Source organism: Mucor velutinosus (assembly GCF_035048745.1).
Source record: "Mucor velutinosus strain NIH1002 chromosome Unknown tig00001563, whole genome shotgun sequence".
Taxonomy (NCBI): domain Eukaryota; kingdom Fungi; phylum Mucoromycota; class Mucoromycetes; order Mucorales; family Mucoraceae; genus Mucor; species Mucor velutinosus.
This window is the reverse complement of record NW_027041904.1, coordinates 911,224-1,879,541: the sequence shown is the minus strand read 5'-3', so window position 1 is coordinate 1,879,541 and position 968,318 is coordinate 911,224. Positions and strand designations below refer to the sequence as shown.

At 40.5% G+C, this 968,318-nt stretch overlaps 327 protein-coding genes and 6 non-coding genes across 333 annotated transcripts; 162 read left to right on the top strand and 171 right to left on the bottom strand.

Annotated features, from left to right (window-relative positions):
• Positions 1 to 2,424: 2,424 nt before the first annotated feature.
• Positions 2,425 to 5,973, top strand: ATC70_009228 (uncharacterized protein; the record flags this gene model as incomplete). The annotated part of the gene is made up of 17 exons (XM_064828465.1): positions 2,425 to 2,464; positions 2,533 to 2,591; positions 2,658 to 2,762; positions 2,830 to 2,907; positions 2,964 to 3,017; positions 3,081 to 3,224; positions 3,283 to 3,359; positions 3,412 to 3,487; positions 3,567 to 3,716; positions 3,779 to 3,889; positions 3,945 to 4,271; positions 4,333 to 4,524; positions 4,580 to 4,762; positions 4,820 to 5,537; positions 5,591 to 5,699; positions 5,756 to 5,891; positions 5,950 to 5,973. The coding sequence occupies 17 exons, from the start codon at positions 2,425 to 2,427 to the stop codon at positions 5,971 to 5,973; spliced, it is 2,583 nt and encodes an 860-aa protein (XP_064685667.1).
• A 676-nt stretch (positions 5,974 to 6,649) lies between these two features.
• On the top strand, positions 6,650 to 7,972 carry ATC70_009227 (uncharacterized protein; the record flags this gene model as incomplete). The annotated part of the gene is made up of 5 exons (XM_064828464.1): positions 6,650 to 6,768; positions 6,818 to 6,974; positions 7,031 to 7,096; positions 7,161 to 7,459; positions 7,519 to 7,972. 5 exons carry the CDS (start codon positions 6,650 to 6,652, stop codon positions 7,970 to 7,972), a joined length of 1,095 nt encoding a protein of 364 aa, XP_064685666.1.
• A 2,075-nt stretch (positions 7,973 to 10,047) lies between these two features.
• Positions 10,048 to 12,046, top strand: ATC70_009226 (uncharacterized protein; the record flags this gene model as incomplete). Its single annotated transcript, XM_064828463.1, has 2 exons — positions 10,048 to 10,218; positions 10,271 to 12,046. The coding sequence occupies 2 exons, from the start codon at positions 10,048 to 10,050 to the stop codon at positions 12,044 to 12,046; spliced, it is 1,947 nt and encodes a 648-aa protein (XP_064685665.1).
• Positions 12,047 to 12,839: 793 nt separating this feature from the next.
• ATC70_009225 (uncharacterized protein) lies at positions 12,840 to 14,124 on the top strand (the record flags this gene model as incomplete). Its single annotated transcript, XM_064828462.1, has 3 exons — positions 12,840 to 12,855; positions 12,912 to 13,211; positions 13,274 to 14,124. The coding sequence occupies 3 exons, from the start codon at positions 12,840 to 12,842 to the stop codon at positions 14,122 to 14,124; spliced, it is 1,167 nt and encodes a 388-aa protein (XP_064685664.1).
• A 3,766-nt stretch (positions 14,125 to 17,890) lies between these two features.
• Positions 17,891 to 19,853, top strand: ATC70_009224 (uncharacterized protein; the record flags this gene model as incomplete). Its single annotated transcript, XM_064828461.1, has 3 exons — positions 17,891 to 18,428; positions 18,491 to 19,581; positions 19,635 to 19,853. The coding sequence occupies 3 exons, from the start codon at positions 17,891 to 17,893 to the stop codon at positions 19,851 to 19,853; spliced, it is 1,848 nt and encodes a 615-aa protein (XP_064685663.1).
• A 1,204-nt stretch (positions 19,854 to 21,057) lies between these two features.
• On the top strand, positions 21,058 to 21,573 carry ATC70_009223 (uncharacterized protein; the record flags this gene model as incomplete). The annotated part of the gene is made up of 1 exon (XM_064828460.1): positions 21,058 to 21,573. The coding sequence occupies one exon, from the start codon at positions 21,058 to 21,060 to the stop codon at positions 21,571 to 21,573; it is 516 nt and encodes a 171-aa protein (XP_064685662.1).
• Positions 21,574 to 22,516: 943 nt separating this feature from the next.
• ATC70_009222 (uncharacterized protein) lies at positions 22,517 to 23,218 on the top strand (the record flags this gene model as incomplete). The annotated part of the gene is made up of 1 exon (XM_064828459.1): positions 22,517 to 23,218. One exon carries the CDS (start codon positions 22,517 to 22,519, stop codon positions 23,216 to 23,218), a length of 702 nt encoding a protein of 233 aa, XP_064685661.1.
• A 3,471-nt stretch (positions 23,219 to 26,689) lies between these two features.
• ATC70_009221 (uncharacterized protein) lies at positions 26,690 to 28,105 on the top strand (the record flags this gene model as incomplete). The annotated part of the gene is made up of 3 exons (XM_064828458.1): positions 26,690 to 27,486; positions 27,553 to 27,934; positions 27,992 to 28,105. 3 exons carry the CDS (start codon positions 26,690 to 26,692, stop codon positions 28,103 to 28,105), a joined length of 1,293 nt encoding a protein of 430 aa, XP_064685660.1.
• Positions 28,106 to 31,101: 2,996 nt separating this feature from the next.
• FBA1_2 (Fructose-bisphosphate aldolase 1) lies at positions 31,102 to 32,619 on the top strand (the record flags this gene model as incomplete). Its single annotated transcript, XM_064828457.1, has 4 exons — positions 31,102 to 31,246; positions 31,310 to 31,524; positions 31,585 to 32,137; positions 32,201 to 32,619. 4 exons carry the CDS (start codon positions 31,102 to 31,104, stop codon positions 32,617 to 32,619), a joined length of 1,332 nt encoding a protein of 443 aa, XP_064685659.1.
• A 2,361-nt stretch (positions 32,620 to 34,980) lies between these two features.
• On the top strand, positions 34,981 to 39,545 carry LSM6 (U4/U6-U5 snRNP complex subunit lsm6; the record flags this gene model as incomplete). The annotated part of the gene is made up of 5 exons (XM_064828456.1): positions 34,981 to 35,145; positions 35,213 to 35,362; positions 35,424 to 35,765; positions 35,832 to 39,328; positions 39,389 to 39,545. 5 exons carry the CDS (start codon positions 34,981 to 34,983, stop codon positions 39,543 to 39,545), a joined length of 4,311 nt encoding a protein of 1,436 aa, XP_064685658.1.
• A 948-nt stretch (positions 39,546 to 40,493) lies between these two features.
• Positions 40,494 to 40,989, bottom strand: ATC70_009218 (uncharacterized protein; the record flags this gene model as incomplete). The annotated part of the gene is made up of 4 exons (XM_064828455.1): positions 40,494 to 40,519; positions 40,579 to 40,666; positions 40,722 to 40,915; positions 40,971 to 40,989. The coding sequence occupies 4 exons, from the start codon at positions 40,987 to 40,989 to the stop codon at positions 40,494 to 40,496; spliced, it is 327 nt and encodes a 108-aa protein (XP_064685657.1).
• Positions 40,990 to 41,030: 41 nt separating this feature from the next.
• On the bottom strand, positions 41,031 to 41,470 carry NAS2 (putative 26S proteasome regulatory subunit; the record flags this gene model as incomplete). The annotated part of the gene is made up of 2 exons (XM_064828454.1): positions 41,031 to 41,208; positions 41,259 to 41,470. The coding sequence occupies 2 exons, from the start codon at positions 41,468 to 41,470 to the stop codon at positions 41,031 to 41,033; spliced, it is 390 nt and encodes a 129-aa protein (XP_064685656.1).
• Positions 41,471 to 42,102: 632 nt separating this feature from the next.
• Positions 42,103 to 43,648, bottom strand: ATC70_009216 (uncharacterized protein; the record flags this gene model as incomplete). Its single annotated transcript, XM_064828453.1, has 3 exons — positions 42,103 to 42,284; positions 42,342 to 42,980; positions 43,042 to 43,648. 3 exons carry the CDS (start codon positions 43,646 to 43,648, stop codon positions 42,103 to 42,105), a joined length of 1,428 nt encoding a protein of 475 aa, XP_064685655.1.
• A 267-nt stretch (positions 43,649 to 43,915) lies between these two features.
• Positions 43,916 to 46,729, bottom strand: ATC70_009215 (uncharacterized protein; the record flags this gene model as incomplete). Its single annotated transcript, XM_064828452.1, has 9 exons — positions 43,916 to 44,363; positions 44,426 to 44,604; positions 44,672 to 45,206; positions 45,270 to 45,483; positions 45,538 to 45,616; positions 45,671 to 45,806; positions 45,859 to 46,226; positions 46,282 to 46,523; positions 46,687 to 46,729. 9 exons carry the CDS (start codon positions 46,727 to 46,729, stop codon positions 43,916 to 43,918), a joined length of 2,244 nt encoding a protein of 747 aa, XP_064685654.1.
• A 3,174-nt stretch (positions 46,730 to 49,903) lies between these two features.
• Positions 49,904 to 51,085, bottom strand: ATC70_009214 (uncharacterized protein; the record flags this gene model as incomplete). The annotated part of the gene is made up of 1 exon (XM_064828451.1): positions 49,904 to 51,085. The coding sequence occupies one exon, from the start codon at positions 51,083 to 51,085 to the stop codon at positions 49,904 to 49,906; it is 1,182 nt and encodes a 393-aa protein (XP_064685653.1).
• Positions 51,086 to 51,099: 14 nt separating this feature from the next.
• URE1_2 (Urease) lies at positions 51,100 to 54,999 on the bottom strand (the record flags this gene model as incomplete). The annotated part of the gene is made up of 1 exon (XM_064828450.1): positions 51,100 to 54,999. The coding sequence occupies one exon, from the start codon at positions 54,997 to 54,999 to the stop codon at positions 51,100 to 51,102; it is 3,900 nt and encodes a 1,299-aa protein (XP_064685652.1).
• A 3,118-nt stretch (positions 55,000 to 58,117) lies between these two features.
• On the top strand, positions 58,118 to 58,396 carry ATC70_009212 (uncharacterized protein; the record flags this gene model as incomplete). Its single annotated transcript, XM_064828449.1, has 1 exon — positions 58,118 to 58,396. The coding sequence occupies one exon, from the start codon at positions 58,118 to 58,120 to the stop codon at positions 58,394 to 58,396; it is 279 nt and encodes a 92-aa protein (XP_064685651.1).
• Positions 58,397 to 61,693: 3,297 nt separating this feature from the next.
• ATC70_009211 (uncharacterized protein) lies at positions 61,694 to 62,926 on the top strand (the record flags this gene model as incomplete). The annotated part of the gene is made up of 8 exons (XM_064828448.1): positions 61,694 to 61,774; positions 61,844 to 61,913; positions 61,990 to 62,064; positions 62,128 to 62,270; positions 62,325 to 62,426; positions 62,496 to 62,641; positions 62,705 to 62,747; positions 62,807 to 62,926. The coding sequence occupies 8 exons, from the start codon at positions 61,694 to 61,696 to the stop codon at positions 62,924 to 62,926; spliced, it is 780 nt and encodes a 259-aa protein (XP_064685650.1).
• Positions 62,927 to 63,150: 224 nt separating this feature from the next.
• ATC70_009210 (uncharacterized protein) lies at positions 63,151 to 63,867 on the bottom strand (the record flags this gene model as incomplete). Its single annotated transcript, XM_064828447.1, has 1 exon — positions 63,151 to 63,867. The coding sequence occupies one exon, from the start codon at positions 63,865 to 63,867 to the stop codon at positions 63,151 to 63,153; it is 717 nt and encodes a 238-aa protein (XP_064685649.1).
• Positions 63,868 to 64,474: 607 nt separating this feature from the next.
• On the bottom strand, positions 64,475 to 65,881 carry ATC70_009209 (uncharacterized protein; the record flags this gene model as incomplete). The annotated part of the gene is made up of 4 exons (XM_064828446.1): positions 64,475 to 65,305; positions 65,369 to 65,427; positions 65,488 to 65,544; positions 65,602 to 65,881. The coding sequence occupies 4 exons, from the start codon at positions 65,879 to 65,881 to the stop codon at positions 64,475 to 64,477; spliced, it is 1,227 nt and encodes a 408-aa protein (XP_064685648.1).
• A 5,349-nt stretch (positions 65,882 to 71,230) lies between these two features.
• Positions 71,231 to 73,125, bottom strand: LEA1 (U2 snRNP complex subunit; the record flags this gene model as incomplete). The annotated part of the gene is made up of 6 exons (XM_064828445.1): positions 71,231 to 71,443; positions 71,514 to 72,272; positions 72,330 to 72,683; positions 72,738 to 72,815; positions 72,873 to 72,968; positions 73,024 to 73,125. 6 exons carry the CDS (start codon positions 73,123 to 73,125, stop codon positions 71,231 to 71,233), a joined length of 1,602 nt encoding a protein of 533 aa, XP_064685647.1.
• A 131-nt stretch (positions 73,126 to 73,256) lies between these two features.
• On the bottom strand, positions 73,257 to 73,821 carry ATC70_009207 (uncharacterized protein; the record flags this gene model as incomplete). The annotated part of the gene is made up of 3 exons (XM_064828444.1): positions 73,257 to 73,403; positions 73,463 to 73,615; positions 73,675 to 73,821. The coding sequence occupies 3 exons, from the start codon at positions 73,819 to 73,821 to the stop codon at positions 73,257 to 73,259; spliced, it is 447 nt and encodes a 148-aa protein (XP_064685646.1).
• An 813-nt stretch (positions 73,822 to 74,634) lies between these two features.
• On the top strand, positions 74,635 to 76,260 carry DGK1 (Diacylglycerol kinase; the record flags this gene model as incomplete). The annotated part of the gene is made up of 9 exons (XM_064828443.1): positions 74,635 to 74,734; positions 74,799 to 74,982; positions 75,046 to 75,072; positions 75,142 to 75,272; positions 75,327 to 75,396; positions 75,446 to 75,513; positions 75,602 to 75,659; positions 75,723 to 75,853; positions 75,929 to 76,260. 9 exons carry the CDS (start codon positions 74,635 to 74,637, stop codon positions 76,258 to 76,260), a joined length of 1,101 nt encoding a protein of 366 aa, XP_064685645.1.
• An 818-nt stretch (positions 76,261 to 77,078) lies between these two features.
• On the bottom strand, positions 77,079 to 77,798 carry ATC70_009205 (uncharacterized protein; the record flags this gene model as incomplete). The annotated part of the gene is made up of 1 exon (XM_064828442.1): positions 77,079 to 77,798. One exon carries the CDS (start codon positions 77,796 to 77,798, stop codon positions 77,079 to 77,081), a length of 720 nt encoding a protein of 239 aa, XP_064685644.1.
• A 220-nt stretch (positions 77,799 to 78,018) lies between these two features.
• On the bottom strand, positions 78,019 to 80,154 carry ATC70_009204 (uncharacterized protein; the record flags this gene model as incomplete). Its single annotated transcript, XM_064828441.1, has 5 exons — positions 78,019 to 78,412; positions 78,471 to 79,281; positions 79,347 to 79,578; positions 79,637 to 79,761; positions 79,821 to 80,154. 5 exons carry the CDS (start codon positions 80,152 to 80,154, stop codon positions 78,019 to 78,021), a joined length of 1,896 nt encoding a protein of 631 aa, XP_064685643.1.
• Positions 80,155 to 80,392: 238 nt separating this feature from the next.
• On the top strand, positions 80,393 to 82,313 carry PRE9 (Proteasome subunit alpha type-3; the record flags this gene model as incomplete). The annotated part of the gene is made up of 8 exons (XM_064828440.1): positions 80,393 to 80,434; positions 80,488 to 80,602; positions 80,656 to 81,489; positions 81,546 to 81,598; positions 81,662 to 81,759; positions 81,824 to 81,962; positions 82,015 to 82,046; positions 82,106 to 82,313. 8 exons carry the CDS (start codon positions 80,393 to 80,395, stop codon positions 82,311 to 82,313), a joined length of 1,521 nt encoding a protein of 506 aa, XP_064685642.1.
• Positions 82,314 to 82,361: 48 nt separating this feature from the next.
• ATC70_009202 (uncharacterized protein) lies at positions 82,362 to 84,875 on the bottom strand (the record flags this gene model as incomplete). Its single annotated transcript, XM_064828439.1, has 5 exons — positions 82,362 to 83,432; positions 83,481 to 83,613; positions 83,667 to 84,161; positions 84,215 to 84,526; positions 84,592 to 84,875. The coding sequence occupies 5 exons, from the start codon at positions 84,873 to 84,875 to the stop codon at positions 82,362 to 82,364; spliced, it is 2,295 nt and encodes a 764-aa protein (XP_064685641.1).
• Positions 84,876 to 85,148: 273 nt separating this feature from the next.
• On the bottom strand, positions 85,149 to 86,189 carry ATC70_009201 (uncharacterized protein; the record flags this gene model as incomplete). Its single annotated transcript, XM_064828438.1, has 2 exons — positions 85,149 to 85,682; positions 85,737 to 86,189. The coding sequence occupies 2 exons, from the start codon at positions 86,187 to 86,189 to the stop codon at positions 85,149 to 85,151; spliced, it is 987 nt and encodes a 328-aa protein (XP_064685640.1).
• Positions 86,190 to 89,437: 3,248 nt separating this feature from the next.
• On the bottom strand, positions 89,438 to 89,648 carry ATC70_009200 (uncharacterized protein; the record flags this gene model as incomplete). Its single annotated transcript, XM_064828437.1, has 2 exons — positions 89,438 to 89,552; positions 89,605 to 89,648. 2 exons carry the CDS (start codon positions 89,646 to 89,648, stop codon positions 89,438 to 89,440), a joined length of 159 nt encoding a protein of 52 aa, XP_064685639.1.
• Positions 89,649 to 89,918: 270 nt separating this feature from the next.
• On the bottom strand, positions 89,919 to 93,334 carry RAX1_1 (Bud site selection protein, Revert to axial protein 1; the record flags this gene model as incomplete). The annotated part of the gene is made up of 10 exons (XM_064828436.1): positions 89,919 to 90,023; positions 90,080 to 90,568; positions 90,626 to 90,839; positions 90,896 to 91,033; positions 91,087 to 91,167; positions 91,222 to 92,273; positions 92,323 to 92,758; positions 92,818 to 92,917; positions 92,974 to 93,149; positions 93,216 to 93,334. 10 exons carry the CDS (start codon positions 93,332 to 93,334, stop codon positions 89,919 to 89,921), a joined length of 2,910 nt encoding a protein of 969 aa, XP_064685638.1.
• A 2,807-nt stretch (positions 93,335 to 96,141) lies between these two features.
• Positions 96,142 to 96,748, top strand: ATC70_009198 (uncharacterized protein; the record flags this gene model as incomplete). Its single annotated transcript, XM_064828435.1, has 4 exons — positions 96,142 to 96,206; positions 96,267 to 96,374; positions 96,425 to 96,564; positions 96,621 to 96,748. The coding sequence occupies 4 exons, from the start codon at positions 96,142 to 96,144 to the stop codon at positions 96,746 to 96,748; spliced, it is 441 nt and encodes a 146-aa protein (XP_064685637.1).
• A 16-nt stretch (positions 96,749 to 96,764) lies between these two features.
• Positions 96,765 to 97,103, bottom strand: ATC70_009197 (uncharacterized protein; the record flags this gene model as incomplete). Its single annotated transcript, XM_064828434.1, has 2 exons — positions 96,765 to 96,928; positions 96,986 to 97,103. 2 exons carry the CDS (start codon positions 97,101 to 97,103, stop codon positions 96,765 to 96,767), a joined length of 282 nt encoding a protein of 93 aa, XP_064685636.1.
• An 839-nt stretch (positions 97,104 to 97,942) lies between these two features.
• Positions 97,943 to 99,233, top strand: ATC70_009196 (uncharacterized protein; the record flags this gene model as incomplete). Its single annotated transcript, XM_064828433.1, has 5 exons — positions 97,943 to 98,060; positions 98,111 to 98,200; positions 98,262 to 98,340; positions 98,393 to 99,148; positions 99,209 to 99,233. 5 exons carry the CDS (start codon positions 97,943 to 97,945, stop codon positions 99,231 to 99,233), a joined length of 1,068 nt encoding a protein of 355 aa, XP_064685635.1.
• A 121-nt stretch (positions 99,234 to 99,354) lies between these two features.
• ATC70_009195 (uncharacterized protein) lies at positions 99,355 to 100,601 on the bottom strand (the record flags this gene model as incomplete). Its single annotated transcript, XM_064828432.1, has 2 exons — positions 99,355 to 100,340; positions 100,397 to 100,601. The coding sequence occupies 2 exons, from the start codon at positions 100,599 to 100,601 to the stop codon at positions 99,355 to 99,357; spliced, it is 1,191 nt and encodes a 396-aa protein (XP_064685634.1).
• A 2,548-nt stretch (positions 100,602 to 103,149) lies between these two features.
• On the top strand, positions 103,150 to 103,688 carry ATC70_009194 (uncharacterized protein; the record flags this gene model as incomplete). Its single annotated transcript, XM_064828431.1, has 5 exons — positions 103,150 to 103,191; positions 103,250 to 103,307; positions 103,371 to 103,426; positions 103,486 to 103,539; positions 103,614 to 103,688. The coding sequence occupies 5 exons, from the start codon at positions 103,150 to 103,152 to the stop codon at positions 103,686 to 103,688; spliced, it is 285 nt and encodes a 94-aa protein (XP_064685633.1).
• Positions 103,689 to 103,891: 203 nt separating this feature from the next.
• ATC70_009193 (uncharacterized protein) lies at positions 103,892 to 105,375 on the top strand (the record flags this gene model as incomplete). The annotated part of the gene is made up of 4 exons (XM_064828430.1): positions 103,892 to 104,064; positions 104,120 to 104,228; positions 104,292 to 104,328; positions 104,381 to 105,375. 4 exons carry the CDS (start codon positions 103,892 to 103,894, stop codon positions 105,373 to 105,375), a joined length of 1,314 nt encoding a protein of 437 aa, XP_064685632.1.
• A 618-nt stretch (positions 105,376 to 105,993) lies between these two features.
• Positions 105,994 to 108,022, top strand: ATC70_009192 (uncharacterized protein; the record flags this gene model as incomplete). Its single annotated transcript, XM_064828429.1, has 4 exons — positions 105,994 to 106,287; positions 106,344 to 106,503; positions 106,563 to 106,742; positions 106,800 to 108,022. The coding sequence occupies 4 exons, from the start codon at positions 105,994 to 105,996 to the stop codon at positions 108,020 to 108,022; spliced, it is 1,857 nt and encodes a 618-aa protein (XP_064685631.1).
• A 183-nt stretch (positions 108,023 to 108,205) lies between these two features.
• Positions 108,206 to 109,684, bottom strand: ATC70_009191 (uncharacterized protein; the record flags this gene model as incomplete). Its single annotated transcript, XM_064828428.1, has 4 exons — positions 108,206 to 108,821; positions 108,885 to 109,126; positions 109,213 to 109,495; positions 109,554 to 109,684. The coding sequence occupies 4 exons, from the start codon at positions 109,682 to 109,684 to the stop codon at positions 108,206 to 108,208; spliced, it is 1,272 nt and encodes a 423-aa protein (XP_064685630.1).
• A 980-nt stretch (positions 109,685 to 110,664) lies between these two features.
• On the bottom strand, positions 110,665 to 111,270 carry ATC70_009190 (uncharacterized protein; the record flags this gene model as incomplete). Its single annotated transcript, XM_064828427.1, has 1 exon — positions 110,665 to 111,270. One exon carries the CDS (start codon positions 111,268 to 111,270, stop codon positions 110,665 to 110,667), a length of 606 nt encoding a protein of 201 aa, XP_064685629.1.
• A 384-nt stretch (positions 111,271 to 111,654) lies between these two features.
• On the bottom strand, positions 111,655 to 112,082 carry ATM1 (Iron-sulfur clusters transporter atm1, mitochondrial; the record flags this gene model as incomplete). The annotated part of the gene is made up of 3 exons (XM_064828426.1): positions 111,655 to 111,750; positions 111,805 to 111,936; positions 111,999 to 112,082. 3 exons carry the CDS (start codon positions 112,080 to 112,082, stop codon positions 111,655 to 111,657), a joined length of 312 nt encoding a protein of 103 aa, XP_064685628.1.
• Positions 112,083 to 116,329: 4,247 nt separating this feature from the next.
• ATC70_009188 (uncharacterized protein) lies at positions 116,330 to 116,699 on the bottom strand (the record flags this gene model as incomplete). The annotated part of the gene is made up of 2 exons (XM_064828425.1): positions 116,330 to 116,519; positions 116,581 to 116,699. 2 exons carry the CDS (start codon positions 116,697 to 116,699, stop codon positions 116,330 to 116,332), a joined length of 309 nt encoding a protein of 102 aa, XP_064685627.1.
• A 1,280-nt stretch (positions 116,700 to 117,979) lies between these two features.
• Positions 117,980 to 120,268, top strand: msh1 (MutS protein 1; the record flags this gene model as incomplete). Its single annotated transcript, XM_064828424.1, has 4 exons — positions 117,980 to 119,474; positions 119,538 to 119,671; positions 119,733 to 119,861; positions 119,921 to 120,268. 4 exons carry the CDS (start codon positions 117,980 to 117,982, stop codon positions 120,266 to 120,268), a joined length of 2,106 nt encoding a protein of 701 aa, XP_064685626.1.
• Positions 120,269 to 120,741: 473 nt separating this feature from the next.
• On the bottom strand, positions 120,742 to 121,430 carry ATC70_009186 (uncharacterized protein; the record flags this gene model as incomplete). The annotated part of the gene is made up of 5 exons (XM_064828423.1): positions 120,742 to 120,761; positions 120,824 to 120,931; positions 120,998 to 121,072; positions 121,129 to 121,311; positions 121,379 to 121,430. 5 exons carry the CDS (start codon positions 121,428 to 121,430, stop codon positions 120,742 to 120,744), a joined length of 438 nt encoding a protein of 145 aa, XP_064685625.1.
• Positions 121,431 to 122,193: 763 nt separating this feature from the next.
• Positions 122,194 to 124,038, bottom strand: ATC70_009185 (uncharacterized protein; the record flags this gene model as incomplete). The annotated part of the gene is made up of 3 exons (XM_064828422.1): positions 122,194 to 123,716; positions 123,778 to 123,900; positions 123,960 to 124,038. 3 exons carry the CDS (start codon positions 124,036 to 124,038, stop codon positions 122,194 to 122,196), a joined length of 1,725 nt encoding a protein of 574 aa, XP_064685624.1.
• Positions 124,039 to 126,331: 2,293 nt separating this feature from the next.
• ATC70_009184 (uncharacterized protein) lies at positions 126,332 to 128,314 on the top strand (the record flags this gene model as incomplete). The annotated part of the gene is made up of 7 exons (XM_064828421.1): positions 126,332 to 126,571; positions 126,626 to 126,665; positions 126,719 to 127,018; positions 127,092 to 127,116; positions 127,170 to 127,618; positions 127,675 to 127,734; positions 127,788 to 128,314. 7 exons carry the CDS (start codon positions 126,332 to 126,334, stop codon positions 128,312 to 128,314), a joined length of 1,641 nt encoding a protein of 546 aa, XP_064685623.1.
• Positions 128,315 to 128,524: 210 nt separating this feature from the next.
• Positions 128,525 to 130,906, top strand: ATC70_009183 (uncharacterized protein; the record flags this gene model as incomplete). Its single annotated transcript, XM_064828420.1, has 9 exons — positions 128,525 to 128,775; positions 128,840 to 128,943; positions 128,999 to 129,102; positions 129,158 to 129,223; positions 129,313 to 129,368; positions 129,437 to 129,488; positions 129,553 to 129,599; positions 129,660 to 130,367; positions 130,426 to 130,906. The coding sequence occupies 9 exons, from the start codon at positions 128,525 to 128,527 to the stop codon at positions 130,904 to 130,906; spliced, it is 1,869 nt and encodes a 622-aa protein (XP_064685622.1).
• Positions 130,907 to 131,655: 749 nt separating this feature from the next.
• On the top strand, positions 131,656 to 133,632 carry ATC70_009182 (uncharacterized protein; the record flags this gene model as incomplete). The annotated part of the gene is made up of 4 exons (XM_064828419.1): positions 131,656 to 131,880; positions 131,934 to 132,168; positions 132,227 to 132,448; positions 132,512 to 133,632. The coding sequence occupies 4 exons, from the start codon at positions 131,656 to 131,658 to the stop codon at positions 133,630 to 133,632; spliced, it is 1,803 nt and encodes a 600-aa protein (XP_064685621.1).
• Positions 133,633 to 139,025: 5,393 nt separating this feature from the next.
• ATC70_009181 (uncharacterized protein) lies at positions 139,026 to 140,087 on the bottom strand (the record flags this gene model as incomplete). Its single annotated transcript, XM_064828418.1, has 2 exons — positions 139,026 to 139,225; positions 139,313 to 140,087. The coding sequence occupies 2 exons, from the start codon at positions 140,085 to 140,087 to the stop codon at positions 139,026 to 139,028; spliced, it is 975 nt and encodes a 324-aa protein (XP_064685620.1).
• A 386-nt stretch (positions 140,088 to 140,473) lies between these two features.
• ATC70_009180 (uncharacterized protein) lies at positions 140,474 to 141,260 on the bottom strand (the record flags this gene model as incomplete). The annotated part of the gene is made up of 4 exons (XM_064828417.1): positions 140,474 to 140,517; positions 140,581 to 140,797; positions 140,871 to 141,181; positions 141,233 to 141,260. 4 exons carry the CDS (start codon positions 141,258 to 141,260, stop codon positions 140,474 to 140,476), a joined length of 600 nt encoding a protein of 199 aa, XP_064685619.1.
• A 6,132-nt stretch (positions 141,261 to 147,392) lies between these two features.
• Positions 147,393 to 149,789, bottom strand: PAN2 (poly(A)-specific ribonuclease; the record flags this gene model as incomplete). Its single annotated transcript, XM_064828416.1, has 3 exons — positions 147,393 to 147,993; positions 148,043 to 148,544; positions 148,601 to 149,789. The coding sequence occupies 3 exons, from the start codon at positions 149,787 to 149,789 to the stop codon at positions 147,393 to 147,395; spliced, it is 2,292 nt and encodes a 763-aa protein (XP_064685618.1).
• A 1,246-nt stretch (positions 149,790 to 151,035) lies between these two features.
• vps66 (Lysophosphatidic acid:oleoyl-CoA acyltransferase 1) lies at positions 151,036 to 154,298 on the bottom strand (the record flags this gene model as incomplete). Its single annotated transcript, XM_064828415.1, has 6 exons — positions 151,036 to 151,866; positions 151,917 to 152,685; positions 152,743 to 152,839; positions 152,910 to 152,918; positions 152,990 to 153,649; positions 153,707 to 154,298. The coding sequence occupies 6 exons, from the start codon at positions 154,296 to 154,298 to the stop codon at positions 151,036 to 151,038; spliced, it is 2,958 nt and encodes a 985-aa protein (XP_064685617.1).
• A 911-nt stretch (positions 154,299 to 155,209) lies between these two features.
• Positions 155,210 to 157,589, top strand: OCA6 (protein-tyrosine-phosphatase; the record flags this gene model as incomplete). The annotated part of the gene is made up of 4 exons (XM_064828414.1): positions 155,210 to 155,261; positions 155,334 to 155,454; positions 155,525 to 155,930; positions 155,982 to 157,589. The coding sequence occupies 4 exons, from the start codon at positions 155,210 to 155,212 to the stop codon at positions 157,587 to 157,589; spliced, it is 2,187 nt and encodes a 728-aa protein (XP_064685616.1).
• A 979-nt stretch (positions 157,590 to 158,568) lies between these two features.
• Positions 158,569 to 160,005, bottom strand: CDC73 (accessory factor associated with RNA polymerase II; the record flags this gene model as incomplete). Its single annotated transcript, XM_064828413.1, has 7 exons — positions 158,569 to 159,054; positions 159,117 to 159,198; positions 159,264 to 159,284; positions 159,336 to 159,418; positions 159,470 to 159,697; positions 159,762 to 159,792; positions 159,857 to 160,005. The coding sequence occupies 7 exons, from the start codon at positions 160,003 to 160,005 to the stop codon at positions 158,569 to 158,571; spliced, it is 1,080 nt and encodes a 359-aa protein (XP_064685615.1).
• Positions 160,006 to 160,419: 414 nt separating this feature from the next.
• On the top strand, positions 160,420 to 162,094 carry ATC70_009175 (uncharacterized protein; the record flags this gene model as incomplete). The annotated part of the gene is made up of 3 exons (XM_064828412.1): positions 160,420 to 160,594; positions 160,654 to 160,731; positions 160,794 to 162,094. 3 exons carry the CDS (start codon positions 160,420 to 160,422, stop codon positions 162,092 to 162,094), a joined length of 1,554 nt encoding a protein of 517 aa, XP_064685614.1.
• Positions 162,095 to 162,127: 33 nt separating this feature from the next.
• ATC70_009174 (uncharacterized protein) lies at positions 162,128 to 163,249 on the bottom strand (the record flags this gene model as incomplete). Its single annotated transcript, XM_064828411.1, has 2 exons — positions 162,128 to 162,719; positions 162,780 to 163,249. The coding sequence occupies 2 exons, from the start codon at positions 163,247 to 163,249 to the stop codon at positions 162,128 to 162,130; spliced, it is 1,062 nt and encodes a 353-aa protein (XP_064685613.1).
• Positions 163,250 to 165,799: 2,550 nt separating this feature from the next.
• Positions 165,800 to 167,484, bottom strand: ATC70_009173 (uncharacterized protein; the record flags this gene model as incomplete). The annotated part of the gene is made up of 7 exons (XM_064828410.1): positions 165,800 to 165,993; positions 166,052 to 166,073; positions 166,133 to 166,312; positions 166,374 to 166,911; positions 166,975 to 167,161; positions 167,220 to 167,323; positions 167,381 to 167,484. 7 exons carry the CDS (start codon positions 167,482 to 167,484, stop codon positions 165,800 to 165,802), a joined length of 1,329 nt encoding a protein of 442 aa, XP_064685612.1.
• A 1,525-nt stretch (positions 167,485 to 169,009) lies between these two features.
• Positions 169,010 to 170,974, top strand: ATC70_009172 (uncharacterized protein; the record flags this gene model as incomplete). The annotated part of the gene is made up of 8 exons (XM_064828409.1): positions 169,010 to 169,120; positions 169,186 to 169,319; positions 169,379 to 169,760; positions 169,824 to 169,970; positions 170,042 to 170,135; positions 170,192 to 170,613; positions 170,669 to 170,750; positions 170,808 to 170,974. The coding sequence occupies 8 exons, from the start codon at positions 169,010 to 169,012 to the stop codon at positions 170,972 to 170,974; spliced, it is 1,539 nt and encodes a 512-aa protein (XP_064685611.1).
• A 21-nt stretch (positions 170,975 to 170,995) lies between these two features.
• Positions 170,996 to 171,856, bottom strand: ATC70_009171 (uncharacterized protein; the record flags this gene model as incomplete). Its single annotated transcript, XM_064828408.1, has 5 exons — positions 170,996 to 171,157; positions 171,222 to 171,356; positions 171,408 to 171,517; positions 171,585 to 171,672; positions 171,752 to 171,856. The coding sequence occupies 5 exons, from the start codon at positions 171,854 to 171,856 to the stop codon at positions 170,996 to 170,998; spliced, it is 600 nt and encodes a 199-aa protein (XP_064685610.1).
• A 993-nt stretch (positions 171,857 to 172,849) lies between these two features.
• On the top strand, positions 172,850 to 173,488 carry ATC70_009170 (uncharacterized protein; the record flags this gene model as incomplete). The annotated part of the gene is made up of 1 exon (XM_064828407.1): positions 172,850 to 173,488. One exon carries the CDS (start codon positions 172,850 to 172,852, stop codon positions 173,486 to 173,488), a length of 639 nt encoding a protein of 212 aa, XP_064685609.1.
• A 5,081-nt stretch (positions 173,489 to 178,569) lies between these two features.
• On the top strand, positions 178,570 to 179,400 carry ATC70_009169 (uncharacterized protein; the record flags this gene model as incomplete). The annotated part of the gene is made up of 1 exon (XM_064828406.1): positions 178,570 to 179,400. The coding sequence occupies one exon, from the start codon at positions 178,570 to 178,572 to the stop codon at positions 179,398 to 179,400; it is 831 nt and encodes a 276-aa protein (XP_064685608.1).
• A 243-nt stretch (positions 179,401 to 179,643) lies between these two features.
• On the top strand, positions 179,644 to 181,034 carry ATC70_009168 (uncharacterized protein; the record flags this gene model as incomplete). The annotated part of the gene is made up of 2 exons (XM_064828405.1): positions 179,644 to 180,055; positions 180,136 to 181,034. 2 exons carry the CDS (start codon positions 179,644 to 179,646, stop codon positions 181,032 to 181,034), a joined length of 1,311 nt encoding a protein of 436 aa, XP_064685607.1.
• A 666-nt stretch (positions 181,035 to 181,700) lies between these two features.
• On the top strand, positions 181,701 to 182,144 carry ATC70_009167 (uncharacterized protein; the record flags this gene model as incomplete). The annotated part of the gene is made up of 1 exon (XM_064828404.1): positions 181,701 to 182,144. The coding sequence occupies one exon, from the start codon at positions 181,701 to 181,703 to the stop codon at positions 182,142 to 182,144; it is 444 nt and encodes a 147-aa protein (XP_064685606.1).
• A 2,693-nt stretch (positions 182,145 to 184,837) lies between these two features.
• Positions 184,838 to 186,811, top strand: ATC70_009166 (uncharacterized protein; the record flags this gene model as incomplete). The annotated part of the gene is made up of 2 exons (XM_064828403.1): positions 184,838 to 185,065; positions 185,456 to 186,811. 2 exons carry the CDS (start codon positions 184,838 to 184,840, stop codon positions 186,809 to 186,811), a joined length of 1,584 nt encoding a protein of 527 aa, XP_064685605.1.
• Positions 186,812 to 188,113: 1,302 nt separating this feature from the next.
• Positions 188,114 to 189,565, top strand: ATC70_009165 (uncharacterized protein; the record flags this gene model as incomplete). Its single annotated transcript, XM_064828402.1, has 1 exon — positions 188,114 to 189,565. The coding sequence occupies one exon, from the start codon at positions 188,114 to 188,116 to the stop codon at positions 189,563 to 189,565; it is 1,452 nt and encodes a 483-aa protein (XP_064685604.1).
• A 129-nt stretch (positions 189,566 to 189,694) lies between these two features.
• ATC70_009164 (uncharacterized protein) lies at positions 189,695 to 190,975 on the bottom strand (the record flags this gene model as incomplete). The annotated part of the gene is made up of 3 exons (XM_064828401.1): positions 189,695 to 189,936; positions 189,989 to 190,723; positions 190,774 to 190,975. The coding sequence occupies 3 exons, from the start codon at positions 190,973 to 190,975 to the stop codon at positions 189,695 to 189,697; spliced, it is 1,179 nt and encodes a 392-aa protein (XP_064685603.1).
• A 438-nt stretch (positions 190,976 to 191,413) lies between these two features.
• TUS1_1 (Rho guanine nucleotide exchange factor) lies at positions 191,414 to 193,196 on the top strand (the record flags this gene model as incomplete). Its single annotated transcript, XM_064828400.1, has 6 exons — positions 191,414 to 191,528; positions 191,593 to 191,742; positions 191,800 to 191,840; positions 191,900 to 192,022; positions 192,079 to 192,215; positions 192,269 to 193,196. The coding sequence occupies 6 exons, from the start codon at positions 191,414 to 191,416 to the stop codon at positions 193,194 to 193,196; spliced, it is 1,494 nt and encodes a 497-aa protein (XP_064685602.1).
• Positions 193,197 to 193,249: 53 nt separating this feature from the next.
• Positions 193,250 to 194,666, bottom strand: ATC70_009162 (uncharacterized protein; the record flags this gene model as incomplete). The annotated part of the gene is made up of 4 exons (XM_064828399.1): positions 193,250 to 193,730; positions 193,795 to 194,170; positions 194,246 to 194,457; positions 194,527 to 194,666. 4 exons carry the CDS (start codon positions 194,664 to 194,666, stop codon positions 193,250 to 193,252), a joined length of 1,209 nt encoding a protein of 402 aa, XP_064685601.1.
• Positions 194,667 to 197,442: 2,776 nt separating this feature from the next.
• UAP1_2 (UDP-N-acetylglucosamine pyrophosphorylase) lies at positions 197,443 to 197,821 on the top strand (the record flags this gene model as incomplete). The annotated part of the gene is made up of 2 exons (XM_064828398.1): positions 197,443 to 197,466; positions 197,525 to 197,821. The coding sequence occupies 2 exons, from the start codon at positions 197,443 to 197,445 to the stop codon at positions 197,819 to 197,821; spliced, it is 321 nt and encodes a 106-aa protein (XP_064685600.1).
• Positions 197,822 to 198,100: 279 nt separating this feature from the next.
• ATC70_009160 (uncharacterized protein) lies at positions 198,101 to 198,904 on the top strand (the record flags this gene model as incomplete). The annotated part of the gene is made up of 1 exon (XM_064828397.1): positions 198,101 to 198,904. The coding sequence occupies one exon, from the start codon at positions 198,101 to 198,103 to the stop codon at positions 198,902 to 198,904; it is 804 nt and encodes a 267-aa protein (XP_064685599.1).
• Positions 198,905 to 199,403: 499 nt separating this feature from the next.
• Positions 199,404 to 201,091, bottom strand: ATC70_009159 (uncharacterized protein; the record flags this gene model as incomplete). The annotated part of the gene is made up of 7 exons (XM_064828396.1): positions 199,404 to 199,610; positions 199,670 to 199,909; positions 199,965 to 200,075; positions 200,131 to 200,178; positions 200,234 to 200,532; positions 200,592 to 200,731; positions 200,805 to 201,091. The coding sequence occupies 7 exons, from the start codon at positions 201,089 to 201,091 to the stop codon at positions 199,404 to 199,406; spliced, it is 1,332 nt and encodes a 443-aa protein (XP_064685598.1).
• A 5,163-nt stretch (positions 201,092 to 206,254) lies between these two features.
• On the top strand, positions 206,255 to 207,785 carry ATC70_009158 (uncharacterized protein; the record flags this gene model as incomplete). The annotated part of the gene is made up of 5 exons (XM_064828395.1): positions 206,255 to 206,273; positions 206,343 to 206,736; positions 206,802 to 207,093; positions 207,155 to 207,334; positions 207,390 to 207,785. 5 exons carry the CDS (start codon positions 206,255 to 206,257, stop codon positions 207,783 to 207,785), a joined length of 1,281 nt encoding a protein of 426 aa, XP_064685597.1.
• Positions 207,786 to 208,176: 391 nt separating this feature from the next.
• Positions 208,177 to 209,958, top strand: ATC70_009157 (uncharacterized protein; the record flags this gene model as incomplete). The annotated part of the gene is made up of 5 exons (XM_064828394.1): positions 208,177 to 208,404; positions 208,593 to 208,714; positions 208,885 to 209,674; positions 209,729 to 209,809; positions 209,869 to 209,958. The coding sequence occupies 5 exons, from the start codon at positions 208,177 to 208,179 to the stop codon at positions 209,956 to 209,958; spliced, it is 1,311 nt and encodes a 436-aa protein (XP_064685596.1).
• A 628-nt stretch (positions 209,959 to 210,586) lies between these two features.
• On the bottom strand, positions 210,587 to 213,830 carry ATC70_009156 (uncharacterized protein; the record flags this gene model as incomplete). The annotated part of the gene is made up of 9 exons (XM_064828393.1): positions 210,587 to 210,683; positions 210,740 to 210,873; positions 210,926 to 211,121; positions 211,179 to 211,523; positions 211,577 to 211,946; positions 212,633 to 212,903; positions 212,969 to 213,394; positions 213,454 to 213,742; positions 213,817 to 213,830. 9 exons carry the CDS (start codon positions 213,828 to 213,830, stop codon positions 210,587 to 210,589), a joined length of 2,142 nt encoding a protein of 713 aa, XP_064685595.1.
• A 2,094-nt stretch (positions 213,831 to 215,924) lies between these two features.
• On the bottom strand, positions 215,925 to 216,677 carry prh1 (Salivary acidic proline-rich phosphoprotein 1/2; the record flags this gene model as incomplete). The annotated part of the gene is made up of 1 exon (XM_064828392.1): positions 215,925 to 216,677. The coding sequence occupies one exon, from the start codon at positions 216,675 to 216,677 to the stop codon at positions 215,925 to 215,927; it is 753 nt and encodes a 250-aa protein (XP_064685594.1).
• Positions 216,678 to 216,955: 278 nt separating this feature from the next.
• On the bottom strand, positions 216,956 to 217,477 carry SFH1_2 (Chromatin structure remodeling complex protein sfh1; the record flags this gene model as incomplete). Its single annotated transcript, XM_064828391.1, has 3 exons — positions 216,956 to 217,301; positions 217,356 to 217,394; positions 217,452 to 217,477. 3 exons carry the CDS (start codon positions 217,475 to 217,477, stop codon positions 216,956 to 216,958), a joined length of 411 nt encoding a protein of 136 aa, XP_064685593.1.
• A 288-nt stretch (positions 217,478 to 217,765) lies between these two features.
• RPL32_3 (60S ribosomal protein L32) lies at positions 217,766 to 218,556 on the bottom strand (the record flags this gene model as incomplete). Its single annotated transcript, XM_064828390.1, has 5 exons — positions 217,766 to 218,070; positions 218,145 to 218,154; positions 218,216 to 218,242; positions 218,310 to 218,392; positions 218,451 to 218,556. 5 exons carry the CDS (start codon positions 218,554 to 218,556, stop codon positions 217,766 to 217,768), a joined length of 531 nt encoding a protein of 176 aa, XP_064685592.1.
• A 3,337-nt stretch (positions 218,557 to 221,893) lies between these two features.
• On the top strand, positions 221,894 to 223,177 carry ATC70_009152 (uncharacterized protein; the record flags this gene model as incomplete). Its single annotated transcript, XM_064828389.1, has 1 exon — positions 221,894 to 223,177. One exon carries the CDS (start codon positions 221,894 to 221,896, stop codon positions 223,175 to 223,177), a length of 1,284 nt encoding a protein of 427 aa, XP_064685591.1.
• Positions 223,178 to 223,419: 242 nt separating this feature from the next.
• ATC70_009151 (uncharacterized protein) lies at positions 223,420 to 223,939 on the top strand (the record flags this gene model as incomplete). Its single annotated transcript, XM_064828388.1, has 3 exons — positions 223,420 to 223,565; positions 223,625 to 223,727; positions 223,781 to 223,939. 3 exons carry the CDS (start codon positions 223,420 to 223,422, stop codon positions 223,937 to 223,939), a joined length of 408 nt encoding a protein of 135 aa, XP_064685590.1.
• Positions 223,940 to 224,529: 590 nt separating this feature from the next.
• On the top strand, positions 224,530 to 231,800 carry HTZ1 (histone H2A.Z; the record flags this gene model as incomplete). Its single annotated transcript, XM_064828387.1, has 10 exons — positions 224,530 to 224,921; positions 224,982 to 228,911; positions 228,966 to 229,178; positions 229,235 to 229,971; positions 230,027 to 230,141; positions 230,198 to 230,637; positions 230,693 to 230,853; positions 230,908 to 231,489; positions 231,542 to 231,604; positions 231,660 to 231,800. 10 exons carry the CDS (start codon positions 224,530 to 224,532, stop codon positions 231,798 to 231,800), a joined length of 6,774 nt encoding a protein of 2,257 aa, XP_064685589.1.
• Positions 231,801 to 231,863: 63 nt separating this feature from the next.
• MYO1_4 (class II myosin) lies at positions 231,864 to 233,495 on the bottom strand (the record flags this gene model as incomplete). The annotated part of the gene is made up of 2 exons (XM_064828386.1): positions 231,864 to 233,365; positions 233,432 to 233,495. 2 exons carry the CDS (start codon positions 233,493 to 233,495, stop codon positions 231,864 to 231,866), a joined length of 1,566 nt encoding a protein of 521 aa, XP_064685588.1.
• A 2,381-nt stretch (positions 233,496 to 235,876) lies between these two features.
• ATC70_009148 (uncharacterized protein) lies at positions 235,877 to 236,529 on the top strand (the record flags this gene model as incomplete). Its single annotated transcript, XM_064828385.1, has 2 exons — positions 235,877 to 236,198; positions 236,351 to 236,529. The coding sequence occupies 2 exons, from the start codon at positions 235,877 to 235,879 to the stop codon at positions 236,527 to 236,529; spliced, it is 501 nt and encodes a 166-aa protein (XP_064685587.1).
• Positions 236,530 to 236,767: 238 nt separating this feature from the next.
• ATC70_009147 (uncharacterized protein) lies at positions 236,768 to 238,313 on the bottom strand (the record flags this gene model as incomplete). The annotated part of the gene is made up of 7 exons (XM_064828384.1): positions 236,768 to 237,044; positions 237,111 to 237,604; positions 237,658 to 237,766; positions 237,821 to 237,924; positions 237,981 to 238,133; positions 238,196 to 238,258; positions 238,311 to 238,313. 7 exons carry the CDS (start codon positions 238,311 to 238,313, stop codon positions 236,768 to 236,770), a joined length of 1,203 nt encoding a protein of 400 aa, XP_064685586.1.
• A 193-nt stretch (positions 238,314 to 238,506) lies between these two features.
• Positions 238,507 to 240,480, bottom strand: ATC70_009146 (uncharacterized protein; the record flags this gene model as incomplete). The annotated part of the gene is made up of 5 exons (XM_064828383.1): positions 238,507 to 239,436; positions 239,489 to 239,591; positions 239,652 to 239,733; positions 239,783 to 240,068; positions 240,124 to 240,480. The coding sequence occupies 5 exons, from the start codon at positions 240,478 to 240,480 to the stop codon at positions 238,507 to 238,509; spliced, it is 1,758 nt and encodes a 585-aa protein (XP_064685585.1).
• Positions 240,481 to 241,019: 539 nt separating this feature from the next.
• Positions 241,020 to 241,370, top strand: ATC70_009145 (uncharacterized protein; the record flags this gene model as incomplete). Its single annotated transcript, XM_064828382.1, has 2 exons — positions 241,020 to 241,192; positions 241,247 to 241,370. 2 exons carry the CDS (start codon positions 241,020 to 241,022, stop codon positions 241,368 to 241,370), a joined length of 297 nt encoding a protein of 98 aa, XP_064685584.1.
• A 71-nt stretch (positions 241,371 to 241,441) lies between these two features.
• CYM1 (Mitochondrial presequence protease) lies at positions 241,442 to 243,823 on the bottom strand (the record flags this gene model as incomplete). The annotated part of the gene is made up of 1 exon (XM_064828381.1): positions 241,442 to 243,823. The coding sequence occupies one exon, from the start codon at positions 243,821 to 243,823 to the stop codon at positions 241,442 to 241,444; it is 2,382 nt and encodes a 793-aa protein (XP_064685583.1).
• Positions 243,824 to 249,057: 5,234 nt separating this feature from the next.
• Positions 249,058 to 249,129, top strand: ATC70_009143. Its single transcript has one exon. It is a non-coding gene; the product is annotated as a tRNA-Ala (tRNA).
• An 801-nt stretch (positions 249,130 to 249,930) lies between these two features.
• On the bottom strand, positions 249,931 to 250,994 carry ATC70_009142 (uncharacterized protein; the record flags this gene model as incomplete). Its single annotated transcript, XM_064828380.1, has 4 exons — positions 249,931 to 250,028; positions 250,082 to 250,380; positions 250,452 to 250,530; positions 250,586 to 250,994. The coding sequence occupies 4 exons, from the start codon at positions 250,992 to 250,994 to the stop codon at positions 249,931 to 249,933; spliced, it is 885 nt and encodes a 294-aa protein (XP_064685582.1).
• Positions 250,995 to 252,470: 1,476 nt separating this feature from the next.
• ATC70_009141 (uncharacterized protein) lies at positions 252,471 to 253,829 on the bottom strand (the record flags this gene model as incomplete). The annotated part of the gene is made up of 4 exons (XM_064828379.1): positions 252,471 to 253,438; positions 253,498 to 253,682; positions 253,758 to 253,765; positions 253,827 to 253,829. 4 exons carry the CDS (start codon positions 253,827 to 253,829, stop codon positions 252,471 to 252,473), a joined length of 1,164 nt encoding a protein of 387 aa, XP_064685581.1.
• A 1,018-nt stretch (positions 253,830 to 254,847) lies between these two features.
• Positions 254,848 to 258,546, bottom strand: ATC70_009140 (uncharacterized protein; the record flags this gene model as incomplete). The annotated part of the gene is made up of 1 exon (XM_064828378.1): positions 254,848 to 258,546. The coding sequence occupies one exon, from the start codon at positions 258,544 to 258,546 to the stop codon at positions 254,848 to 254,850; it is 3,699 nt and encodes a 1,232-aa protein (XP_064685580.1).
• A 184-nt stretch (positions 258,547 to 258,730) lies between these two features.
• Positions 258,731 to 260,293, bottom strand: ATC70_009139 (uncharacterized protein; the record flags this gene model as incomplete). Its single annotated transcript, XM_064828377.1, has 1 exon — positions 258,731 to 260,293. One exon carries the CDS (start codon positions 260,291 to 260,293, stop codon positions 258,731 to 258,733), a length of 1,563 nt encoding a protein of 520 aa, XP_064685579.1.
• A 1,433-nt stretch (positions 260,294 to 261,726) lies between these two features.
• Positions 261,727 to 262,262, top strand: rpc2 (DNA-directed RNA polymerase III complex subunit Rpc2; the record flags this gene model as incomplete). The annotated part of the gene is made up of 2 exons (XM_064828376.1): positions 261,727 to 261,932; positions 262,025 to 262,262. 2 exons carry the CDS (start codon positions 261,727 to 261,729, stop codon positions 262,260 to 262,262), a joined length of 444 nt encoding a protein of 147 aa, XP_064685578.1.
• A 1,899-nt stretch (positions 262,263 to 264,161) lies between these two features.
• Positions 264,162 to 264,437, bottom strand: GPA1_4 (guanine nucleotide-binding protein subunit alpha; the record flags this gene model as incomplete). The annotated part of the gene is made up of 1 exon (XM_064828375.1): positions 264,162 to 264,437. The coding sequence occupies one exon, from the start codon at positions 264,435 to 264,437 to the stop codon at positions 264,162 to 264,164; it is 276 nt and encodes a 91-aa protein (XP_064685577.1).
• A 2,791-nt stretch (positions 264,438 to 267,228) lies between these two features.
• ATC70_009136 (uncharacterized protein) lies at positions 267,229 to 268,960 on the bottom strand (the record flags this gene model as incomplete). Its single annotated transcript, XM_064828374.1, has 5 exons — positions 267,229 to 267,408; positions 267,471 to 268,053; positions 268,194 to 268,629; positions 268,703 to 268,882; positions 268,936 to 268,960. 5 exons carry the CDS (start codon positions 268,958 to 268,960, stop codon positions 267,229 to 267,231), a joined length of 1,404 nt encoding a protein of 467 aa, XP_064685576.1.
• A 552-nt stretch (positions 268,961 to 269,512) lies between these two features.
• Positions 269,513 to 270,561, bottom strand: ATC70_009135 (uncharacterized protein; the record flags this gene model as incomplete). Its single annotated transcript, XM_064828373.1, has 7 exons — positions 269,513 to 269,646; positions 269,728 to 269,808; positions 269,870 to 270,063; positions 270,140 to 270,173; positions 270,232 to 270,372; positions 270,430 to 270,450; positions 270,525 to 270,561. The coding sequence occupies 7 exons, from the start codon at positions 270,559 to 270,561 to the stop codon at positions 269,513 to 269,515; spliced, it is 642 nt and encodes a 213-aa protein (XP_064685575.1).
• A 3,325-nt stretch (positions 270,562 to 273,886) lies between these two features.
• ATG4 (Cysteine protease atg4) lies at positions 273,887 to 274,771 on the top strand (the record flags this gene model as incomplete). The annotated part of the gene is made up of 4 exons (XM_064828372.1): positions 273,887 to 274,081; positions 274,130 to 274,186; positions 274,237 to 274,270; positions 274,332 to 274,771. 4 exons carry the CDS (start codon positions 273,887 to 273,889, stop codon positions 274,769 to 274,771), a joined length of 726 nt encoding a protein of 241 aa, XP_064685574.1.
• Positions 274,772 to 274,848: 77 nt separating this feature from the next.
• On the bottom strand, positions 274,849 to 276,263 carry ACP2_2 (mitochondrial acyl carrier protein; the record flags this gene model as incomplete). Its single annotated transcript, XM_064828371.1, has 9 exons — positions 274,849 to 275,127; positions 275,183 to 275,277; positions 275,334 to 275,380; positions 275,432 to 275,502; positions 275,561 to 275,640; positions 275,734 to 275,777; positions 275,836 to 275,903; positions 275,965 to 276,111; positions 276,183 to 276,263. The coding sequence occupies 9 exons, from the start codon at positions 276,261 to 276,263 to the stop codon at positions 274,849 to 274,851; spliced, it is 912 nt and encodes a 303-aa protein (XP_064685573.1).
• Positions 276,264 to 277,260: 997 nt separating this feature from the next.
• On the bottom strand, positions 277,261 to 277,804 carry ATC70_009132 (uncharacterized protein; the record flags this gene model as incomplete). The annotated part of the gene is made up of 4 exons (XM_064828370.1): positions 277,261 to 277,315; positions 277,407 to 277,542; positions 277,606 to 277,702; positions 277,763 to 277,804. 4 exons carry the CDS (start codon positions 277,802 to 277,804, stop codon positions 277,261 to 277,263), a joined length of 330 nt encoding a protein of 109 aa, XP_064685572.1.
• Positions 277,805 to 278,569: 765 nt separating this feature from the next.
• On the bottom strand, positions 278,570 to 280,090 carry ATC70_009131 (Alginate_lyase domain-containing protein; the record flags this gene model as incomplete). The annotated part of the gene is made up of 4 exons (XM_064828369.1): positions 278,570 to 278,782; positions 278,836 to 278,940; positions 278,994 to 279,249; positions 279,306 to 280,090. The coding sequence occupies 4 exons, from the start codon at positions 280,088 to 280,090 to the stop codon at positions 278,570 to 278,572; spliced, it is 1,359 nt and encodes a 452-aa protein (XP_064685571.1).
• A 1,111-nt stretch (positions 280,091 to 281,201) lies between these two features.
• Positions 281,202 to 282,881, top strand: ATC70_009130 (uncharacterized protein; the record flags this gene model as incomplete). The annotated part of the gene is made up of 4 exons (XM_064828368.1): positions 281,202 to 281,280; positions 281,346 to 281,506; positions 281,555 to 281,683; positions 281,736 to 282,881. 4 exons carry the CDS (start codon positions 281,202 to 281,204, stop codon positions 282,879 to 282,881), a joined length of 1,515 nt encoding a protein of 504 aa, XP_064685570.1.
• Positions 282,882 to 283,299: 418 nt separating this feature from the next.
• HGT20_16 (Bifunctional purine biosynthesis protein PurH) lies at positions 283,300 to 283,618 on the top strand (the record flags this gene model as incomplete). Its single annotated transcript, XM_064828367.1, has 2 exons — positions 283,300 to 283,450; positions 283,503 to 283,618. 2 exons carry the CDS (start codon positions 283,300 to 283,302, stop codon positions 283,616 to 283,618), a joined length of 267 nt encoding a protein of 88 aa, XP_064685569.1.
• A 3,251-nt stretch (positions 283,619 to 286,869) lies between these two features.
• ATC70_009128 lies at positions 286,870 to 286,940 on the bottom strand. The gene has a single exon. It is a non-coding gene; the product is annotated as a tRNA-His (tRNA).
• Positions 286,941 to 290,523: 3,583 nt separating this feature from the next.
• On the top strand, positions 290,524 to 291,289 carry ATC70_009127 (uncharacterized protein; the record flags this gene model as incomplete). The annotated part of the gene is made up of 2 exons (XM_064828366.1): positions 290,524 to 290,951; positions 291,028 to 291,289. 2 exons carry the CDS (start codon positions 290,524 to 290,526, stop codon positions 291,287 to 291,289), a joined length of 690 nt encoding a protein of 229 aa, XP_064685568.1.
• A 7,592-nt stretch (positions 291,290 to 298,881) lies between these two features.
• Positions 298,882 to 300,294, bottom strand: ATC70_009126 (uncharacterized protein; the record flags this gene model as incomplete). Its single annotated transcript, XM_064828365.1, has 6 exons — positions 298,882 to 298,995; positions 299,060 to 299,257; positions 299,318 to 299,859; positions 299,917 to 300,001; positions 300,061 to 300,191; positions 300,243 to 300,294. The coding sequence occupies 6 exons, from the start codon at positions 300,292 to 300,294 to the stop codon at positions 298,882 to 298,884; spliced, it is 1,122 nt and encodes a 373-aa protein (XP_064685567.1).
• A 1,115-nt stretch (positions 300,295 to 301,409) lies between these two features.
• PUT2 (1-pyrroline-5-carboxylate dehydrogenase) lies at positions 301,410 to 302,823 on the top strand (the record flags this gene model as incomplete). Its single annotated transcript, XM_064828364.1, has 2 exons — positions 301,410 to 301,968; positions 302,108 to 302,823. 2 exons carry the CDS (start codon positions 301,410 to 301,412, stop codon positions 302,821 to 302,823), a joined length of 1,275 nt encoding a protein of 424 aa, XP_064685566.1.
• A 306-nt stretch (positions 302,824 to 303,129) lies between these two features.
• Positions 303,130 to 303,852, top strand: ATG9 (autophagy protein atg9; the record flags this gene model as incomplete). Its single annotated transcript, XM_064828363.1, has 1 exon — positions 303,130 to 303,852. One exon carries the CDS (start codon positions 303,130 to 303,132, stop codon positions 303,850 to 303,852), a length of 723 nt encoding a protein of 240 aa, XP_064685565.1.
• Positions 303,853 to 303,977: 125 nt separating this feature from the next.
• On the top strand, positions 303,978 to 305,593 carry ATC70_009123 (uncharacterized protein; the record flags this gene model as incomplete). The annotated part of the gene is made up of 2 exons (XM_064828362.1): positions 303,978 to 304,220; positions 304,310 to 305,593. 2 exons carry the CDS (start codon positions 303,978 to 303,980, stop codon positions 305,591 to 305,593), a joined length of 1,527 nt encoding a protein of 508 aa, XP_064685564.1.
• A 2,097-nt stretch (positions 305,594 to 307,690) lies between these two features.
• Positions 307,691 to 308,857, top strand: BUD6_1 (Bud site selection protein 6; the record flags this gene model as incomplete). The annotated part of the gene is made up of 7 exons (XM_064828361.1): positions 307,691 to 307,742; positions 307,802 to 307,873; positions 307,927 to 308,093; positions 308,158 to 308,347; positions 308,408 to 308,540; positions 308,595 to 308,688; positions 308,747 to 308,857. 7 exons carry the CDS (start codon positions 307,691 to 307,693, stop codon positions 308,855 to 308,857), a joined length of 819 nt encoding a protein of 272 aa, XP_064685563.1.
• Positions 308,858 to 308,870: 13 nt separating this feature from the next.
• ATC70_009121 (uncharacterized protein) lies at positions 308,871 to 310,516 on the bottom strand (the record flags this gene model as incomplete). Its single annotated transcript, XM_064828360.1, has 7 exons — positions 308,871 to 308,912; positions 308,965 to 309,421; positions 309,487 to 309,753; positions 309,807 to 309,915; positions 309,986 to 310,225; positions 310,286 to 310,327; positions 310,381 to 310,516. The coding sequence occupies 7 exons, from the start codon at positions 310,514 to 310,516 to the stop codon at positions 308,871 to 308,873; spliced, it is 1,293 nt and encodes a 430-aa protein (XP_064685562.1).
• Positions 310,517 to 310,754: 238 nt separating this feature from the next.
• On the bottom strand, positions 310,755 to 311,296 carry ATC70_009120 (uncharacterized protein; the record flags this gene model as incomplete). Its single annotated transcript, XM_064828359.1, has 2 exons — positions 310,755 to 311,176; positions 311,242 to 311,296. 2 exons carry the CDS (start codon positions 311,294 to 311,296, stop codon positions 310,755 to 310,757), a joined length of 477 nt encoding a protein of 158 aa, XP_064685561.1.
• A 4,715-nt stretch (positions 311,297 to 316,011) lies between these two features.
• Positions 316,012 to 317,046, top strand: ATC70_009119 (uncharacterized protein; the record flags this gene model as incomplete). Its single annotated transcript, XM_064828358.1, has 1 exon — positions 316,012 to 317,046. The coding sequence occupies one exon, from the start codon at positions 316,012 to 316,014 to the stop codon at positions 317,044 to 317,046; it is 1,035 nt and encodes a 344-aa protein (XP_064685560.1).
• Positions 317,047 to 317,114: 68 nt separating this feature from the next.
• RPB7 (DNA-directed RNA polymerase II subunit) lies at positions 317,115 to 317,696 on the bottom strand (the record flags this gene model as incomplete). The annotated part of the gene is made up of 2 exons (XM_064828357.1): positions 317,115 to 317,593; positions 317,657 to 317,696. The coding sequence occupies 2 exons, from the start codon at positions 317,694 to 317,696 to the stop codon at positions 317,115 to 317,117; spliced, it is 519 nt and encodes a 172-aa protein (XP_064685559.1).
• Positions 317,697 to 317,987: 291 nt separating this feature from the next.
• SAM2 (methionine adenosyltransferase sam2) lies at positions 317,988 to 319,519 on the bottom strand (the record flags this gene model as incomplete). Its single annotated transcript, XM_064828356.1, has 6 exons — positions 317,988 to 318,686; positions 318,750 to 318,846; positions 318,910 to 319,150; positions 319,208 to 319,325; positions 319,383 to 319,427; positions 319,478 to 319,519. 6 exons carry the CDS (start codon positions 319,517 to 319,519, stop codon positions 317,988 to 317,990), a joined length of 1,242 nt encoding a protein of 413 aa, XP_064685558.1.
• Positions 319,520 to 319,901: 382 nt separating this feature from the next.
• On the bottom strand, positions 319,902 to 322,101 carry INO80 (putative DNA helicase ino80; the record flags this gene model as incomplete). The annotated part of the gene is made up of 7 exons (XM_064828355.1): positions 319,902 to 320,225; positions 320,285 to 320,665; positions 320,747 to 321,162; positions 321,215 to 321,305; positions 321,367 to 321,591; positions 321,664 to 321,759; positions 321,811 to 322,101. The coding sequence occupies 7 exons, from the start codon at positions 322,099 to 322,101 to the stop codon at positions 319,902 to 319,904; spliced, it is 1,824 nt and encodes a 607-aa protein (XP_064685557.1).
• A 3,263-nt stretch (positions 322,102 to 325,364) lies between these two features.
• On the top strand, positions 325,365 to 326,156 carry RAC1_2 (Rho GTPase protein rac1; the record flags this gene model as incomplete). Its single annotated transcript, XM_064828354.1, has 1 exon — positions 325,365 to 326,156. The coding sequence occupies one exon, from the start codon at positions 325,365 to 325,367 to the stop codon at positions 326,154 to 326,156; it is 792 nt and encodes a 263-aa protein (XP_064685556.1).
• A 98-nt stretch (positions 326,157 to 326,254) lies between these two features.
• On the bottom strand, positions 326,255 to 326,911 carry ICL1_1 (isocitrate lyase 1; the record flags this gene model as incomplete). The annotated part of the gene is made up of 1 exon (XM_064828353.1): positions 326,255 to 326,911. One exon carries the CDS (start codon positions 326,909 to 326,911, stop codon positions 326,255 to 326,257), a length of 657 nt encoding a protein of 218 aa, XP_064685555.1.
• A 123-nt stretch (positions 326,912 to 327,034) lies between these two features.
• ATC70_009113 (uncharacterized protein) lies at positions 327,035 to 327,925 on the bottom strand (the record flags this gene model as incomplete). The annotated part of the gene is made up of 1 exon (XM_064828352.1): positions 327,035 to 327,925. The coding sequence occupies one exon, from the start codon at positions 327,923 to 327,925 to the stop codon at positions 327,035 to 327,037; it is 891 nt and encodes a 296-aa protein (XP_064685554.1).
• Positions 327,926 to 328,048: 123 nt separating this feature from the next.
• On the bottom strand, positions 328,049 to 329,343 carry ATC70_009112 (uncharacterized protein; the record flags this gene model as incomplete). Its single annotated transcript, XM_064828351.1, has 4 exons — positions 328,049 to 328,630; positions 328,685 to 328,783; positions 328,839 to 329,226; positions 329,285 to 329,343. The coding sequence occupies 4 exons, from the start codon at positions 329,341 to 329,343 to the stop codon at positions 328,049 to 328,051; spliced, it is 1,128 nt and encodes a 375-aa protein (XP_064685553.1).
• Positions 329,344 to 329,613: 270 nt separating this feature from the next.
• On the bottom strand, positions 329,614 to 332,988 carry apm1 (AP-1 adaptor complex mu subunit Apm1; the record flags this gene model as incomplete). Its single annotated transcript, XM_064828350.1, has 1 exon — positions 329,614 to 332,988. The coding sequence occupies one exon, from the start codon at positions 332,986 to 332,988 to the stop codon at positions 329,614 to 329,616; it is 3,375 nt and encodes a 1,124-aa protein (XP_064685552.1).
• Positions 332,989 to 333,604: 616 nt separating this feature from the next.
• Positions 333,605 to 336,135, top strand: ATC70_009110 (uncharacterized protein; the record flags this gene model as incomplete). Its single annotated transcript, XM_064828349.1, has 11 exons — positions 333,605 to 333,645; positions 333,701 to 334,117; positions 334,178 to 334,302; positions 334,355 to 334,556; positions 334,612 to 334,752; positions 334,811 to 334,849; positions 334,914 to 335,070; positions 335,135 to 335,209; positions 335,266 to 335,469; positions 335,531 to 335,868; positions 335,931 to 336,135. The coding sequence occupies 11 exons, from the start codon at positions 333,605 to 333,607 to the stop codon at positions 336,133 to 336,135; spliced, it is 1,944 nt and encodes a 647-aa protein (XP_064685551.1).
• Positions 336,136 to 337,033: 898 nt separating this feature from the next.
• On the top strand, positions 337,034 to 338,474 carry ATC70_009109 (uncharacterized protein; the record flags this gene model as incomplete). The annotated part of the gene is made up of 3 exons (XM_064828348.1): positions 337,034 to 337,063; positions 337,131 to 338,004; positions 338,062 to 338,474. 3 exons carry the CDS (start codon positions 337,034 to 337,036, stop codon positions 338,472 to 338,474), a joined length of 1,317 nt encoding a protein of 438 aa, XP_064685550.1.
• A 155-nt stretch (positions 338,475 to 338,629) lies between these two features.
• Positions 338,630 to 339,098, bottom strand: ATC70_009108 (uncharacterized protein; the record flags this gene model as incomplete). Its single annotated transcript, XM_064828347.1, has 4 exons — positions 338,630 to 338,682; positions 338,738 to 338,800; positions 338,858 to 338,889; positions 338,947 to 339,098. The coding sequence occupies 4 exons, from the start codon at positions 339,096 to 339,098 to the stop codon at positions 338,630 to 338,632; spliced, it is 300 nt and encodes a 99-aa protein (XP_064685549.1).
• Positions 339,099 to 339,249: 151 nt separating this feature from the next.
• On the bottom strand, positions 339,250 to 340,811 carry ATC70_009107 (uncharacterized protein; the record flags this gene model as incomplete). Its single annotated transcript, XM_064828346.1, has 5 exons — positions 339,250 to 339,566; positions 339,619 to 339,689; positions 339,753 to 340,388; positions 340,444 to 340,543; positions 340,607 to 340,811. The coding sequence occupies 5 exons, from the start codon at positions 340,809 to 340,811 to the stop codon at positions 339,250 to 339,252; spliced, it is 1,329 nt and encodes a 442-aa protein (XP_064685548.1).
• Positions 340,812 to 343,639: 2,828 nt separating this feature from the next.
• On the top strand, positions 343,640 to 345,090 carry ATC70_009106 (uncharacterized protein; the record flags this gene model as incomplete). The annotated part of the gene is made up of 3 exons (XM_064828345.1): positions 343,640 to 344,011; positions 344,085 to 344,456; positions 344,524 to 345,090. 3 exons carry the CDS (start codon positions 343,640 to 343,642, stop codon positions 345,088 to 345,090), a joined length of 1,311 nt encoding a protein of 436 aa, XP_064685547.1.
• A 214-nt stretch (positions 345,091 to 345,304) lies between these two features.
• On the bottom strand, positions 345,305 to 346,691 carry ATC70_009105 (uncharacterized protein; the record flags this gene model as incomplete). Its single annotated transcript, XM_064828344.1, has 2 exons — positions 345,305 to 345,814; positions 345,867 to 346,691. 2 exons carry the CDS (start codon positions 346,689 to 346,691, stop codon positions 345,305 to 345,307), a joined length of 1,335 nt encoding a protein of 444 aa, XP_064685546.1.
• A 297-nt stretch (positions 346,692 to 346,988) lies between these two features.
• On the top strand, positions 346,989 to 347,403 carry ATC70_009104 (uncharacterized protein; the record flags this gene model as incomplete). The annotated part of the gene is made up of 2 exons (XM_064828343.1): positions 346,989 to 347,100; positions 347,171 to 347,403. 2 exons carry the CDS (start codon positions 346,989 to 346,991, stop codon positions 347,401 to 347,403), a joined length of 345 nt encoding a protein of 114 aa, XP_064685545.1.
• Positions 347,404 to 347,685: 282 nt separating this feature from the next.
• BRE1 (E3 ubiquitin-protein ligase bre1) lies at positions 347,686 to 349,621 on the top strand (the record flags this gene model as incomplete). The annotated part of the gene is made up of 5 exons (XM_064828342.1): positions 347,686 to 347,767; positions 347,827 to 347,973; positions 348,038 to 348,521; positions 348,583 to 349,315; positions 349,373 to 349,621. 5 exons carry the CDS (start codon positions 347,686 to 347,688, stop codon positions 349,619 to 349,621), a joined length of 1,695 nt encoding a protein of 564 aa, XP_064685544.1.
• A 250-nt stretch (positions 349,622 to 349,871) lies between these two features.
• On the bottom strand, positions 349,872 to 351,731 carry MET1_3 (uroporphyrin-III C-methyltransferase; the record flags this gene model as incomplete). Its single annotated transcript, XM_064828341.1, has 7 exons — positions 349,872 to 350,003; positions 350,094 to 350,548; positions 350,612 to 350,778; positions 350,835 to 351,015; positions 351,077 to 351,137; positions 351,215 to 351,414; positions 351,470 to 351,731. 7 exons carry the CDS (start codon positions 351,729 to 351,731, stop codon positions 349,872 to 349,874), a joined length of 1,458 nt encoding a protein of 485 aa, XP_064685543.1.
• A 628-nt stretch (positions 351,732 to 352,359) lies between these two features.
• On the top strand, positions 352,360 to 353,252 carry ATC70_009101 (uncharacterized protein; the record flags this gene model as incomplete). Its single annotated transcript, XM_064828340.1, has 4 exons — positions 352,360 to 352,487; positions 352,548 to 352,767; positions 352,849 to 352,984; positions 353,044 to 353,252. The coding sequence occupies 4 exons, from the start codon at positions 352,360 to 352,362 to the stop codon at positions 353,250 to 353,252; spliced, it is 693 nt and encodes a 230-aa protein (XP_064685542.1).
• A 1,244-nt stretch (positions 353,253 to 354,496) lies between these two features.
• Positions 354,497 to 355,369, bottom strand: ATC70_009100 (uncharacterized protein; the record flags this gene model as incomplete). Its single annotated transcript, XM_064828339.1, has 1 exon — positions 354,497 to 355,369. The coding sequence occupies one exon, from the start codon at positions 355,367 to 355,369 to the stop codon at positions 354,497 to 354,499; it is 873 nt and encodes a 290-aa protein (XP_064685541.1).
• Positions 355,370 to 360,797: 5,428 nt separating this feature from the next.
• Positions 360,798 to 362,298, bottom strand: ATC70_009099 (uncharacterized protein; the record flags this gene model as incomplete). Its single annotated transcript, XM_064828338.1, has 2 exons — positions 360,798 to 361,324; positions 361,380 to 362,298. The coding sequence occupies 2 exons, from the start codon at positions 362,296 to 362,298 to the stop codon at positions 360,798 to 360,800; spliced, it is 1,446 nt and encodes a 481-aa protein (XP_064685540.1).
• Positions 362,299 to 362,736: 438 nt separating this feature from the next.
• Positions 362,737 to 363,749, bottom strand: TMA16 (translation machinery-associated protein 16; the record flags this gene model as incomplete). The annotated part of the gene is made up of 3 exons (XM_064828337.1): positions 362,737 to 363,281; positions 363,335 to 363,588; positions 363,643 to 363,749. 3 exons carry the CDS (start codon positions 363,747 to 363,749, stop codon positions 362,737 to 362,739), a joined length of 906 nt encoding a protein of 301 aa, XP_064685539.1.
• Positions 363,750 to 364,487: 738 nt separating this feature from the next.
• Positions 364,488 to 368,563, bottom strand: ATC70_009097 (uncharacterized protein; the record flags this gene model as incomplete). Its single annotated transcript, XM_064828336.1, has 5 exons — positions 364,488 to 366,212; positions 366,273 to 366,834; positions 366,886 to 367,805; positions 367,874 to 367,997; positions 368,055 to 368,563. The coding sequence occupies 5 exons, from the start codon at positions 368,561 to 368,563 to the stop codon at positions 364,488 to 364,490; spliced, it is 3,840 nt and encodes a 1,279-aa protein (XP_064685538.1).
• A 4,184-nt stretch (positions 368,564 to 372,747) lies between these two features.
• Positions 372,748 to 376,693, top strand: ATC70_009096 (uncharacterized protein; the record flags this gene model as incomplete). The annotated part of the gene is made up of 4 exons (XM_064828335.1): positions 372,748 to 373,749; positions 373,809 to 374,314; positions 374,375 to 374,991; positions 375,051 to 376,693. The coding sequence occupies 4 exons, from the start codon at positions 372,748 to 372,750 to the stop codon at positions 376,691 to 376,693; spliced, it is 3,768 nt and encodes a 1,255-aa protein (XP_064685537.1).
• Positions 376,694 to 377,795: 1,102 nt separating this feature from the next.
• On the bottom strand, positions 377,796 to 380,466 carry MET15_1 (Homocysteine/cysteine synthase; the record flags this gene model as incomplete). The annotated part of the gene is made up of 10 exons (XM_064828334.1): positions 377,796 to 378,118; positions 378,176 to 378,739; positions 378,799 to 378,940; positions 379,005 to 379,273; positions 379,338 to 379,486; positions 379,562 to 379,642; positions 379,703 to 379,857; positions 379,916 to 380,025; positions 380,092 to 380,289; positions 380,343 to 380,466. The coding sequence occupies 10 exons, from the start codon at positions 380,464 to 380,466 to the stop codon at positions 377,796 to 377,798; spliced, it is 2,115 nt and encodes a 704-aa protein (XP_064685536.1).
• A 747-nt stretch (positions 380,467 to 381,213) lies between these two features.
• On the bottom strand, positions 381,214 to 383,312 carry ATC70_009094 (uncharacterized protein; the record flags this gene model as incomplete). Its single annotated transcript, XM_064828333.1, has 7 exons — positions 381,214 to 381,567; positions 381,618 to 381,945; positions 382,005 to 382,330; positions 382,431 to 382,499; positions 382,560 to 382,773; positions 382,824 to 383,220; positions 383,282 to 383,312. 7 exons carry the CDS (start codon positions 383,310 to 383,312, stop codon positions 381,214 to 381,216), a joined length of 1,719 nt encoding a protein of 572 aa, XP_064685535.1.
• A 368-nt stretch (positions 383,313 to 383,680) lies between these two features.
• On the bottom strand, positions 383,681 to 384,165 carry ATC70_009093 (uncharacterized protein; the record flags this gene model as incomplete). Its single annotated transcript, XM_064828332.1, has 3 exons — positions 383,681 to 383,775; positions 383,841 to 384,045; positions 384,106 to 384,165. The coding sequence occupies 3 exons, from the start codon at positions 384,163 to 384,165 to the stop codon at positions 383,681 to 383,683; spliced, it is 360 nt and encodes a 119-aa protein (XP_064685534.1).
• Positions 384,166 to 384,289: 124 nt separating this feature from the next.
• RFA1 (Replication factor A protein 1) lies at positions 384,290 to 385,205 on the top strand (the record flags this gene model as incomplete). Its single annotated transcript, XM_064828331.1, has 5 exons — positions 384,290 to 384,378; positions 384,429 to 384,539; positions 384,596 to 384,691; positions 384,758 to 385,077; positions 385,141 to 385,205. The coding sequence occupies 5 exons, from the start codon at positions 384,290 to 384,292 to the stop codon at positions 385,203 to 385,205; spliced, it is 681 nt and encodes a 226-aa protein (XP_064685533.1).
• Positions 385,206 to 385,360: 155 nt separating this feature from the next.
• ATC70_009091 (Autophagy-related protein) lies at positions 385,361 to 386,486 on the top strand (the record flags this gene model as incomplete). The annotated part of the gene is made up of 4 exons (XM_064828330.1): positions 385,361 to 385,414; positions 385,476 to 385,569; positions 385,625 to 386,404; positions 386,464 to 386,486. The coding sequence occupies 4 exons, from the start codon at positions 385,361 to 385,363 to the stop codon at positions 386,484 to 386,486; spliced, it is 951 nt and encodes a 316-aa protein (XP_064685532.1).
• Positions 386,487 to 387,616: 1,130 nt separating this feature from the next.
• On the bottom strand, positions 387,617 to 388,467 carry ERV1_2 (Flavin-linked sulfhydryl oxidase of the mitochondrial IMS; the record flags this gene model as incomplete). The annotated part of the gene is made up of 4 exons (XM_064828329.1): positions 387,617 to 387,950; positions 388,007 to 388,187; positions 388,253 to 388,263; positions 388,319 to 388,467. The coding sequence occupies 4 exons, from the start codon at positions 388,465 to 388,467 to the stop codon at positions 387,617 to 387,619; spliced, it is 675 nt and encodes a 224-aa protein (XP_064685531.1).
• Positions 388,468 to 390,000: 1,533 nt separating this feature from the next.
• On the top strand, positions 390,001 to 391,710 carry ATC70_009089 (uncharacterized protein; the record flags this gene model as incomplete). Its single annotated transcript, XM_064828328.1, has 2 exons — positions 390,001 to 390,921; positions 390,976 to 391,710. 2 exons carry the CDS (start codon positions 390,001 to 390,003, stop codon positions 391,708 to 391,710), a joined length of 1,656 nt encoding a protein of 551 aa, XP_064685530.1.
• A 6,047-nt stretch (positions 391,711 to 397,757) lies between these two features.
• TOP3 (DNA topoisomerase) lies at positions 397,758 to 402,914 on the top strand (the record flags this gene model as incomplete). Its single annotated transcript, XM_064828327.1, has 1 exon — positions 397,758 to 402,914. The coding sequence occupies one exon, from the start codon at positions 397,758 to 397,760 to the stop codon at positions 402,912 to 402,914; it is 5,157 nt and encodes a 1,718-aa protein (XP_064685529.1).
• Positions 402,915 to 410,455: 7,541 nt separating this feature from the next.
• On the bottom strand, positions 410,456 to 410,529 carry ATC70_009087. Its single transcript has one exon. It is a non-coding gene; the product is annotated as a tRNA-Asn (tRNA).
• Positions 410,530 to 410,878: 349 nt separating this feature from the next.
• On the top strand, positions 410,879 to 413,816 carry ATC70_009086 (uncharacterized protein; the record flags this gene model as incomplete). Its single annotated transcript, XM_064828326.1, has 3 exons — positions 410,879 to 411,392; positions 411,466 to 412,331; positions 412,383 to 413,816. 3 exons carry the CDS (start codon positions 410,879 to 410,881, stop codon positions 413,814 to 413,816), a joined length of 2,814 nt encoding a protein of 937 aa, XP_064685528.1.
• A 329-nt stretch (positions 413,817 to 414,145) lies between these two features.
• Positions 414,146 to 415,989, top strand: PHO91_3 (low-affinity phosphate transporter; the record flags this gene model as incomplete). Its single annotated transcript, XM_064828325.1, has 5 exons — positions 414,146 to 414,626; positions 414,685 to 414,790; positions 414,853 to 415,250; positions 415,312 to 415,540; positions 415,602 to 415,989. 5 exons carry the CDS (start codon positions 414,146 to 414,148, stop codon positions 415,987 to 415,989), a joined length of 1,602 nt encoding a protein of 533 aa, XP_064685527.1.
• Positions 415,990 to 416,360: 371 nt separating this feature from the next.
• Positions 416,361 to 417,114, bottom strand: ATC70_009084 (uncharacterized protein; the record flags this gene model as incomplete). Its single annotated transcript, XM_064828324.1, has 3 exons — positions 416,361 to 416,469; positions 416,530 to 416,777; positions 416,827 to 417,114. The coding sequence occupies 3 exons, from the start codon at positions 417,112 to 417,114 to the stop codon at positions 416,361 to 416,363; spliced, it is 645 nt and encodes a 214-aa protein (XP_064685526.1).
• Positions 417,115 to 417,502: 388 nt separating this feature from the next.
• ATC70_009083 (uncharacterized protein) lies at positions 417,503 to 419,530 on the top strand (the record flags this gene model as incomplete). The annotated part of the gene is made up of 8 exons (XM_064828323.1): positions 417,503 to 417,568; positions 417,624 to 417,726; positions 417,790 to 418,026; positions 418,096 to 418,487; positions 418,543 to 418,700; positions 418,750 to 419,173; positions 419,228 to 419,385; positions 419,443 to 419,530. 8 exons carry the CDS (start codon positions 417,503 to 417,505, stop codon positions 419,528 to 419,530), a joined length of 1,626 nt encoding a protein of 541 aa, XP_064685525.1.
• A 1,814-nt stretch (positions 419,531 to 421,344) lies between these two features.
• ATC70_009082 (uncharacterized protein) lies at positions 421,345 to 421,620 on the top strand (the record flags this gene model as incomplete). The annotated part of the gene is made up of 1 exon (XM_064828322.1): positions 421,345 to 421,620. One exon carries the CDS (start codon positions 421,345 to 421,347, stop codon positions 421,618 to 421,620), a length of 276 nt encoding a protein of 91 aa, XP_064685524.1.
• A 627-nt stretch (positions 421,621 to 422,247) lies between these two features.
• ATC70_009081 (uncharacterized protein) lies at positions 422,248 to 423,757 on the bottom strand (the record flags this gene model as incomplete). Its single annotated transcript, XM_064828321.1, has 2 exons — positions 422,248 to 422,865; positions 422,921 to 423,757. 2 exons carry the CDS (start codon positions 423,755 to 423,757, stop codon positions 422,248 to 422,250), a joined length of 1,455 nt encoding a protein of 484 aa, XP_064685523.1.
• A 1,193-nt stretch (positions 423,758 to 424,950) lies between these two features.
• On the top strand, positions 424,951 to 427,805 carry ATC70_009080 (uncharacterized protein; the record flags this gene model as incomplete). The annotated part of the gene is made up of 4 exons (XM_064828320.1): positions 424,951 to 425,103; positions 425,172 to 425,456; positions 425,516 to 425,594; positions 425,659 to 427,805. 4 exons carry the CDS (start codon positions 424,951 to 424,953, stop codon positions 427,803 to 427,805), a joined length of 2,664 nt encoding a protein of 887 aa, XP_064685522.1.
• A 1,562-nt stretch (positions 427,806 to 429,367) lies between these two features.
• CUP2_2 (copper-binding transcription factor) lies at positions 429,368 to 432,248 on the top strand (the record flags this gene model as incomplete). The annotated part of the gene is made up of 5 exons (XM_064828319.1): positions 429,368 to 429,965; positions 430,027 to 430,167; positions 430,226 to 430,351; positions 430,418 to 430,470; positions 430,560 to 432,248. 5 exons carry the CDS (start codon positions 429,368 to 429,370, stop codon positions 432,246 to 432,248), a joined length of 2,607 nt encoding a protein of 868 aa, XP_064685521.1.
• A 1,843-nt stretch (positions 432,249 to 434,091) lies between these two features.
• On the top strand, positions 434,092 to 434,975 carry UBP1_3 (ubiquitin-specific protease ubp1; the record flags this gene model as incomplete). Its single annotated transcript, XM_064828318.1, has 4 exons — positions 434,092 to 434,094; positions 434,237 to 434,295; positions 434,359 to 434,521; positions 434,661 to 434,975. The coding sequence occupies 4 exons, from the start codon at positions 434,092 to 434,094 to the stop codon at positions 434,973 to 434,975; spliced, it is 540 nt and encodes a 179-aa protein (XP_064685520.1).
• Positions 434,976 to 435,524: 549 nt separating this feature from the next.
• RPL38_3 (60S ribosomal protein L38) lies at positions 435,525 to 436,533 on the top strand (the record flags this gene model as incomplete). The annotated part of the gene is made up of 7 exons (XM_064828317.1): positions 435,525 to 435,543; positions 435,620 to 435,665; positions 435,717 to 435,751; positions 435,808 to 435,911; positions 435,975 to 436,048; positions 436,109 to 436,260; positions 436,325 to 436,533. 7 exons carry the CDS (start codon positions 435,525 to 435,527, stop codon positions 436,531 to 436,533), a joined length of 639 nt encoding a protein of 212 aa, XP_064685519.1.
• Positions 436,534 to 443,373: 6,840 nt separating this feature from the next.
• ATC70_009076 (uncharacterized protein) lies at positions 443,374 to 444,025 on the top strand (the record flags this gene model as incomplete). The annotated part of the gene is made up of 2 exons (XM_064828316.1): positions 443,374 to 443,538; positions 443,600 to 444,025. The coding sequence occupies 2 exons, from the start codon at positions 443,374 to 443,376 to the stop codon at positions 444,023 to 444,025; spliced, it is 591 nt and encodes a 196-aa protein (XP_064685518.1).
• A 3,345-nt stretch (positions 444,026 to 447,370) lies between these two features.
• ATC70_009075 (MFS domain-containing protein) lies at positions 447,371 to 448,708 on the bottom strand (the record flags this gene model as incomplete). Its single annotated transcript, XM_064828315.1, has 6 exons — positions 447,371 to 447,757; positions 447,850 to 448,011; positions 448,075 to 448,200; positions 448,259 to 448,357; positions 448,412 to 448,571; positions 448,629 to 448,708. The coding sequence occupies 6 exons, from the start codon at positions 448,706 to 448,708 to the stop codon at positions 447,371 to 447,373; spliced, it is 1,014 nt and encodes a 337-aa protein (XP_064685517.1).
• A 493-nt stretch (positions 448,709 to 449,201) lies between these two features.
• Positions 449,202 to 449,722, top strand: ATC70_009074 (uncharacterized protein; the record flags this gene model as incomplete). The annotated part of the gene is made up of 2 exons (XM_064828314.1): positions 449,202 to 449,229; positions 449,283 to 449,722. 2 exons carry the CDS (start codon positions 449,202 to 449,204, stop codon positions 449,720 to 449,722), a joined length of 468 nt encoding a protein of 155 aa, XP_064685516.1.
• Positions 449,723 to 450,573: 851 nt separating this feature from the next.
• Positions 450,574 to 451,398, bottom strand: ATC70_009073 (uncharacterized protein; the record flags this gene model as incomplete). Its single annotated transcript, XM_064828313.1, has 1 exon — positions 450,574 to 451,398. The coding sequence occupies one exon, from the start codon at positions 451,396 to 451,398 to the stop codon at positions 450,574 to 450,576; it is 825 nt and encodes a 274-aa protein (XP_064685515.1).
• A 3,904-nt stretch (positions 451,399 to 455,302) lies between these two features.
• ATC70_009072 (uncharacterized protein) lies at positions 455,303 to 456,877 on the bottom strand (the record flags this gene model as incomplete). Its single annotated transcript, XM_064828312.1, has 6 exons — positions 455,303 to 455,442; positions 455,495 to 455,625; positions 455,682 to 455,849; positions 455,904 to 456,248; positions 456,301 to 456,689; positions 456,749 to 456,877. 6 exons carry the CDS (start codon positions 456,875 to 456,877, stop codon positions 455,303 to 455,305), a joined length of 1,302 nt encoding a protein of 433 aa, XP_064685514.1.
• A 150-nt stretch (positions 456,878 to 457,027) lies between these two features.
• Positions 457,028 to 457,771, top strand: SWD1 (chromatin binding protein; the record flags this gene model as incomplete). The annotated part of the gene is made up of 1 exon (XM_064828311.1): positions 457,028 to 457,771. The coding sequence occupies one exon, from the start codon at positions 457,028 to 457,030 to the stop codon at positions 457,769 to 457,771; it is 744 nt and encodes a 247-aa protein (XP_064685513.1).
• A 74-nt stretch (positions 457,772 to 457,845) lies between these two features.
• On the bottom strand, positions 457,846 to 458,481 carry ATC70_009070 (uncharacterized protein; the record flags this gene model as incomplete). Its single annotated transcript, XM_064828310.1, has 1 exon — positions 457,846 to 458,481. One exon carries the CDS (start codon positions 458,479 to 458,481, stop codon positions 457,846 to 457,848), a length of 636 nt encoding a protein of 211 aa, XP_064685512.1.
• A 471-nt stretch (positions 458,482 to 458,952) lies between these two features.
• On the bottom strand, positions 458,953 to 459,753 carry ATC70_009069 (uncharacterized protein; the record flags this gene model as incomplete). Its single annotated transcript, XM_064828309.1, has 3 exons — positions 458,953 to 459,341; positions 459,404 to 459,575; positions 459,637 to 459,753. 3 exons carry the CDS (start codon positions 459,751 to 459,753, stop codon positions 458,953 to 458,955), a joined length of 678 nt encoding a protein of 225 aa, XP_064685511.1.
• Positions 459,754 to 460,402: 649 nt separating this feature from the next.
• Positions 460,403 to 461,993, top strand: ATC70_009068 (uncharacterized protein; the record flags this gene model as incomplete). Its single annotated transcript, XM_064828308.1, has 5 exons — positions 460,403 to 460,774; positions 460,829 to 461,051; positions 461,105 to 461,255; positions 461,308 to 461,393; positions 461,449 to 461,993. The coding sequence occupies 5 exons, from the start codon at positions 460,403 to 460,405 to the stop codon at positions 461,991 to 461,993; spliced, it is 1,377 nt and encodes a 458-aa protein (XP_064685510.1).
• A 3,052-nt stretch (positions 461,994 to 465,045) lies between these two features.
• On the top strand, positions 465,046 to 465,704 carry ATC70_009067 (uncharacterized protein; the record flags this gene model as incomplete). Its single annotated transcript, XM_064828307.1, has 3 exons — positions 465,046 to 465,111; positions 465,175 to 465,432; positions 465,486 to 465,704. 3 exons carry the CDS (start codon positions 465,046 to 465,048, stop codon positions 465,702 to 465,704), a joined length of 543 nt encoding a protein of 180 aa, XP_064685509.1.
• Positions 465,705 to 466,897: 1,193 nt separating this feature from the next.
• Positions 466,898 to 468,702, bottom strand: GCD7_2 (GCD complex subunit gcd7; the record flags this gene model as incomplete). The annotated part of the gene is made up of 3 exons (XM_064828306.1): positions 466,898 to 467,910; positions 467,974 to 468,402; positions 468,456 to 468,702. 3 exons carry the CDS (start codon positions 468,700 to 468,702, stop codon positions 466,898 to 466,900), a joined length of 1,689 nt encoding a protein of 562 aa, XP_064685508.1.
• Positions 468,703 to 474,139: 5,437 nt separating this feature from the next.
• ATC70_009065 (CYTOSOL_AP domain-containing protein) lies at positions 474,140 to 479,597 on the bottom strand (the record flags this gene model as incomplete). The annotated part of the gene is made up of 3 exons (XM_064828305.1): positions 474,140 to 474,646; positions 474,706 to 478,135; positions 478,192 to 479,597. The coding sequence occupies 3 exons, from the start codon at positions 479,595 to 479,597 to the stop codon at positions 474,140 to 474,142; spliced, it is 5,343 nt and encodes a 1,780-aa protein (XP_064685507.1).
• Positions 479,598 to 488,094: 8,497 nt separating this feature from the next.
• On the top strand, positions 488,095 to 488,853 carry ATC70_009064 (Tr-type G domain-containing protein; the record flags this gene model as incomplete). The annotated part of the gene is made up of 2 exons (XM_064828304.1): positions 488,095 to 488,174; positions 488,244 to 488,853. 2 exons carry the CDS (start codon positions 488,095 to 488,097, stop codon positions 488,851 to 488,853), a joined length of 690 nt encoding a protein of 229 aa, XP_064685506.1.
• A 700-nt stretch (positions 488,854 to 489,553) lies between these two features.
• On the top strand, positions 489,554 to 490,049 carry ATC70_009063 (uncharacterized protein; the record flags this gene model as incomplete). Its single annotated transcript, XM_064828303.1, has 3 exons — positions 489,554 to 489,601; positions 489,669 to 489,760; positions 489,821 to 490,049. 3 exons carry the CDS (start codon positions 489,554 to 489,556, stop codon positions 490,047 to 490,049), a joined length of 369 nt encoding a protein of 122 aa, XP_064685505.1.
• Positions 490,050 to 490,721: 672 nt separating this feature from the next.
• Positions 490,722 to 491,462, top strand: ATC70_009062 (uncharacterized protein; the record flags this gene model as incomplete). The annotated part of the gene is made up of 1 exon (XM_064828302.1): positions 490,722 to 491,462. The coding sequence occupies one exon, from the start codon at positions 490,722 to 490,724 to the stop codon at positions 491,460 to 491,462; it is 741 nt and encodes a 246-aa protein (XP_064685504.1).
• Positions 491,463 to 491,534: 72 nt separating this feature from the next.
• AMS1_2 (Glycoside hydrolase, 38 vacuolar alpha mannosidase) lies at positions 491,535 to 493,551 on the bottom strand (the record flags this gene model as incomplete). Its single annotated transcript, XM_064828301.1, has 3 exons — positions 491,535 to 493,348; positions 493,402 to 493,467; positions 493,521 to 493,551. 3 exons carry the CDS (start codon positions 493,549 to 493,551, stop codon positions 491,535 to 491,537), a joined length of 1,911 nt encoding a protein of 636 aa, XP_064685503.1.
• A 236-nt stretch (positions 493,552 to 493,787) lies between these two features.
• RPS26A_3 (40S ribosomal protein S26) lies at positions 493,788 to 498,109 on the top strand (the record flags this gene model as incomplete). The annotated part of the gene is made up of 8 exons (XM_064828300.1): positions 493,788 to 493,838; positions 493,887 to 494,056; positions 494,117 to 494,232; positions 494,291 to 494,382; positions 494,440 to 494,741; positions 494,804 to 495,097; positions 495,168 to 496,340; positions 496,405 to 498,109. 8 exons carry the CDS (start codon positions 493,788 to 493,790, stop codon positions 498,107 to 498,109), a joined length of 3,903 nt encoding a protein of 1,300 aa, XP_064685502.1.
• A 2,891-nt stretch (positions 498,110 to 501,000) lies between these two features.
• ATC70_009059 (uncharacterized protein) lies at positions 501,001 to 503,021 on the top strand (the record flags this gene model as incomplete). The annotated part of the gene is made up of 7 exons (XM_064828299.1): positions 501,001 to 501,277; positions 501,335 to 501,476; positions 501,532 to 501,699; positions 501,757 to 502,009; positions 502,065 to 502,112; positions 502,171 to 502,374; positions 502,431 to 503,021. 7 exons carry the CDS (start codon positions 501,001 to 501,003, stop codon positions 503,019 to 503,021), a joined length of 1,683 nt encoding a protein of 560 aa, XP_064685501.1.
• A 4,721-nt stretch (positions 503,022 to 507,742) lies between these two features.
• ATC70_009058 (uncharacterized protein) lies at positions 507,743 to 509,715 on the top strand (the record flags this gene model as incomplete). Its single annotated transcript, XM_064828298.1, has 3 exons — positions 507,743 to 508,060; positions 508,122 to 508,813; positions 508,872 to 509,715. 3 exons carry the CDS (start codon positions 507,743 to 507,745, stop codon positions 509,713 to 509,715), a joined length of 1,854 nt encoding a protein of 617 aa, XP_064685500.1.
• Positions 509,716 to 512,588: 2,873 nt separating this feature from the next.
• Positions 512,589 to 513,860, top strand: ATC70_009057 (uncharacterized protein; the record flags this gene model as incomplete). The annotated part of the gene is made up of 6 exons (XM_064828297.1): positions 512,589 to 512,821; positions 512,889 to 513,003; positions 513,063 to 513,154; positions 513,214 to 513,516; positions 513,570 to 513,616; positions 513,682 to 513,860. 6 exons carry the CDS (start codon positions 512,589 to 512,591, stop codon positions 513,858 to 513,860), a joined length of 969 nt encoding a protein of 322 aa, XP_064685499.1.
• A 110-nt stretch (positions 513,861 to 513,970) lies between these two features.
• AHA1_2 (Co-chaperone) lies at positions 513,971 to 514,668 on the bottom strand (the record flags this gene model as incomplete). Its single annotated transcript, XM_064828296.1, has 3 exons — positions 513,971 to 514,211; positions 514,275 to 514,388; positions 514,448 to 514,668. 3 exons carry the CDS (start codon positions 514,666 to 514,668, stop codon positions 513,971 to 513,973), a joined length of 576 nt encoding a protein of 191 aa, XP_064685498.1.
• Positions 514,669 to 514,777: 109 nt separating this feature from the next.
• Positions 514,778 to 515,443, bottom strand: ATC70_009055 (uncharacterized protein; the record flags this gene model as incomplete). Its single annotated transcript, XM_064828295.1, has 3 exons — positions 514,778 to 514,891; positions 514,944 to 515,285; positions 515,342 to 515,443. The coding sequence occupies 3 exons, from the start codon at positions 515,441 to 515,443 to the stop codon at positions 514,778 to 514,780; spliced, it is 558 nt and encodes a 185-aa protein (XP_064685497.1).
• Positions 515,444 to 516,771: 1,328 nt separating this feature from the next.
• Positions 516,772 to 518,290, bottom strand: ATC70_009054 (uncharacterized protein; the record flags this gene model as incomplete). Its single annotated transcript, XM_064828294.1, has 3 exons — positions 516,772 to 517,521; positions 517,577 to 518,202; positions 518,263 to 518,290. The coding sequence occupies 3 exons, from the start codon at positions 518,288 to 518,290 to the stop codon at positions 516,772 to 516,774; spliced, it is 1,404 nt and encodes a 467-aa protein (XP_064685496.1).
• Positions 518,291 to 520,051: 1,761 nt separating this feature from the next.
• Positions 520,052 to 521,618, top strand: ATC70_009053 (uncharacterized protein; the record flags this gene model as incomplete). Its single annotated transcript, XM_064828293.1, has 6 exons — positions 520,052 to 520,247; positions 520,307 to 520,578; positions 520,638 to 520,805; positions 520,857 to 520,995; positions 521,080 to 521,211; positions 521,266 to 521,618. The coding sequence occupies 6 exons, from the start codon at positions 520,052 to 520,054 to the stop codon at positions 521,616 to 521,618; spliced, it is 1,260 nt and encodes a 419-aa protein (XP_064685495.1).
• Positions 521,619 to 522,139: 521 nt separating this feature from the next.
• Positions 522,140 to 523,042, top strand: JIP5_1 (WD repeat-containing protein jip5; the record flags this gene model as incomplete). Its single annotated transcript, XM_064828292.1, has 5 exons — positions 522,140 to 522,143; positions 522,216 to 522,288; positions 522,368 to 522,677; positions 522,740 to 522,946; positions 523,028 to 523,042. 5 exons carry the CDS (start codon positions 522,140 to 522,142, stop codon positions 523,040 to 523,042), a joined length of 609 nt encoding a protein of 202 aa, XP_064685494.1.
• Positions 523,043 to 523,483: 441 nt separating this feature from the next.
• ATC70_009051 (uncharacterized protein) lies at positions 523,484 to 524,361 on the top strand (the record flags this gene model as incomplete). The annotated part of the gene is made up of 2 exons (XM_064828291.1): positions 523,484 to 523,486; positions 523,825 to 524,361. 2 exons carry the CDS (start codon positions 523,484 to 523,486, stop codon positions 524,359 to 524,361), a joined length of 540 nt encoding a protein of 179 aa, XP_064685493.1.
• An 822-nt stretch (positions 524,362 to 525,183) lies between these two features.
• Positions 525,184 to 527,340, bottom strand: ATC70_009050 (uncharacterized protein; the record flags this gene model as incomplete). The annotated part of the gene is made up of 4 exons (XM_064828290.1): positions 525,184 to 526,036; positions 526,114 to 526,731; positions 526,784 to 527,267; positions 527,322 to 527,340. 4 exons carry the CDS (start codon positions 527,338 to 527,340, stop codon positions 525,184 to 525,186), a joined length of 1,974 nt encoding a protein of 657 aa, XP_064685492.1.
• A 1,535-nt stretch (positions 527,341 to 528,875) lies between these two features.
• On the top strand, positions 528,876 to 530,699 carry GCN3 (translation initiation factor eIF-2B subunit alpha; the record flags this gene model as incomplete). The annotated part of the gene is made up of 3 exons (XM_064828289.1): positions 528,876 to 529,384; positions 529,446 to 529,679; positions 529,733 to 530,699. 3 exons carry the CDS (start codon positions 528,876 to 528,878, stop codon positions 530,697 to 530,699), a joined length of 1,710 nt encoding a protein of 569 aa, XP_064685491.1.
• A 636-nt stretch (positions 530,700 to 531,335) lies between these two features.
• On the top strand, positions 531,336 to 531,809 carry PYC1_2 (pyruvate carboxylase; the record flags this gene model as incomplete). The annotated part of the gene is made up of 1 exon (XM_064828288.1): positions 531,336 to 531,809. The coding sequence occupies one exon, from the start codon at positions 531,336 to 531,338 to the stop codon at positions 531,807 to 531,809; it is 474 nt and encodes a 157-aa protein (XP_064685490.1).
• A 5,593-nt stretch (positions 531,810 to 537,402) lies between these two features.
• Positions 537,403 to 540,805, top strand: ATC70_009047 (uncharacterized protein; the record flags this gene model as incomplete). Its single annotated transcript, XM_064828287.1, has 11 exons — positions 537,403 to 537,709; positions 537,781 to 538,032; positions 538,088 to 538,188; positions 538,246 to 538,566; positions 538,617 to 538,901; positions 538,960 to 539,067; positions 539,128 to 539,348; positions 539,411 to 539,721; positions 539,777 to 539,829; positions 540,009 to 540,575; positions 540,635 to 540,805. 11 exons carry the CDS (start codon positions 537,403 to 537,405, stop codon positions 540,803 to 540,805), a joined length of 2,697 nt encoding a protein of 898 aa, XP_064685489.1.
• A 1,305-nt stretch (positions 540,806 to 542,110) lies between these two features.
• Positions 542,111 to 543,545, bottom strand: kap95_2 (karyopherin Kap95; the record flags this gene model as incomplete). The annotated part of the gene is made up of 5 exons (XM_064828286.1): positions 542,111 to 542,674; positions 542,733 to 542,859; positions 542,918 to 543,001; positions 543,056 to 543,258; positions 543,327 to 543,545. The coding sequence occupies 5 exons, from the start codon at positions 543,543 to 543,545 to the stop codon at positions 542,111 to 542,113; spliced, it is 1,197 nt and encodes a 398-aa protein (XP_064685488.1).
• A 412-nt stretch (positions 543,546 to 543,957) lies between these two features.
• Positions 543,958 to 546,546, top strand: ENV7_3 (Serine/threonine-protein kinase env7; the record flags this gene model as incomplete). The annotated part of the gene is made up of 5 exons (XM_064828285.1): positions 543,958 to 544,148; positions 544,209 to 544,302; positions 544,371 to 544,500; positions 544,556 to 545,895; positions 545,968 to 546,546. The coding sequence occupies 5 exons, from the start codon at positions 543,958 to 543,960 to the stop codon at positions 546,544 to 546,546; spliced, it is 2,334 nt and encodes a 777-aa protein (XP_064685487.1).
• Positions 546,547 to 546,916: 370 nt separating this feature from the next.
• On the bottom strand, positions 546,917 to 548,202 carry ATC70_009044 (uncharacterized protein; the record flags this gene model as incomplete). Its single annotated transcript, XM_064828284.1, has 4 exons — positions 546,917 to 547,730; positions 547,808 to 547,895; positions 548,033 to 548,047; positions 548,169 to 548,202. 4 exons carry the CDS (start codon positions 548,200 to 548,202, stop codon positions 546,917 to 546,919), a joined length of 951 nt encoding a protein of 316 aa, XP_064685486.1.
• A 2,939-nt stretch (positions 548,203 to 551,141) lies between these two features.
• On the top strand, positions 551,142 to 551,438 carry ATC70_009043 (uncharacterized protein; the record flags this gene model as incomplete). The annotated part of the gene is made up of 1 exon (XM_064828283.1): positions 551,142 to 551,438. The coding sequence occupies one exon, from the start codon at positions 551,142 to 551,144 to the stop codon at positions 551,436 to 551,438; it is 297 nt and encodes a 98-aa protein (XP_064685485.1).
• A 1,674-nt stretch (positions 551,439 to 553,112) lies between these two features.
• Positions 553,113 to 553,184, bottom strand: ATC70_009042. The gene has a single exon. It is a non-coding gene; the product is annotated as a tRNA-Glu (tRNA).
• A 3,422-nt stretch (positions 553,185 to 556,606) lies between these two features.
• On the top strand, positions 556,607 to 561,724 carry ATC70_009041 (uncharacterized protein; the record flags this gene model as incomplete). Its single annotated transcript, XM_064828282.1, has 1 exon — positions 556,607 to 561,724. One exon carries the CDS (start codon positions 556,607 to 556,609, stop codon positions 561,722 to 561,724), a length of 5,118 nt encoding a protein of 1,705 aa, XP_064685484.1.
• A 1,186-nt stretch (positions 561,725 to 562,910) lies between these two features.
• Positions 562,911 to 564,333, top strand: ATC70_009040 (uncharacterized protein; the record flags this gene model as incomplete). Its single annotated transcript, XM_064828281.1, has 6 exons — positions 562,911 to 563,037; positions 563,094 to 563,215; positions 563,269 to 563,525; positions 563,577 to 563,740; positions 563,790 to 563,952; positions 564,006 to 564,333. The coding sequence occupies 6 exons, from the start codon at positions 562,911 to 562,913 to the stop codon at positions 564,331 to 564,333; spliced, it is 1,161 nt and encodes a 386-aa protein (XP_064685483.1).
• Positions 564,334 to 564,361: 28 nt separating this feature from the next.
• On the bottom strand, positions 564,362 to 566,302 carry ATC70_009039 (uncharacterized protein; the record flags this gene model as incomplete). The annotated part of the gene is made up of 9 exons (XM_064828280.1): positions 564,362 to 565,074; positions 565,131 to 565,213; positions 565,268 to 565,443; positions 565,505 to 565,678; positions 565,728 to 565,775; positions 565,828 to 565,932; positions 565,989 to 566,024; positions 566,091 to 566,191; positions 566,242 to 566,302. 9 exons carry the CDS (start codon positions 566,300 to 566,302, stop codon positions 564,362 to 564,364), a joined length of 1,497 nt encoding a protein of 498 aa, XP_064685482.1.
• A 2,306-nt stretch (positions 566,303 to 568,608) lies between these two features.
• ATC70_009038 (uncharacterized protein) lies at positions 568,609 to 569,010 on the top strand (the record flags this gene model as incomplete). Its single annotated transcript, XM_064828279.1, has 1 exon — positions 568,609 to 569,010. One exon carries the CDS (start codon positions 568,609 to 568,611, stop codon positions 569,008 to 569,010), a length of 402 nt encoding a protein of 133 aa, XP_064685481.1.
• Positions 569,011 to 569,766: 756 nt separating this feature from the next.
• RRP5 (ribosomal RNA biogenesis protein rrp5) lies at positions 569,767 to 581,286 on the top strand (the record flags this gene model as incomplete). Its single annotated transcript, XM_064828278.1, has 10 exons — positions 569,767 to 569,808; positions 569,868 to 570,164; positions 570,223 to 570,691; positions 570,751 to 570,857; positions 570,919 to 571,317; positions 571,385 to 576,570; positions 576,623 to 577,164; positions 577,228 to 578,481; positions 578,546 to 581,120; positions 581,184 to 581,286. The coding sequence occupies 10 exons, from the start codon at positions 569,767 to 569,769 to the stop codon at positions 581,284 to 581,286; spliced, it is 10,974 nt and encodes a 3,657-aa protein (XP_064685480.1).
• Positions 581,287 to 581,479: 193 nt separating this feature from the next.
• Positions 581,480 to 582,115, bottom strand: ATC70_009036 (uncharacterized protein; the record flags this gene model as incomplete). Its single annotated transcript, XM_064828277.1, has 3 exons — positions 581,480 to 581,584; positions 581,645 to 581,679; positions 581,740 to 582,115. The coding sequence occupies 3 exons, from the start codon at positions 582,113 to 582,115 to the stop codon at positions 581,480 to 581,482; spliced, it is 516 nt and encodes a 171-aa protein (XP_064685479.1).
• A 9,313-nt stretch (positions 582,116 to 591,428) lies between these two features.
• ATC70_009035 (uncharacterized protein) lies at positions 591,429 to 592,734 on the top strand (the record flags this gene model as incomplete). Its single annotated transcript, XM_064828276.1, has 3 exons — positions 591,429 to 591,884; positions 591,950 to 592,364; positions 592,421 to 592,734. The coding sequence occupies 3 exons, from the start codon at positions 591,429 to 591,431 to the stop codon at positions 592,732 to 592,734; spliced, it is 1,185 nt and encodes a 394-aa protein (XP_064685478.1).
• A 337-nt stretch (positions 592,735 to 593,071) lies between these two features.
• On the top strand, positions 593,072 to 594,887 carry ATC70_009034 (uncharacterized protein; the record flags this gene model as incomplete). The annotated part of the gene is made up of 8 exons (XM_064828275.1): positions 593,072 to 593,347; positions 593,411 to 593,513; positions 593,578 to 593,653; positions 593,711 to 593,776; positions 593,827 to 594,205; positions 594,266 to 594,429; positions 594,486 to 594,716; positions 594,773 to 594,887. 8 exons carry the CDS (start codon positions 593,072 to 593,074, stop codon positions 594,885 to 594,887), a joined length of 1,410 nt encoding a protein of 469 aa, XP_064685477.1.
• A 14-nt stretch (positions 594,888 to 594,901) lies between these two features.
• APL2_2 (beta-adaptin) lies at positions 594,902 to 596,447 on the bottom strand (the record flags this gene model as incomplete). The annotated part of the gene is made up of 6 exons (XM_064828274.1): positions 594,902 to 595,229; positions 595,284 to 595,358; positions 595,418 to 595,708; positions 595,763 to 596,145; positions 596,196 to 596,225; positions 596,277 to 596,447. The coding sequence occupies 6 exons, from the start codon at positions 596,445 to 596,447 to the stop codon at positions 594,902 to 594,904; spliced, it is 1,278 nt and encodes a 425-aa protein (XP_064685476.1).
• Positions 596,448 to 597,278: 831 nt separating this feature from the next.
• Positions 597,279 to 597,488, top strand: ATC70_009032 (uncharacterized protein; the record flags this gene model as incomplete). Its single annotated transcript, XM_064828273.1, has 1 exon — positions 597,279 to 597,488. One exon carries the CDS (start codon positions 597,279 to 597,281, stop codon positions 597,486 to 597,488), a length of 210 nt encoding a protein of 69 aa, XP_064685475.1.
• Positions 597,489 to 598,683: 1,195 nt separating this feature from the next.
• ATC70_009031 (uncharacterized protein) lies at positions 598,684 to 599,894 on the top strand (the record flags this gene model as incomplete). Its single annotated transcript, XM_064828272.1, has 3 exons — positions 598,684 to 598,798; positions 598,855 to 599,097; positions 599,164 to 599,894. The coding sequence occupies 3 exons, from the start codon at positions 598,684 to 598,686 to the stop codon at positions 599,892 to 599,894; spliced, it is 1,089 nt and encodes a 362-aa protein (XP_064685474.1).
• Positions 599,895 to 601,275: 1,381 nt separating this feature from the next.
• Positions 601,276 to 603,110, bottom strand: ATC70_009030 (uncharacterized protein; the record flags this gene model as incomplete). Its single annotated transcript, XM_064828271.1, has 5 exons — positions 601,276 to 601,948; positions 602,026 to 602,276; positions 602,336 to 602,598; positions 602,659 to 602,942; positions 603,007 to 603,110. The coding sequence occupies 5 exons, from the start codon at positions 603,108 to 603,110 to the stop codon at positions 601,276 to 601,278; spliced, it is 1,575 nt and encodes a 524-aa protein (XP_064685473.1).
• Positions 603,111 to 604,287: 1,177 nt separating this feature from the next.
• ATC70_009029 (uncharacterized protein) lies at positions 604,288 to 606,296 on the bottom strand (the record flags this gene model as incomplete). Its single annotated transcript, XM_064828270.1, has 7 exons — positions 604,288 to 604,542; positions 604,596 to 604,968; positions 605,024 to 605,639; positions 605,694 to 605,720; positions 605,779 to 605,871; positions 605,928 to 606,030; positions 606,084 to 606,296. 7 exons carry the CDS (start codon positions 606,294 to 606,296, stop codon positions 604,288 to 604,290), a joined length of 1,680 nt encoding a protein of 559 aa, XP_064685472.1.
• Positions 606,297 to 606,698: 402 nt separating this feature from the next.
• ATC70_009028 (uncharacterized protein) lies at positions 606,699 to 608,203 on the bottom strand (the record flags this gene model as incomplete). The annotated part of the gene is made up of 8 exons (XM_064828269.1): positions 606,699 to 607,039; positions 607,096 to 607,244; positions 607,302 to 607,474; positions 607,540 to 607,547; positions 607,610 to 607,759; positions 607,816 to 607,975; positions 608,038 to 608,048; positions 608,113 to 608,203. 8 exons carry the CDS (start codon positions 608,201 to 608,203, stop codon positions 606,699 to 606,701), a joined length of 1,083 nt encoding a protein of 360 aa, XP_064685471.1.
• A 1,806-nt stretch (positions 608,204 to 610,009) lies between these two features.
• Positions 610,010 to 614,591, top strand: ATC70_009027 (uncharacterized protein; the record flags this gene model as incomplete). Its single annotated transcript, XM_064828268.1, has 16 exons — positions 610,010 to 610,688; positions 610,745 to 610,950; positions 611,002 to 611,028; positions 611,088 to 611,895; positions 611,950 to 612,020; positions 612,075 to 612,086; positions 612,135 to 612,362; positions 612,418 to 612,663; positions 612,718 to 612,927; positions 612,976 to 613,051; positions 613,104 to 613,281; positions 613,339 to 613,781; positions 613,842 to 613,857; positions 613,925 to 614,009; positions 614,073 to 614,313; positions 614,374 to 614,591. The coding sequence occupies 16 exons, from the start codon at positions 610,010 to 610,012 to the stop codon at positions 614,589 to 614,591; spliced, it is 3,744 nt and encodes a 1,247-aa protein (XP_064685470.1).
• Positions 614,592 to 614,740: 149 nt separating this feature from the next.
• ATC70_009026 (uncharacterized protein) lies at positions 614,741 to 618,306 on the top strand (the record flags this gene model as incomplete). Its single annotated transcript, XM_064828267.1, has 6 exons — positions 614,741 to 615,400; positions 615,458 to 615,666; positions 615,723 to 615,996; positions 616,076 to 616,177; positions 616,299 to 617,145; positions 617,195 to 618,306. The coding sequence occupies 6 exons, from the start codon at positions 614,741 to 614,743 to the stop codon at positions 618,304 to 618,306; spliced, it is 3,204 nt and encodes a 1,067-aa protein (XP_064685469.1).
• A 557-nt stretch (positions 618,307 to 618,863) lies between these two features.
• On the bottom strand, positions 618,864 to 619,715 carry ATC70_009025 (DNA-directed RNA polymerase III subunit RPC9; the record flags this gene model as incomplete). Its single annotated transcript, XM_064828266.1, has 2 exons — positions 618,864 to 619,295; positions 619,359 to 619,715. The coding sequence occupies 2 exons, from the start codon at positions 619,713 to 619,715 to the stop codon at positions 618,864 to 618,866; spliced, it is 789 nt and encodes a 262-aa protein (XP_064685468.1).
• A 190-nt stretch (positions 619,716 to 619,905) lies between these two features.
• Positions 619,906 to 620,612, bottom strand: CMK2_2 (Calmodulin-dependent protein kinase cmk2; the record flags this gene model as incomplete). Its single annotated transcript, XM_064828265.1, has 4 exons — positions 619,906 to 619,983; positions 620,049 to 620,191; positions 620,252 to 620,437; positions 620,495 to 620,612. 4 exons carry the CDS (start codon positions 620,610 to 620,612, stop codon positions 619,906 to 619,908), a joined length of 525 nt encoding a protein of 174 aa, XP_064685467.1.
• Positions 620,613 to 621,297: 685 nt separating this feature from the next.
• ATC70_009023 (uncharacterized protein) lies at positions 621,298 to 621,676 on the bottom strand (the record flags this gene model as incomplete). Its single annotated transcript, XM_064828264.1, has 2 exons — positions 621,298 to 621,390; positions 621,449 to 621,676. 2 exons carry the CDS (start codon positions 621,674 to 621,676, stop codon positions 621,298 to 621,300), a joined length of 321 nt encoding a protein of 106 aa, XP_064685466.1.
• A 3,100-nt stretch (positions 621,677 to 624,776) lies between these two features.
• On the top strand, positions 624,777 to 626,471 carry ATC70_009022 (uncharacterized protein; the record flags this gene model as incomplete). The annotated part of the gene is made up of 4 exons (XM_064828263.1): positions 624,777 to 624,900; positions 624,998 to 625,183; positions 625,254 to 625,396; positions 625,509 to 626,471. The coding sequence occupies 4 exons, from the start codon at positions 624,777 to 624,779 to the stop codon at positions 626,469 to 626,471; spliced, it is 1,416 nt and encodes a 471-aa protein (XP_064685465.1).
• Positions 626,472 to 626,764: 293 nt separating this feature from the next.
• Positions 626,765 to 627,718, top strand: ATC70_009021 (uncharacterized protein; the record flags this gene model as incomplete). The annotated part of the gene is made up of 4 exons (XM_064828262.1): positions 626,765 to 626,820; positions 626,874 to 626,946; positions 626,999 to 627,133; positions 627,200 to 627,718. The coding sequence occupies 4 exons, from the start codon at positions 626,765 to 626,767 to the stop codon at positions 627,716 to 627,718; spliced, it is 783 nt and encodes a 260-aa protein (XP_064685464.1).
• Positions 627,719 to 628,176: 458 nt separating this feature from the next.
• On the top strand, positions 628,177 to 628,617 carry ATC70_009020 (uncharacterized protein; the record flags this gene model as incomplete). Its single annotated transcript, XM_064828261.1, has 1 exon — positions 628,177 to 628,617. One exon carries the CDS (start codon positions 628,177 to 628,179, stop codon positions 628,615 to 628,617), a length of 441 nt encoding a protein of 146 aa, XP_064685463.1.
• Positions 628,618 to 629,244: 627 nt separating this feature from the next.
• On the top strand, positions 629,245 to 630,510 carry ATC70_009019 (uncharacterized protein; the record flags this gene model as incomplete). Its single annotated transcript, XM_064828260.1, has 4 exons — positions 629,245 to 629,432; positions 629,487 to 630,102; positions 630,162 to 630,228; positions 630,281 to 630,510. The coding sequence occupies 4 exons, from the start codon at positions 629,245 to 629,247 to the stop codon at positions 630,508 to 630,510; spliced, it is 1,101 nt and encodes a 366-aa protein (XP_064685462.1).
• A 505-nt stretch (positions 630,511 to 631,015) lies between these two features.
• Positions 631,016 to 631,780, top strand: ATC70_009018 (Tubulin-specific chaperone A; the record flags this gene model as incomplete). Its single annotated transcript, XM_064828259.1, has 1 exon — positions 631,016 to 631,780. One exon carries the CDS (start codon positions 631,016 to 631,018, stop codon positions 631,778 to 631,780), a length of 765 nt encoding a protein of 254 aa, XP_064685461.1.
• A 192-nt stretch (positions 631,781 to 631,972) lies between these two features.
• ATC70_009017 (uncharacterized protein) lies at positions 631,973 to 632,620 on the bottom strand (the record flags this gene model as incomplete). Its single annotated transcript, XM_064828258.1, has 2 exons — positions 631,973 to 632,272; positions 632,324 to 632,620. 2 exons carry the CDS (start codon positions 632,618 to 632,620, stop codon positions 631,973 to 631,975), a joined length of 597 nt encoding a protein of 198 aa, XP_064685460.1.
• Positions 632,621 to 632,785: 165 nt separating this feature from the next.
• Positions 632,786 to 634,190, bottom strand: ATC70_009016 (uncharacterized protein; the record flags this gene model as incomplete). The annotated part of the gene is made up of 8 exons (XM_064828257.1): positions 632,786 to 633,138; positions 633,197 to 633,295; positions 633,347 to 633,463; positions 633,513 to 633,589; positions 633,661 to 633,695; positions 633,752 to 633,822; positions 633,879 to 633,979; positions 634,039 to 634,190. 8 exons carry the CDS (start codon positions 634,188 to 634,190, stop codon positions 632,786 to 632,788), a joined length of 1,005 nt encoding a protein of 334 aa, XP_064685459.1.
• Positions 634,191 to 634,520: 330 nt separating this feature from the next.
• On the top strand, positions 634,521 to 635,885 carry ATC70_009015 (uncharacterized protein; the record flags this gene model as incomplete). The annotated part of the gene is made up of 3 exons (XM_064828256.1): positions 634,521 to 634,553; positions 634,619 to 635,654; positions 635,716 to 635,885. The coding sequence occupies 3 exons, from the start codon at positions 634,521 to 634,523 to the stop codon at positions 635,883 to 635,885; spliced, it is 1,239 nt and encodes a 412-aa protein (XP_064685458.1).
• A 1,610-nt stretch (positions 635,886 to 637,495) lies between these two features.
• Positions 637,496 to 638,752, bottom strand: AGE2_1 (ARF GAP with effector function(s); the record flags this gene model as incomplete). The annotated part of the gene is made up of 4 exons (XM_064828255.1): positions 637,496 to 638,237; positions 638,533 to 638,571; positions 638,633 to 638,648; positions 638,749 to 638,752. The coding sequence occupies 4 exons, from the start codon at positions 638,750 to 638,752 to the stop codon at positions 637,496 to 637,498; spliced, it is 801 nt and encodes a 266-aa protein (XP_064685457.1).
• Positions 638,753 to 641,137: 2,385 nt separating this feature from the next.
• ATC70_009013 (uncharacterized protein) lies at positions 641,138 to 642,541 on the top strand (the record flags this gene model as incomplete). Its single annotated transcript, XM_064828254.1, has 2 exons — positions 641,138 to 641,211; positions 641,272 to 642,541. The coding sequence occupies 2 exons, from the start codon at positions 641,138 to 641,140 to the stop codon at positions 642,539 to 642,541; spliced, it is 1,344 nt and encodes a 447-aa protein (XP_064685456.1).
• Positions 642,542 to 643,906: 1,365 nt separating this feature from the next.
• On the top strand, positions 643,907 to 645,852 carry ATC70_009012 (uncharacterized protein; the record flags this gene model as incomplete). The annotated part of the gene is made up of 3 exons (XM_064828253.1): positions 643,907 to 643,987; positions 644,062 to 644,527; positions 644,585 to 645,852. 3 exons carry the CDS (start codon positions 643,907 to 643,909, stop codon positions 645,850 to 645,852), a joined length of 1,815 nt encoding a protein of 604 aa, XP_064685455.1.
• A 1,307-nt stretch (positions 645,853 to 647,159) lies between these two features.
• CHT4_2 (Chitinase 4) lies at positions 647,160 to 648,852 on the top strand (the record flags this gene model as incomplete). Its single annotated transcript, XM_064828252.1, has 6 exons — positions 647,160 to 647,662; positions 647,724 to 647,736; positions 647,787 to 647,841; positions 647,898 to 648,377; positions 648,443 to 648,541; positions 648,599 to 648,852. The coding sequence occupies 6 exons, from the start codon at positions 647,160 to 647,162 to the stop codon at positions 648,850 to 648,852; spliced, it is 1,404 nt and encodes a 467-aa protein (XP_064685454.1).
• Positions 648,853 to 648,995: 143 nt separating this feature from the next.
• On the bottom strand, positions 648,996 to 649,649 carry ATC70_009010 (uncharacterized protein; the record flags this gene model as incomplete). The annotated part of the gene is made up of 3 exons (XM_064828251.1): positions 648,996 to 649,377; positions 649,440 to 649,516; positions 649,572 to 649,649. The coding sequence occupies 3 exons, from the start codon at positions 649,647 to 649,649 to the stop codon at positions 648,996 to 648,998; spliced, it is 537 nt and encodes a 178-aa protein (XP_064685453.1).
• Positions 649,650 to 658,568: 8,919 nt separating this feature from the next.
• On the top strand, positions 658,569 to 659,853 carry ATC70_009009 (uncharacterized protein; the record flags this gene model as incomplete). Its single annotated transcript, XM_064828250.1, has 6 exons — positions 658,569 to 658,644; positions 658,698 to 658,925; positions 658,988 to 659,118; positions 659,171 to 659,472; positions 659,529 to 659,640; positions 659,698 to 659,853. The coding sequence occupies 6 exons, from the start codon at positions 658,569 to 658,571 to the stop codon at positions 659,851 to 659,853; spliced, it is 1,005 nt and encodes a 334-aa protein (XP_064685452.1).
• Positions 659,854 to 661,376: 1,523 nt separating this feature from the next.
• Positions 661,377 to 662,120, bottom strand: ATC70_009008 (uncharacterized protein; the record flags this gene model as incomplete). The annotated part of the gene is made up of 4 exons (XM_064828249.1): positions 661,377 to 661,616; positions 661,685 to 661,918; positions 661,987 to 662,021; positions 662,081 to 662,120. 4 exons carry the CDS (start codon positions 662,118 to 662,120, stop codon positions 661,377 to 661,379), a joined length of 549 nt encoding a protein of 182 aa, XP_064685451.1.
• Positions 662,121 to 663,429: 1,309 nt separating this feature from the next.
• Positions 663,430 to 664,115, top strand: ATC70_009007 (Peptidase A1 domain-containing protein; the record flags this gene model as incomplete). The annotated part of the gene is made up of 2 exons (XM_064828248.1): positions 663,430 to 663,436; positions 663,508 to 664,115. The coding sequence occupies 2 exons, from the start codon at positions 663,430 to 663,432 to the stop codon at positions 664,113 to 664,115; spliced, it is 615 nt and encodes a 204-aa protein (XP_064685450.1).
• Positions 664,116 to 665,495: 1,380 nt separating this feature from the next.
• ATC70_009006 (uncharacterized protein) lies at positions 665,496 to 669,188 on the bottom strand (the record flags this gene model as incomplete). Its single annotated transcript, XM_064828247.1, has 1 exon — positions 665,496 to 669,188. The coding sequence occupies one exon, from the start codon at positions 669,186 to 669,188 to the stop codon at positions 665,496 to 665,498; it is 3,693 nt and encodes a 1,230-aa protein (XP_064685449.1).
• Positions 669,189 to 671,163: 1,975 nt separating this feature from the next.
• On the top strand, positions 671,164 to 672,705 carry ATC70_009005 (uncharacterized protein; the record flags this gene model as incomplete). Its single annotated transcript, XM_064828246.1, has 1 exon — positions 671,164 to 672,705. The coding sequence occupies one exon, from the start codon at positions 671,164 to 671,166 to the stop codon at positions 672,703 to 672,705; it is 1,542 nt and encodes a 513-aa protein (XP_064685448.1).
• A 2,205-nt stretch (positions 672,706 to 674,910) lies between these two features.
• ATC70_009004 (S10_plectin domain-containing protein) lies at positions 674,911 to 678,831 on the bottom strand (the record flags this gene model as incomplete). Its single annotated transcript, XM_064828245.1, has 1 exon — positions 674,911 to 678,831. The coding sequence occupies one exon, from the start codon at positions 678,829 to 678,831 to the stop codon at positions 674,911 to 674,913; it is 3,921 nt and encodes a 1,306-aa protein (XP_064685447.1).
• Positions 678,832 to 678,976: 145 nt separating this feature from the next.
• ATC70_009003 (uncharacterized protein) lies at positions 678,977 to 680,359 on the bottom strand (the record flags this gene model as incomplete). Its single annotated transcript, XM_064828244.1, has 1 exon — positions 678,977 to 680,359. The coding sequence occupies one exon, from the start codon at positions 680,357 to 680,359 to the stop codon at positions 678,977 to 678,979; it is 1,383 nt and encodes a 460-aa protein (XP_064685446.1).
• Positions 680,360 to 680,766: 407 nt separating this feature from the next.
• On the bottom strand, positions 680,767 to 683,060 carry ATC70_009002 (uncharacterized protein; the record flags this gene model as incomplete). Its single annotated transcript, XM_064828243.1, has 4 exons — positions 680,767 to 681,374; positions 681,435 to 681,521; positions 681,577 to 682,546; positions 682,614 to 683,060. The coding sequence occupies 4 exons, from the start codon at positions 683,058 to 683,060 to the stop codon at positions 680,767 to 680,769; spliced, it is 2,112 nt and encodes a 703-aa protein (XP_064685445.1).
• Positions 683,061 to 683,622: 562 nt separating this feature from the next.
• ATC70_009001 (uncharacterized protein) lies at positions 683,623 to 686,249 on the bottom strand (the record flags this gene model as incomplete). The annotated part of the gene is made up of 6 exons (XM_064828242.1): positions 683,623 to 683,710; positions 683,769 to 683,938; positions 684,001 to 684,097; positions 684,150 to 684,654; positions 684,709 to 685,929; positions 685,988 to 686,249. The coding sequence occupies 6 exons, from the start codon at positions 686,247 to 686,249 to the stop codon at positions 683,623 to 683,625; spliced, it is 2,343 nt and encodes a 780-aa protein (XP_064685444.1).
• An 883-nt stretch (positions 686,250 to 687,132) lies between these two features.
• On the top strand, positions 687,133 to 688,990 carry ATC70_009000 (uncharacterized protein; the record flags this gene model as incomplete). Its single annotated transcript, XM_064828241.1, has 7 exons — positions 687,133 to 687,362; positions 687,413 to 687,575; positions 687,637 to 687,762; positions 687,812 to 687,878; positions 687,933 to 688,099; positions 688,150 to 688,294; positions 688,359 to 688,990. 7 exons carry the CDS (start codon positions 687,133 to 687,135, stop codon positions 688,988 to 688,990), a joined length of 1,530 nt encoding a protein of 509 aa, XP_064685443.1.
• Positions 688,991 to 689,438: 448 nt separating this feature from the next.
• Positions 689,439 to 690,297, bottom strand: ATC70_008999 (uncharacterized protein; the record flags this gene model as incomplete). Its single annotated transcript, XM_064828240.1, has 4 exons — positions 689,439 to 689,737; positions 689,795 to 690,113; positions 690,168 to 690,192; positions 690,254 to 690,297. 4 exons carry the CDS (start codon positions 690,295 to 690,297, stop codon positions 689,439 to 689,441), a joined length of 687 nt encoding a protein of 228 aa, XP_064685442.1.
• Positions 690,298 to 692,168: 1,871 nt separating this feature from the next.
• HUB1 (ubiquitin-like modifier hub1) lies at positions 692,169 to 692,909 on the top strand (the record flags this gene model as incomplete). The annotated part of the gene is made up of 2 exons (XM_064828239.1): positions 692,169 to 692,549; positions 692,604 to 692,909. The coding sequence occupies 2 exons, from the start codon at positions 692,169 to 692,171 to the stop codon at positions 692,907 to 692,909; spliced, it is 687 nt and encodes a 228-aa protein (XP_064685441.1).
• A 445-nt stretch (positions 692,910 to 693,354) lies between these two features.
• Positions 693,355 to 694,852, top strand: ATC70_008997 (uncharacterized protein; the record flags this gene model as incomplete). Its single annotated transcript, XM_064828238.1, has 5 exons — positions 693,355 to 693,409; positions 693,469 to 693,506; positions 693,568 to 693,699; positions 693,753 to 693,866; positions 693,923 to 694,852. 5 exons carry the CDS (start codon positions 693,355 to 693,357, stop codon positions 694,850 to 694,852), a joined length of 1,269 nt encoding a protein of 422 aa, XP_064685440.1.
• Positions 694,853 to 695,090: 238 nt separating this feature from the next.
• ATC70_008996 (uncharacterized protein) lies at positions 695,091 to 696,941 on the top strand (the record flags this gene model as incomplete). The annotated part of the gene is made up of 1 exon (XM_064828237.1): positions 695,091 to 696,941. One exon carries the CDS (start codon positions 695,091 to 695,093, stop codon positions 696,939 to 696,941), a length of 1,851 nt encoding a protein of 616 aa, XP_064685439.1.
• Positions 696,942 to 697,478: 537 nt separating this feature from the next.
• ATC70_008995 lies at positions 697,479 to 697,559 on the bottom strand. Its single transcript has one exon. It is a non-coding gene; the product is annotated as a tRNA-Leu (tRNA).
• Positions 697,560 to 698,884: 1,325 nt separating this feature from the next.
• Positions 698,885 to 699,694, bottom strand: ATC70_008994 (uncharacterized protein; the record flags this gene model as incomplete). Its single annotated transcript, XM_064828236.1, has 1 exon — positions 698,885 to 699,694. The coding sequence occupies one exon, from the start codon at positions 699,692 to 699,694 to the stop codon at positions 698,885 to 698,887; it is 810 nt and encodes a 269-aa protein (XP_064685438.1).
• A 43-nt stretch (positions 699,695 to 699,737) lies between these two features.
• On the bottom strand, positions 699,738 to 704,042 carry ATC70_008993 (uncharacterized protein; the record flags this gene model as incomplete). The annotated part of the gene is made up of 1 exon (XM_064828235.1): positions 699,738 to 704,042. The coding sequence occupies one exon, from the start codon at positions 704,040 to 704,042 to the stop codon at positions 699,738 to 699,740; it is 4,305 nt and encodes a 1,434-aa protein (XP_064685437.1).
• A 3,389-nt stretch (positions 704,043 to 707,431) lies between these two features.
• On the bottom strand, positions 707,432 to 707,897 carry ATC70_008992 (uncharacterized protein; the record flags this gene model as incomplete). Its single annotated transcript, XM_064828234.1, has 4 exons — positions 707,432 to 707,455; positions 707,507 to 707,560; positions 707,614 to 707,709; positions 707,766 to 707,897. The coding sequence occupies 4 exons, from the start codon at positions 707,895 to 707,897 to the stop codon at positions 707,432 to 707,434; spliced, it is 306 nt and encodes a 101-aa protein (XP_064685436.1).
• A 208-nt stretch (positions 707,898 to 708,105) lies between these two features.
• On the top strand, positions 708,106 to 709,662 carry ATC70_008991 (MFS domain-containing protein; the record flags this gene model as incomplete). Its single annotated transcript, XM_064828233.1, has 4 exons — positions 708,106 to 708,162; positions 708,226 to 708,511; positions 708,568 to 708,790; positions 708,858 to 709,662. 4 exons carry the CDS (start codon positions 708,106 to 708,108, stop codon positions 709,660 to 709,662), a joined length of 1,371 nt encoding a protein of 456 aa, XP_064685435.1.
• Positions 709,663 to 709,749: 87 nt separating this feature from the next.
• On the bottom strand, positions 709,750 to 710,781 carry ATC70_008990 (uncharacterized protein; the record flags this gene model as incomplete). Its single annotated transcript, XM_064828232.1, has 1 exon — positions 709,750 to 710,781. The coding sequence occupies one exon, from the start codon at positions 710,779 to 710,781 to the stop codon at positions 709,750 to 709,752; it is 1,032 nt and encodes a 343-aa protein (XP_064685434.1).
• Positions 710,782 to 710,976: 195 nt separating this feature from the next.
• On the bottom strand, positions 710,977 to 712,138 carry ATC70_008989 (uncharacterized protein; the record flags this gene model as incomplete). The annotated part of the gene is made up of 2 exons (XM_064828231.1): positions 710,977 to 711,986; positions 712,042 to 712,138. The coding sequence occupies 2 exons, from the start codon at positions 712,136 to 712,138 to the stop codon at positions 710,977 to 710,979; spliced, it is 1,107 nt and encodes a 368-aa protein (XP_064685433.1).
• A 463-nt stretch (positions 712,139 to 712,601) lies between these two features.
• ATC70_008988 (uncharacterized protein) lies at positions 712,602 to 713,449 on the top strand (the record flags this gene model as incomplete). Its single annotated transcript, XM_064828230.1, has 3 exons — positions 712,602 to 712,641; positions 712,696 to 713,181; positions 713,238 to 713,449. 3 exons carry the CDS (start codon positions 712,602 to 712,604, stop codon positions 713,447 to 713,449), a joined length of 738 nt encoding a protein of 245 aa, XP_064685432.1.
• A 2,350-nt stretch (positions 713,450 to 715,799) lies between these two features.
• Positions 715,800 to 716,735, bottom strand: ATC70_008987 (uncharacterized protein; the record flags this gene model as incomplete). Its single annotated transcript, XM_064828229.1, has 1 exon — positions 715,800 to 716,735. One exon carries the CDS (start codon positions 716,733 to 716,735, stop codon positions 715,800 to 715,802), a length of 936 nt encoding a protein of 311 aa, XP_064685431.1.
• A 621-nt stretch (positions 716,736 to 717,356) lies between these two features.
• ATC70_008986 (uncharacterized protein) lies at positions 717,357 to 719,217 on the bottom strand (the record flags this gene model as incomplete). Its single annotated transcript, XM_064828228.1, has 7 exons — positions 717,357 to 717,643; positions 717,708 to 717,767; positions 717,823 to 718,319; positions 718,379 to 718,608; positions 718,661 to 718,717; positions 718,776 to 718,907; positions 718,966 to 719,217. The coding sequence occupies 7 exons, from the start codon at positions 719,215 to 719,217 to the stop codon at positions 717,357 to 717,359; spliced, it is 1,515 nt and encodes a 504-aa protein (XP_064685430.1).
• Positions 719,218 to 719,466: 249 nt separating this feature from the next.
• Positions 719,467 to 720,034, bottom strand: ATC70_008985 (uncharacterized protein; the record flags this gene model as incomplete). The annotated part of the gene is made up of 2 exons (XM_064828227.1): positions 719,467 to 719,881; positions 719,937 to 720,034. The coding sequence occupies 2 exons, from the start codon at positions 720,032 to 720,034 to the stop codon at positions 719,467 to 719,469; spliced, it is 513 nt and encodes a 170-aa protein (XP_064685429.1).
• Positions 720,035 to 721,503: 1,469 nt separating this feature from the next.
• ATC70_008984 (uncharacterized protein) lies at positions 721,504 to 723,321 on the bottom strand (the record flags this gene model as incomplete). Its single annotated transcript, XM_064828226.1, has 6 exons — positions 721,504 to 721,569; positions 721,636 to 722,190; positions 722,252 to 722,953; positions 723,010 to 723,092; positions 723,149 to 723,230; positions 723,283 to 723,321. 6 exons carry the CDS (start codon positions 723,319 to 723,321, stop codon positions 721,504 to 721,506), a joined length of 1,527 nt encoding a protein of 508 aa, XP_064685428.1.
• A 506-nt stretch (positions 723,322 to 723,827) lies between these two features.
• Positions 723,828 to 724,987, top strand: ATC70_008983 (uncharacterized protein; the record flags this gene model as incomplete). Its single annotated transcript, XM_064828225.1, has 9 exons — positions 723,828 to 723,875; positions 723,935 to 723,972; positions 724,025 to 724,071; positions 724,132 to 724,221; positions 724,275 to 724,393; positions 724,448 to 724,496; positions 724,557 to 724,604; positions 724,658 to 724,758; positions 724,814 to 724,987. The coding sequence occupies 9 exons, from the start codon at positions 723,828 to 723,830 to the stop codon at positions 724,985 to 724,987; spliced, it is 714 nt and encodes a 237-aa protein (XP_064685427.1).
• An 826-nt stretch (positions 724,988 to 725,813) lies between these two features.
• Positions 725,814 to 727,370, top strand: ATC70_008982 (C2H2-type zinc finger transcription factor; the record flags this gene model as incomplete). The annotated part of the gene is made up of 2 exons (XM_064828224.1): positions 725,814 to 725,951; positions 726,012 to 727,370. The coding sequence occupies 2 exons, from the start codon at positions 725,814 to 725,816 to the stop codon at positions 727,368 to 727,370; spliced, it is 1,497 nt and encodes a 498-aa protein (XP_064685426.1).
• A 3,115-nt stretch (positions 727,371 to 730,485) lies between these two features.
• Positions 730,486 to 732,126, bottom strand: RPN3 (26S proteasome non-ATPase regulatory subunit; the record flags this gene model as incomplete). The annotated part of the gene is made up of 1 exon (XM_064828223.1): positions 730,486 to 732,126. One exon carries the CDS (start codon positions 732,124 to 732,126, stop codon positions 730,486 to 730,488), a length of 1,641 nt encoding a protein of 546 aa, XP_064685425.1.
• Positions 732,127 to 732,670: 544 nt separating this feature from the next.
• On the bottom strand, positions 732,671 to 733,615 carry ATC70_008980 (uncharacterized protein; the record flags this gene model as incomplete). Its single annotated transcript, XM_064828222.1, has 6 exons — positions 732,671 to 732,787; positions 732,843 to 732,953; positions 733,014 to 733,118; positions 733,186 to 733,286; positions 733,343 to 733,432; positions 733,492 to 733,615. 6 exons carry the CDS (start codon positions 733,613 to 733,615, stop codon positions 732,671 to 732,673), a joined length of 648 nt encoding a protein of 215 aa, XP_064685424.1.
• Positions 733,616 to 733,954: 339 nt separating this feature from the next.
• On the bottom strand, positions 733,955 to 735,385 carry ATC70_008979 (uncharacterized protein; the record flags this gene model as incomplete). Its single annotated transcript, XM_064828221.1, has 7 exons — positions 733,955 to 734,116; positions 734,174 to 734,276; positions 734,330 to 734,710; positions 734,764 to 734,854; positions 734,913 to 735,015; positions 735,071 to 735,250; positions 735,320 to 735,385. The coding sequence occupies 7 exons, from the start codon at positions 735,383 to 735,385 to the stop codon at positions 733,955 to 733,957; spliced, it is 1,086 nt and encodes a 361-aa protein (XP_064685423.1).
• Positions 735,386 to 735,692: 307 nt separating this feature from the next.
• Positions 735,693 to 736,010, bottom strand: ATC70_008978 (uncharacterized protein; the record flags this gene model as incomplete). The annotated part of the gene is made up of 1 exon (XM_064828220.1): positions 735,693 to 736,010. One exon carries the CDS (start codon positions 736,008 to 736,010, stop codon positions 735,693 to 735,695), a length of 318 nt encoding a protein of 105 aa, XP_064685422.1.
• A 250-nt stretch (positions 736,011 to 736,260) lies between these two features.
• Positions 736,261 to 738,182, top strand: CDS1_2 (phosphatidate cytidylyltransferase; the record flags this gene model as incomplete). The annotated part of the gene is made up of 7 exons (XM_064828219.1): positions 736,261 to 736,421; positions 736,474 to 736,622; positions 736,674 to 736,841; positions 736,897 to 737,207; positions 737,262 to 737,405; positions 737,470 to 737,967; positions 738,024 to 738,182. 7 exons carry the CDS (start codon positions 736,261 to 736,263, stop codon positions 738,180 to 738,182), a joined length of 1,590 nt encoding a protein of 529 aa, XP_064685421.1.
• Positions 738,183 to 741,728: 3,546 nt separating this feature from the next.
• ARP4_2 (NuA4 histone acetyltransferase subunit) lies at positions 741,729 to 743,121 on the bottom strand (the record flags this gene model as incomplete). The annotated part of the gene is made up of 2 exons (XM_064828218.1): positions 741,729 to 742,853; positions 742,921 to 743,121. The coding sequence occupies 2 exons, from the start codon at positions 743,119 to 743,121 to the stop codon at positions 741,729 to 741,731; spliced, it is 1,326 nt and encodes a 441-aa protein (XP_064685420.1).
• A 3,755-nt stretch (positions 743,122 to 746,876) lies between these two features.
• QCR2 (ubiquinol-cytochrome c reductase core subunit 1) lies at positions 746,877 to 748,223 on the top strand (the record flags this gene model as incomplete). Its single annotated transcript, XM_064828217.1, has 1 exon — positions 746,877 to 748,223. The coding sequence occupies one exon, from the start codon at positions 746,877 to 746,879 to the stop codon at positions 748,221 to 748,223; it is 1,347 nt and encodes a 448-aa protein (XP_064685419.1).
• Positions 748,224 to 748,420: 197 nt separating this feature from the next.
• Positions 748,421 to 752,176, top strand: ATC70_008974 (uncharacterized protein; the record flags this gene model as incomplete). The annotated part of the gene is made up of 1 exon (XM_064828216.1): positions 748,421 to 752,176. One exon carries the CDS (start codon positions 748,421 to 748,423, stop codon positions 752,174 to 752,176), a length of 3,756 nt encoding a protein of 1,251 aa, XP_064685418.1.
• A 4,280-nt stretch (positions 752,177 to 756,456) lies between these two features.
• Positions 756,457 to 757,982, bottom strand: SOL1 (suppressor of los1-1; the record flags this gene model as incomplete). Its single annotated transcript, XM_064828215.1, has 4 exons — positions 756,457 to 756,610; positions 756,665 to 756,786; positions 756,844 to 757,331; positions 757,391 to 757,982. The coding sequence occupies 4 exons, from the start codon at positions 757,980 to 757,982 to the stop codon at positions 756,457 to 756,459; spliced, it is 1,356 nt and encodes a 451-aa protein (XP_064685417.1).
• A 593-nt stretch (positions 757,983 to 758,575) lies between these two features.
• Positions 758,576 to 761,051, top strand: ATC70_008972 (uncharacterized protein; the record flags this gene model as incomplete). The annotated part of the gene is made up of 3 exons (XM_064828214.1): positions 758,576 to 760,428; positions 760,484 to 760,770; positions 760,828 to 761,051. 3 exons carry the CDS (start codon positions 758,576 to 758,578, stop codon positions 761,049 to 761,051), a joined length of 2,364 nt encoding a protein of 787 aa, XP_064685416.1.
• Positions 761,052 to 761,123: 72 nt separating this feature from the next.
• Positions 761,124 to 763,185, bottom strand: ATC70_008971 (uncharacterized protein; the record flags this gene model as incomplete). The annotated part of the gene is made up of 2 exons (XM_064828213.1): positions 761,124 to 763,047; positions 763,115 to 763,185. 2 exons carry the CDS (start codon positions 763,183 to 763,185, stop codon positions 761,124 to 761,126), a joined length of 1,995 nt encoding a protein of 664 aa, XP_064685415.1.
• A 412-nt stretch (positions 763,186 to 763,597) lies between these two features.
• On the bottom strand, positions 763,598 to 765,048 carry ATC70_008970 (Trimethyllysine dioxygenase; the record flags this gene model as incomplete). Its single annotated transcript, XM_064828212.1, has 3 exons — positions 763,598 to 763,756; positions 763,812 to 764,872; positions 764,931 to 765,048. The coding sequence occupies 3 exons, from the start codon at positions 765,046 to 765,048 to the stop codon at positions 763,598 to 763,600; spliced, it is 1,338 nt and encodes a 445-aa protein (XP_064685414.1).
• A 608-nt stretch (positions 765,049 to 765,656) lies between these two features.
• Positions 765,657 to 766,732, top strand: ATC70_008969 (uncharacterized protein; the record flags this gene model as incomplete). Its single annotated transcript, XM_064828211.1, has 2 exons — positions 765,657 to 765,662; positions 765,722 to 766,732. The coding sequence occupies 2 exons, from the start codon at positions 765,657 to 765,659 to the stop codon at positions 766,730 to 766,732; spliced, it is 1,017 nt and encodes a 338-aa protein (XP_064685413.1).
• Positions 766,733 to 769,054: 2,322 nt separating this feature from the next.
• Positions 769,055 to 770,136, top strand: SEN1 (DEAD-box type RNA helicase; the record flags this gene model as incomplete). Its single annotated transcript, XM_064828210.1, has 4 exons — positions 769,055 to 769,103; positions 769,164 to 769,738; positions 769,802 to 769,927; positions 769,987 to 770,136. The coding sequence occupies 4 exons, from the start codon at positions 769,055 to 769,057 to the stop codon at positions 770,134 to 770,136; spliced, it is 900 nt and encodes a 299-aa protein (XP_064685412.1).
• A 394-nt stretch (positions 770,137 to 770,530) lies between these two features.
• On the top strand, positions 770,531 to 772,443 carry SUN3 (SUN domain-containing protein 3; the record flags this gene model as incomplete). Its single annotated transcript, XM_064828209.1, has 5 exons — positions 770,531 to 770,964; positions 771,043 to 771,154; positions 771,208 to 771,665; positions 771,790 to 772,188; positions 772,245 to 772,443. 5 exons carry the CDS (start codon positions 770,531 to 770,533, stop codon positions 772,441 to 772,443), a joined length of 1,602 nt encoding a protein of 533 aa, XP_064685411.1.
• A 144-nt stretch (positions 772,444 to 772,587) lies between these two features.
• Positions 772,588 to 775,981, bottom strand: ATC70_008966 (uncharacterized protein; the record flags this gene model as incomplete). The annotated part of the gene is made up of 7 exons (XM_064828208.1): positions 772,588 to 772,938; positions 772,997 to 773,900; positions 773,958 to 774,031; positions 774,084 to 774,383; positions 774,440 to 774,569; positions 774,684 to 775,648; positions 775,703 to 775,981. 7 exons carry the CDS (start codon positions 775,979 to 775,981, stop codon positions 772,588 to 772,590), a joined length of 3,003 nt encoding a protein of 1,000 aa, XP_064685410.1.
• A 5,649-nt stretch (positions 775,982 to 781,630) lies between these two features.
• ATC70_008965 (uncharacterized protein) lies at positions 781,631 to 786,564 on the top strand (the record flags this gene model as incomplete). Its single annotated transcript, XM_064828207.1, has 3 exons — positions 781,631 to 782,639; positions 782,707 to 783,307; positions 783,366 to 786,564. The coding sequence occupies 3 exons, from the start codon at positions 781,631 to 781,633 to the stop codon at positions 786,562 to 786,564; spliced, it is 4,809 nt and encodes a 1,602-aa protein (XP_064685409.1).
• An 836-nt stretch (positions 786,565 to 787,400) lies between these two features.
• ATC70_008964 (uncharacterized protein) lies at positions 787,401 to 787,732 on the top strand (the record flags this gene model as incomplete). The annotated part of the gene is made up of 2 exons (XM_064828206.1): positions 787,401 to 787,576; positions 787,648 to 787,732. 2 exons carry the CDS (start codon positions 787,401 to 787,403, stop codon positions 787,730 to 787,732), a joined length of 261 nt encoding a protein of 86 aa, XP_064685408.1.
• Positions 787,733 to 788,142: 410 nt separating this feature from the next.
• Positions 788,143 to 788,692, bottom strand: ATC70_008963 (uncharacterized protein; the record flags this gene model as incomplete). The annotated part of the gene is made up of 3 exons (XM_064828205.1): positions 788,143 to 788,159; positions 788,218 to 788,465; positions 788,526 to 788,692. The coding sequence occupies 3 exons, from the start codon at positions 788,690 to 788,692 to the stop codon at positions 788,143 to 788,145; spliced, it is 432 nt and encodes a 143-aa protein (XP_064685407.1).
• Positions 788,693 to 789,573: 881 nt separating this feature from the next.
• Positions 789,574 to 790,216, bottom strand: ATC70_008962 (uncharacterized protein; the record flags this gene model as incomplete). Its single annotated transcript, XM_064828204.1, has 2 exons — positions 789,574 to 790,005; positions 790,070 to 790,216. The coding sequence occupies 2 exons, from the start codon at positions 790,214 to 790,216 to the stop codon at positions 789,574 to 789,576; spliced, it is 579 nt and encodes a 192-aa protein (XP_064685406.1).
• Positions 790,217 to 791,013: 797 nt separating this feature from the next.
• Positions 791,014 to 793,119, bottom strand: ATC70_008961 (uncharacterized protein; the record flags this gene model as incomplete). Its single annotated transcript, XM_064828203.1, has 2 exons — positions 791,014 to 791,165; positions 791,232 to 793,119. 2 exons carry the CDS (start codon positions 793,117 to 793,119, stop codon positions 791,014 to 791,016), a joined length of 2,040 nt encoding a protein of 679 aa, XP_064685405.1.
• Positions 793,120 to 795,470: 2,351 nt separating this feature from the next.
• Positions 795,471 to 796,973, top strand: RPL3_2 (60S ribosomal protein L3; the record flags this gene model as incomplete). The annotated part of the gene is made up of 1 exon (XM_064828202.1): positions 795,471 to 796,973. The coding sequence occupies one exon, from the start codon at positions 795,471 to 795,473 to the stop codon at positions 796,971 to 796,973; it is 1,503 nt and encodes a 500-aa protein (XP_064685404.1).
• Positions 796,974 to 797,448: 475 nt separating this feature from the next.
• On the top strand, positions 797,449 to 800,853 carry ATC70_008959 (uncharacterized protein; the record flags this gene model as incomplete). Its single annotated transcript, XM_064828201.1, has 1 exon — positions 797,449 to 800,853. One exon carries the CDS (start codon positions 797,449 to 797,451, stop codon positions 800,851 to 800,853), a length of 3,405 nt encoding a protein of 1,134 aa, XP_064685403.1.
• Positions 800,854 to 802,512: 1,659 nt separating this feature from the next.
• On the bottom strand, positions 802,513 to 804,100 carry ATC70_008958 (uncharacterized protein; the record flags this gene model as incomplete). The annotated part of the gene is made up of 3 exons (XM_064828200.1): positions 802,513 to 803,060; positions 803,128 to 803,599; positions 803,681 to 804,100. The coding sequence occupies 3 exons, from the start codon at positions 804,098 to 804,100 to the stop codon at positions 802,513 to 802,515; spliced, it is 1,440 nt and encodes a 479-aa protein (XP_064685402.1).
• A 522-nt stretch (positions 804,101 to 804,622) lies between these two features.
• Positions 804,623 to 805,931, top strand: NTE1_2 (phosphatidylcholine and lysophosphatidylcholine phospholipase; the record flags this gene model as incomplete). The annotated part of the gene is made up of 7 exons (XM_064828199.1): positions 804,623 to 804,674; positions 804,745 to 804,827; positions 804,879 to 804,988; positions 805,042 to 805,100; positions 805,153 to 805,229; positions 805,290 to 805,388; positions 805,446 to 805,931. 7 exons carry the CDS (start codon positions 804,623 to 804,625, stop codon positions 805,929 to 805,931), a joined length of 966 nt encoding a protein of 321 aa, XP_064685401.1.
• A 501-nt stretch (positions 805,932 to 806,432) lies between these two features.
• Positions 806,433 to 807,057, top strand: ATC70_008956 (uncharacterized protein; the record flags this gene model as incomplete). Its single annotated transcript, XM_064828198.1, has 3 exons — positions 806,433 to 806,517; positions 806,583 to 806,986; positions 807,049 to 807,057. The coding sequence occupies 3 exons, from the start codon at positions 806,433 to 806,435 to the stop codon at positions 807,055 to 807,057; spliced, it is 498 nt and encodes a 165-aa protein (XP_064685400.1).
• Positions 807,058 to 807,185: 128 nt separating this feature from the next.
• Positions 807,186 to 808,675, bottom strand: ATC70_008955 (uncharacterized protein; the record flags this gene model as incomplete). The annotated part of the gene is made up of 9 exons (XM_064828197.1): positions 807,186 to 807,410; positions 807,469 to 807,521; positions 807,586 to 807,712; positions 807,769 to 807,874; positions 807,934 to 808,139; positions 808,206 to 808,267; positions 808,327 to 808,453; positions 808,510 to 808,580; positions 808,636 to 808,675. The coding sequence occupies 9 exons, from the start codon at positions 808,673 to 808,675 to the stop codon at positions 807,186 to 807,188; spliced, it is 1,017 nt and encodes a 338-aa protein (XP_064685399.1).
• A 4,086-nt stretch (positions 808,676 to 812,761) lies between these two features.
• YPT31_3 (Rab GTPase ypt31) lies at positions 812,762 to 814,381 on the top strand (the record flags this gene model as incomplete). Its single annotated transcript, XM_064828196.1, has 5 exons — positions 812,762 to 812,933; positions 813,002 to 813,378; positions 813,443 to 813,748; positions 813,808 to 813,967; positions 814,035 to 814,381. The coding sequence occupies 5 exons, from the start codon at positions 812,762 to 812,764 to the stop codon at positions 814,379 to 814,381; spliced, it is 1,362 nt and encodes a 453-aa protein (XP_064685398.1).
• Positions 814,382 to 814,786: 405 nt separating this feature from the next.
• Positions 814,787 to 815,041, top strand: cdc42 (GTPase Cdc42; the record flags this gene model as incomplete). Its single annotated transcript, XM_064828195.1, has 1 exon — positions 814,787 to 815,041. One exon carries the CDS (start codon positions 814,787 to 814,789, stop codon positions 815,039 to 815,041), a length of 255 nt encoding a protein of 84 aa, XP_064685397.1.
• Positions 815,042 to 816,517: 1,476 nt separating this feature from the next.
• On the bottom strand, positions 816,518 to 819,652 carry SIT4_3 (sporulation-induced protein; the record flags this gene model as incomplete). The annotated part of the gene is made up of 5 exons (XM_064828194.1): positions 816,518 to 818,755; positions 818,828 to 818,920; positions 818,982 to 819,161; positions 819,215 to 819,501; positions 819,571 to 819,652. The coding sequence occupies 5 exons, from the start codon at positions 819,650 to 819,652 to the stop codon at positions 816,518 to 816,520; spliced, it is 2,880 nt and encodes a 959-aa protein (XP_064685396.1).
• A 2,133-nt stretch (positions 819,653 to 821,785) lies between these two features.
• On the bottom strand, positions 821,786 to 823,146 carry MPC1 (pyruvate transporter mpc1; the record flags this gene model as incomplete). The annotated part of the gene is made up of 2 exons (XM_064828193.1): positions 821,786 to 822,859; positions 822,913 to 823,146. The coding sequence occupies 2 exons, from the start codon at positions 823,144 to 823,146 to the stop codon at positions 821,786 to 821,788; spliced, it is 1,308 nt and encodes a 435-aa protein (XP_064685395.1).
• A 660-nt stretch (positions 823,147 to 823,806) lies between these two features.
• Positions 823,807 to 824,373, top strand: GPI14 (GPI mannosyltransferase 1; the record flags this gene model as incomplete). The annotated part of the gene is made up of 1 exon (XM_064828192.1): positions 823,807 to 824,373. One exon carries the CDS (start codon positions 823,807 to 823,809, stop codon positions 824,371 to 824,373), a length of 567 nt encoding a protein of 188 aa, XP_064685394.1.
• A 2,103-nt stretch (positions 824,374 to 826,476) lies between these two features.
• Positions 826,477 to 828,869, bottom strand: YMR1 (phosphatidylinositol-3-phosphatase ymr1; the record flags this gene model as incomplete). The annotated part of the gene is made up of 5 exons (XM_064828191.1): positions 826,477 to 827,045; positions 827,140 to 827,719; positions 827,888 to 828,608; positions 828,661 to 828,739; positions 828,812 to 828,869. The coding sequence occupies 5 exons, from the start codon at positions 828,867 to 828,869 to the stop codon at positions 826,477 to 826,479; spliced, it is 2,007 nt and encodes a 668-aa protein (XP_064685393.1).
• An 856-nt stretch (positions 828,870 to 829,725) lies between these two features.
• Positions 829,726 to 830,924, top strand: ATC70_008948 (uncharacterized protein; the record flags this gene model as incomplete). The annotated part of the gene is made up of 6 exons (XM_064828190.1): positions 829,726 to 830,000; positions 830,065 to 830,135; positions 830,224 to 830,521; positions 830,583 to 830,719; positions 830,780 to 830,814; positions 830,871 to 830,924. The coding sequence occupies 6 exons, from the start codon at positions 829,726 to 829,728 to the stop codon at positions 830,922 to 830,924; spliced, it is 870 nt and encodes a 289-aa protein (XP_064685392.1).
• Positions 830,925 to 833,758: 2,834 nt separating this feature from the next.
• ATC70_008947 (uncharacterized protein) lies at positions 833,759 to 834,597 on the bottom strand (the record flags this gene model as incomplete). The annotated part of the gene is made up of 2 exons (XM_064828189.1): positions 833,759 to 834,204; positions 834,312 to 834,597. The coding sequence occupies 2 exons, from the start codon at positions 834,595 to 834,597 to the stop codon at positions 833,759 to 833,761; spliced, it is 732 nt and encodes a 243-aa protein (XP_064685391.1).
• A 7,159-nt stretch (positions 834,598 to 841,756) lies between these two features.
• MSP1 (mitochondrial dynamin GTPase Msp1) lies at positions 841,757 to 842,940 on the bottom strand (the record flags this gene model as incomplete). The annotated part of the gene is made up of 4 exons (XM_064828188.1): positions 841,757 to 842,331; positions 842,390 to 842,440; positions 842,501 to 842,555; positions 842,605 to 842,940. The coding sequence occupies 4 exons, from the start codon at positions 842,938 to 842,940 to the stop codon at positions 841,757 to 841,759; spliced, it is 1,017 nt and encodes a 338-aa protein (XP_064685390.1).
• A 429-nt stretch (positions 842,941 to 843,369) lies between these two features.
• Positions 843,370 to 844,324, bottom strand: ATC70_008945 (uncharacterized protein; the record flags this gene model as incomplete). Its single annotated transcript, XM_064828187.1, has 3 exons — positions 843,370 to 843,673; positions 843,732 to 844,180; positions 844,265 to 844,324. 3 exons carry the CDS (start codon positions 844,322 to 844,324, stop codon positions 843,370 to 843,372), a joined length of 813 nt encoding a protein of 270 aa, XP_064685389.1.
• A 214-nt stretch (positions 844,325 to 844,538) lies between these two features.
• Positions 844,539 to 845,307, top strand: ATC70_008944 (uncharacterized protein; the record flags this gene model as incomplete). The annotated part of the gene is made up of 3 exons (XM_064828186.1): positions 844,539 to 844,788; positions 844,839 to 845,010; positions 845,070 to 845,307. 3 exons carry the CDS (start codon positions 844,539 to 844,541, stop codon positions 845,305 to 845,307), a joined length of 660 nt encoding a protein of 219 aa, XP_064685388.1.
• A 2,654-nt stretch (positions 845,308 to 847,961) lies between these two features.
• ERC1_5 (ethionine resistance protein) lies at positions 847,962 to 849,359 on the top strand (the record flags this gene model as incomplete). Its single annotated transcript, XM_064828185.1, has 2 exons — positions 847,962 to 848,136; positions 848,188 to 849,359. 2 exons carry the CDS (start codon positions 847,962 to 847,964, stop codon positions 849,357 to 849,359), a joined length of 1,347 nt encoding a protein of 448 aa, XP_064685387.1.
• Positions 849,360 to 849,804: 445 nt separating this feature from the next.
• Positions 849,805 to 850,160, top strand: ATC70_008942 (uncharacterized protein; the record flags this gene model as incomplete). The annotated part of the gene is made up of 2 exons (XM_064828184.1): positions 849,805 to 850,018; positions 850,072 to 850,160. The coding sequence occupies 2 exons, from the start codon at positions 849,805 to 849,807 to the stop codon at positions 850,158 to 850,160; spliced, it is 303 nt and encodes a 100-aa protein (XP_064685386.1).
• An 833-nt stretch (positions 850,161 to 850,993) lies between these two features.
• On the bottom strand, positions 850,994 to 852,332 carry RDS2_1 (Transcription factor; the record flags this gene model as incomplete). Its single annotated transcript, XM_064828183.1, has 2 exons — positions 850,994 to 852,229; positions 852,282 to 852,332. 2 exons carry the CDS (start codon positions 852,330 to 852,332, stop codon positions 850,994 to 850,996), a joined length of 1,287 nt encoding a protein of 428 aa, XP_064685385.1.
• A 438-nt stretch (positions 852,333 to 852,770) lies between these two features.
• Positions 852,771 to 854,404, bottom strand: ATC70_008940 (uncharacterized protein; the record flags this gene model as incomplete). The annotated part of the gene is made up of 3 exons (XM_064828182.1): positions 852,771 to 853,630; positions 853,744 to 854,092; positions 854,207 to 854,404. 3 exons carry the CDS (start codon positions 854,402 to 854,404, stop codon positions 852,771 to 852,773), a joined length of 1,407 nt encoding a protein of 468 aa, XP_064685384.1.
• Positions 854,405 to 855,855: 1,451 nt separating this feature from the next.
• Positions 855,856 to 858,353, top strand: ATC70_008939 (uncharacterized protein; the record flags this gene model as incomplete). Its single annotated transcript, XM_064828181.1, has 8 exons — positions 855,856 to 856,085; positions 856,140 to 856,231; positions 856,285 to 856,415; positions 856,476 to 857,202; positions 857,279 to 857,664; positions 857,717 to 857,902; positions 857,961 to 858,110; positions 858,162 to 858,353. 8 exons carry the CDS (start codon positions 855,856 to 855,858, stop codon positions 858,351 to 858,353), a joined length of 2,094 nt encoding a protein of 697 aa, XP_064685383.1.
• Positions 858,354 to 858,712: 359 nt separating this feature from the next.
• ATC70_008938 (uncharacterized protein) lies at positions 858,713 to 859,293 on the bottom strand (the record flags this gene model as incomplete). The annotated part of the gene is made up of 4 exons (XM_064828180.1): positions 858,713 to 858,840; positions 858,901 to 858,972; positions 859,033 to 859,225; positions 859,282 to 859,293. 4 exons carry the CDS (start codon positions 859,291 to 859,293, stop codon positions 858,713 to 858,715), a joined length of 405 nt encoding a protein of 134 aa, XP_064685382.1.
• A 729-nt stretch (positions 859,294 to 860,022) lies between these two features.
• On the top strand, positions 860,023 to 860,338 carry PAT1_2 (DNA topoisomerase 2-associated protein pat1; the record flags this gene model as incomplete). The annotated part of the gene is made up of 2 exons (XM_064828179.1): positions 860,023 to 860,086; positions 860,157 to 860,338. 2 exons carry the CDS (start codon positions 860,023 to 860,025, stop codon positions 860,336 to 860,338), a joined length of 246 nt encoding a protein of 81 aa, XP_064685381.1.
• Positions 860,339 to 860,403: 65 nt separating this feature from the next.
• Positions 860,404 to 860,954, top strand: ATC70_008936 (uncharacterized protein; the record flags this gene model as incomplete). The annotated part of the gene is made up of 4 exons (XM_064828178.1): positions 860,404 to 860,452; positions 860,507 to 860,601; positions 860,667 to 860,779; positions 860,837 to 860,954. 4 exons carry the CDS (start codon positions 860,404 to 860,406, stop codon positions 860,952 to 860,954), a joined length of 375 nt encoding a protein of 124 aa, XP_064685380.1.
• A 567-nt stretch (positions 860,955 to 861,521) lies between these two features.
• On the top strand, positions 861,522 to 862,598 carry ATC70_008935 (uncharacterized protein; the record flags this gene model as incomplete). The annotated part of the gene is made up of 1 exon (XM_064828177.1): positions 861,522 to 862,598. The coding sequence occupies one exon, from the start codon at positions 861,522 to 861,524 to the stop codon at positions 862,596 to 862,598; it is 1,077 nt and encodes a 358-aa protein (XP_064685379.1).
• A 52-nt stretch (positions 862,599 to 862,650) lies between these two features.
• On the bottom strand, positions 862,651 to 863,453 carry ATC70_008934 (uncharacterized protein; the record flags this gene model as incomplete). The annotated part of the gene is made up of 3 exons (XM_064828176.1): positions 862,651 to 862,705; positions 862,759 to 863,254; positions 863,324 to 863,453. 3 exons carry the CDS (start codon positions 863,451 to 863,453, stop codon positions 862,651 to 862,653), a joined length of 681 nt encoding a protein of 226 aa, XP_064685378.1.
• A 425-nt stretch (positions 863,454 to 863,878) lies between these two features.
• ATC70_008933 (uncharacterized protein) lies at positions 863,879 to 864,160 on the top strand (the record flags this gene model as incomplete). The annotated part of the gene is made up of 2 exons (XM_064828175.1): positions 863,879 to 863,962; positions 864,020 to 864,160. 2 exons carry the CDS (start codon positions 863,879 to 863,881, stop codon positions 864,158 to 864,160), a joined length of 225 nt encoding a protein of 74 aa, XP_064685377.1.
• Positions 864,161 to 864,427: 267 nt separating this feature from the next.
• On the bottom strand, positions 864,428 to 865,483 carry ATC70_008932 (uncharacterized protein; the record flags this gene model as incomplete). The annotated part of the gene is made up of 3 exons (XM_064828174.1): positions 864,428 to 864,965; positions 865,023 to 865,380; positions 865,441 to 865,483. The coding sequence occupies 3 exons, from the start codon at positions 865,481 to 865,483 to the stop codon at positions 864,428 to 864,430; spliced, it is 939 nt and encodes a 312-aa protein (XP_064685376.1).
• Positions 865,484 to 865,584: 101 nt separating this feature from the next.
• ATC70_008931 (uncharacterized protein) lies at positions 865,585 to 866,110 on the bottom strand (the record flags this gene model as incomplete). The annotated part of the gene is made up of 3 exons (XM_064828173.1): positions 865,585 to 865,642; positions 865,706 to 865,784; positions 865,846 to 866,110. 3 exons carry the CDS (start codon positions 866,108 to 866,110, stop codon positions 865,585 to 865,587), a joined length of 402 nt encoding a protein of 133 aa, XP_064685375.1.
• Positions 866,111 to 866,517: 407 nt separating this feature from the next.
• On the bottom strand, positions 866,518 to 868,137 carry ATC70_008930 (uncharacterized protein; the record flags this gene model as incomplete). The annotated part of the gene is made up of 4 exons (XM_064828172.1): positions 866,518 to 867,673; positions 867,752 to 867,897; positions 867,954 to 868,051; positions 868,119 to 868,137. 4 exons carry the CDS (start codon positions 868,135 to 868,137, stop codon positions 866,518 to 866,520), a joined length of 1,419 nt encoding a protein of 472 aa, XP_064685374.1.
• A 171-nt stretch (positions 868,138 to 868,308) lies between these two features.
• Positions 868,309 to 869,042, bottom strand: ATC70_008929 (uncharacterized protein; the record flags this gene model as incomplete). The annotated part of the gene is made up of 5 exons (XM_064828171.1): positions 868,309 to 868,365; positions 868,424 to 868,575; positions 868,638 to 868,842; positions 868,904 to 868,932; positions 868,985 to 869,042. The coding sequence occupies 5 exons, from the start codon at positions 869,040 to 869,042 to the stop codon at positions 868,309 to 868,311; spliced, it is 501 nt and encodes a 166-aa protein (XP_064685373.1).
• A 562-nt stretch (positions 869,043 to 869,604) lies between these two features.
• On the top strand, positions 869,605 to 872,508 carry ATC70_008928 (uncharacterized protein; the record flags this gene model as incomplete). The annotated part of the gene is made up of 5 exons (XM_064828170.1): positions 869,605 to 869,782; positions 869,840 to 871,491; positions 871,553 to 871,641; positions 871,692 to 871,941; positions 871,996 to 872,508. 5 exons carry the CDS (start codon positions 869,605 to 869,607, stop codon positions 872,506 to 872,508), a joined length of 2,682 nt encoding a protein of 893 aa, XP_064685372.1.
• Positions 872,509 to 877,336: 4,828 nt separating this feature from the next.
• Positions 877,337 to 881,339, bottom strand: ALG3 (dolichyl-P-Man:Man(5)GlcNAc(2)-PP-dolichol alpha-1,3-mannosyltransferase; the record flags this gene model as incomplete). Its single annotated transcript, XM_064828169.1, has 12 exons — positions 877,337 to 877,461; positions 877,514 to 877,632; positions 877,698 to 877,772; positions 878,619 to 879,062; positions 879,109 to 879,223; positions 879,278 to 879,455; positions 879,512 to 880,005; positions 880,065 to 880,310; positions 880,375 to 880,439; positions 880,520 to 880,704; positions 880,762 to 881,180; positions 881,240 to 881,339. The coding sequence occupies 12 exons, from the start codon at positions 881,337 to 881,339 to the stop codon at positions 877,337 to 877,339; spliced, it is 2,565 nt and encodes an 854-aa protein (XP_064685371.1).
• A 442-nt stretch (positions 881,340 to 881,781) lies between these two features.
• On the top strand, positions 881,782 to 883,239 carry NAG2_1 (N-acetyl-glucosamine-6-phosphate deacetylase; the record flags this gene model as incomplete). Its single annotated transcript, XM_064828168.1, has 4 exons — positions 881,782 to 881,848; positions 881,904 to 882,328; positions 882,396 to 883,034; positions 883,102 to 883,239. 4 exons carry the CDS (start codon positions 881,782 to 881,784, stop codon positions 883,237 to 883,239), a joined length of 1,269 nt encoding a protein of 422 aa, XP_064685370.1.
• A 266-nt stretch (positions 883,240 to 883,505) lies between these two features.
• Positions 883,506 to 885,114, top strand: ATC70_008925 (uncharacterized protein; the record flags this gene model as incomplete). The annotated part of the gene is made up of 7 exons (XM_064828167.1): positions 883,506 to 883,532; positions 883,585 to 883,669; positions 883,728 to 883,768; positions 883,820 to 884,134; positions 884,197 to 884,574; positions 884,642 to 884,861; positions 884,918 to 885,114. 7 exons carry the CDS (start codon positions 883,506 to 883,508, stop codon positions 885,112 to 885,114), a joined length of 1,263 nt encoding a protein of 420 aa, XP_064685369.1.
• A 2,814-nt stretch (positions 885,115 to 887,928) lies between these two features.
• ATC70_008924 (uncharacterized protein) lies at positions 887,929 to 889,440 on the top strand (the record flags this gene model as incomplete). Its single annotated transcript, XM_064828166.1, has 3 exons — positions 887,929 to 888,234; positions 888,292 to 888,735; positions 888,790 to 889,440. 3 exons carry the CDS (start codon positions 887,929 to 887,931, stop codon positions 889,438 to 889,440), a joined length of 1,401 nt encoding a protein of 466 aa, XP_064685368.1.
• Positions 889,441 to 890,832: 1,392 nt separating this feature from the next.
• On the top strand, positions 890,833 to 892,760 carry CDC6 (AAA ATPase; the record flags this gene model as incomplete). Its single annotated transcript, XM_064828165.1, has 6 exons — positions 890,833 to 890,915; positions 890,978 to 891,020; positions 891,080 to 891,106; positions 891,159 to 892,241; positions 892,297 to 892,464; positions 892,527 to 892,760. 6 exons carry the CDS (start codon positions 890,833 to 890,835, stop codon positions 892,758 to 892,760), a joined length of 1,638 nt encoding a protein of 545 aa, XP_064685367.1.
• A 1,857-nt stretch (positions 892,761 to 894,617) lies between these two features.
• On the bottom strand, positions 894,618 to 895,376 carry LKH1_2 (serine threonine protein kinase CMGC group; the record flags this gene model as incomplete). Its single annotated transcript, XM_064828164.1, has 1 exon — positions 894,618 to 895,376. One exon carries the CDS (start codon positions 895,374 to 895,376, stop codon positions 894,618 to 894,620), a length of 759 nt encoding a protein of 252 aa, XP_064685366.1.
• Positions 895,377 to 895,603: 227 nt separating this feature from the next.
• On the bottom strand, positions 895,604 to 898,990 carry ATC70_008921 (uncharacterized protein; the record flags this gene model as incomplete). Its single annotated transcript, XM_064828163.1, has 3 exons — positions 895,604 to 898,569; positions 898,668 to 898,827; positions 898,886 to 898,990. 3 exons carry the CDS (start codon positions 898,988 to 898,990, stop codon positions 895,604 to 895,606), a joined length of 3,231 nt encoding a protein of 1,076 aa, XP_064685365.1.
• Positions 898,991 to 899,376: 386 nt separating this feature from the next.
• On the bottom strand, positions 899,377 to 900,243 carry ATC70_008920 (uncharacterized protein; the record flags this gene model as incomplete). The annotated part of the gene is made up of 1 exon (XM_064828162.1): positions 899,377 to 900,243. One exon carries the CDS (start codon positions 900,241 to 900,243, stop codon positions 899,377 to 899,379), a length of 867 nt encoding a protein of 288 aa, XP_064685364.1.
• Positions 900,244 to 900,378: 135 nt separating this feature from the next.
• pzh1_3 (serine/threonine protein phosphatase Pzh1) lies at positions 900,379 to 901,557 on the bottom strand (the record flags this gene model as incomplete). Its single annotated transcript, XM_064828161.1, has 6 exons — positions 900,379 to 900,524; positions 900,575 to 900,760; positions 900,843 to 901,026; positions 901,086 to 901,233; positions 901,302 to 901,400; positions 901,457 to 901,557. 6 exons carry the CDS (start codon positions 901,555 to 901,557, stop codon positions 900,379 to 900,381), a joined length of 864 nt encoding a protein of 287 aa, XP_064685363.1.
• A 248-nt stretch (positions 901,558 to 901,805) lies between these two features.
• Positions 901,806 to 902,999, bottom strand: ATC70_008918 (uncharacterized protein; the record flags this gene model as incomplete). Its single annotated transcript, XM_064828160.1, has 5 exons — positions 901,806 to 902,337; positions 902,401 to 902,462; positions 902,527 to 902,643; positions 902,700 to 902,905; positions 902,978 to 902,999. 5 exons carry the CDS (start codon positions 902,997 to 902,999, stop codon positions 901,806 to 901,808), a joined length of 939 nt encoding a protein of 312 aa, XP_064685362.1.
• A 2,186-nt stretch (positions 903,000 to 905,185) lies between these two features.
• On the bottom strand, positions 905,186 to 906,080 carry RPO41 (DNA-directed RNA polymerase; the record flags this gene model as incomplete). Its single annotated transcript, XM_064828159.1, has 5 exons — positions 905,186 to 905,200; positions 905,255 to 905,491; positions 905,553 to 905,674; positions 905,731 to 905,971; positions 906,030 to 906,080. 5 exons carry the CDS (start codon positions 906,078 to 906,080, stop codon positions 905,186 to 905,188), a joined length of 666 nt encoding a protein of 221 aa, XP_064685361.1.
• Positions 906,081 to 906,340: 260 nt separating this feature from the next.
• On the top strand, positions 906,341 to 908,726 carry ATC70_008916 (uncharacterized protein; the record flags this gene model as incomplete). The annotated part of the gene is made up of 4 exons (XM_064828158.1): positions 906,341 to 907,727; positions 907,831 to 908,154; positions 908,205 to 908,577; positions 908,636 to 908,726. 4 exons carry the CDS (start codon positions 906,341 to 906,343, stop codon positions 908,724 to 908,726), a joined length of 2,175 nt encoding a protein of 724 aa, XP_064685360.1.
• A 153-nt stretch (positions 908,727 to 908,879) lies between these two features.
• On the bottom strand, positions 908,880 to 910,971 carry PDE2_2 (3',5'-cyclic-nucleotide phosphodiesterase; the record flags this gene model as incomplete). The annotated part of the gene is made up of 3 exons (XM_064828157.1): positions 908,880 to 910,454; positions 910,515 to 910,774; positions 910,833 to 910,971. The coding sequence occupies 3 exons, from the start codon at positions 910,969 to 910,971 to the stop codon at positions 908,880 to 908,882; spliced, it is 1,974 nt and encodes a 657-aa protein (XP_064685359.1).
• A 1,061-nt stretch (positions 910,972 to 912,032) lies between these two features.
• On the top strand, positions 912,033 to 913,089 carry YPK2_2 (Serine/threonine-protein kinase; the record flags this gene model as incomplete). Its single annotated transcript, XM_064828156.1, has 3 exons — positions 912,033 to 912,135; positions 912,209 to 912,459; positions 912,532 to 913,089. 3 exons carry the CDS (start codon positions 912,033 to 912,035, stop codon positions 913,087 to 913,089), a joined length of 912 nt encoding a protein of 303 aa, XP_064685358.1.
• A 4,229-nt stretch (positions 913,090 to 917,318) lies between these two features.
• Positions 917,319 to 917,840, bottom strand: ATC70_008913 (uncharacterized protein; the record flags this gene model as incomplete). The annotated part of the gene is made up of 2 exons (XM_064828155.1): positions 917,319 to 917,716; positions 917,816 to 917,840. The coding sequence occupies 2 exons, from the start codon at positions 917,838 to 917,840 to the stop codon at positions 917,319 to 917,321; spliced, it is 423 nt and encodes a 140-aa protein (XP_064685357.1).
• Positions 917,841 to 920,448: 2,608 nt separating this feature from the next.
• On the bottom strand, positions 920,449 to 922,257 carry ATC70_008912 (uncharacterized protein; the record flags this gene model as incomplete). Its single annotated transcript, XM_064828154.1, has 2 exons — positions 920,449 to 921,589; positions 921,647 to 922,257. 2 exons carry the CDS (start codon positions 922,255 to 922,257, stop codon positions 920,449 to 920,451), a joined length of 1,752 nt encoding a protein of 583 aa, XP_064685356.1.
• A 1,652-nt stretch (positions 922,258 to 923,909) lies between these two features.
• On the bottom strand, positions 923,910 to 924,107 carry NBP35 (cytosolic Fe-S cluster assembly factor nbp35; the record flags this gene model as incomplete). The annotated part of the gene is made up of 1 exon (XM_064828153.1): positions 923,910 to 924,107. One exon carries the CDS (start codon positions 924,105 to 924,107, stop codon positions 923,910 to 923,912), a length of 198 nt encoding a protein of 65 aa, XP_064685355.1.
• A 1,426-nt stretch (positions 924,108 to 925,533) lies between these two features.
• Positions 925,534 to 926,628, bottom strand: ATC70_008910 (uncharacterized protein; the record flags this gene model as incomplete). Its single annotated transcript, XM_064828152.1, has 2 exons — positions 925,534 to 926,437; positions 926,531 to 926,628. The coding sequence occupies 2 exons, from the start codon at positions 926,626 to 926,628 to the stop codon at positions 925,534 to 925,536; spliced, it is 1,002 nt and encodes a 333-aa protein (XP_064685354.1).
• A 1,510-nt stretch (positions 926,629 to 928,138) lies between these two features.
• Positions 928,139 to 930,679, top strand: ATC70_008909 (AA_permease domain-containing protein; the record flags this gene model as incomplete). The annotated part of the gene is made up of 4 exons (XM_064828151.1): positions 928,139 to 928,157; positions 928,214 to 929,215; positions 929,277 to 929,480; positions 929,535 to 930,679. 4 exons carry the CDS (start codon positions 928,139 to 928,141, stop codon positions 930,677 to 930,679), a joined length of 2,370 nt encoding a protein of 789 aa, XP_064685353.1.
• Positions 930,680 to 931,040: 361 nt separating this feature from the next.
• ATC70_008908 (uncharacterized protein) lies at positions 931,041 to 932,189 on the bottom strand (the record flags this gene model as incomplete). The annotated part of the gene is made up of 1 exon (XM_064828150.1): positions 931,041 to 932,189. One exon carries the CDS (start codon positions 932,187 to 932,189, stop codon positions 931,041 to 931,043), a length of 1,149 nt encoding a protein of 382 aa, XP_064685352.1.
• Positions 932,190 to 933,265: 1,076 nt separating this feature from the next.
• On the bottom strand, positions 933,266 to 934,529 carry ssr2_3 (SWI/SNF and RSC complex subunit Ssr2; the record flags this gene model as incomplete). Its single annotated transcript, XM_064828149.1, has 2 exons — positions 933,266 to 934,471; positions 934,527 to 934,529. The coding sequence occupies 2 exons, from the start codon at positions 934,527 to 934,529 to the stop codon at positions 933,266 to 933,268; spliced, it is 1,209 nt and encodes a 402-aa protein (XP_064685351.1).
• Positions 934,530 to 938,467: 3,938 nt separating this feature from the next.
• DOT1 (Nucleosomal histone H3-Lys79 methylase) lies at positions 938,468 to 940,674 on the top strand (the record flags this gene model as incomplete). Its single annotated transcript, XM_064828148.1, has 3 exons — positions 938,468 to 939,344; positions 939,402 to 940,515; positions 940,581 to 940,674. The coding sequence occupies 3 exons, from the start codon at positions 938,468 to 938,470 to the stop codon at positions 940,672 to 940,674; spliced, it is 2,085 nt and encodes a 694-aa protein (XP_064685350.1).
• A 524-nt stretch (positions 940,675 to 941,198) lies between these two features.
• ATC70_008905 (uncharacterized protein) lies at positions 941,199 to 946,279 on the bottom strand (the record flags this gene model as incomplete). The annotated part of the gene is made up of 10 exons (XM_064828147.1): positions 941,199 to 941,849; positions 941,917 to 942,108; positions 942,173 to 942,466; positions 942,523 to 943,119; positions 943,179 to 944,018; positions 944,071 to 944,601; positions 944,657 to 945,752; positions 945,804 to 945,920; positions 945,975 to 946,146; positions 946,216 to 946,279. 10 exons carry the CDS (start codon positions 946,277 to 946,279, stop codon positions 941,199 to 941,201), a joined length of 4,554 nt encoding a protein of 1,517 aa, XP_064685349.1.
• Positions 946,280 to 946,482: 203 nt separating this feature from the next.
• Positions 946,483 to 948,134, top strand: PHO8_3 (vacuolar alkaline phosphatase; the record flags this gene model as incomplete). The annotated part of the gene is made up of 4 exons (XM_064828146.1): positions 946,483 to 946,589; positions 946,643 to 946,696; positions 946,751 to 947,011; positions 947,069 to 948,134. 4 exons carry the CDS (start codon positions 946,483 to 946,485, stop codon positions 948,132 to 948,134), a joined length of 1,488 nt encoding a protein of 495 aa, XP_064685348.1.
• A 2,617-nt stretch (positions 948,135 to 950,751) lies between these two features.
• ATC70_008903 (uncharacterized protein) lies at positions 950,752 to 952,293 on the top strand (the record flags this gene model as incomplete). The annotated part of the gene is made up of 1 exon (XM_064828145.1): positions 950,752 to 952,293. One exon carries the CDS (start codon positions 950,752 to 950,754, stop codon positions 952,291 to 952,293), a length of 1,542 nt encoding a protein of 513 aa, XP_064685347.1.
• A 3,259-nt stretch (positions 952,294 to 955,552) lies between these two features.
• ATC70_008902 (uncharacterized protein) lies at positions 955,553 to 956,419 on the top strand (the record flags this gene model as incomplete). Its single annotated transcript, XM_064828144.1, has 1 exon — positions 955,553 to 956,419. The coding sequence occupies one exon, from the start codon at positions 955,553 to 955,555 to the stop codon at positions 956,417 to 956,419; it is 867 nt and encodes a 288-aa protein (XP_064685346.1).
• A 795-nt stretch (positions 956,420 to 957,214) lies between these two features.
• Positions 957,215 to 958,508, top strand: ATC70_008901 (uncharacterized protein; the record flags this gene model as incomplete). The annotated part of the gene is made up of 2 exons (XM_064828143.1): positions 957,215 to 957,535; positions 957,597 to 958,508. 2 exons carry the CDS (start codon positions 957,215 to 957,217, stop codon positions 958,506 to 958,508), a joined length of 1,233 nt encoding a protein of 410 aa, XP_064685345.1.
• An 18-nt stretch (positions 958,509 to 958,526) lies between these two features.
• Positions 958,527 to 959,263, bottom strand: ATC70_008900 (Glyco_transf_20 domain-containing protein; the record flags this gene model as incomplete). Its single annotated transcript, XM_064828142.1, has 4 exons — positions 958,527 to 958,735; positions 958,800 to 958,989; positions 959,048 to 959,131; positions 959,195 to 959,263. The coding sequence occupies 4 exons, from the start codon at positions 959,261 to 959,263 to the stop codon at positions 958,527 to 958,529; spliced, it is 552 nt and encodes a 183-aa protein (XP_064685344.1).
• A 243-nt stretch (positions 959,264 to 959,506) lies between these two features.
• MNP1 (54S ribosomal protein L12, mitochondrial) lies at positions 959,507 to 963,407 on the top strand (the record flags this gene model as incomplete). The annotated part of the gene is made up of 7 exons (XM_064828141.1): positions 959,507 to 959,844; positions 959,906 to 960,501; positions 960,575 to 960,752; positions 960,819 to 962,139; positions 962,204 to 963,220; positions 963,296 to 963,331; positions 963,375 to 963,407. The coding sequence occupies 7 exons, from the start codon at positions 959,507 to 959,509 to the stop codon at positions 963,405 to 963,407; spliced, it is 3,519 nt and encodes a 1,172-aa protein (XP_064685343.1).
• Positions 963,408 to 963,420: 13 nt separating this feature from the next.
• On the bottom strand, positions 963,421 to 964,294 carry RAB4B (Ras- protein Rab-4B; the record flags this gene model as incomplete). The annotated part of the gene is made up of 2 exons (XM_064828140.1): positions 963,421 to 964,127; positions 964,189 to 964,294. The coding sequence occupies 2 exons, from the start codon at positions 964,292 to 964,294 to the stop codon at positions 963,421 to 963,423; spliced, it is 813 nt and encodes a 270-aa protein (XP_064685342.1).
• Positions 964,295 to 965,041: 747 nt separating this feature from the next.
• ATC70_008897 (uncharacterized protein) lies at positions 965,042 to 966,529 on the bottom strand (the record flags this gene model as incomplete). The annotated part of the gene is made up of 2 exons (XM_064828139.1): positions 965,042 to 966,186; positions 966,247 to 966,529. 2 exons carry the CDS (start codon positions 966,527 to 966,529, stop codon positions 965,042 to 965,044), a joined length of 1,428 nt encoding a protein of 475 aa, XP_064685341.1.
• Positions 966,530 to 967,518: 989 nt separating this feature from the next.
• Positions 967,519 to 967,591, bottom strand: ATC70_008896. The gene has a single exon. It is a non-coding gene; the product is annotated as a tRNA-Lys (tRNA).
• Between the last annotated feature and the right edge of the window lie 727 nt (positions 967,592 to 968,318).

The window sequence follows — 968,318 nt, the reverse complement described above, 5'->3', positions numbered from 1 at the left end:
TGCCATGTTCGAGCGATCGCTCTCAGGATCAACGCGAAATACTGTAAGGGTATGATAGGATCACTTATATCTGAGCTAACTCTCTAGTATAGTTTTTACTAGATGTAGACTATTTATTGCGTCTTAAATACCCAGCGTGCCTTACAGCCGCCATCGTCTCACTAAAAAGCTGTATCATTATGCTATGATACAGCGATACGACATAACTCAATATTTCCTGCTGGATATTTGGATGTAACAGCATGCTCTGAATCTAGATTAATGCATAAAATGCCTTTACGCCGTTGCATTATAACAAAAACGCGCGTATTGACAAGTAAAGGCATGAAAACTGTCAGATTTGGTTATGTTTTTGCTGTATAGCGTTTATTACACGGTATGAATCACATCTCTGATAGCTGAAATCTTCTGGAAGGGTAGTTCTGCAGTCTGTGCAACTTCTAATTTGGGCAGGAGGCATATTGATTTTGGTAAAGCTAATTCATGTAAATTTTGATGCGATATGTTGTTGGTAAGCTTATTAATAATGAAACCGAGAAATCAAATTTAATGCTTGGTCACTATGGTTTTGCACGTTTGCTCCGTTATGGTAAAACCCTCTTAAGGTCAATGTTACCAAATGTTGGATTAAATGCGTTATTTTCTTGTACTTGAGAATCTTTATTAGAGATAAACGAACGGCTTTAATAGATAGCTGCCTAATATTGACAATTCAGCACCTTTATATATACATATAAACAAAGTGAAGCAATGATAAGCTAGACCTCAGCATGTGCGTCGTCATAAAAAGAGACAAGTGTAAATGTATAACATTTTATCTTATATGAATCAATATACCTAATGTTGCGATCAAATGCCATCAATGTGGAGTCAGTAGATGGTCCAAGACGGTCCGTATCAAGTCTGAATACTGCATACTAATGAAAGTGCGTTGTATCTCTATTTTCTTTAGACGATACTTGGGCGTTTAAATCAATCTTACTTTAGGTATGAACGCTGGTCGCACTAGTAGCATTGAAGCAGAAATATACTTTCTAATCCTTAAAAACAAAACAAGAGGCAGTTGGCTATAGAACCGAAAGCATACATATAAATAATCTATCAGGATAGCTAGACATGTTGTATTATACATCTAAAAAGCCCTTCATCTCATATATTATATCGTATTTTTTTTGATGTTGGAAATTAAGCCAATGGGTTTCATGAGGGCTGATCCATGTATTTTAAATCGCGCTTTCAGAGGTACGTATGAGGGGTTTACTATACGAAGTGAGAACTATGGTTTAGTATCATTTTGAACGACTAAAACGCGGTATAGTGCAAGAAGGAAGTATCCAAATAGCCAAACTGGCGCGTTTTACAAAGAGCGTCCATATTGAAAGACGTAATACATGTCTTATATAATAGATTAACATCTACAAACATTGCAAAGCCTAACCAGTGGTTGTTTTTTTTTTGTCATATGTACATCAAATGCAATGTGTTGACATTTAACGTTTTTGTTGTAAATCTACAGAACTGACATACGGTTGTAAGCCAAAAACTATATACTTCGATAGCAAATAAAGAAATATTTGGTCATCGCATGACTTGATAACTATACAGATCAAGTAGACCACCTTTGCTATTAGTTTTGCGTTGTCTTCGTCACATGCTTTGGCAATCAAAGCTACACTCGTTTTGCTCAAAAAGATTTCAACCAAGGATACATGATAGATCATAAGATTTCGGATCGTTGATCATGTGCAAGACGAAATCTAATAACGTTTGGTTTGAGATCTAGGTACTAAAAGCACTGGCATCCGATCAATTGTAGTCAAGAAGCGTCCTCTGTTGATGAAAAATTCATTATTTAGACCAGACTGTCTACTCTCCTAGGCAGGTTGCCTGTACATGGTTTATCAAATACATATAGCATCTGCCATAACCAAACTACAAATACGCTGGCAACACAAAGATCATGCTCAGATCTCTACTAACGAGACATTCAATCATTCCATCAGACAGCCATGCTACCAATTGCGAGGAGCCCAGTGAATTGCCCTCAAATGTTGCAGAAGATGATATACTACAGCACCCTTGCTTCATAGCTACTATGCATATAGCCACATCGATGACGACTTGTATTCATGTGTGTTCCCAATTGCGAAAGTCGCGTCTCTGGTAAAATATTTTCTTATTGGTGATTGACCTCCAAGTGGAGGTCAATTTTTAGACTTGAAGATATCAGCGATTTGTTTTTCTTTTTTCTTCTTTTTTTTTTTCTCTTCCTGTTCTTTGTAAAAAAAAACAAAAAGTCTAGTTGCTTTCGCCTCATTTTCTTGGTAAGTGTGTCTGATATACCATTGCTATCTGCAATCTCACATGGAAACCTTGTAGACTTGCTCTTTTTCTCGAGAAATTTACATAAAAAACACATACAAAATGGACGCAACTACACTTCTTGCCAACACTTTATCAAATGGTAAATTTCCAGAGATTGAGACGCCAGAAAGAACAAAGAGCGTCTTGCTGACGTTATCTTTCATTTAGATCGTGCCTTGCGTGAAGATGCCACTCAGAAATTAGAATTGTTTGCTCAGGAAAACTACGTAAGAAAGCTGTAAATGATAACACATAATGAAAATTTTTTTTATTCAGACAAACTTGTATTATAGTCTAGCTACGTGGTTTCTTTGTGTCAAATTCTTGCCAACGAGCAAAATAACGAACAAATCAGAATGTCTGCTGGTCTTGCCATGAAGAATACCTTGACAGCAAAGGTGAGAGTTTGGCGTAGAGAGGGAGAGGAATTTAGAGGGATGGCATATTCAATTATTTTTATTACAGGAATTCGCTCGCAAAGAGGAGCTTTCTCAAAGATGGCTCTTGACTGCTGAGGATCTCCGTGCTCAGATTAAACAAGGCGTAAGTTATTTGTAGAAATGTGTCGTGTCAATCATGTTTGCTAAACAAAAATTCAGGTCCTTCAAGGTTTGAGCTCTCCTAAAAAGACGGTCGGCAATATCTCTGGACAAGTAAGTTGGCAGATGGTTCATGTGAAGAAGGTGTCTGAATCTCATGTCAATATGTATGTTTAGGTAGTGGCTGCCATCGCTGAAATCGAATTGCCCTTGGGTCAATGGCCTGATTTGATCCGTATCATGCTTGAAAACATCTCAACTGACAATGCTACATTAAAGCAATCTACCTTGCAAGCTATTGGCTATGTTTGCGAAGCTACTGTAACGTATATTTTTTTTTGTCAATGTGGTAATCGTGCCTACTCACTCGTTGTAATAGGATCCTGTGGTGCTTGCTAGTCAATCCAATGATATTTTGACCGCAGTTGTCCAGGGTGCTCGTAAAGAAGAACCAAAGTAAGTTGATTTAGTAAAACTACCCAATGGCCGACTCTAACGCTCTAATCAGTCAAGATGTTCGTCTTGCAGCTATCAAGGCTTTGATCAACTCTCTTGATTTCATCAAGGAAAACTTTGAGCGTGAGGTACGTGTATATTCAGAGATGGAAAGAGGAAAAGATGAATCAGAGAGAAAACGATCACCAAATTGATTATTTCTTGTAGGGCGAACGCAACTTCATTATGCAAGTTGTTTGTGAAGCTACTCAAAGCGAATCCAGCGATGTCCAAGTGTCTGCTTTCGAATGTCTTGTTCGCATTATGCAAACCTACTACGACAAGATGCGTCTTTATATGGAAAAAGCCTTATTTGGCGTACGTATCATTTACGGCATGTGTTGTACTATCCAAAAAACTAACATCTTATGACGTATTAGCTTACCGTTGCTGGTATGAACAATGAAGATGAACGTGTTGCACTGCAGGCTATCGAATTTTGGTCTACAGTTTGTGATGAGGAAATTGAGTTAAAGGACGAGTTGCTCGATGTAAGTTATGTTTATACGATAAAGAGAAATATACGCTCACGCGCATTCACAAAAGGCTCATGAAGCTGGAGAACAACCTGACCGTGAAAGCTACCACTTTGCTGAATTAGCTCTTGCCGATATCCTTCCTGTACTTTTATGGACTCTCACAAAGCAAGAAGACGATTACGATGAGGATGAATGGACGGTTGCAATGGCTGCTGCCACCTGTATCTCTTTGCTTGCGCAATGTGTTGGTAACAATGTCATCCAACCTGTTGTACCCTTCATCGAATCAAACATTCAAAGCGAGGATTGGAGAAACCGTGAAGCTGCTGTCATGGCATTTGGCTCTATTTTAGATGGTCCAGATCCAGCTGTCTTGACTCCTTTGGTTGATCAAGTAAGTTGGAGGTTGTTATCGATGTTACTGTTGAGATATTTACACTATCCTTTCTTGCTAGGCCTTACCTACTTTGATCCAAATGATGAAGGATTCTGTCGTTCATGTCAAAGATACCGTCGCTTGGACTCTTGGTCGTATTTGCGAATTGCTTATCCACTGCATTAAGCCTGAGGTTCACTTGAATGAATTGGTATCTGCCCTTGTATACGGCCTTCAAGATAATCCTCGTATTGTTGGCAACTGTTGTTGGGTAAGTTGAAAGAGCAGTGGCATAGGTCAGCGTCTAATATATGAGTTTTGTTTAGTCATTGATGAATTTAGCCGAGCAATTGGGTCCCGGTGAAGGTGCTGTTACATCTCCTCTATCGGTCTTCTTCGAAGGCATCATCACTGCTCTTTTACAATTCACTGAAAGAGCCAACAATGAAGCCAACTGTAGAACGTCTGCCTACGAAGCCATTTCCACGCTCGCCATGTGCTCAGCTGATGTAAGTAGATCTCTTCTAGTCCAATGTACCTGAATCCTGATGCTGTGTGAAAACTAGGATTGTATCAACACTGTGCAAAGAATCGTGTTGACTGTATTGGACCGTTTAGAAACCACCATGGCTATGGAGAGCCAAATCCTTGACGCAGACGATAGAGCCAGCCACTCAGAGTTACAGTCTAGTTTGTTGGGCGTGTTGACCAACTGTATCCGTCGTCTTTCTAGAGATATCAGCCAAGTCGCTGATCGCATCATGACAGTCGTCCTTCAACTTTTGAACAATCAATCCAAACAAGCAACTACCACTGAAGACGCTTTCTTGGCTATTGGTGCCATGACCAGCGCCTTGGAAGCTGATTTCAACAGATATGCTCAATTATTCGTACCTATTCTCTGCACCGCCTTACAAAACCCTGCCGAATACCAATTATGTTTCATTGCTGTTGGTCTGATTGGTGATATCTGTCGTGCTCTTGGAAAGGATGCTGCTCCCTACTGTAACGAGTTGATGCAATTGTTGGTGACTAACCTCCAATCGCCTATTCTCCATCGTACTGTCAAGCCTGCTATTCTCTCCTGCTTTGGTGATATTGCCTTAGCTATTGGCGATCAATTCAGCGCATATTTGGAAGTTGTCATGATGGTCTTACAACAAGCTGGCGGTATGCGTGCTGATAGAGACAATTACGAAATGATTGATTATGTCAACACTTTATACGAGGGCTGTGTTGAGGCATATGTTGGTATCGTTCAAGGCTTAAATGGAACACTTCAAGGTAAGTTTGGTAGATTTGGATTGTTTGGATAACGGCTAATAACACTATGATAGCTGCCACATTATTACCCTTCTTGCCTCACGTCTTTGACTTTATGCACCTCATTGCTGCTGATCCCAACAGAACCGATTCCCTCACAAGATCTGTCATTGGTTTATTAGGGTAATTCATGCAAATTTTATCGAACTGGCACCGAGTTTAACCCTTTTCTTTCATAGTGATCTTGCAGAGACATTTGAGAGTCAATTAAAGGCATTTTTCCAACAAGAATGGGTCGCTGCCTTGTTGCGTGAAGCTAGAACAAGTCGTCATTACACTCAAACCACCAAAGAAACCGCACGTTGGGCCAAGGAGGTAAGTGGCATGGTAGAGATGTTTTTGAGCGTGTGCTAATGTTGCTTTTTTTACTTAGATGATTAAGCGTGCTTGTCAATAAGTATGTTGCTTTATGCTCCTTTCTATCATTAATACACTCACATTTTTTTCTTTAATTTACTGTTTGCCCTGTTTATTACCTGTCTTTCTTCTTCTTTTTGACAAGAACAAGATTAACTTTTTCTTTGTATTCATAACACGACCCTTTTTTATCTCTTTATTTACCATACAAACAAAATCTTTCTTTCAGACATAGCTTTGATTAGCTATCTCTCTCTTTTTTTTTTATCTTACCCACACACACACACACATTTTCTCTCTCTCTCTTTCTCTTGCCCTCCCCTCAAACACACACTGACACTCACACCTGCCCCTTCTTCCCCTTAAATATATACGCCTGAATTTTTTTCTTTCATCTCTTCTTGAAAGATAGAAAAAGAAACAAAAAAAAGAATAAATATCCCCCTCTTACCCAATACACAACTGCATCCAACACTTTCATCACAATACAATTTTGATTTTTTATAGAATTAAAAAAAGAGTGCTGTAAATAGAGTTAGATTTGTGGCTGGTTCAATATCAGTGATGTTTATTGAGCGGAGGATCATACGAGATTGGGTTAATTTAAGCCAAATTATCATCAGCCTTGTTGCCATATACTTCTCTCTTTCTCGGCTCATTCAAACACTTCATCTCCTTTTCTCTCTATCTTGATCTCTTCATAGCTTGATTCCATCATGTCAATCCTAAACTCGATTCTCGACGTGTTCTCGTCTTTTATGGGCTGTTGTATACCTAGCTCTAACCTCAGTATCAATGGAAGAGCGTATCGCATAATTAAACTACTAGGAGAGGGGTAAGGCACAGCGGAAGGGTGTCATGAATCAGGGCTAACAGTCATTTAGTGGGTTCTCATTTGTCTATCTGGCTCAAGACGGGTCTGGTAATCAGTATGCCATGAAAAAAATTCGATGCACGTTGGGCACAGAAGAAGCAGACTTGGCACAAAGAGAAGTGGATATTTACCAGCTTTTCAATCATAAAAACATCATCAAAATGGTGGTAAGTGCTTGTCGATGCAGCTGATAGCACATGTCTTAACTCACAGTTATCTTCAGGACTCCAGCACAATCACTGAGTCTGATGGCAGCAAGACTATCTACATCTTCTTGCCCTACTACAAAGTAAATCCGGCCCTCAATCTCTTGGCATGAATGGATGATGGACTAATACAGTATTTCTAATTAGAGAGGAAATCTGCAAGACGCCATCAACAAAAACAATATGAACAAGACTCATTTCCCAGAAACTGACATGCTTCGTATGTTTAGAGAGGTTTGTGTGGCAGTGGAGGCTTTACACACATATAAAGCACAAGGCGGGGCCAGAGTATTGTATGCACCGAGCCAAGTGATATCACCCGAGGATGAAAACAGACAAGACGAAGCTTTACTGAGTCATACACAAGATCAACCCTCAGGCGGGCAACTAGAAACTGGTAAAAGAGGCGAGAAGGTACCATGGGCGCATAGAGATATCAAACCTGGGTAGGTTTTGCTTTCTCCAGTAAAAAAAAAAAAAAATCAATGTTTAACCCCTTTCAAAGCAACGTTTTGATTTCGGACGACGGCGAAACACCTATACTCATGGATTTCGGATCTGCGTGTGCTGCTAGAATTCAAGTGAACACAAGACAAGAGGCATTACAGCAGCAAGATCTCGCTGCTGAACAATGCACCATGCCATACAGAGCACCAGAATTATTTGATGTCAAAACAGGCACCACACTAGACGAGAAAGTGGATATTTGGTCATTGGGATGTACATTATACGCTATGGCATATGGACAATCACCATTCGAAGTGAATATGGATCAAGGTGGTTCTGTCGCATTAGCAGTGTTGAATAATCAGTACAAGATCCCCGAGGATTCAAATTACTCAAAAGACTTGAATGACACAATCCAATGGATGTTGACAGCGAATCCAGCTACAAGACCTTCTATTCAACAAGTCATTGCCAAATTAGACGATTTGCTGAAAAAGAGTTCAAATGAATAAATAAATAAAAAAAAGGTGTATTTATTATCATCAGGCGATTTGATTTTGTTTCAAATATATATGCTGACCAAAATACCGCATCCATTGATCCGGTGTTGACTTGAAACATAGTGTAAATGATAGCTGCTAATACACAGCCCAAAACAGTGGCCATGACTGGCAGCACAGCACCCAAGTTGGTACCGCCTACAGTAGGCGTCATACGGTACATACACAACTGGCGGTTACGGCAGTTGATAGGATTGAAGGGGCCTAACTTTCCCATAAACTCCAGTATGTTGTGGCCGCAAATCAGACTTCCAATGGGATCCTTATTTTGCATTGCTCCGTGTTAACGGTTACTTTATTAATCTCATGGCTCCTGATTGAATGTTCCCTCAATTTGATCCCTTGCTCTAGATCATGAACCAAGTTTTTATCTGTGAAGCTGCCACTGGCTCTCCTGCTGAAATTGAGGACATGCTTGAATTTGTCGCTATACACAATGTCAAGCCTTGATTGAAGTTCGACCTATGAAGGACGTTAACAAAATCCTTGGCAATTTCAGAGCTGGAAAGCCTAGATTCAGCTACATTTTAGAACACTAGATTATCATTTCCAAAGCATATTTAATAAACCTTCATCATTTGTATACAATGTCAGTACTGATTTGTTGTCTAATAAAAGACACTCTACTAGTATTACTCACACTTGAGAGTTGTTGATAGAGCTTGTAACTGTGGATCTGATTCCTCTACATTGCTCCATGTTTGTATCAATGGAATTAGTCTATTTAAGGGTATACAGTATACCTGCATTCCCTCTTATTACTCAAAAGTATCCAAAATACAGCGAAAACTTGGTGTATTTGAGTTGTGATTTCTCGCGTTAGAAGCCGTTCTAGACCCTCAGAATAGCGCCAAAAAGCTACTCTCACCTCGCAGTTACTTACTGATACCTCTGCTCAGCTTTTTAGAGATCCAAAAAACATCGTCAAAAATAGACCTCAAACCATGAGGTACCCCTCATGGTTTTCATCAAAAAATCAAGCGATCGCGATTTTTACCTCGAAAATGAAGACTTTTGTTATGGTATATATTGAATCAAAATGATTGTATTGATGCAAAGCAGCCCCTGAAACTTTGATTGTGTAACTTTCTTATGCAAAATGTCTACACTTTGGCCAAAGACCTCATTTTATATTTACCAAGATTGCTCAACATGTTCTCTAATAACACCTCTTATAACAGGTACTATTGGATGCGCCTTGAAAAGTACTACAGGAAAGCTTAAAGAAGCATGGGCGGATCATTACGTTTTACATAGTCGAATCTTGTAAAATAGGTCGAAGCGAGTCCAAAAAGTCCCAAAAATAACGAATCGAGGTAAAACGTTGAGCGGAGCGTAAACCAGTTTTGGTGGGCTGGATGACCAGAATACCTTTCTTATAAAGACAATCAATGTTTAGAGCATTGAGAACGAGATTGAGAGCCGAAAAGCACAATAGCTTAACTTGCCTACTTTTTGCTGTTTCCATTGCAAACTTATACATCTAATGGCTTTTAATCGTAGCAAATGAGCAACCCTAATGGAATCCTAATTCAAAATGCAATGTTGCCATCGTATTTGAGATTGCAGACGATGCTTCAAGTGTGGGTTTCATTAGATAGGTAGCTAATCATGCACAGCGTGCCTTTTGGCGAACATTTAAGATTGGTACAAAGAGTGTTATGAGCCTAAAGCTCGAATACATTTGAGCAAATGTCACTGACGAGCCAGGATTTGCAGTAGGCATTGTACAGATTTCTCAAAGACTAAAGCCGATTATTCCTGCTTATTTAAATGACCAGACTATTCAGCCTTTATCTAATTACTAGATTAACTCTCATGCCTAAATAAGACTACTGCAGAGCTGATCCAGATGCAAAACTGTGAATCAGCGACAATGCTTACCTTGAAATGTCGCTTATCCAATGCGCACATCACGTGGATGCAGATATGGAATTGCCACCTTAAAATAAAGATTTTTTTTTGGGAGATTAATAATGTTGTCTTTTATCTCTAATATCATATATATACAAATCATATCAATTTAAATGGACAAGGACAAAGCAGACGACAAGAGAAGCACGCTGCCAGTGAAGGATTTCTTATCTCGACATGTTCCTGACCAAGTGACAAATTCAAGACGACTATGTTACAGGCATCGACCTGATCTTATAAAGCAGAGACAGCCAGATGGATTAGATATCGAAAATGCACAAAGAGTAAGACGGCATCTTTATATAATACTGATAAGCTGACCTGTATAACAATTAGCAATTGGAAGAACTACCAACAGAAGACAAAGCAGCCATCACACACATCTGGTCTTTATTTTCAGCAGCACCAGCAGACCAGCGTATCTTGATATTGCGAGGTCTTTTATCTACCTGCTGTATGCCCCAGCTTTCATTTATACACGATGCTATCAAGCCCTTATTGCGAATTGACTTTTTATCTATTTTACCCCGTGAGATTTCATTGCAAATCTTCTTTTACCTGGATGCCAAGTCGTTATGTCATGCAGCACAAGTATCTCATAATTGGAAGACATTAGCAGATGATGATGCACTCTGGCATAGAATGTGCGAGCAACATATCGACAAAAAATGCACCAAATGTGGATGGGGTCTTCCCTTGTTGAATAAGCGTCGAACAGCGACAGCGATAAAACGCCCATTGATTGAGCCTAGTGATGCTCCACTACGAACAGCATGCGGACCTTCTTCCGTATCTCGCAACGATGTCCAAAGAGAAGAGGAAGAGCAAGAGCACGCAGCAGCAGCAGCAGCAGCAGCAGCAGCAGCAATAGAACGTCCTAACAAGAAGAGCAAAATTGATACAGAGGCAGATACATCATTCAAGAATATCTTTGATGGCACAAATACGGCCACAGGAGAGAATGGTTGTCCACCACCACCGCCACCATCTCGTCGTCCATGGAAAGACGTCTATTCTGAACGACTGATGGTTGAAAGAAACTGGAGAAACAACAAATACAAGTTGCGCGTATTGAGCGGCCACACGGATGGAGTGATGTGCGTTCAATTCTGCGATGGAAGCAATATTTTGATGACGGGTTCATATGACAAGACGGTTCGTATCTGGTGCCTGGAAACGGGCCAATTGATTCGCACATTAACAGGGCATACTCGCTGTGTTCGTGCACTGCAGTTTGATGAAGCCAAGCTGGTGACTGGATCCATGGATCAGACATTGAAGATTTGGAACTGGCAAACTGGTAAATGCATTCGTACTTTGGAGGGTCACACAGGAGGCGTCTTGAGTCTGCATTTCAACTCAAGATTGATGGCAAGTGGTTCGACTGACCACACCATACGAGTCTGGAACTTTTCTGCTGGCGAGTGCTGTACGTTAACAGGACACACAGAGTGGGTGAACTCGGTGCGCTTATGTCGAGAAGGCACTATCCTTGTGTCTGCTAGCGATGATTCCACCATCAGGCTCTGGGACGTTCAAAAACGGTCTTGTATGCAAGTGCTGAATGGACATGTGGGTCAAGTGCAAATTGCCGTACCAAGCCCTCTTGGATTCACACATCGCTTTGATACAGAGGAAGATGACGCCTATCTTAGTACACTGAACAGAGCTGGTAGTCTACCCGAATTGCAGCCTGGATGTGCTACAGACAGCAGCAGCAGCAGCTCAAATCAAGCAAGCTCGTCCGCAAGAAGAAATACAATCAAGAAAGAAACAGCGTCCACGGCTGCATCATCTAATAACCCTATTATTATATCTGGATCCTTAGATAATACAATCAAACTGTGGGACATGATCACAGGTAAATGTATTCGCACGTTATTTGGCCATGTGGAAGGCGTCTGGAGCTTGGCGTACGACACACTGCGTATTGTTTCTGGATCTCACGACAAGACAGTGCGCGTATGGGATCTCGGCAGTGGTAAATGTATGTACGCCTTGGAAGGCCATAATGGCCCTGTAACAAGCGTCGCCCTGAGTGATACGAAGATCATCTCGACATCTGATGATGGCGATATAAGAATATGGGATTATGGTGTGCTACATTCTTGATTTAAAGTATAAATCAGTAATAATAAAAATTTGATTCTTTCCTGTATTGGTAGTATCATACCAAAAGGGCTTGTAGTTAAAGTTCCGTAAGATGGTGCTTGAACAAGCCTTCCTTGAGGGGGGGGGCCGTAAAATCCAAAGGATTGCGTGATTTCAAGCGTCTTTCTACTGTGTATTGCGACATTTCATGACCAAAATTGTATTGTGTGATTAACCAATTGCCATCCAGTTGTAACCATTATTTTTGCTAATTTTAAAGAACAGCTTGGAACAGCAGTAATCGGTTCTCTGATGAAGACAAAGGAAACGCATGTGAGAAGATCTCTGCCATGCCTGCTTTCTAGGAAACAGCGACCTGTCTCATTTGTAGCTTTCATGTCATCAGATACGTGTCTATAAGCTTGTTTTCCAGTGCAACACGGCGGTAAATGCAAACTGGAGGCACTCACGCAAGAGAAAACCTTAATTTGTAGTTACATTATTGGATTAGATTTGTCAAATGGAATCATTTAATTGACTTATTTTTTTGATGTAACAGTTGTAAGCACAAAAGCAATTTCATGTACAAAGCGAAAACTGACATTTCTTTATTTGAAACTCGGATAAAATACAGCTTCCATTTCCTTGTACCACATTTGCTTATCATTATAGATTCTTGCGTGCTCTTGCGTCTTGATTTCTCCTCTTTCTTTCGTCTGTTTGCTTTTTTTTTTCTTTTCTTGCTATATATCCATATATCTGAAAATAACAAAGAAAATCAATAGAAGATCAAGAACAACTATCAATTAATTATATGATTAATAGCGGTTGTAAGTTGTGTGTAATCTGATTTACCCAATCAAAACAAGTATTAAATGTGCAATAGCCTCTTCTGCAAATACATGGTTGTCAGCCCATAATAACATTGTCGACTCACTTAACCAAGTTATGGATTCTGTATCTGTTCTTTCCGATGTAGAGCTCCAAAAGGAGCTGTCATTGTTTGCAAATGCTCAGTTTACCTATGACATTGCTCCCGGTGTAGCAGCCAATGACGATCCCATCTCCCCCTCTTCCAACATCAATGCTCATCCTCACAAGGCAGAGAAGCCTGACATGCACTCGCTTTTGAATGTAAAGTTGGCCTCGTTGGCTGAGAATAACTATCATACTTCCATGTCGCCTGGTGAGTTGCTGAAATGCCACATTACCCGGTTGCATTTATAGACTTACACACATACGCAACAGATGCTATCGCTCGCTTTTATGATGATTCTCCTGACTGTACTCCTCCCAACGGTTATCATTCTCCCAACCCTTCTCCTCCTAATGGGTTTCACTCTCCCAACCCGACGCCTCCCAACGGCATCCATCTTACCGCTTCATCTCATCCAGGATTCCAAGGTATCATCAATCCTCCCATCATATTCTATGGTGAAGATGCTATCATGGGTTACGACGATGACCAATTTATGAAGACAATGAGATTGTTAACAAACAGCTATGACGAACCTCAGCCTGAAGCACTCCAGCCAACAGTAGCAGCACCCGCCATCAGCACCACTGCCACTGCCACTGCCACCAAGAAACGCAACAGCATTTCTACAGTTACCGTCAAAAAGTCTTCTCCTCTTGTCAGCAATGAACTCTCGACTGTTGATAGTGAAGACGATGACGAAGATGCTGATGAGCCTGCCAATAGTGCTGCCTCCAGAAGGACTTCTCAGAACCAAGCACCTTTGACAAAAGAAGATAAGCGACGTCGTAACACTGCTGCTAGTGCTCGTTTCCGTGTCAAGAAGAAAATGCGCGAGCAAGCACTTCAACAAACAGCAAACGAAATGACCGAGAAAGCTAAAGCATTTGAGAACCGCGTTCATGAGCTGGAACGTGAAGTCAAATGGCTGAAAGCGCTTATTGTCGAAAAGAAAGATGGACATCTTGAACAAATGCTGATGCAGCAGTACGGTGCTCCCATGGCTGCTACTTCGAACGATAGCTCCTATCATCCACACCATCAGCAGATGAATCATGTCGCCTATAACAATATGAGCCACCACCACCACGCCAACAACAACAACAGCAACAACAACAGATAAATACACACGTTATTAATATTTATGCCTTATTGCTTATATCTTATCCCACTTTTCTGTTTATTATTCTCTTTTTATATATATATCATTTTATCTGATTTGAAAGAAACATGTACATATATTCACCTTTTTATGCTAATCTATGAAGTGTCTTTGATTTTGTATGTTACATGCTGACTTGAATGAATGAAAATGTCTTTTTTTTTTTTTCTTATATAAAAGAGAATAATAGCTTTTGGAAAATACGTTTGAGATACTACATGTTACGAATAAATATGTTAGTGTTAAATATCCTGAAAGTCCATGTTTCAATTGTGTTTGTATACTTAGACAATGTTGTTTACAAAGCGGGTTTCTATAAAGAGAATTGCATCATATTGTTGTTATTCGTTTGGTATATCGTTGTATACTGTTGTCATCTATTTTTTTTTTTTTAGATGAAGTACATCTTGAAACTTTTCCGCATACCATTGTGTAAACAAGACTCATACAATAATGATTTCAGGCTTCAGTGTTTGCGCAGGCATACCCAAACAGACGTCCTATATGATGCCAAAAATTTGCATCATGTAAATGATCTACATATACAATAGATGCGTTTAGATTTCATGCATCAAAAACTAGTAAATCTAGACACACTGGATATAGGGCCATTAGATAGTTGCGCAAGCTTTGTAAATGGCAAATTGGAGGTGATGCAATAGCCCCGGATCTCTGTCTACAATTTCGCATGTGCGCTATAATGCGCTGATCTCTTCCATCCTTCCCGCTTGAATGTCAAACCTGTGTCTCTCCAAACCTAAGAAGTTTGCCTTGTTTAGTTGAAAGACAGGAGGGGTTTGCCAGGCCTAACAACGAATTTCTGCCCCCCCCCTCCCCCACTTGGTTGCATATTTGACAGCTACAAAGTCTGATTTACCAAGCGTTGGGATCATTGGCTTCGACATTCAATGTTCAATGTATACAGGGCGACTCTACCGAGATTGAGGCTGGCTCATGAGGAGGGAACACAGTGAAGACACGTGTTGACATGAAGAACAGGACACAAAGCAAACATTTGCCATGGGTTACGCAATTGCTGATGCATTCTATTGGACACTAGCTTCAGATATGATTCTGATGACACTCACTCAGCCATGAGATCTAATGATTGCACAGTTTACATTTCAGATCTAAACACAAAATCACCTCACCGCCTACTTACGGTCATGATGGTTTGGCTCTGTCAATTCCACTGTGTCTTGATGATGCCATATTACTCTCAGGTAGTAAGAACAGCACAAACTATCTGTGGTATGTAAAAGTTGGTACGAGCACCAATGATGGCTTCAAGGGACATTGCAAGTAGATCGCCTGATTGATTTGATTCTGCTTTCAAGTCTTACCACTTCAGAGGCCTACCTTTTGCAGAGAATGTAAACGACTGTAAGCATTAAATCATCGAACACTCCCAACTATACAAGCGCTGAGCTCTAGGCAATCAATTTGTACTCAATCAGTCAATATCAAGACACATTATGCAATCAACAGTTAGTCAACAGTATACCTTAATGACCAAAAGCATCTTCTTTATAATGAGTTGCCAATCATCCGGAGCCGACCATGATGTTGGGCAACCCACCGAACAAATAATAATCAATGAGTAGTGTTAATATTACCTTGGCAGCTTTATATACAGCGACTCTTATATGTAATTGACATCATATAGCATCCTTAAAGGAGTAGCTATAATGAGGTGCTACATGCTCCAAAATTTAAGCCATCACTTAGTTAGAATAACAGAATATTCAAGACAATTGTACGTTAGACATTATTTCACATAGATGGTAAGGAGGGAATGGCGAATATCACCAATGGTTACCGTGGGCTAGAGGAACTCATAGATGATACCCTGCCAAACCGCTGCCTTGAGTAGGCATTCAAAAAGGAAGTCGTCAGTGGAATCGGCAATTAAGGAATAGGCAACGCACAAGGGAGACAAGTGAACAGTGAAGAACCAATCGTCATCATACTTTAATCCTTTGATTATTGCTAGTGTTTATGCTTCGGATGGCTCTCTAACTTCGCTTCAATGAGAACCAACCTGCGCAGCAGCAGCTTGCGTTACAGGTTGCCTTTACTTATCTTATCGAAATAGCGCTACTTTCATTTTGACCCTCCACTTACACATAAAAAACCTTCATACTATCTGTGGATCTGATTTTTATGTGATGCTCTACATCCATATACATGTAGCTACTTCATATACGGGCAAGCAGCATACTGGCATTTCCTCTTCTTAGTCCTTAGTGTCTCTGATACAGCAAAATTTGAGTGCATTTGAGCCGCGATTTCTTGCGTTCAAGGCCTTTTTAGATCGCCAGAATAACGTTCAACAATTGTACTCGAGTAACAGCAACTTCCTGACATCTTTGCTCAATTTTTTGGGATCAAAAACAACATGGCCAAAAATCGACCAAAAACCATGAGGCCTCATAGTTTTCATCGAAAATCAGACGATCGCATTTTTGACCTTGAAAATGAAGACTTTTACTATGATATATCTTGAATCAAAATGTTTCTATCGATCCAAAGCAATCTCTGAAATCATCTTTGTGGGACTTTGATATGTAAAATTTCGACATTTTGGCCAAAAACCTCTTTTCATATTTTCATAAGATAAGTTTATTCAAAACACCTATTTTACTTAGTACTATTGGATGCGCCTTGAAAAGTACTCCAGGAAAGCTTAAGGAAGCATTTTTTTTTTTTTGTAGGGGAGTCGAGCTCCAGGTTTTATTTAAAGTCCTTTAAGAAAAAAAAATCTGAGTTTTAATTAGTTTTAGCGGTTGGCGCTGCTGTTGGCTGACCCAAATGCCATTCTGATGGTGACAATGCTGATTGCGATGCTGATTTGCTCACAGAATACGGGATTGCACTTTACCATAGCAACACTACAGACCTGCCCACACTTTTGAAAGCATCATCCAATCATTTAGCCATCATACGGAGCAATTTAATCTGCTGCTGTCTTTCTATGTCCATCCATTATATAGTGAATGCTTGGAAGCCGAAAAGAATGTTCTACAAAGTGTTGCAATGCTGGTTTGGCCTACTTACATCCTTCCTGTACTTGACTGATTACTTTGTGCGAATGCGATTATCTATCAATAAATACTTCTACGAATCAAAACTAATACATAAAACCATTTACAGGCCCTACCTTCATTTTTTAGCCTTGCGAGGGTATGAATTTTTACCGTCAAAGGCCATTTACAAGTCTGGTTTTCTCAGATAGATGGATTTTTGAGAATGTAACAATCCTGTTGTACTGCTAATTTTCTCATTAGAGGAGTAGAAAAAGCTGCATACAAAATCCATGCTATTCGTGTAAGCTTCGTCTAAATCGAGAATTTTGGATGCAAACTTCCATTGCATGATGGACTCTTGACATACCAACCTGATTTAGCCTTCGAACCTTCAACATTTGACCTGAACTTCCAATGAAAGTAGCACCATGCTTTGTCTATACAACACATCTTCTGGATTAGGCAATTTAGACCTTGAACAAGTTTAACGTCATGTTACAGAAACACTCCAGGAGCTATTTGGACTAGATCAGCCCCAATGTGAGAGCATTTTGTTGTGAACAATTGATCTCAAGGTAGCAAACAGAGTCACCGTTGTGCAACCGTGCATTCATGAGGTTCTACTGGGCGTTGGACAAATCATGGGCTGTTGTTGTATCTATCTCTCTTCCTCTTTTTTTATTTTTCAGATAAACACAATCATGTCGAATGGACACGATGCATCAGCATCATCTGTGCAGAGAGATCGGAATAGGAGTAATGACAATAGAGTAGAGCCAAGGTTCTTTGGACATCCGTCTATTTACCAGAATGCTGCGGCCAGTTCTCAAAAGAAAGATATCAATGAACCAACAGAAAACCCTTACTGGGCAAATCCGCCTCCTCCATATTCGCCTCCACCAAATGAACCTGAATCATCCAATTCTTCTGTTGCTATGGATCCAAGTGCACCGCCATTAGAATTGCCATTTTCATCTCCTATACAGCATGCGACGCCTCAAACCCAGGCACCGTCTTCTCACATCACATCGCCATCTACTCCTACGTCTAGCCATTATCCGTCATTGAGCTATCAGAATCCTCAGCATTCACCCGCTCTTCAAGGCTATGGTCAATACGGTACTGTCAATCAGCCCCAGCGCCCCTATACAAATGCAAACAGTTCCACATCAGACGCAAATCTTCCCATTGTAAACAGCTGGCCTTGGATCGCTCCGCCAAGCAGTGGCCGTGGAACAGGTAAGCTAAACTCAGTCTTGGCGTGACACCCAGAGATTGTTAACATTTAATGTGTGTCATAGGATCACCACAACCGCCTTTGGTAGGATATCCCTTACCTCCATCACCACAATCGCCATTGCAACAACAACAGCAACACCAGCCGTACTACTACAATCCATCCAAAAAGCAAAAGTCTTGCTTTGAGATGTGTCTGAAATACGTATTCTACTTTTTCTGCATTTGCCTTGTTATCCGATTGATCAGCTTACTGTCTGGCAGTGTCAATTATGCTGATTCATGCTCACATGGATTCCTCTGGAGATCGCTTCCAGACAGATTCACATTCAACAACCATGGTCTAAAGATTCGTGTAGTAGGCGGTAGTCTCTCTAGTGGACACATCCTTATAAAACGAGTCGAAAATGACAGCGGCGTGGACAAAGCTACAACTGGCGTTGTCACGACGACAGCTCTTGTCTCTCCCGCAAGCCTCGCTGACAACCCGGATCTAACCTACAGCTTGACTCATTTGGACAATGGAAGCACTTCACTGGAAATCTATATCCCTCATGATCTATCCCCGCGTGCCTGTGTTAGCCTCAATGCTGTCATTTACGTCCCAGATACCCTCGAATTCATTGCGTTGGAGGTGCAAAACACGCACATTGAAACTTCCAATGAAGTCATGTATATTGAAGCTGCATCTCTGGTCACTACCAACGCAGCCTTTGAATTTGATCCAAAATGGGTGGGTAAAGTGATAGAACTGAAAACTTCAAACGCGCACGTCGAGGTTAATCAACCGATCGGTAATGCGGAGGCCATCGTCATATACACTACAAATGGAGGCGTCCGATTTAGACAACCTGTTACCAACATAACGGATCTTGTTACTGTAAAGACCAGTAATGCTGGTATTGACTTTGATGCGCCAATGGAGGCTCTGCAAGTCCAGCTGATAACCACGAATGGCCATATCAATTTGGATAGTCTTGATGCCAGTCGTGCAGAGCTCAAATCCACCAATAACCGTATTGAGTTGAATCGTGCTAATATATCCGTTGCAATGAATGCACAGACAAGCAATGGTGCTGTGAACATACGTTTGACGGGAAATAATCATGCTGAATTAGTTGCTCGAACTACCAACAGCCAAATTGATGTGATCTTGGTAAGGATTGATGGCCTTAAAAGTTGACGAAGTAGCTGACATCTTTTGTATAGCCTGCCGAACATGAGGGTCGCTTTGAAGTTGAAACTAGTAGAAACAACAAGATTGAATTTATTGATCCTCTGGGCTGGTCTCAGCTGATGCACGACAGAGGCTATGTTGTAGGTACTCGATACAATCCCAAAAATGGTAGAAAGCCAGACGGAGGTCATTTCCAAGCTAAAACCTCTAATGCCGATATCCATGTACACTATGCAAATCCTGATGTTTGAGTTGATTTTCGTAATAAATTTTTCATTTGAGCGTATTGAATGCATCTATATTGATTGCAAGAAGTATTGCACCAGTGCTTGATACATGCCCGCAATGTATTTTCACGTTCAAATCTACTGGAAGCATACGCAGTGAAAATGTAAGTGTTAATGGTCCTATCTATATAGCACTCATCTAAAGGGCCAAACCCTGATTCTGTGGAATGTATTAGACAGTGAAACTTTGAGTGGTTTGCAATCTGCTGGAATCGTTTGTATTTGTGATTCGACATTGCTTATTTCATTTCTTCATCCTAAGAGTGCAGCCTGGAAATCAATCATCTTCAGTCAAACGCACGCAATGCTTTGAACCGAAATTGCTGGTGTCCTTGAAAAGAGACCTGACAGAGATGATTAGAAGCAGGTCAGTTTAGGGCTGTGATCGTCAACGCTAATCAGTCGGTACAGTAAATTTGTCACATAGAAATCTGAATGTATAAATCAGGATTATGAGAATCAAACTTGATTGGTGAATCACTCATAGCACATTCAAGGATGTAGTGGAAAACAAACAATTCCTAGAAGATCCCAAACAGTCGACCTATCTTGTGACGAAACCTTGGAAGAAATAACCTTAATTGATAGCTTGCATCACATTAAATCATTTACAAAAAGAACTAAAAGAACTCGCCAAATCAACTCCGGGGCCTAGCTTTGTTCAGGACACATCTAGTGCACTTTGCGATTAATAGTATGTTTATCGATGGCATCTAGACTTTTCAGCAACAGTTGCGAATTGGATGTACACATCCGAATCGCCCAACCGGCAAGTTATTTACACGCAGAACCCAGGCTGCATAATAAGTGAATGATGATAAACAATAATAGTATACAATACTATCATTACCTTTGAGTAGCAGGGGGGGGGGGGAAAGAGGGTTGGGGAATCGCCTCGATCTTTATAGGCGTGCTACAAGATAGTATAAAAGAACCCTTTCAAATTACTCTTCATCTAAATGGAAATGACCTCTGTACATCATTAAACACAAAAACGCAGATTGTAGTAACATAAAGGAGGAGATTTCATTATTATTCATGCCACAAATTAGTATTTGCCTTAATAGGTTTTCTAAATTTGAAACCTCAAGTCTAAATCAAAAAATATAAAAGAGAGGGAAAGGATCTGTTTGCTTCGGCTTTCTCTCTCATACTCATTTTTTAAATCATGTCTGCCACTATGCTGAGCCCAAGATCCACCCTTTTAGAAGAAACTGAAGGTGATAGTTACTTCAATTCCAAGTCATCCTATTACAAGAGGGGCAACTTGTTGGCTACTTCATCATTTCGACAAAAGTACAAGAACGGCTTCCGGAGATCTAGATCATCTTCTTATACATCTCTCGATGATGAGAAAGAGCAGCAAAATAACAGCCTTCTGGAACAAACGCCCTCGGTTTCACCTCCAGTAACAACAACCTCATTCTTTTCAAGAAAGAGGCTGGCTCAAAGATCCAACACTGCTCCCATAGCCGCAATCAATGCTGGTCCCGATACACAAGACGGTGATTACTTTAATCACGAAGATAATTACGTTGATGCTCCCTATGCTGATGATGACGAAGACAGTGATGAAAATACCTTCTTTGCTAAACAAAACTACTACTCTAGACAAAACTTGTCAAAGCCGACAACATCTTGGAAATCAAGTGTATTAAAAGCTGTCGGCGTCAAAAGCAGATAAACTATTTTTAGCCCTATTTTCGCGCCTTTTGAAAAGGTTGAGGAGATCCATCTGTTCATAGTATCATCATTCATAAGTTTATAAACACATTGTACATGTATACACCTCCAAATTAAACACATTCCCAAAATAAACTAAAGATTTCTCAAGTAAACAAGCCATTTGAAATACCATCTTAGAGATTCTTGCAAGCTAATCCATGCAGACAGTGCTCGCGATAACAGATGATATGTCTACTCAACAATTCTCCTTTGGAACTGAAGCTCAACGTCATTTTCTTATTTGCATGACATACTTTCATGTTTTTTCCATGGAATCCATCTTTATTATACAAAATAAGACATGCACATGCATTTTTCCCAAGATCTTTTTATAGATACATAGACGATCTTTGATCTTTGCTGATGCTTGACATGAAATGCATGCTTAATGGATGAAGATCGTTTCCCCAAGCTGTAAAACATTTTTAACAATAAGCATTACATAATAAACACAAATATCAAGGAAGGATATGTATTAGTCTAGCCGCATCTTTAAGTGGTATTATGTTTCGCAATTCCCTTCATATAATAGCTCTAGGGGTATTTATTGTCTTCAGGATAGCCTGCCTGCTGCCAAAATTTGATTGCAGCTTCACCGATTTTTTGCTTCAATTTGTTAGGTTTCGGTCAAATGACGACTTACTTGGCTTATTTTGCAGGATCCGACTATATAAACTGTGATGATCACCCCATACCTCCTTAAGCTCTCTTGAAATTTCTTTCAAGACGCATCTAATGGTGACTTTAAAATGAAATGTTTTGAACAAACTCATGGAGCAATGTTAGATAAAATGAAAGGAGGCTCTCGATGAAAATGTCGAGATTATACATCTGAAGTACTCACAGAAGTAGTTTCAGGGTCTGCTTTAAATCAATAGAGACATTGTGCTCTAATATCGGTTATGGCTTTCCCTGATCAAGAACGCACTGCCTTGTTGGAGAGCGCCACTACCCCCTCTCCACCCACTGCTAGCTTTTCGCATTGGCATATCACCACCAGCCCTCGTTCAACAGCTGCAGTGGCCCAAATCAAGCTCGGGGCCTTGCGCCGTTTCTGGCATACATCTTTTGCTTTGCTACGTGGCCCAGCCCACCCTCCAATGTCTCGTCCTCCACATCTCTTGCTTCCTCCTCGCCTCTGGCGTGATTTCTGGTCTCTCTGTCTTCCCGCCAAGACATTTACACCTTGGTGGCGGCTGCTACATGGGCATCTCTCGGTGCAGACTCGCCTACACAATATCAACCGTGTCAGGCATCCTTCTCCTTTATGTAAACTGTGTATTGAGGCACCTGAAGATGAATACCATATGATCATAGGCTGCGGTATGAAGTCCCTCTTCTGGTATGAGGTTATCTCACACCTTGGTCTCACAGATCTGTTCCCTACGGACGATGCCATTTGGATTGAGCTGACTACCCTACATGATCAAGAGCACAATCTGTTAGGTATTTCCATCTTGGAACTTCTTGGAGCTGCTTTCTCGTCTCTTTGGCAACATCATTGGGGCTGTACCCTTGAGGATAAAGCATGGCGTACGCGCATAGTTTTCTCCTCTTTTCTTGAAGATCACTCTAAGTTGATTTCTTCTTTCTTAGACATGTAGGTATCCTCTCGGATATCCCAATATCTATAATATCAATAAAACCCACTTTTAAATACAAAAAAAAAATATTTTTTGCTCTAATATCATACCATAACATAATAAATGTTTAGTCCCTAGACGCTTTTACAACCCTAATGTGGAAACTGAGTTGCAAGGCATTTGTCATACATGGCTCATATATGATTAGAGATTTTATATTAAATCACTATCAATCAACAATCAAGTTTCTTCTAACATTTTGTTATTTTTAGTTTTGCAGTATTAGCCAAAAGGCCCGCGGCAGCGTGAGCCACCTGGACATAGGTTGGTTTCCTGACCTACGCTTTGCTTTAGTGAGAACCAACCGAAGAATTGAAGTGCTCATCGTAATGTAATAATCTATGGTCCCTAGACACTTCAAAGCCTCAAAAAGGAAAGAAGTTGATCTAACAAATATGGTGATAGACTGGCGTTATTAAATATAGAGTGCAGGAAAAATAACATGGCTAACGAGAGTACTATATAATTTGCCATTTATTTTTCATAGGCTTCAAAAGCATATATTACTGTATTGCCTTCATGATAAAAAAGGCATTGAGTTTGCCAGACGGCCCCACCAGCCGCCAAAAATAATTCTAACTCAGACTCTTGGTCTACTCCAGATTGGACATATTTTGCATTTTTTCGACTTGAAAAATCTATTTTGAGATATTCGACTATATGAATTGTGATGATCATCCGATGCTTCCTAATACACCCTTGGAGTATTTTTCAAGACGCATCCAATGGTACCAAGTAAAGTAAATGTTTTGAATAAACTTATAGAGCAATTTGTAAGAATATAAAAAGAGGTTTCTGGCCAAAAAGTCGAAATTTTGCATATCAAATTCCCAAAAAGATGATTTCAGTAGTTACATTAGATCGATAGAAACATTTTGATTTAATATATATTACAGTAAAAGTCTTTGTTATCAAGGTCAAAAACGCGATCGTTTGTTTTTTTGATGAAAACCATGAGGGGTACCTCATGCTTTTTGATCGAATTTTGACCATGTTTTTTTTGATCCCCAAAAAGTTGAGCAAAGGTATCAGAAAGTAACTGCCAGATGAGAGCAACTATTTGGTGCTATTTTGGCAGTCTAAAACGGCTTCTAACACGAGAAATCACGGCACAAATGCACCCAATTTTTGCTGTGTTTTGAATACTTTCGAGTAACAAGAAGCAAAGCAAGTATAGTGTACGCTCGCAATTGAATTGTTCACATGGATACAGATGTGGGGCATCGTAGCAGAGTCGGATATTCGGTTACAGGTCGTTTGTGGAGGGTTCTCAGATGACAGTGGGAAGTTTAAAAGTGGAATATTGCTATTCATGGGTACGATGTAGAATCCAAGTAAAGTATGCTTATATAGTGAAAGAAGCTCGTTGCATTACTCAACCATTTAGATAGATGCAAAAGATGCTCCTTTCGATGAGTAAATCAGCTAACACTTGGTAGAATAAGGCCAAAGTGATATCATGCAAGTAAACATCTAAAGGATGAAAATACAAAGTAATTGAAATTAGGCACTGGTATATTCGAACGTATATGTACATTAATAGACAGAAGAACAAATCATTTGGTCTACTAGGGTTGCTAATGGATGATGAATCAAATGTTGATTGTCATTATCTACTATGATCTGATAAATTTTCCAAGGAAGAAGGTGATCAAAAGCTGTTTTGAAACAGAAAGGCAAAAATCTCCATATTATGTAATATGCCTATTTCAGAGCAATGCAAGACATTTTACTAATTTGTATCTGTTTGTTGATATCAGGTGGGCAAATCTTACTGTTCTTCGAATAGCAAAATTTTCCGTGTGCTGTGCGTGTACAACTGTAGATAAGCTCAACGGGTATTGATGAAACAAGCATTCAACGAAAATGTATGCTAGGCATGTTTCCAAACATAACACCGCATTTTACCGTTTCAAGCGACCCTATTCTTATCTCTGTTTCCCGTGTATTTCATCTTGTGCGCAAGTGAAAAGCAAAGCATTTGCTTGGGAAGGCAAGCTTCGTCTGGTATGATGTTGTAAACACGCATTATAATAAATTGCGTAGTGCAAGGGCAAGGGAATTGTCACCCTGTTTTTCAATCATTCCCGCAAATTTCCTTTGTGTGCCTTCAAACGCAAAACACAAGCATGACCGCATAGGACATGGCGAAAAGCCCCCTCCCCCCACTTCACACACATCGCGTTCCTCGGGATAATCGTACATGCCTTTTCAAGCAGCATGTCCATGGCCACGTTTTAGCTATTAACCTACATGATTGTTTATATGATAGCATTGCAGATATAAGAAATAGTAAATATAGTAGGCCTGAATTGCAGGAGCTCGAAGGAAGGAAATTTGTCCAACATTTCAAAGCAAGCTATAAGAGATCACCTTATAAAAGAATCGGTTTCTTTTTTGTTCTAGTTGCCGTAGCACCAATTTCATCAGTTCATTAATTTTAAAATGCTATGAATCACACAGATAAATCAGATCAAGACGGGTATGGGTCTTAAACATCGTAGCTACGTTCTCTGTTGCTATTTGTATAACCGCAATGTTATGTATATAAAACTAAATGTGGGGCGGGAATGGGGTAAGGAATAATCCAAGCCAGTCGTTTTACAGCGCATCTTTAACACTAGAAGAATGATGATTTGAATCCCTAGTATTTGTTACACAATACCACGTTATTTTTCTGTTTGTTCAAGGCCATTTGATCAAAAATACAATTATAAACACGCACTGTTGCAAGACTTGTGTCAAAATAGCCATTAGACTCGGCCAATTAATTTAGCTGATCAACACTATATCAGGCATATCTCTCAACAGAGGCGCACATGCATTTTGGCACTGGAAAAATGCTTCGAGTGCCTGTTGATGAAATACATAGGTCATCTCTTTGTAGGACATGAGAATGAAAAAATAAACTTCCCCACATTAACAGGTATTTATCATCCCGCCGTCTCCTAAGCTATTCAAGTGTATCAATGAACTATGGCATTTGCAATGGCGGGAAGAGGAAATCAAGCTATCAAAACCCTGCAAGATTTTTAGATTACAAAGAGAGATAGTTTGCTTGCAGTAAAATTACCAGAATCAAAAAAGGGTTCAAGATTTACACACACACCAAGGAATACAAGGTTATTCCAATCATTATGAAATTCAACTATTTTATTTCTCGTATTGACGAAAAACCCTTTTTTCGTAGCATTTGGCGATATCATTGGGTGATTTGATAGAATACCGCACGCTCCCACACTCATGACTATACATTTCACTAATCTACCGAATCGAGAGGGGTTTAGTGACCCTGAGAAAATCGTTTGAATACCAATATAAGGACGGGAAGTCGTTGGAAGAAGCGAAAACCCTGTTTAAAAACTGTGCTTGTTCTTGTTCTTCTTTTTCCCTTCTCTTTCTTCCTGTTCTTTCAATCTTTCAAAATTTCAAATGGCTGATTTCAATTACACTTTAACAAAAGATACTGCCAAAGCAGTGCCGTTATACCATCATGAGCAGGTTCCTTTCCATTCATTTTCTCGTTCTACTTCTGTCAGCAATAATACATCAAATGTCAATTTAATGAATGCAAATACCTCACCTTTGATGACGAATAATTTGAAGCAGGAACAACAGCAGAATCCTGTTTCCGGTGACCTTCAGGACATCATCTACAGCTATCAATCTCAACCAGAACTATTGAGGTTGATCCTACTAAGCAAATTGGAAGAGGACAAACGAAGAGCCGAGGAGGCAAAATTGAGAGCCAAGGAGCTTGATCTGTTACTAGTTCAACAACAACAACAACAGCAGCAGCAGCAGCAACAGCCTCCCAGCCATGAACACGACAACACAATGGCATTCAACAACAGCAACAACGGCAATATATCCTATCAAAATCAAAGCTTCAACAGTAATTCATTCACAATGCATCCTACACCTCCAATGAGTACCAATTCATCTACAGACGGTAGAATGTATCATCACATGCGACGCACAAGCTTAGATGCAATATTAGCGTCACCAACACACTGTGCACCAACGCCTCTTTTGCAACAACAACAACAACAACAGCAGCAGCATCAACAGCAATCAAATCATAGACGAGACTCAACATTGGGTTCCTCGTTCACTGGTAGTGCTGATTCTGATGAATTTGATGACCGAACATTCTCCCCTATCCCCACATCCACAACTGCTTCTACTACTACCCCGGTCTCCGCATCTTCATTACTTCAAATGGAGAGGTAAATTTGTCTATCCCGAGTCAAAAATTTATATCATTACTAATGTATTATAAACCTTAATTCCAGTTATAGTTCTGCTGCTGCTGCTGTGGTCATGTCGTCACTTCAAAACAGCAACAACAACAACAACAAGCAGCATCCACTTTCTCCAGACTATCATCTTGATGATGATTCGTTTACAAATTCATTACAGCAACATCATCATCACCATAGCCAGCGCCAATTAGATAACCGATCCTTGTTGAGCACTGCTGCTGCTGCCGCCTCTGCGAGGTATGATTTCCCGCCTAGACCAAGAAGAAGAAGAGAAATGCAGGCCATTACAAAGATTGTCGAGACAAGGGAATATCCATATGTTGATGGCTACTTTTGGAAGAATAACGGTAATACAGTGCAAAAGAAGACTGGCAACAAGAGTGTTTATTACAAGTGTTCCAACAGCAACAAGGTAAGTTTCTTTTCAGATCTACTTTTGAGTAGCAAAATGATTGACCTTCGTTTATAGGGTTGTCCTGTGAATAAGACAGTAACTTGGAAGGATCAAGGTGAATATCTCATCAAATACCGCGGTGAACATCTTTTGGACTGCAATAAGGTCCAGCGCATTGTTGATGTCTAATGTCATTGTCTACTACCACTACTTTTTATGTAACATATATGTATGATCATACTCCTCTCTCTCTCTCTCTTAATATTCTTCCTTCTATGTTATTCTTAATATTTTACCCGTTACCACTGTATTTTATGTTCTCTCTTCCCTTCTCAACACAATATTCCAAACTGGATTTGGTTTCAATGTTTTCTCTTTTATGATGTATATATTTACGTGAAAGCCCTAGAAAATCAGTAATTATTTATTAAAAAAATATTACAAACAACTGAGCCTTCATCTCTTTTATGATGACCTCAAATGAGAAATGCACCCAACTAAACAAATCGTTTAATATCCAATGTCTTCAAGTCCAAATCTGTCGATTTAGAACTGGCCAGATTGGCTGTCCTATTGGAAAACACCATAATAGGTAAAGCATCCCTCCTAATTGCAAGATAGCCCACAAATCTTGATCTTGGGTGGCTGAATATTTGCACTGGACAGCAGGCATGTTGGCAGCGGTAGCATCAGGAATGTCGGCAGTAGTGGCAGCAGAGAGGTTGGCGCCGCAAACGCACCATCCAAGTTGATCTTCGTCAAGCTGTGTGTGCCACAACGAAATGTCCTTTGTTTTTGAACTATATTGGTGCTTGGTTGACAAGGCTTAATCATTTGTTACTTATTTTTACATATAAATATGCATCTTGGGCTACGTTTACTTTCTCCTGGAGCCACTTTCACGATGTAGCAACATAGATGACGCTGGCTGTATCACATCACATCAATGTTTACAAGTCCAGTCAGCTGTGTGTGCACGAATGCCACAGAAACTACGATAGGTTCGATCTCCCCAATGTCAAGATATCAAGATCCACCTACAGTATATGGCTCAACTAGCTATACCAACAATCAACATAGTCCTAATGGCCTGCTGTTCATGCAGCATCTCGACGTAGTGGTCATTAATTAGGGATCTACCGTATGTAAGCTAGCTAGATGCCATGTAACAAAGAAGCTCTTTACTTTCGTTTTTAGATACAGTCGACGACTGATTATTTCAATGGCATTGCTATCACGAATTCATAACGCACATAGGACGCCCCAACACATCTTCTATGCTTGGCTTGATAACTACATTTGGTAGATTTCTGCACATTATATGATGGTTTTCGCGATAAAAATGAAAATAAAAAGAGGCGTCGCTCTCATTGTCGAAATGTAAATGAGCGTATCTGCAAGAAGAATGAATATAACATGTCAAAAACTGCTTTGGTTTATGCTAAAGAAACTATATAGTACCTACGTCTGGGATCGCGATAACTCGAGGACTTGAATCGGTTTTACGATCAAGCATGAATTCGGCGCAGCTAGTAAATCCACATCTTCCGAGCACTTTAACTTCACTTTGGGAACTTGCATGAACGACGAATAAAGCTTCGGCTTGAAAGCCTTACTTGGGAGCTAGGTTTGGTAGCGAAAATACTGATATCATAAGAAGCGAAGAGACCAAAGCATTGATCCATTAAGGCATCACCCTTTGATATATCAAGGAACCAATCATTGAATCATCAAGTCACCAAGCACTGAGCTATCAAGAAACCATGTCAAGGGCCATGAAGACCACCGGTTTTAAGCCCAAATGAGCAAGAGAGTAATTTCAGAAAACAAACCGTATAGACAATGTAGCAGAGGACCAAGAGACACCATATATTGATCGGTTTGAAGCTCCAAGGGAATAGCAGCAATTACCACACAACAAGTACCAGAGCAAAGAATGGCCCTAATAATGAAGCGAGAGAATTAGATGTGAAATGATTTTTAATGTTGTTAGTAATTAGTTTTAAATAATTTTGCTAAATCGAATCATTATATCAACTTTCTTTTTAAGGTGTGATGCTATCTGGGATCATTTTTAGTATCGTTAGAAAGAAAATATCTTTACATTTCTTGATTCCAATAAATCAGCTTGATTTTTTTTTTTTTTTTTTAGTTAAGCAATCCCAAGGAAATGTCTCTTTTAAAGCTTAGGTGCGAATTAGGCAGATGGCCCCGCACTGTATATACTATATCACATTTAGCCTAGAATAAAAATTACGCGATATGATATAACATATTAAGATATTCTGCATCACATGTTGTCCCAAGGAGGCATATTTGCAGAAAATCAAATCAAAAACAATCAAATCAAGTAGAATTCGAGAAATAGCAGCTCTTTCTTTTGTATGTGTTATATCCAATGTACATGTGCGATGTAAATGTAGTGTATTCCAGCATCAACGACACCGCATCATCTAAAATTCAGCTCACTGTTAATTGCTAGGGCACATTTGATGGCGCGTTATCCACAGCTGATTAAGTTTGCATGTCAAACTACATACAAACATTGTCATTATCACGCATCCGGAAGAATGGCAACCGTTTGTTTTTGTTTGTGTTCTTGATGTTCTGACCATTTCTTGTATCTATAATATCAAAAAAGGTAAAATTATACACCTTAACACAAAGCAGCGCTCATTTGCGTAAAGAAGCATGATTTGATGTAAGCATATAAACTCCTCTTCTATAGTGTTGATTTGTTTGTGCCATGAACCTGCCTAGTGAATTACTCGAGAACATGTCCAATCATGGAGATAGAGTTTATAGTATAGATGAAGTGTATAAGCCATCTTAATTGGCAAACTGCCTTATATCTCACGTTTGTCCAACATAATTAAAACGCATTAAAAAAAGGGAGAATTCGTGATTTGATATACAACATAAATTAATGTCATTTTGTGTAATAGCCAGCGGAATAAAGGCAGCGTCGATGGTCGCAAAAACTACTATATTTGTGTAATTGATTACTTGATTTAGCAATTCCCTTTAATAAGGTACCAATTCCTGAGAATTGGACATGGTTTTCTGTGCCTCTCTTCTCAGGAGGAGATCTAATAAGTGTCAGAAATCATATATATATATATATATATAAGCTTGCTTTGAGTTCATTTTCTTTTTCTACCATCTTGTAACAACCACTTTATAATATGGTCTTGCTCAAATCTCTCACCTACATCGCTGCCAGCGTATTTCTCTTGAATGCTGCTTCTGTAAATGCCGCTCCCATGAACGAAGCACAACCTCTCACCAAGAGAGGATCCAAGTTGAATGGCAAATTCCTTCACATTACAGGTAAAATGCTCACATAGACGTGCCTGTAGTTAGCAATTCTATACTCATCTTGATAACCATCAGATATCCACATTGATCCCAACTATCTGGAAGGTGCTGACCCAGATTCGTTCTGTCACAAGCATGGCAAGAAGAGATCCTCGGAGTCTGGTAAATACGGTGCATTAGGCACAGACTGCGACTCTCCTGAAGCTCTCGTGGACGCTACATTTAATTTTCTGAAAGAGTCCATCACCGACATTGATTTCATTATTTACACTGGTGATACTGCCCGACATGTAAGTTCATTTATATTGTGCAACAACTGTATCTTTTGGATCTAACTGTTTAATTAACAGGACCGTGATGATGGTATGCCCAGAACTCAAAGCGAAGTCGTCAATGCTCATTCTACCGTTATGAAGTACTTCCAAACAGCATACGATACCGATAATGTGCCCTATGTTCCCACCATTGGCAACAACGATGCTTACGATCACAACGATGTTAAAAAGAACGACAAGATTTTCAAGAAGCTCGAATCCATTTGGAAGCCCCTTGGTCTCAATCTAACTTCCGCGTTCTCTACTGGTGGCTACTATGTTCAAGATGTCATCAAGGGCAAACTCACTATTGTCAACTTGAATACCATGTACTTTTATGACAAGAACAATGATGTTGATGACTGCAGTTCCTCCAGTAGTCCTGCTGCCATCGAGATGAAATGGCTATCTTATATCTTACAGCGCTACTCCAAGAAGAAGGGCCACCAACTCTATTTGATGGGCCATGTTCCCCCTATCGATGATGATGGCTCCAAGCTCTATAAATCCAACTGCTACACTCAATACATGAATCTGCTCGGTAAATACGGTAGCACCATCTCGGGTCACTTTACAGGACACACCAATAGTAAGTACAAACCAATACGATGCCCAACAGGGAAATCAAGCGCCTAACATCTTGTCACCATAGACGATAATCTGAACGCTGTTCTTCCCTCTTCCTCCAAGGGCAAATCTTACTCTTTTCTCGCTGCCGATGACTCTAATGCCAAGCATATGAAAAAGCAACTAGGCAAAACCTCTGTTGGTCTTTTCAATGCTCCCTCCGTCATTCCCAAGAACAACCCAGCTCTCCGTGTCTATACTTACAACACTCAAAAGAGCGATGGCTATCCTGTAGGCACTATCCGTGATTGGGATCAATACTATGTCGATCTTGACAAAGCCAATGGCGATGGAAAGGTTGAATTTGAGCTAGAATATAGTGCATCTGATCTCTACGGTGTGGATCACTTTGACGGTGCTGGTGTCGGCCAAGCCATCTTGAACATTGTTAATGACAAGAAGGCTCGTAAATTGTACAAAAAGTACGCCAAGGTCTCCAGCTAAATGCTAGCTAATGTTCTTTACACATACCATCACTCTCTTTTTTCTTGTTAATTTCTGCCTTCTTCTTTTTCGTTGGCTATCTCTCCTCTTGCTGCATTGTTGCATTGCTGGACAATGATCAGTGTAACAACCTTATAGAATTGTACATTTCGTTTATATTCTCCCTTCCTTTTGTCTATTTACAAGCGCCTCCTTTCCTTAATTTATTATTCTTTTGTCCAATGTTGGAAACAATAAAAAAACACAGTTTCAAGTTCATTATGGATTGTCTATATATGGGTTACCTTTAATGTTGTTATGGAATGGGTCATAGATAGGGCCAAGAAGCGCCATGTCATTTTTTTTTCCAGATGCCATGCTTGAAATGATCATGGATTTGCATTGAATTTCCGTTTATTGACAAACCATCACAACGAATGTTCAGCATGTTTGGTTTCAAATCTTTAAATAAGTCCATTTTAGATTTCTATTGCAATTTAGATGTAAAATTAAATGCATATCGCTCCATCATCATAGTACCATCTGGTCAGCGTTTGCAGTATCGGATTAGACCCGTTTTCAATGTAGATTTATTGCCAAATGACAGATTTAATAGAATCTGCCAAAATGCCAATTATTAGATGAAACACAATTGCACACTGATCATTGTTAGATTCGCCCCCTAATTCAGACGAAATGCTCATAAATTTATCCCTTTAGTTTCTTACATACAATCATTAAATAACAGGCTTGATATTGATTATCTTTGAAATTCTTATAGACCACCTACTGACTCCATACCTATGGCACTCGAGTTCTAGGTTTATTGATTTTATACGACAGGATGTTATATATCTATAGTTTTCTCTTTATATAGCGGCGCGCATACTTGAGATCTAGCTTGTCATTGCTTCGCATTGTTTATCTAATATATATACTGTAAAACATTAAAAAAAACAGTAGACAAACAATTCATATCATTTCAAAAATTCAGAGAATCGAGCACCGTATAAAGTGAATAAACCACCGGCAAAGCCGGCATTGGGGAAGGGGTTGGAGGAGGTGCTACGCCCATCCATTACGAACATAACGCATCTAATTCAACATTTGGTAACATTGACCTATTATGAGGCGGTTTACTGCAGTGAAATGAAGGTGAAAAACTATGGCAACTAAGCATCTAGCCCACTATTTGATAATATTAATCTTAATGAGGGGTTTACCGTAGCGAAGCAAAGGTGCAAGACCATAGTATTCAAGCAGCAAATTCCGGTTTTCATTTCCATTGTTAATAAGCTTACCAACAACATAGCGCATCAAAATTTGCATGAATTAGCTTTACCAAAATCAATATGCCTTCTCTTCAAATTAGAAATTGCACAGGCTGCAGAACTACTCTTCCAGAAGACGTCAGCTACCAAAGATGTGATTCATGCCGTGTAAATAAAGCTATAAAGCAAAACATTACCAAATTTGAGAACTTTCAAGCCTTCATATCTTGATATGTAGGTCTTTCTGAGCCATCGGAATGACGCCAAACGATTGTACTCGAGTAGTAGCAACTTCCTGACACCTTTGCTCAACTTTTTGGGCCAAAAAAAACATGGCCAAAAATCGACCAAAAACCATGAGGGATACCTCACGGTTTCCATTGAAAATCAAACGATTGCATTTTTCACCTTGAAAATGAAGACTTTTACTATGGCGTATATCAAATCAAAATGTTTCTCTTGATCCAAAGCAACCTCTGAAACTACTTTTATGAGGTTTTCATATGCAGAATTTTGACATTTCGGCCAAAAACCTTATTTCATATTTTCTAAAATTGCTCAATAAGTTGAGCGGCACTGCTGTATCATAACACAATGACATAGCTCTTTAGCCCGATGATGGTGACTGTAAGGTAAGCTAGACATTTTAGACGCAATAGATAGTCTGCATCTAGTAAAACTATACTACAAAATCAAGTGAAATATAGGTGGTTCCTATTATATGCGTCGAATAACTGCATAATCTATCATGGATAGTGTCATTTCAACCGTAACAGGGCTCCTCAAATGCTACCACGGCAGCCAGGCCAAATTCATGTTGATAGATATTTGGCAATACTATGACACAATAGATTCATGATCTGACATCCTGCCAACATCAGCTGAGCCAAATCAGGGTTTGATGCTTCATTTTAATACCTAAATAGGAAGATGAGATCAAAAGTTGTGCCTTAATGAGGAAGCATTGTAGTTCAGTGCATTAATCCAGATGCCATTAAAGGGCTGGCACGCCACTGTGACCTTTTATCCTAGAAACTCATGGTTTTCCAAAGAAAAAATATCACTGAAAAAAAAAAGTGGATGATTGCAAACCTTCTTTTAAGATTTAATCATGGCTGGCAAAAGAAAGATCAGCGCTAAAAGCGAAAATGATGCCTCCGCAGTAACTATTGCTGCTCCCACCGAGGAAAGCTTTCCTCGTGGTGGTGCTAGCGCTTTGACTCCTCTTGAGCACAGAGAAATCTCCAACAAAGTTGCCAAAGATCTGTTTGCCTCGGTAAAGAAGCATTGTCATTACCATGTTAAGGAAAATGTCATTTTCTAACCATCTCTCCATCACATAGACCAAAACTTCAGATGCTAGTGTAGTTGCTGATAGCGAAGAGCCTGCTAAAAAGAAGAGAAAGCCTTCCAAAAAGTCCAAGAAGGCTGTTGCTGTCAAAGAGGAAAAGCCTAAATCTGACAAAACTTACATTGAGCAATTAAACTTTAAGGTAAATCAATACAACAGCCGAGAAAAACATGACAAATGGCTGACAGATAGAATGACGATAGAAACTGACAGTTGGAACATCATTCTTGGGCTGCATTTCCCACATCAATGAATTGGATTTGTTTGTTTCATTGCCACATCAGCTTGTCGGTGTTGTGCCCATCACTGAAATTTCTGACGCTATCACAGCCATTGTCGAGAAAGTTGCCAACGAGGACGAAGATGAGGATATGGAAGGCGAATCTACTGCATTGCCCAACTTGGCTGATTTGTTCTACGTCGGTCAATGGGTTCGCTGCAAGATTACCTCTATTCAAACCGATGGAAAGAAAATCATTGAATTGAGTTTGAAGCCTAGCCTTGTAAATGAAGATATTGTCAAGGTCGATATTACTCCTGGTGTGGTAAGTGGCATACAGAGCGGCAGCAGCGTCCAGCAGATGTGAGCTAACCTTTTTGCTGTGTGATAGACTCTAGGTGCAACTGTCAAGAGTGTGGAAGATCATGGTTATGTTTTAGATTTAGGTGTGAAGGATTTAGCTGGCTTTTTGCCCCTCAAAGAGTCAAAGAGCTATATCAAAAAGTACAACCGTGATGAGGAACTTGCTGTTGGACAATATGTTGAATGCGCTATTGAAAAGGCAGATGCTCGCACAGCCAATGTCACTATTGACCGCACCAAGATTGGTCATGCCGTTGTCGAGGATCCCTTCTCTCGCATCACCTCAGTACTTCCCGGTCAGTTAGTCACTGGTGTCATTGATGCTGTTCAAAGCAACGGTTTGGGGGTCAAGATGCAAGGTCTTTATGCTACAACTATTGATCAGTCTCATATTCCTGCCTCTCAAGATATTGAAAAGGAGTACAAATTGGGACAAAACATCACTTTCCGTACCTTGTTCACTATCCTTAACACAGAAGACAAGAAGATTGGTGGCTCCGTTCTTCAACATATTTTGGAGTTAGATGTCCCCACTGTTGCTGGTGACAAGAAGTCTGACAAATTCATTGCACATATGTTCCCTGCTGGTTCTTTCTTGGAGAAGGTGCAAGTGGCCCGTGTTAATAACACTGGTGTTTGGGTCACTTTGGACGGCGTCTCTGGTGTTACTGGCTATGTCCATGTCTCTCGTCTTGCAGATGAACACATTGCTACTGTCTCTGGAACCACCGGCAAGTTCAAGATTGGCAGTACTCACCGTGCTCGTGTTTTGACCTACAATCCTGTCGATGCTGTGCTTGTCTTGACTCTGCAACCCAGTGTATTGGCTGAAAAGTTCTTGCGTGTTGCTGATATCGAGATTGGCTCCATGGTAGAGTGTGAGGTTGAAAAGCTCATCGATGCTGGGATCATTGTCAAGGTCTCTAAGTCTATCAGTGGTCTGGTGCCTACTATGCACATGGCTGATGTCAAGCTCACTCGCCCTGAATTCAAGTTCAAGGTTGGCAAGAAGATTCAATGCCGTGTTTTCAAGGTGGATTTAATGAAGCAGAAGGTCTTTTTGACCCTCAAGAAGTCTTTGATCAACAGTGAATACCCCATTTTTAAGGATATTAACGAGATTAACGTGGACGATCAAAGTCATGGTGTGATTGTGGCCATCAAGAACAATGGCTGTGTCGTTTCTTACTACAACAATTTGACCGCTTTCGCTCCTGGCAGTGAAATGACTGAAACCCACGTAGCCAACTTGGGTGAGGTTTTCAATGTTGGCCAAACTGTCAAGACAACTGTATTGAAGGTGGATCCCGAAGAGAACAAAATGCTCGTTTCTTTCATCAACAGCAAGAAGAAGAAGGAGAAGCAGGCTGAAAAGAAGGCCAAACTCGATGCCAAGCACGAAGCCAAGAACGACGCTTTTGCTCCTGGTAAGATCATCACTGTCACTATCAAGAACATCAAAAAGACCCATATGACACTCTCTCTTCCCAACGAGCTTGAAGGCCGTATCCATGTTTCTGAAGTCTACAACTCATTTGATGATATCAAGAACCCTAAGGCTCCTCTGAGTCAGTTCAGGTCCAAGCAAGAGATCCAAGTCAAGATCTTGGGTGTTCGCAACACAAAGCTCAACACCTACTTGCCCATTACTCACGCTGCCAAGGTCAAGCAACATGTGGATTGTTCTCTTCGTTTGGACAGTGAGGATGATGAGAGTGCTCGTGAAATCCGCAACATCAAGACAGGCGATGAGTTTATTGGTTTTATCTCTGACATTCATCCTGCTTATGCTCGTGTCAGTATTGGATCTCACACTACTGGTACCATGCAAAAGCAGCTTGCCTCTTCAGATCCCAATGTCTGCAACAACCTCGCCAAACACTTTGTCAGTGGCCAAGCTATTCGCGCTGTTGCACTCTCTGTCGATGCCAACAAGAATACGATTGAATTCATGAACGCTGAAGATCCCAAGGCACCTCGTATCACTGACATTTCGGATTTAGAAGAAGGTCAAATAATGAACGCTGTGGTCAAATATACCAACAAGGTCAATGGCGTCTCTGTCAACATCACTAGCAAGATTGCTGGTAAAGCTTATTTGACTGACATTGCTGATACTTACACTGAAGACCCTACTGCTTCTTGCACTGAAGGTCAAGTAGTGCGTGTGGCCATCATCAGTGTCAATAAGGAAAGAGGTCAAGTCGATGTCTCCATGAGACCCTCTCGCATCTATCCCGACATTGAATCCAACGAAGTCAAGTCATTTGAGGACATCAAACGTGGTCAAGTGTATGAAGGTTATGTCAGCAATATTGCTGCTGTTGGTGTCTTTGTCAAGCTGAACCACTCCATTGCTGCTCGTGTCAAAATTGCCAACTTGTCTGATTCTTTTGTCAAGGAATGGAAGGACATCTACAAGCTCGGTCAGCTCGTCAAAGCCAAGATCATCTACATTGACCACGACATGAAGCGTCTTGAAGCTTCTCTTAAGAAGAGTGTCGTTGAAGGTTCATCATCTAGCACCAGGAGTGGTAAGAAGGAACAACAGGCCGATGATTCTGATAGCGACGAAGAGATGCCTGAAGTCGATGATTCAGATGAAGAAATGGAAGAAGCCGATTCTGATGCTGTGCAAAATGTCGACTCTGATCAAGAAGCTGAACAAAGCGATGAAGAAGAGGAAGAAGAGGAAGTATCAGCACCCGCACCTGCCTTGAACATTGATAGCTTTGACTGGACTGGTATCAACAACAGAGTCGATTCGAGCGACGAAGAAGAAGAAGAGGAGGAGGATTCCGATGACGAAGAAGACAAGTCGAAGGATAAGAAAAAGAAGAAGGAAGTTGAAGATTTGACAGCAGAGCTCAATACCAACGCTCCTCAAACAGCTGGCGACTTTGAACGTCTCTTGGTTGGTTCTCCCAACTCTTCCTACTTGTGGATCAACTTTATGGCTTATCAGCTTCAATTGTCTGAAATCGCCAAGGCCCGTGATATTGGTGAACGTGCACTCAAGACTATCAGTTTCCGTGAGGAGCAAGAAAAGATGAATGTGTGGGTTGCTCTTCTCAACCTAGAGAACAATTTTGGCACAGATGAGACTCTTCAAGAGGTATTTAAGCGTGCATTAGTCTACTGCGAACCCCTCAAGGTATACCTCCAACTTGTCAAGATTTACGAGCGTAGTGACAAGCAAGACAAGGCTGAAGCACTCTGGGAAGAAATGACCAAGAAGTTTGGTTCTCAATCACCTGAAGTCTGGACAGGCTTTGGACTCTACTATCTTCAACATAGTAAGCCCGACGAAGCTCGTGAATTACTCCAAAAGAGCCTCAAGGTCTTGCCAAAGCACGAACATGTACAAACCATTGTCAAGTTTGCTCAATTAGAGTTCAAGCATGGTGAAGCTGAACGTGGTCGTACCATCCTGGAAGGTGTGATGAGCAACTATCCTAAGCGTTTGGATTTATGGAATATTTATATTGACATGGAGATCAAGACGGGTGACACTGAAATGACTAGGTTGGTTACCCCTTGAAAGCTATGTTGGAGCATCAAACTAACCATATTCTTTTTATTTAGACGTTTGTTTGAGCGTGTTGCCTCTATGAAGTTTTCATCCAAGAAGATGAAGTTCTTGTTTAAGAAATGGATTCAATTCGAAAAGGCTCATGGTACTGAGGATGATGTACAAAGAGTCAAGGAAAAGACACTTGCTTATGTTGAAAGCATGTCATAAACATGCTTGTGTCTTGTTGTCGTCGTCGTGCCGTAGAGTTTTTGTATATATATAACGCAAAAGAACCTTGTTTTTCATACTCATAGAAATATCAATTATCACAAATAAACAAGGACTGAAAAAGAAAAAGGTTAAAACAATGAATTCAACCTCTTGACGATAGTTTGCAGGTACTACTCACGTCTTTGAATTTAATACAAGTGCTCCTTGGCGCTGGATGGTAGAATTAAATCATCATAAATGCATGATATGCTATTCAGTTTCAGTCAAAATCCATACATCATTGAGCACATGTATTGCCATTGATCACTTCTGCTGGTTGAAAAGTAAAAAGTGCAATGCACATGTATGAAATTATGTCAATAAACTTGGCGCCAGCATTTATATATGTAATGTAGCAACAGGTGCTTCCACATCACACCCAATAACGCACATATTGATATCATTCGAGAGAGAAGAGCCATCATGTTACCAGGCAAAAGCCAGCCTATTATAACTTGTCATTTCTCTAACAACCATGCTAGTTCTGTTTGCGAAATAAAATTTTGAATGCATTACGAAATTAATGGTATTTGTTTGTTTTTACTGAAATACAAGTTTGGATAGTGACATTAGATGATCACTATGCAGAAAATCGCTTTCAGGAAGCATGTATGACTATTTTTAACTACTAGTTGTTATTGTTGTTGCCTTGTATTCCATTCTAGCCGAGAAAAACAGCACTCCCTTTGAGTAACACTCTATGTGCGTATTTACGATGATCAACCAAGTAGAGCGAAAATATCACATTGCAATAGTGAGATTATGTTTATTAAAACGGTTTGGAAACTCAATGTATATATACATAGGGTTTAAAATGAATAAATTAAAGAAAATGCTCTTTCTATTAAATTAACAGAACGACTACACTGCTTGTCTTGGATCAAGCTAGTAATTTTACAATATGGCTTATTGGTAAGGATTCTTGCCAATACCTATGCAGTAGCGAAAGGTTAGTAAATAATTCAGTATTCCCATGCAACAGACAACTTACAGTCGGCAACAGTAGCAAACTGGAAACCCTGGCTCTTGGTATAATCAATCAATGCCTCAGTCAATTCAGTCGTGGTTTGCTCATAGACCTATGACAGGAGTTGTTACTAAAATGAACAGCTGCGCAACACATCAATCACTTACATCATGAGATAAGGTAATGTATCCTTCATCAGAACCGGTTGAGTTGAAGGAATTTTTCACATTAGCCATCTCTTGCTGAAGGTTATGGGTATCGTAATCTTTGGTATCAGTGGACCATTTGATGACGGAGTAGCCTCTGGATTCAAGCTTTGAGACAGTGTCTTCATTGGCATTACCATATGGAGGACGGATAACTACATGAAAAGGATGAGTGTATGGACCTTGATTTCAGGTACATTCACAACTTACAAGCAGGTCTATCATACATACAATTAGTCTTTGGTGTGCTCCATCTTAATGCTCAGCTACTCACTTGACACCAATAAGGTCATGGACAATTCTCTCCAATTCAGTGATTTCAGAATCAAACTCTTCACCAGAGATGGTATCTAGGTCTTTATGCGACAGAGTATGGCTGGCAATTTGATGTCCTGACTCATAAGCCTTTTTTAAAGCTCTTTGGCTCTCTTGATTTGATTCTAAATCACTGCATAGGAAGAGTGAGCGGATGCTTATTATGACTAAAATGCTACTTACATAAAGTTCTTTCCATTAACAAAAAAGGTTGCCTTGACACCCTTGGAGTTCAGTAAATCGACAAGATTTGATGTAAAATCATAAGGTCCATCGTCATAAGTGATAGCAACATGGTTTGGCTTGCAGTTCTCAATCATGGAGGCAGAGACCAACGAAGCCAGCAAGCCTAAGACGATGGAGAAATTCAAAATGTTGCGGATGGAAAACGTCATGTTGAGAGATAAAGATGATTTAGCAGAGGAAGATGCAAAAGTGGATACGTAGCGTTGGTTTATATACAAGTTTTTCTCCAATATGTATATATAGAATGGATAACGAGATGCTGATCTGACAATCTCTGTAAAGAATTAAAAAAAAGCGGTTAGAATCGTACATGGTAGATGCATTTTATATGTAATTGATACATGCGAGATTAACAAATCAAGTCAAGGTTTTAAAACGCAAGAGAAAACGTTTACATTATAAATAACAAGGCTAAGGAGGATTTTGACGACAATCTTATACTTGATGCAGGAGTTTAAGGTATAAAAACGCAACAAGGAGAACACTAAGGGGAGTAGAAGCAAGACAAGAAAGCGCAACAAATACAGAACAAGCAGAAAGAAAACTACAAATTGACCACAAACACACACACACACACACACACACACACACACACCTAATGATTACATAAATCAGTGGGATCATTCATTCATATCATTTTTATTATTATTGTTATTACATATTTTACATATTGATTTCATAAGCAAATTAAAATAAAGAGAGAGGAAGAGAAAGAAAGCATTAGGAGACTAATAATCTAATGAAAAAAATGGGTATATGTAGGTTGTATCATGCGAAATAGCTAGTATTGCGGATTGATTTTTTCAGCCATCATGGCTACAATAGCAGCACCCACAATTCTCGAGTGCTTTACAATTCCCACCGATAACTTGGCTGCTACTTCGTCTGGAATCAGCGTCTTGAGAGTTTCACAAACACGAGGATGGAAGGAAGAATAATCCTTGTATACCTCACCGCTAATGGCTATCATCCAATGTGTCAGTCCATATGCCCTGTTTTCATATAAAAGGATTTACTCACATATCGCAAATCCTTCAGACGAGTCTAGACCAATGCCATGAGAAACCATGTAGTCTACAGCGCCTGCTATGCTTGCACCAAGCAACACTGCAGCTCGATGGCCTACAAGCTGGCACACCTTTTTTACAATTTCTCGGTCACTCATGCGTGTTTCGCCTGTTCTACACATTTCTTCTAGAATCACGCGAGTGCCCTCCAAGACGCCATCGTCATCCGCTTCACAGACATACATGTAGCTGGTATCAAATTGGTAGGGAATACGAAGCAGACATTCCTCGTCATCAATGTCGAATGAGAGTATTTGATGATCTGCAAATTCAACGAGAATCAGCCTTACAAGTTCGCCGAGGTACATGCCTGTAGTCATCTTCTCAAATGCATGAACACCCTTATTGTTGGATTCCAGGTCAACCAATTCATCAAACTTGTTGACGGGCAGGTATTTAGAGCTAATGTTGCACCATTCGGTATTGATAATCATGTCTGATGTGGTCGCTAGCAACTTGGGGTGGTCTGCCAAGAAGTTTTCCATATTGGTCACTTTATCGTAGTAGGCGCAATTGGTGCCTGCACTGTGTACAATGCCAATTCGGGTAGAGGGATGTTGATATGCGTGAGCCAAAAGAGTACATACAGCATCTGTACATGTATAAATGTTCAGGTTCTATGTGTGTTGTATGCATCCCAGACAGTTTCTTACCATTTGCCATTGCAACTACTTTAACAGCTAATCCCTTGGCCTCGAATCGCTGATGGAATAAATCAACTATGTCGCTGCCTACTGCATTCGGATATTCAAAGCCGTGTTCCAGTGCAACGATAAAACCTTTGTCTAAACCCGTTTGTCGCACTGCAAAACCCAAACTTATTCCCATACTGATCCCCATCTCTTGCGATGCGCCCACTCGATGCTGGAAATCAGCTACACAGTCAGCAATATAATCGATCAGTGTGCTCATATTATCGCCTGCAGTGAGATGATCAGGGATCTTGTATTGGTACTGATTGATGGCCAATTTTCCACCTTCACCCTTCAAGCGCACTTGACAGACATAGACATCCACCCCGCTGATTTCAAGGGCAAGGTAAGTGCCCTTCTCCATGCCAGTAGGATACCCAGATACAAACGAGGGAATCATCTTGAGGTCGTTGCTGGGTTCATTGGATTTCAATCCATGCTTCATCTCGAAACCAACGCCTTGCATCAAGGTACTTACTTTCTCGTCAGGTACATGGAATTTCTTGAGCATTTCTTCCATAGCGGTTTGCTGCATGGAGTCACCGTGCTTCAAATTGGATACAGTCATGATGATCTTGTAACAGTGTTGAAAGAAGTAGGTGAAAAAGAGAAGAAAAACAGAGACATCAAATTATAAATGCAGTTTTTTTTTGTGCGACTTTTGTAATGATATGTGAGAATATAGTGTTTGTGCGCTACAGTACATTGAATAGCTGGTGAGTGTGTGCTACTCACATGTTTTTGTTCCTTGGAATACAAAAAAAAAAAAAAAAAGCTTAAATAAATCATAGAAAGATCCAATAATTTTGTGCTTGGTAGTATTTCCTGCGTTTATTTAGAATAAATCAGCAAAAGGGTCCTTGGCGGCCTGTGTGGTGCTGTTGTTGCTAGCGGTGGTGGTGGGAGGTTGGGCGGGCTGAGGGGTGGAGTCACCAAAAAGATCACTGGTAAAATCATTCATCATAGGTGATTGGTATTGCTGCTGTTGATGTTGTTGAGGCGGAGGGGAAGTGGGCGAGTTGAATAGATTCATGATGTCGTCCATGTTATTACTAGCAGGAGCAGGTGCTGCCTGGCTACTACTGCTACCGCCACCGCCACCGCCAAGGGATAGCAGATCATTGAATGAACTGCCGGGTGCATTATTTTGTAAAATGGGCGATACGGGTGTCTCGGCGGAAGGCTCATCCCAATCCAAATCAAGCAAATTGCCAATATCGTTGTTCTTGATAGCGGCTTGTATTTGAGGAGGAGGAGCATTTATGTCGTCTTCTTCCGCATGTCTAGATAGAGAGAGAGAGCTATAAATTCAGCTGAACAGATAACACACGATAGTACCACTTACTCTGTCATGGCCTTGCTGACATTATCAGCACCAAACTTCTTACCAGCAATAAATGTCTCTGCAGGCTTGTGATAAACAGAGGCCAATGTACCAATGTCGTATAATAATGTCTCGAGCAAAGCAGGTGAAATGCCTTCATTCTCGCCAGCAATAGGTGGTTTTTCAGATAAAACAACAGCCTACAGCCATCTCGTTATCAATATAACCGTAACACAAACCACATACAAACATTGCAAAACGGCTTACCTTGGCTGCTTGAGGATCAGTAGATAGTAGTCTCCAATACACATAGGCTCTATCACGGATATCAGCGTTATCACACTCTGTTGTAGCTGTTTGAAGGATACGTTGTACGAGGTCTTGGTTCTCATTTGGTTTCTTCAAGAAGAGCTTGACTGTAGCAGTTAATAATTGTAGTTGAACTTGAGGGTTCTCTTCCTTGAAGTTTTCCAAAAAGATGTTGATCAAGTCATCTGCATTATCGATTCTTTCAGCATATTCACCAATAATCCAAATCAAAGAACCCTTCGCCTCAGGCTCGTCCAATGCCTCCAAGTTCTCACAAAGCGTAGGAATGATGCCTTCGTACTTGTGAGGGTATTTGCGGAAGATATCTTTGATGACAACGATGGCCTCTTGAACAACATAGCTGACTCCAGTGTTGATTAAATCCAACAAGACATTGATACAGCGTTCAGCAGCTTCATCAATCTTGATGGCACAACGACCAATAGCATGCACTGATTTACGAACAAATTCCACATCGACTTCATTTGCGTACCTGTGAAAAGGGAAAGAAATGGTTGGTATACAATGCACAATGATTATATAATAATCATCTCACTCTTTCAATTCGCTTAGCAATTGATCCACGTTACGGTCGTTACATAATTTGACCATGATTTCGAGCTTCTCCATTTTAACGTAGGGTGGATCATTGTACTTGCAGAAGAACACACGTATTTCATTGCTCAGTACTTCAGGCCTCTTTTGAAGAATAAGACTGATATTACGCAATGCAATGTACTGAACTTCGGGAGGACTGGAGAGAAGCGTAACTATAGTAAAATGTTAATTTATATGATCTCTACCCCTGTTTTATTAGTTTTTACCTAAAGGAGGTGCCATTTTTCTACACATTGATTTAATAAAAGCTTCTTCCTTGATGTGTCTCATATTGATCATCAACACCTAAAATGCAATGATTTCAGTCATCCTTCTTCCTGTCGTTGTTATTTACTGTACCTTGATGGCAGACAACACAACCGCGCCGTTTGCATGCTGTAATCTAGGCATCACTCGATCACAGATACTTTCAGCCTCTTTTCCATTGGACACCTTGTAATCAGCAATGGCTGTCAAAATAGCAATTTGTCCCCATCTGTGAAATGAGTTAGTAAATTGATAATTGAATTAATTTCTCCAAAACTTACTCTGTACATTCATTAAGGGCATGTAATAGTTTGTTGGAAATGTTGCTATTGATTTCGAAAATGTTGTGTTGAGGAGATGCTTCATTAATATCAGTTAATGCAATCACGGCATTAGCAACCACCATAGGATTCACATCAGAGACCATCTCCTTGACAGAGTTGACGAAATCTTGCTCCATGGCTAATTCAGGGTTGAGATCATACAGTTTGGCAACACAAACAGCTGCTGTCTTTCTAACATATGGATTCTCATCCTTGAGGCATTTACGCAGTGGCTCTGTAAGATAGTCAATAATCTTATCTACTCGTAAACAACCCATGGTTCTAATAGCAAGTGCACGAATCAAAGGGTTTGGATCATCAGAATCCTGGTGTATCAAAGGTAAGCATCCTTTCCAGTGTAGTTACTGTGCTGACTCTTACCTTGACAAATGTATTTACGGCCAAGATGACCAGCTCAGGCTGTGTCTTTGCATAATTCATCAAGTACAAGTACACCAGTTTTTTCAACTCGAGATCTTCTGTTTGCATATTCTTGAGAACATCTGGAAACAGACCACTCACATCTTTGCCGACCGTCATGTTGGCAATCACTTTCTTTACTGCATCTTTGCGGTGATGACGGTATTCGCTGTTGAGCTCTGACTTGAGTTCATAATTTTCACCTAGTGACATTGTTGGTTGATTTGGTTTTACATTCATATTGCTCTCTCCCCTTGTTTCTGTATGATAGTTTCACCCTGCACAGCCGAGAACTCCTTTCTTTTCCTTCTCATCCTCCTTCTAGATGATGTTCTCCCGCCTCGAAAGAAAGTTGTGTATACATACCTCTCTTATTGGTAGTGAAGAATTTGGGTCTGCTAAGCGACATGATCTTTTTGTAATGAAGTGAACAAGAAAAGAAGTGTGAAAGAAAAGAGATTTAACCAAACAGACGCGCGCACACACATTTGTTCATTCGCACAATTAAAGTGGTCAAGCCAAGTCCGATTATTGGAGTTTTGTACGGCCAATTGATTTATCCATGAGATGGTCAATCTGTCAGATGTATAAGAGACGAGAACGTTGACCTCTAGTATGGAGCTGGACATTTTTTTGAACGGGTGCACGCCATCTGAATGTCAGAGTTCCTCTAGAGTCCATTTTATTTTCTGAGGATGGACGCAACACATAATTTGATCTCAAGTGTAGTTTAATTTTGCTTTGCAAATGCTGGATCGGTGGTGAAAATTGAGGATACTGACAAGAATTTCATAAAATCTGATGCATTGATAATGCTCTCTATTGGTTTTGTATAGATCTCCATAGTATAGATATGCGTATTTCTGATGGAATTCGATTCATAAAACTAGTCTTGCAACCATTTGCGTCCAAGTTATGTTTAACTGTATACAAACCAACATTCTACCAACATTTACTAAAGTTTCACATTATTACCTCCCATTATGAAGTAAGAACCGTCTGTAAATAATCAGCTATAGTGGATCTGACTTTTTACAATGCCCCGCGTCTGTTTCAATAAAAACAGTGCAAATGTGGACACACGGCCTAGTTGTATTGTATTAATGCCTCTTTCTGCTCAAAAATATGCAAAATATGCATGCGTTTAAGTAATGATTTCTCTATATGACGATATGGTTTTTATAGATTTATTCTTTGATTTTTGAAAATCTTCTGCTTGTTGTAGCTGATAAAATAGAAGGTTCTAAGCAAAGTTATTATGAAGGGAACGTACACCAGGCACTTGAAACTCTTATAACATAATGGATATAACATAGAGCTATCGAATGGATTTTGCTTTGAGCGAATCCAGTGAGTATTTGTCGAGATATGGTCAAAAGAGAGTATCATGCAAAATCATGAATTTTTCTTCAAAATCTGCCTGTGATAGCAAGCGAAAAAATTGGATGACCTTTTTTTGGTCAGGACAATATTGTCAATATTTCATGATAGAGTTATGCCAAAGCTTCAAGCAATATCTCATTTGATAGAAAATGTTTTGGTCTACAATGTTTAGTAATGCTTAACAAAATGTTTTGATGACAGATACTGATTAATCTTTAGAAAACAGTCAAAAAATCGCAAAAACAATCGTACCAAATATCAGGTGAACAATGTACACCAAAGACTCGATATAAATACCATTGTATTTTCCTTTGAATTCTCTACAAGTTTCATATAAGTTTGAGGAGGTGGTTACTATTAAGAAACGCGTAAGTTTAAGGTCGATAGATTTTGGAATCCCATGGATCATCATTCATGTTATATCAAATGTCATAGCAAGGTCTCACACTAAAGGTTTTAGGTTATTCTTAGGTCCTTTGGGTAAATCATGCTAATCATGATTTACAAATCAATTGTTGGGTAGATAGTAAACCTATTTGTATTATAGTTCATCATCATGCTGTAAACCCTAGCATAATGAAAAGTATATAAATGCATCCTTGGGATGCATTCTCAATAAAAGTGTAATTCTTTGGCAGATTCAATTTTACATTGTATTTTGACATAACAATTCAGAACAATAGAAATTGAAGCTCCGTTGACCTTCCGCATGTGTACACCACATAAGTATGAATTTGACTGAACATTTTGGGTGGCCAGGAGAAGAGGAAATGCTCGTTGGTTTCTATTCGAGCGGTAGAGGAGGAACAGATGGAGCAGTAGTATGGTTGAAATTGGTGCTCTTTTCAAGCGTGCAGAATATGTTTGGCAGTTATTTTTGGTGAAGTATTCGGTACCAAGTATTTCGCGCATTTAGAGCTATTTCGAGTCTCCAAAATTGTTCGCATTTAGTTGCCAAGTGAATAGAGCTAGATAATGGGAGAGTGGGAGGTTAATAGATGATGTTTGAAGTGTTGCATGGAGGTAGGGCGGATCTTTCATCATCGTGTGCATGTGCTTCTTAAAGGCATAGTAAATCAAATGTCTCTGATAATAGAAATCTACAGAAGGCTTGTGAGATTGTTTTAGGAGGCTTAAATAGACTACTGCAATTGAGGTTCCCTATTTGGATGTTAGTTACTTTATATTTAATGTTTAAATGCATATTTAAAGCATAAGGGGTACCGTTGGCCGGTACGATGTAGGTTGGGTCGATATTTTGTTGGCGGGGAGCTGGTTTACCGAAATCAGCGAAGGAGTGGGTAGCAGTGGATGCTTCCTACTCTGGATCAGGAGAGTCACCGTTGGTCATTGGTACTGCAGTGAAATCAGGTTTAAATAGATTTCACAAAAAAAATAAAGCAAAGGTTGTTTAGAATAACGAAATATAGACAGAGTAAATACAATTAGAACTGAATATATTTATTATGTTATTCCAAGATTGAATAGGGATCAAAACTAGTGTAGATATCAAAGGTATTTATAGTTATTTGACAGTGCCGCAGCAATAGGACCTTGATCTTGAATGCGGGATAATTGTATAAGCCTTGAACCAGTAACGAGGATGTGCTGCATCAGAACTCATGAACCACCAGTCAAGGATAAACAACAAAGATGATCCAGGATAGAATGTTCTTCCTAATAGCTTTGACGGAAGAACATTTGTCGGAATTGAAACCCACTTCCAGGGACGAAAGGCCATAGGCTACCACTCTCTAGGAACCAGGATATAGATTAGCCATTTGATGGCACCACTCATGTTCCTTCGTGCTGCTTGAATAAAGACCTCTCACTTCTACTATGCATCTCAGCTCATTCTCAGATCCTCTTATGTAATAAACGACGCCTAATACATTTGCCTCTCAGAGATGATCTATATCCTCAACATTCGTCCCCACCAGAATCGATAATACTGCAAGAATTGTCGATTCGATAAACACTACACCACAGGAGATAGATCACACAAGCTTGGCTCGTTGAAATACTTCCTATGTGTTATCATGAATTCGGAACAATGGCCATTAAAACATCCCAATCAATGTAAAACCCAATGGGAAAAAAAACAATGATCAGGTAAAAAGGTACACTGCTACCACAACACATGACAACACCCTCTCGCTCACCACTCTTACCTCGTCCCCACTGTCGCTCACCTTCCCACTTATCCTGTCTTCTTCCTAACATAAGTGGCCCGACGCCGCTTCGCTGGGGATTGAGGAGCCCCCGCCTGATCTGCTTCCCCAGTGGCAGCACGTTTCCTCTGTTGCTTACTCGGCATTTGAGCCACTCGCTCTCGGATGCGCCCTTCTTCTTGCTTCTGCAGCTGCACATGCTTTTGCCAATATCTTTGCAAAATATGGGGATCCGATACATCTTCTGCAGTTATCCACGAACACATGCGTTCACCATAGCCCTTCCATTTGATGAGATACTCACGATTCGCTGCTTTGCCCCTATGATCTCGAATCGCCTCAATTTCGAAATACTCATCATCAATGGCCTTTTCATCTATGTTCACCACCTTTAGCTCGGATGGTACATAGTTGCGATGAAGAATCTCATTCATTTCATCCTTCAACTCGTATGACCCGCCTTGATTTCTACGAATGACCGTATATGGACCATCATAAATGGGACTCAACTTGCTTGGTCGTTGACGTATCTTTACCATCACATGAGCACCAACTGGAATGTCCACGAGCATATGCTTGTTATTAAACCTCTTCTGCATAATCGCATTCATCTTGGCCTCTCGTTCATTGATCGCTGGAAATACCACCTTGTGCATGTAGTCAATACGCTCTTCAAGCTCTTTTACTGACATGATATCCTTAGGGATCGGGTATTTGTCTTTGTTGGCATAATCCTCTGGCAGTGTAACTCGCCTGGCAAACATCAGCGAGAACGGCGAAGTCATCGACTTACTCTTGATGTAACGATTACAACAAAGCTGCACAATTGGAAGGTAATCGCTCCATTCTCGCGCATTAGAGTTACACATTTTTCTCAGCGTATTCATCACAATTTTCACACTCGCCTCCGCACTCCCATTACCTCTGGCTGCGTATGGGGTAGAATAGTTGCGCTGCAAACCTAGGTTCTCACTGATTGCCTGAAGCAAGTGATTCTCGAATTCCCCACCATGATCGCTCTGCATAATAATAGGAAATGAGTAATCCCCAAACACCTTAATCAATTCTCTAGCAATGCTCGTTGCTTCCTTCGACTTTAATGGGCGCACAATCACATACTTGGTACACAGATCTGTGACAACCATTATATACACATATCCATCAAAGGTCATCGTCATTGGGCCACCCAAATCCACTGACACATGCGACATCGGCTGAAGCGAAACTACATTCTTGAGCGGATGCCACCCTCTCTTTGCAATATTGTGCTTCTGACATTCTGGACAGCTACTGACCAACCTCTTAGCATCTTCATACACTTAGCCCAATGCAACCCTTGCGAGTGCAATTCTCTCACAATCGCCTGTGCGCCATAATGCCCAAACATGTGAATCTCTTGTAAAATCTCATCTCGCTCTTCCTCAGGAGGTGTCATGTAATCAAGATCTTCCTTCGCATTTTCAATCACTTGTGTGGCAAAGATATTTACTGCTTGATCTTTGCTATACCGCTTCTTCTTAATCATATTTTTTGCACCACGATTCTTGCGATTTTGCTCATGTCTCTCCCGACTACGCTCTTCACTTTCCTCCACTATTAACTGCGTACTCTCATTCTCCACAGGTGGATATAGTCTGCTCAATAAATCCGGAAAAATGTTCATTGCTCCTGGTAAATGCACGACTTCGAATGTAAAATCTAGGATAGTCTCAATCCATCCAGCCATCATAGGGTTTACCACTTTCTGAGAATGCAAATACACTAATGCTCGATGATCTGTCAGTACCCGGAACGCACGCCCATAAATGTACGTTTGAAACTTCCGCAACGCCAACACAATCGCATACAATTCTCGCTTCGTTGTGGACCAACGACGCTGCGCTGGACTCAGTGTGCTTGAAATAAAACCCACATACTTATGACGCCCCTTGTCATCTTCTTGGTAAATCACAGCCGCTACTCCATACAAACTGGCATCACACGCAATAATAAATTCCTTGTCAAAATCTGGGTAATTGATCAACAAATCCGCTTGCAATATCTTCTTAATTGCCTCAAAACACTCTGTATGTTGATTCGTCCAGTGCTTCATCACATTCTTGTTGTCTTTAATGAGGTCCGTGATCGGAGCCGCCCCTCTATAGATCATTGGAATATGTGAACGCAAATAATTCACTAATCCCATGAACTGCTGCACTTGTTTCTTGGTTGAGGGTACAGGCCAATTCGCCACATTTGTACATTTGGATTTGTCTACTCGGATGCCCTTTTCATCGACCACAAAGCCTAACAACCGCACCTTTCTCTGCATAAAATGGCACTTGCTCGGCTGTAAAATCAATTTTGCCTCTGTAAGCCGATCAATCACGGTTTTTACGGCTACCTTGTAATGCTCAAAATCCACGCCAGCGATAATGATATCGTCTAGAAAATTCTGCGTAGTAGATACCACTCGTCCTGACTCGTCACGCACTTGTTGCAATCCTGCTAGCAACGTAGATAGTGTAAATTGATACTGGCTTGGCAGCTGGCATAATCCAAAACAAGCCTTCAAGAAATAATATCCTTGGCCGTTAAAACTAAAGCTACATTTAAATTGGCTCTCTTTTTCAATGGGAAATCTGTGGTAAGCATCCTTCAAATCCGTGGTCCCAAAATACTTCATACCACTCAAGTTCTCAAAGATGTCTTTTACTAAAGGAATTGGGAAATTGTAGGGAGGTGGCAAAATACTATTCAACAAACGCACATCCAGACACACACGATGATCCACTACATTTCCCAACTTGTCACGCTTTGGTACCACCAGCAAAGGGCTATTAAAGGACGAATTGATTCTCGAACGTCCGATCGTCTTGGTATCCAACCACTTTTGAATTTGTCTCTCTACTACAGGCTTCAACGACTCAGCAATCGGATAGGGACGACGATGCGCCGTCGCTCCTTCTTTTGTAGGTAATTTCACTATAGCTTCTGGCAATGGACAACACGACTCGATAGGTATCTCTTCATTTCTCTTTAAGGATTCGCTCATATATGTCTTAAACTCCTGACGCTCTTCCTCAGTACCCGCAGGTGAGTTATCCGCCTCTAAATGTTTGCCCTCAAAGTCCAAATTGATATTCTCAAACATTCTTTCATTATGTTCTGTAGCATCTGAATGCTGATGTTCACTGTCGATGCGAAACGCCACACCAGTAAGCCCAATATTCATCTTTGGCAACACATCCACTCCCAACAGGACATCAAAGTCCAACCCTTGCTCAAACGAAACCACTTCTAATGCATGTTCAAATACAATGCCATTAGCATATTTAAATTTCAATGGAAATGTCATTGCCACTCGCTTCACAGACTTGGATAAAAATTTCAGGTACCCATCAACTTTTCTCACTTTTTTGATCTTAAGCACATTTATTAGAAACTTCAAACTAATACAACTAATTTGGGACCCGGTGTCCACCTTGCCAATGACCTTGATATTCTTAGATTCTACACATATCAACAACGGGGTCAACAACGCAAAGTAATTAGTTTCTGCTTTGTTCACATTCACACTAGGCAACTTACATTGGAAAGCCAACTCACTCATCAGCTGATCTTGATCAGCGACACTATTGGCATCGTCTGCATTGGCATCCCTCGAAGATGATGCCCCTAACGAGGACGAAGACTCATTGTCCTTGGTGACCACACTTGCCGCGAAGACCTCATGATTCAGAGCCGTGTTGGACGGACCAACCCCAGGAGGACGACGAGTGCTGCAATCATGTCCCCTTTCAAATGGCTTCCAACACTTCACGCATTTGCCTTCACTCCTGGCCTTCTCGAACTTCAAAAACTGACACTCCTTGGACCCATGGGAATCATTTGGACCATGCTGCTTACAATGATACTTCTTGGTTCCACCACTGCTCTCCACTCGCTTGAACCCTCCATGGTTACGTCTTCCACTTGACGACATCCCTCTTGACGATCCTTGGTACCCACGACGCTCTTGACGATCCTCAAACGCAGCACCTGGCAGCAAAGCTGTTGCATGCGCATAGAAACGGTTGTCATCTCCCAACACATCGCGCGCCACTTGGGTAATTCGATCCACTGTCCACGACTCAGTGCCTTGTTCTCTCACCAAGGTAATGCGCACAGCCGTTTGCACCGGCAAGATTAACGACGCCATGAAGCGATCAGCCACTCTTGGATCATCCAACTGGAGGCCCGCATTGTACACTGCTTGCTGGAATCGACACGAGTAATCCATAATGGATTCAGACGCACTCATCACCATCGTAAATACTAAATCCGTATTGCGACGAGTAATCACTGCAGACCCAAAGCGTCTAGAGAACACTTGCTTCGCTTCCCACCACGAGCTGCACTTCAACAAAGTCTTGTCGACCCACGCACGATCCCCATTGGGCATACACAACGGAAGTAACTTGGCCCACTGCGCTTCCAAGTCCAACGATGATGAATTCAAGATGCTCTCAAAAGTACGCAAGTAATGATCTACGCTCTCAAACACTTCTTCGTTGGGAAAAGCCTTCACCGCTGCAGAAGCCAACTGGAATTTGGGTAAATCGCGACGATTCAGAGCCAAATTTTCACTACGCATCATTCCACGACTCATCGCACTTGTCTTGGGCTTGACCACATCCCGATAGCTACGCAATTCCACAATCGCATCCTTATTGCTGCTAATCACTCGCAGAGCCTCATGACGCTCTCTCGCAGTAGGTGCCGTTGCTACCACCTTCAACAATTTCGCATTTTCTTCACGTAATGCCTTCAACGCATGCTCTAATGAAGCTTCTTCACTTGCTTCCATCGCCTCACTCAATGGCTCAGCTGCGGACTTCCCCCCAGATCCAACCTCTCCACTCACGCTCTCCAGAGGCTCAAACGCAGACAAAGCCGAAGAACCACCACCAAGTTCAGCCATCAATTCGTCTTCATCAAGCACTTGACCGTCTTGAGACAGAACCTCGGTAAGACCATCCATAGAAGGATTGAGATCGAAATCTTCCAGCGTAACAGGAAGACCAGCCGCAGTAGCCCCAGGGACTTGAATCGAACCATTTGCTGAACCAGCAGTAGAATTAGAGGACACAGAACCAGCAGACATTCTTGATTTAGGATTGGGATAATATAATGCAATATATAGAGGTACAGTAATTAATTGTAAAAAATGTTTAGAATAACGAAATATAGACAGAGTAAATACAATTAGAACTGAATATATTTATTATGTTATTCCAAGATTGAATAGGGATCAAAACTAGTGTAGATATCAAAGGTATTTATAGTTATTTGACAGTGCCGCAGCAATAGGACCTTGATCTTGAATGCGGGATAATTGTATAAGCCTTGAACCAGTAACGAGGATGTGCTGCATCAGAACTCATGAACCACCAGTCAAGGATAAACAACAAAGATGATCCAGGATAGAATGTTCTTCCTAATAGCTTTGACGGAAGAACATTTGTCGGAATTGAAACCCACTTCCAGGGACGAAAGGCCATAGGCTACCACTCTCTAGGAACCAGGATATAGATTAGCCATTTGATGGCACCACTCATGTTCCTTCGTGCTGCTTGAATAAAGACCTCTCACTTCTACTATGCATCTCAGCTCATTCTCAGATCCTCTTATGTAATAAACGACGCCTAATACATTTGCCTCTCAGAGATGATCTATATCCTCAACAAAGGTAAAATACAATAGAAATCAACTGTATTTTATTTTGTGTATAAAATGAACTGAAGATCCTGGAATTGAGTAAAAAAAAGAAGAGTATTTATACATTTGCATCTGGCTTGTAGGATTAGTGATGATAGAGAGCAATAGGTGCTGCTATTGCGATATCTGGCAAATGTTGTTGATGTTTGATTTAAAGTGGTAATCAATGCAGGAGCACTGGCCATAAGGGTCGATTTGAGTAACCTTGATGGGCTTGGGTGAGCTATCGTCATAGCATGATTTAATGTAACCTTGATGGTTTAAAGTGTGATGTTTGTTATTGAAGCATGGAATCCTTTATCTGGGATATTGTGCAACTATGGCAGCAGGGCATAGTTGTCATATTTGAATATGCTTGTTATTGATTTAATTCTATTTGGATAAAGATACCATCACCTATTACGACCATCATGGGTGTGATTGAATACACTGTGATCAGGAGTGATTCATTCACACGATGTGCGATATAAGCGTGTATCTTTACTTTAGTATTTTTAAATGGGTTTTTGATGTACATTTGAGCGCTTTCATTAATAGATCCAAATAGCATGAATTTGAATGAGTGCTATTTGATGAACTTTGGTTTTCAATTAAGTTGCGTTTGGGTGGCTATTTCATTACAGGTACATCATCTTTTGCGAACATTGTGTTTAGAATAACGAAATATAGAGTAAATACAATTAGAACTGAATATATTTATTATGTTATTCCAAGATTGAATAGGAATCAAAACTAGTGTAGATATCAAAGGTATTTATAGTTATTTGACAGTGCCACAGCAATAGGACCTTGATCTTGAATGCGGGATAATTGTATAAGCCTTGAACCAGTTAACGAAAATGTGATGCATAAGAACTCATGAACCACCAGTCAAGGATAAACAACAAAGATGATACAGGATAGAATGTTCTTCCTAATAGCTTTGACGGAAGAAAATTTGTCGGAGATGAAACCCACTTCCAGGGACGAAAGGCCATAGGCTACCACTCTCTAGGAACCAGGATATAGATTAGCCATTTGATGGCACCACTCATGTTCCTTCGTGCTGCTTGAATAAAGACCTCTCACTTCTACTATGCATCTCTGCTCATTCTCAGATCCTCATGTAATATACAACGCCTAATACATTTGCCTCCCAGAGATGATCTATATCCTAAACATTGTGGACGCTTGGAATAGCACCAATCATCTTTCCTTGTCCACGCTTTACTTACTGATGCTTTATCTCAAAATTTTCCGGGTCATTGCAAATCCATGGAAATTCTCATTTTTTTCACGTGTATTAGTAAGAGAAAATTGTTAAAAATCAAACGATCGCATTTTTCACCCCAGAAATGACGACTTTTTCTATGATACATATAGAATCAAATTAATTGTAAAGATGTAATGCAACACTGGAAACTGTTCTTATGAGACTTCTTGTATATGCTAGATTTTGACATATTCGCAGAAAATCGGTTTTGAAATGTTCGCAAATTGCTCATTATTTTCGGTCTGAAAACTGAATGTGATTATCATCATTCGATGCGCTTTCATTGACTCTTTATAGATGCATTAGGAAGTAAAGTATAATAGCAACAATTTTGATGAATTCGTAATAATAAGTCGATGATAATAATCAGTTGTCAACTGTATCTAAAACGAAAGCAAAGAGCTTCTTTATTACAGGGCATCTAGCTTGCTTAAATATGGTAGATCCCTGGTCAATGACTACTACGTTGAGAGGGTATATAAATAGCAGGCCACTGGGGCCTTATGGATTGTTGGTATAGCTTGTTGAGAGGCCACCTAAGTCGATATGTTTCATGTAGTGTAGGTGGATCTCGATATCTTGACATTGGGGAGATTGAATGTATTGTAGTTCCTGAGGCACCTGTGCACACACAATTGACTGGACTTGTAAACATAGATGTGATGTGATACGATAAACATCATCTATGCTGCTACACTGTAAAAGGTGGCTTGAGGAGAAAGTGAATGTAGCCTAAGATGCATGCTTGTATGCAACAAATTTTTATAGTCAAACTTAGCAAAAACGTTTAAAGGATGTCAGATCAAGTCAAATTTGAACACAAAAATATCCACTGTATAATTTCAAATTAAAGTGCGGCTATTACTACGTCTGTCACGGCAGAAGACTGAGACTAAATCTACTGGTCGTGACGTCGGGTAAGACGCCCTCTCATTTTTCCATGCCTCCGTTTTTTTTTATATTTTTTTTTTGCAAAACGCATTTAGTATCAAACTATATTGGTTTTAGAACCCTTTTGATTGAAAATAACACTCTAGCTTCTGATAACATGGTTCTGCACTGTTACAAGTACTTGATACTGCTTCTTTGAAGCGGAATATAGTAGGTATTATTCGATAACGAGCACTGGAAGACGTAAAATCAGCACTAATCGAATTTGTTTTTTAGGTTTTGATAATTTTTTGCCTGTTTGATGTTGATGCTGCTGCCATTACTTCTCTGCTATTTCTACTGCTTGCTTCTTTGGTTTATCATGCCTGATGGTTGCTTCTTTGGTTTATCATGTCTGGTGGTTGCTTCTTTGGTCTCTATCTCTGGCAGTTGCTTCTTTAATCTTTGTCTGGTCTCTAGTGTCGCTCGTTCTTCATTTTTCAGTGCTATTGTTGTTGCTGCTGGTGTTGCTGATGATGCTACTGATGATGTTGCTGCTGGTGTTGCTTATGGCGCTGCTGCTGGTATTGCTGCTGCTAGCCCGGTTTTTCTTGGCCTGCTGTCTCTGTTTTATGCCTGTTTTCTGGTCTATCTCTGGTGATTGCCTATTCTCTGGTCTATCTATGGTGGTGGTAAGTGGTAAGTATCTTCTTTCTTCTGGTCGCGATGATACAAAACTTCTTTAAACGTTTGTATTATTGCTTCCTTCCTCATGATAATGCATTCATGATGTTTGCTTTGTTGCGTTTTTCTTCTTTTGTTGGTTGTGTTGCTTTACATCCGACTATTACCATGCATGCTGCTCATGTATGGATTTTTGTTAAAACAACGAGCTGTTCTGAACGTCTCTGATGTTGTATTCGTTATACTTTTCCTTGACTCATTTTGTGTGAGTGTCCATTTTTTGTCTACGTTCTACTATACTCCTTTAGTAGTATGTTTCTTTATTTTATTATTATTATGTTTCTTTGAAGCATACCTTTTTTACGTTGTGTGGATGTGCCTATCCCTGAAGCTCAACAAGACTCTATCCGAGGCTAGGAGGTAGATAGGCCGCCTCCACTTGGTTATCGCTACTTACTTTAGTGATGATTAAGGGTCTCAATGCTTGAATTTAAAGCTAGGTGGTGTAAGTAAGACATGCTCTAGCACCTGGGGGAAGTTTGATGATAGCAGCGGCTATATTGCTATTATAGCGGCGCTTAAAATTTTGCCTCATATCAAAACAGGGGGAAACCCTCGCAAAATTTTTTTTAGGTCAGCGGAGGTTTCAAGCAATTTGATTGGCTGAGAGGTTGAAAGAGAAAAGGTCTACAACTATTTGATTTTCTGTTGATCTACCTTTTATCATTATTTTGTCTTTTTTTGTAATAATAAAAGCTTGATCAAATGGAAGCAATTTTAATCCTCTGTTGAAAAGTAATGCAAGGTGCAATCATCTGATCTAACATTGAGTAAAAATGATTTATCAAGGACAAGATCTGATTTAAATCAGCATAAAAAGTGCCTTCTTTTATTATGGTCTGATGGATATGATGTGGGTATTTATAATAATGGGGTCAGGGTAACAGGGATTAATAGCTAGGGGCCAAGTAGATGTAACAGTGGATGAATAAGAGATGGTTGTATGCTATTATATGATATGTTTCCATGGTATATTTGCTATAAGGTATGTTTCATTGTTGCCAACTTTGGTATTTGAGGTACGATTATCTGTCAATCTACTTCCAAATGCAGATATTGTATTTCTGATAGATCAAAACAATTGCGTGTGAGGGATGTCCTTTAAATTTGATATTAGGTGGGGATAGGAAAGTCATATAGGCACAGTAGTAGACTCGGTACCAGGAGAAACTAATACGAGATGCCCCGGAAAACATGTGCTCTGTATCATTAATTTCCAACATGATCCAATTGAATGGGCTGCTATCTTTTACCTCTCATATCAAATTCTGAATTTATATAAGTGTTTCCAATTTCGAAGGTTGGACCATCCAAAATCAAGTTATGAGATACTGATGCTAGAGCTTTCAAAGTAACATGTTAATATATATAGCTAAATGTTGCGAGGAAAACAATATTATTGTGATTGAATTCTAATTTGAATGATAAGTTGTTGTTCAGAAACGGATGGTTTTCGAAATACGTCAGCTTTGAGTTAAGAGCTAGGCATCTATAAAACCTATTGAAAACTGTTAACTACAAGTGCTTACGATTCATAGATCGATAGATTAGACGTTGGGAAACATTGTAGTGAAAACCACTTGATGATGGTTTGTTTCGCTGTTATTTGGCAAACGTTTAAAGCTGCGGTGCGCGTTTATGAAAAAGAGAGAACCGTTATCCCAAGCCCTACGTTGATGCTAAAGACATCTTACTAGGAAGATTGTTTGCACACTTTGAGAGGTTGCTAAAAGTATGAACGGCTTTTCAGTCGCCACACTGGCTGTCAAATAATTAAACGAGTAAAATGCAAAGTAGCCAATATTATAATGTAAAAACAACAAGTGTTTCAACACTATCTGCAATACAACTTTTAATCCAGCCAGGCTTATTCTCTATTAACTAAATTTTGCTTCCTTGTGTTTGCTCTACAAAATGAGAGCTCGTTTGGATACCTACCGCGGTACATCCTTTCAAAATCGGTTCTTCAAGCCTCAAATGGAAGTTTACAGTGGCAAAAACTCGCCTTTCTTTAATAACACTGCAGAAACGTCCTTGCGATGCTCAAGCCTATAAAACAAACTTAGGGCGTGCATTGACTAATGTTGGAGCACACGAGAATATTTATATGAGCGACTGTAGCAAAAATTAGCCTTGAGCGATCCGTCTTTCAATAACTTGGGTGACCTATTGGGTGCTGTAGATCCACAAAAACTAATGATACAGATTTGAGTAAGATTTCAAACGATAGATAATTCTTAAGCCTACGCAACAAATATTTTTACAAGCTGGTACAGATTTGGTACATGCTCTCCCTTTAAAAACTCCAAAAATATATGAAAACCCTCAAAATGTCCGGAAATTCAGCTTGTCTAAATAGAAGCTGTAAGATAACTATCAACAGTGGTACCATGCCATGTGTATTTTAATTTACGCAAACGTTATATAAGCAGAAAATAGTGGTTACTATTGAACAGAATACCAAAAGGTTCGAAGCTCGCGGATCTCAATTTGAGGTGAAAACAGCTCGGAAATGTTAGCCAGCCAAATATATGATTGATGTTAATCTATGAAAACCACAGAAGAGCCCTAATTCTTTTCATCTAAATATACTTGAAGATCTAGTGTTTACTTTGACGCAGTGTGTACTCATACGAAAAAGAACTGTACAATCATGATCACTTATTTGGACATGAAGCCGAAAAATGAGGCTTTTTTCATCGATGAGGCGTTGGTATTGCCCATTATACCGATGAGCATTGATATTCTAAATGGTATACCAAGCAAGCTATATGACATGGATCCTGCCACAAAACTAGAAGAGGGCTACAGTCAATTTATTTTTCTACAACTGTAACTGACAGCAACAATGTAGATTTGGGACTTTCCGTATTCGGATGCTCAATCGATCATTTGCTGAATGCTGTGCTGTAGTCTTTTCTGCGCATTTTATTTCTTTGTTGTTCCTTTGCCCTTAGATTTATAATTTCTTTCACCGAGTTTACAATATACAGACGAAATGACTAAAATTGTCGACAAGGCGATTTGGAGTATTGGGCCCGTATTCATAGGTATTGCAGTTCTATTACTGGACATGTGCGTATTGGCGTACTATCTAGTTGTATTTCCGTATTTCCATTCGTGGACAGACGCTTCTACTTTATACAAGCTCTACAACATCTGCACCTTGCTATTCACATTATACGTGGTTTACTGTATACACTTTCATTACTATATGGCCATCAGTACACCACCTGGAGATATGGAGGAATACAGACGACCTGAAGCTTCCAGCTCTGCAAGTCATAATGATTCGGTAAGAATGTGAAAAAACGCCAAGCCAAGCCCTAAGCGACAGAATACCAATGATAGTCTTTGGTCGTAGGAGTCCTTCATGCGCACCATGTTGTTAGAAATGGAGGAGCATTCAGCGTTTCCACAATCTTGTAAAAAGTGTAAGGAAAAGGATATTTCTTGTGTCTGTGTTGGGAAATCAAGTAATATCTAATGTAATCATTGCAATCCATTCAGGCCAATTACCGAAACCAGAAAGAGCACATCATTGCAGTGTTTGTAATACATGCATTTTAAGATTCGATCACCATTGTAAGAAGAAACGGGGGAATGAGCCAACAATCAGCATTGTGGAATCTCATCACCATTGAATAGGTCCATGGATTCATAACTGTGTTGGGCATTTCAACCATCGCTATTTTGTATTGTTCATGACATATCTGATCTTTGCAGCCGGCTATTTTGCAGTGTTTGGATGGAGGCCCTTTATGTTGTGTTTGGATTTCACTCAAATGGATGTAAGCGCTACGATGGAAAGGTTGATCTGATCTATTATTAACTTGATCCACTAGTGGCCATACTACTTTCCTAGACCACTGATGGCCTTTTCCATGATTCTAGCTATCTGTATGGGGTTGGCTATAGGAGCCTTGTGCATTTGGCACTACTATCTGGTAAAGATCTAGTTTTGTATTTCGAGTCAAGTAATTCCATTGTTAACCATATCATCATGGTAACCATAGATATTTACAGCTCAGACAACTGTCGAATTCTACAACAACTATTATGATAAGGGCGTATGCAAATCCCAAGGAGAGATCTTTGTCAATATGTATAATTTTGGGCCGTTAGAGAATTTCAAACGCTTTTTCAATATTTGCGATCAATAGTAGGTGGTTGTTTGCTTAAAATGTCATGTTTAAAAATAACCAGCTTTCGTTTGTTTGTACAGCCCTTGGTACACCATCTTTTTCCCAATCCCTATACCACCAAAGGTAGGATGAGCTGAATGTGGGCGCAGGGATGGAAGGCCAATTTTGACGCTATTTTGTAGGGAACTGGCCGTGTGTTTGAAAAATGTCAAGAGTTTTACATGTTACCTGAATCAAGACAAAGAGCACATGTCATTGCTCAACAGGAAAGCCAAGATATTGAAGACATCAAAGATATTTAATAGCAGAAGGAACAAATCTTCTATTTACGGATTGTACATACATTTATTATATTAAAAAAAAAGAAGAAAAAGATTATCCTTTTACATATGGATTGCAGCATTAGAAGCAGCAGCAGTTCTTTTTTGTTGCACCTACTAAGCCTTTGAAAATAACCAAATATGTATCAAACCCGGTGGTAATGAGTGGGCAATGATTGCTTTTTTACATGCAAGGGGATAAATGATTACTTTTTGGGAGATGTGGAAAATACTTTACGTAAAGATGAAAGCCATTTCTTCTTGAAGGACATTTTTGTCGTTTGTTTGGTTAAATGGGGATCTTGTTGTTCGATGGTGGGAGTGGCTACCACTGTGGATGATTGCGATGTGCTGCTATCAGTGTTGGTTTTCAGCTGATAGGGCACTGGCTTCTTCTTTCTTTTGTGTACTGGTTGCGCTGGTGATGACGATGGTGATAATGATGGTGGCGGTGACGATGAAGATACCCGATGATGCTTCTTTTTCCTTACAAGAGATGCATCGGATGGTTGATTATAATTGCTCTGGATCATGCTGCTAGAAAGCGGTCTATCGCTGGTAGATGTGCTGCTCAATTGAGGTGACATGCTGGTATATCCTTTCTTGTATGCTAATAGTGCCAATGGAATGTCATCCTCCATCAGGTTCATTGCGCTAATGCGATTACTACTGCTAGATGAGTGCCTCTTTTTGTTTCTCTTATTCTGTTGCGGTGGAGGGGTAAGAGTACGAGACAAATGCTGCTTTTCCATGATGGTTGACATTGTCGATGCACGTGATATTCTGCTCATTGGTGGCAGCATCATGCTGCCTTGCTGTGCCGTATTATCTACCAATGATTTGCGATGATATTGACCATTGTTGCCATGGTAACTATTTGATTTAACCAGATTGTTTCTGGAAAGATGGTAATTAGAGATCATTGATGCACAGAATAGAAAGTAGCGAGAGAGAAAAAAAGGAAAGAGAGAGGAAAAAAGGACGAAGAGCCGTATTTATATTCAAAAATTACTGTAAATGTTTACTAGTGCATGACATATTCTTTTGCAGTGAATCATAGGCGCAAATGTAGGCTTCAGTTTATCAGCATCAGTCAAGCCAAAGCTACAGCATTTGTTTATCGCTTTTGGGAGGCAGCAAAAGTTGTTTATATCGAGTCAGTTGATCATCATGGAAAAGCAAGCCTATTTTCAACATGTGTAAAAATAAATACATGCGAAAATTGCATTTAAAATGCATGTCTGCATATCCGTCTAAACATACCAATCTTACGGTTGCCACCACCTGTTCAACTCCCTTCCTCTCTCTCATTCGGATAGCCATGATTTACAAATATAAAGTAGAAGAGTTTGTTTTTCAACAAGTTTTTATTATATATAAAGAGAGTGAAATGGTAGTATGTAACTGCAAAAGGTATGGTGTGGATATTTTCTGTCTTTGCAACAGAATTCTAGCTTTGGAAAATATATATAAGAGAAAAAGAAATTTACATGTGGAAGAGGTGGGGGTGTATATGAGTGTATAATAAGCTTAGATCTGTCGAGAATCCATCCTGCGCAATACTTCTTGCAACTCGAATTCTGGAATGACAGGACCAGTACCAGAGCATTTGGCCTTCTTTTTTAGCTCTTCGCAAAGTTGGTCCATATCGAATTCGTCAAAATTCGGGTGTTGTGATAATCTTTCCCAGATTTGAGAGCAGGGAATCATTTTGACACCAGAGTTCATCATTGGGTCCACCTGATGGTCAAACCGGCTTACTTCTCGTTCGGCAAAGCTTGTAGAGTGTGCTGGCTCTTCATCTTCAATTGTTAAATCATCATCTGTGGTAGCGTCGTTGGCATGATGATTGTAGGAATGATTGTAGACCACTGGTGAGCTATTGTATCGATTAACATTGTCAAGCAGAGGATCATGGATAGAGGAGTGTCTGTCAGTGGTAGAATAGCCGTCTCTATCGCGAAGAGTGGCAACAGCGGAGGATCGAGGAATGGTTCTGTCATAAGGACGAGCAGCAGCAGCTGGAGGAGACGGATGCCGATCGACAGATTGAGGTGGAGAAGGTGTATCGCGAATGACAGAGGTAGTTTGTACGTCAAGACCTGCTTCACGCATTTTGCTGATGGACACATTGAACGCCATGGCAGCACCTTTGAGAGTGTAAATTTCAGCTTCCATTCTTTTGACAAGAGCTTTTAAAGAGTCGTTTTCTTGAGTGACGCGAAGAAGCTCATCATTGTGCTTGTTTTCCATTTCTTTGATTTTGATTTGAAGCTCTTTCACGTATCGTTCTTTACGCTCTCTGAAGGCTCTTTGTGCGGCTCTGTTTTGTTCCTTTCGTCTTTGCTTTTGATCGGCTCCCTATGTTGCGATAATGTTAGTCATTGTTGCGGTTTGGACAGCATGTTGGGCATGATAGTTTACATGAAACAAACCAGAATCTGATAATAAATCATGTCTTCTATGAGATCCACTACCACTATCTATACAATGATTTAGTAAATGCAACTGGAGCATAATTCAGTAATTAAAAAAAAAATTACCTGGACTATCGCCTTCACTAGGGTCGTTGTTATTGCTGTTGCTGTAATCATCCATATCTATGAGCAATTTCATTAGCTTTGAGCCTTTTAATCATGGGTTGTAAATGTACATACGAAACATTTTGTTCGCATGAGAATTGATGTCAAATTCGCCAAACTCCTGACTCCACTTTCTTTTATCAGCATCGTCCGACCACGGCTGTTGCTGTTGTTGCTGCTGTTGTTGTTGCGGATTGGGATGCTGCTGTTGCTGTTGCTGTTGTTGTTGTTGTTGTTGTTGTGGGTGATGATGAGAGTGAGGCAAGTGCGAAGGTGGTGTTTGCTGAGGAATCAATAAGCCAGGTGCATCCACCATGTTGGTAGGAAATGCTTGCCAGTAGGTATTGTTTGTCATAATGCGAGAAAAATAAAAGAGATGTGAAATAAAATGAAACGTGAGGCTCTCGTTCTTATTTTAGGGAAACACATAGCCTCTTCCCATTCATATTTATATGAATTCGAACGATAAATATGATCTCCGGTAGCAAATTATTAAGTTGAGGCTTGGTAACGGATTACAAACGAAAGTAAGCCTCGTTGATCCCATTTTTTTTTTGTGGTTTCTGATTTGTGTCTTATTACTAATTTCAACATAAGCTACATTTCTAGTGCTGTTACTACTCGAGAGGCTATAGTGCTATGGCTTTTTTATTTTTTCATTGATGCCATTACTTCCTTTTAGTTTGACATTGCTCAATATTTGCTATTAAACACAACATCTCATTTTTATGGCTGTGCTCTTAGGGTGTGATTTGAGGCGTAAATTAGTGTTGATCCAATCATCTCAGAGATCCGGGTGGACCAAATGGACAAACGATGATATTATGCAACTTGCGTAAGGTTTAATTGGGTTCGAACAAAATGGTTCGATTTGAGCGAATGTGAACTTTTTTCCTTATTGCAATATTTACTTCCGTTGTAGTAGTGAAACAATAAACTGATTCAGTCTGTTTGAAACCTATTTTTTTCCTTCTTAGTCTGTATATCTAGATTGACAGACATTTAAAAAATACATAGATAGTACTTCCAAACAATTTGCATAAAAAAAAAAGACATGCCAATTGCTTGCTTCTCCAAGTAAAGTATTAGACTCAGATTTGGCTTCATGATTACGCTAGGAAAAACATAGAATCGTCGCTACCGGGTTTCTGTTTTCGCTGCAACGGGTGAACTTGCCGTATTATGTAAAGCAACTAGCAATTACGGCTCTCATATCCTGAAGGACCCTACTTTTATTGAAAAAGGAATATTTGTTTCAAATACTGTATTTCCTCTCGATAGTATCTATATTCAATATAAGAGTTGTACATTTAAGAAATTTACGTCTGCACACAATAAAGCATGCTATGCTAAAAAATTCACCTAATAGATAGTAGACTACAAGAACAGGCAGTTACTCAAATCGATTCTATAAGGTAGCTCACAGGTAGATCATTGTGTATAGTCGGTATCGAAAATTTTAAAAAAAGTTGCTTGCTTTAGATACTGACTTGATGGATCTCGATTTGACAAACATTCTCTTTTGGAGACTGCAGATTTCCTTTCATCCTACAAAAGCAGTATAAAGAAACAACTGCTGGCGAGTGGCATCGATGATTGCAAAGCAACTGAGACAAACAATAAGCCAATCATTCACTAACAAGAAAAAAGTACACCCTGCTTGGGTAATAATGTTAGCTCGTAAGCAATGACAAATACTTACTTTGGAGAAGGAGACAGTGCGCGGAAATTGGTGAGCTTAAGAAGAGCGATGATTGAAGAACAAAGGAAACCGAGACAGATGACATTTGAAGTGGAGACAATAAGCTGGAAAAGAGAACCAGACCTACGATTATGACGACGATTAAACTCGGTACCTTGTTACTAAATTTCTTGTATTGCCATTCAATCTGGCATTATTAGTTTATCCACTTTTTACTGTCTGCGTTGAGATAACTCAAATATCTTGTGCACCGTTCTAAAAATACCACATCAAATCTGTTTCAAGCTTGAAATGAATTGATTGATAATGTATACAGAGCTAATTACAGCAATAAAATGCCATGGTGCTGCTGCTATCTGCAACTGTCTATGCGAGCATATGTGTTTATTGGCATTTCATTTGTTGAAGAGCTACACAGATGTTGTGAACTTCCAAGCTGCCGTTGATCCCTTAAATCAATGGCCTGATAATTTTCGATTCCAAATCTTCTCGAACATTGAAGAAAAAAGAGCTGGCCAGTAACCCGGATTCTTCTCTTCCATGCCAAACATGTTGAGTATCTAATTCAATTGTAAGATTTACGTTGCTATGATAACAAAACTACCCCCTCCCCGCCTTTGGTGCACCAATACATTTAATGATGACAAGGAATGAAGCCTTCTGTGCATCACCTATACAGATAAGTTTATTCAATCAAAACCGGAAAGCATGGGCCATGAATAAACATTATTAACAAGAGTTGAGCTCGAGCATCTTAGCCTTTGCGTGTGTACATATAATCGGCAAATCCCCGGCAGTTGAGAAATTATATTGGATTTGATCGCGCATACACAGCATATACAGCAACCCCAAATATGAAGATCTGGGATGTTTGACTTCTAATAGAAGGGCCCGTCAATTGCGAAATATGAGGAATTTAAACACTTAAAGTGGTATTTAAAGAAAGTACCCCTATCGAACAGTGAAATGTTTATACACCTATCCAATGTTTAATACATGACACACGGTACAGTTTTACATCGTATATGTATATGATATGCCAAAATGTGTCACATGGCTCAATGTTACTTTATATGATGTTTTGAGACTCTTATAGTAAGATTTTATACATCTACACTTTCCATGTTTGATTCACACTTAGCTTCAAACCAGTTAAAAAATTGTTCCGTATTATGAGTAATATTTTATAGCTGTAGCATTTGAATCAGGCACCACTGGGCAATGGGTGTATAATGTTTAAAAAGGATATTCTCGGCACTTCAACAAGATCATTTGATCAAACCTCATTGCTTAGGCTCTCTAGTGCATTTGAGCTGCGTTTTCTTGCGTTCAAGGCCGTTTTAGATGGCCAGAATAGCACCAAACAATTGATCTCATCTAGAAGTTACTTTCTGACACCTTTGCTCAACTTTTTGGGGACCAAAAAAAACATAGCCAAAATTCGATCAAAAAGCATGAGGTACCCCTCATGGTTTTCACCGAAAATCAAACGATCGCGTTTTTGACCTTGATAATGAAGACTTTTACTGTAGTATATCTTGAATCAAAATGTTTCTATCGATCTAACGCAGCCTCTGAAAATATCTTTGTGAGATCTTGATATGTAAAATTTCAACTTTTTGGTCAGAAACCTCTTTTCATATTTTCGTAAATTGCTCAATAAGTTCAGTCAAAACATTTATCTTACTTGGTACCATTGGATGCGGCTTGAAAAGCACTCCAAGAAAGCTTAAAGGAGCATAGGATGATCATCACTTCTTTATAGTCGGATCTGGCAAAATAGTTCAATCAAGTCGAAAAGCTATCAAAATTTGGCCAATCTGGAGTAGACCATGAGTCTGAGTTGGAATTGATTTTGGCGGTTGGTGGGGCTGGCAGGCAAACTCAATGCCCTTTCCATCATGAAAGCAATACAGTAATAGATGCCGTTGAAGCGTATGGAAAGTAGGTGGCAAGTCTTGGCACTATCGTTAATTATGTTGTTTCTTGCATTCTATATCGTTTATAATGATATTTTCTTGCATTCTATATTTAATAATGTTAGTCTGGACATTGACGATTCATGGACTACATAAAATGTCTGCAGTAAATAATGACATATCTTAGGCTCTGAGCCGTCGTTTAAAGAGAGCGTTGACAATATTGAGCAGAGGAAAGGGGGTAAAAATAAAAGTAGTTTTTTTGATTGATTGTAAGACCATTAATCATATAAGCCTGGCCGGACAGATGCTTTGAATTTCAGTTTCCATATTAGGTTTGTAAAAGTGTCTAGGGACTGAACATTTATTATAAACGATATAGAATGCAAGAAACAACATAATTAACGATAGTGCCAAGACTTGCCACCTACTTTCCATACGCTTCAACGGCATCTATTACTGTATTGCTTTCATGATGGAAAGGGCATTGAGTTTGCCTGCCAGCCCCACCAACCGCCAAAATCAATTCCAACTCAGACTCATGGTCTACTCCAGATTGGCCAAATTTTGATAGCTTTTCGACTTGATTGAACTATTTTGCCAGATCCGACTATAAAGAAGTGATGATCATCCTATGCTCCTTTAAGCTTTCTTGGAGTGCTTTTCAAGCCGCATCCAATGGTACCAAGTAAGATAAATGTTTTGACTGAACTTATTGAGCAATTTACGAAAATATGAAAAGAGGTTTCTGACCAAAAAGTTGAAATTTTACATATCAAGATCTCACAAAGATATTTTCAGAGGCTGCGTTAGATCGATAGAAACATTTTGATTCAAGATATACTACAGTAAAAGTCTTCATTATCAAGGTCAAAAACGCGATCGTTTGATTTTCGGTGAAAACCATGAGGGGTACCTCATGCTTTTTGATCGAATTTTGGCTATGTTTTTTTTGGTCCCCAAAAAGTTGAGCAAAGGTGTCAGAAAGTAACTTCTAGATGAGAGCAATTGTTTGGTGCTATTCTGGCCATCTAAAACGGCCTTGAACGCAAGAAAACGCAGCTCAAATGCACTCAGATTTTGCTGTATCAGGAACACTAAGGAATAAAAAGGGGAAATACCAGTATGCTGCTTGCCCGTATATGAAGTAGCTACGTGTATATAGATGTAGAATATCACATAAGAATCAGATCTACAGATAGTATGAAGGGGTTTCATGTGTAAGTAGACGGTTAACATGAAAGTAGTAGTACTTTGATAAGATACGCAAGGGCAATCGGTAGCGCGAGCTGTCGCTGTGCAAGTTGGTTCTCGCCGAAGCGAAGCGAAGGTAAAGAACCATCCGAAGCATAAGCTTTCATATGATCAGTGATTTTATATTCGGCAGCACGAGCCGCCTGAACGTAGGTTGGTTTCCACCGAAGCGAAGTGTAGGTCAGGAAACCACCCGAAGTGTCGAAAGGCTCGTATGCCATAGTAAAAGTCTTCATTTTTTGGGTCAAAACGGCGATCGTTTAATTTTTGATAAAAACCATGAGGTACCCCCCCATGGTTTGGAGTCGATTTTTGACAATCTTAAAAAAGCCGAGCAAAAGTATCAGCAAGTTAACGCTCAACAAAAGCAACTGTTTGGTGCTATTCTGGCGGTCTAAAACAGCTTTTAACACAAGAAATTACGGCCCGAATGTATCCAACTTTCACTATATATATTTTGCATACTGTAGAGCAGTAAAAGGCAATGCAAATATGTTTTAGGCCTGCATATCAATTGTTTCCATTGATACAGCCGTGAGACAACAGAGCAGAATCAGATCCATGGCCAGAGGTCGTGTGCTAAGGATTGTCGCCGATGATGGGAGTTGAAAATGCAGATAGAGTAGGTTTTTGCATCCTTACAATACTGTGGCCTGCATGGAACAAAATAATGCAAATTCTATATGTCTGCTTTGCAAAACAAGGGCCAGATAGTGGTGGGTATTCAATTTATTCTTGAGCCATCAAGGTAATGACAGTTGGAAGGGTATTTTATGTCGGTTATTACACAATATATATGCTAAACGATTGATTACGGCGGTTGCTGTTCTCAAAATCCATATGTGGGAATGCCATTGACAGCGAATGCTGAGCCTTGAGTATCAGCCTCTGTCTCAGCATGAAATCTCATCAAGGTGGCATCTCTGACAGCAGTTTGTAATATGTCTGGCAATCTAGCTCGAGAATCAATGGTCTTATTCGGTGAGGTGATAGTCAAGAGATCCAGAGCTAATTTATAAGAGGTGCGATGTTGACACTTCAACTAACAGCAAGCATGATGATTAGTTTAATATTCGCAACATTCTCAACTTGCCCACATTGTAATAACTTACTATTTGGATCTCTTTCTCCGTTGTAGTACGCCGATTCAAAAGATCATGACATTTAGATTGATATTTCCTCAAGGACTCATCCAAAAGCTTATTCTTATTTATGGCCTCTTCCAACAATGCTTGGTTTTGCTTTCGTCTGGTGATTTCACGTCCCAAGCGATCCTTGACCACCGCGATCTCTCCCTGCAATCGAGACACCTTCAACAGCGAGCCTGACTTTGCTTCTTGCAATTTGGATTCCCAATGAGCTTGAATCTCCATGGCATCCTTGGACATGGATGCATGTAAATCTTCGCTCTTCTCCTTCCATTCTCTGCCCAATTCTCGCAGTGCTTCCTCCTTTTCAAAGTTCAACTCTCTGCGCATCTCATCGATTAGGGTAGTTTGTTCTATTTGCCACACTTCCTTTTCAGTTTCATGCTGTTCTCTAAGCTCACGCATTAATTCAGTGTGCTCGGATTGTAAATTTTGAAATTGTGCCTGGTTTGTCATTTCGGTTTGTCGCACTTCCGACATGAACTTTTCAGTCAACTCCTTGATATGGTCATTTTGACTGGATACGACTTGATCGATGCGTTTTCTTTGTTGTTGAGCAGCTGATAGACTAGTTTTCAATTCGTCAATCTTGCGTAGATGGTCCTCGTTTTCTTGTTTACAATCTTTCAATACCAACTCGGTCGCCTCAAACTTTTCTTGTAGTGATTTGTACAATGATTCAAGCTGTTGATATTCCTTAGACGAAGAAGTGGAAGTTTCAGCCTACATTATTGAGATTTAGAACAAAAATATACCTAAAGTGCAAAAGGAACTACCTACCTGCTTTTCGGGTGTACCATCATCATCATCATCATCGTTCTCGATCTCACTTTCAGGGTTAGATTCCCGAAGCTTAGCCATTTCCTCTTGATTCTTGGCAATTTGAATATTTAAAGATTCAATGATTTTTTCCTTTTCAACATCTGATTCCGCTGTAGAGCTGTGCTGTTCCTTTTCAAATATCTCAGCATACTCCTTATCCTTTGCATTCAGTCTCTCTTGAAGGCTTGTTAATCTTCTTTGATATTTCTTCTCTTCAGCCTCGAACGCTGCTTCATGTTGGCTTTTCAAGCTTCGTAATTGTTCCTGAAATGAGGATCGCTCTTCATCCAATGTGCGTTGCACTAGCACCAGCTACTATACTGCTTAGCATAGACAATACAGATGTTCCTGGACCTACGGAATTACCTCTTCCATCAACTGCTCCTGAACATCCTTGATTCTTTTTTCGAGAAAAGTCTCTTTTAGCTTATTTTCTCGGAGCAGCTAAGGAATGAAATTGAGCTTTTTTTTTATCGGTGGATACTGATTTCAATGACTTACACTAGCCGTGTTCTTTTCGTATGTTTGACGGTCGAGTTCCAGCTTCTTTTCCAGTCGCTCTGCCTTTTCACAGCTCTCTTTACGATCAGCGAGGATCTGATGCCAGTGAAATTTCAGTTACGGCTCTCCTGTGTCCTCAGTGGTTGCTTACCGTTGCTCGCTCGACTTCCCAATCCTGGATAGGGGATGTTGGGCCTAGGGTCACTTGTCTCTTTGGTGGTTTAGGAGCAGCAGTATTTGTAGGTAATTCCATGATTTGCGTTTACAGAAAAGAAAAAGAAAAAAGAAGGAAAAAGTATGATGCTGCTTTATTTATTTTACGGATGATAACTACACAAAAGATGCAATGTGCTACGTCGTACATTGCATAGGGTGCTGTTTGGTTTAATCTTCATCCATGGCCTCCTCCTCCTCCTCCTCCTCTTCTTCTTCCTCTTCATAATCATCATCTCGTGGTAATGTGTGAAGGATGCTGGAGAGCATTTCTTCCAAGTCCTCTTCTGTGAATCTCTCTTCGCACTCTTCAATGAGCTACTCGTTCAAGCAAGTTTAGCAACCAACGTTTTGATGATGTAGCGGTTTCATCTTACCAAATAGATTTCCACTGTACTTTTGGGTCTAAGGTTCAAAATTTGTAGCTTTTCTGCTTTGGTTAGCTCAAATTTCGAGATGGCTTCCATGAAATTGGATATCTGTTCTGGTGTTTGTGTGCTGCATGGTGTTTCTTTTAGATATTCCGTAAGCTAGCAGTAAGAACGTGTCAGCATAACGACCCCTCATTGCTGACAGGCCACAAGATTACCTCAAATTGTACTGTACGCAAATGTTCAGGGTATTCTACAGATGTATCACGCTTTTGAACTTGCTTTTGTGCTTCTTGAGACTCTTCTAAAAGCCTTAAAACTTCGTAATTTGTGATTAATGCTGATCTAACGGATTTAATTTGCATATTGTAGTAGTGTGTAGAGTATGAAGAGACGTTGAAGCGAAAAAAATTACATTCCAATCAATATGAAAAGCAGTCAGTGTAATATCAGTGGAAAGACAAACTTAGTACCACCATTTTCGCATAAATTATGACATTTAACAGCTTATTAGCCCTGAGGAAGCTATGGACGATATGAATTGGAGTCTGCTTCGCATGGCACTCGATGAAATAATGTTTCAAAGCATAATGCCACATCACAATTGAGATCACTCGAACGCCCAGATCAATGCCTGGAACCAATGCGACTTTGATTAGATGTCGCCTGTAAAAGGCAATATGCTTTGTGTGAAGATAATCCTCAATTTTTGACCCTCACGTTCTTTTCTCAGTCCCATGCATTGCAAACAGCTAAATTAGTATTACGATCTTATTGTTGATGGCGCATGGCGATATAGAGTCTTTGCCAACAGACAAGAATGGCCTGATTCTACCAAGACGTCGGGGGATGTCTCTAATTTGCTCATGTCGATAAAAAAAAACGCTAGCATGTGATCAATGCAATGAAACTCATCCATATCATTGTGTATGCCATCAACATGTAAATCCGTCACTGCACAAATGAGAGCCAATGCATTGATACCATTTGGGCATAGAATACTTCTTTGTATACATAAACAAGAGGAATAGGTTGATTTATTGCCTCTCTGATCATGGCTATGAGTCGTAGTTCCAATCCAAAACCTGCTCATCTCTTTTATCTTCTGGCTATTCTATTTTTCGTTTTCTTTCTCGTTTCTTTCCCTCGATCATAAATCGAAATAAAATATACACAGTATGGGATTCCGGGATTCTGTTGATGTTTGGGTGCATGGAGGTATCCCAAAACCTGAATCATACGAACGAAAGAAATTATACAGCTTTGGCGAGGAATTAGGTATACTTAAAGACAGAGAACAATCGCATTAATTTGAATTGAACCGATTTTGTTGCTGATACAGGAAGTGGATCGTATGGATATGTCAAAAAAGCAACTCGTATCGAGGACAGCAAGGTGGTTGCCATCAAAATCATTCCCAAATCCAAGGTAAAGGGTCATTTTGATATGGTGTATTCTGAAATGAGAGTGTTGGAGGGATTATCTCACCCCAACATTATTGGATTTTACGACTGGTTCGAGTCTCGGTAAGGGCAACGGCTATAGCATATCGAGTCCAACAGCTCATTCCAGTGATCCTACCATTACAGAGAAAAGTTCTACTTGGTGTTTGAATTGTAAGATCGTAAATCTTGGTTATTTCTATGATTGCAAATGGAATGGTAACACAGTACATTTCCAAACAGAGCTACTGGAGGCGAATTGTTTGAACGATTGTTTGAAAGAGGCAAGTTTACAGAGAAGGACGCCATAGCAGTGATGCGGTCCGTCTTGAGAGGGTTGGAATACTTGCACAAGAATAAGATTGTCCACAGAGGTAAGATTTGGTGCATTGCCTGTATTGTACAAAATATAACTCTTATTGAAACAGACTTGAAGCCAGAGAATTTGCTGTTCAAGACACCCGAATCAGCAGCAGATCTAGTCATTTGTGATTTTGGGTAATGCGAATGTGCGTCTCAAAGTACAATGAACTGACGAGAAATACAGCATCGCAAAGGCAATGCAAGACGACGGAATTGGATTAAAGACCATTTGTGGCTCACCAGGTTATGTCGGTAAGAACACATTGTATATATATATATATATAATGGGTGCATACTGAGCCAAAGCTAATATTCTGTTTTTTTTTTTTCCTACTTGAAGCTCCTGAAGTGCTCTTGAAAAAGCCATACAGTTATCCAGTTGACATTTGGGGCGTTGGGTAAACGGAAATAAGAGCGTAGAGCACCAGCATCTCTTTACTGAAACGAATCATCTTTCGTAGCGTGATCGCATATACCGTGCTTTGTGGTTATCAGCCATTCCAAGGCGAAGACAATGTTGAGATGATGGACGACATTACACATGCAAGATACGAATTCCACGAAAGATATTGGAAGAACGTTTCTCCTGATGGTATGTGTATATATGCTCTAGTGTGTATCTGGCCAATGTTTACACATTCGAAACTCACATGTTATGCAAATATAGCTCGTTCGTTCATCAGAAAATGCCTTTCACTGAACCCAGACTCAAGACCCACTGCAACAGAAGCTCTGAACGATGTTTGGATGACAGGGCAACAGGCTAAAGACATTGATCTTTTGGATACAGTGCGTGAAAATTTCAATGCGCGTCGTACGTTCAAGAGCGCTATCAGTGCCGTGAAAGCAATGAATCGCATCAAGGCACATTCCATCTCAAGAGCAGCGGCAAACAACGAAAAGAAGAGAGCTGCAACAAGCTTAGTAGCTCCAACAGTCCAAGCGATGAACAGCATGAATATCGGTACAGATGTCGCAAGAGTAAGGTCTGCACAGTAATGAATTGCACGTTATCCCTAGCACTTATACATACACATACATATATACATATTACCTTGGTTCTCTGCAAATGTAGTTCTCAATGGGACCCATCTCAATGTAATTAAAGTTTTATTTGCTCTATTATGCTTGGCATTCACTCATTCTGAAACAAACGTCTATAATTAACGGTTTACGAATGTTGCACTAATAACATACGTCTTCATTCTAGGAATGTTCTAAAAACAAGAGGTATTTCTTTCTACAGCAGTTATATCTCTCATATCACTCGGCTGCAAGACCAACATCTAATAGCATCAAAGTGCGTGGGTCGTTTTAATTAGGAAAGGGTACCATTTTCTCATGGATTTCATGAGCAACTCAGACATGCTCAAAGATTTTTCATTATCACTTTCATTTCCATTTTAATTAAATGATGATAATCCCTTAGAATCCAAGATTCCAAGGAAATGGGTTATCAAAAAATTTGGGTAATCTTCCTTTGTGTCCCGCATCCACGGAAATCTTTAGTAAAAGGCGAAAGATTTATCCGATATGAGCACAAGACAGAAGTACAAAGAGAGACGGAAATGCAAGATTTGAGTGCCTTTTTATACTTTTTTTTAAGAATCCATTTTATGGTCACAATAGTATGGTCACAGTGCTAATGGAAGATGATGGAATCTTGCCACACCAATAGAGGTGCGATCCAGATGCGACATGTTATTTTGATTGTCACAGTGTGATTTCAGGTACACACACTACCAGGAGCTCAAGACATCATAATTGAATGACCATGACAATGGCAACTTTATTCAGAATTACATTCCCAAGCTATTTCAAGGGCAAAATACAACTCGATAGGCAGCAGCTTTACATCCGTACACACTTGTAGCATCATCGAAAGCATAGCTATACGCTTCAGGACATTGAGCCTTAATCTTTTGAGCATAATGATTTGAAGTGCATGTGTTTGCTGTATTGAAAGCGCCCGTGCAACAGTACTTGTCATCACCATACTTTGAACAAGCACTCTCGCAGGCTACAAATTTACCTACACCATTCAATGATTGCAAATCAAGTGGACATGTGGGAAGGCTTGTACATTCAGAGGGCCTGCAATGTCTTTTATCCAATTTTACAAGTTGATCCAGGCCTTGGATCATTAGTGGTTCAATGCGAATAGGGTAGTTGTAGCCATCTACAAATGAGACATCATAGTAATCAATGTCTGCCAACACAGAGGATAGTTTGAACTCTGCTAAAGATGCTGGATTATCTGATCCTGCAATATCGCAATTGTGAACATCACAGCCTTCTCTTGCCCAGATGCGTCCTGCCCAGTTTGTTTGAATAGTGATCTTGTGTGATTTGCCTGATTCTAAAGGTACGATGTGGCCTCGCGGGTCATCATTTGCTTGATATCCAATTTGCAGCTTATGTCCACATTGATTCAAGATGTTGATTTGCTTGGTATCAGCACTGGCAGATGGTGCTGCGTGGATCGCTGGAGTAGTGACAAGAGCCAGAGTGGCTGCTACCAAAAAGAAGGCTTTCATGATGTTGTTATGTAGTAATGAAATGCAGAATTTGGTTTCCATGGCAACATCAGGCATTTATATACGCTACTTTCTTTTACAAATTTCTGTCTCTCGCCTACCCCTTTGATATTGACAATATAAATTCTCAGCTACATTAAATGATAGAGAGACTAAGAAAGACCTCCCTATCATTCTTCCCAATTGTCATTAAACCATATGATGCAAAAAAGAACATACTTTATTCCTTCATTTCTTCGTCTTTGCTGGTTATTTCTTCTGTTAGTATTTCTCGTGCCTTGTTTAATGTTGAGATTTCCGCTTGTACATGGTCTTCTGTAATCTTTTCGCCCACAATAAAGTCTGGCATAGATGGTTTGTTTGTTGATTCGTCCTCTTCTTCTCCGGCTTCCTTGGTTTCGTTGAGTCGTTCATGCATTTCCTTGTAGCTGTCCTTTTTGGCAGCATAAAATAATCGAATCAGTGATGGGTGGTTTTCGTACACAATTCTTGAGGCTTGCAATAGAACGCCATTTGCGAAATTGAATCTGTCTTGAGGAGGATCAAGCGAGTCGTCTAATTCCATGAGTGAGCTATCAATGATCTCGATACCAGAGGGGATTTTGGGTCGATTTCTATCAGATCATCACATTAGCAAGCGGTATCATCAGGCCATTTTAGAAGTAGACTTACAGCATGAAGCTAGAGAGCGAGGTATTTGTACTATTGCCAAACAGTTTCGACACTTCAAAGTTTCCATGAGAGAAACGGTATTTTCTAGGTGGTGCTTCCAATCGCGGTTTCTTGGTCAAGCGTGATTGTTCAAGCAGCTTGTTATCTCGAGGCTGTTTCTCAAAAGCAGGACATCCAGATGCCTTCCAAATGATCCAGTGACGCTCGTGTTCCAAGATGGTCAATATGATGTCGGTATATAGTTTTCCATGAGGTTTGATAGCTCTTAGAAGCTTCAATAAGACCTGTTTTGTGTCTTCGATCCATTTGATTTGGTCGTCAGAGAGTGTATACGAAGGCTGAATTAGTGATTGCTTGGTGGCTCCACGCGCTGTTAATGCTTCTTTGGTCTTCTCCTTTTCTTCAGCTGAAAATCCAGACAGGTACTGGAACAAAATCAAGTACTGCACAATGACATTTCTTCTAAATCGAGCGTCTTCCATCTCCAAGTCCAACAATCGTCTGCTGCTCAGTAATCTGGGGAATCTGTAATCACGATTGATTAATGCCAGCATTTCCTCTGCAATGGCAGGGTCTTCCTCCATGCCTAATGCGCCTCCATTTTCGTAATCCTCTCTTGACCGCTTCAGACCTTCATTCTTGCGTGCGCCTAATATCTCTGCTTCCTTTTCGCCAATGACCTCGAATTTCTCAACAATCTTGTCTGTGCCTTGTTGCAGCTTTTTAAAATTATCATCAGCAAAAATGGTGGGTGGATTGGAGAAAAAGACACGAGTGGACCAGAACAGCTTGTAAAATGACTTTTGCTCATCTATATATATGCGTGTGTGTCTCGCATTAATACCTTATCATAACGCCAGTGCCAAAGCAGTGTACCTGTCATGTTGGGATCTGCGTCTACTTGTTCATCTGAATCAAAGTGGATCATATCTGTGTTGAAATCACCTCGTAAGTTGACACCTGATCTTTCGCCAAGAGGGAATGAATTGGCAAGAAACATGAGGATGCGACCACAGAATACAGTGTTGGTTTCTTTTGATAATCGTCGCAGCAAATCATTGCACATTCTCAAGAGAATGAGACCCTTTCCTTTGCCGGGAACCATATCCTAAGCAGTTGCATGTGAGAAGTTTTGTCGTCTGGCGGGATTCGGCCGACATATTTACCACTGTGATTCTTGATTTGCGCTTTTCGATGTAATTGAATATCTTCTCACAACCACTGGTGGTATGAGCCTCTGATAGCTCTTCCAGAAAGGTCAATGGCACCACCACGTCTAGCAAATCGACGTCTAAGAGGTCCAATTAGCCTCTGTTGAGCATACTGTGCCAAGGAACAACATGTACTTACTGGTTTCTGTGCAATATAATACAATGTCAAGGCAGTCGAATATCTTGTTGAACCTCTCCTCACTCTGCTCCAAATCAATCATCTGCAACAGCGTTCGACGAAACATGACTTCGGTTGCATTCTTTCTCCAGTCGGTTTTGCTTTCCTCTGGCATTTTGATGTTGAGCTTGTTTTCGCTGCCACCTAAAGGCTGGATGTGATTTTGAACTAAATCTTGGATAACAGGGAACGGCACTTCGGATACTTGATGTTGGTTTCTGTACTCTGTGGTGGCTGCCAAACAGCTTTGGATTGCCTTGTCGATCTCGTCTCGGTAGATTAAGAACTTTGACATGCTTGAATGGTTTGTAATGCTGGTTGTGTATACAAAGAAAAAGAGGAAAAAAATATACAAGAGCAAATGTCGTGGTTTATTCTCAATGTCGACTACTTACACTACCAATGGTGAATATGGCAGTGATGAGGGGCTGAGCCAAGACACGTCAAGCAGAGATAGCAATGACCAAAAGTAGAACTCACGCGACACTCTACAATTCTCGCTTTTTTCACATCAATCAATTATAAAAATAGACATGCTGGACGACCTCTCAACCATTTATCAACACACGCTGAAGGTAATGGAATGCTCATGATGGGCATAAGCCTGATTCTGATGAATGATGTACAGAAATACTCTTGGAAATGCTTGCAAGATTATGCCCGTGTCAAAGAGCACAAGAAGGAGCAAGTGGAATGCACCTTATTTCTGGCAATAGATGTGAAATCTACGAGGACTGGAAGCGGTACGAAGGCACCGAGTTACTTGAGTTGGCATTACTGATCCATGTTAGTGCAGATCCGATGTACAAATTGTTAGTCATTGACCCAACGCTTAATCCAGACGACTCATATACTTGCAACTTTTTCGTCCATGATGAAAATATGCCAGAAATTAAAAAGGGCAGTATTGTGCTCTTGAAGAACGCCTTTGTCCAGGAGTATCGGAGGAAGCCTCAGCTTACCAAAAACCGCTATACAGAATTTGCACTCTTCGACGACGAGTCTGGAAACTGCTTCACCAGTAAAGGCTTTTGCTGGAAAGCGGGAGATCAAGAAATCTATGCAGCATTCCGTAATTGGAGTCAGGCACTCAAACTCCAGAACGGATTTTCAGCCAACTCTCACTCGACGGTTCCAAGAGGAAGACAGATCGTTACAACTGCTCAGATCCAAGAGGACGATGCAAAGTATTTCAACTATGTGGGCATGATTGTGGGATTCTTTGAAGCGAAAGAGCATCCTCCGCAGCGACGTGTAATCAAACTGACCGACTATACCAGAAATCCGCACCCCCTGACTCGATTAGAGGACATGGCTGATGATGGCACTCTGGGCAACATTACAAACGACATGACTGTGTCATGCACGCTATACGATAAACACGCAGAGTGCGGTCCTTTCTCTTTTGGCGACTATGTCTTTCTAGATAACTGTACAAGAAATACGAGAAATGAAATGCAGCTTGAAATCCGTGTCAGTTTCACACCAGGAGATGGCGAACATGTGAAGAAGTTGGACATGGATGATCCTCGCTTGCAACCATTACTGCAGAGAAAAAGAGAACATGAAGCTTCCTTGTACCAAAGCCCGTCTCAAATATCGGAAACGGCTGTGAATCTTATGCGATCAAGTAGAGTGATAAATTTGCATTTGATACAGTGTATATTGACCTGACTACTACTGCAGGGATTCCTAGTCAGCAAACACTTGTTCCTATCAAGCAGTTGCTGGAAAAAGAGGTTTGCAACCTTTAGTTCTGTATTTGCACTATGTTGACTCATCAGGTATTCTTTTCGTTTTAGGAGCCAGGAGTGGAATACATCAGAGTGACCATTGAGAAGCAGAAACCGAGCGAACTTACGACATGGCTCAAGAGCTATTGTTCGCATTGCAAAATAACGTAAGCGTGAATGCCTGAATCGTATTTGAGACGTCTCTCAGTCGCTTACTATTGTTACTATTAGATCTGTGCCTACTAGATTCGAGGAACCGGATGCGTGCTCCAGATGTGGAAACATGATGAAACCAGTATACAGAGCTATGTTCAAAGTCAGGGATGACAGCGGATCAGAATTGGCAGTGCTTGTAATGGATGAGCAGGCTGTAAGTGTATATCTAAACTATGCATTGGAATAGCTATTGAAATAGTGTTTAGGACAAGCTGTTTAAGGATTTACCTGCCCCCAGGTTTGAAGAGATACATGGCGCAACACCATGGAACAGGCCGGTAACAATTCTTTCTTTAGGTTGAAGAAGAATCCTGCATTATGGGGAGAGTTCAAAAAGTACGGTGACTATACCCAAGAAGACAGCAAGGGCCAGAAACCATACTTTAGCTTGGGTGTCAAGAAGTATTACAATAACAATAGCTACTATCAGGATGGCTGGATGTATAGCATCGTCAACACAGAGTTTATACTGGAAGATAGCAGCCAGGAGATGATGTATCAATAATAAAGCTATTAGCTAATTGAAGAGTACTCAATCACAACATGATTTATTTTATGCCAATACTACATCCAGGTTTGATTGAGCAGTTATATGGCCTTCTCTATTCGCAGCTTCTACCACAATTCTATGAGTTCGTGATTTGTTGGTACAGTCTAAACCGGAAATGCGGTATTGGTTACAAAAAGCTGTTCCTAGAAACGTGCGACTATTGATATTGCCATCCATCTCGTGAGATACGATGTAATACTCAATCTCTTTCCAGCCAGATGGTATGCTAGAAGCGCTATCCCATGATAATGTGCCAAAATAACGCAGCGTCTCTTCCTGTATAGAAATATCGCTGAGATCTTCCTTCTCCTGCTGTTGATGTTGCCCTTGCCTGGCTTCTATTGCTGAAACCTTCTCGATGCGTGTGTCCGACCAACGCAAGTTTTGTATCTGTAACTCTTCTGTACTTGATGTCGTGGGTATGATGCTCAGGTAGCCCAAACAAGCAATGACATTCGGTGCCAATCCTACCAGACTTGCAGTGTTTGCGATAACACTGACTTCAATACGCTTGATGAATAGCTGGTTTCCTGGGGAGACAGAGGGAATGCCAATGGTTTTAGTGATCCAATCATTTTCGCCTGTTGTTTCTTCCGTTGCAGGCAGCAGGAAGCATCTACTATCACAAGCATCTTTGGTAGAAGTAATAGTAGCACGGAACCCATCCTCATCAGCGTCTGATAGATTTTTCGGTGAAGACCATGATTTAAAAAAGTCATCTGAATCGCTGCTGGTGGAAGCATGCAACGAAAAATGGCAGGACAAGATCACCTTAACATCTTCCATCAAAGGAGTGCGGTAGATGTATTTCAGCTGGCATCCCTGGCTGGCATTAACATTGAGTTGATACAGAGGAATTGTGATCTCTGACTCCATATCGCGCGATTCTCGATGGTTTACCCGTTGGCCGACAACGACAAGAGAGGTGCCTCCTAGATAAGCGCCGTGCTCCGTTTGCAGAGAACAATGTACAGAAATATTCTTGTCATTTGGATAGACCATGGGCTCTCGATATCTGAGATTGGGTAGTATGGACTGGTGCGAAAGATGCGACCAAGGTTGGCAGAGCAGTTTCTGTATCCACGTTAATGGTGATGCTCATAATGCTGTGCCGCGACTTACTTTGCCTCGATGATAGAAGCGTTTGCCAAAGCCTCTGTCAAAGGTTGTTACAAACCAGTTTTTTCCAGGTGCAGGGATAATGGCCACTATGTCTGCTATTCCCTTCTTGTGGCCATACATCAATTCGTCCTCACTGCGGGCAACTGTGTGTCAGAGCCCAGTATGCCAAATTGGTAAATTACATACCTGTCATCGCTGTCTACATGCTCATCTTTACCTTTCGATTGTTTTGGTGGTGGTGGAGGCGGGTATTCAGAGTACTCTCCACCACACCAAAACAGACGATCCATCTTCTCAAACTCAGTCTTGTCAAAATGTTCGTATGTCCAAGCCATACCAAACAAAGCCGAAGATGTCTGAGCAGAGCTAGCAGCCTTGACGCCCTTGTAAGACTTGAACTCTCCTCCTCCATAGGTATGTCTTCCCCAAACATCGGTTCCAAAATATACATCTACGCCCGTCTTACCATGTCTCTCTGCTAGTTTTCTTGCTAGCTCTGGATATTCTTTTTCCCACCAGTAGTTGAGAAATATACCGTCTGAATTCTCGAAAAATAGCTCATTCTTGGTTGTGAGTTGATTTTGCCAGTCAATCTCGCCAGTGGTGGTCATACTATCATACCAAATCACTTTTGAGCCAGGAATCTCGGTGTGCATTGCCTGTGTCAGGTAGCAGAGAAACCTGCGTATCGTAGTTGGATGATCCACGTAAAATCAAAACGAGGGAACACTTACTTTACTAGTTCATGCGCTTTGAAAAACGGACTTGTAGGAAACGGAAAGAACTCGCATTCAATGTTGATCAGCCAGCCATCGAACCCGTAGTGCTTTGCTATGGCGACCAGTTTGTCTGCATAAAAGGGGCTCCATAGTCGCATTGGATCATCACTGCTATTGTTTAGTGTGGGTGGGCCATAAAGCAGTGCCTCCATCTCATGCATTTGATTGTTGCCGTCCACCAGAAACGTACCTAGGCACTGAACACCGTTTCGATGGCAAGCGTTGGTCCAATTGACTGGAGGAATCGATACACGCTCATGAGAAAAACTATGACAATTCATCTTTTTTAGATTCAAAAATCAAACCATGCCACTCTGTATGATGATATGTACTAGACGAATGTATCTGCCAGATGCCAATACTGAATGTAATAAATATCTTGATAGTCATTGCCTTGGATATACTTATCCTCTTTATAGCCGCCAGCCATATCATGACATAATAGTAGTTTAGGTTTCAGGGCAGTTGTAGATGCAGACTCGCGTGGCTGTAATGCAATGTTAGATACATTGAATGTGTCTAGCAAGGAAGGCTGCCAGTCAAACAGCTGCTTCATATCTTTGAGGGCAAATGAAGTAGGTGCCAAACTGTCCTTTTGAAGAGTATGAGAAGGCATTTCAGATATGAGAGAATGAGAGAAAACGAGGCTAAACCACAATGCATAAACCCTAATTAAGGACCAATCGTTTCAGACCCATTTGAGCGTTCTGTTTGTGTCGCTAGAATTTCCTAAGCCTATGTACTACACGGCTCTATGAATATCCCATCGTCATGGTAATTATATTTACACCTGTCATCCAAAAGTATCGTATTATTAAAGAGAGGGGTGTCTCTCGTATGCTTATATTAGCTCTTTATTGAGGGATTTACAATTAGATATATACTTCAATTATTTGACAGGATGTTGTGATGAAGATCCACAACCTTCATCCATTTCTTGCTCCTCCTTTTTGGTTAATCTCGATAATGCTGCAGTTGCTAGCCTTTGCCTTCTCTGCTCAGGAGTCAATAATTGACTTGACTCTGATTTGGCTCCTGCTCCCAGACGATACGTGCCAGATTCGTATAACACATCGTTTCCATATGCATCTTCATCCTCATCTTCAGGATTGTAGTAATCTACTCCTCCAAGGCTTTTTGCACCGTGAGCTGTCCAATCCAGATTTACCACGTCCTTGTTCAGTTGTCTATTCAGCGCATGAAAGTTGTCGTCATGATCTCTCCATACATTGTGCGTCAATTCGTGAAGCAGCACTTTTCTGACAGAATCGTAATGTCTAAATCCAGATAAATCGTCTGTTCTCAATCGCAGCGCAATCAATTGTCCCGCATTTCTATTGTAACCAAGAATGGTGGCTTCAAATGGTGTTAGCTCTATCAATTCGCCCACGGACCACTTTCTAGCTGCCATGATGGCTCGAATCTACAGCTTTAATTAGAACATGCATCATCTCATATCATCTACAAAAGCGCTTACACCACGATCATCTCGTAATCTTTCTAGCAGCTGCCTTGCTCTCTCCGAATGTTGGAATTCAGGAATTACTGAGATTTTATGAAAGGTGTAATTGGCGTTTGGATCTGGTCCTCTTCTTTGTGCTTGTTTCTTCTTTTGCTGTCGAATAAGCGGAGCAATTCTTCTTTGCTCTTGTATCTTTTGATCTAACTGATTCACTTGTTGTACTTGAGTCGGTAAGCTGCCCATTAGCATGAGCTTGCTATTGTCCTGGATGCCGAGTTGATTTATTGAAGCGGCATCATCTTTCAAAATATGGCCCTTCCAAAGCAACTTTTGGCTGTCTTGTGGTAGCGATGTTGTATCATGGAGATGTTGCTTGACTTGTCCAACTGTCGAGGAAGCGTCCCATTGCTCAAAGGGTATTGTTTCTGACTTAAAGGTAACTTTGAAATTGATTCTATCATTGCTCATTGTGTAAGTGTTCGAGTGGAAGAGTAAAGCAGAAAGAGCATAAGTAAAAAAAAAAAGTACCTGTTAATTTATAATTTTGCGGATTGCATTATTACTAATGCCAGGCTGCGTAATCCATCATTGGTTGGGAACGTTCTTCCTCTTTCCATTCCATATATAGAAATTAATGGTCGCATATCAATGCTGATTGCTGTCAAAGCCTTGGATGCTGCGCAGTCGTTCTACGATGATGAAACCCCTCGATATTTTGCTGGCAAGAGACTCACTTTACAGCCAAATAGCCAACAAGTAATTGCTAGGCTCCAGTGCATAAGCCAGCCAAGGCATTGCTCGAGAAACTATAGGTTATGGGAGCAACAAGCATCTTGAACAGATCATTGAAAGATAAGCATATCAGGTATTCTATCACAGCATATTAATATTTCACATTTTAATCGCTTACGGCCTATAGACCGCTTATAAATGATTTCTAACTGTGGATTGGGCCCTTCTGTAAGGCTTCACATCCCTATACATAAAAATAACTTAGATACGAGCAGACAGCATACTCATGCCACCTCTCATTACTCCAACACATGCAAAACTCCAAGAGATTTGGATGCATTTGAGCAGCGATTTCTCGCGATAGAAGCCGTTTCATACCACCAGACTAACACCAAACAATTGCTTTCATCCAACAGCAACTATCTGACACCTTTGCTCAATTTTTCTGAGATCGTCAAAAATCGGCTCCAAACCATGAGGGATACCTCATAATTTTCACCGAAAATCAAACGATCGCGTTTTTGACCTCAAAAATGAACATTTTTACTATGGCAATTATTAAATAATCATCACGTTTTACATAGTCAAATCTTGCAAATAGGTTTTTTTTTTTAAAAAAAAAATTTGTTTACTGATTGATTCGCGTACACTGAGAGTAATAGGTCAGAGTGAAGAGGCGAGTGCAATTTAGATACAGATTTGGATAACTATAAGCTAAAATATGAAGAATAAGATACTAAACTAAACTATATAAAAAAAACTATCTAATAAATGGCTTTGGATTACAGGAGGGAATGGCACTGATCTTCCGCAATGGTCTGACGAACATTGGTCCGAATACTGGCCAATATTGCTGTATGGTCTATAGGAACATTGTCATAGATGAACCTCATGTGGGCAATGCAAATAGGTTGAACAAGTCGCAAATTGATCAAAAATTAACAAATTTGATAAAAACAAATTCGTCGAAAATTGAATATATTTTGGCTGCCAAAACGTCTTTTTGATGAAGACAATCCATTTGTCAAGCTATTGAGATGGGAATGGCATATTGAAAGGCACTGTGGCCTATACTAATTAATGTTTAATGCTTTTAGAGCACATTTTTGTATTTGACAAGCTAGCCGATGTATCTTGCTACGCTCGATGTCGACGTCGCCCTGTGGGCTCTCTCCAAAGACATTTTAAATCAGATAGAGTAAAATTTTGGTACATCAAGTAGATTTTAAACAATTAATTATTAGTTAGTAAAAGAAAGATTATATCAGAGCTAGGAGGAGGAGAGGAGGTATCTCGCTCAGCACCCTTTTTGCTTACATTGTTATCAAACAAAGCTTATTGTTGAGACGATATGAAAGAAAATTCAAGTTTTATGCAGCATTTGTACATCACAATTGCCATTTTCTGATAACAGAACTGTCATATCATTCACTGCTGCTGATACTCTTAATAAGATGGTGACATAAAGCTGGCCATAAGTAAATACAGAACTTGTGTAAAATATACAGCGATTTTTTGAGATATTGTCATTGCAAAAAACACCTTCATGAGATAAAACTCCCAAAAAAAGATTTAGGCTAAGCAATTGTCCTTTTAATAATATGATCCTTGTTTAATCAGCATTGCAATCATCATTGTCATTATCAGAAAGGTATTCAGGCTAGCCAGCAGCAGCGCAGTCTGCCAAAACGTATTCAAACTCAGTTTATTTTTTTTTTCTGTTTAAGATTGGACAGATATTGTCGTTTTTCGACTTTTTAAATCTATTTTATGGAATTCGACTATATAAAATGTAATAATCACCCTACGCTTCCTAATACATTCTTGAAGTACTTTTCAAGGCGCTTCCAATGGTGTTAACTGTAATAAGTGTTTTGAATAAAATTATTGAGCAATTTGGTAAAAGATGAAATGAGGTTTTCAGCGAAAATAGCCATATTTTGCATATGAAGACCTCATAAAAGTAGTTTCAGAGGTTGCTTTGGATTGAGAGAAACATTTTGATTTGATATATGCCATAGTAAAAGTCTCTATTTTCAAGGTGAAAAACGCGATCGTTTAAATTTCGATGGAAACCATGAGGGGTACCTCATGCTTTTTGGTCGATTTTTGGTAATATTTTTTTTTGGTCCCAAAAGTTGAGCAAAGGTGTCAGGAAGTTACTACTACTCGAGTACAGTTGTTTGGCGTCATTCCGGCGGCTCAAAAAGATCTACATGTCAAGATATGATGGCGTGAAAGCTGTCAAATGGGGTTATGTTTTCTTGTATAGCTTTTATTTACACAGCATGAATCATATTTTGGTAGCTGGAATCTTCTAGAAGGGCAGTTCTGCAGCCTGTGCAATTTCTAATTCGAACAGGAGGCAAATTGCTTTTGGTAAAGCTAATTCATGCATATTTTGATACGCTATGTTGCTAGTAAGCTTATTAATAATGAATATGAGAAGCCAAATTTACTGCTTGATTACTATAGTTTTGCACGTTTGTTTCGTTACGGTAAAGCCCTCTCTCAAGGCCAATGCTACCAAATGTTGCCTTGAAACCAAAAATCACTCAATCCGCAGCCAAGTAGCAGGCAAGAAATCGCTTGAATTAGAAGTGTTATGCTTCTGGGAGAAGAACTTCTACTCACTGATTGGCTACGACGACGCTTTTGTGCTCAAGTTTTCCAGTATACAGTAGAACATGAAAACTGTATTCTTTATTGGATTGCAGAGATTTCAGATAAAACAGTTTGCGCTTCTTGCAGCTCATCAATATCAGCATTCTCAGCGTTTTCCTGATAATGACAGTTAGCTTCAGTCGAAAGTATACTTGTAGCGTTGGTATTTACCACTTGATTCTGCAAATCTTGGTAAGCATTAGCAAGTCTCTTCTTGACATCAGGGATCATTTGATTTGTCTCTCCAAGAACCTCCTTCTGTTGTATGAGATGGCCCTTTCATGTCAGTAATATTTTTCTCGGCAGAAAAATGGATATAATCAACTTGCCTGCTTTCTGACATCGGCTTCGTCAGCACCTTCAGCGATAAGTTTATCGATGCGCTTTTGCTGCGTTTCAGCTTCCTTCAAGTAACCAGCATGTTCCTTGCTGATTCTGTTTCAAGACAGTTAATGGGACTCTTCTTTCTGGCAGAAGAATGTATTACCTCTTGACGACGTTGGTTTTAATTTTCAAAGGTGAAAGAGGCATCTTTACTGTGGTATAAGTGAATGATTGGGAAAGAAAGAGGATATTCGTGTTTTGATTACTCGAGAATATACAGCCACGACATTTGCAGTCCGAAATCAATGTAACTGGAGCAATATAGAGTGTATCCACCTCAGACTTCAGGATGGATTGGCTGTAAAGACACATCATACTCTTTTAGAACTGGCGCAAATTCTTACGACATTTTTATTTGGTTGCAAAGGTATATTGAATAGGCATTTATTCTTTAGTGAACCACCAAAAGAGCTGTCTCTATTTTGCAGCTGAGGATTTCGATCGAGTAGAGCGTTTTGGTGGGGGTGGCGGTGTCTCGTCCGCAGCTTCTTCGGGAGAAGGACTCGCTTCTTTGGCAAGAGCCTATGCATAGAAAAGTTAATATCCATCCAGCCTTGATTTAAAAAGGGCATACTCACATTTGTTCGCTTCCTGAATGAGTCTATGATATTTGGCTGCTGTTTTAACAATTCAGCCTTTAATTTCTGTTCTCTTACGCCCTTCGGATTCAACCACGACAGTAATTGTTCAATTTCTTCGGGCTCAGAGTAGTATTTCCACCACCCACGGTATTCACTTGGATGAGATGTATTCAACTCATGCATACGCTTATCAAGCCATTCGCTTTCCTCTGCAAAACCCTGCTCTTGCATTAACTTGATAATGAACCAGTGTCCACCGCCATAGCCCCAAGCACGATCTGGAAGATCGGATGCAACGAAATCTCGGTCTATCATCATTTGGATATCAATGTCGGTAGGGCTGCTGACATAGAGCCTGCCAGTACCGTATGTGTTTGAGACACCAACGTTATCCAAGTAAATGTAGCGATTGTTGAAGCGATCTTTACCTAGAGGGCGGATTCGCAGAGTCATGTAGCGTCTCATATTCTTTTCTATGTGATCCTCCTGTACATGAAATGCAATGTAAGTATATAGCTCAAAGAGACACATACTCTAGTGTACCTTTCTCTTGATGGCCCTTTCATCTTCCTCCAGTTTGCGTCTTTCATTCATTCTGTTGCGCTGCTCCTGGCTTTTGACCTTTGCTATTTGACGCTGCTCCGCATATTGCTTCTTGCGTTGTATTTCCATTTCTTCTCGTGCCTTTTGCTTTTGTTTGAGCTTTTCCTGTCGAGATACTTGTCTACGCTTGCGATTTCCAAGTCTGGTTTCAGATCTATTTAATTGAAGTGGTTAGCATTCATACATTGAGATAGCACAACAAGCACTTACGAGTCGCTTTCCATATCAGAATCTTCATTAGAATTGTCACTGTTGTCGGAGGCAGATTCTTCTGCTTCGTCCTCCTCGTTGATATCTTCAGATTTCTCCAATTTGTCGCGTTTATCCATTTCGATGCGCTTGGCAGCTCTGTAGAGACCATCAGTAAAAAACGCTTATATAATGCTCACAGCGTTACTTACAATGCTTTTGATTCCTTATTTAACTCAACCTTGTGCTTTCTGAAGTCAGTCAACTGATCTTGACAGTACTCCATGTAATTCCTACAAATTAGACATATGAGCAATTGTACTACTGCTACTAAAGTGCAATCTTACTTGATGATTGTCGATTCATTCACAACATTGACCAAGAATTCCAGAATGTCCAGTTTTTGCCTAATGCTCAAAGTGGGATACTGCTTCTCTCTGTCTGCTGCTGATGAGTTTACTTTGGGGTTCAAGTGGCGTAACAGATCATTAATACTAGGCAACAATTCAGGCGTGGCAATGTCGTTGAGGCATCCGATCAAGGTAGTCTCCCAACCCCGACGCTCATAATTGGCTCGTAATTCCTTGCTGTCCCATTTCTGAGCAAAACGCAAATGGTCTTTGTCTCGCCATCCTCGCTCAACCTTTGGTAGTTGTGATGACTCTGGTTTCAATTTGGAGCCTGTCTGCTTACTATTCTCATCGTTCTCATCGTCGCTTTCGTCATCGCTCTTTTCCAATGATTCCAGATAGCTTTCTGACGCATCACCATTGATGATTTCGTTGGATGTGTTGTCTTTGCGTTCTTTAATGATTACATTGAGCAAGCAGGCATTGTATTCAACCAAGACAGTTGCTTTGGGTTGGTGTGTTTCGTGGAAGAGCGCCTTTTCGAATTCGTCTACACTGTAAGCTGTTAGCTTCAAAGGCTCTGCAAAGACGGTAAGAAAAGCCCAAGTAGAAAGGAAAGTATCAAATAGTTCAGCTGGTATATTTGAATCATGGTGTGGTATAGGGCGTTCTGATCTGCCACCGCTGGGATAAGGTATGATGCCGTCTTTTGAAACGTATTTTCGAGGGGACATATCGATCAGAGCCCAATTGTTGTTGGGATCTTTGCGATAAATTGGCAAATCTAAGTCTTCGACTGGGTATTTCACTGCTGCTTGTTTCTTTCTCTCTATGCGTAGTCTATCTCGCTCTTCTTTCAGTTTGGCTTTGTTTAGTAATGTTTCCTCTCGGCGAGCTTGCTTTTCCGCTTCCTTCTCATCAGGTGTTTTGTGATGATTGCTGGTAATGATCTTGCGTCTCTTGGAAGGTATATCAAACACTTGATTCTGGAATTTCTCTAGGTAGGGTGGTAATGGCGTTTCAATGCCGTACATGCTCGCAGTAGTAGGCTATAAGAATATGAATATGCATGTCATAGTTAGGAGAATGTCATTTTACCTTGATCAACCACGGTGAGTACACATAATTTTCTCTATAGCAACAGTCGCGGATAAAGCACTGTATATTGTATCGGTTGAACAGCTGCCTGTCTCGTATGAATGTTGATCCTTCCACTATACGTGTCAGCTTTTCCAAAGGTCTTCCATCTTCGTCCATCAGCTGCACCTTGTAGCGATATTCAGTAACAAATTCCTCCCTGTCTTGACTGATGCTTGCATGCTCCAAAGACATACTGGTGGTGTCAGGATGAGAGGCAGGTTGCTCTTGCGGTGTGGGGTGCAAAAAGGCATCAGGAAACCTTAATCTACCATTTGGTTGTCTGGGAACATTTGCTCCATCAGGCTGATTTTCTGAATTTGAATTGGCAGCATGATTGTTGGTGGTAATGGACAGCACTTGAATTGGAACGATATCGAGAACTCTTGCAATGTAGCTGAAGGTAGAACAGAGTAAGTGCCGTGTGATGCTTTCAAGGTACGTCTGTATACATACTCGTAGTTACTCAAATGACATCGCAACACTTCTCCTATCACGAAGTTGTTGCTGAAATGTGAGTAGATTTGATCAACCAGATCATCGATGTGGAGTGTCTCTATAATCCAGATGGTCAGACGCTGATCAATGAGTAAGGCTCTCCATGCCACTTACGGAATTGGACCCGATTGAGGATGCTTTTGCGAAGAACTTCAGAAAAGTGGTATTCAGCCCTTTCATGCTCGCTTCGTTCACTCTCCAGCGCTTGTTCGTAGGTCAAATTCGTCTTGCCAGTTCTCTCGCATTCCCAAATAGCTTGATGATATAATGTTAGTTTGTTAATGTACGATCTACATGTAGGCTAGTTAGATGTGCTTTTGCTTTACATGAATGATACAGGAATAGTTGAAACTCACTCATAATCTTTAAACACTTCATTCGTAGAACGAAGATACCAAACTTCCTTACTTTGACGTTTTGGATTCGAAGAAATGTTTATTGTAGCAGGCACTCGTTTTTTGTTTAGCAATGGCATGACGGGGAAGCTTAATCACAAGATAGAAAAGAAAGAGGAAAAAAAAAGAGAAAAAAATAGGCAATCGCGTATCGTAGCGTTTACTACTTTGTTGAAAGATTTTTTCCCGGCATCATCCAATTATTGTTGTATTTAGTTTCAAAAAGCTTGTTCGGGGTAAATTAAAAAAAAAAAAAAAAAAAAAAAAAAAAAAAAAAAAAAAAAAAGATTTGATATACATTCTGCACATGCACCAGAGGATAGTGTTACTGATCGCAGATATAATCGAGTCGAACTAAGGTTGCCATGCCAGAAAGTTTCTCTCAAAGAAAAAACCTTGCTCGGGCCAAGATGGCATCCATGGTCATGATACATCAATCGAACACAGCGATCAACCTTCAGGATCATGATCCATACACATGCATTTGGCGATATTAGTTCGTTGCAACGTAGTATAAAGTTCATTGTACCTGAATTTATTGCCGTAAATACCAATGGTATCTCAGGTAACTAGCGCTTATGCACATGGAATAACATGTTGTTATCACAATATTGCGGTACGCCTATTCATGCGTCATTGCTATCCATACATTGACAATGCAAGCTTAAAGCAGATGTGAAAGAAGCTGGTATGGTCAGTCAACCAAAGAAAAAAACTTGCATTTCACCCTAAATGATTGCTTACACCTCAAATCATTCAAATCAGACATTAGTCATTCCAAAAAAAAAAAAAAAAAAAAAAAAAAAAAAAAAAAAAGAGAGAATATGAAGTATCACCAGCTTATATACACAAAAAGCAACATAGATCCAGCCATAAAATACATCAAATCAATTGAATGCCCTTAACCATAGTCATAGTAATCAAATGGAACAATCCAGTGTTATTACCCAATCAAAAGGCCTCAACAAAAGCATCTAGCGAGTCAACAACCCACCACAGAAGCGATTCAGCCTATCAAACAACCTCTACAAACTACAAAAGTTGTTGGATGTATGCTATTTCGTTTTTTGCCAACGTAAAAGATAAGACAGTTTCGTATAAGCGATACATGCTGTTGTAATCCACACTATGCAGTAGCCTGTACGCTTGATAGATGGTGCGATGCAGTGACATTTGAGTCTCAATGCTTTGGATCTGCATGAATACACTTGATCCCAGTCTGATGTGAGCAGATTAGAATGGCAAATATTTACTTTTTCATTCAATGTTTAACTGCACTATATAAAGAAGATAAGCCAGTTTTGTTTAGGCGTCGTCAGACTATTTATTCACTTGCTCGTAGATGAAAAAAAAGTACCATATACATTCATTTCAATCAATTAGGTGTTTTTTCAAGCAAGGTGCAATGGAAATAAATTGCAATGCCATCTTACGAGCAACTTGTTCATATTGAAGCTCATTCAAGACGTCTTGAGCAACTTCAGCTGCGTGTCCAAAGAGCCTAGCTTTCAACTCTATATATCATTGTAGTCATCTGCTTACCATAAACTGTCTCTCGCAATATTCTAGGCCGTTCATCACTGTAAAACTGTTTATCACTTCTCATGCACCATCTGTAAAACCCATAGAGTGATATCTCTTGAAGAGCAATTGAGTATGGTTTGACCTTGCCAAAGAAATGCTGCAATTTGTTTTCTTCTCCATAATAGTCGTACAGCTCAAAGATCTCGTCGCATGAAAGGACATTCTCATACCACGGATTGGCAGCCACTGCATAGATAAATCGTTTGGTTTGAGCATATGTTGCTGCATGCATGGATTGTGTAAAGGACTTTGGTTTTGTTAGCTTGGAAATATATTAATTCGATGCACGTTTGTGCCTACTCAAGACTACATGTCGCCTCTCTTGTTTGGCCTTGTCCATTACATGAAGTTCTTCGTCGTCAACATCGTCCTCATCTCCAGTGTAGAGGTGTCCTGCGAGCCGTAATATTTCTTCGGCTTTGTTTTCTAAATTGATCTGTAGCTTGCTCACTCGACTGGGATATCAATCAAAAGGAAAAAAGCGTACACTCTTCGAAGAGGAAACAAAAACTCGGAGCAAGCCGGATTTATCTATCAAGCTTGTGACATACGTTACTGGATCAAAAGCCATTCTTTGCTGTCAATCCTAATCTTTATCATTTCTCGAATGCTGATCTTGATAGCTTCACAAATATCAGTCTAAAGATACAGCAATAAGAAGGTTACCATAGATCTCACCCAAGAAATCACTTCGAAGCGAACAATTCTACTTGCATTTGGCCGTTGAAAGTTGCCATAGAGCTCAGCAGCAACAGTTAGAAATGCTCTTCTCTAGGTGAGAGCCACTGAAAGTCGATCATGTAGTCTATTTGTATATGCACTTGCAAATGCTTTGAGTTTGAGCTTGATAGTTTAAGCCTGCATTTGCGTTATGATTCATGCAGCCACAACATCAACATAAAACGTAATCAGGTACGGAAACCCCTTATTTTTTTTTTTGCCAATTTTCATTAGAATCTTCTCCACATGACGCCGAGAGATATTCCTTTTGCTTCTATAGACAGATAATATATACAAGGCTTATTTCACGTCATGCTTATAGTCGTCTTTTGCTAGTTATTGATGTGGGTGTGGTTCTACGGAGGCACAAACCTGATCACATGGAGCAAGGCTGTACCACAAAGCTGGGCTAAAATGTCCTACTTCACACTAACATTATAGGTCCATTTCTTTCATAAATACAATGGTGCAAAAACCTCTTCGATTGATCGTATTTCTTTTCACTACTCTTTTATTCGCTTTCTTATCTAGAAACCTTTTCTTTAGCAAACACTCTATACATTCGATAAATCAACACACAAACATGGCTCAATTTCAAGTAGTTCTTCGTGAGGGTTTCGTAGGTGGATTTGTTGGTCCAACCGTCAAGTAAGTTGCGTGAATGAGTGAAGGTGTCTTTTGCAGGTCTACTAAAACCATGGTAAAAAGGCAAGTCGTTGACATCAAGGGCGATAACAGTGGGGCTACAGTGATGCACGCTACTTTGAAACCTGAATCTAAAAACGACTATCATACTCAATCCGGTGGTGCTTCCTTGTACGTCATTCGCATGTAGATAATGCCAATAGTGATTAACATAAGCACAGCGAGGAGTTGTCCAGCTTTTTAGATACCCTCAAGCAACAGCTTCAAGACTTGCCTACTGAGCAACCTGTTGGTAGTCAAGACATTTATGGACAAGATATCTCCTTGTCTTTCTTCTCGGATGATTTCCAATGGTCCAATGGTAAGTTGTATGAGGGCGAGTCAGTGTGCAATGTAGCTAATGCGCGGTAAATGTAGGCGGTCCTGAAGGCTGCTCTCAAGGGGAATCACAAGTCCAAGCAACTCCCGAGCAAAAGGAAAAGTTCAAGGAATTGGTCAATTTGGTCAAAGGTCTCGGTCAACAATATGCTGTAACTGCTGCTTAAACACAGATGATTTTATTTACACTTCTTTGGCTTCTGCTTCTGCTTTATCTGCAGCTTCTTTAAGTTTTGCTAAGCGTTCTCTGTTTCTTTTCAATAAAATTCTATTGACATTGGCTCTTTCAATGTCGTTCATTTCAAACCAGTTGTTGATTCTGCTCATAGTGCCATTCTCATTAATCACTATGCTTATATCTTAGCCTTTTGTCAAATTAAAAGCATGTTGCCATGGAAACTTACCGATGGGACCAAGTTCTTTTAATTTGTAGGTATCATTGATATCGACATTGACAGTTTCATCAGCAGTGGAGGGGAGAGCAAGAATAGGCTTTTTGAGACTGTCAGCGGCAGAGGACATGTTTAGTTTTGAGATACGATTCGATGCTTGTTGGAATAAACAACGTTGCTTTGAGAGTTGAGCACGAAGAAACATGAAAGAAGGTAAAAGAAAGAAATTTCAATGTATGGGATCTTTAAAATATCTTGCTTTATCGGCTTCAAACACTACAATGAAATATCGAGAATCTTCTGGTAGGTCACTCACAAACTTGAATGTTGATCATGCCTTTCGAGAGAGAGAGAGAGAGAGAGTTGAATGGCTATACAACTCCCCAATGCTACGATATAAGAAACCATAGCAAATGCTTTCATCTGGAGCATTGGCAGATTTGATCACTACTACCTTAACCATGCTCAGCTATACATTATTGTATTGCGTGCCTCTTTACTCGCTCTCATGGCATACATACTCTCTTTTTTGTATCCATTACTTGCAATTTCATTAGAATTGACTAGATAATAGAATGCTCCTCTGGAATACAAGATTTCATTAAAGCAAATACATTGAGGACTTATCATCTAATGAAACTGTGCTTGCATTTCAGGTCTGGGAATGCCAATGTAGCTTGATATTTCCCTTTGATGTCTTTTTAATCCTAATATCTTTCATCTTGCTCAAGGCGATCTTCCTGTAGACCACTAATAGCACCTCTTCATATTGCAATAAGCAACATGTGCATGTTAAGAACCTATATTAAGCGAATCTTCGGGTATTCAATAAGATGGTGGTTCTCCCAATTGAATAGCCATATTAAATTTGGGATATCTCTCATCCTTTGGAAGCACCAACTGCAGTTTCTCTTTTTTTTTTCTCTTTCCCTTTCCCTTTCCCTTTCCCTTTCGTTTTATCTCACAATCATGTCTACTCGCCACGCTAGAACTGCTGATAGAGCTTCCAATGAAAAGAATACCAAGATATTGAAGGCTCTCTTGCAAAAGAATGCCAACAAATACTGTGCTGACTGCAAGAAGAAGGGTGAGTGAATGATACTTGTTATTACGTATTTGGTCTAACATGAAATAAAGATGCTCGTTGGGCTTCTTGGAATCTTGGTATATTTATCTGTATTCGTTGCTCTGGCATTCATCGCTCTCTTGGTGTTCATATCAGTAAAGGTAAGCAGGAGCCGTTCGAGAGATACACACCTGCCATGCTCACTGGTCGTTTATCGAATAGTTAAATCAGTCGACTTGGATACTTGGGTCCAAGACCAGGTAGAAAACATGGTTCGTTGGGGAAATGAGCGTGCAAACAAGTAAGTTGATGCTGTGTCATGGTAGGTCTGATTACTTAAAGTTGCTATTAAGGTATTGGGAAGCTACTCTCAAGGACAAGAAGCCTTCAGAGAGCAACATGGAAATGTGGATTCGTGCCAAATACGAGCAAAAGAGATGGGCAATGAAGGGTCCTATTCCAGATCCTAGTACTTTGGGTGGAGACGATGATGCCGATGATGTTCTTAGCACGCCTAAATCTGCTTCTTCCGCCTCTTCATCTGTTCGTCAGTCTCCTGCCCCTCAACAGCAGCAGGTAAAGCCTAAGCAATCAGAGTTTGCTAATTTGGACGCATTCTTGGGCTCTCCTTCATCTTCTCCTGCAGTCAGCCATCAAACCGCTAAACCTGCTGCCTCTGCTGCCACTCAACTTCAAGGAGCTGACTTCTTTTTTGACAGTGCACCCTCGAGCACATCGCCTGCTGCTGCTGCTGCGTCTTCCACCTCAGCATCGCCTCAAGCTCAACAGGCTCAAGCACCCAAACAAAACGATTTCAAGTCGATTTTATCTTTATACAGTAGTATTCCTGCTGCAACTCCTCCACCTCAACACCAACAACAACAACAATATGGAGGAAGCTTCCAAAGCCAAATGGCAGGTTTGAACCTGGGAGGAGGAAATCAATCTTACGGACAACAATTCAACACAACTCAAACTAATAATTACAATAGCACGTGGGGATCATTTGCTACTGCTACAACATCCCAGCAACCACAGCAACAGCCTCAAGGAAGTCAATTCTTTACATCTAATATTAATACACCTGCCAAAAAGCCCGAGAAGAAGGAGTAAGTCTTTTGTGTGGTTTGTGAAGAAAATGTCGTTACTGAACAAGTGTCTTTTTGTAGTGTCTTCGCAGATCTCTTGGGTTAAAGGTAATATCAATAGAATTTATGACTAGAATCAAGATATCAATAATAAAAAGTGGATTTTATTTTAAAATGTAATGATCATGGTATTTACAATGTCTATATGGTAAAATCTATATGTGCATCTAGAATCTTTCACGGTTAGCACGGCCATATTGGTTTGTCCATTGAACATTGATAGCGAGTTCATGGGCAGCACGCTGAGTCCAAGCAGGATTGCGCAAATGTTCACGACCGACTAGAATGTAATCAGCCTCGTCCTTTTCCAAAATACTTTCAGCGTCCTTGGGCTCAGTGATGGTACCAACAGCACCAGTAGCAATGTTAGCACCATGCTTAACAGCGTTGGCAAGAGGAACTTGATACAGAGGTTTGGCAGGGTAGTTGATGTTGGGCAAGTTACCACCTGAAGAGACATCAATGACATCCACGCCGATTTCTTTCAAAGCCTTGGCATATTCAATAGCTTGATCAATATCCCAGCCATCGACATCAGATCCCAAAGTCTCAATGTTCTTGAAATCAGTAGCAGAGAAGCGGACCCAAAGAGGCTTTTCGGAAGGCCAGACATTGCGAACAGCTTGCACCACCTCTAATGGGAAACGAAGTCTGTTTTCAAGAGAACCGCCATATTGATCAGTACGCTTGTTGGAGTTACCAGACAAAAAGTTGTGGAGCAAATAGCCATGAGCACTGTGGATTTCGAGGACTTCAATACCAGCCTTGTCAGCACGAATGGCAGCATCCGCCCACTTTTGAGCAATGGCTTGTAATTCAGGGACGGTTAATGCACGGACGTCAGCATGATGTTCATCAAAGGCATTATCAGAAGGGCCAACCACATTATTGGGCCAACCACCGTCTTGTTCCGATACGTTATGGTACCCGCCATTGCACCACCCGGATCCCATGTTTGCCTTTCTGCCAGCATGAGCCAACTGAATGGAAGAAACGACGCCCTGAGATTTTATCACATCAACAACTCGCTTCAATTGGGGAATTTGCTCGTCTTTCCAAAGGCCGAGATCGTTGGGCGAGATTCTACCTCTGTCTTCAACAGCAGTGGCTTCAATGATAATCATGCCAGGGCCTCTAAGTGCAAATGATCCATCTGATGATGAAACTGTTAGATCATGAAATTGTATAACTTTCAATTTGTTTACTTACAGTGAGAGACATGGAAATCATTCATGAAACCATCAATAGCACTGTACATGCACATGGGAGGAACAACAATACGGTTCTGAAGAGTGACAGATTTGGATGTAATGGGAGTAAACAATTTAGGTGTGACACTAGTGATAGGACCAGAGAGGCCACCGAGAGCGGGATTAGTGTTGGCAGCAACAGAGGGGACAGCAGAGGAGGCCATTTGTGTTTGTATGATTAAAATGTTTGTTTGTAAATGACGAAATGAAAGAAGATGCTCTCTACATTGGATCCCTTTTATACTTGTGTGTTGAAACCATTTCATTTTGATTAATAATTCCACACTGTCACATTTCTTTACGACGTGTCACATACATTGCTTCGTTGTATTTCTAAGCAAAGGAGGACAGTTGAAAGAAAAAATAGATCAGATCGATAATATCCAAAGAAGTATAAATCTGCTACATTAGTGTAAAAACGCATCATCTTGCGATGCCATGTCTCGATGAAAACATATGGATAACCTCGTTACTGAATCAATTTGACGGGAGAAAGTTTAACAGGCATCTCTGAACTCTATCTTGAGCAGAATTATCCGGACAGTTGGCTTTCGTCTAGAAATTTCCATATTCTTCAGATAACTTCCAGTCCAATGAGCTAATCTATACAAGAAGAACATAACAGTAGTATACAATGCTACAAGCAAATGCTTGAAGCACAGCCAAATTTGACAGCTTTCAAACCTTAGTATCTTGACATGTAGACCTTTCTGAGCTACCGGAATGACGCCAAACAATTGTACTCGAGTAGCAGTAACATCCTGACACCTTTGCTCAACTTTTTGAAGGCCCAAAAAAACATGGCCGAAAATCGACCAAAAACCATGAGGTACCCCTCATGGTTTCCATCGAAAATCAAACGGTCGCATTTTTCACCTTGAAAATGAAGACTTTTACTATGGTATATATTAATTCAAAATGTTTCTCTCCATCCAAAGCAACCTATGAAACCACTTTTATAAGATCTTTATATGCAAAATCTCGACATTTTGGCCAAAAAACTTATTTCATATTTTTTGGAATTGCCCATTAAGTTCAGTTAAATTATCTGTTTTACTTGGCATCATTGGAAGCGCCTTGAAAAGTACTCCAAGAAAACTTAAAAAAGCATCTGATGATCAAGGCAATTTATATAGTCGAATGTGGTAGAATAATTGAATCAAGTCGAAAAACAACAAGATCTGGCCAATCGTGAACAAAAATAAATGTTCTGAGTCTGAATTGATTTTGTTGTTGCTGGCTCATCCAAATGCCTTTCTGATGATAACAATGATAATTGCGATGCTGATTTCATGACGATCATGAATTTGAAAAGATTGTCGCTTGGCTTTAATGCTCTCTTTTGCTTTTTGTGGGAATATTCATGTCTGATAATGCTAGTCAGCTTGGCTCACTACCAAAATATATGTAATCACAACTTCCTAATCGTAATTTGCAGCAGTTTAATATGGCATATAGGCAGCTTGCGTTTCATAGATGCGTTTAAAAGAGACTAATGTCACTGACTGAAAAAAAATAGGATATATTTAAATCTTGTTTCAGAATATTCATTGGGAATGATAGCTGCAATCTCATTGACAGTTGGTAGATTCTGAATGCGCCTATCTTTACCAACAGTTAGTTCTAACCTCGTTTGAGGATTGAGTCAAGTGTGAGTATTCTCATTGACATGATTTTAGACTTATCCTTCTTTTTTTTTCACTCAGGAACTCATGTGCATGCCTGTAAATGCTAACAAAGGCTTTTAGAGTCTTGTCCAGTTAACTGTCAATTATACCTCCACCATAGCGTACAAGAACGCAATGAGGAAATGAATTTTCCAACCGTAGCTCACCATAGGATTTGACTGGAAATAACCAGAATTTGCTTTAATAGGGCGGTATATGAGGAGCAAAACCTGATTTGGCGTGATTTGTCGAGTTCAATGCGTTTCATCCTGTAATCAGGACCTATTGGCTTATCGAAATGTGTGCTCAATACACCTTGGCAGTACCTTTTTTGTAAATACCTTGCCTAAGATGCTTGCCGTATGTCAGATACAAGTTTGATACTGCATCCAGCCATTTTCTTGTCTATCAATAAAAGCTATGTTGAGCACTGTTGGCCCTTGATCTACAATCCTGATGGTGCCACTGATTTAAATCTCCGCAAATCAAGGCTATTTGGAATGTTCAACTTTGGACAGCAATAAGCGATAGTCTAGAGGTAACTAAGATAAAAACGGTGGCATTTAAGGCCAAAATAAATGTCTATTCAAATAACTTGGCAAATTTCAGCTCATTTGAGCGCCTCGCTCATCTTTTTTTTTTCGCTCTAGATGACAAATGAGCTGAATGAATCATGTCCAATGGACGACATTTTGCTGTCTCTTGAACTTCCGATGTTTATTGCTATAGATTATCGACACAGAAACGTTCATGTCATTGACATCCTGATGATTATTTGATGTATTTATCTTGCAAATACAATAGTAGGAGTAACTTAGTAGTGGTCAATGCCAATTTCAGGCAGATTTCTTCGCGTATCTGAAGTGAATGCAGGCCTAAATGGACCAAGGCAGCCCACCCACCCTACAGTTCCTGGTGACTGTACAAAAGTATACCTAGGGTTGCGTCACATTAATCTTTATAGAACAAACATAGGGCCTCCCCCTTCTGTTTTTTTTACTTCTTAACCCCACACTACTTTTTAACGTTTGCCAAAACTACAAAAATGTCTATTGCCCGTGTTGCCCTTAGCTCCATCTCCTTCAAGGTATAAACAATTGCCAGCATTTCATTGAAAATTCAAACCAACATTTTGCTTTTATTAGGCTGCTGTTCCCTCCATCGCTGCTCGTAGCTTCTCTGCCGCTGCCGTTATGCAAAAGGGTAAAGGATAAATGTATTGATGATGCGATGCAAATGAGATATTCATGGATTGATGTATTATAGATGTTGTTCAAGATTTGTTCATCAAGGAGTTGAAGGGATACAAGCCTGCACCTGTTGTAAGTTTGATATTGATTGATGAAAAAATGCGTTTTGAATGTTAATCAATTTTCTACAGGCTGCTGCTGACGAGAGTGCTGTCAAGGAATTGAAGCTCCCTGCTGCCCCTGCTGTAAGTGCTTATCTGATCAAGCGATGGATGTAGAGTGTCGAAAATCAAGATACTGATGAAATTTTGCAATGTAGGTCCCCGAAGTTGATGCTGATTTATCTCAACAATTGGCCGCTTACGATGCTGAGCCCGAGGAAGCTGCTCAATAAACAACAATTACGAAAATGTTAACTTATATATGAATTAAAAAAGAGTACAATGTATAAGGCAAATATCCCTTTCGCTCAAAAAAAAAAAAAAGACATCAACTAAGCACGATCAAATATAATAAAAGTGTGTGTGTATACAAATAAATTCCTCTTTTTTAAAATGATGAACGGAATAGGCACCTCTTTTTCTTCTTGCTTTCATCATGTTTACATTAAGGAATATCATCAGATTTGCCATACTGACTCCAGTCGTGGTCATCTTGCTGACCATCGGCTGGTATCAACAGGCCATAGACCATGCTAATTTGCCTGACAATACAATCGTGCCTTCTCCAATGGACGATACATTTATAATTGCAGGCTACTACATAAATTGGTATTACACAATAGCATTATTCACTATCATTGTAAAGACTAACATTTCTCAAAAGGGGCATATATGACCGAGAATTCAACGTTGTTGATTTGAAAGCAAACAAACTATCACATATCCTGTATGCTTTTGCCAATGCCAATAGGGATGGCAGTATTGTTCTTGGCGTAGGTACATGTCCTTTTGCTCAAGCTGCTCAAATACTAAACTATTTTCTCGGCGCACAACAGGATCCCTGGGCAGACACAGACATCAAGTTCCCCAAAGGTATATTAATGTGGCAAGCCCTGAAATGCATATATTAACTAACAGACATCAGAGAAAACTGTTGATGGCGTTGTGGATCTTTGGAAAGAAAATGACAACGACCTGCATGGCAATTTCAAACAGCTTGCACTACTCAAACAGCAAAACAGACATCTCAAAGTGTCTCTCAGTGTTGGCGGCTACTCTTGGAGTCATAACTTTTCAGCGCTTGCATCTACGCCAGAGTCTCGAGCTGTATTTACTAAAACAGCGATACAGCATTTGCAAGATTTAGGCCTAGACGGCATCGATATTGATTGGGAGTTTCCAAAGGATGCTACAGATGCCGGGAACTATGTATTACTGCTAAAAGAAATGCGCGCTGCATTAGATGACTACCAACTCGCTCATGACCCCACCGATCAAAAGTTTCTTTTATCAGTGGCCATGCCGTGTGGACCTGAAAATTACCGTCTGTTGGAATTGGGAAGCATGGCACATTATGTGGATATATTTTACTTGATGGCATACGATTTTGCAGGCAATTGGGATCAGCAAGTTGGACATCAATCAAATTTATATGGCGGACCACTAAATGTAGATCAAGCAGTGACCTATTTCGAAAAGGAGGGCGGTGTGCCGTCAAAGAAGATTGTCATTGGGATGCCATTGTATGGAAGAGGGTTCTCAAACACAAATGGGAAGGTGGGGTCGAGTTACAGAGGCGTTCCTGAGGGTTCATGGGAAAAGGGGTCTTTTGACTACAAAGATCTTCCTCAGCAGGGAGCTAAGGAGTATCTGGATCGAGAAAGAGGAGCATCGTGGTCCTACGATGAGTCAAAACGGGAGTTTGTTACGTATGATTCACCGGCAGTAACAGAGATCAAATGCGAATACATCAAAGATAGACAGCTTGGCGGTGCCATGTTTTGGGAGTTGACAGCTGATAATACAAAGGAGGAATCAAGAAGTCTGTTAGAAACAGTTTTTGCTAGTCTGGGTGACAAGCTGAATAGCATTGAGAATCATATCAAGTATCCCCTCAGCAAATACACCATTCTTAATTGATTTTCAAGACAAATACCAATAAATTGACGTGGTGTGTAAGCGTGGCTTGATCTTGAATCGTACATAGCTAATACATGGACGTTAAATACTTGATGCATCTTCATTGATGTCTGCAATAAAGCTTGCTGTCGGACGCTGAATGCTTTGACAGATCAAAAACTACAATTGCGATGCTAATGCTGATCCATTGTGCACTGACAGGATCATTTTTAATCACAGGAAACTTCTCTCGTGCTATCAAAATGAGTCTGCTTCTATAATCTCTACAGATCATCTCCCACTTTACCAAGAAAGATCATACGATAACTTAAAATGGAAAATGTGGCACATCAAATTTTCTGCTATAAACAAAAAGAAGCTTCCCAAGCAGATTTTGGCTTTCGGGTCAACTGAAATCAAGACATCCGAGAGGATGGTGAGGCAAAAAGAGATGGCCATCCCAGTCACTTTTTTTTCTCTACTTGCCATTTCTGGAGAAAGAGGTTGTAATGAGTCAAATCAATAAAAAAAAAAAAAAAAAAAAAAAAGTTTTTCTTTTTGCTTTTGTTTCTACAATTGACAGATCTCTCAAGGATTAAAAATCTTGTTTTTTCTTGAATTAAGAAAGAAAACCACACAATGGATAGTAAATCAGCACCTGGATCACCTACCATACATGATGCAGAGACAATTCCATCAAGCTCTCAGACACAATTTGAGGCATATGCTCCTGTAGAGCAGCCCAATCTCTGGAAGGTGTTCAAATCTCAAGTCGCCACTAAAGAGGGATGGTGGGGCGATTTTGACTGGAAGGTCATGTGTCTTCCTTCCTTCTTGATCAAGGAAAAGAGGGCAACTCCATTCTGGGGTTTGAATAGTAGATTGCCTTTGGGTTTGGCATTGGTGATGGGCTTCCAACACTCACTAGCTATGGTAAGTCGTAAGATAAGCCTCTTTTGTTTGCACATTTATTTATTCGTTTTTGACAGGTCAGTGGTGTCGTTACACCGATTTTGATTATGACTGGTACAGGTGCAACATCTTTGAACCTGGAGATGGCAGACCAACAGTATCTCTTGTCTGCTGCTTTAATCTGCTCTGCTATTTTATCACTGATTCAAATTACACGCTTCAAGATCTGGGGAACAGGTAAGCATCCTTGATTATCTCGAGTAGGTCCATACACTGATGCATCTATCCACCATCAGGCTATTACCTTGGTACAGGTTTATTGAGTGTAGTGGGTCCCAACTTTGCCAGTATTCCTGCTGCAAGTGCAGTCATCAAAAACATGTACTCTAGCGGCTATTGCCCTACAAACATTCTTGAAGATGGAACAATTCAGAATCTTCCTTGTCCTAATGCTTGGGGCGCAATTCTGGGAACATGTAAGTAGTGTTATGAAGCTCTTATTAGGCTGCAATGGATATTAAGAGATGTGATAGCCATGGTGTGTTCATTCTTTGAAATTGGTATGAGTTTCTTGCCTCCCAAAACCATTCGTCGTCTCTTCCCACCAATTGTTTCTGGTACAACTATTCTTTTGATCGGTTGCTCCGTCATCAGCACTGCTTTGAAGGATTGGGCTGGCGGATCTGGTGGCTGTGCCTCCATGCCAGCCTCTGGTTTGTATTCTTTATGTCCATCCACTGAGGCTCCTCACGCTCTCCCTTGGGGAAGCCCTCAATTCTTGGGTCTTGGTTTCCTTGTCTTTGCTACTATTGTTCTTATTGAAAACCTCGGCTCTCCTTTTATGAAGAGTTCTCAAATTGTCATTGGTCTGATTGTTGGTTTGATTGTTGCAGCTGCTTGTGGCTATGTTGACCATAGCACCATTGATACTGCTCCACCCATTACCTTCTTGTGGGTCAAGACATTCAAAATCACAGTGTACGGCCCTGCAGTGATACCGTTTTTAATCGTGTATTTAGATAACATGTTGGAGAGTATTGGCGACATTACCGCATCTTGTGATGTATCTGGCGTCGAGGTCGAAGGTGAGCCCTTCCAGCGTCGCATTCAAGGTGGCTTGCTTGCTGATGGTGTCAACTCCTTCTTGGCTGCCTGTATGACAATCAGTCCTCTTGTTACTTTTGCTCAAAACAATGGTGTCGTTGCCATGACTCGCTGTGCTAATCGTATTGCTGGTTACTGCTGCTGTTTCTTCATCTTTATCTATGGCGTCTTTGGTAAGATTTCATCTGTGTTCTTGGCCATTCCTTCCCCTGTTTTGGGCGGTATGAATGCATTTTTGTTTGCCTCTGTCACTGTATCTGGCATCCGTATTCTTGCCTACCTTGATTGGACTAGACGTGATCGTTTCATTGTTACCTGCTCCTTGGCTCTTGGTTTGGGTGTTACATTGGTCCCTTCATGGTTTACACACGTATTTAGTTATTCTGGTGATAATGAAGCCTTGCAAGGTTTTCTGAGTGCCATTGAAACCATTGTGGATACCGGTTATTGTATTGGTTCTTTGATGGCCATCTTTTTGAACTTGGTTGTTCCTGCTGAATGGGGACCTGAAACCATGAAGGAATTGGAGGAGAAGGAGAAGCTCGAGAGAGATCAGATCCGTGATGGATTCATCCACAACTCTGTCAATGAAGAGCATCCTCTTGAAGAGTTGGCCACCACTACCAACACCAGTAGAACCATTGAGCCATAAATTGGTTTTATCAATTTCTTTGTATTATATTTTAGAAGTTTTAGTATCATTTATTCAAAATCGTTTTCCTTCTTAAAAATAAAATATATATATATATATATATACATATATATGCTTGCTTAGATTTATTCACTTGAAGTATTATATTACATTGAGAGAGAAAGAGAGAGATGATGGAGATGTTCAATAGCCTGAGTTTTCCTTGCCAAGTCTGGCATTGCGCAATTGCTTGGTTCTTGATTTCTTATTCTCGTCGTTGATAAATTTTCTGTCCACATTGCTCAAGGTGGATTTGTCAAAAGCATCATCGTCGCCAGAGTCATCAGCGTCTTCTTGTTGGCGACCGATAGAATAACGGAAAATGCCCTTCATCATGTCATTTGTCTTGAGGTGATGTTGGAATCCTTGACCAAGAACTTGTCGAAATGCACTCAAAGGTAGAATCTTTGCCCAGCCACGGAAAGTAAGAACTTTTCCACCAATCTTGAGTTCTTCGCTAGGTCTCACATTCTCCTCAACGCTTCTAACAACATCACGGAACACTGATTTCTGCTCTGTTCTGTCACTCTTTGCTCTGCGACGACTGCTATCAATAGACAGCTCCTTTAATGTGTGAACCAAGCCGTCCATGTTGTCGTATTCAGGTTTTACTGTCTCTTCTTCGCCATCACCTTCTTCGTCAGAATCTGATTTCAAAAAGATGTTGGCAGTTTCAAACATCAACCCAACATTTTCGCCAGCAGAGATTCGAATATCCTTGTCTGGGCTTTCCAGCAGCATTTCATGCATAGGCATCACCCTGAATAGCAAGAAACTTATCAATCAGTATGCTCTTCCCAAGATAAACCATACACCAACTTACTTTTCCAGTTCCTCCCATAAGATATCAAAGTCTACAACACCAGTAGTGAAAGAAGCAGCAAATAAAATACCATATGCTTGAAGAGCCTCGCTGAATAAGTTGTCCAATTCATTGGGTGATAAACTCTCGACATTGAAATCAGCACCGTCTGTCTCAATGAGATCAAACAAGTAATCTCTCACTAATTGCTTATCAATGTCTGATGCTGCGGTATAAGTGATCAAAGCCAACGTTTGGAGACACTAGAAAAGTACACGTTTTAACAACTCATCCTTGCAAAAAAAAAAAAAAAAAAAAAAAAAAAAAAAATGATCCTATAAAAACTTACACTTATTTTGATGTCCACTTGTTCACTATCCTTGATTCTATTTCTCAAAGAAGGTAAGATTCTGCGGTATAAATCATCGCCTTCGCTTTCTGAGATATCCTCCATGTTGATAAATGTCAATGCAATGCCCTTGGCTGCGAGACATGCCTCGTGAGTGCTGGAATTCTTCAACAAGGATCTCTTCAATGCACCCAACACATCTTCCAAACGGTCTTCAATTTGAGACGATGCGTGATGGCTTGCCAGGATATCTACTAGTCTTTCGAGCGATTCTTCTCGGTTGCTATAGCGAAAACTTGTTAAAGCGTGCCATTTCACCCCCCTGCTTCCATACAACTTACTTTGATTTACCCTCTGAGAGCTCATCAATAATCTGACTCAACTGGTCAACCCAATTCACAATCTCGGGAGCTTCTCTTTCGATTTTGGAGCTAACTTTAGCGACCTTTTTAGGCTGAAAATTAGAGTACATTTTGATATGATTACAAGTAGTTTTATAAAGTAGTAAAGAAGAAAAAGAACAAAATGCTTGAACCATCCGCTATTTATATGATTAAAATTTTTCTTCTTTTTAATAAACCTCAATGACGTCGCGGTGTAATACACTTTTGTTTTTGCATTGAAACCGTAAAATGCTTTGGGTTTCAAACAAGGCTTTCCGTATATTCACCTGCTCCAATCATAGAATATCGTCCTACAATAATGCGAATCTCTAGGTAGGCATGTCGTTTGTATCCATTTAAGAGCACCATCAATGTCTTCATTGTGATTCCAGGGATCATCTGTAGAAACTCGAGTACTGCGGTCTACGCAACTACATATACCGCAGTACAAGTGGCATTGTGCGCCGCTAGGGTCTTCCACTCAATGGCATTGTGCGCCGTTAACGTATACCATTTAATGGCGTTGTGCGCCGCGAGTAAATACCATTAATGCGAGCTGCGGTATGCGTGCTCCAGCTAAATTTTTATAATCATGGCCCCTAAATCACTCGTACGGTTTCGCGATATGCATTTTTATCCGAATCTACAGCATTTTATCGATTAGTGGTTATCTTCATACGTATACTTGACGATACCCAGCTACTAAATTAGGAGCTTATGTTTTAATGCGTGCACCAAAGCACTCTCAAACCTCTACTTCGCTTGCAAACCTCGTTAAGTCTTTCACAAGCAAGGCATGATTCGGTGTTGAAACATGGCGAGTTCCTCAAACTCGGTTGCTTTCAGGTAGATCATTTCGATTATACATATAGTGGTCCAAGCGTCTACGTGCGTCAAAATAGTAACGATCATTTTACAGCATGTCAATAAATCAAGATAGATGCAATTAGCAGTAATTATAGAGTGAATTTACTAAATTTATTATGATGCGGGTACTTCTTTTATTTGTGTGTGTGTGGGATGAATGATACATGGGGAGGATATACAACAATTAAGGTCTTTTAATGATCTATTTAGAGAGTTTGGTGATCTTGGCATCACAGCCACCTTTGGGGATAGCAAGACCGATTTGGTTGTTGCTGGCATCATAGATATGATAGAAGTTGTTGAGGAAAGCACCACCCAAAATCCAGTCTTTATCTGTGCCCTTGTTGCGGCCGATGAGAGTATGACACTTCTTTTCACCATCCTTCTTGATGTAGAGCTTGGGAGGCAAAGAGACACGATAACCATTGAAATCAATCTTGAAAGTGGGCAAGTCGTCGAGGTCTTCGCAGCATTCCAATCTGTATACACCTTCATCCTCATCATATTTAGCATCAATGGCAGCGTGCAAGAGATCTGCTTGTTTGGTAGGAGCCAAGATAGAATTAGAGCCGGTGCTCAAAGATGCCAATGATTTAGGAGCCAATTTGATATCAATCTTATCGCCAAATTTGACGCACTTGATTTCAGTCTTCCAGAAGGGGGAGTCGCCGTAATCACAAGTAGGTAATTTGAAATAAGCAATGTCGCCTTTGTAGACATTGTGGTCAACGCCACCAAAGATGAATTCAGCGTCTGATTTTTGATCATTACTTCTTTTTTGATAGAAACCGTTCGAGGCAGCAACCATGCCGAATTGTTGAGATGATTGGCCATATGCGCTTTGGAAGCCATTTTGAGCGAAACCACCAGAGCTTACAGCTACATAACATTAAAGAATTTAATATAAGCATAGGACATTCAAATCAAACAGGGTCTAGAATTGGCTTTGTATGTATTACCTTGTCTTTCTAGAAGCACATGTATAATAAAAAGGGTTCGAATGGGCTTAGCAAACTTTCTTTCCCAATGTTGATATCCTGCTACTTACTTTGCTTTGATGATGAGGCTGAGTTGGATGTCAAATAATTAGTAGAGCCATCAGCATTGAAACCACCTAAACCAAGGGAACCGACTATATTTGAAATGATATCATGGTTTAGTCATTTACGGGTATTTGCATCAAACAGTGCGGTTACATACGATAAGAAGGGCCACCTAGACCTTTGACGCTATAAGCACTACCAAACAATTGATTAGGTACAGCAAGACCTGCAACTGAAATTGTATCCTAAAAATAAACATGTTAATTGAATGATTTGGTTGAACATGAATTATACTGTACTCTATAGAGCCTGGCGTCAATGCAGACACCTTCATCGTACTTGATGGATTGCTTTTTGTGGAGATTGACAGCAGTTGATGAAGAATTTGAATTGTAGAGATGGGATTGTTGTCGACATTCTGGAGTATGGCACTAGATGACAAATATAGAAATAAATACAAATACGTCAAAATAGAATCGGTTTCCATGGTTACCTCAGCGGCTGGTACCCAAGTGAGTGAATTACCAGTGTCAAAGACGACCGAGAAAGTTTGTGGAGGTGTGCCTGTATTAATCATAATGTATTTTTAGCATTTTTCTCGGAAGGTTATCCGTGGATGCTGTCGTCTTTTGTTGTTGCCTTACCGACTTTGATCTTTGCAACGAGCTGATGTAGTAATTGTAGTGGTAAGGTTGATGATGGTGGTAGAGAAATGTGTTTTTTTTTTTTAGTTAAGGGGGTGAAATGTATGATTTATACAAGACAACATACCAAGCCATCTTCAATTGTCATAGGTTCTCTTTTCAAAGCACATCTCTTCTCTAATTTGGCAGCTGAAGTGGATGAAATGAATACAATAGCAGTCGATAATATTACAGTAGATAAGAAACGCATGTTGAAGAAAATAAAGAAAAGAAAGCTAAAGAGAAAAGAAAACAACAAAACTATTTTTTTCTTCCATTTGAAAGGAATTGGATTTATATAAGATTTAAGGGGATTTCTTTGGTGTTGACTGTGTAACTCTTTTGATAAGTTTATAAATATAAATTTTGTTTACCTTGTGATATACATCATAGACGGCCCCGCCCAGCTCTCTTTTACTCTCGATGATTATACGGAATGAACGAATACTTCTTGATTTAGTCTTTTCGCAAGAAAGAAGCCAAAAATAGATCGACATCTACCCGTCTAGATGGCCCCAAAAATAAGGTCTCTCATGCCTAAATGTTGTCAGCCATTCTTTGAAATGCAACATATGGCTGAATTAGGTTATTGTACATTTCGCTTATTCTTCGTCTTCAGCCCAATTTTTCTTATTGATAATTCATACTTGTAGATCTTGTACCCATTTTCAATGACGACAAATACATTGTGTTACAATATAAATGCTTCAGAATTGGAGTAGAGCCAAGCCTTGTTGATGGAACATTTGTTAAATGTATTTCACATAGAACAAGATCATAATATTTGCGTGGTATTTCATTAATTATTTAATGATTTGACAGAAAACAAAACAACATTGAAGATATACTCGAAATGTAGAAAAATGGAGTGTAACTTAGACATCATGTCAAAATTGAAAATCTAAATAATGGCAGATGGTCTAGTCCTTTCAAATGTATGCGAAATTTAAATTACATACACAGCAAGTTCCAAGACTTTAATAGATGGCAACATCTACCTTGGCTTGCTTCTCAATCTAAATTTAGTCTCATTGTAAAAGGCAAAAGAAAACAATAGCTGTCCATGCCTTGTTTGATATGAATAAAGAAGTTTTGCTCCGTCGTTGTGGAGTCGATAATTGTTGCATGGTGACAGAAGGCGTATACTCTTCCTCATCTTTAGCTGGATTGCAATACCATCTAATCTACACAAATTGTATCCTGGGTATGTTATGTTGCCTTGGTCATCTTTGCTATGACGACAATTGTCGTGTATGCCATCTTCAGATGTTCGGAGTGTACACAGTTGGTCTCTACGCTTTTCGTGGGATGAATTCGAGATCCGAGAATGTGTTTCTTCGGTAAAATCAGAACCGAAAACAACAGCTATCTGACAAATACTCTAAGTTTTTAGGTAGATAGTGTAATAGTATGACTAAAGTGTATGCTTAGTGCATATTGATGGCGTTTGGTACTGTATAGTATCAAATGTTGTCAACTGTAATGTACAAAACGCTTATCTAAATGATATAGCAAGGGGCATTTACCGATCCGTTTGGTATATAGCACAGCCTTAGACATTCCTCAATCAATTTTGAATGTGGACTGCAGAGATGTAATATGAGAAAAATCCAAGGATTTTGCATCAAGAGGAAAGGCTCCATGTAATTCAGCAAAGTCGTAGCAACAGTAGGTAGATTACGGTAGTAGATGACATTTATGCATGATCTCCAACCCTCTAAGTTTAGAAATCTTACCTATTTTTACGAAAATTGATAAATGCGCTACTATAGTGTCCATTATTCAAAAAATACAGCGAACATAGGTCACACACAAACCGACAATATCATTCTTTGGGTTCCATTTTAATCAGGCTTTGTACCTGGATGTTCTAATGTTCATACGCGGTTACCATGACGATAGGTTTCTTTTCTTATCTGATTAAATCTCATCCTTTGCAATTGTCCAAAATGTACTTTGGGAAATAAGAGACTGGGATACACTCACTTTCCGGAGGTGATGTGCTCGTGGAAAGTCAAGAAATTATCATCATCAATGACAAAAAGTCATTTTTGCTTGGCAACGTTGCATCGTCCGTTGATGTCCGTTTCGAAAATATAAGCAGAGTTTGTTTTATTCAACCTTTACCCATAGATCTGTCTATATTTAATTTCTAGCAGACATCAGCCACTTTGTATGATGCTTGTAAGACCGTGTGCCTATTTTTACTAATATTACTATAGTTGTTATGAAGAAGCTTGCTATATCATACAGCTTATCGCTCAAAGCACACTTGATTATTAATGTAGAAAATACAAAACAAACGATGAAACAAATTTGAACCTAATAATAAACAAGATTTAGTAATGGTCATACAAAGCCTTGCACACAAGCGTTTTTATTATTAGTAGCATGGTTGGTATTAATGATGCTATGGCTCGGTAGTGGGTTATTATGCCAGCTATATCTGTCTTTTAGTTTGTATAATAATAGAAATTGGGTATTGATTGCATTTGAATGGTTGACATCTCACTTTTGCGATTTACAATCAAACGAGATAAATGAATAACGAAAAAAAAAATGAAGAGAAGGCTCTGTAATGAGTTGCAGGATAGATCAAGTATTTTCTATGGGCAAAACACTTTTGGAAAGGTGGCGGTTTATGGTTGATTTCTTTAGCTCTTGCTGAAGAACTGAAACCGCATATTGTAGGCTGGATCGCTATGACCTCAATACTCTTTAACTATAAACGCATGTATTTGCACTGTACTAGTTATCATGCAATCGCAAGTAAAATCATACCAATACCAAGACATGCGATATAGCTGGTTTCCCTTGACCAACTGCTCCGTCGATAGCAATCCTACCAAGATTTATCGAATTTGCACTTTTTGACTTCCCAAATATCAAGTGAAACTCTTCCATGAGCAACCTGCAACTGGGGCCTACAATGACCCATGTCTGTGTCAATCGAAACAATTCAGATAAGGTCAAACAGTATGCCTTTATTTCCTCTTATCATCTAATAGATTGCAAAAAGAAGCGAAATTTGGATGCATTTGGGCCGTGTTTTCTCGTGTTGGAAACTGTTTTAGACCGCCAGAACAACACCAAACAATTGCTTTCATCCAGCAGCAACTATCTGACGCCTTTGCTCAATTCTTTTGAGATCGTCAAAAATCGGCTCCAAACCTTGAGGGATACCTCATGGTTTTCATCAAAAATCAAACGATCGCGTCTTTGACCTCAAAAATGAAGACTTCTACTATAATATATACTAAATCAAAATGTTTCTATTGATCCAACGCAACCTCTGGAATCACCTTGGCGAGATCTTGATATGCAAAATCTCGACATTTTGACAAAAAACGCCATTTCATTTTTTTCAACATAGCTCAATAGGCTTATAAAAAGTGTCTCGTTTTACTAGCATCATTATATGCGCCTTGAAGAGCACTCCAGAAAAGCATAAGGGAGTGTGGGTTGATCATTACAGCTCACATAGTCGAATCTTGCAAAATAGATCGACGAAGTCGCAAATGAATCAAAAATTAACAAATTTGATGAAAAAAACTGACCGGAGATTGAAAAATTTGGCTGCCAAAATGCCATTCTGATAAACATTGTATATTTTTGAGGCTCATATGAAGGAAATTACGAATTGAACAGTACCACAGCTTATTACAGCTACTATGTTTTGTGAATATAGAAGCTGTAGATGCTACTGGCTATGCTTTTTGATACGCGTTGTCGACAGCTTTGGCTTTAATTGCCAAGGGTGAATCATGTAGCCTGATTTACATTCTTTGGCGGTAAATGCTTCCTTGAATTCCTCAAGATAGGCGTCCGTTTCACAATCAAGACTGCTAATACATATAATTGCTCGCCCTAATTTGAAAAACATTATGTATAATATAAGAGACGATATTGCAGTCTACATAGTAGTTATAGCAAAACAAATGGCAACATTTGGAGTTTTAGGATGAAGTGTTATTATGTACGCAAGTTTATGCAAGGGGAAGACACACACACACACACACACACTGGATATAAACTATTGAGAGTTTATTGCCAATTAATAAAGTAAACAAACACATATAATATAAACAAGAGTAGTTAAAGTGTAATTAGATGATATTAGAATGCCACATGCATTAGTAAATTAGATCAGGAAATAAGCGGTTACACCTGCAGCAAACATCAAGCCCTGGCCAATGTAACGATGATTGGATGTAGAGGATGAAGATGCAGTGGTAGAGGAAGACGAGGAAGGAAATGCTACAGTGGCAGAGCTGCCGGAAATAGTGGTTGCAGGAGCAATTGAAAGAGCAACCACACTGCTGCTAGCAGTTCTAATTTTTTATAAGGACTGGTGAGCGCTTTCATATCTCAATCAACTACCTTTTTACTTACGTATTGTATGTTTGTGCAATTGAGCAAAAGGTATCTTTTGATCCCTTAACTAACGCCATTCCCAAATCGTTGGGGCAGTTATCGTAGCAAGATAGCTTGGCCCTATGCCACTGTTGCATTGAGATAAACTGTGAGTTATATGTATATCTTACCAGCTCTTACAGATTATCATACCTTACAAAGACAAGCATAATCTGAAGGCAATCATCAAGTTAGATATTCCAATTCAGTAATGTAGAGAAGTTCTACAAACTCACCTTGACCTTGACAAGTTTTTAGGTAGTTATCCTCATTAGACAAACAAGTATTTAAACTGAATACAAAGCAATTAACACAGCGATCATTAACGCAATCAATACACAAATACTTACACTTCTTGAGCGGCACAAGGCGCTGTTTGAGCTAAAATCAATTGAGAAAAAGTAATAGTAGAAACTAAAGCGACAAATGTAAGCTTCATTGTATAACAAAAAAATTGTAATAGTAAGAAAAAGGGACGAAACTGAAAGAAAAAGATGGATTGCATCTGTTTATAAGCCTCTGATGTGCATGAAAGGAGGTGTCGAGGAGGAAGGGAGGCACACTTGCAAGGGATGATGGGGTAAACACAAGATTACCTTGAGAAGGTGTATGTAAATCAATAACTAGGGACATGCCATTATGTAAAACAAGGAGCCCAATGTCAGGTAGAGATAGTGGTACTTGAATTTTAGTCTTTGCTAGTAGTGGCTGCAACTCTAATTTCGCATGATCAGTCAAACGAATGTGCAATTGATGTATCAATAATACGCTATAACCATCAAAGCAGCATTATTTACTCGAATCAATAAAAAAATGAAATACAGCGTAATTACTGATATATCCAAACTAACTCTGCAGATAAATGAATATAGAACACATCCAGTAATCCAGTTACAAATGATTTGATGGTGGATCATGTATTATACACGCTCTAAATCAAAGATTGCCATCATATCAAATTAAAAGGGCAACTATATACTAGTGATTCCACTGAGAAATTACACCCTGATCGATTCATGCATTTTTTGAAGGTTTGATATGGTTGGGATCCGTCAAATCGCAGTAAATGGCTTTCAGATACGCAATGTGCATTCGTCGACCTGTTTCAATGGGCTTATTAACTACCAAGACGCTCAAAGTAGCCGATGTCTCTATTTAATAGATTTTAAGTGCTTTGTTGGCATGAACACTGCTATAACGATGGATACACTGCATCAACAGCCCGCTGTTGCGTTAAATCATTTGGCCATAGGCTTTCATCACATTTGTGACTCTTTGAAAGCTTTACATAGTTTTTTTCTGTTTCCAGTTTCATCTAATTTTGCGTTTTTATTATACTAAATCTCTGTTCAATCCTTCAAACGTAGATATAGTCAATATGTCGTTTGATAAGCCAAGATCCGTTCGACAGTTCCTTATGAATGTTCCACCTCCATCAAAAAGTGTTCAAGATGACCGTATACTCGATGAAATGAACAAACTCTATCAACAAAAGCTGGTTCAAAAGGCAGCAATACAAGCACAGCCAAAGCCAACAATTGCTCAAATCATTCGTCGCAACTCTTTGAAAGAAGCCGAAAAGCGCAAATTATTCAGTGAAAATGGCCCTCTTTCTGAAATTGACCCTGCATCAGATCGTCTTGCTGTTCCTGTCAAGAAGTTCAAAAAGCCATCTTGCAGAATCAGCACAGCATCTCCACCACCTTTGTCTTCAGCTTCGTCGACTCTAGTACCTAAATCAGCATCTCCATCATCAGAACCAGCTGGTCCCAGTGAATCATCAAAAGCAATTCAAATCCTCACACAGGATTTGACGAGACGTGGCTCTGAACCCAAGAAGTCGCCTGAGAAGTCTAAAATTACTCCCATCGATGACATTCTTGACAGCATCTTTCAATCCGCTGAGAAAACCAAAGTAACCTCACAATCAGTGTCACCGCCTTTATTAGAGGGCAGCTCTTCCAAACCTGTGTCTCCCCTTTCAAATGTTGATCGCTCACCAAAGTCAAGTTTACTATCTCAAAGTGTTAGCATCCCACCAAAGGCCGCTCCATCACATCAACCTGCAGTTAGCACTGTTGATGCATCTGCTGTTCAGCCGCCATCAGCCTCAGCATTGAATTCTGTTCCTCCAACGATCAATAGTTCAACAGCCTTGCCGCAGTCTGTGTCTCCAAACCACCTCGGTCTTTCCAATGCTATCAATGCAGCGCGCTCAGTTGCTCCCTGGACTACTGTCAAGGAATCACCAATTCACTTACAAGCGCCAGTTGCTGCAACTAATCAAGCCTTGCCTCCTATTGATGTCTCTTCGCTGTCAAGTCCTCCTTCTTCAGCTCAACAAAGCAGTAATTTGCCAGTATTGTCAACATCGTTAGCTGCTCAATCAACTCGACCTCGAGACAAACCTAAGAAAATATCGAAAAATCAGCAAAAGAAACTTCGACAAGCCGCAAAGAGGGCAGCCAACGCAGCCAAAGAACATGCAGATAACCGTTCCTATAATCCCAACAACCTTGAGGACGCTGATTTTGACACATTACTTCAGTTACATGAAAAGTCTGCCAGCACCAAACCATCAGATCAACAAAGCGGTGAAAATGCCAAGCCGAACAAGAATAAAAAGAACAAAAAGCAGAACAAGGCTTCCAATCCTCAGATTAATATAAATGCGAATCAACACATCCAGAGCCAAGCAACAAAGGCCGCCAATACAGTAGATAATCAAGCAGGCACTATGCATCAGCTTGGTAATAAGCAATTATTAAACCACGCATTAGGCCAACAACAAAACGCTGGATCTCTGTCTGCTTCACCATCATCGACCCTCAACAACAGTGACAAGCCTACTCTGGAGGATGTTGCTAGACAAAGTAAGTAATTTAGCGTTTTAAGGCTATACCAACATGTGGATTAATGAGTCTTCCATGTACTAGTAATTGGCGCACCTAAACCATTGAAGAGACCAAACGACAATAAAGCAAATCAGCAAAAGAAACGTCAAAAGACTAAGAAGGAATTTGTGCCTCTCATCACATGTCGTTTCTTTGCAAATGGACATTGCAGTAATGTAAGTATAAAATTGAATATGCCTCGAAAGCACGATTAACTCAAGTTTGAATGTTATTTAGGGCGACGCTTGCACCTTTAAACACGACAAAGATGCTGTTATTGTTCAAGACAATCCCAAAAAGAAGATTGTTTGCGAGTTCTTCAAAACTGGCTCATGCTGCAAGTTTGATGCTTGTCCCTTTTCACATGTAAGTATCACTATGAGATGATTGTATAGCTAGGTTGTTCTAATCTGTTCTACTGTTAGGATTTGAAATTGGAGCCCTGTCGCTTCTTCCACTTGAACAACAATTGTAAAGAAGCCAACTGCCCCTACTCTCATGATCCTCTCACTGATGACATGCTGACAAAGCTTCGCAAACTTACTGGCCCTTGTCGATACTACCATTTCAAAGGGGTGTGCAACCAAGGTGATCGCTGTCCATTCTCTCATGATGATGTGGATAAAGCCGAACTTGAAAAGGTAGAGGCGAGTATCCACCTTTGCACATTTTATCATCTGGAGGGCGCCTGTGCAAAAGGAGATGATTGCTTTTACCTACATCAAGAAGCAACCGCTGAGCAAATTGCTGAATTAAAAGCAAAACATAAGTAGAGCAACTACAGTCTTTAAATATAACTTTATCAGGATCAAATCAACCAAAGTCTCTAAAGCAGTATGAAATAAACCGAAAAATCTGTTCTAAATCAACTTCTTCACTAGTGCCTTTGTCGAGAAAGCCAAATGTTATTGAGAGGACACAAAACACCCTTTATTATTATGGAGAATTATAATGAAAACACGAGCGTTTGGGCTAGCTTCATGTGTATTAATATCGTTGTGTCTAAACATACGGATCTACACGCCTGATGTTGCTTAATTTACATTTTTATAAGACGAGGCAACCGACGCATTGGATATATTCATGTTACTAATACCCTCTCCCCTCTTCCCGTCTCCATCAAAAACGATACTCAATACAAAGAGACAAGCATGTTTTTATAAAACCAACATTTAATGTGTTTGTTGCAATGTAAATTTTTTTAACAAAAGAGAAAGCGATAGTGAGTCAAATGCTAAAATAAAATTTACTCGCGGTTACCACGACCTAAACACAAATGCTTCGAGTTAGCCATCCTGTACGCTTGGTTCATGTAAATCATAACTTACCGAGACCACCACGGAACTCGGGCTTGAAGTCACCGTTAGCACCTTCCTTGCGACGGTAATCACCACGGTCACCACGGGGACCACGGTTTTCACGACCCTCACCACCGACTATAGAAAGACAAAGAGTTATCAGTATTCAATGTTGTGTCCAATTCAACCCTATAACAAACTTACAAGCACGACGGGGAGCAGCAGGACGAGCAGACTTCTTCAAGGTAGCGGGAACAATTTCTTGAGGCAAGTGGAGGACTATCATAAAGAGAATTAGCATTTGACTCGATCCATTGCACTAATCCTATACATACATTCACGGAGGTAGTCAATACCCTCATCAGTGAGAGTATAGTAATACCATTGCCAGGAGAATTGGGTCTTGACGAAACCCTTGGAAGTCAAAGATTGCATGAGCTTGATGACTTCGAGGTTAGGGACGTCAATGTCGGCGTGCTTGGGAAGGTTGTAATCCTTAGGGGCGACAAGGGCACCATCTATTGATCGCAAAAAGAGCACACATGAGCTATACTGTTCTTCCACATGTATTCCTATATTACTTACCCTTGAAAAGAGCTGAGTAGACAGCCTTTCTGTTCTCCTTGGAAATAAGCATGTTGGGTTCTATTACAACAAACCTCAGGATTAGTATCAGACGAACTACGCTCTATTTGCATCCAGTCCAAATATCCAGCAAGAGCACACACACCAATCCAACACTTTGTTATCTGCGATTTCGCTCTTCTATGTTGCTAGGCTGATTTGATATGATAGATCCATCATAGCAAAAACAAGTTGGTGTGTCTTGTTGATCGATGGAGGGTATTCTATACATGTCGACATTCATTCTGGTGAAGGGATAGCTGGATGGATGGATGGATGGATGGATGGATGAGTTTAATAGTTTGGATGCATTTGCTGTAGCGTAAAGATCTACGAATCTCCAATGCTGGCAATGTCTCCAATGTCGCACTGATTACATTCAAAATGTTGGTCTCTTTTTAGCCATAACGATATTCTGTTGATGCAGGATGGATTGTGTTCTCTTGTGGATGGATGGATGCAATTAGGTACCATTCTAACTTACCGATGCGGGGAAAGAAGGAATTATAGACTTTGGCGCTCGTTTTGACTTGAAATGGTCCTTTGGTCCATGAGCAATGTTATTCCCGCTTGATTGATGTTTCACAGTCCGCGTTCTTGCAGTGTCTCTTTTTGCATGTAAATCATCACAATGATGAATTCAAAGCCTTCACTCAGTCAATTAGGGCCCAAAGCATACTAAACTAGATAGTTTTTATAAAAAGGTATGAACATTGTATTTTAAATTTATAATTTAATGCTTGATGCAGGAACAATTCTATGCCATTCAAGTGGATCTACAGTCTTGGATACATGGGCTGCTTCCCTTTGTTCTTGCTGCTTTTTGGTATTTGTTCTTGTGCTGAAGGTAAAAGAGTTGCAAAGTTGGATTCAGCAGGAGTAGGAGGAATATCAGGATTCAGTGGTGGGGGCTCATACGTGCCAGGAGGGAAACAATAATTGTTGTATTCTCCAAGTAGAGACGCGATGCCACAAGGCACTTTCACTTGATCAAAATCTACGTCTTCGAATGTCGTATCATGTCTAGGCATGTATTTCAGGTACTCGTTGGCCTCTTTCTCAGTTTCGAACTGTTTCTTGACAGGAGCAGCATCTTGAGAGTGACTTGGGTAAGGTTTGGGTGCATCACGTCTTATTTGAGGTTGTTGACCAGGATATGCAGAATCGGAGGTCGCATCTGGCGCAGGAGGGTATGATGTAGAAGAGATATTGGCTGATCTTTCAGTAACAGGAGGCACCTGAGATACGGTTTCTTTGGTCAGCAGTACAAAGGGATCACGTTTAGCAAAGTCATATCGTTGAAGTTGCTCCTCTAATTTATCAGTTTCTATCTTGGCAAATCGAAGGTGGTTCGTTACGGCATCAAGCATGTATGTGCTTTTTGCTTTCAATAAACTGACATATCGAAGCTTGCTGACCAATTCTTTTTGGGTGGTTAGATATTGATTGAGAGAGGCAGAAGCCGCATCAGGAAGTGGAATGTCTGGTTTTTGTTTGTATTCTCTTTTCAAGCCATTTACCAAGCCTTGGTACTTGGAGAAGGTTTTTTCAAGATTTGCTTTTTGAAGGTTTATTTCGACAAAAGATGCCTGAAAGTTGTCTGTTGCTACTTTGTCCGCCTTCTCGGCTTGACAGATTGCAGCTTTGTCAACATCGATAATGGGGGCATTGGAAGATGATGGAGCCTTGGACGAAGAGTGATTTTTGGAAGATGAAGCAATATTAGAAGGACTCTTGGAGGATGAAGCAGCATAAGAACGCGCTTTGGAGGTTGAGGCTTTTTGTCTAATTACAGGTTTCTTGCCAATAGGGAGATGCTTGCGACGCGTTGATTGCTCCGTCTTGTACTTTCTTTTGGCTGAACCGCTAGCATTGTTGTTGCTACCAGAATTACCACCTGGATTGCTGCCAGGACCACCTGGGCCACCACGACCACCACTATTGTCACCAGAATTGTCGCTATTATCATTTGCAGTAGCCATGTTGCCACCATCAAAGTACCAATTTCTGACATAATTGTACGCATTGTTGTAAGCATCAACAGCAGCCGATTGAATAGCGTCCTTGAAGAAAAGAGAAATGAAAAAGATATAGAAACAGAAAAAGTTCCTTGAGACCCCACTGTTGAGTATCTTTTCTTGAAAGGCGACATTCAGGTTTGTTGCATGCTTGCTTCCCAGATCTTTGATGAAAGCACTGTCCAAGTCTGAGCATCCCTTGATGAGCGTAGAAACAACTGATTTCAAAAACTCGTATGGCTTTCTATAGTCCCAGGTATGAAGCTGGCAATGGTTGATCACTGACGAAAAGAAAAAGATAAGCAATCTGAGCAGATGTCTCTATAGGCAATAGAAACTTACATTTATAAGTGTTTAATTGGAAAAATATGGTCTTGTAAAAGTTGTCTGCTAAGCTTTCAATGTGCAGTGTTTCTGGAGCTGCAACAGTGTGACGAAGCTTCATTTCATGACAGAATTGAAAGACTGAAATGCAACAATGTTAGTCAACAAAGGGCTTGCATCGCCTGGGTCGCTTTACTTACAAAGCTGTCTAGATCCAAAGAGTAGATACAGCATACCAATGATAACGAAGGCAATATGAATGTAGAAAGATTTTATCATGTTGATGGGTTTTATTGCAAAAAGGAAGAGGTGTGATAATGAAGATGGCACTTTGCTAGTCTTCTTATATAACTCTATTCTTCGTTCAGTGTCGCCATTGTTATAGGTGCATATTGTTTCTAGAGCAACATACTTATCTGATCTTACTGTGGATTCATTCATTGTTCAGGGACGACGCCTCGAAGTAGATTCTTTAGGCAAGATAAAAATGATGTCTCGACTGACAGCAATGAAATTATGTTGATGGCGACAAAATGTGCCATGTAATGTGTGGCACCAAATGTCACACGGCATGCAATTCGCTGTATTCTTGTTATTAGTCGATCAATCTCGCTACGCTCGATCACGGCGTCGCCCTGCGGCTCTCGCTGAAGACATTTTAAATCAGAGACAATGTAAATCTGGTATATCAAGTAGGTTTTAAACACTCAATTAATAGTACAAAAAAAGAGGCTATATCATCAGAGCCAGGGGGGATATATCCTTTCACTGATGTTGTTCTTGAGGTGGCGGCCAAAAGATGGCCATCTGTAAATATAGGACTTGCGTAAGATTTACAGCGACGTTTTTAAGATACTGTCTTTGCAAAAGACATCTTTATGAGATAAAACTCCTCAGAAGAAATATTTGAGCGAAGCAATTGTTCTTTCAATTCTATGATCGTCATGCAACCAGCATTGCAATCATTATTGGCATCATCAGAAAGGTATTTGGGCCAGCCAGCAGCAGCGCCGTCTGCTAAAATAGATTGAAACTCAGTTTATTTCTTCTGATCAAGATTGGACAAATTTCGTATTTTGTCAACTTCTTTAATCTATTTTGTAAAATTCGACTATATAAATTGTGATTATCGTCTGATGCTTCCTAATACACTCTTGGAGTACTTTTTAAGGCGCTTCCAATGATGCCAAGTAAAATAGATGTTTTGAATGAATTTATTGAGAAATTCCAAAAATATGAAATAAAGTTTTTGGCTAAAATGCTGAAATTTTGCATATGAAAACCTCATAAAATTAGTTTTAGGAGTTGCTTTTGGGTCTGGAGAAACATTTTGATTTAATATATATCATAGTAAAAGTTTTTATTTTCAAGGTGAAAAACGCGATCGCTTGATTTTTGATGAAAACCACGAGGTATCCCTCATGGTTTTTGTTCGATTTTCGGCCATGTTTTTTGGGTCTTCAAAAAGTTGAGCAAAGGTGTCACGAAGTTACTACTACTCAAGTACAATTGTTTGGCGTTATCCAGGTGGCTCAGAAAGGTTTACATGTCAAGATATGAAGGGTTGAAAGCTGTCAAATCTGGCTATGTATTGCTTTATAGAGTTTATTTACACGGCATAAAATGCATTTCTGGTAGCTGCAAATTACTGGAAAGACAGTTCTGTAGCTTGAGCAATTTTTAATTCGAATAGGAGGCATATTGATTTTGGTAAAGCTGCTTCATGCAAATTTTCATGCGCTATGTTGCTTGTAAGCTTATTAACAATGAAATGAAAACCCGAATTTGCTGCTTAGATACTATAGTTTGCATATTCGCTTCGCTACAATCAAGCCCTCATATAGATCATTGTTGCCAAGTGCTGGGTTAGATGCCTTATTACCATGACTTTGCATCTTTGCTTCGCTACGGTAAACCCCCCCCCCCCCTATAAACTAATGCTATCAAATGTTGAATTAGACGCGTTATGTTCTTCCCCCCAACCCCCTCCCCATTGCCAGCTTTGCCGGTGGTTTTATTCACCTTGTACGGCACACAGTTCTTTAAAATTCTGAAGGGATATGATGCAGCATCTCAAATTCATGGGTAAAAGAACAATTGCCATTTGTCATAGGATAAACGTTCTAAGCTCTCTTTGGGTGCATCATGCTTTATCTAATCGAATGGCATATTCAAATTCCTTTAGATTTGTGATACGTTAAAAGACTGTCAAATGTCAGACTGTTAACAAGATTTGTAATGTTCAGTATGCACCGAGATTGAGTTGTGGCATGCATCCTTCAAACGACAATATGAACGAGAAGCACTAATAAAATAATAGCAAACTTTGTATATATGGTATGCATGAATGAGTAGTCAAAAATCCTGAGGATGAACAGTTTCCCTGCGGTTCTTGGACCTTCCACTTGATCCCTTTCAACATACTCCACCCGTGTAACATGCTGAATGTGGGGAATTAAATACAACCTTGTCCAATGATATAAAGTGAGTAATTCATGATTATGAATATAAATCCTAGATTCTCACCCTCTTTCCACTCTTTTCTTCTCATCTCATTGCACAATCTTCAATCATGGTGATTCATTCAACTCTTCCCGACATCAAAGTCCCTGAAACAGGTGTCATCCAGTTTTTGTTCAAAACTAATCCTCATCAAATCCCAGAAAATCGTACACTGCTTATTGATGCTTTCACTGGTGAAAGTTTAACCTATGGCAAGCTCAAGGATAACATCCTGCGCTTTGCTGCTACTCTGCAAGACAAGTTTGACTTTAAGCGTGGTGATGTTGTTGCCATCTATTCTCCCAATCAGGTTTGTCTGAATACAAGCTATTTTACACCATTGACATGCTGACATTGGAAATAGTATGATTATTCTGTACCTTTATTAGGTGCTGTTGCTGCTGGTAAGTGATATATAGGCACATCCAAGAGACGGTACCTGACATGTGTAGAACAGGCGGCTCTACCACCCCCGCTAATCCTGCCTATACACCCAAGGAACTTGCCTACCAGCTTGAAATGACCAAAGCCAAGGTATTGATTGCTCATCCCTCTAACGTTGAGCTTGCTTTGGCAGCAGCTAATTTAGTGGGTCTTGCCAAAGACCACGTCTTTGTCTTTGGTGGTGAATCTGTAAATGGGGTGTTGCCCTACTCGCAAGTATTCTTCAACGAACGTCGTGCTACTCCAGTTGAATTTACGGCACAACAAGCCAAAGACTCTGTTGCCTACCTCTGCTTCTCTTCCGGCACGACTGGTACGAAACGAGCAGTGATCTTCAGGACGTTTCAATCAACAAACATACTAATATGTCCATTCTATCTTTGTAGGTAGAAGCAAGGGTGTCATGACAACGTAAATATAATGCTTACAGTGCCGATAGATACATAAACTAATAGCTTATACAGACACTCTAACATTACATCCAACGTATTGCAATATCACGCTTTGGATCACGCCTTTGTCAATGCCAACAAGGATGTGGCTCTTGGTGTGTTGCCTTTTTTCCATATCTTTGGTCTCACACTGTTGCTTCACGTAGTCTTGTATTTGGGTATTCCTCTTCATGTGATGCCTCGTTTTGATCTTGTTCAGTTTTGTGAAACAGTGCAAAAGGAAAAGATCACCTTTACTGCTCTTGTACCACCCATCATTTTGCTATTGGCAAAGAACCCCTTAATAGATCAATACAACTTTAGTTCTCTTAAGCTAGTCATTTGTGGTGCTGCTCCTTTAGGTGTGGATCTATCTCAGCAAGTAAAGAAGAGAATTCCCACCATGATTGTCAAACAAGGCTATGGTCTTACAGAGACATCTCCTTGTGCTATTGTAGAGCCTACAGATCGTGTTATTGATGGTATGTATCATACTATGCACATGTATCTCCGTTAGATGCTTACATGTTTCTTATAGGGTCCACTGGTCTTTTACTGTCCAACATGACGGCCAAGATTGTCGATGAAGAAGGCAAAGGTAGATTGATCATATTACTGCCAGAGGACATCATACTCACTGATACTGTTTAGAGGTCGCTCGTGGCGAGCGTGGTGAATTGTGGCTCAAGGGCCCCAACATTATGAAAGGCTACATCAACAATCCCAAAGCAACTGCAGACTGCATCGATCAAGAAGGCTATTTCCATTCTGGTGATGTTGCTCTTCAAGATGAGAATGGCCACTTTTATATTGTGGATCGTATCAAGGAGCTGATCAAATACAAAGGCTTCCAGGTGCCTCCCGCTGAATTAGAGGCTATTCTTCTCAGCTCACCCATTGTCGCTGATTGTGCAGTGATTGGCGTCTACGATTCAGATCAAGCAACTGAACTCCCTCGAGGCTACATCACATTGAAGCCAGATGTGCCAGAAACGGAGGAAACAGCCAATGCCATTAAAAAGTTTGTTTCAGATCAAGTCGTTCATTACAAACAATTGCGCTCCATCAAGTTCATCAAAGAGGTGCCCAAGAGCCCTTCTGGCAAAATCCTGCGCAGAATCCTTAGAGATTTGGCTGCTGAAGAAGACAAACTATTGAAATCAAAGAGCAAACTTTAATAAATAGGAGCTGTCATCATTGTAATGCAATTTGCTGGGAGCAATTTCATCTCAGTTGTGTGCCTCACCGAGAGAACGGGAGTACAGCACATTTGTGAACCTGTCAAATTTTAAAAATTTTCACTGAAACCAAGAGCGTATAAAATTGCGTCAAAATGCTAGATTTCTTGTTCTTTCTTCTTAACCAAAACTTGATTACTGTACAGAAGAATGCCACCCTCTACAAGTTTGGAAGCTCATGACGTCCATCTCGACAAAGGTATTTCCAGAAGAACATCTGTTGCTGCCACGCTGAACAGCACATACAGCGAAAGAACGGCAAATCCATCATCAGATGCAAAATCAGAAAATATGGCCATGGATAATACCAATGGTGTGGAAACCAAACCAACCAAAAAGAACAACATCTTACTTACATTCGGTGGTTTGCAGATTGCCTTGTTCTTGGCTGCACTGGACAGGTAAGATTCGACAACCTAGCTACACTTGGCATTCATTGATCTCACTCTACATGCCCCTTGGCAGCACCATTGTTTCCACTGCTTTACCTCGTATTGGGTCTGATTTCAACCAAATGTCCATTGTATCTTGGGTTGCTACAGCCTACATTCTGACATTTGATGCTTTCCGTAAGTGGAAATCACTATTTTGCAATTACAGCATGCTTACGATTGTGCCTCGTAGAACCTCTCTTTTCAAAATTCTCTGACATTTTCGGGAGAAAATGGGTCCTGATTTTTGGTATTGTCATCTTTCTGTTGGGTTCAGTGCTTTGTGGTGCTGCCAAGGTAGTTTGCTCTTTGACAGTGTTGATAGTTCTTGATCTAACTGGCCTTGATATAGAGCATGATCATGCTTATTGTGTGCAGAGCCATTGCTGGTATCGGTGGCGCTTCTATCTTTAGCATGGTAAAATTCTAGGTTTTTTTTTTTTTTTTTTTTTTTTTTTTTCCCTTTGTCCTCTGTACTCCAAACTAATCAAAATTTTCCTGACATAGGTTTTTATTATCATCGCCGATTTAGTTCCACTTGAGAAAAGAGGCAGCTATCAAGGGTAATGTATAATCATCATGGGTCTGTTGTAATCCGTTGAAACGCTAACGCTTTTGAATTGCCTTGCAGTATCGTCAATGCAGTGTTTGCATTGTCCAGTGTATTTGGACCCTTGATTGGTGTAAGTTTGCAGTTTGTTGCTACATCGGACGATCAATGTGAATAACATTCACCGTTGTTTATAGGGTAGTTTCACGGATTATGTAACATGGCGTTGGAATTTCTACATCAAGTAAGTTGGCAGTGGTATGAAATCAATTATCGTGTCATTGAACATGGTTTGCTTCTGTAGCTTACCCATTGGTGCTGTTGCCTTGTTCGTATTGGTCTTCTTTTTGCATTTACCGGTGCCTCAGGGCAATCTCAAGGACAAGTTGAAGCGTATTGATTATGTGGGTACATGCATTGTGCTTGCATTTGCTACGCTGTTCTTGCTGGCCATGAATTTCGGTGGTCAAACGTTCCCCTGGAAATCTGCAGCTGTCATTGTTCCGCTTGTCTTGACGGGTCTGTTGGTTGCCTTGTTGATTTTCATTGAAGGCAAGGTCGCTGAACCCCTATTGCCTCCTCGTCTGTTCAAGAGCCGCACCATCTCTGCTGTATTGGCTACCAACTGGTTCTTTGGTATGACCTTCTTCAGTATGGTGTATTATCTTCCCATCTACTTTCAAGTTGTTCGTGAAGATTCTGCCATGTGGTCTGGTATTCGTTTGATTCCCATGGAATTGCTGATTGCCGTGTTTGCTACATTCTCTGGCCTCTTCATCTCAAAGACGGGTATTTTCAAGCCACTTTTACCTATTGGAATGGGTTTGCTTACTTTGTGTGTTGGTTTGATCTCCACGTTTGGTGAGGATACATCTTGGTCAAACGTCTATGGCTTTACTGTCATTGGTGGCATGGGCCTTGGATGCATGTTCTCCTCGGCAATTATTGCTTTACAAGCTTCAGCTGAGCCTAGAGACATTGCTGTTGTCACAGGTCTAGGTAACTTTAGTCGGTAAGGATTGTGTGCATATGTGTTATAGTTAATCGCATTGTTGACCAATATGAATTAGTATCCTTGGCGGTGCATTAGGTGTGGCCATCTCATCTGCCATTTTGAATTCTAGTTTGACGCAAGATCTCTCCACCCTTGTCCCTTCTAATGTTGTCCAGAGTGTATTGGGTTCCTCTGAATATGTTCGCCATGGCTGTCCTCCTCAGTACGTAGAGACCGTCTTGGCTTGTTATCTGGATGCACTTCGTATGATTTGGTATGTCATGACCGCCATGTGTGGTGTTGGATTCTTTCTCTCTCTTCTTGTCAAGCCTGCTCCTGTCCTCAAGACAGATCAAAAGAAGGAACAAGGTAATGCTGATGAGAATCAGCAAACCAGCAGCAAGGTAGAGGCACCATCTGCTGTGCTCTTTGGCCACGAAACACACCCAGATCATGTCGAAGAAGGTATCATTGCTATTAACATGCTACCCGCCAAGAATCAAATTGCTTCTCACCACCACCATGACGACGGTGACAACTTGAACAAGAGAAACTAACAAGCTTGTATATTTCTGCCATACCTTGAAGTAGAATCCTTAATTCAACATTCCACTTATACATAGTCATTTCTTAATCATCTCATTACTGTACCATAATTTGAGTTTTCAAAGCGTTTTAATAAAAGAAAAACAGATATTCAACCATCTATTCTTGTTGATCAAAAGAGCCACTTTTGTTTAGCCAAATGCGGCCATTTTGCCGTTATAGAAACGTTTAAAGGATTTCCTTGTTTATCAACAAATTGGATACATGAATGTTAAGCACTGGGGATGCGTGATGTTCTCTTGTATGTAACATGCCTTTCTAGCACTGATTGTTACATGGATTTCCTCGAATATCCAAACTTCGATCCATACACACACGGAGGGGCCCAATGAATCTCATAGGCCTCAAATGATGGAGGGAGAAAAAAGAGCGGGGAGAAGGCGTGGTGATGAAATGTTCAACTTCAGCGATAATCATGCAAATGATACAACACCACCGTATACTCACTTAGGCAGCAAAAATGGCCCAGAACACAAATAGCTGCTTAGCTCAACGAATGCAAGGATAAGTTTAGATAGCCTCTGTTTATGCTAGGAAGGCTCATGTTTATCTTTTGGGAAAAAGGGGTGAAATGGCTGTGCACAACAATTTCAAATACAGTGGCTTGGCGGTGGTGATGGGATATAAATATGCTCACTTTCCATGTTTCTCTTTTTCTCTCTTCTTCTCTTTTTTTTCCATCACTCTATATACATAAAATATGGATTATTCAAGATACAACTGTCGTTGGGAAAACTGTAACAAAATTTATACCGACCCTGAACATCTCTACAGTCATTTAACAAATGACCATGTGGGTAGAAAGTCAACCGGTAACCTGTGCTTGACTTGTCATTGGGAAGATTGCGAAGTTTCTGTTGTAAAGAGAGATCATATTACTAGCCATCTTCGTGTGCATGTCCCCTTGAAGCCTCATCACTGCAATGTAAGTTGTTGCTCATCCCAGTCTTGAACCGAATAGCTCACCCCTTGTCATAGTTTTGTGACAAATCGTTCAAGCGTCCTCAAGATTTGAAGAAACATGAAAGAATTCACAACGAAGAAAATGCAGCACCTGTAAAGATTCGACCTAATCGTTCATCGGCCAATATGACGCCCTTAACACCTCCTAGGCAGCCAGACATGTCGTTATCTCCTAATCCTACCGTCATTAGTCATACCTCTTTGAAGGTGCCCATTTCCCCTCCTCATAGCAGCAGCAACTATTCTGATGGTAAGACAAGAAAATGGTATCAATATGATTCATCAAACAACTCACTCCTGGTCCCAAGTAGATGGCTGGATGCAGCCACCTCTCCACACCAACCATAGTGGTGCTGTGTCATCGCCCTCTTCTGATTGCTACCAGAGCTTTAATAGCAGCAGCTCTTTGTCCGTTAAACAAGAACCATCTACCCCTTATTCTCCACCCAAATTTATACCTGATGATATCATGAACAACCTGATGTTTGTCGATGAAAGCTCTAATCAACTGAAAACTGAGTATAATTCAGGTATGTTGAATCTATTTATAGTTGCTAATATATGTATCCTAAAATTTGCTGTTGTATATTTAGATATGATGAATAACCTCGATATGTTCCAGAATCTAGTGGACAACGGCTCTATCAGTCCAAACTCGCTCAACATGAACAACGAAGAGCAGCTGAATAACTTTAACCTTTGGTTGGCTCAGCTTACTGAAAGCATTGAAGGCGGTGGTGCTGTTGGAAGAGGTGCTAGTGCAGTTCCTGCTAGCAATGCATCATATGACTACGCTGCTGTACAACAGCAACAGCAACAGCAACAGCAACAACAGCAGCAGCAACAACCCGCACTGCAACAAACAAACTATGCTGACATGTTACTACAATTCAATGCTAATTTACCAATGAGTGACACTAGTTTATATCCCACTGCCAATACACACAATCCAGAGCAAGACATGTACGTCAGATCCCAACCATTGATGCAAACATCTGCGTTGGACTACAACCCATCCACTCCTTCCAAGCTCTATGGCGATTACTCGATGCCCATGATGGACACAACCACCTACAACTATGCAGCTGAATTACCACCGCCCCAGATGAATGGCATGCGACACCATTATGCCAATGTGCCTGGCATTGTCAACAGCAATAACTACTTTACGCCTGATCTTCGAACCACACAAAACTTGGGCAGTTCAAAGGATGATGTCAAGTACAAGTCGAAATCACCTGTTGATGCGGAATTCAAAGAAGAAAAAGCAGCCGAGGCATTCAAGCCAGTCAAGCCAGACACTCTGATTGAATCCAAAAAGAATGTTACCACCATGATGAATGTCTTTGCTAGCGTCGATGATATCAGCTCCAATAGCACTAAGAAGCCGTCTTCATCATCATCGGTTGCATCTTCCGAAACCAATAAGCAACCCCAGCAGCCCCGTGCCAAGAAATCACCCGTAAGTAAGGATATCTTGGATCTTTTAGTGAGTGATATGTCAGACTTGGCTATCGAGAAGGAAGCACAAACGACACAACAAGAATTGTATCCAACTGCAGACAAATCCAAATTAGAGAAGCATCAGCAACTATTAAAAAATTTGAGCCAATGGGTCAATAAGAATTTCAAAAATCAGCAACAACAGCAACAACAGCATAAATCAGTTGATACCATCTCTTCATCCTCTCCTTCGTCTGTTCAAGTGCAATAAGTCTAATCATCTCACTTATTTTTTTCCCTACTATTTTTTTTTTCTGTAACATAATAAAAAATATAACCCTTTTTTTTTTTTATAAGAAAATATCCTTATTGTGTGCATGTGTGGCGGGTACCTTGGTGTCATCATTGGCCAAGTTGTGTTGTGGCTCGAGATGGGATCCAAATTAGGGAACATACAACGCTTTGTTGGTCTTATACAAAAGATCCAGAACATGGATGATTCCTGGTAATCTGTCATTCTTCAGTGGCGCTGTGATACTGCTGAGCAACATGAATGCACAACTGATTTTACTTGGCTTGGGAAAAGAGACATCCGTAATATGGCTAGACAAAATAAAGTTTGTTTCCAAATATAAGTTTTTATCTTGGCATTTTTGCCAGTATTTGAAAAGGAGATGGTATAACGATGCGTAGATGTTCCTGATCTTGAAGTGTGCGTTCATTCACGCATGGTAGTCCGAGCAAGGCATTTGGTCGAATGAGTGTTATGACTATGATCTGAATTGGGATGTTCTTGAATCCATTACATGCTTTTCAAACGTGAGAAATGCCAATGCTTGTGCACATGTCACAGTGTGGCGAGATTTCAAGGGACGCCCCTCATATCACTAAAATAGATTTGCCAGAATACTAGAAAATTAATTTAGTTAATTCATTGAACATCTTTTTGGAAACTAGAGATGTGTTCCATCTGCTGGACGTGTGGGCGGCTGATTTAAAATCCAGTATAGACAAACGAAGCCGGGTAATAGTAAGGCACTTCCAGCAGATTGCATTTGAATGTCAAAATGATGGCAATTGTGGTTATATCATTATTTAATACAAGTGTTTATGCTTTGGACGGCTCTCTACCTTTGCTTCACTTTGGTGAGAACCAAACTGCGCAGTGGCAGCTCGCGCTACCGATTGCCTTAGCTCATCGCATCAAAGTACTACTACTCTCATTTTGACCCTCCACTTACACATGAAAACCTTTCATATTATCTGTGGATATGATTCTTATGTGATGCTCTACATCCATGTACACGTAGCTACTTCATATATGGGCAAGCAGCATACTAATATTCCCCCTTTTTAGTCCTTAGTGTCCTTGATACAGCAAAATCTAGAAGCGTTTGAGCTGCGTTTTTTTTGCGATCAAGGCCGTTTTAGATTGTCAGAATAGTACCAAACAATTACTCTCATCTAGCAGTTACTTTCTGACGCATTTGCTCAACTTTTTGGGAATCCAAAAAAAATGGCCAAAAATCGACCAAAAAGCATGAGGTACCCCTCATGGTTTTCATCGAAAATCAAACGATCGCATTTTTTACCTTGAAAATGGAGACTTTTACTATGGTATATCTTGAATCAAAATGCTTCTATCAATCCAAAGCAACCTCTGAAATCATCTTTGTGGGACTTTGATATGTAAAATTTCAACATTTTGGCCAGAAACCTCTTTTCATATTTTTACAAATCATTCAATAAGTGTATTCAAAACATCTATATAACTTGGTATCATAGGAAGCGCCTTGAAAAGTACTTCAAGAACGTATTAGGAAGCATGGGCTAATCATCAGATTTATATAGTCGAATATTATAAAATAGATTAAAGAAGCCGAAAAAAAAACAGATCCTGGCCAATCTTGAACAGAAAGATTAATTTGCGTTTGGATAAATTTTGGTCCTGCTGCTGGCTCACCAAAATGTCTTTCTGTTGATGACAAAGATGCTTGGGATGTTTTATCATAACATAATCAATTTATAGTCCCTAGATACTTTTACAGCCCTAATATAAAGACTGAGTTGCCAGGCATCTGTCAGGCATGGTTCATATATGATTAGAGATTTTATTTTAAATCACTATCAATCAACAAACAAGTTTATTCTAGCATTTTAGCTATTATTAATTTTGCAATATTAATCAAAGGCTAGCGGCAGCGCGAACTACCTGAGCGTAGGTTGGTCTCCACCAAAGCAAAACGTAGGTCAAGAAACCATCCAAAGAGTCAAAATGCTCATCTTAACGTAGTAAATTTATGGTCTCTAGACACTTTCAAAGCCTCAAAAAGGAAAGAGGTTGATCTAACAAATATTTTGATAGACTGGCGTTATTAAATATAGAATGCAAGGAGATAGCATGGCTAACAATAGAGCTATGTAATTTGACACCTACTTTCCATACGCCTCTAAAGCATCTATTACTATGATTTTTAAAAGTTTTTATTGCTTGTTCCGCGTAGACAATAGTAGCAGTATTATAATCGAGCGGCGGGCGCAATTTTCTGTGATAATATAGTATATGTTTAGACAAAATATGAGAGCGATTAAAAGAGGGACTATTATAGGCTGACATGAATGAGATCCTCGTCGATCATCTTTTGGATGTCGAGTCGGATACTATTCAGCACAACGGCGGAAGCGAAGGAAGTTTGATCGAAGATAAGACGATAGTGAGCTTTCCAAATGTTAGACATCGCAATGATGACTATATGATGGGAGGAAGCACGAGGCCGCTGACTATATCGAATATTGTAAAAGTCGAAAGTGAGGGGGGAATGGCGGATATTATCAGTGGTTACCGTGGGCCAGAGAAACTCAGAGATAATACCCTTTTATTACTATGATGGAAAGGGCATTGAGCTTGCCAGCCTGCCCAACCAGCCAAAAATAACTCCAACTCAGACTTACAATCTGCTTCAGATTGGCCAGATTTTGATAGCTTTTCGACTTGATTGAACTACTTTGCCAGATTCGACTATATAAATCTGATGATTAGCCCATGCTTCCTAATACGTTCTTGAAGTACTTTTCAAGGCGCATACAACGGTACTAAGTAAGATGGATGTTTTGACTGAACTTATCGAGCAATTTATGAAAATATGAGAAGAGGTTTCTGACCAAAAAGTCGAAATTTTACATACCAAGATCTCACAAAGATGATTTCAGGGATTACTTTAGAGCGATAGAAACATTTTGATTCAATATATACCATAGTAAAAGTCCTCATTATCAAGGTAAAAAATGCGATTGTTTGATTTTCGGTGAAAACCATGAGGGGTACCTCATGCTTTTTGGTCGATTTTTGGCCATTTTTTTGGATTCCCAAAAAGTTGAGCAAAGGCGTCAGAAAGTAACTGCTGGATGAGTACAATTGTTTGGCGTTATTTTGGTGGCTCAGAAAGGTCTACATGTCAAGATACTAAGGTTTGAAAGCTATCAAATTTGGCTGTGCTTTATACATTTGCTTGTCATACAACATACATAACGGACCAGCAGTTGGCTTTGATGAGTGTCTAGTGAGCTCTCCAAATTGAACATCATCAGACCCTCAATGCAAATATTCTTCATAAAGAAAAGCTTGCTTCCATGCAAATTTTTTATTCTTGTAATAATTATAATGTCATCATGGGCAGCTTCCCAACGAAGTTTGAAAAGAAGTGTTTTCATAAATTGATGGTACTGACCTTTTGGATCTGCAGCACATCTGCCATTCATGAACATCTGTAGCTCAAGAGCTTGTGTACAGTGACATACATATTCTTATAAATAGAAGAAGCTGTGATCATATTTTAGTGAGACCTCTGAGCAACCTCCATAGCAAAGCTAAGCATTATGTGAAATTGTGCCCTCGCAACATCAAATCAGTAGAACTGTTGCTAGAACATTTACAATTAGAACAGCAACACTGACGTCTCTCAATTACCAATCAATTCAACGTAATGCCTTCAAAGATCCTGTCCTCCATCAGAGTTGGTGACAAGAGGCGATGCATTGATCACTACTCAGGATTTCAGATATATCATGGACAAGCTCCCTGCTTTGCGACGATTTGACATTGTACTCGAGGCAAGTGGCAATTTTTAGATTACAAAGAGTATTATTATACACGAAGCGTTCAGTATATAGATGCAGTCATCAGATTTATCAAGTACTTGCGGCCTATTCCTTGCTTCGATTTTAGTGGACTCAGAACTATTCTAAAAATCATACTGGAAATCATCTTGCAAATATCAAAATTCATGTAGCCATACAAGAATAATTTACAGTCAACTTACGAAAATGAGCCGGAAGCTACCAATCTCGGTGCATTCAGATAGAGATCTAGCAAACAAGCGATGACGAGGCGTATTCATCTTTGCATATCGTCTCACATGGAGGCATTATATCAGCACGCATTGAAAGCGTTCTCTTCACAAGTAACAGACCTGGATTTGAATGGATCACCCAAGTGCGGTGAACGAGATATAAATATGGCACGAAGAGATGGCAGAAAGTAAGGCAATGATAAGCTCCTTGGAATACGCCATCAGATATTACATTAGTCTAAAAAAGCTGGGGCTGTCTCTTGCAACGCTTTCCTCGACATTTTTCAATGATAATTACGCGAACAGATTGCGATTGGATAACCTGGCAATCGAAATGTGTTGAATGGGTATTGGCACTTTGTATATATTGTCAGAGCAATTAGAATACGTTGAAGAGATATACATACCTCAAAGGGCATTTGTCACAATCGTTGTGCTTCACGATTATGAATCCCACTACATGGTCAAAGTCTCTACAAATACAGCAACAGTATACATTGACTTCAAACATGGAGAATATGGGGAGGAACCAAAGCGCTTGACAGAGGAACAATACAATAAGCTTAGGTTTCATCAATACAGACAATTCAACCATTTACTGAAATTGTCTGTTCCGAATGGTCCATTATTGGATTTAATTAATCGAACTTAATATGTGAATTGAAAAGCAATAGATCGACAGAATCTTAAATAGTAACTGCCTCACATAGGGCTTTTGTTTAGGGGGGGGGGGGGTTTGTAAAAATGGACTACTTACATCCGAGTTCTTGGAGACATTCGCACTTTGTCATTTTGATACTGGAAAATCTGTATGCTAGATAACGGCCTAGTTTGAAGTGTTGATTCCGGAACTTGAGACTTTTTCTATCGAATGTATACGTGGCATATGTCAAGACCAAACGATGCAGAAAACCCCTGGTAAGCAGTTTCATGGAAAACCCCAAGTATCTATTTTAATCTGTATGATCGTTCAATACGAAACGGATTTCTGCATACTGTCCACATTTCGTAAGAGAATGGGCGTGTTAATAGTTGGTTCCTGAATCAATTCATGTACACATATTGGAATTATTCAAATGAACAAGGTTACACATCAAGAGACTTCATTATGCCACATCTGTTACATGTGATTTTATGCTAAAAGAATGTGTCACCATGAGGTCTTTTTATTTCATAAAGCGGGCATAACCAAGTTTGGCATTTTATCACTCCGTTAGTTGCATAGTATAGTAAATAGAGAAAGATAGAGCTAGCAAATGTACAGATATATATTTATTATCGAAAGAGAAAATAACAAGAGATGGAAGCGTTGAGTTTATGCCTTAGTCTTTGGTCTTTTGGAAGCTCTGCAGTCAGGTGAGGGTGAAGAGGCGTCGTCTTGATCATCGTGAGTAGTATTAGTGATGTTATTGTTGTTGTCATTGTTGTCATGAATATCGGTATCTGGAGAAGGTTCCGTAACATCTGTTGCCCTTGGTTGATCATCCTCTGGCCTATCTTCTCTCGTCTCGGGACCTATCATGAATCAATAAATAATCATGTCCGTGCAAAAGCAAAAAAAAAAAAAAAAAAAAAAAAAAAAAAATCCAAAAAAAAAAGTACCTGTATTAACGTGCTTCTTGGATGTTCTCAAGGCATTTGCCCAAGATTTACTGATCAATCTTCTTGCACCCCAGTAACCAATACACAAATTCAAAGGCACACCCAGATTGCTTGCTTCTTTTTCCACCATCTCAAATGCCACTCTTTGTGTGCTGATGTCGATAGACTTCCACGATTTGGTTACATCTTCGTGTCGACTCATCATGTACTTTTTCAAATCAGACACGACATGGATCATTGTTTTCTGCAGCTTGTATAGTCTGAGCCCTGCTTCCTCGTCACTAACATTCATGTATTCTCTTGTGATACGTCTTAATTCTACTAATCTATTGTCTTTCTTCTTATTCTCGTCTAGCAATACTTTAGAAGGTGCAGGAATACTACGTTGGGAGGATGCAATCGTGTCTCTGGCTTCATTTGGCAAGAGCGCGGTCTGTGATGGTTGTGGGTTTGAGATGTCTTGATACATTCTATTGGAGTCCATTATTGATTCTTTCAATCCGTTCAGTTCACTCAAAATGGTGGCGTGACGCTCGTCATAAGCAGCCAAATCACTTTTTGCAGTTGCGAGAGTCTTTTGCAGTTCATCTACAGTGTGTCGAAGCTCGTCGATGGTTGCTGTTATCTGTAAGTTGTCCTCCTTCAAGGCTGTGTTTTCTTTCTGGATGGTGTTCAGCGTCTGCTTTAATGCGGAATAGTCCTCCTTGATGAGATCGTCCGATTTTGGAAATTCATCAGTTGCGTCCTTTTCTGCGATGGAATCCTTGCTGGACATATTGTTGTGTAGTGTGTAGGTTCGTAAAAAAAGTGTAGAGACAGGAAAAAAAAAGAAACAAAGAGACAGTGAGTGAGGTAAGGGGGGTTTTATAGCAAGGGGAAGAAAAAGAAAAGTCCATTTAAAATCAATGCGGAATAACAAAATACACTTTGGTCAACAAAACGCAACCACCACATTGCCATCACTGTACATCGAGGTTGGAGCAGTGCTGAACAATCAAAAAGGAACATTCCTCACCCAGGGTTTGCGTTTCCACAGCGCGTCGTATTTTTATTGCGTCTTTACATGTCCATTTATCTACATTTCATCGTCAAAAATAGATGGTTGATTTGACCGAGAAGCACAAATTTGAGGAACACCAATGAACATTGTGCAACACCTTCTCATCGATAATACAGCTCCAAATTCATTCCGTCATGCAGTTCATCTATCAAGCATTCTGTGAATAACGCATGCCCACAGACCACGCAATCCCAACAAGCCAACTTACAGTCTGCCAATGTGATGTGATCCTTGAATTCCTTATACCATTTCTTGAGAACGATTTTACTTGGTTCTGTGCCAATCTGTGCTGCAACCAGCTTTTTAAAGTCCCCTACAAGGTCGTTGGGTGCACATTTAACTCTAACTTTTTTACCCAATCGATCATTTACTTCTAATTCAATTAGACTATATGTGGGTTGCTTCTTTAAAACTCTCTTGACGCCCTAATTAAATGGAAAAAGGAAACTCTTGTAATTAGGCGAGTGATTTCCTTAGAACTAGAGGTGTCACAATTACCTTTTGTTCACTGGATTTAGCTGCTGCTGTTGCTGATGCTGCTGAAGATCGAGTTGGACTGCGAGAGCGAGAACGATATCGAGATGATCTGTGTCTGTCGTAATCTGGAGAGCGATCTCTTCGATGACGAGGCGGTGAGCGAGATCTTCTGCTGCTACTGTTTCGCGATGATGGAGGTGAGCGACTGTATCGGCGTTCATGTCTACGAGGAGGTGAACGGTCTCTTCTACTACGTGGGGAACGTGAGCGTGAACGAGAACGCTCCTTTTTAGATTCTTCTTTACGAGATTCTTTTTTGATTTCGGTTTTTTCTATTAAACTGAATGAATTTCTTGAATTGCTCGTTCAATTATGCCTCTAACCTGTATCGTGCTTCTTGAATTTTAACATGATTTGTTTTAAATGCTGTAGTAGAGTAAGTTGTGTAAAAGAAAAAAAATTGTCGACCTTGCTCATCAACATTGATGTCTTTATTCAAGTGACGTCTTTTCCATGTACCATGATGTTGTCAACTGTGTCTTGCATTTCCTTGTACACAACTGTGATACCAGCAGCCATGCAAAAGCTTATAGCTACTCCAACTTTCAAAGCTATTGCTTATGTTTCTATAAATTTTCACTGCAGCCTGAATCTCGGTCATTATGAAAGAGCGTATAATTGAGTCAATGATCGAATGAGAGCAGCAAAAGAGAAACTTTATGATATACACTGTATGTAGGGTCGCATTGTGGTTGTTGGAATTAGATCGTGCTGATCGCATCTGAATACTGTATTTTGCTACAAGCTCACAACGCATCCTCCTTGTTTAAGGTTCCAAAAATGTAATTGGAAGATATTTAATGAGAAACGCAAATAATGATCCACCTGCCATTTACATGCAAGAATCAGCGGTAGTAATATCTATTAAAAGGCGCTTGCCAGACCTTGTTGGCCTTAAACCCTCGAGCGGATACAGTCCTGAAATGCTTATTAATATTACTACATTGATTGCTGACAATATAGAGTCAATTTGGCAAAGCAAAGCAATGTATTATTCAAACAATCTAACAAACAGTTCTACCGAAGCGAGGATCACCGAGTGTGCTGTATCCGAGAAGTAGAATACAATGTAAAGAGAAATTTAAAAGGGCAAAAAGAAATAAAGACCTTTTAAATTAACCAGATGCTATTACTAATACGAGCCTTTATTAATTGAATTATGGATGACACTTATATAAAAAGTTATCGTCGCTTGAACAATCAACATTCGATTGTTCTACAAAATGAGATCTCTGGGCACCTACTGCGATGCTTTCTTTGAAAAATCGGGTTTAACTCCCAAATTTGAAGTTTACCATGGCAAAAACACGTCTTTTCTCAATAACAGCACAAAAGCGTCCATACGATGCTCAAGTCTATAAAATGAATCTAGAGCATGTATTGACTAATGTCAGCGCACAACAAAAAACTTATATGCGACACTACTCTAGCAAAAAAAAAAGCGTTTGAGCGATTGATTTTGGGCAATAATTTGGCTGAAGCTGACCTTTTCGACTGTATAGCTCCATGAATGCATCTAAACCCGATCTCACTACAGTTTGCTGATATCGACTCTTATATCACAAGTGTTATAGGTATTATGAGTCTCTGTTTAGTCGATTTTGACACATAACTTTACTGTTTGTTCCCCACATCGTGCTGACACCGACTCAGCGTGCCCGATAGCAATCATTTCTCCTTTAATTATGAATGTCCAACATTGTGGATAGACTTTCAGTCTAGTTTTACGGCTAGATATGACATCTCAGCTGTGGACAATCATCAAAAGTGTCTTGCTAATAACCTGACGAGCATCTCGTTCAATAAAAGCAAGTTGTTAAATTCAAATTTGCAAAACATCGTTGACGGTCAGGCCTTAAAATTACTGTAATCGCGCATTTCAAAAAGAAAAAAGATCTGCGCTCTAGAATAAGAATAATAAAACCTTCTATCACTTAGGGATTGAGTTTCGTACAATGCAGAACATCAGGGACATTAGAAAGAAATGTAATTTACTTAATTCTTTGGCAGCACAACATACTACGACTTATTTTTGGTCAAATTCTGTCCAAATTTAGCCATTTTGAAGTACAAATAACTCATGCTACAAAGCGTTGTGGACGCTTGGAATAGGGCCAAACGTCTCTCCTTGTCCACACTTTACTTACTGATGCTTTATCTCAAAACTTTTTAAGTCATCGCAAATCCATAAAAATCCTCATTTTTTTATGTGTACTAGTAAGGGAAAATTGTTAAAAATCAAACGATCGCGTTTTTCACCCCAAAAATGACGACTTTTTCTATGATACATATCGGATCAAATTGATCGTAAAGATGTAATGCAACACTGGAAGCTGTTTTAATGAGACTTGTATATGCTAGATTTTGATATATTCGCAGAAAACCGGTTTTGAAATGTTCGCAAATTGCTCATTATTTCGGTCTGAAAGCTGAATGTAATCAGCATCATTCGATGCGCCTTCATTGACTCTTTATAGATGTATTAGAAAGTAAAGTATAACAACAACAATTTTTATAGTCAAACTTAGCAAAAACGTTTAAAGGATGTCAGATCAAGTCAAATTTGAACACAAAAATATCCACCGCATAATTTCAAATTAAAGTGCAGCTATTACTACGTCTGTCACGGCAAAAAACTGAGACTAAATCTACTGGTCGTGACGTCGGTTAAGGCGTCATCTCATTTTTCCATTCCTCTGTTTTTTTTACCCTTTTTGCAAAACGCATTTAGTATCATACTATATTGGTTTTGGAACCCTTTTGATTGAAAATAACACTCTAGCTTATGATAACATGGTTCTGCACTGTTACAAGTACTTGATACTGCTTCTTTGAAGCGGAATATAGTAGGTATTATTCGATAACGAGCACTGGAAGACGTAAAATCAGCACTAATCGAATTTGTTTATTAGGTTTTGATAATTTTTTGCCTGTTTGATGTTGTTGATGCTGCTGCCATTACTTCTCTGCTATTTCTACTGCTTGCTTCTTTGGTTTATCATGTCTGGTGGTTGCTTCTTTGGTCTCTATCTCTGGCGGTTGCTTCTTTAATCTTTGTCTGGTCTCTGGTGTCGCTCGTTCTTCATTTTTCAGTGCTATTGTTGTTGCTGCTGGTGTTGCTGATGATGCTACTGATGATGTTGCTGCTGGTGTTGCTTATGGCGCTGCTGCTGGTGTTGCTTATGGCGCTGCTGCTGGTGTTGCTGATGAAGCTGCTGCTGGTATTGCTGCTGCTAGCCCGGTTTTTCTTAGCCTGCTGTCTCTGTTTTATGTCTGTTTTCTGGTCTATCTTTGGTGATTGCGTATTCTCTGGTCTATCTGTGGTCTATCTCTGGTGATTTCCTATTCTCTGGCCTATCTATGGTGGTGGTAAGTGGTAAGTATCTTCTTTCTTCTGGTTGCGATGATACAAAACTGCTTTGAACGTTTGTATTATTGCTTCCTTCCTCATGATAATGCATTCATGATGTTTGCTTTGTTGCGTTTTTCTTCTTCTTTTGTTGGTTGTGTTGCTTTACATCCGACTATTACCATGCATGCTGCTCATGTATGGATTTTTGTTACAACAACGAGCTGTTCTGAACGTCTCTGATGTTGTGTTTGTTATGCTTTTCTTTGACTCGCTTCGTGTGAGTGTCTCTTTTTTGTCTACGTACTACTATACTCCTTTAGTAGTATGTTTTCTTCTTTATTTTATTATTATTATGTTTCTTTGAAGCATACCTTTTTTACGTTGTGTGGATGTGCCTATCCCTGAAACTCAACAAGACTCTATCCGAGGCTAGGAGGTAGATAGGCCGCCTCCACTTGGTTATCGCTACTTACTTTAGTGATGATTAAGGGTCTCAATGCTTGAATTTAAAGCTAGGTGGTGTAAGTAAGACATGCTCTAGCACCTGGGGGAAGTTTGATGATAGCAGCGGCTATATTGCTATTATAGCGGCGCTTAAAATTTTGCCTCATATCAAAACAGGGGGAAACCCTCGCAAATTTTTTTTAGGTCAGCGGAGTTTTCAAGCAATTTGATTGGCTGAGAGGTTGAAAGAGAAAAGGTCTACAGCTAGTTGATTTTATGCTGGTTTGCCATTTTAAATCATTTTGTATTTTTAATTAATTAATTAAAATAAAAGGATAATTCAGTAGACAAGTACAATTTAGACCATTTTTTATTCTATAACAAGATAAGGTGCATTTGCTAGAATTAACATCTACTACACAGTTTGAAGTAAGGAATATCCTTTAAATATTAGACGTGGTGAAAGTGATAATAGTATAGGCACAGCAGTACAGTAGGCACCAGACCCTCTCAGTACCAAACACCCTCTCAACAAACATGCATCGGTCATCATTGGTTTCCAGCTAGTCTCAATTCTATGGGTTGCTATCCTTTATCTCCTATCCAACCTTGGATTTACAAAATATTTCCAGCTTTGAGGTTGGAGCCATCATTAATAACATCAAGCTTTGAAATACTGACGCTAGAGCTTTGAAGGTAGCATGTTTCTTCTATACCAACTTTAAGGGACAAAAACGATAGTGTATTTGTGTTTTAAAATGGATGATGAGTTGCTGATCAGGAATGGAAGATTTTGGAAATAAGACAATTTCGAGCAAAGACCTACGTATAAAAGGTATTGAAAGCTGTTAGTTGCAAGGAATTGCGAATGGTAGATTTATGGAATAGGCGTTGAGAAACGTTGTAGTGAAAGCTTTTTGGTTAAACTTTGTCTGTTATGATTTGGCGAAGGGTCAAATATGTGCAGCGCATTTCATTCAAAGAGGAAAATAGCTTTTTCACTCCGTGTGTTGATTAATTTTAGAGATTTTGTATCACAGCAATCGTATACTCATTTTTAGGGGTTGTTAATAAGCATATAAAGGAATTTTCAGTCGCTAAATTGATCGTCAAATAACTAAGCGAGTAAAGTGTAAAATAATGAATATCATAACATAATAAATCTATAGTCCCTAAATACTTTTAAAGCCTCAAAACGGAAAGGTGTTGATCTAGCTGTTGTATAAACAGATGCAATATTAACAAATTAAGATAGATATCAAAAGGAAGACTTTAAAAGTAACCAGATGCGAAAAGTAATGATTTATTAATTGATTCAAGCACATCATATTTATACTAAATTATCATCGCTAATAAATCAACCAATCTAATTGTTTAAACTGAGGAGTCAATACATCGAGTTCCGTATATCCAATACCGATCATTATGAAGGATCCAATCGTCAGTTCAGCTACAATGATACGATACACAACATACCCTAGTCATTCATAAGCATAGACTTTCATAGCCAAACATATAGTTCACTTCTTGTTGAACGTTGCGTCCCAACATAGACAGTGAGTAACAACGTAAATCGTGATCCGACTGCCACTAAGTTACTGAACTCCCGCAGCTTCTACAGACTCAACACTAACAAGTATTTTAATAGACTTGCATGGCTAATGATAGTACTATGTAATTCGCCATCTACCTTTCATACACCTCAAAAGTATTTATTATTACTGTTTTATTGCCTTCATAATGAAAAGGGCATTGAGTTTACCAGCCGGCTCCACTAGAAGTCAAAATTAGTTTCAATTCAGACTTGTAGTCTATTTCAGATTGGCCAAATTCTGATAGTTTTTCGACTTGATTGAACTATTTTGCCAGATCCGACTATATAAATCTGATGATCAACCCATGCTTCCTAATACGGTCCCTGGTGGTAGGGCGAAGTGGTAGAAACTCCCGTATGCCAACGGGAGGATCCCGGTTCAAATCCTGGTGAACGCAAGTTGTCTGAATTTTTGACGTAGTACTGATGTCCTCGTTTGGTGTTTTGTATTCTTATCCATGATCTATATTTTGACGATTTCCGCAAGACTGTACTGGCTCTAGGAGTCGCACCTTATTAGTAGTAGATTTCTTTCCCAACTTAATTCAAAAATATCTTATTCCCCTTCATTGCAGACATTGGGTCCACCAACATTCTTTTCTATCCCTCAGTATGACATTTAAAGGACTTTAAATAAAACTTGGAGCTCGTCTCCCCTACAAAAAAAAAATGCTTCCTAATATATTCTTAAAGTACTTTTCAAGGCGCATTCAACCGTACCAAGTAAGATAGATGTTTTGAGTAAATTTATTGAGCAATTTATGAAAATATGAAAAGAGATTCCTGGCCAGAAAGTCGAAATTTTACGTAGTAAGGTCTCACAAAGTTGATTTCAGAGGCTACTTTAGATCGATAGAAACATTTTGATTTAATATATACCATAGCAAAAGTCTTCATTATCAAAGTCAAAAACGCGATTGTTTGATTTTCGATGAAAACTTTTTTTTTGGATGATATTGTTTTATTAGGATAATAATTAGAAATAAGACAAATGCATCAAAGAGATGGACAAGTGTATGCTATCAAAGTGACTTGCCATATATAAAGCTATTATGATAAATCTAGTAAGAAAGTTGCTTAAGATTTGACAATCTTAACACTTCGGTTCTGATTTGGCGGCTGGTTTGGATTGAATCAAAAGGCATGTGGTTGTAAAGCTGTTGATAATGGTTTCTCCAGATAATACGCATAATGGTGGCAAAGAGTCAAAGATCGTGATGTGGATATCCAAGTTGTATATGAAATATCGGTTCAGTTTGAAGAGCGTGATTGATTTGTAGATAAGATGTGGATCTGCAGATTTGGGGTAACCAAGGAACTCGTTGAATGAGGAGTCCCATACATCAAGTTTGTGGACACAACTGATCAGGAGATGTTTGGCGCCTTCCACTTCATAACAGAGTTTATATCTATCAGATTCAGCATGTTTCAGATAGAGTTGCGACATGGCAAGTTTGTTGGAGCTTTGTTTATGTATCATTCGATACCATAGGTTGCGAGCTGAGTAATGCATGTTATTCTTGTAGAAAGTCTGCCATTGTTGTTTGTTGAGGTGGTTGCTGAAGTTACGACTAACGTCGAGGTTTGCCATGTCCAGCATGATGAAACGGAGACCTCTGTTCGCTAGCTTCGGTATCTGCTGCTGTTGGTATATCAATGAGTCGACAAAGGGCTGGAAATCAGGGTCACCAGTGCTATTGTTGTGTACAAATGGTTGGAGTGTGAGCTGGTGGGCGACTGGACCAGGAGCTGTGAGTATTGCAGGTATCCATGGCATTGAACATAGACAAGAATGGGTGGAGACCATTCAGCGTATTCTTATACCGAGCTGACATGAACAATAGACGCAGAACATGGTGAGCAGCGTCGTTTGTAAGACGTAGAGCATTGGTTAACAATTGATACGTGAAATCAGGTAGTAGACCATGATTGCCAACTAGCAGGACTCGTAGGTAACGAAACTGTGGGGCTTTCTGTTGAGCACCGATATCGATCAAGCCTAATCCGCCTTGATCACGAGGAAAGAAGAAAGAAGTGCCTTTGAGAGGTGGAAACAGGCCAGACATCACAAATTGGTATATAATTGATCTGAGCTTCTTTAGGACCTCCTGAGGGAGAGACACCACACGAATAACATGCCACAGTTTGGATAGGATGAGAGTATTTGCAATGTTAGCTTTGCCATATAATGAGACGAGTCTAGAGCCAAAGATGTCGGTCATAACATTGATATTGCCAATGAGTTCTGAGACGAAGACATCGCGTTGGTGATTAGCAAACCAGAGTGGGTATCCAAGATACTTGATATAGCCCGTGGAGTGGTGACATATTGCTTGATCTGTTGGCCGTCAGTGGACTTCATGGCACTGCCGTGGAGAGGGAAGGCGACGGATTTGCTGTAATTGATCTTGGCGTTGGAAGCTCGATTGTATACTAGTAGAAGTTCTTGTAGCTCTACCAATTCAGCTTGCGATTTCACAAACGATAGGACATCGTCGGCGTACGCGAGGACCTTGATGGGAGCAGGAGATATCCATGGGTTCTGTATTTGGTGCGGGAGCTTGACGTGTTGCAGGCTGTATCCTGTGAGGTTCATATTGTTGACTATGGAGAGTAGGAACGGCTCAATGGACAGGTTGAACAAGACTGGCGAGATACTATCACCTTGACGAATCCCTCGTCGCTGTGAGATTGCACCGGTTAAGAAACCATTCACATTGACATAGATGGAGTTATCAAAGAACAAATTGATAATGCATGTGACAAACGCTTCAGGGAAGCCAAGCTTTAACAGTACTTGGGAGAGATACTTTGGGTGAACCTGGTCATAGGCCTTGGCATTATCAAGCATGATGCCAGCATAGGCAGTAAAGTTGTAGGGGTTCCGCCAGCTAGCAGACTGAGCATTATCCATAATCACCTGGAGAGACCTTCCATAATCCCCAATATAACGGCCGGGCAAGAAACCGCATTGATAAGGGGTGATAATCCTGTTAGCCACTTGGACAACTCTAGGGTTCATGATGCGCGTAAAAACTTTGCAATCCGCTGAAATCAGTGTGATGGGACGGTAGTTAGCTAGATCACTCTTGTCACCTTTCTTGTGTAAGATAATGATACACGAGGCCTGCCAAGATTTGGGGAACTTTTCCAAGCGAACAACGTCATTGAATACCTGATGGATAATATCACGACAGCTTGGGTGAGAGACAAGGAGGTAAAGTATCTCATAGCCGATGCCATCCAGTCCTGGGCTACTCTGTTTGGGGGTTTGACGGGCACCGTCCAAGATATCGTCATAGTCAATTGGCTCCATAATCATTGTAGCATTCTCTGATGATACCGTACGATCAATATGACCGAGCATGGTATTCAAGCAATCCATGTCAATTGGTTCCTCCGTGTACGGATCCTGATAGAAAGATTCAGCAGCATTGAGTTTGGGTTCCGTGTCCAGGCTAGCTTCTCCAGTGCTAGGATGTTTCAACATTGCAATTGTCCGTTGGTCGACACGCTGATCAATGGTGTGTTTAATATATTCTGGGGACTTCTCACTCTGCTCCAACCATCGGCGGCCTGCTTTCAACATCTGAATCTCCACAATTTCCTGCTGTAGCTTGGATAGCTCTCCCTCCACGTCCGGCAGCAGCAGTTTCAAGCACTCGATGTCATTCCGGTAGCGTCGCAGCAAGTTATTCCTCTCGCTTTGCAGCGCCTTGATTCTGGCCTTTCTCCAAGTATCATGGTGTCTAGTAAAGTTGATAGTAACCTGTTTGGTCTTCCGCTTGATCAGATCCCATTCGTCTTGAGCTGAAAGATATTTTCGATGAAAACCATGAGGGGGTACCTCATGCTTTTCATTAAAAACTAAACGATCGCATTTTTGACCTCAAAAATGAACACTTTTACTATGGCATATACTAATTCAAAATGAGAGTATTGATCCAAAGCAACCTCTGAAATATTAATTGTGCAACCTTCTTATGTAATATTTTGACATTTTAGCCAAAAACCTCATTTCATATTTTTCAGAATTGCTCAATAAGTTTTCTATTAATACCCCCTTATAATGGGTACCATTGGATACGTCTTAAAAAATGCTTTAAGAAAGCTTAAAGAAGTATGGGATGGTCATTACATTTACATAGTCGAATCTTGCAAAATAGGTCGAATAGAGTCCCGAAAGTTCAAGAATCATCGAATCAGAAGAAAAAATATGAGCGGCAATTTAATTTGTTTTGACGGCGGGCGAAACCATTGCTATGCTAATTGAGATGGTAATTGATGCTGTTGAAGGCTCGTAAGAAAGGGATTACGAGTTGGAAGAGTACTGCCGTCTGGATGAGTCAGATCGCTTTTGCTACAGCTGCTTGCATATATGGAATTCCAATGTTAAAAATGACTCATCTGAATGCTAAGCCTAAGGTAACATGGACAATTGCTGCCCAATGTTTTCAAAATTGCCCCTGATATCCTGAAATCAATATTCTACTAGTTGGTAGCGCTTATTATCGTGTATATAACTTGCGTAATAGCTGCTTTATTCATTACATTAAAGAGACCTTATGGCTTTTAATGTATTGATAAAAGACCCCAAGTGTGCATTAAACTTCAAATGAAATTGGAGTAATGAGATCAAGTGTTGGGATGATTTATTTGTATGAAAACAATTTAGAGGATATATGAAATGGTAAAATGTACAAAAACAGAGACGGAGAGAGGGGAAAATAAATAAGTTAACGGTTCAAACGGGCATGTTGAGGAGCTTCCAGCTTCACTTTAGGCATTGGATTTGCAATTTCTTGAGGCACAACCAATCTGCCTAAGGTACCCTTGATTTCTTTGACTGTAACACCTGCATCCTTGAGTTCCTTTTCTTCCTCTGTCGCAGGTTTCTTTTTCGAGCCAAACAAGGAGCCCGTACCGAATAGTAGGGATGATCTGGAAGTGGTTCTAGGTTTTTCAGGTGTTATGATACTCTTTGTGCTGCTGCTCATGGTGGTCTCAGACTTTGATCTGCTGGCTGAAGCACCGAAAAAGTTGTTTAATCCTGATTTTCTTGGTGCTGCTATCGTTGCTGTGGTTGTAGTGGCAGAATTGGTGGTTGTAGTTGAGGACGAAGTCGTCATCATTGGATCGGACGGCATGAGAGAGGGAGTTGCGGTAATAGAAGCTTTTCCTGAAGATAAAGAACTATATGTACCTGATTTTGATGAAGCGGCGGCGGTTGCATTGGCAATAATATCTGCAATAATATCATAGTCTGACATTGTATTGGGTCCATTGAGCTTATTGTCATTCGATGTACGAGGCGATTGGTTTCCTGGTGTCATTGGCGCTGTAGAGGATGAAGCTGTTCTTGTGGGCATCGCATCGCTTTCGTGGTCATGGCCATCTGCTCCTGCTATTGGTGTAGATGTCTTGGACGACAGCTGTATCGATGCTTTTCCTGATGAAAGTGACGATAACGAACTTCTCTTTTTCAAAGATGACGATGCAGAATCCAAGTGCTTATTTTTTATGTCGGAGGAAGCACCAGCAGCAGTGGCAACGGTGGATGATGTATCCTGCAGTATTATTTAGGGTGCTGGCTATGCAACAGAGTCTGCAAACTTACCTCTTCTAACGAAGTCTTGTCCTTTTCTTTCACTGGCAGTTCTTCTGATGTTACTACAAAGCCTGCACGCTTCAGTAATTTCGGCATGGAGGATCTGTAGCTCAAATGGCCAGTGACCAAGTCTGTACAATCCAAGTTCTGCACTCTATTTCCTTCTATATGAGACAGGGGCCTGAGACCAGCAATATTGCCTAAACCAGCAGTGGATGTTCTGAATAAAAAGCCTAACAGCCAATCGTTTGTTGCATAACCGTTAACAAAACGACCTGATACAATGGTGGTGCATTCCTTCCACTCGGCTTTGGTGCCACTGACAGGTGTACCAAATAAAGCGACATTTTCAACTAGACCAAATGCCTTTACACGAGCCAACTCTAATAAACAAAAGAAGATGACTCTGGCGCCAAGAGAGTAACCAACTAAAGTAATTGGTCTCGCACCTAGATTTCGGTTCATCAAAGTGTCTGCCAAGATAAGGCCAGCCAATCTAGATCTATCTAGTGCGTTTGCCCATGGGTTATCTACTATGTATCCTAATTTAGTGAGGGCAAGTGGAAATGCAAGGCCAGCGAGCAGTGCACCCATGATGGTGTGTGCCAGTGCTTGTTGGATAGAAAACGTCACTGCCTCTGTTGCAAAGATACGGAACGCACTGCCCAGCTCGAAAAGCATCTCTGGTTCATAATAGAGGTTGTAATGATCGCCCATGAGAGGGTCCAATGTGCTAAAGGGGAGCGATGCTTCATCCGCGTCCTTGGACGGAAGCCAGCTAATAACGCATGGTTATTTTTCAATGCAGCCTCAAGTGCAAGCCCGTCTCTCTTACCCAGTAATACTAATGATACAGTTTACATTTTCGTCTACATGGACCGGGAGGAATTCAAACGTATTTATAGTCTTCATACGCTTGTTCATGCTCTTTCCTAAGAGTATCAATGTCAATCGACCCAAACCAACCAGCGCTTCAGACCACAAAAGATATGATGTACAAACCTCCAATTCCTACAAGTAACACAAAGCAGAGGAATGATCAGCATGATATAAGGTACAAGATGTAGAATAGAGTAACTTACTTCCACCTGCAAGTGTTGCACCACCTGTAATTAAAGCAATACCCGCTGTGCTACCCAGAAATCCTGTTCCACCAACACCAACAGTTGTTAATAATGCACCAAGACCACCTGCGATTACAGGAGCCATAAGGCCAGCACTGAGACCCAAGATGAGTCCACCGCCAATTGTAGCCAAACCAATCATGACATAACGTCTCTTTTTGCGCTGCTTGTTTCTGCTCTTCTTTTCCACGTCGTTCTGTACCAATCCATTGTGATCAACGTTGGTCATGGTCATTGTCGTCATGGTGGTGGCTACACTGGTAACTGTCTCTGTTTCCCAGTTGGCATCCTCCAGCAAATGCTCTGCAATCCGCTTCTCAAAGCCAATGACCTGAAACCAATCCAGAGACAAGTAGGATGCAATTCTGGCAACAAATACTCTGGAACGAGCGTCATAGTTCTCAGTACTCAGGCAGATTAAAAACAGGTCGCACATCACTGTCCAACAGAGGTCAATGATGATCTTGTTGTTATCAAACTCGGCTGCTTGTTTCTGGCTTGGTTTGGTATTCAAGTCGTCTAACTGCACTTCTGCCGTCTGGCCCTGAGATGTGAATTGATGTACGAGATCGGTTGGCCGGATATCGTGCTTGGACAGAGATTCAATCATCTTGATTTCTAATAGCATCGCGTGAATAACCGTGTGCTGTCACTCTACATTGACTTGATACTCACCGTCTGCAGAGATGTCCATATGGCAATATAGCATTCGCATTAATTTCCGCTGCCAGTTATCTGCACTCATGCGAGCATATGTAAAGTCTTTGCCTTGGAAATCATAAACAACCTCTAAACTGGTTAGATAGCAGAGGCTGACATAGGCCACTTTCTGTGTCTCGCTGAATACATCTTTTGTCTCTTGTATCTTGGGCTGGTGGTCTTGTCGCACTGTCTCATCTTCAGCTTCTTCCTCTTCCTCATCGTCTAATGTGAGGGACTCCATCTCGAATATATGTGTGGTTGTGAGGATAGGCTGGACGCTATCAGGCACTTCAGGAAGATCGGCAGCCCAAGCACGAATTGCATTGGGTTTTGGCTCCAGCTTGTTTGAATACAGTTCGTTCTGCTCTGCCAATAATTCAGCTGTAAGTGGCTGATTCGTTTCAACATTGGGTTGCTCTGGAAAGTCTGCGGCTGAAAAGTGCTCATTACTACTGTTACTATTCAACGACATGGCTTCATGTGGCAGCGAATTGATGTCTTGTTGCTTATCTTTCTGGCTTGGAGAAGAAGAAGACGAAAGAGAAGAAGGTTTGGTATCATCCATTTTTGTTGGGTAAAAAATATATATATATATATATATATATATATTTATAAAATCAAATGTTTGATAAATGAGAAAAAAAGGAGAGAAAAAGGAAAGGAAAGGGGGGGGGGGTCGATATCTAATATCAAGCAAGGAAAAGAAAAGAGAGAAGTGGAGCGAGCAATGAAAATGTTCCCTTTTGCACTTTATTTGTATCTATGCCAAGTGTTGTTCAAACTTCACTAGTCGGGATGAAAAGGTAAATTTAGCTTTCTCTTTTTGTCGAAACTAGCCAATTTACAATTCATTAATTGGAAACGTACCACAAGAAATTAACAAAAGCGACGCCTCTATTCTACTCGCAGTGACATGCAACAGCAAGCCAAAGGTCAGAGCAGGCTCTGCTTGACGACAATCTGGTAGAGCCACCTCAAATCGCACATCAAATGGGTGCAGTATATCCACAGGACATCCAGGTGTAAAGCCCACCAAAGGGATCGTCGTGCTAGCCTATTCAAAAAGGCATTTCGTGTGGTGTAAACTCTACCAATTGTTGACATTCAATCTCAAGTCAGCTCCCTTTACCGAGCTGTAGTATCAGGGCAACACATCACATTTGCTGTGATCGACGGCAAAATGATTATCTGGATCCGAGCATGTTATATCCTTCAAACATTTAGCCATCTGGACATGGTGAATCGACAAAAATCACACGATGCTTCATCTTCTGCGCCTCAAGACATATACAAAATGATTCATCTGGGATACATCGTGTGATGTCAAAGTTGTTGCTCCACCGTAAAATGCTCAAAGGGTTCCGGGAACTTGCTCTAACGGTGAGTCAAGTAAAGTCACTTTTTTTTCAACATTTTGATAAAAAGCTTCTTCAGGAAAAAACACCAGTATCCTGTTTTCATTCCATTCACATTATCATGAGTGCCATTAAACTTGTTGTTGCTTCTAAAGCATCGCCCTTCAGCTACGGTAAGTGTCCATTGCGAGGCAATCAAACGTGGGAACCATGACATCTGATCCATGCGGCAAATGTGTACCTAGGTGTGCTCGCCGTTGCTGCTCAAATCAACGCTGTTAAGAAGGATGCTGTTCAAGTTGAATTCCGTGATGCAAAGAACCTTGACGGTGCCTCCAAGCCTGCCGCTTCTGTTTCTTACAACGGGTATGTTTGTATCAGTCAATCAGTCCATAACAACATGTTCACTTGTATTCTGACATGTCAATCTCCGTAGTGAAACCTATGAAACCACCAACGCCATCGCTAGACTTTTAGCCAGACTCAACCCTGAGGCTGGTCTCTACAACCCTCAAGATCCCATCAGCTCTACCTTGATTGATCAATGGTTGGATTTTGCTGAAACCAAATTGGCTACCTCTGACTTCAAGTCCCTTGATGCCACTTACAAGGAACTCAACAAGTACTTGACCCTCCGTTCTTACATTGTCGGTTATCAAGTTACCATTGCTGATTTGGTCATCTGGGGTACTTTGAGATCCTCCCCTGTCTTTGCTCGTATTGTCAAGACGAAGCCTGAGAACCTCGGCGCTTATCTTGTTCGTTGGTACGAGTATGTTGCCTCTCTTGAAGCTGCCGAGTATGCTTTGACAGCTGTTCAGAAGCAAGACAAGGCTTCCAAAGTAAGTGTAGTGTGTTTGGATGAGAGTGCAGTGATTTAACATTATATACAGGGTCCCAAGGCTGCTGATCAAGGTAAATTCGAAATTGGTTTAACTGAGGCCGAGATGGGCAAGGTTTGCACTCGTTTCCCTCCTGAGCCCTCGGGTTATCTTCACATTGGACACGCCAAGGCTGCTCTTATGAACCAATACTTTGCCGATACCTACAAGGGCAAGCTGATCATTCGTTTCGACGATACCAACCCCAGCAAGGAGAAGACTGAATTCGAGGAATCCATCAAGGAGGATCTTGCTTTGATCGGTGTTCCCTCTAACATTGTCTCTCACACCTCTGATTTCTTTGATCAAATGTACGAACTCGCTCTCAAGATGATCAAGGAAGGTAAGGCTTACTGTGATGATACCGACCAAGCTACCATGCGTGAGCAACGTACCGCCCGTGTTCCCTCCAAGTGTCGCGACAACTCTATTGAGGAGAACTTGCGTCGTTTCGCTGAGATGGCCAAGGGTTCTGAGGAAGGTTTGAAGAACTGTTTGCGTGCCAAGATTGACTATGCCAGTCCTAACGGTACCATGCGTGATCCCGTCATCTATCGTTGTAACTTGACTCCTCATCACTACACTGGTGACAAGTGGAAGGTCTACCCTACCTATGATTTCGCCTGCCCCATTGTCGATTCCATTGAAGGTGTCTCTCATGCTTTGAGAACCAACGAATACCGTGACCGTAATGTCCAATACGACTGGATGATTGAAGCTCTTGGTCTTCGCAAGGTCACTATTTGGGATTTCAGTAGAATGAACTTTGTATATACTCTTCTCTCCAAGAGAAAGCTTCAATGGTTTGTTGATCAAGGCCATGTCAGTGGCTGGGACGATCCTCGTTTCCCTACTGTCCGTGGTATCCGTCGTCGTGGTTTGACCATTGAAGCCTTGAAGCAATACATCTTGATGCAAGGTGCCTCTCAAAACACTCTGCTCTTGGAATGGGACAAACTCTGGGCTTTGAACAGAAAGATCATTGATCCTATTGCTCCCAGATACGTCGCTGTGCTCAAGGAGGGTGTTGTTGTCTGCAATGTCTCTGGTGCCACCGCTGAGGTCAAGGAACTTCCTCTTCACAAGAAGAACGCCGAGCTCGGTAACAAGAAGACTCACTACGGTCCTCAAATCTACTTGGATCAAGAGGATGCCAAGACTCTCGAAGAAGGTGAGGAGGTTACCTTGATGGACTGGGGAAATGTCTTTGTCCGCAAGATTGTCAAGGATGCTCAAGGCGAGGTTACTAGCATTGATTTGGAGCTTCATCTTGCTGGTGATTTCAAGAAGACCAAGAAGAAGTTGACTTGGTTGACCAAGGATGAAGATGCCACTAATATCCTCTTGTTTGACTACGATTACTTGATCACCAAGAAGAAGGTCGAGGAGGGTGATGAGGTCAAGGATCTGGTTACTCCTGTCAGTGAGTTCAAGTTCCCTGCTATTGCTGATGGCAACACCAAGAACTTGAAGAAGGGTGATATCATTCAATTTGAGCGCAAGGGTTACTTTATTCTCGATGCTCCTGCTACCGATTCTCAGCCTGCTCACTTTATCCGTATTCCTGACGGTAAGGCTGCCAACATGGCCTCCAAGGCTGATGCCGCACCCAAGAAGTAAATACTATTAGATACATACAATTTTTGAAAGAAACATATCAAGTTTTCTTTGTCATAAATTAATAAATCAAAATGCATTTTCATCACTGCATTTTGAGGGTTTCCTGCCACTATAAATCAGAGTGTTTGGTTACTATCCGCCTAATAAAAGTAAGCGAAAAACATCATTTTGTTACGAGTTTCAGACATCCATTTTATCACTTGCTTTCATCTGAAGCGTTGGATTGAATGAAGCACACTCTCTTTTCGCAAATACGGCTTTTAACAAGGTAATCATGGCCAGTTGTGCATACAAATACAATGAGTTCTTTGGAATGGCTGGATATTCAACTGATCTGGATGGTTTCAAGAGCTGCAGTGATGGAGCAATTGATATGCGTTGCCGGTTTGTCGAGCATATGGTGAATTTTTCGCTTACTCTGAGGAAAGTCCATGTCTTGCCTTAGGATCCTGAAGACGACGATTTTTTGCTTGGCTCTTTGAAATACCACCTTCGCCCCTGCCTTTGTGCTGAATAGTAACCGGCTCGACATTCAAAAGATGATCGACGAGGATCCCATTCATACCAAGTCTATAACTTGTCCGTTATTTTAAATCGTTTTCATACATTTATCTTGATATAAAATATCACAGTAACCTGCGTCCGCCGCTCGGTTATAGTCATGCTGCTATAGCTTACGCAGAGCAAGTAAGAACAACCTTTATACTGAAGCATGGCCCAACAATGCGATCTGCAATGAGCCATACATCGCCCATTTTCTCGAAAAGAACCAGCTCTCATTTACCAAATACTCAGAGTCAGCACTGCATCACAAAAAAAACATAACATAGAATCATATCCGTTGAGAGAAAACACGAGACAACACAAGGCAATGAGCAACAGAATGGACTCTTATGATTCCCAAAGGAATAATGGCCCTGTAGATCTTCAATTGAACCCTCTGTAAAATGATGCGATTTAATTCAAAAAAAGGGGGGATTTATCGACCTTCTCCGTTGATAACGATGCGGTAATGAGCTTTGCCATTGATCAAGTCTTTGATACCACCATTCACGCCTTCCAAAGTATTTTCGACTGTTTGAATCCATGGACGCACGCCTGTTTGGCTAGCGAATTCAAGCATCTCTTTCAAATCATCATTACTACCGACAAATGTACCAATCAAACTGATATGCTGATAGACAAGAGCAGCAGCAGGTAAGAGGATAGGCTCATCAGGAACGTCAATAAGTATCATTTTACCGCGGGTCTTGATAAGCTCGCTCAATTTGCCCCAGTTGGTTGATTTACCTGATCCACAGACCAAAAGCACATCGACACTTCTGGCATACTGTTCCTCAAAATTGCCATCCTTGTCCAAAACTAAAAAATCAGTAGCACCGAGTTTAGTAGCATCTTCCCGTTTGCTAGTTGATGTAGAGATGGCGAGAATCTTGGGGCATTTCTTGGCTTTTGCCCACTGAATCTGGTCATATTTACTCAAATCAGGCACATGGTCTTGCTTGTATACCGCGCTCATGTACTCACTGCCAAGTGTCCTAATCCTCCAATACCAATGACACCCACTGAGGTCTCAGGGCCAATGCTTTGATGCTTGAATGGAAGGTAGCTAACATGTTACAATAGTATAAGATGCCATTACTTGCTGGATGTCATTATTTTTTTTTCACTCACGTAGTAATACCAGCACACAGCCTGTATATTTGTGTTAAAAATGTCTGCTAAACGAAGATAAAACACACTTACAATGGAGCACCTTCTGCATCGCTGATGTTATCAGGAATTGGGATGGCCCAAGCAGCTTGCACTCTGACCTTATCAGCATAACCCTAAGTTTTAGGCATAAGCAGAGCGTTCTAGCATCGTTAAATGTCACTTACACCAAATGTAGAGATTCCCTTGTATTTTCCATTATATGTTGTCACTTTGTTTGGACACAATTGCGAATGAGAGCTATTACATTGGATGCAGTCTCCACAGGATCGACATACAGGACTGACGCCGACTCTCTGTCCCAATTGAATGTTGCTTACTTGGTCTCCAACAGCAGTTACCTTGCCAATGAATTCATGACCCGCAATCAAGGGATAGTTTGCGCGTTTCCAGCCCTATACACACGATTGATAAGCGTCAATCACCACATGCCAAGGTAGTCCATGCTACTAGACTCACATTTGTTAATTGGTGCACATCTGATCCACAGCTATACAGCCATAGAAATGTTGAGTGTTCAAGCACGGGATGACTAGAGTCAATCAAAGACTTACATGCCACATGCAGCAACCTGAATCTCTACTTCATCGGCGTCTAAAGGCCTTGGTTCAAACTTGTAGACTTGCAAGTGCGTCTTTTCATCCTTTAAAACAAAGGGTTCTAATCCTGCATATCCTGTGAAAACTTCTTGATTGCCTGTCATTCCAAATGTATCAGTTTAATATGATTGTGTCGGGTGATTCTGCAGTAAATGTATGTGTGTGTGAGAGAGAGAGAAAGAAGAGGAGAAGGAAAAACTTTTAGCGTTCAGATGAACCTATACACACTCTTGTTCGTGTAGCTTCAGGCACTGATCTAGCAACTTTCTGTCAGCAACCTAGTGTTGATCTGATCATTTCCACATCCAAATTCAGTTTAGACAAGTGTATTGCAAACGAGTGAGTACGTGTGTCTTTGTAGGATCATCTTACTATATGAACCACTAGCTTGAACTCATACATGTAGGTTTCAAATTATAAGCGCAGATAGCAACTCCATTTTCGTATGGCTTTGGTATATAAAAAGATTGCAAGACTCCAGTTCATGATGCAGCGTCCTTTTTACTTTCTTCCCTCCAATGTTCTCTCATATCAAAGCGTTTCGATGGCCAATCTTGGCTGTGAGTTTGATGACTGTAATCATGTTGTTTACATGGCAGTTTGATAGAGCGCCTGCCAAATCAGTAAATACATTTGATGCAGCTTCTTTTATCTCGAATGGCGAGCTTTACAAACTGCAAGTACAGGAATCCGGTAGGATACAAAAGACATCCAACAAATTAGGCCCTTCATATACTAAAGTTTGATATCAGTGCTAAACCTGTCAAGAGTGGAGGAGCTATCTAGTAAATACGACATTGCTGTTACCCACCCGCCATTGCAATGGACAGGTACACAGATCTTACTCAACCCCAAATATGCTATTTGTATTCATGATTTGCATGTCATTTAGAACAAGATCTGGCATTCTTCAAATCCGCTGCAGGAGAAACGGTATTCTCTCAGTTAGCCTTGATTCCCGAGGCTCATCTTCCTCCCAACTTTGCCACCATCACAGCAGCTGAAAGACTATTTAAAGCACTGTTTCTGCATTTTGACAAGATACTAGCCAAAGACCCCTTTCAAGATGTGCAACATGATCCGTCCTGGACTTTCTTTAAAAGACTGGAAAATGCGCTTTATCCTTGGATCTATCCCTATTGGGACAATGTATTTCACATCAACAACCACACCAGCGGCAAAGGCATTGTGCTGTGTGTAGGCAACAATCAATTCAAGTTTGCAGCATCGACTATCCGAGCGATTCGAGAAGTGTATCACAATGACCTCCCGATTGAAGTGTTTTTCATCCGAGAAAACGATTTGGATATCGCCAAACGACACTATCTGACCAGTGAATTTGACAATCTGACACTGATGAAGCTGGACGACTATGTGGACGATTATTATACCAAGTTTGGCGGCTGGGCCATGAAACCATTTGCCATGTTGGCGAGCAGGTTCTCTGAAATAATCATGATGGATGCAGATGTCTTCTTCTTCCAAGATCCTGGCATGCTGTTTGAGGATGAAGGCTACATGATGACTGGCAGTTTGTTTTACTATGATCGTACCTTGTTTCCCAACTGGACAAAGGGCCCTGATTGGATGCGATCCTTTCTGCCTTCCATGAGCTCGTTTGTGCCCAAGTCTCGCTGGTTTAGAGGCCTTTCTTCTCATGAGCAAGAGTCTGGCGTCGTGGTGATGGATAAAAGAAAAGCATTGTTGGGCCTGTTATCTGTTTGCAAAATGAATGGTGTGACCGAACGTGATGAAGTGGTTTACAAGCACGTTCACGGTGACAAAGAGACGTATTGGGTAGGCTTTGAAGTGACTCAAACACCCTACGCGTTTGTCAAGTCGTACGCTGGTGTTATTGGCAGCTATGGCCGTGGTGCTGCTGATGGTTCGCCCGAGTACATCTGTGGTAATCAGATCCACCTTGATGCGGAAGGAAAGCCTCTTTGGTTGAATGGAGGTCTGTACAGAAACAAGCATGCCAAAGATGGTCTCGAATACCTCAATTTCACCCATTTCTCCACTGGCGACGACTGGGATTTTGGCACCAACTGCATAAAAAACAAAGACACTGTGCACGATTTGGATCCCGTGCAAAGAGTATACGCTTTAGTGTCCGTTGAGATTGACAAGAAACGTATGCTGGATCAAGAACTACTTGACAAGAATGCATGGAAGTTCAAAGACGCCATGTAATTTGTTATACATATGTAAATACACCCATCTATTTTATTGGAAAAGGGATAAACAACTAAGACCGTCTTGATCAAAGCTCTGTTCTGGTCTACATGAGCATTTTTCCCATATGGCTCTATCACTTGGGCAGTGATTATACAGGTATCTATAGCGATACCCAACATCCTCCCAAAAGTGCACTTGATTTCGATTGAGAAACAAAGCAGCTGCTAATGATTGTATCACTGGATCCCCCCATCTTTCATAAAATATGCCCTCTTCTTTATCTATGAAATCAAAGAATGTTTGATACGCTTCGCTCTTGAAAAACCGTGTTGTTGCGATTTGAAAGTTGTTCCAGAAATAACATCGATTGTACTGTCCATCATCGTTTGTCATGAGAGACATCAAACTCTCGTCTTCAACGTCAATTGATGGATGCCACTTTGTGTGTTGCTTCTTGAACTTGGTTACCGCGTTAAAAAGTGAAGGTATTGTCTCCTGCTTTTCGTAGGTTGCCATTGAGTACGATATTTCCTTGTGGTTGTCCAGCATGTACTGAAAAGGATCAAAGTCTATTGGGCACATGTACTCGGTGCCTGGCTCGAACCTCCAAAAGTAATCCAGTTGGTCAAATACAGCGTGGCTATAGGAGTGCTGTCAGAAATTGGCCACCTCGTTGCATAAACGATCACTCGCTACTTACTTGAAAATGGTGCCAGCCATTAATCTCGACTTGAACCGGAACTCTTCGGTGTTGCCCTCTGTATCTTTCAGGTAGTTTCTTGCGAGCAGTGCTCTGAATTGATCTGTGGTATTACTATAGCCGTATTCATACTGAGTTACTTTTTCAAATTGGACATCTCCCTGAGTGATGGAAGCTACCAGTTCCTTGTATTCAGTGGATAAATTGTCATCCGTAAAGATAACATATGGGTAGTTGTGATGCTTGTTAAACACGTCTTCTATGGTGCGCATTGTCTGTCGCAGATCACTGAGTGACTCTTTGTCGCCATGTGCAAATGCAATGTAAGCTGCCTTCAGATGAGGGTTTCGTTGAGACAGCTGGGATGGGGGTGTGTACTGCCATTTGTTTCGATAATATGGAATGTTGGTAAAGTACGGGATGTTGGCAGGTATCGTCTTGTACAATGAAGTGAGAAACAGCAGCACCATGAGTGTGATGAACAAGACGAAAGCTATCAGCATACATAACCGCAACATTAGCTTTCTTTGATGTTTCCTGTACGACATGGTCAGTTTCGAAACAAAAGTAAAAAAGAACAAGACACTATTACTGGGATAAGAAACAAACAAGATGTAAAACCATTTTTTTTTGTTTTGTTTGTGTGGTTTGTGTGGTTTGTGTGCATTTTGGTGTGTATGTGTGTGTCTGATAACTCCAATTTGAGAACTTGTTTTCACTGGCCTTTTGCTAATCCATGTTTTCAATATACCGCGGTAAAAACCATTGAATCATAATACATACTATTCCTGCCAAGAGAATCCTTTTATTTGGCACTTTCAAAGCAATAGCTGGATCATGGTGGTGTAACAGAGTACAAAGGCTGTTGAGATGTCGTTCATACTCAGTCGAACTTTGACATGGAAAGCTTGCTTACAGCCTGATTTCGTCAATCACGAATCAGTTATACTACAGTTGCAAGTACTTGAAGATTGTCTAATAAATCGGATTTGATGCACCATCGAGGCGAGTATTCTGTAATAGATTAACTGATCGCTTGTATCTCTTATGATGTAGATTACAATATTGGAGCATCTCGAGCTTAGTGAAGTTTTATGAGGCTTGCAAAAAGTATATGGCAAAATTAATCAGAAATACCTGCATTTTCGTACTTGAGCGGCTAGCATGGACATCGCTTGCCTGTTAATGCGTCATGTACAGGTGCCAAAAGACGCATGAAGCTACTGCTGCTATTTTCTTTAAATGTTCACAGTGCACCTGTTGGATATTTACTATGTTCTACGTGCTGACATGGTATGTTGAACAGCAACTGTGTATCACTGATATATATATACTGGAAAACTATGAAAAAAAAAGTAGACAAGCAAACCATATCCTTTCCAAATTTTGTAGCATTGAGAGCCGGGCAAAGGTGAATAACCCCACCGGCGAAGCCGGCAATGGGGAGAGGAGTTTGGAGGAAGAGCATTACGCGCGTAATTCAACACTTTATAACATTGATTTATGGGGGGGTTAACCATAGCGAAGCAAAGGTGCAAACGTATGACAACTAAGTATTCAATCCAGCATTTAATAGCATTGATCTATACGAGGGCTTGATTATGGCAAACCAAATATGCAAAACCACAGTATCTAAGCAGTAAATTCGGCTTCTCACTTTCATTTTTAATAAGCTTACCAACAACATAATGTATCAAAATATGCATGAATTAGCTTTACCAAAAGCAGTTTGCCTCCTGTTCAAAACAGAAGTTACACAGGCTGCAGAACTGCTCTTCCAGAGGATCTCAGCTACCAAAACATGGTTCATGCCGTGTAAATAAAAGCTATATAACAAAACATAACCACATTTGACAGCTTTCAAGCCTTCATACCTTGACATGTAGACCTTTCTGAGCCACCGGGATAACGCCAAACAATTGTACTTGAGTAGTAGTAACTTCGTGACACCTTTGCTCAACTTTTTTGAAAACCCAAAAAACATGGTCAAAAATCGACCAAAAAGCATGAGGGATACCTCATGGTTTTCATCGAAAATCAGACGATCGCATTTTTCACCTTGAAAATGAAGACTTTTACTATGGTATATATCAAATCAAAATGTTTCTCTCGATCCAAAGCAACCTCTGAAACCACTTTTATGAGGTCTTCATATGCAAAATATGGCTATTTTCGCTAAAATCCTCTTTTCAAATTTTATTAAATTGCTCAATAATTTCAGTTAAAACACTTATTACAGTTAGCACCATTGGAAGCGCTTTGAAAAGTACTTCAAGAATGTATTAGGAAGCGTAGGGTGATCATCACAGTTTATATAGTCGGATATAGCAAAACAGATTAAAAAAGTCGAAAAAAGACGGTATCTGTCCAATCTTGAACAGAAAAAATAAACTGAGTTTCAATTAATTTTAGCGGGTGGCACTGCTGCTGGCTGACCTAAATACCTTTCTGTTGATGATAATGATGATTGCGATGCTGATTAAATGGGGATCGTGAATTTCAAAGAACAATCGATTAGCTTGAATCCTTTTATATTTGGTTTTATTGGGAGTTTTTCATTATGCAGGTATTTTTTTGCAATGATAACCCCTCAAAAAAGTCGCTGTAGATCTCATAAAAGTTCTGTGTTTACGCATGGCCAGCTCTGTGTTGCCATCTCAAGAGCAGCATCCGCGAATGGTATCACAGTTTTGCCGCCAGAAAATGCGACTCGGACGGAGGATGTAGGGAACCAGAAGTCTTATAATAATACAGTATAACGTAAATGCTGCATAAAAATATTGATTTGTACTTCTTTTAAAGCAAGTTTCATCCCTAATATAGTCATTGTTTAAAATGTACTTTTATACCAGATTTTTATTATGTCTGATTTAATATGTCTTTAGCGAGAGCTCATAGGGCGACGCCGACATCGAGCGTAGTGAGATAGATCGGCTAGTGTTATATTTACAAACATATGCTTGTTTGATTAATTTATTAACGGTGAACTGAACGACAAGCAAGAAACTAATAAAAATGGCTTAATTGCGATGAAAGAATGCTGCTGTTTTTCTATATACAGCACCCCAATTCATCATGATGGGACTACAAATAATGAGCGATGCTCCAAATACAATCATCAATGTCTCGAAACCAGCAGCAGACATGATCAAACCAGCAACTACAGGACCAATAAACATACCAATGGAATAAGCCATATTGTATAATGCGTAAACTATTTAATTTATATTAGCACACGCATTTTGTTTGTTTGTTTGTTAATCAAAAGCTACCTTGAGCATATGCTGCACCGCCCTATAACAATAAAAATTAGATCAGCATATTGCGTATGCCTTAAAGTATTCAAGTCTTACCATCTCGTTCACAGTTTCACCCATCTCAGGTAAAACAGGAGTCAATGTAACGGGACTAGAGAGACCAAACACCATAAGAGGAGGTATGATCCAATAGATGGAGGTATAATGGAGTGCCACTAATGGTGAAGCAACGGCCATCATAATCATACCAGTGGCTGAGATCACTTGTCTACCCATCTACACAAACAGAAATGTTGAGTATACGCGCATGTCGTTCAAGTGCTTCTCACATCGTTACCTTGTCCGAGAGATGGCCGATCAAAGGAGCGAGAAAAGCAGGGACAACCATGGCGACAAAGATCAAACCAATAGTAGATGCAGACGCACTGAATGTTTGCTGCAAATGAATAGGTAACGCAGGCTCAATACCAGCGAAAACAGATGCACTGACTGTAACACACAAAACGCATGACAAGATTCGCCAGTTCTTCAAGAGATCAATCATGGTCAATGGCTTCTTGTCTGTTGCTCTATTGCAGCTGTTCACCAAGGGCGTTGTCTCATCAATCTCTTCTTGTGCTCGCGAAACATGATCCTGTGTCTCTTCAATGTGGTTGTGCTTGGGTTCCGCTAACCAGAGGATAGCTAAAAAGTTGAGTACAGCAAATCCAGCGCAAAAGAAGAAGGGTGCTTCCATGCCTCCGTATTCATACAAAGCTCCTCCAATACCAGGGCCCAATGCAAATCCAACTGTGTGTGCTGTTAAGACTGTGCCCATGACAGCGCCCAATTTCTTTGTTGGAAATACATCTGCCAGCAAACCAAGGCCAATGGTCCTAAAATGCCATCTTTAGAATGGATCCTTTGATTCACCCGGGGGGGGGCAACCAACGACTTACCATGAAGCACCACCCGCTACCCCTTGAGCCACACGAGCCAATACCAACAATGCATATGTATCTGCCATGGCGAATGCTAATGTAGAAATCACCAAACCCAACATGCCGCCCATCATGGGATATCTTCTATTTTGATAGCGGTCTGACAAAATGGCAAATACAGGAGTTGCCAATAATAGACCAAATGCTAAAACAAATAACATTAACACCGACTTAGTCATTTGATGAATCAAACAATTGCATACCATAACAGCCAAACAAGAACCCAACCATTGTAGAATCGCCTTCCAATCTATCAATGACAAGGATAGGCAGACAAGGAATGACCACGCCATAGACCAACATGTCACTAGCAGCATGCAAAATAGTCAGAGTTGCAACATGAATGAAGAGGAGTCTCTCTTACGTGAATAGAGTGAGTGCTACCACACATGCAACACCCAAACGGGAATAACGAGCTCTTATCCAACCACTCCTATCTCTCAAGTCAACTGAGTCTGTGCCAGCCATTGCCTTGTAATAGAGGGGTAAAAAAAAAATGAACAAGTAGAAAACAAAAAGAAGAGAAAGAAGAGAGATTGATTATCTATATATTTGGAAAAGAATTTTCAGGGGAAAATGGAGCAGAGGCAGGAAGAGAGGGGGGTTCGAGTCACATCACTTCAAATGAAAGAAAGATTTCTGTACTTTCACACCAATTGAAACAGTGCTTTGATACAAATATAGTAGTTTTAAGAGCATTTTGTGCTCGAGTTACATCCGTCATTTGAGTACAATGGTCAGAAAGGTAGATCGATTTTGAATGGGCGCGCACTTGAGCACATTTATAGCTGAAAACAATCATGCGCATCTATTCTCATGATCTTGTATAATCGATCCATTCGTCAATTTGTATGGTTTTAAAGGGTAGCTGTGGCATTGATCCCCAATTTCGTTGCCATGGACAATGTCGCTCAAGATGGCGGTTTCCCAAATCCGAGTATCATGATAGGGTATTTTGAAATTGATCCAAGGATGGGAGGCATTGATCTTCTTAAAGATAACAGCTATATTCGTATATTCGGCTATGCAAGTTTTCATGCTACACACTACATCCTTTGCCGACAACATTTGACCAGTATAGCAATTAGAGGTTTTTTCAAGGCTTGGCTACATACAGCTTGCAGATGCCGATTTGCCCACCATTTCAGTGCTACTTGCTTCTTGCCACGCTGTTTCGACTTGTTGGTCATGAACAGAATGACCTTGACTTCTAGAACAATTGCCACCATGAAATCGCCTGACTCTCATTATAAACATCCGCCAGAACTGAAAGAATTAAAGCGTTTACTTGGAAACTAGTTGCCATCAGCAGTAGTACGATTGAATTTCGTAGCCATGATGGCTGTTGTCAAATAGGTTTTCTGCCATCTAATTGCAGAGAATAGCTGTTTGAATTGTCAAGAGATCAAATAGTCCAAGCTATACTCACCACATATAATGGTCGATCCCTAATAGCATTGAAGATTTCACTTGCAAAGTGGTCTTGAGGCAGTTCATCTTTCAGCTCTACCTATACCCAAGTTTGCTTGGATACAAAAAGCAGTGACTCGACCACAGAGAAAACAAATCCAAATTTCACGGCTCTGATAGTTGTGAGCCATTCTTTTGTGCTACAATTGAATCTATGTGATCTGATGAACGTCGCTTATTCATTTTGCCACGCTAAAAGCTCTGTTTTCTCACATGGAATCCGGTTATTTATGCAAATGGCATTTTATATCCTAGGAAAGCAATGTGCTTTGTATTCATTCTAGCGGTTTGTGTACATCAAGTGAACTTATCAAAGATAAGTGAGCAAAAGATAGATCAGCATACTGATTCAGGGCATCGCTAATTGTATTTCACTGCCCAATGATCCATCGTGTAAATGCATTTAGTCACAGTGGCGAAATGATACACATCGAACTTTAACCCTAAATGCTATAAAATATTATCCTATTTCCCTTTTTAGTGTGCTTCTCACCATTTCTCTCTCTCTCTCTTCTCTTTATTCATGTTCCAAAAGAGATTGCTTCATTCATCGAGATCTGTATTCAACAGAGCATTGACGCCTTTGACGCACGTAAAGCATCCAGAATTCCAGCGAAATCCAGCATTTTCCAAGGTGAAGCACAAGTAAATGGTCAAAGCAATCGAATGTTCAACTGATCTCATATACTTTATCTCAAGATCACAAACAAAGATGTAGAGTTCTTCAAGACTGTGCTAGCGCCTACTAATATTGTGCATGAAACTGACCCTGAGAGCACCAACATGATTCAGTACAATACAGATTGGTTTAACCTTTACAGAGGCTCGTCTTTGTAAAGTTTCGGTGAATGTGAGCGTGTGTGCACAAGCTAGACTAACACTGAATGCATAGGCTTTGTCTTTTCCCAACGACTACAGAGCAGGTATCTCAAATTCTCAAGTACTGTAATAAGCAGAAATTAGCTGTTGTTCCTCAGGGCGGTAATACAGGTGTCAGCGGTGGCGCTATTCCCGTTTTCGACGAGATTATTGTCAATACTTCCAAAATGAACAAAATCAGACACTTTGATGCTGTATCTGGCGCTGCAATTGTGGATTGCGGTGTTGTGTTGGAAGCTTTGGACCAGTATTTGGAGCCTCGAGGATACACTGTTCCGTTGGATTTGGGAGCTAAAGGATCTTGCCAATTGGGTGGCAACGTCAGTACAAATGCAGGTGGTTTGCGCTTAATGCGCTTTGGTAATTTGCATGGCAATGTACTAGGCCTTGAAGTGGTAAGTTGTATTGTTTTCTTGAGCACATGCTGTAGCAAATGTTGCTTATACACGTCATGACAGGTTCTGCCCGATGGTACCATACTTGATAACTTGTCTACTTTACGCAAGGACAATACAGGTTATGATTTGAAGCAGTTGTTCATAGGAGCAGAGGGAACATTGGGTTTAATCACTGGTGTTTCGCTCTTGACACCCAGACGTCCCAAGGTAAGGCTTTATATTAGTAATAAACAAGTGTGAGAAAACCGAATATAGATGTAACACATATGCGCTGACAGTCCGTGAATGTTGCTATGGTGGGGCTTGGATCCTTTGAAGATGTTCAAAAAGCATTCGTGATGGCCAAGGAGGATCTGTCCGAAATTTTATCAGGTACGATAGCTGAAAGCGGCTTGAAAGTGCAACGCGCTCTACTAATCAAAACGTAGCATTTGAATTTTGGGATTCTGATTCAGTGGGTGTTGTTAAATCTCAAATGATGCAAGATGTCAATTATCCCATTGAGGGAGAGCATGCATTTTATGCCTTGTTAGAGACTCAAGGTAGCAAACAAGAGCATGATCAAGAGAAACTAGACGAGTACTTGGGACGCTTATTGGAAACTGGCGTCGCTAAAGATGGTGTTATGGCACAAGATGCCAAGCAAGTGAATTCACTTTGGGGCTGGAGGGAGAAGATCCCAGAGTCCATCTCCAAGAGTGGTACAGCCATGACATATGATGTAGCTATGGAAGTACCTCTCCTTTACAAGATGGTGGAGGACGCCAAGAAGCATTTTGGAGATAAAAATCAATTGGGCCCTGGCAAGCTTTACTCAAACTTACTGGGCTTTGGCCATGTTGGTGATGGTGTAAGTGTGCTGCCTACAAAGTGGAACTACAGTACTCATTCATAGCACACAATAGAACTTGCATATTATGGCTAATTTGGAGGGATTTGATGATCATGGCCAAGAAGCAATGGATGAATTTGTCTTTTCATGGGCCAGTAAGTTTAAAACATGTTATGAAGAGCGTAACAATATTCAACCAATTTAATGCACAGTGAAAAATAATGGGTCCATTACAGCAGAGCATGGTGTAGGCGTATCCAAGGTTAACTACATGAACCGTGCCAAATCCTCAGTGCAATTGGCGTTAATGAGAACAATCAAGGGTGCTATTGATCCCAATGGCATTATGAATCCATACAAGGTTATACCGGAACAATGATAGAGGGGAGTTGAAAGCATTTTACAGGCATATACAGGTTTTTCTCTTTTTCTCTTGAAGCTTTGTTCTATGCTTGCTTCCAAGTTTTGCAGCTAAAATAAATATTTCCTGCACACCTTGATCTAGTTTTGCAGAACACTCCATGTATTTTTCAGCTTTTATAGCTTCAGCGGCGGCTTGGCCCTAGTATAGAGAGACATGGCGCATGAATGTCTGTCTTGAATCCGTCTAGTGATATTTCACAAACCTCTTTATAAGAAACTGGCTTTTGCCCAATTTGATGTAATTCTTCGACAGTCTTTTCATCGTCTCTCAGATCCTTTTTGCAGCCAACCAGGATGATGGGCACATTTGGAATGTAGGTGTATAGTTCGGTGATCCACTACAGCCCGTGATTAGCAACCATTCGCTATTGGATCTGCAGTCGACTTACTTTTTCCTGGACATTATCAAGAGAGTCAGGTGAATCAATAGCAAAGCAAAGAAGTATCACATGAGTCCCAACGTAGGACAGAGGGCGTAGGCGATCATAATCCTCTTGACCTGTGTTTAATAAAGCACACATATATAAATTATTCATGTTGAAATGGCTGCGACTCCTCCACTCTACCTGCAGTATCCCATAATGCCAATTGCACGATTGTTCCATCCAAGTTGACTTCAGCAACAAAGGACTGAAATACGGTTGGGATATAACGCTATAAAACACACAAAATCTCACTAAGTATGCTGCGCTTTTTGCTCGGATCCTGACACTGCCCCTGTATGTATTTTTACCTCTGGAAATCCCTGCTCTGTGTAAACAAACAGTAAGCATGTTTTGCCGCATGCACCATCACCTACAACCACTAACTTTGCTCGTACGGGGAGCTTTTCCAACATAATGATAAGGGATTATGGAGTGAAGAGAAAACGAAAGAAAGAAAAAGATGAAAACTTGAAAAAGAGAAAGACAAACGAATGCTATTAAAAGCATCAATTTAGAGTAATACAACATGGAAAAATTAGATGGGGCGAAGGACACTGCTAGGACACAATTTGTGTCCTCAGGTTATTAAGGCACAACCTAACTCAACTTGTCGCTTTTTGGTGGCAATAAAATGTTGTGGGACACAATTGCATTCTATTGTAAACTTGTATGTGACCAATTTAAGAATAGAACAAGCTTTCATCCAAACATTAACATAAAAGGTGATTATTCTTCAAGCAGTGGTTTCATAGAGCTATAAAAGGTGATTTTTGTCAAGACCTACCCTACTATGTTCAATAATGTTGATTTGGTGCCTGAAAAAAGCTGAGAGATCTCTTGAAGTTAAAAAAAAAAAAAAAAAAAAAAAAAAAAAAAGAGGCATGCACTATTCAATAATCATGAAATGTGCCTGGTGTAAATGTTCAGGCAAGCAAAATACATGGGCCTTGTCAATATCTAACAGTCATCATCAAGTACTGTGCGTATGGAATCAAGTACCATCCTCTTTAACAAGGTATCATACGAAATCTGAGCTGTGGTAGACTGATATACACAATACATTGCCTATACGGTATTCCGCTATATGTCCAATCTCAGAGATGGTAATGTTATCCTCATCAATGCCAGCTTGATCTTTCGTACTTTGCATACACATCTCAATATTGATTTGGAGATCAAAGTGCATTGCACAACAAAACACAGCATAATGGGGCATAGCATTGATCAACGAGCTCCCTAGTATACTGGTAGCATAATAAACATCGAAGCTGTTGATTTATTTGATTGTGGTTTGAGCAAGAGTGTCAAGCCCATTGCAATTATTGACGACATCAGTGCCAGTGTTCAGGAATTATTCGTTTATAGTGGCTTCCCTCACTCTTTTTGAGTCGATCAATCGGTTTCAAATGCTGCAAGATTATTCTGACACTGCAACCTCTCTTGGAAACGGAGAAACATTCGTCAAGTATGAAATGACAGCCAACAAAGTCGATAATGCTGTCCTCTCCAATAGGCGAAAGAAGAGGAAGAAGTCATCAGGCAAGAGGCTACAGAAAGGAAGGGCAACTGGACGAATCCGCTTGAAGAAACTTCACCAATATTTGGTAGCCAGTGAAGCCAGATCTGCTGCAACCATGTCCACCTTCAACAAGCCAAAGATGGTTTCCTTCATAGGAAACTGGCATCGCAATACTCAGTACCTCCGTGGCCACAGCACTCGAAGTATGAAGCCGTACATGTCAACGCTGTCCACAAGAAGCACAGTCAGATTGGTGGACGAATACAATTCTACAAAAATTTGCTGCTCCTGTTTCAAGGAGACACAGAAACAACTGGTGCGTGATGAGGATAATAGAATGAAGAGGAACCTCGGTGCCGTTACATGCTTTAACCCTGAGTGTCCAAAAAGGCTGGCTAAACAAACTACCATGAATCGTGATGAGCAAGGAGCGAGTAACATTGCCCTCATTGGTTTTTCGGCACTGGTCTCACTTGACAACAAGGTGTTGCCTCCTTTCAGTCGAGTTCAAAATCCTGACAAGTAAGTTGGCCTTTTCACTGGGATCTATCAGCAGATTTTTTGATCTCTTACTTTTTTATAGGTACGTCTTATCCCCCACTTATTCACATGTCTTTGCGCGCCAGACTGGCAATGTGAGGACACCCGCTTAGTCGGTGAATTATTGCAATAAAACCAATTAGTAACAGTCGCAAAGAGGGCACATCTGCTGATGTTTGTAACATTCATTACAACAGATGTAGAATTCGAACTTGGCATTGATGTTGTGTGTGGAATGCGTAGGCATGGCTGCACTTTGCATGGTGGCAATTTCTTATCCCATAAGTCTGATGGCTGGCATTGTGTTTGAATGTTAATGCAAATTGACATTCAACTAAATGTACATTTGAATTTTATAATAGATCAATCTTCAATTTCCTGTGCTACCATGAATAAAAATACTTTATGACATTTTATATATATAACGTTTACAGATAGATATGACTCATGCTATGAATGTTTACTCAATATGTATGGCTCATATAATATAGAATGCATTTTTTGTAATTATGTATGTATTATGATACAATTTCACAGTCTCAGTAACGATGGAACCGTATTTCATATGGAAGCTAATGACGGATTCTACGTCTTCATCTAGGCAATAAAGTACCTACCCTTTTGACAGATGCGAACCAACTCGAGAGATTTTGTATTATGCGTGAAATAGATACAAAATCAGTTACCATCTAATAATAACTGTCTGTTTATTGGCACATTCAAATCTGAAATCAAAATTGACGCTTATCTACGCGGCAAGTCATCGTTCTAGAAACAACATTATCTACGCACCTAGCCTCAAACAAGCACATTTTTGCTATTCAGGTGCTTTAAAAATCCTCTTTTTTATATACGGTATATATAGGTGCGCTTGAGTGCTGATACACTGTAATAGTATGCTGCTCAAGATGAAAGCATTGCTGAACAATCGCGTTATAATATATAAATCTACTAGAATTGAAACAATGTCGACTTTACATTTGAGCTTGCTGATCCATCATTTATTTAGAAAAAAAAAGAGTACGAAAATCAATCAGGTAAAGAATATCGTTTATTACATTGTAAAATAAAGGGATTCATATACTATTGTTCAAGCTGATGGACGTGATGCAATTGTAAAGTGTCAGAAGAGGTGGCGGATCCAGATGATGGAGAAAAATAGATCTAATGTATTATCCAAAACATGCCATTATTACTACTGGATTCGTAATTAAATCCAGTTTTATGTCAAAGCTTATGATCTGAAGTGATTTCTACTTCCAGTATTGTCTTACCACGTTTTGAGATCCATTTTAGAGATGGTACATAATGATGATGCTTACTTACAACTTTCCAATGCTCAAACGTATTATTTTCAATAGTAACATTTGTCACCAGTCTATAGTAAGTCTGTAAAAAATTAAACTACTCACCGAATGGTACCAGTTACCCTATTATAACACAAACTCTATTCAATGCGGTGTATACGAATATAAATATCACATGAAAATAATGTAGCGTTAAGGGCTTTCCCCTTGTTGTCGCATCACATTTGGTAAAAAAAAAATAGTAGGAAGATAACTGGGCTCACTGAATCCAGCAGCAGCATTGGAGCAGCAGCTCTTGCAGCCATCTTAAATAAATGCTATTGCAATGACAGCAACGTAAACAACTCTGTGCTCAAGTGGTATCTGTATAACATCTTGACATACGAAGATAAACGGCATATCCCTCACATTTCATATGAGTTTTTGTGACGAATGACCACCATATCAAGTAATTGCACCCTATCTTACATTACTCTTGAATAAAGAAGGATTTAAATTGTTCCCATATGATTACGCTTTTATTGTTACAAATATAAACTCATTATAGATGACAGTTCAATAGGAGATCAACTAGCTGGAATTCTTCGGCTCCTGAACCTCTGAGCCAATCAAATTGCTTGAAAACTCCGCTGACCTAAAAAAAATTTGCGAGGGTTTCCCCCTGTTTTGATATGAGGCAAAATTTTAAGCGCCGCTATAATAGCAATATAGCCGCTGCTATCATCAAACTTCCCTCAGGTGCTAGAGCATGTCTTACTTACATCACCTAGCTTTAAATTCAAGCATTGAGACCCTTAATCATCACTAAAGTAAGTAGCGATAACCAAGTGGAGGCGGCCTATCTACCTCCTAGCCTCGGATAGAGTCTTGTTGAGTTTCAGGGATAGGCACATCCACACAACGTAAAAAAAGGTATGCTTCAAAGAAACATAATAAAAAAAATAAAGAAAAGAACATACTACTAGAGGAGTATAGTAGTACGTAGACAAAAAGGAGACACTCACACGAAGCGAGTCAAAGAAAAGCATAACAAACACAACATCAGAGACGTTCAGAACAGCTCGTTGTTGTAACAAAAATCCATACATGAGCAGCATGCATGGTAATAGTCGGATGTAAAGCAACACAACCAACAAAAGAAGAAGAAAAACGCAACAAAGCATACATCATGAATGCATTATCATGAGGAAGGAAGCAATAATACAAACGTTCAAGGCAGTTTTGTATCATCGCAACCAGAAGAAAGAAGATACTTACCACTTACCACCACCATAGATAGGCCAGAGAATAGGCAATCACCAGAGATAGACCACAGATAGACCAGAGAATACGCAATCACCAAAGATAGACCAGAAAACAGGCATAAAACAGAGACAGCAGGCCAAGAAAAACCGGGCTAGCAGCAGCAATACCAGCAGCAGCTTCATCAGCAACACCAGCAGCAGCGCCATAAGCAACACCAGCAGCAGCGCCATAAGCAACACCAGCAGCAGCTTCATCAGCAACACCAGCAGCAGCGCCATAAGCAACACCAGCAGCAGCGCCATAAGCAACACCAGCAGCAGCGCCATAAGCAACACCAGCAGCAGCATCATCAGTAGCATCATCAGCAACACCAGCAGCAACAACAATAGCACTGAAGAATGAAGAACGAGCGACACCAGAGACCAGACAAAGATTATAGAAGCAACCGCCAGAGATAGAGACCAAAGAAGCAACCACCAGACATGATAAACCAAAGAAGCAAGCAGTAGAAATAGCAGAGAAGTAATGGCAGCAGCATCAACATCAAACAGGCAAAAAATTATCAAAACCTAATAAACAAATTCGATTAGTGCTGATTTTACGTCTTCCAGTGCTCGTTATCGAATAATACCTACTATATTCCGCTTCAAAGAAGCAGTATCAAGTACTTGTAACAGTGCAGAACCATGTTATCAGAAGCTAGAGTGTTATTTTCAATCAAAAGGGTTCCAAAACCAATATAGTTTGATACTAAATGCGTTTTGCAAAAAAAAATATAAAAAAAAACGGAGGCATGGAAAAATGAGAGGGTGCCTTAACCGACATCACGACCAGTAGATTTAGTCTCAGTCTTCTGCCTTGACAGACGTAGTAATAGCTGTACTTTAATTTGAAATTATGCGGTGGATATTTTTGTGTTCAAATTTGACTTGATCTGACATCCTTTAAACGTTTTTGCTAAATTTGACTATAAAAATTGTTGTTGTTATACTTTACTTTCTAATACATCTATAAAGAGTCAATGAAGGCGCATCGAATGATGCTGATTACATTCAGCTTTCAGACTGAGAATAATGAGCAATTTGCGAAAAGTTCAAAACCGGCTTTCTGCGAATATATCAAAATCTAGCATATACAAGTCTCATAAAAACAGCTTCCAGTGTTGCATTACATCTTTACGATCAATTTGATCCGATATGTATCATAGAAAAAGTCGTCATTTTTGGGGTGAAAAACGCGATCGTTTGATTTTTAACAATTTTCCCTTACTAGTACACATGAAAAAATGAGGATTTTTATGGATTTGCGATGACTTAAAAAGTTTTGAGATAAAGCATCAGTAAGTAAAGTGTGGACAAGGAGAGACGTTTGGCCCTATTCCAAGCGTCCACAACGCTTTGTAGCATGAGTTATTTGTACTTCAAAATGGCTAAATTTGGACAGAATTTGACCAAAAATAAGTCGTAGTAGTATGTTTTGCTGCCAAAGAAGTAAGTAAATTACATTTCTTTCTAATGTCCCTGATGTTCTGCATTGTACCGAACTCAATTTCTTAGTAATCGACATTATTATACCTTTAAATCTTGAAATGTGATAAAAGAGTTGATGTCAACAAATTGTATTGAGATCGGGTTTAAATGGATTTACGGAGCTATACAGCCGAAAAGGTCAGTTTCAGCCTAAATACCCAAAATCAATCACTCAAACGCTCTTTTTTTGCTGGAGCAAAGGCGCATATAAGTTTTCTGTTGTGCGCCTACATTAGTTAATACATGCTCTAGATTCATTTTATAAACTTGAGCACCGTATGGACGCTTCTGTGTTGTTATTGAGAAAATACGTGTTTTTGTTATGGTAAACTTCATATTTGGGAGTTAAAATCCGATTTTTAAAGTATCGCAGTATGTGCTCAGACGAAATTTCAACTTTTAGGACAAACACAAGGAGCAAAATTTAGTTAGTAATAGAAAAGTGGCCTAGATGAATTAGCAGATTTACCGTTAATAGTGTGAAAACACTGATTTTTATTATTATTTTATTACAAGTGTTTATGCTTCCGATGGCTTTCTACCTTCGCTTCGCTTCGGTGAGTACCTACCTGCGCAGCGGCAGCTTGCGCTACCGATTGCCCTTGCATATCTTATCAAAATAATACTGACACTTTCATTTTGGCCCACCACTTACACATGAAGACCCTTCACATTATTTGTGGATTTAGTACTTATGTAATGCTCTACATTTATATACACGTAGTTACTTCATATACGGGTAAGCAGCATACTAATAGTTCCCCTTTTTGGTCTTTAGTGTTCCTGATACCGCAAAACGTAAGTGTATTTAAACTGCGTTTTCTTGCGTCCAAGGCCGTTTTGGATGGTCAGAATAGCACCAAACAATTGCTCTCATCTGGTAGTTACTTATTGCCACTATTGCTCAACTTTTTGGGGATCAAAAAAATATGGTCAAAAATCCACCAAAAAGCATAATGTACCCCTCATGGTTTTCATCAAAAATCATGGCTTTTTCCGCTAAAGATCACAAAATAGCAGAAAAAGGTGGAATTTCCAGTAATGGAGACTCCACGCTGGATTCTAGCCATAATCCAGGCAACAACGTTTTTACCTATGCATCACTTTTTCAAAATATCAAGAATCAGAAGCGAACAACCTTCAACATTGTTCCAGCTATCGACAACAACGCCTCCACAACTGGAAGACCTTTGGACTACAACTCAACATTCGACATGAACTGCTGCTTCGATTCCACAAGTCAACGCTATAATCGCCAAACTGGAAAGCCCAAAAGTTTCATTGAATTTTTGAACATTCACTTTTCAGATTGCTTGAACCAACCAAATCTACCGCATGATTACACTTTTAGACGTGGATCGTCTCTTTCCACTCTCGACTATACGTTTGCAGGACGTAATGCTTTCTTCAAAATGAGTGATGATAATATCACATTTTTTTCTCAAGAATGGACAGACCATGCCTTGTTAACCAAGACATACACTACCGGCATGACTAACTGTGGTAAAGGTGTTTGGCGGGCCAACCCCTTTCTTGCGAAGAACCCTATCTACGTCAACAAATTAAACACTGCTATCTCGAACTACGTTGAAACCAAATTAGATCCTAACCTATCTGCTCAAGAAAAATGGGACCTGATTAAGAAGAAAACTAAGCAAGTTACTCAAAGCTTCAGCCGCACTCACTGTTCATGGAGGAAAGCTAAAATCAAGAAGCTACAGAGTGAGAGGAACAATTTGCTACGTAGGTACCGGGATGATTCCGTCTGTCTTAATCTCTTGCTTTCTCCTGTCGAAAAGGAGCTATCCAAAATCTAACAAGAGATAGTTGATATCCAACGACTGAGATCAGGACAGAGATGGCATGAGAAGGGTGAAAAGTCTCCAGTTTACACCAAGCAAACATTAGCGGAAAAGGCATCCAAGCGAACAATCTCTAGCCTAAAGCATCCTACTTCCGGGGAATAATGCCTGGAAGCTAGTACTAAACTTGATGCTGCCAAAGTCTTTTACCAAGACCTATACACCAAGGAAGAAATTGATCTCAATTGTGTGGAAAGAATGCTACAATATATCGACAAAACAATTCCAGCTGAGGACTCACAGGACATCATTGAAGACATACCTTACGTAGATATCATTCAAGGATCTCGAAGAACGCCAAATGGTAGTAGTCCGGGCCTGGATGTTATATGTTACGAAATTTTGCACTTTCTAGTTATCAACCCGAGCTGTGAAGCAGTTATCCTGCAAGTGTTCAACTATGCTTTATCGCTAGGCAAATTCCCAAAATCTTGGCAGGAATCATGTATTGTGCTGCTACCAAAGAAAGGGGATTTGACTGACCTTGGCAACTACCGTCCAATAACCCTAATAGCCTCTGATTGCAAAGTGTTTACCAGACAACTTAACTCACGAGTCTTAGACGTAGCCAGTGACCTTATAGGCTCCCACCAAAGTGGTTTCCTGAGAGGTAGATACATTGGAGACCATTGAAAGTGATTGTAGACAATGCACGTGAAGCAAGATGGAACAATTCTGAAAAATTTGTAGAATATGCTGGGATTATGCTGGACAACGCCAAAGCGTACGATAGGGTACATCCCCAGTATATATCCAAGGTCCTAGTGAATTTTGGTTTTCCAAAACAGTTTGTCCAATGCATCTGCAAGTTATTCTTCGACAACTCAATTTGCGTGAATGTCAATGGCTTTTTAACAGATCCTATCGAGCAAAGACACGGCATCAGACAAGGAGACAGTATATCACCAATGCTGTTCAACTTGGCTATTGAACCATTTCTGCTATCTGTGACCAAAAGTACAACTACCTCGGGGTATAGTCTCCAACACGTCAAGCCTATAAGCAAGAGAACAAATAGTTGGGTGGCTCCTCCTCCATTGAAAGTACTCGCATATGCGGATGATGTCCTGACATTCGTCAAATCTCGGACTGAACTTCTTGATTTGGAAGAAAGATTGAGAACTTACAACAAGGCCTCGAACTCCAAGATCAACTACGACAAGTCCGTGGCCTTCCCTCTTCATGGTGGAAGAATGACAAGCCCAACTGATGGCCTAATTCAAGATCATGCAACAAACAATCTCAAAATCAAATGGTATGATTCTACGTCTACAGGATTTATAAAATACCTAGGTTATCCAATTTGGTTCTGCAATCAACAAAGAGACGTATACATTGCTAAACTGCTGGGTGATATTGCTACTGCTGTTGAAAGGTTTGCAGCACGGCAAGTCTCACTGTACGGCAGAGCGAATATTGCCAACACTATGATATTGTCCAAACTATGGCATGTCATTCGGATCGTTTCTCTGCCCAAAGACACAGTCAAGAAGATAACCTCAATCATTTATCAGTTTGTAATGTCTGGTCTGTATCTACCTCTAAAGGGCAATTCTCTCTCTTCCTACCAAGGTATCAAGGCGGCTTAGGACTGACTGATATAATGGCTCAACAAAAGGTTCTGCAATTCAGATATCTGAACGCTTTACTAACAGAAAACAGCAACGACATACCTGGTCTCACTTATAGGCTACCAGTGGATTATTTGAAGATGTCGCACGACTCACCATCGCACATAATCCCTATACTGTTCAAAACGGCTAGATACAAAAACCAGTTAAGAGGCTTTCACTCTTATTACACTATGTTCGGGGCAATAGATACTTGTATGAAGTACTCTCCACTCTCACTCGCTTGGTCTGTCAAACCAAATGTCATGACACTCTTGTAATTGCCAGTGCTGGAAATTCTTGATTTTGACAATGAGGAAGTAGCTATGGGATATGCAAGCAGAGACTATATCAAGGAAAGCAAAGTTCACGACTTCTTCCACATCGATCAGGAAACAAGTACTCTGCAGCTAAAGTCAAGAAATGAATGCAAGCGACCAAACATCAGGAACCAGATAGAAAGAGGTCTTCTTTGTGGGAACATCAAATTGAAATCCTTTGCGGATACAAGAAACATGGAGGCTTATCTAGATCTACAGCCTTTCGTTGCTATGCTTAATTACCAAAACCGCCCAATGCTTCGAATGACGAAAGTTCAATCATACCATCAGCAAAGTCCAGTGGAAACACTTCTATCATCAAAACATGCACCACTCTGTGAGAAATGTCTGGTATAGAATGATCCATAAGCAATGCCCAAGTAAATCTGCTCTTTTCCTTCGACGCCTGAGGAACGTCGAAGATGACAAATGTACCCTCTGCAATGATACTGAAGATGCCAAACATCTCATGGTTAGCTACCCCCACAAAAACGACATTTGGTCCGACATCTTTGAACAATTCCTGGGATACCCCGAAGCTGCTAATCCACAGCAAGTATACCAATCCATAGTCAATTTGAACCTGGAGCAATACTTCATCTACAACTTAGGCATCAAGATTACAACCTTCGACCTGTTTGCTGCCACCATTCGTATGATATGGAGATTCCACCTCCTACTAACATTCGAAGGAGTGCCTTTTGATACCAACAATGTCACCAACAAGATCTGTGCTGAAGTGATGAGATTGTCAGATCTCAAACATTAATATTAGTATTAGTTTCAATAGATTTATATATGGCAAGTCACTTTGTTACATGCACTTGTCCATCATTTGATGTTATTATATTCGTATATTTACTAATAAATAAGCAACATCCATACAAAAAAGAAAAAAAATTCATCAAAAATCAAACGATCGCATTTTTAACCTTGATAATGGAGACTTTTACTATGGTATATCTTGAATCAAAATGTTTCTATCGATCTAAGATAGCCTTTGAAGTCATTTTTGTGGGACCTTACTATGTAAAATTTCGACTTTCTGGTCAGAAACCTCTTTTTATATTTTCATAAATTACTCAATAAGTTTATTCAAAACATCTAAGTTACTTGATACCATTGGGTGCGCCTTGAAAAGCACTCCAAGAAAGCTTAAAGAATCATGGGGTGAATCATTAATTTTTCTATAGTCGAACCTCTCAAAGTACTTCAATCAAGTCGAATAACCATCAAAGTTTGGCCGATCTGGAGCAGAGTGTAAGTCTGAGTTAGAAATGATTTTGGCTGGTGGGGCAGGCTGGCAAACTCAATGCAATAATAGATACGTTTGAAGCCAACGGAAAGTAGGTGACGAACTGCATGGTACTATAGGTAGCCATGCTATTTTTTTGAAGTCTTGCATCTAATGCGTCAGCCCATCAAGATACTTGTAAGATTGATTTCTTTCCTTTTTGAAGGCTGTGAAAGTATGTATGGGCAATAAATTATTGTGATGATTATTGCTTGACGTGGTTATTCAACAACACATTTTTGTATATAAGCTCTAAACAAGGCCTCACTTACAGACTATTGTACAGCTGATTGTCATTCCCGGAATGCTTTTTTTCTTTTCACGAATTTATCAATCGTGCTCTGTAGTAATATAGTAGACAGCTATGCGCACTCTCAGAATATAGATCCAGGCACATTTTGAGTTTGATTAGCTGCGTACAGACGCTGATTGATTTGTAATCTTGCCCCTGAAAAGATCATTTTTGGGAAACTATTGACGAGAGTCTACAAGAAGCAAGAAAACAGCTATTCATAGCTTGTCTGACATATTTCTACTTCAATGTAGCGCCTCTTATTATGGAAAAGTCTCTATAATTAACCCTGTGTAGGTTTAGAGAGGACTAGAATACTGAGCAGCGCCCTCTCTTTTGTCAATTAGATTGAAACAATCAAGCTAAAATTTAGATATAGATTCAGGGACCTGACATCACTATGCAACTCTGTTATATCCATGCAACCTGTATGAAGGATGGAGGATTTAGTTCAGATTAATATTTTAGTTTGAAAAAACTTGAATCCATACACTTGTGTCCCTTATCATGTATAAGATTTCTGTTGAAACAGGTAAAAAAAAAACGATCAGGAGAAAATGGGGAGCAGGCATCTTAAAATGGTATACCCGGGTCTAGCGCACGATCAAGAATACACACAGCACAAAAAAGGGGGTTTAACGTCTGACGAGCATTAAGTAACTTTAGTTGATAAAATTATAAACGACAACATGAGGAATACAAACAACAACAAATTAACGGACGACGGCAACTTATTACCACGTATTAAAACAAATAAAGAATCGTGCATAATGCTGTATGCCATTTGATTGAATGCAATGTATAAACACTCCATTTCACCTTACTAGCACTGCAAAGATATGTAATGTAATATGAATATCAATCGTGGTATTTATAGTATAGGGTATGATGTAGTAACAGTTACCACGAAATTACTTAATTAAAAAAGTGTAACTGTGCTTGTAAATGATTGATGGTATACAAAAAACCAGCAACACTTCACTGATGATAATAATAGCTGTGCGTAGAACAGCATAATAAATGTACATCTGTTGTTTTTTTCGCTATGCAGATAACACATACATGGTATACCATCATGATTCATTCTTGCGATGATCCCTACTAAATCATACAGCTACAAACGTCTGCCATGTGAGTATGATACAAAACATAAAAGGACAAGCAGAGAACCTTAGTCTCCATCTCTGTAGCTTTTATATTTATGATAAACATCGAGTAAATATAAACAGCAAATAGGAAATGACACGATTGGAGTGTCAAGGCACTTTTTCTTGTACAAAAATGCTTCGCCTTCAAGATTTGAGAATCTACATCTTATAAGACAAGTTGTGCCTGAGAATTCTCATAAACAGAACATGATGAGCATTGCTAGCAATGAGAAACGTTTGTTATTTTGGTTTATTCAACCAAATAATACAGTTTGACTTTTCCAAATGTTCCTTAATTGTATATCGCCTGCAGATTTTTGTATTTTTATTTGTACAAAAAAGCCTTTTGTCAATGATACTAGCACCTCTACGAAAGTACACTGGTTACTCACGTGCTATTTTTAAAAAACGTGAATTAAGGTCTAAGCATTTCTCTTTTTCTTTTGTGTTTTTTTTCCTCTTTCACTTTTTTCTTGCCTTTTGGGCATTTAACGAAAACAAACCCTTTATATTCTCTCTCTTTTCTCTACATGTTTTTATAAACTGTTTTCTTTTTTGTTTCAACATCGCTTTGCTGTCCAACAAACAGAGCTCTCCCCCCTTTTTTTCTTCCTCCTTCTTACTCTATACATACATCTATAAATCAGTGTAAATATCACAACAGCAATAAAGAGAGAGAAAAGCAATTCCAACACGATTTTTTCCCTCTTCACCCCCAGGTTTATTAAATGCATGAACTGGTTCAAAATGAAAAAAACAAGGAGAAGAGTAGCAGAGCACGGCCACCACTACAGACACGCACGGGCCCCAACGCATCATCCAACAAAAAGTCTTCTTTATCCATAGAAGAGAAGCAACAAAAAAGAATAGCAGCTCGAGCAGCAACAGCAATGGCACAAGTGCTACATCGTAGACGTGAACCCCGGTCTCTCATGATGTGGGGCGACCGGAAGAAGGTGCGCCGTAATTTTTATTTTGTAACATTTGCATTATTTTCTTTGTATTGATTTAGAGGAACCATCATTTCGTTGTCATCTTATTTCTGTCAACTTTGCTCTTTTTGTTGTATATTTGAGCATTTTGTCAATTGTATAAGAGCAGAAATTGGGGATACAAATATAATTTCGTGTTACATTTTCGCAAGGCTCAGTTCAATCAAACGGAAAGAGTGAGGATAGAGATATCATGGCAAAAAAACAAATAAGATGATAACGAAATGTGTTTCATAAATCAATATTCTCGTTCTTTTGTTTCTTACGACTTCTTTTTCTCAATCACTCTCTCTCTCTCTCTCTCTCTCTCTTTTGGTTTCTAACATTTTATACAAATTTTACTATTTCATATAGGCTGTTATCAAGAGATACCCTGATGGAGGACAAGAAATTATTGTGCCGCAAACATTAACACCAGAACAAGAGCATTACGAATTTCCACCTCGCTCAAGATTTCTCAAAAAACTAGCAACATCTACAGCAGAACGACGACGATTATCAGTTCTTCAAGACCACGTGGTGCCGTCCGCCCCTACATCTGTGTCTGCCGCTGCTGCTGATCATCTTACTCCTACTCATTCTTACAATACATTGCCACAACCCCATATCCAGCCACTGCCCACCACTACAGCCGCAACTCAATTTTCAGACATGCGCCAGCCAGATCAATTAGCCTTGAACGAATGGTTTTCCAAAAAGATCAAAACCAATAAATCCAATTCCAAGCCCAATAAAGATCGAGCTGTCATAGATTGGATGAACGATGTTGAACGATCATCCACAAAAACGCTTTTACCTACTAAACGGCTCATCATGTCACCTACGCCATCTTCTTGTCATAGTCATAAAATTCAATTCAAAAGCGACGCTGGTAAACGATGGGCCAACAGCATTACATCCAATACATCATTACATCCTCCTGATGATACATGTCGTAAGCATTATGTACCTCGACGGTTATTGATCCTCTCCACCAGAAAAGAAGATGCCATGCAGCCTGGTTCATTCACATCATCAGCAGAGACTGCCGCCACTAAAATCCAGGATATTTGGAGAGAATATCAAAACAAATCTACACCTATCGTACTAGAAAACAAGGTGGGCATGGTTGCCATGACAACGACAGGACAACGTACACCCATTGCTGGTATGGTTCATCTACTACAGCGATTGAATCAGTCATTTGAACAACGTCAATTGCATCAAAAAAATCGAATCGCTGAAATCGAGTCTGTCTTGAAGGATGAAATCAATAAGCGCCAACAAGCAGAAGAAAGAATGAAGAAATTGGAATCAGCTTACCAACAACAAATACCACATGAAAATAACCCAGGTCACGAAAAGTATCAGACACTCTTGTCTAAAGTAACTGAATTAGAGCTCTGTGTGAAACGTGAAAGCCAATCAAGAAAAATATTGCAAGATAAATTACTAAAGGCTACTGCATCTGCTCCTTCTCCACCTGTTGCTGCTACAGTTTTGAAAACAAAAAGAAAAACACTTGTACCCAACGCTGCTGCCACTGCATCTGCAGCGTCTCCACTCGTGAATCGATCGCATGTAAAGCCATCATCCAGGGACCGAACTTCTTCTTTGGCACATGTGGGGCTCAAATCGACTAATAAGGCAACGCCCAGCACCGCTGCTACAACACCATCTTCCTCCAGAAGATCAACTTTGGTGAGATCCTCCACTCTCAAGAAGAAATAACCATTTTGTATATCATACCCCTATTTATAAATATATATATATATTATAGCAAGTGATCATAGCAGTAGGAGCAAGCAGTAGAAGTAGCATTTCTGTACATATAATTTAGTCCACATCCATCAAACGATGATATCACAGCTTGAATAAACATCGCGCTCTCATTCTTTTTAATGAAAAAAGGCGGGTACAAATATTGTGTGGGTTACACTTTTCAATGGACATAAAGAGGAAATTCTGGTGCAACAAGTGAGTGAAAGGACAAGAAATCTTACGATTTTTCGACCATTTGGTGCTTTGACAAAATGAAATTCTATTGATATCCGATCTTTCAGCTTTTTTAAGGGTGTAGTACAATAAAATTATCAGACCATTCTGTCAAAAGCCAATAAATAATCACCTTCTGGTCAATGCAAATTCCAAAGTTTTGACTTTTTGAACCATGCATTTCATATAAAAGGTAATTTTTATGTTGGAGTAAAATATCAGACCACTTCTTGCTCTCTATCACTCACGCTCTCTATCGCAATGATGGAGGATGCCACAAGAATATATATTTATTTATTTTTTTTTGCTCGACCATGTGTAAGAAATAAAACGAAGAGTGAAAGCAAGGAGAGCGAGAATGAAACTGTTTGTAATTAAACTTGCATATCCTGTATATGAGTGACAAGAAAACGTGCCTCCATTTGGACATAAACATATCCAAAATTCCAAAAAGTTCTTGAGCTGCCCCTTTTTCATTCGAAATCTGAAAGGAGGACGGGGGGAGGGGCAAGATTCTTGTGAAATAGCTTTCATTGTCATCCACTGTTGGTATGGAAAAATGTAGAAATGATACAATCATACACACGAAAATAAGGGGTACACGGTTCAAGCGGCCTAGTCGAGCAACTGTAAACGATCATGATGGCTAAAAAAGGTAATAAAAAGGTTAAATAAAAATGAAAAAACTTGTATTTTGCAGTAAATGTAATGTTTACAAAGTAGATTTTTGCTTCAAGATGCGCAGAGCAATTTAATTAAACTAAATAATGACGATGATGATGTTGTTGTTGGCATCGAAATAGTCGACCTTGTGGTTTGATTAGTGAATAACCGTGTATCACAATAATAAGAAGATACATTGTCGTTTTTTCGTATCACACACTAAAAAGGGGCGAAGAGGGGGGAGACAGAGAGACAGAGAGAGAGAGAAAGAAAGCTGCTATTTTTGTATAAAATGTGCTCTGTGTTCAGACCTCTCTTTTTCTCTTTCCTCTTTATTTTTTTAATGCAATTATAGACAGACAAAATCAGAAAATTATGGCTACTACTGCATTATCTCCATCTATCGATTTATCACCATTGAATACCAATACCAATGATCTCACAAGCATCCAGAATTCCCTGATTGAATCGTTTGGCCAGATTTGTTCGGTCGAACAAATGGAGTTGTGTCAGAAATTAGGCATGTTATCAAAATCTGAGCAGCAACAAACATACAAGATGGCCAAAGCACTGATTGAACATCGGCAAATACCCGTGAGCATGGAAGACTGGAACAATTTGACTGAATGGGTCCTCATGCTGAGAGACAGATATGCCATGCACTTGGAATCTCAGTGCATCAGACAGCACACCAGCGACTTGGAGCGCATCGGATATTTAGATCAAGTTCAACGATTATCTAACCTACTAGAAGAATACGGCCAGGCACATGATGATCTCACTGACCTGCTACAAGCTCTCAAAAAGTTAAGAAATGACTGGAAGCATCGCAAACGGGATGTTGAAAATATTGTCCTCTCTATCTTGTCCTCATCGTCAAATCCACATCCAGACTACCGTGTTGTCAAAATCACAAGATTGCATTTAGCTACATTGGGGTTAGGGTTCAGCTCGATTGGCAAATACTACATAGTGTACGAATCAAGTATGTCGGATGAATCCAAAAAAGACATATTGAACAATGTGGCAAAGGATTTTGGCTTGGTGTTTCAAGAAAATGCCGCTCAAAACTTGGCAAGAATGGCTGGTAGCTATCATCGCATATTTCAGCAAGAAGAAGACATTGATGTATTGGACGAAATTCAGAAACTGACGCAACAAGTATACATTTCCAGACCGAAATCGGTGATTTTACCGTATCCCACAAGCTTGCCTACCTCAAACCATGCTGTTAATGCTGCAGGTACCACCACAACAAACACAACAGCGACAAACAGCTCAAACAAAAGAACTTCAACATTTTTGGAGAGACGAAAATCAGTCATTATCTTACCAGACGACGATAACAATGATGAAAACAATAACAGCACTAATGAACAACAGGATAGTGGTATTAAATCACCCATGGTATTTAATATGGCAAAACCTGTATTTGAACCCGCTGGTTGGGATTGGCCACATGTGCTGAAATACAAGAGACCACGTACAAGAAGCGGTAATCACAGTGGCTCTTACTATTGGTGTCGCCAGATCTTGGCTCCCAACACAACAAGCGAAAAGGAATCCATCTCTTGTACGCAAGGTGTATGGTCTACTTCCATTTCTCGGTTATCAGATCACTTCGCCAAAGTGGGACAAGACTACTATTCAAACATGCTGAATAATGCCAGGTTAATGCATTCCCATAGAGCTCAAATGTTTGAATTTGCTACTCATTCCTTGATGAAAACCTATCGTGCGCTGCAATTAGAGCAAGGCTGCGCCAATCTAAGTAGAACGCTGGTCTTCCTCTATAGACTTCAACAAGAAACTGCCCAAAGAATTTAACTCCTTCATATCACACACATACACACACATATTTTGTATATATACACCATAATAAATTATTCTCTTTTTCCTCCTTAAAATGACATGAATTTGTGGCAACTTTAGGGGCAGGGGGATATTTTATCTTCACTAGATGCAATTTCGAATTCTGTCTATTATATCCAGCTGTTCTTTATGGGTCTGATTTCGTATCGCAAGTGGATCTTGCGTTTGTTCCAGTAACAAAATGACGAAATCCAGCTGCTGTTGTAAAGTGTCGTGGCCAATGCTCAATGAAGACCTCTGTTTGTATAAACTGCATAGGAGTTGCACATCTGGGTATACTAGTTGCTTTAGGCTGGCTTCAATTGTCTGTGCACGAACAAGATCGTCTAGGAGAAAAAATGTAAGATACTGCCTACAAGACTGTAAATTACAACTCACCTATTTCGATGGCTATTAACAAGGCATTAAACATGTGCCAAACATGCGCAGAGTCCAATGCGTATATATCCACAATTTTATAGTCTAAATCTTCCAATGATGTATACACTTGTATCATTAAATAGTAAATATCGTCTTTTGTGATTCCAAAAGTTGGTTCGTAAGGACATACGAGTGAGCACGTTGCATACAGAACGATAGCAACGTGCTCAGACAATACGCTTTGGCATTGCTGGCCTTCTTGCGCAAATAAATGCGCTGCCTCGCATAGAATGGAGGCAATTGAGTTGTTGGCATCTGTCAATGCTGGTGCTGGTTTTGTTCTATTTCTTTCTCGAGTCAAGTATTTGATCGCTAATTGATCGCATGCGTCCAACAAGTCTTGTATCGATAATATACGAATACGGCGAGCAATGTCAAGTAACTCGGGTGTCTCCAGTTTCCATTTGCTTGCAAGAGCATCCAAGTAGACGCTTCTAGCACCATCCAATTGTTGATAGATACACAGTAATCGAGCGAGTGCTAATCGAGCATTGTACAAGAACGAGGTGATTTGTGCAGGTAAGAATGTCGTAGTAGGCGAGGTGCTTATCAGGTCAATCAACATGCGCAATGCTTTCTCGGTATACTGTGGTCGTTTCAATGCGTACAATGTTTGTGCCTGAGTCCAATAGGTTGTCAACGCAACGGTGGCATTACCTGATTTCTCAGCCTGATCCAGCATACTGAGTGCCTCTGCAACCACTGGTGAATAAAAGCAGCTTTTGACATATGAACGTAATTACCTTGGACTTTGGGATGAACTGCTAGCTTTTGACTGTTGGCAGGACCTTTGGATGTCGGCTTGAGCTTCTTTTCATTGGCAATGTGCTTTGCACTCTTTAAATGGTTGGTGAATGTAGGCTCATTGCTGAATTTTTTTTTGCAAGCTTTACAATATGTGTCTAGTGCTGGTTCTGCTATCTTTTTAGCGAATGGAGATGCCATTGCTGCTGTAGGCTTTGCAGACTCTACGACTCTATTGACATCTCGTTTTGGCAGATCATAAGGTAGGATTGATTCCAATGGCTGGTATACTACAAGAAGGGTCAGATCATAGATGCAATTTAAATCAAAGACCCGGATTTCCTACTGTTATACGCTTGAACATCTAATTCTGCATCATACAATGGCAAAATCAAGCTTGACATGATGCTGTATGCAGACAATCTAACAGGAAAAAATCTTTTTCTAGGCAAAATGTAGTGTCAATAGATGATAGAGTTGTCCGACACACTTTGCACACAAAGCAAATGAGAGAGGAGCCTACGTGATGTCATTAGAATTGCAGAGTTCCAAAGGACGCGCAATACGTACACCTTTTTTAAAAGAGCTTCCCATTGCGAGTTCCTTTCTTCCTGCTTTACATTGATACAAAAAGATAAAATGACAAATACCACCAAAGAACAGAAGCAACCTGAAAAGACCGAGCCTGAGGCTATGGAGATCGTTGAGGATGAAGACGCCAAGCAACAACGCCTCGCCAAAGAGACAGTTACAGGTACGTAATTTGCATTTAAGCACCAAGAGATTACGTGTCTTATAAAACCTGTTTAACCATGTAGAAATCAAGCGCAATTTCGTCTTGTTGGAGCGTGCTGTCGACACAATTGAGTCAAGATTCACTACCCGTGTGTTGAGAACATTGCCTTCTATTAGACGCCGCTTGACTTCAGATATCCTCGCTCAAGTCATTTCAGATTACTATGGTTCCAGTAAGTGGCGCTTGTATAGTACTTATTTATACAGATGACTGACGATACGCTAAATAGATGACGCTCAAAAGGCTGAACTCCTGTCCTATCTGGGAGAGGTAAGCAAAAGCATATATCAAACCAAGCCATGCAAATGATAACTAACCTGACATTGTAGAACGAAAAGTCATCATCCACCGAAGAGGACGCAGAAAAGAAGCATGCAGTTTTGCCTGAAGTTGACATTTACCTTCACCTGAATGTATTAATTTATCTTTTGGACAAGAACGAGATTGAAAAGGTAAGAGCCAGCATGTAGCATTGTGGGAGTGGCACATTGCTGACATACAGACACAGGGTCTCCAACTATCAAACAAAACTGTAGAAAAGATGACCATCATGAACCGCAGAACATTGGATCAAATTGCTGCCCGTGTATACTTTTACCATGGTCGATTCCATGAACTGTCAAATAAGCTCGCTGAAATTAGACCGTAAGCTCATCGCCAAGTAATGTCCACAATGATTTTGACTAAAACCTCAATAGTATTCAATTGGCAGCACATAGAACAGCTACTCTAAGACACGACGATGAATCTCAAGCAACACTGTTAAATTTATTGTTGCGCAACTACTTTTTCCACAACTTGTATGATCAAGCCGACAAACTTGTATCCAAGAGCACATTCCCCGAAAAGGCTGGCAACAATCAAGCCGCTCGTTACGCCTATTATCTCGGACGCATCAAGGCACTTCAACTTGACTACACTGCCGCTCACACCTACTTGACACAAGCCATCCGCAAAGCACCTCAGAACAATGTCACGGCTGGTTTCCAACAAACCGCCTATAAATTCTTCATTGTCGTTCAGTTGTTGATGGGGGAAATTCCTGAAAGATCGCTCTTTAGGCAGCCCATCTTGAAGAAGGCTCTCGCACCCTACCTCGTCATTACTCAAGCAGTGCGTGTTGGTGATCTCAACAAGTTCCAAGAGGGATTAGCTCAATTTGACGCAGTGTTCAAAAAGGACAAGACTTACACCTTGATTCTTCGTCTCCGTCACAATGTCATCAAGACAGGTATCCGTATGATCAGTCTCTCTTACTCCAAGATTTCTTTGAGAGATATCTGTATCAAGCTTCACTTGGACAGCGAGGAGGATGCAGAGTTTATTGTTGCAAAAGCTATTCGTGATGGTGTTATTGATGCAACTTTGGACCATTCAGGGGGATTTATGAAGAGCAAAGAAATTGCTGACATTTACAGCACCAATGAACCTCAAAACGCCTACCACCAACGTATCAATTTTTGTTTGAACCTTCATAACGAGGCTATCAAGGCCATGCGTTTCCCCATGGATGCTCATAGAAAGGAATTAGCAAGTGCTGAAGAGGCAAGGGAAAGAGAGAGAGAACTTGCCCAAGAGATTGCAGAGGGTGATTTGGATGAGGATGATGAAATGGGAGATTTTTAAACACATACACGTTCTGGATGAATAAAAAAAAAACTTTATTATTATACTATTAGTTAAGATGTCTTTTCAGCTGGCTTCTTCTTGATACGCAAGCATCCAATGTCGAGATATGTACAGATTTGTTGGATGACGCTGCTTGCCAAGTCGTAGTATTGGTAAGCGGCAATGACGGAATAGATTTTGAGAATAAGTCTTTGATTGATGGGGATAAATTCCTCGATAAATGACTGGAAATAGGCAATAGAAACACCAGATAATAGGATGGCATTGACAGGCACATTGAAATAAGGGAAACTCAATTTTGACACGTGGGCTGTAATCATAAGCCCAACCTGATGACCAAAGAGGAACCCAAAGAAGACGATAAAAATAGCAAGGTGTTCAGACACAATGTCAGGCCAAAGACGCATCCATTTGTAAGCCCAGAAGCACATGTTGACAAAGGGGAAAAGGCCCAATGTAGCCTTTAAAATAGAGCTGTCCTTCTTGGAGTTTGCAGTGGGTGAGATCTTGACCTTGATGACATTATATAATCTGTTGACACGATGGTTAATATCACAATTCCGAGATGCATGATGAGCACAGCACAGCACATTACCCGACAATGATGTTGAAAAAGGTAACGAGACCACCGATCACGATGAGAACATGGTTCAACTGGAGTGCGCCCAGAAGTTTGGTGTTTGCATTGTGAGAGAAATTAATAAATGGCAGGACCTCTTCTATACGGAGCATCCAGAAAGCTGGACCAAAGTAGCCAGAGATCAAATGAATGCCACACAACATCAACACACCTTCAACGGGTCCACTAAAATGGCCCAAAAACAAAACACCAGTGTGGTATTCCTCCCAAGTAGACAAGTAAAAGTTTCCAAGACTGGCACATAAGGAAGCTACGGTCCACCAGCTTTGACCGAGATAAGTGGAGGAAGCCCACGTCAAAACACCCAAAGTGGTGTTCAAAGCATCACAGCCTAGAAATCAAAACTTAATTTAGCGCCCCAAAACACACACACACTCTCTCTCTGAAGCAAGAATTTGCTATTTACCATGATCGAATAATTCACCCAAGGGACCTGATGTTTGTGTTCTTCTAGCTTGCTTGCCATCGATGGCATCCAATGATTGATACATGAACAAACCAATACCAAAAGTTGTATACACCCAGTTGGGGCATTCACCCAATTCTGAGGAATAGTAAAACAAAGTAATGACATTGGCAACGACGATCAGTAAGCCCAACAAGGTAATAGCATTAGGCCTGTTGACAAAGGATATCTATAAGTAGCCATCCTATATGATCCACACCCAAGCATACACATCAACTTACGCTACCCAGAGCGGAAAAATCTTGACGAGATTATTCCAATAAGGACCCAAAACGTACTTGGAGACAAGGGATTTGTCCACACCTCCATATTTGTATAAATGCAATCCTTTGAGACTCTCTTCTGGAATATACTTTGTCATTTTCTAGTCGAGTGGTGAAAAAAACAAAGAAGAACAAGAGAAAAAAAAGAGCTTTTTTTTCATTTCATCATGGATTAAATATCACACACACTAAACCGCGTTGTTGGTTACACCACTGTTACTTTTGAGATGCGGAAAGCTAAATCCAGGTGTTTTTGTTTGGGGTGGATCTCATTTCATATGTTAATCACTATGCTGAAAGATATATACAAGCCCAGTTTGATTGCTATATTAGTTACAAATTAATCTGTAGCATCATGTTGTGATCATAATGATTACCTGCAGTTGATACTCGAGTAACTTTCTTGATGTACTCTTCTCGAGAAACTATCCTCATCACACAAACCAGCTATGTAACCATGACGTCGTTCGGATTTGGCATTGGTGAAATGTAATTTGATTGCTTTGGATCAGCATCTAACAATGCCGGATCGTCTTACGATTATCGTTGATCACTGGCGTCTTGTGTGGCATATGAGTGCAATAAACAGTCGCCTCTCGATGGAAAATGTCGAAAACACCTGCAGGGCCTTAAGCAGCATAATGCCGTTGCTGACTTCATGGCTCCTCTAGCAAAATCTTGATTTTAATAACAACCAATTTAATCAATGCGTACATCAGATATCATCATTCTACTGTATATACTAGTCATTATATATAATAGTAAACTTGAACACAAAAACGTCGTCGTAGCCCATCAGAGATTAAAAGCTCCTTTCCCAAGAACATAACATGTCTAATTCAAGCGACTTCTTGCCTGTTATTTGGCTGTAGATTGAGTAGTTTGTGGTTTCAGAGCAACATTTGGTAGTATTGACCTTAAAAGGGTTTTACCATAACGAAGCAAACGTGCAAAACTATAGCCATCAAGCAGTAAATTTGGTTTCTCATTTTCGTTTCTGATAGGCTTACCAGCAACATAATGCATCAAAATTTGCATGAATTAGCTTTACCAAAATCAATATGCCTCCTATTCGAATTAAAAATTGCGCAGGCTGGAGATCTTCCCTTCCAGTAAAATACAGCTACCAAAAATGTGATTCAAAGATGTGATTCATGCCGTGTAAATAAAAGCTATACAGCAAAAACATAACCAAATTGGACAGTTTTCAAGCCTTCATATCTCCACATGTAAACTATTCTGAGCTATCGGAATAATGCCAAACAATTGTATTCGAGTAACAGTAACTTCCTGTCATCTTTGCTCAACTTTTTGGGACCAAAAAAAAAACATGGCCAAAAATCGACCAAAAGTCATGAGGTACCCCTCATGGTTTTCACTGAAAATCAAACGATCGCATCTTTGACCTTGATAACGAAGACTTTTACTATGGTATATATTATATGAAAATGTTTCTATCGATCCAAAGCACCCTCTGAAACTACTGTTATGAGGTTTTCTTATGCAAAATATGGCTATTTTCGCGAGAAACCTCATTTTAAACTTTATCAAATTGCTCAATAATTTGAGTCAAAACATCTATTACAATTAGCATCATTGGAAGCGCCTTGAAAAGCACTTCAAGGATGTATTAGGAAGCATAGGGTGATCATCACAATTTATATAGTCGAATCTCACAAAATAGATTAAAGAAGTCGACAAAACACAAAATTTGTCCAATCTTGATCAGAAAAAAATAAGCTGAGTTTGAATGGATTTAGCAGGAGGCGCTGCTGCTGGCTGGTCCACATGCATTTCTGATGATGGCAATGATGATTGCGATGCTGATTAAATGGGGATCATGGAATTGAAGGGACAATTGCTTAGAGCAAATACTTTTTTAGGGAGTTGCCTCATGAAGGTGTCTTTTGCAATGACAATATCTCAAAAAAGGTTGTAGATCTTACACAAGTCCTGTATTTACACATGGCTAGCTTTAAGTCACCATCCCAAGAGCATACCTCCCCCCTTCTGACTCTTGTATAGCCTTTTTTTTTACTATTAACTGATTGTTTAAAAAATACTTTATATGCCAGATTTTTATTATCTCTTATTTGGAATGTGTTCGGCGAGAGCCGTCATCGAGCGTAGCGAGATTGATCGGCTATTATAAACCGTAATCTATTCTACAATGAACCTAGTCTCCACCACCTTTGATTCAATATGAAAGGGCCAGCCGATGAGGAATTGATTTCAAAATTGGCTGCTCCGGTCGATAATGCAGTAAACTGCTGCTGATGCATTCGAAAAGATTCCCTGTCAGCAACCATATCTCGTGATTGCCAATGGTAGGGGGCGTAACGAATACCGTCGTTGCAAGTTGCAAATCGAGGAATCACCCTAACCTGCGTGTCCGGTAAAAGCCTTTACAACTGCATTTCCATCTACAGGAAATAAACGAATTATGATAGATTCGAACGGACAACCAGCTGCTGCTGCTGAGAAGATCAGCAGGTATTTGCTAGAATCCTGGCAATCCAAAATCATAGCAACCACCCAGCGAACATTATACTTTAAATAAGTGAATGGGAAGACGTGTTGATAGGGGGATGCCCAATTTTGGGGAGATTAGATAGTCTATCAGAGTGACGCGAAATTCTTCCAAACCGTTCAACTGGAATGAGCATTTTCAACTTGAGCTTAACAATGGGTCGTCTCTTCCAGTATTTCGCTGAACACGCATCACACGATTCATTTGACATGATCGAGTTTCTAGATCTACAATGCTGTATCACAAAATACGCTGCCACCAATGAATTCAAAAAGATAGTCGACGGCATATAAAAAAGCAAGAGCATTAGCAAAGAATACAAGATTGCCAGGAAATTTGCTAATATGATAGTGAATGATAACTATCAGGTATGTGGTATATCTGTAATCATACTCAAGGCTCAGTTTTGATAGGTGTTTCTTATAGATCCTCGAGCAGGCATCCTTTATCAACTACTGGACACATAAGGAAGAGATTATGACAAGACGAAAGTTGAAGGCTGTGCAAAGAGGTCGAGCCGCAAGTCAAGCTCAAGCGTACACTCATATGATAGATGAAATGAACAATAGTGCATCAAATGAAGGCAGTGATATTGAAACATCTGAATATTCTGCCAGAAAGTCTATACCATCAACTTCCAATTCACCAAGTGAAGACGATATCGGTGACACCTACCAGTATCTAACACAATGGCGATTCCTACCAGTACAAGTTGAAGTCTGATAGCTCAAGATGGATTGTATCTGGTCATGATGTCTCCTCCTCCTTTATTGATTATCGCAACGCTGTTATCAAGAAAGCTGAAGACTTGGAGACATTAAACTACTGTGAACAACTCGCGCTCGATGGCATTATGCTTATTAAAAATGACTTTACAATACTGATGTTGTCTCTTATGATGTTGCTCAAGCTAACATGAAATAAGTTGACAAAATTGACTATTACCAACCAGTGAAACTTGAAAATAGTCACCAAGATTTCCTTGCCAAGTTCGCTCAAGATATGGCTGTTCGATGCATCAACACAACAGACATTCATGATGATATCGCAAAGCTTCGCCAAGACCAACATAGTTATCAAGACGCAGCCGTTCTATGTGATGTTTTGACTAGCTTATTGAGCACCTACTCTGCAGACTACTCCAGCAATGATGTCAATGAAGCTACTTTGGTGAGGGATACTGTCGAAAACTTTCTCAAGGCTTATTTCCCCAACACTGCATTAACAAAATCTCTTGGTGCTGACAAAATGATCAATGACTCTGCAAAGCGCTTCAATGATTTGGATCCTTCATTGGCTACCAGTGGCAAACATGCTGACTTCTCCGTCGTATCAACCAAATCCCAGCATGTAATCCTATCACTCGAAGCAAAGTCAAACAGAGCAAAGGACGTGAATGACTTGGTCAAGCTTTGTAGAGAACTAAAGGATACTACGGTGGCTATTGAAGCTGAAGGACGCTCTGGTGCTGTGCTGTGTGGTATCCTCATGCGAGGAAATTGCTGTCATGTCTATTCTTTTGATCATCAGTTTGATGGATTATATCGTAGTATTTTGCTCAAGGTTATTTACATGCCTACAAATTGCTATGGCATGCATCAAGTTCAATCAATCATCCCCTTGTTCCAAAAGTTGGCTGTGATCGTTAAATTATCTGCATTGATAATTCGAAATCCTCCATCTTCAGCTCGTATCTTGGATAGCATCCCATCTATGCATACGCCCTCCATTATTCATATATCAAAAAGAAAGCTTGAAAAAAACTTCCTGGGTGTTCGTCATGCACGCCGCAGACTTCTCAAGTAGGATCTCTTGTATTTTTATGATCATCAACGTTCATGTCGCCATCAACTATTACTATACCAACACTTATATCATCACCCATTGCTGTCAATGCTTATATTCTCATTTAGTATTACCAATGCCTACATACCATAGTCTTCTGTACATCATTTACACAATTACTTACATGTATTCATTTTCACGTTGCTTTCCAGTCATTGATTTTCTCTTTATCAAGTAAAAAGAAACTGATTAATATACATTGCATTTGCTTCGCATGTGGAAAGAGTTGTCAATAATGGCATAATGCGGTAGTGTACAAAGTGCTGTAAATAATAATTTCGACTTCAAAATGCACTAAAGAGCTGCTATAAAAAGCATTGTATTATTATACACACCTGGCATGGTTGTATAACTGGAAGCATTGCCTTCAATATTAATATATAAGATACTGTTTATTACAAGACATTACAAAGACTAATAGATATATATTTGAATAAAAATAGTATGAAGGTTGATAATATTACAATGAAGAACTAATGCTACTCTCCAAGATTTGACGAGCACTCTCAGTCAATGCGCTGGCTCCACATTTCTGCAACACGGTGGGATCAAGGATGCCTTGATTTACGAAATATGTCAAGATGCGTTCCAATAATTCCAATTGATCTGGCAATGACAAGTTGTTGATGACAGATGCAAGGATAGTGCCAATGTTCAAATTGTATGTCTATAATATCACAGATGTTAGTTGTGCGGTACACAATGCCCCAATCATTTAGACCGTACCTTGATGAAACTCTGGTAATAGATGGAGGAAAATACACCCATCAAGAATTGGCAATCAAATCTATCAGTCAAACCACCGTGTCCAGGAATACTTTGACCGAAGTCTTTAACGTTGAATGCACGCTTAACACCACTAGCAAAGAAGCCACCAAATGGCGCAATTAATGAGGCAAAACATGCCATCACGAGAGAATGAAGCTGAACAGGTGCAATCCACACCTTCGTCACCTCCTTGTGGATCTACTCATACCTTCAGAATTGAATGAATTGACATTTTGCAGCATAATGCACTTACCAAAGTCTTGATGATGGTAGTCCACAGAGCAGGTAAAGCCCAAGGAACAGCAGTGAATACAGGGTTAACAGGGCTACAATCAATTTCAGACCAGGCAGACATGGACAAATCCTATCGATTTGTGAGAACGCACGATAACGGGATTTTCTCGCGTGCATCATTTTACCTTTACGGGGCAAATCATGTAGTTGAATCTCATCAACAAAGTAGACCACTGTACTAGTCATTAGTACATCACACGCCAATCTCCTGATTCCTTGTAATCTTACCAACATGCCGAAAATCATTGTGCAGATCCAGCCGCCGACAAAGCCCTCCACTGTCTTCTTTGGTGATACTGTGATAAGAGGAGTTCTACCCCAGAAGAATCCGCAAATGTAGGCAAAGATATCATTGCAAATCACGAGTGAAGTAGGAATAAAGAACCAAATCAAACCCTCCAAAATGTTGTTGACAATGAAATGGCTCTGGAAGACGACAAGCAACAAGGCCATATGCATCCAGCCAAATTGACGGAACTGCTGTTTGTACTGACCCTTCTTCAAATTAGTGACAAAAAACACAAATCCTATACATACCCGAGTAATGAGATACAGCAATCTTTTTCATTGAGACCAAAGAACTTACCAATCATGTAGAGAACAAAGCTGATAAATCGATGGTGAGTAGCGAATGGTAAGAGTACTCTATCAACCAGAATAATTTGCTGAAAGTAATAGATGATGGATTCGCCGTAAAGAAAGTAGGTTGTAGTTACTAAAAAGTACCTAAATATCGAGAAAGAGAAATGTATGGTTGGCATTATCATTCGCATAAACGTGTTTGACTGAGACGGCTTACCAGCTCATAGTTTTGAACCATCTGAAATTGCTATCCTTTGCTGGAGCCTGGGCTATTTGCAGCACTTCATTATATACAACTGTTGATATAGCAATGACCATCATAATAACCCAAATATGGCCCGAAGCGAGAATAAGGAAAAAGGTGCCAATCATCATGAATGTGGTGATTGTTCTGACCCACCAGTTTCGCCATTTCTTTTGGCTGGATTCAGCAGCTAACAATGTCACCTTTTCTTCTGACTTCTCGGTCGTCAATGGCTTGGGAGATTTCTTTTTGCCTCCCATCTTGTTGATTGTAGAATGATCAAGGAAAAGGGAACCTGAATTACAATGGACTAAACGCTTATTAAAAACTTTTTCTTTTACAGAAAATGTTTGGGGATGTATCTGAAAAGTCAATGGCCCATGGTATTACAAGCACGTGAAAAACGCAGTATGAGAGATTCTCTTGTCAACAAGTGTTCTTGGGACTCAAAGAGTTACATGACAGGGGAAGCTCGGCATTCTTATGTTTGAACCACATTGCGTAAGACGAGTGCATTATCATTACAAATCATCATTATGAATACGAGCCTTTCGACACTTCGGGTGGTTTCCTGACCTATGCTTCGCTTCGGTGGAAACCAACCTACGTTCAAACGGCTCGCGCTGCCGCGGACCTTTGGCTAATAACGCAAAATTTATATAGTTAAAATGTTAGAAGAACCTTGATTGTTGATTGATATATAATCACTAATCATATGAGTGTCTATGCTTTGGATGGTTCTCTATCTTCCCTTCGCTTCGGTGAAAACCAACCTGCGCAGCAGCAGCTCGTGCTACTGATTGCTCTTGCATATTTTAACAAAATACTGCTGCTTTCATGTTGACCCTCTGCTTACACATGAAAACCCTTTATATTATCTGTGGACCTAATTCTTATGTGATGCTTTACATCCATGTACACGTAGCTATTTCATATACGGGCAAGTATCATCCAGGTATTATCCCTTTTTTAGTCAAGAGTGTGCCTAATACAGCAAAATCTGGGCGCATTTGAGCTGTGTTTTTTCGCGTTCAAGGATGTTTTAGATCGTCAGAATAGCACCAAACAATTGCTCTCATCTGCCAGTTACTTTCTGACACCTTTGCCCGATTTTTTGGGGATAAAAAAACATGGACAAAATTCCACCAAAAATTAAACGATCGCGTTTTTGACCTCCAAAATGAAGACTTTTACTATGGTATATCTTGAATCGAAATGTTTCTATCGATCCAACGTAACCCTTGAAATCATCTTTGTGGGACCTTGATTTGTAAAATTTCGACATTTTGGCCAGAATCCTCTTTTCATATTTTCACAAATTGCTCAATAAGTTTATTTAAAACATCTATCGTACTTTGTACCATTGGATGCGGCTTGAAAAGCATTCCAAGAAAGCTTAAAGAAGCATAGGATGATCATCATATTTTGCTTAGTCGAATCTGAAAAAAAAAATTCAATCGAGTCGAAATTCATTCAGATTTGGCCAATCTGAAGCAGATTATGATTTTGGGTTTGAATTAATTTTGGCTTGTGGAGCTGGCTGGCAAACTCAATGTCCTTTTCATTATGAAGGCAATACAACAATAGATGCTTTTGAAGCGTATAAAAAGTAGGTGGCAGGTCATAGCACTATAGTTTATTGTGCTAATTTCTTACATTCTATATTTAATAACGTTAGTCTGGACATTGACGATTCAGGGGCTGCACAACATGTCTGCAGTAAATAGGGAAATTTCTGAGGCTTTAGGTCATCGTTCAAAGAAAACAATGACAGCATTGAGCAGAGGAAAGAGGGTAGAAACAGCAGTGGTTTTTGCTTATTAATTGTAAAATCATTAATCATACGAGCCTTTCAGCACTTCGGGTGGTTTCCTGACCTACGCTTCGCTTCGGTGGAAACCAACCTACGTTCAAACGGCTCGTCGTTAATCATATATGAGCTTGGCCTGACAGGTGCCTTGAAACTCAGTTTCCATATTAGGATTATAAAAATGTCTACGGACTGAACATTTATTATGTTATGATACACATTTGGACAAAATGATCTCTTTCGGAAGATTCTAATTCATGCGAAAGGCTATAGCTGTCAAACTTCTGGCGTAGAATTTACTTTTTTATTGATTTCTAGCCATGGCTTTAGATTATCAGTTTTAAGGCGCATTTGAGCCAGGTTTCCAGTGGATCCATACCTTGGACCAACAAGAATTTCTTGGAAAAAATTGAACTTGATAGTGCCGAGTTTAACTGGCGATTTAAGGCTCCTGAGCTATTCTTGCCTTTCAAATTCAGGGCAGCAGCTAGTATGACTATACAAGTGTTGCGAACGACAACACTCCAATATTGAGAGGAACAGCTTTGATTAGAATTGTTTTTGGATTTGTGAATGAAAATATGAACAAGAGCCTGTTTAATTACAGTCATAGCTGGTGAGTCGTGATGCGGTATGTTCGTCAATTTCTAAGGTCCATCTTGAAGCTAGTTTCTGTAATGGAAGGACACGAGTAAGAGGCTTTCAAGGGATAGAAATGCGGAATCATCAAATTGCTACTGCCATACATTCCCTACTTTAAACAGCACTTAAATGAGCCATTTGTAATAATTAAATCTCCTAGATACAAGCAAGTTTAGCAGAAGCAAGATGCATTAGTAAGACTAAGCGATAATAATCTTTTTGGATTCGCAATCCCCTTCTTACGGGCCTACAACAACATCAATTACCATCACAATTAGCATGGCAATGGTTTCGCCCGCCAAAACGCATTTAATCTCCGCATATCAGTTTCTGTTTGGATTTGATGATTCTTGAAATTTTGGGCAACATCTGACCTATTTTGTAAGATTCGACTATGTAAATGTGATGGCCATCCCATACTTCCTTAAGCATCCGCAAGACTGTACTGGCTCTAGGAGTCGCACCTTATTAGTAGTAGATTTCTTTCCCAACTTAATTCAAAAAAATATCTTATTCCCCTTCTTTGCAGACATTGGGTCCACCAACAGTCTTTTCTATCCCTCAGTATGACATTTAAAGGACTTTAAATAAAACCTGGAGCTCGACTCCCCTACAAAAAAAATACTTCCTTAAGCTTTCTTGAAGTACTTTTTAAGGCGTATCCAATGGTACCCATTATAATAGGTATTAATAGAAAGCTTATTGAGCAATTCTGAAAAATATTACATAAGAAGGCCGCACAATTAATGTTTCAGAGGTTGCTTTGGATCAATACTTTCATTTTGAATTAGTATCATAACATAATAAATGTTCAGTCCTTAGACACTTTACAACCCTAATATGGAACCTGAGTTTCGAGGCATTTGTCAGGCCTGGCTCATATGAGAATAATGATTTTACAATCAATCAACAAAAATCACTGTTAGTTTTACCCTCTTTCCTCTGCTCAATGCTGTCAATGTTTTATTTGAACGACGTCTCAGAGCCTCAGAGATTTCACTACTTACTGCAGACGTCTTATGCAGCCTTGAGTCGTCAATGTTTAGACTAACGTTATTAAATATAGAATGCAAGACGATGTTATTATGAACGATATAGAATGCAATAAAATATCATTATAAACGATAGCTTTATGGCCTGCCACCTACTTTTTCATACGCTTCAAGAGCATTTACTACTGTATTGCAGTATGAAAAGGGCGTTGAGTTTGCCAGCTGGCCCCACAAGCCAAAATTAATTCAAACCCAGAATCATAGTCTGTTCCAGATTGGACAAATCTTGATGATTCTGGACTCGATCGAGCTATTTTTGCAGATTCGACTAAGTGAAGTATGATAATCACCCCATGCTTCCTTAAGCTTTCCTGGAGTACTTTTCAAGGCGCTTCCAATGGTACCAAGTTATATATATGATTTGAATACACTTATTGAATTATTTGCAAAAATATGAAAAGAGGTTTCTGGCCAAAATGTCGAAATTTTACATATCAAAGTCCCATAAAGATGATTTCAGAGGTTGCTTTGGATCGATAGAAACATTTTGATTCAAGATATACCATAGTAAAAGTCTCCATTTTCAAGGTGAAAAACGCGATCGTTTGATTTTCGATGAAAACCATGAGGGGTACCTCATGCTTTTTGGTCGAATTTTGTTCATGTTTTTTTTGATCCCCAAAAAGTTGAGCAAAGGTGTCAGAAAGTAACTGTCAGATGAGAGCAAGTGTTTGGTACTATTCTGACAATCTAAAACGGCCTTGGACGCGAGAAAACGCAGCTCAAATGCATTCAAATTTTGCTGTATTATGGACACTAAGGACTAAAAAGTGGAAATACCAGTATGCTACTTGCCCGTATATGAAGTAGCTACGTGTATATGGATGTAGAGCATCAGATAAGAGTCAAATTCACAGATAATGTAAAGGATTTTCATGTGTAAGTAGAGGGTCAGCTTGAACGTAGTAGTATTATGATAAGATACACAAAGGTAACCGGTAGCTCGAGCTATCGCTGTGCAGGTTGGTTCTTACCGAAGCGTAGCGAAGGTAGAGAACCATCCAAAGCATAAACACTCATATGATTAGTGATTATATATCAATCAACAATCAGGGCTCTTCTTCTAGCATTTTAGCTATATTAATTTTGGGATATTAGCCAAAGGCCCGCGGCAACGCGAGCCGTTTGGTGCAATTCTGGAGGTCTAGAAGAGCATCTAACTCGAGAAATTACTGCCTGATCAATCCGAAATTTCGCTATGTTTTGCAGGTTATAGAGCAGTAAGAGGCAATGTGAGCATACTGAAGGCCCGTATATGAAGCGTTCCATTATTAATACAGACCTGGAGCGTTGTACAAGAGTTAGATCCACAGTTATGGAGGGCTTTTACTTGGTACGACAAATTTAAAAACTCCAAGTCAGTAGAATATTCGATGAAGCTGACAGGATGCTAACGCGATGGACAAAGGCAAACCACCGCTGCTTACTTTGATTATCATCAAAGTGAGACAAAGGTAGATAACCAAGCGAAAGGTATAGGCATTCGCCAACTTGAATTAAAATGCGCATGTCTGATCAATATAGGATTTTGTGTTTAAGACGGCAGTTTAAGCGCAATAGACTATTCTCCCAAAAGTTCTGAAGTAGAGTGATCTGGATCAAAAGTATATCTCAGTACCTGTTGTCAGCAGTTGCGAGTGAATTGGATCAATGATGCTGTTTAGTTGCCAGATTCTTGAAAAGAGCCTCAATCATTAAGCCGAACGTGCTTACTACAGAATGCTGGTCTAATCTGTACCATTTACACAGCGTCAACTAGGAAAGAGCTGAGCTGACGATGATCTTTTGTTTAGCATTTGAATAGAATAGCCTTTGCCAGAAATCGTGGCGTTCATTTTGAGACTGCTTCAACCATACAAAGCAAAACACAGTACATTTTTAACCTCTTTCTCCTTTGCACACAATTATAAACTACAAAAATGGTTACTTATGGTGGAGGTAAATGCAAAGCAAGTTCTATTTTTTTGCTGCCATGTTCTCTCAACTGACCAATTCATTAACTCCTAGATGAAGTAAACGCGCTTGTATTTGATATGGGCTCCACGTCTACACGTGTTGGTTTTGCAGGAGAAGATGTGCCCAAATCCATTTTCCCAACTTCTTACGGCGTCGATAAAGAAGGCAACTACTATATTGGAGACAGCAAACTAAATACATGGAGGGCCAACATGGAAATCAAAAATCCCATGAAGAATGGTCTTGTCAAGGATTGGGATGCAGTTGAACACCTCTGGCAAGCAGCTTACAACGATATGCTTCACGTCAATTCATCAGAGCACCCTTTATTATGTACAGAACCAGCTTGGAATACACCCGAAAACCGCGAAAAGATGATGGAATTGGCATTTGAAAAGTTTGAAGCACCTGCTTTCTATGTGGCCAAGGATGCCGTCATGACAGCGTACAGTGATATTTACATAAGTGATTGATTGAGGTTCAGTTGTTGATTTTGTTTTGTCTACCTAGTTTTTCAGTTGGTAGAGCTACTGGTTTAGTTTTGGATTCTGGAGGAAGCACAACAAGCGCTGTCCCAGTGTATGATGGCTATGTGTTGAAGAAGGGTGTGCTTCATCAGTCCGTGGGTGGCGATATCTTGAGTCAGCAAATTAGAGATTATATTAAAAACGGATTGCATTTGGATGTGACACCTCTGTACAAGATTGCTAGCAAAAAGCCAGTTCCTGCTGGCCAGCCACCTCAACTTCAATTGCGCAAGAGGCCAGATACAACAGAGAGTTTTGATGATTATCAGATTTCGGTAAGGCAGACACCAGACCAACGAGTATAGGAGTGGATACTAACACCGAGCCGTCTGACAGAGAATCATTCATGAATACAAGGAATCAGTATCACAAGTGTCAGAAATTCCATACGATGAGCATTTGATGAATCAAAGACCTCAAAAGCCATTCGAGTTTCCTGACGGCTACAACAATTCATTTGGTGCTGAGCGCTATAGGGTGCCTGAAATCATGTTTAATCCTCGCTACATTCATTTGGTAAGCGATGTCTAGTGAATCCAGAAGGTCAAACACTCATCTCTCTCGTGTATAGCCACCTCTTGAACCAGGAAAAGAAACACAACCCATCCCTTCATTGGGGCTCACTAGAAAGCAATTACAACACACTGTAGGCGTATCGAAACTTGTATTCAACAGTATCAGTGCTTGCGATATCGATTTACGTCCTTTGCTTTTTAACAATGTCATTGTCACTGGTGGAAATACACTGTTCCCTGGATTTACAGAGAGATTGAGCAACGAACTGCCCATGATGGTGCCAGGAAACAAGGTCAAGGTGCATGCATTTGGAAGTCCAATTGAGCGTAAAAGCAGTAGTTGGTTGGGTGGCTCCATCTTGGCATCACTAGGCTCATTTAACCAGTTATGGATCTCCAAGAAGGAATACGAGGAAGTTGGCCCCTCGATCATTGAGACCAAATGCCAGTAATGTCTATCATTTCTAATAAAATATAATTATATCAAGTGTGGGTCCTGATGAAATGTATGGTGGCGCTGCAATACCATCCAAGCTGGCCAATGCTACATGCTACAATGGCTCAGGGAGTTTCAATCGCTTCTGATCCACCAGACATTAGACGCAACGGACCTTCTAATGCAGGTTGATGACGTGCTAAAATGGTGCAGTTTTTACCAGGTCAAAAGGGCAGTGGTTGACAAAAAGAGAATCCATTCAAACAACCGGATGAGAGCCCTACAAAATGTACAAAAATAAGCCCTAGTTTTAACATTTTATTATTTTTTTTTCTTCCCCGCAACGTTTCTTGTTCTTTACACCCCACTCTTCCCTTCTCTTCCTTATTATTTATTGAATTAATATCATGTTGGCCGCCTCTCGTAAAGCCATTATCAGCACTGCCTCAAAGGCTACTTACGCTACAGCTGCTACTGCTAGTCAAATCACCACAGCCGCTAACGGTGTCAAGGTAGCTTCATCTCAAGAGCCCGGTCAAACCGCTTCTTTGGCTGTTGTTGTTAACGGTGGTGCCAGAGCTGAATCTGGTAGCAATGCTGGTGTTGCTCACTTTTTGAAGAACTACGGCTTCAAGGTAATATATACATACTTGGTTGCTCTTGTCTCTACTGTACGGCGCCCTTGTTTTGCTGTGAAATTTGCATAGATATCATTGAAATGTGGACCTGCAGATACAGAGATGAAATGCGCAACAATTGCTACATAGAGACAGAGAGACATGGGGCATTGAGCAGCTTACTAAACAGATTGTATCCATCATAGAACAACGCTGATCGCACTGCTTTCCGTATTGCTCGTGAAGCTGAGATTGCTGGGGGTGTTTTGTCTTCTAACCTCTCTCACGAATCTCTTGTCTTTTCCGCTGAACTCTTGAAGGATGATGTGTAAGTATAGATGAACACTGTGTGTGACGGACCATGTGGAACAGGGGCGAGAGGGCATTGGCATGATGCACCTATAAAATCAGACGATAAAGATTATATGACGGTGTCTAGGGGCGAACGGGAAAGTGGACTTGAAAATTGACAGCTCATCTAACATCATTTGTGTATAGTGAATTGTTTGCTGAAATTTTGAGCGATGTTGTTACCAAACAAAAGTTCCAGGAACACGAATTCATCGATGTTGCACACCAAACCGCTGCTGAATCCATCAATGCTCTCGGTAATGCTGAGATCTCTGCTATTGAAGCTGCTCACCACGTTGCTTTCCGCACTGGTCTTGGTAACTCCATCTTTGCCAAGCGCACTGCCCGTGTCAACAACGCCACCGTCAAGTCCTTTGCTCAAAGCCTCTTCACCTCTGGTAACGTTGCCCTCGTTGGTACTGGTGTCGATCACGAAATCCTCCAAAACTTGGCCGAAACTTACTTGAACCTTCCTTCCGGTAAGCTCTCCTTGGAAGCTACTAAATACTTTGGTGGTGAGACTCGTATCGAGTCTGTCTCCAACAAGGGTAACTACGTTCTCGCTTTCGAGGGTGCTGCTCTCAACTCTTCCGAGTATGCTGCTCTCCAAGTTCTCCGTCAAGCTCTTGGTGGTGAAGTCAACATCAAACACACTGCCGGTTCTGGTATCCTTGCTCAAGCTGCTGCCAAGTTTGCTGAAGGCACTGAAATCAAGGCTTTCAACTTGGGTTACTCTGATGCTGGTCTCTTTGGTGTCCAAGTTTCTGCTTCTACCGCTGAAACTGGTGCTGCCATTGCTGCTGCTGTTGAACAATTAAAGGCTGTTTCCAAGGGTCTCTCTTCTGATGACTTTAGCAGAGCTGTTGCTCAAGCCAAGTATGCTGCTACCGCTGGTTTCGAGACTCGCCTCGATACTCTTGAAACTCTCGGTGCTCAAGTAAGTTACACTAGATCCGTTTACATGGGCGCTTTATTGATTTGAATTGTATAGGCTCTTAACTCTGGAAAGTATACCTCTGCTGCTGATGCCGTTTCAGCATTCGAAAAGGTTACTACCTCTGATGTTGCTCAAGTAAGTTTTGCATCATATGCTGTAGATTAGAAGGCGTATAATTAACATGTTTGTATCAGATTGCCGAAAAGCTGTTCAAGAGCAAGCCTACCTCTGTTGCTCTTGGTGATCTTACCGCCTTGCCTTATGCTGATTCCGTCTCTTTGTAATTTAACACAAACCACAAATATTTATATACGACACATTGAATACACAAAAAGACAACTAAAAAAAAAAGAATTAATATATAAAATAGAGCAGCCCTTTTGCTCATGATTTCACCTTAGAATTTATTCAATGATGGGTATGAGATTGATAGCATAGTGCATTGCTATTGATTTGAGGCATTAATCCACATTTATAACACATTTACACTTGAACCATATGTTGCAACAGCATATCGGTGGGTGGATGTGGTTCTTTCAGGATATAACACGATAGTAGTACTGTATAGTCTCTTTCAGTTCTCGACTTCACTTGAGAAAAAGGCAGTGGGCCTAATAATAAGTCTTAGTTTTACCACAAGCATTTCAAATGTTTTCATGCGTACAGGCATCAATTTTGAATATCGGTACTATCATAGTGTAATCTCAAATTTCGCATCTGCGATTTAGCATACATCTGTAGCAAACATTAGACAAGTGATAGAGAGATAAAGAGCTGATTTATTTAGGACATATCATTACTAAGAATGTGCTTCAAGCAACCAACAAGCACAAAGTTGATTCAGCGCAATTTTCCTTCAAATGTGCTTGTGATGTTCACTTTGCAAGCTATTTATTGCAATTCTTTGGATTATTAGCTGTATCTGTAAGCATTCTTTTGCAAATCCCACATCTTGGAATCATAGGTGCTCGCCACATTGAGTAGCAATGGTATATCGTTTTGATTCAGTCTATCAGATAGAATAAAATTAGAAGGTATTCATGCCTCATCAGCAATTACGATTACCCTAATTTTGACGCAAGACTCGCTGGATCATCTAATGGTGTATCAGACTGTGCTAAAGCTTCCTGCACCTCGTCTTGTAGCATGGTACTGTACAAGTAAACCAGCTGCAAGCTGTCTTCCATGTAACCAATGACCTATGATAATTATGTTAATAAGCACTCGGCTAAACTACTCATATCCATTCACCTCTTCAGAGCAGGATAGATCACCATTGTTTTCATCGTATTTTTGCTTCATAGTAGTCAGCATATGATGCACCAGATTAGACATGGCAATCACCTGCCAGTTGCCAGATGGATTTGGTTTTTTGCTCGATGTTGGTATATGGGGAGGTGTATCAGGCAAAGAATCAGGAATCCTATGGTTTAGTACTCGGCATTTGCTATTGATACACAGGGTTAAACGTGTGCCTTGCTGTTCGCTTCAATTCACTACTTACAAGTTGTTTGTATCTATGATCAAGCAAGAGGCTTCAAGTACAGAATCAGAAAGTGTGAATTGTTCCAATGTACTACGTAAATCAGCATCCAGCACCGAAGTGGGTGGTAATGTGGGTATTCCCATCAAGGTAAAATCAGATTTAAAGGTATCACAATAGGAGGCCATGAGGGAGCGACCATATGATTTGGCATAGAGACGATCGATTCTCGTGGAAAAGTTGGTGGTGGTGGCAGAAGATGAGGTGTTGGAGGTACTGGTTGATTTGGAATAGGGTATATCGTCATTTGCCTGCTGCTGTTGCTGCTGTTGAGTGATATCTGGCTCCATATGAGTGATGGTGGATCTAGAAATCAGAATGTAAGTTGATTGACATTTTGTATTTGTTTCTTGTTTTACTTTGGCATAGCAACATGATAACATTCATTAGGTGACACAAAGGGCGGTGGTAATTCAAGTGATAGAGAGGATGGCGATGATGATGCGACAACAAACGGATCTGGAGACCAAGATCTTTCTTCTGTATCACTCAACCACCTTGACGAACTTTTCATCGAGTTGGAAATCGAGTCTATAGAGGATGATGCGGCGTATGTGTCTCGGCTAATACTTAAGGCGTTCATTGCAGTGGCAGTTGATACGGGCGATCGTGTGGAGGTGTTTCGAGGAATAGCTATGGATTCAACGTCTCCTGTTAGGTGTCTCACAATCTTATCTTCAAACTTAGGTTCACTGTTGGCATCGTCTAATTCTCGGCTGAAAATGGAGTCTGTAGACACTGAGGTTGATAACGTGTCCTTTTTCACAATAGTTCGACTTTCTGTGTTTTCATAGACTTCGTTACACCGGATGAAATAAGTTAATATGTACAATATCCTGCGCACCACACTTGGCCGTAAACCCACTACGATTGTCCTGGTGATTCGCGATGGTGTGCCCACAAATCCATATAAATCACTGTTGCAAAAATATGAGCCTTACATTTCCATCATGGGATAATTTGCAGAATACCTCAATTGAGCCCATAGTGGATCGTAGTTGCCATGGTGACACCCGATATGCTAAAAAAAAAAAAAAAAAAAAAAAAAAAAAAAAATGAACGAGTAAATGATACCACCAAATGACCCATTACGAAATACAACAGCTTACCTGATCTACTTCAGGGGGAGAGACGGTATGCACCCAGGAGAGATGATGCATCAGGACCCCAGTCAGCAACGTGGATATAAAGTAATTGTGTGCCTTATTATCAAATTGGTGTATTAATCGCATTAATTCCTTTATTAGACTAGCATCGTATTCGGATTTCTTTTGCGGGAACGTTGACATGTTTAACCAAAGGGGTTCCTAAGTGTTTCAATGTAAGTGTCAAGTATGTATGTTTGTAGCAATCATAGAGACTTGCCTGTATTCGCGGTGTGGTATATAAATCAAAAAATGACTTTTTGAACTGACTTGATGCGTCTATCAAAAACGCATCGTTCTGGAATGCATTTGGACTGAGGAATATAGTGCTGGATCTCTTTCTAGGCTGTAACTGAGGCGATGGGTGATGTTTAAAGTATTGATAGAGCTGCTTGAGTGCAACTGCTTGTAATTGATGTAGTCTATTTTCGATCAATGCAAAGTGCGAGAATATAAAGTCGTATAGTGTTTCATTCTTGTCTTCTAGAGTGATGATAATGGCGACTGCAAATTTGACTGATCTGGATGTTTGTCGTACAGGCTAAAAAGAATAAGAAAAAACGGGTTTAGCCATGGATACCAATACAGAGCAAGATGTGAATTTACATTCTCTATAGCAGATATTCTAGTGGTCGGTAAGGGTGTGGGATTAAAGAGGCCGTTCTCCATATTGGTTTGAGCAAATTTACGTGAGCGTTTGGTCGATATAAAGACAGGTTGATAGTACGGATGAGAGTAATGGTCATCGTCACTTGATTGCTCGGATGTGTTGTCCTCCCCTAAAGACGAATTTGCTAGAAATGATGCAGTTGATCTATCGCTGTTGATGGATGAAAACGATGCCCTTCGTATGCTGTCTGAGGTGTGATGGGATGAATGCGATTGATAGTTGTTCAATGTAAACAGCTTGGATATCACGATTTGAGGACTTTTGTCTCGCTTGTAGTAATGTACTTTTGTATTCATGCCTTTGTAAGCTAAGGGTGCAGTGCCAAATATCATTTCTCCAGTGAGATCTAGCTTGCGATGATTCTATGGTAGAATGAGCATTAGTCTATGCAGCAAGTGCGTGTGTCATTGTCATTCATTACGGGCCGCATGTGTTTCTGTTGATCTGATAAGGAGAGGGATGGCATGGTTCTCATGTAAGATGGTCTCCAATCATGCCTCTGATCTTTGAATGAGCCCAATTCCATGCCGCCATTTCTGCTCGAGGAAGAGTGGTATTGTGAGCCATTCCAGGAACGAGCCAACGTACTCGCCGCTTCACTATTGTTCACATAATAATCCGAATCATACAGAATCGTCTTATTAGAGTCACCAACATCCTGGCAAAATAAGACTCGAAGATGCTCTTGCTTCAATTCAGTGGGGTGCCATCTATTTTAATTAATTTTATACAAAATCAACATCAAACATCTCAATCGACCCTTTCCCCCCCCCCCTCTCTCTACCCAATGTCATTCATTTTATAATTATCAGTTTTTATTTACGGTTGAGTTTCTAGTAGTATTTGGCTATGACTGTCGTCCGCATCTCTTGAAACAGTTTTGTTTCGAAAGAGTCGTTGCAGCATGTTCCTTGAGTAATCTTGCTTTGTACAGTGTTGTTATTGGAATGAAAGAAAAAAAAAGAGTGAGAGAAAAAGATATAATAATCAAAAAAGGAAAAAAAACAAGAAATATTCAAATCTCAGGCTTCTTGTCAATCACCATTCACCAGTAGTCTTGTTGCATGCAGTTCAGCTGGCTGCCTTGAACCAAGATGCCGGATCACATGATGCATTTGTAGCAGCAGCAGCAGCAGCAGCAGCAGCAAAAGACTGGACTCAGATGAGACATGATCATTTTTCTTGACCACAAGCGCCACGGTAAAACTAAACCGACATTTGTCGCCAATGTACTACTCGAGATTGTCTACTAGGCTCATTCGATAGTGTGTGTCTAATGAATGATCAACGGTGCAACGGGTTTAAAATGCGGGGGAGCTTGGCATATGTATCATTTGAAACGGGGATGCCTAGACCCTTTTGGATGTATACTGTCGCATTCCAGTTATTCAAGGAGAGCCTTTTTTTTTTTCATTAGTGCTGCAAGATCGCATGCTGAAGAATTTAATGTCGATCATGGACAAGGCACACAGACAGGCACAAAGGGGTTAGATTGTAACAATATGTTTATTATATTTGATGTATTAAATGATGAATAATGATCATGCAATGCGTTTTATATATGAAGAATATGGTTTAGGCCAATTGGCAAATGTATGATGGATGAAAAAACTGCACAGGCAATTTAGTTGATAGCATTGATATCGTAGACGAGATCGTTGATCCTGAGGTTGTCGAGGTTAACAACATCTTGAAGGGCATTGTCAAAGTTAAGATCACCAGTACCAATGTAGCCAGCATCGACATCGACAAGAGATCCATCATTGTCACCGTTGCCGCCATTACCACCATTGTTACCACCATTGTTACCACCATTGTTACCACCGTTGTTACCACCATTGTTACCACCGTTGTTACCACCATTGTTACCACCGTTGTTACCACCACCAGTACCACTGCAGCCAAAAGTAGGGTGACAGCCATCATTGTCCTCACCGTTATCCAAGTCTTCGTTGTCATAACCATTACCATCATCGTTCCAGTCCTCATCATCGTTACCGCCTTCATAGTCATCCTCATCATCGAATTCACCATCATGTTCATCCTCGTAGTCTTCAAATTCCTCAAAGTCATCATGATGACCGAGTTCATGATCACCGCCATCATGATCACCAAGACCATTGTCACCATGACAAGGAGCAGCAGAGGTAACAATAACCAAAAGAGCAAGAGTAGCAATGCAAAGTTGAGCAAGACGAGCCATTTTAAGAAAGTGAGTTTGTTCTAATGTATTATTGAGAAGTAGTGAATAATGAAAAAAATTGGAGTCGAATTGATCTGGTTTATATATGTTTTTCAAATTGAATAAAATGAGAGCCATTTGATACCATCAAGCCTCTACCTCCTTTCATTAGACATACATTTGCTATATCCGCAATTAACCCTTTGAAAATGTGGAATTCCAGGCCTTGAGCGTTTTGTGCTGTCTGAAATGATGGATCGCCCATATTTACTTTTTTTTTTTTTTTTTTTTTTTTTAAAAGGGATGATTTGTGCATGAATCTCGTCTCAAAAAGGAGATTCAAAAATCCAGATGAGTGTGTTCAACTCATATCAGCTCCAATGTGTGGCATGAGGCAGAGCAAATGGCATGATCTGGATAGACGTGTATCAATCAGGTAGCAAGGCACACACGTCTGTTCAACTTTACCATACGTTATTCGTTGATTAAAATGTACATAAATTAAAAGAATTCATTAAAAATGTATTGTATCCACTCATTTAGTGTACGGGATCCACGATACACATTCACAAGCGTGCCTCCGTTGATACATCTATCCATTAATATACAAATTGTATTGAACAAAAACTGCGCCCCCTTCCTCACTCTGTAGACCTCAATCTCCCCTCCCCCTTCATTTACAATCGAGAAACAAGGACCCTTTATTACAATTACAATTTATACTCTGAGCAAGACTCTTTTCTCAACTTTGCAGCAGCTGCGTGATCAATGAACCAATACACCTTACCAACAGGCTTGACGCGTTGACAGGGCAAGTTCTTGTCGGGCTGCTCAATGATTTGTTGGACCATGTCCTTCTTTCCGTCACCAGCAGTAACAAAGACTACCAATCGGGAGTTATTGACGACGGGATATGTCAGTGTGATACGCTCTGGAGGAGGCTTGGGTGAGTCAGTAATAGGTGCGACCCAACGCGTATGCTCATCCAACAAGGGATGACCAGGGAACAAGGAGCAACAATGGCCATCTGGGCCCATTCCCAGCAAGAGCAAATCAAAGCGAGGCAATTCGTTCTTGAAAAATTTCTTGAGCTGTTGCTCATATTCACTAGCCGCGTTTTCAGCATCTTTAGCAACAGCATATGCTTGATTGATGGGATAAATGTTTTCTTGAGGAATTTGAGGGATGTGATCCAGGAGAGATTTCTTTACCTCCAAATAATTGGAATCGGAATCGTCGTGAGAGACGCAGCGTTCATCAGCCCAAAAGATGTGCCACTTGTCAAATTCAACATTCTTGTTGTAGGCTAAGTCCTTGGACAAAATCTTGGGCAGAGATCCTCCAGAAATGGCAATGGACAGATGGCCGTGTTGAGCAATAGCGTCGCGTGAAACTTTCTCGACAAAGCTGTTGAGGCCGCTTGACAGAGCGTCACCATTCTCAAATGAATAGACAATGGGCATTTTTATATGTAGTAGATACGGGAAAAAGAAGCGAGATGAGATGTTATCATTTTTATTTGATAAAAAATTATAGAACTCGACGTCATTTTCCGGTGTGGATGGCTTGACTGGCGGTTGTGCTTTGGTTTGAGCATATTGCATCGAGTTGTATAAGTGTGGTTTTGCTGTGTGTGTGTGTGTGTGTGTGTGTGTGTGTGTGTGTGTGTGTGTGTGTGTGTGTGTGTGTGTGTGTGTGTGTGTTGTTCTTGTACATGGATTGATTGGATGTGAAATATATTTTATACAGAATCCATTTTAACATCTCCTGCAGAATCTTGGCTTCTTGAACGACGTCTATCAGCAGGACTGACAGAGCGGCGATGCTGTGTGGGGCTGGCGGATCTATCACGGCTGTCTGATCGACGACGATGACGGCTGGCAGAACGAGAGCGGCTAGGCGAGCGACGGCGAGGGCTGGGAGAGCGACGACGAGGGCTAGGGGATCTTCTGGGACTACGAGAGCGTCTATCGCTGCGACCACGTCGGGGAGGACTACGAGAGCGTCTAGGAGAGCGAGAGCGAGAGCGAGGGGAACGAGATCTACGTCTTCTTGAAGAGGATGTATTGGCATTTTCGGCCTTCTCACTGAATTATACCATATTAGACTCGTCAAACATCTCTATTCACTCATGTACTTACGGACAATCCCGAGCTCTGTGGCCAGTCTGACCACATTCACTACAGAAACACACATCAATTCATGCAAACTACAAGCACTGGCATATCTCCACTTACAAACAACAGCCTTTTTGAAATCTCATGGCACGTTCACCACTATAGAAAAATTAAAACTTGTAAACCTCGATGCTCATGTTAAAGATTATGCAAAAAAAAAAAACCCCCCCTCCTCGTACCTTCCCTTGGGCAAAGAACTAGATAATATTTGATTAGTTATAAATAGTCAATTACTGGCATTTTGACTACACACTCACCATTCATTGGCACTGTATAAGGCATTTGGTATGGGATAGTCGCTTGGATTAGTATCTTCGTGCACGCTCTTATGATTTAGCGACTTACATGTGACCTAGTCAGTTTGGATATTGACATTAGCCACGTTGAATCACACTCTGTTCCATAAATGACAACTTACCAAATTCACCACAGTTGTAACATCTGTCACCACCGTCGTTGTTGTTGTCGTATCTTCTGCCTCTATCTCTATCGTAATCACGGTCGCGGTTGTCGCGGTTGTCACGGCTATAACGATCACGACGACTATCACGATCACGATCACCTCTGTCGCTTCTGTCATTTCTATCACCTCTGTCACGGGCACGATTGGCAACTTGAACGATCAATCTTTCGCCTTCCAACTCGTAACCATTGAGCTCTTTGGAGGCGTCTTCAGCATCTAATAAAACAATGTCCTAACGTAATTAGTCTCCACCGAAATGACCCACTTGCACACCATCTGCTTTCAGGTACCTCTGATATTCTATACATTGACAAACATTCAGTGAGTATGTCTTCCATCCACGCTATTAGCAAAAACTTACATCAAATTCAACAAAAGCATAAAAATCCTAACATGGAAAGATTGATCAACACTTGACATGTCATAGATACGAAACGCTCTGCAAAAATACGTACTCTAAGGACCAAGTCTCTAATTCTGCCGTATCTGCTAAAGAGATCTCTCAATTCTTGTTCGCGCGCATAGCGACTGACTTTGCCTACAAAATGCCACGCCATGATCAGAGACAGTTGAAGACAAGTTTGTATAGTACTTACCCACGTAGAGTCTGCAGGGGTTGGGTCTAGATCTGTCGTCACTTCTATCACCACCTCTGTCGCCTCTATCGCCTCTATCGCGATCTCTGTCTCCAAAATACGACATTATAGGAAACAACAAAAAGGAAAGGGGGTCTTGTTCTTTCTTGATTATTGAGAAAGAGGAAGAAAAAAAACTTTACAAATGTGAGTCGCCATAATTTCTAATGGGCATTGAGAGCCAGCAAACTTTTCATAATTTCGCCCAGTTGAATCCTTTCATTGCTTATAACGAAATGACGTTGAAATAGGATCTCAGTGACTGTCTGAACTAATCAAATATGATGTGCCTTGAATCATGTCAATGCTTTGGATGGCAAGAGAATGCATGAATGGCGTACAAATTAGTATGGTTCCACTTTTCATTACGTATCCGTTGACTGTTTCAAGGGGTATGATGTGAGACTGGCTCATTACAGAGCACTGCTTCAAGGAAATCTCTATCTCCATGATCTCTACCATTTCATGTACATTTCACTTGATTTGGCTTACTAGCTGATCAATCTCGCTACGCTCGATGACGGTGTCGCCCTGGGGCTCTCACTGAAGACATTTCAAATCAGAGACAATAAAAATATGGTGTATCAAGTAGGCTTTAAACAATCAATTAATGGTTAAAAAAAAAGTTATATCAGAGCCAAGAGGGGGAGGTATCCAATCGCTGATGTTGCTCTTGAGATGGCGGCATAAAGCTGGCCATGCGTAAATACAGGACTTGTGTAAGATCTACAGCGACTCTTTTTAGATATTGTCATTGCAAAAGACACGCTTATGAGGTAAAACTCCCCAAAAAAAAGTATTGGTGCTAAAGCAATTGTCCTTTCAATTCTATGACCCACATTTAATCAGCATCGCAATCATCATTGTCATCATCAAAAAGGCATTTGGGTCAGCCAGCAGCAATACCACCGCCGCTAAAATCAATTGAAACTCAGTCTATTTTTTTTCTGTTCAAGATTGGACAGATTTTGTCTTTTTTCGACTTTTTTAATTTATTTTGTGATATTCGACTATATAAATTGTGATGATCATCCTACACTTCTTAACACAAGTCCCTGGTGGTAGGGCGAAGTGGTAGAACTCCCGTATGCCAACGGGAGGATCCCGGTTCAAATCCTGGTGAACGCAAGTTGTTTGATTTTTTTGACGTAGTACTGATGTCCTCGTTTGGTGTTTTTGTACTCTTATCCATGATCTATATTTTGACGATTTCCGCAAGACTGTACTGGCTCTAGGAGTCGCACCTTATTAGTAGTAGATTTCTTTCCCAACTTAGTTCAAAAAATATCTTATTCCCCTTCTTTGCAGACATTGGGTCCACCAACAGTCTTTTCTATCCCTCAGCATGACATTTAAAGGACTTTAAATAAAACCTGGAGCTCGACTCCCCTACAAAAAAAAAACACTTCTTAACACATTCACTCCAGCTTGGACTGGACAAACTTTGACTTCTTTGGTACTCTGGGCATCACCGATAAGTGGAAGCTGTATCACCCCAGCACATATCGCCAACAGCAACAACAGCTGGTCCCATCAGAACATCGGTTTACCAATGTCATGGTCAAAGCACTGTGGTCCTCCCCTGCCCACCCTGCTGCCAGAACGGTTCTTTATCGGGCACTGTCGCGATGCATCCCACATAAGACCTATCTGCGCACCATTGGCTCTGTGGAAACCCCTATCTGTCCCTTTTGTGCCCAAGGCATTGATACATTGAGGCATTTTATTGTCGACTGTCCTGTCAAATGGCAACTATGGCAAACCGTCCTGTCTCAGTACTACTCCAACTTTCCTCTGACATCTGAAATCATCTATGGCACAGTGCGTTATTTGCATCTCCCTCACTTTATCAAAGATCGATCCAAGTATATTGCCGTCATTTCTACCATTTTCTGGCAGATGTGGAATCTATACTGGCTCCACGGTAGCCAAAATCCTTCACCCCTCTCCGCTGCCTCAATTGAGCGCTTTCCTTCCAGGACAGTTTGTCTTATTGACAAACTGCTTCCGACCAACACATAATCGTTTATTAGATAGTCAGTTCGTTGTTCGAGGTCCACCACTCCGCGATGTGTCCCTCAAAAATAATATTTGAATAAAATAAAATATTAACTACAAAAAAAAAAAAACTTCTTAATACATTCTTGAAGTACTTTTCAAGGCAGTTCCAATAGTGCCAAGTAAAATAAATATTTCGACCAAACTTACTGAGCAATTTTAGAAAATATAAAATGAGGTTTTTAGCGAAAATAGCCATATTTTGCATATGAAGACCTCATGAAAGCGGTTTCAGAGGTTGCTTTGGATCGAGAGAAACATTTTGATTTAATATATATCATAGTAAAAGTCTTGATTTTCGAGGTGAAAAATGCGATCGTTTGATTTTCGATGAAAACCATGAGGTACCCCTCATAGTTTTTGATCGATTTTTGGCCATATTTTTTTTTTTTGGTTCAAAAAGTTGAGCAAAGGTGTCAGGAAGTTACTGTTACTCAAGTACAATTGTTTGGCGTTATCCCGGTGGCTCAGAAAGGTCTACATGTCAAGATATGAAGGCTTGAAAACTGTCCAATTTGATAATGTTTTGCTTTATGGCTTTTATTTATACAGCATGAATCACATTTTTGGTAGCTGGAATTTACTGGAAAGACAGTTCTGTAGCTTGAGCAATTTTTAATTCAAATAGGAGGCATTTTGATTTTGGTAAAGCTGATTCATGCAAATTTTGATGCGATATGTTGCTGGTAAGCTTATTAACAATGGAAACGAAAACCCGAATTTGCTGCTTGAATACTATGGTTTTGCATATTCGCTTCGCTACAGTCAAGCCCTCGTATAGATCAATGCTATCAAATGCTGGCTTGGATGCTTAGTTGTCATAGGTATGCACCTTTGCTTCGCTACGGTAAAACCCCCCTATAAACTAATGCTATCAAGCGTTGAATTAGACGCGTTATGTTCTTCCTCCCAAATCCCCTCCTCATCGCCGGCTTTGCCGGTGGTTTTATTTACCTTGCACGGCACACAGTTCTTTAAAATTTAGAAAGGATATGATTTGTTTGTCTGTTGTTTTTGAATGTTTTACAGTATATTATAAGCTAAATCAAATTACTTTCATGATGGCAAAATTGCCAAATAAGTAAGCAGCAGTATATTCCAATATTGCTGCTAAGACATCGGTGGCCATGAAGCACTTCATCTAAATCATATGCCATCACATTTTTTCGCCAATCACATAGAAAATCGTATGATTATCTAACCAAATGACCACAATGGCACTTTGGTTTTGACAATGTCCATGTTGCACGACCATGATTTCAATTTCCCCGCACCCGATCTTTGGTTTTAAAGCAGGCCCTCTTCATTTTTTTCTTTGCTTGTAAACATCTTTTCGATACTTTACGATGCAACGGTATTTCAAGCTGACCAAACTCACCAGCCCTGCTCCTGCCAACCTCCCTACGAGAGCGCTTTTTTCGACATCCATACCACGATTGCATAAACCAAATGCTAAAAAACGTCTGGAAGGCACTGGTGCTGTCCCTCAACGAGCAGGTCTCGCCAACGACAAGCAAGTGTTTCTGGACTGGAACAACCGCAAAACCAGTGTTTACAATCACTTTTGGTTGAGAGATCACTGTCGCTGCGAACAATGCTATCATCCCATCACTCGTCAACGTCTGGTCGATACCTTTTCTATTCCTCGTGATATTCAACCCACTGCTGTTGACAGCACGGAAGATGGACTGTCTGTGATCTGGCCGGATGGTCATCAATCCAAGTATGCTTGGGATTGGCTGCATACACACTCTTACAGCCCTATTCTTCGCACCTCAGAGCCCTTGGCAACCAAGAAGCCCAAGTTGTGGGACGCTGAACTCAAGCTCACACCCATAGATTATGAAGCTGTCATGAATACAGAGGAGGGATTGAAGCAATGGCTGGATCAGCTCGAAACGTATGGTATTTCTTTTGTGGAAGGTGTGCCTACCACGGTTGAAGCTACTGAAAAGCTGGCCCGTCGTTTGTGCTTCTTGCGCGAGACGCATTACTCACAGGGCATTTGGTCGTTCACTGCTGATTTAGCTCATGCTGATACTGCCTACACGCAATTGGCATTGGGTGCCCATACCGACAACACTTATTTCACGGAACCCGCAGGCCTTCAAATGTTCCACAAGTTGGAATTCGAAGGCAAAGGCGGCGACTCATTGTTCGTAGATGGCTTTGCTGTTGCCAAGCAGTTGAAGGCTCAATCTCCCAACGCTTACCGTACATTGTCCAATACACTGATTCCCACGCACTCGGCAGGCGATGAGAATGTCTTGATCGTTCCCACACCTCGAGCTAACCCCATTCTGAATCATGGCCCTGACGGCGAGCTGTACCAAATTCGCTATAACAATGATGATCGCTCCACTCTGGATCACCTTAGTTCTACACAATTAGAAGAGTTTTATGATGCCTTGTTCTTGTGGAGTGATTTGCTGAAATCTAAAAAGAATGAATTGTGGGATCCTTTGGCTCCTGGCCGTGTGGTTACTTTTGACAATTGGCGTGTTTTGCACGGTCGCAGTGCTTTCACCGGTCATAGACGTATCTGTGGTGCCTACTTTCCTTGGGATGACTACAAGAGCAGGGCACGAACTGTTAGAATGACGCCTCAAGACAAGGATCGTCTTTTGTAATCTAATTTTAATAAATTACTAATGCATTGCATTGGATACAATAGCAAAAAGTTTATGCATTTAAGGGGCTCTACTCGTTGAAGTTGCTATAAATACGTTGTCTATTGTCAATAGAAATTTCATTATAAAAGTCATCAGTTGAACATATTAAAGGGCTATTCATTATAAGAGACCTAAGAATATAAATATGGCTGCAATGTGGTAGCATTTTCTAACAAGCATTTACCTATTTATTCATCACAATGAAGGCAATCGTCATTCTACTCATCCTCATGCAAATAGTACTCTTCATGCAGCAACTAGACGCTTATTGTATCTACAACAAAACAAACAAACGGTTCCTAGATCTGCATCAGACTTCCTACCACACAAAAGCACCTCTTTTAAGGTTAGTATGGAGTATCTGTTGATGTAGATTTGATGTTTGCTCATACTGTAAAACGGTAGTTTGTTTCAAAAGCATGTAGCTCCAGAATCTCGTGAATGCTGTCCCTATACTTCACCTGATTGCTCCATGTCAGGGGCAAAAGACGAAATAGTTGTAGTAACTGTAAGTTGTACGCCGTTCATCTCGAATAGACCCTAATGCAGATACGCACATAGATTCAGACCGCCAAATACTTTTGTTATTCCATCTCCCTTCCAGCAGGCGGATGGGTGAACGTCATGGACCCGAGAAACAACTTGGGGGCTGATATATTAGATTTTGAAGTATTTAGCTCTGATGGAACGCCATTCGAGTATGAACGCTTAGCTCCGTAGATAGTATGCACCATAAAATAGATTCATGGAATCAATGCAATGCAATCTTTCCATATTATACAGCAGTTTTATCATAGAGTTGTGCTTTATAGAGCCAGTCAATGTGCTAATAAAATAGATGGTGTGGTTTACAATTATCGAATGCTTTTTCTGTTGTGATTTGCAAAGATGTTCGCTTCAAAGAGGCATCAAAGCAAGCGGTGGTTGAACTGCATGTGCCAATTGTCAAATTCAGGGGCACTGTTATGATGTGTCAATAACCAACGCTCTACTCTATCACATCAATATGGTAATGCTAATTCAGCCTTGGCGTCTTTAAGCATCCTCGAGTGTGCCAAACTACGATCCAATAGTCTCATGGAGGGACAGTAACATGAACACATGTCATGTCAAATCAACACTTTAGCAGCCTACATCTGACATACCATCCTTATATTCAAATCGACATCTTGGCACTAGACGCTTTTCGTCAAACCTAGATCGCATGAGCAAGCATGGTTTAAGTTTGACAATGCAAAAATACACATCAGAAACAAACGCGCAAACGCGAAGATCAAATGAATCGAACGTCACTGGGAACACACACAAAAATGCCCAAAATCCTATTTCAGGAAAGACAAGCAGAGAAATTTTTTAAATCCACCTTTTTCTTGTTCTTTTTGACAATCATGAGTAGCAACAACAATGCTTCCCAGCTGAAAGAAGTATTAAACTTGCTGGAAGAGAAGCAGCAGAACCCGGGCAATGCAGATATAGAGACCAATTTCTTCAACAAGGCGCTAGAATATCTGTTGGCGAGCGCTGTCAATCACTGGTGGTGCACCAACGCTACACTGCCTATCGCTCGTGAGTCCTTGTGGTTGTTCTCTCTGCCCGATCATGATCCCATTGTCAAGTACAAAAAGAAGCTCAACACACAGCTGAGCTCTTGTACGTACTGTGTTCAAGCATACCAGAATTCAAAGCAATCCGTAAAAGCAAGGTAAACGGAATTGACTACGGAGAGAAATTACCCCCAATATTAACACAAGTGCAAATCCAGATACGACAAGGTCTTTCCTGCAGAAACAGTGCATGATTTCTTTCAGGGTATAGAAGCCTTTGATGTCAATCGAGTCAAATCAACATTCAGATCAGCACAGGAGGGCACTTTCAGCATGACCACCCAAGTAATATGCTCCATCCTAGAGATCATCTACGCCCCTTACCTCTTGAAGGATGCCAAATGTGACGAACTGCTGGGAAAAGTGTTTGACCTGATCCAGCAGACCAAATCATTCCCCACATTCGGCACAGACACAGCAATTTACATCTTTCGCATGTCGTTTTATCACCATCGAATTGTGCGGTTTTGGGCTCGAAAACTGCTGGAAAAGCTGGTTACAATGGATCATTACATGCTGTCAGAGAGCGATTTCGTTCAAGTCAAGTCGTTGATTGTGGCTATGCTCACCGTATTCATGCAGGAGGAAGAGGATAGCAAAGTGGATGTAGAGATTGCCAAATTGTGCCCGTTTGAGATCACCAAGGATTTGGGAGAGTACTGGAAATCGTTCAGATTAGCCATCGGTATGGCATCGTCTGACATGATGTTGGCCTGTTTACGAGAATCCAATGTGTCAATGTCCAGCTTGATCCAAGTGCAACTCTCCAGCAGTGCAGAATGGCTTGCCGAGATTCTCAAGACAATGACAGCCATGCTACTCAAGATGCAGACCAAATTCTGGGGCAAGATCACCAAGGACAGCACCATCTACTACGACATTGTAAAGCAGATTTGTGAACATCCAGTTTTTCAAGGCGCCATGCAGATCGCGAGGGAGGGAAATACGGGCAAAATTCTGCAGCGTGATGGCAGTCGATATCCCGATGACAAACTGATGGCCAAGATCAAGAGCATGTTGGAGTGGTTATACCCCTATTGGTCGTCACTGCGACATACCAGGGTGGAAAAGGACATTACGCAAAAGATTCTGGATACAACATTCGGCTACTTTCAGATGGATACGTGGGGTGTGATGAGTCGGGCTTACTGCGCCGAACTGGGTCTGCAGATCATTGATCAGTGCTTGGCAGATGACTCGGTGCCTGTGGATAAAATCGTCGAATACGTGGAAAAGATCATGGGGTTTGCAAAGACAGATGCGACATCCCTGCCAGTGCTGGTGCAGCGCATGCCAGTGGTTGCCAGAAACATCTTGTCGGATTTTGTGGACAGGGACTCTAACTGCTTGAACAAGGCGTTTCAGGCCATCTTTCAGATAGACGATCTCCCCAGCGAATTGGACGACGAAGACATTGTGGACAATACTCCCAAGAAATCGCCCTATGGATCCATATGGACAGCCGTCAAGTCGTGCTACAATGAAGATGTGTGCAGGCATTCCTGGCTAGTGACACTGCTGCTCAAGGCCTACGCCAACATTGCTTCGTCAGATGTTCCCTCCATTGCCAAAGACGCTGAAGCGAGAAACGAGTTGCTCTCTGCGGAATGCAAGGCTGTGCTGACTCGGTTTGCTGATTACCGTGCTGTGGTGGCCAAGACGCTCAAAGTGATTTGTAAAGCAGATTGGACCACGCGAAAAGAGCTGTTGACAGACAAAGATATGATCCAGCCCCTGCTTCACTTGATATGTTCACCGTACCTGGAGATCAAGCAAGACGCTGCTCGTTTCATACAGCAATACCCCCGCGACATCAGTGATCAAGACTTGTTTCACGATTTTTTCTACATGTGTCAACCGCTCAAGGTGCTAGAAGCTTTTAATGCTATTTTGCGTGAATTCACAGCGTTGACCAGTAGTCCTACGTTGAACGTGTTTAAATCAGTGCCCTCGCTTGCCACTTTCTTTTCAATTCAAGTCCATTTGATGACAAGCGAGCCCAGCGGCTATTTGATGACACTGATTGAAATGGGACCCGAAAAAGCCAAGGATGAAGATGGCCTTATTGGCGAGTTCTGGGATGTGTGTTGGCGTACCATTAGCATCATTTTGGACAAGGGCCTACAGTGGGCCTCTCAGTACAAGCCCTCTGCTGTGGTTAATTTGATTGTGCCTATTCTCGACACAGCTTCACAAATGATGCATTCCAAGAAACTCTTTGAACGGGCTATTGCCGTCACATCGCAACAGGAGCAAGCAGCTGTTACCTATGATCACATCAACACCATGACAGACTCCCTCTCGCACTGGATCTATGTGACACGCCAAGATATGATTTCTCGTCTTATACCACTCACAAATACCATTCTCAACACCTTGAAAAAGGCAGAGGTCAAGATCTCTGTGGAGGCTTACGACCGCTTCATGACGGCTGCAACAGGTGTCAACTCCAGCAAACTCACTGACAATGAAAGAGAGTGTCTCTTCATGGCTTTGAGTGCGCACGAACCCACCAATTTCATTTTTCTGAACGATGATAGCGATGATGAAGATGTGGAATGGCAAGCAGTGAATCCCTCTAGCAGTCAAACAGCACGCAAGGAAACTTCCAATGCTATGACAAGCAGTATCTCTGCGCCCAGCGTCATTTCTTCTCAGCAGCAACCAGCAAGTACTAGAAAGCGTCAGATCACTCTGGATCAAAGCTTCTCCAATGTAGCCATAACAAGCCCAACGCGGCCCACTACCATCAAAGCGACTACACCTAAAATCACAAGCTTCTTTACAACTACAGCTACAGCTACGGATCCTCACGAAATCTCTGACGACGAGATTGAAGAAGAATTTGCAGATATTGATTACTCCCAAATGCCAGATGAGTGGTTTGATGCCAATGCTACTACGTCCAGTGATGTGCAGCAGAAACAAGGCAAGCCAACTCATTTTGGTCAAGACGCCATGCAGGTAGATGATCCTCCTTTGCAACAACAGCAGCAACAAAACCAAAGATCCAGCAGCAGTGCTCCCATAGTCCACAAGCTTGGCTCCGACATCAAGCCCAAGCACACTCGATTTTACCCTGCAGAGAGCAAGCAACCTACCTTTGCTGTTACCTCCAAGGGTCGCAAACTGCGTCCACCCACCATGGGATTCACATCCAAGCTCAAGAATCTGCGAGAGGAGTTCCGTGCTGAACGTCGCTTGATTGCCACTGCCAAGTCGCCTTCTGCTGCTGGTATTGTTCGTCAACGTTATGGTGGGTCTCAGGACAATTCATCAGATTCGTCTGATTCCTCCTCGGATGATGGAGACGATGATGATGCTGGTTTGCTGGGACTGATCAGTGACATGGATGGTACGACACCTGAATTCAAGGCAGCGAATGTGCAGGCAGAGAGTGCCAGTGTCAAGGCACTGTTTGATGCCAAACCTAAGCGAACCATCAAATTGATTGAAACACCCATCACCAATGAATTCCTCAACAGAAAGCGCAACGCACGTATGCTGGAACAGAAACGACGCCAAAAGATCGCACCCAACATTGATCGCCTGTTCAAGACGCTGCTTTCTTGGGACATCATAGAGACCAGAGAGATTCCCCCTTATGCCAATGTATCCATGTACGATGCTGTTCCGTCTACTTTCCAGACATTTGATGAATACCGCGCTGTGTTTGAGCCTTTGTTGATGCTGGAGACCTGGAGCCAACTGTTGCGTGCTAAGGAACAATTGACGCAAAACGACGTGCTGGATCGCTGTATCGTAGAAGGTCGTTGCCATACCAATGATTTCGTGGATGTTACTTTTGGGCTACCCATGAGTGTAATTACCAACAGCCTGTCTGCAGACGACCTTATTTGTGTCGCAAATCACTTTGGCAATCAATTCTTTGACCAGATTACGTCGTTTAGTACGCCTTCGAATGATCACGCGTGGAAAGGGAAAGCCTTTTTGGGCAAAGTCATGAACATCAACCAAAAGAAGAACATGGGTGAAGTGGTGGTTCGCTGCTATTTTGCTGGTGATCGTATCAGTATTCTGAATTCCATCTCGCCAAAGACCAACTGGAACATTCTCAAGATTATGAGGTTTGTTGCGGTTTTATCATGACGAGTTGCATGCAAATCTAATCAAATGCTTAGTTTGACGACCACTGTGCGTGAATACGCTGCCTTGGAGGGATTGGAATACTACGATTTGGCACAGGACATTATCAAGCCCAAGGCGATTCCCAAGCCAAAGCTCAGCAGCTCATTAATTCAAAATTGCTGTACTCGCTACGACGTGAATGAACCTCAGGCCGTGGCTATTGTATCTGCCATGCAAAAGAAGAAGGGGTTTTCATTAATTCAGGGGTAAGTTACATGAGGGAAAGGGAGTAATCTCCATACCGAAACTAACACGCGTTCAGTCCTCCTGGTACTGGTAAAACCAAGACAATTTTAGCATTGATTGTATCTCTGTTGGATCAACGCAAACGAGCCACTTCAGAAGACATGCCTACCTCTGGCAAACTCCTTGTGTGTGCTCCCAGTAACGCTGCCGTGGATGAGATCGCCAAACGTCTCAAGGAAGGTGTCATGACTTCAAACGGCCTCACCAGTCCCAACATTGTTCGTATCGGTGTAGCAGACTCTGTCAACGCCAGTGTCAAGGATCGCATTTTGGACAAACTGATTGAAGCAGAGATGGACGCCTCCAGTGGTAAAGATGGTGCACCAGGTGGTAAATGGGGAGCCAAGTTAGACACGTTGCACCAAGACATTCGAAACATTCAAATCAGCTTGGACGATGTGGACAGAGAAATCACTCAAGCGGGCAGTGACATGGTTCAGATGTCCATCTTGCGTGACAAAAGAAAGACGCTTGCTCAGAAATTGACCAAGAGCAGAATCTTGCTCAAGGATACTTACCAGGACCAAAAGAACTATGGTAAAGAAATGGAGATTTCTCGCGTCCGTGCACGTCAAAAAGTGTTTGCCAATGCAGATGTTGTATGCGCTACGCTCAGTGGCAGTGGACACGATATGCTCACTCAGATGGGTGTCTCTTTTGAAACTGTGATTGTGGATGAAGCTGCTCAGTCGATTGAAATCAGTTCGTTGATTCCTCTCAAGTTTGATACACAGCGTTGTATCCTTGTGGGTGGTGAGTATTTGCTAGCTTTAAAGTGTATGCGGTGTCTAACCTTGTACATGCTTAGATCCCAATCAATTGCCTCCTACTGTCATGTCAACGTTGGCTACCAAGCATAATTACCAGCAGAGTTTGTTTATGCGACTGGAGAGAAGCATGGCTTCCGAAGTCAATTTATTGAGGTAAGCAAAACATAGTCGCATCATCTATTGCACATCAACTGACAACACTGCTATAGCATCCAATATCGTATGCACCCTCATATCAGTAGCTTCCCTAGCAAAATGTTTTATCAATCGCAACTCAAGGATGGCCCCAACATGGACAAAATCTCCTCTGCCGTTTGGCATGCACTCCCTCAGTTCCCTCCGTATCGATTCTTCAACATCATGGATGGCCAGGAAAAGCTGGGCAGAGGCAAATCCATCTTCAATGTAGCAGAAGCAGATGCTGCTGTTGCCTTGGTCGATATGCTTTGCACCAAACTGCCTACAATCAAATTTGCAAGCAAGATTGGTGTCATTACACCCTACAAACAGCAAGTGGGTCAACTCAAGTCTCGATTCCAAAGGAGATTTGGCAACAGTATTTTGGATGTCATAGATTTCAACACAGTGGATGGTTTCCAGGGCCAAGAAAAGGAGATTATCATATTTTCCTGCGTCAGAGCTGGTTATGGTATGAGGGTTCTTTTTTTAGCTTGTTTATAGATACACTGACATGATTTGTATAGGTCGTGGCATTGGTTTCTTGGCTGATATGCGTCGTATGAATGTAGGCCTGACGCGTGCCAGATGCTCTCTGTTTGTGCTGGGTAATGCTCACTCGTTGAACAGCAGTGAGTACTGGGGAGATTTGGTGTACGATGCTCAGAAACGTGATCTCATTACAGATGTAAGTGTGTGTTTGCTGCAAAAGCTGTGTGCGTTTACTTACAGTATTTCCTAGTGTGAATACCCTTATTTCAACCACACTATCAATGAAATCTCTATACCACACAATATATTCGAGAAAACAATATCCATCACCAAATCCAAAACCACCCAGTACAAGAAGGGCCCTGTCAGGATTTCCGCTCCCAGCAGCCGCAACAACTCAAGATCGTCTTCTTCTGCTTCGTCCTCTGAGGATGAAAGGACGACCAGTGCAAGAATTGGTGATAAGCGTAAAAGCAGCAGTAGCAAGCATGGCGGCAGTAGAAAGAGAAGAGTGGATGAAGATGTTGAAATGCGTGATATCAAGCAAGAGGAAGAGGATGTTAAAATGACCCCTTCCACGTTTCTCGAAAAAGTGCGTCAGGACAAGGAGCAGAAACTCAATGCCAACAGGAGCCGGTCTGCTACTGCTGTCTCCTTTTCAGCACCAACGAACTCAACCTCATCAGACCGTACAAAGCTGAGCATATCGGGTTATCGTGCTTCAAGAGGCCTGCCGCCTGCTGGCTCGAACAGAGGAGCTCCACCACAAAGACAACCTAGCACAGGTGCCAATAGCAGCTTGTTTATCAACCGACGAAAACCAACGCCTACAGTAAGTAATGGATGGCTTTGAGCGAATTTTACATTGACCTGTGTTGTTGTAGCGTCCAAAACACACACATACATTTCCTGAAGGAATCAGTGCCAAAGAACACGCTATCATGGAGGTAAAATAAAAAGCTTCTCTCAGCAAGGATAGATAACTAACGCCTCGACATGTAGCATACTGCAGCCAAGGATCGCATGCGAAACTTTAGAGAAGAAGAGAGACGTCGTGATGGCAGAGATCATGCATCAAAAACCCACGTTCGTTACATAGATGATATAGTAGAGGATGCTCAAAACAAGTATAGAAGACATTGATAAACCACATGTGCATATTCACGCGTCTACCATGTATATAGAATATAGTAATAAAAGATTTATTCATCGGAAATCACCTTCTTCTTTTGCAACAGTGTATTGAGATACAGGCTTGCCACTGACCTTGATTCTGTAAATGTCTGTAAAGTCAGGATTGCCCCAGTTGGATAAAAAGTGAATGATCACAATCTGGAAGGATCTGTCAGTTTCCAATAGAAACTTTTGGACTCTCTGTTCAGAGTGGATATCGTATCTGAACTGCCCAAGAAGGAGGGGCTCGTCTGGCAAATCGGGCGAGTCTGTTGGCAAACCGAACACTTTGAAATCTTGAGGCGCATTTTTGATATCATCCAGTAGCACACTTGCTGATGGATGCTCTAGTATTACACTGGTCATGTAGATCTCTTCACTCAGATAGATGCCCACTGTGCCATTGGAGCTATTCATGGACCAGCATTCGCCTACTTCCGTTCTCGGTTGAAGAACTGCCAGGGGTTTTGTGATTTTGGTATAGTAACCAAGTGCTCTGCGTAAAAGTAGTTTGGACGTGAGTGGAGGTCGATAGGTTTTGCTGGTTCTCGATGGAATAATTTTACCGCCTCGGCTGCCCAGCGCAAAATCAGGTTCGTTGTCGCTTTGAGGAGGCTGATACTTCTTCATGGCTGACTCAACTAGCTGCTCCAAGGAAGATGGTAGTTGCTCTATTCTTTTCATAATGGAGTGGGTCTCATCTTGATGTGCCAAGAAGAATTGTTGCAATTCCTGCTGAATGAAAGATCTGATGGTATGTTTATTATGCTGAATAAACGCTTGGATAAAATTGGTTGTTTGCATGTATTCGAAAAACTGTGGCGACACCTTGAGCTGCTCTTCTTTTGTGTCAAATACTGCAATGGCGTTGTCCTGAAGTGCTTCAATAACGTCTTGCTTTATATCGTCAGAGACAGATGCCATGTATTGATGCTGGTTATACAGTTGATTCCAAATCCTTCGGTAATCCTCACGCTGATAATTCAGTTGAGCCTGTTGCTCTCGAATCTGTGATGAGACAAGAGAGATGTGTTCCAGCAGTTGCTTGTTGCTATAATGTGTCTTTTGAAAGAGCTGCTCCATGCGTGAAGCTTGTTCCGTTACTTTGGTGTCAATATCAACGAGATGCTTGGCAAAGGATGAATACTGCTTAATTCTAGCCAGGCCAGGAGATAAGCCATCGACGCCTTGGGATGATCGATAGATGGGATAGGCTAAGCTTGATATAATAGTTAATGGCATGAACACCCAAAGAAGCAACCGATGTTTATTATGAGAATTGATCGAACATAGGCCATTGATGATATAGGTCCATGCAGAGATGAAGACAATCACAACTTGGTAATCTTTGACAAAATTTAGACCGCTAGATAGCCGCTGTTGGATATAATCTGCCAGTAACTCAAAATGCTCCCATTTAAGCCCTATCATTGTAACAAACGTAGGAACCACCATTATTCGTGCTAAGATGCCTTTCCAAACTGATTCAATACGTTCACCTTCCTGTTGTTGTTCTTGCTCCTCGTTTACCTCGTCTTTATAGATGCATGCAAATTGGTAAATAAATTGTTATTGGCATTGCTCTATGTCTTCTAATGTACCTCCATCATCCAAAGGTACATTGGGTATTGATCTGTTTCTAGGGCTGGTAGAGAAATCATCCATATTATTAAAAGTCTTTTCAAAACGAACAGGTGGAAAAGAAAATATACAAACCTAAGCAATGATTGCGTCCCCTTTTAATCCGATTTCAAATCATGGCTTCATTATTTGTAGTCAAAGCAACAAGAAAACTTGTTCATAACAAGGCTATGATCATTTATGCTTATAGTGTTTTCACTAAGCGCAGGTCAATCATATTGAAATGATTCCCACTCTATTCTGATTTTCATGGCCTATTTGAGTACAACTTAGCCATAAAGAGCTATGTATGCATTACCATAACCTTTCTAATAGCTTTACGTCTATGCAAATATAGGCACAAGTTACAAGTTACAAATTTTGACCGCCTTGTCAAAGCAAATCAACGAAACCCCACTCTCAACATATTGCATCTATGCAGTATTTCTTATCAGAGCAAAAGAATTAATGCTTTTTGCAATTTGATTCAAGAAGTTTTCGGAAGAGCCATATTAAAACCGAAAACGATAACCTACCCTTGAGCTATCCAGTATTACCTGCATCGCATCGATCGGCAATATAGAAGAACCTCTCTTGTTGTCAACAATTATCTCTGCGATATACATACTTTCTTACAGACATTGGACCTTTGAGTAATAATAATAAGTAGCAGCAACGTAGTGTCGCTTTGACTCTGTAAATTTCTTGTCTTCACCTCTCTTGGAATGTTGGTCATACTTCAAATAATGGGATCCTTCCTTGTGCTTCGCTGTTAACCGATCGTTTAACAATGATACCAACTGCTTCACAAAATCGAGAATGGGATCGAGAGAATAAAGGCCATCATCACAGGGGCAAATACGCTTGATTTTACAGTTATTTGGGCATATTTGCAGCATATGGATAAAGCCTTTCTTCGGGTTTATTGTGGAGCGTTTAATGTAATGTTATCCAGGCTATCTTGGCTTTCTGTCTAAAGCTTGATGAGGCAGTTTCGAGTCAGTTTCGAGTCAGTGTTGTCCCTCTTGGCGTTTCTCATGGTTTTGTTATTAGCTTCTTTTGCAATTTGATGTGCATACGCTCAATATTTGATTGATCACTTTACTTGACTTTCTAAACTGTCTCTTATTTCTTCCTTTTACTTTGTTTAATAATATGACAAGCGACGCTTTGAACATCACATTAAAAGGCAAGCCACATTAAAGGCTTTCATTTAAAACTTTATACGGCATCTATCGTCAACTGGTCTCTCCTCTTCCACATGGAAATGAAGCATCTATAAAGGCTTTGTAGTAGTATGAACGCCAATTGGCCTGCCGAGAGTGGAAATTAGTCGCTCAAGAGGCATTTCACACAAAAGTTTGTCTGGGCAAACGCGCATCAGAGTCTACGAGTGTGATCAAGCAAGCTATAGAACTCGGTATAGTGATGGAAATTGTCGCTTTCAGTACTGGTTTCGGCTAGACACGACAAAAATTCTAGAGACAATTACCAGTTGCTGCCCCAAAATTTTCTGTTATATTGCTTTTCAGTCAAAAACAATCACTGGTGTGGTCTTTAAGCAAGGTCAGATTTGAAAAGCTCCAGTTAATTGCTGGCGATGGTATTGTTTATACTGATAATACAAAAATGTTTAATGTGTTATTGTTCCTGAACACGAGAACATTAACAAGCTTATCAATTTCATCGCAGGACCCTGCAAATCAAACTTCGTTGCAGCATTTGAAGGAGTTCCCATCTCTGGCCAAGCTACGCCTATTTAAAATATCGTTCAACAGTTTGCAGGAGTTCAACACAATGGCTGATGGTATTTCCTCTGTATCTAAACTTTTAGAGTTTGGATTTGTTTGATTGCGCTGAAATGATCAACGATTCTATTCCAAACAAAATAATTAGGGATATCAGCATTTACGAAAATGCCAAATTTCTACACAAGCGCTGCGATATTCCGCAGAGAATTTCCAAGCATTAAGTAAAATAAGCGCAGAGCAACTTAATGACCTTCATGGCAGGGAAACTGAAGAAAACGCATGGTGGAATAAAATTAGCTCTATTATTTGCTCATTTTCCAAGATGAATCTTGAATCGGTGCTGTCAAACTTTACAAGAATAAGTCAAGTTCAAATATGCATGGATCTAGTGGTGGCTACCTTGAGCAATGTCAGCATAAGAAGATTCACTCTAACTATGAATCCTGGTTTGTACAAAGGTTACAAGATCAATACCATCTTGTTGAGAAAGATTTGCACCTACACCATCATCTTTGATAGTTTCTTATTTACAAACGTAAATTTGAATGGTATTCTGGATTGCGGGTACGAGTATTTACCCACCGAAATTGATATTAAAGATGTTGAACATGTCTCTATCCTATACGAGTTTGTCATTAGACGATCTGTGTTAATCTTTCATATACAGAGGCTTTAATGGGTCACATCCAAGGATTCGTCACTAGAGACAACTGGACTATCTTGGACAAGGTTGATACAACATCTGGCCAACTGGATGAATCAATGATGATTCTTGGTAAATCCGTGCTCTGTGAAGAAACCTCTGTTAGTCAAGCATCGAATCCAAACCTCAAAATTACAGAACTGTTGGCAAAAGACTCGATCTTCCATGAGGACACACTTCCCCTGCTTCCTCTTCGTTTACCTAAGATTAACCAATGGATACTGTACTGGACACTTGCCGCTTCCTCAAGACAAATCCATACAGCTTCAAGATCTTTTTTTACCTACAACTCAAGTATATAGGTTTGGCCGAAAGATAACCTGCAGCATTTTGGGATGATTATAATTTATATAATTATGAAGATTGCTACTGAGAAGACTTTAATTTGCTTCAAGCTGTATCGTCTAATAGCAAATGCACACTCAAGTTCGAAACGGATGACATAGCTCATATGAGCATCCGACAAGGCGGCATAGTCATTGAACAAGACTGCAGCAATATTATTGAAGGTATCAAGGACAACTTTCTCGCCTGGAACGAGTGCAAAGACATGAAGGAGTCTGCTATCACTGGTGATAAGGGTTCTTCCTACTTTTGGAACCCTACATTTGAGCCACTGCTCTAATTTGTACAAGCACACTATGCAACAAGCACCCTATAGTCTAAATGAATATCGATGGCATAGCATCAATTGAAATCACATATAGTTTAAGCCAATACCAATGTAGCATGAATACATATCAAATAAGAGTGGGTTCAAGCGGCATTGCTCCTCGTATCAGATCAACATGCAAAGACTGTTTTAATACACTCGAGCAATGTATTTTACATGAGATTTTCTTTATTTTAATCTACAAAAGTCTCTAATCACTATCATCAAACACGATCTTGTTATTTGACTTGGCCTTCCCACTCAATGCCTTGGACATGATCTCTTCTTGTATACGCTTAGCTTCCCAAGATGGATGAACAGGTTCAGCAGGAGCTGATGGCTTTTGATGATGAACAGCAGCAGGCTTGGGCTTGGGTGCAGGCTTCTTTTTGGGTCTGTAATCAGGATTTGCAAGTCTCTTTTCTTCACGTTTTTGATATTCACTAGCAATGTGCTTTGCCTCACGACCATACATCTCCTCCCATTGCCTGTTGAAATCATGTAAGCACTCAAAAAAAACACTACAAAAATGACACTTTATATTGAACACTTACTTTCTTCTCTGTCTTTGACCTGCTCTGTTGGGTTTCTTTTCACCCTCGTAGATCTTTTTAAAGTTTTCGTCCTCATTCTCGTCATCCGCCACCTCACCCAAGGTCTCAAAGAACTCTGATGTACCTATTTTTTTGGCTTTTGTGACACGGGGCTTCTTTGCTGCTTGGGGCTTTTTCTCTTCTTCCTCTGCTTGTCTCTTCTTTTTCTCTGCTGCTTGCTTCTTTTTCTCTTCGATGGTCTTCATCTTTTCAATCTTTTCATTGTTGCCCTTGACAATGTTTTGGAAGGAGGATAAAATACCATTCATCTCGGAAATCACTGCCTTGCTGGCTATTAAACGAGATTCGATGTTTTGCAAAATCTTGTCTTCAGTCTTTTTGGTTTTGATGGATGACTCAATCAAGTCTTTAATGAGATCCTCGTTTTTCAATTCTACGTTCTTTTGAAGTTTGGATTTTAATGTCTTTTCGACAAGTGCGTCGAGATCAATACTCTATCATGGACCATTAAAACGTGCGTTTATGCAAATGGCATATCTGATGTTACCTTAATCGCTTCCAACTCCTTTTCATACAATTCGATATTTTCAACTGTGATCTTCTTTTTGGGCTTTTTCTCGGCCTCCTTATCGTCTCCCTCCTTTTCACCAACAGCGCTACAAGGGCAAGTTCAATACAAATCCATGAGAGTAATACATTGGATATCCTACTTTTCTAACAATTTACGAGCTGATTTGATCTTCTTGTTCTGCTTTTGAGTTTCCTCGTTCTTTGCCTTTTTTAATGCAGTTTTCAAATCTTTGCGAGCTTGATACTATAATACAAAGTTAGCTTCACTGATCGTATATTGTGGATGGTTTAGTTACTAACCAATTTCGACTCCAATTTCAGTTTTCTGGCGTTATGTAGCTCTTGAATCAAAGTTTCTTTGTTCATTTCACCGGCATTCCTGTTGTGAATTTGTTGGTATTTTGCCCTGGATGCAGCGAGGATGGCAGTCTTCATGTGTGTCTTTTCACCCACCTACATCCAAATCGAAATGGTCAGTATACTGATGCCATTCAAGTTAGACGGCTGCCTAATACCTGAGCAGCAAGATAGTTGATCTTCCACGTCAAATTTTCCTTTGTTGGAGCCTTTTTATCAGACTAAATCGTGGTGTTAATGAGGAGTCGAATTGCAATTTGTATGAAAACTGACCATTATATATATAGTTGTTTGATTTATTTGAATGGTTTATATACACAGGCTTCTCTACTGGTATGACAGCTGGCCAGTAAAATAGATGTAAAGAGGTAAAAAATAGCAATACTTTTTTTTTTTTTTCAATGTCGAAGCTCACATTATGAAATGAAACAAGCCACTGCAGACGGGGAAGAAAAATCAATGTCCCTTTTTAATCCTCCTCTGTTGTATCCTCCTCTGCATTATCTTCAATTTGGTATGTAGATCTTCTTGCTCTCGTTGATCTTCTTAAGGGTATATCGTTTTCGTTTGTCTTTGTGCGCTTGCTATGTACAGTGGGCGTTTTGCTGATGGGTTTTGCTCTGGGTCGCTTTTTAGGAGCTTGTTTGCATGCTGGCTTCTTTTGCTTTTTGGATTTAGTAGCTGTCTTTTTCTTGCTTGATTCAGCACCTTTGACGATGTTCTTGTAGTGCCTCATAAGTGCATTGTCAGTTCGCCCTGGCATCAGTGTTTGCAGAAAAGACCATTTGGGGCCATGTGTGTCCACCAGCTCCAACAAACGATCCGTTTCTTCTTGCGTGAATTGTCCTCTGTTAATGGAAGGCTGCAGGATATTGACCCATCTTTCACGGCATTGCATGTCTGTTCTGCCTGGAATAAGACGCTGTATTTTTGTCCAGTTACCAGCACCGTACAAATGAACTGCTCTCTGCAATAATGCATCCTCCTCAGCATTCCATCTCTGACGCTTGATGACTGGATTCAATGATTTCTGCCATCGATGCAGACATTGCTGACCTGTGCGATCGCCCAGGATGCTAGCTACTTGCTGCCAGTTGCAATTGCCAAACAGTTTCACGGCATCTGTCAGTTTCTTGTCCTCTTCCTTTGTCCATTTTAGACTTCTAGCATGCGCATTGTTCTTTTCGTACATGTAGTGGGAAAAGCACTGCGAAATAGTTCGATTTGAGCCGAGCTCATTTGCAATGCGCTCCCATTGACCACTGAATAAGCCTATTTTCTCGACGATCTCAGCCAATTTCTGTGATTCTTGCTTTGACCACGGCTTTTTGTTGATGGTAGGATGCTCCTGTGTTGTCCATTGTATCAAGCACTCGATGGGAGACCTCGAAAATACCTGCTGTCGGTCTTAGACTCTGAGTTGGCCTGAACACACACTTGCCTGAACTTACATGCAAAGAGCTGATGCGATCCCATTCAAATCGACTGACTGGAAACAGCAACAAATCCTTCTTTTCCATCTTGTCAACTTCCCAGATGCGCCATTCCTCTTTTCTACATCATGAATATTATGCATCAGTAGGTGCTCTATGGCTTTGCAGCAGTAAAGCATACCTTTTGACAAAATCAAATGACACCATACGTTTAGCCTCTGAGATGATGCCTTCTTCCAGTCTTTCTCTTTCCAAGCGAGACCCTAACAAAGCGGTCAGCGTGGAAGCATTTGCTACATTCCACATACTTACAAGCCTTATGACTTCTATTATGTTCATTATCTGCAGAATTTATAGCATGCTCGTCCTCCTCGTCCTCCTCTTCGTCATCGTCATTGCTATAGTCAGCATCATCATCCAGCTGAAGCAAGGGATCTTCACCCATGGTGCCTTCTGTTGTTGCATTGGATTTGTGCTGCACTACTGGCTTCAGCAATTCATCATTGTCGAAATAGTTGATTGGATTACGGTACAGCGTGTGGATGGGAAATCTGCTACCACATCTATTCTCTGCCAATGTAAATAGACTTGCTTCTTTCTGTCAAACAGTGAGTATCATTGTCTACTGCCAACACTTGCACTACGTTACTCACCAATAGTTTTGAATTTGTGTCCAATTGCTCTTCTACCAGTCGAATCTGATCTTGGACTTTATTCTGCAATTCCTCGTTCAAATTAATGGCTCTCAAGATAGTGACATAATCCTTCTCAAATTGCACTGGGTCCATGTTTTGTAAGCTGTGAAGGTCGAGTAATGCATCAAGCACTTCTTGCATGTCCTCTGACTCTTGATTGCTGGTGGTATCTGCTGTGAATGCACTATTGGACGCACTGAACGAGGGATAACCTAGGCTATAATCGACGCCTAGATCGAGTGGTATCAATGGTGAGCCCAAGCCAGTGTTACCATTTGCTGCATCATCAGGTGAATATTGCGTTGGGTCAGCCATTTGCCGAAAGACTACTGCGAGAAAGAGAGAGAGAGAAAAGAAACTTTTTTTTTTTTTCCTTGTCAGCGCCACGCTTATAAGTGTTACAAAACTCAGTAACCAAGCTGTCTGTTTAGCAGGCAGGACGAATTTTCCTGTTGATATATGCTGTGGAATTCGTCTGATTGTGCAAGTAACTTTCCCTAAATGTGGAATTCCCACATTTTTCATCCCAGTTGATTGCATGAACAATTGTGGAATCTTTGTATTGAGAGCGAGTATACAGAGTCATTCTCTCAAGTTTGCAAGATAGAGATGAGCTCGCTAGACATCAAAGCTGAATTTGTGTCGAGCATCTGATGGCAGCCTTCCTACAAGAGGCCTTTCTTTCACTCGTCGACTCAATCATGTACACAAGGTCCATGACGTCTTTTTGCTGCTGCTGCTGCTGCTGCTGCTGCTATTGATCTTTGTATCAAAAAGTGACCAAAATTAAGGCAGCGTTTTCTTTATTTCATCTCTACTTTTTTTTTTTATAAAAAAAAACACCCGTTGACAAGATGATACCCGAGGAAGAATACGGTTTACTATCACAACAGCCAGATGAGGCATCAGACGATGAACAGGAGGAAGCTATCGAGTTCATATCCTACGCAGAGAGCGATGATGATGATGAAGATCCTTATTTCATGCCAGAACACAACAAACGAACGAGCACATGGACGTTTCTACGGTAATTTATGGCCTTTGAGTGAGAGAATGCACTTGTTGATACAAATGTCTACAGGCTCACTTGCGCTCCTATTCAAGTTGTTCGATTCCTTATACCCGCTGTTTGCATCCTCACCATCATCACCTATACCATCGTTATCGCTATTGTTACAGAAAAGAAAAAGATTCATAACACATGATGGACAATAAATTTACTGATACATAACTAGACTTTTTATTTGATATACACACACACACACACACACACACATTAATCACCAAGATGGTTGACGATTAATTTTACTTTTGTCTCGCTCAAACTAATATACAATTCACGATGGTAGTAGTAGAGCATGCTGGAGAGCCCGTCAATGTTCAACTGAGGGTATGAGATGTTGGAGAAACACGCAAAGGCATGTTCGTAGCTAGTGGATGCAGGGAGAGGTGTGTTTGATGCGATACATTCTTGTATGACATTGAGATGATGGAGGTATTCAGTCACTGTCTTTCTTTGCACCAAAGCCTGATGTGTATAGCTGAGCAGCTTGCTTGTCAGATCCACCACTTGTTGTAAACTGTCGAACAGTTTGTACTCCTCCTTCTTGCTATTATGGGCACCAGGAGTATCGCCCAGCTTTTGATAATTCAATCCTGCGTCATAATCTTCGGCAAAGTAGGAGCATATCTTGTTGTAAGTAGTCAGAGTGAATTCAGTGAATCTCTCTTGGAAATCGCTGTATCTGTCTTGCAAGGCTTCTTGATCTGCATCAACGGAACCAAACGAAAAGAGTGCCTCTAAAGTGATGAATAATCCCAAGGAATAGTTCATTGCCTGGAGCCAGCTCTTTGCTTGATTGATGTTGTTTTTGACGTCGTGTTTATCGCTCAAATGAACCAATTCTTGAGAAGCACTCTTGATTTTTGTCTTAATGCTAGCAATGTCCTCAAACACGCGATTGACCATATTGAAGGCAATCTTTTCTTCGCTTTGATATCCACCAGTGCTGCTGGAATTGATCTGCTGCTCGAGCGTGCCATACAAAGCCTGTAATTTCTGTGTGCTGCAGCTGTAGATGTCAGCAAAAAGGGATTGAATGGCTGTGATGTTCATAGCGATGTCTTTTAATGGCATTGCTTGGTCGTATTGGAGTGTGCTGAGCTTGTCGTGGCCTTTCTGAACTGTTGTTCTGATTTCGATGACACCTTGATACACAGAATCAATGCTTTTGTACGCTGAGCCCAGCCGGGTGCATCTGTCCATGAGTGCTTCCATCGACGCAAAGTATCTTGCATAGTAACTGCTGGGAACTGCACTGAGATTGGAGAACGCCTTCAAAGCAGAGGAGGTGACATCAAAGGCTTTGTTGACGCTGGCAGTCAGCTCCTTGAAATCGCTCGCTTGATAGTCTCCAATGCTTGTCTGCTGGTGCAATTTTGAATAAGCGCCATCGATGAGATGAGAAGCCATGTGCGTTGTCAATTGTTCGAATGCAAATCCATATTGCAGGTTGTTTAGAACCGATTCAGTGTCGCAACAGATAGAAATCAGGGTGGCAAATGCGTGTTGTACCTGCTTAATACGGTGAATGGGTTTTGCCGTGGATACAATGCTAGTCAGCGGGTTGATGACCTGATCTAGAAGATGTTTTGCCTCCAATTTGATGTGTAAGAGATCAGTCTTGAATTTGATAATGTCATAATAAGTTGCCTCGTTGGGCTGCAACATATCCTTTCTGTCAATGAATTCGGTGCGTTCTTTTCTTGACAAGTCATAGCCTGTGAGTGATGTATTCGAAGTGCCTACTGATGAGGTGCTGGGAGACCTACAAACTGAACTGCTGATTTCAGAATTGTTGGTCAGTGTTGATGAATTTGAAATGCGGCGTCCAGATTTTTCAGAAGCGATATCATGCATTGATGTGGGAACGATGAATCCAGCAGCCGCTTGAAGTCTGTTGATCTTTTCCAGAGCACTGACAGCAATACGTTCGATTGACTCGCTACCTAGAGTGCGTCTATCGTGTTGATGTTGGTCACGAAAGGCGTTTTCAGTGTCACGATATCTATTCGCTGCTATCAATAAGGTTTCAAACTCCATGCTTTGCTGAATGTGGGGTAATTTTTCAATTGATGTATTTTGATTTACGCTAAAATGAATAAAATTCAAGGCAGAGCAATCATTGCAGATAAGGAGAACCTCGGTTACTACTGCCAGCAAAGCAGAAGACTCGCCCAAGTCCATAGCCACTAGAGCCAATCTTGCAACGCCATTTGCCAATGCAACATTGGTTTCGCCGTTCATGTCCTGGAATAAGGCCGACAATCTTTGAGAAGTAAGCAGTTGATCAATGACATTCCTAGCTAATGCACGATGACAGTCGAAATCTTGCTCAATGTCAAATTGGAGAGGTGCCAGCTTGTTTGCCTGAATCCACTCCACGATCATTTGTATTGTGCTTCCAATGACGGTGTTCTCGTGTATCTTTTGCTTGACATGTTTAATGTGGTCGCTCTGTGCTGCTGTAGTTGCGATTTGTAACGCCTCAGGTTCCACTGTGTTTGAAATGTGTCTTGAAGCAAGCAACGCTCCATAGGCATTCATTACAGTAGCAATGAAGATGGCATAAAGAAGCAGAATGGTTGCAAAGGACATAGTAAATAATTGAATGTGTAAAAACGCGTTGTGAATTGGAAAGAAATGGATGTTGCAAGTGGCTGGCACAAACTGAAAACAAAAGAGGGGAAACAATGGATATGATTTACCCCCTATTTTCCCTTGCCAAACTCTTTATTTATGGGTGCTAAATTTCGCATTGCGCCGTTATAAATAAACACTAATTAAGCATACTATCAACAGGAATATCGAGTTTATGCGCGTTTTCTCAAGTAAATGTGTTTGCTTATTCAAACGCAAAGAAATCAAATTTGATGCTTTTTGTATGAATGTAATGGAATATTAAGGGATTCAAGCAGTTTTCTAATCAATGTACATGATGGCCTATTAGTACGCGATCTGCAAGAAAACACAAAAAGGCAATTTATGGTTTTTCTCCTTAAAATTTGAAACACTCTGTGGGTGAATTGCCCGTTTATCGTGGAAAGGTGGCTACAATAGAGTTGTATAATGACAAAATTACTGTCTATCAATGACACAAGGGATTTTGTCTTGAAGAAAGAATAGCTTTGCACTTGTATCGTTTGGTCATGCAAAAGGCAGGAAAAGGCAATTGTAATACATAATTGACATTAATAGGTCATTTTATGCAGGTAAAAGCCCTGTCTTGTTGAATACATGAAATATGTATGAATGACTTGTTGACTTGCATTGATGACAGGAGAAAGTCTTTGATACATTTTATATATATATTTAGGCATACCAGTCTAATGTTGCTTATACTCCCTTCTTTCAGGTACCAACCCCCCCCCCCTCCTCTTCTTTAAATAAGCTGTCTGTGCAAACAAGTCAAAGATGTATATCTGTCTACATGAAAAGGCATTAAGTATGACCTCAAAAAGTTTTGCCTTGTCCCTCATTGTGTACATGTTAAAATTGTTTGACTTTAAAGTTGAACAACCTCTTTTGTTTCGATATGTATGAGTGATGAAACATAAATCAGGGATATCTTCATTGATATCATACTATGCGCTGCTACTGCGTATTTGTGTATCCATATCCTTGTCTGTTGCGAACATTAACTGGTCAATGGAGATTATCATCATGTCGTAGTAGCAAAATTTGTGATTTACAACAATCGACTAGTTTGAAATGAAATTACGGATGAAGTGAGGAAGATGAAAGATGCGCTGTTCTCTGATACTATACGTAAGTATTGAGGAACATTTCAGGCAAATGGCTGCTCTAGATATGATGTGAGGATGTACCGTAAACTCAAAATGACAATACAGGGTGCTGCTGAATATGCGGTCTATTGCAAAAAAATATTTAAGTTTGTGTTTTCATTCCTTCTTTATTACCAATGAGTCTCTAGCTTAACGATAAGAAAGCATAACATAATCAAGCAGTATTGACTGCAATACCATAACTAGTATGTATAGATTTGAGAGGCCCGTCGAACGGTACCACTCTTGATGATTATCCCTCAGTTTCTATTCAGAGAACCCTGCTTTTCGGATATTTTTAGGGCTTTCAAAGGGCAGATGTACAAAATCCGCTGCACCAACTTACCTGTAGCAATACTCAATACGTAAACTTAAGAATTACGTATCGTTTGAGGTTCTACTAGAAGCCTTATTAGCATCAGGTCTCATAGACTTACAACATCCAGCAGGCCAGCCCCTGCCAAATTGTCGAAAAACGATCGTTCAAGGTTACCTTTTGCTACAGTGGCGCATATAAAATACTTTTTCTGCATTGCTATTAATCATACCAAGCGCTATATTTATTTCATAGAACTGGGCACCACATAGGTGCTTTCATGTTGTTATCCAAGAAAACGTGTTTATGTCACTGTAAACTTCAATTTGAGAGTTGAACCCTTAATCTTTACAAGGAAGCATCATTGTAGATGTCCATACGAGGTCTCATTTTGTAGAACAAAGGGGTACAAACTTCAATTAGTGAAGAAGCCGGTAGAGCTGACCGTTGTTCAAGGAAGAGCGTCCCAAATACGATCTTTTTATGAATTGTTTTGTTTCAAATATCATCCGTTTCTGAACAACAACCTACCATTCAATGTAAAATGTAACTACATTGTCTCTTTTTTTTTCGCAAGATTTTGCTATAGTAGCAGCTTGCTATTTTCAGAGCTCTAGTATTAGTATTTCAAAGCTTGGTTTTGCATTGCCCAAACCTTAATATTGGAAAGGCTTTTGTACAGTAATATATCCAACATTTGATATCAGGCAACAGATAGTAACCCATGAAATTGAAATATGTTGCAAATAAATGATGAAGGACGCATATTTGACAGGCATTTGGTACTGGGATGAACTGGTACCTAGCGTATAGTGCAGTACCTATATAACTTTTCATACATTGCAGTGGGATCAGACTTAATCGATTTCACAAAAAAAAATATAGCAATAGTAAAATACAGTAGAAATCCACTGTGTATAAAATGAATTGAAGATGCTGGAATTGAGTAAAAAAAAGAAGAGTATTTATACATTTGCCACTAGCTCGTAGGATTAGTGGTAACAGAAAGCAATAGGTGCTGCTATTGCGATATCTGACAAATGTTGTTGATGTGTGATTTAAAGTGGTAATCAATGCAAGAGCACTGGTCATAAAGATCAATTTGAGTAATCTTGATGGGATTGGATAAGCTATCGTCTTAGCATGATTTAATGTAATCTCGACAGTTTAAGGCGTGATGTTTGTTATTAAAGTTTAGAACCGTTCATCTGGAGTATTGCGCAATTATGGCATCAGGGCATAGTTGTCATATGTGTATATGCTTGTTATTGATTTGATTTTATTTGGATAAAGATAACATCTCTTATTACGACCATCATGGGTGTGATCGAATACACTGTGATCAGGAGTGGTTCATTCACACCATGTGCGAGATAAGCGTGCATCTTTACTTTAGTATGTTTAAATGGTATTTTGATGCATATTTGAGCGTTTCATTGGTAGAGTATTCAAATAGATAGCATGAATTTGAATGTGCAGTAAAAAAAAGGGGTTAGAAAAAGCAGGTAGAATACTGTTAAAATCCTTCTTTATTCGAAATTAGGATAATGTGCAATAAAATGTATATTCTACGTCTCTATTTATATTATTTGGTTTATATCTCTTATCTGGCAGCAGTTTAGTAGTTGCCAGTGATTCCATTACTTTATATATTTTTGTTGGGCCATTTAGTTGTTGATCTGATGGATCAAGAACGGTATTTCAATATATGGTTTTTGAATCATGCGTAAAGAATAGCTCTTTATTGTTGAGCCTGTATCCTTTTTAGGTATATTTATGTTACAACACATTACAATACCCTTGACATTTACTTTAGTATCTGTCATCTCTCATTTAACCCTGGCTATCATCATGCTAATACTATTATTATGCATGCTTATCTGCTGATGGTAGCATGGTTTGATTGAGATGGCATTTATTTTGGGCCTTGTTTATGATGGGAATCTAGTGTAGTTCACTTCAGAATGAATGATATTTGATGGGTTCCGGTTTTCAATCAAGCTACGTTTAAGTGACTATTTCATTACATCCTGTATTATACAACGTATAATACATTTGCCTCTCAGAGATGACCTGTACCAAAAACAAAAATGGTCCTTTTCGTACGCTCCAATTCTTAAAATGCTTGGTCAAATGCGTACATGTGTGGTGTACACATGCGAAAGCTCAACGGATATTCAATTTATATCGTTCTGAATGATGATCCATAGGATTCTGAAATCTATCGACCTTAAAATTACGCGCTCCTTGATAGTAATCACCCCTTCAAACATATATGAAGCTTGTAGAGAATACAAAGGTAAATACAATGGTATCCATATCAAGTGTCTGGTGGATGTTGTTCAACTGATATTTGATACGATTGTTTTTGCGATTTTTTGACTGTTTTCTAAAGATCAATCTGTTGCATACAAGCATGCATCTTAGGCTACATTCACTTTCTCCTCAAGCCACCTTTTACAGTGTAGCAGCATAGATGATGTTTATCGTATCACATCACATCTATGTGTACAAGTCCAGTCAATTGTGTGTGCACAGGTGCCTCAGAAGCTACAATACATTCAATCTCCCCAATGTCAAGACATCGAGATCCACCTACACTACATGAAACATATCGACTTAGGTGGCCTCTCAACAAGCTATACCAATAATCCATAAGGCCCCAGTGGCCTGCTACTATTCATATACCATCTCAACGTAGTAGTCATTGACCAGGGATCTACCATATTTAAGCAAGCTAGATGCCCTGTAATAAAGAAGCTTTTTGCTTTCGTTTTAGATACAGTTGACAACTGATTGTTATCATCGACTTATTATTACGAATTCATCACAATCACTATCTGTCATCAAAACATTTTGTTAAACATTACTAAAAATTGTGGACCAAAAAATTTCCTATCGAATGAGCTATTGCTTGAAGCTCTGGCATGACTCTATCATGAAATATTAAAAATATTGTCCTGACCAAAAAATCATCACCAGATTTTTTGCTTGCTATCACAGGCAGATTTTGAAGAAAAATCCATGATTTTGCATGATACCCTTTTTTGGCCGTATTTCGACATATACTCATCAGATCCGCACAATGCAAAAACAATTCAATAGGTCTACGTTATACCCATTATAATGTAAAGGTTTGAAGTACCAGATGCGCCTTCCCGGCAGTATGGCTCAACTGATGTTCTCACAGAACATTGGTGTGCTCTTTTGGGAACTTCGTTATTCTTGTTATGTCAAAATACAATGTAAAATTGAATCTGCCAAAGAATTACACTTTTATTGAGAATGCATCCCAAGAATGCATTTATATACTTTTTCATTATGCTAGGGTTTACAGCATGATGATGAACTATAATACAAATAGGTTTACTATCTACCCAACAATTGATTTGTAAATCATGATTAGCATGATTTAACCAAAGGACCTAAGAATAGCCTAAAACCTTTAGTGTGAGACCTTGCTATAACATTTGATATAACAATTTCCATGAGCACATCGATGTTTTCATTTGAGAGAGTGCAATTTCCTAAGTGAATTAAAATGCTTTAGCAATCAAAGTATATTGCCGGCAACAGAGAAGCTTTTATTATCCGTAAGATCTAAAATTATCAAACAAACTATAAACTGGACAAGAAAGTAGCAAAAATAAAATAAAAAATAAAAAATAAAAAATAAAAAATAAAAAAATTGTTTGACTATATTTGAGTAGTAAACTTTTGGTGTTTAGTCTGGGGAAATGGTGTAGTGGTATCACATTTCTTTCGCATAGAAAAGGTCGCGAGTTCAAACCTTGCTTTCTCCATTTTATCTTTTGCTTAGCGGAGTTTAAAAATCTATTTGCTCCTACCTGTTAGTTTGGTGATGATCTTATATTTGATTTTGAAAGCCTTCGCTTTCAGAATCAATAGTAATTATGCAAATGTTTTTTTTCAAAAATTTTAAATACCAAATTAATTGAAGCCTCACAATACATAGGTGAAAAGTTTTATTCGGTCGTTATATTCTATACTCCAAGTGAAATGCTTTCTCTATTAATTGCATCACACCTGCAAGATACATATATCAAGCGTCTAATAGGTACGACGAGCTGGATACTTGGGGACTTTCTTTCAACTATTGTATATAAATGAAGTAGCTACACATCACATTATCAGCTAAATGAAGGAAATAATTTATTAAAGATTCTTGTTCTCAAAGTTCTTTTCTTCTCGGCAATAATTTTTTTTTTTTTTTTTTGGTAGCAATAAATTAATATGTATGATTTCTGGATTCTACTCATCATTTGAAAGATACAAAGATAAAACAAGGTTTATCAAGCTGATGGAATGTTCAGATAGTACAAGGATTAGAGTAGATCTAAACCAGATCAAGAAATTTATATCGTAATGGAACTTTAAACGACATGTCAATTCTTCTAGTAGATCAATTCAGATATGCTGATTCAAATTAAGTTTATGACCGTATCTATCATCAACGAGAAAAAAAAAATGGAGAAGGAAGGAGGAAGGGTAATGAACGAGGGTATACAGCCACATGTTTTTTCAATGAAGAAAATTGATGCGAGTATAGTTTAAAGACGTAGGAAAGGAATTTTAAATATTGTTTAAGAAATGGTCTTGAGGCTAAAGTTCTTAAAGTAAGAGTACTGTGTCTTGGGAGTCTTCCAGGTCTTATCAGAACCACCAAAGAAAGTATGGAACACTAGTAAAGGTAGTTAGAAACTTGTAGTCGACTGATTTGTATTATGAACCTACTGATGCCTGCGACACGCCCAGTGCTGTTTGTACGAAAGACAAGCTTGGTTTGAGTCATAGCACGCTTTCCGTCAACGTAAAGAGAAAGCTGGCCATCTTGCTTTCCAACAGTATTGATAGTAAGTACTTGACGCACAGTGACCCACTTGCCAGTCTTGAACTTGAATGTACCACGGCCTAAGCTGTAACCATAGTCAGGATTACAGATATTGACCTTATTGTCACAGAGATTGGATCTTTGTTTGGAAGATGGCAAATAGGCATAGATTTCACCTTCACCTTCGTCACGCCACATGACTCTATATGGTTACAAAGAAAAAAGTGTAAAATGATTAATATTCGTACAACATTTCACATTTCATGTACGCACCTTGTAGTGAAGCACTTGTTGGAATCAATACCGCCAGTACAATCACCATGACCACCATAGAGACCAGGGAGTTTACCGCCTATTTACTGGATGTTAAATCAACGTGATTTTAATTGCAAATGTCAATTACATACCTCTAACAAAGTTGAATCCCTTAGGGAAGTAGACACTGTATTGGAACTCGACTGTCTTTACTGTGTTATCAATGGCGAGAGGTTCAGCCTTGAACCCAAGACCGCCGATGGGGTTAGCTTCAGGATTTCTAGAGCCTTTAGGGTAGGTGACACGGAGAACATAATCCTTCTTGCCACTCTTGTAGGAAATGTTCTTCAACTTGTCAGCATTCTTCCAGAACCAGAGCCATCCGCCGTGCTCAGGAATTCCCCAGGCGCTATCCCAGTTGCTGCCTTTACCAACGGTTGCTTTACCATTGTATCGGTTCCAGTTGTAAAATTTCCAAGTCTTTGTTTTGCCAGCCTCGATGTTTGAGAACATGCACATCAGAGCGACGATAAGTAAGATTAGATAGTTAGATTTGAGCATATTGGGCTGATATTGTATATTTTTCTGCTTCTGTGTGTTGATGTTTCACTGAATTAATGAATGGAAAGGGACCACTGCTTTTTTTTCTCGTATGTTGCAAGATTAAAAAGAAGTAAAGCGATAGTAGAAGAAGAAATATATAATTGAAAAAGGAAATAAAAAGGGAAAGACAATAGTTGGTCTCTTAGCTTTTATATTTTTTAATGATTTGTTGTCCAATGTCGAAATGTAGCACATTTACGCATCTTTAATGAGCATTTAATTCAATTATGGAATAAACTGTAATCTACCAAATATGCGCAACTCCGAACTAATTGTTGTACAATACAGTTTAATGAAGCAATCTCACTTCAAACAAGATGTTGGAGCTAATGTCAACACTTCATAAGTGTACATCCACCATTTCTGGATAGCGTAAAACGTAACTATATGAATAGAAGCCATGTACCATTGTAATTAACCTCCTATTCCTATCAAACGGATAGCTTCTGGAGCTAAGTCTTGAATGTACCAAGCTAGTGCTGTTATAAGGCCAACTTATTGGATCAAAAACAGAATACGACCTGCTGGAATTAGCTTAAAAAAGTGATGCAGCAGTAACGAGAGTGGTACATACACAGAATGTATGTGATTTTTGATCTCAGAAAGACACAAAAACAGGTACAGGAACACGCTTTTGTATATTAAATAATGAAATACTACTACTTGTACACTCTATGCAACATAATTAGTCTTCAGTGGCCATGTAGGATAAATGGAAAGCCATGATGTTATATCGAAATTCATTCAAAAAGAGCGTGATACCAACAATCACTAAAATAACCATTTTTCTGTACTAGGATTGCAATGTAATTGACGGCTTCATCTTATAGAGTATCAGCTATTTCACATGTGCACAGTTTATTGCCGTCAGTTTTAACCACTTGAACTCATGTTTGCATCTGGGTAAATTATAAGATGCAAGTGTATTGAAGATGTTGTCTATAAGTTGACGGATATTTTTAAATGCTACAAAAGGAAGAATCATACTGTAATAAGGTATGTACTCTGTTATGGAAGAATCATATCAAAAAATAGTTTGTGTAAATCAGTACACGACACAGCTGCCATCCTTTCAGAAACTGACAAACAATATCTCCACCATTATCGGTTTCAATGTAATTGAGAAGCTGTGGCAAGAGACTATTTCACAAGAGCCAACATCCGCTTTTGACGCCAACAGCATCAGAGAGTCTCAATCCAATCAATGACAAGCTATGCTGAAACACCTGATTCCTAGATCTATCACACTTCATTAGCCACTCTTCTTATATTCAATCAAGCAGCAACATTTCTTCCTCTATTCCTACATTCTCCAACCAAAAAAAAAGTGTGTTACTTAACAGTGGGCAAATCAAAATGGGGACTGTTTTATTTATAATGATCTAATCTGAGCAAAGTTAAAAAGAAAAAGGGAAACTATGGCAAGCAAGATAGTTAGAGATCCTTCTTGAGAGTACCCATGAATTGGTGCTTCTCGGCAGGAGTTTGGAAGCGACCATGACCAAACTTGGAAGAGGTATCGATGAATTTGACATTGACCTTTTCCAAAGCAGAACGCTTGGTGTGGACAGTGAGGGACTTACGAAGAGTGATGACACGCTTCTTGGAACCAGCACAACAACCCTTGATCATAACGAAGTCGTCGTTGACAACACCATAGTGGGGGAAACCACCCATAGGAGTGATGGGCTTCTCAGTCAAATCGTAGTCAGTTGTACCAGACTTGGCATCAGAGCCAGTGGCAATACGGTAAATCTTCTTGTTGATTTCAGTACGACGATGGTAACCACGTTGACCAGCACGAGCAACAGAGTACATGACTCTGCTAGGATGCCAGGCACCAATACAAGCAACCTTACGGAGACCACGATGAGTCTTACGAGGCAACTTCTTGGTACCCCAACGAGCAGTAACACCTTCGAAACCATGACCCTTTGTAGTAGCAATGATATCAATCATCTCATCTTGCTCAAAGACAGAACCAACAGTAACTTCCTTCTCGAAATGGCTGCGAGCCCATTCAACCTTATCAGCAATGGAGCCACCGTTCAATTGAATTTCCATAAGGTGAGCCTTGCGTTGATGGAGCTTGGCCTTTGAGATTTGAGTGTGGGCAATGACGCGGACAACGGAACAGTACTTCTTGATACGCTCAGCCTCACGAGCAACATCCTTACCATTGTCAGCATACTTTTGGGCATACTTGGTGAAGGCCTTCTTCTTGGAACGGTACCAGTTCTTGTAGAAACGACGCTTGGCCTCTTCAGAGAGATGTTCGGCCCAAACGGTGGTCAAGGAACGGAGACCACGGGGAGTCTCAACGTAACCAACAACACCAACAACAACCATGGGAGGAGATTCGATGATAGTAACAGCTTCAACGATTTCCTTCTTGTGCATCTCTGTTCAATCGCAAATGTATTAGACACAATGTTTAGCTCACACGGCTAATCCAACTTACTGGAACCAGGACGTTCAAGATCACGGACAATGTGGGTCATACCAGCCTTATAACCCATGAAGGCGGTCAAGTGAACAGGAAGCTTGGAGTCATCCTTGGGGTAGGCCTTGACGCGACCACGGTGAGATCTGGTTCTCTTACGAGGACCGAAACCTAAATGACCATGACGAGGGGCTTCAAACTTTCTATATGATTTTCATCATCCATGTTAGTTGATCAATGTTTCGATATTTTGATGAATCTATCCAAAAAAAACGCACCTGTGAGACTATATATAAATGATTTCATTAGTATTCTGCTATACCCACTGATGGATGCATGCTATTTACCATTTTATCTTATGTTGGATGGATGTAAAAGGAAGATTTGACGGATGGGCGGCCATTGTTTGCATTTAGGAAGCGAATGTAAGAGGCTAATTTGTGTGTATTTAGGGTTTCAGGCAGGACAGGCCAACATTTGAATTACGCACTGACTAAATGCCATTCCCGTCGTAGCAGATTTGCACTTTGGCAGCTGAGGAACTCCAAAACTCGCACCAAAAGCTAGCTGTCTGCGATGGCCAGTTTAGCTTGATTATTTTGAATAGGGTACTCATTTATAACTCGTAATAGACTTCGAATTTGGAATGCAATATTTATATTTTGTATATAAAAAGTAGAAGAAAAACAGCAAAAAGAAGGTATTTTAGACATGCTAAAGCATCCTTTGACTCGAAATCCCTTCCTTCTATCAGATTCAAAAACTTCAGTTGAAGGCACTCATTTTGCCACAAAATAATCAAGTTTGCCAGCCAAAATCGGTTTAATCAGCGCGTAACATTTTGTCCCGATTCGTTGATTCTTGACAAATTGCGACTTGATTGATCTATTTTGCATGATTCGACTATATAAGCTTTGATGATCATCCCATACGCCACTATACTTTATTAGAGTACTGTTCAAGGCGCATCCAATGGTACCAAGTAAAACCAATGTTATGAATTAATTCATCGAGCAAATTGCAAGAATACTACATGATGTTTTTGACGAAATTGTTGAAATTCTGCATATAAAAGTCTCTCAAACAAAGTTTCAAGGGTTGCTTCGAAACGATAGAAACATTTTGAATCAATATATGCCATAGTAAGAATGTTCATTTTCTGGGTCAAAAATGCGATCGCTTAATTTTTGGTAGAAACCATGAGGTACTTTTTTTTTTTTTTTAAATTGTTTTTATTGATTGCTCCGTGTAAGTAGGTCCCTAGGGCACTACCAAGAGGCGGGCGCAATTGATATGATATTCAATTGTATTTAGGATAAAGCGATAGATGACAGGAACAGATGATAGATGACAATTGTGATTAGAGAATTACAATTGCTTGTGAATTTCAGTTTGGGCATGTAGTTGAAGGAGCTCGTTCTTGATCTGCTGGACCACATCGATCCATATAAATGGAGTCGAGTGAAAGATCATACGAACTTGAGCTCGCCAAATGTTGCCAAGTGTTACCAGTACGACCATGTGAGCAGTGGTGTATGATTTGGAGACATACTTGATGTTTTCAAAGTCAAGAGAGGAACAGGCTTGGATAATATCACCAATCGAAACGGTTGGCCACAAGAATTCAAAGATGATAGCTTTCCAGATGGATGCCTTACTGGAACAGAGGAAAAGCAAGTGTACAGCATTTTCTTCGTTACCACAGATCGGGCAGAGAGGTGACTCAGCTATCTCAAAGTAGTGTAGCAGGCGTTTGGTCGGGATGGTGTGGGTGAGGAAGCGATAGATGACATTACGGTGGACAAGGTTCAGGGACAGAGACCAGAAGAAATTCCAGTTGGACCTGGCAATGCTGGAGGTGTGAGCCTCGATGCATGCTGTGCGGAATGTTCTGGTTGAAATCTGTCGAGTGAGGCCTTGCTGGCTGTTGAAATCATAGGAGTCAATAAACGGTTTGAAGGAGATGTCGGTTGTGCGGTTGGTGCCACCCTGAGGGGGTTGTAGCATGAGGCTAAAGTACGGCTGGATATGTACTTTGTTCTCGTTGATTTGCTTCAGGATTTTCTTGCAAGCGCGTCGAATGTCAGCTGGGATGGTTGGTGCTTTTCGTGCTTCGAGTTGCAGAGGTTGGTCAGGATTGGGTTGATAAAGATCCTTTACTTGCAACTGAGTGGCCCTAATCGGCATTTTGGAGACAGTGGCAGACGGCTGCAGAATGGCTTTGACAGGTAGGATTGAGGCGGTAGCAATATTGAGGTGAACTGGTTCATTGATGCGTTTGAGGCGGTCAACTGATTTGTAGATCATTGTTACCGTGTTGGTGCGTTGTTTGGTGAGACCAGTGGTTCGTGTGAGGGGAAAGAGCAACGGAACCTGCACATGCGCACTCTGATTTTGCTTATTCACTAGCATGACCAGCATGAGATCTAGGATGTGGGGCGAGTCAGAGGGATGGAGGAGCGGTTGAACCCAACGAAAGTATAGGGCTGATTGTTGCAGAGCAACATCCAGAACACCTAATCCACCTAATGGCTTCGGCTTGGTCCATGTGGCCCAGGGGATAACAGGAAAGATGCCTTTTCGTAGAAACTTGGTGCAAATGGACTGGATAGCTTGGACATTACTTTGAGCAAACGGAGTTACTCGTAGTACATACCAGCATTTGGACAAAATCAAACTGTTGAGCACTGTAGCTTTGCCAACGACGGAGAGACTTCTTACACTGTGGATTTTGGTAGCTGTCCGGAGATTGTCGACAAGACCACCGATAAATACTTCACGTTGTTGAACCGATTGCAGCAGAGGAAACCCGAGATAGATCACTGGATTGGAATCCTTGTTGGATGTGAATTTTGTGATATTCATTTCCGAGAGTCGTGCTTGCCAATATGACCATGTGTTTTGACCAGAGAGCGAGATAGCTTCGACCTTGTTGTAGTTAATCTTGGCATTGGTTGCATTGCAATAGACATCTAAGTGGTACTCGAGTCTTGCCAGATCAGGAAGGTCTTGAACAAATACAAAAGCATCGTCAGCGTAACATAGGATTTTTGACACATGAACTAAAGGGTCATTAGCATTATAGTTGGGATGGTCAGTTGCATACTGCATTTGATAGCCGTGGTATAATGGATCATTGAGAATAGACCGCAGAAAGGGTTCAATAGCCAAATTGTACAAAATAGAGGAAATGGGGTCACCTTGCTTTAAGCCTCGCAGCTTGGGAATATCATCAGTAAAGTAACCATTCACATTGATGCGCAAGAGATTTTGGCCCATCATGTTGATGATGCAGCGGACAAGATTAGCAGGGAAGCCATAAGTAATGAGTGCTGTTTGAAGGTACGAGAGGTTAACTCGATCGTACGCTTTTTCCTGATCAAGACTAAGGCCAATTGCTTTGGGCATTTGGTGTATCACATTGTTCTTCTTGGCCAAGTTCATGGTTCGTTCAGCATCTTCCATTATGACCTGACACCGCAGAGCGTTTTGGGCAATGAACCGCCCAGGTACGAATCCCGCTTGGTTCTCGTTGATCAGTTGCTTAGCGACTTCCATCATTCGATGATTAAGCAAACGTGTCAAGAGTTTGTAGTCAGTGTTGCAGAGGGAGATAGGTCTATAATTTGCCATGTCATTGGGGTCATTTTTCTTGTAGAGGATTGTCATGAGGGAGACGTTCCAAGACGCAGGAAATATGCCTTTGGTGAGGGCATCATTGTAGACCGTGGTGATGAGAGAGTGGAGGGGTGGGAACTTGAGAATCAGCCGGAGGAGTTGGTAAGGGATGCCATCGCTGCCGGGAGACGCAAATTTAGGCGATCTTTTACATTCAAACAACAAATCATCTAGCTCTACTGGTAGTTCGAGGAGTGATTGCTGTTCACCGTCAAGTTGCATGTCAGGTGTGATTTGATCCAACAATAGCCGCATTGATCTGGCATCGGGTGGAGTTGGTGTGTACAAATTCGTGTAAAAGCTGCCAGCGATCTCGCTCATAGTACCTTGATCAGAATGCAATTCTTGAGTAACTGGATGCCTCAGTTGTTTCAATTGACGTTGATTCTGTCTAGATACGGTGAGTTTCTTCAAGAACCCAGCATTTTTCTCTCCATTTTCTCTCCAATACTTCCCTAATTTGAGGACTTCAATTTCGGCGATAGAGTCTTGTAACGCACCAATTTGTTGGTTGATGGTGTCTAGCCCTTGAAATATCAGTCCCCGGTTCTTCTTTGCTCGCATACACCGATTCCGTTTTGCTTGTAACGTCTTCAGTGCCTTTCTACGCCAGTTGACTTCTTCCAGTTGGAATTGTCGGACATGCTCCTTAAACTCGTCTTTGATCCAGTCCCAGATCTCTTGAGGGGATTGGGTGGCTGTCTTGAGCTCAACTTGCGGCTGTAGACCTTGCAAGAAGATCACCAATTCACGACGAAACTTGTGGTTGTTGGCCAAAAAGGGATTGCATTTGTAGGCGCCAGGCCCCTGTGTTGCATCCTTTTGCAGTTGTAAAGTAATGACCAGCATTTCATGATCTGTCCATGTCGGGTTCATAAACTCCTGGGTACATTCTGTAACTGTTCCATAGGAAGTGTTGTTGCAGAAGATGTAGTCCAAGATGTAATGGAGATTGTTGGATCCATGAAAAGTGGCGCTCTTGTTTTCCCAAAAGCAATCGATGAAATATTCCTCCAATAAGGCTGTCCATTCGACTGTAGTTGCTTCGACTGTTCCATTAGATCGGCGAGACTCATATTTGTAGTTGAAATCTCCCAAAATAATCATGTTGTTCTGAATAGTTGTAATCTTGTGTATCAAAAATCTGTGTTGCATCAATTCCGTGTAGAATTCCACGTTGTCTTTTCTTGATGCTGCTTTTCCGTATATGTTGAGTATTGTGGCTATGGAGTTGGAGGAGTTTGGTTCCTCTTCCGTCGCATAATGTACGTGTGCTAGTATAAATCTACCATCGATGCCAGTGTCAATGGGTGTAATAATGTATCTGTTGTTAAGTGATATGATTCCGCAATGTTTGGTGTAGGTGCTGGACTTGCTGGAAAACTGCATATCTAAAGTGTCTTGAGTATCTTTTTTGTCAGCATGAGATTCCTGGATGGCAAGAATATCAATGTCTGATGTTTTGAGGTATTTTATGAATTTTTTTTCTGCGTTTTTTATGTTTTTGTGTGTCAGACCACGACAGTTGAGAGTCGCAATCCGCAATCGATGATTAGGTGCTCTAATCATCATATTATTCTAAGTGTTGAGGGTTGGACTGAGCAGTTTCTGATGTTTCCTGCCCTTGGGAGTCGTCTGAAGCTCCTTTGCCGCCCTTGTCGGTGACAGTGTTGAATTTGCTGGCTGCACTGCCTCTGGTGAAGCGCCTGGTGAGATTGGCGCGCTGTTCCTGCTCCGTTCTGAGCTTTTTGCCATCTCTGCCATCTTCCAGATCTGGTCGTTCCTGAATGAGAGGCTCCTTCATACTGTCATCAGGCATAAATTGCTTGATCAGCTCTTGTCCATTCAGAGTTGATTCAGCTGCATTGAATGATGTCAATGTTTGCGTGTTGTTGGCAGATGTCTGTGCGCTCGCAGCATCTGCATTTGGTGTAACGTCATCATTGTTACTTTTGGGTTGAGGAGTGGGAGAATCAATATTCATGTTGTCCTCATCAGTACCCTCTTCCTCCTCCTTGGTGGGTTCAGGCTTGTTCTGTTGCTGTTGCTTCTTGGCCGACTCAGTGTCTGTGGTTTCCTGGGTCTTGGCTACTACCACTCTAGGGCCAATGGGAGGGTTGGGCTCTCGGGGAATGATCGGAGTAGGTACCTTGCGATCTTTCCTGGGGATCGTAGTGGGCTTCTTGTTGGGGGTGTCAGTGTTATCCTGTCTAGGGCAGTTGCGACTGACATGTCCATGTTGATTGCAGTTGTAGCATTGCGTGTACCTCTTGGCATCAGGACAATCGGCTTTGCAATGATCCGGTTTTTGACAGAGACGACAAAAATCTGGCATATCTTGCCATTTGAGAAGGACCTGACGGTTGGTGCCATTATCCAATCTGAAGTAGATAATTCGATCCAAGATTTCATACGCTGGTTCGTCTGGCTTGGGGGTGATGTTCAGAGTGGCATAGCCTTGTCCGACGTAGTCGCCCTGAGTGAAGGAGATGCCATAGTCCAAGACTTCTCCAAAATGTGACAGTCTATCCTTTATCAAAGATTTCAGGACAGGAACTGGCTCCATGGGTAGTCTGTCTAAACGAACATTAACTATAGTATCATTAGCTGGAAGAGAGGGGAAACCCTTGACAAAGGTCCCATCCGTCAGATTGAAGCCCTGCAGGATTGCGATGTGGCCAGGACTGTCGTGGATCCAACATGTTTCCATGATCTCTCGATTCATATACTTGCGAGTGCGAGATACTTTGCCGATATAATCGTTGTAGCCTTTTCTGAGATGAGCATCTTTGTTGAATGCTTGCAGAGCCTCTCGTAAGAGCTGTTGATTAAGCAAACCAGTAATGTCGATGAGCACCGAGTTGTCTTCAATGCCCTTGAGGAAGGGTCGAACCATTTCCACACTTTTGCTGACGGTGGCGTCCTCGGTCATCAGAGACTGATTCGATTCACTGGTGGCGGTGGAAGGTGTGATGGGTGTCTTTACGATCGTTGGATTGAAGGTCATCGTTGTATGCTTGATGCCCTTCGTTACCTTTGCCCATGATGCGTCAACAACGGTATTTGTAGCCTTGGAGGTGCTACTTTCGGTCGTTGAACCTGTTTTCTGTTTTTTAGCGGGAAGAGCCATGACCATGAGGTACCCCTCATGGTTTTTGGAGGGTTTTCGACGATCCCAAAAAAGTTGAGCAAAGGTGTCAGGAGGTAGCTGCTAGACGAGAGAAATTACTAGGTGCTATTTTGGCGGTCTAAAACAGCTTCTAGCACTAGAAATTACTACATGAATGTGCGCAAATTTGGCTGTAGTTTGTATACTTTTGAGTAGCAAAAGGTAATGCAAGTATGTTACCTGCTCGTATGTGAACTGTTTCGATTGAGACAGAGGTGGAGCATTGTGGAAGACTCAAATAGGTACTTACAGGTCTTTTATGAACGGGTCTCAATGATAACAAAAGATTGAAGGTTGAATTTCCTGATCAGCAGTGCCATTACAGTTGCGGCTATTGCTCTCCTTGTTGCGAATAGTGGCGAGAGATATCTCTGGACAAAGACATGCATGCGACAGACAGTTTGCGTCTTTTTGGTGGGCGAGGCAAATGAAGACTCTTCAGTAAGTGGGTTTGAGACGTTATTGATAGATGTTAAAACGACTGCTAGTCTTACTCCATTCAGAAAGGCCCTTTGCATCTGGTGTAACAAAATCATGCTCAAAAGTACATTAAACCTAATCGTCGAGAAAAAAATTTAGAATTTTTCTAACAATGGCTCACAGGACCGATTAAGGGTTCCAGCGCATCATCATGCCACGACCTCTCCTAGTAGTAGAATCTCAACGTGAAAGAGCAACGAATGACCGAAATTGATACATTCAGTATTGTCAAGCTTTTTCAACGGCAACAAGACAACAAACAAGCCAATTAATCTGTGCAACCAAATCAAGGATCGTATACCTCTACTGTGGAACTTGTTAATTTTAATGATAAACCGTCAAATAAAGCCTATGCCCAGTAGTCAGTCCACCAACGCTGACTCACCATGTTACAGCAACACAGTCAGTCTAGCAAGAACTGAATTTACCCGGGGTTTTTATTCAGCTGTGAATGTTAAGTCGATATAACAGACCTGGCAGAAGATTGCGAGGAGCTTTGGCGGCATTGACTATCAGTGTTTATTAATGTACTAAAGAAGTAGGCGAACCTATTGACATTGCTGGTGGCACTAGCATTGGAAATTTGGTTGGTGAATGCTATGTCTAAAGCGTGAGTTTACCTGAAGCGGTTGTCAAAACGAAAACCTACGCAAATCGTGCAAGTAGTTGGCCAGATAGATGCTTGATCTAACATACCTGGTCTTGACTAGATATACCGATATGCGGCTTCGTTGCCAGCATGAATAAAGTCTGATGTTACTCTACTAGGCCACTTTATCAACAGAGCTATCTGTAAATGCACGAGTGTTAGCCACAATGAAGATCCTTGGCTCCCCTTATTTGCAATGATGATGAATGACACCTACTCTCGCGCGGAGGTTCATAGATCTGGTGATGCTTGGAAATACATAAAAGTATACATGTATTTGTTCGGCCAAGTATCATCTCTCGTTGGTCATGGTAACATGCTCATGGATGGCAGCTGCGTAGATATTCTATGTGTCAGTGTAGCCAAAGCCATGGGTGCTGAAATCAGCATTGTCGTTGGTATTTCTTTATCACAACCAGACACAACAGATCAAGATCAGCAACTTGCCCTTTACTCTACTGATTCACTCAGTGGAAAGTAAGCACTCTGTCACAGCCATTTGAACTCATCTGAATTGTTCAAGATCCCCAACATGGATCAGGTACAGCAACGGGTGGCACCCGTTTTAGGTGTAACAAGATTTCAGGAGGTAAAACAATAAATGGGGCCTTGTACGTAAAGCTTCCTACACCTGCTACGGTAGTACCATACTCTGATTCGAACAAGTTCGATCAATCAAGCTATAGGGTTGCCCATGAATCCGTTACTCAATGCCGTAAAGAAGAATTAGCTTCAGGCTGGGTGTCACTAACAGGTCATCAACTAATCGCTGACTTGATGGCACGCAGAGCCAAGTCAAATACGTAAGGGGAGGTGGACTTTCATAGCTCTGATTAATCACGGACAACTTAATTGGAATACAAAATAGATGCATACGAGCGAGTATGATATTAGCACAAGTGAAAAGTGTTGCTTCATTAATTACTTTCAAAAGCAATGTATAATTAAAGGTTGGTTGTCAGGCACTCTATCTGGACAAAGACCTTTTTACACTTCAGAAAAGACTGGATCAACAGGTTCATACTTGCACCTTTCTTTATAACATCAGCAGCTATGTATCATACGAAATTGAGCTATTCAGAAATCCTCAAGCTTAGTGACAGGCCTAAAAACAGGCTCAGTCTTGTCGGATGGTTTTTATATTTGACTTTTTCCACGGTACTACTATATTCTGCAGTATGAACATCATGCTTTTATCGTGATACCTCATTCTATCCAGTTCCATGGATATGCTATTTGCACATCAGGTGCAATTCAATTGACATCAGTACCATATACTGATCCAGCAGCCATCACAATTTAGCTAGAGCAAACTAGGCTCGTTTAGCGCAAGCCATTTAATTTAGTTTTTAGAGCGTCTCAATAGCCAACATGATCGTTCCACAAACAAGTACAATTTGATGTATTATAGTCATACATGACCAATCGCGAACGAAATGGGAGCGTCTATAAGGAGCCATATTGGCGAAGTTCTAGGCATTTTGATTCTCAATTCGCATTTGTACCTTATCGCCGCTTTATAATGAGATCAAAATAAGTTTTATCACAGAAGTAAAAACGGCAACTATTCACACAATTGAGTCAGATAAGCAGACAGAGAAACATGCTTAATTAATCAAATTCATCGGGATCTATATAAGCATACATAATCATGTGTGGCTTTCGCAATGATGATTAGTGTGTACATGATGCAATGATGTTTACGATGTAGTACTGCGCAGTGGGCCCACTAATAGTGAGCGAGGCATTTTTGATTGAGTATATTCAGTTGAAATATTGATCTACACTATTTCACCACTGACAACAATGCATATCAGATGTATCTTGATCGTTTGGGTACAATTGCCCAAACAAGAATTCCGATATGCATCCAGAAACGCTCTCTTTAGACAGATCAATGGCTACAATGCGTTGTCATTTCAAGTATCTTGGTTTTGAATGTGGTTTCTGCCACCCTGTAGTTTGTGGCTAATTCGGATATGGACAATTGTCAAGCGGATGGATCTCAAGACCTGAATACAAATAAACAAATCGTGATCAGCTCCCTCCTCCTCCTCCCCCCCCCCCCCGTCTTCCCTTCTTGGCTTGTCGGTGGCATTTGTCTTTGTTGAACAAATATATACGTTTAATTCGGAGACATCAGAGAAATGCTCATTCCATATTCATCGGGAAATGGTTTTAAACCTGAAAAAAATAGCGAATAAGCTGTACATTGCACCAAAAGCAAGTTATATAATTTTTTGTCACATTTTGGAAATGCACCTTCTCTGTTGCTCTCCTTTTCTGAGGGGAAGAAAGAAAACCTGTTGGGAAAAATAGAATTCAGGACGGACAAGCATTCCGTACGGTCACTACGTAAGAATTGCATCGATGTTGCCGTAAGAAAAAAAAAAAAAAAAAAAAAAAAAAGAAAAAGAAAAAAGAACCAACAAAATGTTGTAGTTGGCCTTACGTTATGATCGAGTAACATTTTTATGAAACAGGCGCTAATATCAAACTATTTCCGGACAAACATGCACAATTTTTGTCCTTTTGTTTGTGTCTGAATGATTGGCCTGAGCGGGGGAAAAGCTTTTTTAAAAAGGCTTAAAAATGTTACAAAGGGGATTTATTGAGAAAAAAACAAATTGGTATATGAGTGTAGAGACAAGGAAAATATGTAGTAAATTAAATTATATACAGAGCTTTCAGCAGAAGTAGCAGGAATCAGCATGTCAATGTGCTGCTGTGTTGGAGCCATGCTTGATGGCGGTGAGTATTGTCAGTCGCAGCTGAATTAGCATTTGAAGTAGTAGTTGATGTTGCTCCAATGTCTACGAATTCGGGAAATGATACATAGGTCTTTTCGAATTGAGATAGTTTTGCATTGGCCATGTCTGCCGTTTTCTGATCGCAGGCAACTTTGGAGGAATCAAAGGAGTGTTTAAATGTATTTACAAGTTGAATCAAAAGATCGCGAAATGTTGGTTGTTGATGTTGCATTATTTTGAATGGAGGAAAAGAGAGAGAGAGAGAGAGAGAGAGAAACGAAAAGAGGGGCAAGCAACGAGGTATTTATATTAAATCTCTATAGAATATCCGAACCGAGAGTGAGACGACAGACAGATGTAATCTTGGGAAAGAGTACCCGCACAGCACATTGGGCTCCGTCCTTTGACATCTGCAAGGCCCAGAGCTATAGGCACTCAAAAGCCAAGCATTTATGTACTCGATGCCGTAATCAAGTGTGCCCGCAATCAGTTAATAAACAAAATATATCCAATCCAATTCCATACAAACAAGGATTTCACATGTACTTCAGAATTCACTGGTAGAAAGAAAGAAATCAGGAAGGTTCAATTACTATCAACCTCTAAAACCCACACAGCTGATGTCTACCATGTCTCTAACTGCAGACCAAATAGAATTGCAAGGTCAATTTGTTCTCGATCCTGACTGAATGAAGAAATATATCTGTATTATACAATGCTCTTGGTGAGCATCGTTGCATTATCATTATATGGAGTCAAAAATAGCTCCGGAGAACATCTACTGATCCAAATGCGAAACATGCGATAGTAAAAAAAAACTGTATGGAGGCATTAATGGTGTATACCGTTGCCCTTTTGATTCGATATAGTTAGCAAATAAGAGATACCTCCAGCAATTTATAATTTTCTAGGCATGTATAGACTCGACAGATTTGGATACAAAACACCAGTGCCGACGATCTGTTCAGCAACTTTATAGTTTGATCTAGATTGCATATGTAGTGCCATTGCTTGATTAGCTTTATTTGTTGTATATATAAATAAATTGTGTCAATTAACCAAAGTATAGGCAAGTTGTTTTTATTGCAGTATTATCAAATTGAATTACTAAATATATGCTGGCTTGGAGGAGGGGATGTTAATAGCCCTCGCTCTGTGCAATGTGTCTAGATTTTTTTCGTTCTACCCGGAGTTGCCATACAAGCAATTGATAGCCGACAGAAAATCTTTACCCACCCTTGCAGCGGGTACCTTGTCCGGATTAACCATTTAAAGGTACAACGAGTACAAATGTTGCCGAATACATAAAGGCAACAGACCAGAGGATATATTTCCACTGAACACTTAAAAGATCTTTTAAGCGAAATTTAAGGCTTGAGAGGGTTCGATGGTACCACCACCAAGTGTGGTGTCATGGAAGGGATATTGAGCTCTTCGGCAATAGACTTGGCCATGGATCTCAGGAAAAATACAACAGTTTACATGTTGGTCCATGTTTAATTTGTATCAAGCCAAGTCATCGTTTCCTAAATCCAGTTCACCAGCAATCTTTTGCCATGGCCAGACTGGCGGCTTTCTTACGATGACCCTGTTTAAGCGTGATTTCTCCAGCCTCTTTTGTGTCAGAGTGATGATGACCCCAAAATATAGTTCGGAGACACATTGGCAAGGCGTATTCTTGCTATCAGTAGAAAATTTAGCCCTGAAAAGTTGATTCTACCGAGATGCAATTTTAGTATGGCGGAAATAACGTATGAATTGCAGCCTCTGGGTGTTTATGTCTCAGAAGCCATACAAGCTAAATTAATTGCTGTCTAAATGCTTTGCAAATGTGCTCAAAGACAAACAGCGAGAGCTTGGCACGCTTACTACTCGTTGCTACACAAATATGCAGCATGGTCAGATTCTTACACGTAAAAAGGGCTGAAACTTTATCAAAAGGAATGGTATCGTACTGATATACAATGAAATTTTACTTTGCGCCCCCAACATCACTGAGATTTTGTAAACAAACGATCTGTTACTGTGGATCCAGCTTTTCTACAATGCTCCACGTCTATATCAATATGAATAAATCGTATACGGACACACAGCATCATAGCAACACCTTTTACTACTCAAAAGTACGCAAACAACAGCAAAACTTAGATCTACTTCGGCCATGATTTCTCGCGCTAGAAGCTGTTCTAGACCGCCAGGATAACATGAAACAATTGCTCTCATCTAACAGCTACTTTCTGACACCTTTGCTCAACTTTTTGGGCCAAAAAAAACATGGCCAAAAATCGACCAAAAAGCATGAGGTACCCCCTCATGGTTTTCATCGAAAATCAAATGATCACATTTTTCATCCCAAAAATGAAGACTTCTACTATGGCATATATCAGGCAAAAATGTTTCTCTTAATCCAAGGCAGCCACTGAAGGTCTATTTACGAGACTTTCATATACAAAACCTCGATATTTTCGTCAAAATAGCTATCTTATATTTTCTAAAGTTGCTCATTAACTTTATTCAAAACCTCTCTCATAATCAGCACTATTAGGTGCGTCTTGAAAAGCACTCCAAGAAAGCTTAGGGGTAAATTACTGGATCATCACAATTTATAGAGTCGAATTACATAAAATAAATCAATTAAGTCGATTTTGATCAGAATTTGTCCAATCTTGACGAGAAGAAGACATCGAAATTTTAAATCTGTTTTGGCAGCGGCTGGCAGATAGTCATCAATGCCATTGTGAATACTCATGATTAAGAAGGGCTTTCTTCTGAACTGAAAGTACTGAAGCGTAGTATGGCTACTTCTGTTTGCTTTAGTTTACGCATTTCTTTATTAAAAAGTTTAACCGTTGTAGACCGCGATTTGAAGTACGAAATGTAAATTGTTACCTTCTTGTCCTTAATCTGTCGTGGATCTGCTGTTTGACATCTGGTTTGGGGATGCAAGCTATGAGAGCTTGAAGAAAATGGCAGTTTATTAATTTAATGAAGAGAAAATGCAGAGGGTGTAAAATGTATACAAATTAGAGCATCTTTTTGCTAAATTTTTGCGAAATCTTTTGAACAAAATCCAAGGTTTGCAAGACCTCAATGGTACCACCAATAACTGTTGTGTCATGGTAAGGGATATTATACTTTTGCGCAATAGGCTTGACCATGGACTTTACTTTGGATAAGTGATGTCGAGGCATCTCAGGGAAAAGCTATTAGGTGATATATCAGTTGATGCAAGGAAAACGTCAAATCTTCAACGCTATATACGTACGTGGTGTTCAATTTGATAGTTTAATCCACCCATAATCCAATCCCCAAATACAGTGCAATTGACATCGCGACCAGTGATGCATTGTAACTCATAAAACTCGGTATGGTTTGCTTCTTCAGGGCTGTAGACAGGCATACCGTTATGGTTCATGGCAAATACGATAGCAAGCAAGTAACCGGTAGTAATCTGACTAACAACAAAGAACATGGCGATGTTTCTGAGAGAGCCAATCCAAGCAACAGTGCAATAGGTGAAGAAGATCCAATGGACAATCAAAAAGACACGCTCACACCAGGACAAGAGCTTTGATTTGTTCAATGTCTCGTTCTTAAAAGAGTAGATAATAGACTGAATAGCCCAGGATGTACGAGCAAAGCCAAGGATGAAAAAGTAGTAACGAGTTTGAAAAGGCAAAATGTGTTCTGCAATGAACCTGTCAAATCCACTGGCATTATCCTTTAAAGATCCATAGAAGTTAGCAGCAGCAAATTCATCCCATAACAAAATGGGAGCCGTGTCGATATCAGGATCTTCACCAGAAACATTGGTGCTAGCATGATGAGTATTGTGCTTATTCTTCCACCTATCAGTGGAGCAGTTAGTAAGCTATTAGTTGAAATTAAATAGATTGCTCTTGCTGGGGTTGTTTTCAGGCAACCCAAAAACCCACAAAGTTTCAGATTGTAAAACAATGAGAACAATAAGATCTTTAAACGCACTCACCATGAAAGAGAGAAGCCTTGGACCAGGTTACCAAAAGTAACCAAAAAGAGATTATTGACATTGGGATCCTTGATGACTTGATAATGAGCATAATCATGAGCTAGCCAGCCGCATTGCTGCCAAAAGAGACCCACTAAAAAGGCAGCGATAAAGACAGCTACAGTGGAATCTCTACCCCAAACCTTGAGGATAGCTAAACCCGCAATGCAAACAAGCAGGATGGTTGAAACTTTGTAGACGTAGAAGCCAGTGCTAGCGTCAAAATAACCTTGTTTCTCTAGTTTATCCCGGAGGTCACGAATTTCTTGAGCGAACGCAGCAGAATTTAATGCCTTCTTATCGCTGGAATCAATAGGCAACTTGGGCTCACAATCACCAACGTAGCAATTAGCTAGCAGCTCGTAAGCAGAGGGAGGATGCATCTCATGAAAGACATCTGTATAAGAGAGGGTGTTACACACACAACATGCAAAGCAAGCAATCAATTTAATCAGGGCTATACTATTTACCTGTAGCATCTCTGCCCTCTTGAGTCAAAAGTACTCGCTCACCACCGGGGTGATCAAATACAAAATCTGTAATATCATACACCTTGTTCTCGACAACGATTAGCTTTCTAGCATCCGATTTGTTATCTAGGACATCCTGATGAATATCAGCCAGTTCAGCTCGAGTGTAGAAATGGGGTACTGCTTAAATGTGAGCCACACGCTAACATCATAGTTGACATGTCATGTATTACCTGTTGCTCCTACGTCGCTGCTCATTTAAAATAAATAGTGTTTAGAATAAATAAGAAATAAATACGACGCTAAAGAAAAAAAAAAGAGAAAGAAAGGGCGAGGGGATCACCCATCTTTCACCCTCTTTTATAAGACCATAAAATTTAAATGTAAAAATATAATTGGCCTTTGGATCAAGTTTAAATACGAGATCTCGGGTTGATTCTTGCTGTAACCTTGGTTTACATGTCAAAATCAGAAAAAGAAATTCCTATTTGCCATCATGGGTTTATCCAAAAAGCTAATTGCGAGCATGCAATGGCTAATCATTCATGAGCGCCCGTATGGAAAATGTCCGCAATCATCAGCTATCAAATAGCACGTTTCGTATAGATGGGCAGCATATGATGCCTGACCTCTTTGGAGAAGCACTTTAACAGATTTGACGGACTTGTCCTATCTAGAATTTCACGCTTCTTTCAAGATTAAATTTCTTTTTTATATTTTACTTGATTCAAGGAATGGATAAAAAAAAAAGAAGGCAAGAATAGAGGAAAGGGAATAAGAATTAAGAAAAAAGAAATGCAGACTATATATTTAACAACATCCTCCACCGCCTTGTTTAGCTTGTTCGTCAGGTGTTTGAGAAACAAGGATAGTTTGGCCACTTGTAGGCTTAATTGTGTTATTAGAAGATTCCAAGGCCTTGTTGGATACGATACGATAGATTTCTATTTCAACAAATATTAGAAATGAAAAAAAAGGGGGGGGGAGAAGAGGGATAAAAAAGCCCTGAATTTTTGTGTTCTTACCTGTCAAAATTTGTTGGAAGGATTGATCAACATTTGTTGCATCCAAAGCGGAAGTTTCGATGAATGAAAGTCCATTATCAGCTATTTTGTTGATTATTTTAGTAAATACCGAAACACACACATACACGCACAACAAACATACATGCAAATTGCTTAGCTTCCTCTGTAGGTACAGCTCTCAAATGTCTTAAATCACTCTTGTTACCAACAAGCATGATGACAATGTTGGAGTCGGCATGATCACGTAATTCCTTCAACCAACGATCAACACTTTCATAGGTAGAATGCTTGGAGATGTCATACACTAACAATGCACCAACTGCACCACGATAGTAGCTATAGTAAAAAAAAAAAAAAAAAAACATGTTCGTGAGCTCCTTGTTTACCAACCACCTACATCAACACTACTTACGCACTAGTGATGGCACGGTATCTCTCTTGACCAGCTGAGAGTCTCCTCGTTAATAGACAAGAAATCGCACACACTATATACAAACAACGCACCTGTATCCCAGATTTGAGCCTTGATGACCTTATTATCAACCTGAATACTTCTTGTAGCAAACTCTACACCAATAGTACTCTTTGACTCCAAGTTGAACTCGTTGCGAGTGAAACGACTCAAAAGATTGGTTTTACCAACACCTAACAGCAAACATCTATCAACATCTCGTCCTCTTTGTGTTGAATCCAACTACCAACCTGAATCTCCAATAAGGACAACTAATCCAAGATGCGCAAAATGTTAGATTTTCATCAAACAAAGAGATGATAAAATGTAGACAGTCGCCATTTACCCTTGAAAAGATAATCATATTCTTCGTCTCTGCTCATTTTTTTGATATTCTATTGCAACTAAAAACAAGATGAAGAAAAGGAAAAAAACGCAATATAATTTAGAGCGGGTTTTTGTGTGAGTAAAAAAAACTGCCTTTGCTCACACTCACTGTCTTCCCCTATATACACTTCTTGATACGATAGGATGACCCAACCGAAAATGAAAAAAAATCTTCGGAGAGCTTGTTGTGCAAACCTTAAATCACTACAATACGTGTCTGCTCCAACAATGTGATACTACAACAATATTGGTTTATCATAAAAAAACCTCTTGGCAAATGCATGTAAGTTTTCCTGCTGCTCTCCATCACCCTGATGCAAGACATCTTCTAAATTAAATGTTCCCATTCTTAGACACTCTCAAGACGATTTTAATAAAAAATTGAAACTGATGTTGTATCACTCTGAACTCTCTTTTGTGATCCATCTCCTCCATTTTCGTGCGTGCTGAACGGAGAAAGCCACATGACAGTTTTCAGCTTGATGTTGGTTGGTTTATCTGAATTGCAAGTAACCATCTTGTATCAAGTAAAAAAAAAAAAAAAAAAAAAAAAAAAAAAAAAAAAAAAAAAAAAAAAAGCACTGGAGATAAACAATCACTGTTGTGGAATACTCGAGCAGGCAGCAAAAATCTTCTATATACCATTTTAACACTCAAGTTTGAGCTTGTGTTTATTATCCTTGTTTTCTCAAGATAGGGCATGACGTCTTGAATATCTATTAGACTCGTGAAAGCTGTAATGCGCATTTGTTGGTGTAGAAACGGGTTGTAAATAACAACAAGCATGATTGCATAATCTAGATCCAAGCGCAAGACAATAAAATAGACAGCGTACAATTGGCTTGATTCAAATCAACATTTGAAAGAGCTTGTACTGTTATGCGTGAGCAGTGGCGTAACTCAAGCCTCTAGTTTGCCTGAGTAGTAGCTGCTTGCTATGCAAGTGGGTACATCACTGAAGCGTGAGGAGCAAAGCATTAGAGTTACCAAAATATCTGCGACTAAGTTTACAATTGTAGAGGCATAGTAAACGTAATGAGAATTTGATTCAAGTAGCTGCTAGTGAAGCTTTATGGTTCATACAAGTATGTCTATTCCAGATTTGAAAACCTGTCTTGTGTCTGCACAGAAGCTCGTACTTCAATGCATATTGACGATGATGTGATTAAAAATCAGAGAGGTTTGCTCTATTAGACGGTATCTACAGCTGTAAGCTTGCCTCGTTTTTGCCTCTTTACATGACATAGCCTTACTTCCTAGTGATATTGTCCTTGGTGCATAATATGAGATACACATTGATCTATCACATTGACAAGTGCCTCATTATCTAGAACAGCTATTACTAGCCGATCTATCTCCCTACACTCGATGTCGGCGTCGCCCTGCGGGCTCAGATATAATAAAATTTTGGTACATCTAGTAGATTTTAAAAAATCAATCAATAGTAAAAGAAAAGTCATATCAAAAGCCAGGAGGAGAAGAGGATGGCGACATAAGCTAGCTATGTGTAAATACAGGACTTGTGTAAGATCTACAGCGTTTTTTTTTGAGATATTGTCATTGCAAAAGACACCTTCATGAGGCATAACTCCCAAAAAAAAAGCATTCAGGCTATTCAGTTGTCCTTTTAGGTCCATTGTGCCCATTTAATCAGCATCGCAATCATCATTGTCATCACCAGAAAGGCATTCGGGCCAGCCAGCAGCAATGCCGCCGCCTAAATTGATTCAAACTCAGATTATTTTTTTTCTGTTCAAGATTGGACAGATTTTGTCTTTTTTCGACTTCTTTAATTTATTTTATGATATTCGACTATATAAATTGTGATAATCACCCTACGCTTCCTAATACGGTCCCTGGTGGTAGGGCGAAGTGGTAAAACTCCCGTATGCCAACGGGAGGATCCCGGTTCAAATCCTGGTGAACGCAAGTTGTCTGAATTTTTGACGTAGTACTGATGTCCTCGTTTGGTGTTTTTTGTACTCTATCCATTATCTATATTTTGACGATTTCCGCAAGACTGTATTGGCTCTAGGTGTCGCACCTTATTAGTAGTAGATTTCTTTCCCAACTTAGTTCAAAAATTTCTTATTCCCCTTCTTTGCAGACATTGGGTCCACCAACAGTCTTTTCTATCCCTCAGTATGACATTTAAAGGACTTTAAATAAAACCTGGAGCTCGACTCCCCTACAAAAAAAAAAAAACGCTTCCTAATACGTTCTTGGAGTAGTTTTCAAGGCGCTTCCAAGGGTGCTGACTGTAATAGGTGTTTTGACTGAAATTATCGAGCAATTTAATAAAATTTGAAATGAGGTTTTTAGCGAAAATGGTCATGTTTTGCATATGAAAACCTCATAAACGTGGTTTCAAAGGTTGCTTTGAATCGAGAGACACATTTTGATGTGATATATACCATAGTAAAAGTCTTCATTTTCAAGGTGAAAAACGCGATCGTTTGATTTTTGATGAAAACCATGAGGAGTACCTCATGCTTTTTGGTCGATTTTTGTCCATTTTTTTTATCCCAAAAAGTTGAGCAAAGGTATCAGGAAGTTACTACTACTCAAGTACAATTGTTTGGCGTCATTCCGGTGGCTCAGAAAGGTCTACATGTCAAGCTATGAAGGCTTGAAAACTGCCCAATTTGGTTAGGTATTGCTTTATAGCTATTATTTACACGGCATGAATCACATCTTTGGTAGCTGCAATTTATTGGAAAGGCAGTTCTGTAGCTTGAACAATCTATAATTCGAATAGGTGGCATATTGATTTTGGTAAAGCTGATTCATGCAAACTTTTGATGCGCTATGTTGCTGGTAAGCTTATTAATAATGGAAATGAAAACCCGAATTTGCTGCTTGGATACTATGGCTTTGCACCTTTGCCGGTGATTTTATTCACCTTGTACGGCACACAATTCTTTAAATTTTTGAATGTTCTACAGTATATATATTAGACTGTAAGACAAACAACAAATACAGAGCATCAGTCAAGCAACATTCACATTTGCAATTACCCATAACTAAAAGTCTAGTATATCGTTTACATCCTGGAAATGGCCTGAGCAGAATCAACGTATATTCAATATGAGCCACGATACTCAGGTGAGGTCATTTGATCTGATCTGCTAGTCGTGGTTCCTTGACCCGTTTTTTTTTATTTGGGTAGAAAAGGCTGGCTTTGGTAAGCAAGCACACCTACCTTTTTTGTCAAAGAGATACACGACTATTCTTGTCCCTCTTTCTCTCTGTCTTTTATTATTTCTTGGTATTCTTTCCCCCCCCCCCTCCTTATCCGCAATAATTTCTCGATAATTCACTATGGTGGTAGCTACAATTAAATGTGTTGTTGTTGGAGACGGCGCTGTTGGTAAAGTATGTATCTTTTATTTTCAGCAAGTGTTGCTTGAAAAGAGAGAATGGGCTGGGTATGATACATGTATCAAAATTGAAAGGAGGAGATACTGGATCAAGCAGAAGCATCTACGTTGGCTGTTAACTGACATGGGTGCAGGAGTAGGTTCTTCATACTAAATACCCTTTTCGTTTTCTACATGTATTTAGACTTGCCTCTTAATTTCTTATACTACCAACAAATTTCCATCTGAATACGTACCCACAGTAAGTCAAGTGATAAACTGGTATAGAGTTGATTCACTGACCTCAACTAGGTCTTTGACAACTATGCAGTGACAGTGATGATTGGTAAATAGCCGCACGCTATCTACTCATTGATACCATTGTACTCATGCTAATTTCAAATTAGGAGACGAGCCCTATACACTGGGATTGTTCGATACTGCAGGACAAGAAGATTACGACCGCCTTCGCCCACTTTCGTACCCACAAACCGATGTCTTTCTTGTTTGTTTCTCGGTTACTTCACCTGCATCGTTCGAGAATGTAAAGGAAAAGTGGTTTCCCGAAGTTCATCATCACTGCCCTGGAGTACCTTGTTTGATAGTGGGAACACAAGTCGACTTGAGAAGTGATTCAGCTGTGATTGAGAAATTAGCCAAACAAAGACAAAGGCCCATTGATTTTGATTCGGGAGAGAGATTAGCTAAAGAGCTTGGTGCTGTCAAGTATGTAGAGTGCTCTGCAATGACTCAAAAAGGTTTGAAGAACGTATTCGATGAAGCTATTGTGGCTGCATTAGAGCCACCTCAGACTAAAAAAGAAAAGAAGCCATGCCGTATTTTATGATAGCTTGATATGCTTTATATAATAATAGGTTGATTTCATGTTGTTACAAAAATATATAAATGTTGCCTTGGGAGTGCTTATAAAAAGTATTGGCTACCAGGACCTTGTCCAGCGCCGCCATTGCCGTTGGTGTCTCCCTGAACATCGTTCTCTAAAAATATCGTATAATCTGTGGATACAATCGGCCTGTCTTCTTCTGGTATCTTTAGAATAGCAGCTTTGTTACCACATCGATAACAGTAATTTGGTGCTGACCATAATGTCACCAGGTTTCCTTCATCAAACGGATAGTTGTATCCTTCATCTACTAACTGATGGCTTCGAACAATTAAATCTATACCATTGTTGTGGCAAAACTGCTCAAACGGCGATTAGTAACCGAGCTTATTCCATAGCCTGTCGTCTCCTTACTGCTGTGGTAGGTAACGGTCCAAATAAATAGCCTCCACCTCGAGGACTGATTGCCCATGCGTCTACTTGAGTCTCAGGATCAGACCATAGTAGGTCTATGATCACCACGTCAGTTCGACTCCTCATCTTCATCATTGGTGTTGACACCTACCACAATGCCCTCCACTCTGCGGTAGCTCCTGCATACGAAATAATGTACTATGAAATCATGTCAGTAACTCATTTTACTCGGCTATCAATCATATTTACCGAATTGAATCAATAGAAGGCAATTCGGGTGATAAACCGCCATGCACACAGAATACAGATCCATCAATTACCTAATACCATGAGCTTAATCCTCGCACTCGTGCCATGGTCGTTTTCCACACAACTTACAGCTGCCAAGGGCAAATAGTCAAAGACGGTGCAACACCATTCCCAAACTCTCGAATTCTGGTATTTTGCCAAACACTCATCTGCACCATATCAACATGTGAGCCATTTGTTTCATAAGCATAAAATCAACGCTATATACTTGCCATAGAATCCATACACTCGAGTAACATTACGACTTTCATGATTTCCTCTTGTAAGTGTAATACGATCGGGATATCTAATTTTTACTCAGTTAGGATGAACAATCATGCAAATGGATCACTGGTATACTCTACTTGAGCTTGTACAGCAATAGTAGTGTCAATGTTTCTAGTGAGTATCTTCCTCGGTCCACAAAGTCGCCCTGCGTAGGAAGGTCGTCGTCAGTGGTCCACTACATGGATGTAAGTTTGAATGTTTGTTACCATGAATATGTACGATGTGTTTGGAAGATCGCCTCCCACTTCAAAAATCTTGACAAGATCATAAAACTGTCCATGAATATCGCCACACAGCGTCACTGGTGCGTTGACAGGCACAACAGTAGACTCTTCAGCTAGTACTTCCTTCAACTAGTCGGTTATACAAAGCAGAAGCATGTTAAAATAGGGATTTTTTTTTTTAGGGAATTGGATGGTTATACCTTGTAACATAGCTGTCGCATATCGTTTTCAGGTAGATACTTGCACTCTTTTATTGATTCAATACAAGCGTCGACGTTCATATTCAAAGAAAAGTTTCAAATTTAGTGCGAAAATGAAAGTGAAAAATTAAAAAAAAAAAAAAAAAAAAGATGCTGGTTAGTGTAAGTTTATGGTGGTTTGTGTTTTTGGTGGTGTGTTGTAGTTTGAACCTCCCAATAGAAAAGCAAGGGAACAAATGTAGGCTGACTTTAGCTTATTCGGGATTGCCTCGTCTTCTAATTATCATATCATCTTTATCTTTACACATACCAAACCACCCTGAATACATCTCATGAGCAGCGAAATCAACTGTATTGCATTGATTGGGAAGCAAGTACGTATATTGCAACTTGACATACGCGCTATTGGGGCTGCTTTAACAGCTATCCGTAAAAAAATAGAACAATCCATTATTCATAAAGAATTTCAGTACCTCCCACCCTGATTTAAAATATCATTACATTGCACATACATCGATAGATGTCATTGAAGAACGAGGTATATCTGCTTTATAGATATTCCCTTTACACAACTTACTCACAGAGAGCACGCTAGTATCAAATGGACCCAAGAATCTTGACCTGTACCTTGGGCTATTATACGCCATGGAAGATTTAGCAGTGTAAGCATCCACTCCATCACGATGATCGACATTATTAGTAAACACTGTAATTTAGATATGGATATATCACCAATACCCGGGTTAAATTAGTGATAGTGGTATCAGTTACTGATGGCATCATTCGAGATGCTGATATGAAAGCGGTAAATTTTAATTGCAATTTGGTAACATTTCGACATTAAGACTTTTTTTATCCAATAGCTCTTCCGCAAGATACATGCTGCCTATGTCTCCAATGTCTGCAATCCATTCTACAATGTAGATTCACAAAAATCCATCAGCAGCAAAGCATTTTCTCAGGCGATTGAAACGATTGGCATCAATGCAAGAACAACACTGGAAATCTAGTAGCTTTGAATAGTGTACAAAATAAAATACAATGTTTCTTTTTTTCTCTTTTATTGGCATGTTTTAATTTATTCTTGTTGCTTGACCACCTTCTCGGCCTCTACCTTCTCCTTACCACCAAATCTAGAGATTACTGATGAGTATATAAAACCCCGGCATCTTTGGCCCCACACTAGACGAAAGGGCAACCCAACAGAAATTTCACACTACTTACTTGTTGTACTGAAGGAAACGATAACCTTGTGTTATTTGAGCAGCTTCATTTGTAGCATGACAAGCAAACAATAGGTAGTTGACAGGCTTAACGGCCAAAGCAAAACGCATAAAGAGACCGGAATAGATACATAAAGCTACAATGCCAAATGTTTCTCAATACACATGTGGATATGCAGAATATCAACATGACAACTTACCCAAAGTCATGTTTCCTGAAATCAAACTGGGATCCTTCTGGGTATCTGCAATGGCAGCAATAGGAATACCCCAATTAACAACGGGGCCCCAGAAATGCTGTATAGAGATGCCATGTTAAGACTCTAATAAACACGTAAACAATTCTAAAATACATACGGTACTAGCAGATAAAAGAAAAAAGGGTGAGTTTCCCAGCATGATCTGGTGTGTAGTTCTGCCAATGTTTACCTCATCAAATAGTTTCTGAATTCTTTAGAAGCGAGCTTTTGGACGAATTTGTTGGCAACAGGACCAGATGCTTGTGACATTTTAGATGATTTAATGGGAAAAAGTGGATAAAGAAGGGGAGGAAATCAAAACTGCAATTTAAGAGTTTGTAAAATTTTCTATTCTCTACCTGTATTTTATTCGCTTAAACTCTGATGACTCGTTTTGGATACACACCACTACTAAATCAAAGCTGGATAAACAGTTTTGGCCTAATAGATTTCCTCCAGACTTCGTTTTAGCACTCCGGGTAAGCTGATGCTCTGCTAGGGCACCAATGATGGCCGCCTGTCAGTGGATTGAGACATAATGAGATGCTGGAAACTGAAACTCATCAACAACACGTTATTGGCTTATCATTGCATGAATCTGCATCTTGATTTCATTGTTATAGATGTGGTAAATGTCATGTCATTTGTCCTGCCCTGAGAAAGGGTCTTGAGCGAGAGCTCTCAGCCAATGCCATGTAGTACATCTTGTAGGCATCGCATATTTGTTTCGTTATTAAAACACCATTCAACCATCAAACCAGAGATTCTGTCCACGTAGACACATCAAACGTCAAGTATTTCGGTGATATATCAAGTAGACAGCTAGACTCTTTATTACTACTATCATCTCGAGTTGCCATGGTAACAATCTTGGTTGAAATAATCATGCTTGCACAAAAGAGCAGCCAGTTTTTTTTTTTTATTTTTATAATGAACGCTTCGATCCTGGATCACCGTTTCCCCACACCCAGCGAATACGGCCACTGCTGCCATAGATGGGTTCGTATTGGTGATTCAATATCAATTCAACTACTATCCAACAATTCATAACGAAAAATGTAACGCCTGCAATCCAAAGTTGCAAAAAGGTATTTTGGCCGAGAAACTCCAACTGATATGCAAAATTCAACCAAAGACCCTATACATTTTCTTGTGTTAAATGGTACCTCTTTTTCTCACATCACTACATACCTGTCCTGCCACCCAAGCAAGCAAGAGCTGCAAACCCCTCCATCTGAACTTGATTTTTGAAGAAGGTAAGATCAATGGGAACAAGCAAATGTACCACATGAAATACTAGCAATCATAATGTCAACCCTCTGGCATGAAGAAACTCTATCAAAATTTACCTGGGATGTAATGACCTTGTTGAATGTGACAAAAATGAACGTTTGCATAAAAGCTGCAAAGAACAGATCCTTTCCAAATGCAATGCCAATGACGGCTACAAGCGTTAATTGAGGCACAAATGCAACTAAACCCATCCATGAACTTGTGTTGTCGATGCCGAGATACATTTGATAGAACCAAATGCTGAAATTATGGCGATGATCCTCTCTTGTTACATGGTACAAATAAGTGTGTTGCATAAATTCGTCTCCATATCTACACATAATGCTGTCAGTAACGAACTTCCTCACCATGTACCTTTTCCAACTTACTGCTGATACATGGAAGCTGTCAGTGCGAAAAACACAAAAGCGCTGATAATCCCAAACAGAATACGCACAGGCGACAAAAACACAACAACGCCTCTCATGATTTTGGTTGCAATGCTGTCCTTTTCTGCCAATTGCTGATCCAATTCATGTATCATTCGAAATCTGACATGTTGCACCTTGACCAAAAAACTGGATTGCTGAAAGGGGTTTCCGTAATGGTCATCCAGAAGCATTAATAAGGGTATAGCGTAAATAACAGGATAAATCTTAAAGTGCACCGAGAGTCCAAACACAAGACAAGCTGAATAAAAGTATCTTCTCGTCAGTACCAGGTAGAACGTGCCCAACACCATGACACCCAACAGTGATTCTGCGTTTCCACGTGTAGAGATATTTGCCACCATGGGATTCAATAGCCAGAGTGCATCAAACCTCAATGCGCTCTTGGATGGCATACCGCGCAATACCAAGATACGATGAATCAAGTATCCACATAACAAATCTGCGCTTGCAAAGAGACATTTGCCGAATGATCGAAACCAAAAGATATTGGGAGTCAACAATATGGCTAATAAGGGTGTATATCGATACGTTTCTCGTAAATATGGTGATTTTCCTTCTGTAATGTAGCGTGCGGCATCTGTGAATACCACATAGTCAATATCAGTGTATTTGACTGTAAAATAAGCGTCCTGATACTCTCCATATAGCAACAACACAACTCGAAGTACGAATGCTGCTATACAAAGCTTGTTAAATGTCAAACGTGAAAACAGTGCGTTCATTCTATAATTGCATCTCTTGCTTTTCTTGTGTATCGACTTTCAGGTCTGAATGATTGTAAGCAAAAGAAGAAGAAAAAGCGGCCCGTCGATTTCATCTGGTTTTATGAAAATCAATCGCACTTGGAATAACTTGATGTTACATAATGAAGAGTTTGTAGCCAATATTGAAGAGCCTGTACTCGAAAAAAAAACGTTACAATGGACATTACTTTATGCTAAGGACACTTGCAAGTTGTCAAGTATTAATGATCAAAGTGGACATGAACTTTGTCATGAAAGAAACAGTGCTTTATAGGTTGGTAAAATCAGCTTTCATGAGTTCCTCATCAATATGACGAGATGACAAGCAAACGTTAATGTCGCTGCGTCAATTTGCAACGTCCCTCAGTATAATGCTCTAGCTTCCACCAGGAAATCCACCCTCAATGATGCACACAAATGACATGTTGAATACAATGATGATCAGCCCACGTGCTAGGATAGCAAACAACATCTTTAAACTTGGAAGGGGTTGTTTGCTCCAGCAAGCATTTCTGAGTACTAATTGAGAGTTTCCTTTCTTTCTCTTTTTCCTCTCTTTTCCTCTTTTCACACTCTTTCTCTCGCTTCTTTTGCTAAATCATCATTTATACCAGTAATTTATAGCGTAAATTACTTGTATTCTTCCAAACACTGCTTCCCACATTCAACCCATCTAGTTTTTCACAATTTTTAACCTTGCCCGTGTCTCGCTGCCTACGCTGTTTCAACCACAAGCGAATATACAGCCTAGTCGTATTGATCTATTAAAGATCACACAGGTTAGATTGAGAACACTGATTAAAGATATTGGAATGAGTTGTTAAAAGTCAATGAAACGTACAAAAAGGTAAAGGATGTTCAGCTTGATAGAGGTCAAGAAACTGTTGTAGGTACTCTACATCTGACTGTGCATCACCTGATATTCAGTTATAATGAAGAAGAGCTCTGGGTAAGACTCAAAATCCAAATTCTGCAGCAGTTTGCTCATACAGTTTGATAGATACCCTACCCCATCATACACACTGTGGAGAGACAGCCGCCCTCACTTCAATCGGGACGCCACCCTTTGTATATTAAATGTCGAGATTTCATGATTATCACACTCTCTCTTTTGAAGGATGGGGAAGCTCAAGATGTATTTGACAGTATTCAGAAACTGGCATGTGTTAGTAAGTGGGATAAACAAGCAGGAGCTGTTTGATGTGATGTAGCTAAGAGCAAAATGGAAGTATAGCCTCTATAGAGCAGCTTTATGCGTATGCATATCAACCACGGACGCCATTTACTGCCAACAACGGTTGGAATATATACGACCCCCTCAAGGAATACGAGCGCATGGGCGTGGATGTCAGCACGGACACATGGCGATTTACACTCGTGAATAGAGACTACAAGGTAAGTGTAGTATGGTATGGGGAGACTCACTATTCATGCTCCGTGTAGTATTCGCCTACATACCCTCGTACCTTGGTAGTACCATCCAAAATTAGTGACAATACGCTGAATTATGCCGCAAAATACCGTAGTAAAGCCAGAATTCCTGCATTGTCTTATATGCACTGGCATAACTCCGTAAGATGAGATACTCTGGAGTCAACTATCAAAAAAACTGATTTGTTGTTAGGCAACCATAACAAGAAGTAGCCAGCCTCTGGTTGGTTTCAAGCAAGCAAGATCGATTCAAGACGAGAAATTGATAGAGGCAGTATTCTCATCCAATGTGCCTACAGGACCTAATGGAGAAACAGTGTATGGATCCACAGCAGCTAATCTGATAGTGGATGCTCGACCCATGGCCAACGCAGTAGGCAATGTTGCAAGAGGCGCTGGAACTGAAAACATGGATCACTATCGCAACTGCAAAAAGATTTATGTGGCTATCGACAATATACATGTTATGAGAGACAGTCTAGCCAAACTCAGTGAGGCAATGCAAGGAATGGAATCAGCTGGCGGACAAGTGAATAGAGGTGCTCTGCAGAGATCTGGGTGGCTGAAGCACATTGCCATGGTTGTGGAGGGCACAATGACCATTGTCAAAAGCGTGCATGTATACAATTCGCATGTACTTGTTCACTGCTCTGATGGCTGGGACCGCACATCGCAGTTGGTATCATTGAGCGAACTTTGCTTGGATCCATATTACCGCACATTTGAGGGCATTCAGGTTCTCATCGAGAAGGATTGGGTATCGTTTGGGCACAAATTTGAGGATCGATGTGGACATTTGAGCAACGAAAAGTACTTTGTCAACCTTGCCAACACGGGTGGAAATGCAGCAACCAATACGATCAAAGACATGCAGAACAAATTCTACAAGTCAAACTATTATCAAAGAGAAACCAGTCCAGTATTCCACCAGTTTCTGGATTGTGTGTATCAACTGATCTGCCTACACCCCACTCGATTTGAGTTTAATGAGCAGATGCTGATTGATCTACACTATCATGTCTACTCGTGTCAATTTGGTACATTTTTATTCAACAGCGAAGCGGAAAGAACGCACCACCAACCTCAGGAAAGGACTTACAGTATCTGGGATTACTTTAATTCTGACAAGGCCAAGTTTACCAATCCACTGTATGATCCAATGAAAGATAAAGACTTGGTGGATGACGGTGGTGTGTTGATGCCGGATGCTACCAAAGTCAAGTACTGGGCTACATTGTTTAAACGAGATGACGACGAAGTAAATGGTGCAATCACATATGGCACCTCACCCTCCACACCTGAAAGCAGCAGTATTATCGCAGAATCACCAGCAAATTGAGCAAAAGCCCTTTCCATTCAAGCATAACCACCAGCTATATATATATATATATATATATATATATATACTTTTGTCTACACATATTTCTGCACACTCACAGCACATCATCTGCCTTTGCCTTGACGCACATTCCTCTTTTAATCATCACATTAAAGAACTTCAAGTACCACAAAATTACTTTTTTAATCCTCCCAATGTCGTCAGTTTTTTCTATGAGGTCATGCTGGACGCTAATAAGCTTGAAGCATTTTATTTGATAATAACGCCAAGAATAGTCAATTTATAGCTTGTTTGTAAGTATTTTCAAACACCTCATCTGTGTTCGTGTACGGCCATGTCGATTATATAAATAGGCGCTGATATTTCTTCTTTAGAACCATAATCTAACCTCTTCATTGTACTGAATCCCACCTTTAAAATGAGTCAACCTATTACTGAAATCCCTATGGCCACTGTTGCTAACCATCCCTCTACTGCTGCTACTTACCCTACTTTGAATCAAATGTCTACCGACGGTGCTATTCAAGTCCCAGATCAGACTGTTGGTCAATGTGAGCATCATCGTCAAGGTTTGTTGTCCAAATTGTGAGGCGAATCTCGAAATACTCATATCTTGTATAGAAGATGTTGGTTCTTCTTCCTCTTTCTTGTTAAGACTGAGAGGTGGCGGTGGATGTCTGACGGATTGTCTAGCTGCGATTGGCTGCTGTTGCGTTTGTGAAGAGTGCTGTTGTTAAGTATCTGCAGCCTAGCATTGTTCAAATAAGCTTTCCGCAGCTTGATTGCATCAAATTGGTGTCTGTCCTCTTGTAGTTAAAGCTGTGTTATATATATATTCTCTCCGCCTACTTTTACATACTTATTTTCTACACTTAATACTTGAGTGATCAAATAAACGTTTCATTCTTTTATCATTATCCATATGATCCACCTGTAAGTCGTTGTTACACCAAGGATTGCTTGGTCCTAGAATAGATAAATTATCTCTTTTAGTTTACAAATAGCTTGGCCTCCGCTTATTCGGCAATCAAGGTATCAGAGTTTGCTTATGCCTCACCTTGAAATTAGGTAAACTAAATGAACACATAATTGCATAGCAAATCCAGCTAAACAATTAGATATCAATAACCTTGCTTGCTGCGTTGCTAGTATCATTCTTCTCCAAAAAACTTTGCAAATTAGAAATGTTCAAAATGAGAAAAGCATCTGATCACCTCCGTTTATGTAATAATAAGAAATATATTACGTCTGCAGTTTGAAAAAGATTAGTACAATTTGTGCCGTCATTTCGCACAACTGTTAGTGGGTATACCAATGAGACCTTTGGCATGATTGAACAAAAGGTTTAGAAGGCATTTTAAATTGCAACGGGCTGTTTTTGCTCAAACATTGATGAACGTACGTCAAATGAAGCTTTACAAATGTTCAATGAAGTGTTTACGCCATCTGTATTTTCTAGAACTTTATTATTTTATCTTATCTCGCAAGAGACTTGCCATAAAAATCCCGTTTTTAGTCCCAAGTAATCAACGTAAGTATCAATGCATTGTGATCATCAACAATTATAATTGGACAATCACCTAAATTTTCCCAAGGACCGATGCATGTTTTCTCAAGAAATCAATTTTTGAGACCTTCCCTAAGCGAATATCACAAATAAAACACTGTTTAATAGAATAAGCACTAACAGATTGTATGCATTGTCTGACTGATGTATTATATCATGTTTCTTTATAGTATACAGATAGGTAAAGTCTTTGTGACAATCCTTCAAAGCGCATTTGCATTTCTATATATACTATTTTGTGAACACCGGATTACAATACGACAAACTATTCTTACTATCACTTTATGGGATGAATTTGTAAGTCTGTTGAACGCGCCTGCATACCAAAATCATCATGACACAATAAATTTATGATCCCTAGATACTTTCAAAGCCTCAAAAAGGAAAGAAATTGCGCTTACAAGTATTTCGGTGGTCTGGCGTGATTAGATGCAAGACTCCAAAATAAAATAGCATGGCTAGCAATCGAACTAATTAATATTTCACCTACTTTATACACGCTTTAAAAAACATCTATTACTCTATAAACTTCATAATTAAAAGGGCATTGAGGGTGCCAGCCTACCCTCACTAGCCAAAAATAATTTAAACTCAGAGATTTTAATCTGCTTTAGATTGGACAAATCTTGACAATTTTCGACCCGATTGAACTATTTTAGCATATTCGACTAAGTAAAATATGATAATCATCCTATGATCCTTTAAGCGCCCCTGGTGGTAGGGCGAAGTGGTAAAACTCCCGTATGCCAACGGGAGGATCCCGGTTCAAATCCTGGTGAACGCAAGTTGTTTGATTTTTTGACGTAGTACTGATGTCCTCGTTTGGTGTTTTTGTACTCTTATCCATGATCTATATTTTGACGATTTTCCGCAAGACTGTACTGGCTCTAGGAGTCGCACCTTATTAGTAGTAGATTTCTTTCCCAACTTAGTTCAAAATATCTTATTCCCCTTCTTTGCAGACATTGGGTCCACCAACAGTCTTTTCTTTCCCTCAGCATGACATTTTAAGGACTTTAAATAAAACCTGGAGCTCGACTCCCCTACAAAAAAAAAAATGATCCTTTAAGCTTCCTTGGAGTGCTTTTCAAGGCGCATCCAATGGTACCAAGTAAGATAAATGTTTTGAATAACCTTATTGAATAATTTACCAAAATATGAAAAGAGGTTTCTGGTCAAAAGTCGAGATTTTACATATCAATGTTTCGCAAAGATGATTTTAGAGGTTACGTTAGATCGATATAAACATTTTGAATCAATACATACCATAGTGAAAGTCTTCATTATCAAGGCGAAAAACGTGATTGTTTGATTTTCAATGAAAACCATGAGGGTACCTCATGCTTTTTGCTCGATTTTTGGCCATGTTTTTTTGATCCCCAAAAAGTTGAGCAAAGGTGTCAGAAAGTAACTGCCAGATGAGAGCAATTGTTTGGTGCTATTCTGACCATCTAAAATGGCCTTGAATTCAAGAAAACGCAACTCAAATGCACTCAAATTTTGCTGTATCAAAGATAGCAAGGACCAAAGAGAGGAAATACCAGTATGCTGGTTACTCGTATATGAAGTAGCTACGTGTAGATGGATGTAGAGCATTATATAAGAATCAGGCCCACAGGTAATATGAAGGGCTTTTATGTGTAAGTAGAGGGTCGAAATAAAAGTAACAGTATTTTGACAAGATACGCAAGGGAAATTGGTAGCGTGAGCTACCGCTGCACAGGTTGGTTCTTACCGAAGCGAAGCGAAGGTAGAGAGTCATCCGAAGTAAAAACATTCATATATAAAAAGAATTCAGGGGATCTTACAAATGACAGATGTAAAATATAAGAAAGGAAGTAAATAAAACAGCTAATAACCTCTATAAAAGATATGTATCGAAATGTTGGTAAATTATAAGACAATTTTATTAACTGAATTTTGAAATTTATGCCTTTATACTAACTTGCTATTTGATATGTCTTTGATAATGTCCTGGTTAACAAGGATTGATTTGCGATTTGATAATATTTCTGTATCTGGATGAACGAGGGATAGCTTACTTAATTTACAACGGTCAATGTGTATAGTATCATAAACCTTGGTTATGCAATTGTACCTAATGGATTTAAGACATAGAGTTTGATATATGGTTGTCCTTTTTAGATATGGAAGGCATTGAAGCGCTGATCTGGGCCTTTAAGTTATGCCCGCTTGACGTGCAGCATTTTGAGTTGAGATTGAGTTGTGGACAGAGCGAAATTTAAACGATACCAAATGTGATGTATTTTATTTATATAATGGAGAAGAGCAGTTTGGGTGATTCTATATAGTGACAGAAAAAGAACGCGGATATTACGATTCGTAACAATACTTCAGATGATAAACTCCCAGGAATTAAAAAAGACTACACACACCATTTTTTAAGTAAAAAGTAAAAAATGCTGGTAGCAGGAATCGAACCTGCGTCGACACGGCCACAACGTGATGTACTGCCACTATACTATACCAGCTATTGATGAATTGTTACGATAGTAAAAGTATTTTGTGGTGGTGCTAATTTCAAGAAGCGGTATCTGAACTATGAGCCTATTAGAGTGCTGTTCCTGAACTGGTGTTCAAATCATTTATTCGTACATTTTTTTATTTTGACATATATACTTGAATCTATACAACACATTTGAATAAATCGAACTTTCTTACGTTTAAATCTTTTGGGTACATAACTTTATATATACATTTAATCGCTGAGATACTGTCTACATCAAGGTTATTGCAACTTAAACAGCTTTAATTACTTGGTTTTGTCTCGGGATCAACTATTACTGCAAGATCTTCCACACATTTCGCTACACATTTCACAAAACCAGCACCGCAGAGTATTAGAATTGACACGTGTGTGTTTTTCTCTTGGTTACTTGGCTCTATCTCGATTTCCTAAAAAGGCAATATACCGTATATGGGAAAGGCGCAAGGTGGTGGATTCAAGGTATAATTCTCTACCTTATCTACTATGTCTTACTTGAAGGGTTACTCCTCGTTAGTGTGGTGTTCTGCTGCATTGACACACTCATATAACTGTTGTAAAACTGTATGTTATCTATTGATGGCGCGTTGATACTGTTATTCTAGTCGATGCGGTCTCTATTTGGTGTATTGCTAATCAATGTTGGTGCTTACTCAATTGGTGTCGTTTCTATTTTGTAGTTGTTACATATCCGTTTACTCGTTGTACTTCTTGTCAGGTTTAGCCGAAGATCTGATCAATATCTAAAGCTGACATTGTTGAATCGATAAACCAGCCAGGGATCCAAATGAGATTGCGCGCTAATAGTCGTGGATTACCATTTTGAACTGTGGATTTGACTCTGGACTTTGACTCAGGACAGATGCAAACCAATTGATGTGGAATTGATGCAATATTCATGGAATTACAACAATAGAGTTGAGACGCTACTATTTTAAACAATGGGATGGACTCAAGAACGCGGGTACATGAAATTGACATTAAATCAAAGGCAATCCAATTTGGGGTTACCTTTTTGTTGTGCCAGAAGGGCTACAAGTGTCTATAAAGATTAAGGTATTCTTGATGGGTAGATATGTCTGTGTTGTGCAACAACATGGACAAGCTATGATAATTGAAGTGCATCTCAGCTATCTAAATACTGAGGTTCACCAGATGTGATAAGCGTTGTACAAGATAAATTGCTACTTTGGCATTCAAAACTTAGTATAAATAGGTTAACTTTTGTCTTCGTCAATAAATCTTTAGTTTTTGTGTCTGATCTTATTATTCTAATAAGTCTTTTCTTGTTTTTGTTATATCAAACATTTTTTATAAGCTACAAATTTTAATCCTGTTATTCTTTGTGCTTAACAATGATCGTTGTATCTTTCACCTTCTTTTCGGACTACCCTAGAGCCACCATCATTGCCGAGAACCATGAAGAATTTGGACTTATCGGACAAAACAACCTTTCTCCACTGCCTTAACTCCAGTCCAACTTTGTCCAAGCACCAGGAGAGTAGTCTTTTCAGCTTGCGTTCAGATGTCAATGTTGGTTTGTGTGCAGCCTTATATAATTGAAAGATAACGAGCTTCATACACTTCCTGAAAGTATCAATTGAAATTGATGGCTTGGTGTCACACCATATCTTCAAACGGCTCTTCACTGGCAACTGTGGTGCAGAACGAAGCTGACTTGCGAACCGTCTCTGATCTTTATTATACATCGTAAATGGAGCTCCAGAACGCTTTGGAAGTAACCCGATGCCATTATAGCCTGCCCACTTGTTCACAGTGCTCAACGTGGATGGGAACAGGTTCATTATCTTCTTGCAGATCACACTTTCTTTGGCATCTGTTCTGTGATAGCTTACTATGCCACCAATTAGTCATTCTGAAAGACCAGGTTTGGCTTGTCAATTGTTTTGATTTTGAAGTGCAATCTTGTGAAATTTTAACGTATAATAATTAGTGATGCAGTGAAATCAGGTTTAATGGATTTCACAAAAAAAATAGAGAAAAGTAAAATACAATAGGAATCAACTGTATTATATTTGTGTATCAAATGAATTGAAGATGCTGGAATGGAGTAAACAAGGAAGAGTATTTATACATTTGCAACTAGCTCGTAGGATTAGTGGTTACAGAGAGCAATAAGTGCTGCTATTGCGATATCTGGCAAATATTGTAGATGTGTGATTTAAAGTGGTAATCATCAATGCAAGAGCACTGGTCATAAGGGTCGATTTGTGTAACCTTGATGGGCTTGGGTGAACTATCGTCATAGCATGATTTAATGTAACCTTGATGGTTTAAAGTGTGATGTTTGTTATTGAAATATGGAACCCTTTATCTGGGATATTGTGCAACTTGTTTAGAATAACGAAATATAGACAGAGTAAATACAATTAGAACTGAATATATTAATTATGTTATTCCAAGATTGAATAGGGATCAAAACTAGTGTAGATATTGTAATGAAATAGCCACCCAAACGCAACTTAATTGAAAACCAAAGTTCATCAAATAGCACTCATTCAAATTCATGCTATTTGGATCTATTAATGAAAGCGCTCAAATGTACATCAAAAACCCATTTAAAAATACTAAAGTAAAGATACACGCTTATATCGCACATCGTGTGAATGAATCACTCCTGATCACAGTGTATTCAATCACACCCATGATGGTCGTAATAGGTGATGGTATCTTTATCCAAATAGAATTAAATCAATAACAAGCATATTCAAATATGACAACTATGCCCTGCTGCCATAGTTGCACAATATCCCAGATAAAGGATTCCATGCTTCAATAACAAACATCACACTTTAAACCATCAAGGTTACATTAAATCATGCTATGACGATAGCTCACCCAAGCCCATCAAGGTTACTCAAATCGACCCTTATGGCCAGTGCTCCTGCATTGATTACCACTTTAAATCAAACATCAACAACATTTGCCAGATATCGCAATAGCAGCACCTATTGCTCTCTATCATCACTAATCCTACAAGCCAGATGCAAATGTATAAATACTCTTCTTTTTTTTACTCAATTCGAGGATCTTCAGTTCATTTTATACACAAAATAAAATACAGTTGATTTCTATTGTATTTTACTATTGCTTTATTTTTTTTGTGAAATCCATTAAACCTGATTTCACTGCAGATATCACAGGTATTTACAGTGCGCGAAAAAAACGTTCCAGTGTTTTGCCAATCCGTAGTTTTACACTTACAGCTCTGTCAGTTTTTCTCCTGTTTTAAAACTAAAGTAAGACTACGAAAGCTTGGGTTTTTAGCCACAAAATGAGCTACTAAAATAATTGATACAGTAGATATTAAGCAAGTGCAACTGACGTAAATTAAAAAATTTCGATTTTGTAAAATTGGAAATATCGCTTGATGACCTTATTGTTTGTATACATTCCACGAAAATAATCTGAGAGCCGTAATTTTTTATATCAGTTATGTTTAAAATGTTAGTTATCCGAGGAATGCTTAGAAAAGTATAAAGAAGCCTGAGATTTTGGTCTTTTCCCTCATTATATTTTACCATCTTTACTTCATCATTTTTTTTAACATGACACGTCCCATTCCTCAGGAGGTTCAAGGATCTGCCAAGGCTCTTTTCAACCAAGGTTGTTCCCTCCGTGCCATTCAAAAAATCTTCCCAGATTTGTCCGTCAGTGTACTTTCTCGCCACAGGAAGAAGTTTTTTGGTCATTCAAAACATGCCAAACCCGGAAGACGCAGCAAAATCACTACGCAGAATATGAACTACATTGAGAGGAATCTCCGCAATGGTAATTTAGACGGCCCCAAGGGTGTGCAGTGCTACCTTGCTCATATGGGAGTTCAGATGACTTTGAGGAATATACAGTATATACTCAAGCGCAAAGGGTTCAAGGCTAAAAGAAAGATAAAGACCAATTTCGTGTCTGCGGAGAACCGGAAAAAAGCGTCTTGTGTGGGCCAAGAGACATCGACATTTGACTGCGGACGATTGGCGTAAATGGGGATTTTCCGATGAAACCAGGGTCAACATGTGGGGATCTGACGGCGAATCTTTCTACTGAACTGACAGGCCCACTGAGTTGATGCCTCATCAAACTGAGGCTCAAGTTCAGGGAGATGGTGGTGGCGTTGTTTTCTGGGGCATGATAACAGCGGAGGAACACAGCTATGGCTCCACCATTACCGAAGGAACTGTTAACTCAGAAGTTTATGCTGAAATTCTGGACTCATCTTTGCTAGACACTATCGAGTACTATGGGCTGGACAAGAAAACGTTTAGATTCCAGCAAGATAACGCAAGACCACATACTTCTGGTCCCATTAAAAAATAGTTCACGCATCACGGATTCTCTGTTCAAAATGTTCTTGATTGGCCTCCCCCCAAAGCCCTGACCTAAACCCCATTGAACATGTCTGGCATCAACTAAAACGTCGTTTGAACAAGTACCCTACTAGGGCCGCCAGCATTTCTGAGTTAGAAGACAGAATTGAACAGAAATGTTATAAATTCACAAAAGAAGACTGTCTTAAATACATAGGCAGCATGCCACGCCGAATCAAAGCGGTTATCAAGAGTAAAGGTGGCCCAACTAAATATTGAGCTTTTTTATAAGATTTAATAAATTCGACTTTTCACTTTTCATGAGGCTACCATTCTTTTTCTAATTACGTGAATAAAGTGCATAATATATCATCTAATAGCCAACTACTTAGGCTATTTACGAAACTAAGCAAACCCCAGTAGCTTTGATATTTGCAGAGAAAACTGGCTATAAGTGCAATTTGGCAAAACACTGGAACGTTTTTTTCGCGCACTGTATAATTATTTGACAGTGCCGCAGCAATAGGACCTTGATCTTGAATGCGGGATAATTGTATAAGCCTTGAACCAGTTAACGAGGATGTGCTGCATAAGAACTCATGAACCACCAGTCAAGGATAAACAACAAAGATGATCCAGGATAGAATGTTCTTCCTAATAGCTTTGACGGAAGAACATTTGACGGAATTAAAACCCACTCCCAGGGACGAAAGGCAATAGGCTACCACTCTCCAGGAACCAGGGTATAGATTAGCCATTTGATGGCACCACTCATGTTCCTTCGTGCTGCTTGAATAAAGACCTCTCACTTCTACTATGCATCTCAGCTCATTCTCAGATCCTCTTATGTAATATACAACGCCTAATACATTTGCCTCCCAGAGATGATCTATATCCTAAACACAACTATGGCATCAGGGCATAGTTGTCATATTTGAATATGCTTGTTATTGATTTGATTTTATTTGGATAAAGATAACATCACTTATTACGATCATCATGGGTGTGAGTGAATACATTATGATCAGGAGTGATTCATTCACACGATGTGCGATATATAAGCATGCATCTTTACTTTAGTACTTTTAAATGATGATTTTTTGCTGTACATCTGAGCGCTTTTATTAATAGATCTAAATAGCATAAATTTGAATGAGTGTGTGGAATTTGAGGCTTGATAGACTAAAATTCACGAAAAAAAAAGAATAAAAAAAACAGTAATGTCAACTTGATAAAGGTATATTTTATTATCAAACTGACAGGTGTAAAGTAAACTGAAGTCTCTCTACTGGCCAGGTAGATGATCCTTCTTATATACTATAACAATGGATAAAAGTTCTATTAATTAGATTGACAAATAAGTCAACTCAGATCAACTGATGTCTAATCATGCTAAAAGACAACTCCAGCAAGCTAATCATGATTTAGCTCTGTCTGGATGAATAATTAGACTCTCATCCGAAGTACCCTGATCTATCCTTTCCATAAGGATAATTAATATCGATCTAGTAGCATGTATCCGATAGGTACAGTCTTCTTAGTCTATATTAATAGTACATATCTGAGTGTATATCGCTGAGCATACATCTTTAGCATGTATCTGGATATATGGCATGTCTATAGCATATCATATGCATGTCTATAGCATGTCTCATATATAGTAAGTACAAGTCTGTAGTACATAAAGTATCTGTAGCTAGTATCATGGATATAAGCATGTGTCTTATAGCGTGGATCATAAAGTGCACATCTGAAGCAACAAGCTCATATTGCATTAATCTTGGTGCCTATCCAGATATGGTAAACATCCGTAGTCAATGTCGGAATACAAGTATAAGTCTATAGTGCCATCCATGTCCGTGGTGCCATCTATAGCCTATATCTTATATAGTATGAATCTTATAGTACTAGCGTATCTGAAGTCCATATCTTCTCATAGTATAAATCGATATCGTACATCTAATCCAGTGTACATACAGTTTATATCTAAATCTGGTAACTGGATGAACTGTCGGAATGCAGATCATAGTGGACGTATTCCACAGAGTGCTCTTTGATGAATTTTGGTTTTCAATCAAGTTGCGTTTGGGTGGCTATTTCATTACAAATGATATATGATTTTCAAGCATTTAAACATTTATTAGATTTTTTTGGATTACTTTAAAATAAGTACAAACAGTGACCATTTTGGTGAGTAATTCGTATCGAGTGTATTACTACTGTTGAACAAAGCAGCAGGATTTAGATTGTATATGTTTGGTAAACCTTTTATTAATGCGAAAACAAAATAACGTTAAATGGCAGAGCAACAGAAAATCAACTAGTTGTAGACCTTTTCCCTTTCAATCTCTGAGCCAATCAAATCGCTTGAAAACTCCGCTGACCTAAAAAAAATTTTGCGAGGGTTTCCCCCTGTTTTGATGTGAGGTAAAATTTTAAACACCGCTATATATAGCAATTCAGCGGCAGCTATCATCAAATTTCCCTCAGGTGCTAGGGCATGCCTTACTTACACCACCTAGCTTTAGATTTTGGCGTTGAGACTCTCAATCATCACTAAAGTAAGTAGCAATAACCAAGTGGAGACAGCCTATCTCCCTCCTAGCCTCGGATAGTGTCTTGTTGAGCTTCAGCGATAGGCACATCCACCACAACGTAATAAAGAGGTATGCTTCAAAGAAACATAATAAAAGAAAAAAGGAAAAGAAGAAAAGAACATGCTACAGTACTATAGGAGTATAGTAGTATGTAGGCAAAAAAAAAAGGAACACTCACACAAAAAAGTGAGTCAAAAGAAAAGCATAAAACAAGTACAACATCAAAGATGTTCAGAACAGCTCGCTGTTGTTGCAACAACAAAAATGCATACATGAACAATGTGCATGGTAATAGTCGGATGTTAAGCAACACAAACACAAACAATTGCAGGAGCAACAGCAGTATTATAAGTGTTCAATACAACGTTATGACTAATGTTGTTTCATGTGAAGCGACAGAGGCAACACAAACAACAATCCACGGCCATATAACAAAGTAGTACTACAATGGCAATACAGATATATAGCAGCACATCATGCTTGATGATCGTACATACGAAGCATCAACATCGCAAGCATGCGTTGAGCTGATCATATCACAGCCAACGAAAGAAAAAGAAATCGTAACAAAGCAAACATCATGAATGCATTATCACGAGAAAAAAAGCAATAATACAAACGTCCAGAGAAGTTTTATATCATTGCGACCAAAAGAAAAAAAGCTACTTACCGCTTACCAAAGCCACGAAGGATAGACCAGCAGAGAATAGACAATTACCAGACATAGACCAGAGAACGAACATACAACTGAGACAGCAGACCAAGAAAAACCAGATTAGCAGCGGTAATACCAGCAGCAACACTCGCAGCAACACCAGTATCATAGAAAAACCAAAGAACGAACGACACCAGCGACCAGGCAAAGATTAAAGAAGCAACCACCAGAGATAGAGACCAACGAAGCAAACACTAAATATAATAAACCAAAGGAGCAAATAGCAAATATAGCAGATATAGCAGATATAGCAGATATAGCAGGGAAGCAATGGCAGCAGCATCCACATCAAACAGGCAAGAAAATTATCGAAACCTAATAAACAAATTCAGTTATTAATATTTATTCTACGCCTTCCAGTACTCGGTATCGAATGTTACCTACTATATTCCACTTTAAAAGAGCAGCATCAACTACGTTTAACAATACAAGGCCATGTTATCAGAAGCTAGAGTGTTATTTTCAATCAAAGGGGCTCCAAAACCAATATGACTTGATATTAAACGCGTTTTGCAAAAAGGATAAAAAAAAAACGGTGGTGTGAAAAAAATGAGAGGGCGACCTATCCGACGTCACGGCCAGTAGTTTTGGTCTCAGCCTTCTGCCGTGGCAGTCGTAGTAGCTGCTGCACTTTAATTTGAAATTGTACAGTGAGTATTTTTGTGTTCAAATTTGACTTGATCTCACATCCTTTAAACGTTTTTGCCAAATTTGACTATGAAAACTGTCGCTGTTACACCCAACGTTCTAATACATCAGTCGAGGACTAAAGAAGCCGCCTCGAATGATGCTAATTATATACAGCTTCTAGACTGAAAATAACGAGCAATTCGCAAAAATATGAAAATAGGTTTTCTGTGAATATGTCAAGATTTAGCATATACAAGTTTCATAGAAAGAACTTCGAATGTTTCATGACATCTCTACGTTCAATTTGATCTAATATGTATCATAGTAAAAGTCTTCATTTCAGGGGTGAAAAGCGCAATCGTTTGTTTTTCAAGAATTCTCCTTTGCTAGTACTCATGAAAAAGTGAGGATTTTCATGGATTTGCAATTACCCAAAAAAATTTGAGATAAAGTATCAGTAAGTAAAGCACAATCAAGAGGAGTCGTTTGGTGCTATTCTAAGCGCTCAGAACGCTTTGCGGCATGAGTTATTCGTGCTTGAAATTGGCTAGATATGAACGGATTTTGACCTAAAAATAAGGTGTAGTAGGTTGTGCTGCCAAAAAGCATACGTAAACTACAGTTTTATCCGACGATCCTGGTATTTTGCAGTGTACGAAACTCAATTCCTAAGTGATAGAAGCGTTTATTCTAATTCTAGAGCGCAAATCTTTTGTTTTGAAATGCACGGTTACAGTCATTTGAAGCCTTGGGCGTCAATGATATTATGCAAATTTGAATCTAACAACTTGCTCGGATTGAAGGAGATCCTCGTCAGGTTAGCAGGAAACTTTCGATGACCGTCTACAACAGAGATGCCATATCTAGCTGCAGCACTAGACTGAAAGTCTATCCACAATGTTGGACATTTTTCATTATCAAGAAGAATAATTGGCTGTTATTGGACATGCTGAGTCGGTGTCAGCACGATGTGGGGGGAGGGAGAAACAACAAAGTCACGTATCGAAATCGACTAAACAGAGATTCATAATACCTATAAACCCTGTAATACAAGAGTCGACATCAACAAACTGTAGTGAAATCAAGTTTAAATGGATCCACGGAGCTACACGGCCGAAAAGGTCTGCTTCAGCCAAATTATCCAAAATTAATTGCTAAAACGCTAATTTTTGCTACAGTAGTGGCGCATATAAGTTCTCTGTAGTGCGCCAACATTAGTCAATACACGCCTTGGGCTTATTTTATAGACTTCAGAACCGTATAGACGCTTCTATACTACTGCTGTTATTGAAGAAAGACGTATTTTTGTCATGGCAAACTCCATTTTTGAAAGAAAGCATCGCAGTAGGTATCCAAACGAGGAGGTTTTATTTTGTAGAGCAAACAGAAGATAAGAGAAAAGTTTAATTAGTAGAAAAGAAGCCTGGTTGAATTTGCAGTTGTAAAAATACTACTAGTGCCGAAACGTCGAAGCACTGGTTTTTTTGTATTGGTATTACTGTGGAATCTGAGGCTTTATAGACTAAAATTCACGGAAAAAAAAGAATAAAAAAAACAGTAATGTCAACTTGATAAAGGTATGTTTTATTATCAAACTGACAGGTGTCAAGTAAACTGAAGTATCTCTACTGGCCAGGTAGATGATCCTTCTTATATACTATAACAATGGATAAAAGTTCTATTAATTAGATTGACAAATAAGTCAACTCAGATCAACTGATGTCTAATCATGCTAAAAGACAACTCCAGCAAGCTAATCATGATTTAGCTCTGTCTGGATGAATAATTAGACTCTCATCCAAAGTACCCTGATCTATCCTTTCTATAAGGATAATTAATATCGATCTAGTAGCATGTATCCGATAGGTACAGTCTCCTTAGTCTATATCAATATTACATATCTGAGTGTATATCGCTGAGCATACATCTTTAGCATGTATCTGGATATATGGCATGTCTATAGCATATCATATGCATGTCTATAGCATGTCTCATATATAGTAAGTACAAGTCTGTAGTACATAAAGTATCTGTAGCTAGTATCATGGATATAAGCATGTGTCTTATAGCGTGGATCATAAAGTGCACATCTGAAGCAACAAGCTCATATTGCATTAATCTTGGTGCTTATCCAGATATGGTAAACATCCGTAGTCAATGTCGAAATACAAATATAAGTCTATAGCGCCAGCCATGTCCGTGGTGCCATCTATAACCTATATCTTATATAGTATGAATTTTATAGTACTAGCGTATCTGAAGTCCATATCTTCTTATAGTATAAATTGATATCGTACATCTAATCCAGTGTACATACAGTTTATATCTACATCTGGTAACTGGATGAACTGTCGGAATGCAGATCATAGTGGATGTATTCCACAATTACTTTACACTTTACTCGCTTAATCATTTGACGACCAATGCAGCGACTAAAAATTCGTTTATATCCTTAGTAACCCCTCAAAATGGGCATATAATCGTTCTGTTTGGAAGTCTCTAGCATCAACATGGGGCCTGAAAAAGCAACCTCCTCGTTTTGCTGAAATGCACAGCTCAGCTTCAAATCTTTGCCGCACCACGACGAAGCAAGATACCACAAAGCGGTTTTATCTCATTGTTATACTACAAGCAGCAAGCAAAATACTAATCTTTTACTAGATTGAAAAGGCCATAGCAACATCTAACCTCATAAAACTTCGTTAAGCTTCGTAAAGCTAAGTAAAACCAAGAAAAATCTAATAGGAAAAAGCACTAGATGTTCAGGTTATACCCCTCGGTGACCTTCCTTTCAGTGAAGCAGTTCGGCTTGTATATTGTTACAAAGTGGTTTATTGTAGTGTGAATGGTAAGAGTGGGATAGAGTAAATATATAGATAAATAGCCAAAGCAGATTCGTCTATAGAAATGAACACCAGGTTTATAGTTGTCCAACTAGTAAAGAATATAGAAATAAAGAAAGGGATGTGTAAATAAAGTGATAAAAGTAGATAAAGTACAATGAATTGAGGTGTTAATGTATGCAAAGGATTCAAGGGATCTTATGATTGATAACTTCAATGAAATAACAAGACGATGAGCTATAGAGCTATATAGATATGGATTTAGGTAGGAATAAGATAATATTTTATTGTTTGATATCATTTGAATATTATATTAAATTGATTCTATGGATTATGTGTCCTGAATTCTATTTCTATATGATATAATTTGTAATGAAGGGCTGATCCTTCTATAATTGATTTTGATACACTTAGTAATCCTAAAAGCTTGAACGATTTTTATAGCTGGAAAGATATATTTGTTGTTGAAGGATGGTGAATGTTGATATTGATAATGTTACTGGAGGATGAAAGGTTGGATAATGTGGAGTTGCTTCCCATTTGTGTGCTTCCATTAGAAAGGAGAGATGTTTAAGAGTTTAATGTCAAATTGTAGTAACAGAAGTAGGATCCAATATAGTAAGCAGTGAAGCGTAGTTTATTCGATAGTGTAGGCAATTTACAGCAAAAAGAGAGATTCAGTTACAAAACCAAAGTCGATTTGTAACAATATGTTAAAGTGGGCGAAAATCATCGAATATGGTTGTATTATTGAATAAGTCTAAGATTTTCGCATGTTTTTATTTTATAACGGTGGTTAGAAGGTGAATAAGAGAGTTCAATCAAGGTTTTCTTGTTGAGGAGTCTCATCAGAAATGTAGCTGTAAGATTTTTCGTTTGTTGCCTCGAAAGAGTAAAAGTCGGCAACGGTCAAGGGACGAGTGTTGATTTTCTAATGTCAATATAAGAACTCTTGTGCATACAAAAGTAACATCAAAACCATTTATGTAACTTACAGAGGTATCCAAATCAATCAAATCTTGAGAGGCATCTTCGCCAGTAGAAGCAGGTCTGACAGATCGGACAAATTCACGAATAGGTATCATAGCAGCATTACGGCAGAGCTCTTTCAAATCGCTTCCAGATAAACCTGCTGTTCTTTGCACTAACTCTGTCATGTTGAAGTCTGATGCTAATTCAATGTTTCGTAAAAGCTACGGCGTATTAGCTTTCTCCTTTTGATAGCCACTTGTTCACATATTGATATCACTTACAAGCTCAAGGATGCTCTTTCTTTGTGATTCGCTAGGCAATCTAACAGAAAACCTCTTTGGCATTCTTCTGAGAATAGCCGAGTCGATGTCGTTGGGACGATTGGTAGCGCCCAAGATAACAATCCGACTATCTTCGCCCGTAGTCAAGCCATCCCACAAACTCATGAATTCAGCCTTCATCATACCTGTCGTTTCATGGTCTGTACTTCTACGTTCACGCAAAAATGAGTCGATTTCGTCAATGAATACAATTGAAGGTTGCAATTTTCTGGCGAGTGTGAAGACGGCAGACACAAGTTTGTTTGATTCACCATAGTATTTGTCAGTCAATGTTGATACATGAATGTTGATAAAGGTGGCACCGCTCTCTTTAGCCAAGGCTTTGGCCAACATTGTCTTACCGCAACCAGGAGGACCATACAACAAGACACCTCTTGGTGCACCTAATAATCCTGATGCAGAGGTGAACAATTCAGGATAGCAGAGTGGATAAATAACGCTTTCACGAAGATCTTGGATGATGTGATCCAATCCACCAATTTCTATCAACAACATACTTAGTATCCATCAACAATTGACCAATATGAATAAGAACGTACGTTTGAAGTTGACAGTAATTTCGTCAGAGTGGATTACTTCTGCTGCAATGATTTGCTCGTATTCTGTTAATTTCAAGTCCTTGGCCTACAGAAATTGTATGTATGAGCAATCATAGGACATGCAAGCATCGCTGGACTACTTACGCCTAGCTTTCCAAGCACACGATTACTCTTTGCCTTTGCTTCTTGACGTTTAGCTTTAGTAGGATCAAGGGAACCCACTACGAATTTGAAAGCAAAGTAAAAAGCAACTTGCGAAAGCGCAAACACGGCAACTGTGTTGGATAATCAGTATCTTGTTGGTCAAATTAAATATACAAATGTACCATCGGCTGCGTATTTTTTGGTCTCTGGACGCTGTAACCAGGATTTGAACATATGGAGTATGGGTAAAAAAGATGAATAAAAGAGAAAAGCTGGGGAAGAAAGGCAACCAATCCGTTTTGCGGCAGGGAAACTGAAATATGGCTGTGGGTAGGGCTTTCACATGTGTGAAGTATCTGTGCCTAGCTCCAAGCTCAGTGACTCTTTTAGTAGATGCTTTGCTACAGTTGACAGACAGATATTACTATGGAAAAAGTGCTTTACAATCATTTTACATAATCCTTTTTCTAGTTTATATAGAAAGGTATTGATTCTAGTTTGTTTGTAGGCTATTGCCAATCTCATAAGTTAAACAAGTAAGCAATGCCATTGAAGATGGTTATTATTGGCATCATCATTGTAAAGAAATTGAAAATTGGTAGCATTGAGTACCGTATAGATAAACCACATCAATAGATCCTTCTTCTCACATGCATGTGGATTTCTTGAATTAAAGATACTGCCGCTTTTGAGAAGCAAGTTGAGAGACTTTAGTGAAATACGAGATCAAAGATGTTTAATTTAGCTAATTTCGCTCCATTCAACAGAAGCGATCATAAAGAGTAATGCAAGTTGAATCGATTTGCTTGTTGTTTGCTGCTTTACTATCTCGTGATTACAGTTAGTCTGCAACATCCAAAATTGCAACACCAAAAAATGGAAACCTTCATTCTCTTTCTATTTCCAAATAAGCAATAGATACTCCATCAAAGGTACTCGCTGGATACCACTCATCTATATACACCAACTATATCCTGTCCTGAACAGATGTCTCGCCCCTCCGACAATGGTAATATCTGATGGCCGACTATCTCGCTATCGTTAAACAATGCTGTTCGTTTTATGTAGGCAGTAATATCAACCACGATTCAAGCACAGATCTAGCTTCATTGATCACTCAAGTAGACACCACTTGGGGAGTGAAATGACTTACAAGCGAGCCTTCTTTCCGAGTATTCACAGACCTCAATAATGCCATTACAAGTTGTGATTGTCCCGGCTTTTTATTAACACGAATTCCTTGTATCCACATGTGTATGCTAAAATGGCATAACAAGGGAATTATACTAGCTCAGCCAAATCAATCAGCTCACACAGCACCACATTTTCTGCCCTCTCATCAACAACCAATGCAGCAGCCACGACCATTATCACAGCCTCCACAAGATCAAGTACCAGTGCTACCCAAACTACTTAATACTTTGTCAATGGCAGCGCCCACTTCACAACAACCACAAACAGAACCATTGTCACGATTAGCAAAAAGAGGTAGGCCTAGAAAGGAACCTATCACTCCAATTCAGCGTCCAGGTGGTCAAAATACACATGCAAGTAGTTTGCCAAAGACGCCAACACAGCCAGCGACATCATCAACGAATCAAGCGGCAGGTCCACCACCATCTCCATCACAAAGAGCATCCCCGTTACAGCAAGCATCCTCATTGCAATCACCCATATCTAGCGCCATTCAGCAGGAATTGCAACTTCAACTCGCTAGACATTTACAGCAACAACACCCCTCTATACAGGCCAAAAAGACACAAAAGCAGCCTGAACAGGCAAGAGACAACGACAAGCTGGTAGCTCTCTTGGCTGAACTCAACAGAAAGTACAAGACCATCAAGCCATCTTGCTCCACTTCACCACCACCCTTATCACCCAATATGAATTCTGAAATTGTTCTGCAAGGTAAGAAAGATAGCATTGGAAGCACAATCCGCCATGCGATCTGGCCTTGGTGGTAAGGAATTAAAAGAATTTGTTATGAACCTGAAGGAAAGAGAAAGAAGAGATATAGTCGCAAAGCCATCTTCATCGTCGTCCATAGTCAGTAAATCTTCTCCCTCGATATCTAATATACCCTCCAAAGCAATTGCACCAGCGAAAGCCGTTGCGACTACAGCAGCAGCAGCAGCAACAATTGCCTCCTCCCCAATCTCTATCAGCAGTGGGTTCTCTACTCCTAATACCAACTCATCATTTGCCAGAAGTGCAGCATCAAGCCCCGCTCGTAGAGAACTCATGCCAGTAGATAATGCTAAGAGCGCTTTCAAGCCTGCATCTCCTGTTGCCAAACCACCATCAACTTCGATAGCATCTGCGACTCCCCAATCGACCTTCTCACTAGTTGCCTCCTCACCTAAAGCAGCCGCTGCTAGCACCGCCCCTTCCAATGCCCCTACCACTAACACCACCAATGCCAGCACATCCACCGTAGCGGCCCCTTCAATTTCTGCGTCCAGTTGGTCCGAAACCCCCTCCTCCTCTTCTGCTGCTGCTGGTAAAAAGCGTCGAGCGTTACCCTGGTTTGCAATGTCGCCATTCTTACGCACAAAGCAAGAGCTTGAAGTGCCTGAAAAAAAGTATGCTAAAAGAGAAGGTTACAGCTCGCAACGCAAGTCGTATCCAGTTGTGGAGCCCATAGAAGGATACGATGCTGCTATCGCATGCATGGTCAATAAGAAGAAGAACAAAAAGAACAGCCCGTCTGATGTATGGAGTGTATCATTGTCTTCAGAGGATGAGGATGAGAACTCTGATTAGATGTGTGAATAAAAGAGTAATGGTTAATATTTATCCAAGCAGGATGCCAATCTTTTTTTTTTTTTTTTTTTTTTTTTTTTTTTTTCATGCTGAAGATCAAGACATTGTGTGCTTTGTTTCTCGGAAATCTCGGAAACATGAATTGTAATTATCACATGGATCATCTACTAAACATAAAGCCGCTTTGAGCCTCCCTGCTTTTTTTTTTTTTTTTTACTCCTTATCTAATCTCTTGCCTTCTACTTTTGTAACAAAACAATCTTTTTGCTCTTTCCTCGTCTCTTTCTCTTTTCAAACAACCGCAACATGCAACCTTGGATGGATAAAACCACTGCAACTACAAGCAAGAACTCTTTGCATTTTGATCACTCTCTATCACATTTGCAGTCGGCATCATCGTCCCAGCAACAGCCATTGTACAAGAGCGACATCAATGGGTTTCGTACATTGAAGAAGGATAAGGGAAAGGAGTCCTTTGAATTTGATCAAGTCCAGGCATATACACCATCCCAGAAGGCATTCAATGAATATCAGTTTACGCCGCCCATCGCCAACCACTTTGATGCATATGATGATCCATTGGATGGATCAGAAGTGCTCAATTTTTTAAACGCTGGTACAGCCTACAGCGACCACATCCATGGCGACGATTTAAGACCAGATTCCATCACATACATCAGTCACCGGCATCAAATGGATACACAACATGCACTTTCAGAAAGAGAAAAGTTGCAACATCATTGGACAACGGGGTTGCTGTCTGCTGAAGACATTGTTGATTATTTGCAGAATACAAATTACACAGACGACATTTATGGCATTCCAGTCATTGGCCAGTGGATCAAAGAGGCTAAAGAGGAGGCAATGCAACAAGAACAACCAAACACAGCAGAGTCCAAACAGGTAGCCATTGAAAGACTCAACATGATTCGCCATCATCTGATCCAAAAAGCTCATGGTGATCCCAATCTTGCAGCCAAAAACGCTATCGAAATGACAGAAGATGATTGGTCCTCTTCATTTTCTTGACTCATATACCATCGTCTCTAACAATTTAGTGTCACCTCCCCCCCTCTGTATAAATGTGTCGAATAAAAATTTTCTGAAATTTTCTTTTCTTTTCTTCTCCATATATCCCAATTGCGAAAACCAAAATGAGCCATTCCAGTGTTCATCGCCATGACGAGGAGCAAGATGTTGTGTCAATTAGCTCGTCCTTGTCCTCTACTCCTACAGAGACCACCCCTTTAATCAACAGACTGCCAAAGAATGGCAGAGATGATTCCAGCTGGATGACAGAATTTCGTTGGCTGATCAAAAATGCCTTGCCCATTGTATTCACTTTTCTGATGCAAAATTCACTTCAAATGGCATCTATTTTCACACTGGGTCATCTGGTAAATATTTGTGCAAGAAAACTTAAGAATAATCTTACCATGGCGGTAGTGTGAGAAATGATGACTAACCAAACAAATCATAAATATAGGGTCCAACTGAATTAGCTGCGGCTGCACTTGCCAGTATGTTTGCCAGTGTGACAGCATGGAGCATTGCATTTGGCACCGCAACTGCATTAGATACGCTTTGTAGTCAGGCATGGACCGGTGCCAAAGATAAGACTCTCGTCGGTATTCATCTCCAACGTGCTCTTTGTATCCTCGGTTTGATGTTCATCCCAATTGCTATCGTCTGGTGGAATTGTACAAAGTTGTTATTGAGCTTGAATCAAGATCCTGAGCTCGCTTTACACGCTGGTCTCTTTTTGCGTTGCTTGATGCTGGGTGCTCCTGCTTTCATTGCGTTCGAAGCTACCAAGAAGTATTTGCAAGCTCAAGGTATCATGCAAGCATCTACCTATGTCCTCATGGTTGTATCTCCCATCAATCTCTGTCTCAACTATTCCTTTGTCTACCTTGCTCCCTTCAAATTGGGTTTCATTGGTGCTCCTCTGGCCACAAGTTTCAGTTACTGGTTAATGTTGACCTTGCTGGTGCTTTATATCAAATTTGTAAACGGCAAGGAAGCCTGGGGCGGTTGGTCAAGAGAATGCTTGACTGGATGGTGGCCTTTCTTGAAGCTCTCCATTCCATCTCTCTTGATGATCACTGCTGAATGGTGGGCATTCGAGCTATCCTCCTTGGCTGCAAGTTATCTCAGTACTCGTGATCTCGCTGCTCAATCTATTGTGTTGACTACGGCTTCTGCTACTTACACAATCCCTTTCGGTGTGTCTGTCGCTGCTTCTAACCGTATTGGTAACTCCCTCGGTGAAAGTAACGCTATCAAGGCTCGCCGTGCGTCTGTTGTGGCCATTATGTTTGCCATCTTCTTTGGTTTCACCAATTCCACTTTCTTTATGGCCGTTCGCTCCAAGTTTGGTTACCTTTTCACCGCAGATGAGGATGTTGTTGCACTTGTTTCCAAGATTATGCCTCTCTGCGCCATGTTTCAAATTGCTGATGGATTATCTGGTGTGTGTGGTGGTGTCATCCGTGGTTTAGGTCGTCAATCCTTTGCCGCCTGGGTCAACTTGTTTTCCTATTATGTTGTTGCATTGCCTCTTGGTTACTACTTGACATTTGTGCTTGATTGGGATTTGAATGGCTTATGGGTCGCGTTGACCTTGGCCTTGTTCTTGGTTGCCTCTAGTTCTCTGATCTTCTTGGGATACATCAATTGGGAGACCGAGGTCAATAAGGCTCAGGAAAGAGTCAAGGCAGATGAAGACAAGATTCATGAGGATACACAAGGTGGCGGTGCCATCATCTAGATCAAGACATAATGATACACAAACATACCTCCATTTAGTAACATTGACATTCTCACGCCTCTCCACTATTAATTCCTATCTATTTGCTTTTTCGTTATATTTTGTTTCAACCTAGACCTAACTTATTCTCATTTACTATATTATCATTCATCTGCTGTTTCCTCTTTTTTATTACCCTGTGTTGCTGCTGTAAAAAATCAATAAAAGCACATGTATCATTTCTCATCATCTACAATTTTGCCATTATCTTGAGAATGCGTTCTAGACCCATTTCATCATAGTCTTTCTCAATTATGAATCCAGATCCAGATCACCTTGACCCTGAGATACTTCCATTTGCGGCATGGCTTTATGGATACTTGTTTTCTCTGTCATTTTTCAGTCATTTTTCAAGGTCCCAATGTTGATACTAACTAGACAAAAGAACGAGTATGCATAGCTTCGGATAGAAGAGAGTTTACATCTGATAGCAGAATTAACAGACCAAACATTGTAAGCGGAGATTGAACAAGACATTACCCCTGAATTTAGTAGATCAGAAAAACCATACATTTGTAATTTCAATCAGCTGTCCACTGATCACGCCTGTGTCTGTGAATTTTGTACATCCTTATACATTTCAATATTATATTGTCTACCTCAGCCAAATCTATGACAACTCACCATGTGTAGGTAAAATAATCAATGTGATTTACCCTTTAGTCATTGCGAAATCGACAAACAATACCAAACTCCAGCTGAAAAGATTGCTGCCAACAGTAAAATAAAGGTTCCAAATAGTTTTATAAGGATTCAGTCGTAAAAGCAAAAATATATTGTATGCATTGGTGAAAAAGGTTTGCCATTGTTACGTATTCTTTGACGATAACAATAAATAAAGGGCTATTATAGCTGATATCAATGACTCAACGCGTCTCCGCATCAACACAATCTGCGTCGCATGCAATCAGATTGATAAAACTACAATCCGGTTCACTAAAAACATCGCCGAGCTACTCATCTGCACCATCATCAGTTAGTTTATGTGTGGCTTTTTGTTGAGAAATGTACAAAAAAGCTGCTTCTGTTTCAGATATAATCCTATATCGATATCGAGAAGCCAGGGTGATTTATAAACATCCAACATCTATAGTTTGAGTAAGATAATTATATACTTCTTTGAAATCATTGATATATATATATATATATTGCCTAAAACATTTGTGTCGTTTATACTGCCAAACAGATTACGTCCAACTGAGGCGAGAGCGACATCTGAAATAAGCTTAGGATTTGCGCTTTGGCCGCAGCAAATTTTGTCATTATAAGAATTAGCATATGTGTGGTTTAGCCTTGATTAGCTGTACGAGAGCCAACCACTATTGATGCGATTAGTATTCTCCAGGATACAGCTAACATTTGATTAAGGGGTCATGCGTATTCATAATGTCTTGCATTTCAGAAAATGGGACTGAGAAGCCAGATATAACATAAATTTCAACTAGTTTGAAAATTTATAATTCTTCATCATTCATTTAGTCTTTTGAATCAATGTCAAGCAGCCCTATTGAGATGGACTTGATTCTTGCTAATTTAATTAGCATTGGAAATCACAGTTCGTATAGGATTGTACATACATATCCTGCATTTTCTGCTACAATATTCCTAAGAGCAATGCCTTGATATCAAAGCTAGCCATAAAAGCCTCACCTCACTGTCTCTCCACTTTTCTGTAAGAGTGTTGCAAAGAGGCTTTTAATTCTCTCCATCCTTGATTGTCAAAACATGCAAATAAACATATAATATCAATTTGGCCAATTATGTTCATTAAATAGCATATCAATGCTCGGTAAGCTTTCATACAAATACCATTAAAATGCCTGCCCTATTGATTCTAAATCGTATCGTATGCTAAGAACTCGCCTTCTATCGGATTCTACTACTTATCAGAATGTCCTGTACTTGTTCATCAACAGCATTTAATTGTTTTACCGAGAATGTTTAAATCCACTCAGGCACGCAAACATTGTAACAATAATAAACCCGTTAATTAAACCTCCTTCCCACTCTCTTCTTTCTATCTTTCCATTCTTTTTTCATTATTGTAATACCACTACCATGACAAGAACCGCCATAGATAACCTTATTTACATTGATGACTACATTGACAGTAAGTTGAGCTTGCCAACTCAATCAGCAACACATACTGACTCCTTGCAACCCTCGTAGCTGTCGAAGCGTTGCAAATTGATCTTCAAAAAAATTTTACGCTTCTCAAAGAAATGGATGGATACGCTCAAGGTAGAAACAACTTACAAACGGCCACAACATTCTCCTATTGACACGCTGACTAGATTCAAATGCTATCACAGCAAAAGCAGCTATTGATTTGATTGATAATATCGATGAGATTGATGCTAATGAAAGATTCATTCAGCTAAAAGCATTGGTGTCTCTGCTCGAAGAAACAGCACAAAGAAGCAGCGAGAAAGCAGCTCTAGCTAAATTGACATCGGACGCAGTAAGGACAGCCTCTATTCAAATCTAGATGTGTAGTGTTGATATATCTATTTTTTTTTCTTAAGGTGGACCGTCATTGCAACCGTTTAGATGCAGATTTAGTAAAGTTCGAAGAGACACAGCCTATAGGCACATTACGTATTGCTTCCTTACCAGGGTTGACACCTTCCTCCCGAAGCTTACGTGAATACTCGAAACTATCGTCGAAAGAGAAGATATCCAAAAAGATTAGCGAGAAATCTCAATCAGCAAAGAGTAGGCAAATCAGGCTACAACTCTAATTACATTGGCTGACTCACATACACATTTGCATAGAGAGAAGAGTGGTGAAGGATGATCTAAATATACCACGAGTACTCAAAGAACAAGCGAGAAGCCGAACTTCGCAGGACAAAGGAAAACCCATCAAAGCACTACCCTCTAGAAAAAATAACGGCAAACCCAAATCGTACGTTAAACATGACATGTTTGCATAAACATGCACTAAATGCCTGTGCAATAGATCTGACTCGGAGCCAATTGATCCAAATGAGCAACTGTATTGCTATTGCCAGCAGGTTTCCTTTGGAGAAATGGTTGCTTGCGACAACAAAGAGGTAAGCATTTATTCACACATGTATTGTATGCATCATTTCGACTAAATTTCTAAAATAGTGTGATGTAGAATGGTTTCATATCGCCTGTGTGGATTTAAAAACTGTACCAAAGGGAAAATGGTATTGCGATAATTGTAGTAAATACAAAGGAAAGCAAAGAAGAGCCTAAAGAATAAATAAAATCACTGCAACTGCACAGGTAAAAAGTTGCCAACAATCACCGTCTATCCTTGTCATTAGTGCATGCCATCTTTATCTCAGCCAGCCACAACTTACAGGTATATTATATTTATCTCGCCTGATGGTAAATGAAAAGCAGCATGATATCACGCTCGATTGTGGTGGAGTTGTGCTCTTTAGCAAGCAAGATGTCAAAACTGCTTTTTGCCCGGGATCAAACGCAATGTTCCCATATTTCTCCCAGTAATTCACTGCTGATTCTTCCGCCATGAGTTCATATATGCATAATCGGCCTTCCCGAAGATTTTCAATGGGCACATTGACGAGTGAAGCAAACTCTTTGTTTCCCTTGTAGATCTCGCCTGTACGTCTCCACAGACAAGCAGGAATGCCCATCGAACTAAACACTCTATCATAATCTAAAAGCAAACGCTCAAATGCTTCTTCCACCAAAATCAAATCAATATCCGTCAATGATTGAGCAACAGATCGAAATGCAGGACGAAAGGTTCCCATCACATTGAGGATGCGCTGTCTGGTTGAGGCCGACATACTATAGAAGAAAGAGTTGATATATATATATATATATAGGGCAACCAACACACTGCCACATCTTACTTGCTGTCCATGTATTTCTGAAGCCTTGCATAACCATTCACGTAGTTGTAGGGCTTCAAGAACCCAGCTTCGTATTTTGCATTGATGACTTCTGTTAAGCGATCTTCTAATCTTCCGTCAGATGGATCTGCAGCTGTCAAAAAGAACTTTTCCGTAGAGTTGACCTCCTGTGCCTGCTGTTGTGCTTGTTGCAGTTGCTGCTGTTGCTGTAATGCTGTTGCGGGCCGAAAGATTTGAGCTTCTGATCCAAGTGAATCAAGGAAATTACTAGGACGCACAACATGTTAATACAACTGGCAGCAAAGCGTTAGTTTACTCACCTAATCACGGATATCTCATTGCCCATATGCTCACTAGCAAATGTCAATTGACCAGAACCCATTTGGCCAAAGAACTGAAGTGGTAATCCACCCAAATTACTAGGCGTTGCTATGTTTAGAAATATTAGTGTAACTAAGCTTAAAAACCTCAAATCATATGAGTCTTTTATAATAATTACCAACGAGATGTTGTGGTACAACAGGTATGGAAGGTGTGGTTGAAGCAGCTGAAGTGTTGGTGGCAGTGGTGGCGTTGGATGGGGAAGAGTTTGCTGTAGCTCTGTTGACAGAACCATTGGCATGATTGGCAGCTTTTGACTTTTTGGCACTGCCGTTGTTGTTACTCGTGCCTGTATTCTTGATTTCATCATGGCAAAGATGGCCTATACTACGTTTGATACAGCGTTGACAGGGTCGTCCTATTTGATTTATTATATTCAATGATTTGATACGAGAAGGTGAATCAAAAAGCACTTTACCATCATCACAAGTCATATGCGATCTTCTACAATAAACACAGGCTGGTCTCACATCAAATTAGACAATGTCTAAAGGTGCAATTTACCACACTTACCATGGGTAACTTTTCTCCTCTTGGGCCCAGTTCTCTTCTTTTTTTGATTGCTGTTGCTGTTGGCAGCAGTATCATTGCTCGATTCACTCGTTTCATTAGTAGTGTTATCTACTGCTTTTAAAGTGGGATTTGTCATTTTGCATCAACAACAAATTTACCACAGCAAAAAAGGCAGGGAAAAGGACTACAAAAAATTGGAAAAAGGGGAAAGATAGCTAGCAGGTGAAAACCTACATGTATGTACAAAAAAAAAAAAAAGGCTGTAATAATAATAATCGCAATCTTGTGTAGCACAAGAGTAGCCAAACTGTCCCCTCCTCCTCCACCTCCTCCTCCACCTCCTCCTCTCCTAGGCCACTTCTCCGCTTAACACATCATAATGATTCATATGAGTAATCATCACAACTTTGATATAGTGATCCAGAAAATTCACCTTCGCTACAGGTGTAGTATTCAGTACTTGGTGTCAAGCTTCTTTCAAAGGACTCTTCCTTCGAGATCAGTGTAGAAGAGATGACTTCATAAATCCTTTCTGCACAGCTGGTTCTGGCGGATTTCATGATTTGGCTATTCCAGATGGCCGCATTAGAGCTGTTGTCGATTAGTAAGCCATTTAGCATTTTTTGAGTGTACTTGATAGTTTTTGGATCATTGTGGAAGAGACTTTGCATCAAGATCAGGTCCAGAAACACAGAGCTTAGCTTTCCAAGAGCTGTTAATGTGGGATCAATGTCAATAAGCATAATGTAGTAGGCAAAGACCGTCCAATTCTCGGGGTTATTGATAATCCAGAAATCTATTATCATAGTGAAGCGTCAATTAAGCTTCTTTAGAGTTCAATGAGAGTCTAGACAACTTTACCAGGAAAGATGAATAAATGACGGAATATACCAAGGGTAGTTTTATTGTAACGCATTGTAGTATAGTAAGATATGAATGAAATGAAAAGTATCTGCCTACTCACAGATCTCGTCTATTGAGTTGCGTATGATGTGGCGGATTCATGCATCAGTAGATGTACATCTACTAGAAAAGAACAAAATTGTGAATCTTGCATTTTGTGTATCTTTGCAATTAACAAAGTGTGTCAGAAGCACATGATAAAGGCATCAAAGCATGTAAATAGACTCTAATTAGTAGATAGCTGTGAGAATAAGGCTAATGTCCTGCTGCTTGTGTTTGCTCGACTCAATCCTCAGGAGAGAGATGTACGTCAACACATTTTAGGTGGTAATCATTGCGATGATTGACAGTGCAAAGCGATCTTAATATCATATTAATGCTTTTGAAGGAGACATTTATAATCCGAGGACCTTTAGCAAGAACTTTCTCTGCGTGATCCGTGCACAATGCCAGTTTCCATCTCTCAATTAGTAGTTCAAAAAGGTCAATATGCCACGTATCAATGTCAGCATTTTTGTAGATCAATACATGCTTCCCAAAACCATCCCACACATAAATACACATCGCATGCAACATATCCAGAGCGAAGAGTGTTGATTTTGCAGGTAATACTGTTGATATACCTTTCCCATATCCACTGTCTACCATCAAACAAACAATCATTAAACAATGTAGTCCAGTTTCCAGATAGTTTTTGGTTTTACAATTGCTTGACGAAGACGCTAGGAATTGTGATTTTATTTTCTTCAGTGTAGGACAGCAATCCTATAAAAACTTTTCTTTTTCTATTGATAAATGTTGTTGATATGAGAGAGCCATCATGAGAGAAAACAAGTTGTGAAGCTGAACAACTTAGATGTTCAACTTGGTGTGACGCCAGTTACGTCTCTTAGCGTTCCAACTATTGATGGAAAAGTAAGTATACAGACAAAGCATTCTTCTCTATTGCCCATAACATACCGGATCTTGGTGTCAGTCTTAAGACGGAACCAGTGAGGCAAAGGACGGTTTTGCTTCTTGGCCTTGCCAAGCTTGACCTTGGTAATGAAAGACTTTTGAGAAGGCTATCAGATTTAAAATGTTAGTACATCATCCATCACCGGCATCTGCATCATCATCCATGCATCCATCTATCTGTTTGCGATTTCTATGACTGCAGTGGATCGTGTGTGTTGTTTGAAAATTACCATTTCGACAAGCAATGTATGCGAGAATAGGAAGGACTCTATCCAGGCCAGCTTTGCATCGCTTCCATATACTCTGTGAAAAAGTTGCTACTCAGACTTTGGGTCTCATACATTTGCTCCCACCGGAAATCATGTAAGTATGTCCGGTATAGCCCCGGATCTTTGATGTAGCACCTGATGATCTTCCTCAGGTACAGGAACCTGTCAAATGTGTCCAACGCTTGCTACATGTTCACTGCTCAAGATTTTATTGCTTTGTTAGATGGATAGCAATGTAAGTCTTAGCTTGTTCTCAAAGCTCAGAGCTATGTCTGCTTCAGTTTGTTGCTTGGTTTGTTTAAATGCCATCTGTATTCATCAATTTCATCTTGATAGCTGATCATCAATGTTCATCTTCTTCGTTACAAAGCTGTATGTGGCATTGTTTAAACACTATACGCATGAGAATGTAAATCGCAAATTAAAGTACTCTACTCACAATAAACTTTGTGAAATCATTCTGGGCTTCTTATTGTAGTGATTGTTTTAGAATCCATGTTTAAACGGAGCCCTCTAGGTTCACCATCATCAATCGCATTGAAAGCGTCATGATTGTGATTTTGATTGTAATTCTGATTCTGAGTTCAGGGCACTTGTTTGAGGCAACATTTGGCTAAGATAAACACTTGTGCTCTCCCGCATACTATTTCGAAGGCTTGTGATATGTGCTTTGGCACACGTTCTTGGGATAGAGTTGTAGTCATCCTGCAGATCAACGTTCCCCTTCGAATTCTGTTCAAGTATGAAGTAAGAAAGACCATAGCTACATGTTTCTGATCCTTCCGCTTGATTGGTGCTCGTATCCACTAAGACGTATCTCATTTATTTGAGATTTACATAGTAGCATTTGCTGTTTTCCGAAAATCATGGTTTCAAATCATATAAATGTTGGGATTTGTAAAAAAAAATTTGCACGTATAAATAAGAGGCGTTTTGCATACAGGCAATACACAAAACAGGCCTCATATTGTTAACTACATATAGTCACTCTTTAGAACAATGGCTTTCTGGGCTTCTTTCTTTAAATATACGGCTGCAATTTTCGCATTTTGTGCGCTTGTGCTCCAGTTCTTTATCTTGTTGGGAAATACATACAATGTCAAGTTCCTGAAACTGTTGTACATTGCCAGACTCACAAAAAATGAACAAGATTTCATTGATTTTGGTCTATGGTAAGTCGCATCTTTTGTCAGTTAATCAGATGCAGTATACTAAATACCGAGTCTACATTAGGAACGCTTGCACTGGAACACATGGAACTGTTCTCCATTGTAACACACCAAAACCAGCATATGTTTGGAGTAGGTTCACTCAGCATGAATACTTTTGATAGGATGCTAATATGCTGATGTTTTATTTGTAATAGCGGCTGAATCCAGCTTAACTGAATTCATCGGCCCACCTGTAGGTGGATATAATAAAGTTTTTTTTTTAGCGAATTTCATTCTATATTGGTGTGGTTTCGGCCTGACATTGCTTGCGTTTATCTTTTCTGTGTGCACTCATTACAACCGCATTACAGACTCGATGACAGCAATGGCCACAAGTTTTGCATTTTTGGTTTTGTTTGCTGTGTTTGTCATCTTGATCGTTGTTGCCTATAGAGTGATTGGGCTTACTCATTCACATAACGCCACAGTGAAAGGGAGTATAGGATCCGCAACTTGGATGACACTCGGTGCCATGGCTGCGCTGCTATTAGCTACTATCTATTACGGTCTGGGATGCTTCTTCCGAGCCAAGAGACCTCGTACTTATGAGAAGGTGTAGCTTCTCTTCTAGCCGTTTCAGCATTCATATATATATATATACGATCAATAAAGGCACTTATTTGTCACTTTATTCATGGCTGTCGTTATCTCACTATTGTATTTCGCTATTTCAAAGGCGCTTCTTGATGTTTTCCAATTTCTCATTTTGTTTCACACGTTATCTGAGGATTTCTTTCAATTTGGTTTCGCTATATGCAGATTGCGTTAAGCACCGAAGCAATATTAATAGCAGTTTTTATACCTTTACATAGTGCCAATATTTACTGAGATGTTGAAAAAATTGATGTTAACATCAGCACCGTTATACCCTTCTCTGCTATTGCATCCTTTTTTTGTGAAAGGTTTCAAGGAAGCCAACTCTAAAGCTGTACATTTAGAATTGTTTCGATACTTTTGTGATTTCGCATCTGTTTCATAAAAGGAAACCCATATTATCGCGAAAAAAGCAAGACTGAAGCATCTTGAACCAATGCACAAAGCTACTAGCAAGGCATTAGGCCACCAGCCGCCAAAATCAATTAAAACTTCGGTTTTTTTCTACTCAAGATTGGTCAAATTATGATTAAAATCGACTTGATTCATCTATTTTACAAGAATTGACTAAAGGAGTTGTGGTGATCCTCTCTTGACCTCTTATGCTTTTTTTAAAGCACTTTCCAAGGCGTATCCAATGGTGCTAATTTTAAAAGATATCTTTAACAAGCTTATTGAGCAAAGTCGGAAAGTATGAGCTGAGGTTTTTGGCGAAAATGTCGAGATTTTTACGTCTGAAGGTCTCACAGAAGCAGTTTCAGGGTCACTGGATCGAGAGGAACATTTTGAATTAATATATGCCTTAGTAAAAGTGTTCATTTTTGGGGTCAAAAATGCGATCGTTTAATTTTCGACAAAAACCATTAGGTACCCCTCATGGTTTGGAGGCTTTTTTCAACAATACCAAAAAAGTTGAGCGAAGGCGTCAGCAAGTTACTGCTAGATGAGAGAAATTGCTTGATGCTATTCTGGTGAGTTTAAAAGGCTTTCAACACAAGAAATCACGGCTCAAATGCACCCAAATTTCGCTGCCTTTTGAATATGTGAGAGCAGTGAGAGGTAATGTACGTATACTATCAATCTGTATACAATTTTTCTTATTGATACAGTCGTGAAGCATCATAAAAGGCTTGTGCCAATCGTATTAGGTTAATTATCGCTTGATGGCATGCAGCTAAAAGACGATTTTTGGTATTTATGTTATCAGGGCTAGGTGGAGTTTCTATGAATGGTAAAGCAGCAAACGTAACTCCAAACCAAAGGAACAGTACAGCTACAACTGTACTCAGTCTCCATTGATCCGACTGTTTGTAGCTGGATCTTGCAAGTGTGCGTGCAACTCACACCTCATACAATGCAAGATTGAATCTGTGCAAACACACTCAAGCGCATCAACATTGATCCAAGCAACCACAATTCCAAGAATTTGACATTAAGGTTTTGCAATTAAAGATGAATGGATATGCTCACGAATGTAATACACAATCATTCTTTTCACACTCATTCAATAGAATAGAAAACTTGTTAATCCATAGACCAAGAATACAAAGGTTGCACATTTAGATGTTGTAATGCTATATACAGTAGGAAATGCCTATTAAGGCAATTTCAAGTCGCTATAAATTTGACATTCTTTTCATTACTCCAATAGGTTGTTTCTTTTTCCTTACTTCACTTTTTGTAATATATAACAAATTATGGCCAAAATCAAAAGCAACAAAAAAGCAAATACCACCACTGCTGCTACAACAACGCCAACAGCTGAAGCTCCTGCAGCCCCCAAAGTGATCTTGCGAACATATAGAGACACTGACTTGGAGCAAGTAGAATATTTATATCGCAGTACGCAAGTTCCCCTGGTATACGAAAGTATTCGAAGCAAATTGTGGGCTTTTCCTACCTGGATCATCTGGTTTGCTGTATACTCTGCTCTATTGATCTGTGTTCCTAAAGTGGTTGATGCCTTTATCACGATTCCTGGCTGGGCCATGACCTTGGTAAAACTCTTTACTACTTTTGCTTGGAGTATGGTGGGTTTCGCCATTCTGTTCATCTCTTCAGACCGTATTGAACTGCAGAATCGCATTGACGAGGCCATGGCTAATGACTTAAAGGACCCTGACTTGTATTATTTGAATTACAAGATTGACGAAGACGGTAAAAAGGTACGTAAACCAGAGAGCGAGCAGGTGCCCTCTCACTTTTGGGTCTTGACCTTGGACGACGAGGTGTGTGGTATGATTGGATTGTCTTGCAATGCTCAAGACGTGGAGGATGCTAGAAGCACGTTGCCTGTCGCTTGGAAGCAATTTGCAGTCGCTGTATTGGAGCTTTTCGGTTTGCCTGTGCCTGGATTTCTTTTGACGCAAAAGCCAAATCTCATGAAGGATGGTAAAAAGCACACATTTGCTCATCAACAAATTCCCAAGACAGCCACCATTACTCGTTGGGCTGTTCGTTCTGAACTCCAAACGTGCGGATTCTCTACATTGCTCTTGAACAGAGCCATGACCTGGGCCCAAGAACATGATATCAACCGTGTGTACGCCATGACCAATGAATGCTGTATGGCAGCCGAACAAATTTTAGTCAAGAGACATGGATTTGTTATTATGAAGAGATTCAACCACAATTTCTTTGGTGAATACAGCAAGTTGTTTGGTTGTCGTGTGAATGAATGGATGGAGAAGAATGGAGAAAAGACTAGACAGGTGTTCAAGAAATCACAATAATACATACAAAATATTAATAGCCGCCATAACAGTGTATCATATAACCAAGCAGTAAAAAGTTTTATTTTTCAAAAAATCAGGTATGGTACAGCAATAGCTGCGTAAATTATAAGGGCATTGATGATATGCTCATTGAAACAAAAGGGCTCGCTATTCGACATATATTCTGCGATAGCATAAATATTGACATTCATCAGACTTTTGAACAAGTCTTCATAATCCACCTCTTCCGCATGGACAATTCTTTCTGTGCTCTGCTCTTCATTGCCAATCCGTATCTCTTCAGCAACCTTATACGAGCATGGCGCAGGTATCGAGAAACTGCCATTCCACCAATTCTCTATCATATTGTCTATCATATCCTCCTGAGGGTCTATACTCGAGTATTCTTCTCTCTCTAGCGTAGACACAGTCTTGTTGCTCCATGGCTCCAGGAAATCATCTATGATTTCTGTCCCTGATCTGTAGAGGAATCGAAGGTCTGGATTATATTTATCTGAGCATTCGAGCTCTTTGTATTTGCAGCACAATTGACATTGAATGCCCACTAGAGCACAATGAGTTAGGATTGGTATCTGCTATATTATAGTAGTAGACATGGCATACCTACCTGAGTGAGCGTCATCGCGGTCTACTATGTCGTGAAGCATGACTGAGTAGAGAAAAAGATGTAGAGCAATAAACATGTCAGCAATACATATTTATATGTGAAATTGACAACAAAGAAATCAAACGTAATTAAAATCAAGCACTTAGGAGGTGTGTATGTGTGCACATACCACTCAATGAACTCGATACATGCATGATTTATAAATAGTAGAATACATCGTTCAAGAGTCTACAAGGCGCCTCTTAATTAACTCTCTTTGATTGAAAGTTACTGTCAGGCTACCTAATTCGTGATTTATTTTTACAGAAATACGGGAATAATAAACATCAGCTTATTCTCTTTGAATGACAATGGAGGAAGCAGCACCACCGCCGTTACAAACAGCAGCAGCACCGAATTCACCAGACTTCAAGAGATGGGTCAATGTCACAATGATACGAGAACCAGATGAACCAATGGGATGACCAAGGGCAACAGCACCACCATTGACATTGACCTTGCTAGGGTCAAGTTTCATGAGTTGCTCATTGACACGAGCAACCACACTGAAAGCCTCGTTCAATTCAAACTTGCTGATATCGTCAACAGTCAAACCAGCCTTCTCAAGAGCAACAGGGAGGGCCTTGGCAGGTGCAATGGTGAAATCAATAGGGGCAGTAGCGGCATCAGCGTAAGACACAATGCGGGCCAAAGGCTTGACACCGAGTTCCTCAGCCTTGGCACGAGACATCAAGACCAAAGCAGAGGCACCGTCATTCAAGGTACTGGCATTAGCAGCAGTAACGGTACCGTCCTTCTTAAAGACAGCACGCAAGCTGGTGATCTTGTCAAACTTGACATTCTTGTATTCCTCATCAACCTTGATGACAGTCTCTCCCTTCTTGCTCTTGATGGTAACAGGAGCAATTTCAGCATCAAATGCACCATTTTCCCAGGCCTTGGCAGCACGCTTGTATGATTCAATGGCATGATTGTCTTGATCTTCTCTAGTAATGTTGTAGTTGGCAGCAGTATTCTCGGCGCAGCTACCCTATAATCATACCATTTTGCTTTAATTATCCACAGACTCCTCCTCTAACAAATCAAAACTTACCATGTGAATGTTGTTGTAGGCATCCCAAAGACCATCCTTGATGATGGCATCACTGAGTTGTTGGTGACCGTAAGCAGCACCACGAGGGGCATAATAACTACAAAAGCGGCGACTCTATTAGCAAAAGATTATCCATGCATGAAATTCAGGTAACACTTACGGAGCATTCGACATGCTTTCCATACCACCAGCAACCATGACATTGCGGTCGCCAGCCTTGATAGTTTGAGCAGCCAACATGACAGCCTTCATACCGGAAGCGCAGACCTTGTTGATAGTGGTGGCCTCGGTAGTTTCAGGGCAACCAGCATTCAAGATAGCTTGACGAGCAGGAGATTGACCCAAGTTGGCTTGAAGAACGTTACCAAAGTAGGCTTCTTCAACATCTTCAGGCTTGATACCTGTGTAAAAACGATTAGATGTGTGTCTGACAGACTGTAGATCAACGTTCTACTTACCAGCTCTCTCGATGGCAGACTTGGCAGCAATACCACCGAGCTCAATAGCACGCAAAGATTTTAATGAGCCGTTGAAGCAACCGACAGGGGTTCTGACAGCACTGGCAATAACTACGTCCTACAATTCGACAGATGTTAAAAGCTGTGTTGACATGGCAAGAGGCGGGATCCTTACAGTAGGGCTTTTGGCAGCTGAAGCAAAGGTGCGACGAGTGACAACCTACGCAGCTAAATTAGACATGCACCAGCTTCTGGCTTGATTCTACTTACAGTGCGAAGAGAAGGGATGAATTGGCGAGAAGAAGCAATCATGTTGGATTGAAAGAAAAAAAAAATAATTTTGCAAAAGAAAAAGAAGAGATGTAAAATCAAATGCGAACTGAATTCTTCTTAATAAGAATATTTGTCATAGGTGAACGATTTCCCACGACTCCATTAAATGATGGATTTGTTGTGGACCCCCACATTTAAAACGGTGACATTTTACTTTTAGGATCCGTTTGGCTATAGTAGAGAATTGATCGCAGCAAGCTTTCTGGCTCTACGCATCTCTCAGTCTTTTATTGGCCTTCGTCCGCTGCGGTGTAACTCATAAAATGCTGCCCTGCTCTATTTGATAATTTCCTCAGGGCATTGCAGTGCCTGAAGAGTGTTGTGTAAAATGGATGACATGCATATTTCTTTATTCGATGTTTTATGATACAGGCAATCCTTGAGGCTCAAACAACAACTTTTCTATCCAATAGAGTATAATTTCCAAAACTTTGCTTTTCGGTACCTGACCTGAAGCAGCAGCTACTAGAGCTTGTTCCCAGCCATTTTGTCCCGTTGCCCCATCCAGCAAAAATGTAGAGGTGACGATACCGAAAAAGTAAATAAGCACAGTGTATAGTGCAAATGTTACGGTATTTGTCACAATCTTATCGTCCCTTCTTGTCATTACCTTGCGATCCCTGTTATTGGCGTGGCTGTGTTGAGATGAAGTTGTAATGACAAAGGAATTCATACTCGAAGTAGACTATACAGAGTACCATCAGTCATCATACATACAGCCATGGTGCCATTATCGCTACCTACCTCATGCAAGTCCTGTACTGTTCTCTTCTTTTTATTCACTTTGCGTATACGAGAATGAGACCAAACATCCATGATAGGTGGCTCCGGTATCGTCAATGAGATGGAATCCAAGATGGGTTTTGTTGCTAATCCTGTTGTGGTTGTTGAAGATGACGATGGAGATAATGGAGGCACAATCACAGTGTTGGTCTTTAATCTTAGCTCTGCCAGCTCATTCACCAAGGAGCGATTCTCTGAATCTAATGCCCTTCGAAGGTAATCCAATTCACTTTTCACTCTGTCCAAGTCTTCCTTGGCTTCGTTTGCTCGATTTTTGTAATAGTCTTTCTCGTCTCTGACAGATTTCAACTGATCCAAATCAGTAAATTCACTTTCCAACGTCTGTTAAGATAGGCAATGTTATACGAAATGCGAAAGTGATACAAGACTTTCATGTGTCTTTATATATATCCAACAACGTACCTTCAAAGATGCATGTGATTCCTCATTTATAGAAGATGAAACAGATATAATCGAAGGCTGCCTTATATTGGAGGGATGGTGAGGCATCACTATGGTATCGTCAACTAGTTCACAGGAGAGCACCTCACCAGCACTGCTACTACTACTTTGCTGATGAAGTGCTTCGTCTAGATCAGTTTTGAGTGTATCAATAATCTCTTTCAATTTCTCATTTTCAGATTTCTGCTCTTCCAGCTGTTTATGCGCTTGGGCTGATGTTTGTAGCTCCATTTCCAGGTTGTTTTGAAGGCCTATCAGTCTGCTTCTCTCTTGGCTCAACAGTTGAACTTCGTATTGAAAGCTGTTGAGTAAATCTTCAGTTTTTTCGAGGTCGCATTCCTTTTGTCGCAACAATTCTTGCAACTCTTGCGCTTCACCTATGACATGTGGTCAATATTTGTTTATCCACGGGCAAAAATGAGATCTTACGACATTTCTCATCAAACAACGACTTGATGGATAGATACACCTGCTTTTGGTCTGTTTCTGAGCGCTGGATATTGGAGATGTGAGCCTCCAACTATAGTAGAAGAATAAGTTAATGATGTTGATCTCGTTACTACGATAAAATCAATCATTACAGCACTGATTTGGTCCAAACTGCTCTTTTCTTTGCCTTTGTATTCTTGAATTTCTCGTCTTTGCTTGGCAACCTCCATATTCATGTCATCCACCTTGTTTTGCAATTGAACAATTCGATCTTCGTTATCACGAGCCATGGAGGCTAGGCTTTTCTCGGATGATTTCAATCTCTGGGTCAGTTTGAGAGATCTACGGTAGTAACGAGCCAAATCCTGGTTTGAATACTGCAAGAAGTTAATGATCAATGCAAAGATTTTGACTTCAACTCCCTTTTTTCCCTCTAGTTTTCCCCTTACTTCATCCTCTTCTTCTTCGGTTGTAATTAATTTGGAATGTTCTTCTTTCTCTCCGGGACTATCGTCAGGTACTTCAATTGATGTGTTTCCTGACATCTAGCAACAAGTGTTAGTCGTCGAGTCAAGTATGCAAGTGCTTGTACTTACTATCAAATCAGGTTGGAATTTGTCTTGCTCATCCTCGTCTTCTTCCTGTTGATGATCCTCGGTAGTAGACGAAATCATATCCAAGACATCGTCTCTGTCCTGAATAGAAGCAGCTACAGCTGAAGGTCTTCTCTTCCAAGGAGTTGATTTGTGTGTTTTCAAAGGGGGAGAAGTTCTTGGCCTAACAGTAATCAAATCCTCTACAATGTGCCTTGTTGGTGCTGATAGAGATACAACTGGCGAAGGTGGACAGACGAGCTTTAATAGATTCAAAATATCATCTGGTGTCATTTCTAAGTCGGGGTTACTTTTTGTATATGGAAGAATGGCCTTCTTTTGTACTTGTGTCAGTAATACAACATGCTCACATAATTCGTATTGATCAATGAGAGAGAGCAAATCCTTTGTATATATGACCCCTCTTTCACTCTGTTGCTCAACGAGCCGCTTTAGTTGTATCTTTAAGACTGCATATGGTATAGGCTTGTTCTGATGATCCTACAGGTAATTGGGTGAGAAACAAAGAGAAAGAGAGAGAGAGAGGGGCAGGGAATTGAAGTTTATACTTTTTTAAAGACTTGCATGGTCAAATGTGGAAATGTTCAAATGGTATAAAATTATAAAAAGTGTATTATTTAGTAGTAAAAGGTATATCGAGATGAGAAAGAAAGAGATATCCAATCTGTTTCAATGTTGTGTAATTGTATCAAAGAGGGAAGAGAGAGAGAGAGAAACACATAGTATGATGTTCATGGTATGGCAACCATAAAAGGAGTCACCTTGCTGTGTAACTGAAATGCTGCAACACTACTTGCTATTCATCCAATCATACCATAAACGAGATCTATCCTAAAGGTGATAGTCTATACGCTATATTGAGAAAATCAACAACGGGTTTATTTCCTCTCTGCTGATATCCAAGTGCGGCTATGGATCGAGTCATTGTTTTTCGAGTTCGAAGATGTTTCATCTTACAGATGTGCAATTTAATGACGATCACCGAGTGAACAATACTTTAGCCTTGATGAATTCGTGTAACATTTGAAACTGTATTTGCATGCAGTAAGACCAAGCATTAGATCTTAAAAGACATTTGAATTGCTGCATTTACAGCTTGCGCCAACCATCATCATCTCCACTCTATATACAAGAACATAATAATGCATCCAATTCAACACTTGATAACATTGATTTATAGGGGAGGTTTACCGTAGCGAAGCAAAGGTGCAAAGCTTATGACAACTAATCATCTAATCCAACATTTGGTAGCATTGATTTATAAGGAGGTTTTACCGTAGCAAATCAAAAGTGCAAAGCCATGGTAATAAGGCGCCTAATCCAACACTTGGAAATATTGATATATATGAGGGTTTGATTGTAGCAAAGCGAATATGCAAAACCATAGTATTCAGCAGCAAGTTCAGGTTTTCATTTTCATTATTAATAAGCTTACCAACAACATAGCGCATCAAAATTTGCATGAATTAGCTTTACCAAAAGCAACATGCCTCCTATTCAAATTAAAAATTGAACAGGCTACGGAACTGCCTTTCCAGTAAATTGCAGCTACCAAAGATGTGATTCATGCTGTGTAAATAATAGCTATAAAGCAAAAACATAACCAAGTTTGACAGCTTTCAAACCTTCATATCTTGACATTTAGACCTTTCTGAACCACCGGAATGATGCTAAGCAATTGTACTTGAGTAGTAGTAACTCTCTGACATCTTTGCTCAACTTTTTGAGGACCCAAAAAACATGGCCAAAAATCGACCAAAAAGCATGAGGGGTACCTCATGGTTTTTTACGAAAATCAAACGATCGCATTTTTCACCTTGAAAATGAAGATTTTTACTATGGTGTATATCAGATCAAAATGTTTCTCTCGATCCAAAGCAACCTCTGAAACTGCTTTTATGAGATCTTCATATGCAAAATTTCGACATTTTGACCAAAAACTTTATTTCATATTTTTTGGAACTGCTCAATAAGTTCATTCAAAACATCTATTTTACTTGGCATCATTGGAAGCGCCTTGAAAATTACTCTTAGGATGTATTAGGAAGTGCCAGATAAAAATAATTTATATAGTCGAATATCACAAAATAGATTAAAGAAATCGGCAAAAGACAAAATATGACCAATCTTGAACAAAAAGAAATAAGCGGAGCGTCAATCTATTTCAGCAGACGGCGCTGCTGCTGGCTGGCCCAAATGCCTTTCTGATGATGGCAATGATAATTGCGATACTGATTAAATGGGATCATGGAATTGAAAAGGGCAATCACTTAATCCAAATACTTTTTCTTTCTTTGGAGCTTTTTCTTATAAAGGTGCTTTTTGCAATGGCAATAGTTATGCTCATAAAACCATAATCAACGCTAATAATAGTAAACTGGAATACTTGTTTATTACAGAAGGGATACACTGCTTCTTTTCAATTACTTCCACACGGCATTAGTTATGAATGCAACATACAAAACGAATCGATTCAGATTGCCATTAATTCAAGTGTGTCGCATTACAAACTAGCCTTTCATTTTTTTGTAGTTGCTTCTTGCATATCAGTGTCTTTCGGTTCTTCCTCAACTATCTTTTTTATTTTTGATATATTTATGCAGGTTTATCAAGCTTGTCAGTCTGAAAGACGGGTTTACAACAAAAGCAGCTGCTTCATTGCCAGAATCGCCCTCTATTTTAACATCTACCCTCTTCGCTAAAGAAATTTATTACAAAAATTCGGTAAATTAGAAGTGGAAGCACAGCGAAAGTAGTGTTTCGCTACTTTTAGATAATAAAGGAACTTCTAACGGTTATTCTAACTCAAGATATACCTTAGTCGAGTTTACCCAGTTTCGACTTAAAAATGCAGAAATTCATGAGGGATTCCTCATTATGAGGTTTGGTGGAATTTGGACGATCCAAAATTTTTCTATTTTATGAGTTTGGTCATATCTACAAGTTGAGAGTTATTAATTGGTATACAACACAATGTCTAAAAAAGCCAACATCATGAGAATAACGCCCCTAAAAGTGCCAATTCTAGTACAATGGCTACAATGTATGGCTGTACTCCATTGTACAGGCTGTGGGGTTATACGAATCTGGCTGTAGACTCATCTCTAGAATGAAATTATGTAAGTTCGCTTCAAACAAAGCTTTAGTAATTGTGGATCCTAGAGCTCGCATTCAAATATGTCATAGACGATACACTTACCTCAATACCGTCTATAGATGCTTTGCTTTATGGAAGCTACGTTGCACTAATTGGATGAGATCCAGGCACATTGGTCGTCACTTCAGGAACAAAATATGTGTCTACAAGCACTGAGCTGTCATTAAGAAATGCATGTACATAAACAGAAGAGAACAGTGCGACAACAGTAGAATTTCCCAGAGAAGAAATATACTGCGCAGTGTATATTTTCAGTTTGATTATACTCTACACGTATAAAAAGAGATCGAGAAGAGACAGATCAAGAAAGATCAAGAGGCAAAAGAATCCTATTTTTTTCTTTTTTTTTTTCCCTTCTTGTATCCAACAAATCGAAAAAATGACAAGCCATCATCGTCGTTCATACAATGCTCAAACCAAACTAGCAACACCTAGTTTTGAAATCAAACCAACAATGGATTTGTGTAATCTTTATATAAAGGGAATTCAACCTGGCACGACCAGTACTGATTTATTTAATTTATTCAAGCCATTTGGACGCATCATTAGTGCCAAAGTCATGCCACAAGATAAGGGGAAACAAGGGTTTGGGTTTGTCAGTTACAGTAAATCTGTGGAAGCAGCGCATGCTATTCTGTCCATGAACCACACTGATGATATGGTGGTGAGGTTTCATGAGCCCAAAGTACCAAGAAAGGAGCATAATTTCGATCAACAGTTGGCGTATCTCAGTGATTCTGAATTGGCAATGCATTTCTACACTCGTCCTCTTCATAATAACGACAAGGTGATGCCTCTGGCGACAACCAACAAGTCAGCCTACACGTCTACAGGCGTAGCAGCAGCAGCAGCAGCAGCAGCAGCGACAACAGCCATTCCTTATTACTACTATCCTCATCCATCACTCTATTACCATCACCCGCCCATGTATGCTCAACATGCTTCACCACAATTACCATTCACACAAGATCAATACATTCAAATGAAACTATTGGACATGCTGAACTATATCAAAATAGACATGTCGAATCAAGAACGAGGCATTGTGCAACAACAACTGACTCAACTTGACTTGAACGAACAATACGCTTGTATAAACAATGTGCAGTATTTTCAACAAAAGATATCCAACATGTTGGCTGTATATAGTGATTCCCACGGCGCAAAATAATAAAACTTTTATTTGTATTACTCACACCATAAGGGTGAATCCGCCAGCTCAGATCAAAGTGCTTCAGGGCCGGAAACAGTGGTTGCATGCGTGGTGCTTTAACTGCTGTAGGCGAAAAATGAGCTTGCATCATCTTGATCTTCTTGCATTGTCAGATAATACAAATCAAAGTGGTAGGTGGAGAAGAAGTTAATTAGATGTTTGTGCGCGTAATGTGGGCTGCTGAGTGTGGAGACTATATGTTGATATTCCTGTTGATGCAAAATACAGGTAGGTGTAGTAAGAGCTGTGTCACCATTCATGACATGAAAAGTATCACTGTCCATGTCAGTATTGGTATTGGAGAGTTCTGTAGTGGTATCATCATAGTCGTAGTGCTCGTCATCCTCCTCCTCCTCCTCTTCTTCTTCTTGCTGTTCCTGTTCTGTCTCATAATCTACCGAGGATACTGTTCGAGGCGAATTGGCTTGCAATTTCTTGGTTTTGGCTCTTTTATTTTGAAACCAGGTAGTGATGATCTTTTTATCAGTAGAGAATAGCTTTGCAATTTCTTCCACCTTGTCTGCGCACGGACTGCAGTTGATGCTGAATTCTTTTTGTAATAATCTGATTTCCTTGCTAGAGAAGCGCCGTCGTCTTTTGATGGTGGGCAGCCAAAAGTCGTTCTTTAGTTCATCTGTTCTTGTTGGTGTGTCACTGTGATTGCAGCGAGATGGCTGTTTTGCCTTTTTCTTCTTCTTTTGTCCAAGAACCATTTCATGAAAGATGTAAAAAGGAAATGCTGAAGAGAGAGAGAGAGAGAGAGAGAGAGAGAGAGAGGATCAGAAAAAGGGTTTATATATATATATATACATAGATGATAAAATAGACACTCATCATTATGCTCTACAGTAGGGATCAAGGTGATGCATCTGAACATACATCATCCGTTTCCGTATATGGTGCAATACACTTGCCCAGATCCACGAAAAGAAGAGCAGGTAGGTACCTAATACCAGACCAAATACAAACAGACAAATCCACAGACAGATTACATTAATCCAAGTCTGTCTCTTGAGGGGATCCAAGCGTATATACAGTATATTGGATATCATGATCAGTGTGCGGTCCTGCCCAATCACCAGGCACACACCCACCATATACACTAGTCCTAGCAATGCCTCTCCTGCGACACCCGTTGCAAAATGAACTATGTTGAGCCATTCCACAATATCCAACATCTCATGGTCTTGCCATGTTTCGTCTCCATCCAACTTTGGCCCCATTTCACTGCCTAGCCCTAGTTCATCCAATGCTCTACCTAGATGCGACAGTCCAAACACAAGCCCCACCGTCGATGCCAAACTGAGTATGTGGCATGCCAGACACAACAACTGGGCATATCGAATGTACCTCAGCTGGTAGACTGAATTGCAGATGTTGCAAATGAAGTCTGTTTGTAGCTGCCTCAGACAAGTGGGATGTGCCTTGTGTTGACAGGGACATATCAGTACCAAATCTGGTTGTGTACGATGAATTAAATAGGGTCCAATCTCTCGCACGTTAGGTGGTATGTTTCTATTTTTGCATAAATAACAAGCACGATGCTTCAAGTGGTGATGGTGATGGTTGTGGTGGTTCCTGGGATTCTTTATGGATGGCGAAGGATCTTGGTCCAGTATGATGGCTGTGGAGGTGGCTGTCACTGCTGTGATCTCTGTGTCATTTGTTGGATAAGGCGGTGGGTTGTACACTGAACAGGGAGAAGATGGAGATGGTAAAAAGCTCATTTATATGTCTATGAAATAAAGAACGACAAAAAAGGAGAGACAAACAGGATAACATTATATAATGCTAATCAAGGGGGGGGGGGAGAGGGGAGAGAAAAGTTGCTCCTTGTTGAGCATTTTTGTTTAAAAAATAGCACTAAACACAGCCGAAGCCGAGTTACTATGGACCATTGATTTCTTTTTACTTAGCAAACAAGTCGTACACCATGGATTCAGCGTGTGCGTGTCCTCGTGCTCGTGCACAGTGGCCCCGGAATCCAGTGTCTTGTTGCAACCTGTGCAGACCAGGCACTTTTTGTGCCATTTGGATGCTTTGGGACCAGGTATCTCTTCATGCACAGAGTAGATGCGTTGATTACAGCCAGCACAATCTCGCACCACACCAAATTGAGGAAGTGGCCGACGGCCTCGTGAGCTCATCAAAGAGGAGGGTTTTACCGTTTCAACGACCTTTTCAATGGGTGATATCGCTTTTTCTTGTACTTCTTCCTGCTGATGTTGTTGTTCAATAATGTTGGTGGCGATGCTCGTTGTAGTAGTAGCAACAGCTACTTTTTGTAACTGAGGTACAATTTTCATGTGCTTTGATAGCAGTTCCTTGTTGTCCATCTTTTCGTTGGAGCATGTTTGGCAATGAGCCCCATTGATATCAAAGTAAATGGATGCTGGATGTAATATTTTTTGGCAGCCAGTACATCGAAGGCACTGTGATTGTAGGCAGTCAATATTTATAATGGTAGTGTTTATGCCATGGCTTACCCTTGGATGCAACACATTTGTATTGAGCGCAATGTAGCTATCAGTAATAGCTTGAGAACAGCGAGAGCAACTTTGAGCTACAGCATTCGATGGTGCACACTATCAGCCACGGGTTAGGAAGCCATGGTACATGTTTATGCGGGTGTTTACTCACTTGGGGATGATACACATTTTTGAGGACATCAATGAAGAAGGACGTGCCTTGAAACGGCAATTGGCATCCTTTGCATTGAAGACAGTTCCAATGATACTTGACCTGACTATCGGGTAAGCGTACTGTCTTTCCCGACAGCTTCTTATGACACTCTCCACAATGGTTGATTGCTAGATTGCTCATTGAATATCGCTTGTTGAGAGCAGGACTTGTCAAACTCTTGGAGGGAGTAACTCTTCTGCTATCCAATAGACTGTTGAATGGCTTTGTGATGCGTTGGATGATGGGTAAGCTAGTATGTTGCGATAAGGGTGAGGAGCAAGCGGATCTGTCTTCTTTATCGACGGGAGAGGATAGATTGTCCAGCCCCATGACGCTGCCCAAATACCTATATGCCCACAGTGAGTTTCATCACTAAAAGTCAGTAGATTGTTATATACGCTTACCTTGATTGCCATCGATCCACCTTGTCATTCTCTCTATCTGCGACGGCTGCTGCTCCCATTAAATACGGAATATTTTAGCTTGCTATTGTATCTATGAATGAATCGATCTCTATGTGTACCTTTGAAATCGAATCCACACTTGCTACACTTGTCATCTAGACACAATTCACCACATTTACAAAAGGGCATTTTTTAATCGATAGTTGAAATATACAAATAACAAAGAAGCGAGAAAGCCAGTAAGCGAGCAAGCAGGGTATTTATACAGAGCATATACGCAGAATGTAGCATCAAAAAGCAATATTTTCCGATTTTACATTATATACAGTTTATTTAAATTGGACCAACGTTCCAGGTCTGTGGTTTCTGCTACTCAAGGTAGTAGTCCATTCAGGTACCTGGAACACATCAAGTAGATCAGCGTCGGGTGACGGCAGGCAACTTCCAGGCCGCTGTTCAAACAACCACACCGTATCAGCTTGCTGTGTTGCTAGTCCCTTAAACAGGCCCTGGCACGCTTCATCCAGCTGCTGATTGACCTGGTCATTCCTGTAATAATACCGTGTTGTCTGCAGTATATCCTTGACAAGGTCTTGCTTCACAGGCACATAGTAAGCCACTTTTGCCAGCGTATGTAACAAGCACAGCTGCGTTCGATGGTAGAGTGAGTAGACAGAGTAGCCGGTCGATGCAGGATCTGATTGAGCAGCAGAGACACCCTTTTGAAGCAAGGATTTGAATCTGGGCCATAAATCGACAGTGAAATTTCTAGATAAAAAGTCTGTGGATACTTGCGATATCTTTTCCACAAGACGAGCAGCATGCAGCACCACGTAGTTTTCAGGGTCGTTGAATCGGTTAGCGATGGATGGCCACATGGAGTAGACGAGTTTGTTGAGTTCTCCTGGATGGTCTGATAGTATGCTGACGCCAGACGCAAGGAGTGAGAGAATCTGAGATCGCAGCTTGGGTGAAGACACGGTGAGAAAGTGGCTGGCCTTGTCCATAATGTCCTTGGCCATCTGTTGCTCATGTGTCAGTGGGATAGGTTGGTCGTCTGTGGGGGCTTCAACGTCTTCATCTTCCTTTGCGGGCAAATCCATAGGTAAGTTGCCTTGCTCCATGATTTGATCCAACGTCAAGTCATCATGAAGACCCTTCTTTTGTCTGTCCAAAAAGTACTTGCCAATATCCTCCATGGACCTGAATTCCTCGTCCACCACATAGTCATCTTGTTGCTGGATAAAAGACATCACTTGGGGCGATACAAGCGCTTCAGTGCCCTTTGTAGGCGATTTTGTCACGTTAGATTCATCAGATGCTGTCGTGGGCGGAATGTTCTTTTCCAAAGTCTGAATCACCTCAAATAACACACTGCAGAGTTGAGCGCACAGCCATTCATCCAGTGAATACCGCTCCAAAGCATCGTATATCTCCTCCACTGTGTCATCCAAATAGTTGATACAGGCATACCCACCTACATGGATCAACGCCTTCAATACCAGTGGCACGCGTGCATTGTGGGTGAGGACAGAAATGTGCTGAGATATGGAGTTGATGATGTAGTCGATATTGTCAATCACAAGTGCTTTGGCTCCGTCTAATCCACACTGGAGCGCCATAGTGTCCAAGGTAATTAAAGCGTAGGTGTGAATGTACACGTTAGAGGACCCTAGGTGAGCCAATAGAGGGTACAGGATGGTGATCAGTTGTTCCTGCAGATAGTCCTGATCCAAGATATAGGCTGCAAGACCGACTATCTGTAATCCAAAGCACACAGTCAGCACATGTCCACTCTCGTCATCCAAACTGGCTGTTGTTGCTGATAATGCCGTGGATGTGGTGTTGGTACTGGTGGCAGCAGAAAGGATTTCCATGGTGTCATTTAGCACCTGGGCAGCAATTTTTTGCAGTTGCACCTTCTTGTCGCAACTTGTATCCTCCTCGTCCTCAACGTACTCGAGCCAAGCATCCGCCTCGTCGTACTCAGTCATTGTCATGTCAGACGAGTAGAAGCCAGACATCAGTGCGTGGACCACATAGGCTGCCTGTGGGTCACTCAGTTCCTGATTCTCTGTCGACACATAGCGCATGAAATGGTGTACCCAACTCGATAGACCACAGTATTTTCCAATGATGTTCAGCAGTCGATTCAACTTTGCTGTAGACATGTCGGTAACAATGTGCTTGAAGCGAATTCTGGGATACAGAGGTGTAGGCGAAGGTGCTGCTGTGTCTGTGCCAAGTTCAATGAACCGCTCACTGTTCTTTTCCTCCAAGATATCCAAACTGCTCTTGTCTATTTCCAACGCTGTCATCCAACCATCAGAAGCACGGCTCAGCACCATGGAAAGCACGCTCTCTGCCTGATCCTCCAGCAACACAATCATGCCAATGATCAAGGACATGGCAACCGTCTTTTCCTGCTCGTCTTTGGATATCACATACTGTGGAAACTTCATGATCCAATGATACAAATTGTCCTTGAGGACGGGCATAATAGCATTGCCAAATGATGCTGATGCGAGTAAACGTCTCATATGAAAGCGACATACCCTAGAGACTTGAGGATAGGCGTCATCCGCATGCAACACCAGTACATCCAAGAGCAGCTGTACGCAATTATCCAGTGTCCTCGAGCATGTGGACAGCAATCGATAGGAGAAATTGACAAATGTCAGTCTGGTTCGCCAATCCGGGTATAGCTTGAGTCGCAGTATTTGTCCAAACATCAATCGCAGTTCTCGCTTCACTTTGGCATACCACTCTTTATCGCGGAATATCTCTTTGGTGCCTGAGGGCTGTTCTTGTTGTTGTTGTTGTTGTTGTGGCTCAACTGATGGCTGCTTATGCTGGTTCACAATATCCTCAAAGCTGCGAATGCTCTCCAACGTATTGTTCACATCATCGCACATCACGGTGCTGATCAACTCGCCTATTGCATCCAGTAAACCACATATCAGCTGATGGTTCTCATTCTCTGATCTCTGTGTCATGGTAAGGCATAATTTCGAAATGACACCTGGAAGTAGTTTTGCAATCTTGTCAATGTCTTGAATGTTATCCACCAGCAGTTGAATCAGTGCGCTTATTGCATCCAGACGAAGTTGCAGATTTCGCTCCAGTCGGATAGTGTTTAATAAGGCCATGGTAACCTGCGAAGCTTTGAGAAAAAAAGACTCTTGCTGCAATGCTGATGTTAATGCTGTAGCATTGTACAGCGTTTCCTTGCGCTTGATCGGTAATGCTTCCGACAGGCATTTCACTGATAGATGCTTGATTTCCTCGGAGGGTGGTATCGCTGGCTTGGGTATATTGGCAGGGGAACTGCTCTGATCCAGCAGTGTTGCGAGCATGGCAATTAGTTCAGTCGTAAATTGGGGTGGCATGGCTATCTTCGTGTTGGTTCTAGACAGCAGAAAATACATGATCTTGAGCCATGGCTCCACTATGATCTGAAAGCCGCTTTTCTCTTCCATGATCATTGATTTGTATACGGCTAGCAGTGGCAGCACAATCGACAATATGTGCACTTTGGTGATGGTTGAATCTGGGTCATCGACAGCTTCTAATGTGTGCAGGATGTCGTTTAATAGATTGGCTACTTGGCGACTGTTTGATCTGGAGATCTTTTGGGTGTAGTCTTTTAAAGCACTGCCAATCTTTTGTAGTTTGTCATGCAATTCTAGTTTGGCTTCTGACATGAGCAAACAATAACGAAAGAAAAATGGATGCTCAACCCAATACGCGCGCAGGCAGGTTTTCAACAAGGAGTTTTCAACTTCCACCAGTTGTTCATCATTGATGCAACCATGTCCATATAGAAACAGGAGGCAGAGGATACATGTAATTTATATGCTGCCAATAATGTTGAATTGCAATATTGTAACAGTATTCAGCCTACAAGCAACAGCAGATGCGACCCAAAGCTTGACATATCAGCTCCAAATCTATATTCAAGCAATAGAAACGACTTGTCAAACATGCCTCGATTGACATTTCAAACACTCGAGCAATACTGTATACGTTAAAGAGCAGATCCAGTCTCTAACTTAACATTACATAGCACTACGAACAAGCGTATTAAACAGTAGATTGGCATGGCACATCCATCAAATGGCATGTTGGTTATCATCACCATCAGCATCATCCAGTTGCTGGTGACTTTATATTCCAACCCAACCAAATTGATGTGCAATCGCAAAAACTCGTACAGACATAAAACCCCTTCTCTTTCTCTTGTTTTTAGCAAAAAAAAAAAAAAAAAAAGAAAAAGAAAGAAACTGCTACATACTGTCAAAGCGAGATTTGTATCAAGAGATGGCTTATCCACAGAATAAACAAGCAGTAAATCCCCCATGGTAAGTAAATGTGCTGTCTTGATAATGAACTCTTCTCCAACACAGCTGGACCTAGGTCTACTGCTGCTGCTCCTCCTCCTCCTCAACAACAACAACAACCTTCGCAACAAGCCCAACAACAGCAGCAATGGCAGCAGTATTCTCCCTACCCTGCCGCGCCTGGTTCTAATGCTCCAGCTGATCAGCAATACGCTGCGTACTATCAATACCAAACACCAGAACAACAAGCTTATTATCAGCAGTATTATCAACATTATAATACTGCAGCTGCTCCTGGAACAGAGGGTGCAGCTCAAGCAAATGCAGCTTATGCTAACTATGACTATTCTCAGTATCCAGGTTACTATGGCCAGCAAGCCTATCACCAAGCTACAGCGACATCGCCAGCACACGCTGCTCCTCCAGGATCCGCCGCTGCTCAACATCAATATCAACAGCACCCATATTATGCGCAACAGCATCAACAACAAAGGTAAACTCATTGTCAAGTTGATAAATGCAAAATAAGCTGCTAATAACTGTCATTTCACAGACCTCCTCCACCTCCCCCACCGTCGCAACAACAGCATCAACGCCCTCCTCCTCCACCTCCTTCTTCTGCTGCTACCCAAGCCGAGCCAAGTAAGTTTACATATCAAGCAGCTCCTGTTCCCAATAGTAAGTCAAATCACAAGTAAACTGTCCTAATGACTAAACATATCCCCATTAGGGCCCGCATCAAAAATTCCACCATGGTCCAAGCAGCCACCACAACAGCCTCCTCCACGTCCTCCTGTCCACCATCAACAACAACAGCAACAAGCACCTCCACCTCCACCTCCAGCTGCCGTCGCAACAGATACGAGAACCACCGAGGAAAAGGCCAACGAAAAGAACGCCATGGCTGTTGAAACCTGGCCAGCATCTCTCAAGTAAGTATTTTGCAAGGAGCAGAGGTTTGTTGGCTTGCTAAGCAGGATGAACTAGACAATATGTTCAAGATGTTTTTGCAAACTGTTTATCCAACAAAAGAGATCAAGCGGAACTGCAGCTTCGTAATCTTATCTTGGAGGCGCATAAAGCAGGCACTCTGCTAACAACAGATTGGAGTGAGATGGATCTTCCTAGGTATGTTTGCATTGCATAGTATCAAGAGAAAGAGAGTCACTGATATAGAGTATTTTAGTGCTTGCACTCAGAATCCACAAAAAAAGAAAAAGAAAGGGTAAACATCACAGGTGAAGTAATATGCCAACATTTCAGATCTATTAATCCTCTTTTGCAAATAGTAAAAAGATTGTTTCTCAACCCAAGCCTAACAAAGAGCAGCAAAAATTCTCAGCAGAAGAGGAAGCAAAGAGGCTGCGACGTTTGCGACGATTTGAAGAAGATGCAGCACAATTCAGATCAGAAAATGTCTCGACACCCATGCAAAATATGCACATTGTAAGGACAAAAAATATGGATGAACTTCAAAGGAGGTATCTCTAACACACTGCTGCTTATCTAGGACGGCGACGTGTTTAATCATACGGTGGTGGGCACATCTCAAAAACTGGAGAAGCAGTATCTTCGACTCACCTCGGTAAGCATAGTTTGAAAGCGTTTTACGGATGGGGGTGCTAATTGGAATGCAAACAGGCCCCAGATCCAGCTACCGTGAGACCTTTAGAAGTGCTGAAAAAAACGCTCGAGTTATTAAAGGATAAGTGGAAAAATGAACAAAATTATACTTACATTTGTGATCAATTCAAATCCATGCGACAAGATTTAACGGTTCAAAGAATTCAAAATGAATTTACTGTACAAGTATACGAAATCCATGCCAGAATTGCATTAGAAAAGGTGGGTACTTGTTGATCGAGTGCGAGCCATGTTCCTCACCCGTCATTTTGACAACTGCCAGAGTGATTTAGGGGAGTATAATCAATGTCAGACGCAGCTAAAAGGACTTTACACTAAAGGCATAAAGGGCAATGTCATGGAGTTCACGGCATATCGCATCCTCTACTTTCTACACACACAAAATTGGGCAGATGTCAATTCCACCATGGCTGATTTGACATCTGAGCAAAAACACAATCCATTCGTCCAGCATGCCCTGAATGTACGTTCTTCGCTTGCCACTGCTAACTACCATCGATTCTTTAATTTATATAAAAATGCACCAAACATGGGAGGATATCTGATGGATCATTTCTGCGAAAGAGAACGTGTGCATTCCTTGATTATATTGTGTAAATCGTAAGTATACATCTGGAGAATTTGAATGCTTGATGGATTACTGACATACACACATGAAATAGCTGTCGACCCGATATCCCATTAGCGTTTATTCAAAAAGAGCTGGCGTTTGATTCCCGAGAGCAACTGCTAAAGTTTCTGAATGAGCAAAAGGCTAATATCCTAAAGGCAAATAACAGCGAGGCACTGGACGCAAGAGCCGCGCATGCTGGTTTGATGGAAAGCTCGAAAAAGTATAAAAAGATTGACATTAAGGGGCAGCTCTAAAGTGGAGAACAGTTGCATATCGAGTTGATTACATTATGTAAATTTACTTGTGATAATTGATATATATATAGAGAGTTAATAAACCATACTTTACAACCTTATTGAGAGTTTATCTCGGGTATCTCGGCGTAAATTGTATGCAGACGGGTCAACAGCCCTAAAACTGAACAGGTGTTTTGATGGCTTGGGTATAGAGGGAATTGGCAGTAAAATCATGCAATCTGGCTTAAATATCTTGATGCTGCATTACAAAGCTTAATTTTGACTGATTTTTCAGTTCAGAAGAAGTAACACTTCAAAAACTGCTATCCTTTCTTTGCGAGCATGCAGGGCTACATCGCGAGCAATATAAGCGCTGAAGCTGTGCAAATGTACCTTTTACATAAGCATCCAATGATAGCAAAATACCTGTCCTTAACGTGGCACATACTCTCCATTCTACTCAAATAAATATAAATTCCATTTTCTTTTTTTTCCTTGTATTATGTCAACTCATATGCTTTTCTTTTCATCGTGCATTGTTCTTTTGCTTTTTACACTATCCGTAGAAGCTATTAGCAGCAAAAGCAGCACAATCATTGCTCTCGGCATTGATTTAAGTCATAGATTGGAGACAAATCGATCCACTGTTAGAGTTGCCGCATCCTTAATCAATGAATCTAGCTCACTGACTGAGGAAATAGTGGCTGTATCAGATTTTAGTGCGCTTTCATTGCCTGGTATTGATGACTCTGATTGTAGTCAGAGTGGCAATAAAAATCAATGGCATTTGTTCCAAGAAGCCTATCAGTATGAGAACGCACAATGTGCAAACCAAACTACTGGATTTTCATTCACCAACAATGATTCATATACTATGGAGGGAAAGCTGGCATCTCTGTTCAAACGTATAAAATATATGGTATCTATCAACTACGGATTCCCAAAGGTTGACATTAGTTCTTTTTTTTTTTTTTGATCTACAGTGGTAATCATACTCACACTTATTCTCATAGGGGAAATATTTTGCGGTTATAGCAGAAAGCAAATACAATCAAGGTTTGATCATTACTGCTCAAGATTCCCAGTTCTATGGCTTACTTTCTTATACAACATCTCTAGATTTTCGATCTTTGGCCAAAGCAGCTGCTAAGCGAGCAGGGTTTGCGGGAATTATAGTTATGGGAAGAAATGTAGCATCGACCATGATTTGCCCTGATAACAACATCGAGAGCGACCATGTCTATTTGGAGCTTCATTTAAAGAAGAATAGCTTGGACATTGCCATTATGTTGAAAGATGAAGATGGCATTTTTGAAACATTGGCAAATCAACGACTCAACTATACGGCAAGCGGATTGGGCATCCTCTCAATGTTGTCATCTACATTAGATGAACTAGCACGAAATGCAGAAATCCCTGATAACACTATCGTCCATCAAGTGATTATAACATCAGCCAATCCTTTGACTGTATCACACCATCAGGCTGTTCAACACCTACAAGCGTTCCTGAAAAGCCACCTCAAGAGCAGCAATTTGGTTTTCTGTGAAGGTCATGCTACTGACGATGACAACACGATACCATATGAATACAGAATTGCTTTTGGCGCAGCAAAATACAGCAGCTTGATAGCACGAGAACAACTGGAGGGTGGCCATTTTATTTGCTGCGTTGAGCTATCTCCTGTACATTATGGCATCGCGGTAGCGGGAGGGATGATGCATCCCATTATAAGACGACACAGCATTGAAGATGGGCCAAAATCAGCCGTTTTTACCACCATCTTACCGCAGAAGCAACAAAAATCAATTGAAATAGCAGTGTATAGGGGAATGCGGTTACAAACGGCTTTTAATGCACATGTAGGTTCGCTGCATGTTCAAAATGGTAATTTTACTTTACTCTACTTTAAGGGCATTCTAGGCTAACTAAAGTGGTGCCTAGATGGATCTCTGTCCCTACTCAACATCACTATTCAAGTCAACCATCATAGTGATGAATTAATTCTAACTGTTCAAGACCTGACAACAGAGTCAATCGCATCTTTAACATTTGTCAATGATAAGCAAACAATAGCAGCAGAAGTGGAACAATTTGAGAAAACTTGGGGCCCTGAGCAATTTGATTTGAGCAGAACTTTAGATCAACAATTGAAGGACAATGTGGATTTGGTGGTATCCATGTACGCAGTGACAGCAAACGACACCCTACAAGAAACCCTATTCAAGAAGCTGAGATACATGTTCTTGGCAAGATGGAAGAGAGAGCAGATAACTGATCTCTTGAGCCGATCCGACAGCAGACTTATCCCCAACAACCGAGAAAAAGGCACATTCCTTGCCATTGATTTAAATTGACAATAAAACCAAATATACTCGGCCCCTTCTTTCTCTTTCTGCCATGGAAGCGCATGCTATGATGTCTAAATTAAAGATTTATATTATGATTGATGGCTTAATGCTATTAAATGATTGCTAATTTAGTCTTTTCTACAATGAAATGTTATACGCAATTAATTTGCCATGACTACAGTCCGAAGTATTAATTTTGTTGATTCCACGCGCTCTGGTATTATATTTAGTGAGTAATTTGATATCATGTGGATGTACATGCTGCATACCTGACGTCCAGTAAAAGGCCCTATTTGTAGCCTCTGCCGGGGCAGTTGTTTTATCAGTGGCAACTACAAGAAAGACTGATGAGCTGATAGCAATACAGTGAGTGAATAATTTGCAATTACCATCGATCTGAGTGCTTTGTGCTTTGGTGGATCTATGTACATGCTCTAACATTAGGATATGATCAAATATAGATCGAAACATAACTCACTTAGCCTTTCTCTTTTTGCTGTGGGTCTTCTTTCTCGACTTTGATTTGGGAGAAGGTGATGATTTCTGCACCTTGACAGTGTCGTTCATTTGAATCGTGTTCAACTTCAATCTGATCTTAAGGCTAGGTGTAGTGGTGCTGCTTTTTGTCATGGTGATAAGTAATGGGTATATGAGATGAAAATGAAGAAGAAAGAACAAATTTATATTTGAAAACCTGCTTGCCTCTTTGTTATTTAATAAGTGTGATCATATTACTCCTTTTTTTGTGATTTCTTTATTAATGATTGTAATAAGACCCAACTCATTGCTTGTCTATGGAAGGTATTCTGTAGTCAGGGCCAGGTGAGTTGCCAAATACGCCCAACAGCAGCATAATATGACATGCTGCCAGTGTCCATGAACTCTTGATGGTCGAGGGGAATGTCAACCAGCATCCTTCAATTGTAACAAAGATCAAGATGCGAGAAGTAGACTTGAGTCCCTTTTCTGTAGAAAGCCATGCGCATTGCCATAACAAGTAAGGAAGCGTTTGAAAGTACCAAGAATAGAATTGATAGTGCAAGGATCTGGCAAACAGGACACCAATAAAGTTGCTGGTAAACATCATGGATATGATTTCTGAGAGCACAATTGAATATATGATGTATCAAGTGTAGGTCCAGCAACTTACCATCGTTCGATACCGTCATTCTACTATGACGAGAAAATCCCTTTTTCAGTACATGCATGACACCTCCTTTACTACAAAAAGTGAAACTATACATTAGGATCCATTTCAGTCATACGCACAGCATTATACGTTACGGCCCACACCAGATAAACACAATAAACATCAAGAGTGTGAATGCATGTCCTATCAAAAGCTCCTTTGCAAACCAATTCGACACAAATGTCTCTTCCGTCATCATTCTCCAGTTCACTGTCCATTGATAATCGAATACTCGGCTAAATTCAAATGCTTTTGAAAAGTAAGAGGCTGGATAATGGCTCAGGAACGGATAAGCAACAGCTAATTGGGTCAGTACAATCAACCCCAGCTGAGCAAATGTCTTGTAAGCACCCAGAACCTGCCACAGAATGATACCAAATGCAGGGAAAAACAGCAGCACATTCATCTTGATCGACAATGCTAAACTGAACAATAATGAACCCAATGTCCATCTTCGGTAAGTCATGGCCAAAATACATCCAAACATAAACAACATCGCAACAGGGTCATTGAAGCATCGCAGCAGAAAAATGGAGTGAAATCGTTTTGAGCATCCGAGCAGTAAAATTACATAGGGTGGCACTTTCTTTGATTGTCGGTAAATGGCGCATACGATGAATTGACTGATCAAGTAGAGAGCTTCAAAGATATATTGCGCTAGTCGAACGTTTTTCCCATGATCTGTCAGGTAGTAAAACAGAGAGTAAATGTAGACGAATCCTGCAGGATATCTAGTGAATACATGATGAGCAAGTGGACATGTAGGCTGACAATCACCATACTCACACCAAAGGTCCTGTGTCTCCTTTCAGCTTGGTATAGTCACGTTCACCAAGAATGAAGCCTTCTACTTCTTGCATATAGGCAATCCAATCGATTTCGGTATCTATTTGTTTGCGTATTAGCAACTGGCTTCAATTTCATTACGCGTTGCTATAGCACACGTTACAAGGCACTTTAAGGATAATAAGCGTGCTCAAAACGAATTCACCAAACAAGAACAAAGCAGCCAAATGCCAAAAGTATGCTGGATCGCATAACAATTTGAAGGGCACTCTGAATATGTCTTGTACTGTGTATGTCTTTCGAGAGGGATTGATATTTCTGTGTGCAAAAGGCTTCTTTTTCTTCTTTGTTTGCTGGACTTTCAACATGTTTATGTGAGCATCTATGGAAAGAAAGTTGAAAATTTAATTGTGTGCGACAAGCAAAGGTTATTGGTGGCCCGATGTTGCTTGTTTGTCAGTTGGGTCGAGCTCTTCCTTTAGAACGTTGATCTAATTGACGGTCTTTAGACTGATTGAGCTCGATAGAAGTAGATCCATGATGAGATAGCTTGGCGGCGGCCAGCAATAGATCATTCGGCTCGTTACTTCAGATGATATCCGTTATTTTAGTGTTGTATAGCATCATATAATGTAAAACATTCAAAAAAAAAAAAATAGACAGACAAATCATATCCTTTCAAAAATTTAAAGAATTGTGTGCCGTACAAGGTGAATGAAGCCGGCATTGGGGAGAGGGTTTGGAGGAGGTGCTAAGCCCATCCTCCAAAAACATGACGCATCTAATTCAACATTTGGTAACATTGACCTATGAGGCAGTTTTACCGTACCGAAGTGAAGGCGAAAAACTATGGCAAGTAAGCATCTGACCCACCATTTGGTAATATTAATCTTAATGAAGGTTCTACCGTAGCGAAGCGAAGGTGCAAGACCGTAGAATTCAAGCAGCAAATTCGGTTTTTCATTTTCATTATTAATAAGCGTACCAGCAACATAGCGCATCAAAATTTGCATGAATTAGCTTTACCAAAATCAATATGCCTCCTATTCAAATGAAAAATTGAACAGGCTACGGAACTGCCTTTCCAGTAAATTGCAGCTACCAAAGATGTGATTCATGTCATGTAAACAAAAGCTATAAAGCAATACATAAACAAATTTGACAGTTTTCAAGCCTTCATATCTTGATATGTAGACCTTTCTGAGCCACCGGAATGACGCCAAACAATTGTACTTGAGTAGTAGTAACTTCCTGACACCTTTGCTCAACTTTTTGGGACCAAAAAAAAAAATGGCCAAAAATTGACCAAAAAGCATGAGGGGCACCTCATGGTTTTCTTCAAAAATCAAACGATCGTGTTTTTGACCTCAAAAATGAAGACTTTTACTAAGGCATATATAGGATCAAGAAGTTTCTCTTGATCCAAAGCAACCCCTGAAACTTTTTTTGTGCGACCTTCGTAGGCAAAATTTCGACATTTTGGCCAAAAACCTCAATTCATACTTTCTAACTTTATTCAATGAGCTTGTTTAAAACACTTATTATAAATAGCACCATCGGATGCGCCTTAAAATGTACTACATCAATGCATTAGGAAGTATAGGATGATCATCACAATTTTTATAGTCGAATCTAGTAAAACAGATGAATCAAGTCGATTTCAATTGAGATTTGGCCAATCTGGAGTAGAAAAAAAAATTGAATTTCAATCAATTTTACGTCGGTGGCAGCTGGCCAGCATGCCTTTCATATGCAAACAATCAGTGTTTGTGAAATTTAAGGAAAGAGCAATGCTATTTGAAACGTAGTATAGCTTAGATCGGCTAAGAGGTTATATATGTCGTAAGCTAATTGTCGAGGATATCTCATTTGAATGAGAATTTTTATGGTAACTACAAAATTGTACTCTGCTTAAGTAAAAAAAAAAAACCTGATATGTTGAATGAGAACCCTAGTGATTGTGTAAATTAGTCATTGTGAATACTGATTTTTTTAGGTACGCATTTGATTTGGAGTCCTCTAAACGTGAACGATTCAAAAAATGCAAGCTTTCAACAGCAATGTTATGTATGATGAAAAAGCACCACAACAACATGGACATAAACTTTTAAAACGTGACAGATAATCATCATTAAAGGTGTTTTTGGGCACATTGAAGATCTCGCTCTTGTTGATAAAATCGGGCTTTTCTGCTTATCAGATCAATTCTAATCTTGCATGAAATGTAGAGAAAAGAGACAACAAGAGCAAGCGAAATCTGATTTGTAATCTCAAAAATGCCGTGTGCACCCATTATGTAATTTTTCAATATGACAGTGTATAACATTATCCGAACGAATTATCCAACAAGATCTCATCGACTCAAAAGCGCAAATTCAAATACGAGAGAAATTACGGAAGTGTCACTTTGCAATTGTAGATATTTTGCAATTTGTTTGCGACATGTAGATATCAAATTGACTTTATATGTTGGTATATGGAGGCACACGGAAATAACATTCGGATACCAAACACAGGGCACACTATCATTACACTATTGCAGTTTTCCCACCTAGTGGCCACTATTTTTCTTTAAAATTTATGTAAACAATCAAGACATTTGATATATACACACTGTGCCTTTCTTCCTTTTGCCATCTCTTTGTTTCTTTCTTCTAAAAAGATGATGATTGACACATGTCTCAATAGGCCGTTTCGACACTCATCTTTGTTATCAAACATCAGGCCATCAATAGATGGATTAAGGGTCTCTTCTTTTCCGACTTTTGCTCAGGGTAGGACCCTTTTTTTCTCAAATAGAAACTGAGTATATTATAAACAAATAGGAATCCGTTGTTTCAAAAAGAGATTCTATCAGAGCATCCTGAACAGGGTTTCCCGCAACAACCCTTAAACCTTAGAAGGACCCTTGACCTTGAAAACCGACCATTTCGAATAACGTAATAGGGCAATGTAGATGGAGGGAATGTTCAATTTAAATGTCAGATGACACGATTACATAAGACATATCACCAATGATATCATGTTATAGACATTGGACCCTTGAGCTTACTTAATTACAGTGTCCCGTCCCGGTCACAAAAGCGAATGCTCCACTATCCTCAACTGGATGTTCCATATAAAAAGGTCTTGCCTTTGGACCCCATTTTTTCCCTTTTTTCCTTTCCCTTCTTTACACATTTTCCAAATTTTCACAATGCCTTCCTCCGATATTAGCCCTTCCGATAAGATTTACAAAATTATCAACGCAAGACTCCTGTTGAACCATGAAATCGTCAAAGATTCCTATCTATGGTTCCAAAATGGCAAGATTATCCATCCTCAAAACCTCTTTTTTTCTGCTCGCCGTGATGCTGATGAAATCATTGATGCAAAGGGTCTCTTGGTGGTGCCCGGTTTCATCGACACACAAATCAACGGTGCTTACGGTATCGATTTTGCTGATTACGAAGAGCCTGTTGATGTGTTGAAGAAGAACATTGATACTGTCGCAAAGGGTCTCTTGCAGTATGGCTGTACCGCTTTCTGTCCAACCGTGGTGAGCTCATCTCCTGCTGTATATGAAAAGGTAAGAGTTTCTATTTTTCGGTCAAAAGAGGAGGGATTTGAATAAGGGTTTTAACATTTCTTGTGTAATCTAGGTCCTTCCCTTGTTGAACCCTCGTAAGGGTAGCGCTACTGGTGGCGCTGAAATTTTGGGTGCACATGTTGAGGGTCCTTTCATTTCCGTCTTGAAAAAGGGTGCTCATAAGCAAGATGTGTTCAGAACCGCAAAGAATGGCATTCAAGATTTCGATGATGCCTATGGATCTGAGCTCAAGAAGGGTAACAAGGCTGTGAGTATCATGACTGTGGCTCCAGAGATCGAAGGTGTCTGTGATGCTATTCCTGACTTGGTGGCACGTGGTATTACTGTAGCAATGGGTCATTCTGCTTGTCGTATTGCTGATGCTGAGAAGGCTGTGACTAATGGTGCCAACAGCATCACCCATTTATTCAATGCCATGCAAGCTGTAAGTGTGTCTGTTCATGTTTAGGGTGTGTTTCAGAATCAATGCTCATCGTTGTTTTTTTGTCTAGTTCCATCACCGTGATCCCGGATTAATTGGTGTTCTTGGTGCTGCTGATTTACCTATTCCCGAAAAAGCCAATTGTCATCCTGCTGCCTCAAACACCTCTCCTGATCGCAACAAGCCTGATCCTCGTCCCTTCTATGGTCTTATCTGTGATGGTGTCCACGTTCACCCTAACTCTATCCGTATTGCCTATTACTCTCATCCCACTGGCGCTGTCTTGGTCACTGATACTCTATCTGCCATGGGTCTCCCCAAGGGCGATTATGTCCTCGGTGGTTGTGAAATTGAAGTAGATGAGAAGGGTGGTGCCTATCTCAAGGGCACCAAGACTTTGGCTGGTAGCACAATCACTATTGACGAATGCATCCGTAACTTTCAAAAGTTCACCAACTGTCCCTTGGTGGAAGCCATTGAAGCCGCTACTCTCCATCCCGCTCGTTTGCTAGGTATTGATAAGCAAAAGGGTACATTGAATGTTGGTGGCGATGCTGATTTCGTATTCTTGGATGACTCTACTGGTGAGATTCGTGTGAAACGAGTTTTTGTTGCTGGTGAGGAAGTTGCACGCTAGATTGTATTTGTAATTTTTTTTTGTCTCCCTACCCCTATCCTTCTTCATCCCACCATCTTCATACCTTGTGTACTGTTTAAATGCCATCTCCATCTCTCTTGACCCTCTCTTTTTATTTACCAACATCTATAATATACTATATATATATATATATATATATATATATATATATACACTTACATCAAATGCAACACGAATAAAAAATAATTACATATTAGAACGTGTACATGTCTTTTTGCTGCTTTGTGCGTTTGACGTAATTATCAATTTCAGTCATTTGCTTGTTTAGTCTATGATACGATTCTGTGGCGGATTTCAGTCTATCTCTGAACTGAGCTTCCATTGCAGTACCTTTGTTGCGTCGCAATGCCTCTGTTGCATGTGTATACTCATGTTTGGCATTTTCTAGTTGTGATTGGAGCTTTGCCCGGGTTTGGTTGGCTTGGCGGGTATCTGTGGACTTGTTGAGTCGTTGTTGAGCTGTCATTACGGGCGTCTTTTCTTCTGTTTGCTGTTTCTCAAGTAAAGAGTTCATCAGTCCAAACATGTCCATTTCTTCTTCTTGTTCGACTTTCTCAGATTCCTTTGATTTCTTCTTTTTGAATGGTTGTTTCTTCTTCTTTACGAGTCCCAATCCAGGCCGTTGATCCAGAGAACTACCACTGTACGGTTGTGCCTGGATAGGTTCCAATCGCCCCATCCCATCCGCTCCTAAACCTTGACCCTGAGAGCCCAGCATGAGTCACATTTACTAGTACAAATAGCGCGCGCCTAACCTGAATGTATCCCATCTTCTTCATCATTCTTGATGCAAATCCGGTGGTATGCGATTCCCAGCTCCCAAATGTATCATCCGGTCGACTCGCAATCACAGGATCATCCTCTACCGCAGATTCAGTGTCTGTTGTATCTCCATGATCCGATTCACTCCACTCGCCCATGTCTTGTTGATGGTTGTTCTCATCTTCATCATCCAGTAAGCTTTTGAATGGCATAATGTGCTCCATGTCCACACGAATTCGCTTTTTCGAGTCCTTTAACCGCACTCGCCATCGAGGCCCATGCAACTGATCTATAATGTTGCCCAATTGCCATATATCCTGCGAATCCTTTTCTTTGCACCAAACCCTCTTTCCATATTGCAGTTGAGCTAAAAGTGTATCTGCATCATGTGTTCCTAGCGCTTCAAAGGGTGCAACAAACTCGGAAGGCAGTGTATAACCATGGCTGTGGGGACAAGACACTTTTTTGCATGTGGATGGGCTGAAATGTTGGCTGCATGGTATTGTGCTTCTGGTTATGGGAGTCAATATGAGAACTTGCGTGGTTGACTCGGTAATATCTACTATGATGGCTGGCAAAAGAACCATATCGTCTTCGTAAGAGAACGTAATAGCACACTTGTCACCTAGGTTGAATTCAGAGTGGCCTGCTTCTTTGGCAGCTGTTGTGGTGCTATCGTTTGAGCCGCTTGTTGATCGCGCTTGTTGGTATTGCTCAATCCATTCCAATACTTCAGGCGTCAAATCTTTGCTTTCTAGCAGCAGTAAAATGTCTTGTTCTGTCAACGATTCAATGTCTGCCAGCTCATTAGTATTCATAATTTATTAAAATAGTATTAGCGAAAGTGTGTGATAAAAGAAAAAGATAACGGCTTATTATATTTCAGATACAGTGGTATGCAAGTGGGTGACATGCTCGACCGTCAAAGCTCTTTCATCTTCAACAGGAAGTGGCCGTCGCCCATCACTTTCTTATGACCAGTGTATCCATTCTCATCAAAGTAATTTAGTGTTATTAAAGACGTGGCAGAATGACGCATCATCAAGTGCGTTGACTTTGTTGGTACCTTCGCGATCGCTGCAAGCACATGGTCCATGTTATTCTTAAATATAATCATGTTGGCAGTGTTAAGACGACACAGGGGCCACATCAATGACGATACCTTCCACGCTTGGGTACTTGTAGACGAGGTACTCAAGAGATCTGCCAACGCGCTCATTGATAATGGTCCACTTGTGTAGGCGACTCACTTGCTCCATGTTGGATCCCATACATGGCTCAAGCTGTTTGCCTTTAGTGATTAAAGTGTCGAGCAACACGTCCAAAGTCACTATTTGCACATGCTTACATTCCTTCAGCACGGTGTCTACTTCAGCAGTCTGTCCAAGTCTTGAGCCAAAGCAGAATTCCTCGGAGATGTTCAAACTCGCTCAATCGACTGACAAAGGTCCCCAGAAGGTCGCCTCTGCCTCGTCGCCCCAGTCGAAAACTAACCTGCATTGGGCTAAATCAACCAAGGATTCGACATGACTGAATAGGATGAGCAATACTTCCTTAGGTATCTCGGCTATATAAAATTGTCTGCAATGGATGAGGAAAGGACTCAAACAAGCCATTTACAAAGCAGGACCCTTTAGCCGGCTACCTGAACCACCCATTCATGTCAATGAATGACGCGCTGTTTTCCTAATATAAACGCGTTTTTTTTTTTACCACATTTGAAAAGAGGGAGCCTTAAATTGCAATAAAAAATCTTTTTTTTTTTTTTTTTTTTTTTTTTTTCCCTTGTTTGTTCACTATTTACGATAGACAATGTTACAACGCACTCGCTCCAGTACTAGGCTAACAACTAGCAACGATGATAAGCAACTACTAAGATCGCCTACAAGATCGGGTATGTTGACTCTAATTCAGCCACTTGATACAGGGGATTCATTGTTATCTTTATTGCAGGTACAAAAAGAAGAAGCACAGAGGATTTGGAGAATTTGCCTTCTCCACCATCTACACCTACCAGAAGACAAAAGACAAGCAATGTGACAAAGGCAGAAACACCACAGAATGTTAGAAATATCACAAAGGAACTTCAGATGGCTCAATGTAAACTATTCAAATATAAAATGTGTATGTGTGTGCGCGCAATCTCATTGATGATATATTCTAGTACAATCACCCAACGGCAGAAATGTATACCTTAAATCAAAAGGATTGAGCAGCACTGACAACAACAGCAACAACAAGAGCAACAAAAGCAAGCAAGAGGAAACATTGTATCAAAAAGCCAAAGCTGTATTTAGACGCACTGCCATTCCATCCAGACTTATCGGTCGTGGGGACGAGAGAGAGCAGATGCTTTCATTCTGGAAGGAGCATGTTTTGGCCAACAAGCCTGGCTGTCTCTACATCTCTGGAATGCCAGGCACTGGAAAGACTGCCATGCTCACCGAAGTCATCCGTCGCATGGAAGACGACATCATGGCTCTTCGCTCTCATCGCGTTTCCACTGTGGTCGTCAATTGTATGAGTGTCAAGGAACCCAAGCAAATTTATCAAAAGTTAATTGAGGAACTGAGTCCTGCTGCAAGTATCCAGCAAGACGTCGTTAAGCAAGCTGAAGAGTTGATCAATGCCAACAAGAGCAAGCTCAAGTAAGTGTACAAACAAGCAGCAAACAGCATGAATGAATTGATTGACGATAATGATGATCAGTGTTGTTATTTTGGATGAAATCGATTCCTTGATTACCAGAGACCAAGACGTTTTATACAAGATTTTCGAATGGGCCTCTCTTCCAACATCTCGATTAGTCCTTATTGGCATTGCCAATGCCCTGGATTTAACAGATCGTATTTTGCCCCGTCTTCGAGCCAAGAACTGCGAACCTCAGCTGATGAATTTCAACCCGTATCAAGTATCAGAAATCACCAGTATCATTAGAGATCGTCTGTTTTCCCTGATTGAGGATCCCGATGACCCATTTGCACCTCCTCCCAAGGCTGTGGATGGTACACCAGCGCCGTTGATTCAAGCCAATGCCATCGAATTATGTGCTCGTAAGGTAGCTGCCTCCATGGGCGATTTGAGAACAGCGTTGGATGTATGTCGTCAAGCGATTGAACTTGCAGAGATGGAACAAAAGAAGAAGAGTGCAGCAGCAGCTACTACTACTACTACTGCTGCTGCTGCTGCTGCTGCTACTACTACTACTACTACTACTACTGTGTTGGGTGAGCAAAGAAATGGTGCAACATTATCCGCAATACAAGAACCCAAAGTTACTGTAGTTCATGTGATGAAGGTCTTGAATGTAGTATTTGGAAGCTCCACTACACAGAAATTGAAGCAGCTGAATTTGCAGCAAAAGATTGTGTTGGGTGTGATCCTGGTGATGCTTCGTACATGCAAAAAGGGAAACAAGAAGGACCAGCTCGTCATGGGCAAGGTAAATACGCAGCCCTTTGTAGATTGCCCGCATGCTTATTGATACATGTTACTCTAGTTCCGTGAGCAATACAGTGCATTATGCTCAGACACTGCTTCGGCCATTTCAGCAGTATCAAGAACAGAATTGAATGATTTAATGACGCTCTTGGAGACTTCAAGTATTATTACGCTTGGCAAGAGCAAGGAAGACCGCACTAGAAAGATTCAACTGAATGTGCAAGAGAACGAGATTGCTCAGATGATTAATGATATGCCCATCTTGAAATCCTGGATGGACGAAAGCTTGCAGAAGCTGGGTCATTAAGTCCCTCTTGTTTCCATTCAATTCGCATACAACCATTTTATACCACCAAGCCCCTTTAGCACCAATTCATATCTCGCAATGCCATATACAAGTAAATCTTTACGACTGTTATCCAAATACAAAATAATGATGGTGATAATAAGGGGAATTAGTACTTTATTCTGGGAAACAAGTGGATGAATATAAAAAAAGGATGATTATGTTTTTTGGGATTTGAAAATGGTATACAGGGGAGAATTACATGATAGATTTAGCAGCATGAAAGAAATGGGTGGCGAAGCGCCTCACGAGCAGAAATACGTTGACTAGGTTCATAGACGAGCAATTTCTTCAGCAAGTCTAGCAAAAACTTGTTGTGTTGATTGTTTGCCGGTATCATTTCCTAATTTCAAAAGAGTTTAGTCTTTTTTTTTTTTTTTTTTTTTTTTTTTTTTTTTTTTTTTGCAGCAATCAACAAAGGTGTTGCACTTACTTGCAATGGCTTCAATGCGCTCACAAACTTCCTGCTTTGCTTGGTTGTCTTTGTTGTAGGATATCGCAGCTTTTTGCTCTCTTTGAAAAAGAACTTTTGGCCTTCTTTGTTTGCAGACATGACCATGTGTAGAGGCAATGGACCAAGGACAGAATTCATCATTGCCAAGTGCTCCAAGTTGTCATGAGTTTGAAAAAGAGCATCGCCAGTAAAGAATTCCACTAAAATGCAGCCAATCGACCATAAATCACATGGATAGGACCAGCCTATACCCAGGATAATCTCAGGTGCTCTATAATGGCGAGTGGAGACCACAGCTGAATGATAATCCTTTTCAAAAGTAGCAGATCCAAAGTCGATTAAGCGTATATCTGTGCATGTCGTTGTAGGCTCGCCCACTAGTAGAATGTTCTCGGGTTTTAAATCGGTATGAACTAATTTAAGATCATGCAAAACTGGTGGTGGTGGTTGTATTAGATTTTTCCATAGTGACAATGCAGTCGAGACAAGAGACTTACATGCTACACTGGTGATCAATTGCTTTGCCAAGTGCTGGATTTGAGTGGGCGGAAATGGCTTGAACTGGACTGATTTGAGGTAGTCAAACACGGATTGACCCAAGAGCTCGAATACCATGCAAATGTGATTACGAAAGTCGAACCATTCCACCAAATGTATGCATTTGCTACAGTGGTTCATCAGTGGAAGAGCACAGCACAGCAATAGATAGTTAGCACTTACTTGAGATTAAGCGGATCGTGATGTTTCAAAGTGTTCAAGACTCGAATTTCTATTTTGCTTGCATCTCTGTATTTTGGGATAGCACGGATGATTTTGATGGCACAGTATTTTCGGCGTACTCTGTCATAGCATTCAACGACCTTGCCAAACGTCCCTTGTCCCAATAATCTCATAATTTTGTCTATATGATGTAGAGTGTGATTAGTGCATTTCGTATGATCAATCAACCATCTTCTATTTACATTGTTGTGTTAATGATTCATTTGGTCTAACAATGTAATGTCCATCTTTATCGTCGTAAAACTATCAATTTAGAATTCATTGTGAGTATTAAATCAGCTTAAATTAGCTCATATATATATAGAGAGAGATATATCTACCTCTGCTGGCTGCTTGGTTGTTGCCGTGGAAGATGCGGTTGGCAAAACAGGTCTTTTCTGTAGTGTACTTGCTGGAGGTAAATGATAGGAAGTTGCTGGCAATTGCGGCGCTAGTGTAGATGAAGTTGGCGCTGCAGCTGCAGTTGTTGTTGAGGGATAGATGTGATTTGCAGTTGGGAAATAATGGAAAGCTGATAAGCCTAGACAAAGACTTAGGGTTGATGTAGGAGATGTTGATAAAAGGATGCTACTTACTCTGATTCAATGAGAGATCGCTGGTATTTTTGTAGATTCGCTTGTGATCGGGCTCAAGCAGATAGCGTCTCTTGTTTGCTGGATACAAGGAATCATGGCTGCTGGACGAAGACGAGGACGATGAGTTTGTTGCTTGTGGCAGAGAGGGTGGAGGTGTTGGAGTTGGGGAATCTGATATGACAATGACTTCTGAAGGAAATCCGTTCTTGTAAAATTCCTTTTCCCAACTTCTCTTTCTTTTGTGTTGTAGCTTAGCTGCCATATTATGATGAGTGTGTGAGTGTGTGTGTGTGTGTGAGAGAGAAGAAGAAGAAGAAGAAAAATGGAAAAAAAATTAATAGTTTATGGTTTGTTTGAATGGAAAAAAAAAACTTATTTTTAAAAGTCTCACACACAACAAGGATATCAAGAGAAAGAGATACACACAGAACAACAACAACAACAACAACAACAGCAAGTACAGCAACAACAGCAGCAGCAACTCCTAAACAATAAATTGACCCAACCAAACGATTTGATTAAAATTAATAACCGTTCATCATTTGGCTGCTCCTATCATAAATCTTGTTGGATATATATATATATATATATCTATATCTATATATTCCTATTCACTTGCACATTGCGCACCGAATGGAGCTTCTTTAACTGGTGTGTGTAACTGGATAATCTGATATGTCCTCCATTACATTTGATACGTCACAGGCAAAGAGAGAGAGAGAGAGAGAGAAACGGATGGAGTGAAATGAGAGTGAACAGGAGCGCATCGAAGCGAAATGATGGGGCGGGGGATTTGAATACATTTGAGGGCTCTGTTTCATAATCTAATTTGCTCTTTTTACTACTCTTTTATCGTTTTTTTTTTTTTTTTTTTTTTTTGTCTCGATACAATGGCTACCATGTTTGAAGCAAAAGGCATATCCATGAAGCTGAATGACGATAGATGGTTGTTCAAGGACGTCCATATTGTGCTGGAAAAGGGCGATATCTTGGTCCTCAGAGGGCCTAGTGGTGCCGGGTAAACATGAGGCATTTGAAATGAAAGAGATAAACAACATCTAATCTGATCAAATCACAGAAAAACCACGCTCCTCAAGTGTTTGGCAGAGCTTACACCATACACATCAGGCCAGTCTAGTTTATACGGTAAATCACCCTCGCATTTCGGCATCCCTACTTGGAGATCGAGAGTCATGTATGTGCCACAGCGACCAGCAATCCATCCTGGCACTCCCATGGATTTGTTCAACATGGCCAAAAAGTATGCATCTCAAAAAGGCAAATACTTTGATGATCCTGTAAGTAGCGTTTTATGAAGACCATGATAGACTGCATCATACACATATTAATTATCCATCTCTCACCATCATCATCACAAGATCAAAATTGGTATGGATTGGAATCTATCTGCGGCTCATTTCAATGAAAATTGGAACTATTTATCGGGTGGCGAAATGCAGCGAGTATCATTAGCAATTGCATTGGCACTAAACCCAGAGGTGTTGCTCTTGGACGGTAATATAGACAAGCATGAGATGGATGTAGCCTAGACTGATCTATTTGTTTGCAATTAGAGCCTACATCAGCCTTGGATCCAGAGTCTACGCTCTTGGTTGAAAACACGTTGAAGGGACGTACATGTATCTGGATCACACACAGCCCTCAACAGGAGGAAAGAGTAGCTACCCGTTCTCTTGTATTGCCCAGACTCGCTTACAACTCCAAAGATGAAGAGAATGAATTGGATACAAACAGTGCCGCTGAGATATCCATCAACTTTTAGATTTGTATAAACACATTCCCAATCTGTTTCCCCCCCCCCCCCAACTCTATATACTCTATTTATGAATCAATGAACAATAAACGTACGCTTGCATTTCCATCATTTCGTAGTCATACAACACACGGCCCATATAAAGGTGCTTCCGAATGAGCATCAGGATCAGCATAGAGGACATGCAATAGAGATGGCACTCCTGACCTGAGCTTTCAGCCCAAAGACATGTAACCCTATATAGATACAAATCGATCAACCAAAATACTGCTCTTTTTCATCTATATCTCATTAGAAACAAAGAACAAATGTAGAATGATAGTTGTATAAAACCCCTTTTATTTGTGCTTGTACACAATGCGCCAAAACTGCAAATAAGGTTAAGTTTACCCAACTTGCTGGGTCAATGGCTCTCTAAACTCTGTATTTTTGTTGAATCTGATTGTGTATACCCATCTAGACAGACCATTACAGGCACATGTAGACGCTAGCAGATGCTTCCCTTGAATGTGCTACCTACATGTCTTGTATACTAGTATATTTATCACAGCCATTCCAAAAGAAAACATGCGGTTTACCTAGATGATTATACAAGACAAGGAACTCTCTAAATAGTGAAAAAAAAAAATAGTTGTTTGATATGATAACTTAATTAAGTCTGATCTCGTTATTGAAAAGTTTAATTTCCTGCCATGATGAAATTATACAACACTCACATTATACAGTCTAAATGGCATGATTTTTCATTTATTTCTTATTGAATCGCTACCAAATGATATTTACAAAAGTGTGGTTTATGGTACACTACCAACTGCTAGCTTCTAAAGAGGTTGCTCCCATTTCATAAAAAATAAAATAAAAAATAAAAATAAAAAAGTAAAATAAACCGCATAATACATAGGATTTGATACGAAGCTCAAAAGCATAATAATAAGGGGAACGTAAGCAAACAAGCCAATTGAGGGATGGATGATGATGAAGAGGAGGAGTGACGATTTCCTTTTTTCAGTTTTTAGTTGAATCATAGTAATAATCATTAAGGGCGAACAGAAACAGACAGTATATATACGTGAAATGGGGGAGGGGGGGGTAAAGACAACTGTCAACAGTTTTCTTGCTTTTAGGTTTTGAAAGTAAAAAAGGATTGTGAAAGAATGTGTGTATGTATGGTAATGAAAAAGAAAGTGGAGTAAAGAGAGAGAGAGAGAGAGAGAGAGAGAGAATGTGCACATATGTATAGAAAGAAAAACAATTTACAAGTTTCTATATCGTCTTCTGCCAGTGTCCTTCATTGCTTGCACTTGATTGCTTTTGCGGCATTTCTCTTCCATACGCAAGTGTCTCTTTAAAGCATCAGTACGAGCAAATGTCTTTTTACAGCAAGGGCACATGTAAGGCTTATCACCAGTATGAACACGGATGTGTCGCTGCAGGTCATGTTTGCGGGCAAATGCACGAGGACAAGATGGGCATGGATAAGGTCTTCCTTCGATTTGAGATTTTTGTGTTGTCGTTGTTGTTGTCGTTGTGATTTGAGCTGTCAGTAACGCTGATTGCGTGGACGGTGATGAAGATGTGGAGGATGCAGATGCAGATGAAGATGAAGACGATGGAAAGGTATTGGCTGATGGCATTGTCAAGACATTGGAGGGTTGTTCAAAGTATAATGCTTCAAAATGTTGGCTGACAGGTGCTGGTGAAGAGTTGTTTGACCAGTATTCATAAAGAGATGGGTCGCTGTATGCTGGTGATGGAAAGAAATCAAAGCCTGTTATTGATTCCGTTGGCGAGTAAAAGCTGTCATAAGAGTAATGAGAGGAAGGAGGAGAGGAGCAAGCGTTGCCAGCAGTAGCAGGTGCAGGTGCAGCAGGGACAGCAGCAGCAGTGGTAGTGACAGTGGGAGCGGCGAGATACATCAAGTCGCTCAAATTACTACATGGATGACTGTAGCCATCTGATGGATAGTCCAGTGCCGGAGCCTCTTGATGCATGTGTGGGTAGTAGCCAGAAGTTAATAAAAGGTCATCGGTAGCCATATGATCTTGCTTGATCATCATGTTAGCAGGTATAATGGAGGAGAGTAAATTGTCATCGTAAACGATTGGATTTTGAGGATAGTCAAGCATTGGACAGTATTGAAACGACATTTTTTTTGGTATTAAAAAAAGAAGGAAAAGAGAAAAGAAAAGCTGAGAATAACATTGCAAATCATGGTGTTTATATAGACAAAAAAAATTATAATGCGTGTCTATGGGATACACCTGTTTTGCATTGATATTATTTATATTGGAGTAGCTTTGGGGGGCGGGGTATTTTGCTTTGAGCAAAAAGACACTGCCCTCCCCCCTTGATTTCTTGTGTCCCACCCCCCCCCCTATAGAACTGACAAGAATCTTGTATAGTAGCAGTAGTAACAATGTATATATATATACATATATATATCCATCTTAAGGGGGAGGAATAGACGTCAAAGTAGGGCCATTGGTGCAAATTTGATACGAATTGATTTTCTATGCTGGATGTGTGTGTCATATACATCTCCCCTTGTTTGAATATGTATAAATATGAGATTACATTGGGTGCTCTATTGCCCTTTACATTTTGAAAATCATCTTTATTCCTTAAAGAGATTAAGGAGTATGGAGAGATGAGTTTACGCAGTAGACCCATCCTACCTTGTAATAATACACCCACCTGTAAAAAGCGTTTCTTGTATATAAAATGTCGATCAATTTGTTCCAGCTTTTATAATAAAGACAGCTAATATCACTTGGATATATATATACAGAGCCTTAACATGCAGATAAACTTCTATAGCAGCTATTTGTTTACATATACTGTGTATGTATGTTTATATAGAGTTTGATATTAAAATGTTGTCACTTTATCGTATCAGACGTATGTGTATGTATCAACAAAAGGAGCGGCCCAAGGGGAGTGAGACATAGAGGCAGAGGGAGAGTAGAGTGTAAAAGACGCAGGTAGGGCAGGGGGGTTGCTTTTGCGATATACGAGTATGACAGAAATTTATATCACTTCCCAAATTGTGTGGTACTGGGGCGCTCTCAAATCATCCACGCGAACAAACATCCGGATTTATATAACAAGTATCTCGATTTTGTAATGAGAAGACTTGTTATCAATTCGTAATATGCTTCTATTTTATGGGTAAAAGCGAGAGCAAGCAGAGTAGATTACTCAAAACGGGAAAATTCAAAGGGATCTTGGACATAACACATAGCATGCGAATCGAGTTTTTCGTGTATAAAAGTAAATAAAAAGGCATTTTATGTAACCTATCCCTTGATTCTTGAGTGTAATATCCTCGGATTTATACAAAATCAGCTCCTTTTGATATCAACCCTGTTATTGATGATTACAATATACATGCATACATACAGAAAATTTAACCTTTTAAATCAAGAAAGAGTAACATCAATCGATGCTGCTGCTGCTGCATCAGGCTCAAGTCATATGGAAAGTAAGCATGGTCTTGAATGAAAGAATTTAACACAAAGAGAGACAAAAAAAAAACACAAAGGCGAGTTTGCCGACCAACCGACAGGATCAAATATTTGAGTCAATCGAACCTCATTTGTGTGTATACACAAACAAATCAAGGCTTTTTTACGTTGCTCTGCTCTCACATTCACTTCCTCCTCACATGCGGCTACATGGACTCCTCAAATCTTGAGCATAGCATCATAGATTATTTTGATACATTTTTTTTTTATATACAAAAAGAAGCTATAAATCTCATAATGCACATTGACATAATGTGAAATGGTAGATGAATGAGTGGTGCTTGGCTTGGTTATATATGGTCATATACTACCATAAAGCATGTTGGTACATCTACTATGAAATAAGGGACCATGAGCTTCTAGGAGGAGAATGCTTGTAACGCAATTCATCTACATCACAATGTGTCAAACGGAAGTATATAAATAAAATACACAAGGCAATTAATATTGTTCATGACTATAGTGAATCGTCAACTAGTGCTTGTTTTGTGTAATTCGATTTCATATATTTATATACACAGAACTAAGAGAATACTAAAACGCTTCTTTTTTGTAACAAATACAATGTATCAACCCCTTAGTTTTAACGTTATGATCCTTCCTACCCCCACCTGAGCTTCCCCATGCCCCACCCCCCTAATTTAGCTTTATTTTCATCCATGATTACAACCATAAAACAAGTGAAACTGTTTTATTGCAAATAACGAAGATCACAAAGACATGTTTTGCTAGCAAAGATTTACAGTGTACATACTGAAAGGCATAATACCATATTGTGAAGTTTAAGTTTGGATTTGAAAAATAGACTTAGACCTTCTGATTCCTCCTTGGTAAAGGAAACAAACCAAGAAAAAGCACATCAAATTTCGTGTTCATGGTGTGAGTGTCTCGTTCTCTGTCTTGCTTCTCTCATTCATCGTCATACTAAATCTAGGCTGTATTTCAACGCATTTTACCCCTTATTTCGATTTGCATTACACCCCCACCCGCAACACTCGTGCAGTTAGTATGAAGGGGATATCCAATCATCTACTTTGGATTATCACTTGTTGATGAAAATTACTATTCTTCCAAGTTGTGTCATGTACATGTAATCATGCTTGAAAATGTTGTTTGTTGTTCTTTTTCAATTCTTCTCAAACTATAACACTTGAGAGTTTAGTGCATCGCCGATGATGGGGATGATGATGATAGTGGGTGGTGATCAGATAGTTTCATTTCTTTAGTATTTAAAGAAGATCTTGCAAAAATGAGATCAATATGTTGCTTTTCTATCAGCTATCCATGATTTCCAGTCGTGTGCGTGTTGCTATTGCCCATCTCATCCTTCAACTTGGATTCTATTGAACGGAAACAACGTTGATTCATCTATTTTACTCCTTAAAATAATGGTGAAATGAATTTATTCTAATAATATCGTTACAGGATACCTTATCCAGGTTATATCCGCTCATCAGATATTTTTAATGCCTTGGCCCCCATTTGCCCCCCCTTAATTTGTGCTTTTAAGAAGTTTTTCGATCTCTAAAAAGTATGAAAAGAGTTTCCCTGATGATTTCTCTACTGCTTTATTTATATTTTCTCGATGAACCGAAGGATTTGGAAAGATCAAGAATAACTAGACGTTATATATATATATATATATATATATATAATAATGAAAAAGCGAGAGAGAAGAGCTAAAAATGAAATTGAGAGGATTACAGCTTTTTTTATATACCACCTCATTTTGTATCTTGAAAATTTCTAAACAACAATCAAGCTTAACGTCAATTGTTGTCGACCTTCATTTTTATTCTATGGATTTCTTTTTTCTTCTCGCAGCGGCTGGTTTGTTGTGTGTGTGTGTTTGTGTTTGTATACATGGCTTTTATAGGGTGCACGGCTTCTGTAACTTTGAAGGGAGCCTGGAGCAATCTATCTTGGGGTTTGCTATCAGCAAGATTACAACCGAAGAGAATGGAACATTTTAGACCTTTCCTGATGGTCATTACGTATCTTCTTGGTCACCCTAGTAATCGTTCCCCTTGTTTTTTTTCATATAACAAACATAGTCAAATGAATTGCTGTCTTAATGATGATGATAGATTCAATCATCATCGTCAATTAGTTAGTTTAAATTAGTCAAAATAACGTTTTCTTCCCCACCCCCACCTCCCCATTTGTAATAATCGGATTTGAGGGAGATGCATTATTCAAAATTTTTGGCGTAAAACCGCAATCGAGTTTTGCTTGGTGACACAGGGTAATTTGCATTTACATCTCGGATCGAGAAAACCAGTTATTGCTGTTGTTTCAAGCCTAGGATCGCATTCCACGATAACACACACACACACACACACACACACACACACAGACAAGACATACCGAAATTTGGCTATTTTTACAGTAATGATACATAATTTAATTGTCAACATATATTCAGAGAAGGATAAAATAACACAATGCGTGTATTAAACGAGCATAGATCTCGCCATACTTACGCCTTCCTTCTCTCTTTTCCAATATCCAAGGTGCAAATATTTATAAATATGGCGTAAAAGCAATTTCAAGATTTTTACAAATCTAACATAGTATCGAAAAGCATTCTGCCTCTTCTCCTAAATTGTCAGATAGTTTCAAATCTATTAGGAGGATGATTAGCTCTGTCAACAGTCCTACCAATAAATCTAAACTATCTCTGCGCCAAAAGAAACTGAAAGAACAATACATAAATTTCAGGAACACAAAATGCTATTGTCGTACCACTTCAAATCATGCTTGATTCGATTGAAGCCATTCACGTTGCTAGATATATCACCATCCGTAGTGCCTATTAACATCGATCATCTGAAACTGTTGATGTGTCGCACTCTATTTTGTCAATTGAAAAAATGGTCGCTTTGATTCTATAATTATTTATCATTACAGTACGTGCATGGCGTTTCTACAATTTCTGAATACCATCATTATATCCAGTCAAAACAAATAGGTAGTATGCCCATGCAGCCTATTCATACTATATCATATGTTATTCTGTAAACAGTCTTCAAAAGCGTGTATGCGCTATCAATGCATACATGCGATTCAATAAGAGGCATAGTCTCATTTGACGCTGATTGTACATCATATACACACCAAAAACGCAATCTATTGTAAATATTTCTTGTTTGTCCAACTTATAATATCTACTATGGTAACAATGTTTGCCATCAAAGCTCGAGACAAAGACTATATTTAATCAAGTTAGAATAATGGCCTCCTGAATTCGTCTTGACATCATGCAAGTGTAATAATGTTTTCATCGCTGTGCCTGTCACTTACTTCTCCTGACTACTGATCATGACGTTTGATCAACATCCTCTTCTTTTATCGATTGACACATTTGGTAGTACAGTATGTGATGAACACTGGGGTGTTTGGTAGAAAATATATCATTTACAAGAAGACAGCATCCCAGAAACACCTTCTACTGCCCAACAGTGTGTAAAATACAGCAAAATCTGGATACACTTTGGACGTGATTTCTCGCGTTGTAAGCCGCTTTAGACCGTCAGAGTAACACCAAACGGTTGCTTTCATCTAGCTGCAACTGTCTGACATCTTTGCTCAACTTTTTGGGACCAAAAAAATCATGGCCAAAAATCGACCAAAAACCATGAGGGGTACCTCATGATTTTCATCGAAAATCAAACGACCGCGTTTTTGACCTCAAAAGTGAAGACTTTTACTATAGCAAATACTACATCAAAATGTTCCTCTCGATCCAAAGCAACCCCTGAACCTTCGTTTGTGCGACCTCCGTATGCAAAATGCGTAGTTTTGCGTCATTATTTTTACCTATTTGCACATCAGTTCTACTGTAAACTCTACTTCAATAATACAATGATGCGAAAAGGTGGATTTATTGTGAACAAATTTGTTGTACAAGGTGATAAGTGAAGAAAGAAATAAAAATAGTAATAGTAGTAGTATCGAGACAAGAGGAGAAGCTATAATTATATAGGCGAGCAGTAGATTGATGGAGTTGCATTTTAAAGGGATATAATAATTAGTTTTTCTTTGCAAGAGGATGATCAGATGGTGTAAGCAGTTCAAAACTACACAAAAGTTCCTCGCTAACACTCATGATGGCACCAAAATTATCAAATTCACCACAATAATTAGGAGCACTGAATACTGTTACCAATGTACGTTCATTAAAAAACTGATAGCCATCTTCGACCACCATGTGAGCTCTACAGACAAGATCCAAATCAAATTTGGAGAGAAATTCGTTGATTACTTTTTTACCAAAGCAGTACGAGACACCACGCTCATTATCCTCCCAATCTACCGGAATATCAGCGGGATCAGCCCAGAGTAGATCATTCAATAATCCATAGTCGGGCACATCTGTGGGTCGTTGAATGTTGCGAATATCGTCCATACTATGCAACGAAGGACTGAGGCCACCATGCACACAAAAGATCTTTCCAGCCACTAAACCAGCAATGGGTAGCGTATTGAATACATCCACAAATGATCTCCACATCTTGGGACTGAGGCGACGTTTGCATTCATCATAGAATCCGTATACTATACACAGATTAACAACCTTAATCGCCAAATCCCAACCACACCCATACTTTACCTTTTGTCACATTTGCTGATTCATGATTACCTCTTAGGATGAAAAAGTTCTCGGGATACTTGATCTTGTAACACAATAACAACAGAAAGTTTTCCAAACTTTGTTTTCCACGATCGACATAATCGCCCAAAAACAAATAGTTGGATGTAGGCGGGAAGCCGCCCATTTCAAACAATCGAATCAGATCTGTGTATTGGCCGTGTGTATCGCCTACAATTTTGACAGGCGCAGACAGCTCGAGCAAAGAGGGCTGGCTCAAGAAGATGTCCATGGCCACACGACAAATGGCATTGACTTCAGACTGCTTCAAGCACAGTTGCTTTGGCACTTTGGTAGCATAACCAGCATCCAGCAATCGACGGATATAATCATCAATTTGAGTGATACCCTGCATATTCATACTGGACACAGAATTGACTGTCAACTGATTCATACTGGATACGGTAAGCTGGTTGTTATCTACATTGTCAATGTCTAGTGTTTGTCCCGAAGCTTTTTTAGGTGGCCAGAAATCAGACTGTGCTAGTAGTTTGTGCTGTTGTGGATGCTCTACTTTTCCCATGAATGCATCGCCCGCTTGGACAGTATCTTGCTCGTTGCTGTTATCATTCGCAGCATTACCTACAGGATAATCGGGATTAAGCGCTGAAAGAGCCGAGTTGTTTTGCTGATTGTTTCTACGGTGCTGAGAAGAAGTGATCAGGATTGAATTGATAGACTGAGCCGTGTTGACACTGTTTTCATTATCTGCACTGGGCACTTCTAATCGAGGCAATGAAGATTGGAGTGGAGATGCAGCTGAGGCAGCAGCAGATGATGCTGCTTTGGATTGTTGTGGCTGTGATTGTGAGGATTTCTTGCTTGTGGATAGTCGTTTCTCTTTATGCTTATTCTTCTTCTTTGAGATGGAATTTCCCATTTTACTGTATTTTCTTCCTTCTCAAATGGAATCCAAGTTAAAGATATAAAAGAGAAAAGGGATGAAAAAGTTTTGTCGTAATCAAAGACAATAAATAAAACGGAGTTTGCTATAGAACCAAACAACAGACCATTTCAATTCCTGATAGAACGGTCAAGGCTTCTCTGTCTTCTCGAGTTCTCTTCTGTATGACGAGACAAAAAAAAAACAAAAAATAAACGGAACGACCTCTTGCTATGTAGATGGTGCTGGAAAGCGAGCTTATTTCGCACCCTTTTCAATCCATGTCAACCCTAAAAAAAAAACACAACTTCAATTCTGATATTATGCGATGAAAGAAACTTTTGAATAGCATCGTTTCTCGGCTAAATTTATTTCGGTAACGGGATCGGTAAATTATATAATACTGAATGAGCAGTAGATGATGTTGCTGTTGTCCTAATATAGTCGACTGACAGCAGCTGCAGAAACGTGCGCTGATGTCGATCTTGCAGGGATTCGCAAGTATAATAAAGTTTGTCGATTGTCTACCATATTCGTGTACCAAACCAGCATATTGGAAATGGAGACATGGTGCTGCAGTGGCCTGCTAGGGTTATTCAGCTTCATCCAGGAGATTTCATAAATGACTCTTTCAATAGGAATGGGATATCGTTTGGGCAAATTTGGTATCTTTTTGGCTTGCTCTTTTGGCTTGTTGGTAGGCTTCTTTTTGTTTGAGAAAAACTGTGAAATGTTGACAGTTTTGTTTGTCAATGGCACTGGCACAGGCTCATGTGTCTTGTAAATAGGTGGTTTTGGTGGCGAAGTTGTTGCGGATGCTAATGATGTGGATGATGATGATGATGATGATGATTTTGGTTGCTTATGAAATAGTCCAGTAAGCCAGTTTGATTTCTTTATGGGCGCTGTAATCGTTTGGGAAGTCGTCAATGTAGTTACGGTTGTAAGGGTCTTTTTGGGCGTTGCTGAATGCTTGCTTCCTACATGTTACACATGAGTAAATGTAGATGGTTCCAAACACACAACTCCTCACCTTTGACAACCTTCTTTGGGATCGTAGCCACCGTAGCAAGTGTATCAAAGTCGTCTTCTTCCTCGCCCTCGCTATTGCTGCTCTCATCAGACGAGTAGGCAAAGGGCACATTTGACAGGAGCGATCTTCTCTTTCGGGGCGCTACCTTGGTATTGATCAAATCAACAAAACCCTTATCTCCACCATGCGATTTTATCCATTGCTCAAAGTCATTTGGTGCTATTTGGGCCGTCTTTTTCCTACTAGTGGGTATTCTGTTATGTGTGAGTCAATGGCATGAAGGATGGGAACAATGTGTGAGTGCGTACCTGGCAACAGTATTGGCTTTTGTATGAGTAATTTCGGAAGGCTGAGCCGAAATGATTCCATGTTGATTTAATGCATTGATTTCTTCGCTGGATTTGATGTGGATCATGTATGAACTTGAAAGCCCTTTAGCCATGCCAGTCTGAGGTTGCTTATTGTAAATACTAGTACCAAGAGTGAGAAAGAAGGAAGACAGAGAAACATGAGATCAGACATGTCCTTGTCAAAGGAAAAAATTTATCAGGCTCCTATTGAATGGATCAAGGACAAACCCTTTGAGTTTAGCCACTCAAGCAGGACCTACAGATTATCGAGTAGCCGATAGAATCAAGAGAAAAGCACGAAATAATGTGTATCTAATATTAAACATGTTTCATACAAGAGAGATTGTTACAATGGAGCCTGCTTGATCATTTCGCGGCTGTCATCACAGCAATCTATTTAGCTCTTGTTCACATGGAAGCAAAGTGGTATGAGATGCATATGGTGGTTATTGCATCTTCAATGATGTACCATTCGAACCAGGATTTTGCAATAATGGTGTAAATGTTGTCACTCTTGAATAAGCCTAGAATTTTTTGCATTTTCATGTTCGGTTTTGGTAACTCCATTTTTGAGGCACCATCTTATAAAATGTGAGGGGTTTCCACACCTCATTGGTCTATGGTGTACTTGCATACAAAGTATAAGGTATCGATTTAAACATAATAATAAAAAAAAAAAGAACATTTGATTTGTTTTATTCTAAAAAATCATTGAAAATTGCAGTGCTGCAAGTAGCGTTTTATACATAAAATTACAAATAATGGATGGGGAATATATATAGTCTAAAAGGTGGTGTTGGCGATTAATGGAAAAAGTAAGGTGATTTCTTGACTTCGTTAATGTCAAATTCACCCTTCTCTGGTAGCGGCAGGAAGGTCAGAGGCTCCCAACTGTGCTTGTATTTGGTAGATGTTTTCCTCTTAGGCTTCTTTGCTACTTCGTCATCTTCATCCTCATCTTCGTCTGCGTCGATATCAGTGTCAGGTGTATCAGCAATACCAAATATCGCGTTGAGAGCGTCCTTCTTTTCGTTTTCTTTCTTTTGCTTTTCACGTTCCAACTCCTTGTCGAAATCTGCTACATCGCCAAAGAGGCTTGGGCTTGCTGCTTCATTAGCGTCCGCACTCTTGTCGATCAATTCAGTTTGAGGGACTCTGTAGTCCTTGTAACGTTCGTTGAATTCAGCAATCAGATTCTCCATAATAGGTTGAGAGTGCAGTTCGATAAACTGATCACGAATCACCTCATTCATACCATCCACATCGCAGGCGTGAGTCCAGTAACTGTCATGCACAGAGGCAAACGACATACCCTTCTTATGGCAAGCAACGGCAGACATCAACATATGAGTGGCATCCAGCGAGTGAATGAAATTGGGAGGAAAAGCAGTACTTTGCTTCAAGGCGTTGACAGGGCGAGAAGCATCAGGATCTTCGATAAAGATGGTTTGTAACAAGGTGGCAATCTGCTTCTTGCCAGATCGACGATAGGGCTGCACGATGGGCAATCCTAGAGGGGTTGTCCAAATGACAGACGACATTTGATTTGCAGAGGGGTTACGAGCAGAGAACACCTTGGCTGGCTTCTTCTTTCTGCCGTCTTTCTTCGTGGGCTCTGCTGCTGTTGCTGCATCGCCTGCTGACGGTGTTGCTGGTCCACCAGGAACCAAACCAGCTTCCTGCAATGTCTCTAAAGGAACACTGCGAGCGATACGTCTTGCTGAGTCCGTCAACCAATCTTGAATCTTGTGAGCACCAGTAAACATCTCACCTAGCGAGGAAAAGACCTTCTTGGCCAAGTATCCAGAAAGCGCATACACCTTAGCACGAGGTATATCTGGGTTTTCGCGGAGACGATTCTCGATCTGAGCACGAGCACCAACAAAAGTGACACCATACACGTTGGTCATGACAGTCTGCTTGACAACCTTACGACTGACATTGCCCTTGAGTAACTTGGCCATTTCATCGCCATTCTCAGCAGCTTCGTCAATTTGCTTGTTCACTAAATCAGCCACACCCGTATAGACATCGGCAGGGCGATCGCCCGAGTTGGCCAAATTAACAGCACGTGCACCCGCTAAATCACCACCAAGGGCTGCATAATGCTGGAGACCGTTACAGGTACCATCTTGATGGATAGGCAATTGCGATTTGAATTCCTCTGGCTTGCCACTACGGAAAGCAGCAGCGACTTCGTAACAAGCAGCAAGACATTGCCATGGCGAATCTGCCTTCAACCACCAACGGTTGCCAGTCAAAGGGTTATCTACAGAGTCCAAAATTTGATTCATGTTTTCCATGGTGTATTCTTCTCTTTCAACAAACGAATGCTTGTCATAGCCGTGCAAATTGGCCAAGTGAATCTTGAGCCATCTCCAACCACGAGAGCCCAAAGGCTTTGCTTTATCGAAATGGAGCAAACCACGGCACAGATCGTTACCCAAGTGATTCAAAGTGGGAGGCATAGGATAAGCACGACCACGGAAATCCATGTTGTGAGGGAAGTACATGGGAAGGTTCAAGAACTGCCATATTCATGTTAGCTGTCATTATTTGAGCAAGAGCTTCCTGTCTTGTATACTTACAGCGCGAGCAGTTTCCACCTTGTAATTGACATCACATCTCAAACTGTGGTTGTTTCTTTCGTTAGTTTGGAGCTGCTTGACTTCAGAGACCCAGTTGAATTTGGCCTTAGGATCCGTATCATAATTCTCGGGCTTGGGTGGAAGGGGAGCATGCTCGTCAACAACGGGCGGAATATCTGCTAGTGCTTCACCAGAATTCCACACTTCAAGAACAACATTAAAGACGTTCTTGTTCACTCTCCAGCAGGTGGAGCCCAATACATCCAGACCAGAAAAGACCTTTCCAAGATGGTCGTTTTCTGACGCCTTGTTCAAATAGATCAATTGCTCAGCAGAATCCTTGATTCTCATACAAAGCGATTTTGTAGAAAGATAGCCACCACTGTTGTAGGATAACCATGGATTGGGATGCACCAACATGGGCAAAAGACGAGGATGCAATGTATCACGGATTGGCTCGCGAGAGAGCATCTGTGTCAGCTGCTCAGAAAACTTGATGATGCCCACTCTCTTACCGTGAACGTATTGATACGTGTGGAAAAAGGCTGGGATATTCTCAATACTATACACAAACATCAGTACACTGCAGATTGCCACTGTTCACTCTACTTACATTTTCAAGCCAGTTTCAGGATCCTTACTGGGCACAGGGATCTTGGCAGCCTCCAGCAACAGACTAGTCAATACACTACCCACTTTAGCACGAATAGTACTAGGCCATACAGGGTTCCAGTCATTGGGCGAGGGTATACCGCTTTGCTGCAAGTCCTTTTCAATGTTAGTTTGGGCTTTTCTGACAGCCATATTGAACAGCTTGCCACTGGCAAAAAGAGCGTGTGTGCCTGCACTCTTGTCTGACCCTCTGGCCTTGTTTTTCAGCTGCACTGCGTTGTATTCCATCTCCACGGCTTTGCCCACATCGATAATCGCACGCGCTGTCTTCATACCATCACCAATACCAGATGAATTGTGCAAACGCAGCAATTCCAAAATAGTCACAATCGACAAGGTTTCTGGTGGCAGCAACTTCAAAAATGGACCATAAGCACGACGCTCAGTTTCACGCATTGTAGCTGCATCACAACGTTCAATTTCCTCTTGAATCAAGGGCAACATCTTCTGGTGCCATGTCCACATATTCCGCTTCAACGGTGTCAAATTCATAGCTTGCAATGTATCACCACGTTCCAAACTCTGCTCCTTGTCGTATAAAAGTCGCTGTAATGCCATCTCGTAGCCTTGTTGTTCCAAACTCAATTGCAAATCGTGAGGATCCATATGAGCACTTCCTTTGGCATCACGCAATGCTGCTAGTTGTTCTTGTAAAAAATGCACACCAATGGATTTCATAGGCTTGACTTCAGGCACATCAGGCACAGGGTCGAAATTGGTTTCTTTTATCAGAGGTTCGGCCATGGTGTCTTTCATGATGGGCTCTGCAGGCTTGCCTAGGATGGCGTTGGTAGCAGTTTCTAATCGTTCCAGCAATTTTGCAACTTCTTTATTGGAGGCTCCTTGGCTAGCGGAGATCATCTAGAGTCCAATGTGTCAAAACACTTGGTCACTCCCACTAACACACCCAGCATTTTTTGCTTCCTTACCTTTCTAAATGATTCAATGTCGCTCTTTGCCAGGTACTCTGATTTCAGCAAATCCTCTACTGGGATCCCTTCTTCAAAAGCCATTTCTCGTATCAATTCCCTTGCTGTGTGATAACTCTCCGTTCTATGGTCACAGTCAGCATGAACCGCAAAATCTGCCTAGGCTTGTAAAATAAATTACCTTAAAAATCCTTTCAACACAATAGCATATGTATTGGCATCCGCTTTCACACCTCGAGGCTTCATACCGTCCAACCAAGCCAAGCATTCTTTCGTCATGGGTTTTACAGGTGCCTCAATGAATCCATTCAAGAGTGTATTGTACAGGTTGACATCAGCAAATAATTTCATCTCATCAGGCCGGGTCTTGTACAGTTCGTTCATGATTCTCTCTGCACGGATCATGGATCCTGACATGATACATGCCTTCAAAATGGCGAATTGCTCTGCCACTGAACCTGGCAGCACCTTGGCTGTAATTTTGAAGGTATTCATGCCAGGATGTGGTAAAATGATGGGCTTCTTGTTTCCAAAGTTGGAGTCAGATTCTGTTGCCGTAGCCACTGAGCTTTGTTGTCTGCTGAATATAGAGGTGTATTTCAATAATGCATATGGGTTGCTGCTGCAATGACGACTGAGTCGTCGCAGACTTCCTTTAGTAACTGCTTGACGAGCAAGTGACAGAGACATGTTTGATTAATCGAGTAAAAGGGCAGGATGCAAGAGGTTTTCAAATGTATTGTTGCAATGTGTGATTTTGATGTGATTTTGTAATGTGAATAGGAAAGAAGAAATAATGAACCTCTTGTCTCAAACAAATCAATAAAGACGCAATTTACAAGAGATAAGATGTACAGGTATATGAGCAATTCAATGAAGAAAAAAGAAAAAGAAAAAGAAAGAAAGAAAAAAAAAAAAAAAAAAAAAAAGCAAGCTGTCAAGGGTGATAATTACATGGTTTAGCTTTTTTTTTTTTTTTTTTTTTTTTCTCTCCATTTGGATCCTTCGTTCATCCCCAGCTTCGCAGTGGCTCTTTCAGAAAAATGTGACTCTTTAGCCTTTCACCAGCCCATGTTCATCATTGGAATTTGCAAGATTGATCTTCCTGAATTCATTGAATAAGGCGCATCAAATATTGAGATTTGCAGATGAACTTCGCTCGTCAGTTCTCATTCAGAAGTCGGTATTTTGAGATGGGACATGCTAATAGTGTTTGCTTTCGGTTGCATGATGGTTTCCAAGCAATGTGATACAGACAAACCAAAAAGAAATTTGGTTTTGCTTACACAGTTGTAAAATCACAGCACTCAAGATCAAACAAGAATTAAATAAAATGCTTTGGTTTGCCAAGTGATTTCCGTTGAATCTATCTTAGTCAAGGATGTATGTAAGGTCGTTATAGCTTGTACAGCGGTATAGCTGTATCCAGGAATGAAAGCTGGACATTGGAATGCAGTGCAACTAAATGTCCAATTGTAATGCAAAAAAATCACAGTGATATTTCAAAGCATTGAATTTGATAGCTTTATTGATAACTATTAGAGCAGCTGTCAATTCAAGCTATTTGAACAAAGTGGATGTCGGCATTTCGTATTAAATTCACATTGACAGAGCCTTTTGTAAATCGACTACATTTGAAAATTTGCAACAAAAACAACAAAAAGTATCCAGGCGACTCTCTATTACCTTTTAATTTCAAATTTCATTCCTACGAACCTCGCGGACATCAATTGTGTCTCTGATATACAACAGAAGCATCATTGTTGCCAGCCAGGCAGCCTATTTCAAATATCGATATTTTTCTCTACTCAAGATTGGCCAAATTCTGAACAAGATCGACTCAATTGATCTATTCTGTGATATTCGACTATATAAAGTGTGATGATCATCCGATGCTTCCTAATACACGTTTAGAGTACTTTTCAAGGCGCTTCCAATGATGCCAAGTAAAATAGATGTTTTGACTGAACTTACTGAGCAACTTCAGAAAATATCAAATAAGGTTTTTGGCCAAAATGTCGAAATTTTGCATATAAAGACCTCATAAAAGTGGTTTCAGAAGTTGCTTTGGACCGAGAGAAACATTTTGATTCAATACATACCATAGCAAGAGTCTTCATTTTTGAGGTCAAAAACGCAATCGTTTGATTTTCGATGAAAACCATGAGGTACCCCTCATGGTTTTTGGTCGATTTTTGGCCATGATTTTTTTGGTCCCAAAAAGTTGAGCAAAGATGTCAGACAGTTGCAGCTAGATGAAAGCAACCGTTTGGTGTTACTCTGACGGTCTAAAGCGGCTTACAACGCGAGAAATCACGTCCAAAGTGTATCCAGATTTTGCTGTATTTTACACACTGTTGGGCAGTAGAAGGTGTTTCTGGGATGCTGTGTGCTCGTCTTTGAGTTGTTCCCTTTAGTACATACGTAGAGGATTGTAGAAAAGTCTGATCCACATTTACAAGTCGTTTATAAAGGCTCTTTACATGACAGCAAAGAGCCAAAAAGTGAGGTTTTAGTATGTGCGATGGGGTTGTAGAAGAAGTAGCCCGAGACACATAGATAAAAGAGGCTACGACAGAGGTATTCTTCTTGATATATCAGGAGAATACTTACGCAGCTGATATCTTCATTGTTTAAATGAGCTGAAACCAGTAAGAAGTTTGTTTATTTTGATACATTACATCAAATGATCCAAGAAACTGAATTGTCGGCATTGCAGATATACGTATGCAGACGAAACAAACCAGCGATTTCCCACTTTATGGATTGCAAATCGAGAACGTGGAGCGTAGATCACTCACTATAGCAAACTGCAGAAAATGAAATGTTTGTAGTTGTTGGAAAAGAAAATGAGGCTGACATCTTAGTAAGTCAATGATGAGGATCTAGACGCAATGAACAAACATTGCAATTATTATCACATACATGTGTGCCATCTTGGATGCTACTCAAGTCTTTTTTTTTTTATTTTTTTATTGAAGCAGATGACAAAAAGTCTATTTTATTTTTTAAAAAATCAGCCTTACTCTGTATGTATACTAAATGATATGACATGGTGCAAGAAAAAGGCCACACATGGATGGTAATACAACAATGATTAAATGTTGACTGAAATGCATCATGTTATAGTTGGATAGAGACACATATCATACAAACACATCAGCATGATATTGGTGAAATCAAATATCTATTTATGTCAAGCGAGCCGAGGATGCTCAGTCTCTTTTGTCACTGCCTCAATTCACGGTTGCCAAAGTATACCGAGAATGCACTCTCACACTCTGTATATAAATATATTTAAAGTTTGAGTTGTACTATACATTTTTTTTTGCTACTATGGCAGGGAACAGGGAAAGCGAGAGAGACAGAGACAGAGACCAGAGACAGAGTCAGAGGGACCAAAGCGTAATTTTTTTACAGGATGCCTGTACTTTTGGTCACGAGGATATTCTTCTGTATCATCTACTAGAAGCTGCAATTTCTTTTTATGTAGAGATCCAACGACATGCTTCCCATTTGCAGTGCAACTCAGCCATCAGTATCTTGATCCATCAAAAGAATGATCCATCATCTCTTTCTGTTTTTTTTTTCTTTGGGGCAATAAAAAAAAATCAAGGTACGGGAATAAATAGCATTCAAAAATTATAAGCTTTTTGTTTGTGCGTGGGTGAATTTAATAAAATCTGTTGTTATGAGTCAAGTGATGAAAGTTTTTATTTTAGGAAAGACAGATTTTTGTTGGAGGAATGGTGAGCCATACATTCACCTGAGTTTCATAAGGCACACACAGATCATCCATCTCTTTTTTTTTTGTGTTGCCTGGAATGGGGATGAGGGGAGGGGAGGGGAGGGGAGGAGGGGGGGGGCCAATTGAAAAGCCAGCTTGTCAAAATTTACACTTATAGATCAAATATTCAGATGTATGCAGCTACTAGACACATCATCAACACGGTAGAGAGCATTTAAATCGGCATCAATCTCATCTTGTAAATTGCGTTTTATAATACAAGTTTCCAATTAACCATAAAATTTAAATTTTTGCATTAAACCCGCTGCCATTGGCTTTAGATAGATAGATGATGATAATAAAGGTGGGACCAGTCAAACAATAAAACGCCGTATTCGTATACGTTTCACTAAACACTTTGAATGTCGTTGACCTTATAGACACACACCGCACCCGGATATACAATCCTGTTGAGGGCATCTGTTGGATTTAGGCACATTAGACAATGTATATGTGCCATGTCGTGCAATAACCCCAGCGAGTAGTTAAAGAAACAAGTAAAAAGGACTTCCAGATGGGCCTTGCCTCGGGCAGAATAGTGATTTTGTATCATTACACACCACTCTTTGAATGGAAGAAAGAGTGCCAAATGACATATGACCTTGTTATTATTACATACAAACACAAGTAGTCCTTATTTGGTCAGATAAGTTGGGGTGAAAGAGTAGCATAAGATTGGCCAACTACATGACAGTGATCCATGCAGCATTTGGCCTGGATCTCTTTGCCACAAGGATCGTGGTTGTTATGGTTACAATCTATTCAACGCAGTTATGTCATTTCGATATACCTTGATAGCATCGAAACGAGACTAGAGGCGTGTGCGTGTGTGCGTGTGCGTGTGCGTGTGTACACAGAAATGTTTGCCATACTCATGGGATGATGGAAAGACCCAATTACAAAGGCTATTCAAACACCTCAGTTTGATTTACCCCGCAATTTTCTTCTTTATAGAGTACAAAGTAAAAGCTTGATTGTGTGTGCCTCTTTTCTTGCACTTCTTCCTTGTTTCTCACTCTTTTTCAATTCTTTCAGGCTGAGAGATTGAATCATTAAGCCCCTCACATCAGAAAAAACAATGCCAATCATGGCTACGCACCACCAACCCAAAGACTCTTCATCGAGTAGTAGTAATGTGTTCTATGACACTGCAATGAATGACTCTCCTGAATCTCCCACTTCACGTAAAAGAAAGCAAGAAGAGCTGCAATACACTCCACACCATGCCATGCATCACCAGCTGGAGCTACCTTCTTACTATCACACAGAGCAGCAGCAATGGCTTCAACAACAGCACCCGCCACTGCCGTCAGCGCAGCACAATGTACAAGCAGACACCTCCTCCTCTCTCGTCATTCATTTCAATAATGAAGCAGATATGCAAGCGTCATCTGATATATTGCCTTGGAACCATCATCATCCACAGCAGCAACCACATTCAATTTCCACATTAATGCAGTCGGATTTCAACATATCCGATCCGCAACAAACATCCGCCTATGGCCACCACGGCAGCAGTAGTGCCTACCTACCAGCTCACAGTAACAACGAACAATCGAGTGCAGGTCTGATTCATGGAGGAGGAGGAGGAGGGCGTCATGATGTACTGCATACGGCTACACTTAGTGGCGGTAATGGCGGCGTGGGAGAAAACAAAGGCCTGTCCGAGATTCACCAAATGTTAAATCTAGATCAATTTGCTACTACTGACAGTACTGCCACGCCAACATCTGTGCAGACACCCACGCCTACAAACTACAGCTTTGTCGACGAGCCAACTGGCCTGCATTTAGCTGATCTCGGCTCTGGTAATCTGCACCAACAACGGCAGTTGATTCAGTCCTGGAGTAACAGCAGTGCTGGTGGTACAGCAAATGCACAACAAACCAGTTATTCAAACAACGGTAGTAGTACACCTGGCTTCTTTACACCTGGTTTTCTGGAATCATTGCAAGAGGATGATAACGAATCGTACCATACTTCTGACTTTCCATTTCATCAGCCGAATCAGACCCAAGAATGGCATACATCGTCTTCATCCTCACCACATGGCACGATTGAAAACGCTATGGAGCATGATGCCATCATGGTAAGCTAGACTCAGTCGTGTGTGTATACATGTGTATATTCAATGATTTGCATCTATAGGTGCCTGAAAGAACGCTGGTGTCGCAGCTCAAGGACACTATGGGCACTGCTGCCTCTAATCAACTGTCTACGCTATTCCACCACCAAGGATCCACACCGTCGTCTCCAACCCCTCATCCACATCGCCTTCAGCACGCAACTTCCACTTCTGCTGCTGCCGCTGCTGCCGCTGCTGCTGCTGTGGCTGCTGGTATTCTGTCGTCTTCCTCCATCTCGTCGGCCTCCTCCAACGCATCGCCACCACCTCCCACTGCTATGCCCATTCCAAATCAAGCTAGCCACGATAAAAGTGGTACTACCATCAATTATTTCGACGACAATTCTCGATTCATTGACCAGCGTCGACAGCAAGTGCTGAATGCGAGACTATTACAGCACGCCGTGAACGAAGCAAGAATGAAGCCTATTATACGTAACTACCTGTCGAACCACTATGATGAAGAAGAGCGCACTGTTATCATACTGACCAGCAAGGTCGCTCAAAAGAGCTATGGCACAGAGAAAAGGTATAAACTTGTAGCTAGTTGTCTATGTATGTGTGCATGATACTAATCCACCCACGACAGGTTCCTGTGCCCTCCGCCAACAGCCATCTTGGTAGGCAAGAACTGGTGGACCTCGCCCTCTCAGAGACTGCATCGATTAGACGGTGGTCATAGTAATGAAGTCTTGAAAATGCCGAATGGAAACGAACTCTGTCCACCCAAAATTACTGTGTCCATCTCTGGCGAAACGTCCACTCAATCGGGCCAGATTGAATGGTATACTGTATCTGGTGTCACAGTTGGACAAACAGGACACATCAAGACCCAGCAAACGGCCTCTCCATCCACATCGACTACGTCTACTTCAACGGGATCCACCGCCGAGCAACCCCAGTCAGTGCAAGCACAACCACAGCCACCACAGCAACAACAGCATCCAAGTCGATTTCGTAGCTCTGCAGAGTCTCGCAACAACAGCATTGACTGGTATCACAACCATGCACATGAGCTACTGGCTGCTGGAAAGTGTGTCTCCAAGCACTTGTACATCAACGACGCGGATGAGAAACGAAAGAGAGTGGAAGGCCTGATCCGAATCCAGCTTGCGAATGGAATACAGATGGGTGCATTGGCATCAAAGGGCATCAAAGTGATCAGTAAGCCTTCCAAGAAGAGACAAAGCGTGAAGAACATGGAGTGTAAGTGTCTGCTAATGTCTGGAGAAGGATTATCAGAGAGTTGACCTTGCTGCCTATAGTGTGTATCCATCATGGCACTACCGTGTCCTTGTTCAATCGCATTCGCTCTCAAACAGTGTCCACAAAGTACTTGGGCGTCTCGTCATCCTCGCCGTTTTCATTTCCTGGACAGCCCTTTCAAGGAGGCACGCCTGGAGAAGGCACATGCTTTGTTGCTCGCACAACGTGTTGGGATCCCTTTGTCATTTGGGTTGTGGACACCACGCGCTCTCCCAGCGACGCCAAAGAAAGCGATACCCCTGAGGATTTCATTGGACGCAATGCCTACACGCGCAACATTCCCTACCCACCGCCACCCGCCATTGCATTGAAGAACAAGACGAGTCAACTGATTCCAATTCACTACAACCAGCATGTTGTGTTACAGTGTCTGACTACAGGTCTTGTGAGTCCAGTCATGATTATCCGAAAAGTGGATAAAGCGTCCACTGTGGTAGGTGGAGCCCAGAGTACAGATGATCTCAACCTGATGGGTGGTGGTGAATACGGCGATGAAGTGTTGGGTGATCCCGTTTCTCAGTTACACAAGGTAGCACTTCAAATCGTCCAAGATCCACAGCAACAGCAACAGCAACAGCAACAGCATCAAGCAAAGCAGCCTGATATCAACTACTTTGCAACACCCTCCCCATCTGCAACTGCACCTCAGATGCCTCGCACCTGTCACCCAGTGACCTATCTCGCCTGCCTCAACGACATGGTGGGCATGCACAAGACGACCGATGCCAGAAAACCTATTGCTCCAGCAATGTCAGCACCCAAACCCAACAGTACCAGCACCAGCACCAGCAGCCATACCAGCAATCTCGCGCATCAATGGGACGATGTAGACGCCATGTTTGACATCACATCACAGGAAGCAGGCGGCAAAATTGTGCGCAAAAGACGAGTTTCTACAGATCCATCGTCCATGATGGACACTAGTAGCAAACTATTTGATGCCAGCGATATCCTGCACGACCCTCGTCGCCGTGTCAACAGCCTAAATGACGACTACACATTCTATCACAACATGCCGTCTATTGCACCTCCAGGTATATCCAGATCTCAACAGCAACATCACCATGAAATTTCCCGTAAATCAAGCATCAGCAGCAACGGCTCTACCGGTACTGCTGCAAATGGAGGCACAGGAGGTCGACGCGCTTCGGTCCAAAATCAAGGAATGAATGGTTTGGGTGCGTACTGGCATGAAGATGTCTCGGACGCCGCCGTTTGGACCATAGTGGGCACAGATTGTGCGACTTACACGTTCTTGTCACCAAGTGAAGAAGTATTACAGCATGACGGTAGTGACACTATGCCGTCTCTCTTACCAAACAATGTAGCCTCCTCCTCCACAACGGCTCCAGCACCAGCGCCTTTCCCTTCATTGATACATATGACATCGAAATCCAGCCTCGACAACAAGAATCAGATACAGTTAAGCTTGCACGGCGAGAACTTTTCTCGCGATTTGCAAGTGTGGTTTGGAGATATTAAGGCGGCTAATGTAGAGTATCGAAGCCGAGAATTGATGATTTGTCGAGTGCCATCAAAGCATGAATTGCTATCAACAAAGCACACATTTGACCAAATACCTATTTTGCTGGTCAGAGGAGATGGTACTATATGTAAAACAAACAAAACCTATCGTATATAATTGTGTCCATGGAACGGCGCTCGGTGGTGTATTCTCTCGTATGTAAATAGTTTCTCTGTTCATTCCTTTCTTTTTAGTACAAAACCCCTGTATGTTACCTATATGTATTCTCTCTTCTCATTATGCTCCCCCTCTTTAATTTCTAATTCTTTATAATACTGTACCCTCTGTCATGGTATATACCCTATGATTTTTCACACACACACACACACACAAGCGATTACACACATACACTTTGGTATGACCTGTACGTACACAACAAACAAATGCTCTTTTCAACCTTTAGTTTGAATTCACGACATTGATATGTCGTTGGCTCTTGCTCAAATCTGCATTTTTATTTATATTAAAGGTTTATAACATTCACGCTAATGGGTGTCCTTTTGATAAAGACATTTCAAGATGCAATGCTGTGAAGTACTACCATCGTCTCTGTTTAACTGCCTCAAATAAGGAATTATGTAACTCATAGTGCAACTGTTTGTAATTACCAAATTGATGTTCGATTCAGGTTCATGTTTGACAAGAAAAAGCTTCTTTATTATTGTCGTGTGTGTACCTCTGTTTATAGTTTAGCGACTCTATGGATGTACATGTTCTTGTCGTTGTACTCTACACTATAGATCAATACAAAGGCCAATACAGATACACACCTCAGGCACAGCGGATCGCCCTGGCAACTGCATACAACTACCAATGATGCACATACAAAGGTTTGCATCGACCGACTTGATATGTCATTGAAATGTTTTTGTATGACAACAACTGGCAACATCCCATTTCAGTTATCTGTAACATTTTATCAAACAAAGTTAAATCGATGTGCCTTTATGATACAGTTTAGAATCGCTCAGGAACAGTGAAAATTGGCTTTTTCTTTATTCTTATGAAATGGGATAAATATGTAAAAAAAAAAAAAAACAATATCAACAAGGAAAGAAAAAAAAAAAAGCTTTCAAGTATAACCATAAAATCTATAGGAAAAGTATAATAATGGGAGGAGGGAAAAAGAGAGGAATAACAATATGATATAAGCAAATCTATGTACAAAAAGAAGAGAGAGAGAGAGAGAGAGAGAATAGAGACAGTGAATTGAAGGGAATCATTGAATGGAACATTGACAGTAAACGGGATTGGCTGCATCTCTTCTTTGATGTTGGTGCGGGTGATGGTTGTGATGATGATTTGATGAGGATCCATTGCATCTAGGTACGGTAGAAGTCATACTGTCGTGTTCATCATGATGGTCATCGTCTAATTGAACTTGATCGTAATGCAAGGAAGAGGAGGTCGTGGTGGTAGTGGTGGACATGACGTGGTGGTGTCCGTGGTGGTAGATGGTCTTTTTCTCTATCGACAATCTCTTGACATCGTTGGGTGAATGCGAACTAAAATCAAGGCTACTGCTCGATCGCTTGCTGCCCACTATTTTGTGTTCATGTCAGTCATCTCATCTTTCCAGGGGCCTGAATAAGCGCTTACCTGTCTCCATCATCATCATCTGAGTCGTGCTGGTATTGGACACCACATCGAAATCCTCATCAGCTTCATGCTCGATCAAATTAGCCACACCGGAATCATGCACAGTCAAGGTGTTCTTTCGTGTTTCCCATTGTTTGAGATTGGCCTGCATTTGATCCACGGCAAACGAAAGACCACAAAGAATTTCACGCACATTTTGAAATAGGTCCAAGGCCACAAAGCGAATAAACCCAATCTGGGAATCTTCCAGAATGACTTGATCACGGTCGTTCATGGGTAATACGGGCATGCCCAGTTCCTTTTCAAGATCGCCTTGGCAGACAAACTCCTCGACAAGCAGCTCGGCCCATTTGGCACCCCAGCGGAATGGGCGAGCAACGTTGCTGATATCAGCACATTTGATCAGTGCACTACAGATCAAATTTCTCTCTGACTCCTGCTGCTGTTCGCTCATGGTGTCCATGCTGTTGACTCGGGTTGCCTGCTCTTTGATCTTGGTGACGTACTCTAAATGCAGCGACATGTCGGTTGCCAAGATGCTCGAAACGACGGTCTTTCTAAACTCTGCTAGCAGGGATTAATCCATGTGTTTGTTTATTGCCCTTTTACTACAGGTTACTTACCTCTGTACTCGGCAGATTTCGTGTCACCCACTAACTGAATAATGCCATGCTTGTTTAGTAGCTGGAAAAGAGTCATTGAGTGGAGACTCTCTAGCACTGAGCGATCGTTATAGAGTGTCGCAAGCGGGTTGGATGAATTGATCTGAAAAAAAAAAAAAAATACCATGTTAGCCTTGCATTCCGCTGTAAGAAGTGTTCAGACTTACCAAAAACATGTTGTTTACCCCGGGATGAGCAGCATCATGACCAATGGCAGCAATCAGCAAGGCGAATACGTCTTTGGGTCGAAGCAAATCTTGCGGATTTCTATTCGCTTTGCTGCTGCTTTTGTATTTCTTGGTGAAGGGCAGCACCGACAATTCGCACAACATAAAGAACAAGCACTGCAACACATCTACAGCATGCGCAAAGTTATGGTATGGATTTTCGTCATGATAAACACTTGCTAAATCGATAATAAAATCGTACAATTGGGCTAATACGAAAAGAAAGCGAGTGTGTAAGTATGAAGGCTATCCTCCAGATGGTGTGATTTTTACCTGTTTTGATGTCTAGATGTTTCAATTCAGGCAGGGTCAATACCTGCTCAAAAATCAAATACACGCAATGTATCAGTTCCTGTTGATTCAGGCCAAACGGACTGAAATCCCAACTCGCAATTCTTGATTTGAGTTCCGCTGATCGTTTCCTATCAGACACATGGAGAGAGGGGGGTAGGTTAAAGATTGAATGTTACAGACGTAAATAACAAATAAAGCCTTACTTTGATATATTTGGATATGGGTCTCTGGGTGTTGCTTTTGTTGTTTTTGGAACAAACACATCCATGAGTATTTTGGATAGACTAGCAGTATCATTTGAGTGCGTTGCTAGCATACCACAAGTATATATATAAAAGACTTACTGTGTATCCTTTGAGTTCATCTCGTTGATTCGGTCACATAGTGGTTGATAAGCGGTTGGAGATGGCAGGGATTGTTGCTGTGGTAGCAATATAGGTGCGTTGCTGGTATTGACGTTTTCGTGCATTTTTGAATCGGGTTGACAGCGGTGCAATTTCTACAGGGACATTTGAGTTGGATGATGATAACAACAAGGCACCCAATGTGACATTTACCAGGAACAACGTCTTTATCACATTAAGATAGAGTGGTTTCAATAGATAATCCGTCGCACCAGCATGAATGCAATCTAACATGAGGTTGGTAGAGTCGTTCTTCGAGCACACTATGCCAATGAATGTTACATACACAACCAACTGGAGAGAGGGGGGGGGGGATATCATAAACTAACCGACAAGTGGTATGTAATTCGGCAATAATGTATTTAAATCGCGTGTGATATTCTGTAAGAACTGGACAATGTAGGTTTCTCTGCTGATGCTATCGTTGTACTGAATCGCGTCAAGATCGACAAGGAGCAATGTAGATTGCACATTTTGACATTGTTTGACTTTTTCGATGGCCTCCAAAGGGTCTTGGTGTATGTACACTGTTTTTCTGTTTTTAGCCCTGTATACTAAACATTGGATTCCACCCATTTACCTTGACCAAAGTTCAATTTGATCAATTGCTGATAATCCTCTTGCTGCTCTTGGTCGATAATGTGGTAGGGCTGATCATTATTTTGGTGTAGAATCACCACTGTACAAAGTGAAGCATCCATCATTCTACTCTATGAGAGAAAGCAGTAAAAAAAAGGGGGATGTGAGGAGAAGGAGGAGGAGGAAGAGAAAGACAGACAGAAAGAGAGGGTCCAAGACAGGGTGAAAGAAAGGGATGATTTAATGTGTTGTGTCTTGATTGAATATCAAACCTAGTTTTCCTCTATGTGTATTGTTAATTTCCAAGATGAAAAAGGGGGGGGGGGTGTTTGTGTGTGGAATAGAGAAAGAGGGAAAAAATTAAGAGAGAAAAAAAAAGAGAGAGAGAGAATTAGAAAAGAGAGACTTTAAATGTGTGCTACAGAATAAAATTAAGGGGGGGTGGGGGAGAAGGAGGAGGGCAAACCAGTCGAGATTTTTGGCTCAACTCTTCACTGTAATATCCACGTGGCGATGGCCCGATAACTATATTGAACAGGTCCGTGCTACTTGTGTTTTCCTTGTCTGTTTTCACTAGCAATACAATGCGAGTAATTTACAGGGAAGGATGGCACTAAATTTAGTCTGAAAGTACAGGACAAAGGAGACCAGATTGACGTCAATGATTCAGTCTAAATACCAGAATCCCCCATCTATTTCATCCACAACTTTGTAGCTTATTCAAAGTCATCTGATGTTCTGGCAAAAAGTCAATCCTCTATTCTTTGTGTGATAAACACAACGTGTAACAACTTTGCTCTAGCCACGTGAACTCTTGGAAAGAAAAAAAAAAAAAAAAAAAAAGAAAAAAAAAAAAAAAAAAGGTTTATTTATTACCAAGCAGGACCATTTGAATGGGATTGTCCTGCACTACCAACCACTGTTGTTCCAGTGTAACTCTCTCCCATAACACCATCATTGGCAGGGTTGTAAGTAAAACCTGCAAATTGCTCTTGCATTGTGCTGGAGATCTGTGAGTCATCGACAAGCGACTCTTGAGGTGCTTCAGATGTAAACTCATCGTCGAAATTTGTCGTATCATAAGCTGAATCCACAGATGGCTTGTAAGGCGGTTGAAGTTTCTTTTGATTTAGTTTTCTCCAATCGATACTCGAAAAGAAGGCGTGGTTCTTGATCTCTTCTGATCCATTGTTGCCTAATCTTTCGTTGGGATCTCTGGTGAGAAGCTGTCAAATTTATTAGCATCCACGTCTCACTCAATACAAAGCCCACTTACCCCTCTCAAAAGAGATCTGGCGTCTTCGCTCATGTCATCAGGGAATCTCAACTCGTCTTGCAGGATCTTTCTATACATTTCGTTTGTATTCTCGTCGTAGAATGGTGGTAAACCGGTCATCATCTCGTACAGCAATACACCCAAGGTCCACCAATCAACTGTCTTTGTATATCCTTGGCCAAGCAATAATTCAGGTGCAAGATATTCAGGCGTACCACAGAATGTGTTGGTACGCTCATTCTCCTTCATGTTCAACTTGCAGAGACCAAAATCACAGAGAGCGATATGACCGTTATAATCAATGAGGATATTCTCTGGCTTGAGATCACTATATCAAATAAAACAAATGAGCACCGTCATTCTGGAGTGAGATCATCTTTCTCTTACCGATAAACGACATTGAAATCATGAAGACATTCCAAAGCGCTCAAGAGTTCAGCAGTGTAAAACCTTGATCTGTTCTCATCGAATCTACCTTCCAGCTGCAAATGATGGAAAAGCTCGCCGCCATTGATGAAAGCCAGCACCAAATAAAGCTTATCAGGGCTTTGAAAGGCAAACTTGAGAGGCACAATGAAGGGATTTCTGATCTTTGCCAACACTGTCTTTTCAGCCATTGTATGCGTAACTTCTGATCTGGAAATGATACGGGATTTACGCAAAACTTTCATGGCGTAGATACGATTCGTATCTTTCTTACGCACAACGTAGACCTAAAATGGATGCCATCAGCATACAAGTTTGACAAGATCCTTTGACACGCTCTTTTTTTTTTTTTTTTTTTTTTTTTTTTTTTTTTTTTTTTTTTTTTACCTTGCCAAAACTGCCACGTCCAATCACTCGCAAAAGATCAAACGCGTCAAATGTAATGGGTGTGCTCACCTAGTTTCCAACCACTGTTTAATGACCACTCTGTATGCACAGCGAAGCATTCATTCTTACCTGTTGAGGTCTGTAGCATAATTGAACATGCATAGCACCTGTACCACCGACAATGTTCAACACTTGGTCCTCAATCTTTGTGGTCTCAAAATTAGGCTGAAGCTTAACACCACCGAGGAATACATCGTTTGTTGTGCGAGGCGTTTCTCCTTGTGCTGTAGGAGGATGGCGCATATAGATGGATATCGACACTTCTGAGCTACGAGAGACATCACTAGATACAAATATTAATCGCCGCCTAATGAGAGTGATTATCCAACTTACAAATGAGCTCTGTATTGATAGATAGGATTGGCGGTATCACCACCCAAAGCGTCAATTAAGACTTCATTCTTATCGAATTCCAATACAACATAGGGCAGCCACCAGTTTTGCTGTTTGCGAGTCAAGGAATCATGGTTGTTGCGGTTGCTAATAGCCACCTGCTGCTGCGCAGGTAAAGTGATGTTGGAAGGGGGTGTGATGCCTCTAGCTTCACACACACGAATAAGCAAAACACCAGACTTGGGTTCGTTGTTATTGGCAGAAGAGGAGGGTGATGGTGTTGTATTCCTTGAGGCAGGAGCACGTAAAGGCTGTTGTTGTTGTGCAGAAGGAGAGGAGGGAGGGAGAGGAGCAGGAATAGCAGGAGCTGAAGGTGTAGGAGCCTGTTCCTTATTTTCTGTTGTAGCAGCCATGAGCATCTACATCTCGCAATGCAAGTTTGTTGTCTAGTTACTTACTTCTTACGCCCGGGAGTTTCCAAGAATTCATTCTAATAGTGGTAAAGAAAAAAAAAACAAAACAAAAACAAAATGTTAAATCCAAGTGAAAGAGTAAGGAAAAATGGCTTACGTTTGCAACCAGGTTAGTTTTATCTCTTTTTATTATTTGTGAGAGTGGGATTTCAGATGGGAGATAGATTATTGAGAAATAAAATATGGCAAGAAAAACAAAAAAAGAAACAAAAGAAAAAATACGGAAACGAGGCGGATAGAGAAGGGGTATTTAATAGTGAAATGTGTGCGTAAAGAAGTCTGATGTGAGATTTGCAATATTCCTTTAATTGAGTGTGTGTTGCGTGTGTGAAATGAGCTGGTTGAAACTCAGTGGTAATGGCATCTTGATTGCCATGTCGCTATTCAAGCAATGCGCTTCACTGAATTCACCATTTGAGTCGATAGAATAGAGTAGCGTTGTGTGAATGGCGTTCTAGAGCCTAGATATCTCGACCACACTAGTAATTAAGTTGCTCATTAACATCAATCATCACTGCACATCATGGACATGTTGGATACTCACGCCAGAATGAGAACTTCTTGCCGAGCCATTTACCAACAAAGGGGAAGATGACCATTGAGAATAGTGCGCTTAATTGCTCTTTGCTCTCCTCCCATTCAGCTTCGGCGTCGTAGGAGTACAGGCTGTCGTCTTCGTCGTCAGTGAATGCTCTGACATCATTGTCTTCATCAAGACTAGAGTAGGGATTCTGATCAAATGCAGACATCTAGTCATAGAGCATGCCAGTCAGCCTGGGTGCCATGGTCGTCTGCTGTGTCTTGCTTACCTTGTTTCTATCGAGTTTTGCCTGGAGAGAAGAAGGAACGTAGCCAGATAACGCGCCCATTGATGTTGTAACCAGCTCGACATGATTGGATGTACAGTCACTAAAATCGTGGTATAGAAGGCAGCTTCATGGAGCTTTCTTTGGTATTTCTCATTAGCATCCCTTTTTTTTTACTCTACACAGCATGGACACCAAGCTATTACAAAGACTCGACTTGTTGGCCGATAATACACTATCCATTGTTTTTGAAAAGCAACGATTGAAGCAGCTCAAGTAGGATAAGCAAATAACATTTGATGCATCTTGTACTCAGTCGTTTCTAGATTGAATGTGGATAAGTATCAAATAAACATAGACAAGAACCTCACACAGCTAAGAGACGGCATCAAAGTGCTTGAGCAGCAACTATCCGATGAAGAGCTGACAGGGTCAAGGTATCTATACGGGCAGAGATGAGGTGGAGAGAGCATCAGCTGACATCCTGCTCTAGAGATACCAAAGCAGAGGAAGACAAATTGATTCAGCTCCAAGTCAAAGTGGATAAGCTCGATGCATTGCTAGGCAATCAAGATGACGCTACTGCCAGGTAAGATACGCTGCTACGCAATCGTGTCCAGGGGCAGGGTTTCACTCCCACCTTTCATTATGCTAGGGAGATTTTGCTGGGAGATAAACGAGGCAAGAACTCGTCTGTTCGGTTTACATCTATCGACATGGATCAGACCGACGATATGGAGAACGGACAGATTTTGCAATTGCAGCAGCGCATTATGGACGACCAAGATCAGGACTTGGACCACTTGTCCGATGCCATCCGTAGACAAAGAGAATTAGGCCTGCTTATTGGCGATGAGCTGGAAACACATGCACAGATTATCGATGAAACGGAGGAGATGGTGGATAGGACAGACGAGAGATTAAGACAAGCCAAGAAGAAGCTGGACTATGTTGGCAGAAAGGTCAAAGATAACAGTAAGTGGATACCTCTCACTTTCTTGATGGTAGCATGCTAATCCCAGAGCCTACGTCCTACAGAGTCAGTTTGCATCGTTATTGCATTAATTATACTGTTCTTCATTCTGGTTGGATTGTTTCGCTGATCTCTATTTTTCTGTGACTCTTTGATATCATTATAAATATGACCTTTTCCCTATCCATTTAAACATCACTCTCTTTTTTTTTTTTTTTTTTTTTCTTGAATCCAAGCTTATACTATCATTGATTTTGATTTCTGAAAAACGAAAGCATACTCACAATGGCACCTAATAATAAAGAAGACATCCCCGACGACGCAAACGAGCACTGTCCTGTAAGTCTTGACTACTTGAAATAGATCGGATGACTAATCTATCAATCACTGGCTACGACAGGGACCTGAGAACGAGCAAGCAGGTAAAGCAGATGCCTGTGCTGGATGTCCTAATCAAGAGATATGCGCTACAGCTCCCAAGGGACCAGATCCTGGTAAGTGCACTTGATGTTGAGTGGGTGGATCCAGTAGAGTAATGTCCTATTGTAGATGTGGCTGTGATTGCCGAGAGACTCTCTGGAGTGAAGCATAAGATTCTAGTTTTGTCAGGCAAAGGAGGCGTAGGTAAATCCAGTTTTACTTCGCAACTCGCATTTGCGCTTTCCGGCGATGAGGATGTTCAAGTGGGTGTGATGGATATTGATATTTGTGGACCCTCCATTCCTACCATCATGGGCGTTGTGGACGAACAGATTCATCAGAGCAACAGCGGATGGCAGCCAGTGTATGTACAAGATAACTTGGGAGTCATGTCGATTGGGTTCATGCTACCTGACAAAGACGATGCAGTTATTTGGAGAGGACCCAAGAAGAATGGCCTTATAAAGCAATTCTTGAGAGATGTGGATTGGGGAGATTTGGATTATTTGTTGGTCGACACACCTCCAGGAACATCTGACGAACATTTGTCGTTAGCATCTTTCTTGAAGCAGAGTGGCATTGACGGTGCTGTCATTATCACAACACCTCAAGAAGTGGCATTGCAAGATGTTCGTAAGGAAATCGATTTTTGTAAAAAGGCAAAGATCCCCATCTTGGGTTTGGTGGAAAACATGTCTGGCTTTGTGTGTCCCAACTGCCATGGAGAGTCTGTCATCTTTCCACCAACAACAGGTGGCGCTGAGGCTTTAGCGGATGAGTTTGGCATCGCTTTGTTGGGCAGAATTCCTTTGGATCCTCGAGTTGCCAAGAGTTGTGATATTGGCGTGTCTTTCTTGGATGAGTACCCTGATTCGCCCGCTTGTGCCGCATATGAAAACATCATTGACAGTAAGTGAAATATCGGCCAAATACAATAGAATTGGGGCTAACAGGGCTTATTTTTGTAGAATTGAGAGACATTGTAGAATAAAGATTGGAGAACAAACGCAAAATAAAAACCGCTTCTGTACATTAAACTGAATCATGAAAAATAGTGCCTTTATTCATCTGTAGATTGTCGGTCTCCAATGATGTATTTTTGAAATAGGAGGGATGCTACTCTATTGAGAAGGAACACTAAGTTGGCTATTCTGCCATATTTCCATGCTGCGCTTGACATTGCTGCATAAGGGAGCTTCGTTTTCTCGATTACGATGGGCCTGTAATAACCAGTCTTGACTCGGTAATCGACAACAACCCTCTGTGTGTATGTCAAATCGTCATAATTTAGCATTATATTTCGTATATCCTCCAGTGATTCTTTTGGCAAGTGAACTTCAGGGCATTCAGCTGAATGAAAAGAGAATGCGTATTAGCAGGTGCACCTGTTTGTGCAGATGAGAAGCTTTAGTTATATACCTGTTACAGACATGTCCAGATTGCTTGCATCAAAGAAGCTCCTTTGGAACGGCATAGGCTCCTTCAAATCTTTGAACTTTGACTCCAACTTGACCTCGTAGGTGCAAGGCTGCTCTCCAACTAAAGGCGTATGTCATGAATATGGATTGCATAGCTTCTGATATTGTGAATGTACCTTTGGGATTATCGGCATGCTCTTCTGCTGTCCATCTTAAACCCTGCTTTGTGAGCTCAATCAAGTTGAATAACTCATTATTAGTAACAGATGACACTGAGTCAGTAAAGCTAATTAAGCCAAAAGTGAGGATCGATAGATAAAAAATAGCTTTAAGAACTGTCCACATCGACAAACTAAATCAAAACGAAAAAAAAAAAAGAAGCAATGGCAGACTCCCTGTATCTATATATATATATACCAATTGTACACAATGAATTGTATTCTTGTTCAAGAACAATGAGAGAATAAAATGACTCTTCATGTTATTCAACGTGCATGCTCTATGCTTATGGCATTGTCTTTTTTCACAAGCTTAATGAAGGGCATGTTTTGATACATTAACCATATCCGATCATGACCCAAAAAAACTCTCAAGGGGCAAATGCAGCAATTGGACTATATTCGAGTGTGTGATCTTGCCGAGATTGTAGTTTTTATTCATGAAATGCAATAATGGTAGTGCTAGCAATGGAAGGTCTTTCCCTTTAGTTCATAGCACTGACTTCATTTTGGGCTGGCTGTCTTTGTTGTGATGCTTGCTGTTGAGGCACACGGTTGGCAGTTCCTGGCAAGGCAGACGATGATCTGGAGCCAGTAGTGGCACCGGACGCAGATTGTGGAGGTGTTTGAGCACGAGTGTTGGTAGTTGAATTTGGAGGAGTAGAAGTGGAGGCACCGCTGTTGGGACGAACACCCAATCCAGTGGTAGCGTTATCAGAGGTTACGCGAGTTGGAGCTGATTCTGTGTGTTGTTGTGCCTGATTGCTACTACTAGCACTACCAGAAGTGATCTTGAATTGAGGAGAATAAGACTCGCCACTATTATATGCTGACATTAGCTCATCTTGAACGACATTGATTGATGGTAAGCTTACCCATTGAACACATAGTGGAAAGCATAAGTGCCAGCAGGAACATCGCTGGGAACTTGCCATTTGTAAGATCCAGTACTGCCTTCTGTATTCTTGAAAGGAACTCCAGTGTTTTGCATGGATGCAGCATTACTGCCCTTAAGCAACTCGAGTTTGAATGGTCCAGGAACACCGTTAATCCATTCTATACAAAGAATATGAGTAAATACGATGGATGTGAATGGTCATGAATGGTATCAAGATGTTTACCTGTGGTAACACTATGAAAGAATCATATTAGTATTCTGTTTGAGCCCTACACTAACATGTACTCACACTCCACCGGCGCTATAGACGTTATTCTCGAGAGGTGCAGTAATATAAAACTTGGTGGTGTCTGGATCATCTGCCATGAAAGCAGGAGCAGCGGATGTCACAGTGACCAAAGCACCAAAGAGGGCAGTTGCAATACCAAAGAACTTCATGTTTTAATGTATAAGTGGGTTTATAAAAGATAGTGTGAAATTGAAGAGTGATCCGTGGCCTTTTATATGTCTGAAGAAGCTGTCCATTGTCCTCGCATGCAAGGGGATCTTCTTCCAAGTCGAGATTTTGTACTGCACACATTAAAGATAAACGAATTTCATTGCTTAACAGAGAAATGACCTCCCTTCTAACTTCTCCTAAGGGCATCTTTTGCTCTGTTATCTACGTCCCTCTTTTTACTCCTTGAGTACGTGGATTATCCTTTAGGATTTAGACTTCTCCGTCAAGGACTAGGTTTTTTTGTACGCTGAATGCTGTTTGATGGCAATTTTTGCATCCTGCATTATCGAAATTCTCTTGAAGTTGAAGGGGCTATTCGAGAGCGATTGCCATTCTTTTGATTCTCAAGGCCAAAACTGGAGAAGAATAGCTCATCACTAAGGCGGACGACTACTTTCATGTGCGTATATAGGCAAAAGGAGAAAGAAGCAATGCCTTGCCCAAATACACTAATTGGAAGATACATTTTAAATTACAAATTGCTATTTCAAATGGTGATAAAATAGAATCCCATTTTTCGTCATCCTTACATAAGGAGGTGATTCACGCAGTGAGTGTGTAATTCCTCATGCACATTTTGCCAGGGAATTACATTCAAATAGCCTTGCTTTAATAGCAAAGGATACACATTTGATTGGATTGTGGTTTTAATGGATCAGAAACTTGGGCATAGTAAGCGAGCCTTTATGTAACAATTTCTTATCAAGGAAGCTTTCGTTGATTGCTTTGCATGGCCTTTTATTCAAATAAAGATATGCACTCCCTACTGCTCAACATACATCTTGTTTATAATTAGTTCTTTGCATGCAAGCTCTCAATGATTTGCAATGCTCATGAACACTCCAGCTTCTTCGTTCGACTACTGCTTTCTCTAGGCTTCTTCGGCGATAAAATCGAGATCTTCGAAGCCAATGATGCTTGTTTAAATTGACACCATCTCATCTGTTTTTTTTTCTTCCAATAGAGATTAAAGATCGGTTGAAAATGTCGAGTTTTGACATATTTGCCAAATACAAAATGTTAACACTACCATGCGTGGGAACTACAAAATGCGTGCCATTTGCTCTAGATAAACCATATTAAAATATGTAACTCAAGTTTATGAATTTTATGAATGTGTGAACATTGATTTAAATGATTTTCGGTAATGATGAATGAGAAGCTAAGGATATGGTGCAATATGTAAAACGGTTGCAATCGATGAAAAAAAAAAAAAAAAAAAAAAACCTAAACTGCGAACTACATATGTTCAAGACCTAATGTTGAAATTTCATTTCCTCTTTTCCACATCTTATTCTTGATTCTTGTTAAATATCTAGTTCTTTCAGAAGTTTCCTCACTGTTGCAGTAGACACAACGAAAGATCATATACTATTTCTCACACATTAGGAATTTTACATTATACATCACACAGAATCCGGGTCTTTGGCCACAACCACTGAAATAACGCTTTAAAAAAAAAACTGTTGATCATGGAAGTCAACAATGAAAAATTCAAATTTGATGCTGAAAATCAAGCAAGCACCGCAATTGATCTCACTGAATCATGCTATTCTTCCGCTGCATCTATACCTGCATCTGATTCTACCGAGAAGGCTGGCCTCCATCGCGGCCTCAAGGCAAGACACATTCAAATGATTGCGTTGGGCGGTACCATTGGCACCGGTCTCTTCATGGCATCTGGTAAGGCCATCTCTAGCGGCGGTCCTGGTGGTGCTTTAGTAGCCTATGGTATTGTTGGCGTATTAGTATTTTGCGTCATGATGAGTCTTGGTGAAATGGCTGCTTATATCCCTGTCTCTGGAAGTTTTGCTCATTACGCTCGTCGTTTTGTCGATCCCTCACTTGGCTTTATGTTGGGATGGATCTACTGGGTCAACTGGTCTGTTGGTGTCGCTGTTGAGCTCACTGGTGTTGCTATGATCATGGAATATTGGGTCAAGAGCGTCCCCAGCGTTGTTTGGAGTATCATTTGCCTAGTCTTGCTTGTTTGTATCAATGTGTTTTCTGTCAAAGGATACGGTGAAGTCGAGTACTGGATTTCATTTGTAAAAGTGCTTACTGTTATAGCATTTATCATTGTTGGTATTTGTGTAGATACTGGTGCTGCCGGAAGCAACTATATTGGTGTCACTAACTTCCATCTGGAAGGTGGCCCATTCCCTTACGGTTTCCTAGGCATCTTCAATGTCTTTATTACAGCTGCATTCTCTTTCAATGGTGTTGAAATTGTTGGTATCACTGCTGGTGAATCTGAAAATCCTCATAAAACTGTACCTGCCGCTGTAAAACAAGTCTTCTTTCGTATTGTTCTCTTTTACATCCTTTCCATGCTGATTATCGGTCTTATCATTCCTTATACAGACCCTGATCTCCTTAAGGGCTCTGGAAATGTAAGTGAGTTTTTGAAGTTTGTATATACAGCGTCTTAATGTTTAAAATTTTAGGTTTCGGTATCTCCTTTTACTCTGGTATTCCAAAAGGCTGGTGCTCCTTGGGCTGCTGATTTGATGAATGCCATCATCTTGATCACCATGATTTCTGCTGGTAATTCTGGTGTCTACTCCTCTAGCAGAACTCTCTTGGCTTTGGCAGAAGAAGGATCCGCTCCTCGTGTGTTTACTCGTATCAACAGATGGGGTATTCCAATCTGGTCTGTTCTTGCTACTTGTGCCGTCGGTTGTTTGGCTTTTTTGACTAGTCTGTTTAGTTCAGGTGTCGTCTTTAACTGGCTTACTGCTTTGCCTTCGGTTGCAGGCTTGATTGTTTGGGTCACTATCTCGATTACGCACATTCGATTTCGTATGGGCTTGAAGGCTCAAGGTAGATCTCTCACTACTCTTCCCTATGTAGCTCCATTCTTCCCCTTTGGTGATATCTTTGTCATCATCGTTGGGTGCATTGTTATCGGTGGTCAAGGCTACCAAACCTTTCTCCCTCCTATCAATCCCGCCAACTGCGTTTCTGCCTACTTGTCTGTCATGTTTTGCATCGTCTTGTATGTAGGTAACAAACTATATAGACGAGATCCCTTTGTCAAAGCTAGCGAAATGGACTTTGAAACTGGCACAATCAAGGATGATGTTCTACGCATGAAAGAAAATGAAGCATTTGATGAAGACGATCTCCCGGTCCCTCTTTGGAAGCGGATTTATAGAAAAACCATCAGCATCATCGCTTAAATTTGTAATTTTACATTTTGTATTCCCAAATTTCATGTATATTATATGTTTCAACAGCATTTTTGTACATTATTATTTCAATGAAAATGTATTATCCTCAACATATATGATTTTTAATGGTGCGTGGGCAGTTTTTGTGATGCAAGTCTCGGGCGTTTCAGAGGGTTTTGGCTAAATAGGGCTCGGTAAAGGATCAGGGTCAGAATTATGATAGTAGTATATAGCAGAGAGTGATGTGGATCTGCGATAAGATCGAGTTAAGAATGTTTTAGCCAAAGAAAATAGAAAGCAGAAGAGCAATCATTTGAATGTTTATTAAAGTTAAAAATGAACTGAAGATTCTGCATCTAAATGAAAAAAAAGAGCACTAACTAATTATTGTGTATTGGCTTGTAGCGTTAATCATGATGGTGAGCAGCAATAGGTGTTTCTATTGCGATATCTAGAAAGTACTGTTGCTGCTTTGATACAAAGCGGAAATCGATGCAGGAGCACCATAAAGCCTCATTCGAGTACGGTAAACTTGATGAATTCTTCAAGCTAGGTAATGCTCCCATCGAGTGCCCGGCCTGTTATTGAAACTGCAGTGAATGGCTATAATACAGGCTGTTCGAATTAATGCTAGTATCAACAGTGTAACTTGTTGATCAAGTGCGGCAGTGTTTAAAATCAAGCAGATTCGATATTATAGAAATTATGTAGAATACAAATCCTTATCTAATCCGTTAGAACTCAACCAGTTTTGTACAAATCAAGCATGGTTGAAACCTTCTAGTTTAACATTATTTAGGCTCACCGATATGTCTAAAATCTATCGTTAGCTTGAAAGTAGCAACTTATTAAGGTGATTGAACAAATACTGTTGGAACAAAAACGTCAAAAGTACTGTACTACAGTAGTAGTTGTATAACTTCCACGTATAGCAAATTCAAAAGACTTCACTCTTATAGAACTGTTAAATGGATGGTGTTAGATCAAATAATTGCGCTTTATCTTACTATTGAATAATATAAAAGAACTTAATTTGTATTTATTTGGTTAACCTTTTATTACAAACACATAGCTATTATAAATGATAAATCAACAGAAAATCAACTTGTTGTATAGCTGTTCTCCTTCTACCCCTGAGCCAATCAAATTGCTTAAAAACTCCGCTGACTTAAAAAAAATTTGCGAGGGTTTCCCCCTGTTTTGATGTGAGGCAAAATTTTAAGCGCCGCTATAGTAGCAATATAGCCGCTGCTATCATCAAACTTCCCCCAGGTGCTAGAGCATGCCTTACTTACACCACCTAGCTTTAAATTCAGGCATTGAGACCCTCAATCATCACTAAAGTAAGTAGCGATAACCAAGTGGAGACAGCCTATCTATCTCCTAGCCTCGGATAAAGTCTTGTTGAGCTTCAGGGATAGGCACATCCACACAACGTAAAAAAAGGTATGCTTCAAAAGAAACATAATAATAATAAAAGAAGAAAAGAACATATCACTATAAAAGTATAGTAGTACGTAGGCAAAAAAAAAAGGACACTCACACAAAGTGGGTCAAAGAAAAGTATAACAAGTACAACATCAGAGATGTTCAGAAGAGCTCTTTGTTGCAACAAAATTGCATACATGAGCAACGTGCATGGTAGTAATAATCGGATGTAGAACAACACAAACACGCACAACAACTGCAAACGCAACAGTAGTGGTATCATAAGTTTGCAATACAACATAATGACTAATGTTGTTCCATGTGAAGCCACAGAGGAAACAAAACCAGCAAAAGAAGAAGAAGGCGATACAAAGAAAACATCATGAATGCATTATCATGAGAAAGGAAGCAATAATACAAATGTTCAAAGAAGCTTTATACCATTGCAACCAGAAGAAAGAAGATACTTACCACTTACCACAGCCACAGATAGACCAGAGAATATGCAAACACTGGATATAAATCAGAGAAAGAGCATGCACCAAAGACAGTAGACCAGGAAAGACAAGATTAGCAGCAGCAGCAGTACCACCACCACAGAAAAACCGAAGAATAAATGACACGAGAGACCAGGCAAAGACCAAAGAAGCAGACAGCAGAGATAACAGAGAATTAATGGCAGCAGCACCAACGTCAAACAGACAAAAAGAATGAACAAAATTTAATAAAAAAATTCGATTAGTACTGATTTTAGGTCTTCCAGTGCTGGTTATCGAATGGTACCTAATGTATTCCATTTCAAGGAAGCAGTATCAAGTATTTATAACATTGCAAGGCCGTGTTATCAGAAGTTAGAATGTTATTTTCAATTAAAAATGCTCCAAAACCAATATTGTAGGATACTAAACGCGTTTTGTAAAAAAGGGTAAAAAAAAAAAAAGGGAGATACGGAGAAATGAGAGAGCGCCCTACTCGACGTCACGGCCAGTAAATTTAGTCTCAGCCTTCTGCCGTGGCAGCTGCAATTGCTGCGCTTTAATTTGAAATTGTGCACTGGGTATTTTCGTGTTCAAATTTGACTTGAACTTACAATCTTCAAACGTTTTTGCTAAATCTGACTATGAAAATTATCGTTATTATACTTTACTTTCTAATAAATTCATAAAGAGCCAATGAAGGCGCATCGAATGATGCTAATTATATACAGCTTTTAGACTGAAAATAACGAGCAATTCGCAAAAATATGAAAACAGATTTTCTGTAAATATGTCAAGATTTAGCATATACAAGTCTCATAGAAAGAACTTCCAATGTTGCATTCCACCTTTACGGTCAATTTGATCTAATATGTATAATAGTAAAAGTCTTCATTTTTGGGATGAAAAACGCGATCGTTTGTTTTTCAAGAATTTTTCCTTGCTAGTACTCATGAAAAAAACGAGGATTTTCATGGATTTGCAATTACCCAAAAAAATTTGAGATAAAGTATCAGTAAGTAAAGCACAATCAAGAGGAGCCGTTTGGTGCTATTCCAAGCGCTCAAAACGCTTTGCGGCAAGAGTTATTCGCGCTTGAAATTGGCTAGATATGAACGGATTTTGACCTAAAAGTAAGGTCTAGTAGGTTGTGTTTCCAAAAGCATACTTAAATTACAGTTTTATCCAACGATCCTGGTATTTTGCAGTGTATGAAACTCAGTTCCTAAGTGATAGTGTGGAATACATCCACTATGATCTGCATTCCGACGGTTCATCCAGTTACCATATTTAGATATAAACTATATGTACACCGGATTAGATGTACAGTACGATATCGATTTATACTATAAGAAGATATGGACTTCAGATACGCTAGTACTATAAGATTCATACTGATGTATCATTTCTAAACCGGATCTCCAAATGCGTAGAAACAAGCAGTTCAAGCACCGATCACATCAGATCATAAACTTTGACATGAAACAGGATTCAGTTACGATCCATATCATGGCATGTTCAGGATAATAGATTGGATCTATTATCCTATCACCCAAATCAACCCATCTAATACCTTATCCTCACATCAAATCCCTCAATTCGAATAGTATTATATAAACCCTCTTATTTTCAATGTAATAAACGATATTCTTTACTACCTGATTAATTTCATACTCCTTTTTATAAATAATTTATTTCTGATAAATCAGTAGCCAAGAGAAGGCGTGTGAAGCTATTTCAAGCGCTCAAAACGCTTTGTGGCATGAGATATTCGTGCTTGAAAATGGCTAGATTTGAACAGAATTCGACCTAAAACGACGGTGTAGTGGGTTGCATTGCCAGAAGAGTAAGTGCATTACAATTCGGTCTAATGTCCCTGATATTCTGCATTGTACGGAGCTCAATCTCTAAGTTATCGATGCTTTTATTCTTGCAGTGAAATCAGGTTTGAATAGATTTCACAAAAAAAAAATAAAGCAATAGTAAAATACAATAGAAATCAACTGTATTTTATTTTGTGTATAAAATGAACTGAAGATCCTGGAATTGAGTAAAAAAAAAAAGAAGAGTATTTATACATTTGCAACTAGCTTGTAGAATTAGTGATGTTAGAGAGCAATAGGTGCTGCTACTGCGATATCTGGCAAATGTTGTTGACGTTTGATTTAAAGTGGTAATCAATGCAAGAGCACTGGCCATAAGGGTTGATTTGAGTAACCTTGATGGGCTTGGGTGAGCTATCGTCATAGCATGGTTTAATGTAACCTTGATGGTTTAAAGTGTGATATTTGTTATTGAAGTATGGAACCTGTGGAATTTGAGGCTTTATATAAAATTCATGGAAAAAAAAAGCATAAAAAAACAGTAAAGTCAACTTGATAAAGGTATGTTTTATTATCAAACTAATAGGTGTAAAGTAAACTGAAGTTTCTCTACTGGCCAGGTAGATGATCCTTCTTATATACTATAACAATGGATAAAAATTCTGTTAATTAGATTGACAAATACTGTAAATAACTAAAATCATACAAATAAATGTATCAGTAAATTATCAGTTTATCATTCTGTGCAAAATTAAGACGATTCTTTATTGAATGAATTGTGTGGTCCCATTTATATCTTTGTGAATAATAATGTCAAATCCTGAGGTGTAAAGTCAAGTGTGATGATCCAGTAGATTGTCGTAAATGATATGTGTAAATAATCTACAGTTACGTGTAATTGTAACCGCTCTTGTATGTCATTGAATTAAATGGTATTGTTTCAGTAATAGTCATCCTACTAGTTGACTATTTGATGGGTCTTGATGTGCGTGTAGACTGTAGTTTGATGTGCGTTTAGTAGTGTATGTAAAAACCGATGAGATGTTGATGTGTTGTATTAGGTGTAATATAATGGATTATGGTGTGAAATGCATCAAATGAAAATAAGAAACCAAATTTACTGCTTTATTATGGCTTTTCACGTTTGCTTCCTTAGGGTTATTATACCTGTTTAAGGTCAAGGTTAGCAAATGTTGCCTTGACACCACAAATCACTTAATCCACAACAGCTAAGTATAGCAGGTATAACATCATTAAAATTAGATGCAGTGTGTTCTTGGGACAAGGGCTTGCAGTCTCTAATTTGCTACTACGACGCTTTTATGTTCAAGGCTTCCAGTATTTATTACTTGCCCATTCATCTCGCTACGCTCGATGTCGGCGTCGCCCTGCGGGCTCTCATCGAAGCCGTTTTAAATCAGACATTATAACATTTTGGTATATCAAGTAGATTTTAAACAATTTATTATTAGTTAGTAACAGAAAGGTTGTATCAGAGCCAGGAGGAGGAGAGGAGGTATCTCCCTTAGTATCCTTTTTGCTTACGCTGATATTAAACAAAGCCTATTATTGGGACAATGCTGTAATGAAATAGCTACCCAAACGCAACTTAATTGAAAACCAAAGTTCATCAAATAGCACTCATTCAAATTCATGCTATTTGGATCTATTAATGAAAGCGCTCAAATGTACATCAAAAAACCCATTTAAAAATACTAAAGTAAAGATACACGCTTATATCGCACATCGTGTGAATGAATCACTCCTGATCACAGTGTATTCAATCACACCCATGATGGTCGTAATAGGTGATGGTATCTTTATCCAAATAGAATTAAATCAATAACAAGCATATTCAAATATGACAACTATGCCCTGCTGCCATAGTTGCACAATATCCCAGATAAAGAATTCCATGCTTCAATAACAAACATCACACTTTAAACCATCAAGGTTACATTAAATCATGCTATGACGATAGCTCACCCAAGCCCATCAAGGTTACTCAAATCGACCCTTATGGCCAGTGCTCCTGCATTGATTACCACTTTAAATCAAACATCGACAACATTTGCCAGATATCGCAATAGCAGCACCTATTGCTCTCTATCATCACTAATCCTACAAGCTAGTTGCAAATGTATAAATACTCTTCTTTTTTTTACTCAATTCCAGGATCTTCAGTTCATTTTATACACAAAATAAAATACAGTTGATTTCTATTGTATTTTACCTTTGCTTTATTTTTTTTTGTGAAATCCATTAAACCTGATTTCACTGCATTTTTTACAATATTCAAACTATATTTTATTAAACAAACCTTATCACAATGTCTGACAATACCAACAACTCTGGCTCTCCTTCTGTCCCCTCTGCTCAAGGTTCTCCTGCTCAACGTCAACCTGGTGACGATACCATTGAGCACACTAGGCAGCAAGTCCAGGCCATCCACTTGGATCAAGGTACTGATGTCGGACAACAACCTCAACCTTCAAACCATCAAGAGGATATTGCCATGATGGATGCTATGCCATTGCGATCCTCTCCTGTTCCTGCTTTGGCTAACCATGCTCCCAATGATGGTGGTGAATCCTCATCTCAAGTTACTTCTCATTTGTCTGCGTCGACATCATGTTCATCAGGTAATGCATCCTCCTCTGCTGCTGGTTCTAGCACGTTGAATTCCATCAAGAAATTGGTCTGGCGTCGGGATTCGTTTGTACGTCTGTTGCTGGACATGGTCGAGGGAACTGATATGAACAATGAGCACGGCCAAAAGCATATTGAAGATATGCGATCCAAGATCGAGGACCTGAATCGTCTGATCTCCACTGTCAAACACTCAGCCAAGCTATCCGAATCTAATGTCACCGCATCACTCACTGGTGACAATGAGGGCATCTCATTGTCCAAGCAAGACCTACCTAAATTCCAACTTCGTTCGCATGCCACCAAGTACTTTCCCAACGAAATCTCCTATGATTCGATTCACCATTTTCTGCGCTCCTTTGAGAAGGTAATTTCGTCTTCAGGCAAGGCTGTCGAAAATGTATGGCGGCGATACATTCCACTCACGATTCCATACGACCTTGATCTCTGGTTGAATCAAGACCTGCTGACAGCAAAGTCGTGGTCCATGGCTAAGGAAAAATTCACTTCCAAGTTCAGTAATGCTGCTCTACGCTTGGATGCTCGTCGTGAAGTTCAAACCGCTACCATGCGATCTGGAGAAACTACGGAGGAGTACTACAACCGTTTCGCTCGGGCTATGATGGAGGCAGGCTACTCATCTGAAGATACCACTCTTGGCGATACATTCTTGCTCGGCTTCCCCAATGAATGGCAGATCCAAATCAACGCTGTTCTCGGTGTTCACTTCCCTGGGTGTTCTAACTTCACCGCCAGTCAGATTGTCACCTGTGCCATGAACGTCCTCAACAGTCAAAAGTGTCCTTTTTCGTTTGTCAACGCAAAGCGACATGGTGGTTCTCGTGCTTCGTCCTCTTCATCCGGTTCATCTGGATTCTCTTCCTCTGCTGCTGCTTCTTCTTCTGCTCCTCGTTACTACTGCTCAAACCATGGAGGCTCTCAGGCCAGACATCACGAGAAGGACTGTCGTCTGAACAAAGGTGGTTCTTCATCAAGACGTGTAGTTGAAAAGGCAAACGTACCCAAGAAAGCCAGCGGAAACACTTTCTGCAAGTGGTGTGGCAAAACTTGGTTCCACGGTCACTCTTGCCCTGAGTACCAAGCTATGAAGGGTTCGTTCAAGGTGTTGAGCGTGAGAAGAGAAAATAGTGGTCATCGACCCTATACAACTGGCTCCAGTAGTCAGAAACAAAAGCGTCATTCCCGTAATGGCAAAGGAAAGCAAAAGGACTCCGGGTCCAGCGAAAGTGACCTCTTCCGCGAGGCTATGGAAGACAAAGAATGTAAGCCTTCCACATCAAACAAAAACACTTTCAATTTAATAACACCATTGCTTCTCAATAACATTAGAATCATCGGAAAGGTGGATCCTGGTTCAGATGTTAGCATCATTAACAAATCCGTTTTGAATAAAAAATTCTCTACCATCAAAAATATCAAAGCATTGGGTGGTTATTTAACCTTTTTGAGCATGAACAAAGATGGTAGTGCATCTAAAGCTGAACGCATTGGAAGCACCGAACCCATCAAAGTAACTTATATGAATGGAATCACATTTGAACATTCCTTTGAAATCATTAACTTCAATGATTCCATGGCTGAAGAGTTTGATGTACTCCTAGGAGTCGACATCTTGCCTCGCCTCAACATCTATCTTAGTGGAGTAGCTCATTGCTTTCCTGACACCGAAAACGAAATTGCTCAATTCAAGAATATAAACTATGACACTGAAAACGTCTATAATCCAGAAAATGCTGATTATGGTACTTCTCAGAAACGTCAAATCCTTCTACAACAGATCGAACAATCTCTGAATGCCAACAAGAACATCCCTGCTGACGCAGTATGTTCCATGCCTGAAAGTGTAGTGCATGTTCCTATATCCAATCCCAAGGATTGCTTCATTCGCCAGTATCCATTATCCATCAACTCGCATGCCGATATTGACAAACAAATCAAAGAATGGCTTCAAAATAAGATTGTTGAACGCTGCAAACCCTCATCAGTGTTCCATTCACCTCTGATTACGGTGACAAAGAAGGATGAGAACGATCAACCCACCAAATTGAGAGTGTGTTGTGATCTTCGTCGCATCAATGCGTCCATTGATGACAATTACCATGAAAATTATGCGGTTCCCAAGATTCACGAAATCTTTGAACGAGTGTCCTCTAGCGCACGCATAATAAGTAAAATTGACTTACACCAAGCATACTATTCGTATGGTGTGCATGAAGCATCTCGCAATGCCCTTATATTCTCGCATAATGGCATTTTTTACAGATGGTGTAGGGCCCCTTTTGGCCTAAAATTTATGAGCTCTCTGTTCGTAAAATGCATGTCAATTTTATTCACTGGTTTATCCGACGAACTAAAATTCGAAATGGAAAAGAACATGGATCCTTCCCAAGTTGATCCAACCAAAGTATGGGGTGGCATTGAACACTACATAGATGACTGTGTCCTGCATAGTATCTGTGAGAAAAGCCACATCAAGCTTATCAATCTTGCCGTTAATCGCTTGACATCCGTCAACCTGCGCATCAATGTAAAAAAATGTTCATGGTTCCAGACATCAGTCTTTTTACTAGGCTTTGTGGTTGGACCTGGCATACAAAAGATTGATATGCGTCGTTTATCTGACATAGACGAATGGCCCATTCCCAAAACTGCAAAACAAGTTCGCTCGCTTATGGGTGTCGTTTCCCATCTGCGAAACTTTTGTCCCATGCTGTCCAAGGTTGCTGAGCCCATCGATAGTCTTCGAAATGACAGTGACGTAAAAAAGAATTGGACACAATTGCATACTGATCGGTTCAATACCATCAAGCAAATACTGCTCTCAAACCAAATACTGCATGCTCCAGTGTTGGACGACAAAATGTTCCTCCAATGCGATGCTAGTCTCTATGGCATCGCTGCCTGTCTTTATCAAAAGGATAAACTGGGTAGAATCAAGCACATTGCATTTGTTAGCAGATCTCTCAATTCAGCTGAGCGCAACTGGTCTACAAACCGTAGAGAGTGTGCCGCTGTTGTCTTTGGATTCATCAAATTTAGATCGCTACTGTGGGGTCATAATGATATCGAGGTTCTGACCGATCATTTGGCATTGACCTACATGTTCACATCTACTTCACTAAACAGTACGCTCCAGAGCTACTTGGAAATCTTGGGAGAATTTCACTTCACAATTTCACATGTGAAAGGCATTGAAAATGTTCTCTGTGATGCTCTTTCAAGGGTATATCCAATAATTGATGAAGACAAATGGCTGGAAGATGAAAATGATCGACAGATGAGAAAATTGCATAAGCTCATTCTGATCAAAAGGGACACCAACAAAAAGATTGAAGTAAACCGTCAACGCACAGTCTATTCTCAGGACCGCAATCTCAGCGTACTTGCTGTGAAACTAAATGGCAAAGAATTCCAGAATTCTACAACGGATTACATTGCTCCTCCAGAAGCAGATCGGGCTCAAATCATCAAAGATGCACATAAAATAGGCCATTTTGGCATTGAGTCTGTGGTTCAACATATCCACACGTATTTGGGTTTACATTGGAACACCATCTACGCTGATTGCAAGGAAATACTGAAAGCATGTCCTGAATGTGCAAAGCACAACGTCGCTCGTCGAGGTTTCAACCCTGCTAAAAGCATCGTCAGCTTTGACGCCTTTGATCACATTGCTATGGATATCTTAGGTCCTATGTCGATCACCGATAAGGGAAATGTTTATGTGCTGATTGTGATTGATCTCTGTACTCGCTACATTATAGCTCGTCCAATTCCTAACAAAAATGGCGCTACAGTCGCTCAAGCCATACTATCCATCTATGGTGACTATGGTGTTGCTGTTAGCATCCAACAAGCTGACAACGGCAAGGAATTTAAATCCAATCTCATGGATCACTTCACAAAAACGCTTGGCATCAAGCAGCGACATTCTCTTCCTTACTACAAACAATCCAATGGTAGTGCTGAGAACGCTATCAAACAATTCGAGCATACGCTACGCAAAATGTGTGGTAATGACACGCATAACTGGGATGATCGTGTACCCATCGTCCAACTTGCACTCAACATGAAAGTCAAAGAGCGTACTGCCAGTACCTCATTCAGTCTCATGTTTGCTCGTCAAGTTAACGTCAATCCCAATCCAAATAAACTCAACCTCAATGGACGTCCTGCACTATCCATTCAAGAGCTCCAACAGCGTATCGAACACATGAATACCATCGTGTTTCCTGCTCTCCAAGAGCGTACACAACGGCTTGCTGAGGAATACAATAAGCGTATGGATAAACGTCGATACATCCTACCTGAACTAGCCTTTGACTCTCCTGTCATGGTCCGCCTTGAAGAAGGTCGTTCATCCAAACTCGCGCCTCTCTATGCTGGCCCATATTTCGTTGTCAAGCGTACCCAAGCTGGCAATTACATTCTAAAAGACGAAACCAATTCTCTCATGCATCGTGAATATACTCCTTCTAAACTCAAACCTGTCAACATTGATGAAACTACCATTGAAGACGAAATCTTTGAAGTTGAGGACATTCGCGATCATCGCTACCGCGATGATGATGAGATCGAATACCTAGTTAAATGGGCTGGTTATTCTGAACATGAAAATGAATACATTACAGCTGATCTGTTCTCCTCTCCCATTCCAATCAAAAAATACTGGGAAAAGGTCAAGCTCAACAAGGAACTGCAACATCAAAGACATGCACCACTACCTACAAACAAACGCCCCTCAAAACAGGCTGGTAACAAGCGAAAAGCAGGCACTGATCACACAAGCCGCGAAAACACTCGCCGCAAACATTAGTAGCCTCCAGCTTTCCTTCCTCCACTGCCTTCGGCACTTGTTTCTCTGCTCTTGCTTATATCTATGTCTTCCTTCCCTCTACATGTTCCAATCAAATCACTTTTGGTCGTCTAAATTCATATCTCTGTCAACTTTTTCCCCACAAAAAGTTTGGCTGGGGGGCAATGTAATGAAATAGCCACCCAAACGCAACTTAATTGAAAACCAAAGTTCATCAAATAGCACTCATTCAAATTCATGCTATTTGGATCTATTAATGAAAGCGCTCAAATGTACATCAAAAAACCCATTTAAAAATACTAAAGTAAAGATACACGCTTATATCGCACATCGTGTGAATGAATCACTCCTGATCACAGTGTATTCAATCACACCCATGATGGTCGTAATAGGTGATGGTATCTTTATCCAAATAGAATTAAATCAATAACAAGCATATTCAAATATGACAACTATGCCCTGCTGCCATAGTTGCACAATATCCCAGATAAAGAATTCCATGCTTCAATAACAAACATCACACTTTAAACCATCAAGGTTACATTAAATCATGCTATGACGATAGCTCACCCAAGCCCATCAAGGTTACTCAAATCGACCCTTATGGCCAGTGCTCCTGCATTGATTACCACTTTAAATCAAACATCGACAACATTTGCCAGATATCGCAATAGCAGCACCTATTGCTCTCTATCATCACTAATCCTACAAGCTAGTTGCAAATGTATAAATACTCTTCTTTTTTTTACTCAATTCCAGGATCTTCAGTTCATTTTATACACAAAATAAAATACAGTTGATTTCTATTGTATTTTACCTTTGCTTTATTTTTTTTTGTGAAATCCATTAAACCTGATTTCACTGCAAATGCGAAAGAAATTCAAATTTTATGCAGTATTTGTATATCACAAATGCCATTTTTTGATAATAGAATTGTCATATCATTCACTGCTGCTGATGCTCTTAATAAGATGGCGACATAAAGCTGGTCATAAGTAAATAAAGGACTTGTGTAAGATCTACAGCGACTTTTTTGAGATGTTGACATTGCAAAAGGCTCGCTTGTAACAAAAGCACCCAAAAAAGTATTTGGGCTAAGCAATTACCCTTTCAATTCCATGATCCCCGTTTAATCAACATCGCAATCATCATTATCATCAACAGAAAGGCATTTAGGTTAGCCATCAGCAATGCCGCCGCCAAAATTAATTCAACCTCACCTTATTTTTTTTCTGCTCAAGATTGGACAGATCTCGTCTTTTTTCGACTTCTTTAATCTATTTTTTGGTATTCGACTATATGAACTGTGATGATCACCCTACGTTTCCTAATACATTCTTGAAGTACTTTTCAAGGCGCTTCCGACGGTGCTAAATGTAATAAGTGTTTTGATTGAAACTATTGAGCAATTCAATAAAATTTGAAATGAGGTTTTTAGCGAAAATAGCCATATTTTGTATATGAAAGCCTCACAACAGTGGTTTCAGAGGTTGCTCTGGATCGAGAAAAACATTTTAATTTGATATATGCCATAGTAAAATTCTTTATTTTCAAGGCGAAAAATGCGATCCTTTGATTTTCATAAAAAACCATGAGGGGTACCTCATGCTTTTTGGTTGATTTTTGGCCATATTTTTTAGGTTCTCAAAAGGTTGAGCAAAGGTGTCAGAAAGTTACTACTACTTAAGTGCAATTGTTTGGCGTTATTCCGGTGGCTCAGGAAGGTCTATATGTCAAGATATGAAGGCTTGAAAACTGTCCAATTTGGTTATGTTTTGCTTTATGGCTTTTATTTACACGGCATGAACCGCATCTTTAGTAGCTAAAGTCGTCTGGAAGGGCAGTTCTGCAACCTGTGCAGCTTGTAATTTTAACAGGAGACATATTGATTTTGTAAGACTAATTCATGCGAATTTTGATGCCCTATGTTGCTAGTAAGCTTATTATTAACAATGCAAATGAGAACCCAAACTTGCTGCTTGAACACTATGGTTGTACACCTTTGCTTGGCTACGGTAAAATCGATTAGGACTAATATTAACAAATGTTGAATTAGATGCAATATTACTACACTTGACGACGGTGTCACCCTGCGGGCTGCCGCCGTAGACATTCCAAATCATTAACAATAATAAACACTGCTATATATATGTAGATTTTAAACAATCCATTATTAATAAAGAAAGAGAGGAATCGAATTTACTACTTAGATACTACGATTTTGCATATTCGCTTCGCAACAATCAAGCCCTCGTATAGATCAATACTATGAAAGGCTGGGCTGGATTATATGTGAATACAACACGTGGAAAGACATGGCTTACAGATTTACTGAGTTTATTAAAGATGCATGCATTGAATACCCCAAAGAGTAGCACACTTTATTATGTTGCCTTTGTTGCAGAAGCGGGCCCATACTGTTTAATTTTATTAATAGGATGCTATCTATTGCACGGCATGTTGCATACAAGCATGCATCTTAGGCTACATTCACTTTCTCCTCAAGCCACCTTTTACAGTGTAGCAGCATAGATGATGTTTATCGTATCACATCACATCTATGTTTACAAGTCCAGTCAATTGTGTGTGCACAGGTGCCTCAGGAACTACAATACATTCAATCTCCCCAATGTCAAGATATCGAGATCCACCTACACTACATGAAACATATCGACTTAGGTGGCCTCTCAACAAGCTATACCAACAATCCATAAGGCCCCAGTGGCCTGCTATTTATGTACCATCTCAACGCAGTAGTCATTGACCAGGGATCTACCATATTTAAGCAAGCTAGATGCCCTGTAATAAAGAAGCTTTTTGCTTTCGTTTTAGATACAGTTGACAACTGATTATTATCATCGACTTATTATTACGAATTCATCACGGCATGAGATAGTAAAACGATAACATACATGAAAAATTGTCTTTTAATACTATACGATACAATGTTTGCCATAATATTCATTAGATACTGTTTCTCAATCGCTTGATGACCGTGTGGAATATACAAAATAATCCAATCAGACTGTAGATAATAATCTTCATAAACTGCTACTGTAGTGGAATTAGGTTCTCGAAATTTTGTGGTACTATATTCGCTTTTACTATGCCATCGCATAGTTGAACAGTTCGTAATATATGAATGTTATTTTGAATGTGTACTTGAGCTGATTCGTTTAAAAGTTACTGGCAGATAAATGTAAAATTATCAAAAAGTTTCCGCATAGAATGTTACAAAGTGTTTGTTATTTAATGGTGTTGTGAGTATAAGTAACAGATTTAGATAAATGTATATGTCAGCAGTATAAGTGAGAAAAAAAAATAACCTTTATTATTTTTGATATTCATATTAACTATAAAAGTTACTAACAAAGTCTGTGTGCACCTGTGTCGTGTGTATAGGTATAGTTTTAGAGTAGACTTAGATAAATGTATATAAAAGAATAGAATTGAGATATAAGATGATCTTTATTGTTTTGCAAACTAATTTGATATTTATACTAAATTAAAAAAAGTTACATACAAAGTCTGTGTGTACCTGACACCTGACAATGAAAAAAAAAAGGGGGGGAGCTTGCTTCTTTTATACTGACGCCGAAAGCTCACGTCTGGGCCACACTTCTTTATATAAAGACGCTGATGGTCTCACGTCTGACATATAACTAACATTGAATTCTTATATATGGTGAGAAAATTTTAATATTGTCAAATTGTGGTTTTTTTTTAAATATATCACATTTTCATGAGTAAGAATGTAATGAATTGAAAAGTTTGAAATTGATTTGATCGACTTGACTATTCCCAATAACGGAAAATAATTTAGTTAAAATGTAATGGCAGAAGGTTCTTTAAATTATTCCGGTAATATAAGTATTGCTGGTTGCTGACTAGCAAATTCAGAGTGAATTCTTTTGGAGTTGTACTGTATAAACGTGCATTCAACTACTATCAAGGTAAGCTCTAGGCCATGGTATGGTATAGCACCACGGAGGTTTCATATATCGGATACTGGAAAATATGAACACAAAAGCGCCATCGTAGTTAATCAGAGATTAAAGGCTCTTCTTCCCAGAACATAGCGTATCTGATCAAGTGATTTCTTGTTTGCTATTTGGCTATGGATTGCGTGATATGTTGTTTCAAGGCAACACTTGTTGGTATCATTGGCCTTGAGGAGGTTATACCGTAGTAAAACGAAGGTGAATGGCCATGACAATCAAGCATTTAATCCAACTTTTGTTAGCATTAATTTATATAAGGATTTTATCATAGGGAGGCGAAGGTGCAATATCAAAATAGTATTCAAGCATCTAGCCCAATACATGATAACAGCGATTTTAAAAGTGGTTTTACCGTAGCGAAGCCAAAATGTAAAGCCTTAGTGTTTAAATAGCATATTCGCTTTCTCATTTCCATTACCATTATCAGGCTTACCGACTGTTTAGGATATAGATCATCTCTGAGAGGCAAATGTATTAGGCGTTGTATATTACATAAGAGGATCTGAGAATGAGCTGAGATGCATAGTAGAAGTGAGAGGTCTTTATTCAAACAGCACGAAGGAACATGAGTGGTGCCATCAAATGGCTAATCTATATCCTGGTTCCTAGAGAGTGGTAGCCTATGGCCTTTCGTCCCTGGAAGTGGGTTTCAATTCCGACAAATGTTCTTCCGTCAAAGTTATTAGGAAGAACATTCTATCCTGGATCATCTTTGTTGTTTATCCTTGACTGGTGGTTCATGAGTTCTGATGCAGCACATCCTCGTTACTGGTTCAAGGCTTATACAATTATCCCGCATTCAAGATCAAGGTCCTATTGCTGCGGCACTGTCAAATAACTATAAATACCTTTGATATCTACACCAGTTTTGATCCCTATTCAATCTTGGAATAACATAATAAATATATTCAGTTCTAATTGTATTTACTCTGTCTATATTTCGTTATTCTAAACAAAATGCTCTAAAAATAAGAGATGGCAGATACTAAAGTAAATGTCAAGGGTATTTTAAAGTGTTGTAACATAAATATACCTAAACAGGACACATGCTCAGCAATAAAGAGCTACTCTTTACGCATGATTCAAAAACCATACATTAAAATAACGTTCTTGATCCATCAGATCAACAACTAAATAACCCAACAAAAATATACAAAGTAACGGAATCACTGACAGCTACTAAACTGCTGCCAGATAATCGATGTATAAACCAAACAATATAAATAGAGACGTAGAAGATCCATTCCATTGCACATCATCCTAATTTCGAATAAAGAAGGATTTTAACAGTATTCCATCTGCTTTTTTCAACCCCTTTTTTTACTGCACTAAGTAGTCATGGCTTATAAATTATATATTGAAATACCATTTTTTTCCACTATCCAACAACTAAATAACGTTACAAAAGTATACAAAACAATAAAACTACTGGTAGTTACTAAATTACTAACAGAAGAGAAACATATAGCAAACAATGTTTGAAAAGAAATCGAATGCATGGTATATTTGCAACGCTAAAGATACCACAATTAAGAAAGAAGGTGTAACATTAGTGAAACATCCAACAACTTTTTTAAAGACTTATTTTACTGAAATTTGAACGGATAAAGCTATATACTTCGGCGAAAAACTTACTGGGATTATAAAAAAAATAGCAAAAAAATACCATAATGCGGGCTGGACTGATTTCCAAATTTCGAATATCTATTGATAACTTGAAACCAGCAAGTTAATATGGCCCTTTTCGTACGCTCCGATATTTAAAATGCTCGGTCAAATTTATACATGTGTCGTGTACACATGCCAAGGCTAAACGGAGCTTCAATTTCTATTGTTCTGAATGATGATCCATAGGATTCTGAAATCTATCGACCGTCAAAATACGCGTTTCTTGATAGTAACCACCCCTTCAAACTTATACAAAAATTATAGAGAATTCAAAGGAGAATACAATGGTATTTATATCAAGTCTCTGGTGCATATTGTCCACCTAATATTTGGTACGATTGTTTTTGCGATTTTCTGACTGTTTTCTAAAGATTAATCACTATCTGTCATCAAAACATTTTGTTAAGCATTACTAAGCATTGTAGACCAAAAAATTTCCTATCGAATGATCTACTGCTTGAAGCTCTGGCATAACTCTATTATGAAATATTAACAATCTTGTCCTGACCAAAAAAAAGGTCGCCAGATTTTTTGCTTGCTATCACACGTAGATTTTGAAGAAAAATTCATGATTTTGCATGATACCCCTTTTTGACCATATCTCGACAAATGCTCACTGGATTCGCACAAAACAGAGACCATTCAATAGCTCTACGTTATATCCATTATAATATAAGAGTTTTAAGTACCAGATGTACGTTCCCTTTATAAATTTGCTCAAAATCATATATTTTATGAGCTACAAGCAGGGGATATCCAACTTTTTTTTATTTATCTATAATAACCATATCATCGTATAGAGAATTGAAAAAGAAACAGAAGCTATTAAGTTTGAAGCTCTCCTTTACTTAATAAAAATTCAGAGATATGGCCCTTTGAAAATCGGTCATTTGGAACATTTTCCGTTATTACTCATTCGCATCACCTTCCATAACCCCACATCAAACATGTCCTAGTCAAAAAAAGTCTCTTCTACAACTTTCACTACACATACATCCCACATTCACTTAGTAATTTAAAAAGTTTTACTAGCAACATCTATTCAAAACTAACTATTTTCTAAAATCACCATTTTCTCAACAACCATGCTACCTAAGCAAATTCCAATTACACCATCGTTTAAGGGCAAAAAACCGGTATAGAAACATGCTAGTCTCAAGGCTCTAGCATCAATATTTAGAAAATCGATTTTCGATCGTCCAAGTCCATCTGTTACTCGTAATTGCTCGTTATCAATAAGTTGGCATATGAAGCTCATTAGTCAAAATTGACTAGAATGTGCAACACAGTTTTATACCTTTGCGATATTATAATGTAGCGAATATCACCGAGTGGTTTATATCTAGTTAAGGAGAAACATAGCTTCGATGATTGTCTCTTTAGCAATGTAATGAGCAGCACAATGAACTTGTAGGGTGGAAGACAGATGTACTATTGATGGACAGGGTGGTGTTACTATTTGTAGGTCCTTAATCTTGGGCAATACTTACTATATAATATATGTAAATATTATTGGACAAGTAGTATTAGATGAAATGGGGATTTATTGTAATAAAAGTATAGTAAGAGTAATGACAGATGTCTTTACTAATGTTCAATACCTGTCAAATGGGAAGCTATTTATATACTACTATGTTAATGTTTCAATCATACAGATTGAAACATATGTAATGTGGATCATTGCAAGCGAATAAAAAAAAAAGGAAATAAAATCTAGCTTCTTCATTAGTAAAGCAAAAGTTTTGACATGTTAATCTTGACTTGCCTGAAAAAAAAAAAAGAAACCTGAAACTTAATCAAGGATATAGGAATCATTGACAAAATTTAAATAGTACAAACGTCTAACGTTAATCTTTGTAATTGCAAAAAATACGCTCCCGGGTGGGCTTGAACCACCAACCTCCTGATTAACAGTCAGACGCGCTAGCCAATTGCGCCACGGAAGCTGCTGTACGTTCCTTAATTAATAAATAATAAACATACAAAAAAATTAAATTAGTCACGTGACTGTAATTTTTTGCGTGTCTGAATTTTCTACGTCATGATGGAGCTAGGTGGACGTTTAAAGGCTGGAAGGAGTCAGTTTTTTCATTACATCCTAAAACGAACTGACTCTTTTTTTTTTGTTGTTGGACTCAACTTCTGTTCAGCATATTACCAAGTCAACAACTCACCTTTGGAAAACTTGTCCAACGAAATATAAAAGAAAGGAATAATCATAGAGAAGATCCAAGTGTGTGTTGAATTCGTGCATCTCCTCAAACGCGTACATAAAAAAATTATCAAAAAGCAAAAATGAATACAGTAATTACAGAGCAACCACCCAAAATAGACTTTAATTTTTATGAACAACCTAGCACCATATCGTTCTTTGATGCAATAGCGGCAGACTTACGAAATGATTTGGGCTCGATAGGTGTAGATGCGCAATTCACAGCACCCGAACTTGCTTATTTTACAGCACGATTTTTACAATTTCAACAAGACGCTTTACAACTGAATAAAGATCAGAATCGTCCATTACCTGCTCGCATACCAACTCGTTTCTTCAAGGTCGAAACACTAGCAAAACCATCGCCTCTTTACACTATTCTACAAGCTGCCTATACCTATCAATCTGATAAGGATATCAGTGATTGGCAATTTGACGCGCCAGAAGAAAGAGATATATACCTCGAGTTAGTGAGAGTCATCACCAAGCAACTGATTCAAGATGGATTTTATATGCCCCCGGTTGTTGCTTTTGATGAAACTGTGACCAACAAAGCGGATATAGAGGAATGGTCTCGCATTGTCATTGCATTAGGTGGTAAGTTGTTGGTAAAGAGTATGTAGTTCCATGCAAACATCTAATATGCCTTTTTTTTTCTTCTTTTTACCAGGCAAAGTTGTTGATGTAATCCCAAGTGCAACGCATATCGTCTACAACAATGTTGAACCTGTTTACAACAACGAAAAGCGTTTGTTCTACGTCGAGGAGCAGCAAAATGGGAAAGCATTGATTCATTACATTGGACTGCCTGAATCATATAATACCTGGGCAGTGGAGACTAGTCAAGGTCAAGTTCCTAAGCCTGATTTACAAAGCCCATGGCACGTAAGAGCAACTTGGATTCTAGACAGCTACAAGTATAACGAATGGATGTCGCCTATCGATTATGATTACTCTGAAAAACACTTGCATCGAAAGAGATCCGCCGATGAAGCAGCATCCATGTTAGACACCAATAACCCATACAAAAAGGTCAAAGCACCCAGTAGTGAGCCAACAGCAATACAAGGCGTCAAAACAGAAGGAGTGACACCCATGATCGAGGATACAAACACAACAGCTCAAATACCATCGAGTCCTGAGCCAACTGCCAAGATCGAAAATCAAGAACCTGTCATTCAGGCACCTCTTTTGCCCGTAAATCTGTCAGATATCCCTTTACCTGAAGATGATCCTCAACGATACCTGACCATTCAATCCCATGAAATCATCATTCCCTCCTACGCTGCTTGGTTTGATATCACTGTCATCAATATCATTGAATCCAGAGCCTTGCCAGAATTCTTCAATGATCGCAACAAATCAAAAACACCCACCGTCTACAAAAACTATCGTGATTTTATGGTGAACACATACCGTATGAATCCTGTGGAGTATCTCACCATTACAGCCTGCAGACGCAACTTGACAGGCGATGTTTGTGCTATCCTGCGAGTGCACTCATTTTTGGAACAATGGGGGCTAATCAATTACCAGGTAATTTTGGAATCAATGCGTTCTTGACCAAGGTACTGACACGTATGCTAGGTTGATCCTGAGGCCAAAACATCTTCTCTAAGCCCACCTTTTGACACTCAGTTCAAAGTAGTCATTGACAAAGTCAACGACAAGCCATTCAACGCAGAAGTTCAAGAGGAGGACAAGGCTCTGGAAGCAAAGAAAGAACCTATAGCCACTCACTACACTTTTGGCCAAGAAGTGAGAGCTCAAAAATGCTCATCATGTGAGACTGAATGCTCCACTGAACAATTTTGCAGCACCACGCAACCTAATTTCTACCTCTGCCGTTCATGTTTTGTAGCTGGCAAATACCCCATTGAACAAAAGAGCGGAAATTTCGTATTGGAGAAGATTGACAAGGAGAATGGCCATGATATAGATGAGGATGCCTGGGACGAAAAGGAGGAATCGCTTTTGAGAGAGGGTCTCAAATTATATCAAGACAACTGGGAGAAGATATCCGAACACGTTGAAACAAGAACACACGACGAATGCATCCTCCACTACCTCCAGTTGCCACAAAATGATCCATTCGACGATACAGAGATAGAAAAGCTGGGCTTATTACAGTATGATTCCGCACAGCATAGAGAGAATCCAATCATGGCGGCTGTTGCTTTCTTGGCATCAGCTGTTGGACCCAAAGTGGCAGCAGCAGCAGGTCATATTGACGTGGAGAAGTTTGATAGCGAGATCATGATAGAGGTGGAGGCAGAAGAGGTCGTTGAAAGCAAAGAAGACAACAAAAAGATGGAGGACCTTGAGACACAGGAAGAAGAGAAAGACGCTCAAACAGAGGAAAAAGAGGAAGAAAACAAAAAGAACGATGGTGATGATAAAGCGCCAGGAGATAAGGCTGCAGAGATCTCGCCCGCAGCTGAAGAAGAGAAGCCAGCTAGATCAGAAAAAGAAGAGAACGAGCTGTGCAACTTGACAAATACACTAATCCGCTTCAAACTTGCTCAATATGAGCAACAGACATCTCATTACGATGCACTCGAGAATGTGGTGGACGAGCAAAAGCGATTGCTGGAGAAAGAGAAGCGTCAGCTGGAACACGATCAGTCCTCATTGAAAAAGAAGATTTTGTCCATCCAACTGGAGATGGTCAAACGAGGAAGCTCAGCAACTGCCATTGCTAATAGCATTACACCGGCACAGCTTCAGCAGCAATTGGCTGGTGCAAGCCCTTCCTTGTTCCTCAATGGCCAACCTCAACTGCAACAACAGCAGCAGCAGCAGCCTCATCCACAACAAGCACAACATCCTCAGCAACCACAGCAGCAACAGCAAACACCTCAAGTATTACAGCAGTTGCAGCAGCAGCATCAGTTGAGAATGCAAATGCAATTGCAACAGCAGCAACAACAACAACAACAGCAGCAATTTCAACAGCAACAGGCACAACAACAGCAACGTCAAACTGGCTCTCAAGGCTTTAATAACTTGATGTCTCTATAGTCTCCACATTTGATTTCATTTCTTTTTTTTCTCGTAACTTCCAAACGCAACAAAATCTGTATAAAATAACATATCTAAAATAAATAAATTCCATTCTTTTGTGTATGGAACTCTCTGGTTTAGCAACAGGCACCACCTTCCAGTAGTGGGATACTACCAAATAGGTAAAAGCAAATCTAAAAGAAAGTCTCACTCTTTGAGAAGCAGCGCCAACGATGACTGGATGGCAATATGAATTTCCTTGGCCTTCCATTATCTAAACGTCGGTTTTTTCCGTCCTCCCTGTTTTCCTCTTTCTTTTGTCTTGATATTTTCTAATTTGCCACATAATGACTACCATTGATAGTTCTTCCAAGAAAGATGATAGAAGCCATCTTTTAGTTGAGAAGGACCAGAACAAGCAGACAGTGGCACTTCCACCTAAGAAGGTCATGGCTAGTAAACTAGCAGCAGCAGCAGCAGCAGCAGCAGCAGCAGCAGCAGCAGCGGCTGCGGCGGCAGCATCCTCTTCACAAAGGCAACCATCACAGAACCAAGCACTAACCACATCATCCACTATCACAAGCACCACCACAAAGATAACATCTAGTTACTCATCCACTAGCAACAATACGTCAAGCAAAAGCGGACCCTCAGGACAATTACCTAGATCTGAATCCACAATGACAAAGAGACGCCTATCTAGCTCAGTCGTTGACAATACCCGAGAAAAGAAAGTAGCAAGAGAAAAAGCGCCTCAATCAAAGCCGGGAAAATCCATCACACATTCAGACAGAGTTGTTCAAGCCGAAATTAGTCAATATAGACCATGTGAGTGTTCACCTACAAGTAGACCGTTGTTTCGTTACTGATGTTAAGCCCTGCATAGACTTCACAGAACCTGATTCAGATAACCCTAATGGAGCTGCTCCCACCCACAAGGAAAAGAACTTGCGTGTTATTCTTGAATACCCGGGATCCATCGAACCTGAAAAGTACGTTTTTTGTTGATGCCGTCTATCCACATTCATTTTATCTAACTTTTTGATATCTATAGTTTCTTGTTGCTGAAACCTGTGATTAAGAACGCAGCTGGAAAATACGACGAGGAAGAAGAGGATCAGGACGAATACAACCCCATCACGGACTTAATGCGCACAGCAGAGTTCATTTACGACTGCTACCTCACACCTGAAGAGCAGAAATTGCTTGGAAATCAGTCTCATGGAATCATGCGTAACTTGACAAAATACCGTAATCGACGTAATGGAGCTGGATTTGCACAAGCGATTAAAGAGTTCAACAAGGTCATGCGACAATTGAAAGCGGATGGTGTTTTGGCTAAAAATGCCAAGGACATGTGTCATCCAAATTACGATTTAGCTTGTCATATCCTATTTCAAGTCTACAGCCGCACTGTTGCACGCCAAGCAGACGCATTGAACAATTATCAGGGTAAGGATGGATTTTGGTTTATTTATGAGGAGTCTGTATATGCTAAATGACTGTATGTTAGCCTTTTCGAATAACGTCTATGGAGAGATCAACCCAATTTTAGTCAAAGATTTTATCACTAAAACAGGGGTCAATTCACGCAGTGTATTCATGGATTTGGGCTGTGGTATTGGAAATGTCGTGCTTCAGGTAGCAGCACAAACAGGATGTGAAGCTTACGGCATTGAGATCATGGAGACACCTTGTAAATTTGCTAAAAGACAGTTGAAGGAATATGCCGCACGTATGAAGTAAGTTGATGTGCTTGATTTGATAGCAGTAACAACAGAATACTAATTTAGAAAACCGTAGGGCTTGGAGATTACCAACCGGTAAAATTCATTTTAGACATGGCGACTTTCTGGATGTTGCAGCCAATGATCTGTATTCAACACTAAAGCGCTCAGACGTATTACTAGTAAACAACTATGCATTTGACGCAGCAACAAATCAGGCACTAGCACAGCTCTTTTTAGATTTGAAAGAAGGCACCAAAATCATCTCTTTAAAGTCATTTGTTCCCAAGCACCACAAAATCAACCAACGCACTCTGAATATGCCTGAATCCATTCTACGGGTAGAAGAGTTTGAATATTATTCAGAGGCTGTTAGTTGGACAAACAACGGCGGACAATACTATATTGGCACTGTGGATCGCAGTAGATTAGCACCTTATTTCGAAGAGATGTACGGTCGCTGAGCAGCATCACATCACAATAGGTCCCTACTTGCAGGCATCTGATTCATATCATACGAACCGACTCATATTCAAATATATTTTCATCTTCATTATTAGATACAATCCAAGTCTTTTATTCTTTCTTTTTGGCAGTAAACCGTAATGCCATGTATATTATAAACTAAATAAAAAAACTCGTATAGCTATCCCTCTCAAGTGCTCGAATCTAGGATGTCATGAGTCAAAGCAGCATGGACCATGCAATGCCCATCAATTTCAGCCCCTTTTAAAATGGTTATAAAATAAGAGAAAAAGAGACCCCCTAATCTAATGATTGACTAAAGAGTGGACATAAACATGTCATGTTGAATTTATTATTATACTATACATTACTATTTTCTCAAACAGGACATGGCACCAAAGATATCCCACAATGCATGTAAGACATAAGTCAGGAACAGCGACATCAAAAAGAACAAGCCTGTGTTGTAGAAATTACACCTAAGTTCCTCGATGTGAGTATATAAAGCCATACATAAACTCCATGCAACTGCATTTTACCATCCATTATGCATGCCAGGTTTGCAGTGATACGTTGCGATTTCGTAGAATACACAGACACCGAATAATGCAGCTAAAACAAGATCTAAAAGCGTAGACACAAAGCGCTTGATCTTGTTGCCTTTTCCAAATCGTCTCGTCAAATATACAAATACGTTGAATGAGCTCCATACAATCGACAGCCAACAAATAACGTAGCCATAATAGAGTAAGTCTGGTTTTCCAAAGGGCATTGGCTCTTCAGAGTACTGCCGCATTGTTAGAATGGAGTGCAAGATATAAGCATCTGCTACTTACAGGCGATGCACCCACTTGGAACCCAAAGGCACCGATAGCAGCAAAGAATTGCCAGATACGAAGAAGAAATCGTGGCAAGCTAGGGTTTTCACGAGAGGTGGGGTCATCAGAACTGGCATCAAGTACAGCAGGCGAAGGTGAAGGAATGTCTATGTTGGTACTAGCAGCATGTAGTGGTTGATCGGTAGATGGCAACTCTTGCTTATTGCTCTCCCAAGCATTGATAGGTTCTGGTGAAGAAGGTGTTACTTGTACCTTTTCGCCAGAATGAGCATCCCATGCATTCATTATTGTTGGAGCTATTAAAAATGAAAAAGATGATTACATTGTACTTTACTCCAATCCATGTATAAATAATTTAAAATAATAGGGGATGAATAGCTTTTTAGCTATCGCTGTACTGTTGTTTAAGGAGGCTTGTAGATGATGATGATGATGATGATATAGTCAAAATCAAGGGACGATCGAGAAATCTGTGTTATATCCGTTTAGCGCTCAACGCTCTGACACACACACACACACACACACACACACACACACACACACACACTAACTCTATGGCACAACAATGCTTATGCCTTGACAGTTGACTTTCAAAATGTCAGCGATAAAAGCTGAGCACTCGGGATTTATAGCATTTACTGCTACTCTTTTCTTTCCTATATTCATTATTGCTATGGTCACCGACTATACCCTCATTCAGTCCGAACTGCCTCAAGATATCGAAAAGTTATCATTCAGAGTAAGATATGGGTAAATCGCGCATTGCTATTCAATTTGCTCATCACGCTAGCTAGACTGCTCGTCATACGAGCCGCCGTCTAGCAGTAAGCGCCATCTCATGTTTGATAGGCATCACATTATTCTCGATTCTGCTGGCTTCAAAGAAGCATAAGAAGGGTATATACACTCGGATCATAGCATCTATCTTGAGATACCTTTCCTCATGAATCACATGTATAGAACCCAAACGCAATGTCATCATGATGATCAGTGATGGATTTGGTCCTGCGTCTGAAACTTTTGCAAGACAGTATTACAGTTGGAAGGAGGACTTGCCCATGAAGACGGTTTTTCCACTTGACAAGATTTTGGTGGGCACAAGTCGCACGCAGAGTAGCTCTAGCTTAATTACCGATAGTGCAGCAGGAGCAACTGCCTTTTCATGTGCTATTAAGACATACAACGGTGCCATTGGAGGTAAGCTATCATTCCTTGCAGCAGGATACATGCTAAAAGGGTAATCTAATAAACCAAATGGACACACAGTCAACCCTGATGAAGTTCCATGTGGAACAGTTTTGGAATCTGCAAAGATACATCGCAATATGAAAACGGGCCTTGTTGTCAAATCCAGAGTTACACATGCCACACCGGCTGCATTTTCTGCTCACGTCGGATGGCGGGATTGGGAAAATCAGATTGCAGAGCATCAAGTTGGATATACGCCTCTGGGCAGAACAGTGGATTTGATGTTTGGTGGTGGTCTGTGCGAGTTTTTAAGTAACACTACTGAAAAGAGTTGTAGACTGGATGGCCGCGATTTGCTCCAGGATGCTAAACGAGACTTTGGATGGGATTGGATCAAGAGTAGACAAGAATTTGACCAGTTGAAACCCAAAGACGCGCGATTGCCATTGATGGGATTGTTTGCACCTCATGTAAGTGATACAGTGGAGCGGTATTAAGATGAGCAACTCTTATAAAGTATGACAGCACATGGATTTTGCTATTGATAACGATCCTTCCGTACAACCCACGCTCCCTGAGATGACTACAAAAGCACTCGACATACTCAAAACATCCACCAAAGGCTCCAAAGAAGGCTTTTTTTTAATGATCGAAGCCAGTAGAATCGATATGGCTGGTCATGTGTAAGTTTCTCTACAAAATACCTTTGAAATTACCTAACGCATTCGTTAGTAATGACCCTGCAGCTCAATTAGGAGAGGTATGGGAGTACCAGCAAACGGTGGACGCTGTCATGAAGTTTGTCGAAGCCAATCCTGGCACAGTATTAATTGCTACAAGCGACCATGAAACGGGTGGCTTGACAGTTGGGCGTCAAGTTACTGAGGAGTATCCTGAATATGAATGGAAGCCCGAAGCTCTTGCCAAAGTGGAGAATTCGAGTGAAATTTTGACTTGGCAATGGATGCAGGCTATCTCAGAGGGCAAAGATACCAGAGAATTCCTTGTAGAGACCATTATTAAGGATGGCACAGGTGTGCATGATCCAACAGATGCTGAAGTTGATCGATTATGGGCTTGGAAAGAGAAGAATACCACCTACGACTTCTTTGCCACTGCACTTACTGATATTGTCAGCAAAAGAGCCGAAATTGGGGTAGTGTCCTCATTTAGTAGTGTTGGTAACTGTATGCTGACAGCTTTTACATAGTGGACTACTATGGGACACACTGCAGTAGATGTCAATTTATATGCCTATGGTCATCAATCCAAGCTATTGCGAGGCAATCATGAAAATACAGATATCGGTGATTTCATTGTAGATTATTTGGAATTGGATTTGGACGACATCACCAAGAAATTGAGTGGGTAAGATCAACCAAATACATGTGAAGAGTGGCAACAGCTGACCCACCTCTTAAATAGGAGTAGTCAATTCATGGCTGATATCAATGCTCAAAAAGAGATGGTATCTGGAGTGAGTTCCAAGCATTACATCCAGTACAATGATTAGCAATAAACATTACATGAAAACGTCGTCGTGACCAATCAGAGGCATATAAAAACTTAAACATTGAATACTAAACAACAAGGCTTAAAAAACCTTGTTCGCATTTAAAAGCATACTCATGAGATTCTGAGCGAAGAAGAATGACAAGCCTGAAATCATGCCAACGAGGATGCCCACATTGGACACAGCCCTCATTTGAGACTGGGACTAATTGTAGATGATGATATGCGCTCTCAGAATCTGCCAGTTGTTAAAATGGTTGCAGCCGTCATTCCCAATGAATATTCTGATACAAGTTTTAAAGATGTCCTCGCCACATACCAAAGTAGATTTATAGCCAGAGGCAGTAGTCTGTTTTAAACGAATCAGTGAAACGCATACTGCCTACAGGCTATGCTGAAATGCTGCAATCATCGTTAGAAAGTTACGATTACATATATTTTGGTGGCGAGCTGAGCTGACTGGCGTTGTCAGATATAAAAACACCCAACAAAGCAAAAAGGAGCTTTTAAAATGAGTGGTGATCCTGCTAGATTCATGATCCCCATCTAATTAAGCATCCCACTTATCACTGTCATCATTAGAAAGGCATTTTGGTCAGCCAACAGTGCCAGATTTTTTTCAATCTCAGACCATTTTTTCTGACCAAGATTGGACGGATTTCGTCTTTTTTCGACTTCTTTAAACTACTCTGTGAGATTCGACTATATAAGTTGTAATGATCAGCCCGTACTTCTTAATACATCCTTGGAGTACTTTTCAAGGCGCATCCAGTGGTGCCAAGTAAAATAGATATTTTGACTGAACCCATTGAGCAATTTAAGCAAACATGAAATGAGGGTTTTGCCCAAAATGTTGAAATTTTGCATATGAAGACCTCACAAAAATGGTTTCAGGGGTTGCTTTGGATCGAGAGAAATGTTTTGATTTAGTATATTCCATAGTAAAAAATCTTCGTTTTCAAGGTGAAAAATGCGATCGTTTAATTTTCGTAAAAAATCATGAGGGGTACCTCTTGGTTTTTGGTCGATTTTTGGCCATGTATTTTTTTGGCCCAAAAAGTTGAGCAAAGGTGTCAGGAAGTTACTGTTACTCGAGTACAGTTGTTTGGTATCATTCCGGTGGCTCAGAAAGGTCTATATGTCAAGATATCAATGCTTGAAAGCTGTCAAATTTGGCTGTGTTCTATACACTTGCTTGTCAATAGGCACGTTTTTGTTATGATGCAAAGGGACAAAGACATTTTTACTCATTGATCTAGATTTAGCGCATGCTATTACATCTAGATATTCGGGTTAAAACATTAGATTGAGCGGCATTGTTGTATCGCTGTACTATAGCCTCATGCTACAGCTTCTTAGTCAGGCGATGGCGGTTGTAAGGCTCACTGGACGTTTTAGATGCAGTAGATAATCTGCATCTAGTAACGAAATACGTCTGTTCAGCATCAATTGCACATACTGCATAGCTGAGGGAAGCCGAGTGAATAATGATCCTTTCTCTCCTATTTTTTTCTCATTAATTCTCGATAAATTAATTAGTGTAGCCAACTTTGCCATAAGCATTTGGATGTCTACCAATTAGTCCAAGTAAAACGTACTATTTTTGTTAGATAATGTGGCAAATCATTCGAATTTAAATGTCGTACATTCAGGTAAATAAAATGATGTGACCCTACTACCAATTTTCCCTGCATCACGTTACGATTCCCTGATTTTACATAAGAAATTCCACAGATATAAATATCTCATCATGTATCCCCTTTTGCTCTTTCTCTCTCTCTTTTCTCTTTCACCACTATCTGAGAAATAACAAAAATGCAAGAGAGGCACAACCTTTTTATTGAAGATATCCAAGAAACCCAATGTCCATCGATGGCGGAAAAAGTAGATAAGATTATGGACATCGATGAGCGCATTGATATCACACAAGTACAGCAACAAATCACTGCGCCTTTACAAAGCCCTGATTTGTTGAGATACTACTACATGACACAATTACTACGTGCTCGAACAAATAGCAGTAGGGGCTCTCAGGATTTCGAGGATTACATGTTCAAAGAAGATGCCACTACCACTTATCCTGCAGAATAGGCTGATCTGTAAAGGCATCATACGCCATGGTACGCGCCTGATTCTTGGACCCATTCAGTTTAAATTTTTGATGATATCATTCTTGTCTTTTTGGTAATAAAATCAATGTACATTTCCAATGACATCTTACCACTCCACGTTGTATTGAATAAACGCGCGTAAGGCCAGTTTAAGCTAATATATTGACAGAATGCTTTGTATAGAGGACTTGAGCTAAAATCACAAGGGAAATACGATAACCAAGTAAACATTCGTATCTTTGATGTTGTTTAAACACTAGCATGAGAATGTAACCTAATAGACATGTCTGTTTTAGAAAAGCGTACTTGGGTATGATCAGCTGTCAGTGTGAAGCTTACTCTTTTTGAGCGACTAACCAGAAAAGATCTGACAGACAGGAACATTCAATGCTTCAGTTCACCAAACGATGCTGGACTATATGGACAGTGAAAACAGGTCTAATCAGAGAGATTGTTTTTATACTGTATAACGCAATAAGTTGGCTTGTGTCAATTCTCACACAAACTATGATATTACTGGGAATAATTTATTCTTTAAACTTGGACATGATGAATGGTAAACAATATCATAGTAATGAAATAGATGGGAATGAAGTAATATCAACAACTATGCCTTGAAATTGGATGAAAAGTAGTGCGCTTTAAAGTTAATGAGCCATCGCTTCGCCTCCTTGTTTGCCTCGTTTCCTTTAACCTGGTTCATACAAAAGGACATGGGCTGGAAATTTTCAATCGACCAACAGTTAGTTTTCATCATAGCAATGGAGATAGGAAATATGTGATCAAATGTGAGACTATTGAAATATCCATGTTCAAGGCGCATAGGCGAGCCGACCAAATAGCAATTGTAGTCATCATGCTTCACATCATCAAACAATTCCTCCGCCGTTACAAAGTTGTCTGGTAGCTTGCTGTAGTGAATGCGAGCACGAGTTTTCATCATAGCGATACGTTTTCGGCAAACATCCATCAATAAACTGTCGTTGTGCTTTGGGATCTTTGTATGCAGGGTCTTGCCGGTTACTATCCAATTGATCATGTCTAGCTTCTCTTGCCGATCATTAACACAACTAAATAATCTAGCGCAGCCAACGCACAAAGGCGCATTTTGGTCAATGATGTGAGTGGGTGGACGAAAGTCAGTTGGACGGGACAGTGGAAACAGGATACTGGTTCCCCACAGCTTCGATCCACATTCCGAGCACTCCAGGGCATTGGGATCAAACTAAACGACAAAGGTTCAGCCCACAACAGTAATGCAATGTGATTGCTCTATTTACCAAGTTTCGTGCCTTGTCTGTCAAGCTAATATATTCAGTGTGTTGGTCATGGGTGGGGACAATCGAAGGCCAACTACTGGATCGTGGGCCTGCACGGCGCGCTTGCTTCTTGCTGACCCAGTATGCCTCTTTTTCTGTCAAGGGTCGTCCAGTAAGCAACTCAGGGTCCAAATCATCCAGCTGTATAGCATGTCTCTCCTCCACACGCACAATGTAACCGTGCCTGATGTCTTTTTCAATCTTTTCGGCCTCAATACTCTTCACGTAGAATTCACGATGTGCACTCTCTGGGTCGCTTTTGGCAGGGATGCGAAGTCTGGATCTGGGCTGGCCGTGTTTCTTACGATAAGCTTCTTCCTGTCTCGCTTTGTGCATTGTCTCTCTATGCTTCTTGAGTAGCGTATCATCATCTGAACTCGATGGTGAGTACGAAGAGGCGCGCTGACGCCGTCGACTGAGCCTTCTGGATACTCTGCTATCTACTTTCTTCTTTATAATACGAATACTTTGCCTGCTGACTGGAATACGCTCATCATCATCATTGTGTCTTTGATTTGAGTTATTTGGCAAAGCATAACTACTGCGTCTGGCGAGAGGATGTGAGTTCAATTCGTGAGTTTTCCGTTTACGTTCGAATGCGCTGGGAGATGAGCGTGGTTGAGGAACGGGCATAGGGGTTCGACTGCGCAGCTCATTACACTCTCTGGAGGCAGTACGAGATGGCGTAGCTGTGATTGACCAGAATGTGGATGATTCTGATGGCATTGATTGGCGATGGGATGGAGCATCAGGAAGTTCAGTGTCTGAATCGTCAATGAGAATCACATTGCTCCCCATATTGTAATTGTATAGCGCACCAGGAAAGGGAGAAAGAGAGGAAGAAAATATATTAAAATGCGTCGAGCGCGTTACTGCCTAGTGACTCCTCGCACAAGTTTGCATGAATGTGATGTGTCTACTCATTATCAAGGTTGCAGGAAGCATACTTCATATTTCATTCTATTTATTGGTGCCTTTACTTGCCATAGTATATCAGCTTCAAGCAAACACTTTTCTAAGTCTATATATTTGACACAGGCGTTTAGGCAGCTTTTTGTTGATTGATCTGAAATGCAGAGACAATGCGTTCAAATGTGTCTATGTATAATAAGGTCTAATATTTGATTGAGAACTCACAGTCAGGCTATCAATACCTTTACAAAAAGCTTAATGTAGGCAGCATTCATTCGCCTTCAAGGCTCTGCGGAAGTATAATGACAGATCGACACGGCGATTGCGACTTGAAGTTAGAGTTGTACACAGCTTCTTCAGCGGTGAGGAAATGACATCCAGCATCAACAGCTCAAGTAGCGTCTCACTGTTGCTATTCATACTTTTTCTTTACTGCGGTGCAAGTAATTCAATTATAATCAGAATGTTAAATCATGTTGCATGTAATCGAATTAATGGAGAGTCTTTATATCAGTAGACATGCCACCTTACACAAATCCAAACATTTTGGTAATCAACTTTTATCGTGTAGCACAGAAAACTTCTTTATCTAACGTGGAGCACCAATGGTGGATCCAATGATCTACCAGGCAGTATTTTATGATTTGCAAAGTCTTTGCTTCGAAAAAATTCAGGGACAGTAACTAGATCATTACGATTGCCGTGAAAGTTAGCCTTTCATAAAATCACATCCTCAATATAGAGAGATGCCCATGTAGATCAAAACCACCAGAACAACACTGACTGTATACAGCCACCACGACCGACAACATAGTCATCCTCGCCAAGATGCTCTCCAATTCTGTTTCGTGCCCCGTTTTTCAGCTGGATGGTGTATGGTGTGAATGCATAAAATACTCACGCACAAGCAATATATGGAAAATCATGAAAAAGGGATTTATTAGAAGCACCGCTTCAAATGTCGCAACGTCGCAGCGTATACTTTTGCGACATTTAAATTAGCCTGATGAATCTCGCGCCCTCATTTTCTCTCTCTTTTCTTTCCATATAGAAACAAAACTATATACACACACAACATCATGGTCAACAAAGCTGTCGTAAAGAATGTCTTGTCGGGTGATACTGTCATCTTGAGAGGCAAGCCCAGACCCAATGGTCCTCCTGCTGAAAGACTTTTGGCCTTGTCCAATGTTCAAGCACCAAGACTTGGAAACACAACACGCTCTGATGAGGTAAAGTGTGAATATAAGAGAGTGACATGTGGATGCGAGTGCTTATACACTGTTGTATATGTGTGCAGCCTTTTGGTTATGGTGCTCGTGAGTTCCTTAGAAAGTTGCTTGTTGGAAAAGAAGTGTCTTTTGTATCAGATTATACCATCCCTACCACACAGCGTGAATATGGCAGCATCTTCTTGGCTAATGGCGACAATGTTGCCGAGTTGGGTGTAAAGGCTGGTTGGTTAAAAGTACGTGAGGGCGGAAAGACTACTCGTGAGGATCAAGAAGAAGCTCTCGAGAAGTTAGAGCAGCTGCAAAGAGAAGCCCAAGATGCCAAAGTGGGTATGTGGAGCGATAGCGAGAAGGTAAGAGCTATTCTCCTAATGAGAATTGAGAGGAGAGATTGCTTACCCAGTGAAAATAGGGTACTCGCGAAGTCTCATTCACCTTTGACCGTGATGCTCATGCGTTTTTGAACAAGTATAAGGGAAAGCCCTTGGATGGTAACGTAATTTAAGCTTTTTATTGCTATTGCACCACACTAATTCAATGTGCGCAATTCCATAGCTGTTATCGAGCAAGTGCGTGATGGAGCCACCTTCCGTATCTTGTTGATCTTGCCTGATCAAACACAGCAAATTGTCACCTTGCATTTGTCAGGTATCAAGGCACCTAGCTGTAAGAGGGACAATGCTCCTGCCGATGACACCTCAGTCTCAGAGCCATTCGGAGAGGAATGCAAGTATTTTGTCGAGTCTCGTCTCTTGCAACGTGGCGTCAAGGTCATTTTAGAGGGTTTGTCGCAATCTGGTGGCCAGAACTTTGTGGGCTCTATTCAACATCCTGCAGGTAACATTGCCGAACTATTGCTCTCTCAAGGCTTGGCTAAATGTGTCGATTGGAGTATCACATTAGCTACTTGTGGTCCTGCTCCCTTGAGAAATGCCGAGAAGGCAGCCAAGGAGAAAAAGCTCCGTCTCTGGCGCGATTTCGTTGCCAAGAAGGTGGATACCAATGCTACCGAGTTTGATGCCACTGTGGTCCGTGTGTTGACTGGTGATATGATCCTTGTGAAGCCCAAGAACGGCGGCCCTGAAAGAAAGCTCCAATTGTCCAGCGTGAAGCAAGCGCCTCGTGGTGCTGGTTCTACTGCCCCTAGTGCTAAATCAAGAGATGTCAAGGAAGTGGGTTATCAATTCGAGGCTCGAGAGTTTTTGAGAAAGAAGCTGATTGGTAAAAGTGCACACATCACGATTGATTACCACAAGCCTGCTCAAGACGGCTTCGAGGCCAGAGATTGCGCTACTGTGATTGCCAATAACCACAACATTGCTGAACAGCTGATTGTGCGTGGCCTTGCCTCTGTTATCCGCCATCGCAAGGATGACGACAACCGCTCTCATTGTTACGATGCTCTCTTGATTGCTGAGAAGAAGGCTGAAGAGGAGCAGAAGGGTATTCATAGTCCCAAGGAGCCTCCTGTTGTTAGAATTACGGATGCTTCAGAGAGTGCTGCCAAGTCTCGTCAATTCTTGACCTTCTTGAAGCGTGGTGGTAAGATCCATGCTGTCGTTGACTTCGTCGCTAATGGATCTCGCATGTTTGTATGGGTCCCCAAGGAGAATTGCAGACTTACCTTTGTCTTGTCTGGTGTCCGTGCTCCTCGTGTAGGTCGCACTGCCAATGACAAGTCTGAACCTTATGGCCAAGAGTCATTGGACTTTGTTTCTCAAAAGTGTCTTCAACACGATGTTGAAATTGAAGTAGAGAATGTGGACAAGGTAGGCAGCTTTGTTGGCTCCATGTTTGTCAATGGTGAGAATCTGGCTGTGTCTCTCTTGTCTCAAGGTCTTGCCACTATTCACGAATACTCTGCTGATGAGTCGCATTATGTCAATCAACTGTACGGTGCTGAGCGTGAGGCCAAGACTGATAAGAAGGGCATCTGGTCTAATTACAAGGAGGAAGCTGTGGAGGAACATGCATCTGGTAATGCTGGCCCTAACCGCGAATACATCGATGTTGTAGTGTCTGAAATCATCACTGGCTCTCATTTCTACGTCCAAAAGGTCACTGATGATATCCCCAAGCTGGAAAGGCTGATGTCTGAATTAGGCCAATATCAAAACGGTCGTCCTGCTGATCCTGCCTTCAAGCCTCGCGTAGGCGAAAATGTCAGCGCCAAGTTTACTGAAGATAATTGCTGGTACAGAGGCAGAGTTCGTCGTATTTCTCATGAAGGCGTCGAGGTCTTGTACATAGATTACGGTAACGCAGAGACTCTGCCATTATCTCGTGTCCGAGCATTACCTGAAAACTTCAAGCAGCTCAAGGCTCAAGCTTTTGAAGCTACACTCTCCTTTGTGCAATCTCCTGAAAGAGACAGTGATTACGGTATTGATGCTATTGAAAGATTCAGAGATCTTACTGGAAACAAGCAATTGGTGGCTAATGTGGATGCTCGCGAAAGTAGCGTCATGTGTCTGACACTCTACGATTTTGCCAAATCTACCAGTGCCGAAGCAAGTGTCAATTTAGATATGGTGCAAGATGGTCAAGCATTTGTTACTCCTAAGGTCCGTTATGCTCGTGGCAATGAGACTATTGTCAAAGCTCTTGAAGCTGCTCAAGAGGAAGCTATTAAGCGTAGACGTGGTATGTTTGAATATGGTGATATCACTGGCAATGAGGATGTTACCAGCACTTACTATTAGATATCTCTTTTCTTTTTGTAATAAAATATAACCCCTTTTCTGCTTTTGTATTCATTGAACGTCTGTTGGGTACGAGAGCCAGAAGATATTACCATCAAGTTTGATGACACTCAAAACCATATGCAATTTTAGATAGCGGCATCAACTGCGGTAGAGAAACTGCTTCGTTTGCGTTGCTTACCGGTATTCTGGTTTCGTGAGTGTATGAGATGGGCAATTGTGCATATTTGGTAAGATTGGAGTTTCATCCTTGATCCTCACCCAGGTATTATATTAGCGAATTTAGTTACTATATGCACTGACAATGACACCATCATAATCTTAATTGCTTCTGCTTGTTTGATACCCTTTTGTAGATTTCTCAGATATTGTTGAGTAGCATGGAAAACAAAAACGCTTTCAATTTTGGGGTTGCAAGATTGCCATCTGCAAGCAATCTTCATGCAACAGCTACTTCAAGATACTGTATACACAGCACTGGTATGTTTGCTTCAAGCTGTATGCTGCGAATGCATCTTTATATACAGCCTGTATTAAAAGTATAGTTGCAAGGCTTACAATTCAAATCATGCAAGCGGGTGATGAACAGTTCACAATCAGCAAGAGACTCTGTAATACAACATCCCAATGTTTTAGTTATCCTCATTCTACTCGACATTGCCTTTAAGACACGCAACCTGAACATTGCATAGACAGGTCTCTAAATTGGTGCTTGAGGTGTTTGTTTTTTTTTAGCCTCGCACTGCTTTTGCTTCGTACATGTTGTAATGCGTATTCATGGTAGCTGCTACCTTGTAAAACCTCAACTGGGAGTCAAATAGGATCTGATCACCGAAGACCAAAATTAGTACATTGATATCAAGTGATATCATGATGTTGTAATCTACATTCTAGAAGATTATCATGTACAAGAAAAAAAAATAAGGGTTCTAATAGACAACCATCCTACTACGATACACAGAGATGTGACATATCCCAAACTCAAGATAATCATAAATATACGCAATTGAAAAGTAGAATGTAGTTTCTTCATTGCAGATTTTTAAATGAATAACGTGTAACCTTGGTGACATAATTCCAATCGATTAATATACAGCATCTACAACAGGTTGCCATCTCCAGGCACTTTTTCAGTTCTCTCTTTCCTTTTGATCTGTTCGAGATAGCCATTCCGTTGTACAAGATGTGTATCTAGGCACATGCTCATCCAGTAGTTGTAAACATGTATTTTGGTACATGACAATGATGACATAATTAACATCAGGCTTTGCAAATGGAAAGAAGTGTCCACTGCCTCCACAAACAGATAGCATAAGCGTCCATCTCTCAAGAGTTGAATTTTGACATGCCTTGCAGCTGCACTCTTGGCGGGTCTTCTAGTGTAAATAGAATTTTCCGAGAATTACAACAGAGTGAGTTCATGCGATGCCTTCAAATCCACATCTAAACGATTGTATTCCCGCTGAAATTATTTATATCAATCCCCCCCAACTTGTTTCTTTTTTCTTCTTTTTCTCTCTCCAATTTGTTTCTATAGCAACTATTATTCCATCAGAACAACAATGTCACCATTAACAGCAGAGAAAGTCGCTGATTATTTGCCTTTGGCTGGTAGAATGCCTGAAATCTCGGGCCGTATCATCAATGTCACCCATCAGATTCCGTTCCACATCTCAAGATCATCCAATGGCGTTTCAACCATCGAAAGCGATGTTCCTGCTCCCACTCCTGATAATGGTGATGATGCCGCTCCTGCCGTGCCTCCTGGACGTAAGGCCTCTATTTGGGGTCTCGAAAAGGAAAAGAAAGAAGAGGATCCAGAGATTGCCGCTGCTCCTGTCTCCAAGTTGGCTCGTCATCATGTTCGTAGTCGTACTTTGCGTGCCAAGTTTCGCGCTGCTGAATGGACCATTGTGCAAAACAGAGGCCATGGTGCTCTTAACGCAGGTCTCCAAAGCTTGAACGAAGAGTACCAAACATTGCATATCGGATGGACTGGCCCTATCAAGGATGAATCAAATAAAGTTACTCTCCCTGCAGAAGATTTGACAGATGACGATAGAACCAAGATCCAAGATCTCTTGAAGAAGACAGGTAACATTATTCCTATCTTTTTGGATAGCAAATCCCGTGGTCACTATGAAGGTTACTGTAAAGAAGGTAAATGCATTGGAAGAGATGGGCTTCAATAGCGTGGTTTGATTAACATGCAAATCCCTAGTTCTTTGGCCTTTGTTCCATTATCTCGTATGGACCAACGATTCCGACGGCAGATCTGAAAAGCACAATTGGGAGGATTACGTTGCGGTGAATCGTCAATTTGCCGACACTATTGCCGCCAACTACCAACCTGGCGATGTCAGTAAGTATTGCTACAAAGTCTTTAGTCGAGGTTATGGGCTACTTATACGCGCTCTCAGTTTTTATCAACGATTACCATTTGCTGTTGGTTCCCGAAATGTTGAGAGAAAAGATTCCTGATGCCCCAATTGGCCTCTTCCTCCACGCTACTTTCCCTAGTTCTGAGATCTTCCGTTGTTTGACCAGTAAGTGTGGATACATGCTCCGAAATGTTTTAGTCGATAAACTGACACGTCTATTTCTCAAATTAGCCCGTAAAGAGGTCCTTGAAGGCTTTTTGGGAGCCAATTTAGTTGGATTCCAGGTAAATTAGAAATAGATGGAAAGAAAAAAAAATCTTGGGAAATGACATAATACTAACGAAACGGCAAAATCTTCTTTTCAATTCCATAGACCTACTCATATGCTAGACATTTCATCGGTGCTTGTACTCGTGTGCTCGGTTGCGAATCAACTCAGACAGGTGTAAATGTCAATGGCCATATCGTCTCCGTTGGAACTTTCCCCATTGGTATTGATGCTAACCGTGTTGATCAATTCCGCAAGGAGCCTGCTGTTGCTCCCAAGATGAAGGCTATTCGCGACATGTATGTGGGTAAGAAGATTATCATTGGTCGTGACAAGTTGGATTCTACAAAGGGGGTTCTTCAAAAGTTGCACGCATTCGAAAAGTTCTTGACTGATTACCCTGAATGGCGTAAGGAAGTTGTCTTGATTCAAGTGACTACACCTACTTATGGCGATAACTCCAAGCTGGAGGCCAAGGTGTCTGAAATGGTGAGCCATATTAACTCAAAGTTCGGCAGTCTCGAGTTCTCTCCCTGTCATCATTACTACCAAGATGTAGATCGCGATGAATACTACGCCCTGTTGTCCGTTGCAGATGTTGGTTTAATCACCAGCTTGAGAGATGGTATGAACACCACCTCTTTGGAATACATTATCTGTCAACAAGAGACTCACGGCCCTCTCATCTTGTCTGAATTCACTGGTACTGCTGGCTCCTTGAGCGCTGCTCTGATTGTCAATCCTTTCGACTATGCCGGTGTTGCTAAAGCTTTGAACGAGGCCTTGCTGATGGGTCCTGAAGACAAGTTGACTCGTCACACCCAACTCTTCAACTATGTCAAGGAGCACTCTGCTGCCTTCTGGGCCAAGTCTTTCGTGAAGCAATTGGTTGAAAGTACGAAGAACTTTTCTCTCCAATCTCAATCCACTCCTGCTTTGAACACTGAGCAATTCATGGACAACTACAAGAAAGCCAACAAGCGTCTCATGTTCTTTGATTATGACGGTACCCTGACTCCTATTGTTTCTGTTCCTACGGATGCCAAACCCTTCCCTGAAATGTTGGAGTACATTCAAGATCTGTGCAATGATCCTCGCAATGAAGTGTGGGTCGTCTCTGGCCGTGATCAAGCTTGTCTTGAAGACTGGCTCGGTGGTATCAAGAACCTCGGTTTGAGTGCCGAACATGGTTGTTTCCTCAAGGCTGCTGGATCCGATATCTGGACAAACGTGTTGGAGAATATTGATATGAGCTGGAAGAAGGATGTCACAGAAATCTTTGATTATTATACCGAGCGTACCGAAGGTAGCTTTGTCGAGCACAAAAAGTCATCCATTACCTGGCACTATCGTATGGCTGATGAAGAATATGGTTTGTTCCAAGCCAAGGAATGTCAAAACCATTTGGAGAGCTCTGTTGTTTCCAAGATGCCGGTTGAGATTTTGGTCGGTAAGAAGAATTTGGAGGTTCGTCCCATGATGATCAATAAGGGTGAAATTGTAAAGAAGATCTTGGCTCAATCCCCTGAATCTGACTTTATTGTGTGTGCTGGTGATGACAAGACCGATGAAGACATGTTCCGCACTCTGTCTGCCACCTTTTTCGCCCAATATCAAGACAAACTCGCTACTGAAGGAGCTTCTGCAAAGTCATGGAGTGATACCAAATCGAATCTCTACACAATAACTGTTGGGCCCACCATGAAGAAGAGTATGGCAAATTGGCAAGTCGAGACACCTACTGAGATTATTCAGCTTCTCGGTAAGATGGCAAAAACTGATAAGCAACAATAAAAAAAAAAAAAGAAAGCCCTGGTGGCTAGTCCCCAACCTCTTTTTGTTTCTATATAATACATTACATTTACATTGAAAAAGATAACTATATGCATACATTTTTCTCTTCCATAATCACTCACAATCTTTACATTTAAAATGCAATAAAATCATTCGTTCACGAATCAAATCGCCATTTATATCACAGTTGGATAAGCGGACGCCTAGTAAAGATAAAGGATATCTGTAATAGTATTTAAACACAATCAAAAAGACGCCACACAAGACAGTAACGCCCAACTACCAAGAGCTATAGTCAAGCTAAGCTACAGTGCTTCTCAGGTTGCGTGTTTTTAATAATGCTTTCATGATGGGGGCATTTTCAGACAACCATCAGCACTACCACTACAACCAAAGCTTATTGAATCTCCAACCATTATTTTCCTGCTCTTGATTGGAAAAATTTTGCACAAAATCGATTTAATCGGTGTATTCTTCAAGATTTGACTATATAAACTGTAATGATTAGCCCGTACTTCCAAATACATTCTTGGAGTGCTTTTCAAGGCGCTTCCAATGGCGACAAGTAAAATAAATGTTTTGACTGAACTTAATGAGCAATTTGAGAAAATACGAAATAAGGTTTTTGGCCAAAATGTTGAGGTTTTGCCTATGGAGGTCGCACAAAGGAAGTTTCAGTGGTTGCATTGGATCCATAGCATCATTTTGATTTAATAGATGCTATAGTAAAAGTCTTCATTTTTGAAGTCAAAAACGTGATCGTTTGATTTTCGATGGAAACCATGAGGGGGTACCTCATGGTTTTTGGTCGATTTTCGACGATCCCAAAAAAGTTGAACAAACGTGTCAGACAGTTGCAGCTAGGTGAAAACAAACGTTCGGTGTTACTCTGGCGGTCTGAAACGACTTCTAACGCAAGGAATCGCTGCTCAAATGCATCTGGATTTCGCTGCTTTTGCATACTTTTGAGTAGCAAGAGGCAATACAAGTATGTTGACTGCCTGTATATGGATTGTTTACATCGATAAAGACGTAGATCACTACAGAAATGACTGATCTACAGCTACGAAGGGGCTTTACGGGATAATGACAAGTTAAGAAGCCTACATCAGTAGGAAATATAACGAAGTTTACAGTATGAGCCGCCGCCGTATAGCTTGGATTTAATTGAAGCGAGGCAGAGGTGGGAAATCATACAAAGTGTAGAGGCGCTCGTTGATGGTAATGATCGTATATAGCTCAGCATGGCAGTTAGTACTGCATTTTGCTTTCCAAGATGCACATATTATAACCACGTTTCCATTAGCAAAAGACATGTTGTTTAATCTATAAACGATATTGTATGCATCAGCAATGTGCCATTATTACGATATGGAGTGCTTGCAAAATACACAGCTCAAGCTGAGATTATGCTGCTCTCAAGGTGCTCTCTAGAGATGGGATCACGGCAAACCTATCGAACGATGCTGTCAACAACCAATGCCATCTGATGCGGATTAAAATTTGCTAAAAAAGCAATGCTGATCATGTACACACTTCTTCGATAATAAACTATTTTCTTCGCATTCTTTCTTCAAATATAAACTACATGTTTCTTGCTTCAGCATACCAGATTGACCTGTAGCTAGCTTCACAACTGACAGGTCCTGGAGACAAGCAGCCAATCCCCTGCGTCACAATAGCATCGTTTTCGTGACTCTTTTGCTTCTTGACGGCGCGAAATGCTGGTCAATTTGTATTTCCAACCCTTGAATCGGGGCTATCCCCGTCTTTTTAGAGAATATATTTTATACATCCTTTGCTTTTCTTACCCCCCTCCCTTTAATACAAGAATTTGTTCAATATGGTAAATATACACAAATTGAATGAAAAGCTGGAGCATCCAAAAGCACTTGAACGTCATTTGCTTGCGCTCCCAAATGTCATGATTTTTTTTTGCAATGTGTCAAATGTGTTACCATGAATCTAACATTTCCAATTTTTAATAGCTTCGTTTCTCTTCCAAGTTAATGACCTCAACCTCTGTCGCTGCCAGACAATCAGCTCGGTAAGCAATCCAAACAGCAACATCGTTATACAATAGAGCATCTACTGATCGTCCTTCAATTAGCATGTCAAGCGCTGTCCCTGTCTGTGCCAGACGTTGGTATAGTGCTGAACCCCTCCCTACCCCTGGTTCAGCTGCCGCTGCCGACCCTAAAATCACTGCTATTGTTGATCAAATCGAAGGCTTAACATTATTGCAAACCTCTGAACTTGTATCACAATTAAAGGTAAATGTTTTATTTAATCACAAGGAGCTAGTGAGGGAAATTTAGAAAAGCGAGAGAGATTATTTTCAGTGGATATACCTGGAGTTTGGACGTAGAGTGAAAAAGAGTTGGATGTTAATCTTGATGTGTCACCTTGTAGACTCGTTTGAACATTCAAGATATCGCAATGCCCGTTGCCATGCCCAGTGGTGGTGCTGCCCCTGCTGCTGCTGCCGTTGAGGAAGAGAAGCCTGCCGAGAAGACCGAATTCAGCATCAAGATTGACAAGGTTGATGCCGCCTCAAAAGCAAAGGTTATCCGTGAAGTAAAGAACTTGGCTGGTTTGAACTTGGTTGAAGCCAAGAAGTTTGTTGAAAGCGTACCCAAGGTTCTCAAGGAGAACGTACCCAAGGAAGAGGCTGAGAAGCTAAAGAAGGCTCTTGAAGCTCTCGGTGCCACTGTCTTATTGGAATAGATTTCTTTTGCTACAATGTTTTATTATAAAAAGGAAAAAAAAAAGTTAGATATTATAAATACAAACCACAGTTTAACAAAAAAAAAAGATGCTTGCTCTCTCATTCTTTCGTAAATATCAAGAGTTCCATGGTACATACAACGAACAAAAAAAAAAAAAAAAAAAAAAACGAATAAAGGTTTTGAAGTTGAATCAAATTCTGGATCACCAAGCATGTTGCATATTGCTTTATTTTTCCGTGAGCATTTTTGTATTAGGCAATCGATTGTCAGATCAGGCATGCTCCTACATGACAGATCATGTTAAAATCACTGCAGTTTTAGGATTGCACAACCTGATGTAGCAGTAAATGGCCGTATCATGATGGACAGTGGAATTGAAACACAGTTCTTTCTCAATATCCCAAAATTGATTAATCTCCCCCTTCTTCAGTAACTTTGTGGATGCTTACACTCGCTATTGCTTTTTTTTTCTTTCTTATATTCACTTTCTACACTGCTATATACCTTCTGCATCCAATCACCATATACCAAACAATATCAAATCATTATGCTAGCAGATGCTTACGGTATTTATTATACACTCCTGGACAAGATATCGTTTTCTAACGCCCTTTTCTATTTGAATCACATGAAATAAAACAGACTTTTTACTGAAATTGCTTCTAGTTGGTGATTCTGGTGCTGGAAAGTAAGTAGGATTTACATTCTTCATATATATGCTTTATTCACATATAGCCAGGTCTTGCTTGTTACATCATTTCTTAGAAAACCAATGTACGTTGAAATCACATTTACCACGATTTACAGAGGTTGTTCATGGCAAATAATAGTTAAAAAGGATTCAGTCAACACAATTGGAATGGAATTTGGCACTCGCATTATACACATTGCAGATAAAAGCATAAAGCTCCAAATCTGGGATACAGCCGGACAAGTAATATGCTCATGATGGAAGACATTTGAGATCCAAATCAACTCATTTCTCGGCAACAATTAGGAACGATTTAGATCGTTAACGAAGAGCTACTTTCGAGGTGCGGCTGGAGCGCTTGTGGTGTATGATATTTGCAAGTACGTAGCGAATTGGTACAAGCATGTGATGTATAGGCGTTTAATGAGATATTATTATAGTCGAGATACATATTTAGGCGTGCGATCATGGTTGACGGATGTTCGAGCATTAGCAAATCCAGAGCTTGTTATTATACTGGTTGGAAACAAAAACGATAAAGACGAAAGGGAAGTGTCGTATCTGGAGGCCAGTCGATTTGCTCAGGAACATGGTAATGTCATAATTATGATTTCATTACAAATATATGCATCTAATTAGCACAATTAAACAAATAGAAATGATGTTTTTGGAAGCTAGTGCATTATCTGGAGATGGTGTGGAAGAGATGTTTTTCAAGTGCGCGAGGTCGATTTTGAGCAAAATTGAGACAGGGCAAATTGATCCAGAAAGAAGCGGAAGTGGAGTGCAGTTTGGTGATTCAAGCTTAAGGAGAATGACTCAACGAACCAGAACAAGGAAGAAGGAGCGATCATGCTGCTTTTAATCTCCATATTTATCTATCCATATACTCTACAAAAATATATTTACCACCAGTATACAATCTTAACTAATTGGCCATGGTAGACATGATGGTAGTTTATATGTAAGCATTGAGAGTAATTCTACATTATTGTGTACGTTTGCACAATGATACCTATATACATATTAGATTGGATGGTTTGATAGCAGCTACCTAATGGTTGCTATGGCGACAGAGGATGCAGATCCAACCCTATAAGTTAAATCTTCAGAATTATAAAGATTTACTTGAAATGTTACTGTCGAAATAATATACGATATTTATCTGATATCACATCTGAAATGGCTATGAAAGCGAGCTACTTGCTCTAAGTTGTGAGAAACATCTGGAGTATGGTATGATGAATAGGTCTTCATACACTAATATTCAACTTTTGTTTCGCTCAAATGTATTATTCTTTTCAATAGAACCATTGTTCCCGGTCCATAGAAGTAAGTTTACACAGAAGAATTAGAATGCGCATTGATTGCTATCACTTTTCATAAGTATGGTACAAGCGGTATTCAAGCAAGCTCTGCTTTTCAAATATTTTGAGAATATTCCAAGGGAGAGCATGTATTGAATCTGTATCAACTTACCTGTAATAATATTCATTGCGTGGGCCCAAGAATTGCCTATCGCTTGAGACTTTACTCAAAGTTGTAGCATCAGTTCTAGTGGATCTAAAGCACCCAATAAGCCTTCTTCCGCCGAACTGTCGAAAAACGTTCGTTCGAGACTAAATTTTGCTACAGTTGCGCATATAAAGGGCTTTCTATGCGCTACCACTACTATTAGTCATACCACGCCCTAAATATATTTTATAGACCTGAGCACCACAAAAATGTTTAACGTGGAGTTAATACAGAAATAACGTATTTTTGCCATTGTAAAATACTCCAATTTAGGGTCAAAAAACCAAAGGAAGCATCGTAGACGACCAAATAAAGATTCGGTTCATAGAGCAAACAAAGGTGAGCAAAATTCAATTAATAAAGAAGTCGGTTTGAGTTGACAGTTGATTAAAAAATAGCGTTCAAACACTGTTTTTGTTTTGTATTGGTTGACCTTTTAATCAATTTAATCGTGGAATAACGAAGCGCTAACAAATCTAGTAGTGATAATAAAATAATCAAATCATAAAACAGAAAAAGACATTTCAACTGCTTAGACCTGTTTAAAATAACAAAGGAAATACAGTTTGAACTGAACATGTATTGTTATTCCAAGATTGAATGAGGATCAAAACTAGTGCAGATATCAAAGGTATTTATAGTTATTTGACAGTGCCGCAGCAATAGGACCTTGATCTTGAATGCGGGATAATTGTATAAGCCTTGAACCAGTTAACGAGAATGTGCTGCTAACCTGACGAGGATCTCCTTCAATCCGAGCAAGTTGTTATATTCAAGTTTGCATAATATCATTGACGCCCAAGGCTTCAAATGACTGTAACCGTGCATTTCAAAACGAAAGATTTGCGCTCTAGAGTTAGAATAAACGCTTCTATCTGTGGAATTTGAGGCTTTATAGACTAAAGTTCACGGAAATAAAGAATGAAAAAAAAAAAAGTAAAGTCAACTTGATAAAGGTATGTTTTATTATCAAACTGACAAGTGTCAGGTAAACTGAAGTATCTCTACTGGCCAGGTAGATGATCCTTCTTATATACTACAACAATGGATAAAAGTTCTATTAATTAGATTGACAAATAAGTCAACTCAGATCAACTAATGTCTAATCATGCTAAAAGACAACTCCAGCAAGCTAATCGTGATTTAGCTCTGTCTGGATGAATAATTAGACTCTCATCCGAAGTATCCTGATCTATCCTTTCTATAAGGATAATTAATATCGATCTAGTAGTATGTATCCGATAGGTACAGTCTACTTAGTCTATATCAACAATAGTACATATCTGAGTGTATATCGCTGAGCATACATCTTTAGCATGTATCTGGATATATGGCATGTCTATAGCATATCATATGCATGTCTATAGCATGTCTCATATATAGTAAGTACAAGTCTGTAGTACATAAAGTATCTGTAGCTAGTATCATGGATATAAGCATGTGTCTTATAGCGTGGATCATAAAGTGCACATCTGAAGCAACAAGCTCATATTGCATTAATCTTGGTGCCTATCCAGATATGGTAAACATCCGTAGTCAATGTCGGAATACAAGTATAAGTCTATAGCGTCATCCATGATGTCCGTGGTGCCATCTATAGTCTATATCTTATATAGTATGAATCTTATAGTACTAGCGTATCTGAAGTTCATATCTTATAGTATAAATCGATATCGTACATCTAATCCAGTATACATACAGTTTATATCTAAATCTGGTAACTGGATGAACTGTTGGAATGCAGATCATAGTGGATGTATTCCACATTATCACTTAGGAATTGAGTTTCATACACTGCAAAATACCAGGATCGTCGAAAAAAACTGTAATTTAAGTATGCTTCTGGAAACACAACCTACTACACCTTATTTTTAGGTCAAAATCCGTTCATATCTAGCCAATTTCAAGCGCGAATAACTCTTGCCGCAAAGCGTTTTGAGCGCTTGGAATAGCACCAAACGACTCCTCTTGATTGCGCTTTACTTACTGATACTTTATCACAGATTTTTTTGGGTAATTGCAAATCCATGAAAATCCTCGTTTTTTCATGATTACTAGCAAGGAAAAGTTCTTGAAAAACAAACGATCGCGTTTTTCACCCCAAAAATGAAGACTTTTACTATTGTAATGAAATAGCCACCCAAACGCAACTTAATTGAAAACCAAAGTTCATCAAATAGCACTCATTCAAATTCATGCTATTTGGATCTATTAATGAAAGCGCTCAAATGTACATCAAAAACCCATTTAAAAATACTAAAGTAAAGATACACGCTTATATCGCACATCGTGTGAATGAATCACTCCTGATCACAGTGTATTCAATCACACCCATGATGGTCGTAATAAGTGATGGTATCTTTATCCAAATAGAATTAAATCAATAACAAGCATATTCAAATATGACAACTATGCCCTGCTGCCATAGTTGCACAATATCCCAGATAAAGGATTCCATGCTTCAATAACAAACATCGCACTTTAAACCATCAAGGTTACATTAAATCATGCTATGACGATAGCTCACCCAAGCCCATCAAGGTTACTCAAATCGACCCTTATGGCCAGTGCTCCTGCATTGATTACCACTTTAAATAAAACATCAACAACATTTGCCAGATATCGCAATAGCAGCACCTATTGCTCTCTATCATCACTAATCCTACAAGCCAGATGCAAATGTATAAATACTCTTCTTTTTTTTTTTACTCAATTCCAGGATCTTCAGTTCATTTTATACACAAAATAAAATACAGTTGATTTCTATTGTATTTTACCTTTGCTTTATTTTTTTTTTTGTGAAATCTATTTAAACCTGATTTCACTGCAACTATGATATATATTAAATCAAATTGACCGTAAAGATGAAATGCAACATTGGATACTCTTTCTATGAGGCTTTCATATGCTAAATTTTAATATATTCACAGAAAATCAATTTTCATATTTTTAAAAATTGCTCATTATTTTTGGTCTGAAAGCTAAAAGTAATTAGCACCATTCAATGCGGCTTCTTTAGTCCTCTAGAGATGTATTAGAAAGTTGGGTGTAACGACGACAGTTTTCATAGTCAAATTTAGCAAAAACGTTTAAAGGATGTGAGATCAAGTCAAGTTTGAACATGAAAATACCACTGCACAATTTCAAATTAAATTGCCGCAATTACTGCTGCTACGGTACAAAACTGAGACTAAATCGACTGGCCGTGACGTCGGATAGGGCGCTCTCTCATTCTTTCATACCCCTCGTTTATTCTCCTTTTTGCAAAACGCGTTTTAGTATCAAACCATGGTGGATTTGGAGACCATTTGATTGATAATAACACTCTAGCTTTCGATAACTCTGTCTTGTACTCTTAAGAGTACTTGATACTCCTTCTTTGAAGTGGAATATGTTACGTACCATTCGATAACAAGCATTGGAAGGCGTAGAATTAACACTAATTCAGTTTGTTTATTAGGTTTTAATAATTTCTTGCTTGTTTGAGTGAGTGCTGCTGCCATTCCTTCTCTGTCTTCTCTGCTGCCTGCTTCTTTGGTTTATCATGTCTAGTGATTGCTTCTTTGGCTTTTGTCTGGTCTCTGCTGGTGGCGTTCGTTTCTCGGTTTGTCTATGGTACTGGTGTTGCTGCTGCTGTTGCTAATATGGTCTCTCCAGGTCTACTGTCTTTGGTGCATGCTCGTTCTCTGGTCTATATTCAGTGATTGTATATCCTCTGGTCGTTCTGTGATGGAGATAAGTGGTAAATAGCTTCTTTGGTCTTTGTCTGGTCTCTGCTGATGGCGCTTGTTCTTTAGTTTGTCTATGGTGCTGGTGTTGCTGCTGCTGCTGCTGCTGCTAAAATGGTCTCTCCCGGTCTACTGTATTTGTTGTATGCTTGTTCTATGGTCTATCTCCGGTGATTGCCTATACTCTTCTGGTCTATATGTGGCTATAGTAAGTGGTAAGTATCTTCTTTTTTCTGGTTGCAATGATATGAAACTTCTTTGAACGCTTATATTATTGCTTCCTTTCTCGTGATAATGCATTCATGATGTTTGCCTTGTTGCGCTTTCTTCTTCTTCTTTTTCTTTTGTTGGTGGTGTTTTCTCTGTAGCTTTACATGAAGCAACATTAGTCATTATGTTGTATCGCGAACTTATAATACCACTGTTGCTTTTGCAGTTGTGCGTATTTGTATCATTTTGCTTTACATCCGACTATTACTACCATGCGCGTTGCTCATGTATGCATTTTTCTTGCAACAGCAACGAGCTTTTTTGAACATCTTTGGTGTTGTATTTGTTACGCTTTTCTTTGACTCGCTTCATGTGAGTGCCTCTTTTTTTTTGCCTACATACCACTATACTCTTATAGTAGTATGTTCTTTTCTTCATTCTTTTATTATTTTTATGTTTCTTTGAAGCATACCTTTTTTACGTTGTGTGAATGTGCCTATCCCTGAAGCTCAACAAGTCTTTATCCGAGGCTAGGAGGTGGATAGGCTGCCTCCACTTGGTTATCGCTACTTACTTTAGTGATGATTGAGGGTCTCAATGTCTGAATTTAAAGCTAGGTGGTGTAAGTAAGGCATACTCTAGCACCTGAGGGAAATTTGATGATAGCATCTGCTATACTGCTGTATAGCGGAGCTTAAAATTTTGCCTCACATCAAAACAGAGGGAAACCCTCGCAAATTTTTTTTAGGTCAGCGGGGTTTTCAAGCAATCTGATTGGCTAAGAGGTTGGAACAACGAAGGGTTACAACTGGTTAATCTCCTATTGATCTGTCATGTATTATAATTTTGTATTTGTAATAAAAATGTATCCAAATATTGATACAATTTAAATCCTTCATTATTCAATAGTAAAATAATGTGCTATGATTGAATCCATCATCCGTTAAACAGTTCTATGTGAGGAATACTTGTTTTAAGCCTATCATGTTTGATGTATCATTTATAAACCGGATATCCAAATGCGTAGAAACAATCAGTTCAAGCACAGATCACATCAGATCATAAACTTTGACATGAAACAAGATTCAGGTACGATCCGTATCATGGCATGTTCAGGATAATAATAGATCCAATCTATAGTCTTATCACCCAAATCAACCCATCTAATACCTTATCCTTATATCAAACCCCTCAATTCGAATAGTATTATATAAACCCTCTTATTTCCAATGTAATTGTTAAGCACAAAGAATAAAAGGATTATTATTTGTAGCTTATAAAAAATGTTCGATATTATAAAAACAAGAAAAGACTTATTTGAATAAGATCAGACACAAAAACTAAAGATTTATTGATGAAGACAAGAGTTATTCTATTTATACTAAGTTCTGAATGCCAAAGTAGCAATTTATCTTGTACAACGCTTATCACATCTGGTGAACCTCAGTATTTAGATAGCTGAGATGCACTTCACTTATCATAGCTTGTCCATGTTGTTGCACAACACAGACATATCTACCCATCAAGAATACCTTAATCTTTATAGACAGTTGTAGCCCTTCTGGCACAACAGTAATAAACGATATTCTTTACCTGATTAATTTCATATTCTTTTTTATAAATAATTTATTTCTGATAAACCAGTATTTAACTACAATAGTCTTTGTCAATTTTATTGATTACATTTATAACATCTAACTGCTATGTTGATTCAGGTAAAGGAAAAAAAGATACAGCAGAGGAGAAACAAGGCAAAAAAGCGGATGCCAGAAAAACAAGAGCAGAACAGGCTTCTTCATCATCTGGGCCTGTTTGCAAGTCCTGTGGCCAACCTGGTCATACTACTGCTGCCTCTCGTTTATGTCCCAACCATGAATACACTATCAAAGAAAGACGGCTTATGGCTTTCCCTACTTCTTTTCAATTGTATGCCGTATCTCTGACGCTCAAATTATTCATTAGGCAAGATAAAGGGAATCCAAACAAACTATTAGGATATCAAGAGAGAATAATTGTATAGTCTTCATTTTTACGAGAGGTTGTTTACAAAGCACAGCTTCTAGTTAACTATTATATATCTAGTAATGCAAACAACAATATCGAGTATCTATCAAATGGTATATTTGAAAAGAACTTCTGGTACAGAGTTTGTAGATTAATCTGTGGGAATACTAACATTCAAGAACTACAAAACGTTTATCCAAGACTTCCTGGCATTCAAGCAGCCTATAACCGTTTACAAGCGTTAGACAATGTCAATCTATCTTTCAGTTGAAAACCGGGGTCTAGCAGGATATGGCCAAATTGTTTCGTCTGCTTGTGATACTATAGTTACTGCCTACAGCAACTTCTACGTTGAAAACTATGAAACGTATATTGGAAACTATTTTATATACAGACTGAAGCAGGAGTATACTGTAAGTATTTATATGGACACTAATTTATATAACTATTTTACTCATGTATTCTATTTATAAGGAACTTACAATGCCATTGGTCAATAAGATTGTATATGGTTATGCCCTAGAGGATGAAGTCTTAGAGAACGATACAAGGTCAAATATGCCAGAGGATTTTATTACAGAAAATGTCCTTGACAGCGCACCAAATCTACAAGCATTTTTAAACGATATTATTCAGCCAGTTAGGAACAGTGCACATCGACTCCCACTTTCAAGAGAAGAAGTGACCAAAAACCCGTTCATTGCTCCATCAGTAATGAGTTACATTCTCCAGTTTTACGAGCAGGTCAACATACAGTTGCAGAAGAATGCACAACCAGCAACAACAGAACAACCATCAGCGCAAACGGGTGAGTTGGTCCGCCCTCAGCCAGCACAAATACGACATCCCAGGAGGCCTCGCCTGTTTTCTTTGTTTCCCACCAGCCCTAGCTTTAAATGATAATTCATAAAGGTCGATGGTCAAAATTTGTCAACTCTTTTTCCCGATAAGTGGCTCCAAAAAGAAGAAAACGAAGCAAATTTTGCATTTAGTACACGCTGCTTTTTCGATTCTTTTGATTTTACCAAGCTGAAAATTAGAAGGTAAGTCTTGAAAAAAAAACCCCCTAATTAAGGCTATTATTAATTTTTATTACAATAGTTTGGTAGAATTACAAGAGTTGCCCAGACAGAAAGGGCGTATGTTTTTAAACAGTATATACATTGATGGGTATACCTGTAGAATTTCTTTCGCAAGGAGAGTCTCAGAAGTTCTTGATGAAGACAAAGTAAATCTTGATGTGGAATACATCCACTATGATCTGCATTCCGACAGTTCATCCAGTTACCAGATTTAGATATAAACTGTATGTACGCTGGATTAGATGTACGATATCGATTTATACTACTATGAGAAGATATGAACTTCAGATACGCTAGTACTATAAGATTCATACTATATAAGATATAGGCTATCACTACGGCCCAACTGATGTTCTCATGAGAACATCGATGTGCTCATATGAGAATTTATTTGATGTTCTCAAATGAGCACATCGATGTTCCCGAAAGGTGAAAAATGCTCTCATATGGGAACATCGGCGTTCCTAAGGATCTATTATAAGTCGGCCGATGTTCTTATGAGAACATCCGAAATGTTCCCATGTGAGCACATCCATATTCTTACATGAGCACATCGATTTTCAAAAATTTGAAAAAAGAATGATCCAAACGGGGTCGAACACACAACCTATCGGTTGTGGATCTGACGTTCTTTCCACTAAACTACTCGAATATCTTATTGAAATATATTTTTTACTTTAGTAAGTAGTTATTAGGTAATTTTAAATTGCCATTTTCTCGTGCAATTTATCATACGTTTAGTAATTTTATGAATCTTACAGATAATAAAAGTCTCTCTGTTGCCTGCAATATTATAGTTTAGCTATTAAACCATTTTATTCATGTGGAAAACTATACCTTCTCAAATGAGAACATCAATGTGCTCATGAGAACATCGATGTTCCCAAAAGAGCACATCCATGTTCTGTGAGAACATCAGTTGTGCCGTAGTGTATAGATGGCACCACGGACATGGATGGCACTATAGACTTATACTTGTATTCCGACATTGACTACGGATGTTTACCATATCTGGATAGGCACCAAGATTAATGCAATATGAGCTTGTTGCTTCAGATGTGCACTTTATGATCCACGCTATAAGACACATGCTTATATCCGTGATACTAGCTACAGATACTTTATGTACTACAGACTTGTACTACTATATATGAGACATGCTATAGACCTGTATACAATATGCTATAAACATGCCATATATCCAGATACATGCTAAAGATGTATGCTCAGCGATATACACTCAGATATGTACTATTGTTGATATAGACTAAGTAGACTGTACCTATCGGATACATGCTACTAGATCGATATTAATTATCCTTATAGAAAGGATAGATCAGGGTACTTCGGATGAGAGTCTAATTATTCATCCAGACAGAGCTAAATCATGATTAGCTTGCTGGAGTTGTCTTTTAGCATGATTAGACATTAGTTGATCTGAGTTGACTTATTTGTCAATCTAATTAATAGAACTTTTATCCATTGTTATAGTATATAAGAAAGATCATCTACCTGGCCAGTAGAGATACTTCAGTTTACCTGACACTTGTCAGTTTGATAATAAAACATACCTTTATCAGCAAGTTGACTTTATTGTTTTTTATTCTTTTTTTTCGTGAATTTTAGTCTTATAAAGTCGCAAATTCCAAAACATTTGGTACCTAAAAACTCTCACACAATGATGGATACAACGTAGAGCTATCGTATGGCTTTTGTTCTGTGCGAATCTGGTGAGTATTTGTCGAGATATCGCCAAAAAAGGGTATCATGCAAAATCATTAGTTTTTCTTCAAAATCTGCCTGTGATAGCAAGCAAAAAATCTGGTGACCTTTTTTTGGTCAGGACAGTATTGTCAATATTTCATGATAGAGTTATGCCAGAGCTTCAGGCAATAGCTCATTCGATAGGAGATTTCTTGGTCTACAATGGTTAGTAATGCTTAACAAAATGTTTTAATGACGGATACTGATTAATCTTTAGAAAACAGTGAAAAAGTTCCAAAATTTAACTTATCAGATATTAGCTGAACAATGTACAGCAAACACTTAATATAAATACCATTGTATTTTCCTTTGAATTCTTTACAAGTTCCATATAAGTTTGAAGGGGCGGTTACTATCAAGAAACGCGTAATTTTAAGGTCGACAGATTTCGGAATCCCATGGATCATCATTCAGAGCAATAGGAATTGAATCTCCGTTTAGCCTTGGCATGTGTAAACCACACATGTATGTATTTGACCAAGCATTTTAAAAATCGGAGCGTACGAAAAAGGCCATATTAACTTGTTGATTTCAAGTTATCAATAGATACTTGACATGTTGAAGAATCTTGCTTTTAAGATTAGATAGTTGTAGCTTGCTTTATTTAAGAATAATAACTTTTCCAATTTAAAGTATGTATATTCCCTCGCTTTAAAATAGCAATAGGGGGCTACGTTGGCAGTTATTTAGTAGTTGCTTGCCTTGGAAACATATCGAAAAATTGAAGAAGAATCAGCCTGTTTGCACGCAATAGTTCAGAAAACTGTTAAAAGTGATACCATTCGATGCGCATTTGTATTTTTTACAAGCTGGCCAGGAGGAAAAAACAATGGTGGTTGCTATTGAAAATGACGCATTTGAACGGTTGAAAGGTCCAGGTACGTGCATCATGTTGGTGTCAAGCCAGTAAACGCTTGTGGATCTCACACTGAGTCAATGATAGCTCGAGAATGTTGGGCACCAAAATATGTGGCTGACGCTGATCTTATAACGAGCTATATTCTCCCTAACAAGTTGCTACTTTCAAGTTATTGACGGATGATACTAGAAATATTGTGGCGTCATGCTTTTAAAACTATATAGCTTTTTCCCGACCGCCTCACAAACTAGACCCATTCCAGTATAAGTTTCCAACCAAACATATTTCGAGCCACATCATCCAAAGAAAAGAATTACTTTCTAGAATCTATCTGGACAAGAAGATACCAGCTTTGTAATCAGAATAATGTCGAAATTTGCTGGTTTGCAAAAAAAAAAAAAAAAAAAAAAAAAAAAATTAAAAAAATACTTAAAGTTGGGATTCTGCTGCGACTGTAGGTTTGTGCAAGACTAGACAAGTTTATTAAGGGTATATTTTCGGTATTTATCAAAACTAATAAATTGGTATGAATTATGCAAATCACTGGACGTTGAATACAGATTTCTCAGGTACAATTTGGAATCCAGAGTCTTTCAGGTTAGTAATGCCATCCTTCGCTAACTCAAACATCAAAAAGTAGACAGCTCCTGAGGGCCCTGCTTTCAAGAGGCCAGGCACAATACCTTTATATAGTCCAAGCACGCCTTCGGTGTATACTATTTTACGCATACATCCGATCACTGTGTTTTGTTGAGCATAGCTGGGAATAGTTGAAACAACGTACTCCATCAAATGAGGACCTTGCACTTGTAATCGCTTTCGAACAACGTCTAATGGAAACACGCCCGTCTTGCTAATGATTCCAGCAAGGGACCCACATATCATATCGTCTGTTCGTTTGTGGTTTTCCGAAATGATGTGTTTATCCTAGTAAGCAGAGACAGCAAGTTAGTATACATCATCGTCATTCTTACGATGTTTATTCTTTTTGAGCCCAAATATATACAAGCATGCAATACCTTGAGAGTTTGTGTAATGGCGCATAGTCCTTCATAACTGAAAAACATAAGGCCCATGTAAGGCATGATTTGAGTAATGGAAGGCCATAAACCACGGTAGAATCCACGGAGCCCTTCCTTTTCAAAAATATCCGATATAGCATGCGCAATGCTATTGTAAACCTAGTAAAAAGCCGAATTAGTATGCCGATTTACCAAATCATCATCATCAATTTTGCTTTGTACCTTGTTTGTGCCTTGCATTGCAAATCGCGTACGAAGAAGATCAAAGGGGTATGTCGTCGCAGTGGCAAAGCTGCCAGCAAGCATTCCTGAAATGAAAGGCTTGATGGAAGGTGAGATTTGGTTTTGCTAGGAGAAAATCAATTCTGTGGTTCATAGCATCTGGGGTATCCATGTTTGTATTTACTGTTTTTAAGAATGAATCCAAATAGTAGTAGGCGTAAAATTGCGATGCACCATAGGTGACATAAAGCCATTCTGCAGCGACATTCCCTTTAAAAAGGCCCTGAAAGCCAATTAATTTCATGATTTAATGTTTAGCAAATCGAAAGTCCCTTACCCTGACGCCTTCTTCAGCGATGATGGTTCTGAACGCTTGAGCAATGCCTGAATACTTAACGCTGCCTCTACCGTGGTTGGTAAATATCCGCTTTAGTGTATAGGGTTCTGGCTGCACTTGAAGTCGAATCTTTACCACATCCAGTGGTGAAATGGCCATTCTATCAAGCCATCATCAGTAATTGAAGTCTATGACATTGGTGAAAACGGGCTGTTACCTGGTTGTTAGGCCAGCAAAGCCACCACATAATGCTGTCTCATTCGCATTTAGCTTTGAAGAGGTAATGTATGAAGGCATTTGATATGTTTCTTGATCAGATGTATAAAACAGTGGATAAAAAAAAAAGCCAAATACACGAAATAAAAAAGAAATGGGTAAATGAAGTATAAAAGATTGGGTAAGGAACCACTTAAAATGCACTAATGCTCGACACTAACAATAAGCCATATTGCCATTATTTGTGATTGTGTATCATTTCTTTTCTCCTGAAAAAGGTTGTTGAAATGTCTCAAATGTCATTGTTCATAACGTGACAAATGTCTGCTCAAGATGTTGCTGTTTTCCAACACTTTAACATGCCATGTCTTCAAGCCAAATCCTTTATTTTTCCACGCTTGAAGCCAATCAAATGGCTACCATGATGGCAGGGAATCGCTATGTGACTCCCTAGGACAGCTTCCATAGACAGAGATTGGACAGGCGGACCTTGTCCCTTCTCGTTCTACCCCCCTACCTTGTTTTATTTTTCCTTTTTGCTCCTTCATCGTACACAGTGCAAAAGTTAGAAACGATGGCTACTACTTTTCGCCAAGGGTTTAGTATGTTATCTGATCCTTTTAGAACGACTGATTATCTAACCGAACATTCGTAGACAAGGTCTATTTACCCAACATTGTATTCAAATTAGTGAGAGCACCCAATCTCCAACCTAACCAAGTTGCTTTCCGTGTACCACCCAGCTGTAACAAGTTTGATATTCACTCTTATTTAACCAACATCTACGGCGTCAATGTCCAAGAAGTACGCACCATGAATTATGCAACTGTGCACAAGAAGGCACGAAATGGCAAAATGGAAGTTCAATCATCAGCTTATAAGAAGGCTATTGTCACTCTTGACGAAACCTTCCACTGGCCTAAGGAACCAGAGTGGTGTAAATTAGATCAGGAACAAGGTAAACTTGGTACAAAGGCTGCTGGTCGCAAATTGAAGGGATGGCGCTTCAGAGGAACCGAAGAGGAGAGAACTAAATTAAAGAAGGTGAATGATGAATTACAAGCAAGGATGGAGGCCGAACACAAGAAAAAGTAATCCACGATTTCAAATGTAAATAATATAATAAATATCTAGATTTTTCTTTATTCATACATATAATGCGGCTTTCGGTTGATTCCATCATCTCGATTTATCCATTTGGCAGATATGGCTGTCAAATTCATGATGGATTTCGTCTCAAGCCGAGCGAGGAATGAAACTTTTGTGTGTGCATTGGAAGAAAAGAAACCCCTAAATAACACAATTTACTCGGCCCTTCAGTTCCTTCTCGCTCTGCTGGTTCATCAAAGATGTCTAAAAAAGATGACTATTTTCAAGGCATTGCTACCACAAATTAGAGCTACTTGTTTCTTATATTAAGGGACCTAAGAATGCAGTCTTAAAGCTCTCAAGACAGTAACCCATTGGCAGTAAAGAGCAACAGATTGTTCATCAATGAATCACAAGTGCCATGTACATCACAGCCGAGTCAGTCGCGGTAATTACGGCAACGAAATTATCGGTCGCTGCCGCTTGAAGCTCTCTTATTTCTACACTTGATAACGTAGCGAACTAATACAACACACCAACATTATGTTAATAAGAGCACGATGATGACTTTTTTTTTTTTTTTTTTTTTTTTTTTTGCAACATCTGATAAAGCAAGGTACCATTTGCAATCGTCGTGAGAATGGAGTGTAACCTGCGTTTGTTTCTATTAGTAACGCTTGTTTCAGACTCTTCTTTTTCGTTGCTCTCAAGAGAACTTTTCTATCAAAATCTTAATTAACAGAATGATACGATATTGTATACTAGATAATAATAATAGTTTTTTATTGGATTAAAGCATAAACAAGATTAGGATATATTCATAAGAAATTATTTACAAGGTTAAAGTATATACAAGATTAATTGGAGAATAAGGTTCTAAATGAGGGAAGTTTGCAATTGGAAATTGTAGTATGAGGTGATGTTAATAATGGAGGCATAAAAGCATCTCTAAGTGATGGTACCGTGATTTTATTCTTCTGTTCGGGAACCTTCATAACCACATCGCTATCAAAGCTGATGGATGGCTCTACAATCAAAGGCTGAGGGGATACACAAGGATCGGCTGTAGCAATTGAGCCAGGAGACGATGTCAGAGATGAGCATGTGGAGGCATCCGAGAGACGACGAGTATGAGTCAAGCTAGGAATGTAATCAAGTAACTGGGTCATTTTTTCCTTGTCTGTAACATCTTCCCTTGATACATGTACATTGTGATGCTTATCAAGATGACGAACAAGCTGACCCTTTCTCCAGAAGGACTTGAAGCAACCAGAAGCAAGGCAATGGTGGAGTACAGAAGACGATGAAACACGGCGCTCACGAGCCTTGCGTTGTTGATCTTGCATTTGAACAGGAGGAATCATATTTACATGAGGTGTATTCACAGCCGGCGCTAAGCGCAAGATTGAGCAATGTTTTTGTTGGCGCATGTAGTCTTCTTCATCAGGTAGCTTTGATGATTTTCTTCTGCGGCGCACTGTGATGGTGCACGGTGAATTATGGACTCGAATATGTCTTTGGAGCTCATCAGATCGAGCAAACTTCTTGTCGCAATGTTCAAATGTGCACTCATGTGGTCTTTCTCCAGTGTGTGTGCGGACATGGCGCACTTTATGCTCCAGGCGGAAGAAGGATTTGTCACAGAAATCACATTTGTATGGTCTGTCCTCATCGTTCATCATTTTGATTGATTTGAAAAAAGAGAGAGGGAATACAATTATCTGGGGTAGTGGTAATCTGAATCAAGCCTATTTATACTATTTTGCAAACTAGGCGAGAGAAAAACTGCAAAACTGGAAATAGACGGGAAATGTTTGATTACGAGATGGTTCCTTCCGTTCGTCAGGGATCAATTTCTCACAATATGATAATTCAATGCGGCAAAATTATTTCAAGTCTCTTTCTTTGCTTGCTCTTCAGCTTCTCTGACTTCTTGACACTCAAATGTAGAAATAGATGGCACATTACTGCGTTTCTCATGTTCCAAGAGAGAAAAATTAAGTGGAATGTTTCACCTCAACACTTGCCATCGAAAGATTGTTTGGCTTGAAATTTTATTTCATGCGGGATTCATAAAATTGTGAAAAAGCTTAGTGTATATTCCTTTGTTGATGAATTGCACCTGCTGACAGTTAAATACAAGAAACATCCCCTCTTCTCTTGCTGAATTCGGGAAGAAAGTTTTGTTTTCGCAGAGGGAAAAACGAAACAAAAGGCGGGGAAATGTAAATTTACCATATTAGGGCTCGTAGACATTGGTTGTTCTTTGTTCAATGTAGATCTAGCCATGGAATCCAGCATCTACACAGCGCACAACCGTACTATTAGAGACCCAAAGCACACTCGTTATAAAAAATCAGCGAAATCCCAACTGAACTATGTGTTTCTTGTATAACCCTTTTTTTCAATCAAGAAGACTCTTGTTGGTTCCATTTTTTAGGCTCGCTTTAAAACCTGGAAAAAAGCTTGAAAGCCAAATGGAATGAAATTCGCATGGAGTGATTGGTCAAGTTGGTTTTTAAGGTTCCTCAAATAGATGGGTCCCTTTTATTTCCTCATTTTGTTTGAGTTACAGAGCTTGACTGACTGAGAATCTAACTTACATAATATCCCTTGATGGTTGAACAGGGACCCAATCACTCATTATGTAAGATATTTTCCTGCTTCTAACCGCTCCAGTGGATATACCCTCCCCCATGTTGCTCTTTTCTTGTTTCTTCTATAACACCCTCTCAAAAACTTAAACCCGCTCTTCCGTTGGCTTTCGCAAATATACCAGCAAGTTTTTGAACCCTAAATATACTCACATAATGCTACCATGTTGGAAAAATTGCTTAGGTGTTGTATTTGGCAATGTTGTTGTTCAGAATCTTGCTCCTATACTTTTGAGGAAAGGTGCCCGCTCAAAATGGCATGATTTTCTGGGGTAATCCTGCATATCCCTTTAAACTAAAAAGAACATACTCGCTCTGGTAGTCTGCACTTCAAAATAGTATCCATCCGTTGGCACACAAACTAATTTAAATTGGAGCGATACCCGTCTCTTTCACATGCAGGACCCGCAAATACATTCCAGTATTCCACAGGGGGGTGGGGGTATTACGTGCAGTGTTTATGTCATCTTACATGATATTGATTATGGCATCATTCAGTTGCAAATAGTAACAGCTTTTTACCGGTTAGCGATGCTCTTGTTTGAGAGCAATTGTCTTTTATTTTGACATAATAGCAGCTATGTCTTTGAGCAAATCCAATGCTGAAATTGCTCTCTGTTTGTTGAATCAGGTACGATGTTGTGTGCACTATATCAAATACTTGATTTCCTTGGTCGATTCTCTTAAAACCGAAGAGCAACTTCCGTTTATGCAAGTCTTAAACATGAGATACTTTTTTAAATCATAATATGTACAAGTAAAGTATCAGTAAGCAACTGTTAAATGGGAGCAGTTGCTTGGAACCTCAGCATCGACAGCGGCAAATACGCAATGTACAGCGAGCACATTGCAGTTGACAAATATTGGACATAGTAGTTGCTGTAATATGGATATGTGCAGCCTTTAGAAATGTCTTTTATACTCATGAATAGGCTTGCTCTGAAGATTCAGTTAAAGAAATTTCATAGAATCAACCGCAACGTTATCAAAGCCCTCTACTCTAGTTCAATAGTGAGGGAGTTATCATAATAATCAATCTTCCAATGAGGATCCTGTTACTGAAACCTATCTTTTTGCTTTGAAGGGTACATATTGTGGTAGAACCGACTTGAATGTCTGTTTAGTTCGATCATCAAGGACATTCGACACATCATATGCAGGTTTGAAGAAGGCATCATGTATTTGCATATACGCTTCGATGGGCATTTTACAACGCTTGAATCAATCAAATTAGAATAAGCAACAAAGTACAGGAAATTGAGTTGGCCAAGCTAGATCACTCTTAATTCGCAACCCCCTACTTGAAAGCACCACGAACATCTATTGCTTTCATGAGAAAAGCATTATGGCCACTAGCCAAAATTGATTAAACTTCAGACAAATTTTATGCATCAGATTGGCTAAATTTTGTTTTTTTCGACTTGATTGAACTACTTTGCTATATTCGACTATAGAAACTGTGAAGATTATCCCATACCTTCTAATACAATCTAGGGGAGCTTTTCAAGACATATCCAATGGTGTCAATTAAAATAAATGTTTTGAATAAGATTATCGAGCAATTTTGTAAAATATGAGATGAGGCTTTTAGCGAAAACAGCCAGATTTTGCACAAAAAACCTCATAAAAGCAGTTTCATAGGTTGCTTTAGATGAGAGGAACATTTTAATCTAATATATGCCTTAGTAAAATCCTTCATTTTCAAGACGAAAAATGTGATTGTTTGATTTTCAAGAAAAACCATGAGGTACCCCTCATGCTTTTTGGTCGATTTTTGGTCGATTTTTGGTCTTGTTTTTTTGGGTCTTCAAAAAGTTGAGCAAAGGTGTCAGGAAGTTACTAGTACTCAAATACAATTGTTTGGCGTTATTCCGGTGGTTCAGAAAGGTCTACATGTTAAGATATGAAGGCTTGAAAGCCGTCAAATTTGGTTATATATTGCTTTATAGAGTTTATTTACACGGTATGAATCACATCTTTAGTAGCTGTAACTTATTGGAAGGGCAGTTCTGCAGCCTGTGCAGCTTCTAATTCGAACAGTAGGCATATTGATTTCGGTAAAGCTGGTTCATGCAAATTTTGATGCGATATATTGCTGGTAAGCTTATTAACAGTAGAAACGAAAACCCGAATTTGCTGCTTGAACACTATGGATTTACACCTTTGCTTGGCTATGGTAAAACCTATTAAGACTGATATTACCAAATGCTGAATTAGATGCAATCTCGCTGCGCTTGACAACGGTGTCGCCCGGCGGGCTGTCGCCGTAGACATTTCAGATCAGTAATAATAAAAATCTGCTATATAAGTAGATTTTAGACAATCAATTATTAATTTAGGGAATGAGAAATCGAATTTGCTGCTGAATACTATGGTTTTGAGCCTTCGCTTCGCTGCGATCAAGTCCTCATATAGATCAATGTTGCCAAGTATTGGATTAGATGCCTGATTACTATGGCTTTGCATTTTTGTTCCGCTACGGTAAAATTGCCCTATAAATCAATGCTACCCCATGTTGGATTAGATGCATTATCATGTTTTTGGTGGAGGGGCTAAACCCTTCCCCAAAACCCCCTCCCCATTGTCGGCTTCGCCAGTGGCTTTATTCACCTTTGCCCGGCTCTCAATACTACAAAATTTTGGAAGGATTACAGAAACAAACCATTACTAGTAACTAATGGTTCGACGGGGGGGCATTGACATGCAGCATATTATACATTTGCGGACCCATTGCTACTGATGAATTGTGTGCGCACAGTAGCAGACTAGCCAAGCAGCTGTTTAATGCTGAGTTGATGGGTAATTATCTATCTTGAGCAACTCAGGCTCACATTGATGCAGCACCTTGCCGTCTCTGTTATCTCTTATCATTGACTTGGATTTGAAGATACATAACAAGCTTCTGACTTGTTGAGCATCAAGCTCATTACCTTTATTTGGTCTGTTGCTTATTAGTGGATAGAATGCTGTCTACAATATACTTTGTTCCTTGGTAAACCCCTTTTTGCATCAACGAGTGGATAAATGCATCATTCACCTTGTCCAATACCCCATTTGCGTCTTTTGCTATCACTACAATTCGATTCAGTATGCCTTCACTTACACATTACCATCAATTGCTTACCTGCTGGCAGTGCCACTGCCTCCATGGTTAAATCAGGCTTCACATCGTTCGTAATATTGGCATCTAGTTTTTCTCTGTCCGTATGTGTCTCTACTAGCTTCCAGGACAATAGCAGGTTGATGCCGCAATTGCTTTAAATATAGCTACATCAATACATGTTTAAATCATAGCCCATGACAACACTTACGCAGCGCCCTCAAATTGAAGCTTGTGCTGTGAAAGCATGATTACATTCACTGGGGTATCTTTATAATGGTCCATCAATAGGTTGAAAATCTCTTTTCTGCTGTTTTCCAGCTTGGCATAGTGCACTAATAATCGGAAGAAGCCTAGCAAGTGACACTCGTTCTTGATTCTACATGCTCCCAGTCAGTTTCTATCTTCTCTGCTGTTGGCCTACTGCGCTTACTTTTGTAATGTACTTCCAACTGCCAATTGCATCTCTATGTCCACTTCAAAGTCCAGATTCGCAATGACCATGCTGGGCTCACGCACATCATACTTCACCTTGAATGGCAGATGATACGATGTACCGGACAAGGTGCAATGTCTAACTTCGCCTGTCCCTAACTCAATGTCATCCTCAAAGGTTTGTGTTGCGTGCTGCACAACAATGCCAGAATACTTGGTTTGCTTGGTTACTTGTTCATTTGTCAACGCTTCTCGACGCATTCGAGCATTTGGGCTTACAAAGTCACTGCCAAATATCAACTCATCCTCCTGATTCTCATTTTCCAAAAGCAGCATGTACTCACTGCAAAGCCGTCAATAGGAATAGACATTACAGAGGCAAACACGCTACTTACTAGACAGCATCCCAGTTGGGCTTGTCTTCTGTTGGGTGCGCTGGATCCTCCTCTTCTTCCTGGCCATTCTCGTCCTCTTCCTCATCATTGGAGTCCATGCCTTTGTCCACCTGCTGCTTCATCTCCTCATTCAGCAGTTTCTTTCGTAGCTTCTGTCTTTGCTTCCTCAATTTTGCTTCCTTCTCTTCTTGTTGTGCAACATATGCTGCTCTCTCCTCTGTAGTCATATTGGTAAGGCCAGCTTCCATGTCTCGCTCCTGTCTGCGTGCTCTCAACTTTTGCTCTCTTTCCTCAACACGGCTCTCCATTTGCAGCACTTTCTTGCTCAATCGCTCCAACTGGCTTTTCAATGTGGCTGTGTCATCCGAGTCGTAAAAGTCCATGAATCGCTATGAGATAAATGCATCAATGATCAAGATCTCTCTTGCAATGATGGCGCAATGCTTACTGCGTCTTGGTCCATTGGGCCCGATTCCGTGCTCTCCTTTGCTTGCATCAGACGTTCCTGGAAATTTGCGTTGTTTGGTCTGTCTTGGAAGAGAATACCATCATCACTATCGCTTGAAAAATCAGACATGATTTCAAGAGGTTCCTAAACAGGTTGTCCTTGATGGCCATCCTTTTGCAGGTCTATGTGACGGCCAGAAGAAGGCTTATTTAGGGCCAATCAAGAGTGCATCAATTCTCTTTTTTCACTCTTTTTTCACCAACACATATACACAACACCATGGATTTCCAGAATCGAGTAGGCAGCAAACACAGAGGTGGAGGTATGGCTAGTGCCTCAGAATCTAATGTGGACCGTCGTGAAAGACTTCGCAAGTTGGCCATGGAGACGATTGATATCAGCAAAGATCCCTATTTCATGAAGAACCATTTGGGCTCATACGAATGTAAACTGTGTTTGACATTACACACCAGCGAAGGATCCTATTTAGCACACACACAAGGTAAAAAGCATCAAACCAACTTGGCACGTCGTGCTGCCAAAGAAGCCAAGGAAGCCAACATCATTCAGCCTGCGGTGGGCCCTGCTAAACCACTGGTAGCTCCTCGCCGCAACATTATCAAGATTGGTAGACCTGGTTATCGAGTCACCAAAGTGAGAGATCCAGTTACTCGTCAATCAGGCCTATTATTCCAGATCCAGTATCCTCAGATTGCAGACGATGTCAAACCACGCCATCGATTCATGGGTGCGTATGAACAAAAAATCGAGCCTCCCAACAATGCCTATCAATACGTAGTCATCGCAGCAGAGCCTTACGAGTCTATTGCGTTCAAGATTCAAAGTCATAAAATCGATGAGACGCCAGGCAAATTTTGGACACATTGGGATCAGGATGCAAAGCAGTTTTCGCTGCAGTTCTTTTACAAGAATGAGAAGAATGGTATGTTTGAAGGCATGGCAGCATCATCAACAGCACCATCGCACATTGCTCCTCCCCCACCACCTGTAACCACTGTTTAAAATAAAGAAAAGGCATGTTTGATGTTTCAATTGTGTTTTATTGTATTCTACAGTGTTGTTATTTATGAACAGGATTAGAGACGTCTAGCCTTCTTGGGTCTACAGCCACCAAAAGGAATAGGTGTCGCATCTGTAATGCGCTTCACATTCCATGATGTACCGCTCACCAAAGCCTTGAATGCGGCATCACGACCGGGACCGAATCCTTTGAGCACAATATGGACATTGGGCACTTGCAAGTTCTTTACATCCATCTTTTCCAATAACTGTATAGCAGCTTGGTGGGCTGCTTCATATCCACTGCGAGCAGCCTTCTTGAATCCTGCTGAACCGCCTGAAGTGGTGACAAGAGGTGCACCGTTGGGGCGAGTCAATGTGATGATGGTGTTGTTGAAAGTGGCATTGATGTGAAGTTGATGAGGGCTTTGGTTCAAATTGTTTAAGGTGTGCGTAAAAGTGTTATTCAAGGCAAATAGGCTGGAAGTCTTTTTATCGTTCTTGCTGGTGTTGGCAGCAGCTTCACTCAGGATGGATGATGCATCATAGTCTTTTGAAACACCCAAGGCATTCAAAATTCCTTCCATTTGACCTGTAGGCTTCTCATCAGCTTTTTGTGGTGTAGTAGACGATGTCCAGCGTTGTTGTGAGACTTGGACACATGCACGGAGCTGTGTACAAGCTTTGGGAACTGTATGCTTAAGAGCCAACATGATGAAAATGAGAGAGAGAGTAGGAAAAAAAAAATGTGTCAAATTAGCCCCAGGGGGGTTTATTGAAAGGGTCAGCATGGCCCACTCTGATTTTATGAGGACTGGATTGGTTGGTATGGGTGCCAAAAAGTGACTCTATATCACTGCCATCAAAGCTGAGGAGATCACATCCACTGCCTTCGATTGAGCAGTAAGTTGAGTCATATATCAATGCAATAGCATGCGATATTCAGTGTTGGATATCGTCTGCATTTCTTTGATCTCATGTCAAAATGCAGGCAAAAAGGTACTTGAATCCCGAGGGAGGGGATATTGTCAAATGCAATCACCCAGATCACAAAACCATGATTGATAGACATGCTCATTGGCACAGTGATTGCTATCGTCAGCAAAGTATATATCATCGATACGAAAGAGACTTTTGTTTATGGAACAGGCATTTTTGAAATCCAATTTTTAATAATTTGCAACTTAATGCTGAGCCTTTGCGAAACGCTCGGCTACAGTCTTCCAGTTAATGACATCCCACACCTTTTTGAGATAGTCAGCACGCACATTCTTATATTGCAAATAATAGGCGTGTTCCCAAACGTCAATGACCAACAAAGGAACAAGTCCTTGCAAAATATCTTGGTTGCCAGAGGTTGCAATCTCAACACGCTGAGCAGCCTTATTGTAGCCGAGCCAACACCACCCAGAACCTTGAACGCCGGCGGCAACAGCGTTGAATTTCTCAATAAAATTATCCATGGATCCAAATTCTTTTTGGATGGCAGAGAGTAAAGCGCCCTTGGGAAGTTCTCCACCTCCTTGACTCTTGGGTGCCAGGTTCTCCCAGTAGATGCTGTGATTCAGGTGGCCTGAGTTGGATTGTCCACGATGGCTCAGCATAATATACGTTTGTTTAGAGAGGACAACTTACCACCACCATTGAACTTGAGAGCATTTTGAAGTGCCAGTTGTTGAGCTAAATCATTGGCCTTGACAGCAGCTTCAAACTTTTCTTCAGCTACATTGAAATTGTTGACATAGGTTTGATGATGCTTGGCATGATGGGTCTCCATGATGTCTTTGCTAATGACAGGTTCCAATTCCTATAGAGCATACCATGGCTCAGTGAATGTGCTAAGCGCTGAATCCTGTAACTGTACTCACGTCGTAACCATAGGGTAACTTGGGTAGTGTTGCCTTGGAGCGTACGGCTACCAGGGAACGATAAGCAGTTGTTTTGAGTGCAGCATGTTGGAAAGGCTTGGTAGCAACGGAGAGCATAGTGAATCAATGTAAGACTTTGATGAAACGAGTGTCAATACACGATGGAATGGGGTGATCTTCTTATAAATGCCATTTCTATTCATGCACAGACCCTTGTAACCTCAAGTGATGTCATTTAAAAGGCAATTTCCAATGCCCTGAATTGAACGTGCCTGAAGATCTCTTGTATGTAGCATTTAGCAGTGTGTGGGTTGTTTTATTCGAATGGAACTGCTTTTGATGCAAAAATACGTCAATATGTAGAGCACAGAAGGAACCCAGAGATGCATTGATTCAGTGATACGGTTACCTGGTGATTCAAATACAGCCCTCCTCCCTATTCCTTCAATGTAAACGTGGACTCCTGGTTAACATTGCACATGTAGAATAGAAGATTGTGTGTAGAACATCTATGAGATTACGATTATATGCTTGTATACCTTCGCCATCTATAGACATTATAGCTTAAGGAGCTCTAAAGCGTATCTACAATTTAACCGAAGTTATGATTCATTCTTATGAATATTTGATTTCACACTTGCAAAAAACGGATATCGGCATAGAGAAAGGTTCATCTCATATATCATAAAACAATTAAAACGAGTCGAGACATGATTTAATACATCTCTTTTATGTTTTTTACTTTATCCTTATACCCAATATCAACATGATTGCTCCAGTATTTATACTCTGTCTCATCACGCTACTACTCTTGGTTGAAGCAGCTGCACGAGGCTCTATTCATCCGTACATTGTCTTTTTAAATTCATCGACGGTAGCAGCAAGCAATAAAAGTTCATTGATGCCCAGCCTTCAGAAACGTTCTACTACCCGGATAGCAAATAAATTATCGTCCTTTCGAAACAACAGGACATCGATACCAGAGATTTACTCCATTGGTAATTTTCATTGGTATGTTGACTCGATGAACGATGTAGACGCTCAAGTACTTGCTCAAAACGAACATGTCTCGCATTTACACAAGGATGATCCTATCTTTCACATGACCGAACTAGTGCAAACCGATGTCCCAAGCTGGGTAAGCAAAGTTTGATAGATATCGAAATGCAATGGCTGATGTACCATGGTTTAGGGACTTGACAGAATTGATCAGCGCAAAGGAGAAGACGATAAATTTCATTTTCCTTCATCCGCAGGTGAAGGCGTAGACGTCTATCTGATTGATACCGGCGTCAATGTTGATCATATTGATTTTGATGGTCGCGCAATACATGGTCCAGCTTTTACGTCAGGTGGAAATCAAGATCCAACTGACAACAACGGCCACGGAAGCTTTGTTGCCGGCATCTGTTGCGGTAGGATAGTAGTAAACATAGCGCTAACACATACTAATGATATGATCTAATAGGAAGAGTACACGGTGTAGCGAAAAAGGCCAATATCATCTCACTGAAAGCGCTTGATCAAGGTGGTTCTGGAAGACTCAGCAATATCTTATTGGCCTTGCACTGGGCTGTGAAGCGACATGTAGCAAATCCGGGGGCAAAATCCATCATAAAGTATGAATTACTTTATATGCTTGCAAGTTTTGATATCCTAACATTGACCTAGCTTATCACTTGCTGCCGACTTTCATCTGCCAACCAATCAAGCAATTGAGCAAGCCATAGAGCTTGGGATACATTTCTCAATAGCAGGTATATATGTTGAAACGCTCTATTAGATAAAATAATGTATTAACGCTCTGGCAAGCTGGAAATCAAGGAAAAGAAGCGTGCAGATACTCACCTGCATCCGCTAAAAATGCACTCGTAGTTGGAGCCATCGATCAAGATGATTCGATTGCTTCCTACTCAAACTTTGGATCTTGCGTCAGTATTTATGCTCCAGGAACAGCCATCACATCTGTCTGGCACAATCATAGAACTGCAATACACACGCTCTCAGGCACGTCCATGGCAGCACCTCATGTCACAGGTGTCATGGCTATTTTACTTTCTCAACAAGATTACACCCCTGTTGCATTGATCGAGAAAGTGAGAGAATCTGCAACTTTAGCCATCAGTTCAAGAACAGAGAGTAATGATATTGTAGATGAAATATCTCGGTTGACAGGTGTTGAGCACGAAGACTCCAGCGTCATCAAAGTACTATACATGGATTCATCACTAGATGATTTCATCAGAACAGATATCGTCTCTTCATCCATGGCTAGCAAAAGGCACCATTTGATGCCAGTTGTCTTTTATATTGCAATACTATCAGTATTTTTGAATTTACATGGACTTTTACTGTAAGAAGAGGTAGCAGCATAAATAAAAAGCCGTTATATTTCGTCCTACAAATAAGATTCTGTTATAGAATGCACTTGAAAGCCCTAAACATGAGCAGGATGATAATACAGTCTTACTGAGCCTGATTCCATCAGTCGATCTTTGCGTCTTGAGTGCACTTTAAAGTGCTTTGGATGAAAATCCCTAACGGGCAAGTCAGATAGTAGTATTAGATATGCCGTTGTTCTGCTAATTTATACAGTTGTTTCATTCTTTGGCATTCCAATAACCCTCCATCAACGACTTGCAGCTGTCGATCTGACTTTTTCACGATCCTCCACATCTGTATCAATAAAAATCAAATATATATACAAGCGTAGCGAGATTGCATCTAATTCAGCATTTGGTAATATCAGTCTTAATAGGTTTTACCATAGCCAAGCAAAGGTGTAAATTCATAGTGTTCAAGCAGCAAATTCGGGTTTTCGCTTCTACTGTTAATAAGCTTACCAGCAATATATCGCATCAAAATTTGCATGAACCAGCTTTACCGAAATCAATATGCCTACTGTTCGAATTAGAAGCTGCACAGGCTGCAGAACTGCCCTTCCAATAAGTTACAGCTACTAAAGATGTGATTCATACCGTGTAAATAAACTCTATAAAGCAATATATAACCAAATTTGACGGCTTTCAAGCCTTCATATCTTAACATGTAGACCTTTCTGAACCACCGGAATAACGCCAAACAATTGTATTTGAGTACTAGTAACTTCCTGACACCTTTGCTCAACTTTTTGAAGACCCAAAAAAACAAGACCAAAAATCGACCAAAAATCGACCAAAAAGCATGAGGGGTACCTTATGGTTTTCATCGAAAATCAAACAATCGCATTTTTCGCCTTGAAAATGAAGACTTTTACTATGATATATATTAAATCAAAATGTTTCTCCAAACCCAAAGCAACTCCTAAAACCACTTTTATCAGGTTTTCATATGCAAAATTTCGACATTTTGGCCAAAAACCACATTCCACTTTTTTTTAGAATTGCTCAATAAGTTGATTTAAAACATCTATCTTACTTGGCATCATTGGAAGCGCCATAAAACGTATTCCAAGAGTGTATTAGGAAGCTTTTTTTGTAGGGGAGTCGAGCTCCAGGTTTTATTTAAAGTCCTTTAAATGTCATACAGAGTGTATTAGGAAGCTTTTTTTTTGTTTTTTTGTAGGGGAGTCGAGCTCCAGGTTTTATTTAAAGTCCTTAAAATGTCATGCTGAGGGAAAGAAAAGACTGTTGGTGGACCCAATGTCTGCAAAGAAGGGGAATAAGATATTTTGAACTAAGTTGGGAAAGAAATCTACTACTAATAAGGTGCGACTCCTAGAGCCAGTACAGTCTTGCGAAAATCGTCAAAATATAGATCATGGATAAGAGTACAAAAACACCAAACGAGGACATCAGTACTACGTCAAAAAATCAAACAACTTGCGTCCACCAGGATTTGAACCGGGATCCTCCCGTTGGCATACGGGAGTTTTACCACTTCGCCCTACCACCAGGGGCAGAGTGTATTAGGAAGCATCAGATGATAATCACAATTTATAGTCGAATACTACAAAATAGATTAAAAAAGTCGGCAAAAAACAAAAGTTGGCCAATCTCGAACAGAAAAAATAAACTGAGTTTTAATCTATTTTGGCAGGCGGCGCTGCTGCTGGCTGGCCCACATGCCTTTTTGATGATGCCAATAATGATTGCGATGCTGATTAAATGGAGATCATAGAATTGAAAGGACAATTGCTTAGCTCAAATATTTCTTCTGGGGTATTTTACCTCATAAAGATGCCTTTTGTAATGACAATATCTTAAAAACGTCGCTGTAGATCTTACACAAGTCCTATATTTACAAATGGCCAGCTTTATGCCGCCATTTCAAGAGCAACATCGGCGGTTAGATACTTCCCCTTCCTGGCTCTGATGATATAGCTTTTTTTTTTTTTTTTTTTTTTACTATTGATTGATTGTTTAAAATGTACTTGGTATACCAGATTTTTATTTTCTCTGATTTAAAATGTCTTCGGTGAGAGCCCGCAGAGCGACGCTGTCATCGAGCGTAGTGAGATTAATCGGCTAGTAAAAACTACTTGTAATGCCTGCAAGCAATTTGTGCTCTGGATTTTATCTTGGTCAAATGCACTAGCTTGAAATCAAAGCATGCGACATGGCCCCAGATCATTGTACAGTTGTATGCAAGTAGTAAAAGAGCTAAGCAATGCTCCTTATTCTTTCCTGCAGAATTTGAAGGTAGGAGCTTTGTGATACGAGAATTCAAATTATCGCTGAAACGACTGATAATCTTATTTAAATCTTATTTCTTTTTTCATCTCTTTCTCTCTCTCTCTCTCTCTCTCTCTCTCTCTCTCTCTCTATATATATATATATATATATATATATATTTCTCCTTCTCTTAAACCAATACGCATTGCATTTTCGCTATTTTTGATGAGTTACGCTACCAACTGGTGTAGAGATTTTGTGTATGATGCTTCAATCAAACCAGCCTGGGGAAACATAGCCGAATAACAATTTTTCATTTCTTTTAATCATGTAGACAAACACATGAAACATTGAAGCATTCTATTGCCGGCGCTGGCGCTGGTGTGATATCATCAGTTGTAACCTGTCCCCTTGATGTTGTAAAGACCAGACTGCAAAATCAGGGCATAGGCAACCTCAAATATAGAGGCACGATGGGTACTAGATGCAAAATCTGATAAGCCAGCCAGCGCATTAAACAGCTCGTATTCTTTTCTAGGCACAATCAAAAGAATCAGATTAGAGGAGGGCATAAGAGGATTGTACAGAGGACTTGGCCCTACAGTCATTGGCTATCTCAATACCTGGGGAATATACTTTACTGTCTATGATTACTGTAAAATAAGTTGGGCAAACGACGACATTGGTAAGTTTCTATATATGATTGTGAGAAAATTTGCTTGAGAGCATGTGGTAATCAACGGCATCAACAACAAATCAAATAGAAAATGATTGGCTCGCACACATAGCATCAGCTATGACGGCAGGCATCGTATCAACGACTCTAACCAGTCCTGTTTGGGTCATCAAGACAAGATTTATGGTAACATCATCCATGTTCAATGCAAACATAAAAGGTGTGCTGACCGTTGAAAGCCATCCGTAGACACAGTCAGTGCGAACACCATATCGCTACAACTCGGTCATGGAGGCCTTTGCTTTAATTGCAAAGCATGAGGGTATTCGAGGGTTTTATAAGGGATTAGGGCCTTCTTTGATCGGTGTAAGCCATGTGGCGATCCAGTTTCCATTGTATGAAAGGCTGAAATCCGTCCTTTCAACAAGGCAGTCAGAAACAGCGAGTGTTTTAATGGCTTCTGCAGTTTCCAAGATGATAGCAAGCACAGCAACGTATCCGCATGAGGTTTGAACGGATTTCTATTGTTTATGACAGCTGCATTAATCATACGTCTCTAGGTGATCCGTACCAGACTGCAAAATCAAGTGATACAACCTTTCAAGTACAACGGCGTACTTCATGCCATCAAGGTTATCATGTATGAAGAGGGTGTGCATGGATTTTATAAGGGCATTTCGGCCAATCTTTTGCGCACTGTTCCAGCTTCTGCTGTTACCATCTTCACATATGAATTTATAGTAAAGAAATTGGATACCTTGAGAGATTTAGCTCAATGAACATTATACCCACTCACAGCCAGTGCTTCTTTTTCATCAGTTTCAATCTCATACATAAACCTGAATAAACTCGGATTTTAAGCTGAAACTGATTTTTGGACAACTCAACTGAGATGATCCGATGAAAATTGCCCACTCCCGAACTGCTTATAAGAGATTGGTCGGGGCAAACTTGCTGTGGTTGTAAATTCAGGGCAATCAGCAGCCACTCGGCCATAAAGCACTTTCATATCTGGGCTGACAGTACATTGGATGCCATGGATCACAAAAACGCTGCTTTTTGAAATTCAACAGATGTCAAGCTTGATAGTCCAATGTACAAACAAAAATTACTATGTGGGTTGAGATCCATTTATTGGCATTATGGTAAACATTTGACAGCTGGACCTGGAGAAAAAGCTGCAGTATAAGGTCCTGCCAAGAGAAAATCATACATCTAGAAGCACACGCAATGCCAAGCAGAGACGGACCTTGTAAATTAAACAACATAGGATGCACCAGTACAGGTTTGCACTGAATGTCGTTATGGAGTGATACGATTATGAAATGTCAGTAAAAAGTGCAAAACCGGGTTCACCAGAGTGCCACAGACTTCTTGGATCTAGGACTGGGCACCTCCAAGGAAATTAAAATTAAGTTACACACTCTGATTGTAAAGCAACAACATTTATCCATGCGTCTGATGAATATGAAGCATTTGAATCAGTAAATACTACATGTTGTTCACTGAAAGCAAGCTGTTACAAATTCTTGTTGAATACAGCTGTAAATAATCTATTCAGGGAACCCCATTTATACCTGTGCAGGGTCAGATAATATCTTTATTTAGATTTGATAGATAGGAATCTAGAAAACCCTTTTATAATTTTGGTGTATCGTTTGACGATTCTACTGTGATACATTTTGATCTTCTCACGGGTCCCTTTAGTTGAAATTGTCGTCTGAAATCATATTCTGTTTGCTCAAAATAGAAATAATGTACAAAAGGAGAATTCGATGAAGAAGTGTAATTTGATAAAAAAAAATGAATGGATATATGATATTTATTAGAGAAAAATGTTATCAACAGCCCTGCTGCGTTTGGAGAGAGTGAGAAATATTACATAATAACAGGGTTTTTTCTTTGTGTTCGTTGTGAATGTGTGGCATTAAATTAAGAGATTATATGATAATTATATAGGGAAGGGATGAACTTAGTTCTTCTCAAGTTCGTATTCAACCTCGTTGGTCTTCTTGTTCTTGTTATCGTACTGCTTAAGAGCATCGCCAGAACGACCAATAGCGTCATCTTCAATATCAGTGGCATCATTCTTGTGATGGATAATGTAGATCAAGATGGAACAGACGAAACTAGCACAACCAATACCAGTGTACATCCAAGTCAACTTGGGGTCAACGGCAACGGAAACCAAAGCGAAACCGAGGATAGAAGCGAAACAGTTGGTTAACAAGAAAAGAGCCATGACAATAGACTTCATAGATTGAGGAGCCTTCTTGTAAGCGTATTCGTTACCGACAACGGAGGCAAAGACCTCAGAGAAGGCAACAAAGACATATGAGGGGATTTGGTAACCGGCAGAGATGGGATATTCAGAGGTGTTGGCATAGATCATGGATTGGATACCAGCAGTATAAGCCATACCAACGGCAGCGAAGAAGAAACCGAGAGAGATACGGAAGATGGGACCCAAGTTGATACCATAACGACGAAGAGTAGGGTAGACGATACGATCCATGATGGGAAGAGTGATAACCAAGGTGATGGGATCAATGTTTTGCATAATATCGTTAGGGACATTACCGGTCCACATGGTACCAGCTTGAGAAATGAGATTGTTGGAGATTTGACTGTAACAAAGCCAGTAAATGGGATACCAGCAGAAGACGGTACAAGCTCTGAGGGCACGCTTGAATTCATCAACAAAGATATCGTCCCAAGTAGCCTTCTCAATGAGTTCAGGGTGAGAGACAGCGAGGTTGGAGGGCTTGCAGGCATCCAAAGAGCCTCTGACGGTGAAAAGACGATACTTGATAAGTCTACCGGCTTCGAGGAAAATAGAGCCACGAGGAGGAGTTTGGACATAACGTTTACGACCAAAGTAGATGACAGCGATACCAGGAATGAACATGAGAGTAGGCAAGAGGTAAGCAGGCCAGAAACCAACGTTCTTTTCCAATTCAGTAGTAGCGATCGAAGAAAGAGAACCTAGTTGGTAAGAAAATGTAAGGTTAGATCATGAATTGAATCAGATTTGCGCAAGAAACTTACCGATATTAATCAACCAGTAGAACATGGTGAAGATTCTTTGATATGTAGCTTGAGGAGTGACGATAACACGCTCACCATTCTTAAGAGTCTTGATGTAAGGTGCCTTTGATTGGTATTGTTCAGCAATGAGAGGAGCGACGTTAGACTTGATACCACCAGTACCGAGGCCAATGATAATAATAGAGACAATGAAACCAGGGAAGGCAGCGCCGTTTTCGATACCCATGGGAGAAGCGGTGGCAGTCAAGATGACCAAACCGAGAAAGTAGATACAGGCAAAAAGGAGAATGGCACGGTATTTACCAAGGTATTGATCAGCAATGATGGCACCAATAATGGGAGTAATATAACACCAGAATTGGAAGAAGGTAGTCAAGGCAGTGGCAGTTTGCTGGCCCTTACCCATAGCACCAGCTTGTTCAGCGGGATCTGTAGAAAGTGATCAGTATATCAAATGTAGAATGTCATGATTTAGTACTTACAACTAGGAGGAGCAGGGTTTTGGATATAATTCTGGAAGGGACCAGAAAGACCGTAATAGGTGAAACGTTCACAGAATTCAATGATGAGAATAAGGAAAGCAGAAAAGGGGAGCTCATCAGCAACTTGATGCAAATCCTTCCAATCTTGCTCGGTAGGCTCAGGTCTGTTATGCTCTTCCTCATGGATATCAGTCTCCTCGTAGGCGACGATATCAGAGGCCTTTTCGTGTTCTAATTTCTCAGACATTATAGGTAGATGAGGGAAATGAGAAAGAAGTGGGAAAAAAGATGAAGTATTTCGGGATTGTTTGATCTCAATGCTTTATATACTTTTTTTTTTATCATATTAGTTAATCAGTATACTTTATCTTGCCGATTGAACGAATAAGTTCCCTTAAAATGTCAGACCAATCATTACATGTAGCACTAGATCTGATTCGACAAGAGCACTGAATTTTGCCATATGATACTTTATGATTTAAATTTACATTTGTGTTTGCGAGATTGCGAATCACTTGCAATATGCTGTGCAACTTTGTTTGAAAATTTTGACAATTTTTATACATAAATGTAGCTAAATGTCTATGAACAGGCTTTTATTCTATATAAATAGTATTAATACAAAAGGATTTGCTTCTGTAGATTCCATTTTTCTTTGGGTAAATAGATTTATAAAAGAGGGATGACAAAAAAAAATTATCATTTACTACATTTGGAAGTATTTTCAACTGACCACATGGCATGTTTTCTCACAATAACTCAGTTTCCACCAGTCGTTTCTCACGCTCAGGTCAATCTTCAGCGGTGATGAGCTGTGAGTTGTATCAGAATCCAATCATAATTCTGTTGTCACCTTAATAAACCTTATCGGACTTTGCCCCTTCGATTAGCTTCATTTCGCAGATCCTGATTATAAAACATTTTATTCCCAAAAATCCCTTGATATGGCGCAGGTGTTGGTGTCGAATTTGATCTTTAAATTGCAAATATGCAGCAAGAAACTATTCTATACGGCCATTTCTATGGCATTGCAATTGCATTTTTGCTAAAAAAATGGCATGATGCAAAGTCCAAGCATCGAAAGAGAAGGGATATTATATTATGGCGAAATATCTGAGAAAGAATTTGATCCACCAGTGTAATTGTTGTATTTTGATATGAGTCAATTGAATTGAAACATAGCAAAAATAGGAGGGTGAGCCTGAAAAACTTTCTTTTGTTCTATAGAAATTACCATGTGGATAAACTTTTTATAATCGTGGTGAAATTATAATTGTACCCTTAATAGAAGAAATCCTAAGAAAGAGGCATTTCTATATGTTGTGTGTAAATAAAGGAGCATAATAGCTGCCTCAAGTAACCCTGATTCGGCCTTATTGTGGTAACTGATCTAGGAAATTGCGAATCACAAACCCATACTATTTGCTTTGGTTCATTTCTCCATTGGTTCCACTTGAATGTCAAATATAGTAATCTTATACTTTTTTTTGTTGGAGATTCAAAAAATCGTTTACTGATAGATAATACGTTTAAGATCCATTCTAATTTAAGATCCTTTTTTTTTTCAGCATGCAATCATGAAAAAATGATCAGGTAATATTACCCGAATAGAAGCGTTAAAAAGTACACAACATCACCATCCAATCGTTTTTTCGCACAGTCTAATAAAAGTCATTCGAGAGGGTACCCGTAACTTCGGGATCGCTTCATTTGGATATTTTAAATGCTGAACAGCCACTCATTGCAAAGACATATGTTAAAAAACTAAGAAAATCAGCTTGCCAGGTATAAATTGCTTGTTTCACAGATGCCATTCTTCAATTGAGCTGTGTAGACGCATTAGGAAACATTGATTAAATCAGGAAATGGACGCATGATAACATGAACAGCTAACAGATCTAAATCAGGCTTTGCTGTTTGGTTTCATCGAAATGCACCCTTTTTTCAACAGCACACCCTTCCTTTGTACTTGTTTGTCATACCTTAACATCGCGGCTTCAATTCCTAAAGATCTTACTTTATCTTGTCAAATGTACCACATTTTTTAAACTATTCCAAACAAGAACTAGAGAGGGAGAGGCGAGTGCGATGAAATGTTATTTAGCTTAAAATGTAATCCAATGCAGCAACTCCTTGTTTCTTTCGATCTTATAACAAGAGATCCTTTCTCTCTTTTACATATTCTCTGTAAAATACCAGAATCTACCATCAACAGGTATCGTTTTCAAGTTTTTTCGTGGGAAAGATAAGTTAAGGTTCAACCATCTTGATAAAAGTGCCTTTTTTGTTCATTCTGAGGTCATGTAAGAGCAGAAAATAACTGCTCTCACGAGATTTTATATCACAAAGACAAAAGATATGGTGTTACCTAAATCCGTACCAACTGCGTTTCTCTCCTCTCTGAAGAATACATAAGTAAATAGCATACTAGATAGAATCACGTCTTTGAGAGAAATCACTAATCTGAACACATTCATATCCGTTGAGTAACCCGCCAACCCATATTTGATAGCAATAAATATTGTCATGATGTTTTACACATACACACACACAAACACAAAGGTGATACAGTACATGAAAAGCAAGATTACTATTTCATTTTTTTTTTTTTTTTTTTTTTTTTTTACCCTGTAAATATAATTATTATTTTCTTTCAATTGAGAGACCAATATGCGTAATGTGTAAGCTATTATTAATCCATTGCGCGGCCTTTCACACGAGTTATATGATGTGTTATTGGACATACGATGCTAAATGTCAAGTGGTATCCTATATGTCAACGAGTATAACAACAGTGCTACGAGTTTGAACCCTGGATAAGCACTAACGACGAAATTCTAACGATGCAACCGCGGCTATAATTTATAGGGATGGCTGTCTCATTTTATCTGTTTCAAGAAAATTATAGAGTTTAAGTTATGGAGGTACAGTCGAAGCTTGAGAACAGGATTTAGTTCTCTTAAACAAGTATCACTTTGAATACGCCCCTTGCTTTGCTAAAATTTACAACTGCTAGCTAGATGTGTAACCTGCCCTCAATTCTCTTTAATTTCTTCATAGTACATTCTTACTCTGTACTTGGTTTATGTGTTTGAGTATTGGTACACATGCTTCACAAAATGTCAAGAGCAAGTCTGCGGCTCTTTTTTGACATCAAATCACGTCCACAGCGCTTATTTGAACACATAACAACAGAGCATGATTTGCTCTACACTGTTCTAAGAGTCAATCTCTAATGGCCACGACTTTTACCGAGTATAATGATGTTACACTCTTCATACCAATAGAGAGGAGTCACCAGGCTCGTCTAGAAGAAAACAAATTATGAATGGTCCAGCGCTTTGAGCTCGAGCCCGCGTCGCTAATCATCTTCACATCAGATACAACATCATATAATATACTGAATACTATGTTTTAATAAAAAACGAGTAGCAGTAATTTCCTGACACCTTTGCTCAACTTTTTTGGGAACCCAAAAAAACATGGCCAAAGATTGACCAAAAACCGGTTTTCATCAAAAATCAAACAACCGCATTTTTCACCTTTAAAATGAAGGCTTTTACTATGGTATATATCAAATCAAAATGTTTCTCTCGATCCAAAGCAACCTCTGAAACTACTTTTATGAGGTTTTCATATGCAAAATATGACTATTTTCGCTAAAAACCTCATTTCATATTCTATCAATTATTTCATTCAAAACATCTATTGCAATTAGCACCATTGGAAGCGTCTTGAAAAGTACTTTAAGAATGTATTAGGAAGCATTTTTTTTTTGTAGGGGAGTCGAGCTCCAGGTTTTATTTAAAGTCCTTAAAATGTCATGCTGAGGGATAGAAAAGACTGTTGGTGGACCCAATGTCTGCAAAGAAGGGGAATAAGATATTTTTGAATTAAGTTGGGAAAGAAATCTACTGCTAATAAGGTGCGACACCTAGAGCCAAAACAGTCTTGCGGAAATCGTCAAAATATGAGAATAATGATTTTACAATCAATCAACAAAAACCACTGTTGTTTCTACCCTCTTTCCTCTGCTCAATGCTGTCAATGTTTTATTTGAGCGACGTCTCAGAGCCTCAGAGATTTCATTACTTACTGCAGACATTTTATGCAACCCATGCATTGTCAATGTCCAGACTAACGTTATTAAATATAGAATGCAATAAAATATCATTATGAACGATATAGAAGGCAATAAAATATCATTATAAACGATAGTGCTATGACCTGCCACCTACTTTCTATACGCTTCAAGGGCATTTACTACTGTATTGCCTTATGAAAAGGGCATGAGTTTTCCAGCTGGCCCTACCAACCAAAATTAATTCAAACCCAGAATCATAGTCTGTTCTAGATTGGACAAATTTTGATGATTCTGGACTCGATCGAGCTATTTTTGCAGATTCGACTAAGTGAAGTATGATAATCACCCCATGCTTCCTTAAGCTTTCCTGGAGTACTTTTCAAGGCGCTTCCAATGGTACTAAGTAAAATAGATGTTTTGAATACACTTATTAAATGATTTGTAAAAATATGAAAAGAGGTTTATGGCCAAAATGTCGAAATTTTACATATCAAAGCCCCACAAAGATAATTTCAGAGGTTGCTTTGGATTGATAGAAACATTTTGATTCAAGATATACCATAGTAAAAGTCTCCATTATCAAGATGAAAAATGAGATCGTTTGATTTTCGATGAAAACCATGAGGGATACCTCATGCTTTTTGGTCGATTTTTGACCATGTTTTTTTGATCCCCAAAAAGTCGAGCAAAAGTGTCAGAAAGTAACTGCCAGATGAAAGCAACCATTTGGGACTATTCTGACGATCTAAAACGGCCTTGAACGCAAGAAAATTCAGCTCAAATGCACTCATATTTTGCTGTATTAGGGACACTAAGGATTAAAAAGTGGGAATACCAGTATGCTGCTTGCCCGTATATGAAGTAGCTACGTGTATATGGATGTAGAACATCACATAAGAATCAGATCCACAGATAATATGAAGGGCTACTATGTGTAAGTGGAAGGTCAAAATGAAAGTAGCAGTATTTTGATAAAATACGCAAGAGCAATCAGTAGCACGAGCTGCCGCTGCGCAGGTTGGTTCTCTACCTTCGCTACGCTTCGGTGAGAACCATCCGAAGCATAAACACTCATATGATTAGTGATTATATATCAATCAACAATCAGGGTTCCTCTTCTAACATTTTAGCTATATTAATTTTGGGATATTAGCCAAAGGCCCGCGGCAGCGCGAGCCGTTTGAACGTAGGTTGGTTTCCACCGAAGCGAAGCGTAGGTCAGGAAACCACCCGAAGTGCTGAAAGGCTCGTATAGATAATGGATAGAGTACAAAACACCAAACGAGGACATCAGTACTACTTCAAAAAATCAAACAACTTGCGTTCACCAGGATTTGAACCGGGATCCTCCCGTTGGCATACGGGAGTTTTACGACTTCGCCCTACCACCAGGGGCAAGTATTAGGAAGCATTTTTTTTTTTTTTTGTAGGGGAGTCGAGCTCCAGGTTTTATTTAAAGTCCAGTATTAGGAAGCTTTTTTTTTTTTTGTAGTTAATATTTTATTTTATTCAAATATTATTTTTTTTTTTTTTTTTTTTTTTGAGGGACACATCGCGGAGTGGTGGACCTCGAACAACGAACTGACTATCTAATAAACGATTATGTGTTGGTCGGAAGCAGTTTGTCAATAAGACAAACTGTCCTGGAAGGAAAGCGCTCAATTGAGGCAGCGGAGAGGGGTGAAGGATTTTGGCTACCGTGGAGCCAGTATAGATTCCACATCTGCCAGAAAATGGTAGAAATGACGGCAATATACTTGGATCGATCTTTGATAAAGTGAGGGAGATGCAAATAACGCACTGTGCCATAGATGATTTCAGATGTCAGAGGAAAGTTGGAGTAGTACTGAGACAGGACGGTTTGCCATAGTTGCCATTTGACAGGACAGTCGACAATAAAATGCCTCAATGTATCAATGCCTTGGGCACAAAAGGGACAGATGGGGGTTTCCACAGAGCCAATGGTGCGCAGATAGGTCTTATGTGGGATGCATCGCGACAGTGCCCGATAAAGAACCGTTCTGGCAGCAGGGTGGGCAGGGGAGGACCACAGTGCTTTGACCATGACATTGGTAAACCGATGTTCTGATGGGACCAGCTGTTGTTGCTGTTGGCGATATGTGCTGGGGTGATACAGCTTCCACTTATCGGTGATGCCCAGAGTACCAAAGAAGTCAAAGTTTGTCCAGTCCAAGCTGGAGTGGGAGGGGGGTGCAGGATGTGGGGCCAGACACCAGGAACCAGATGAACTGTTTTGAGTACTAGGATTTCTTGGTACAGGGAGGCACAAAGATGCCGGTAGACAGGATATTCAGACGCAACACGGAGACGTAACCGTTGTTGATGGCTATCGAAGAGCAGGAACTTGTTGGCGGGGAACTTGGGGTGACGTTTGAGCCAGTGATCATCGTTAAGCCCAGTGAGGAGTTTGTGCAGAGGCAATCGCATGATGGTCTGTAGTGGAATGACCTCAACCTGGCGAAGGTCAGGGAACTCGAAGTAATCATACGATGCGAAGATGGAATGCCAAATGGAAAGATCCTTATGTAGCAGAGAGGACTTGCGGCATTCAGCATCGAGGAAAGCCATGTAGGGGAAGTCTGAGGACCCTGGGAGCAGTGACAGATGTGAGATCAAGAAAGGTAGCAGGAAAGACGGATACTTCTGCGGTTCGACGAGATAATTGAGCCAGCGTTTTTGGAGTATATGCTGTTGGAGAGAAGGGTCGAGAACGGCAAGACCACCCCTAGATTTAGGCAGGAAGATGAGATCCTTGCGTATTAACGGCCGCTTCTTTTTCCAGACAAACTGGTAGACACACGACTTGACCTTCTCTAAGAACCTTTTGGTCGGCCTGAGCATTCGAAGGCTGTACCATATTTTGGATAGAATCAGACTGTTGACAATGGTAACGCGACCCATGATAGACAATTGGCGTTGACTGTAGATGGCACATTGAGTTTGAACAGAGTTGAGCAGCATTTCTTCCGTTTGGGCCCGTTGCGCTTGGTTGTATGCAAAATACAGACCCAAGTACCGAAAAGCCGCAGTGGAGCCTTGGTGGTGGTAGGTGTGAACGTTGATTTCTTCGAAGGCCCTCACCCATGCCAGCGACCGACGACCAGACAGCGAAAAGGCCTCCGATTTGTCTTCGTTGAACTTGGCATTGGACACGGCGGCATAGTTGGCCATATGTTGCTGGAGACGATACAGATCTAATTCATCGCGAAGGAGGACACAGACATCATCCGCGTACGCAAGGCATTTGATCGCCGGCGACACACGAGGAGCCACCTCGGCAGATGTACCATTACTCACATGGAAGCCATGGAAGTAGGGATCCTGCAATATGGAAAGAAGGAATGGTTCAAGGGCCACATCAAAGAGCAGCGGTGACAGGGGATCACCCTGACGGATACCCCGTTCCTGTTTGACAGCGGGAGTGAAGTACCCATTGATGTTGATGTACATATCATTGCCAAAAAACAAGAGTCTGACGCAGGACACGAAACTGGCTGGGAACCCAAGCCGGAGAAGAACAGCACACAGATAGTCAGCATTCACTCGATCGTAGGCTTTCTCTTGGTCCAACAGGATACCAGCACCAGTGTGGTTGAAGGCGCGAGCCTCTTCCAAGACCATCGACAAAGCCATGCCATTGTCACAGATGAAGCGTTGCTGAAGGAACCCAGATTGAAACGGATTGATAATACGACCAAGGATAGGAGCCATGCGGTGGGCAAGAAGTCTGGTAAAGACTTTGCCATCACATCCTAAAAGACAGATTGGGCGCCAATTTTTAAGGAGTGCAAGCAATCCTTTCTTTGGTAAAAGACGAATACGCAGATCATGCCAGGAGGAGGGAAAGATACCATTGAGAGCATCATTGTATACCTGCAAGACAAGTTTTTCCAAACGGGCCATACTGAATAAAAGCGACAGAAAAGGATATGCCAGGCCATCACTACCAGGAGCGGTTGCCTTCATTGAGCGATTCGCTTGTTGCAGTAGCTCATCCATTGTAATATTATCTGTCAAGGATTGCTGTTCATCGGCGGTCAAAACTTTCTCAAAGGTTATTGAGTTTAAGTAGGCTTCAATGTGTTCAGGTGCCACAGGGTCAGCTTTGTATAAATCTGCATAGTATTGCCATGCGAACGATTTCATGTCTTCGATTTGGCCTGAGATCCAGGGCCGCCATCCAGGAGAGCTGTTACCGGCCTGAGCAGCACCATCATGCGTGTCAGCATCGTCTGTTGGTTCAGCACCAGATCCATCCATAGGAAGCCTCGTTTCACCTTGCTCCACAAGGCTGTCTTCAGTAGCACCAGCACCACCAAAGTCCCTTGGAGTCACACCCATATAAGGGTCACCATTAACCACGGCACTATTTACCACCTCTGTAGTAATCATAATACTTGCTCCCCTATTTGTGAGGTCTCTACAAGAATCAGGTGCTTGAATTGACGCCATATATTGTTGAGATGTTCGCTTTTGGTGTAATCGCTTCAAGTAACCGGCAGATTTCTCCCCTTTTTCACGCCAGATATCCCCAGCCTTAAGTGCAGCAATATCTACCAGTTCCTGTTGTAAGATTTGAAGCATTGAGTCAATTCGCGGTAGTAGTATGCGGAGAGTAGCAATGGGAGGCTTGGATCTCAATAGTCGATTCCGTTTGCGTTCCAAATGCTTGATACTCATCCTACGCCAGTTCACGTGTTTCACCCCAAACTTTTGGATAGCCTTTTTGGTTATCCGTTTAATGTGTTCCCACTGATCTTGCGGTGTCATGTTCACCTCCATTGTATCCATGGTGGCGTTAATTGTCTCTTCAAGTTGTTTCCGAAATGTTGGGTTGTTTGCGTAACAGGGATTGCCCCTCCACAGTCCTGGGCCCAGTTTGGATTTTCCAAGCTTGAGAGTAATTTCAAGAATGGCATGATCCGACCAAGAGAGGGGAATAAATCCAACGTTCGCATCGCTCAGCAAGTGTCGTAGCGCATGTCCAGCATATACGTAGTCGATTGTGGAAAAGGCATGTTGATAAGTTGGCACCGTGTCCATGTCATTGAGGATCATGCAGTTGTGGAAGTGCTGATCTAAATAGCCCAACCAGTTCAACGATGTCCTCGAGATACGAGAGGCATTGTTGATGTCCCGTGCATAATCATAATTGAAATCCCCTGATATCAGTAGTCGTTCGAGGTCAATGGTCTCGGAGAGCGTCGAGAGCAAGGTGTATATAGATTCGAAGAACTCCTGTCGAGGGCGGTGGTCAGAGGTTGCAGGCGCATATAAATTTAAAATGTAAAAAGGTTCATAAAAGCTGTGAGGGTGATGAACCTTGCAAAAAATGTATCTATCAGATTCATATAGGTGACTAGTAGCAATCTTGGTCAGTATATAATCTGAAGAATAAGAGACAATACCGCAGTAGTATGTCCATAAGTATTGTTGAGCTTGTAATTGTAATTCAATTGAAGTAATAGTAGTATCAGTAGCGTGAGTTTCTTGGAGTGATATTATGTTGAACTGTTGAAGTCGAATGTGGCGGAGGTATGATGATTGTGTTTGTGGATGGCCTGCTTTCACCAGACTGTTGGAGTTTAGTGAAGCGTATTTGAAAGAGATGTTCTTCGTCATAATTATAACAAATTCTGGTGGCGAACCGTAGAATCGTTATGATTTTCGGGAGAAGCTGTCTGGGTGTTGGTGTTGCTATCACCGTTGACGGATTTCATGCTAAATGGAGATAGTGTTTGCTGTTGGTCGCTCATGAGAGTAGCTATTTCACCTCCATTCGTTTCCACATCACTCATCTCCTCCGTTGTACGCTCTGCCTCGCTGTCTGATTCATCCTCTGAATCACTTGTGGAAGGCTGATAATCCTCATCGTCCTCTTCATCGGTAGACATTGGAGTAACCTGACTAGTGCTGTCCTCATCTGCGGATTCGCCCTGCTTGTCTGGCAAATCTCCAGACTGAGTTGCTTGCGATAAGTTAATAGGTGGCATAGCATTAGCCTTAAGATCTTGCTTTGGTTCCTGATCTTGCTGTTGTTGTTGCCCTTGAGTTTGCTCCTTGCCCGCATTTGAGTTCTTAATATTACTGGGGGCCCATTGGGATTTGTTGGCTTCGACAGAGGGTGTGTTAGATGGGATCTTGCGAGCCTTCTTAAATTCACGATCCGAAGATCCTTTCCTGGGTTTCGTACATGTATCCTGACGGTGTCCAGCTTTATCACAGTTGTAACATATGATGCGGGCCATTGCCTTGGGGCATTCAAACTTGGTGTGGCCCTCTTCATGGCAGTAGCGACACCAGGTAGCCATGTCGGGGAAAGTTGCATGACAGAATTCCTCCTCCTGAGTGGCTGTCTGCCAAGTAATGCTGTGGTGTAGGGTAGGGTACTTGACATTTGATTGCTGCTGGATAATCGCATAGCCGGAGCCCATAAACCAACCCATGGACTGTTCATAATTGAGCCCAATATCTAAAATTTTTCCAAAGGCCCCTATGGCCGTGGATAGTTCTTGTAATAATTGTTCTTGAGGTAGGAAGGGGATGTCCGTTAGAGTAATCTGGATCAATTTACCTTCTCCATCCACAGCTTTGCAAGGGAAGAGTTGAATCTTGGAGTTCTCGGTTTCGTATATGACACCTTCGGTGAGGAATCGCTCGACGATATCCTTATTGGGATAGACTTCGATGTATCGTTGAGCGTTTTTACCCAAAAACTTGATACCAAGGAAGTTGGAAGCCTTATATTGCTGATCAATGATCTTCAAATGTTGCTGTTCAGTCATAGTAGCGACCTTGGATATGTCTAGAAAGTATCCATCGCTGGTACGAGCGTTTCGCCAAATTCGAGTTTTGATTTTGCGGTTGGTTGAAGGGGTTGTAGGGTTGGTAGGTGTACCATTGCGTACAGGAACAACCTCTCCATGCATGAGAGAGTGTGGGGTGGTAGTAATGCGAGGTCTGACTGCGGCAGCATAACTTTTTTGACCAGGTACTGGTGTACCAGTCTGTTTCTGTTTTTTACTGGAAAGAGCCATGTGCAGTATTAGGAAGCATTTTTTTTTTTTGTAGGGGAGACGAGCTCCAGGTTTTATTTAAAGTCCTGTAAATGTCGCTATGAGTGATAGACAAGACTGTTGGTGGACCCAATGTCTGCAATGAAGGGGAATAAGATATTTTTTGAACTAAGTTGGGAAAGAAATCTACTACTAATAAGGTGCGACTCCTAGAGCCAGTACAGTCTTGCGGAAATCGTCAAAATATAGATCATGGATAAGAGCACAAAACACCAAACGAGGACATCAGTACTAGGTCAAAAAAATCAAACAACTTGCGTTCACCAGGATTTGAACCGGGATCCTCCCGTTGGCATACGGGAGTTCTACCACTTCGCCCTACCACCAGGGACCAGTATTAGGAAGCATAGGGAGATCATCACAATTTATATAATCGGATCCCGTAAAATAGATCAATCAAGTCGAAGAAGTGCAATATTTGGCCAATCTTGAACAGAAAAAATAGATTGAGTTTGAAGTGGCTTTGGCAGTAGCGGCGTGCTGCGCTACTGCTGCTAACCCAAATGCCTTTCTAATGATCGTAATGATGATGACAACGATGATTGCGATACTGATTAAATAGGATTCATGAAATCGAAAGGACAGCCGATTAGCTTGAATTTTTTTGTTTTTGTTGGGAGTTTTCCCTATAAAGGCGTCGTTTGCAATGACAATCTCTTAAAAAAGTCATCGTAGATCTTATAGAAGTCCTGTATTTATACATGGTCAGCTTTATGTCGTCATCTCAAGAGCAACACCAGCGAATGACATTACAACTCTACTACCAGAAGATGTGACATAATGGAGAATCTAGTATACAAATGCTGCATAAAACTTGAACTGTTTTCACATCATCTCAATAATAATAGCGTTTGTTTGATATCAGTGTATAAGCAAAGGGGATGCCGAAGGAGGATATCTCCCCTCCCCCTAACTCTGATATAACCTTTCTTTTACTACTGATTGATTCTTTAAAATCTACTTGTTGATATACCAAATTTTTATTGTATCTGATTTGAAATGTCTTCGACCAGAGCCCCCAAGACGACGCCGTCATCGAGCGTAGCGAGTTAGATAGGCTAGTAACATGAATACAGCAGTACAAATTGATAGTACATGTTAAGCACAAAAAATAAATGTATTATAATTTGTAGCTTATAAAATATGTTTGATATCACAAAAACAGGAAGGAGCTTACTTGAATAAGATCAGACACAAAAACTAAAGATTTATTGATGAAGACAAGAGTTAACCTATTTATACTAAATTATGGATGCCAAAGTAGCAGTTTATCTTTTACAACGCTTATTACATCTGGTGAACCTCAGCATCTAGATAGCTGAGATGCACTTCAATTATCATAGCTTGTCCATGTTGTTGCACAACACAGACATATCTACCCATCAAAAGTACCTTAATCTTTATAGACAGTTGTAGCCCTTCTGGCACAACAGTTTGGTTTTCAATGAAAATCATGAGGGGCACCTCATGCTTTTTGGTCGAATTTTGACCATGTTTTTTTGATCCCCAAAAAGTTGAGCAAAGGTGTCAGAAAGTAACTGCCAGATGAGGGCAGTTGTTTGGTGCTATTCTGACAATCTAAAACGGCTTCTGGCACAAGAAAACACGACTCAAATACGCCCAAATTTTGCTGTATTAGGTACATTCTTGTGTGGAATTTGAGGCTTGATAGACTAAAATTCACGGAAAAAAAAGAATAAAAAAAAAACAGTAATGTCAACTTGATAAAGGTATGTTTTATTATCAAACTGACAGGTGTAAAGTAAACTGAAATCTCTCTACTGGCCAGGTAGATGATCCTTCTTATATACTATAACAATGGATAAAAGCTCTACTAATCAAATTGACAAGTAAGTCAACTCAGATCAACTAATGTCTAATCATGCTAAAAGACAACTCCAGCAAGCTAATCATGATTTAGCTTTGCCTGGATGAATAATTAGACTCTCATCCGAAGTACCTTCCTGATCTATCCTTTCTATAAGGATACTTAATATCAATCTAGTAGCATGTATCGGATAGGTACAGTTTCCTAAGTCTATATCAATAGTACATATCTGAGTGTATATCGCTGAGCATACATCTTTAGCATGTATCTGGATATATGGCATGGCTATAGCATATCGTATGCATGTCTATAGCATGTCTCATATACAATACAAGTCTGTAGTACATAAAGTATCTGTAGCTAGTATCACGGATATAAGCATGTGTCTTATAGCGTGGATCATGAAGTGCACATCTGAAGCAACAAGCTCATATTGCATTAATCTTGATGCTTATTCAGATATGGCAAACATCCGTAGTCAATGTCGGAATACAAGTATAAGTCTATAGCACCATCCATGTCCGATGTGCCATCTATAACCTATATCTTATATAGTATGAATCTTATAGTACTAGCGTATCTGAAGTTCATATCTTCTTATAGTATAAATCGATATCGTACATCTAATCCAGTGTACATATAGTTTATATCTAAATCTGATAATTGGATGAACTGTCTGAATGCAGATCATAGTGGATGTATTCCACAAGTAGCACGAGCTGCCGCTGCGCAGGTTGGGTCTCACCGAAGCGAAGTGAAGGTAGAAAACCATCCAAAGCATAAACACTCATATGATTAGTGATTATGTATCAATCAATAATCAAGGTTCTTCTAACATTTTAGCTATATTAATTTAGTGACATTAGCCAAAGGCCCGCGGCAGCGCGAGCTGTTTGAACGTAGGTTGGTTTCCACTGAAGCGAAACGTAGGTCAGGAAACCACCCAAAGTGCTGAAAGGCTCGTATACAGTAGTATAAATCTTATTATACTAACGTATTTAAAGCTTATATCCTTCTTATAGTATAAATCGGTATCGTACATCTAACCCAGTGCACACACAGTTTACATCTCAATATGGTAGCTGGATAAAGCATATGAATGCAGAGCGGATTGGCTTCATTTCACAAAGTCAGTAAGCATATACTGTTGAAATTGCTCGCTAATTAAGAGCACATAAGTATAGTTTATAGCAAGCCTATTTACTAAGTAAACCTAGTAAAGGCAGATTATAGTAGATGTATAATACAAACCCTGTGCAATGTGATGTATAAGGGTAGAAATGTTACATGAAAATAGTGTAACTTTAAGGGATTTCCTCCTGTCGTATCGCATTTGCTACAGAATAGCAAGAAGATGACTGGGCTCCTCGCCCAATTACTCAGCATAGGAGCAGCCGCTTCTTTAGCCATCTTAAATAAATACTGTTGTAACGGCAACGCAAACAACGCTATGCTGCAGTAGTATCTATATTATAACTTCTCCGCATAAGAAGATAAGCGACATTCACATAAGCTTTTGTAATGAATGACCGCCAGCTCAGGTAATTGTACCCTATCTTACTTTTGAATATAGCCTTTTATTACAAACGAAAAATCATGATAATTGACAAATTAATAAGAAATCAACTAGTTGTTGACCTTTTCTCTTTCAACCCGGGAGCCAATCAGATTGCTTGAAAACTCCGCTGACCTAAAAAAAATTTTGCGAGGGTTTCCCCCTGTTTTGATGTGAGGCAAAATTTTAAGCGCCGCTATAATAGCAATATAGCCGCTGCTATCATCAAACTTCCCCCAGGTGCTAGAGCATGCCTTACTTACACCACCTAGCTTTAAATTCTGGCATTGAGACTCTCAATCATCACTAAAGTAAGTAGCGGTAACCAAGTGGAGGCGGCCTATCTACCTCCTAGCCTCGGATAAAGTCTTGTTGAGCTTCAGGGATAGGCACATCCACACAACGTAAAAAAGATATGCTTCAAAAAACATAACAATAATAAAAGAAAGGAGCATAATACTATAAGAGTATAGTAGTACGTAGGGAAAAAAAAGGACACTCACAAAAAGTGGATCAAAGAAAAGCATATCACAAATACAATATCAAAGATATTCAAAAAAGCTCGTTGTTGTTGCAACAAAAATGCATACATGAGCAACGTGCATGGTAGTAATAGTCGGATGTAAAGCAACACAAACACGCACAACAACTGCAAAAGCAACAGTAGTGGTATCATAAGTTTGCAATACAACATAATGACTAATGTTGTTCCATGTGAAGCCACAGAGGAAACAAAACCAGCAAAAGAAGAAGAAGGCGATACAAAGAAAACATCATGAATGCATTATCATGAGAAAGGAAGCAATAATACAAATGTTCAAAGAAGCTTTATACCATTGCAACCAGAAGAAAGAAGATACTTACCACTTACCACAGCCACAGATAGACCAGAGAATACGCAAACACCGGATATAAATCAGAGAGAGAGCATGCACCAAAGACAGTAGACCAGGAAAGACCAGATTAGCAGCAGCAGCAGCACCACCACTGCAGAAAAACCGAAGAATGAATGACACCAGAGACCAGACAAAGACCAAAGAAGCAGATAGCAGAGATAGCAGAGAAGTAACAGCAGCAGCACCCACGTCAAAAGACAGAAAAAAGTATCGAAACCTAATAAACAAATTCGATTAGTGCTGATTTTACGTCTTCCAATGCTCGTTATCGACTGGTACCTAATATATTCCACTTCACAGAAGCAGTATCAGATATTTATAACATTGCAAGGCCGTGTTATCAGAAGTTAGAATGTTATTTTCAATTAAAAAGGTTCCAAAACCAATATTGTATGATATTAAACGCGTTTTGCAAAAAAGGGTAAAAAAAAAGGGAGATACGGAGAAATGAGAGGGCGCCCTACTCGACGTCACGGCCAGTAAATTTAGTCTCAGCTTTCTGCCGTGGCAGCTGCAACTGCTGCGCTTTAACTTGAAATTGTGTAGTGGGTATTTTCGTGTTCAAATTTGACTTGAATTTACATTCTTCAAACGTTTTTGCTTAATTCGACTATAAAAATTGCCGTTATTATACTTTACTTTCTAATGCATTTATAAAGAGTCAATGAAGGCGCATCGAATAATGTTGGCTACATTTAGCTTTTAGACTGAAAATAACGAGCAATTCGCAAAAATATGAAAACAGGTTTTCTGTAAATGTGTCAACACTTAGCATATACAAATCTCATAGAAAGAGCCTTTAATGTTGCATTCCATCTTTACGATCAATTTGATCTAATATGTATCATAGTAAAAGTCTTCATTTTTGGGGTGAAAAACGCGATCATTTGTTTTTCAAGAATTTTTCCTTGCTAGTACTCACAAAAAAGTAAGGATTTTCATGGATTTGCAATTACCCAAAAAAAAAGTCGAGATAAAGTATCAATAAGTAAAGCGCAATCAAGAGGAGCCACTTGGTGCTATTCCAAGCGCTCAAAACGCTTCGTAGCATAAGTTATTCGTGCTTGAAATTGGCTAGATATGAACGGATTTTGACCTAAAAATAAGATGTAGTAGGTTGTGTTGCCAAAATCATACGTAAATTACAATTTTACCTGATGACCCTGGTATTTTGCAGTGTACGAAACTCAATTCCTAAGTGATAGAAGCGTTTATTCTAATTCTAGAGCGCATGTTGTGCCAGAAGGGCTACAACTGTCTATAAAGATTAAGGTACTTTTGATGGGTAGATATGTCTGTGTTGTGCAACAACATGGACAAGCTATGATAATTGAAGTGCATCTCAGCTATCTAGATGCTGAGGTTCACCAGATGTAATAAGCGTTGTAAAAGATAAACTGCTACTTTGGCATCCATAACTTAGTATAAATAGAATAACTCTTGTCTTCATCAATAAATCTTTAGTTTTTGTGTCTGATCTTATTCAAATAAGTCTTTTCTTGTTTTTATAATATCGAACATTTTTTATAAGCTACAAATAATAATCCTTTTATTCTTTGTGCTTAACACTATCCACGATGTTGGATAAAACTCATAATAATTATTAAGGATAAATGGCTATTATTGGACATGTTGTGTCGATGTCAGCACGATGTGGGAACAAACAACAAAGTTATATATCAAAATCGACTAAACAGAGATTCATAATATCTATAAACCCTGTGATACAAGAGTCGACATCAGCAAACTGTAGTGAAATCGAATTTAAATGGATTCACGGAGCTACACGGCCGAAAAGATCAGCTTCAGCAAAATTATTCAAAATCAATTGCTCGGACGCTAATGTTTGCTACAGTAGTGGCGCATATAAGTTTTATGTTGCGCGTCGACATTAGCCAATACACGCTCTGAATTTAGTTTATCGACTTGAACACCGTATGGACGCTTCTATGCTGTTGTTATTGGAGAAAGACGTGTTTTTGCCATGGTAACCTCCAAATTTGGGAGTTAAAACTCGATTCTCTGATTGAAAGCATTGCAATAGGTGCCCAAATGAGATTTTATTTTGTAAAGCAAACACAAGGAGCAAAATTTAGTTGATAATAGAATAGAAACTTCGTTAAACTGGCAGTTGTACTAATAATAGTGTCGGAACACTGGATTTTTCCATATTATATACCGATTACCTTTACCCTTTGTACGGTCGCTTAATTATTTGACAACCAATGTAGCGATTGAAGATCTGTTTATATGTTTAGAGACCTCCAACCCCGTATAAAGTAGGCATATAACCTTCCAGATAAGAAGACTTTAGCTTCAGCATAGGGCGTAGAAAAGTTGCTCCTCGTTCTTGGTAAAATGGGCATCATAGCTTAAAAATTTTGCCAAACCACCAACAAAGCAAGGTATTATCAAGTAGCTTTAAATACAGCGCTTTCCAGCGCCTCATCTATTATTGATCGACTATTCGTGATGGCTTGTAATTAACAGGTTCTTATATGTAGTTCATTGCTCATAACTGGCCATTTTCAAAAGCCCTATATTTCTTAGCAACTACCTATCCAATTTAAAATCCTACACCAACACTTTTCTCGCAAAATTTGGCTGTAGGAGCATGCTACTTTCAAAAAAGCTCTGGAATCAAAGTCTCAAAGCTTAATTTTGGAAGGTTTAAAGTTGGAATCGAGAATTGTTTTGCACATCCAGGACTTGACGTGTGGTTTAAAAAAAAAGTACACGACAAAAAAGAAATATATATTAGACCTATGCTAAACAAAAAGCGCAAAGCATCACAATCATCCAACCCCAACCATCATGTTGGTGAGTATCACCTTTCTTCCATCTGGTCTCTTTTTTTAATTAGCTAAAATTGAGTCGAATTTACGAGCTCGCGTTTATATTCATGAGCCGTATGATCCACGGCACTATTGCGGTCGATTACACGCTCTTAATATGAAAGGTGCTCTTCCTAGAATCTAAACAGAACGGTATTCCATGAAAAAAGATCATATGTACAGCTCTACTGTTTCTTAGCGGTACTCATATGCTGAAAAAAGTAGGTAAGTTATCGGCGGGAGCTTACCAAGCCATAGTTTCGTATACAGTGCTAACAAAGAAGACTGGTACTCTGCCAATGTTGGCGGCAAGCAATTCATTTTTCTGTTCTCTTAGAAAGGTTGTGTGGAAAAGGCAAGCTGCAGTGTTTGGTATGATTATAGCACTCGACATTAAAACGCAAGATGCAACTCAAAGTATCCGAGTGTCACTCAAATGTCGTAAAACTGTTCAATATTGCCGACTTGTTGGACGAAAGCCAAAGAAACATTATTCTGCATGTTAGCACTGGCAACTGATGACACAATTGAGTGAGGACAAGCCTAATGACTCCGCATGCAAGAAAGGCAATCGCAAAGCTGATCTGTTGAGAAAGAATGCGCTCAAGTGCTGGCTACATCTCCAAGAACGAGGTCTTATTTATTGATATTGAAACCAGACGGCCTTTACGTGGCTACTGAAGTTTGCACTATCATGACTCCAACGTCAATAGGTAATCTTCCTTTTTTTTTTTTTTTTTTTTCATCACCCAGCTAGCTTGATAGTTTGATGCATCTGCTTATAATAACTTGCGCATCAAACCTCATGAAGCAAACAACATTTATGTGTATAAACAAAAATTTAACAAACACCTTGTCAAGCTATATGTATCTCTAATTTTTACCGCATTCTTCACCTATACTTCTGTAATTTACTCTGTTTATGATGGACAATACAGTGGGGTTAGGGTCCTGAATGTTGTAGTCCCTGTAACGGCAACCCGGCATCATAACCAAGCCGTGCCATGTATCATTTTCAACATACTAGCACGAAACACATAGTAACACAACAGCGCGCAGTTGCATAAAGTGTCCTACCGATTCAAAAACATACTGCTCATAATGTATTAAACTCGGCAGAATTATAAAAAACGAATCTAATTCAATTTTGATTTAGACTCAGGATGGTACAGAGGTATATTTTCGTGAGAAATGGTTCTTTATACAATGCAAATAGGCATCAATTTATCCAGGTGCCGATCAATGAGCTTACATCATTTCCAATGAAACATATAAAAATGATATTGCAGAAATAACCCATTCTTCTTCTCTGTCACTCGAATAAACAAAAGAATAATAATAAAAAATGGCGCCATTGGAAGTTATTGGAGCAGGATTTGGTAGAACAGGAACTGATAGTCTTCGCACTGCTTTGAACATGTTGGGGTGTGTAATCCATTCGCCATATTGCGCAATATTCATGCAAAAATGACTAATTGTTAACATGAACATTAGATACAAGACACACCATATGAAATCATTCTGGGAGGACCAGGAAATGAACCCTGATGATTTCTATGAAGCGTACATGCACAGGGATCAAGCTGACTGGGACAAGATATATGCCAACTACGATGCCGCTGTAGATTGGCCCACGGTTACATTTTACAAGGACTTGATCGCCAAGTATCCTGAAGCCAAGGTGTTGCTTACCGTGCGCAGTGCTGAGAGTTGGTATAAATCAGCCAAAAACACCATCCACAAATCTGCTTCCGTAGGCTTAACAGCTCCTGGCGATTCACCCATGGCAAGATTCACAAGAATGACGACTACTGTCTGCTTGGATGGTCTTTTTGCAGATAAGGAGGCATTCGCTGATGAGGAAAGAGTCAAAAAGATTTACTTGGATCACATTGAAGATGTCAAGAAGACTGTACCTGCTGAAAGACTCTTGATCATGGAGCTTGGTGAAGGATGGACAAGAATGTGCAATTTCTTGGGAAAAGAGATCCCAAAGGAGCCTTACCCAAGCACAAATTCTACTGAAGAGTTTAGTAGGATGATTAAAGCTTTTGAGGATAATCCTGAAACACGTACTCTTCCTGATCATTGTTGGAGCAAATAAATCAAATAAACAAATTTGAGCCGTACAGTGTCTGTTCGTGATTTGGCTAAATTCACCTAAACTATGAATGCGTGTTTGTAAATAATTTTCTGCCTAAATGTAGAATCTTTGGGTTTAAGCGCACGCGCTTGTATACGCATGCAACAATTATACAATAAATATATGGTGAGGAATTACAAGGCTGCCAGGAACTTGAATATGGCAGCCATACATGAGCATGAAATACTTGATCAGGCCCAGATTCACGATTTCCATGCGTTGCAGAAGAAAATCACTCTACAGTTTGGAATCCATCTATGCTCTTGCTAAAATACTGGAGAGCATGTCGACAATGATTTGCAGTATTTGCATGGCCGTTGATGTAGATCTTTCCATGCATCTTTTTGATTTTTGAAATCTAACCGCTTCATGATGTGTATTGAAAAAAAAAGCTTCTTTTATAGCTCAAGGCACTAGATCTTTTGGTAAATCAAACAAGAGGGACGATGCAAATCAGTAGAAATCTGGATGCCATCATTGTTAAGGGCTTTGAGCCTCTTTTTTGGATAAACCACGTTTATTTTTGGGCGGTTGCCACAAAATTAATAGGTAGTACAATAGCAGCAGCAAGTGCAACCACCATATAGTCATAAGAGGGGAGGGGGCGGTTTTCATTTAGTTGTCTCTTTCTCCTCTTTTCACCTCCATCATAGCAACAACCATGTTGTTAGAGAGCACTGCAGATGCGACTATTGAGAACAACTTTTGGGTATAAAGTTCAGGACAAAGAGAACCAAAAGCCATATTACTCAACATTCATATGTAACTCTGTCTAGTCTCAAGATAAACTTGCGCTCAACATATTACTAGGCAAACTCGAAGCATCGAATCAGTCTACGATCGCTATACAAAACTATTTCGCAAAGAGGTACGCTTTTACAGGCGTATATGGATAAAGCAGTTGATGATTGAACACCTCTGTTTACAGAGCTCAAATAGAGGAAGCGTACGGAAATCAACTACTCGAACTAGCAGAATCGTCGCATCAAATAGAAGAATGCTTTAGCACCATTTTGACTTCATCAGAGATGAGTGCTAGAGCACATGTAGATTTGGGGCAATATATACGAAACATGCTGGAATTACCGCTCAAAAACTATCTCGCAGATCAAGAAAATATAAAGATGTTTGTAACGTATGAAAAGAACAAAATGTAACACGCAGAGGCTCATAATTAAGACATTTTTTTGGGGGGGCTATTATATAGACAAGTAGCCAGATGATAGAAACGCAAAGTTTGAGGCAATTGCAGATAGAGCGTATAGAAGAGGTACAACATAGTGCGAAATGTGTGTGTTCATTTCATGTGCACTTAGCATCATTGAATAGGCGCGGCAACGGTATGTGGATGAATGTCAGAATCCAAATGCTTCTTTTGAGAGCATTGACGTTCTAGACTGCGAGTACCAAAGATCGATACACGAAATGCGATCGAAATCAGCGCATTGGATAAACGAATGGCGAGAATCTTGCAAGACATTTCAATCACTTGAACTGCAGCGGATGGACTATTTAAAAGCAGTGATCAAAACGCAAGTATACACAAGAAGAAATGAAAAGCAAATGTACTGATGGTGAGGCCATGTAGATTTTCAAGTATGATGGCATGTACATTCAACATAGATGACCAAACGTGTGAGAGAATGTTGATTACGATGGAAGATTTCGAAGCAAATCATGAGATGATGAATTTTGTAAAAGGTCACCGGACAGGATCCAGCATACCTGGTATGTTGCTTGATGAGGGCAGTTGATGTATTGTAGACACTCATGCTTTGTTCATTTACCCAGCTATTCCAAACTACAAGAAATTTAGCCAACCTCTAGATATGCAACGGAAAAAGGTGGCAGCACCGCCTCTGTTGACTGAAAAACGGACCATTCGAGAGATCAATATACCCATCAAACAGGATGAAGAATTGCGATCTGTAAATGATCAATTAAAGAAAAAGGTACCCACTGTCAGCAACCTATGGGAACAACAGCAGCATGCTCCCGATGACAGTGGTAGCAGCAGCGGTAATGTGCATCCCTATCCTCTCAATCCAATCTACAAATCCAACAAGAAATCACCATCGCAGAGTGATCCCGTACTGAACAATTGGTACGACAATTTCCAACAGGCAGCTACCTCGCACACAACAACCACATCCCCCACTTCTCCCACACCAAAGAACAAATCAACGCTTGTAACACCACAAGAGAAAGCCGAGTACATTCAGCACATCAATCACTCCAATGTGACGCCTACCAAGAAACCATCGCTATTGCTGTCATCGATAGGCTTTTTTAAAAAGAAGAAGAGTGCTACTGCAGATAATCCACGCAATAAAAAGAGATTGTCATTGAGCCATGCAGCGACGGATTCACTCATACCAACAACAACACAGACACCAGCCCTCCACCATAATAAACAGCAACCACTGGACGAACCTCCAAGTCCAATGTTTAGTCCTATTGACTTTTACTACTCGCCTGCTGTCATTGATAGAAATTTGAAAACAGCAACGACTGGCATCATACCTCCTCTTCCACCACCACCAGAACCACCGGCACCCACATCACCCTAACTTTTATATATATATATATACCAACCTAATAACAATAAAAACACCACTCTATGGTAGGCCTATTTATTGCTGCTATGCTTGATCATACAGTACCGTATTCACTGTGCCCAATATAAAACTAGCCAGATCTTCATCTTCAAAACTCCACTTTACACACACCGTCTGCACATTCTGAAGCCATAGTGATACACTTCGCACAATGATGCTAGCAGTTTGGCGTTCAATGGAGCACGTTTGGCCTACAGTTCTTGCTAATGCGACTTGCAGTAGATCCAGTACTCTTCGCTGAAGGTCTTCTGTAATGGATTCTGTGTGTGCCATGTCGGATAGCAGTGTAGAAATTTGAAATCCTTTTTCTACTTGGAAATACAGCTCTCGGCGTTGTTGTTGCTGTTGTTTTTCAGTGCTTGCAAATGCGTCTGATTTCACAATTTCAATAGAAGGCGCTGTTTGTTGCTGTTGTTGTTGCTGCTGCTGCTGTTGTTTATTAGCGTTGTTGTTGAAATGCATCAACAACGTGGCATTGATCGGCACTGATGTATTTGGTCTGGATGGCGCTGTCGCTGAGGAGGGTATCTTGTTGCTATTATTCAGCAGAGATTTCAGAAGGTCTGTGCTGATTTTGGCTTCGAGTGCTCTGCTGGTCTCCATCTTTATACTGCAGCCATTGGCAGGCATGTAACAGGCTATACCAAACTCCTTCATGATATTGCTTCTCAAAAAGTCCATCTTTCCACGTTCGCCATGTACCAACACCACGTTTCTGGGCTCACACATGCGAATCAGTTGCATGATACCTTTGGCGTCTGCATGTGCACTGAAGGAGAGGTTTCTTACTTGCAAGTTGACTTGTATCTGCGTGAATTTATCGACTTCAATGAGCTTCTGTCCCAGCAACACCTTGGCACCGACTGTGCCAGCGACACAATATCCCGGCATAATCACCATGTTCTTTGGATCAGGTGCCCACTTGGTAAATACCTGCAGCGACGTACCCGCATTCAGCATGCCCGGTGTAGCAAATAGCACCATGGGGCCCTTGTTGTCCAAGTACTCTTTTTTCCACGCCTTGATGTGCTTGAAGTCAAACGCATTTCTCTGTGCAAAGGTGGACTTGATCTTTTGATTTGTCCAATTGATGAATAGCTTGTAAAACTCGGTTGCTCTCTCAGTAAGTCCAGTGGAAAAGTAGATGGGCACGTCCAGACCCATACGATCCCAGTAGGATTCAATCAAGATACACAGCTCTTGTGCACGACCCAAGGCAAACACAGGGATAATGACATTACCACCATTGGCCACACAGTCATGCACCTTTGTTAGAAAGTCTCGCTCACGGGAACGCTTTGAATCACGGATGGTGGTCGCATACGTGCTCTCGGTAATCAAGACATCAGGTCTCACTTTATCGATCCAGGCACTGCCCAAATGTCGATCCGGCGTCATATTGTAATCGCCCGTGTAGACAAGCGACTCTTGGCCCACTCGAATGTAGATCATAGCAGCACCCAGCACATGTCCAGCATAGTATGCCTTGATCTCAATGTCGTCGTCTACTTTGAGTGTCTGGTGCAAATTGATGGGAATCACCTTTTTCATGCAGTTTTTGATCATGGCCGAGGTAAAGAAGTTGGTTTCGCCCTTTCGCTCGACAGTAATCTTTCTGTAATCCTCTAGCAATATGGGACAAATGGCTTTGGTGGGGTGTGTCATGTAGATAGGGCCATCGTATCCACACATTTCAGTGAAAAACGGCAAAGCGCCACAGTGATCCAGGTGAAAATGAGAGATAATGACAGCGTCTAAAATGTCAGAGTAGTTGCCAGTCTTGGATATGTAGCTAAAGTCTGGAAATCGTCTTTCGTCTTGATAGCCCATGTGCATGCCTGTTGGAAGCTGTTTTAGCTTGCTGGAGGCTGTGTATTCAAAAGTTACTTACCGCAATCAAGCATGATGTTTTTACCCCCAATGGTGACTAGGATGCAACTTCTTCCAACATCCTGTCCTGTAGACAGCCATATGAGCTTCGCTGATTGAGCATCCATTGATTCGACTTACCTGCTCCTAATGGCACTACTTCAATGGGCATGGTTTGGGATAGATGTAAAGAGAAAAGAAAGCTTTGACGTTCCGAATTCAAGTACATGTTGCATTTGCTTCACTGCTTCCTAGTCACACACAATCACTGCTTTAAAAGAGGACAAGCTCATCGCATTCGCATTATTCTTTTATTTCACTTTATATCTTTTGCAAAAAAACAGGTAAAAAGAAGCACTCTGTCAATCTAAGACTTGGACTGACACACAACATGGAAGAGCAGGTAGCATGTCACAACAAGGCACAAACGCGTATATGGTTGCCAACTTGTTGGAGAAGGTAATACCCATAACGTAATGCAGACCTGTGTGTACTCATTCATTGTAGATGAGCAATCAAGACAGAGATTTCCGTTACATGGCTCTCAATGATTTGATGAACGAGCTTCAAAAGGAATCATTCCATATGGAGGCCATGATTGAAGGAAAGGTCGTTAAAGCGGTACTGTTACTCATGGATGATAAGAATGGCGAAGTACAAAACTTGGCCGTCAAATGGTAAGTTGTCAGGCAGGCGACTGTACCGTACTCTCTCAACTCATGCTGGCCTACGACTAGCTTAGGGCCATTGGTGAAGCAAATCAAAGAAGAGAATCTGTTGCATATCATTGATCGTTTGAGTGAGTACGCATCTCAGCAAAAGAACGAGGAATTGCGTGGCATCGCCAGTGTTGGTAAGTCCCATCCCCTTTTAGCTATCATTTGACTGAACTGACTCATTGGGCATGGTAGGCTTAAAGACTGTAGTGAGCGAAGTGGACTCTATTCGAGGCAACCAAGTGTGCACTCGCATTTTCCCCAAGCTGTTGACTACCATTCAAAATGTAAGATACATCTATTGCATAAACAAGCGAATAGAGGGCTGATACAGAGCGATATAGACCGATGCCTCCTTTGAAATGCAAATGGATACATTAGAAATCTTGTCTGAACTGCTGGCTCGATTTGGAGGCCAAATTACCCTGGAGCAGCAGACCCAAATCCAGTCTGTCTTGTTGCCGTTACTTTCTCATAACCGTGCTGCTATTCGCAAGAGAATCACAGTGTCTATCGGCTATCTAGTTGTGCATACAAACGATGAATTGTTCAATCAATTGTTCACTTTTATCATGGATGGCTTAAACAACAATGCCAATTCAAGTGAGAAACTGAGGACTTTGGTGCAATGTGCTGGTGTATTGAGGTATTATGGCCAATGGAGCCCCTTTTGATATGGACAAATATCTAACATACATACATACATAGTCGTTACAACACTGCTCGCTTAGGCAAGCACCTAGCTCAAGTCATCCCCACCATTGTCAACTACACCGCAAAAGCCGAAGAGGATGATGAATTGCGTGAAATCTGCCTTCAAACATTGGAATCATTTGTGCTTAGATGTCCAAACGAAATCTCAACCTTCATCAACGATATCACAAGGCTCGCATTAGAATATGTCAAGTATGACCCCAACTTTGTCCAAGATGATGATGAGGAGGACGAAGAAATGGAGGAGGAAGAAGAGGACGAAGAGGACGAATACGATGACGAAGTTGCGTAAGTACTGTCTGCCATTGCTGTAGACACTTACATACACACACATACACACACTAAGACAACTCTCTAGTGATTACTCTGACGACGATGATGACATGTCCTGGAAGGTGCGTCGCTCTGCTTCCAAAGTCTTGTGCGCCGTCATTGAAAGCAGGTCAGATTTATTGCAACAAATCTATGAAGATGTCGCTCCTGTGCTTATCAGTCGCTTCAAGGAACGTGAAGAATCTGTGCGTGTGGATATCTTGCAGACATTCATTGCACTCTTGAGACAAACAAGCGTGTATGGCGGTGCTTCTTCAGGCGATGATCGTCCCCGCAGAGGCAGTGTTACCAGTTACGGTGATCAAATCGACCTCATACCCGACAGCCCTGCCAATGGCTCCAGCAGTGATACCGCCATGGACGCCATAGATGGCCCCAGACAACTCTTGAGATTGCTCGTTCCCAAAATCAGTCGTGCTCTGGTCAAACAGCTTTCTGCCAAATCGACTCAAACTCGCCAAATCGGCTTCCACTTGTTGCGTGAGCTCATTGTGGTTCTCCACGGTGGATTGGATGACCAAATCGAGCTCTTCTTCCCTGCTATCGAGGCCTCTCTTTCCAATGCGGCTTCTGAACAGCAGCAACACGCTTCTTCGTCCAACCTCAAGATTGAAATCCTCTACTTTTTGAGATTGTTTTTCCACAACCGTCATACCGAAAACTTGGGCACTATGATTGACCGTCTGGCTCCTGCTGTCATCAAGTCTGTCTCTGATCGCTTCTACAAGATCACCTCTGAAGCCTTTTTGGTTTGCATTGAATTGATCAAGATCATTCGTCCCATCCATCGCGAGCAAAACGGCCAGTACCAAATTGCTGATATTGCCCCTGACAACGTCAAATACATCAACCAAATCTACGAGGTCACCTTGAACGTTTTGAATACCAGTGATGCGGATCAGGAAGTCAAGGAGAGATCTATCATGTGTCTGGGCACTTTGCTGGCTCAAGTAGGTGACGTACTTCAATCGCAACAAAGACAAGCTTGGGATGTCCTGTTGGAGAGATTGAGAAATGAGGTCACTCGTTTGATCAGTGTCAAGACTTTGAATGTTGTTTCTCAAAGCCCCATTGCTGCTGGCGAAGAGTTACAGCGTTGTGTTCTTGTTGCTGTGGAGGATATCTCCTTGTTGCTTAGAAAGAGCAACCGTCCTTTGAGAATTGCTAGTTTGGAGTGCTTGAATGTCTTGGTCAATAGGTAAATGCATCAATGATAAAGCAATGATACTATGGACACACACACTGACACTAGGATACGATAGGTTTGGCCAGCATGTCTCTGCCAAGAGCTACTCCACCTTGTTGCATGAATTGAAGCCATTGATCTCTGATAGTGATCTTCATCTTCTTCCTCTCGCCTTAAAGACAGTGGAATCCATTTTGAGCCTCAGTCCTGCTTCTGTCAATGAAGTCAAATCCTTCATCTTGCCTTCCTTGTTTCAATTGATGGAATCTCCCTTGTTGCAAGGCTCTGCTTTGCATGGCTTGTTGAGCATGTTTGCTGCCTTTGCCAGGGCCAGCCCTGCTGATTACCAATCATTGGTCCATGGTCTCGTTGATCCCTTGTTATCTGCCAAGGCGTCTGCTGGTGTGTCTGCTGGCGGTGTCGCTGCTGTTGCCAACAAGCAAGCTGCTTCGACTGTGGCTCAATGTGTAGCTGTGTTGGCTGCTAATGCCAGTGACAGCAACCGTGATACCACAATCCGTGAATTCCAAAACTACCTTATCACTCCCAATGTCAATGACTCCGTCTTGTATCTTGCACTCTTGACCATTGGTGAGATTGGCCGCAGAATTGACCTGTCTGCCTATGATAAGGTGGACGAACTCGTCATCAACATGTTTGTCTCACAATCTGAAGAAGTCAAATTTGCTGCTGCATTTGCTCTAGGCAATATCTGCGTGGGTAACATTCACAAGTACCTGCCCTCCATTGTCACACAGATCAAAGAACAGCCCAAGAGACGCTACTTGTTGCTGCATGCGCTCAAGGAAGTCATTACCCGCTACGATGAGGATAGCGAAGGCAACTCGCTCAGTTCTGCCGCTGATGAAATATGGGCTCTTTTATTGGAAAGCAGTGAATCAGATCAAGAGGAGGGTACTCGTACTGTGGTTGCTGAATGCTTGGGTAAATTAGCCCTGACAGATTCCCAAAAGTTCTTGCCTCAATTGGAGGATCGCTTGGCCTCTCCCTCTGCTTTTGTGAGAGCCACTGTTGCCACTGCCATCAAATACGCTGTTGTCGATCCTTCTCCCGAATACGACGACTTGCTGAAGCCCATCATGACCAAATTCCTGTCTCTTTTGGAGGACACTGACCTGAATGTGCGTCGTTTGGCCTTATTGACTATCAACTCTGCAGTGCACCGCAAACCCTACTTGATTAGAAACGTGCTCGATCAACTTATTCCCTTGCTCTATGCTGAAACCATTGTTAAAGAAGAGCTCATTCATACTGTGGAGATGGGCCCTTTCAAGCATAAGGTTGATGATGGTCTCGAGATTAGAAAGGCAGCTTATGAGTGCATGTACACACTCTTGAGCACTTGCCTAGACAAAATCGATGTCTATGGATTCCTTGATCACATTCGGGCTGGTTTGGATGATCAACATGATATCAAGATGCTCGCTTATTTGATGCTGATTCGACTCAGTAAAGTGGCTCCCACTGCGGTATCTCAACGCTTGGACGATCTCATTGAACCATTCAAGGCGACATTAGACTTCAAGATGAGAAGCAATGCTGTCAAGCAGGAGGTCGAGAAGAACCAAGAATTGGTTCGCGCTGTGCTCCGTTGTATTGTCGCTTTGAGTCCCTTGAGTGATCCTATTGTCTCTCCTCGATTTGAACAGTTTGTTATTGCTATCAAGAATGGTCCTTTTGCAGAGGAAATCAAATTGACCATTATTGAAACAGAGAGTCGAGAAAACAGATTTGCTGATTATATGGATTTGTCGTATTAGCTGTTGTGTGTATATTAAATAAACAAAGGTCGATTTTCCGCCAAGATTTGCAAATACATGAGCAAAGGATAGTGATTTTTATGATAGACTCCAAGTGTTTTTATATAATACGAATGTTTATGCTTCGGATGACTCTGTACCTTCGCTTCACTTCAGTGAGAACCAACCTACGTAGCGGCAACTCGCGCTACCGATTGCCGTTGCTCATCTTATTAAATACAGCTACTTTCATTTTAATCCTTTACTTACACATGAAACCCCTTCATATTATCTGTGGATCAGATTCTTATGTGATACTATACATCCATATACAGGTAGCTACTTCATATACGGGCAAGCAGCATACTGGTATTTCCCCTTTTTAGTCCTTAGTGTCCCTGATACAGCAAAATCTGAGTGTACTTGAGTTGCGTTTTCTTGCGTTCAAGGCCGTTTTAGGGTTGTCAGAATAGCACCAAACAATTGCTCTCATCTGGCAGTTACTTATCACCACTAATGCTCAACTTTTTGGGGTCCAAAAAACATGGCCAAAAATCGGTCAAAAAGCATGAGGTACCCCTCATGGTTTTTATCAAAAATCAAACGATCGCGTTTTTCATCTTGAAAATGAAGACTTTCACTATGATATATATCAAATCAAAATGTTTCTCTCGATCCAAAGCAACCTCTGAAACTACTTTTATGAGGCTTTCATATGCAAAATCTGACTATTTTCGCTAAAAACCTCATTTCAAGTTTTACCAAATTGCTCAATAATTTCAGTCAAAACACTTATTACAGTTAGTACCATTGGAAGCGCCTTGAAAAGTACTTCAAGAATGTATTAGGAAGCCTAGGGCGATCATCACAATTTGTATAGTCGAATGTCACAAAATGAATTAAAGAAGTCGAAAAAGACAAAATCCGTCCAATCTTGAACAGAAAAAATAAAGTGAGCTTCAATTGATTTCAGCAGGCGGCGCTGCTGCTGGCTGACTCAAATGCCTTTCTGATGATGACAATGATAATAACAATGATGGTTGCGATGCTGATCAACTGGAGATTATGGAGTTGAAAGGACAATTTCTTGGCCTGAATAATTTTTTTTTCTTGGGAGTTTTTCCCTATGAAAATGCCCTTTGCAATGACAATATCTCAAAACAGTCGCTATAGATCTTACACAAATCCTGTATTTACTTATGGCCAGCTTTATGCTGCCATCTCAAGAGCAGCATCAGCGAATGGATAACTTCGTCTCCTGACTCTGATATAACCCCTTTTTTTTTTTACTATTAATTTGTCGCAGTAACATGATCCAACTTTTTTTTGAATATTGATTGTTTGTAAATCATTTGATAAGGATGTTGCAAAGGAAGCTATTTTATAATTTTGACCTAGGCATTGCAACATTCAAATAGTGTGCATTGAAGATATATATATGTGTGTATACGTATATTATCTGCGTTTATGAAAAGCAATGATGAGAAAGGGGAGCTGTTGGTAGGGTAATTGGTAAAACGTGGCATCGTATGCATCATTTACAAATTTTGTATTTTACATTCTATAAATATTTTTTTAGGGAGTGGATATAATAGGAGAGCATGAGTGATGGTGATAATAAAAGGAAATGCATTGACTGTTCTATGTCGGCGACGCTTCTTGGGAATAAGGGCTTTCAATCATTTGTAATGGATTTGCTATCTCTATTATTACTAAATTCCTCGTACACATGTTTGTTGCGTTTTTGGCCACAATAAGCTGTATTCAAAACAGATACTCAACAAACCATATTGCGCATTATAGTAGCATGTTTGTCCCTGTTCCAATAAATGTCTACTGAAAAATCTTGGTACAGAAAGCAGCGTTTGAATTCTCAAATCAAGATCATGTGTTTTACAATTTTGGAGAATGAAAGATGCACGAGTCTCTCATGTATCAACCTTATTAAGCTTGTCAAACGTGAAATCAGATAGATTGTTTTGGGGTGTGATGTACTCTACCCATTGTGCCATCCATTGACAAGATTCTCCTGTGTGGCGAGTTGACAACACAATCCATGATGGAATTCCATTTCGGCTTGTATGAAGCTAGAGACCGCTATCAACAGCGACTCCTACATGTCGAGACAAGCTCATCGGGTAATGTTAAACCCCATCAACCAGCTTAACGGGCAAATTTTACACTCTTGTACTAGTTGGGCAAAATTACTTCAAAATAGCAATGATCGGCGTGGCAGGTTTACCAGTTTGGATGTGACTGAGCTTCATTACACACTCAGGGACGCTTTGTAACAGTGTAAGGTATTTGGCAGACTAAGGCAAAGATGTTCATGATGATGGGCATCGTGTAACGTGCATTTATCCCGGTTAACAAGCAGATTACCTGATGGCTTGATGCTTGAGCTTCTGCTCTATTGAATATAACTATGAATGTAATAGCTATTTGGTAATTTTTGCAAAGACAAACTATAAAATGTCAATGATACATCTCCACTCCAAACCCACAGATTGCTTGAGTAACATTCCTAAAATATCGAATCATATTTTTCTAGTGTGATAGAGAACTCTAGCGAAGTATCGAAGCATCAAGGCTGGTATTAGAGCATTGGTTTTTCAAGTTGTATATATGATGCTAATTTACGTCAAACAACCCTCAACGCAACCTACTATGCAAGAGAAGAACGATGCAGTGATGTCTCCCTGTTCAAAGTATAAATAAAAATATATAAAACTTCCATTTGAGGTGATATAAATGTCTATAAATACAAAGCAGAATATTTTGGCAAGTAGTACATAGTGTAACCTCGAATGTTAAACAAAATCATATATAATGCTTGATGATTTCAGTGCAAATGAACAATTTTCATCCTCTCTTTACTCCCTTTACGTTCCCTAAAACTACATACATTCATTATGCTTATCGCTAATGCATTATTGCTAGTTGCTGGTGGTGCCGCTCAAGTTTATGCAGCAACAAGCACTTTAGCTCCTCAATTCTCCCCTGTCTTTCCTTCAATGCCCAAGGCAACCGGTGTTGTAACTTCTTACAATCCTGGACCTTACGATACTACTACCAAATTATCAACTGCTAGATTGTCTGGTTATCCTGAACCATGGGCTTCACCTCCTACCTCGTCTGCTGAAGTCAAGAAGGTTTACAACATGATTGATTGGTCCAAGGTGCCTAATGGTGTGTATATTTAATGTTTTGATGTGTATATCAGTCAACTTACATGATCAAATTTAGCTCCTGTTAGAAAGCAAGATTCTAATGGTAATTGGGTCAATGACTCTGACGAAAATGACAAATATTGTTGGTGGTCCTCAACGAATTGTGTAAAGCCTGTGGCTTCCTACTTGCCTGAGGATATTTACACTTGTCCCAACAAGTAAGTCTACCAACTGATTCATTCTAGCATTCAACTAATCTAATCAATTCTATAGTGGCGATTGGGGTTTGAACTATGACGATGGTCCATTCAACAGATACGATGATGATGAAGATGAAGCTGCTCTCGAAAATAAGTACGCTGAGCCTGCTCTTTACAACTTTTTGGCCAAAACCAACAACCAAAAGGCCTCACTCTTTTACATTGGTTCCAATGTTGTCAAGTGAGTATATTAAATCGCATGCCCACGTCAATTAAACTAACGTTATTCTTCAAAAAGCTATCCTGCTGCTGCTAAGCGTGGTTTGAACGATGGTCATCATCTCTGTGTCCACACCTGGTCTCATCCTGCCATGACAACTCAGACTAATGCTCAAATTGTTGCCGAGCTTTACTGGACTCTCAAGGCCATCAAAGAGGCAACTGGTGTTACTTCTAGATGCTGGAGACCTCCTCAAGGCGATGTTGACGATCGTGTCCGCGCAATTGCCCATCAAATGGGTTTGAGAACTATACTGTGGGATCACGACACGGTTCGTAAATTTTTCTATAATTTGATCTACTTGTAAACTGACTCTTTTCTTATAGAATGATTGGGACATGCCAGCTCCTGGTGGCGGATCACTCAGCCCTTCCGCAAGTTCAATAATAACATCCGCATGCGAGTTTTTGACTAATATACCTTCTTTTACAGAAAGTCGATGGATATTTTAAAACCTGGTTGAACAATTATAAATCAGGAAAGGACAAGAAGGGCCATATTGTTCTTGAGCACGAACTCAACAGCGCTACTGTCAACATGTCCATGTTCTGGATGCCCAAGCTCCAAGAGACCTTCAATGTCATTCCTGCTCTTGCCTGTAATGGTATCCAAAATCCCTATTGGGAAGAAGGCTGGGTAAGAATCCCCAAAATTGCATTATGATAGTTACTAAGATTCATTGCCGTTCATAGGTTTACCCCACTGCCAATGTTGCTCAACCTACTAACACTGCCACACCTACCGGTACAAAGACTACTGCTACTTCTACAGCTACTACTACACCCGGCACCTGTACCTCAGGTTCCTATGGATTAGGAAAGGGTGACGGATATAATGGCGCATGTTGTCAAGATCAAAGCGACTGCCTGGACGATTGCTTGAGTGGTAAGTGTAATGGCCCTGTCAACACCGAGACCACCAAGACCTCTGCCACTGCTACAGCTACTCCTACATCTGGCACCTGTACCTCAGGTTCCTATGGATTAGGAAAGGGCGACGGATACAATGGCGCATGCTGTCACGATCAAAGCGATTGCCTGGACGATTGCTTGAGTGGTAAGTGTAATGGCCCTGTCAACACCAAGACCACCAAAACCACCAAAACCTCTACCAAAGCCTCTACCAAAACCTCTACCAAAACCTCTTCAAAATCACCCACTGCTTCTGCCAGCTGCACACCCGGTTCAAGAGGCAAGAGAAAGGGAGACGGAAAAACCGGATACTGTTGTTCTTCTAGCGATGATTGCTTAGAGACCTGTCGCTCAGGTACATGCGGTCTTTAGCTTTTATAGCCATGTATGAATAAAAACTCGTAATAAATGAAAGCTGTACTTCTGATACTTCATATAACATTCGTTTGGTACATTACTGGAAACGAGCTGTACCAAGGCCAAGTCAATTAAAGCAATTGATTGCCCTTTTCACACCTCAATCCGCATTTCCTTCTAAAATAGTAAACGGCAGCTTAAAATGACGGTATAGGTTTATTACAACACTTGAGATAGCTATCTTGTATAAATCATTCTATCAAGAAGCGTTAGCCATATAAAAAGATCAGACTTGTTTTAAAAATGAACGTAAGTCATACTGAAATAAATCGAATTCGAACAATACATTAGATTCGCAACAATAGCAGCACGCATGCTACACAAAATGGAAGTAATGCGCCACTGCTAGATGTTGTTCTGTATCAAACAGGACAAGATTATGGCCTACGTAATATGAACTTTTCTTGGTATTTTTTGTAAGTTGTTAATGCTACTGAGCACGGCTCAGTAATGATTCCAATAAAGGCTGCAAATTTTACACGAGAAGTACAAGGACCACAAAATTCTTAGTAATTTATAGTATGCGTGGGAGGTTCACTAGACTGCTTAAAGCTATAGATCTGACTCCTCTACAATGCTCCACATCTACATCGATAGAAATAAATCATATCCTGGCAAACATCTTACTTGTATTACCTCTTGCTATTCAAAAGTCTGCAAATCACAGTAAAATTTGAGCGCACTCAAGCAGTAATTTCTCACGTTATAAGGCAACTTAGACCACCGGAATAGCACCAAACAATCACTCTCGCCTAGCATTTACTTCTTGACGCCTTTGATCAACTTTTTTGGGATCGTCGAAAATCGACTCTAAGCCATGAGGTACCTCTCATGGTTTTTTTTGAAAATCAAACGATCGCGTTTTTTACCTCAAAAATGAAGACTTTCAATAAGGTATATATTATATCAAAATGTTTCTCTCAACTCGCAGCAACACCTGAAATCACTTTTGTACAACCTCGATATGCAAAATTTAGACATTTTGGCCAAATACCTCATTTCACATTTTCTAACTTTACTCAATAAATTCATTCAAAATACATATTACAATGAGTACCATTTGGTGCACCTTGAAAAGTACTCCAAGGATGTATTAGGAAGCATAGGGTGATCATCACACTTTATATAGTCGAATATCACAGAATAGATTAAAGAAGTCGAAATTTGCTCGAAAATTCCCATTTTGAGCGAAAAAAAATGTCCATGATTAAAATATTTTTGGCTGGCAAATGTGCTGCCATGCGTATTGTCAAAACAATCAATGCCTCTAAAGCTAATAAAAAGGGTCTACAGATTGAAAAGTGCTATAACCTTAGTTTGCCTATTTTCTCGAGCTCCTGTCGTATATGTCTATGCTTGACCAATTCAATGGTTGTAAATGGGTTATCCAAATGGAAATCCTGATGCAAACTGCAGAAGGGTCACCTTGTTCACATTGTGAATGATATTACGAATGGTACCCTTAACACGATTAACAAAAAATATCAGGTTTGAAATGCATGGAATCCCTTTCAGAAGCTCACTTTACCAACACCCTACCGCCTGTCATGTACGATCTTGGACCAATATAATTACAAATGCAAAAGCTATTACTCGATTCTCTAACACATCTTGCACACCATCATTCCACCTACAGACTTGCTTTGGCCCCGAAGATCGATAAAATTATATGGTATTTCCATTTACATTGGCCTGTGTAAAGCGCTCCAGTAGTAACAGTAGTACATGAAATTTTTATGTGTAATCCAGAACTGATCACTTGGTCTATGATTATGCATTTCATTTATGCTCAATAACCTGAGCACGACTCTAGCATGCGCTTCATAATTCATATATATATGTATCGACAAAACAAGGTTTGATGGATGTCTAGTATTTACATACAAGCATTGGATATATCTTTCTGTTTATCAAGTCATATATCGCTTGTGTCTGTGTGTGTAAAATTGACTGAACACAAAAAGCAACAAGTTGGTGAATGTAACGCAATCCATCCAAATGATCAAAAAGAATCAAGACCATTGAATTTACCACATGATCCAAGAAAGTTTTTCATCTTTGGACGGGGACGCTGGAATCTCAAGATAATTTCTTATTCAAGCAAAAGGTAATGTTGGACAATGAATGTTGCACGAAACTTTGTTCTAGTGGTTGTGAGAAAGTCAAGAGTAATTTTATTATACTTCAGGTTACTATTGTACATGTCTCTCCAAAGCTGATTAGAGCAGTGTGATTGACATCAAAGTTATACTATGTGCAATATCATGTCCTGTGTGTTTTCTTTGAGTGTGTGTGTGTCAATCATGCTGCAACCACTATAAGCTGACAGAGAATTACATGCAGGTACTTATTTGGAGAAATTATCATTGTTTTACACCCGGAGATCCCCCTGAGAGAAATCGAGATGGAAATGCCGTCGTTTCCCTGAATAAACATGGGCGGCGGAAGAACAAATTCTTATCATCACACCTCGAATCACCATCATTGCGTTAGCTCTCGTAGCTCCTTATTTATAAAGACTAAATGTTGTGGCATTACCAATCAATGACACATCGTTTCTCTGATCTTTTACACAGAATGCTTCTATACAAACTACGGTCTACCTAAAACAATAGCATATAGGTATCTAGACCCTGTTGTGCGTTATTTTTAGGTATGTTGGTTTAGTGGTAGTCTAAATACCGCGCAAATCTAAATATCAAGAATTCCATAGAATTGACTTGTTGCACAATGAGGGCTTCATAGTGCGCGCAAAATACACAAAACCTACTGAGTAAAGATTACATTTCACTACCGTTTTGAGCTTGGCATGAAAATGAAATTCTGTTATTATAATCCAACCCTCGTACAAGAAATCTGTTTATGATAGTGTTGAAGGTATGTATTTCTTCAAAACCCTTATCAATAGAAGCGAGATGTGATACTTTTTTTCGCTTTATTATAGATGAACATGTTTACAAATGTCACTTGATTTACCATTGTTGGGGAAGGAATGAGCTTTTATAGTGGTTCGAAGATTCTTATATAAACTAAATAAATACGAATAAACCTTGTAATGTTCTGAATTAAGGTTTGTTCTTTTTATCTCAATAGGAACGCTGCTATTATCAATCATTGGTTCCAATTAAACATTATCTAACTTTACTACTGCTTGATAAATTGCTGCTCCCAAACCTGATTGCCTGTTTTTTCTAGCATGATCAAAAGAGAATAAAGTTTCATCCAATTAAACTATACCCTAAGGGCTGCTGCCTCCCCCCCCCCCCTTGTAAAGGAAATGATATTGACCAAACAATGGTAAATGAGCACAAATTTCCAAGCTCAACATGTAACATAATGATGTCTGAAAGATTCCCGAAAAAAAATCAAATAGGAGGTATATGATCTACAGAACAAACGCATTGCAAATGCATGCATTGGCGCTCATATCAGTAACAACTGCATCTTGTCAGAGGATGGCATTACTGCCTCTATTTTCACCAGTAATCTTTTTATAGTACGCTATCAAGCATCTCGGACTTGAAGTATATAAAAAGTAAATTTCACTAGCGAAACTTTGCAGTGTTTGATTGGGAAATAACGATCAAAAAGGGGATTATCTGCTCTTTTGTGTTACAAATATTATTATATTGGCTCTTTTTTTTTCAGAGTGAGTGTAAACGGCATTGGAGAACTAGTAAAAAGGTCATGAGAGATTATTGGATTCCACGTTTTTCTCTCATAATTGACTTTAATGTCAATTAAAGCAACGTGGTTAACAAAAAAATTTCACTAGCTTTTGACAGACTCGAGAAATATAAGCTTTCTTCCTCTTTAAGCATGCATTGGACAGGATCAATTACTGCTGAGGGAATTTTTTGATTTCAGGTACCATTGACTGTTTATCAATCGTTTGTGTCTATAGTGTGATGTGAAAAAACAGGGATTGTCTAAAAAGATTTGAACGAAAAAAAAATGGCAGAGCACGAGGTGTACAACCAAAGTGCTGCATGTGCTTCATTTTATACGGGTGTTTCGATTTTAATGCAAACAACTGCTATAGAGGTCTAAAGCAAGGCCAGATTTCAAAGTCAAGTTAGCAAATGTATGTCCCTACATGTATCATCATACCGTAATTACATCTAAAAATTGCTGAAAGACTCGATATATAGATGAAATCAAGTACGACACTGAAAAATAAAGTGGGAGGATCTATTTAAATTGGTCCGTTCTTTTTTATTTTAACTAATCCGTTAGCAGTAGGTTCAATCGGAGAACGAGCACTGACAAATTGGATACAGTAGGACAGACGCTCTCTGATTAGGTGGCACGTTCTAAATTTGTTACATCTATTTGCCATGGCGAGAATGAGAGAAGAGCAAATCAGCTAAGCTTTTAGCTAATAGCAGAATTTAAGGTTTCTCCCTCTAGAATTACACCACCATAAATAAGGATCTCCCTTTTGATTGTCGCACATGTACTGTTTTGTGTTTATATGTGTGTTCCCCAAATCTTTCATCCAATTCCTATATAAACTCCCAATGATTTTTTGTTACAAGCATCGAATCAGTCCTTCTTTCTTTCACTTTCTCCCATTCCAAAAACTTGAAAATTTGATGAAACTTTAGTCAAATTTAATCGACTGATATACACAATAAAAACTGTCTTTAACATTTAATACACTTCTCTAAATCAAAATGACCTCTTACTCCCGAGTTATGCCCAATATCAAACCATATCCTCAGCCTCAGCAGCAGCAGCAGTCAATGCATTACAACCAATACCCTAAACCACAACAAAAGTTCATAAACTTGTCTGTATATCGCCCAGCATATCATAGAATCCCTTCAACACCTGCTATTTCTCCTCGTCATCAGAAAGATGCCGCTTGGGCTGCCATGTCTCCCGAAGTATCTCCAATTATTGTGCCTTCCATGTCACCAGCTACTCTCCAACCTCAATTTTTGAACTTTTATACTGGTGTTTACCATCAGCAACCCGTTGTACATAGAACTGTAAGTAATGTATATGCTTCCTCCTGTTATCTTAAATCTAACCCAACTCCGAATCTCACAGTATCACCCTATACCACATCCTCAACCACAAGTGGCACCCATTGAAATGAATCAGGTACCGCCTATTCATCATACTTTGGAGAACTCAACCATCACCTATGATACTATCCATCACAATCTTCAAAAAGAACTGGTCAAGGACGTCTTTTTCTCTCCTGCTATGAATACCGATGCCGATGTGAGAGAAATGTCTCCATTCGGTTCCTTCTCCTCTTCTCTGTCTGCTTCTTCCGGTGATAATGACTCCGTTTCTTCTGTTACCACTCCACCTTTCTCTCCTTATGAACAATCTCCAAGCGAGTTTCTCTTGGAACAGCAACAGCAACATGATGCTCTGTTTGATTTTGGCCTTGACCTTGCTACTACATGTGCTACGTCAAATCAAACTACTACAAGCTCCTATCAGGAAATCAAGATGGCCGCCGCTGGCAAACCTTTCCTATCTCTATCTGCTTTTGGTCACAACTTCAGCAGCAACAACCAAGATTTACCTACTCCTCCTGCCACTAGCGCAAATGAAACTGATTACAACTTTCAACAACAAAAGAACAAGCGTCGTTGTTCGGATTCAGAGTTGGAAGAGCGTAAAAAGAAGAAGCAGCGCCAAAACTTGTTGGGCCAAATGACATCAACTCCTCCTGGGTCACCTTGTAATGAAAAGATTATAAAGGACGAAACTTTATTTGAGGAAGAGTAAGTGGCAGATACTGTTGGATTATTTTGAGCATGAATTTAATTTTTTCCCTCATAGTGCATCTGTGGAATACAGCCGATTTGACGGCAATGTCAATTCTACTTCAACTGCCGAGACGGATTTTCAACCATTTCCTGATTTTAACGACGACAACGACGACTTGTCAGTTATCTCATGGGAAGAGGAGCAGGAGTTGATCAGAGAAATCCAAGTTATGCCTGAAATCAAAAGCGTAACAAAGCCAACTACTGCTAAAAAGACCAAAAAATCAGCCAACAAAAAAGCATCAAAATCATCCAAGCCAACAGCTGAAGATATTCTTTCCGTCAATGGCAGCTTTCTACCTGCAGTTCCCCCTCGCTCAACAGCTCATCCTACTATTTATCAAAAGCTGACCAAGGCAAATATTGATTGGTGTCGTTATTGCGGTACAACTGAAGGTGTGAATTGGCGTCCTGGACCCTGGGGTAAACGTACGCTTTGCAATAAGCATGGATGTGATTACAAAGGCTACGGTTTTGCCTGCAAGCTTCCTCGTCTTGATCTGACAGCTTTCGCCAATGAATCTATTGATGAAAGAGATAGACCTATTCTTCAAGACTACTGTTCTACCTGTCAACGTAAGGACTCTTGGAAGGGTAATGTGCTTGTTCGTTGCGAGGGCTGTCCTAAAGCATTCCACCAAAATTGCTGTGTAAATAACATACTCGATGACACATTTGTTGACTCCAACGAAGCTTATTTCTGTGACAATTCTTGCTATGAGAATGCCAGTCGTAAAAAGATTGTCGTAGAGCTACCTCGTAAGCGTCTCCCCCTGATGTCTTGCCCCAAAGGCTCTTTATCCTCTGCAAGTTCCATCTCATCTGAATCTTCTGGTAGAAAATCTTCCTCCAAATAAGTCTATTTCTCCACCTCTTATGTATATATACCTCCCACATTGCTTCTTTATGTCCCTCATTATTTCAATTACTATGCCATTTCGCACAAAACTCATACCAATTTCAAAAAAATCCATGTAGATTTATAATATAGCTTCGCATTTAATAAAATTCCAAACTTTTAGCACAATATCAAAGTTCCCTGATCTCTTGATTCTAAAATAAGCAGTGTTGGTGTGATCTGGACAGTAAATGGAGTTTTAACGACATCTCCCATCGTCTCTTCGTTGTAACTCAAAAGGTTTATAGTGGTATCAGAGGAAAATTTAGGAACTTGATTTTTTTATACTGTATTCATGTGAAAAATATATTTCATTGCAGAAATGCACACTCATGTTCGCACTCACACGCTACCAAGTGAAAGAGAATGGTGTATCAAATATACAGAAATAAGGTTTTAACTGTACAACAATGTTAAGCCTGCTGTGAGAATTCTTGGACCTGGTTGTTATGTAATTGGCACCACTGTGATCATAAAGTGCCTCGCCTGTTTAGTATGTATCTGTGAACATTTTTAAAGAAATGATAGGCTATCAAATGGAATTAATATCTGCGCGGATCTGATCTTTTTTTTTATATATATATATATATATATATATATATATATATATATAGCTTATTTGCAATATGATGGCTGGGCAGTTGTAAGATGAAAAGGCATGCACGTGGGCCACGTTCAATTTGGATTTTTATGATATGAAGCATAAATACAAATAGAAAAGATCACCAAAAAAAAACATATGGCACTAACAATTTAGCTTTATTGCGTGATAAATATACCTGCTCTTTAACCTCTGTATTTTCACACTACTCCGCCTGTCATGAACTGCGATGCCGGATGCTGTCATTCCATTCATTTGAATTTTAAATTATTTACGTGAATGCCTGAGTACCACTTCGATAAAAATCGAATTGTCCTCTTTATTATATACATCATGTACCAAAAAGGAATAGTTCATTGTTACTAGGTATTAACATTTTCCCAATTCTAATGATGTTGCTATTGATTTCGGGCATCTTAGTGGATGCAAGCGCATTGAAATTAATTGATGTATCTTTTAGTTGCAATAAAAATTTCTTGTGTAATATAGACATATAAAACACTATCATCTCGTTATCTTAAAACGTTCCATAAAATACATTTGACGGCTCTTTGATAAATGTAAATTTTGTCTTGATCTGGAAGCGCTAAAAGCCCTTTCATGATCACATTGGAGAATATCCTTCTGACAGATACCAAAATTTCACTATTCATCGCGTGGGAAGTCTTTTTAAGCGGCCTGAAACTGCGGATCTGACTCTTATACAATATTCCACATCTACATCGATAGAAATAAATCATATACGAGCATATAGCATACTTGCATTGTCTCTTACTGCTCAAAAAGCTACAAAATGCAGCGAAATTTGAGTGCATTTGAGCCGCGTTTTCTCGCGTTAAAAGCTGTTTTAGACCACCGGAATAGCACCAAACAATCACTATCGCCTAGCATTTACTTCTTGACGCCTTTGATCAACTTTTTTGGGATCGTCGAAAATCGACTCTAAACCATGAGGTACCTCTCATGGTTTTTTTTTTTGAAAATCAAACGATCGCGTTTTTTACCTCAAAAATGAAGACTTTCAATAAGGTATATATTATATCAAAATGTTTCTCTCAACTCGCAGCAACACCTGAAATCACTTTTGTACAACCTCGATATGCAAAATTTAGACATTTTGGCCAAATACCTCATTTCACATTTTCTAACTTTACTCAACAAATTCATTCAAAATACATATTACGATGAGTACCATTTGGTGCACCTTGTAAAGTACTCCAAGGATGTATTAGGAAGCATAGGGTGATCATCACACTTTATATAGTCGAATATCACAGAATAGATTAAAGAAGTCGAAAAAAGGCAATATCTGTCCAATCTTGAACAGAAAAGACAAGCTGAGTTTGAAATAATTTGGCTGGCCAAAATGCTTATTTCTTGAATACAATAGATGTCGTGATACTATCATGAAGGGAATTACGAATTGGAAGATTATACAGCTTAGTTTGCTTATTTTTTTTGTTATTTCTGTTGTAAATTTCTGTATTTGATATATTTAGGCGTTCCAAAATGTTTATTTAAATCCAAATCCTAATACGAAATGCTACATTGTGGTTCAGAGTTTTTCAAAACCATACACATCAACAGTCTGATCAGGAGATAGAGTCAAGTTTGTTTTAAGCTTAAAAAATGTCAGATAAATAGCTTGATTTAGATCGTTTATAAGTTGTATTACTATCTGTGGGATCGAACCCATCTTCCTCTGTATGATTAACGGGAGTTCATCTGTTGCCATTTTGACCTTGAGCTATTGGCGAACATCTCCTCAATTGTAAAGCTAATTGATATATAATGCATTAAATACGCTATTATGCCTGATTGGGATGCTCTACGGACTGTATGAATGGCTAAACTCCATCTATAGCATTGTTGACATGGCCTTCCAACCCTGAGTATCCGTTTTTGTCTGTGAATGCAGGTTTTTTTTCTCGGGTGCCATAATGCTGGTCGATTTTAGCTAGAGGGCTGTACAAAAGCAAATGCTAGCAATAGAGCTGTTCAATATGAATCATCGCAGCCGTGCCTTAGACACACTAAATGCCATGTTGAAGGTGCATCACTTGGGATACAGTACTGTATAGTCACATACTTCATCAAGTGAATTGAGAGCCAATAATAAGCTGCAAACGAAATTGAAAGGTTCAATTCATCTCAATGTGAGTGTTTAAATTAGTCTATTACAGCAGTTCTTCTCTTCCTTTTTCATACAACAAGCATCTCAAAGCAACAAAATGAAGAGACCCGTTTCGCTTCTTTTTGCATTCTTACAACTTGCGTTTATTGGCTTTACATTAGCACAAGCAGACCCCAAGAAAGACAAGCTTATATCACTTTCAGAAGACAACAATGGTGTCATTAACTTGAATTCCAACAGTTATGATCGTTTTACAGAGGGAAAACGAGACTATGGCATGGTCGTATTGTTGACAGCATTGGATGATCAGTTCAACTGTGTTCCCTGTCGGTAAGAGGAGGATAGACTCTGCTGGACATGTATACATGTAGACTAATTGGCGACGCGTCCATTATAGTGAATTTGACCCCGAGTATTCTTTAGTTGCAAAGAGCTTTCAAAAAAATAAAAAGAGCAAGGATCTCTTTTTTGGACATTTGGATTTCAAAGACGGACAAGCTGTTTATCAAAGAGTAATGCGAATAATCCCAAACATTGAAGACAATCCCACTCATTTTCAATGGACTCCTAGCTCAAGCTCATGTCAGCACCTAATGTATTCTATTTCCCTCCTCAAAAGGCTGGTGAACGTAAAGATTTCGTCAAATACGATTTAGCCAGAAGGTATAGAATTTGATCTGGATTTTATGCAAGATACCGTGGATTGACAGTTTTTGCATTAGTGGATTTTCCGCAGAAAGCTTCGCAGAATTTTTGAGCAGAGAAAGTGGTCATAAGGTTATCGTTGCTCGCCCTGTAAACTACTTTAAGCTTGGTGCCAAACTGTTCCTGGTTGTTGGTGCCGCTGCTATCCTCAAACTATTGTATCGCCATCTCGGTTTCGTGTTCTATCACAAGAACACTTGGGCTGTTATTTCCATTTTGTTCATCTTGACTTTCACCTCAGGCTACATGTGGAACCGTATCCGCACTCCTCCATTTGTTATGCCAGGCAAAAATGGTGATATCAACTATATTGCTTCTGGGTAAGTATTTACAGGGCATTTGTAACGTGCAATGTAGCTAATCTCTGTGATAGATTTTCATCGCAACTTGGCGTCGAACCTCAAATTGTGGCTAGTATCTGTAAGTCGATTTACAAACATATCTTATTCAGTTCTTTATTAATCAACTAATATTTGTCAACTTAGATGGCCTTCTTGCTTTCTCACTAGTTGCTTTGATTAAATCAGTACCTCAATTTGACGATCAAACTCGTCAACGTTTCGGTGTCTATATTTGGATGGGTTGCATTATCTTTATCTTCAGTGCATTACTAGCACTTTTCAAGATCAAGAATGGTGGATATCCTTTCAAGCTTCTCATTTAAGCCAAATCTCCCAAGTGTACTTTATATGTTTGGAAATAAATTACAATTTTTTATTCTGATCAATGTTTGCTTCTATGAGAAAATGGTATTTAAACAATATAGTACAACTCTTATTTCTTGGCTTCTTCCTCCCTCTTCTCATCCGAGTCTTCTCCAGACTCCTCCTCCAGATCACTGTCTTCAAAATCAAAATCGCTGTCTTCGTTCTTGCCAACAATACCAGATACATCATCACCTCTCTCTAGTTTACGCATGTAGCTTCTTCTTTGGCGAAGAGTCATTCTACTCAACATACGCTCCATCTCTTGACCTTCTCTCATCTCATCGGCATTTGTTTTGATCTCATCCTTGCTACAAAAAATCATGCAGATCAGTACAAGCTCCTCCCATGATTCACTCATTAATTGCACTTACGATACCAAGATTTCCTTGGATTCTAAACATTTGGCACAAACCCCTTTAGAGCGTGCGCAATTATCACAAAGAACATGATATGCCTCTTTGATGGCCTTTTCTTGACAACAGGTACTATATATTTGTGATGAATAGGCATGATATGGTATTATTAGCTGCGATTGCATCATTACCATCTCTTGACAGTGGTTAAAGGCTTATATTTCTTGTATTTCTTACGCCACAAGATGACATCTGTACAGCGCTGGCAGAGACCGTATACAGGTAAAGCTGCAATTTCTCGGGACTTCTTAGAGTTCTTGTTGGCCTTCCAGCTCGTTGTATTTTGATGAGCTTGTCCTTTCTTGGCGTTGTTACCTTTACGGTTTGAGCCTTTGTTTTCGTATGTAGACATGCCAAAAAAAGAGTTTGTCAAAAAGCACCACAAGATCATAAGAGAAAAAAGTTTATTCATGTCTTTTTATGTAACAGTCCTATTAGATGATTACAAGTCACCGTATACTTCATTGTTTCTCATCAGCGAGAATGATCTCTTGCTCCAAATTAGAAAAGATGTCAATGCCAGCTTCCAGAGAATCAATCAAGATATTTAGACGAGGTCCATTGAAGTTAGGTTCCTGCAAGAGCTGTTAGTATCGCAAAAGCGTCAAATCAATCAATTAATCCAACCTGTCTGATTTGATCCAAATCAGTACCAAATGCTTGAGTAACTTTGGTCATGTAAAGATCTCTAAATTTCTTGGTTGTACTCTGCTGTTCGTTGAACACTGGTGCATCCTCTTCTTTGTCATCCTCAGCTAATTCTTCTTTATCTCGATGCTCTTTATCCTCATCATCGTCAGAAATTTGTTCTGCATCTTCAAGTTCCTCATCTTCATTTTCATCCTCCTTGTCAACATCCTCTTCAGATTCACTATCCCCATTCAAATTATTTACAATATCCTCTACTTCATTAGGATCCATTTCTTCGTCAAGATTATCGAACAGTCCTTCCTCCTGCTTCTTTTCCACCTATTCAGAACGTTACTCAGCATACTGCGTCAAAATTGGTGTTTAACTATATTTACATGATTTTCGACGGGCTGTGTCTTCAATGCCTTTGCAGGCTTAGTCTGTAATTTCGAATTGGCACTTCTCTTTCTGTTACTGGCTGATTTTGTTTGCGCCATCGTTTATGCTTCTGTATTTATGGAGGTATAATAGTAGAGAGGGTTTAGAGTAAAAATATTCTCTGCTTTGGGCTAATGAGTGACTAGTTTGCTGAATTAAATGTGGCGGTCTTTACGACAAATTAGGATTGAGTTTGCTCAAGCAGATCGTATAAGGACGGAGATGCCCTGCCTTGTTGATGCTTTATATACGACTCTGGAAAATAGGTTGCAACGTAGCTTAGTTACATAAAACTCTAAACAAAAGGTGAATTAAGAGCATTTCAAAAATGGCCAATGAATAAATAGTACTATTTACAATATTTGATTTGACGAACATACTCATAATCTCCCAAAGACACCCTCAACAGAAAAATTGAAGTCAAGCCGGCTGAAAAGTACTTTTGTACAATCACACATTTGGCAACAATGATTCAAATATCAAATAGCTGACCTGACGGAGATACAATTAGTTTGACAGCTGCCTAAAATAGAAATGGTTCCTGAATTTGATTATAACTCCGTTAATACTGGCTATCTCTGTACCTTAGATTCTGTCAGAGGATTATTCAAAAAGGACATTGATAATAACAAGTGCCGTCTAGTATATCAATTAATACTTTGGCCAAATATCAGATACAGTATTATAAATGCTGTCATTATGTCCTAGCAAACTCGAATAATTTGCAGATGCTCGATTTTTGTTTGCGTCCAGATGTATCGGGATCCTCACACATGTAACCGCGACAAGAAACGCTTGGCAAATTTCTAGCCGACCCATCTCTTAGACCCGCATCCTATACGCTAAAAACTTGAAATGTATATATAATATAGATGCCCAGCTCCTAATTTTCTCGACTTGATATTTGATGATTGAGGACAACTTTTGCCCATGAAAGAGAGGCTCCAAGCAGAGTTTTCGAAATTGTACACTCTGCTATAGTGAAAATTTCGGACGCTAAGCCGAAATCACCACACAACAATCTCATATAGTTTCGACAAGCGGTTTGGGAACCATTCGACATTGATCTAATGAGCAGTGCTGAAGTTCCCATTGGCTAATGAACAAAGGATTACGATCAACGTCCTCCATAGATGTACGACAAACATACTATGACGTTATGAACCGGTTTTTGGGTCGTGAAGTCTGAATAGAACAAATTAATATGAGTTTATTCATGAAATAAAAAAGGCGTGTTATTGTTACATTTCGCGGTAGAGATTACACAAAAGAGAGTAAAAGTTATACAAAATAAAGCAAAGAGGGAGAAAAGAGCATATACATATATAATATAAGGGGGGGGGGAATCAAGTGCAATGTAAATCTATTAAATTACGGCAGGTAAAGGTTAAGGAGGAAGGTGGTGACCAGGTTCCCAAAACACAGTGATTTCGCCATCCCCTACTGTAGAGGAGGAATTGGAACTCTGTATTGATACTTGACTTGGATTATGAAGTAAGATAGGTGGAGGGGGGGCTGGTGGACAAAAGTAGACATCAATTCGATCGCTTTGAGCATCATTGTCTTCATCAGTGGGAGTAGATGGATCATGTAAAGACACTTGAAAAGGCGGTTGTTGCTGTTGATCAATGACAGTACGAATAGATCGTTTCCGAGTGATGCCACCTTCTTTGCTTGTTATAGTATTGATACGCACCATCGTGGGCTTAGCACAAACGACTTTGACATCTTCTGAGGTGACACTACCAACACGGGTTATCGAACTCGAATGAGAAGCTGTCGAATTATTCTTTTTTACTGAAACAGCCCTCCTTATTTTTACTGTTTCGTTTTCATCGCCACTGTTGCTGTACTTATCGTCATCACCGTCATCATTAGCGGCGCTTTGTGTATTATAAAATCGATTTGTTGCGGGTATAGGGCGATTGTCATACTTGGTGACCTTGACAGATGAGGCTCGACTCAAGAAATCACCATTGTCTGCGATTATCGTTGGTTGAATATTAAGGGATCGTCGAATTAGCGTGGTACTGGACGGACTAGACGGATCGGGTGTGTCAAGATGCGGGATTTGGAGGGACTGAGCACCTATGATAAAAGGTGATTGGGGATGATCGTAATTGACAGAGTCTATAACCTAGATTTGTGTGAATGTTTTCAGTTAGACAGTTAGTAAATGTAAACAAAATCACCAGCTCCTGATTCTTGTTATTGAATCCAAGAAAGGAAACTTTAGGAGCCTCCTTAAAGAAGATTGTGTTCCATACCTGTTGATGCCAATGATTTGAAATGGGGGTGGCGGATGACGATGAATTGGAGGAATATTCAGAGATGGGTGGTAGTAGAATGGATGCGCTTTGTAATGCTGATGGAGGGGGAGGTAGTACGCTGTTGATATCAGATATGATGATGGGTGGATGTGGTGGTATATAGGCTTTTTTCTCGTCCTGCTGTTGTTGTAATAATATTTTCTGTAGCTTCCGTCGTCTATAAAATACAAATCCTGCTACGGTAACTGCAATCAGAGCAAGCACCACGAGACCAGTTGTTAGGCCAGCTATTAACGCGGTTTGCTGATGATCGTTATTAGCATTAGAACTTGCTTCGAAATCAGTTGCTGTAACTTGCAATTGATTGCCGTCTATACAGTAAGTTGGTGGACAGGTTCCACATTCAGTTACAATCTTGTATATGCATATCTGATCCGCATTGCATGCTGGCGTGCACTCTCTTTTACAGGTTCGTGGTGGGTTGCAAGAGTGCGAATTTGCAATTTGCTGAGTCAAACTGAAGTTTCGAGCGATGAGTTTGTTGGTTCCTACTATCAAATGTCAATTTTGTGATTTTGCTTTGTGTCATTTCGCATTAAATCACATACCTTTTATTCGCTTGTGGTTTCTATGCATTCTATTGCTATACACATGTAGAGAATACAAAGGGGAGTTGAATCGAGCCAAGCAAAATGAGAAAGAGAGAGAAGAAAGCGGAAAAGAAGGGAGTTGCAAAGTTCGCTTAATGTGTAGAATGTGGTTGAATGCGTGTACTGTGCGTTAAACTAGGTCACAGCCCTTTCAAAAAGATGGGTCCCCTTCTCAGTTACACAGCCATGCTTATGCCACACCTATTGTAGAATCACGATACCTCGCAAGGCTCTATCTACATCCTACCAGCACTTACCTAATGTGCTGTCAATTTGCCTCAGTGTTCGAGATTTGAGGCAGGATAGGTTGGAACTTCTCAGTCAAGTGATATGGGTAACTTCCAATGTTGGCATTGCACTAATAGATTTGCAATAGAAAATAATGCTGATATAACTGCTACAATCGCATGCTCTTGCCTTGTGAAAAAGTATGGGATTAAGCCGTCAGAAAGAGTGGTTTTGACTACAGGTTTGTAGTGAACAGTCTGCATTTATTTATCAAATGGGTACAAGAAGATGTTGTGTCAACTTGGTTCTTGATACAATGGCGCCAAAAGATCGCAATGAGTATCAGCCTCATACTCGAGCAACTTCACAGCACAATAGCAAGTTGCGCATGCATATTCGCCTTCAAACGTACATTTGCTTCACATAAAAGACTAGAAACAGAAACCCACACGACCTAAGGTCATTGAGGAATCTAGATCCCTCGCACAAAAAAAAAAAAAAAAAAAAAAAAAAAAACTTGAAACGCTTAGTAAAACACCTTATCTGACCCGGGGTAGATGCTGATGAGGAGTGGGCTTTTTATTTGCAACAAAATTTTGGGCCGTCTTTAGTATTCCTGGCATATTAACGCTTTTAGTAGGCACAATAAACTGTATTCTTTCTTGATGTATGTATAATGCAAAGATGCACTTGCAATCATCTAAAATGCGCATGTATTCTTAATAATTTGCATCCACATTTCTGACAGGTCTGATAAAGAAAGCAAATCCCTTGCTGCAGAGGCTCAGAAATCCATCCAAACGCTAGAGAATCTATTAGACGATAATGGGAAACTAAGGGAGCTGCTATCAGAAGAACCTAATTTATTTAAATTCTCTGAAAAAGCAAAGATACAGACTTACTTATCTGCCAAACCGTAGGTGCTAATGTATTTTCAAGGGTAACGTCTAATAATAAGCACCGCTAAAATTGCATTCATCTATTCAAGGAAGCCTCAAAAAGATGCAGTAAGCAAATATAGCACTTCATAAGCATGAACACTGTAAGATTCATGTAGCAAAATTTTGATCAGCACAGCAAGCGTGGACGCAATCCAAATGATTGTACAGGTCTTTCAACATCCACATGATCGTCATTCAATATTTTGATGGATAATACCCCATCTTTGTCAATAAATACAAAGGGCTTTAACACACAATAGTGATACTTGCCATTTCAGAGGTTTTTCAGAGCAAACCTTCATATATTTAACCGTTTTTGAAACCTGCTTGTACAACAAATGGACTCCTTCCATTTTAGATTTCCTCACGAGGGTAAGAGCCATTGCTCATGATTGGATAGCGGTCTTTCTACCTCGTAGATGATAGGTCATTATTACGAGCCCAAAGCAAAAAAAAAAAAACAGTATAAATGGTGCCTATTTAAATGTCTATTTATCACTTTCTCTTTTGTTTCGTTATCATCATCATTTTATTTGCCTTTCATGGACAAATAAACTATAAAAATCAATAATTGCAACATGAAGTTTGGAAAGCAGATGGAGACAGCAGCTTTTGATCTCCCAGAAAACTGGAGACCACATCTTATTCATTACAAGACATTGAAGAAGTCTATCAGATTAGTAGTGGACGAACTCGAATCAAGAGGTTTGTCCACAGAATGGCTGAATACTTTGGATACGGATGAAGCAATGCGTCTAGACTATGTATTCGATGGTAACTGAAGTATTTGGAGTTCTGTAACATCCCTTAGTTAAACATTGTTTGATTTATAGGTGATGTCAAAGATCCTCACCCATGTATCAAGATTACCATTGATGATCCCACTTCCATCGCAGCTGTGGAAGAGCCTGCTTTGCTAAAACTGATACCCGTTACTGAACAGCTCAATACTGAGCCGTTGTCCATCAAGATTGAACTTGTCCGTGATTCTGAGTTCTTTCACTTACTCTTACATGAGCTTTCGCATGCCGCTGCGCTCCATGACAAGGAAAAGAGCAGATTCCTGGGCGATGTAGATGCACTGGAGAGCCAATTGACTGTCGCTGTAATGTGTACTAGCTATGTTTGCCGAAATCATGCGATATTAACACCTTTGATTTGCAGGCATCTCCTCAAAAGAAAGATTTGTACGCTTGGAGAGAGATTTTCAATCTATATGTAGAGGCTCAGATCTTCAGAAATGAAACCGAAGGTCAATACTCTCCTCAATCTTACGAGAGAAGCCAAGAAAAACTCGAATGGTTTACAAAGGAATTGGCCAGGATGAACTTGGTATTGTTTAGCATGCGTATGAGATGCCTACATATTAATTGATCTGTATAGACAAAGAAGCTGTCATCAAGACCTTCCAAAAAGGCATTGACTCAATTCCTAGCTATCAATGCTCAGCTCGTCCATTTCAAGCACTTTCAATCGTTGAATCAAACTGCTATGATCAAAATTCTAAAGAAGCATGACAAGCGTAGTGGTTTAAGGCATGATCAGAGCACCAGATCAATCAATTATTTCTAAACTAACATTGCTAATTATTTCAGTGCGACCTCAGAATTTCCGTCATTTGCGAAAAACAACGCTATCTTTGTCGAAGGGATCTTGATGTCTCTGTTCAATGCCATCCAGACCAAACTGATTACCATTGTACCACAACCTGATGATTACGACTGTCCTGTGTGTTTCTGTAAGTTTGCCCACATTGCATAGTTTTGGTTTGATAGCCAACAGATTTGACTAGCCATCGCTTGGAGGCCAATCCGCCTGGAATGCGGGCACGTCTTTTGTGTCAGATGTCTGATCAAGGCTCATCGGAAACGCATGTACAACTGCCCTATTTGCCGACAAGAGCACGCAGTGGGCAATGCGGATGCCAACAATTTGGACCAAACGCTTCAAAACTTCATGATGCTGTACTTTCCCAAAGAAATCAAAGAAAAGCGCAAAGAGAATGAGCGAGAACAAGCAACCATCAACAAGCAACAGTGTGTCAGGCATACTCTGCCTCCTCGCAGATTGGCACATAGCACATTTACAACTATTCGAAGCAGCCCCTCTTCGCTACCCCGCAATTCCAACTGTAACATTATGTAAAAACAAAAAGCAGACAATCTCATCGTACCAATGCCAAACGTAATAGTATTGTAAATATACCTTGGCCCAATATCGTTATCATGTAGCTCTTGAATTTGAATAAATTGTAAGATCTTGAATCAAAATTGCTGCATGTCATTTCAGCTATGTTTTTTTTTGTGCTCGTACGAGGAGGCTACAATGGGATAGCATTTACTCAAATGTAGAGACATTCAGGTACTACCAAAAGGACACTGGACAAAAAGTGCCAATGCAGCTCCTTTCTCACACTGCCGCCCGATCAGCACTGCTCATGCGCTATAAATAAACGTACCCAATCCTGCTAAACGAATGGCCTCATTGACGAGCTTCAATTGCCTCACTAGCAGCATAATGCGCCATTTGAAGTTCTCTCAATAAAGAGGAATCCTATCCATAAGCCACTTGATGGACCGGATTACTTTGCTCGGAGTATGAGATTCTCAACAAGACAAAAGTGAAATCAGAATGCAGAAGCATCAAGTTCCTTCTCTAAATACACCATGGGTAAATTGACATGATAACCATCCATCAAAGCATCCATCCATGAAAGACTAATATCAATCCATCTGCAAACAGGTATCAGTCGTGATTCTCGTCATAAGCGTAGCGCTACCGGTGCTAGACGTGATCAATACAGAAAGAAGAGAAAGTAAGATTTTTTTTTTTCAAGCCTTGCAGCCATCTACAACCCAATGTGCCATATTAAAACGACATTCTCTATCTTTTAGGTTCGAGTTAGGTCGTCAATCCGCCAACACCAAGTTGGGTGGTAAGCGTATTCATCTTGTCCGTGTCCGTGGTGGTAACTTCAAGCGTCGTGCTCTTCGTCTTGAATCTGGTAACTTCTCTTGGGGTTCCGAAGGTATCTCTCGCAAGACTCGTGCCTTGACCGTTGTCTACAACGCCTCCAACAACGAGTTGGTCCGTACTAACACTCTCGTCAAGGGTGCCGTCATCCAAATTGATGCCACTCCTTTCCGTCAATGGTACGAATCTCACTATGCTATCACTCTCGGTAAGAAGTCTGCTGATGCTGCTGTAAGTACATGATTTTATGAGAGATTTTGAGTGGAATGAGTATATTAAACGCTCACATGCAGGAGTCTACCGCTGAGAAGAAGTCCAAGAGCGTTGAGAAGAAGATTGCTGCTCGTGCTGCCACTGCTGCCATCGATCCTCTTTTGAACGATCAATTCAATGCCGGTCGTCTTTACGCTGTCATTGCTTCTCGTCCCGGTCAATCCGGTCGTTGTGATGGTTACATTCTTGAGGGTAAGGAACTCGAGTTCTACCTCCGTAAGATCAAGGTAAGATTTTGACAGATTTCAAGTGCATTGCGAGCGGGTTACCGACTAATACTCTATATTTTTTTTTTGCAAATCAAATAGTCCAAGAAGCATTAAGTTTCTTATTTTACATTTATAAAAATAAAAAGCTTTATATTCACTGTGGTTTTTTATAATAAAAATTCCCAAGGTTTAAACTATTTATGAATCAAGTGCTGCAACATTTTAGCATATCACTATGGGATTTTGACATATTCATGCTAAATTTAAACGTTCAATTTGTGACGAAATGCATGGCCATTGTGTCGACCTTATTTCGCTCAAGATCAAGACATTTCATACGAAAAAATTTTGCCGCAAATGTATATTACATATGCTAAATGAAGAAGCTGGTTGCTACAAAAGCAGTTGACATCTCCCGGACCGAACTGCATGGCAGATTCAGTGTGTCAAATAGACTGTAGCTGGGAAAAAAAGGGCCGGCCAACCAAATTTATCATCAAGTGAATAGCTATAGGCGTTGATTCTCCCTCTTTTAGCTTCGATATAGTCCCAACAATGGTATGGTGAACATCAATAACATGTAGATGGATCTAGCATGCTTGAAGAATGTATGGGGATGCGCTGTACGATAGATGGATGGATTGATGGCATTGTGGATCACGATGGCCATGTGTTTTTATGTTTGACAGCCAAAATCACTATTTGGATGACATGAGGATAAGAATGGATTGCATCGAGTTGATACTCTTCAACACGCTACGCAGCACGCCTATAAATAATATACACCGTAACTCCCATACATTCTAATGGCATTGAATCTAGATCTGAGGGAGGGGAAGGGGGGATATGGCATGGCAATTGGCATGAATGCTAAACAAAACCATCACTTCACATAGAGCGCCGAAGAACAGAAGGTTACCAAGAACCCCATGCGCAACCTCCAAATTGAGAAGTTGGTTCTCAACATTTGTGTTGGTGAATCCGGTGATAGACTTACTCGTGCTGCCAAGGTTCTCGAACAATTGACTGGTCAAACTCCCGTCTACTCCAAGGCTCGCTACACTGTCCGTACTTTCTCTATCCGTCGTAACGAAAAGATTTCCGTTCATGTCACTGTCCGTGGTCCCAAGGCTGAGGAGATCCTCGAACGTGGTTTGAAGGTCAAGGAATACGAGCTCAAGGCCCGTAACTTTTCTCAAACCGGTAACTTTGGTTTCGGTATTGACGAACATATTGATTTGGGTATCAAGTATGATCCTTCCATTGGTATCTATGGTATGGACTACTACATTGTCATGGGCCGTCCCGGTAACCGTGTCTCTCGCAGAAAGCACTGTAAGGCCAAGGTCGGTGTCAAGCACCAAATCAAGAAGGAAGAAGCTATGGAATGGTTCAAGCAACGTTTCGATGGTGTCATCTCTTATAAGGCTTAAATATTTTCCCCCCTTTTTTTTATATAATAAAAAACAATCCAGAGATCTATTATATTTATTTGTGTTGATGTATTGTGCATTTTGTGTATGAGATGGAATGAATAGTTGGAGGGATGGATATGTGTAAATGTGTGTGTGTGTGTGTGTGTGTGTGTGTGTGCGTGTGTGTGCGTTGTGCCTGGATGTGTTATTACTCTAAGGGTGCTTTGGCAGTTTGCCATGGTGTTCGATCCATTGGACAATTCTCTCCTCTTGTTGAACTTTGGAACCAAGTCAGTATACAGTGTAGATGGAAAACATGGCTACATTCTCCCCAAATGAGTGGACAATCATCACCAGGTCTTTTACAGTTAGGACAACAGCCATCATACGCAGAATGACATATGCCGCATACATCATCTCCTTCTTTCACGTCCCAGGTCCATTCTGCAACCATCGTACAGGATTCGACTTTGATTTTCATTCTGACAAAATAGCGTAATTCGTGTACAAAGAGAAAGGCTATCTCATCGTCAACACACCTGTTTATTTAATAGATTTAATGGTCACATTCAGCATTGCAATAGATTGCTTTGAGCAGCTTTTGATCTATCCAGAGCAGCAATCTAATGAACTATACGTCTGTATTCACAATGAGGTGACATGCAGGGAGTTCAATCACCCATAGTCTCGCAAAGACTGATCGATGTAGCAATGTAGCTTGTGCGTAAGTGTCAAAAGGTTGTATGCAGTGGCAGCGTGCTGCAATGTGTATTTATTCATTTGATTACACAGAACAGAAGGCTTAATCATTGAGTTATTCACTAGAGATTTAGAGTATAGTTAAGAGATTGGAGTTGTTTCTCTTGCCGATCTAATGCTATTCTCTTCAGATGATACGGGGGACGTTTGTCGTGTGAAAGTGTCCGGCAATGAGGATGTATCAATGGTATCATTCAAGGATGAGGAAACAGGAGATGTTTGTCTTGGAAAGTCATCATCGTTGGTATTGGGTTGTTGGACGGCAACTGCCTCAGTGACAGGCATAGCAGTAGGCTCAATAGGCTCTACTACAGACATTGTAGCTGTAGGAGGACTATCAGCTGCTGTGAAAGCGTCATATTGTTTGCTGAACCATTCCTTAATACCGGCCAAAGAATCGTGCTGCTCAGAGATGGTGCCATTCACAGCTGCCTCAAAAGCTACAGTGTTGTTCAAGATCCTACCAGTAAAATCCTTCTGAACAGCAGTAAGGTCAGTTGCATTACCAAACAGGACTTCAGCATTGATGCTACTTCCATTTACATTAGTGAGATTGAGGCGAGGCAAAGAGCTATCCCAGTAAACATCTTCTTGGACCAAACTAACGAGTGCATCTATGCGCCTGCCAATGACCTCAGGATTGGTGAGGTTTTGAATGATTTGACTAAGAATGTCCTTGAAATCCTGTGCAAAATCAGGTACTTGCAAAAATCCATCCAACAGAGGTCGATTTTGGCTATTGAAACCAGGATATGTGCTGACATTTCCACTCCACAAGTCTGACACGTTGAAAGCAGCTGTGTTGCCCATGGTATTTTCCATAGTAGAAGGAATAAAAGTAACATGGGATCCGTTGGGGTTATTGTAGAGAAAGTAGTTTCTTGCTGCTGTAATGTAGCCATTCGTATTACCGAGTAAAACTTCTAATGCAGCACTGTATAGATGAAAAACAATAGATCAGCATCAGCGCATGAAAACAAAAAGAAGCAACTGACAGCATTAGTAACTAACCTTTTCAAGAAACTGGAGGTTTCAAGATATCTGTTCCAGGCTATAACAGGTTCCACATTATCAACGGTATCAGAGGCATTTGTGAGAAATTGTGTGAAGGCAATGAGGCTTCTGAAACTAGTGCGGCTGTGTCTGATATCAGCTGTTTGTTGAATGGAATAGTGGTTGTTGGGAAACAACTCGCTGCCATCTGTGCTCTCATTGTACTTGGATTGATCCTCCCCTAAAAAGTCGAGTGTCGCATTGTAGTCGCCAGAATAGAGGATGCCGTTTTCATATACACCAGAGCCACCACCAAACTCATTTCGCAAGAACTGGGTTTTGTAATCTTCCATTAAGCCATAAAGACCGTAAGGTTGATCGTTCATAAAGACACGGACAAAGGAGAAGCCGGGTACAGCGAGTCCTGCTGCTCTAGCAATATCTGAAGCAAGATGCTCCCTTAGATAAGAAGGATCAGACGCCAGTGATCGCAACAAAAGGTACTTGTGAGAACCCAGTGTCTGATTTTTGTGAGAGACATCCAGTTTAAAGGAAGGTTTAGGCAGATATCTCGACTCGGGAGTAGATCCAGAGACACTGACTTGCACCTTTTTGTATTTCTTCACTTGATCAGGGCTACTTTATGTTAGTACATGGACATATAGTTGCTTTACTGTATCACACTTACGTAATATAGACCATGTCCATGGACACTGGATCACTTCTACAGAGATTATCCAAGGCCTTTAATTTGTAATTGCGAGCAGATAAGTAGATGGTTGGGATTTGGCCCTCGACATGTAATCCAGAATCGCTCCTGTCCAAAGACTCGATGGGCTCAAGAACCTGCGGGAGTGTAGGTACATCCATGGTGGTCCAAGTGCGATTGTAGAACTCGTTCAATGTGGCATTGCCAGACACGGCTGATCTGCTAAATGTTTCTTTCTCAATGACACTGCTCTCATCGTTCAATTTGACGTATTGATAGTGCTGTCCAGAGGGAGCAGAGCCTGTAAAAATCAAGGGGCACTCACCGGATCTGTTCAATGGATAGGTTTGATTGTCAACCATGACACCAACAGACTGTCCTAGAACGACAGGCGCAATGACATTGTATGTGGTGTTTGTCGCTTGTGCTGCTGCAATGGAAGTGAGTGCAGCAATGCCTGCCACTGAGCTTTATGTGTTAGTCGGTGTGCATTGTCATTGCGCAAATCAGGACTTACGTGCTACCAACGGATTCATGGTTGGGTGTAATTACAAAGAGGTGCGGAAATTATGTCGTCCAAAAGTGCATTTATATAAGGCAATGGATGTTTCAAATTGGGGTCGTATCATTTGTCCGGTTTTACATTGAAATGACATTTGATTAGCTTCATCCGACGGATCCAGCAAAAAAAAAAAAAAAAAAAAAAAAAAAAAAAAAAAAAAAAAAAAAAAGCAAACTTGATAAACCATGGAGCAGATCACAAGAGAAGAGAGGCCATAATGAAGCAAATCTAATGTGGGTTAAGGTCCCGACAGAACCAGCTATTGTTGCAATGTGTCATCAACCAAGATAGTAGCCGCGGTTGAATGTGTGTTGATAATTTGTACAAAACTTTTTGTTGTTCAGTTTCAATCGCCTTGAAAGAGAAATGTGCCACTAGGCCCAGCAACTATTTTTAACCTGCAAATGAAGCAGGTTTGATGGCAGTCATCACAGACTGCACAGCTCAACTGAACCATTTGAGGCGCTCGATGCATGGATTTGTTTGAGATAATGTTGTAGGCAGTATCGCGTGCGTGGTCAGGTTACTGGTAGAGAACATGTATTATGCGGCAATCCTTTGAAATCCAAGTTTTTTTCAAGGCAAATTTAAGGGCACCACCTGGCAGCGATTATATATATATCAAGAAAAGGAGGAAAAACGGCTACTAAAAGATGCAACTACTTATAAGCTACCAATTGAGAAGAAAAAAAAAGCTTATTTATAGCCAAAATAAAACTGTATTTAGCTGAGGAATGTCCCATTTATACATTTATTGTCAAACCGAGAATTCACAAAAGTGTAGCTTGCTATAAAGAGAGTCCAACATCGTTTATTGATTCCAAATGCAGTAGAGAATGAAGGAATTACTTGGTAAAACCATCAAGATGTGTCATTCCATAATCAAATTGCGACTGCGATCATTTGCATATGATTTCTCATATCCCAAATCATTGAGGATAATACAACACTACATGATATTGCCGTCTGATTCCAAGAAGCTAAAATCAGGGATGGCTATGCAAGCGTGATCACCAGCTTGCATCCTATAAAAGCGTATTGCCAGCCACACGAAATTTGTTTGTAGTTATCAGCCCTTGTTTTGTACAACCTAAAAACAGAAAAAACCCAACATTAACAGAATATAATGAATACAGTGCCATGTCTTATTTGCCCTGATATGATTTAATTTATTGCAAATTTCAAAAACCAGACAGAGCTCCCTGGAATGGATCCCTCAATGCGATTTGGAATGACGATATATTAATCAGAGGCAAAAAGCAAAGCTCACTAATAGACCATAGTACGCTGAGCATAGCATTAGTGCAACTGTGTAATGACAGAAAAAAGCTACACGTGTTATGGTTCATACAAACCCATTTGTCCCACCCAACAGGAGCAGTGATGCTATATTGCTCTGAGGGAGCATGAAATCAACATCAACAGCAATCATCAGGTATAAATAGAGGGCTTGATGTCTTGCTCTCACTCTGCCTCCTTCTTATTTCTACTTTCTTTATCAATCTATATATGCTTCAAAAACCACAATTGCTAGTGTTACTGCTAGGCATCTCAAATGCAATTGCACAAAACATAACCTACAAAGTAGTGACAACAGCCATTGACCATGATAGTCCACACGCTATGGGTGTACTCATTGACAACTACAAAGTGCCATTTCCATTGATCGCATCGGATGACATGCCATACATCTACACAGGCAATGCACCCATTGCAAAGACTGGATACAGTTATGTTCGTTTCAACAAGGACTCACAATCACTAGAGGAAAGAGAAGCATTCACAAGAGGTGCTATTGAAACAGACTCCATGTTTGAGTTCTACAACAGATCTCGCAACACATATAATGTCCCTGAATTGCCTCAGCTATACGAGCCCGTCAATGCCATGCATAGAGTGGCATCCAACCTACATTACAGCGACAGAATTCCAACATTTTTCCTTTCTGGTGACATTTCTGCTATTCAAGCCAATTCCTCTAAAGGCATTGATGCAGCAGTAGATGTTACCTATGTTGGGTACGTCTAGTGAACTCAGAGGAGCCAAATGGCATATGACTAATATCTTGTTGAACGACAGTTTGGACGAGGCCAAAACCCTTAAAGGGGCAAAGATTCAGCTGTCTGGCCGTGGTACTAGAAATCTTCCCAAGGCATCCTACAAAATCAAGTTTAATAAGAAGGACATGCTCTTTGGCTACAGAAAGATCAAGTTTCGCTCTCTCACGACGGACCCATCGTATATTCGGGAGAAATTAGCCTTTGATGTAGCAGAATCATTTGGACTTCCTACTACCCGATATTCCTATGCCAGGTAACATGAATTGCATTTTCTATTTTCTGCGCAATATACTAAATATAGATCAGGCTGTTCATCAATAACAAGCCTTATGGTCTCTTTGGTCTCGAGGAAGATTTCTCTAATCCTTGGGTTGCAAATGAATTCAATAATGGTGTCAAGGAGGGCTTCAATCAAGGCATTCTCTACAATGGTGCCATTCGCTCTAACCTGGAATACCTTGGTGAAAGTGAAAAGCCTTATCTTGCAGTCAAGGTCAAAAGATTTGGTGACACGGCATACAGCATCAAAGCAAAGCCCACACAGGGAAAAGCAGACATGAAAAAGTTGATTGCTTTGACTAAATTCCTCAAAAACGCTCCTTCTACGGAGCCAAATGCTGTAGCTATCTGGAATCAACATTTGGACACAGACAGTGTACTCAGAAGTCTTGCACTAGAAGTATTTTTGGGAGATACCGATGGTTACATCAGCAGTGGAGATAACTACTACATTTACGAAGACCCAGCTCATCAAGGTCGATTTGTGTACATTATCTACGATCTCGATTTGACTCAAGGCTCTGCTTCTCGTCACTATGTTTCTCAAACATTGAAGGGAGACTACACCAAATTCTTGGGCTACAGTGAAAAAAGACCACTCTTGCACCAGATTCTTAAGGTGCCTGAATTCAAATCAAAATTCGAGTCTATTCTTCGCAATGTCATTCAAAAGCAAAGAGATAACCAAGACTTTTTATACCAACGCATTGATGCTCTCTCTGTCATGCTCCAGGAAGATGTCGCCTGGGATAAGTCCATCTCGAGAGAAAGCCGTGAAAACACCGTGAGCCAGTATCTGGAAAAAATCATTGAAAATGGCAAAGAGAACAATGGCAAACCTGCTGAAGCAAATGTGGTTGATTACTCTGAGAGAATCTTGTATAACGATATCCCATTTGATACTGCCGTCAATGGCACTATCAATCGCTTGACCATTATGGGTTTGAAAGAATGGTACTCCAAAATGGTTGAATCCTACTCTTCGTTTGTATAAATAGTTTATGTATACCAATTTTACCTAGTCACCTCCTAATAAATGTTTGCTTTACCCCTTGATTTCATGTATTTATACATCTAAAATTCATTTTAAATACAACAGTTACCGAGATTGATGGACAAGAGGGAGCTTTGGTGTAGGATGCCGTCATATTGAGTAGTGCAAAGGTGTATGAAATCATCGTCCTTCACATCCAAGCCAGACTCTGTAACGTCATTGATTTATGCCATTTAAGTGATATGTTCTAGGGCGCAATGACATGTTTATATATAAATGCCATTCCAATCGATGTATTTATAAACAATAAAATTAATACTAATTAAAAAAGGAGGAGTTCACAGTGTGATTTATAAATTTAGGCAAATGTTATATATGCCATTCTTTAGATAGAATGTTTTGAACCGCCAAAAATGTGGTCTTTTGCTGCTGATCCTGTGTTATGTGCACCTATTTTTAACTCACAACCAAAGAGTTAAAATAAACAAACAGGAGCATCTGAAAATGTAAGTAGTTATATTTATACTTGAAAGGCATAGTGAGGAGTAACTTATGTCATGGTGTAATTTGATATAAAATAGAGCTCTGTCTCTTACTCTTTCTCTTTTCTCTATCTTACATTTACTTTTGTCTACAATGTCTATTACTACTTCATGCTTAATAACTAGCAACGCTGCTTGCCGCAAACGAAAGAGATCGTTGGGCTCACATGTCCGTTTTTCTACTCAACCACAAAGTATTATCTACACCTACTCACAGTCAGATTATGATCGCAGTGGGTTATCATCGCCCGAGATCCAAACACAGCATGACAAGCAGAAATTCATACTAGCATTAGCCATCAATTTTGTCGGTTCTGTCGCTTCTCCTCCATCTCCACCAGCAGAGCAACCAGCATTCGTCAAAAAATCAAAGAACAAGAGACCCAAACTCTCAATTGATACAACCAACTTGCAAGGCCCTCTATATTTTACAAATATGACAACAAATCATCAAAAGAAAGCATTAGCATCACCGCCATCACCAGTGGAGGGAGTTGACGAACTTGAAGAACTTGATATCATTACCAAAGAGAATACTCGAAGAAACAGCTTGCCGCTGGTATTGTAAGCTTTCCACAGATCCAATAGTGTACATACATATATATATACATAATACATACAATCCTTAATACACGCTGCTGTTTGCACAAACCTAATAAATACAATTCATTGGCATGTTTAACTATATTTCGATATTATCTATATATTTATAAACATGTGTACGGTTGGTTTCATTGACACATAAAGCTGCTGGATAAACACCAAATCAATTAAAGCATGGCGGTATTACGTTACATGCACATGTACATTTTAACTTTTTCTTTTACTATGCGATATAGTATAATGAATGTAAATTAATTGAGTCAGCCTTGGAAACCAGCCATAAGTGAAAGAGTCTCCTTCAACAACTCTCCTTTCATACAGTGTTCATTGTGTTTTAAATCATCTCTTCTTAGCCTTCCACTCCCTGATATTAAGTGATCGCCATAATGAGGATAGTAAATGATCCATGTTTATCTGTGCCAAGATGCAAGTGAAAGTTCACTGTGCGTCTCTTTTTATAGCATTTACAAGGAAGACGTGTGATAAATTATTTATTGCTAGTTTGGTATAAATGTTGCAGGGAACTAGTGTCTATCCTTGAATCATCTATCTAATCAAGTGGCCCCTTTTTAACCGGATTAGTTGTCAATGATAAGCTTCATAAGTGTTATGCCAACTTGAGATATTGATGCTTTAAAATTCTTCATTCGGTCTCAAGTGTTCATTCCAGTAAATTTTCTCTCGATCTGCTTGGGGATGGCACTGTTTGCCCTGTCGGATATAAAGCCGGAGTGTGCGTTATGCCGGCCGATTGCTTGATTTATCCTTGGAAATCTTCGTAACTAAGAGGGCCCACTCTTCACTCAACAAGGAGTACGGTTGCTGATTGTTGATGAAAGTGATTGTATATATTTTGCCGTAGTGCTGTGCGATTGCTTCAGGCTTCTTTTTGGCTCTTCCTTCGCTACTGCACTGCCATTTAGACATTCCACTTTTGAGCTTTGCAAGTCTGCCGCATTTTGATGTCGAATCACGCCGTTGGTCACCTCTATGAACAGATGAGAAGCAACTCTGCCAGCCATTCTATTGCCTTCTTTTTGTTTGAAGGCAGATTTATGATAATTGCCGTAAGTGTCCACTGCTACAGGCTGATGCTTCAAATGGTCTAAATAATGAGAGCTGTATCTCTGCTTTGAGTATATCCTCTTCTGGTCATATTTGGTTCTAACCTGTTGGAAACGTCGAATCCATCGCACTCTTTGTCTTTAAATATTTCTCTGTCTTGTTAGCATCTGTTTACATGAAGGAGGATTCTCATGTTTTTCGAGGCACTGATGTCTGCAGCTGCTAAACTGTTTGTTAGTAGTAGAAAGAGAGAGAGAGAGAAACAATTCTTTAGGCAACCAAAACAACTCACAATGCATATTAGCGATCATTCAGTTGATAAATTATAGTGGCATGTCGATGAGATGGCATTTACAATGTTATTCATTAAATGTACTATACAATGGGGTCCTATAGCATGCATCCTCAAATTTTTATTTCTGGTTTTTACCCACATGGAAGGGCCCTTTATGTACGACTCATTCTACAATGGTTCATACCTATACCATTGCAAAACAGTTTATATGTGGGTATGCAGTTTACATGCGTTGCCTCTTACTACTCGCTTGTACGCAAATCACAGCAAAATCTGGATGCATTTGGGGCTCGAATTTTCGTGCTAGATGCCATTTTAGATTGTCAGAATAGCACCAAACACTTGCTCTCATCTGACAGTTACTTTCTGACGCCTTTGCTCAACTTTTTGGGGACCCAAAAAGACATGGCCAAAAATCGACCAAAAAGCATGAGGGGCACCTCATGGTTTTCAACAAAAATCAAACAATCGCGTTTTTGACCCCAAAAATGAAGACTTTTACTATGGTATATATTAAATCAAAACGTTTCTCTCGGTCCAAAGCAACCATGGAAGGCTTGTGCTTGAGTCCTTTATATGCAAAACCTCTACATTTTTGCCAAAAACGACATTTCGTATTCTCAAACATTGCTCAGAAATCCTATTCATAACACCTTGTTTGATTTGCGTTGGTAGATGCGCCTTGAAAAGCACTCCAAGGAAGCTTAAGGAAGTATGGGATGATCAGCACAATTTTATAGTCCAATAGCGCAAAATAAGTCGACAGAGTTGCAAATCGACCAAAATTAACGAATTGAAGCAGAAAGCTGAGCTGAGATTGCAGCAATTTTGGCGGCTGCTTTCCATCCTGATTGTGAAGGTAGCCTATGCTGTTGGGAGGGCTCATGAGAAGGGGATAGCGAATTGAAAAAAGTACAATCGCTCAGCCTAAATACCTCAGTTTGCTTTTTTGGTAGTAAAATGTGCCTATAAAGTTCAATCGTTGCAGTTTTCGAATCTCAAATAAACCCCTACTAAATGTGAATGCAAGATGGTCTCAACGGCAATGAGAGTAACTAACATAATATGCAGCAAGATTATAGAGTCATTTGTTCAAATTTACTTTATAAAAACACAATGGTTGCCTCAACCTTAAATGCATAGCAGCTGCGGCCATGTACATGTTCTAGCATTTCAGAAAAGGGTTCAACATTTCATGATGGTAATGATTTCAGTGGTTGTAGCGCGTCTCGGGCTACTTCTTTATCTCTGAAGATTCTTGTTCGTGGGCTCCAGTGAGTCGCACCGTTCTCTATGGTTTTTCTCTAAACTACATGCCCTGTGGTTCCGCCCTGCACAGCGCTATCAAATTCAACGATGAGCCCATCCTTTAATTTAGCACAGTCGATTTAGATCAGAAAATTGTCTTTTGTTCCACAATCCCTATCTTCAATAACAGTATGTAGAACTGGAACAAGGTTTGGAGTGTAGTCGAGATACGTAATATTACCACTGTTCTCAGTATCATAACATAATAGATTTATAGTCCCTAGGCACTTTCACAGCGCTAATATGGAAACTAAGTTGCCAGGTATTTGTTAGGCCTAGCTCATATATGATCAACCAAGCCTCACCAGCTAAAATTAATTCAACCCCAGAATCATAGTCTGTTCTAGATTGGACAAATCTTAGTAATTTTGGACTCGATCGAGCTATTTTTTCAGATTCGACTAAGTGAAGTATGATAATCACCCCATGCTTCCTTAAGCTTTCCTGGAGTACTTTTCAAGGCGCATCCAATGGTACTAAGTAATATAGATGTTTTGGATAAACTTATCGAATAATTTATGAAAATATGAAAAGAGGTTTCTGGCAAAAATGTCGAAATTTTACATATCAAAGTTCCACAAAGATGATTTCAGAGGTTGCTTTGTATCGATAGAAACATTTTGATTCAAGATATACCATAGTAAAAGTCTTCATTTTCAAGATGAAAAACGCGATCGTTTGGTTTTCGATGAAAATCATGAGGGGTACCTCATGCTTTTTGACCGATTTTTGGCCATGTTTTTTTGGTCCCCAAAAAGTTGAGCAAAGGTATCAGAAAGTAATTCTTAGATGGGAGCAACTATTTGGGGCTATTCTGACAATCTAGAACGGCTTTGAACGCGAGAAAACGCAGCTCAAATGAACTCAAATTTTGCTGTATTGGCACACTCTTGACTAAAAAGGGATAAGATCTGTAAGATACTTGCCCGTATATGAAGCAGCTACGTGTATATGGATGTAGAGCATCATATAAGAATTAGATCCACAGATAGTATGAAAAGTTTTCATGTGTAAGTGGAGGGTCAAAATGAAAGTAGCAATATGTTGACAAGATACGCAAGGGCAATCGGTAGCGCGAGCAACTGCTGCGCAGATTGGTTCTTACCGAAGCGAAGCGAAGGCAAAGAGCCGTCCAAAGCATATACGCTAGTATATCTTAATATAAACCCAGGTTCTTTTATTAATGAGCACGCGAGACAGATACTCATCATCGCTTGTATTGATCTTCAAACTCTTCAAAAGACGGAGAGACGACAGCGTAATGAACAGCTTGAATGGCTCTACCATACGAACAGCATCAATAGTCAGCTTCTCAAGATTAGGGCTAAATCCATTTTCAGCCAAGCAGCAGCATGTTTAGCTTATAACTTGTTGTCCGTGTGCAACAAGAGCTAATACCGAAGTTTTGAATCCATCAAATATAGGTAAAGTGTCCCTCTGGTGACTGAGTCTCGACGCTATAGTTTTTAACAGAACCAGATCTCTTGGCTTGTCATCCTGGATCATCAAGCAACCTAGTACACGTCGTGTCCTTATCATGCACTAAGTTCAGCTTGGACTTAACAGGCATTGCTTCATATCCAGGCTCAAATCTACGACAATGAACTTTGACGACAGAGAACCGTACATCAAGTATGCATATCCGCATGAAGCGCCGGGATTGTGTCTAAAATGGAGCTTGGACAGTTCTCAAATTGTGTCTGGTGATGCCGATCATAAAGGGAGGCTGTACCATATTGAAACAGGCAAGCAGGTGGAATTTGCTCATCATGAGGTATCTATCAAACCAATAGTGTTTGCGGGTTACAATTTGATGGTGACAGACAGTCGGGGCAAAACTATCAAATATTGGGATATAAGAGCGACTGGTTCAGCTGGCATACTCAGTCTTTCAAAACGAATCTACACGATGGATGTATGTCGCTCATGGATTGTTGTGGGTACAGCAGATAATAGTGTGCATCATATCGATACCATGGCTCCAGACACCATCATGAAGACCATGGCATCGCCATTGGAGCACCAAATGCTGAAGATAAGATGTTTTCTAAAAGGAGACGGCTTCGCAATGTCGTTGATTGAGGGAAGAGTAGCGATAGAGTACACAAAGCAAATAGATCAAGCGTTACAAGGGCTTTTAGTATTGTTGTTTATATTGATTGTTTATTTGTTTGTATTAATCATGTAGAAAGAGCTTCACCTTCAAATGTCATCGAGACGAGAATAATATATTTGCAGTAAATGATCTTGATTTCCATCCCAGTGAGCAAGGTACCTTATTAACAGCAGGATCAGACGGAACTATCAATATTTGGAAAAAGATAAACGGCAAAAATCAAAGGCATATAGCAGGGTGGATGGACACATTTCCTGTGCAGCATTCAGTCGAGACGGGATTGCCTTTGCTTATGCAGTCAGCTATGATTGGTCCAAGGTACGGCACACGCATGAATCATGATGCTCGGGAATTATTCAATAACATCCCCAAAATCAAGGGGTACAAGTTTGCAACAGATACCAACAAGATATACATTCATGACATGGAACAATTTGAATGAGCTTTTACGCCCAAGATGACGATTTGTTTAAGCTCGCACAGTTCAACTTGAAATAATTCTAATTTAGAGCAGAAAATTTGTAGCACACGAAATAAATACAAAATGTCAAATTACAGTGAGAGGATGAGAAACGCTGCGTTTTAAAAGCACAGCAATGCAATTAGAGAAAAAAGCTTAATATATATAAATTTCATCATATTGGTGAACCCGTGATAAGACAAGAAATCTATTTGAATGAGCAATATAAATACATGACCTATTTCTTTTTTTTTACTGAAATTTCCATCTCTTTTACTCTTTTTTCTTTGTTTCCCCCTTTCACATCACATCGCATGAATAGCAATCAACAGGGGCCCACTGAGAGATCTTCTCTGTTGGATAGAAGGAGATCCTCTCAAATGCGCAACAACAGGCATTATACCGAAGGCCAAAACCTGTCCATACCATTGCCATCTCCATTTAGAGAACAGGAACCAATTGCGTTTCCTGCCGCTCACAATGCTACTACTACTCCTTCTCAAGACAAACACAGATTCAAGTGGTTCAACAAACGAACAGGCTTTTACGATGAAGATCGGCAGGACTTGGTCAAGGAAAATACAGGTGTTCGTGTGTGGAGTGAATCGTACTCGAGTATAGGTAATTGTCTGATTTGACAGCATGTGCTATACAATAGCATTGCCGGTTGCTAACAGGCTCTTGGCATGTAGATTGGATCCATGACAGAATCAAAGAGGGCGTGCGAAGACGGAAATTTCGAGATACTCCAGGATTGCGGGGCGAGCTAATGAAGGCAAATGATGCATCACAGGCATGGATCTTGGTGATACTTATCGGGGCTGCTGTTGCTGCTATTGCATGGTTTATTGATGTTGTTCAAGAATGGATGTCTGACCTAAAACTAGGCTACTGTACCACCAATTGGAGATTGAATAGTAACTTTTGCTGTTGGGAACAAAAAGGTACACACGCTCTATTTCAGAGTTTCGCAGTGATAAAATTAACGCACTATTGCAGAAGGAACATGTCATGCTTGGAAAACGTGGCCCCAAGTATTCGGAGTGGAGGGCAAGACTGCAAGCTATTACACTGCAATGGCCATGTACACTGCATTTGGTGTAGGTATTGGTAGAAACAATCGATTCAGGAGCTAAATTAATTCCAATTTCATTTAGTTGTTGTTTTCATTAATTGCTGCCTTAATGGTCAAGTACACGGCTGAAAAGGTCAAAGTGCGTAGACCTACCAAAATGCAGCCATTCTCCAAATCACCTTCTATGGCGTCTATACCCTATGATGAGGTCAATGATAATGATGACCGTCTGCATGCTGCTCCTTTACACAAGGATGTAACTGCTGATGAATCCCTATATGAAACCAAAAACGCCTACTACTGTGCTGGCTCTGGTATTCCTGAAGTCAAGGTCATTTTGGGAGGCTTTGTTATTAAAGGATTTCTGGGTATCAAGACACTGATCGTCAAGAGCGTTGGAATGGTAATAACCCTAATTTATTTGTATATACCGTATGCTAACATGGCCGCCAGATATTCTCTACATCTGCCGGTTTGAATTGCGGTAAAGAAGGCCCATTTGTGCACTTGGCTTGCTCGGCAGGCAACATTGCATGTCGACTCTTTCCCAAATTCAACAAGAATGAAAGCAAGCGACGAGAAATCCTCAGTGCTGCTGCTGCTGCAGGCGTTGCAGTTGCATTTGGTGCGCCAATAGGTGGTGTTTTGTTTAGCTTGGAGGAGGTTAGCTACTATTTTCCAATGAAGACCATGATTAGAAGCTACTGCTGTGCCATGGTAGCTGCTATTGTCCTCAAGGTTAGACCCGAAACATGATACAAACAAAAATTCCCAGAAAACTGAACCTTAATCATAGATTACAGATCCCTTTGGTACTGGAAAAATCGTGCTATTCCAAGTTTCATATGACAAGGAATATCACTTATTTGAGATGGTACCGTTGATCTTGTGCGGTGCATTCGCTGTAAGTGGTTCTTTCTATGCCTGGCTCAATACATGACATACTAACGCTCTGTTTTGCTAGGGGTTTTTTGGTGCATTTCTGACCTACTTCAACATCAAGTTTCAGCACTTTAGAAAGAGCAGCAGCCTCAAGAAATACCCAGTAACAGAGGTATTGGGCATCATGCTGCTGACTGCCTTGGTGAGCTACTGGAATCCGTTCTCGCGTATGGGTCTCAGTGAGTTTGCTTACAACCTGTTCTCTGAATGCACAGCTACCAACGACAATGGCGGTCTCTGCGCGTAAGAAAATGCTCCATTGGTGATCGCTCGTAGGCATGTATACTCATCTCTTATATCAATAGACGCACTGTGGCAGAGATACCCAATCTACTCTACCTGTTGATGACTACCATGGTAATCAAGATGAGCCTCACTGTGGTCACATTTGGCTGCACTGTTCCTGGAGGCATATTTTTACCGAGTTTGATCATTGGAGCTATCACAGGGAGAGTGATAGGTTTGATTATGCAATACTTGACTCTAACGTATCCAAATGCATGGCCGTTCACAGCATGTGCCCAGGATCTCGCAACACGTGGAGAGTGTGTCATTCCTGGAGTCTACGCAATTGTGGGAGCTGCTGCTGGATTGGCGGGCGTGACAAGAACAACCAGTAGGTGCAAAACACATCTGTTCAGATGCAATCGAGTGCTTATCATATACTGTAGTTTCTCTCGTGGTTATCATGTTTGAGTTGACGTATTCTCTAACATATGCACTAGTAAGTCGCAAGATTGAGTACGTATTGCATTACAAAGGCTGACACGCTTCTTTCCCCCCCTACATCAACTTTAATTTGTTTGTTTGGGTGTTTTCATTATTTAGCCTATCATGATTGCTGTGATGGTAAGAATCTACAAACGATGCCAAACGCACATCAGATACTGATAGTCATCTTAGGTGGCCAAATGGATAGCTGATGCCATGTTTGTCGAAGGCATCTACGATCTGCTCATTGAGCTCAAAGAATACCCGTACCTGGAGGCGAGAAGAGAGTACGTGCACACAATGACCATTATGAACATTACCGAATATCTCTCCACCATTGATGTGAATACGCCCATCACCATCAACAAACTGAAACAAAAGCTCAAAATCATTGGCGATATGGGCTATGCGGAAGATGGCGGATTTCCCATTTTGAGTGATGGCGATATTTTGGAAGGTTATATTGCCACGAGCGAAGTCAGCCATGGATTAGAGCAACTAGAAAAGACCTTGGGATCCAGCATGTCTGAAGGTGAACTCGGTCAGGTACCTTGCTATTTTGATAGACTCATGAACGACACGGCAACTGGTGGTGTGTCTGTTCATCATTCTTCCGCAAACATGATCAACCAAGACCTAAAGACACCAGTGCGAGACTTGCTACAAGTAGAGAATATGATGGCGGATCACCATAACCAACCGGAATCAATGATCTCAACTAGACAATCATTGAATGACTTTTCACAATACATAGATCATGTAAGACATCATTCTCACTAGTCGCGTAATAGCTGCTAACCTCACATGTCCATTGTCAGGCACCGCTCACCATTAATCAGAATGCTTCCATGACGTTATTGATGGACATGTTCACTAAACTAGGCGCAAGATATGTTTGTGTCACTCATTCGAATGGAAGATACTTGGGGATCATTCACAAGCGTAGACTGCTGGCTTATTTAAAGGAACTGGACGAAGAAGATGAATAGACAGCTATTGTAGCAGCAAATAACCTTTACACATAAATATATAGTTTTCTTCAATGTATAATAAACCACTTATCTCTTTACATAATTCCACTAATAGTTGCCAAGATTTCATATAATGACTCACGTCTGTATCAGTAGGGAAAGCTCAAATTTGGACAGATAATATGCTTGCATTGCCTCTTACTACTCGCTTGTACGCAAATCACAGCAAAATCTGGATGCATTTGGGGCTCGAATTTTCGTGCTAGATGCCATTTTAGATTGTCAGAATAGCACCAAACACTTGCTCTCATCTGACAGTTACTTTCTGACGCCTTTGCTCAACTTTTTGGGGACCCAAAAAGACATGGCCAAAAATCGACCAAAAAGCATGAGGGGCACCTCATGGTTTTCAACAAAAATCAAACAATCGCGTTTTTGACCCCAAAAATGAAGACTTTTACTATGGTATATATTAAATCAAAACGTTTCTCTCGGTCCAAAGCAACCATGGAAGGCTTGTGCTTGAGTCCTTTATATGCAAAACCTCTACATTTTTGCCAAAAACGACATTTCGTATTCTCAAACATTGCTCAGAAATCCTATTCATAACACCTTGTTTGATTTGCGTTGGTAGATGCGCCTTGAAAAGCACTCCAAGGAAGCTTAAGGAAGTATGGGATGATCAGCACAATTTTATAGTCCAATAGCGCAAAATAAGTCGACAGAGTTGCAAATCGACCAAAATTAACGAATTGAAGCAGAAAGCTGAGCTGAGATTGCAGCAATTTTGGCGGCTGCTTTCCATCCTGATTGTGAAGGTAGCCTATGCTACGTTAATAGGACTTTAAACAATTTTATTAATAAAACAATAATCTTCCTTAAAGAAAAAAAAAAGGTAACCTATGCTGTTGGGAGGGCTCATGAGAAGGGGATAGCGAATTGAAAAAAGTACAATCGCTCAGTCTGGCTACTACAATTTGCATCTGTTACAGGTCTTTATATCTTCAAAGGCAGCGGAAGAATTAAAATGCATAGAGAAGCCAACTATGAAGGCTATGTCATTATACTAACGGCTGTCATTCGTTTGTTGGACAATTGTATCAAAAACGATTAAATCAATAGATCTCAAAGATATGATGATTCTCTCATTTTGTGTTACTTTCCATCAAGGGCATACAATGATAAAGGTTGTCTTGCTGCTCTTTATTGGATGTATGTTATCTATTATCAATTACAAGAGGAGCTAAGAGATAACAGGACAAAGCTGTACTACACTTTTAGATAAATAACAAGATTTTTATTGGGAAAACAAGGCGTATACGCTTATGCAGACTCAGATGCGGCCTCCTCCTTTCTAGGCTTGAAACATTTGGGCATTTGTGATTGATGATAGACAGGCACTTGCTTCTTGTCAGAGCCTTGAGCAAAGTTTGGTGGCTTGGGGACAAGACCAAGCAACTCAAACATCTTCTTGTCATCAGAAAATTCATTGTTGGGGGTAGTCAACAATTTGTCGCCGGTAAAGATGGAGTTGGCACCAGCCATGAAGCACATGGCTTGTTCAGGAACAGAGAAACGGACACGACCAGCGGAAAGACGAACCATGGATTTAGGCATGATGATACGAGCAGTAGCAATCATACGGATCATTTCAAAAACAGAGACAGGCTCTTGCTTCTCCAAGGGAGTGCCTTCAACAGCCAACAAAGCATTAACAGGCACACTTTCGGGATGTTGCTTTAATGTGGATAAAGTATGTAATAATCCGACTCTGTCTTCGCCCTTCTCACCCAAACCAATGATACCTCCAGAGCAGACAGAGATGCCAGCATTTTGAGCATTGTCAATTGTCTTGAGACGTTCATCGTAGGTACGAGTAGTAATGATCTATACATGCGCGCCATAAGTAGGCTGTATTTCGTATCAAGACCGATCATCTTCTTACCTTGGGATAAAATTCACGAGAAGTATCCAAATTGTGATTGTAAGCTGTCAAACCAGCATTTTTCAGGGCCTTGGCTTGTTCTTCATCCAACATTCCCAGGGTACAGCATACCTCCATGCCCATAGAGCTACAGCATTGTTACTACACGTGCTGGTTGGGGTTCATGCTCTTTTGTTCCATCTTACCGAATGACCTTGACATGGTCTAAAATCTTGTTAAAGTTGGACTTGCGACCAGCCAAATCTCTCCAAGCAGCACCCATACAAAATCTACCGCCCAAAAAATTTAATTTCCCTGATTTCCACAGATGACTGTAACATTACCTTGTACTACCGGCATCTTTGGCTCTTTGGGCAGCAAAGAGGATTTCTTCTGAATCAAGGATCTTTTGGGCCTTGACAGAAGTCTTGTAACGAGATGATTGGGGGCAGTATTTGCAATCCTCGGTACAGCCACCGGTCTTGATGGATAACAAAGTACATTGCTGGACTTCTCTAGGATTAAAATTCTCACGGTGTACCTTGGCCTAAAGTTGGATGAATAAAAATTGCTCGATTCCTTTTGATCTCTGGCATGTGCTTTCACAAAACTTACACCGTGGTAGAGCAAATCCATCAATGGAGAGTCGTAGATGGATTGAATTTCATCGCGAGTCCAATCGTTTCTCATGGGACCACTGGCATGAAGAGCAGCAGCAGACAATGCTTCGGGAGTTGTCTTTTGGGTAACAGCAGCAAGACGAGAAGGCAAGCTAGTGCTCAAATGACGGCGGCTATTTTGAAGAGGTCTAGCTATTAAACGGAAGGCAGACATGTGTGCGAAGAGAGAGTTGGGGAAATTGAAAAAGAAAGAGAGGGTGTAAAAGGAAAAAGAGGAGGAGCAGATGAAATGAAAGCTATTTAAATGAAAATCGCGTTTTTTTTTTTTTTTTTTGCAGCTTTCCAGAGACATGCCAATGAGATTGATCAACCTTGTCCTTTCACATTGCAAAAAGAAAAAACAGTTGGGGATATCGGATCTTCAACTAGAAAGGATCGAGCCTATTGCCCTGACTCCCATCAATGGACATCTTGTCCACGGATGCTGATGGTGTAGCCCCTTTCACACCAAACCTTGATGCCATGAGAGATTCCGGGTATTTTAAACTGAGTCAGCGCTAAATTGTTCACAAAAGAGTTACGGCAAAAGTTTCTTTCTTTCTTTTTATTAAAAAAAAAAAGTTGCGATGCCTACTCCATTCTTGCCTACGCGAGCATTTCAAGCCTACCAGATATTTGCTGCCAACACCAATGTGGGCAAGACCATATTCGCCACGGGTCTTTGCAGAGCTGCTGCTATAGTAGCAAAGGAGAGCAACCGTGATGTGTTTTATCTCAAGCCTGTACAGACAGGTTACCCAGTTGACAGCGACGAAAGGTATGTACTCAGATGCTAAGGCCAACATGCTTGACAGATGCTTAGCACCAAATCAATTAGACATGTCAAGACATACCACAATTCATCCATTCTCAATTCTGACACATTGTACACCTATCCTGATCCAGTGAGCCCTCATATTGCTACAGACAAAGTAAGGAGATGTCAATGGGATATCATATGTTATCAAACCAACGAAATGCTTAATTTCTCGACATTTAGCCTCCGCATGATATGGAAGTGCTGGATAAAGTCAAGCAGCAAATGTTAGACTATGTGCGACAACAAAAGCAGAATGGTAGCTACTTTTTCCTGGAAACTGCTGGAGGCATCCATAGTCCTGTCATGTCAGGTACGCTAGTTTGATGTTTTGGGGAGGAGTCTGCCAGCTTACACATTGCAATTAGGAACACCCCAAGTAGATTTCTATCGAACCTTAAGATTACCCACTTTGCTAGTCGGTGATAGTAATCTTGGTGGCATCTCTACTACACTGACTTCCTATGAATCGCTCAACATGAGGGGCTATGATATCCCCACAATTTTGCTCTTTGATCAACCCAACTACAGAAACCATGTTTTGATTGGGGATCGAGTCAAGGACATTATGGTCGCTACAATTCCACCCCCACCTGCCCCATTAGAGGACCCTGTCTTGGAGCAGCAATCCATGTCAAAATATTACGCACAAGTAGATGATTATCTCGTACCTGTCATTAAGCATCTCGATCTGAAACATATGGAGCGCTTTGACAGATTGGAAACAATGGCACAAAAGTCGCGAGACACCTTCTGGTGGCCATTCACTCAACACGAACTTGTCAAAGAGGTCACTGTCATTGATTCTGCCCATGATGACTACTTTACTACGTACGACAAGGCAGGAAACCCCAAAGAAATGTTCGACTCTTGCGCTAGTTGGTGGACACAAGGTCTTGGCCATGCTAACCCTGAACTGACCAAGGCTGCTGCTTATGCTGCTGGTAGATATGGCCACGTTATCTTCCCTGAATCAACGAATGAACCGGCTCTCGCTTTGGCTGAAAAGGTATTGGAGAAGGATGAATGGGCCTCTCGTGTTTTCTTTTCGGATAATGGATCCACAGCCATGGAGGTCGCATTGAAGATGGCCATGAGTGCCACTGCTAAGCGCTATGACTTTAGCATCAAGGCTCCCGTTGAAATTCTGGGCATTGATGGCAGTTACCATGGCGACACTATCGGTACAATGGATGCTTGTTCGCCCAACGTATACAACGAGCAAGTACAATGGTACGAACCCAAAGGCCATTGGCTCAAGCCTCCCTCTGTCCATATTTCCCACGGTCGTGCTTATGTCCGTCTCCCTGCCGAGATTGCTCAATATCACAAGAAGGACAAGGTCTACTACAATTCTGTCGATGACATTTACTCGGTTCAGGAACAAGGCCAAAAACGCGATGAGACTTTGGCTGCATCTTATGCCAATTACATCCGCTCTGAACTCAAGTCGCTCAAGGATCAAAAGCGCCGTATTGGATCTCTTCTGATGGAGCCTATTTTGATGGGTGCTGGTGGCATGATCTTTGTAGATCCTCTTTTCCAACGCACCTTAATTGATATCGTCAGAAATGAAGGATCCCAACTGCTGTATGGCGTGGATGAAAGCTCAGCTAAGGGATGGCAAGGATTGCCTGTGGTTTTCGATGAAGTCTTTGCTGGATGGTATAGATTGGGCAAGAGATCGGCTTCCGAATTCCTGGGAGTGGTAATAGACATTGTTAATCGCGTATGCTTATCTTATCACTCACTCGCCCCAACCGTTTTTAATTTAAATTAGACGCCAGATATTACTGCTTATGCAAAGACTCTGACAGGTGGGTTGCTGCCTTTAGCTTTAACCGTAACAAAGGAATCCATCTATGATGTATTCTTGTCTGAGAACAAGCCCGATTGTTTGCTACATGGCCACTCCTACACTGCTCATCCAATGGGCTGCGCTGTAGCCAAGACCTCCATTGAAAGCCTGGACAAAATGGCTGTCGAAAAATCCGGTGCCTGGGCTCCATTCCGTGATGCATGGAAGGGCAATATTTGGTCCATGTGGACACCCAAGACTGTAGATCAGTTATCCAAATTGGACAATGTGGAAAGCGTCATGACATTGGGATCAGTGCTGGCTGTTGAATTGAAGGATGATCAAACCAAGGGCTACGGCTCTTCTGTATCCAAGTCCATCATCCAATACTTGCGTTCAGGGCAATTCAAGAATGGCTTTGATGGAACCACAGAAACTGGCGTCAATTTGTTTGCTAGACCTCTCGGTAATATTGTCTACCTTATGACATCTCAGATCACAACACAAGAGCGTGTGCAACAATGTGAACAGGCATTATTAGAAACTCTAAAGAATAATTAAAACCTTGACGTATTCAATAAACATTGGTTTTCGGCCTAATCATGCATTTTGAGGTGATAAACATTTGACAGAGGTTATGATCGCTACTATTGGTAGATATGTGCCACACATATCTCTGATCCTGGTTGCCCTGGAAACCAAAGTTGGTTGCATATTTCGTGAGATTTGATAGCTGTCATTGCTCTTGCAAATACTACTTCTCTTTCTCTACAATATGTACCTTGATCCGAGATTTTCTTTCTAACCTTGCCTACTCCCGCCCAATACACAAAGCTTGATCCATCTGATTTCATACTTAATTTGACTAGCTGATTACAAGAATACTCTTTTCATTTTGATTTTATTTTAAACAAGAAACATTTTCATAAATTTAAAGAGTACGGGTGACTTGCCAGACACGAATAATGTTGTCAGAGTAACCAGAGAAGAGGGTGGCACCATCGGCAGACCAGCAGACAGACAAACAGTCAGGGTCAGGGTTCTTTCTCTTACCCAATTGAGGGAATTCAGGACGGAGGTCATCAACAACGGACTTGGACTCGAGATCCCAGATCTTGATACCGTTGGCGGTAGCAGCACAGAGCCAGTAACGGTTGGGAGAGAAGGTAAGAGCGTGGACGAGAGATCCAGCTTCGAGAGAGTAGAGATGCTTGGCATCGTTCAAATCCCAGAGCATGACAACACCATCCTTACCAGCAGAGGCACAGAGAGAACCATCGGGAGAGATGGTAACAGTGTTGACATAACCGTTGTGGCCAATGAAGTTGGTTCTCAACTTCATCTTGGTCAAATCCCAGACCTTGACGAGCTTGTCCCAACCACCGGAAACGATGAGAGGGTTAGCAGGGTTAGGAGAGAAACGAACACAAGAAACCCATTCAGAGTGACCATCTTCAGTGATGTTATACTTGCACTCACCGAGAGTGTTCCACAACTTGATGGACTTGTCACGAGAGCCGGAAACGATTTGACGGTTATCGGCAGAGAAAGAGACAGAGAGAACATCGTTGGTGTGGCCGACGAAACGACGGGTGGTGGTACCGCTGTTGAGGTCCCAAAGACGAAGAGTTTGATCCCAAGAGGCGGACAAAGCGAATTGACCGTCAGAAGAGATGGCAAGATCCTCAACAAAGTGGGAGTGACCAACAAGAGACTTACGAGGGACACCATAGTTCAACTCATCTCTATAATTAAGCCAATTAGCATTCCAGCAATCCAAAATCCACACTATCGACAGCAAGATCAAGAACAAAGACATTACCTGATAAGGTTCCAGACGATGATGGTCTTATCACGAGAGGCAGACAAAACCATATCAGGAGCTTCAGAGGTGGTAGCAATGGCAGTGACTATAATAATCAATTGAATGTGTCAATGTGTTGCTCTAAATACTCTATGCTGTGCGTGCGTGTGTGCGTGCGAATGTGTTTATATGTGTATTTGTGCTTTTGTGTGTGTATGTGTGTGAGTGTGTGTGATCTCTTACCCCAGTTGCCATGACCTAATAAAAAACAATGTGAATTTTAGTACATCCGTTTCGACCAACATATTCATCCATCCATCCATCTATCCGTCTCTATATCCCCTCATCCATTCGTTTCTAATATCGTATCGCCTATTACCTTCGAGAGTACCGCGCAAGGTAAGAGTATCCATTATTCGCGAGATGAAAAAGAAAGAAATCTCACTAGCATTGTTGCCTATTCCTTTTGATGTTGGATTTTTTTTCTTGTCTGGGACGAACCAGATAATTTGAACTTCAGATGTGTGCTGTGCCATTCGGATTGAAGCCTGCACATTCTTAATAAGAATAGCTCCCTGTGTAGGCTAGCGCTTGATGCAATGCTCTATTGTTTAGTACATACCATTACTAGCCAAACTATCTCGCTACGCTCGATGCCGGCGTCCCCCCTGCGGGCTCTCGCCAAAGACATTTTAAATCAGATATTATAATATTTGGTATATCAAGTAGATTTTAAACAACCAATTATTAGTAAAAAAAAAAAACTGCATCAGAGCCAGGAGGAGGAGAGGAGGTATCTCCCTCAGCATCCTTTTTGCTTACACTGATATCAAACAAAGCCTATTATTGGGACAATATGAAAGAACACTCAAATTTTATGCAGCATTCGTACATCACAATTGTCATATCATTCACTGCTGCTGATGCTCTTAATAAGATGGCGACATAAAGCTGGTCATAAGTAAATACAGGACTTGTGTAAGATCTACAGCGACTTTTTTGAGATATTGTGATTGCAAAAGACACCTTTATCAGGCAAAACTCCCCAGAAAAATATTCGGGCTAAGCAATTGTCCTTTCAATTTCATGATCCCCATTTAATCAGCATCGCAATCATCATTGTCATCAACAGAAAGGCATTTAGGTCAGCCAGCAGCAATGCCGCCGCCAAAACTAATTCAAACTCAGTTTATTTTTAAGATTGGACGGATTTCGTCTTTTTTCGACTTTTTTAATCTATTTTATACAACATCAATCTTGTCCCTGAGGCGATTTTGGTGAATATCCGCTCCACTGTTCGCCAGACAGTGGATGAGGATCAAATCCACTCCCTCTTGTAGTTTGGATAATTTCGAAAGTTCTGTTTAGGTTAGTTTAGTTAGTATTTTACCTTCTTTTTATTATTTTCTTTTCAATTGCACCCGCCTCTTCACTTCGACCCATTACTCCTAGTGTACGCGGCTCAATCAATAAACAAAATTTAACAAAAAAAAATCTATTTTATGACATTCGACTATATAAATCGTGATAACCACCCTACGCTTTCTAATACATTGTTGGAGTACTTTTCAAGGCGCTTCCAATGGTGCTAACTGTAATAAGTGTTTTGACTGAAATTATTGAGCAATTTGGTAAAATTTGAAATAAGGTTTTTAGCGAAAATAGCCATATTTTGCATATGAAAACCTCAGAAAAGTGGTTTCAGAGGTTGCTTTGGATCGAGAGAAACATTTTTATTTGATATATACCGTAGTAAAAGTCTTTATTTTCAAGGTGAAAAACGCGAACGTTTGATTTTTGATGAAAACCATGAGGGGTACCTCATGCTTTTTGGTCGAGTTTTGGCCATGTTTTTTTTTTAGTCCCAAAAAGTTGAGCAAAGGTGTCAGGAAGTTACTACTACTCAAGTACAATTGTTTGGCGTCATTCCGGTGGCTCAGAAAAATCTACATGTCAAGCTATGAAGGCTTGAAAGCTGTCAAATTTGGTTATGTGTTGCTTTATAGAGTTTATTTACACGGCATAAATCACATCTTTGGTAGCTGCAATTTATTGGAAAGGCAGTTATGTAGCTTGAGCAATTTATAATTCAAATAGGAGGCATATTGATTTTGGTAAAGCTGATTCATGCAAATTTTGATGCGCTATGTTGTTGGTAAGCTTATTAATAATGGAAATGAAAACCCGAATTTGCTGCTTGAATACCATGGCTTTGCATCCTTGCCGGTGGTTTTTATTCGCCTTGTACGGCACACAATTCTTTAAAATTTTGAAATAATATGATTTGTTTGTCTACTTTTTTTTGAATGTTTTGCAGTATATATATTAGATATCATGAATGCAAGCCAGAAACCTGATGATAAATAGAGGCAATGTGTCTTGAATCATTAACGATACATTTTATTTGGCGGAGGTATGAGTATGTCTGCATAGTTAAGGAAGACTCCAATTGTTTGCTATAAAGACATACCTGGTTTTGGATCTCATAAACTGGTCTGGGTCTAATTCAAAGTGAAATCAAAGCTGATATTTACAAACGCTCTCATTTTATCCAAAAATTGGAGCACATATAATACAATTGTGCTTCTATCGTCATGATTTGATACAAATATATAATTATAGCCGGCAATTGCCACCTGCTGCATGCCTTACTCATGATGATTTGCATATACAGTATATCAGATCTTCTCAGAGCCCAACAGATGTTGCGGCCATTGCTCGGTGTCCGGCTTTCAACATCTTGATTGCCACTACTGTTAGCAATGAACAAAAGATACCTTTAGAAACAAAAACTGTTACGATAACGCCGCTTTATGCATTCACTACTGCTGCAATATCTAGCAGGGATACTAGACACTGATAAGAAGATAATGTACATGCTTGATTTTCAGCATGAACCAAGAATTAGTGATCACTCGACAGTGCATAATTACGCCAGAGGACCTGGTCTAAAATCCAGGGCAATATCTGACTTGTTTACCACATCTTATTTTCTTTCTACCCTTTATCCATCACGCCAAAAGTATTTTAACTCTGCTTTTTTGAACGCTTTCAAAAGATACAATACTTTTCTGATCATTTGTCAAGAGTGCTTTGCTTTAAGGACATGACGATCTTTAATGCATAAAGGGGGTAGTGATCAGCATTCACGTAAACAAGAGGAAATAGATATGATAAATGTGCATGATAACGGTAATATATGAGTGCAAATCTGTTGTTGCACTATAGATTCTGTATGTGCTAATGTATGTTGATCAACTGTGAGCAGCCAATTCTAGCGGATGAAAGGTATAAATACACTCGGTCTTTCTTGTATTTTATTGTCCATCATCAACTCATACCCAACAGCAAAATGCAAATCAAATTCTTATCTCTTGCTAGTTTGGCCGTCCTCTTCGCCGCTGTTTCTGCTGCTCCTCCACCAGCTTCTAGTCAAGAAGGTGCTACTCAATACGTTGATGGTCCAGATATCAGTGACTCACGAAGAAGTGTTCCTAGTAGTGGTGATGAGGCTACCTTCAATGCCCGCGTGGAAGCCATTCAAAACGATCCTGAGATTAAGAACACCTTGGATTTCTTGATTCAACAAATTTCTGGAAAATTAAATGAAGGCTCCTCTCCCTCTGCTCAATCTCCCAATGGTCTTTAGAGAAGCAACACCTCTCGCCTTTTTCACATCCGTCAAACCTTATGCTTGCTAAACCTCTACACCGATTAGCCAAAATATCGTTAGTCCATGTTTGTAAAAGTACCTGGAATCAAAAAGTGTACACAGTTATTACTTTTGTGCAATAAAGTTTCGTCATTTTACTTTGATATTTTATTTCTTTCCAAATCTATACGATACTTGATAAGAAACTTTATTGATACAGCTTATTGTTGATTTACAACTCTTAAACTCGACTGAATATTACAATGAAATTGGCTCCATTTCTCCAGATTGTCGTTGTGGGAAATGGTTTCTTTGTGTTCTATAACAATTCAAATGGAAGTGGCTTTGAATGCTAGATATTTAAATAGGGCATATCTGTTTGTATTTGTAATCTTTTTATAATCACCTTTATTAAGTATTTTTATGCAACTTTTCAAATCGTTTTTAGTTTTAATGATAACGATTAGCATGTTGAATAATCCAATTCCTGTAGAGACCGCTACTTCAACCATCGCTTACAATCATCAAGGTCAATCATTCGTGAAGCCTACACTTCAGTACGCAGGCAATTGGAAAATCGCTCAAATAGACCTAACCAATGCCAAAAATTAAGTACTGGCCACAGCGAAGACCTCGTGGAAGCAGCTATACAACACCCCCAATTCTATTTGGCAGACAACTCTTTACGGTGACCCTCTACATAGCACCTTCAGATATTATACACAAGGCAAATTGCATATGTGGAGCACCTACAAACCAAACATGTCTGATAAATTGGGTGCACTCATCGCCAAATCAACTTTGGTCACTAGAAATGTGCTAAAGTTTCTCTCTGATTCACAAATGAAAGACAGGCAAGTCGAAACTTTATACATTAGCCCTGGGGCAAGTATCTTTGGAGACGTTTGCAAAGCTTTACAGAGCGCTGGCTACCACTTCAAACATTGCTACCCTCGAATCAAAACACCATCATCATACGCAAGACGGTAAATATATCGATTGCATCTATTAACATGGAAAGAGTGCCTAAGCATGAAATCAAACAATGGAGTAATGCAGACAAGGTGAGCTTACATGAACACCCAGTGACACATTGTTTAATGCCTTTGTGTAGAGCTTCACAAAAATTGTACGTTAACTTTCAAATGCAACACCACACCTCTGAAACTATCTATTGGGGCAAACAGGGACGGTACTTTGAACTGAAGATATTATACAAAAAACAAGATGGGCAGTAAGACCGAAAAATGGTGGTGCCCAAAATAAGTACTAATGCGAGATTTAAAATAGAATATTGCGTGAATGATAACTCCAACGAAGCCAATGCTACTTTTATCATTCAAAAAGTAGTTGATAAAAGTATTTTTCCAACTATCAGTCTGTTGTTTTATACACCTTTGCTGTGTCCTTATAATCTCTATCAAATTATTTGGTTCATTGTACTCAAGGATGCTTTTTTTCAAGCTTTCATCAACATTTTGGAAAAAAATTATCTCCGAGAAAGCTACTGGACATTTGCTGCTTTTGTGATATTGTATTGTAGCTGCTACATGGCTTTTAGCAGTTATATATTAGCTTCGTTTTTTCTTCCTATCAATAAAAAAAAAAGCCTATTGAACGGTAAAGAAGAATAGAGCTACATACACTACCCTACTGAGGGTGTGCAAAAATTTCCCTGACGGGGAATTGAACCCCGGCCGCGTCGGTGAGAGCGACGAATCCTAGCCACTAGACCATCAAGGATGATATGAGTGTGATACGTGTGTATCTTTCTCTTGGTTACTTGGCTCTATCTCGATTTCCTAAAAAGGCAATATACCGTATATGGAAAAGGCGCAATGTGGTGGATTCAAGGTATAATTCTCTAACTTATCTACTATGTCTTACTTGAAGGGTTACTCCTCGTTGGTGTGGTGTTCTGGTGCATTGACACACTCATATAATGTTGTAAAACTGTATGTTATCTCTTGATGGTGCGTTGATACTGTTATTCTAGTCGATGTGGTCTCTATTTGGTGTATTGCTAATCAATGTTGGTGCTTACTCAATTGGTGTCGCTTCTATTTTGTTGTTGTTACATATTCGTTTGATCGTGGTGCTTCTTGTCAAGTTTAGCCGAAATCTAATCAGTATTTGGAGCCGATAATGTTGAATCGATGAATTAGTCAGGGATCTAAATGAGATTGCGCGCTAATAGCCAAGCATTACTATTTCGAAATGTGGATTTGACTCTGGACTTTGACTCAGGATAGATGCAAACCAATTAATGTCGAATCGATGCAAGATTCAAGTGGAATTACAACAATGGAATTGGGGTGTTACTATTTTAAACGATAGGATCGACTCAAGAACGCGGGTACATGAAATTGACGTTAAATTGAAGGCAATCCAATTTGAGGTTACATTTGATCAGGGCACTGACATTCGGATCTGAATTGAGCCTGACAGGAGAATAACAATAGAACAATGACATATATAAATAGTATTTTGAATTGCATCTTAATAAACATCATCCATTTTTTTCTTCTTATTCTAATCTGGAGTTTAGTTACTAGTGCCAATCTAGTACGAACAAACCTAAAGAACCCTTAAATTCATCTCTCATAATTATTGGGATAGTTCTTACAGTCTTCCTTTCCACACAACAATACTTATATCTTGATTACCAACTACCAAGGTAATCATTATAGAGAGCTTGATATTTATCAAGTGTGTCAGATGCTAATACGTAGAGGTAGTATATGCAATCTGAGATCTGATCGAGATATAAATGGAAGTAGATATAGAGAGTGTGCAGGAAGATGTTATAGCCTTTTAGTTGAATGGATAAAAAGGTGCTTTATTAATATTAGATTTGAACATTGATTTTATCCAATATAGTTTGTGTAATGTTGTGCGCTATCCAGGTTAATCGCTGTTTAATGTTCCTGGTAGCTGGCGCTCTAGGTTTAAACCTGCGCTTCTTATTCTTGTTTGTGTTTAGTCTGTCAATGATATCCTGCAGATCTAAATCACTGTCAGAATACCCTTCAACCCTGACAAGTGTGTGTCGTCTTAATAGATAAATGTAATGGTAGGAGCTAACAAATAACTTAGAGTGTAACTAATAGATTGAGATTATGTTCGAGGATACTGTTTATTGATTGCATTTACAACTTATATTTATACCATTTCTACGATCGATAATTACTTAATCAATAGAACTTTCCAGTAGATATAATACTTTATATAGCAACTGATAATCAGATCAATGTCTGCTGCTATCAGTTTCCAGAACCTTCGAGTATGTGCTGGCGCCTTTTAGTCGCTTTCTTCAAATTTGGCTTAAGCCTATATTTAGGCACGACATGTGTCAGATGCTAATACGTGAAGGTAGTATACGCAATCTGAGATCTGATCGAGATATAAATGGAAGTAGATATAGAGAGTATGCAGGAAGATGTTATTGTGGAGTTTGAGGCTTGATAGACTAAAATTCATGGAAAAAAAAGAATAAAAAAAACAGTAATGTCAACTTGGTAAAGGTATGTTTTATTATCAAACTGACAGGTGTAAAGTAAAACTGAAGTCTCTCTACTGGCCAGGTAGATGATCCTTCTTATATACTATAACAATGGTTAAAAGTTCTATTAATTAGGTTGACAAATAAGTCAACTCAGATCAACTAATGTCTAATCATGCTAAAAGACAACTCCAGCAAGCTAATCATGATTTAGCTCTGTCTGGATGAATAATTAGACTCTCATCCGAAGTACCCTCCTGATCTATCCTTTCTATAAGGATACTTAATATCGATCTAGTAGCATGTATCCGATAGGTACAGTCTTACAGTCTCCTTTGTCTATATCAATAGTACATATCTGAGTGTATATCGCTAAGCATACATCTTTAGCATGTATCTGGATATATGGCATGGCTATAGCATATCGTGTGCATGTCTGTAGCATGTCCCATATATAGTACAAGTCTGTAGTACATAAAGTATCTGTAGCTAGTATCACGGATATAAGCATGTTGTTGTGCCAGAAGGGCTACAACTGTCTATAAAGATTAAGGTATTCTTGATGGGTAGATATGTCTGTGTTGTGCAACAACATGGACAAGCTATGATAAGTGAAGTGCATCTCAGCTATCTAAATACTGAGGTTCACCAGATGTGATAAGCGTTGTACAAGATAAATTGCTATTTTGGCATTCAGAACTTAGTATAAATAGAATAACTCTTGTCTTCATCAATAAATCTTTAGTTTTTGTGTCTGATCTTATTCAAATAAGTCTTTTCTTGTTTTTATAATATTGAACATTTTTTATAAGCTACAAATAATAATCCTTTTATTCTTTGTGCTTAACACACGGATATAAGCATGTGTCTTATAGCGTGGATCATAAAGTGCACATCTGAAGCAACAAGCTCATATTGCATTAATCTTGGTGCTTATCTAGATATGGTAAACATCTGTAGTCAAAGCCGGAATACAAGTATAAGTCTATAGCGCCATCCATGCATGTCCATGGTGCCATCTATAGCTTATATCTTATATAGTATGAATCTTATAATAGTACTAGCGTATCTGAAGTCCATATCTTCTTATAGTATAAATCGATATCGTACATCTAATCCAGCGTACACACAGTTTATATCTAAATCTGGTAACTGGATAAACTGTCGGAATGCAGATCATAGTGGATGTATTCCACAGTACAAAATGTTTTTTGATTTTGAAGTTTTCAACTTTTGGACGATCGAAAATCGATTTTCCAAATGTTGTGCCAGAAGGGCTACAACTGTCTATAAAGATTAAGGTATTCTTGATGGGTAGATATGTCTGTGTTGTGCAACAACATGGACAAGCTATGATAAGTGAAGTGCATCTCAGCTATCTAAATACTGAGGTTCACCAGATGTGATAAGCGTTGTACAAGATAAATTGCTACTTTGGCATTCAGAACTTAGTATAAATAGAATAACTCTTGTCTTCATCAATAAATCATTAGTTTTTGTGTCTGATCTTATTCAAATAAGTCTTTTCTTGTTTTTATAATATTGAACATTTTTTATAAGCTACAAATAATAATCCTTTTATTCTTTGTGCTTAACATTTTTTAAGATCGTGTAAATCAGAATCTTCCAGATTTTAACCTACCTATCTAATTTAAACCGAAATATGACTATGAATGATTCTACTGTGTCTCCTGCAGAACAGAACAAGAGTTCAGATGTTCAAGCTGTTGGAAGCGAGCTTTCATACGGAGGAGCTGTAGAGCGACTTCGTCAGGAGGTTCATGGGTTGATCGCTGAAGTTGCGAACAGTGGGGACAAGTCGGACGAAGAGGTCGACGCTTTGAAGGCTGCCCTGTCAAAGAAGTGCTCTAACTTGGAGGCTATAGAGAAAGCTCTCTCTATGGTCACACCTAACCAGAGTCCTTCTCAAGTAACAGTGGTTAGTCAAGGTGCGGCTAATAGTTCAACTGTACCTGATGATCTTCCTTTGTTCCAATGGTTTGGACGTGTCAAAGATGAAAAAAAGGAAGTTTTTGCCAACATTGAGGAGTGTTGTCGCCGGTTTTCCGATAAGTTGAGCAGTTGCACGCTTGATCTTGACGAACACTGGTATCGTTTGCTTCCTCCTTGTCTTCCCGGCGATCTTCGCAATTGGCTTGATGAGTTTGTGAAAGCATCTGGCTCCACTGTGTCTTGGGCTACCTTGAAGGGAGCTATCATCGGTCGTTTTGGTACACCAAAAGAACAGCTCAGATTCGAAAGAATTAGGGAGTTTCTTCGTTGTACTAAAGGAAACGAAGAATCCGTTGATGGTTTCGTAGAGCGGTTTAAGACGTTGAGAAATAGAGCTGACATCAGTGATAAGGGTGTCGTTGCGATGGTGTTTTTTGACGCTTTCCCCAAGGTTACCGCTAGGTTGCTAATGGTTGCTATGAGTCAGGCACCAGAATCGTCATTTTATGACATTGATTATGTGTCCTCTCTCGTGCGCAAGATGGATATGATGGCTATTGAGACGGGTCAAGAATCTTTGGGCTCTGTTTTTGATGGAAGAAAACGCGCTGCTGACATACCTGTTTCGAACGAAGCAAAGAAGTCTCGGTACGCACCTTCTTCTAGTGGAAACGCTCTGCAAAGTAGCTCTTCGTCGAGATCCAATGGTCCCTCGTCCAACTCTCCACGTTCTAGTGCTAATCGTTTTGGCAAAACATTTGCTGAACATGTTGCTGAAGGGACTTGCTCCAAATGTAACGGTCCTCGACCAAAGGGGCAGATGCATCACTGCAACACTGCTATTCGTACTGGTGGTGGTAACACCCATCAGGGCAATGGTGGTAAAAAAGTTTTGCGTGCCATGACTAAGAAACGTGGTGGCAAACATTCGATGGATGCTGCAATCCAAGCTGCTTTTCTCTCTGCTCGTGTTGATCGTGCGTTAGCTGAGAAAGGTGCTTCTTCCCCTGCTGTCTCCTCTGCTGAACAATCGGTGGATGATGTTGTCCTTGCTCCTTCTTCTGGTGATAGTGACAATGTTGATGTTGACCAAGATGCTGTGATGAGTGAAGCTCATGGTATCTTTGAGGATACTGACCTGGTGAATCGTGCCCAGTCTATTCTTCTTGAAAAAGAGATGAGTAGCATGTCTGTGGACGACGATACGCTACAAAATATATTTGCTCAGCAATGTAAGTTCGATGCTAGATTTAGTGCTCCACCTACTATGACCACCAATGCTATTTGTGTTCCTATTGTGGTTCAAAATGTCATTTGCTTTGGCTTAGTGGATACGGGTGCTACGTTTTCGTGCGTCACTGACAAGTTCTTTCAATTCTTAGGAGGAACCTCTCTTGCTGGATTTGAGGCTAATGATGATGATGAGAGCTTTGTTCAAATGGCTCATGAAGTAACGACTGTGCCTAGAATAGGTGCGGTACGTTTGCACATTAGCTACAATAAATCAAATAAAAACCATTTGTTTGAAGTATTTCCATTCTATTCTGAGGAAAACGTACCTGTATTGCTTGGTATGGATATTTTGTCCAAGCTTGGCATTGGTCTTACGGGCTTGGTGAGTCAACATGGCTTTCAATCAGGTCCTCGTGTACCAGACCCTATTGATGATGGTATTACTCCAAACGCACATCCTTTTGGTAGTGAGGAAGAGAGACAGCCGTTTCTACTTGCACTAAAGGGGTTATTAGAAGAGAATTCGCGCATTGATATGAAGAATACTCAGTGTAATCTGCCGGATTCGATTATTAAGCTTGATACTAAACCAGGTGCTGTCGCTTGGCGAGCTCAATATCCTTTGCCTGAAGCTTATCGTGATGCTGTTGCCAAACAAATTCAGATATGGCTTGATGAGGGTGTTGTTGAAAGATCTGCTAGTCATACACGTTTCAATCATCCATTGTTGGTTGTAAAGAAAAAGGACGCTGATGGTAATTACACAATGTCTAAGCCTAGAGTGGTGTGTGACGTTCGTAAGTTGAATGCTATCTTGGAAGTGGATGACAAACAACAGTTACCTTTGATCTCTCATATCCATCAGAGCATTGGTACAAAAATGATTCATACTTGTCTCGATATCCATGCTTGCTTTACTAGCTTTGGTTTGGATCCAGAGCAAGCTCATAAAGTGTCATTTACTTGTCCCTTCACGAATATCCAATACACCCATAAAAAGGCTGCTTATGGAATTCGCCATGTCGGATCGGTGGTTGTACGCACATTGCAAACACTGCTCTCTGATTTGAATACAAGCTCTGGTTCTACTTCGTTTCCTACTGATGGTGATCACTCGGTTTCCTGCTATGTAGATGACATCTTATGCAGTAGTAATGGGAGCCTACAAGATCACTATGCGTTGGTTGCTGAGGTAATTCGTCGTTTAACCGATGCTAATTTGGTGCTCAATCCTGAGAAAGTCGTCTTCGCTCAGCGTAGTATTTATCTCTTGGGATGGAGTGTTATTAATGGTAAATTACTGCCTGACGGTAGAAAACTTACCAACATTGCAGATTGGCCGGCTATTACCACTGGTCGTCAATTGGCATCTTTCTTGGGTTTAATGTCGTACTTTCGTGCTGCCATTCCATGTTATTCTCGTCTGACTCGAGATCTTGATAGCTTGAAACAGTACAAAGATCTAACAGATGTTTGGAATGAGTCTCATACAAAAGCGATTGCCGACTTGAAGGATGCACTTACGATGGCACTTGTGCTGTCACCTCCTGATTTTTCGATTCGATTTCACTTGGCTACTGATGCTAGTTTAACTGCTCTTGGCGCGGTTTTATATCAAGTGGTCAACGATGAAATTCGATATGTAGGTCTCGTATCTCGTAAATTGTCTGTTTCTGAGCGTAACTACAGTACTACGAAAAGGGAATTGCTAGGGATTTGCTATGCCTTGGTTAAGTTTCATCGTTTTCTGTATATGCGAGAGTTTACCTTACATACGGACCATAAGAGTCTGATCTACTTGAATACACAGGAAGTCCCCAATGCACTCATGCTTGGATGGTGGGAGACCATTTTTTCTTATACTTTCGATATTGTGCATTTGCCCGGTGTCCTTAACGTAATTCCTGATGCTTTATCTCGACTTTACGAAGATTCGGATGCTGATGCTTCAGCACGACATCTTCTGGGGGGCAGGTACTATGCTGATGGTGGTGAAAGTGTAAAAAGAAAGAAAAAGGGTTCCAAAAACAAACTCAAGGTTGTCACACCTTCGCCTCCAATGAAACGTACTTTGGTCAAGACAACTAAGGCGTTACGATCTAATTCTTTTAGCAACCATGCACGCACTGCGGTAAACGCTACTCTTATCAAAGATGGCACCACCACAGCTGTCTCGCAAAAGCAAAAGGAATTCATATTGCGTACGCTTAGGTTTGCTGACTATATCACTCCTCCTGCTAATGAAAGAGACAATATGATCATTGCTCAGCATCTGGTTGGACATTTTGGGATCAAACATGTTGAAACTGCAATTCATCATGAAGGGTTTCACTGGGTGAACATTCGGAAAGACATAGAAAGAATATTAGCTGATTGTGACGAGTGTAACAGGTACAATATCGCTAGAGAGGGATATCATCCTTTCCGTAGTGTCAATGCAGCCCAACCTTTGGATCATTGGTGCATGGATCTCGGTGATATGGGTGTTACTAGCTCTTTCGGCAGCAACTTTCTATTTGTCCTTACTGATTACTTTACGAGATTTACTGTGATAAGATGCATTCCAGACAAGAAGGCTACGACAATTGCCAGGGAAATGCTTCAAGTTTTCTCACTTTTTGGATGGCCAATCAAGTTGACTTCAGACAGAGGCCTGGAATGGATAAATGAGGTGGTCCGTGCTATGATGGACATCAGTGGGATAGACCATCGCCTGTCATTAGGGTACAATCCATTGGGTAACTCGGTTTCTGAGTCATTTATCAAAATATGTAAGTTAACGACTATCAAGTTGTTAAAAGGTAAGAGGGATCAATGGGAGCACTTCATTCCGTGGGTGAATTACTGCATCAATGTCAAGTATGCTCGGTTACATAAATCTCGTCCGTATACACTTTTGTTTAATCGTCAACCAAATGGTCTGGCTGATTATTCAAAGGTGGACTATTCCAAACGTTTGGAGAAAGCTGATAATAGACTCATTGACAAACGATACCGTTTTGTACAAGATGTTCTTATCCCGGCTATTTCTAAGCGTATTGTGGATACACAAAATGCTGATCATGCTAACTTTGCGAAGAAACATAAGGTCATTGCCGAACCCTATCCTATTGGTAGTAAGGTTATGATTAAAAATGTTCATCGTCAAAATAAGTTAGATGAACGGTATGAAGGACCTTATTTGATTCATAGTATAACCGATAAAGGTTCCTATGTGCTGGCTGACAAGACGGGTGCACTCCTTAGTCGAGATGTGCCTACCCATCATATCAAGTACCAAGTCGCTGCGAATCCTCAGCCAATCACAATTGATGAATTCTCTGCAGAGCATTACGAAATTCAAGCTGTGATTGATCATAGAGGATCTCCTGGTAACTATGAGTATAAGGTAAAATGGAAAGGGTTCGATGATCCTAGTGAAGATACTTGGGAGCCTGTGAAAAACTTTGATTCGGCCAAACACATTGAGTTGTATTGGGCTCGAAGAGAAGGTGCAAAGGCTGCTGGTAAACGTAGGTTAGCTCCTCAAACAGTTAACTGGCGAACTACTACTACTCGCGAAATTGGTCAGAGTGGTAGATCAAACAGGTCTTAAATGGCTACTAGCATGATGGGATCAAGTCTTTTCCTTACATTTTTGTCCTATGAAAGGTTTTTACACAAGGTTTTTACTGACTGATCTCGGATGCAGTGTCATTTGGTAATTATTTATTGGAAAGTGCTTTATGTGCTATATTGTCATGATGTTTTGTAATCTGGGATTACGAAATGTCCACAAGAAGTACCTGAATCTGGGGGGGCAATGTTGTGCCAGAAGGGCTACAACTGTCTATAAAGATTAAGGTATTCTTGATGGGTAGATATGTCTGTGTTGTGCAACAACATGGACAAGCTATGATAAGTGAAGTGCATCTCAGCTATCTAAATACTGAGGTTCACCAGATGTGATAAGCGTTGTACAAGATAAATTGCTACTTTGGCATTCAGAACTTAGTATAAATAGAATAACTCTTGTCTTCATCAATAAATCATTAGTTTTTGTGTCTGATCTTATTCAAATAAGTCTTTTCTTGTTTTTATAATATTGAACATTTTTTATAAGCTACAAATAATAATCCTTTTATTCTTTGTGCTTAACACCAAATATTGATGCTAGAGCCTTGAAACTAACATGTTCCTATACCAGTTTTTGTGTAGAAAATGATGATGTACATGAATTTTAGATTGGATATGTTGAGGATGATGTGGAAAAGATAAGAGAAGCTATACTCAATATGGATTATACAAGCGCAAAGAAGGAAATCAAGTCCTTCTTTACATTGGCTTGCTGACGGAATTGCTAGTCTCTTGCTAGATACAATGCTTGTTGAGCACAATTTAACTGAATTTGTGTCTCTATCAATCTTTGTTGCTACTATTTAGGGGCAGCCCGCAATTTTTTGTTTTTGCTTACAGTGCGCTCAGGAATCGTTTGATCATCAATCGATGGCTACATTGACATACGTGCTCTTGTGGGGATATTTTTGCGGATGAAACTCTAATAAAGCACTTGTGCTGTTTTCGGGTCTTCTCATTCATAGAGTTAATTAAAGATTTACATTCATATAGCTCAACGATTACTTTATGTGCACGCATCATGTCCATAATGGTGAAATGTAACTTGTCCTAGAAAGATTATGCTGAGGAAGCGTTCGGACTGCAAATTACCATTTTCTCAACATTTTCCATTTTTCTTTTTGAACTGTATCTTTTTCTTTCGCAAAGCTATCAAATACTCTAATATGGACACTATACAAAAATCATGTCAAGACATGCAAAAGAAGCAAACAGTAATGCAAGACACAATTCTCGACAGATTGGCTTCTTTCAAAGAGCTATTGGAGAGACAGAAACAATCACTTGCAACTGGTAATTAGTGCAGCATAAACCACCATAGAGATATGCTAAGTATTAGCAAATAACAGATAACAGCAATCCAGAACAAAGCATTGTAGATATTAAAGATGCTGCAAAAACATTGCAATTTCAGAAACCACAAAAAGAATTCGAAACTTGCTTGAAGAAGCTGAACAAAGACTTGGAAAGAGTACATATCGCAATTCATGTTACGGGAATATTATGATTAACAAAGCGTATTAGAAATTCAAGCAGGATATCTCTGTCATTTATCATCCAGAAGCGTTTGCTGGAAAGGAAGACTTGATATTTCGTGCGTTAGCATTGCACTTTATTCGACAAGGAAAATTTGAGTTGTGTGATGAATTCATGGACGAGGCTCAAGTACCAATTGATGATGATTTGCGCTCGACTGTGGAACATCTAAAAGCCGAATTTGAACAAATGTACACTGTTTTGAATCAGTTGGATAAAGAAAATGACTTGACATCTGCAATCAAGTAAGGTCACCGAACATCTCTTCTTGTTAATCTGTACTAATGCTTGTATAGGTGGACAGAAGAACATCATGAGGGTTTACGCAGATTGGGGAGTTCTCTCGAGTTCAACCTGCATCGTATGAAATTCATCCAACTCTTGTTGGCTGGTGATGCGCTGGGGGCCATTAATTATGGTAGAACACACTTTCATCATTTTGGTGAAAAGAACTATCCTGGTAGGTTCAGTGCATCTCGAGTGCGGACAGTGTATTGACATAGTTGTAGAAATCAAGAGATTAATGACAGCATCCTTGTATATAAACGATATATCAACCTCTCGCTATGCTGATCTATGCTCGCCATCGAATTGGAGTGAAATCAAACAAGAGTTTCAAAGGGATTTCTGTTCACTTTTGAAGATGAGCTCAGAAAGTCCACTTTATACCAGGTGAGCCTCATATTATTTATAAAGAATCCGTCTTACTGATAGCAATCTTGCAGTGTTTATGTTGGCACAACAGCGCTACCAGTGATTATGAAGCTATTCACCATCATGGCAAGCAAGAGAGCAGAATGGAGCGCACAGGATGAATTACCAGTTGAAATTCCTCTTGATGAGGAGCTGAGATACCATTCAGTGTTTGCTTGTCCAGTATCTAAAGAACAAGCAACAGATGAGAATCCTCCCATGATGATGCCCTGTGGTCATGTCATTTGCAAAGAGAGTCTGACGCGATTATCTAGAAACAGCAGAGCTGCTGCAAGATTCAAATGTCCATACTGCCCCTCAGAATCATCTATAGATCAGGCTGTGCAAGTTTATTTTTAATAAAGATACTTTTTTTATATTTCAAAATTTAATCAAGTTTTTTAGCTTTGTACAAAACAATGTAGGCAGTATGCCAATCTCCTCCACCATCAAGACGCTCGATATCAGCATCCTGAAGCACAGAAACCTTGTCATCATCAAATTTGTGCCATTCATTGGGACCCTTCTTGACCCAAGCGATGTAATGGCCAGAATCAGCAGAGCGACCAACGTGTGTCAAAACTGCAGCGAGTTCGTATTGACCAGTGGGATTGCATCCAACGTCCTTAATGAGCTCAGGGTCCAAGTATTCAGTCCAATCAACCTTTCCTTCATCAGTATCCATAGGATCATTTTTGCTTGCATCAGTGGCGGTGGTAGTTGAAGTAGCAGCAGTGCTTGATGAAGCAGCATTGATATCGTTGTTCATCTTTCTGCGCTTCTCATCTCTTTCCTTGGCAATCTTTTTATCCTCCACTTGCTTGATCTTCAACTTTGCCTTGGTAAATTTGTTTTGGAGTTCAGGTGTGCAAATTTCGGTTGCATCAAATTCAAGGGGGAACTTGACTTTACGCAGAATTTTGGCCTTGACTTGCTCTTGAGGCTTCCAGAAGAAACGAACAAACTGAATTGGCAAGTATTGAGGAAGGCGACTGACACGGGATTTACGAATATATTTAGCGGTGCGATTCAATGTGGGAGACGTCTTTTCCAATTCTTCGTTTAATGACTCCAAAATGCCGTTGATCATGTAGTTGATACCTGTTTGATATACGACTTAATATAAAATGCTAATTTAAAGCAACCCTTCAACTTACTGATAGAAATATGACAACTCAATTTGTTGAATGAGTCAGTGGATATGACTTTATCCTCCTCAGGAGCCTCCTCACAAGTAGTTCTAGCATGAATTGCATCAGTACTCAAATCAAACGAATAATCCATCAAAACTTACTCTGTTTGCAACTGACCGGTCATGTAACGCTCGATAAAATTCTGCTCTGATTCTTCCTTGGGCAATTTAGCTTTCAATACAGAGACAAGTTCACTCCAGCATTCTTCAGCATCTTGTTGCATAGGGACACCGCCTTGGCCTGTTTGAGAGAATTGAGGGAATGATTGACGAAGCATCTATAGCAGAGAAACATCAGTTTATGCCACGCAAGTTTACTGTGTCAACTCTTGATCTTACCTGCCAGAAAACCAGAGGTGGGAAACCGTCAGACACCTTGTTGAGGTTGACAAAAAGATCACGCAGACTAGCAACCAAGTTACCACGGTTATCAACTCCATTCAATCCACCCTGATACTTTTCCAATGAATTTTGAAGTTCTGGCATAGCACGCATACATTGCAGAGTTGCATTCTATGGAATAATGAGACACTAGTTTGAGATGTCATCCAGCTTTGCTTACCATGTAACATGTATTTCCAAGGTTTTCTAATCCAGGAGGAATGTCCAACTATGATGAAGGTGTTAGAGTGATTTTCTAGTGCATGCGTAGTCGACCTTACAGCTTCGGCGACTTCAGCATCTGTCATGTCTTCCAAGAATTGAACGGGCTTTGGAGGTGGTTTGGAAAGCTCGCCTGCAGTACCCATCATCATGAAGCTATGGCCCTATTGTCGGCTTGTGTAAGTATTCTATCCCTCATTCTGCTTGTTAGCCTATTTACATCTTTCAGCCCTAATTTGTTCAAATCCGTGTCGTCCTATCATTGCAGTAGCCTGTTAATTCACTTTTTACTTTTGCATACCGTTGCACTTGATCACTATACCTTTAAAAGGCCACCTTTGACCATGATCTTTTGACGTTCAGGAGGTACGCCGGTTTGTGAGTAGATTTGAGTCTTGAAGAGTTCAGCAGACTCATCGGTGTCTGGTGAAAAGGTTGGTGTTTATGAATCTCCATGTAGCTTTGCGACTTACCCAACTCCAAGTTCTCGAACTTCTTGCCGCTCCACTTGATTGTAACGTTTAATTTAGGCATATTTTCAGTTTCTGAAGTAATTGAGAAAGAAGAGACGCGCGTATATTACTCATTTCGGATCCAGTTTTGTAACTTGTTTTGTCAGGCTTCATTTAGCATCCGATGGACCTAAAAGAATTTGGATGCCTAGTCATTTTATTGGGAATGGAGTATGCACTATTTGGAAATGACTATTTGATTTTGCATAGAAGCATATTAATGGAAACTCTAGAGAAATCTTGAAAGCCTTAAGAAAATATAATTTTAAATTTAAAACAAGTTACATACAAACTTTGGTTCTTGATTTGACACTAACTTAGCACTGATTATACATCATAGCCCAACCAACAATATCACAGCCGAATTATATTACTCAGGCTTCGAATTTGATATCTGATAGTAGGGGTAGTTGGCAATTACAAAGTTTTCCTCTGCCTGTCATCCTAGGAGGAGGGTGGATAATATCACCACGTCGTCGATCTGATGACTCTATTACGTAAGCTTGGTCGTTCATGCAAAAACATTTAGTACCGGACAAGGCTCGAAACCCTTTACTTGCATCTACAAACATGCCCATGAAACCTCGGGTGAAGAGAAAGAACGGCAAGCCTGAAATCATACCAACGAGGATGCACACATTTGATTCAATCTTCAAACGAAATTGGAGCTAATTTTTGGTGAAGATAGGCACACTCGAAATCTACCAACTGTCAATGAGATGGCGGCCATTATTTCTAATGAATATTCTGATACTAGTTCTAACGATATATGCATCATTTACCAAAAAAGTATTTTAGTCAGCGGCGATAGTCTCTTTAAAACAAATGAATCAAACGCATACTGCCTACATGCCATGTTGTAATGCTGTAAATTATGATTAGGAAGAGGCGATTACATATATTTTGGTGGTGAGTTGGGCTGACTACATTGTCAGACATCAAAATGCAAAATTATTTAGATCAAGTGATAATTCTTTCTTCCGAATTCATGATCCCCATTTAATTCTGCATCCCAATCATCATTGTTATCATTAATAAGGCATTTGAGTCAGCCAGCAGCGCCAAATTTTATTCGAACTCAGACTATTCTTTTCTGCTCAAAATTGGCCAGATCTCTTCTTTTTTCGACTTCTTTAATCTATTTTGCGAGATTCGATTCTATAAGTTGTGATGATCAGCCCATACTTCCTAATACATTCTAAGAATACTTTTCAATGCGCTTCCAATGGTGCAAGTAAAATGGATGTTTTGACTGGAACTATTGAGCAATTCCAGAAAATATGGAATAAGGTTTTTGGCCAAAATGTCAAAGATTTGCATATGTAAACCTCATAAACGTGGTTTCAGAGGTTGCTTTGAATCGAGAGGAACATTTTGATTCAGTATATACCATAGTAAAAGTCTTCATTTTCAATGTGAAAAACGTGATCGTTTGATTTTCGTAAAAAAGCATGAGGTACCCCTCATGCTTTTTGGTCGATTTTTGGCCATGTTTTTGTTGGTCTCAAAAAGTTGAGCAAAGGTGTCAGAAAGTTACTACTACTCAAGTGCAATTATTTGGTATCATTCCGGCGGCTCAGGAAGGTCTACATGTCAAGATATGAAGGCTCGAAAGTCGTTCAATTTGGCTGTGTTAGCCCGTTCAAAGGTACCAGTTCAATAGATATATCAAATTTCACCAATTGCATCATAGCAGCGTGGCATCCGAAATCATTATAACTGATATACGCTTAATAGGGAACCCAAGCATTTTTGAGTACATGCAACGATGTGGCTTCAAAAGCTATTAAAACGCGTATTCGATCCCTATTGTTTCTTTTTTTTTTTGCCTTTTTCTTTACAGATATTGCTGCTTGTATGGTGAGTTCTCGGATGATTGTGTTTGCCTAAACCAGAACATACGTTTGATGGACAGCGATCAACTTGTTCTGTAGTATGGACAAGATGGCTTTATTTATCAGCGGTAATTGACACCATGGTATCTTTTGACTGAATTTGCAATTAGAGAGCTCGATTCGCAGCATCTTTTTCACTTCTTTGTTTATTTTTAGATTGATTGTAATATAAGTCAACTCATTAGAAAGGTATCTATTCAGGCTTTTGTATTATACCATAACCTGAAAGACTGACAAATGATGTAGCAATTTAGACAGTGCAAATGGCAACACCCTTTTAGCACGTATAAGTTCAGAGTGCGTTGCTCGCTAAAGGCTACGCCGTTTAGGACGCGATATACCACCCATTACTACATAAACAGGCGGAAGTCATTACTTGTATTGATGCAGGTTTATATAGGATTGCCTCTGGAATGATATAATTAATCTCGCTATGACCCGTCGCGAAGCTAATAACCTTGCTTTACACGAAAATCAGCATGCCCCTCCTGTTTCTTTCACTTTGAGATCCAACGAGAGATTCCACATTATTCAAAAATGCACAGCTAGATCACTGATACACAAGGACGACAGCATCCAGGAAGGACCTCTTGGTTTACCACTAATTACTATTAAAAGGAAGTTCGCTCTCATCTTACCCTCTATTGAAGAAGCATTTGATGAAGATGGATCCAAACCACAAATTGCTGAGGGGGCCAAGGCCAAACTAGAAAAACCAGAGAGAGAACCAAAACCAAGAGAAGGCCCCAGCAAGAAAAGACATCCTGCTGAAAGGGAGCCGCCACGAAGAAAACGCTACTTACAAGAAGGATTTGGCCAACAATTAAGAGTCTAGTATGATGGAGGAGAGGGTGATAAAGGGGGAGCTTGGGATGATGGAGAAGCTTGGTATGGTGAACATTCAGCACGAAAACCAGCTCGCCGGCCAGCACAATACCCTCTAGCACATTCATCACCTCCAGTCCCCCCCATCATCACCGGCTTCCACAGTACCAGTGTCTTCCACATTAAATTCATCCATCAACAATTAAAGCTCGCCCCATTCTCAATTTTTATTAATTGTATATAATCAGGTGCCATTCTTCATTCATGATGTAAAGAGGCTCTTAATTCATACACCCCTAGTAAACATAAGACACGTCTTGGCCATTGCGATGCCCATTTGAAGCCTATTAGCAGAGTCTTGCTAGGTGTATCAGATCTATCAAATGCTAGTGTTTGCAATACATTTTGGTCTGGGTCAAATCATGACGTACACTTTGTACAAGTTCGCAACATGTATCATTGGAACTCCTCAGTCCAAAGGGCACAAAAACTTGTTGCCTCTTGATTTCTTTGGAGAGGCTTTCTTTCTTCTTACTTTTAAAAACACCTATAAAAAAGAGTCGCAGCTGTTGTAAAATAAATCTTTTTCTCTGCCTCTCTTCCACATCTACATACAAACCCCTTTTCACTTGATAGCTCTCTCGCACAGATTTGAAAAAGAAAGAAACACAACAAAAGGTTTGTTTAAACCCAATGCGGGCGCTTTGGGATCAACCGACTCATCGCAATGTCATCTAGTATAACATTATTCACACACTCGCGAGCAATGAAGATTAAGAAATCACCCTCCAAAAAGTTGGCTCCATTGGTAAGCCATAGGGTGCCATGTAGCCATTGTGATATATACATCTAACATGTTTGAAATAGCCACGTCAGCTGAGTGACTTGATAAGACGCTTGGAAGTAGAAGAGAAAGAGCATATCCCCAGCATCATCCGAGAATTGAGCTCATGGCCGTATGCCAGAGGTGATCTATTCCACTGGGTCGCCGCGCTCGACAGATTGGATGCTATTCTGCTCGACATTTGCACTGAATACAACCTCAAAGACATACAGACAAAGCCATTTGATGACCAGACAAAAGAGCTCATCCTGTCCATTATTGATCTTGCGCGTATACTGTTTGAGAACTGTACCAACAGAAACATTTACAACTCATACGAGGTAAGTCTGGTGTGCGTGTGTGCAATGGCATATGGATTGACTGACGCTCTGGCTAAAGCACCTCAACATGTTGCTAAACACATTTGATATGGATGTCTTGGAACAAGTGCTTCATTTCCTGATTCGACCAGCTCAGAGAATCAACAACCCAAAAGCAATTCGTTCATCCTTTGTGATTCCTCAAGATAAAATTGTAGAATTGGCTCGAGGATGGAGTCATGTACCTGTAGAGCTGTTACGTATTGCACAGGATCTGACTGTTACACCTAAAATGACGACTTTAAATCTCCAATTCTATCGTACAACCACAACGGAAGGCCACCAAGTCATCACCGAAAACATGGCAGATCAAACATTTCAACACAAGGAGGATGTGGACGTGTTTATGGATCTCGTCCAAAAGTACAATGTGCCCAAAGAGTCTCAGTTTGAATTGGCAAACAGAATTAGGATCGCAAAGCACGTCAGTGACCCTGAAAAGAGGCAACAGCTGCTTGGTATCCGTATTTTAGCCATCACTGTGATGTGTATGTATATCCCTAGCATCCGATATTGTAGAGAAGCATCTAACATATCATCTTTACAGCGCATGCGATCTCTGAAACCACTGCACAAAACAAGGTCTTTATTTATGAACCTTACTTGATTTCGCAGCTAGCAGAACTGATCTCTCCTGAGAAACAAGCTGATACCGTATGTGGATGATATTGCTAATGCTGCTGTGGACATACGCACTAACTTGTATGTATACTAGACTATTCAAACCTATGTATTATACGCTCTCGATGGCATCGCAAGACACCGCAACAAACTGTCTGAAGTCCTGATTGCTGTCAATGCGTCTGCCAACCACGGCACCATGATGCAAATCCTGCGCAAAGCCAATTTGAATGAAGCATATCCTCAGTCCTTCTTGGACGCATTATTTACATTTGTGTCTTTCCTATTACAAACGCAACCAGGTGGGCAAATGCTCATGTCGGCAGGCATTATCCCCACGCTTGTTCAGATTGTTGGAAATTATCAGTACACGCAACTCAAGAACGTAGCCAAAGTGGTGGGCCTTATTGACACCATTGTCAACTCATTCGCTACGTCGTTTTCGGCTTTCTGCAATGCCAATGGTTTGGACACATTGCTGAACCGCATCAAGGTAAGATTGAGTGGGGTTTTGTGTATATCTATATCCGTGCGTAAGTGATTAAAACGTGTGACACTAGATGGAAATTGAAACTTGTACAAAGAGTGCCATGCCAAATGAGACTCAGCTCAATGCAACCAACACGGCTCCCTACGATAGACTGTCTACCATTAAAGCCATGCTCAAATTCCTGTTACGCATGATGGGATCTTCAGGCACAACAGACGGACTTCGTAACCTGATCGACTCCAGTTTGCCACAGTCATTGAAGCTCATCATGGAAAATCCCAAGCTCTTTGGCAACGGTATATTTGCCTTAGCCATTAATGTCAGTACCACATTCATCCACAACGAGCCCACTTCGCTGCCCATCTTGCAAGAAGCCAAGCTCCCACAAAGCTTCCTACACACCATTTCCACCTACGATTCACCCAATCACGAAGTCCTGATGGCAGCTGTGAATGCATTTGGCGCCATGTGCCTGAATGTGCAAGGACTCGACATGTTCAACACAGAGAAGCCCTTGCCGCACTTTTTTGACCTGATGACATCGCATGATTTCTTGAGAAATCCAATGGACGTAGATAGCGCAACTGGATTGGGGTCTACTATGGATGAGCTGATTCGACATCATCCCTCCTTAAAGCCCTCAGTATTTCAGTGTGTCACATCTCTTATTAAAAAAGTAATTGAAATGGGTTCTGATGTGAATGGGGTTGGAAAATCAAGTGATAATAGTCATTTACTGCAAACATCGTCTGAAGACGCCGCCATGTCCACAGCTACTACTTCTGCCGCCACCACCACCAAAACAACAACAACTGCTACAAAGGAACAAGGAGAAGAAGAAGACAAGCCTGAAAAAGTAGAATGCTTACTCGTATCGTTCATTGATTTGGTCTCTCGTTTCCTTGAAGGTCTCTTCCAAAATCAATCTAATATCAAAGAATTTGTCCAAGAAGGCTGCCCTGAAATGCTGCTCAACTACTACGCTTTGCCTCTGCTGCCTGCAAACTTCTCAGTAACCATTGCTTCAGACTCGCTCTCGTATCTGTTCCGCATGATCAGCGAAGTCAGCCCTCTGCCTACCGTGCTTGCCATTGCTGCCAAGGTCAAGGAGTCTATTCGCTTTATCACAGACCAGACAGGCGATTACCAAACGAGCACCTTGATGGAGTTTGTGGATGTGAATGCAACAGAGACTGACAAGGTTGCACGAGGAAATCAACACTTGCGCCAAATGATCCAGTTGCATGGCTATGTTGGCCTCTTGTCAAACCTTTGTTGTTCAGCCCTGTTATCTCATGGTAGAAACGGTGCTTCTCTGGTGACCGAGTTTCTCTCTGAATCAAAGCAAGAAAACATCATCCAGCTCCTGGGTCAACTGCACAGACACATTGTATGGGAAAACATCCTGCTGAAAGAAGCTTTGCCTCCTGCTTGGTACGCTGTTAAATCCTCCTCTTTCGCAAATGGGCTTGGCGCCCTGAAAATGAATCCTGCTAGCCTGGCCGAGCATCCACTGGGCATCTACAGTACAAACACGCCAACAGAAGCATCTGCCACCACATCTGCATCTACCGCAGCTGGTGCTGAAGAGGTAGCCTCTTCCTCTGCCAAACAAGATGAAGCCTCCAAAGACAAGATGGATGAAAACGCACCTTCAGCCAAAGATCCTCGTATGGTCAATATTAAGCATTTCAAGATTCTACTTGGCGAAATTCCTCAACTCCTGGTGCCCGTTTTCCAAGCCCTGATCAAGGTCTCTCTCAGTCGTCGCACTGGTAGCGCACTTCCCAAATCCCAAACTATGAAGTTGGCTGAATACATGTCAGATATCTTAAAGGACAATATTACGTGGCCTCCCATCACTCAAGCTACTGCTCCTGACTGTAAATACGATTATTTGACATCTGTTTATACCATGACATCGCTCCTTTTGAGAGACGAACGCACACAGTCATCGCTTCAAGCACCGCTTGCTATTGCTTTTGAGAAACAAGGTGGTATTGATCTGCTGTTGGGTAATCTCAAGGACATGTGGACAGCGGCTCAAGCATTGTATCTAGAACAGGATAAGGAAAAGCACAAGGAACTTACTACTCGCGTCAACAGCAGCATAGAGAGTCTCTTGAACGTGCTGCTTCATATTAGCTCACCAAAGTCATTACGAGACTCTGCGTATACAACCACACTGATTCAAAAGGACAAGAAGGCAGAGGATTACTTTGATCCTTATGAATGGATCGTCTGCCTGGAACTCAAGCTTATTCCTCTCAAAGACTACTTGACCTGTCCACAACTGCACTTGTTTTCCAAGGCAGTCAACCAGATACTGATCAAGATCTTCCAGCAAATCATGAAGGGAGAGGGCAGTTTTGCTAGCCTGTCTTCTACAGCAACATCCACGACTCGTGGTGCAGGTGCTACTGTAGGTGATCCATTTGGCAACTTTACTGCACCACTCATGACTTCACCTTTTACACTGTTGCGTACGCCAGTTGTTGCTGCTGAGCGCAATATCCAAACACTGGTCGATATGGGTTTCGAGAGAGCGTCTGCTGAGCAAGCACTTGTTCGCTGCAACAACCAAGTCTCTCGTGCTGTAGATTATCTGTTCAGTCATCCCACACCCATCTTTGGTGGCTCCACCACGGCAACTACCACGGCAACCACCACGCCTCCAGCTCCTCCAGCAACAGAGACCTCTTCTGAGGCTGCTCCAACCAACAGCAACACACAGGAAGATGCTCAGATCAACCAAGAAGCATCGAGTGATGATGACAACAACGATGACGACGAGGAAAACAATGAGGATCACAATGATAATGAGGATGAGCATGAGGATGATGGGGATGATGACGACAACAGCTTGCATGACTCTGACAACATGGAAGGTGTGATTGATACGTTTGTGGAATCCTTGAACAACGACTATAGACTGGATGCTGCTACTTCTGGTCTGCGTCGCTCTCTCTTCAACAGCATGGGCGGTGGTGGTAGTAGTAGTAACGAAGCGAGTGGTACTCCCGACAAGGAACCATCAGAGCATGTCAAGGAACTCAAGGCTGTGCGTCAATCCCTGTGTGAATTGCTGCCAGCTGCACTTTTGGCCTTGGCTGATCAGCGTGAAGATTTGGTGTTTGATGTCCGTGATTTACTCATCTTACTAGGCAAGTATGACGAGGAAGAGCAATCGCCTGAGAACAAGCGCATCGATACCACCAAGACGTCGCTCAACATCATATCACTGCTGGTCGATCAAATTGGAGAGATTCGTGATGACAGCTCCAAGTCTGTGCTGCTCAGCAATCGTCTCCGTCTGTTGGCCCTGTTATTGCGTGAACCTCCTATGCAAAATGCCATGAACCAACTGGCAGACCGCTTCTCCTTTTTGTTTGATATGCTCAACTTTTCTAGTCTCGGTCAAGACGATCCATTGCCTGCCTGGTCTGCCACCATCTTTTTGGTCATTGAGGCCTTCATTGCACAAGCAGATGAACCTAAGAAAGCCAAGCTCAATATCAATTCTCGTCGTGGTGGTATGTTCTTTTCTTCGTCTGCCTCATCCGATGACGACGACAATGAGCAAGAGAATGCTTTAAAGCAAGATGCAGACAAGAGCAAGGAAGCTGATGATGATGAGGATGTCGCTATGGAAGATGTAAATGCACCCAGCACAAGCTCAAGCTCAAGCTCAACATCCAAAGCTGTAGGTATCTCGGTGGAGCAACGTAGCAAGTTACTGCAATGCTGTGTCTCTCTCTTGCGCAAGAGCAAGTTATCTCGAGATGACATTTATGCCATCTTGCGTATGATTGTTCGTTTGACCAAGGACCATGAATCCGCACTTCACTTTTTGGGTATTGGTGGTGTACCATTGCTATTTTCCAAGCCTCGTTCCAGTCTGGAAGGCTTACAAGGCCAACAAGCGTTCATCATTCTGATTTTGCGTCATATTGTCGAGAGCAAGGCTGTGTTGCAGAGCACGATGAAGGATATTATCACCAACTGGTTTACTAACCCTCGTCCCCGCAATATGGATATTAGTTCCTTTGTTCGCAGTAATGCCCATGTTGCTTTGAGAGAGCCGGAGGTGTTTGTTCAAGTTACCACTGACATTTGTCGCTTGGCCAGATACGATGAATTCGAGATCAACCATCAGATCAAGCTAAAGAAGCAGGAGGATGACAAGCAGGACGCAGACAGTGGCACCACCGCCATTACCAAACAAGCATCATCATCTGAAGTCGTCGTCTACTATCTGTTGAATGAAATCATGACTGTACGCACAGAAGCCACGGCTGTGGCCAGTAGAAAGGAGCCCCTGACAGATGAGCAAAAGAAAGAAGAAAACATCAAGTTTGTGTACACTGGTTTCTTGCTGCAGTGCCTGGTAGAACTGATCTCGTCCTATCCATCTTGCAAATACGACATTTTCAACTTTTGCAAAAAGCAGAATGGCCAGCGCACCACCACTTTGGATGGCAAGCATCGCTCCTTTGTCTCGATGCTGATCAATGACTTACTGCCTTATAACCACATTAACTCCTCCTCAGAAGACACACGCAAACAGCAGGGTCTGTCGACTTGGACAGCATCTACGCTGGTGGCCATGTCTTATGACGCCTCTTCCTCTAGCGACATGAGTGTCCAACAAAAGAACGAATTGATCCAGGTGAGAAAGTATGTTCTGGAAGCGGTAGTGAGAGCACTGAAGGAGGCTGTCGCTTCATCAGACACTGCCTCTGTCAAGTACAGTAAGTACCTCGCTTTGGCGGACCTCTGCCACCGCATCTTGAACGCTAGACCCAATGTGGGTTCATCGATTCCTCGCTCACTGGGTGGTGGTCAAACCAATGCCAACAGTAACAAGGAAGACACTGCACTGAGCAACGCTAAAATCATGTTGGACAAGAACTTTGTTGCTATTCTGACATCTGCTATCAGTGACGTTGATATCAACTATCCCCATGCCAAGACCATTTTGAACTCTATGCTGAGACCGCTGGAACAACTGACCAAGTTGGCCATCAAGACAGACGATGGTTCTGACAATGACGATGAGGATCAGGATAAAATGGACACGGCTGAAGAAGGCATGCATGTGCCTAGCACGCCTGTTGCTGAAGGTGAAGAAGCTCCTGATCTCTACCGAAACTCTGCTCTGGGCATGTTTGATGCTGGTAGTGTGATTGACGATGACGAATACAACAGCGGTGAATACAGCGATATTTTTGGTTCATCTGCTGATGAGGAGGAAGAGTAAGAGCAACTATCTACAAAACACTACTAATGTGGAACTAACAGTCTATAGTTTTGACGAACAAAGCGGAAGCGACTTGTCAGACATGGATGAAAGTGATCAAGAAGACGAAGAAGATTTTGATTCAGATGACATGGACCAGGATGAGATGGCAGATGACATTGATGCTGAAGCGCAACTGATCAGTGATGAAGACGACGATGGGGAAGAAGGTGGTCGTGAGTTGACATGGCACTTGGAGGACATTGAGCAAGAGCCTGGCATCGTGCATGCAGAGACTGTCATTGATACTGGCGATGAGCGTGATGAACCCAACCATATTCGTCACTTGTCTGATCCTTTTGAAGAAGAGGACGAGATGGACGCCCTGTCTGATTTCGACGATGCCTCTGAAAACCTGGATAACGACTCTGACAACGACTTGGCTGATGGCATGATTCTGGACTCGGAGGACTTGGATACGCCCTTCTTGCCAACCGACTTTCATGAAGAGCTGATCATGGACGGTGATGAGCTGGAAAGACCCCGCTCTATTATTCCTGCTGGATTTAGAAGACGTTTTCACAATGGTAGACGCACTTTGTTAGAAGGAGGTATGTACTCTGCAAATAGGTCGATCTTGTTAAATTTGGTTTGTAACATTTTTATGTCAATAGGCCGTTCATTTAGAAACCAAAGCAATGCACAAGGCCAAGAAGACATCATCACTCATCCTCTGTTGTCCAACAGCACTGGCAACCAAACCTCTAGTGGTGGTGGTAACTCTGCCCGTAGTATGATTGATGAAGCACTCTCTCGCAGAGACCTTGGTGGTGCTCCCAACTTGAGAAATTGGCAGGACTTTGAAGACATCATTGGTGGTAGTGCAGTGCGTATGCTGGAAGATTTGTTGACGCATGCTCCCTCTGCGACTCAGGCGGGGCCATTGCGTGTGGATGTGACATCTGGCCCTGGTGGTGTGCTGCGCACATTTGAATTTGATCGACTGCCCCACTTATCTGGCTTGGGTGGCCATGGTGCTCATCTGTCTAGTCCTGCTCTTGGCGGTGCTTTGGGTGCTGCTGGCAATGCTGGTGCCTCCAACGACCAAGTTGAAGAAGGTTTGTCCATCTTGCATGACTTCCAGCCCATGTCGTCTGGTGAACGTTGGAATCAAGAAAGCCGTATGATGTATGGCCCCAATCTGGGTGACAAGGCATTGAAGCTTGTCAACAAGCTGCTCAACATCTTGACGCCTATTGCTATTGAGGATGACAAAAAGACCCGTGTTGAGGAAGAAAAGAAACGTCAAGAACAGAGACGTAAGGAGGAAGAAGAGCGTCGTAAGGCTGAGGAAGAGAAATGGCGTCTTGCAAAGGAAGCTCGTAAAGCGGAAGCTGAAGCTGCTGAGGCCGCTGCTGCTGCTGCTGCTGAAGCGGCTGCCAATGCGCCAACTGCCAATGCTGAGTCATCGACATCTGCTGCCACTGCTGTAGATGAAGCAGCACAACCTCAAACAAACACAACTGATAATACCAATGCAGAGAATGCTGCTACTGCTGAACCATCCACTACGGCTGATACTGAGCGCACAATTGTTACTATTCGTGGTGAGCCTGTTGATATCTCTGGTACTGGCATTGACAAGGAGTTTTTGGAAGCATTGCCTGATGATTTGAGAGAAGAGGTGCTGAACCAACATTTGCGTGATAGACCTGCTCCTCCACAACCTGCTGAAGATGATTCCATCAGCCCTGAATTTTTGAGTGCTTTACCCCCTGATATTCGACAAGAAGTAATCCATCAAGAGGCCATTGAACGTGAGAGACGTGAGAGACAAAATAGACAACAGGCTCCTGCAAGCACCACAGCAAGTGCTTTGGGTGCAGCTCCCGCAAGTGCTGGTACAACTAACACTACAGCTGCATCTGGTAAGTTTGTGGAGGGTTTTCGTGGCAAGTAACCTCATATACTCATATGTCTTTTTTTGATTAGATAACATGTCTGCATCTCGTAGAAGACCCGCTCCTGCCGAGGATGATGCAAAGACACCCAAGAAGAAGGCCAAGGCTCGTCGTCAAGATGGAGCTGCTCAGTTGGTAGAAAAGCTGCAACTGGGAACACTGGTTAGATTGCTGTTTGTGCCTCAAACCATCTCCAAATCCATCTTGAACCGTTTGCTTCTCAATCTGTGCGAGAATAGCAAGACGCGTGGTGATCTCCTGTCTTACCTTGTCTGCGTGCTCTATGACGGCAACAATGATCTCGCCTCTGTTGACAGCAGCTTTGCTCTTCTCTCTAGCTCTTCTGGTAAGAGTGGCAAGTCAAGTTCATCCAAGCCGAGCAGAGCCAACAGCAGTACCAGTGCTGCTGCTGTCACTGACAATGTACCCAACTTTATTGCTCAACGCTGTCTGGAGGCACTTACTTACATTGTGTCCAACAATGAGCAATCCATGACCTACTTCCTGACTGAAAGCGACTCTTTGGTGAGCCTGAAACGATCTTCGTCTAGCAGAAAAGGCAAAAACAAGGAAAAGGCGCCTGTCAGTTGGAACAAATACCCCATTCTCGTGTTGATGAGTCTATTGGATCGCCCTGTGTTTATCGACAACTCGATTCTGATGGAACAGCTCATGGATCTGCTGTCTACCATGTGTCGCCCCTTCCCCATCCTGGTCAAGAAGTACCAAGAAAAGGTGGAGAACAAGCAAAAGGATCCCAACTTATCCGAGAGACCCATGCCAAAGCCACCAACTATCCCAGACTACTATCTAAAGCTGGTCGTCCATGTCTTGACCAACGGTGAATGCTCCAGCAAGACCTTCCAGTACACATTGAACGCCATCTCGCATTTATCTGCCTTGGACGGTGCTCAGCAGACAATTGTGAATGAACTTGTCGAGGATGCCAAGCAATCAAGCACTCAAATTTTGAAAGATCTCGAGAATCTGCTGGATGTGTTGAAAACGGCTATGCCTGGTACAGAGATCAACAGCACTATCCTCGCTCCATTCGCTGCTGCTACCTCCTATCAAGCCAAGTTACTGCGTGTTTTAAAGACACTGGACTACATGTTCTCTCGCAAGAATATCACCGCGACTACAGCCTCAGCAGAAAGCAAGGCCAGCAATGAGCTCATGCAAGCAAAGAACGAAAAGCGCATGCTCCAAATCTACGAGGACCTCAACTTCTTGCCCTTGTGGCAGAATCTCGGTGAATGCTTGTCTGTGATCCGCGAGAAGGAAGAGCTGATCAATGTCGCCACTGTCTTGCTGCCGCTGATCGAATCGTTCATGGTCGTGTCCAAGTGCACTGCTGAAAAGGGTCAGAACAATGTGTATGAAAAAGTAGCTACGCCTGCTATTGAACAGCAGCTGACCCTGTCAACCACCTCGCCCGAATCCTTCTTCTTTGTGTTTACAGAAAAGCACAAAAAGGTCCTGAATATCATGGTGCGCAATAACCCTACACTAATGAGCGGATCATTTGCCTTGTTGGTGCGTAACCCCAAGATGCTTGAATTCGACAACAAAAGAAACTACTTTGCCCAACAATTGCACAAGCGCACCACGCCTCGTGAAAACTATGCTATGCTCCAATTGAACGTACGTCGTCAATACGTGTTTGAAGACTCCTATCATCAGCTTCAAGGTCGCACCGGTGAAGAGATCAAGAATGGTAAATTGGCTGTGCGATTCTACGATGAGGAAGGTGTAGATGCAGGTGGTGTTACGCGTGAGTGGTTCTCTGTCTTGGCGCGTCAAATGTTTGATCCCAACTATGCTCTGTTCATTACCTCTGCAGCTGATAAGCTGACCTATCAACCCAATCGTGATTCGGCCGTCAATCCAGACCACTTGAGCTTCTTCAAGTTTGTGGGTCGTGTCATTGGTAAAGCTATTTATGATGGCCGTTTATTGGACGCCTATTTCACGCGTTCCTTCTACAAGCACATCCTGGGTCGTACCGTGGATTATCGTGATGTGGAGGCCTTGGATCCAGAGTACTACAAGAGTTTAGTGTGGATGCTGGAGAACGATATCACTGATATCATTGACTTGACATTCAGCATTGAAACCGACTTTTTCGGCACCAAGGAAACTGTGGATTTGAAGCCTAATGGCAGAAACATTCCAGTAACTGAAGCCAGCAAGCACGAATATGTCACCTTGGTTACCGAGCAAAAATTGACCACAGCCATCAAGGATCAAATCAATGCTTTTGTTCAAGGTTTCCACGATGTAATTCCTGCTCCCTTGATTCAAATCTTCAACGAACAAGAATTGGAACTTTTGATTTCTGGTCTGCCTGATATTGACATTGATGACTGGAAGAACAACACGCAATATGAAGGTTATGACGCTTCATCACCTCCTGTCCAATGGTTCTGGCGTGCAGTCAGAAGTTTCGATCAAGAGGAGCGTGCCAAGTTACTCCAGTTCGCTACTGGTACTTCCAAGGTGCCTTTAGAGGGGTTCAGCCAGCTTCAAGGCTCAAGTGGCGTACAAAAGTTCCAAATTCACAAAGACTTTGGTGGGGAAAACCGTCTTCCATCAGCACACACATGGTTAGTACATGATATATGGCTAGTAAGTAGTTCATTGGACTAATACACACTGTTTTCCTATAGCTTCAATCAAATAGACTTGCCTCAATACGATTCGTATGAAAACTTACGTGCCAATCTCTTCAAGGCAATCAGTGAATGTTCAACTGGTTTCGCTTTTGCATAGTTCATCACAGTTCCTTTTGCTCTTTTTTTCATTTTTCATTTTCCCTTTCACTTCATTTACACAACAATAAAATACACATTATAACTGTACCTTATAGTGTCAAATTGATTTGATACATGCTGAAAGGGAGGTAGCTGTTTGATGACAGGCAAAAGACTATGATACATGTTGTTTTTTATTCGTATAATACAATTTAAGCATCACGAGCTTGAATGAGCTCCTTGATGTGGTTGCTTAATTCAAACTTATTCAAGGATTCTGTAGAGAGATATTGAGCGCCTTGGACAGTTTCAATACACTAAGTTTGAAAAGGTCAGTTTCCCATTCGGTTGTTCTTTCCATGCATTTGGTTGCTTACCTTGGATGATCCACACCAGCAAGAAAATGGTTGAGCTAAATGAACCAAAATGTGGTTAGTATACAAGTATGAGATCCCTCCATCCTATCACTTACCCATATCCCATTCAGTCGAAGGGTAGAAAAAGGTCAGTTCATCACCAGCAGCAAGATCTCTTGTAGCGGATACAACCATGCGATCAACATCCATGAGAGTAGAGGGGTCACAAGAGTGATTCATAAAGACAAGATCACTATTCAACTCAATGTGCTCAGTCTTGGAGATTTGGACAGTAGAATAACGCTTTGCACCGGGAGTAAGACCCTCCAATGTGGCAATGACAGCTCCTTTGGCAAATGCACGTTGAGCGACAAGTTTGGAGGAGAATGATTCGGGAGGACCTTGACGAACAACCTGGAAATCTTCAGGATGGGTAGGCTTGCCATTGACAATGATATCGCCGTGGTAACTTTCAAGGATAGTGTTGGGCATATTAGAAATAAAAGAAGATGATTTTACATCTGCTGTAGAGTGAAAATGTTACAAGAGCTTATATAGACATTTTTCCTATCATAGTCTATGATTGGCTGTCCCTTCCAATCAAGCTGAACCCAGAGCATTTCTTACATCATATTGGCTGGTAACTGGTGAATGGGAGCACAACCCCACACGGAAACTCACAATTATAACGTTTAAACGAGAAACCACTCCGATTCCTGTATGTCATCCTATATACAGGTTACCTAATTGACTTGTATGGTAACTTGTCTACCTTTTTCAAGTGGCTCTATTGCATTTTTGGTGCACAGATGCTATTTAAGAGTTACACAGTTAAACAATGTCTTGCTTTTCGTGGATGCTGATAGAGTTGAGAATCTTACAGTTTACAGTAGGTCCAAATATGTGCACAATATAAATTACTAATGGCACATGGGATTTTTTCCTGTTGAAACTTATGGATCGCGTTGATGTTCTTTAAAATCAGGACAGTACCTGCATTCATGAATATGGAAAACATTTACTATTTTGCTTTGCTAGAGGTGCAATTGATTTATCAAATTTATTTTCTATAGATTCGAGCGATGTTTCTCAGCGTACCAATTTATACTTATTTACCCTAGTTCTCGGCTTGATAATGAGTAAGCTGTATTTGGGAAATCCTCTGTGCAAAAAGCAATAACCGGTCTAAAAATTCGGAGGTATCTCATGTAACAGCTGTTTCTTGTTAGTGTATCATGGAATAAAATAAACATATGAGATGCTACATCTTTTTAATATGGCTGAATATGAGCTTAACAATTATGGTCATGCGATGAATCCAATTTATGCTACATTTAATTACCTGACCTAATAAACCTGGTCCTTATATCATCAAAGTTGGAATATTGGGGTTCAGGGTGCAAATCACGAACTTCATTATAGACTCTAAGAATGAAAGTGCAGATTAATGGCTTGGATTGGCGCGAAAAGTGGGCTGTTTTTGATAGTTTATAAACCTCCTGTTAAATGCATTTAGGTGACTTGGATCGTATACCTAGTGATAGCAATGTAAATTTTTGGTAACGTCAATAAAAACTGCATCAATGGCTTCAGATTTGCATATCCTACGAGACCTACCTCTTGGACTATCGTTACTGAATGGACTTTTTAGTAGTCGAGTCAGTATCACCAATATTCTCATCAAGTCTTAAAAATGCTATCTGGGAGGACTCGGTAATAAGAATTGCATATACCATTGAAAAAAAATGCAAACTGTTTGATTCGCAACTAACTATGATTCAGGAACATACCGCATCTATTAAGAAGCTGGAGTGAATACTTGACCAAACACTTTGCGAGGCTACAAGAAAAAAATTTATGGCCTCAAATGTATAATTCATGATTTTCAGGTTTGAGTAAGATGAGGATTCCGAGGACTTTCAAGAATAAACTGACAGCGAAGAACTCACAGAATTCAAAATATTTCAAAAGATGCTTCTTATATGCACTTTACTTATAGGCTACTTACATCTGTTGAGTACTCGTTACTGTCATGATAACTTTCTCTTGTACCTCATATATAAAATAGCTTTGCGCGATTCAATATAGCATCATGATATACAGTATTAGGCAATTAAGCAATGTTGCGCGAGATGCTTTACAATGAATGATGCTGTCTAACGGTAATGAAACCCTTGATATTAGATGAAACGCTTCCCTATAACTCTATTGGAGTGAAATTCTTCTCTTGCTGTTTCAAGGGATTCAGGTCAAAAAACAAGTGTAGCTATCATACAGCTGCGCACTCCACAAATTAAGTAGCAAAAGAAGACGGTTCCTGAGTATTGAGCAAGTGGGTTACAAAATTTAGAAAATAAGAGCATGCGGATTTTAAGGCTTGCTGACTTTTGGCACGATTCTACCTGTACATTCTACTACCAAAGTGTAAGTAGATGACGATCGATCAAATGGCTGTTAAGCGTTATCACTAGTGCAGGTGAACCATTAATGGGATTTACGAATGCTTGATGTATTCTCCCACTCTTTTCGGCAACAAAAGAAAAGCTAATGGTCCGCCTGCTCATTGAAGATGAATTCGTTAGTTGGCCTGTCGCTGAAGATTATGTTGTTGGAGGATGCTGTGTCAAAATGGAGTCAAAATTGTTTAGGATATAGATCATCTCTGAGAGGCAAATGTATTATACAACGTATAATACATGAGAAGATCTAAGAATGAGCAGAGATGCGTAGTAGATTGATAGTTCTTTATTCAAGCAGCACAAAGGAACATGAGTGATGCCATCAAATGGCTAATCTATATCCTGGTTCCTAGAGAGTGGTAGCCTATGGCCATTCGCCTCTGAAAGTGGGATTCAATTCTGACAAATGTTCTTTCGTCAAATCATCTAGGAAGAACATTCTATCCTGGATCATCTTCGTTGTCTTTCCTTGACTGGTGGTCTATAAGCTCGTACGCAGTACATCCTCGTTAACTGGTTCAAGGCTTATACAATTATCCCGCATTCAAGATCAAGGTCCTATTGCTGCGGCACTGTCAATTAACTATAAATACCTTCGAAATCTACGCTAGTTTTAATCCTCATTCAATCTTGGAATAACTTTATAAATATATTCAGTTCTAATTGTATTTCCTCTGTTTATAATTTGTTATTCTAAACAAAAATATATTTTTTCAAAGGAAACTAATCAATAATAACGAAGTATAGAAATCACTTGTATTTTATTTTTATCAAAAATCGAGCTGAAGATTTTGGGCTCGGCTGAAAAAGAAGAGTATTCATATCTAAACATAACTGCAATCAACTTGTAACTTTAATAATATATATAGTCAATATATTATGGAAATTAGTAGACAATGCTATTGCAAAATCTGGCAAATGCTGTTAATGTTCAATTCAAGCTGACAAACAATGTAAGCGCACTGGGGATAAAAGCTTATTTTGTTATGTTAAAATACAATATAGATTGAAGCTGTCAAAGAACTACACTTTTATATAAAATTCATTTAGAGGATGCATTTATATACTTTTCATTTTGCTGGGGTTGTTTACAGCATGATAATAAACTATAGTACAAACAGGTTTACTATCTACCCAGCAATTGATTTGTAAATCATGATTAGCATGTTTTATCCAAGGGACCTAAGAATAGCAAAATACGTCTAGTGTGAGACCTTGTTAGGACATTTGATATAACATATTTGAGTAGCTTTGATGAGATCGGAAGAGCTATCGCTCTCATAGATTTTAATTGTCTACTACTACCCTAATCCACAATAATTGATGAAATGAAACTGTTTAATCAGCCTTCTTCATTACTACTATATTTTTCTGGCAGAACAGCTATATTCCATTTGGTAGAAGATGCTGTCCATCCGCAATAAAGCTTTGTATAGTGGCAATAGCGACCTCATGGCAAGTATCGGCAGAACCTAAAATACTCAAATGAAAGCCCCTGAACTTATTATAAACATATTAAACTTATATTCATTTGTTAGAAATGACACACTTAATGCGCCTAACCTAAGATCTGGGCCTTATTCGACGCAGATTCTTCAAGATTATTAAATAATATGTCGATTTATTATCTGTCGTTTGACAATATAAGCTTTTGCTCTTCTGTTGCAAGCCCAATTTAATCTAAATCTGATAGTTTTACATCATGAATATCTCGTATTGCAAACCGTTTTGAGCGGTTAGAATAGTGCCAAACAATTGCTCTCGACTACCACTCACTTACTGATGCTTTATCTCAATTTTTTCTGCGTCATTGCAAATTCATCAAAATCGTCGTTTTTACATGAGTATTAGCAAGGGAAAATTCTTGAAAATCAAACAATCGCGTTTTTCATCCCAAAAATGAAGACTTTTTCTATGATACATATCAGACCAAATTAATTGTAAAGATGGAATGCAGCATCCGAAGCCTTTTCTATGATATTTGTATATGCTAAATGCTGACATATTTGCAGAAAACCGGTTTTGAACTTTTCGCAAATTGCTCATTATTCTCGGTCTGAAAGCTGAATGTAACCAGCATCATTCGATGCGCCTTCATTGACTCTTTATGAATGCATTAGAAAGTAAAGTATAATAACGACAATTTTCATAATCAAATTTAGCAAAAACGTTTGAAGAATGTAAGTTCGAGTCAAATTTGAACACGAAAATACCCACTGCACAATTTCAAATTAAAGTACAGCAGTTGCGACTGCCACGGCAGAAGGCTGAGACTAAATCTACTGGCCGTGACGTCCAATAGGGCGCCCTCTTATTTCTCCGTATCTCCCTTTTTTTACCCTTTTTGCAAAACGCGTTTAGTATCATACAATATTGGTTTGGAACTCTTTTAATTGAAAATAACACTTTAACTTCTGACAACACGGCCTTGCACTGTTATAAATACTTGATACTGCTTCTTTGAAATGGAATACATTAGGTACCATTCGATAACGAGCACTGGAAGGCCTAAAATCAGTACTACTAATCGAATTTGTTTATTAGGCTTCGATAATTTTTTTGCCTGCTTGACGTGCATGCTGCTGCCGTTACTTCTCTCCTATCTCTGCAGTCTGCTTCTTTGGTCTTTGTCTCAAGCGGTTGCTTCTTTAATCTTTGTCTGGTCTCTGGTGTCGCTCGGTGGTCGGTTTTTCTATGATGTTGGTGTTGCTGCTGCTGTTGGTGCTGCTGTTGGTGCTGTTGGTATTGTTGATAATCTGATGTTTCCTGGTCTACTGCCTTTATTGTATGCTTTTTCTCTGGTATATCTCTGGTGATTGCCCATCCTCTTCTCGTCTATCTGCGGTGGTGATAAGTGGCAAGTATCCTCTTTGGTCTTTGTCTGGTCTCTGCTGATGCTGTTCGTTCTTTGGTTCTTCTATGGTGCTGGTATTACTGCTGCTGCTGCTAGTCTGGTGTTTCCTGGTCTACTGTATTTGCTGTATACTCGTTCTTTGGTCTATCTCAGGTCATTGCGTAATATCTGGTCTATCTGTGGTGGTGATATGTGATAAGTAACTTCTTTGATCTTTGCCTGCTCTCTGCTGATGGCGTTCGTTCTTTAGTTTTTCTATGGTGCTGGTGTTACTGCTGCTGCTACTGCTACTCTAGTCTTTACTGGTGTGCTGTATTTGGTGCATGCTCGTTCGCTGGTCTGTCTCCGGTCATTGTCTATACGCTTCTGGTCTATCTGTGGCTGTGGTAAGTGGTAAGTATCTTTTTTCTTCTGGTCGCGATGATATAAAACTTCTTTGAACGTTTGTATTATTGCTTCCTTCCTCATGATAATGCATTCATGATGCTTTCTTCGTTGTGTTTTTCTTTTTCTATTGTTGGTGGTGTGTCCTCTGTGGCTTCACATGAAACAACATTAGTCATTATGTTGTACTGCAAACTTATAATACCACTGTTGCATTTGCAGTTGTGCGTATTTGTGCCATGTTGCTTTACATCCGACTATTACTACCATACACGTTGCTCATGTATGCATTTTTATTGCAACATCAACAAGCTTTTTTAAACATCTTTGATGTTGTGTTTGTTATGCTTTTCTTTGACTCGCTTCGTGTGAGTGTCTCTTTTTTGCCTACATACTATTATACTCTTATAGTATTATGTTCCTTTCTTCTGTCTTTTATTATTATTATGTTTCTTTTGAAGCATACCTTTTTTTACGTTGTGTGGATGTGCCTATCCCTGAAACTCAACAAGACTTTATCCGAGGCTAGGAGGTGGATAGGCCGCCTCCACTTGGTTATCACTACTTACTTTAGTGATGATCGAGAGCCTCAACGCCAGAATCTAAAGCTAGGTGGTGTAAGTAAGGCATGTTCTAGCACCTGAGGGAGATTTGATGATAGTAACAGCTATATTGCTATATATAGCGGCGCTTAAAATTTTGCCTCACATCAAAACAAGGGGAAACCCTCGCAAAATTTTTTTTAGGTCAGCGGAGTTTTTAAGCAATCTGATTGGCTAAGAGATTCAGGAACCAAAGGATTCTAGCTAGTTGGTCTCGTATTGTAATGAGTTTATGTTTGTAACAAAACGATAGCGAAATAGGTACAATTTAAAGCTTTCTTTATTAAAGTTATGATAAGATGCCAGCATTTAATCTAACATCTATTGCACAATAGTTCGACGTGAGGAACGTCCTTTAAATTTATTATGCAAGGAAAATTACATAATAAATATTACTTCAGCAAAGTGTTGTTTGCGTTGTTGTTACAACAGTATTATGATAATGGCCAACCCAACGCCAGACAATCGTTTTAATAGTTGTTGAAAAGTATATGTAATGAAATAGCCACCCAAACGCAACTTGATTGAAAACCGAAATTCACCAAATAGCACTCATTTAAATTCATGCTATTTGGATCTATTACTAAAAGCGCTCAAATGTACATCAACAACCGTTTAAACATACTAAAATAAAGATACACGCTTATATCGCACATCGTGTGAATGAATCACTCCTGATCACAGTGTATTCAATCACATCCATGATGGTCGTAATAAGAGATGTTATCTTTATCCAAATAAAATCAAATCAATAACAAGCACATTCAAATATGACAACTATGCCCTGCTGCCATAGTTGCACAATATCCCAGATAAAGGGTTCCATACTTCAATAACAAACATCACACTTTAAACCATCAAGGTTACATTAAATCATGCTATGACGGTAGCTCACCCAAGCCCATCAAGGTTACTCAAATCAACCCTTATGGCCAGTGCTCTTGCATTGATTACCACTTTAAATCAAACATCAACAATATTTGCCAGATATTGCAATAGCAGAACCTATTGCTCTCTGTCATCACTAATCCTACAAGCTAGTTGCAGATGTATAAATACTCTTCTTTTTTTTACTCAATTCCAGGATCTTCAGTTCATTTTATACACAAATAAAATACAGTTGATTTCTATTGTATTTTACTACTGTATTGCTTTATTTTTTTTTTGTGAAATCTATTCAAACCTGATTTCACTGCAGTATAAATTAAATTTGCATTCAAAGCCATATCAAATTGCAACACCCAAACGCAAAAATCGGTCGAATAAATAATCGTATCTAAATCAATCAAAATAGTATCAGTGAGGACCAAAAGTATGTATATTGCTGAAAGCTCAAACAAAGTCCACAGTCGCAAATCATTGCCGAAAAATGAGCGTGGATTCCATAAAAAGATATCACAACCAGCAAACCGACATATACAAAGTAAACCATTTGCATAGCGCAGCGATATACCATAGCGCTAATGCATAACAGCAAAACGCCTCTATTTAACGAGCATACTGTTAACCTTTAAACTCAAAAAACTTTGTAAGAATCATTTAAATCAAGTAAATTAAAGAGCGAAATTCAGATAAATCGCTCTGGTATAACCCCTTAGTAGAAGTTCTGAAACGAATTTGCCCTTGGAGATTTATTACATTCGGTGCGTCTAGCTAAAGTATGTCTAATGTTTTTGTAATAGTTTAACAGGAAGGTTTGAGAGAATGTACGTGTAAAGAATAGCGTTCTAGAAATCGTAAATTCCTGCTTGGTGCAAGTGGTACGTGTGAGAGCTGAAAGCAAAAGTTCATGGTGTGATCCATAATTATTGTTACCGATATGGGCAGACAGAAAAATTTTAGTAGAGTGCTTGTGCCATGTTTATAAGCTTAAATACATTGTTTATCTGCTACTTATCATCGGATACTTTGCTTCTCTAATCCAGATATGCATATTCTGCATACTTGAAGAGGGCAGCCATGCTATTTGATGCTCCCCATCTTGGATGTGGCATTGCATAAATGTGAGTATAGTGAGACTATAATTTAAGAGATAATGCATTTACCACTCACCAGTGTCAATAAGTATGCTAAAAATGTATGCATTGAATAGCATGTTCTTTTGATGTCACACAAACACACTATGGGAACGAGTAGAAATGTTCAAATCATTGCATTGCTCGTTATCTTCTTATTTGTGATGTGTATGAGACATGAGTGCGAATCAAAATGTGTTTGGCGCCAAAAAGAGGGGAGGATGAGGGTATAAGAAGATCAGATCATAAAATTGCTCCTACCATCATTCGCCCTTTGTATTTTAAGCTTCGCTTAAAACTAAACATGTTATCGGATCAAAGACATCAACGCATGGAGGTACAAAGTAATAAAACCTTGATTGATTCAGGTTGTATATATAAAACGGCAATTGAATACAACACGTTTTCCACTTAGCATTTGCAGTCTGGATCCATCAATCCCTATATTGGCATTGTGAAACTGAAATCAATCAAGACAATGCATGCTACATCCTCATTCAACAACAAAAAACAACCACTTGAGTTCCCCTTTTCATCCTGGGTTCGTTGTATATTCGCTTACACGTGTTAGCAATGAATCACGGCCCTTTTTTTTTTTTTTTTTTTTTTTTGGCAACGTCAAAGGACAACACTGGTTGATTTAGGGAGGTTAGTTCCAACTAGCACACTTATTTTAATAAATCAAGGGGATCACAAGCTTTTTATTTAAAGACTGGTGCTATAAATACCTGATCAATTTTTTTGACAGAAATTTTTGTTTAATATATGACAAGTACCACCAGAATCAATTTGAGAGGTAATGTTACATGTCTGTTTTAGGGTTATTTGCATTCAAGCCATCATGAATTGAATAGCCAAATATACTCTTACAGGGCTTTATGTATATGCATGAAAGAAAGAGAGTTACTGGTATGCAGACAGTTTTGTTTGGAAGCCTGTCAGCTGCTTGTGCGTATACTAATTTTAACCAGCTTAAAGCTGTGTGCAGGTGGCAAGTTCTACTTGGTACTGCAAAGGGAGGCTAAATCCAGCGAGATCAGAAATAGATGGTTGGTTGACAGGTCGCTTATATAGGAAATACACCTCGATTTACATGCTGCTAATATATGATATGGCTTTAGACTGATGCTGTTGTTTGGTACCATGATGTACTAATCTTACTAGCCGGTGTAACTTGACTCCCCCCCTCTTGGACACACAAGAAATCTCTCTTTCTGTGTATATCATTCTTCTATTCTTCTACTTTTAGAAAAACTCCTCCTCTCTTCCTCCTGCTGCTCCTCAAATTACCCCTCCTCCTGGTCCTCTTATATACCTCTCCTGGTTGAATCACCCGAGGAAGCACCTCCTCTATCAATTGCCTGCTATAGTAATTCACTCGTGTATTGTGTGATCCAGATTAAATAGAGGAAAAAAATATATAAATACATGTAGAATTGTTTGATCCAACTTGTTTGATCCCCTTCTCTTTATCAAACATATATATTAAATATGGCTTCCACTGCTACTACTGAGCCTGTCATTGAGCCCACACCCGCCACCATCGCTGTTGAGGCTCAACAACCCAAGATTGAATCAACCGAGACAGCTGCCGTAGTTGAGGACGTTGCTCCTTCTACCACTGCTGATACTACCACTCCTGTCGCTGCTGAAACCACCACTGCTGAGGAACCTGACACTGCTGCTGCTACCGCTACTAACGAGGAGGCTCCTAAGGCTAACGAGGAAGAGGCTGTCAACGAGGCTCCTGCCAAACCTACTCTTACCAAGCGTCGCACCATCTTTAATCCTTTTGCCAAATCCAAGAAGGAAGAAGCTCCTGCCACTACCACTGAAACTAACAAGGAAGCAGAGCCTACCATTTCTACCAGCACTGGTAGCAAGGAAGAAGAGAAGGCTCACAAGAAGACATCCAAGGGCTTCGGTACCTTCTTCTCTAGATCAAAGGTATGTTTTGTCGTTATGTTTGTATATCCATACAAGATTTGCTAATGCATGCTTCATTTTGACAGTCTACACCTAAAGTAAGCGAAGAGGCCAATGCTGCTGCCACCGCTGCTGAAGAGACTGTTGTACCTACTGAATTACCTCAAATTGAACAACTTCAACCTATCGAAACTGAGATCAATGTTGAAAACAAGGAAGAAAGCAAGAAGGAGCCTGCTGTCAAGGAAGCTGTTGCTGAAATTGCCGAAACTGCTCAAGTTGAGGTTGCTGAAGCTGTTGAAGAAGTTGAACAAGCTGCTGCCCAAGCCTCCACTACCGTCGCCAACAAGCGTCAATCATTCATCAGTAAACTGTTTGGTAAGAAGAAGCCAGACACTACTGCTACCAAGGAAATCGAAGAAGAAACACCTGCTGCTGTCGCCTCTGAGACCACTGAGGAAGCTAAAGCTGAGCCTATCGCTGAAGAGCAGCCCAAAGAAGGTAAATATTTGGATACAATTGCATATGCAAGTACAGTCTGTTAACGCAATGATTAGAATCAGCCGCAGAAGCCACTGCTGCTCCTGTTGCATCCACATCTCGTCCTTCTTCTCCTCTCGGTAGATTGACAGAATTATTCACATCAAAGAAGAGCAACAAGAAGGGAAAATCCACCACAACTGAAGAGCAAGAAGCCCCTGCCACTGTCGCTGCTGTCACTGAAGAGCAAGCAGATGCTGCTGCCAACGCTGATGTTAAGGAAGACGAAAGCAAGGAAGAAGCACAAAACAAGGAAGATATTGAAGCAGCTGTAAAGGATACTAATGTCACTGATGTTGCTTCCCCTGCCGTTGTTACTGCATCTGCATAAATTCTCTTTACACACTCTTAAAAAAGCAATCCCTCCTTTCCCCTCCATCCCTTCTAAATGTAAAATTCTTCCTTCCCAAATCATACACTATTACTTACTACCATCAACGCAAGTATTTAATCTAAACTACTCAAGAAACTGCTCTCTTCATCAGCATCCCTACTAATTTATAATAAACAAATATTTACATATCTTTACTCTATGACGTTATGACACAGATACTGCAAATCATCTCTGACAGTTTTACCCCTTAATATTAGTTTGCCCGCTTTTTTTTTCTTCTTTTTCTTTTTTAGAGTTTCAAACCATCTCTTTCTTCTCTCCTTAACCAAACAAGATGTTGGCTGCAGCAGATGCTTTGGTACAGCAAACTTCTCAACATCATAGGCAGGAGACAGATACCATGTCATATGCTAGAAATGAGCTCATTGAGCAGGTCAAACTAACCATCATATCACACCCTTATTTGGATGACATGTTGGATAAGATTAGAGCGACGGAGATACCTTGGGAGGACTACAAGAACTCTGGGTTGATCACTGAAGACGAAGTGGCCATGATCAAGCATGTAGAGAACAAGAATGTGGATGATCTGGGTCCTATCATGTCGGAGGTAATGGACTGTGTGCCTGAATGAAGAACAATGAATATCAACATGCTGCTTCTCTCTACATAGCATGGCTTATACTACGCTGCATTGTATCTTGAATTGATGCAGAAGCTAGCAAGAGTAGACGCCCTTCAGAAGGTGCTGATTTTGATACATGATATGCTGGATGGTAGGTGTTGAAACAATTCAGTCAACAACAACAAATAAACAACGCCGCTTACATTTGCATCAAGGTAACGAGGAGAGAATAGCCCTCTTTCACGAAGCTGGCAAGAATGCAGCTGAATTTCCCTTTGACCCTTTTCACAAGTAATACAAAAGGAGATATAGGTTTGATTCCATGAACTGATATCTCACTCTATTTAGGGCGCTGCGCATTGGTGATGAATTCATTGGTATCCAGTCTAGCAAGATCTTGACCCTGTTGATTTGGTAAGTTTAGTACGAAATGAATCATAGCCCCACACCAACATCCATCCAAGCTCTACGCCTCAACGCGATATCGACATTCATGAATTTTTCAGATGGATGACCTTTCAACTGCAAAGCCAGCACCAACATGTCATTGAACTGAATGTGCAGATTTTGGACGCCTTGTTCCATATTCCTGCTTACAGACAAGCGTTTTGGAAGACAAGCCATGCCATCGACTCACTTGTCAGTATCTTGAAAAATGCACAAGGTAGAAATCTGGGTCCTCAAAAGATATACGAACTTACATTTGCTATTTGGCTGTTGACTTTTGATACGGAAATCGCAAAGAACTTGGACAAAAAGTGCCAGCTTATTCTTACATTGGTTGAATTGGCGAAATCTGCAGTTAAGGAGAAGATCATCCGTGTCATCATTGCTACCTTCAGGGTGAGTATTGTGCCTGATAAAAGGGGGATTTGCTCTCATACTGACAGAACCACGACACAGAACTTGATTGAAAAGGCACCGGCTGAAAATATGTCTGCCATGTTGGTGGCTAAATTACTGCCGCTGTGCGAGCATTTGGCGACTAGAAAATGGACAGATCAAGAGATAGCTGACGATATTGAGTTTACTCGGGCCGAATTGCAGCAAAACTTTCAGAGCTTGACGCAAGTAGATCACTCCTTTACTTGTTTTCAGCTCGATTAACAGTTTGATACTGCAGGACATTCGAAGTGTACGCCTCTGAACTTGAAACAGGCATGCTACAATGGAGTCCATCCCATACATCTGAAAACTTTTGGAAGCAGAATGCTGCTCGTCTCAATCAAGACAATCAGCAATTACTGAGACAGCTTACTCGTATCCTCAGCACTTCTACGAATCCCACTGTACTGGCAGTTGCATGCTATGATGTCGGTCAATATGTCAAGTATAATGCAAAGGACGGAAAAAGGTAAGTGCGGGTGATGCCTGATATGGATCCAGTCTGTTGATGGGCGTACAATACAGATATCTGCAGTTGCTCGGTGCCAAGCAAAGAGTGATGGAATTGATGACTCACGAGGACGCCAATGTGAGATACCACGCACTATCATCCACACAAAAGTACTTTGCAATAACATGAATAAAAGACGCTTTTTATTCAAACGATTCAAGCACAAGGTTCAATCCATGTTCAAGTATTTCCCATGGTAAGGCAAAAGTAAGACGAAAGAACCCCGGGTCTTGTGAGTGAAACACAGAACCTGGAGCAAGATACACGCCACGAGTGATCATGTTATGCCATAGTTGCGTTTCGTCTTCAAATGTCGCTTCTCTATTGCGATTTCGTCTGATAATGGACCGAACGTCAATCATGAAAAAGGGCCCAGCCTCTGCAGGGATGAAATCAATGCTGTGCTTGGTTAGAAACTGAATGGCCTTGGTATAAGTCTCGGCCAGCATTTGCCTGTTTTCCTGCAAATATCTAAATGCAGCGATTTAGTCTCACGTTTCTATCGTGTGTAACAAGTTTCCGTACTCGTCGATCCAGATTTCATCCGAGAACAGATTACTTAACAACCTGTCCATGATGGTAGACGTATAACTAAATCCACTATGTAAAAAGCAAGCGTTACAAGATGCTACAAACACATTGTCTTGCCAATTACTCACGCACTACGCATCAAAGCCAGCCTCAAAGGCTCATTGAACTGTGTGATAATGAAGCCAACTCGAAAACCGTTGATGGCGAAATCCTTGGACATACCGTAGATAACATGCACAAGATTAGGATCAATGAAACTCTTGTAGTCGATGCTCAAAATTGAGTGGAACGGGTCCTGCTTAAAAGTGTCTACCAAGTGACTGAACGAAGACAAGGCGTAGATTTCATCCGAGACATAGTGCAGATTGTGCTTTGATGCAAATTTGAGAAAAGTCTCTAGATCTTGTCGAGAATAGCACCTGTAGATAAGCCCATGAATGCCATCATCCCAGTGTATCACCACTGTAACATACCTTCCTGATGGATTATCTGGATTTGTGACCAAGATGGATGTAATTCTCTTTCCTTCACTTTGTGCCAACTGATACACTCTCTCAAGTTCATCACCATCGATGTTTGTATCTGATATACCATGAGGAAAAACCTCAACGATATTGACGCCTGTATGAACACTAATGTCCAAATCGAATGCTCCGTAATACGGGCCAGGAAGCATACAGTAGTCTCCTTCATCGGCAATGCTCATGATGAGTTGGTTTACAGACGCACCAGCGCCTGTCTGGGTAAAGATGTGCTCAGCCTCTAGTGGATAGTAGGGCTTGAAATGTCTGGTAAAGAATGATTGCAGCAAGTCCAACAATCGCTTGGACCCTTGAGGAGCTCCGTAGTTGACATCCTAAAGCAACATGAGATTTCACGTAGATGAAGGCATTTGTAGCGGCTTACATGGGGCACAATTTCAAGGCATTGCTGACACTATTTGAGGCAATAGTAGTTGATGTAGGAGATGCTTCACGGAAAACGTACCTTGGCAAACACCTTTTGATGCAAGAGATCGTTATGAGCGAGCCCCAAGTTCAATGCACCCTGTGGATTGAACTCGGGATGGTGCAGCTTGTCAATCACTTGCATCAACGCCTTGTTGAGTGGGCAATCTACAGCAAGAGTTTTGGCTGCTCTACTGGAAATGGCAGCCATGTGGAGTATTGGGAAACGGGTAAAAAAAAAAGGAATTCAATATGCAATCCCTTGTTTTTCTGGATGTTATGGCTTCTAGGTTTCATTTTGAGTGTAACAAATAAACTTGAATTAGATCTACCGCGATTTCATCAAATGACGCAAAATGAAGCTGCCAGAGTGGCTTTTTGCGCAATGATGCTCTTCACCGAGTGCCACTGCTATTGCAACGTTTGGTGAGCAAGAAAGCATCCATCTTACCAAAGCTTGAATGAAAGCCGCTCAACGTTACTGCAGCAATGCTGGATATGCTCGAGAGTGTCGTGCGATATTTGCTCACGAAAGAAGCAGAGATGGGCAGTGATAATGGTCAGAAACAAAGCATCCAGATCCATATTGACCGCTGAAAGCGAGAGCTTATGATTGCTAGCATTTGCAGCACGAAATTACCTTGTTACTCGTATGTATCATTCGCTGTATTCTGAGGTTTAATGGACCATCATTTACTACCATGGATGAACCTAGTTTTGTAAATGCACAATTGGGCATCTGAATAGACAAATTCAATAAGCAAAAGATTTGCTTCTGTATCAGAGATCAAGAAATGAGCTTTTGTCGTATGCAAGCCGTCTACCCAACTCTACATTTACCAGTTTCTTGGTACTACTGCTACTATTTAGAGCCTGTATTTGAAGCAACGTCATCCCCAACATGGGTTCATTCGTTTTTTTTTTTTCAAGCGGGGAAAAATCACATCAACATGTAACCCAAGGATTTGAGGGGAAATAACAAAAATCTTCAACTTCTCTCTCTCTCTCTCTCTCAATCTCAATCTCTCCCCACTCTCAAACAATGTCCAAGTCTCACGTTGAATCACAAGTAAAGCAACCCATCTACCACGACCCTTGGGCCAGACGTGAAGCCTGGCGCAAGCACCCCATCTTCTCAAAGAGCTCCAACTTCAAAACTATGTTTCCTGGACTCGGTATTGCAACTGTCGCTTTTGCTGCCTATTGCACCTATGAACATTTCTTCCTCAACAACAAGAAGAGCCATCATTAAATTACTGAATCCTGCTATTCCCTCATTAATTTCTGTATGTATCGTTTTAAGCAATGTGATGTTAATGCTGGATGTGATATTAACATGCTTACAATAGTGCTTTGCTTTGACAAAATCTTGTTTTGTATACATTCCAGCCCTTTACTATAAAAAAAAAACTTGTCAATAAAACGGATTACTCGATTATTCATATAGACCGATATCATACAACTAGATTTTGAAAGACGTCAGTGGATGTAGGTTTGGGGAAATAGCATTGGGAGCATCACATCAGCGTTGTTATAGCAAATCAGGATGGGAATCGCAGCAATTGAGATGCTGTCAGGCAGGATGAATTGATAGAGATGTTGGCTCAGAAGGGCTACATGAAATCACAGTTCTGGGAATTGTGCTTCTAACATTGGACATGATTAACCTGAGCATGTCCCTCTTTTTTCATGCTATCCATGTGCCATGTGAAAGCGCAGTTGAGCAACGGCGAGCCTCGGCAGCCTTCACAATAACAGGACACCATCATTGACATTGTATCGCGAATTACTATATCTGTCGTTGGCGTTTTCCTTGTAAATGTTGAATCAGTGACTCCTGATTTCAGGATCACACACACACACACACACATGAGGCAGACATGGATTTACTCAGTTTTCAACAAGGACATAAAAGTGCTGCTTTCTCTGACATTGGACCACTCTTTCAGCCGATTTCTCCATTCAATCAAGGTATAGCATCCTTTGCTTTGCAACTATGAGATCAATTCTCATTTGAGCTGCAAAACAAAATCAAAATCAACGAAGCCAATCTAAAATTTTTCTTTTCTGTTCCCTTCTTTTTTTCTTTTTGTTTTTCAATTTCTTTTTCGTTTTTAGAATTAGATAATTTTTGCACTACAAAAATGACACAGACAATCATCACACGAGGTAAAGTGGCATTGCTGGAAGGTCGAACTGCAAGTACTGACTCTTGCATTCAACAGCGAAAACATCAAAGGGTGTCAAAGTCAGTTTAAAGGTACAGACATCTTGCTGATGATTCAAGCAGTGCAATATGAACCGCAGTGCGACTACCTATTTTAGCCTCCCCACTGAACCCCCCCCCTTTCTTCCATCCACTCATATTGTTTCACTAGCACCGGTCCTAACTCTTTTTTTTTTTTACATTTCTTCACTAGAGAAAAGAATCAGACGAAAGCATCACCATGGAAGAGCCATCAAAGAAGCAAAAACAATCAGCATTTGTTCGTTCTCGCATTAATGCCGACAAGGAGCTTTGGGACAAAGTATCTATATTGAAACAAGATTGTCGAACCGCTGGTAAGTCTCACACCCGAGTTATTTGAGCCAATAAAGCTCATTACCCATTTTGACAGGTGTGATTCCTCGACTGGAGCCCAATTTTAGGAAAGCAGATACGCTCTCTGCTTATCTTTGTAGCCCATTAACTGATCATTTATCGACTGGATTTATGGATTTGGGATGGGGCTGTGGCTACCGTAACTGTCAAATGCTGATGACATTTCTGGAGAGACAGAAACAAGACGGCGAGCCGTTATTGAAGAATGTGCTCGATATATCCGGCATTCAGTTGCTAATTGAAAAGGCATGGCAAGAAGGTAATTGAAGAAACAGCTTTGCATAGAGGCAATGTTACTCAATCCACTGATTTGGTAATATAACAGGCTTTGATACATTGGGTGCGGCTCAGTTGGATCATCATGTATTCAAGACCCGCAAATGGATTGGAACCACTGAAGTGTACACATTGCTGGCCTATCTCGGTATTCGCTCAACTATTATAGACTTTCATCAGCCAGGACCTCAGCATCTACACCATGAATTGATGGACTGGATTCAATCATACTTTATGGATCCCACTACGCAGAAAAAAAGCACAAAGACTGTGTGTATTACCAACAGACCGCCTCTTTATTTGCAGCATCAAGGACACAGCAGAACTGTGGTTGGCATAGAGCTATTAAAGTCCGGAAAAAGAAACTTGATCATGTTTGATCCCGGAAGAAGAATTCTTCGCAGTTATAGATCATCACAAAAAGAACCCGCATTGGAACCTGAGGAGCATCACCGCAATGACGAGGAGAATGAAAATAAGGATCAAGATGATGATGAAGAGGAGGAGATCGATATATTGAATCACGATGATAGCAAAGATGCTTCTTTGAGCAAAAGATTTCTAGCTCGCTTCAAACACACCCCATTGCCTTCTAGTCTACTGCGCCCATTTAGAGTTGATGACAAGTCCATTGGAAAGCACAAACAGTACCAAGTTTTGGTGTTGGGCCAGGTGGAATATCAAAATGGTAAAATGGCTTGGGACTCGAATAAGGGCTATTTGTTGAATGAAGACGAGAGAGAAAAGATGAAAAATGTTACCAGTCTAGCTGTCATGTAAACAAAAAAGCTACTCTTTATCGCATCTTTATCTATTATATATTCCCCTCTTGCAATACTCTCCCCTCCTTGCCTCTGTTTCTATACTAACTGTCATTTTGTTCAATATTATCGAATTTACGTCTTCACCTTCTTTCGCACTATTCAAACACATACACCTCATACATTTTACTCCAAATCTATCGCATCCTTGTAAATAAAAAAGTAAAAAAGCACCCTTTGCTACACTATTTTAGTTAATCAATGGAATATGTTTGATGTACAAAGGACGATGAAATTCTAATTTGCATCCATCAACACTTACCGCTCGGGCTATTATGGCCATCTATACAAACTCATTGTTTGCATTTGTCTAGTTCCTGTTTTCTTGCAATGATACATGATTGTTCAAGGTAGCTATACAACTGCCATCCAAGCTCGCTCTATAACTAATCATCCATTGCCTGTGTATTTGCGCATCATCTCTAATCCAAGCTCGACAAGCTTCAAGCGACTACATGTGCACAAGACATCTCCTGCCAGATACCGTATTCAGCTAGATGGAGGCACTCGATATAAATGTATTGGAGCGTTTCTTGGTCAAAAGTCGTGAATCATCTAATAAGCTGTTCTTTTAGAAACTAAGTTCTGTATATAACAATACGAGTTGCTAACCGTGTTGCACATAATCTAAAATGTATAAGCTGTGAGAAAATGGTGTTCAGGGTCGCTAGAAACCTTATTCATTCGAACATTAGATTTGTTCTCACGTTTGGTTGACGTGTTACCCGTCAGATTACCAAATTTTACCGTATTGAATAGGATATTCAGACATACCTTTTATATCTTTATTAGATATAGTGTACCACAAATCTTCTTTTGACTACTCTGGATGATTCTAAGCAGACATACATCACTCCTGAATATTTCGCTTATCAGATCAAAAAAATATTCGATGTTTGAATTATAGATCTGATAACAATCTGATTCAGGAACAGTGCATCTACTCAGTTTTGCCCATTGCAATGTTCCCGCCCCAAGCTTAATACGATATTGGATATCTAGATGAAAAGTACGGCTACTACTTCCTCGACTTTTTCACTTATCAAATCAAATGCTATATATAAGGAGGATACCAGTAGCAGGCGGTATTCTGATTCTTCCAAGATATGCCTTTTGAGTTTGGTACGCGGCTCTTTCGGAAAACAATGAAAGTGCTACCTTTGTGATATGAGACTGTTGTGTTTAGAATAAGGAGAAAGCGTAAATAATTTATTTTTTCATATAATACAAGGTGGGAAAGGAAGGGATCAATAGATTAAGCTGAATATATATATATGCGAATATTTTGTCTATCATGATGGGAGATATAAATGTGAAGAAAGAATCAATCTTCTTCCTTTTCACCAAGAGTCAAGCTTCATGGTACCATTTTCCAACAAGTTGGTATGCATCTTGAAGACCTTGTCAAGCATTTGAGGTTCATGACCTCTACCAGCAGCAAGACACTTCTTGGTAGCAACATCAAAGTAGTCTTGAAGTTGAGGCTTATATTCGGGATGAGTACATTTGTCGATAATCACTTGAGCACGTTCACGAGGAGACAAACCACGGAGATCAGCTAAACCTTGCTCAGTAACAAAGATGTCAAGATCGTGTTCAGTTTGATCGACGTGAGAGCACATGGGAACAACGCAGGAAACACCGTTAGGGTCCTTCTTGGAGGGACGAGTGGAGGGAGAGTGCATCACACTCAACTTGGCATTACGCAAGAAATCACCAGAACCACCAAGGCCATTCAACATACCAGAACCACACACCAAAGTAGAGTTAGCATGACCGTACATGTCAAATTCGACAGGAGTGTTCATGGCAATGCAGCCAAGACGACGAATGATTTCGGGAGAGTTGGATACTTGTTGAGATCTCAAGAGGAATCTGTCCTTGTACTTTTCCCAGTTATCATAAAAGTGATCAAAGCCTTCAGGAGAGAAACGGATCGATGTAGCACTAGCAAACTTGAGTTTATCGGAATCAAAGAACTCCAAAAAGGTGTCTTGTAACACTTCAGTGAATCTATATGAAAGGATGGCATGAGTTTTTTTTTTCTGCATTTACCCTACATCTCCCGTGATAGCTTTGTGGTAACTTACACTGTGACATTTTGGAAGCGGGATTTGGCCAAACCGCCAATAACAGCATTAGCAATGTTACCAATACCTGATTGGAGAGGCAACAAATTGGCAGGAAGACGACCATACTTGACTTCTTCCTCAAAGAACTCAATGAGATGGTTAGCGATGGCCTCAGACTTGTCATCAGCAGGTGCGTTGCCACCAGTCTTGTCAGGGCGGTTGCTCTCAACGACAGCAATAACCTTGTCAGTGTCGATGGGGATAGCAGTCTATGAAAATCAAATGTTAATTATTTGCATCTGATGCCATCACATTTTGTAACACTTACTGTTCCGATTCTGTCCTCAGTGTTCATAATCAAATAAGGCTTACGGTTAGGAGGAAGAGTACACGTGTTGATGTCATGGAGACCTTCAAAGGAGGGAATACGAGTGTTGACTTCGATAATGATCTTGTCGGCCATTTGGATCAATTCAGGAGTAGCACCAACGGAAGCACCAGGGACAATCCAACCATCTTCAGTGATGGCAGTAGCTTCGACAACGACAATGTCAAGCTTGTTGTTGTCAGGCTTATCTTTGGTATAGTAGCCTAAGCAGAATATGAGTTATACACTCTGCCTCTCGGTGATTTTGACAAGTATTGACTTACCATAGACGAGATCTTGAGGGAACATGGACAAATGCTTATCAGCAAAGCGGATACGGCCTTCATTGATACCCTTCTTGATGTTTTTGCCAACTTGATGAGGATAGCGACGATCAATCATATCAAGTTCGGCCCAACGATCCTCGCATTCAGCACCAGAAGAAGCGCCCACAAAGAGATTGAACTTCATTTTACCTTGAAGGTTGTTCTTTTCGACATGGTCAGCCAAAGCAACAGGAATCATCTTGGGGTAACCAACACCAGTAAAACCAGACCAGCCGAGATATCTATCATTCAAAAGATTAGGCACACCGACACGCGGATGGCAATTTAGCATAATCAACAACTTACTGTCCGCCTTTGAAGAACTTGAGGGTCTCTTCAGGCTTCATGACCTTTTCCAGAAGAGCAGGACGACGAACTCTTGACTTTAAAGCAGCACTTACAGTAGCCATTGTGTTATTAATATAGTTTGAAAAAAAAACGAAAAAAAGATGGAATGTTGAAAACTGAATGTTCCAAAGCCCTTATATATATATAGCTTTGAAAGGGCGGTAAACAATCATCTGTCGGGACATAATGTCATTTGGGAAGGCGGATAAAGTAATTAATCACTCATTTGTTTAATAGGGCATGGGTTGTCCAGATATAAGGTTTGCTTTAGAATCTGGGGCTAGCTGGTTTATTTTTTTATCCATGGTTTCCAGCCTGGACATTTACGTAATGCAAAAACGCAGATGTTACTCTAACCAGCAGATATGGGTGACATGGCATTGGATGGATTCAAAGCGTTTATTCCAGAGCGCATTGTACTAAACTCTGATATATATATATATATATATATCATGTAATTTACATTTCTGAGCAGGCGCAGGATAGCTGGGTATTTTCTCTTTTGAAAGAGTCCTTCTAAAATTAACCCATCGTTTGAAATGCAAATTCTGGTGGTGTTGCAAGTTGAAAGCCAGGTTGATGTGGGGTAAATGTTAGAAATCCTCAACTGCGCTGCTACAAAGACATGACGAATGATATGAGTTGTTTGTCTCGAATCCTCGCAGCTGGTTGGTTTCAATCAATTGATACATTCAAGTCAGTTTACCCGCATTAAACATCGAAAAAACAACACAGAAAGGATATATATAAAGACTGACAGAAACAAGACCGAGTTCAAATCTCTCTAGTGAAACGTGCTCAATTGTCTCTTGAACCTTAAATCTGACGTGCTGTTTGGAAATTGAATCCTGTGTATACTTTACCAAACGGCTAAATGATGAGGAATCGGACAATATGCTGAAATGACACTCTCCATATTGATAGATGCGTTGTACCATCATAACCTTGCAAAAAGGTAAAGCCGGTGTAACCCTTTATATATAGCAGATCCAAGTTTTTGTCAATAAAAATGTGGGGAAATGAGAAGATTTTCGTGCTAGTAATCGTATATATATATATATATATATACATGCTGTTCTAGTTGCTTGTTCTCGGCACACGAGCTATTCTATAATGCATTGAAAGGATGTAACATGTATACTATATGGTGCCAGTAGCACACAATAGTTTCTCGATGTGTCATACAAGTAAGTTTCTTGGTTTTATAGGCAATATATACAGGTTTATTATGAACGAAGGCTAGTTTTTCTTTACAGGAATGCCATCTTGCATCCAACAGCTATCTTGGTCATCGTCTTCAGAGAGTAAAACCACTCGACGAGTCTCTTGTATCACCTGTCCGTCTTCTTCTCTGATAATGACAGTATCAATGTTACGCACAGGACCCGTAAACCACTTTCGACCTGAAACAGCGTACACTAAAGAAGCTAAACCAATCACGAATGCAAATGGAATGACGGCGAAATTCATATTGGAAGGGGTAACAGGCCATTGCTAGTTGATCAAACATTAGAATTGAACATTAAGCAACGATAGACATGACTTACAGTGGGTAAGATAAATAGAGCAGAGGTGAAGGATATCCAAGCACAAGCGATGATACCACATGGCACGGAGAACGCGCCTAGATGAAAGGGTCCTTTCTGAAAACGCTTTCTTGCCATTGTAATTCGCAGCCAAATGGGTATAAAATATGAGATACTTGCTGCAATTGTATTTATGGATACAATGGTTTCGAACGCAACTTCGCTGAAAAGATATGGGATGCCCAGAATGGCAGAAAAGATGATGTTGAACCAGACCGCATTGGCAGGCACTTTAGACTTTGTCAGTTTAGCGAGCCAATTCGAGAATGGCATTGCTCCATCGCGAGCAAAAGCGTAGGTTTGTCGAGAGGAGCCTACAATAACAGCAGCACCACTAATCCCACACACATTAACATAGCTTGACTCAACCGCACAATTGACACACTTACGCAAAATACATGGCTACGAGGATAATCACTAGGAACCACATTGTCCAGCCTACGCCTGTGCCATCAAGAAAGACTTGAGTGATAGCCATATTGTTGGTTGAGTGTACAATCTGCCTATCAAAGTCTTGTATCATAAATGCACAGGCAATCATGAGAACAGTACCAGCCACGGCTGATGTGCCAATTGCCATAACAATACCCATGGGAGATCCCTTCTGAGCAGATCGTGTTTCTTCGCTCACATGGGCAGCGGTATCATAGCCGTTCAAAGTAAACTGAGCCTGGAGCAATCCAATCAACCAAGCGTAGCCCTCGCTGCTGAATCCTGATCCATTATACATCTGGCCCAAGGCAAAGGAGGCTGATGGTTTATTGGGTGTCAGCAGTAGACCGACCACGACAATAAACAGAATCCCCATTACATGCCACCATACAGACACATTATTAATGACGCCCGTAAATTTAATCGGTAGTGTATTCATCCAACCGTGTATCAGTAGAATAGCGATAAATACGCCGTAGTCTATTGCTGGTGTCGTGACAAAGTCTGGGTGTGTAACAGAAATGGCAGATGTCAGAAATCCTGCCATACCTAGATCACCTGCGCAAATAGCAACTAGAACAAGAGCGTATTAACGAGAGTATCACTACAACAGCACAAATAGACTACCTGCTAGACTAAGCCAGTTGAAATAGCCTTCAAAGCATTCATTAGTGAATCATCACACATCCTGCATCAAACGATTTTAATTTACCAACTATCCAGCACATGAAAGGGACCCACTCTGAATCCGACAATTGTGCCGTCCAAAAGTACAGACCTCCTGTCGTTGGAAATGCGCTGCAAACTACATTGGTGTTAGTTTTTTCATGATGGCGCGATAACGCTATACTGCGACTTTACTTTCTGCGAGGCTGAACCCAATGGATAATGTGAGAACTGCTACGGTCAAATAGCCCCAAATAGAGGCAGAAGTACCGCCTGTGAGCAGTGTTGTGCCCCACATCTGGCAAAGAGTTGGCACCTTTATACGAAATAATGGCAGACGGATCAACTTACCGGCAGTAATCCACTCAAGACAGAGCAGCATCCAAAAGAAATTGCAAAATTTGAAAATGTCGACAGCTGGCGACTAAGACTTTGCTTGTACCCAAGCTTGGCAAGTAACATTTCATCATCAATTACAGCTTGGTCTCGCTTCTTTTGCCTTTCGTCTGTTCTCTCTCGACCGAATATCAATGCGCGATCGGGTACTCTAATAGTCCAGGTCATGGATGTATGCAATTTGAAGGTAAATGGAACAAAGAAGAGGGAGGGGGAGGAAGGAGGAGAGCAGAGCTTATTTATACATTTATATACATGTCGATTTGATTAATAGGAGGGGTCACAGGTTGGCATATAACATCAAGTGCTGTATGGAAAGAAACATGATGATAAAACTAATCAAATCATAAACCCCTTAAATTGAAGCGGATGCCAAATTCATGTATACACATCTCTGTGCATTGATGCGCAATGCAATTTGATAGCATTTTCTGAGCATCAGGGGATCAACATCTCCTTAGTATAAATACGCTCTCCTTGAACCCAAACGAATCAATACGCACCCGGAATCGTTTCAATTGGGTTCTTGAGAAACAACAAACAATCTGTTTCATCGCAATCTGTTTATGTTTATTGTTGTTTTTCTGTGTCCAAAACTTGTTCTATGCCTTCGTTCACGGGCTTGATCTCTTTTTCTGCTTCCTTGACCTCGTCACCGGTGGCTCGACTCTTGCTTGCAGATGACATGAGCTGTTTGTGTCGCAACTGATAAGATAATCGAACCAAATCTACGGCCTTCTTGAAGGTACGACGAGCGTTGAAGTTGTGGCGCACAGTAGGTAACAGATCTTGTTGTTGCTGTTGTTGTTTGCTATCATTATTTGAGCTCAACCAAGGATGAGCCAATGCCTGGTGTGCAGTAATGCGCTCTTCGGGGTTGATGGTCAAGCAACGTTGAATGAAGAATTTAGCTTGTTGAGAGCAGTTAGGATTGGATGTGTACATGTATTACTGGCGTATAGCTTACCTTTGTCACTGACTTCAGACCAGTATTCTTCATGGAAATGATACTCTGCCCTTGTGATGGCATTCATTTCTTCAATGCTGTTTTCTCCTTCAAACGGTGTATATCCACACAATAAAAAGTATGCAATCACGCCAATGGCCCACATATCACTTGCAGAGGAACCTTTAGTAACCGACGGTTTAAAGCCAATGCCATGCCACACTTACACTGGTTTGCCATGGCCTACTCTTTTGAAGATTTCAGGGGCCATGTATCCTGGAGTTCCACAAGTAGTCCTCAAAACATCAAATTTGTCACTGTCGATGATTCTAGACAGGCCAAAGTCAGCTATCAACAGGTCAGAATCTGGGTCGGTTGTACGGAAGATGAGATTCTCGGGCTAAGGAAGATGCCATTGTAACGATTTGATTAAGCTCTGCCTATTTTCCGTGTATCTCGCTTTACCTTTAAATCTATGCATCGTTAATATCAGATACCCATGTCTATATGCCTGAATCGTCAACTGGGTAATTACCTCTGTGCACCACACCATTATCATGCAAATAGGCAACAGCATCACACACTGTTCGGATGATATTGGCAGCATCTTGCTCTGTGTAGCTGCCCTTCTGGCAGATACGGTCGAACAATTCACCGCCCAATGCTAAATCAGTTACCAAATACACTATACAAGCATGTTAATGCTGCTACTGTCCCCCATGGCAAGACAAGATAGATTACAATTGTTCATCGTTTCAAAGTAGTCGACCAAGCTCAGTATGTTCTTGTGACCTTCAGACACTTTGCGAAGAATGCTAATCTCGTTACGAATCATGTGCTCACGCCCCTCCATCAGTTTCTTGCTAATCACTTTGACAGCGTAAAATTTCTTGGTGTCCACCTGGATTTCACAGGATGTAACCATTAATGCGCTATCCATGGACATGTGCGTTACACACTTACGTGCATCGCCTCTGTGTAATAAGACAAACACAATTGAGCCCAACAGGATGAAGCAAACTTAAAATCTCACATTACCTTTCACAGTTGCATAAGTGCCATTGCCAAGCACCTTTCCAGTTTTATATTTGCAAGGTACAGTTACGGGAGGCTTCTTTGCTGTCGTCATGATATTATGCTATGTGTATAACCTATATTGGTGATAAAAAGAGAGAGAGAGAGAGAGAGAGAGAGAGAGAGAAAAGATGATGCATTCAATTTGCAAGACACTTTTGCCACATAAAACGCTACATCAATCATTCACTGAGATGTAAATAAAAAGGGTTTTTGTTTCAAAAATTAAAACAAAACGATGCTCATTGTTCAAGCATTTCATGAAATGTCTACATTGTCATCATTTAAAAAAAAGTGGGAGAGTAGGTGGTCCCTGAGTTTCTCTGCTATTTGGAATTACTATCAGAGTAAGCCTTCCCCTGTTCCATAAGGTAGATATACAATCCAACCATCGGGATGATATAATCTACAATTGTTTCATTTTCTAAACCGAGTTTCGAATTTGCTGATCCTTGGTTTTACCTGTAGATTGGTCATGACCACACTTGAATTGTCAAATGGATTTTTGAATGGCAGTTTTGCATTTCCATTAGAGCAATAGGTTACAATTAAAGTCATCTGGTCTGAATAGGAAGACGTAACACAGGCAAAAAAAAAGAGTAGTTATACTAAGCTATAGCGCTATTCAACTAGCCGATCTATCTCGCTACGCTTGATGTCGGCGTCGCCCTGCGCGACTTTTCTGAGATATTGTCATTGCAAAAGACACCTTCATGAGGCAAAGCTCCCCCCCCCAAAAAAAAGTATTTGCGTTAAGCAACTGTCCTTTCAATTCCATGATCCCCATTTCATCAGCATCGCAATCATCATTGTCATCAACAGAAAGGCATTCAGGTCAGCCAGCAGCAATACTGCCGCCAAAATTGATTCACACTCAGCTTATTTTTGTTTGCTCAAGATTGGACAGATTTCATTTTTTTTTCGACTTCTTTAATCTATTCTCTGATGTTCGACTATGTAAATTGTGATGATCACCCTGCGCTTCCTAATACATTCTTGAAGTACTTTTCAAGGCGCTTCCAATGGTGTTGATTGTAATAGGTGTTTTGGCTGAACTTATTGAGCGATTTAATAAAATATGAAATATGGTTTTTAGCGAAAATAACCATATTTTGCATATGAAAGCCTCATCAAAGTGGTTTCAGAGGTTGCTTTGGATCGAGAGAAACATTTTCATATAATATATACCATAGTAAAAGTGTTCGCTATTGGGGTCTAAAACGCGACCGTTTGATTTTCGATGAAAATCATGAGGTATCACTCATGGTTTTTGATGGATTTTTGACGATCCCAAAAAAGTTGAGCAAAGGTGTCATACAGTTGCTGCCAGATGAGAGTAATAGTTTGGTACTAGTCTGGCGACCTGAATCGGCTTCTAGCGCGAGAAATCACTGCTTAAATGCACCCTAATTTCGCTGTGTTTCGCAAATTATTGAATAGTAAGAGGCAATGTAAGTGTGTGTTCTGCCTGTATATTATTTGTTTTCATTGATACAGACGCGGCGCATTGTAAAAGAGACAAATCGACGATTACAGTCCTTTTCTGGAGGCTTCTCACTGAGAAGGAGTATAATTTAATGGGATACATCACCGGCTCTAGGACTCTTGTCACAAGTCGCCCATGATTTACTCAAATCCGATTATTGTTGCGTACGTGAGTGCAGCATAATTTCTTTTTTGAGCTTATTGTTGATATTGTTACAAATAAAGCGTGGCTCAGAGAGAGTACTTACCTTTTGTGCAGTCGGAACGGAGTCAAATCAACCAGCCTCACTGTACATCATACACCCCTCAAATATAGTAAGAGCTGCCCTTTTTCTCTTTCCTGCACACTTTTTATTTTGTTTCATATTCATATAAGATGTCGCATCCCATTTCTACCAATATGGAATATTTCAAAAAGGTCCACCCCCTCCACAACAGCAACAGCCATCATCACCATCATCATCATCATCATGGCACCAAAACGTCATATTACGAGCGAGGAGGATACGAGGAAGATGATGAACATAGTGACTTTGTCGATGACGAACGTAGCGATACAGAGGAAGAGGCAGCAGAAACAGCAGCGAGTAAATGGCACTCTATTTTTCGTCGCATGTCCATCAACATTCAAAGAGATGAAGGCACACCAGATAAAGACATTGCATCAGGAACGGCCGCCAATCCATCGGATCATGAAAGAACGTTGATGCTGAATATACCGCATAGCGATGGCAGTGAAGTGTGTGAAACGTTCGAGGACGATACACTGCCCACAGTCGAGCAGGTTGCAGTGGATTGTGTGAATGCACAGGACCCTCCTTATACACGCTATTTTGAGAATCCCTTCGAGTCAGATTCCACCTCGACAGATGATACAATGTATGTGGCTGCCACGGCAAATGAGATGAAGCAATTGCAAGTGCATCCGCTAAGCCATGCTCCAGCAGCCACAAATGGTGGTGGTCATGGTTTAGTGGTGCCAGAAAAGAAAAAGGTACATGGTGCCATGTTCACATCCACGCCTGACAGCGCGATGAAAAATGATGCACCACAAGGTAAGCATCACACACTTCTTTTAGCCATCCACTCATCATTGTGTTGCTTATCACAGTAGCAGCTAGCAACAAGGCAAAGATGCAGTGGGCAAAAACCTTTGAAAAGATCAAGGTCGTCAACAGTTTGGGCGGCAATAATCAAAGAAGATCCAGCTCGGCACACTATACAACTACAAGACAGCCATTAGCACCTTACTATCCATCTGCATTTACACCTGGCTATCTCTCACTAATGTGCAGAGACGAGCATGGCAGAAAAGCAGTAAGTTAGAATGGCAGAACAATGGATCAAGCGCTGACAGATGAGCACTAGCCTCCGATATTGTTTGACGCCTTGAATGTAAGCATCATTATGATGAAAGCTTACGAGAGACACGTATATTTACCGCGACGCAATAGGTGTCTATTACGGATTCCGAGATTGACCACAGCGCCATTCATCGATTATGGACATTTCGCATCGAGCTTCAGTATGGAGAAATCAAATGGGTGATCAACCGCACCATCATTGAATTCTACAACCTTCATCTGACACTCAAGTTTAAATACATTTCTGGTTTTATTTCAGAGCCTCCGCCTTCGTTTCCCAGTCAATTAGCACATCTTACAAATGCAGCCTTGACGTCCATGCGTATAGCTCGAGAGGAAGAAGACGGTGTCTGGCGAGACGTTGCACTCAAACGCCGAGATGCGCTGGAAGTGTATCTCAAGGCGCTGATTCAGGGAGCCAGCATGCTTGTCAACTATGAACTGTGCGAATTCCTAGAGTTGAGTGCCATCTCGATTGTCAAGGATATGGGCTGGAAGGGCAAAGAAGGCTACCTGGAGTACAACTTGAATCCATCTTCTATGAGGCTGTTCCGCTGGCATCGATGGCAGAAGGAATGGCTGATTCTGCGTGATTCGTACATTGCATTCTGTAAAGACATTGGATCAACAGCTCCTGCGGATGTTCTCCTGTTTGATAAACACCTCAAAGTAGTACGAACGCAGAGCACGTTTGGATCCATTCATCAAACCCATTTCATCATATCAAATTCATCCAGACGAATCGAGGTCAAGGCACCCACTTCCAAGCACATTGAAGAGTGGATAGAGAACTTGGATAAGGTGCAGAAAGAGTCTCCATGGATTATGAATCACCGGTTTGGGTCGTATGCTCCAGTCAGAGAAAATGCAAAGGCCAAGTGGTTTGTAGATGGGCACGGTAGGTAGTCTGGCTGTCTAGGGTAGCAGCATGCACTGACAGAAGATGGGCTAGATTATTTTGAAGCAGTGGCTCAAGCGATTTTATCAGCCAAGTCAGAGATATACATTGAAGATTGGTGGCTAGTAAGTGTATCTGCGTTGATCATGTACAAGTTACTCACCTTCATACTCGGGTAGAGCCCCCAACTGGTAGTGTATAACATGCCTCTTATGCCTATCGAAACTAACATTGAGTAGTATTTGCGTCGGCCATCCAAAGGTAATGAGGAATACCGTCTGGATAGACTCTTGAAGAGAAAAGCTTGCGAGGGAGTGATGATTTACATTGTGATTTACAAGAATGTATCTGTTGCTCTGCCACTGGATTCTCAGCACACACGAGACTGGATGCACCACGTCCATCCCAACATCATTGTGCAAAGACATGCGAACCTTACCTCTTCACCCTTCTGGGCTCACCACGAGGTATACTGTCTGTTAGTCTTGGCCATTTTCATTGTCTCAACTCTCGTTCCCGTAGAAAATTCTGGTTGTTGATTATAGACTTGCGTTTGTGGGCGGATTGGATCTATGCTTTGGCCGTTACGATACGTCCAAGCACGATTTAACAGACTACAAGTCATCTGACGAAAAGGAGGTGTTTCCCGGCCAAGATTACTCCAACCCAAGAATTAAGGACTTTCATAAAGTGAGCCAGTATGACATGGAACTGATTGATAAGCAATGTGCGCCCAGAATGCCTTGGCATGACATTCACACAGCAATGGTATGTGTTGCAGATGTGTCATTATACAAGGTTTATAAAGTAACACTCTTTCAGATTGGGCCACCTGCAAGGGACATAGCACGCCATTTCATACAGAGATGGAACTTTATCAAGTCCAATCGAGCCAAGGAAAGAAGCGAAGTGCCCTTCTTGCTCCCCAAAGGCGAATACGTGGCTGCCAGAGATGAGACCAAGTTTAAGGGAACATGCCGAATTCAAGTATTGAGAAGCAGCGCTGAATGGAGTCTGGGTATTACTAGAGAAGTAGGTGCATTGCTTCACGGACGCATACATGTACTAATTTATACATAGTATTCCATTTACAGTGCTTACATGGAGTGTATTTTCAAAGCAAAGCACTTTATATACATTGAGAACCAGTTCTTCAGTAGGTGGCCCTTTTCAACTCACAGCACATTTTTTTTGACAGTGACACATAGTAACGACAACAAGCCCTCATGACAAGCTCATCAAGAACAAGATTGGACAAGCCATTGTAGAGAGAATCAAACGAGCACATCGGGAGAAACAGAAATTTAGAGTGATTGTAGTCATCCCAATAGCGCCTGGGTTTGAGGGTGATTTCATTCAAGTCGATCGTAAATCGATGCCATTGAGGTTTTGTATTTCAGGGGAGACATATGAAACAGCCAGCGCGCTAACAGCACAAAATAGATCCGTAGCGCAATATCAGTATCGATCCATTTCACGTGGAAAGTACTCTGTATTTGAACAGTTACGCAAAGCCAACGTCCCGATCAAGGATTACATTGGCTTCTACAGTCTTCGAAACTGGGGAAAAGTCAAGAAATCCACGCCTAAGCCTGTACCCATCATGAAAGATGAGTTTGGTCAAATCATCCCGCCTCCGCCCCCGCCGCCACCACCACCACCACCTCCACCTCCACCACTTCAACCTCGCAGCAAAAGAAGGATAAGGCCTCGATCATCTAGTCAGAACAAGTCAAACGAGGATTTCCAGCAGCAACTGCAATTAGAGCGTGCCTTGTTGGAGCAACAGCAGTACAATGATGGCCGCATGGATTTTGTGACGGAACAAGTTTACATCCATACGAAATTGATGATAGTGGATGACAGAACTGTGATTTGCGGCTCAGGTAAATGGATGCCAAACATGTTGCACTGTTATAGGAATTAAACTGTTATCATTCAATTAGCCAATCTGAACGACAGGTACTTTGTGAGATTGGCTCGTCAGCCCAAACAATAAGGTTAATTTCATTGTTTTACCTACACGCAGGTCTCAGTTGGGAAATCGGGATTCAGAGATTGCTGTGGTCATTGAGGACACAGATTTAGTGGATTCTCGGATGAATGGACAACCAGTAAAGTATCCTGTTTGATAAGCATGCTGCGACGGTTCGATTAAACTCACTTGGACACAATAGTACAAGGCATCGAAATACGCATTGACACTACGCATGCAGCTCTTTAAAGAGCACTTGGGGCTGCTCAATGTGCAATCTAGCAATGAATATCACGTAGACGGCTATAGAGACATGAAGAGAGAGGATGTTGTGGTCATGGACCCGTTGCATGATGAGTTTTATTACGATATTTGGAACAAGACTGCTGAGAAGAATACGTTGGTGTATAGAGATGTATTCAGATGTGTACCTGATGATACAGGTAAGAACATACTCACTTGTACTCAATGAATGACGCCAGTAAATTACTTGTATTATATAGTGCATTCTGTTGAGCAGCATCGTCAATTTGTACCAGATCCAACGCGTGTTTTACCTGGACATGTAGCAGAACCATGGAACCGCACCAACGAACAGATCCAAGCAAAACTAGATGATATTCAAGGGCATTTGGTTGAGTTTCCTACTGAATACCTCAAGAATATCAGTATGACAGCATCTGTCATGCAAGAAGCAGTTCCTCCTATCGTATTTACTTGAGCCTATTATTCTCCTTATCAATAAATAATAACGAATATGGTTGCTGGGTATTTGCAATAAAGTTTACTAGACTCCCTCTCCTTCTTCAAGTATAAAGAAGTGATACTTTATCTGATCCTTTCCTTTTCTTTCCCTTCTGTACACACACCATGTTGAAAAACGTCAAAAAAGATAAACCGTTCCAATATCTGGCACATGTATCTGCGCGTAATCCATTCGAAATGATGGTCGCCATATTCATAGCATGCTCAATCTCCTATCTCTACCTCACAAACACGTACAACAAAGGGTTGCATGACATGGTATCCATTCATCCCAGTTCCTATTACCATAGCAACCACCTAACAAATCACCATGGAAACGACGACGACAAGAGTGTCATTCTCAAGCAGCTGATATTACATCACCATAAAGACATGATGACCAAAGATGCCCTTCAATCTGTCCTTTCATTCCAACAATTGCTTGCACGAGACATCTCTGAATTCTGTTATCGTAATGAGGATAATAATTGCGTTATCAAAAGTCCCTTGAACTTTTGGAATAACAGCATTGCCAAATTAAATGCAGATAGAAATGTCAAGTCAACCATCAACCAGCAGCATGATCAAAGCCACTATTTCCTGATGAATCATCACAACAATTATGCAGATGCTGTCGTGCTATCTTTTGTATTTGATGGATCGCAGCAGGAGCGAGTCAATCAATGGGAGCACAATATTGCTAAATTGGGTCGTATCTTTAGCCATCAATCAAAACAACCAACCTACATAGCAATGGTTTTCGATCACGCCAAGAGACTATATAAGGTATGTTTCATTGTCTGGAAAGAAGCTTCACAATTGAAATGTCCATTATTAAAATAGACCTCAAATCCTGTGGACCTGTTTCTTTTGGCCGGTGGCTATATCCTCATGTCCATGACCTTGATCAATCTCTTTTACAGTCTGCGAAAAGTGGTAGGATCATACTGCGTTATTGGATCAGCTGTTATTTTGAATGGCATATGTGCGCTTGTGTTTGGTCTAACTGTCATGAAGTTATTGCAAGTCAACATAACACCCGCCCTGCTACTGTAGGTCCATTGCTATGATTCGCAAACTGACATGTGCTTATTGCTTTATCACTTAGTGAATCGCTGCCTTTTCTCGTTATTGCCATTGGATTTGAACGACACATCAAGTACACGAAATCGATCTTGAGTAACACAAACAATAACAACGACAACTCCGTTTCCATGATGCTCGCTTGGGATTGTTTCACTGAAATCACCATCTTTTGTCTTGGTGCCAAATCTGGTATTAGCGGGCTCAGGGAGTTTTGCTGGTTGAGTGCTTGTTTATTGGCATTTGATTTTGTCCTCCTTTGCACTTGGTACACAGCCGTATTGACTTTAAAACTGGAGGTAATTGGCCTTGTGTTTCATAAATTTGGAAGAGGATGTTCAGTTTGTGTAATGATGATTTATATTGTGTTATTCTTAGCTGAATCGATTCAATACTGCAGACGAGATCAAGCACCAGCCAAGCAACCAGAGTAGTACGTCTGTTTGGCACTGGATCTTGCAAAAGACGAAGCTGTTCATGGTAAAGTATGCAAGATTGGATGGGGTTTTACTCTCTGGACCATCAAACATTTGAAAAATTTTTCTTCTCTATTGATTACAGTTTAACTAACCGCGCCAATTACAAAATTTGGCTTCATTAGATTGTAGGCTTTATAGGAATGCATATCTTTAAAGTTTGCTCCACTTTCCAACAAAAACCTCTTTCATTCACTACTCTAGATAATAGTCAGCCAACTATCGCATTTGTATTATCTGAACTACTCGATAAGCAACAACTCGTCAAAGTATTTCCAAATCAGTATTTCTATGCTGTAATATCACCATCTACTACTACTTTTTCCACATCCTCTTTATTTCAACAATATCAACTTTATTACATTATGATCAAGCCCTTTGAGAGCCTATTCGACATTTACGCTGTCTATATTCAACATCCCATTATATCCAAATGGCTGACTATTGCTCTCTGTGTCTCCCTATTCCTGAATACCTATCTGTTCAATGTGGCAAAACAACAACCAAAAGTAGTGGTACAAAAAGTTATTGAAAAGGTCCAAGTACCTGTGCAGGTTCCAGTCGCCAAGAAGGAAAGGAAAATCTCCTCCTCGTCTCCATCCGTAGCCATGGCAACCAAAAAGTCGCATCAACATCACCATCACCAACAGCAGCAGCAGCAGCATCACCATTCTGATATCGTACGCCCCTTGGATGAAGTGTTCAGTTTGATTGGTACTCCTGAGGTATTGACAGACGAAGAGATTATCTCTGTTGTTCAAAGTGGAAAGATGGCTGCCTACGCGCTTGAAAAGGTATTGGGTGATTTTGAACGCGCTGTGCACATTCGAAGAGCTTTGGTTTCGCGTGATTCTATCACAAAGTCGCTGGAAGGTAGCTTGCTTCCTGTCAAGAACTATCACTATGACAAGGTAATGGGTGCATGTTGTGAAAACGTGATTGGTTATATGCCTATTCCAGTCGGTGTAGCAGGTAAACAGACAAACATGCAAACATGACAAGTGTATTGACAGTGGCACAGGTCCATTGAACATTGATGGCGATCTGATTCATATTCCCATGGCTACTACAGAAGGTTGTTTGGTTGCTTCAGCTGCTCGAGGCTGCAAGGCCATCAATGCTGGTGGAGGAGCTACTACTATCGTTACTGCAGATGGCATGACCCGTGGACCCTGTGTTGAATTCCCAAACATTCTTCGTGCAGCCGATTGTAAGCGTTGGATTGAACAAGAAGGAGAAAAGGTAGTGACCGAGGCATTCAATTCTACGTCTCGTTTTGCTCGTGTTCGTAAATTGAAGGTTGCTCTTGCTGGTCGTTTAATGTACATTCGATTTTCTACCACTACTGGTGACGCTATGGGTATGAATATGATCTCAAAGGGCTGTGAAAAGGCATTATCCAAGATTGCAGAGAGATATCCTGACATGCAAATCATTTCTCTTTCTGGCAACTACTGTACTGACAAGAAGCCTGCTGCTATCAATTGGATTGAAGGTCGTGGCAAGTCTGTTGTCGCTGAGGCTGTTATTCCCGGCGCTGTCGTTGAGAAGGTTCTCAAAACCACTGTCGCTGCTCTTGTGGAATTGAACATTTCCAAGAATTTGGTCGGTTCTGCCATGGCTGGCTCTGTGGGTGGATTCAATGCGCATGCTGCCAACATTTTGACCGCCATTTATCTCGCTACAGGCCAAGATCCCGCACAAAATGTCGAGAGTTCTAATTGTATTACGTTGATGAAGGCTGTCAACAACGACAAGGATCTCAACATTTCTTGTACTATGCCCTGTATTGAGGTGGGCACCATTGGTGGCGGCACTATTTTACCCCCTCAACAAGCTATGCTGGATTTCCTTGGTGTACGTGGCCCTCATCCCACTGAGCCTGGAGCCAATGCTCGCCGTCTTGCTCGTGTTATCTGTGCCTCTGTGATGGCTGGTGAGCTTTCTCTCTGTGCTGCTTTAGCCGCAGGACATTTGGTCAAGGCACATATGGCTCATAATCGTAACACTGCTTCGGCCGCTACCGCTGCCGCTGCACCCTCTATTGCCGCTTCCGTCATTCAGGCTTCTACTCCTCCTGCTACTCCAGTTGAGAAGGAAGATCCAATTCCTGGAAGTTGTATCAAATCATAGACTGTCTTTTTAATCATATACAAACCCTCAAAAAATATTCTATTTCTTGCATCTCACTCTTTTTTTTTTTTTTTTTTTACTATTCCTTTTTGCTTATTAAACTACAACTCATAAAAAACAATAAACACCACTAATAATGTTCACATTCCATCCATCCCAAGGTACCACAATGACACTTTCATTTGGGATTTAGGTTTGTATCACATTTGATGAAGAGGAGTTCTGGTCATTCTAGAACGAGCGCGCAAATCTTATAGCCAACAATCGAGATTCAGCATGAATGGGCCATAGAGCAAAAATAGCTTCATTCAACTGATATCTGTTGTGCCTTCTTCAAGGCTCATGGTGCAAAGTATGACAGTCAAGCAGCACGATTTCTGAGGTGATACGACCATCCCCCTTTAACTGACAGGAAGCACATTGGCTTGGCAAAGCACTAGATCCTTTCTTATTACGGCTACCAGCCACCCGATGATGCCTTTAAGCACTTTCATTATAATAATAATCGATAGTAGCCAAACAACGCTTGATCAAGGGCATAAAACATAGTTATTTATTTAATTTCTTCGTGGTGGCATTGCTGTTGGCACAATGTCGTTTACAGTTTTCTTTCTTGTTTTGCCCTCTTCCTTGGGTCCATCAAATTCTAGCTGTGTATGCCCATCCCAATCTTGCACAGTGATCGACGGTAAATGCTCTGGTTGCTCTGTTCCTCGAGAGCACACAATGGATATAGCCTTTTGTTGTTTCTTGATCTCCATCTTTTCCTTGTGAATTGCCTCTAATTCCAACTCGTCATCGTCAAGCTCATAGTCTGAGATCTCGGCTGCGTGCATCAAATCGGATGCAAGCACGGCTTGATTTGGCGCATCTTCTTCAATCTGCTCCCAACCATCAAATGGCGAACCTGGTGGTGAGATAAGCAAATTGCGTTGAAATTGTGGCACTTGTAATGAGGTAGATTTTGGATCTACATTGATTGCGAAATGCTGATTGTATGACATGCATGAGAAGTCTCGTTATCAGATCGGTGGATAATTCGCATATATTACCTGTCCGTAGTACACTCGAAGCATCAATACCACGTTTCCAGCATCTTTCCACACTTGTTCCGTATCGCCATCTACTTTGGCGTATGTGACAATCTCGGGAAAAGGCTCTCTTTCTCTGTATATGATAGAGTGTCTATCCAATGCTTGCTTTGCTTTCATGGCATGCGCAGTTTCTTGGAATATAATCATCAGTCTTCGAAATCCTTTCATTGGGACAAACGTATATATCGGGCCAAACTCTGCAAATGCGTCATGGAGTGTTAGCAGAGCATCATCACAGTCAAAGAAGTTTGCTGGCACGTCTGGTATCAAGAGTGTGTTTGTTGCTATAGACTCTGCTTTGCGAAAATGGTCCATGATGTGAAGATGAAACAGAAGAGAAAGAACGAGAAAATAAAATAGCTGAGAAAGGCATATCGTCACTGCTTTTATTCCCTCTGGCTTTGGTATTACATTCACAATGCATTGATTTGAGAAATTCAGTCTTTGTTGTATACATGTATCTAACAGCAATAATAATAAAAATACAATAATATCGTTGAAATATCTATTCAATGTCGACACCAGTGGCGGATGCGGCTGCTGCTTCAGGAGTCTCTGCTTGTTGACCTTCCATTGCCTTTTGCTAAAATGCCACGAATAACGCTCAGATCAACATGTCCTTCCCAATCCAGCTCCACAGTTACTTACCTCAATAGCCAAAATAGTAGTGATAGTGGTGAATACAGGCTCAGGAATAGTCTTTTGGTAGATCATCACCAACTCCATAGGAGCAGGATATACCTTGAGTGCCTTGTAGAAGGGCAAAACAGCTTCATCATAATAAGAAGGACCTAAATAATGCCATATAAGTACCAAGAGGCTGTGTACCGCTAAAGCAGATTCCCTCATACCTTTTCCACACAAAGCTTCACCAGCAGCAACTTGTTCCATGAAATACTTTTCCTTTGCTTCAGCAGAAGTGGGCAACTCTTCCCTTGAGCATTCAACAATGACTCTTTCAATCAACTTTAATCTGGACTCCTTCTCATCCTTCTCGGCCTCCTTTGATGCCTTTGCGGCTTGCTTACGCTCACGTCCTGGTGGCTAGATGTTGGTTTTTCTACCTCTCGTTACCCCATGTTCTCGGCACTTACTCAATTGTTTTCTGAATTCAGGATTGCTACGTCTCTTTGAATCAAAGTAGATCAAATAACCAAGACCGAGAGAAGCGACGACACCAGTAGTGATTAAAGCAATAGTGGAGTTCTTCATAGTATATATAAAAATTGGAATGAAAGAAGAAGGAAAGAAAAATATTTTATTTTATTTTCTTTTATTGTAGTAGAGCCCTGGTGGTTGTGCTCACTACTGCTGATAAGGAAAAATATTTTTTTCCCTGCTACAGGCAGCATTTGTGCGGTTGGTGAATCGTAAATGTCATGAGCGATGTGTCATTCCATTTCTTAAATCAAACATCACGGCAGATTCCAATCAGCATGCGCTTTCAATGCACCTTTATAACTGACCATTTTGTAATGGTTTGTCAATGGGGCCGATGCTATAGATTAAAGATGAGTATTAAAAAAAAAAAAAAAAAAAAAAAAAAAAAAAACAAGCAGAAGCTACATCATCATGATGAGCGATGCAAACACATACACTTTCATGGTCGGAATATACGAGTGATAAAGCAGCACGAAATTTGGCTTCATTGAAAACTTGTTTTACAAATAGCACACATTAAATATTAGCAGTTATATACATTTGAACCTTTTTGCAAGCCAACTATGCCTGCATTGTACCAGGTTTTGCTACCACAACACAAACTCTGATCGTTTTTCATGGCACAGTGAATGAATGATTAAAGCAAACAACTTTTTTTTTTTATTGTTTATATATGTATGTACGAAATCTGTCTTATTTACATACAATGCACATCAAATTAGAATGCAACATTGCTTTATTTGTCTTCTTTGTCCTTCTTATCAAGATGTTCAATAGTTTCATCTTGCAAATTCTTAATTGGCCTGTCATGTTCCTTGTCAGCCTTGACCTTTGTTGAGGTGTCAGTATCTGTCATACACACACAATGAGCCCTAAAATGAACTTACAGCTGCTTCGCTATGAGATGCCAACTTTTCGTTCCATTCCTTATCCTTCTTGCTTAATTCTTTGTGCTTTTCTTTTTCGAGAACTTCGGGATCGTTGTCAGACATGTGAGAGAAAGCAGACATTGTTCTGACGGTAGCGGTATTAGTGATGGAGTTAGATAACAATGAGGTGACATAGGTAGAGCGATAGGCCTTGGTGACCTCGGTAACAGCAGTTTTGGCGTACATTTCTTTAGTGGATGGTGATTTATTGAAAGTTAGATTATAAAGAAAAAAAAAAAGTGAACCAAGCGGCTGCATTGCGTTGTATTTATAAGGCATTGGAAAATATAAAACTAAAAAAAAAAAAAAAAAAAAAAAAAAAATTATAGCCATCATATCAATGCCATCACCTCACACCAACGTCATTGTTGGAGAATAATCTACAAAAACTAGATTTAGGCGAAATGCATCACATTGCAAATATTATTGGTAAGCTTAATGGATACACATTCTTCCTCTTCGCGTGAAAATCAGCTCCTTTGTAAATCCCAATCAATGTTTACTTAATGATGAGGTCTTTTCAAGGTACTCACGCTATTCAGCGATGCTATTTATATATTTAGCAATTCTAGTGATAGCTGTATAGTATGATATCATCTCTCTTGAGGGTCTAGGGTATTGATACTCTAATTCCAATGATCTGCATTTGTCAGCGTGTTCTTTAGTACACACATTCACTGTGATTTGACATCTTATGCATAATTTAGCAAAGCTCAATCCACAGAATTACAGATGCAGATGCCATGTGTAAGTCTCTAACGAATTGACGCTACGGATTTATCGTTCGGTAAGTTATTGTAAGTGCAGTACATTATTACTACTGCAAAGTCAGCGCCTGAAGTATCCAGACATTTTTTCGCAGTATTACAATTGCTAGCCGATCAATCTCGCTATGCTCGATGACGGCGTTGCCCTGCTGACTCTCGCCGGAGACATTCCAAATAAGAGATAATAAAAATCTGGCATATCAAGTTGATTTCAAACGATCAATTAATAGTAAAAAAAAAAAAGGATATATCAGAGTTAGGAAGGGGGGTTATCCATTCGACTATATGAAATGTGGTTATCATCCGATGCTTCCTAATACATCCTTGGAGTATTTTTCAAGGCGCTTCCAATGATGTCAACTAAAATAGACGTTTTGATAGAACTTATTGAGCAATTTCAGAAAATACGAAATAAGGGTTTTGACCAAAATGCCAAAATTTTGCATATGATGGCCTCGTAAAAGTGGCTTCAGAACCTGCTTTGGGCCGAGAGAAACATTTTGGTTTAATATATACCGTAGTAAAAGTCTTCATTTTTGGTGTCAAAAACGCGATCGTTTGATTTTCGATAAAAACCATGAGGGAATACCTCATGCTTTTTGGTCGATTTTTGGCCATGTTTTTTTGGTCCTCAAAAAGTTGAGCAAAGGTATCAGTAAGCAAGTGCTAGCCGAAAGCAATTGTATGGTGCCATTCTGACGGTCTGAAGCGGCTTCCAACACGAGAAAACACGACTTAAATTTGGTTTGAATTTCGCTGTGTTTTGCATACTTTTGAGTAGCAAGAGGTAGTTGGACTATGCTATCTGTCCAGAGTTAAGCTGTTTCTGTTTGAGCAGACGGGGAGCATTATTCAAAAGTTAGATTCACTGTTACTGGCCCTTTGTAAGTGAACCTCCCTTGTTAATAGAAAGATAAGAGCCAATATTAGTAAATGTTGTTTGATACATTTTCAAAATTTTGTTTATTAGATTACAAAGCAAGAAACAGTGGAAATGTATAACAAAGAAGCATGCTAGTGCCAGAAGTGATTCCTGCAAGCCTTATTATTGCCAGTTTGCCATCAGGTGCCGTATCGTAACATTGGATGTGCTATCTGGACAGTAACTGCGGTTGTCGCCTTCTCCAAATCCCCACGGTATTTTATCAAATACCAAAAAAAAAAGATAATGCACCGCTGTATCGTACAATGGCATTATTTGGTATAAAATACCTGCAAACAGCCAAAAGAATGTCACCAAACAACATATCAGAACTCTCCTGATTTGTGTATTTCTTGGTCTCCATTTCCTCCATAGCAAGTCTCCAGATCAAATTAACAGGTCTTGTGTCTTTTTTTTTAAAGATGTTCCACCAGATACATTGTAGTAGTTGTAGACAGAAGGCTTGATATGACAATTCTTTACTGTATGAAATTGAATAAGCAGAATGAGAATCAAGGTATATACCCTACTTACAGTTCATGTCGTGAACATTGTAATATATTGCCGTATCGGAAGTGTCGACTCTATCTGTACGTGTCAAGTGCAGCGTGTTATTGGCTGGCATAAATGAATAGTCGGTGATGGCACAATGCTTTCCAACTGAGGAGTGGTATTCTTTGATTAGCATCGACACATCATTTTATGAAGCAATACTTACAAATATCATTTGGTAGGCGCTTTGTCTTTATCCGACTCAAATATTGAGCTTTACAGTCGTCAAAAAAAACACTACGTTGTAGTATAACGAGTACAAAATACATGCCGCCAACACAAAGTGAATGGAGGTGCGAAACGTCTCTACAGATAGATACAAGTTCATCTTGAGGAATAAAAAGAGCCATTGTTTGATTCTGCCAATCTGTAGCATTTTATACAAGCATCTGGAGATTGTGTCTCATTATCAAAAGTTGTAGTAGTACGTCAAACAAGGCATGTTTACACTCTTCTTATATAGACACAATGAATTGCGAAAGTCCACTAACACAAGCATCACAGATTGTCTGAATGTTGCATAAACATCTGAATGGCATATACTAATCGATAAAATGAACGCCTTGGATAGAAAGGAGCATGTATAGCAGCTCAATGTCTGATCAGCAATGATGTTGCGCACCGAGATGAATGGATCAGTTTGCTGTCGCTGTTGAATCTAGAGCACTAAAAGATGCTCAGAACGCTGCTATGCAAATCTCTGGACAGATTTTGCAGCTCCACCGTCTAAACCATGATGATTGCGGGGTCAAGAGTAGAGTGACATGTCAAAAACCATCATGATGCTTACTATCGATACGACGTCAAGTTGGAGCAGCTAATACACGGCCAATACTAGCGTCAAATGTTGCCCATGTAGAGAGGACTTAGACCTTTCATGGACCCTCTTTTTCACACACTGTATCCACCTCAAGACATGATACATCTCTTCGGAGTAGTGACTGGGATGCATCAATTTTAGCATGTCGTTTAGTTTCCTTTATTTTCCATTTGAGACAGATTCCTATTTTTCATTTTTCTTTTCTTCTTTCACTCAATTTCCATCATGGCTATTCAACCCAAGACAGCTGCATTGATTACTGCTGGCGTAGCAGTATCTGCTGGTATTGCTTACATGGTCTACTTTGATCACAAGAGACGCAATGACCCCAATTTGAAAAAGAAGCTCAGTAAGTGTTCCAACATCCCATGATTTTAAGAGGGACCCCGGTTTTTGTATATCCTTGTGCCCATCAAATGTTGACACCTGCATTGCTTTTTTTTTAGAAAAGGAAAAGAAGAAGGCTCAAAAGGAGATGAAAAAGGCCGAGGAAAAGGTCAAATCCACTGTTCTCCAAGTCATTGAGCAAGTCATGAGCGCTGCTGAAAAGGAGCCTTTACCTACTACTCCCGAAGCCAAGGAAAAGTATTTCATGGAACAAGTGGCTGCTGGCGAAAGTCTCTGTAACAGAGGTAAGTTGGTCTTTTTTTTGGGGGGGGGGGAGAAGATGTAAAATGCGGCTGTTGACCAACATGCGTTTAGGTGAGGCTTTCTATAATGATGCCGTTTTGCCCTTCTACTTGGCCTTAAGAGTATATCCTGCTCCTATGGAATTGATCATGATCTATCAAAAGACTGTTCCTGAGCCAGTTTTCCAAATGGTCATCAATATTATGGCTCTTGATGTAAGTACTTGTCAGCAATGAAGTTGTGTGTGAGGAGGGGAGATCAGCGAGCATGGGAGAGAAGGTTCATGCCAAAATTAGTATCAGATGCTAACTGCTCCTGATAACTTAGCAACAAAAACGTCAAAACTTGTTTTACGAAAAGTTTCCTCCCAAAGAGACCAACGTCAAATTGGCTGAATTGCCCGCTGGTGTCAATGAGGAAGGTACTCCTGTTGTTCGTCGCTCTCTTGCTGCCGACAAGGACATTTCTGAAGGCGAGGTCATCTACTCTGAACGTCCTCTTGTCTCTGCATTGTATCCCGAGCTGGAAGGATCTCACTGTAACTATTGCTTGAAGACTCTTACTGCTGAAAACAAGGTAGAATGTCCCAAGTGTGATTTAGTTGCCTTCTGTAGCGAAGAGTGCCGTCAAAGCGCAGATACTGATTATCACCAATATCTCTGTTCTCATAACAAATCAACCGAGATCAAGGAAGCGGATGAAGCAGAGGAAAAGAATGTCGCTTTGGAATTCCACGAAACCTCCAAGATTAGCAACACAAAGTACCCTTACATGATTGCTCGTTTCTTGTCCGCTATGGTTGCTGAAGAATTGAGCAAGCAGAAGACAGAGGAGAAGGTCGGCGAGACCACTTTTGGTGCCTGGGACCATGTTGATCGTTTTAGATATCTGGAAACCACCGCTAGCCCCGAATCTACTGCTGAAATTTCCATGTTGAAGCAAGTGCTTGGCCCCAAGGTACAAGGTATTAGCGAGTTCTTGTCTGACGAAATTTACTTGATGCTCAAGGGCAAGATGTTGTACAATGCTTATGGTATCCCTGCCTCTGCATCAGAGCAGGTCGAGGTTCGCCCCTCTGATGAACATGTGAGATCCACTGACCCCAACGCAAAGTACATTGGTGCTGGCCTTTACAAGATTTCCACTTACATTGGTCAATCTGATGAAAACGCCAACGTCAAGTTGACTTTTGAAAACGACAACCTCTCAGTTACTGCTCTCAAGGATATTAAGAAGGACGATGAGCTTCTTGCTTCTTACACTTTACCGGTTCCCAAAAAGTCGAACTAATCTTCTGATTTGATATGATCCCCCCTCCCTCTTTCTTTCACTCTTTCATATTTACATTTTTGACAAAATTATAAAATAGATTCTTGTACAGTATGTTTTTGAAATTTGTTGGCTTTTTCAGATGTTTTAGTAAGCTAATTTAAAAGGATTTATGCTGACTTGATGATGATGCTGTCATAACACATAAACTCGTTTTGTTGGGCATAATGCATTCTTTCAACCGGATTCACCCGCTTCATAAATGTCTATGCCTCCATTTTGACTACTTTTGACATCAGCGACTGAGTAATGAAATGAAAACTCGCCACAACATATTATTTTCCATTACACATCTTTTTCATTGCGAAATGTAAGTATTTAATCAATTTTGATAACAAAGCAAGGATAGTAATCATTGTACAGGGCTGACTATTGGGTTTCTCAACAAAGACACTGGTGCAAATACTGCAAGAAATTTGTTGCCAACAACAAACCTGTAAGTTTATGTGCTAGTTTCTTGGTAAAAGCCAACTGACATCATAACCTAGTCCATTCAACTCCACGAAAATGGTAGATCACATAAAGACGAAGTTGAAAGATTTCTGCGTGGAGTGTATCAAAAGGGGCGACAAGATCAAGAAGATGCAGAGAGCGTGCGCCGTGAGTTGGCACGTATAGAGCAGGTATGGAGAGCATCGCAGCAAGCGTGCAATGTAGCATAAAACCACCTTTTTCTTACACAAATGTAGGCAGCACGACACTCTGTTGGCATACAAGATAGATACAAATCATCGCCTGGACCCAGTAGTTATGCAGATAAACCAATTCGAAAAGCTACCGAGTATTACGTGAGTCCCAATGTACCCACAATCGAGGAACTGCGTCAACAGTCTGAGGCAGAGAAGGTCAAATTGCAAGGACGTGAGGAATGGGCAGTGAATAAGGAAATCGCCAAAGTGGGTGAATGGGAGACAGTAGTATCTACACCAGCATCAGTAGATCCCACTGAAAGCACTATCACCAAGAACGACCAAAGAGCAGAATCCACTTCAATGCATGATCAGGGCGCAGAGTTTCAAGACGATGATGAGGACCAAGAAGATTTGCATCACTTTAAAATTAAGGAGAAGGAATATCCTGTTGATTTAGACATAGTGCCTGAACAAGAACAAGACAGCGAGCCATTGACGTTTAAAAAGAGAAAGAACGACGGTGATGGCACCACGTTCAAGTCAAGAAAGAAGAAGCCTCTTCGCAAAAAGGATTGATGTGTGTGTGTGTGTTACATGACACCCAAATTCTCGCCAAAAAAAAGGGTCCTTTCTTCTCCTGTTTGTGGTGCTCCTTTTAACGCAGCTCCCTTTAACATCTTTTCAGGTGCATTTTGTATTATAAATTGCTTTATATGATGATTTTCTCCTTTTATATCTATTGAATCTGTATAATAAACAAGGGAGATGGTCGTTTTGTACAGAAAAAAAAAAAAAAAAGAACCCGTTGGCCATGTGATGCTGTTGAATCAAAAAAGTACACACATTTAAGCAGTAGTTTGTTGATCGAAATCATGATGATGGTGCCTCTTTCATTGGTGTGGTATTACATTTCTCTGTTATTTTGTTTTATTACTCGAAAGGCATATTTAAGCTTTTATTTTCTCCTTTTGGCTTTTTACATCTTCTCTTTTGCTTTAGCTTACCTTTTTTTTTTTTTTTTTTTTTTTTTTATAATGCCTCCAGAAGATGATGATCTGTGTGTCATTGGTGGATTCATAGTATCTCACACCATTGGCCATGGATCTACAGGCCAAGTCAAGTTAGGCATTCACCGAAAAACTGGAATTAAAGTAGCCATCAAGGTCATTTCTCGCAAACAGCTATCCACATCGCTCAAGATAACACAGGCAGTCGAACGAGAATTGGCTGTATTGCAGCTATTAAACCACCCACATCTCATCAATATGTACCAGATATTGCAAGATCTTAACAACATCTATTTCATAACAGAATACGTGCCTGGTGGTGAGCTCTATCATGTTCTCAGCGATAAGAAAGAGGGTCGCATTCCTGAAATCAAGGCGAGAGAGCTGTTTTTTCAAATTGCCAGTGCATTAGCTTGGTGCCATGCCAGACACATTTGGTACGCTTGCAGTTCTGATTGTCGCTTGTAAATTTGATCTAACCATTTACTAGCCATCGTGATCTAAAACCAGAAAACATCCTCCTCAGCAGCGACAGAAAGAACATCAAGATCGCTGATTTTGGAATGGCAATTATGCAACCAACGAATAGACTACTAAAGACAAGCTGCGGGTATTGATGATATCATTATTATGCTACATTCTATTTATATTAACTACAAAAAAAAAAAAAAAAAAAAAAAGATCGCCTCATTATGCTAGTCCTGAAATTGTGAGAGTAAGCGTTCAAGAAACAAATCCAATTATCTTTATTGACAAGCCTACTCAATTAGGGAATTCCTTACTATGGCCCAGCAGCAGATGTGTGGTCTGCTGGTGTTATTCTCTATGTGCTGTTGACTGGGACACTTCCATTCGATAATCATCACATTGGCAAATTGTTAACAAAGATTAAAACTGGGCGTTTCAGACCAATGCCAGAATGGGTATCTCCTCCAGCCAGAGATCTTGTGTATAGAATGTTGATTGTTGATCCCAACAAACGCATTAGTGTGAGTGGTACACTGTACTGTTGTTGTTTATATGACAGACTTACCCTCTTCGTTTGCCGAGTAGTTTAACGAGATTTTACTCCATCCTTGGATGCAATCAACGCAGATGGGTGACACCCCATTTACCATGCATTCGTTTTCATTTCAAAACAATAATCCTTGGCATGATGAAAAGTTAAAATCACCCATCTTGTTCCAATCAAATGATCTCGATGGTCCTACCAGAGAGACCTTAAAAGTGCTGTGGCGGGACCTCAGTCATGATCAAATTATCACTGCACTGCAACAGAAAGAGTAAGAGGTAACCCACATGTTTGTTTCACTAGAGACTCAACACTGATTTCATAGGCCAAACATACAAAAACTTACCTATCAACTTTTGCAACAACGACGTTTGGAAAGATCGACACATTCTACCTGTGACACAGAACAAATGGGCCTTCCATCGCCTCCAAACAACGGTGACACACCTTGTGATTTCCATCGAAATTACTTTGAATATAATGACGATAGTGACCCTTTGCTATCTCCACCTCCCGAGACAAACGGTTGCTTTGATGGCGCACCACAGTTGCAGTCAAACAATCATCATCACTATGCATCAAGATCATCTGACTATTGCAGCATCAAACCGCTCTTCCATCACCAGCCCACCAAGACACCCATCATCATCCAGCATATCATTAAAATTAGACCTCTCACGCATCTATCGACACCTAATGTAGTCTCTATCATAGAATCAAAATTACAACAGCATTCACTCTTAATATCTCCCTCGTCACCTGCCACCACTGTCACCTCCCTCGCCACCAACCTGAAAGCCCTTGAGAACAAGATCACATCATTCTTTGCATTTGAAAAGCCCAAACAAAAACTGCGCCATCGAAAAGAAAAGGTATCTACCTGTTGTACCGCTACATCAGAATATGTAGCTGCTGGCAAATTGCATTACATACTGTCGCAGGTAAGCACCTACTCACCATGTCACTGTCCAATACCTCCCACTCATGCGCATTATTAAAGCACTTTAAAGGCACAATGAGCGGATGCATATATCCCGACGGCCGAGTGATTTGGTCTGGCAAGCTAGGTAAGATTTCATCATTGCACGGCAGACACTATCATTGACCATTAGATCACAGGCCCTATTGACATTTGCCATCACAAAATGAGCTTTATATGCAACATCAAAAAGGCAGCAGTTTCCCTGTACAAAATTTCATTCATCATTGAAAAGCAAGATGTACTTCGTATGACTCAAATCATGGACATGCTGGATCAGTATGAACTCGACTCAAATGCCGTTATACAAGCAAACACTTGGACTGAAAATAGCTGTAGCATCTCACCGTTGTATACAAAAGGCTGTTAATAAAATACCAACTCTTTTGCATATAGCATTGATATCACTTAATGCCGTGCTCCTCAGTCTCTGTGGTATATATGTGATAGTGTCCGGACCGAGAGTTGATCGAAATCTATCTGCTATTCTCAACTCCTCCCTACCGCCTGCCCAGCCAGCCTATCCAAATTTCTCCAATGGGCATATGGACCATCCAAAGGAAAGCAGATGGGTAAATCCTCCTCTTTTTCCACTAGTTAGGCAAGTATTCATACAAGGAAAACGATGGATGATTGCATCTATCTCTACATCGATGTGTATTGCAGTGCTGAACAGATATGATGGATTCATCCATGTTTTGATGGGATGTTGATTGACCGATGCTAATGATTATTTCGCCTCTTTTTATATATACACTTTCAACACAACCTACAATACAACAACCTATACACAACCTATACTCCATGCTATTGATACACTTCATCTGATTCAATGCTATGTATTCAACCACTATTCAATTCGTCGATATACAGTTATGGGTCGTGTTATTCGTGCTCAGAGAAAGGGTGCCGGATCCATTTTCCGCTCCCACACCGTTGGCCGTAAGGGTGCTGCCAAGTTGAGAGTTTTCGACTTTGCTGAGCGTCACGGTTATGTTCGTGGTATCGTCAAGGACATTGTTCATGATCCTGGAAGAGGTGCTCCTCTCGCCAAGGTTGTCTTCCGTGATCCCTACAAGTACAAGCTCCGTACCGAGACCTTCATTGCCACTGAAGGTATGTACACCGGTCAATTCATCTATGCTGGTAAGAAGGCTACCTTGAACATTGGTAACGTTATGCCCTTGGCCTCCATGCCCGAAGGTACCGTTATCTGTAACGTTGAAGAGAAGGTTGGTGATCGTGGTTCCATTGCCCGTACCTCTGGTAACTATGCCACTGTTATTGGTCATGGTGATGATGGTAAGACTCGTATTCGTCTTCCCTCTGGTTCCAAGAAGGTCATTCCCTCTACCTCTCGTGCCGTCATTGGTGTCGTTGCTGGTGGTGGTCGTATTGACAAGCCCCTCTTGAAGGCCGGTCGTGCTTTCCACAAGTACAGAGTCAAGCGTAACAGCTGGCCCAAGACTCGTGGTGTTGCCATGAACCCTGTTGACCATCCTCACGGTGGTGGTAACCATCAACATATTGGTAAGGCCTCTACTATGGCTCGTGATTCTCCTGCTGGTCAAAAGGTCGGTTTGATTGCTGCTCGTCGTACTGGTCTCCTCCGTGGTACCAAGAAGATCAAGGATGCTTAAATCTTTTAAATTTCTACTACTACTACTACTCTGCCTTTTGTATTCAAATGGGAATAAAAAACGACACAAAACGTACATACACACAGACATCCTGGAAGATTTGAATGAGGAGGGATTTTATTAGATAATGCATAGAAAGGGGAGGCTAGATTTATGAAAAGTATGTGCTTGAGAGATAGAGAGAGAGAGAGCTTAAAGGGTGAGCATTCTTCCAAATCGAAGACCTGCAACAGCCAATCCAACAACCTTGACCGTCTCGAATCCAATGTAAGCACGATGCGCCTTGGGAAACTGCTCGTCTTCATGGCCTGTGCGATCAATTTGCTTTGCCTTTTTGTTCAATGTGGGGAGTAGGTAGACAGCTTGAATGGCAGTTACAGTAGCAGGAATCCAAATAGATCTAGCAAGCACGCCATCGACGAAGCCATGATTGTCAATGATTCTCTTGCGCCATTCACAGTAGAGATCCAAGCCGAGAACACCCACTACAATCTACACACAGTGTTTGTCAGCTATGTCACCATTGACATGTCAAAAACTCACCTCGATCTTGTTGAGCCAGTTGAAGCGCTGTCTGCCACAATCTAATTTCTGCTGATCACTAAGATGGGGCGATTGCAAAAAGAGTGGTGTCTCGAGGAAGCTCAAATTGAGTGTTGTCGCAAACCAATACGTGTTGACAATGGCCAAGTACAATGTCAAGTCTCTTAATGATGTCTTTTGCCACAATTTCTTGTGTAAGACGATTTCGATGGCAACAGAGGGAACCAAGACTTTGACAGCTGCGAGTGGATCTTCCAAGAAGTGGGTACAGCAGTTGGAGAATGAGGTGTTGGGCATATTGAGCAATATAAGATTGAAGCAAACGAAACAGCTAATTCAAAAAAAAAGTCTCCTACGCAACATTTATATAAAACGGAAAATATTCAGCGTTTATTTATTCCTTGATAAATCCATGCGCTAGTGCTTAGGATTGTGCCTAGTAAAATATTACTAAATAACTGACTAGACGCCTCGCATCATGTTGTGTGTCGCAGTGTATAGTTTGGGGTCTTCTCTACCGCCTGTCATTGCAAAGTTGATCAGTCTGTAGACGGCGCCCACAGTAACCGCAGAACCGCCAATGATGCCACACAATCTAACTAGGAAATGCAAAAATGATTGTTGACGAGTTTCGCTGATCTGCACCGAAATAGGCTCGATGTCGTATTTGAAAAAAATACCAGGAATTGTGTGGCCCTCCTTGAATCTCTTGTGTGAGTCAGTAACGGCGTATTGGTTTGTGAGTAAAATGTTGTTCCTGCGATCGACATAGGTGGTGGGCACAACGGATATTGCGTACTGGAAAATCTCAAAGTCTGTTGGACAGGTAAATTAGTATGCTGATCAGCGTATTTGAGGCTTTTCATCACGTACGGGTTTCAGAGATCTCAATGCTGTTGTCCAGGGGATTGATGAGGTTGGGGTACAGTTGGCCAAACGAGAATTCATCGATGCGATGCGTGAAGTTGAGCACTATACTGTTACATGAGTTATTCCAGCTGATACTATGAGCAAATCACTTACAGTCATGGCTGGTGTGCTGGCTGCTGGCATAGCCATGGCCATCAGATGTAATGTGAAGATTGGAGGCAACTTTGTTGACATTGAGTGAGCCATACAGTCTACATGCGCCCATATCGTCTATTCGAGCATTAGCACAGCGATCACAGCCAAATCCAGATAAACCTACTGGCAATCTCATGATTGTATTGCTTTCCACTGGCAGCCTGTATGATCTCGTGAATGTATTTAGGATCGTCTACTTGTCTGCCACACAAGAACATTTAGCATCCCATTTAGCATTGAGGTTTCCCCGCCCCCCGTGTAACTCTGGTTACCTGTATTTTGTAGCAGTGCGAGCTGAAAATTCAGCCTATAGAAAAGGTACAAGTCAGTATTTGGAACATGCAAGCTACGAGATGTACGCACAGGAATTAGCTTGAGATCGTCAGTAAGCCTTGTACGTTGGCCAGTAGCATCCACAACATGTACCATCAGCGCTATTGTCACTATATGAGTATAATGTGATGAGGTGAACAGCTGCAATTGTACTCACAGGGACATGGCATGGCAATCGTTGTATCAATGTTGATTTGCATTTTGGTATCAATAGTAGAGTCCACCAAGAACTTGTAATTTGTCTGTATTTTGCGATAACTAGCGTATGATTCAATGGCCAATGTCTTGAGGTTGTTGATAATCGAAGGTTTACTTACTCTGAGAACTCGCTCATGGTCAGCAAGAACAAGCACAGCGCGACTAGCACAGTTAAAAGACCACCCTTCTCGCTACGCTGTTGGTTGTCATCTTCCACCTTGGGAAAAGCGTCAATGGCCGCTGCCTTTTCCGCCAACTTACGAAATGACATGGCTTGGTTGAATGAAAAAGAAGAACAGTAATCTCGAATTGGAATACCTGATGAAACAGAGAGGGTTAAGGTACAAAGAGAGGCATCCGGGCCGAGGCACAAGGCCATAGAGCTTTATGCAATCAGTCAAGACATGTCCGGATAGCATTTGCTTACTTGAATCTACGCCTGATGTGACGTGAGGAAGGTAGATGACGTTGGTGAACAGACATACGCACCTCTCTGTGGGCTTTTTATATTACGCGTTGCCTTGACATTCTGTAGAAATAACCATTCAAGACCTTTCTTTTCTTTAATTATTGTTTCTTTTTCTAATATAATAACATCATCATGGAGGAAATTGGAATTCGTCCCAAAGTCGAAGTAAGTTTTGCTACTGAGGAGCATGGAAGGGGCTACATGCTGAACAAATTTACTTGATTTCACAGCAGGTCAAAGAGCCTACAAGTATCCTCTCCAAAGCCGGTCAGCTGGAAGACTTATCGGAGGGGGATTTATATGTCAAATTGAAGAAGCTTCAGAGAGATTTGGAGTTCATTGAGCTCCAGGAGGAATACATCAAAGACGAGCAAAAGAATTTGAAGCGAGAGTTAGTCAGAGCACAGGAGGAAGTAAAGAGAATCAAGTCTGTTCCACTCGTTCTTGGCCAATTCCTTGAACCTATTGATCAGCACACCGGTATCGTGGGCTCCACCACCGGATCCAACTACGTAGTTCGTATCCTCAGTACTATTGATCGTGAGCTGTTGAAGCCCAGTTCTTCAGTCGCTTTACACCGTCATTCAAATGCTCTTGTTGATGTTTTGCCACCAGAGGCCGATAGCAGCATCAGTCTTTTGGGAGCAGACGAGAGACCCGAAGTCGCATACGCAGATGTTGGTGGTTTAGATATTCAAAAGCAAGAAATCCGTGAAGCCGTCGAATTACCCCTAACACACTTTGATCTCTATCGCCAAATCGGTATTGATCCTCCCCGCGGTGTGTTGTTGTATGGCCCTCCAGGTACAGGTAAAACGATGCTTGTCAAAGCTGTAGCACATCACACAACTGCTAGTTTCATCCGTGTGGTTGGCTCCGAATTTGTGCAGAAATATCTTGGTGAAGGTCCTCGTATGGTCCGTGATGTGTTTAGATTAGCCCGTGAAAATTCACCCTCCATTGTCTTTATCGATGAAATTGATGCCATTGCCACTAAACGTTTCGATGCACAAACTGGCGCTGATAGAGAAGTACAACGTATTCTGCTCGAACTGTTGAATCAAATGGACGGCTTCGATCAAACATCAAATGTCAAGGTGATTATGGCTACAAACCGTGCTGATACATTGGATCCTGCCTTGTTGCGTCCTGGCCGTCTCGATAGAAAGATTGAATTCCCTACACCTGATCGTCGTCAAAAGCGCCTCATTTTCCAAACTATCACATCAAAGATGAATTTGTCTGAAGAAGTTGATTTAGAAGAATGTAAGTACAAGTGGAGTGGTTTTGTGTATATGTCCATGGCTAATATCTGTTTTCAACATAGTCGTTTCACGACCTGACAAGCTATCTGGTGCTGAAATCGCAGCAATTTGTCAAGAAGCTGGTATGCACGCCGTCAGAAAGAACCGTTACGTTATCCTAAGTAAAGATCTGGAGAAGGGTTATAAGGCTAATGTTAAAAAGGAAGATTCAAACTTTGAATTCTACAAGTAAACATACAATAAAATGGGAAAAAGAGCGTTGGAATCTTCAGTGTTTTTGTTATGGGATATGTGGGTCGATTTGTGATGGGGATGCCAGATATACGGGGCATAACAGTGGTATTGGCAGATCAATTGGCTTGCTGTTCATGAGCAACTATATCAAGCCTGTAATGTAGCTTATAGTTGCTTTATCTCGCTGTAATGTCCTCATGCTCAGATGGAAGCAATAATGTTATTCGGTCTTTTTGTACCTTTGTTTCGCTTCGATGAGGGTCTACCTACACGGCAGCAGCGAGCCATCGTTCAGCTCATTAAAATTAGTGCAGGCTTCATCGAATATGCTACAACTAAGCATCTAACCCAACATTTGGTAATATTAATCTCAATGAGGGTTTTACTGTAGCGCAGCGAAGAAGGTGCGAAACCATAGTATTCAAACAGCAAATTCGGCTTTTCATTCCCATTGTTAATAAGCTTAACAGCAACACAGTGCATCAGAATTTGCATGAATTAGCTTTACCAAAATCAATATGCCTCCTATTCGAATTAGAAGTTGCACAGGCTGCAGAACTGCCCTTTCGTTCAGAAGACTTCAGCTACCAAAGATGTGATTCATGCCATGTAAATAAACTCTATAAAGCAAAAACATAGCCAAATTTGACAGCTTTCAAGCCTTCATATCTTGATATATAGACCTTTATTTGCTACCGGAATGACGCCAAACAATTGTACTTGAGTAGTAGTAACTTCCTGACACCTTTGCTCAACTTTTTGGGCCAAAAAAAAAATGGTCAAAAATCGACCAAAAAGCATGAGGGGTACCTCATGGTTTTGGTCGAAAATCAAACGATCGCGTTTTTGACACCAAAAATGAAGACTTTTACTATGGCATATATTAGTTCAAAATGCTTCTCTCGATCAAAAGCAACTTCTAAAGCTTCTTTGTGAGACCTCTATATGTAGCATTTCGAGATTTTTACCGAAAACCTCATTTCATACTTTCTTGGTTTGCTCAATAAGTTTGTTCAGAACACGTATTGTAATTGGGACCATTAGAAGCGTCTTAAAAAGTATTCCAGGAGAGCATAAGGGAATATGCGATGATCATACGGTTTCTATAGTCAAAATCTTCAAAGTGAATCAAACAAGTCGAAATTGATCAAAATCTGGCCAATCTTGAGCAGACGTCAAGCGGAGATTTAATGAGCAATTTTGGCTACCAAACCTATGCCTTCGAGAATATAGTGGCAATTGGTGTTTTTGAAGCTCATGAGAAGGGAATTGCGGATGGGAAAGTACTACAACAGTATAGCCTTGCTACATGCTTTTGCTTCTGTTGTGTAGCTTTATACTTGGTAATGTGAGTCAGCGTGGCTAGGCACAGAAATAGCTGTAAGCCCACTTTAGCAAGACTCTTTCTCATTAGAGGATTATTCATCACAAGCAATATCATAAGCACAATTATTAATTCAAATGAAATAATACAATGATATACATTTATTCAGATATTGACAGTTACTTTTTGTTTGATGTTGTATACAAAGATAGAGAAACCATATATATATATATATATAAAAGAAGATAAGAACGGGTTATGCAGCGATATATAAAAAAGTTTATTTAAACAGAAGCTTGGATAGCGGGTTCAACGAAATCCTTGGAGGCCTTGGCACCAGTATCGTCACCAGCAGCGGCAGCACCACCGTGAAGAGCCAAGAGAGCAGAGACATCGAACTTGGGTGCCTTGAGGATCTTAACCTTGCGAGTGTAGGTGTTTTGGAGAGGGTAGATACCTTGGCAGGCCTTCTCGATACGGACGGCAATAGCATCTTGAGCAGATTGAGAAGCAGAAGAGGTAACCTTGGCAACCAATTCCTTGAGATCACAAGCAACAGCTTCCTCAGTCATAATTTCAAACATCTTCTTACGGATTTGACGGATTTGAGCAGCTTGAGCGTAAGTGGTCTTCTTGATTTGGTTGCGACGACGAGAAGTGAAGGAGACAGTGAAGAGACGAACAAGATAACCATCGGTAGTCTTGACATCAACGAAAGCCTCAATCAAAGATTGCCACTTCTTGACCATAGAACGGAGCTTGTCAGTGGTCATATCCATACGGTAAAAGTTGGTGAGACAGTTCTTGCCTTGGATTTCATCGACCTTCAATTGGATCTTACGGAAAGAACGAGCTTCGTCCTTGGAGAGATCACCGAGAGACATCTCGACAACACGACCATGGAGAGAGTCGTTGGCGTTACGGAGACCTTGAGTACGGTTGACAAGAGTCTTACCCACTTGACGGACGTCGAACATGGAGGGAGCTTTGATATCATACCAGTCCTTACGGGTGAAGGGATCAACACTATTATTATTACATTTAGTCATCAAATGCGGATTGCAGTAAATCAGCACATCTCCCCGCCTAATTATCAAAGAAACGGTTGTAGCGGGTGTTTGAGATGGGCGTACATGTTGCTATTGTGTATAAATGCATGTAGTATCAACAATGCTGGCTGCTGCTGTTTACGTGTAGGGATGATTGCTTGATCGTCATGCAATTGGTGATTCGTCTTATTATCCACATGCTGCTCCAGAAATGTCGTCGTTTCTTTGATAATCTTGACAAGAAGTGTATAGCCGACTAGTTAATAACTTACACCTTCTTCTTTAAACCCTTCTTTCCTTTTGAAAGACGCCTATAGAGACGGAGTGCATTGATGAGTCTAATGTGTCTACTGATCAAGATATGGAACCTACTTGTTCTTGCCGACAGCTGTTTACAATAAGAGATGAAGAAGCCAATTCAATTGATTAGTACAGCGTTCAGATGGATATTCCATCATTTTGCAAAATGGATGGATGCTTCTACGTACCCATATTATCTATTAAGAAAGAGGATTCAATGTTGAGGCAAGCTTGATGTGTATAGCTTCGGTAGAGCGGCCCTTCAACGCTCAGATAAGTCACTGGATGCTACTATCCTTTGCATTTAGCACAATATAGACCGGACCATGAGGATCCACAGGCACTAAAGTAGTGGTGGTAGGCAGCGGACCATCTCCCAACTTGGCCAAAAACTTTTGGTGCTTATTTAGCCTCAAAAATTCGATGAAAACGGTGTACAAATACAAATCAAATATGAATTGAGCTATGCTAGGCAATAGACTAGATCTGCCATGGCTTGCAGAACATTTCGGTCACTCCCTCCATGATATATAGCTGTATTTACTACGTTTCATAGGAATTTTGAAGGCTTTCAGGCACATCTCCGCTTGCTTGTGTCCGGCTCGCTTGTCTCAATGTTCGGTTGCAAGATTCGGTCGATTTTTTTTGCGAATTATATCTAGCAAGTTACAGTGCACACATTGAGGATCTTTCTCTTTGTAGATTATATTCATCCAATATGGTAAATTTCACACAACCAATGCATCGATCCATCGATCCATCCATCAATAGCCAACGATTCAACAAAGCTAACCACAAACACTGAAATAGGGTAAAGTTCACGGTTCTTTGGCTCGTGCCGGTAAGGTTAAGTCTCAATGTCCTAAGGTCGCTAAGCAAGAAAAGAAGAAGCCCAAGACTGGTCGTGCTAAGAAGAGACAAGTTTACAACCGTCGTTTCGTCAATGTTACCACTCAAGTTGGTGGCAAGCGTAGAATGAACCCTGCTCCTACTGCTGGTCCTTAAATTGGATCAACAATGTCTCTTTTCAATCTGATATAATCAAGTTTATTCTCGAGAAAATTATGAATATGCGTGGATATTACTCATCAACAGCGATTATATAGTTTTTTCCCCTTCTACGAATAAACTTTTACATCTATACACAGAACAATTTATCCACAGTGAACTTTTGGATGCCGTGGCCTGTCGAACTGGAGATGATGTGGGTGGATATTTATGGATTGAAACTGGATCGGGCTAGGAGAGTGAGAGGAAATCGACATTCCGCATGATATGAATGTAGTTGAGGGAAACTCTGGATATATTGATAATCGAAACGATTGGGGGGGGGGAAATAGTGTATAGTTGGGGGAATTTGAGTGTTTGACACTGATGCTCCTGGATAATGGCATAAACTATTGATTTCATGCTAAATATTAAATGTCCAAACATTGTTGTCCTTGTAGTTTACTCCGCTCCACAGCTTCAAGAGTTACATGACACATTATATCTGGTACACAAACAAAAACAACTATCTATTGAATGAACCATAGCCAATGTTGCATGAATTTCAGCCATTCTTCTGATATTGCTTTCAATTGAGAAATGCGCATCAAAGTTAGTGAATGGCAACATTTTCTTTGAACATTGCGAAGGAGGCATCACAAAAGACAAGCACCAAATATCAAAGTAAAGATCGTGATTTTAGATGATTCACGTCTGAAAATTTCTTGCTGTCAATACATGTAATGCAGCTTGTAAATAGCTATGATGGGTCTAACCCTTTTGACCTGTGCAGCGCCCATGCTCAATCCAGTGATACATAGGGCATTGTTTCAATTTCAAGCAATGACTCTACAGAATATTCGGTTTGGCCGGAAGTTTTCGTTGGTTTCAGATGCCTGTGTTTCTTGTTGACGACATGCTTGGGGTAAATTGAGAAAGTGCAAGTATTATAATTTTGGAAAAATGGGGTTTCGATATGATTTACGTATTTACATCATTTCAATGGTCCCATCTTGCGGTTGAATCAACCTAATTATTACCTCTACACTATGCGTATTATGAGAACATGGTTATAGGTTTGCATGTTAAATGGGAGTATATATGCACCAGGACATGTTCATGTGCATATATTTGAATCCACTTGTTCATGCCTTGGTTGCAGAACAGTGCAAGCCGTTTGAGCCAACGAGCTCAAGCTGCTTGACCATTTAGATTGATGCTAAATGTATATACTAAATACCATGACATTAAAACGAACATCTTCCATGAGCGTTCGACTTGTTGATTTGACCAAAATCTTCTAATTTTTTTTTTTTTCAAATGTAGAAACCTTCTCTGTCGTGCCTGAAACTTGGTCAATTTAGACCCTTTACAGGCTTCGCGTATGGTTTGCGCTTGTAAGACATTCATGTCTGACACAAAGTCAGATGTTCTTCATGTATTTCCCTCTTTCTTTGCTTCTAACACAAAAAAATGTGTTTGATTCAAACTGAAAATTAGAATGTATATAAATACCAACTGCCATTTGGCATATTTTCCCTCTTTTTTCGGCATTTTTGAAGTTGTACACTCTCTTCTCTTTACAAATACATGAATCTTCCTGATACTATTCTATTGGACATATTTTCTTATATTCCTCTGCCTGAACGTTGGCTTGTAGCAAGGTATATTTTATCAACAGATTCATTTTGTGTATCACCACTGACACCAATGCCATTATACAGTGTTTGCAAGCAATGGTATGGTATTTGCCATGATCCTTATCTTTACAGACATGTGCAATTGGACAACTTGGAGTACAGAACACTTGTACTTGCATTGCACACACTTGTGGGTGTTGCCTCTCGAATCAAATCAATCACCATCAGTGGCTGCTATTCAAGGTTTATCCAAGACACGATCGTACCGGTGCATTTTTCAAATAGAGCTCACAACACGGGCCCAATGCTCTTCTCTCATCTCACTGCCCTTCAACCCTATCGTCGAAGGGATGAATACCTCAAGCATCATTTTGAATTGCATGATGAATTCTCAGACGTCTTTACTCAACTACTCTGCAACAATGCCACCACGCTTACTAGTCTCACTGTGCAAAATTGCTCCCTGGATTTGGAAATGACTGAGCTGTTCTGCTCCATTGCTTGCCATGCCCATGCATTGGAGTCATTCACTTACAAGGACAACCATGATAGGGGTATCCACTCTTCGGGTCTTTTGCAAGCCATTGTCACGGCCTGCCCTCGTATGCGACATTTCCATGGTTCACATTCTGGCATGGACGATGCCGTTCTGCTCACCATCTCTCGCCATTGGGTTTCACTTGAATCCTTGACTCTATGCTCACTAAAGTCCCGTGACGTTTTAAGTCATGCAGAAATCATCAGTGATGGTCGTCAGTTAACAGGATCATCACCCACAGGCCGGATCTCTGGTCATGCTCTTTGGCAGTTGCTAGAAAAATGCCAAAAACTTGTGTGCTTGGAGTTGTATGATCTAGCCTGTATTTCCAACCGAGAATTAGCTGTATTCAATACTTTAAAAGCAATGGCCATGCAAGAAAATGAACGACAACAACAGCAACAGACATCTCAAGGTACAGCAGCATCAGTCAAGCGATTTACACCCTATGCTATACCCAAATCCATCTTTGCCAACAAGAGGTACAACGCAGCCTCACGCGTTATACCTGGTTCGTCCATTCGCCAACTGATCATTACAAAGTACATGACCACACCCTTATCCAAGCCTGGATTTGAAAGTCTGTTGAAACTGTTTCCAAAACTGAACCGCTTGGAATATGAAACCAATTTTCATACTTTTGATAATATGTTTGAGGGTATCACTAGAGATATGTTTGATGCTGAGTGTCTCGCAGTTGAGGAATGGTGTGATGAAAGAAAAGGTCAGCTTGAATACGTTGGACGTTGGCATACTGATATGACAGCTGAGCAGCGTTTGATGGCTGGCATGGCCAGTGTTTCTGAAGGCGCATGAATTCTGTATAATAGAAGTATACCCACCTTGATGCTTTTTGTATATATATAATATAATAAACAGGACTTGAAACCGCAATAGAGTTAGCATCTTGTGTTTCAGCAGCTTTTTCTTGAGCAATATTCGCGTTCATGGGTGAATTCATGCAGTCAGCAAGCGATTGCAATCTAAATGATCATTACAACACTCTTCAAGCAGAAATTGATTTTCTGTAAAAAAAAAAAAAAAAAAAGCGACCTTGCAATTCCAAACAGTGTGTGTTGTTTCGCCATAATCCATGATGACACATCATGACGATATGTACTTTTCACTCGTGTCTCGCGTCGGTTTAATGATTACTATTGTTCTCAATGTAAAAATAGAAAGAAGCAGACTTATCATCATCGTCAAGGGGAGGCAGATATGATGTCGATGAATTTTGATAAATGAATCAGGCAAGGAGATCTCGAGTGGGGAGTGAGCTCGAGGTGCAGCTTTAGACGTAAAACATCAAGTGGGGAGGGTACCGAGGAGGAGACGCATTGAGAGATAAAAATAACGTCGAGGGAAACAAAAACATGGAAAAGTGGGAAGAAGCATCCGAGTATCCACACTGAGGATCCCCGGAGGAAGGCGAAAAAGGGAGGTTACAGAGAGCACATTGAGGGAGGAGATACGAATCAACATGGCATGTATAATATGGAGATCGACACTCTTCATCACCATACGATGCTCGTGAATGGGGGGGGGGGGGGTGACGAGGCAGACATGTATAAAAATGCCGTGCTGTAGCACAAGATGAAATGTTTCTTTTATAGCAGCTATTCTATGATCAATTGATCATTTTGGCACAGATCAAAGCTGCTTGCTTACTAGTGCTAAACATTTGAATCGACCTACTGGGTGTTGCTTGATTTTGCATAACGGAAACAAAGATGAGCCAGTTGTATCCAGAAGACGCTTTCTGACCTGCTACACGTCTGGTGCTATCCTCCATTGAATGGATGCTGTGCTGACTGTCATCAGATTCATTCAGACAAGTGGAGACACACTGAAATTACAATTTATAAGGGATCAGCAAGTGTAACCCACCCACCACTCCATTGGTGGATTTCTCCCTACTTGCTCTCTTTGATCCCCTTATTCTAATTGACAGCAAAATATTAAAATCCATTTATATAAATACAGCAGTTGTATTTATTTTCATCATTCTTTTCCATTAGTTTTTTTTTTTTTTCTCTCTTTTTCTCTCTCTTTTTCTCTCCCCTTCCCATTCCTTTTATTACATACACTCCTTTTTTCCTCTTTTTCTTTATTGTTATTTCGTATTTTTGTCTTCTTGAAGAAAATAAAAATCCCTTGTCTTTCCTTTTCTTTACAATAACAATGCTCGCAGACCACTACCAACAAGAAAAAGAAAATGACATCCTCAAAGACATGTACATGTATCAAGATATCATTGAGCAGGTAGGCATCTTCTCCATGGCTGATTCATGCTCTTTCCTTGATCTGACGTTTATTCTACTCTCCGATGCTTGCAGTACCATCAAGATGAGGATGAACAAGACGACATGTCTGGAGTCACCGTGTCTCAGCATCTTGCACCTGAACAGTACTTGTACGAGTTCCCAACAAAGACCTGCTTGAAAGCATTGGCCTACTTGGACAGTGAAGAAGACGAATACTCATTTTTCGATGAATCCTCATTTTTCACGACAGATAGCAGCTACACGGCAATTGAATCGGTTCAGCAACACCACGATGGCAATGACGATCACATGAATTGGAACGAAAACACAATGCTGGTTGATGATGGCAGGCTATCACCTCTTCAGCTACCTGCTCAAGCTGATATTATTACAAACATTAGACCACGCGAATCCTTTGTGAACAGCTCAACCCAATCAGATCAGCCTGTCGGCCCCTCTTCCTTCTTATCCGATGTTCGCAAGCATCACATGTACTACCATGTTACACCGGCAAGGACAACATCGTACATGCGTAAAGGTAACATGAGCAAGTGAGAACTGGGGTTTTGTGTATATAAGCTAACATGCCTTGTAGGATACTCTTTTACGTCTGAACAAGAGTACTGCGGCCATGTGCCTATGATGGACTCTGACTCTGACAATACCACAACGACCACCAAGAGCAGTGCATCATCTTGCATCGTTTTAATTAAACTCAACAAGCATAAGCAATTACCAATGGCATCTGTTCAACGGTGCCCTACATCTCTCACCTACTTTGCCAGCGACGAAGGCTACAATGACGATGAAGATGACCTATTCGAAGGTGCTGAAGAACTAGAGTCTCATTGCGTCTTTTATCCCTTGTCTGACGATGAAGAGCAAGATGAAGATTACGCATGGACAGCCAAGCATCAAGCTGCAGTCAAGATCCAATCCCTTTGGCGTGGTTACCGTAGTCGTTGCCAAAACAAACAAACCTTCCGCAACATGCGCCCCGAGCAGCGAGTCTTGCTAAACTTGGCCAACATCTGTAGCCGCTTACACCGTCGTCGGATGAACACAGTCGACGAGAAACTGCATCAATTGGAGCAACGAGTGCGACAAGAAACAGCGATGCGCATGGCGTTTGAAAAGGCAATGGAAGACATGACAGTGCTTATTGATCAGCAGCAAAAGATCCTCTACGACCGTGTAGAGCAAGAAGTGCACATGCGCCAGCTGTACGAAGACAAGATGAACACTGCTCTGGCTCAATTGCAGCCACTGGAGTCTCGTCTACGCAAAGAGGTCAATGCTAGAAGCAAGATGGAAGAAATGATGACTCGCGTTTTAGATCAAATGCATGAATCGGAAACCTCAAGATTGGAACAAGCAAAGCAAGATGCAGAGTCAAGAAAACTGATGCAGGCTAAATTAGACCGTGCTATGGAAGAGATGGCCATCCTCCAGAAGCAGACAGCATCGACCAGATCCAATTCCTCAATCACCACCACCACCACAACAACAACAACAGCAGCAGCAAGTGGTAGTAGACCTACCCCATCCACTGTGCGCCGTCCAACGTTAAAATCATCACTGCCATCTACAGCATCATCTACAAAAACATCATCCACTGCATCATTCACTATCACCACCACAACAAACACAAAATCATCTGCTACCCCCAACACCACTTCTCTTCGCCGTTCTACTCGCCCCAGCACAACTAATACCACCAAAAAAAGTACCAGCAACCTTAATATTTTGCCAGAACGACCATCTGTTGTACCATCTGTTAGACGCCCATTATTAAATTCTAAAACTGGCAGCAATACAGCCACCACTGCACCTGCCAGACGTACATTTTTGTCCCGAACATGATTTCCCTCCTTGTAATCTTGGTATTACTATGTTCTATTGGGGAGAAAAAAAAAGTGCCTTATTATACCGACTTATTATAGCTTCATAATAATGATAATTTATACACATTTCCTTAATAAAATAATAGCATTTTATTGTCACAATTCAATCTATCAAGCAAACGAAAATTCATTGTGTTGTTCGATTCTGTAATGCAAGCGACATGTATTTTGGTTAGAGGCTTGTATTTGCCAGTAGCTCTGGGGTTGCGAATGATACCTAGCGTGCTTTTCAAGGCTCCAATCATTGCCGGCATACTGACCCGAAATGAAAAATGTCTTATCTCAAGGGAGAGTGCTACTATCTGGGTGTTGTGCATTAGTGTAAGGAGATGGATACTCCCAATTAGCAACTTTAAAGGCTACATTTGTCCATACACAAGTCTACATCGATATTCCTCACTTCAGATTATGGTAATTAGCCATAGAATATGAAAACAGGGTTAGTTTTGATCTACAAGTATGCGTAATATTGAGGCGAATTTAATAAACAGCAGGATGCTCGTCCTCATAAAAGCATAAACGCCTGGTGGATTTTTAACCTTCTCCCTCAACTGAACACAAGCAACAATGCGTTCATTTACAGTGTAACATCGATCGAGACAATGGAGATACTGTGCCACCAATGCTTTGTACATGCGACCTTAAATGGCAATCGCCTCTTGTGTCTCTCTATCTAACAAAACCTGAAACGATGACAATATATTAACTTGCATGAATTGTTACAGAGATTAATGTTTGTTGCCAGACTGGGTTTCTATTTCTACAGCACATTTTAGCCCTCTGGGTGCAATCAAAAGAAAGCGTATATATATATATATATATATATATATACTGCCTACAGAGAACATTGGATGATCTTTAGTTGCTCTGCATGCATCTTTAAGGGACATGGTTTATTTTTTTTATCAAATAAAGGGGATTAGATGCTTCTTTAACACATACATGGCGATAAAAATGAGGATGCCATGTCAATAAATGCCTTCTTGCAAGAGGGGCTTCTTTTATCTCTCTCTCTCTCTCTCTCTCTCTCTCTCTCTCTCTCTCTTTCTTTCTTTCTTTTGTAGAAAGTACACTCCTCTGGGCCCTCTTGAGATATTTGGCTTCACAATCAGGCATCACATATTAGACGCTGTAGCACGGGTTCTGTACATTGATATTGAGGACTCACATTGTACATAGCAGTTGCATATAAGAAGCAAACTCAAGATAGAAACTTACATAGAGCACGTTTAATTCATATTTTTTCTCTGTCCCTTTACATCTGCCATGTCATCTCTGATCATTCATGAAAAGACACATTTGTCAAGCAGTTTACCAATCGTAACCGGCGATGGAGCTTCTTCGGCCTCGCCATCACTCTTGGATGAAGATCAGAGCATCGAGAAGGATCGGTCCACCATCACCTATGGGACAACCTGGGTAGCTTGGCTGCAAGTGATAAGCATCATACTGGTGAACAGCGCCTGCTCATTGATGTGGATGAGTGGCTCCAGTTCGCCTATAGCCGTATCTGAATGGCTGAAAGTAGACTTTTCCGCCCTGAATTGGCTGTCCAATGTATCTGCTATTGTGAATACCCTTTTTTCCCTATTAACGGGTTGGTCATATCAACGATTTGGAATCAAGGCAAACATCATATTTGCGGGTGGCTTTAATCTAGTGGGCTGCTGGATACGTTGCATTGCGATCATTGTCCCTGAGAATAATCGATACGCAGCCATGATGGCTGGCCAATGTGTCGCCAGTATGGGTGGCCCATTCGTTTACAAGTAAGTCCTTTGTGCGTGTTTGTGTAAATCACTCATTTTTATGCGTACCTGTTTTATGTAGTATTGCTGCAAAGGTAAGCATAATTCTGTTGTCTTGTGGCATTGCTAATGAATATGAAAACAGTTGGCCGCTGTTTGGTTTGCACCTGAGCACAGAGGCATAGCGAACACCCTATCAAGTATAATCGAACAGACACACAGTGAACAAGACAATTTCTAATAGATTGCTTTGTAGCCTTGTCGTTTGGTATGGCAGTTGCACCCATCATTGTCCCCTTACTCGCTCCCACAGTAACAAATGTACCATGGATGCTCATCGTCATAGCCATCATCTCAACAGCATCTGCAATTCCATCCGTCTTTTTGCCGAGTGAACCTAGAATCCCGTCATCTCCATCGTCTGACCAAGAACGCATGGGTATCAAAGAAGGCCTCAAGTGCTTGATGAAAAATAAAAGCTTCTGTTGGATCACGGTACTATGTGCTGTTAATGCAGGTATGGTCTTTTCTGTGTCTACATTGATTATAGAGGCCATATCTCCATTTGGCTATACGGATCAGCAGTCAGGGTATTGTGCAGCTGCAGTAGTCGTTTCTGGTTTTGCTGGGGGCATCTGTTCGGGCTACTGGGCGGGCAAGACGGGGCAGCATGTCATGCTCATTAAATTGCTAACCCCTTTGATGGCTTTCACGTACGTCATGTTTATCTTTGAAAGTAAGTAGACTGTATCTATATGACACTAGACAAACTCAACTAAAAAAAAAAACAATGGGCTGCAGTGATCCCGAATGCCTTCAATGTGATCTTGTTCGCTTGTATCTGGAATGGTTTCTTTGCTTATGCGTTGTTTCCTATACATTTAGAGCTTGCATGCGAAAGTACGTAACATGACTTATCACTCTAATTTACGCAGCTGTTGACTGTTCTCGACATAGTCTCTTATCCCGTACCAGAATCAGTGTCATCCTCCCTTTTATGGGCAATCTCAACCGCTGTCATGCTTATTTTCTGCGTTATCATCGACTCCTTGCGTGCTGGTCCCGAAGCTGATCCTCCAAACAATATGAAATTCTCCATGATTGTCGTTGCCATCATCATGTGTGTAGGATCTTTACCTTCTGTATGGCTGAAAGGGGACCTAAAAAGACTTGCCTTTGATTTAGAAGAACAGCAAAAGCATGACAAGTAGCATTGCCAACCACGGATGGCGATTTATTTATTCAACACTTTTCCAAATTCAATACAATATCAGCCAACTTGGCGAATTGATTGCTGTCTGCTGTATGACGATCCAGAGAGACTAAATGCAAGTAAATGTCAATATAACCATTTTCATGACCCTTGCCTATACTTGCCTGATTTTGCGGGATATAAGATTTGAGCAGCCTCGTTGTATTTCCATCCTCTTGCAACAACCAGCTCTTGTAATACATCAGCCTCTGACAAACCAAAGTACTCTGCTGCCTGGCTTAATTGAATTGCTGTGTAAATTGTTGAGACAAGCTGGAGCATGTAGTTTCTTGTGTTTTCCTTGATCTTTATGATTAAGGGTTGCATCCATTGAGACCATTCAAATGCGTCCAAGTCCATATATACTTGAGGGTATGATTTCTTGCTGATATCAACTACAACTTTCCAGATAGCTTCGATTTCAGGTGTGGTGTCTTTTGGTTTTTTGCTATTGATGCGTTGACGAATGTGTCTAGCAGTTTGTCTAAAAAAAAAAAAACTGTGTCAGCTATTCAGCTTGAGATTGGCCATTTCTTGATACAATACAGGTCATTCATCAATATACAACTTGCTAAGGCAATAGGATACACCTCCTTGATGTTGATTTCTTTATTTGTCGCGTGCTGCTTAATTGCTGATTAGATTCTCTACCAGGCCTCTCAAGTGCTGATTGTATACCTCAATCTCCAACAGCTCGCATTGATTCAAGAGCTGATGATAGTTGCTTTCTGTGATTAAGGCTGGGATAGCATCCATCTCTGTATTATTCTGTGTCAAAAATGAAGAAAGAAAACATTTCAAATTACAATCTGGAAGAACAAGCGTGGATGGCATCCAGCATTTCAATCTCCATCCGAGAAGAGAATGGCTCAACTGCATTAAAACTAGCTTCGGGATAATCTAGGTGCAAGGATCAGTCAGATCGACTTGATGAAATGTTTGGACCATTAGCCAAAAGCGCTTTTATTTGAGCGATAGCCTATAATCGATAGATGCAGTAGCTTAAAAAGTCAAGCATTGCAGAGGATACTATCGGTGCAATGCTATGCTAAATCAAACGTGGGGTAGAAATCAAAGGAAAACCTAATGATACTAGTTTCAAGCGCATTGGACTGATTTCTGATAGGATAGCTATTGCGGCTTTTTGGTTGTTTTTGATAGATTACCAAGCTTCTACTGTCCCAACTTTACTTGTAGTACTTATCAAAGTGAAGAACAAACAAAATCCTATCGAATGAGCCCTGGTTCGAAGCCCTAGGAGGATTTAATCTTGAAAATATCATGTTGCAGGAAGACATTTTTGACCATATCTCGGGAAAGACGCATCATATTCAGATAAAATAAAAGCCATCCATTAAATTCACTTTGAATCTATCAGGACGTGAGAGGTTTAAGTCCCAAGTATACGTTCCCTTCACGATTTTTCTCAAAATTCCGTATTTTACGACCTTTATTAGGCAGAAGAGTGGTCAAACTCTTCTAAATAGAGTTATATTAGACAAGTAGTTTGGTAAAAAAAATTGAAGCGCGAATCAAATGAAACTACACTTGTAAGTGATACTATACAGCTTGTGTACGAATAAGCTTGGTTCTCTATATATTTTGGTGTATGTACTGAACCTGCATCGTTGTAAACTCCAATTTGAGGGTTGCAAAACTGATTTTAGAAAGGAAGTATCATCATCGTAGGCGTACAAACCAGGTCTTATGCGGTAGAGAAGACACAGGGAGGCAAAGCTTAATTAATAGAAAAAAAAAAGCTTGGTTGAATTGACAGTTGTGCTGTAATAGTATCGAAGCACTACTGGCGTGCTGATCTTGGTTTGCTTTATACTTTCCTCGCTTACTTATTGGCAATCGATGCAGGGACTAAAAATCCATTATATGCTAAACAACCCCGCATAATGGGCATATAATAACCATCTTGATATAAAATCTCTATCATCAATATAGAGCGTGAAAGAGCTCTTCTTCCTTCTTGACAAGATGCGCAGCATAGCTTCAAACCTTTGCCAAACCACAGCGAAGTAGGATATTGACAAGCGAGTTTAAATACAACGTCTGACAACATCTCATCCATAGGTCTAGCACTCGTAGTTACTTGTAATAAACAGCTTTCAGTAGGTGCTATACCTAGTTATCTGCTCAAGGTTGCCTTGTTTAAAAAAAAACATTCGTTTTTAAACACCAACCCACCATCCAATCTAAGATCCAAGTACACTATTGTTTTCTTCGCAAGATTTTGCTATAGGAACATGCTATTCTCAGAGCTCTAGCATCAATGATATTTCAAAGCTTGATTTTGGGCGGCCCAAACTTCAAGACCGGAAATACTTTTGTACATCCAGAGTCTTGGATGTCAGGTAAAAGATAGCAAACCATGATGAAAACATTGAAACATATATGTTGGAAATCAATGATGTACATCGCATGCTTGTTGGGACATTATTTGGTACTGCTGCTAGGAGGACCTTGTATCCAGTGTACTGCTGTAGTAGTACCTATTATATAATTTTCCGTACATAATAGATTTAAAAGAAACAATCCTCACATAAAATTTTGTTTAGTGGATGATAAATACAATGATTGCACCTTATATTACTGCTGAAAGAAGGAGGATTATTTAGATTGTATGTATTTGGTAACCTCTTTATTATTACAAAGACAAGATTATATTAAATGGCATGTAAATAACAGATCAATAGGAAATCAACTAGTTGTAGACCTTTTCTCTTTCAACTCCAGAGCCAATCAAATCGCTCGAATACTCCGCTGACCTAAAAAAAATTTTGCGAGGGTTTCCCCCTGTTTTGACGTGAGGCAAAATTTTAAGCGCCGCTATATATAGCAATATAGCTGTTACTATCATCAAATCTCCCTCAGGTGCTAGAGCATGCCTTACTTACACCACCTAGCTTTAGATTCTGGCGTTGAGACTCTCAATCATCACTAAAGTAAGTAGTGATAACCAAGTGGAGGCGGCCTATCCACCTCCTAGCCTCGGATAAAGTCTTGTTGAGTTTCAGGGATAGGCACATCCACACAACGTAAGAAAAAGGTATGCTTCAAAGAAACATAATAATAATAAAAAAAAAAGAATGAAGAAAAGAACATACTACTATAAGAGTATAGTAGTACATAGGCAAAAACAAGGGATACTCACACAAAGTGAGTCGAAGAAAAGTATAACAAACACAACATCAGCGATGTTCAAAAAAGCTCGTTGTTGTTGCAATAAAAATGCATACATGAGCAACGTGCATGGTAGTAATAGTCGGATGATGTAAAGCAACATGGCACAAATGCGCACAACTGCAAAAGCAACAGTGGTATTATAAGTATGCAATACAACATAATGACTAATGTTGTTTCATGTGAAGCCACAGAGGAAACACCACCAACAATAGAAAAAGAAAAACGCAACGAAGAAAGCATCATGAATGCATTATCATGAGGAAGGAAGCAATAATACAAACGTTCAAAGAAGTTTTATATCATCGCGACCAGAAGAAAAAAGATACTTACCACTTACCACAGCCATAGATAGACCAGAAGCGTATAGACAATGACCTGAGATAGACCAAAGAACGAGTATACAGCAAATACAGTAGACCAGGAAACACCAGACTAGCAGCAGCAGCAGTAATACCAGCACCATAGAAGAACCAAAGAACGAGCAGCATCAGCAGAGACCAGACAAAGACCAAAGAGGTTACTTGCCACTTATCACCACCGCAGATAGACGAGAAGAGGATGGGCAATCACTAGAGATATACCAGAGAACAAGCATACAATAAAGACAGTAGACCAGGAAACACCAGATTATCAACAATACCAACAGCACCAACAGCAGCACCAACACCAACATCATAGAAAAACCGACCACCGAGCGACACCAGAGACCAGACAAAGATTAAAGAAGCAACCGCTTGAGACAAAGACCAAAGAAGCAGACTGCAGAGATAGGAGAGAAGTAACGGCAGCAGCATGCACGTCAAGCAGGCAAAAAAATTATCGAAGCCTAATAAACAAATTCGATTAGTAGTACTGATTTTAGGCCTTCCAGTGCTCGTTATCGAATGGTACCTAATGTATTCCATTTCAAAGAAGCAGTATCAAGTATTTATAACAGTGCAAGGCCGTGTTGTCAGAAGTTAAAGTGTTATTTTCAATTAAAAGGGTTCCAAACCAATATTGTATGATACTAAACGCGTTTTGCAAACAGGGTAAAAAAAAGGGAGATACGGAGAAATAAGAGGGCGCCCTACTGGACGTCACGGCCAGTAGATTTAGTCTCAGCCTTCTGCCGTGGCAGTCGCAACTGCTGTACTTTAATTTGAAATTGTGCAGTGGGTATTTTCGTGTTCAAATTTGACTGGAACTTACATTCTTCAAACGTTTTTGCTAAATTTGACTATGAGAATTGTCGTTATTATACTTTACTTTCTAATGCATTCATAAAGAGTCAATGAAGGCGCATCGAATGATGCTGGTTACATTCAGCTTTCAGACCGAGAATAATGAGCAATTTGCGAAAAGTTCAAAATCGGTTTTCTGCAAATATGTCAGCATTTAGCATATACAAATCTCATAGAAAAGGCTTCGGGTGCTGCATTCCATCTTTACGATCAATTTGGTCTGATATGTATCATAGAAAAAGTCTTCATTTTTGGGATGAAAAACGCGATTGTTTGATTTTCAGGAATTTTCCCTTGCTAATACTCATGTAAAAACGACGATTTTGATGAATTTGCAATGACGCAGAAAAAATTGAGATAAAGCATCAGTAAGTAAAGCGTATCAAAGGAGAGCCATTTGGCCCTATTCTAAGCGTCTACAACGCTTTGTAGCATGAGTTATTCCTGCTTCAAAATGGATAGGTTTGGGCAGAATCTGGCGTAAAAATAAGGTGTAGTATGTTGTGCTGCCAAAAAAATAAGTAAATTACAGTTCTGTTTGATGACCCAGGTGGTGCTATGCATTGTACGGAACTTAGTTTCTAAGTGGTAGATGCTTTTATTCTAATCCTGAATGAAGCGAACTAGATTAGATTCCCGTCATGAACAAAGGTCAAAATAAATGTCATCTCAATCAAGCCATGCTACCATCAACAGATAAGCATACATAATAATAGTATTAGTATGATGATAGCAAGGGTTAAATCATCTAAAAATAAGAGATGACAGATACTGAAGTAAATCTCAAGGGTATTGTAATGTGTTGTAACATAAATATACCTAAAAAAGATACATGCTCAACAATAAAGAGCTATTCTCTATGCAGTGAAATCAGGTTTAAATAGATTTCACAAAAAAAAATAAAGCAATAGTAAAATACAATAGAAATCAACTGTATTTTATTTTGTGTATAAAATGAACTGAAGATCCTGGAATTGAGTAAAAAAAAGAAGAGTATTTATACATTTGCAACTAGCTTGTAGGATTAGTGATGATAGAGAGCAATAGGTGCTGCTATTGCGATATCTGGCAAATGTTGTTGATGTTTGATTTAAAGTGGTAGTCAATGCAGGAGCACTGGCCATAAGGGTCGATTTGAGTAACCTTGATGGGCTTGGGTGAGCTATCGTCATAGCATGATTTAATGTAACCTTGATGGTTTAAAGTGTGATGTTTGTTATTGAAGCATGGAATCCTTTATCTGGGATATTGTGCAACTATGGCAGCAGGGCATAGTTGTCATATTTGAATATGCTTGTTATTGATTTAATTCTATTTGGATAAAGATACCATCACCTATTACGACCATCATGGGTGTGATTGAATACACTGTGATCAGGAGTGATTCATTCACACGATGTGCGATATAAGCGTGTATCTTTACTTTAGTATTTTTAAATGGGTTTTTGATGTACATTTGAGCGCTTTCATTAATAGATCCAAATAGCATGAATTTGAATGAGTGCTATTTGATGAACTTTGGTTTTCAATTAAGTTGCGTTTGGGTGGCTATTTCATTACAGGTGGCTTGAGGAGAAAGTGAATGTAGCCTAAGATGCATGCTTGTATGCAACATACACTCTATGCATAATTCAAAAATCATATACTGAAATGCCGCTCTTGATTCATCAGATCAACAACTGAATAAACCAACAAAAATATATAAAGTAACGGAATCACTGGCAGCCGCTAAACTACTGTCAGCAGATAAGAGATATAAACCAAAAAATATAAATAGAGACGTAGAATATATATTTTATTGCACATTATCCTAATCTCGAATAAAGAAGGATTTTAACAGTATTCTACCTACTTTTTTCAGCTCCTTTTTTACTGCAAATATAGACCGCTTCGTACGCTTCAATTTTTAATATGCTCAGTCAGATTTATGCTTGTGTGGTGTACATATGCGAAGGTTAAACGGAGCTTCAATTTCTACTGTTCTGAATGAGGATCCATGGGATTCCGAAATCTATCAACCTTAAAGTTACGCGTTTCTTGATAATAAACAGCCCTTGAAATTTATACGAAACTTGTAGAGAATTTAAAGGAGAATGCACTGGTATTTACTTCAAGTGTTTGCTACACATTGTTCGGCTGATATTTGACAAGTTAAATTTTAAGACTTTTTCACTGTTTTCTAAAGATTAATCACTATCTGTCATCAAAACATTTTGTTAAGCATTACTAAACATTGTAGAACAAAAAAATTCCTATCGAATGAGCTATTGCTTGAAGCTCTGTCAGAAATCTATTATGAAATATCAACAATCTTGTAATAACCAAAACAAAGGTCACCAGATTTTTTGCTTGCTATCGCACGTAGATTTTGAAGAAAAATTCATGATTTGGCATGATACCCCTTTTTGACCATATCTCAACAAATACTCACTGGATTCGCACAAAACAGAGACCGTACAATAGCTCTACGTCATATCCATTATAATATAAAAGTTTTAAGTACCAGATGTACGTTCCCTTCATAAATTTGCTCAAAATCATATATTTTATGAGCTACAAGCAGGGAATATCTACTTTTTTTTTATTTATCTATAATAACCATACCATCGTATAGAGAATTAAAAAAGAAACAGAAGCTATTAAGTCTGAAGCTCTCGTTCACTTAGTAAAATTCAGAGCTATGGCCCTTTGAAAATCGGTCATTTGGAACATCTTCAGTCATTACTCATTGGCATCACTTTCCATAACCTCACATCAAACATGTCCTAGTCAAAAAAAGTCTCTTCTACAACTTTCACTACACATACATCCCACATTCATTTAGTAATTTAGAAAGTTTTACTAGCAACATCTATTCAAAATTAACTACTTTCTAAAATCACCATTTCTCAATAACCATGCTACCTACGCAAATTCCAATTACACCATCGTTTAGAGGGCAAAAAACTGGTATAGAAACATGCTAGTTTCAAGGCTCTAGCATCAATATTTAGAAAATCGATTTTCGATGGTCCAAAAGTTGAAAACCTCAAAATCAAAAAACATTTTGTACATCCGTCCTCATAGGTAAAAAAAATTAGAATCTCATCAAACTTACATATGCTGTAGAATAGTGATATTGGATCAAGTTCTTAGTAGGAACATTATATAGGAAATGCATACTTCATGAGATAATCAACATTGGAGATGCTATTTTTAAGCGGGGGAATATGCATGCTTTAAATTGCAAATCTTATTATAATCGAACAAAGCAAGCTACAACTATCTAACCTTAAAAGCAAGATTCTCCATTATGTCAGGTATCTATTGATAACTTGAAACCAGCAAGTTAATATGGCCCTTTTCGCACGCTCCGATTTTTAAAATGCTCGGTCAAATTCATACATGTGTCATGTACACATGCCAAGGCTAAACGGAGCTTCAATTTCTATTGTTCTGAATGATGATCCATGGGATTTCGAAATCTATCGACCTTAAAATTATTTGATTTTTGATAGTAAGTAACCCTTCAAACTTATATGAAACTTGTAGAGAATTTAAAGGAAAATACAATGATATGTAACATATCAAGTGCTTGGTACATATTGTTCAACTGATATTTAATGGGATAGTTTTTGCGATTTTTTGACTGTTTTCTAAAGATTAATCACTATCTGTCATCAAAACATTCTGTTAAACATTATTAAATATTGTAGACCAAAAAATTTCCTATCGAATGAGCTTTTTCTCGAAGTTTTGGCATAAATCTATCGTGAAATATTGACAATCTTGTCCTGACCAAAAAAAGGTTGCCTAATTTTTCCCTGGCTATTACAAGCAGATTTTGAAGAAAAATCCATGATTTTGCACGAAACCCTTTTTTGGTCGTATCTCAACAAATACCCATTGAATATACACAAGACAAAGATCATTCGATAGCTTTATAGTAAATCTAACGTGTTTAAAAGATTTAAATGTTCAAATGCGCGTTCCCTTTATGCGTTTGCTCAAAATCCTGTATTCTACGATCTTAATAAGGCAGAGAAGTTGCCTAAAGATTCAGAATAGAGTTGTATTAGCCAAGCAGCTTGGTACAGAATAAAAACTTCTTGCTTCAAACAGTAATACTCTCATTAGATTATTTACAATTTGCGTCTAGGTTGGCTTGTTTTCCCATATATTTTAGAGATTTGCGAAGGAAAATATTTTATAAACCTGCACAATTCCACCTATAGCATTGTTCATTGTGTAATCAAAAAGTACTATAGTTCGAGGCATCACTTGAAGCTGATAATACTGATACAAAGTTAGTAGGGTTGGTACATTTGCGTAGTCAATGCTCTAACGAATTCGTTCATTGATCCGAATAAGCATGCCATACATAAATTATTCTGTATCACGTAAAATTTGGTAAATACATTACCCAAAAGCAAATGTCAAACGAGATAAATCGTTTGCCAACAAAAAGTCGCAAGTGATTGTAATAATCAGTAATTTTATCTAAGCAAGAAACACTAATTGCCTATATACAATGGATCCTTGGCGTTCTGAATTATACGAAAAAAAAAAAGGTTGGCCTGGTAAATGATTAAATAATGCGTGTCATCCTAAATAAGCTCAAAATCGTGCCAATACTGCAACTAAATTAAGGTCAAGGTAGTACCCTGTTATTGCTGACTCAAACAAGTGTAGACAGCCCCCTTCCAATTATCTACTACCATTTATCTGATTCTTATTTGGAATGACAATGACAAAACAGAGAACTCTAAACCTTAATTGTAAACAAGTGCTACTACGGACATCTGTATATTGGAGGGAGAAACTATTACTGCGAAGAGCTTTGTGCAAGCCAAGTCTAAAGCATGTGATTGGGCCTCAATTAATTTATTTATAGTGCTAATCTTATTGTGGTGAGCCTTCTTTTGCTCTTTTCTCTTACTCTTTTCGTTTTTTCTCTCTCTTTCTCAATTTTGTACCAAAGAACTGAACAGTTTTCTCAAACGGTTCCCCCACCCTTTCATTTAAATCAGCCATCTAACCCTTATCTTTTTGCACTTTTCACGCAAAAGAATCAATCAACTGGAATCTTCAAGAAAATTTTTTTCGTTCACTGAAGAAACAAATTTGAAAAGCAAGCAACATCAACTTTTCTGCTCTGAATAACTGCTATATATATTACTCAAACATCTGTAAACAGTAAGCAGCGATCCAACCTACAAATTTTGTCGCTAGTCGCTCATCAACTAATCAACAATTTCTTAGGAGCAACCAAACAAGAATGGGCCAATTAATATCTGGTTTGAACCTCCGTCCTGGAGATGCACTTGTACCTGAACTGGGTTTTGATCTCGAGAGTAAGTTTATTTTTTTGTGGTTGTAATAGAGTACTAAATCGCCATTAATTTAGATGCCACACCCTCCAGTGATGAGCTTCAGTTGTACAATAAACTTTCATCGTTATTAGTGAAACCAGGTCCAGCTTTGCTACATCTCTTGAAAAGTTATGTTCCTGCATCTGATCAAATTCGCGATGCAATTGCCAAACCAACTCCTGAAAATGAATCAAGAGCTTGGGATGCCGTCTCTCCTACAGTCGATATTTTGCGTGATATTTATGATTATTCAGCTGATCTACGTAAAGTTTGAAATGTACATCTTGATCTGCCTTTCATCCTGTTTACTAACATGGTTTTTTAGAGGAAGGATTGCCAAAGCTTTTGAGTGTCTTGTGTCAAGGTGATGTTAGTAAAAATTTGGAGAGGAATCAAGGCTTAGCAAAGCTGTTTGCTGAATTGCTGGATTTTGTATTTGAATTTGATCATTTGAAGGTAATTTCTCAGTCATTTATCATGTAAAAGATGTCTAATAGCCATGCCACAGATGCGTAGCCCAACACTTCAAAATGATTTTTCATACTATCGACGTATGTTGCAACGAGGACGTTACAGTAGTCAAGGTGGGCAAGATGGCGATGACAATTCTGTATCAGATTTAAGGAGTGCCATGATTGAAGATAATCAAGCCAACCGTATATCACTCTTTATTGCCTATCCTACTCCTATGCTCAAATGTATCATTGATACCACTACAAAATTTGTAAATAATAACCGATTACAAAAAAGTGTGGGAGACTGGCTTGCTGCATTATGGGCCACTTGCTTCAATACCGTTAGTAAGAAGAGGTAAGAGAGCAAATCACCGAGCGTTCATGGTAGTGTGGTCCTAACACTGAGACTAGAAATCAAAATCCTGAAATATCAGCATTCTGTATGAAGGTCATGGTAGTCTCGATTATTCTGTACGACCACATTGATCCTAATGGTGCTTTCTACAAGAATTCGCCCATCAATGTAAGTAACGTTTATCGGTGATCTCACTTTCGCAGCGGTACCTAACAGTTTTGCTAGATCAAGCATTCCGTCAAAATTATCCAGACAATCAACACGGTCAAATCCAACGAATACAGCGCAACAAATCTACTGTCTGCTCTGCGATACAATTCAAAACATCTCAATGATGATACTACACCAAAAAATGTCAAGAATTTGGTGTTGGCCACATAAAAGAGAGTCTTAATAATTTTTGTGCCACAGCAAAAAAATAACTTTATTTTCATCTACTAATATTCTTTTCTTTATACACTCTATGGCTTAATGTATTCAACATTTATTCTTAACAAAAATCGCTTCGCCTTTTCTCGCCTCACAACCCTATTTTTCTCTTACTATACTACTTACTTACTACAGCAATTTAATAATAACAAATTTACTTTATATTTTACACTTTTACTTGTAACACGGTAGTTTCCTTTTTATGTGAAAATCAAAACGTTGGTCTTTAATCTCAATTTAACCCTGCGCTGGTGTAAATGTAACATGTTCTGATGATTCAAAAACTGTTACGAAATAGCAAAGTAACTTTGGGAATACAAACACAACTCGCACCATGTAAGGCGTGTCTTTGTCACTGCTAATAGCCTTATGTTTGCTAGCCAGAGTCGTGGTTGTGATTCTTTGTGAGCCATCTGTGAAAAAAGTTAAAGCGCTTCAAATAGTGAGCATATCATTACGCACTTTCTTCTACGATTCTGATTAACAGAACCCTGCTATGTGAACAATCGTTCGTAAGCCGTGCTGGTAAAATTAATGTTCGACTGAGCGCCAGATTGCCATATTCTCTTCTTGATTTAGATCACCAATGACAACCAATTTGCAGCGTATGAATTATACCAAGGTGCTCCTTTACCTTGTATCTCATCATCACTGCAACCACTCTTTCCTTTCAGAATACCAACGTAATGAGATGTATCTAGCACAGACTCGCTGGAATCACACTGTGTGATTCAAGTTTGAATTAGAAATGATACACGAACTTGCTCTCTTAATTTGGCATATTCGGTGTCAACGGACTGAAAACTGTAACGCATCAAGCACAAAGACCTAATTTTAGTTTCTTTTCGCTCTTCTTCCATACATCATAATGTACTGTTGGATGAGTCAAGCCGTCTTTCTTTGAGAACAATGTATATGAATGCTATGAAAAGGCTGTTAAACATCAACTAGTATTAAATGCTTAAATAAACCAGAGCAGCAGAGTCAAACAAGACAGCCGCATACACTTTGCATTTGCATACTACTTTGCATAAATGACTTTGCTCAACTGGACTAAATAATCAAGTTGTGTTCATGGCTATGCGATCACCATGATGTCTTTTTTAATAAGCTGCTTCATCCATCATTGGTTCATTAAAGCCATCGTTCGACTTCTTCGGTTACTATTATGCTTAAGTAGTGGCTCGTATACTACGGGATGTCCTGCATTTGGCAAGGCACTCTGACACAACAGCGTAGATGGACACAGTAGTAGATGCCACCTCAGTGAATAGGTGTGAATGGTGATTATGATGTCTGTGCGCATATAACAATTACTTTTAAGCTTGTTCTCAAAGTATATTTCTGATTGCAGTTATCAACCTGGCGTACTCCATCTGCCAACCTCAGACAACAGTAAAATAAAGACGGTAGAGCAAATATTCGATGCCATGGTAAACGCATTTATTATTTAAAATATAGGCTAGTTACAAAATTTAAGCACGGGCAAGACGAGCGTTGCGGGCCAATTGACGAGCATTGAGCTTGACAACCTTCTTGTCATCAGCACGGGGAACAACTTCATCCTTTTCAGTGAGAACAACCTCGATGTGAGAGGGAGAAGACATGAAAGGGTTGATTCTACCGTGAGCACGGTAAGTACGACGACGGTGCTTGGGAGCTTGGTTGACAACGATGCTAGAAATGTAAAGTTCCTCAACGTTCAAACCCTTAGCCTATAAAAAAAAAGTAGCATGGTCAATAATCCACCATCATGCCACTATACTCAATCACTTCAACTTACTTCAGCATTGCTTTCAGCATTCTTCAACAAGTCAGTAACGAACTTGACAGACTTGACGGGCCAACGACCTTGAGTGGTACCGAACTCCTTGGCTTGAGAAGCACGACCAACACCACCGTTGAATCTACGGAAAGGAATGACTTGCTTGTGTTCGGTAACATTGTTAAGATAGGCATAAGCCTTGGACAACTTCAAACCCTTGACAGCAACGGCAACTTCATGGGTGTTCTTGAACTAATTGATGGAAGATATACAGTTGGTACATGTCAATTTGAACGAATCTGGATCTACAGATTACTTACGTGAACACGGAGGTAAGAACCTCTGGACTTGGCAGCTAAGAACACATAATTTAATTTGCGTGCTCTGCAAAAGTATCTAGATTCAAAAACTTACCCTTAGCGGGGTTGGCTGGTGTAGCAGCGTATCTGACCATAGTTGCTCAACAGACTATAAAATGTTGAATAGTCGATTAGTATACGAATTCTTCGACATTTGGAGCAGTCGGTATGCAATGAAGAGTTGAAATAGACATTCAGAGCATGAGCGAGCAAGTGTTTGGTTCTATTTCCGTGTGATGCTGTGTGTGTATGTATGCGAGGGAACTGTTGTATGCTAATCCAAATTTTTTAGGTGGTCTATCTTTCAGACTGATGGCGGTCATTGTCGACCATCCAACGTCAAATTTCGATGCATCTGTCAAATCGATGGCATATCCCAATCTTCCTCGTTCCCCATGTTGGCTCGAATGTGTCTATTTCAATCTTCATGCATCCTAACGGTATACGTACTGTCGAATAAAAGGAAGGATTGACTATGACATTGTTTGCATGCTCGTATAATCCTGTCTTTGCAAATCGGTGTCTTAATGACATCCGGTCCGGGAACAAAGGCTTTTCCACGCTGAACGTTTGGATGCAGAATAAATTTTCTCTTTGCGGTGATGGTGAGTCGGATTACGGGCCAATGAAGATTTTTGAGACATTTGCAAAGTTAGCATTTCAAATCTCCAGTGCCTAGTGCTCCACAAAGACATGGATTCAAAATTTTATAGTCGAGAAATACATGTATTCACTGTAGCTGAAGCTATACATTGGCTTGTTTTAAAATAAATCTCAAAGAACACATTTTTGATCTAGTTAAATGGCATGTTCAAAATCAGGACAACTGTGAAGATTTCAGCTTTTGTTTAGTATACTCTTTGAAACGACAAAGTCTACATGAGCATATAAATGTCTGGCATGACATGCAAAGTATTTGGTATATCAGTTCATAGGCTTTCTTTGTTCAATTGCAACGCAATGTCTTTTGACATGTCTACAATGAATTTTTGCTCGGCTTTTTTAAAACCCAGATCTTTCACAACGGACATTTGGGAGGGAGCATTTAGAATTAAAGGTATGATTTCGATGTAAAGATAGTACCTCCTCTTTAATCATATCTTTTAGGTAAGATCGTTGAAAGATGAATCTCATCGAATGGGTAGCAGAATATGGACATGGAGCATCCGGTAATCAATCAATCAGCAATGCATTCATGGTCAAACTGATCAACGATGGATGGATGGGGCTAAATCGGTGGATGGATTAAAATGTCTCCATGAAATGGTTCCACTATGTGCTGATTTCTGATTGATATCCAGTGTGTACATTCTCTGCCCTTTCAATGGGACTCTGTGTATTACTATGAACATTATGTGCTAACTACCTCTCCATTTTATTTCATTCTCTTTGGTCTCAACAGTCATGGGTGGTAAGTTGAATATAATATTGACACATTGCTTACCTAATGCATTGTTTACTGATCTCACTTACACACAATAGCCTACAAGTATCTCGAGGAACTTGCCAGAAAGAAGCAATCTGATGTCTCCCGTTTCTTGCTCCGTGTTAGATGTTGGGAATTCAGACAATTGAATGTCATTCACCGTGCTTCTCGCCCTTCTCGTCCCGATAAGGCTCGTCGTTTGGGTTACAAGGCCAAGCAAGGTTTCGTCATCTACCGTATCCGTGTCCGTCGTGGTGGTCGTAAGAGACCTGTTCCCAAGGGTGCTACCTACGGTAAGCCTGTCAATGAGGGTGTTTCTCAACTCAAGTATCAACGTTCTCTCCGTTCCACTGCTGAGGAGCGTATTGGTCGCAAGTGTGCTAACCTCCGTGTCTTGAACTCTTACTGGGTTAACCAAGATGCTACCTACAAGTACTTTGAAGTTATCCTCGTTGATCCCTCTCACAAGGCTATCCGTCGTGATGCTCACATCAACTGGATCGCTAACCCCGTCCACAAGCGTCGTGAGGCCCGTGGTCTTACTGCCATCGGTAAGAAGTCTCGTGGTCACGGAAAGGGTCACCGTTTCAACAACACCAAGGGTTCTGGTCGTCGTGCCACCTGGAAGCGTCGCAACACCCTCTCTCTCCGTCGTTATCGTTAAATATCATCTTGATCTTTTTACAATGTTTGAGAAAATCAAGTTTTGGTCATCAATTGATACTTTAATAAAGCAAAAAATATTTCATATTTGACATGGAAATTGCATTGAACTGCATGAGCTGGGATGGATAGTGATGGATGTGTACAATGAGACATCGCGAGTGTATTTTCTTCAAATGTGCCTATGTTAGAACTCGGCTTGAGAGAATTAGTAATTTTTGAGCAGTGCCTGACATTGATCACAGTTCAAGTAGACCTCGGCCTGATTAATAGATATAGTTTATCCCAGCGCTTGGATAAGCACAAATTCGTCTTTGTAGCTTCTTTCGTCGATTATTCGCTTCAAAAGAAGGAAAACAAGGACATGGAACACATGTTGAGAGTTTAGTTTTATTGAGTTTGATATGTTAACAATAGAAAAGGAGAGATGAATGGCATACATGGTGGTATTAAGTGTTAAAATAAACGTTACTGTACACGAGTGTGTCTATGCTTCAGATAGCTCTCTACTATCGCTTCGCTTCGATAAGAACCAACCTGCGCAGCGGGAGCTCTCGCTGCTGATTGCCCTTGCGTATCTTATCAAAGTACTGCTACTTTCAATTTGACCTTCAACTTGCATATGAGAACTCTTCATATCATCTATGAATCTGACTTTTATGCGATGTTCCACATTCGTATACACGTAGATACTTCATATACAGGCAAACAGCATACTGGTATTTCCCCTTTTTAGTCCTTAGTGTCCCTGATACAGCAAAATTTGAATGCATTTGAGCTGCGTTTTCTCGCGTCCAAGGCCGTTTTAGATTGTCATAATAGGACCAAACACTTGCTCTCATCTGGCAGTTACTTTCTGACACCTTTGCTCAACTTTTTGGGGATCAAAAAAAAACATGGACAAAATTCGACCAAAAAGCATGAGGTACCCCTCATGGTTTTCATCGAAAATCAAACGATCGCGTTTTTGACCTTGATAATGAAGACTTTTACTATGGTATATCTTAAATCAAAATGTTTCTATCGATCCAAAGCAACCTCTGAAATCATCTTTGTGGGACTTTGATATGTAAAATTTCGACATTTTGGCCAGAAACCTCTTTTCATATTTTGATAAATTGCTCAATAAGTTTATTCAAAACATCTATTTTATTTGGTACCATTTGATGCGCCTTTAAAAGCACTCCAAGAAAGCTTAAAGAAGCATTTTTTTTTTTTTGTAGGGGAGCCGAGCTCCATTTTTTATTTTAAGTCCTTCAAATGTCGCTATGAGTGATAGGAAAGACTGGGTATGATTACAAGAGGATCGGAGGAACGAAAGAAAAAAATAAAAATAACAGATAGAAAAGAGCAAATGGATAAAAGAGGAAAAACTGAATACTTACGAATCTAGCTTTAACTCGGCATCCAAGCGAGCAAGAGAGCGAGCAAGACGATGTTGAACAGTGTCAGCGATGAACGGGGTTCGGTCGAAGATCCAGCGCCAGTGCGCTTGCCATATTGTCAGCAGAGTAGTTGCGAAAAGTTGAGGAATAGAGAGATCATTGAACGAGAGAGAGAGATCACGATCAAGATAGGGAGAGGAACAGAGTAATATTTGTTGGAAGAAATGAATCAGATCAACATCAGAGATTGAGGAAGAAGCAGAGAGATAGGTGTGGTACATGTGTCGCCAGACCAATAACTTGGGAGGGCAGGAGAACAGAGTATGGGTGATATCCTCCGTGGTAGAGGCAGAGCAGATGGTACATAGGGGAGAAGGGTGTTTTTCGGGGATGCGTAAATGTAGCAGAGCTCTTGAAGGGATTTTTTCGTAAATAGCTCGGTACCAGACCGTGCGAGCAGCCAGGGGGATTGAGATTCTCCAGAAGGAGAGCCATTGAGCCGGCCGGAGAGGAGAGAGTGAGGAGGAGGTAGAGGAGAGGGTTTGACGTAGTTTTTTGAAGTAACGGATGCTGTTGAGCGGCAACCGGCCTCGCGAAGGCAAGGAAGAAGGAGGAACGATAATGCTACGGCAGAACGCTCGAAGGGAGGGAGGTTGATGTGGGTTGAGGGTTGGACGAGGAGCAATGAAGCACTGTTGTGCAAAGAAAGGTTGGAATAGTAGTTGACGCGACTGAATGAAATCAGCAACACGTTGGGATACAATAGGATGGCGAGCGAATTGGAAGGAAGGACGAACACGAAGCACCTGATGATCAATATCTAACTGGAAAACCTCGCTTACAAGAAGCTTTCTGGCAACGTCAGAGCCATCTAAAAGAAGATTCGGTGGTATAAAGCTAGAAGAATATAAATTGTTAATAGTAGGAGGAGAATGTAAAAGTATTTCATAAAGAGGGAGTGAGTAGCAAGTAATAGCATCAACATATAAGTTACGACGTTCTGACATCTGAAAGATGGACAAGCAGGACTGAAGATTAGTGATTGGATTGAGATAAGTATTGCGACGGGATGGACTTTGAGGAAACCACAACCGATGGCGAGCATGCCGAAACAAGAGGTAGTAAAAGAAATGAGAGAAGACGGTGGAGGAGTAGCACCAAGAAAGAGTATAAGTTAAGACAGGAAGCGAAGGAGTGTTGTACTTGGAGAAGGCCGGAGAGTCAAGATATTGAAGCAATAGAGGGCACACCCAGTACCATTGCAGAGCTTGTTGTTGAGAGAGAGGATCTAGGAGCCCCAAACCACCGGCAGAGCGAGGTAAAGAGAGAGTAGCAAAAGAGAGTCTAGGGAATATACGAAAATTAATGAAGGCGGTACCCAGGCTTCGTAAAGAGAGCAACTGGGCCTTGGTAAATGTTGTGAGTCGTAAAACATGCCATAATTTGGAATAAATGAGTGAATTGAGAATGGTGACCCGGCCACGGATAGAGATATTGCGTTGGGAGTGGATAGCAATAGCGTTACGGATGGAGTCATACAGTTTTTGAAAGGCAACATTGCGTTGAGTAATGCTGGAACAAATTGGATAACCGAGATAAATGAGTGGAGTGGTGGATGTGCGATCATGCCAAGCGGTGATGCCATAAGATGAGAGCAGGGCTTGCCAAGTTGTTGATGGTTTACCTGAAAGAGATGTAGCTACTGTTTTGTGATAATTCAATAATGCGTTAGAAGCTTTCATGTAAGTAGTGATGGCAGCCTGCAAACGATGGAAATCGTGCGTGTCGCGAAGATACACCAAAGTATCATCCGCATAGGCAAGGATTTTGACCGCCAGAGGCGCAGTTGTAGAAGAAGCTGAAGAAGTTGAACCATCGGGAACAATGGGCGGGTCAGCAGCATCAGAAAACAGTTGTTGCATAGAATCTGAAATAACATCAGATTGGGTATCATTAGAAGGGGGAGGAGCTTCAGTGTGTAGGTTGAAACCCTTGTATTGAGGGTCTTGGTGAATTGATCGAAGGAATGGATCAAATGCGATATTAAACAGTAGTGGCGAGATGGGATCTCCTTGTCGAATACCACGTTGTTGGGTGATATAATCAGTCGAGATATGTCCATTGATGTTGATGTGAATTTGTGTCGAAAAAAAGAGAGTTAGTAAGGAATGAATAATATTAGTAGGCATGTTAAAACGTTGCATCACAGCACGAAGATAATCAGGATGAATGCGATCGTAAGCCTTCTCTTGATCCAAGAGAAGTGCAATACTGTCAGAGGATGTTTCAGCGGCAATGAGGCGAGTGTTGTGGAGGATCATACCATTGTCACCGATGAAGCGACCAGGCATGAATCCTGATTGTTGAGGACATATGATTTTGTTCATAAAAGGCATAAGACGTTGGTTGAGAAGTCGGGTAAATATCTTGGCATCGCAACATATCAATGATAGAGGTCGCCAATTCTTGAGGTTGGATAGGTCGCCGGATTTGGGTAGTAAACAGATGCAGGTTTGCAACCAGCTGGAGGGAAAGATACCCAAGTTGAGAGCATCATTAAATACCTGAACAGAGAGTTTGGCAGCCTTCGGGTGGTTGAAAATCACGTTGAGAATGGGATAAGGTAAACCGTCGATGCCAGGACTGGATTGGAACTTGGTACGATGAGTACCAGTCAATAAGTCGGCATAGGTGAAAGGTTGCTGAAGAATAGTATGAGCATCATCCGGGATGGTGTCAGAGTCAGGGATCGTGTTGCACAGGGACTCGATGCTCGCGATATCGACCGGATCACTGGAATACAACGTGTCATAGAAACTAGAAGCAGCTGTCTGCATCGAAAGAGGATCAGTACATAATGTGTTACTAACTGGATGGAGGAGGCTAGTAATCGCCTGTTTAGCGGCATGAGTGGCAATAGTTCGCTTAAGGTAACCGGCAGAGGTTTCCCCCTTTTCACGCCAATGTTTACCTGCCCGCAATCGTAGGTTCGTAGCAATTTCACGTTGAAGCATACCAATTTGCTTTTCAACGGTGTGTAGTAGTTGTGTCCGGGTACGAGGATCCGAGTATTGACGACATATTCGGTTGCGCTTGCGTTGTAGGCGCCGGTGTTGGCGTTCCAAGGCATTGCTGCGAGCACGACTTACCCGACGAGCGATATCCTGAACTAGAGCTTTAAGAGCATCCCAATTGTCTTGCGGAGAGGCAGGCAAAATGGAGGCGGCGGCATCTATGGAAGCGGTAATCTCCACGGTAGTGAAAAATTCATCTAAAGCTGTAAACAGTTGATCCGTGAAATATTGATTAGTTGCTAGATTGGGGTTAGCTCGCCATAGACCTGATCCCTGACGATCCGACGAAAAGACAAACCGTGCCCGGAGAAGGGCATGATCGGTCCAGGAGGAATCAAGGAACTCAATGTCAGAAGAGTGTAGGTGTTGGAATAAGAAAGCAGAAGCGTACAGGTAATCGATAGTAGATTGACCGTTCTGTCTGCGATATGTTGGTAACAGAGGGCCTTCTTCCCGCGAATGTGTACATTCAAAGAAGTGCGTATTGAGAATCTGATGGAAGTGTCGGTGAAGGGCAGCTCCTGAAGTAATATTGTTAGTATCAAGTTCCTGATCCACACTTTCATCGGTCAGATATGAAGTAGCATGATAGTTGAAATCCCCCATCATGAGCATTGGAGCAAGGTTGGAGGGATCAGAGTCGAGAGGTGTAGATAAAGAGGAGAGAGATGCCTGAGAGGTTGAATAAGGAATGTCGAAAAGAGGCAACGCTAGAAGATTGCGAAAGAACTGCACTCTGGGAGAGTATTGGGCAGGAGCATAGATGTTAAGGAGTGTGAAGGGTGGGAACAACGCATTGGCATGGACAACCTTGCAGGCAAGGATGCGTTGGTCCAGATCGAAGTCTAAAGAATGTAAGTTGATTAATGGATTGAATGAGATAATACCACAATGTTGTGTCCATAAGCTTAAAGAAGCATTAGGTGATCATCATGTTTTGTATAGCCAAATCTGGCAAAATAGTTCAATCAAGTCGAAAACCCATCAAAATCTGGCCAATCTGGAGTAGACTAAGAGGCTGAGTTGAGATTAATTTTGGTGGCTGGTGGGATCGGCTGGCAAACTCAATGCAGTAATGGATGCTCTTGAAACGTATCGAAAGTAGGTGGCAAATTACATAGCATTATCATTAGCTATATTATTTTGCTTGCATTCTATATGTAATAACGCCAGTCTATCAAAATACTTGATAGATCAACTCCTTTCCTTTTTGACGCTTTGAAAGTGTCTAGGGACCATAAATAAATATATTACGTTACGATGAACATTTCGATTATTCGGTTGGTTTCCACCAAAATGTTAGATGACACTTGATTGATAGTAATTTAATATAAAATTACTAATCATATATGAGCCATGCCTTACAAATGCCTAGCAACTCAGTTTTCATATTAGGGTCGTAAAAGTGTCTAGGGACTATGCCATAATACCACTATCTGATATCGGATATCCATAAGAAACAGACCCAAGCGATGCAGTTGAAATGAACGTCTAAGCACACGAAATTGTCATTTTCATTAAAGAAGCTAATTAAAAATCAACAAAACCACTATTTCATATTGTTGAGAATCGATGTTTGTGAAGCTGATGAGACGGGGCTGCAATCGCAAAGTAATACCACTTAACCTAACTACTTCTCTAATGCTCGTGCTGTAAGATTCTGTATCTCATGGACTGGATCGTTGCAAGCTTAAGACACTCATGTAAATGCATAATGCAAACTTGTTTCTTTAATAAGCAAAATTACACAAATGCAGATCCTGGTTTACTTTTAGTTTTGTGGTCTCTAAAGTAATGATAATGATTTACATAATACATATATAGTAAAAGAGTATAGTCAAATGTCTTATGTCACTCTATTACAGTGTGCTGAACAATATTATTGTTTGTTATCAGAGAATATCAGTATCCCAGTGCCACACTCTTATGAAACGTCTACTCTAAAAGATAGAACAATATTTTGACTGAACATTAGCGATATCAAACGGCTGGTAGAGGTTACTGATCTGTATAGCTAAATCGGCCCACTATACTCGTGTTTTGGTGATCATATTCTATGCGATCACTGTATAATAAATAAAATATGATCATGATGATACATAGTGCTTGAGTCTCCAAAAGAAATATAGCAATTTTTATTATCTCTTTCTTTAGTGTCGTATTTTTTTTAGATTTATGCCATTTACAATTGCTATCTACTTTTTGTTTGTCCCTGTTTGTACCTTGATCGTAGCTGTACGGGGATTGAATACAACACTCTTTGCATAATATTACCTATCAAGCTTCTTACAAAAAGCCTGGGGTCAAAGCTCAAAGTAAAGCGGCTGATGGAGGTCATACTAGGAATCAAACCCGTTTGATATGTAGCTTGTATTATAAAGCATGCGTTTGCCGGCTATTCGAGGTGGCTTGAAGGAATCTCACTGGCTAAAAGTCTTGAATTTAATATGTTTTTGTCTAATTTCTACAGTTCCATGAAAGTACACAATAAGCATTCAATGGCTGTGTTAGAACACAATGTTGTTGCTTAATTTTTATACGTACAAGCCATCCCTCTGTAATTGATCCTTTATCTCTCGTTAGATACAAAATGATACAGACATTACCTCAAGCGTTATTGCTCACAATTGCAGATATCCTGACTTCTGAAACAAGATTGAACTTGGCACGCACGTCGAAATACATGTGGAAGTCATTTACAACATCTGTTGAGTTAGTATATACACTTAATAGCACTGTTCCTACCTTCCTGCTACATAAGCTAAAGCATGTGTATATTCGAAACAAATATTACTGTAGCAACGAGATTTCAAGATTACTCGACAATGCTTCTCAACTCGAGTCTGTTCATTTCGCATATCGTGATCACTATGATTATCAGTTTTTGAGCCTCTTTATAGCAAAAAATATCACGCGTAAACTTGCTTACCATGTTCCTAGTAGCGCGATTAACGTGTTCCAAGTGCTCTTGGAGTCACAGCAGCTCAAAAATATTACTGTTGTCCCTCTTCAATACGATGCCGAACAAGCAAGCGGTATTGTTACCCCTGAGCGCATCAACAGACATGTACAGCTCATCAAAGAGAGAATGAAGATTGATTGGGCTCGCTCACGACTCACGTTCAAGGAAAGAGCAAAGTTGAATCACCATCTACCTGTATATGTCAATCAATTGATGTGCCTGCATGATTACTCGCTGTTGAAAAAAAAACAATTGTTTGCAGATAAATATATGAAGAAAGCAGCCAACGTCGATATCGAGCAAGCAGATGCTCTGATTAGAAAAGTAGCACCAATGTTTGTCGAGGCAGTTATCATCATCAAGGACAACTGGTACATGATTACAAGTTTCTCTGTTTTCATTCATGATCCACAGCACATCGATGATTGTGCCGACAATTCCAAATTCGCATACCAAGACAAGCCTATTGCCTTCATCATGCGTAAAACGGCTTTCGGGTCGTCATCTTATGAGCTTGTCATCAGATTTGGATTCATAGAATTGCTGGCTGACAGTGGATTTATGGGATCAGTTGAATCAAACACATTCTTGCCCTTTGTTGGTTCAGCATTAAAGAGCCTTCCTCTTGAAGTCACCGGCAGTATCAACACTCTGACCAGCGCCTCAATCTTCGTCAACAATGATCAGCGGCTCTATGGCACGCACCCAAGACTGATCAATCAATATTACAAGGATTCATCAACTCTAGATTGGCATTTTTACAGCGCTAAATTTGATGAGGCGGGCTTTAAGCCATTGCACCCATTGAAGTTGGTCGATGCCCCTTGCCTGGTGGAAGCGTCTTCGTTCATTATCAATTCTTTTGCTCATCGTGAAACCAAAAAGAGCATAGCAAGAAAATATCAAAAGGCTTTGAAAAATTCATCAGTTTCCAAAAATCTGGAGAGGGAAGTATCGCTTGTTATGAATTATCTGGATGCTATTATTTCCCATCGTCGAGGCGGGCCTGCTATCTTCCACGAAACCAAACATGGCAAAGCTTTGGTCAAGCGAAACTTGTTGCAACTTTATCAAAAGGTGTTGCAACCCTATATCAAAGCACAAAATCTGAAAACAGTAGCAAGGGCCCAGGATGTATACAAGCTGAAGAAAATCAACTTGTTTGATTGAGGCAATATTTGCGGATCTAAGAGCTTTGGCAACACGATAGTGTTCATGTTGTGGTCCTTTGTATTATGCCACTTCCCCCTGCTTTTCGCTTTGGCCCCTTCTTTTTTACACCTTTTATAATTCATTTACTGTTGCCTTCTTTTACTTTTTTTTTATTATTAGAATTAAAACTTTGTATATTTAAGTGTGGTAAATATTCCATTTTTCTACATGGGTGAAATATTGCTTCGTCTAGTTGCGATGAACATGTTGCATCCATGGCAATCAATGTGCACATAATTGAGTCTCAATCTACCAGCAAATATATGTTTCCAAGGATTTTCAGTACCTCTTTCAGACATCTCGTGAATTTATTGAGTTTGATGCATTCATTTCCATGCTACAGAGGAAAATCTAATCACAACAGAAAATTGCAAGCATTGAATGAGAAATCTTAAAGCCATCTACTACAATGGCCGCCTTTCAATCGCTACGATTGCCACTATATTTCAGGAACACCCCACTATAAATATATAGGTATTAAAAGGCTTTTATTGAATCAAATCGCACATCATTATAAATCTAAGTAAGTCTTAAACTATAAAGCTTTTCTTCGTTCTCATTAAAGCACTTGTAGCTATAACGAGTAAACAGGATCAACCACGAGAAGGTGAAAGCTAACTTGATCCCAAAAATAACGAGGAGTCAGGCGAACCATGTATTGGAGCAATCGTGGCAAATTAGCTCGTACACTTACAGTCCAGATATATAATCTGGGGTAATGACCCTCTCTTGCTAAACAACTTCAAGACCACCGTCGTTTAGCTCAGAGTTAACGACACTGAGTTAATGCGGGCCGAAGTCGCGTCCAACTGGGCACTGTGCAAAATCCCTAATCGAGAACCACCCATCCTTTAAAAAAAAAAAAAAAAGGAATAAGGAGAAAAGAAACAGATGGAATGTGGGCAAATATTTTTATAGAGAAACATGTGATATTTTTTTTTTTTTTTTTGCATCTTGCGTCATTACAGCAATTTTTTTGTATCACCATTAGTCCCAGCATTTGATAGCATTGATCTATAATCAGGGTTTGATCATAGTAGCGAATTCGATTTCTCTACTTCCCATTAATAATTGATGGCTTAAAAGCTACTTATATAGTAGATTTTTATTATCTTTTATTTGAGTTTGTCTACGGCCGTCATCGAGCATAGCGAGATTGCATTTAATTCAACATTGGGTAACACTGGCCTATAAGAGGACTTTACCGTAGCGAAGGTTAAAAGCCATAGCAATCAAGCATCTAATCCAACATTTAGCAACGTTGATTTTTATGAGGGTTTTTGCCGTAGCAAAACGAAGGCGCTAAACCCTAGTATATAAGCAGCAAATTCAGTTTTTCATTTTTCCATTATTAATAAGCTTACCAACAAGATAACGCATCAAAATTAGCTTTAACAAAATTAGTGTGCCTCCTATTCGAATTAGAAATTGCACAAGCTGCAGAACTGCCCTTCTTCCAGACAATTTTGGCTACCAAAGATGCGAATTACACCATGTAATTAAAAGCTATGAAGCAAGAACATAACCAAACTTGACAACTTTTAAGCCTTACTATCTTGACATGTAAACCTTTCTGAGCCACCAGAATGGCACCAAACTGCTGTATTCGAGTAGTAGTAACTTCCTGACACCTTTGCTCAACTTTTTGGGGACCAAAAAAATATGGTCAAAAATCGACCAAAAAGCATGAGGTACCCCTCATGGTTTTCATCGAAAATCAAACGATCGCATTTTTCACCTTGATAACGAAGACTTTTACTATGGTATATCTTGAATCAAAATGTTTCTATCGATCCAAAGCAACCTCTGAAATCATCTTTGTGGGACTTTGATATGTAAAATTTCGACATTTTGGCCAGAAACCTCTTTTCATATTTTGATAAATTGCTCAATAAGTTTATTCAAAACATCTATTTTATTTGGTACCATTTGATGCGCCTTTAAAAGCACTCCAAGAAAGCTTAAAGAAGCATTTTTTTGTAGGGGAGACGAGCTCCAGGTTTTATTTAAAGTCCTTTAAATGTCATACTTTTTTTTTTTTTTTTTTGTATGGAATGAAAGTTTTATTAAGTAGTTATGAATAAATAGTTAATAAAATCATTGTATAAATGGATCAAGTGTATACTAGGTAAAGTGACTTGCCATATTGTATCTTATGAGGTCTTATAAATCAATACTATCCATTTTGGACAGCTTATCCAGTTCTCTGTTGATATTGCTAACAACTGTTTGGGGCTCAAAAGGGGTACCACGGTAGTGTACGAAGAAATGGTGGGTCCAGATTATTCGGATTATGGTGGCAAAAAGGTCGAAGATGTTGATCTTGAGGTCCAGGTTGTAAATGTAGTATCTTGATAATGTCAGGTTCTGCATGTCTTTGTATATGCGGTGAGTGTTGATTGTGGTTGGGTAGCTTAGGTGTTCTTTAAAGACGGACTCCCAGACGTCGTGTTTGTTTCCGCATTCCATGAGAAGGTGTCTGGCATCTTCTACTTCGTTACATTGTATGCATCTGTTGTTTTCTATATCTTTGATTTGACTTTGGTATAGGAAACTTCTGCAGGGGACTTTGTTGTATATGATCTTGAGCCATAAATTTCGAGGTGACTGGTGCATATGTGATCTGTAGAATGCTTTCCATTGCTTGGGGTTGATGTTTTTGTTGTGATCTTTTGGCAGTTGTATAGGCAGTTGTTTGAGGAGCAGTTGTCTGATTATTTTGTTCTTGCAGAGCCAAATGATGTTGCTATCGTGCTCAAAATGTTGGATTAGACTTGTTGCCTCTTCCTGGTTGTTGGGAGTTGAGTTGTTTGGATGAAGCAGGTTGCTGAAGAAATCTTGAAGGTGTAACTGGTTGTTGTTGTGGTCTCTTTTGAGCTTGTACAGTATCTGCGGTGATTTGCATTCTTGTCTTGTCTTGTATTCGAGAGCTGTGTAATTAAGATTTGGCTTGAAAAAATCCTGCACTAGGCTTCTCTTGGCTGTAGGGTTCCTGAGGTAGTCAGTAGTTTCCAAGTCTTCCCAGTCCTTGTATATAGTGGTCAGTGGTAAAGTTAAACAAGTGTTGATATTGATGGGTGTATTGGTAAAGTCTGGTCGGCAGTTTTCAAGAAGACTATTCATTGTTTCAATAATCAGTTTCATGGCCCCATCTTTTAGGTTGTTCTTGTAGCTTCTTGCTTCTTTAAATATCAGTATGGTATCAATGTAAGGCAGGTTCGTCTCCATTTGTAGCGTATGTGACATCAATTGGTATAGGTACTGCGGGATTGTTTTGTGCTGGTCGTGGTATAGTAGTGCTGTGATATACCTCATTTGCAGGGTTTGTTGTTGGGCGCCTACATGTAGCAAACCTAGTCCTCCTTGGTCCTTGGGTAGGTAGTACACATCTTTTTTGATTTGCAGTCTCTTCTCATCCACTATGTATTGATATATGATGGAGTTGAGCTTGTTGATGGTTGCTTTCGGTAGAGGTGTCAGCCTGAGGACATGCCACAGTTTGGACAGGATAATTGTGTTAGCGACATTAGCTTTACCGTACATTGATATTTTCCTGGGCTTGAGGAATTCTACTTGCGCTTTGATCTTGGCGGTTAAGTCTGCAATGAAACAATCCCGTTGTTGTATTGTATAGTATATTGGATACCCTAGGTATTTGATGTACTCTGGGCTACTGTAGTCGAACCATTTCATTCGCTGTTGAGTGTAAGTTTTCAGTCTTGTACCGAAATACCCTTCCATTCTGCCACCATGTAGGGGAAACGCCAATGACTTGTCATAGTTGATCTTTGAGTTTGATGCCTTACCATACGTCTTGATGCATTCCTCCATTGCCATGTATTCCGTTCTTGATTTGACAAAGATGAGAATATCGTCCGCATAGGCCATGATCTTTGTAGGTGGTGGGGTGTTGAGCTGAATTGTCCTCTGTGGTGCTGGCTTGGTTGGTTGTATTGAGTATCCAGATATGTCTTGACTGTTGATGATTGACAGTATGAAGGGCTCTATTGCAAAGTTGAACAAGATTGGTGAAATAGAGTCTCCTTGTCGCAATCCTCTCTTCTGTTTGACTGGTTTGGTTAGAAATCCGTTCATGTTGATGAAAATCTCGTTGCCAAAAAACAGGTTTTCTATACATCTAATGAACTCCATTGGGAATCCAAACTTCTGGAGTACCTGAGCCAGGTAGTGTGGGTGCACTCGGTCGTAGGCTTTGTTGTTATCCAACATGACTCCCACATATTCTTCAAATTCGTCCTTGTTATTTCCCTTTGCTGTCTTGGCATTGTCCATCATCACTCGTAGGGCCATTCCTTGGTCACCAATGTATCTATCTTGCATGAACCCAGTCTGTACTTTGTTTATGAGTCTGCTTGCCACTGTCGTGATTCGTGAGTTCATGATCCGCGTGAAGACTTTACAATCTGTATTGATCAGTGTAATAGGTCGCCAATTGCTGAGATCAGATAAGTCGCCTTTCTTGGGCAGTAATACTACGCAAGCCTGTTGCCACGACTTTGGGAATATACCGAGCTTGATTGCGTCGTTATATACTTGGGTGATAATTCTTTGGCATATCGGTTGACTTGCTATGACATGTAAGATCTCGTATGGAAGTCCATCCAAACCTGGACTACTAGACTTGGGGCTCCTACGGGATCCCTCAAATATCTCTGCAAACGGAATGTCATCAATGATCTGATCGCTTTCCTCCTGGGAAATAAATACAGTAATGTGGTTCAGTATGCCTTCCATGCTATTTATATCGATCCGTTCAGGGCTATACAATTTGGAATAGAAGGTATGGACGGCATCCAGTTTCGACTTGGTGTCAGTGCACTCTGTTACAGTAGTTGGGTGCTTCAGCATGGGCATTGTCTTCGTTTCTAGTCGCCTGTCAATGGTCTTCTTGATGTATGCTGGCGAGTTTTCATTCTGCTCCATCCAGCGCTTGCCTGCTCTCAATTTGCTAATGTTGTACTTTTCTTCTTGGATTTTGCTGATCTCCTGGTGTATAGGTGGTAGTAGTGCCTTCAATGTTAGGGGCTCTTTTCCATAGAGTCGAAGTATTCTGTTCCTTTCACTGTTCAGTTGTTTCAATTTAGTCTCTCTCCATTGGTTGTGATGGCGGCAGAAATTTGTTGTAACTTTCTTGGCCATGTTCTTGATTAAATCCCATTTGACTTGTGCAGAAAGATCCGGGTCCAGCTTGTGTTGTACATAGTTGTTGATTTCCTTTGATAGCTTCTTGGTGAATCTCTTGTTTTTAGCCAGATGTGGGTTTGCTCTCCATATGCCTTTTCCATTGTTGCTCATTTCCACTGTCAGTGTAATCGTAATTAGAGCGTGGTCGGTGTATACATCGCTGAAGAATTCCACGTCCCCGTCGTGCATCTTTTTGTGAGTGTTGGTGCCAGCAAAGATGTAGTCGATTGTGGATAGGGTAACTCGTTCTCGCCGCTTTTGAATACAGGTATAGGTATACTTTTCACCTTTTGTGTTAATACAGTCATTCATATACCCCTTTACAAAGTTGATGAGATGTTTCGGTTTTGCTATGCGCCTAGTAGCGTGGTTTGATGAGCTGTCAAAGCTATAGTTAAAGTCGCCCGCCATTATCAGGTCAGGGATAATTTCAGGCATTGTTAGCAACATCTCTACTGTTCTCTTGTAGAATTGATTGCGTTGTGAGGTTTCTTCAGCAAATATACCTGAGCGAGCGTACAGATTCAAAATGTATACTGGTGGAATGGAGTTGTCGGCTATGGAGAGTTTTGCCAGGATCATTCTACCATCGTTAGATTCTTTGATTTTTTCCAGGTTAAGTGAGTTGTTGAAATTGATTATGGCACAATGTTGGGTCCATATTGCTTGGTGGTAGTTGAATTTGATCTTCATGTTGTCTGTTACTTCTTCAAAAGAGTGAGAAGGGATGTTGGTTTCTTGGCACAGTAGTATATTTAATTTCTTGTCTTTCAGCAGGCCAATAAAGGTGTCAGTAGTGTGTTGGTTGGTGTTCAAATGTAGGTTTCTACAGTTAAGAGATCCTACTTTGATGTTTAGGTGTTTAGTATTATTATTCATTTTTTTTTCTATATATATTATTATTATTTTTTTTCTTTTTTTTTTCTTTTTTTTTTTCTGGCTCAAGTTCTAATCCGACTTATTTAGCGGTGGCTTTCCGCTACCAGAGGTATTGGAAGAACCGGCTGCTTCGTTGGTGCTTGATTCATTCTTTTTTGTATTCTTTTTTTTTTGAAAATGGGACAGTTTCCTGTTGACCATTTGGGGATATAGCATCATCCAGATTTCTCTTGGATTTCGATGGAGTGAGCTTGTCAACGTCAGTGAGCTTCAAAGTTTGGTTACTTCTGGTGGCGAGGCGAGGAGTAGATTGTGTGACAGATGGGGTAACATTGAACGGCTTCTTGTTGGCTAGTTCACTTGAGGAGCGAGACATTTTGACACCTTTGTCTAGTGAAGTGGACTTTTCAGTGTCGTTTTCTTCATTTCCTTGGGACTCTTCGACCTCTTCGACCTCTCCCATTTCCACTTCGTGATTTAATATTTCAAATTGGTTTTGGGATACTGGTTGTTGTGGCTGACCTTGTTTCACAAGATCAAGCAGGTTGACTTCTCTACTGCTGGAATTTCTTCGTGACACCAACTGGAATTCATTCTCATTGGATCCAGGGGTAGACTTGCTTGATTTGGTTTCATTGCTATTCTCCGTTGATTTGTTGTTCCATGGGGCCACAGGACATTTCGCAATCAAGTGGTTAGGACTCTTGCAACGGTGACAGAGTCTTCTTCTTCTCTTGGGGCAGTCAAGTCTAACGTGCTCGTCCGTGTGGCAGTCGGTGCAGATAGGCTTCATCTGGGACCATACCAAGTGCAGATGGGCGCCTGGGAAACCTTCCAATTCAACTTGAGGGGTTAGGGTGTTTGCATAAGTGGACTCCTTTAATTTATCCCGATTAAGAGTAGCAAATCCTCTTCCAGTGAACCAGTCAGAGTCTCCACTCTTTGAGATACCAATGTTCAAGATATCGCCATATCTTTCAAATGTCTTGATCAAGGCTGGTTTCAATTCATCCTCTTCCATGAGTGGGATCTCAGAGATACCAATGTTGATTACGTTTGCAGTGTGATTCAGAGTCTTGTTGACTTCAATGACTTTTCCATTGACCTTGAACTCCTTCAAGAGAGCGTCGCGACAGAGGTTTTCAGTTGAGAACCCAAGTTCAATGGCCTTCTTCCTGTTTTTGCCAATGATCCTAGGCTTGAGACCTAAGCATTTGGGAAACTGTTCTCGCAGTACCTTGAGGAGAGTCGTGTCCTTGAACTCCATGCCCAAGAACTGAGCACAGTCGATGACGATAGAATTGCGTTCTTTAGCTTCAATGAATGTTGAGTAGGTGTTCAGAGGTTTGAATGTGTTGTTATCCACATCCGGCACAACTTCAAAGTTGTGTCTCTTCTGTTCCTTGAGAGCATCGGTAAAGGCTTGGTAAGTAAATAGTTGATTGCTTGGATTATGGCTAGAATCCATTGAGCCACCTTGTGTGGGTGGATCACTGTTATCACTCTGTTTTTTAGCGGAGGAATCCATCGATAAATGTCATACTGAGGGATAGAAAAGACTGTTGGTGGACCCAATGTCTGCAATGGGTATTAGGAAGCATGGGATGATCATCACACTTCATATAGTCGAATCCTAAAAAATAGTCCAACTTAAGTCGAAAGATTATCTAAATTTGGCCAATCTGGAGCAGACTGTAGGTCTGAGTTAGAATTAATTTTAGCTGGTGGGGCAGGCTTGCAAACTGAATGACCTTCATTCTAATCATGAAGCCAACGGAAAGTAAATGACGAATTACATTAGCCACGCTAATTTCTTTTGAAGTCTCGCATCTAATAGCGCCAGTCCACTGAAATACTTTTAGTATCAATTCCTTTCCTTTGCGAGGCTTTAAAAGTGTGTAGGCACAATAAATTTATTATGTTACGAAATGTAAATTACTCTTCTCTAGCATCAGGCTTGCTAAACACTTGATGAGGGTCATTGTTTTCACCAGCATGCATGAATGTTTTATCGCTGGTATCTGCCAATTTGTCACTACCGTAAGCACCATGCGCGCTATAAGCACCAGATGCTGCCATTCCAGTGGCACCTGCCATACCAGTAGCAGTAGCATCGCTGTATCCTTCACTGTAATAGTGTTGAGCGCTGTAAGGCTCGCTTCCCATTTGACTATCATCAGTGTAGTTGTAGTAACCACCAGCAACAGCAGCATTGGGCGTGTTGTAGTAATCGCCCTCATGTTGATACCCATTCGCATTGGTAGGCGAATAGTAATAGCCATCGTCATTGTTGTGAGTCGCACTGTGAGGTGTTGTAGGGGGGTAATCATCTGTGTAAGGCGTTGAATGTGCATCAGCGGGTGGTACAAAAGCACGGGCGCCAACAGCTACTCCGCCAGCACCAACAGCAGTGGTATTTGCGGTATCTCCCCAATTTGATCCACCATTTTCTGGTGAGTATTGGAACATGTCATTTGTACCGCTCTTTTGCATTTGATTCTTGCTACGTCTGGACCTTCTAAACAACAAAAAGAATAAGGCGGCTATGAAAAGATGATTAGACAACATTCGTTAAAGAATATATAACCATAGCATATACTTACCTAACAGTGCGGCACCGCAAACGCCACCAACAACACCACCAGCAATTGCGCCCTTATTGGTAGAACTGGAAGGCTCAGCATTATTCACTGTAAAATTAATGAATATGTGTGCTTGGGTTCATGTGTGCAAATTACAACTTACTTGGAAGGTCAGTGGTTGAAGGAGATGCTTGTGCAGCACTCGTGGCAGATGTAGCTTGGGCAGATGAGGTACTACTAGAAAAAGCAGCAGATGCCATGCTTGAAACCAAAGATGTAGCAGAGGAGATGGAGGAGCTACTGAAGACGGAAGATGGAAGCAAAAATGAGCTACTGGCAACAGATGATGGAACAAAAGAACTAGTCATTATGGAGGAGCTGGCAATAATGCTGCTCGTAGGAATTGCACTCGTAGTGGTGGCGGTAGTAGTGGATGAAGGGATCAAGCTAGATGTTGTCGCAATTGTACTCGACTCAACTGTAGAAGTGATAGCGCTGGAACTGGAGCTTGTAGTAGGAGCGATGGAAGATGTAGTAGTCGTGGTTGCTGTAGTAGATGGAGGCTCAGAAGAGGAAGTGACAATGAGCGCAACAGTGGTGCTAGATGTTGTTGGCTCAATTGAGCTACTAGTAGGTGCTGCTGTTGTTGCAGTAGTAGTTGGATCCATTGAACTTGAAGGCTCAGTTGAGCTAGAGGTGGGTACAGGAGCTGCACTGGTAGTTGTAGTAGGCTCTGCAGAGCTCGATGGCTCAATAGAACTCGAGGTAGGTTCTGCAGCAGATATAGTGGTAGTTCTTTGAGAAGATCTTGTGGTACTTGTGTTGGGTTCAGCGGCTGTAGAAGATGGTGCTTCAGTCGTTGCTGCCGGTGTAGTACTGGGTTGCTCTGAAGAAGAGGAAAAAACTGTTTCCTTTGTGCTGGATGTCTGCTTTTCCTGTGAAGATGTCGGCTGCTGCTGGGTGGAGCTCTTGGTGTTGTCATCGGCAGTTGAATCAGCAGATGTGGTTGATGCGGCTTGATCATTAGCACTCGTTTTATTCGCATTGGCAGTTGTTTTGGTGCTGTCCTCTTGAGCATTAGTGGTTGAATCATCTTGAACGGAAGTAGCGGCCATTCTGACTGTCAAGGAAGTCTAAAAAGTTAAAAATAAAAAGAGTTCTTAGTCAGCTAGACTTTTTAAAAAAGACGGGTGCTATTACCTGATCATCGGTGGTCATGGCATTATCATTATCCTTTGTCGCCGATGCCTTCTGGTTGTCACCTTTGACTGTAGTAGGTGCATTACTATCATCAGCCGTCGCCGTGCTATCAGAAGCCTGTTTGCCCTTGAATTCTTGAGATGAAGAGCTGTCATCGCTGCTGACATTTGAATCGGTAGAGCTGCTGCTGTCAGATTCTGGTTGCTGGGCAATGGCATCATCGGTACCTGTGGTTGAATCAGCCCTTTTCAGAATTCGAGCGTAAGGAATAGCTGTCAGATCATCGCCAAATGACTCGTGCTCAACATGAATGGAGGCATCAGCAGGAATGCCACCTACAGTGATTCTTTTTGCCAACTTTTTAGAGTTCAATTTCTTTGCATTTGTGCTACGATGGATGCCTGAAATGGAGTAGATCTTTGCCCTTAATGCTTTTGTAGTAGCCATGTTTCTAAACGATTGTGAGAAACGAGAGCAAACCAAAAAAAAAAAAAGAGAGAAAAGAGGCAAAAGACGGAAGAGATGGGATGAAGATGTGTCTAAATTTTTCTTAATGATCAATGATTGTTTGATGCTGTTTTTAGCCTGTTTCAACAAAGCGGAGCTATTCGATATAAAGAAAGAGACACTTGGCCAATTAATTGAATGACGAACAGGAAATTGACCCAGGCACCAAACGGGGCCATCATCATCTTCCTCAGCAGCGTGTGTGGTCCCCTTTCTTTTGAGCCAATGAAAGATTTTTCTGGCCTAATCCATTTGATCTCTCAAAAAGGGGGTAGTTTCATTTCGTTCCTACAGGAAGCAAACATGACGTTCAGTTTAATTAATGAGTAAGCAATTGTCTAGATTAAGAAAATTCTAAATGGGCGATCTTTCCCCTTGGGATCCTCATAAACGATCGTTTGTTTGCGCTGGCTTGTACTAATATAGCCGAGATAAGATGCCGAGGCTGTTATTTATTATTGTTTGCCTATATTGACAACAATGATTGGCAAGCATCAAATGGCTACACACAGAACAGTTTCACTAATAAACTTATACTAAAATCCACTGGATTTTGTATGTTCTGATTCAACTGATCTTCCTCGAATGACCTAGAAGAGGACGCTATCAATTGGCTGGTCCAATGATACTCAAAACGCCAACTTTTACCTTTGCAATAACTCATCCATCAACTGGATACAAACAGGTGTATGCGCATCTTGCTGCTGGCTTGTCTTGATTATATCTCGACCGACGCCAATCTTTTCTAGTTTGTGTGCAATCAGATTTACATAGCTGTTGGGCAGTAAAAGTACATCAAATGCTTCTTTGGGTATGGTCTATTTTCGTCATTCAACGCGTTGGTTAATATGCCAGTGTGTATATGAGATTGAATACTTACTTGCAATATCAACATAGGGCTTAATCTCAAAAACACGATATTCTCCTTCCAGCCCATGGTCTGCATAGATATGTCACTGACCACGTCCTGAGTGATGCTAACAACTGCAGTCAGTAGAGAGCACGGGCTGCTTTGTACACAATTGTTACCTGATCTGTGATGTGAGATTATGGGTGCATTCCTCAACAACATTCCATACAAGCTGATGATTTTTGACAAACGCAAAAGAGAGCTGCTTCCATGCTTCAATCCACGTACCATCCTTTGGTATACCACAGCAATACTGCACAAGCTGTCGTAGTGCTGATCCAAAACTGTGCTCACTCACACGCGTACTCCAAAGCTGTAGAGGTAACAAAAGTGATATACTGATAGTTTGTACTTGGTCAGGCTCAAATACCTCACTCCCTTTAGCTGCTGTCCAATTCAATGAGGCAATGTCCTGTGGTCCCTGTAGATGTACAGTCGAATTTGGCGCTGTGAACCCTCTGTGAAGCTTAAAATCCCGGACCATCTCAATGTAATTCAGTATGCTGCTACTCGCCCAACGTTCTTGCAAAAGTGCTTTGGAAATGAGTGCAATGCATGTCATCTTTTCTCTCTCGTCTTCCACAATGGACATTTTCATCAACTTTCGAATCAGCACAGGCAGATCTACAGACACCTGTTAGCACGTACCCCATCTTCACACTCTGCTATCGCATTTACCTGCAAATTCCATGCATTTGATAAGCAATTCGCACGCTTGGTTGCTCTGCTTGACTAGAGAAAGCAGGTTATCTTGTAGTATAGCAACTGTCTGATCTGTTTGCCTGTATATAAGGTGAGTCAACATGCCGTACGCAAACTGGGAGTGAGTATTTTGTTGCACAATGTGCATCAAAAGGTAGCAAATGGATGGTTCTGGCTGGTTCATCAGCATGGGTGTCAGTCTACTAAGCGTTTCATCCGAGGAATTCATTGTTTGGTCTATGATACTCTGTATCATCTGATTGTCGGTAATCTTTGAATAGGAGAATAGGCAAGGTAAAGTCATCGCAAGCTGTGGCACAAGGTACTCTAGTTGCATCGATGACTCGAACTTTTCCTGGACGATGGACTTGATGTCGTCTTGCTCGATTGATGTCACAACAGCGCTCCTTTTGTCTCCATAGACTTCAATCCACTGTCCTTTCTGTAGCAATGCTAAGATCAACAGTTGTGTGCTGCTGCTAATCTCTGCATCCGACAAGATCTGTCTCTGCTTCTTCAAAGCCAATGGTTTGTCTGATAAAATGCTTTTCGGTGTGATGTATTTGACAAGAGCTTTCCATGCTGCTGTATTTTTGTCGTGTATCATTTTATGGAGCTCCTTGTAAGCTGCTGGTTCAATGCTGCTTTTTGATTTTTGCCACCTTTCCAGTACTTGTAGTATTTTATCCAACCCTTGCCAAATATCCTCTGATGCATCTATGAACTCGATCTCTTCCACTTCCATGATCTTGGCGCTGGATGTCTCGCTTGTCGATGCGTCTGGTGAGGTTGTCAATGCTATCTGGGTGCACTGCAATGCCAGTTCACAGGCCGAACAAGGCAAGAGTGTAGGTTGGCTTGATCGCATTTCGATTAGTTGTACTACAGAAGTGAAGAATACTGATGCCACTCTGCTCATAGAATCGCTGTAGTGCTTCATGAGAAATTGAAGCAGCACTACTACTGCTAGCTGGTCCTTCTTATCCGCTGATTTCAGTTTATCTATCAACACTTGCTGTGCCTGAACCTTGCAAGTGCTCGAGTCCAATGTGAAATAGCTGACTACACGCATAGCTGCTTCATCTGGCTGCTTCTTGAGAAACTTGTCTTTGAGTGAATCATAGATTTGTTTGAACAATGCTGGAGGGTCTTTTGATATGTGATTCTGGATGGATAAGAGAGCCTTGATAGTTGGAGCTACATGTCAAATCTTGAATGAACATACATTGCTACATGTAGTAAAACGCATACCCACATTCTGCAACCTTGATGGCTATCTCTGCTGTTGTCGAACTCTTTTGTATAGAAGAGACGGCCTTGTCAAATACTTGGCGATGGACATTGAGCAATAAATGAAGTGCTTTTCCTAAAGGCATGTCGGCTGTGGTTTCCTGGATTGATTTCCTTAATTCGTCCGCAAGGAGGTCTTTTCCTATGTCTCCTTCATCTATCAAGCCGTTTCTCTCGAGTATTTTGCTTGCATTATTCTCCTCGTTATCCAGTAGCAAGATGGACATTGTATCTTGTGTAGTTTAAATAAGTGCAGTGGTGGCTTTTTCAAACATGTCTGGAGGCATTTGTTGGGCTAATCCACACCAGTCACCGCGTAGTGCGACGAAACACCAAATCCAGCAGCCTTGACACCATATTGGATCAGATTAGCATGAATGAGAATGAGAAAACGCATTGATTCAATTCAAAGGTTTAATAGCTACGTTTTCTTCAATCAATCTTTTAAAAAAAATTGAACAGCTATGCTGTAGATGGCGTTTGATCTTCTTGCCAAATCAGTTACCATGCACTCGTAATCTTTGCATCAGTACATTGGGCGGGAAGGCTAGATAATGGCCCGCAAGCTAAAATAAGCAGTATTCACCAATGGAGGAGGTTACTGAATAAGCTTGCTTAAGGAGATTGTGTGCACGGAACTTTCCTATCAGGCACACATTCTGACATGCTCATGTGTACACAAAAAAAAAAAAGGGCCTGATTATATTTCATCAAGCAGAATCCAATTGGTTTTGTTTTGATTTATATCTGAAGAACGCCTAATTTTTATTCCTTCCATCACATAAAACATATGGCATTCATTTCAGGATAATAAGTATGATAAAGTCCATTATCGAATAAGAGTGATCTAGGCACAGAAGGCTTTTCATGCCAGGATACCTAGAAAGCAACAGAATTTGATAGCAGATAGTGTAATCATAATTGCGCTTGAAACATGTATGATGCGATAAAAAGAACTGGAGTCTTTCGAGAATTTACCTTATTAATAAAAGTTTATACGGCTTGGCTGCCAGCACATGAACTGTTTCATTTCCATGGCATTTAATCTAATTTACAATTTTCTAGGGGGGGGGGGGTTCTTCTTTTTTTCTTTTCTCGCATATCTATATTATGAACATTAAGAAACAAAATCAGTCAAGAGAATCACTAAAAAGTCTTCTGGCTGGACGACCTGAACTTGATTTGCATCAGGTCTTGGAAGATCCCATCTTGTTGAGCTCATTCGAGTCTTATTTGACAAAGTCGTGGTCCCAGGAAAACCTGCTGTTCATTGAAGCCATGAATCAGTTACGGCATGACGGTATAGGGACTTCAGAAGATGCAGAAGAGATATTCAGGCGGTATGTTTTCTTATCTTGACTGTACGCTCATCTATTAATATTCTGAACAGCATCTACAATACATTTATTGCCCTTAACGCACCAATGGAAATCAATGTTAAAACACAAGAATTAGTAAAAGAAAGACTATCAACAGTACAGTGGGCAATATTCACTCGAAACCAAGCATTAGACATATTAAAAGAGACGGAAGAAGAAGTATTAGTAATGCTTGTACGTTGGCACAAGCAACCATGATAGCGTGATGACTAAGAAATCTCGTTTTATGATACAGATGACCAAGCTGAGCGACTTTTTGTCATCACCACTCGCCACAGTTAGTACTAAACAAAGCAAACTATTCAGCAGAGAAGCGACTTCTGCACAGAAGCGAGTGGTCATTATCGGCGGTGGATTCACTGTAAGTATGGCGTTAGATTTTATTTCAATTCAATACTGACACACACTAGGGCTTCACAGTAGCATCTATCTTAGACCCAATGCCATTGTTTCATGTTACATTGATTGATACGAAAGGTACGCTGGCATGTAAACTAGTGATTCAAAGTGAACGCTAATCTGAAAGCTTAGATTCATTCGAATACACGCCTCACATTATTACAAAAGTTGTCAGTCCTGAAGAATCGTCATCGCTCAGGTTTGCACATGATTCATACATCAAGAATGGAAGAATCATCATTGGATGGGCCGAAGATATATGCCACGATGCAAAATGCGTCAAGGTGAATGGAGAAAAGGTACCCTAATTCAAACTGAATGCAAAAGATTGCATACTAACAAACGACAGATCTACTGTGATTATCTAGTGATAGCCACTGGAAGTTCCTATGCTGGTCAATTGAAATCTAGTGATTCATCCTCATTATATCGAACGGCTGGGCTAGACAGTATTGCTGCAGGAATCAGGAACGCTAAGAAAATCTTGATAATAGGTAAAACTGTTCATTCCATCAAGCAAATAGCATGATATTCATCATCATTCCTTTTTTTTCACAGGCGCAGGCCTAGTAGGTTGTGAATTGGCAGCTGCGATTGCCAAAAAGACATTTCATTCACCTATTCCCAAGAAGAGGGTGATTCTCGTCGAGGGTCGAGATCGAATTATTTGCAGAGGGGATGATAAGCAACGCAGGAAGGCTGAAAAGTTTCTCAAAGGCCTTGGCGTTGAAATCGTCTTAAATGAGAAGATAAAGGCTCACATCATCCAAGGCGACTACGAGTATGCTGGATCAAGCGGGCGCATCTATTCAAGCAATGACTACACAATCTTTATGGCCACAGGTGTCAAAGTCAATACATCTTTTATAGAAAAAAGCACAAATGCACCCTCACTGGAAGAGTGCCTCGATAAAAACGGTCTGATTAAAGTTAAACCTACACTGCAACTAGAGCATTGGAAATATCGCCATATATTTGCTGGTGGAGATGCCACAAATGTAACAGAAGAAAAGACTGCCTATGCTGCAACACTTGCTGGCGTGTGTATCTCAAGGAACATTTGCCGCATTGAAAAGAATAAACTACCAATTGCTCAAGGGACTAAAGGTCTTTTTGCACCACCAGCCAAGACACTTCATGGTATCAAGTCAAATGGTGGCATTGGAAAACGTAAGAAATCATCTCAATGACAGACAGCACACTTGAACTAACTGCATCAACAGAGAAACTGTCTTTTTTCGAAAGAAGACTATCGTTCCTGAATCCTACGTGGCAAGTGCTTAAATATTTCAACGAGAAACAGTTTTTCAGCATCATACAACATACAAGCCGAAATTCCAACATCATTGGGCGAGTGCCCAAAGTGCTCTCACTTCCAAAAGAGCAGCAACAACAACAACACAACAATATACCCCTTTGCGATTCTTCTTGCTCTAGTTTAATATACAATCGACGAGCCAGCAACATGACTGATTCAAGTATATCACTTAACCAAAGTAGCAATTACGCAAACAGACTGTCCAAACAACATGGCATAGCATATTAAAACAACTAGATGCAGTATTTATTTAAACGGATACTTATGATATACACTTTCATTTAATTCCAATAAAAGCTCTTCTTTTTTTTTACACACTCCTAGTACTCTTGCTTGATTTCAGATCTTTCAGGCGAGGCTTTGTAATCAGATCTTTCGTGTTGATAATCTCTGTCTCTTGACCTTCTTTCCTCATCCTCGCGACGCATTTCTTCTCTGCGTTTCTCTCTTATATCCAATCTTTGTCCTTCGTATAATTCTCTTCGTAATTGACGAGAGGGATGTTTCAAATGCATGAAATTACAGAAACCACCACGGTTACATTCTGATATTTCGTGCTGTCTACAACAAGCTTCTCTGAAGTCGGTCACTGGTGATAGTTCTGCATATAGTGGACGTCCTGTATGATAAACCGAGTGAATATCAACCTGTCTACACGAAAAATAGCTACACTTACCTGCGTAAAATCGATTATTTAAGCTAGTTACTGCATTACCAGCAGACTCTTCTAAACGGAATTGACAATAGACATTACCAACCAAATGGTCACCCACATTATCGCAAACAACCATTTCTTCAATTTCGCCATATTTTGCAAGTTCTGTAAACACATCTTCATAGAATAAATCAAAATCATTTTGAAGTTGAGCTTCGTTCATGTGGTTGTTGGGATCGTGAGCTGGATTTTTATACATGTTGGCAATCAAGAGTGTTTGTGAGAATGTAGGTTTGACATGCTTTCTAGAACAGCGATCTCCATGACGGCAAGCACCAATCTAAGAGTATATAGATTAATACAAGTTGAAGTTATATTCTACAGTGATAATTACCTTGAAGTAAAAGGAGCAGTTTACTCTAATCGAGGAGATATTCGTTAGTATACTTACATTGTACCATATATTTCCTATTCACTCACTTGTCTTTTTCAGTACCGTAGATACTAGCGAGATATTCAGCCATTGTTGCAAAATAAGTTTTGTCAAATGTATAAAAAGAGGCAGCTTGGTACACGCGCAGCTGGTTGTTTTATGTAAAATTATAATAAGCCACTGACTTTGTAACTCTGCTGACGTCGCTATGGATGAGGATTACTCGAAGGAGCTGGAAGTTTGCCTAAAAGAGGTTCGTGTAGTCATATCCAATTAAAGGGGCCAGAGAGCTGCCTAATCAGGTGTCAGCCGTTTCACTGCCCAAAGCTTTCAAACATCGCTCACTGCAGCTAGATAGTGAAGGAAGATAACCAAGAACTACATGTTTTCTCAGGATAAAACTGAACAAGACAACATAAACAGTTTGTGGTAAATGGTAGCTGTTATTGATAGTAAAAACCTCTTCTCTGCAACGATAGAGAAGAACGGAGCACTTTCATTGTCTATATCTACTACAATAGCAGCAAACTCCACATAGTAGAGGATTGGCGTTAATCTAGTAAACAATGCATCGAGCTCATTAAGATGGTAAATTGAGACAAAAGCAAGCACCCAGTCTGACCTTGACCCCTGAGCGGAGTTGATATGTCAAATTATTTCCCAAATAGACAATTTGATGTAACATAGTGCTTGCTGGATCAACCATTCATTTTAAGCATAATGCGTCGTGATCGATGCTAAAGAAGAATGTTTATCCGAGCAGCTTTAAAGTATTTCTAGACGCATAAGCTCCACAGGGTCACAGATTTTTTATTTAAACAAAGCACCAAGATGGAAACTCAAGAAAATAGCTGCAAATGCATGTTCTTTTGAGTCATCGCATGAACCCGACCTCATGAAACCGATATGCTCCACAGATAAATCTCCATCTATTAAGCGCTTTATAGTTGTACTTGCCTTTAGCACACAATGTAAATTGTAAATTGTAAACTTCAAGCACAAATACTGATCCTGATCCATCTGATTTTTGTGAATAGATACGTATGAGCTTGGCAACAATGCTGCAAAGTGCTGTCGTAGAAGTCTGAAAAAAACACAACAGAACAATGACCCATCAGATGATTTAATGGCGGCGTCTACTAGTATCTGTACGACATACGCGCTCTGATTTGAAGACCTTTTTAAGTTGATTTGATTGGCTAAGATTGAGAGGATTTCGCTACTATGGAACAAGGAGGTAAAACGGCCATGTAAAATATACACTGTTGTGTGAAACTGGTCGCCATCAGCAACTTTTTTTTCTCGAGTATACTTCTCATTCTCTGGCGCAATGAAATGGGAGGAATGTAGGCATTGTTTTCTTTTTGTCCATGTTGATTTTATGTTTGTGCAACCGCATATTTGTAATAGAATTTGCATAGAATACATGGGAAAAAAATTGTCAGCCCATAGTTTCTGTAATAGAGCTTTAGCATAAATTCATATTGATGGAATAAGGAATCTAAAAATAAGAAGGATTGAGAAGTTTTCGCTATGAAACTGCGTATGGTTGCTCGCCTCATCAGAAGAACCTTCGACGGTGCGGATCACAAAATGGTCTGGGTAACTGGTCAGTCGTGAATTATGTTGATTTCGACTTAAGGAATATGTTGACCTCAATTCAACACAAAAGAATTTGATGGCTAGGATGCAATATAGTTATGCTTTTATTTCCTTTATTCTATGATATGACACATTCGTCTTGGGGCAGTATCATCTAGAGAACTCCGTGTTGCAGCGGTGAGATCCTCCATATCTGGGTTACCAACAACTGATGACATCCTCAAGTGCGCGATTATCGCTCTCCAGCTGTCAATTGAAATAATTCAAAAAGGGGAAATACATATAAATACGAGTATGCAAATCCCTATTTTTATTCGCTTTTTCTATTCTTCGTTACAAATACATAAATATTCTTTAAAAATGGATCATTCAATGCACGATATGGGAAATATGGGCGCTAGCGCTAGCTCTTCAATCATGTCTATGGCAGCTTCAGCTACTATGTCCATGGCAACGGCAACGGCTACACCCACAGCTGCTTCTCATGACATGTCTCATATGGATATGAGTGGTATGTCTATGTCTATGGGTACATTCCATTGGAGCTCCTCTGGTGATGGCATTTGGTTTGATGCCTGGGTCCCCAAATCTGAAGGTGCTTACATTGGTGCATGCTTTGGTTTATTCTTCTTCGCCATCCTCTCTAGAGGTCTTCCTGCTCTCGAAGCTTACTTCATTGCCTGGAAACGACTTCGTGATAATAGAGTTGCAGGAAATCAATCGGTATCAGTCCAATCTGCTGTGAGTTTCAAGACAACACTTGCTAAATTCTAAAGTATTAACCTTGTGCTCTAGGCTGTCAAGACCGATCTCGAGAAATCAGCCAATCCAACAGACGATTCATCCTCACAATCATTCAGTCCAAACGCATACCCCAGCCCACTTAGATTACCTGCAGTGCCACCCTTCTCCTGGACGACTGATACTGTCAGAAGCTTTCTTAGTGCCTTCAACTCGTTTATTAGTTATCTCCTCATGATGGTTGTTATGACCGGCAATGGTGGCTTCCTTGTGGTTATCGTAATTGGTGTCTTCTTTGGTGAAATGGCATTTGGTCGTTTCAGAGCTCTAGGCGGTCTTTTAGATGATCATGCCCACTAAGTTCGCAGACTCTCCTTCTTTATCTCTTAACATTGTAGTATTATTACTTATCTCTTTACACTCTTTACAACTATCATTTAATATGTTCATTTCAGAAAAATACCTTTCTCCTTACTCCTCCCTACACACAAGGACAAAGGAATCAAGATGGTTGTTCCCATTGTATATAGATACCCTACTTTTATGAATAATTGAATAACAAACATCCAATAAATACCAGTGAATTTGTATAATACCGATTGTAGAGCTGAAGAAGAGCATTGCGTCCAGCAAAGAACTCGGCAGCCAATCAACCCATCCGTGTACCTGTACATTTAGCTCATATTCTCATTGGTCAATGCCTTTAACGAGATGCGATTATCGCCTTGATATTCCCAGAGATTATCATCTCGAATTTTTATTCTGCCACCACACATCTTTACACTTTTCAGTTTTTGACACTAAAATGGACTATCAGAGATTTATCAGTCAACGTAGTAAAGCCAGAAAGCCATCGGCTAGTGAGTATTATTAAAGATTGGCTGCAGTCTTACAAAGAGTATTTATGCCAGATATTTAGTCCGTGCAATTTCACCGTACTTGCATCAAAAAGATATGGTAAGAGTCCAGCTAGTCTGAATCTTTATTAATTAGACTTAATTAATAGCTTGTTTGATAGATCTCTTTAGGAGCAGGTCAACCCAACTCTGGTACATTTCCTTTTGCTGGCATGAGCATCACCCTCAAATCTGGAGAGACACTTGACATTGACGCTCAGTTGTTTAATCGCTCACTGTCGTATGATTTGACTGTAAGTAGGCTGTTTCTCCCTCGCGATACCACGGTTAACCATCGTTACTGTAGCCTGGCTTGCCCCATCTGAACGACTGGCTACGAGAATTGCAAAATATCGAACATAAACCACCTGTAGATTTTGATCTTTCCATTGGTGTTGGATCTCAAGATCTCTTGACAAAGGTAAGTAGTGTTGGATATAAATTGGGTACAAAATTAAGTATTTACACTGTGTCTAGGCTTTTGATATGCTGATCGATGATGGAGATTCTATTTTGATCGAGAATCCATCATACACTGGCTGTCTTTCATTCCTCAGAACTCTTAAATGCGATCTTGCAGATGTTGCTACTGATGGCTATGGTATTATACCTGAAGAGTTAGAGAAGATGCTTGCCAACTGGCCTGAAAGCAATCCCAATGGCAAGAAGGATCAGCCTCGACCTCGCTGCTTGTATACCATCCCTACTGGTGGAAACCCGACAGGAAGCACTGCAACATTAGAGCGTAAGCAAGCTGTTTATGAGATTTGCTCCAAGTACGACGTACTGATCCTCGAGGATGATGCTTACTATTATCTGCAATTTGCCAAGGATCGAATTCCTTCTTATTTATCTATCGATAGAGAGGGACGAGTCCTTCGTTGTGATAGCATGTCAAAGATTCTGTCTGCTGGTCTTCGTATCGGGTGGATCACTGGTCCTAAGCCTTTGCTGGAACGCATCAACATGCACACGATGGTGACCAACCTTCAACCATCCGGCTTGCCTCAGGTAATGGCTTATCAGTTATTGGATCATTGGGGTCACTCTGGATTCTTCAAGCATGTAGATCAAGTTGCTGATTTTTATCGTCAAAAACGAGATGAATTTGTTGAATGTTTAAACAGCAGAATGAAGGGACGTGCAGAGTGGGTTGTGCCTAATGCAGGCATGTTTGTTTGGTTACGCTTGCTGGGCGGCATAGAAGATTCTTACGACTTGGTCATGAAAAAGGCTTTAAAGGAGAACGTACTTGCTATTCCTGGCGTTGCTTTTATGCCTCACGAGACAAAGACCGAATACATTCGAGTATCATACAGCAATGTGTCCAAGGAGAACATGGATGAAGCGCTCCGTAGATTGGCTAATGTGGTGGATAAAGAAGCTGCTTCAAATGTAGCTGCTTAGCTGAATATATGTGAGATGTGCCTTGTAGCATTATTTAAATAAATAATCATACTATAAGCTACCTAGTGGCGTATTTTCTTTAAAACGCATAGTTGCAAATCTATTCGATGGGTCCAACAAAATGGGTCCTGTAGTGAATAGGCGGAGGCAAAATTCGGTGCAACGCAGCAACATTAAAAGGGATGAAAAGTCTATTTATCTTTTCGTTTCTCAACTCTCTTGATCTTATATTCATATAATGGAGAAACTACCAGCTGAAGTATACAGAATCATTGGATCTCATTTGAATCAGCAAGAGAAAAGGTCTTGTACGCTTGTATGTAAGCATTGGAAGAAGGTTTTCAGTCCACTTGTTTTTGCCAAAGCCGTTCTCACTACTCGCAACCACGTTGAAGGCTATTTGCGTCAAAGTGCAGGGCTGAAGAAATACACAACCTCGTTACATTTGGTTGCACCCATCACCAATGAAGAGTTCCAGGGCTTTGTTAGCAGCTGCCCTAAGGTCAAGGATCTCACGTTGTTCTCCAACTATTCCAACAAACTCAAGGTTGAACCAGCAATCCAGCTCATTTCAAAATATTGGTCTACTAGTCTGGTGAAGATTCGCATGGACTCGCTGCTAATGCCAAAGGTATTGGAGTTCTTGGCGCCTCAATTGCAAGATGTAACGGGTGATCTTGAAGATTTGCTTATCCCTGGTTCATCCAACAAAATGTACTCGCTGCCCAATGTGAAAACACTGGAAGTTGAAAACGGCGATCAATCTGGCAATGAGGCAATTCATTTCCTGAATCAACTGCATTTATCCTGCCCAAAACTCAAGAACTTGACTATTTGCAGTATGAGATTCCCCACCTTTCCATATCTGTATGCAGAAGTCCAGCCTTTTTCTTTAAACAGTTTTCACCTTAAAAATTGCGACGGAATCATTAAGGAGAATGCGACACAATTACTGAGAATCTTTCCCAGCTTGAACGACTTGTCACTATTACGAACAGAAAGCATCATTCGCCCTGACTTGGTAGACGTTGTTCACAGCTTGCATGATGCATACTCTTCCATTTCAATGTACAGCCCGCAGATACGCAACTTGAGTATAGATTATGTTTACGGCAACATTGATACATTCGACTACTTCAAGAACCTGTTTTCACCGCTATTAAATCTGCACACACTTCATTTGGAGCTTAGTTGTTTGATCACAGGCGTGAGTTTGCGAGAAAAGGTCTCTCTTTCCAACATTTTAACAAGTGCACCTCAGCTGAAGAAACTGTCAATATACGGTCTTGCACATTTGGTCACTGTGGATGGCCTTGATCAGTATTGTGTTGGAAAAAGCGGCCATTACGATAACCATATTCGTCGAATCGTACAGAGGGACGCATTCTTTGAGGATGATGACTCTAATACGCCTTCACCGCCAGCTGATTTCGATATTGATGCAAATGTCGTTGCTAGGGAACGTTCTCCTGACCCGATTTTTGAAGTTTACTCAGTTGCAGGTGTCGACTATCTACTATTTTACACTGATGATGGCCAAGAAAAATATGGAGAGGGTGAGGTACTGATTGAGGAGGGATCTGAGCTCATGATCAGTAAAAAGATGGGACTGAGAGACAGTATTGACAAGACGCACAAGTATTGGAATGTGCCTCGACAACCTCGATCATTGCAGCAGGATTTCACCACTCCAATGCCATGTTTTACTTCAAGGCTAACTATGCTGCAACTTGAAATGGTTACCCTACGAAATCCTACGTTTCGATGGATCAACTCGTGCTGCCCAAATCTGGTTGAACTGAGTATATTGAAAACAGGGCCTTATCCATGGTGTGATATTTATTTGAAGGATCTGAAAAAATTACAGCGCTTTAGCATGTCGTTTGAATTGTATTACCCTTACTTGCCTGTGCTTCGTCTTGTAGGAGACAAGTCAACAAAGATATATCGACCGGCAACAATTGACAGCAAGACCTACATTGAAGATTCTCAATATCAACATGTAGAACTCGAAAATCTGTACCAAGTAACACTTCATCATTCAACTTCATTGACGCAAGCTACCATCAATAATTGCGAAACCATATAATATTCCAAGTAACTCCTTATTAATCAGCATTATCAATGTGCTTGCTTTGATATTAGAAATGCTGTTAATAAAGATTGGGGTACGTTGTTAAGCCTCATATAAATGACCATCCGACATTGAAGAACAACCATTTTCAATTTTGAATATCTCATGATTATAAGCATCCTCGTACAGTTTGATTGTATAATACATGCTTTTTGGCGTTATAGCTCTCACAATTAATAAAGATATAAACATATATTGTATTTCTTAAAATTATTCAAGCTATATATCAAATATTGCAATTATATTTATCATGATTGAAAAATAGATGCAAAGATATACATACGCCAATCATGTCGACAAGAATCAACACATTGCAGCCAAAAATAGGACGCCTCAGCGCCAAATCTCACATTGGTATTGACCTGGTGCTAACATCATACAACAATTGACAACAACAAAAGGGAGTGCCCAATGCATCATAAACCCACAAAGCAGAGTTTGGTGACACTCCATATCAAAGTTGTACGACAAAAAACACAATTTTCCAAAAAGTGCGTCAAGTGAGGTTCGAACTCACGCCTCCGAAGAGACCAGGGCCTAAACCTGACGCCTTAACCGCTCGGCCATTGACGCAAATTTGCAAATAAAAATTTTGTATCAATTTTATAGGTACTAATAAAAAAGCCCTCTGGAGTGTAACTTTAATATTTTCTCAAGTTTATTTTTGAAAAATGGTAGGAATAACAGTCGATTATGTATAATGTATCAGTAACGCTTGGATAGTATTGAACCTATTGTTTATTTCAGTATATTGTAGTATGCCACATTCTCGTCGATTGCTGCTTTGTTCCAGCATAAATATTGCCTTCATGTTGATGTATCTGTGGAATTTGAGGCTTTACAGACTAAAATTCACGGAAAAAAAAGAATAAAAAAACAGTAATGTCAACTTGATAAAGGTATGTTCTATTATCAAACTGACAGGTGTAAAGTAAACGGAAGTCTCTCTACTGGCCAGGTAGATGATCCTTCTTATATACTATAACAATGGATAAAAGTTCTATTAATTAGATTAACAAATAAGTCAACTCAGTGCAGTGAAATCAGGTTTAAATAGATTTCACAAAAAAAAATAAAGCAATAGTAAAATACAATAGAAATCAACTGTATTTTATTTTGTGTATAAAATGAACTGAAGATCCTGGAATTGAGTAAAAAAAAGAAGAGTATTTATACATTTGCATCTGGCTTGTAGGATTAGTGATGATAGAGAGCAATAGGTGCTGCTATTGCGATATCTGGCAAATGTTGTTGATGTTTGATTTAAAGTGGTAGTCAATGCAGGAGCACTGGCCATAAGGGTCGATTTGAGTAACCTTGATGGGCTTGGGTGAGCTATCGTCATAGCATGATTTAATGTAACCTTGATGGTTTAAAGTGTGATGTTTGTTATTGAAGCATGGAATCCTTTATCTGGGATATTGTGCAACTATGGCAGCAGGGCATAGTTGTCATATTTGAATATGCTTGTTATTGATTTAATTCTATTTGGATAAAGATACCATCACCTATTACGACCATCATGGGTGTGATTGAATACACTGTGATCAGGAGTGATTCATTCACACGATGTGCGATATAAGCGTGTATCTTTACTTTAGTATTTTTAAATGGGTTTTTGATGTACATTTGAGCGCTTTCATTAATAGATCCAAATAGCATGAATTTGAATGAGTGCTATTTGATGAACTTTGGTTTTCAATTAAGTTGCGTTTGGGTGGCTATTTCATTACATTGCCCCCAGCCAAACTTTTTGTGGGGAAAAAGTTGACAGAGATATGAATTTAGACGACCAAACGTGATTTGATTGGAACATGTAGAAGGAAGGAAGACATAGATATAAGCAAGAGCAGAGAAACAAGTGCCGAAGGCAGTGGAGGAAGGAAAGCTGGAAGCTACTAATGTTTGCGGCGAGTGTTTTCGCGGCTTGTGTGATCAGTGCCTGCTTTTCGCTTGTTACCAGCCTGTTTTGAGGGGCGTTTGTTTGTAGGTAGTGGTGCATGTCTTTGATGTTGCAGTTCCTTGTTGAGCTTGACCTTTTCCCAGTATTTTTTGATTGGAATGGGAGAGGAGAACAGATCAGCTGTAATGTATTCATTTTCACGTTCAGAATAACCAGCCCATTTAACTAGGTATTCGATCTCATCATCATCGCGGTAGCGATGATCGCGAATGTCCTCAACTTCAAAGATTTCGTCTTCAATGGTAGTTTCATCAATGTTGACAGGTTTGAGTTCAGAAGGAGTATATTCACGATGCATGAGAGAATTGGTTTCGTCTTTTAGAATGTAATTGCCAGCTTGGGTACGCTTGACAACGAAATATGGGCCAGCATAGAGAGGCGCGAGTTTGGATGAACGACCTTCTTCAAGGCGGACCATGACAGGAGAGTCAAAGGCTAGTTCAGGTAGGATGTATCGACGTTTATCCATACGCTTATTGTATTCCTCAGCAAGCCGTTGTGTACGCTCTTGGAGAGCAGGAAACACGATGGTATTCATGTGTTCGATACGCTGTTGGAGCTCTTGAATGGATAGTGCAGGACGTCCATTGAGGTTGAGTTTATTTGGATTGGGATTGATGTTAACTTGACGAGCAAACATGAGACTGAATGGGGTACTGGCAGTACGCTCTTTGACTTTCATGTTGAGTGCAAGTTGGACGATGGGTACGCGATCATCCCAGTTATGCGTGTCATTACCACACATTTTGCGTAGCGTATGCTCGAATTGTTTGATAGCGTTCTCAGCACTACCATTGGATTGTTTGTAGTAAGGAAGAGAATGTCGCTGCTTGATGCCGAGCGTTTTTTGTGAAGTGATCCATGAGATTGGATTTAAATTCCTTGCCGTTGTCAGCTTGTTGGATGCTAACAGCAACACCATAGTCACCATAGACGGATAGTATGGCTTGAGCGACTGTAGCGCCATTTTTGTTAGGAATTGGACGAGCTATAATGTAGCGAGTACAGAGATCAATCACAACCAGCACATAAACATTTCCCTTATCGGTGATCGACATAGGACCTAAGATATCCATAGCAATGTGATCAAAGGCGTCAAAGCTGACGATGCTTTTAGCAGGGTTGAAACCTCGACGAGCGACGTTGTGCTTTGCACATTCAGGACATGATTTAAGTATTTCCTTGCAATCAGCGTAGATGGTGTTCCAATGTAAACCCAAATACGTGTGGATATGTTGAACCACAGACTCAATGCCAAAATGGCCTATTTTATGTGCATCTTTGATGATTTGAGCCCGATCTGCTTCTGGAGGAGCAATGTAATCCGTTGTAGAATTCTGGAATTCTTTGCTATTTAGTTTCACAGCAAGTACGTTGAGATTGCGGTCCTGAGAATAGACTGTGCGTTGACGGTTTACTTCGATCTTTTTGTTGGTGTCCCTTTTGATCAGAATGAGCTTATGCAGTTTTCTCATCTGTCGATCATTTTCATCTTCCAGCCATTTGTCTTCATCAATTATTGGATATACCCTTGAAAGAGCATCACAGAGAACATTTTCAATGCCTTTCACATGTGAAATTGTGAAGTGAAATTCTCCCAAGATTTCCAAGTAGCTCTGGAGCGTACTGTTTAGTGAAGTAGATGTGAACATGTAGGTCAATGCCAAATGATCGGTCAGGACCTCGATATCATTATGACCCCACAGTAGCGATCTAAATTTGATGAATCCAAAGACAACAGCGGCACACTCTCTACGGTTTGTAGACCAGTTGCGCTCAGCTGAATTGAGAGATCTGCTAACAAATGCAATGTGCTTGATTCTACCCAGTTTATCCTTTTGATAAAGACAGGCAGCGATGCCATAGAGACTAGCATCGCATTGGAGGAACATTTTGTCGTCCAACACTGGAGCATACAGTATTTGGTTTGAGAGCAGTATTTGCTTGATGGTATTGAACCGATCAGTATGCAATTGTGTCCAATTCTTTTTTACGTCACTGTCATTTCGAAGACTATCGATGGGCTCAGCAACCTTGGACAGCATGGGACAAAAGTTTCGCAGATGGGAAACGACACCCATAAGCGAGCGAACTTGTTTTGCAGTTTTGGGAATGGGCCATTCGTCTATGTCAGATAAACGACGCATATCAATCTTTTGTATGCCAGGTCCAACCACAAAGCCTAGTAAAAAGACTGATGTCTGGAACCATGAACATTTTTTCACATTGATGCGCAGGTTGACGGATGTCAAGCGATTAACGGCAAGATTGATAAGCTTGATGTGGCTTTTCTCACAGATACTATGCAGGACACAGTCATCTATGTAGTGTTCAATGCCACCCCATACTTTGGTTGGATCAACTTGGGAAGGATCCATGTTCTTTTCCATTTCGAATTTCAGTTCGTCGGATAAACCAGTGAATAAAATTGACATGCATTTTACGAACAGAGAGCTCATAAATTTTAGGCCAAAAGGGGCCCTACACCATCTGTAAAAAATGCCATTATGCGAGAATATAAGGGCGTTGCGAGATGCTTCATGCACACCATACGAATAGTATGCTTGGTGTAAGTCAATTTTACTTATTATGCGTGCGCTAGAAGACACTCGTTCAAAGATTTCGTGAATCTTGGGAACCGCATAATTTTCATGGTAATTGTCATCAATGGACGCATTGATGCGACGGAGATCACAACACACTCTCAATTTGGTGGGTTGATCGTTCTCATCCTTCTTTGTCACCGTAATCAGAGGTGAATGAAACACTGATGAGGGTTTGCAGCGTTCAACAATCTTATTTTGAAGCCATTCTTTGATTTGTTTGTCAATCTCGGCATGCGAGTTGATGGATAATGGATACTGGCGAATGAAGCAATCCTTGGGATTGGATATAGGAACATGCACTACACTTTCAGGCATGGAACATACTGCGTCAGCAGGGATGTTCTTGTTGGCATTCAGAGATTGTTCGATCTGTTGTAGAAGGATGTGACGTTCCTGAGAAGTACCATAATCAGCATTTTCTGGATTATAGACGTTTTCAGTGTCATAGTTTATATTCTTGAATTGAGCAATTTCGTTTTCGGTGTCAGGAAAGCAATGAGCTACTCCACTAAGATAGATGTTGAGGCGAGGCAAGATGTCGACTCCTAGGAGTACATCAAACTCTTCAGCCATGGAATCATTGAAGTCAATGATTTCAAAGGAATGTTCAAATGTGATTCCATTCATATAAGTTACTTTGATGGGTTCGGTGCTTCCAATGCGTTCAGCTTTAGATGCACTACCATCTTTGTTCATGCTCAAAAAGGTTAAATAACCACCCAATGCTTTGATATTTTTGATAGTAGAGAATTTTTTATTCAAAACGGATTTGTTAATGATGCTAACATCTGAACCAGGATCCACCTTTCCGATGATTCTAATGTTATTGAGAAGCAATGGTGTTATTAAATTGAAAGTGTTTTTGTTTGATGTGGAAGACTTACATTCTTTGTCTTCCATAGCCTCGCGGAAGAGGTCACTTTCGCTGGACCCGGAGTCCTTTTGCTTTCCTTTGCCATTACGGGAATGACGCTTTTGTTTCTGACTACTGGAGCCAGTTGTATAGGGTCGATGACCACTATTTTCTCTTCTCACGCTCAACACCTTGAACGAACCCTTCATAGCTTGGTACCCAGGGCAAGAGTGACCGTGGAACCAAGTTTTGCCACACCACTTGCAGAAAGTGTTTCCGCTGGCCTTCTTGGGTACGTTTGCCTTTTCAACTACACGTCTTGATGAAGAACCACCTTTGTTCAGACGACAGTCCTTCTCGTGATGTCTGGCCTGAGAGCCTCCATGGTTTGAGCAGTAGTAACGAGGAGCAGAAGAAGAAGCAGCAGCAGAGGAAGAGAATCCAGATAAACCGGATGAGGATGACGAAGCACGAGAACCACCATGTCGCTTTGCGTTGACAAACGAAACAGGACACTTTTGAGTGTTGAGGACGTTCATGGCACAGGTAACAATCTGACTGGCAGTGAAGTTAGAACACCCAGGGAAGTGAACACCGAGAACAGCGTTGATTTGGATCTGCCATTCATTGGGGAAGCCGAGCAAGAATGTATCGCCAAGAGTGGTATCTTCAGATGAGTAGCCTGCCTCCATCATAGCCCGAGCGAAACGGTTGTAGTACTCCTCCGTAGTTTCACCATGTCTCATAGTAGCCGTTTGTACCTCCCGGCGAGCATCTAGACGCAGAGCAGCATTACTGAATTTTGATGTGAACTTTTCCTTGGCGGCAACCCATGTTTCAGCATTCAGTAATTCTTGATTTAACCAAAGATCCAAGTCGTAAGGTATCGTGAGAGGGATATACCGGCGCCAGACATCCTCGATTGCCTTTCCGGAAGACGAAATTACCTTCTCAAAGGAGCGCAGAAAATGGTGAATCGAATCATAGGAGATTTCGTTGGGAAAGTACTTGGTGGCATGCGAACGAAGTTGGAATTTAGGTAGGTCTTGCTTGGACAATGAGATGCCCTCATTGTCACCAGTGAGTGATGCGGTGACATTAGATTCGGATAGCTTGGCTGAGTGTTTGACAGTGGAGATCAGACGATTCAGGTCCTCAATCTTGGATCGCATATCTTCAATATGCTTTTGACCGTGCTCATTGTTCATATCAGTTCCCTCGACCATGTCCAGCAACAGACGTACAAACGAATCCCGACGCCAGACCAATTTCTTGATGGAATTCAACGTGCTAGAACCAGCAGCAGAGGAGGATGCATTACCTGATGAACATGATGTCGACGCAGACAAATGAGAAGTAACTTGAGATGAGGATTCACCACCGTCATTGGGAGCATGGTTAGCCAAATCAGAAACAGGAGAGGATCGCAATGGCATAGCATCCATCATGGCACTATCCTCTTGATGGTTTGAAGGTTGAGGTTGTTGTCCGACATCAGTACCTTGATCCAAGTGGATGGCCTGGACTTGCTGCCTAGTGTGCTCAATGGTATCGTCACCAGGTTGACGTTGAGCAGGAGAACCTTGAGCAGAGGGGACAGAAGGAGAGCCAGAGTTGTTGGTATTGTCAGACATTGTGATAAGGTTTGTTTAATAAAATATAGTTTGAATATTGTAAAAAATGCAGTGAAATCAGGTTTAAATAGATTTCACAAAAAAAAATAAAGCAATAGTAAAATACAATAGAAATCAACTGTATTTTATTTTGTGTATAAAATGAACTGAAGATCCTGGAATTGAGTAAAAAAAAGAAGAGTATTTATACATTTGCATCTGGCTTGTAGGATTAGTGATGATAGAGAGCAATAGGTGCTGCTATTGCGATATCTGGCAAATGTTGTTGATGTTTGATTTAAAGTGGTAGTCAATGCAGGAGCACTGGCCATAAGGGTCGATTTGAGTAACCTTGATGGGCTTGGGTGAGCTATCGTCATAGCATGATTTAATGTAACCTTGATGGTTTAAAGTGTGATGTTTGTTATTGAAGCATGGAATCCTTTATCTGGGATATTGTGCAACTATGGCAGCAGGGCATAGTTGTCATATTTGAATATGCTTGTTATTGATTTAATTCTATTTGGATAAAGATACCATCACCTATTACGACCATCATGGGTGTGATTGAATACACTGTGATCAGGAGTGATTCATTCACACGATGTGCGATATAAGCGTGTATCTTTACTTTAGTATTTTTAAATGGGTTTTTGATGTACATTTGAGCGCTTTCATTAATAGATCCAAATAGCATGAATTTGAATGAGTGCTATTTGATGAACTTTGGTTTTCAATTAAGTTGCGTTTGGGTGGCTATTTCATTACACTCAGATCAACTAATGTCTAATCATGCTAAAAGACAACTCCAGCAAGCTAATCATGATTTAGCTTTGCCTGTATGAATAATTAAACTCTCATCCGAAGTACCCTGATCTATCCTTTCCATAAGGATAATTAATATCGATCTAGTAGCATGTATCCGATAGGTACAGTCTTCTTAGTCTATATTAATAGTACATATCTGAGTGTATATCGCTAAGCATACATCTTTAGCATGTATCTGGATATATGGCATGTCTATAGCATATCGTATGCATGTCTATAGCATGTCTCATATATAGTACAAGTCTGTAGTACATAAAGTATCTGTAGCTAGTATCACGGATATAAGCATGTGTCTTATAGCGTGGATCATAAAGTGCACATCTGAAGCAACAAGCTCATATTGCATTAATCTTGGTGCCTATCCAGATATGGTAAACATCCGTAGTCAATGTCGGAATACAAGTATAAGTCTATAGTGCCATCCATGTCCGTGGTGCCATCTATAGCCTATATCTTATATAGTATGAATCTTATAGTACTAGCGTATCTGAAGTCCATATCTTCTTATAGTATAAATCGATATCGTACATCTAATCCAGCGTACATACAGTTTATATCTAAATCTAGTAACTGGATGAACTGTCGGAATGCAGATCATAGTGGATGTATTCCACACCATCCAATATTCACTCTTTTGATTCTGAATGTATTGTTGGTGCGGTCGAATACAGCGGGAAGAACCTCTTCGACGGTTTCGTCAGGAAACTTATTGACAAATTCATATTCAATTTCATAACTTGAGTTATCCATATTGCTCAAAGTATCAAAGAAATGGAGTAAGGTAATGAACAAAAAGATGTGCCTGGTCCCACGAGTCAAAAACCTTTTACTGCTTTCTCCAGTTGAGAATTAAATAATGCACCCTTCCCTCTATACTCCCTAGATCTACCTACACCCTATGCATCCTGTATCTACCTACACCTATACACCATATCCCTACCTGCGCCCTATACCCCCCACGGCCTATCTATTATCCGGATTACATCCTAACTTTTATACACCCTTTTTATCCTACACCTTTAGAGGGCAAGAGCGGGGTTTCAAATCAACCAAAAGCTCCGAAATTGGAGTCCGAAAATATTTTGGCCAATAAGATGACCTCCTGATAAGTGTATGGTGGAAGTCTTAAATTTACTCATGTCTATTTGGTTGTGGTAAAGAAGGTACTATTTCAACACTGACATTTGTATTAATGGCAAGTTTCTTTTTCTAATTTTCAAATATAATATTAAATAGTGAGATGGATGGGGAGTAATTAGTTTGTAAGAAAAAGATAACATACTGGTTTGCTTCATCATCAGCAGTAACATAATACAAGGAATGAGTAATGTTCTTTGAAATTATTCATAACATCAGTCTATTGGGAATTTGGGTAGGGATTAGGGTAAGACACTTTGTTCTATTCTCTCTCGTCTTTGTCATCTGTTAAGTCTGAACGCCGTAGCAATCCAAAAACCTGACTGATCTGTAGGCTTCTATTATTGCGACTAACGCAAAGAAAATGTATTCGCAAAGCGTCAGATTGATGATTGAAATGATTGAAGACAGCGATGCATTGTACGTCAACTTAATGAAATGTCTCTTTGCAGGCCGCAATTTAAAGAAGGCTTTTTCGACTATCAGGTAGTGAAATTACCAAAGATCACTATTGAATGCAATTCTTTAAAACTTTTAGCAACTGCCCTACGATAACTTGAAGTTGTATTGTATCCTCACAGCGCGCTCTAGGATTGTGGAATAGACAGTAACTAGCACATACCTACTGTTGCCTCTGATGCATTGGCCTGTTTAGCGTGTGGAGTTTTTAATGCAATGATGCTGTTGTGTTCAAACTAAGCCTGTTTCTCGCCCACGACGATATTAGATTGAGAATATCTGGAAGTTGTATACAGTTTTGTAAAGAATCAATGTAGTATCTAGTCTTGTTAGTGTTATCAAAGGACTTACGATTGCACTCTTTTGTTTACTGACCCTCGAATATATCTAAAAAGAATTCATGCACATTTTGAGCTATTTGCGGTACCTGGCATTGGCAGTGTAAACTTAAAGGCACACCACTCTCCTCCTCTTAATCAATACTCAATTAGAAGGCACTATCTGTTGGTGCTGTATTAAACTCTATTTCTTAACTTCATCTTTGACATAGTTGCAAATGTCATTTCATATTAGCGTCGTGTTCGGTTTTCGCATGATGGTGATTGAAATACAAATCAAAGTTCGTCCTTTCATCTACGGCTCTTGGAGCAACATCGTGGCTATTGAATCTCTTCCATGATACTTGCATGTAGATCGTTCTATATGCAGCGTGTAATAATTTGACATCCTTTTGCCACATAATCAATATATACATATATATCAGCGATCAGTCTCCTCGAAAACCCTGTTTATTCTCAACCACATCTCTAAATCATCCTGAACAACAATTGGTGTACGTCTGTGTATATAGTTTTTTTTTATGTAAGAAAAAAATTGGAAAAAGGTGCGAATCGCATGTACTACAGCTGTTGTTGTTTGTGGTTGATGATTGCAGTCGTTTGTCTGGTGGTCGAAATTCGTATAAAGTGTAATTGCTATGATAGTGATTATGCTCTTGAAGGAGGGGAAACCTATACAAGACATGAGCAACATCTCTTTAAACCAATGCATTAGGATCTTACCAAGATAACACCATCACCACGAACAAAGAGCATATCAAAGTTTCTCTTGACGGTCTGTAACAAATCCATCAGATAGTATTCTAAAATTGTATAAACAAAATACTTACTCTGATCACTTCCTCCATTGTTTCCTCATTGATATCGACAATGGTGATGGTCTCTTCAACGTTACCAAGCACCATATTTAAATGGCCATCGTATGCCTGTAGTCTCTTTATTAGCTACACTGACAGACGGCTTGATCAGATGGCTCACCCACATTCAATTTACCGCGTAATTCACGATCGCCTCTCAACTTGACATAGACACGCTCGTCCAAAGAAAGTCTGACGAGATCGAGAGGTTCTTCAACCGATCCAATGTCTGCAGATGGAGCTTTTACTTCGGCCATGGTTGAAAAAATTTTATATGGTGCTATAGGAAAAAGGGAGTTTTGAATCATGTAATTTTTGAGAGCACATTTTGAAGATGACGTTTTCTTTCCGTTGATACCATTTGTGGATATTACATCTGTAAATGCGTGGCATTACCAAGTAAACTCCCTTTTTTTCTTTCCTTTCTTTATCTCTCTCAAACACACATACACACATACAAGCAACATGGTCTCTTTAGACACATTGACTGACGAAGAAAGAGACAAACTGAACCAATACCAGGTAACTTCAATGCACAACAGCGCTTTATAAAAAGGCCCTATTTCATATTCATTGCAAAAGTAGACCATCACTCAGATACAAGATTTAGAAGAGGCCTTGGGCCAGCTGCTAGAATTTGACTGGAATTTGGAAAGAGCTATTCAGCATGTGTATGAAAACGCTTCTCAGGAGAAAAATCGCGAAGAGTTGGAGCAGGAAGTAGCTACGACAGTTCCTGCAGCAGCAGCAAGGTCTGCGTCGACTACAGTGCCCAATACAACAAGAAAGAGGCCTTCCTTGCTGCTCACAATCCTGCTTTGGCCTTTTGGTATGGCTTGGAATATCACCTGGTCCATCTTATCACTTGCATGTAACGTATATGCGATATCCGTGTGTAAGCGTGTGTATTAATGCATTGTCCGATAGCTCGTATCATCATGGCCCGTCCTGCCATTACACAGAAAAAGAGAGATCCTCGTGTATTGGCTTTAGAATTTATAGAGTCTTTCGAGCAAAAGTACGGTTCCCATCATGTTGAATTCTTCAGAGGTGGCTACTCTCAAGCATTGGAGAAGGCTCGCAAGGATTTGAAGTTCATGTTGGTGTTATTGCACAGTGACGATCATGATGATACAGAAGCATTCTGCCGGTAAATTGCTCAATATATCACACACTGAATCAATTGTGCTGAAACAATGCTCGTTTGCTGTTTTTAGGGATACGCTCACTTCGGATCGTCTTGTCAACTTTGTCCGTGATAAAAACATCCTCGTCTGGGCTGGCAACGTGCGTGAGACTGAGGCACACAAAGTCAGTTACACCTTGCAAGCTTCTACATACCCCTTTATGGCATTAATTGCACTCCAAGGGTCATCTACACCTAAAATGACAGTAATTGAGCGCATTGAAGGCACATGTCACCCTGAGGAACTTGCTAGTCAAATCGACATTGCTATGGATCGTCATGGAGCTGTAGTCAATCGACTCTTGAACGAGCGCAAGGAGCGTGAGAATGAGCGTCAATTGCTAGTAGATCAGGATGCGGCATTCAATGAATCACTCAAACAAGATCGAGAAAAAGCACGTTTAGCTGAGGAGGAGAGACGGCGTCAACAGGCATTAGAGGACGAGAAGCGTTTACAACAAGAAATAGCAGCATTGCAAGAACAAAAGCGCCAGCAATACATTCGTTATCTCTATACGCATTTACCACAGGAGCCCACAGCCAACTTTGCAAAACTGAGCTTCCGCTTAGCAGACGGGGATCGAGTGATCCGTCAGTTTGATCAAGGAGCCACTGTGGATGACTTGTATCAATTCGTAGAAGCATATCCATTATTGAAGGAAGAGGGGCCATGCAGCGAGGAGAAGGTAGCGGCACCTACTGACTATACACATGCCTATAAATTCACCATGCACACGCCATACCCTCGCATGGAATTTCCACCATCTCAACAAAAATTGATTGATATCAAAAGCTTATGGCCAAGTGCAACACTTGTGGTAGAGGACGACGAGTAAACAACTGCTTTTATTATATAGTACAAGTTGGAGGAGGAGGAGGAGGAGGGGTATATACAGCACTTGAAAAAAAAAATAAATCGTGGATTACTTTTGCTTCAAGAACTTGTCTACTGATTCAATGGTATCTGAGCGACCTAGATTGGCATGCACCATATGCTCCAATGCCACGTCAATGTTGAAGCTAGGCTTGACGTACTGCTTGAGCAATGCTAGTAGTTTGTGCATGGTTCTTGATGGGCAATAACCGACAGGATATTTGGTGAAAAAATTCGCAAACACTTGGCAGAACAGTTGCTGATCCGTCAGAGGACCCACTAAGCGTACTTGGCTTGATAATGGCAAGTTGAGTAACTGAGCTTGTCTTTCTTGAGTAGGAGCAGTGGCTCTAAATGCTTCATCAAACAAGATCAAAAACGCAGCTTCCCAAAGTGAGGCACGCGCAACTGGATCAAAGGTAAACACAGGATCCATCAAAGCGAATAGAGCAGGTTCAGTTTGAGCCAGCTTGAGTAGTGGTCTCAAATTGGTATCAACAGGTGCGGGAGCAGGGAAATACCAATCAGTGGATGCTGGCATACTCTTGAGGTCATGGTAGTTGGCTGCCAGGTCCAAATCATTGCCATACAGCTCATGGCCCTTTTGGAGGATAGTTGCATAACCATCAAACGACAATAGCTGTACCTGTTGAGCAAAGAAGGCATCCAAATCAAATGTATCAAAGCTAGAGCGACGACGACGCTTTTCAATGGGCTTGAGGTAGACTTGGATCAAGCGTTGCAGCAGGTGGCGTGGCACAGCAGCTCCTCGATTGAAGAGCATATGTAGGAAATCACCATGGCAATGTTGCGGGATGGCCAATAATGCATAATACAGAGCAAATCTTGCACCGTAGTGGGCCATAATCCAGGCAGCTTTGGACGAAGGCTGGATCACCACGCTATGGAACGATCGGCATGTCTGGTTGAAGGCATCAATGTCTTGACTATCCAGCTGCTGATAGATACACTGCAGCAATTCCTTTGGCAAATGAGATATGAAATCAGGCTTATTTTTATTGTTTAGAGCGACTCTTTTGGCCTTGTAGCCAAATGGAAGTTTAAAGTGTTTTATGAGCATGTTTTTTCGTAGAGAGAAAGAAGAGATGGGAAAATGCCTTGCCCGTATTCAGTGGTAACCCCCATTTAACCTTTCCATCCGTTTTTTTTTATTACCAAAAGGAAACAAAAGAGTTCAAAGAGTTCTATACAAATATCACGTTTGCCAAGATCTGCCACCTGATTGGCCCAAACAGCTCATCCATTGCGGTTTCTTCTAATCTTCATGTTGTTCAATCAACTGCTTCAACAAGGGCCACACCTGCTTTCGAGACATGCGAATGTTGCCTTGGTCGTAAAACCCTGCAACATCGAATTCCTTGATCGGTTTCAGCTGTATGTCAGAATTTCTTTCCAAATCGTCCTGCACTCTCTGTAATTTGGGTTGCATGACGAAAACAGCCAATTGACGACGATATTCACCATCATGATCAAATGCAGTAAAGACAACTTCCATATCCAACTGGCGCTTGTTTGCATAATCGATGGCTGCCTGTCTGATCTCTTGTGCGCTGTTTCTCTCGGCCCATGCTCTGAAATGCCATGTCACTGCACTGGTGCCAATGCGATATCCGTCCACCACAAACTCCTTGTAATCCCGTCTCAAAATATCGTAGCTTGACATGGTGTCTACCTGAGATTTCACCTTTTCAATCGATTTGAAGTAATCGTCTGTAAGTGATGTGGAGGATGAACTGGATGCGGTGACATTGTACAGAGCTCCAATCAGCTTATGATAGACGGCGACATCCAAGTCGGTTGTTCTGCCCAATTCCCACTTGAGATTGACTGTGTCTACCAGCAATGGGCCCAAGGCAAGTTGCGCAACCTCCTGGCTATTGGACCAAAGATGATCTGGAAAGTGATCCAGTACTAATGTGACGCAAGATCCCACCATTTCCACGCGGCGTAAAGGTGCTGATTGATACAAATGTTCATCCACATGATGATCCAAGACACCAATCACTTGGTTGTCGTATTGACCCAGTGGAGGGGTAAGGTGGTTATGATCTACTAGCACCACTGATGCATGAGGATCCAATGTGAGTTCGTCGATGCATACAAGCTTCTGATGGTCGAGATGAATGTGGTTCATGACAAAAGCCAATTCAGGTCTAAGAGCTAAATCTGCTTTAGGGACCTTGATCAAGGGGATGTACAATATGTCCTTGTCTTGCTTGCTACTTAGATAAGCAAATAGCAGTGACGATATGATAGAATCAAGGTCTGACTATGCGTATCAGTTTGCCGTTTGTGTACGTCTCAATGATGAAAGTCGTACCTGCTGAATCATTGCCAGTGACAATTACCTTCTTGGACGCACTATCGTCGTGCAATCTTTGGTGAACTTGATCGAGAAATGTCTCCAACTGACTCATATTTCGACCGGTGATGCTTAGACAAGTTGCCAAGGAAAAGAACTAGAGGAGACAAAGAAAAAAATGGTGAAAGACTTGGATATGGCAACACTGAGTTTCAACGTTGAAAAGAAATGTATATCATCAGAACTGTCAAAATGAGTGCATTTCAAAATTGAGTACACCAGCATGGCGAATTAGTCTAATTTTTAAGGAGTAAATCAAAGTAAAATGCTCTTGGTTATAGCGAGAAGATTACTATTTCAATTAAATACAATCACACTTCATATACTGATTGAATGTTAAAGGCACCATTCTCTGATCCTTTCAGCGGAGGTTTTTCCACCGTTCAACATGTCCTTCATCCAGTCAATCCAGTCACGATCCTGGCAAATGAGCCGCAAAATCTTCTAGGGTTTGTTCAAATGTGGAGAACAGGACACCACTCTCTTTCTCTATTCACTATTTCGTAATATCATTATCAATGTTGAGTCGCTTAAGCCTTTCATCTGGTGGTCGTCATGGTAAAGCAACGCTTCTTCAAAGAATGTAAATACAACTTAGCTCACATGTCATAGTTACCAAGACTCCTAGTCGTCTTTTAAAGCATCAGGAATTCCATGGGTCAGCAGCATCCTTTGCAAAGAAGCATCCCAAGCAAATTAAGAAAGAGAACCTCGCCAAACGTGCAGCCAAAGTAGCCGAATTCGAACGCACAAAGCCCTCCTTCATTGTATCAAAGCCTGCACCCTTCTTCAACACTTTACATACACCCGCTAGTGCCTATGCTGAACAAAGCACTGGATTCCAACATTTCCTGTCAAAGGAAGATCAACAATTCTTGTTCGAGGAAACCCCCAGAAAGGTTGTAGAATCTAGTCATATGGCTGCTGTCGATGGTATGGAGGAAGCACTAAAGGCAGAGCATCAAAAAGTAGAGGCATTGCAAAAGATTGTCAGCCTTCAGAACGGCAATGCCAAGAGTGTTCAAATCTGGAATGTTCATCAAGCCATTGACTGGTTTAAGCAAAAGGAAGGAGATACAGGCAGCCCTGAAGTGCAAGGTAATTCGTCCTATACCTAGAGTGTGTATGTGTTTATTGACATGTTTGTTTTATAGCTGCTGTGTTAACCGTCCGTATCCACAACTTGAACTCTCATTTGAATCAACATCGTAAAGACAAGCACAACTACAAGCAATTACGCAACATGGTCCATCAACGTGCAAAGCTTTTGAAATACCTCAAATCAAAAGATGCTGATAGATACTACAAGTGCTTGGATGGTTTAGGATTAGAACCAAGAGCTGTTGAAGGCGAGATTACATTGTAAAATTTTCTTTTTCATCCTCATTTGTTTACTTTCTTGTTAGATTAAATAAAATTATTATGTATAAAGTAGTGTAAAGGCTTAGTTTTCGCATGGTTACAATTTAAGAGTGAGGCATTCAGGAACCTGCTCTGATTTGCTTTGTTTTTTTCAACTAGATACATACCGAAGCAATAGCTTTCTACGTATATTGTGCTGGTCATCCACAGATCAGTAGCTCGGATCAATTTTAGTGGATATTGCTCAGATAAACACAAGCAAAAGCAGCATCACCGTATCCTGTCCAAACTCCAGATTCCTAGATAGTGAATCATGCAAGTCTAGATTTATTAGGGCACCCAGTATGATTGAAGCAATGCGTTATTCTCTCAGTAGATCAAAAAGAATGTGTGCTTCCAAACAAAGCACAGAGAGCACAATCTCAAGCCTATAATCCACAGTGATATATGGTTAAACTGTATTCTACCAACATGTACACAGTTGCTGTCCTTTTTAATGTAAAAATCCTCCATAAATGGCCTATAACCGTAGATCTGACTCTTCTACATCGCTACACAACTGTATCTACCAAAACGATACAATACGGCAGGCTGCAGTAGTGGTTTTACCTCTTACTTACTAGCAAAATACAGCACAATTCTGTTGCACTTAAAACATGATTTCTCGTGCCAGAAGCTGTTTTAAACCGCCAGAATGGCTCCAAACAGTTGCTTTCATCTAGCACTTACTTACTGGCACCTTTGCTCACCTTTTTTGGAACCAGAAAAACATCGTCGAAAATCGACCAAAAGCATGAGGGGTACCTCATGGAAAATGATTGAAAATCAAACAATCGCATTTTTCCCTTAAAAATGAAGATTTTTACTACAGCATATATTAGATAAAAATGCTTCTCTCGATCAAAAGAAACCCATGAAAATTTATTTATATGGCCTTCATATACAAAATTTTGACATTTTTGACTAAAACCTCATTTCATATTTTGTTAAATTGCTCAATAAGTTTGTTAATAACATGTCTTTCAGTTGGCACCATTAGATGCATCTTGAAAAGTACTCCAAGGAAGCTTAAGGAGGTTTGAGATAATTATCATGATTTATATAGTCGAATCTACCAAAATATATCAGCCAAGTCGAAAATCGATCCAGTATTTCTATTTGGAGCGAGAATACATTCGGAGTTACAATCAATTTTGGCTAGCATAAAATGGTTTCACTCTAATCACAGTGGCAATTGAAGCTTTAGCAAGTCAAGATCTGCTTCTTGATATTGAGATATAATTGGCATTGTCCATGTGAATTGATCTGTAGTGAGCTATTATGTATATAAAGTAACAACATTATAAAAAAAAAATCATATTTTGAGAGGTACAACAAGGTATTTGTATTAATATTTATTTTCTACATCCGAACATGTTGTATCTAGTACCTGAAGATGTTTCCAAACGACTGTTCAAGTCTAATTATGTACATCAGGACATCTGTGGGACAATGACACAACAAAGTTCTCACACTTATTTCTCACAAGTGGTGCAAACATTTAAAATATACAAACGGTATGTATGGTACACACACGTGAGAAAATTAGCGAATTTAGCTATATAGAGCACGCAAACAACTTGATTATCGATATGACGCCATAACCCATGCTGATAGGAAGTTGCTAGATGTTTATCTGCGCTACAGATAACCATAGTTTGCTGTGCCAAACAAGCACAATTAACAGTAAAGCCTCTGATTTTGCACACTGATTTGTATTGGCATTGAATGTATTAGCGTGTAGTGGACACGATAGCGTTTAAATACAGATGATTGCGTTACCACATGATATTGATCAATTCAACTTTTAGTCTTTCATGTGGTAACGATCAGCAACGAATGGGCCAGTAAGATCATTGATACATAATGACTACGGGAAAGAAACAGATGAAATAATGTGAATCTTGAGAGCTTGAATCAATACAACTGTATTCGCCAGTCAAAAGAATGCCGCATAACTTTAAATCAGATAACAGTAGATTAGCGATTCGATCTGATAAGAAACCTTTCCTGGAAAAGCAGATGATTTCTATGTTGTGCCTGAAACAAACTACTGTTTAGGCACACATGACAAGCTAAACTATCCCACGGGGTCAAACTTCCAGCAGATTACATGACGACAAGCGCCTATTAAGAGCTCAAATATAATTAATTGCAATATCACGGGTTTCCGGTTGGTTCCGTTTATTATGAAATGTGTGTGGGAACTCAAACATGTTGGTTATCTATGTCATTGATAAGATATTTTATTATCAGAGGCACGAGAGGGGCAAGTTAAATATATTGGAAAAAGAAGGGATATCATGATTAAATATTTACAGTAAAGTTTCACCTAAACAACAACGAGCAAGAGAGCAGCCCACTTGAATAGTTTGGAACACAGAGTTTGTGTCTTCTAAAGCAGGGTTAACTTCCATGATATCAGCAGCCACCAATAATCCAGTTTCAGCAATAGCTTCACAGATGTAATGGCCTTCACGGAAAGTCAAACCACCACGAACAGGAGTGCCAGTACTAGGTGCAACGGAAGGGTCCAAAGCATCCACATCGAATGATAAATGGATAGGCAAGTCGCGATCAGGGTTGACATGGTTCAATGCCATTTCCACCACTTGTCCAATACCGTATCTATCCACATGGTGCATGGAAAATGCCTTGATGCCCAGCTTACGAATAATAGCCTTCTCACCTTCATCGATATCACGCAAACCAATATAAGTAAGACGGTTGGTCTTGAGGAGAGGTTGAACCCATCTGAAATCAGGATGATCTCCAGCAATGCCTGTCAAGAAACTCAATGGACAGCCGTGAATGTTACCAGAGTCAGTACTAGCAGGGGTATTGATGTCTGCATGTGCATCGACCCAGATAAGACAAGCATTGGGATAGGCACCAAAAACACCAGACACAGTGGCCAAAGCGACCGAGTGATCGCCACCCAATGTTAATACAAACTTACCCTCTTGAGCTCTCTTGAGAATTTGCTTTGATACAACTTCAGTGACAGCAGAGACGTATTTGGGTTGCTTCAAATTAAGGGTATCGGGATCTTCTGCGGGACGCAAAGAGGTAATGTCTTCATTTGCTTCATATTCAACCTCATAACCCATTTCCTCGAACTGATTCAACAGGCCGAATTCAACAAGGCGGATAGGACCTTCTTCGACACCGGTGCGAGGTTGACCTCCGTTGAATGGGACACCAACGACAGAGACTGACTTGGACTTTAAGAATTTGTTTTGAGAGGCCATTTTATAAGAGTTTGAGAAAAAAAAGAAGAGAATTGCTTATTGTGGATTTGGTTTTTGGTCCCCTTTATATACCCGTAACTGGGCTTTAAACTCGTGTGAAAAATGACATTGCGATAAGATACCGTTCAGATACTCAAGGAGATGTCGATGCAATCCCCAGCAGCAATTTGATGAGGAGATTGTTGTGCATGCATTAGTAAGTTCTGACCTGTTAAGGATTTTTTTTAGAGCTGTGTAGTTGTATATGTTTGATTTGCTCAACGTACGCTGCGAGATGTTTGATGTACTTTTTGTAAATCCCTCTCCCAACCTCACCTCTTACAAGCAAGCATGTTGCGCATTATATATTGAGCCAATTTTGAGGCAATTTGGCACTGTTGTCCATTGAGCACTCTATTCAAATGGATGTACATGTTTGATCCAGGCATCAGCACCTATGCATCAATTAGTAAATCAAAGATCAAATCATCCACAAAGGGAAACAACGGGAAACTATTTAAACAGTGATAAACCACGGGTGATACAAAGCTTTAAGTATAAAACTGCTTCACCAATAGAAGCGTGTGAAGAGTCGCCACGGTCACATGAGAATTTGTTATGAAATCAATTGATAGGTCGTCTTTATTTTCTTCTCAAATAAAAGGCTAATAAGGCGATAATGGCAAGAAGTAACTTGAGTGGTTGACGGTACAATTTGAGTTTCAGCATGACAGGATGCTTGACCATGATGAATCTCAACAGATTGTATTTGCGGTCAGTGTAAGGTGGATATCTGACAGCCACAGCGCCTTCCATCTTTTGCTTCTTGACCAGCATGCTTCTCTCATGTGTAAATGTGGCAATGGATTTAGCACCATGATAATTACCCATACCAGAAGCGCCTACACCACCAAATGGAATGCCATATTCTATTAATAGATTTAATATTGGAATTTTTTCTTATCTGATGGATCGCAGTAACACGGAACTTACCAGCTTGGTGCATCAAGCAGTCATTGACACAAACACCGCCGGATTGAGTGTTTTTCAACACTATTTAAAACACAAATCAACGCCAATGATCTTACATCTACAATGGTACTCTTACCTCTGTCGATCACCTTTTGATTCTTGGAGAACACATACAAAGCGAGAGGAGGTTCACGTTGATTAATGATACCAATCGCCTCTTCAATGTCATTGTAGGTCACAATAGGTAAAACGGGACCAAAAATCTCTTGGCTCATTAGAGTCTCGTCGTTAGGCTTCACGTTGACGACCACAGTAGGAGCAATGTAGCGTTCCTTCTTGTCAATCTCACCGCCAATCGCAATCTCACCACTGGTACGGTTGTTCAACAAGGATGAGATGCGATCCACATGACGCTCGTTGACAATACGAGCATAGTCGTTGGAGTTTTGAGGATTGTTGCCGTAGAATTGATGCAATGTGTGCTTTAAGGCCTTGACAAGTTCACTTACTTTGCTCTTTGGACATAAGACATGATCGACAGCAATGCAGATCTGACCAGAGTTGTAGAATTTACCAAATGCAATGCGGTTAGCTGTCAATTGAATGTCAGCATCCGGGGCAATGACAGCAGGACTATAAGAATAATGGTTAGAGATGTTGCTGTTCAGCCATACAAGCAGATTTCCACTTACGATTTACCACCTAATTCAAGCGTCACTGGAGTCAAGTGTTTGGCGGCTGCAGTCATGACAACCTTGGCTACATTCTCATTACCAGTATAAAAGATGTGGTTGAACTTTTCCTTGAGCAGGAATGTGGTTTCCTCTACACCGCCATTAACAATACGATAACAACTGGTGTCCATGTATTTGGGAAATAATTCAGTAATGAGTGCAGCAGTATGAGCAGCGACTTCGGAGAGCTACCAAGAGCATATTAGATCCATGAAGAGCCTATAGGTCATTGATGCTTACTTTAAGAATGACAGAGTTACCAGCAGCAATGGCACCCGCAAAGGGCACTAAGAGGAGCTATCGACAAGAAGATGAGTACAATTGCACAGCATACCCTATTCACACACACACACACCTGTACAGGATAGTTCCAACTACCCAGAATGAGAACAACACCCAAGGGGTCTTTGCGAATCACAACTTTTTCCATGGCATTCACGCCTGATCTGGGCTTGACTTTTTGATCCTTGATCAGTTCATCCAAATTCTAGAGAGAGAGGCAAATAAGTCTCATCAATCAATCCAGTGTGCTAGAATCAGCTTACGTCCAAAAAGTAGAGACATTCATCGAGAACAGGTGCGATATCGCCACCCATGGCTTCGTTGCGAGGCTTATGCATGTCCTTGGCCATGGCTTCATAGAGTTTCTCCTCGTTTTCAGAGACCATATCATACAGGCGTTGCAATTGGAACTTGCGCCATTTGATATCACGGGGCTTACCGGTGTTGAAGATCTGTCGAACATGGCTAACATGATCTTGAATACTGTCAAATGTCGTGAATTGCAAGTTTGCCATCTTTTCTGTGTATTTATTGAGTGCAAGAAACAAAAGGAGAGAAAAAAGAGACTGATTGAATAAATAGGGCGTATTTTTAATTTATACACAAGTCTAGAAGCACGTGTCAACCAACAATGCACTACAAGTTATGGATAAAAAAAGCTTATGTGTGTGTGTAAAAAAAAAAAAAGAGTAACCCACTAAAAACGGCATAGGACAGAGGGAAGCTGCTTGACTCATCACCAAAAGGCTGAATCAGGTAATTTGTTAACCGTAGTGTCGTCGTTGAAGAAAAGCTTGTCGCAAAACGGAATTGGCAGTGGCATATTCGTCATTCGTTTCTTCCATATCAATGTCTTGATCCTGCGATTCCCACCAGCTCTCCCGGCTCTCTGGATCACCAAATCGTTGGACATGAAGGCTATGCAACATGCCGTTGACATGGCTGTAGTCTGACAGTGGCTGATGTGTGGTTGGTGACGAGTGCAGGGAGGGCGGTATACTGGAGTCTGTCTTTGTGGATATGGATATGGTTTCTAGCGATGGAGGTGATGATGCTGCTACAATGGTGGGGTATACTATGCTGGATGGTTCTGTTGTGGATGCTGATGCTAATTGACGGGTAGAAGATGGAGAGAATGGGTTGGTAATGGGTGGCAAAATGGGCTCACTGGACACAGATCTAAGATTCCAGTTAGTGCTAGTCTAGCTTATCCGAGGGATATATCAAAACGTACGCTGGTGAGCCAGCAGCATAAAACGGTCTTGATCGCTTGAATGCCTTTTCCAGTGATTCTGTCGAGCGTGTTCTCTTCAAGTTTGTATTGTTGGACATTTTGTGAGAGGCAACAAGCGAGGATAAAAGAGGGGTATTCCAATACAAATGTGACATTAATATCCTTGCTGAAAGTTCGTATTCTGGCTGTTGTTGTGATTGTAAGCTTGGAAAAGAAGAGTGTTGGCCTGAAAGTGTCGAGTAGAGCGAGAAAAGATTGAAGCTTCGCTGTGCAACTAAACATTTGCAATCAAACAGAAAAAAAGTGACTGGGCTGATCCACATTACGCATCCCTCCAGCCATTATATCCAACGTGCTTGCTTCATGCAACAGGCCATCCGGTACAGTCAATCCCTAATCCATGTGTATTTTTCAAGTGCAATAGAACTCAATCACAATGATCGCACAATGATGTTGGCATTGACAAGCCATGAATCGGACAATTGAATGGCACATTTGTTCAAGGCAGTAAACTGCATTTCTGCTTTAGATACATCATTCTATCATGCCATACTTGCTTAGTCTATCTGCTACGAATACCATATTGTATCATAAACTCTTTTCCCAGCGACGGTTAAATCAACTGTAATTGCTGGAAACTTGCATCAACAATGCCATAGAATAGAAAGGGGCCAGCCAAAACGATCATACTTGAAAGTGCGCACGTCTACCCGAAAAAAAAGAGCCTGAATAACTAAAAGCCCACAGAAAAAGCATACATAGGCTACTTTACATAAAACAAATGCAGTGCCAAATAATGCACCAAACTCTAAGGTATCTTTTGATACTATATTTATGTAGTTTAGCCTAAGCTTTTGCAACTTTCAAAACGAATGTATGCTGGTGGAGGACGCGTCTGACTGATTCTATGACAGACATTTTCAGAACCGGAGCATGCAGCCTTTAGAAGGCCTATAGGAGAAAGATTACCATCATTAAAAAGCCAAGAAGCAGGATATTTACATTTATGTAACAAAACTAGGATATAAAGCACCAGAGAGAAATCAGTATGAGTTTTTTTGCCAAGCAGGTATATGATAGCGGCACTTTAACTCGCCCTGATGATTTTCGTACCAACTTCATTGTGTAATCAATCATCCATGGCATCTAAATGGCCTTGAATGCAAATCAAATCAGCATATGCAGTTAGTTCCAAGTGCTCCAAAATAGACTTTCTCATTAAAACAATACTCGCATAAATTACTATGTGAATGTGTAATCAAAAATCAAAATGTAATTCTACAGATCAAAAATCATGGCTCGTCATGATAGTTCTATATATCATTAGGACAAGTGCATTGTTATGCCACAACAGAAACAAAAGAAGCACAACATTGCTGTGATACACATTGAAAATTTACCCGGGAAAAAACATTAACAGGTAAGCATTCAAATAATACTTTTTATTTTTTATTGTCTATGATGATTGAGACAATCATAAAGGTGAAGCGCTGCTAGATGGAGAGGTAAAACAAAAAAAAAAAGATGGGAGAAAATAAAGAGTGAAATGTATACATTATGTAGTTATTTAGAAGTTGATAGCTTGACCAAAAGAGGTGATCAAACAGGCCTCACGGAAAGCTTCGGAAAGAGTCTAAAAATTAAAAAGCACACAGTTAGGTTCAACAAACTCTTAAATTTCCCACGTTAAAGCACTTACAGGGTGAGCATGACAGGTACGACCAACATCTTCAGCAGAAGCACCATATTCAACAGCAAGAACACCTTCAGCAATCATCTCACCAGCATTGGGACCAATGATGTGGACACCCAAGATACGGTCAGTTTCGGCATCAGCAATGACCTTGACCAAACCATCAGAGTCATCGTTAGTACGAGCACGAGAGTTAGCAACGAAGGGGAAAGAACCAGTCTTGAATTTGATACCCTCTTCCTTTAATTGGGATTCGTTCTTACCAACCCAAGCGACTTCAGGGTGAGTATAAATGACAGAGGGGATAGCATCGTAGTTGACATGACCATGACCAGTGCTGATCATCTCAGAAACAGCGAAACCCTCATCTTCAGCCTTGTGAGCCAACATGGGGCCAAAAGTAACATCACCGATACAGCGAATGTTGGGGATATTAGTCTTGAATTCGGAATCAATGACAACACGGCCACGGTTGTCAACCTCAACACCAACGTTCTCCAAACCGAGACCAGTGGTGTAAGGACGACGACCGATGGAAACCAAAACAGCATCAGCTTCGAGCTAATGAAACACATATCAACACTTGATCCCAATCACTACACGTCCTCATCGTTCTACTTACAGTTTCAGCCTTACCGCCCTTGGCAGCTTCAACATCGACCTTGACAATGTCACCCTCAACCTTGGCACCGTTGACCTTGGTAGCCATCTTGAACTTGAGACCTTGCTTTTGCAACAACTTGTGGAAGTTCTTGGCAAGCTCAGGGTCCATACCAGCTCCAATGGCATCCAAATACTCGACGACAGTAACCTCAGCACCGAGACGAGACCAAACTGAACCCAATTCGAGACCAATGACACCAGCACCGATGACAACCATCTTCTTGGGAACTTGTTGCAATTCCAAAGCACCGGTGGAAGAGACAATCTTCTTTTCGTCAATCTCAATTCCGGGAATAGGAGTAACTTCAGAACCAGTAGCGATGATGAAGTTCTTGGACTTCAAGGTGGAATCAGTACCATCCAAGCCAGCGACAGCAACTTCGTTGGCAGTCTTGAAGGTACCAGTACCCTTGATGTAGTCGACACCGTACTTCTTGAACAAGAATTCGACACCCTTGGTCAAACCAGTGATAGCCTTGACACGGGCCTTGTGCATTTGAGGCAAGTTCAATTCAACATTGGAGACCTCAATACCACGGCTCTTCAAACCGTGCTTGGTTTCATGATAGATGTGAGAGTTGTTCAACATGGCCTTGGAAGGGATACAACCAACGTTGAGACAGGTGCCACCAAGAGAACCACGCTTCTCAATACAGGCAACCTAGGAGCAATACATGTCAGCTATATGCAAATCATGGTAGATGGATCTTAACCTACCTTCAAGCCTTGTTGAGCAGCCTTGATAGCGGCAGGGTAACCACCGGGACCACCACCAATGACAACAACGTCGTATTCAGTATCTAACAAAGAAATGTTCAGGACATTGCAGGATTAGATGTGCAATGTGCTACTTTACCAGCAGGGGTACTGTAGAAACGAGAAAATTGAGTGGCAACAGGAGCACGAACACTCTTGACAGCAGCGTTGCGAAGGGCAATCTATCGAATGCATTAGTCTAGGCTTTCAGATCAGGCATTTGAGTCGATTTACATTCTTCAAAGGGGCCTTTGAGGTAACTAATCTGAACATTTTGTTTTATTTATTTGTGTAAAGAGGGCAAGCGGGGGAAAAACCTGGAAAATACGATCATTTATATTCTGGGGAAGATGAAATTCGACTGTGGGTGCACAAACATCAATCTCACAATCGCTGATTTGCTACGTCACTATAAGATGGGGCATCTGTTCTCTGCTGAAGACTGTGATTTGACCGCAGTTGTTGTATTTGTAATCCAAAAGAAGTGCATTTTAAGGATGAGACATCACTGTATCCAAGGGCAAGAGGAATTTCATCCGAAAAAACGCTCAAATCATTCATGCAACCCTTTTGCATTGCATTTCTTCTCATCTCGACTCATTCGGTCTGTTTAAACGTAAGAAATGTTGAACCGATTTCCAGAAATTTGTAAATATGGAAAAAAGAAAGCAGATTTGAGTTTCAGCCGATGAAAAATCGTATAAAAAAGGGCAATTTTCAAGTAGGAAGAGAAGCAGAACCCTTATTACATCTTGATTATACATTCGTTTCTATAAAAAATGACTTTGAAGCCCATCTTCTTTTTTGATTGCGATAACTGCCTTTATGTAAATATTTAATTGTGTTACAAGACAACCACTACCTTATACTGATGTGTTTGATGCAGAGTAAAAATCTCAATGTTCTATCTTTGATGAGACAAAAGTTGGTGTACATGTCAAAATTAGGTTTCCATAGCAACTAATTTCCAATGTAGGATTCAAGAATATTTCGTCAATGAAGTTGGAATCCCTGCTGATGAAGGTATGTAGTATTGCTCGACGATCCATAGTCAATGTATTCTAATGTTTTTATCTGTAATAGTCGCCGCACTGCAAATGCACTACCAAAAGACCTATGGTCTGTCTCTGAGAGGCCTTCAGAAGCATTACTTTGTAGATCCTCTGGATTATGGTAAGATTTGCGATAGGATGATATTAACAGCTTATACTGATGGTTCTATACAGACCACAAGGTCGATCAGGCCTTGCCATTAGATGGCTTGATTACAAGAGATGAAGAACTCATCAAAGTGCTTCGAGGACTCAACTGCAAGAAATGGGTATTCACAAATGCTTATAGACCTGTAAGTGCACTTGATAACTGTAGTCTGTGTCATATCTAATCAGAGCTTGTATAGCATGCTGTCCGATGTCTGAAGTTACTAGGCATTGAAAATGAATTTGACGGTAAAATTAACCCCTTTCAATCAATATGAAACCTAACAAGCTAAACATCAATTAATATAGGTTTGACCTACACTAACTATTTACAGCCTGGATTCAACTGTAAGCCAGGTAAGATGGCAAAACAAATGATACAGATCGATAAATACTAATGCAACATTTAGAAACTGCTTCATTTTTAAGAGCCATGAAAGATGCTGGCGTTGTTGATCCCAAGCAATGCTACTTTGTTGATGATTCTGCTCAGAACATCGACGCTGCAAAGGTAAGTTGATTGGTATTTTATCAAGGTAACAGAGATTGATCGCTTCATGTACTAGAAATTGGGCTGGACCACTGTTCATCTGGCTGACGATGCATCCAAATCAGACCATGGTGATTTCCAGATTGATAGTATTCATGATTTACCCAAGGTATTACCCGAACTATGGGAGCCTACTCGCCATGATATGAAACTTAGACGACAATCCATTGGAATCACCACCGCCGCATAAATTTACTCATTCACTCAAAATACATAATAAATGCATACTTTGTCTTGCCAAGATGTATCTAACTTCCGGGGTATAGAGTGTTAAATCTAAGAAATATAAGGTTTTTTGACAGCGAACTCCGTTTGGCAAACAGAGATCACATTCAGGAACCCCAAGCCTAAATTAGACCATGTCAACTACTCGAACACACTTTATTCTAGCAGCTTTAAACCGATTCGAGACTAAAATTAAGCTTTATTCAGTGGGTCACCATCCAACAGGCAAGGAACATAGCCTCCAGTCATCATATCTCTTCAAGACATAGCCTGATTTTGTTCTATAACTGTCCATCGCATCACACCACTCGGAAGTAAAGCTACTCCAAGTTGCATCATCCATGTCTTTCAAGTTTATGTATGTTTTTCCTTCGTCAATGCAGTGAGTCTGATATCCCTCCTGGTACATGTAGTTTTTGATGATGTCAAGGACCTCTTCGATTTCTAAATCACAATCGTAGTCGATAGCAACAATAATCTTTCTTTCTTGGGTTCCAGATGAGTGAGCCATGATTGCAATTTTCAAAAGAAACCCGTCAAGTAGTTAAGAAAGAAATCAAATAAATAGTAAACTAGAGATGGCGCAGTTGAAGAAGCACGTGGACTTGCCTCATTCATTATTCTTGTTGAGTAACAATAGTGTAATAGCGTAGAATAATGAGATATTGCTTTAATTCTCAACTTCAAGAGATTGTCATTGCAAAAGACGCCGTTTTAAGGGAAGCCCCACCCCACCCAACAAATGCAAAAAAGGGAGGGTATTCAATCTAAGCGTTTGTCCTTTCACATCCATGATCCCCCTTTTAACCAGCATCGCAATCATCATTGGCATCATCAGAAAGGCATTTGGATCAGCCAGCAGCAGCACCACCCGCAAAAATCAATTGAATCTCAGTTTATTTTCTTCTGTTCAAGACTGGACAGAATTTGTATCTCTTCGACTTCTTTAATCTATTTTATCTGGTCGCTCCCTGTCGGTCGTTGGAAAGGCTACAGTGCTGAACTCTCTTTTGCTCTCCAAGCTATGGTACATCCTGCGTGTTACGCCTTTGACTCAAGCTGACTTCAAGCAGCTGCGTTCTCTGGCTATTCAGTTCTTGAGAAGAAACATCTTCCCCGTCATCCCTTGGAAGGTGTGGACTCTACCAAAGGACAAAGGTGGTCTCGGTGTTGTAGACATCCAAATACAAGCTTCAGCTTTGTATTTTCGTTGGCTCCACCCATTACTGGTTCAAGATCAAGATGTCATAGATTCCCATCCTGTGTCGTACCTCTTAAGCTACCACATTCGCAATGTTAATGGTTACCCCCACCATCAAATCCCGCTGCTATTTCCCTCTGCTCGTCGTACTAAGGGGTTGAAAAAGCAACGCACGGGAACTGTCGATATGTTATATCGTACAGTTGACTATCTTCCTAAGTTGTTTGATGCGGCACCGATCAATTCTGCAACTGCCATGGCTCTTCCATTACAGGCGGCTTTCTATGTTCCTCCATCCTCCTCACTGGTTGTTCCTCTTAAAGTCAAAGAGATGATGGTTTCTGATGTATTTCAGTACGATGCCCGGCTTAACTTTGTACATTGGAGAGACACTCGTGACCCTTCCCTCCTCAGGTGGAAGAGAGCTCCTTCAACAGTGTTCAGAGGCCTCGCATCTGGCACTCTTAAATTCCAGCCCTACTTCCTCCCAGTGTGTAATCCAGCCCCTGTAGTAGATCCTGGAGTCTCTTTTGCGCCGCTGGTGGATCAATTTTGTCTGCACGATGGCCAATCTCTTAGAAACGCTCAGGCTTCCGCCAAAACATTTCGTCTGTCTGTACTGTCGTCGGTGGAACAGCCCTTGGTCTTGCAAAATGTCTCTGCTGCTAATTGGAAATTCTTTTGGTCCCTGTCTCTTACCTACATTCAACGTAATGTGATATACCGATTCATCGCAGGCTGTATCCCTTCTAGAAGCAGATTACACTACATGATGCCTGCATTTTTCGAGTCCCACAATTGTCCTGTCTGCTTGTCTCCCAATGAAACTGCCAGCCACCTGCTCTTTGACTGTCCATCCAAAGAAAAGGTATGGCAAGGCGTCATTTTTGAGTTCCTATGGCCCACCACGTCCATCACTGACATCAAAGAGGCTCTTCTGTCCCTGGACTTTTCAGATATCTGGTACTCCCAAGTCAAAGGCATCCATCCATACAGAATCCTACTCATCACCCTGTCTCAAATATGGCTAGCCCATATGCGCTTTGTTTTTGACGGCACTATCTTTGTCCCTGAGGCGATTCTGGTACATATCCACTCCACTGTCCGACAGACAGTGGATGAAGATCAAATCCATTCCCTCTTGTAATTTAGATAGTTAGATAGTTCCTTTTGTTAGTTTAGTTTAGTTTCCATTTATATTTATATTTTTTTCATTTCTCAATTGCACCCGCCTCTTCACTCTGACCTATTACTCTTAGTGTACGCGGCTCAATCAATAAACACAATTTAAAAAAAAAAATAATCTATTTTATGATACTCGACTATATAAACTGTGATGATCACCCTATGCTTCCTAATACAGTCTAAGAGTACTTTTCAAGGCGCCTCCAATGATGCTAATTGTAATAGGTGTTTTGATTGAAATTATAGAGCAATCTGTTAAAATACAAAATATGGTTTTTAGCGAAAAAGTCGAAATTTTGCATATAAAAGCCTCATAAAAATGATTTCAGAGGTTGCTTTGGATCAAGAGAAACAATTTGAATTAGTACATACCATAGTAAAAGTCTTCATTTTCAAGGTGAAAAACGCGATCGTTTGATTTTCTTAAAAAAACCATGAGGTACCCCTCATGCTTTTTGGTCGATTTTTGGCCATGTTTTTTAGGTCCCCAAAAAGTTGAACAAAGGTGTCAGAAAGTTACTACTACTCAAGTACAATTGTTTGGCGTCATTCCGGTGACTCAGAAAGGCCTACATGTCAAGATATGAAGGCTTAAAAACTATCCAATTTGGATATGTTTTGCTTTACAGCTTTTATTTACACTTCATGAATCACATCTTGGGTATCCGAAATTTTCTGGAAGGGTAGTTTTATACTGTGCAATTTCTAATTTGAATAGAAAGCATATTGATTTCGGTAAAGCTAATTTATGCAACGTTTGATGCGTTGTTATGTTGCTGGTAAGCTTAATATTAATGGAAATGAAGGGCCAAATTTACTGCTTGAATACATGGTTTTGCACACTTGCTTCGCTACGGTAAGTCCCTCCTAAGGTCAATGTTACCAAATGTTGCCTTAAAACCACAAATCACTCAATCCACAGCCAAATAGCAGGCAAGAAATCGCTTGAATTAGAAGCGTTATGTTTTGAGAGGGGAGCTTTTAATCCCTGATTGGTTACGACGACGTATTTGTGTCCAGCTCTTCTAGTATATAATGGAGGAGGGACTAGATGCAGACTATATATTGCGTCTAAAATGTTCGGTGCTCCTTGTAGTTGTCATCGCCTTAATAATAAGCTATACCATTGTGCTAGGTACTGCGATACAACAGTGCCGCTCAACCTAATAACTCCAGCCGAGTATTTGAATAAAACAGGATGCTCTGAATCTACTGTAGATTAATTTATACAATGCCTTTACGTCTTTGTGTCATGACAAGAACTCGCCTATTGATAAGTAAATGTATAAAACACAGCCAAATTGGATAGTTTTTAAGCCTTCATATCTTGACATGTAGGCCTTTCTGAGTCACCGGAATGACGCCAAACAATTGTACTTGAGTAGTAGTAACTTTCTGACACCTTTGTTCAACTTTTTGGGGACCTAAAAAACATGGCCAAAAATCGACCAAAAAGCATGAGGGGTACCTCATGGTTTTTTTAAGAAAATCAAACGATCGCGTTTTTCACCTTGAAAATGAAGACTTTTACTATGGTATGTACTAATTCAAATTGTTTCTCTTGATCCAAAGCAACCTCTGAAATCATTTTTATGAGGCTTTTATATGCAAAATTTCGACTTTTTCGCTAAAAACCATATTTTGTATTTTAACAGATTGCTCTATAATTTCAATCAAAACACCTATTACAATTAGCATCATTGGAGGCGCCTTGAAAAGTACTCTTAGACTGTATTAGGAAGCATAGGGTGATCATCACAGTTTATATAGTCGAGTATCATAAAATAGATTAAAGAAGTCGAAGAGATACAAATTCTGTCCAGTCTTGAACAGAAGAAAATAAACTGAGATTCAATTGATTTTTGCGGGTGGTGCTGCTGCTGGCTGATCCAAATGCCTTTCTGATGATGCCAATGATGATTGCGATGCTGGTTAAAAGGGGGATCATGGATGTGAAAGGACAAACGATAGCCCGAGTACTTTATTTCGCTTTTGTTGGTCATTTTTATATCTAAAAATACCAGGCAGCCTGGCTCACCATCAAACTATATGTAGTAATCGCAACTTCCTAAACATGATTTGCAGCATCTTAACATGGCATGTAAACAGTATGCGTTTAGTGATTTGTTTAAAAGAGACTATTACCACTAACTGAGAAGCTATTTTGGTATGTGGGGAGGATATTTTTAAAACTTGCATCAGGATATTCATTGGGAATGATGGCAGATTCTGAGTGCGCCTATCGTCACCAACAACCAGCTCCAATATCATTTAAAGGTTGTTGAGTCGAATATGAGCATCCTCGTTAATATGATTTCAGGCTTGTCGTTATTCTTCTTCACTCAGGGCCTCATGTGAATGCTTGTAAATGCGAATAAATTTTTTTTGAACCTTGGTTCAATGCCCAATGTTATAAATTTTATATGCCTCTGACAATGGCTTTATATAATATTTGAGGATATTATATGATAACTGAGCGACTTTAATGAATAACTGCCTAATATTGGCAAGAAAACATCTCCATATATATATATATATATATAAACCATACAAATCAATGTCAGGTTATACCTGAAGCATGTGTGTCGATATAGAAAGAAACAAGTGCAAATGTATAATACTCTGTCTTACACAAATCAATATAACTAATATTGCACTCCAGTGCCATAAATATAGAATCAGTAAATGGTCCATAAGAATTTTTCAAGGTGGCCCATATCAAGCCTAATCTTGTAATGGAGGTATGCTTATCTCTTGGCTTTTCTCTCATTCCAAAGGCAAAGGCCCAGACTCTTCTCCTTATTAGTACGAATGGCGTCAACTTGATATAGTACAGCCGTTATCAAGGAAATCTTGTTAATAGCCATGTCATTTCTCCAATCATATCTACCAGCCCATCGCTCCCTCGTGTAATGTACGATAATAAACAAGTGGTTTGATTTTTATTCATTGATTAGTGTAAATGCAAAGCATTTGAATGTAAATAGTGTCTAATGAGAGTATATAGTAGTATAAATAAGCATGGGTGCGATTTTATGTACAGATGAAAAAGAGAGATTATTGGATCATGATATGCCCTAATGCGTTAAACCAGCCTTTGCAAACATCTTGGCGGCGGCGTGCGTAGCAGCTGAGGATAAACCACCCACCATGGAGAGTCGATGATTCTCATGTTGCTCTGTATGGTGCTCGATTTCTTCCTCATCAACGGGTTCAGGAGGCGGTGTGGCAGGTTCGACAGGCGGCTCCTCTGTTAAGGGTGTTGTAGGCCTAGACCTCAATTCTCTTGAAGAAGCAGGACCGTTATAATCAGGTGTGCGAGGTAAGCTTTCAAGCGATGTGTTGTAACTAGGAGGTTCTTCCACGGTGTCATAGGATGGAGGAGGAGCAGGCTTCTCAGTCCATGTATGCTCTCGGGATGTAACAACCAGAGGCACTTCAAGTGTACATAGTGTCAAGCGAGGTCCATGGGGGTCTTTGTGATGCTTGCTGTGTGATTTGCTGCGACGTGAGCTCTTGATGGTGGGAATAGATGTCATGCTACCATTGGCAGCGAGTTCCTCAATGCTGTTACCATGAGATCGACCGATGGAGAAGATGGAAGCCAATGATGATGTAGAGGAAGAACGACTGAGTGCAGGTCGACTGGAAGGTGAATTGGGTGTAGATGTTGGTGGTGTACTGGATGGACTCTCCATGGCATGCTTCACATCCGAGCTTTGTCCTCCTGCACGGTCATCCTCTGATGCCCATTCCGATTCAGTTGCTTCCGTGTCATACGCTGATTCATCGTCAGGTTCCTCAGATGTGTCCTCCACCATGATATTCACCACCAAAGCATGTGTCACCTTCATCAAACGGCTATTCAGATCAGCATTCACCCGTGGACACAGACGAAACAGAGCATTATAGTCTGCCTTCACCTTGGGGTCATAGTCAGGCGACTGGTTGGGATAGAAAGTGCTGTAACCAAGAGGAAAAAGATTGTCGGTTTTACTGAGAATGGTGTTGGCATGGCCATCTGTCGTGCGGTACTGTATACGCTCTCGTAATGCACATGTTACTGTTCTGATCGACTGTGTCTCTGGTCTGATAAGCTGCATGGTCAGGTTGAGACGAATAAGGCCGCCTTCACGATAAGAGATGCTGGGAGCAGTAGCGGTATAATGCAATTTGTTAGTGTGATGTCTGCCTTCATAAGTTTCACGCAATTCAGCCATTGGTGTTTGATCGTTCAGCAAACAGCGCTTGATAGGTATATCTCTTGATACTTGGATATCGCTGGCAAACATGGGACGGTAAATGGCAGCTTGCAATCGATAGCGCACATAGCCTCTTTTACCACGGAAGCTTGCAGGGAGACTGGCAGGCAGATCAAAGCTGAAAGGGTAAATGTACTGCCCAGGTGTCAGCACATGGGTTTGGCCATCATCGCCGAGAAAATGATGATCCTTCGAGTAGAGTGTTCTGCTTTCTGTTCCTTCCGTATTGGAGACACTGTACCCTGTGCCTTTGAGGGTCACCTTGATTCTTCCTTCCATCCAAACAATGAATCTTCTCACTTTGATGGGTTTGTTGACTTTGACAATGCAGTTTCCCTTGACTGTGCAACCTTCCGACACATCATGAGCGACACCTCTCAATACGCCAGTAAATGAAGGGTCCAATCCTAAGATAATTGTTGCATCCTCTTTGTTCGATGCTTTCAAATGCGGCATGTTGATGATTTGGTACTTAAGAAAAAAAAAAAAAAAAAAAAGTAGAAACAAGGAGGAAGAGAGATAAAAAAATTGCAGAAAATTTTTTACAATGACCTTATATATATATATATGCTCATCAGCCAAAAAAAAAAAAAAAAAATTTATGATCAAAGATAACAGAATTTGGCGGATATACTACTACTTGCTTTGTTTCGGATCCTCACGTAATCGCAGTTGAAGATGCCATTCAATAATGTGCCAAATTTAACCTGCATTTGACCGCCGCTTCCCGTTCTCCTTTGTTTTGTTACTTTTTTAATTTAATGCCATGCTGATGAACAACAGCATTTGGCACGCATGCATGCCACAAGAGCAACCTCACTGGCTTACAATTTCATCTGCAGTTTTTTTTTTTTTTTTTTTTTTTTTTTAGCTTGGTAGATTACGCAGAGATAAGTGCGAAAGATAATCCTATTTTATTATTGCGAATATGCTTGTGCTATGTTATTATGTAAGAAGGACGGAAAAAGCTTGGACACATTGAACCCTTATAAAGAGTTGGTTAGTCTTCTATCTTGACTTTTAAATAACCGTCGACTTGATCTATCAAATCCTTTTTCAGTTTCTTTGGATGGATGTTGACAGCAGTCAGAAATTCTTTGAGCGAAGGATTAGTAACCTATGATGACATGTCAGTGATCCATCGATTGTTCTTTGACAAAACCACATCTTACCCTTTCCAGTGTACCATTTTTCCAATGTTCTGCAATTGTCATTTCCTTTAACTTCTTTGCTGGTTGTCCTTCACTAGAAGCCGTAACTAAACTGCTGGAGGTGCTTGCTCCCTATCGATGCCAAACGTTAAGATTCCTCAAGTCAATGCATGCTATTTTTTTGTTATTTACCCTCTTGTTGGTTTGTGATTGCACCTGGTTATCTAAGATATCTTCGCTGCTAAGTGTGTCCAGACCAATTGATCTTTTAAAGGCGTCGATTTCATCGGAAAGTTCCTTTGAAACACAAAGAGATTAGACCCTTAGCGCACTGTAACACAGATATATAAAAAAGACGCTTTACTGATTCTATCAACTCGTAATTGGGCACGCACTTATCAACTGGCACTTCTGGGTCCGTGTCAAGTGCAGCTCTTTGGATCATGTTCTTGTGGTTGACGAGATCTATCAGCCGACATGATTAGCAAGCCAGCATGAAAACAACGTGGTAATATACTTGCATGGATTGTGGTATTTGCTTGGATCGTAGCCGCCTTTGATTTTCAATGTGTGGATGATGGATTTCATGGTATCAGCAGCTTCTTGATAGTCTATTCAAACATTTTGTTCAGCATATATGCCTATGCTTATCATCAATAAGCAAGCTTACCCTGAACTTCCGCGTGTGGTGGAACCTGGCGAATTTCATCAGCATAAGGTAAAATGATTAATTGGAAACCAGGGGGGTCAATTTGATTGCCCAATTCATCCAATTTCTCTGGCTTCAAAAACATTTAGATTATTATAAATCAAAGTTCCATATAGAACAACTTGCCTGAGGTAAAAGAGCGACCAATTTCGGGATGGTGTTGACTCGTCTGACAAATGAACAAATGGCCATCTTTTCTTTTTTATGCATAGAGTTGAGCAGCAAGAAGAATGCGCTCTTGCTTCCTCTGTATTGCTATAAAGAGAGAGGCTCGTCAGTAAAACAACGCATATCGTAATATCTCGGGATGCTTTACGGATTCATCGGGATAGATAAAATAAGGGTGTGTTACTTGATAATGAGACTTCAGAAAGGCGATGTCTCTAAATCCCAGAACCAAAAGGCCTAGCATTTCGCACGGCGGTTAACAGATCAAAATATCGCCAACAAATACAATGCCTCGTAGCTCACCTGGCTTGTTGACTGTCTGGATTGTTGCAACATCATCCTCTGTAAACACAACATCTTCTCCACCATATGAATATGCTTTTTTGATATCAGTCGGAGTGAGAAATTCGTTTGTGTCCTACCCCACCATAGATCAGCTTTACAGATTTCATCAAGATATGCAAGCAAAGCTTACCACACATTTCCAGCGAGTAACTGATTTCACCTCTTGGGTTTGCTCTCCTTCGGCAAAATAATATTTGGGCGCTCCGATTTTTTGCTCCAGCACCATATTATAACTAGGTTGTCCCATATCAGCGATCGGCATGTACAAGCCTTTTTCATATCTTACCCTCGAACACCGATAGTCAAATTGGGTCCAATCTCAAATGGCAATCTAAATTCAGATCGTGCGCTCGTTTGAACGGTCTTGATCTTGTCGAATAGATCCTTTAAATTGCCAATCGACGAAAAGATCCTCTCGTCAAACTCATCCTTTTCCTCTTGCTTATCATCGTTGTCAGGAAAGACCACAATATCGCCGTAAAACAAGTTTGGATCGAAAAAGGCGTCTTCATTCTCCTTTAATCCAAACAAGATGATCTCGGTGCGACTGTCCTGGAGATCTTTGGCTCTCTGAATGGCTGTTTTGCGGTACTGGGCATTTCCATCTGTTGGGTCGTCATTGTTGGTGATGATAATGATTCTTTTGATGTACTGTTTGGCGTTTGGACTACAGCAGAATGTGAGTCGCTGCATAGCATGATGGCGTGAGATGGCGCTTACTTGGCAATGCTGTTTGAACACACCCACAGCAGATCGCTAAAGGGAAACACTGCATCAGACGAGCCGCATCTGTCTTTAATCAAGCCAACATCTATGCAGATGTGATACATTGAGTGACCTGTCATTGCTATCAGATGATGGCTACTCACTGCTTATCAAGAGATCTAATTCTTTAATACGAGGTGCATCGATAAGGTCGATTTGCTGTAGAATGTAAATGTGGTCCTTGTCCTGTGAATTGTTCTTCTCGGTCTATAGAAAGGTGTTTTTTAAATACAGTTCTTCCATGCTGCAAAAAACGTCTTACTGTGCCAAACAGGATGATGCCAATTTGATCATTTGGTCTGGTATCAATTCTATCTACTATTATTGCTCGGATGCTTTTGAGAGTGACTAAGAGAGGTATATCTCCATTCTGATCAGCTTCTAGCATACTGGGTCTGCAATCGATAGCATAGAGGGTGAGCTCTTTCAGATTGTACTCTGTCTACCGATTGTTGAATTAGCTCGACGCGCTCACCGGCTTCCACGTTAGCAAGCGTTGCTTCTCAGTTACCATGTTCTCGTAGTTCTCATCTTCCTCCTCATCGCCAAATGAGACGCTTGTATAGCCGTTTGACATGCCAGTCTGTTCAATCTTCAAAAGGCAGGTGATAAAACAGCAAGAAGGGAAAAAAAAAAAAAATGCAATGTGTCTATTTTCATTTAACGGACCTCTCTTTTGTTATGCTGCATTCTGGATTCAATGCCAGCGAGCAGCAGGATTTAAGGTTGACGTCAATTGCACTGTTGTTTTGTTCTACTACACTTTGCTTATTATGATACAAATGTAAAGTGTCTTTTATTGAGTGAAATTCAAAATGAGATGATAGAAAAGAGGATGACAGAAGCTGATGAGGGTATTTTTCTTTTTTGTTTTGCTAGACTGATCAAGATGTTGAGTATTCTTCAGGGTTGAACCATGGGCCATCTGGATCCTGAGGCGAGGCCAGATTTTGTAGCTGCCATAGCAGCAGCATGACAGTCGCTGAGATAGTAGCAGCAACAAATATGGCAGCCGTTGTGGTTTGTAGAAAAGGCGAATGTCGACGGATGTATCTCTTCACAGCATATGAAATTTTTGCTGACTGGCTCTGTGGTTGTTGCTGTTCTACCGAATACGATGATTGCGATGGTATACTTTGATATAGTGATTCATATGAAGGCGGATCTTTTGGTATTAAATGCTGTGTTGCAGAGGAGGCCATGTTGTTGATTGTGTATCGAGAAAAAGAGAGAAAAAGAAAAATTCTTTTTGCGTGTGCTCTTTAGGAACAGAAGCGAATGAGCCCGCAAATTAACCAATCAAAGTAGCATGCTGATGGCTGTTTCAAAACAGACCTCAATATCCAGCACATATTTGATTGCTAGTAAGGATCAAAATTAAAGTAAACAACATCCGAGTATAAATATGCTGCAGCTTGAAAAAGACACCCTTCTTTACTCTCTATTGAAACCATGAAATTCTCTAGTATCATATACTCTGCTGCCTTACTGGTACTGTCTGCCTCTGTCCAGGCTAAACTGGAGTGTTCATTGGGACAGACCAAAATGTATGAGAGTGCTTTGGATTACTCCTCCACACTTCAGGACATGATCGATGAAGCCAGTCGTTTAGGGTGAGTGTATGTCTGCACGTTCTACTGATCTAATATTCACAAGTGCATGCAGCACACCTGTGGTTTATATTGATTCTGGCCTCTTTGAAATTGATCCAGAAAAGCCTATTGTATTGAAGAAAGGTGTTTCATTGAAAGGCAGCTTAAAAGAGCCCACCATTCTCTCTGCCAAAAGCAAAAATGGCACAGCATCTATCGAAGGTACGTCTTGGTATTTAGCCAAACAAACCACACTATTTACATGAATTGCAGTTTATCACGATAACCTGGGTTGGGCTATTCAAAACATTGTGTTTGAAAATGTAAACATTGTGGTTGAACAGAATAAAAATGAAGATGAAACTGCAATTCTGGGCAATCTGTTCTTCAATGGTGGTCGCGGCTCTGTCATTGCTCAACACGGTCAAAGTCTTTACATTGGTATGTGAATGTAGACATTGTTGTGGTAAAAACTCACTGACAGGACGCTCCACAGATGGCAACGTCTTTTTGCGTGATCACCTGCACCAAGCTGAAAAGATGATTCCTAGTTACAACGACACCAATACGGGTATATTGTTCAGAGGTCAAAAGAGCAGTGTCGTTTCCAACAATATCTTTGGCATGGATTTGAGAAAGAAGGGCGTCTTGGAGCCTGTGGTTAACTCACAATTGAGGAAGCCTCTTCAAGACCTCAAGTTTATTCACGAATGCCTTGGCCGTGACCTCACAGATGAGCAAGGCTATCTGGCCTCTGGTCTTCAAATGTACTATTCAAAGGATATCACCATCAAGCAGAATATCATGGTATGTCTGCATAAATACACTCTTTGTTTATTTACTAAGCATGATATCTTCTAGAATGCAACATTCCCCGACACACATAACATCGCTCAAGACCATGGTATCAGTGTTGTTGGATCCAACCAAACCTACATCTACCAAAACTTTATTGCCGGCTGGAAGATTGCTGATATGGGTGGTGCTATTCGATTGACATCAGCTGTAAGTGTATGATATGGAACCGTATTGTCTGTATGAACCGACATTCTGTATTTTATGTATATAGGTCGACGGTTACATCTTGTCCAACTACTTTGCGAACGCCGGTGTCATGATGTACGCCGCTGTGCACGCTGATTTCTTGCAAGTAAGCAACATGGTGGTTCACAACAACTTCCTTTACCGCTTCCTCAACCCTGAGGTTGCTCCTGATGAAAAAGAAGTGGCTGCTTGGCTCTATGAAGGTATTACTTTCTTTGATTTCTACACTGCACGCTTGAATTACACCATTCGCCCTCCTATTTGGAATGCCAGTGTTCCCATTTCTCCTTGGGGCTGGCATATCGTTCTCTCTGATAATAAGTTTGGCGCCTCTGAAGGTTTGGACCCCAATATTATCAGCCTTGGTAATTTGGATCCCAAAGAAGCCTTGGTTGACAGTAAGAATTGCTATGTCACTGAGCCTCTTATTCCTGGCTCAGAGCATGAACAGCGTGTTCCTTTGCTCTGGCGTCAAAACTACGAAAAAGGTGTCTACACAAAGCACGGCGGCAAAATTCCTCAGGTAAGTTGGCTTTGGTAGAGTAGTAACTTTAAACTGAATGCAACATTTTTGTAAAGAAAATTATGGAGCACACAGGTGCTGATTTGGCTGACCAGATTCCCGCTCATCTTCGTAACCTCCAGATTCCTGACTATTGGAAAGCTTTCACTCTCAAGAATGATACTGTTCCTATGCTTTCACCTGACACTCCATGCTACAGCAGAATGAATCACTAAACTACTGTAAAATCAAAGGCTGCTTATCTCACGCATCTCAAAGTTACTATTTATTCACTATATACTTATTTATTCAGTAAAATGGCACGACATACCCATACTAAATATCAATGAGACCCTATATCTAAGCGGGCATATTGTTTCATTTTCAAAAAACAAGGCAATCTGTATTGTGCCTACATAAAGAGCGCTATTTCAGCAGGTTCGTAGCTGTACATCGAGGTCAGTGAACGTTCAAGACAATATAAACCACCTCTGCCTCAGTGCAAGCTTCTGCGCTCAGAATGTCGTTTGATATAAGATTTAAACTCAGTCGAACCAAACTCTTTATTGGTGTTTTTGGCGTGTTTTTGAGCAGAACGTTCAACTTTGATGAACTGTAAATCGATCAAGTCAACTAGAAAACACGTACAAATCTGCGCCAAAAAAATTCTAAGCTCTTGGCTCTTATATTTTGTTAATTCTATCTCTCCAATATGCTTAATGATTGAAATATAGCAATTTGAAATTCAATTTCCAAAAAACGTCAATAGATTCTCATCTCGATTGAAGAAGCTACTAAAATTGAACGTAATCTGAGCAAATGTCATATCAAAAGATGAAGAAAGTTTTGCTAATTTGTTTGATACTATTTTTGCGCTACTTTCACGCGGTTAAGTATGTTTTGAAGTTTGCACCTTTGCTATAGCGTGTGTATTGCGTGTATAAGCTACTAAACATGGATAGATCCTCCTGTCAAGAGTGCTGATGAAATTTGCTGCCTTATCATGTAATCTAGTTTCAGGAAAACCGTATTTCCAGAGAGCAGCAGAGAGTTTGTCAGGGAAAGTTGCGCAAGCGATGACTTATAAGCTCAAGTCTATCCCAAAGATCATCAATGCCCAGTTAGTGCACAAGATATTTCGGCAAGAAGCGAAAACCTCCGCATATATTAGTCATATGCAGAGATGAAGGCCTCGTTCTCTTATTAATATCGTGATCCAATGCACTGCATTGCTGTAATTCCATGCAAGCCTGTTTGTATGAACGTTGCCATAAGTAGTAAGCTCACCGGCAAGTTGTAATTAGAAGCCCTCAATGTGATAATTGTGAACATCACCCCATTAGATATTGCTTGATGTTCTCCATCAGCCTTATTCACAGAATCATTTATGTTTCCACCTTCAACTGCGGATTACGAGAGGCAAGCTTTCGGACTCAATTCCAACTGTTTGATCTACTACCGTACATGTTTCTAATGTTCCATATTTTGTAATACATGTACTCAAATCATATAATATACCGAAAAAAATAAAAAAAAGTAGAAAAACATATCATATCCTTTCAAAAATCTGAAGAATTGTGTACCGTACAAGGCGAATAAACCACCGGCAAAACCGGCATTGGGGAGGGGGTTTGGAGGAGATGCTAAGACCATCCACCAAGAACATAACGCATCCAATTCAACATTTGGTGACATTGACCTATAAGGCGGTTTGACTGTAACGAAGCGAAGGTGCAAAACCATGTATTCAAGCAGCAAATTTGGCCCTTCATTTCCATTAATACTAAGGTTACCAGCAACATAACAACGCATCAAACGTTGCATAAATTAGCTTTACCGAAATCAATATGCTTTCTATTCAAATTAGAAATTGCACAGTATAAAACTACCCTTCCAGGAAATTTCGGATACCCAAGATGTGATTCATGAAGTGTAAATAAAAGCTGTAAAGCAAAACATATCCAAATTGGATAGTTTTCAAGCCTTCATATCTTGACATGTAGGCCTTTCTGAGTCACCGGAATGACGCCAAACAATTGTACTTGAGTAGTAGTAACTTTCTGACACCTTTGCTCAACTTTTTGGGGACCTAAAAAACATGGCCAAAAATCGACCAAAAAGCATGAGGGGTACCTCATGGTTTTTTACGAAAATCAAACGATCGCGTTTTTCACCTTGAAAATGAAAACTTTTACTATGGTATGTACTAATTCAAATTGTTTCTCTTGATCCAAAGCAACCTCTGAAATCATTTTTATGAGGCTTTCGTATGCAAAATATGGTTATTTTCGCTAAAAACCATATTTCATATTTTATTAAATTGCTCAATAAGTTCAATCAAAACACCTATTACAATTAGCATCATTGGAGGCGCCTTGAAAAGTACTCTTAGACTGTATTAGGAAGCATTTTTTTTTTTTTTTTGTAGGGGAGTCGAGCTCCAGGTTTTATTTAAAGTCCTTTAAATGTCATGCTGAGGGATAGAAAAGACTGTTGGTGGACCCAATGTCTGCAATGAAGGGGAATAAGATATTTTTTGAACTAAGTTGGGAAAGAAATCTACTACTAATAAGGTGCGACTCCTAGAGCCAGTACAGTCTTGCGGAAAATCGTCAAAATATAGATCATGGATAAGAGCACAAAACACCAAACGAGGACATCAGTACTACGTCAAAAAAATCAAACAACTTGCGTTCACCAGGATTTGAACCGGGATCCTCCCGTTGGCATACGGGAGTTTTACCACTTCGCCCTACCACCAGGGACTTGTATTAGGAAGCATAGGGTGATCATCACAGCTTATATAGTCGAGTATCATAAAATAGATTAAAGAAGTCGAAGAAATACAAATTCTGTCCAATCTTGAACAGAAAAAAATAAACTGAGATTCAATTGATTTTTGCGGGTGGCGACAGGCGGCGCTGCTGCTGGCTGGCCCAAACACCTTTCTGATGACAACAATAATGATTGTGATGCTGATTAAATGGGATAATGGAGTTGAAAACACAATTAATTAGCCCGAATACTTTTTCTGGGGAGTTTTGCCTCATAAACGTGTCTTCTGCAATGACAATATCTCAGAATGTCACTGTAGATCTTACACAAGTCTTGCATTTGCGCATGACCAGCTTTATGCGCCATCTTATTTAGAGCATCAGCAGAAGTGAATGATATGACAATTCTATTATCATAAAATGGCGATTGTGGTTTACAAATGCTGCATAAAACTTGAATTCTCTTTCACATAGTCTCAATAATAGGTTTTGTTTGATATCAGTGTAAGCAAAAAGGGTGCTGAGGGAGCTACCTCCTCTCCTCTTCCTCCTCCTCCTCCTCCTCCGTGCTCTGATATAACCTTTCTTTTACTAACTAATAATTGATTGCTTAAAATCTACTTGATATACCAAAATTTTATTATATCTGATTTAAAATGTCTTTGGCGAGAGCTCGCAGGGCGGCGCCGACATTGTGTGTAGCAGATAGATCGGCTGGTGGGAATATACTTTATTAATTAAAGTGTTTTCCTCATTAGGAAGAATTGCAAAAGATTTTTGGAATAAACAAATATTATCAGATCAACTACAGAGACGATAAATATTATGCAAATCATCTAGATTACATGTTTATTGTTAAAATGTACTTATTTTCTACTTTAAAGAAAAAGAGTGGGAGGTAGCTATATACAATTTGTGGGTGAATACAGAAAAAGATAATAATTGATACAAGACGTAGGAAAAAAGAAGATTATAAAGGTATAAGGTAAAAGTAGATGTCTGGCGAATTTAGGCTTGGAAATCTCTGATTAAAGCCTTAATCGAGTCAATTGTACCAAAGACACAGCCAATGATACCCAAGAAGAGGGTCAAAGCACAGAAGGCAAGTTCATACCAGGGCTTGTTACGAACACCGGTCAATTTGAGATAACACAAGACGGGCAAAAGGAATACGAGACCACAGTTGGCAAGAGCACCAATTAAGCCCATGAAATCATCAAAGAAAGGAATGAAAGCAGCGAGGATAACGAGAATAACCATAGTGGCAGTGCGGATAAGACCACGGAGACACCAGCATCCAAATCTACCAAAACGTTCATCGGTGACACCAGTCCATTGTTCGAATTCAAGAGAGAAGGAAGTGGTGTAGATGGGAATGGCGAAAATAACATGAATAGTCATGACTATCATAGATAGTACTTGGCCGGTTGAACCACTAGGAAGCGAATTGTAAATAGGACTAGCAGTTTCTCTACCAAATGACCAATAACCAGGGACAGCAGTTAAGAAGTAGAGGGCGGTACAGGTGGACAGACCAGCAAGAGCAGCGTACTTCCATTGATGAGGCTTCTTGAGAGCATGCTCGACGTGAGGATAAGTATTGTTGCCACCGAAACTGAATGCAATAGTTGAGAGAGCTACGGGGAAACCTTCCCAAATGACAGCATCGTGTTCGACAACGACTTGAGGATTGGCATTACGGAGCATTGGGCCTTGGATGAGAATGACAAAGACGGCCATCATAGTACAAACAGCACCAATGGCAGCAATGACAGTAACTTCCTTAAGAGTTCTCATAATGACAGAAGGCAAAAGCAAGAAGACACCCCAAATAATGGCCCAGATCTTATAGTCCAAGGTTTCGCCAGCTGTTCCTTTCAGTAAAGCGACCATGTTGTTACTAGCCAACACAAGGTAAAGAGCAGGGCAGCCAAACAAATTAAGCAAGTGAAGACAGGAGGCAACCAGATAGCCTAAGGTTCCAAACGCATGAGTGCCAATGGCTTTGTAATCATGGAGACGATGTCCAGGCTTGTAGTATAAACAACGGATGAGGACGACAGCACTGTACATGGCCATAAAATAAGCAAGGAAAAGGATAAGGATACCTAGCCAACCACCTTCAGCAAATGCCTAAATTTGGTAAAATGTTCAGTTAGATTTTGAATTGAGAGTATGATCTAGATCAGAAAATGCTCACCTTAGGAAGACCTAGAGTACCAGTACCAGCGACGACGCAAACAACGTTAAAGTAAGCGGTCAAAAAAGTACCATTTCCGTGACCAAATTCATTGACAATGCTGGAAGCACGATCCTCCTCAACGTAATTGTCAATGACGGTTTCTTCAACCTTGACTTTTTCAGAGGCGACTGAAGGCGGATAAGACGAATCAATTGGCATTTGAAGTGTGAAAGAAAAAAGATCTACTTTTTTTTTTATTGAAGAATAGAATGAAGAGAAGAAGAGAAGGTATGGATAGAAAAAAAGGCGTGTATTTATACAGAAAAAACAAATTGAAGGAAAAAATTCTAAATGGATGTTTGTAATACCTGAAACTCTAAAAGAGATAAGTGGATTAGTACAGCCAAAAGCCCCGCAAACAGAGAGATGTATGGTTGGTTCAACAAAAGGGAGGGGTAAGGTTTTGATACCAAATACCGCTCGACTGTTTAGTTTTTTGGCCTATGACCTACAAACGCACTTTTTACCAAATAGATACTAATGGTTCCACTTTTTTTTCTTTCCTTGTTAACTCCGGTTTCATGCTTCTTGTTCAATATGCCATGGATGAAACAAAAAGTAATATTACAATATCTCGCAAGATATTTTTCTCACGCAAAAAGGGAATGATTTTCAGAAAACATCAGATTTCTACCACGAAATACAGATTAGCTTTTTCCGTAATCAAAATACAAGATAATGATAATTAAAAAACAGATCGTACGGTATCACACGTTGGTGAAACATGTTTATCTTCTCACTGTGAGTCTGTCTGTCTGCGGCGGGAAAAATGGTATGACAAAATCTGTACTAAAATAATATGAATATATTACATTGTTTATACATACTCGCTCACAAGAACCCACACTAGGTATTTTTCTCACGACAAAAAAAAAAAAAGGGACCCATCATCATTACCCATTTTGATCTCTTTCAAACATACAGAATACCGCCAGATTACGGGGATATTCAATCGTTTTGACATGATTAGAATGCTAGAGTTCCGATGTACATTTAAATACTTCAAAAGTATAAATCATTTCATGAAATTGTCCTCTTATGGTATCCATCGCTCATATAAAATATGATAGCCGATCCAATTGTAATACCCAATTCTACATGTACGGGAAGAACCGTGTACATGTGATCTATTGCATTGATGCAGCCAATCAATGAAACGAATCCATCCTTTATTAACTGTATGGAGCTCTTGGTAAAAGAGGGGTATATTGCACCTATACGATCATATCATCTCTGAACAAACACGGAACTTATAATCTAGCCTTTTTGGTACATTTGAGGCTGCTCACCCTTGGATGTGATCTGAATTACTGCTGGCAAAAAAAACACAACACCGGATGTGCACTTTTTTATACATGTTCCAATATGCAGTTAAATTCCGGTTGCTTGATACATTCGCTCCCAAAATCACTCATTCGTCCGGTTTTTGGTCGAATCTTCAACCATTTGAGGTGTGTTACACACATCAGGTTTAGTGATTGAATTCTAAATGGTTTGTAGCTGAGATTATCTGAGATAATATCGTCTAATTGAGTGAATCTTATCGCACGGGTCTGATTGATAATGTGTCTCGTAAGCGAATCTCTGTACTTGGCCAAGGTTTATATTTAATATTGTACAAACATGCTACTTACAGCTGTTGCTCAAACAATAAATCAAATGCAATGTTATATGAAAAAAGAATTTTCCCTGTTGTGCATGTGTGTATTGAAATGGCTGTTCAAAATTATAAATTTTATTGTGTGAACTTCGTCTTAGAATCCCGGGCAATCAGACAAAAGCATGCTATAACAATGCCATCATGTACATGGAGTGCCTTTATCATCATGCATTCCCTAATCTCGGATAAGGCTCTGCAGGCGTGTTATCAGACAAACTTTATCAACCTTTAGTGCACTAAATTCATGACTATGTGCACCAGTGTCATCTTGGCATGGCATAGCCTTGTACTCAAATGTCATGACGTGGCATGTAGCTGCGAACCCAATCTCTGATGATAGCAAGGGGGATATACGGTTTACCCTCTTCCTCAACTACTGACAGATGACACATCTCTTTGCAGATTGCACTCGATCCCTGCCTCGAATTGAGTCATCTATTGTTTAGCAAAAACGATATGTACCCAAAGACATCATCTCGCAGCTCTTACTGCAATCTTTTTCCCTTCATTTACACATTCGACAAAAATGAGATCTTCTCACGAACTTTATATTATACCTCCTCGGCTATCCCCGGAAATCCAGATCTGGTTTAGCCATTCCCCCCATACATAGCCCTAAATGAATGAACTAATCATCTCATTTCAATTTGTTTTTCTCACAGTCGACCAAATCGAAAGAAACATGGAACACTTTTACCAATCGTTGCTACCTTAATTAGCAGTAAAATGTTTGAAGATCTTTTTTAGTTTATATACTAAAACGTAGCTTATCAACAGAAGAAGTGTGGATATCAAGAACAGACGACGGTCAGCTGAGAGCATCAACCTATTAAGTAAGCTGTCAATGATGTCTGCTAGATTGGATTCAGCCATCAAGAAGAGGCTCTAAACACAATCAGACTAGATATTTTAGAAGCTGTTCTGGAGTAATACACAGTTATACGAATAAATGACGCCTTTAATGAGCTCTCTGCAATACGAATATAGCTCGCCATTCATATAGCTTTCTCATCGATTCTTCAATTTTTGAATACAGATAGAGTTCAAAGGGATTTTCTTGGACCTCTCATGATGCCACATTCCATGATGAAGCACACTTGATCTAATGAGGCATTGGAGTTGAGGCTTCCATTTTTGGGCTCAATAAAGTCAATACTTTAATGACATGAGAAACCCAGGTCCATCCATTTCGTTGCAGTATACAACAACAAACAACAGAAAAGTCCTTCAACCCCGGGGTTGAGCTGTGCACAATATATAGTAACTGCCACATCATGTGTGTATTTGGCACTAAATGTTGCAATTAGTTATAGATAGTGCAGCTTTGTTTACAATACTATATCCACGTTTCTTTGAAGTCTGATCCATTCCATGATGTCATTCCGTATTGGGGAAGCATAATAACTTTGTTGTACCACTGAATCATGGCCGTCAAAATCTAAAGCAACCATATCGTTACAACATCTTGTGCAATCTGCTTACATTATTCTCTGTGCATTATTCCTAAGATGTATAGATGACTTTGGTGCCATTAGCGAATTTATGCGCTAGTCACCTCCTGGCAACTCTAATGCTTAGTGAGGATCTCGCTCTAACTCGTAGCTCAACGATTGAAAAGTGTGATGGGGTGACGATTTCACGACTTGCATCAAAATTTTCATCGGGGATGGCCATTAGCAATGATCAAATTTCAAAAACTCATTAGCTGTATCAAAAGATTATATCTAGGCCAAGATGAAGACCCTAACAATTCACAATCCCCTTCTTATTAGCCCAAAAACATCTATTGTCTTCATGATTAGACAACAAAAACTGTTTCTGTTAGCAGTCAAAACTAGTTGAACTTCGATTATCTTCTATTTAAGATTGGATAGATTTCAATTAATTTCGACTTGGTTAATCTATTTTGGAAGATTTTACTATAGAAATTGTAATGATCACCTCATACTCCCTTATGCTTTCCTGGAGTACTGTTTGAGGCGCTTTTAATGGCTCTAATTATAATAGATGTTTTGAGCAAAATTACTGGGCAATTTACGAAAATATGAAATAAGGGTTTTGGCCAAAATGTCGAAATGTTACGTATCACAGTCTTACAAAAGAAGCTTCAGGGGCTGCTTTGGATCGAGCGAAACATTTTAAATATATACAAGGCTCTTTCGCGTAACCATCACTACCCCTAAGGTGAAAATTACGCCACTGCTTAAATCACATCTACAACCTTATAACCACCAGCGTTCCACTACCCATCCTCATGGCTACCACCACTGACCTCTCTTGGGTCACGGTCCTCTCTCGAGGCCTCTCCAAGAAGGTCATCAATGCTCCACAACAGCGAGCTAAAGATGACCATTTTAAACTAATTCCTGAAGTTATGTTCGAACACGAAGATCTGAAGGCCGAGGTGCTCACTCGTAAAGCTACTGCCATCCTGCAGCAAGCTTTGACACCGGGATCGGTTTTGTTTACCTTTCCAAACAAACTTTTTGTGCATCGTACAACAGCGTATCGCCTCATTCAGGAACAAATAGCTGCTAGTGTCCAGTTTCGCCCCCTTAGTCTGTATCACCAGAAGTCAACTGGAGATCTCTTGGTGGAAGCTAAATTTGACTCCCCTGAGGATGCCAAACGAGCCATCAACAACGGCATCACTCATGGCGATGTGGTATACAAAGCTACTGCTGTCAAGGACAACAGCGAGGGCAAACTCACCCATGTGCAGATGACTATTGTCCGCATGCCAAACATGACCACTTTTCTGGAGGACTTGCAACGCTCGCTGAAATACTATGGTAAGCTATACCAAATCAAGAAGTACACTGTTGATGGCTTCTTTGAGGGTCATGTCAGCTTCCTGATCGACACTTCGGTCAAGTACACTGACGCGGAAGGTCACTCCTACGACGTACAGCCTTTGAGTCGCATGCTTTACCTTTCCGCCTGGGATGTCTATGTGCCAGCGACATACAGAGGAGCACCACCAGTTTGCCATTTCTGCCGTCAGAGTGGACACATTCGCGCTGCTTGTCCTATCCTAGCTAAACGCAAATGCTTCAAATGTCACAAGTTGGGACACACTGTTAAGTTCTGTCGAGAGGAAGAGAAGCCTTTTGACGAAGCAATCGCCGAATATGAGTCGAGCCAAAGGGATCACACTGATTCCTACTCAGTCACTCCAATTGATAAAGATAACGAAAAAGAGAAGGGCCACAGAGCATCTCCTGCGATCAATGGTATTCTCGCGCAGCAACTGCCATCTCAGCCCACCACCACAGACAAGCTAGCCGGCAAAACGACCGAGCTCAAAAGTAGCCAGATCAGTACCTGGTTTTCCGCAGATGACAGCCAAACCTGGGACCAGTCTCCGGATGTGATGGAGGTAGATCCCCAGACCCTCCAGCGTTCTCCCAACGGTAGCGATGCTTCTAAGCATGCTCCGTTAGCTTCGTCCTTCCATATGCATTTGGATCCCAAGTTATCTGCTGACAATGTCTCCTCTCCCAATGATTTCCAGACTGATGTGCCCTCTCTCCGCCGTCATTCTATGAGCTCGACGTCTATGTCGCAGCCAACAGTGTATCAGGACGCCCATAGGGCATAATGATACAACAATCATTGCGTATAGGTACCCTTAATGCCCGGAGCATCTTTAAGGGTTCCTCTGAAACTACACAGAAGGAATTCACTTCCTTCTTACGCTCCAAATCCCTCCAGCTGGATATTCTTTGTCTGCAGGAGGTCTCTCATTTTCGCCAACAGGCTCATCTCTCTGATGACAATATTCGTGAATTCTCTTTTATGTTTCCTCGCTGCTCTTTTGTTATATCTAAACACTGCGCTATCGTCTGTCTTCGCAAAGACTTAGAACTTACGGACACAGCCATCTCTCTCGATGAACGCTGCGTTACCGCCTCTGTTACGGATGCCCACCACACCATCTGCAAAGTGGCCAATGTATACATCCCAGTGCAGAAGGCAGATCGCCACGCTTTCCTTCCGGTGCTGATGTCTATGCCCTGTTGGTCGGATATACTGGACTCCCAATGGATTCTGCTTGGAGATTTCAATATCCATTTACATAACCCGGTCGAAGCTCGAAGCCCTAGGATCAAACCTTTTGTGGAATGGCTGAATACCCACTTCCTCAATTGTTTTCCGAAAGGTACAATGACGCTCCCTCGAACCGGTACCACCATTGATTATGTTTTTTGTCCTCCCCATATGGCTACTCGTATGGTCAATGCTCAGACGCATCACATCCCTCAACCGTGGACAGATCACAGTCTTCTCACTGCTGATTTGATCACATCTGGTGTGAAGTTGGGCCCTGGCAGCTGGCGGTTTAACCCATACTTGTTAGAAAACATTGAATTCCAAGCTCTCTTGGATAAAACCATAGAACTCTTTCTGGCTTCGGATTACTGTGATGGGGTTGCGGCTGATGCTAGTGTATCGGGGGATGGCCCTGAGGGTATGGGTCTACGGCCCGTCCAAGAGAAATGGGAGTCTCTCAAGGCGGTGATCAAGTACTGTGCTCAGCAGTTCACAAAAGGCCAAAAGGCTCGCTACAAAGCTCGCGTCTCCCACTTTCAACGTGAACGGGAACAGCTGCTTGGTGACGAGGAGGAGTCGGCTAGGATCAAGACACTGGAACAACTTATTGAGCAAAAGATTCAAGAGGATACTCGTCAAGCTATGCTGCGTTCGGCCACTCGTTGGCTTGAGATGGGGGAGCAGAACAACAAGTATTTCTTTCGTGTGATTAAGGATCGTGAAGCCCAACAAACCATCCAATCCTTGAAAAAGGCCGGCACTGGTGAGAAATTGACTGACATGAGTGAAATTCTTCAAGAAGCTCGATCTTTCTATCAGGTTCTCTACACTCCTGATGACATTGATCTGGCTGCTGTGAACTCTCTTTTTGCAAATATCCCTGACGATGCGAAGCTTCAAGAGGCGGAGGCGGAAAGGCTCATGGAACCACCTTCTACAGACTCTGTCTTGCTGTTGCTTGACCATGCACCCAAGAACAAGTCTCCCGGTTTAGATGGCCTTCCATTTGAGGTTTATTCCTACTTGGCTGCGAAATTTCCGCCGATTCTGCTTCTCTTGCAACAAGTGTTGACGGATGCTCTGAATGGCGTTTTTCCTGAATCGTGGAAGCAAACGCGGATGGTGCTCCTGTTCAAAAAGGGTGACCCAGAATTGCTCAAAAACTGGCGTCCTCTTTCCCTGATTAACAGTGATGCTAAGATATTTACCAAGCTGCTAGCTAACCGGTTCAAGCGTGTTCTGTCTAAGCTCGTCACTCCATATCAAACGGGCTTTATGCCTCACCGTTTGATATCGGATAACGCCTGGCTCAACCAAACGCTGATGACCAACCTCCGTGCGGCTGCTCCTGATGATCCCAATGTTTCAGTGCTTTTGGACCAGGAAAAAGCATATGACCGTGTCAATCCTACATATCTGCGGATGGTGCTACATCAGTTTGGATTTCCAGCCTCTTTGGTAGAAAGCGTGTCAAGTTTGTTCTTTGGAACTCACATCTCACTGTCCATCAATGGCTGGTTGGGAGCTCCTATCCAACAACAACGTGGCCTACGACAGGGAGATCCTCTCTCGCCATTGCTTTTCAATCTCGCTTTTGAGCCTTTCCTTCGGACCATTCTGGCTTGTTCAGAGTTACGCGGTGTGGCTATGTCTACCAATACTCGCTCCCCTCTTGCAGGTCGTACCTCGAATGCTTCGTCTCAAATACCTCCACATGGCAACCATGATCTCTTACGTGCTCCAGAGAGCCCTCCACGGATCAAACTACTCAGTTATGCTGATGATCTAGAAGTCTTTCTGACGTCCACGGCGGAATGGCCAGTGCTTTTGTCTCTCTTGTCTCTTTATGGCAAAGCGTCCAATGCCAAGGTCAATCTGAATAAAACAATTTTGGTGTCGCTGTCTGGCAAGCGTCATGAATCGTGGACACATTTGGCGGAAACGTCCAATATAGAGTGGTACGATGAATCTTCGATTGGCTCCGTGAGATACCTCGGCTATCCTCTGTATCACACCAAGGAACAGTTGGCTCATTTTCTGGATTCAGTAACGGTGAACCTACAGCGTCAGTGCAATTTGCTCAAGAAACGGCAGCTATCCATACGTGGTAAGGGTTTAGTGGCAAATTCCCTTCTTTTGTCTCGTATGTGGCATCTTCTTCGTGTGGTTGTGGTGCCAGCTGAGTGGCTTCAGGAGGTCAAGCGCATTGTACGAACGTACATCGTCTCGTTTTGGCCGGTGGTGTCATGGGATTCCCTTTGCCTTCCTCGCAAACATGGAGGTCTAGGATTAGTCGACATTGAGAATCAGCATCTCGCTCTGCATCTCATATATGTCAAACGTTTACTTCTTCCTCGTGCTCAGACTGATTTTCTCTCTCCTTGGCTGCTGTATACCTTTCATGTATACTCGGGTCACGCTACTGCTCTTCCTTTGCTGATGTATCCTCGTACTTACATGCCTCGTTTGCGAAAATGCCCTCATCTAGCACATCTCGCTCGTTTGATCTCTCGGTTGCCCACTCTGACTCCCTATACTCAGTGGCCGTCTTGGTGGTTCCTCGATCTACCTTGGTCAAGTGTCTGCTCCCTTTCACCAACAGAGACCTTGTCTAGGGCTAGTGACAAACTCCCACCACATGCGTTGATTGCCAACCTCTTGAGTGTGCTTCCAGATACTAACATCTTGGCATGTGTACGTCCTCTTGATGCCATCTCCTTGCAACATCTGTTCAATGCTCTGTGCCCCTTTGTAGGTCCTTCTGTGTGGATCATTCCTGCTCCTCTTAGATCGGTTATGGCCTTCACTGACCAAGAACGCACCGCCATGTTGGAGAGCCAGCCTACCCCCTCTCCACCCACTGCTAGCTTTTCGCATTGGTATATCACCACCGGCCCTAGATCAAAAGCTACAATGGCCCAGATCAAGCTCGGTGCATTACGCCGTTATTGGCACCCATCATTTGATTTGCTTCGTGGCCCAGCCCACCCTCCTCGGTATCGCCCAACTCATCTTTTGATTCCTCCTCGCCTCTGGCGTGATTTTTGGTCCCTCTGTCTTCCTGCCAAGGCATTCACACCCTGGTGGCGTTTGCTCCATGGCCATCTCTCTGTGCAGGCTCGCCTACATATCATCAACCGTGCCAGGCATCCCTCCCCACTCTGTAAGTTGTGTACTGAAGCGCCTGAAGATGAATACCATCTGGTCGTCGGCTGTGACATGAAATCCCTCTTCTGGTTTGAGGTCATCTCCCACCTCGGTCTTTCCGATCTGTTCCCTACGGACAATGCCATCTGGATTGGTCTCTCTACCCTTCACGACCAGGAAAAAAATCCTCTGGATATTTCCATCTTGGAACTTCTTGGAGCTGCTTTCTCTTCTCTATGGCAGCATCATTGGAGCTGTTCTCTTGATGGTAAATCATGGCGTACTCAGATAGTTTTCTCCTCTTTTCTCGCCGATCACTCCAAATTGATTTCTTCTTTCTTAGACGACATGTAAGCAACCTCATGGTCCCGTACTGTCGTTTTCTTTATTCTCAATAAAAGACACTTTTAAATACAAAAAAAAAAAAATTTAAATATATACATATATGCCTTAGTAAAAGTCTTCATTTTCAAGGTGAAAAACGCGATCGTTTGATTTTCGTAAAAAACCATGAGGGTACCCCTCATGCTTTTTGGTCGATTTTGGCCATGTTTCCTGGGTCTCGAAAAAGTTGAGCAAAGGTATCAGGCAGTAAGTGCTAGATGATAGCAATTGTTTAACGTTATTTTGAGAGTTTGAAACGGCTTTTATCACGAGAAATTACTACTCAAACGTGCCCAAGTGTCGCTGTGTTTTGCATATTTTTGAGTAGTTGGAGGTAATACATACATGCTGCCTACCCGTATATAAGCTGCTTTTGTTGGTAAAGATGTAAATCGCTGTAGAAGGATCTAATATGCAGTTATAAGTTGCTTACAAAGTTTTTCATATAATAATGGAAGAGTGTAAAGTAAAAGTTAGCATATTTTCGGTAAGGCATGGACTGTCTTTATCACTATAGTTTTTGTATAATGTGTATGTTTGTTGCATTTTACTAGATTACTGACAAACATTGATGTGGGCTGTTTCTACAGACTTTTCTATAGACAGAGTAGCTTGGGCCGTTGCGGATTGAGAGGGAAAATTTCATTTTTCCTCACTCCAAAAGACCTTTCAAAGCGATTGATTGTTGGATTTTGCAGATGTATTGCCTGTTCTCATGCAGGACACTACACACTACTCTTCTCGGTGGTGGATAAACAAAAGGCGATCAGACTAAAACTCAATCAAAGTCTATAAAAGGAACTGATACTATTATACCAGTGCCAGAGATAAAATACAAATCCCTTTCCCATCATTACAGCTCTGCCCTATAAAATATCTATATCAATTATTGTCGTTTCCTGTCCCGTATAAAAGGAATTCTTGATTTCAAAATTCCTTCTTTTAAATTCAATCTTATTTTCTTGCAATAGACAGATACTCACAGAACAACAGCAATTTATTACATCTTAATTGCAAGACATTGTCAGCGAGTAACCAGCAAGAGACTACATTCAAACTTTACATGTGAGCAGATTCTGGAATCAACCTATTCAACCTTTGATAGTTCAAATTCGAAATGCCAATGACGTCCAAGAGCTGTTACCACAACCTGCTAGAGCATCTCTTTGCCAAGTATGTATTGGCGATGTTCGAGATCTTGTGAGCTCTTCAAGCTTCGTTTGATTTAAGCCGTTTAGCAAAAAACTCAAATCACTGATATATATACTGGAAAACTATGTTTTTAAAAAATAGAAGTTTAGTAGTATTGAGAGCCAGAACATCGGCGAAGCCGGCAATGGGGAGGGGGTTAGGGGGAGGGGCTCAGCCCCTCCACCAAGAACATAATAATGCATCTAATTCAACACTTGATGACATTGATTTATAGGGAAGGTTTACCTTAGTGAAGCAAAGGTGTAAAGCCTATGACAACTAAGCACCTAATCCAACATTAGGTAGCATTGAGATATAGGGGGGTTATACCGTAGCAAATCAAAAGTGCAAAGCCATGGTAATTAGGCGTCTAATCCAACACTTGGTAAACATTGATCTATACGAGGGCTTGATTGTAGCGAAGGGAATATGCAAAACCATAGTATATAGTAAGCAGCAATTTCAAATTTTTATTTCAATTGTTAATAAGCTTACCAGCAACATAACACATCAAAATTTGCATGAATTAGCTTTGACAAAATCAATATGCCTCCTATTCGAATTAAAAATTGCACAGGCTGCGCAATTACCCTTCCAGAAAATTTCAACTACCCAAGATGTGATTCATGAAGTGTAAATAAAAGCTGTAAAGCATAAACATAACCAAATTTGATTGCTTTCATACCTTTATATCTTGACATGTAGATCTTTCTGAGCCACCGGAATAACGCCAAACAATTGTACTTGAGTAGTAGTAACTTTCTGACACCTTTGCTCAACTTTTTGGGGACCAAAAAAAACATGGCCAAAAATCGACCAAAAAGCATGAGGGATACCTCATAGTTTTCTTCGAAAATCAAACGATCGCGTTTTTCACCTTGAAAATGAAGACTTTTACTATGGTATGTATTAATTCAAAATGTTTCTCTCGATCCAAAGCAACCTTTGAAACCGCTTTTACGAGGCTTTCATATGCAAAATATGGTTATTTTCGCTAAAAACCTCATTTCATATTTTACCAAATTGCTCAACAATTTCATTCAAAACACCTATTACAATTAGTACCATTGGAAACGCCTTGAAAAGTACTCCAAGAATGTATTAGGAAACATTTTTTTTTGTAGGGGAGTCGAGCTCCAGGTTTTATTTAAAGTCCTTTAAATGTCATACTGAGGGATAGAAAAGACTGTTGGTGGACCCAATGTCTGCAAAGAAGGGGAATAAGATATTTTTGAACTAAGTTGGGAAAGAAATCTACTACTAATAAGGTGCGACTCCTAGAGCCAGTACAGTCTTGCGGAAATCGTCAAAATATAGATCATGGATAAGAGTACAAAAACACCAAACGAGGACATCAGTACTACGTCAAAAAATCCAAACAACTTGCGTTCACCAGGATTTGAACTGGGGATCCTTCCGTTGGCATACGGGAGTTCTACCACTTCGCCCTACCACCAGGGACTGTATTAGGAAACATAGTGTAATCATCGCAATTTATATAGTCGGATATCAAAAGATAGATTAAATAAGTCGAAGAAATGATATTTGTCCAATCTTGAGCAAAAAAAAATAAAAAAATAAACTGAGTTTGAATCAATCTTGGCGGCGGCTTGCTGCTGCTGCTGGCTGGCATAAATGCCTTTCTAATGATTGCAATGATAATTACGATACTGATTAAATCGGAACCATGGAATTGAAAGGGAAATTGCTTAACGCAAATGTATTCTTTTTGGAATTTTCCTTATAAAGGTGCCTTTTGCAATGACAATACTTGAAAAAAGTTGCTGTAGATCTTGCTAAAGTCCTGTATTTACACATAGCCAGCTTTATGTCGTTATCTCATTACTAAGAGCATCAGCAGCAGCGAATGATATGACAATTCTATTATCAGAAAATGGCAATTGTGATGTACAAATGCTGCGTAATAAATCTTAAATTTTCTTTCATCTTGTCCCAATAATAGGTTTTGTATGATGTCAATGTAAGCAAAAAGAATGCTGAGGGAGAAACCTCTTCTCCTCCTCCTGGCTCTGATATAATCTTTCTTTTACTAATAATAATTGGTTGTATAAAATCTAATTGATATACCAAAATGTTATAATATCTGATTTAAAGTGTCTTTGGCGAGAGCCCACAGGATGACGCCGACATCGAGCGTAGCGAGATAGATCGGCTAGTAATCAAATACTAGAATGGGTCATTTTTCGATAACTTTACGAACTCTCACTTTAGAGAACTTGAAACCATTTGTCCTCCTCGCTTTCGCCTGCTTGAATACACAGAGACAGCTTACATCCGTGTCTTGCAAAGGTGAGTATGCCATTTCGTCCTCAAATAGTGATAGCCGAATAAAAAAACTGCTTGATCATATCTTGCTTTGTTGCCGCTTCTAAGAAAACCATCTAAATCTGCGTTTTGCTGTCAAGCCTCCCATTCATCTTCATCTGGTATGTTCATCATACTTTGGAAACTGATCAATTGATGCAATATTATTGTTCATGTTATTGCCCACGTTGACGGAATGTGTCAATTTTGCTACATACTCATTGAAATGAAGTAGAGTATCAAGCAACAATTTGTTGATGCTTATATCTGAAAGTTGATCCTCGTTGTCCTTGGCGTGTATTCATCACGGTATATCGCGCTAGTTGCGAGGTAGCTCATTGAGCAATCACTAATTCATTATGCATTTAACCTGACGTATTGAAAAAATAAAATTCAAGGACAATGGTCTCAATCAGAGTGAATTGAGCAGATGATTATCACCATTGTATGTATGTAGAGATGGAGACGAGGCTCCCATAAATGCAAACACATTTTTAGAAGGCTTTTGTTGTTGATGTTGACTATCAATATCAGTTATTCTGTCTCTACATGTTAGCTTGGTATCAGTATGCACTACCGATCAAATTCATTCATTTCTTCAAGCCACAATGGCCAGGAACTCCATAGCTGCTATCGAATGGTTTGCGAAAAAGCCATGGAACGAGGGTGCTCAATAAAATCATTAAAGTAATCATATCCTACTACTAGACAAGTTGCAATTCAAGATAGTTTATTTAGTTGGCTCTTCGTCTCATGGTTGATAGTTGTATTGATTCTGCTGCCTCTCTAGTAGGCAAAACTTCTGTATTATCGAGGATATCATCCTCTGCAGGATCATTCTCTATCCATTTCTTCAACATGGGCACCTGAAAATTACCTATAAAGAGCCTAACATTCAGGTAGATCAGATCCTAATTCACACAAATATTGAGGGGCACTTACTGGCAAATATGATACATCAACAATGGGAGGGACAGAACACCAACAACACCGTAGCTGCTATCCGAATAGAGAACGTTAATCAAAGGAATACCCATGGACACAGTTTTAGTGGCACCACAATACTAGAGTGTGTAGAAAGTTGAAGCAGACGCTATTATAAACAATGATACAAGACTTACCATAATAGCCACAGCATCCTTTCTCGAGAATCTCCATTTTGCAATCCATTTTGGCTCCTTTACATAGCGAGTGGGCCATGGTAATCTTGCCACAAACAAGCAAGCTGCACAGCCAAACAGATACATGAAAATATCCACAAAGATGATGGCAACAATGTCGACACCAGTCATCTTGGTAAACGCATCGCTGGCTACGCCATCGCAAAAGACAGACCACACAAGACACAGCAGAGCCAAGCTGTTGATGATGGAGAACCTGCACTTTGCTGCCAAATACTTTACCCGTGCGGAAAATAGGTAGCGTATGATCTGTCCCACCACCAAAGGAGCTAATACTGTGCTACCCAGTGTCTTGAGCACACTCAAATAATCTGGATTTCCTCGATCAGTGCCTGGTTCAAAGACAATGGGATCATTCTGAAACGCTGTCATCAATGCGGGCGACACAAAAATACCCAGCACATTGCCCAAAGCAGCATTGAAGAGTGCTACGTATAACATCAGTAATCCCACTACAAAAAAACCAAGACCTTTGATGTATGCATACCTGCACCATCATTTCCGTTTGCATTTCGAGTCATGATGGCATTAGACGAGACAGTGGTGCTTGTTGACAGCGCAATCATCCATCCCTTGTACACAGTCGTATCCAGATTAGCATGCACAGATATAAAGAAGCGTACAATGCCGTACATGACAAATGGCAGCAGAATGAAATTGATGGCTTGTACAATCAAGTGAAGACGCCACCGAAGAATTGTCCTCAGCATGGTGCTTACTTCTAAGCCGAGACCTGACAGTAAAAAAATGACGATAACTGCTCCCCATTTCACCGTATATTGAGCTTGGATGTCTCCGTTGGCTTTGCCCACCTGAGGGAACGCCCATGCCAATCCAATAACGATGCCCAATCCAAGCAAAAACCAGTATCGAACAAACAAGGTGTAGGCTACTTTTTTAGCCTTTTGAAGACGGCTTGCTTGATCTTGCTGTTGTTGCTGTGGCTGCTGTGTTTGTTCATTGGTAGTCTGCGTGCTTGAAAAGTCGATCTTTGAGGATGCTGACAAAGAAGAAGACGGAGACGACGACTCTTCTGCTGTCTTTATGGCAGCTATCTGTATTGTCTCTGTTGTCGACATGGTAAATACTAATGAGAACAAGAAGCAAACTGTTGCATGGGAAAGATAATCTCAATTTATAGGGTATTCTGATCAATGTAACTCAATTTGATACTCGAGTCATATGCTGTAACATATAAGAGATGAATTGATAACACAAGTTTCACAAGCAGCCCTGATTTGTGGTGTGTCATCTTTGTTACTGAGTTCTCCAATTACTAGTGTTTTCTTGTTTACACTACCTTGACTGCATAGCTAAGCTATTTGTAAGAGTAAACATTCGCTGCTCTGCTACTCTTGGATCGCGTTGAGCTACTCATCCAGTAATTGCTAATTAACGATCACCAGGCACTTTGCAGATCTACATGAGGTCCAGTGATCTGAGTCATCTCTCAGTTGATATAGTGAAGAGACTTGAGCAGATTACTACATGGATATAATATCTGATCTTATACCATCTCTGTTCCCAATGACACAATCAACCAAGCTATTATGGCAACTGCGGCATATCAACCACCATGATGACTACAGGCACCTATCTCAACAGTGGCATGACATCCAATGTCAGCAACTAAATTTTTCGCTTCTCTTTCATTCATTATTACACAAAAAAGATGTCTAGTTCATATAATCGCTCTGGCTCACCTTCGAGAAGAAGCGACGACAAATACAGTCGGTACGATAGAAACTACGATAGACGTGACAATAGACGCTACGACGATTACAGAGATGGTCGATCCAACAGAGATCGTGATGGCAATGCCAGACGCTACGAAGACGACCGTCGCTCTGAAAAGGATAGGAGCAGCACCAAGGGCACGGTGATTGACGAAGATATCAAAATGATATCTGCAGAAGCTTCCGCTGCAACCCCTGCCAAGAAGAGAGTGCCCATCTCCATTGAAGAGCTGTTGCAAAAGAAGCAAGAGGAAAAGAAGCTGACAGAGAAGCCCAAGTTTTTGACCAAGGAAGAGCGCGCTAAGCTAGCTCTGGAGAAACGCCAGCAAGAAGTTGAAGCACAGAGAAAGAAGCAGGAAGAGGAGAGAAAGGCAAGAGAGAATTTTGACCTGGCAGCAGAGGATGAATACAGAAAAACACAAGACTTTTCACGCTCTTCGTTCTCATCTCGCTACGATGATCGTCGAGACAGAGACAGAGACAGACGTGGTAATTATAATTACAACAAGAGAAGCCGTGATAGTAAGAGAGACAGTGTGGACGACGCAGCAATGGGCGAAGATGAAGACGCAGCATTGACCGAGAAAGAGAAGCAAGCTATACGAGAGAGATACTTTGGTGGAGAGCGCAAGAAGAGAAAGATTCGCAGAATGAACGAACGTAAATTTGTGTTTGACTGGGACGCTGGAGAGGATACGTCGCATGATTTCAACCCCTTGTACGCCAACAAACACAATGCGCAAATGTTTGGACGAGGACATTTGGCTGGTATTGACAGCAAGGAGCAAAAGAAGCAGCAATCTGAATTCTATGATCGACTGTTGAAAGAACGAAGAACAACGGAGGAGGTGGAGAGAGCCATGGCACTGAAGCAAATGTCCATCAAGAAGGAGGCCAAGGCCAAGTGGGATGAGCGTCATTGGACTGAGAAGCCTTTAGACCAAATGAAGGAGAGAGACTGGCGTATCTTCAAGGAGGACTTTAACATTTCGACCAAAGGTGGCAACATTCCTCATCCCATTCGTTCCTGGGCTGAATCAGGCCTGCCTGAAAAGATGCTGCAGGTCATTGAAAGTGTGGGATATACAGAGCCCACACCTATCCAGAGGCAAGCTATCCCTATTGGTATCCAGAACAGAGACATTATTGGTATTGCAGAAACTGGTTCTGGTAAAACTGCTTCGTTTGTGATCCCCTTGCTGACTTACATTTCGGATCTCCCCAAGATCACTGAAGAAAACATGGCAGAGGGTCCTTACGCACTGATTATGGCTCCTACCCGTGAACTGGCTCAGCAGATTGAAGAGGAAACCATCAAATTTGCTACACCACTGGGCTTCACCTGTGTCTCCATCGTAGGTGGTCATGCTATTGAAGAGCAATCATTCAATTTACGTAATGGTGCCGAGATCATTATTGCGACACCTGGTCGTTTGAAGGATTGTTTGGACAGACGTATTCTCGTGTTGAATCAATGTACCTATGTAGTGATGGATGAAGCAGATCGCATGATTGATATGGGCATGGAGGCCGATGTGAACTTTATCTTGGACGCATTGCCAGTGACCAACATGAAGCCTGAAAACGACGACGAGATGCAAGTGGAGCCTCTTCAAGGCTACAAGTACAGACAGACCACCATGTTTTCAGCTACCATGCCACCTGCTGTTGAACGCTTGGCAAAGAAGTACTTGCGCCGAGAAGCTGTGGTCACGATTGGTCAAGCAGGTCAAGCCGTAGAGTCTGTTGAACAGCGTGTGGAAATGATCAACGACGAGAACAAAAAGACGTATGTAGTATGTGTTTGTAATGGAGGATGCATGTTAACACGATTTGCTTTATAGTAATCGTCTTATGGAGATTCTTAATTCTGGCAAATTTGCACCACCCATTATCATCTTTGTCAATCAAAGACGTGGCGTGGATACATTGTCTAAAACGATCAATCGATCAGGCCAGCATGCAGTGACCCTCCACGGTGGTAAATCTCAGGAACAGAGAGAATTGGCTCTGGCGCAGCTCAAGAATGGCTCTGCTGGTGTGCTGGTCGCGACAGATGTGGCAGGTCGTGGTATCGATGTCAAGAACGTGTCTTTGGTTATCAACTATGACATGGCCAAGACCATTGAAGGCATGTATAGGCATCGTATGCTGTATCTCACTGTACTCATTGCTTTTTTATATATAGATTATACCCATCGTATCGGTCGTACAGGTCGTGCTGGTAACTCTGGTGTGGCAATCACATTTTTATCTAACAAGGATGCTGATGTGATGTATGACCTCAGACAGATGCTCGCAAAATCAAGCATTTCCAAGGTCCCACACGAATTGGCTGTTCATCCAGATGCCCAAGGAAAGCCTGGCACTGTTAAATCAAAGAAGAAGCATGAAGAAACACTCTTTCAATAAACAAAATAAATTATGACATTTATTGATGCGTATATGTGAAGGGGAGGGGAGAGGGGGGGGGACAAATAACAGTTAATTTTCACATTGATAGTCGTCTTCGAAATTGGCAAATTGAAACCATAGACCATCAGCAGTTTGGATAGGTGTATTGGCGTTGGAAGAGATACCAGAAGGAGTGGACACATCACCCAAAGGCGTGGGGCCCCCACAAGCAATAGGCGTCGTGGAAGACATGTCGTTCAATGGCATAGAAGTGGATAAATCGCTCATCAGAGGTGCATTTGCATCGTCATTGGTATTGACAGTGTTATCAGAGAATAGCAGGGAAGGAGGCTGACCAAACATGCCAATGTCGCTCATATTCCATGCTGAACTAGGTATATCGGTGTCATAGTTGGAAAATGGTTCATCATCTTCCAATAGACTCCATTGCTCTCCCGTGTTGTTCTTGTCAAAGGACGCATTGAAATCATCCCAAATATGAAGTTGTGAGGATTGCTCTTCACCTTGGTTTGTCAATACGCTGAGTAGCTCGTCTTCTTCTTGCGTATCCTGCTGCTGCTGCTGTTGAGAAGGTGTCTGATGATTGAGGAACTCTTGTATCTGATCGAAATGGTCTTGCCGCATAGCCATCTGCTGTTGCTGCTGCTGCTGCTGATCTCGGTCGCTTGCTTGTGCTTCTAATAGACATTGCAATAAGTCTTTTCCAACTTGACTTGCTTCAGATACATGATATCGGTTGGCTTTACAAGTAGGGCAGTAGAAGCTCTCTTCTAGCACGTCGTCAGACAGACCAACACAGTCAGCATGGAGATGGCTGTGGCACGTATCGCACTGGATCAGGGTCGCATGCTCCAATTGCTGTTGTTGGCAGCAAACAGCATGATGGGAAGTGCTTTCTGGTTGCGATTGTGGGTCTTGCTCTTGCTGTTGTTGTAATGGTGGTTGGTGAGACGGGAGCTTGGATTTATCCGTGTACTTGCATCGTTCCATATGATAGGCAAGGCCATTTCGATTCTTGTACTTTTTGTTACATGGTTCACACACGTAAAAGGAGGAGCCATCTGACAAAGTAACAGGTACTACATCAGCAGCAGCAGATCTTCTCTTTGGTGTTGTAACACGTTTTTGTTTGGGCGTTGCAGATTTAGGCGTCTTTCGCTTGCGCTCCTTTTGGTTCTTTGGTCTCTGGGGTGAGGTTGTAATAGAGCCGCCACCAAGCGCAGTAGTGTCGTAAGTTTCATTCAAGGCATGCACAGCAGCAGGCCCAGTGGAGGAAGGCCCTGCTTGATCAGGCTTGTTGAACTTGTTGTTGCGAGCAAAGAGGTTCTTACCATTACCCACCAAGCACATGGTGGACTTGTTCTGTCTCTTTCTCGATACGAGCTGTACAGGTTGACGAGCAGTAGGCTTGGGTGGCACATACTCGTTGGATAGAAAGGTGAACAGTTCATTGTCTTGATCGAGTCTTGCCATCATTTTGAATTTAGCTTGACACAGTCTGACCTTGAGCAAATCACTCATGGCTTTGACTTGATCGTAAGCAAGGTCATCCAATGTGCTTGATTTTGGCCATAATCCTACGCATGTTTGATACAGGGAAGGTATGGAATGCTGGTCTTTACGCGATTTTGATTGTTGGCGTGGTTTCTTGCGTTGCTGCTTGATGAGTTGTTGTTGCATAGAAGATGATGAGGATGAAGAGGATGCTGCTGCTGCTGCTGCGACACCATCTGCCGTCGTTTTATCACCCATTCTCTTGCGACCACGATTCGTCTTTTTAACTTTTGTTGCTGCAGAGATGGGCTCGCTGTTTTCGTTGTCATTTTCGTCCGTGTGTTGCGTGTGATGAATGGCGTAAAATTTGTCTTTTGGATCTTGCGAGATAGAGCGTCTTTTTGGAGGCAGAATGCTGTGTAATTTCTGGCTCATTGCATTTGTGTTGGTGTTGATGTTTTCAAGGGAGGAAAATACTGCGAGCGTACTGTTGTTGTTACTATACAAGAATGAGGATACGAGTGAGAAAAAAAAAAGTTTTGTTAATGGAACCCCATGAAAGTTACTTTTTGCGATAAATAGCAGCGGCAGCAGATGACGATGACAAGGAAGAAACTACCTCAACCTGAGCATCCATTTAGTATAATTGTCGAGCTTCAAGCACACCAAAAAAAAAATTATTGAATGAGAAAAAGAAAGAAAGAGAGAGAGAGAGAGAGAGAGAGAGAGAGAGAGAGAGAGAGAGAGTGAGTGAGTGAGTGAAAGAGAGCGAAATGGGAAGCAGGGGGAATTGTTATACACATTTTCTTCATTCGGTCATTTAATGGGTCATAATCATCATTTGAAGAATACCGCTTGATATATGTACATATATAAACCCATCACATGCCACATCACATACAGTAGATCATCTGTTTATTTGTAGTTAGTTGCGTAGACTACATATCTGTGTTTGCTTCTAATTCTTGTGATGTATCAACTCGACACGAATAATCACGACTCGACAAGCGCGTCGTATTGTACACGCTGTTGATTGTGGTGAGTTCAGTTTATCGAAGTTCTACATTAAACTCATCTTGTACAACAGATCGGACTCTTTCTTGAATTTCGTTGATTTCATCATTTGTCACATTTCTATCCATGGATCTGTAATTGATGCGATAACACAAACTACGCTTATTTGTCTTGGGATGCTTGAAATCATCAATCTAATGCAACGCTATTGAGCCTAGAGCCACACTCAAGCACACAATGACTACGTACCAATTCCACCGTCTCCACAATATCGCCTGCTGCACCACGCACAATCTCACAAAAGTCATTTTCGTGCCATTCGCCTTCAGGTAACCAGAATGAAATGTCCTTGATACAGGGGGGATATTTGGAGAAGGGAACAAATTTGTTGATCTTTCCAGGAGTAAATTGATCCACAAAGCGCTTGTCCTCTGACCAAAATAGACGAATATCGGGAATACCAAACAAAACCATGGCTAATCTCTCCAGGCCCATACCGAAAGCCCAACCAATCTTGTTATCGAGGCCTGCTTGATTCATGATCTTTTGATTCACCACACCGGTGCCCAATACTTCGAGCCATTCGCCCTTGTACAGAATCTCCACCTCCCAGCTAGGACTGGTGAAAGGGAAGTATGCATCAATCCAGCGCACCTTCAAGTCCTTTTCATCAGCAAACAGATTTCTGATCATAGAGTTGATTGAATGCTTCAAATGTGCTGAAATCAAATCGACAGCCTCTGGTGAGTGGCAATCTTGATAAGGGTTTTCGGGTTTAATGATAGTGTCATCCACTACCTCAATGTTGGGTGTTTCTGTAGCTTGAATGCGCTTCAATTCTGCAGCCAATTTGTCGAGATCATTATCCAAGTAAAAGAAGCCTTCGATTTGGTGGAACACAGGGTAATGAGACGAGTCGATTTCATCACGACGATAGACATCACCACTGATCAAGAACTTGTTTTCACCAGAGGCTAAGCCTTGCAATTGATGAGCTGATGTATGAGCACGAAGCACTGTGTCCTTGTTGAAATAGTAATTGTCAGATTTGGTGCGGCTGGGGTGGTCCTTTGGGATGTATAAATCATCAAAGTTTTGCTTTGTAGTGACAACGGGACTAAAGTCGTTGTACGTCTTGAAACCTTGGAAGTTGGATTCAATCAATTGACGAATGATGGAAATGGGGTTTTGAGGCTGTAAATGTAATTTGCGGTTCACTTTTGATAAAACTGTGGGCGAAATGTTGGTCCATTCATCTCGGCTGAGCACTTGTCCATTGATCTTGGTTTCTTTGGCTCCAATTTCAAAGTCTAATTTGTTCATTCAGAAATTTGGCTCCAACATGACTGGTCCATGTGTTTAGCTTACCAGGTGCAGTAGTGGAATACAGGGATCTTTGACATACACTAAGGATCCCACCGCATCCTGTGGGAGCATTGTATTTATTCAGCAAGACTCGCTTCAGCTGTGTTGAGTTGCGAAGCATATTTAATTTGACATGCAGTAGTTGAAAAAGACAAGCTTATTGCCAGGGGCTCTCTTTAAAATTAGATAGAGGGATCCTGCTGGATCAGTGCATTTCTCAGGCAGTCACCATGTACCTGTCAATTTGTGGCAGCAGCAGAGTCAAGACTATTGCTGCTTTAACTCGCTGATGCTCAATGAGAGCTTTTGCTATATCCTGAGTTCCACTGTTTCATATCTAGTTACTGCGTTGACGATAGAACCAGGTAGCGATGATCATAACACTTTGGTAAGATGGCAAATTGACATCTCGCATTAGGTATCGTGTTTGGTTGAATATTTTGCTACGATTATATCTATTGGGTTTAAGTATCTCCAAAAAATTAACAAAAACTAGGCCCAACTAAGCTCTAGTACAATTCAATAAGCAACAACTTCTTGTTGGATTTATAAATATTGATTGTTGTCATGATTAGACGACGGTAATAAACTCTGTCAGCCGTCAAATCATTTAGCCCCGCTTAATATTTTTCTGCTTAAGATTGGACAAATCTTGGTCAATTTCGACTTGGTCGACTTAATTTGAGATAATCGACTATATAAATTGCGATGATCATCGCATACTTCCTAATGCCCGTCGACACAGCTATCTCAATCCAATTACTAATCTTCAGTCCTGTTTGTCACTTTTCCAGATAACAGAGCGTCATAACTTATATGTTGATGCTGTTACTTGCTACTCACTTCCTCTCTATGATATTCTTTTACATTCACCACCTACTACTAATACTCTCTATTCATCTAGCTTTATACCACCGAATCTTCTCTTAGACGGCTCCAACGTTGCAAAGAAGCTTCTTGTAAGCGACATTTTCCGGTTAGATGCTGATCATCAGGTGCTTCGTGTTCGTTCTTCCTTCCAATTTGCTAGCCATCCTATTGTCTCCCAACGTGTTGCTGATTTCATCAATTCTCGTCAACTGATATTCCAGCCTTTCTTTGCACAGCAATGCTTCATTGCTCCCCGTCCAGCCCTAGACCCTCATCAACCTCCCTCTCTGCGGGCGTTTTGCCGTAGCATTTTCGTCCCTCCTTCTTCCTCGCCTTCGCGTAGTCGGTTGCCACTCAACAGCATCCGCTTTTTTAAAAAACTACGCAAAAACCTACCCTCTTCCTCCTCCTCTCTTTCTCCTCTCCAACCTCCTCAATGGCGCTCATTCTGGACACTCGCAATTCCCCTTGCTGCTCGCACGGTCTGGTATCGGGCTATATATGAAAAAATCCCCACCAGAGCCCTCCTACATCTACGCATTCCTGACAATCACCCTTCTCACCGCTGTACAATCTGCCCTGCCTCTCCCACGGAGGATATCACACATGCTCTGTTCTCCTGCCCTCCCAAGTTGCTGGTCTGGCGATACATGTATCACACCTATCTTTCTGCTTCTCCATCAATCTCTGATGTTGATCTGATTCATTTCTTACAACAAATTTTACTCTGTTCTTCCCCTTTTCTTAATCGTGATCCCTCTCTCTCGTTCAATGAACTCTCTATTCCTCAATTATTCGCAACTACTCTTTTGACAATTTGGCAAGCGCATTGGCGCTGGATCTTCGACCGAACCCCGTTCATCGCTGACACCGTTCAACTTCGCCTTGCTCGCTCTCTTGCTCGTTTGGATGCCGAGTTAAATCTTGATTCGTAAGTATTCAGTTTTACCTTTTCGTTCATTCTTCTGTCACCTTTTTTTTTCCAACCCATTTTCCATCCGATCCTTTGTCTCTATATCCAGTCTTTTCTATCCCTCAGCACGACATTTAAAGGACTTTAAATAAAAACTGGAGCTCGTCTCCCCTACAAAAAAAAAAAAATACTTCCTAATGCATTTCTGGAATACTTTTCAAGGCGTTTCTAATAATACCAGTTAAAGCATATGTTTTTAAGAAGCTTATTGAGCAATTTATGAAAATATGAAATGAGGTTTTTGGCAAAAATATCGGGATTTTGCAACTAAAGATATCACAAAAGCCCTTTTAGGGGTTGCTCTGAATCGATGGAAGCATGTTGATCTAATATATACCATAGTAAAAGTCTTCATTATCAAGGTGAAAAATGCGATCCTTTGATTTTTGTTGAAAATCATGAGGGGGTACCTCATGCTTTTTGGTGGATTTTTGGCCATGTTTTTTTTGGTCCCCAAAAAGTTGAGCAATAGTGACAATAAGTAACTGCCAGACGAGAGCAATTGTTTGGTGCTTTTTTGGTTGTCTAAAACCGCTCCTACCAGGAGAAAACGGGGCTCAAGCTCATTCAGATTTCGCTTGTTATGCATTTATTTGAGTAGTAGTAGGTAATGTTGATATGCTGTGTGCCCCTATGTGAACTGCTCGCATTAACACAGACACGGATCATTGCAAAAGATTAAGACTCACAGCTATGGAGCTCTCTTATGCGATGGTTGGAGTATTTGCACATGTAGCAACAGACATGGTGCTATCGAAGCATACGCCGTAAAAGATGTATCCAGGATACTGAGTATCCCAGACTAGCCATCTGCTCTTGCTAGTGTTCAAGAAATCCTTGCACTAACATGCACTTTGAATGGTAGATCTGAAAGTCTGCGCGTTTTACTCTAGTTGCTCCAGCTGTAAACGTCCATGATTGACGTTTATCTTAAGCAGTGTAGTGTGTGCATGCCAGCAGCCAATCCATCCATTCCATCTCTCTTGAATGTATATTCATCTTGCTTAATGTAGTGTTACAGTGGAAGAATGGCGATAATCGTCCATTTTAGAAATGCTCAGGTTTTGGATCAGTGGATTGCTTGGGTTCATTACCGATCGCTCAATAAGAAATCCAGGGGTAATTTCTTCAATGCCATTCTAGTGCTGTTCATGTAAATTTCACGGCTTTTGTTTATCCCAGTCGTATCTAATATGCAAATACTCTACTGATTTACATGCAAGCATTCGCTCTCTAAGACATCTGAAGATACCTCTCATAACCATATGTATTTCAGTGGAAGCAATGGGCTTTTTCCTTGTCATGAGATGCACTTGTCATGTTAGCACCCCTATTGCACATGCTCTATCTCGGAAGAGCTGACATGCGAATGAACAAGATTGACATTGCCATGTGGTTTTAGGGTAAATGATTACAAACAACTTGCACATAACGGAGTTGTCATGGATAACACGCAATCGAATGTCACATCTAGATGAAGGGTCCAATATTACTCCCATCTCTCTCCTAAACAAGACCATATCTTCTAACTTTAGTATAGCCCTCAAGTGGTGCAATGGACTCAAGTGAAACCACTGGGTAGACTTTTTTCTTTCCACTTTCCATCCAACATCTGGGAATGTCAAAATTATCTAATAGGAATGCCTGATTCATAAGAGAGGGTCTTTCCAACAGGGTTCACATTTACGTTTGGCGGGGATGTCAGGGTTTATAGAAGCTAGTGTCATTAATTTAAACAGTCCATTCAGCGGCCTGCCAGGGTCTTTCTGGATTAGATAATCAGGCGATGCAAACCAATGATATCATTGATTATGAAATCAGGTTGTTTTTTTTTTTTTTTCGTGTGGCTATATGACTGATAACATGCAGAGCATCTCTCCGAGGCTTTTCCAGTTTTCGATTTTCACTAGTTCCCTACAATGCCTCTTCTTTTGCTCAAATATATTCTTGCTTCCCCTGCTCTATTTGGAATCCTAGATGGCATTCCACTGAAAGAGAGAATTTCCTTTTTTCGGTCAGGGAACTATAGAAAAGACCCTGAATAGGATGTAAAACCTATGAAATGAGCACCCGCTTCCCCGTGTCGCCCCAGAAACATGCAATTTGGGTATGATTGGATCACTGGATTAGACCCTGTCTCTACTTTTTTTTTTTTTTTTTTTTTTTTTCAACTCGGGTAATCCTGATGAGAAAGGTATAAATTCGCCTTGATGTTGCAATCTCATTTTCTTGTTTTCCTTTTTATTTTCTTCATATCACATATATATTAAAACAAACACACGCAATGAGATTGGTTATTCGCGACGATTATGATGAGGTGACAAACTATGTTGGTAAGTTTTGCTTGATTGCATAAAGAGAAGTATATGTGCTAAATCGTCTGTTTGCTGCAGCCAACTACGTCAAGGAGCGTGTCAAGCAATTCAACCCTACCGCTGAGCGTCCCTTTGTCATTGGTCTTCCTACTGGCTCCTCTCCTGTAAGTGTATATAAGCTCTTGGTCGAAATGTTCAAGGCTGGTGAAATCAGTTTCGAGCATGTTGTTACTTTCAACATGGACGAATACGTTGGCTTGCCTCGTGATCATCCTGAATCCTATCACTCTTTCATGTGGAAGAACCTCTTTATGCACGTCAACATCAAGCCCGAGAACGTTCACATTTTGGATGGTAATGCTCCTGATTTGGATGAAGAGTGTAAGAAATTTGAGGCTGAAATTGCCCGGGTTGGTGGCATTGAACTCTTCTTGGGAGGTATTGGTCCAGATGGCCATATTGCTTTCAACGAACCCGGTTCTTCTCTCACCTCTCGCACTCGCGTTAAGACATTGGCCTACGAGACCATCATTGCCAATGCTCGTTTCTTTGATGGCGATGTCTCCAAGGTGCCCAAGCTCGCTTTGACTGTCGGTGTTGCTACTGTGATGGACGCTCGTGAGGTGCTTGTTATCATCACTGGTGCACACAAGGTAAGCAGATACAAATATTATGTAATGTATAACCATGACTCACACAAACAATTTACTATATAGGCCATTGCTCTGGCTAATTGTATTGAAGGTGGTGTGAACCACATGTGGACCGTATCGGCTATTCAAATGCATCCTAAGGGTTTGATCGTGTGTGATGAGGATGCGACCCTTGAATTGCATGTCAAGGTAAGGCCAACTGTGTTCCTTATCTAATATTGTCATCTAACTTGTATTGCAAAACACAGACTGTAAAGTACTTCAAGTCTATTGAACACGTCCATCAATCCTTGATTGGCCCTGAAAACTTGTCTCTTCAAGGTGGTGTCAAGCAACTCAGAAAGTTGACTTCCAGCTCAAGATCCCAAACTCCCTTGAATGGTCCTTACGACGAGTAAAGCATCCTCCCTCGCTCCTCTTTAATTTCACGCATTTTCACTCTATTCTTGTCTATAACTATATCTATATACACCTGTAATCCCCAGATAAAAACCACATAAAAACACTAATTGTATAATCTAAACATTGTGGTACATGTACATTGTGTTTTTCACTTGCACCAAAAGCATTAAATAATGTTATCAGGGTCTCAGGGAAAAAGCGTGCGATTTGAGCGTAATACAGTGCACAACGTACCACCTGACAAAGCAAACCACTTGATGAGCTAACCTGGGCTTATATATATAATATATATATACACCTGTTTCTTTTTTTTTTTTATAGTTTTTGTACCCTTTTTTTCTTTTTCTCTCATTACTTTCCCTCTCTTATTCATTCCTTTCTATCTTGAACATGACAGATCCACTGGCATCTATTCGAGAAGAGTTTGATCTGAATCAGCAAGTATTTAAAGCCATTGTCGATGGATTCAAAGCTGAATACGAAAGCGGCCTCAGCACAGCTTCAGCATCAGGCCTCGCTACCATGATCCCTTCCTATGTTACCACATTACCCACAGGTAAAGAGAAGGGCACTTATCTCGCTTTAGATTTAGGTGGAAGCACGCTGCGTGTGTGTGCTGTGGAACTGCTGGGCAATTGTCAAGTGACAGTAACAGAGATCCGTCGTCATATTGCTCCCAATGATCCACTGAGAACAAGTGGAGCTACTGCATTCTTTGACTGGATTGTGGATGCAATTGCTGAATTGATTGAAAAGATTGGCTATCATGCAGTCCATGCTGATGGCCCGTTATCTCTGGGTGTGTGCTGGAGTTTTCCCGTAGAGTACGTGTAGAGATGTGCGCCTTCACTAAAGTCATAACTCATCCATGTGTGTGTGTGTGTGTGTGTGTTTTTTTTTAGTCAAACAAGCATTTCTGCAGGCAGAATTCTTCGTATGGGAAAAGGATTTACGATCGAAGGTGTCGAAGGTTATGATCTCTCTACTTTGTTCCAGGAGGCTTTTGACCGCAAGGTAATTTCCAGGTGTCCGGGCTCGAAACGTAGTGTTATTAATGACATGTTTAGAATGTCAATGTGAAAGTGACAGCACTGCTGAATGATACAGTGGGTACACTAGTTGCTCATGCATACACCAATCCAGACACTCGCGTTGGCTTCATCTATGGCACAGGTGTAAATGCAGCTTATCCTGAAAAAGTGTCTCGTATGGTTAAATTGCAGGGCAACCAACAGGTCAAGCACTACAACCCAGACGCCACTATGCTTGTCAACACCGAGATTGATATATTCGGCAGTGATGCCTATCTGCCTCTCAACAAGTATGATCGCGAACTAGACGCCAATCACTCGCAGCCTGATTTCCAGTTGTATGAAAAAATGATGTCTGGTGCCTGCATTGGTGAATTGGTGAGACTAGCTGCTTTGGATATGATTGAAAATGGCAGTTTGTTCAAGGGCCATCGTCCTACCGAATTTGCAGTTTCGATGGAATTCAGCACATCGATTCCAAGCGACATTGAAGGGTGAGTTTTTTTTTTTTTTTTTTTTTTGTTTGCAAGAAAGAACCCTGGTGTATTATGTTATTTATTGTTATATAATGAGGGTAATACATTTGTACCACCACATATTCTAATTATACATCCTTAGACATCTTGATTACTCGACCGAAGCACGTTTTGAACATCTTAAAGAGTTGATTCATTTCCAAGATGGTTATACAATGGACTTGGATGACCTGAATGTGTTTACAGAGCTGTGTCAAATCGTATCCAATCGCGCTGCAAAACTAGCTGGTGCTGCCATGGCCTCGCTCATTGAGCAACAGCAAGATTTAATGACTGGATCTAGCCCTATTGTCATTGGTGTGAATGGATCGACTTATGAGAAATACCCTGATATGCATCAACGCATCTATCGCTCGCTTATCACCTGGTTCGACTCTCAGGTGAGTGATCGTATTCGAGTTGAACTGGCTACAGACGGAGGCAGTATTGGCGGTGCACTCATTGCCATGTTGGCCGAGAAGGAAGAGCAGCAGCAGCAAAAGTAAGTACGATGCGACATGGCACAAACACAAACAGAAACTAACCGCTCAAAATCAGGGTCTCCTCCTCTCAACAACAAAAGACCCTGCCTACCACCGAGACAACAAAGAAGGCAATTCCCAACAATCATCCCCCACCACCCTCTTTCCTTGGTTGCTTATTTGGCTGGTTAGCACCACTTCGAGCAAAAAGAGGTGATACGAACAACACATCAGGTGTTGATGAAACCATAAAAATCAATCAAGAAAAACTTTAGTGTGATTCCAATTTTTCCATTTCGTAATACATTAGCTAATTCATGTGGGAATAACCAACCTTACTATTATATTTTTGGTGCTCGACACAATAATCCAATAAATACTACTTAATACTATGATCACTGTAACGATAAATGTCCTGTTTATTCCATGTATGTTTCAATGATGACAACAGCTTCCAATGGGCGTATCTCGCTCTGCTCGTGTGTCTCGGGTGACATGCTCGTGTCAGAATTCAACGGCTCAATGACCACCCGTACTTCTTGTAGTGCATCTTCTTGTAACTGTTCTTCTGCGATGGTAGAGGGCAACTCATAAGTGTCTTCGGCCGTATTGTAAGCAGGATTGATCCTTTTCAAGATACGAATCAGTCTTTCATTTGTCTGTATGGATTCCAAGGGTATATTGTTTCGACAGGTAAAGCACTGATTAGATTTACTTTTCGTGAGACAGCGCATGCAACAGATGTGGCCACAGGGTGTAGTAATAGGGTTCTATAGGAGGCTCATGTCAGCTCGCCTTACACATGTGAACATCCAAGCACGTTATTACCTTGATGGGTTTAGGACAGGCATGGCTAGAGCATGCAAATGCTTCATCAAACACATACTGGAGAAACTCGAATTCAGACCAAAACTTGAGCTCACTGATTTGATTCCATAAACGCCTATTCTGTGTATCTTTTGCAATGGCTACCTGAGCCTTATACGAGGGAGTAAATCTTCGCAATTCCTCTGTCTCCTCGTCCACTGGATTGATCATGCGGAGGCCCCTTCTTGATATCATTCTTCTTCCTTCGGACGACCATGGAGGCATCTCCGTATCATCTCGTTTGAACAGGTACTTCCAGATAAGGTTTCCAGTAGTAGGCTCCTTGTAAGGCCAGTAGCGCACAATCTTGTATTCTCCATCATATCTAAATCCCTCTGCCGGTGCAAATTCCGGATGCAGCGCCTTTAATGTGCTCGATCTGCACACACGAATAGGCTGGCTCTTTCTCCAATCCAGTGCTCTTCCACCATTCACTGCGTTGACGGGTGTATTGCAAGTGAGGGCCAAAAGTAGATTGGATCGAGTCAGTTCTTGAGACTCCAGCTCTGCGTTAGAGAAGACGGACCTGTGCTTTGGAAATCCACCTACACCAGAGCATATAAACTCATCTCCATCATCGGGATCCTCAATGACGCCGTATGTCAGTACAATAGACACTGCTCCAACCCTTCCATTACCAGCAACACGCATCACTGGACTTCGATGCACTCCCCATTCCGTCATCAAACTTCGTGTTGCCCATGTCTGTCCAACACGTACGCCAGGGATTTTTCCAACGTGATATTGATGAACCACAGCACACTCTTGCTCCTTGATAGTAATGCCTTTGCTGCCCGACGACTGTAACTGCTCGTCTTTTCCAACAATTTTTTCGTGATCTCTATTGTAGCAGTCGGGACAATACCTATCAGCAGGATTACTGTGTGCGTGCCATTGTGTATCTGGTCTTATATCTACTTACCAGTAATGGCATTTGGGTTCTGCTGATAGTCCCGCGCATTCAATGTGCCAATAGTTGTTGCATTGATCGCATATCTAGCATGCAGTGTGAGATAAAGCAAAAGCGCCAACTAGCAATGGTACTCACCAATGGATCGCCGGTTTTCAGGAGACATTTGACACATCCGCAATCAGGACACGTTTTTCGACGTGCATCATTTGCACAAGTTGGACAGACAAAATCGTCAAATGGCAGTGTCACTGCGTTCATGTTGTCAATGGTGGGCGTCTTTTGTCGCTTTCTCCCTGCCGTTATAACAATTCGTGGACAGGGTCTTTTGCGTTTTTTCGCAGCAGTATACAAGTGCACAAAGACAGTTGATTTATCTCTCACTCTGTAAGTCGAGTTCAGTCTAGCGAGCGTGCCGTCTTGGCAATGATCTAGCATCTATTATCAATTGATTAACTCGTGAATCAAGTAGCGTATCTCACTTCCACACTTACAATTTTACCAAGTGCAATCAAGGAGAAGGCAGTATCTTTTGGTATCTTCAATGTGGCCATGATTGTGCTGCGAAATAAAGCTACAGTATCGTCCTTTCCAACATCAATACTGAAGCTTTTCTGATTCTGACTAGGCACAAGTATCTGGACTTTCATATTGCTTTTTATTGAAAGGTGTAGAAGAGAAGAAAAACACTAAAATGTCAGGCGTGCCACTAGACATAAATGGTCGCTGCCAAAATACCTGTTTGGCAGAGAGGGCTTTAAATACTGCTCCTCATCTGGCATTAACAATAAGCTGTTGATCTTAATGGGAGAGTTGGCGTCTATGAACATGTAATCTAATGTGCCTTGAAATTGAGACGCGTAATCCGTGAACCTGGGCTCTCCAAAGAGCCCTTGGTTAGTGCTGTCTGGATTGACGCGGCCGAAATGACTGTAGATACTCTTCCAATGGCCCTGGTTATGGTATTTGGCTAGGAGCATCTCGATGGTATCCAACTGATCGGCGGAGATGGTGGTGATCTGATCCTGTTCCTCTTCTTCTTCCTCCTCCTCCTCTGCAAGGTGCTCCTTACCATTCGCAGTCGCCTTGTAGATACGAGATTCATTCAAGTCCTGGACATGAAAGTCAGAAAGGTGGTTGGTAGTCAATAGCCCATAAGCAGCATCATCGGGCGTTGTGTTGAAATCACCAAACAACAAGGGTTCCCATCTCGTATTTTCATCTAGTTTTTGCTTAAAGTCTAATAGTCGGTTGGAGTAGATGATGGTCTGCCTAAACCGCTCATAATTTGATGTGGGTCTCCAATACAGATGCGTATTGCCAACCACAAATCCAATGCTAGGATCTGATTTCCATTGCAATGCCAACAGTTGCGCGATATTTCCCGTCATGTACGAAGGAGGGCATGTTGTATCCGTGTTGTAATCTACAGTGGCATACTTTACACTGTTAAACTTGCTCTCTTTATAGGCGATGCCACAGCCATGACGCTTTGTTGGATGTGTATAATACATCACTTTGTATCCCATCTCGTTAAACATGGCCTCATAATACACTTCAAAGTTGTCCAGCTCTTGCATGGTGAGTATGTCTGGCTTGTATAGCTTGATTTCATCCAAAATCATTTTCCTTCTTGCCTTCCATTTGATGTAGTCGCCGGAATCAGGAAATAGTTTCCGCTTGATCAAAGATTGTGCCAAAATCTAATCTCGTGTCAATATAACACCCCTCATTATCCATGCTTCTTTTGAACTTACATTGAAAGTCATGACACATATTTCCCCTGATTTCTTGATGAGAGCTGGCTGATCAGGAACAGTGGCAAAGGGACGCTCATACACTTTTCCTGGTGGCGATTGTTTCATTTGCGGTTTGCTATTGAGCTTCTTCTTGGCTTCCTTTTTGGCTTGCTTCAACCTTCTCAATTCATCAATGTTGCTAGGCTTCTTGGGATGATCCCCAACATGTTGCACCTCAGACATGTCAATCGTAATTGGTAAAAAAATGTATAAAGAAGCAGCTTGCTCCTTTGTCATCTTTTAAATGCGTTGAATGTTGCCGCAGTCGTTTGAAACTCCCTTGACGTGAAATGCTCTACCTATGATCTGTGTGTAACAGCAACCATGCTCAGCTGTAAACCTTTGCCAAACTACAACATAGCAAGATATAACCAAGCGGTTTTCAATACCACATTTTGCAACGCCTCACTTATCAATTTATTACTCGTAATGAAAAACGATTGCTCATAATAAAGCGAAGTATCACCGAACGGTCTTAAACACAGCGTTTTCTAGCTTCTGATCCATCCATCTATGACTCGTAATCATTTGTAATTAACAGCTTTCAGTAGACCCTAAGGTACATAATCTTTGCTCAAAATCAACTTATTACCTCTAAAATCATCCGTTTCTGAACGACAATCCACCATCCGATCTAAAATCCAACTACACTACTATCATTTCGCTCACAACGTTCTGCTATAGGAACACGCTAGTTTCAGAACTCTAACCACAATATTTACACTTGATTTTGGATGACCAGGTCTCGAAACCGGAAATACTTTTGAACATCCCGAGTTTTTGCTATGAAACAAAATAGAGCAACTCTTGAAATTATAACATATTAAAACTCAATGACGCACAACGCATGTTCGGCGGGTGGGGGGGAGGGTATTTGGTGGTGCTGGGAAGACCTGCTAGTACCGAGTATGCTACTACTACATCTATATAATAATAACCTTAGCTTCCCCATCGTATATCAAATTGAAGAGACATTCCATGTGAAACTGTTTAATGAACGCTGGATTGAATGATTGAACATTGTCTTACATTTTAATAAACAAGAAGGCTTTAAATTATAACTGTTTGGATACCCTTTTATTACAAAAGACAAAATAATGTTAAACGGCAGTGTTATATCAAATGTCATAGCAAGGTCTCACACTAAAGGTTTTAGGCTATTCTTAGGTCCTTTGGGTAAATCATGCTAATCATGATTTACAAATCAATTGTTGGGTAGATAGTAAACCTATTTGTATTATAGTTCATCATCATGCTGTAAACCCTAGCATAATGAAAAGCATATAAATGCATCCTTGGGATGCATTCTCAATAAAAGTGTAATTCTTTGGCAGATTCAATTTTACATTGTATTTTGACATAACAGGCAGATCAACAGAAAATCAACTAGCTGTAGACCTTTTCTCCTTCAACCCCTGAGCCAATCAGATTGCTTGAAAACTCCGCTGACCTAAAAAAAAAATTGCGAGGGTTTCCCTCTGTTTTGATGTGAGGCAAAATTTTAAACACCGCTATATATAGCAATATAGCGGTAGTTATCATCAAATCTCCCCCAGGTGCTAGAGCATGCCTTACTTACATCACTTAGCTTTTAAATTCTGGTATTGAGACCCTCAATCATCACTAAAGTAAGTAGCAATAACCAAGTGGAGACAGCCTATCTATCTCCTGGCCTCGGATAAAGTCTTGTTGAGCTTCAGGGATAGGCACATCCACACAACGTAAAAAAAGGTATGCTTCAAAAGAAACATAATAATAATAATAAAAGAAGAAAAGAACATATCACTATAGAAGTACAGTAGTACGTAGGCAAAAAAAAAGGACACTCACACAAAGTGGGTCAAAGAAAAGCATATCACAAATACAACATCAAAAATGTTCAAAAAAGCTCGTTGTTGTTGCAACAAAAAATGCATACATGAGCAATGTGCATGGTAGTAATAGTCGGATGTAAAGCAACATAAACACGCACAACAACTGCAAAAGCAAAAGTAGTGGTATTATAAGTGTGCAATACAGCGTAATGACTAACGTTGTTTCATGTGAAGCCACAGAGGAAACAAAACCAGCAAAAGAAGAAGAAAGCGCAACAAAGAAAACATCATGAATGCATTATCATGAGAAAGGAAGCAATAATACCAACATTCAAAGAAGTATTTTATCATTGCGACCAGAAGAAAAAAAGATACTTACCACCTACCATAGACACAGATAGACCAAAGAATAGACAACCACCAGAGATAAACCAGAGAACAATCATGCACCAAAGACAGCAGACCAGGAAATATTATATTAGCAGCAGCAGCAACACCAGCACCAGAGGAAAACCAAAGTACGAACGCTACCAGCAGAGACCAAACAAAGATTAAAGAGGTCAATTACCACTTACCGCCACCAAAAATAGACCAGATAATATGCAATCACTGGATATAGACCAGGGAACGAGCATGCACCAAAGACAGTAAAACAGGAAAGACCAGGTTAGCAACACCAGCAGCAACACCAGCAGCAGAGAAAAACCGAACAATGAGCGACACCAGAGACCAGACAAAGGTTAAAGAAGCAACCACCAGAGAGAGAGACCAAAGAAGCAGCTACCAGACATGATAAACCAAAGAAGCAGACAGCAGAGATAGCAGAGAAGTAATGGCAGCAGCACCCACGTCAAGCAGGCAAAAAATTATCAAAACCTAATAAACAAATTCGATTAGTGCTTGTTCTACGTCTTTCTGTGCTCGTTGTCGAACGGTACCTGCTATATTCCACTTAAGAGAAGCAGTATCAAGTGCTTTTAACAGTACAAGGCCGTGTTATCAGAAGCTAGAGTGTTATTTTCAATCAAAAGGGTTCCAAAACCAATGTGGTTTGATATTAAACGCGTTTTGCAAAAAGGGTAAAAAAAAAGGAGGATATGGAAAAATGAGAGAGCGCCCTATTCGACGTCACGGCCAGTAGATTTAGTCTCAGTTTTCTGCCGTGGCAGCCGTAACTGCTGCGCTTTAATTTGAAATTGTGCAGTGGGTATTTTCATGTTCAAATGCGACTTGAATTCACATTCTTTAAATGTTTTTGCTAAATTTGACTATGGAAATTGTCGTCATTATACTTTATCTTCTAAAGCATTTATAAAAAGTCAATGAAGGTGCATCGAATGATGCTCGTTACATTTAGCTTTCACACCGAAAATAAAGAGTAACTTTGAGATATTTGAAAATAGGTTTTTTGCGGAAATGTCAAAATTTATCATATGAAAGTCTAAAAAAAAAGTCGTTTCTAATGTTGCATTCCGTCTCTACGATCAACTTGATCTGATATGTATCATAGAAAAAGTCTTCATTTTTGTGGCGAAAAACGCGATCGTTTGATTTTCAACAATTTTCCCTTGCTAATACTCATGAAAAAACGACGATTTTCATGAATTTGCAATGAACTAAAAAAAATTGAGATAGAGCATCAGTAAGTAAGGCATATCAAAGGAGTGCCTTTTGGAGCTATTCCCGATGCTCAAAACGTTTTGTGGCATGAGGTGTTCGTGCTTGAAAATGGCTTGATTTAAGCAGAATTTGATCTAAAATTAAGGTGTAGTAGGTTATGCTGCCGAAACAGCAAGTAAATTAAGGTTCTGTCTAATGACCCATATATTCTGCTTCTTACGAAACTTAGTTCTCTTGGTGGTATGAGCAATTTTGCATTTGGATTCGCTTTTGGTAGGCAATGTTTGGCAAGCAATATTTAATCATCAGTGCAACAACCATCAAGTATAAAAGTCTATACCAAAAGTATGCAAAATTAGTTGTTGTGTTAGGCAACAGCACTGCTCAATTCAAAACGCCCTTCTCATTAGCTTCTTAGACAAGGATTGCCTTCATGATTAAGGCATCAGTCTAGCCAGCAGCCTGCCGCCAAAATTGATTAACGCTACGCTCGACATTCTGCCTCAATTCGTTGATTTTTGAACTTTTGAACACGATTCAACTTATTCTTTGATATTCGACTAAGTAAGTTGTTGTGGTGGTCATGCCATGCTTTCTATTGTTGCACTTTTTTAGTACTTTTCAAGCTGCATTCAATGATGCCAATCAAAATAGACACTTCGAATGAAATTAGTAAGCAAAATTTGAAAGTATGAAATGCTGTTTTTGGCGAAAACGTCGAGTTTTTGCATACCGAGGTCTTACAAACGTAGTTCCAAGTGTTGCTTTGGATGGAGAGAAACATTCTGACTTGATTGATGTATCATTTCTAAACCGGATCTCCAAATGCGTAGAAACAATCAGTTCAAGCACCGATCATGTCAGATCAATAAACTTTGACATGAAACAGGATTCAGTTACGATCCATATCATGGCATGTTCAGGATAATAGATTGGATCTATTATCCTATCACCCAGACCAACCCATCTAATACCTTATCCTCACATCAAATCCCTCAATTCGAATAGTATATAAACCCTCCTCTTATTTCCAATGTAATAAACGATATTCTTTACCTGATTAATTTCACACTCTTTTATAAATAATTTATTTCTGATAAATCATTGATATATGCCATAGCAAAAGTCTTCATTATTGGGATGAAATTCATGATTGTTTGATTTTTGATGAAACCCATGAAGGGTACCTCATGCTTTTAGCTCGATTTTTAGCAACGTTTTTTGGGTTCCCAAAAGAGTTGAGCAAAAGTGCCAGGAAGTTAATGCTAAATGAAAGCAATAATTTGGCGCTATTGTGGCGGTCTAAAACGGCCTCTAACGCGAAAAACCACGGCTTGGATACACCCAAACTTCACTGCGATGAGCATTCATTTGAGTAGTAAGAAGAGGTATTACGTCTACCCAGATATAAGTTGCTTCCATTGAAGCAAATGTGGAGCATGGTAGAAGAGCCAGATCCATATTGGCATGTCCTTTGTAGGGGGGTCCGCATGTACATAATAATGAGTCGTTCCAGCGCATGTAGAGGTAAATCCCCGTTTGCAAAGCATAGCAAACAGTAGCTGCGCTGATCAGTGATGCTACATGGCAGCTTGGATTACGTAATATCTATGAAAAGCGATTACATGGACTTGGTAAATGTATCTTGATGGATCCGCAGAAGGATACATTCAACGTAATACAGTATCGACTTTCTTTCTGCGCCTTGACAAGACGTGATGAGCAAAGCGCGCCAACGACTGTTTTTTTTTCATACAAAAGTTAAATTAAACTACTACGTTTCAATATCATATGATAAATTGATGATCAAAAATAGTTGTTTTTGTAGTCAAGCAAACTGACTGATGTACACACATTTTTATGTTTTAGGAAAGAAATGGTAAATATGGACCGAGACATTTGTAACGTAACGCTAGAAATCATACACGCACAAACAAACAAATGTTGTTGTCTGGCAAAGATGCTAACGTTATTTTAAAGTTTTTCCACACATACATACACACACACATACACACACACACAACAATAACATCATTGTGAGTGTTGCTGCTGCGGTTGCATGGTGCAGCAGGCATGGCGTTTGAAAATGAGCGAATCATACCATCTCCATTAGACATGGATGAAGCAGGAATGCAGCTTGTAAAAGGTCTGGATCAAAATGCTTATTCCCCTGTTGATTGACACGTTGAAGGGTCATTTTTGTCTGAGCGACATAGCATACAGTGTCCATTAAAACCCTTAAAGGCTATTACAGATCTGATGTTGCACTCGAATTGATTCAGGCTACCCTGATCCAAAATGAGGCGGGGTTGCCTAATTGTGATGGGATTTGACCGCAGCATTAACAATTTGCGGATGATGTTTTCCGCTTATCAATTACGAATAAAGAGTAGAAAAAATTTGCATCATTTCTCTCTCTTTTCTTCCACATATACTCACTAAAGACTGAAGAATGACAGATAGCATCCCGATAGATGCTTGGCTATCTGGTGCATTAGCACTTGTTACGTGTGGCAGTGCTTTTGTATTATCACTACAGCGAACCTATTTGCACAAATCCCAGCAATTGGATCGTGCTCCACTTGTGTTTGATAAGAAGAGAGATGCCAGCGTGCCTGTGGCAGATGACGATGCTCGTTTTGTTCGATTGACGTTTGGTACGTTAACTTTGGCCTTACTCTCTGCATTGGATTTCTATCGCACTGTGATCCAACAACAACAGTCATCAGACTGGTGGATGACTGCATCTGCTTGTGCTCAATTCGTTGCTTGGTTGTATGCATCTGTGCTGGTGCTTGTGGCCCATCGTTATCGATTTCCTAGCGAATGGGGCTGGATTCTCAATGTGCATCTATGTATCTTCTACACCATGATCTGGTGCATCGCTGTGTATGATGTCTACGACGCTTATGTGATCAATCCTTCTGATAACTGGATCCACATGCTGCCTCGACTTTTAGCATTGATTTTGGGATCTGATCTCGTCTTTACAACAGCCACAACACCTCGCGGCGCTCCTTTCTTGGATGAAAACGGCAGAAAAGTAGCAGCTATCGATGTAGCTTCGATCTACTCCTTCCTCTACTTCTCATGGGTCACACCGTTGATCAACTTGGCCTACAAGAACAAGAAACTGACAGACGAGGATTTACCCACATTGCCACCGCTTTACCGTGGCCATAATTTGTACTATATTTTTGGTGCTACTCGCAACAAGAGCTTGCTGAAGCGCATCTACACTACCAACAAAAAGGCCATCACCATTCAAATCGTGCTCGCTTTCACCACATCACTGGTCTATTACGTACCTGCCTATTTCGTGAACCGTCTCTTGACATTGATCCAAGACATGAATGGTGTGGAAGACGAGGTGTCTATCAGAAAGGGATTTGTCATTGTTGCTAGTCTGGGCGCTACCATCCTGATTTTGGGTATCCTCGTTGGGCAATTGTGGTATTATGGTAAAGGATCACTGAATTTCAATGCCTTCATGCAAAATTGACTCAAATGTATCCATTGTGCCTATAGCTTCATCTTCGCTTCAAGTCAGAGTCAAGGCTATGCTAAATATTGAAATCTATCGCAAGACATTGCGTCGCCGTGATTTGGCTGTTGAATCTCCAAAGCTCGATGATGAAGAAGGTACTGATAAAAAGAAGGGCGATGATGCGGTTTCCAACAAAAAGGACGAATCCGATGAAAAAGAGGATGTAAGCTCCTCCACAGGCACCATTGTCAATTTGATGAGTACCGACTCCAATCGTATCTCTGAATTCAGTGTCTGGTGGTTTTCCATCTTGGCTGCACCTACTGAATTGGCTGTCGGCATATACTTTTTGTACCAATTACTAGGCAAATCGTGCTTCTTGGGCCTGTTGGTCATGATTGTTGTTCTACCCATCAACCATTACAATGCCAAGACGTTTGCAAAGACGCAAGACAAGCTGATGGAGGCTCGTGATAAGCGTGTATCTTTAATGAATGAAGTGCTACAGGGTATCCGTCAAATCAAGTTTTTCGCCTGGGAAAAGAGATGGGAAAAGCGTGTCATGGAGGCCAGAGAAGTTGAACTCCATCATTTGGGTGTTACTTATCTGACTGAAGTCCTGTTCACCTTGCTGTGGCAAGGGTAAGTTTGCATTGTTTCTACCTATACAGATTTCTTGATCTATTCACACATGCCATAGTTCCCCCATCTTGGTCACTTTGCTTAGTTTCTATTCTTTCTGTAAGCTGGAAGGAAACGAACTCACTGCTCCCATTGCCTTCACTTCTATCACTGTATTCAACGAACTGAGATTTGCCTTGAATGTGTTGCCTGAAGTGTTTATCGAATGGCTGCAAGCTTTGATCAGTATTAGACGTATTCAAACCTATTTGGATGAAGACGAGATTGAGCCACCTTCCAACGAAGACGAAATTGATCCCTTGACTGGCCAGATTCCTGAAAACATCACCATTGGTTTCAAGGACGCTACTGTTGGTTGGAGCAAGCAAAACTACACAGATGAGGTGACGGATGCAAGCGACAACATTACTTCTGAAGCAAGCAGCACCAGCTTTATCCTTAAGGATTTGAACATTGAGTTCCCTCCGAATGAACTCAGTTTGATCAGTGGTGCTACTGGTTCTGGCAAGACTCTGATGATGTTGGGTCTCTTGGGTGAAGCCATTGTGCTCAAAGGCACGGTTCATTGTCCTCGTCAAGCTATAGTAGATACTGTTTCTGATGAATTTGTCACCTCCAAGGATATTGATCCCAAGGATTGGCTATTGCCTTATGCCCTTGCCTATGTCTCTCAGACTGCTTGGTTGCAAAATGCTTCCATTCGTGATAACATCTTGTTTGGTTTGCCCTACGTGGAATCCAGATACCGTGACACACTTACTGCTTGTGCTTTGGACAAGGACCTTGAGATTTTGGAAGATGGAGACCAAACTGAAATTGGTGAAAAGGGCATCACTTTGTCTGGCGGTCAAAAGGCGCGTGTCTCGCTTGCAAGAGCTGTGTATTCCCGTGCTCAAAATGTGCTGATGGATGATGTCTTGAGTGCTGTGGATGCTCATACGGCTAAACATCTGTATGAAAAGTGCTTGTTGGGTCCATTGATGAAGGAACGTACGCGTGTCTTGATTACTCATCATGTCAAACTCTGTGTCAAGGGCAGCGGTTACATTGTTCACATCGACGGAGGCCGTGCTAGCCTTGTGGGTACCCCTAACGAGTTGCGTCAAGGAGGTCAACTTGCTTCTATCTTTGAGAGTGAAGAGGAGGAAGTAGCACAAGAAGAAAATGCGGAGGAAGAAAAGGCCATTGAAGAAACTTTACCTGCTGCTGCTGCTGCTGCTGCCAACAAGGACCAAAAGAAGCCTCGTGCACTTGTTGAAGAAGAAACGCGCGCTACTGGTATGGTTAAAGTGAGACTTTACAAGCTCTATGTCAGTATGGTGGGCAGCCCCCTTTTCTGGTTCATCATGGTTGCCTTAGTGTTAGGTTCTCGTGGTTTAGACGTTACTGAGAACTGGTGGATCAAGCAATGGTCTCAATCTTATGAGACCAAGCACAACGATAGCGCTTCTAGCGATGACTACATGTTCCAGCAACAAAGCATCGTCTCGCAATCCAAGCCCATGTTTGCCTACCAGCCTGTGGTTGCATCAGAATCTGACAATGATTTCATCACTATCAAGGATGCAAAAGACGATCGCTTAAACTACTATTTGGGTGTTTACTGTCTGATCACGCTTACCAATATTGTTGTCGGCACCGCTCGTTTCGCTGTTCTCTACTGGGGTGTCCTCGGTGCCAACAAGGCGCTTTACGCTGAACTCTTGCATCGCGTCTTTAGAGCCCCCCTTCGTTTCTTTGATACAACACCTATTGGCAGAATCTTGAATCGTTTCTCCAAGGATTTCGAGACCATTGATTCCAACATTCCCAACGACTTGCTCAATTTTGTCATCCAATGGGTCATCATTCTTTCTAGTATGATCACTGTATCATCTGTATTGCCCATCTTTTTGGTGCCTATGCTTGCTGTCGCTTTGGTCAATGTCTACTTGGGTATGATGTTTGTCTCTGCTTCTCGTGAGCTGAAGCGTATGGACTCTGTCTCTCGCTCCCCCTTGTTTAGTAACTTTACCGAAACCATCATTGGCGTGGCTACTATCCGTGCTTTTGGTGCCACTCGTCAATTCTTGCAAGACATGCTAACTTATATTGATACCAATACACGCCCCTTTTACTATCAATGGTTGGTCAATCGCTGGGTCTCTGTCAGATTTGCCTTCTCGGGTGCTCTCATCAACATGATTACCAGCATTATCATCTTGCTGAGCGTAGACAGAATGGACGCTTCTCTGGCTGGTTTCTGTCTTAGCTTTGTCCTCTTGTTCACTGATCAAATGTTCTGGGGTATCCGTCGTTATACTAGCTTGGAAATGAGCTTCAACGCTGTTGAGCGTGTCGTCGAGTTTATGGAAATGGATCAAGAAGCTCCTGCCATCACTGAACTGAGACCTCCTCAAGAATGGCCTACTAGAGGTAGAATTGACGTCAAGGATCTTGAAATCAAGTATGCTGCTGATCTGGACCCTGTTCTCAAGGGCATCTCATTCTCTGTTAAGCCCCAAGAAAAAATTGGCGTTGTGGGTAGAACTGGCAGTGGCAAATCTACGCTTGCACTCTCCTTCTTTAGATTCGTTGAGGCCTCCCAAGGCTCCATTGTCATTGACAACATTGATATCAAGGATTTGGGTACTGAAGATTTGCGTTCCAATTTGACTATCATCCCTCAAGATCCTACCTTGTTCTCTGGCTCGCTCAGATCCAACATGGATCCCTTTGATCAATTCACTGACCAAGACATCTTCACTGCTTTGCGTCGTGTGCATTTGTTGCCTACTGAAGAAGGCGATAACAATGCAGAGACAATCGCATCTGACTCTACTCTGGATGAGGTCAATGCTAATGTATTCAAGGACTTGACTACCAATGTCACTGAAGGCGGCAAGAACTTTTCTCAAGGTCAAAGACAATTACTTTGTTTGGCTCGTGCTCTTCTCAAGCGTAGTCGCATTGTGCTGATGGACGAAGCGACTGCCAGCGTTGATTTCGAAACTGACAAGGCCATTCAAAAGACCATTGCTACAGAGTTCGCTGACTCTACCATCTTGTGTATTGCCCATCGTTTGCATACTGTCATTGAATATGATCGTATCTTGGTGCTGGATCAAGGACAAATTCTTGAATTTGATAGCCCCTTGACTCTGGTCACCAATCCTGAATCCTCCTTTTACAAAATGTGTCGCAATTCTGGTGAATTTGATAGTTTAGTCGCCTTGGCAAAGTCAAAGCATGAATTGGTAGACGTTTCCACATCATAATCTCATTCGCTGTTATATAACAAAAAACTTGATAGTAGTAATAATTACAATAAATATGATATTTTCTAGACAATGGCACTCTCTCAGTTGATTATTTAAACATGGTATAGCATACAAGTCCACCTTCACGAAATTCTTGATCTTCAAGCACATTCTGATCTTTCCAATCATATGTTTCCGGCCCGCAGTGTGGCGGTACCTCCGATCAAACCACATTGCTTCACTGTGAAATGTTGAGAACATTTCTCTGTCCGGCTGGGGCCATACTTACACTGAGCTGAAGCTGGCAATCCTGATACGGTCTCTTTTTCCTTCTGAACATACAATGGCTGGTAAATATCCATACAACATGATATCCAAATAGCACGATCAACATGAGCGACAGTCGATTTGACAAGATGATGAGAGAGAATGATGAAGAAGAACGATGTTGGATGGAGAATGGATGATGGATACTTTTTTTTCAGATGGCACATTTGATACGGATGGATGACAATCTGGGAAGGGAAAGAAGTAGAATTGCTTCTGAACTCTTCTCATGAAAGCCGACGCATACACCCACACCCATTCAATTCGCTCGTTTCATCACTCTTCACTTGCTCGCTCATGTTGATCTTGACTATATGTCGTTGCAAACAAGTTTTTATTAAATTCAACATTTCACATGTATAGCTTCTCAGAACAAGGCTCTCGCTGCCAAGAAGGCCGCCCTTAAGGGTGTCCATGGTAAGGCTGTCCGTAAGATTCGTACTTCTACCCATTTCCACATCCCCAAGACTTTGGTTTTGAACCGTGCCCCCAAGTACGCCCGTAAGTCTGTTGCCCATGCTCCCCGTATGGATCAATATCGTGTCATCCGTCAACCTCTCAACACTGAGACCGCTATGAAGAAGATTGAGGAACACAACACCTTGACCTTCCTCGTTGATGTTAAGGCTAACAAGAACCAAATCAAGGATGCCGTCAAGCGTCTTTATGATGTTGAGGCTGCCAAGATCAACACTCTCATCAGGTAAGCAGTTTATATGTGTGATTATATCAAAGTGGGGACCTTGATGTTGATTTCTCCCTGTTTTTCTACAGACCCGATGGTTACAAGAAGGCTTTCGTTCGTCTCACCGCTGATGTCGATGCCCTCGATGTTGCTAACAAGATTGGCTTCATCTAAATCTCCTGACATTAATTTTACAATAAAATAAAATTTTAAGGTGTAATATGATTCACATTGATTTGCGCTTCAGTGTCATTTACAGACCCCAAAAAATCTTCTACTTGGGCACTCTAATCCTCTGTGTGGCACTTGATTTGCTATCTTCATATTGAAAAAAAAAAAAAAAAAAAAAAAAAAGCGCCTGTACTTGTCATGTAGTAAAGTGTCGTGTATGCACATCCAGCGAATGCACTCAATTGGCAATGGAGCGAAAGATTATTACACTAAAGTAGCCCAAGCATATAGCTGCCAACATGTCAAAGACGAGTAAGATATTGATCAAAAAAAGGATTGAGGATTAAGTTTATTATAATTCCATTGTATTTTTTGACAAGAATGATCTTTTTTACAAGAAAAAAGGGCACAATTTAACGGGTCTTGAAGTCTATTCAATTGTCATGTTAGTCAACTAAATCACAACGACTATCATCTTGACAACTTACAATCCAAGAGGACGTTCATGGCCTCAGACTCCTCTCCGAAGTCAGTGACAGCAACACAAGAACAACCAACAACCTTACGGGCGTTACCCTCACGATCAATCTTACAGAGACCAGCCCATTCACCGAGCTTCTTGGCATCAGAGACCTTGATCAAGTTGATGTTGTGCTCGGCACAGAGAGCTTCAACGAGCTTGATGTATTCAGACTCGGTACAGGACTCACAGAGAACAGCCAAATGAGCTTGACGTCTATCATTGAGATTTATGTCAAACCACATGGTCCAAAAGCATGTACACTACGAAATTTACCTGTCAAGAGCCTTAACGGCTTCCTTCAAACCACGGGCAAGACCATCGTGAACGAGGGCACGACGGAGGACTTCTTGAAGAGCATCTTCAACGGACATTTGACCGGAGGTGGCCTCAACGGCAACTTCGACTTCTTGAGTATCGATAACTTCTTCGTGGTCAGACATACTACATAATGAGTAGTTAGTTTACAATAATTCACGCAATGCATCTGTGGATCCATCGGTCCATCGATCCATCAATCCACATTGATGGATATTTGTGTTGAGCGATGGATGGCTTCTTTTAGTTTAAAACTTACTTTGGTTATTCTAAGGGTGTAGAAAAAAGAGGAGGATCCTTGATGGTTGTCATGTTCACCTTGACTTTGTTCGCTCTCCCACTGGTCTTGAATATTACTTCTTCGGGTAACGAAACGTGAAAAAATTATCGTAAACAATACTACCGGGAAGGCTTTGCTCGCACCGGAGTCAGTGGATCCCTGATTTCGTTTGACAGGATCATTGGAATCATGCACCTATGAAGCTGTAGATTGAATTGAGCGGTGTCAATGCCTTCTAGATAGACAGTTATAAGTTGTAGACGTTTGGAAATGAAGAGCCATCATTTGGGTTTACCAGTCCAAGGTGTCTATAAGCAAGATCAGTGAAGCAATGTAACGTTTTTGACATTTAAATACTATGGATGAAGCACATGTTGCCTGGGTGTATCATTGACATGAGAGAATAGTGCCCTTGAAGCCAGACCAAGCCATTCCGCCGAGCAGTTGAGAGAGCTGCAGTGTTGATCCATGTTGAATGTCTCATCTCAAATGGCAGACGCCCATACAGCGTCTAATCAAGGTTCACATTCTGCACCAGCTCTTGAGTAGTTTCAGGCAGACATTTCCTGCAGATCAAGGTGCTTTTCCCTTCAACAAATCAGCCCATATGTTGCAATCATTGTATTGAAAAATAACTTTATTAACGTTAAATAGCAATCCATGCATGTTAAAAATAATGAAATGAATATAAAATTTTATTTATTTTTTTCAACCAGTTCGATTTACTTAGAACTCAACGGCAGCAGGGAACTCAAAGACGACATCCTTACCAGTGAGCTTCTTGTAGACAGCAGAGAAAGTATCAATCTTGTATTCAAGAGAGGTGGCATCCTTGGCATCAAGGAAGACCTTGAGGGTCTTGGAGCCATCAACCTTTTGACGAAGTCTCTTACCGACGATTTCAGTGGGGTAGACGAGGTCATCCAAGATAGCATCGTGGACAGCGGTCAAGGTACGAGAACGAGGACGGGGTTGCTTGCCGTTGTTGCGACGACCAGGGACAGCCAAGATACGACGTTGAGCAACGAAAACAACGTGACGATCAGAGAACTTCTTCTCGAGTTCACGAGTAAGACGAGCTTGAACCTTGTGGAAACCAGCTTGGCTAGGGACGGGGACGAAGATGACAATAGCCTTCTTACCAGCACCGAGCTCAACCTAGATTCAAGGATACGTGTTAATTCAGTGTCTCTCCCATCAGATCCAATTCTACATGTCTTACCTCCTTGGCAGCAGAGATTTGCAGGGCCTTGAGACCCTTCAAGTCGGGAACGCTAGACTCCAAGTCAATGAGAGCTTGAGCAACGGAGAGTTCGAACTCATCAGCAGCTGGGGCACCAGTCTGCTTAACAATCTTGTTAGAAGCCATCTTGACTATTGAGTGGAAAATGTAACAGAAAAAGGTGAAGTTTTGCACATGTTGAATTAGAGATTAACGTTGAGATGGTGATTTGATGTATTTTGATGTTGGTAGTAGTTTAAAAAATGTGAATGAAATGCATATATAGAAAAAGAAAAAGAGAGCGTTAGTGATCAGACTTCTACGTGATTACTATGTGAGATAGGTCACAAAATAGAGCATAAAGAAAGAGATTCACATGAATGATGCATCCATATCCATGAATGATGCATCCATATCCATGCTTGATCTTGCACAGAAATGTTGGATATTTCATTGGTATCGATGGATGGATGCGATGGAGAGTTGATTGATGATATGTGCGTAGGATGCGTCTATTGTATCTTCCATACTCAGGATCCATCCAAAAAAAAAAAGGTGAATTTGGTATCCATCATCCAAAATACAGTGCTGTTTGTTGCGGATCCATAGACATCCATCTTTCAATACGATGAGTGTTGTATTGATATCATCATGCTATCTCTTTCTTTATGCGCCATCTTGTCATCCAGAATAATACATACGTGAAAAATAAAGGAAGGATCTCTAGCATTGCTTGATTGACATTTGCTTTTACCGAATAGATTGTGCTTCCCGGAAAGTGTGGGATTTCAAAAAAAAAAAAAAAATTGATTCCTGTTGCTCTTTTCCGGCTGTATCGCGACAGTATTAGTAACAGCGACCAAGCACATCTTTATAAGGCTATGTACAGGTTTAATAGCTCTTAAAATTAAATGTTTTATTATATACTTTTCATGATTACTCTACTAAGCAGCAGGTGCACTGCAGCCAATGATGAACCCCTTTGAGAACAGCTCGCTTTCGTTCATGGTAGTGACAGAAGGAAGTGTGTCAGGAGACAGCAGACATACGCGCACAAGTAGTCTTCTTAGACGCTCATGTGAGCTTCGACAGCCAGCTATGAAATGCAATATATGCATGATTAGTATGGATTTCAATACAGGTCTCACATGTATATAGTTACCCATTGCAGCTCTTTCAAAGTAAGCTGTTGCTTTTCCAAGATCAACTGGACATCCCAATCCTTTCTCGTAACAATTGGCCAAATGGAACTGACCAGCAACATGATTCTGCTTTGCTGAGCGTTCAAACAACAAGAAGGCCAACTCGAGATTTTGAGCGACACCAATACCGCTTTGTAGATGGACACCCAGCTTATCTTGCGCTCTTGCGTGATTCTGCTCGCTAGCTTTTCGATACCAACTGACTGCTCTGGCTGCATTTTGTCGAACACCAATGCCATTTGCATAACAGAAGCCCAAGTTACATTGTGCCCATGCATTGTTCTGCCTTGCTGCTTTCATATACCAGTAGGCTGCCTTTTGAGGATTCTTTTTGACACCCATGCCTTCTTCATAACAGAATCCAAGCGAATTTTGCCCTACTGCGTTTCCTTGCAAAGCAGATAATCGGAACCATTTGCATGCTTCTCGTTCATTCTTTTCAACGCCAATGCCATTACGATAGCAGTATCCTAGGGACAGTTGAGCAGGAGCATGGTTGTGTTCAGCTGACAGCATGTAGTAGTATACTGCTTCCGGTTCATTCACCTCAACACCAACTCCATTTTGGTAACAGTATCCTAATGAATGGAATGCAAAAATGTTGCCCAGCTCAGCGCTCTGTTGAAACCATTCGATAGCCTTTTCTTCGTTCTTTTCAATGCCAATGCCATTTTGGTAGCAGAAGCCCAGGTTGTGTTGTGCACGAGCGTGCCCTTGAATAGCAGCCTTTCGATAGTAGTGAACGCTCATGGCAGCATCTTTGGGTACACCAATGCCATTTTGATAACAGTAGCCCAGATTGCATTGCGCCCATGGATAGCCTTGTTCTGCAGATCGCTTGTACCAAACAGCAGCCAAATCTTGGTTTTCTTCTACGCCAATGCCATCTTCATAGCAATAGCCGAGCGAATTCTGAGCAAATGCATTGTCTTGTTCTGCGGCGAGTCTGTAGTACTTTACTGCCTCCTTCATGTTCTTTCCAACGCCAATACCATCTTCGTAGCAGTATCCAATATTATAAATAGCAACAGTTTCCCCTTGTGCTGCAGCCAGTCGATAGTACCTCATGGCTTCAACCTCATTCTTTTCTACGCCAAAGCCTTCGCCATAGCAATAGCCTAGTATGCCTTGACCGCGACAGTTGCCTTGATCCGCACTCGTCTTGTACCAATGAAAAGCAGCCTTCTCGTCTTTTTTCAGGGCCAAGCCATCGTGATAACAAACACCTAGACAGTACTGGCTTGCAGGGCAATTGTCATCGATAGCTGCACGTTGAATCCATGCAATCGATTTTAAACCGCCCAACTCTACCTGAGATTCCCATTTATAGGCTTCTATGCGGTCAATGTAGACTCCTGGTCTTCCGTATTTTCGCAGAAATGCCAGCCGAGAAATAGCAAGCAAGATTCTTTCATCGTTGATGCCGTATTTCAAGTCATCGGGTGGAAGGGCCGAAATGTAATGCTGTTCTGCCGTCTTGAAATTCTTCGCCACACCAAATCCAAATTCATAGCAGAATCCAAGCACGGCAAAAGCGCTTTGGTTGTGTAGTTGAGTGGCTTTCACCAGTAATTTGATGGTGAGCTTGTAGTCTTTTTGACAGCCATTTCTACCAAACAGATGATTTTCTGCTTGGTCGATCAATTTCATGCTGTTCATCAATTGATCTTGCGTGGGGTATATATGTTGTTCAACAGATTGCTGGCTGCGTCTTCGCTGTGTGGGATGAGTGCTATTGCTTGTCATTTTGCCAAATATGTTTCGTGAATAGTGCATTAATTGTTGTATTAAAGGCAGAGTGCTAGTAGATGATGGTGATGAAGGCGCATTGGATGCTGGAGCTGACATGATGCTATATGTGTAAATACTTTTTTTTTTTTTTTTTAATGAAAGAAGGGAAGAACAGAGACAAGGTGAGATTTGCTTATGATTGCAATGAGTGTTGCCAATTCTAATGTGTTTAAATGAAATAAAGAAAAAGGGAAAAGGGAAGCAAGAGTTAAACTAGACTTTGTTGATGAAGAAGAAAAGTTGTTTGATTTATAAATAGTCCAATACGATCATATATACTTATAAAGGTGTATGCAAGGTCATCCCAACCTGGATTAACCCCACTTGGATCGCATTGTGTCTATGCCACTCCTCTTATTGCTTTCGCTATGTCCTCTCCTTTCTTTCCCCCCTCTCCACACTTTAACATAGGATGAATGACTCTACCTCTGTAAGTTTATGCTTTGTATTATGTGTCATATGGCCCTCTTGATCTCAATCAATGTGTGTAACAAATAGCAAAAGACTGATCATAACAATATATCAGTGTTTAATATTGCCATTTCATATCAAACAACATAAGAATACAAACCCCAAAAACTCCCCGTTTTGATCTGTTGGTGCTAGATTAATCCCCCCCTTTTTATGGGCTATTTGTTTTTCTTGCGATGTCACCACTGCTTTCTTGCAATGCTTGTGCTGCCTGTGTCGCTGCTGCTGCTTTGCTATTGTTGCTGCTGCTGCACATGAGCGTCTTCTCTCCCTTCTTTTTACCCGTCCTTTGTCTCACATTTATAGTTTTCCCTCCTTTTGCCATTTTCATGAATGAAACTCATCTACTTTTATTGTATGATTAGCATAGTGAATCAATGTATATATTATAAACAGATGAATTTACATCTTGTCACTTGCTGTGCAGTTGCTATTTACATTAGAATAATGATTTATATCGGAACAAAAGGGTCCGAGATCATTCGAACAAACAGATCACTTGTTACAGCATTTATTCAGCATGTTTATATTCAGAGATTATCATCATTATAATCATCGGGTTCTCTCATCCCCAGATTGTATATCTTATTCTGTTGATATACCCGTCTCCTTCTTTCATGGCGATATCTATACAATATGATGGCTCCCCTTTAAATGAATAATAATAAATGATTCATGTGGATAATAGCGTCAGGGAAAATTAAGGGGTAAAAGAGATCATCAGGACTAAAGCTCTCACTCACTCACTCACTCACTCTCTCTCTCTCTCTCTCTCTCTCTCTTTCATCAATGCATGAATCACATTTTCACTCCAGCCTAATGCTTGTGTTACCGTTGTATGCCATACACATCATATAAACTGTATCATCTCATTACAAGCGTATCCATAAATGAGGATCGTGCGTTTTACTTTTTGTATACTATTGTATCCAAACTTCTGCATCAACATGTACATGCACAAGTGATGCGGTGTGAGTGCAACTTGTTGTCATCATCATCATCACCAGTATTGCTTTCATTGTTATATTTGACGGCTCCACCTCTACTCCTGAATGTGTAGTGAAGAAAAATAGTCTACGGAATATCATAAAATTAGTATGAGTATAACTTTGGATCATCAAGGTCAGTAATAACGTTGTTTGGAGGTGTTTTCTGTTTAGGAAACGGTTTCAGAACCATGCAATGAGCAATTCGTGGGCGCTTTCTGTACGTTATTTTGGTATAATAGTCTTTTTCGTCAAACTGATCTGCTAGTGGTATATGTTGGCGTATGTTTGTCATCATACCGTTACCATGCCACCTTGCTGTACCAGCGTTTTATATTCTTTCGTATCTTTTTGCTTGATAGTGAGATCAAGATCAAAAGTGTGCGTCAATGGCTATAAAAGTAGATGAATAAATGGTAGCAAAAGCAGGTTTGCGATCCTCTCGCTTGATGTTTTTTAGAACACGCCTCATCTCATATAATAGTATTTATTCCCTCCTATGTTGCATATATCAAAACCAATCAGTATATACACGGCACTTGTTCAAGATTCTTCTGCTAGTCTGACAAGTGAAAAGGTAAGCTACACTTTGAAAACCAATATATAAACACTAGGACTCGCGCTCGAGGTATGGAATGTTCAATAGGGCGTGCAGCCTTGCATTTCGCATTCATGTTTGCGTTTAGATAGGCACTTGACAGTAATTTTATCTACCTGTCATATATATATATATATGCATTAAAAGCTATATAAAGTGTTCAGTCTAAGCTATAGTGCCTTTTAAGTTGCAATTCTCTTCCCATTAGCTTTGAAAACATACATTGTTTTGATCAAAAATGCATTTTGCGAGCCAAATCTATTTGAATGTCCGAATAACGTTTTTTCACTCGAAATGGGAATTTTTTTATCAATGTTCGACTTCTCTAATCTATTTTATATATCCCTTTTCGCATGTCAGACACTAGTCAAGTACATCAACGTTCCTCGCAAGCTGACACTGCGGCTCCACTGTTGTGGACTCATGTGGTTAACTCACGCCGCAAAGGGAACAACAGACAACAACAATCCATCGTCTCTTTCAATCCCACTATCGTCAAACGACCTGTAACGGAAGCAGAGGCCTCGCAACAGGCCATCAATGGGGATACTTCGCCACCTCCTCAGGCGGTTATCCGTCCATTCCTCAAAGGCGTGGAACAGGATTCCGTCTTCATCGATCTGACACCTATCAAGGATCGCAATCTCTTGAACAAGGCTCTTCTTCAATTCAACGAAGCCTCTAATGCTGAAGACATGTATGAAGAATTTCTTGGATACCGGAAACAACCTCGACACTACCTCAACCATGCCTTCTTGGAAACCATGTGGCTGCCCAACAGCGAAGGTCGTAAGACTCTCATTGAAGAAGGTATCACTCTAGAGGATGGCACCTTTGTGAAAGGGTTTGCCTCGTACCATGCTGATGCTACGATTGTGAAACTGACCCTGGAGAATCTTCCTTTCTTGCCGGCCCTTCAGTTGAAGGAGGAAATGGCTGCCCGACTTTCTGCGTTCGGGGATGTCTTGGATCACGGCATCTCGAGAACTGATGGGATCTATCAAGGAGAAGGTTATGCTACACTTAATCTAACGGTTCCTTCCAGCCCTGGTTATGAATGTCAAGAGTTACATCCCGTTGGGAAATCTTGCCCTGGTCATCGCCATTTGGAGAAACTCAGTCGTGTCATTGTCTGGGATTTGACAGCTTCGGATCAAAGAAAAGTTTTACTCCAATGGGATCAAATGCCGGCTTTCTGTCGTAATTGTCAGAGCTCTGAACACTGTCGGGCTGATTGTCCTGACTACAAGAAGTGGGTCCGCTGCCATCATTGCAATGAAACTGGACATGTGGTGAAGAACTGCAGTCGCAATGACAGCCCAAACAAGGTCCGTGCGGTGGAAAACACTCCTGCCAAACCCCGAAAGGGCTCTCAGGTGGCCAAAGAGGGTAAAAAGGGTACTCAGGGTGGCTCCAAAGTAACTCCTGGTGGTGCTCCAGTTGGAAACAAAGGTAATGCCCAAGGAAAAGGCCAGGATGTTGCATCTGGTGGTTCCCAAGGTGATTCCGATAATCGAACTACTGCTACCCAGCAAGGTAGCACTCAAGGTGACGCTGATAGTCAAACAGGTGCTAGAAAGCAGGTAGTTGATAGAGATGTTCAAATGGATGATCTTCCAAAACTCCAAGTTAAAGAAGTCGATGGGAAAGGGGCTTCCAATGATATTATCATGTACGACTCTTCTACCCATTCTGCTAATGAACGAGAGGAGCGCCCTGAACGCCCTGCGAAGAAGATCGGTAAATTTAATGGCGCGGATGATGTTAGTTCTGCCAAACAACAAGCTGCATCTAATGAAGTAGAGACTGGACATCAACTCGGCTTGACAGGCCCTCCTTCACCTCCCCAACATTAATATGATTAATCAGCAAAATACAGTGAAAATAGCCACCCTCAATTGCCGTGGCCTAAAAAAAACAGATAACACCAAAAAAAGACAACAATTTATTAGATATCTTCGAACATTAGGATATGACATCTTAGTGCTTCAAGAAACACATGCAACAGACAACACATTTATAGACATACTCAACACTCAATTTACTTGCAAGTCGAGTCTTTGGACTCAACATTGCGGCATCATTTCCCTCAACACTCATTACTCACTCAAACACATCTCAGAAGGCATTGATGGGGGTCGATTTATCTTGGCTTCCCTTCATCTTACTCGAGACCTGGAAAATTCACCCAATTCACCACCAATAGCAACAATACTTAATATTTACGGTCGTGCGTCCGCTCACACCGACCGATCAGCGTTCTATTCAGAACTCATTGGCACACAAATTGTCAAAGAAACTATTACTACTACAACAAACACCGTCTTTATCATGGGAGACTTCAACTACCAGTACAAGGATCGTCGAGTCGATGGCACCCTCACCAGTGCACCAGTAGAATGGACCGATCTACTCGATGATTACTTTATTGACGTTTTTGGGGAAGACAAACACAACACATGGCATAGTGGAAGCAATTCAGGGATTCTGGATTACATCTTTTGTAGTTCAAACGCCCATCATCTAGTCACTAGCACCAACCAGCAGTATCTGTCTCCTGCCTGGACCGACCATGAACTCTTGGGATTCTCTTTTCGATATCAAGATGCGAATGGCCGTGGCCCTGGTAACTGGAAGGCAAATCCGTTCTTGGCTTGCAACAAAACATTTAGGAAGGCATTGGCAGAATTCCTCATTGATAGTGAGGCGCGTCTGGCAGAAATCAAGCGTTTCTCCACTCCCCAACAACAATGGGATTGGATCAAAGCCGAAGTAAAGATGTTTATCAAACAGTATCAAATGGAGGATTTGAACTGGCGGAAACAACAGCTACACCGACTGCTATCAAAGAGAAACAAGATGATGCGGCATAAGAAGACAAGAGGCTTGGTGTTTCAAGGCTTGGACACGGTTAATCAACAGATTCAATCTCTCCAGCACTCTCTTGCAGAAATAGAGATCTTGAAGGCAGGAAAATTTTGGCGGGAACATGGTGAGAAATCTCCAGGCTTCCTGAAGCGCTCTGTGGTGTCTCGAGAAAATCGTCGTTCAATTGTGGAACTCAGGAACCCTACAACTGGCGATCTATGTCAAGATCAACCTAGTATCTCCAACATTGCTACCAACTTTTACACTTCACTGTTCACACCGGAGGCTCTGGATTCAACCTCCCTCAGTGTTATAATTCGCAACATCCCAGGTCATTTGAAGCTCAACAGCGAGCAGCAGGAATCATTGATGATGCCGATTGATGTGGAGGAACTCTTGACCGATAGCAAGCAGACTCGTCGTTTGAGTAGTCCTGGACCTGATGGATTACCTTATGAAATCCTGTACTTGGTAATGAAATTTCCACCGTTCCATGATCTCATCCAATTAGTCTACAATGAAGCTTTAAAGAAGGGTAAGTTCCCGCCATCTTGGAACGAATCCGTCATGTGTCTGCTTTACAAGAAAGGCGATCCAGCTGAAATGAAGAACTACCGTCCTCTGTCTCTGGCTAATTCAGACTACAAGCTCTTCACTCGCAATATCAACCGTCGAATCATGGAAGTCTCTTCCAACTTGATCAGCCGACATCAGCTTGGGTTTATTCCTGGTCGATTCATTGCTGAAAATGGAATGATCTGCCAGCTCCTAATGGAAGATGCTCAACGGAAATGGTCCATCGCTGAACAACAGGAAAATGATCCTTCCTTTAACACTTTGGATTATGACATCGGTCTTCTTCTGGATCAAGAAAAGGCATACGATCGGGTGAACTTGGAATATTTGAGGAAGGTATTGGGGAAATTTGGGTTTCCTCGCCCTATTATCAAGTGTATCTCCAAGTTGATGGGTGACAACCTCATACGTATCAACATCAATGGCCATCTGTCAACTGAAGTGGCGAAACTTCGAGGCTTGAAGCAGGGGGATCCTCTCTCTCCTGTACTGTACAACTTGGCATTTGAACCTTTTCTGCTTGCAATCCTGCATGATCGCCAATTTCAAGGCTACTTGATGGGTACTGCACGAACAAAACTCCTGTGCTATGCTGATGACGCTTTGGTGTTTATCCATGACTCCAATGATTTGACTCGGTTACAGCTCCATATGGCTCGTTACTGTGCTGCCTCCAACGCCAAGTTCAATAATGCCAAGGTGGAAGCCTTTTCAGTGTCTGGTCGGGATACATGGGATATGTGGGATGGTCCATTATCACAAATGGGTATCACACATCTCCATTCTGTTGAGGACGATGAACCGTTGACCTATCTGGGATTTCCTCTCGTCCAAAGTAGGATTCAGCGAGTTCACTTTATGGGTGCTTTGGTAACAAAGATCAAAACTGCCATCCAGATTCATTCTGGTCGCTCCCTGTCGGTCGTTGGAAAGGCTACAGTGCTGAACTCTCTTTTGCTCTCCAAGCTATGGTACATCCTGCGTGTTACGCCTTTGACTCAAGCTGACTTCAAGCAGCTGCGTTCTCTGGCTATTCAGTTCTTGAGAAGAAACATCTTCCCCGTCATCCCTTGGAAGGTGTGGACTCTACCAAAGGACAAAGGTGGTCTCGGTGTTGTAGACATCCAAATACAAGCTTCAGCTTTGTATTTTCGTTGGCTCCACCCATTACTGGTTCAAGATCAAGATGTCATAGATTCCCATCCTGTGTCGTACCTCTTAAGCTACCACATTCGCAATGTTAATGGTTACCCCCACCATCAAATCCCGCTGCTATTTCCCTCTGCTCGTCGTACTAAGGGGTTGAAAAAGCAACGCACGGGAACTGTCGATATGTTATATCGTACAGTTGACTATCTTCCTAAGTTGTTTGATGCGGCACCGATCAATTCTGCAACTGCCATGGCTCTTCCATTACAGGCGGCTTTCTATGTTCCTCCATCCTCCTCACTGGTTGTTCCTCTTAAAGTCAAAGAGATGATGGTTTCTGATGTATTTCAGTACGATGCCCTGCTTAACTTTGTACATTGGAGAGACACTCGTGACCCTTCCCTCCTCAGGTGGAAGAGAGCTCCTTCAACAGTGTTCAGAGGCCTCGCATCTGGCACTCTTAAATTCCAGCCCTACTTCCTCCCAGTGTGTAATCCAGCCCCTGTAGTAGATCCTGGAGTCTCTTTTGCGCCGCTGGTGGATCAATTTTGTCTGCACGATGGCCAATCTCTTAGAAACGCTCAGGCTTCCGCCAAAACATTTCGTCTGTCTGTACTGTCGTCGGTGGAACAGCCCTTGGTCTTGCAAAATGTCTCTGCTGCTAATTGGAAATTCTTTTGGTCCCTGTCTCTTACCTACATTCAACGTAATGTGATATACCGATTCATCGCAGGCTGTATCCCTTCTAGAAGCAGATTACACTACATGATGCCTGCATTTTTCGAGTCCCACAATTGTCCTGTCTGCTTGTCTCCCAATGAAACTGCCAGCCACCTGCTCTTTGACTGTCCATCCAAAGAAAAGGTATGGCAAGGCGTCATTTTTGAGTTCCTATGGCCCACCACGTCCATCACTGACATCAAAGAGGCTCTTCTGTCCCTGGACTTTTCAGATATCTGGTACTCCCAAGTCAAAGGCATCCATCCATACAGAATCCTACTCATCACCCTGTCTCAAATATGGCTAGCCCATATGCGCTTTGTTTTTGACGGCACTATCTTTGTCCCTGAGGCGATTCTGGTACATATCCACTCCACTGTCCGACAGACAGTGGATGAAGATCAAATCCATTCCCTCTTGTAATTTAGATAGTTAGATAGTTCCTTTTGTTAGTTTAGTTTAGTTTCCATTTATATTTATATTTTTTTCATTTCTCAATTGCACCCGCCTCTTCACTCTGACCTATTACTCTTAGTGTACGCGGCTCAATCAATAAACACAATTTAAAAAAAAAATAATCTATTTTATGATGTTCGACTATATAAACTGTGATGATAACCCTACGCTTCCTAATACATTCTTGGAGTACTTTTCAAGGCGCTTCCAATGGTGCTAATTGTAATAGATGGTTTAACTGAGCTTATTGAGCAATTCAAGGAAATAGGAAATGTGGTTTTTGGCCAAAATGTCGAAATTTTGCATAGAAAAGCTTCACAAAAGCGGTTACAGAGGTTGCTTTGGCTCGAGAGAAATATTTTGACTTGATATATGCCTTAGTAAAAGTCTTCATTTTCAAGGTGGAAAATGCGACCGTTTGATTTTCAGTGAAAACCATGAGGTATCCCTCATGCTTTTTGGTCGATTTTTGGCCATGTTTTTTTTTGGTCCAAAAAAGGTGAGCAAAGGTGTCAGTCAGTAAGTGCTGGGTGAAAGCAATTGTTCTTTGCTATTCCGGCGGCCTAAAACGGCTTTCAATGCGAGAAATCACGGCTTGAATGCAGCCAAATCTCGCTGTGATGAGCATTCATTTGAGTAGTAAGAGGTAGTTGGGGGTATGCTCTCTGCTTGTATACAAATTGTTTCTGTTGAGACAAACGTGTTTCGTCGTAAACGAGCCGAATCCACAATAACAAGTCGTCTACGAAGAGATTTTACAGGATACTTCAAGTTAAAAATCAAAATTTCAGTGCCTTTAAAAGTAGTATTCGAGATCATCCATCTGCGAATAAACAACATTATTTGTTTGCAACAAGCATGTCTCTTCTGCAACTTGAATTGGATGCTCCGTAATTACAATGGAGAATCACGCTTCTTTAATCAAGATATGGAGCAAAGTTACTATAAGGCAATGCTTTGTGTATCTGTATGCTGCTCGCTCCATGACGCCGAACATTCTACTGTATACTGGTCCGTGATGGTAGCAAAAAATGATATCACACTACTAGATATGAATGTTAATGTAACTCTGTGCAACTTTCGGTTCGGGGTGGTTTTATCCATGTGCTTTTAACAAGTAAGCCTGCCTTAGTATAACATATACATCACTGCGACATTTTCGTCGTCCATCTGTGGCATGGGGCTGGTTGATCTACTACTAGAAGACGTTCTTTCAGTGTAGTTCTTGCGTAGCGCTACTAATATCATATCAAAGCAATCAGGAGTACTCTGTTACTAGAGCTAATGGCAAGTTGTACTTCTCAACACGATTCCTAGTACGTTTTCTATTCTTTTGATTGTCGTACAAAGCGGGTAACATTAATAATCGCTTGGTCCTGTGCGACGAGCAACTCTCGACTCCTGATGAATTTATAACCGGTTCATCATTTGTACAACAAGCAAAGAAGAAATAAGAAAGGCGGCTGTCATTGTTACGCAATACTACCACAGCAGAAAATAAAAGTTACATGGTTGGAATTAGCTCTTTTTTTTTTATTGATGAGATATTAGATGATTGATTAAATAAACGAATGAGTTGTAATGATTTCTCTATACTAAAGATCAATTACAGCAAGGGAAACAGAATTAAAATACATAAGGAACAAAGATGTAGGGAACACGTCTACAGTATTCCTCCCAATCCTTGCCATACTTCTTGGAACAACGCTCCATATCTCTGGAGACACGGTGAGTCAAGACCAAGAAGAAGAAACAGAAATAGAAGTAGGGCAAGAAGGAGCCGAAACCACAGATCAAACCCCAAGAGAGAGATTGGAACATGTCTGCAGTGTAATGAGGCTTGCGGACGATGCCCCACCATCCAGAGGTCAGCAACAAGTTACCGTTTTGAGTCTTGACATAGGTAGGGTTCTTGATTCTACCCCAAGGAAGTTGAGGGAAAGCCTTGCGATCAATGAAGGAGCCATTCTGTTCCATACGGAAACGGTTCTTTTGAGAGTTACCAGTGTCAAAAACGTAATAAGCAGCAAGGAGCATGATATAGATACCAATGGTATAAGCCCAGCTGTGGGTGATGGTTTCTCCTGTGGTCAATTCGTACTTCATGAGGTAGATGGAAGAATAGCCGTAGGTGAAAGGGACGCCAGCCATGTTCCAGAAAATGAGCATGAAACCTGCAAGCACAATTGTTGGATGAATAACCCATTCCCCTTTCTCGCTCCCTCCACACAATTGACTTACCATCCTTTTCATAAAACATATCAAATGAAGTAGGAATACATTCCTCACCCTTTTGGCAGGCATTGGTATACAAAAAGTGAGCGAGCACCATAAAGGCAACAGGGCCACTGACATAGCCGCGCATCTCATATTGCTTCAAAGCACAAGAAACAGAGGTGAAAAAAAGAACAGGCCATGGTACACGGCATTCAGCCCACATCTTCAAGTCGACAGGACCAATACGAGGGTTCAAAGGAGCACCCATAAAGAAATCGTAGATGGGCTTACCTGACATACGATGTTGAGTGCCCTTGATCATGGAGGTGGTATAGACGAGGAATGACATGGTGAAACCCCAGATGATGGCAGTGGTCATGATGCCGCCAAAGTTCTCAATGATGGAAGTCAAGCGAAAGATGCCAGTGACATGGAGAATGACAGAGAGAGCAAGGGTCAAATACCATGAAGACAAAGCATTACAGAGATAAGGCAGCTATATACAACAACACATGTAATTTTAGCACATGTTCCAATGATGACACTAGTCAAAAAACATAAATATTTGTTTACATACCTTGCCACCCTTCAAAGAAGGGAGGGGAAGACCGTTGACGACAGGGCCAGGCATAAAATAGGCACAGAGGAAAGAGTACACAACAAAGCCCATATAAATCTTGACAGCAGTGAAGGTGGGGTAAGCACCAACAGCGATCTTTGCAAGGATCTCTTCTGAGAGGAATTGCATGATGCCATCCTTGGTGTAGGAGGCGGGGGTGATGAGGTGACCTTGGTGGTACTCCAAACAGATCCAGAAATAATACATGAGACAAGGGAAGCCCAGCATCATACCAAGTGCACCAGCAGGTCCACCAAATTCATACACAACTTCATTGTCAACTTCCTCTTCATGCTTTGTCAATTTACTCTTAAATAGAGGAACACCGTTGCTGTTGACAGTAGGCTGTCCTTCAGCATTCACTTCTTTTACGGCCATAATGGATATGAAATTTAGAAAAACAAAGAAAGTAAGGGAAAGATGGAAAATGTATCACCTTTATATACCAAAAAGTTTCAATTAAAGGTGCGCGGAGGAGAAAATCACCCGTCTGTAGAGGCGATCCCTTCGATTTCGGTTTAAATGTTACGCCGAATGTGCCACCATCTGTTCTCTTGTACGTGTACAGGCAAAACGTACTGAATAGATTCTCATGGAGATAGGCTTCATGTTATACTGAGTGCAAATAAATGCAGATACAATGGGATCAATGTGATTGCATGTTTCTTACGAGTACAATGGCATTATCAATGTAACCGGCGTAGGTTGCAGAAACCAACGGCAAGTGGGACAGCCCCGAGATTCCATCTCTGTCTGCCAATCACAGTGCTTTCAGTGAATCTTCTCGTGTCCGTGTGGATATTGTTGTATGCTTCCAATTTTCATGATGCAAGACATTTCTATCCCAAAAAAAAGATTTTTATATTTCATTTCCATTCTTTTCCTCAAACATCTTACATTATGGGTCAAAGTAAAAGCAGAGAAAATAACGCACTCTCGAAAACCACGCACTGTATGTATCCGTTCTGTCATTCTACTGCCAGACAAAAAAAAAAACCTAATCTCATGTATTTACATCATAGTCTCGACAAAGGAAATAGACAACCTCCGACAAAATGTAAAGACGCAAGACCAGAACAACATTACAGCAGACGTATTCAAAGATGTAACTATAGCAACCCTCTATTAAAACGTTGTGCTCATGCATCCCTTGTAGTCTGTGAAGCAATGCATGCCGACAGTGTCCATGACAGATGACGCTTTTCTACAGCGATTGTACTGTGCGTTTGGCGGTGATGAAGAGAAGGAACAATGCCTAGATTTCAGGTAGTTGCGCCATAGCGTCTGATGACATGTCGATGCTGAATTGTTCTGTATAGCAAATTTGTGGATGGCTTGAGCGTATTTATGAAAGGTACACCAGAGGAAAAGTTGAAATGTAAGCCATGCGAATTTTTCTGCTGACAGCACGCTGATCTCACTCTACCTAGTATCATTCAAGCTATACGATGTGGACAAAGATGGATTTATATCCAAGGATGAACTAGAGCATGTCATGTTGCAACTGGTAAGCGTGAACAGAAACTGGGGTATTGCATTACATTGACAGCACATGGATAACTTTCAGTCGAAAATGATGGCGAATGAAGACAAGCAAGACGAAGAAATCCAGCGATCCATTGATTGTATGTTTGAGGATTTTGATGTGGATTGCGACGGCAAGTTGGTAAGTAAGCTGCTGGCCGACTGGGAAAATCCATTGCTCATGAAACAACGTGTATAGTCGTTTGACGAATATAAATTATCCGCCATGAAGGAGCCTTTGATCGCTGATTTCCTGGAGCGCTTCTTGGATCAGCACAATTTATCAAATAACCCATCACCCACTTCACGGCCTACATCCGTGAGATCAAGACAGTCTTCTCGGTCCCTCAACAACAATACGAACAATGCAAACACGCAACAAAATAGACTGTCCTTTCGACTATCACAAGCAGAGCTACTAGATTACAGCCACCAGCAACAGAAACTGGCTCTATCTGACTCACCCAATATGACACCAAGCTCTGCAACACCAAGCCCTCGCACATCCGTCTACTTGCCACTGACGTCTGCAACTACTGCAGCATTAACACCCAAATCAAATTCACCCGTGTCCTCTTCATCTACTTCATCCAACACAACAACGCAAACTAGACCCAATCTGCCTAACCGTTTAAGCCGAGGTCCCAGCATGGCAAGTTTGGATGCTGCCATGACATCCATATAGTATATTCTCACTCTCATCATCCATTTATATATAATTATCTGTTTCTATTTTAAATAAACTGCCAAACCTTTGCAAAATAACAAATGGAGTTGCAATTTTGCACTTGTTTCAAAAACGAACGCTATAAACGCAACGATTGACACTACCTCTTTGTAATAAAGGCAGCATAGGAAAGCCAGCATCTTCAAGTACTTGAATCCGGAAGAGCGTGGACATTCATACACATCAGCAAGAGTGAATGGCTTGCCAATGTTGGAAATTTAAACTTTTTCAGTATTCGGTTGTTCAATTAAATCAGCCACTTATTTTTGGCCTTTTGGGGGGCAATCCTCAAATAAGGATTTGCTGCCTGATTTTATACACCTTCTTTCTCCACGTTCAAAGGTATCCAACATCGTAACATCCATCCATCCATTTATATCATGATACGATATGAATCGATTGCATCCCACACTCTGATCGATCAACCCAACTGACTAAATCCATTTAATCACACACTAGATGCCTCCCAAGTTCGATCCCTCTGAGGTTAAGATTATCTACCTTCGTGCTACTGGTGGTGAAGTTGGTGCTTCCAGTGCCCTCGGTAAATACAACACAACAGCATTGCAGCACAGTATTATGATTCTCATTCCTTTCATTTCATTATAGCTCCCAAGATTGGTCCTCTTGGTTTGTCCCCCAAGAAGGTTGGTGAAGATATCGCCAAGGGTACCAAGGACTGGAAGGGTCTCCGTGTCACTGTTCAATTGACCATTCAAAACCGTCAAGCTCAAGTTTCCGTTGTCCCCTCTGCTTCCTCTTTGGTCATCAAGGCTCTCAAGGAACCTCTCCGTGACCGTAAGAAGGAAAAGAACATCAAGCACTCTGGTAACGTCGCTCTTGAAGATATCATTGAAATCGCTCGTACCATGCGTTTCAAGTCTTTGGCTCGTGAACTCTCTGGTACCGTCAAGGAAATCCTCGGTACTGCTTTCTCCGTCGGTTGTACCGTTGATGGTCAAAACCCCAAGGATCTTTGCGCTGCCATTGATGCTGGTGAAGTTGAGATCCCTGTAAGTTGATGCTGGTGTGAGGTGCGGATGTCATGTATACTAACGATGATTTCTTACTGTAGGAGAAATAAATTTATTCTTTCTTTTTAACCAACAAAAAATAAATTGATTCTTATACACAATCCAAAGGATTCGAATGTGGCCGAAATGTGTGTGTTTTTTTTTTATTTCAAATGATTAGAATTGGAAGAGATGGCATTTATTGGTTTTCAGTAACCTTGACAACGATTTTGCCCTTGGACTGATTACTTTCGAGATACTTGTGAGCTTCGATGATGTCTTCCCAGTTGAAGACCTTATCAACAAAGACCTTGAGAGTGCCATCGTGCTTGGCAAAGTGGTCCAATACAGCATGTTGATAGATTGAATCGCGCAAACGAGCTTGGTATTCCAAAGAACGGGCACGGAGGTTGGATCCTTCGATCTGTGAATAAGCAAATGTTAGTGTGTGCGTATATACTGAGGGATCGTGATAAACTTACTCTCAGTCTCTTGCGAAGCAAAACGGTAATGTCAAAGTCTTCAATCTTGGCGCCTGTTTAGGAGGAGTAAAGTTATTAGACATGTGGTTGTTGGCATGCTATACACGTATATCTTACCACTCATGAAAGCCAAGATAACCATATGGCCATCTAAACCCAAGACCTCCATATTTTGTTTCCAGTAGTCCTTGCCAATGAAATCAATCAAGACATTGACGCCCTTCTTGTCAGTTTCTTGCAAAATCTATCAAAGTTATCAGCATCTATTCACATCACTGGAACCATTTCTTTGGTACTTACGACATCAGACCAGTTTTCAGTCTTGTAGTTGATAGCCTTGGTAGCACCGATGCTCTCACAGAACTTGACCTTTTCATCAGAGCCGACAGTGACAAAGATGCGATTGCTATAGGGATAGTCATCTGTAAGATTCATGTAAAAGCGGCTTATCTAAACGTAACTTACGCTCCAGCTTCCTTGGCTAATTGGATGGCAGCAATACCAACGCCTGAAGCGCCAGCATGAATAAGCACATCTTGGCCCTTCTTCATCTCGCCTACAAAGAACAATGCTTGGTAGGCAGTAAACCAAGTCTCGGGGATAGCAGAAGCCTCTTCAAACGAAAGAGCTTCAGGTTTATGCATGGTTAAAGATTGCTCAAGGACAGCAAACTGGATAATAAAAGCAAAATTAGAGTTATTCATGCGCGCGATATATCGATGGCTATATCAACCAACCTCAGCATAAGCTCCTCCAGGCATAAGACCAAAGACAGCATCGCCAACCTTGAAATCCTTGACTAGATGTCAATCGTATCAATTTCGTCAATCATGAGCGTTTATCAAAAGTCAAGCATACCATCTTTGCCAATGCTCTCAACAGTTCCAGATACTTCCACACCAAGGATAGGACTGACGTTCACTGCCACAGGATACTTTCCTTCTCTTTGCATGATATCCATGCGATTAAGAGCAAATGCCTTGACCTATTGCTATTCATGAGTGACAAGTAGTGTACAAGACAAAAATTCAAGCAGCATACTCGAACCAAAATCTCGGTAGCTTTGGGAGTAGGCTTCTCGAATTGGCCTAGAGAGAGTTGAGACGCGTCTCCTACAATGACTGGCATGTCAGTTCTTGTATTCGACCTTGTGCAAAAACACCCTACCAGGAGTATTAACGAGGACAGCACGCATAGTGGCAGACATTTTGTTTAATGAAAAAAAAAGACTAGAAAGAAGTTAATGCATTCGTTTACCCCGCCTTGAAGTGGTGCTCTTTTATATCTCACGAAACTTGCTCAATTAGTAAGCTCTGAGCCTTAAATACGTTATTAATCCTCAGCTGAATGGTGTTGAATAAGCCAAGGAAATGCGATGAATACACATTACAATCGCTCGGGAAAACTAATAACACATTATTTGATGAAATCAATCAAAGATCAGCAAGAGGGCGAATGAGAGAATGTGCCAGAGAATTAGGTATGCATCAAATCGAGAGTCCAGGAAAGGGTGGATTCACCATACTTCCCTTTCAAAACCGAGATTCATCTGATTTAATACCTTGATCTGATCAAATAGACTTCTATTCATGCAAGAGTATACTTGATATTTGTACGATTTCTTCGAGCACATTCCACAGTCCAAAGATAGATCGAAACCATCCTTCTCACGATGTCATTATGATAGACATTGACGATTTCCAAAAGTTCAAGATTGATACAATAAATAGACTCAGTTGAATGTCAAGCTTCTTGCATTACTGGAAGGATTATAATGCGCCACAGGTGTATGTATCTTCCACATAACATCTTGACTAACAAGGAATCATGCTGATGACTTGTAGCAACTCTTTTATTTCCGTTTATTCATATCGATGCATTAAGTTCATTATTAGTTGCCATTGTTTATCTTTTTTCGTGAATTGTGAGCTCTCTACAAGTGCCTGGTGAAACCATAGTCGATATAGTGCTTCCTCGCATTGTGTGCAACAGAGGTTTGAATCATTCATATCAATCCTTGCTTCTGTCAGGCGTGGCTTGTTTCGTCGTAATTCGCGAGTCTGCCATAAATGATATAAACACACGTTGCTTAATTTCAGCTTTTTGTCGCATTTTGACATTCGGGTCATTTATGTCTATTTCTGCATTTCGATTCACGTTCACCTGCATCAAAGAAGGGAGTTTCATATGATGAGCACTTACACAGTGTCGTCGATTCACTCATCTGTGCTTATAATGAGGCCTACTGACACGGCAAAGCAAGAAGGGATCTTGAGGGTCAGAAACCTGATTGGAATCTTAAGCAGGAGGACTAGGCAATACCATGAGAGAAACAATGCGAAGGTGGCGACGGTAGTTGACTCTTAAGGTACACTTGCCATCACATACACAACAGTAATTGTTTGGATCGTTGGCGTTTGGTTACAGCTTCTCTTTTGCTTTATCTACGGTTCTTCCAATGGAATGCTTTTCCCGTATATGTTTTCTGAAGCTATATTAGGGTATACGAGTGTTTATGCTTCAGGTGGCTCTCTATCTTTGCTTCGCTTCGGTGAGAACCAACCTGCGCAACGCAGCTCGCGTTATCGATTACCCTTGCGTATCTTATCAAAACACTGCTAATTTCATTTTGGTCCTCTACTTGCACATGAAAACCCTCATATTATTTGTGCGTATAATTCTTATATGATGCTCTACATCCATACACACGTAGTTACTTCACATACGGGCAAGTATCATACAGATATTATCCCTTTTTCGTCAAGAGTGCGCATAATACAGCAAAATTTGAGTGCATTTGAGCCGCGTTTTCTCGCGTTCAAGGCCGTTTTAGGCGGTCAGAATAGTGCCAAACAATTGCTTTCACCCAGCACTTACTGACTGACACCTTTGCTCACCTTTTTTGGACCAAAAAAAAACATGGCCAAAAATCGACCAAAAAGCATGAGGGATACCTCATGGTTTTCACTGAAAATCAAACGGTCGCATTTTCCACCTTGAAAATGAAGACTTTTGCTAAGGCATATATCAAGTCAAAATATTTCTCTCGAGCCAAAGCAACCTCTGTAACCGCTTTTGTGAAGCTTTTCTATGCAAAATTTCGACATTTTGGCCAAAAACCACATTTCCTATTTCCTTGAATTGCTCAATAAGCTCAGTTAAACCATCTATTACAATTAGCACCATTGGAAGCGCCTTGAAAAGTACTCCAAGAATGTATTAGGAAGCGTAGGGTTATCATCACAGTTTATATAGTCGAACATCATAAAATAGATTAGAGAAGTCGAACATTGATAAAAAAATTCCCATTTCGAGTGAAAAAACGTTATTCGGACATTCAAATAGATTTGGCTCGCAAAATGCATTTTTGATCAAAACAATGTATGTTTTCAAAGCTAATGGGAAGGGAATTGCAACTTAAAAGACACTATAGCTTAGACTGAACACTTTATATAGCTTTTAATGCATATATATATATATATATGACAGGTAGATAAAATTACTGTCAAGTGCCTATCTAAACGCAAACATGAATGCGAAATGCAAGGCTGCACGCCCTATTGAACATTCCATACCTCGAGCGCGAGTCCTAGTGTTTATATATTGGTTTTCAAAGTGTAGCTTACCTTTTCACTTGTCAGACTAGCAGAAGAATCTTGAACAAGTGCCGTGTATATACTGATTGGTTTTGATATATGCAACATAGGAGGGAATAAATACTATTATATGAGATGAGGCGTGTTCTAAAAAACATCAAGCGAGAGGATCGCAAACCTGCTTTTGCTACCATTTATTCATCTACTTTTATAGCCATTGACGCACACTTTTGATCTTGATCTCACTATCAAGCAAAAAGATACGAAAGAATATAAAACGCTGGTACAGCAAGATGGCATGGTAACGGTATGATAACAAACATACGCCAACATATACCACTAGCAGATCAGTTTGACGAAAAAGACTATTATACCAAAATAACGTACAGAAAGCGCCCACGAATTGCTCATTGCATGGTTCTGAAGCCGTTTCCTAAACAGAAAACACCTCCAAACAACGTTATTACTGACCTTGATGATCCAGCTTATACCATAGAGCATGCAATCATACTTACAAGCGTAAAGGCAGGTACAAAGCTCATGGACGGCATGCCCATGTAGTGAAGCCTATTGAGTTATCAAATCAAGAATTTACCTCGCGCAGTATGGCATGGCCAGCAAAACAATAGAGCGACGTATTTCTGAATGTGAATGATCCCAACTTTCACGGTTGTTCCTGTGAGAAGAGATGGGCAAACAAAATTTCTTTCAAAGAGCACTGAATGTCGATACACTCTATATTTCAGTCAGCACCAAAGAAAAGCAGCTTGTAACCATGTGTCAACGATCTCGACCGTTGCTACCGTGCATATAGTAAGACTTATCCTTCCAGAAGCAGCTACCGAATGCTTCCTTGCCTAGTACATCAAATGACACTACCAGACCCCTACAGTCCTCACTATTACTGTAACGCGTGCAAAAAAGACTTATCCATAGCGTGCACAGTGCGAACGCGCTTTGGCTAACAAAGGTAGTTTCAAACAGCACTGAAGGCAAGCCCACACCAACCAACTACCTTCTAATCTACATCACATCATACACAGAGATCAAGAATAATTATAGCAGTAAAGCAATACAGTAGCTTAAACGTCCATATGTAAGCCGCTTCTCGGCACGCAGCCAACGACTAGTTTAAACATCTATTGCTGCATCTTGTAACATCACTACCATTCCGGTTCCTTGGTAAATACGAAAAGGGTCCTGAATATCAATGGGCGTAGTACCTGGATATACTTTGCTTAGGTAATCAAAAGCTTCATACTTTTTTGTTCATGTTGACCCACGATAAAGTTTACTTCCACGATGTGTATAGTCCCATTTAATGAACTTCAGCGGATGACTCTAAACTTGTCATCCATTGAAGAACAAGGATATGGCGTGGCATTGATGCTTCTGCTCAATTTTAATCTCTTTTCAATCGGAACACGGCACCATTACTTACGCTGTACAGTCCCTCGAGATTCTGCTCTGTATTTCTCTTTCTCTCGTTTGCAGCTCACAGTGAACGTAGCTCGTATGGATGACATGATGCACCCATGAATTAAACCATTGATCGAAATTAGTGCTACAACAATCTCAGCATCAAAAGGGGGAAAACCTTTACCGAATCTCCATTTCAAATATAAAATCTTTTTTTTTTTTTTTTTTCGATCATCCACACCCATTTGTTTCCCTTTTCCCACGAAAAACAATAAAACATGTCTGTAACACAACAACGTCTTCCTACCCGTCAAAACGTAAGCAAGGTGTTGAAGCACTTTGAAGCCAAGGAAGGTCTCATCTACCTCAGTGGCCAAGTTGTTGCTGAAAGAGATGATACTGATGTCGAACAACCTTTCCGTCAAGAATCCAACTTTTTCTACGTTACTGGTAAGAGACTACATAAACATGCCTCTTGAAAAAAAAAAAAAAAAAAAGTAGACTTACACCTGAACCAGGCTGTGAACAGCCTGATTTCCATGTCACCATCGACCTTGCTACCAAGGAAATCCACTTGTACTCACCTAACCTTGATCCTGAACATGTCATGTGGATGGGCTTGCCTGATTCATTGGAAACGTTGGTCTCCAAATACGATGTCGATGATGTTTACTACATTGATACTTTGAACCAACGTTTAGCTCAAGCTTCCACTGTCTATACTTTGCCCATCACCAAGACCAACAAGATTGATACCGCCAGCATCAAGTTGTGTAATGCTGAACAAAGCAAGCAATTGCACACTGCTTTTGCAAAGGCTCGTTCTATCAAGGCTGATTGGGAAGTTGAGATTATTCGCAAGGCCAATGAGATCTCTTCTATTGCTCATACCAAGGTAAGTTTTTGGATTGTATGGACGCAAGCGGGAAGCATGTACTGAATATTGCGTGCTGCTCTAGTTGATGAAGGCCGCCAAGGTCGGTCTCTCTGAATCTCAATTGCATGCTTTGTTCTTGTACGAGTCCTACAGCCGTGGTGCCTTCTTCCAAGCCTACTACCCTATTGTTGGTGTCGGAATGAACGCTGCCACCCTCCATTACAGCAAGAACAATGCTCCTTTGCGCAATGAAACTGATTTGGTTCTCGTCGATGCTGGCTGTGAAGTTGACTGCTATGCTTCTGATATCACTAGATGTTTCCCTGTGGGTGGCAAGTTTACCCCTGAGGCTCGCGTCATTTACACCATTGTTCTCGATATGCAAAAGGTATAGCGTAACTGGATTTAGACTGGATCATGTGAGTGGGATATTGATATTTCATTTAGGCTTGTCTTGATGCCTGTAAAGCTGGTGTTGCTTGGGAAGAGATTCACAACATTGCTACCCGCGTTGCATGCGATGGTCTCTTAGCATGCGGTATTCTTGTTGGTGAAAAAGAAGAAATCTTGGCTAACCATGTTGTTGCCGCCTTCTTCCCTCACGGCAGTAAGTTTGGTTTGGTTTAATCTGAAGAGAAAAGAGCTCTAATCAACCATCTTTATCTATATTTTAGTCGGCCATATGCTTGGTCTTGATGTGCATGATCTTGGCGGTTACATGGAAGGTGTAGAGCGCATTGATGCTCCCGGTATCCGCAACTTGCGTATGCGTCGTGACCTTGAAGAAGGTTTTGTCGTTACAGTTGAACCTGGTGTTTATTTCTGTGATTTCTTGATTGATCCCGTTTTGAATGATGCCAAGACTGGCAAGTACATTAACAAGGATGTCATGAACAAATACAAGTCTGTTGGTGGTGTTCGTATTGAAGACAACATTCTCATCACTAAGGATGGCCATGTCAATTTGACCACTGTTCCCAAGGAAATTGATGAAATTGAAGCCTTGATCGCTGCCAACTAAATTCTGCTAGATTAATTGATTCCTATCCTATAGAGGCTTTGTAATAAATATGTCAATGACGATTTTGTGTATAGATGGTATAATGGACTAAGTATATTTTTATTGAGGTCGCACATGATCTACGTTTCTTTGGTAGATTCATGCCATTTCATCTATCCAAGTTTCTCGCATGCCAAAAGCACTACCTGCCCTAATTTTTTCGTACTGATGGGCTTACCCAATGACGGCCATAGAACCATTTCCTAAATAGTCAGCGTCTCCATGGGCGTAGTGCACACATAATTTGTCGATGGGTTTCAATTTGACATGATCTGATGAAACAATTGACTATAAATACAGCCTACATTTGGTCTTTCCTTGTCCTTTTTCTTTTATCCAAACACTCGTATTCATTTTATATAAACAATGCATTTCTCCAACATCTTCAAGCACAGTGACAAGACTGCCCCTACCACTGCCCAAGATGAAGCTCACAAAGAACATGGCAAGCATCATCACGAGAAGCGTGAACATCAAGACTTGTCCCAACTCCCTAAAGGTTTTGCTAATGATGCCATGAGAACTTCCAACAAGCCCGATACCTTGTACGGTTTTGATGATCCTACAGCAAGACGATTGGGACCCGTTCCTTCCTCTGATCCTACCAACACTGGTGCTTAAACTATCTCTCAATGGGTACCATGGATGCCAATGCTGGTGCACGTGCTTTCTAAGTATACTTTATCTAATACCAATACACTATATAAATAAATCATATTCTACGCTATACATCATGCCAAGATTGGGATTGACCATGGATTCCATACAGGGGCGGAGGAGGAGGGGGGGGGGGTTCGTGGTTGTGTAAAGTGAGTGTATATGATCTTTCCACGCAGCATTTTCCTTTTTCACAATCACCTCGGAAGACAAAGTTGAGGCGTTCTTGATTGCAACGATACCGGTCTTTATGGCCTGTTCCATGATCACCTGTTGATGTCGATGCGATGCGATGGATTACTCTCAAATTTAGTGTATAGCAACGCGTTCTATTTACTCGGCTATGCACGTTGAATTCTTTGATCTATGGATGCCATTCAAATGAACAGGCTTTTATTTGTCAGAATCTTAAAAACCTTTAGCCACCCTCAGTGTGGGGAAAGTTACATGGAAGACAAACCTTAAATCGTGTGTATACGATTAACCTGGTCCATGCCAATCATAAACATGCAAGACGCTTGTTCTGAGATGTGTGCTTAAAAATGTAAATTACCAATAGCAAATTTTGACCACATGTATTTTCTAAGCTTGATTTCTACTAGTCAAGCATGCCGCATAAACATATACGATCATTCTCCTTAACAACCAACGCCACAATCCGTAATACTTTCTAATACCACTACTATTATCAATATCTGACAAATCAAAAGCCATTGTGTTATTGTGTGATCCAGGTGTTTCCCTTGGGCGAATGGATCTGCTTGATTTGAAATCAAACAAGGTATTTGCTCAGCATCCAACGCCAAATGTAGTATCTGTTGCATTGGTTATCGTGGTATCACCTTGCTTTATGACATGCGAAATGAATTCTTCGTGACATCATGGCAATATCTATAGGAACTACCCTCTTTATACGGAGGATCCCGAGTAGTACAGTATCCACAATATCTTGGAGTTGCATGAAAGTCCAAAAACGGTCTATATGCCCCTAATAGATCAATTGTTTGTAGTAGTTTGTCTCTCTTTTTTCTGATTCCATAAAACTCTTTTGGGGCTCTACAAAAGCCGACTTGCTTAGATCGACTTGATATCAATCAAAATCCCACTACAACAACACTGACGCCATGCCGGATCTATTCAACTGCATCCTTAAATATAATTGCTTTGCGAATATCAAGTGACTTGGCCATCAAATCAAGATCCAAGATGTGTTGTACCAAAGATAGTGCAATCGACTTCACTCTCACATCCTCATGCTACTGCTTTTGCAGATATGAAGCATTGATCCATGCAATCGACATGATCTTACCCATTTTTTTATAAGACATTTTATTTTATAACGTAAGAAAACAAATGTGGAGAGAGTATAGAAGCCAAAATAAATGATATAGTATAAAAGGACAAAAAAGAATGCTGATCCTGCAGAAAGATGATTTTTTTTTAAGAAGTAGATTCTTCCTTTGCTGTTGTTATAGTCGATTGTGATGCAGCCACTGAAGCAGCATTGGTAGCAGCCACGGCAGCTGTAGGAGCAACATCGGTTTGTTTTTGCTGCTCAAGCTGTTGTTCCTCGTCGTCTTTGACTTCACCCTCTTCGTGTTCTTCAACCTCTCCTTCTTCAGGCTCTTCTTTCGTGGGTGCAACAGCAGCAGGTGCAGGTGCAGGTGCAGGTGCAGCAGCCGTTGATGGCGTTATTGATTCGTGAGGATGCTCGTCAGAAGCTGCTTCTTTCACTGCTGCTGATGGCGATGCTGTAGTAGGCGTAGATGTTTGCTCTTCTTCTTCCTGATGTTCTCCTTCCTCCTTCTCTTCTTCCACAGCTGCTGGTGCTGGTGCGGATGGTGTCGATGTCGAGGAGGGTGCTGCTGCAGGAGCAGTAGTAGGGGTCGAAGCAGCAGCAGCAGCAGCAGCAGTAGCAGCAGCAGCAGCAGCAGGTGCAGGCTCTTCTTTGATTTCCTCTGCTTGAGGCTGATGAGCTCTGTTTTCGTCCTCTTCATCGTTACTAGGTCTAGGTTTCTTGTTTTCCTCTTGCTCATGTTGCAATACGCGTTTCTGACCCAATTGAGGGTTACCCATACTTAATAAAGCGTCAGCAGCGCTTTCATCGTAATCCTCATCTACAGGACGTTGTTGCTGAGGTGGTGGAGGAGGAGGAGGTTGGTGATGCTGTTGTTGCTGATGGTGCTCTTCTCTCTTTGCCTCTTCTTTGGCGTAATCCATAGGCTGAGGGCCACTGGAACGGCTGTACTCTTCATGCTTCATGCGATGATAATCATTACTACGATGTGCTACACGAGGCGAGGATGTATTGGATGAATCGATTTCCATGGGTCTCGAAGCAGGTGAGCGCTGTTGTTGTTGCTGTTGCTGTTCATAGAATCTGTCACTATGGCCGGCGCGAGGAGACAAACGATGATCGTATTGACTAGGTGGTGCCAATGGATGTGAAGTACGTGGAGAAGGTCGAGAATGAGGGGAAGGCATGGGTGCAGGATTAGGTGAGCGAGTCTCTTCTTTGTAAGGTTGACGCATGCTCATGGGAGGTAAGTTGGTTTGTGGGCTCTGTTGTTGATGTTGAGCTTGATGCTGTTGTTGAGGAGACATGTGCTGAGGAGGCATGTGCTGCTGCTGAGGTGGAAGCGAGGGTGGGGTGTGGTGAGGATGCTGCTGCTGCTGTCTTTCATCATGGATGATGGGATTCATTTGAGAACGATCCGATGGCGTAGGTGCACGGCCTCCACCAATATCAGGAATACGGACATCTTCACGTTGATTTGAGCTGGAGAGATGAGAAGCAGAGGAAGGTGGATATTGGCCATACGGACCAGGCGAACGACGACCTACACTAGCAGGAGGAGCACCAGGCATAGGAAGATCTCTTGCAGGACCGTTGCTGCCTTCATGCGCATTCATGTTGTGGTTGACAACAGGTAATTGTGGTGTAGGTACTCGCTCATCATTGGGGCGAAGTGGAGGAGCATTGCCGCCACCCAAAGCAGTGTGATAGGCAGACATGCTGGAAGGAGGCCCTGTAGGGGCAGATTGACTGTAAGAAGCACCTGACAAGGGCTGTCCACTGTGTCCACCACTTTGGTATTGGCTGGGATTACTGACATCTTGAGGCACGGGAGCGCTGCTAGGCTGTGATGATTGTACATTTTGAGACTTTCTCAGCAACTCGAGACGTTGCTTGATGTGAGGATTGGATGGATCCAATTCAGCAGCTCTTTGATAAGCGTCCAAGGCATCTTGTACTTGATTGTTGCAAGATTCATACAAGGTACCCAAATCGTACCATACTTCAGAAATGTAAGGGTTCAAACGAATAGCACGACTGTAAGCATCCAATGCATCACGGTATTGGTTGATCTGATAATATAATACACCAATAGAGCACCAGAAAGTGGGGTTGCGGGCATCGCGATACACTGCTTGTTGATAGGCTTCGTAAGCCTTGTTGTAGTTTTGTTCGGCCATGTAACAACGGCCCAACAAGTACCAGGATTGAGCATCGTTGCTGTCGGATTTGAGAGAACGGGTCAAGTACTGAATGGCTAATGCTTGATTACAAAAGGACGTGTTTTGTTGATGGTACAACCAACCCAATTGTTGCAATACTTTGGCGTGATCAGGGTTCTCAGCAAGTACACGTTCGTAGGCTTCTTTTGCTAGTTCATACTAGGGAGTGGGTGTGTTATTGATCCATGTTTGTGTGTGTGTGTGTGTGTGTGTAACTAACTCCTTATTTACCTCTTTTTGTTGTTCATAGACATGACCAGTTTGGAACCAAATATCGGATTCAGTTAAAGGTCTTGGTGGATTATGAAGGATATAACGGAAGCACTACAAGCAGAATTCTGTAAACTCAACACATCCATGCCATCCGTCACTGCTATGATTTTACCTGAAGGGAGAGATCGTATTTCTGTTGCTGCTTGTAGATGATGCCCAATCTGAAATAAATCTCATTTGCCTTTTCGAATTTGGGATCCATCTTCATTACAGCTGAGAAGGCCTCCTCTGCATGTTCTAACGAGCCATACCGATCATAAAGAATACCAATACCATACCAAAGTTTAGGATCCTAGAATGCAGCGTCAATGATACCGTTCCCCCTCTTTCTCTCGTTCTACTGACCTTGGGATTCGAGAGATGGTATAGAGCTTGCTGGTAGGCTTGATAGGCTTCTTGAAGATTATCCATCATTAGATAGCAATGACCCAGAGCGGCCCAAGTTTCTCCATTGTTCTCTTGAATAGCCAAAATGCGTTTAAAATAATCAACTGCTCTACCAAACTGTTCACGGCCTCTGCACAAGGACGCGATTTGAGACAAGGCAACCACACTGTATGGATTGTGTCTAAGGGCTGATTCATAGCAGCTCATGGCTTTATCGTAATCGGTCATCATTTCTGCTAGATTACCTGTCATTTGATTTTTTTTCGCAACATGTTAACATTTTGGCAACATTTCATACATAGGCTGATACGCACCCATCGTCAACCAAGTTTGTTCGTTCACTTGGGCCAGTTTTTGGGCAGCTGTAACTTGCTGTGGTGGTACAGTTGCTGCCATTTTCTTTTGCTTGCTCTATGAAAAAAAAAGGGGGGGGGGTGAATACCGGGTTTGTGCTGTTTTCTGGTCGCTCGTCTCTTTGTCTCTGTCTCCTCGTCCTCTACAACGTCATTGACCAACACATTCATATGAAACGCGACTTTTTTTTTTTTTTTTTCGTGTGCGATAGTTTACCTTGATTTATATGAAGAAAAAAAAAAAAAAAACTAAATTCTGATTGTAAATGTGTGTGAGCTACAGCTGAAATTTGTTTAGTGATAATCTTGTTTGTGAATGTAAATCAAGACAGGTTTGATATAAAGAAAGAATTTAAGTTTTTAGAAATAGAAAAAGAGAGAAAAGAGAAATAAATAACCAAGAAAGAAAAAAAAGAAGAAACATGGCGGACCCGAGTCAAACAAACACAAGAAAAAAATATTTCATCAATGTTTAAACAGGAGCAGCGATTAAACAAGGCAATTGCAAAGAAGTACATGGAAATGGACATCGAAACTTCATTTTGGCTGGTAAGAATCCATCTTTTTCGGTCTATGAGCACGATGCTATTGAGATAAACTATCATCTACTATGTTCATCGCATAGCCTACATCTCCCATCAGATAGCGTAGACATCCCTTGTTACATATGTAAGGTATCAACTATACACTGCAGTTAATCATACAAGTCTCGTGAAGCCATATGTGCAGCAAAACATGTCAAGTTGTACATCATCTAGCGCTGCTGATCTGCTGATGTCCCCATGAGAAATAAAAAGGCTGCGCTCGCCCATACACGTTTGCCAGTGAGCCTCCCTCCATCATAATCAACTTTCTCGAGGATCCCCTTTCGTATTTTAAGCCTAGTGGATTTCCATAAATGTCATGGCAGAAATCTCAACTGATCATGATATCACTTCTTAATTTCAGCCCTGACCATTTCATATACTGAATTTGAGAGGGAAATCCCGGGGAGGTGGTTTCTCTAATCGCAGGAAATCCAGAAGATGCTGTGCAGTAATTTGTGTCATGTCGAATGTATACATCTCGACTTTGGTCTTTTTAATCATGTCGTAGTAGTTGATGTGAAACCTAACATATCAAAGAGTGCCAAATCAAGTGAAATACCTCATGTTGTCCTTTGTCCTTCATCATGAGCTGTCCTAGAGTGCAGCGATGCGCTCGACAAGATGTGAAACAAACATTAATCAATGAATAGCAGCAATGTATTACACTCAAAGCACTCAACTAGAGTTGATGTAACATACAACCCACACTTTATCAATTATCTCATGTACAAATATCCGAATGTCGAATCAATTATCGTGGAGAGGACTACAGTCAATCGACCTTGGAATCATCTTATGTGTGGTCGATGGAGCTCAACACTATTGGAGATGTACTTGAGAAATCAAGAGTGTACCCAAATATACGCTGAAGTGCAATGCCCATTCGCTGGAAACAGCTAATATCATCAATAAACTAAAAACAGATGGATATACTGTATCAAGGTCAGGTTGTTATAACAGCAATGCAAAGTAGCTCAAAGCATTCTGTCAGAACTGGTCCATCTCTTTCAGCAGCACATTCTGCTCCTCTAAATATACTCTACCCTTACCATTTTGTACTTGATCGACGGAACCATAAGACTCTCAACTACGTTATAAGGACATTCTGCTCTTCTGTTTGCATTCGGGAGCAATGCTCATCAACAGGAGATCATTTAGACTGAATCGAGCTTTTTGTTGCAATTAGCTTTTTTTTTCTCAAAATAAAACGTATAACCAGAAATGCATCTGATACGTAACGAATCTTGTTTTTAGTTTGCCATCAACACTGCTTTCAGCACCATTCAAAAAACTTACAATTCCTTCACAAAGCAATCATCGCCAAGATCAACCATGATTTCAATGGAGCGGCTGCCAGCAACGATGTGTTCAGGAATGTGTGTCTGGAGGAAAAAGAGGCTTCCTCATCATCTTGTCTTTGCCCTTGGATGTAGTTGGAAATACTACTTGCAATTTCATAGAGATGACAATATTGCAAGACAATTGATTTATATATTTCTAAGAAATTTCAATTCAATGAAAAGATCTTTGGTTTATTTGTAATACAAACAGTTCACATTTGTATGAAACTACTCTTAAGGCATCCCAAGCTACTGCACTTGAAGTCGTTGCATTTCTCTCTGTCTTCGCTCTTTCTCGCAAGCACAGAGCCCGTTTTGTTGGCCATGATGGCAGTCATCACAGCAATACACTTGTTGATCAGGTGCACAACAGGTATCACAGCACAAAACCAATAAATGGCATCCAGCAGACCCACATTTCTTGTACTTATCCCAAGGTTGTTGACACGTTTGACACTGACTGACTATGCTATCGTCTTGGAGGCCCAAGGATTGTCTTGCGTCGAAAACGTAGTTTTTGCCTTGCCACACAGGGTCCTCGCTGTCAATGTCTTTATGCTTCCACCATTCCATGTAGTTATGTATGCCTCCATCCAGCATAAAAATTTCCTCGCCCGGTAATGCTTGACGCATGAATGCCGTGGCTTTTTCGCAGCGAATGCCCCCTGTACAGTACGTCAAGATGGTTTTGCCTTGCATCGCATCTTTGTTGCGCTCCACATAGTCTGGAAATTGGCTGAACTTTCGGATAGGTGGCTGAATGGCACCCTCAAAATGTCCAATCTTGCTTTCATAGTAATTTCTGGTGTCCAGCAATATGAAGTCATCTTGATGTCGCTTGGATAGCATGGCATGAAAGTCTCTAGGACTTAACTTGCCGTGTCCATGATCTGGTTTCTGCAATTTGCCTAAAACAACGGTTGTTTGACCCAAGGGACAGATTTCATCTACGAGTTTGATGGAGAGCTCTGAGAATACGTGGCTGCATCCTTGTGATGGTTTGAAAAACTTATATCGAGCAGTGGTGGGGTCGTCTAGATTCAAGCTGACGGGCTGCCTCAGTTCGCTCAAAGCACCATCTTCAAAAGGTTGTGTTGTTGTAAGCCAATTCAGATAGGCATCTATATCTTCATTGGAGCCTGCCAATGTTGCATTGATGCCTTCACCAGCGATACGCACTTTGCCTGTCATGCTACCACAATATGACTGATGATCCAACGCAAACTTGACTGGGTCCTTTACCAGAGTATATCTGTAGAACAATATCACTTTGGAATTCTCGAGCTGACATTGACACTCTGTAGCGATGGGATCAGAAGAGCCCTGGGTGACTAATGAGTGCATATTGCCAATGGATACATTCGAATGCCAAGTACCTTCTTTCCTCTCCTCTGTTTCAATAAGTATAGGTTGTTTTCTTTTTTTTGCTTCTCCTCTTGTTTCTTGGTCTCTCTGATATCAATCTCGGCTTGGTGACATTGGTTGACATGACGTCCAATGTCGGTGATGGACGAGAAAGTGATATTGCAACAACACCACTCACTGCTATAGTTTTGCTTCTCTTTTAGGAAATCTTGAATGATTGTTCGCCTCGCTTTGCTGACAGGCATAGTGGTATTTTGTTTTTATGAGATATATATTTTGCAGAAAGAGAAAAACAAGTTTTGCCCTCAAAGCGGTTGCATGGATTAATACCCCTGGCCGGTCACAGATCAATGCTCCAGCAGATCTCTCAAATTGATTAAATTAGTGGATAGGGAACGGTGTACTTGACTGTAATAAGTTGTCTGCAAGTTTGGTGCATGCTGATGCTGAAGGTAGACCATGAGTGTTTTCTGCTGAACAAGAGACATTGGGATTTCATCAATTGAAAAGCATATGATCTGGGATATTGACCAAATGCAAGCATACACTTCCAATGTTAAACCGTACTGCCAATGTTCCTGTCATCCATATTTATCCAACGGTATATGTGCACTTTTCGACATTGGCTCTCGCTAGTGACATTAAAAATCCAGCTGGATAGGCAACATGTGGCACTGAACATCCAGTTTCCAAAGGAGATTGATCCATAAATTTTTTCTGTTCGACCCGGGAATCCTATCAAATGTGACCTCCAAGATCCAAATGGTGAATATCAACCATTAAATGTCGATCCAGATGGATTCCTTCCTTCCTAGCTGCAACTTCCTTTGTATATCCATTCGGTAAGACATTGCTGTGATCCATCCATCCATCTGTTCATCAAACTAACACAATCTACCAAAGACATGAAAGACATCTACAAGTCAGACGAACTCGCCATCCCTGAGGGTGTCACCGTTTCCATCAAGTCTCGCCAAGTCACCGTTGAAGGTCCCCGTGGTGTTCTTACCAAGAACCTTCGTCACTTGAACATTGAGATCACTGTTGTTGGACAAAAGATCAAGTTTGTTGTCCACCACGGTCTCCGTAAGCACGTTGCCTGTATCCGTACTGTCCGCTCTTTGATCAACAACATGATCGTTGGTGTTACCAAGGGTTTCGAGTACAAGTTGCGTTATGTCTACGCTCATTTCCCCATCAACGTTATCATCAACGATGCTGCTGATGCTGTTGAGATCCGTAACTTTTTGGGTCAAAAGGTTGTCTTCCATGTCAAGATGCGTGAAGGTGTCACTGTCGCTGCCTCCAAGAACCAAAAGGATGAACTTACCTTGACTGGTAACTCTTTGGAAAACGTCTCTCAATCTGCCGCTGATATTCAACAATCTTGTCTCGTCAAGAATAAGGATATCCGTAAGTTTTTGGATGGTATTTACGTCTCCGAGCGTAATGTCATGGAAGAATCTGCTTAAATTGCAAGTGGAGGATTCTGTTTCAAGAAATAAAGATACACAGAGTGCAGGGAAGACAGCAGCAGCCTTCCCACCCATCTTTTTTTTTACATGTATTTTTCTTTTCCAGTGTAGAATCTTTTTGTCAATTGCTTATTGAGCTTGTCAAAAGATTGGAAAGAGAAAAAAAAGGGGGGCATTTGGGGGTCAATTTAAATGTTTATAAATAATATATAGGTATCATTTTATATATAACTTTAAACTTGGAACAGCAATCGAAGCTATCCTGACTCTGCCCTTTTCTTTTTTCTCTCGTAGTATTCCATCTTTTGCTTGTGCTGTTGAAATTTGAGGTGTATTTTCATTCAATTTTATGTTTTCCAGATTCTTGGTTGCTTATTTATCGTAAATCTATCCTCGTTTGAAGATCGAGTCTTCTAGTGCTTCTGAATCGTTACATCGTCTTTAAAATTGTGCTCTGATGCTTTTGAGAATTGAACCCACAACAACTATAGCAGTGTCTCCCATTAAAACAATGATCAACCTGATTTGTCAATACTTGCAATCTGATCAACGCGCCTTTTTTTACCAAATGTATAATGTTCTTTATTCATGGTGGAATCATGCCGGTTTTACAGAACATATCAAATCAGAGCCTCGTTATGTATGGAAGAAGAGAACGTCAAAACAAACGACGCGAAATAGGCAGTGCATTTTCACAGGCACTCAGTCTAAGTTATCATTGTTTGAAGTGCATCAGTATATTATATGCTGTACTAGATGCAGACTATCTATTGCGTCTAAAAGGTGCAGCGTGCCTTACAACCGCTACCTCCTCACTAATAAGCTGTATGGTTGTACTATGATACAGCGATACAACAACACCACTCAACTTAATATTTCCAACTGAATATTTGAATGTAACAGTATGAGCCGAATCTAGATTAATGCGTACAATGTCTTTACGCCCTTGTATCAAAACAAAAACGCGCCTATTGACAAGCAAATGTATAAAACACAGCCAAATTTGACATCTTTCAAGCATGAATATCTTGACATGTAGATCTTTCCGAGCATCCGGAATGACGCCAAATAATTGTACTCGAATAGCAGCAACTTCTTGGCACGTTTGCTCAACTTTTTGGGCCAAAAAAAAAATGGCCAAAAATCGACCAAAAACCATGAGGGGTACCTCATGGTTTTCATCGAAAATCAAACGATCGCGTTTTTCATCTTGAAAATGAAGACTTTTATTATGGTATATATTGAATCAAAATGTTTCTCTCGATCCAAAGCAACCTCTGAAACCACTTTTATGAGGTTTTCATATGCAAAATATGGCTATTTTCGTTAAAAATCTCATTTCATATTTTACCAAATTGCTCAATAAGTTCAGTCAAAACATCTATTTTACTTGGTACCATTGGAAGTGCCTCGAAAAGTACTCCAATAACGTATTAGGAAGCATTAGATGATCACCACAATTTATATAATCGAATCTTACAAAATAGATCGATCAAGTCGAAAAAAAACACGGTTTGGCCAATCTTGAGCAGAAATAACAACCTGAGTTTGAATCGGTTTTGGCGCTGCTGGATGACCAAAATGCCTTTCTGATGATGATAATGATGATTGGGATGCTGCTCAAATGAGAATCATATATTCGAGAGGATTAACGCTTAGCCTGTGTAGTTTTCTTTGCTTTTTTTTTGGGGTATTTTGATATCTGACAACGCCAGCCAGCCTGGCTTACTACCACAATACATATAATTGCGACTTCCTCATCATAACTTGCAGCATTTCAACATGACATATAGACAAAAAGCATTACATTGATTCGTTTAAAAGACTATTGCCGCTGACTAAAAAGCATTTTCGGCATATAGTGAGGGTATCTTTAGAAATTGTATCAGAATATTCATTGGGAATGATGGCTGCAATTTCGTTGACAGTCGACAGTTTCTGAGTGCGCCTATCTCCACCAGCAATTAGTCCCACCTATGCAGATGCAGCTTTGTCGAACACAATGGTACATATTTAATGGCGTATTTTAGAACGAGATGAATAAAAGAAAAGGTGTATTATTACGAATATTATATAAAAAGTAAATTGGTGATAGATGCTTTATCGTTTCTTGCCAAACTTGATGCCAAATATCTTCCTTGAGCTACCGTTCATGGTAGACGAGTGTCTAGAATCTCCATCATAGAATGTACCATCGTCCTCTCTAATGCTACGGGCATTTGACATGGGCGAGGGATAGCCATTGTCTCTGGAAGGAAGGGATGGAGGGCGAGAAGAGCCATAGTGATTTGATGATGACACATTGGAGCCTGATGCATTACCAGTATATCCATACATACTGCCACTACCACCACCGTTGTTTGCATATGCATTCTCGTTATTCTCGTCGGGCTTGATGGATAGTATATTGGTTTGCGAATTTAGCGAATGCATCATTTCTCTCTCCATTGTCTCAAAAGCAGAGGTAAAGGTGAACTTGCGATCGCGGATGTGAGCTTCAATCTTGATTTCTGTTTGGCCAAAGTACATTTTGATGGTCATAAAGATAGGTTGTCCCTTTTGAACATCAGCAAATTTCGGCATTTTGATGGGGAATCGAGCCACCTTGAAGACGTTGGGATGCGTTGTTAAACGAGGAATGGGGCCATCGCCATCATAAGCAAATAAATCTGTACATGTAAAAATAGGAGAAAGAAAGAGGAGAAGAGGATTAGAGAAATGATCCCATTAAAAATAAATATAAAAAAAAGTTTTTTGACTAACCTGTATCTGTGTCGTTTGGATAGGCAATCATAAAGTTCTTTGACACGCAGTAATCCACATTGATGGTCTGACCCTTTTGCACATAGACACTGAAACGTTGTTTACAGAACAGCCGGTTATCATCACCCTTGATGCATTGCTCAGGAGGATCATTGCGAGGATCAAATACCATTCTGGTTTCAAGACCGTATGTACGTCTCGATACACGTTCTGTCACCATATGAGGATTCAAACCAAAGTAAACTGCACCACGAACAACTGCTAGTTCACCACGAGGTGGTACACCAATAAATCCAACTCGAGATTGAAATTCGGCTAATACTCGTCGGTAAAGATATGTTGATTGACCAAAACCGCCGACCAAGAACACAGCGTCTAGTTTAGTGGATGATTGTTGTACTTGTTCCTCGATCAGATCAATGACTTGGTTGATGACAGGTTCAAATACTCGTTGACGCAGCTCATGACAGGGAATATGGAGTGTGCCGTCTTCAATGCCTGCGTCTGGATCATCGACACCTTCAATACCTAGTGCTGCAGGCAAGGCGAGATACTGGTCCTCATCTCCGTCAAATTCAGGCTATAAAATAGGGATAGGGGATTTAGAATGGGGAGAATCATAATAATCAGCACACACACACACGCACACACACAAAAGATTTTGAAAAAGGGGAATTGTCTTATTCCCTCCTACAACGGCGGCTACTACGACTACCACCATCACACCTCCCTTTCATTTAGTGCTTACCTTGATTGTATCAATGAAAGTTTCCATCATGGACTCCATGGCTGTATCGCTGACCTTACCGTGATGATAAAATCGATCCTTCAAATACTCTCGCATACGAATATCCAAAAAGGTGGAACCACAAGAATCACCGAGGCCCTTTGTCACTTCTTTCAAAGCCCTTCTCTCACCAGAATCATCAATCTCGAATACGATAAGATCCACAGTTCCTCCACCAGCATCACAAATCAAGAATCGTTGGCCATGTCCCAGATTGAACTGATCACACTTCTTTTCACAATAAAGAGCAGCAGCTTCAGGTTCGCTGATCAACATGAGTCTGTTGGGATGATCCCATCGATTGATAATGTTGGCTCGAATAGCAGCTTCTCTCATGGTTGCTTTTGCTTGGTCGCTCCACATGGCAGGCACCGTTAAACAGTAACGAAATTTGCTCTGATCATAGTTGTTTGCAAATCCACGTTGAAGGTCCTTGCATACATGTGAGTGAAATGCCTCGAGATAGTCAGTGATTGCCTCCAAAGCTGTTAAACCGTTTGGTAATGGAGCTAAATTTAAATTCTCATCCAGCTGCAACTTGAAACGTGAAAGTAGTTGATCATTGTTATTGCGCTTCATGGCTGTCTTTTTAGCATCTTGACCCCAAGCAACCAGCTTAGTAGAGCCGTTTCTATACAATGAGAGTGTGGGTGTCTTGGGATATACATTTTGTTGTTTGGGCCTATCAGTAGTGTTAGTTGACTTGCTGGCGTACCGTGGGCTCTTTGTAGTACCATTTAGTAATGTCAATGATTTCGTCATTTCCATCTTTTGAAAAGGCATAACAACACCCAGAGAAAGTGGTACCAAAATCTATCATCAAATACACGCATTTACATTAGTTACCATGGCAATGCTATACAAAGATCAGCAACATGTTCTTACCGATACCAATCACATAGGAATAATCAGAAGGATCAAAAGGAGGAGTGTCCATTGACATGATTGCAAGTGTTGTGAGAGAAAAAAATAAAAGGGAAAAAGAGGGAAGAAGGAAAGAAAGAACGAAAGCGAGAAATAAAAAAAGCAAGGAGCTGTTTAATCCATTTTCGTAATTAAGATGATGTAGTTTCACACAAATGCCAGGCACACAACACCATAGTACGGTAGCAAATATAAACGCTGGCTTTCAAGATATATATATATTTGATCTATAATTAAACAAAAAGCAAATGACTTTCTTCGGGTGAGAAGAGAATAGCCAAGGGCTCATCTCTTTGTTTGATAGACAAAGGGTGAATTGTATCCAGAGCAATTAATCATGATATACATCTTGTATTACAGTTACTAAAATCCCATTTTTATTATAATATCGATTCAACAATGCACATTGTATACCTTTCTGTCGATGTTACTCCTCAGACAAATACGAAATCTGATTGAAAACAGCAATGGTGATCCAAGCCAAGAATCACACTTGGATTTTAGTTTGTGGTTACTCTCACACATATCAATTATAGTCGAAATCGGGTGTACAATCATGTAGTGTCTGTCATTTCTTGGCTTGATTCGATCATTTTGTTCTGTTTCTTCTAAAAAGCCAAGGTTCTTCAGCCACATTCAGAGCGAGCTAGAGAGGAGAGAGGAGCAAGATCTAATTTTGAAGGTGTAGATCTTATTGGTAACCTATGGAAATTGTAAATGATAGGGAGCTATTATCAATTCAACGCACCTAAAATTCTACATGCAACTGTGTAGAGAGGGAAAAATTAAGTGACGACACGAGGTAACATTGGAGAAAGAAATTTACACATTCCAAATTAAATATATTTTTTGTTTCTTCATTTACAAATATACCAATGGATAGCTTCAACACGACTCCTAAAAGAACCAGTAGTTTACAGCATTCAGTGATAAATGCAGGCTCAAAACGCTCATTGCTGGATAGAACAAAGAGCGCAACATTTGGACGTCTTGGCAAAAGACTATCACAACCTCAAGAGCCATCATCATCTAATCATTTCCTTCATTCCATATACGACGAAGAGGATGAAGATGGCCTCGGAGAACCCATCCCTAAAGCACCTCGACTGACATCCGAACATTTCAGTAGATACGAAATCATGACCGAACTGTAATTTGAGAATTGCCTATAGTACAACCCGAATTTCCTGTTGACTCCCTCTCCTTTATCATAGCATCAATTTACGAAATCCTAGCCATTGTCCTTTGGGTGTTTATGTCATGCCATCAACAGAAGATTTACATGGTAAAAAAAAAAAAAAAAAAAAAAAAAAAAAAAAAAAAAAACCAAGAATGCCATCACCTTGAAGCGACTTAACTCGGATTCTTGATAGTATGGTATGGTGTTTTATTCGTGCACAAGGGATTCTATCGTTCAGGCACATTCAAATTTCGATTGACGTTACCTGATAATTACCCAAATCAACCACCTTCCATTACGCTTCTGACAGATCTGTTTCATCCACTTGTTGATGTCAAGGGTAATGTTTGCATCTCTCAGCAATTTCCAGTTTGGAGGCCATATCAGGATTACACATTTCATGTGCTTCACTATCTAAAGAACATGTTCAAGAAGGTGGTACTCGATGGATTGAACGATAAATACTGTAACAACAAGGAAGCATATAGACTGTAGGTGTATACAGAGACTATGTCTGTCTAAGATGTGGTATTGACGATAAATGATGGATAGATACCGCCATGATATTGCTATTTTTGCAAAATTAGCTCATCAAAGTGCACAACTCTCAATCACAGAATCGTTTTTGTACGATCATCCAGAAGATGACAATCCAATTCGTTTCTCGCCTTTGAGTGATGCTAAATTTGGTAGGCTACGGTGAAAAGATTGACATAGAAGCAGTGTATTAATGCAGAAATTTGATATAGACGAATTGAAGGCCCAAATGCTCAGTAGTGCTGTTGTAAGTTGTGTACATTAGATTGACCGAATGACGCAGAATCTAACATTTTCTTATAGAAATCTACTTCCATCACACCTATAGGCGATGATACCACAGATTTGTCTTCATAAATACCATGTATATTGTTATAGCTTGTATTTTTACTAATTAATAAACATTCAACAATGTCAATTTCGAGACCTATCATAAGTATCGGGCAAAAATGGCTTGATGATTTGCAAGCCGTCCATGGCCTAATATTTTCAGTGCAATCAACTGTTGTGCATTCTTATTAAAAGTACAACATACATATGCACATAGAATATCTGTACTTGAGATCTAGTAAGAAGCATTTACATATGCAAAATAAATGTGTTGTGTAGACACATTAACACTTAGTATAATAGTGCAAAAAGGTCTTTATCATTATGGCACCGATCAAATTGCGCAATCGAGTAGCATAACATGACTGTCTGAAAAAACTCCACCAATTCCAGACCTTTTCGCCTACAAGGTGAATCCAGTTGCATGTACTGCTATCAGAGATTGTGTATACAATCGACGCTGGTTGCAGAGACACAGTCGAGGCAATTGCCGGCACGGATGACCCCAAGAAAGCATTACAAACACAGGGAACGGCCATACATGACAAGTACCCTGATTGATTTTGGCACACAATGAATGAAATCCTCATGTCAAGTGCTTTTCAAGCAATCTCCTGGCGATAGCCTTAGTTATGAGCGGAATCAAGCTTCACTAAGTGGATAAAGGAGGTATTGACTTGCTCTAGCTCAAGAAAGGCATTGCCCTCAGATTTGTAGTTGGAAAATTTCGTTGTTCGTTTCTCATTTTACTGGAAGCACGCATTTGGCTGCTATTCTGTTAAAAGACACTGACATTGAACAAACAACTAGAAAATAGACAACATCACAGGCAACCAAGGTCCAGCATGAGCCGAATGAATCTAAATATGGCCACGAAAGGTTTAAAAACCCAAAAATTTATCAGCGAGCCATTATCATTTATATACTGAAGGACGTGTACAAATTTTAGCGTGCTGTCCACTTTGAGTACAAGATTTGCCACTTCTTCAAATATGATCTTTTCATTACAAGCAATTACAACCAAAAAATCAAAAGATAAGTTGATTCAAAGCATTATTGTAGTCAACGACCGCTTGTTTGTATCTCGTTTTACTATAATAATAATTTGACAAAGGGGTTAAGAAGTAATGCTGCGCATTTTACCAAGAAGGGGAAGCGCCTCATGTTGATGCTAGAGCCTTCATAGTAGAACATTATATGCCCACTTTGAGGGGATGCTTAACATATAAACAAATTTTTACTCGCTACACTGCTTGTAGATAATTAAGCGAGTAAAGTGTAGCGAAACTAGTATAAAAAAAATCAAGTATTCCAACACTATTATCGATACAACTGCCAATTTAACCAGGCTTCTTTTCGTTTAGAATAACGAAAGATCATAGGCTACTACCACACTCTAGGAACCAGGATATAGATTAGCCATTTGATGGCAGCCTTCATGTTCCTTTGTGCTGCTTGAATAAAGAAACCTCAAACTACTGCGCATATCTGCTCGTTCTCAAATCTTCTCCTGTATTATACGTTGTATAATACATTTGCCTCTCAGAGATGACCTAATAAATCCTAAACACGGTTTTCAATCAAGTTGCGTTTGGATAGCTATTTCATTACACTAGCCTTGTCCACTTGTGGTATATCTGTCTTTTTTAATACAACAGGACCATTGTGCTCTATTACATCTATCATCACTCACACTACAAGTTGATTGCAAAATGTATAAAGATACCCTTCTTTCTTACTCAATTCCAGAACCTTTATATTATTTTGATACACAAATAGATAAAAGTTAAGCTCTACTGCTCATTTCCTTTGTGATGTCTTTCAATCTGTTTCCACTGCAATACATATTCGTCGAAAACATTTGCGGATGTTTTCCTTTTTTTGGTATTTTCCAAGGGTTTAGCATAGTAAAGCTGCGCTCAAGTGAAAGCAAAATATGCTCATAAAGCCTCCAGCAATGTATTGAGTATTATTTGGTATGTGTACCTTCACTAGAATTGGATTTATTGTCACTCAAACGTACACTCCATAGATGTTACACTCCATAGAAGTTACACTATAGATGCTACACTATACGAAATTTCGAGTTTTGCATTCGAGATTTAGGACCTGGAGGTATCGACAATTTTGTTGAAATTTTTTTTCTATTTATATACTTTATAAATATAAAAAGCACCTCTGGCTACATAGAAACATATTTCTGGGTCATACAGTCTCATAAAACTCATACATGCTCAATTGAAAACCATGTATCCCTACAGACACCCCATCTTAAATTACCCCGTATGATTTGATAATGCATATTGTTGAGAGGGCGCGGTAACAGGATGTAAATTACCTGTGCTTTTAGTAAAATTACGCTTATTCAACTATTAAGGGTTCTGACACGTCAAGTAGCTATTACGATCAATACTACTTCTATAATGAACAGAATAGAGGCCAAACAGAAAAACAAACTTAAGGGGGTCAAGAGACTCTGTTAAGCACAAAGAATAAAACGATTATAATAATTTGTAGCTTATAAAAAATGTTCGATATTATAAAAACAAGAAAAGACTTATTTGAATAAGATCAAACACAAAAACTAAAGATTTATTGATGAAGACAAGAGTTATTCTATTTATACTAAGTTCTGAATGCCAAAATACTGTAGGGGGAAAAACTGTCCCGTTCGTTTAAAATTTTGTCTTTTTGCACAAGTTTTTGGTCATTTCTTTGTATACAAAGTCGAAATATATATCGTTTGAATGAGAGAAATTAGTGCTATCTATACATAATTATAACTGTTTCAAAAACTAAAATCCAATGATTTTATTGGTTAAAAATAAATATAGAAAAATGTACATTTTATTATAAAATCATTAATAGTGAGTTGAACCACCTTTGCTCTTGATGGCAGCCTTGATTCGGGCAGGCATACTATCAATATATTTCTGGCACTCTTTTTCTGTTATTTTGTACCACTGAATGTTAATACGCCGCTCTAATTCTTCTTTTGTAGAGGGCCTAGTGGGATACTTATTAAGACGAAGCCTTAGGAGATGCCAGACATGTTCAATGGGATTAAGATCGGGACTTTGGGGTGGCCAATCCATTATTTCGTCTAGGTTAAACCCATTGTCAGTAAACCATTGTTTAGTAATGCCCGATGTATGCGGTGTTGCTCTGTCTTGTTGAAATCGCACATCAGATGGTGTCTTCCCAAAGTGCTCAAGAGTGTCGTTCAATGATGTCTTCGAAATATCGACATACAGGCCCGAGTTTATTGCGTCTTCAATAATGGTAGTACCATAACCAGGCCCCTCCGCTGTTATGCAACTCCAGAACATAACCCACCGTCATTTCCCTGCAACTGAGGCTTGACTTGATGAGGCTGCATGGTTCGGTCACCATTCGTCCAGTAAAAAGAATTACCATCTGAGCCCCGAAGGTTTATTCTTGTTTCATCCGAAAACACCCAACGACGCCAATCAGCAATAGTAAGATGCCTATGCTTTTTAGCCCACGCCAATCGAAGCCGCTTGTTTGTCTTGCTAACAAAATTGGTCTTTACTTTTCTACGAGATTTAAGTCCATTTCGTCTCAATGACTTGCGGATGCCATTAATGGACATATCATGGCCCATCGATCTTAAAATTTCTTGTGCTGCTCGGGGATTATCTAAAGCACCTGATCGAAGTCCTCTTGACACTAGGGACATAGTTTTAGCACCAAGTTTTTTCGGTCTTCCGCCAAGAGGTCTAGCTGGGTCAGGGCAATATAGTTTTCTGAGCCTTGTAAGGGTAGAGTTACCCACTCCTGGACACAAATTCTTTATCTTTGAGAGGGAAAGACCACGTTGGAGCAAAGATTGGAGAATGTTGCGCAAATCTTGTGTTAAACGAGCAGGCAAAATGAAAGTTTTGAAAAAAAAATAAGAAAGCAAAGAAATAAAGAAAAAACATGAAGAAACTAGCTTCTTTTACACTTTTAGAGTGCTCCTGGGATATTAAATATCCTGAGCATACCGCGGGTAGTTTTTTAGATTTCTTCAATACGTCTATTGGAAGTAAAGATATCAACCATTTTATATCATCTAGAATTACCCACCTAACATTTTTGCCACGTCTCACTTTAGCTGGTTATACTGGGATTAAAATATAGTCCAGCTATAAGGTTTTTATGTTGCTGTAATCCCTATAGGCTGTTCTATCGAACGCAGTATGGGGTAGCTTTGTTTTCTGAGTTTTGGCAATATACTGGGTAAAAGTCAAGATTATTTGAACGAACGGGACAGTTTTTCCCCCTACAGTAGTACTAGCGTATCTGAAGTCCATATCTTCTTATAGTATAAATCGATATCGTACATCTAATCCAGCGTACATACAGTTTATATCTAAATCTAGTAACTGGATGAACTGTCGGAATGCAGATCATAGTGGATGTATTCCACATAGTGTACATTCACTTTCTCCTCTAGCCACTTTTACAGTGTAGCAACATAGATGATGTTTATCGTATCACATCACATCTATGTTTACAAATCCAGTCAATTATATGTGCACAAGTGCCTCCGGAACTACAATAGATTCAATCTCCCTAATGTCAAGATATCGAGATCCACCTACACTACATGAAACATATCGACTTAGGTGGCCTCTCAACAAGTTATACCAACAATCCATAAGACCCCAGTGGCCTGCTATTTATTTACCATCTGAACATAGTAGTCATTGACCAGGGATCTATCATATTCAAGCTAGTTAGATGCCCTGTAATAAAGAAGCTCTTTGCTTTCGTTTTAGATACAGTTGACAACCGATTATTATCATCGACTTATTATTACGAACTCATCAATGAGGTAAAAGATAACAAATCTTGATGGAAAAGTTGAAACATAACATATTGGAAATGAATGATGTGCCGTACATCGAATGTTTGGCGGGAAATTTGGTACTGGGAGAACCCTGTACCTAGCGTACTGCTGCAGTGTCTATTATATTAGTTCCCTTACAAAATACATTTATAAAAACATCGTTCACATAAAATTATTTAATGCCTGTTAAATTCAATAATCGCACCTTATACTACTCTTGAACAAAGAAGGATTTAAATTGTTTTGATTTGATTACGCTTTTATTATTACAAAAGACAAAATAATGTTAAATGGCAGATCAACAGAAAATCAACCTTTTCTCCTTCAACCCCTGAGCCAATCAGATTGCTTGAAAACTCCGCTGACCTAAAAAAAAATTGCGAGGGTTTCCCTCTGTTTTGATGTGAGGCAAAAATTTAAACACCGCTATATATAGCAATATAGCGGTAGTTATCATCAAATTTCCCCCAGGTGCTAGAGCATGCCTTACTTACATCATCTAGCTTTTAAATTCTGGCATTGAGACCCTCAATCATCACTAAAGTAAGTAGCGATAACCAAGTGGAGACAGCCTATCTATCTCCTAGCCTCGGATAAAGTCTTGTTGAGCTTCAGGGATAGGCACATCCACACAACGTAAAAAAAGTTATGCTTCAAAAGAAACATAACAATAATAAAAGAAGAAAAGAACATATCACTATAGGAGTATAGTAGTACGTAGGCAAAAAAAAGGACACTCACACAAAGTGGGTCAAAGAAAAGCATATCACAAATACAACATCAAAGATGTTCAAAAAAGCTCGTTGTTGTTGCAACAAAAAATGCATACATGAGCAATGTGCACGGTAGTAATAGTCGGATGTAAAGCAACATAAACACGCACAACAACTGCAAAAGCAACAGTAATGGTATTATAAGTGTGCAATACAGCGTAATGACTAACGTTGTTTCATGTGAAGCCACAGAGGAAACAAAACCAGCAAAAGAAGAAGAAAACGCAACAAAGCGCAACAAAGAAAACATCATGAATGCATTATCATGAGAAAGGAAGCAATAATACCAACATTCAAAGAAGTCATTTATCATTGCGACCAGAAGAAAAAAAGATACTTACCACCTACCATAGACACAGATAGACCAAAGAATAGACAACCACCAGAGATAAACCAGAGAAGAATCATGCACCAAAGACAGCAGACCAGAAAATACCATATTAGCAGCAGCAGCAACACCAGCACCAGAGGAAAACCAAAGTACGAACGCTACCAGCAGAGACCAAACAAAGATTAAAGAGGTCAATTACCACTTACCGCCACCAAAAATAGACCAGATAATATGCAATCACCGGATATAGACCAGGGAACGAGCATGCACCAAAGACAGTACAACAGGAAAGACCAGGTTAGCAACACCAGCAGCAACACCAGCAGCAACACTAGCAGTAGAGAAAAACCGAACAATGAGCGACACCAGAGACCAGACAAAGATTAAAGAAGCAACCACCAGAGAGAGAGACCAAAGAAGCAGCTATCAGACATGATAAACCAAAGAAGCAGACAGCAGAGATAGCAGAGATAGCAGAGAAGTAATGGCAGCAGCACCTACGCCAAACAGGCAAAAAATTATCAAAACCTAATAAACAAATTCGATTAGTGCTGATTTTACGTCTTCCAGTGCTCGTTATCGAATATTACGTACTATATTCCACTTTAAAGAAGCAGAAGCAAGTACTTGTAACAGTGCAAGGCCATGTTATCAGAAGCTAGAGTGTTATTTTCAATCAAAAGGGTTCCAAAACCAATATGTTTTGATACTAAACGCGTTTTGCAAAACGGATAAAAAACGGTGGTATGGGAAAATGAGAGGGTGCCCTAACCGACGTCACGGCCAGTAGATTTAGTCTCAGTCTTCTGCCGTGGCAGCCGTAACTGCTGCGCTTTAATTTGAAATTGTGCAGTGGGTATTTTCATGTTCAAATGCGACTTGAATCCACATTCTTTAAACGTTTTTGCTAAATTTGACTATGAGGATTGTCGTTATTATACTTTATCTTCTAAAGCATTTATAAAGAGTCAATGAAGGTGCATCGAATGATACTGGCTGCATTCAGCTTTCAGACCGAAAATAAAGAGCAATCTTGAGATATTTGAAAATAGGTTTTCTGCGGAAATGTCAAAATTTAGCATATGAAAGTCTAAAAAAAGTAGTCTCTACTGCTGTATTCCGTCTCTACAATCAATTTGATCTGATATGTATCATGGAAAAAGTCTTCATTTTTGTGGCGAAAAACGTGATCGTTTGATTTTCAACAATTTTCCCTTGCTAATACTCATGAAAAAATGATGATTTTCAAGGATTTGCAATGAACTAAAAGAAATTGAGATAAAGCATCAGTGTGTAAGGCATATCAAAGGAGAGCCGTTTGGAGCTATTCCAGGCGCTCAAAACGTTTTGTGGCATGAGTTGTTCGTGATTGAAAATGGCTAAATTTGAGCAGAATTTGACCTGAAATTAAGACGTTGCAGTGAGATTAGGTGCAACGCACGGATGTCACAAAATAAATAAAGCAATAGTAACAGGCAACAGAAAGTAACTGTGCTTTATCTGTGTGTAAAATGAACTGAAGATCCTGGAATTGAGTAAAAAAAAAAGATGAGTGTTCATACATTTGCAACTAGCTTGTAGGATTAGTGATGATAGAGAGCAATAGGTGCTGCTATTGTGATATCTGGCAAACGTTGATGTTTGATTTAAAGTGGTAATTAATGCAAGAGCACTGGTCTTAAGGGTCGATTTGAGTAACCTTGACGGGCTTGAATAACCTGTCATGATGATAGCACGATTTCATGTAATCTTGACAGCTTAAGATGTGATGTTTGTTATTGAAGTGTTGAACCCTTTATCAGGAGGACTATTGTACAAATATGGCATTGGGGCATAATTGTTATATTTGAGTATGCTTGTTATTTATTTGTCCTCATTAGGGTAATTAGCACATCACTTCTTACGACCTTCATGGGTGTGGAATACATCCACTATGATCTGCATTCCGACAGTTCATCCAGTTACCAGATCTAGATATAAAGTGTATGTACACTGGATTAGATGTACGATATCGATTTATACTATAAAAAGATATGGACTTCAGATACGCTAGTACTATAAGATTTATACTATATAAGATATAGGCTATAGATGGCACCACGGACATGGATGGCGCTATAGACTTATACTTGTATTCCGACATTGACTATGGATGTTTACCATATCTGGATAAGCACCAAGATTAATGCAATATGAGCATGTTGCTTCAGATGTTGTGCACTTTATGATCCACGCTATAAGACACATGTTTATATCCGTGATACTAACTACAGATACTTTATTTACTACAGACTTGTACTATATATGAGACATGCTACAGACATGCATACGATATGCCATATATCCAGATACATGCTAAAGATGTATGCTCAGCGATATACACTCAGATATGTACTATTGATATAGACTAAGTAGACTGTACCTATCGGATACATGCTACTACTAGATCGATATTGATTATCCTTATAGAAAGGATAGATCAGGGTACTTCGGATGAGAGTCTAATTATTCATCCAGGCAAAGCTAAATCATGATTAGCTTGCTGGAGTTGTCTTTTAGCATTGTTGTGCCAGAAGGGCTACAACTGTCTATAAAGATTAAGGTATTCTTGATGGGTAGATATGTCTGTGTTGTGCAACAACATGGACAAGCTATGATAAGTGAAGTGCATCTCAGCTATCTAAATACTGGGGTTTACCAGATGTGATAAGCGTTGTACAAGATAAATTGCTATTTTGGCATTCAGAACTTAGTATAAATAGAATAACTCTTGTCTTCATCAATAAATCTTTAGTTTTTGTGTTTGATCTTATTCAAATAAGTCTTTTCTTGTTTTTATAATATCGAACATTTTTTATAAGCTACAAATTATTATAATCGTTTTATTCTTTGTGCTTAACAGAGTCTCTTGACCCCCTTAAGTTTGTTTTTCTGTTTGGCCTCTATTCTGTTCATTATAGAAGTAGTATTGATCGTAATAGCTACTTGACGTGTCAGAACCCTTAATAGTTGAATAAGCGTAATTTTACTAAAAGCACAGGTAATTTACATCCTGTTACCGCGCCCTCTCAACAATATGCATTATCAAATCATACGGGGTAATTTAAGATGGGGTGTCTGTAGGGATACATGGTTTTCAATTGAGCATGTATGAGTTTTATGAGACTGTATGACCCAGAAATATGTTTCTATGTAGCCAGAGGTGCTTTTTATATTTATAAAGTATATAAATAGAAAAAAAATTTCAACAAAATTGTCGATACCTCCAGGTCCTAAATCTCGAATGCAAAACTCGAAATTTCGTATAGTGTAGCATCTATAGTGTAACTTCTATGGAGTGTAACATCTATGGAGTGTACGTTTGAGTGACAATAAATCCAATTCTAGTGAAGGTACACATACCAAATAATACTCAATACATTGCTGGAGGCTTTATGAGCATATTTTGCTTTCACTTGAGCGCAGCTTTACTATGCTAAACCCTTGGAAAATACCAAAAAAAGGAAAACATCCGCAAATGTTTTCGACGAATATGTATTGCAGTGGAAACAGATTGAAAGACATCACAAAGGAAATGAGCAGTAGAGCTTAACTTTTATCTATTTGTGTATCAAAATAATATAAAGGTTCTGGAATTGAGTAAGAAAGAAGGGTATCTTTATACATTTTGCAATCAACTTGTAGTGTGAGTGATGATAGATGTAATAGAGCACAATGGTCCTGTTGTATTAAAAAAGACAGATATACTACAAGTGGACAAGGCAAATATTACTATTTGTATATCCTTAATCCTTGAGTGATACTTACTATACATTACGAGCCTTTCTTCGACAATTCGGGTGGTTTCCTGACCTACGCTTCGCTTCGATGGAAAGCAACCTACGTTTAGGTAGCTTGCGCTACCATGGGACTTTCGCTAATATTGCAAAATCAACAATAGCTAAAAAGCTAGAAGAAACTTGATTGTTGATTGATAGTATTTTAATACAAAATCTCTAATCATATACCGTATGAGCCATGCCTGACAAATGCCTGGCAACTTAGTTTCCATATTAGGGCTATAAAAGTGTCTGTGGACTACAAATTTATTTTATATGGTATGATATATTAGATCAAAACGATTCTCTCGATTCAGAGCAACTCTTGATATCACTTTTGTGAAACCTTGATGTACAAGCTTTGACATTTGGGCGGTAATTGTTATTTCATATTATAAGCCATTGTTTCAGTGAGCTTGTTCAAATTGCTTTTTTAATTGGCACCAGTAGGTGTGCCTCAAAAAGCACTCCAGGGATGCATTGCAAAGCACATGAAGGCCATCACGATGTCTGTGGTCGAATCTTTCAAGATAGGTCGGCCAAGTCGAAAAATCAATCGAAAATTTCCATTTCCAGCGAATAATTGAGCTTTAGCCGCTTCTGGCTGCTGACCAAAGCAATGCCTTTCAGAAAAATATCAATGTACGTAAAGCTAATAAGAAGGGAATCATGACTCGGAGAGCACTATATTACAGCCTGGCCAGCTTTGCATTGACTTTATTGCGGTTTTTTTTATTCTTTGAAAAGGTTTAATCTACTAGAACTTCAAATTTTATGTGCTTGCTATGTCGAGGCTTTACGGCTAGATTGGTATAGTGCCAAATTGCCACGCATCTGGCCATTTGCACATTATTCTACGATTTAGCTCGAGATTTTGAGTTCTGAGAAATGGAGAACCAGCTAGCTCTAATGCAATTCAGGGGCGACGAAAAACGTTAAACATGTCTCGAATAGCACAAGTTGAAAAGCAATATTTTTTCTCAATGTTCTACACGGAACATTCATCTGTAGCACATGTAAATGTATAGACACTGGTAGGTTTAATCATGTATAAATGTATTATGCTTGTTGGGTGATATAATTTATGCTGCATGTCTTTGTTGTAAGCCGTCCTTATGAAGGTTCAATGAACTGCCAGTGGGTGTACCAGCAACGATACCTTGATAATCCAAGCGATAGATCTTTGGCGGCAATCCCTTTCCGAATTTGCGATTGATGTGATTTGAACACATGAGAGCTGTAAACATGACAAACAGGTGCACTGGGATCATACTGAATGCTACGATCCAAGTTATGGTCAATGCTTCTTTGGTGAAAGATTGATATTTGAATTTGCAGCCAGGTAACAAGGTGCGAGGGAAACATTTGTTGGATCTCTCGTGGTAATCGGTGAAGCTTTTGTATCCACAGCAATGAAGATTGGCTTGGATACGGGCTCTGCCATCGGAATCGAGATCATAATGCCATTGGTACGAAAGTTTACCTTCGATATTCCATTTGTTTTTGCGATAGGCCGTGTAACCGATAGCGGCGATGAGGCCAAAGCATGGCCATAAGAATAGATTGTATATAGATAGCACCGGACGATTGTTCAGCATAATACCGACGTAGCCCAGCAGCGATGTGAATAGACACACAACGCCGGTAGCAAGAATCACTAATCAGGGTTGGTATTAGGCATGTGCGTGTTTTTGCTGTATAGTATTATTCCTTACAATTGAGAATCATTCGTTCTCCTACTAAAACAACATCTGCACGAAGATAAACTAATAATTTTTTTCAGACAACATGTATATAAGCTTCTTGTATATGGTAAGTCCCCTTACATTTGAAATAGGTTAACAGTGCCAGCAACATGATTCCCAGCCCATAACAAAACAACTATGCAAATTTTAGTCCATGTTGTGCCTTAATCCCGCGAGAGACGTACCACTGTATTAGAAAACAATAGCCACCATTTGTGTTTGGACCATCTCTGCTTTTTCTTTACGGCTGGATCAGGTAATTGTCTCTTCATGACATGAAGACTTGTTGTATCTACGGAAGTGCGAGAACCCAATGATTGACGTGACTCTGACTTCATCCATGGTAAGACAGGCTCTGGAAGATCATTGTTGTGAAGAGAATCCCATGAATCTGTGTGCTGTGGTGGAGTGACGATACGCTGATTTAAATCTTGTAGCGAAACTGATGAACTTGCTTGGCTTGCTTGTGTGGTATATGGATTTTTACCCAATCCAGATGCCGATGGCAAAAAGTTTGGCATTTTCTATCAGACAAAGAAAAGAAAGAAAAAGAGAAAGAAAAAAAAAAAAAAAAAACTTTGTTGTTATATGAAAGATATTTTTAGGTCTTGATTTTGAATTTCCAGGTACACAAAAAATGAATTTGATTCGTAGCTCCTAAAAAAGGAAGGGGATCGATACCTATTTGCGATAAATATAGGTGCCAGTAACTTGATGCTCAAGGGCCATGAAGGGTATTATGGCTTTATTGATTGGCTTGATGTAGCTGACCCTCCCTTTTTTCAGGGGAAAGTCAGTGAAGGGGAATCTGAGGTATATATATATATATATATATATATATATATATATACTATGAATACTGATCTACTTGCAGGGATTCCGATGGCTTAATACAGCTGCGATAAACTATTGAGAAATTGGTATAAATAGTTTTATTGAGACAAGAGCACTCAAACTGCACCATACCCATCTTTCAGTCCAGGATGTTGAAAAACGAGTGCTTCCGTTGATGCGTTTCCTCTGTTTCTTCTAGCAATTTCTCTCTCGTTCTTTTCATACTTATCACCGACCCAAAGAGCAGCACCTACAACGTTGGTCCACATGAAAAGTAGATTGAACAATGGGATCAACTCCAGTGCGACAGCGACAACGCCGAAATTACAATAACTTGATCTGTGGCGCCAAGCAAAACTGCGAGAATCACTCACTGAAAAGCCTCTAAACTCGATATCATAATGCAGATGATGGCCCCAGCTACGAATTCTGTGTTAGTTGCCACTTTAGCCATCAAACAATCACCTCAAGCACTTACCAGGCTACCCAACCATTGATATAACATGCAATAAATGTGCCGACAACAGGGATCAAATGTAACGGAGCAGTGATGATCAAAACAAACACTTGAGCTAGCACGAGAATCCACAGTAATGCTAAACCCGAGGATATACCACGACAGCAGAGTCTCATGCCTGAAACAGGCACCCTGTTTGTAAACATACGTTCTAATCCTCTCGCCTTGAGTGTTGCATCAAACAAAGCATCCTGCATAAATGCCATGAGAACAGCAAAGAAGATCAAATCAAACACAGCTGATTCCAACAAGACGAAGATGACTGACACTGTCCAAGCTAGCCAGACTGGACATTTGGCGACAATAAGTGCATGCGCTTGTAATGGAAATAGATAAACAAAGGAGAGCACCAGGGAGATGATGCCAAAGATGAGTGTGAGCAGGAATGGACATAATGCTTTAATCCACAGCTTTTGTGTGTATCGAGAACGTTGTCAGTCGCAGATTCTGTCTTTTTTTTTTTTCTCTCTCTCTCTCTCTCTGATTCTATTTACCTGAGGATGCGTGGCAAAATAGACTATACCAGCAACCGGATATGTGTATGGTGGTGCCATATGTACAAAAAAAAAAAAAAGAAAAAAGAATGGGGTAAAGCAAAAGGAAAAGAAAGAAGATTAAACAATGTGATTGGAGTTGAATTTTTCAACTAATCATGAGGTGAAAGGCTTCATTCAGTCAGGAGAAAAAGGGATCGGCCATGTTTCATGAAGAGAATGCGAAGAGGCTGTATTTAAACACCACCTCTTTCTCTTCTTATTCTCATTTACCATGACAACAGGGCATGAAGGTCATACTCTTGCTTCCATCTCCTTGACACATGTATATTTCAATCCACTAGACAAGATATCATATGCCTTTGCTTATATTACATTGGCTCCAATTGCCATTCTGGTATTTTATGCTTCTGTCATTGTTTCGCGACGAGAAATTGCTGGTATTTTGATACTGCTGGGGCAACTATTGAATGAAGCATTCAACTATATACTCAAAGAGCACATTGAACAAGATAGACCGTACGGTAATTATAGTAGCAACGTGTTAAATAGACCAGCGACTGAACGATACTAGCTCATTTGGGCGATGGGTATGGTATGCCATCGAGCCACTCACAGTTTATCTGGTATTTTGCTGTCTACGGCTCACTTTACATGCATCGATATATTCATCTGGATCATGGCATTTGGAAAATACTGACTAGCTTGGCCATGTTTGCTTTAGCAGCATTAGTGTCCATCTCACGGTAAATGAAGGATTGACAGCAGCGAAATTAGCTCAGAACTGACAGAGGCGTTGTATCAGAATTTATCTTGGATATCACACTTTGAATCAAGTCATTATTGGATCTCTGGTAGGCGCCACATTTGGATCAGCGTGGTATGGCTTTGTCAATTTGCTACATCTTACAAATTGTATCAATTGGATTCTGGATACCTGGGTTGCTCGCAAGTTGTATCTACGAGATATGAGCAATGTAGAGAATGTGGCCCGTTGGGACTACGAGCAGTGGGTTCAGTTGCGTAAAAAGAAGCAAAGTTAGATATGGATATCAGATCCTAAAAATATACAACTGTAATTTTACTTTTTGACCGTCTACTATCGCATGAAAATCGTCTATCAACTATCTGTAATCGTTGATCTGAATATTCTATGATGTACAGCAGTTCTCGTCTAGTGCTTACTTCCTAATGATTTTGCTCAATTTTTCGAGTATGAAAAAACCATTGACCAAATCTTTGTTTTTGCAACCATTCAATAGATTCTCGTAACAATTTCGTGGATTTATCAAGTTCAAAAGGGCAACACATTTTCATAGGAGTAGGGGATGCAATAGAACGAGATATGCTGCTTTGAATGCAATGATCTGAGCTATTTTTTTATCGCTATTATAAGGGGATAGATGTAGTCTTGATTCGTCTTTGAGACCACATACCCATCTGATTCCAAGGTGCTGATGATACCATCGACCTCGGACTCCTAGGTCTTACATGTCAATGTGTAACTAGGTACTCTTTCAATCTTGACAAGTACATCTGTAATGCGGCTGAGCTTCATCGGCTTCACATAAGTTGCCTCTCAAGGTTCCTTGATATCGGTCTTCTTGACGATGATGGTTTCGATGTTTGGATATTTGTACATGACCAAATATGGATTGTATGTTTTGTCGGTTTTGATTTCGAGTGCCCTAAGTGCATTATGCTGTTGTGTATTGATTTCGATCCAGTGATTCATGTGTATCTCACCACCAAACAGATCGTCAGTAGCTAAGCAAATCGTCAATCGCTCTAGGTGACCACAATTTTTCAAGATAGTCTCTGTTCCCTTGAAATCATGCACACTTCAATTGAAGGCTAATGCTTGCAGTTGGGTCAGTTTGTCTAGGCACTGGGAGCTCTTCTGCTTCAAGACTGGATCACAACATATTCCACGAAAACTCAATGTGATTTCCTTCAAAGTATAACAAAGTCGATGTAAAAAAGTGTCGTATATATTGCAGTATGTCTGGGCAAAGGGTATAACCTCAAGTTGCTAAACTTTGCTTATTCTTTTTTACCAAGGATTCCATAAATATGACTTGAAAGAAAGAGGTACCATTAATGGAGCCACTGAATGTTTTCATATTGCGAGTTGCAACAAGAGGTATAAAATTTCTGAAATTCCTCGTGGCTAGTATTGTGGCATTATAGTGAGATGTCTAACAAGCTAATTCTTTCCTGTGTTGCGCATCAAAAAGTTGTAAAAAGCCCTAACATCTTGTTCAACGACAATGGTGATGTCTCTGGTGAACACGGCTGTCTCTACAAGCTGATGAAGAAGGCACAAGTTTCAAAGTAGTGTTTGCTCCAATAGTAGCAGCTTCGGATAAGATATGTATGAAATATATACAGCACATTGCAGTGCTGTTGGAAACAAATAACATAAGTATGTACTAAGAGATGAGTTGCATCTACCATCATACTAATATAACTAAAATCTTATTCTTTACTCTATCACTATCACCCCAGTTATGGTCATTCTCTTCTGCGATGCTCCACGTATGTACCAATGCAAACAACTCATATACAGGCACACAGCATGCCTGGACTATCTCTTACTACTCAAAAGTATTTCAAATATATCAGAATCTGCGTGCATTTAAGCATTTATTTTGCGCGTTAGAAGCCGTTTTAGACCTCCAGAATAACACCATACAATTGCTTTCGACTAGCACCTACTTACTGACACTTTTGCTCGGCTTTTTTTGGACCAAAAAATCATCTCCAAAAATCGACTCTAAACCATGAGGTACCCCTCATGGTTTTTATCGAAAATCAAACGATCGCGTTTTTGACCTTGATAATGAAGACTTTTACTATGGTATATCTTGAACCAAAATGTTTCTATCGATCTAACGTAACCACTGAAAACATCTTTCTGGGATTTTGATATGTAAAATTTCGACTTTTTGGCCAAAATCGTTATTTCATATTCTCAAGCATTACTCAATAATCTTGTTCAAAATCCCTCTTGTATTTGGCACCATTGGATGCGCCTTAAAAAGTACTCCAAGAAAGCTTAATGAAGTACGAGAGGATTAACACACTTTATACAGTCGAATCTGAAAAACAGGTCAAATTAGGTCGAAAAAGATTAGAAATTAACAAATCATAACAGAACTTTAGCGGACTTATAAATCGCTTTGGTGGTGTTGGTGGCTGGCTAGCTGGCTGGCAGGATCAGTGCCTTTTGAATCAGGATGACAATTGATGTTTATGGAGCTAATACGAAGACTGTTTAAACTAAACAACGCTCCGTTTCGGTCAGACTCATCTTCAATGTACTTGGTGCGTATTTGTATATCTGAATGATGCACGATTGCAAATTGCGTATCCAAATACTGATCTAAATGCCAATCGCCAAATGCAACAATGTTGTCTATCCTAGTCAATAGTCCATACATTTAGTACGAGCCTTCGTGTTCATCTTCCAAATTTGAGGGTATTTTTTTTTCTGCTTTGAAGATTATGGGTGACGATCAATATAGTACAGTGTATAGACCCATTGGTTCTGATACATGCGACACATGAGGGAATAAAATGCTGCATAAGATGAAGCGTGTTACATCACATTTGAGGAATATAAGTGGCTTGAAAATATAATGACTGGAACTCTTGCCTGTTGTACGACTTTTTTCTTTTCCTTAACCAACCCACAATGAAACTGAGAGACAGAACGAAGCGTGTTTTAGACAACGTCAAGCAAGAGGATCGCAAACCTGCTTTCACTGCTGCTGAATCACCCGCCTCTATAACTACTGACAACAACATTTTTGACCTCACTATCAAACAAGAAGACGCAAAAGACTATGAAGACTTGTCAGAGCAGCATGGTAAGATAATTGCTTTGTTTATGAATAACTTCTAAATTACATAATCTGCAGGAGAATTTGGCGAGAGAGACTATTACTACCGCTGTAACATATGCAAAAGGAGGATGGCAAATCTCAAATCAGTGTTGGAGCATCGAAAGTCAATCCACGTTGACTGCCGTTGGAGCGTCACGATGATCAGAAACATAGACACTGAACCTGATGTAAACGATCCTAACTTTCACTGCAAATCATGCGAAGCAGATTATGGTGGCGAAAAGCCGTACAGACAGCACCTACGGAATGTTCATCACATGGTCCTGAAGTCCAAATTTGCAAGGTGTGCACCACAAAATGGCATTGTTCCTGATCCTGACGATCCAAACCTTTATTGCAGAGCATGCGATTATACTTACAAGCAAAAGTACGGCTACAAAGCTCATTGTCGGTATGCCCATGGAGTGAAGCCTGTCGAACTCGCAACTCAAAAATCTACATCAAGCAGTATGGATACATATTGCCAAACCTGCGACAAACGTTTAGCGACCATGGGATCTTACCGCAAACACATTTTTGTTACACACAAAATGGATAGCAAAACGGCACAACGAAAACAAGGCAACATTTTACCAAATGCGAATGATCCCAACTCTTACTGCCGTTCTTGCGAGAAGAAGTTTGCAAGCAGAAAGTCCTTCAAAAAGCATTTACTGGCCGTACACTCCATTTGTCTGTCAGCACCACGCAAGAAAAGCAGCTTGGAACCAGATGTTGACGATCCTAATTTCTATTGTCGTTCATGCAGGCATACTTACAGTAACAAGTATATATATCGAAACCATTTGAGAAGGCTTCATGGCATGAACCTGAAATCATTGAGGCGCTCCATGAACACTGGTATCTTACCTGACTGGAACGATCCAACTCTCCACTGCACATCTTGCGACCGAACATATAAATCAAAATCAAAATACGCTGCTCACTGTAAAAAAGTTCATAAAATGAAAGAATCTGCAAGACCAGCAAAAGTTCCAGATTCCAATGACCTCCCCAACTATTGCAGAATATGCGATTTTTCATACGAGACAAGGCATGAATACAATGTACATTGTCTGATTGCGCATGATATCAAGCCTGCAGAGTTATTTGTCAATCTAGAGGCCACCGCAGACACCGAAGATCCAAATCATTATTGTTCCTGGCCCCAACCATCCAAGCTTTCATTGGAGTGTTTGCGACAATAACCACAATACATTACCGAGAACATGGAAACGGACTCACCAGTTGACATTGAGTCCTTCCTCTGTGTTGGATCTCACAGCAAAAATTAATATTCACAATCCCAACGATCACCACTCACAATGTGAACATCGATATTCAAGCAAGCCTGCATTTTTTTTTTTACCATTTACAAGCTGTTCACGATATGCATGTCATCCTTTGATTCGATCCTTGCAAGTTGCTTTAGTTCAATATACTGTATACCCAATGATAAATAATGCATAACATTGTGTACATATGAATACTACAGACACAGCTAACTTGATTATCTACAGCTAGTAAAACTAAACGATATAACAAATAAAGAGTGGTTACATATTACAATACAATTAAGGGTGGAGTGGCTTGAAAAAACAAAAACAAAAAAGCCCTCAAAACTTGGGAGTATGGCCTCTTTGCAGTATCAAAATGCCTTTACCTTCTACCACTTTATTAACAACTATCAAGCTGAGAGACAGAAAGATGTATCCTTCAGGCAGTATCGAGCAAGAAGATCGCAAGTTTGACTCTGATAATCTAACCAAAACGCCTACCTCTACGGTTGATGAGTCAAGTACTTCTCAAGTTACTATCAAGCAGGATGAAACAAAGAATTACCGCAGTTTATGGAATCAACAAGAAGGTAAGGCAACCGAATATTTTTTTGAAAGAGGACCTGGAACGCATCATTTGCAGATGAAATTGTTAAAGAAGGCTGTTACTACCACTATGATATGTGTAAGAAGAGGTTGGCAAATCTCGATTTTATGTTGGAACATTGTTAATCCATCAACAATATTAAGCATACAAATCCTCGAAAAAATCGAAATATCAACGAAGAAACTGATGTACATGATCCCAATTTCTATTGCAAATCATGTGAAAAAGGCTTCAAGCTAAGAGTAAATATGCATTCATTCAGGTAACACTTGCGACATGCTCATTACATGGCTCTGAAGCCTCTTCCTAAACGAAAAACACACCAAATGAAAAATCTGTCATAAGCAGTAAGACCTCAAGCCTGTGGTATGGGTTTATCAAGTATCAATACTTACCGCAAACATCTTTTTCGTGTTCATTAGATGGACAGCAAATCGATTCGGCGAAAACGAAACGGCATAGTACCAGACGTGAATAACCCCAACTTCCACTGTCTTGTGATAACTCTACAAACGCTCTGTATCTAAAAATCTGGCACTTCTAAAATACTCAAGTCTGTATCAATGTAAGAAATTCATATACGGACAGACAGTTATTTACATTGCCTCTAATTACTCAAATGAACGCAGATTACAGCAAAGTCTGTATGTATTTGAACAGTGATTTCTATGGCTAAAAGCCGTTCTAGACCGCCAGAATAACACCAAGTAGTTGATCTCACCTAGCACAAACATCCTGACACCTTTGCTCAACTTTTTGAGGACCAAAAAAAACATGGCCAAAAAGCATGAGGTACTTTTTTTTTATTTTTTTAAATTGTTTTTATTGATTGCTCCGTGTAAGTAGGTCCCTAGGGCACTACCAAGAGGCGGGCGCAATTGATATGATATTCAATTATATTTAGGATAAAGCGATAGATGACAGGAACAGATGATAGGTGACAATTGTGATTAGAGAATTACAATTGTTTGTGAATTTCAGTTTGGGCATGTAGTTGAAGGAGCTCGTTCTTGATCTGCTGGACCACATCGATCGATGTAAATGGAGTCGAGTGAAAGATCATACGAACTTGAGCTCGCCAAATGTTGCCAAGTGTTACCAGTACGACCATGTGAGCAGTGATGTATGATTTGGAGACATACTTGATGTTTTCAAAGTCAAGCGAGGAACAGGCTTGGATAATATCACCAATCGAAACGGTTAGCCACAAGAATTCAAAGATGATAGCTTTCCAGATGGATATCCTACTGGAACAGAGGAAAAGCAAGTGTACAGCATTTTCTTCGTTACCACAGATCGGGCAGAGAAGTGATTCAGCTATCTCAAAGTAGTGTAGCAGGCGTTTGGCCGGGATGGTGTGGGTGAGGAAGCGATAGATGACATTACGGTGGACAGGGTTCAGGGACAGAGACCAGAAGAAATTCCAGTTGGACCTGGCGATGCTGAAGGTGTGAGCCTCGATGCATGCTATGCCGAATGTTCTGGTTGAAATCCGTCGAGTGAGGTCTTGCTGGCTGTTGAAGTCATAGGAATCAATGAACGGTTTGAAGGAGATGTCGGTTGTGCGGTTGGTGCCATCCTGAGGGGGTTGTAGCATGAGGTTAAAGTACGGTTGGATATGTACTTTGTTCTCGTTGATTTGCTTCAGGATTTTCTTGCAAGCGCGTCGAATGTCAGCTGGGATGGTTGGTGCTTTTCTTTCTTTGAGTTGCAGAGGTTGGTCAGGATTGGGTTGATAAAGATCCTGTACTTGCAACTGAGTGGCCCTAATCGGCATTTTGGAGACAGTAACAGACGGCTGCAGAATGGCTTTGACAGGTAGGATTGAGGCGGTAGCAATATTGAGGTGAACTGATTCATTGATGCGTTTGAGGTGGTCAACTGATTTGTAGATCATTGTTACCGTGTTGGTGCGTTGTTTAGTGAGACCAGTGGTTCGTGTGAGGGGAAAGAGCAACGGAACCTGCACATGCGCACTCTGATTTTGCTTATTCACTAGCATGACCAGCATGAGATCTAGGATGTGGGGCGAGTCAGAGGGATGGAAGAGCGGTTGAATCCAACGAAAGTATAGGGCTGATTGTTGCAGAGCAACATCCAGAACACCTAATCCACCTAATGGCTTCGGCTTGGTCCATGTGGCCCAGGGGATAACAGGAAAGATGCCTTTTCGTAGAAACTTGGTACAAATGGACTGGATAGCTTGGACATTACTTTGAGCAAACAGAGTTACTCATAGTACATACCAGCATTTGGACAAGATCAAATTGTTGAGCACTGTAGCTTTGCCAAAGCATGAGGTACCCCTCATGCTTTTTATCGAAAAATCAAACGATCGCGTTTTTAACCTTGAAAATGAAGACTTTTACTATGGTATATCTTGAATCAAAATGTTTCTATCGATCTAACGTAACCACTGAAAACATCTTTCTGGGATTTTGATATGTAAAATTTCGACTTTTTGGCCAGAAACCTTTTTCATATTTTCATAAATTGCTCAATAAGTTTGTTCAAAACATCTATCTTGGTGCCATTGGATGCGCCTTGAAAAGTGCTTCAAGAAAGCTTAAAGAAGCTTTTTTTTTGTAGGGGAATTGTACTCCATTTTTTATTTAAAGTTCTCTAAATGTCATGATGTGGGAAGAAGAAGACTGGATATATTTTTAAAGGCAAGGAAATGGAGAAAGGAAGCAAGGAAGTGGAATACGACCATAAAATACGTTGGGGGTACATACTTACAAATCAAACTGTAATTCCGATTCCAAGCGAGACAGAGAACGGGCAATAGATGTGTTAACGTTGAGAGTGACAAAAGGGACATGGTCGAAGATGGAGCGCCAGTGGGCTTGCCATATACAGAGTAGACTGGTAGCGAAAACTTGATAAACGGTAAGCTCTGGAAAAGATAAGGAGGCAGAGCGAGTGGGTTCAGCTATGGATAGAGTTTGAATGCCGTGGAGGAATGGGAGAAGGGCGTCGTCGGTCATCGGTGTGTGGGATAGGTATGTAGTGGCAAGGAACCGCCATACAGCGAGTTTGAGAGGACAAGTAAAGAAGAAATGCTGGATATCCTCCGGGCTCTGGGTCAAACAGAGAGAACACGAAGGTGAAGGGTGAGTTGTGGGGATGAAGTGGTGGAGGATCGATTTGGAGGGAATTTTTCGATGGATAAGTCTATACCATACAGTTCGGGATTGAAGGAGAATAGGTAGTTTCCGAAAGAGGCGCCATTGGGATGGGGAAAGAGGTGAGGTGTTGATGGTGGGCATTTCAGTGGAAACCAAGTGTTTGTAGTATTGAATACTGTTGAGTGGCACTGTTGGAGGTAGTGGTGTTATAGGTTTGATAAGACGGCGAATGAGTGGGCGGATGTTGTGGGGGCTGGCACCAAAGGAGGCACCGGTAAATGAATGGCGAGGGGCCTGACGGCAGAGAGCGAGAAAGAATGGTTGGAGGTAGATTTGGCCTTCCTCAATCCAACGGGCAACTCGATGAGATATTCTTGGATAATGGCAAAACTCAAGGAATGTCCAGTTTCTAAGACGGATCACTTGTAAGTCGAAGTCAAGGTAAGCACATCTATTGCGAGTAGTTTCTGGACGGCGTGATGTCGGTCAAACAGTTGATCTGGAGCTGTGAAAGAAGAGAAATGGGGGTGAGTAGAAGGGAGGGTATGTAAGATAATTTCAAGGAAAGGTAATGATAAACCTGTATGAAAATCTAAGTGACAGGTTGTGAAGGAGCGAGGTATTCGATCCATGGTGGTAATGACATTGGTGAGTATGTTAAGGAAAGCTTGGTGTGGGCTGGGTCGATGTTGGAACCAGATGGTTTGTCGAGCAGTAGGAAAGAGTAAGTAGTAAAAGTAATCAGAGAAAGCGGTAGAGTGGAAATACCATTGCAAGGTGTACTGAAGGAGTGGAATGCTTGGGGTGGTGTATGTCGGTAATAGTGGTGAATGACAGGCGGCCAAAATGAGGGGGCAAATCCAGCGCCATTGGAGAGCTTGTTGTTGGACAATGGGATCTAAAACTTGGAGGCCGCCATGATGGCGAGGCTGTTGAAGGGTTCTAAAGGATGGTTTGGGGAAGATACGAAAGTTAATGAAGGAGGACCCAAGGCTGCGTAAGGAGAGTAATTAAGATTTGGTGAAAATAAAGTTGCGCATGACATGCCAGAGTTTCGAGAAAATGAGTGTGTTGAGAACGGTAGCTCTTCCACGAATGGAGAGGTTCCGTTGGGAGTGAATATGGATGCATTGTTGGATATTGTTGTAGAGTTGCTGGAAAGCGAGGTTGCGTTGGGATAAACTGGAGCATATGGGATAGCCAAGATATGTTACTGGATCAGGAGAGGTGCGGTCATGCATTTGGTGGATTTGGTGTGTAGCAAGAAACTCGCGCCAATCTGGTTGTGGGTGTCCAGAGAGCGAAATGGCTATAGTTTTCCTGTAATTTAGTAGTGCATTCGATGCTTTCATGTATGTATTGATAGAGTCCTGCAAAAGAAGAAAATCCGAAAAGTTCTTCAAATAGACTAATGTGTCATCTGCATAGGCTAGAATTTTGTACTTGATTGGATTGCGATGGGTGGGAGAGACTGAAGGAGTGTTGCGAGGGGAGGCTGGCGGAGAGGATGCGTTGGTGAGGCTTTCGGTTAGATCGTCTATGTCAACAGTAAAAGCTTAAAGAAGCATGGGGTGATCATCATATTTTATATAGTCGAATCTGGCAAAATAGTTCAATCGAGTTGAAAATAGATCAAATCTGTCCAATCTAAAGTATATATCAAGCGACGATTCAAACGGGTTTTGATGGTGGTGGCATATGGGTAATATCTTTCGAATCAGGCAGCGGGTATGGCTCGCAATTTTGTAAACTTTGCCAGCCCTTCTCCAGCAAAGGTGTCAAAAAACATGGCTCTGAAGAAGAGGGTGCTACCCACTGACCCACTGAATGTCTCCAAATGCCGAGTGAGAACAAAAGATATAACCGGTATGTATTATTCGGATTGATCTTGAGGTAGCATTGCAAGATGTTTGACGAGTGGATTCTTTTTTATACATTACCCTCCAAGTAGCTATAAAAAGTAATAGCCTATAGCTTTGTGGTAATTGTTATGTCTCTGCGAGTTGCTTCCATCTTGAATAAACCATGCTGCATTTGTATCAATTGCGTGAAAGACTAGGTCTTGTTGAATATTTCAACCTAGAGTTCTGCGGACATAAGTGCCTCAGTTTGCAAGTTATAGCTAGTATTTACTCCAATATCAGTTTTTAGTGATCTATGTACAAGATGTCAAACGACTGAAATACGTTCTACGAGATGATTTACATCTAGCACTGTAGAATATGATATGAACGATTTCATCATTCAGTAGCACTTCATTCATTTCACGTTCAAAAGAATGATGGCATGAGTTCGGCCAAGCGCATGACCAAATGTGGAGTGTTTGCTTTAGTGTGAATTCGTCCAAAGTTGCACAAGGCACATTTCTCATGTCATTTCTTCGTGACTGAGAGTCTTACATTTGTAAAACATGCGCATTGAAAGAATTTTCTCCCTCTTTCTCTCTCTCTTTTTCATCTCTTCCTCCTCTCTCATTTGTATTTGTATTTTGTATTATATATATATTCTGTATTTTTATTTCTTTCATTTCCTGTATATTCATACGCGTTAGACATCTCTCATTATTTTTTCATTCTCCAACAACTAATATCTCGAGTAAAAAATCAACAAGGTAAATGCAACACATTGCTGAGCTCGACATGTCAAACGTCTAAAATTAGGTTCTCTAGACACACAGCAGAGAGACTAGACTATGGTGGATAATAACGATAAAAACCCAAAGGAGGCGTTGAATCACTCGATATTTGACGATCCAGTAGATTTGTTCAATTTCAATCAAATTCAACCCTCACCTTCCTTAACTTATGCAAAGATGATCCAAGCTTCTCGTTCCGTTCCCGGCTCCAGAAGGAATTCAAATGATGACCATACTTTGGATCTTTTGTTGGGCACCAAACTATCGTTGAATGATCGAGAATCTGGGTATGGCATACATATTCATGTGCTTGTACATTGTACTCACAGGTTGAATTTTAGTTTTAGTAGAAAATTGCCCTTTGCCATGACTCCCCAAGAACCCATTGGCACATTTTCTCAAAAGCAACAACGGTCTTTGGACGAACCAGAAAGTAAATGGTGGATTTCCATAAAGCTGCCGCATAAATACTAATATGTTATATAGTCCCTCTATTCAATCCTTTGTTAGCCAAAGCAAAGGAATCTCCAAATCGTCAGTATGCTTCTCTAGCTCCCAATGTACCCTCCTCTGCTTCCGTAGCATCTGCATCAAATGACGATGAATATGCTGGATTGGTAAGCTTCTTTTCCCTTGTTGAATCAAGACAAACGTTGACACTTATGATGCATTATTAGTTTACAATGACAAACCTGGACAACCAGCCAGCAGCCCCTCGCCCAGTGGTCGCGCCTCTCAACAAGCCCACGCATGCTGTCTCACCGCATCCGCCTCCATGGATACCGCCCATGACGATGATGAGCCCTATCCACAACGACCCAATGGACCAGGCTAGACGTTATTCGTACGGCTGGCACACCAAACCGCCACAACAACAACCTGTTCAAGATCGCCTGGTGACATCTCAATCTCAAAATGATCTTGCCAGCATGAATTTCACTCGCGACGTCTTGTGTCCTCAGTTCCAGCAGTTTGGTTTCTGTCCTCGCCATGACATGTGTCCGTTTGTGCACAACGCTTTTATGCCAATGCAGCAGACGTCTGTTATTCCACCTCCTCCTCCACCCACAAGCTCATTATATCAACATTATACAATGAATCCCACACCATTGCCCTCGCTTCAAAAGAACCAGTTTTATCCTAAAAAGAAGAACTTTGACAATAATCGAAGATCAGACCATCATCACCAGCAACACCAACAACAACATCAACAGCAGCAGCAGCAGCAAGATCGATTTGCAGATGCAGAAATTGGTGATTTCGTCGGCAAATTGTATGAGCTCTGTAAGGATCAAAACGGATGTCGTTTCTTGCAAAAGAAGATTGAGGAAAAGGAAAATGGCGAGAAGAATCTGGAGATTGTGTTTGATGAAATTCATCCTCATTTCACTGAGCTCATGACAGGTAAAGTAAAACGAAAAACTGCATTACGTCATTGTCGTGCTAATTGGAGTGTGTGTGTGTGTGTGTGTGTGCACAGATCCTTTTGGTAATTACTTGTGCCAAAAGATGCTGGAAAAGTGTAATCACGATCAACGCACTGTCATTGTTGAGACAGTGGCACCTGAATTGGTCAAGATTGCATTGAATATGCACGGCACTAGAGCTGTCCAAAAGCTGATTGAGTATCTATCGACTCCTGGACAGATCAAGACTGTGATTGCTGCTCTCACTCCCAATGTTGTTACGTTGATCAAGGATTTGAACGGAAATCACGTGATTCAAAAGTGCCTACATCGCTTGTCCTCGGACAACAATCAGTTCATCTACGACGCTGTTTGCGATCATTGCATTGAAGTTGCCTCTCATAAACATGGATGCTGTGTGCTGCAAAGATGCTTTGATCATGCCACGAGTGCTCAAAAGGTATGTTGCATTAGTCGGAAGAAAGCATTGGAGGACTGACATGATAACATAGGATCAATTGGTGGAGGAAATTGCCAGACATGCTCTTCCCTTGGTACAAAATCCTTTTGGCAACTATGTTGTACAGTATGTGCTCGAGTTGGGTGTCACTCGCTACTCGGAAAGTGTTATCCAGCAGTTTGTCAATCATGTTTGTATTCTGTCTGTGCAAAAATTCAGCTCCAACGTCATTGAAAATGTAAGTGGGTTGGACATGTGTGTATTAAGATTTCATGCTCATGTGTATGCCATTGCAGTGTATTCGTACTGCTCAATCACCCACCCGACGTCTGCTGATTGCTGAGCTTGTCAATCAAAGCGTCATGGAGAAGTTACTACACGACTCGTTTGCAAATTACGTTGTCCAAACTTCCTTGGATTTTGCAGATGAGGATCAGCGAGCTGAGGTAAGTCTGCTTCTTGTTCAAGGTGTATCAACATCTCATTCTTTTGATTAGCTGGTTGAATGTATTCGCCCTTTATTGCCTACTATTCGAACAACACCTTATGGCAAGCGCATTCATAGCAAGATTTTCCGTGATACCAAATCCAGTGGTGGCAACAAACCTCAGTCTATTCAGCAACAACGTCCTACTAAACACGATAATTTCGGTCATCATTTTGAACAGGGAGAACCTTCGTATCAGTAGATTATTGTACTTTTCTTTCTTTGTAATTTATATATTCTTGTAACACTATTAAACACCATTGCTTTTTGTCTTCTTTCGTATTAGTGATGTATGTTGATGCAAATTGATGTGATCCACATAGTGAAGTCATTTAGAGGGCAGGCTCAAGCCAGAATCCAAGGTCCATCTCATGACGCTTTTCAACTAGATCCATAAACCACATATACATATCATGCCAAATCAATGCCTGCTATTGAATACCGACCAGAATCCTACAACATGCGATTTTGTCGAACCCCTGATACCTCCACAGAGGCAGCATTTCATTCAACACAACACAACACAACACAACCATCTATTGAATCAAACCACGTACATATTTATTCAGCAAAAGGGTTATCGATTTCCTTCATACCATCAAAGGGTGAAATAAGGATAATGGCTGTTCCACGGAGTACTGATAAACCCAATTGTCTTGTCTTTTCGGTAATGTATCCAGTCTCCAAATCTACAAGCACACAGTGAATAAAACGGCCATGGTTGTCAATGCTGCTGCTTGCATAAATACCTTTTTGATATTCAATTGTGTCATCCAAGACTAAATTCAATAGGGGATCATAGCCCTTCAAAGTGCCAACAACTAGGAAGCAACTGTTTATCACTGCATCTCTTACATTTGAATACCTTTCTCACATCATACCTTCTCTGCCACCATTGAATCGAACACGAACTTTCTTATCCATATATTTGCTTGGGTCAAAGATGGATTCCTTCTTGGGCTTGTCTTGTTGATTGTGATATCCACCACGACCGCCTCTAGAACTACCTCCTCCTCTGCCTCCTCCACGACCTCCTCGTTCTCCACCTCTGTTGTTGTAATGACCACGACCACCCTACAAGTTATGAAAATGAATACTCGACGTCGCGTTCAACATCCATGCCGGCTTACTCTTTCAGACATGATTTCTAGATAGATTTTGCATGTTAGCTTAGATCCTTGAAGCAAACTTGCTGCTCTGCATGTTTACCTTTTGATATGTGCTTATTGATGTAACGAGAAAAGAAGCAAGTTGGCGTTGCAGTCAAAATTTCAAGTGAAATGAAAAATGAGACACAAGAAAAACCCGTCCATCATCAACTCACAGCAAGATAATGAGCGCTTCAAAATGGCTGCTAGATCGCTCATAGCAAGACAATCCGTATAAAGCATTGTAATGGGCCTTTCCTGCTAGTATCCAAGAATACTGAGCGGTTCCCTGAACACTTCTTGTTAGTTTTTTTTTTTTTTTTTTTTTTTTTTTTCTGATAGCTATCCAGAGATGTATTTCAAACTGATCAATGCCAAATGTATGTAGCTGCGCATGAAAGAGCACTAGTTGGTCATAAAATGACATGTAGTATCATGGGATGAATAGCTACAGATCAGCCATTATGGTATTTTGTACCGAACATTTGATATTTCATGCCTACATGTATCCATAGTAGGTGTCTCCTGCTTGTCTTCGAAACAGAGCTGTTTTAAAGATCAAATGCTCATTATAAATGGTGACAAAGCATTCAAGTGAAACAATGCAGACATCCCACAAGCGATGGTCCACGTGATATTTTTTTTTTCTTCATGATGGTAGAAAGCGCGCATTTCGTTCTTTCCTCTCGTTTTCTGCTTTTTATTGTATGTACTTTTATTAGCATGACAACAGCAAAGAGTGCTTCCTATGATTATTTGATCAAACTTTTGTTGATTGGGGATTCCGGTAAGCTTACCAGCAGCAATCGGTTGGTGCGTCTAGGATGGGCCATTCACATTTCATATTGTACGTGTAGGTGTTGGTAAAAGTTGCTTACTGCTACGTTTCTCGGATGACTCTTTTACTCCATCCTTTATTACAACCATTGGCATTGATTTCAAGATTCGTACGATTGAGCTTGATGGAAAGAGAATCAAGCTCCAGATTTGGGATACGGCTGGACAAGAGAGATTCCGCACAATTACTACAGGCAAGTAGACATCTCGGTTGTTACTCTCTGTAGTAGTGAATTGACTGCGCCTTCAGCCTATTACCGTGGTGCAATGGGCATTTTACTAGTATACGATACAACCGATGAAAGATCCTTTGCCAGTAAATACTCTTACAAGTGGATGGGATGTATGTAGGATTAATGCTCCATGCTAGATGTAAGAAACTGGTTCTCCAACATTGAACAGCATGCTAGCGAAGGAGTCAACAAGATTTTGATTGGCAACAAGTGCGATATGGAGGAAAAACGGGTAAGTCAATGAGGAAGAAGGCTTACAGCTATCATGTTGCTCATCGAGACGGAAACAAATAAAAGGTCATTACCAAGGAGCATGGCCAAAATTTAGCCAATGAATTGGGTGTTCCATTCATGGAGACAAGTGCTAAAGCAAACATCGGTGTAGAGGAGGCCTTTTTCGATCTAGCAAGGTAGAGGCTGGGCCTTTTGCTCGTTTCATTCATCATTCAGCTAAGCGTTTTGTATAGGGATATTAAGAAGCGATTAATCGATACACAGCAAGCGCAACAATCACGCCAGAGAGAGGAAGTCAGATTGGATCAATCTTCGCCTTCGAAAAGCAGTTCGTCAGGTGGATGTTGTTGAGAACATGTTGGCAAGGTTTTTTTTTGGGTGGTGTGGTTTGCACTTGCTGATTTAGATGATAATAAATGTATTTGCATAAAATATGTTGATTGGAATCTATGGGATTCGAGGTTGAAGGAAGGTCTCTTCATACGCTGACTATTCATTTGCATGGATTGGACTTTTGATCGAATGATTGACGGATAGGAGTTATGTCTTGCTTTTTATTTCTAGTAATAGCTTTCTTTTTTTTTTTTCTTTTGATTGACGACTGGTGCAATGCGTAGAATTCGCATCGTGCGCTGCCTGGAGAGGAAGATCATGCATCAAGATGAGTCTTGACTGCATTGCGATGGACACAGGATGCATGACTGCAAGCCATGAACAGGTGCTTCAACTAGTACAAGCAAGACAAGACACATATTCTCTGTTTGTAAGTGATTTTGAATGGTATGATGATAAAAGAAGAAACTTCTCTTTTGCAAAGTGTATTTAGCAGGGGGGGGGGATTGCTTTTGAATTTAAATTCTTTGGCAAACAAATTTGCTTATTTCCTTCCTTTTTTTCTTGCTTTTAAACAAATTCAACATGACAACCTTATTGAAGAGAGCGTTCAGCATAAGCCAAAACACTCTACTACTCCAAAAAACTACCTTGCCGCTTTTGTGCACGCGTGTGGTCTTTGCCACAGCACCCTCTCGGATGTTCATTCATACCACCGGTGCCATTAAAGAGGAAAAAATCGATATCCGTCGAGAAGAAATACCCGCGACACCTGCTTTCTCTCCCATTGAACTGCTTCGTGAAAAGGCCTGGAAAATTGAGCGACAAGCAGCATTGCGTTCTCGCTGTAACTGGACAAAGGAAGAAGATCAAAAGTTGCTTGATTTGATTGCAGCTCATGGTAAACGATGGACCATGCTGTCAAGCCACTTTGTGGATCGTTCACCCAGCAACGTCATGAATCGATACCGCTTACTGATGGACTCTTCTACAAGAGGACCTTGGGCCAAAGAAGAACTGAAAGCACTGGAAAAGGCGGGCCAAGGAAAAGCTTTTCACGAAATTCAAGATTGGAAGGCCATTCAGAGCCAATTGCCTAGACAGCGACCCACATACATGATCAAACAGACGTACAAGCACAGCATTGATCCCAACATCAAGCATGGAAAATGGTCAGAGGAGGAAATCGAGAAATTGACATCACTGATTCACAGATACGGCGAAAAGAACATGCAACAAGTGGCTCTAATGATGGGTTCAAGAACTGCTAGACAGTGCTTGGAGCGTTGGCGCTGGCAAATGACGAATGAAAAGAAGGGACGATTCTCCAAGGAAGAAGGTGATCAGATTCTAGATGCTGTGTCAAAGTACGGCGAGAATTTTGCAGTGGTGGCCAAGGTGACAGGTATCTCACGTACGCCGCGCCATATCTCACAGCACTACCACAACGTGTTGGCACCCGACATTGACAAATCAGAATGGACATTGGATGAAGAAGAAAAGGTGTACAAAGCCTGCATGAAACATGGACGAGACATGATCAAAGCAAAGGAGGATTTGGGCTCAAAGAGATCAAAAAGAGACATGTGGAATCACTTTAATCGGTACGAAAGATTGTATGTAAAAAACAAGGCTGCTGCTCCTTCTGAAAAATCACAATAAAAATGGCAACACTGCCTTTCGATTTTGAGGATACGTGTCTGGAAATTGATGCTTATACCATTGATGTGTACGCCATGCTCTTGGAAACAAGTTGGCTGCTGTGGAGACTGAGAAAATGATGGCAGGAATGCTTCCATGGGTTGCAATGACGTATCCCAACCATTCCATGGTCTCTGAAAAGTAGTTGGGACAACTAATGTACTCGAACAAGCCGCCATGAGGGATAAAGTATCGCTTGTTGCCGTCGTCTTTCTTGATCTTTCGCAATTGGAACAAAATGTTGTCGTGGTGTATATTGGACACAAAGCCTGACAGCCAAATGGCCATGCCAATCCAAAACTGAGCATCTGTCGCATTGCTATGTCTTCCAATCCAAACACCATTTGTGTAGCCATTCAAGACATTGAACGCAATGGAGGCGAGAAATGCCAAGATGTGAATTGGCGCCATGGAGGTGGCTCGAAGTGGATAGATGATACTGCGATTGATGTAGTGGATGATCCAAGCAGCGGAAAGCATGATTTGGAAGGGGGTGCCTGTGGGTCGAGTAAACAGAAGAGAGGTACCAAACATGATGGGCGAAATGACCTCCATAAAAGCCCAACTCCATTTGCCAGGCAAGCTCCAATCGACGCCCAGTTTGCCTGCAAATCTACCTAAATGTAGATACAATCACTTCAATTCCTGCAAGATAGACTACGCGTTACTACTTGATGTCTGGTTACCATACGGAGCATTGACAAAGAACAAGGCTGGTACCATCAGGAATGGCAACGCAGCGTAGATGCCTACAGCTGTGTTATATGTGGATTGCTTTAGCCAATATCTTTTGATAGGATCTTCCATGAGTGCCATTTGTATAGAGAGAAAAGAGAGCAGACATTGTTATTCAAACTCGGTCATTATAAACGCGGTCAGTGAGTCCGAAGAAAGAGCATGATTCCTGTCATTTTAATCAGGACGATTTTCCCAGATCAGCATTTGTCTACATTTCTTTCGTCTTTGTACCTGCAATATGGAAAATGGAAAACAGTGGTTTCATAGTGGTATATACATACTAGCAATGATATGAACGGATTATGTGCTCACATTTGAAAGATGCCAATGGCTTGCATTTGCTGTTTGAATCCTTCTCATTAAATGACAGCGGCAGCATGTGGATAGGCTATTTAGTTGTTTGGCTAATATGCACTGTAGAAAGATGGACATCTCACTGTTCAGACACACAGTTCTTCCAGCAAGGCACTACAAACCAATATGTCTTTATTATCAAAAGAACAATGCTTTACGGCATTGCCACTACAATGCGTCTACTGTACATGCTAGTTGTCATGTATTTCAATACAAACCTGTTCATCGCTGTGGTATGCATAAATCAAGAGTATGCACATATCTTTTTCTCACCGTCAAGTATACTATAGGTACTATCCCTGGTACTATCGCAATTCATCATTGAAATCATAAAACTCAAAAAGCAGCTCAACCATGGCAACGGATACAGTGATCTGCGAAGCAGCAATGAACACTTGATTATACCAAAAATTGTCATTAACGATGAATAAACCGTTTCTTCTCTCTATACAAAGGGGATGAGGTTTTAATGTAATTGCAATTTTCAAATATCTATGATTAATGTAAGTAAAGAGGTGATAATTTAACAATTCGATGAAGAAGATATTTGAGAGAAAGAGAGAAAGAGAGAAAGAGAGAAAGAGAGAGAGAGAGGGAGGGAGAGAGGGAGAGAGGGAGAGAGAGACTTGATGCTGAAAGGAAAGAAAATTACAGAAATTATATACTATAAGGTGTATATCTATCAAAGATGTACAAATCTAATGAGAGTGATCGTGGTGATGTTTATGTTCATGTTCATGTTCACGTTCATGTTCATGTTCATGCTCATGCTCATGATCATGCTCATACTCATGCTTTTTCGCTGCTGCTGCTTTAGCATCTTCCAAGTAAATCAGGATATCCTGAATATTATCGCAATTGTTCTTGACTGATGATCGCACCAACTCTTCAATTTGATATGCTTTTTCCATGGAGATGACAGGATTCAGTTGTAATACAAGGTCAACATGGTTGAATGGCCCTTGCTTGCGTCCACGCACAGAGTGAAAGTTGATCAAATCCATTTCCGTGTCTTTGACTTTGCTGATGGCCTCTGTAATCTCATCCAATTGCTCGGGTGTAATGCCTTTATCCATCAATTCCTTCATGGAGGATCCCAATAATCCAACACTGCTCTTGACAAGCATGCCCGATACCACAATACCACCTAGAGGATCCAAGACGGGCATGCCTGCATAACTGCCCACAATAGCAACGAGTGCAACAGCACTGGAATAAGCGTCTGAACGGTGGTGCCTGGACAAGCGTATTAGTGTATACGTACCACTGATCCTGCTGACAAATATAGCTTACCATGCGTTGGCCATCAACACCTCACTTCTCTCTGATATACCTACCTTGATGGTAGCTCTGTATAACCATTCCTTGATCAAAACACTAGCCAATGCAAACCAAGCAGCATTAGGATCTAACACACCACCATGACCATGCACATGTGGTGGGGAAGAAGCTGCGGTTGCTGCTGTTGGTGCTGCATTTTCAGCAACATTGGTACTAGCGGCAGCAACAACGGTGGCTGTTGTGTCTGATACCAACGGCCCTGCTGTCTGCAATGTGGCTAATAAGAGATCAAACGAGTGCCATCCAATGCCCACAGCGCCTGCCAATAACAGCGAGGATACAGTGACAGATCCAACTGTCTCAAATTTGCCTACATTCGTGTGTTAATTTTCATATTGCGAACATTTTTCCTATTTGAAAATTATCGTACCATATCCATAGGGGTAAATACTGTCAGCAGGCTTTCTGGACATTTTGAACGTATACAAGGTGACAAAATCACTCAGTAAGTCTGCCAAAGGGGGAGGGGGGGGGGATAGTTATTACAGAGATTCCAACACAAAGCGCTATGCTGCTACTTACCACTGAATGAATGAAGCGCTTCAGCCAACAGAGAGGCAGAGTTCATGACCCTATATACAGACAGTTGGCCTTTGCAGTTCTGCCGAGCTGGCTTCCCGTTATTGTCATCTTACCATCCTGCCGCACCTTTTGCTATAGTCAAGCCTACGTTAGAGGCCAAGCCGATAATGGTGATTCTCGTCCCTTTTTTGCCTATACAACAGAGTGTCAACCCTACTGTGCTGCTCATCTTTTTCTCGACTTGCCAACTCACTTGAGGATTTGAGAGATGCCATTAGATCAGCATCATGGTGGTGGTGTCCGTGCGTGCCATGTTGGCGCACACTGCCTATCAACCATGCTGTGCGAGGTCGATGAAAAGTTGTATTCAAGGCGGCTGTCTGTGGGTGTTGTTGCTGTATGGGCGTCCGTTTCCATGTGGTGCCTGTGCAGAGAGATGTAGTGATATAGGTTCTTTTGGATGTTTGTAGCGACAGGCGTGCGCAACCCAGCATGTGTCTTGCCGTCGTTGATTGCATATTTTTGGTGGAAAGAAAAAAAGAAAGAGAGAAACAGAATTAGCGTGCACTGTCTACAGTTTTATAATCGAGCGATCTTGAGCTTAATTCAAACTCATGTTAAATTGGCTGATTGCCATCGCAATGATGCCCAATTGCATTTGAGGCAAGCGACTGGCTGTTCAGGTACTCGTGTTGCCTATCGAAGCTGTACAGCTTAGCCTGTAGTATAACACCCTCTAGTTTTGATGATTTATATAGATGCTTCTGGTGAATGTGGATGCTTGTAGTACGAGCTACTCGAGATTTACGTAATGGATACGTGATACAAGCATATGTCTCCGTGATTGTCTAAAGTATGGTGTTTATTGTGGTATATGTATATATATATATATGTGTGTATGTATGCGTTTACTGTCTGAACGCCTTTAAATAATAATGCAATTGGCACTGGCATGTGCATTGCTGTGTGCTCCTCCTCCCCGTCTGTGTCGGCCACTATTCAGTGCTGCACTGTATCGACCACTAATACCCAGACCATGCTGCCGATGAATATTGTCCATGGCATGTTCATCATTATGTAAGCCATCCTCCGTTTGTTGCTGCTCCTCTTCTTGGAATGAGTAGAAGCTCTTGATGGACAGGAATGGGCTTGCCTTGGCCAATGCCTTCCGTATACCCATTTCGGTCACATTGGAGCAATCCAGCACCTCCATATTCAATTTTCTCTCTTGTTGTTGCTGTTGCTGTTGCATATGCTGTGCTATCAAAGTCAATACTTGGTCCGTAATGGTGCAGTTGTCTAATTCCAAATGCTGTAGTTGGTGGCAGCTATTCACCAGATACACAACATCGTCATCGGATACCTGCGTGCAACTCGATAGACACAGTCGTTGTAGATGAGGTTGATGATTTGCAATGGATCGAACAGTCGCTGCTGTGATTTGATGCACATCTTCCAGGTCGAGGTGGACAAGAGTGTGTACTCGAGCAAACAAATGACAGAATCCCTGATCTGTCATCAAGACACAGCCAGCTAATTCCAAATGCCGGATGTGCTGTGTATATAGAGCTAAGGCCAATAGCGTGGTGTCCGTCAGTCTGGCGCAACTGGATAGATTCAAGTGTGTGAGTTTGTGTTTGGAGGGCGATTTGAGGTAGGATACTAAGGCTGTGTCCGTCAAATTTGTGCAAGCAGCCATACTGAAATGTGTTAAATTTGGCAAACTGGATCCTAGTGATGCCATGGTATCGTCGTCTAATTGAGGGCAGCCATTGATCTTCAAATAGGTTAGTGTAGAGCAAGATTGCTTCACAAATGCCAAGATGCCATTGCCAGTGATATTACGGCACCAGCTCATTTCGAGTCTTTCTAAATTTGAGCATGTTGCATGAGACAGTGTTGAAGATTTGACTGTATCCAGACCAGAGACGTTCAGCACCTTGAGGTTGGCGGCATGTTGCAGAAAGTAGCTTAGGCTGGCAGATGACACACCTCGACAATCTTTAATGTTCAACACTTCAAGATTAGGACATGAGAGAGATAGTGTTCTGAGTCCATGACCTGTCAGCTGAATGCAACCTCTGTGTGTGTATTAGTGTGTGTGTGTGTGTGTGTGTGTGTGTGTGTGTGTGTTGCACTCTCAACTCATGCATAGGTACCTGAAATTGGCTACTTTTAAAAATCGAGCAGACGCCTTGAGTAATCTCACAATTTGATCCATGGTGATTATTTTGTAGAATGGATCTGTATCGATTGTCGTCCACAATGGGCCACTGTAGATCAGATGATACCATTTACGGCAAATCTAGAATTGGGCATTTCGTTATTTTATGAATAAATTGCATTATTCAACAAGCATACCACAGTCGATTTCAAAAGATCTTGAACCGGTAGTTGAGCGAGTATCTTTAATTGGAGTTCGTCTGGCAACTGCAGTAAACGGCAAGGCATGGCTGGATCTATACACAAATATCGGTGTTAACAGTATGCTTCCGTAACAACATGTCGTCGTTTCCATCGATATACCTGGTTCAATCAGAGACATATTTCCTCCTGCTCAAAGAATGTCCAATGTGATAAGAATGAAAGAGAAAATGAAAGAGGAAAAGCGAACAAAAAGCATGAATTAGCCACTCTTGTATAAATACACAAAGAATAACGAGATAAACTTGACAGTCGCATGATCCAAACATTTGCACGCACAAAACATAGTTTATTACTGGTGATTTTCAATCAATTTACCAACAAAGAGATACTTGGAAGCAAAGTGTTGCTAACAAACAAAGAGTGAGTGACATGTGGGGCCCATTATTTACATGAGCTATACCAACCTCCCATTCTCTTAATGACTCCCATTCATCAGCGGCAAGATCTTCCAGCTTATCAATCGGTTCATTGGGATCAGTCAGCATATCAGCATCAAATGAATTCTTGGCCAATCCGCGAGAAGCATCATGTCCAGCAAAATTAGCATAAGGTCCACCTAAAAACATGCATCCATATCAAACTTCTCTCTACTTGCCATTTCCAAGCTGATTCTCTTACCTGGTCCGTAAAAGTTTCTACCTCGAGTAACGTCATAGATGGACCCATTGACAGCCATTAAAATACGGCCCTCCTTGCCAAGACCATCAAAAGGTAAAAGGTCCAGTGGTGTATAATTCCTGAAAACCATCACTTCTGGATGCTTTGCTTCTTGAACTGCTGGCTTGCTTGAGCTTGCATATGATTTAATGACATAGGCTAGTATCTAGAAAACACACATGAGCCTCTCTCACACATACAAGTGATGAATGATGCTGAAAACTCACAGCGATGAGTGCCCAATTCAAAGGGTTTTCTATAGAACGAGATGTTAGTTGGGTGGATGTACGCATTGTTAGATGAAATACCTTTTAATTGCTTCATCAATGTATTGATGGTTGTTGACATGGTGCGTTGTGTAGACATGGTGTGGTTTTGCAGAAGAAAAAGAAAGAAAAGGGTGTATCCATAAAGGTGGGGATGGTGTTTAAAGCCGATGGCGTCCCCGCGTGAGTCCAAATCAGGTACAAAATCGAACAGTCAGCACATACTCGACCAGGCAATAAGACATGATAGACAGAATGACCTCCTGTCCTAGTAGATACAGCTTTCAGAAAATATAGATGCTGTTAGTACATATCAGAGTAGAGCATGGAGAAAGCAAACAGTGCATTTAGTTCATCTTGACCGAGAAACAATCCTTGAAAACCCCCAATGTCAAAATTAGCGTATTGTTCAATGGTATCCAGTGTGTCTTTTGAGTGAAATCAGATAGATGTGTTATGGAGCTGTCTGAGCGGCTGTCTATCAAGTCTACTATCACTCTATTGATGCATTTACAATACAATTAGATTACCTTGAGGTTACTGTATTCATCGTCTTGGTGACTGCATTGATTGATTGACATTCCTGCGATGCCAACATCAATAAAAATTTTCCTCTTTCTTTCCAGATAGTGCATCTTATACCACCTATACATATCACCATCATGAGTTCCGATAATCAAACCACACCAATTACAGATAACGAAGCATCAAAAGAAACAAGCGAAACACCAACCGTCGAGTCATCTAGCAACAGCAATAATGCCATCGACGTTCATGCGCTGAAGGAACGAATCATTGCCACAAATAAGCTTTTTAAATACTTGTCAGATGCAAAGAATGGTATATTTTAGACAGATTGAGCAAGCAAAATGAAATACTAATGCACTAATACAATAGAACTAGCAGCTCGTGAAGCTCAAATCAGCACATTGAATACTAATCTTGGCCTATCCATCAAGAGTCTTCAAGAATCAGACGAAAAATGCAAGAAATCAGCAGAACAGGTACAAGCTCTGGAAACCCAATTAAAGGCGAAATCAGCCCAGTTTGATGCACTGTTTGAAACCAACAAAAAGCTGAAAAGCGACCTCAAAACACAAGCAGATCTCGCAAAGAGAATGGGATCCAGTGCCGCCGAGTTCAGAATAGCCAAAGATCAAGTAACCAAGTTAACGCAAGAGAATCATCAATTAAAGGAGGCATTGAGCAAACTACAAGCTGAGAAAGATCAAATGGATGAAGATGCGATGGAGACAAACATCAATCACAATCTGACAGTCGAGTCATTGCAGGAGGAGATCAATGACCTCAAATCTTCATTGACGACGGATGATTCGGCATTGGTATCACTGAAATTGCAATTGGAGATGGAGCAAAAGAAGGTTTCCAAAGTGAGTGCGCACAACGAAGCACTGGAGGAGCGGTTGAGCCTAGCCAATGAGCAGATCAAGCAGCTACAGTATGAAAAGAGTCAAAACATACATGCATCTAGTCAGGTCAGCACAGAAGCGACGGATGAAATGAAACGTGTGCACGCCGAGGAAGTGGCGAGTTTGAAGAGGCACATCCAGCAGTTGAACGTCAAGCTCGAGAGAAAAGTAGCTGTGCCAGTAGCAGCGAATCCACCCACACAACATCCAGACTTGACCAAGAAATACCACAAACTGCAGGCAGAATACCAATTTATTAAGAGAACGAATGCATTTCTGGAGCAAGAATTGCGTAGAGCGTTGGAGAATGAAGCAGAACAAAGAGGATTTGTGTCAGATAACGATGTGGAAGATGTAGATATGGATGATACAATCGTATCGCCTCCAAAACCAGCGCCATTACAAGCGATAACGCAAAAGAGTTTTGTGATTCCCACTAAAGCACCCACCTCAAATACAGCTAGACCCAGCCCACTCAAAGAAGCTGTTGCCAAGTCTCGAGACCCTCGTCTTGCTCACCAACAGCAACAGCAACAGCAACAGCAGCAGCAACAGCAAAAGTCAGCAGCTGAGGAGTTGCTCCTTCAACAAAAATCAGGGCTCATTGCTCCAGCACCACAAATCAATACAACCAAGTCGGTCAAGAAGCGAAAGAGCCTGTTGGAGAAGTTTGCCACTGCCAAAAACCCATCCAGAGTACTTGAGAGAGCGGCTTCCAATGCACCTGCACCAAGCCTGTCAAAGAAGCGCACGAATAAAGAAGTGGACATGGAGGATCAAACATCGTCTTCCTCTACTTCAACACCTGTGTCTGAGACTAGTGTTGCCAATACACCAGTAGCCAAACGCACCAAACCGGATTATCATTTGAATCATGTCATTGAGGGATTGTTTAACAAGCAAAAAGGAACCATACTGCCCAGTATGGAGGAATCAAACGAGATCTTGCCCAACTTGCTGGAAGAGATCCAAGATTGCTATGCGCGAATCAAGTCGGTTGCAGTGCTTACAGACACTGAATTGGTCGAGTTTGGCAATTCTGAATTGCAGTTACCCAAGTCAATGGATCAACGTGAAAAACTGTATGCATGGTTCTTGGTCTGCTTGTTCAAGATAAATGTAAGTTGCTTAGAGTGGAGGTCTGTAAGGTAAAGTGCAGTGTGCTTACCCTATTTATTAGAGAGATGAGTTTGATCAGTTCATGTTCATGTTGGCCAAAACCATCTTGCATTGCCCACCAGCAAAGACGCCACTGAACCACAAACTAATGTAAGTGGGGTTTGTTTCGTGTTATTTATGTCGCTAACAACTTGTAATAGTCGTTTGGTGAGATTGCTCATTGTCGCCTGCAAGTCTGAAAATTCATTTGGCCGGCTTCGTTCCTTGATCTATGGATTATTCAGAACAAAGGCGTTTCACTCTTCCATCATCCCTATCCTTTTGAACGCAGGCATCATTTGGAAAGAGAGTTTCCTGTTTGAGGCAACGCAACCGCAATTCACATCTTTGCACAACACCTTTGTATCCAGTATTTACTTCATCAGCTGTAACTCGAGTTCAGTAAAGAATGTAAGCAGTGATTTGCCCGTGTCAAGTATAGTATACTAACATTTGTCTGTATAGATGAACAGCATGTACGACCAGTTATCTAACACCTTTAACTGGCCATCCAAACCAAAGCCAATTTTGGAGTGCGTACAAGATGCAATGACAACGTTGCAGAGTGATTACTTTAAACAGCTGCACACAGAGGACAAGGACAAGTTTGATTTGCTTTCCTATAACCTGATCACTTCTTTTGAATTGGCATTTATCGTGCTGGATGATTGGAATCAGACCTACGACGTGTTTATCCGAACCAGTCTTTGGCCATTACTGAATGCAGAAGTGATCGACGTCGTAGCCATGGAGCTATTGGGCGTACTTGCAAGATTAGGCGTTTCCAGTGACCCGGGAAAGCCAGATAAGCCAGGTGTGGTTACTTTGCTCAATACGTTCTCGACCATCATCAAATTAGGCGAGGATATTGATCCTAATGAGAAGCACCTCCAATTTGCTGCCTCCAAGGCCATGGCTGCTGTAGCTGGAACCCATCGTGATTACAGAAAATTTCTCATCAGCATCAACGACATCTAAGTCAATGCTTCTTGCTGAAATGTGTATAAACATGAACTTTTTACTTTGCAAAATACATTGTATATATAATCAATAAACACTCTATAATATAATATTCTATTCTTCTCGAAAAACCCCCTTGTTTGTGCTACAATTCAGAAGTTGGGGGGGGGGAGGAGGGTTACATTAACATCGGATGAACCCATTTTCGACCTGTACTTCATTGTTTAAATTTACCCCGTATGGACGGACGGGCATTTATCTTTGCTAATCAAGATTCAGCGTGGGCATAGATGGGTGTGAAGCCCTTGTTCAAGCGCAATGCCTGCTAATATTCCCTGTCTTCAGCTCCAACACTGGAAAATACGACCAGGAAGCAATTTCTTTGGCTTGGCACTCCCCAATCTCACTGCATTATCACTCATTATTTTGATCGCTAATTGCCAAATCGACGCCCTTGTTTGTACGCTATAAAGATATGTTTAAGAACTTTTATCTCGAGCAAACGAAGGATAAAGACTCTTTTATGATTATACTGGATACTATGATATGTACACCGAACGGCTAGACATGTTCTCAATTTATTCATCCAGATGTTTGCTCGACATTGGAGCTAGTAGTGATCGACGCTGAACCCTTTGCTCAACGATGATGATGGCAACACATAAATTAAATGGAAGAGGCTTGTGTTGTATGAGAAATATTGAGCTTTTTATGCAATTCAAGACAATTTGATATCGAGATAAAAACATGCTTGTGTTGATTTCTTGCTTGTCGGCTCATATAAGGTTTTATAAACTTCCTAATTGGATTATCGAGATTTGTCTGAAATACGAAAACTTATTGTCGCTCCCATCGAGATCGAGTCCATTACTAAAATTGTTAATATGGTCAATTCTCGCGTCATCTTAGACAGAGAGACAGTGCTATTTCTGCATGTGCATGCACAATAGACTCACAAGAAACCTGATTTTTTTATTCTATTACCTTCTGTCACTGTATATGCTTCAGATCAAGATGGGTGAGAACGCCAAAATGAAAAAAAAAGAGCTGAAACACCAACTGACATGGCAGGAAGAATACCATCGAATAATTTCTGGTATCAAAAGGTCGTATATGAATGTAACCAAGGCATATGTATTATTCGCTGACGGATGTCAGGCTCTGCTCCACGTTGTATGTATAAAAATTTTCTGTTTAGAAGCCATCACATATTGTTTTATCTTACATTGGAAGAGGATTGTGAAAACATGTACTGATGAATGACATGAAAAAAAACCTATGCAGATGCATGAAATTCATACAACCAATTCGATTCTATTCAATTTTGTATATATTAGAATAAGGAAAAGAGTGCAAGCATATGCATGCGTTACTTGCTTGCTAATGTGGTGGAACCCTTTAGAACAAAAAATTTCGAAATCCATAGGGAAAAAGGTCTAACCATGTCGTACACTCAACCGTTCATCAGACAAAATACGATCTTGCTATAACGGGGTCTATTAGCGTCCCCCATAGCTGAGAAATTAAACTGTTTTTACAAATTAGTACGATAGGGCAAATTTGTGAGGATCGCAAAACACAGCTTGATTTCTCGATTTCAGATTTGGGCCTCAAGTTTGGCGATCTCTCTCTATATAAGCAACCCCATATGGGTTCAAATTTTAAAAAGGATCAATTGCAATTTTTTTTTTACAATTACAAAATCAAGCTACAAAATGAAGTGCTATTCTACCAAAACTAACAACCAATCTTGTGCCTATGCCACTATTTGCTCTTCTTCAACGCCTTTAACTACAAATAACTCTGCTACACCGGCATCAAACACACCCACATCTGGCATTAACATTGGTTACCAGTTTGAATCAGGCTTTTGTCAATACTGCGGCGTGGATACATTCTTGTTCTCTCATGAATTCTGGTGTCGCTTCTCACCACAATAATTTCTCTCTCTACATTAATAATTCATCTAATTCAAGCCACTGTTATATTATTTCATTGCTCATCAAACAAATTACCTTTTCAATGTTGTACATTAAAGATAAACCCCTCTATACCCAGATTTATTCCAATGATCTTAATAAAAAAAAAAGTTCCCCCAATCTTCTCATTATAGTAATCTTTTTTCTTTTAAAATCTATCATGTTCCATTGGTGTTATGTGAACAATTGCTGATGCATTGGCATTCAAAGTTAAACTATCAAAATCCATCCACGTGGTGGTGATAGTTGAATGCCATTTATTTGTTTGGTTATCAAGCATCTTTTTCGATACATTTGTCTATACCTTGTTGCATGAATTTTCATTGCATTTGAACTTGTTGGGATCGCCAAACATCCAGGCAATATCTATTCATGCCACGACATTGCACTTGATTCACGATCGTCCATGTGGGTTATGCTGGCTTGGTACATGGAGTTTTAAAACAGCATTCACATCAGTATCAAATACGGTATAGATCTACCAGCTCTAGCGTATGAATCATTGCACTAAAATTTTAGTTGAGTATAAATATTGCAACTCGATAACGCAATATTTATATTTGAGATGATTTTACAATTTGTGAGATAAAAAATCAGATACACATCTGACTCATGCTCATGTCAATAACATTTCGATCTAGTTGACATAGCTTCGTTTTGCTCATGATTCAGCAAGATCGAGACAAGCATACTAATTGAACTAGCTTTTACTTGCAATCAATAATCTGTCATCACAAGATATCAGGCTTGATACGGACCACCTTGAACATTCTTATGTACCACCTCCTGACTCCACACTTATGGCACTTGAGTGCAATATGAAGTATATTGGTTCGTATAAGACAGAATATTTTACATTTACATTTGAGCACTGGACAAGGCTCAAAGACCCTTTGTTCGCATTTAACAGCATCCATATGAAACCCTAAGTGAAGAAGAGCGACAGGCCTGGAATTTTATCAACGAGGATGCTTATATTCGACTCGACCTTCAAATGAGATTGGAGCCCTGATACAACCTTTAAAGATATCTTCATCATATACCGAATTAGCTTTTCAGATAACGGCAGTAGTTTCTTTTAGATGAATTAATGCGACAAATACTGGCTACATGTCATGTTGAAATGCTGCAAATCATGATTAGAAAGTTGCGATCACATATATTCTGCTGATGAGCCAGGCTGACAGGTATTGCCAGACATGAAAATGCCCACCAAAAGCAAAAGAAAGTATCCAAGCTAAGCAACAGTTCTTTGAAAGTTATGCTCTCCATTTAATCAGCATCCCATCAATCATCATTGCCATGATCAAATAGGCCAGGAGTGCCACAACACGTTCAAACCCAGTTAATTTTTTCTGCTCAAGATTGATCAGATTTTGTCTTTTTTACCCTACAAAAAAAAAAAAAAACCCTACAAAAAAAAAGATTTTGTCTTTTTTTCGACTTCTTAAAATTATTTTGTTAATTTCGACTATATAAGTTGTGATGATCAGCCCGTACCTCCTAATACATTCTTGGAGTACTTTTCAAGGCGCTTCCAATGGTGCCAAATGAAAAATATGTTTTGACTAAACTTACCGAGCAATTTGAGAAAATATAAAATGAAGTTTTTAGCGAAAATAGCCATATGTTGCATAAGAAACCCTCATAACAGTGGTTTCAGAGGGTGCTTTGGATCGAGAGAAACATTTTGATTCAATATGTATCATAGTGAACGTCTTCATTTTTGGGGTCAAAAACGCGATCGTTTGATTTTCGATGAAAACCATGAGGTACCCCTCATGCTTTTTGGTCGATTTTTGATGATATTTTTTAGGTCCCCAAAAAGTTGAGCAAAGGCGCCAGGAAGTTACTGCTACTCGAGTACAGTTGTTTGGCGTCATTCCGGTGGCTCAGGAAGGCCTCCATATCAAGACATGAAGGCTTAAAAGCTGTCAAATTTGGCTGTGTTGCATGCATTTGCTTGCCGATAGACACGTTCTTATTATGACACAAAGGTGTAAAGATATTGTATGCATTGATCTGGATTTAGAGTATGTTGTTACATCCAAATATTCAGCTGGAAATATTAGGTGGAGTGGCACTGGTGTATCGCAGTACCATAGCACAATGATACAGCTTATTAGTGAGGCGATGACGGTTGTAAGGCACGCTGGACATTTTAAATGCTATAGATAGTCTGCATCTAGTAGAAACTATACTATCAAATTAGCTCAATATAGCATTCCCTATTATATCCGTAAAAACATAAGACAAGACAATGTTTATTCAATGGCAAAAAACGGGTTTCAACGACAGCATAATGGTGCTTAATTCTAGAACATAAATTCAGGGCGTAGATTGACAACTAGCAACGCACTAAAAGAATTTTAAATGCACTACTGTACTAACAGTTAGCCTTGTATTCAATTTTTCGATAATTTGGTTGTAAAGACAATAGTGTTGCTAAACATGACTGTATTTGCTGGATAATGCCCTGTTTTTGAGCAGACCAATTTACATTGTGCGAGCTGCACATTTGAGTAGATGTAGCTAAGAACTTTCATCAAGAGCTATGTGCTGAAAGAAATGCTTGCAACCCTCAATTGAATCAGTGGTTTTATAGCTTTGAATTTGACGTGAAATGATACGAAGAAGTGACCAGATGAGAGCCATCTTTTTCTACAAATCTAATTGTAAAGTCTGTTTAGAAGACCAAGTATCAGTAAATGGAGCCAATCTCTGCTATAAACTAACATTACAATCAATCTTTACAGCTTGGTATAGTATAACGTGTGTCTCAAGGATGCCAAATGTACAGTAGAATTGCATTAGCAAATAGGTAGGTTTGTTTATTCATAATTTAATATATTTTACAATTAGGTATTCTAAGTATATCTCTCATAGTCATCAGCAACACCCACAGCAATCATCGTTATATGCGCCTCCTTCACAACAATCGTTGGGTCCACAGCAGCCCTCAGTGCAACAATACGTGCACGCGCCCAGACATCTATGATCTGCGATTGAGTTACTCCGAGCGATTGCCTCAAATTTGTACTTACAAAAGCCACATGCATAGTTGTGATAATGCCGATGAGTGATTTTGAATATATCTTCCTCCAGGCTGGTGATAGTATGGCTGTTGAATGATTTGAGGCTGAACTGATGGATAATAAGCCGGCTGCACTATGAAATCAAATTAGAAAAGATTAGATAACGACATGAACATTGGGCAAGCGCACTTACTGCTTGGGTGCTGTGAATAGGGTTGATATGTCATTGGTGTCGGTGTATTGACTACCACTGCAGGGGACGGATATGCTGTGTATGCTTGCTGGAAATGTGTCATGTTTGAAGTGGATGAGAGAACGATGGAGAGAGAGAGAGAGAGAGAGAGAGAGAAGCGTGGGTAGGATAAAGTAGACTCTTATTCAAACATTGAGCCATTTGAATCACTCATTATGAAAGCTTTGCATGTAAGAAAATCCAAAAGGCTAAGCAGTGCGTCTTATGATCATGGAAATTACCAAATGTATACGGTTTATTTGTTTACATGTTATCATGGATATAGAAAGAAAAAAAAAGACATGTGGTAGCTTTATTTGTTTATCATCATGAAATGAATGATTTGTAATGTGGTGGCACCACTATTCTGCTGAGTAGCAAGCATTAAGAACGACGACGATACTGAATCAACTAGAGAAATAAATGTGAGCCAAAGCATGGATTAGCGTTACACGTGATGCAAGCTTACCATTGGATTTCGAATCAACGTATATAACAGAAACCATCTTGTCAAGGCTCTTTTCGAAGATACAATGTTTTTTTTATGGTCGGTACTGGTTTTAGAGACGGTTGCATAGCATTCAATGTCTTTTTCAGCCATAGTGCGACCTTTCTTTAAATGAGATCGACATAGGTTTGGCTCGACATTTCTTCCCAAAAGTTGGTGTGTTGTAAATGTGTCCACACTATTCAGTAAGCATTCAACAAATACGAGCATAACTGGATTGTTGTATTCATGTTCTGCGAGTAGCTGTGTTGAGATATACGTGAGTAAATAGTAATACCGCAGTGCCATCTTGTACAAACCATGCCACAGTATGCTGTAAAGCCTATATGATTCTATCAATGTTAATACAGTCCTCTCCACTTGGATGCATATACAACTTGCCTCCATCTCCTCGACGAACACTCCACGTCTCTGCATTTCTGTCTACACGAACACTAAACAATGGGTATCGAAAGATCAACTTCAATGTGCGCAAAATGTAGGATGTCAATGCTCTTGTCATGGACGTGAGCATCATGAAATACCAATAATGCAAGAAGGGTGCGCGATGTTGAATACTAAATCGTGTGCGATTCTCGACAAACACAAGATTTGTAATTCGCTTTTGAATCATCTGCACTACAATGGCGATGAAGAAACTGGCGAAATAGACGCCGTATCCCACATGACGAAACACGACATCCCTCACTCGATCCAGTTGAATAGCAGCAGTGATGAGTGTCCCAATCAGACTGATCTCCACCATGACATAGAGTGTACCCGTAAAGCCAAACCCAATCAGCACACCGAGAAAGCGAATGGAATCATCCAGATCAATGCTGCGATAAAAGATGGTATGAGTGAATGTTATTGTTGTGCAGGAACTCTTTGACTTGCCCATTGTTTCTCTTTCCCTTGAATAAGAAGTAATCGCCCTTTCTCAGTAGCAGTATATCCTTGGTAAATCGACGCAATATGCCTAATGAATAGACCATGCACACTGTACAGAAAGAGACGGTTAGACGTTGATCAGCATTACAGTACCTATACTCACCGCCACCAGCGCCTAATGTAGCGATATACACTGCAATCTGCATCAACATAAATGTCTTGATTGCAAAGCTCATTGGATCAGGATGGTATTGAAACTGAGAGAGATAAGGTGTCCAACTGCATATATGAACAGGGACAACACCTCCTACACCGATCATCTGTGTAATGAGCAATGGAATCTAATGTAATGTTGTGTCAATACAGAGAGTCATATACACACAGTGTATATATCTACCAATTGTCCAAGGCAGTACAGTAACAATGTTAGCGAAGTTTTGATGGCAAAAGGGATGCGAACATGTTCATGGATACCAAACAGCTTTCGAATGCAAATTTTCATGAATTTGCGAGTACGCATGCGCTTCATGATCAGCTTCCAATCTAGTCTTTGCCATAATCTCTCGTTGAGAACAAGCCATACAAGACCCACCAAAGAGGTGTTTTGGATAGTAGCTGTTTTCTTTTTGCGTCTTACAGCCATCAGTACTTTGACATACTTTTCCTCAATGTCTTGCACTTCCAGGAACTCAAAACAACACACAGTACAAGGCTGAAATGTAACACATCTGGTTACAAAGAATACTAGCACAATGCAATAGGCGATGAAGGTGGGTACAGCAGCCAGCAAGTTGATTGTTAGAAACGGGATACTGCGTGCGTAGGTAACAACGTAGGAAGGAAGGTCCAGAGAGAACCGAAGCCCGAACAGAGTGCATGTTGACCAAGCACCTACGCATACTAGTCAGATATGGAGTTTATATAATATACAACCAAAGGAAGAGGCTTACCTAGAAAATTAGCTAGCCGAGACCTGTAGGTGGCATGATAGCAGAGAAAGACGGGATAAAAGTAAACAGCGTATAGAAAAAATGACAAAAAGAGCTCTATACATATTGAAGCCGTGAGGTTGTTGAAACAATCCCTTGTTGTTGCTGTATACTTGCCTACCATTTTAGCAGCTCGAGGAAGCCATTCATGAAAGATACTTGATTGAGAGTTGATCAAGTTCCAAGCCTGATTGGAGATGTATGATCCTATATTTGAATCTATATCAGGGTACAGCTACTAGCGTACACGATGACCCTCGCATATACTTACCCAGCATAATGACAATACACATGAGCACCTTATGAGATGGCGTTCTGCAAAGAAAGCGGATGGGGCTATAGGAGCAGTGGGTCAGTTATTAGTACCAAGTCAAAACAAAGTACAATATACTTGCGATGGAAAACTGAAATCTGACAGTAAACTCATGATTGCAAACACTACTGGCACAATGACAAAATTGATCAATGACAGATATTGCAGTATAGAAGCTACTTGTGCGCATATTTTAACCACTGTTGTGGAAGGACCATGCACATAGAGACCAGCATATAGATATGAAAAGCACATGGGATCCGCTCTGGAACCATAAAACTCAACCACCTAAAACAAGCATTGGGATAAATAGCAAATCAAAGCATTACTTGCTGTTGTACATACAATGGACCGGGTGTATCTTGGGAGTGTGATATCAGGCACTGTTTTTACGTTTCTCAATACGCCGCTAGAGTAGTTGCCAATATGCTTGTGTTGGTAATCAAAAAACTGATAGTTTACCATCATGGCGCGATCAAAGGCTGCAATTTCAAACAAGATGGATTGCTTATCCGGGTGATGCACGGACGGGATGAGGGTGAGGTTCATGGCATAGTCATCCACAAACTTCTTCATGTACCATCCAGTCACCGTTATATTTTGAATCAATGGCCTATCTGCTATAGCGACCATCTTGTGTCCAGTGGTGGAGTACGTACTGCCATCATCTTTAAACAGAAATCCAGTGGGTTTGTATCTGTTGGGTGCACAACACCCTCCTACGAGGGCAACAGAGACCTTGGCAACAGTCAGTGACACGTTGACTATTGAGAGAGTGATTAGAAGCGCCATGCCATGCTCTCGAATAGACTTTTGTACGTACCGTATTGCTGAGGGTAGTAGATCCAATCATCGTCTTCTTGAGTTCTCCATCCACTGCCGTTGATCTGATTGATCCGCTGGCAAACACCATCTCGGAACATGTTTTGTTTACTATCGCATATTAGCTAGACGAGCTCTAGCTGGGAAACTTGTTTATTACATACCCATTGAGCTCTTCCCAGCATTGAGTGGAAAAAGCAACTAAATATCAATGGGTCAGTCTGTTGAAGCTTGAAAGAACAGCATTGCTACATACTACATTGGACGCATTTTGAGAACAATAGCAGTACTACGAAAAGAGCAAGATAGCGCATAATCAGTGTTTGCAATCCACCTTGAATGAGCATGAATTCATGCTTTCTTTTTATACCAAATCTTACCTTGACAGATATGTTAAGGAGACGAGTGTGATCTACATCAACCAATGAGTGTGTTTATAGGGAGAGCAGTGATTGAATGAAATGCCATCACTATTTGAATGGCCACAGCACATTTGTCTCTCTTTTTTTTTATTGTGTTTTACAACAAAAAGGAGCGAAAACGATGGAGGAAACACGCGTAGACGTACCAGAAGGATTCGACTTTGAAACATATATCAACAATTACGAAGGTATGTTTTGTATACAGAGACGCACGCCATGCCTTGTATTGACGTCTGAGCAAAGGCTATTCCCGTATCAGTAGAAGCTTGTACATTGCTAAGCACTGTCAAGGTCTGGCCATTGAAGCCTACAAGACAGCCATTCAAGACATTCAACAAAACACACGCAACACAGCTAAATACACACATGCAGTCGAGTGTCTGAATGAAGTGTTACGCAGCACAGGACAGCCTACAATGCCCATTGACCAAGATTGGGTCAATCAAGTGCAACGAGAGAACAAATCACTAGCAGATAGTTTGGAGAATGAATTGAAAGTGGCCAAAGCAAATCTCGCCAAGGAGGATATTCGCATGTGCCATATCAAATTGGGCGACTATTTTTACAACAAGGGCGACCTTCCATCTGCCATGAAGAACTATGTGCGTACAAGAGATTACTGCATGACAAGTCAAAATGTGTTGGACATGTGCTTTCATACAATCAAGGTAAGCTATCCGTTAACAAGCCAATGTACACACACAGTATTCTGACGGGTTTTACTCGGCGAAAAAGGTCTACTTAGATGACTGCAACTACTCTCATGTCGTCCAAACATACATCTCTCGAGCAGAATCCACACCCAATATACCTGATAAAATCAACACCATGAGCAAACTCAAATGCTGCCAAGCTTTATCCTTATTAGGCAGATCAGAATATCCCAACCGCTATCGCTCAGTTGCGTCTGCGCTCTTGGAGGTCTCATTTGATTCTGTCAGCTCCTTCAACGACATCATGTCTGCCAACGATGTCGCCATTTACGGTGGATTATGCGCTCTGATCTTTTTCGACCGACGTCAATTACAAACACAAGTGCTCAACAATACCAATTTCAAAAACTTCTTGGTTTTGGAACCCACCTTGTTGGAACTAATCGAGTGCTTTTATAAATCGAAATATGCCACATGCTTTGAGTTGTTGGAAAAGTACAGACACACGCTGAAATTGGACATGTATCTGGAGCCCCATTTGGACAACCTGTTGCGTCTTGTGCGTGAAAAAGCCATGGTTCAGTACTGTATACCTTACTCCATCATCGATATGAACAGGATGGCACAGGCGTTTAATATCAGTGTGGAGGTATTGGAGGATGATTTAATCACTTTGATCAGAAAGAACAAGATCTCTGCCCGCATTGATAGTCATAAAAAGGTAAATGCAGCTGTCTTTGGTTGGACATATGTTACTTTTTACTGACTCTGTCACTCTCTATTTGAAGATTCTCTGTACCAAAAAGCAAGAAAAGCGCAGTGAAGCCATTGAACGTTCTCTGTTGGCAGGTGATGACTTTGAGAAATCATCCAGAGCTCTTTTATTAAGGCTAAACTTGATGAAAAGTCAGTTGATTGTCAAATAAGTGAAATAGGTACAGCGTCAAGTTGGACAAATACGTTTTGAATTTTGCTACAATAAACGATGATACTTGATTCTTTTCTTGCTGCTTGTGGAAATGATGCATCACAATGCCAGGAGCATGATCACCTCTGAAGTAAAAAAGTGTAGCCGCCAATTGGTTTAAAGATCCGTTTACATCAGGATAATGCAGTTTCTTTTTTTTTTTTTTTTTTTTTTTTCTTTTCCTTTCAACTTACCCTACATCTCTTATTTCACTCGAACAGGCTAATGGATTCCGAAGCTCCCATCAACGCAGTGAGTATTCGTATGCTATGGTACTTTTGTGTATTTAACTAGATTGAGGTAGGGTCACAGATTTGTCGTAGAGGCAGAGAATTATGAGGACAACGAAAACTGGTTAAAGGCAGCGGAAGCTCATACGAAAGCAGCAGGTATGGTCATCTAGACACTCCCAAGATGACATACACTAACAGCATACTCATGTATTAGAGCAGTTTGAGATTGCTATTCACGACTCTGTTGAAGACGAGGTAATTCCTGTTCATCAGAGGCCTATACACTCTTGACATATACAAAACTAGGCCATAAAAACACTCAGGCTATTATCGTCAAATCACCAAAAGAAAGCAAACGAGTTGAATCGCAAAGCACAAAGACTGATAAAAGCAGCGGCAAAGAGCCGGATGCATCAAATGGTTGGAAGCAGAGGTGGTCTTCGTAATGCGCTATCTTCATCACAACAACATCAACACCAGCATTATTATCACTCATCACAAGAGTATGGAAACGCTTCCACGAGCAACAGCAGCAGTATTATCTCTAGATTAGCAGGCATCCATGCATCTACCGTTGACAGCGGCGATATTGGTGAATCGTACACTTTATTACCCAGCATTGTATGTCCTCTTATCAACGAGCCAAGCAAAAATGCATTGACGCCCTATTTTATGATTTACAGGAACGACAAGAGCTCGATTTTCTCAAGTTCTTTGAATCAGTCAACCAACTTGTAGAAAACGTCTGCAATCCAGCTGTTGCATTCACATCAGCACCTTTAAATGAGAACGATATCCCGATACCAGACGAAGTAGATGTAGACCAAAGTTCCACCATTCTGCAGCAATCACACAACACAAACGCCACGATGATGGATTCTTATTTTATCGTAACAGATCCAAAAGAGGAATCCATGGTCTCTACAATTCAAAAGAAAATGGGATCACTATCTATCAATGATGCCACTGCTCCCAACATTATAGATAGTTGTAAACTAGAGAACGAGAAGTTACGAGTCCAATTAGCCCATCTAAAAAAACGGTTAAAGTCATTGCAAATGGTAAATAGTCGCATGCTTCCACATTATACCTACAGCAACTGATTGCATCCTCTTTTGAAAAAAAAAGTCGGCGGAAGAAAACAACATGCTCAAGAGCAGTGTGCTGCAATTCAGAGACGATGTCCACAAGCAAGCAAAAAGAATTATGCAATCACATCACGAATCCTCTATGCGAGCCTCCGCGTCGCTCATAGCAGGAGGAGTAGGAGCAGCAGGGCCCAATATCATGCATGGATCTCGACACTCCCCATTGGCAATTGGGAACGGCAATGGGAGTCATGATTTAGGTATTTTTGCAAAGCATCTGTCAAAAGAGACAAACTTGACTGAAAGCAAGGTATAGCTTCTCGCTTGAGAGATTTGGAGGAGGAAAATAAGCAATTAAGGCTACAAAACGAGAAGCAAAAAGTGCTGGTGAATAGATACAAGGAGAGATGGGAAATACTGAAAGCCAATGCTAAAAAGAGAAGAGCACCATCGTCACTATCTACAGTCGTTTCAAATGTGATTACAGAGGAATTAGAGGAAGAGATTTTATAATGCTGCCCAGGAAATTTCAGTTATGTTGAATTTGTATGATTTTTATACTGAATAAACTTGGTCATGGATATGAAATCCAAACTACTGCATCACTCTAAAGGGTATTGAGTTTTCCAGCTAGCCCCACAAGCCAAAATTAATTCAAACCTAGAATCATAGTCTGTTCCAGATTGGACAAATTTTGATGATTCTGAACTCGATCGAGCTATTTTTGCAGATTCGACTAAGTGAAGTATGATAATCACCCCATGCTTCCTTAAGCTTTCCTGGAGTACTTTTCAAGGCGCTTCCAATGGTACCAAGTTATATAGATGTTTTGAATACACTTATTGAATGATTTGTAAAAATATGAAAAGAGGTTTTTGTCCAAAACGTCAAAATTTTGTATATGAAAACCTCAGAAAAGTGGTTTCAGAAGTTGCTTTGAATCGAGAGAAACGTTTTGAATTAATATATACCATAGTAAAAGTCTTCATTTTCAAGGTGAGAAACACGATCGTTTGATTTTCGAAGAAAACCATGAGGTACCCCTCATGCTTTTTGGTCAATTTTTGGCCATGTTTTTTTTTTAGTCCTCAAAAAGTTGAGCAAAGGTATCAGCAAGCTACCGCTAGGCAATAGCAACTGTTTGGTGTTATTCTGACAATCTAAAACGGCCTTGAACGCGAGAAAACACAGCTCAAATGCACTCATATTTTGCTGTATTAGGGACACCAAGGACTAAAAAGAGATAATATCAGTATGCTACTTGTCCGTATATGAAGTAGCTACCTATATATGGATGTAGAGCATCACATAAGAGTCAAATCGATAGATAATATAAAGGCTTTTCATGTATAAGTGGAAGGTCAAAACGAAAATAGCAGTAGTTTGAAAAAATATGCAAGAGCAATCAGTAACACGAGCTGCCGCTGTGCAGTTCTGTTCTCACCGAGGCGAAGAGAAGGCAGAGAACCATCCGAAGCATAAACTCTCATATGATTAGTGATTTTATATCCATCAACAATCAGGGTTCTTCTAACATTTTAGCTATATTAATTTTGCGATAATAGCCAAAGGCCCGAGGCAGCGTGAGTCGTTTGAACGTAGATTGATTTCCACCGAAGCGAAGCGTAGGTCATGAAACCACCCGAAGTGTCGAAAGGCTCGTATTAGTGAAATAATGTCATGTTAAGCATTTGAGTTGTGTCTATTTCGTTTCCTTCACTATTGGGTTTTTGTCCAGATTATGCATACGATCTCACATTACATTTACTCTATCAAAAGCTGTATCCCCATGGGCACGTCTGACATTTGTATGAAACATCAAAATGATTTGCTTTTGAATAAACCTGACCTGCACAATGATGCGCGATATCGTAGTATACAGATGTCTATAGATAATATCAAATAATGACTTAATGAGCCCTATTTTTCCATTAATATCCCATAGGGTCCAATTGTGACGAAAGAGTGTTGCAGGTTAAAACGATTTGTAATGAATGACTGATGAACAAATATGCACTATTTACATGTGTGCCTTCTATTTTGGTAAATTCTATATCGAATACTTTGTTTCTGTGGATTAACCAAATGAAGGATTACTGCCCCTGTTGCATATTTCAAGAGGGGCTACTTCGTAACTTTAACGGTCTTGAAGCTTATTGCAGAAACACATGCAACTTGGCAAACTAGCATTGACTATTGTTCTACAAGACTGTTTCAAATGCACTCTTAGTGTAGTGAAAGGTTCATTTGATTCTGGATAATTTCAGAAAATAAACGAGGGCCTAGAATGTAATGGGGGTGTCTAGTTCAATTGATACATGGTAACATGTTGCCAGTGCTAAAATACTTGCTTGGCTTGTACACACATAAAATACAGAGTCTGTTTATCGCGGAATCATAAATATCTCCTACTTGATTTAGAATAAAAATGCCTCATCCCGCTTAAAAGAGCACTGCCTGAAAATCACTTTGATTTGATGTTTGATTCGTTTGAAAATGTCGTGCCATTTCTTTTTCGCAATACTCCATAGCTACCTGGGTCAAGTCCAGTTTCATTGTGGTACCATCTATTAAAACACTGGTATCATATAGAAATGTTGTCAAGCTTCAATGCTTTTGCTTTGCAGGTCTCTTCAAACTAACTAGAAGCTAGATGATATGCTTACATCAGATTACACAAACCTTAATTCTATCTTGACTCAAGAGTTTCATATATTCCCATCTATTATGAAAGACAGTAATAAAACCATGATTTGGCATAACTGGGAGAAAAGCTTAATTTAATAGAGTGTTCCGTTCCATAAACCGTCCGAATCACGACCTATACTGTAATACAGCATGACTTTCATGACAAGACCATCTTCATCTGAGTAGATCCTTTGTCTGTATAAAGAGATGCTACGGCCAGTTTTTTCTCAAGGGGGAGCATCGACATTTAGTACCTTCGCCCTTTAGGCTTTTAGCTTTTATCGAGATTGGCTATATTTCAAACAAAAGATGCCCGTCCTGTTTACTGAGCTTCTTTCAGCCCTGAAACCTTGCCCTTTAGAAACCTGTTTTAAAAAAAATAAGTCAGGACAATGAGGGAAATTGGGGGGAAGGGCGATACCAAGAGAGGAACCAAAATGAGATTACCAAGGAGGGGGGGGGTCATGTTTCTCATTTTTTTTTATATGAGTAACATTCTCCTATATAATTCTTTTTCTCTTTTCTCCCTTATTATCACTTTTTACATGTACTTTTAATATGGGGAATAGTCCATCAAGTGAAAATCATAAAAACAGCATCACTAGACATGTATCCTTGGAATCTACACATATAGCACCAATGCCTGTGTCGACTACATCCACATTACCTACACCGGGCCTGAGTCGCAGCTCATCGAGAACAACATCTCGGCCTGCATCAGTAATCGGAGATGTCAAAGAATGTGTCAGTAAAATCTTGGGTAGATCATCATCCACATTGGATGTAACATCAACGTCTCATCGGTCTACACCAAGACGATCAATTTCGGCGCCTGCAGGATGTTTTGACAGCACAATGCTCAATTCATGTAGCAACATATCCTCGTCGACAACGAAATACTGTCTGCCTATTGACGAAACAGAGCAAGACCGTCTCACGAATACAGTAACTATCTTTACATATACATCGTATAAGCATGTTTAATCTAATTATATACTGCAGCATTATGTTCTCAAACATTGCTTTGGTGACAACTTTTCGGCTCCAGTGCATGATATTCTATCTAGATCAATATCAGTTGCACGAGGTCTAGCTAATCCAACACCTGTTAACTCCACAATTACAAGAGACAACTCTGTAGAACCATCTGTCACTTCGACTTGTCCGGCATCTTCCGTCAAACATGACTGGTCAACACCTACCAGAGTGCTGGATGTCGCCTGCGGATCAGGTGTTTGGGTGCTTGAAATGGCCACAGAGTATCCCCACAGTGAGTTTTACGGTATTGATGCTGCCTGTATCTTTCCCAACTGCATCAAGCCTCCAAATACAACATTTCAACAGCATGATCTGCTCGACAAGAATGGCTTTCCATACCCTGATGAATATTTCGAGTATATTCACATGCGACTCGTGTACAACTGCTTTTCTACTGTCGACCTCAAGGTAAGCACTTGTAAGCCTATGAGACTTAGCTCTATCTTTAACGCACTAATTTAGTTTGTCCTCGCTGAAATCAATCGAGTGCTCAAGCCTGGTGGCTATGTTGAAATCAGAGACATTGATCCTACCATAAAGCATCCAGGACCAATCGCCGAGAAAGTATTTTCTGATTTTGCGGTGCGAATGGCTCAACTGAATGCCGTGGATGTTACTTGGACGCCTCATATCTGCGAAGTTCTTGCTTCTCAAGGTGAACTGACCGATATTTACCATCAAAAGGTGTCCGTTGGCTTTGGTGTTGAGGGCCCCATTGCAGTTTCTGTTGAGAACAGCATTTGTGATGCTATCCGAAGCTACAAAAAATTCTTTATGGAAGCTTACGACCTGTCGTCTCACGAATGCGACGAAAGGATTGATGAAGTCATCCATGAAAGCAGAATCTACCGCTCCTTCTTCAACTACTACATGGGCTGGGGAAGAAAACCTCTTGTTGTCATGGAAACTCATGTCGGCACAGATGCCACGGACATCACAATGACTGACGGATCTTCGTCAGTAACACCATTTAGCAGCGTGCCTATGACCTCATTGACTCTCGCCACTAGTATTCCAGAATGCTTGCCTACCTTACCAGAGACGGAGGCCAATGTTCTATTGATTGAAAATGTTGATGATATTATTCATTTGACGCATGGATTTACCGAATAATGTAATATATACTATATACCAAAAATTACCACATACCCATTTGTCACCTCTCCCAACATCATACACACACTTGTAATAAAGCAAAACCTTATATCTTTACCTTTGTACATCAACATGTCTTGGTGTGGTGAGCACTCGTGTGCATCCGTCTACCGCCATTAGCCAAGTTTCTTCTGCATAAAGACATTTCATTGACTAGCTTCCAGAGCATTGAAAACTCTCACATGTTTCTTGAGACATTTCATCCAAGGTTTCATAGCCCCAATTTACTAACCAGAAGAATCTTTCCTCGGTATCACGGTTATGGACATGCATTGCTCTTTTGATCGATTTACATGAAACCATTGTTTAGTGTGAGATTAGAAATTGCTCTTCATCGTTCGTCACAGCTTATCATATAGATGGAGCTTCTCCAAGAGGTAGATCGGAAATGCCAACCGTTTTGAAACCACTTTAGTTTCAGGAAGCAGATAAATAATTATGCTTTACGCTCAAGCAAGTAGAGATAGAAGATTCCCAAGAAACTACTGCCATCTGGTATCCCAAATGTCAAGAGCGTTTGTCATGACAGTTCGTGCTATCCTCTTGGTAGAGAAGCAGAGCTATTCTGCCACTCGGATTCATAGTGCCTTTACAGTGAAATGTGTGCCTAGAGTTGAGAAATCGGAAGCAGTTGCCAATTGCAGCCATCAAAAATACTCCAGTATCAAATTTACGTAAGACTGCACACAATTCTACTTGCGTCTATGCGTGCTATATGATAGTGCTCTTGATTGATGTTGCGGTTTGGTGTAATCAAGAATAGAACCTATGATTGAAGAGAAGCTTCAGCCCAAATGCTTATTTCCAATAAGAACCACCTGTATTTTTAGTGGCATGTATATATATGAAAAACAGTGTATCACACATGTCAAATTTATCTTCAATTCAGTCTATTTTTAACCATCTCTTCCCTCCTTTCTCTGAATAGAGATATGTAGTGGCCCCCTTTCGACTCGTATAGCCCTTGTTTGTATGTAGCATGCTCCCGCCACTCTTAAATTCGGATCATGCTCGGTTACTCTCCAGATGCATGCAGATGTTCATCAATATTGAACATCCAGCATTCAGCATGCGCTGATGTCTTTTTCAAACTAAACAGCACACAATTATGTGTGTGATACCAAGTTATCCTGAAATGGTGTTTGAGAGCACGTTACAGTGGCCATAAAGAGTATGAATCTGTTTCCCCTTTTTTTTTCTCATTCAGAAAAAAGAGAGTGTGTGCAATTTCATCCTGCATTTTGTACAAAGATCATTGTGTGTAGATCTCTTTATTCTTTCTTTCTCTATCATCACTCTCATTTTTTACGCTTTTCCCTCCTCTCCTCTCCTCTCATTTCCTTTCCTTTCATGTTCAACACGAATCAATACCATACACCCGGTTATCACGATGAACACAACTACTCATTTCAATATATAACGCCAAATTCCAGGTAAGAAAATTCATAAAATAGCCTGATTTGCAACCGTATTCACATACAAACACTGCTCAAAGAAAAGTGCCAGCACCATCTCCAGCAACAGCTCCAAATCATCATGTAAGTTTTCTCAAGTCGTACCAATCAATATAATTCTAATTTATTTATAATATCGACAGACAAATAACAATGACAATTGGAGACAAGTAAGTTGGTTTAGAGGCTCACATACAGTCCATATATACTTACATACCCTAGCCTGCAAGAACATCATCCTTACAGCAATCACAACCGCAGTTGAAAACGAATCAAAAACAACTTTACCATGATCGCGAATCTCTCATTGATCCAGCAGGTCAGCATGGCTACTCAGCTCGAGAAACGTACATAGAACCCAACATGTCAACATTTGTCATTGATCCTGCCATTGAAGACTATTATGTGCATAACATTCCTCTCCCTCTGCCTGCTGTTCCCTCTGTGCCTGCTGCTGTTGCTGCTCCTGTTGCCATGTCTACCATGAATGACACTCGAATGAACTATTTCCATCAAGATCAGCAACATCATCAACAAGATCCCCAAATCCAAACTGTGATTAGCCAACCGAAATCTGTAAAATCCAATGTACAGCATATAGTTAATTCATCCTCTCCTATACAAGTTCAGCACGCCTATGTGGAAGTGCCTCAGCCCTCAGTGGCTGTCTACGAGCAAACCAACAGTTTTAGTTTACAGCCTGTACCACTCAACAAAAAGGTCAATGGCAACAATAGCAACAACAACAACAGCCAAAATATCACAATGAAGCCAAGCGCTTCTACTAGTTCAAACAGACTACCCAAACCACCTCTTACCCCTCTGGTGATTCCACCCACTCCCATACGCTCTTCTTCTTCACCAAACAGCACTCACTTTATGGCAACAACCCCCACTCGCACTTCATCCATGCAACAAAACTCACCCAACACAAGCACCACATTATCTACACCAGGCGGTCTCAGCACACCAGGTTCATCTAGAAGCGCCAATTCACCCATGGGCCTGTCACCATTCTATTCACCTAGCACACCTTCACCTAATACACTCTTACCTCACACTACGCTTCCCTCTCCATTAGGCCCACATTCACCATCAGCCAACAATAGTCTCAAGAGAGCAATAACTACCACCAAAAAGCTGTCCATGCAACCCGAAAATGAAGCTGAGCGTCTTGTTCACGAAGGTATCAAATTCCACGAAGCTGGCAAGTTGGAGCAGGCTACAGACATGTTTAAGCAGGCTTCCATCTTGAATTTACCTATTGCTATGTTCCTGTATGGCGTGTCGCTTCGTCATGGCTGGGTACGTGTAGTTGTCATCATGGATATAGAATCAGTAGCTTACATCTGAGTTGCAGGGCTGTAAAAGAAACGAACATTTAGCATTTCAATACCTTCAAAAAGCAGCTGAGCATGCCGTTGAAGATCTTAACAATTTTTCAAATGCTGTCAATGCTTCTGCTTCCAAAGGTGAATTGATCATGGCCATCTATGAGCTTGGTGTGTCTTTCCGGCATGGCTGGGGAGTAAGTCTATTTCCATAAATTGAGAGAAAGAGAGAGAGAGTTGTATTAACCCTATGCGTTAGTGTAAAAAGAACAAGGAAACAGCTGTATATTACTTTAAGATTGCTGCTGATCTGAATGACGCCGATGCGCAAAATGATCTTGGTCACTGCTATTATCATGGCCACGGTGTCAAGAAAGACTTATTTATGGCCGCAAAGTATTATCGAAAAGCAGACAAGCAAGGCCAAGGTATCATGGGCAATAGTTGGATTTGGAAATCGAAATACGATGCAGGTCCTCCTTCAAAAAAATAAAAAGCTATCAACTTGTAATGTTTTAATGTGAATCTAAGGGCATTACCACAGCTTTGTTATTGCGCACATCATGATTCAAATGATATCATAATTTGGGTGCTGAATATCACTCCAAGCAGAATATAGCGAACGCTTCGAGAGTTTTGTATATAAAGCTGAGTAATCAAGAAGATGTTGTAGCTGTCAACAGCCAATACCACTAATCGGCAGTACGCATGATCCAAGTATCAAATCAATGACAAAGGTCTAAGCAAATGAGGGTACAAGACAAAAAATGACAAAAGGGCTGCATTTATGTGATCGGGCAATCTATGAACTTGGCCATTTTATCTACAATTGTGTCTGTATGATCATCAATTGCTTGCCATGTCAAGATAGCATGAGCAGAACGCTGCTAGAATGGCTGCAGATACTGCAACAATGGCCATGGTGAAAGACAATAATAGGTTTATTAGTATATTTGTTACTAGTCGATCTATCTCGCTACGCTCGATGACCTTTTTTGAGATATTGTCATTGCAAAAGGCACCTTCATGAGGCAAAGCTCCCCCAAAAAAAAAGTATTTGCGCTAAGCAATTGTCCTTTCAATTCCATGATCCCCATTTAATCAGCATCGCAATCATCATTGTCATCAACAGAAAGGCATAAAGGTCAGCCAGCAGCAATGCCGCCGCCAAAATTGATCCAAACTCAGTTTATTTTTTCTGTTCAAGATTGGACAGATTGTGTTTTTTGCGACTTCTGCAATCTACTTTGTGATATTCGACTATATAAATTGTGCTTATCACCCTACGCTTCTTAATACATTCTTGAAGCACTTTTCAAGGCGCTTCCAGTAGTACTAATTGTAATAAATACTTTGACTAAACTTATTGAGCAATTCAATATAATTTGAAATGAGGTTTATAGCCAAAATAGCCATGTTTTGCATATGAAAGCCTCATAAAAGTGGTTTCAGAGGTTGCTTTGGATCGAGAGAAACATTTTGAATTAATACATACCATAGTAAAAGTCTTCATTTTCTAGGTGAAAAACGCGATCGTTTGATTTTCGAAGAAAACTATGAGGTATCCCTCATGCTTTTGGGTCGATTTTTGGCCATGTTTTTTTTTGGCCCAAAAAGTTGAGCAAAGGTGTCAGGAAGTTACTGCTACTCAAGTACAATTGTTTGGCGTCATTCCGATGACTCATAGAGGTCTACACATCAAGATATGAAGGCTTGGAAGCTTTCAAATGTGGTTATGTATTGCTTTATAGAGTGTATTTACATGGCATAAATCACATCTTTGGCAGCTGCAATTTACTGGAAAGGCAGTTCTGTAGTTTGTTGAGCAATTTTTAATTTGAATAGGAGGTATATTGATTTTGGTAGAGCTGATTCATGCAAATTTTGATGCGCTATGTTGCTGGTAAGCTTATTAACAATGGATTTGATGTAATTGCCACCAGTTTCTATTTTAATCAGCATTGGTTGCACCATTGACAAGAGAGTGACACAGTAGGCATTCATTTCTTAGTAGCATCCAACCTCAAAGCAAAATGGATAAATGTTGCTTCTTTTGATATTAAAGCAAAACACTTTACGTGGGATGTGATCAATTGCTCGATCCATGTTAGTTGCAAACGTGAAGTCCGAATAATGACTGAAGGTTTGCAAGAGAAATGAGAAAAAGATATAAAATATCACAGCAGGATCTTACAATGCTTTATATAGTCTTGTAAGCATGGTCAATTAAAAGTTGCCAGACAGAAATATCATACTTATGTCTTGTCCAAACGACTGTATCCAGAATGTGATCCTAACCATCCATACCGCGGTACAATAAAAAAGAAGCACTGTTTATTTCAAATGAAATTTACTGCATTAACCATTCTCTGGCTCTTTTTGATTTCTTTTCCTTCTTCATCCTCTTAAAGTATTCGACTTCTTTGCGTGTCAATGGCCTTTTCTTGTTGATTCTACCACTTTCCGCATTGTGTATTTGAGCATTTCGTTGTTCTGTATAGCTGTCCACATCAAAGTAGTTCTGCATTTGTCTTTTAGCACGGGCTTCTATTGAAAGCATTTCTGGATTTAAGCGATTGACGTCTGCTTGTGTAGCGAATTTTCCTGTTCTTGCATTAAAATGAGCTTGGGATGTGTATAAATCAGCACTGTTGGAAGCACTGGGATCAGCTGCAGCAGGATAACCGTCATAAGATGTAGCGTAGCTGTTGCTGCTGTCATAGTAAGCTGCTGCTGTGTTATTGTCGGCAGGTATACTTGAGCCTGTCGTTGTACTCTCGTCTAATCCATCTAATTTCTTCTTTACAACATTATCTATTCTATCCAGTAAGAAATCTAAAGGGTTGCTGTTGGCTGCTGTTGCTGTTGAGGCTGCTTGCGCTTGTGCTGCTGCGACTTCCTCTGCTGAGGCATCAGGGTTGATCCATGTGGTTTCGTTTGTCTCTGTATTCCACCAGTAATAAGCTTGTGCATTATCGTCCCAAACAGGTGTCCATGTGGGCTGTTGTTGCTCTGTCTTGTCGTCTTGTGTTGTCTCAGTTGATTCTTTTTCTTGCTCCTTGCTGTCTATCACATCATCTTGAGCAGTATGTTCCTTGGATTCACTCATTTTGTTAGGGAAGAAGATATAGAAACAAATGGAAAAAGAAAAAGAACAAATTTTTTGTTCAACAGCTTAAAATGCGTCACTTTATCATCACACCGCCAGACAAACATCCACCAAGCACAACATGCGGCATCCAGATTGCCTTTCAGAGCTACTGTGAGCGATCCACAGGGCAAAGTTGATATTTGAGATGGTATCAAAACAAATTTTATTTCTCAATCTTCATACAACTACTCATGCTGTTCTTCGTCATCGCTTCCAGGATACGACGTGGCTCCCCATATATTATACAAACTCTCACTGATCTTGGCGCCCCATCGTCGTCGATTGATGTGTTCCTGAGTCGCTACCTTGGCCAAATTCTTTGCCTCTTCAGGGGATTTGCTCTGAAATGCCACCAAAAGCGACTTCGGTGTAGGATAGACCTTCATTAGCGATAGTGCTTTTTCCGCATTGACACCACGAATGGTCATAAGCATTCTCAAGTACACTTCATGCACGCTGGTGGATCCATGCTTTGTATTCAATTGACCAAACAGAGGATAACTCACCAAATAGGCTTCTTTGTCACCCGCCTTCTTGCTGTACGCTTGCTTTAGATCGAGGTAGTTTTGTCGTGTGATGACATGACCCGGAATAGCATGCAATGTATGTCCTTGGTACAAGCGCTTCACCAGTTTGGTAGCCGAGACCAAGTAATCCACTGTTTCATCAATTGTGTTGGTGCGCTTTAAAAAGATGCCGTCAATGATCTGGGTGGAAGACATGGCGGTTTGGACTGCCTGCATACCAAAGCGTTCTGCTTCTTCTCGATTGTAATTCTCCACCACGTAAATCACCTTATTGGCGCCTGATCGCTTGAGCCGTGTCTTTTGCTCAATGAATCGACCGTCCTTGATACTGGAGACCAGATCATCCAGACGTTTGCGCTCTAAAATGTAGTCCAGAAATAGCTCTTCTGCTTGGTTGGTGCTGCCAATGGGTCGTGCAATCCAAATCACATCGCCCAGGTCCATGGAACGTGTGATACAAGGCACGCCTTTTGCTGTTAAACTGTCTTGAAAGTAGGTGCGGTTCTGCTTCATTTGAATCTCTCGACTGTCCACTACAAGCACAATTTCGTACTCTCCAGGTCGCAGTGTCTCTGTGATGGGTTCTCTGGCAACAATGGCATCAAAATCCAGTTTCTTTGGTTGTTGCGAGGGGAAAAACGGTTGCGATACAATGTCGTTTTGTGATGAGGGCAGAGGGAACATGGGCTGACTGTCACTGACAAAGGAAGGCGAAGGAGAAGCAGCAGAAAGGGCAGCAGTGGAAGTCTTGTTTCTTACAGGTGTGCTGCTACTAGTCGTACGAGTTGATGCTGGCCAAAATAAATCTTCTTCTTCTCGATGTAGCGGCAGAATAGGTGTTGCAGGCAAGCCAGGACACACAGTTTCGCTATGCATTTCCGGTAGATACGCTAATGTGAAATCACCTTCCACCTTTCTCTTGACCAGACACTTCGCCTTGGGATGACTGCCTTGCTTGGTCTGGTATTTGACAAGATAAGCCAATCCGCCATTCACATCATCGATATCCACAGCTGCTTTCGCTAAATGTCGCTGCGGCTGTTTATCTGTATCCAAATAAGTGAAATGAAACGTGTCGTCTGCTATTTGTCTATTGCGTAACTGAGACATGGGGAAATAATCTTGATCTAGATCGAATTGGCCGTCAAACGTGGGCTCCTCCGCATTATTACTGCCTTGATGATGGTGCAAGCGAGGTGATGTCTCTGGCGATGATAGCAAATCCACAATATCAGCAGACGATGGTTGAGCCAATTGTGTCGAGTTGAGTTCAGGCAGTGAGGCTACGCCTGTAGTGAGATCCATCTCGTAGTCGTCTACATTGTACTGTCGTTTTTGCTTGTTCCTAGCTGCTGTATCATTCATTAGGATAGTCGATGTAGCAGGTGTCTTGTATTTACGAGGGCGTACTAGTATATCGTCGTCGTCGACTTGGTTCATGACTCGTCTGGCAAAAGAAGATGAGCTCGCATTGGTTACAGAAGAGGTAGCAGCGGTGGATGTGGGTCTAGTGGGTATATTGCCTGATGGCCTACTACTACTGCCGTTACTGCGATTGCTGGGAGATGATGATGATGCGTTGGTAGCAGTGATGCCGTTCAAGCAGATGGTTTGATGTTGACTTGGGTCCATGACATACAGACTCATATCAGGTCGAGTGAGATCCTCTTCACTGCCCATGGTATCCAATAAACTCTCAAAGATGGATGCTGTGGTTCTTCCGCCCTTGGGTTTCTTTGGTCTGCTACTGATAGGTCTTCTTCTACCACTGCCACTCGCACTCTCGTTGATGGCTAGTGCCTCCAAAATATCTGCTCTGGAAGAGGATGTAGAAGGTCGCGGTAGAGATTCCTGTCTGAGCTGTTGTTGTCGTTGCTGCTGCTCTTTCTCTTGTCGATCAATTGCATCCCAATCAATACCACTCAAATCACCAAGATCATCATTACTGTCAAATTGACTACGGTTGTTTCGAGATCTCGCTGTGGAAGGATTACTGGAAGACGACGCTGTGGATGTGCGGCCGTTAATGGAGATGGAAGAATAGCGTTCTGGATTCAGCACATAATGACTCATGTCAATGCCAATATCATCATCCTCACTGCCACTGCCTATCGCTGCTGCAAATGATGCTCCAGAAGATGTGGGTAACGTTGCTGGTCTGGATCTCGGCGCTGTAGCTGATGTACTCGTACTAGCACTTCCGCTTCCGCTTCCACGGCCACCTCCTCTACTCTCATTGATCTCTTTTAACTTTTGTGCCAACTCAACGCCTGTCTCTGTCAGCTGGTATTTCGTGGGGGATCCATTTTTATAGACATATCCCTTGTTCACTAAATTCTTCATGCTGTTCCACGCTGTATAGTTTTTTCCCGGTTCTGCTAGACTGTAAGATGCATCGCAATGATCCTGAGCGAGTCGCACAATTTGCTGTTGTGTGGCATTGCATCTACCGTAATCATGAAGATCCAGCAAGGCCAATAAAATGCCGTAGCCGCCTGTTCTGTATTGAGGCACATAAGCCTTGGTTCTCTTCTTGGGTCGAAATGGGATAGGCACGCCATTCTCATCTAGTTGAATGTTGTCGTCGTCGTCGGTCATGCTGGGCGGTGGTCGTTTTCGTTTCGCTGATTGCAGCACCGAGAATAGATCAAATCAGCGTGTGTGTGTATATATATATATATATGTGTGTGTGTGTGTGTGTGTGTGTGGTAGTGCTGCTTACCTTTGCTTGGGGCTGGTGGCATTGGTAAACCATGTTCTTCGCAGTAGGCCTTCATCTTATCAGTGAGCATATCTACAATCTTGGGTCCAATGCCTTCCAGCTGGACAGCTTGATATGGATGCTCAAATACAATAGGACATTTGGTCAGTGATTCATAGGCCTACAGTGATTCAATGTGTCAATCACACTACGCCATCCTCAACATGACATGCTCATACTTTTTTATAGGTATAATACATTTTGCTACTCGTTGCTTGTGTTCTGAGCATCTCTTCTTTCATCCATTGCTGTAGTAGAGGATTTCCACAAGTGGGTGGTGCCATTTTTGTGTGTATTCAAGTAATTAAAAAAAAAAAAAAAGAGCGAGAGTGTTCCTAAAGCACGTCTAGGTTTATAAAACGGGTCTCATAAAACACGAAATTCCGAAACTCGAAATTGGACTACTGCCTTGACCTGGATACCCTCTTTTGAGCACGCATTATACAAACATCCAGTGTTTGATGATGATTAAATATATGCTTTATTGTGAATGATTAAATTATTAAATAGAATCAAGGGATGCTCATTCATTACTAGAGTCTTTCTTGCTGACTAGATGACGATGGATTTGAATCCCTTGTAATTGTTTCCCCCTTTCTTTCCTTAGTGGCATCCCGTATCCAGTCCAAGCATACAGATATGCAATGTAAAAATAGAGTTTCTTCTTGGCCTAGCAGAACCGCAAGGAAAAGAAGGATCGTCTTTTAGGTGTATGCGTTGTTGTTGCGGTAGTAGTGTTTATAGCGGGTGTAGATGCTTTATGAGTGGTTGTTGCATTGGTAACGGGTGCTGCTGCTGCTGCTGTTTGATGTGATGTGATGGATCTTTCCAATGGTGCTGTTGTTTCAACCAGGGGAGGTGAAGCAGTTGTGTAGATGGTGGAAGGAGAGCTAGGTGCAGGGCTTGTGGTAGCAGTAACTACCTTCTTGTCGTCGTGATCATCATGATGAATACTTGCATCACCTGCCTGGGATGCCTCCTCTTCCTGCTCCAGTATCTCCTCCTCAGTAATTGTAAGTACGTTGGCGCTATCACGGCTGTTTCTGCTCGTCTTATCAGATGGAGGTTCAATGATGGGAGAGTATTGCAATGGCTTGGGTGGATACTGGCGAGAAACAATGCTGGATAGATCGTCTCCATTGTTGGTGGTAGTAGCAGTCGAGACGGCGCTGTTTCTCTGGCTGCTGTTGGTGCTCAGCTTTTTCTTGAGAAATGTGGATGACTTGCGAAACAGATTAGCAGCAGACGAGGTATCTGCTTCTTCTGCTCCTTCTTGCTCCTCCCCTTCAGACTGCTGTTGCTGCTGCAATTGCTGTGGTTCTAGAGAAGAGACTTCTTTAGGAGGCGAGGACAATGTTGCTGGTGAAGACGAGATGGGCGACGAAGCTTTGAGCATTTGATTAGCGTTGGTGTTGCCATCTTGAATACTCGACCTTGTCTTGTCAAACTCTTGAAACAAATCATTTGAAAATGAGTCTAATGAAAGATCCAGCAAAGGTGGAGACCATAATTTGAAATCACTATTTGTGGTTTCCATTTTTTTTTATGATAAAAGAGAAAAAAAGATGAATGCAAAAGGTACAACAAACAAGATATATATATATATATATATATATATATCTACTGCAAAGCAGAAAAAAGGGAAACTTCCAGGGGAAATGGGAGGTATTCTTTAAGCAGACTTTTTAGAGTCTCTTACATTCAAGACTGTTTTGACAAGGAGCTCCACAGCTACATATCTCGTAATAAACATGAGAAGAAACGCAGATCCATACATGACAAATCGATACCAATGGCCAATGACAATGAGAAATCCAACTGTGATGAGAATTAGGACATGCTGTGTGTGTTATTCTATAGATACTTGCGTGCAGGAGAAACGAGGGTGTAGTTGATATTGTAGCCAGACCAGAGTGACACAGCATGAAGGAGTGGTGAGTGGTATGATGCATATAAAAAGAAGCTAAACAGTGCCATGTCGAGATTCAGCGGTAAAACCACATAGCGTTTGGTTGTCAATAGGTAAAAAGGAAGCACGAGAATGAGCCCGTGCTCTGTATATATGTGTATATATCTCCATGTGAGTTTTCTGTATGTATCTCAACCCCCTTCTCTCCATCGTCCAGATACGCTTACCCAGGAAAAAGTTAAACACTTCGCCCAGCATGTCGTGATCTCGTAGGTCTGGGAACACCAATGCCAGCACAGAGCCCCACAGTGTATGGAGGTAAATGTTGAACAACAGTTGAGGTGTAAACTGTGGCCTGTCATTTGGCCATGCCATGATAATAATCAAAATGACAGCACTTGCATGACAAGGCTATCTGTGATATAAGTCATCGACTATCACATACTCAATCCCACCCACTCTTTTGTTACCTGTAATAGAAAGTACTTGGTTCCTGTAGCGATCTTGTGTATAACTGTTATTGCATATGACGCGATCATGAGAATCAAACACAACGTCTCCAACAGTGATCTGGGAGGTCGGTTCCGCGCTGATTTTAGCAAGTTGTAATTAAGCTGGCTGGCGAGATTCGTACATACAATCAGTTTCCTCACATCTTGAAGCCTCCCCATCTCAAGGCAACTTACTCTTTGACCACTGCTTTGTATCCAAAATAAGCTGTCATGAATAGGTAAAAAGGAACCACCGTCAAGAACTCTACACCATGTGCTACGGGAGACACATACCTTGTTGCCATTGACTTTAGAATGCCATCTTTCTTCATTTCATAACACAATCTTACCATGAGCCACCCAAAGAATCTGCGAAATCAGTCTCATTTCCAGGCCTGAAATTGTAGGAGCATTTCTCCACAGCAGCACCGATATAGTCCAATACACTCATAAATTTTTGAGTCAAATCAATGTTGTAAAATAAAGAAAGAAAAGAGGGAAAGAAGGGGGTGAATAATCTGATTTCTAGATTATTTTTAAAATTAAAAATCAAAAGGGGGGGGGGGTTTTAGACATCTGAGCACAACCTAACGTAAACAATACGCATTCATGTGTTTGAGAATGACACGAAAATTAAGCGTTTATGGTTACATTCCATGTTTTTTATTGTTTAACGCATAAACGATTGTCCGATTAGATCTAAAAGATGGAGCAGTTCCAATCCTTGACACCAGGATCATTGTAACGAATATTTCTAGATCCCAAACTAGCAACTGCATCAAAATCTTCCTTGGAAAGCTCAAAGTCCTGAAAGTTTTCCTTGATACGTGATTCAGTGACACTCTTGGGGATCACTACGATGCCTCGTTGAGCGGCAAATGCAATGCACACCTGTGCAGGGGATTTGTTGAGCTTTTTAGCGACATTGACAATGATGGGGTCATCCACAATACGCTCTTCGCCATATACATTGTTACCAAGAGGCGAGTAAGCAGTGACATGAATGCCGTGCTTGTGACAAAAGTCTACCAACTCGGGTTGCTGCAATCCAGGATGTAATTCGACTTGGAGCTGTGCTGGCTTGATCTTGCAGTGATCTAATATGTGCTGGATCCTTTGAATGTTGAAATTGGAGAGACCAATAGCCTTGACAAGCCCCTGTTCAACGAGCTCTTCCATGGCCCTCCAAGTCTCTATAGGATCTACTTCCTCGATTTGAACGACGCCATCTCTACATATAGATATAATAGAGTTAGACGAATTGGTTAGGACCATTAACTAGTTTAGCACTTGCTTCTTAGGGATCAAGTAATCCATGGTAGGTACAACAGGAGTATCTTCAGGCTTGCCAGTGTTCTATCAATGCACAAAATATCAATCAACTGGTGATGCCACATACACATTTGACCCCCAGACTTACAATAAAGGACACGGGCCAATGAATTAAGTAAAGATCGAGATAGTCGAGACCCAATGCTTCAAGAGATGCCTTTACAGCTGACTTAACATATTCCTTGCGGTGATGTGTGTTCCAGAGCTAGTTACAAGGCAATGAGACAACACTATTCTTGATATCAATTACTATTTACCTACCTTGGATGTGACAAAAATCTCACTTCTAGGCACACCGGATTCACGGATACCTTGACCCACCTCATCTTCATTACGGTAGACATAGGCGCAATCCAAATGACGATAGCCGGTTTCAAGAGCATACTTAACAGCCTTTCTTACTTCATCAGGCTTGGATAGCCAGGTACCGAGACCGACGAGAGGCATTTCAGCGCCAGTGTTTAAAGCTACAATGTATTTGTGTTAAATAGCTGAGAGTGAAGTGAGAGGAGGAGAAAGGGGGGGTTCTGTTTACTTACTAATCTTTCTGTTGAGAGCCATTATTGTATGCTTTTATTTGTTACTAAGAAATGAAAGAGAAAAACAGAGATTAGGATTTCGCGTCAGTCATTATATACTCACTTGGTTGCATTAAATTTTGATCTTTTTTCCTTTTGTCCGAATTCAACGATTGGCCTACACTTTGTTTGGATTCTGAGTACACAATTAAAGATCAAATTGAAGGTGCAAGATGAAAAGATGTGCCTGGAGTGATTGTCTAGATTTAAATCAAATGCTTACTTGCTTCAAGATGGTTATATAGTATGTCCGTCTCTAAACACATCTTCCCTTGCTTGGATATCGTATATTTTGCCTGATTCTACATGAGAAAGCATACTATCTACATTTCCCACACTATGGCACCTGTACATGGTAAAGATCAAAATGTATCAACCGGAAAAAGTGCCACAAGGGCATTATTTAATCCTCCTATTATATATTCCTATTACATAATCCTACCAGTATGTAGCAAGACTTATGGTTCTGACTTCTCTGCGATGGTTTGCGTCTGTAACTGTCGAAATCATTCAAGGACAGCAGCACACACGCATTACCTCTTATTATTCAAATGAATGCAAATCACAGCGAATTCTAGGTGCATTTGTTCCGTGATTTCTCGTGTTAGAAGTTGTTTTAGACCTCCAGAATAGCACCATATGATTGCTTTCGAGTAGCACGTACTTACTGATACCTTTGCTCAACTTTTTTTGGACCAAAAAATCATTGTCGAAAATTGACTCCAAACCATGAGGGGTACCTCATGGTTGCCCAAACTGAAATTCACAAACAATTGTAATTCTCTAATCACAATTGTCATCTATCATCTGTTCCTGTCATCTATCGCTTTATCCTAAATATAATTGAATATTATATCAATTGCGCCCGCCTCTTGGTAGTGCCCTAGGGACCTACTTATACGGAGCAATCAATGAAAAAAAAAAACAAGTACCTCATGGTTTTCATTGAAAATCAAACGATCGCGTTTTTGACCCCAAAAAATGAAGACTTTCACTATAATACATATTGAATCAAAATGTTTCTACAGATCCAAAGCAACCTCTGAAACTACTTTTGTGCAACGTTGATATGTAAAATTTCGACATTTTGACCGTAAATGTCATTTCATATCCTCAAGCATTGCTTAATAGCCTTGTTCAAAACCCCTCTTGTATTTAGCACCATTGGATGCGCCTTAAAAAGTACTCCAAGAAAGCTTTAGGAAGTATTTCTTTTTTTTGTAGGGGAGACGAGCTCCAGGTTTTATTTAAAGTTCTTTAAATGTCATGCTGAGTGATAGAAAGGACTGTTGGTGGACCCAATGTCAGTCATGATGAGGAATAAATTATGGAAAGGAAGTTGGAAAAGAAATCTACTACAAATAAGGTGCGGCACTTAGAGCCAATACAATCATGCTAAGTTGTCATACAGAGATACTGGATAAGAGAACATTCACCAAACGAGGACATCAATACGACCGTAAATAATTAATCAAAATGCATTCACTGGGATTTGAACCAGGATCATCCAGATGGCATGCTGGATGCTTAACCACTTCGCCCTACCACCACGGGCTAGCTTAAGGAGGTATAGGAAGATCAACACACTTTATATAGTCGAACCTGACAAAATAGGTCGAATGATGTCCAAAAACTTCAAAAATCAACGAATAGAGGCAGAATATCGAGCGGAACTTTAGCCGGGTTTGGCGCTGGCGGCTGGCTGGCTGGCTGACAAGATCAATGCCTTATAAACCATGAAGGCAATCAATCTTTATAAAGCTAATAAGAACGGAATTACTACAAAGCGAGAAGCACTGCATCCTAGACTATTTAATTTGCGATGCAAGGCTTAACGCTTCATATCTTATACATGTATCAGTGGGTAATGACTCATTTAAATGCGAAATGCATCGCGAAATGCAGCACTGTCCTCATCACTGCAGATTCGAAATACTTGGGTTGCGTTGACTAGCAACTCGTATATCAAAGTTGAAAATTGTCTATATCTTTCAGAAAAACTAATATGAGGCCAATCCTCTGCATATTACTCCATCATCCCCCTCCCAAAATAAAATAGACCACCGAATGCCATTTGCGGGATATCGCTTCATATCGTCTATAGCATATCTTTTCAAAATTTATTAGAGTTATCATAGTGAACGATGGAAAAAGAAAAAGTGAAGAGAATTATCCCTTCAATGCCTATGACACATACGTATGAATACCTCAGTGCGTTACTGCAAATTCATCACTTACCTGTAACCGTTTTTGCATCATGTCTAATTCAGGGCCTTCCTCTTCATCCTCCTCTTCCTCATCCTCTGTCACCATGGGTTTAGATTCCAATGCAGAACCCACAGATCCAGCTTCACCCAACATGCCATCTGTGATTTGAAACAAGACATTATTCACCTCTTCATCAGCTGCTTCTTCGATATCATCGTCATCCATCATATCCATTGTATCGCCAATCATTTCTTCCATAATGCCAGCCTGGGGGGGGGGTTTGTTGCATGAGGATTTTGTAAATCCAAAACTCAAGAAAGCCGCTTACCTTTGTCATTTCCATGGACATTTGTTGCATGGTTTGCGATATCTCTGGTAACCTGGCTAATTGATTCACCAATTTCATCACCTCACCACTCTTTTGAAGTGATCCAGCAACCTTGAGCGTAGCTAGAAGCAAACAATGTGAGCCTCTCTAACTGTGTATCCAAGGAGTGGCATGTTACCTAGTTGGTGTTCCAACTGCATGATGATAGAGTTCATTTGTGCTTTACTTGTATATAATCTGTTCTTGTGCCTTTGTGAACGTATCAACTCTTTTGCCAGCATTTTGCAGTTCTTGACGTCTCCCTTTTTCGCTACTTGTTTGATCGATCTCTTTACTTTGGCTTCTTCGGCGTCAATAGCTCGTATTTGTCTGTCGATACCTCTCTGTTGTCCGCGTATTTCTTGTCGCCATTTCTTTACCTTTTATCCCATGTCATCAGTCAGCTGTCTCCAAGTTCTCTGCCATTATATTACTTACAAGCTCGTCGGGCGTCTTTTTGCCAAAGAATCGTTGTATAGCACTCGACATTATAATATTGTGTGTGTAGAAGATGAAAAGAGCGAGAGAGAGAGAGAGATGCAAACTGAAATAAGAGAAAGGAGGAAATCGAAAAGCCCATTTTGACCAATGACGTGCAGTTCCTTTCTCTCTCACACAACTGTGAAAAATTAAGGCTGTCTGTCTGTTTATTGACACAAATAAGGATGATCGTTTGAGAAAAACAGGACGCCACCCGTCAATAAAAACAAAGCTCTTATCTTCTTCTTTTTTCGTCTTTATTTTCACTTATGGCTTCCACATCAAACAACTTGGCAGTGAAGTCTGAGCAACCCGATGTCAAGATTGAACCTGATCTCCTACAAGTGGCTCCACCAAGGAAGCGCAAGACCCAGAATGAAACGGAGCAGCAATCCATTGAGAAAAGGCGCATCATCGACTGGCCCAGTGATGAAGCTGAATCCTCTCCAGAAACGCAACAGCAAGACGATGCACTTGAGCAGATGAGACAATGCTTGTCTCGAGTCGAGATGGGCAACACAGAAGATCAAGACATGTCAAGCTCTTCTTCTTCTCCTGCCATGGCGTCGCTCTCCGTAGGTGATGTCCCCTTCATTCCAGAGATGACTCCAACGGGGCAGCACCAACCAACACCATATAAAGAAAGCCCTCCTAGTTCTCCAGAGACAGAAGAGCAAAGTCCAGATGACACACATAACATTGCTGTATCCGCGCCTCCAGTTGCCCCTGCCAAAAGTGTGCCTGAACCTAATGAAGAACAGGAGTCCAAGGTCCGTAAAATCACAGACTTCTTTTCAAAAGGACGCTTTGATGCCAACAAGTTCTATAAACCACCTCCACCATCTACTCCAAAGGTCAAGGCGGAACCAGATACTGGCCCCAGTACCTTCAAATCCTTACAAAAGAAATCACTCAAGCCAAAATCAACTGCTGCACGAAAAAAGAAGAAAACTCCTGCTACTGCTGCTGCTACTATGCAACCCAAACGCATCACTTGCAAACGTCTTATCAAGCCAGACCCAGAGGAAATGTCTGACAACGACATGATGAGCGAAGGAGACGGTTCATCCAACAAGACAATGACAGACAGCAATGACGCCATTAGGATCGAAGATGATGAGGACGACAATGAGAAGCGCTTTATCAGATCCTCACCACCTGCTGCTCCTGAAACCAACATGAGCATGTCTCAAATCAAAGCGCTACTCGAAAGAATCAAGCAAGGCACTGAACCTGATATCTTTGATCCCAAATACTCTTGCCAGGCTTGTCCGCGCGCATATGACAAACAAAAGACATTTCACAACCACATGCATTCAAGGCACGGAGTCAATCTCGAAGAACGCAAGTTTATTGTGCTTACTTATGGCCCAAAGCCCAACATCACAGACGAATCCATGTTTTGCACGCAATGTCAAAAGCAATATGTTAGTAAAGATCGATTTCAACATCACAATGAGCTACACCACGGATTTGAAAAGGTAAAACTGGGTCGAGTGGCTCACAAACGGAGAAAAGGACAAGATGTAACAGAGGAACAAGACGATGGAGATGAAGAACGGGAGGTAGAGGCTCAGGAAAAGATGGATACGTTGGAGCAAAATGAAAAGAAGAACAAGCAGGCAACGCTCAAGGATCTGGAAAACCATAGAAATTGTAGGTATTACATGATAGTAACTATACACAAATACACACGCACGCACACGCACACGCACACACAAGCACACACACAGGCGTACTCATCGTAATGACACTATAGTGGGCCACTGTCAAGCCGCTATTCTCAATCACAGAGGACCACCGCCCGACATCAACGATCCACATTTCTACTGCAGTGTGTGCACCATCAGTTACTCCAACAGAGGCAGCTTCCACTTTCATCTTCGTGCTGTGCACAAGATGGATTTCCCATTCGCTGCTAGCACTGCCGGTGTACGTAACAGGTACAAAGGTCCTCCACCAGACATCCATCATCCCAAGAACTACTGCTGTGTATGCGATATTTACTACTCTCAAAAACTGGTGTACACGTATCATTTGAGAAACGTACATAATATCGACATTCCCTTTGACAAATCACCAGGTAATGTATACTCTAGCACATTGGACAGACATCTCACAATTGATACGTAGGTGTTCGTATTGCTGTTGATGACATTAAAGACGAGTCAAGAAAACCTGACAAGACGGATCCAGACTACTTTTGCGCTTATTGCAACAGAGGCTACACACAAAGATCCAGTTACTTGATCCACCTGAACAAGATGCACTTTATCGACATTCCTCAAAGACGTCCTGGAGCCCTGAAGCCAAGACCGCCTCTTGAACCTGGCGTATCACCCGACGTGCTTGATCCAAACAATTACTGCTGTGTCTGTGATGTCAAGTTTGCTCATGCCAATAGCTATCGTATCCATATCAAAAAATACCACGGCATGGGTGACGCCCTTGAGGCTATTACGTTGAAAAAGAGAAGCAAAAAATCCAATTACTATCTTGACCGACGGTACGTTTCAATATTCAATTTGCATATATGATATATGGCTCATCGCCTTTTTCTATAGTATTACAAATGCAGGTTATCATGAAGAGAGAGCTAAATCAAACCAAAAGAGACTCGAGTTCTTCAACAAGCCCTCAGGCAGCCAGACTTGAATATACATATACGGACGGCACATCATGAACAACACTGCTTGCGCAACTGCCTGTAACAACACCATCCATCATTATCACTCTTTTTAAAAATTATTCTATTATAAATACATCGTATATGCAAAAATGAAAGGGGTAAAAATGTACTGTCTATGCCTACAACTTCATCTTCTTATTCTTCTTGCTGGCAGCGGCAGGCTTCTTCTTGTTGTTACTGCTGCTGGAACTACCGCCTGCAGTAACAGGCTTTGAGTATTCTTCAACCAATTCACTATAATATTGCACGGATCTATCAAGAATCTTTTTTTCGCTGATACGACATGTCATGGCGTAATACTTTCTCAAATCACCAGCACATGCCTTGCGCTCTTCCTCGTCCTTTTCAACAGGAATCCATTCACCGTCTTCAAAATACTCGAGACGTCTGAACTCGGCAAGAGCACGACACACTTGATAAATGTTGCGCTTGAGGTCAACAACAGCCTGAGTCTTCTTCTTTTCAGCACCTTGACTATTGGCGAGCTCTTCAAAATAGGCTAAAGCGTTGTCGACATCTTCAACAAAGGTGGCAAACTTCTTTTCGCTGATAAACATGATGTGAAGCAAGCACATGAGTTTATCTTCAAAGAGACCTTCATAGTTGATAAAGTAAGGGCGAGATTGTTCTCCTTCTTCGTCCTCTTCATCACCACAACAGCCACCTTCTTCGTCATGCTCGTGTTCGTGTTTGTGTTCGTGTTCGTGTTCCTCTTCCTCTCCATGTTCTTCTTCATCATCATGGCCATGAGCATGACCGTGAGCATGTCCTTCATGATCACCATGAGCATCAGGGCCACAACAATCATCTTGACAGTCTTCATCAAAATCATCTCTCCCCTCGGGCTGTTCATCATCGTCTTCAGAAGGACACAAAGTAGGCTCGTTCTTCAAAAAAAATTCCCATCGGGGTCTGGTACGTTCAATAGCCAATTTCTCAATCTCTTTTTCAGATGCCTTGGGGTTTTCAGCTTTCAAGAGTTCGCCAGTGATAGCGAGGCAGCATTCAATTAGAGAATCCTCAGTGATGGACACATAGTCATTCTTGTTGTCATCGTAACAGAAGCCGTACTTGCTCAACAAGGCAATGTTGGGATGGTCGCCATACGTATTGAACACCTCTTCGCCCTTTTGCACATCACGATCAAGCACCATATCACATGTGTCCTTCTTTTGTTCCTCCTCCTCCTCGTCAGAGTCGTCATCGTTGTAGAAATCTACGCCTGCATTCTCCAATTCCTCTAAATCAGGCAACTCAGTCTCCATGCCCATGGCCTCAAGTTCTGCGAGTTCGGCGTCGTCAACATCCTCGTCAGCCTCTCCTTCGTCATCCTCGTCCTCCCAACCAGCATCCTCGTCACCCTCTTCGTCATTGGCATCACTGTCTTCCAAATAATTGAGATATTGATGTTCACAGTATTCCAATTGTCCACATGCATCACACACATCAAATTCGGTTTCAAAATGAACGTGCTCGTTTTTGCCAGAGTGATTAAAGATATCAGCAAAGGGAACCAATGCATTCTCATGGTAGGCGTCCACCTCGAATGCACGGGATGAGATCAATGTGGAGATCTTGATGAATTTGTCAAAAGAGTAAGGATCGTCATCCAGGTTGGTGCCACGGCTAAAGATATAGGGGTGTGCTTCCAAAAGGGGCTCAATCAGTTCTTCATAATCGTCCTCGAGATCAATCTATGTATGCAAAGCGAGTATGAGTACATGTGCTGCTTGTGATAAAGTGTGCGACTGTACCAAATCATTGTGCACAGCAGATTCCATTTCAGTGCCATGAAACCAATCCTTTTCTTGCTCCTCCCAAAAGATGGGTAAATCCTCACCATGCTCAGGAAGTGCTTGCAGGTAGCCGTACCAAGGAGATTGCTCACCTTGAGCAATTTCATACAAGACAGCCAATGCAAGAGGACATCCACCTTCCAAATTGGCTTCATCCAAGAGATTGGCGATACCTGTAGTTTTGATGGAAAGAATACACTCTTTGGGAATCTTAACAACTAGAGTTCGCATGGTATCAGTTAGCAAGAACAACAAGGATGACGATGAAAATCTTACCTGGCTTGTCCTTTTTCATGCTCTTCTTTGCATGGACGCCAAAGGAGCCATTGCTCTCCTTGATCTCCAATGCATCTTTGTCCCACTCAATCTTGTTGTCCTCAAACCACTTGAGAAGCGTCTGCAATCTGTTTGACATTTTGATATATAATATGAAAGCAAAAGGTAAAGAGATTGAAATGGGATGTCAAAATTTTTTTTATTGACCTTTTGATTCGATTTGACAGTGACTCTCTTTACTTGGTGATCCTTACAATGCAAACATGAAAACCTTCAAACAGATGAGAACTGCTGCTATTCAGTGGTGCTGATGGTAGCTATAGTATAGTTAATGTTTGTATAAAGACATATTGGATTACTTTGTATAGTAGAATTTTCATTTTTTATCAAGTTTTTGGTGCCTAGACCAAAACCTACTCTTGCCATCACTGGGTATCAATTGGATGGGATCAAATATGCAGCAACACAAACGTCCATCGTTTCATGTGCATCATAGCATTCTGAAAAAGAAGCCCATGATTGTATCTATAAACATGATTTTCGACACTGCATGCACATACGAAGCCCTTCACACTAGAGTATTAACACTGTAAAAGTACATGAGATGCTTGAGCATCCATATACGCTTGATTAACTGCATAGAAAATCAGCGTTTGCACACGCTGGTGGATCTAAAGCCGCACTATAATTGATCTCCCGTCGAATACCTGGACGCACCATGTTTTACAGATTGCATTTATGAAAGTGGATATGATGAGGTTTTAGCCTTGTTCCTAATTGACATGTGAAAAGTAGGTCAGGAACAAGCCTGGCATAATGCCATGTAAGCAAGTGCAAGACTCTTTTATCCAAACAATTGTGCATCTCACGCTACGTCTCGCTATTTCATCTATTGATTTCATCATCAATCTATGCTCTGAATCCAGGGTGATATATGGAGCATGTAAATGAGAGCAGTGCGACTTTGTATTGGCCATCGTTGACTACCTGTACCTGGCCACATTTTAGCAATTCACACATTTCGTCTGTGAAACATAATGCCTTTGAACAAGCACTACTCAAGTCACCTCATCTTTTCAGATTAAATATAAAAACCATCGTTTCAAAAATATAAAAACCCAAGATGAAATCTTTTTTTTTTCTAAATCTTTCATCTCTCTCTCTCTCTCTCTCTCTCTCCTTTCGTCCTTTCATTAGACCATGTCAACGACAGAGCTATCCACTGCTAAAATCACACCTCTTTCCAACAAGGCTGTCCTGGAGAAGAAGCCCATTTCATACCAAACATTGTTGCTTGGTGCAGGTACAGCAATGACAAACAGAAAGTGTGTGTGTGTGTGTGAATGAAGATGATTAAAACGTGTGAATTTCAACAGGTTTGAATTTATTCGAGACCTCAACATTGGGTCAACCTTTTGAAGTCATGAAGACGCAAATGGCAGCCAACCGTGGTCAACCAATGTTGACAGGTCTGAAAGCCATTTACAGTCGTGGCGGTATTCTTGGTTTCTACCAAGGTCTTATTCCTTGGGCTTGGATCGAGGCAAGCACAAAAGGTGCTGTGTTACTTTTCACTGCTTCTGAATTAGAGTATCGTGCTTCTGTCGCTGGTGCATCTCCATTTTTGGTAAGTGGTTACCGTTGCATTGATATCCTTTTCTCAATGGGCATCTAATTGATGCGATGTTGATGGTGATAGGCCGGTATCGTTGGTGGCATGGGCGGTGGTATTGCTCAAGCCTATAGTACAATGGGTTTTTGTACATTTATGAAGACAGTTGAGGTTACCCGACAGAAATCAGCTGGCACTGAGTCAACATTCAAGATTGCTGCCGACATTTATAAGAGAGAGGGTTTCGCAGGTATCAATAAGGGTGTAAATGCTGTTGCTCTTCGTCAATGCACCAACTGGGCATCCAGATTTGGTATCGCTAGATTTGCCCAGGAAGCTATTGTAAAGGCAAGACATGGTGAGAAAGGTTTGGCTGACGGTGTAGATAAGGCTTTGGCATCCATCGCTGCCGGTGCACTGTCTTGTTGGAATCAGCCTCTTGAAGTCATTCGTGTAGAAATGCAAAGTCAGTTGAAAGCAGAAGGTCGCCCTGAAAAGATGACGATCGGCTCTGCAACCAAGTACATTTACAAGAATAATGGTCTGAAGGGATTTTATAGAGGTGTCGTTCCTCGCATTGGTCTTGGTATCTGGCAGACATTGGTTATGGTGGCATTGGGTGATTATTTCCGTGCTCGCTTGTAATAAAGAAAAGTTTCATTACATATACACACTATTGTCTAAATAAAACTTGTGCCTAGAAGTTATATATATGGTTATAAATGGAGTTTAGGATTGGTTGATATACTTTACATACAGACAATGCTTAGCTTTTCTCAATAGTCTAGCACTCTACATAAAAGAGTTTAAGGAGCATTAGCCGTCAAATGTAGTTACTCCTTGTGTCTTTTACCAGTGATAAGTCAAGTATTGTGATTAATGATACATGCGTGGTGTGACATTTTGACAGTTGAGAATTGAAGTTTATGGATGACTTTACAAGAAGTAGACAAAGGATTAGCTGCTTGGTTTGGTACTTGAGCAGTGCGCAATCAACATCAGCGGCGCTAACCTAGGTTGTTGGAATAGAAACTGGTGGCACAAAAGATCAAGGCAATTAATAAACCATACAGTGTTGCCGTTACCTATCCAAAATCGATTTGCACATCAAAATCCGCATTAATGTGCAATTATATTGCCATTGTTTATATTTGGTTTTTGCGTACAATATGTTACTAGACGATCTATCTCGTTACGCTCAATGTCGGAGTCGTCCTGTGGGGTTCTCGCCAAAGACATTTTAAACCAGATATTATAACATCTTGGTATATCAAGTAGATTTTTAAAAACCAATTATTAGTTAGTAAAAGAAAAGTTATTATATCAAAACTAGGAGGAGGAGAGGAGGTACCTCCCTCAGCAACCTTTTTGCTTACACTAATATCAAACAAAGCCTATTATTGCGACAATGTGAAAGAGAATTCAAATTTTATGCAGCATTTGTACATCACAATCGCCATTTTCTGATAATAGAACTGCCATATCATTCGCTTCTGCTGATGCTCTTAATAAGATGGCGATATAAAGCTGGTCATAAGTAAATACAGTACTTGTGTAAGTTCTACAGCGACTTTTTTGAGATATTGTCATTGCAAAAGACATCTTCATGAGGCAAAGCTTCCAAAAAAAAAGGTATTTGCGCTAAGCAATTACCCTTTCAATTCCATGCTCTCTATTTAATCAGCATCGCAATCATCATTGCCATAAAAAAAGGGGGCATTTGGGCCAGCCAGCAGCAGCGTCATTCGCTAAAATCAATTGAAGCACAGTTTATTTTTGTTTTCAAGCTTGGATAGACTTCGTCTTCTTTTCGACTTCTTTAATCTATTTTGTGATATTCGACTATACGAACTGTGGTTATCATCCGATGCTTCCTAATACATTCTTGGAGTACTTTTCAAGGCGCTTCCGATGGTGCTAAATGTAATAGGTTTTTTGAACGAAATTACTGAGAAATTTAGTAAAATATGAAATGAGGTTTTTAGCGAAAATAGCCATATTTTGCATATGAAAGCCTCATAAACGCGGCTTCAGAGGTTGCTTTGGGTCGAGAGAGACATCTTGATTCAATATATGCCATAATAGTAAAAATCTTCATTTTCAAGGCAAAAAACGCGATCGTTTGATTTTCAAGAGTTTTTCCTTGTTAGTACTCTTGTAAAAATGAGGATTTTCATGAATCTGCAATTGTTTAAAATAACGAAATATAGACAGAGGAAATACAATTAGAACTGAATATATCTATTATGTTATTCCAAGATTAAATGACGATTGAAACTAGGGTATATTTCGAAGGTATTTATAGTTATTTGACAGTGCCGCAGCAATAGGACCTTGATCTTAAATGCGGGATAACTGTATAAGCCTTGAACAAGTTAACGAGAATGTGCTGCATAAGAGCTCATAGACCACCAGTCAAGGATAGACAACAAAGATGATCCAGGATAGAATGTTCTTCCTAATAGGAACATTTGTCAGAATTGACACCCATTTTCGGGGACGAAAGATTATAGGCTACCACCCTCTAAGAACCAGCAGGATATAGATTAGCCATTTGATGGCACCACTCATGTTCCTTTGCACTGCTTGAATAAAGAACTCTCAATCTACTACGCATCTCTGCTCAATCTCAGATCTTTTTATGTATTATACAACGTATAATACATTTGCCTTTCAGAGGTGATCTATATCCTAAACAGCAATGACCCAAAAAAAATGAGATAAAGCATCAGTAAGTAAAGCATAGCCTAGAAGAGACTTTTGGTCTTATTCCAAGCGTCCGCAGGATTATCAATCTTGAATTTATATTTCAGGATCTAACATTCAGAAGGATATAAAAAGGACCGTACATTTCATTCAATAAAAAACCATCTTGATTTTGTACACAATCGAAAGCTGATACTTCACTGTTACATTTCATTTGTGTGATTTTAGTTATTCAACACCTTGTTGAATACATCACCTACAAATCTTGTGATACAAGAGTCGACATGAACAAGCTGTAGTGATATCAGTTTTAAGTGGCTTTACTGAATACACTGCCAAAAAGGTCAGTTCCAGCCAAATTGCTAGAAATCGATCGTTCAAAATGTTGCATACAAGCACGCATCCTAGACTACTACATTTAATTTCTCCTCAAGCGACTTTTTTTTTTTTAGGATATCGATCATATCCGAGAGGCAAATGTATTATACAACATATAATACATGAGAAGGATCGAACAAAAGCAGATATACTTGGTGATATATTGAGATGTCTTTGTTCAGATAGTAGTGCAAAGGAACATGAGTGATGCCATCAAATGGCTAACCTATATCCTGGTTCTTGAAGCATGGTAGTCTATAACTTTTTGTCTCTGAAAGCATGTTTCAGTTCTGACAAATTTTCGTCCATCAAATCTATAATGAAGAACATTCTATTCTGGATCTTCAGTGTTGTTTGTTCCTGACTGATGGTCCATGGGATTTTAGGCAGTAGTATATCTTCTTTGAGTTGTTCAAGGTTTATACAATTATCCCGTAGTATTCAAGGTCAAGAGCCTATTGCTGCGGTGTTGTCAAATAACTATAAATACCTTCGAAATTTATACTATTTATTCGTTTTCATCCTCACTCAAGCTTGGTGGAGTAAAATGATAAATATGCTCAGTTTTAATTGTTATTCTCAGCAAACAGCATCACTGTGTTGAAATACCATAATATTTATACAGCTTTCTCAACTAATAACAACTTTAAAGAACGTTCCTCACATTAAACTGTTGCGCAACAGAATATAGATTATATGATAACTGCACCTTATCTTATTTTTGAATAAAGAAAATCTTAAACTGTATTTATTCGGCTGTTCTTTTAGTGCAAACACAAAATCATATTTATTGACAGATCAATAGGAAATCAACTAATTGTAACCTTTCGGTACTTCAGCCTCTGAGCCAATCAAATTGCTTAAAAACTCCGCTGACCTAAAAAAATTTTGCGAGGGTTTCCCCCTGCTTTGATGTGAGGCAAAATTTTAAGCTCCGCTATATATATAGCAATATAGCTGTTACTATCATCAAATTTCCCCCAGGTGCTAGAGCATGCCTTACTTACACCACCTAGCTTTAAATTCAGGCATTGAGACCCTCAATCATCACTAAAGTAAGTAGCGATAACCAAGTGGAGGCAGCCTATCTACCTCCTAGCCTCGGATAATGTCTTGTTGAGCTTCAGTGATAGGCACATCCACACAACGTAAAAAAAAGGTATGCTTCAGAGAAACATAATAATAAAAGAAAGAAGAAAAGAACATAATACTATAGGAGTATAGTAATACTTAGGCAAAAAAAAGGGCACACACAAAGTGGGTCAAAGAAAAGCATATCATAAATACAACATCAAAGATGTTCAAAAAAGCTCGTTGTTGTTGCAACAAAAATGCATACATGAGCAATGTGCATGGTAGTAATAGTCGGATGTAGAGCAACACAAACACGCATAACTGCAAAAGCAACAGTAGTGGTATTATAAGTGTGCAATGTAACATAATGACTAACGTTGTTTCATGTGAAGCCACAGAGGAAACAAAACCAGCAAAAAAAGAAGAATGCGCAACAAGGAAAACATCATGAATGCATTATCATGAAAAAGGAAGCAATAATACCAACGTTCAAAGAAGTCTTTTATCATTGCGGCCAGAAGAAAAAAGGATACTTACCACCTACCATAGCCACAGATAGACCAAAGACAGTAGACCAGAAAAGACCGTATCAGCAGCAGCAGCAACACCAGCACCATAGAAAAACTAAAGAACGAATGCCTACAGCAGAGATCAGACAAAGACCAAAGAAGCTACCACTTATCACCACCACGGATAAACCAGAAGAGGATAGGCAATTACCAGAGATAGACCAGAGAACAAGCATACAACAAATACAGTAGCCCAGGAAAGACCATATTAGCCGCAGCAGCAGCAACACTAGCAGCAACATCAGAAGCAATACCAGAAGCAATACCAGAAGCAATACCAGAAGTAATACCAGAAACAACAGCAGCAGCAAGACCAGAAGCAGCATCATCAGAAATACCATCAGCGACGGCAACAACAACATCATAGAAAAACCCAAGAACGAGCGACAACAGAGACCAGACAAAGGCTAAAAAAGCAACCGCCAGAGACAGAGACCAAAGAGGCAACCACCAGACATGATAAACCAAAGAAGCAGACAGCAGAGATAGCAGAGAAGTAATGGCAGCAGCACCCACGACAAAGAGACAAAGAGAATCATCAAAAACTAATAAACAAATTCAATTAGTATTAATTCTACGCCTTCCAGTGCTCGTTATCCAATGGTACCTCCTATATTCCACTGCAACAAAGCAGTATTAAGTACTTGCAACAGTGCAAGACCGTGTCATTAAAAGCTAGAGTGTTATTTTCAATCAAAAGAGCTCCAAAACCAATATGGTATAATACTAAACGCGTTTTGCTAAAAGGGTAAAAAAAAGGAGTATGGAAAAATGAGAGGGCGCGCTATCCGACGTCACGGCCAGTAGATTTGGTCTCAGTCTTCTGCCGTGGCATCCATAACTGCTGTACTTTAATTTGAAAATGTGCAGTGGATATTTTTGTGTTCAAATTTGACCTGATCTCACATGTTCTAATCGTTTTTGCTAAATTTGACTATAAAAACTGCCGTTGTTATACTTTACTTTCTAATGCATTTATAAAGAGTCAATGAAGACGCATCGAATGATGCTGGTTACATTCAGTTTTCAGACTGAAAATAATGAGCAATTTGCGAACATTTCAAAACCGGTTTTCTGCGAATACGTGAAAGTTTAGCATATGCAAGTCTCATAAAAACAGGTTCCAGTGATGCATTTTATCTTTACGATCAGTTTGGTCTAATATCATAACATAATAAATGTTCAGTACTTTTGCACTTTACAATCCTAATATGGAACCTGAGTTTCAAGGCATCTATCTGGCCTGGCTCATATCATAACATAATAAATGTTCAGTACTTTTGCACTTTACAATCCTAATATGGAGCCTGAGTTTCAAGGCATCTATCTGGCCTGGCTCATATGAGAATAATGATTTTACAATCCATCAACAAAAACCACTGTTATTTCTACCCTCTTTCCTCTGCTCAATGCTACCAACGTTTTATTTGAACGACGGCTCGGAGCCTCAGAGATTTCATTACTTACTGCAGACATTTTATGCAACCCATGCATTGTCAATGTCCAGACTAACGTTATTAAATATAGAATGCAATAAAATATCATTATGAACGATATAGAAGGCAATAAAATATCATCATAAACGATAGTGCTATGACCTTTCACCTACTTTCTATACGCTTCAAGGGCATTTACTATTGTATTGCCTTATGAAAAGGGCATGAGTTTTCCAGCTGGCCCCACCAGCCAAAATTAATTCAACCCCAGAATCATAGTCTGTTCCAGATTGGACAAATTTTAATGATTCTGGACTCGATCGAGCTATTTTTGCAGATTCGACTAAGTGAATTATGATAATCACCCCATGCTTCCTTAAGCTTTCCTGGAGTACTTTTCAAGGCGCTTCCAATGGTACCAAGTTATATAGATGTTTTGAATTCACTTATTGAATGATTTGTAAACATATGAAAAGAGGTTTCTGGCCAAAATGTCGAAATTTTACATATCAAAGTCCCACAAAGATGATTTCAGTGGTTGCTTTGGATTGATAGAAACGTTTTGATTCAAGATATACCATAGTAAAAGTCTCCATTTTCAAGGTGAAAAACGCGATCGTTTGATTTTCGATGAAAACCATGAGGGGTACCTCATGCTTTTTGGTCGATTTTTGGCCATATTTTTTTTGGTCCCCAAAAAGTTGAGCAAAGGTGTCAGAAAGTAACTGCCAGATGAGAGCAAGTGTTTGGTCCTATTATGACAATCTAAAACGGCCTTGGACGCGAGAAAACGCAGCTCAAATGCGTTCAAATTTTGCTGTATTATGGACACTAAGGACTAAAAAGTGGAAATACCAGTATGCTACTTGCCCGTATATGAAGTAGCTACGTGTATATGGATGTAGAGCATCAGATAAGAGTCAGATCCACAGATATTATAAAGGGTTTTCATGTGTAAGTAGAGGGTAAGCTTGAACGTAGTAGTATTATGATAAGATACACAGGGGTAACCGGTAGCTCGAGCTGTCGCTGTGCAGGTTGGTTTTCTACCTTCGCTACGCTTCGGTGAGAACCATCCAAAGCATAAACACTCATATGATTAGTGATTATATATCAATCAACAATCAGGGTTCTTCTTCTAACATGTTAGCTATATTAATATTGGGATATTAGCCAAAGGCCCGCGGCAGCGCGAGCCGTTTGAACGTAGGTTGGTTTCCACCGAAGCGAAGCGTAGGTCAGGAAACCACTCGAAGTGCTGAAAGGCTCGTATGCCATAATAAAAGTCTTCATTCTCAAGGTGAAAAATGCGATCGTTTAATTTTCGATGAAAAGCATGAGGTACCCTTCATGCTTTTGGTCGATTTCGGTCGATATTTTTTTTGGTCCAAAAAAAGTTGAGCAAAGGTGTCAGTAAGTACGTGCTAGTCGAAAGCAATCATACGATGCTGTTCTGGAAGTCTAAAACGGCTTCTAGCATGAGAAATCACGGCACAACTACATCCAGAATTCGCTGTAATTTGCATATTTATCTGCAAGAGGGAGCTATGCCAGTATGCTATCACCATCACATGAATTGGTTCCAGTTGATAATCCAGGGGAGGCGTATTGTAGAAGCATCAGGTCCGCGGTGCCAGGGAATTCTTGAGGTTTTCATGTGATGGTAGAACAAAAACAAAAAGGCAATTTTGGTGTGTATTTGTAGAGTGTTGAGTAGAGATTTATTATAGCATATCAAGTATCACATATAATTGTTGGTATATTTACAAAAAGACATGTTCACTTGCTCTACAGACGAACAAGCAGAACATAAGCATATATATTTATAGAGAAAAAGTTGTTTAAGCAGGACAGTAAGGAGCCAATGCTTCGCCAGCAGCGGTGGGGTGAATCCAGGAGTTAATTGAAACATACAAAGTATAGATCATGATACCCAAACCAAAGATCATCAAGAGGCCATTCCAGACCTTGTCAATGTTTTTTTTGCAAACCTTCCAGTGGAACATACCAGGGAAAATGAAGCACAAGGGCACACATGCGACAGAGCCAACCAATGATACAAATTTATCGAGGTTATCACCACCAATACCAAAAGAAATAGCAGCACAAAGCACACAAAGAATCGTTCTATAGACATTCTTGGACCACTTGACACCAAGACTATCCCTACCAGATCTGAATTTGCGGAAGAGACCATTTTCGATAATCTTTAAAGCAGGGAAGAGCATTAAGGGAGCAGTTAAGCAGATAGCCAAGGAATACAGCAACTCAACGGCGATGGTAAGTTTGTTATCAGGAGGGAAATTGTAAATGACAGCAGCTTGAATGGTATCGCCGTAGGCCAAGTATGAAATAGTACCGATCAAAATGTAAATAACGCAAACAATAATCATGCCCAATGTAAGCACAAAGGGGAATCTTTCAGGGCGCTCCATGGATTCTACGATAGGGATAATAAGGCCAATACCTTCAAATGAGAACGTAGCAGTGCCAATCATGAGAGCAAAGTTGGCAGGATTCACAGCAGCAATATTGGGACCGACACCATGGACAGCTAATTGGTCAGCAGTAAAGTAAATGATACAGACCAAGCCAAACAGGATAAAGATATCTGCAATAATAGCAGTAAAAGACAGCTTTGCAATATGTCTGACCAGAGCAAGTGGAATCAAAATAATGAGGGGCATCCAAATATAGTATTTTTGTTCAATTCCGGCAGTGCAATTTGAAAGCACATTGACAGCGTTGAGAAGATTACCAGACACAAAGATGAAATAAGAGCAGACAAAGCCAATTTGAGAAATCACGATAAAGAACAAGACCAGAAAGCGAAGGTATTGACCATACAGCAAACCACCCATATCACCATACGATCCACCAATTACCTTTTGTGTATTCACTAATCTCAAAAAGGCAAACAAACAAATTGCGGCAATAACCACCATCAACACAATGGATAACGCTAAACCACCATTTTGAAAACTAGAAAACGTTGTATGAGTTGAATGCCACATTGTGTAATGTATATAGACTACTTACGCTTTGGGCAAAAATAGCACACCAGAGCCAATGAATGCCTTGAGAAACATAAACATGGCCTTTCCAACAGAGGCCTTGGGCACAGCCTCTTCAATGTTTTCCACCATTTCCTCACCCACAGTAGACTCCTCATGCTTGCGAATTGACGACTTTTGTGAAATGTAGCTTTGTCTTTTTTCCGGGTCTACCATGCTATTGCGATGTGATCTAGATCCCTGATAGCTATCATCTAGATGCTCACCAGCGAAATTACTATACAAGGAAAGAGATGAAATTGTTCTTGCCATCGATCTTCGTTTGGCAGCAACGGAGGCGAATGATGTTGTTCTGCTTGAAATCTTGGGTCTTGGTGTAGGACGCATGTTACCTGAGGAATTCATTCGACTGGACTCATCGAAATGAGGACGACGGATGTGATTCGGCATTGCGTTGGCGTTAATGGCCTCAGAATTGGGACGGGAAGTGGGAGCACCTTCATCTTCGACGATATCAGCAAAATGGGCATGACTAGCTTGACGAGATCCGCCGGTAGGTCTGTTTCTTGGAAGATCATATGATTTACTGCGAACCTTTGAGAGATCGGCTGTACCTCTAATATTTTCGTTTGACATGTTTAAATAGAGAATTGAGGGAAAAAAGAGTGTTGATTTGCAAAATCTTGGAAAGGTGAGCGATGCATTATATATGTATCCAACCCGGTTATTCAATTTTTTCCGAATAAGGCTTCCTTTTAAGATTTAGGCGGAGAATCCTAATTTATCTAGACATGGTAATTCTATAGGCATACAGACTGAAACCCTCTGGTTTTCATGGCATCTTATACGTCATGTTACACATGAAGGAAATCTGGCAAAAATGTCTTGTCTTCTCCCGGAATGGCCTCCAATGTCAATTCACGAGGCAAGATAAAAGGAGACATTCGATACATTTGCCCACTTCAATTGGGGAATATATATCCCACATGTTGCCAGTGTCTGTTGCACTAGATACATCAATGATCGCCACAACTCGATGCCTCGATGAAAAGGTCTGTGTACCGTACGTCAGTTTCGATTTTTCTACTTCAGATCTCTCCATTGTAACATTGCCATTGTAACAAAATGGAAAGATGATATCATTGCCCTGATGTTCATTGGGCAAATATACTTTGCCCCGCTGCAAAAATTTATTTGGGTACATGACATCAAGCAATGAAATACGATGCATCGTTTGTCAATCCCTCGCCTTTGACTCTGAGATGATCAATAAAGCTAAAAAACGAGCTTAATTTCTCATGTTGCATGTGTCTTTGTTCATTGACTACACAATTTCCTTTTGAGGCCAAGGGATTTAGGAAGCCATCCAGACAGAAGGGAAAACTATCTACATTGCTCATTCCAACCCTGAAGCCTTTGGGCAGTGGATTGATTCGTGCTGCTCGTCGCCGAACGGTTTTCTACGCATGACCCTCTATAATAAATGCCTTACATGTTCCAAAAAGCTATATTTCTCGTGAAATTAAGAGCAGAAATGTAATCGATTCCATTTTTCCTCTTGGACCTTTCCTTGTTTCGAATATACACCACCACGGATCAGTTTAAACGTCTAAAAATTGCGGAGATCATTAGCGTTAATTGCTTGCTAAAGTGCTTCAACTGAAACATCATTATCAAATTACAGAAAGTTTTCTAGTGTCTATATATATATTTGCTAGTATAGCTATATGGATACTTTAAATGTGTCTCATATAAACGGAACAGGTTGCATCTTCGGTTCGAGAAGGATAATTTCGATTGTTACACACTCTAGATGAAGGGTGAAACAGCAGAAAAGAGAAAGTATACCTAGTTTCATTAGTATCTCGTGCTCCTTGACAAATTAGCCCAAGTAGCTTTTAAGCTTTTGGGTAGAGCGACTGACAACAGCATTGTTTCAATACAAACAACCTTTGTTTGAATACACACTCTTCTAGGAGATGCAGTGTGCAGCAATGAACGATTGTGTATTCAGAAAGAACGAAGGCCTTGAAAACAAGACAGAATCGTATTTTACAGAGTAACCTTAGTAATTTCATGTAGCAAGAACCTTTGAATGGGCATGTATAACACACAATTCAAATCTCTGGATCTTCCAACCCTCGATTAAATTCTCACAACCAGTACTTGACAAACTCATTTATACGAAGCCAACACACATTTGAAAAGCTTCAGAGACAGAGGCTTCATGCGCAATTGGATGTATAGAATAAATATTTATTTACAACTGAAATTGAGAGTAAGGGTGATTAATGAAGTTTAGGACATTTCTTGGCTTCGTCAGTGTTGGTCTCGATGTAGCCATGCTCATCAATAGACATGGCATGGCCAGTGACCTTTTCGTGGATCTTGCTGGCTTGCTGAGCGACCTGCTTGCGTTCTTCATCAGAGCTGGCTTGATGAGTCTTTTCGACGAGTTCTTCGAGTTTGGCACCTTGAGAGTTCATATTGTGTATGTGTAGTGTAAGTAATGAGTAGTAGATAAAGGACAGACGTAGATAAATGTCATCTTTTTATACTAAAGCATCGTTTATTTATGCGATCTGTTTGGTTTCATATATCGTCAAATTACTCTCATCGGTGCGTTTAACGCGTGGGAGTCTGGTCCAGCAAGTGGCAAATAACGCAAGCATGACATTTCTTTTATTTGTTTTTGTAATTGCACACATTATCTCGATACTGCAGAGTGCTTATTGATGCGCCAAATGAAACATTTCGCCGGGAATGAGAGCAGTTCTTCCTAGGGTACGACAGGAAATGTTCGAATTCCCATAGATGCTTTTTATATTGCTAAAAACCGTTAATCCAAATACAAAATAGATTGACTCTAATGTGAAAGAGCGCTGCGCTAGTTGTTCTTCCTGCAAATTAATGTATGTTCACATGGATACAAGCTTAGAGATGCCTTGAAGTTGGTTACGAAACAAAGATTCACATCTTATACAGTAACTTACATCGAACCAAAGGAGACATCCCATGCTCCATGTTTATGCAAAATCACAGCAATGCTTGACAAATGTCAAGCGTTGATATCTCCATTTATAGACCATTTCCAGATGTGCGACGACTGTCAAACAACTACAGAGTCTATACTTGCTAATAGGAGACTTTTCGTGTTTTGATACTCAAGTCAGACATTGTTGCCTGAGAGAGAGAGAGAGAGAGAGTGATGATACTAGCACTCTTTGATTCACCATGAAATCACCTCATAGAAAGTATGCTGGGACATTCAAGAACAGAGATTCGGAGCTCTTTTATAGTATCTAGAGCGACAAGTAGAACTAGAATCAATGGCTGTCGCAACGAGGCTACACCATGCACTTGCAGCCTCTAGTTTGTCTGGTATAGTTAGCAGGGTTTTAATCTCATGTTGCACGTCTTGGAAAGACATTATGAAACTTAGGTGTTTGAACATTCACCCACGAGCAGAAACCCCCACACTTTGAGAATCTGGTGTTCCTTGAAAGAAAAATTTCGATTGCAACTAACTCTTATCAATCCTCGTGCAATCAAACAACACGCACTGCTTGAATACCTCATACTGCCTCAGCTAGATTCCCTCTGCATTAAAGTAGTTTTCCGTAGACATTTATCTGACAATTTCGATTGGAAATCTGCCAATGCCATTCAAGCACTATGACAGCATTAACCTTTGAAACGCATGCTGTCAAGATCTTCTAAAACATGATCAATCAAACAACGCGAACAGCATGAATCAGTGAATCGAATACATCGGCAAAACTTGAAAAAAAAAATCGAAAGAAGAAAACCTCTCATGAAGAAATCACATATCAAATACATCAATTATTAGTTTGTTTAATAAGTAGTAAAATATAATTATTTGGTTGCTAAAGTATTAGAGCAAACAACAGTTTACTGAGGTGTGTTTGCAGGCTGAAGTACAGGTGTTTGATAGCCATGCATAGGAACAGAAACTGAATTGGGATCATTTGAATCAGCAGCGCCAGTAGCGGTGGTGGTAGCACCACCCATGTTGTTGCTTGCATTATGATCATAATTTTGTCCACTTTGCATAGCATGTGAAATACCGGGAGATAATTGCTGCTGACCCATAGAGGGAGACACCATGTAAGGTTGTTGCAGCATATTGGGGTCTTGAGCGCGTTGTGGCGTATGTTGGAATACAGGAGAAGCAGCATATAAGGGTTGATTGGTACCAGGAATCACATTGTTGTCATAGCCAGTGTTGTCCTTGTAGTTGGGATCAACTTGAGCCTTGTTTCTCCTGCGTCCGATACCGCAACATCCACGACGACTAGTAGAACCGCCATTGTAATTATCGTCATAGGCAGTGCGATTCCTGCGGCCAAAGCAGGCACCGCCAGAGTAGCAGAGGAAAGAAGCAAGCAATGACAAAGTTGCACCAATGGTCAGCCAAAGTGAATTACCAGCATGAGCATGCCAAGTATTATCCGCACTCGTAATCTGCTGTATACCAGCCAATACCAAAATAAGAGCCAAGATCAAAGCAACCAACATGATCATAAAGTTGATGAATACTAGCGTAGACATCGAATAACCCCATCCACGTCTCTTCAAGCAGCAGATGGGAAGACTCATCAGCCAGAAGATGAAACTGAATCCGAGAGCAATAAAGACCAAAATGAACAAACCTAAAAAGAGACCTTTAACCATCCAACTGCTGGCCAAGTGGGGCACAAGGCCAACAATGTTTGGAGTCTTTGCCCAATTGTAAGCTGGAGTAGGATGGGCACAACTTGCAACACCACCACCGCTACCACCAGTACAGTAATTCCTTTTTTTTTGTGATTGACAGGTTAACAAACAAACAAACAAACAAATAAATAAATAAATAAAGCGTGTCATGGCTCTTGACAGGTCAACTTACCATAAACCAAAATTGTAAGCTAGATTCTGCTGAGGATTCCAAGCAGATGCATAGTAGAGCTTATTCAAGAACTGTCTGTTTGACAGCTGACCTATCATGATGAACAGCTCTAGTATAAAACTAAAGAGTAGAAATAAGGAGCCCAATGCTGTAAACGTAGGGAAACACATATTGCTTATTTGTTAGATTGTAGAATAAACAAACAAAAAAAAAAGAGAAGTTGGCCTTGATCTGATGGTTATATAACGTTGCATGAGACTGAAAGTCTCGGGGCATTATAAGAGTCTGGTCTATCCAATCAATGGAATATGATAGAAACCCTTGATTTCAATACATGTAGCGTTTATGTCATGATGAGAAACACGACAGAACAATCAGTATTCATGCCATTGGTTAGTCAAAACGATAAGATTCAATTTTCTAAACCTAAATGCCTTTTGTACATGTCATTGTACATGTTGCTGTACATACACATTTCTACAAAATGTTACCTCTTTACTGCTTGTATCTTGTGAATGAAGAACGTTTTTCTTCCATGATTTGAATGAAACTCATTGCAAGTGATTGGAAATGTGTCAAATAAATCAATGAATCCACTAGTCGCCACAGAGAAACTCAGTTAGTTGTCGTCTCCTCAGCGCCAACAGCCTTCAAACTTTAAAGTGAGAGTGACATCGAGCATACATACACAAGTGCTAATGCGATCTAAATCATCGGTTTCATGTAAGTGTAGAATTTCCATCATCGATCAGTTGTATAGAAATTCAAACTGCTATCGTATTCGCAGGGTTGATCGAGAACAAAGCATTTAAATAACTTTTTCTTTTATAATTTCACATTGCTCTCTTGATTTTTTTACTAGAAATTTGCCACATAGTTGCCATGACAACCATTTCAAATTCAACACTGATGAGCGGTTAGATGCTCCTATATACTTTGAGACAATAACGTACGTTGTATTGTTAATGAGATTGCGATTCAATTGAGATTGCGCTAATTCGGATCTTTTGTCACCAAAAGAATGCCGTTCGCATCGAGAAATGCGTCAGTGATATCAGTTGCTTCCTCATGCTAAGCACTATAGCTCGAGGTAGTGCGGCCTTTGGTTGACGCATGTCAAAATGAACGCTTTTATACCATCCTTTGCTTTTTGGAACAGAGGAACGAGCGCATCTCCGTTTTGATTCACCCAAATGACAACAGTCCACCGTTGGATTTACCATCTTTGCAGTAAGTAATGACAAGAAGTGCCTGCAAATATCGTACGCATATGCCCTGAACCTGCATTTTAGGCATCCCGTTGAGTACTACATAGGAAACTCTAATTAGCATCAGGCTGTCAGTGTTAGCGTTGTGTCATGAACCCAGATCCAAATGTCGCTCTTACAAAGTAACCCACAGACACACCAAAATCGCGTTATATTGAGTGTCGAGGACGTTACATTTTGCTCGTCGTGTTTCTCGGCATGCCGCATCCAAACTTGAGAAAAAACTACGTGATTAAAGACGCGAATATTTATTTATAAGCAAACAGGGCGTTCCATTTCTTTTTTTCGTCTTTCTTTTTTCTCCATCTCGGTTCATTCCACAGAATACTCACCAACCACCATGTATGTCATAAAGAGAGGTAATGTAGTTGCAAGCATCAATGCGTGTAACATGGCATTCATCATGTACAAAAAGACGGCACCCAAGAAAAGGTCTTTTTCGATAAAATTAGTTCTCGTATCAACATTTTGTGCGAAGGTCTCGATGAGAACTTTGTAGATCCTCCCAAGATTTCACAAAAGGTAGTTTCTGACATGTATCCTGGTATCACTACTGTGCAATTGGACAATTTGGCCGCCGAGATTGCTGTCGATATGACAGGCATTCATCCTGATTATGCTGTTTTGGCTGCTCGTATCTCTGTTTCCAACTTGCAAAAGGAAACCCATGATAAATTCTCGGATGTTATGCAAGAATTGTACAACAACAAGCATCCCAAGACTGGCGTGCCCAATCCATTGATCTCCAAGGAGTTCTTGGACATGGTATTGAAGAATGCTGACAAGATTAATGCTGCGCTTGACTATCAACGTGATTTCGACTTCAACTACTTTGGCTTCAAGACACTCGAGCAAAACTATCTCATGAAGATTGGTGAAAAGGTGGTCGAACGTCCCCAACATATGATGATGCGTGTTGCCCTTGCTATCCACGGCGAAGATTTCGAATCTGCTTTCAAGGCCTATGACTATACCTCTCGCAAGCTCTACACTCATGCTGGCACTACTCTTTTAAATGCTGGTACTCTCAATGGTCAGCTCTCTAGCTTTTTCCAAGTTCAAATGAAGGAGGACAGTATTGAAGGTATCTATGACACTGTAGCCACTTGTGCTCGTATCTCCAAGGCTTCAGGCTCCGTTGGTATGAGTTTCCAAAAGATCCGTGCCTCTGGTTCCTACATTGCAGGTACCAATGGTACATCTAACGGTATTATTCCCATGTTGCGTGTATTCAATGATGCTGCTCGCTTCATTACTCCTGGCGCTAGAAAGGTAAAGGGCACTTACGCTGTCTATCTCGAACCCTGGCATGCCGACATCTTTGAGTTCATTGATCTCTCAAAGAACTCTGGTGAAGAGAATCTCCGTGCCCGTCATCTCCTTCTTGGTCTCTGGATCCCTGACATTTTCATGAAGCGTAAGTAGTTTTTTTGGGTTGTTGTGTGCGTATGGATATTGATAGCAATGTCATGTTACAGGCGTTGAGGAGAATGGGGATTGGTCCTTGATGTGTCCTAACGAGTGTCCTCGTCTTGATACCACTTATGGTAAGGAATTTGAAGAACTCTATCTTGGCTACGAAAAGGCTGGAAAGGCTAGAAAGACCGTCTCTGCTCAAAAGCTGTGGTTCTCCATCTTGGATGCTCAAATTGAAAGTGGTATGCCTTTCATGTGCTATAAGGGTAAGTCAGGTTACAGCGAATTCAGGGGGCTCGTATATTCATGGACGTATGTAGATGCTGCCAATGAAAAGAACAACCAAAAGAATCTTGGTGTCATCTCTGGTTCTAATCTTCATGCTGATATCATGCAATACTCTGACGCTGATGAGGTTTCTTCCACCAACATTGCCTCCATCGCTCTCCCCAAGTGCGTTGATGCTCATACCCGTACGTTTAACTTTGATACACTTCACGATATTGTCAAGGTTGTCGTCCAAAATTTAGACAAGATGATTGACGTCAACAAGTACGTTTTGGAAGAGGCCAAGAGCAGTGCTCTCAAGCACAGAGCTCTCGGTTTGGGCGTTCAAGGTTTGGCTGATGTCTTTTTGATGATGCACTATCCCTTCGATTCTCCTGATGCACGCCAATTGAACAAGGACATTTTTGAATCCATCTACTTTGCTGCTCTCGAAGCTTCCAACGAATTGGCTCAAAAGAATGGCGCTTATCCCTCTTATGAAGGCTCTCCTATCAGTCAAGGTATCCTACAACACGACCTGTGGAATGTGGAAGGTTCTGAGCGTCTCGATTGGGCTACTCTTCGCGCCAGCATCAAGGCTTATGGTGTCCGTAACTCTGTTCTCGTTGCTCCTATGCCTACTACTACCACCAGCCAGTTCCTCGGCAACAATGACGGTATTGAACCCTATCAAAGTATGATCTTTACCCATCGCGCTGCCAGTGGTGAGTGCCATGCTGTCAATCCTCATTTGCTCAAGGACTTGATTGACCGTGGTATGTGGGGCCCTCAAGTCAAGGATATGTTGACTCAATCCAACGGCAGTGTTCAAAAGCTTCCCTTGATTTCTGATGATCTCAAGAAGCTCTACAAGACTGTTTGGGAAATCTCTCAACGTGTCATCATTGACATGGCTGCTGACCGTGCTGCTTTTGTGGATCAATCACAATCACTCAACCTGTTCTCTGCTGATCCCAACTACAGCCGTCTCTCATCTATGCACTTTTACTGTTGGAAGAAGGGATTAAAGACTGGTATGCAGTATCTCAAGACAAGTCCTCTTGAGGCCATGAGATTGACCATGGGTGAAGAAGCCAAGGAGGAAATTGAAGAGGAAATTGAAAAGACTGCTGAGGATTTGGCCGCTATTGCTTGCTCTCTTGAAAACCCTGAAGCTTGTGTCAGCTGTAGTGGATAATTTCATGATTTATATACTCATAACTTTCAATCTGTATCATATAATTTCTTTTTCTTTCTCATCTTCAATCACTCCCCACTTTACAACATCAATACATAAATAAAAGAACATTATTACATCTGATGATTATCCAAATAGGTTTTTATTGAAGGCCAAGGTTACTATTTTATATCAGTTGAAGTGTTGGTTGATAGGACAGGAAAGAAAGGTACGATTTAATATGGGGAAATTCATGCCATTAATGAAGAGATCTGATAGATCTATTATACGTTTATCATTTCACAACCAAGAACAGAAAATGGTGTCAACGTTGGATGTTTATTCGCTAGTATACAATGCTAATCTTCACGAATGTGTTTTTTCACTGAATGTACACTGTAAATGGCATCTGGAGCTTGTTCAAATAATTGCACACAAAGTTTCTCGCAAAGTAATTGTCAAGAGTGATAGCAAAGGTTCTTTCTCTGTAACCTGTATGCGTGGAGTACGTTATAATGGAGCCCCTGTAATACAAAGAGCGAAGGAATACAATCTTTGTCTTCCAGCTTTCCTTGTGAGGTGGAATTGTATTGTAAATGTACTTGAGATATGTCAACAAATTTTCAGGTTTGACGTTTTTGATGCATATTTTGCTGTCATGCACTGTGTTGACCCAAGTTATGAAATCTCTAAATGCGTACAGCTGATCCAAAGGTTGGTTGTCATTGATCGCATCAAAAATGCTCATTGTCAGCTTTTCCAATTTGATGAATCTAAAAAAAAATGTGTTTAAGGCTCTATAATCAAAGCTGTATTCCTCCTTGAATAACATTGTCAACTCTAGCAAAGAGGGATAGCACTTGTCAATTGCTGATGAAGGTATGCTGAATCGTGAGCTGGCTAAATCAAAGTTCAGGTATTCGAGATGGTCACTTTTCGTCAGCACGGAATCAATCAGATCAAATGGTTTATCAGCTGAACGTAATGTCAATCTCTTCAAGTTGGGGAATCCATGGTTTAACACAAGCTGCTTATCTGACGCAAAATTTTGCAAATCGAGTTCTATCAAGGATTGACTGAACCTTCTTGCACACAAATTATAACAAAGGCTGTAACTGACGATTGGGATTGTCTTTAAGCGGTTCAATTCGGTGTCTTTTGGTAATGACAAGAGTTCTTGTAATACTGCAGTGCTGATGACTTTGTTGCTAGTGATAAATTGCACGTTGGGACAGAAATAAAGCAGCTTTTTCACATTGACTGCAAAAGTTCTAGTAAAGAATACCTGAAATATGTCGAAATGAATGCGTTCAACCAAGGCACCGTAGGGAAATGGACTGTCCTCCAAGATATCGATAAATCGATCAAGGTTTCTTTCAGTAGTAAGCCCAACTTTTTTGAATGGTTTAATGCCAACAGCTTGATGCCATTTATGACAAACAAGTGAGACCTGAGCAAGGTCCATTGACCACAGATGAAGACATATAATCTCGATTATTTCTAGCGGTAAATCGTTGATTGTCGTTCCCATGTGCGTATGTGATGGAAGGATTATGGAGATGAAGAAAAGAAATGCACAGTTAAAAGAGGTGGCTCAGAAAGTGATTTACTTGAATTAAAGTCTGCTCACAACATGGTGATGCATGACGGAACATTGATTGACATCATTCCCATCGCACTACAGTATATCAATACACATGCAAACACAGATCAATCAATGTATGTGATGCAATTAAACTGTCCTTTGCTCTATGTTAGTAGAGGAACGCAAATACATTAGTTATGGAGCGACGAATATCTACATTATATCAGAACTTCACTTTTTAACGTATAGCGTTTGAAATTCAATTGAAAGGCCCGTTACAAACGATTTGTAGCTGTAAATTTGACTCTTCTACGGCGCTTCATATCTGCTTCAACGAAATCAACTCATATCTGGGCAGATGGTATATTTGCAAAATCTCTTACTGCTCAGAATTATGCATAGAATGACATATTTTATTATATTCCAGCTGTAAATTTTCACTCCATAAGTCGTTTTAGACCTCCAGAATAGCATCATACAATTGCTTTTGACTAGCATGTACTTGCTGACACCTTTGCTCAACTTTTTTGGGACCAAAAAAACATGGCCAAAAATCGACTCCAAACCATGAGGTACCCCGCAAGGTTTTCACCAATAACCAAACGATCGCATTTTCCACCCTAAAAACAAAGACTTTTACTATGGCATATATCAAGTCAAAATGTTTCTCTCGATGCGAAGCAACCTCTGAAACCACTTTTGTGCAACCTTGATATGTAAAATTTCGACATTTTGGCCAGAAACCACTTTTCATATTTTCATAAATCATTCAATAAATTTATTCAAACATCTATATTACTTGGTACCATTGGATGCGCCTTGAAAAGTACTCCAGAAAAGCTTAAGGAAGCATTTTTTTTTTTTTTGTAGGGGAGACGAGCTCCAGGTTTTATTTAAAGTCCTTTAAATGTCGTGCTGAGGGATAGAAAAGACTGGATATAGAGACAAAGGATCGGATGGAAAATGGGTTGGAAAAAAAAAAAAGGTGACAGAAGAATGAACGAAAAGGTAAAACTGAATACTTACGAATCAAGATTTAACTCGGCATCCAAACGAGCAAGAGAGCGAGCAAGGCGAAGTTGAACGGTGTCAGCGATGAACGGGGTTCGGTCGAAGATCCAGCGCCAATGCGCTTGCCAAATTGTCAAAAGAGTAGTTGCGAAAAGTTGAGGAATAGAGAGTTCATTGAACGAGAGAGAGGGATCACGATCAAGAAGAGGGGAAGAACAGAGTAAAGTTTGTTGTAAGAAATGAATCAGATCAACATCAGAGATTGATGGAGAAGCAGAAAGATAGGTGTGATACATGTATCGCCAGACCAGCAACTTGGGAGGACAGGAGAACAGAGCATGTGTGATATCCTCCGTGGGAGAGGCAGGGCAGATTATACAGCGGTGAGAAGGGTGATTGTCAGGAATGCGTAGATGTAGGAGGGCTCTGGTGGGGATTTTTTCATATATAGCCCGATACCAGACCGTGCGAGCAGCAAGGGGAATTGCGAGTGTCCAGAATGAGCGCCATTGAGGAGGTTGGAGAGGAGAAAGAGAGGAGGAGGAAGAGGGTAGGTTTTTGCGTAGTTTTTTAAAAAAGCGGATGCTGTTGAGTGGCAACCGACTACGCGAAGGCGAGGAAGAAGGAGGGACGAAAATGCTACGGCAAAACGCCCGCAGAGAGGGAGGTTGATGAGGGTCTAGGGCTGGACGGGGAGCAATGAAGCATTGTTGTGCAAAGAAAGGTTGGAATATCAGTTGACGAGAATTGATGAAATCAGCAACACGTTGGGAGACAATAGGATGGCTAGCAAATTGGAAGGAAGAACGAACACGAAGCACCTGATGATCAGCATCTAACCGGAAAATGTCGCTTACAAGAAGCTTCTTTGCAACGTTGGAGCCGTCTAAGAGAAGATTCGGTGGTATAAAGCTAGATGAATAGAGAGTATTAGTAGTAGGTGGTGAATGTAAAAGAATATCATAGAGAGGAAGTGAGTAGCAAGTAACAGCATCAACATATAAGTTATGACGCTCTGTTATCTGGAAAAGTGACAAACAGGACTGAAGATTAGTAATTGGATTGAGATAGCTGTGTCGACGGGATGGGCTTTGAGGAAACCACGACCGATGGCGAGCATAAGGAAACAAGAGATAGTAGAAGAAATGAGGGAAGACGGTGGAGTAGTAGCACCAGGAAAGAGTATAAGTTAAAACAGAGAGCGAAGGAGTGGTGTACTTGGGGAAGGCCGGAGAAACAAGATATTGAAGTAATAGTGGGCAAACCCAGTACCATTGTAGAGCCTGTTGTTGAGAAAGAGGATCTAGGAGCCCCAAACCGCCGGCTGACCGAGGTAAAGAGAGAGTAGCAAAAGAGAGTCTAGGGAAAATGCGAAAATTAATAAAGGAGGTGCCCAGGCTTCAGCTTAAGGAAGCATGGGGTGATCAGCACACTTCATATAGTCGAATCCTGTGAAATAGTTCAATCAAGTCGAAAAGGTATCAGAATCTGGCCAATCTGGAGTAAACTGATGCTCTGGGTTTGAATTAATTTTGGCTGGTGGAGCCAGCTGGCAAACTCAACAACGCCCTTTTCATCATGAAGGCAATACAGTAATAGATGCTTTTGAAGCGTATGGAAAGTAGGTGTCAAATTAAATAGCAATGTTGCTAGCTAAGCTATTTTTCTTGAACTCTATATTTAATAACGCCAGTCTATCGAAATACTTGTTAGATCAACTCCTTTCCTTTTTGAAGCTTTTTTTGAAAGTGTTTAGGGATCATAAATTTATTACGTTACAATGAGCATTTAGGCTCTTCGGTTGGTCTCCTGATCTAAACTTCGCTTTGGTGGAAACCAACCTGTGTTCGGGTGACTCGCGCTACCGCGGGTTTTCGGCTATCATTTCTAAAATATAAGATGAAACTTGATTGTTGTTGATAGTAATGTAATACAAAACCTCTAATCATCATATATGAACCATGCCTGACTAGTGCTAGCAACTCAGTTTCCATATTACGGTTGTAAAAGTGTTTAGGGACTATAAAATTATTATGTTATGATTGTACGCAGAAATCAAGTATAAACAATGTCAATAAAGTAATATGGTAGTGCGAACTTTAATGTGCGAGCCGCCTTTTAGCGATTTTGAAGCAATGCAGTTTAGATCTTTATATGCCCTATCAAAAGCAATATCGACACTGCTTTCATCATAGACCCAACTTCTGCATCTTTAAGAAATAGTCTGCTGCTAACCTTTTCATCTTTTGGTCGGGATCTTACTATCTCATAAGCAAATTGGAAATTCTTACTTCGTTTTCTATGTGATACCATATAACATTCCCTCTCCTGAACAATTAACACGAAGCACTGACTCGTTGATAGATTGTTTGATAGATACACCTTTCCTCAAGCTCTGTTACAACCATCCGGTGTGGCTTTCCTATCGAGTATCCGGGCGGCTAATATATTTATGTAATTGCTTTCATGTCAATCTAAGAAACCGCAGCAATATTGCAGATGTCGGTTGTGATTACAGAGGAATAAGTAAGCAACATATAGCTATATTCGAGAAGCTCAAAGAATCACTATTTAATTTCAATAGCGCGTGTGTTTCTATAGGATGTCAATGCAACGCTAAACCATGGTACGATGTGCTCGGTTAAAAGATGACTGAATAATCGATGCCATTGCATGATGCCATCATTGCTTATTAAAAAGGAGAGGTGGTTGAATTATACGTGCAATGATACTAGTGGGTATAAGAAATGTAGGGCTCTTTACAACCTTGAAGGAACTTAACCTCTTTCTTAGTACATGTTCCGGATCTATTGTTTAGGATTCATCAATGCTGAGACTCATGCTGTATACCAAAATAGTGTTCAGTTGTGAAGCAGTATTATATGTTAGCCAGCAATGTCTCCGCAATCTGACGTTAGTTACTAACTTTGAGAAGACCACCTAATAGAATGAATATCTCAGTATAAATGTAAATATGTATTATACAGAGCTTTTGAATCTCCTCATTAAATGGACATTTCATTCAAAAGAGGAGCACAATCATTTTACGGCAATGCTAAGCGGAACAAGTAAATATATATTAAGATGAGACGAAGTATCGTGCACGATGAAAATGTTCTCTTGAAACTCCAAGTTTAAAAATAATGAGCTAATAATTTTGAAATAATGGTGCGATCAGATTGAAATTGCCTTCCGTTGCTGCATATCCGAGATATGGCATTGCCAGAATTTATGCGTTGAACAAACAGACTTCAATAATTCAAAAATAGAAGTTTATCAAGGATCATTAAAACTTGCATCAGAATGTTGCGAATAATGCGGTAGTATGGTCAGCTATATGCATACAATAACGCAGCATATGGTATATAATGGCTCCAGTATCAAATGATATCTTTAAGCATGAATTTAGGTGGGTTCTTTTACTTCTTCCTGCTTCATCTACTCTCATTTTAAAATTATCTGTACCGTTTGATGTGGTTGATCCAACGGACGAATTTGTACCATCACAAGCGACAGTGGCCACTAGCCATGTTGTACAATGTCGATCCATGTTACAGATGTGTAACAATGCTTGCATGACACTGACAGAAGCATTGTAGATTCGGTGACGAACCTTACGTAATCGAATGCTCCTTTTTCCATATTTTCCGATATGTTAACATGCACAAGTTTCACGAATTGGCATAATCGCTCGATTTTGCATTTCAGATATTCAGATGTAGAGGTTGCACTGTGTGTTTGATGTCTCTCGGTCCATTATTGACTTGAGAGAACATGAAAAGTTGTTATTTTCTTAATTTTAGGCGTATACCAAGTATTCAGATGCTCGGTTCATTTTATCCGTGGCATGTCGATCCATAGTATCAGTAGAAAAAAATTAAGCATTTGTATCGAGATTAGCTTATACTACGAGCATATATAAATGGCCTGGGTAACCTCTTTCAGTCAATGGTAAAAGGTAAATTTTAAATAGATTTATATAATGCATTTGTACCAGCTTTTGTCAAAGTTTATGCAATATGTACATGCAACGATGTTAATTGCCATTTAGAGCTATGAGCGTTTATCCTGTCTATTATTCCAACTTTTCCAGAAATGTAAAACCAAGCCAACTGAGTAGCCTCCGAATATCCCCTTCAACTCTGTTTGCGGCTTGTGTGTATCTGTTTAACATAATGTGATATCTGTATAATGAAAAGATTGCAATCCTTTAGAGTAAACTGATTTGGGACCAAATGGATTCAATGCTGTATACAATGATTACATGTTTTTTAACACAGGGTGTCATCCAGAAAGCTGGATTTCTGAGAGGACCTTTTGTTCGGACGTAAGATTTGGTTTTATACAATATATGTAACGCACTGTCAAATACCGGATGGGGCCCCGTTTATACAACCTCCTTTTTTTAGTTTTTTTTTTTTAGTTTAAACGGCTAATATTTGGGGAGGTTCGCATCGCAATACATAACCTCATTTTGCTGGTACCTTGCAGTCTGTTTTATACATGTTGATGTAGCATTTTATACAGCGGGATGAGCTGTGCGAGCTCCCTGAAGTCTTCTAGATGTCGAATGACTATTACACGCATCATTAAAGCAATTCTTAATTGGTAACTGAATTTTATATTTTTTGCTGTCTCTATTTTCGCTATAATGCTTGCGAAACCTTTGCTAAGTTTCATATTACATCCTTTTAGGGGGAGGGAGGGGGGCATTTTAGCAAGTACATTTAATTCCACATGTTTCTAATTTTAAAAAAATATACGTTTAAAAAATGCCTCAAATGTAGATTGATAGATGATAGCGATAATTTGGGTGCCATTGAATACAAGGATGGTAGTATAGCCTTCTGGAATCAAGTGCTCTGGCATACGCAATAAGTCAAGTATATTCTGTTATGGTACACATTACTGGTAGGAGTTTATGGGTGAGAACTATAAAAAAGCTACTTTACTATTTAGATGCTCAAGGTTCAACTAAGACAAGATCGACAAAACGAGATATAACTTATTGTTTCAACAGAGAAGCAAACGAAAAAAATGGCATGTTGTTTTGCAACAAATTTTGTGTTGATTTATTTCCCCTCTTTTTCTCGATTTTTTGTTTCTCTTTCTCGTATAATTAATTTGGATTCATACGCTTGAAAAATCAAATGCTTCAACAAGGGATGGCAGACTTGGACTTTGATGCTTATTTCAATGTAACATCAAATTCAATGCATACTCATCATCAACATCAACATCAACATCAGCAGCAGCAACAGCAACAACAGCAAGGCCATTACGGTCAAGCTATTCATCCTACACAGCAGCTGGATATGCCTGAACATTTTAATGCGCCTCTTTTAATTCCTCAAATGCATCAACATCAACATCAACATCAACATCAACAGCAGCAGCAGCAGCAGCAGCATCAACAAGAGCAGCAGCATCAACAAGAGCAGCAGCAGCAGCCATATAATATGCATCAGCAACAACAACAACCATCATTTGAAATGTTTGATTGGTGCTTCAAACAACAGCAGCTACCTCAACACCAGCAGCAGCATGCTCAAATATTTAATAATGCACATCAGACTCCCGTTTCAACTCCAGGTAGCAGTGGTATCAACAGCCATACCTCGCCTCGTCCTGAGTATTTCTATCCCGCACAACAGCAACCTCAGCACCATCATTCAGCACAGCCAAACTCCTCCACCACTCATTCACCTCGGTTCCAAATACAACAAACCATGAATGAGTACAACAATACGAACTATGTGCGCCCATCTGAGCAGGAATTGTTACCTCACCAACAGCAAGAACAGTCTGTTGCTATAGCAACATCTAATGCACCTGCTATACCACCTGTTAATGTTGCCATGGCAACCAATGCCACTGGCTTACCTACTCCAACGTCGGATGTTATTTTCCCTGGCACACCTCAATCTCGTACATCAATTCAGTCATCTGAATCCAATTCACCTTATTTTAACTCTGAACCACCTGCAACTGTATCTCCGGCATTAGATATACCTCCTCCTCCACCACCACCACCACTTACAAATGCATTCGCCGCTATCGATCAATGGGGGAAATCAAATCAAGATGAAGGTACCCATTATTGACTACTACACGTAATTGACATTATTCGCTAATCCTTTCGTGTAGCTATTCCCGAGTGCTCAAAAGAAAACTACCATGAAACTCGCTATTGGAGAAAGACCAAGCGTAGCGAGTCCATCAGTAGCAACACTTCCAAAATGGTTGCTGCTGCAGTCGCCGCTGTAGCTGCTCGCTCTGTGCCACGCAATGCCTCTCCCATTGAGACAGGACGCCAATTAAAGAAGGTGGCCCATAATGCCATTGAGCGTCGTTACCGCAACAATATCAATGATCGCATCCGTGATCTCAAGAATGTTGTACCTGCACTTTACAAGGCCAAGATCCGAGAAAAGAAAAGCAGAAGTAGCAGCAAGAGCAACATCGAAGAAGACGATGATGAAACAGCAACAGCAGCAGCTGAATCCTCTGATGATGATGACTCTTCTTCCTCAAAGACGGGTGGAATCGTGGACGGCGTTGAAGTAGCAAAGAAATTGAACAAGGCTACCATTTTGCATAAAGCAACTGAGTATATTCATCATCTCAAACATACAAACGAACTGGCAGAACGTGAGAATCAAGTCCTTCAGCAAATTTTGGCTCAAATGCCTGGTGGCGCCAAGGTGTTGGCTCGTTTCCAAGTGCAAAAATTAGATTTCCAACAAGCTGAACAGCAGAGATTGCTTGCTGAACGCAAAGAATCCATGGAGCGCCAAAGAGCTGAACGTCAAAGAATGCTGCGTGAAAGAGCTGCCCAGAGAGCCGCTTTAGCTGAATTACTGCCAAAGCCTGAACGTAGACCCTATCGTAGAAGAGCCAAAAAGGATGCAGCTACCACTTCAGATGAAAAGCAGAAATCAACTCAAGAAAATACCCAAGAACAAGCAAAAGATCAACAAACAGCTGCTGGCAGCCAAACTACTACGACTACGACTTCTTCATCTGAATTATCCGCTACTACTGATACAACGACCGCTACCACTACCGCGACATCCACGAATACCAGCGGCAACAAGACATTCATGGCCATGTTTCTCTGTCTAGCTATTGTATCCCCTCTCTCGTTTGAAAATACAGCTGCTCAGCCCTATCATGATGGTCGTGCTTTATCTCAAGAACAACAGCACATCTCTATCCGATTATTGCCTTCCGCTGTTAAGCCCAGTGCTTTTGAATATTGGTAAGCAATGACAAAAAATATAGACTTCAAACGAATCCATGACTCATCATGACCAATTTTCTTAGTTTGTGGGCAAAGATTGCATTCGTCCTACTGCTCATCTGTTATTTCTTGGGTCACTATATCTTGAAGAAACGACAACACAAAATCCTGCATTAAACAATACGAGCAAAATCACATTGATACACACTATATACCCAAACGCAATAACAATACATCCTTTTCCATTTGTAATAAATAAATCATTCATTTTCATTCAGTATATATTCTTGGCTGTGGTGCAAGGAATTAAGCTATGTTCAGGGTTCTTCCTTGTCGCATGCTGTTCAGCCCCATTTGACATCTACATAGAAGCATGCAATAGAACAAAAAGAATACGGTTTCAAATGAATTAGCATCGTTCCATGTTAAAGACTTAAGCATTACAAAGCATGATGGATGGATGACAGCATATGTTGGAAGCAAGGTTACCAAGGTTTTGCATCAGGGGAGAACAGTAGACATCTTGAAATAGGGCGGCGCAGCATTGCTTTTCGGATCAGTTCTGTGCTCAAACAAAAAAAAATTCATATCAACAATGTCTTGACGATAGCAAGACGGATAATTTGAATTCTCCTTATGAAAGGTGTACATGACATCTCAACCAATCTACTATACATGCGCTCTATCCAATTTTTATTGCTTCAACAACTACTCGAATTGGATGGCTTGTTATTAGGCCTCTTTCTGACTAAACCAACTCGAGTAATACGCTTTGGTTTGGCAGATTGTGGTTGTGTTGCTGGTGGTGGTGAGCCTAATGGTGATGATGGCATGGGAGAGAGGGGCTGCTCATCGGTGTTGTCTTCTTGCTCGTCTTCTTGTGTCGCAAGAAACTCTTCAGAAAACTCGATAGGTGATGTTTGTCTGCCATCCATCCCTTCTTCTTCTTCTTCTTCTAATTCTTGATCCAAATCAATGCATTTCATTCTCTTGACATCAGGTAAATCTTCCTGTTCTGAATCCATTGAATTCAATTCAACTTCATCTTGCTGTTGTTCCTCCTCCCCTTCATCTTCATCTTCTTCTTCAGATGATGAAGGGACGATGCTCGATGTACGATATGAAACCTGTGGGTTACTCTTTTTGCTGCTGGAAGGTCTCGATTTTTTAGCAGAGGAGGACGCATTGCTTCGTTTGCGTTTGCCAGTGGTTTCAACTGACTTTCTCTTTGCTTTTTTGGGTCTATTTTCCTTTTCCGTATCCTCGCTCTCGTCCTCCTCTTGTATCGTCTCTAGCTTGTCTACCATATCCTCCTCCTGATCTTCATCTTCATCGGACATGTCTTTTGGAATCTAGAAGAAAGCACAGAGTCAGTTTCAATTCATTCAACATGAAAAGCTGAAACGACATAGTTCTTACCTGAGACGACACCTCGTCACCTTTAATGTCGCGATGCTTCAGTGCGCCCATAAAAAAGGCCGATTGTGGCACACGGTTTTCAATCAACAGCATTTTGACTTGATAAATGACAATCTCCAATGCCTTTTTTAATGGTGGTACATACGCACTGTGTGACACATCCTTGAGTACTTTGACATGGGAGCAAATGATCTGTGCGTTTGTGTGTTTCACAACAGTTAGCAGGAACTTCAATTCACATGTCAATCATGACTACCTGTAGCAAACGTGTACTGGCCTGAAAGTCTTTGAATATAGCGAGAATGCTGTGTGTGTGATCCTTGAATGTGCTTGTAAAGAATGGGATTGTGTGTTTTGTGAATTGATCAATGTACAAACGTCCTGTCTTTAATAATACACCAATCAAGGCCCTGTTCTCCTTCTCCTTGACGTACTTTGTAAGGCGTTCGAATATCTTGACAATATGCGCTGTTTGCATCAACACAAGCTCAGCCTCTTGGTCTGTGTCTTTGAGCAATTCAAACGCCTTGACAGTCTGGCTGAAGATGGCCTAAAATATCAGATTAGACATCCATCTCTTAATACAAAGCATACATGCACACACACCTGATAATGTTGATTGACTGTATCTGACTTCAGCAAGGGATAATTCTCCAGTATACCCTCCTGCTCATACTTGCTCAATTCAGTATTCACAACTGTAGACAACAAGGCCAGCGGCTCTGGGCTCTTTTCAATCGACTCTTCAAACAAGAACGGGATGTCCTTTTGAATATCTCGCCAGTCAAACCAATCTGTAGATACAATGTGATTCACTACACGCAGCGCATACGTGTTGTCAATGTCGTTGAACAGAGCCATGAATCGAAGCAAAATCTTGTACAGCAACACAGCTGTGGTGGCCTTGGGTATACCGACAATGTAATTGGAGAGGTATTCAAACGCTTGCTTGGGGTCCTTGTCATCGTCGTCAGCAGATGCTCTTTGTGCAATCATGTCAATCATGTCCCTGAGAATGTCTCTGTTGTCTGCAGTTTCAATGTCTGGCCAGGAGATGAGTTTGTAGATAATTTCAAAGATGCGTGTAATGCATGCTACCAGCTTTTCTGAGCCTTCAATGTGGCCTGGTTCCAGGTCTCGGTCTTGCAGATCAGCGTAAAGGTTCTCCAAAGTTTGACACATGGCTGGTAGATACACCACGACCTACGCTCAAGATTTTAGCAATTCAAGCCCCTCATACAACAAAGCACATCCTACTCTACCTTTTTCATCAATGTGCGTGGGCTTATTCTTGCAAGCCAAGTAACATTGCAAATGCTTTGTTGATGCTGAACCGCCTTTTTCTTGCCAAAGAATACGGGCGCTGGTGGCGCTATCTTGATGTCTAATTTTTGCTCAATGTCTTGCAAGACGTAATCCATTTCCTCCAGTGTCAATTTGCTCTCTTCCTCCTCTACCTGTTCATTGTATTTGAGTAGTGCCAATACATCCACACTGAATGTTCTGGTATAGGATCGCAAGTCCTGTATGGAGTTCAACCTGAGGCTTGTATGAGATTTGCTACTGTTGTTGGCATGGCTGGACCTTGATTTGCTGTGTGATTGACTTTCAGCACTGACAGTAGAGTGTTGTGTGTCAATGAGAGACAATCCCGCTGTAGTTTTAACACTTTCAACTGAATGGCTGGTTGTTTGTAACTCCAAGGGAGCATAGTGTGGCACTTGCTGCATCAGTTGCTGCAACCTGTATTCCATGGTAAGGATGCTTCTGAGACGACTGATCAATCGCGTTTGATGTTGCTCTTCTTCTGTGTTGAACATGAAAGCATTCAGCAGTTCCTTGAACCAGTTGATGGTGTAGAACAAGATATTGCAGGCCGTTTCCAGTTCCTCTGTGGATAAATCGCTGGTATCCTGATCGTTGAATAAAACCACACTGCAGCCAAACAAAGCATCTATTCCCTGAAGACTTCCATTGTTGAGCTTCTTTTCGCAGCTAGCAAGTAAGTGGAAGATGGCGCACATGGGCACAATGAGGTATTTTTTCTTGCGGGTATCCAGATTGTTGCAAAGCAGATCAAACATTTTAACTGTAATTCCACTCTAGATACTTCATATAAGTAAGCACAAAATGAGAAATGTCAATCTAACTTACTTCGTCCAATCCCATTTTTCGCTCTGGTTCTAATCCGCGGTATTCATTGTTCTTTGCCTCTGCAATGTCTTCATCTGCGTCTTCTGAGCTAATGATGTAAAACTCGGTAAAGTCCTGAGTCATGTTTTCCTTGACCCAGAGTTCCAATCGTTCGTCGATATCTTGCTCCCAAATTAAATGCGCCAATTCATCGTACATGAGCGTAATACAACTAGGATACTCTTTAGAGCTGGAAAGTCCAAATTCCAGAAGATCGATGGCTTTGTGCAAAATGGGATGCCGTTCAGCCGTATGTGCCAAGATCACTCGACTGACTTGGGTGCTGCTGGATCCGCCTGCTCCTCCTCCGTCTCGAGGATCTAGATTTTGAAAAGCGTTGCAGAGTTTCTTGGACCCCAAGACCTTGACAGCAGAGAGACTAGCAATGATGCCAATGTGTTTGTATTTTTCTCTGGGGCTGGAGAGTTGCTTTCGTATGATGGTTTGAATCTCGGACCATAAGTTACCAGAGCCATCAGCATCGCTGCCCGTCTATAATACAATGGAGTGAGTACAGCTCAAGTCAACATAAGGTCACATAGTATACCGTCAATGCCAGTAAACTGAAAATATCAAACAAGGTACGAATTTGATATTCATTCAAGTTGTCCAAATAGTCCAAAATGCCCTTAACAAATACACTGTACACCACCACGCTAGATACGTCCGTCTTGACCAACTCCAGCAGCACATTCAATGCCACATTCATCTCTACTTCTACACCACTACCAATGTGCGTGACCAGCGCACCAATGATTTCTTGTCGATAGTACGCATCGGTGGACTTGAAAGCACTAATGTACATGACACTGGCACACGGTGACAACATGTTGTTTTGCTGACTGGCTCGCAACAAACTCTCTGCCAAAGACAAGATGGTGCTCCAATAACCAGCCAATCCATCTGGATGATTGCCAATCGTCTCCTTCACCAAGGATCCTGTAATGCACCCATGGATAATCTTCTTTTTGATGACACCTTCCACCTTCTTTTTCATACTTGTCATGGAATACAAAATGATCAGCACCATCATATCAATTAGCTTGTGATCTCGTTTTGTCTCTAAAGCTACAATGGACTTGAACCAGGAATCGCATACAAACTTGTGAAATTGGAGACCCATTTTAATCGACTCGAGGATAAATGCTTCAGGTGCCATGGCGGTTGGCTTGTTGGGTTGTCTATTGTTGTCGCCACTGAAAGTCTTACCAAAAGATCTAAAGTCGAGTTTCTGTCGAATACCCCACACCACTTGATCGATCGTCATGGGCGTCACCGTCTGTAACATGAATTTGATCATCACTGCTAAATCGTCTAGGTTGGCTGATTCCAGTCTGTCAAGCACTGTCTCTCTCACATCCTCCAAGCTCTCGGAATGCAGTGTCAAGTTGGAAAGTGCGTCGAGAATAGGCACAGTTAAATCGCCATTTTCGTTCATCAGTTCCTTGAGATAGACGACAATAGGCTTATGTTCTGAATCGTTGATAATGTCGGGCAGTGATGTGATCATTTCATGCTGGATAACGGCTGGTGTGATTTGGATAATTTCAATCAGCTTGCCTGTGAGTGATTCAGGCTCTGTAATGTAATCCAGCCATCGCAATTGATGTAGAATTAGACGAGCAGTGCATGAACTCGAGTTGCTATTGCACATATATCAATAACAGTACAGTACCTTGCCAGTGTCTACTCACTCGTTTTCCAATTCATCGTAGAACTCTGGTAATCTTTCCAACAGGTAGGTAATTAATTCAGGCTGAATAGAGTCAATAGCTAGCAGTGTCTTGAATAAACTCTCTGAAGTGGATGAGCTATATACAATGTCAGATCTATGACATCAACTAGACAATTGTCCATGACCTCACCGACTCGCTCTCTGCACCACCGTCTCATCTATTTGAGAAGGCAGCAAGAACTTTCTAAACTCTAATGGATCCTCAGTGTGGTCCTGGATGTCTTTACTGAATATGGCAGGTGCCTGGGGCTGTGATCTCAATTGACTGGCAAGCTTTCTCCTGAATAGCACTGGCTCCACAGCTAATGAGATGATTGACATTAGACATGCTTTCTCTCTCTTTCTCGCTTGACACATGGATGTTGATTTACCAAACAAAACGCCCTCTGGTTCTATGGAGCATCCTAGTTCTCTTAGCACATCTACAAATGACATGTTGTGCAAAGCAGAAAGAAAAAGAATTAAATGCTACTGCGTATGAAAAAGCGCTACAAATAGACGCGGTTCGCATGACTGGAGTGATTCGCGTATTGGTGCATCAAGACGCACTGTTAAAAAAAGGTCGCGCGCGTTGTCTCCTCTTTTCTTTTTCTCTTTCTTTTTCACTCAGTTACTCCAGCAGCAGCAGCAGCAGCAACATGGATGATTCTTCAGATGACGATACGCAAGGATATCCTCACTTTGAAACACTGCATGTACAGACACCGTTGATCCACTCGCCTAAATTAAGCATCAAACTGGATTGGTACCTAAGGATCGATGCATTGTAAGCCATGGTCTAACAGTGCTCTAAACTAGCAACATATACTACAAGATCGAGTCTATTCAGCCCTCTGGTTCTGTTAAAATGAGGTGTGTTTTGGGTATATCGGATCAATGTAGATGGATCAACTAACACTTGTTCAGAGGCATTGGCAATTTTTGTTACAAAGCGGTAGAATCAAGAGGAACAGACATTCACTTCATCTGTGGATCAGGCGTGAATACCGTGCTAGCAGTGGCTTATTGTGCTCGACAATTGAATGTGAATGCGATACTGGTCATGCCAAAAGAAACACCTGCTCCCATCTGCGATGCCGTTAGATTAGAAGGCTCACAGCTGATTTTGTATGGTGAGAATTGGGATGTTGCTGAATCTCATGCAAGGAAATTGGTCAAGCGTAATGGGTATGATGGCCAACTACTGCTAATAGTAGACAATCGTATATTAAAGCTATGCCATAGAGTCTACGTACCCTCAGCAGACCACGAACACATTTGGGAAGGACATGCCAGCATCATTCATGAATTACGAGATCAATTGGGCGATGATAATCCTCCAGCTGCCATTGTCTGCCCCGTAGGAGGAGGTGGACTACTGAACGGCGTCATCACTGGATTGCAAGAAGTGGGATGGAAACAGGTACCTGTAATCGCAGTAGAGACGCATGGCAGCAACGCCTTTCAAGCATCGGTCGTAGCAGGTAAACTAATCACACTGTCCAACATCTCCACCATCGCTTCTGGACTCGCATCGACCAGCATCAGCGCCAAATCCCTTGAACTCAGTCTGGTCCATCCTGTGGTTCCCTTTGCTGTCAGCGATGCCATGGCTGCCGATGCGGTTCGACTGTTTGCAGAAGACAATAAACTCATTGTGGAAGCAGCATCTGGAGCTGGTTTATCTTTATGCTATACACAAGTCATTCGCGATATTCTGCCTTCCTTGGAACAAGATGCTGACGTTGTGGTATTGGTCACTGGTGGATCGGATATCAGTTTGGCTCAGTTGGATGAATATCGCAAAAAGTACTTTAGACCGCCTGTCATTGTCAAGAGTGGTGGTGAAGTGTTTCTCAAGATGGAGGATAAATTGACACATATTGCCAACCATTTGGATATGGCGGATCCGATGGGTATCTCGAGTGATAATCTGGCTAAAATACACCAAAAGCCACAGCACCATCAATTACCACCACCAGCAGCAGCAGTGCCGCCTCCGCCACCTCTACCGCCATCTGCCAGCTTACCTCCTTCTACACCGCCACCTCTCATCTCACAATCACAACAACAACAACAACAGAATCCTCATCATCATCATCACCACCATCATCAAACCAGCTCGCAAAAATCAAAAGCAGAAGCATCCACGCCATCATCATCCAATATGGCCATGATGGATGCCATTATGGAAGATGTGGCATCTCAGCACAGCATCACTACGACAGGTACCTATGAAAATGACATGCTTCACGACCAGGAGAACCTGACACCCACTCCTAATAACTTAATGACGCCCATGACTCAATAAAATCTTACTGTAAATACTCACAAAGCCTAGTATACTTTATCAGACTGATGGAGATTATTTAATCATGAATGAGAATGAACAGTACGCAAATGCATTGCATAATTTTTCTTGTCAAGATGAAAATGATCGCATTGAGCACAGTCGAATGCTGGATGGTTGATGTTGATTGCTGCGTCAGCGTTCATTACAGGACGTTGGCCTAACGCCATGAATTATACATGCCCACAGTGATCTCTGTAGACGTCTAATGATGCGTGCGACTTTTTGCACACATCACAGAAATAGTCAGGGTTATACGAAGCTGGTAGCTTCTTGGAATTCGCATCAGCTCTCAATGGTGGCAGTGCCATTTGTTGCACTAAGCGCAAGTGTTTTCGATATATGTCTCCCTGGAAGAGCAAGCCTTTTGATGTGCACGACAATCAATGTGAGGAGCAGCTGATATACTGTTGATACCATACTTGAATTACCTCTTTGTACTCAAAAGTATGCAAATCACAGTGAAATTTGGGCGCATTTGAGCTGTGTTTTTTCGAGTTAAAGACCGTTTTGGACCATCAGAATAGTACCAAATAATTGCTCTCATCTGGCAGTTACTTTTTGACAACTTTGCTCAACTTTTTGGGGACCAAAAAAATATGGTCAAAAATCGACCAAAAAGCATGAGGTACCCCTCATGGTTTTCATCGAAAATCAAACGATCGCATTTTTCACCTTGATAACGAAGACTTTTACTATGGTATATCTTGAATCAAAATGTTTCTATCGATCCAAAGCAACCTCTGAAATCATCTTTGTGGGACTTTGATATGTAAAATTTCGACATTTTGGCCAGAAACCTCTTTTCATATTTTGATAAATTGCTCAATAAGTTTATTCAAAACATCTATTTTATTTGGTACCATTTGATGCGCCTTTAAAAGCACTCCAAGAAAGCTTAAAGAAGCATTAGGTGATCATCATGTTTTGTATAGCCAAATCTGGCAAAATAGTTCAATCAAGTCGAAAACCCATCAAAATCTGGCCAATCTGGAGTAGACTAAGAGGCTGAGTTGAGATTAATTTTGGTGGCTGGTGGGATCGGCTGGCAAACTCAATGCAGTAATGGATGCTCTTGAAACGTATCGAAAGTAGGTGGCAAATTACATAGCATTATCATTAGCTATATTATTTTGCTTGCATTCTATATGTAATAACGCCAGTCTATCAAAATACTTGATAGATCAACTCCTTTCCTTTTTGACGCTTTGAAAGTGTCTAGGGACCATAAATAAATATATTACGTTACGATGAACATTTCGATTATTCGGTTGGTTTCCACCAAAATGTTAGATGACACTTGATTGATAGTAATTTAATATAAAATTACTAATCATATATGAGCCATGCCTTACAAATGCCTAGCAACTCAGTTTTCATATTAGGGTCGTAAAAGTGTCTAGGGACTATGCCATAATACCACTATCTGATATCGGATATCCATAAGAAACAGACCCAAGCGATGCAGTTGAAATGAACGTCTAAGCACACGAAATTGTCATTTTCATTAAAGAAGCTAATTAAAAATCAACAAAACCACTATTTCATATTGTTGAGAATCGATGTTTGTGAAGCTGATGAGACGGGGCTGCAATCGCAAAGTAATACCACTTAACCTAACTACTTCTCTAATGCTCGTGCTGTAAGATTCTGTATCTCATGGACTGGATCGTTGCAAGCTTAAGATACTCATGTAAATGCATAATGCAAACTTGTTTCTTTAATAAGCAAAATTACACAAATGCAGATCCTGGTTTACTTTTAGTTTTGTGGTCTCTAAAGTAATGATAATGATTTACATAATACATATTTAGTAAAAGAGTATAGTCAAATGTCTTATGTCACTCTATTACAGTGTGCTGAACAATATTATTGTTTGTTATCAGAGAATATCAGTATCCCAGTGCCACACTCTTATGAAACGTCTACTCTAAAAGATAGAACAATATTTTGACTGAACATTAGCGATATCAAACGGCTGGTAGAGGTTACTGATCTGTATAGCTAAATCGGCCCACTATACTCGTGTTTTGGTGATCATATTCTATGCGATCACTGTATAATAAATAAAATATGATCATGATGATACATAGTGCTTGAGTCTCCAAAAGAAATATAGCAATTTTTATTATCTCTTTCTTTAGTGTCGTATTTTTTAGATTTATGCCATTTACAATTGCTATCTACTTTTTGTTTGTCCCTGTTTGTACCTTGATCGTAGCTGTACGGGGATTGAATACAACACTCTTTGCATAATATTACCTATCAAGCTTCTTACAAAAAGCCTGGGGTCAAAGCTCAAAGTAAAGCGGCTGATGGAGGTCATACTAGGAATCAAACCCGTTTGATATGTAGCTTGTATTATAAAGCATGCGTTTGCCGGCTATTCGAGGTGGCTTGAAGGAATCTCACTGGCTAAAAGTCTTGAATTTAATATGTTTTTGTCTAATTTCTACAGTTCCATGAAAGTACACAATAAGCATTCAATGGCTGTGTTAGAACACAATGTTGTTGCTTAATTTTTATACGTACAAGCCATCCCTCTGTAATTGCTCCTTTATCTCTCGTTAGATACAAAATGATACAGACATTACCTCAAGCGTTATTGCTCACAATTGCAGATATCCTGACTTCTGAAACAAGATTGAACTTGGCACGCACGTCGAAATACATGTGGAAGTCATTTACAACATCTGTTGAGTCAGTATATACACTTAATAGCACTGTTCCTACCTTCCTGCTACATAAGCTAAAGCATGTGTATATTCGAAACAAATATTACTGTAGCAACGAGATTTCAAGATTACTCGACAATGCTTCTCAACTCGAGTCTGTTCATTTCGCATATCGTGATCACTATGATTATCAGTTTTTGAGCCTCTTTATAGCAAAAAATATCACGCGTAAACTTGCTTACCATGTTCCTAGTAGCGCGATTAACGTGTTCCAAGTGCTCTTGGAGTCACAGCAGCTCAAAAATATTACTGTTGTCCCTCTTCAATACGATGCCGAACAAGCAAGCGGTATTGTTACCCCTGAGCGCATCAACAGACATGTACAGCTCATCAAAGAGAGAATGAAGATTGATTGGGCTCGCTCACGACTCACGTTCAAGGAAAGAGCAAAATTGAATCACCATCTACCTGTATATGTCAATCAATTGATGTGCCTGCATGATTACTCGCTGTTGAAAAAAAAACAATTGTTTGCAGATAAATATATGAAGAAAGCAGCCAACGTCGATATCGAGCAAGCAGATGCTCTGATTAGAAAAGTAGCACCAATGTTTGTCGAGGCAGTTATCATCATCAAGGACAACTGGTACATGATTACAAGTTTCTCTGTTTTCATTCATGATCCACAGCACATCGATGATTGTGCCGACAATTCCAAATTCGCATACCAAGACAAGCCTATTGCCTTCATCATGCGTAAAACGGCTTTCGGGTCGTCATCTTATGAGCTTGTCATCAGATTTGGATTCATAGAATTGCTGGCTGACAGTGGATTTATGGGATCAGTTGAATCAAACACATTCTTGCCCTTTGTTGGTTCAGCATTAAAGAGCCTTCCTCTTGAAGTCACCGGCAGTATCAACACTCTGACCAGCGCCTCAATCTTCGTCAACAATGATCAGCGGCTCTATGGCACGCACCCAAGACTGATCAATCAATATTACAAGGATTCATCAACTCTAGATTGGCATTTTTACAGCGCTAAATTTGATGAGGCGGGCTTTAAGCCATTGCACCCATTGAAGTTGGTCGATGCCCCTTGCCTGGTGGAAGCGTCTTCGTTCATTATCAATTCTTTTGCTCATCGTGAAACCAAAAAGAGCATAGCAAGAAAATATCAAAAGGCTTTGAAAAATTCATCAGTTTCCAAAAATCTGGAGAGGGAAGTATCGCTTGTTATGAATTATCTGGATGCTATTATTTCCCATCGTCGAGGCGGGCCTGCTATCTTCCACGAAACCAAACATGGCAAAGCTTTGGTCAAGCGAAACTTGTTGCAACTTTATCAAAAGGTGTTGCAACCCTATATCAAAGCACAAAATCTGAAAACAGTAGCAAGGGCCCAGGATGTATACAAGCTGAAGAAAATCAACTTGTTTGATTGAGGCAACATTTGCGGATCTAAGAGCTTTGGCAACACGATAGTGTTCATGTTGTGGTCCTTTGTATTATGCCACTTCCCCCTGCTTTTCGCTTTGGCCCCTTCTTTTTTACACCTTTTATAATTCATTTACTGTTGCCTTCTTTTACTTTTTTTTTTATTATTAGAATTAAAACTTTGTATATTTAAGTGTGGTAAATATTCCATTTTTCTACATGGGTGAAATATTGCTTCGTCTAGTTGCGATGAACATGTTGCATCCATGGCAATCAATGTGCACATAATTGAGTCTCAATCTACCAGCAAATATATGTTTCCAAGGATTTTCAGTACCTCTTTCAGACATCTCGTGAATTTATTGAGTTTGATGCATTCATTTCCATGCTACAGAGGAAAATCTAATCACAACAGAAAATTGCAAGCATTGAATGAGAAATCTTAAAGCCATCTACTACAATGGCCGCCTTTCAATCGCTACGATTGCCACTATATTTCAGGAACACCCCACTATAAATATATAGGTATTAAAAGGCTTTTATTGAATCAAATCGCACATCATTATAAATCTAAGTAAGTCTTAAACTATAAAGCTTTTCTTCGTTCTCATTAAAGCACTTGTAGCTATAACGAGTAAACAGGATCAACCACGAGAAGGTGAAAGCTAACTTGATCCCAAAAATAACGAGGAGTCAGGCGAACCATGTATTGGAGCAATCGTGGCAAATTAGCTCGTACACTTACAGTCCAGATATATAATCTGGGGTAATGACCCTCTCTTGCTAAACAACTTCAAGACCACCGTCGTTTAGCTCAGAGTTAACGACACTGAGTTAATGCGGGCCGAAGTCGCGTCCAACTGGGCACTGTGCAAAATCCCTAATCGAGAACCACCCATCCTTTAAAAAAAAAAAAAAAAAAAAAGGAATAAGGAGAAAAGAAACAGATGGAATGTGGGCAAATATTTTTATAGAGAAACATGTGATATTTTTTTTTTTTTTTTGCATCTTGCGTCATTACAGCAATTTTTTTGTATCACCATTAGTCCCAGCATTTGATAGCATTGATCTATAATCAGGGTTTGATCATAGTAGCGAATTCGATTTCTCTACTTCCCATTAATAATTGATGGCTTAAAAGCTACTTATATAGTAGATTTTTATTATCTTTTATTTGAGTTTGTCTACGGCCGTCATCGAGCATAGCGAGATTGCATTTAATTCAACATTGGGTAACACTGGCCTATAAGAGGACTTTACCGTAGCGAAGGTTAAAAGCCATAGCAATCAAGCATCTAATCCAACATTTAGCAACGTTGATTTTTATGAGGGTTTTTGCCGTAGCAAAACGAAGGCGCTAAACCCTAGTATATAAGCAGCAAATTCAGTTTTTCATTTTTCCATTATTAATAAGCTTACCAACAAGATAACGCATCAAAATTAGCTTTAACAAAATTAGTGTGCCTCCTATTCGAATTAGAAATTGCACAAGCTGCAGAACTGCCCTTCTTCCAGACAATTTTGGCTACCAAAGATGCGAATTACACCATGTAATTAAAAGCTATGAAGCAAGAACATAACCAAACTTGACAACTTTTAAGCCTTACTATCTTGACATGTAAACCTTTCTGAGCCACCAGAATGGCACCAAACTGCTGTATTCGAGTAGTAGTAACTTCCTGACACCTTTGCTCAACTTTTTGGGGACCAAAAAAATATGGTCAAAAATCGACCAAAAAGCATGAGGTACCCCTCATGGTTTTCATCGAAAATCAAACGATCGCATTTTTCACCTTGATAACGAAGACTTTTACTATGGTATATCTTGAATCAAAATGTTTCTATCGATCCAAAGCAACCTCTGAAATCATCTTTGTGGGACTTTGATATGTAAAATTTCGACATTTTGGCCAGAAACCTCTTTTCATATTTTGATAAATTGCTCAATAAGTTTATTCAAAACATCTATTTTATTTGGTACCATTGGATGCGCCTTTAAAGGTACTCCAGGAAAGCTTAAGGCAGTACGGAAGTTCAACACATTTTTTATAGTCGAATTTGACAAAATAGGTTGAATAATGCCCAGAAAGTTCAAAAATGAACAAATGATGATCATTTATTACGAGCTGAGATTAAACTGATTTTGGCTGCAAAATCCATCATATCTTCGAATTTTGATAGCAATCCATGTTTGTCAAGCAAATTAAAAAGGGAATTGCAAATTAGAAGCACCATGAATTGATCCGATTACTATGCTTTGCTTCTGTTATGCATATTGATATTCGATATATCAAATCACCTTGAATCTCTCATCTAAATAGAGATTCTAACAATTCAAGGATGGCTCAAACCATGAGGTGGTTTCTTTCATCATCACTTATTAATTATCTTCATTGACTGTACAATCTTCAGCACTGCGTTCTAATTTATTATGCTAATGCATCCCTCTCTTTCTAATCACTGTCTATGCCATGAATAGCCTATAATATCGACTTTTGATGCCTTGCATTTTAGCTTTATCACTTGTCATTTTATCCCAGTTGATATTTGTGGCAATCAATCTGTTCTCTTGAGTAGTCTTGGGTAGTTCAGCATCACCGTGGCTTACTTGGTCAAATAGATGATGCCAGACAAAAGCCTCTCTAGGACTCGCAAGATGGACCGTGTCAGCAAGCATGAGAAGTGGAGTACGTCAGTTAGATCTGTTGCTAAATCTATAGACCACCTGCGAAGACTAAAGCCATTGGATGAAGCGTCGTTGGGCTATCAAATAGTCAGTTCAAGGGAAACTAAATGTTCTAGAATGAGCTCTTGTAAATCACCTCGATTTCATTGTTATTAGGCGCATATTGCTGTTGTTGTTGTTGCTTAAAGAATGGCATGCGCAGTATAGACGAGAGATTTAGATGGAAATGAAAGGAAGAAAGAAAGGATAACAATGGTACAGTTTTTATAATAGTTGCAATTTATCACCATTTTGTACTTTTCTGGTACTCCTTTATGTGAGTCTATACATTGAGAATACATGCTCTTTGCGTAGAATGTGCTGCTAAAGGATATAATAATGCTCTAATATAATGGCACAGTGGCTGTATTTTTGTAAACTGTAAAGAAAGAGATGGATGCAATGTTCAGCCATGCAATGTCGCTGGGCTTGACACCATACAATCAAACGGTACATATAGATCACATAAAAAACTGGTTTCTTTCTGATCCTTTTCTTGTTCCCTTTTTTTTCCACCTTGGTTCACATATCATACTTGTATTATGCTTACTCGAGGGCCAGCAGCGTGTGTCATCTTGGATCTAATCCCTACACCCGAGAATAGAGCATTGGCAAAGAGAAGTCTGAATAGCTCTTTCTTCGACGTGGTCCTTACTGGTGCTAAGCATGCTGTCCCATTTCCCATTGCCAAAAACTTGGTCCAGAAGAACCCGCACAAGTACAAGACGTATCCAGATACGCCACCTTCATCTCCACAATTAACACCAACACTATCACCATCCCAATCTCCTCCTCCGATGTTTGAATCTAAATCTGAATCCAAGGCTGACAGCAGCCCCATGAGTAAGTTGACATTGCTGGTGAATGAGCGGCTTGGATTGACTTTTGTCACCTTGATAGACCAACATGATAAAGTTATAGCTGACACTCCGGCAGAAAATATCAAAGCAAACAACAAAGGTGTCGATAGAGTCATGCAAGAAAGAGACACAGTGGACAAGAACAACCAAACAGCATCAAACAATGCAACTACATCACAAGACACCAAGCCAAACAGCAAACCACGCAACTTGATAACTGCATTGAGAGACAATCAATCTACCATTATACGCATAGCCAAGGCTCTGTTTATGAGACGCCATAAATGTGGTAATACGCATCGTCTTGTCTATGCCACGGATCAGTTCATCTATGATGTGTTGGACAAGCACATCCCTATTTCAAGAATCTGGACACTTGATAAGTTGGTCAAAGCCTTGAAAGACGATGAGGATCATTTCCAGGGCTACGACCAAATGACTAGTATGCGAAACATCAGGCTTCTCTGTATGGTCAAGGAAAGGTGCCAATCTCGCACTGTTAAAAAGGTGTTGTTTCACTCAATGCCAAACTTGTGCACATACTTTTAGTGAATCAGAGTTGCTATGTATCTCTTTTTTATTACAAAGTTTTGTATTTCAATTTGATAAAGCTCTTTACATACTACAACCTATTACGGCGCTTGCTCTGTGCGATCATGGTTAAAGTGGACACGGGCTAATTCCTATAGTCTCCAATTAATCATCAATGCGTATATCAGAATCCCATCTGTGAGCACGCAAAACAAAACTGGAAACCAAAGGCATCTCCATGCTATGAATGTACAGCTGTCAGCTAAGCTTGCTGTATGTAACTGCTCTGTTCAGACATTGGCGTCGTCATTGGCAGCATTGCTCCTGATGGGGTTGTGAAAATCTTTTTTAATTGCGCGTACCACTCATAGATCGGCATAAATGGGTTGTTCCTGAATTACTCACAATCTACAGACAATAGGCTCCATCTCAAAATAAGAACGTGCTAGAATGCCAGGTACTGCTGATTTCGACTTGATTTAAGTCTATGCAACAGTAATTAGTAATCAGACAGTTGAAAGATGATGACTGAACTTGGTTAAACGGGCCATCCATACACTAGATACGCTCATTTTATTCTATTGTGAATAGAAATGACTCACTTCCCACGATCTTTTCCCTTCATGCAAAAAAGCACTGTGTAGCGTCACTACCATACTTTCTGACCCCAAGATGCCGCAGTAAGAATGGTAGAGGCACGGCCAATTTCCAAATCATATATATAGAAATCACATCTATAGGCATTCCTTCTTTAAATATATATATATACATTCATCAAATCCACACATCTCTCTCTCTCTCTCTCTCTTTATCATGACACTCCCCAAATTCGGCAAAGCATTTCGTTCCGAATTCTCATTTCAACCCAACTATGTACCTTTAAACCACGGCTCCTATGGCACCTATCCCAAGGCCCTCAAGCCCATTCTTCGAGGCTACCAAGAAGCAGCTGAAGAACATCCGGACCGGTGGTTACGTTATGAACAGCACCTTGTTCTGGAGAAGAATCTCCAATTGGTGGGCCAAATGATCAACGCTGATCCCAAAGATCTGTCCTTTGTACCAAATGCATCTCAAGCAGCGAATAACGTGTTGCGAAGTTTCCCGTTTAAGGCAGGAGACAAGGTTCTCTATGTAAGTACATAATGCAGGATCCATCTACATACATAGTCCAACATACCACCTTTTAATATAGTATCAAACAGGCTACATTAATGTCAACAAGACGTTGGAATTTGTTCAGGATCACTATGGTGTGGAGCTGGTTCGAGTTGATTTGCAATTTCCTATGGAAGATGATGAGATTGTAGACCTCACGCGTCAAGCCATTCAGCACGAGCAAGCCAAGGCAGATGAACCCAAGATTGTCATGGCTGTCATTGATGCACTGTCATCCTTGCCAGCCGTGCGCTTGCCCTTTGAGAGATTGACGAAACTGGTCCAAGCGAATGGTATTTTGGCTTTGGTGGATGGTGCTCATACGATGGGTCATATTGAGTTGGACATGCAAGCCGTGGATCCAGACTTTTTCTTTGCCAACTGTCATAAATGGTTCTTCACGCCTCGCGGTTGCTGTATTCTCTATGTCCCCAAGCGTAATCAAGGCTACGTTCATCCCACGACCATCACGGAGAGTTACAAGTATCATACCGAGTGCAGCGATCACTCTTCGTTCGCACTGGAACAAATACCTCCTACGCTGGATACTTCTCCTTACATGTGTGTTGAAGCTGCCATCAAGTACCGCGAATCTTTGGGTGGCGAAAAGGTGATTAACGATTACTGCCATGATCTTGCTGTCAAAGGTGGTGCACTGGTTGCTGATATACTCGGTACCTGCGTCTTGGAAAACGCCGCCAAGACAGTAACCACCAACATGGTCAATGTCCAACTGCCCATCCGATCCACTATCACCAAATCCGACTCTGACATTGTCAATACCTACCTGCAAAAGCTGATCTACGAGTACAACACCATGGCCTCTCCCTACAAGCATAATGGTACATGGTGGGTTAGACTCTGTGCACAAATCTATCTCGATCTCGACGATTTTGAAATTGCAGGAAAAGCACTTTTAGCTATCACGAATGAAATGAATAAAGACTAAGGTTGTTATATACACAGTTTATTTGGATTTCTTTGCAGCAGCAGCAGCAGCAGCAACAGCCTCAGCTTTCTCTGCATTATCCGCTCTCTTGTTTAAAACGTAATGCGTGATTTGCAATCCAACAATACCAGTGATGGCCAATGTGATGATGAAATGAGCAGCTGCAATGTTCTTCAAGTTGCTGGCTAATTCGCTCTTGATCTCTGTTTCCGAAATGTTCTTGATAGCTTATATGTAAAGAGGTATAGATTAGATTACCGTGTAACATAAATATCAAAGGATGGATTTTACCTGGCTTGACTGAGGTAGCATAAGTAGAGAGCCCAAACAACATCAGCACTAAAGAAGCACCATCAAACAGGATATTGCCGTCTGTCATGTTGGCTAAACCAGCAGAGAGACCTACAGCGGCAATCATGAGGTTGGCAAAGGGAATGTACTTGATAATATCGGGTGCATCCAATTGATTGGTATAGTATTGCTTGAAGCATGTGTTAGTTTCTCTGTGCCATCTTTTACTCGGTCATCGCTTTACTTACTGTGGCTCTGGCAATCGCATTGGGATGATCAGCCAAGTTGGCCCACAGGAAGTAGTAATCAAAAGACCAATCAGACCAGTAAGTCTACAAGATACAACAGTGTTAATTCAACTTGTGATCATCGCGTGTTCCGTGTGCTGTACTTGCGCCATAAGCAAAAAAGCATGAGCAGAGGATAAGCACCACTTTGGCAGATTGCATGCGTTCTCTAGGCATTCTTGTTGGAGGATGAAAAGAAAGAGAAAGAGTGAAAAATGCTGCTGCTCCCACAGGGTGGTTTGATGTCTTACACCACCGCAAGCCACCACCAATGTTGCTCCATCTTGCATTTTTGAAACCTTAAATCATGATGAAATTTTGCTGACCCCTTGATTCAGACTCTAGTGCCCACATGTAGTATAAATAAAAGCGTGCCATCATTGTTTGTCTCCTTTTCTTTTCTTTTCTGTCTAACAAAGTATGGCAGATCCATCATCCCCTTCAACAGCAGCAGAAGATGCTAAAAGACTGCCTAGAAATGCAGCACCAATACCATGTCCTACCACAATGCATGATAACGTATCGCCACCATTCGACGCATTTATAGGGTCTATACCAACAGCATCACCCTCTGCTTACAGCGCATTTGACGTGGTACTCGATGATGGCACACTACAGAAAAGGACTGTCTCATTGTCTACCTTACCTGATGATCTAGACGAGCAGGAAGAGGAGCAGGAAGAGGAGCAAGAGGAGCAGGAGCAGGAGGAGGATTCAACGACTCATCCATGCCATCACCATCAGCTCCGAAAGGAAAGGTACGCATCCATGATAGGATCACTTGGTGTTCCATGTAGAGTAATTCTTTTATCATCCTAGTCAGGAAACATTGGACGATAAGACGCCTTTACTACACCATAAAAAGAAATCGTATGCAAGCATACAGCAGGAAATGCCCTTTGATATCGATTCGTCCACCACATCCAACGAAGACAGCGATTCCTCTGACACTTTAGGTCCAAAGCAGAAGCGCTACAAACAACTGACACAGCAAGACGCTTCATCCACCACCAGCAAAAGACGGTGGCTGCCTCGATTTGAACTCACAGCCAAGCAGCAAGTGGTGCTCAAATGCAGCTTTGCCTACATGCTGGGCTCCCTGTTCACATTTGTGCCTGCCATGAACGCACTGATCGGCTACAACCATGTCTCCAGCCATCTGGTAGCGACAGCCACCGTCTTTTTCAATCCTGCGAAATCACTAGGCGGCATGGTAGAAGCGGCACTGTATGGTTGGGGATACACACTGTTTGCGTTGATCGTGTGCCTGGGCTCCATGATCACAACCGATTTCTTTGTAGATCGCAACCTCTTTAACATTGCGCATGCAATCTCTCTGGGCTTTTGGCTAGCGGGGTCTACCTTTATTGTGGCATTTCTAAAGGCACATTGGAACAAACCACCTGTTGCCACAGGTAAAAGAAAATATAAATATTTATATTGGATTCTTCATGTTTATACCTCTCTATTATTATTATTATTATTTAGCCTCTAGCTTATGTTTCATCATCATCTTTATCATTGTGGTTCGAGAAGGGTCTGCCAATCGAGGTGATTTTGATACCACTCGCATTGAACAAATTACGTCTGCTGTGGCAACCGGTACCTTGGTCACTGTGTCGTGCTGTATTCTGTTCTGGCCTGTATCCGCAAGCAAGAAACTAAAGTAAGTGCCATGACATGCACAGGCGCATGGTTAGACTTTTATTTTTAATAATCATAAACCCAAAAGGCAGGATTTGGAGGCCACACTCATGTCGTACAAGGTGCTTTTGAAACTGTTGACCAAGACCTTCTTGCTGGATGATGATCTGCCTGAATTCAAGGCAAACAAGTCCCTCAAATCTGCCATTGACTCCCATCGCGCTAGTTTCACATCATTGCAGAAATCACTGGCTGAAGCAAAGCTGGAAGTCATTTGGAGTGACGAGATAAGAGGCTGTACAAAGGAATACGATGCTGTTGTCAAGAGCATGCAGCGCCTCGCTCAGTCGGTCGGTGGACTCAGAAGCAGCTGTGGCCTCCAGTTTGAACTCATGCAACAGGACGGCGCAAAGAACGCAAAGAAGCCTGCTTCATCATCGTCCTCCTCGGCTGTATCATCGCGCAATACCAAGCATAAAAAAGGCAATGAGACCTGGAACATCAAGGCAGATCATCACCGTCGCAAATTGGAGGGCCAGATCAAACGTCAAAAGCAACAGCAGCAGCAGCAGCAGCAACAGCAGCAGCAACAACAGCAAGGCGCTTTTAAGCCTGAAAGATCGACTACAGAGGATGAATTCTTTCAACTGCCTAACCACCATAGCCACCAAAACCAAGATTCAGACGACGGTACATTGATAGAGTTTATTCACACCATACGTCAACCATTGAAATCACTTGCCTACACATGTAAACAAACCATTCTTCATTTACAAATTGGGTTTTCCAGCAAACCTAGAACTGGGCCCAGCGATGAAACACTCAAAAGCAACCTTATTAAAGCCATTGCCTTATTTGAGGTATCGCAGCGTCAAGCTGTGAAACGATTAAACAAGCATCGATTGAAACATCATCCTCCTCCAATTAGCAGCAGTACCGGTGGTGCCTCTCGCTCTTGGGCCGATAGTTATGCTCCCTCAGAAGATGTGTTTTTGGTGTATTTCTTTGTGTTCAACATGATTGAATTTGCAAGAGAACTGATCTCGTTGGTGGAATCAGTGCAAGCGCTCTCCGTTGCCAAACAAAAGAAGCGAACCCTGTGTGCCTTGATCTACCAGTTGTTCACCAGCAGCAAGACATCTGAAACGACAGCGACGGCAGAGAAAAAGAAGCCTGCCTTCATCCCCAATGAGCGACACAAGATGGACACTTTACACACGCCTGTGCCCAAGACACATTGGAGACGTATCATCTTGCGCGTATGGAGAACATTTTCACTGTTTAAACTACAAAAGGTAAGATATGCTACCAAGGCAACCGTGGCTGTGATTCTGCTTGCCATACCTGCGTTTCTGGAATCCACGGGTACCTGGTTTCGTGAATGGCGCATGGAATGGGCTCTTATTACTGTAAGTTTTAGGTGTTTGTTTGTTTGTATGTATGCGTATTGTACTCATGTATAGATGCCCCTAGTTGATGGTGGTCATGACACCAGTTGTTGGAGGCACCAATTTGGTCGCCATTTATCGTATTTACTCTACTACGTTGGGCTGCTTTGTTGCCATGTGTTTCTATTTGCTGTTTCCAGACAACATGTACATTTTGATCCTGTGTACCTGGCTGTTCTCTATTCCTAATTTCTGGATAATTCTTCATCACAAGCACGGCAAATTTGGTCAGTTCACGTTGCTCGCTTACAATCTGGTCATGCTCAACAAGTACAATGACAGAGAAACACATCGCATCGAGGTGACTCACTTGGCACTGCAGCGATGTCTGTCCATTTTGGTCGGTGTCATTTTTGGTTTGTTCGCCACTGCTTATGTCTGGCCCTATGAAGCCAGAGTGGAACTCAGAAAGGGTGTTTCTGATTTTTTGCTTCGACTGGCTTGGCTGTACAAGCGATTGGTAGCCGTCTACTCACAACGTCCTTCTTCCGCGCCTACTGAGAGTAGCGTCATCTCATTTGCATCATTGGACGATGTGCGCGCACAAAGACAGCACACCTCGCAGGTGTTTATGGATGTGGAATTAGGGCTTCAACGCACCTTACTGGAACTGCAAGAGTTGCTGAAGCAAACGCCCAATGAGCCTCGATTGAAGGGTGCTTTTCCGGTAGCGACCTACAGCGATATCTTGGCTTCATTGCAAAACATCACGGACAAGTTTGCCTCCATGCGTACAGTGGTGCTCAAAGATGCCTGGTATGAGCAAGTGCAGCACGATTTCATCAACCCCGTGAGCCAAGAAAGGAAGGAAATGGTAGGCAATGTCCTGCTTTACTTTTACATTTTAGCCTCGGCCATGCGACTCAAAACGCCTTTGCCACCGTATTTACCACCAGCACGAAAGGCATGGGAATCACTGATTACACGATTGCGACAACTCCCTGTGGTTCGGTCCAAACAGCTGCTTGAGAAGGACCATGTCTACCTATTCTACTATGCTTATGTTACTGTATTGGAAGACATTATTCGAGATTTAGACAAGGTAAACCAGTACATCCCCTTACAAGTTCAATTTTATTTACAATACTTTTTTTTTTTTGATATACATACAACACAGCTTGGAGCCAACATGACACTCTTATTTGGTGCCATCGTACCAGGAGATCAGTGGGAGACATTGTTTGATGCCAACACAGGCGATATTGAGCAAGACAGCAGCCTGCTACTGATCAAAGAGAACAATTAGTCGGCATTCTGTTCCAAAGACACCAGTGCGTCCTCTCTCGGTGGTTCTAAATGTAGAGCAGCCATGGCATCGGCTGGTGTCATGACCTTCATAGGCGTTCCTGGCTCTGTTCTGGGTTCACGCACCACATAATAAATCTGAACATTCTCTTTATCACTAAAGTTCTTATCCGCTTGCACCTGAAAATCGAATTTCTGAAACCAACTGAGGCAGTGTTGGCCCCAAACTTCAGCAAATACAGGTAGTTGGGCCTCGTCTGCCTTGCTAAGTGCGTATTGCAGGAGATGGGTGCCTACATGCTGTCTTCTTTCTGCTGGTAATACGCCAATGAAATTGATGGAGAGATGATTTCGACCTGCCATGATCTTCTTCTTCATCTTACTGAGATGTCGATGTTGAATCAATGTCGCTCGCATGGTCGCTAATCCGCCCAAACTTCCCCAAAGTCTTCTTTTGCTCATGACATTACCGATCGACAAGACGTCGCTGTGTCCCTCTGACCAAAGCAACACGCCTTTGCATCCGTTCAACTGTACTGCAAATTCTCGGCTCTCACTTGCCGCTGTCCTGATAAGCACCTTGAAGATGTCCTGATAAATTTCAAACTTTTTCTTTTGATCCTTGATGGAACCCGTCACCCAGTTGAGTAGGCTGTTGTCTGCATAAGCTTCACTCAGCGTATAAGCTGCCTCTTTATCGGCCTCTATAATAATACGACAGGTTAGGGTGCGGGTGACAGATGTCAAATGACTCTTGCTTGTTACTTTTAATGATGGGTCGAATGTTGATGTAAGGCTCTGTAGTACTGACAGTGAGCCTTCTACTCAGTCTATTCTCCTTTTTTCTATTTGCAATCTCCAAGGTGGTCATGATAAAAGATAGAAAGAGAGATGTGAAAAGAAGAAAGGATTTGCGAAACACAAGATTTTCGAATCTGGAGAAAATAGTCTTTTTTGAAACCATAGCAAGAACGCTTTTGAAAGCCAGAGAAAGCAAGAGGGGCTCAATGTTGGATTCATATTTAGACAATAAGCATGATGTTTGTCTGTAAAATGGAATAGCATCCTCTTTTAAAAAGGGCATTTCATCATTGTTTTAAGGGCTTTAACCCTGTTGATCATGGCATGTAGTGCAATCTAATAATCTGTTGATGAATTTTGTGTGGTACATGAAAAAAGCTCCTTGTCATGGAGTATGTAAGATGAGATGGTTTGTGTGATTGAGTGACATGAGCCGTTGTTTTGTGTATCGCTTTTCTTATAATAAGCCAGCATCATGTGTCTTGGCTATTGGCTGTATCAAACGCACCAGTCTTGAATTGCCCTTGCTGTCAAGTGAAGAGCATCGCTTGTCAGTCAACATGAATCTAGATGTGTCTATAATGTCTATGAAGCATCTTTATTGCAGCTACCCTATTCACTCTGTAATTTTCGCCGTCTGTTCTGTAAGTAAAGAGTATATATTGCAGCTTATACATCTAGCAAGACAGCTTTTTATTTTCAATTATCCAGGCGTATTAGAATGAGTAGAGACTATTCAAGTTGAATTATGCAGATTGTCATGGCATAATGCACACGGCTGTCACATTACAAATCAGCAAGGCTGCCAAATGTCGATTTACAGACTGGCATTCAAGGCATGAACAGTTTGTAGATGCAATACAAAGGAACGCTTGCATGAATATCGGTGTTGACACTGTGCGCAATTAAACTCTGGATCATTGATGTCAATAGTTGCAGTAGGATCCGAAATAGTGAAACGGTTCAACACCATACGATGAACACGTATACAATGCTCGCGATATTTGGATAATGATTTCTTGCTGCTTTTGCAAACTCTACAGTAAAAGTTGGTATCATAGGGATCAGGAAGCTCGCTAGGACGTTTTTGAATTGGTATCACTAGGCGATGCACTCCCTGTAGGTGCCTTTGGTATACTGGTTTTGAGCTGTAAGTGTGTTGACATACACGGCAATAATGGTTGGGATCATCAACATCCGGATCTATGTGGTCTTCAGTATGAGGTGCTCTGCCGATGGAATGTACTGCTGATAGATGTCTTCTGTATTCGTGGTTTGTGGATAAGGTTTTATCGCAAGAACGGCAATAATTGTTAGGATTATTGACGTCTGGCTCAACAGCGCTGATCTTTGGAGGTGGAGGAACAATGCGATGCGTGTTGAAGAGATGGTTTCTGAAAGAAGCACGGCGACAGAAGGTCCTATCACACATTGAGCAGTAATTGTCGGCATTGTTGATGTCTGGTGTAGCTTCCGGATTGGCAAATGACTTTGTAGACTGGATTTCTGTAGGCTTCACGTTATGCATCATCAAGCAATGTGTAGTGTATCCATATTTACTCTTGTAACTATGGTTGCATATTTTGCAATAATTGTTGGGATCATTGACATCTGGGACTCCTGCTGGTCTTTCGGGCGCCTTCAGGTTATGAACGTTTCTGCAGTGTACTCTATATGAGAGTCTGGACTTGTAGGTACGATCGCATGATTTGCAATAAAGATTCGGATCATGATAGTCGGGCAAAACATTAGGGTCTTTGGGAGAGTGCAATGATTTCAGTTTCATTTTGTGCAGGCGTTTCAAGTGTTTTCGATATCTGTTTCTATCTTTAAACGTATCTTTGCATGAACGGCAATGAAAATTGGGATCGTTGATGTCTGGTTCCAGCTGATTCTGTCTGACGGATCGCTTCCCTGGCCTCTTGATGATGAAGATGGATTTGCTCGAATTTGAAGTGCAGTCTATACGCTATAAGAATGAGTATCTTTGACGTGTAGTATGCTGTGTGCTGATAGTCTTACTGTCAAATACAACTTTGGGGTTGGGTACCTCTTCTTGTTTGACGTTGGTTTCAAGGTTGTCGTTAGAATCAGACGTATCCAACTCATCTAAAACGTCTTGACTCGTGCCTGGTGTGCCTTTATCTTGAGTTTCCTCACGTTTGACGTTTTTGACGGGAGCTTCCTGCTTGGAATAGGGAGTAGCGCAACCGGTAGCATGCTGAATCTGGTCAGTAGCGCCGTTGTTGAATTGCAAACGCCTTAATTCATAATCATGCTTTACTGAATTGTCGATTTTACTCATAGTTGAGTAATGCAGACGTCTTCTTAATTATTATCTTTCAAGTGTTAAAGAAGAGTAAAAGAAATTATTCGTCAAAGCACGCTTTTAATATATAAACAATAAGCCACTTTGCCCATTATTAGATGGGATGAGCAGGCATTGATTTATTCCGAGATCAAGAAGATAGTTTTATTATACTATTTAGCTTGAAGTTGATTTTGCACACGGCGCATTCAAATTTATGAACGTCTCTCAAGTGCCTTTGAAATCTGGTCTACTGCGCACAATGCGTTCGCATTGTGCGCAGTACAATTTAAGATTGTCGATATCAATTGTTATATTAGGATTGAATATGGAGTAGTAGCCTAACACCATAGGGCGAACAAGCCTACAGTGTTTACGATATTTTGTTCGTATTGTCCAGGCTTTTTTTTTGCACATGCTACATCAACAGTGAGAGCCATATGAGTCAGGTAGTTGTTTGCAATTGACATCAGCCCTTAATGACAATGATAATGATCTAGATGGGTATACAAATATGAGTTCTCGGTACGGATAATATTAGATACAGTCTAGTTTATTGTGTGAAGGCATTTATAACAATCTGATTTATGCTTACCAAGACAGTAAAGGTTTTGATCAGCAGTAGATGATCTGATGGATGGCTGATTCTGTCAAGCTTGTATGAATCTATAACTGTTGATAGAAAAACGAAGATTGTAAGTGGTATTGCTTCTAAGTAATACATACTTGTCAGGTTGATATTTCCTTGAAAAAGTATTAATATTTGATAGTTTGATTGAATTGACACCTGTCAAATGAGGATGAGACTTTGTAGTATTTGATTTGTATTTCTTGAAATAAAGGCTACGACTGTACCTGTTCTGCTATTTATACAAATAATAAGATATTTGAGGATTAGAATTATATTGATTGTGATAACAGGACAACATCCTGGAAACGTCTCACCGTCAAAATCGCCAAAAAAAACTCTCTGATGCAAAAGAAACAGCTTTATACGGGGCTCGAACCCGTGACATTCAGATTAAAAGTCTGACGCTCTACCAACTGAGCTAATAAAGCATGGATGCTTGAATGGCTCACTTGGTTAGAGCTTCATGCGGAAGCAGTGAGTATGCCGAGAGGTCGTGGGTTCGAATCCCACCTTCGCATCCATATTTTCCGCCTTTCTAACCTGGCATGTTACTCGGTATTTGTGCTTGCACGTTTAGGTGTGCTGCGGTGCGTCTGGCCGGTTTCTACCTTGAGTCCTGTTCGTCTCCCCCGTCTTGCGGCGCGGCCCTTGCTATTCCTCCCTCTGTTTCTCCTCTTCTCTGGTGGGTTTTGATGCCGTTTTCATTACTGGTCCCCTCCCTTTAGCAGCTTCCCTCAACCTTTAATTTAAACATGCTTTTTCCCGCCGAATCACTGTTAGTCTTGCAACATATGATCATACCGATTCCGCAGTTGACTACAATTGTAAATAAATAAAATCCAATATTAAACTGAGCTAATAAAGCAATTTCTGTCAAATTCTACAAATTAAATACTTTTGATTTTTAATAATTTTGTTTGTTGCAATCTTATTTTGTAAGATAGCATTATCTAACAACAGAAAATAGAGTATATTGCTATTATATAGACCATCACATTCTTCAGGTTTAGTAGCGGCAGTAATGTAAGTTAAAGATCAAGTACTGTAATGAAATAGCCACCCAAACGCAACTTAATTGAAAACCAAAGTTCGTCAAATAGCACTCATTCAAATTCATGCTATTTGTATCTATTAATGAAAGCGCTCAAATATACA